Raw genomic sequence first — 1,067,174 nt, 5'->3', positions numbered from 1 at the left:
TATCAGTAATCTGCTAGAATTGGAAATGAACTATAGAGCTCGTTTCCTACATCCAATTAGAAATTCCATCAGTTACCTTCTCCTATCTATCACATTGGCAGCTCGTTAACCAAGACGAACCTCTGCCTCTCCAACCTAACCCAAAAATTCCAACAAATTCCGCATGAACTCGTGGCAAGTGCAGATGTATATTCGGCTTGCAGTGGGCGAGTGATTGCATCATCATTTCCTCCCCTTCCCTACATTGACTTGCATTCTGACGTGGCAGGCGCCAGTATGACCTAACAAATGAGATCACCAGTACTTGTACATTGAAGATGTGTGCTAGTCCCAAGCAAACATCTGTTGGTTCCCTGTGCAAGAACAGCTGATCTGGTCATAATGGAGTAGCAACTACGAGCAGTCAATCAAGCTCAAGCTCAAGCTCAAGCTCAAAATGAGTTTTTTCACTACACCAGAAATTGTACATTCTCTAACTTTACTTTTAAAATACACACCTTAGAAAACTTTATATCGCACCGAAACTGCCTTCTACTCTGCTATTTTTTTCCAAGGGGGATCTATGGGAAAAACTAATGATTTTTCAATAATTCCGAATTTTTAATAGCAAACAATGGGACCACATTCCCCGTCGAATGCAACCTGTTGCGAGTAAATTGGGTAATGCTAAGTTCCAAAAAGTGTGTCTACAAGATTTGTACGCATACACACACAACTATATACGCACATGCATTCATCACCTTGGTTCGTCGAGCTGAATCGATTGGTATATCAAAAGTTTATTTTTGGAGTAAACATATAGCCTTTCGGTACAACTTTGTTGTACGAGAAAGGCAAAAATATAGGATAAAGAATGAAGAATAAAAAAGAATAAATAAAGAAAGAAGAAGGAAATAAGAGGAAGAAAGAGTGATTAAGAAAGACGGGTGAAGGAGGAAACATGGAGAAGGAATAAGAAGGCAGAAAATAGAAAGAAGAAGATAATAGGAGCAAGAGAGAAGAAAGAAAGAGTTAGGAAGAAGAAAGAAGTAAGGTATGAAGAAGAGAGATAGGAGCAGAAAGAAGGAAGATAGAGAATGAAGGAATAAAGATGTAAGAAGGAAGAAATATGGAGGGAAGAATAAGTAAGAAAGAAGAAGCAAGAAAGGACAGGGAGGAAGAAAGAAGGAAGATGGAAGAAGGAATAACGAAGAAACACGGAAGAAGGTGAAAGGTGAAAGGTAGTTGGAAGAAGGAAGAACAAAAATGGAAGAACGAAGAAGGACCAATGAAGAAGCAAAAATATAAAAGAAGAAGGAAGAAAGAAAAAAAAAGAAAAAGAAAAAGAAAGAGGAAAAAGAAGGAAGAAGAAAACAGAAATTAAAAGGGAAGAAAAAGTATGATAAAGGAACAATGAACAAGAAACAAGGAAGAAGAAATAAGAAAGAAGAAATAAGGAATAAAGTAGAAGGAAGAAGGTAATTAGAAGACGGAAGAAGAAAGAAGAAAAATGGAAGAACAAAGAAGGAAAAGTAAAAGGGAAAAGGAAGATAGAAGAAATAAAGGAAAGAAGAAGAAAACAGGAAGAAAGAAGGATTAAGGAGCAAGGAACAGAGAAGAAGAAAGAAGAAAGAAAGATGAAGGAATAAAGAAGGAAAAAGACTAAATGAAGGAAGAAAGAAGGAAAAAGAAAGAAAAAAGGAATATCGAAGAAAGAAGAAGAAAGAACAAATAAGATAGGAGGAAGAAAGAAAAAAAGAAGGAAGAATGAAGAAGATTTGAAATCCAGTCCCTCCTTAGCCGTGCGGTAAGACGCGCGGCTACAAAGCAAGACCATGCTGAGGGTGGCTGGGTTCGATTCCCGGTGCCGGTCTAGGCAATTTTCGGATTGGAAATTGTCTCGACTTCCCTGGGCATAAAAGTATCATCGTGTTAGCCTCATGATATACGAATGCAAAAATGGTAAACTTGGCTAAGAAACCTCGAAGTTAATAACTGTGGAAGTGCTTAATGAACACTAAGCTGCCAGGCGGCTCTGCCCCAGTGTGGGGATGTAATGCCAATAAGAAGAAGAAGAAGAATTTTCTTATAATATCTCATAGCGAGTCAAAAGTCTAGATCCTAACGATATTAATATCTACAATTGGTTGATTTTGAGGCGCTATAGAAGTAATTGAATGTTGAGAACGTCGTTAAGTGTTCCATAACTGTGGATGGATCGTATGACAGTTCATTTTTTGAATTTTTCTAAAGAATACTGACTGTTATAAATATGAATCGAGGTAGGTCTGCTGGGATTTCTATACAATTATGCAAAGTGCTAAGTTCCAACCAATTATCCAATAAGGAAATAAAAACCATAATTACCTATCAATCATCAATCAAATGCTCACACATCACCTTCGACTGTACGATCGTATCGTATCTCAAGTCAACATCATTTCAACATGTACAGATAACGTTGCCGGCAATGTTCCCGCAACTTGATCACCAAATCAGCATTTTTTATCAATCCTTGTCAAAGCTATTGTGCCATTTATTAGTTACTGCATTGGATCTATACCTTCGAGGTTAGAGCTCTATGCGGCAAAACAGCATATTTACACTGTAACTTAGCAGCCGTCCAACGCCAAAATATAAGTCAAGGTTAGCTGATTTCTTTATTTTCTTGATTTCTACCCTTCTGCTCATCTCGCCCCTACGCCGAAATGGTGACTGTTTCACGTTCGCATAGCATTCGATGAGGTTCGCTGTTTGCCCTCAGTTATACCGTGACAGGTGGAATATTGGCCCACAAGACTGGTTCAGTGACGCTGGGGTTTTCTGACTGGAACGCATCTTGCACAGTTGCTAATGGTCGTTTTAGTATGGTAATTTATTCCCATCGAATATTCCACCACTGATAATAATACTCTGGTATTGCAGCTCATTACGGTAGGAGATATGGTGCACAGCAGGTTTTCTGTGCTCATCTTCATCCCACGATGAACTCCGTACGCCGATTGCCGATACGATCCATTCACGGTGGTAGAGTGGCGATTGCTCAAAGTGCGACAACAAGAATAAAAAGCTATGCACTGATCTACCTACCAATGACATTCTATTCTAACTATATCGGCAAATAATATTTCTATAAATAATTTATTGATAATTGAGCTGAATTTCGCGTATTTGTTTTTGATGTTTGAGCACAATGTTGAATAGTTTTGCTTTTGACTGGGTTGTAGTCAGGTTGTTGATTGTAGGACTGTCCACCAAAAATCCTTATGCAGTTTTGAACAACATTCATCTTTGCGTAAATTAGTAGGGGAGAACAGTTAAAACGCACCCATGGAGTAAAATTGCCTCACTCATTAATTCACTCTTCTAATCTTTTGTAAAACATTTCTGAACGAATGTTACCATTATAATACCGCATTATTCATTCATTATCGAACTGCAATGAAAAAATCAAGCAAAATCTCTTCAATTTCAATTAAATTTTACGATTTTTGACTCTTTCACTTCACCCGTAACATTTTCGTTCAATCCATTAAGACAAAACAAACAACCATGCGTTCTCCACTATTTCACATGCAATTAAATCATTTGACACCAGTACCACCATCCGGGCGTATATCAATAATAGTGGTACATATCAGTATTGTATAATTCCTAACAATTGATAGTAATACATTTCTTGTGATGTTAATAAATTGGCAGGAAGTTCTTCTTTTCTACTTTTTTTTTTCTTAGATACTAAACGTTTACATGATAAAGGCTACATAGTTGCTGAATTCTTTTTCAAAAAATAACTTATTCTGATTTAATCCTGTGTAAATTATTTGTTTAAATGTAGCTAAACTACCTTTTGTAAAATGCTTCAAATTATAATTTATTGCGTTACAAAGGATCCAGAGGCCTAGTTTTTCGTTATTTTTTCCTAGAGTTTTATCTAAAATTTCTATTGGGTCTGCCACATCTATTCTCAGTTTATTTGTTATTATTCCTTTAATGTATGTCCAAATTATTTCTGAATTTTCACATGTTTTCAGGCGGTGTACTGCATCATCTTTTCTATTACATATACTGCAGATATCGCTATCTGTTCCACGTATTTTATGTTTGAAGAGCTTACTTCGACTCGGAATGACGTCATTAATGTAATAATAAACCGCTGTTTTAATATTAGAATCAATGAATTTCATGTTCAGGTTATTCCAAATATTTTGCCAAATAAAATTAGTATTTTTAAGTTCTATAGCGGGTTGGATTTGCATATTTTCGATCAGGTAAATGTAAATTTGCTTTGTAGTATTTAAGTTGTTGTACCTCTCAAGATTTTCTGCCTCTTTTATATATATATTAAAGGTTCTGCCTAGTTTAAGTTTATCTCTATTCTTATATAGAAAATCTTGAGAGGGGGCGGAACCATTTTTAACCGATTTGTATAGTATATTACGAATAAAAAGAGCTTTCATTTTATTACCTACGTCAATTAGACCTAATTCTCCCTTCTCATTTTCCAAATACAGCTGGTTTCTACTGATTTTAAAAATATGACCTATCCACAAAAAATTCCCTACTATTTTAGTAATTTCGGCAATAAACTTATTCGGGGCTGGCAGAATCTGTCCAATGGACCATAATTTAGATAAAATAAAATTATTAAGTATCCAGATTTTTTGTATTAAATTCAGGTTTCTAAATTTTGCAACAAATAAAGATTTTTTAACATTATTCAAAAGAATTTCATAAACCGTCGAAATAGTTTCATCCCACGTGTTCTTGAATACAACACCCAAAATTTTTAATTGATTCACTTGCTTTATATTATTACTATATATTTCTAAGCCATTGAAACACATGTAAGATGACTTATCAAAGTTTAGGCTAATTCTCGCATCCTTAGAAAACATTCTCATAACTTCGAATACTTTCATAAACTCTTGTTAATTTTTAATAATGATACAAATATCATCAGCATAAACAACTAATTTTATAAAATTAGCATCGACTAATATACCTGGAATAGCATTGGCTATCATTATGACTAAAGGCTCTAACTACAACACGAAAAGGGCCATGCTCAGCGGACAGCCTTGCCGCACTGACTTGTTTATTTTGATAGCACTAGTTAATTTTCCTGATACGAGTAATCTTGATTATGCTCCTTCATACAAATGTTTCAATGCATCGATGAATCTGCCTGGAAAGCCAAATTTCGTCAAAACAGCCCACAAGAAATTTCTATCAACGTGATCAAAAGCCTTTTCAAGATCAAGACTTAAAAAGGCAATTTTGAATGCTTTCTTTTTATTAGCTGAAGCTAACAGATTCCTTAAAACTTTTAAATTATCAACACAAGACTTTTCCTCGTGACAAGCTGTCTTATATGGTCCGATTAAAGAAGGTAAAACGGTTTTGAATATAATTTGTAATCTGTATTCAAGAGTGATATGGGTCTGAAGTCTTTTACTGTTGGGTTTGTAGTTTTTGGTATAAACGTAACAATTCCATCTTTAAAGTTGTCTGGTCGCATTTCCCCTTGAATAAGATAACCATTAAATAAATTTAGTAAATCATCCTTAAGAATATCAAATTTTTTTAGATAGAACTCATAAGATCATAAGATCAAAGTCAATCCATCAAAACCGGGAGATTTTTTATTTGATGAGTTTAATAATACATTAAACAGTTCACTTTGATCTATCGGTTTCGATAAATGTTCTATTTCATCAATATTTAATCTTTTTGTAACATGTTCGAGTGACTCAAAGTCAGTAGATGAATGATTATTGTGCTGGAAAACCGATGTGTAATACTTGTAAAATTCGTTTCGTATCCTATTACAATCTGTTGTTATTTCTCCATTTTTACAGTTTCTCTTCTCTCTTCTCTTTCTCTTCTCAGTTTTACAGTTGCAAGCTTCCTATCATTATGTTGAGCTATTTGGAAAACTCCCATCTTCTCATCTTCAACCAAGGAAGAAGATTGAAAAATTTGAGAGAACTCTGACAACTTTTGTTTCTCAATTTCAAATAACCTTTTTTTAATGAAATTAATTTCTAAGAAAACATCCTCACCTGCGTTAAGCCTAGCTGAAAACTGTTTCATCGCTCTATAGTGCATACTTTTTTCATTCATTATAGCTATGCTACGGTTTATACTGAACCGCTTGAAGAAATTTTTCGTACTACATTTAAAATCATTATTCCACCACGAATTAAAATCAGTTCGATATTTATATCTGCGTTTGCAAAGATTCATTTCCGATCGATAATCTGCGAGTAATTGCTCATTTTTAAGAATGGCTGAATTGAGTTTCCAATAGGCAGCTCTTGGTTGACCTGTTTTAGGACGCTCATTGATTCTTAATTGTACTATAACTGAATGATGGTCAGAAAATGCAAGGGGCACCGTTTCTACATTTAGTACTCTTTCGACTAAATCCGTGGAACTGTAGAACCTATCCAGTCTGGATGCACTTTTGCCTCGGAAAAATGTAAAATTTGTTGTTTTAGAAACTAATTTTGCTATGTCTTTTAACTTCATTTTATCAACTAAATGTTGCAGACCTTGGCAGAAATTATTAGATCCTCTGCTATCCTCTTCATGTAAACAACAATTAAAATCTCCTCCTATCATTAAACTATCAAAGCTTGAGTTTAAATGTAGCGCTAGATTTTCAGTAAAGAAATCATTAAATTTTCGTTCTTTTTTGTACTGTCATCCTGATTGTGCATAAATATTAATAAATTTTGTTCCATTGATCATGAAGGATATAATTCTACCGCTTGGATCCACTAACAAATCTGAATAACCTAGATTGTTGCGAATAGCAACCGCTGTAGACCTATTAATATGATTGTAATTCAATATGAGTTCATGGCTAGGTAAAAAAGACGACGATGTTATGTTCATCTCTTGAAAAAAGGCAATGTCTATATCGTTTAAATTCAAAAAATCCCTAATCAGAGACTGCTTAGCTCTGCATACGACCCCGTTCAAATTAATAGTGGCAATCTTCAGTACATAGCTACTCATCGGCATTACTAAGTTTGAGCTCAACTTTCTTTTTTCGGATCCATTTTAGATATCTCTTGTCCATCAGCATCAACTGGTAGATCCGCATAAGCGTTACTCACCGATATATCTGCACCCTTACTTGTCGTAGCTTCCATTTGCAGACCGTTTTGAGTTCCAGTAACGGATGAACTGCTGCTCACTAACGACATGTGTCTGGTCGACTTGGGTACATTCACCCAACCACCATCGCAGTTAGATATAGCACCTTTCGTCTCTCCCCTAAACCTCCGTCGTCCGAGTGAATTTCATTTCTCTTAACGTCCTCAGCGTTGACCTTCGTTGTTTGAAGAACATTGCTGCATTGTTCGGTATCTACCTGCTTGACCGCTCTTTCTTCCTGATTCTCCTTCAACAAGCTGTTCAAATTTGTAAAATGCAGATTCATGCTTTCTTCTTTCTCTCAAACGCGCTCCCTTGGAGATAGATTCCTGTTCCCCTCTTGTCATGTCCCCCTAGGACAATCTGGTTTTAAATGGTCTGTTCCTTTGCAGATGAAACATTTTTTCTGCATACCGGAGTAATAAATGCGACATCTGTAGTTGCCGATGTACACCTGAGGAGGTATCTCTTTAGTGACATCCATGTAGATACCGCGTGTACCGGAAAAACATCTGAATCCGGATGCCATTGGTCGCTTTTCATGAATAATCTTCTTCACAAGTCCAAACTTATTCAGGAATTCCGCTACTTCACGATCAGGTACTTCCGGAGGAAGGTAAAACAGCCTCACGTACTTAATTTCCTCGTTTCCGTCCGTTATCATGACCTTAGTGTACTGGCCACCTGCATACCCGAATGATTCTTCACCCACGTGCTGCTCCAAACACATCTTCATTAAAGCCTCATTTGCAAACTTGATTACAATGCACTTCTCGTATGGATCATGGTAAAGATGTGAAACCTGTTCTGGCTTGATTCCCAAATTCCTGGCGATAAAGGTAACCATTTCTCCATCGGTTGGAGATCTCGCTTGATCTCCGAAACGAACCTTGATTGTATTCTTCCGAGCGTACTCCATCTTGGTCGATATTACTTTCCTTGCTCACTAAACAACTATTGTTTCCGAAGAAACGAAATCACAAAAAATAGCACTGACTCTGAAAACACGACTGATTGCTTCGAGTTGCAGGCCCAAACTGACTTTTAGAGAAAAATGCTGTCTTTAAAATATTGTTTTCTTTTCGAAATTGCTTCCCCCATTATATGGGACATGGAAAAGGATTTGTGGTACTTGCTAACTTCTATTCTTAAAATAGCGAATCCCATTGGTTTCGTATGGGTTTCAATCAAGGATGCTATCGATCATTTAGTAACTCACGTTTGATCATTTAGTAGTTTGTCAATAACTCATTCCAGAAGCTGAATTTCAAAATATGTTGTATGGTGGACTTCTAGTGCGAAGGTTTTTATGCAACTCTGCCTTATAGTCCAATTCGTCGCATGTACAAGACGCTAATAAGACCGGTTGTCCTCTACGGACATGAAACATGGACAATGCTCGAGGAGGACTTGCAAGCACTCGGAGTATTCGAGAGACGGGTGCTTAGGACCATCTTTGGCGGTGTGCAAGAAGACGGTGTGTGGCGGCGAAGAATGAACTATGAGCACGCCCAACTCTACGGCGAACCCAGTATCCAGAAGGTAGCTAAAGCCGGAAGGGTACGATGGGCAGGACATGTTGCAAGAATGCCGGACAGCAACCCTGCAAAGATGGTGTTCGCTTCCGATTCGGCAGGTACGAGACGGCGTGGAGCGCAGCGAGCGAGATGGGCAGACCAGGTGCAAAACGATTTGGCGAACGTGGGGCGTATCCGAGGATGGAGAGATGCGGCCTCGAACCGTGTATTGTGGCGTCAAACTGTTGATTCAGTGTTATCTGTTTAGATGTAGACTAAATAATATAAATGAAAATGAATATGCTCAAATTTGGCCTAAGCATTCTTTGCATATCAAAGAATATTGTGGCCAAATTTCATAAAATTTGGTCGACAAAAACCCCCCTGACAATAATAGAACAAAACCTGCCAAAGCCGTTTTTCCCCTATTTAAAAAAATTAAAATGATGAAAATCCAGTGTAAATCGAGTTTCCGCTATAGCTGGTACAGCCCCCCTATGCCAAAATATTATACAGTTTCTATAATGCAGAACTGTATTAAAATCTGCCATTCGCTGGATGGGTGTTAAATTTATGTTGATGCTTCCCAAAAGTATCTAAATATTTGTAGTTCTTGTTTTGCCATAAGAATGACTTTTGGTGAGACAAAATTTCCATCACTCAAAGCTCATTCATAATGATTTAAATTAACACATGAATGTACTTAGCTATGCAAACTTTCTGTGGTGTGGATTGCTGAAGACGCAAATATTTAACAGATCGCACTTTGCTGGTGAGGCGATGAGCTGAGAAAAAAAAATCAATAATCTATGATTGGGTAAACATTTGATGTTTATGTAAATCTGTGTGGGAATCACCATTATTCGGTGATTACCCATTTAATGAGGCCAGAAAATTCATCCTATGACAAGTCTTGCAAACGAGTTCGAAATGTATTCCACCATTTCGAATTTATCTTGGCCGATGTACGAAGTTCAAACTTAAATTGCAGGTCACCTTTTATGTTCCTTATTTGGAAGGTCGACTTTTATATTTAACAAAATTCTAACTCAACTTATTTAATTATTTAATGAAAGTGGTGGGGAACGATTTTCCATAAAAGTTACTGTTTTTATAGTAACTTTCATACAAACTTCAAACTGCACGTGTTCACTCAAATTACATCCAAACTAGCTAAAAATTTGAGAAGATTATTAAAATGACAAATGCAATCCTTTAAATATCGGGGACCCTTTCATGTCTATTTCCGAGGCGCCGCAGAAGCATCAACTCCCCCGGCACTCCTGCCAGGCCTAGCGAGACTTCACTCAATCCGTCACTGGCAGTCGGATCACACTACTGCCTAAGAAGTCACTCTCACACTCTCACACGTACCATGCGAGGCTTACTTGTGTGCTCGCTCATACATTCCGTCCCTTTCGCTTGCACCACTTCTCTGACATTCAGTCACTCGCTCCCTGGGGGTTGTAATACCCCCATCTCCCATTTGCTGTGAACCTCCTGTGCATCGTTTGAGTGTGGAACACCCGGCATGTCACGGGTGCCTAACACTCGCCTACCTGGGCTTTGATACTGTTGTCGGGCCGGTGTCCAGGTACCTTGCAAGAGGTACCCCCTGTTGACATTTCGAAGCTCAGATAGTCCTCAATCAGTGTGGTGGTCATCCCGTCCTGCAACGAAGTGGCACCCCTTACCTTACACGTCTCCAATTTCTGAGGTGCCGCAGAATCATAAACCCCACGACACTCATGCCAGGCTTCACCAGACTTCAGTCATTATAACACAACCGACCATGCGTACCATTCGAGGATTACTTATGTGCTCACCCATACACTCGGTCCCCCACTTTGTGGCGGTATTACGAGTAATACCCCCAGCTCCCATTCACTTGCACCACTTGGGGGTGTTTGAGTACCACCCACTGCCACCCGCTTGCCGCTGAAGCAGCCCTTACGCTGTGGAACCTCCACAAGGTCCGTTTACGACCTGGCTAATTGTTTCACCCCCAGGTCAATCATCACCTCGGCATAGGTTGCCTGACACCTTTGGATTCGGGGTTAGGAACGCCTTTTGTCAGTTTCAGTGTTATACCGAACCTGACGATTTGGCCGAATTTACACCGTTACGCACTACTTCCGAGTATGCATATCCCAACGTTACGGAAAAAGGAGAGGAGTTTAAAAATCTCAAAAAGTAGTGGACGTTATATTTGAATCGCCCCAAACGTCAGCAAGCCTTATAGCAGGGGGTGGTAAGCCTGTCATCCACAAACAAATCAAGCCTACCAAAGATGTATTATCCGGGCCTTGCCGCTTGGAAAAGGCCCGGATAATACATCTTTGTGTAACATATTGTACACTAATAAAAATTCACACATTTATTATCCCGCTACACTGGGGATATAGATACTTTTGAGCAGTGTGTAGCGGTGTTAATCTGGTCATATTATCAGGAGCACTTCAGTGCAGCTAATAATATGACGTCCCCTAACCCCTAATCCTACGGTATCAAGCGACCCGTGCCAAGGGGATGCATGATCTGAGGGGTGAATTAAATAGCAGGCCGCTAACAGAGCCTGTGGTGTACCTGGGCACCCCCACAGTATAGCGTTCTCTTACCACGTTATTGCGGAGCTCTGGCGTTAATGCGGAGCTCTCGCGCGACTCGTGGGACCAAAATGTCAACCAAAACAAATTTGAGTAGAGAGGGAGAAGCGTCTGACGAAAGGCTGGATCCCTTCGCCAGTCGAAGTGGCCTTAATAGAAAAGCAGCTGGCAGAAAGCCAGACTGCAGAACTCCGCAGACGCATGGCTGTTACTAGAACAACTCTTAGTAGCCTTCTTCTCGCACAATACCGGCTTGGCGCTAGCTCCCTTCAGGTCGGTTGCCATACTAACATTAACGGGCTCGGTCATGCAAGTAGCTCAGCTAAATCTCAACCACTGCGAAGTAGCGCAAGCGCTGCTACAACAGTCGGTGCACGAGAATAAGACTGATGTTGCCTTGCTGTCCGACCCGTACCTCATCCCTGCTGAACATAGCAGTTCGGTTGCGGATAAGTCCGGAATATGGACCATCTGGACTTGCGGGAGGTACCCCATCCAGTAGATAGTGTCATCTCCTGATGATGATGTTTTTGTTATGGCAAAGGTAAACGGAGTTTACTTTTGTAGCTGCTACTGTCCTCCAAGATGGAGCATAGAACAGTATACTAGGGTGTTACATAATCTTGTAGCGATACTAACTGGTCTATTTTTTTTTCCTTGGCAATGGAGGTGAATCTGCTCAACCGACATCCTGGGTTGTCCAGGAAGTGCGGGGTTAGGGACCACCTCCAACAGCAAACGAGGGAGGCAGGACTACATCCCCGACCCGCTAAACCGTTTCCATTGCCGCCAAGCCCATAGTCCCTTCGGTACAACCAGAAAATAATGCTTCAAAGGGGGACCAGTGCACAACGCACCCTCGAGGTTAACTGCGTGTCCTTGCAGCATCGAACATCGTGACTCGCTTTTTTAGAGAACACCATGGTATCGTGCCAGCGCATTGCCGGCTTTCCAGGTGGCCTTACCACGCTCTATGTCCTCGGAAGGTGGGAAGGGTCGACTTCGCGCCTGCTTCCCTCTGCACGACTGGTATCAAGAATGATGATGCCGCGTGCACCCCAAATTGACCTCTCTGCGACAGGGTCTATTCGCCAACACAGAGGGACTTGCCGGCGCGGTGCCTACGCTGCCCCAGCCTTGACGAGGAGCCCTTTCCGTCCTCGGGCTCGGAACCCGCCCGGTTGACCGTCGCCGCGAAAGCGACGATACCATGTTGTTCTTCGCGCGGCCACTTGTTCGATAAAAGGATCGAGTTCGACCACAGGTATGACCCATGAAGCCGACTCCGATCCCTTAGGACCACCTCTTATTTGCGCCTGAACTAGCCATCCTTCGAGTCCACGCGCCACTTTCTGTGTAACTTCGAGACGATTTGGACGATAGCTGATAAAACGGTGTTCCAGCCTACGTCATCTTTACACATCCTCCGAACTAGGTTGTCCGGGGTAGTGTCCAGACCACATGTGGCAAGTATGTGGTCACGCATTGCGCGAAAACGTGGGCACACGAACAACACGTTTTCCGCCGTTTCCTCTAAACCTGCGCACACCAAACACTCAGGCGAGGCCGAGTAAGCCAGCTGCCTTACCTGCACTGTGAATTTGCAGCTCCCTTAAACGGGGTGATCATGGGTGCTTGCTGTTCACAGCTTTGCTAGAACAAGTCAAACAATTGGGAGGGTTCGTGCAGCATTGTGCCTTATGTCCCTCCAATCCGCAGCGTCGGCAGATATTGCTTCTGTCAGGGTCTTTGCAGTCCCATTGCTTGTGCCCCGGTTCCAGGCACTTGAAGCAAACTTCGGGTTGCTCGTATATGCCCACACCGACCATCCCACCTTGACGCTCCCTAACTTAACTACCTTGGAGGCATCCGCTGCAGATAGCCGAAACAATCCTACCTGCGTTTCTGCCGGACCTCTCCGTAGCCGAACGGCTGCGGTGGGCGTCTCCACTTCACACTGTCGCCACAGTGCCGTGAGGAGCTCTTCAACTTCGATGATCTCGTCCAGGTTAAAGACCCTTAGATTTACCTCCGTCGTGAGTGCCCTCACCTTGATCGTCTCGCCTAGGACTTCCTCCGCCAACTTCTTGTAGGCGGCGCCCTTTTGCGAGACGCCCCGCTTCAGCTCGAGGATTATCTCGCCCATCCGGGTACGTCTTATTCGACGTACGTCGGCGCCGAGTTCACCGAGGTTGACGTCACTCCTCATAGCCTTCAAGACATCCGAGTACTCGTCCGTCTTGATGACTAGGGCATCGCCCCTGGAGCGATTGACGCCTACCCTAGACTTCTTGCTACCCTCATTTGCATGGGCCTTCTTTTCGTCCCTTGACGTCTTTGGTTTCCTCTTGTTCTTGACCAGCGTCCAGGAGGCGTCATCCTTCTCTATTTCCCTGGTCTAGGACGGCTGAGAGTTCTTAGCCTGCCGTTACCCCTTACCGTCGTCTTTCCTGGGTGGACGGATCTTTACAGGTCCTTCCTCCCCCGGTTTGGGAGGTACCTGGCCGCGGTTCAGCTTCCCAGCCCCACTACCCTTGTTCGGGGTAGTAACCCTCCGCGTTTTGGAGCGGTCCCCAGGGAGCGCATCGCCTGGAGACTGTCTCCCCCGTTTTTGTGTCTGCTCCGTTGAAGCAGTGACCCCCGACGTGCCCGCGAATACTTGAGCCTCAGTCTGGGTAGACTTTGGCACCACCGTCTTCGCTGGCACGCCCTCGGTCGATACGACCTTGCCCGAGTTCGCGAATCCTTGGGCCTCAGTCTGGGTAGACCTCGACTCCACGGGTTTACACTTGGCCGTCCCGACCGCCGTTTCCAGCTTGGCATCCAACATTGACTTACGAAGTGAAACTCTCCTTGAGCTCCTCTTGAGGTCCTTACTGATATTATGCTTCGATGACGCAAAGTCGATGATTACGTCCAGCTGTTCCGTCGCCACCTCAAAGGCCGAAAGCCCATCGCGTTTGCGGTTCATCGCCTTCACAAGCCATGGGCCGTCTATACCCGAGCAGGAGAAATTGGCTCAATGATACCTAATGCTGCTATTGATACCATACTCTGTTATGAACTAGCCCTGGATAAGAGGTAAAATACCAAAGGAATAATACCAAAAACTAATATGCACAATACTTAAGTCATAACAAACTCAGTTATTAAATTGAATTTTAATACCAAATGCATAACCAATTATTATTCGTTTGGTATTCAAATACCTAAGCATGGTATGCCTCAAGTATTCTGCATATATTTTTTTGGTATTATTTTTTGGTATTTTACCTCTTATGCAAGGCTAAATCATACCAATTTCTGTTATCGAGGTCGTCGCTCCTGCTCGGGTAACTTCTACCGGCGTAATCTGGTTGATGGTTAAGTGACCCACGCAGGCGCTGCGCACCGAGCTGCCGACTATTGCTTCTAGCCTCCTAGGCGGAGACCTGAACAACCTTGCGAAGGGGTTGTCGCCTACACTACTACCACTAATTGAAGAATTGACTTGTTTTTCCATTTTGGTCCCACGAGTTGCTCGGGAAAAGAGGTCCACCACGCCAGAGCCCAGCATGATGCGGTAAGGGACAATTACTGTGGAGGGTGCCCAGGTACCCCACAGGCTCCGTTAAAGGCCTAGCTCATTATTTCACCCCCTGGGTCGCTTAACGCCTTGGGATTAGGAGTTAGGGACGATGGTCCCTTTGGTCGCACCCACTCACTCTAGCTGATGTCAGAAGAACAACAGTGCCCAGGCTGCACTACCAGCTAAGTACAAAACCATTAGCTGGCGGTCGATTGTCATCGGAAGACCCGTGGAAGCGTGAGATTGGAACTTGTGAGGACCAGAGCTGTGTAGGTCGCTCCTTCCCAGATGTCAACTCACCATTTCGCAGCCCGATACTAACTGGTCTTAAACCATTAGTTGTAGCAGGTGACTTCAACGCGTGGGCAGTGGATTGGGCCTCTCGGTTCATTAACGCTAGAGGTCATATCCTGCTAGAGTCTCTAGCGGTACTGAGCGTAGTCCTGCTGAACGAGGGCAAAGCGTCAACGTTCAAAGGACCGAATGGCGAGTCATGCATCGATGTGGCCTTCTTGTGTTGTGTTGCAAATAGCGAGTAGAGCTCTGAACCACGAAATCAAATGCAGAGCTTGCTTTGAAGAGCTGTGTAGGAAGGCCAATAATACTCCATATGGGGAGATGCATACAAGATAGTGATGGCTAGGACCAACAGCACACCTCCTGAGAAATCCCCGGAGATGTTAGCCAGGATCGTTGAAGGTTTGTTCCCGAAGCATGACTCATCGGACTGGCCCGCCACACCGTACGAGTCAGTAAACGTGGTACCGCTAGTGACTAACGATGAGCTTATCGCCATTGCAAGAAAGCTAAACAAGGCACCAGGGCCAAATTGTATTCCTAACCTGGTCCTAAGCACGCGTTTCTTGCCGCTCCAGATATGTTCAGGAGCTGCATCCAACGTTGCCTGGACGAAGGAAACTTCCCAGATCGTTGCAAACGGCAGAAGTTGGTGCTATTGCCTAAGCCTGGGAAATCCCCAGGAGATCCTTCGACATGCAGACCAATTTGCCTACTCGACACAACTGGTAAGTTGTTAGAGAGGGTGATCCTGAATAGATTGACGGACTATACGGAGTGTGATGGTGGCTTAACAAGGAACCAGTCTGGGTTCCGTAAAGGCCGTTCCACCATCGAAGCAATTCGGTCGGTAACGAAAATGGCTAAGATCCCAAGTAACAATTTCCATGGTTCTTGGATTTATCTAATTCTTATTGCAGACTTATGACAGCAATCATCAAGCTAATTACTCAGTTTTATTGGCGCTCTTATTGCCATCAGTAAACCTCTCATCTGCTGAAAAAAGCTTCAAACGTCAAATGCCTATTGACCATATCAACAGATTTATGGTTGTGATAAAGAGCGTAATAAATCTAATTCTCAACGCTCGGATAAAGCTCCAATTTTTGGTCATAATGTGGTCAAATGAATTACCCCCATAAGAATGTTTGCATTGCGAAGAGTTTATGACGGTGTTTAATAAAAGCGAAAATTTTCTGATCAATTTCCATGATGGCCATATTGAAAATGAAATAGCATTTCGCAGTCAGTGAAATATATCACAGAAATTCATGATTTAACGACATTTTCACCGCGTATCATACTTTTTCTGATAAATAATTTTATTTATGATTAATTTGGGCAAAAGTACTAATCGATTTAGTGGACATCCTAGTTGTTGTGGTAATGAATATTTTCGATTTATTTCCCTGAACTACGTCATACTGCCGGCGCGTGGTGTTCAACCTTATTTTTTACCAGCTTTGCCCATAAAATTAGAAGCACACTTCCTTTCAATGGTACTGAATCGGAAAAAAAACAACCTGAAAAAAATATTATTTTGTTGTCATCATCATAACTTCTATCAACAATCCATTTTGTTATTATTTTTCTACAAAGTTTTGCTTCTCTTTTTTCAAAGCAACATTTTGACAGCTGCCGCAGCCAAATTCCCTTTTTTGCGGGTGGTTTAAAAAGGGTTTCTAAATGCTCTTATAGTAGGTTTATAGTGGTTATCTGGAGAGGACCACTTGGCAATATCTTACTCTTATAGAGGTCATCAGAAGGTTGCCGTATAGTATTCGGTTTTATTGTTAGATCTTATAAATTGATCTTGAAAACCATTCCTAGAGCGGAATAAAACTTAAAATGTTACTTGGGATAGCATTCATTTATTCAGACTAAGGCCGAAGTGGCCTGTGCGGTATATAAGCGTCTTCTCCATTCGGCTCGGTCCATGGCTACACGTCGCCAACCACACAGTCTACGGAGGGTCCGCAAGTCATCTTCCACCTGATCGATTCACCTTGCCCGCTGCGCACCACGCCTTCTTGTGCCCGTCGGATCGTTGTCGAGAACCATTTTCACCGGGTTACTGTCCGACATTCTGACTACGTGCCCGGACTACCGGTCTAATGAGCGTTTTGTAGATTGTCAGTTTGGTACGGCGGCGAACTCTATTCGATCGGAGCGTCTTGCGGAGTCCATGTACGATCTCCAGCCACTATGCGTCTCCGAATTTCTCTGCTGGTATCATTTTCGGCAGTCATCAGTGAGCCCAAGTACACACATTCTTCTACCACATCGATTTCGTCACCACCGATGCAAACTCGCGGTGGGTGGGTCACATTGTCTTCTCTTGAACCTCTTCCTATCATGTACTTCGTCTTCGATGTGTTGATGACTAGTCCAATCCGCTTAGCTTCCCTCTTCAGTCTGATGTAGGCTTCCTCCATCTTCTCAAAGTTACGTGCCATGATATCTATGTCGTCGGCGAAGCCAAATAGCTGGACGGACTTATTGAAAATTGTACCACTCGTGTTAATCCCTGCTCTTCGTATTAACCATTCCAAAGCGATAGTTGAATAGGCTAAGATAGCGCGTGGTTTGAATAGAAGAGGTATTAGGTACTGTGCATTGATCACACTTTGTTGTCATAATATGAAGAGCAAAACTACTCAACAAGGGCAGTAAAGTGTGAGAACCCAACGTTAAGTAATATCATGTTCGCAAAAATTAAGTAAAATTAATCTAACTTTTGGTTAGCTTCTATTGAAAATTAAGTATATTTTACTTAATATTAAGTAAATTTTACGTAATTTCTAGAAAAAATACTTGTTTTTGGGTTTCCACACTAAACCTCCGATTTGAGTGAAACTACCTAATATTAGGTACTTTTTTCTAACCGTGTAGGAGTAGTTTATCTAAATGTTGATTTTGGAGATCGTAGAAAGTTCGTCTCTGTTGTTCGAAAACCTGGCTACGTCCATGAATATGTCCTGATAGTGAAATAAATAGTTCATTAACAAATATTATTTAACAATTCTATACTTGTTATTACTTTTAAATCAGCCTTTGAAATGAAAATGCAATAATGTCGTCAAAGCAAACTATCGCATGCCCTATCTTTCACAAAAACCAACGACCTTTTGCAAGTAACAACAGCAGCCGTTTATGGTCTATGCACTTCCAACATTATCACTTGTGGCATCCGTTTCCACAACATGGAGAAGACGGATAGCCTCTAGGCTCATAAAAATCGCGAGTCCGTCAAATATCTGCAAAATTACCACCGAACAATGCTCATCGTCTGCCGACTCATTGTACAGTGACAAATCTGTGAACGAAAGTCGATCAAAACCCGAAATCTAGTTAAAACACACTATTATACTTGATGACGAGGAGTAAAAAAGACGCACGTGTGCATCGAGAAAAGCGGTAATGCAGCGTCACCCTGCCTTTAGTCAAATGCGTGAAACTGTTAAACGTGACTTCACAGTCCGTAAGCATTGCTTGAAAGAATAAGGACACTATAATACGTATACATAAAAATTATCTGCACGCATTTTGGTTTAGGGCTATCGGCAAATTTTGTTGTTGAAGTAGATAATCACGGTTTTATGTAGGAATATCTGCTAATAGTTCCGATGCACTCCAAATTATACAGACTTAACAAATTAAGTTCAACAGACCGACCGTCGGCCACTGTACACCATTGGGGACATGCTTGCTTTTGAGCACCCTGCCAACAGAACGATTCACAAAGGTCGTACATCATCCGGTGCAGCGCAAGTCCAAGTGCTGAGTACGATTTTTACGATGCCATGTATGCAGGTTCCTACTTCACTCGCTTTCGTTGTTCGGCGTGGTGCAGACTCTGGTTAACAATAATGTGATTTCTCAAAGACCAGTGGCTGCAGCAGACTTCAGCTATTCATATGGAAGGAAACGTTGGCTGGTTGAAAATAGACCGTGTATAATAACTGAAACCATTGAGGTTACCATGACTCTTGAATTTTAAACGCTTCTGTTGATCTTTAAAGACATCAGTATCAATCATTTCAGAAGCCTCGGATAGCTTTGACATGGAACATCGTCCTTTGTGTTATACCAAAAGATCATGAGTAGATTCTTAAATGACTAATTTTGAATCTCTGTATTGTAAAATCATGTGAAGTTTGGGGTCATGCAATTGTTAATCACCAAATTTTGAATGCAGCATTTGTAGTACAGTGGTCATCTTAAAAATTACCGTTACCGCCTTGAGGAAAAGTTCAGTGGAAAAGAAGTGAGCAGTAATTGAAATTATGTTTTAGAAAAAAATCACTATGTTTCCCTTAGACGTAATATCCGATGTTCAATTAAAAAATTGAACTGACGAGATTTTGTTCCTCAATACGAGAAATGATGTAGCAGAATTCCTCTTTTGAAAAAGAATGGAATTAAAGTCGAAATTTCGAGTAAAATCTAAAACAGCCATTTTGATTATTAAAGACTTTAGTTCCGTTACAAGTAATTTTTGATAGTGCTTGAGAAACCTAGACTGGGGTCTCCGGAGCTATCTTTTCATGGGATTTACAAAATGAAAACATGCTCACACACGCACTTTGGATTACTTTTATCAAGCATTGGATTAACTTAATTCAGTGCAACCAGTGGGGTGGGGGTGTGGTTTGGACATAAAACCCCCCACAGAGACAACATTTTCAAAGATTTTTTTTTTCAAACCTCAAATTAAAAAAAAATGTTCAGAAAAAAAAATCAAGTTGATTATAGCAAAAAATGCTTTGGTTTTAGAGCTAGATATAGTTTGTACGTTACTTGTAAAACTTTTCACAGAAAATTAGTAATTTTTTGAACTTTTTTACGATTTGTATGGAACAAAAAAATATTGAAAAACTTCACACTCTTTTTTCTCAAAACTCAGTTTTTATCACTTACACCCCTTTGCGTTTGACCCCCTCAAATGTCAGAACCTATCCTTCTCATGTTCGAAGGACTGTCATTGACCATAAAGATAAAACGTACAATGGCATCGACGATTCGATTGAGCTCCTTTTGCACAATTTACTTGACGGAATCCAACACCCGTCATCGTTGATTCACCAATAACAACTACTGAGTACCGACGATTATTATATTATTTTAATGATCGCGAGAATTATTCCTCACCAGCTATACGATTTGATGCTGGCTACACACTATTTGACTTATACAATCCATATGTGAATGCTGAACGAATGCAGCGTTTATTGGCTGCGATGATCCGTGAAAAATAAATCATTCGATACATTCTAGTAAAAAGTATCACGTTCCTGAAAATAATTCAGCCTACGAGTGAATAAATCACCCTTTCATTTTCCGTCCCGAGCACGGATGACTTAATTGAAAAAGATACACGACCCGGCTGCATCATCAGGCTATCAATTAGCGCCCACCGCCGTAGCATCCCCCCAACTTTGAAATTCTGTCAGCTGATGAGCGCGGTGGTTGTTGAACGAACAGAACACGTGATGTGGCCCAATGACTTATAGTCATTGTTTCAATTAATCGCTGTTATCGGATTTCCTATCACTTCCTATGCTGGCGACGTACCGCAGATTCATCTGTAGGGGGATTGTGAGGCCGTCAAGAAGGTAGTTAGCAGAATTTAAGTGTACCAAGCTTAATTTTGATTCCTGGAAATAATTAGATTGACAGATTTATTTCATATTTCATATTATCATGGTCACATTGCCAACTTCAGGTCTTTCTTTCTTAAATGGCTCTACATTACAACTGGAAGTTGGACTGCTTTTCAACTCAGGGGTCGTACACTAATTTATTCTATTAGCATTTCCTCAGTTATTTATTGAAAGCTTTTTTATATTTTCCATTGCATAAGTAGAGTATGTATCTTGTGTGACAACTATAATGGATACACTATGCCCTATGTTGAGAAAGTTTCCAACCAGAAAACATCCTAAACTAGACCGAGAATCGAACTAGCCTTCTCCGGATTGGCAATCGGATCGGACTAGTCATCAACACGTCTAAGACGAAGTACATGATAAGAAGAGGTTCAAAAGAAGACAATGTGACCCACCCACCCAGTTTGCATCGGTGGTGACGAAATCGAGGTGCTAGAAGAATTTGTGTACTTGGGCTCACTGGTGACTGCCGAAAATGATACCAGCAGAGAAATTCGGAGATGCACAGTGGCTGGAAATCGTACGTACTTTGGACTCCGCAAGACGCTCCGATCGAATAGAGTTTGCCGCCGTACCAAACTGACAATCTACAAAACGCTCATTAGACCGGTAGTCCTCTACGGACACGTGACCTGGACGATGCTCGTGGAGGACCAACGCGCACTTGGAGTTTTCGAAAGGAAAGTGCTGCGTACCATCTATGGTGGGGTACAGATGGCGGACGTTACGTGGAGGAGCCACGAGTTGCATGAGCTGCTGGGAGAACCATCCATCGTTCACACCACGAAAATTGGACGACTGCGCCGGGCACGTAAGCCAGAATGTCGGACAGTAACCCGGTGAAAATGGTTCTCGACAACGATCCGACGGGCATAAGAAGGCAAGGTGCGCAGCGGGCAAGGTGGATCGATCAGGTGCAAGATGACTTATGGACCATCCGTAGACTGCGTGGTTGGCGACGTGTAGCCATGGACCGTGCCGAATGGAGAAGACTCTTATATACCGCACAGGCCACTTCGGCCTTAGTCTGAATAAATAAATAAATAAATAAATAATAGTCCAAAACAAATTCGATTTTTTTCTTTTGTCATATTGGTCTTTTGCGAAATGGGTGGTAAATAAATAATAAATAAAATCGAAAAACTAATCAGTTTTCTTAAAGAATTTTCTGAGAAAGCCCAATATTTTATTTATTTTTCCACTCAAATATTGAATTCCCCCTTCAAAGAATAAAATAAAGCCATCTCAAATCAAGGCGGCGGTGACAGAAGAAGAAAATAATATTTGTTCCGGCCTTACCAGCTTCAGGAAATTCCTGACAAAACTTCCCCTATATCCAATATTCTGGTCGTCGACCAAGTAGCACACGCATCATCTTCCGAAAAGCACCATGTTTCTATTCAGTTTCATTAAAGGCATTAGAAAAACATCAAAGCACGAAAAAGTTGCATCAAGATGTCAAAAACGTTCGAGTTGTGATCAATGTTTCATTAACATTGCGATGCAGTGCGTGTTTGACATTTGGAAACAAACAAACTTTATGTCGCAAACACGAAACAAAATCATCAAGTTGCATATTTCTTACCATGTAACTTCAATGCGTCTTTAGAAATTTATTTGTTTGTTTAAATTAAGTTGCAAATAAGTTGAGTGTGTCTTTATGTTTAATTTAGCATCGTTCAACGTTTTGACAACTCACTTTTTTCCGATGATGGCGCAATCAAGTAACAGAAAACCCGAGTACAAAACTTCATAACGTATGGTTTTTATGGTGAGTCAACATGCAGTCCCTTCGAAGTGTTGAATAGTGCTGTTGTAGAGTGAAGGACTATCAAATACAAGATCCATGGATCGAATCCAGTTTTATATTTTTATTTTATTATTTTCTGCTGTAGTATTGTGCAACATTATTGCCATTTTACTGCAATCGAAGGATATTTCCGTAGGCTCCACCTCTTGCGCTTTTTAGATTGCAAGAGGGTTATATTTGATGGCACATAGGGACACGGCAGGTATTTCCGTCCATCGTCATAAGGGCTAAAATCAATGAAAGCAACGTCATTTTGCTAGAACTCCACTATAGCAGAACGTTTAGCCTAAGCTTACGATTGGGTACGGATGAATTTGACAAAAAAGCTTCTATTTTATTGATATTTGAGACTATGACGATAAGACGAAAATGCCTGCCGATAAGACGAAAACGCAAAGATTGTTTCTTTCCGAATATTTGAAACGCAGTGAAATGTTCAGTAGTGAAACAAGTTGTGCTGCTTGGGGCACTTAGGTGGTGGACCGAGGAAACTCGGCACGCTGTTAAAGCCAGACACAAGGCTTCTAGTGCTCTAAGTTGGCTCAGCAGCCTTAGACCTGACGCCCTGGAGTCTTATAAGCAGAAGCATCGGCAATGTAAGATAATCATTAGGGTGGCGAATTCCAAGCAATGGGAGGATTCCATCGACAGCATCAACCCGTCCCAAACCTCCACCGAACTTTAGAGCAAACAGTGAAAAATCGAGGGCGGCTCCCATCCACCTCGATCATGGCATCTGCACTGTTTTTGACCCTGCAAAAGTTGCCAATGCTCTCGGTGACTACTTCGTCTCCCTGATAGCCTACAACTCGCTACTCGTAGTATTCAGCTCAACATTACCGTTATTCCAGCGGACCCCCCCCCCTGCTGCCTGCTGAACCAGCCTTTTTTAGTAGGCGAGTTGGCCCATGCGCTTGCCAAGTGCAACGGGAACTCATCCGAACTGGTGTATCCCATAATTAAACGGCTTCCTCCGACCTCGAAAGCTCTTTTTCTTAAGCTCTTCAACGACATTCGGGAAAACCGCACGTTCCCGCACGAGTGGAGGAAAAGTTTCGTTAGGCCTCTCCCGAAGAGCAGCGTGACTAGTCGTGACTCGATATCGCCAAGGCTTTTAGCATGGACATGGACCCCTTTGTTCCTTAGAAAACTTCAAAACTGGGGTCAGGCAACATGCCTTCTTTCGTAAAAAACTTCTCCACCCAACGAACCTTCCAAGTGATCATTGGCGGCACAGCATTGCACGAGTACCCTGAAGAAACTGGCGTCTCCCAAGGATCGGTCCTAGCGGTGACGCTTTTCCTCATCACTATGGACTATGGTTTTCAGCGTTCTATCCGCGAACGTATGTCTATTTGTATATGCCGACGATATTTTATTGGTCGGCAGAACGTCTGGATGGACCACGATTAAGACTCAGGCGGCGGTAAGTTCCATCCATCGATGGACTTCATCCGTCGGCTTTGTCATGAACGCCAGTAAGTGTGTCCGGGGACACGTCTGCAGCGGCCGGCATCAGCTAGCAGGACCCTCCATAAAGCTTGGCACGGATGCCATCCCCAACCGGAAGATCGTCCGGGTGCTTGGTGTCGACATCGACCGGAAACTAACCTTTTTACCGCACTTCCGGGCGGTGAAGGTAGCATGTAAATCCCGCATTAGTCTCATTAAAACCCTCTCGAAAAAACACCGTACCAATAATAGGAGTACCAGACTGAAAGTCGGGCAAGCTATCGTCGACAGCCGCTTGTTTTACGGCCTTGAGCTAACTTGTTCTGTCTACCGGAACCTCATCGACACACTCTCGCCTGTTTACAGCTATGTCCGTTTGGCCTCCGGTTTACTTCCGTCCACTCTCGCTGTTTATTTCCTTTCCGACATCGGATGTTGACGACCATTTGTCCCGAAGCCGCCTCTTTCGTTGATGCTAACTCAGGAGATGACAGCTATCCCTCTCTTCGACGAGGATGACCAGATCCTGAAAAGTGTAGCCGGTACCAGTCTCCCCCAGTGGCGCGGGAGTGGAGCAAAGGCCTGGCTATTGCCTCCTGTTAACATCGACCGCTCCATCGCTTCCCGGTTCAGAAAAGGTGATAACGGAACGAACAATGCGTCAACGAGATTTCCTGCACCTTTCTCCACGTAATCGACTGTATGGCATGAATAAAATTTTCCGTGCTGCTGCTTTAAAGAGAGCATTTATAGGTAGTTTGATTTTAACTTACCATTGACTTTTTAACTTTTTAAGAAGATTGATGAATCTATGCAATAAACATAAACGTAAACATAAACACAGATGAACTCCGAAGAACCGTACTGGAACTCATTGCAACACGCTTCTGAAATAGAGAGATTCGGTATACCGACGGATCGATCTCCAGCCGAGGAGTTGTCTTTGGATTCTATGGTCCTAATCTGGCCAAATCGGAGAGCCTACTCGCAAGTGCAATATTTTTTTTCCGTTGAAGCCACCGCCGTTTTTGTTGACTTGTGGTCTTGTGGACTTGTGAAACATCGCTGGATCCAGGGAATCCTTTCAGGTATGATCCCCGGTACCACCTTCGCTTGGATTGCCGGCCACTGCACTGTGGCATTAGGGCAAATACCGAAGCCGATGACCTGGCCAGTGTCGGACACGAGGGTCTACTTTACAACCGCTCCGTTCCGCTGGCCGATGTTAAGAAATGGACGAAGAGCGTCGTCGGCCAGGACTAAGCTTGTACTTGGAGCAGTAGCAGAGAACACTTTTTGAGGAAAGGATCAATCGGCTCCTAAAATGATCCAGCTACTCAAAAAGAACAACAGGTTATCCAGCCTGCGGACCGGCCACACAAGAGTCTCCCACAACTTCGGTGGAGATCCCTTCCGGTCCCGTTTAGATCTCTGCGAAAACGAAAACAGCGTCGAGCACTATATCTGCAGGTGTCCCAAGTATGACCACCCCCTAAAATCTTTACTGATAAAGACCCAGGTAAAAATTCATAAAAAAAAACAGAGGTTATGTGTACTTCAAAAGTTGAAGATTTTTCAAAAAGTTCATAAATATCCATGAATCTGTCGATTTTTAAGCTTTTATCACTGAGACACACAATACTAATTCACAGACAAACACACATAACTGATAGAACATTTAGCGATTTAATTGATCGTCACGAGAACAGTTGATTGCTTCTAACTTTTCCGTCCCTGATATCTGTTTTAAGGGCTTTGAAAAATTAAAACTACTGCATAAACCACATTTCTCGACCGACTCCTTCGTAATAAGTTGCATTGATCCGGATGGATCCCAAGTTTTGATTCATACTAGATTTTGGTCAATCCTCAGTACGGTTCCAGAATTATTTCAGAATCCGTTGAGGTCAGTTGTCCCCGGAAAAAGGGACCATTCACAAATTTAAGTCAAAACAGGTCGTGTGACACCTCAAACTTTAAGATTTCCCAAAGCAATGATCGGAATGATATTTCAGGGCTCCTGGGCCACCTCGGTTCAATCCGGCCATAATCCGTGGGACCTCCGGAATGGCCATTTCCTAAATTGCGTCAAAATAGGTCGTACCTCAAACATCATGATTTTACAAAACAATGATGGATATTATATTTTATGGGTTCCTGCCCAAATAACATTTTTACAATTCCCGATCAAAATACCTGGTTTACAGCTGGCGTTTGAGTGATAAAACGGCCTACTTTTCCATACCAATGCAATGGATGCTTTAATGAACTTTATGCAACTCAAATGGGTTGCATAATATCCATTATAGCACTCATTTCGGTGCTATAATGAAAAACCAGCATTAGAACAAACAGGTGGTACAAGCCAAGGCTATTGTATGAGAATAAAAGTCAAGACTATTGTATGAAAGTAGCATTACTTTCATCCGTTACTACAGATATTGATTTGGGACGAATCACTATCTCTTAGATGGAAGCAATGTACTCTCCAATAGTCGAGATCTGTCCTGGCCACGTCCTTGCGAATGCTGAGGAAGAGGAAGGATGGTTAGTTGGACACCTACTCAAGAAATATGCAGAGAACTCTACGACCTCTCATAGGTGCCATGGGAAGTTTGTCTTTGGAATCGTTTTTCAGCACTCGTAGTATTTATCGTACAACGTACAACTCGTGCTGAAAAAAATCATCTTTTGGCAACTAGTTGCACAAACTACTATTTTAGTTTTATAACGGTCATGAAAACCATTATTTGTTCTACATGACATGGCACCCAGCATAAAACCATTGCACAATGGGGAAATCCAATTTCAAAGGTGGAAAAACTTGATAACTTTCTTCACGAACAACTTACAGAAGAGATCAAGAGCTTATTCGAAAGAGAATTTTGCAAAGAATTCAGTGAGTGCTGTTTGGACGTGGAACGCTTCTGTATGTAATTATCGAGCTCGTTTTGCCCTAATGCCCCATATATCGCGAGTTTCCAAACTATTTGTCATTTTATCTTTAAGACATTGTTCTAAAGAGAAGAACACATCTTTAGTACAATACTTGGAAGATAAAAGCACGAAAAATATGATAAACTGTGATGTATGGGACATTGGGGCAAAACCAGCTCAATAACTACGTACAGAAGCGTCTCATGTCAATAAAACACCACTCACTGAATTTCTTGGAAAATTCGCTTTCGAATAAGCCCTTAACCTTATCTGTGAGTCGCTCGTGAGAAAAGTTATCCTATTTTGTATACAAAATTACATTAAATGAGCTGTAGGACCCCTAAATCCCCTATAATTCAATATTTTTAATGAATTATATAATTATTTGTTATTTTTATTATATCATTGGAAAATACCAATTAAATTAACATTACTACATCATTTCCTTGCTCAGAATCATTGAGCTATAATATTTCATAGGGGAATTTGGGCAAAAAGGTAAGAAAAAAGAGTATCTCCCATCACCTCCTATCTATGATCACATCAAGACTCATAATATATGACTATTCTTGTCTAGTTGTGCTATCGGGTATGGTTTGGAAATGTTTGGCATCGGTGCTATTCAAAAGTTTTTAAAAATCGTTTTTTACTCAATAAATAACCAAATAAAACATTTGTGAAACGATTTATTTCTTTAATTTTTGTTCGGCAAACATTTGTCAATATCTGTTCAACACTTTGAGACAATAATATCAACACTTATCTGTAAATAATACTATTTTTTACAGAATACATGAAAATTGCACATAAAATGCACTTTGATGCTTATTTGACCCCAAAATCCCTTAAATTTCGAACTTTTACCAACAAAATATATTTAGTGCCCTTCAGTGGATCAGTGGATGTGAAGAGATAAACACAATTTTAGAACAATGTCTTAAAGATAAAATAACAAATAGTTTGGAAACTCGCGATATATGGGGCATTAGGCCAAAACGAGCTCGATAATTACATACAGAAACGTTCCACGTCCATGAAACAGCACTCACTGAATTCTTTGCAAAAATCTCTTTCGAATAAGCTCTTGATCTCTTCTGTAAGTTGTTCGTGAAGAAAGTTATCAATTTTTACCACCTTTGAAATCGGATTTCCCCATTGTGCATTGGCGTAACTAACGAGAAGTTCTGGGGTGGGGGCTTATTTTTTATCTTTACAGTCGAAACACCCTCAACACGACCCCAACTCATGTATACTGTTCGTCAACTGACCTACAACTATTTCAACACATCCATTGACGACTTGAACATTACAAATAATAGTACATTCAAAGTTAATTGCCTATATGCCGGGTATTAAGCCACCCGGTGTGGAAATTAATTACTATGTCTGAAACTTGATTATGCATATGTACAACATGTGATAGATTTAGTTCGGAAAAGGTATTGGAGGGTAACCGCTCCTTCGGTGGGGTTTGATCCCACGACCCCAGTTCGCATGACAGGTGCTTTCCCTACTAAGCTACGAAGGACCTTCGTCGTCCACCGCATATAGGCAATTAACTTTGAATGTACTGATCTCGAGTGGCGATCTCTCTTCGCTTGTGTGTGGTCGGGTTGGGATCTGACGACCAAATTGGCACAACCTCACACAACCCTACTTCATTGAGCGCCGTTGCTGATGAAGCAAGTGTGTAGGAGCCGAACAATACTAAATACTCATCCTACTTGGTTGACATGTGTACAAAAATACATTTGAGAGAGTTAGTTCTGAAAATGTATTGCGAGAGATCGGCTGGTACCCGGTGCTGGGAATTTGGTTTCATCAGTACCCGCTAAGCTGCGGTGGACGACGGAGGTCCTTCGTAGCTTAGTAGGGAAAGCACCTGTCATGCGAACTGGGGTCGTGGGATCAAACCCCACCGAAGGGGCGGTTACCCTCCAATACCTTTTCCGAACTAAATCTATCACATGTTGTACATATGCATAATCAAGTTTCAGACATTACAAATAATGTTCATTGAGGTTCACCCCTAACATAAAAAATCTAGAGATGTCTGAGGACTCTCGAAAACTTTGGTACGGTTTCAAAACCGTAGGAACTTAACAAATCAAAAGAATTCTTTGCCGTTTTATAAATCCATACGAAAGTATTAAAAGTTCTTTCACATTTAAATTTAAATTACCTCTCCTTGAATTCTCTGGAGATGCCTTGAAATTCCTTCTAGAAAGGTCAGGCACCTTTTAGATCATGTTAGAAAGCTAAAGATCCTACGTTCGGCTTAGTAAAAAAATACTCACAAAGCTCTGGAAATAACTTTAAAATATTAAAGAATTGACCATTTGTTAAAAAATCCATTGAAAATCAGGGTTTGTTAGACATATTCCGGTAGTCTAACCATCCTGTTTCTCTTTGAAACTACCTAAGACAATTTGCCCGAAATTTTATGCAGTCTAAATAAATATAAAAATTCAGTATTTCCCTTGAATTTTCATTATTCAATCAAAATCTCAGAAATGGTGTTGGTTATTTTCAGTCTGTTACTCCTATTTATTATGCATTCAATCAGCAATGAATCAGCATAAAATCACTGTTCCTACTTAAACTTCCTCAAGTAATGATATCCTTCGGATTCAGCATTCCTATCGCAACATATAACAATTGTTCAAAGTTTGAAAAATTGATAAAATAGATTCAACTTGCTCGTAGAGAGAAATGATGAAAATTGCTTACAGTTACGCCTTTATATGACCAGAGAGCTAGATATGAGCAATATTTATGAAAAGTGGGAAAAATTCTAGGGGGAGCTTATTTGATTCTAGATGGAGCTAAAGCCATGTAGTTACGCCAATGCATAAAACCTGAATGTTATTGGGGTGGCCCACTTGGGTTATCTTGTGAACTGTTAAGAAACCTCAGTTTCATTGGTAACAACATCGATTAAGACATTAACGATTCCACGCGGATAAATAATTTGCATTGTTATCAGTTTATGGCATAACAATTTTGCGAACATCTAAGTTGATGACTCAATTATCGTTTATTTAGCTCTGGAATGTGCTGTTGTCATGTTCTGTTTTAGCTCGTAAACATGTGATTTTTCCATGTAGATTCGCAAGTCATGTTGCAGGGCGCAATATTCTAAATGTATAAATATTAAAGAAATGTTTTGGAAAATGAATTTCAAGAATATAGCATTTCAACATAACATAACAAATGTTTTTAATCCGTCAATCCTCAGCAATCCACCTGATGGCGAAAGTACCTTCTTCTAACGTTATAAAATGTGACGAGAAAATCACATTAAATTGATCGAATGATACATCACATTTTCCAAGAATCTCCCGTGGAAATTTCGATGAACTAACTGTGGAAATTCCTAAAATTTTCGTGTACAAATTTCAATTGGAAATGGAAATTTCGAAGTATTTACTATGTAAATTTCGAGAATTGTACTTTCCACCGTTAATCAAGAAAATTATTTAGCTCTTTTTTAGTGGAATGTTTTCACTATCATAAGACGAGTTTAGTACAATTCCATTCAATTCCACCACCTCGTATTACTTTTACATAAACGTTTTTCAACCTCAACTGTAAGGTCGTCTTCAGTGTCTCGTACTTGACTCGACTTGGGTTAACAGTCAAGTACGAGACACTGAAGACGACCTTACAGTTGAGGTCGAAATACGTATATGTAAAAGTAATACGAGGTGATGGAATTAAATGGAATTGTATTGAATTCGTCATGAGGTGATGTATTTGATCTGAACACTAAATTGTAACGATGAATAGACGAAACTCTAAAACTTTCCACTATTTGCTCTCAGTGACGCTGAAGAATCACACTTCAGTTTAGCCAAATTAGTTAAACAACAATTTTGATCGGTTATCGTGATTGTCGCGCTGCACTAAATACCACTAGAGTGCTAAATGACTTCATGCAATATACGATCCGGAACTTAATTACTTATGCAAATTGTCTGTTTCTGCGTGACATTGGAGTCGTGCAGATTACAATTCGATGGTGAAGGAAGGCTGATTGTGACTGTGTTCATCCTCCCTACCATTCATTGTCGAGTTCAAAACAGCCTTGTTTATATAGGGTGGATGTTCCGGTAACAGAGGCAGAGTGATAAATCTAAACATTTGTATTCGAAAATAAGCTACGAGACAGATTTTCTGGCTGTTAAACATCACCGAAGTGTTTCGAATTTTAGTTGACATATGTATTGAAAAACTAATATAGTAATCAGAAACCAGACAAATCAATAACGTGATTGCAGTACCGCATCTGATTGGTATAAAACTTTGTGAAGCAGATGAAATTACTATAACTGAGGCATTCTCCCTATCACATCCATAGCGTCGTCTGTGATAATTGATAGTGGAAATCGATTTTGAAACAGGTGTGATGACAGTCACCATCTTCAAACGAGTTTGCAACGGTTTTATTGGCTTATCGTTTTGTTTCACCACAATACGGTGTAGGCGACGCCGCGACGTTAACGGTGGATGGAATTCGATCCGTATTCTCAATGCCGATTTGTTTCTCCTTCTGAGAGAAACAGTAGCAGGTCAAGTCAGCGAAGGGGCACGACGCACGACGGGCTTGATATCTTGGTGCTTCTCATCTGCACGTGACCGCTCACAAATGCCGGTCGTTCACATTCCAATCACGACGCAGAAGGCTCTAATCATAAATTAGCAAACTTGCCAGTCAACTGCTGCTGGCTGTGGTGCGCGAGTTTCATGGTTTCAAAACGCCAAACATTCATAAACTTTGGTGGCTGCGATGCAATACGAAATTTGTTTTACGTACGTAGGTACTGCCCACAATGGTAGCTCGTAGGGTTAGGGCTGGTGTCTCCGTCGAGGGTCCAAATCTCATTATGGGGTTCCAAGTTTGTTGAAAGTAAATTATTTTCGCTATAGCTGCAATTTATCGCCAAAAGTTCCAAAGCATTGGGTTTGTAACAAAAGAATGCCACATTGATAGCATTCTGAGCGTATGATCGAAATTAGAATCCGGATGGAAATATTTACTGTAACCGTAGTATTTAAAAGTTGATGTATTCCCGTCCAGAAGTGTTGCATTTTTGCGCGCAGCGATGATAAATGGTACGCCGTTAAATTAGCATAGAATTGGCCAGTTATTTTTGTTTGTGAGATTAAAGAGCTATGATTGCGGATTCTTCATAACTGTTTGAAATAAAAAACAAGCCTTATTGTGATGTCTTCTTCATAGTCTCCAAATAAGTATTTGCATAAAAAATCACGCAGCCTTTTTCAAGTTATCATTTTTTTTTTTCAATTTAATGTGTCAAAATAATAAATTCCTCATGTTTGAACAATAGGCAAGAGGTTTTCAAACACAGGTCCAGCAAACTACAGCCGATTATGTTTTTACACGGAGGATGCGTTCCATGTAAAAACAGTTTCAAGATCAAAATTCAAAGATCCGTGTAAAAACAGTGTTATGATCTATCGCCAAATCATGCACAACGTAGCAATCTTCCAAAAAACATGTATGGGATTTTTTTAAACAGCCGTGTAAAGCGGTTTTTGAACCAATGCCGTCCTAGAAATCGTAGACACCGAATAAGAAGGATTTTACTTCATTCATTATTCTCATAAGACTAAATAGGTACCATATGTTATCCATTCCATATTTATGACGATTTTTTTTAATGAAGTTAGTTTCTGACCAACTATACGGGAAGGCGGAATTATGATTATTATGGCAGAACTAAGTGTATGAATTAGGTTTTTGTATAGATTTTTTTTTATTTCGAAGGCTGCATAAGAATTCATCAACGCATATGTCTATACCGCACTAAATATGACCGGTAAACGATATCGGGTTCGTTCCTTACATCATCATTGCAATCTCCAGTTCATATGCATTTTATTGTCGTGAGCTCGTGTTCGCGAATCAGTCACATCCGATGCATTTTAGTCGCCGCAAAGCCGATTGATGCATTCCGGCGTGTGTCCTGCTGCGACACAATCAATGTCACTCGTCATCACCATTCCCATCACTTCGAACAACTGCAATAGGTATATGCACTTACCTATAATAAACGATGCGCATGGCTGGAAATAACACTGAATGTGCCGTCAATAATCGACTCGATATTGAGGCATACCTGCATTAAAGTGCTTGACGGAACGCATGATCCGGTCGTGAATGCTTGTAATGCAAAATACTGAATCAATAACAATAAAAAAGTGAAACACGATCAAAATTGGATGCGTGTCCAACGATATTAAATGCGAGGGTTAGGTGAACTTGAAAATAATTCCCTTCAACACCGTCGTGTGGGGCTTTTTTTGACAACTACGGTCAATCGGGTTTCGGTTTGATTGGATGAATTTTACGTTAACATTATTGGACAGTTTTATCACAGACAAACAGACGTAATAGTTAGAACAATTTGTTTTAAAATCCATCGCCCAGCTATTTTACCACCACCTAACGTGCATGTTGTACGAAACAAAGTTTAGTACGACAATGTCAACAGAAGGCGCTAGTGTGAGATGTCAAATTCAAAGGTATACGATGCGCGCGCCCCTGAACGTGAAACTCGCAAGCAGTTGAATTTAAAACGACCGTTGAGCTCATGGTCGATGGGAATTTCCTTAGTGTTACGTCTGTTTGTCTGTGGTTTTATCAAAGTTAATTGATATGTTCCGGGTATTAAACTACCCGACTTAGACATTAATTATACAGTGTTTTGAATACTCAGATGTGAGGGTCGTGGGTTAGAGTCCCATCGAAAAGGGAAAGTGGTTACCTCCAATACATTTTACAAATCAAAATCTTCTACATAATGTACACGTTCACATCTGAGTTTTCAGAATATTGGACAATCTAAAATTCAAATAAGCCTCGGAGACCAAAGAAACCCTGCACGACGGTAATGAAAATGTATGCGACGGAATCTCCACCATAGTATCCCAACATTATCCCATAGTATCTAACCATAGTATCTAACCATATTATCCAGTATAACCATAGTATCCCAACATTAGTAAATCCTACCATCCTCTAACTCTTTCAGAGCACTGCACTGGTACATTATAAAATCTGCAAAGTGATTAAGACTATAAACCAAACAAGGAGTATATAAAAAATAAGTTCCTTAAATGATAAGCGACGGAAAATTTAATTCTCTGGAAATATAGCGTAAACAAGTAAAATATCGATAAAATAAATCAATCTTCCATCAACAACAATATTGTAACAATATATTTATGATTCCATATTGAAATAGTTTAAAGGACGTGACACCAAAATTTCCCAAAGACAAGTTCGTCTATCGGTTCATGGCTTGTCGAGCTATGTAATGTGGCACGTTAACGTGGAATCTGATTGTTCTCTGCAGCAAGTAGGCAAGAATGATCATGTGGAGTAAATTAGACTGTACAATTTCGGTACGAATTTATCATATTAAAGCCCATTAGTATGGGCTTCATGGCCGTGCGGTTAGCGACGTCAATCATCTAGACGCATCCCGGGCAGAGGCCATGAACAGAATGACAAAACATGATATGGACTTGATTGATATAAGAGATAAAAGAACAGGCAACAATATCAAAATTTTGGACCGAAATATCATTTAAATATTAAGATATGCTATGGATAAGAACAAACTAATGGCACATGATGTTCATCCCTTATTACAAATAGCATAACTTTATCTCCTCATGATATTTTAGTGCAAAATATTGATATTATCGTCTGATCTTTTATCACTTATATCAATCAGGTTCATATCTCATTTTGCTATCTTATCAACATTTGATATTATTGAGCTATTTTCGTCTACTCGGGATGGGCTATGGAGTGTGGGTTCGATTCCCACCCCGGTAAGGAGGAAACTTTTCGTGATCGAAAAATTCTCCACCGGGTGTTCTCCACACCACTGCACTATGGCGAATCAGTTGGCCGAAAATCGAAAACCGGCTTTCTCGGATTTGTAATTTAAGTTGACCTACTAAAAGCTAATGCTAAAGCATTAAACGCCAGAATACCAGCAATCTAAGCCATATGGTCATCAATATATAGGCATTAGAGCCAGACACTTTTTAGTTCTTGAAAAATCAATGCATTATTCAACTGTCAATATCTTCGGCTACAGTAGCTCTTTTCCAACTCTTTAAAAAGTTTCTGAAAGCTTGTTTCATGGACTTGCGAAGAACGGGAAAATAGGTAGTGAAACATCGGAAAATGACCCGAAGAAAAAAAAATTTTTTTTTTCATACAAAAAGTTCCATACAAAAAAAGTTTCTCAAAGTTTCGCTTAGCGACTACCACTACGACTTTCTTTGGACCTCCCAGAAGGCATTAAAACAAATTCCAGCTACTTATGGCTGCAAATCTGCGATTCCGATCACTTTTTCGAAAAAAAGTCATTAATTTTGAAACATTAAATGTAATTATTCTCATAATACACGGCAGACTGTGATGGGCTGGATACAAATCCCATGCGTATTACAAAAGAGCATCAAGAACAGTTAAAATAGAGATAGTAGATAACACGAAAAGTATCGTAGGCTTCGTGGTAGGCCGTGTACACGATAGCTTATGCAGCTATATGATACTCCATTTGGCGTAGGCTCACCAAGAGGAGGCAACTCATTATCTATCAAGTATCAAGCAAATAAATATGAAAAAATATACTCTTGAGGGTTACGAAAATACTCTTCGTTACGCTTCATTTGAAATTATTTCATAAAAAGTAAAATTTTGATATTAATTAAAATCCAATATGTGAATACAAGAAGCAAAAATGTCTGTACCTAAGGACATCTTTCGATAATTATTGGTATGTACCTAGGTGAAATAAATAAACAGAACATTTATGAATGTCTATCTGAGTGCATAGTGAGCTGTGATTGCGAAGGTAAATCGTGTGAAGTGTTTGTACTTATTATTTGGTGAATCATGAATTATAGGCAACTCATTGAAATATTTAGAGCTCACGAGGGACGTCAGGTAGATCGCGTTGAAAAAGCTTTGGAATATATCTGCCAAAGCTTCGCTGTGGATAAACAAAAACCCAGATTAATCCACCTAGCAGTTATGATGCCTTTCTCGTGCATTATAAAATATATTGAAAAAATCACATTAGAAAGGTCAAAAAAGCTCTTTAGGGGAATAGATCACATTTTTCGATCATTTTTAATATTTTTGCCTTGCCACCATTCAAAAAAAATTGTTCTTTGAATTTTCAAGGGGACCTTTGGGGAAAAAACAATGTTTTTTCAATAATTCCGAAAAGCAATGATCGGGCCCATTTCCAATAGCAAACAATTCCCCGTCGAATGCAACTTGTTGCGAGTAAATCGGATAATTCTAAGTTCTAAAAAGTGTGCCTACAAAATTTGTACGCATCAAGACAAAATTTTCAAAACGACTTATCTGCTTTTGTAAACAAAGATTCAAACGAGGATTTGACGAATCTAATAGCTCTCCCACGCGAACCAACATCATCAATAAGTAGATGAAGGATTCCGCTACCTATTGATGGTGTTGGTTTGCGTGGGAGAGCTATCAGATTCGTCAAATCGTCGTTTGAATCTTTGTTTACAAAAGCAGATAAGTCGTTTTGAAAATTTTGTCTTGACATACACACACACATATACAAAAAAACAGACGTCACCTCAGTTTGTCGAGCTGAGTCGATCGGTATATAACACTATGGGTCTCCGGGCCTTCTATCAAGTTTTTTTTTAGCAATCATATAGCCTTTCGGTACAACTTTGTTGTACGAGAAAGGAAAAAATGCATATGTTACAAATATGCGATCGTGCAGTAGTCTAATGCTTAGCGATAGTAAATACAATGATTAGCGCAACGGCGCGTTTTGAAAAATACATATGGATTAAAATTCGATATGTTTCAACTTTCCTGATTCCCACGTAGTGTTTTTCACCAATGTAATATTAAAGTTCAATAATACTACATAGTTGTATGTCATACATTGATTTTGCATCCGTTTGTGTAATAATTGAACAAGTACATTTGTGAAAATGAAACCAACAATTCACATAAATATAAATGAAAAAAAAAGCCGCATAATATGGAAATAAGGAGGTGTATGAAAACGAACGTTATGTTCAAATCACCCATATGCCCAAACTACACCATCATTCCACCCAAACCAACCAAACCACCCAAACCAAAAAGCAGTTAGCCTTAACCCTTTATAAGGCAGTGGCAACTATATTGCCACCAACAAATAATATGTTTTTCTATTTATTAACAAGAGCTCTACTTATTATTTCACATGTAGTGACTTTATTTGCTTCCTAGTAACACTCCAGATGAATTTGAGCCATAAAAAAAATTGAAATGTCAATTTGAGAACAGTTTTTTTACGAACAGATCGTAAGTTTCGAGTGGAAGAAGGATTTTCAGTTATAATTCGTTAAAAAAACGACAAAGATATATTTTTTCCCGTTGGTATCAATTATTTTGAATCTCCTGAGTTAGATTACTACGTGATTAGCGTGAAAAAAGCTTTGCCTTTCTGTATATTTGGTTTTTGGATTTTTGACGAAATTGTGTTTTTTTCCCAATGGTCCCCCCTTGGGAGAAAAAACGCGAAAAAATTTTTTTTCACTTATTATGCGTTTTCTGACTAGGACTCTTCACCAAAAAATGTAACGTACCTTTATTTGACTGATTCTACGTAAAACCAAATTTTTAAAAATCTTTTTATATTTTTGTTGTTGCCTGTTTTCCCGCTTGCCGGGCAGTGGCAACTATATTGCCACCAATGTTGTCCCGCTTCGCGGGCAGTGGCAACTATATTGCCACCAATGTTTTACCGCTTGGCAAGCAGTGGCAACTATATTGCCACCAATTTTTCAATGTTTCTGAACTGTTTAATGTATAACAAACATACATTTGAGTTTAATACCATGTCAACATTGTGTCCTATTGTTGTTTTTGTTAATTTATTGTTTAGATTCGTCTGCCTTATAAACAGGGTTGCCACATTTAAATCTGTATATTTTCTCCAAGAAATCTTCATATCTGTATCTCAAGCCAAAAAATCTGTATCCATCTAAACCCAATCAAAAAGGTTTTTGAGTAAACTTTGTGTTGAAAAAGATGTAAATTCAATAATATGTGAATAGAATCTGTCAAAATTCCGTCATTAACTGTTGTAGCCATATACGCAACAGCTTTAGTGGACCAACCACATTGCTTAGTCACACTAAACCCACTAAACAGAACTACTGAATAATTGTTTCTGGATATGTGAAAAAGGCTAGATCTGATTTTCTTTAATTATTGCTTGAGCTTTTTCTGAGACCCCTGTAATCAAATATAGTCTGAACACTTTTTACGGTGCATAGTCTGGTTTCAAAATCATTGATTCGCATGAACTGTTAATAAAAAGTAAAACTAGAGTCAACATGTTCTTTCTCTTTAAATTAAGATTTTGCTAATTTGAGAATAGCCTTCAATAAGATCAGTTTGGCGAAGAATATAAATTTATAATCCTCAAACCTCATAGAAAACAAATATTTATTAATAGTAATTATTTATATAAGTACTTAACTCTTCAGGAAATCTGTAAAATCTGTAATTTAGCTGAAAATCTGTATATCTGTATATATAGATTCTTGGTCACCGCTCTACCCCAAAAATCTGTAAAATACAGAATAATCTGTATATGTGGCAACCCTGCTTATAAAGGGTTAATGACACGCCTCTTCTTTCCTTCCAAAGCATGAAACAAAATGGCAGCAAACGTAACGAGCGCACGAGAAAGCATGTACGTAGGTATGCGATTTTTATTTCCAACGACGAAACTTTTACAGCTGTGTTGAGGCGAGCGGATGAAGTCATCGGCTTCGGGTCTCTAGCGCGTGTGTGTTCGTCCATTAGTTTTCGTGTTCCACATTTGAAGCTTTGGAAAACTTTGCTTGAGAGGTTAGCATCATCAATAAAGCACGAAAGAAGCAACACAAACATTCATGCTGTCAGTTATATACACGGTGCGAAATTTATTCACCGCATGCAGAAATGCTACACCCTTAATTTGTTTTACTCAATATTGTGCGGTTACTTGCTAAGTTTTTTTTAAACTTTATTAAGTGTTATTTTAATCTCCAGATTATGTTCAACACCGTACTTGCTAAATGGACACGGTCGGTTAAAGTAGCTGTTCCTTAAATAGTTCGTTAAAGTAGTCGCTAGATTATTCGCTGTTGGTTTGAGCGAGACAGAGTATATGTCAAAAAAAAATTAACCAGCAATCTGCGGTGTTGTTGTTCGAAATGAACGTTTATCAGCAATGGACTTTCTGCTGTACTATAGATCTCGCATAATTTATCAAAAGGACCTAAGTAACATTTTTTTCATGAATTAATTTGAGTACTGCAATCAACAGAACAACATGAAAGCTATTGCGATTCTTTTCTAAAATTAGCATACTGGCTCACCAGTTACGCGCCGGGTCCCATGCGCCGAGTTGTGCGCCATGCAAAAAGTAAATAAACCAATGTCAAATAGATGTGAGCTTTCGGTAAGCTTTTCCACATTCGCTTGTAAGGTATGTAGCATATTGTCGTCCCTTTACGAAAAGATATTTTTAAGTGAAATTGTTCGAGGTTTAGTAGTTTTTGCTTTTCTTTCGCCTGTGTTGCGTTCGGGATATTGTTTAAGTGGATATTAGTCGTAATTGCAATTGTTTAATTTGTGATGTAATATTCTACACTTAAATTGAGGAAAGTACCATAATATGACACAATACCTTAGCGGCGCACAACTAAGCGAGGCAGAGGTGAATGAGCAAAATGCTATAATATCTCGAGAAAAACATTATTGATTGAAGTATTGAAATTAATTCATGAAAAAAAAGGTACTTACGTCCTTTTGAACAGTTAAGCGAGATTTCAAGAAACAAAATTACTTAAGTCCTTTTGAAAAGATATGCGGGAAATGTAGTAAAATGCGTAAAGCCAAAATAGAACTTTTGGTAACTTGCAAGTGTTCTGATTGTTTGAGTTGACTTTTGTAAATTTATTGGTCAATATTTAAGAAGTGCAGTTAAAAGAAAAGTGCATACTTAGTTTATTCAAATTTGATTCAGGCTATCTTTTGAAAAAGGGTCAAACTTGTTTTTACTGATTTTTTCAAATGGATATAATCGAAAAACGACCCATCCTACAAAAAAGTGTTGTATGGGTGACTATCACAAAATCAGTCAAACTTTCTAATAAAACTTTTGAAAAACTCAAAATTGAACCCTACACTAAAAAATCGATTTAAAAATTAAAAGTCGATTTGCAAAAAACACCCATGTGATTTGGAAGAAATTTTGTCTGGAGATAGGTAATTATGTTCCCTACCAACCGTCCATACATTGCAAGCTGGGCACTTTTAAGGAAAAAAATTTTCTAACAAAAACTTTTTCTTGACGGAATTGATTTTTTCAGTGTCTTTAAGGGGTGGATTTAACATATGTATACATAATATACTCATATTAAGTATTCCTGTACAGTCAGGCAGAGTACAATGTTTTGGTCGTAACTGGTCGCAACTAAAGAAGCTAATAATGGAATATAATATTTTTTTTGAAGATATAAACCCCTTCTTAATATTACCACAGATAACAGATATTGAGGCTGGCATCCCATACGTGTGTAAACATCCGCAACCGTTAATTCAAATGTATTTTAAATTGGGACCGCGTTTGGCAATCGATTGGAGATGGCGCAAGGATCATTGTTATTGAAAACGCAGCCCGATTGCGGCTGTCAAATGCATTGGCTGCGTTCGACAGCTGTAATTCAGCTGCATCCTTAGGTACTGCCGCAATCAGTTGAGTAGATGGCAGTAGTGGGCCAACGTATATCAATTCAAAAGTTTACACAGGATTTTCAATAAAATTTGTTCTAGCATCAATATCTGTTATCTGTGATATTACTCTTAATTTAAAAACAAACTATATTTAGTGACTAAATTAGACAATGTATCATAAAAATAGATTTCTCGCTTAACTTTTCAAAAGGTCCTAAGTAACATTTTTTTCATGAATTAATTTGAATAGTGCAATCAATAGCTTTCATGTTGTTCTGTTGTTTGCACTATTCAAATTAATTCATGAAAAAAATGTTACTTAGGTCCTTTTGAAAAGTTAAGCGAGATTTGCTTGGGGTTCTATAACGATGGCTTTCATTGGTTTAATTTCAGATGAAAATACACTGAAAATAATTCCGACAAGAAAAAGTTTTTGTTAGAAAAACTTTTTTCCTTAAGAGTGTCCAGCTTGCGATGTATGGACGGTTGGTAGGAACATAATCACCTATCTTGAGACAAAATTTCATTTAAATAAAAAGGGCGTTTTTTCGCAAATCGACTTTAAAATTTTTAAACTGATTTTTTTTCAGTGTGGGGCTCAATTTGGATTGTTTCCAATATTTTCACTAGAAAGTTTTACTGATGTTGCGATGGTCACCCATACAACACTTTTTTGTGGGATGCGTCGTTTAATATTATATCCATCTGAAAATATTAGCAAAAAAATTTCAGCTCTTTTCAAAGGATAGTCTAGATTGAATTTGGAAAAACATTTTTGTTTTCATTTCGGATCATCTGGTGATTTTTCATTTCTCATTTTTCATTTCTTACTTCTTACTTTTCACTCCTCACTTCGCACTTCTCACTTCTCACTTTTCACTTCTCACTGCTCACATCGGCCCATAGGGGAAAGAAATGGCAGAAATGACGCTTAACTTTTAAAAAGAACATATGTCACCTTTTATTCATGAATTAATTTGTGTACTGCAATCAAAAGCTATCATATTGGTCTGTTGATCGCAATATTAAAATTCATTCATGAAAATATGTTTCTTAGGTCATTTTGAAAAAATAAACGAGAATTTTCAGTGTATACATGAAATCTTAAAATAGGTACTTTTTAACTCATTAATGGGTTTCTATGTTTCTTTGTGAAGTTTTTTCTTCCGTGTAAGCTGTGTATTCTATGCTGTCAGTGTGCCGGTTTCGAATAAATTGTGTCTTGGGAGAACATAACCTAGAAAATCGATAGCTTATTTGATACGAAATAATGATGTCTCATAACTCTTTGAATATTTACTATTTTTTGAGAAGTGCCATCATAATGAAACTCAATAGTGAACAAGAAGAGAACAATCACCATCGAGTGCAACTAGTTATAGCCAAATCGATTTGGGTTTAGAACTAGAATATATGGCTAATGTTTCAATGTGCACACACATACGCACACACACACACACGGACACACACACGGACAGACAGACATTTGCTCAGTTTGTCGAGCTGAATCGAATGGTATATAATACTATGGGTCTACAAGCGCTCTATAAAAAGTAAGTTTTGGGAGTGAAATGAAAGCCTTTCTGGTACAACTTTGTTGTACGAGAAAGGCAAAAAGAGTCAACTCCATACAAAATTGAAAAATCTGCATTTGAAATTTGAAAAAATGGCAGGTTGCATCCCGGTCCAAAACTTACTTTGACTCATATAATGAGGAATGGCTTGACACAGAATCCTGAAAAGGTAGACAGTGATTGTAAAGCAACCTACCGGTTATATTTGCAGCTGTATGATTGGTATAAAATTCCTGCTACGGTACATAAAGTCCTTGCCCATGTTGGGGATATAATAATTCATTCATCAGCACCACTTGGAATGTTGGCTGAAGAAGCAGCTGAGTGTCAACACAAGCACTTAAAAAAAAGTCGGACTCATCATGCCAGGAAAGCCTCAAGAGAAGAAAATTTACATGACGTTTTCATTCGTGCTATGAACTCGTCGGATCATTTGATAAGCTCTCTCAACTTAGGTAAGCGACTTCAAAATAAATCTTATCTGGAATATCCAGAAGATGTTCAAAGTTTTTTAGTGACTGAAACTTCTTGCAATACAACAGATTCGAGTACAGAAAAATATACCATAGCAGATATTTTGATCGATCTTGAAGAAATAAATGATGATTTTGTTGAGGATGTTCATGTACATAATGAATAAATAAATGTTGTTGCAGTATACTTATATATCTTGAAGCTTTTATTGCATGGAGTTCGTTTAGCTTTAATAGAGCTTTATATTGTATTCCCTTTACTTGTTTTACGGGTTAAGAGCCTGAACCAATCTGAAAAATCCTACAAAGACAACCTGTTACGTATGTAGATGCAATGGCCTGTATTTGACGGAGTCCTTGTGCAACTTAGAACATCTGTACAACTCAATTCACATAAAAACAGTATACAATTTTCTAGTTTGAACTCTACAGGTCTGCGCTGCAATAAAATACACATCTATAGACTGCTGTGTACATGAGACATTCGTAGATAAAAGTGATATATTCCATAGAGATCAAAATTCTGTATTCCAGGGAGTTTGGAGACCTTAGAAGTAATAACGACCTGCAAAACAAGTATTTCACATCTTTTAGACAATAATCTACGATATAAGTGTGAAATATTGCAGAAATGAAATGAAAATATTTTCGGCCACCTACTTGTATGGAGCCGCCCCATAGTGCACTGGGTGTTATATGTCCTGTCCATGGTCTGTTAATGTGATCGTGCTGAAAAAATAATCTTTTTGCAACTAGTTGCACAAACTACAATTACACAACGCATTTGAGTTCTATACTTTCTGTTGGGTACATTAGTTAACCCAAATAGTTTGAATTAGGGACATAATTGCCATCCCAAAAATCAAAGTTTAAATCAATCAGGCCCATTTGAAAAAACTCAAAGGTGCAGCCTAATCGAGTGACGTAGGACTACTTAGCTATACGAAATGGATGTTATTTGTCATCATAGTTTGTGTCTCTTTATCAACATTGATATTTCACTCTTCCTAAAATCTCAGTATAAGCTCTTTCTTCCTCATCAAAGATTAGTGGCCCTGATAACAGCCGTTTGTTTATGTTTTCGATGAGAATCTGTGAATTCCGGTTAGTTCTGGTGGATGCTAAAGTCTATTTCCCCTGTTTCGGTAAACATTTGATAGATGAGCTTCTGTAAAGAAATAAAGAAACAAGGTAAAATTATTCTCTATTAATTTCCATTTCTGATTGGGTAACAAGAAGTTTTCTGCCTCCGATGAATACTCTGTAAATGAAAATAAGAAAATTAGATAAGTTAACCATTTTGGGACTTGTGCTACATTTTTGGATCTGTCAACGAGTGTATGTCAATGGTTCTATAAATGGTGACAAAATAATACAAGAACAAGCGGGATAATGCTTACTGGTGTTTTCTGTTATGAGAAAAGTTGAAATGAAACAGTGAGTATTTACATTTAGCCATTATCACCTGAAGATCGAAAACTTCCAATAGATCCCGACGAGTGAAATCGGAAGAAAACCAGAGCCGTTAAATTCGGTCGGTGGTGTCAGAACGAAACAAAGCTGAACCGAATGAGGGCAAAGATGACCCGACTGCGGAAAGAAGATTTTGTGTAGTGATGCGTTGGTAGCTGCTATCGGAACGAGAAGGAGTTCCACCACTTGTTACTTGGATGAGTTGCTGAATCCTCCAAGTATCAAGAAAGCGTGTACGAAGATCATCATCATTGGTGTTTTCTGTAATCAGAATAACTATTCGGCTAAGGCTTTCGAATTTTCTCCGTTTAAACGACAGTGACGATTCCTTATTTCCAATCATGCGCCTTTTCGAACATTAACAGCAGATAACGATATGTACGAAGTTGTACCAAGATATGTCATATGATCTGCATTTAATGATGGAATACCTTGAAAATAATCTCTTGTCGTTAAATTTGGAAAAAACTAAAATTATGATATTTGGCATGCACAACACTTCGTGCTATCCAGATTTGATCATAAATGGAGTGAAAATAGAAGTAGTAACCAGTTTTAAATACTTGGGCGTATACATCGATAATCGTTTGAAATGGGACGTCCATATCAAGTGATAGCCAGTTGTTCACCGTTATGTGGAATCATCCGGAAGCTGTCATCCTTTGTTCCACAACATGTACTACTGAAGATGTATTTTGCTTTCATACAATGCCGATACCAGTATGGTATAGCAGTGTGCGGTAGACCTGTGCGCCGCCGCGCCACGCCGCCGCCGCCGACACTTATTGACGTACGTCGACGCCGGTTAAGGTGTCGGCGGCGCGCCATACGCCAGTTGGCTCGACGCCGCCGAATTTCGTATTTCACGCCGATGATAGGCCAACACAAAAATCCCAGTATGCAGATCGTTTGCATCTACCGGACCAAGGCACCCTATCAGGCATTAATTAAATAGCTGTTATACCTTTAGCAGATTTGTTTGCTTCTATCTCTGTCACGTTTATCCGCATTGGCGTGTTAAATGTTAGATCATCCAAGATCTTATTGGCTACAGAAAGCAATAATGGTAACTTGGCTTCTGAAGCTGGAACACGATGGGGCACGTGACCCACCAAATTGAACATTTCCTTCACTCTCCTTGTACTTAAATAGCCAGAATTGCTCTAAAAATAACGGTTTCGATTTATTTTGATAAACAATTCCCGAAGAAAATTCTTAGTTTTCCTGAAATAATTTCTGAAGGAAGTTCTGAAGGAGTACCTGAAGAAAATTCTTAGAGTCTTGAGGAATTTCGGAATTTATCTCCGTCTGGAAGATTTTCTGAAGGAATCCCTGGAGAAAATTCCGAAGGAATTCTTGGAGGAATGTTGTAACCGTTTGGTTACAAATTGTGGATTTTTGTTTTGTCATTATGTTGTTGTTTCGGAACCTTCACGTTTCTTGTGCAATAACAGTAGATGCTACCACAGAAACGTTAGGGATTGTACCGCTGTAATTACATGAGGAAGCTACCAAAATCCAACATGGCATCATGATGTGCAAATGTCATGTTGGATGAAACAGAAATGAAAATAGCGGGAAAATATGGAGGGAATTTCTTTTAAAAGAGGAGCCATTGCCCAAATTCGGCCTCTTTAATATCAGGCGTCCGTGTGCTGAAGAAGTGTTTTTAAAAAGTGCAGTTGATACAGTGTGTGAGAACCCCCCCCCCCCCCCCTTCCTAGCAGGAGCTAGATTTTATTATTGGGGAAACCTGTTCAGGTAATTCAACGCTGTGCACTGGAAAACCCGGTTTTAATACCAATCGGTCCTTTAGGACCTCTTTTCCTACCTCTTTTTCAACGACGTTTTCGGACTGCTTTTCCGTCCAGCACACGGCTCGGCCCGCGAAGCCTTCAGGCTTCCGCGCCTAATCCGTCAAGGATTGTGACGTCCTTCACCGGACGATTCCTCGGGCCGTAGGCCCTAATTGTCGGCGAGGAATTCCTCTCGGCCGTCCAAGGTGGCTAAGCCACGGCCGGCCGATCGCGCCTACGAGGGAAGACGCCTGCCCACCATCGTCCAGCAACGCCCGCTGGTCCCGTCGGATAACGATTGTCCGCATAACCGCTCGCCTCGCTATTCCGGCGAGATTTCTGGCCGCACAGCTGGACAGGAGTCGCTGTGCCGGCTATTTCGGCTCCGTCATCAACAGCAGCAGCGGTATGTTTCGGTACGATCGATAGAATTAGGATACACTTAACAAATTAACACACAATTTGATTACACAGAACAACACGCACACGCCACAATTAGGAACAAATAAAATATGTGCAAGTAATGTGAGCTTCCCGTGTTGTTAGTTTTTGTTTACCGCGAAAAACCCTTGATTACCCAGTAGTTAGCCGACCCTGGGATTGCCGGAGAGTCTCTTGTGTCCTGGTCTGGCCTGGCTATTGATATATTGACGAGTAGTTACAATGTCCAAAGAAATTCTTTAAGAAATTTAAGCATGTCGGTAATTCCTTTAGAAGTTCCATTGAAAATTGCTCATTGCCAGAATTAATTTTAGGAGAGATCTTTAAAAATCTCAAGAAAAAATGGTTTCATATGTGGAGGTTTTTTGAAGGAATTCCTGGAGAAATTCCCGATCGAGTTCCTGACGGAATTTTTGAAGGTATACTAGAATGAGTTTCTTGATGACTTACCGAATAAATTTCCTAAAGAATTATTAAAGGTATTCACAAAAAAAAATATGTAGAAATTTGCGAAGGAGCTCCTGCTGTAAGTTTTCAAGGAATTCTTGAGAATATTCGAATATCCGCAATCTGAGGCGTGGTAGCGGGTCACTTTTTAGTGACTTGGTCACATTTTTGGCAAGTCACTAAAAAGCCTGTTTTTTTCGAGCCCAAATCACTAAAGTCACTATTTTCAACTATTTTGGAACTCTTGGCTAATTTTAATTTTGGCCAATTCCTAGAGTTCGTGGCGGAAATTGAATGACTGATCGGAAAACAATGACCGCTAAGTGCCTTTTGGTCCAAAAGTTGCTTTAAACTTCTTCGTGACTTAATATTCGCTTTGAAACTTGGCCAACTTGGTGTTCTTATGGGATTTTCGACAATAATTTATTGAAAGAGTTTCATATCATAGTTTATAAACTATAAGTGATGCAAACAGAATGCGCACAGGGATTTGTTGTTTTTATATTTTTTTTCAAAAACTATTAAATTTCATTTCGTATCAATTGATTTATATTTTCAATTTTAGATATACTTTCCAGTGTTTCGAGGAAACCGAAAGTGAGCAAGGGTTTGGTCGAAAGGCCATTAATGCATTCCTTAAGCAAACATGCATGCTTTCCATTTTTTGTTACAAATAAATATAAAAAATTTGTAACATAAAATGAATCGAAATATTAAAATCTGCATCTGTGTCTAATAAGGTAATGGGATTTGAGGCGGTTTATTGATTACGTATCAATACTTGTGAATTTTTAAAAATATATTCAGATGATATACATCTGAAACTGAAAATGCATAAATTCTGGGTACTCAAATATTAAAAATCGTGAATGTTTAAAATTTTTAATGATTTTGAATTTGACACACACCGTATGATATTCCGAACAAACTGCTTGTTCAGACATGTCATTAACAAAAAAAATAGATTTTGAAATGATTCTTTGATCTTTAAACAGTGAGCATACATGTTTGTGAAAAGTTACAATGAAGATTGTGCTGTATTTGTTTGTTTTGCGATGAGATGAATATATGTTTAGTGAAATGGAAAACGGTCTATTTGGTCCCTTTTTTCGTCAGCATTGGTCACTAAAGTCACTATTTTCATTCCGTGCCGATAGTTCGAACGAGCCAGACGTGTGTGCTGTGTCTCATCGCGGATTGTGTTCGGTAGTGCGAGTCTATTGTGTGGTGCCTACCTACGGATCCAAGGCGATCGCTGTCGGCGAGTGAAGTAGCTGCTTCTGGCGACGCCAGTGAAGCAGGCTATTGTTACTGCTGCTACCTACAGCAGCAGGGGCAGATAAGTAGAAACGTTTTTATTGTTCTCCCATCTGCTTGATTCGGAGTGGGACTGATAGAATAAATAAAATTAGTTTTTTTTTAAAGTTTTTTTTTTCTGATTAGCTATTAGTCTTAAGTTAACATAAGCAAAATCATCCTTCCACCTTGCGGGGTGAGAATGGAGACAGAGACTGTGGAAGGCAATGGGCCTCCAAAAGATGCAGGGCGCACACGATTGTACCATGCGGCTTCGCCTGGGCCTTGGGTTGTTTACTTTCGGCAGAAAGTGAAGAGCCTAGATTTTCTGGGCATAAAACGAGATTTGACGCGTCGTTTTACGAAGCTTGAATTCAGCCAAATCAACAGGAACAAACTACGCATCACCGCACCTACATACCAGGTGGCGAATGAAATTGCTGGCGACAGGGCGTACAATGTTGAATATTTAGTTTATGTGCCCTCGCGGAGGTCGAGATAGAAGGCGTAATCAACGCAGCGAGCTTGACTTGCAAGGATGTGCTTGCAGGGAAAGGTCGCCTACAGAACGCCCTGCAATCTACCGTGGATATTCTGGACTGCAAGGAATTGCATTCAGCAGCCACGGTTTATTCCAAGTCAGGCTCGCTTCGGGTGACATTCGCCGGTTCGATGCTTCCAAAGTATGTCGATATAGAAAATATGTTGTTTCCAGTGCGTCTTTTTGTGCCAAGGGTATTTAATTGTACCAACTGCAAACAACTTGGTCACACTGCCGAGTTTTGTGACAACAAACCACGTTGTGGCAAATGCTCAGAAGACACCGGGAGGAGTCCTGCCAGCAACAAGCAACAAAATGTGCTTATTATGGTTTGAACCCTCCCCATGGTTTGCAAGAATGCCCGGTGTACAAAAAGCGCACCCAAAAAGTGAAGCGCTCGTTGGTACAGCGCTCCAAGCAGTCGTATGCGGAAATGGTTAGGTCGCAAGACACATCCGCCACAGCCACTGCATCGACTGCTACTTCAGCCACCGTTCGTGTAAGTGATTATTATGATTCCATATCAATTGACGAATTGGACTCTGACGCAGCCGACATGGATGATTCTGCGGAGGTACACGTGCCCGAAAAGAGGAAGCAAACCGTCTTCCCTGGATCGCGCCGTAAGAGAACAAAAGTCATCCATAAAAGCTTGCCAAAATCTGAAGGTAATGGGGGTTTATTTAAAATCCCGAAGCAATCTGTCCCTACTGCTTCGTTTGATCCTAGTTGCAGTAAGACATTCCCGCCATTGCCTAAATCCGATGTTTCGAAGAAACATCCGGCTAGGAGAATCAACGAAAGAAAAAAACAAATTCGCACTTCTAGAAAAAGTATTCCGTCCAAGCGAGGATTGATCTCCTTTAAGGACCTTGTGGACCGTTTTTTGAACTTGTTCAATATTCCGAATTCATTGAGGCCAATCATTGACCTCTTTATTCCAACAGTTGAAAGTAAAAAAAGAAATTGTATCTTTCGATGGATAATACGGCCAACACCGAAGATACAATCACTGTGCTGCAGTGGAACTGTCACAGTCTGAAAAATAAATTAGACGTGTTCAAGTTTTTGATTCGCAATTCCGATTGCGATGTATTTGCACTCTGTGAAACATGGCTTTCTTCTGAAGATGAAATCAACTTCCACGATTTTAACATTATTCGCCAAGATCGGGATGATCATTATGGTGGCGTTCTTTTGGGGATCAAAAAATGCTACTCCTTCTACAGAATTCCCATTCCAACTGTTCCCGGCTTAGAAATCGTCGCATGCCAAGTAAATGTGAAGAATAAAGATCTTTGCATAGCTTCAGTGTACATTCCTCCAAATGCCTCTATTAATCGTCGACATTTTTGGAGCGCAGTCTCCCTCCTATCATCTCCAGTATTGATATTGGGTGATATGAACGCACATGGTATTGGATGGGGCGAAACGTATGACGATTATAGAGCGCCTATTTTCTATGATTTGTGTGACGATTTCAATTTGAATATTTTGAACACTGGTGAAGTAACTCGAATAGGACCAAATGGTCAACAAAGCCGTATTGATCTGTCTTTATGTTCAAATTCACTATCATTAGATTGCACGTGGAAGGTAATTCAAGATCCCCATGGTAGTGATCATATGCCGATAGTTACCACAATTAAAAGTAGCTATCAACAATCTGAGCCAGTTAATGTTCCTTTCGACCTCACGAAAAACATTGACTGGCCAAAATTTGCATCGGCGGTAAAAATTGGTATTGAATCAACTGATACTCTTCCACCTTTGGATGAATATCGATTCCTTACTGAGTTGATTCAAAAAGCGCACTAGAAGCTCAGAAACGACGCGTTCCAAGTACATCTGTCATCAGAAGACCAGCCACTCCTGGATGGGATGATGAATGTACTAAGTTGTATTCTGAGAAATCTGATGTTTTCAAGGCCTTCCGTAAACACGGAAGGTCCGAGCTTTTGAAGAGTATTTGAGGCTCGAAAGAAAGCTCAAAATCTTCTCAAGGCAAAAAACGTAGCTACTGGCGACGTTTTGTCGAGGGACTATCACGAGAAACCTCAATGACAACACTTTGGAAAACGGCCCGCAACATGCGGAACCGCATTTCCACCAACGAAAGTGAAGAATACTCCAATCGATGGATATTCAACTTCGCAAAAAAGGTCTGTCCAGATTCCGTACCAGCAGAACCGCTATTTCGAGAATCAGTCACTGATCCCGGTTCTTTGGGTAGACCATTCTCAATGCTGGAACTTTCTATGTCTCTTCTTTCATCGAATAACTCTGCTTCGGGATGCGATAACATCAAATTCTTGAAAACCTCCCAGATGTCGCAAAAGACGATTACTTGACCTGTACAACTGTTTCATGGAGTACAACATTGTGCCACCTGAATGGCGACAGGTGAAAGTAATAGCTATTCAAAAGCCTGGAAAACCAGCGTCTAATCACAATTCATACCGACCGATTGCCATGCTATCATGCATGAGAAAATTATTGGAGAAAATGATCCTTTCAAGAGTCGACCATTGGGTCGAAGAAAATGCATTGCTTTCAAATACTCAGTTTGGATTTCGAAAAGGGAAAGGAACAAACGATTGTCTAGCGTTGCTTTCTTCAGATATACAACTGGCCTTTGCGCACAAGGAGCAATTGGCTTCAGTATTCTTGGACATTAAGGGCGCTTTTGATTCAGTTTCCATAGAAGTACTGTCAGGCAATCTGCACAGTAGTGGATTACCCGTTATTTTGAATAATTTCTTGTACAATTTGTTGTCAGAAAAACAAATGAACTTCACACTTGGCACTCTGACAACTTCCAGAAATAGCTACATGGGCCTTCCCCAAGGTTCGTGTTTAAGTCCCTTGCTTTATAATTTCTATGTTAAAGATATTGACAATTGTTTGGAAGGACAATGCACGCTCAGACAACTTGCAGATGATGCCGTGGTCTCTAAGAGGTCCATGTGCAGCTGTCTTGCAAGGACCATTGCAAAGTACCCTGGATAATCTGACTGTTTGGGCCAGACATCTAGGGATCGAGTTTTCACCGCAAAAAACTCAGTTGGTTGTGTTTACTAAGAAGCGGTATCCTGCTCAACTGAAACTCAAGCTGTTGAATGATGACATCAACCAATCTTTATCTTCTAAATACCTTGGGGTCGTGTTTGATTCTAAATGTACCTGGAAGCTCCACATTGAGTATTTGATACAAAAATGCCGGAAAAGGATCCATTTTCTACGTTCTATCTCCGGAACATGGTGGGGTGCTCACCCGGAAGACCTCATCAAACTCTATAGAACGACTATTCTCTCTGTTTTAGAGTATGGCTCCTTCTGCTTCCTCTCAGCAGCTGATTGCCACCTGATCAAATTGGAACGAATTCAGTATCGTTGTTTGCGTATTGCCCTTGGCTGCATGCATTCAACGCATAACATGAGCCTGGAGGTGCTTGCTGGAGTCACTCCTTTAAAGCACCGTTACTGGGAGCTCTCACTTAGAATACTCATCAAATGTGGAACAAGTAACACACTTGTTCTAGATAACTTCGATAATATGCTTGAACTAACTTGTCGTTCAAGATTCCTGAGAGTTTATCTCAACTACATATCGTCAGATCTTTGTCTTCCGTGTTATAATCCCCTCGAGTTCACTTCACCAACGACAGTTCCTCAATTGTATACGATCTGTCCATGAAACATGCTATTCAAGGAATACCAGATCATCTTCGACAAATATCTATTCCCTCACTTTTTTCTGAAAAATATGAACATGTCAATTGCAACAACAGATATTTCACTGATGGTTCTCGCATCAACGGATCCACTGGCTTCGGTGTTTTCAATGTAACTTCAACCACCTTCCAAAAACTTCAGGAACCGTGTTCGGTTTATGTTGCTGAGCTGGCAGCAATTAACTTCGCTTTGGGGATAATTTCCAATCAGCCCGTAGACCATTATTTCATCTTCTCGGATAGTCTTAGTTCTATCGAGGCACTCCGGTCGATGAAACCTGTTAAGCACGCATCTTACTTTCTTACAAACATAAGAGAGCAGATGCGTGTTTTGGTCGAAAGATCATTCAAGATTACCTTTGTTTGGGTCCCATCTCACTGCTCAATCTACGGCAATGAGAAGGCAGACTCGCTGGCAAAGGTGGGCGCACAGGAAGGTGAGGTTTATGATAGACAATTCTCGAGCAACGAGTTTTTCCCATTAGTCCGTCAGAGTACTCTTCAAAGTTGGCAAAGGAATTGGACACAAAATGAACTTGGACGGTGGCTATTTTCCATAGTTCCAAATGTTTCTGGGCGAGCGTGGTTCAGAGGTGAGGACTTAAGTCGAGGCTTCATTCGCGTGATGTCGAGACTTATGTCCAATCACTATTCACTAAACGCACATCTGTACAGAATAAACCTTGTCGATAGCAACTTATGTAGGTGCGGAGCCGGTTATGATGACATCGATCACGTAGTTTGGTCCTGCTCGGAAAATGACGCCTCCAGAGAGCAATTATTGGATACCCTTGTGGCCCGAGGTAAACAACCCTTCAGGGAAGTTCGAGGTGTTTTGGGAGATCGTGATGTTGTCTATATGCAGGCCATTTATAGTTTTCTTTGTGCTTCTGACATCAAAATTTAATATTTTGTTTTTTTTCTTTTTTCAAAGTTTTTGCCTTTCTCGTATTTTTGTTTAGTCTCTGCCTTTTTGTTCCGTAGAGCTCCATAGCTCTTGCCATCCGGAAGATGCTCCCAGTCGAACCATTCCTCGAGCACGACGACACGCCACATCGTAACTGACGCCAAATGCCCGGATGAGAAGCTGAAATTTCCTTATTCCAAATCTTAAGCCCCGTCCATCCTTGAACATTGTTAACTAACCTCGAGTCACCACGAGTACGCTGGCTCCTTCCCCTCTCTTATTAACTGTATAATAAAATGATATTGATTGTATATATCACAAAGAACCATGGCTCCGTAAAGTGTTATACACGCCTGAGCCTACCAAATAAACGAACTTGGAAAAAAAAAGTCACCATTTTGAACGACATTGGTCGCTACCAGCGCTGCAATCTCGATATTTTGGGAGTTTTTCTTGGCATGTAATTTTGATTCTAGAGTCAAAACTGAATTTGTTTTACTACTGTCCGGCTTTTTTTAAAAAATTCCAGGATAAATATAGGAATTTCTATGTAAATTCCAATAGCTGTTTGGTAAATCCATTTAAAATTCCTTCGTGAATTACTTTCAGAATTCCTTCGAATATTCTTTCAGAAACTCATTTTAAATTTCTGTTTGAAAATCTTTTCAGGTTCTTTTTCGGTTAGTGAGTCGGAAACTTCTTCAGGAATTTCTTCGATAATCTCTTCAGAAAAGCCACCAAGAACTAATTTGGACATTTATCCAGGGATTCCTTCAGAAACCCCTCCGGAAAGGCATTTGTAATATTTTCAGAAATTCTTTTGGAACTTCCTCCAGGAAGTATTCAGGAAATTACTTCAGTAAACCATACAAAATTACTGCAGGAATAGTTCCGGAAAGAATTCGAATTTGGAGAAATTTCTAAAGGTATTTGAGAGTTAAACTTATTTTCAAATAAAAAAAAAACTCTTAAAACGTTTTAAAAGAAGAAGGATTTTACAAACAAAATTTCCGAAGAATTCCCAATCCTTATAGAAATTCTGAAGAGATTCCCGAAATAATTCGTAAAGTAATTTAAAAGGAAATTTTCGAAGGTTTACAGGAATTTCTGGAAGATTTGCTCAAGGAATATCCGAAAGGGATTTCTATAAGAAATTTGAAATAAAGTCCTGAAGATTTTTTTTTCAAATAAATTCCAGAGGGAAATTTCGAAAGAATACCAAAAATAACTTCCTAGAGTTTCCGAAATGTTTTGATGAATTATGTACTGGAAGATTTTCTATTAGAAATTTCTGAAGGATTTCTCCTAAATGGATTTTCGAATGTATTCCTAAAACAGTGTACGAAGGTATTCTCATAGAACTTCTTGAAGGATTTTCCAAGGGTATTCAATTCTTAAATGAATTTTCAAAGGAATCCCTAAAAATACTTTCGAATGAATTTCCGAAGAAATCCCTCAAGTAGAAGGAAATTCCTGATGGAACTTTTGAAGAAATTTCGGAAAGAAGTTCCGGAGAAATACCCTAATAAATTTTCAATGGAATTCTTGGTGGAAGTTCTGAAGGAATTCATTAGGGAAATTTTAAATTAATTCTTAGAATTCCTTTCTCGAATTTTCTGAGGAATATCTTGAGGAATTTTCACACGAATTTCTGGATTTATATCCGAAGTACTTACTTCTCAATGAACTCATGTGCTGTGATGCGAAAATGTCCTAGTGAAGGATGTAATGTAAACTTTTGCTGTGCAGATACAAGCTATAGCTATTAGGCTGTTCCCCCCATGGCTAGCAATTATACAAAAACCCTAAATTCATGAAAAGCATGAAATGCCTTGCTGATTTTTTTTTCAGCTCTAAATTCTTCACGCCGATTCAGGCCGCCGCCGCCGCCGAACATTGCTTACGGCGTGACGCCGCCGACGCCGCCGCCGCCGGTGTAAAAATGGCCGTTCACAAATACTTCGGCGCACAGGTCTAGTGTGGGGTATATCATATAATACGTACCTCAAGGAAATACAAATTCAACAAAATTGGTGCATTAAGGCTATTTATAAACTTCCATTCCTACAACCAACAAATACGCTGTACACCACCCTGGAGAATAATATTCTACCCATATTAGGACTGTATGCGTTCCAAACAGGAGTTACGATGTATAAAGTAGTGAATAATGTAAATCTTCATCATAACTGGACCTTCAACGCTGCCCTTTATGAACATCGCACGAGATACGCTCACCTCTTACAACAAACTGAGTTCCGCACGGAGATCGGAAGAAGAAGATTTGTAAATCTAGGCCCAAGAATGTTCAATCTGTTCCTCGCAAGCATAAGAAACTCGAATTCAATTCATAGCTTTAAGAAAAGTCTGCGAATTCGGAATTCCACAGACAACGGGCCGTTTGGAGAATGACAAATTCTAAGAATCCTATGAAATTTTCTCGCAAGGTTCTGAATTTGGTTATGAGCTGTTGGTTATCTAGAATGCGTATTGTTGTGAAGAATAACTGGCGGCGCGGGATCGCAACAGTGCTATTTTTGTAGTCAACCCTTTCTTCATATAAAATGTTGGTTCGTTGAGCAGGTTGTAGAAACATAATTTTGTAGTTACTGATTAGGATATCGGAGGTGCCTCGATTTCCACATAAATATTTTCCAGGCTGCATAATATGTAGGGTTTCTTACCCCATTCCCGGCCTAACATGCGTACGACTGCATTATTCAATCGATATTTATGACAGAAAGCAACTTTTCCTGAATTTTATGGGCTGTATAAGACTGTATTGGGGTTCACTTCTGCTTAAAAAATAGGTATTCGTGCTAAATATCGTTCAAAAAAGCTTTTATTTGATTTAATTTAACGAGGTGCAGCACTCATATCAGTCATAGCGATTGCCATTCCGGCATATCATAAAACCAGTTCCCGACCTAAGCATAATTTCACTCAATCTCTCAACATTTTAATCTCTCATTCTCTCTCGGGACGATAGAAAATGCGACGTCAACAAAAATATGCACGTTCCACGACAACGTGACGCCACATGGTATTATTCATAATAATTTTTATTTGCATGAGAAAATATATTCACTCATCCAAATTTCTTCCAAACACTTAAAAACAAGATTGTTTTCCCCTTTTGAATTCGAGAGATAGCGTCAACGTATTAGACAGTTTTCCTATTAACGATAAAGGATCATTTTCATAATCCTGGCCTTTTGGCAGCACGGTGCGGCTAGAAGTTGAATTTTTGTTCGGTTTGAGAAAAGATATTTTAGTTACTAGATAAAGATTGTCGCTGTCGTCGCTGTCCGGAACATCTTTTGCTGGCGAGGATAGGGGAGCTAAATGTCAAAGAAGGAAAATCCATACGATTTGACAGGTATGTACCAGAGTCTATTATATAGAGTTGCGCAAAGAGGATCTTCTTACACTTATTCTGAATAATCTTCTTGTTATTGTGTTTGCAACTTTCATTTTTGTTCAACCCTTAAAGTGACTTCACGGGAGTGTTCACTGCTAAAGCTTTTTATTTCTATAACCAAGTCACCCACAGAGTGCAAACACGTGAGTTTCTTGTTGCTACTTTATTGGGGGGGGTATATTGAAGTTTTTGAAACTGTTTCTAGAACAAATCTAATACATTTCATTTCATGCGTTTTAATTCACCATAAAAATTATTAGGCGATTGGCGATTAAAGGTTGCATGAAGAAGAAGAAGTCGAAGGATGATATTAGAAAAATATTGCACGGGGAAGCATACGGAATTTTTTTTAAAACTCTTCTCAAAAATTCTAGAAACGATTTAATTAAAAACGGAAAGCAGTACGGGGTTGGACTTTCCTTATACTGTGTATCAAGTATGATATCATAAAATAAAATTTGAAATCGAAAAATTGCGTTTATTATGCAGTAGAAGGAAAGTCCAACCCCGTACTGCTAACCGTTTTAATTAAATTGCTCCTAGAATTTTAAAGAAGAGTTTTAAAAACTTCCTGTATGCTTCCCCGTGCAATATTTTTCAAATATCATCCTTCGACTTCTTCTTCTTCATGCAACCTTTAATCGTCAATAACAATACTTCCGCCTTACCAACAAGCATTTGTTTACTTTGCTCGATAGGTAGACGGTTTGACAGTTCAATAGGTAGATTTGGCTTCACTCTTTGCGTAACTCTATATATAATAGACTCTGGTATGTACCACACATGTTTCGGACAGCAGAACAAAGGGAACAGTAGCGACAATCTTTATCTAGTAACTAAAATATCTTTTGTTTGAGGATACATTTTTAAATGTATTCTAATCTATATAATAAAAATGAAATGGTCTGTGTTCGTATCCGCATAACTCGAAAACGGCTGGATGGATTTTCTTCATTCCTTCAGCGAAAACGTTCATTATAGTTTCCGACGGGTTTATATGATATTTCTTCATGTGAAAATCATGGGCAGGGTTAAGTAATTCATAAAAAACTAAAATTAACATTCGTATCAGTGGTGTGACATCAGAGAACGAAATTTTGAAATCTACATTTTTATTTTCTACAATTGGATCAATTAGGAGTAAAGCAAGTGATTGAAAAATATTGAGTATTGTGCAAAATACATGGGAGACTTTTTGAAAGGCCTACGACTTCTAAACAGTATAAATCATTAGTTTTGTGCAGTGTGCAGTGAGCCGGGAACCGGGTCCATAGGCCCATCCCAAGTAGTGATTTACCCTATTGAATGAAAACAACGATGCCACAAGTTTCTCGGGGATTGTCGTGAAAAATGGAAAAGATGCAGACGCATTACATTTTTCGTTTGAACAATAAAAATGTATCCGATGGCAATGCAATTTTTCGCAGAAGATGAAAATTGAAGTGTAATTGACTTTTGACAAAGAAGATTATTTATTAAAAATGAATTGAAAGCAGTGGCTGATTTCCTACCCACCGCTACCAACATTCCCAGACGCTTGCTTGTACATTAGGTGGCTCAAATTAGTGTGGGAAAAACTTTGTTCAATTTTTGTGATGGGCCGCCCTCTTATTCGGTTCTATTTGATGGACTGATGCTCTGGACAAAATTTCAGCCAAATCGGTCAACGTTTGGCCAGTGCTAAACTCGTTGGAAGTTTATATGGAAAAATGTATGCAGAAACATCCAAAAACAGTAAATTGCAGCTGGACTACACAACTTACGATGCAGAACTATGATACTCATTCAGATCTTGGAGAATTTAATACAGAATGTTATGCAGAAAACCGCGAGAAGATTCGAGTTTGCCCGGCTAAGTTATTAGCATTTCTCTGCAGTGGGGTTTGAGCAAATTTCGTTTCTTTTACCTTTGAAATGAAATAAATTCACCCCTACAACACTCCAGTAAAATGCTAATATCTTTGCGTAATAAACTCTAATCTTCTCGCGGTTTTCAGCATAACATTCTGTATTTTATTTTACAAAAACTGAATGAGTATCATGGTTCTTGATCGTAAATTGTGCCGTCCAACTGCAAATCACTGTTTTTGGATGTTTCTGCATACATTTTTTCATATAAACTTCCAACGAGTTTAGCACCACCCAAACGTTGACCGATTTGGCTGAAATTTTGTCCAGAGCATCAGGGCATCAAATAGAACCGAATAAGAGGGCGGCCCATCAAAAAAATTGAAAAAGTGTTTTTTGAGCCACCTTATTGTACATGCATAAAATTAACCTCAAAGCAAGTAACCTATATATTCAAAACTTTAAAAAATAGAGTTAATTTAACCAGTTATATTTAAAACCATATCATTCATTTAATTTTTTATTCAATTAAATTATTATACGAGCGAAACGGTGGTTGCAAAGTGTCAACTCGTTTCTATTGAAAGCCGATTAAATGACTTCGAACCGTAATACATTGAGCAATCACTTTTCCTTTCATTTGTTTCTATAATCTAGTAGGGTAGTGTGAAAACACACTTAAAAGTGTGAATTTACGTCGTTTTGAATTGCAGAATACTTACTTTTCATATTCTATGAAGAAATCGTGATGCAGAGTATCGAAAACTGAGGCACGTTTTCGCACTTTTTTGTTTTCATAATGACAGCATTATCAAATTAACCTAACAAAAGCACAAATTTTCAGTAGAAGATAGGAAATTGCAAAAAAAGAAATCAGGTAGGAGCAAAGAATAAATATATTTTTTCTGTAGATAATTCAAAATATACATAAACATGGGCAAATTTTCCAATAACCAGAAAGACATTAGCAGTTTTAAACGTTAACATGTAAATTAAAAAAGAAGAATGTTCCATAAAGCAATCAAAATTTTTCATTGAAAAATATACAAAATTTCCATAAATAGGTAGGTAGGGGAACGGTTCGCCACTTCATCTCATAGCTCCTATTTCCATCCCATCAAAAACAAAGCAATGGAAAGGAATTTGGTTTGTTTATTATTTTTGTGATTTTTTCAGCAGTGAGCACGCATGTTGACAAAAAGAAACGACGAATTTGGTGCCGTATTTCTTTGTTTAGCGATGAGATGGATAAATCTACAGTGAGATGGAGATCGGAGCAGTTCCCCTACATCAATAATTAGCAATAAATAATATCAAAATTAAGACAAAATTAAAAAACTCACATAAAGTTAAAAACTATCCACTAAAAAAATCATTAAATGAAAACTGAATGAAAAAATGGCTGACTTTAACTATATGACATGAAAAATTCTTTGTTAAAAATTGCAATTTTTATGTTTAAAATTTCCAATATCCTTTTATTTTTTAGAAAAGCTTGAAAATTTTAATTTTTTTTTTGGAAATTTTTATATTTATTTGTTTATTTATTGCTCCTACCCTAATTTTTTTTATTCCGAATATCCTCTTTATTATATAAAAAAAAATCTTATTTTTAGGAAGAGTTCTTATTGTCTTTCGAGATAGGGTTACTCGTTCTAACTTAATCTCATAGCGCCCATTTTCATCCTATCAAAATCAAAGCATGAAGCTTGAAGCTTGAGATCCTGCGACTGAGTGAAGTCCGTTGGCCAAACTTTGGAGAACACAGAACGCCGTCAGGACAAGTTCTGCTATACTTTGGTTTACGAGGTGAACACGCTCCCCGGCATCGCGGAGTTGGCCTCCTACTGAGCGCTCAGGCACACTCTGCGCTTATGAAGTGGGAACCTATAAGTGGAAGGATAATCGTTGCCAGATTTAGAACACGGGTCCGAAACCTTACTATAATCCAAAGTTATGCGCCAACCGATGCTGCCGATCTGCAAGACAAAGAGAACTTCTACAGTCAACTCAATGCCGTCGTAGATAGAATTCCGAAGGGTGATATCAAGATCTGTTTGGGCGACTTCAATGCGAAGATCGGATCCGACAACTCGAACCATGAGCGCATTATGGGACGCCATGGTCTCGGAGAAATGAGCGAAAACGGAGAGCTGTTCGCAGAATTTTATGGCAATAACGACATGGTGATCGGGGGATCGCTCTTCCCTCATCGACTGGTTCACAAGGTCACGTGGGTCTCCCGTGACGGCTTTACAGAAAATCAAATCGACCACATCTGCATCAGCCGAAAATGGAAACGGAGCCTTCTTGATGTACGGAATAAACGTAGTGCCGATATCGCGTCTGATCATCACCTCCTCATCGGAGAAATACGCCTGTGCAGGGATTTAAACGAAATAGCAAGGGTCTCACTTATCATCTCTGTATACATTAGGGTGGCTCAAAAAACACTTCTTCAAATTTTTTGATGGGCCGCCCTCTTATTCGGTTCTATTTGGTGCCCTGATGCTCTGGACAAAATTTCAGCCAAATCGGTCAACATTTAGGCGGTGCTAAACTCGTTGGAAGTTTTTATGGAAAAATATATGCAGAAACATCCAAAAACAGTGATTTGCAGTTCAACGGCACAATTTACGATCAAGAACCACGATACTCATTCAGTTCTTGTTGAATTAAATACAGAATGTTATGCTGAAAACCGCAAGAAGATCAGAGTTTATTAGGCAAAGATATAAGCATTTTACTGGAGTGTTGTAGAGGTGAATTTATTTCTTTTCAATGGTAGAAGAAACGAAATTTGCTCAAACCCCACTTCAGAGAAATGCTAACAACTTAGCCGGGCAAACTCTAATTTTCTCGCGGTTTTCTGCATAACATTCTGTATTTAATTCTTAAAGATCTGAATGAGTATCATAGTTCTTCATCATAAGTTGGGCCGTCCAACTGCAATTCACTGTTTTTGGATGTTTCTGCATACATTTTTGCATATAAACTTCCAATGAGTTTAGCACCACCCAAACGTTGACCGATTTGGCTGAAATTTTGTCCAGAGCATCAGGGCATCAAATAGAATCGAATAAGAGGGCGGCCCATCAAAAAAATTGAAAAAAGTTTTTCCCATACTAATTTGAGCAACTCTAGTATACATATGCGAGAAACTTTTTTCGCAAGCTATCACGATAGAGAACTGATTCGGGATGTTATACCCCATGATAAATTTATTTTAGAAAGCTCCAAATGTGGGGAGCACTGTCTCTGATGATGCATTTCAACTTGTTCTACACAGCTGTGCAGTAACCAACACGAAAGAAGCGAAAACAAAGCGAAAATCGCAATTTTTCTGTGGGGGCTGCCTATCCGATTCTGTTTTTTCGCACTTGTATACTGCCGTCATACGCATATTTGTCCCATGTTTGCTGGGATTTCCTATATACATGGGACAGTTATGCGTATAACGGCAGTATACAAGTTTGATAAATTTGTTATCATGGCTTGTTATGATTCGGAACAGTTTTTGCCTCTCTTTTATCGTTGTTCGTTATCTGTTGAGAGCGATTTCTGCAAACCCTGCGCCTGCGCATTGTGCGGATTCGTCGGCAGGAGGAAACACTTGGACGACGATTCAACACACGCCGACTGCAAGATGCCACGGTGAAACGGTCCTTCGTTGAAGAACTGGAGACGCGTGCTGCAGATATTCCGGAAGGTGGCAGCGTGGAAGACCACTGGACCGCCATCAAGAATGCCTTCATCACCACCAGCGAGAACAATCTGGGCGAACTACGCACCCAGAGAAAACAATGGATCACCGATGAGACCTGGAGAAAGATAGAGGAGCGAAGAGAAGCCAAAGCCGCGATAGAACGATCGAAAGCCAGAGGAGCCAAAGTCTTAGCCCGTCAACGATACGCGGCTCTTTAGAAGAAAGTAAAACGCTCATGTTGATGGGACAAGCGAGCGTGGGCAGACTCTCTGGCCGACGAAGGAGAGAGAGCCGCCGCAACCGGGGACATTCGCCTCCTCTACGATATCGCACGACGCTTAAGCGGGGCGAAGATGAATGCAACGATGCCTGTCAAAGACGCGACTGATCGGTTATTGATCGACTTAACTGACCAGCTGAAACGCTGGTTCGAGCACTTCGAACAACTTTTTCAAGTGCCAGCCAGGCCATCACCACCTCGGCATAATCTGCCTAGGATCCGACGTATAACACGCGTCAATACCGAAGCTCCATCACTGCTAGAGATTCAAACAGCCATCCAAAGCATGAAATCGAATAAAGCCCCAGGGGTCGACCGCATATCAGCCGAGATGCTCAAAGCTGACCCCATGACATCCGCTCAACTACTGCATCGTTTATTTCGTAATATCTGGGACACCGCAACTTTTCCGGTCGACTGGATGTAAGGTATCTTAGTGAAGGTGCCCAAAAAGGGTGACCTGACTGTATGCGATAACTGGCGAGGCATTTTGTTGCTGTGTACCGTTCTAAAAGTTCGGTGCAAAATTATCCTAGCCCGGATTCAGGAGGAGATCGATGCGACTCTCCGGCGGCAGCAAGCCGGATTCCGTGCCGGAAGATCCTGTGTGGACCATATTGCCACGCTCCGCATCATTCTGGAGCAGGTCAACGAATTCCAAGAGTCCCTTTACTTGGTATTCATTGACTACGAAAAAGCTTTCGACCGTCTCAATCACGAGAATATATGGGGCGCCCTGAGACGCAAGGGAGTTCCTGAGAAAATCATCGGTCTCATCGAGGCACAGTACGAGGCCTTCTCGTGTAGAGTGCTGCACAATGGGGTCTTGTCCGACCCTATCCGGGTTGTAGCTGGTGTGAGGCAAGGATGAATTCTATCACCGTTACTGTTCCTCATCGTAATCGATGAGATTCTGGTAGATGCGTTTGACCGTGAACCGAAACGCGGTCTGTTATGGCAGCCTATAACCATGGAGCACCTAAATGACCTCGAATCACAGAGAACAGACGTTGAAGCTGCACTCGCCATGTTGTGATAACTTTTTGCTGTTAATTTTGAAATAGCTTTGGAATGTCGCCGTTATTCCATGCATAATCAGCGCTAGCGTCATCAAAAAATGCCACTATGCGCTAGTGTCGCTATGCATGCAAGAGCATGCCAGCGCCATCGTATTGTCAAAATGCGAATATGAGTTGCAATGTCGACGTCGATGGCGTTGTGGTTCGATGTGTTTGTTTACACATGTTTTGCAAGAATTTTTGTTCGAGCCTCCATGTCTGATCTCTGTGCTCGAATTGGCGGATGATGTTGCACTCCTCGCGCAACGGCGCTCTGATATGCAGAGTAAGCTCAACGACCTTGCCGAGCGCTCCTCTTCGGCAGGTTTAGTCATCAACGGCAACAAAACCAAATCGTTTGATGTAAACACGGTGACTCCTTCCAGTTTCACAGTAGCCGGGCAACCAGTGGAGAATGTTGAAAGCTTCCAATATCTTGGTAGCCAAAAGGCGTCAGACGGTGGTACCAAGATCGACATAGGCGCACGGATAAAGAAAGCAAGGGCTGCCTTTGCGAGTTCAAGAAATATCTGGAAAAACAGGCAGATAAGTGAACGCACCAAAATACTAATTTTCAACTCTAACGTGAAATTTGTGCTGTTATACGCTAGCGAAACATGGTGTGTATCAGTGGAGAACACTCAACGGCTGCAGGTGTTCATTAACATATGCCTGCGGTATATAATTCGGTCCTGGTGGCCTCACAACTGGATCTCAAACAACGAGCTCCATCGTCGCTGTCACCAGAGGCCGATAGCAACAGAAATTCGGGATCGGAAGTGGGTCTGGGTCGGCCAAACTCTAAGTAGGGGCGGAAACGAAATCTGTAAACAAGCATTAGACTGGAACCCAGCGGGACATCGCAGCAGAGGCAGACCCAGAGGCTCATGGCGGCGAAGCCTCAATAAAGAAATAAAAGAAGTCGACCGAAATCTAACCTGGCAACAGGTTAAAGCGATAGCCGGGCAACGCTCAGGATGGAGATCTTTCAAGTCGGCCCTTTGAACCACCGGAGGTGTACAGGATCCATAAGTAAGTAAGTAAGTAAAATCAAAGCAATAATAAAGAATTCAATTTGGCAGGCAAACTAGGTAATACATTATTTATCATATCCAATTGATAGGCGTGTTGCAGGTTGTTGCATATTTCGCGTGAAATTAATAAAATAAATATGCAGAATCGATTTTGCAGCAAATCCCAGAGCCTTTTTTAGAACATTATCTATCTGTTTAGATCTCTGTAGTGTAACATACATTCATATGAAAATTCTCATTATTTTGCATACCCGGCGTAATGCGAAACTGTTATGTTGACTCGCAAAACGCAATTTTATGTGTTTTAACTTCTGCAATTATTGGAATCTCGATCCCGTCCGCAGCTCAGTGGAAATAACTACAAAAAAGTTTTTGCGGAGGTGACTAGGCTCCGGTTTAGTTTGTTTCGTCCATTAGTATGATAAGCAAATACCTACAATGAATTTAGTTTAGTTATTGAAGAATATTATGGATTTATAACTGCGAAACAGTATGTAAAAATAATAATATGAATAACCTTCAGAAAAAGCAATCGAACTTATGTAATTTTTAAGTTTGATCATCAAATAGTAAGATATTTATTTAAAAAATGTGTAATTATTGAAGCGCTTTATAATAAATTGGACTAATTATGGAAACCAATGACATTCTCAATATGCCATAAAAGAGTAAGTCATAATAAACAGAAACTTTTTAATTTGTTTTTTTTTTGTACCATATTGTTTCCCAATTGAACAGTTTTGTTCAACAGCTATTGATAGGGATAACTAGCACTAAATTTTATTCTGAAAAAGTATACTTTCAAGAACATACTTTATATGTCGTTCACTATGCAAATTTGTGGCAATACACTTTTTACACTGATACACTGATTTATCCCATACCGATGCACAGAAGATCGCAATTTTACAAAGGAGATTAAAATCCTGTGTTTCAAATCGTTTCTTGATCAACTTGCCCTACTTTTGAACTTCGTGTTCTACTAGCATTTTAACATTCATCAGTTGAATGCTTTTCTATGCCTGCCTACCTGCCTATCTTGTGCGGCAAGAACTATGCCCGAGAAGTTGAAAATGCTGCTTACCCGATAACATCCTAGACAGGACCGAGAATCGAACTCGCCATCTGCGAATTAGAAATCATACACCTTTGCTCGCAAGGCTACTTGCAGACCCTTTAGCTTCTAACGCTGCATGTTGTTGTGCTTAGCGTACTGGCTGTGCTGTTGCTTCACGTGTACTCAATTTATTTGAACTATCTAGACTAATATGCTGCGCATGTGCTACATATAGTTTGGGTATACTTCTAGATTTTCTAGAAAAAAAATAAGATTGTTTAAACTAATATTGTTAACAATGGATCGATCACCGTGAATTGCTTTTTGTGATCCCAAATATAAAATTAATATAAAAACCAAGAAGTTTTGCTCGCTACACAGTTCTTAAGCTTATGCAAACCTCTCAATCGAGGGTGCTTCCCGCTCTCTTCAATGGACAGGATGAGTGTTCAATCATTCAACCATGAATCCGTGTGACGAAACCTTGCTATACGTAATAACGAAATGGTTTGCTGTTATTCGAGAGTGAATGTTAATAATCTATATAGCTCGAGCGTCTAGGTGCTAAACTGGCGAGATCAAAAGGTGTCTGTCCGGTAATTGGACATCCAATGGTTACTGCTGCATCACTGCCCGATCCGAAGCTTGGGCAAAACAACAACGGCTTATCGAGTTAATGATTAATGCTTACGCGTATCTAATGGGGATTTTCAGTGCTTTATTTGTCGAACATATTCACAGAATGAAAAGGAAATTTTGACTGCTTTAACCGGTTATTTACCAACACAAATCTTGCACTTCTAGGAATTTGTTAAATGTCAAATTGTTTGAGCTTCTGGAAGGTTTATTCGGAGACCCGTACAATAACATTATCTGAATTCAGAGCCGTAGCGTGGACTTACAGCGCACTTGGTGAAACTGTTATTGGACGTCCTTACAAAACAATGAGCGTGATAAAAGCAGAAAGATTAAAAATTAAAATTTTGTTGCGTGGTGGACTTAACAAATTTTTGCTTTATAAATTCCTTAAGCCTCTATAACCTGCATATGTTCGAAAAGATAGGAAGTCAGGATTACTGAAAGGTTACAACTTTGCTAGAAATGCCATTTTCTGAAGGATTAAATAAACCTATGCATATATATAAAAAAAATAGATCCAGTAGCGCGTGGATTCATGACAAAACATCCTTCGGAATGGCCTTTATTGTATCAAGAAAAGAATTTAACTCCGAACCTATTCGAATCAAGATATATAAATTTCTAAAGTAAGTTTGTCGGTAGTTTGGTGGCACCGATTGGTTTTGTTGGATCAATAAATTTCAACTTTGAAGTATAGGTCAGTTGCCATCATTACTGAAATCCCTCGAAGCAGATTCTCGTATTTAGCATACCGTTAGATGAATGCCGTCATTTCAAATACGCATCCTTGAAGAAAACTTTACTGCTCATCGTTTCTGTTTTGTTGGAATCAAAAATGTCACTGTTTCAAATGAAATCGTAATGGTCAGTTGTCTGACATCAAATAGTTTGTCTGCATAGAAGTAGAGAATTGCTTTCAAATTCACACAAACTTCTTATCACTATTTCTGCGTATCTGTCATCATCTTGATGAATTTGATCTACGCGTTTCTACAGTCTACTCTGTGTTTCGCCTTTGTCCTTCAATATGGACACGGGCTCCCTAGTAGCACAGTTCAGTTTGATTTGGTTACAGCAACTCCAATGTGACTGGATTTGGTCGCATACGAGTCACAGTGACTGATATGTGATAAGTGTGCTACTCGGGCTCCTTCTCCAGTAGCTAGTTTTATGCTTCTTTCCATTTGCATTTCCTACTCGTTTCCATTTTCTCTCTTCCTCTTTAGTCAGGTAAATGATGAAAAAGACAGGGAAGGTGATGGCAGAAATCTAAGGAGGAGATACACGCTCCCTGAGACGACGTTGTGATACTTGTATACAGAACATGCTGAAAACCGCGAGAAGATTAGAGTTTTTTAGGCAAAGATATTAGCATATTACTGGAACGGGCTTGGTAGTCATATGGCTACTGCTTCTGCCTCATTCGCAGAAGGTTATGGGTTCAATCCCAGGTCCGTTCCATTCTTCTACTTTGTATCTTTCTCAATATTTCTCATGTTCTAGCAATCTCTAGAACTGGAAATGGACTTCCATACCGTTTCCATTTCAATGCTATACTCAACTTGACTATTCTAGTAGTAGCTGCTAGAATTGGAAATGAACGAAAAAGCTCGTTTCCTACATCCAATAAGAAATTCTATCAGTTGCTTTCTCCTATCTGTCACATTGGCAGCTCGTTAACCAAGACGAAGCTCTGCTCCTCGAACCTAACCCAAAAATTCCAACAAATTCCGCATGAACTCGTGACAAGTGCAGAGGTATATTCGGCTTGCAGTGGGCGGGTGATTGCATCAGCATTTCCTTCCCTTTCCCTACATTGACTTGCATTCTGACGTGGCAGGCACCAGTGTGACCTAACAAATGAGATCACCATCACCATGTACATTGAAGATGAATGCTAGTCCCAAGCAAACATCTGTTGGTTCTCTGTGCAAGAACAGCTGATCTGGTCATAATGGAGTAGCAACTACGGGCAGTCAATCAAGCTCAAGCAAAGATAATAGCATATTACTGGAGTGAATGGGTGAATTTATTTCTTTTCAAAGGTAAAAGAAACGAAATTTGCTCATAGCCCACTTCATAGAAATGCTAATAACTTCACAAAACCAAACTCTAATCTTCTCGCGGTTTTCAGCATAACATTCTGTATTAAATTCTTTAAGTTCAGTTCTTCATCGTAAATTGTGTCGTCTAACTGCAAATCACTGTTTTTGGAAGATTCTGCATACATTTTTGCATATAAACTTCTAACGAGTTTAGCACCGCCTAAACGTTGGCTGATTTGGCTGAAATTTTGTCCAGAGCATCAGAACATCACATAGATCCGAATAAGAGGGTCCGGTCCATCAAAAAAATTGAAAAAAGTTTTTTTCCATATTAATTTGGGCCACCCACATTGTCTACGGTGGCGCAATCTGTTCATTTCATATGGGCGGTTTTTACTTATTGATTAGTCCATTAGGTGAATCAAGGTTATTTTCTTATTATTAATTTCCAAATTATTGTTCGATGAATTCCCCTTTTGAATAATTGTAGTTTTTCTCAACTGTGGTAGCAGGCAGCAAAATCTGGCCAATACTTCATATGGCCTTTAAAAGCGGAGAGCAACCCAAACAGCAAAATGCAAAAACAAATGAAAAACGGACCACTAGGAGCACATGAAGAAAAGAGACAGTGCGTCCCGATATTCAGTGACTAAATTTCCCTTCATCGAATATTCCGTATTTCCATTATGTTCCCGTTCGAAACATATCCAGTTTTCCAAAATCAATTTCTCGCCTTCATATTAAATTCTCCGAGGTTGAGTAATCGGTTGGTGTGTTCACCGATAGGTACTAACAACCTATGCATACATATTTGGGTGGTTCAAAATCAACTTTTTACGAGGTAACGAGGCAGGCACTTTAGTAAGAGGTATCTATCAAAAACTAGTACACAAATAATCAAATTTGAGAGAGATTTTGATCTCGATAGTGATACATAGAAGGCAAGGTGCGCTACGAGTAAAGTGGATTAATCAGTTGGAAGATGATTTGCGGACCCTCCGTTAATTGTGTGGTTGGTAACATGCAGCTATAGATCAAGCGGAATGGAGACCACTTTTATGAACTGCACGCCCACTCTGGCCTTTGTTTGAATAAATAAATTATAATCTAACGATTTTGGAAGGCAGAACGCCTTCGCGATAGTAGCCTACACGGTCAAAATATGCATTTCGACACGTCTGATCTCATTAATATTAAAAGCTGGGTTATTCGTCTTTGAAAAAAAAAGCACCAGTACCATTTGACTGCACCGTTGATTATAAAATCGTAACATTAAACATAGTGATCTCTCAATCCAGGTTTGACTAAGGTATCATCGCTTGATAGTTTTTCATCTTACTCACAATTTGAGATAGGGGAAAACACCCATTGCACAATGGTCCCAGAGTCGAATCTAGCAAGACAAAAATGTTTGCGCCAAAACTATTAGTTTTAGGTATATAGTGTCTTTGGGAATTTTTTTTTATATTTTTAGACGATTTTTTTCCATATAGGGCACTGCACGGAAACCTCTCTTTCTCTTTCGTTCCTCATAACTTTTGACGTTTACTGGCCTTGTTGTTTTCTAATTTCTTTGCAGCGAGAAAGAGACAAAGCAGTCCGTGCAGTGCCCTATAGTGAAATTAGGGTGGTACCTATATCTCTGATGTTCATAATATCAACTTTTTAATTTTTTGGTAAAGACTTGTGCAATGTTCCACAAAGTTGTTGAGCAATTAATTTTGAGCAACTTTTCCGAGGAAACCATTTTTCTATCACTTATAGTTCACAAGATATGAGCTTTTTCAATAAATACGTTAGGGCGGTCCCTAAAAATCGGCATTCTTCAAATAACTTTTCATACATTGATTTCTCGCATAAACTTTGTTCAGAGCACTTGACTTTTAAAGACGCACATTTTTGTTAAAAAACCATGGATCTATCTCTTATAACTAAAAAGTCATTTGAGTTTTTCTGTGAAAAACACGTTTTTTCACATGTGAATAATTCAAAATGGAGCAAGCCGATTTTTAATCCTATTATATCAATTCTATTCAAAAGATCGCACTTTTTTGCGTTTATGGTGGGAAAACTGAGAGAGCGTTTTTGACGTAGGACTTACGTCTTTCTTAACTATACTGGTGTCATTTAGATTTTTGGAAATCGAGAGCCAATTTGCCAACTTCATTGAAACTTAAGATTTTTAGCGATAAGCTATTGAAAATTTCAATTCTTGTCAAGGCCAATAAAAATTTCATATATAATCAATCTCGTGCATTCCTAACACGGACATCAAAATGCATTGCCACGTGCCTTCGGATCTACCGTAAGATTTTTTTTGTGTATAAAAAAAGCTGTGCATGCCGTGTGCGAGTCATTTCAGTTTGTGACAGCAGCGCGTACTGACGTGCTTTTTGCTCGCCCATTTTTTTCTCGTTCGTTTGCTGTGCTTACGTACACAGCATGCAGTCGCCAGTGGGAGAGCTGCCGGTCGGTCTGCGAGTATGCATGAAAGAAGAGGATGCATTTTTTTGTCGTTCTAAGCTTGATGATGCAGTGGACTCGGAGCTCACGGCTAAAGGCCGATAATTTCGAGATTTTTTATTATTTCATAAGTTCATTCAGCAGTAAGCGCGCATGTTAGCAATAAGAAGCAACGAAATTGGTGCTGTATTTCTTTGTTTGGCGATAAGATGAATATTTGTTCAGTGAGATGGAAAGTTCTGGAAAGTTCTCATAACATAGCACATTTTGGCCAAGTTTAAAAAATTTAATAATAGAATTTTTAAACTTTAAATACTATCATCAATAAGAAATCTACAAATGCCCTACATTTGCTAGAGTAAATAAAAGCTAGTTAGTTAGAAACAAAGCAATTCTGATTATGTATTTAATAATTAGTTTTATTTCCAGAAGTCTTGAAAATAAACAAATTGCTAATAATTCTACACAGCATGGAAGTTGTCATTTCCAATATTATTACCTATAATCAAGCCTCATAGATTCAAAAGTTAAATTTAAATAGGTTACGTTTATACAAGTCCTACGTCTTTTCGCGGTTATGTTTAAAACATTACCCATTGCTCGTTTTTAAACAGCGTTTTATTTCATTTTGAAAAAAATATGTTTTTAATCGAAAAACGGCTATAACTTGAAAAATAAACGAGATATGTCCATGGGTCTTCAACAAAAAGATGTGCCTTCAGAAGTTCTAAATGTGTTCCATACAAAAAATCCTCAATAATCAATACATAAAAATATATTAATAAAACGGTTTTCGTAAGGAAATAAACGTTAGATCGATCAAAGTAGGCTGGTCAACAGAGCGTATGACTTTTTACGTTATTGTGCCTTGCGACAAAATGACAACTTTCGTGATAATTTTCCAAAGCTCTCATAGATGTGAAAAAAATCTCCGCAGTACAAATAGCACGTACAATCCAAGCATTCACCGCTAGGATGCACCACGTAGCGGTCAAATTTCCGTTGCGACCAAAAATGAGCGGCAGAGTAGATTTTTTTCATGAGCGGTACAGTTACAAATTACATAATGCCGAAAAAGACAATTTTCAACCCCTACCCACCTTTTTTTTATAACTTTGATCACGTGCTTGATGAAGATTTGCGCCGTTTCAAGGTTTTCCGTACCGGAATTTCTCCTGATGTACCTACTTAGCCAAGTTTGTTGCGTTCAAGAAATGATCTTTTTTTATATTACTTGCCTTCCATAACAATTCAAACTTTAATGCAAACCACTGAGATTTTCCCACCTGATGAAGATTTGCTTTTAACGTAATAGCACAGATAACAGATATTGAGGCTGGCATCCCATACGTGTGTAAACATCCGCAACCGTTAATTCAAATGTATTTTAAATTGGGACCGCGTTTGGCAATCGATTGGAGATGGCGCAAGGATCATTGTTATTGAAAACGCAGCCCGATTGCGGCTGTCAAATGCATTGACTGCGTTCGACAGCTGTAATTCAGCTGCATCCTTAGGTACTGCCGCAATCAGTTGAGTAGATGGCAGTAGTGGGCCAACGTATATCAATTCAAAAGTTTACACAGGATTTTCAATAAAATTTGTTCTAGCATCAATATCTGTTATCTGTGGTAATAGTAATAAAAACATTTCAGTAGCTAACCACTGGTCATCTTCGCTTTCTCCTACTGACGATACCGAAAAAAAAACTAATCAGAACAAGGTAGGCTTGTAACAAAGGCTATACTTCAAAAGTGATGTACTTTTAACGCTACATATCCAACAGAAACTCAGGCTACTATCATTAATATGCATAGTAGCCTAATTTTCTGTTCGATATTTAGCATGGCACACAACAGACATGGCAGTCTCAACGCGTATGTAAACATTCAGTATGAATTTGAACATATAGCGTCATACGTCATACTATCCTAGTACCAGGTGAACCGAGAAAACGTGTTCAGCCTACTTTGATCGATCTAACGTTTATTTCCTTACTTTTATTTTATTTTATTTCGTCAACCAACGTAGACTAGTACATATACATATACATGTTTGCTTTTGTAATGCTATAGTATAATTAAACAATAGGGGTATACACTTAACGGCGTAGGTTGCTGCGTATCTGATTATAGAAATGTTTCACACTCAATCACTAGGGACATATTTCAAATCGCCTATGAAACATTTCCATAAACAGATACACAGCAACCTACGCCGTTAACTGAATCCCCCTAATAGGTTTTTTTTAGTAAAGTGATGTATAATTTTGATTTTGAATTTATATTGCTGAATTTGTAATGTTTGTTCTTTGGAAATACTGTCTAATGTTATGCCGAGACATTGTTAAGTCAATAGTTTCGCAGTGTTGATTGTAAACGGCCATCATTCGGTTGAGAGGCCCAAATTTGGCGTAATTTGTTCGGCAGTGGTTGGTTAAAATAATGTTCTATGTTGAAGTAGCCGAGAAGGTATGTAAAAGTTAACCGACCGAAAATCGTTTTTTAATATTGTACGTGGATTTCCCTATTGGACCCGACCGTTCGAAATAGTCGCTCCTTGAACGGTCGTTGGAATCGCCGTTTTCACCTTCACACCGGTTTTCATAGTAAAACCTGTCAAGTCTGCCACGTGCTTTTTGCTGTTTCCTTCGGACTTCTCTCTCTTTTTCCGATGTTTTGACATCTGTTTTGATCGACAAGGAGCAAAAAACAAGGTAATCTACCAAACATTTATTGAGTTTGGCAAACCTTGCTGCAAAAGGGAACGTTTGAAATAGGCAAGTGAACCGACCTTCGAATCCATTGGTCTAGTAAATCCACAATATATTTTTATGTTATGATTTTTGGGGGATACTTTGTATGGGTCACATTTAGAACTTTTAGAGTTGTTGAAGAGCCATGGACCTATCTTTTTTATTTATCAAGTTGTAGCCGTTTTTGTTTAAAATCAGATTTTTTTTCAAAATAAAATAAAACGCTTTAAACAAAAAACGCTCTCTCATTTTTCCCACCATAAACGCAGAAAAGTGCGAGCTTTCGAATAGAACCAATAGATTGAAATTCGGTTTGCTCCATTTTGAAATATATGCATATGAAAAAAACATGTTTCTCATACAAAAACTCGAGTAACTTTTTTGTTATAAGAGATAGATCCATGGTTCTTTAACAAAAATGTGCGCCTTTAAAAGTCCTAAAAGTGCTCGGAACAAAGCTTATGCGAGAAATGAATGTATAAAAAGTTATGTGAAGAATATCGATTTTTAGGGACCGCCCTAACGTATTTATTGAAAAAGCTCATAACTTGTGAACCATAAGCGATAGAAAAATGGTTTCTTCGGCAAAGTTGCTCAAAATTAATTGCTCTACAACTTTGTGGAACATTGCACAAGTTTTTACCGAAAAATTAAAAAGTTGATATTATGAACTTCTGAAATATAGGTACCACCCTACATGGAAAAAAATCATCAAAAAATATGATTTTCTTTTCCCAAAGTCACTATATGTCTAAACTTAATAGTTTTGGCGCAAACATTTTTGTCTTGCTAGATTCGACTCTGGGACCATTGTGCATTGTTGGCAATCTAGGTTTGTTGCCAAATTGAAAAATAAAATTAATAAATATTTACCCTAAAACACGGATAACGCCAAACTGGAGGTATACATTTGTATGCTCTTTCTTGATATAATAAATATAACTAAATATAACAGCTACTACCATAAACCTAGTAATTTAAATTTTAATATTAAGTGACAAGTCCACTTTTCTCTTATTAGCAATGCAATTTCAATTGTTGACAATAGAATTGCTTTATTTGTTGACCATGCATAAAAGTGGAATTAACTATTAATCAAAATCTGGCTAGAACTCTTCTGTTTTATAAATTTTAGAAAATTTAGATACTTGTCCTGATTTTAAGGTGAAACCCAACAAAATCCAATTCTATAAAGCTATGTCCATTCAGAATCCGGAATAATAAAATCAACTGTATCTCGGTAACGGATTGACGTACAAATAAGGTTAATACATCAAAACAAGAGTAATTCACTGTTTTTTAAGGAAAAATTATTGATACAATTAATTTTTTCTTGTTTCTAGTGAAAATTCGCACCTTTGTCTTTATTCCTCTCCTCAAAAGTTGCACACTTCCGGTGTCAACTTCCTTGGCACATTTGTTCCACATTTTGGTCATCTGAGTCGTGTCCCGAGCTGTTTTTCGACTTTTTCCAATTTTTTTAAACTTTCCGCTTCATTACTGTCCAAAATGTCTCGATGGGCCGGAACTGTGGGCAGTGCGTGGATTTATGTTTTTATCGATGAATTATCTTCGTTATTATCGCGGTACCACTGGATGACTTACCGGCTGTAGTGGCAACTCGCCAAATCTGGCCAAAACTTCACGGGACCTTTATGGGCTTTATGACCTTCCGGTTTCCTTGCTTTATGACCGTGTTTTTGAGACATTCCTCCTTGTACAGCTTCGAGTCCATCGTCTTATTCGTCACAAACACTTAGGTCTTTGCCCCACAGTTGCATATGCCTTGCCAAAATCATCTGTTTTTTGCAAGTTTGTCCAAAAAGCAAACTTAAACTTCGCAGGAACTACTCCTCGTGCCGTCGCCATGTAGAATTTTTGGCTAGGAAGCTGTCCGAAATCCATTTTGACGTAGGTTCCATCGTCGATGACAGGATTATCGACGAGGGTGTGCAGATTTTTTCTCTCCTTTCGGCTTCCATCTGAAATAATTTTTGACACGCTGCACGAGACTTCGTGAAATTTATACCACAGCAAGTGGGCGCCTAGGTAGACAAACCGTTGTAAAAGAATTCTTGCAGCGGTCACTTTCCGTGCCGCTGCAATACAATAAATGATTCCGGATTCTAAATGGACATATCTTTATTTGCTTCACAACTTCAATAGCACACATCTCAATGAAGAGAAATCAGAGCACGGCAAAATCCAACAGTTGCGAATTTTTGAACGGCGAATTCAAATTTATGCGATGGGTGGTTTAAACGCAAACCAGACAATGGGTCGTATGAATAAAAAGTAGCAAAACTCTACGCTTGTAGTATCTACTCAAAAATAAAGTCCACAGAGAAAACTACATGTTTGATATGAATAAAAACATTTTCGAACTTATGGCATATGCTACATTCGAACTTAGCCTTTACTACAGTTTACTACCATTTACTACACGGAGAAACGTCAAAACAAAATAGACCCCATGGTGACGATGATAATTTCATCATTTTTTTGCGGCTAATCAACAAAAGACATGTCTGTTTTTTTGTTTTCCCTAAATTGGACTTCTATTTTCAAGAACAAAGCCGATTCGCTTCGATTCGGATGAATAATCTGCATTTGAAACATGAGTAGCAACGTCTTGAGCAGACTACAAGAAATCAGTAGTAAACTCTTGTTTTATTCATACCGAATCAGTTGTTTGTAGTATGTTCGAAATGTGTAGTGTAGTAAAGTCTCTTTTATTCATACGAACATGTTCCACAAGTGACGTTTACTACTGAAAATGTAGTAAAGTTGATCTTACTACTTGTTATTCATACGACCGACCCAATGAGCGACCTCGGCCACTGCGAATAAATCATTAAAAGAAAAAAAAATGAATGCGCGCAGGGAGATGAGTACCCAAGTCAGAGGTTGAACGAAGCCGAAGAGCTTCAGAGTGAGTAGGCTTTGTTTTTTTGAATACTTTATTAACGTGATTTTTTATCTTAAAAATAAGTTCATCATGGAACGAATACATCGTTTATAGCTTGGTTGATCGGGTAGATCATATGTTCTGAACTCCAGGACGTTTTGGAGACCCTGAAATAGTGACCGTTTATTCAAAACTCGATTAATTTATGTATAAAGATCACAAGGATATGTTTAGACATACAATTAATCTTAGTACACTTTGTTTCTAGAGATATTTTCTGATACATTCAAGGATATGTACTCCAGAACAGTTTGGACGGTCTAGGACAACAAAAAAAATATCTCAATATCTTTTGAAGTCTTTTCATACCAGTTTTCTGGATTCTGTCAGTTTGCAAATTGTAGGTTAAATCTACAAAAAATCGTCCTGAAAGGGTTAAGCAACGAAAAAAGGATCACGATAGGATGCTTGGAATATGGAATTCTAAGCTTCCCGGCTTCACAAGTTGCGTCATGACAATTTTCGACGAATTACATCCCTGCAACTTTGACGTCGTGTCACTACCAGAAATTCGCTACACGGGACAGAAAGTGAGGGATAGCGGACATCGAGCGGCTACCCTCTAACAAAGCGGTTGCATCACCAACGATTAGGGGTCGACTCAATATTTCTGGGTAAAATACACCAATGCGTGATGAAGTGTAAGCTAAGGATCAAAGTTTCTAGAAATACAGCATTTCCAACGGCCCACTTGAAAGGATAACCGACTATGAGAAAGATGTGTCTATGCACACCGGGAGCAGGCGTACGATTAAATTCTACTGTGAGAGTCAGAAGGGGTACCATACGTTCTGATTTAGTAGGACATGTCCTGATTTTGAGGTCATTTTAGAGTGTCCTGATTTATTTTCCAAGTTTACCGATTGGTTCAAATTCTCTTGTTTGAACACACAATTGTACGAAGGCTTTCCATGCAGACATGACCGTTCGGAATAGTTGTTCATTGAACAGTCGTTCATTGGACAGTCGTAACAATTGCTGTTTTCACCTTCTCTTTGCATTATTGGCATCAGGGTTTGCAGAAATCGCTCTTAATAGATAACGAACCAAGATAAAAGAAAGGCAAAACATATAATCATAACAAGCCACGGCAACAAATTTTTCAAACTTGTCTATAAGTGCGAAAAAACAGAATCGGATAAGCAACCTCCACGGAGAAGTGATGATTCTCGCTTTGTTCTCGCTCACTTTGTGTTCGGGACCGCACAGTTGTGTAGAACAAGTTGAAATGCATCATCGGAGTGCTCTACGCGTTTGGAGCTTTATAAAAGAAATTTATTATGAGGTGTAGCCTCCCGAATCAGTTCTTTATCATGACAGCTTGCGAAAAAAGTCCCTCACGGTGTGCTACATATCGTATGTGTATACAGAGATTCTAAGTGAGAGACTTTTCTATTCTCTTGTTGTATGGGTAAGTATGTATATTACCTTCACTTATATGACATCATATACGATCTTGTGTTGACTGAGGAATAAGAACTTGGAATGTATTAACCAAAGCTCAGTATAACAAGCAAGCTGTTAACCAGCAAACTACCTTTGGGACAGAAATAGTTATATTCTGGTATTCGAAGAAACAACGCTCCCCGGTACCGAGAAGTTGGATTCCTACTTAGTGTCCAGACACAGGCAATGCTAAATTATCAAGTAGGAACTAACTAATAAGGTAATTACCATCAGCAGATCCAGAGCACGCGTTCTTCCGAAGGAGATTTTTTACAGTCAACTAAATGCCATCTTGGATAAAGTTTCGAAGTGTTAAATCAGAATCTACATTGGCGAATGCAATGCCAATGCCAGATCGACTCCAAAAACAAAAACATCATGAGTCGTTATGATTTCGGAGAAAAGAGCGATAACGGTTATTGATAGCACGCTTTTTTTCCATAGACCAGAACAGCTCGTAGGTTTCTCGTGATCGATATACTGAGAAGTTGAAGAAATGTTATGAGACTAATTTGTTAATAACCTTTTTCACAAGTTATTTACAACTGTGTTTTAATATAAACATGTAGCTCTTAAGGACAAGCATCACAGAATCCAAAAATAAAATCACTCACGTTTTCAAGGGCACACCACTCATTACAAAGGCAGCAGACAACTTTTGTTCTTATTATTTCAGCTTTGCTGCATCGCAGCATGCGTGGAATGATAGAAGTGACAGTTGTGCGATGCTTTTATATTGAGTGGTGTGTCCATGAAAACGCGAGTAAATTTTGTTTTGGATTCCGAGGTGCTTGTCCTTAAAGGATCCTAAACGTTTTCTAATAGGTCATGCTCCAATTCTGAAACTGGCGGCGTGAGAACCGAATTAGTGTCAAATGACATTAATGTCATGACAAAATTCTAGGATCCTTTAAGCATTACAAGTTAATAAAAAAATACGGATTGTAAATAACTTTTGAAAATAGTTATTAACAAATTTTAATAGCAATCCCATGATTTTTTTTACACAATCACTGTAGAGAACCAAATTGATAATATCTGCATCAACCGAGAATTGAAACGGATCCTTTTTTATCAGTTCAATCAAAGTTAATTGCCTATTTCCGGGGATTAAACCACCCGACTTGGACGTTAATTTACAATGTTATGAAAACTCATATGTTAATATGTACGTTATGTGGAAGATATTGATTTGGAAAATGTATTGGAGGTAACCACTTTCCCTTCGATGGGACTCGAACCCATGACCCTACAGTACGCTAGACTGGTGCTTTAACCAACTAAGCTACGAAGGACCTCCGTCGTCAAATCACTCGCAATCCATTTCTCAAGCCAACACTTCCACATGTGTATAGTACACGTCCACATTAGCGGAGCGTGAGTATTTCGAATGTCTGGCGGCTATACACATTCTTCATCAGCAACTGTACTGATCAAGTGAGGTTGGGAACCGGATATCTCTCTTGAACATAGTTGCACAATTATTTGTTTCGGTGACCAGCCCACTAAAGTCTGTCAAATTTCATACCGCTCACTACACTGCCAAAGACAATCCCCATACATCACATGTGCTCCATTCATGTGTATATTTTCGTCATTCTCGTCCAGCTCATGGAAGAATGGTAGTTGGAAATCGATAAAACCTATAGAAAAATCGGTAATGTGAAATTTTCTTGCGTGAAGGCGTAGAGGAAAGTAGTGATATGGAATCAAGTACAGTAAACGTTCGCTAATAAGTTTTTTTAGTTAGGGCGTTTTAGTTGAAGGTTCGTTAATTGGGGCAAAATCCTATAAAAAAATCAGTCAAATTTCTAAATGTGATGTCAAAACCGTTGACGTTTGTTTTCGTTTTTGGCGAGATTGATACATCTTTGCGCGTAATTTTTATCTTTGTTCGATGCTGAACGTTGTTCACGCTTATCAAACGCCCCAATTAGCGAACGATCTTTGTATAATCTGAATAGATTATCTCCTGTAATTAGTTTGCTCTGATTAGTGCTTTTATGTGATAAAATATTATAGAAATAATATAGATTTTCCAGAGTGCATGTGTGCTTTTATACTTGCTCGGATATTAAGGTAATTTTCATCTTCCAGTAAAATATGAAATAAACATTTAAAAAATATACCTAATTATACATGCGAAGGCAAAATATGCATACATACGCACATACTGAAACCTTACGCCAAAACAACCTTTCGCATACGCAATGGGAATTTTATGTTGAATTCGCACACCTTACATAATGGACCATCAACAAATACGCAGACCAAATAAAATGCTGCGACATGAGAAAAATCCGCAACGGTGCATGTGTTCATATCGATTGTTTGATTGTTAGTTACACCATCTGCCCATGGAACAGTTCAGCGCGACCGACGACGAGTCTGCCCTGGGACCCGCTGGGGGGTGCTGATTCTTGTCGTTCGATTCGCACCGCACAAATCCACAACATCCATAGATCTGTGGTTCCTGTCATAAATCATATTGGTCTTTTGCAGCTTTTGCGGGCCTGCCCGCGGCTCAGCCATGCTAACGGCGAGAATTTTGTTTGCACTGCCAATAGACATCAACAGACCCTCGACAACAACACCACCCCATTATGGTTGGTACGGCTTATAGCAACGGCTGTTTAACTTGTCGTCGAATTATGATGAATAAATCAAGATGATTTAATAGATTTACCTTTGATACATTACGAGACGAGAAGAAAGTGGCTTATTAGTAGGTTGTTCAAGCTAGAAATGGGTACAATTGCTGGAAATAAGCTAATAACAACTCATCGTAGACATCTGACACGTTTTTCGTTTTGCTAATTTAAAAATGGGTGTATTGTTAGTGATACTGGTATTTCCTATTCTTATTTGAATATACATTGCAAGTGCCAACATACAAGCATTTGTTCTACATCTTATAAACAAACATTGTATAATAGGGCGCGTTTACATAAGTTATTTATTGGCATTCTCTTTTGTATGAAACTAGTTTTAATTACGTTCTGTGCTATTTTTTTATTTGCTATACATTTGCTTTTTCTTTGGGACTATTCCGGTTCAATACAAACGATTTATAGAATTACCGTTTTGACTCATATTACGAACAATTTATGGTACATGAAGTAAAGTATACTCATGAGGCAAAACACTTTTTAGCTAGCAGCTCTTAGGGAACAAGACACCACGCGTCGGCGAGTCAACATTCAGGGCGTTTTACTGCCTCGCCGAAATGTTAGATGGTTCATCAAATCCACTGATGTATATTGTAAATACATTCAGATTAAACTTAATTAACAGTGTATGATTCAGCAGCAGTCAGCGCTGCGCGCAACACTGCTGCTGTCTTCATAATTTGAATAAACTAGAACTGAGCTCTCTTCTGTTTTTGGCACTCGACCTGAACACATCGCGTTATTATTTACTCCGTTAAAGAAACCCCACAACAGTATACAATTTCCAAGTATTTATTAGTGGCGACGAGGAAAATTATAAATTCGGTGCGAAAAACGAGCAGTGCAATTCGTTCCGGATCCACCTTATACATAATCGGTTTAGCATTTTTGGTGGAAATTCCACCTGCCGGCAGAAAAAAAAAAGTGCTAATTAGTGTTGATTAGTTGTGGCTTTTTCATTGGTGGCGAGTTGATTTGCCTACCAAAACGCCATTTGCTTTTTCGACAAAAGAACAAATATCTAACATTTATTCTAAATTTAATATTTTTACTGGGAAATTGTGCTAAGTCGAAAGGATTATTTATTGCAATCTATTAACAGTGATTCATTTCTCTTTTTCTTCCGAGTGAAACGCGCTACGGATGGTGCAAGAAACTGTACGACGACATTCGTTTTAGCTGCTGTGGCTATTGTTCCGCCCGTCGGGAGGTTTAGTTGCTGCTTTGTGCTTTACGTTGGCATCAAGGTAAGCGTAGCGGACCAAAAGGGTGAGTGAAAACATTTTTTGGTTTGTGCCAATATTATAGTGATTGAAATTAATTGAGAAAAGTGATTCAATGTGGTTTTAATGATGTGTAATTACTGGGTATTTTGATTCATTGGTGATTTTAATTTCCGCTATTGCCATAGAATAGGCGTGAAACCAAAGCTAATAACAAAGAAAATAAATTTGCGCAAATGCAGTGGCGTGTTAAATGTTAAATTTTGCGTAAATTTTTGTTGATGATTTTACTTTTCGCTTGCTAAAGAAAAGTTGCGCAATTGAACAAAACAAATAATAGTGATTTGGCGCGTTTAAAATTGTTATTCCTTTGAATCCTAGTGAGTGAACAATACTGCTTTTTGCTTTGATTGTTTTAACAAAAGGCATAGAACACAATAAGAAAACAATATCTTAATTATTTTGATTGTTTGTCAGTAAAAGTTATTGATTGTATTTCATTGTTTGCAATTTTCGTTGTAAAACAGCTTTGAGTGAAATTATATTGTGTTTTTTTGGTTTGGCTAAAATTTTGACGAATATGTCCTACGTGTTAACTCCCAATATTGAGCCCTACCGTAAGAGTTGATCATTTGCTGCTTGGATTAAACGTATATCATGCCATTTCCGAGTGAACAAAGTGAAAGAAAATGAGAAAAAATACCAGATGTTACTTTTGGGAGGTGAATTTTTGTTCAAAATGGCAGACAAACTATTTCCTACAAATGAATTGTTGGAAGAAGTTTCCTATGAAGTGTTAGTTCAAAAGCTTAAGGAGAGACTTGACAAAAATGATTCAGTCTTACTCCATAGATACAATTTCAGTAGGATGGCGCAACAACCTGGCGAAACAGCCAGTGATTTTATAATTTCGCTAAAACTTCTTGCGGAACATTGTGAGTTTGGGGATCAAAAGAATACCCTCATAATTGACAGTTTTTCTGCTGGTCTTCTAGATAGCTCACTTAAACATCGCTTTTTGACTGAAGATAACCATAACTTAACATTAGAACAAGCAGAAAGGATTGTCGCTGCATGGGAAATGGCGAATTCTCATACACATTTTTTAACAAATAATGATGTTGACTATATGGCTTCAATAAATAACAAATATCCATTTCATTATGAAACAATGGAGGATCATCGAAATAGCTCACAAATAGGTATCCATTCTCTGCAGTCTAGGAATCGGTGCTCTGCTACATCTTATCGACGGAGCAACAAGGATGATTACCAAAGGACAATGGATCAGCGTGTCTGTGATTACTGCGGAGAGCGTGGACACGTTTGGAGAAGGTGCTACAAACTCAAGCGAGAGAGGGACGACGAAGCCAAACATGTCGACATTCAAAAATCCAATACCAGTGTGATTCCGTATCCCTTGTCTGAACGGCTGGAAATGGACTATGACTCGGATAATAATACGGCAAATAACCTTGAATTGGGGTGTATGCATATTCCTAACACCAACAGTTCTAGTAAATCCAGTCTACTGGAAGATTCCATGGAAGACAATTTGATGCCGAAGGAGATTCGCAGTGGCTTTTTGGTAACAGTGACGAATAACAATTTATTTACTTCTGAATTCAATCTGCCTTCGTGTAAAAGTTCAAATGAACTGATTGTGATGAATGGTTCCAGGGTAAAACTTTCTGACAAAGTTGATGTTACGGTTGAATTGAATGGGAGAAAAATCAATTTAAATATGTTAGTGCTTGATTGTTATTACCAGTTTATGCTTTTGCTGGGTAAAACGTGGTTGGATGATTTTTTTTTCCAACTGGAGAAATATTATTGGTAATTCAATGCAATTAAACAACATTTTTGAAAAACAAATTGTAGCACTAATTGCAGTAAATAAAATTAATTTTGTTGATGTATTTGTCAAATATTTGAGTAAAACTATGTGTAGTGCTGATAATGGAGAAGAAAATAATTTTCCAAATACTTGCTATAAGGATTGTGACATTCCCTGCAGTTTGAGGGAGAACATTTTCAATTTGTCGGTGTTAGATTTCAAAATTCAGTGTAGACTTTCATTAGAAATTAATTTGGTTAAATTTTTTTCGCGAATGGCTCCAAATATATCAGTTCCCACAGAATTCGTTAAATATTGCAATAGTGAAATAACTAAGTTATTTGCCAAATCTTTGGTCAATGCCAGAGAAAACAAGAAAAACAATATGCTAGAAATGATCTTTTCTGATTGGCTTAGAAGAACTGATTATGCTTGAGATTATGTAAGAATTTTTAAAAATCGACAAATTTTTAGATTTTTTGACGAGTGTTTAATATTCCAAGATAAAGTGAATATATCGCAGTTTACACAAGAATTTTTAAAACTTTTACGTGGCAACCATGTTGGTGTCATTATGTTAAAAAGAATAATAAACAACGCGATAGAGTTTCTTGGAATAAACGCAAATTTTGTTGCTGCTTGTGACGTCTTGGCAACTATGACAATCAATCCAAAAAACTACATCATTATGAAAATATTGAAACGTAAACCTGCTGCAAATATTTTGGCAGTGATTAATTTCTTCAAAAGGGTGAAGGTGAAGTGGTCTAACATTAATAACTGGTTAGCGGTTTTGGCAATGTTAATTGAGATTATTGCTAGTTTTGGATTACCATACGTCAAAGTGGCTGACAATATTTTATTCAAAAGCTGCAAGCCGAGCTTTGAAAAACAGATAATTGTATGTTCAACTTACGCTAAATTGACATTGAAGGACAGTTTTCCTTCAGAAAAAGCATATGATCCCATAATATATATTGTGTTAATCAGTTTGATTAACTTAATTAGACGTATGCGTGGCATACCGAATGTAACTAAACGACTTGTGGTGTCATCATTTCTAAAACGAATACCTCTATATTTTGTACAGATCATGGTTGGAAACAAAACGATAACTATCGCCTATCTGAAACAAGCCAGTATTGCTATGGATGGACGTAGATCATCAGCTCTATCAAGACCTGAGATGAATTGGGTTCGCATCAGGACTTGTCGGCTGCAACTGACTGTCATTAGAGCCAAGTATGGTCGGGCGGACCTGGCTGTCGAACTACCCAATACTAGAAGGACGTTTCGAAATATGTTTGGATCTGATAACTGTCGATCTATGTCGATCATCCCTTCAGATTCCGATGCTGTCGATGTTACTGTAAACGAGACCCCAACCATGGAGGACCTGAATGATGTCTGGCGAATACCGGATCGGAGAAAATACAACATATCGAATAATATTGAAGTGTTCATAGAAGTGAGGAATAAGAAAAGAAATTTGTTATCAGAACCGGTAGAGCTAGTTGGCCTACCGAGGTAATCGAAGGAATTTTAAATATATATTTGAACTTCTCTAAGGGGGAAGAACTGATGTATATTGTAAATACATTCAGATTAAACTTAATTAACAGTGTATGATTCAGCAGCAGTCAGCGCTGCGCGCAACACTGCTGCTGTCTTCATAATTTGAATAAACTAGAGCTGAGCTCTCTTCTGTTTTTGGCACTCGACCTGAACACATCGCGTTATTATTTACTCCGTTAAAGAAACCCCACAACAGTATACAATTTCCAAGTATTTATTATCCACATTTTGATTTTCGATTTTCCCCACCTTCCTATTCCTTATTTTGACACTTTTTTCACCTAACCTACACAATTTTAGGTCTAGTTTTGTTACGACCATCTCAAACACGGTAAATATGTGGAAACACCCAAAAGACTTTTTGTCTCGGGGCGGTGCGTTTTGCGGTCTCTTCCACTAGGTGTTTTTTTTCATCTATGTCAGCGGTTCTCAACCTTTTTAATGAGAGGTACCCCTTCGAACTTTTGCATTAATTGAGGTACCCCCTATGTATTGCTGTAAATGAAAATAAGCATAACTGAAAATGAACCTGAAAACTAACGGCATATAGCCCATAGTTAACTAACAACGTATATCCCTAACGGCTCTCCATGAAGTGGGCTGAAATTTTTGTTATTCCGTGCAACTTTCCAATTTACATTAAGATTAACCATCAAGCTTCCTACAGGACTATTGGAGGCTTTTGAGCCCCGAACCAATTGAAAGTAGGCTTCTGCGCCTCTTGAAGGAAGGCTTCCGAGCCTCTTGAAGGAAGGTTTCCGAGCCCCTTGAAAGGAGGTTTCCGAGCCTCTTGAAATGAGGCTTCCGATTCACTTGAAAGAAAGTTTCCAATCCACTTGAAATAAGGTTTCTGAGCTTTTGGAAAGGACGCTTCCGAGCCTCTTGGAAGAAAGCTTCCGAGCATCTTCAAAGGAGCTTTCCGAGCCTCTTGGAAGGAGGGATCCGATCCTCTTTGAAGGAGGCATCCGTGCCTTTTGAAAAGATTCTTCTGAGCCTCTTCAAAGGAGGCTTCCGAGCCTCTTGAAAGAAGGTTTCCGAGCCTTAAAAGAAGGCTCCAAAGCCTCTTGAAGAAGGCGGCCAGGCCACTTAAAACGAGGATTCCGGGCCTTATGAAAAATACTTCCGGGCTTCTGAAAGGAGGCATCCAGGTCACTTGAAGAAAGCTTCCGAACCTCTTGAAGCCTCTTGTCTCTTGAAGGAAGCCTTCCGAGCATCTTGAAAGAAGACTTTTTCCGAGCCTATTGAAAGGAGGCTTCCAAGCTTCTTAATACGAGGCTTCCAAGCATCTTGATAGGAGGCGCCGGACCCCTTAAAACGAGGCTTCCGGGCATCTTGAAAGGAAGCTTTCGGGCTTCTTGAAGAAGGCTTCTGGGTATCTTGAAAGGAGATTTCCGGGACTCTTGAAAAGAGGCTTCCTGGCCTCTTGAAAGGATGTTTCCTGGCCTCTTTAATGAAGGTTTCCTGGCCTCTTGAAAAAAGGCTTCCTGGCCACTTGAACATAGGCTTCCTGGCATCTTGAATCGATGCTTCCTGGCCTCTTGAAAGGAGGTTTCCGGGCCTCTTGAAAGGTGGCTTCCGAGCCTTTTGAAAGGAGGCTTCCGGGTCTCTTGAAAGGAGGCTTCCTGGCCTCTTGAACAGAGGCTTCCTGGCCTCGTGAATCGAGGCTTCCTGGCCTCTTGAAAGGAGGTTTCCGGGCCTCTTGAAAGGAGGCTCTTAGAAGTAGTCTCACGAGCCCCTAAAGGAAGCCTTCTGAGCCTTTTGAAAGGAACCTTCTGAGCCTCTTGAAAGAAGGCCTCTTAAAACGAGGCTTCTAGACCTCTTGAAATAAATCGTCCAAGCCTCTTGAAAGGCCACCTTCGAGCAGCTTGTAAGAACGCTTCCGATGAAAAAGAAGAAGTAGCCTAGAAAGATGCTTCTTGCAACGAAAGTTTTTCGAAAAAAAGGCCTTCATGGCTCTCAAACGAAGGCTTCCGAACCTTTAAATTCTAGATTTTAGTTAGGAGGCATTTTCTTAACATATTCTTTAACATTTTGTTGTTGTTTATTGTGGAGGTCAGGCTTCAATTGGCTTGGATTTCCTGATCGCTATACATATTATGTACAAGACAATGTCCGCCATTACGCATTTTTGTCCGAGGTACCCCCTGCGGCTAGCAAAGGTACCCCCAGGGGTACATGTACCCCAGGTTGAGAACCGCTGATCTATGTAGTGAATTGTGGTGGTTTTCCGAATATTTGTTGGCTTGGTGTGATAAAGGGTTATTGCATCTTGCACCAAAAGCAATAATCAGGGTTTTAACGGTTGAAACAGTCGAGTTATTATCGAAAAATAAAATCGATTAAGAGAAACCCATCAATACATTTACGCCCTTATGATTCTAAACGCGAGATCTGATTGCAGACCGTAAATTTGATGTCATTTCATTTCATATGCGGCCTATTAGGCCTGCCCCAACTTCTTGTCTCGGGTCTTTTTCGAGTCCGACAGAAAGAAGGTTCTGTCTACAGGACCAAGCTTGTGTATTCTGAACGGAGAACGGTTACTTTGTTATGGCCTGTTTACAGAACCGGAACATGAATCCCACATCATGCTAGCCAAATTCCACAACACACGGAGAACAAGTTTGTATTCTAAGGGCATGCTATGCGGCTCATACCAATGAATAAATACGCACATGAAACAAGGATGAGCTGCAATAGCTTTAACTGACGGATGCAGTTGACGCAATTTCCCCAACAAAAATATAATGAAGGAAACACAACGCTTTTGAAGTCATTCAGATGCATCTGTCGGGGTATAAACAGAACCGTAATTGTAATGAATCAGAAGACAAAAAAAAACTCAGTTTTAGCAATTTCGTTTCTCACGGTTACAGTTGACAGTGTACATACTCTGAACTCCTAAAGAAATAAGACTATCCAAATTCACAAACGACGGTCATTTCCATTCAACTGTTGCAAATATTTAACTGTCCAATATACCATTATCACTGTGAGGAAATTATGCCAATCAGCAAAGTAATATTGAAATCATCTCCAAATAGAACCATAAAAACCTCGAGCGCAGTAAAAACGCATCTCATTAAACCATCTACGCTGGATACTTCTCAAGCACGATCGACGAACGACGGCAGCCAGCCCAAACAAACAAAGGTTGGTCGCCTGCGCTCTTCGGCGAACGCTCGCGATGATCGGTGTCCAAAACGTGAAATGAAGACTGCTTACCGTGAAATGGTTTCAAGAATCACGCCCGCCTTAGTAAGTAGTGGTGCTACCAACCCGATCGTTGGACTTTTGAGCAGCATTAAGCATTTACATGCGCTGTTTTTCCAACGGAGATAAGCGCCCAGTCAATACATTACGAATTGCAACCGGCAGCATCAGAGAAGAAGCAGACAGTTTTGCACTAGGGATGTTGAATAAACTTAATATTACTTACTCACTTTGTTGTTCAACTTTATTCAATCATGTGTATAGCCTACAAATGGTTGACAGAAGATTATTATATTGAATTATCTGCCATTGCATGAATTATTATCTGTGAAGTAAGCACAATGAAACACGATGACATCGACTGCCTTTACTAGTCGAAAAGATCCTGGAACGGGATGAATGTAGTACTCGATATATTCCGATTGGGAATTCAATGCCTTTGGTCACAAGGCTGATTGGATACCACAATTAGACTAGGACTGAGCCGAATATAACCCTTCACCATCCAATGCGATGATAAACACATTCTATTCCTGTAGACTTCTTGATCACCTCAATCTACCGTAAAACCATTCAAATAGTGCTCTCTCGTGTTAGTGCACAGTTTCCCCACTATCGAGTCCACTATGGTACAAAACACCAGGCAGATTAGTCTTCCACCAGGCAGATTAGTCTTGAACGACCAGTTAAACCAACTAAAGTGCTCAAGTATCGATTCTGGTACGTTTTTCCTCCGGTCATCCAGTCTCACACATATGTCTTAGTTTGTTTTACGCAGTGGCCGGAAACAGAAATATATTACAATTTGTCACAATTTAAAATTATACCTGCCTGGTTTTTCGGATGAATCCGTTTGCTGCTGTCAATTAAATATATCGGGATACTAAATTAACATCTCTGTTATTCAATTGAGATCTACTTAGGCCTTGTTCACATTTGGTTCAAAAAGTTCAATTGATAATGAGATTTCATGGAACTGCCCGAAGAAATAAAATAGATCCCACCTTACGGTCCTTAGTCTCTTACCTAGCAACTCCTATCCCTACATCCACCAGGAGAGAACTATGGTCGTATGTTGACAGGGAAGGGGGTGTCGGTTTCGCTCCTCTCCAGGAGTGCAAATCTTACTGAGCGTCTGTTGTTTATGTTAGGGGCGGCTGATCATTGTCCGAGTACCAGCGAGGGACACTAAGTGAAAGTGTGCACCATGGTCTAACGGAAATAAGGGGGAATGGCCCTCCGGAAATTTAGGGGGTTTGGCCCTTCAAGCCAGTCTTGAAAACAACTCACGCAACGAATAATCAACAAGAAAGTTCGGACCGGAACAATCCGCGAAGACCGCTGCGACGAAAAGGGACTAGCGATTGGAAACTCGGTTCGTGAAATTGCAAATCTCTCAATTTCATCCGGAAGACACGCATACTCGCCGATATGCTCAAGGCAAGGACAGTGGATCGTAGCGCTTCAGGAGGTTTGTTAGAAGGGATCAATGGTGCGAATGTTTAGAGTCACCTTCTCGGGACGACGCCCTTCGGGCTCCTCTGTACCCCCATCTGCTCCATCCAGACGACGTTTGGCCTTTATGGTCGCACGTCGTTTGGCTTTGCCCTTGGCGCCTTCGCTGAATTGCTGCCTGATACGTTTCGGGTTAGGCGCAGTCTTTTCTTCATTGGCCGTCAGGGCGAAATCAATCGCCTCTTTGGCCATAGTCGCTTTTCCAAGGAAGGAGAAGGCATCGGTTTTGGCATCTTTGTCAGCCTTCTCTCTTCTCACTACCCGCCAGATAAACGCATCCTGTTCTTGTATTGCGACCTCAACAGTCTGGCGGAGCATCGGAAGGTTCTGTTTCAGTTCCTTACTGATGTTCTGCCTTGCGTTCGCGAACTCGATGATATCATCGAGTTGCTCGGCGACCACCCGCATTCCGGATAGTATCCCACCAAACCCCCCTTGGAAAAGGGGTTTATCACCTCCATGCCAAACGCATCGTCAAAAGAATTATTTTCAGCTTCACTCATTGTAATCGGGTCCCCCGAATCATATGGAGCTATGAAAGGTATGTGCGGTGTTTATCATTCGCCAAATGCTAGTGATTCGACATTTCGGAGGTATTTGGAAAAGGGATGGTTGCCTACTGTCTTAGATAAGAATGAAGTAACTTTAGTTCTAGGAGATTTCAATATGAATTGTTGTTGGATTGTTGTTGGATTCAGACAAACGAGAACTGAAAAATGTGATGGATTCAGTGTCTTTGTGGCAAGTAGTGCACTTTCCATCTAGAATAAATGTCTACATGTCTACGTCTACATTCTGAACTTCGTTTAAGATTGCGGGATTATTTTGAGCATAATAATACAGATGGGGCAGCTAATTTGTTAGCTGCAGCATTAGAGAATAGTATAAACAGCATGGGGGAAGATAAATAAATTATTGTATCAGAAAAAGCTAATAAAACACTTGTTGAAAGCAGGCCAAGTTCCAGTTGGGATGTAAAGCCATTAAAGAAGAAAAAAGAAAAAGAAACTTTTTTATTATTGTGATTTTTTTATAATGTATAAGTTCATCAAGTCTCCAGTAGCCTTGCGAGCAAAGGCGTAGGATTGTTAATCTGGAGATGGCGAGTTCGATTCTCGGTCCGGTCTAGGATGTTTTCGGGCTGGAAGCTTTCTCGACACCCTGAGCATAGTGTATCCGTACTTGCCACACAAGATACATACTCATGTAATGGCGGGCATAGAAAAGCTTTAAATTAATTACTGAGGAAATGCTAATAGAATACTAAGTTGAAAAGCAGGCCAAGTTCCATTTAGGAATGTAGAGCCATCGAAGAAGAAGATTATATAAGTTCATCACGTCAAAAGGATTTTTTTCCAGTACTTCAATATGCATTGAACTATATCCGGGACATTTTGGTCATCCAAACTGTCCTTGAGTTCGGGACTTGAGATCTTGAGATTGAGGGGTATTCTGGATCATCCAAACTATCTTTGAAATTTGGGCTTAAGATCTAAAGCTGCAACAAAATCTTTCTTTATTAATCAAAGCTTCAATATTCATTCAATTATATCCATTACACCTCCTGGGAGGTCTATGAATATGGTTGAATACATATCCAAGCTTGGAATGACAACAAAAGCTAGTGTCGAGGCTGTAGATCTCAATTTCTGGACTCAAGAAGGTTTTGATAACTCAGGATATCCCTAAACTATTTTGCCACGTCTCCTGGACTTTTGAAATATGTTATGGACATGGTTGAATACACATCCAAGCTTGGAGAGACGAAAAAAGCTGGTGTCGTGGAAGCTCTGGACTCAAGGACGATTTGGATAGCCCAGGATATGCCAAAACCATCAACCCATGTCTCTTGATTTTCAAAAATATGTTATGAGCATAGTTGAATTCGTACCCAAGCTTGGAATGACGAGAAAAACTAGTCTCGTGGCGGTAGATCGCAAGTTCTGGACTCAAGGATGGTTTGGATGATCTAGCACATCCCAAAAAAATATTTTTCAACTTGTTTTGTAATTTCTCCTTTATTAATCACGAAATCAAATGGAATATATCAAATTTACTTTATAATACCGTTTAGAAAAATCTGGGCCTGGAAGGTGTTTATCTAACTAAACTTTAAGGCAGAGGAATTCAATTTGGTGATGTAACTGATGGCATGGACAGTAAAGCTAAAGCTGATAGACTTAATGAATACTTTGTTGATAGTGTGAATCAGATTCATGATAGCATCCCTGACCTCAGTACAGAATACGTCGATACCGAAGATACTCAAACCTTGGAAGGTAGATGAGCCTCTTTCAAAAGCGTGGAATGATTCGATTATGAAAACCGTAAAGGGAACTGAAACATTGTGGAGGAATTAATAACATCAATACTTCTGTAATGATCGACTCTTTTGAGTCTATAAAATATGAATTTCTTACCCTTATAAACATGTCCCTAAATAGAGGAGAATTTCCTTCAGGGTGGAAGAGATCTTTGGTTATTCCGCTTCCAAAAGTTCCCAATTCCAGGAAGATAGAAGATAGACGGCCTATAATTATGTTACCATTGTATGTGAAGGATTAAGAGAATATCGTTTAAAAATAGCTGATAGATTTTATGCTTAGATATAATATTTTATTGACAGGGAAAAGCTGAACGGACCGCTGAACAAGATAGGTATTTGTGGAAAAGTCATTGAGTGGTTCAAAAGTTATTTTGTCGGTAAGATCACAGGTCTCTCTTTTTGAAAGGCAGGAATCAGAGTGTAAATGGATAGGAGTCCCTCCAGGAATCTTAACTAAAACTAAATATTAGGAAAACAAAATACATGGTAATCACAAACAAGATGTGTTCAATCTACACGACCACTGGTTTCTGTCTTTTTAAGATAAGAGGAGTATTTACTGATACGCTGAAAATCGACCATGAGACCGTAGAGCAAGTGAAAGTTGTTAAGTACCTTGGAGTAATGGTCGATGAGAAACTAAATTTTATCGAACATGTTGATTACACAATACGAAAAGCAGCTTCGAAATAAGGCAAAAAACATTCTCTACAAAAACATTCACAAAACAATTCAAAACAGGATGATGTGATCGATCCGGGGGCCGGGATGTGATAGAATTAGAGGAAGAGGTCCCAAAACGCCCCTCCCCCCGGGGGCAAAACGACTTTCGGGTATTCACTTATATTTACCATGTTTAAGATAGCCTTAATAAAACTAGACGTGAAATGCGTCTCCACGCACTGTCCATACCAGAATGCTTATGTGCCGACGCATGGTACATTGTTCCCTAAGAGCTGCCTGCTAAAAGGCGTTTTGCCTCATAAGTCTTCCGGCAACGTATTATCATTGCCGCCTCGCTGCTTAGTGTTCATTCAGCACTTTCACAGTTATTAACCGCGAGGTTTCTAAGCCAAGTTATTTACCATTTTTGCATTCGTATATCATGCACAGCAAATAATTTTGAAAATTCAATGACATGTAAAAATGCAGCTCATCCCATCAAACGAATTAACATTCGATATTCAATTAAATTTGACTGAATTTTACGTTTAAATTTATTTCGATTTAAAAGAATAGTGAGATCGATTGAATATTACGTTTATTTGCATGCTCCAAATATGTGCATTAAAATACATTTAAAATCACAACATATTTTTATCTGTGTGAGGCAAACACGGGATGGGTAGTAGGCTTTGCCTCGAACGGTTGACATTCGTTTTTTTCGCCACGATTTTTTTCTTACTAATTTCTAAAATGTTTTCTGTATCGTGATCGCTATTCAGAAAAGTGACCATTTTGTGACCGAGTGAACGAGTGACCGAAATTTACCGCATACATTTTGAGCGAAATTATGTCAAAAAGCTTACGATTATGTGCTTCTAGTGTTTGAAAAAAATATTCAAATCTAAATTTAACAAAATATCATAGTTTTACACAGCGTATCACGGTATTTTTTTTCTCTTAAAACGGTACCATAGCCTTGAAAACTGGCACCTCTGTGCTGCTAGGAAGATAGTAACATGAGATGCATATAAGAACAAAACAGTTTTTCTTCGATAACAAAATTCATCTCATAGTTTTCAAGCAATATGTGGCTATTTTTTAACTAAAAATTAGTAAATTCGTGAATTTATAATTCGAAGTATGTTGTGCGTGGTGATTTTTCGAGGAAAGTATTGTGAATAAATTATAAAAATGTGAAAAAGTTCAGTGGTATCAAGTGGTATTGCACTAGTACGGATTGACTAGTAAGACGAATGACTTTTTATGAAGGTAAGATTTTCATCCTACATAGAAGATGTTCGACTTTTTATTAAAAATTACGGTTTGAAAATGTGATTCTCGCTCATATTTGTTAGAAAAAATGTAATTTGAACCCGTAAAAATGTGCCTGATTGGTTTTTTGTTTCGATCAGTGATTATTTAGACTGGTATGCTTAATTTAAATTTGATGAGTGCCGAATATGATACAATCGATCGGGACCAGCTATGGCAGCTAATGCACGAACACGGTTTTCCGGATAAACTGACACGGTTGATCAAAGCGACGATGGATCGAGTGATGTGCGTAGTTCGAGTTTCAGGGGCATTCTCGAATCCCTTCGAAACCCGCAGAGGGTTACAGCAAGGTGATGGTCTTTCGTGTCTGCTATTCAACATCGCTTTGGAAGGGATAATACGAAGAGCAGGGATTAACACGAGTGGTACAATTTTCAATAAGTCCGTCCAGCTATTTGGCTTCGCTGACGACATAGATATTATGGCACTTAACTTTGAGAAGATGGAGGTAGCCTACATCAGACTGAAGAGAGAAACTAAGCGGATCGGACTAGTCATCAACACGTCGAAGACGAAGTACATGATAGGAAGAGGTTCAAGAGAAGGCAATGTGAGCCACCCACCGCGAGTTTGCATCGGTGGTGACGAAATCGAGGTGGTAGAAGAATTTGTGTACTTGGGCTCACTGGTGACTGCCGAAAATGATACCAGCAGAGAAATTCGGAGACGCATAGTGGCTGGAAATCGTACATACTTTGGACTCCGCAAGACACTCCGATCGAATAGAGTTCGCCGCCGTACCAAACTGACAATCTACAAAACGCTCATTAGACCGGTAGTCCTCTACGGACACGAGACCTGGACGATGCTCGTGGAGGACCAACGCGCACTTGGAGTTTTCGAAAGGAAAGTGCTGCGTACCATCTATGGTGGGGTGCAGATGGCGGACGGTACGTGGAGGAGGCGAATGAACCACGAGTTACATCAGCTATTGGGAGAACCATCCATCGTTCACACCGCGAAAATCGGACGACTGCGGTGGGCCGGGCACGTAGCCAGAATGTCGGACAGTAACCCGGTGAAAATGGTTCTCGACAACGATCCGACGGGCACAAGAAGGCGAGGTGCGCAGCCGGCAAGGTGGATCGATCAGGTGGAAGATGACTTGCGGACCCTCCGTAGACTGCGTGGTTGGCGACGTGTAGCCATGGACCGAGCCGAATGGAGAAGACTCTTATATACCGCACAGGCCACTTCGGCCTTAGTCTGAATAAATAAATATAGAGTACCGAATAAGATGGATATAGGGGCTGAGATGGACATAGGAACAGATACCCTATACGGCTTTCCAAACAAATGCATGCAAAATTTAATAAATGTTAAGGCACTGCGGAAAATTTAAGGCAAATTTCTGCAAACAAATTATGATCGGTGATGAGGGACCACAAACTTTGGTAATTTTTTGTTGCATCTTAAACTTATGTCAATTTTTGGTTGCATCTTAAAGCGCGGTTCAGTAGAGAAAAAATGAGAATTTTTGATATTGACTAATACTTCCGTACAACCATTGGTTTTGGAGTGCTTCCAAAGCGGCTTTTCAATACAATACCAAAGTTTGTACGGAGTCCTGGGAATGTTCAGTGGAAGAAGTTAATCAGTAGGGGAAGTGTGCCGATTGTGGCCAACTTAGTTCCTAATTTGGCCAACCCTGAAAAATGCATATTTTCCAAAAAATATAGATCAGTTTCAACAGCGAAGAAAGATAAGTGATATATCTCCTGTTAGAGCTATGAAAACTCTCAATAATTGATTTATTTTTGGAGTTATGAGAGAAATTGGCCAAATTAGGAACATGGCCAAAACTGGTACAGTTGCCTATTCAAAATTTCTAATTATTTACTCCACTAGATCGTGTTCCAAGATACAACCAAAAGTTAACCATAGTTTGGGGCCACTAATGATCGAAACCGAGGCACGTATAAGATATTGAAGACGGCCGTATTGGTACTGCAAAGTTACAATCATGTGATTGAATTAAATGGGATACTAGTAAACCATTATATGACAAGTGACAAGTTTCATCTTGAAGTGGGATCTAGTGTTGCGCAATGTTCTAGGGGCACTGCTCTTGGATTTCATCTCATAGCTCCGATGTTCATCCCATCAAAAACAAAGCAATTAAAAAGTATTTGATTTATATCTTATTTTTGTGATTGTTTTAGCAGTGAGCACCCATGTTGACAAAAAGAAGCGACGAAATTGGTGCCGTATTTCTTTGTTTCGTGATGAGATGAATATATGTTCAGTGAGATGGAGATCGGAACAGTTCCCCTATACGTTGAATGACGAAAGAAAATTAAGTTCATAATCCAACAACAATAAAAATACCCCAGTACCGGCATTTTCCTGGTACTTACTACCAGTACTGGACTGCTCAATAGCGTAGTGCGGTAGTGCCAATACTACAAAATAGGGCTCGGTACTAGGAACCCTAATTGATTGAGAAACTCAATCGTGATGGTTTCCTTAACAATTTCAGGTATTTTTGTTTTTGCGTAAAGATTAATTGAAAATTGAACACATTTGACCACCAATGACAATTATCCAAAATCGTTTTAGGACGCCTATCTTATCATAGGATCCCAATAGAGGCATTCCACGGGGGCATGTCAGTCGATCCTGAGCGACCATTTCGAAAATATTTGAAACTCTGCACAGTTTTTCAATTTCATCTAAATCGTCATTTTTCGATATCAAATCTTCATATTGAGTCACGACTAACTTTTCAAAAGGGTGTATGTGAAAATGGTTCAAAAATATTTAAAAAGCTGCACAGCAAAAACGGAATGCTCGATTGTTATGATTTTTTCAGCAAAGTTAGACAACTAAATGGTGATTCTTAAGAAAATGTGCACAGTAAAAAAATTTTTTGCCTTTAAAAATATCATTTTGTCACAAAAACTCAAATATCTCAAAACCCTATCTTTTTTCGAACGTAATTTTATCCATTATATTAGCTATCTACCATAAAAATTTGGTGATGGTAAACTAATAAACAAAAAGTTATGACATTTCAAACATTTCACAATTTTCACATTTAGTAAAAAAAATTTTTTCTGTGTAAGTTATTTCGAGAATTGCAGTTTGATGCAGATTTTATTGTTAAGGGACGTGATTTAAACAAGTTGTTTTCATGATATTTTGATTTAATTATTCATAGCATCTATAAGAAACTTAGACACGATCCAGTGTTGTGATCAAAAGTATTGATAGTGTCATAATTTTCATTGCACGTGACTGGCGAAAATTCTTTTAATAGTGTTGAAACCTGTTGATAATAACGTTGATAGAAACATATCAGAAATGTTATTTTTAAGACAAAAGCTGCAAAATCAAAGATTTATATACACGTGTACGTCTATAGTTTACCTGCAAAAAATATACCTCTTAGAGAATAGACTTTATGATCGGGAGGAAACGGGTATCTTCAACAACAACAAATGCATGATAGGTACATACCATGACAATGCTCACGAAAAAAGCAAAAATTACTACTACTAAGGTTGTTAAAGATCTTATAGTAATTTTTTTCTTCAGTCAAGCAAATGACACCAAACTAGTCAGTAAAAACTTAAAAGTGATTTTGTTTATTGAAATATTACGAACAACATGAGTAGCCGCTTTCTCAACTGTTGTAGGCCGTTTGATGGAAAAAGTGTTCAAAAGAGTTACGAAATCTCACCGAAAGCACCATAGATAAACTGAAAGCGACTGGTTATGCTCCAATGTCCACATTGAATACAAATTTACGCATTTGCACGTCCTGCCGTCTAAACGTTGACAAAAGAGCAATCTGTATATCATCGGTTGAGCAGGAAGTTCGAAAACGACAGCAACTGAGGAATTGCCAGATGTATCGACAACAACTGAGGAATTACCAGAAGTATTAAGTGCTGAGAGCCTTGCCACCGTACCATCAGCGAAATTTGTTTCAACAAATCAATCGGAAGATGAGTGTATCCAAAAGGTCAACATCGAACGCTTTAACGAGGGCATAGCTGGGATAAAAGTGACTCTGATTAAATGTAGTAAGATGGACTACGTTTATTACCCGGAGAAAAATACCGTGAAATAAACGAAGCTGTACGAAGAAACCTCTTCAAATTAGGACCTGATGATGTGGAAAATACAGACTACGATGAGGTAATTATAAATATGAAGGAAAGGTTCTCGAATGCAGCCACGACAAGGAAAGAAAAATTATTGATTTTGTCGATGCTGCCAAGTTCGTGGTCTATTCAGGATGCCATTGATGAGTTCAAAACCAATAGAAATACAGTAAAAGAGGCAAAACAATTGAAGAATAACTGTCTTTCAACCAAAAATACTAGGTCTAGTACTGCATTAACAGATGAGACAAAAGAAATAGTAGTTCAATATTTTGAAGATGATGAAGTAAGTCGAGCTATGACTGGTCAAAAAGATTATGTATCAGTAAAAAGATGGAAAGCGTCAAGCAATCCAAAAACGATTAATGATGACGATTTTGAAAGAAGCGTACACACGCTTCAAGGAAATTCATGATAATATTAAAATAGGTTTTCCTCATTTGCAAGCCTTCGACCAAGGCAATGTAAGCTTCTTTCCAATTCAGGAACACATAATGTGTGTGTGCACAACCCATGAGAATATTAATCTTATTTTACATAGTTTGAAAAGAATCAATTTAACAAAGGATATTAAAATGTTAACTGGTAGTCTTTTGTGTGAAAATACAACATCAAATTGCTATCTACGATCTTGTTCGGATTGTCCAGATTCTTCATCATTGGAAAATACTTTATTCGCTGAGTTTGAAGAAAAATATATTGATCAGTTATCATTTGAGCAATGGGTGACCACGGATAGGTGTGACATAGAAACTATTGTAAAACCTGTAGATGAGTTTGTGTCATATTTTTGCTTGAAATTAGAAAGTTTAATCCCTCACGATTTCATTAAAACAGAACAATCCAGCTTTTTAAAAAATACGAAAAATACATTACAAAATGGTGAATTTTTAGTCATTTGTAATTTTTCTGAAAATTACAGCTTTGTATTGCAAGATGAAGTGCAGTCCCATCACTGTAACGTACAACAAGCTACAATTCATCCATTCGTTATTTATTTTAATGGAAGTACGCAAATTGAACACTTAAGTTTTATTATAATTTCCGAAGATTTAAGACACGATTCAGTATCCGTAAACTTGTTCATTGAAAAAATGATTAACTTTTTACGCGTTGATAAGCATAAAGAAGTCATGTCGCAGTACAAAAATCGTAAGAATTTTTCGAGCCTATGTCAATTTAAATCAATGTACGGAATTGATGCAGAATGGCATTTTTTTGCTACATCACATGGCAAAGGTCCTTGTGATGCTATTGGAGGAACAATAAAGCGCATGGCCACAAGAGCAAGTTTAGCCAAAGAACGTGAGCATCCAATTAAAACTGCGAAAGAACTTTTTGATTGGGCAAATCGTAGAAAAGAAAAAGATTTAACCAAATTATCATTTTGTTTTACTACTACTGAAGAGTACGAAATAAAGGCTTCAGAGCTCAGCGAGCAATTTAATAACGCGAAAACGATCCAAGGAACCCAAAAATTTCACTGTTTCATTCCATTGTCGGAAAATAAAATTAAAGCAAAACTACACACCTAAAAATAATCATGTAATTTTAGGTGCTGTGACACCGACATATACGAGCGTCATTTTTGACGTAAAATTAGGTGGTACTTTAATTTTACATCACAACTTTATTGACAAAAAAATTGATTGATCAGAACGAGAATCGAACATAAGTCCGCTGAGTGAGAGCCCAGCACGCTACCACTCAGCTATCTCCGTTTCTTGAAAGAGGGATGATCGAAGTAAAACTGGTTCCACGATTTGCACTTAACAAGTATTTCACTGCATCAAGTCATTGACTGCTTGTGCGTTAGGTGCGTTGCCACGGGTGCTGTGTTTAGGTTCCGTGACATGTAATTTTAAATCATCCGACATTGAAAAATATACGATTCTGTTTATGTCATGTGGTTTTGTGTCATTTTATTGAAATACATCACCTGTAATATTCATAATTTTTTGGTGTGTATACTCAAACTGTGCTGATAATAATTCAAAAGTGTTCGATATTTTAAAAATTTGAATAAAAATAAATAAAAAATAAGTATTAATAAACTGTTTTCATGATATCATAACCCATACCAAAATTCAAACCCAAAACTCTTAGAGTTTCTATAACAACATTGTGTAACTGCCACATTTAATTTAATACTTAGGATAATATTAATTCATTTTTATTTATTTATACATATAATATTTATACATATAATATACATAATATCGATGAATACATAAATATGGAATATCATACAAACAACTTGTTTAACTCACGTAAGGCCCTTAACAATAAAATCAGCATCAAACTGCGATTCTTGAAAAAAAAAAATACACGGACATTTTTTTTTGTTTACTATATGTGAAAATTGTGAAATGTTTGAAATGTCATAACTTTTTTGTTTATTAGTTTACCATCACCAAATTTTTATGGTAGATAGCTAATATAATGGACCGTTTTCCTAAAAAATTACGTTCGAAAAAGATAGGGTTTTGAGATATTTGAGTTTTTGTGACAAAAATGATATTTTTAAAGGCAAAATTTTTTTTACTGTGCACATTTTCTTAAGAATCACCATTTAGTTGTCTAACTTTGCTGAAAAATCATAACAATCGAACATTTCATTTTTGCTGTGCATCTTTTTGAATATTTTTGAATCATTTTCACATACACCCTTTTGAAAAGTTAGTCGTGACTCAATATGAAGATTTGATATCATGACGATTTAGATGAAATTGAAAAACTGTGCAAAGTTTCAACTCAATAGAAAATCATGAATTAAAAATTTTCTTAAATTTTGATGCTGTTGCTTGGAATTGCTCAATAGTGATTTATCTAGCTTAGCAATCCGAAAAGTATGTTTGTTTTGCGCCCGGCTTTTCTTAGAGATCCGCCACTGCACGGCCCCATGATCGCGATCTCAAGTTGTAGATGTGTGTAAGAACCCGTCGTCATCCATCTCCCTGCGCGCAATCTGATCCATGGTAGCGGACCGACCACCATACCGCCCGCCATCATCCGGGGCCGTCGTCGCCTGGCACCCGTGCGGCGATCACGCTTTGCATGTATTGTCGGGTCTGTGCATGCAAAGCAAGTCGGCACCTCGCTATAAAATCCCAACACCCCGATGAGTTCACTTTTGTTTTCATTCGAGTGTCTGTCTATCTAGATAAGGGAAAGAGCCCCTCCGGAGCTCTGAGAAAAGTCGACTTTTTTTTTCTTCTGTGGTTCAAGCTCTTAGTAGCTGGAGAAGTGCGAACACAAGGTAAGGAATTCGCAGCATGTTGTCGTCCTTGCGGTGAGTGTGGAAAGGACGCGTGAAGGATTCGTGTGTTGGCAATGTGAAGTGATGGAACTGATGGTGAAACGCAACCAATCGGGTTATTGCGAGTGTGATCATAAAAGTGATACGATGGACTGTATTTGCAAAACCCAAAAAAAGGACTCTTACAAAATGTGAACTATTTCTTAAGTGATACCGGTTCAAGGTTTCACGGTCTGTGCACATGGAGACAAACGCTCGTGTAAACTAGTCGCGCTCAATCGTCGAATATTAAGAGTTTATTTATTTGCGAACAACAATAAGAATACAATTTGCACAGCACCAGCATCGGGGTCGTTGGGAAAAGTGACCGATTTGGCCCAGAGCGACAAACATTATGCAACATATAACGAGTGCCATGGATTATTCAACAAATCACTCCAACCGATCCACACGGGTTTTGGAAAGGAGCACAAGATGGGCTATGGCAGACTTAGTCCCATTGGATGTGCGACGCATGTGAAATGTGAACATTTGTATTCTAAAGACCGGTGAAGTTGTGAGGCATGGGAAAATTGCACAATCGAAGCAGTTTGACGAGATATTTTATTCCAATATGTGAGAAATTAACGTTCAGTACGCAACGTTCTAGGAACGCCTTCTGAGTGTGTGATGATGATTAGGAAAAGATTGTCTAACAGTATAATTAATGCGCGTTCGTAGAACCGGTGAATAAGCGGAATACGAACCCTTTAGAGATTTTTTCAAACTCGACGATAGAGCTAGCAGCTCTAGAACAAACCCATTTTGAAGACGGTTGGGTTCGATTCGAACAACAAATGTGTGATTAAATCAGATTTAAAGTAATGAAAAAAAAATCATGTGTTACCATTCCATGATGGATTTATGGGATTTACTATTTGCGCAAGTTTAGACAAGTGGGAGATAATTCACTTATAGCAGCCCTTTCTTTATATTTCGATTTTTTTTTGTACCAAAACTGCCGAACAGAATTCTGATGATATTAACGTTAAATCACGCGCAATAAATGATGAGGAATAGTTTCATTCTAAATCACAACATTTGAACACGTGGGATGATCAGAACATCCAAAACGCCGATAATATACTACATGCAGATACTTATTAGACACTATTCTTGATAACGGATAACAAAAAAAATTGGTTTCTTTAGGTATTTTCCAAGCTTTACTGAGCAACCACAACCTTCTGAAAAAAAAGACATGCATAAAACGCAGGCAAATAAACATTGCATTTAAAACCATGTCTTCTCCTTCTTCTCATTGGCATTACATCCCTCACCGGTACATTGCCACCTCACAGTTTAGTGATCATTTAACACTTCCAGAGAAGTTATTAACTGCGAAGTTTCTAAGCCAACTCAGCAACTTTTATGACCAAGGAAGTGGAAAAAATGTCCATCCGAAAATTTCCTAGAGCGGACCCGCAATCGAACCCAACCACCTTAAGCATGGCCTCGCATCTTACCGCACGGCTAGGGAAGGCCCCCAAAAACCATAACATCACACACTAATTTAGCGGTTGAATTTTTAATTTATTAGTTGATCAAATGTACAGGTGGCGAACTAGTTATTTAAAATTAGAAGCCACCTGTACAAAATAAAACTGAGAGCAGAAAAGTTGATCAATCATCATTCGTTACGTGCGAATCGGTTCCATTCGACGATTGCTCACTATCGACGTCTGATTTGTGACTTGATCAAATCAGAACAAGCAACAGATGTTGCTGGATGGAACTGGTTCATGTAGGCTAAGGAACTGGATAAAAAAAATAAAAAATAAACCCTAAAAAAATCGATTTATATTTAAGATAATTAATTGAATTTAATTTAGCAACAATTTAATCGGATTTGCGAAACAAAACAAAAACGATTTGATTACCATCACAGATATAAGTTTCATAACTTTCCATTACTATCCAGCAAAAATATGAAATGTAAAAAAACTGTTTATTTCATCTACAGATTCTCATAAGTATCAGTAGTGATGCTTCGAGTTCATAAAAATGCAAAATTTGTGATACCTCTCGCACAGATTTAAAAAGTTCCACCAAGAGTCGCGTTTTATGTTATTATATGTGTAACGTTAGCCACTCGAAAGCATCAATAATAATCTAATAAACTATGTCTTTATCAACAAAATCAAAACTTGTGTTAATACGTAAGTATATCGAAAATTTCTTCAAACAAAACATGTAAGATGCTGCATTTGTAATCCGTAAGATTCAACGAAAAAAACTTGTTTTCTTACAATAATTTTAGTTTTGTATTGTTATACACAAAACATAGAATTTTGAAGCGAACGTCGAAGATTTAACAACTTTCGGGAACAATATCTTCATATCAGAATAAATTTTCTCATACATTCATTGCCATTTTGTGAAATAATGTTTCAAATTTTTATTTGAATATAGCAACCTTGAACGATCACAAGATACATACCCACTCATGCAATGGCGGGCATAGAAATGCTTTCAATTAATAACTGAGGAAATGCGAATAGAATACTAAGTTGAAAAGCAGGCCAAGTTTCAGTTGGAATGTAGAGTCATTGAAGAAGAAAGAGTCCTCTCTACCAAACAATCATTTCAGCCAAATGACCTATTCTGTCAATCGACTATTTCGACCAAATGACCTTTTTGGCTGAACGACTTTTTCAGCTAAATGATCAGTTCGGCCGAACGACATTTTCGGCCTTATTTCCATTTCAGCCAAATTACATTTCCGTCCGAATGATTTTCGGCCAGATAGGTTTCAGTCTAATGGTCTAATTCGGCCCAGTCGTCTTCGGTCAATAGCGAACAGCTTTCGGCATAGTGGTCTTCTGCCAAATATCTTTGGGTATCGGCAGGTATTCCTGACAGACTATTGCATTTCTGCACACCCCTCTAAAGCCCCAGCTGCATTTTTAAGATCAAGTTCACACGATTAAGTTGGAGTTTTGAAATAAGGTTTCTATTTTTGGTTTTCCTGTGCCGGGAATGAGACCATGTCGAAAATACCATCGGAGTAGGCCAAAAATTGTTCTAAAAAAAAACTGGGAGGGTAGGGAACGTGACCCAGCAAATTGAATATAACCTTTTTGGATATGCGTCGAAATTGTTCTGAAAATTAAAAAAAAACACACACAAAAATTTTCGCCAATTTTCTAAATTTCTGGAGAACTTCCGAAAGAATTTCTTCAGAAATTCCTTAATAAAATTTGGGGATTTCATCAAGAATTCTTTCAAAATTCCTTAAGAAATCTCTTTGTAGCAGGGGTTCTCTCAAAATTTTATTAAAGAATAAAATAATTTCCGACCGAATTTTCAAAGGACTTTAAAAAAAAAATCTTAACTGTAACGGAAATAATTCTTAAAAGCAACTCCAACGGAATTCTGAAAAAAAACATCTATTTTCGAAGGAACTTGTGACGGAGTCTTCAAAGGCCTTCATAAAAGGATATTCCTGAAGAAATTACTAAAGGAATTTCTGAAGTAATTTTCAGAATAATTTCGAAAGAGATTCCAAAAGAAAAGTATTCCTTGAGGAATAAAGAAAATTGTTATGGATTTTGTAATGGAATTCCTGAATGAATTTTTGAGTAAAATCCCAAAGGAATTCCTTTAGAAATTTTGGAAGGATTTTATCTGTCAGAAGGTCTAAAGAAATTTCTGAGAAAAGTTTTAAAGTTATTTCAAGAATTTTTGATGGAATGCCTGGAGGAATTTCATTTAAGAATCTTTGAAGGAATTGCTGAACAAATAGTCAAAGAAATGTTTCGAAGAAATTCCTGAAAGAATTTACAAAGGAATTTCTAATGGAATCTTCCTTAGGGATTTCCAAAGAAATTCGTAAAGAAATTTCCAAATGGATCCTTAAAGAAATTTACGAGAAAGCTCACATAAAATTCCGGAAGAATTAATTCGACAAATTTCTAAGATTTTTCTACCAGAATTTCCGAAGGAATCCCTGGAGGAATTTTTAGAGCAATGAAATTTAAGAATGTTGGAAATTTCTTCGGAACTTTCTTTATAAATTCCTTCAGAACTTCCTCCTCGATACATTGAATAAAAAAATGATTTGAAAGATTCTTAGAATAGTGTCTAGAGTTTTTGGAGGAATTTTAGCAAGTACATATTTCAGGTTTCATTGCCAGCGGATTTTCTGAAGAAATTTCCAAAGGAACTCGTAAATGAACTTTTTAATAAATTACCGGGTAGATTGCCGAAGAAATTCCCGGAAGATGATTCCGAAGAATTAACATACTTGAAATAACATCCGGTTAAATATTCTAATAAGTTTCTGAAGAAGTTTCCGAACGCTTGACAACGTTTTATAGATTAATCGCTTAACTGATTAACCTTTCCAATTATCTCTCTTACTGCTGACACCAATTGTCAATTAACCGATTGCTTCAGTGACCAATTAATTTAGGATTAGGGCAGGCATTTTCGTCTTTTTGTCATAGTCTCGAAACTAGCCAAACTGATCCGCGCCAAATCGTAAGCTCAGTAGAAACGTTCTGTTATAAGGGAGTTCTAGCAAATGGACGTTGCTTTCGTAGGCTTTAGCCCCTACGACGATGGACGGAGATTCCTGCCGTATCCCTATTTGTTCGAATAAAAACACAATGTTGATCATTTTATGGATTCCTCCGCGCTCGTCGCTATTGGCGTTAAATACCTATTACTGGTAAAGTATTGTTACCGATAATATGATGCAGTGACCGAGCAACATTCGCCAATTGAATAGAAAACATGTTTTGTGGTTAAAAATTACAATTTCAAGAACAACAATTAGGCCGACACAAATAAATAAAAACTATGTTGTCTCCCCCCCCCCCCCTTCGAATTTGTTCTGCTAAACAAATATATTTTGAGGGAGCAACAAAATAAAATTGACATAATTTTGAAGATTTTCAAAACATTCTTTAACAGATCCGAGGCGTCTGTTTTTTTTTTATATTTATTTTTACTAGTTGGGCAGACGTTGTCCTGCATAGTAGGCGAAAATACGCATTGAGAACTGCCCATGCGAAATATCCATCCATATTTACTCAACCCTACTCATGATTTTCGCATGAGGAAATATCACATAAACCCGTCGGAGACGATAACGAATATATCTCCTGAAGAAATGGAGTAAATCTATTCATGCATTTTCGAGTTATGCGGATTCGAACACAGACCATTTCATTTTTATTATATAGAAGATATATATATATATATATATATATATATATATATATATATATATATATATATATATATATATATATATATATATATATATATATATATATATATATATATATATATATATATATATATATATATATATATATATATATTAGACCTCTTCATGTTTTCAAAAAGTATCAGAAATTCAACCGGTCAGCCCAGAATCACAATTCTTATGCTAAAATAAGTCTCCTGTCAGATTTTCAGCTAATTCGGATAAAATTTCGAGGTAGCTCAAGTCAATTTAGTGTTTTTGGGCTATTTTCACTTTTTTAACCTAACATGAGATATAAACGTCGAAAAAATAGCTACAACCTCTATACGGAAGCTTTTGGTTTGCTCTACAAGACTTGTGAATATTGCGATTCGTTCCGTTCACGTTTTGTCCATGTTAAAGTGATTTTTAAGCTTTTAAGTGCATAAAAATACTGTTTCCCCTAAAAGTCGTTGTTCTATAAAATTCCTGAGTTTATGACAAATGATCGTAAATTTATTATATTATTATTCCTCTTTTTTCCTTGGATATTTGAGTAATATAATTGCCTATGTGCGATTTACCGTTAAATTCTTAAAAATCAGAAGCTTTGTCATAAATTTGTCATAATTTGTAATAAATTTGCAATTTGCATTTAGCATAAGAATTGTGATTCTGGGCTGACCGATTGAATTTTTGATACATTTTGAAAACATGAAGAGGTCATATATATATATATATATATATATATATATATATATATATATATATATATGATTATACCCCCCTTGACTTTTCGGAGACCAGTAGGACAAAATGTTCATTAAAAATTTGTAAAGGCCTTACTTTTCTGATTTATTATTTTTGTAACAGAGATTCATTAGCTTTCTATCCAGCGACTCATGTTCCTACTTTTCCGTGGTACCGGCCAAGATACAAGCTCTTTGGAGAGATCGTGTTATCATCCTCAGTGAGAACTTTGGTCGTATGCTCACTAGAGTGATTCAAATTTTGACTTTTTTGCCCCCCGATGCTTAAACCATTGCATTTGCCATTTTAATAATCCTCCTAAATTTTTAATAAATTTGGATGTAATTTGATTGTGCACACGTCATTTGAAGTTTGTAAAAAAGTCATAATTTGAATCACTCTAATGCTCACAAAGAAGGGTAGTTGGCCACTCTCTTAATGGGCAAATCTGATCGATCGTCTTTTCTCATGTTAGGACCGTCACCGTTGGGACGGCGTTTTTTCTATGTTAGTGGCGTGGGTGACTAATCATCGTCCAAGTGCCAGCGAGGAACTTTACCAAAAACTGTACAATCTGTGCTGTATCGCATCGAGAATGCAGCCCGTTCAACAACCCTGATTTATGCTTTCCGAAGTTTAAACAGTTACCAAGAACCGAAATAAATTTATTAGCTTTTTCGGTGATAATTATACTACTCAAAGCGAAAAACATCGAAAGGTACCGGAAGGCTTATGGTAAAGGTTGATGGTGTTGATTTATGTGGGTGTGCTCTCAGAAGCACCAAATTGACCTTTGAAAATTTGTTAACAAAATCAAATAAGTCGTTTTTGAAAATTGTCCCTAATTTCATGATTTTGCGAAACATTTTTCAAGAAATGTAATGAGTTTTTCAATATAATTTGATTATTATATATTGTTAACAACAATTTGGTCACTCAAAGAACACTAAAATGACACAGTTTTGTTTTTGTAATGGTTCAATAAGCAATTCCGGCTTGCACAGTAATGCAGCGCAAAATAATTTGAAATTTGTTTCGCCATAACAATAACTTAATAATGCATTAACGCAAAAGGTCAAATGAATCGCTCATCATAAGAACCACTACTTCCACTATATTTAGAGAACATCTATCTGATATGCAAATAATCTCTGCCCAATTTGAACACAACCGTTCTTTGAAACATCTCTGCGTATCAGAAGACATATCTGATGTAGTCTGAATCTCCTCTATATCAATTTAAATGTGCTTGAATCAACATATTCTGAAGCATCCAAGACTTTTTAGAACACACAGAATACCGTAGAACTTAGAAACAAAGACCCCAGTTCCAGCTGCAAAACTGGAAAGCAGTTCGTCGTTCGGTGCGGTTCTCCGGCCGTAAATCAAAAGGCGGATCTATAAAATCGCATGATTAATGATGCGAGCTTCACTCTTATAAAACGATTTGCGCCCGAGTCGACAGAACTAGTCAAAAGGTGCTTTGGGTTGATATTTTTCCTCAGATGTGGGCATCTAATCGTACCAGTTTCTACACAGAAAAAAATAATGAAAAGTAAGAAGCGCGTAAAACTAGAGATGCGAAAATTTACACTATTCTACGCTGAATCGGCTCTCTTTCTAACAAGTTTGCATGCAACTTGCAAGCAATATTGACTATGCACGCCAAATATTGTATACATTTAGGCTATATCACGTGTGGAATCACGATGATAATGGCGTTCCATTTATGTGCATAATTGTTAGCGTAAATTTCAGTGAATTTTTCTATCTGTGTATATGGTAGGCTTTTCGACGACACATTCCCCAACAAACTGTAATCCTTGCGCTTACGGTCGCCGGCAGTCACGAGTCTAGAGCTACCAAAAGTGAAGCAAAGCTGTGGCCTCATTAGTAGCTCCTAAGTGGAAAATCACGCAACTTGATATGAAGAGGGGCCTTACTGGAACTGTTACATTCCCAGCACATGTCAATGCAGTTATTACGACAGAAAAACAGAAACCGAAAGTGATTGTTACTTTCCAGAGTCAGCATCATAGAAGAAGCTGGCGACGTAATTTTGTTAAGTCTCTACGATTTGAAGGGACCTCTTCCCATGGGCCTCGTGGATAAGTTTGTCAGATACTTAAACAGTTCCATGTGGTGGATTCATCGCACCAGTTTTTGGATTGGCGCCTTTCAAATTCACCGTAACGCGATCTGAAGTGGTAAACATGTGGCTCTTGTGGCATGAAACTGTGCGCCATATTTCGAGCGATTGGCATTTAGCACTTATGATGAACTTATCGCTGCTTCGACTAGATCTGCATTGCCGAATGAACCGGTCACCACTCTTCAAACTTATGTTTCGTTTAATGTTAGTTGAAAAAGAAGCCAATTCCGTAAAACCATGTAGAATTAAATGCTATGTAGATGTCCATACGTTATGTCCGTTTTTCTGTGGTTAAAAAACACTTAACTTCATAATTGGTTGAAACATCATGTTCTGTAATTGAATTTGAGAGCAATTATTTTTAAACATTCCATGATTGAATCAATCATTTTTTTTAATTTTTCAATTAAGCAAACACCTCTTGAAGATTCATTATACTGACACCATATCGGTAGCCTCGACATCGGTTGATCTTGCCGCGCTCAACAAAGCCCCATTTATTGAACGCTCTCTGCTGCAGCAGCTCATTGTTCTTAACGATCTCCTCTTCGCGTCCCTCGGCATCGATCGCGCGCCACCTTCATCCAAGATCATCATGTCAAAGATCGTGTACGGCTATGAACATCTGAGCACTGCATCAGCAGAGATAATGATGATCTTAGCGATGACGAAGGTAGTTAATTTACCTTCAGAACATTATTTGCCTGTCGTCATTGTACCTCTAGGCAACGTACTAGTTGCGATCTGTTGAGTAGATGCTGTGTGACAGACGGAAGATGCTACTAAAATCGACAATCGCACACGAATGCCAACTGTTGGGTCTGCGCGAAAAAAAAAAGCAATTATACGGTAGAGCTCGCTGCATTGTTATTATTACTACTACTCAAGATTTTCAAAGACCTCTGAATATCACGTTGTCGTATTTGAGCAATTTGAGGTATTAATTGGCAATTTGTATTCGAAGCTACTTTTCAATTGAATATTTAATCTTTTATATATATTAAGCACGTCTAGGTTTTCAACTATTTCCAATACCTAAAATAAACCAAAATTAGTTATGGTCTGTCGACATTTTGTAGCCCTACCCTACAATACCGGATTGGCGAAGTGATGGGCACGTATCCAGGTCCGCGACTCAAAGCTGCGCTAATTTCGTAACATCATCCGAGATCGCGAGATCACATCGCACGGTTGTAGAACTGATAGGTGGGTGGGCGGTTGGCTATTTGGGGATTGGAACGTTCTCGAGTCAACCCGCGAAACCCGTTCTCTTCTCTCCGACTTTGCCAGGTGTCGGCTTTAATTGGATCGGTATCTGATCCGACTCGACCGAGTGTCTGACGTGTGGAAACGGTATTTCGGACAGTGCTCGTTGCATTGGGTGAGGCGCCTGATGGTGTGCGTGTGTTGGCGACCCAATCCGTGCCTTAGAACCTGTTTCGATTTTGCGAGGGATCGAGATAAGAAGGATTTGGAGATGGAATGAAAAAAATAGCTGTTCGATGATTCTGCTGGATCCGGGAGCAGGATCTTCCGCGATCGCGTGGGTTTCACACAAAGACGCCTGTATGAATTTGCATTTTAAAGTTGCAAGTTCACGTTTCGTTTTTGCATATTATGTAGTTTATGGACCGGGTGTTCGTGTTCCTTATGTTAGGATGAGTGCTAAAATAAATAATTAAGGTCATTTTATAATGGTTTAATTTAATACAACAAGAAACAGCGACACTCTGATTTTCTTCTTAATATTGAATTTGTATTTGAAAAAAGCTAATTTAGTTTCATAATAGGAACCTATATATCATTGTTGATTTTGATTTCATATCCCAACCAGCGCATGGCAGATTTTAATACAGTTCTGCATAAAAACCTTACAGAAACTGTATAATAATTTGGCGTATACAATTTTGGAAGATGTTAATACAATTATTGTATTGAAATCTTACAGATTTGTTTTATTTTAATACAATATCTGTATAAAAATCTTACAGAATTGTATATGCCAAGATTTTATACAATAATTGTCAGATTTGTTTTTTGGGTGTACTAGCATTGAGTAATAGTTGCTCAGGTGTTTCAAAGTTTTCAATTCTGCATTTAATCTACATAAAACTAATTTTTGGGTTTGTTGATGTCCGTTAATTGTGTTTACATTTGAAGGTTATATGGGGCTAGCGCTGATATTACAATTATTGTTGTTATTAGGTGGAAATCAATTTTATTATCTTCTTCTGTTTCATCCCCTCATGAAATTTTGTTGCCACATTCGAAACGAAATTTCAAGGTTTTATTGTAAAAAAATAAAATTTTCAACTCTCCTCTCACATTTGAACTGATAAATTTTTCGATTTTATGTTTTTTTTATTTTTTTTTTAAATCCCACCCCCTTGAGTATCCAAAGACCATTATATTGCAATAGGACAGGAGAAGAAATGATAATTTGTTCCGGTTTTATTTCAATCGGCGCGCCTCCGAACGAAAACAGTTAATGCGACACGGATACAAATTTCATCCATTTGCTTCAAAAATATACATGTTTACTTCCAAAATGGTAAAATGTTTGAATCAAACATATTTATTTTTAAAACCAAATTAAATCCCTGTTTGTTTTATACGAACACTAGTGGGCAACCCTCGCTCGCTCTTGCAAAAGTAAACAAAACTCGAGTTCGGATCGGATCCGATCGGAGGTCAACAGAGAAGCAGGAGCAAGCGTGGAATAATTTGTTTTCTTGCTTCCAAATTGATGATAAGGATGTTTTTCAGGTACAGAAAGGTAAGTAAATGAAATATGAACGATTAGAATTGTGAAATCTGGTAGTCAAATGCTACCAGAATATGAAAATTGGTAGAATTGATAAGAAAATATTATGAATGGCCGAACCAAAACAATAATATCCGTTTGAAACAACTTGAAACGCACATTTGATTCAAAAAAAAGTTTTCGTTCGCTTCAAATGCAACAATATGTTTGATCCAAACATATTTATTTTTGATGCCAGAACAAACTGAATTATTGTTTGGATTTACCTAGAATATGTTTGTTTTTAACGTAGTTTTTTCTGCGTGGAATTCCCATTTGTGCCAACAAAATCAAATGAGAAAACTAATCGAACGAATTGGATTCGTTTGAAAATTTTGTTCGTCCATAGATAAGAAAAGGTTTGAATTTGTTTTCAGTTATTTGATAATTAGAATAAAGTTGCACAAATATAGAATCAACATTAGGGTGGCTCAAATTAGTATGGGAAAAACTTTTTTCAATTTTCGATGGGCCGCCCTCTTATTCGGTTCTATTTGATGCCCTGATGCTCTGGACAAAATTTCAGCCAAATCGGTCAACGTTTGGGCGGTGCTAAACTCGTTGGAAGTTTATATGGAAAAATGTATGCAGAAGCATCCAAAAACAGTAAATTGCAGCTGGACTACACAACTTACGATGAAGAACTATGATACTCATTCAAATCTTGAGAATTTAATACAGAATGTTATACAGAAAACCGCGAGAAGATTCGAGTTTGCCCGGCTAAGTTATTAGCATTTCTCTGCAGTGGGGTTTGAGCAAATTTCGTTTCTTTTACCTTTGAAAAGAAATAAATTCACCCCTACAACACTCCAGTAAAATGCTAATATCTTTGCGTAATAAACTCTAATCTTCTCGCGGTTTTCAGCATAACATTCTGTATTTTATTGTACAAGAACTGAATGAGTATCATGGTTCTTAATCGTAAATTGTGCCGTCCAACAGCAAATCACTGTTTTTGGATGTTTCTGCATACATTTTTCCATATAAACTTCCAACGAGTTTAGCACTGCCCAAACGTTGACCGATTTGGCTGAAATTTTGTCCAGAGCATCAGGGCATCAAATAGAACCGATTAAGAGGGCGGCCCATCAAAAAATTTGAAAAAGTGTTTTTTGAGCCACTCTAATCAACATATATATGTAGAAGTTCAGAAAAAAAAGGTGGTTGATACATTTGTATTCGTCCAACATTGGACAAATAAAAATCTTGTTTCAATCTTTAAAGATTGCATAGCCAGTTTAAGCTACAATCGATTAATTAGAATATCAGAATCGGAAATTAAGGATAGTTTGGAATGTTGAAGAAGTCCTTGGAATATTGTAAAGTATTTAGTTGTGATGATATTCGCAGGAGCTAAGGAGCCGAACATTAATTACGTTAGCACTTATGGGGAGAGGGAAGGTCTGTCATTTTCTTACTCTCCATGGACTTCTCCAAATGAATAAACTGAATAAAATGAATAAACCACTTTTATTTTATTCATCCTACACAGTGACATTAGTGTTATTGATTCTGGCTTTGGAGAAGTCAATATAAACAAAAAAAATGTATGGGAAAAATCTCACGAGGGGGAGGGGTTCCTTCTTGATGATCTTCATTGATTAAGAATATCAAGACCTGAACTTAAGGAAAGTGTGTAGTATGAAAAAGGCCAACCTTTCTTTTTTTGGATATGATTGAGAAATGAGAAATTGACTTCTCCAAGCCCAGAATCACCAATAAATACCAGGGTTTGCAGAAATCGCTCTCAATAGATAACGAACAACGATAAAAGAGAGGCAAAAACTGTTCCGAATCATAACAAGCCATGATAACAAATTTATCAAACTTGTATACTGCCCATGATCGCATATTTGTAACATTTGCATTTTTGTCGATTTTGAGATAAGCTCATGAATCATCTCCGAATTGATAATTCTTCCAGTTGACCAGGTGAAATAAGAAAGTTTGTTCCAAAAAACTCGAAAAAACTACCAAGTTGTTTTGTAAGCAAAGTGACCGCATAACCGTAACACTGAAAAATTTTATTGTCGGTACGCCATGCGCTATGTACAAAAGATTTCGCAATTAGTTCGCAGTCAAATACCAAGTGATGGAAATTTCTACCGAAGATTCCAACTTGATAAAGTGATTGTGCATTTTTTTGGGAATTTTTAGAAATATCACAAACTTCATCGTTCCATTTCTTCCATGCCTACTTTTGTCGATTGTTACAAATATGCGATCATAGGCAGTATACAAGTGCGAAAAAACAGAATCGGATAGGCAGCCCCCACATAAAAATGGTGATTCCCGCTTTATTTTCACTCCTTTCATGTTGGTCACTGCACAGCTGTGTAGAACAAGTTGAAATGCATCATCAGAGTCAGTGCTCTCCGCATTTGGAGTTTTCTAACAAAGTCTCTCGCGGTATGCTACATATCGTATATATATTAGGGTGGGACAAAATTTTATTTTCATTTCCTGCATGGTTTTTGCACGCCTCTTGGGTCCTATAATGCTTGTGCGAAATTTCAGATCAATCGGTGAAACTATATTTTAGCGCCGGCGATTTTAATTTTCCATAGGATTTACTATGAGGAAATTTACCTTTACAAAGAAAAAATCCCCAAGGTGTCCCATTATTCTCTAACGATAAATCGATCCAACTACATCATAGGAAATTTTACCAGCAAACTTTCATTGGAAGACCGCAAAGTGATCCGCCGCTCGTAAAAATTGTTATTTAGATAAAACTAATTGCTGTATTAACGCAAAGCTCATTGCACTTTTTATTCCAGCATCACTGCCATTTGCTGCTTGCTGTTGTTTGTACGAGGCACGAGGCATGAATATAGCGGAAGTAAATGGAAGCTTGAAGTATTTTAACCTTGTAACATTTTCCCCTAAGACGATCAATATTAATTATTTCACATCACTTCATAATTAAAAAAAAATACACGGCTGACAGAATAGTTTGTATGAAAGTCAAAGGAATATCCTTTGAAAAATAGAAAAATAGTTATGATTCAAGTCTTTGATTTGAATTATTGACATATCAATCAAATATCAAAGAAGCAAGCAACTTCATTAAATTATTCTCTTCTGAAATCAGTATCACAAGAATCATATCTCAATCTTTTAGAAATACCAGAAAGCTTCTCGAAAGTAAGAATATGGAAATATAAAGAATTTCCTAAAGAATACCAGTATCGAAAAAAACTCCCGCTCAGACCAGCTTCGAACTATTGACGTCGAGAATGAGAGGCCCCAACCTATACCTAGCATCTATAGTCGCTTCGTTGTATTGTGTGTGGAAAGTGTGCGTTACATGCTTTTTTTTGTTAATCGGTTGTTAATGTCATTGAAATTTGGTTGAATTTATTCTACCTAGAAGGACGAAGACTCAAACAGCAAGGCCAATAAACGTATCCCTAGTAACCCGCTTTTCATTCATACTAAGCGAATCCTCCACGCAAAGTGGTGCCTCGAACAAACAACAGCAAGCAGCAGCAGACGGCAGTGACGCTGGAACAAAAAGTACAAAGAGCCTTGCGTTCATACAGCAAATAGTTTTATCTAAATAGCATTTTTCACGAATGTTGGATCACTTTGCGGTCTTCCAATGAAAGTTTGCTGGTAAAATTCCATACGATGTAGTTGGATCGATTTATCGTTAGAGATGGGACACAGGGCCTGATTTATGGGGGGGGCCGGGGGGGCCGTGGCCCCGGACCCCCACAAATCTTATGTACCAAAACCAACTTTTTTTTGTACATTTTGGGGCCCCCACATATCGTCGGCCCCGGGGCCCCCTTCCGGCTAAATCCGGCCCTGATGGGACACCTTGGGGAGTTTTTCTTTGTAAAGCTAATTTTCCCCATAATAAATCCTATAGAAAATTGAAATCGCCGGCGTTAAAATATAGTTTCACCGATTGATCTGAAATTTCGTACAGGCATTATAAGACCCAAAAGGCTTATGAAAAATATGATGGAACAAAAATTATTTTTTTCCATATATCCATGTCCCAGGCTAATATGTATACAGAGATGATAAGTGAGAGACTTGTTCATTTTCTTTAGGATTCAATCCCAGACCAATACTAATGTCGCTGTGTAGGATGGATAAAATAAAAGCGGGTGGTAATCCAGTTGCAGCAAACACTATGAAAGGAATACTGCGGAATCACGCACACTTTTATTCATTTGGAAAAGTCAATACTTCAAAAATGTTATATAGCTGACTATTGCAAAACTAACCAAATTTACAAATAGAAATATTGAAAAAAAAATGCCAAATTGTGTCCTAGACTGAAATAAATCGATTTAAAAAATTGTAGGTTTGCATGGGCATGGGCATAAAAGTATCATCGTGTTAGCTTTATGATATACGAATGCAAAACTAGTAACATGGCTTAGAAACCACCCAGTTAACAAATGTGGAAGTGCTTAATGTCGATTTAATTTGGGATGCGGCAATGTTCCAGTGGGGGTTGTAAAGCCAATAAAAAGAAGAAGAAAAACAAATAAACTCACCATTCTTTGCTCTAGAATTAGCTCTGGTTGAAGACGAAGCTATTTGAGCCGATTCTTGAAGATAATTGTGGAGTTGTTGTAATCGAAAAGTGGGTAAACCTTGTTGAATTCTCGGCAAATGTTGGTCAAGAAAAAGTTTTTAAAGGAAAAACTTTTTTTTTCCTTCAAAGTGCCCATTTTGCGATGTATGAAAGGTTGGTAGGAAACATAACTGTCTGTTTTGTGACAAAATTTCGTTCAAAACTAAAAGGCTGTTTTTTTTTGCAAATCGACTTTAATTTTAAAAATTGTTTTTTTCACTGTTTCACAGGCTCAATTTGAATGTTTTTCTCAAAAAGATTTGCTCCATCTTTTCTGATGTTATAATTTGGTCATATACATATAATAAACCGGTAACTTCATTTTTTTTTTTCAAACTGTGTTAGAGCACATCAAGAAATCACTAAATTGGTTGCTTTATGGGAGACTGAGGACAATTGATCACCCCCCCCCCCCCCCAAAAATAAATAAACATACGCAATTTCCACACAGACTCTCTAAGAAATATAGTATTTAACTTTACAGATGTATGACAGTCCTTAAATTATTGTTGTTATTGATACACAATCGATTTTTTGGAGGGCTGTCAAAAATCGACTCTTAAAATATTCGGGGAAAGTTGATCCCTCTCCAAGAACTTGCTTTGATAAAATCAGAAAGGTGCCCTTAGATTTTTTAAATATTTTTCCTTCAAAATACGCGGAATTTTTGAATTTCTGGGCGTTTACATGAACGATTTTTGTTTTTGAATTCGACAGCACATGCAATTTTAAAAACTTGGGTGGACTTGATCCCCTTTCTTTGATATCTACTCAATAAATATATTTTCCTGCCAACCCTTCATCAAATCTGTCAAATCTACAAAAACATTAGAAGCCTGAGAACAGATTTATATTCTTTTGATTTTTTCCGTCAAAATTTTTGTATGGGTGACTAATGGGCAATAACTTCAAATCCAAATATCCTAAAACTTTGATAGAATGTTGACATTTTCATCAGTACAGATCATTAAGCATATTTATGGCTTTGTGCTGTGAAAAAAACGAAAGCATTTGGCCATTGTTATGAAAAGATGTTCAAATTTTGCGTGGCCAATAAAAAAATCTTTAGGAAGGTCAAAACACACAAACCGCCCTGCAGAATCCGCCCTGTCAATCCAAAAAATAACTCACCACATACAGGTCATTTGTCTAGAGGATCTATACTGGCCTTCGTAAAAATATCATCAGCAAGGTCTCGTTCGGCTTTTATTGTTCCATCAGACATTCCAAGTGTACTTAATGAACATCGTTTGTATCCAAGCGATCCGCTACATTCTGTGCTTACGATCATAATCGAGGAAAATGTATTTCCATAATCAACTAACATTTCACCAGAAGTTATTATAGATGATCCATTCTCAATTTTCTGGTTCATTCGTAAGATCGTTTTCAAATGTCTGAAGTCTCACGATATCTTGAATAATGTTAATATTTTTACACGTTAGAATCCAAGATCATCTTTTGGATATTCTTATTCTATTATTGTACCGCCATCGGGGTGACAATGGGTCTGGGGTGAGAATGGGTCATCGCTCTCGCCGGCAGCCTGGAGGTCGTAGAGCAAAATCGCTCAAAAATGTGTCTTATATTTTTGTTTTCTTGGCCTCAGATACATTCAACCTATTGTACAAGCCTTCTAAGTAGTTGAAACAGTAACCCATTTTCACCCCCATTTGACCCATTGTCACCCCGACGACGGTACTCAATAAGTGCGTTGGGACAGCAGGGACTATGTCCAACCCAACAAACAATTAAAGCTGAATAAGCTAGATTTTTGACTGAAGAAGTTTATTGATATTTAGTTGTCCGAATATTGGTGGTTTGAGTAGGAAATGATATGAATCTAGCTTTACGGGAAGCCGACGAGTCATCCGCACTGCAGAAATTACAGGAATGTTGAGTATGTAAGCTGAGAATTGTGGATCGAGCATTGATCGTTTTGGTAAACGGCCTGACGTGTAAAGCGTGTAATTTGATTAAAGCTAAAAAACACGATCAAGCACGCACTAAAAAATTTGCTTACCGATAACACCAGCAGAACGGAATCTACCGTTCTGCATAGTAAACAGAAATTTGATTAAACACATTCTAATTAATTTGCTTAGTGATAATTGATAAGGCCTTGAGGACTAATCGTTTTTAGCACAAAAATGCATGTGAAAAGACTTCCGTTACTCGAAGATTTTGAAGACAAAAACTCGTTAATTTATTTGTTTTTTAAAACTAAACGGGTGAGTCAAAAGTAGCGGGGCTAAAAGAAAACAGCTTGATAACAAAAGTTTATTTTCCATATTCAATTCGTTATTGCATTTTCACAAGTCCATATGATGTGCGTTTGAGCTATAAAACAATCAGACATATAGCGGCACTGTATCTTCAATCTTCCTCAAGATACGAGACGTACCAGTAAGTGCAATTAAAATTAACGAAATACGATGAATAAACCATATTACCACTCACGAAATTGAAGCAAAATGTCTTTTCGGCGAAACTTTATCTATATCTATATCTAAACTATATCTAGTTCAGAACAATCGCAATACATTTCAATCGGCAACAATAACAATGTCCATTTGGCTCACATTTTGACAGTACTCAACGCTTGTCCACTCTAGTGGCACATTTGATAACACGGGATTTAGGTTGCTGAGCTGTGGTGGCTTCCCAAGGGGCCGAACATCTATTACGTAAGTATTTATCGGGGGAGGGGTGGTCTGTCATTTTCTCACGCTCCTTATAAGCAAAGAATAGTTCGTATGGGAGATATCTTACATGGGGAGAAGGGGATATTTTTTCGCCTTCAGGATTTTTACCTTAGTGCTCTGTGACTTAAATCCTCCATGATAGACTTTTAAGGGCGTCGCGCAAAAACCTCGTGTGCACTAATAAAAAATTTAAAACCAAATAGATAAAATAATAATCTAAAAATTGGAATGATTAAAATAGCAATAATCTGTGACTGCAAATCTTTTTCCTTCTTTATTCAAGAAAGATTTCCGATTATTTATTCTCCGAAACTTTATTAAAAGAAATAAAAAATAAATTGACTTTTTGAAAATGAATGCAAAGCAGAATAATGTAAAACTTTTGTTTAGGCTTTTAAATTACAATGGGTTCTGTTTTTACACGATTTACATTTTTTTGCACCAATCTTAAACGTTTAACGCATATTAATTACCATGTGATTTTTCTTTGAATTATTTAAGATTTTTCGAAACATGTTGTTTTATAACAATTTTGTATAAGAATCTACCAAAATCCATATAAGAACTGGGCATATGCGAAACTGTTAGATTCTTATACAAAATTGTAAGACAAGCTTACAAAATTGTTAGATTCTTATACAATATTTGTATAAGAATCTAACAATTTCGCATATGCCCAGCTCTTACACAGGTTTTGGTAGATTCTTATACAGAATTGTTAGAAAGTCTAACAACCGCCGGTTGTATACATACCAGTATATAAGAACAATGACAAATTATCGTTTTTTGCAAAATCATGGCATTTTATTTTAATATTGATACAAAATCGATTATTTGGAGAGTTTTCAGAAATTCAATTTCATAATAAAGAGTGGCGTGGAGGGTGGGTTTATTGATCCCTCTTTAGAAAATTGCTTGATAAAAGTAATAAAATTCGGCAGTGCACACAATCTTAGAATTTATAGAAATTTGATCTTTTTTCCATGAATTTAATTTAATAAATGAATTTTCAAGATTAAATTTGTAAAATTAGATTGCTTGTGAAACCCCGGATGGATGTCCCGTCAAGTTCAGTGTTTTTGCCAGAATTGACGAACTCCTTAGAGGAAAGCAATGGATGTACACGTTTAAATTGTAATATTCTTAGCATAAGTGACGATGGCAAAAATACTGATGTGGATGAAACTACGGAACTGATGCACTCGGAGAATAGCAATAATCTGAATATATCAAGTTTCCACAACGGAGAGGAACCTAATAGTAGTGAAGGAAATGACAAACTAACTTATGAGGATATTAGTGTTAATAACAATCAGTTACAAGCTCAATTGAATCATAACCAAAATAGTTCTTCGCAAAATTTGCATGCATCAAAAGAAATATCAATCTATTTTCAAAACTTTAATCGCATGCGAAGTGCTTCTAAAATTAAGGAAATACAAAATAATATTTTGAGCTGCTCTTATTCAATAATTCTAGCAAACGAGACAAGCTGGGATATGAGTGTAAGAAGTGAGGAACTTTTTGGTAACAGTTATAATGTCTTTAGAGATGACAGAGATTGCGAATGGTCCGAAAAGAAATCAGGTGGTGGTGTTCTGGTGGCATTTTCCACAAGTTATAATTCAGAAATCATTGCAGTAACGAAATTTAAAGAATTCGAGCACGTGTGGGTGAAAGTTCAAATGGCAAATGAGAATCATATTTTCGCTTCGGTATACTTTCCTCCAAACAGAGCCAATAAAGATCTATATGATAAGTTTTTTCTGTAGCTGATCAAATTTTGTCAGGCCAAACTCCTGGAACAAAAATTCACATTTTCGGTGATTTCAACCAACGCAATGTAGATTTCATACCAGATATTGATAATGAAAACATTTTGCTTCCAATAGTTGGAGAAAGTGAAATTCTGCACTTTATTTTGACAAAATCTCAAGCTTGGGACTTAATCAGGTCAACCATGTAAAAAATCAACAGAACTGTCATTTGGACCTATTGCTAACTAACATTTATGATGACTTTAGTGTGAACGAATCACTCACACCATTATGGAGAAATGAAGTGTTTCACACGGCAATCGAATACTCTTTGTTTTTACACGATGTTTCCCCACCTAATGACTATCAAATTGAGGAAGTTCTGGATTATCAAGCAGCTAATTACGAGAACATTAGAAATAAATTAAACATTATTGATTGGCAAACAACTTTGAGGAATCAAGATAATATCGAAAATGCTGCTAATTTATTCTACAGTAAATTGTTCAAAATAATAAAAGAAGAAGTTCCAGTTAAAAGACGTAGACGCTCTTTTTCTACAAAAGAACCAATTTGGTTCAATAGGCAAATAAAGAACTTAAAACATCGAAAGCAAAAAGCGCATAGAAATCACAAAAAATTAATAATTCAAGTAGTATGGAAAATTATTTGAACATTTGCGATCAACTTAATACGGCTATGCACACAGCATTTGATGAGTATAATGCAAAAACTGAAGCGGAAATTAAATCTTGTCCCAAAATATTTTTCCAATATGTAAACACCAAACTAAAGACTGAAAATTTTCCCTCAATAATGTACATAGACAGCAAAGTGGGTACTAATTCTGATGAGATTTGCAATTTGTTTGCTGAGTATTTCCGTGAAATTTACTCTGAACACTCAGAGGAGGACCGTGATCGCGCGTTTTTTGATTTCTATCCTGAGTTCTCAAACGATATAAGCGTCGACCAAATTAATGTTCTTGACATCTTGGACGCGTTAAAACAATTGGACGTAACCAAGAGTACCGGTCCAGATGGTGTTCCCCGTATTTTGAAAACTATGGCAGCTGAGCTCACTGCTCCTTTGTTTTGGCTTTTCAATATGTCACTAAAATCTGGAGAATTTCCTAAACCGTGGAAAACTTCCTTTCTGGTGCCGATTTTCAAGTCTGGCAAAATCCGACATCCGCAATTACCGCGGAATCGCTCTTCTCTCCACCATTCCAAAATTACTCGAAGCAATTGTCAATGAGAAAATATTCAACCAAATAAAAATAGGATCACTACAAGCCAGCACGGATTCTTTAAAGGTCGGTCGACAGCTGCGAACTTACTGGAATTTGTGAATTATTCTCTTGAAGCCATCGACAGAGGAAATCACGTTGATGTTTTATATACGGATTTTAGTAAAGCTTTCGATAGAGTAGATATACCAATGCTTCTCTTTAAACTGCAAAAATGGAATCCAGCCTGGACTCCTTAAATGGCTTGAAGCATATCTGACCAGTCGCAATCAAATAGTTAGGTTCAAAGGAAAGCAATCTGTAGCTATTCATTCCACATCGGGAGTCCCGCAAGGCTCTCATTTAGGTCCGCTATTGTTTATTTTGTTTGTAAACGACTTGTCCTTCATTCTAAAACATCTAAAAAGTATTGATTTACGCTGACGATATGAAACTTTTATTGAGATCAAAGACGCTGAAGACATGAACACATTCAAACACGAGATCCAGATATTTCATAACTGGTGTATAAAAAGTTTGTTACAGCTCAATATAAAGAAATGCAACTTAATTACTATAAGCAGAAAACGAAGTATTCCAAATATGACAATCACTTTAGGTAGCCAAAAGGTAACAAGATGTGATAGAGTTAGGGATCTTGGCATAATTATAGACTCTAAGCTTACGTTCATTGACCATTATAATACTATTATAGACAAAGCTAATAATATGTTAGGATTCATAAAGAGGTTTGGCTACAACTTCCACGATCCATACACTATAAAAACATTATATATTGCTTATGTCAGATCGATACTTGAATATTGCAGCATAATTTGGTCACCTTACACAGTCACGCATGACACAAGAATTGAGTCGGTACAAAAGCATTTTTTATTATATGCACTACGCAAGTTAGGGTGGACTCAACTTCCACTCCCGTCTTATAAAGCACGATGCATGCTAATTAGTATACAAACATTAAAGGAACGACGGGAATATGCGATGCCATCTTTCAATAATGATGTTATCTCGAACAAGGTCGACTCAGAGGCAATATTATCTAAATTAAATTTTATATCCCACAAAGACCTTTGCGAAATCGAACTTTATTTGCCTGTAGTAGTCATCGTACAAACTATGCGAAATTCGGACCCATAAATCAAATGATGGCTGCTTATAATAAACATTGGAATGCTATTGATTTCAATACATCTAAGACTAAATTGAAACAATACTTGCGTACTCAGTAAATGCTTGGTGTGTATAATTTTCATATCGGATAAAAGTGTTTAGTAATTTTAAGTAACGGAGAACTATATTATAAGACTAAATCTGTATCAAACGGTCTACAAACATGATTGACGACAATAAATAAAAAAGTTCTATTTCCGTACAGATTTGAATATAAATGATCGCAATATTTCTCTAGAATTCACGTTCGACTTGAGTCTGATCTTTCTGTCGAATGAGTGCTCCACCTGTTTTGTATTACATAACACCGCGACAGTATATCCCATTGCCAATCACAAATTCCACGCACAACAAATCCACCGAAAAATAAAAAAAATAACCTGTTCCCAAATTTCCCAACCACCACAAGTGGATTCCAAGTAACCGGGTTCGTGTTCTCACTTCCAGATGAAATTACTAGTATTAGTGCTGGCGTCACTGATCGCCATCTGCCTAGCCGAACCAAAGCCCGCCATCAACGAAGTCAAATCTAATCAGCCACAGCAGAAGCCGGGCCGGTTCCTCTCACTGCCAGTGCCGGAAAAATGCGCAAACCGTAAGTACTCATTTACACCTAAAATTAACCACTTTGCGACGTGTGGTTGATCAATATATGTTAATATGATGTTATGCGAAACTGGCTCTGACGACTGCTTGCGACATCTTGGAACAGGTCTTAGAACACATGTAGATAATTGGACCCCAGCTAGCTGTCTGCCAGGCGGGGTAGGGTAAACCCCAACCTGTGGAAACTATTTCGCTTTCAACAGATTCGCGTTCCATCGGCATACACTAATTCCAAGAGCAAACAGCATTTGATGATCTAAATGGCAAGCTTACCTACCACAAAAACAAGATTGCTCGAACCGGCTGAACGCACGGTGCGACACCCACGGAGAAAGATGCAAAGCACACCACGAATGTCTTCCCAGCATCGCGCAACGCGCCATGTGTGAATTACTACGCGGCGGGACCTTGAATTTTAATTCAACGATGTGCCATCCGATTCACCGGATTTGGCATCATGCATCTGCGTTAGACTGCCTCACCATGAAATATGAATAGGAAATTGTGCGTGCTTTGATGAATAAATCATATATTTCCTTAGGTTGTAACCTCGAATCATTGAGCGTCACAGCTGTGTCTTCACATAATGCAAGGTTTTGAAGCAACTTGTGATGTTGCAGCTTTGTTTGATGATGAAGGAATCACCGACAGTAGTGCACCAAATCACTGTTACAACCGTTTTATATTGTGATTTACGTTCTTGATTTTTTTAGTCAACCTTGAAATCCTGTTGAAAATGTGATTTTAATTTTCTAAACTGGCCTAATGCGCACATCATCATCAGCACGCCTCTTTTTTCGTCTTTAATCATCCCGTTTGGCTTCCCCCACGTATAGCGACCGTTGTTGTCGCGTATCGGGTTCTCAAGTTCACCTGAACGCATGTATGAGCTCATAGATGATGTTAGCCGGTAATCGACACAGGAGACTGGTTTTAGGTTCAAACGGGAATTCACCCCTCCGAAACCACACTACCGCATACCGTCATCGATGATGACTGTACAGTATGGCGTGTTTCTTCTTTATTGGTGCGAATTATCACACAGAAATTCCTATGATGGTCAGTCAAGTTCATCAATAGGATTCGATAACTCACTAATTGAGATGAGATAACAAGAATCTTAAACAATGACTTGTCGATCACGTAATACATACGATCCCGGATACTCATTCCATCTGAGAGTGTGCCCAGGATGGAGTTCCGTAGGCGGCAAGTCACGTGCATGAATTGCACGCTAGCTGGTGCTACTTTGCTGTGGCGTGAAGACATTTGCTTTGCTACGTTATATATCCGCTTCCATAGTCACTATGAATAGAGTCTGATGGATGCAATGACAATTTCAATCCAAGTGCAAGAACTTGTATGCGTATCAGATAAGCTTGGAAGTACCGGAAGTGGTGTTTTTGCTACATATTTTCTATCAAAGAACCTGCGGACAATTTCGGTTTATGTTATTTGTGTGTTGTACTATTGTTTATTAATTATAAAATTTTGAATTTACATAGTAAGTCCCGTTCCTTTGCAACAATCACACTTTTAATCACATCATAGAGTTTACTACACCCAACCAGCCAATGTTAGATTTTCTAACATTTCTGAATAAGAATCTACCAAAACCTGTTAAAGAACTAGGCATATGCGTAATTGTTAGATTCTTATACAAGTATTGTATAAGAATTTAACAATTTTGTAAGCTTTTCTAACAATATTTGTGTGAGAGCTTACATTTTTTGTATAAGAATCTAACAATTTCGCATATGCCCAGTTCTTATGCAGGTTTTGGTATATTTTTATGCAGAATTGTTAGAAAATCTAACAACCGCCGGCTGGGTGACATTGACATATACTTTGTGTATCCACAGATGAAAACAGTTCTGTCATTAATCAAATTGACTATTAAGTCTTCAATTACCCCTGCAAGCAAAGGCGGTGGATTGCCATTTTAGAGATGGCGAGTTCGATTCTTGGTCCGGCCTAGGATATTATCAGGTGGGAAACATTCTCGGTTCCCTAAGCATACTGTATCCATTGTACTAGCCACACAAGATATAAAATCATGCATTGGCGGGCATAGAAAGGCATTCAATTACTAACTATGGAAATGCTAATAGAATACTAAGCTGAAAAGCAGGCCATGTTCAGTTGGAATGTAAAGCCAAATAAGAAGAAGAAGAAGATTGCGCTTCATCTCTCAATGAATTATTGGCAGTGGCTGATTTTCTACCCGCCGCAGCCACATCCAGGCGCTATAGTATATGCACAAAATAGCCAGCAAGAGTTAACCGCCAGAAATTTGTATGGCGAAAGACATCTAACGCTGGTTTTCTCAAAATTAGGAACTTTTCATGAAAAACTATTTGGTACCGGTTATGAGCACCGAAAAAATTCTTTATATTGAATATATTTGTCGCACACATAAATTTTTGCAATTTGGCGACCCAAATATATGCAATTTGTACCCACACATAAATTCAATAACTGCATATTAGAGACCACACATACATTTTATTTGATTATAGATTATATTTGTACTTCGCGTGGAGAGTGGTTATGTGTGCACTAATTAGAATCATGAATTAAATTAATGGATTTTTGCCAATAAAAATGTGTGGAATTTTCGTAGTGAGGGATGGTGTCCGCTACTACGCCCACCAAATATTTTTTCGATTAAAGTGCTTAATTTTGAGAAATCGAACCTTAGATGCCTTTCGCCATACTGATTTCAGAAAGTTAACTCCTAGTGTGCCGCTGTAAGCACGCTCAAAGCAGTCGATTCATTGTTCAGTCATTTCAAGTGACCACGGTATACAGAAAACAAGGTAGTCTCGTTGGAAAAATGACACTTCGAATGTGACGCATATTTTATCGCCACATGTTGGAGTACAAAAGTAAGCATGCTGCGACCGTAGAGAATCGTCTCGGTCCAGCTTGTGCGAAGATAGCAGTGACGTCACATGTTTACATTCAAACTGAATGTTTACATACGTGATGAGCCTGCCTTGTTTTTTGCATTGGCGGGCATAGAAAGGCATTCAATTACTAACTATGGAAATGCTAATATAATACTAAGCTGAAAAGCAAGCCATGTTCAGTTGGAATGTAAAGCCAAATAAGAAGAAGAAGAAGATTGCGCTTCATCTCTCAATGAATTATTGGCAGTGGCTGATTTTCTACCCGCTGCAGCCACATCCAGGCGCTATAGTATATGCACAAAATAGCCAGCAAGAGTTAACCGCCAGAAATTTGTATGGCGAAAGACATCTAACGCTGGTTTTCTCAAAATTAGGAACATTTCATGAAAAACTATTTGGTACCGGTTATGAGGGATGGTGTCCGCTACTACGCCTACCAAATATTTTTTCGATTAAAGTGCTTAATTTTGAGAAATCGAACCTTAGATGCCTTTCGCCATACTGATTTCAGAAAGTTAACTCCTAGTGTGCCGCTGTAAGCACGCTCAAAGCAGTCGATTCATTGTTCAGTCATTTCAAGTGACCACGGTATACAGAAAACAAGGTAGTCTCGTTGGAAAAATGACACTTCGAATGTGACGCATATTTTATCGCCACATGTTGGAGTACAAAAGTAAGCATGCTGCGACCGTAGAGAATCGTCTCGGTCCAGCTTGTGCGAAGATAGCGGTGACGTCACATGTTTACATTCAAACTGAATGTTTACATACGTGATGAGCCTGCCTTGTTTTTTGTATGCCGTGCAAGTGACATTTGTCCCATGCTTGAGCAGCTGTCAAAATCACTTCAATAATTGAAGCAGAATGGTTGTGGTTGTAAAGTGATTACGTTAGACATCGTCTTTATCGCGCTTCCTTCGTTCGTTGTTTTTGGTGTGATTTTTCTGTGATAAAATCGGCATACCCGCGTCGCCAAATCCGTATACAAGGTTATTACGTTGTGGTGTATCACAAGAGCAGCGAATCAAAACCAAGAAGCTGTTTTTTGCAATTTATATCTGCCATCATCGTCATTCCCGCACAACTACATCACTCCGTCGCACTTTCATCGTCATCACTGCAGCTTGTAATTATTGTTTGCTTGTGACCTCTGAGTCTGACTAGCTGAACTGGCGATCGTGTAAAATAGAACATTGCGCTACCTGCATAAATGAGATCCGCGCGGAGGATATCGTCGTATCTTGCAAAGCATTTTGTACGAGTGGGTCCTACTTCCATGCGAAATGCGTAGGCTTATCATATGATGAAGGGTGCGCCTGTCTTCATTCAAACATATTTTGGATGTGCGATTCCTGTTCGCATTCAATTGAGTATGGTCGCATCAGAAAGCATTCGCCCGAAAAAGAGTCTCCGCCTAGAAAAGAACTCAACGAGCTGACTACGAAGGATGAAGTACAAAATTTGAAAGCCGAGGTTGCACGTATCAGTACAATTGTGACGCAACTAGCTTCTGAATCTACTCGTACTGCATCACGGAACCGTTCTACGCTTCAACAAGAAATGTCGGTTTCATCTCCTTTAGCATCTTTGTCGTTCACTTCATTGAGGAAAAAAGCCACAGATCAACCTATCGATACGATGACTGATTCGGATGTCCAACTATTTGTTTCCAACATAGAGAATGATGTATCGAGCAAGAGATAACATGTATGGTTTGTGAAGCAATTGGAGCCGAAAACGTTAAAACTGTGACTCGTTTGGTACCACCCTGGAGGAATATTTCAACGCTGGATTATGTCTCCTTCAAAGTTGTTGTGGATGCACAGTATCGTCAAAACGCATTATTTAATTCGAGCTGGCCAACTGGTGTGAGATGCAGGGAATTTAAAAATCAATCAATAAAAAATCACAAAATCATTTTCTTCCAGAATCTGTATCACTTGTACATATCTTCGGGTTTATCGTTGTAAGAATAGTTCTTGGCTTATATCTAAACAGTAACTCACTTGGGGATTTCCTAGTTACCGTACAAGGGGTACTGTTGTACCAAGCAAGTATTTCGTTCAATCTCTTAGTCAAAGTTTTCCTACCGCCCTGTTGTTCTAACAATCTCTTTTTCAAAAAGCTTTTTACTGTCTGAACTCCTCGTTCAGCGGCACCGTTTGATTGTGGATGATATACTGGACTCTTCATTATCTTAACATTAAGAGATTCCTAATGCCGCACAAACTCAAAAGAACTAAAGGGTGGTCCATTATCCGACACAATCTGCTCTGGTAACCCGACAAATTTGAAAAAATCATCCAACTGTTCATTAACTTTTTCTGCGTTCGTACCGTTCATTATCTTTGCTTCAATAAACTTAGTAAACGAATCTATGATTAATAGTACCATCTTGCCTTCAAACTCGAAAAAGTCTATATGGATTCTCTCCATAGGGTATGTACAACTTGGCCATTTAGAAACAACCTTTTCCTTCGGAACATTTCTTCTCTTATCACATATTTCACATTGTTTAAAGAACTCCTCAATGTCTGCTTGCATACCTTTCCACCAGAATAAACCTCTTCCTAGCATTTTTCCTCTGACAATGCCGTCATGATTGGTGTGTAACATCTTCAGTACAATTCTTTGAAATTTCTCTGGAATTACCTATCACCTATGGAACCTATCACCATAGAACAAACAATTATCTTGGCAACCCAAAGAATTACGTAAATTATAATAGTATTTTAGCCTATCCGGAATAATCTGCGGCCATTGAAACTGTACAAAATCATACACTTGTGATAGAACGTTATCCTTTGCTGTAAGATCCGCTACATCACTTGTCTTTAACGGTAGTTCTGGATATTGTTCTAAACTATTCATAGACGATTCATCAATCTCTGTGCCACCTAACACTGGTAATCTTGACAATGCATCTGCATGTGCCAATTTCCTACTTGGTCTGTATTCCCACTCATAATCGTACATGGACAAAATTACCGCCCACCGTTGAAGTCTAGACGCCGAAATTACCGATGTTCCTTTTCGTGGATGGTAGATTTCCTTCAACGCTTCACAATCTGACACAAGTTTGAAACGATGTCCATAAATGTATTTGTGGAATCGCTTTACTGCAAAAATTATAGCTAAAGCTTCCCGGTGAAGCTGTGAGTAATTTTTCTCTGCTGGCGATAACGTACACGAGGCAAAAATCACTGGTTTTTCCTCCCCATCTACAACATGGGATAACACAGCACCTACGCCATATGGGCTAGCATCGGCTGCTACCACAATCGGTTTGCTGGAGTCATAGAGTTGTAACAAATTATTCTTCACCATTAATTGCTTGCTTCTCACAAAACACTCTTCACACTCTCTATTCCAGCTGAACGGCACATCCTTTCGAAGTAATCTATACAGAACCCTTAATTCTGAGGAGATGTTTGGGATAAACTTCGAATAGTAGTTCAACAAACCTAGGTACGATTGCAGTTCACTGATATTTTTCGGAGCAGGTGCATTTACTATTGCATCTACCTTAGACTGATTCGGCCTGATTCCATCCTTACTGATAGTGTGACCCAAATAGTCCACTGACGTCACGAAAAACTTACACTTTTCTGTATTAATCTTCACGTTGAATCTACTCAAACGTTCTAGCACCTGATCTAATAATTTTCTACACTCGTCTAGCGTTCTTGCTCCTAACAGTGCATCATCCAGATATGTTACACAACCGTCTATGTCCCCTAGAATCTGATCCATGATGCTTTGGAAAATCGATGGAGCAGTTGCCACGCCAAAGGGCAATCGCAAATATTGGAAAAGTCCAATATGCGTATTGATGATAGTTAGGAACTGTTGTGAATTTTCCGAAACTTTCAACTGCTGATACGCGCCCCGGAGGTCAATCACACAAAAGAAATTACTGTTTCCCCAACTTCGCGAATATATCGTCGATTCTCGGTAATGGATAATATTCCGATCGCAAATAAGGATTGATAGTTACTTTACAATCAATGCACAGTCTCAAGCTGCCATTTGCCTTAGGCACCACAACTATGGGTGAAGCCCACTTACTGAAAACTACCTTCTTTAGAACATTTTCTTCGCACAATCTGTTCAATTCTGCTTCAATAGCTGGTCTTTGTTGATATGGAGGAGAATAAGCAGCATGGAAAATGGGTTGCACTTTATCTTCCATGATTATTTCTGCTTCAAAATCACGAATTGGACTGTTATCGTCACATATCACGTTAGGGAATTTCGATCGAATAGAATCTATCAGGGTACAATCCACACTATTCATACTCACGATACTTTCCTTGAACTTGCACCTCCATCCTGGCCAGAGAACATCCAACCACGTGCGCCCAAGCAGTGGTCTGAATGCTTTACCACTCTCAATCACCATCAGCGGTCCTCGTTGACTACTGGACACTTCAGCATTGAATCCCCCGATCACTTCCAAAATGAATTCCAGGCGATTTCTGGATAATAAATTTCATGGGATAAAAGAAATCTTGGAGAAATTTTGCAAAATTTCTTCTGTGTCTGAGAATGTCATGCAGGTACTCCCCCTAAGAAATTAGAAATTTTCCATAAAAAATCAATCAAATATAAAATTTCCATAAAGAATACAAAATTTCCCATTGAAAAATACAAAAAATATTTTGCTGCCTTAAGGAATTCCTTAATTCACCAGAATTTCCGGAAAAAATATCCAGAATTTCGGAAATCTTCAGAATTTCCAGAAGAATTGTTCATTATTGCTAGAGGAATTCACCAGGATTGCTGGAGGAATGCTTCAGAGTCTCCAGAGAAATTATTCTGAAGTCTCGGATGAATTCCACAAATTCATCAAGGAATACCTGGAGAATTTTATAAGAATTTCTGGAAAATTTCCAAGAAGACTTCTTCAGAATTGAGGAATTCTCTAGAATTTTTGAATGAGCAAATTGATATTATTCGGCGATACGCTGCTTGGCCAGAGAACAGAGAGTGGAAAAATCATAACGTCAGGTCGTCAGGTATTGATTTTTTTAATACAAAACTGTCATGTTTGAGAATCAATATCTCGTAAAGTCAGTTAAAGCTGGGAGCCAAAATTGACAGAAGACTTAATCGCCAGCAATCGTGATTGTGATGCTTAAACATGATCATTTTGTATGAAAATCGATGCCTGCCGTTGAATGAATATTAAAATGCAAGTTGTTTTTCTTGTTGCATCAAACTCATTCACGCTACACTACACCAAGGAAGTAGAAAGTACTTCATACAAATATGTTTTTGCTATGAGTAGATTGTCTCACCAAACATATTCCAATTGGCGGTGACTAGACAGAGATTATATAAAGCCATAGTGCACATTCGACTTAACAATCCATGTCATGTCATGAAAACGTGAGGAGAACAAAATATCATCTTAGCTTTTCCTTGTCAAAAAGGTCACAGCAAAGCAATTTCACCACTGAAGCAGCTCACGTATGCGCATATTAACCTTTCTCGCAAAAGGAAATATTCCACAGGCAGAAACCTACTGTCGCATATCGGCTAGCACTGTAGTGCCTTTTTCTGAATTGCGTGACACGAATGAAGAAGATAACCTTCCATGGCTATTCACTCGTTTTTTTTTTCAAAATCGGATACCTTGAAATCGGTGGACTCGTTTTTAGGTATACGTAAAATGCATGAAACGCGGGACCAAAAGTATCATAAAATTTAGTGCTAGGTTGACTGAACCTTATGCAAATTTGTAGCTCTTTAAAATCATATTCGCTGAAGTGACTCAACTCATCTTGCTCCGAGACATCTTTGCTTGCCTATTATCGAATCAATCAGATGTCGTCGGGCGGGCACCCCACCGACAAGCAGAAGACCTTCAAACGTTTGGTCACAGGACCAGGCAATGCCGTCGAATGGGGCAGGGCAACGTCCTTCCATCCACGACGGGCACTTTGGTCGTGTGGTAGTGTGTAGCGAATGACCTGCCAGCAAACCAATCGATACCAGCCGCAACAACACATACTCGACCATCAGCTATAGCCACCTTACCTCGTGTCATGTGGTCGACGACGGCGAAGTTCGGTATACGGCGCATAACGCATAAATTATGTCCGACCACCACTATCAGTGCCGATCGCGCTGCTGCTCTTGCTCCCCGATATGGAGACTGGACCGCGGTTTGACCTACGAAGGCAACCCGCTTATCTGCATGCCGCATACGAACGATGCATTCAAGTGTTGCGTCATCGCACCGCGCGCCGTCGTCGGACAGTGTGCTGCCTGATGAGCTTAAATTTAAACCTTTTGTTTTGGTTTGTTTGTTTTTGCACCTTCAACATGATAATTTTCATAAATCGCCTTTCGAGATGCGTAGATCGCGCCAGGTGAGAAGAGGCTCCCCTACCACTGCTGGCAGATGCATCTCGCTTGGTTGTTCGGTTGACGACGGACGAGTAACGTACCGTACGGCAAAAAGTCACCGCTGCTGGCAAACTCTGCAAATCTCATTAATAATTAATGAAGCACTTGAACTTTTCATCTTCCCTCGACAGCCCACGGGGCATATATGTATAGACATGAATGCAAAACTGTTTACTGGTTTCTGAAATGGATTTAGACTTGAAGCGATGACTCCGACTGGTTTGGACCCTTGTGAAACTTTTTGGAATGCGTTTTAACCTTTCTCGAGCGGCTTTCTGTGATTTTGAATTCAACTGCAATCCTACTTAAATTGATTCCATTCGCCAGGAAACATGTTTCTCCATAATATTTAGTGGTGCTCAGAGTGGTCTATATTAAATTAAGAAGAGGTATCAGTAGCTTTTTTTCTGCAGAACGCATCAACAAAATCACTTCAAAATCAGAAGAGTCACGAGAGCAGTGGAAACATAGCCAGATGCTTTTGATTGTTCTACAAAAATTAGATTAGATCCTCTCACATTTTAAGAAAAGAAAATAGTTGAGAAGTGGGTAAAATCGGAATGTCCTTTGAAACTGTTCCTCCCTACTGAGAACCTGAAGCGTGGAGACCTCACCATCAGTTAGCAAAAGTTTATATCAGCCGATGACTTTTGAATGACGAGCTACTGCAGCTGAAAGTCACTCGTGTACAGCCAAATGAATCGATTGATCTTCACTAGAACATCTCGTCGTGTATGTGTATGATTCTGTAAAAGCAGTCGACGGAGGATCGTCGGCCCATAACGCGTATGAATTATTGAATATAGACAACAACCAGTGAAGGACTATTGCTGTCGGGCATTACTTCGACGATCCTCCTCTACCCTCTCGATTCGGCAATCGACCATCAGCTGACGATGCGACTAACCGACTTGCCGCGATGAGACTTGCACATCATGTGCCACCTCTCTGCTGCGGTGATTGGGGACAAGTGCACACCTTCGGCAGCAACCACTGCTGTCTGCTGGCTGCTGATATCGGTTAGCCTCGAAAGGTCATAATTAATCTGACCCAGATGGCAGCAAAAGTGTAGAATCAAAATGAGAAGAAAAAAAACCTGTCCTACCCAACAACAGGTTACCGGAGCCAAGGGTGAAAGGATGATGCATTGGATTCCACTGAAGTTGCTCTCCGTCCCGTCTAGTATCGATATACATACTACTTGGCTCGTTGCTGTGTCGAAAGAACCTCCAACCGGTATTACTGCTATCTTACTATCCAACACAAAACGATCACATACGAATCGTGATCACCGTTGAAATCAAACGAAACAGGCAGCGACTTTGGTACGCTTTGAGCATTGCACTTAAAATTAGCGTTTGTTACGGTTCAATTTGAAGTAGCAGCAAAGGTCACCGGATTAGCGATCCCCAAGGTGTATCCACCAGTCAGTAGCGCTGCCTCTTTATACGGTCTAAAGTCACACATAGGTAGGTTCGTCCGTCCGTCAGCTGTTGTTTTGTTTGCGGCGGAGATCTTTTCAGATGCTTGAGCGTCGATTAGGCCCCCAACCGGAGTCTACATAGAAAACATAACAAACATGGCACATGCCTATTCATAGCGGTAAAATGCATAATTAAAGCGTGATTTGAATATTCGAACAAAGATCGCACACAGCCACGACCTTGATCTCGATTTGGACGCTGCAGTTATGCTCTCGGCTAATCTCGGCTTAGTTGTTCGGATTAGGTGCCGGTGCCATGGGAGGCAAGCGGAGGCATTCGGAGCTTATAATAGGACAGTCGATCTGCATAGAAATCGTGATTTAAATGACAGACGGAAGGTCAATAAGCTTTGACTTGGGAGTTGTTGTATTTTGTTAGCAACGGTTTTGTATCATTTATGATAATCTATATGTTTTGATTTTTTAAATCATTAAAATCTATAAATACCGTAAATACATACTGTTGTTGGAGTAAAATCAGCAGTGATTCAAATTGTTTGGGGCTGTCATTTTGAATATGAATCTGAAACAACCATTTTTCCAGCAGCTGTTCTAGATTAATGTTTTATAACAGTTGAGTTTCAAAAGCTTAAAACTGCACCCAACCGGAGATTGTTAGATTTTATAACAAATCTGTGTATGAAATGAACCTACAAAAAAACCTGTATAAGAAACGGGGCATATGAGAAAATGCTAGAACCTTTTATAAAAGTTGTAGGAGACCAAGCTTTTCTTACAGTATTTATTTGTGAGCTTACATTGATTGTATAAGAATCGCAAGAAATTCTTACAGAATTGTTAGAAAATCTAACAGTCGCTGGTTGGGTATGTTATCCTGCTCAGTTCTATTTCCTGCAGATTTGAACCACGAATGAATCACGAGATTCAAATATTTTTTATGGAAGCTTTATTTTATTAAATTGAAAAAAAAATCAAACATGAATAGAACATTGCTGAGACAACCAGTGAGTTTGTTTTATTTTGTTCTGAGTTCATCTGACTGTGTCGTCTGCATGAAAACGTAATACCCAGGGCCCATGTCATGTCCATCGAACTATTTATTTTTTTACGCGACGCAGATAATACACTATTTGAGCACTTTCTCAAAAAAAGCAGTAGTGTTAATACTGTTAGTTTTTCATTATATCTCCCAAATGAGTGTTATAATGGATTTTTTGCAATTCCTGATCATAATACTGTAATATCCCGATTTTATCACCCCCATGATGAATTTTGGGGTGATTAAATAGGAAATGTGTCAAATTCGGGAAAAAAGGTTTGACGTTCTTCCAGCATACGAACAACTTGACCAGCCCACCGTAGTCTGCCGTGTTGCGACGCTGGCAGATACCGTTATCCTGTTTACCGCCGAATTTTATTCCGCAGCACCTTACGCTCAAACACTCCGAAAGCTCTCTGATCAGCCTCCTTTAACGTCCATGCCCCATGGCCGTATAAAGCCACCGGAAGAATCAGAGTAGTATACAGCGCGAGTTTTGTTTTCATTTGCAGACTACGGGACTTAAGCTGGTTACGAAGTCTGTAATAAGCCCTATTTGTAGCTGCAATACGCCTTTTCACCTCGCGGGTAACATCATTATCGCACGTCACTAATGTTCCAAGATACACAAATTCTTCTACCATTTCAAATTTTTCACCATCCAGCACCATTTCGCTACCACCACCACTAATGAACCCACGTTGATTGCCAGCGACCATGTACTTCGTTTTGCTGATATTGAACGTGAGTCCAATCCTCGCTGTCTCCCTCTCAAAAAGCACAAAAGCCTTTTACACGGCACAATCAATCCCGATAATATCGATATCGTCCGCAAATCCCAGGAGCATATGCGATCTTGTGATAATGGTACTGCTTCTTTGCACACCGGCTCTCCTAATCGCTCCCTCGAGCGCTTCATTGAACAGTAGATTCGAGAGTGCATCACCCTGCTTTAATCCATCTAAGGTAACAAATGACGTCGATATTTCAACCGCAACCCTTACACTTGGTTTCGATCCGTCAAACGTTATACGAAGCAGCCGTATCAGTTTCGCCGGAAAACCATGTTCAAGCATAATTTGCCATAATTCATTCCGTTTTACTGAATCGTACGCCGCCTTGAAATCAATAAACAGATGATGTGTCTGCAAGTTGTACTCCCGGAATTTATCAAGGACTTGTATCAAGGTAAACATTTGATCCGTCGTTGATCGGCCCTCACGAAAACCTGCTTGGTGTTCGCCGACGAAGGACTCTTCAAGCGGTCTCAATCTGTTGAACAGAATACGGGACATAATTTTGTACGCCGAATTAAGGAGGGTTGTTCCTCGATAATTGGCGCACTGCAATTCTGCTTTCTTAAAGAGAGGGCAAATGAGGCCGTCCAATCAGCTAGCTGGCATTTCCTCGGCTTCCCATATTTTCGACATAATATGGTGCAGAACTTCATAAAGCTGCTCACTGCCATGTTTGAGAAGTTCAGCCGGGAGCTGGTCCTTCCCCGCAGCCTTATTGTTTTTCAGCTCTTTAACAGCTTTTCTAACCTCATCTAGTGTAGGTGACTCCACAGCTTGTCCATCGTCGCTAATATTTATTCTGTTCACCGATGCACCGTCACTTCCTCTATTCAACAAAGTCTCGAAGTGTTGCTTCCACCTGGCAGCCACTTCGGTTTCATCTGTTAGCAAATTCCCTTGTTGGTCATTGCACATGACGGGAGATGGCGCTGTCTTTCTCCGCACGCCATTGACAGACTCATAAAACCTCCGCATATCGTTCTGCTCAATTTTTTCCTGCGCCTCACTAATAACTTGTTCTTCGTACTCTTTTTTCGGCTACTCTTGCTTCCTTGTACCGATCTCTATTCGATCGGGTACCCGACACCCAGTGTTGGTAAAATCAATCATAAATCTCATTCAACGAGCGCTCCCGTGCGAACGAAATCGTCTGCGATTTTAAAGGAATGCATCACGCTTGAATTTTTCATGCCAAAACGCATCAATTCACTCATTTGCCAAAAAATCATTTTGGTTCAAAAACGCATTTGAAATCAATTTGGGGGCAATTTATTGTTTATACATAAAAGAATGTCTAATATGTAATGCGACAAACGTTAATTCACTGTTTTTAGCGAAGGAGAACAAAAGAAAACCTACGATGATTCAAATGGATGATTCAACTCATCCATGAGTTTTTAGATGCTGAGTTGGGTGCGTTTCAACTCACGCTTGATTTGAATCATCCATGAGTTTTGAGTTTTTGAGTTTTTACCAACACTGCCGACACCAACATCCGGCTTCTGGCAACGTTCTTTTCGTCTGTCACTCTCTGACACTCCACATCGAACCAACCCGTCCTGGGTCGCCTCTGTGCAGTGCCTATCACTTCTCGTGCTGTTGTGCTCACCGCTCCATGGATCGACTTCCATAGATCGTTGATGTTGTCGCTAACGTTGATTGCACTTATCCGTTCGTCGAGCTTCTGGCGGTACTCAGCCGATACTCCTTCCGCCGACAATCGCTGGATATTGTAACGCATCGTTCGCTGTGATCTTTCGTTCGATACAGATGACCAAGATGAATACACTACTAGGTGTTCCAATCTGCCAAATTCAAGATTCAGATATCTTGGATTTTAGTATGGGAGAGCCAGCCGATTTGTTTATGTTTTGCACCGAAAATGAATTTTTCACCCCCGCCTTCTTCTCGTCTATAAATTGGCCACATTGAAACACCTAGCTGTGTATTCATCTTGCAGTTGACAACCGTGATCGAATTTTACTGATAACGAGGTAATGATTAGAGTCAATGTTTGGACCTCTGAATGTCCGCACATCGATAACATCCGAGAAATGGCGCCCATCCACCAGAACATGGTCTATCTGGTTGCAATTTTCACCATTTGGGTGTCTCCAGGTGTGCTTTCGGATGTTCTTTCGTGCAAAGTAGGTGCTACTGATGGCCATCCCTCTGGCAGCAGCAAAATTTACTAGCCGTAAGCCGTTGTCGTTGGTAGCGGAGTGAAGGCTCTCCCTACCGATTATGGGACGGAAAAAGTCCTCTCTTCCGACCTGAGCGTTAGCGTCTCCGATAACAATTTTCACGTCATGCATTGGGCACTCTCCATAGGCTTTATCAAGACATTTATAAAACGTGTCCTTCACGTCGTCGGATTTATCGTTTGTCGGTGCGTAAACGTTGATTAGGCTGTAATTGAAGAATTTTCCCCGAATCAGACCTCTAAACCGACGTAAAAAAAATTTCTAAAAAAATCGCGTAATTTTTTTTTTTCAAGGTGAACGCCTAAATATCGAAATTTTCGTAAAAGAAATTGGTTAGACCCCGAAACCGACTGTTTACTTACTTGTGGATCCTATACACCTCCGGTGGTGCAAAGCAAGATGAATACACCACTAGGTGTTCCAATCTGCCAAATTCACGATTTAGCCATCTTGGATTTTAGTATGGAAGAGCCAGCCGGTTTGTTTATGTTTTGCACCGAAAATGATTTTTTCACCCCCGCCTTCTTCTCGCCCATAAATTGGGCAGATTGAAACGCCTAGCTGTGTATTTATCTTGGTGTAAAGGGTCGACTTGAAAGATCTCCATCCTGAGCGTTGCCCGGTTATTGCTTTAACCTGTTGCCAGGTTAGATTTTGGTCGACTTCTTTATTTCTTATTGAGGCTTCGCCGCCATGAGCCTCTGGGTCTGCCTCTGCTGCGATGTCCCGCTGGGTTCCAGTCTAATGCTTATTTACAGATCTCGTTTCCGCCCCTACGTAGAGTGTGGCCGACCCAGCCCCACTTCCGATCCCGAATTTCTGTTGCTATCGGCCTCTACCAAATAGAGCCCTAGCTTAATCCATTTTTCTAGCTAGGGCAATAAATTGTGGTAATTAAGGATTCATCGTATTTAGTCCCCGCTACCAATAGCAGTCTCAGAAATAAAACATAATTAATGTTACCTTGCAGACAGTTGAAAGACTCAAATTCCTCTTGTTTGAGGCTAAACTGTATGCAGCGGAAACAACTTTTCAAGCAATTAGTTAAAAAAAACGAGCAATGGGTAATGTTTTCAACATAACCGCGAGTAGACGTAGGACTTGTATAAACGTAACGTATTTACATTTAACTTCTAACTTTTGGATCTATACACTGCCAGAAATATCTATATAAGATATATGTGTCACCGTTATAACTTTTTGCAATAGCTCCACCCTAATATAATTGATATAGAACCACACATAAATTAAATAATTCGAGATCATGTGCTGATAAACATCATGAGTTAAATCTATGGATTTTTGCCTATAAATATGTGTGGTTTTTTAGTAGTGTGGAGTTTGATTATAGGTATTGATATTGGAAACGACAACTTCCATGCTGTGTAGAATTATTAGCAAATTGTTTATTCAAAACTTCTGGAAATAAAACTAATAATTAAATACATAATTAGAATTGCTTTGTTTCTAACTATTAAGCCCTTATTTACTCAAGCAAATGTAGGGCATCTATAGATTTCTTATTGATGATAGTATTTGAAATTTAAAAATTTTATTTATAAAACTTCCAGACTTGGGCAAAATGTGCTATTTTAGGGGAACTGTCCCGTTTTCCAAACAAAGAAATACAGCACCAATTTCGTTGCTTCTTTTTGCTAACATGCGTGCTTACTGCTGAAAAAAATCACAACAATAAGAAACAAATCAAGGAGCAGTAACCCTACTAAAATAGAGGAGGTACTGCTAATACGTCAACGAAAAATTATTTAATGTTTTGATCCCAAACTCTGAGTCTACATCAAGTTTAATAATACAATTTCTCAGAAAATGAAAAACAAAATATAAGATAAAGTTTATTTAAATATTCTTCTGGAAATTATTTTTTACGGACTTTTTTAAATGTTACATGTAAGACAGCGAAATTTTCTAATCTAAAATGGATATTAACACTATTGCTGATTGTGCATCTTTAATTGCTAATGCCTTTTGCAAATAAATGAAAGTAATTATTTTAATCGAATTTTTATTTTTATCAGCGTACTTATTTTTTTGCCTTTCTCGTACAACTAAGTTGTACCGAAAGGCTATCATTTCACTCCAAATTCGAACTTTTGATAGAAGTTCCGGAGACTCATAGTGTTATATACCATTCGACTCAGCTCAATGAACTGAACAAATGTCTGTCTGTCCGTGTGTGCGTGTGTGTGTGTGTATGTGTGTGCGTGTGTGTGTGCACAAAATGCTATAAAAAACATTAGCCAAATTTTCACATAGAAACTCTTAACCGATTTTCTTGCAACAAGTTGCATCCGACAGAGACTAAAACGCTGTTGATCACTATTAAATTTCATAATAATTGCAAATTGCAAAAAATAGATAATATTAAAATAGTGATGAGACATAGTCACATAGAACAATAATGTGTTATGAAAAATGCCTTGCATCTATGAATATTTTATCCGTGGCTTCCCATTAAGAGTTTCATCGTACTATAGAGATGCTCGTGTTGCACGCATTTAGGCGTAAGTATGCTCTTCGTTCAGTTTCATAGTACTATGAAATTGTCCGAAAGTCAAAATTCGAACATAGGAAATTCGAGAAACTTCTAGCAGCGCCATCTGTCGTCTACTAGTGTAAATTTTCTATCATAACATTAGACGGTGTAACTGTTTTGCCTTTCTTGTACATCATCGAGGTGTAAGCGTAAAGGCTACAATCATTACCTTTTTGCGCGAGAAAGGCGCCATCACCGCTAGGTGGATTAATCTGGGTTTTTCTTGGGAATCAGAACTGTTATAGTATAACCATTTTCAATGTACGTGTGGTTCAGTACCAAGCACAACTTAACATAGAGTCATATGACATGACTCATACCCATCCCGGGATCATATGGATTATGAAACCCATCACCTGGATGAGCAGACCAAATCTCTCTAATTTTATTCTTCCTCATCTACCACCGCTGCCCTCGCTGCCACAGCCATCATCGGCCTGTAGCCGTGAACCCCGAGCGATGCGATGGGCGACTGCATCCATCGCAACCGACACCACTGCATCCGACCATCATCAAGCACCGAATGACAAAAAAATGTGCCCACCTCTTTTATGGATATCCGCAGATCCACCCACCGCAGTTCTACCGCTGGTGACTGTATGCTGTCGCTGTGTAGGTAAACACAGCGAACGAATGAACGAACGAAACAAAAAATGTGGGAACAAAAAACACGTCAGTACGCGCTGCTGTCACAAATTGTAATGACTCGCACACGGCAGGCACTGTTTCTTTTACACACAAAGAAAATCTTCCGGTAGACCCGAACATACCGTGACATACCGCATTCTGATGTCCGTGTTAGGAATGCACGGGATTGGTTACATATGAAATTTTGACTGGCTTTGACAAGAATTGAAATTCTCAGTAGTTAATCGTTAATAATCTTAAGTTTCAATAAAATAGGCAAAATGGTGGAGAGTGTCCAAGTCGATTGATATATAATTCTTAAAAATCCATCGAAAGATAAAAACGCTAGAAACGTTCAAAATCTTCCCTTCCAGCGTAACGCTCTCGATTTCCAAAAATCTAAATGACACACAGTATAGTAAAGAAAGACGTAAGTCCTACGTCAAAAACCTCGGTACCCGGTCCTAGGCTGAACTGACTGCTGGGAAAATCGAGTTAGGGGTTTAAATACGTACTAACTCTTCTTGAACTGGTGAACAATGGTAGTGAGAGGAACACACGGAAGTTCTTATTACTGAACAAATTATCTTGCTTGAAATGGTCTTGTAGACAGAGCTAAATCCCGGGTTTTCATTGTTTTACTGGTGATATTCTAGAAGCAAGACAAGGATGTGACTAGGGCTCCGTTGCATGACCAAAAACAGTATCACTGTTCTGTTTTCTCAAGAAAGGGTTGATTTTCGATTGATAAGGGGCGCGCCTTCAATGGGATTGCTCTCTGTGAAGGGTCTAAATAGCGGGACCTTGTCATGGTGCTCTTGAGAAAGCAAAACAACAACTGTATCGAAACCGATACTGCATTGCTTATTAATAGTAATGAAGTAATTCGACATGCACTTAAACACTAAGGATACCGGTAACGCTACAATAGATCTAATAACAGGTCACAGTGGCACACCCGAACAGGAAAAAAAATCTGTTAATGAACACCTGCAGCCGTTGAGTGTTCTCCACTGATACACACCATGTTTCGCTAGCGTATAACAGCACCGATTTCAAGTTAGAGTTGAAAATTCGTATTTTGGTGCGTTCACTTATCTGCCTGTTATTCCAGATATTTCTTAAACTCACAAAGGCAGCCCTTGCTTTCTTGATCCGTGCGCCTATGTCGATATTGGTACCGCCGTCTGACGCCATTTGGCTACCAAGATATTGGAAGCTTTCAACATTCTCCACTGGTTGCAAATCATCTTTTTCTAACTGATGCAAAAATCATATTTTTCTAACTTGTTGCACAAACTTATTTTATTCAACTCATTTAAATTGCATAAAGGTCATTAAAGCACCCATTCAATTAGTGAGAAAAAGTAGACCGTTGTATCACTCAAACACGAACTGTAAACCAGGCATTATGATCAGGAATTGCAAAAAAAAAAGTTTTTCAGATGTGCTGATCACCTGTTGATTGATATGAGTGCCATCGAAAACGCGAGGTGACAGCTAGGAAGGACTTTTAGCCAATTTTGGACTCTATCATGATTGTCCTTTAGACACGATCTTAAGTCAGTTTAAGTTACGGTAAACTAAAATGGTTGTAGGCAGAGCCGTAGCGTGGACTCCCAGCGCCCTTGGCGAAACCTTTACTCAGATGTTAAAAAAAAACGTGCTATGAGCAGGAAGATTTTTTTTTGCGAGGAGGGTCTAATGAAAAATCCTAAAGCCTCTATAACCTGCATATGTTCCAATAGGTAGAAAGTAAGGGTTATTAAAATACCAAAACATTTCTAGAAATCTGATTTAGCCATCGTTACTGAAATCCCTCGATGCATATTCTCATATTCAGCATACCATAATTTCAAATACTTTTTCCCGCTAAAAGCTTTACCAGTTTATAAAGATTACACTGGATCAAATGCGATCGCATAGTTTGTCGGCATAAAATGAGGGAATTTATCTCAAATTCACACAAATTTCTTATCAGTACTTCCGTACATCTATTATTAGATAACGGTTAGAATTTTTAAGTCGCGAACAAAAACTATATGTATTTCTGAAACTTGATTATGCATATGTACAACATGTGATAGATTAAGTTCGGAAAAGGTATTGAAGGGTAACCGCCCCTTCGGTGGGCTTTGATCCCACGACCCCAGTTCGCATGGCAGGTGCTTTCCCTACTAAGCTACGAAGGACCTCCGTCGTCCACCGCAGCGTAGCGGGTACTGATGAAACCAAATTCCCAGCACCAGGTACCAGCCGATCTCTCGCAATACATTTCCAGAACTAACTCTCTCATATGTATTTTTGTACACATGCCAACCAAGTAGGATGAATATTTAGTATTGTCCGGCTCCTACACACTTGCTTCATCAGCAACGGCGCTTAATGAAGTAGGGTTGTGTGAGGTTGTGTGAGTTGGTCGTCAGATCTCGACCCGACCACATAAGCGAAGAGAGATATATGTATTTGATTTATGCTTCGCCTTTGGCTTAATGAAGTCTTTATCTGGGGGTCCTTCCCCAGAAGCTTGTTTCATACTCCTTTCCATTTGCATTTCCTGTTCCTTCCTTTTCCATCCACTTTCTTTTCCATCAAGTAAATAATGAAAAATACATTCCTAAATTAGGGGAGCATGCCGACGTTTTGATATATTGAAATGATATTGAAATGTTATGAAATTATGAATGTTATGGAGTTTCCAGAAAGGGACTAGCCTATACCCCAAGCTGCTGGTCTGACCAACGGCAGCTTCCGGGGTGGGCGCGAAATGCCTCCTTTCTCCCAAGTCCCAAGGACTTCATTCTTTACACTTTACCTTTATGGTTTATCAGCGGTATGGGCGGTGTTGCAAATGGCAACAAACCAGAGAAGGGAGTCTCTTCCGCAATTATAAAACTCGATATCAGGACTGTAGAGCTTTATAATTTTCCTTAAATCGTTCAATGGGTTGTACAAATTAGCATGTACATACAATCGTGGTGCTATATCTTAAGTTTTGGTGACATTTAATCTGCATGTTGCATGCAAGTTCGTATGTTTTCTTTTCTAGTTGTAGATAGATATAAGTGTATGCGATAAATTCAGGAAATGATCTGAAATTATCTCGATATACATATAGGTTTACCAAATATTTTTGGGTTTTGCTACACATATTGAAAATGTAATTACTTACGTTTAGTAAACCTTCGCTGGTTATTTCTTTTAGTTGTTTAGGAGACTTATTGTCTGCGATCAAGGCTGTAAATATAATGATTTAGCACTTCTGGCATATTCAATTGATTTTAAGGCTTACCACTCGTTAGCTAACAATACTTTTGGTTAGCTAATTTTCTAATTCACCTCTGGCTATTTTAGGGTCTTAATTCAAGATTAATCATATTATTCCAGGGTACCTAAGGTAATTAGGTGGATACTCACTACAATAGATATACTTAATTAGATATACTTTAGGTCAAACTAATAATTATAGTATTTAATCTTTCTCAATAGTTCTGTTCACACCACGTTTAATTTCAATAACAACTTTTGGCCTCTACTCACCGCTCATCGATGACAATTCTACCTGACATTCATCAAAAACGGTCATTCAGATCCCCACTCGGAAATTTGTTCTAGACATCTCCGCGATATCTCTGAGACAAAAAGTTGAGTCTCCTAGATATTTTTCTTCGATGTCTAGAACCTGTCACACCTCAAATCCGCCTCAAATGCAACAACCGTTTACACCGGTGTCTACCTCAAATTTTAGACGAGCAAACCGTTTGAACCGGAAAGGCTTTGACATATCGGTTCTCTTAGATAACGTAGAGATATCTAATAGACAAAAGTATCACATGTCTTCTAGATTTTTGCTAGATATGGTGTAGATGTGGGTACCTAGTGATTCTTCTTCTTCTTTCTATTCTTTTATATTTTTCATGATTTGTTTTAGGTTATTTTGGGAAACATTTATAAATGTATACTATAGTATATATTTTTTATTTCCATTTGAATATTATATAAAACAATTTATAATATAAATAATTATGTGAAAGAATAACTGGTCGACTCGCTGGAATCGACGACTGGCAGAAGATGGAATCGGCAGCATTGTGGGGTGATTGACATCTTATCAAAAGATTGGCCATCCAAACGGCCTCTGCTTCCCGGTCCTGAGATTGGAGAAGCGGCCAATTTAAAAAGGAATCCTGTGCAAAAGAAAGGAAGGGAATTCTGTTACAATCTTTACTGAACTTCAAAAGGAATCTATACTAAATATATTCCAAAAATCTATGAGGAATCCTTTCCGAAATTCAAATGGCATTTACTCGGCTACCGTCACAATTTCATTAGGAATGCCGGCCAAATGTCGGAATGAATATCTGAATTAACTGGGTTCCAGAGAAAATGTCGGCTTGATTACAAAAGGAATACTTACTGGAATTCAGTCGCTATTTCTTGTTAAATACAATCGATGATTCTTTGTGATGTCATTAGCCAGTTGCCAGACGGTCCATCTCGCCTCGAAATCATTTTTACCATGAACATTACTGAACAAGAATATGCCTGGCGTCGTAAACCCGAAACCGCGTCATCGTTTCCGCAAAAGGCGAACCACCAGCCAACCGGCGCCGCTAAAAAACAAAGAAATAGAATTCTAGTGAAAAAATATACATGAAGTAAAATACATACTTACAAACTCCGAATCAGGCGAATCAGGAGTACGACTCGGTCAGAACGGTCAGGGCTGCTTGATACCGAGGGCTTGGGGAATTTTTGTCACGACCGGACCAAAGGGCAGTCAACTGGACTGGTGAAAAAACATGGCGAAGCCGCGAGGGTGACGAGAAAAGCGCGCATGTTTTGACAGTTGCACCGCTTCGTTTGCTTGGCAGTATGGGTGAACCGCTGAGCACACACGCTAAAAAGGGATTGGTTCGAGCACAATATAAATTTGAGGCATGGCTAGGATGGTTTGCATCTTATCCAGGTAGATTCCTGTTCTCTTTTAGACATCCTTCCATGCGGGTCTACGCTGTCTTACGAGGGGTATTGCTGGACAGTTGAGATGCGTGCCGCACGAATGGGGTAGGCAACACTCCCCCCAGGTATGTTAACCTAATGGTTGACTTGCTCTCCGTCGCGTCGCACGTCCAGAACGGCCAATTTAGTCACAGGTCTCTCGTAGACCCCGTTGGCTGTTCGCACAGTAGCTGACCTAATACGACCGTCTTTGCCAGTGTTCACCCCGATGATTTTCCCTTTTGGCCAACAGTTTCGTGGTAGATTGGGATCCACGATAATTACGATGTCCTCTAGTGCAATCGGCTTACAATCTACGTACCATCTTGTTCTGCGAGTAATCTCAGGTAGATATTCGGATAGCCAGCGTTTCCAAAAACGAGATGCTAAAGCTTGCGACATTCGCCAATTTTGCTTCAGGAGAGCTCCGTTGTCATCCAGTGGTACTAGTGGTTTCATACCGTTTGATAACCCCAGTAAGAAGTGGTTGGGTGTAAGAGCAGGGGAGTCGTTGTCGTCTATGGGGACATGAGTAAGTGGGCGTGAATTTAACGTGTTTTCCACCTCGGTGAGCATATTTCTCAAAACTTCCTCTGAAGGCGTTCTCGTTGTGCATATAGTCATCAAGTTTCTTTTTAAGCTTCGGATAAGGCGTTCCCAACTGCCACCCATATGGGGTGCCAGGGGGGATTAAATGTCCAGCTTGTGTCTGCATTTACAATTTCCTTCAGAACTCGTTCTTGGTCCATTTTTAACTGCAACTCGCCGAGAAGACGACTGGCCCCAATAAAATTTGTACCACGATCACTACGAATGGTTCTAGGAACTCCTCGACGTGCAATGAAGTTTCTTAAGGCGATTAAGCAAGAGTCAGTGCTTAATGAGTTTGCTAGCTCAACATGAATGGCTCGTGTCGCCAGGCAGATAATGATCATACCCCACCGCTTTGCTTTTCTTCTTCCGATTTCTACATCCATGGGACCAAAAAAGTCGACTCCTATGTGTGTGAAAGGGCGTGAAAAAGCTGCTAATCTCTCTGGCGGAAGATCTGCCATTAAGGGTGGCTGTGGAACTGCTGAGTTGTTCATACATTGTTGGCAGCTTCTTCGTATGGTCCTGTACAGACTACGTAGGCGGGAAATGACGTACTTCTGGCGGAGTTCGTTTATAACGGCTTCGTGGTTCTGGTGGTTGAACTTCTTGTGATAGTGGGTGATCATCAGTGTGGTTACGTGGTGGTTGGTTGGTAGGATTACTGGTTTTTTAGTATCTTCAGTAATATATTGACAGGCTGATAGTCGACTACGCATGCGCATAACTCCGAGATCATCGGTCCATGGTGACAGCTTGAATACACGACTACTTTTTGGGAGCGGATTTGATTGTGTCGCTTCAGGTGTTTTGTTCAAAAGTCTTACTTCTTCTGCATAACCTTCTCGCTGAGCCTGGCGAAAGAGAAGTCCCTCAGCAAAACGTAACTCTTGCATGGTCAACGGTCCAGTAGTCGTAGATTGTTTGTTCACTCGTTATCGGCAATTTGTTACAAATCGATTAATGAAGGCGGTGACGTTGTTAAGCCTTTTCCAACTCGAGAAATTCGACACATCGATCAAAGGATCATGTATGGCGTGATGAAGGAATAAAATAGACCCCATCTCGCGGTCCTTAGCCTCTTACCCAGCAACTCCTATCCCTACCTCCCCGCGGTGCTGGCCGGGATACGAGCAACCTTAGGGAAGATCGGGTAACCAACCCCGGTGGGAACTATGGTCGTATGCTGACAGGGAAGGGGGGTTTGCTCTTCTCGGAGGTGCAAATCTTATTGAGCGTCTGTTCTCCATGTCAGGATCGGCTCACAACAGCGTCTGTTCTCCATGTTAGGGGCGGCTGATCATCGTCCGAGTGCCAGCGAGGGACTCTAAGTGAAACTGTGCACCATGGTCCACCGGAAATAAGGAGGAATGGTCCTCCGGAAATTTAGGGGTTTGGTGTCGGGCCCTGCAAGCCAGCCTTTAAAAATCTTAAGCAACGAACAATCAACAAGAGAGTACGGACCGGAACCATCGGCGAAGACCACTGCGACGAAAAGGGACTAGCGATTGGAAACTCGGTTCGTGGAACTGCAAATCTCTCAACTTCATCGGGAGCACACGCATACTCGCCGATGTGCTCAAGGACCGTGGATTCGGCATCGTAGCGCTGCAGGAGGTTTGTTGGAAGGGATCAATGGTGCGAACGTTTAGAGGTAATCATACCATCTACCAGAGCTGCGGCAACACACATGAGCTGGGAACAGCTTTCATAGTGATGGGCGATATGCAAAGGCGCGTGATCGGGTGGTGGCCGATCAATGAAAGAATGTGCAGGTTGAGGATCAAAGGCCGGTTCTTCAACTTCAGCATAATCAACGTCCATAGCCCACACTCCGGAAGCACTGATGATGATAAGGACGCATTCTACGCGCAGCTGGAACGTGAGTACGACAGCTGCCCAAGCCACGACGTCAAAATCATCATAGGAGATTTGAACGCTCAGGTTGGCCAAGAGGAGGAGTTTAGACCGACTATTGGAAAGTTCAGCGCTCACCGACTGACGAACGAAAACGGCCTACGACTAATTGATTTCGCCGCCTCCAAGAATATGGCCATTCGTAGCACCTACTTCCAACACAGCCTCCCGTATCGGTACACCTGGAGATCACCACTGCAGACAGAATCACAAATCGACCACGTTCTGATTGATGGACGGCACTTCTCCGACATTATCGACGTCAGGACATATCGTGGCGCTAACATCGACTCTGACCACTATCTGGTGATGGTTAAACTGCGCCCAAAACTATCCGTCATCAACAATGTTCGGTACCGACGACCGCCGCGGTACGACCTAGAGCGACTGAAGCAACCTGATGTCGCCACTGCATACGCGCAGCATCTCGAGGCAGCGTTGCCGGAAGAGGTGAGCTCGATGGGGCCCCTCTTGAGGACTGCTGGAGTACAGTTAAAGCAGCCATTAACGACGCAGCGGAGAACAACGTCGGGTATATGGGTCGAAGTCGACGGAACGATTGGTTCGACGAAGAGTGCAGACAGATTCTGGAGGAGAAGGACGCAGCGCGGGCGGTCGCGCTGCAGCAAGGTACCCGGCAGAATGTGGAACGTTATAGACGGAAGCGGAGACAGCAGACCCGCCTTTTTCAGGAGAAGAAACGCCGCCTGGAAGAAGCGGAGTGCGAGGAGATGGAACAGCTGTGCCGTTCTCAAGATACACGCAAGTTCTATCAGAAGCTCAACGCATCCCGCAAAGGCTTCGTGCCGCGAGCCGAAATGTGCCGGGATAAGGATGGGAGCATCTTGACGGACGAACGTGTGGTGATCGAAAGGTGGAAGCAGCACTACGAGGAACATCTGAATGGCGCTGAGAGTACAGGCAGTGAAAGTTTAGGCAGCGGAGGAGATGACTACGTCAGTTCAGTGGACGATGGAAGCCAACCAGCCCCCACCTTGAGGGAAGTTAAGGATGCCATTCAACAGCTAAAGACCAATAAAGCAGCTGGTAAGGATGGTATCGGAGCTGAGCTCATCAAGATGGGCCCGGAAAAGCTGGCCACTTGCCTGCACAAACTGATAGTCAGAATCTGGGAAACCGAACAGCTACCGGAGGAGTGGAAGGAAGGGGTTATATGCCCCATCTACAAGAAAGGCGACAAACTGGAGTGTGAGAACTTTCGAGCGATCACCATCCTTAATGCCGCCTACAAAGTGATATCCCAGATCATCTTCCGTCGTCTGTCACCATTAGTGAACGAGTTCGTGGGAAGTTATCAAGCCGGCTTCGTTGACGGCCGCTCGACAACGGACCAGATCTTTACTGTACGGCAAATCCTTCAAAAATGCCGTGAATACCAGGTCCCAACGCACCATCTGTTCGTTGATTTCAAGGCGGCATACGATAGTATAGACCGCGTAGAGCTATGGAAAATTATGGACGAGAACAGCTTCCCTGGGAAGCTTACCAGACTGATCAAAGCAACGGTGGATGGTGTGCAAAACTGTGTGAAGATTTCGGGCGAACACTCCAGTTCGTTCGAATCGCGCCGGGGACTAAGACAAGGTGATGGACTTTCGTGCCTGTTGTTCAACATTGCGCTAGAAGGTGTCATGCGGAGAGCCGGGTGTAACAGCCGGGGTCCGATTTTCAACAGATCCAGTCAATTTATTTGCTTCGCGGATGACATGGACAGTGTCGGCCGAACATTTGCAAAGGTGGCAGAACTGTACACCCGCCTGAAACGTGAAGCAACAAAAGTTGGACTGGTGGTGAATGCGTCAAAGACAAAGTACATGCTTGTGGGCGGAACCGAGCGCGACAGGGCCCGCCTGGGAAGCAGTGTTACGATAGACGGGATACCTTCGAGGTGGTCGAGGAATTCGTCTACCTCGGATCCTTGCTAACGGCTGACAACAACGTTAGTCGTGAAATACGAAGGCGCATCATCTGTGGAAGTCGGGCCTACTACGGGCTCCAGAAGAAACTGCGGTCGAAAAAGATTCGCCACCGCACCAAATGTGTCATGTACAAGACGTTAATAAGACCGGTAGTCCTCTACGGACATGAAACATGGACAATGCTCGAGGAGGACTTGCAAGCACTCGGAGTATTCGAGAGACGGTGCTTAGGACCATCTTTGGCGGTGTGCAAGAAGACGGTGTGTGGCGGCGAAGAATGAACCATGAGCTCGCCCAACTCTACGGCGAACCCAGTATCCAGAAGGTAGCTAAAGCCGGAAGGGTACGATGGGCAGGACATGTTGCAAGAATGCCGGACAGCAACCCTGCAAAGATGGTGTTCGCTTCCGATCCGGCAGGTACGAGACGGCGTGGAGCGCAGCGAGCGAGATGGGCAGACCAGGTGCAGAACGACTTGGCGAGCGTGGGGCGTATCCGAGGATGGAGAGATGCGGCCTCGAACCGTGCATTGTGGCGTCAAATTGTTGATTCAGTGTTATCTGTTTAGATGTTAACTAAATAAATGAATGAATGGCGTGATGAGTCACAAAACAGGGCCGCAACTCGTTGTCCGTTTGGAGACATTTGGTTTGAGGCACTGGCCAAAACGCTTCACAGTAGTATAAGAAATCCGGCCCTACGAACCACCTCGATTCCGGTGAAAAGTCCGGCTGCGTCTCCCATTTTGTACCATCGTCTGCCACATTTTGTTTCGATGGTACCCAACGCCAGTTTCGAGCCCCAGAGATATCCAAAATTTCGCTTATTCGAAATGCCACAAAGGTTGTATATCGGCGGTGATCAGATTGTATCCAGCTGAGAACGTCGCGAGAATCTGTCCAATAATATCGTAGGTTGATGTGATAGGAAAGAGACTCCATAACGGTTTGAGCCAATCTTGCCCCAATAAGTGCAGCTTGGAGCTCTAATCTCGGTATAGAGTGAAATTTCAGGGGAGCGACTCTCGTTTTTGCTGCCACAAGTGTGCACACAATAACAGTGTTGTGCACGAACCGTAGGTATGTTGCCGCTGCCATACCATTCTCACTGGCATCTACAAAGGTATGTTGTTCTACCGTACATGAATCGGGAATCTCAATGGTCCGGTACCATCGTGAGATTCTAACTTTCTCCACCTTTGGAAGCACTTCGAGCCATTTGTACCATTTATCGAACAACACATCACTTATTTCTTCGTCCCATTGCGTTCCGAATCGCCACACGTCTTGCAACAGGACTTTGAGAAACATGAGAAAATGTGATATGAGTCCTAGGGGGTCGAAGATTGACATCAAAATTTGAAGCATTTGACGTTTCGTAGGGCGACGATCGCCGGTGAGAAGATCTGGGTCGTAGCGGTCCCCTTTTGATTTTATAGACGAATTCGTCTAACTCCGTGCACCACCACATCCCCAATACTTTTTCGGTGGTCATTGGGCTTATTGATAGGTCCAAGCTTTTCTCTGAAATGTTATCTTCATGGAGTGCAGAAACAACTTGGTGAGAGTTGCTCACCCAGTTGCGTATTTCAAATCCACCATCAGAGTGGATCTTGCGAATATCTCGAGCAAGTTGGATTGCACGTTCCGGTGAATCTGTACTGTACATCGCATCATCAACGTAATGTCTATTCACAATGACATCTACTGCTTCAGGATATTCAGCGGCGAAGCGTTTGGCATTTATATTTTTAACAAATTGAGCGCTCGCTGGAGAGCAGCTGGCCCCAAACGTCATGACGTTCATGATGTATACTTCCGGTTCACCATTTTCACCCTTCCAGAAGAAACTTTGGCATTGTTGATCCTCTCCCCTTATGAGAATCTGGTGAAACATTTCTCTGATGTCCCCGGTAACACCCACGGCATGCTCGCGGAACTTTAAAAGCATAATTAATAATGAGCACATCTGATCCGGACCAGTCAGAAGTGACGAGTTCAGAGAAACGCCAAAGTAAGTCGCTGCTCCGTCCCATACAATTCGGACTTTTCCTGGCTTGTTTCGATTGAAGACAGGAAAAATAGGCAGATACCAGGTTCTCGGGTAGTGCATGCTCAACTCTTCGTTCGATAGTTTGCGAATGTAATTCCTGGACAAATATTCTTCCATTTTCTTCTGCAAAGTGGCCGCCAGTTCAGGGTCCTTCTGCATCCGTTTTTCAAGACAAAAATACCGGCATAGGGCCATCTCTTTGTTATCGGGTAATCGAGTAACGTCGTATCGCCAAAGTAATCCGGTCTCGTACTGCCTACCATTGAATTTTGTTAGATTTTGAAGAAGGGATACTGCTGTCTGGTCTTCATTTGAAAGAAGCTCTGTTCCAGACTTATTTACTCCGATGCTGTCCAAACTAAAATAGTCTTTCACTGCTTGATGCAATTGGGCATCTGGATCCGTATCATTTTCGGAAATGTGAAACGAGAACTCAACAATGTTGGTTGGTTCCCTATGGTGGCATCCCCCATAAACTGTCCACCCTAAGCGAGTCTTGACTGCAATGGGCTCGTCCAGGTTTCCTTCCCTGCTTTTCAATGCCAGACTAACTGCAACGTGTTTCGAGCCAATTAGGATTTGAGGACGAATGTTGGCATAGGATTCTATAGGCAGTTTCCGACAATGTGGATATCGATTGGCCATTTCCACCATGTTGAGAAATTGGTACGGCAACAATAGCTCCTTGACCGTACGTACTCCACTTAGATTGTACTCCTTTGCGTTACTAAACGTTCCGGCGATCTGTAGATTCACTACTTTGGAATTCTTTTCACATCGTTCAGTCCCACCGGTCCATCGCAGACAAAGTGGGTTCACGGGTCCGGAAATATTGAGCTTATTAGCCAATTCTTCATCCAATAGGGTCATTCCCGATCCTTCATCTAGAAACGCGTAAGTCTGAACAGACACACGCTCACCGTGTAGAACGACCGGCAGGTATCTGAACAGAACGGTATCGGTAGCTGACTGGTGAGTATTACATCCTTGCTTATGATCCCCTTGAGATGTAGGCTCTTTGGTTGTAGTATCTGGTATCGATTGCTGGAACCTTTTATCGTTGTGTAGAAGTTCGTGGTGATAGTAAGAACATCCGTCCTTACCACATGGTTTTGCATTACACTTCCCGTCGTGTCATCGGAGGCATGAACGGCAAAGACTGAATTCTCGCACGGCTGCCCATTTAGAGTCACGTGATAACAGCAGAAATTTTTTACAGATGGCAGCTGACTTACAACTTCTTTTGCATAGCGGGCACTTTTGAAAATCAATGGATGAATGCTCCGAAGACTCTTCGTTGTCTGCTGGTTGGCTGTGGAGAAACATGTTTTCCTTTCTCGTCGCACGGAATTCGTTTCTTGGAAGTTTGTACTCCTGAATCACTGAAGGGATAGCAAGTGTGCTGGCAGCTTCAGCAAGTGTGTAGAGCCAGTTTCCAAAAGTCGCCATGTTGACTCTTGGTACTGTCTGCCGGTAGCGGGCCCAATCCAGGCGGATCGCGGGCGGTAATTTCCCAATCAATTGGTGAAGAAGCGATACGTTATACATATAATCGTCCAGTCCACATCCATCGACGGTTGCACAGAAGTTTTGTACATTTACCGCCAAGTCGACTAAACCTTCGAGTTTGTCCTCCTTCACCGGTGGAATCACATTTATTTTCGCGATCAACGAGTGGATAATTGCCTCAGGTTGTCCGAATAACAGTCTGAGAGTATCCATCACACCAGGCACATTGGATGGGTGCATAAGCCTACTCTTAACTGCGTCGTAAGCCTTCCCTTTTAAACTTTTCTGCAGTCGTATAACGTTTTCCTCATTCGAATATCCGCACATAGTTGTGGAGCTGTTGAACATTGAAATAAAGATAGGCCAGTCCTCGGGACTGCCCCCGAATGTAGGTAGATCTTTTGGTACTGCTTGCCTAGCTGCCAATTGGCTTCTCGTGAGCGAACAAGGGTCTTCATCGATTGATGTCTGACATGCTAACTGCTGTTGACTTGAGGAATACCGGTTGTTTACAATTGCTCCTGAAGAGTGAACCACTGTTGAATGGTGACGGTCCCGGTTTGAAGCTTATGCGTTGAACTTATTCTCGGATTGAATTGTAGACTCGTGCTGCATACTTCGATCAAAGGATTGCGCTACCATTCCTGGAGGACTTCTATCACCATACAGAGGAGTGCTGTTCTGGGATCGATGGTAGTAGTTGTGTGTTGATGGAATATTCCCTGGATGATGATGATGATCTGGAGGATTGTTGGTAGAGTGTCCTTGAGGATTGAATGGCTCCCTAGCTCCGCAGGTGTCCGGCTCGACATGAAATGCATCGTTGACGTTATTTACCCATCTTCTCACTCGACTTCCGGCCTCACTGTGGCTGGATTCTGTTCGGTTTGACATCTGTTCTAGTAGCATATACTTCTTATTTAGATATTCACGAAATTTGGTAGCTTCCGATTCTTCGAACGCTCTTTCTTCTTCTAGCTTCATCAGTTGTAGCTTCAGTAGGGCTTGTGATGACTTTGAAGATTGTGATTTGTTTCCATCATTGTTGGACCGCGTATCGGTTGCAGGATGGATCACCACCAGAGGGATGTTGGATGGTTTTTCTTGTGAACGTTGTAGATGTGTTTCTTGTCCTGCGGCGTTTTTCTGCTTCTCTACACATGTTCGCTGCTGACGAGTTCGGCTGGAATATGTACTTGCTGGCTGGTTTGTATTGGAAGTTTGGCATTTCATACAAACCCAGCTACGATCTTCAACTTCCTTAGTGACTCCCACGCAGGTAAAGTGGGACCAGTCGTCACAATTGTCGCACTGGACCATGGCCTGTGTGTCAAGTTCTCCGCATACTTGACATGTGTCACCGGATGTATCACCTTTCTTCTCCGATGCCTTCTTCTCCACCGTATCCACTAAAACCACACTATCATCCCTGCCCACCTGCCTCTTCTCAGAGCCTTTTGGCTTTGCGCCCTTTGACGACTTAGTAATATCGTCAGAAGTACCACGGCCTGACATCGCGTATATGTGCGATTAAACGAAAATTATAATTTGTTGCAAATGGCAACAAACCAGAGAAGGGAGTTTCTTCCGCAATTATAAAACTCGATATCAGGACTGTAGAGCTTTATAATTTTCCTGAAATCGTTCAATGGGTTGTACAAATTAGCATGTATATACAATCATTCGTGGTGCTATATCTTAAGTTTAGGTGACATTTAATCTGCATGTTGCATGCAAGTTCGTATGTTTTCTCTTTTCTAGTTGTAGATAGATATAAGTGTATGCGATAAATTCAGGAAATGATCTAAAATTATCTCGATATACATATAGGTTTGCCAAATATTTTTGGGTTTTGCTACACATATTGAAAATGTAATTACTTACGTTTAGTAGACCTTCGCTGGTTATTTCTTTTAGTTGTTAGGAAACTTATTGTCTGCGATCAAGGCTGTAAATATAATGATTTAGCACTTCTGGCATATTCAATTGATTTTAAGGCTTACCACTCGTTAGCTAACAATACTTTTGGTTAGCTAATTTTTAAATTCACCTCTGGCTATTTTAGGGTCTAAATTCAAGATTAATCATATTATTCCAGGGTATCTAAGGTAATTAGGTGGATACTCACTACAATAGATATACTTAATTAGATATACTTTAGGTCAAACTAATAATTATAGTATTTAATCTTTCTCAATAGTTCTGTTCACACCACGTTTAATTTCAATAACAACTTTTGGCCTCTACTCACCGCTCATCGATGACAATTCTACCTGACATTCATCAAAAACGGTCACTCAGTTCTACGCTGTCTTACGAGGGGTATTGCTGGACAGTTGAGATGCGTGCCGCACGAATGGGGTAGGCAACAGGCGGCGATGAGATACAGTGGCAATGGCTTGGTCAGTTAGCAGTGGCACTATCGCAGATGGCGTTAGGTGCTGGCGCAACGTGTAGCTTGATGGTCGTTGGTCAGATGGTTGTCGAATGACCCGGCGGCGTCCACGAGGTGTTGTTTCTCGACGATCTTATGGCCGAGGTGAATTCGTAATATTCATCCGTTGACGGAAGCCGATAACACGGCGCTAGTTGGCACGATACGTGAGAAAAGCTGGGACGAACAATAGCTGTCGTTATCAGGACTCCGTAAATGGCGTTCGTTGCGTGGTACCGCCCGTCGGTCCGGGCGAGAAAGTACCTTCAGGAATACGAGAAGTCCCGGCACCCCTGGGCAGAATGTTAGCAACCTCGGTGATTCTCACTTGGCAGGTCTTGCCAAGTTCGGGGACGATCGGCTTCTTCACTACGCATCGCTCACTGGAAGTCGTCTGCCGACCGGATAGCTTTGGTCCACGGAAGTCGTCTCGCAGAACTGGAACCAACAGTTGTCAACCCCGGAAACGAATAACCAAACGTTAGCCAGCCAAATGGTAATTTCTCGCTCCGGAGGTGTACTTAGGCACGCGGAAGCAGAAACAGGACGCCGATTTGCAAGATGGCGTTCTCGTGTTAATAACACCTACACTGCTGCTAACCGCAAGTCAGACTTATCTCGATATGGCGTCCATATACAGATAAGTCTGACTTGCGGTTAGTGGCAGTACAGTTGATGAGACGCGTCGAAAAGGCGCAATCACCACACCCGCACGTAGCTGGATTCCCACTTAGTTCGTTCCCGAACGTCAAACTATCGGACTGACTATTTGGGCTGATTTACAGCTTATCATCAAATTCCGAGTTTCACGAGGAATGGAATAAACTTCAAAGATGCGAGTTGGCTGTAGGTTCTTAGTATCTCGTACCTCGACTGATCGCTTTATTCCTTTCTTCATCTGGAGCACATATTTTTGATAACCGTATTCATTTGCCACCCACTTTGCCCGTTCACAATTAGACACTAACTTGACCATACACAAAGTGATACCATTCGGTAACAACCTGTATCAGTTATTGACGGAACAGGGGCTTCCGAAAATTCGTCAAATGATTGATTATGTATGTAGTCCCCGAGAGAATCGTAATAAAAGGTTAAATTTGTATCACTTTGAACCAGTGAATTTTTGAATAATTTGTCATCATTTTCTATAGCGAAATTCTGAATTATGGCGCCCCCCTAAGGCCAGGCGCCCTTGGCGGGGGCCAACCCGGCCAACCACATGCTACGGCGGACTATAAAACAACAGTTGAATCAAACAATGAACAAATGAATAAATATATCTAGTTAATGGATTTGGACATATGATTAGAATTGCTCGAATTTTAGGAATTTGTTGAAGATATTTGAAGATTCCTACTCTTAGGGAATTATGTTTGAGTATTGGGATATTGAGATAAATTGATATTCACGATACCCAATTCCGATTGAAAATTCAGATCTGATATTTAATTTGGTAATAGCAATTCGAGATGCGTTCAGAAATTATGATTCTTAAATTGTATCTGAAGATTGTATTCGGAAATTCGATTTGAAGAAACTAATTGGATTTAGTTTAAAGAGCAGTAGATGGTAACAGATTTATATCAGAACTTATTATTCTGTTATAGCATTTTTGTGACATAAAAAGTAATAAAAATGCTTAGATTTTTTTTGCAACAGAATTATGTTATTGATAAGAACAAAGCTATCACTAGTTGTGTTACAAATATTCCCGAGCAGCACAAGTCAGACAAAATGGGTTGCAGCAACTTGAATGTGACTAAATTTGGTCACATATGAGTAGCAGTCACCTATACGGAACATGTGTGCTGCTAGGGTTGCTATTCGTTAGATCACATTTTGTTCTAATTTTGTTATGACGTTATGATCTATTTTTATAGAATTTATTAATTTATTATAGAATTTATTACAAAATTATTGCAGATATTGCTATTGGTATCACATATTGATATAATTGTGATATAATTTTATTATGACTGACTGGTCGGGATGCCTCGGTTAGACGGTTCAAAAATTGATCGAGTCATATGACTTAAAATCGTCTAAAAAGCCTTTTCAACTCAATTGATGAAATTAAATTAATATTAGACACGTTTAATCATTTTCAAAACAATTAATTTCCCCTACGTTTATCCATTCCTAACCCTTTTCCTTTTAATAACCTAAAATTATAAGAGAAACCAGAACTTCATTTTCGGATGAGTTATTAGACGTAAGCCGACCTCTCAGCATAAAATATCAGATGGGCTAGTGGAAAGCCGGTATGATTATTTTTTTCCAAATGATGTTATTAGAAAAATAATATCGTGAACAATTTCTTTACCCACACATCTGAAATTATAATCAACGTGATTTCAAACTAATTCCCTACCATAACGATCAATATCGATCAAATCGCACCCGAAGACCTAGCTGCAAATCAATTCACCTCTTTGGTGACCTGTCCGTGCAACGAGATGTCACAACATCGAGCAGCAATCGAGTTCACTCAGTCCGGGTCCACTCTCGCTGCAGGTTTCACAACCATCCGTATCAAAATAAGATCGTTGGGTTACAATTGTAGGTGCAGGTACTGGTGTAGATACCCACAATTGCAACGTCCGTTCCCACATTCATAAATAATTCTTTGAAATCACCCGCCGGTGGCTATCGCGAACGCGCGACCCAACTCCATTACATTAATCACTGCCCTCTAATCGTTTTGTTGGCGGGTCGCCTATTCTTCGCCACTCGCGCAAATTATGATTTTCCGACATCTAGGGTAAATGTCCATTGGGTACTTACAAATGGCTTTGTTTCGATTTAGCATGCCTGTGTCCAAGCGCAACCGGCAACGGATGGATATTTTCTCATCATTGTTGCGGTTGGATTGGTTTCGCTTTCTTCTGCTGTGCAAAAACGGCGCCACAGATCAAGACATTTTTGCATGTTTGTTCGTATGAACATTTTGCATGCAGTAGGCATAGATTGGATAATCGGACTGCAGATATAAACGATAGTTTGAAGACCGTTTCACCATGACGTCTATGTTACAGACCAGCCATGCCGTCGAAGCATGTTCAAATGTGCTGCAATCACCGGTTCTCACGAGTTTAACTTTTTAAACAAACAATAAGAGCTACGTGAACCAGTTTCCTCATTATACCACCAAATACGCAATATTTCCGGAACTCCCACACGTATATTACTATACAGCAACGCAAACAAAGTAACAAATTGAATCTAACATGAAGCTTCTTTTTCTATCCATTCCCAGGTCCAAAGGAGTTCCAGTACCGCGGACACAACTACTTCTACAGTGCTCACGTGCCCGCCCTGGCCGACAAGCGAGTAGACTGGTTAGATGGCCGTAACATCTGCCGCGAGTACTGCATGGATCTGGTGTCGCTGGAGACGCAGGAAGAGAACAACCTGATCTTCCGTTTGATCCAACAGAATGATGTCCCATACATCTGGACGGCCGGTCGGCTCTGCGACTTCAAGGGCTGTGAAAACCGCCCTGATCTGGAACCCAAGAACGTCTACGGATGGTTCTGGTCCAACAACCGCGAGAAGATCACCGCCACCAACAAGATCCCGAACGGTTGGGGCTACAACCCGTGGAGCAAGTCCGGACACAAGAAGATCCCGCAGCCAGACAATGCTGAATTCGACATTAACCAGACGACCGAGTCGTGCTTGTCAGTGCTGAACAATGTTTACAATGACGGTATCGGATGGCACGACGTTGCCTGCTACCACGAGAAACCCGTCGTGTGCGAAGACTCCGAGGAACTGTTGAACTACGTCGCTGCCACGAACCCAGGCATTCGTCTGTAATATTTTAGGCTTTAGTGTAAAAAAAATCTCCTAGCATTAAGAGCCTCTCCTCCAAAACTCTTAAAACAAGAAATAAAAACTACATTGCCAAGTTTTTTTTCGCCTGATAAAATTGTCCCAGTATGCATGTGAAGATGTGAACCAGATCAACTGCAAACAAAATCAAAACAACAGACACTGCAAAATGTTATCTAAATGTATATTTATTTAAATGAATAGAGTTTTACAATATACTTTTCTTTCCTGTAACCTGCCGAGAAGCGAACTGAAATGCAGTTGAACTTAAGTGGAGTCCAGATCATCACCAATAAAATGTGCAAAAACGGAATTGTTACAGTGATAACCGATAACTGAGTGACTTTTTATTCTTTTTGAAGATGACAATACGACATTGTTTTATTCCGGATACTTTTTCTTCTTATTATTATTATTGACATTACGTCCCCCAATTGGACATTATTGCCGCCTTGCTTTTTAGTCTGGCCGACGAAGGAGAGAGAGCCGTCGCAACTGGGGGCATTCGCCTCCTCTACGATATGCAACGATGCCTGTGAAAGACGCGAATGATCAGTTATTGACCGACCCAACTGACCAGCTGAAACGCTGGTTCGAGCACTTCAAACAACTTTATCAAGTGCCCGCCAGGCCTTCACCACCTCGGCATGATCTGCCTAGGATCCGAGGTATAACACGCGTCAATACCGAAGCTCCATCACTGCTAGAGATTCAAACAGCCATTCAAAGCATGAAAGCGAATAAAGCCCCAGGGGTCGACCGCATATCAGCCGAGATGCTCAAAGCTGACCCCATGACATCCGCTCAACTACTGCATCGTTTATTTCGTAATATCTGGGACACCGCAACTTTCCCGGTCGACTGGATGCAAGGTATCTTAGTGAAGGTGCCCAAAAGGGTGACCGGACTGTATGGGATAACTGGCGAGGCATTATATTGCTGTGTACGTTCTCAAATGTCTATGCAAAATTATCCTAGCCCGACTCTCCGGCGGCAGCAGGCCGGATTCCGTGCTGGAAGATCCTGTGTAGACCCTATTGTCACGATCCGTATCATTCTGGAGCAAGTCAACGAATTTCAAGAGTCCCTTTACTTGGTATTCATTGACTACGAAAAAGCTTTCAACCGTCTTAATCACGAGAATATGTGGGGCGCCCTGAGACGCAAGGGAGTTCCTGAGAAAATCATCGGCCTCATCGAGGCACAGTACGATGCCTTCTCGTGTAGAGTGCTACACAATGGGGTCTTGTCCGACCCTATCCGGGTCGTAGCTGGTGTGAGGCAAGGATGTATTCTATCACCGTTACTGTTCCTCATCGTAAACGACGAGATTCTGGTAGGTATCAAACTCCAAAGTCTATTATATATATAGTTGCGCAAAGAATGAAGCCCAATCTACCTTCTTTTATATAGAGAGATGAAGGCAAATCTGCAAACAGACACCTAAAATACCACTCAGGAAGTGGGGTTGACAGAAAGCCGCCCACTAAACCCGCACAAGTAGCGGAAGGTTACTTGAGTTACCATCTCTGCTAATACCCTGGTTTCCCCAGGATCTGCCTTCTGGGGGATACCTATTCATCTTCTGCCCCGTTTGGCACATCCTTTGGATAAGGGTATCCGAGGTTGTGTCCCGATTGCAAACGTCTTGCATAGATCTTCTTTCGTCGTAGAAACGAGGACATATGAACAGTATGCGCTCTGCAGTTTCATAAACACCTGGGCAGGATAGTAGCCTACGTCTACTGGCACACACCTTGCAACGGTTGGACAACATCCTCGATAATGCCGCAACAAACCTGTAGATGATTAATTATATTAGAGCGTCCTAGGGGAAATGCTACAAGGTTAAAAGACTATTATTCTTCCATTTACTTCCACTATTCACTTTTTATGTATCAACAACCAGATACGTATTTCGTTTCCTACTTGGAAACTTCTTCAGTGTTTGTTATCGACTAGCAACGGACTAGCAACTTACCCGTCGTGTTTATAAGACAGATTGATCTATGCGCCGATGGATTGCCCGGCGGCTTCCCGGCCTTCGGAAACAACATCATTTTAAGCCTTTTCCATCTTTCGGGGAATCTACACTCATCAAGGCATCTCTGCATAGCTAGCCTGAACATGTTCGGGTTTGCTATGATTGTTGCCTTGAAAGTTCCGAACAGCACTCCACCGCGAGTTACTCTTCGTTTGTCACCGGAGCCCCCATTCCGGCCGCACCCATATTGCCTTGCGGTGCAGGGAGCCAGGAGCTTGGGACGGGAAGAGTACCTCGACAGCGCCGTAGCGTGTGGTTGGCCAGGTTGGCCCCCGCCAAGGGCGCCAAGCTAGAAGGGGGCGCCGAAATCAAGAATGTCGCTACAGGAAATGATTAAAAATTATTCTCAAATTCATTGATTCAAAATGATTCAGATTCAAGCGACCAGGACAAGACTATATTCTCTATAATCAACGATTCCGTAATCAACTGTTTGACTAGTATCTAGAGAGCCCTTTTCTGTAAATAACTGATACACGTATCAGAACGTCGACTCAGGTGGCACGTTTCCTTCAATTTATGAGATTTATGCCGTCGCCTTCACTGTTTTTTACTGCATCTATTTGACGGATTAGGAAGTAAAGAAAAAGATAGTACAGGAAATACAAATGGCAGAGTGCGGAACCGGCTTCTGGGGAGTAAGAACTCGCAGGGGACTTTTCAAAACGCTAACGGCAAAACACAGAGTAGACTGTACAAAACGCATACCCGTAAGTAGTTATCTGGATATTGTGTGAATTTGAGATAAAATAACTCATTTTACACAGAAAAACTATTTAAGGTTTGAAAACGATTGCATTCGATTCAGTGACATTTGGAATCGGAAATCTCACTGAATTGAATGCAACAATCGCATTCAGACCTTAAACCAGAAACTAGCATGAGATCAATGGTGAAAAGACAAAGCGAAGATGATGATGATGAGCATTGATAACATGAGTTTTTTTCTTGGGTCTATATAAACTGCTTAAGCTTTAAACGAGGATAAGTATTTGAAATGGCGTCACTCATTTAACAGCATATTTAATACAGGAATCTGCATCTAGAGATTTCAATATGGCGACTGACTGACTTCACTAGTGCGTAAATTCACAACAAGTTTGCAGTTTTTTTGTCGAGAATCCGCGCAATACTGGATCAAGTAGATATTTGCATAGGTTTTTTGAATTCAAAAATTCATGCAATGTCAATGGATTTGTAGGAATTTTATGGCTTTTACTATTTTAGTAAACCTTACTTCCTACCTCTATATTGAATCTAATGAAGGCTTAAGGAATTTATAAAAAAATGATTAGAAAATAATTGAATCTAAATCTCTTTGCACTTTTTGTTTTGAATATCTGCATGAAAGGGGCGCCCAATAAAGGTTTCGCCAAGGGCGCCGGAACCCTACGCTACGGCTCTGTACCTCGATAATCCTCGCCAGCTAATCCGGGGACCGTTCGGGGGGTTAAGAGCTCCCTTTGGTCTTGGCCATCACTATCCTGTAGGCGTCACCCCACGGATCCACGTTGGCTCCTTCGCATAGATTGTCGAAACACGCTCTCTTACAGCTCTTGTTAAAGGCCAGTTTCGCAGCTCGAAACACTTCACGGCGGTTCGCTCTTTCATCCTCGGTGCGGGCACGTTGCATCCTTCGTCTAGCCTTGAAGCAGGTTGATCGAAGGGCTACAATCTCGGCACTCCATCAATATACCGGGCGTCTGCCATTTCTCGCCATGGTGGCGTCACACGCGCGTGATAGGACAGCTACCAACGCATCCCCGCTTAGACCTTCAGTGTTGGCTTCCAGTCCCAGGGCCGCGGTGAAAACTTCGCTGTCGAAATGATTGGTCCTTCACTATGGGTGTAACCCTCATCCAACCTTCAGTCCTAGATTGGTGCCAGACCAGGACTGACAAACGTTACGTCAATCCATGACTCGACCCCGTTCCTTCTGAACGTGCTATAGGAACAATCATTGACTAGCACTGCGTCGAGCTTCGTTAGCGCCTCTAGTAACGCTTGACCTCTTCGATTGGTGCAGCGGCTGCTCCACTCCACTGCCCAAGCGTTAAAATCTCCTGCTATGACATGACGACCAACCGACCCACTAGGTCAGACGATAGCCTATCTATCATCTGGTTGAACTGTTCTAATGGCCACCTTGGTGGGACATAGCAGCTACAATAGAACACACCATTGATCTTAGCTATCGCGACACCCTCAGCAGAGGAGTGTATCACCTCTTGGATCGGCTACCGCCCCGCTATAACCGCCATCCTAGACCCGTCCGCCATCCAATTGCCGTTATCGACAGAGACGTTGTACTACTTCTTGTTTGTCTCTCCGATGGGACACGAAGATCCACCAATAAAGTGGTTACAGGTTTGATTTTTGCTGGCGCAGATGAGGCACTTTGGTGCATTATCGCATTCCTACGCCTTGTGCCCTTCCTCACGACAACACAGGTCGCTACGGTCTGTGCCCAAGTCTGTAAGACTTGTGCCCCTACTCTAAGCACCGATAGCACCTGTCCACTGAAGGCGGCTGGAGTTTGCTCAATGGGCATACTGACCAGCCGATCTTCAACTTCCCTCGCTCCAGTATCTTTTTGGATTCCACAACCGGTTACGTAAGGTATGCTACCTGCGTGTCAAAGGGACCGCCTCTTCTCGACCACTGTACCGCACTGGTCTCTGACGGCAGAGACGACGTCGTCCGCGTTCGTGACCTCATCCAGTTGCTTGCACTGGAGGTTTACTTCCGCCCCCAAGACCTCTCCTCGGCGCCAAAAGAAAGGGTGGTACAGAAGAAGTTGGGAAAACTTCAAAGATTAGCTACTCTTTCAATAACTGGTGCGATGAGAAGCACGCCGAACACAGCACTAGACGCTTTGCTCCACGTGCTACCATTGGATCAATTTATTCAATGAGAAGCAGGGAAGAGTGCTTTGAAGATCAAAAGAGATTCAAACCTCTTCGAAGGTGACCTAACAGGACATCTTAGTATTCTAAACAAAATAAGTATCAACTCACTGATCACAAACAACGATGATTGGATGAGAAGAAGATACAACTTTTATCGATGTTTTGATGTAATTAATCTTGAGCGAAGCACATGGACAAATGGTGGACCAAATCTTCGTTCAGGATCGATTGTGTTTTACACCGATGGTTCAAAGCTGAACAATCAAGTTGGAGCAGGCGTGACTGGCCCAGGGACGAACATTTCGATTCCCATGGGAAAGTGGCCAACTGTTTTTCAAGCTGAAGTTCAGGCTCTGTTTGAATGCTCTAATTTATGCATACGTCGAAATTACAGGCATTCAAATTTTTGCATAATGTCTGACAGTCAAGCAGCATTGAATGCTTTGAAATCAGCAATATGTAGATCTAAACTCGTTTGGGAATGTGTTCAGTCACTCCAAACCTTGGGTAGTCGTAACAAAGTGAACCTATATTGGGTTCCTGATCATTGTGGCATTGAAGGCAATGAACAAGCTGATATGCTGGCAAGACTTGGTTCATCTCGATAATTCATAGGTCCAGAACCTTTTGTGGTGTATCTGCGTGTTCTCTTAGAATGGAACTCAAATCTTGGGAACATTCAAAAATAGAGGACATTTGGAAGAACACCTTGATTGCGAGGCAGTCTAAACGTTTCATCACACCAAACGTATTTATCACTCGCAAAATTTTAGATCTTTCAAAAAAAGATCTTAACACATATACAGGTCTTGTAACAGGCCATTGCCCGAGCCATTATCACTTGAAACTATTACGAAAACTTCAAGATGATGTATGTCGCTTCTGCGGTATACATGTGGAAGACTCGGAACATCTGTTATGCCATTGTCCGGCAATTTTTAGAAAAAGATTACAGTTCTTCAACAGGGGGCTGATAGAACCCTCTGAAGTTTGGAGAACAAGTCCCAATTTGGTAGTACGATTCATCAGAACCATAATACCGTATTGGGAAGACGCTGGTAGTCAAGGTGATGCAATTGCTCTACATAGCAATGATGCGTCAACTTGACAAAGCTATATGAAATGGGGCATATATCACAATAGATCTAACAAATGGTCGCAGTGATTAAAATACCCAACGGGGAAAAAAAAACCATCAGTATTGAAAAGTGTTGGGCGTAATTTCCCTTGTATGTGCACAACACTCTCCAACAGAACAATACAACAGATAATCATCTACAATCGATTGGAGCAAAATGTCAATCGATCATCTGCTGCGCAGTCCTTCCAACACATGCATCCTATCCTACCTAAACGACGGCTATCCTCTCGGTATAATAATGGGATGAAGTCCACCCGTCTGGGCAGTACGATAGAACAGTAGTTTGATCGCGCTGTACTAAAACTTTCCAAGGTACCTAATCATCACTCTCGCTCTTCGGAGAAGCATGATTGTGCAGTGGGGAATTTCTATCCGTTGGATGCAAAGGTCAAATAACGTCAATAGTTCTTTAAACTTTAAACGTTCAGTTCTTTAAACTAAAGTCTGTACAAAGAAGAACAAGAGAGTGTCAGTTCGGAGCTAAGCATATGCATGGAGTAGGAGTAAAGTGCTGTGAGATTGGTGAGAAGCATATTTGGTGTAAGGGACCTCCATGCCTGAACCTCCTTTTGGTATCACCTTAGGCCTTTTTGTGTTTGTCACAGGATGTCTCCAACCGACCCCCGTCGATGGTGAGTGCGATGGTTGTTCCGCACTTGAACCTATAAGAACCGGAGTCGAAAACCAGCAGTGGCAGTGCATTTCCATGCGGATGGTAGCTGATGTCGCCGAAGGGATAGACTTCAAACACGCATACACATTTACAACATTAGCAGCTAAGTAAAATCGATAGTCTTAAGTTGATACTGGGTGGGTGAATAAATGGGATATGCATGTTAAATTTCAGCATTTTTTTTATTTACTGATGATTTCGTGGAGTTTAGTCGTTAAGTTGAATTTTTGACGCTGATCCGCTTTCTAGCAGGCCAGCAGATCTCACACATGTTTATTATTTTATTTTCACCATCTTCAGTTTAAGCTGCACAGACTGATATTCTTATAACAGTTAGTTACTATTGTTGCCTTATGCTATATTTATAACGGTCTCTACTGATATTGAAATCAAACGTGTGTACATCGTTGAGCATAATAAACAAAATTTCCAACGGGTGATTTTGTCCAAACACAGTGCGATTCCGATTTGTATAAAATAGGGGACGATGGCGGGAACAACGTGCTGGGACATAGTGTAATATTCAGGTTCTCTGAACAAAATACTTTAGAGTGTACTCGGTAAAATCAAATGTTTAAACCCTCTCGTAGAGAGATGATTTTCAATAAAGTCATTCGAACGTGAGCCGTAGATAAGAGCGGAGGCAAATCTAAATCCTTATTAATTATTAAAAAGAATATTTCCAAATTAGCATTTCATCTCTATTGTGTATTAAGCTTTATAACAGTGGCGACGAGTAAGTGAAACGTACCCATAGCAGTTTTCCAGCTCAAACGGAAAATTCCAGTGTGAGCTCCGGTAAGTAATTGGCAGAGCAGATCTTGAGACAAACAGTGCACTTGTAGGCAGAAATTGCTAGAGTAGCTGTTCAGCAAATCTGAGACTGAAAAAGCAATAAATACAGTTTTTTGAATTCATAGTGAATATTTAAATGCGTATATTGTTGTGAAATTAATTCCAATTTCAGGGCTTTTGTTCAGTTGAAACGTGGATCTAATCTCCATATTGAATTGTTTTTCAGAGCCATATCGACATTCCGTTCAAACCGACATCTTTAATTCGTTGGAGTCTTTTGTAGTAGTCAGTTGAAGACCTACAGTGGTGAGAAAACTCAAAAAGAGTACAGTGAGGGAGAGTAATATCAGCGATAGCATAAGTGAGAACACGGATAAGAGAAACGTGCGCAGATCAGGAGACGAAAAGCATGCAATAGTCGAACAAGGTGCATGATTACTTGTGTCAACTTGAGCCGATCGACGATCGAACGGAGTGTTATAGATACTTCCAGGGCGATAACGGTGAAAAGGACAATTCAACAGCGAGATTAGCAGGAGGACGTGAGATTATATAAAAAACGGACACGGTGGTGATATAGCCATTGACGGTGAGAATTCGGAGCAGCGAGAGTAGCAGAAAAACACGCAATCTCCTGAGCGGCGCCGGTGGCGAGAGCCATCATTAAGAGATTAAACAACGAGAGTGAGACAGCGATAGGAAGACATCCAGTGAGAGCACCTGCTGGGGTGAGCGTACCTGCAAAGGTGAGAAGTTTCTACAGTGAGTGAGTGAGCTGTTTAGAACGTGAGTAACAAGTTTTTATTATTTGATTATAGCCAGTGCCCGTAGGTGACTTGCAATGTCGGTCCCAGGTATGATTGGCACAATTGATTATTACCACATAGGTAAATCATTTGCTAACTATGTAGAACGGTTTGAGATAATGTGTAAATTAAATAAGGTTGGATTAGAGGAAAAAAAACAATGGTTTATTTCACTAAGAGGTGATAAAGTATTTGACGAGATAAAATTATTGTTTCCTAAGAAAGATGTAAACGATTTAGACTACGATGAAATGATCAACAAGCTCAAGTGTCGTTTCGATAAGACTGAGCCCGCTCTCATGCATAGATACAAATTTTATTATAAACTAGTCCACCCGGCAGACGTTGTCCTGCATAGTAGGCGTAAATGAGCGTTGTGAACTGCCCATATGAAATTTCCATTCGAATCTTAATTTTGTTTTTTTACGATTTACTCAACCTAACTCGTGATTTTCTTATAAGGAAATTTCATATAAACCCGTCGGAAACGATAACGAACATATTTGCCGAAGGAATGAAGAAAATCCATCCAGCCTTTTTCGAGTTATGCGGATACGAACACAGACCATTTCATTTATATATAGATAGATATCAGGGTCAAAGTGAAAGTGCTGAGAACTTTGTTCTAGCAGTGAAGTTGTTAGCGGAAAGCTGCAATTTTAGAGAGTTCAAGGATGAGGCAGTTAGAGATAGACTAATTATAGGTCTTCGTGATAAGAATTTGCAACGAAAAATATTAATGGAAGATGAAATATCGGTTGATGCGGTAGAAAAATTGATTATTAGTCACGAAGAAGCAGGAGAAAGAACCAAAGAAATTGTTGACCCAAATGATGTTGGAGCGGTTTTATCAGCCAAACACCGTTTAGGCCACAATCAGAATAATTACAGTAGCAGACGCTTAGAGCAGCGAGGCAGATTCCGTTCTAGAAGTAGAAGTAGAGATGGTTCAGGAAGTCGTTCAAGAAGCAGAGAACATAACAATGCGTTTTATCGTAGCGGAAGGGAACGTGATTGGAATGGACATAGCAATGCAAACGTGGGGGCCATATAAAAAAAAATGCTGGTTTCTTACCAAAAATTCAGTTAAATTCGTTAAACAAGAAGAATCTGTTGAGGAAGCACCTTTTGATAAATTTAACCGCATACGTATAGACGAAGCTAGTGATGATTCGGATATAACCTGTATGAAGATAGGAGGAGCGAACAGGGTTAGCGAACCTTGTTTAATAGAAGCCAATGTTCAGGGTCATAAACTTCAGATGGAAATCGACACTGGCTCTGCAGTTACGGTTATTAGCGAACTAGTTTATAAAAAGTTATACCGCTCGTGTGCAATAAGAGGCTAGTTGTAGTCAATGGATCGAGGCTTATAGTGGTTGGACAGCTACAGGTAGAAGTAATGCTGAATGGACTAAACAGTATAGAGAAAATGATAATATTAAAAAGTGATAAGGACTTCACGCCTCTCCTGGGGCGAGACTGGTTGGAGACCTTTTACCCTGATTGGAAGTTAAATTTCCAGAACTCATCAATCGTCAACAATCTAATACAAGTCAAATTTCGAGATGAAGCTTTGGGTAATATTCAACAAAAGTTTATTAAAGTGTTTAGTAAAGACTTTTCTGAACCAATTGTTGGATTTAAAGCTGATTTGACACTTAAATCAGAGCAACCGATATTTAAACGTGCCTACCAGGTTCCATACAAACTAAAGGAAACTTTTTTGACTCATCTTGACATGCTTGAAGAGCAAGGGGTAATTTCTCCTATAAACGCCAGTGAGTGGGCGTCACCAGTGATTGCAGTTCTGAAGAAAGATGGGGAAATACGTATGGTGATAGACTGCAAGGTGTCTTTAAATAAGGTTATTATACCAGACACTTATCCTCTACCGCTAGCGCAGGATATATTTGCATCACTTGCAGGATGCAAAGTGTTTTGTTCGTTAGATTTAACTGGGGCATATACACAGCTTGAGCTATCCAATCGTTCCAAGAAATTCGTAGTGATTAATACAGTCAAAGGCCTTTATACATTCAATCGTTTACCGCAAGGAGCATCGTCTAGTGCGGCGTTGTTTCAGCAGGTCATGGATCAGGTCCTGAAAGGAATCGATGGCGTATGTTGCTATATTGACGACGTCCTGATAGCAGGAAAAACCCTGGAAGAATGTTATGACAAGCTGATTCAAGTTTTAGAAAGACTGGCAAATGCTAATGTGCGCGTGAATTATAAAAAATGCAAATTTTTCGTAGAATCCTTACCCTATTTAGGTCATTTGATAACAAAAGATGGATTGTTACCATCCACTGAAAAGCTTTCTACAATTGATAAAGCAAAATCACCTCAAAATGAAACTGAACTCAAAGCTTATTTGGGATTAATTAATTACTACAATAAATTCATTCCAAATATGTCATCAAACTTGAGATGTCTTTACAATTTGTTAAAAAAGGATGAAAAATATTTATGGACAAAGGAATGTGAGGACTCGTTTCAACAGAGCAAGAAAAGTTTGTTGACAGCAAATATACTTGATTTTTATGACCCTGCTAAGCCTTTAGTAGTAGTAACGGATGCCTCCTCATACGGCTTAGGAGGGGTATTAGCGCAAATTTCAGATGGAGTTGAAAAACCTGTCTGCTTCACTTCTTTTTCGTTAAATACGGCACAGAAAAAGTATCCAATTTTGCACCTGGAAGCTCTGGCACTCGTTTGTGTGATTAAAAAGTTTCACAAGTTTCTTTTCGGTCAAAAATTTACAGTATTCACTGACCATAAACCTCTACTAGGAATATTTGGCAAGCAGGGCAAGCAATCAGTGTACGTGACAAGATTGCAAAGGTACATTATGGAGCTCTCTATTTATAACTTTGACATAGAGTATAGGCCAGGATCTAAAATGGGTAACGCAGATTTCTGCAGCCGTTTCCCACTTGATCAAAAAATTCCTAGAGGGTAGATTCTGAAGCTGTTAACAGTTTGAATTTTACTTATGAATTACCTATTGACTTCTGCTTCAATTTAAAAGAAATAAAATCAGATAAATTTCTGACAGAAGTTATAGAATTTGTTAGGACAGAACGGCCGAAAAACGTCCCAAAGCAATTTAGGAATTTGTTTGCTGTGAAAGAGAAATTAGAGATGGTAGATGACATTCTTATGATGGAAAATAGAGTAGTTGTACCTGAGAAATTAAGAAAGGATATACTTAAACTATTACACGACAGTCACAGTGGACTAGTCAAGATGAAGCAGTTAGCTAGAAGATCTATATACTGGCCAGGGCTTAACTCGAATATAGAAGATTTTGTTAAAACTTGTGAACCGTGTATAAAAATGGCAGTTGTACCTAAGAAAAAATCTATGACATCTTGGATACCTCGACACGGTTGTTTCATAAGGGCCAATGTCGCAAACGTAAACAATGCCTTTTCCTGCAAATTCCTCAACAACTAGGACCGCTCCCAGTTAACAACCACTTGGAACTTCTATCGGACGGAAGTGGAAAATACCGCCAGAAGTCTCCAATCTTCCTGAAATCAGCGGAAGAAGTCAATGTTTACGTTTGCGACTTTCGCCCTTTTGAAACAACAATGTCGACCTACTAGTCGTCCGTTTAGCCGTATACATGCGGATTTTTTTTATTTCGATAAGAAAACCTTTCTTCTTATCGTGGATAGCCATTCAAAGTGGCTTGAAGTGGAAATCATGCGCTATGGTACTAATGCAAAATCAGTCATAAGAAAATTCATTCCACTATTCGCAAGGTTCGGACTGCCAGATGTGGTTGTTACAGATGGTGGTCCGCCTTTCAATTCTAACGAGTTTATAAGCTTCTTGGAGCATCAGGGAATCAAAGTTTTAAAAAGTCCGCCCTACAATCCTGCCAGCAATGGGCAGGCAGAACGTATGGTGAGGGTAGATAAGGATGTATTAAAAAAATATCTTTTAGATGAAAAGACGAGATCTTTGGATATAGAAGATCGATTAAATTTATTCCTAATCAACTATAGAAATAGTTATCTTGGCACAGAAGGAAAGGTTCCTTCAGAAAACGTACTAAATTTCAAGCCTAAAATTAAAACCACCGAAAAACTATAAACATGATAATAAATCAGATATGCCCTCTGGAAAGGCAGTGACTTTTGACGTAGGAACACTAATTCCTGATAATTTCGATAAGCTAGTGACAGGGGATAAGTTGTTCTATAAAAATTATAACAAAAAAGATTTACAAAGATGGTTGGAAGCAAAATTTATTAAACGAATATCTAAACATATTTTCCAGATATCTCTGAAAGGACATAAATTGACTGCGCATCGCCAACAGTTGAAAGTTTTACACACACCACGACGGCAGGCGAAAGTGTTTGTCAACATGAATCAGCCTACATCTATGAAACGTCGAAGAAGTGTTTCGATGGAAAAGGACTGTTTTGGATTTGATGCTTCGATCAATGATGAGGAGGATCCACCGCTGAAAAAGAAGTATCTCCATATACGTAGTCCAATTCTAACGAGATCGAAGACCGGAAGACAGGAAGCCAAATAATGAAATTTAGAAAATCAACTAGCTGTTAAAAATGAATCGCTAAATAGTGAGAAATCGAATATGTTTGAAATTATAGAGAATTATTTTAAAAGCAAGTAAAGGTCTTGTGTTCAGAAATGTATAAATAAATTCCGTAAGAATTTTCTAAAAAGAGGAGAACTGTAATATTCAGGTTCTCTGAACAAAATACTTTAGAGTGTACTCGGTAAAATCAAATGTTTAAACCCTCTCGTAGAGAGATGATTTTCAATAAAGTCATTCGAACGTGAGCCGTAGATAAGAGCGGAGGCAAATCTAAATCCTTATTAATTATTAAAAAGAATATTTCCAAATTAGCATTTCATCTCTATTGTGTATTAAGCTTTATAACACATAGAAGTTCGTCTGACGTAGAGGATCTGGGCAGTCTATCCGGTTGTCAATTATATCGAAGGAGAAAATCCTTTGACGGAAAGACCGTCTTAAGCTTTATTAGCTGACATCGGTTTTCGATAAAGAGAGGTTGAATATCCTACAAACAGGTTCACCAAGTACCCCTGAGCTTCGGCGAATAAAAGCGGGAGGTAATTTATCTGATCCAGGGCCTTTGGATTGGTCAATAGAGTTTAGTGCACGGGTGATATCTGCTACAGTGAAAGTTGGACGTGGAAAGCGGATATCGCATGATGGTAGTGAATTTAAAAGTTCCACGGAAAGCGGCGGAGAGTTGGCGTTGTAGACGGATTTGAAGAAGTCAGCAAAGAGTTCGACAGAGGCTTCGAAGTCATGACTGACACTTTGTCGCCGAAGGTCATTCCCAACGGTATCGAATCAGCTCCTTTCCTAATCCTATCTTTAAAAATCCGCCAAAAAGATGACGGATTCGCTGTAACTTCCTCTTGGATTCGGGCAATATACTCACGGAAGGAAGCAGAGACACAGCTGTTATATTCCGCTTCAAGTTCGCGAAGAGACACCCTGTTTTCTTCGGAACGATGACGCAGAAAACGGCGGCACACCTTACGAAGGACATTACGTTTGTGTCGCAGTCCAGTATTCCACCATGGTTGGGTATTTGACCGGAATGGACGTGTTCGGTGGAGAGCCGTGTGTCTGCTTATCGTACTGAAGATTACATTGCACAGTGTTGCTTTTTGCCGATATCGTGCGCTTTTTTAATAGCATCGTTTCTGTTGATTTTTCGCTGAAGTTTGTTTGGAGAAAACGTTAGATATAAAAAAAGCATTTTTTTGAGAAAATCTGGAAAATGATTAATCCACTTAAAAGTGAGATAAAAATTTAGCTTAACCATCGAAATCACATATGAGCCTAGTGTCACAGACAAACAGACATAATACATTGAACATTCATTCATCAAATTTATCGTCGTTCAAACACTAACGATATCTGTTGACTCCAGCTAGCTGGGCTAATCACGAACTAGGTGGCGGTAGTGAGCAAACGTCAAAATAGAGTAAATTCGATGCACACGCCACGAGTGATCGATTGGCCAACTAATGATTATTTGAATTGACCAGTAAATCAGTGAACGATGGAAATTTGTCGAGTGTTATGTCTGTTTGTTTGTGCTAGTGTCTTCAGGAAAGTTGTAGCGGATGGTACGTTTGCGTTGCGTGTGACAGTTTTCCCATGGGAAATGTGTCAAACGTGGTTGAAGAATTTGCCCAGCTTTTTTATAAGGGACACCAAAAACTTGGGAAAAAAGTGAGAATTGATTCAATGACGAGGTGGCAGCAAGAGTGGGGTAGTGCAGGCAAAAGGAAGGTGGACTTACCGGCTCATCTCAGACCTGTTAACGAAAATTAATAGCAAATTCTACCTAACGCAGTTCCTGTCGGGCCAACGCTGCTTCAGAAAGGCACAATCGTTTCAAACTATTCTCAAATTTCCTACCCCAAAGAAAAATATTTGGAAAATTATAAAAGCATCGTCTATTTACATTTCAATTTTTTGAAATCATAGTTCGATTTAATACTTTGAACTCTTCACAAAGAGGTTGACTTGACTAAGTTTGTAAAATTTACATATGCACAATTCACATGAAAACACATTTAAAAATCAACTCTAAAACAGATCGTTTCTTAAACATGAAAACATTAAAAAAGAAAACTATCAACTAAGGCGAGTTTTTCCTGAATTTGTTTTGATTCAGTGCATTTGCTACGTATATGAAAGGGCGTAGAAATCGTTGCGATTGTTCATGTTTGTTCTCCCATTAGCACACTGGGTAAGTGAAATCACTTTTATTCGATTCGATTCGTTTCCTATGGTGTCTTCAATTTCGTTACCTCATGTTTCCTCGATATACTGGTTCTGTTTGAAATACTTCCTAGGATCTTGTAGAAACTTGTCCAGCAGTTTATCACAGTTCGAATTGCTCGGCAGCACCAATGAATCTTCCACGGTTCGGATGAAGTTGGAGTGAATGTCCGTTCGGAAAGCGTACTCCTCGATAGTTGTGTAGAGAAGGTTGAAAATGGGTTGAACATAGGAATGGAAGTATCCGCGATTGCCGTGAATGATTTTGACACCGTCCGGTGCATCGCAAACGCTCATGTACATGCAATGATCCGCTCGGTAGTTCCAATCGCACGGAAATACAAACAATCTATCCGGGTGCTGGTGAAACAGTATATTGATGATGTCCTGATCTCCCCATACCAGCTTCAGTCGGTACTCCTTGTAGATGGGCATTATGTGCTCTTCCCATTTGAACTCCCTCATTCGGGTGAGATTCATTAGCATGACACCGGAGTTTACTCCCAGATCACCATAGTACGGATGACGAGCGAACCGATTGTACCAACCGGCATTCTTGTCCTCGTGCTCCGGTGCCATGCCAGCGAACTGAGACGCATTGAAGCTGCGAAATAGTGACCACAACTCCTGCACCGGCGACAGGAAAATTGTGTCCGAATCGACATATAATACTGAATCAATGTGTGGTAGCAGAGACTGAAAATGGATAAAAGTATACAATTTAAATTTATCTGTGGTAGAAAATCTATTGTGTAGCTTCGAAGCTATTCCTAATGTAGGTAAATGAATGCAGATGAGAAATTTTATCCAAAACAACAAAATATTACCGGCAGGAAGAGCCGCTGCGCTGCACAAGGTTTAAATAGCTTCTTCCACTCGTCCTTATTAGCTTCTGGAAATGTTAGGGAATGTATTTCGTAGGTGAAAATATTTTCGTTGATTTCCTGCCAGTCGTCTAGCTTTTCGACGAAATTTTGCTTCAATTTTTCCTCAGCAACGACAACAAACTTAAGGGCCGCTTGATTGCGGTTGAACATGAGGGCAGATTTTATCATATTCAGCGCTTCGTTGTGCCGCTCGCCGCAGGCCACCACCACTATCGCAATCTCCGTTCCATTGACCAGCAAACGATTACTGCTGTCAGCGAAATATGAAACCAATTAAATGACGTTTCTTTCAGTATATCCATCCATCCTGCTTACCTTTTCCGACCCAAACTAAATCCCCTGAAGGTGGAATTGACCCCCAGACTGAGACCACTGAACAATCCATTGTTCACACGTAGGATGTAATACCAAATCAGCAGAAAGGAAGTCAGCACCAGCACCGCCAACAATCTGTGAACTCTCATGATTTCAACTGGCAAATGTTTGTGGTTCCAATCGTTGCCGCTTATTTTGAAACTAATTCAGCAAATGTGCAATGTCCTGCAACGAGAGGAAATAAAGTTAGCAAAAATTTGCTGAAACCTGAAACTTGTTCTTACCATAATTGCAGACTGGTTTCCGAATATGGCACAGACAGGAATGATGCTCTCTTAGGCGATTATTTTGATTGCTTTTTCCGTTGCTGCACGAGCAGGCGTTAACTTGTGTAACATTTACGTGATAAGAAAAGTTGATGTTTATGCAAATTTAGCTAAAAATATTACCACTTTCTAGATTTTGGTCACACAAAACTAAAAACTCGTTTTCCTCCCAATCCACCCTCGCACCGAAATCACCCAACTTATAAACACTTTACTGTCAAATCTGTCAAATCGATTGGTGTCAAAAAAAACCGTGGTGCACAGTAAAAAGTTAAGCAAAATTGGTAAAAAAAATTAGATTTCGAGCAATATATGAAATGAAAATAACATGGGTGAACTTTGACATCAAGATAGACTTTATCATGTGATAAATTAGCTCATGTTCTGATCAGGCTAGGTGTGAGACTGCCTTTAGCATATCAAATGAGTTTATTTTGTAGTTCCGTGTAGGTTTTTATGGACTTTGTTTTGGTATCAGTTTCGCTGTTGTGCGGAAAAATCAGTATTTTTTTAATGGCGTCCAAGAAACGAAAACAAATCCGTCGCGATTTCGTGTGATCGCGTGTGATTTTCTCAGAATTTGGCGTGAAAGTTTTGCTTATCCTGTGTGAATTTATTGCGACACGATTGCTTTTCGATCATGGCATCCAGCCAGCGTGCATTTGCATCCAAATTAACCAAGTAAGTACGGTTTTACAGAGTGTGAAAATTCTGTCTTCCGCGAACAGGATAAAGAAAATCGAATCGCATTTTCCATAGGGGGTGGGTCTACGCCCTAGTTTTTATTCATTTTATTTGATTCAAAATTCCAAATTATGATATTTTGAAACAACTTCGTCTAACTGCTCAACATCAATAATTGCACTGTGAGACTATATTTTCAATCAAAATATGATTTTTTTTTATATTAAACTTTTAATTGACTAACTTCCAAAGTCATCAATTTTTCTATTTATTTTTCTCCGATTTCACAATAAAAAGAAAATTATTGGATCAATGTTTTTTCATTGCAGGCACAATTCGTCCGACATTCGCAAGAATGTGGCCAACTACCAGCTGTTGTCGAAAAGTGACAGCAGCTCCGTATGTTCGTCGTCGATTTCGTTGTGCGAGCTGGTGGAACCGATCGATTATGAGGAATTCCTCACCCAGCATTCCAACATGTTGATCAGGGATCCGCTGAGAGCGATGTTGGATTTCCCTATTAACGATGTGCAGGTGAAGGTGGTTCCCAGGAAGATTCGCACGTTGGAGCATGTTGTGCCAAAGGAGGATTTGGTAGAGCTGCCGCTCCATGTGCAGCATTGTGTGGATTGCTACACCAGACCGTGGAAAGTGGTGGAGTTTGCCCAGAGGAGTTATTCAAGCTCGTGCAACAGTAGAGAACGGGTTGATAAAGGGGCTTTGAGCCCGAGTTCGTATCAGCAAGAGTTCGAAATCGATCGTGATTTTTTCGGGTGTGCATCGCTGGACGAATCGGTGACTTCGACGACGTTGTATGCAAGCGAGAGCTGTACTCCAAGCAGTCGTCAATCGATTGCGAGTTTGTCGTCGGTTTCGACTTGTACGGATACATTAACTCCGAGGGGTTCATGGGCTTCTTTTGATTTGAGAAGCTCCGTTAATGATCCACTAATTCCAGGATTGTTGGACAGAGTTGCTCCGGAAACCATCGATCAGGGCAATGAAGCCAAAAGATTGGAGGAGAGACAACAGGCACTATTTAGTCTATATCCAGAGGCCGATCCAGAAGATGTAATCGAGAAGCGTCTTCCTGCAGAGATCCCTTTGGAACATCTGGGTAATAGGATCCATGTTAAATGTTTACAACTGAAACTAGAGCTTGAAGTAGAACCAATATTTGCCTCAATGGCAATTTACGATGCCAAGGAGCGTAAGAAAATCAGCGAGAATTTCTACTTTGACATGAATTCGGAATCGTTGAGGAGGATGTTGGTTTCCCATGTTCCGTTTGCGGACATAAGTACGCAAGCAAGGGAAGCTATTTTCGATATTACAAATCCTAGTAACGAGCTTTACTTAGTAATTCGCTTAGAAAAGGTGCTTCAAGGAGACATCAAGGATTCGGTTGAACCGTACTTAAAGGAAGATAAGGACAAGTATCGCGATAAGGCCAAATCAAACGCAGCAGACTTTTGTGATCGTTTAGGAAAATATCGAATGCCTTTCGCTTGGACAGGAATATATTTGACAAATATATTCAATGGCGACAATCCCGAACACGATAAGGATCGAGAAAGTATGAGCTCGGCGTCCAGTTCTAATAGTTTGGATAGGAAGTCATCTACCAGCAGTTTTGATCAATTTCGTAAACGAGCTACAGATATGGGAACTTTGACTCGGAGAGGATCTTTAGAACGTAAAATGGAGAAACGAAGATCTTGGTCTCCGGACGACTTCGCCAATAGCGTTGAAACGTTCCGACCTATATCTATAACGGTCAATAGCTTCTTCAAACAGGAATCTGACAAAATGAAAGACGAAGAGTTGTACAAATTTTTACCGGAATTGAAACGTCCTGGAGCATTGATGAAAAAACACAAATGCATTCCGGGATCGATTAAAATAGAAATCTCCCCCATTCCTGAAGATCTCAAATGTGCTCTAACGCCAGAGCTAGCCAAAATCGACCCCTATCCAAACGATCACACGAGACCAACCAAAGAAATTCTCGAATTTCCTGCCACTCCAATTCTCAATCCCCATTACAGCTACCGCAACATCTTGTTTGTTTCACCCAAAGAGCTAAACTTCTCTACCCGTGCGGGATCCGCTCGAAACATCGCCGTTCGTGTTCAACTTATGTCCGGAGAGCGTCAATTCGATGCCTTACCCGCAATATTTGGTAAAAGCTCATGCCCGGAATACACCGCCGAGGCCTATACGGCCGTCAATTATCACAACAAGCAACCAACATTCTACGACGAAATCAAACTTGCACTTCCAGCGAATCTGAAACAGAACCACCACATCCTCTTCACACTGTTTCATGTATCATGTCAGAAGAAGCCCCAGGAGATTCAACCCACCATCGAGAGCCCCGTAGGCTACACTTGGCTTCCAGTGCTAAAGGACGGCCACCTGAACGTCGGAGAATTCAACCTCCCGGTAATGGTGGAAGAGCCCCCGGATAACTATTCCTTCATACCGCCGGACGTGCAACTGCCGGGTACTAAATGGCTCGACAATCATCGTCCAGTATTTTCCGTTACGATCGATGCGGTCACCTCGGTGCACGCGCTCGATGACTATCTGGACAAGTTCGTGTATCTGTGCGAGTGTTTGGACCTGCGGAAGGTTCCACCACGGATCGGCGAAGGCAATATGGAGCGGGAGTTCAAGAAGACGCTGCAGGAGCTGCAAAGTGCCGACCAGGAGAAGCTGGTGAAGAACTTGCAGGTCATCTTGGACAAGCTGATCGAGCTGCTGGTAACGACGTATCGGATTGGAGGAGAAGCGCTCTCGCTCGGGCAAACCATTTTTGAAACAATTTGCCAGATTTCGGATAAGATATTTGTGAGTATTTTGATTTTATCATTTTATGACATAAGAGTAATAATAGAGTTTTGTATTCACATAATTAGTAACTTTTCTACTCGCATTTGTCATTTCTCAAGTCAACACTTCCACATGTGTATAGTACACGTTCACATTAGAGCAGCGTGAGTATTTAGAATGTCTGGCGGCTGTACACATTCTTCATCAGCAACTGTACTGATCAAGTGAGGTTGTGTAAGCTATTTGCCAGTCGGTCGTCAAGCTCAGACCCGACCGCATTGCGTAGGCAACGTGTATTATACACATGTGGTAGTGTTGGCTAGAGAAATGGATTGCGAGTGATTTGACTATGCATCCAATTTGGAAATCTCGAGCTCGTTCAGTAGCCGCTAGGTTGCGAAGGCTGACGGAGGTCCTTCGTAGCTTAGTTGGTTAAAGCACCAGTCAAGCGTACTGTAGGATCATGGGTTCGAGTCCCATCGAAGGGAAAGTGGTTACCTCCAATACATTTTCCAAATCAATATCTTCCACATTCCCATATGAGTTTTCACAACATTGTAAATTAACGTTCAAGTCGGGTGGTTGCCCGGAAATAGGCAATTAACTTTGATTGAACTAAATAGATATGTTTTTCTCTTTTTTGCCTTTCTCGTATACAACAAACTTTTTATATAAGCCTCGGAGACCCATAGTGTTATATACTAATCGACTCAGCTCGGCGAACTGAACACATGTCTTTCTGTCAGTGTGTATGTATATGTGTATAAATACTAAATACCGCACGTTTTCCTTGAAGGATCACTACGTCAGACTCAACAACGCCTATAAACGGGTCAGTCGTATATGCTATTTCCGATATCAAAGTAAGATCCAAACCAATCTTAAAACGCATCCTGTTTTGGAATCATGTCAACAAACAACGCGGGGAATCTGGCCTCCCTTCCTCTATGACATTTCAGGGCGAAACTGTATCATCACTGCAGGATTCCGTCCAATTTCCTGAAAAGACACATTTCCAGTTTGCAGTATCCGTTGCTCCTCCTGTTTCGGCTTTCCTTATCCAGTGATTGTGCCACGTTTGGCCTAAAGTCGTTTGGCCTAATGTCGTTTGGCATAAGGTCGTTTGGCCTAAAGTCATTTGGCCTAATGGTCGTTTGGCCTAATGGTCGTTTGGCCTAATGGTCATTTGGCCTAATGGTCGTTTGGCATAATAGGTACACATAGGCGTAAACGGTTGAAATATATTGAAATATAAATATATAAAATTCTTTTTGTAGGTGCAATAAAGCCATGTGAATGTGATCAAAAAGCGTAATACAAACTAACGTTAAAATATTGCAAATCACTTTTATAATACAATAAAACCAGGAATTTATAAAAAGGAAGGTATAAAAAACAATGAAGCAGATATATTTTGACAATGTCGACATATGAAAACAATATAACTTGAAAGAACTGATCATGCTTCAAAGAAGGCATCAACATTTTTGGAAAATGCTTGTCATATGCAATACCAAAGCAACATGCAGTAAAACTAGAAAGAACAGCTCATGCTTTAAAGAAGGTGTCAACACACTTAGCTCATTTTACAGTATTCGGTAAATTTTACCGAAATCTCAACCGCTGAACTGTTCGGTAAATTAATTTACAGATTTTTTGTAATTTTTTCCATTGCTCAACTGTCAAAATCACCGAAAATCAGTAAAATAATTTACCGAACAGTTCAGCGGTTGAGATTTCGGTAAAATTTTACCGAAGTCGGCGATTTATTTTAAGTGTGAACCATATTGTAAAGATTGTCGTTTGGAACATTTATGTTGCCAAAATCGAATGGTTTTTGTTTTCTTATGATACTTTAACATTTCTTCACTTTTTGTGACGCTAGACACACTGTGACCTTTTTTTACATTAATATACTGATTTTTCTTATATTTATGTTGTAAAAATATGTTGATTTTTCTCAAAATTGAGCCCACAGAATTTTATTTCGAAATGAAAAGTGAAATGAAACCCAATTTTAATCATCTTTTTTAGTATAATTTTAGGAAAAATATACATTGAAGAAAGTGAGTTTCCAAAAAAAACATCAAGAACTGTACTGCCGTGAATCGCATATCTTTCCCATCTTTGCTGGGTTTCCTATTCATATGGGAAAAATATGCGATTCACGGCAGTGTACTTCAGACAATATTCGGCTAAAATTGTGAGCGGCTAAATAAGTGAACCCAAACTTTTGGCCGATGCATACTATGCACTTGAGTAAACATTTTGATTTTTAAAAATAAAACATTTTTTTCCGCCTAAAAATTATCAACGTCCCTCAAAGATGAATAAAATTGGGTTCCATCTAACTTTTCATTTCGAAATTTTGTGGGCTCAATTTAGATGAAAATCAACATATTTTACAACATAATAATAAGACAAATGAGTATCTTAATGTAATATTTTAGCACATAAAAAATTGGAAATTATTAGTTTCAAATACCTACGGTGCAAGATCTACTCAAATTCTTTGTATCGAGCTAACAATACCCGAAATCGAATGTAAGACGGCGAAAATACGACCAAAAACTTTTGCCTATATTTTTTGACGGTGAACCTAAACTTTTGGCCGGGAGTGTACATATCGTATGTGACTGACGATGATTATCGGATGATGTTGTTATACACCAATAATAGTAGAGTAGAGTGGGGCAAGAGTACGCACTTAGTTTTCAATCGATCATGTGGCCCTTATGAAGCAAGCTTCTGCATATCAAATCAGTGTCGATGATTTATATACTCTTCCTTTATGTTACCCAGTGGAAAAATATTGAAATTATTGAGATTCGTTTAGTAGAACCCTTATTGCAAGACAAGTGAAAACGCACTCTTACCCCACCGGTGGGGTAAAAGTGCGCATCGGTGGGTAAGAGTACGCATTTATCCAATCATGTGCTTTGAGTATATATTAACACAAATAAGAGTTAATAACATTTAATTGATGTTTAATGAAAATATATTAGGGAATGTTTAAAGATTACGTAGCTCTTAAAGGGAGGGGTCCAAAATGTGCACTTTCATACGAAAAACCATTGTTTTTTATATATGCAAAAAACTACAGAGATAAAAATATATATCAGGTTTCGCGTGGCGTATACAAAGGCATTTTCCTTAAAGAAAGTCCACCAATCACGTAACGTAAAATTTGACTATTTCATCACCCCTCCCCCTATCTTATACTATTTGTATGAATCCTCTAAAAATTATATGGATCGTCACACATCTCGCAACCCCTCCTAGCTATACGTTGCGTAATTTATGAATGTTTCTTTTGATTAAATGAAATTATCATTTAGATGAAATTGTGTTTTCGTACTATGTTTAGGTGTACAACAATTCCTAATACAATTTCATTATTTCGCTTCAGTGCTTTGTTCGCTAATTCCTTTCTAACACCGAATTACTTCAACTTATCCTAAAAACTTGTGATAATTTCGAATTCTGTCCCTTTTTCTTAGTTTTGGATCTTTGCGCTTTGGAAGAAGTCTTATTTCGGCTGGAGATACGGGTTTGACATCATAACTTGAAGATTCATATGCGTACTCTTGCCCCACCGGTTCCTGCGTACTTTTACCCCACAGTCCCAAAAAATATTCAAGTAATGGTTTTGACTTCTTGGAAAACCAACCGGATTGGTGTTCTATACCATAAAGTACTCTATACAATAGGTTATCGAAATGGTATAATGTTCACCTGATTGAACGTATATATGGTTATGAAATACTAGTTGCGGAAACCCAATTATTTTTAGCAAAATGACCAAAAAGTTATCTAACTCCATATCTCCCTTGTTGTTCATTCAAATCGTTTACAATTACACATGATAATAGTTGGCCAGAATACCTGTCAAACTGATGCAGTGTTGCTAATTTATCTTTTTTTATTACTTCAAAAAATCGAAAACGTACTCTTACCCCACGCGCACTCTTGCCCCACTCTACTCTAATGTTGATTTCCAAATGTAGCATTAAATAAAATATTAACATTTTCACATATTTTACTCCAAAGAATAATTTACGTTTTCCAAAATTATGCCAAACGACCATTAGGCCAAACAACCATTAGGCCAAACAACCATTAGGCCAAACGACTTTAGGCCAAATGACCATTAGGCCAAACGGCCTTATGCCAAACGTCATTAGGCCAAACGACTTTAGGCCAAATGACCTACAACCTTATCCAGTGGCATCTTTCCTTCATGTTGGAAGATTGCACAAATATTCCCTGTGCACAAGATAGGGAACAAACGTGACGTGGACAATTATCGAGAAATAACTTCGCTGAGTGCAATATCAAAACTGTTCGAACTCGTTGTGATGGATCCTCTGCTTTCCCACAGCAAGCAGTATCTGTCTGAAACTCAGCATGGATTCATAGCCGGTCGCTCCACTAGTACTAATTTATTGTGCTTTACATCTTTCATCACGAACAGCATGACGAAAAGAGCGATAAGCTAAACCACTGCATCGCTATTGCCAAATCAGGCAAGTTAGGAGTGAATGGCACTCTATTGAAATGGTTCCGATCATATCTCTCCGGCCGCCAACTAATGGTTACCATCGGCGACTGCAGATCTGATTTCTTCTTGGCTAAATCGGGAATACTCCAAGGAAGTCATTTGGGCCCGTTAGTCTTCCTATATATTTCAATGACGTGACTTTTGTACTCGAAGTTCCCCGCCTATCGTATTCTGATGACCTGAAAATGTTCTTGCAAATCCAATCTATCGACGATTGCTATTTCCTTCAACGTCAGTTAGAATCCTTTGCCAATTGGTGCAACGTCAACCGTATGATAGTCAATCCGGCAAAATGCTCGATGATCACTTTTTCTAGGATTAAAAATCCCGTTGGATTCGACTACACGCTTTTGAATACCAGCATAGAACGTCTGAGTCATGTCAAAGACTTGGGCGTAATTTTGGATTCCCAGCTGACGTACAAAATGCATATTTCATACGTTGTAGGTAAGGCTTCCAAAACCCTGGGCTTTATCTTTCGGATGGCTAAAGAATTTTCTGACATTTACTGTCTAAAGTCTTTGTATTGCTCACTGGTGCGGTCGATACTGGAGTATTGCTCCGCCGTTTGGAATCCCAATTATACGAACGGTGCCGAACGAATTGAGTCCGTGCAACGACGCTTCCTACGAATTGCTCTGCGTAGACTACCGCAGACTACTTACGCCTGCCAAGTTATGAAAGCCGCTGTCGGCTTATCGATCTGGAGCCGCAAAGAGAACGCCGTAACACCGCTCGAGCTGTACTTGTTGCAGACGTTTTGCAAGGCTGAATAGATTGTAGTGACATTTTGGAACAGATTAATAGGGGTGATCGGGGCAATATGGGCCACCTAAGGAAACCGTTCCGAAAAGCGCCGAAAAGCTCAAAAAACATCGTTTAAATGTAGTTGACTTATACCGTGCTGTGCCCCTATTCCGTTCACCTAAGACAATGCACTATGTCTAAAAGCTCTAAAAAATAGCCGTTTAGTATTTTGAAGCTGGAATTTCGTTGCATAGTGTCATTTTCTATATACAATTAAAAATAAAATATGTTGGGATGCATTCATAGACTTAGGCTCCAATAGTGAAAACAAAGTTGACCAATCATGCGGTCCTAATTCCAATCGCCTGAAATGGCATTGTTCCTAATTCCGTTCATTCGTGTTCCTAATTCCAATCACCCGAAAAACATTTGGTTTCTTGGAGATGCTAATACCAGGCATCATTTTTCTCACAAATCCATCTTTTCATTTATTATAATATTGCAAATAAAAAGCTTAAAATGTAATTTCCTTCCAAATTTTAAATACAAACAATGAAAGATATTTTCTTATATAGGCAAGTTGACTTTTTTTCGTTTGTTTCACTTACCATTCGAGATATATTCAACATGAACATTGATGCTAGCTGCCCAGTTGCGTTAGGTACCACAGAAAAGGACAGATACAATACCTTATCGGAGTTTTACACCTTATCCTCAAGGTAATTTTTACTTGAGCCTGGATACTAGGCCTTTAATTATGACCTGAAACAATGTCTCTGTTTGTTTGGAATTGTTCGTACCACTGTTTCGTTCAAATTGAATATTATTTAATGTTTCGGTTCTTTAAAGTACCGGATAACCCTTTTTCTACGAAGTATTCACGGATTTCGGTAAAACATAATCTTATTTGCAGCTCAACTTAACTGAAAAAACTGTATTTTCCCGGCACGAGTTGAAAAAGGTCCCATAACCTTTTCGCGTAGAGTCGTTAACGGAATTCCTTTCGGTCTGCCTGCTTGCGGGATAAAGTTTTAAATGTTCACCATTCATATGGCTTCATGTACGATGTATTTTTTCTTGCCATTGATTATATTCTCAAACACGCAATTTTCTGAATCCATCCTCCAAACCCGATGAACGGAATAAGGAACGAATAGATTTAGATGTACCCTTATTCCGGTCAAGATATTTTTCACTTTTCAGCATTATCTACAGACAACAATTTGGTAATACGCTATAATGTTACCTGTTTTGTCTTGTTATGCTGCTGTGTTTGAAATCCAGGGCAAATTTTCACTTAAAATGCTTAAATATTATGACAGACGTTCTTAGCAAGTGGGTTAATGAAAACAGTCAAAATGGCGCTCGTAGTGACGACCAACAAATTTTGTTTAAATTTTCACTATTAATCGCTATAAATGACGCTGTTTTTCATTTCTTTTCATGCATACATAACCATAGAAAAGTACAAGGATATTTTTCTGTTGTTTTAAGACAAAAACTCTTTATTATTTATCATTTTGTCTTGCGTGAACGGAATTAGGTGGATTGGTCTGCGATCGAACATGATTTGCGGAAAAACTACACATTACACGCGGCAAAACGTTTACCAAAACAATCCTCGCTACCTCCCGACCCCATATATCCAACATCCCAATGGTTGTTATTTGACTAAGCACAAAATGAAAAATGAAAAATCGTGGAAATTGAGCACGTAAAAGAATAACATATCGATAATGAGCATTTTTATTTTCTTTATTCTTTGCTTACGAAAATCCGATCGGTTCGCAACAACAATCGTCTTACAGATTTAGAAATATTCTACGAAGTCTTCGGGTTGATTATATTTAGGGGGAGATCCTCCAGTGCCGGACACATAAGCCATTTAACAAAAAAACTTTAACTATCCGGATTATGTTTCCATTTATACCATACTAGCAGAACGTACCCTGCATTGCTCCAGAGTCTATTATATAGAGTTGCGCAAAGAGGATCTTCTTACTCTTATTCTAAATGATGCTCTTGTTATTATGTTGAAAACTTTCATTTTTGTTCAACCCTTCAAGTGACTTCACGGGAGTGATCACTTCTAAAGCTTTTTAATTCGATAACCAAAGTCACCTACAGAGTGCAAACACATGAGTTTCTTGTTGCAACTTTATTGGGGGGTGTATTGAAGTTTTTTGAAGCTGTTTCTAAAACAAATCTAATACATTTCAATTCATGAGTTTTAATTCACCATAATAATCATCAGGCGATAACAATACTTCCGCCTTACCAACAAGCATTTGTTTACTTTGCTCGATAGGTAGACGGTTTGACAGTTCAATAGGTAGATTTGGCTTCACTCTTTGCGTAACTCTATATATAATAGACTCTGCATTGCTCGAGTCTTTACGTTTAACGTACGAAATGTCATTTTCTGCGTTGATTGCGACGCCGCACTCTAGATCATTTTTTGAGCGATCGCATTAGGTTTTCTCCAAACTCGCCCTAATATTGTATTTTGACAATTTTCCCAAATTTCCTTTAAAATTTACTAACCTTTTGCATATAGAAACACAGCTGATCCCAATACGAATCGATTAGTGAGGAAATCTTGCAAATCGGTCATCCTCTTCGTGAGTTATATTGCTTCAAAGAAAGAATAGATAGAAGAAAGAAACACAAAATATGACTATTGACCATTGATGATTCATACAAACTATATTTGATCATTTGAAAACGTTTTTCAACGATGAATTTTGGTGAAAATTATTACGATTCAGGAAAATGTCTCCTAGTACCGGACACTATTGCATCATGTTCAAATGTGACTAAGTTCTGTTACATGAGTAAAGACATCATTCAGAATAGTAAATTATTCGCGTGCTTCAAGTTGTAAATATTAAAAAAAAATTAGTGGAGCTTATTTGACTCTTCAGCTAAATTTTTTACATCCTAATCAAAATTCCCACCTTTTTCAATGTCCTCTACACTTTTTGTTTCTGCTAATTTCTGTGGCTTTCTCAGCAAGAAGAAACAATTGAATTGAAGTAATTGTAACAAAACAGGTGTGAAGAATTTTTATTCAACTTCACATTTTGTACAAAGTGTACAAAGTTTATCACATGAAGATCTGATATTCCTTGCCGTTAGAAGCCTTTTTAATATCTTCCTTTTGTACTTAATAAGATGAAGGAGGGACCTCTTCAGGTAGTGTCCGGTATTGGGAGGTGTCCGGCGTTGGGAGATCTCCCCCTAAATAGTTGATGATCCGCCTCACGAAACGATCTCTCACATAGGGGGCGATTTGTATAATAATTTTCATACAAACTTCAAACTGCTCGTACTCAGTTATATTTTAGCCAATTCAGTTGAAAATTTAGGAGGTTCACCGAAACAGCTAATGTTATCGTTCAAGCATAAGGGAGCGCAAAAGTCAAATTTTCAATCACTCTAGGCTCTAACCAAAATAATTATCTTATGATATGTTTTACGTAGTTCACATCGGGCGGTCGTATCTTGTATATAACCCTTCTGATTTTTTATTCATTCTGTTTATTTAAGGCTCACTCGCCGCATCCAGCTTTACCGAGCCGATAACACTTAATACTACTTAGTACTAAACCCTTTTCCATTTTTATTTCCCAATTTTTTTTTCACTTTCTCAACTATTTCAATTTGATCCGCATTGAGGAAAAACTCTAGACCAACATTTGAAAAGGGCGTAACAGCCAAAATTTATTCCTTCTGATTCTCCGTCTACATATAAAGCTATGTATGGGGACAAAGAATCAGAAGGAATAAATTTTGGCTGTTACGCCCTTTTCAAATGTTGGTCTAGAACTGATCCGTACACGTTTTTTTCGCTTCCATCGTTCTATTTCGCTTTGATCGCCGGCGTTTGTGCGTTACCTCATTGTACTCGGACGATGAATAGGATACGTCGGTCCACTCGTCATCGTTTTGTGGTCGTTCTTCTGTTGCGGTTTCATTAGGGACGATCCATTAATTACATAGCGCGAAAATTGAACATTTTTAACCCCCCTCCTCCCTATGTCACACTTTTTGTATGAATCATCTGAAAATTTTGTATGGATCGTCACACTTTGCTCAACCCCCCCTCCCCCCTCTAGGCGTGACGTAATTTGTGGACGCTCCCTTAGTAGCTGGATGCGATGATAACTTTTCATTACTATTTATCGGTGGGAAGTCGGCCTGATTGAACAACTCGTCATTTGAGGATAGTGGTGTGGCCACTTTTGCAATTTTGCCATTCGCTTCTGCACATGTTTTATTAGAGTGCGCTGCTTGATTGCACCGGCGACATATTTTCGGCTGATTATTGTAAGTTACCATGGTATTATATTGTCCAATGGATATGAACGATGGTATGTGTTGAAATAAATTTATTCGCACTACCAGTACACCGTTTGAAATCCCCGGAAAATAATGCTTCCATGTTTCGTTACGGATAGAAATCACTTCTCCATACTTGAGCATATACTCATTTACGGCACTGTGGCTCACCGTCGGGGGTAGATCGTGAACCCTAACGACTACCGCCTTGCTATCCACGTAAACCGGAATCTTATATTGCTTTTACTTGCACACAATAATGCAATTGCAATGCAATTGTGCTCTGATTGATAGCGCAAAGCGACTTCTTTATCTATCAGCCCTATCAGAACACAATTGCGGGTGTTATGCAACTGAATGCTTTTAACATCCGCATAATTGATCTTTATTTGATCCTCCAAGAAATGCTTGACTTTCCCAACGTCGGGACGAATTGGAAGCACACTAAAATCAATCACAAGTGTATTTTCCCAGGCACTTTCCATTGTGTTAAATGGTTGCGAATTGTGTTTAATGAAAGCGAGAGACAACAAGAACGCGTCCGCCGTTTGCGATGGAAAAATATGAACTGATTGAAAGCTTTTCTAAAATATAATTGTGCGGTGCACAATGTGGGGGAACGGAGGGCGACAAATACTCAATATCTTCTTCTTCTTCGGGGGTGGGCAATCAATTTGCATCTCTGGCTAACACTCACAGGCCAAGGAAAACAGGTTGTCCGTGTGCAAGTCAGTTCAGTGTCCACAACAGATTACCGGAAGGGTCTGAGAGTGGATCGGACTGATGGAACAAACACTGAATTCCTTTGTCAGTGCTCCAGGAACAATTGACGCCGTGCAAATAGCCTGTCCGTGTGCAGTCGAACCGGTGTCCAAAACTGACTACCACTGGAGGGATCAGGTAATGGATCGGAACGAGGGGACAGCACTATTTGACTAGATGAGCTCGGATGAGCAACCAACGATGGACTGTATCGGCAGATTGGAGCAGCAGCAGCGATCGGTGACTTCACACCGGCAGTGAGGAATGGTAATGGTTCTCTTTCGGTGGCAGGAAAACGACACGGAAACGTTTAACTCTTTCTATTCTTCGTCGTTTGAAATTTACAAAAAATAACGAATCGCTCTTCGCGAAGTGCTTCTTTTTTATACACATATTTTCTGTGATGCAACGGATTATTTGCGTGACTTGGCTCCTCCCATATTCGAAGGAACAACAAACAAAAATAACAAAAAGGAATATTGTGCTTGGTTGGGAGGAGGCTACTGTGATCGTTCAGCAATAACCGTTATCATGTTATAATGATTGAGGGATTGGGGAAGGAAGGAAGGGATTACATTTTGATTCACAGACAAATGGACTTAATACTATGAATAACATATCGATGGGAAAGGATAATAAAATTAAGAATAACAAAAAATAATCATTCGTTTGTAAACGAACAATAATAATAATAACATTTCCCATATAATATATATCAAAAACACCTAGGTGCAAATTAACATTTTTTTTTTAATTCATTCATTTCTTTCAGTTCCTACAACCGGAAGATCGTTACGGTCGGCAAAACATCCTCAGCACATACATTCAGTTCCAGTGCAAAATTCCCCATCCGTTGGATCCCAAGTGTAAGTTACCTAACGCACGTCAGGGCGCAGCTGGCTCGTCGGAGGAAATGACCCGTTCGTCTAGCAATCCGGATTTACATCACAGCTGCTCCACGTATTCGGAAATGACCAGCTCTATGAGCGGTAAGCTGGTCGATCGCACCTCCAGTATGCGTGGAGAAATGTCTCCTTCGGCCAGTGGTCCCAAGGACGGGTTGATTCGATTGTTACATGAAGAAATTGCTAAAAATTGGGTAGTGGCCAGCGGAGCGGCAGCCGAACTGTCTATGACCAATTCGTGGATGTTGTTTGAACTAACCATTAAGAGCATGATCGAACATCTAGAGTTGACCAACTCGCTGAATTCTCCTCGGAAAAGCCGTTTCCCGCATCAATTCACGGATGACATCTCTACGTTGGTGCACTTGGTGACAACGAAGGTGGTTGGTTACAATAGCAGTGACCAAAAGTTGGCGCAATCCATCAATTCCAGTTTGGCGTTTTTCATTTTCGATCTGTTGAGCATCATGGACCGAGGATTTGTTTTCGGATTGATCCGGACATACTACAAGGTGATTATGACCAAGAGCTCACCAACACCTGACATGGTGCACTATAAGCTGGATTTCTTGAGAATAATTTGCAGCCACGAACATTTTGTTGCGTTGAATTTACCTTTCGGAACTCCTTATACAGCGCTCTCGGCTCCTTGCAGTCCTACGCCTAGCGTCACTTCTAATAATAGTCAGAACTCGTATGTGAGTGCAATGGCCGGTATAGACAAAGCACTCTATGCCGAACTTAGTGTAGAGTTCCGCCAGCAACACTTTCTTGTTGGTTTAGTCCTCCAGGAGTTGGCAACAGTTTTGGATATTTCAAATCCTCCTCTTCATGGCAAAGCTATTCGTTGTTTACGGAATTTACTTACGTCTCACGATTTGGATCTTCGATACAATGACGTAGAAGCTCGAGCTCGGGTGGCTGCTCTCTATATCCCTCTTTTGGGGATTGTAAAAGACGCCATTCCTCAGTTGCATACCCCAATTGCCGAATCTCATGATCGCCTAAATACCATCGGTTTGCTAGAAGATTATCAAGGACCTTCGACGTCGATAGCTGCCTCCACAATTAGTCCAGAGGTCGCATATGCTATTTCTGGAATTCGCAACTACAGTTACGTACCGGAGACTCCCAAAAATAAAACTCCTCTTAGCAGTGAAAACACCCGTCATCTGTTGTCCTGCTTCCTTTGGGTGGTCAAAAACCTCGAACAAAGTACGTTGTTCAAATATACTCTGGGACTGAGCCCACACCGCGTTCATCAAATGCTTCAGGTGTTGAACATCTGCATTCCAAATTTCGAATATCGAGGAAGAAAGAAACCAACATCCAAACGTAACACATCAAGCTTTCGGAAGACACCGGATATGAAGGAGAAACTGGAGGAGTGCATTCGAGGAACGGGGTCTGCTCGTAACGATCTTATCAACAGGCGGAAGGATCGTTACTCGACGGAGAAGTTCCGCTGGAAAAAAGACCAAATTCGCACGCAGTTTTACGATAGCAACATCAAGAATGAAGCGGAGATGGAGATCACTTACTACATTGAGGGATCATTGGCCACTGAGGTTTGCCTCACTATTCTGGACACGTTGGAAATGATTGTTCAAGTGGCGTCCACATCGGAATTGCATCATAATTTGCTTGGCACCGTGCTGAAAGTGCTCCTACATGCTTTGTCACGCAATCAGAGTACTCTGGCATTGCAGAATCTGTTCGCTTCGCAGCGTTCGCTAATTTTCAAATATCACAATTTGTTATTCGACGAAGAAACGGACAGCTGTGCGGATCTTTGTCTGCTGCTGTTGAAACATTGCGGCTCTCAGTTGCCCAGCGTACGTTCGCAAGCGGCTGCTTCCCTGTATTTGCTTATGAGACAAAACTTTGAGATTGGGAATGTATGTATGCTCCTTCTGAAAACTAGCATCTTTTACTAATTTATGTCTTACTTTCTAGAATTTCGCTCGCGTCAAGATGCAAGTCACCATGTCGCTCAGCTCTCTGGTTGGCACCAGTTCTTCCTTCAGTGAACAATCCCTGCGCCGGGCATTAAAGACCATCCTTGTGTATGCCGAATCCGATACCGATTTGCAGGATACGTCCTTCCCGGAACAAGTTCAGGATCTGCTTTTCAATCTCCACATGATACTGTCGGACACGGTCAAAATGAAGGAATACCAGGAAGATCCGGAGATGTTGCTCGATTTGATGAATCGTATTGCCAAGGGGTACCAAAACTCGCCCGATCTTCGACTGACTTGGCTGGAAAATATGGCCAAAAAGCACATGGAGCGTGCCAATCACACCGAGTCTGCTATGTGTTATGTGCATAGTGCCGCTCTAGTGGCTGAATATTTGAGTATGTTGGAATCGCAAACTCATCTTCCGGTGGGGGCTGTTTCCTTCAAACATATCTCTCCGAATGCACTAATGGAATCAGCAGTTTCCGACGACGTTTTGAGTCCGGGCGAAGATGGAATATGCTTGGGGAACCGGTTTACCGAAAGCGGATTGAAGGCTTTGCTTGAAGAGGCGTCCAATTCGTTCCAGATCGCAGGGATGTACGAGGCGATGAACGACGTCTATAAGGTGTTGATTCCAATATGCGAAGCTAATCGCGACTTCCGTAAATTAGGGCAGATTCACGGTAAGCTACAGGAAGCATTCAATCGCATCGCCCAGCTGCATGGAAAACGCGTATTTGGAACCTACTTCCGGGTTGGTTTCTACGGAGCGAAATTTGGAGATTTGGATCAGCAAGAATTTATCTACAAAGAGCCAACGTTAACCAAATTGCCGGAGATATTCAGTCGTTTGCAGAATTTCTATGCTGATCGTTTTGGACCGGATGTAGTGCAGATTATCAAAGATTCAAACACAGTCGACACGAGAACGCTGGATCCAGAGAAAGCTTTTATTCAGATCACCTATGTTGAACCGTACTTTGAGACTTACGAATTGCGATACAGAGACACGTACTTTGAAAGGAACTTTAATATTAGTAAGTGTTTCTTACTATCATCGTCCATTTATTTATTTATTTGTTTTACTATTTTGATTAAAAGCAAATGGTTTATGAGAGTGCCTGTTCATACTTTAAAAATTGATCTTTTTCAGAACGCTTTATCTTTGCGACACCGTTCACAAAATCCGGAAAAGCTCACGGTGAGCTACACGAACAATGTAAGCGCAAAACCATTTTGACCACCGCCAATCACTTCCCGTATGTGAAGACCCGCATCCAGGTGGTTGGCCGCGAGCAAATCGTTCTGGAACCGATCGAGGTTGCTATTGAGGATATTCAGAAAAAGACTGCCGAGTTGGCCGCTGCCACGAATCAGGAACCGGCGGATCCGAAGATCCTGCAAATGGTTCTGCAGGGTTGCATCGGGACCACCGTAAACCAAGGCCCAATGGAAATGGCTCTGGTGTTCTTGTCGGGCATCGCCGATAGCACAACCATTCCCACAAAGCATCAGAATAAGCTTCGGCTATGCTTCAAAGATTTCTCCAAAAAGTATGGTCACTGTTTAGATCAGCATCACATTACAATCATTACTTATTTGTTTTACCTTCGCAGATGTTCAGACGCATTGAAAAAGAATCGTAATTTGATTCTTTCCGATCAAAAGGATTATCAAAAGGAACTGGAACGCAATTATGCTCGCTTCACCGAACGCCTTGCACCGTTAATAACGATCAGCCCATCACAAGCACAAGGGGTGGTCGCTGCCAATAATGGACTGCACAATAGTAAGCTAACACCATTGAGATGGTAAGTACTATGACATAAAATAGCGGAGTATTAAACTCGCCGCTCCGTTTTAAAAATATTTCCATTGAATGGTTAGCCAAAAAACGGAATCCTATTATGTTCCCAATATGATTTTATTGTCTATTTTAAAGAGATCCTCATTTTACTCCCATTCCTATTATCATAGATGTATCAAGTCTAGTTTTATGTTAATGCAATATATGAAGCCAAAAATTATATCACTTATTTTGCTTTTACCAGTGCATAGGTTATTTAGATTTATGGTAAAGTATTATGAAACCGTTTTTTAAGTATATAACTATTCTTTTGAAACCCATAATATAATATTCAAGAACAGCAAATCATTAATGGAATTATCAAAATCATACATATTACATACAAACATTTTACGTACTCGAATCTATTATAATCAATTGTCACATTTAGTAAATTGATTTGTATTCATTTTCGATGACAGCCATTTTTTCAGGGTTGAATATCTTGACGGATCAGATGTTTTGCCTGCGGGTGGTCCCCGATTAATTGCGGGAGTACAACTTGCTGACTCAACATCTGTTCAGTGGTTTCAAAGCAACGTACGATTCAGTGAAAAAATAGGCTGTGACAGATAATGTTTGAACATGGCTTTCCGGTGAAACTCATTAGAATACATGCAACGCTTGATGGCTCGAAATCAAGCATTCGGATTGCGAACAACGTATCAGCCTCGTTTATGACGGTAGATGGATTGAAGCATATTGATGCATTTTCGAATTGATTGTTCAACATTGCACTCAAGGTGGTGATTAGGAGATCTGGCGCTCAGCGGTTCTATCATAGACATAGGACATAGGTCCCATTAAAATCGATCGCAGGTCAGTAGTGATGGCTTTTTTTCACTGAGAGGATAGGCTGAACCATTAACTCTACCATGACAATGTACATGGTTGCGGGTAGAGATAGAGGTAGACCTAGTGGGGTTGGTGCTGAAGTAGTGCTAGATGGGGATGTGTTTAAAGTTGTTGAATTATTTGTTTACCTTGAAACGTTTGTGACATGTGACAATGACGTTTCCCGTAAAGTGAAACAGCATATGGCTGCTGCTTGCAAGAGAGTTTTAGGGACAGTACTAGGCGGGATTCATGGACGAACACTTTACCACAGACCAGTTATTCGCCGTACGCCAGATATTGCAGAAATGCCGTGAATACAACATGCCCACACATCATCTACTCATCAACTTCAAAGCCGCTTATGATACAATCGATCGGGACCACCTATGGCAGCTGATGCACGAACACGTATTTCCGGATAAACACATATAAGTCCCTTCGAAACGCACAGAGGGTTACGGCAAGGTGATGGTCTTTTGTGTCTACTATTCATCATCACTTTGGAGGGAGTAAGGGAAGATCCATAAAGTACGTCACGCAAAAAATGGCGATTTTCAACCCCCCCCCCCTTCGTCACACTTTTTGTATTAAACCTCTATTTTTTGTATGGATTGTCACGCTACTCGGAAATCCCCCTCCCCCTAATGGCGTGACGTACTTTGTGGATGGCCCCTAATACGAAGGGCAGGGATTGACACGAGTGGTACGATTGTCACGAAGTCCGTTCTGCTATTTGGTTTCGCCGACAACATTGATATTATGATACCAGCAGAGAAATTCGAAGACGCATCATGGCAGAAAATCGTACGTACTTTGGACTCTAAAACGCTCCGATCGAGTAGAGTTCGCTGACTATCTACAAAACGTTCACCGGTAGTCCTCCACAGACACGAGACCTGGAAAATGCTTGTGGAGGATTAATGCGCACTTAGAGTTTTCGAGAGGAAAGTGCTGCGTACCATCTATGGCGAGGTGCAGATGGAAGACGGTACATCCAGGAGGCGAATGAACCACGAGCTGCAACATCTGTTGGGGAATCCATCCATCGTTCAAACCGTGAAAATCAATAATTCGGTGAAAATGGTTCTCGACAACGATTCGACGATCCTACGGCCTAAATATCACTTGACGTTCTTCCGGCATATGAACAACGTATCCATCCCACCGTAGTCTGCCGCGTTGTATAAAGCTTAACAATATCCACCTTTATACACCTGGTACAACTCGTGATTCATGCGACGCCGCCAGATACCGTTCTCCTGTTTACCGCCGAGTATTGTCCGCAGCACATTACGCTCAAACACTCCGAAAGCTCTCCGATCAGCCTTCTTTAACGTCCACGTCCACCGGAGGAATCAGAGTAGTATACAGCGCGAATTATGTCTGCGTTTGCAGACTACGGGACTCAACCTGGTTACGAAATCCATAATAAGCCCTATTTGCAGCAGGAATACGCCTTTTCACCTCATGGGTAACATCATTATCACACGTCACTAATGTTCCGAGATACACAAATTTGTCTACCACATCAAATTTATCTCCATTCAGCACCATTTCACTAACACCACCACTATTGAACCCACACACTTAACCCATTTCACAGTATTCGGTAAATTTTACCGAAATCTCAACAGCAGATCTGTTCGGTAATTATTTTACAGATTTTTTGTATTTTTTTCAATCCCGATAATATCGATATCGTCCGCAAAGCCCAGGAGCCTATGTGATCTTGTGGTAATGGTATCGATTCTTTGCACATCAGCTCTCCTAATCGCTCCCTTGAGCGCTTTATTGAACAGTTGATTCTAGAGTGCATCACCCTACTTCAATCCATCTAAGGTAACAAATAATGTCGATATTTCATCCGCAACCCTTACATCCGTCCAACGTTATACGAATTAGCCGTATCAGTTTCGCCGGAAAACCATGTTCTAGCATAATTTGCCATAATTCATTCCGTTTCACTGAATAGTACGCCACCTTGAAATTAATAAACAGATGATGTGTCTGCAAGTTGTACTCCCGGAATTCATTAAAGATTTGTCTTAGGGTAAACATTTGAACCCCGACGAAGAACAGAACAGACACGCCGAATTAAGGAGGGTTATTCCTCGGTAATTGGCGCACTCCAGTCTGTGCCCTTTCTTAAAGAAAGGGCAAATGAGACCGTCCAATTAGCTAGCAGGCAATTCCTCGTCTTCACATATTTACGACTTAATATGGTGCAGAACTTCATAAAGCTACACATATTCGAGAAGTTCAGCCGGGAGCTGGTCCATCCCGCAGCCTTATTGTTTTTCAGTTCTTTAATAACTTTTCTATCCTCTTCTAGTGTAGGCGACTCCATAGGTTGTCCATCGTCGCTAATATTTATTCTGTTCGCCGATGCACCGTCTCGAACTGTTGCTTTCACCTGGCAGCCACTTCGGTTTTATCTGTCAGCAAATTCCCTTCCGGGTCGTTGCACATGACTTGAGGTGGCACTGTTTTTCTCCGCACGCCATTGACAGTCTCATAAAACCTCCGCATACTATTCTGCTCCATGCTTTCCTGCGCCTCACTAATTACTTGTTCTTTACATTCTTTTTTTTTTCCTCCTGTGGTGGATTCGGTTGCTATTGCTTCCTTGTACCGATCTCTATTCGATCGGGTTCCCGACACCAACTTTCGGCTTCTGGCAACGTTCTTCTCGTCTGTCACTCTCTGACACTCCACATCGAAGCAACCCGTCCTGGATCGCCTCTGTGCAGTGCCTACCATTTCTCGTGTTGTTGTGCTCACCGTTCCACGGATCGACTCCCATAGATCGCTGATGATGTCGCTAACGTTGATTGTACTTATCCGATCGTCGAGCTTCTGGCGGTACTCAGCCGATACTGCTTCCGCCGATAATCGCTGGATATTGTAACGCATCGTTCGCTGTGATCTTTCGTTTGATACAGTTGACAACCGTGATCGAATTTTTCTGACAACGTGGTAGCGATCAGAGTCAATGTTCGGACCTCTGAATGTCCGCACATCGATAACATTCGAGAAATGGCGCTCGTCCATCAGAGCATGGTCTATCCGGTTGCAAGTTTCACCATTCGGGTGTCTCCAGGCGTGCTTTCGGATTCAGATTCATTCGCTAATGGAATTTGAATGAAGTGTTGGTCGTGGGGTCCATGGCTCTGAATTCACGTTCTCCGGATCTAGGTCATCGGATGTCTTGAATAGCGGCCAAGTTCACTCCGACCTTCTGCAGAGCCGAGCCAGAAGGTTCACCCGTCCAGGTTCTTTTAGGGTTCTGACATTCTAAACATAGTCCTTATTTCGTTGCCGGGTCGGTTGCCAAAAATAACGTTCTCTTTTTCTTCTATCTCCATTTTTCGTTGTATTTGAGAGGCTTCAGTAAGCAACCTTACCGGGGTCGCATTACCTACATCACGCTGGTGGGGCTGCCACCTTAGGTATAGCTGATGCGATACTGCGTTTCGTTAACCAGCCGCTGGTTACCAGGCAGACGCTGTTTGAGCCGCACCTCCTGGTGAACAGACGCTCGAGGCGTACCTTCTCACTCTAGCTGATGCCAGAAGGACAACAGTGTCCAGGCTGCACTACCAGCTAAGTACACACCCCTTAGCTGGCGGTCTTTGGTCAAACTTGTATACAAGTACGAAAAAACAGAATCGGATAGGCTGCCCCCACAGAGAAGTGATGATTTTCGCTTTGTTCTGTCTAATTTTGTGTTGGTGACCACATAACTGTGTAGAACAAGTTTTAATGCATCGTCAGAACCAGTGCTCCCCACGTTTGGAGCTTTCATCATGGGGTATTAGCCTCCCGAATCAGTTATTTATCATGACAGCTTGCGAAAAAAGTCTCCCACGGGTAGCATACCGGATCATATGTATACAGAGATGATAAGTGCGAGACTTGTTTATTCTCTTTTGGATTCAATCCAAATTATGATGGGTAAGGTACAGTGGGGTAAGTGGGTAAAGGAAATCGCATAGTTCATGTTCTTTAAGTCATAAAAGTTGAATATAATATTGAAATTGATCATATTTATGACATAACAAATTATCTATCCAATCTGTATACGCCTGGGAGCAAGATTTTCGAAAAATGCTTGTGAAACCAAAAAATCTGTTTGAATTTTTCATTTGCCCCGCTAAGTCAAAACATTATTTTAAAAGAGGATTTTTCAATATAAGAACACATTTCCTGTTCATGCATTTTATGCAAACGATAATTTATTATATTGAATAGAGGATAATCTGATCTGATGTGATGTTTTTTGAAAGTCAATACACTGGGTATCTGGAGTGCCTTTATTAAAAGCCCTTGAATGAGTTTAAATTTGTATCATTTTTTCATTTACGCTCAAAAGAAATTATTTGTGTTTGAACAAATAGAGTGATGCGTTCTTGTGTCAGAAAATTTTCACTTGCCCAACCCGTGGTAAAAATCAAAGTCAAAGTCATGAAATATGTTTTTCAAAATTGTTGTTGTTGTTCAAAATTGTTGTATCAATATTTTTGTTGCTGGAATTCAAAACTATTGAAAAAGTCAAACAACCTTATAGTATGTATAATATTGATTATGCTTCAATGCTAGAAGATGAGTTCCCACAATCTCATGTAATCCCCCAACTTTAATTGTATATTGACAGATAAACACGCGTATAAATCTTAATTCGTTTTTTCAACTTGTAAAGACAATCCATTTGACCAATATTTAATTTAAATTTCAATCAGTAAATATGTACTAAGCGTTAAAAATTTGTAGGTAATCATCTATTGCATTAAAAATGATTGAGACGTGGTTTATTGTATATAGCTCTTGGTAGGCTTTACTGTATGTCATAAACAAGCATATTTCGATTTCTCCGTGTATGATTATGCTGTATATGCTCAGAAGGCTGGTTCAGGAAAAAAATCACTGACAAACTCGAGTTAAATTATCCTTATTGGATCTGGAATAAATCAATATAAAAAACAAGGCAGCTTTTCCCCATTGCTTTAGCTGAATACAATCTTATATAACCGTTTTCCAACCTTCATTGTCGTGAGGTACGTAATAGTTTTGTTTTCAGAGTTGTATCCAACCTTTTTCATCGAGAGCGATTTACAATCCTATTCTTTTTTCATTCATTCGAGATTGCGTATATTAGTTTAGTCATTATTAGTTGCGATACGAAAAACACAATCAAATAAGTCGATCAACACATTAGAATATTTGAAAGAAAATTCTCTAGTACACTAGAATATTTAAAATTGACTAAAAGTAAAATTTCTATATGACTTACTTCGTATGATTAACTTATAAATAAATCAATCTCTAAGTTGTATCGAAAGGTTATATTGCCACTTCAAGCCTCTCATTACAAAATCTATTATATGCGCAGTAAACCCGATTCTGTTTTCACACGGATTTTTTTTACACGGCCGTGTAAAAAAAATCCCATACAAAATGTTTGCAAAGTTGCTCCATTTTGCATGATTCGTCGAGAAATCATAAAACTTTTTTTACACGGATTTTTAAATTTTGAATTGAAAACTTTTTTTACACGGAACGCATCCCCCGTGTAAAAAAAGAATCGGGTGTATTATATCTTATTTATAATTTATTTGCGATGAGCTAAAAAATCATTTCGGGTTTAAAAATTATAGTCGGGTCAGTCTAAAGCTCAGCATGCTCTGAGGATAGGTACGCGCTGATACGCGGAGTGGGTGGGCACAGAAAAACGTCAAAACGGGTAAAGAGCAATTTCAATGCACTGAATTTTAATCGCGGTCTGTATTGTTTACATCACGCACAGCCTTATTCAGGCACATCTGGAATTTTTATTAGATTATTTGATTTTTTTAGTATTAAAGGAGAAACGTTTCTGGTTAGGAAAGGTAAGAAGACAACTTTAAATTATGTCTGACAAGTCATACTGTTTTACGTGGCTAGAAGGCTTGACCCAGTTAAAACATAACAATATAAACTATAATTAGATTGTTTAACTGTAACATCAAGCTAGACAATTCAAGTTGATTGAATAATGCATTTAAATATAGTCATCCTATGTACGTTTTATAACACTCATATTACTTTCCATTTCATTCAGTCATTTGAAAAGTGATAATGCTTAGAGCCTGTTTCCTGTGGGCCCTACTTGTTGGGCTCCTAGCGCTTGGTACGCTGGCAGCAACTACTCATAAGCATTCCCACCACCCGTCTGGCGGCGCGAAGGAGCGAATGGAGGATGGAAGCTACGCACCCCGAGATGCGCATCACATGGACGGAGACGAACATCACTCCGAATTCGACCACGAAGCAATTCTGGGTAGTGTGAAAGAAGCGGAAGAATTCGACTCTCTGACTCCGGAGGAATCGAAACGACGATTGGCACTGTTGGTTCTCAAAATGGATCTGAACGCGGACGGTTTCATAGATCGACATGAGTTGAAAGCCTGGATCCTGAGGTCATTCAAGAGTCTACTCGAAGAAGAGGCTGCCGAACGATTCGAGGACATCGACCAGAACAGCGACGAGTTGATTACCTGGGAAGAATACTACGCTGATACATACGGAATGGATAACGAAGACGAAGAAGCCGAGAGGATGGAATTGGATCCCGATAAGGAGGAAGAACGCAAGTTGATAGCCGATGACAAAGAGATGTTCGAAGCTGCCGATAGCAATAAAGACGGAAAGCTGGATATGAATGAGTTTGTTCAATTCATGTCCCCGGAAGAATTTCCGCAAATGTTCGCCGTTGTCCTGAAGCAGACTCTGCGCAATAAGGATACGAACAAGGACGGTAAGATTGACTTCCAGGAGTATGCAGCGGAACATTCCCGGGATCACGACAAAGAGTGGCTGATAACTGAAAAGGATCGGTTTGACAATGACTTCGACAAGGACGGCGATGGGTATTTGAATGGCAACGAAGTTTTATCATGGATTTTGCCAAGCAATGAGTAAGTGAAAACGAGGCGGTAATGTTTATTTAACAGAAATTGCATAACGATCATATCCATTTTTAGTGAGGTGGCTGAAGATGAGGTAGCCCATTTATTCGCATCTGCCGATGAGGACCACGATGATCGACTGTCCTACGAAGAAATCATCAACAAGTATGATATATTTGTCGGTAGTGAAGCGACTGACTATGGTGATCATCTGCACAATATTCATCATTTTGATGATGAGCTGTAAACTCTGCGGTCAAGTGCAACTATCCTTTATTTTCAAACAACCTTTGTGTTTGTCTAGTCTGTCAAGGGCCGTAACATTCAAAATTATAAAAAAATGCCATTGTAATCTTACGTTTAGAATAGTTACAACACGAGATTATTTGAACAAACTTTGGGATAAAGCGAAATATGTATTCTCATAACTTAAAAGGGTTTCTTTGACTATTAATATTACCAAATAATAATTTATTTTTCATTTCCTAATAACATTATCCTAGTTAGGCAGAAACAAATATCAATTTAATTTGATTGAGGGGGAATTTAAAATTAAATTAGAAAATATTTTGCAATGGGGTGAAGGAAGAAAATTATATTTGTTTTGGCCTTTTCAACTCGTTTTGCGTAACAAACCCCCCTAATTCATGCATTTATTGTTGCATTTCTAAATAGATGTCTTCTCGACGAAAATCTTTATTATTTGAAGAAAGTAATAAATACAAATTAAAACTAATATAAAATTATGTTTTCTTGTTAGCATCGTAGGTTGCCAGGTTTAAAAACCAGATAGGGGAAATTACGGCTTTGGCAAGTTTTGTTCTATTATTGTCAGGGGGTTTTCTATAACCAATTATACTCAAATTCGGCCTATACATTCTTTGCATATCAAAGAATATTTTGGCCGAATTTCATAAAATTTGGTCAACAAAAAGTGGCTCTCGGAATAACCATTTGCTTTGATGATATACATTTTTTATATCCAGCCCCGATCAGGAATACATAACAAAATTATAACTCTATTCTATCAATGGTTGTTATTTAAAACAACGTGTGTTATAATTAGATAATTCGATAAAAATGTTTCTTCGGCCAGTTTTATTTCATATCAAAATTATAACGACATTAGTTATGTATATTTACACAAAATAATTGCCTACATCTTTTGATATTGGAAAAAAGCGGAGGTTATCACCTCCAGTATAACTTGAATCAATGTTCGATGTTAATAGCTAGTACAAAGTTAATTGCCTACATTATGGATGGAAATCCGGCGTTGTAGCGTACCACATTTTTATACGTGATGTAGGCAATTACCATGAAAGTAGATTTGTGTACCTCATAATCATATCAACGGTTGTTATAATGTTGAAATGAAGGTAACAACCTCTGATATAATTATGTTACGGCTAGAGGAAATTTTGATATAATTTTTGTTATTTTAACAACTAACCAGCCAATTTTATAACACATTTTGTTACATTATTTTTCTGAAATAAATAACTCCCCTTGTTATAATTTTGTTATGCATTCTTGATCGGGGCTGTTGCGTTATGTTGCAGTAGACTGTAAGACTGATGCTTGGTGCTCCGGGATGAAGCGCAAAGGCAAGCTATCTTTATGCAGCGTATCCGCTGACGTCTGCTGTTTCTCCTTCTCCAATGAAACCAGCGGAATGCGAACTACCTCAATGCAGCGACCGGCGAACCAGTGACGAATGCCAACCAATTGTGAACGTTAGCATTAATCTCTTCCAGGGACAACTGGCTGCTTTAGTTTCTTGCTTGAAATGAAACCAAAACACATTAAACATTCAGAAAAAAATGTAAATAAATAATTTTGGTGAGTAAATAATTTGGGTGAATCGTGAATGTAAAACTAAGAAAGTAAAAATCATGTAAAAACAGAATCCTTTGTAATTAATGGACTTCTCTGCTAGATGTCAAGAAGTTATTTTAAATTAATTTCTTAATTGCCTCATTTGTCATCAAAATTAATATTTTGTTATAGCTGGAAAAAAAATTAACATCACAATAAGTTTTTATTTGGGTCGCGTTTATAGGAGGTCTCTTTCCAGTTCGCTGATGAGTTGAATTGTTTTGACTATTTCTAAAAGATTACTGTTGGTCAAATATTTTACAATTGTAAATAACTAGGATCGTATTCCTCTCGCCCAAGCGCTTGCAGATATTTCTTCCGCTCTCTCAGGACCAATTCTATGTCGGACTCATGTTTCCTGGCGATTTCGATGGCACGACTCCAGCGATGCATTCTCAAACAAAACAGTATTGCCTCGTGAATCTTTTTGTTGTGTAGCAATATGATTTCCGCTTCTTGTATTCTTCCATTCATGATCGAATTTTCTGCCATCTGTTCCGGACTGGATTGGTCCAAGTCCTTCATAAACGCCAAATAGTTGACTTTGTCGATTTGTAACGCTGCAGAAAATGCTTCCTCGCTAATCTCCAGCTGATTTCGTTTCGATGCCATCGCTGCCAACGTTGCCCACAGGATTTGATTTTGAACCAATCGGCACAACTTCAGAGCTCGCTCCCATGAGTTATCAGCGAACAGCTTCTGCAGTATCACGCAATACGCCTTCACCGAAACGGTGAATATTGCGCCAGAACTCCGAAATGTAACATTTGCACCTTCGAAATTCTCCAGCGTTATGTTTTTGCCAAACTCGCTGGTGTCGAACGTGAAAGTAGTTAAAGCAATCAACGTTGGATCGGTACAAGCTTCCCCTGGGCAGTACCACACACTGTAACAGGAATCGTGTAAGCCAACGAGAATATTAGTGTCACTGGACCACATGACGGTGCAAACCTGAGTCCCAATTTTGTGGATGGTATAATCTGGCGCGCTGCGGACGCTTGTGATAAAGAGGTCCCGGTTAACGTCGATGAACACGAGATACTGATCTTCGGGATTACCGAATCTACATACAGCAATTTCCACCAGTGGTGACTTGCTTTGCACTGTATAGGGCTCTTCTTGTCGGCTTGCGCTTGGCAAAAGGTCAAATACATGAATGACTGACTGATCTGAATAGTCCCGGATGGCCAACGTGTCTAACCCTAAGGATATACAACGACTATTGAGGTGGGGTATTTGGGATTGTGATGCCGGAAAGCGAGGATTTAGGTGTAATCTTCCTGTGTAGGTGTAGATCCATATTGAAGTGTTATCCACCAATAGGAAATTCCTGTAGAGAATTTTTAAATTTGTTAGATTGAGAAACTGTTACATTTGCTGAACAACATACTTTTTCCCTAGAACAATAATCTTTATCTCTGTGCGTCCATCGATAATGATTGGAGTGTTGATGTAGTTCTCGTTGAATATATGAACTTGATGAGCGGTCGCTACTACCAAGTGGCCATAGCCCAGCTCCCATTTAATGACCCGTTCAGAAAAATCCAGAGTATCTTTCGTTCTTGCAACGATATCGTGCAGGGTGATCGTTTTCCGGCCGGTCGTAGTTGCCTTCAGATTACGATTACGTAGCTCACGTTCGATTATGTGTCCAAACAGAATGATTCCGGTACTGGTACCGGCCGTTATTTGGGTTCCATCCGCCGACCATGTGATGTTGAACATCGACCCAACCGTTTCTTGATTGAAACGGTTAATACTGTGGTTCCACTGCAAATATGTGAAAACATTATTGGCATTGCTTCACTAAGAGGGTTATCAACATTAAATGCGCAATGTTGTTTAAAAACAACAAACCGAAAATACGTTTAAAGCCAATGATTTCAATGGTTATTTACGTTAAAAATATTTATTTTTATTATTATTATTAATTCCGACAATTTCTAAAAAAAATCGCCTTGCGCCTTTAAGGGTTAGGAGTTAGAAGTCTAGACATATTTTAATGAAAACCTTGACCAAATACAATTGTTATAGGTCTTTGAATGGTCTACGAAATGGTGAGTTGACATCCGGGAAGGGGCGCCTAACATAGCACACAAGTTCCAATACTCACGCTTCCACAGGTCTTCCGATGACAATTGACCGCCAGCTAAAGGTTGCGTACTTAGCTGGTAGTGTAGCCTGGGCACTGTTGTCCTTCTGACATCAGCTAGAGTAAGAGGGTGCGTCATGTGGGGTTTGCCTAGGATGTGGTGGGGTTCGACAGTGGACTCTGTTGAACTTCTATAAAAAGCTGCATGTGTCCCCAAGCAGGCCCTAACAAAGCGACCGTGTGCCGCTCAAAGCGCACTAGCCTAGTCCTGGTGTTGGGTGGGACTTTAAACAAATTAGACCCGACTGATCGTGCGTCTGTCCACCAAGGAGGTGCGGCTCCAACAGCGTTTGTTCTGGCTGAGTATGAAATGCTATTCCCCGGAAGCTATACCTAAGATGGCAGCCCCATCCCGGTGGATAGGGAACCTTGGGCCAACAACCTACTGTTCCCGAAACATCAATTTGTTCGAGAATCCGATAATGAAAGACTACGGACTGATTTTACGGCGACGACTCTTAGCGCGAAACAACGGACACGAATAGGAACATGGAACGTTTTTGTGGGGTTTGAGTAAGTTACCATCAGCGTGTGATTATATATTACCACCTCAGCGTGTCAATCGGTGAGCAGCAAGCCATGACTTGGCCTCTTCTCGTCCGATCTCCGTGGCGTGCACACGCACCGAAGGAGAGCTGCTGTCATCGCATTTCGCTGCAGCCATTTGGAGCCTCACATTTTGGCTATCCTGCCAGGTTGCTTTTTTTTTGTATCCTGACGCTGATTTCAAAAGGTGATTGAATTCGAGTGGTTAATATGCGGAAAGATACAGTATTTAATTTTAAATACGTAAAGGAATCACAACCATTTCAACAAAGCGCATCTGGATGACCGCATGAAAATGGATTGTGGTTTGTAAAATCACAAAGCGCGTCGGGATGACTGCTGGAAAATGGATTGTGGTTTGGAAAATCACAAAGCGAGTCTGGGAGACCGCTGGAAAATGGATTGTGGTTTGGAAAATCACAAAGCGAGTCTGGGAGACCGCTGGAAAATGGATTGTGGTTTGTAAAATCCCAAAGCGCGTCGGGATGACCGCTGGAAAATGGATTGTGGTTTGGAAAATCACAAAGCGCGTCGGGATGACCGCTGGAAAATGGATTGTGGTTTGTAAAATCACAAAGCGCGTCGGGATGACCGCTGGAAAATGGATTGTGGTTTGTAAAATCACAAAGCGCGTCGGGATGACCGCTGGAAAATGGATTGTGGTTTGGAAAATCACAAAGCGCGTCTGGATGACCGCTGGAAAATGGATTGTGGTTTGAAAAATCACAAAGCGCGTCGGGATGACCGCTGGAAAATGGATTGTGGTTTGTAAAATCACAAAGCGCGTCTGGATGACCGCTGGAAAATGGATTGTGGTTTGGAAAATCACAAAGCGCGTCTGGATGACCGCTGGAAAATGGATTGTGGTTTGTAAAATCACAAAGCGCGTCGGGATGACCGCTGGAAAATGGATTGTGGTTTGGAAAATCACAAAGCGCGTCTGGATGACCGCTGGAAAATGGATTGTGGTTTGAAAAATCACAAAGCGCGTCGGGATGACCGCTGGAAAATGGATTGTGGTTTGAAAAATCACAAAGCGCGTCGGGATGACCGCTGGAAAATGGATTGTGGTTTGGAAAATCACAAAGCGAGTCTGGGAGACCGCTGGAAAATGGATTGTGGTTTGTAAAATCACAAAGCGCGTCGGGATGACCGCTGGAAAATGGTTTGTAGTTTGGAAAATCAAAAAGCGCGTCTTGGAGACCGCTGGAAAATGGATTGTGGTTTTTAAAATCACAAAGCGCGTCTGGGAGACCGCTGAAAAATGGATTGTGGTTTGAAAAATCACAAAGCGTGTTAGAGAGACTTCTGGAAAATGGATTGTGGTTTGTAAAATCACAAAGCGTATTAGAGAGTCCGCTGGAAAATGGATTATGGTTTGGAAAATCACTAAGCGCGTCTGGGAGACCGCTTGGAAAACCGTAAAGCGCGCCTGAGAGACTGCCGAAAAAAGGGTGGACAATCTAGAAAATCCCAGGGTGAGTCCGTGAGGTATAGATTTTGGTTAACATTAATTTATATACAATTAACAGTGTACCTACATAAGACAAGTTTAGCTTATTCTAACGAAATCTGAGAGATATGCAGAACTATCATATGCGACAAAGATGTTTGGAAAGCGAAATAGATTACATATCTTGAAGTTTATTTAGGGATTTACTGACTAAGTAGTCATAGCAGAATTGCCCGTTGAATCAGATATCCAAAATTCACGAAGTTAAAAAAAACGTTGCTAGCTTTCACAAAGCTATTAGTTTGGAGTTGTTGGATAATAGTTACCAAAAATCTAAAATTGAGGTATCGCTATCTTTATTAAATAAATATTATTTTTTAGGCGGTTGTTCGGAAGTTGGAACATCGACATGTTGGAGGTCAGCTTGATGGTGTTACTATACACGAGGCTGATAGTTGGACTAATTGGGCAGAATAAGTTATTTAGATTATTGCTGCGATCTATAACGTGCCTTGAGTGATCAATATCATAATAACCAGATACCAACGTTGTTCTGCAATTTAAAATCGTGGTTAAGTCAAGTTTATTTTGGAGTTCAGTTTTCAAATGAAACATGTTCAACGTTCAACTTCGTCTTACGAAAATGACTTTGAAAAAAAAAAACACTCGTCCTATGCTAAAGGATTTTTTTGTTCCTTTTTTGTGAGAGAAGAAGGGGAATGTGGGGTTTGAGTAAGTTACCATCAGCGTGTGATTATATATTACCACCTCAGCGTGTCAATCGGTGAGCAGCAAGCCATGACTCGGCCTCTTCTCGTCCGATCTCCGTGGCGTGCACACGCACCGAAGGAGAGCTGCTGTCATCGCATTTCGCTGCAGCCATTTGGAGCCTCACAGTTTTAACCCTAGCCCAGCAGGGTAAAGTGGCACAACTTGCCAATGAGGCACGCCGCATGAAGCTTGAGATCCTGGGACTGAGTGAAGTCCGTTGGCCAAACTTTGGAGAACACAGAACGGGACAAGTTCTGCTATACTTTGGTTTACGAGGTGAACACGCTCCTCGGCATCGCGGAGTTGGCTTCCTACTAAGCGCTCAGGCACACTCTGCGCTTATGAAGTGGGAACCTATAAGTGAAAGGATAATCGTTGCCAGATTTAGAACACGGGTCCGAAACCTTACTATAATCCAATGTTATGCGCCAACCGATGCTGCCGATGCAGTCAACTCAATGCCGTCGTAGATAGAATTCCGAAGGGTGATATCAAGATCTGTTTGGGCGACTTAGAGGCGAAGATCGGATCCGACAACTCGAACCATGGTTGCATTATGGGACGCCATGGTCTCGGAGAAATGAGCGAAAACGGAGAGCTATTCACAGAATTTTGTGGTAATAACGACATGGTGATCGGGGGATCGCTCTTCCCTCATCGACCGGTTCACAAGGTCACGTGGGTCTCCCGTGACGGCTTTATAGAAAATCATATCGACCACATCCGCATCTGCCGAAAATGGAAACGGAGCCTTCTTGATGTACGGAATAAACGTAGTGCCGATATCGCGTCTGATCATCACCTCCTCATCGGCGAAATACGCCTGCGCATTGCGCGGTTTCGTCGGCAGGAGGAAAGAGTTGGACGACGATTCAACACACGCCGACTGGAAGATGCCACAGTAAAACGGTCCTTCGTTGAAGAACTGGAGACGCGTGCTGCAGATATTCCGGAAGGTGGCAGCGTGGAAGACCAATGGACCGCCATCAAGAATGCCTTCATCGCCACCCGCGAGAACAATCTGGGGGAACTGCGCACCCAGAGAAAACAATAGATCACCGATGAGACCTGGAGGAAGATAGAGGAGCGAAGAGAAGCCAAAGCCGCGATAGAGCGATTGAAAACCAGAGGAGCCAAAGTCTTAGCCCGTCAACGATACGCGGCTCTTGAGAAGGAAGTAAAACGCTCATGTCGACGTGACAAGCGAGCGTGGGCAGACTCTCTGGCCGACGAAAGAGAGAGAGCCGCCGCAACCGGGGACATTCGCCTCCTCTACGATATCCAGGGTGGCCACCGAACCGGGAAAAACGGGAAAAGCGGGAAAAAGACGGGAAATTGAAGTCACCGGAAAAAAAAAGCGAATTCAGAACATGAACCGGGAAATAATAAATTTTGGGCAACTTACATTCAAAATTCTTCAAAGGGTTCAATGAAGTTGATATAAAGGGAAAGATTTTCTCTTTAATTTTCATTATTCAATCGCATTCTAACTGAGTTATTTGATTTTAGCACATAATGTGTGAGGTATAAAAAATAAGTAGTTTTTTTTCCAGATTCATTTGCTTCTAGATCATTTTGATTCCAATTTCGAGTAATCGGCTTTTTGACTGACTAGCGATATTTTGTACTTATGTGTACATTTGTTGTAGGATATCCTCAGTTATGGGGTTGAGGGATATCGTCTAGTATAGGACCTAAACGATTTGTGATTAATTATATCTGTTAAACAAAAACTTGGGCAAAAATATGAGTAATTTACCCCGGCTATATAATAATAAAAATTATAAGATGTAAAAACAAAGAATCAAATATTGAAATATTCATTTTTTCAAATGAATGTTTTTATCTTTACGTTATTCTTCTAATGTCCAAGTTTGCCTTTGTATGTACATCTGTTTTTTGCATGTAATTTCCAACTGTACAGAATTCGAATAAAAATGAATATGGTAAATAATATATATTTTAATACATGTTCAAGGGTTGTGCGCTCTCCAATAGACGAGATCTATCGTAGCCACGTCCTTGTGAATGCTGAGGAGGGGGAAGGATGGCTAGTTGGACGCCTACTTGAGAAAGATGCAGAGAACTCTACGACCTCTTATAGGTACCACGGGAGGTTTTGGAATTGTTAGTGTGGCAGTAGGAATCGTTTTGGTAGAACGTAAGACACAGAAATAACTATGATAGAAATACAAAGTAGGAAAGGGACGAGTCTGGAATTGAACCTACGACCACCTGCTTATAAGGCGAAGCGGGAACGTTTAAAGTTTCCAATAAAAAAAATCCAAGATTTACTTTCTGGACATTACTTCAAGAAATTAAAAAAGGAAAAATAGAATAAATTACGAATCGAATGTTTTGATTGCCTAGAATGTGTTTAAATCGAAGATTGTCTTCGGGTTAAATCTTTGTTCAAATTATTTAATTAATAATTTAAGTATAAAGGTAAAAAAAACACTTACCCTGATTTTTTTCAAGTTAAAAAACCAGGAAAATTTGACAAAAATTACTGGGAAAAGCGGGAAAAAACCGGGAATTTGAAAATCGACTTTCAGTGGCCACCCTGGATATCTCACGACGCTTAAGCGGGGCGAAGATGAATGCAACGATGCCTGTGAAAGACGCGAATGATCAACTGACCCAACTGACCAGCTGAAACTTCGAGCACTTCGAACAACTTTTTCAAGTGCCAGCCAGGCCATCACCACCTCGGCATGATCTGCCTAGGATCCGACGTATAACACGCGTCAATACCGAAGCTCCATCACTACTAGAGATTCAAACAGGAAGATCCTGTGTGGACCATATTGTCACGCTCCGCATCATTCTGGAGCAGGTCAACGAATTCCAAGAATCCCTTTACTTGGTATTCATTGACTACGAAAAAGCTTTCGACCGTCTCAATCACGAGAATATGTGGGGCGCCCTGAGACGCAAGGGAGTTCCTGAGAAAATCATCGGCCTCATAGAAACACAGTACGAGGTCTTTTCGTGTAGAGTGCTGCACAATGAGGTCCTGTCCGACCCTATCCGGGTCGTAGCTGGTGTGAGGCAAGGATGTATTCTATCACCGTTACTGTTCCTCATCGTAATCGACGAGTTTCTGGTAGATGCGATTGACCGTGAACCAAACCGCGGGCTGTTATGGCAGCATATAACCATGGAGCACCAAAATGACTTCGAATTGGCTGATGACGTTCCACTCCTCGCGCAACGGCGCTCTGATATGCAGAGTAAGCTCAACGACCTTGCCGAGCGCTCCTCTTCGGCAGGCTTAGTCATCAACATCAACAAAACCAAATCGTTGGATGTAAACACGATGACTCCTTCCAGTTTCACAGTAGCCGGGCAACCAGTGGAGAGTGTTGAAAGCTTCCAATATCTTGGTACTTGCCTTTGCGAGTTTAAGAAATATCTGGAAAAACAGGCAGATAAGTGAACGCACCAAAATAAGAATTTTCTACTCTAACGTGAAATCTGTGCTGTTATACGCTAGCGAAACATGGTGTGTATCAGTGGAGAACACTCAACGGCTGCAGGTGTTCATCAACAGATGCCTGCGGTATATAATTCGGGCCTGGTAGCCTCACAACTGGATCTCAAACAACGAGCTCCATCGTCGTTGTCACCAGAGGCCGATAGTAACAGAAATTCGGGATCGGAAATGGGGCTGGGTCGGCCACATTCTACGTAGGGGCGGAAACGAAATTTGTAAACAAGCATTAGACTGGAACCCAGCGTTCTATCGCAGCAATGGCAGACCCAGAGAATCATGGCGGCGAAGCCTCAATAAAGGAGATCGACCGAAATCTACCCTGGCAACAGGTTAAATCGATAGCCGGGCAACGCTCAGGATGGAGATCTTTCAAGTCGGCTCTTTGCACCACCGGAGGTGTACAGGATCCATAAGTAAGTAAGTAAGTTTGAAGGGAATCAGTATAAAATCGTTTCACAAAATTTCGAACCACTGAAAAGGCCGAAAACCTAGAGGACCGAATAACGAAAGGCCAAATAATTACAAAAGATTAAATCTTCCAACCAAGAGAACAAAGAATACTCAAAAATGATAAAAAGTTTTTCTGTCCAATTGAAGAATAGTTTTTTTTATTGTATTTTGCAACTACTAGTTCAGGTTCAGATGAATGTAAATTCAACTTAGTCGAATTTAGCTGACTTGACAAAATTAAAACAAGTTGTATTAATTCATTCCTTATACATATATCTATATATCTGTTTTTATATATCTATGTTTATTCTTCTTCATAATATAAAAATGTGTTTGCATGTGTGTTTGGCGATACTTCTTCTGAGCCTCAAGTCCAATTTTGTTGAAACTTTGGATAATGTTGTGGTTCAGATTAAATAACGAAAGTATTTCGGGCACTTAAAATTAACACGATATGGTAGTCTCTTTACGCTAGTTGCATAATAAATCAAGCTACATTGCAGTAATAAAAGGTTGAATAAGAATAAACATTCAAATTCTTAAATCTTATACATACACATTCTACAATCTTATCAAGATAAATTCCTCCATGCTTCAGAAAATCGACATGCCGATTTGCATCATTCAAACAGAGATTATATAAAGTCCATTGCTTTGTTTACGACTTGAACGTTTCATAAATGGTGCAAAGTCAAAATATGTGTTTATTTAGAATTTTGGTGTAGATGATTTTGAAAACAAACACTTTCCAATGTCCTTCTAAAGCAAGCTTTTTTTTATAAAACTACATTATGCATTCGACAAAACAATTTTTCACCTATCACTCTATCAGAGAACAAAGAAGTTTTGTAGAAAAGCGTTTAAATTTGGTCGGGGTTCAGCCAAAACGCACCAAGCGCCAAAGAAAAATGAGCGATTTTTTGCTAAAACTTTCGTTTAGCAGGCTTAATTAATCCAAATCGTATGGGATATCCCTCAACCCCATAACTGAGGATATCCTACTGCAAATGTACGGTTAAATTGAAGTTAAACTATTTCCGTTGCCCTTGTACGAACAAAATAACACAAGTCAGTCGAAAAGCCGCTTGGTGCGGTTTGGCTGAACCCCGACCATTTCCGACCACACTCAACTCGCAGAGTAATAAATATAACGCACAGAATGATAATAATACATTCCACCAGCAAGCAGATAAACAAAATATGAACTTTTCAGCGTTTCAGTGAAATCGTTTTTAACATTCGATATCGCAACATTAATTCCCGGATTTTAGTAACGCATGTGAATAGTAAATTTGCGTAATTTTTTCATGTCAAATTAATTACTCTCGGTAAAATGAATCATTTTTAACAAGATGTCAGTTAAAGTATGCTTTTCCGATAGAATTCGTTTATATGTTTTAAAGAGACCAATTTGGTAGGGATTTGATAGGGGCCGTGCACTAATAAGATACGTAAGGGGTGAAGAGGATCGTCATTGCGTCCCTTACAAGAGAAAAATATTCGTTTGAAAAAAAGGAGAGGAGAAATGAAAAATGGATGAAAATGAAATCCTATCAAATTTTCATTCACAACTAAAAAATTGCTATAAAGACATCGCAACCTGCAGAACTTCTTAAACGAGACCATACTCTTCGTTATATGGAATCAAACGTGATGTTGTATTATTTATATGAAGTTTTAGTTCCATTGAAAATCGGTTAAACCAATCCGTGCAAAACCCTTAACAGCTGGTGCAAACGCAACCCCCACTCCTCCCTTCCATCCGTTCCACAATGAAAGCGCCTCGACTTAATCTGGATTCGAACCTATTATCTTTGATTTGGTAATAGCTAAGTAACATTAATAAAACATTTCCGAACATAAGCAGTTTTAGCCGACAATAAACTTCACTCTTAATTGACGACCTTAACGACAAAATAAACAAAAGGTTTTCACGAAAGAAGCCAATCATACATTTTTTACGTGGGAAGTTTGCGTGCTTACCCCAGAATAGTGACACAGTTTCAGCATGTTGAATCCTCCCACCGCGAGTAACTCTCCATCTGGACTGAAGTCCAACGAAGTAATAGCATAGTCATCGCAGACACTCGTGTAGATGTTGGCTCCTTGGGTGTCCCAAATTTTGTACCGACAATCTTCACCACCCGACGCCACCATATCCGTGTTATTAGACCAAGCAATGCATAGTACCAAACCGTCATGCGCTCGCCATTTGGTCAACTTGCTGTTGGCAGCCAGTGGTTTGATCGCCACAAACGGTCCCTGGCAGTAAACGATAGCAGTGGCATTCGGGGCCCATCGGGCGCAACGAATTTGACCCTCGTGCTGTACAACCGTCGATCGAAGCATTCCAGATCGTGACCAAATTTTAATTATACCGTCTTCACCGGCGGTCAGCAATCCTGTTCCATCGGGACTCCATCTTCCGGAGACAATGGTCGCATTATGCGCAGAGACGTTCCTTTCGACTCGGGCACTTTTATTGAGTATAATGAATCGCCCGTCCGCGCTACAAACCAATAATGTATCACTTCCTTTGGAACCGGCGCCACCGGAACTGGTAACCGCAGCCCCCTTCGGTAGCAACCAGTGCAAGTCGGTTGGGCTAAAATCGTCCGGTAGCTTCGCCACTTGCATGAATTCCCTGTTCGTAGATGTCCAGCGAAATAGCTGATTATCATCGCTGCAGCTGTAGATTTCTTCGTTATTGCACCAGCCTAAGGCGGAAATTGCTTCCCTGGATTTAGCTTCTTTTGTAGAATAAATTTTGAACTTCATGTTGAAGTTGTTTTCAAAACTACGAATAATCAAACCAACAAGAATTGAACGGGCATAAACGGTTTTGTATGGAGCAGCGTTGTCCGGGATACAATATGGAAAGCGAGCGCACATGCGCGCTGCTGATGCCGCTATGTAATGCGACTGATTACTTTTGAGTAGGTAGTTTGCCTCAAAGAACTCTTCGCGAAGGGTGCATTTGAATTGAGATTTTATTTATTTATCAACAATTATTCCATAAGCACAACTTTTGAATACGTAAAAGTGACCTAAGTATATAAACAAAGTTAACATTTTTTGTACCATCGCTCAAGAATAGACAGCCCAAGTTTTGCTAATTGATATTCGTTTTTTTCTTTCATTTACGAGGAAAAAAGTTATGATGAAACTGGAATACTTTGAAAATCAAAACTCAATCTTTCGATGAAATGATTTCTCGCTAGATTTCTCGTACAAATTGCTTGGGATTTTTAAATTTTGATCATTTATATATATATATATATATATATAAACCCTGATTAATCCACCTAGCGGTGTTGGTGCCTTTCTCGTGCAAAAAAAAAACTAAAAAATATAAGTAAGTGTTTTTTAGCGTGTATTGCGCATAGAAAATAGTATTTTGGCCATAACTTTTGATCCCATAGTCCAATTTGGCTAGGGTGACCATATGGAATTTTTCCAAAGGAGGACAATTCATCTAAATCGTAGCGAAACAGGAGGACATTTGGTTAAAGAGGAGGATTTTTGTTTTTTGACGTGATTAAAAATATTATATTTGTTAGAGTTTTGCACACTAATGTTTATTGAAAGAAGTTTTTGTAAGAACCAGCAAGTAACCCACCAAACAAGAGAACGTATAACATTGCGAATAAGTGCACAAAGTGGAGGCCATATACGTACACTTTGCATGAACTCAAATAAAGGCATGCCTTTACATAGGTACATGCATGTACCTATATCGCCTCCAACTTACACTTATTTGCTAGCACATGCAACTTTGTTTTAGCTGGGAGATATGACATCTTTTTCTACTTTTTACCACAGTCTGTGTTTTTACTTTTTTAAATTATTAACATTACATCTCCAGATGAAATATTCTTAATGTGACCAGACGTTCTGCATTTTTCAACTTCGTTTTACAAATTTATTACATTTCATACAGCCTTACAAATATTTTTCCAGTTTTTTTTGGCCAAAATCTATGCAAAATGCACTTTTGGAGGATCCATTTTAAACCAGTGACGCAATCCAGATAGGCGTCCCGCCTTTCGCAGGACGCTTGCTGGTCACATTAAATATTCCCAACTGTCATTATAGCACATTATAGTCTATATTATTTTCCAGTTATAAACTTCCAGCACCTTCTTTGTAATGGTAAGATTTTCGCTTTAACTAATTTTGAAATCTACCGTGAACAGAATTTTTACAAGAACAGCTCATCGCTTGCAATTCTGAATATTTGTAAATAGATAACTGACTGAACATTAGGTTCTATAAGAACGGAACACAAGATGCATAGGGGACCAATGAAATTTGTTTCTTGAATGCCATTAAGAATCACAATTTAACCTTCCGGGACTCGCTTCATCCTGGACCGCTCATGCAGTCCCGCCTGTGTTGTGAACGAGAAGCGTGCTTTTTCGAACCTGTTGTACTTTTTACAACGGTGCGAGTCCCCGAAGGTTAAGGCATGTAAATGATAATGATATTGTTAACTGTATCACCAAGTTCTTAACTGAAGAAATTTAAAACTGTTCAGATTTAGACTAAAGAAACTCAACTGTTCAGATTAGTTCTGATTTCTATTCCATTCTAGGCATGGCATAGGGACTGCTCTTTGCCGATAATATTCAAGAAACGTACCGTGCGATGCGTTCCAAAGGCAATTCAATGGGTGTTTACACGTAGAAAATTTTGAGAAGCATTTGCATTTTTCCTAATCCATTTTCCAATCCAATACTTATTCTTCTGTTATCTTCGACATCTGTGTTACTGCAACTCAAGCATTTAATTTTCGATATTAACATTGATTTTATTCAAAAACTTAAAGGAAAATTTTCATATTAGAAAGCAAAACACCATAATATATGCAACGATGGATCGCTGTTGAAGTAACTAGAATTACCACAGAAGAAGGTTTTTTTTTTTGATAGCCAAAAAGGATGACATTTTAGCGCAAAAGGAGGACATCTGATTTTTAATGAAAAAGGAGGACATGTCCTCCTTTAAGATACCATATGGTCACCCTAAATTTGGCCAATTTTCAATAGCAAACAATGGGACAGGATTCTCAGTCGAATAGAACCTGTTGCGAGTAATTCGGCCAATGCTAAGTTCCAAAAAGTGTGTCTACAAAATTTTGTACACATACACACATACACACACATACATACATACACACAAATAGACATCACCTCAATTCGTCGAGCTGAGTCGATTGGTATATAACAAAAGTTTGTTTTTGAAGGGATCATATAGCCTTTACCGTATACTTAGTATACGAGAAAGGCAAAAACAAAGTTAACATTTGTTGACAGTTGACATCACTCAAGAATAGACAGCTCAATTTTTGCTAATTTATATTCGTTTTCTTCTTCTAATTACAATGAAACTGGAGAAATGAAATAAGTATATATCTTGACAACTTTGCTAATTAAAATTCAGGGAGGGCAGCTTGTATCGGTTTGCGTTTCTTCGAATCAAACTGATAACTTGTACATTAGCATTAGCATTTAGCAGTTCACACAAATTCGTAGGTGGTACAAGCCAAGACTATTGTATGAGCGTAGCACCACTTTCATCCGTTACCACATATATTGATTTGGGACTAATCACTAACTCTTCGATGGAAGCAATGCATTCTCCAATCGCGATCTGTCCTGGCCACGTCCTTGCGAATGCTGAAGAAGGGGAAGGATGGTTTGTTGGATACCTACTTAAGAAAGATGCAGAGAACTCTACGACCTCTCATAGGTGCCACGGGAGGTTTTGGGATTTTTTGGAAGGTTATAAACAGTAGAAATCGCTTTGGTATAAAGCGAAACACAGAAAGAACTTAGATAGAAATATAAAGTAGGAAAGGGACGAGCCTGGAATTGAACCCACGACCTCCTGCTTATAAGGCAGAAGCGGTAGCCATTAGACCACCGAGCTCGTCTCAAACTGATAACTTGTACATAGATAGAAAATTATTGTCAATGTTATGTTCTCCAAATGAATACAAGTGTGAATCCGCTGTTTTTCTCTCGCAGTGTTTGTGATGTGTTTGCTGCAACTGGATTACCACCCACTTTTATTTTATACATCATTACACAGTAATTCTGTATTTGGATAACTTGGAGGTAACCACTTTCCTTCGATGGGACTCGAACCCACGAGCCTCAATACGCTAGACTGGTGCTTTTAACCAACTAAACTACGAAGGACCTCCGTCGACCTTCGCAAATTAGCGGCTACTGAATGAGCCCTAGATTCCCTAATTGGTCGCATGGTCAAAGCATTCACAATCGATTGCCCGAACCAAATGCTTCCACATCCACATGTGTGTAGTACACATCCACGATAGAGTGAGCCTGATTAGGGGAACTATTCCGTTTTCCATCTCACTGAACATATATTCATCTCATCAATAGAGCTATTAAACTATAGAGGACGTTTCGACGTTTGTTGCTGCGGTTCTCTTTATCCTCGTTCGCAAACATGTTGGCTACACATCTGTCAAAACGTACTGATTATTCCTTCGTTGACATTTAGTGCCCTATCCTCGCCAGCAAAACATGTTTCGCTAGTGACGACAGCGACAGTCTTCCTCTATATTTTATTAGCTCTATTATCTCATCACAAAACAGAGAAATACAGCACCAATCTTGTCGCTGCTTTTTGGGTGCTCACTGCTGAAAAAAATCACAAAAATAAATAAATCAAATACCTTTCCATTGCTTTGTTTTTGATGGGATGGAAATAGGAGCTATGAGATGAAGTGCCGAACCGTTCCCCTATTTATTGACAAATTCTCTGTATGTGTTTCACTGCGCGGTTTTTGTAATGTTCCCAAATGGATACTTGCACAAAACTTCACGCGGCGAATCACTGTCGAAAGGTACGACCGCGCCAAACGATACACCGCACTGCTATTCACCCATAAAAATCAAGTAAATGGGATGCAGAAAGCACGGCCGTACGTTTCCTGAAGGGTTCGCCACGTGCAATTTTGAGAAAATCAGGCTACATTCTGTCTGGCGACTACACACATTCTACATCAGTAACGGCACTGATCAAGTAGAGGTTGTGTGTGCTGTTTGCCAGCCGATCGTCAAGCTCAGACGCTAAACAGACACAACGGCCCTCCGACGAGACAGGAGATTTGCACAGGCCCAACAATAAGCCGCCCTTCAAAGCTACCATTACGAACAACATAGAAGTTAATACTACTCGATACAATCGGCAGCAACCTAGGGGATGAATAAAGAATCACGATTGGAAGCTTGGAGCATGGAACTGCAAGTCACTAGGTTTCACAGGTTGTGACAGGATAATCTACGATGAATTATATCTCCGAGACTTCGATGTCGTAGCGCTACAGGAAATCTGCTGGACAAGACAGAAAGTGTGAAAAAACGGGCATCGAGCTGCTACATTCTACTAAAGCTGTGACATCACCTTCATAGTGCTGGGCAAGATGCGCCTACGTGTCTTCCCCCGCAAGAATATCCACAAGGCCACATGGAAATCACCTAATCAAGAAATGGAAAACCAAATCGACCACGTTCTAATCGACGGTAAATTCTTCTCCGACATCACGAACGTCCGCACTAACCACAGTGCGAATATTGAATCCGACCACTACGTTGTTGCAGTATGTCTGCGCTCAAAACTCTCGACGGTGTACAACGCGTGTCGGAGTCGTCCGCCGCGGCTAAATATTTACGACTAGCCTAAGACTACGCGAGCAGCTGTAAGCGGCACTCCCAACGGAAGAGCAACTAGGCGCAGCTTCTTTTGAAGATGGTTTGAGAGATATTAGATCCGCCATTGAAAGCACCGCAACCGCTGCACTAGGCACGGTGTCCCCGGATCAATGTGAGCAGTTAGTGGAACAGAAGAATGCAACATAGGCGAGATTGCTGCAGCACTGCACGAGGCCGAACGAGGCACGATACAACCGGGTGCGGAACAGACAAAACTTCGGAGGAAAAAGCGCCAGCAGGAAGATCTAGACCATTACATCCGCCACTGGGAGATTGCCGCCTCGCAGCTTAGTGTTCATTCATCACTTCCACATTTATTAACCGCGGGTTTTCTAAGCCATGTTAATACCATCTTTGCATTTGTATATCATGAGGCTAGCACGATGATACTTGTATGCCTAGGGAAGTTGAGACAATTTCGAAACCGAAAATTGCCTAGATCGGCGCCGGGAGTCGAACCCAGCCACCCTCAGCATGGTCTTGCTTTATAGCCGCTCACCTTCTTCTTCTTATTATTATTAGCATTACATCCCCACACTGGTACAGAGCCGCCTCGCAGCTCAGTGTTCATTAAGCACTTCCACACTTATTAACTGCGAGGTTTCTAAGCCAGGTTACAATTTTTGCATTCGTTTATCATGAGGCTAGAACGATGATACTTAAGTCCAGGGAAGTCGAGACATTTTTCAATCCGAAAATTGCCTAGACCGGCACCGGGAATCTAACCCAGCCACCCTCAGCATGGTCCTGCTTTGTAGCCGCGCGTATTACCGCGCTAATAACGTACCAATGTACGAAAGTTCTATGAGAAGTTAAACCGTTCACGTAAGGATCACGTGCCACAGCCCGATATATGTAAGGACATAAACAATTTTTTTTTCTTACGAACGAGCGTGAGATGATCCACAGGTGGCAACAGCACTACGAAGAGCACCTGCATGGCGATGCGACAGACAACGGTGGCGGCGGTTAGAGGTGTTTTTTTTTAACGAAGGTAATGGAAACTTGCAACCAGACACCTGGGGAGGCGAACCCAGGTAGTGTGGGGATGGGATCACCACTCCCGACCCACTAAAACCAACTCCTTCCTCTCCAGTCATTCCCCCGGCCCGCAATTAAACAATACTTCGGGTGATGACTATTGGGCATTGCGCCCCCTCCATGACGTACACAAGTGCACGTATGCGCCTCAACTCTTCGACACTCCCCATGCAACACATTTGCACAAGACACACTGGCACCACATGTGCCCCAACACTCACCTGCCTATGCCGCTTGAATGACTGCAAGAGGAACGATAGGTACCCTGCAGGGGGTACCCCATTCGAACGCTGCTCGCTGGGGGGTACCCCATTCGAACGCTGCTTCGAACGCCGCTCGCTGGAGTTGCATTCCAGTTGTTTGATGGCGCTCTGGTTGTCCTCGTGAAGAGTCACTGGAAGCTGCGTGTTGATCCCCAGATCGCCGAAAAGGCGTAACAACCAGGATAATTCCTTGCAGCTTTCCGTTAATGCAACATACTCGGCTTCCGAACTGCTCAGCGTGACGCACTTCTGTTTCCTGGAACACCATCCTATCATTCCACTTGCATACCGAATCAAAAAACCTTGCGATCTTTGGTGTCGCCAGCCCAGTCCGCGTCTGCGAACACCTCCAGTTGCGTGGAATCGGCTCCCAGGATCAGTTCATGATCGATAGTACCTTTGAGGTACCGCAGGACACGCTTTGCCTCTACCCAATCGGCCTGTGATGGGCAACTAGTTTTTCTTCCCAGAATCGAAACTGCTGCTGCGACATCAGGACGAGTGCACATGGCCACGTACAACAACCCACCAATCAAGCTGGCATACTGGTGGTTATTGGGCAGCGGGATCTCCTCCTTTGGATGTAGGTGGCCGGGATCCAGTGGAATGGTAGAAGGCTTCGCATCTTGCAGACCGAACCTGGTCAGAAGCTTCTGGATATAGGCTCTCTGGCTGAGCGCAATGTGCTTCTCGAAACGGGTGACTTGGATACCGAGGAAAAACTTAATGTCCCCGAGAGACGTCACCGTGAAATGTCGGTTCAGCTGCTTGACTATGTCCCCGTATTCGTGCTCCGTCTCGCGCACTATAACAAAATCGTCAACGTAGACAGCAATGTAGGCGAGCTTACCTTTTCTCCTCCTGACGTAGAGGCAACAGTCATTCTTGGACGGCTTGAAACCCATTTGTTTGAGCGTGTCGTCCAATGTGTGGTTCCAAATACGGGCGGCTTGTTTCAGCCCATACAATCCCTTCCGTAAACGGCATACGTCCAGTTCATCTTCCGCTACACATCCTGGAGGCAGCCGCATGTAGCCCGTTTCTTGAAGATCTCCGTTCAGGTAAGCTTGACATCAGCATGCTTGATCAGGAGTTTCCTTTGACTTGCAACGGAGCATAGAGCCCGAAACGTCGTTTGCTTCACGACCGGAGCAAAAACTTCGTCGTAATCGACTCCATACTTCTGCGTAAAGCCCTGCACGACTAGACGCGCTTTCTGGCGAACGATCCTGCCATTCTCGTCCACCTCCTTTTTGAAGATCCAGCGGCACCCGATGGTTTTCTTGCCGGTCGGCAGCTTGGCTGGCTCCCACACGTTGTTCTCGTATAGCGACTTCAACTCTTCCTGCATGGCCTGCCTCCACAAGGGTGGGATACCTTTGGTCACCCTAGTCGACCGTCGCGGTGTACCAACCGCTCGCTCTTCGTCCACCGGCATCGGCTCTACGTGTGGCTCTTCGTCGGGATCGGCATCCTCGTACAGGCTGTCATCCGAATGGTCTTCATATCCGTGGAAATCTTCTTCGCTCTCGCTATCGCCGGGCTCGGCTGCCAGGCCGGGTTGCGCAGGCTCCTCCTGTTTCTCCATCTCGCTACGGTTCATGTCAATTAGCGATAAGGGAAAGAATAACGTACCTTCATCCTCCATGGTAGTCTCTGGATCGATATTGGCTGGCTTCGAGCTTCGTTCGTTTGACATCAGGAACAAAAACGTACGCTGCCGTTCCGAAAACTTGCAATTTCTAAACATCCGGTTTGACTCCGTGCCAAATCTCGTAGGGAGTCACTTCAACCGCTTTCGTTGGCAGCATATTTTGGAGATAGTTCGCCGTGCTGATTGCTTCGCCCCAGTAGCGGTTGGGCATACCTGCTTCCAGAAGCATGCACCTAGCCATCTCCACTAGCGAACGGTTCTTTCGCTCTGCGACACCGTTTTGTTGTGGCGTATAGGCCGCCGTGAACTGCTGTTGGATGCCTTCACGCCTCAGATACGCCACCAATTTCGAACCTCGGTATTCACCTCCTTGGTCGGTCGGTGAATCAGGTCCATCACATCCTTACTGCTCTTCTTTGCCTTTTTTGGAAATGGCAGTCTTGCCATCTTACCCTGCAGGCAAGTTTCGCATGGCAAAACCAAACCGCATCGCTTGATGTTGATACCCGTGGCCAGTTGTCGCTGTTCCAACTTCTGTATGGCCGTCACGTCTCGATGACCGAGTTTGCGGTGCCAGTCATGCACACAGCTTTTCGCATCGCAATGCTCCTTCACAACACCCACGCGCTCCATCATTCGTAGATAATAGAGACCGTTGCTACGTGTCGCCACAGCGGCAATCCGTTCCCCACTGGAAATCGTACATCCAACCTCGTTGAAAATCAAGGCTGCACCTTTTTGGACGAGCTTTCCAACAGAGACAAGGTTCATGTCCAGCTCCGGAACGTAGAGCACGCCGGTCAGCACAATCTGCTTCTTTTCACCGTCACGCCCGTAACAGTGGATCTGGCAGTTACCTACACCTTTCACTGCAGCTCTCTTCCCATCAGCAACCGTGACAAACTTTGGGGTACCTCCGTGGAGGCTTTCCACGGACACGAAAAACTCCCGATTGGCGCACATGTGCGAGCTCGCACCGGAATCTACAATCCACTTCGTCACTGGTCCTTCTCGTGCGCGTCGACGCTGCTTTTCTTGCCTTCGCTTGTTGCCTAGCAACGTGTTTGGTTTCCGTGGCAACCGTTTGTCGCCCTCGAAAATTTTCTCCACGGTTTTGCTTCTGCCACAATGCACAATCTTCTGCCACAATGCACAAGTACCGCTGAATCCGCCGGAACCGCCTCGCTGCGCTTCTGCACCTCGTTGATAATTTTATCTTTCACGAGTGCCAGCGTCTTCCGATCGGTTTTCGAGCGTGATGGTTAGTGCGTCGAATGTGCTTGGCAAACTGCGAAAGACAAGAATAACCTGCAAATCATCGTCGAGCTTCGTACCTGCGTTGGCCAATTACTCGAACAAGCTTTCGAACTCGGCCAGCTGGTCCTCGATGTCGTCTCCGCCCTGGAACTTGAGATCGCAAATCCGCTTTAGAATATGAACCTTTAACGTCAGCGACTTTTTCTCGTGTTGCTTCCTTAGGTTATCCCATACTTCTTTGGCGGTCTGCGTTCCTCGAATATGGCCATGTTGACTCCTGGTTAGAAGCAACCCGATGGTCGCACGTGCTTTTTGATCAGCTTAGTCCCCGGCTTCCAGCGCCGCCGCGTTCGCACCGTCGTCCGTAGCTGCTGGCTTCACGCCGGGCACGATGTACTTCCAAAGGCCTTCTCGCACCAATGGGAACTCCACCTCTAGCTTCCAGGTTTCGTAGTTTTCGTTGATCACCTTCGCGATTCCAGATCTTTCCATCTTGACTTCTCCTGGGCCCAGAACCTTTCGGATGGTAAATGGCCGTAGACCGGAACCGGAACTAGTTCTTCCGTGAAAAGGAAAACGTCTGAACTTGAAGAGAAACAAACTAGGAATGAATTTTATTCAAATTTAAAATATTAATCTATGGTTGCTTTGATTCGTTGTCGCCAACTAGATCTGCTAGATTTCACAGGAAATGTCTGAGATACTTCCCCACGCAATTCACGCAAGTTTTTCCAAAATATTCATTTGGGAATTATTTTCGAATTTTGCACCGCAGATTTCCACCGAGAAATAATTTTGTGGGAAAGAAAGAAAAAGCCTGATGAGAGATAGCTGTTTGTCCCTTACTGCTCGAGCCGCGAAAAGATGATTTGCTTGTTTTTTCACTTCTTTTATCTTTTCCGTGTTTTCACCAATGCAAACAAGAGTAGAATTTATGGAACAAATATCTATTCCAACAAGCAGTCACCGTGGTGGTATGGCTAAAGGTTCGAATCCCTTGCGGTCTTAATTATTTATAATCGCACACTGAAAATTTTCGCGAAAAATGAATGAACCGTAAGAATGATGAAATGAAAAAAGAATTCCATCAACTATTTTTCATGCATGCTCTAGAAAAAAAAGAGCGAGTGAAAGATGTTTATCGCCACATACTGACAAAAAATATACTCCTTCGGCCCAAAAACGCATATTTTTGCCTTCATCGAAACGAAAAGTACGAACCCTGCAAATAATACTTCAGAACAATAATATTCATGGTTGTTTTTACTTACGAATGGAGTTCGTTTGAATAAAGCACTGAACAAATTTGAAGATTGAAACAACAATGGCCTCGTTATTTGATGCAACATACGAAACAGTTGTTTCAATCGTACAAGATTCTTCCGCGAGTATAGAAAACTTTTTTTAAATTTCCACGATGAATTTTCTGGAATTTCCACTAAACCTTTTCAGAATTTAAACATTTATTTTTTATTTTTTTACGATTAGCTGTTTTGTTTTTCGAAACTACGGACGAATTGCTTTGGATTTCTACGGGACATTATTTGTTTTGCTGATAGGTAATTCTTCAGAAAATTACTAAAAAATGGGAATGGGTCGTTTGGACGAAAATCATTCGACGGAAAAACATCTCGTGCGAAACGGTTATACATGGTGAACAGTTTGACCAAAAATTTCATTTGGCCAAAGTGACAATCGGCGAAAAAAAAGTTGTCTCTAACAGGTTGTTGGCTGGAATTTTTGTTTGGCCGAATAAGTCAACAGGCCGAAAATACCGTTTGGTCGTAACGGTCGTTTGACATGAAGGGCCATTTGGCCGAATGAATCATACGACTAAATAGCCTTTCAGCCAGACGGCCATTTCGGCCAAAGGACCTTTTCGGCAATACCGTTTGTCTGACCTATTTGGCCAAACGACTTTCATTAGCATAGCATAGCATTAGCATTTGGCCAAACGACTGTTTCGGACAAAAACCAAACGATATTTTCGGTCGTATATCCATTTCGTTTAATGACATTTTTGGCCAGATTGGTCTAATGATTAATTGGCCAAACACCTTTCGGCCAAATGGCCCATCCTGTCGTTTGGTTGAAAGTCATTGGGCGAAAAACCATTGTTGTTCGAATGTCGCTTGGCCGAATAATACTGTAAGCCGAATTCCATTTGGCGGAATTGTGTAACCGTTTATGTCCGAAACGCTTATTGGGTTGAAAATGGTTTGACCGAAAATGTAATTTGGCCAACAAAGTTGTTTGACCTAGCAACCGTGTAGCCTGAAACTGCCGGCCGAAAATGTCGTTTTGTCGAATAGATCATTTAGCTGAAATAACCTTTCTGTCAAACGACCATTTCGACATTTTCGGCGAAATAACTTAACACACAACCCTTCTTTGTGCCAAAAATTCTATTTCAACGAGAAACGCACTTGGAGTTTTCGAAAGAAAAGTGCTGCGTACCATCTATGGTGGGTTGCAGATGGCGGACGGTACGTGGAGGAGGCAAATGTACCACGAGTTGCATGAGCTGCTGGGAGAACCATCCATCGTTTACACCGCGAAAGTCGGACAACTGCGGTGGGCCGGGCACGTAGCCAGAATGTCGGACAGTAACCTGGTGAAAATGGTTCTCGACAACGATCCGAAGGGGCACAGGAAGGCGAGGTGCGCAGCGGGCAAGGTGAATCGATCAGGTGGAAGATGACTTGCGGACCCTCCGTAGACTGCGTGGTTGGCGACGTATAGCCATGGACCGAGCCGAATGGAGAAGACTCTTATAGACCGCACATGCCATTTCGGCCTTAGTCTGAATAAATAAATAATAATAACGCGAGCAGCCATGTTACAAATCTTCGAATTGTTGTGAATAATTATTTTAGAGCGTCTTAGGGGAAATGTTACACTGTTATAAGTCTTTACATCTCTTCCATTTTCATTTTCATTTATTTAGTTAACATCTAAACAGATTACACTGAATCAACAATTTGACGCCACAATACACGGTTCGAGGCCGCATCTCTCCATCCTCGGATACGCCCCACGCTCGCCAAGTCGTTCTGCACCTGGTCTGCCCATCTCGCTCGCTGCGCTCCACGCCGTCTCGTACCTGCCGGATCGGAAGCGAACACCATCTTTGCAGGGTTGCTGTCCGGCATTCTTGCAACATGTCCTGCCCATCGCACACCGTCAAAGATGGTCCTAAGCACCCGTCTCTCGAATACTCCGAGTGCTTGCAAGTCCTCCTCGAGCATTGTCCATGTTTCATGTCCGTAGAGGACAACCGGTCTTATTAGCGTCTTGTACATGACACATTTGGTGCGGTGGCGAATCTTTTTCGACCGCAGTTTCTTCTGGAGCCCGTAGTAGGCCCGACTTCCACAGATGATGCGCCTTCGTATTTCACGACTAACGTTGTTGTCAGCCGTTAGCAAGGATCCGAGGTAGACGAATTCCTCGACCACCTCGAAGGTATCCCCGTCTATCGTAACACTGCTTCCCAGGCGGGCCCTGTCGCGCTCGGTTCCGCCCACAAGCATGTACTTTGTCTTTGACGCATTCACCACCAGTCCAACTTTTGTTGCTTCACGTTTCAGGCGGGTGTACAGTTCTGCCACCTTTGCAAATGTTCGGCCGACAATGTCCATGTCATCCGCGAAGCAAATAAATTGGCTGGATCTGTTGAAAATCGTACCCCGGCTGTTACACCCGGCTCTCCGCATGACACCTTCTGGCGCAATGTTGAACAACAGGCACGAAAGTCCATCACCTTGTCTTAGTCCCCGGCGCGATTCGAACGAACTGGAGTGTTCGCCCGAAATCTTCACACAGTTTTGCACACCATCCACCGTTGCTTTAATCAGTCTGGTAAGCTTCCCAGGGAAGCTGTTCTCGTCCATAATTTTCCATAGCTCTACGCGGTCTATACTGTCGTATGCCGCCTTGAAATCAACGAACAGATGGTGCGTTGGGACCTGGTATTCACGACATTTTTGAAGGATTTGCCGTACAGTAAAGATCTGGTCCGTTGTCGAGCGGCCGTCAACGAAGCCGGCTTGATAACTTCCCACGAACTCGTTCACTAATGGTGACAGACGACGGAAGATGATCTGGGATATCACTTTGTAGGCGGCATTGAGGATAGTGATCGCTCGAAAGTTCTCACACTCCAGTTTGTCGCCTTTCTTGTAGATGGGGCATATAACCCCTTCCTTCCACTCCTCCGGTAGCTGTTCGGTTTCCCAGATTCTGACTATCAGTTTGTGCAGGCAAGTGACCAGCTTTTCCGGGCCCATCTTGATGAGCTCAGCTCCGATACCATCCTTACCAGCTGCTTTATTGGTCTTTAGCTGTTGAATGGCATCCTTAACTTCCCTCAAGGTGGGGGCTGGTTGGCTTCCATCGTCCGCTGAACTGACGTAGTCATCTCCTCCGCTGCCTTGACTTTCACTGCCTGTACTCTCAGCGCCATTCAGATGTTCCTCGTAGTGCTGCTTCCACCTTTCGATCACCACACGTTCGTCCGTCAAGATGCTCCCATCCTTATCCCGGCACATTTCGGCTCGCGGCACGAAGCCTTTGCGGGATGCGTTGAGCTTCTGATGGAACTTGCGTGTATCTTGAGAACGGCACAGCTGTTCCATCTCCTTGCACTCCGCTTCTTCCAGGCGGCGTTTCTTCTCCTGAAAAAGGCGGGTCTGCTGTCTCCGCTTCCGTCTATAACGTTCCACGTTCTGCCGGGTACCTTGCTGCAGCGCGACCGCTTTTCATTTACTTCTACTATAATCAACTTTGCTTGTATCCACATATTCGTATTTCGTTTTCTTCTTGAAAACTTATTCAGTGTTTTGTTATCAACTTCAAATTGTTGGAATTATGAATCGATTCATGTGCAGCAAAATAGTTGAAAATGTGCCCGAATTTGATATTTAGGCAAGAACGAATTGAAGAAATAAATCCTATCTTCATAAGGTGTTATTTACAGCTTTTCTAAGATACTTTCCTTTCTTGTGATAAAAGAAAGGCACCATCATCGCTATGTGGATTATTATATGTTACCACCCACCTATTAGTACCTTACCTTCAATGTGCGTAGGTTTCCGCAATGTTATCATCTCTGATGGCCATCCACACAGCTACAGTAAACTTTTCGGATTGAAACAAGTGAATTACCTTTTGCTGTAACATTTATAATTGTGAACCAGATCATATTACAGCTGCACATGTACACATTTAGATTTGCCTCGAAACGAGGAATGATAAATGTTTAGTTAATATGTTTTTCTAAAGAAACTACATTTCGATCGTAGACTTATGTACTTCTGGACAGTGGCAATGAAACTTAACACAATGTGATTGTTTTCCAACCAAGGGCGTTTTATTTGAAACTCTCGTGATTAAGTGCATCGATCTGCTTCCCAGATGGTGTTCGATGAAACAGCGATTACGTGGCATAATGGCATCGGAGGGTAACTTAAAAGTAAAATTCTGTTCGATTCGAATGTAAAAATAATCACGATTCAATTATGTTGTTCTAGTGCCTCTGATGTGCAGGATGACATCATTTGGGTAATAAATGTTTATTGTGGATTTTGAACGATCAGCATCATTATACGATGAATATTTACTAGCTTACTTGCCTGTGGGTATTTGATTTATCTAATAATTATTTTTTACCTCTGAACCGCAATCTTATCGCATTTTGTCATTGTGATGTTATACATAATTGCTAAATTGAGTAATTATAATGTCATTTAATAGAACTCTGAATATACATGCTGTTTCATGTCATAAAATGTCTGATATTTGTTTTCATTTGCAATGGTAGCCATACGATATCCTTTATGATACATTTAATAATTTTGAACAACATCCAAACGGGACAGTATTTAAATTTTTATTCGAATGAGTTTAAATATGTATATAATATGTGTTGATTACATTTTTATTTGTTCAATTCTATGTAATTCCAATCCCAATGTATGTATGTTTATGGATATTTCGAACGAAAATACGAGGAAACATTTGTCGCTATCCGTATCTTCACAATAATAATGATATTGATAAATTCATAATCCAGTTTCCGTTGATGCGATGCTGGTTGCCGTTAATTCCATCCTGTACCACAGTCTGAGGCAGCAGTGTAGGGGGTTACCGGACTTTGACAATATGTGATTGCAGAGCCGTACTACCCTTATTCTGGTTAATCAAAGACTGCAGTTGTTCGTAGATATTTATATATTTGCTTTTTTGCGTATATTTTCACACTCAGTGACTAGTGTCCGGGGTGAATGATGCCAATGGGTCCAGTTTCCGTCTAGGCTGGGGCTACTTTAGTAGCTGCTAGTTGTGTGTATTTGCGCAACAGGCAGGCTGCCCTACTATCGTTCTTGCAGTCGTCATTGCCATTCAAGTTCACGCTGCGTTTTTTCTTTGTTATCATGAATCGTTTCTGGTGAGCGAACCCTGAAATAAAGGAAAAATATTAAAGCTAATTGCTTAAAAAATATGGACAAGTATAGATTTCGAAACCCTCCTCCCCCTAGTAGACTTTCGTAGACTTTTCCGAAACCCCTCCTCCTCCCTTGAAGTCTACGTTGACTTTTTCAAATATTTGCTGTGTTGTGCATTACAAAATTTTGAACAATTACTAAGATTTTTTCATGGCGATTCGAAAAATGTTTGGTGGGAAGTTGAAATAATTTTCCGTGGGAATTTCGTGGGATATTTTCCACTGATAATTCCATTTGCAATCCCGAAAAAAAAATTCCATGATAATTTCGAAGAATTTCTCGTGGATGCCCGAAGAATTACGAAAGTATTCCCGTAGAAATTCAGAAAAGATTCGCGTGGATACTCCAACGGGTTTCTCACGGAAATTTCGAAGAATTCCCCTTGCTTGCAAATTACAAATAATTTCCTTTTACAATTTCACTGACGTTTAGACCGAGACAAATTCCAAATAATTTTTCGTTGGTATTCGAAATAATTTCTCGTGAAAATTCCTAAAAATTTCATAGAAGTTCCTGTAGAAATTTCACATATTTTCCGTAGAATCTTCAAAGAACTTTATGTGAACATATTTAAAAGTATGCCCATATTTTTATCGTCTTATGGCTTTCGATCGTTTTTTGTCGCTTTTGTATTTTTTTTTCTTTTTGTTCCAGAGGGCGAGTAATGGCGCTTGAACCTAGGCGCTTATATGTACACAGATGGCCATATAAGCCTTCGTCATGTTTTCATAGTAATCAGCATGAATTCAAACGACTACTTTTGCTCATCAGTGTGTAAGCCGGGATACTAGACTAAAAACTGTGTCCCATCCCAAGACGTTGAGGACCTAAGAAGTGACTATTAATCATCTTAGCTAAGTCACTCCCAACGATACAATAACCATAATATAAACGGAACGGTTGGTACGAGATGTCCCCGTTTTATGGCTTACATGTGACATCAGGTTGATAATTGGTTTTCACAGTTATATTAAACAACGCTGCACAGTTAAGTTTACCAGATGGTATCCTTTGGGAGGACATATCCTCCTTTTTCATAAAATGTCCTCCTGTCCTCCCTTTAACCAACATTGTCCTCCTTTTGTCAAAATGAAAACTATTTATTAAATCACTGAAATAGCTGTGACAAAAAATCTCCACATTCAGATTGTAAGTATCCATACAGTACTCCGAAAAAAACCCTTTCAGGTGGTTCGAATCAAAATTCCGCTAAATTTTGCGGAGTTTGACAATTTTGAAATCTGATTCTGTTATTTTAATGTGTGTTGGTATTTGGTAAATTTAGCCTGAAAAATGACTTTAAGCGAAATGAAACAAAGTTTGGTGAAAGTCCGGAATAAATTCGATCCTCAGGGCTGTCATCAACTGATCATTTGAGTGGTTTCGAATATATCTGATGGCCAAAAATGATTTGTCTTCAAGAATGTTATATTCATATTTTCGAATTCAAAAAGCGATCTAACATACAAAAGAAATGCGAAAATGTGGAATTGATAAATGTGAAATAAAACATACAGTAGAGGATCATACCTTTTTATATGTACTCCTTTTTACCCATCCGTAGAACCAAATATGTCCTCCTTTTGACGTAAACTACGTCTAAGGGGAAGACTCAGATACAGGGTGTAAAACCGAAATTTCCAAATTCGAGACCGTCACGAAATTAGGATAGATTTCAAACGCTAATAGCGTCTTTATCTTTCGATGGATTTTCGACATTTGCTTATCTATCGATTCAGAAACTCTCCAGCAATTTGCCAATTTTGTTGATACTATTGATTATCAACGTTAAACTATTGAAAATGCTGTTTCTTTCCAAACCGGGTGAAAAATGCAATTCCGTCTATAAATCCCCAACACGGACATCAGATTGCAGTAAGGTACGGGCCTTTTGATCCACTGCTTCGTTTTCCCTGTGTATAAAAAGCCCCGTGTTTCGCGTGCGCGCGTTTTTTTCATTCTGGATGGCACGGCGAGCGGACCCGGGCGGCCATGAAATTTTTTCCGTTGGTGGGGGGGGCGGGCGTGGGAGCCGCCGCACAATATTTTCATCAGGGTTGTTAACGTTAATCAACGATTAACGCCGTTGACGTTAATTTTCTCTTGGTTCAACGTCAACGTCGTTGCGTTGAACTACTTGGATTGTAACGTTAACGTTAACGGCATGCGTTGATTCAACGTCAACGGACATCGGTAATCTGCTCGTTAGTTTTTTCTCCTTAGCTCCTGCCCAATAAACAATCAGTTCGTTTCTAAGCCAATGCGGTATCCATGGGTCATAGATTTTTTCATTATCAATCGTAGTTCACCACCGAAAAGCCAATGACAGTCTTATTAATATTTCCATTCAAGCCAGATCAAGATTTATCATGGAAAAATAATATGCGATTGGAACTAATGAAATGACAACTTGTACATCTTCAGGAGGTCATTCAATATGCGAGCAGTTAAAACATATGTGTGGGCTGCTGGTGTTAGATGCATTCATGGATACCAAACTTGACAACTTCGAGAAATGAAAATACAGTTATGCGCAATACAAGAATATGAGAAAAGTGTATCTATTTGTTTATTGCATTCATTGAAAATACTAAGCGAAAAAGATCTTTCATTGGGCATATCGTTATGTCATGAATACAGTTTCATGGTGACATCTTTCATTAAATACAAAATTCGGGTTTATGAGTTAATAATATTGATAATATGATAAAACTGTATTCATAAAAATGGATTTCTGTCTGTCTAACCTTTATAGACTCGGAAACTACTTAAACGATCAGCGTGAAAATTTGTATGTAGAGGTTTTTGTGGCCGGGGAAGGTTCTTAAGGTGGTTCGAGACCTCTCCCCCTTTGGAAAGGGGGGCTCCCATACCAATGAAATACTAATTTCTGCACAACTCGAGAACTAATCAGAGAATAAATCAATTTTAGATGAAACGAAGTTCGACGAGTCTGCTAGTCTCTTATTGGCAGATAAAAGTGAGTTTAAAAATGAAGGATCATCATTCGATAAATTGATGATTAATGCATTATATGCACTGTTTCTTGTCTTTGAAATGGTAGATTATGTTTGGTAATGAAAACCCTGCTTTAATTCTCACAATTAAAGTAAATTTTGATTCCTGTTTTGAAATATTTTTTTCGAAACCTAACTTCACTTTTAATTGCCAATACATTGTTATCTTGTGACATATACCGTCATCTGACTAATGAAAGTAGATGAGTAATGAAGTTCTATCATTGAAAACAAATTTTACATGATCTTAAATTTTTTTAAATTTTTTTGTGTATCAAATCGCCTTATGTCTCAAAAAATTTTACATATGTTGACAAACAAAAACTCTTGCCAATAAAAGAACAAAAATCCTTTAAAAAACGTGTAAAATAACGAAGCCGTTAACGTTTAATTAACGGAGATCGTTACTGTTACCGTTGATAAACGTTTTATAAAGGTTAACGAAAATATCGTTGATCGTTGAAATTAACGTTAACGAATTAACGAAACGGCGTTAATCGTTAATTAACGTTAACAACCCTGATTTTCATACGTGTCCCATCTTCGGCGGATCTGGCAATCGACGGCGTTCGTTGAGCCGAATCATCGGATGGCGGTCGCGCAGCCCAGTGGCTGATGATAAGGCACATAAGTGGCAATTAATCGGTTCTTTTCAGGACCATCATTATATTTGGGAGGAAGGTTAAGTTGAAATAATTTTCCTAAAGTGCAACCGTTAGGAACTGGAAAATTCTTCGGTGAAATTTTCTAGCGTAATTCGGAGTTATATGATTTTAGTGATTGAGAATGTTGATATTAGACGCACTTTCTTCATAGAACAAAGCATAATTGTTTGGCATCGGTAGCGGAATCATAGCATTAGTGCCGGTCCGAGCATAGGCTGTTAACGGAAGATTGCTACAGCAATTTATTCACTAATGTGGCGTTTGCAACGATTTGGATGTTGTCGGCACAACATGAAATTTTCCCGCGAGACTCTATTTTTTTATTTTTCCTGTTGATGATTGAAAAAAGAAATCGGTTCCGAGATGAACTTTATTCAAAGCGCAAAGCTAACGTCGGTAGTTGAATCCCAAGCAAGTATAGAAAGGAGACCATGCAAACAATTGATTCGCATTATGACTGAAGAAAATTGTATGGCGTCAGTATTGATGTTTGCTACAGATTTTTTGACGTAAACTTCGTCTAAGGGGAAGACTCAGATACAGGGTTTAAAACGGAAATTTCCAAATTCGAGACTGTCACAAAAATTAGGATAGATTTCAAACGCTTATAGCGTCTTTATCTTTCGATGGATTTTCGACATTTGCTTATCAATCGATTCGGAAACCCTTCAGCAATTTGCCAATTCTATTGATACTATAGATTATCATTAATGCTTAATTTTTTTTCTTACAACAAAAATGATTTTGAAAAAGTATCACCGGCGCGTGCTTACTCGCAATCTACATGCTGATACATTTACAGTTACATCAAACAACTGAAAACCGAAATACGCCACTCCAAAATTACGAGGTGACAATGTTAGAAAAAGACAAAAGATAGGAAAAATAACACGGTGTGTACTGCCTCCCCGAGTCACCTTATGGGAAGATCCTTTAATTACGTAACGCAAAAAATGGGCATTTTCAACCCCCATCCCCCCTATGTCACACTTTTTGTATGAAGCATCTAAAAATTATGTATGGGTCGTCACAGTTCGCCCAACCCCCCTCCCCCCTCTAAGCGTTACGTAATTTGTGGACGCTCCCAAGAGCCACTTTCATTGATGGTAGCCGATCGTTAGTACTTCATATCAAATATCATATCATATCATAGCATATCAAAGAATATTATGGCCAAATTTCATAAAATTTGGTCAACAAAAACCCCCCTGACAATAATAGAACAAAACCTGCCAAAGCCGTCATTCCCCCTATTTCATACAAGAAAATTTAATCTGAGCGCTGCTAATGTTGATGACGACGACCGCGCGACCCACACCATCGCCGGGAATAAAATTTCCGGTAGGAGCTCCGCCGATGCCGAAGGTGGTACCACGGTCTGCTCTCCGCGACATCTCGAACAAAATGGCTCGCGCGCGGAAGTGCTGCTTTCTTGTAATCAATAAAGTTGAACCTGTAGCCACGCCCCTTTGGTGAGTGTTTGACGGTTACACAATATTTGCAGCCATACCGGACAACAAAGAGGCGGGACTAATGAGCCATCTTTATTGATGATAAGAAAACTGCTCTCCCCCGCGCGCGTGGCATTTCATTAGAAATGTCTCGGGCGGCGGTCTCAGCATCGGCGGAGTTGCTGAACGAATCAATCGGTTCTTCTCAGGGCCACCATCCTATGCAAAGGAAGAGGTGAGGCAAATATTGTTCAAAGAGCAAATTAACCACTTGGCGACGCCATAATGTTGCCGTCCGTAGCAGAATCACGAGTACGCCCCGGGAGCAGTTGCTACAAATATGAATTCGTATGGATGGCATCAGTGGCAGCCAGGTGAAATTCTCTCAAGATCTTATTTGATTTTGTTGCAGCTTGTGATTGGGAAGGCGGATTATTAACAATCAATCGAAAGATGGAGATGGAGACAGTTCAATCGAAATGATGCCGTCAGTAGCGAAATCAAGAGTGCGCTTTGACGCGTGGTCTTTGCATAAACATGTGTGCGTCGTCAGGGATTTGACGGTAGTTATCCTCATTTCTAAAGTTTTTATGGAAATACCCATACAGTAATGGAATGGAATGTAGTAAAATATACAGTAAAAAGTGCAATTAAACCTGATAAATTGAAATTTAGAAATACCCAAGCTTAGTTAAGCTCATTTAGAATATTTTTCGAAAAATTCGAAAAAGAACAATGAATTGAATTTAAACAAACAAAACTAAACTACTCATATTATACAAAACTCGAGAATTCAATAAATTTGTTTTAATTACATAAATATATTAGTTCCTTTTAAAATGTAAATTTCATAAGAAATCCAAAGAGTAATTTTGTAATACTCATGGATAATGGCACTAGATTCTTCATTTCACCAAACTGTTTCACGTAGTTTACGTCGGGCGGTCGTGTCTTGTACACAACCCTTATGATTTTTTCAAATAATTTAATCTGGTAAACCCATGCACAGTAGGCCTGGCCGCTTTTATGTTTGAACTTCATTAACGATGTGCTTCGAACGTAATTAATGACAATAAAAGTGATAGACATAGTCGAGTCTATCACTTTCCAGGATTCTTTCACGAACTGGCTGTGTATGTGTAGACTAGGACATATCTAAAAGTATGCCTCAACGAACGATAAATCTGATGACGTGAAGGATGAGTTCTATGGGAGCCTTGATAAGGCCTACGGAGAGTGCCCAACACACGATGTAAAGATTGTAATCGGGGATGCAAATGCGCAGATCGGAAGAGAAAGTTTCTTTCGCCCTTTCATTGGTACGGACAGCCTTCATTCCGCTACCAACAATAATGGGCTGCGACTTGCAATCTTTGCTGATGCTAGAGAGATGGTAATCAGCAGTACGTACTTTGCACGTAAAAATATCCACAAACACACCTGGCAACTTCCGCCAACGGAATGGTTGGTTTGATGAGGAGTGCCAGCGAGTTACGGACGAGAAAAATGTTGCTAGGAGTCGAATGCATACGGAACACCTAGTCTAAGAGATGAATGCATGTATTAGATAATAAGCAAATAAAACTAGTTAAAAAAACGAAAAATAAAATGAACAGCACGGTTACCTCACGTGGGAATAGTCGAAATCATATGTCGTACCTGTGCTACATTGTCTATGTATAAAGCTTTGTATGTACACGAGGATTCGAAAGGAATAAATTTTGGCTGTTAAGCCCTTTTCAAATGTTGGTCTAGAATTGACGACTTCGAATTAGACCTGTGCGCCGACTGAAATTTTACCGGCGGCGGCGTGGTAGATCACTTTCAGCCAGCTAGGGCAGCGTGGCGGCGTCACGTCGTTGGTGATCGGCGGCGGCGGCGTGGGTCGGCGTGAACTTATTTAAAGCGTCAAAAATTTTCCTGAATTTCTTCGGAAGTTCATCATCGAATTCCTAATGAAGTTCCTCCACGAGCTCGTTGGGTAGTTCATTAAGAAATACCTCCTAAGTTTCCTAAGTTTCTCCAGAAATCCTCCGGAAGTTCCTCTAGGAATTGCTCCGGAAGGTCCTCCAGGAATTCCTCCGGAAGTACCTCCAGGAATTCTTCCGGAAGTACCTCCAGGAATTCTTCCGGAAGTACCTCCAGGAATTCCTTCGGAAGCTCCTCCTGGAGTTCCTCTGAGAGTACCTCCAGGAGTTTCTCTGAAAGCTCCCCCAGGAATTCCTACGTAAGTTCCTTCAGGATTTTCTTCGGAAGCTCCTTCAGGATTTTATCCCGAAATTTCTCTAGGAATTCTTCCGAAAGTTCTCCCAAAAATTCTTCCGACGATCCCACCAAAAATAAGTTGGGAAGTTCATTCAGGAATTATTTGGGAGGCTTCTCCAGAAACTCCTCGAAAAGTTTGTCCAAGATTTTTTCCCGGAATTACTACAAAAGTTCTATCAAAATTCATCAGGAAGTTTCTTCGATAATTCCTTCAGAAGTTTCTTTAAAATTTCTCTGGGGTCCAGAAATTCCATATAAGCGATTATGAAATTTCCCAGTGAACTCCTGCTTGGGGATTATTTAGATTATTTACGAATAGTCCTCTAGAATGTGCGCCAGGTTTTCCTTAAGGATTTTTTCCTCCAGAAATTCCCCCAAGAACTCTTCATGAATTACTTCGAGAACTCCCCAGAAATTTCCACTGACCTCTTTTCGAATGTCACATAGAATTTCTTACTCAACTCCCCCTCAAACCCGGAAATATCTCCAGATTTTTTTTAAGGAATACTTACGGAAATTCAATTGCGAATTTCTCCAGAAAATACCTCCAGGTATTTCCCGAAACATTCGTTCAAGAATCCACCTTCAGAAATTCCTTAACAAATTCTTCTGGAATGCACTCAAAATATTCTCTGGAAATTATATTTGGAATTTATCCGGCAGCTCAAAAAATTCCTTCCGAATGTCCCCCAATTTTTATTCCTGGTACTTCCACCGAAATTTCGCCTTTGCAAATTTTTCTATTTTCGAGTTCCTTCAGGAGTTTCCCCGAAAATTACATCGAAAATACTCCTATAAATCCCTATCCCAAACAAAATTCTCGTAAAATTACATCGGCATTTCTTCTTAAAATTCCCCCAGGAAGTCTTTGAGGTATTCACGATGGAATTTTCGTGGGAATATTCGAAGGAGCTCTTAAAATATTTTATGAAACAATAATTTCTTGGAGAAGTTCCTGGAAAATTTCGCGAACGAATTTCTGGTTAAATATTTTTTTTTACAGTTTCCAAATAAAATAAATGAATTTTTAAAAGCCAATAAATTAATTTTGATAAAGTCACGCGGTGATCAAAGCTATCCTAATTATGAAATCCAATGGCGAAAAATTGATGAAATACAGTTCGAATAAGATTCAATTTGGGCGAAGTATTGAGTAGTATTAATTATCACCGAAAAAATCCAATAAATTAAATTCGAGTTAATAACTGTGGAAGTGCCACTAAGCTGCAAGGTGGCAATACCCTAGTAGGGGATTTAATGCCAATGAGGAAGAAGAATATGAATTTGACTAAAATATATATTTGCGATAGGATGAACCAGTAAACATACTCAGTACGAATCCCGTTAATCTCTACTGGTTTAATAGTCGTTCAATAGGCATCGGCGTGATGAAAAATATTCGGCGGCGTGGAAAATTTTCATGCGATCCATTTTTAATGGCGGCGGCGGCGTGAGAAAATTACCAGCGGCCGCACAGGTCTACTTCGAATGTGCGTGCACCGAATGTCTTTTTTTAGTGAAGTTTGACTAATTTTTCAGCACTTCTCAAAATGCGGTTCCAACATTTCAGGAGGGTGAAACTGCTTTCGTAAATCCAACACCCCTGATGAAAGCAGAGAAACTCTTCTTTAAATAAATGACGCATTTCGGTGTTGAACTTAATCTAGAATTAAAAAAACACCTTAATAAAGAATAATAAAAAAAATGACGCTGGATTGCGATGGTGGACACAAATTAGCTCACCAGCGACGGGAGAATTTTTTCTTTACAGTTCTTTTAATGCAGTTTCGCCCTTTTGAAATGCGGGTGCTGAATTATGTGTAATTGATTTTCGTGTTTAATTTTACATGGCGGTGAGCGTAGCATGGATGTTTTAAATGTGGTACTTGCCGAAGGCTACAACTCTGAAGTCGTTACCCACACCCACTCCATTCCCCCTACATTTAAATCCATGTACACAATTATTCCTTAAACATAGACCTTCAACTTACCATTCTTAGTCGGTTTAGCGTCGAGATTTTTTTCCAGCCGAGAAAGTGTGTCAACGTCCACCGGGAAGCCCAGATAGTCGACGGCGGGCTCGGTCCACGTGTTCAACCACTCGCCCTCGTCATCGCTGTAGGGTGCCAGTCGTGCGGTATTTCTGGGTGCGCCACCAAGTTGGGCCAATGCCAACGAGAGGGGCACATCCTGGTAGACCGAGTTGGGCGAGTACGGTAGAACATCGTTCGGGCCGTTGGCAGGCACGAGCGGGAAATAGTCTGACATCGAGGGATACGGATCACGGGAGTTCAGCAGCGACAGCAACGAGAGAGCATCGGCCGCCGTTAGTTTGGATGCATTTCGTTTTAGTCTGCGTTGGGAAGAGAAGAATGAAAAGCATACGGGATTTAGTTTGACAGAGCTTGCTACACTTTGATGGATTAAAGGCTGAACCCCTATGCTCGAATTTGCAGTGCATAACTAGATGAGTGGCAATGGCACAGTAGTGGAGCTGCTCATTTGTGATACGGTTGAATTGTTTGCTTGTCTTATTATTTTTAATGATTTCTCGAATAGTTTTAAATGCATTCATAGGTGTATAGGGGCCCTCCTTAGCCGTGCGATAAGACGCGCGGCTACAAAGCAAGATTATGCTGAGGGTGGCTGGGTTCGATTTTCGGTTTTCAGATTGGAAATTGTCTCGACTTCCCTGGGCATAAAAGTATCATCGTGCTAGCCTCATGATATACGAATGTAAAAATGGTAACCTGGCTTAGAAACCTCGCAGTTAATAACTGTGGAAGTGCTTAATGAACACTAAGCTACGAGGCGGCTCCGTCCCAGTGTGGGGATGTAATGCCAATAAGAAGAAGAAGAAGGTGTATATAATAGTTACATGTACTATTTTACAGTTTAATTTTCACAGCATTTTCGGTTGGTTCACCGACTTACGATGCACACATTGTGTTTATCCCAAGTAACATTTTAAGTTTTATAACGTTCTTGAAGACCATAATTTGCTCTTCAAGAGTCTTATAAAACTAGCATAAAACTAAAATGTTACTAGGGATGTTTATGTGTTTATTTTTCAGCTATCATAGCTGCAGTTGGATTGATCTTCAGTTCAATAAAAAACAATCGAACGAAATTCAAAGTCGAGTTCAAAATATGACGACCATATTGCAATTATCATCAAAATAGTAGTGTCAAACACCTTTATAAGTGTTCCATCGAAAAGCACAAAAACATTTTTTGATAACAAAATATTGATGAACTGTTACATTTTGCAAAGAAAATTCATTCAATGCTAGAATGACCCTCAACTATAGATGCCATGGCACAGTTTTTTGTTTTTCCTATATCAATATCATTGATAACTACCCAGCTGTAAAAGTCACCTCTCAGTTGCTGGAAGTGCTTTCTTACGCCAGAAATGTAATCACGTTGCATTATCCTGTCCGAAGGAACATCGCCGCCATCGGGAGCGTGGTTTATCTCTAGTCTAGCGCGTGCATCAAGGCGAATTTGTAATTCGATATTAGATTACACTTGTTGTAATGTTGAAAGCTTTCGCGTTGCTTTTGTTCTTCGGATAGCCGGAGCTAAGCATCCGAGATGGTAAATAGCGTACCATGAATTTGCTGAGTCAGTTGGGCTTGCCACCTGTACCCTGTCGGTCGATTTCGCTTTTGACACATTCTTAGTATCGTACACGACGCTATATAAATTTTGTCTAGCTGCCCACGACATTGGTTGTAGGTACTACGCAATGGGATTACTATGAATTATTATTGTTTTGTCTCGCAAAAGCTACTCCAATCTTTTTGGTTACTTTTCTTGTCATAAGACGAGTTTGTACCTTCTCATTTAATTCCACCACTTGATTGTACCTTGACAGATACGTATTTCGACCTCAACAGTAAGGTCGTCTTCATCGTCTCGTATGAGGTCGAAATACGTATCTGTCAAGGTACAATAAAGTGGTGGATTTAAATGGGGAGGTACAAACTCGTCTTATGACAAATGAAGACATTCCACTAAAAAGCCCTAAATAATTTTCTTAACAAAATGGTTACTTTTTGTTTGATTTCCAATTCTATTTTAAGGATTTGTGACAACTCAGAAGATGGAATATAAAAATTAAATAATCAAACAGCAGAAATAGAACTAGCGGTAATAGTGCCTTACTCGTACATCATAAAAATAATGTTTTGGCCATAACAACACCAACAGTAGCCGAAGGCTTCCCCTACCTGTCTGTGGTGATGGTTTGCGTGGGAGTGCCATCAGATTGGACAAATCGACGTTTGAATCTTTGTTTACAAAATCACATACGTCCTTTTGAATAAGTACCCGAGATTTGTTGATATAAAACTCATGACCGTCCTTCTGCCAAACTCCGGTATGAAGAGGGAGGGAAGTTTCAATAGAAAATAATAGAACAGGATTCCGTGTCCAATGCAATTTGTTGTGAGTAAATCGATTGAGAGTAAGTGCATTAAAAGTGAGCTAGACTTTTTTTACGCGCTTTTTTATAACACAAAGTATTTTGGCCATAATTTCTGTGCCCATAGTCCGATCTTCCAAATTTTCAATAGAAAACAATACGACAGGATTCCGAGTCGAATGGAACTTGTTGCAAGTAAATCGGTTGAGAATAAGTACCAAAAAAGTGAGCTAAACTTTCGCACTTTCGGTGCTCGCATACACACACAGAGACATCATCTCAGTTCGTCGAGCTATTTGTATTTTGGCCATAACTTCCGATCCCATAGTCCGACCTGGCCAATTTTCAATAGAAAACAATGAGAAAGGATTCTGCGTCGAATGCAATTTGTTGCGAGCAAATCGGTTGAGGTCATAACTTTCGATCCCATAGTCCGACCTGGCCTATTTTCAATAGGAAACAATGGGAAAGGATTCTGCGTCGAATGCAATATGTTACGAGCAACAAAGTGGTGGAGGTGGGCAAGCTGAAAGTCGGATGGTCGGTGTGTCCGTTGAGACTCACCCCACGAGTCACCAAACATATGGAGTGATGCTTCAAATACATGGCGTTTGGCCACTGCAAAGGTCCGGACAGATCTGTTAAATGTAGAATATATGTGGCGATGATGGACACGTTGCTGCACTGGGCTCTGCAAACTGGAGGTCGTAATTGACCGGTGATGGCGAGCCGGAATGAATTGAGATCATTCTGTTAAACCTCAATCATTCCAACACCGTACATCAATTGTTGTGATTGTGGCCATCCAAGTGATGGGCAAATTCCCTTTTCAAAAAGTAATAGACAACTCAAACGAAGGTTTCGTGATTTGGCGATCTTCATGTGTAGCTGCTACGTACCCCCAAGGTGGAGCAGAATAACTGTACTGTATGCTGGATGCACTCAAGGAGAAGCAGTCTGACTAACGCCAGAGGTTACAGTTAGCTGGAGGCGTTAGCAAAGCTGGAAGTTAGACTGGCTAACAAACACAGTGGCGGGCCTCCATACATATGCAGGACAAAACGTAATGTTGCTCGGATTTTTCACTTAAGAGTAATTTTTTAACGCTAAATTCATGTTGAGGTTAGAATCGTTATTCAACATATACCATGCTACTCAAACTAAAGTACTTCCAGGAGCCCTTGCCTTAAGGTCCTCATTCTTACATTGAAATAGTCAATTCCAGCTTTGGAGCAGCTAGGACCAAACCACACTAACCATCAGAAAGCAGATAACAAATAGCAGATGACAAATAGAATCTTTCCCGAAAAAAGTTTAGTCAAATTTTTGCCATACGGGAGATGCTTTACAGCATTAACTTCAACAAGCCAGCAAGAAATAAATTTACAAGATACAAACTTCAAATTTTGGAATCAGTTCATTTAATATATGTGTGAAATTGAAAAAATACGAGTTTCAACAGACAAACAAAATTGAAGGTTTTGTCGGGGTTTCCGCCATTGTGCGTCAGTACATTTCGCAGAGACGGGAGGGAATCCATCATCGACGTCACAGCTCTGAATTCACGTTCTCCGGATCTAGGCTATCGAACTTCTTGGATAGCGGCCGCCTCTAACCTTCTGCAGTTTACAGTTCTGACATTCCAGGTACCGAGTATCCAATCAAAGTCACGTTCTCTTTTTCTTATTTCTTCATTTTTCGTGGTAGAAAGGTTTCAGTAAGTTACCTTACCGGGGTCGCTGGTAGAGCTGCACCTCGTTGTGGATAGAGGCTAGATAAATAGCTTCTTACCTATGCTGATGTCATAAGGGCAACAGTATCCAGGCTGCCCGGCGGTCTTTGTCATGAGATAGGAAATTGAGGGGACCAGAGCTATTGAACGCCTTGATGTCAACCCACCACTTTGCCGTCAAATATGGAACACAAAATAACATACTTTCACAAATTAACATACTTTAACTTTTTCACTAGGGGGAAAGACGGTTTTAGCAGGTTTTGTTCTATTATTGGCAGGGGGGTTTTTGTCGACCAAGTTTTATGAAATTTGGCCACAATGTTCTTTGATATGCAAAGAATATTTTGCCAAATTTGAGCATATTCAGTAGACCTCTTCATGTTTTCGAAAAGTATCAAAAATTCAACCGGTCAGCCCAGAATCACAATTCTTATGCTAAAATAAGTCTCCTGTCAAATTTTCAGCTAATTCGGATAAAATTTCGAGGTGGCTCAAGTCGATTTAGTGTTTTTGGGCTATTTTCAATTTTGGAAAAAATCTAACAAGAGATATAAACGCCGAAAACTATCGCAACAACCTCTATACGGAAGCTTTTGGTGTACTCTACAAGTCTTGTGAACATTGCAATTCGTTCCGTTCACGTTTTGGCCATGTTAAAGTGATTTTTAAGCTTTTAAGTGCATAAAAATACTGTTTCCCCCAAAAGTCGTTGTTCTACAAAATTCCTGAGTTTATGACAAATGATTGTAAATTTATTATATTATTATTCCTCTTTTGACGTAGGACTTACGTCTCTCTTTACTATTCCGGGTGTCATTCCAAAATATTCAAATCGACCGCGTTACGCTGTGTTGAAAGATTTTAAACGTTAATAGCATTCGTCTCAATGGACGAATTTATGCGGTAAGCCCCTCAATCGACAGATTTCAAGTATGCCTTTCATGTCCATGCTTGATAAGACCCGAAAAACTTGTTTCAATAGGCATGAAACTGTTTTCAATGAAAAACATTGAGATCTAGGGAACCTATAAATATGGGTACCGCATAATTCTTGCATCATTCCATTACCACGTTCTCATTGGTGCGGACACCAGCGAATGAGCAACCGCTGGGTCTGCCGAGAAGCCATAAAATAGCGTAACGCGATTTTTTCCTCTCATTCTGACCGGGACAAGCGAAGCAACCGCATCATCGATTGAACAGCACTCACACCTTTTAGCAGGGAATGAAGTCTGCACCGACCACTTTTTCGGCTCGACACCATCGAAGCCACCATCATCAGCCGAAACCTAGCCAGTACAGAAGCAGTCCATCCTACTAGAGATGTCGCAAATTAATCGATTACTTCGATTAATCGATTCATCGTTGTGATAATCGATTAATTTTGAATCGATTATTACCCAACGATTAATCGATTCAATAATCGAGATGAATCGTGAGTAATCGATTAGTTACTAATCGATTAATCAGAATTTTACGACATCATAAGGATGTCGAAAATTAATTGATTATTTCGATTAATCGATTCATCGTTGTGATAATCGATTAATTTTTAATCGATTACTATCCAGCTTTTTACGCGACGGTGCCATAAATCATTGAATCACCCCTTTTGACATATGCTGTGTCCACTATAATTCTTGAGACAGATGGATCTCAGCAATCCGTGATTTGTAAACTTTTTTCGATGTGAACATAAAGCTGTCAAAATGTTGCTGTAAATCGAAGCATGGAAAATGGTTTCATATTTTATTCTGAGATTTCATTTCATTCGATCAAATATTTCTATATATTCATAAATACTTTTCAGGCGTTCATAAACATTCTGGAGTACGCATGGCATTCTTTCTCGGGCTGCCGGAATATACGAAGTTGTGGTTATACTGTAGCTGTCTTCGAAGAAATTTTAATGGGGACACAATTCAAACGATGGACTATGTGTGATTCTCCGGAAGGCCTGATAGAACCTACAAAAATCTTGTTAAAATTGTAATTCCAATCAATGTGGTTTAGAGCAATTTATGTGATTTTTGCTGAACAATATCTGACATTAATTTGAGTAAACTCAGTATCAGATGTGTTTCGTGTTTCAGTATAAGCTCGAGTGTAAGTCGCCTTGCTCTAAACCAATAGAGCCACACTGTTTCCTATCAATAGCTATGTGGCCGCAGGATGACCATCTAGAATATTTATCATTTAAGTGCACGAGAAGGTGTAAAATCAAACAATGAGTGCAACAAATTGTTACATGAGGCAAATTTTGGGGAAGGTATTGAAAATCCACCCTTGTATGAAAAATAACGGACGAACTTCCTAAATTGACGATTTTTAGCTCTACTATCAGCCAAGAAGATCTTTTGGTCTTTTGGTGACTATTAGCCAAGAGATAATAATCCATAATTAATACTGTAGTAGGTAATACGAAGTGATTTGAAACGGAAAACAATGCACAAGAAATAGCTTTACTTTTTAATTTCGCAAAAGGGCTTTTTGTGGCGTTTCGTATTTCGTAGGATCAATACACAACGACTATAAAGCTGCCATCTCGGTACAGTCTACTGCAGATTCAAATCGGAACAGTTCTGTGCTCCGAATGTGCTGTATTGGACATAAACAGCGAAACTATCTGAAAGTTTCATTTTCAAGTTAGTGGTTGTTGGCTGTTTATTTCCCACACAGAAATCCTCCTTCCTCCATTGTGGATTGAGACATCTTTTCGTTTTCTGTTTTTGCCTTTCTCGTACAACTAAGTTGTACCGAAAGGCTATCATTTCACTCCGAAAACGAACTTTTGATAGAAGCCTCTGAGACCCATAGTATTATATACCAATCGACTCAGTTCGACGAGCTGAGCACATGTCTGTCTGTCCGTGTGTATGTATGTGTGTATGTGTGTGTATGTGTGTGCGTATGTGTGTGCACAAAAGCTATGAAAAACATTAGACAACTTTTCGTATAGTAATCCTTAACCGATTTTCTCGCAACAAGTTTCATTCGACAGGGGACAAAGCCTTGTTGATCACTATTGAATTTGATAACGATCGGTCATTGCGTTTGAAAGTTATGAAGAAAATGGTACATCGGACCATATATACTCCATATAAGGTTGGTGTCTCAACTAAATGCGAGAAAGGCACCACCAACGCTAGGTGGATTAATCTGGGTTTTTAATTCTCGAAGCAGTTCATATCCCAGTCTGGCCTAAGCTCTGAAATTATAAGAAATTAAGTATATTCATATTTTAGTAAAACAAAATTAACCCTTCCACTCATTTTAAACACAAATATGACAGATCCACAAGTGTAGACTCTAAATCATGTCTACTAAGATATTTCAGAACATCACTTCGAATTTTGTCCACAGTACATGTCAAATTCGATTCACCCCTTGTTAATTTATAGCTAGCGTAAAAAGCTGGATACAATGATTCATCGATTCAATAATCGACAAGAATCAAGAGTAATCGATTAGTTAATTTATAGCTAGCGTAAAAAGCTGGATACAATGATTAATCGATTCAATAATCGACAAGAATCAAGAGTAATCGATTAGTAGCTAATCGATTAATCGGGATTTTACGACATCTCTACATCCTACAGACCCGACAAAGCAGCAATGCTGAGCAGATACCGGCAGCAGCAGCAGAGTCGAGCCGAGACCGGCCGGCATCGGGGATGAGCCGAGACAGGCTGAAGAAAAGCCACATGATGCAGCATGTATGTCCAAAAAACAAACGGTTCTTCAGAGAGCCAATAATAGAGATCAATATCAAAGCTTCCAATATTCTAGTGATAAAATTTTATGCGTGATTTTATAAAATTAAAAATATTAGATGTCCAAATCTCTCACATAATATTTGGATATTTGGATTAAAAAAAACACCGATAAGAGCTCAAACATTAATAAACTATCAATCGATTTTTCATCAAATGTTGGATTTTTTTGGCATTGATCAAGAAATATCTAGATAAGCATTGTTTGACCGCACACAAAGCGAACGTGACTGAATGATCGTCCCATGTTACCAATTCTAAATCTTATCACCCGAAATCCCATGTCCGGGTGTTTCCTTCCTTCTACTACTAACAATGTTGTCTCAGAAAAGAACACGTACTTCCCACCTGAACTGCAATTCTAAGCTCACTTGCCCGGCTTATTGGCCTGTATCAAGCGAAAAGTCCCGTTAGGAAATAGACGCCAGCAGCGAGCAACAAGCGTAAAAAAGAAGAAGCCCTTCTCGAACGCGTTGATGATGATGACGCTTTGGCTGACAAAGAAGCGGGATACAAGACACTGGCTGATTGGCCCACCAATTGGAAAGCAGAGAAGATTCAAAATAAGGTATAAAATAAAAGTGCATTCGCTCGCAGAGCATTCAGTCACCACTAGAAATTCGCGGTTATTTGAAAAGATCGTTTTCTTACTTTTCGGACTTTGGCAAACAGCCTTTTTCAAGGCTCTATGAGTTAAAAATAATGTTCTCCTTCAGTCGCTATCGCACGGATTAGGAGGCCCTACATCCCCTGCTGGGCCAACTTGTGGCTTATTTCAGGCAGTCCTTCAGTGGGAAGGTTGCCACTGTCGAGGCTAATATTCCGTGACCGGACAGATACTTCCTGAATTGTTTTTGATGATTCTTGTTCGAGGTAGATTTGATTTCTGTGTCGGTTTGATGAGAAGATTTTGCCAAGGAATGGTATGCAACGCCGATTATTTATCCAAAATAGTAGATGTGAGAAATTTGGACATATTATGTATCTTAAAGGCATGGTCAAGTCAAGTCCTACGTCCACTTAGCGGTTATGTCACAGACATTACCCACTGTTCGTTTTTTCCTTGGAAATTTGAGTAATATAATTGCCCATGTGCGATTTACCGTTAAATTCTTTAAAATCAGAAGCTGAACATTTGTCATAAATTTGCACGCTAGGATTTCTTCAAGCAAGTTGTTTGAACAAAACATAAATCAAATCATATGATATTTGATGCTTACAACAAATGACTTCAAAATTTTGTTAATTTCACCATATGTCTGCATCCTTTTAACATTGAGTGCATCGTAGTAACAAGTGAAATCGAAGCTTCTTTGTTTGAACAACTTGTTCAAAAAAATCTCAGCGTGCAAATTTTTGACAAATGTTCAGCTTCTGATTTTTAAGAATTTAACGATAAATCACACATGGGCAATTATATTATGTACTCAAATTTCCAGGGAAAAAAGAGAAATAATAATATAATAAATTAACAATTATTTGTCATAAAGTCAAGAATTTTATAGAACAACGATTTTTGGGGGAAACAGTATTTTTATGCACTTAAAAGCTTAAAAATCACTTTTACATGGACAAAACGTGAACGAAACGAATCGCACTGTTTACAAAACTTGTCGAGCACACCAAAAGCTTCCGTTTAGAGGTTGATGCGATAGTTTTCGACGTTTATATCACTTGTTAGATTTTTCCAAAATTGAATATAGCCCAAAAACACTAAATCGACTTGAGCCACCTCGAAATTTTATCCGAATTAGCTGAAAATTTGACAGGAGACTTATTTTAGCATAAGACTTGTGATTCTGGGCTGACCGGTTGAATTTTGATACTTTTGAAAACATGAAGAGGTCTAATATTCAGACATAAAAAACCCCCTGCCAATAATAATAGAACAAAACCTGCCAAAGCCGTCATTCCCCCTATTTAAAAAAAAAATGCTCTGGTACACCTGTAAATGGGCTCTTAAGATGTTTACTTCTGCAGGACAAAAATATGAAACAGAAACATTTTGGCGAAAAATACCGTGTAGGCTGTAAAAACATTTTCGATAGTCTATTTTATGAATAATCAAACTTTGGAGACTAGTAGCTAGCGTTGGCTAGGTATTTTTATATTTTGGTGCTCAGACAACGCTCCCAGTATCCAGGATTTGGATTCATTGTGAGTACCTTACAATAATTCAGTGTAATGCGCCGACCAATACTGAATGTCGCCGAGGATAAAGTTCCGACAAATGCACTGTCAGGAAAACACGGTGAGCTTTTCGGAGAAATATGTGATATATATATAATGAAATCGACTACTGCACAAAGTCACATGGGCCTGAAAATGAAATCTACCTCATTTGCATAGGCCGAAAATGATGTCCAGAATAAGCGCAACGCTTCTAATCATCACCTTCCAATTGGCGATAACCGACTACGCATTTCTCGGATTTAGGGTTTTGCTAATGCGCTGCAATTTATGCGACCCTAGTCGGCAGCTGCCACCAACCGGCTTAAACCCGAAATCCAATTTATGACGACTGCCATTTATAATTCAATTGGACGCGATCCGTTCGTGGTGCCAGATAATGGAACTGCCACCCAGTGCAATTTGTTGCTGTGTCATCAATCAAATGGCTTCCTAAATGTTCCGAAAGCTGCCTGGAAGTTTGAACAAAAAGCTACTCACGGTAGCAGTCTGTGGCGTATCGATTTCACGAGAAGTAGCTCTGTGTCCTATTATCTTCGTTATTAATTTAATTTACACTCATTCACGCGGAAGTAGTGCTCTGCACAGGAACGGTGATTTTTCCATATGCTTCGCTTGCCCTGAGTGTATTTTATCGTCTATTTAATTTGGAAAAACCGTGAACTACTCTCCTTTATTATAGCTCTGTTTTGTAACTCAAAGAAAATCCTTTTAGATAAAAATATTCCTCCAAATTATAATCAAACTGTTACCTCTATAACTCGATATCCTTCCTTATTCGATGGTGCTTTCAATATTAATCAATTGTTAGTTCACTCTAATGATAGTCACCCTATCTGTTCTTCAAAATGTTCATGATTTAACCCTTATGCGGCCAACAAAAAAACACACGTGGATGGCCGACCGGGTAACCGTGTTTCCATAAATTGATATTCTCATAGCTTCAACAATTTTCAACCGATTTGGATAGTTTTGACAGTTTTGGAAACAAAAACTCATATACTTTTTTTTCCAATTGTTAAGTTTTACAGATTATGTCCATGGTTTTCAAGAAATTTTTGAAGTAAGGCCAAAGGCCATTCAATCAGTTTCAAATATGCTACAAGCTCTTTGCGCTTCTTAGAATTGAAGGTGTTCACAGTATGTGCTTCAAGTAATGCAAAAAATCCCTGAAGTGAGGTCTTAGTCATTCGAGAAATCTCTGGAGTAAAGCCTAAGGATCTAAGCCTAAGCCTAAGGATCACGTAACAAAAGGCCTATTATCCAAATTCAAATACGGTACATGCTCTTTGTGCTACTTAGCATAGAATGCGTTTACAGTATATTTTCCGAGTCATCCAAGAAATCTCTGTAGAAAGGCCTTAAGGTCTACACTCGTAACCATGAGTCTGTGGACTTGTCTCAAAAGTGATAAAATAAGTTTGCCATCTTTTAGGTGACCAAAGTTTGATATTTAACTTACTTTTAGTCTTAACATGTGTCTTTTAACAATTTCGGTATTAGGGTAAGTCAAATTGTTTTCGTTATAATGGTCGTCCAATTTTTTGAGTGCTGAAGCCGTAAGATATGCTTGGTACGCCGAGAAATCAAGAAGTCATAAGGAAAACTGTGTGAAGATTTCGGGCGAACACTCCAGTTCGTTCGAATCGCGCCGGGGACTAAGACAAGGTGATGGACTTTCGTGCCTGTTGTTCAACATTGCGCTAGAAGGTGTCATGCGGAGAGCCGGGTGTAACAGCCGGGGTACGATTTTCAACAGATCCAGTCAATTTATTTGTTTCGCGGATGACATGGACATTGTCGGCCGAACATTTGCAAAGGTGGCAGAACTGTACACCCGCCTGAAACGTGAAGCAGCAAAAGTTGGACTGGTGGTGAATGCGTCAAAGACAAAGTACATGCTTGTGGGCGGAACCGAGCGCGACAGGGCCCGCCTGGGAAGCAGTGTTACGATAGACGGGGATACCTTCGAGGTGGTCGAGGAATTCGTCTACCTCTGATCCTTGCTAACGGCTGATAACAATGCTAGTCGTGAAATACGAAGGCGCATCATCTGTGGAAGTCGGGCCTACTACAGGCTCCAGATGAAACTGCGGTTAAAAAGATTCGCACCCACGAAAAATGTGTCATGTACAAAAGACTAATAAGAACGGTAGTCTTCAAAGGGCATGAAACCTGGGCCATGGTCGAGAAGGACTTGCAAGCACTCGGAGTATTCTAGAGACGAGTGCTTATGACCATCTTTTGTGGTGTGCAAGAAGCCGGTGTGTGGCAGCGAAGAATGAACCATGAGCTCGCCCAGCTCTACGGCGAACCCAGTATCCAGAAGGTAGCTAAAGCCGGAAGGGTACGATGGGCAGGGCATGTTGCAAGAATGCGGGACAGCAACCCTGCGAAGATGGTGTTCGCTTCCGATCCGGCAGATACGAGACGACGTGGAGCGCAGCGAGCGAGATGGGCAGACCAGGTGCAAAACGATTTGGCGAGCGTGGGGCGTACTCGAGGATGGAGAGATGCGGCCTCGAATCGTGTATTGTGGCGTCAAATTGTTGATTCAGTGTTATCTGTTTAGATGTAGACTAAATAAATGAAAAAAAAAATGAAATGAATGAGTGCAGATCCTTGATAACGCACAGTAAGACGTTCATCGTCATTTTCATGTATTTAAAGTTTTTCGAGATCCTCCTGAAGCTTGGACCTACGTGTTTTGTGATACATAGAATGGAGCGCCTTCATTGCATATGTTCATGATCATCCAAGAAAACCCTGGAAAAGGCCTTCAGGTCTACACGCGTAACCAGAGATCTTTTGGATTGTTTCAAAAGTGGTGCATGCCCTTTGTGGTACATAGAATAGAACGCCTTCATTGCATATGTTCTTGGTCATCTAAGAAAACTTTGGAAAAGGCCTTAAAATCTACACGCGTGATCAGAGATCTTTTAGATTGTTTCAAAAGTGGTACATGCCCTTTGTGGTACATAGAATAGAATACGTCCATTGCATATGTTTATGGTCTTCCAAGAAAATGCTAGAATAGGCCTCAGGATCTTCACACGTAACCAGATACCTTTCGGATTGTTTCAAAAGTGGCATATGCCCTTCAGACCGCTTTCATTGCATATGTTCATTCCCTAGTCACATTTTGGTTTTATACTGGTTTTATAATACTCTTGAAGAGTAAATTATGGTCTTCAAGAGTGTTATAAAAATTAAAATGTTACTTGGGTTGTTATCCAAGAAAACCCTTGAACAATCTTCAAGAACTTCACGCGTAACCGTTTTTTACCCTTCCACACCACAGAACTAACTATGGTTTTTACAATCCATTCGATTCTTGTTTACGTTCGTTCAATGATGTGGCTGATGTGTTTGATTTTAATATGTCAAAAACTATGTTTGTTAATAGAATTAAGGAATTAGATTAGGTATTTTTATATAAGATCAACAGTCTGTACGAATTATTCGAAGACGGTGTAAAATAAATAAATAAATAAATAAATAACCAGAGTTCTTTTGGCCTATTTGAATAGTTATACTCCAAGTAATTAAAAGTTCTTTTAAGAGTACGTTTTGCGCTTAATCAGCTTCACTGAGCTGCTTAAGCGAAAAACGTACTCTTAAAGGAACTTTTGGTTACTTGGGACATGCCTTTTATGGTACGTAGAATAGATGCACCCATTTCAAATTTTCATGGTCATTCAAAAAAACCCTGAAGTAAGGCATTAGGATCTACACCAGAGATATATCAGTCTGTTTTAAATTAGGTGCTTGTCCTTTGTGGTCCATGAATATAATGCGTTCATGGCATAAACCAAATCGACCACGTTCTAATCGACGGTAAATTCTTCTCCGACATCACGAACGTCCGCACTTACCGCAGTGCGAATATTGAATCCGACCACTACCTCGTTGCAGTATGCCTGCGCTCAAAACTCTCGACGGTGTACAACACGCGTCGAAGTCGGACGCCGCGGCTTAACATTGGGCGGCTACAAGATGGTAGACTAGCCCAAGAATACGCGCAGCAGCTGGAAGTGGCACTTCCAACGGAAGAGCAGCTAGGCGCAGCGTCTCTTGAAGATGGCTGGAGAGATATTCGATCCGCCATTGGTAGCACCGCAACCGCTGCACTTGGCACGGTGCCCTCGGATCAGAGAAACGACTGGTATGACGGCGAATGTAAGCAGTTAGTGGAAGAGAAGAATGCAGCATGGCCGAGATTGCTGCAACACCGCACGAGGGCGAACGAAGCACGATATAAACAGGCGCAAACTCGATTTTCCGGAGGAAAAAGCGCCAGCAGCAAGATCGAGACCGTGAAGAAACGGAGCAGCTGTACCGCACTAATAACACACGAAAGTTCTATGAGAAGTTGAACCGTTCACGTAAGGACCACGTGCCACAGCCTGATATGTGTAAGGACATAAACGGGAACCTTCTTAAGAACGAGCGTAAGGTGATCCAAAGGGGGCGGCAGCACTACGAAGAACACCTGAATGACGATGTGGCAGACGAAGATGGCGGTATGGTGATGGGCCTGAAAGAACGCGCGCAGGACATAATTTTACCGTCTCCGGATCTCCAGGGAATCCAGGAGGAGATTGGCCGGCTGAAGAACAACAAAGCCCCTGGGGTTGACCAACTACCAGGAGAACTTTTTAAACACGATGGTGAGGCACTGGCTAGAGCGCTGCACTGGGTCATTACCAAGATTTGGGAGGAGGAAGTTTTGCCGCGAAGTGGATGGAAGGTGTCTTGTGTCCAATCTACAAAAGGGCGATAAGCTGGATTGTAGCAATTACCGCGCAATCACATTGCTGAACGCCGCCTACAAGGTACTCTCCCAAATTTTATGCCGTCGACTAGCACCAACTGCAAGGGAGTTCGTGGGGCAGTACCAGGCGGGTTTTATGGGCGAACGCTCCACCACGGACCAGGTGTTCGCCATTCGCCAAGTACTGCAGAAATGCCGCGAATACAACGTGCCCACACATCATCTATTCATCGACTTCAAAGCCGCATATGATACAATCGATCGGGACCAGCTATGGCAGCTAATGCACGAACACGGTTTTCCGGATAAACTGACACGGTTGATCAAAGCGACGATGGATCGGGTGATGTGCGTAGTTCGAGTTTCAGGGGCATTCTCGAGTCCCTTCGAAACCCGCAGAGGGTTACGGCAAGGTGATGGTCTTTCGTGTTTGCTATTCAACATCGCTTTGGAAGGGTAATACGAAGAGCAGGGATTAACACGAGTGGTACAATTTTCAATAAGTCCGTCCAGCTATATGGTTTCGCCGACGACATAGATATTATGGCACGTAACTTTGAGAAGATGGAGGAAGCCTACATCAGACTGAAGAGGGAAGCTAAGCGGATCGGACTAGTCATCAACACGTCGAAGACGAAGTACATGATAGGAAGAGGCTCAAGAGAAGACAATGTGAGCCACCCACCGCGAGTTTGCATCGGTGGTGACGAAATCGAGGTGGTAGAAGAATTTGTGTACTTGGGCTCACTGGTGACTGCCGAAAATGACACCAGCAGAGAAATTCGGAGACGCATAGTGGCTGGAAATCGTACGTACTTGCGGCTCCGCAAGGCGCTCCGATCGAATAGAGTTCGCCGCCGTACCAAACTGACAATCTACAAAACGCTAATTAGACCGGTAGTCCTCTACGGACACGAGACCTGGACGATGCTCGTGGAGGACCAACGCGCACTTGGAGTTTTCGAAAGGAAAGTGCTGCATACCATCTATGGTGGGGTGCAGATGGCGGACGGTACGTGGAGGAGGCGAATGAACCACGAATTGCATCAGCTGTTGGGAGAACCATCCATCGTTCACACCGCGAAAATCGGACGACTGCGATGGGCCGGGCACGTAGCCAGAATGTCGGACAGTAACCCGGTGAAAATGGTTCTCGACAACGATCCGACGGGCACAAGAAGGCGAGGTGCGCAGCGGGCAAGGTGGATCGATCAGGTGGAAGATGACTTGCGGACCCTCCGTAGACTGCGTGGTTGGCGACGTGTAGCCATGGACCGAGCCGAATGGAGAAGACTCTTATATACCGCACAGGCCACTTCGGCCTTAGTCTGATTAAATAATAATAATCATGGCATATGCTAATGGCCATCCTGGAAATTTATAGAGTAAGACTTCTAGGCTTACGCAAATAGCTGCATGAAATGCAAATATATCAAGATGAGGTTTCACATCTTGTTTATTCTTCAATAACTGCCTAAAGCTAATGACAATAACTTGACCTACTTGAAATGCAAACATATACCAATAGCTTTCTGTTCGTGGGTTGATCTGCAGATCATTCCTGTATGGAATTCATAGACACAACAAAAACAACTTGGAATGTATACATTCACTCAAATGAGGTTGCACAACTTGATTTTTTTTTCAATTGTTGGATGATTTCTTGATCAGCAGGTCTTGACTTTATCCCTAGTAACATTTTGGTTTTATGCTGGTTTTATTACACTCTTGTAGAGTAAATTATGGTATTCAAGAGCGTCTTAAGCAGATCTGCAGATCTTAACTTTACGGAGTTCGTAGACTACTTCGAACAATAAAAAGCACTACATGAAATGTTAACATATACAGTATTGATCCGATTTTGTCACTCCTCGATTTTGTTTACCCCTGATTTTGTCTACGTCCGATTTTATCACCTTTTTTACCCAATTTGCCACAAACAACAATGATTTTCATGAAATAACTTTCCCCGCCTGTAACTTATTATGAATTATTGATGAGTACCTGTCAAGAAGTTTGCAAGTCTCTTCGACAATAAATTACGGGTTCCACTCACGTATTTTGCCTTTCCAAGGCATAAACTGAGAGCATATTTGCGAAACAAATAAATTTAAAATAAAAACTGTTCCGATTTTGTCACATTTTCTACTTTATCACCCCAAAATTCACCAAGGGGGTGATAAAATCGGGATATTACTGTACTAAGAAGGGGTCACAAAAAGTGTGTAATGTTCAATAACTGCCTTCATGACGGAACCCAAGACAACGAAAATATACTACTACTTAAAATATAAACATATACCAATAAAGGGTCACACAACTTGTTTATTTTCAAATAACTGCCTCCATTAAGGAGGTTGATCCACCGACCTTGACTCTATGGAGTTCATAGACTACCTGGAGCCCAAGACAACAACAAGAACTACTTGGAATTCAAACATATACCAAGATGGGGTCACAAAACTTGTTTATTCTTCGATAACTGCCTCCATTACGGAGATTGATCCACAGACCTTGACTCTATGGAGTTCGTAGACTACCTGGAGCCCACGACAACAACAAGAACTATTTGGAATACAAACATATACCAAGAAGGGGTCACACAACTTGTTTATTCTTCAATAACTGCATCCGTTACGGAGGTTGATCCATAGACCTTGACCCTATGGAGTTCGTAGACTACCTGCAACCCACGACAACAACAAGAACTACTTGGAATACAAACATACACCAAGAGGGGGTCACACAACTTGTTTATTCTTCAATAACTGCCTCCATTACGGAGATTGATTCACAGACCTGGACTCTATGGAGTTTGTAGACTACATGGAGCCCACGACAACACCAGAGGTTTTAACGTGTGATTCCGCTGATTTTTGGTTTTTAATCTATTGACAATTTTAAAAAGTGTTTTTTTTTTAATATTATGCGTATTAGGACAGTGAAGTAGTGCCTTTGCTGGATCCAGTTTTATTTGATGCAACAGATGTACAATGAAATTCCGGTGAGAGGTTCCAATTTTAACTCTTTTTGCTATTCTGTTCTGTTTTCTGTAGACTGTGTAATTTTCAAGATCAAATAGTTTAATCGTATATCAATCTCTATCTGGTGGAGAAGCGAATGTCACAGGAGAGATTTATCTTCGTCGATTTTCCCTCTTTTGAATAGGAGTGACAAGCGGGGGATTTCTTTGCACTTTGTCACCTCAGAATGGAAAGTTCGCATTGTTTTCTATCGTTCTGAAATGATGAACCACAGAGGAATCCGCCGCTTGTCACTTTTGTATAGAAGAGGGGAAGTCGACGAGGAGAGTCCTCTCTTGCGACATTCGCCCTTATTCCGGATAGAACTTGATATTATTGTGCGTTTTATATTATTGGCTTACTATTCCAAAAAGTAGTAAAATCTCTCCGGCACCTGCTTTCTACCTATCCTTTCTATAAAACAGGATGTCGCTTCCTATCAGATTCTTTAAAAATAATTTGTTCAATGTTATCATTTCGACTTTGTTAGGCATGTTGAAAAAGCGAAATTATCCTCGTTTTGGACTTAGATTGGACTTGGAAATATTCAGGGGATTAGGTAATATTTGCAATACTAAATCTTTTGCTTATGTTTGCTTTTGGTATGGTTTTTGAGCCATAGTTCCCACTAGCTGTATAGAATATTCCGTCGGTCATATGTGTGATATAGAATTTTAAGAAAATTTAAATAGTGTTGACTGATAATGTGTTAAGTCAAACTTAAAGGAGGATACGGACAGTAAGGTCAATAGAACAGATATGTGGCTTTTGTTTCATTATTCTTACTACATATCTAAAATATATTCTAGCTACTTTCTTCCTCCACCTTTTCTTTTCGACACCTTTCATATTCTCATACACTTGGAAGTGAGTTTCCTCCAAGGACAAGCTTTTGCTTCATTCACGCAATATATATTTGAATAATTGTCGTATAATTCACTAAAACCCATGTTTTCATTGAAATCTTAAAATACATACAGATAATGCATAAATATAAGCTTACTATTGCCAAGGGCCGAAAATCTCGTTAATAAAGATAAATAATAATAATAATAAGCTTCCTATTCAATGCCCAAGCTTTTAATCAAGTGCATATCTGTTTTAGTAAAACTATTGTTTTTTCCTAATTACTGTTTTATTCATTATAAAAAGGCATTTTTGCATGTAGCTATTTAATCTTAAAATTGAAATTAGATTTGAAAGGTTGAAAAAACCCGTATAAAGAAGAAAATAAAACATGTAGCTACTTTGGATAGTTTGCTGGAAATATTCGGTTTCCTGACCTAAATTCTTAAAAAGTTAGGTTTGTTTTTTACATATCCCAAATTTAAAGAAAAAAACAGAGCACCCTTTGTTGATACTCTTCGTATTCATATAATAGACGACCAAAAATTTAAAGTTTCGTGTTTCCTTTTTGATTTTTTATTTAAAAACCAGACCATGAACTATACTTTGGAGAATTATGACCTTTAAGAGTCATTGTCACAAGCTTTGTCATTTTATGAATTAGAATTAGATCATATATTTTTCATCGACTATATGTACTTGATCCGTATATTATCTCTTACGCCCAACGTTCCCTATTCTATGATTTCTATAATGTAGTATGATCGGTACTCGCTGTGTAAAATTCAACATCTGTTATAGCAATGCTATAACTAGAAATAAGTAAAATACTTGTTTCTACACTACATAAAGCTGTATATTATTGATTCTATCCTGTTCCAGTAGTTTATGTTATTTTAAGATCTGTAACAATTAGTAGAATAGAAGTTGCATAGATCACATCACTTTCCATGGTGAATCCCGGTCTATGTTCCTGATTACCCCACCCAACTAACTTCCTTCCCGTGGTAATTGTGGAGATGCAGAGGTATTCTCGGTCTCTAGTAGCAACAATTACTACACACTAACACTCCCTTCCTATCCCAACTGACTGTAAGGACTTGGCCGGCGCCGTTATTGATCAACATTTTCGAGCTGCTGAAATGTGCACTTTGAGAATATTTGGTAAATCCCAACCACTATTCATTTTATCAAAGTGCAATTTGCACCAGTTCAGATCAATCACGGAGTAGCAACCATTGATATGTACAGTCAGTCTAAGCTAAGCTAAGCTAAGCTACATGGAGCCCACGACAACAACATGATCTACTTGGAATACAAACATATACCAAGAAGGGGTCACGCAACTAGTTTATTCTTCAATAACTGCCTCCATTACTTAGGTTGATCCACAGACCTTGACTGAAGTTCGTAGACTACACGGAACCAATGACAACAACAAGGACTACTTGAAATGCAAACATGTTTAAGAAGAAGTAACACAACTTGTTCATCGATAACTGCCTCCATTACGGAGATTGATCCGAAGACCTTTTCTGTATGGATTTCGTAGACTACCTGGAACCCACGAAAACAACAAGAGCTACAAACATATACCAAGAAGGGGTCACAAAACTTGTTTATTCTCCAACAACAGCCTCCATTACGGAGGTCGATCAACAGACCTTGACTATATGGAATTCATAGACTACCTAGTATCATGACAACTACAAAAACTACTTGGAATGTATACATTCACTCAGATGAGGTCACACAACTTGCTTATTCTTCGATAACTGCCTCCATAACGGATGTTGATCCATAGACCTTAACTCTATGGATTTTGTAGACTGCGTGGAGCCCACGACAACAACAAGAACTACTTGGAACAGTGGCGTAGCCAGAAAATTGGTCGGGGGGGGGAGGTAGGTGTTTCTGAACATTATTTTTTATATGAAAAAAAAATCTTCTAAAAATTTAGTCTCTGGGGGGGGTTTATGTCCAAAACCACCCCCGTGGCTACGCCACTGACTTGGAATACAAACATATACCAAGATACCAAGAAGGGGTCACGCAACTAGTTTATTCTTCGATAACTGCCTCCATTACTGAGGTTGATCCGCAGACCTTGACTATACGGAGTTCGTAGACTACCTGGAATCAATGACAACAACAAAACTACTTGGATGAGATTCATTGGATGACCTGGAACATATACTATGAAAGCATTATATTCTAAGCACCATAAAGAACATGTACCGAAATTGCACGATAGACCTTTGGTTACGCTAGCAGACCTTAAGACCTTATTCCTGGGATTTTTTGGATGACTGAGGCCTTACTCCAGGGGTTTTTGGAGACCCTGAACATATACTGTGACTATTCTAAGAAGCGCAATGAGCATGTAAAAAAATTGAAACTGGTTGATAGTCCTTTGGTTACGCGTGTAGACTCCGAAGCCTTACTTCAAAGATTTCTTGTATAACCATGTACAAAAGCTGTAAACCCTGACAATGAGCAAAAAGTACATTAGTTTCTATTTCCAAAACTGTCAAAATTATCTAAATCGGTTGAAAATTGTTAAAGTTATGAAAATAAAAATTTATGGGAACACGGGTACCCTGTAGGTCATCCACGTGGTAAAAAAAATCAGATGCCCCTCCCCACGTCCCTCCTCTCTTTATCAACGTGATTTTCTCACAGATGCTACATTTTATGGAGTTCTTAGATGTCACCGAGTTTCAGCTTTCAGCTATAAAAATACATTGAAATATCACCACTTGAAGTTGAAAACAAGAACACCAGGAAGTTAAACCAAAATATACTTTTCCTCCCTCATACAACCAAATTTTACCGAAAAACTACACCCCTAAATTACTATGTCTGAAACTCGATTTATGCATATACACCACATGTGATAGATTGAGTTCGGAAAATGTATTGGAAGGTAACCACTCCCTTCTGTGGGGTTTGATCCCACGAAACCAGTACGCTAGACAGGTGCTTTCCCAACTAAGCTGCGAAGGGCACAGGCACGTAGCCGAACACCCCTAAAATTCTATAAACTTTATTGTTTTATCTCAAGTTTTAGGAACTTTCACCGAGCTTTGCTCAGCCGAGCTCTCAGTAAACATAATTTTCCCGAGGGTTTCTATCTATTTATTTATTTATTTCGTCAACCGACGTAGACTAGTACATATACAATATACATGTTTTTCTTTATTTTCTTAATGCTATAAATACGGTATTATAGTATATAAAAATAAAAATAGTTTGGTTAAGTAGTGTTTAATTTTGCGATTTAATGTAAATTTAGATGTGTAGGTTACGAATTGTGACAAAATATTTTTTAGGTTCTGCCGAGACATTGTAAAGTCAATAGTTTCGCAGTGTTGATTATAGATAGCCATCATCTGATTGAGAGGTCCGAATTTTGCATATTTTGTACGGCAGTGATTAATTAAAATGTATGTCGATGACGCAGTTGTCGAGATGGTATGTAGAAATTTAATTTCGGTAAAATGTTTGTTGAATCAATACGCTGCGAAACTATATCGTTAATAAATGAAACCATTGCAGTTTCACGACGCTCTTTCAAAGATTGAATGTTTATAAGCTTGCAGCGTGCCTCATATGATGGAAGTAGAATGTTGTCCAACCTAATTTACGAAGAGCAAATAATAGGAATTGTTTTGTACTGATTCTAATCTTTCTTCGTGTGCTATTGAAAATGGAGACCATACAATGCTGCAATATTCCAGTATCGACCTTACATAAGCAATATATAATGTTTTAATTGTGTATGGGTCATGAAAGTTATAGCAGAAACGTTTTATAAAACCCATCATATTATTTGCTTTATGAATAATGGTGTTGTAATGGTCGATGAATGTTAGTTTGGAGTCTAAGATAATTCCTAAATCCCTAACTCTATCGCATTTCTCTACAACCTGGTTTCCCAATGCAATTAAAAAAATCGATGCTGTTCTTTTTCTGCTGAATGATAAAAGGTTACATTTTTTTACATTCAGTTGCAATAGGCTTTTATTGCACCATTCGTAGAATGTGCATATTTCGTTCTGGAATATGTTGAGGTCATTTTTATTCCCTATCTCCAAAAAGAGCTTCATGTCATCTGCATAGATTAACACTTTAAGTTTGTCAAGAATGAAGGAAATGTCGTTTACATATATTATGAATAATAGAGGCCCCAAATGAGAGCCCTGGGGGACACCGGAAGTGGCTTGAATGGGTTTTGATCTATTGTTGTAAAATTTTATAATTAATTGGCGATCAGTTAAGTAGAATTCAAGTTAAGTAGGCTCAATTCCAGTTTTTTTTTAATTTGAATAGGAGCATGGGTATATCTATGCGATCAAATGCTTTACTGAAGTCAGTATAAAGAGCTTCTACGTGGTTTCCTTTATCCATTGCATTCAGGGTATAGTCAACAAATTCAAGAAGATTAGTTGAACTTGATAGCCCTTTACAGAAGCCATGCTGTGCGTCTGTTATTCGGTTTTTACTTGTTTGAATAATTTTCGTTTACTATGGCCTCAAAAAGTTTTGGACTGCAAGAGATAATGGCTATTCCACGATAATTACGTATGTCTGATTTTTTTCCAGATTTGAAAATGGGTATCAAAATGAGTTTTTCCATATATTTGGGAATTTTCCTGATTCTAGTGACATATTAAATAGCCAAAATAATGGAGTGGTTAGTTCTACTGCTAGGGTTTTCATAAATATAGGAGGATTCCATCAGGACCAGGACCTTTCGAAGCATCTAAATTACGTAGGGCCTGCAAAATGTCATGGACATGAAGTTGATTCACTCAATATCATTTGAAAACTCTGGAAAAAATGCAAAATAGTCGCGGTCACGATCATTTTCAGAAAATGTAGAATAGGTTTCCTGGAAAAATCTGCAAAAGATTGCAGTTCTTTTCCGAGCTATCCTCCGCGTTTTCGTCTAGATGCATAATTGATGGAAAGTTATTAGATTTCAGTTTTGTTTTTACGTAATTAAAGAAGTTCTTTGGACAGGACTTTATTTCGCTCTCAGTTTTTGAATTGTAATCTTCCAATGCGTTACTGATAGCGTAATTCAATTGATCGCATACGTCCAAGTAATATACTAAATTTTCATTACTGTTATGACTTTTGTAAATTTTGTGTGCTTTTTGCTTGCGATTTCTTAAATTCTTGATTTGCCGGTTATACCAAATTGGGTCTTTATTATTGTTATGACGTCGTTTTCGTTTTAGTGGAGTTTCTTGCGAGATTATGTCAGATAATACTCGGAAAAAATGTTAACAGATGCTTCGACATTTTCTTCATTTCTTAAAACTATTTGCCAGTTTACACTACTTAACCTACCTCGAATATTTTCATAGTTCGCTAAATTGTATTCAAAGACATCCTCATACTCACAATCGTTGGGTCTTTGTTCTTCATGAATGAATAACGAGTATTCGATTGCAGTGTGGAACGCTTCATTTTTCCACAATGGATTGATAGATTCTGTTACACAGAAATCTTCATAGATATTTGTCAGCAAGAGGTCCAAATAGCAATTTTGATTGTTTTTATATGATTAATTTGGTTTAATCCTAAACTTGCAGACTTGTCAAAATTAATTGCAAAGTTTCGTTATCCCCAACGACTGGCAGTAGGATACATTCGTTTTCTGAGTCTAGAATAAAGTCAGCATTGCGTTGGTTAAAGTCCCCATAGATGTGAACTTTAACCTCCGGTGGATGTTCTGATAGTATTTGTTCAGCGCACTCAAAAAAAGATTCATAGTTGTGCTTACAAGCATGATTAGGTGGGAAATATACCGATGCGAATATATGCATTTCTCCAGCTATTTGGGTTTTTACCCAGACATGCTCAAATTCATTGAATTTATTTGTTGTGATGATTTCTGAATTAAAGTTTGCTGAAATAGCTATTAGAACACCACCACCGGACTTTTTCTGAGACGTTAGAAAACTCCTGTCATCTCTAAATACATTAAAGTTACTTCCAAAAATTTCTTCACTCCTAACGCTTTCATCCCAGCTTGTTTCAGTTGCCAGAATAATCGAAAAGGATGAGCTTAATACATTTTTAATATATCCTTCATTTTGGCTGGGCTTTTCATTCGATTGAAATTCTGACAATAAATTAGAACTTCAGTCGAATTCTGTTTCTGCGAAGAAGTTTTTGGAAGTATGACGGTCGACGAAATATTTACCTCTTCTGATGTTTCATGTAGCGTGTTATCTTCACTTGTTAATGTTAGATGTAGATGCTAGATGTAAGCTAAATAAATTAAATGAAATCTAAACAGATAACACTGACTCAACCATTTGACGCCACAATACACGGTTCGAGGCCACATATTTCCATTTTCGGTTGCGCCCCACGCTTTTTGTAGAGTTTAGCAAGCTCGTGATGCATCCTTAGCCGCCAAACACCGTTCTTTTGCACACCGCTAAAATATCTCTTGAATACTCCGACTGTTTGCAAGTCCTCCTTGATGCAAGGTCTTTGGTCCAAGTCTCATGTCCGCAGAGTACCACCGGTCTTATGAGCGTTCTATACATGACACACTTGGTGCGGGTGTGAATCTTTTTTGACCGCAGTTTCTTCTGGAACCCGTAGTAGGCCCAACATCCACAAATGATACGCCTTCGTATTTCACGACTAACATTATTATCAGCCGTTGGCAAGGATCCAAAGTAAATAAATTCATCGGCCACCTCGAAGGTACCCCAGTCAATCGTAACACTTCCAGGCGGGCCCTGTCATGTTTATACGAATTTTTCCTACCTTTGATAGTTTTTATTCCATTAAATAAGCATGCAATGCGAATCGTGAAGGTGTTAGTTAATTTATTCTTTTTGTCTTTCTCGTATACTAAGTATACGGAAAGGCTATAGAACTGCTCCAAAACCTGTTACACACGACTGGTTACGTATTGGTATCTAAATCTGTTTGTTCATATATCTTAGCAGAAAAAGTCACTCATCTCATCGTCTGGTTCGACACAATTTTGGGTCAGTATTTCAAATAGTCGTAACTGGCTTAACATAAAAATTGAGTGTGTAGTCTTGACATCAACTTTGAGTTATGTAGGCAGATAGGCAAATAATAATAGTAAAAATTATGTGGTGATCAACTGCATCAAGTGGTTTATTTACGAAATTTGTCGTAATTTATTTGGCAATGCAACAATGGCAAGGATTCCACATGTGCACATTTGTTTCAGATAATTCCGCAAATATTTCTACTTTTACAATTAATTAAACAATTTATTTAAATGGATGCCTAGACCTTAAATTATGTGTTTGTATCTAAATTACGTTGTGTAGGTTTGCTGCTTTACGCATATTTGGTTAGGATTGCTAACAATAGTCTCACCCTGCCAATGTCGTATTTTACCCTAGTTATGAATCAGATAATGTTCTGTTCTGTTTGCTGCAGCTTTGGGAAGTACCGTCAACTGGGGGGAAGATGATCATTTTTAAGACAAAACATGCTATAACAATGTGTCTTTACATTTTAAATCGAAACAAATATTTTCAAAACATGTACTGCTATACGTTGCAATAATCAACAACTTTAGTTTTCTGAAATGCATTCGCATTTATTAAAATAAATTAAATTATCACACATTTTTTGAGTAATCTGGTTTGGGGTGAAGTTGATCGAGACAGCTCAACTAAAATCATTATGACCTAGTAGTCAAAATACACTAGGTTATTTGTATGAATGTTGAATTTACTACTTAAAGAAGTCTACGAAGTCAATATTTGAAACGAAAATAGCGTCATTTATGACTATCTCTCTCTTTCTTCCACAAAATACATTTTCATGATTATAACCGAAAAACTCGAATTTCTACCTAGCGGTAACATTACTTGAACGGAGAATATTGTTGAATACCGTTTCATAACAAAATTTGGCACTTTTGACTGACACATCAAATGATCATCTTCACCTCAATGATCATCTTCCCCCCAGTTGACGGTACCTATGTATACTGCTGTACGTTGCCTTTTTAATAATTCCACTGGAAATGCACGGTATTTAATTGTCGAGTTTTTACTGGATACTGTACAGTTTCGTCATAAAAGCTTCATCAAATTTTGGTTTGTTAGTTAAAAAGTACTTGCAATTAATACCCTACCGCTCCTCACACTTCGTTGGAATTTTTGTACACCATATTCCCCCTTTGAGCAAATCCTTCCGAGCATATTTTTCAACCTTTATGTTTGCACACAATTTTGCATCGTACCAACAATGTGTAGGATTCCGTGTCGCCTTTGGGTGCCACGTGGTTCGTGCAGAAAAGTTTTTGTCTATAACTTCGCCTTCCGCAGTGCGATACCCGCGTATCAGCCGCTGCTTGAGGTAAAGGGTTTTCGGAAAGACTCCCACTGCAGGGAAGATTTCAATTCAATTTTAATGTGCAGAACGCTGCGACTGCGAGTGGACGGACTGCAGCATGTTTTTCCACAAATTTAATTAAAGCGCTCCAAAAAGACACTTACATTTTCACATCATATTAATTTTCTAAATTACAGCGTACATAAAACATGCATGTTAAAAAGTGCAATGAAAACCCAAATTCTAATTCACCTGTAGTTTCCAATTCCAATTGTGGAAGTGCAACTAAATTACAACAAAAAACGAACAGTGGGTAATGTCTGTGACATAACCGCTAAGTGGACGTAGGACTTGACTTGACCATGCCTTTAAGATACATAATATATCCAAATTTCTCACATCAACTATTTTGGATAAATAATCTGCGTTGCATACCATTCCTTGGCAAAATCTTCTCATCAAACCGACACAGAAATCAAATCTACCTCGAACAAAAATCATCAAAAAATTCAGGAAGTATCTGTCCGGTCACGAAATATTAGCCTCGACAGTGGCAACCTTCCCACTGAAGAACTGCCTGAAATAAACCACAAGTTGGCTCAGCAGGGGATGTAGACTGTATCTCAGCCCTTCCACTGAAGGGCCTTCTAATCCGTGCGATAGCGACTGAAGGAGAACATTATTTTTAACTCTTAAAGTAATGTCCACTTAGAATCCGGAATCATTTATTGTATTGCAGCGGCACGGAAAGTGACCGCTGCAAGAATTCTTTTACAGCGGTTTGTCTACCTAGACGCCCACTTGCTGTGGTATAAATTTCACGAAGTTTCGTGCAGCGTAACAAAAATTATTCCAGATGGAAGCCGAAAGGAGAAAAAAAAGTCTGCACACCCACGTTGATAATCCTGTCATCGACGATGGAACCTACGTCAAAATGGATTTCGGACAGCTTCCTAGCCAAAAATTCTACATGGTGACGGCACGAGGAGTAGTTCCTGCGAAGTTTAAGTTTGCTTTTTGGACAAACTTGCAAAAAAACGGATGATTTTGGCAAGGGATATGCAACTGTGGGGCATAGATCTAAGTGTTTGTGACGAATAAGACGATGGACTCGAAGCTGTACAAGGAGGAATGTCTCAAAAAACCGCGGTCGACCTTCCATAAAGCCCATAAAGGTCCCGTGAAGTTTTGGCCAGATTTGGCGAGTTGCCACTACAGCCGGGAAGTCATCCAGTGGTACCGCGATAATAACGAAGATTTCATCGATAAAAACATAAATCTACGCAACTGCCCACAGTTCCGGCCCATCGAGACATTTTAAGCAGTAATGAAGCGGAAGCTTAAAAAAAGTGGAAAAAGTGGAAAAACAGCTCGGGACGCGACTCAGATGACCAAAATGTGGAACAAATGTGCCAAGGAAGTTGACTCCGGAGGTGTGCAACTTTTGATGAGAGGAATAAAGAAGAAGGTGCGAATTTTCACTAGAAACACGAAGAAATTATTTGCATCAATAATTAATCCTTAAAGTACAGTAAATTACCCTTGTTTTGATGTATTAACCTTATTTGTACTTAAATCCGTTACCGAGATACAGATGATTTTATTATTCCGGATTCTAAATGGACATGGCTTTAGAGCCTTGAAAAAGGCTGTTTGCTTCGGCTAAGTGCAAAAAGTAAGAAAACGATCTTTTCAAATAACCGCGAATTTCTAGTGATGGTATAAAAAAGACTGAATGCTCTGTGAGCGAATGCACTTTTCTTTTAAGGTTCCCCCAAACACACGCGACGCGGCAGTTGCTACGCGATTCTATCGCTTGGCGACAGCGATTCTGTCGTCGGTAATATGGAAGCGTAAATACCAAATTGCTTGCAGCGACCCAACGATGAAATCGCGGCGACTAGTTGTCGCAGTCGCGGCGATGAAATCGCTTAGGTCTGGGGGAGCCTTTATACTACTTAATTTTGAATCTTCTCTGCTTCCCAATTGGTGGGCCAATCAGCTAGTGTCTTGTATCCCGCTTCTTTGTCAGCCAAAGCGTCATCATCATCAACGCGTTCGACAAGGGCTTCTGCTATTTACGCTTGTTGCTCGCTGCTGGCATCTATTTCTTAACGGGACTTTTCGCTTGATACAGGGCAATAAGCCGGGCAAGCGAGCTTAGGATTGCAGTTCAGGTGGGAAGTAGGGTGTTCTTTTCTGAGACAACATTGTTAGTAGTAGAAGGAAGGAAACACCCGGACATGGGATTTCGGGTGATAAGATTTAGAATTCATAATATGGGACGATCATTCACAGGGGGGTAATATGCGGTGCATCGCGCCTCCTCTGCATGTAGTATGAAGCAAATGTAAATAAACAATCCCACAATTTTTTCGTTAGTTAGCAGTAGTGTAGGTTAACCAATATCCTACAAGATTCCAGTTCGAAAAATGTTACACTTGCCAAGCGGGGTGGCCCAGGGTGGCCCGCCTTTCCCAAGCGGCGAGGCCCGGATAATACATCTTAGGTAGGCTTGATTTGTTCGTGGATGACAGGCTTACTCCCCCCCTGATCATTCAGTCACGTTCGCTTTGTGTGCGGTCAGTATCAAACAATGTTTTTCTACATATTTTTTTATCAATGCCAAAAAATCCAATATTTGATGAAAAATCGATTGATAGTTTATTAATGTTTGAGCTGTTATCGGTGGTTTTTTATCCAAATAAGATTATGTGAAATATTTGAACATCTTATGAATCTTTAAAGGCATGGTCAAGTGAAGTCCTTCGTCCACTTCGCGGTTAAGTCTGAACAATTATCCACTGTTAGTTTTAACGCTATTTATGAAAATCACGCATAAAATTTTATTTCTAGAATATTGGATTTGGCACCCAAGTACAATTTCATTTCATTCATCATTTACATAACGACTTTTGGACTTAGTTTTAGATTTAGTTTTAGAAGTATTTGAACAAATGAAATTCTATATCTAAGGACGTTTATTTGAAAATTAGTTTTATGTCTATCTAGATGGGCTTTATTCTCGTTAGCAAATGTTTTCGAGAACAAAATTAACGTTTGTAGTTATTTACTAACATCAATTTTCGGATATTAACAAACCCTGTTTGAATTCCATGGTTACACTCTTGAGCATTGATTAAACAAATGTTATGAGGAGAGGGGCGCCACTTGTTGTCATTTTTAAACCATTCTGAAGCATGGCGCATTCAAAACATGTCTGTTGAAGGACATGAACACCCGTCTTTTAAGTGCTTCCGCAGAAATTGTTTTTGATGTTGATTTAAAAAAAAAAATTGTTGAAAATTTTTGAAAATGTTTTCCCGGAAGAGTTTTTGCAGAGATTCCCGAGAAATTCCCGCAGGAATTCACGTTGTGATTTCCTTCGAAGTTCATTTAGCTATGATCACTAGAATTTCTGTGAAAAATCCTGAAAATTTAATAACATATTTTTCGGAAATTTTTTCAGCAGGACGTCACCAACCAATTTTTGTTAGAATTTCCCAAGCGATTTCTGTAGGAATTAATTAGGGGTGTCCACAACTGCTTTTTCCTTAATCCTATTTTCAATTTTGTATACAAACATGTGTAACGTTGAAATTAAAACATATACTTAAAATCAGTAATATTATAAAAACGAACTCGAAAAAAGACGTTCACTAAATTGTTGTAATGTTCAGCGTAATATTTAACATTGATATTTAACGTGTATTTGCTTAGAATTTAGTTTTGGGTCGCGCGGATTTGGCGCAGAATGGATTTTCATGTCGCGCGGAAATGGCGTGGATTTGATTTTAGTCGGCGCGGATTTGGCGCGGAAAATATTTCAGGATCTCCGTAACAACCCTGCAATTTCTATCCCGAAGGGAATTGAAAGCTTTGATATTGATCTCTATCATTGGCTCTCTGAAGAACCGTTTGTTTTTTGGACATACATGCTGCATCATGTGGCTTTTCTTCAGCCTGTCTCGGCTCAGCATTGCTGCTTTGTCGGGTCTGTAGGGTGGACTGCTGATGTACTGGCTAGGTTTCGGCTGATGATGGTGGCTTCGATGACTTTATTCCCTGCTAAAAGGTGTGAGTGCTGTTCAATCGATGATGCGGTTGCTTCGCTTGTCCCGGTCAGAATGAAAGGAAAAAATCGCGTTGCGCTATTTTATGGCTTCTCGGCAGACCCAGCGGCTGCTCATTATCTGGTGTCTGCACCAATCAGAACGTGGTAATGGAATGATGCAAGAATTATGCGGTACCCATATTTATAGGTTCCCTTGATCTCAATGTTTTTCATTGAAAACAGTTTCATGCCTATTGAAACAAGTTTTTCGGGTCTTATCAAGCATGGACATGAAAGGCATACTTGAAATCTGTCGATTGAGGGGCTTACCGCAGAAATTCGTCCACTGAGACGAACGCTATTAACGTTTAAAATCTAAACACAGCGTAACGTAACGCGGTCGATTTGAATATTTTGAAATGACACCCGGTATAGTAAAGAGAGACGTAAGTTCTACGTCAAAATAAAATAAAAACCCAAATTTATCCCCCAGTGTAGATGATGCCTTTCTCGATTCCATCTGTTGCATTCGAATTAGTGTGGTAAGAGTGAAATCAGCAGTGGTCAAATTGTAACCCGGGGTTGACACCTTTACGTGGTGTGTTACGGGGTAAGATTTACCACGGTCCATTGCCAGCTACAGACAAATCCTGACCCAACGAATACCCTCCTCATTATCCAACTCCGTGGTACTTATGAGATTGTCGCTAAGTCGGTGGCCTCTCGTTAAGTAAGTACTACATCAACACTTTATTCCTCTCCCTAGTTACGGTGAAGATGGGCGTGGCCAAGAGTAGTAATCCTCATGCTTTTGTTATTTTTGTTTAAGACTGAAATCAAGGACCACTCCCCTTTTTGATTTCTGATAGAATTCTAGATAAGGATCTCAAAAGTAAAACATGAGTATCACTAGTGTCCGATCTACAAATTATACCGTAACAATGCTAATGCTAATGCTAAGAGTGAAATCAGCAGTGATCAAATTGTTCGAGGCTGACATTCTGAATATGAATCTCAATCTTAAACATTCAATTTCCCAGCAGCTGTTCAAGATTCATATTTTATACCAGTCAACTGTCAAAAACTGATATAACGCTCTGTTCTATTTTCTGCAGATTTGAACCACGATTTCAAATTTGGTAGATTATGATATATAAAGAAAGTGATAGTGATTATGAAAGTATGTTCAATTGCCTCCCAAAAGCAAAAAGTTGTAAACGCTTATATTCCATATCGCACATAAGTATCCTTTCTATAACAAACGTGAATGTGCAAGGATTTCACAGTCTTCCACAGAAAACAAGAATAACTGGAATTCCCTCAAGTAACAACATCCAGCTTACATACCTTGGTGATGTGGCTTATTCAAAGTATCATCTGTTGGTTTTCCGTGTAAGTATAGCTGTTTTGGCAATAACGCAGTACCTGCCGCGGGCGGTTGATCAAGCACGTGCTTATTATGCCATCAAAATCACCATAGGGTATGGTGCCCATGCTTCACAAATTGTGGGTTCTATGTATACTCGCTTGGCATCGGAGCTAGTTATCACTTTCATCATCTGAATCAAAGTTATGTTGTTATTTATCCCCACCATGCGAGTACTGAGGTGAAATTCCATCATTGTCAGTATTCCGGAGGAATTAAAATGCTTTCCATGCATCGACAACTATGAGCGTTTGTACAGTTCAACATTGTACCATGAACACAAGGACTAAAGAATTCCGCTGTTGTGCAGTTCCATGGTAGACAGATAAACAAAAACACTACAAACCCATCATCGCTTTTGTGATTATACTGCAGCCACCAAGAGTTCAACAGTTTTTCTCCTTGGAGAGCCATCCTGGCAGCGAAATGAGCGATGAAGTTGGGTAAGAGTTATGACATTCGTGCAAAACGGCCCCCCTCCTTCTCTCGTCGGACTCGCTTATTCAACTTTGATTTATGAATGTGGCCCATAAATAAGGCAAACGAGATTTTGCACCCACTCTTATCGTCTCGCAGTTCGATGGTGAGATAGAGTACGCCCTGATGGTCTATTTAGCATCCGTTGCGTTTCTATGCGAAGCCCGATCTTTTAATCCGTTGTTGACCCATTCGACGTGGCGACCCTCATGGTCACCAGATCCTTCCTGGGTGGTGGTTGGACCGACCGTTAGCGCCACTAATGGGCACAGGCTCTGGTTTGCCTTTGACTGTGTGAACTTCGAGTACAATCAGCCCAGTGGCAGGAACTCTGGAGACGACAAACAGTAAGCAGATTCATTAACCATGTGATACATTTAATGAGTTAATATCGCACTCCCACCCTGCCAGTGAATAACAGCAGTTCGGTGACGGGAGATTGCTGCTGGAAGGAAAATCTCTTTCCCAAGCATGTGGCAATGTTTCATTCGTTTCTCTGTCAGCCTCCCAGTCTCACATAAAACACATTGTGCAAGTTTAATTTAACTTTGTAATCATCGCAAATTTCATAATGGAACATTGCTCGGCAACATCTTTACAGAGAATATTATCACAGAGTGCTTCTCATAATTATATGACCACATTGATTTATTAGCTTCGGAAAAGTTATGCTTTATAAACATTTCCATATTCAATTATTGTTTTCGTCCGCTAAAATCTGAATTACATTGAATTTTGAAAAATCAATTTTTCTGTGATTTTCGGTTGAAGTAATCAGCCTCGACAAAATGCGTTTTCACAGAGCATTCTGTAGAATTTCCACGGAAAATTTTATTGATTTTAATAGTGAAATCGAATCATCCCTAGATTGGTATTCTTTTCCTGACAGTATTTGCCAAAACCTGATTGGGCAGTAATCGCAAACATTATATGAAGAGTTGAAGCGGGTACAACCGATTATTTCAATAATTGAATGACTGGTCTTATTAGATAATTAGGTTTAAATACGTCATTGGCAGGGTGCGACTATTGTGAGTAACCTAAACGAAAATTTGCGTTATGCAGCAAACATACACCATAATTCAGATCCGTACACAGAATTTAAAGTCTAGGCTTCCATTGTACAAGGTCCGGCAATTGAACTGCTACATTAGTGAGTAAAAATAATATAATACAAAATACGAATAAGGTAGCAGTCAAAATTTTTAATGCAAGAGATGGCGTTTATTCAGTAGAAGTAAAATCGAAATTTCATCACTATAAAACTGCTGGTCAGTGCAAACTAAGTGCAGGAGGTAATATTTTCACCTCATATTTCATTCCTTATCACTACTTTCTTCTAAACACCTCAATTTTTCATAAATTTGCAAAATATCTGATTTTTCCATACATTTTATCGATTTCCAACTACCATTCTTCCATTTCCATGAGCTCATGGTGGAAATTTTGCCATTTTCAAAACATATAGTAGCAGATTTAACAAAATAAATAGAAACGCCGGTCTATACTGTATGTATACACTGTTTTATACACTTTTTCCGACGGCTGCACCATGGAAGTAAATGTCATCAAATTAAACAGTCGGTCCCTCATTGGAAACTAGTTCAACAAAAGGTCGTCTAAGCGTGGGTCCGTCATTATTTTGGTACCATGGATTAGGTTTTACGATAGGATTAGACGGCGGCTAAAAAAGTGAAACAAACCCAACTAAGGGTCTTTTAGAGTTCATTTCGAGCTCAGAGCGGCCATCGAGTTCGCCTTACCTGAACCTAATGAATTTCATTGTCTGGAGTATGATGGAGGCCGTGTCGCTCTATGAAACATCATGTTTTTTTGTGCAAGTCCTGAGGCGACATTTGGTGGCATCGGGTAAAATACCACAAAAGTGCCTGCGAGCCTCGTACGATGAGTTGCTCGATCGTCTGCGTCAACTCAAGGACGGAAAAGATGAACCTTACCAGTGAACTTTCAAAAAGTGATATGTTTTATTGTGAAATTGAGTTAAATTGAAGTGAAATGTTTTTGTTTTGATCAATTTATCTGTTTTTACCTTTTACCGTATACTCATTTTTCTGGCACTTATCCTTAACCGACTTGCTTGCAATAAGTTGCATTCGACGCAAAACTATTTTTTACAGAAAAATCAATTAAAAAATTTGTCATTCATTTTTCAGGCACTTATCCTTAACCAATTTGCTTGCATTCCACGCAGAATCCTGTCCCATTGTTTCATAAATTGGACAGATCGGACTCAAAAAAAAAACCGAGGTAACATCAGACCTCGAAGTTTCATGCATTTCTAAGACATTTAGCATCAAAAACAAAAACTTGAAGAATAAATATTTAAGCTCTTTTAGTGGAATGTCTTCTGGCTAAGACGAGTTTAGTACTTTCCATTTAACGTAGTAGGAAACGTAGTGGAATTAAATGGAAAGTACTACTAAACTCGTTAGACAGTTGAAAAATTGCAATTTCGAAAAAGTTCCAAACATTTTGCAAGCTTGAGCTTGAGCTTGAGCTTGATTGACTGCTCGTAGTTGCTACTCCATTATGACCAGATCAGCTGTTCTTGCACAGGGAACCAACAGATGTTTGCTTGGGACTAGCACACATCTTCAATGTACAAGAACTGGTGATCTCATTTGTTAGGTCATACTGGCGCCTGCCACGTCAGAATGCAAGTCAATGTAGGGAAGGGAAATGATGATGCAATCACTCGCCCACTGCGGAATTTGTTGGAATTTCTGGGTTAGGTTGGAGAGGCAGAGGTCCGTCTTGGTTAACGAGCTGCCAATGCGATAGATAGGAGAAGGTAACTGATGGAATTTCTAATTGGATGTAGGAAACGAGCTCTATAAGTTCATTTCCAATTCTAGCAGATTACTGTTAGAATACTCAAATTGAAGGTATAGGAATAGTAATGGAAACGGTATGGAAGTCCATTTCCAGTTCTAGCGATTGCTAGAACATGAGAAATAAAGAGAAAGATACAAAGTAGGAGAATGGAACGGACCTGGGATTGAATTCACGACCTCCTGCGTATGAGGCAGAAGCAGTAGCCATATGACTACCAAGCCCGCTTCGAAACATGAGAGATCACGCACTGAACTAATTATTTTTATTACCGGCCGCGCAATGCAGAACACAATAATTCGGCCGACCGCGCGATCGTTCTGCTGTCCGAAACAAGAGAGATCACGCACTGAACTGATTATTTTTATTACCGGCCGCGCAATGCAGAACACAATAATTCGGCCGACCGCGCGATCGTTCTGCTGTCCGAAACATGAGAGATCACGCACTGAACTGATTATTTTTATTACCGGCCGCGCAATGCAGAACACAATATTTCGTCCGACCACGCGATCGTTCTGCTGTCCGAAACAAGAGAGATCACGCACTGAACTGATTATTTTTATTACCGGCCGCGCAATGCAGAACACAATAATTCGGCCGACCGCGCGATCGTTCTGCTGTCCGAAACATGAGAGATCATGCACTGAACTGATTATTTTTATTACCGGCCGCGCAATACAGAACACAATATTTCGTCCGACCACGCGATCGTTCTGCTGTCCGAAACAAGAGAGATCACGCACTGAACTGATTATTTTTATTACCGGCCGCGCAATGCAGAACACAATAATTCGGCCGACCGCGCGATCGTTCTGCTGTCCGAAACAAGAGAGATCACGCACTGAACTGATTATTTTTATTACCGGCCGCGCAATGCAGAACACAATAATTCGGCCGACCGCGCGATCGTTCTGCTATCCGAAACAAGAGAGATCACGCACTGAACTTCGAAAAAGTTCCAAACATTTTGCAAGTCCCAAAAAGTCATTTTTTTTTAAATTTTTTTCCGATGTAACACCAGATCTCATGCATTTCCAATTTCATGCATATGTAAGACATTTTGCATCGAAAATTGAAAATTCGATTTCAAAGATTTCCTGTACATCACCACCCCGCCCCTCCTTGAGAAATTTTCGTGTTTCAAAGAAGTAAAACTTGGACCACTTAGAATAGTCGACGCAAAACCCGTTTAGCTTATCATAAAGATTGAAAGAGCCGAAAAATACTGTCGTCAATAATCAATCACAGTTGAAAACAACAATCAATATTCTCAATAACTTTTGTTGATCAAAAGTTATAATCGTCTTTCTGTCATTATTACGTGTTTTTCAAAAGTTGATATCTCCGATTAAGGCAAACAAAAAAATTATGCGTACACGGCATTTGAAAGAGCAACTTATATTCTTTATTATGTCGAAACATTAGAGAAGTGCTATTTTTTTTTATCTCAAGCTCCACCAATTTCACTAATGTCGTATTTTATTGATATAACTCGACAACAAAAAAAGATACAAGCCATGTTCACGCGTTTTGAAAAGCCTTCAGAAGGTGACATTTGTGGAAAACAAAAAGTAAATTAAGCAGATCACAATAATTGTTTTTTGAGGGACACCCTAATTCAAGTAAGAAAAATTGCTCTAAATAAGTGAGCTTAAGAGCTACAGAAAAAGTTTATATAGCAAAGTTGACTGGAAAAAGCTGCCCTATAATATAGTAGAACATTTATGTCAATATTCTATATAAAATTTAAAAAACAGGGTGTCGACTACCTGGAAAAACCTGGAAAGTCAGGGAAAGTCAGGGAATTTCATTTTGGACCTGGAATGTCAGGGAAAGTCAGGGAATTTTAATTGAGGTCAGGGAAAAAAATCACAAAACCCACTATTGAAAATTTATAGTTATTTTTTACTAATTCGAACAATATACTAAACTTACTTATGACAATGAAACTCTGAACCAATTTTAATCCATTGAAAAAGGACCAATCAAAGTACTGAAACTTCGGATCAGAATTAATATAACGTTTTAGCTGTTCATAGCCGATAAACAATACTTCGAGGCAGTTACAGTCAACAACCATTTCCACTATCAAGCTATAAAGCTTATTTTTGTGTGTGGCCGTTGGCAGTCTCTAGACTAAAAGTCTACTCCGGACCCTTTCCATGTTAGAGTTTGTTTCTATTAATCTCCAAGCAATAACAGCCACGTCCCAAAGCCACGTTGCTCAAATGGTCACTGTTGAGACCTGATACATATTATCCCCTTTAATATTTTAGATTATTTAGATGGTGTGGTTTTGTGTCGGAGTTGATTTGATTTTTTTTTGCAGTTTCCTTAGCGTTTGAGTCATGTTCCCATCAACCAAGAAGTTCTGGAAGTTTGTTCAAATACTTAATCATCAATCGCGAGAGCAATTCCTTATCAAACTATGTTGTTGTATTTATGATATAGGAAAAATTCATTAAATGCGATCTATCTTGATAAATTCCAATTGCTGATTAGTAACCAACTCTAATGAAAAACTTAATATATTGAAGAAAATGTAACGCCCAAATATATCTAGTGAAAGCAGTCGAAACTGAATAAAATGGTTGAAATAGGGCATAGTTCAGAGCCGTTCAACAAGCAATCACCAAACATGTTCAACCTACAACCAACAACTAGATATTTGGAAGCTTGTTAAAAGAAAACGCCGAATAGTATCTTTGTAGACCTGTGACGGCACTCCACAGTATCGGCATCATCTTCAAACAAGATTCTGTAGGTAACGTTTTAAATACATTTCGTGAACTTCCATTTGATGACGGGCTTATAAAGTCGTTAGTCGATCCTCATGTAGAGAGAATGATAACGGATAAAAGCAACATATGGTCTACCTCATGAACGTAGGTGGCGATGTTCTCAATTAAACGTTACTCGATACTCCAAAATCATGCTCGGACGCAAGAGGAAGATAAAGTTGTTGTCAAAAATAATGTTTCAGTTTCACATTCACAGCTTTTGATGTTTATAAAACAACTTTATCGGGAAATATTCTGGTTGATCTTTGAGAATTTTCTCCAGAAATTAATTCAGAATTCTCACTAAAACATAAAAAAAATCTCAAAGGATTTAAACAAGCTGTGCCAGGGATTGTCTAAATACTCAGAGCGGTGCGAAAAATGTTGGTGCTGCTCCTAGCTTCGGGAGCGCGACTCTTAAATCTTACGAGCTACGGAGCCGAAGGTGCGCGCGCTCTCACAACTGCGTGCGAGTCGAAGGCTGCACTACCCTTTGAAGAGCACGGGTAGTGCACTTTGTGCGTTTTCGAGAAAATAGGAATTATGTTTAATTCCCACCAGTAGACGATGAATGTTTCTGATAGTTTATTTTCGCTTAACAACATTGAAACGTTAGCCATCCAACACGTTCGTGTCTTATTTAAAATACGTAGAATAATAAAGAAGTGAGGTCCAGTTCTTTATTTCAAAATAAGCATTATTTCGGAAGCAGTAGCCCGTACGTTAGTTATAGTGAAAACAATGTAGTTAAACATATATGACTGAAATTAAAGATACATCTCAGCCGATTCGAGTTGAATGTTATTCGGAAATATTGTTTTTATTTTTAAAATTTTATTTTCAAAAACAGAGCCGTTTAATTGCGGGTAAAATGCTACAGTAATTTTAATTTCAAATTAATTTGTTTCATGCAAGCAAGGATTCGTTCAGATGTACCGTTCATAGAAATAACTATTATTCTATTTACACTGATCATTCACGAATAAAGTATGCCTGGAATACTCTCCATTTGAAAAAAATGTGTTTTAATCACCTGTAGATGAATCTGAATGAATTTTGCTGAATAGTTGCGTTTATATTATTACCATCAAAATGATCAATTCATACTGGATTAATAATGATAAAGCCCTGCCAAATAATAATAATATACATTAGGGTCGCTTGCCAAGAGAGTTTTTATTTTTTTAAATTGTCTTTTCACGCGACTTTGTGGAAAAAACGGGATGCGTAACACCACAAATATCGATTTCCTTGTCGATTTCTGCCAATGAAGTTTTACCTTTATTTTGGGATTAAGCCGTTTTAATTCTCCGGGTAAAATTGATTTATTTTCATTAGTATTTACATGAAGTCATTTTTGGAAACTTAGAAGATGTTTCAAAGTAAAGTAAATCAATGTTGAAAAACAATTCTGTGATTATGATTAGAATGCATTGAACGCAATCATATGAACAAACTATTCTCTTTGAAATATAGACTGGGATTTGCCTTATTTATTTTTATTATCTTTGATCAACTATATTTTTTTAGAACGCAATAGCGGGAAATAATCCCCGTTCAAAGCTCGAAAGTCATGTAGAAGCAGAACCGAAAAAGTGCAGTTAGAGTGCTACCCTGTGCATGGCTCTTTGAGAGCCCCGAGCACAAACTGCACTTACTCGTCTCTCTCGATCCGAACGTGCTCGCTCCTAGCAGCGCGTGTTGCACGTAAAGAGTTTCGGGTCGCACCATATCCCTGAAGCTGTCTCGATAGTTTTTATCCTGAAGCTCCTCGATGGATGTTCAGTAGATTTTTTCAAAAGGTCCGCTCCGAAAACTTGGTAGATTGTATGGTGTTTACTCAAATTTGAATTGAATGTCTTCGTGAAGGGATACATGTACAAATTATGCCAAGGAGTTTTTAAACATTTTTTCACGAGTTCTTAAAAAAAACTCTATTAGATGCTCCTTATTAAGTTTAATTGCTTGTTGCAGTTGTCCGCCTTTCTATAAATAAAGCAATACTGAAACTCCAAGACCATTTTTGAAAAACAACATAAAATCAATCAAATAAATGGAGTAGGTGTAGCTCCCCTTAGCATTTAAGACTAGTTATGCCACTACTCCATAAACACGCCCTAATATTCTATGCATATTTTGGATGGGACCATTGCTTTACGACCTGAGTGTATTCAGATCAAAATATTGAAAGTATTTCAGTGGTTAGAATATTTTGCTGTGCTTACTGTAAGTGCTGCATAGATTTATGTGAGCTTGTAGGTATTGGTCTGTAACTTCTTTTAGAAGTCTAAAAACTCCACAGAGTGTGAATAAGAATTTTATACTTGAGAGCCAGTGGAGGTTTCTCGGTGTTCATGAAAATACCTAATCCGTAAAATTTTTAACGGCATTAGAAGGATATCTACACGCAACAAAATGTTGCGGTCGAGACTACCATTCCGAGGGTTAATTTAAGAATACGCACCGACGATTTTCAGCAGACAACAAACCCGTTTGATTTTACCATGCGCGCAGTAAAAATCAACTGTGGTCCTAGTGAAATGTTGTTACATGCACTGAATCAGTGGTGAATTTGTCCGAATGCATGGTTAATTTAACTGAAAATTTGTGGTTGTTTTAAAAACATGGCGTAGTCTACAAAATAGTAATTGTTACCATGGAATTTTTTTCTGTGTAGAAACTTCCGACTGTTTGGAAAGAATTCATAAGTTGTGTCAAAAGATTTCACACAAATTTCCTGAATAATAAGGAAAACTTTAACGATTTGAAGTACAAGGTTAAAAAATTTCAAACTTCCATTTACTTCCACTATAATCACTAATGTATCATCAGATACGTATTTCGTTTTCTACTTGAAAACTTCTTCAGCGTTTTGTTATCGATTTGAAGTAGTCCGTCAATAGTCTTGGAGGTCTATTGCGACTCCAGGGAGTCCGTGAGAATTCCGAATGGTAGATGAAGGCACCAGAAAAGTTACAACTTTAATTGGAGCCAATTTTAGAAAGATGTGGATTATGAAAATCTTTCAGGAGTTCTGCGCATTTACTTGAAACTTTGTGAACGACAAGAACTACCTACGATATTCTAAAAATCCTTAATGTTCTGTTTCTAGAAGTTATTAGGCTTCCAGTAGCTCAGGAACTCATATGGATTTCAAGGATTCACACATGAAGAGATTTTCATACGCTCTTGAAAAGAAAACATTTCTCATACCTGGAATTCTTAGAGGAATGGTCTGGAAAGTCAGGGAAAGTCAGGGAATTTGATTCTTAAATTTGAGTCGACACCCTGGTATAGTTTTGGCCGAAAATGGGAATTGTTGAAATTCAAACACCCCTTTTACCTTTTCTGATGTTGCCAGGGAATCAATTTTTCTTCGATGCGCATACGACATAATGACAAAGATCCGAAAAATTTTGTCCGTAACAAAAAAGAAAACAATTTTGTTGCTAGCTTTTCATTCCGTTATTTTGCATTTCCTCTACAGCAAATTTCGGTAGTTTAGTTATAGTAGTTTTTGCCTTCATAGAAATATTCGAAAATCTAACTGTGATTACATAAAAAAACGTCGTATTCTCGGAAATATCAGAGCATGCAAGGCAAATGATTCTTGTCATATTATGTTCAGGTTCTGACAAAGGCTTGTTGCAAGGTGCGTTTGTCAGTAACAAACTCTGTCGATGACAAAGGGTAGGGTTATGCGCTAATTCGTCCATGGCGCTAGTATCCGTCATATCAAATTCTAAATCACTAAATACTCGCGAATCGTAAACTAACATAATGAACTAATCATCTGGCGAGATAGAAAAAAGTGTACACTACGATCTGCATTCATTTAAATTACATTCCGGTGTTACTTACTTGAAATACAGTCAAATTTAACTTTGAGACTGAGACTTTTTGCACAATTTCCTACGTTATCCGTGCGACGAAGGAAAATCTAGTTCGTTCACTGCTGTAGAAGACGCGCAACATCGTCACCAAAATCAACGTAATTCACTGATTTTCACCGCACTTTTTCACATAAATTTCTCACTGCGCACTAAATAAAAGCAATGTTTATTGCTCAAGTGAATAATAATTGAAAAATAACTGCCGGAAGGCGTTCAAATGATCTGTTTTTTCAAACTTTGGAGCGTTTGAAATTTATTTTCTTCGTCGCCTTGTTTATAGTCGAAAAACGCGTTGCCAAACTGGCGGTTTGAACTGAAATAATCTTATGTTACACATCTGATAATACATCATGCAGTCAATAAAAGTAGGATTTTCAATTATTTTCCGGTAGTGTAATAATAGGAATAAAATATATATATTTTCATACACACTCGCCATTCATACTAAAATTTTCCACTTTTCCTAAAGTTTGAAATAGGAAAAACAATTTCATAATACAGTCGCCTCTCCACATCTCGATATTGAAGGGACCATCGAGATAGGGAGAGATCGAGGAATGGAAGGAAAGTTGAAATGGGTACTAGATCCAAAAATGCTCGTTGCTATGAAAAACGACAACAAAACAAATGTCGTTTCCTGTTGTTGATTTGTTTGTTATTGTCCAAAGATGGTCTAGTAGTCTAGTCTAGTTAAAAATGTGATCATATCGACATAAGGAGAGTGAATCCAGAATAAAATATGATCAGAACACATCGAGATAAAGAGATATCGAGATAAGGAGGTTATCGAGATGCAGAATGCCTAAATGTATGAATATTGAAGGGACCGAGGAAACCATCGACATAGGGAAAGATATCGAGATGTAGAACATCGAGATGTGGAGAGTCGACTGTAGAAATTTGTTGGCAGCGTTAACAACACGTACATTCAGCGTCACAGGACGTCATATGGTTTTAACAACCCTCTGGAAAACTGTTTTCGGTCGTTTAATAGTGCAAGTGCTGTTTTTGATTTTAATGTGTCTAAACTAGTTTTTAAGAATAGAATAAGAAATATTAGATAAGAAGCAGTCTGAGGAGTTTTATAATTCAAGACGAAGAAATAAATAAATACATGTTAAGCTTATGTGTTAGTTGTTTGACAGACTGAGGCACTTAACTGAATGGCAGTACAATCAAAATCATTTTTATGCGGTCGAAATAGGATTGCACTTATAAATTTTTGTTAACTGGAACCGAAAACAAACTTACAAATTTGATTTTCGAAATTGACCGACATGATTATTCTGCATAAGGTCACAGATAGGTCGTCCAGTTATTTAAGAAAAGGCTTAAGCTCTACAGTCAGGAACAAAGATTTGCAGTCCTGTTTTAAGTATGCTTCTTGTGGTACAGAGAAAAGATATGGTAGACCTCGTGGTAGACAGCATATGTTATTGGTCATCCAAGAAATCCCTGGAGTAAGGCCTCTCGATCTACACGCGTAACTAAAGATCATTTTGCGTAAGTCTAATAGGGTACATGTGCTCCTAGGTAAGCGTGACACCCAGACTGACAACCAGGAGCTGAGAGCCATAAAGAGCATCTGGTCGGTCAGCTGTCAAAAGCGCAAGTGAGCACCGTTGTTGATTGATTTTGTTGTCGTTTGATTGGAATGACGTCTTATTTCAATTGACAATTCAATAGTTAAATTACTACACGTAGAACAAACGTGAACTTTTACAAACAAATTTTCAAATTTGATCTAGACTATCTTTTGAAAAGGGCCAAACTTTTTTTTACTGATTTTTTCAAATGAATATAATCGAAAACGATGCTTCCTACAAAAAAAGTGTTGTGTGGGTGACTATCGCGAAATCAGTCAAACATTCTAGTGAAAATATTGGAAACAATCCAAATTTAGCCACAAACTGAAAAAAATCAGTTTTAAAAATTAAAAGTCGATTTGCGAAAAAACGCCACTTTTGATTTGAACGAAACTTTGTCTCAAGATAGGCTATTATGTTCCCTACCAACCGTCCATACATCGCAAGCTGGGCACTTTTAAGGGAAAAAAGTTTTTCTGACAAAAACTTTTTTTGTCGGAATTATTTTCAGTGTATTTTTATCCGAAACTAAACCGATGAATGCCATACTTATCTCAGAACCCCAAACAACTCAATTTTAATGATATTTTGCCTAATTTAGCAACTAAATATAGTTTTTTAAATAACATTAAAAAATGGTTCATATCTTCAAAAAATACTATATTCCTTTATTCGCTTGTTTAGTTGCGACCAGTTACGACCAAAACATTGTACTCTGCTTGACTGTACTGGAATACTTAATATATGTATGTATGTATATGTTGAATCCACTGACACCCTTTAAAGACACTGAAATTCATACTAGAAAAAGTTGTTGTTAGAAAAACTTTTTTACCTTAAGGTCACTCCTGACAGAATCCAAGTTTCAAAGTGCTCGCGTTTTCGGGGGCACACCATTCGATACGGAAGCAACGCACAACTGTCATTTTTATTTTTTTGCGCATGCTGCGAGGCAGCAAAGCTGAATCAACAAAATGACAGTTGTTCGCCGCCTCCGTATCGAGTGGTGTGCCCCCGAAAACGCGAGCACTTTGAAAGTTGGATTCTGTCAGGAGTGACCAGCTTGTGATATATGAACGGTTGGTAGAGAACATAATCATACATCTTAAGACGAAATTTCGTTCAAATCAAAGGAGGCATTTTTTCTCAAATTGCCTTTTACTGTTTTTAAACTGATTTTTTTCAGCATAGGGCTTAATTTAGAATTTTTCGAATATTTTTTTAGAAAGTTCGACTGATTTTGCGATAGTCATCCATACAACACTTTTTTTTGTAGCATGCGTCGTTTGTCAATTATATCCATTCGAAAAAATAAGTAAAAAAAGTTTGGCCCTTTCAAAAGATAGTCTAGATCAAATATGAAAATTTGTTTGTAAAAGTTCACGTTTGTTCTACGTGTAGTAATTTAACTATATTGAACTTTCTATTAAAACAAGACGTCATTCCAACGACAACAAAATCAATCAATGACGGTGTAGATCATTGGTTACGTGTAGATCATTGGTTAGCTCTGAAGGCCTTCACTTCAGGTATTTCTTAGATAAACGCGAACGTCTTCCATACGCAGATTCTGTTATATTATAGGGATTTCTTGGATAACCATGAACATGTTTCATATACATATTCAATTATATGTTCCACATTGGACACATACAACGTTCAAAACAGGCCTGTAGATCATTGGTTACGCGTGTAGATTTGAAGGCCTCCACTTCAGGAATTTCTTGGATAACCGCGAACATCTTCTATACACATATTCTATTCTATGTTCCACAATGTACACACAATATGTTCAGAACAGACATGTCGAATTAATTTATGTAATTTTGATTCAACACGGTAACATACCGCATAAAAAACTAATTTGGTGTACTTTATGAAATAGCAAACCAATACCAACAGATTTATTTGACAGCAATCCATCGAATTTTGGAATGGTAAATAGATTTTCGTAAGACAAATTTGAGAAAAATTGAAGGGTATTTTTGATTGCCGATTCTCAAAAAACCATGATTTGTTAATTGTGCTAATACTACGCAATGAAAACTAGGAACTCTAAAATACATGTTACATACAACTTAGTTAAAGTCAGTAGCTGGGTTAGCGTATAAATTAGATTTGAAAACCAAGCACTACCTACTACGATGGGAATTAGCTCACTACCCTATATTGTTAGACGTTGCTTGAATATTGATTCTATGGAAGTTGCATTTGAATCGCGAATATTGCGAATAATTTTTCCAAGGAAATTTCGTGCTCTTAATCGATTTCGAGTTTTTTTTAAATTTTTTTGGAAAAAAATATTTATTATGTGGAAAATTTTGTAATTTAATATTGATTTATTAATGGAAAATTATTATTTTATAATTGCAATTTTTACTTTCAAAAGTGTTTGTTTCTTGGATTTTTTATATTGTTTCTGGAAATGTTGCATTATGTAAGGAAGCTTTACATTTATTTATACCCTGATTTCTTTATTGGAAATTTTTCATTTTCTATGGAAAGTTTCTTAACCTTTATGAAATTTTATTTTGCTGCCTAAAACATAATGGCTATAAAATATAACAAACCTCATTTCGAATATCACTTTCAGCAACGGACCTACAGTTTTGCAAGACACTTTAGTTGTTATCCGCGTTCGCACGTTTGCCATTCCATACCAACAATCTTGGTTTCATACATTAAATACCATTCTGACGTATGTGGTAACGTTCCTAATTAATGACGGGGTAATTAGTCAGAGTTGAATCATTCTGAGGATTGATTGATACAAGTTGATAACATGACTAATATTTGACTTCGTTCACAAATTCACCTTGGATAATTACGAAAGTCACCTGGTTTGAAGCAGCACGGAAACAAGTTCATTGCATTTGGTGATTAAAATGTATCATGTTTCAAATGTACTGTTCATGGACTTCCAACTTGGTAGGGGAAGGTGGGGAGACTTGATCCCCGGGGAGACTTGATCACCCCTTGTTTTATCGAAAACTAAAGTAGTTTTGTACTAGCGTATTTTTTAGTATAGATCCTTTAGACAAGTGACCTTCATGTGGTGAGTTATTTTTTGGATTGACAACCTTATTTGAATCATTTGTTTGAGAAACTACATGAATCCGTTTTTCATAATTCCGAGAAAACAACAAAAAACTGTTTTTGAACAAATTGGCACCGAATTCTTTGATTTCTTCGATACAGATCAATAGTTTTTGGCAAAACTCAAAATTCTGAGGCACTTCCAGTTGGGAAACGGCAAACTGTACTTCATAATTGCTCTTCAAAGTGCGTGTACATATGTAGTTTCTCAAACAAACGAAAAATTCTTCATACATTTCAGAACAATTTTTTTTTGTATTTTTTGCCAGAATACGTATTTTTGGACGAGGATTCAGAATATATGAAAATCTCATTTTATCCAAAAATGTCACATATGCAGTTTCTCAAACAAACGGTTCATTTATTCTGCAGGGCGGTTTGTATGTTTTGACCTTCCTAAAGATTTTTTTTTGGCCGCGCAAAATTTGAACAACTTTTCATAACAATGACCAAATGCTTTCATTTTTTTATAGCACGAAGCCATAAATATGCCTAATGATCTGTAGTGATGAAAATGTCAACACTCCATCAAAGTTTTAGGATATTTGGATTTGAAGTTATTACCTCAATATGGGGACACTTGCTCCCTCATTAGTCACCCATACAAAAATTTGGCGAAAAAATTCAAAGAAATATAAATCTGTTCTCAGCAGGGGAACGACACCCAATTTTTTCACTATAGATTTTGACAGGTTCGCCTGTTCGTGCTTTTTGGGTGATAAATTTATCCCCAGTGTCAAATCACCTAAATACTGATTTATTTTGCAATAGTTTGCACGCGAATTTTTAATTTTTACGTTTTTACAGGAGAATATGATGCAAAACGCCCATTTCACTCAATAATGCAACATGATATAATCATGAGAAAATAGAGAAAAATAAACGAACTATAAATTCAAACTATTTTAGACTCGATTCCATGATTTAAACTTAAGAATGTTCAACTTATTTGCTCAATTCTCTAGAATGCTACTTGCGTAAGGCACTGTCCATGCCTTCGTTCGTTTTATATCATTTTCACCCTGGAAGTTGTTTGTGTTGCATTCGCGTTGCAGTGCACTCGTATTGGTGACTCAGAAAAGATGTGACAAAGATGGCGTAGCTTGTCATCCCCGTGGTTCTCAGCTTCTAATTTTTTGTAGATTTGACATATTTGATGAAGGGTTGGCAGGATGAATTATTGATTGCATAGATATCATAGAAAGGGGACCAAGTCTTTCCAAATTTTAAAATTGCATGTGTTGTCGAATTCAATAACAAAAATCATTCATGTATACGCACAGTAATTCGAAAACTCCGCATATTTTGAAGGAAAAATATTTAAAAAATCTGAGAACACTTTTCTAATTTTATCAAAGCAAGTTCTTGGAGAGGGGTCAATTTCCCCCGAATATTTTAAAAGTCGATTTTTGACAGCATTCCAAAAAATCGATTGTGTATCAATAGCAACAATAATTTACGGACTGTCATACAGCAGTAAAGTTAAATACTATATTACATGGAGAGTCTGTGTGGAAATTGCTGCATTTGAGTGTTTTCAGATGACCTGTAGTTGTTTTGTCTCCATGTTCGATTTTTTTATTCGTTTGTTTATTTGTTTATTACTAAGGATAAAAATCAGTTGGTTTCTTTAAATACTTGTAAGACCATCATACTATGTGAATGTGGAAGTATTTTTGTATTACATAATGAAAATAACAGCAAATACAAAAAGTTACAGTTTTGATGTAACTTTCAATGTTTGTTTGCTCAACATTCTAAATAGCCCGTTTACATATGAGCTAGTTCTAGCGGACACAGCACAATGTAAACAGGAATTGTCCTCGCTAATAAGCGTTTACATTATGCTAATTTCGTGCTAGTATTGTCGGATAGCGCATTGTCCGCTAGAACTAGCTCATATGTAAAGGGCCAAAAGCGACGCTGGCATACTGTCCGCGAAACTTGCACTGAAACACTCAGTTGGGCAACAAAATAACTTTTCTCAGTAATTAAAATTATATAAAATTAATTCAATCTTCAAAAATGTAACGTTTTTCGAAAAAATGTTTAACTGGGTAAAACGCCTCAAACGGACGATATGGCTTTACCAACTGGACACAAACGCGGCGATCCTGCAGCAGTTGCTTCCACATGATATAGAAACTATTGAAATCTAATTCAAACCTGCTTGAATGGAGTTATGGTGCTTTTTTAATGTCAAGCACATAAGGAGTCGTACACTTATTACGTAAGCAATTTTTCTGGGTTTTTCGACCACCCCCCCCTCTTCCCATGTAAGATTTTTTTCATACAAATGATGTTTTATTTATATGGAGCTTAAGATATTGACCGACCTCCCCTTCCCCCATAAGTGCTTACGTAATATGTGTACAGCCCCTAAGCATTTGTAATCTTTTTATTATGGGATAGATAAAATCAAGACAAAATTTTCAAAACGACTTATCTGCTTTTGTAAACAAAGATTAAAACGACGATTTGACGAATCTGATAGCTCTTCCACGCAAATCAACACCATTAACAGGTAGCGGAAACCTTCACCTACCTATTGGTGGTGTTGATTTGCATGGGAGAGCTGTCAGATTCGTCAAATCGGCGTTTGAATCTTTGTTTACAAAAGCAGATAAGTCGTTTTGAGAATTTTATCTTGAAATACTAATGAAGGGCTATGAAACGTATTTCATTAGGATGGGTCGTTTTGCCCAGGCACTTGTTGAAATCCATTTTTTCACGACGTTTAAAAAAAGGTTTATTACGTGTTCTCTGTAATATTTTCATATGACTTGGCTACTGACAGGCAATGCATTTGCGACTTTTTGGACTACCAAATAAAACAAAGATTGCATAAATTGTGTTGAAAAGCAAAAAGTTATTATGTATATGTATTGCCTTAGGAGGCATATTATACTGTCTTACCATACATCCGGGAAGGGCGTCCAATATAGCTCTGACCCATGGAATGTTTTGAAAGTTTTTTTTTAGCTCTGCGGTGAAAGCTGGTATAACTGGTCAGCGAGACGCGACGCCTGAAATCATGGAGCCAAGGAAATTAAAACTGAAGCATTGTCAAGGACAACTACATTGTCCCCTCTTGTAAATGTCAGGGCAAACTCAACTCGTAACAAGTGATTGTCCCAAACTGCAACAAAACAGGACAATGATTATTTGTCACACATCTATAGCTAAATGAAGCTTTACACACTTTTATTTTAAAGAAAATATCTCCATACAATTCGATGTATTATCAATATGATTAAGATTTTCTAAAATTTTAGGATGGCATCAGCTAGGTTACAGCTCACCTGGCATTAACGAAGTAGTAGGGTAAGACGGTATAATGCGCCCCACCTGGCCAAAACGCCCCACTTGGATTTCTAGAAAACTATAACTAACTAAGGGTCAAAATCAGTTGGTACCTATAAATATTTGTAAAACCATCATCCTATGTGAATATGGGAGTATTTTTGTATTACGTAATAAAAATAATAGAAAAATACAAAAAGTTATAGTTTTGATGTAACTTTCAATATTTGTTTGCTCAACATTCTGAAGCAACTCTAGCATACTGTCCGCAAAACTGGCACTGGAGCACTCAGTTGGGCAACCAATTAAATTCTATCAGTGGTTAATGTGATATAAAATTGCTTCCATCTTAAAAAATGTAACGTTTTTCGAAAATATATTTCTCTGGTCAATACGCCCTAGTGTAGGCAGGACGATATGCCCTTACCAACTGGACACAAGCGCGGCGAGCTTGCAGCAGTTACTTCCAAATTATATGGAAACTATTTAAATGTATTTCAAACCTGATTAAATGGACTTATGTTGGTTTTTTAATGTTACGCGCATAAGGATTTGTAACCTTTTTATTATGGGATTGATAAAATATTAATGAAGGGCTATGAAACGTCTTTGGTTAAGGTGGGGCGTATTGCCCAGGCACTTTTTGAAATCCATTTTTTCACTTTTCAGAATAGCTTTATTACGTGTTATCTGTAATATTTTTATATGACTACTCACGGGTAATACATTTGCGACTTCCTGGACTACCAAATAATACAAAGTTTGCATAAATTGCGTTGAAAAGTAAAAAGTTATCAAGGAGTTGCCTTAGGGGGGGCATATTATACCGTCTTACCCTAATCGTGGACAGTCAATCATGCTCATGCTCTGCATGTTAAATTTTAATATGGCATCAGCTAGCTATGTTGTTTAACTGTTGCATGAAAATCGATACAACTAAGACAATAAAGCAGTCTTTGCTTAGCTAGGGCATATTGCCCTCCCCCTTCCCCTAAACTACTGTTTCTAACCAGCCATCATCTCTGTGTGTCATTTTTTCTGGGAATTTTCATTCGTGTCTGCTAAGTATAGTTGGTATCGATCGATTGTGTGCTTCTATTTATTCTAGGAATCTATTACTCTCTCCGGAATTAAAATCACCTGTTTATATTATCCTTCTGTTTCAAAATATCGTTGCCACAAAAAAATCGTTGCTCAATCGTTTACACATTTCAGCAACCCACATTGTCGATTGACTAATTAAGAAACCATTAAACCAGACGAAGCAGCTCTGGATTTTTTGAAAGTGATAAAACATCCTAAATACTTCAATACAGTCGGGTTGGGTCTCCTACAGAACATTTATAGGGTTTTGCTGTAGAAATTTTGCTTAAGATTTCCTTAAGATTTTTTTAGGCTTAGATGAGGTACCTAATGAAACATTCCTCAAATTCACGGAAAAAAAACTTGTTCGATACATTTACGACGTGGATTCAGCTGTCTGGGTTTGACACACTCCCAGGAAAACCTATAATACGAGTTTGATTAATGATTATCATGGATTGAGATGTGCCGATACTGGAACCGTTGCAGCTTGGTCGTTATTGATACATTGTTTTCAATTCTTCCACGAGCAGGCGTAATCTATAAGATTTCGCTAAAGGGTATCTATTTGTTGTTCTAAATAACCTGGGTGGAAATTTATAATTGGACACATTGTTATGTTCGTTATTGAATCTGATAACCGTGATAGAAGCGAAACAGAACAGTAATTGCACCATTTATAAAAAAGCGAGAGATATATCCAACTGGATACTGCACTTCGACATACCTATTCAAAACTGATATTTTGACTGCACAACAAAAAAGTTTTGAAATTCAAACAAACATTTATTCTCCAAGCCAGCGTAATTTGGATTTTTTTTAATTTGGCCGATCTTTATTAAATTGGTAGGTTTAAACAAGTGTTTTCGTCGTACATTAGAATGAATTATTGCAAGTTGTAAATGGTGCAATTACTTCGTGGAGAACATTTCCATAAACTCACAAAGTCAGTCACAATGATAAACTGTGCAGAACAGAGCGGTTTCATGTTGCAATAGCTAATAATGGGTCTAAAAGTCTTACGTCGGTTGCCAGTCGCAAAACCACTTGAAGAGCAACAAGTGGCAAACGGAAATTACCACAGTAAACACGACGGACGACGGCGAAGCGGCCTCAATCGATGCGATGGACTGGAAAACATAGGAAGCTAACCGAAGCCAACGTCGAGGAGGTGGTATTTTCTCATTACAGCTTTGTGTTTGGATTTCATCTTATCTTCCAACTTTAACAAAGGGTCACCGTTGTAGAGATGTTATGATGGAATTTCGATGAGGTAAACCGCATTATATCTTTGCTCGTAGCGGGGGTGTGACGGGAAGAAGTTTTGAAAAGTAGAATTTTCCTCCTTTCGCGTTTAGATACACAGAGGGGTAAATTGATTTTGTTCGAAGCGCGGAAACTTTGTCCGCTGAATCGAGTGGCCTGGTGACTACCGGTTCTACATCGTGAGTATTGCGGGTTGAAGGCCTAAGGTTCAACTTGAATCTTGGAGGGTGGGTGTTTGGTCCGTCTTGGGAATGGTCTTTTTGTCTTACTCTAGTAGAACAGGTGTATGTATATTTAGATAATGTGCTGGCTGACAAGGGGAGCCTCCTTAGCCTAGCGGTAAAATGCGCGGCTACAAAGCAAGTGGCTGGGTTCGATTCCCGGTGCCGGTCTAGACAATTTTCGGATTGGAAATTGTCTCGACTTCCCTGGGCATAAAAGTATCATCGTGTTAGCCTCATGATATACGAATGCAGAAATAGTAACTTGGCTTAGAAACCTCGCAGTTAATAACTGTGGAAGTGCTTAATGAACACTAAGCTGCGAGGCGGCAATGTCCCAGTGGGGGATGTAATGCCAATAAAGAAGCTGGCTGACAAGATACGAAGGAAAAATATGTCTCGACCAGTTCTAGATTCTTAAAAGAAATGCTTTTAGGCAAAATAAAGAAACAAGGTTTCATTTGTTGATCTCTTTGAATTTTCGTCGGCATACGACGAAAACTCAAAAATTCCAAGTGCTCGTTGGTCCTCTACGAGCATCGTCCAGGTCTCGTGTCCGCAGAGGAATACCGGTCTATTTAGCGTTTTGTAAATAGTCAGTTTGGTACGGTGGAAAACTCTATTCGATCGGTCTTGTGGATTACAAAGTACGTACAATTTCTTGTCATGATTAGTCTCCGGATTTCTCTACTGGTATCGTTATCAGAGGTCATCGATAAGCCTAAGTACATGAATTCTTCAACCACCGATACAAACTCGTGGTGGATGACAAACATTGTGCTCTCTTGTGCCTCTTCCTATCTTATACTTCGTCTTCGACGTATTGATGGCTAGTCCGATCCGCTTTGTTTCCCTCTTCAGTCTTATGTAGATTTCTTCCTTCTTCTTAAAGTTACGGCGTAATAACAATGTCATCGGCGAAACAAAACAGCTGAACGAATTTCGTACCAGTCGTTTCAATTCCAGCCCTTCGTATTACTCCCTCCAAGGCAATATACTCTAGAATGCCCCTGAAACTTGAACTACGCACACCACCCAATCCATCGTCGCCTTGATCAACCTTATCAGTTTTTTTCTGGAGATCCGTGCTCGACCTTGGGTCCCAATCAGTGGTGCAATTTATCAACAATGCCTGAGGACTGTGATTCTTTTGTTTTGTATTTTTCTCTGCTCCTCTTTGCCTATGCCGGTGCCTTTCAGTCAGAAATACAAAGCAGGAGTAGCTTGGCCAACTCGGTTTGCCAACAGCGGGCTGAAGCTGATGATCATTCGGCACAAATTTCCTGTCTTTGTCTTTCAAGTGATAGTATTCACCCATGCATTTATATAGGGCCGTCACATTCACGCAGCAGCGAGTGAACTGAATGGACTGTCACTGCGGGCTGCGTGTGCAATGAGAAAAGAACTCTTTTGTTTACTTTATCTTTGATTGTTGCTGCTAACCATTTTCAGTTTTCACTGCTACGAAGTGAGTGTGAAGAGCCAATGGTATCAATATCCCACAAATTTCAGTCACTGAGATTGAGAATTCGCACCACTGGTCCCAATCGATTGTGTCATATGCGGCTTTGAAATCGATGAATAGATGATATGTGGGAACGTCGTATTCGCGGCATTTCTGCAATTCCTGACGTACGGCGAACACCTGGTCCATGGTAGAGCGTTCGCCCATAAATCCCTGGTACTGCCCCACGAACTGTCTTGCAATTGGTGTTAGGCGGCGGCATAAAAATTGGTAGAGTACAGTGTAGGCAGCGTTCCTGGCCCGTTTACATATTAGCTAATTCTAGCGGACAATTCACTATCCGACAATATGAAATGAAATGAGCATAATGTGAACAGGAATTCTCATCTGCTAATAGTGTTTACATTATGCTAATTTCGCGCTTGTATGTCGGATAGTACATTGTCCATTAAAACTAGCAGTGGCGCCAAGAGTGACATGTCCCACAAACAAGTTTTCCTGGGTAGGACAGTCAAGGCATTGTCATACCCCTTGATTCTGGTGAGAACATATCATTTAGGTAATTATTTTAGTTGCAATACTGTCTGGTAAGTCTGATTACTAGTTCCACAAAAGGCAAAATACAATTGCCGAAACGTCGGACAGTAGTAAAACCCTGTTTTAACTCTGGAATTAAGAAAACAAAATAGCTGTTGTACTAGCATTTTTCATTCCTGTTGAATTTTTTGAAAAGAAGGTTTTAATGAATGCGTTTGCCCGGTATAATGCGAACAGAAGAGGCGATTACTTCTTTGAATCAACGCGGCTGCCCAGCCAAGGATAAAGGCTGGACGGATTCCCTTGACGAGCTGAATTCAGATCTCTCGTCTTCCGAGTTCTGGAGGAGAATAAATTGCATTCAGGGCAGAAGGCGCATGGGTTGGCCCTAAAATCAACGATATCACCTGTAGGGACCAAGTCGTTGTCGCCAACGCCTATTTCCAAGAACTGTCATGATTCGGGTGCAACTCCCCTCACTTCTTGAGCCGGTACCCTGCACCTGAACAGGCAATTAAGAGCTTCTTAGTGCCCCGGCCCTTCGAAAGTGTTATATCCTTTTCTATCGAGGAGCTGGAATTCGCCTTACAAAACGCGAAAGGGAAATCAGCGGGTCCAGACAAGTTGGGCTACCCAATGCTTAAAAAGCTCCCCCTAGTGGTAAAGCCGCACTTCTACAAGGAATTAACAAAGAATGGCTAGATCAAACACTTCCTGCAGCTGGAAGCATAGCTACGTAGTCCCCATCCCTAAATGTACCGATGCCGCATACGAAGTCCGCAACTACCGTCCAATTGCCTTGACTAGCTGTGTGGCAAAGGTGATGGAGAGGATGACCAACCGCAAGCTTATTGATTACCTGATAGAGAATAAGGGATTGGATCCCAGACAGCACGCTTTCCGACCAGGCTTCGGTGGTTCAAAAAATTGATTTTGCTCCACAGCGCTCATCTGATTCTTTATCATGTTCTGAGTGCCCTCTGAAAATTTGAGCTCATTTGGATTAAAACTGATTTAGCACAAGCCGTTTCAAGTTTGCATGCAAATTAGTATGGGGAAATTTATTTTTTCATTATACCGATAATGACGCTTCCCCATTAAGCGCAGGTTAAAAGAAAACCTTTGTGGCTAAAAGGAATACTCAAGAGCTTTCACCCAATGAAAACCGCATGTTGATTAATCGCCCCAATAATTAGTAATCGATTTTAATACAGGTTGCGAATCTTTATTTATGATCGTTAAACTTCTTTGAGGGCATCACTGAAACGTGCAGTGCAACATAGTAGCCTGAATTTGTGTGTGCTATCTTTCGCGCCACGAGCAGCAATGTTGCCTGTTGAAGAGTTACGCAATTAGCTCCAGAAAACTACGGTTTAGATTAAATTAGATTACTATTTATTGGAACGATTAATTAAGATGCAGTTTTCACTGGGTGAAAGCTCTTTAGTATTCCTTTTAGACATATAGGTTTTCTTTTAACCTGCCCTTAATAGGGAAGCGTCATTATCGGTATAATGAAAAAATAAATTTCCCAATAATAATTTGCATGGAAACTTGAAACGGCTTGTGCTAAATCAGTTTTAATCCAAATGAGCTCAAATTTTCAGAGGGCGCTCAGAACATGACGAAGAATCAAATGAGCGCTGTGGAGCAAAATTGATTTTTTGAACCACCCTACTGGGCATCCCTTGACCTAGCGAAAGCCTACTATCGGGCATGGACCCCGGAGGTCTTGGAAAAACTTAAGAAATGGGGCATCACTGGAAACATGCTGGCATTTCTGCGAAACTTTTTGTATGGACGAACGAGTCAGGTACTGGTGGGAAACTACAGATCCAAAGTAGTGCAGGAGGAAACTGGCATACCGCAAAGATCGGTGATCGCTGACACTCTATTCCTTGTGGCAATGAGCGGAGTGTTCCTGGTACTTCCAAATGGGGTTTTTATTCTAGTACTAGTTTATTTGTGGACGCAATAGCGCCCGTGGCCAGTGTTTTTTTATTTTTCAGAGAGATAGATTCTTTTCTGCATTTAAAAAAATCAACGTCTGTTGTCTGTGATTTTTTTCATCAAATGCTGTGTCTGGTTGTCAGAGGTTGTGACTGGTTTTGTTCTAGGTTTTGTTTTCTGCATCTGATAGTAAAAAAGAATTGAAGTCTCGCGCTTAGTTTCATAGGGGCGTAACTGTATTGATCGATTTCTCTTCGTCGATGTTTTCTTTTTATTATTGTATAGAATTGCGCTAGTTTGTCGATGATTTAATGGTTTGGTGTGATAAAGGATGATTGTATCTTGCACCAGAATCAATAATCACGGTTGTAGCTTTTGAAATAATTGAGTTATTAACAAAATATAAAATCGATTAAAAGAAATCGATCAATGCAGTTACGCCCCTATGAAACTAAGCGCGAGAAGTGTCAAATATTTTATTTTTTTTGTAGGAATTTCCCCGCATGCTGCGTCTGGTTGGCTAGCCACCGGACAGACAAACAGGGCTATTATATATATGATGAATGATGATATGCAGACGATATTCTCCTGATTGTCACCGGAAAGCACCCCAAGAGCATAAGAAGAAAGCTACAGGCAGCAGTGACAGCAGTTGCTAATTGGGCCCGAGATGTAGGTTTTGAAATTGCAGCAGGTAAATGTGCTAATCTTCATATCTGTGACCACCGCGTGAACCCATCAAAGTCGGAGGTCATCCAATTCCTACAAAAAAGACACTAAAGGTTCTCGGAGTGACGACTGATCGGATTGATCGATAACCTACTAAAGGACCAGGAGCAACCGAGACATAAGAAGACAAGTGGCGGACGCCATTATTGATAGTCGCCTACTGTATGGATCGGAGATCACTTGCAGGGCCTTCGATGAAATGGAGAAAACTCTCTGAAAGCGGTGTTTTACCATTCCGATTCAAACTAGCGGCGACAATTGGATGCAGAGCAGTGGGGTTCTTGGAGCGTACCTATGGAGAAGGGCAAGCTTGCTTCCTGCAGGCTCAAGCAAACTTTGCCCTCAACGCGGTGGCCAATTCTAAGCTTGCCCCGGTGGCTGAACTCCACCGAGTAGGGCCGCGAAGCTGGAAGGCCAAGACTCTAACAATTGACTGGTCAATCAAGGCACAATTGCGGAAAGGTACCAACCCAACTCGTGCCCAGGCTGTCTTTAGCGAAAGGATTCGAAATAAATACCAAAACACTGAAATCCGGTACTCTGATGGATCTAAAGCCAAAGGCTCGGTTGGGGTCTTCGGCCCAGATCTGCAGGCGCGCCTCAGACTGGCCGACCAGTGGCCTTGTTCAAGGCAGCATCCGATACAGGAACGGCGCCCATCCTGATCGTGTCGGACTCGACAAGCGTCCTTTTGGCTCTGGAGCAACGCATCCGTGGATCCAGGCCATACAGGAACTCGTAATTACGTCAGTTAACTGACAGAAACTTTAGTTTTCTGTAGGTGCCCGGGCACGCCGGAATACATGGCAACGAGGAAGAAGATAAGCCTGCAAACCTAGGAAGGAGCAGTACTTATCTCACCCGAAACATTCCCGGAATCAACGCCAAACGCGAAATAAAGAAGACCGTAAAAGAAGCATAAGAAATGGACTGGTGGAGAAAGCGCTCCTACTTCCTGCGGCAAATAAAAGGCGAGATCAAAGCATGGGAGGATCGAATGAACTGGAGGGAACAATGCGTATTGTCCCGACTCCGAACGGGCCATCCCAAACTAAGCAAGGACTTCTCAGGCCAATGTGCGATAGAAACAATTCTCGCTAAACTTTTCAAAAGGTCCTAAGTAAAATTTTTTCATGAATTGATTTGAATACAGCAATCAATAGCTTTCATCTTGTTCTGTCGATTGCGCTTTTCAAATTAATTCATGAAAAAAATGTTACTGGTCACTTTTGAAAAGTTGAGCGAGAATTTCTTTTCAATGATCGCGTTTGCCCAGTACAAAGCGAATGTTAGGATCTATCGGTATGCGGCGAACAGAGAAAATAATGTCTACTTTAAATCAACACGCCTGCCCGGTATAAGGCAGAAAGAAGAAATAATGCCTTCAATAAATGAACGCGTTTGCCCGATATGAGGCAAACAGGATAGATCTTATTCTTCTTCTTCTACTTCTTCTTCTTCTTCTTCTTCTTCTTCTTCTTCTTCTTCTTATTGGCATTACATCACGCACTGGGACATTGCCGCCTCGCTGATTAGTGTTCATTCAGCACTTCCACATATTAGCCGCGAGGCTCCTAAACCATGTTACCATTTTTGCATTCGTATATCATGAGGCTAACACGATGATGCTTTTATACCCAGGAAAGTCGAGACAATTTCCAAAACGGAATTGCCTAGACCGGCAACGGGAATCGAACCCAGAAGACCCCCCCCCATGGTCTTGCTTTATAGCCGCGCATCTTACCGCTAGACTAAGGAGGTTCCAAAACAGGGTATAATGCTTTCTTCAATTGAACGCGTTTGTCCGGTATAAGGCAAATAGAAGAGACAATGTTTTCTTTAAGGACATAGTTGGAAGAGTACCACGATGGCAGTCAATATGGCACCGGACCTTCCACGGGTCAATACCACACCTCCCGCACTCCTCTCCCACCAACATTCGAATGCATCGAATAGCACCGAACAAAAGTTTGATATTCAAATTACTAACCTGCTCACAGCATATTTATTTACTTCCCGTGATAATGAACATGTTTCTTCAAAGAGTCCTATGCATTTCGGCACGAATTTTAGCATAAATCAGCAGTTTCGTGCCAATTTAATAGCCGTTCGCGATTTGGTGGGCTTATCACTGCACTTCACTCCTTCTCAAAGGGCATTGAAAAAATAAAATTTTCATACACTTCTCCGCACATAAGCAGCCCAAAATGTTGATGGAATGCAAATTAAACATCACATTTTGAAATCAGTCACTTGTTCGAAGCGAAAACTTAATATAAACTGCTATTTTTGACCGAAAAAAAAACATTAAAAACGGATCGCGGAGCGAATGTAAACATCGGGACCGGCAGCGGCAAACTAATATTTAGGGTGGCTCTAAAATTATTTTGCTCCGCCACGCTCAGTCGAATATGTTTCATATTCTGGATGTCTTCCGATGGTTTAGGCTGGTTTGTATAGGGGCTTACCTTGGAACAGGTCGTTTCAGGTTTGTATGAGAGTTGATATGGCGAGGTTGAATTTTACATTATTCTGATTGTGGCGCTTCGTCATTGGGCCCTAGCGAGGGTGGAGACCATATGACTGGATGAAATATTCAAGAGCTTTGACTTTATAGACAATGCATATTGAATTGTCGTTCCGATAGTTGGGATTCGATTCTAACCGAGGTTGCGAATCCTTAGCATGATAATTAGGCTTCTCAGAAAGCATCAGTGAAACGTGTAATTCAACAAAATAGCCAGAATTTGTCTGTGATATCTATCGCACCAGGAGCAGATACTTCATACAAAAAGTGTGACATGGGAGTGAGCGGGTGTAAAGTGCTATATTCACTTTACGTAATCATTGGATCAAAAAGTGTGACATGGGAGTGAGCGGGGTATAAAATACTATTTTCGCGTTACGTAATCAATGGATCTTTCCCAAGGTGTGGTTTTCATTCAGCTATTTGGGTTCTCTTTTCGCCAGCGTTTGGAGGAGTGGCATTGTAGCCAGTGTAAGGAAAGGTTTGGTTTCCCATACTAGCTTTCATAAAAACTTTAACCGGCTTGTGCTCAATCAGTTTTTGTTCAAATCGGCTTTTGGAGGACACTCGAAGCATGGGACGGAATCGATTGAGCGTGGTGGAACTGGATCTTTTTTTGAACCACCCTATTAATACTCTTTGTTTTTTTTAGAAATACGACACCAATACTACTACAGAATGACAGTTTTTATTTTTAAATAAGATAGAAAGACAAAAGAGGAGATAACGCCTTCAAAAATTCATATTGTCCTTCTAGCTGCTTGTCGTCTTGTTCTTCTTGCCACAAGGAATACCACCGGTTTTCCACACACTATTGAAGCTACATTCCAACAAAGGATCTTTTAATTTAAGCTTACTCCAACTCTCTGGATTTTGCTGCAATCTTTCTTCAATCTTAATAATCTTGAAGGGTGAAACACGAAGTGGAATGGGATTTTATGGAACAAGAATTCATCGTTTTATATTGTATTGAAACAATTCCAGCACAGTTGAGTACTTGCTAGTACTAAAGGGTGAACCTTGTCGAAAAAGACGCAAAAAGCAGGGTCGAAGGATTGCTATTGATTAATTCGTAAACAATTGTTAATCATTCATATGGATTCAGAATAAACTGTTATTGAGTAACAATCGATTTCTCCAGCAGCCTTGTGAGCAAAGGCGTAGGAATGCCAATCTGGAGATGGCGAGTTCGATTTTCAGTTCGGTCTAGGATGTTTTTGGGTTGGAAACATTCTCGACACCCTGGGCATAGTGTATCCAATATACTTGCCATACTACATAATTTACATACTAATGCAGTGGCGGGCATAGAAAAGCTTTCAATTAATAACTGAGGAAATGCTAATGAATATTAAGTTGAAAAGCAGACAAAGTTCCAATTGGAATGTAGAGACATTGAAGAAGAAAATGTTTTCATTGAAATGGAGAATACACTTGAAATAATGACTAATTCGAGGTACTGGCTCATTCGGGGCAATAGAGGTAATAAACTATAGAGGACGATTGTCGCTGCGGATCCCTTTATTATCGTTCCCAAACATGTTGGGTACCTATATGCCAAAACGTACTGATTTTTCCTTCGTTGACATTTAGTACCCTATCTTCGCCAGCAAAAGATGTTTCGCCAGTAGGGACGACAGCGACAATCTTCCATTATAGTTTATTACCTCTATTTTCGGGGCAGTGTCTCATTCGGAGTAGTGACTCATTCAGAGTAATGGTATTATGGGTAATGGAATTATGGGTAGTGTCGTAGAGTCTGTATTATTAGAGAAAAGTTAGCTAAGGTCTCTAGCTTGAAAAAAGATATGAGTGAAAACGCAACTAGGCCTACTACCAGAGACACTTCCCTACAATGAAAAATTTAATTTCCTCATACTAAATTCCATATAAACTTGAAATGGCTTGTGCTCAATCAGTTTTTCTCCAAATAAGTTCCAATGAGACTCAGAACATAAGAAAGAATCGATTTAGTAAACATGGAAAGCACATTAACATGCAATTGCAGCAGGGCTCAGATACAGTACCAAAAATGTATATGGAAATAAACTTTATGTGTGGTCACGAATAAGCAATAATTTGATTTATGTGTGGATCCATATCAATTATATTAGGGTTGTGCTATTGCAAAAATTTAAATCGGCGACACATATACTATATATAGTTATTTCTAGCAGTGTAGTGTCAGGGTTAGGGTTTCAATCATTTTAACCTACCATTTGCATATACATCCGAACCAGCTATGATTAGGACTTGCTAAACTTATTATGTCATTAGCAACGCCCAACACGGTCGTCGCATAAAAACAATGTTGTTTTTCTATCTGTGTCCCAAGCCATTTGCATTGATAACTGTTGACTTTCTTTCCATTCGATTTGCTTATGCAAATTAAAAGGACCTCTCAGCTCGGTAGATAAACGATTTGCATATTTGATTTAGATTTGATAGCATTATCACCGACGTTTGTTCATGTTGAGAGCCATTTCCTTTAGTTGATTCATAAAAAAACATTGAACTCAATGGATGGAAATGATTTGTCTACGTTTATGACAACAGCCCTCGTAAAAGCGCATCAACACAGGCAAACACTTTCCGTTATCAGTAATCAAATTTAATGACAATATGATATTAATCCACTTTGAATTGATACTTGTTTGAATCAGATTGATACCTCAACCTTGATCGATTTGAATTGAGTGCTCATAACTTTTTATAGAGCTAACGTTTGAAATTGTTCAAATTGAAAATAACATCTAACACGATCACAACCGTCTATCATTTTGCGCCATCTTCAAGCGATAGATTTTAATTCAGCCATGTAAATTGCACCCATCGACATCCCATTTGGAACCATCGACGTACAATAGATTTATTTTTTATGAATAAACATCGTCCCATCATGGGATCCTTTCCCTCAGCATCTTGGTTGCTCCTTTTTACCAGCAACGGAGCAAATCACCATCTCGGTCCTCCAACCCGTTATAAAATCAGCTGAATTCCAAATCTGAGGCGCCTGGGCGCCGGAGATAGTGGCATAGTTTGTTGCTAGGTGCCTCTTCGTTGGCACTGTGATTTGCGTGGTGCAAGGCATACCTAAATCCCGGCGAAAGATGATTGACGTCAACTTGACAATCTGTTGTGACAATCACCACAGCACGACACGACCACAGCCACACGTGGGGCTTGAATTGACGAAAAAAAATCAATGGAATCGGCAGGCAACAGGTTTTTTCTTCCCTGTGAGGGTTTCAGCAGCAGCGGTGTTTCATCCCAATCTACAAGACGATTTTGTTGATCATTCATAGTCATATCCAAAAATGCGCTAATAAAGGTATAGGGGATTTTTTAGTTACGCGCCATCTTTGTAATGTCGTCGGTAATGTTATACAACATACACGAGACTCAAACTTTCGCATCTGTTTTTTTTTTCTGTAGGGTATCCAATCATGATTTGAACTAGATCTGTGCGCCGAGTAAAAATTGACCGGTGGCGGCGTGATAGATCATTTCCAGCCAGCGGCGGCGGCGTCACTTCAGGAGTTCCTCCGGAAGTTCCCATAGAAATTCATCTGGAAGTTCCTCCAGGAGATCCTCCGGAAATTCCTCCGGAAGTTCCTCCGGAAATTTTTGAAGAAATTCTTCCGGAAGTTCCACTAGGAATTAATTGGGAAGTTTCTCCAAGAGTTTTTCGAGAAGCTCCTTCAGGAATTCTTCGGGAAGCTTCTCCAGGACTTCTAACAAATTCTTCCAGGAATTCCTGAAAAAGTTTCTAAAAGAGTTTCATCGCAAGGTCTTCCAGCAATCTCTCCAGAAATTCCATCCAAAATTCCTCCGGAAGCTTCTGCAGGAATTCCTTTTCCGGAAGTTTCCCCAGCAATTCCTCCAGAAGTTCGTCCAAGAATTTCTCCGCAAGTTCCTCCAAAAATTCCTCCGGAAATTTCTCTGGAAGTTCCATCAGGAATTAGTTGAGAAGTTCCTCCAGGATTTTTTCGGGAAGCTCCTTCAGGAATTCTTCGGAATTCCTATAAAAGTTCCCACGAATTCCTTCAGGCATTCCTAAAATAGTTTCCTAAAGAATTACTTCGAATGTTCCTTCAGGCATTCTATCGCAAGGTCCTCCAGGAATTCCTCCATGAGTTCCTTTCGAAAGGAACTTCTCCAGATATTCATCCTGATTTTTTTCTGGAATTCCTCAGGAAATTCCTCCAGGGATTCCTGGATCGCCAATTAGAACACGTATCGCTCAATAGGCCTACTACAGATAGCCATTCCTCTGGCTGCTGCAAACTCGACAAGCTTCAGGCCGTTGTCATTGGTTATAGTTGTGTGACTGGGCGAAAGAAACTGTATTATGTAACAATTTTGGCCGAAATGAGATTTTTACGGTTGTTTGAGAAACTACACAGTACACGCACTTTAAAAAGCAATTATGGAGTACTGCTTGCAGTTTTCGCGCTGAAAGTTCCCCTGGGTGTTGAAATTTCACAAAAACTATTGATCTGTATCGAAGAAATCTAAAAATTCGGTTCCAATTTGTACAAAAACAGTTTTTTTGTTGTTTTCCCGAAATAATGTGAAATGGATATATGCAGTTTCTCATACAAATGATTCACTTCCCTTCTGTCGTGTCGTGTTTTGGGCATTCTTCGTAGGTCTTGTCTGGACGCTCATAGAACTCGATCTATTATGTACCATGTAATATTAATACGACTTTCCAAAATTATTTTTGTATAAACTGAGTTACGGTTCCATGTTACGGCGTTCCAGCCAACTTCATCTTTACACATCCTCCAAACTAAGTTGTCCGGGGTAGTGTCCAGACCACATGTGGCAAGCATATGGCCACGCATTGCGCGAAAACGTGAGCACACGAACAACACGTGTTCCGTCGTTTCCTCTAAACCTGCGCACACCAAACACTCGGGCAAGGCCGAGCAAGCAAGCTGCGTTACCTGCACTGTGATTTTGCAGCACGGCGTCCAGCTGTTCCGTCGCCACCTCGAAGGCCGAAAGCCCATCGCGTTTGCGGTTCATCGCCTCCACAAGCCATGGGCCGTCAATAACCCCTACCGGCGTTTTTTTGGCCGAGAGGAAGGTTGAGAGACCCACGCTGGCGCTGCGCACTGAGCTGCCGACTATTGCCTCTGGCCTCCTAGGTGGAGACCTGAACAACCCACCTCTTGCGAAGGGGTTGTCGCCTACACTACTACCACTAATTGAAGAATTGACTTGGTTTTCCATTTTGGTCCCACGAATTGCTCGGGAAAAGAGGTCCACCACGCCAGAGCCCAGCATGACGCGGTAAGGGACAATTACTGTGGAGGGTGCCCAGGTACCCCACAGGCTCCGTTAAAGGCCTAGCTTATTATTTCACCCCCCTGGCCATGCATTCCCTCGGCACGGGTCGCTTGACGCCTTGGGATTAGGGTTTAGGGACGATGGTCCCGGTCTAACTCGCAGTGGCCATGGGGAGGGGTCGTCAAGCCCTTGGACAAAGTCCCTGCTGCCCCCCAGAGGTGATGTCTGTGTGCGCGTGTGTGTGTATGTGTGTGCGCAAAATAATCTCACTCATTTTTTCAGGGATTTATCCTTAACCGATTTGCTCGCAACAAGTTGCATTCGACGCGAAATCTTGTCTCAAATTGGCCCAATCGGACTATGGGCTTCGGAGTTATGACCAAAATATATGTTTTTACAAGAAAAATTCTCACTTACTTTTTAGGCACTTACTCTTAGCTGATTTACTCGCAACAAGTTTCATTCAACGCAGAATCCTGTCCCATTGTTTCCTATTGAAAATTGGCCGGATCGGACTGTGGGCTCAGAACTTATGGCCAGAATTCATTTATTTACATAAGAAACACATACAAAATTTTCACTCATTTTTTAGGCACTTATCTTTACCGGATTTGCTAGCAACAAGTTGCATTCGACGCAGAATCCTGTCCCATTGTTTCCTATTGAAAATTGGCCGGATCGGACTATGGGCTCAGAAGTTATGGCCAAAATATTTTTTTTTCGTACAAAAAGTGCGTAGAAATTACTCACTGGAAAAAAACGAGAAAGGCACCAACTGGTTTTTTTTATTTTTATTCTGCGGTAGTATTATGTAACATTATTGCAATTTTATTGCATTCGAAGGATATTTCCATTAGCTCCACCCCTTACGCTTTTTAAATTGCAAGAGAGTTATATTTGATGGCACATAAATAAGTAACGATTACTTTTTCTGGAAAGTTGTAGCACACCGAATTATTCAGTAATAAAACAAGTTGTGCTGCTTGGGCAGCTAAGCACGCTTCCCGTAACTGGCGGTCGATTGTCATCAGCAGACCTGAGGAAGCGGAACTTGTGAGAACCAGAGCTATGCTAATTGCCTCTTCCCAGATGTCAACTCACCATTTCGTAGCTCGATTCGATTGCTGCGAACTATTTCTGTCAATCAATTCTATATGAGACTGTTCGGTGATCCTCTGACGCTCATTATTGGTAGTAATTTGGCTCGGCGTAAGCTATTCGTCTGGTGGGTAAATGTTGATAGGTAAAATTGTCCATGTGCACGAGATTCTTATCACAAGAACAAGTTTATTAACACACCTTTCTGAAAATAGGTATAGACACTAAAGATTCCATAGATGAGCGATTTTTTTCTCAGTTCACCACGAGCATTTGAGTCACAGCTCCGTTGCTTGGATTGTATTTCAATACCAAATTTTCAAAACGACTTTGTAAACAAATATTCAAACGTCGATTTGACGACTCAACACCAATCAATACGTAGGTGTAGGTTTCTGCTACCTGTTGATGGTGTTGGTTTGCGTGAGAATGCTATCAGGTAAGTCGTTTTGAAAATTTGATATTGATTTGTGCATATGGTGTCTCGTTTGGCTACACTAACTGACAGTTCGTTTGGCTAAACTTTCCTTCGCCTCCGCTCATCTGGGGAATCTATAATGTCTGTAATGTTCGAATATTCCCCAAAGTTTCCTAAAACATCGATACTTGATTATTGATGGAGTAGAATTGTATAAAGTTTAGATTGACAGGTCTATTAATCGGTGCCCTCTACAGGAATGCTTTATCGTACCAGAGAATTCGCATTGATATATCGGTATACCTATTTTCCTATAAGTTTCACATTAATCAAAGACCTATCGGATTTTTTACCGTTCCTCCATCCGAGCATCTCAAGCAACAATTGTCGAAGAATTTATTTCCATCGTCGTCGTAAATCAGAAATGCCAACAAACACTCAAGTTAACCGGCATGTAAGCAAACCAAAATCACTTGAAATGTACTTCTGGCAATGATATTAAACAAAAGTATGCCATCGATATCGGTCACAATGTCCAACATTCCGATTCTTTCCAGCCGTCTTCCTCGGATAGGTTAGAAAAAAAGGTATATGTACACATAATCGTCCCTATTATCAACTGGTTAGGAAACAGAATGATGTCGGAGACAAAATCGACAGAGCATCCTGCAGCCAGTATAAGTCAGTCATTCACAAGAAAAAGCACAAAGCAAATAATTCAAACATCATTGGATTGGGGCACCCTACATAGTGAGGGAAAAGGGTATAAAAATCTTCAACTCAAATTCATTTCATTTTTTACATTTTTACAAATTCATTATTCAATTCATTTTTACATTGACCATAAACCGGAAGAAAACTTCAATATGGCTATCTCCAGGATGGCCTGCTCCTGGTTGTGCGTCAGATTCTTTCATACCGTACAATGTACCTACAGAACGTTCCGAATGTAAATGGTCCCAAGCTCTAGGACAAAAGATATTTTAGTTACCAGATAAAGATTGTCGCTTCAGTTTCCTTTGTTCTGCTGTCCGAAACATGTTGGGTACAGAACTGTTAAATCGTATGGATTTTTCCTTCATTAACATTTAGCGCTCTATTCTTGCCACCGAACAGCGACAATCTTTATCTTGAACTAAAATATCTTTTGGCAGGACATGTTATGCAACATAGACAGAATGATACATTTTTTTTTCGACCACGAAAAACTTCCAAGAAAAATCGATTTTTCAGTAATACTGTTCCCAGCTTCATAAACTTCAAAAAAGCTCATGGGTGGCGCTTATCAGACTATCCTTCCCCAACTATGAAGCAGGAGTAGTCAACAAATCTCGAAAACGAGCAACGGGATACCACTCGTGAGGGAAATCGGGAGGACAAACTTTGTACAACACTATAAGCTGGAAGGAGCGTGACTTTTCGCCGGCAGCAACAGCAGCAGTCCGAGATCTCCAGTGACATTGCTCGTCTCGGTTGAACAGTGCCCATCAGCTGGCGAGACGGCTAGTCGAGGATCTGTTACTTTACTTGCTATTCCTCACACGAAAAAAGGAGCACTTTCGTTGGGGCGGCTGTATACAATGCTGTTTGTTTTGTTATGACGTGATAGGAACACCGGATTCTGATTAAGGTGTACATACGTCAAGAATGCTTCCTACCATAGTGTCAAACATGTTCTTCACCCAGGGTATTCAGTCGCCACATGTCACAGGCTTTAGTATAAAGCTGAACTGAAAATTTAAGCTTAAAAAGCAATCCTTTTTCCAAACTTCAGGTACGAGATTTTGGCTATAGGGGAAGGGGGGGCAATATGCCCTAGCTAAGCAAACACTGCTCTATTGTCTTATTTGTAACGCTATTCATGGGTATTTCAGGGAATCAATTTTTTTAGAATGCGCTTGCGAAACAAGGGACAAAAGAGAACCAACGACAAAGCTTTGTTTTTGTCGGAGATAATAATGACAAAGATCCGAAAATTGTTGTCAGCAACAAAAAAGAAGACAATCTTGTTGCTAACTTTTCATCCCGTTATTTTGCAATATTTCTAGTGAAAATCTTGGTTTATGCTATCATAGTTTCTTCTTTTATGGAAATATTCGAGAATCGAACAATGATTACAAAATTAGCAGCGTATTTTCGGAGATATCAGAGCATGAAAAGCAAAGGATTCTTGTCATATTGTGTTCGGGTTCTGATGAAGGTTTGTCGCTAGGTGCGTTTGTCAGTAACAAACTCTGTTGATGACAAAGAGTATATTGTTAGGCGTTGCTCGAATATTGATTCCCTGGTATTTTTACATTATGCATCAGTTAAACAAGATAGCTAGTTGATGCCATTCAAAAATTGTCAAAAATCTCAATCATATTGATAATATTCACATTTCAAAAAAGTGGTGATATTTTGTTGCCGGAAAACTCATGAGGCAAAACGCCTTTCAGCTGGCGGCTCCTAGGGAACAAAGTACCACGCGTCGGCGAATCAGCATTCTAGGATGGATAGTCCGTGGAGATGCAAGTACTTTGTAGGTTATTGCCACTAGGGTGTTTTGCCTCGCCAAAATGTTAGATGTTTCTTCAAAATGTGGAAATTTTCGGTTTTTCCGACCTTCCCATGCACTATTTTGAAACTTTCTTCGCCTATCCTACATAATTTTAGATCTAGTTTTGTTACGGACATATTAATGACGGTAAATATGAGGGAAACCACAAAAGGCGCTTTGCAATGGGGGGGGGGGGGGCGTTTTGGGGCCTCTTCCCCTATTTAGGCTGACCATACGTACCGTATTTAACGGGACCGTTAAACCGTTTTTCGGCCTTATTACACTGTCCCGTCGTATTCTAACAAATCCTCAATTTGTCCCGTTTTTTCATTGATTCTTCAGAAGAGCTCCAAAATTTATTTTAAGTGGACGAAACCAATCATAAATATTGTTAGATTTTAGCTAGCTATCTTGTAATATATGTTCCATTGATTAATTCTTCACCAAATGTTTGACAGTTGATGAAAACAACAAGTAAAATAAGAATTCCTCAGGTAGATTTTTTTCTTACAGTTGCACTTCAATTAGGCCTATTTCAGGTTATTCTAATCAATATATAAATCGGAACCAAACACATTTTAATTTATAAATTTGATTCCTTTTCGATTCATTTTTTGCTCTTCGTTCCTAATTTATAAATTACACAGACTGATTATCTAAATTAAGTTAGATAGTTAAGATAATTGTGAATCTTTTTCTCTTTATCGAATATTTTTAAATCATTTGATGTTTTTTTTCAAACTTTACCAATAATTTAAAGTCTTTTTGAATAATTTTATATATATTTTGAATCATTTACTGCGAAAAAATCAACGATGTGTGCAAATTATAAAATTGAAAAATTATAATCAATTAAACTATCTCGAGTTTAGCGTAACCTCACAACTCGGTGAAAGTTCCTGTCGACTTTTGTTTTTTGTGTGCACATTTTGGAAGAAGAACCAATAACAAAAGTTCCTCATCCCAAGAAAAAACAAATGAAATATTAGAATTTGACTAAGTATTTCCTACTTATTGACCTTTATCCACAATTTGGTGATTTATTTGACATTTCAGTCTGTATGTTGTCTTTCTCCAACGTTTCGATCCTTATTGGATTTTTTTCAAGGAATATGCAATTTGATTTCAACATTACAAAGATTGTGAATTTGGTCGGCATATTAGTTCTAGTTCAGCATAAAATATAATAAAAGTAAACGTCACATAAAATGACAAGCAAAAGAAAAAAAATCATTTTTAACATACCCTCGGAAAACCCGGAACATCTCCAATAGCCAAGGGCCAATCTGAATTCTAGTATTCAGTTCCCAATTAGATGGGGACAGAATACTAGAATGGTCCCGATGGTCCAGGTTTTATTAAAATCGAAATATTCGAAGCTGATTTCAATTTCTAGAACATTTTACCTATCTCAACCTTTTTTAGTTTGTGGTGTATGTTGTCAGACGGCTAGGGCCAATCATGGTCCATCTCGCCTATCTCAACCTTTTTGCCTTTTACCCATACTTTTTGCCGAAAAGTATAGCGCTAGCGATCGACATCATCAAAACTTATTCACAATTTTTTATTTGAAAAACCTGCAACTAGGCTTTCAAAATTTTACATGTCCCGTTTTGCAAATGTGTTTGTCCCGTTTTTTCATCGAAATGATCTGGTCAGCCTAGCTATATTACTGGCCCACCGTAGTTGTTCGGTGTTTTCACGTTACACGGATTTTGCATTTTTTGAAGCTGGTATTATCTGATACCTATACGTTAACGGTATTGTGCATTCACTTCATGTTTAAAAACAAGACAGCGTAGTAAATCATTTGTAGCCTCAGAACAATTGAATTGATGAATTAACAATGAGAGATAACATAACAAAAGTGCTGCTTAAAATGGTTGAACTAACGTTAGAAAATAATTCTGGAGAAATGATAATATAACATATTGTTTTTGAGCTTTTTTTTAACTCTGTTTGGATGAATCATAGATGCATATCCTAGTTTCGAAGATTCTGTTCTAGTCCATATTGTCCTTCCTACCATACAGCTTTACAATCCGCATGCCATTAGTCAAACTCAGTTACTTTGAAAATCTGATAAGTTCTGAGGGACATTTTTTATCCGTATTTCGTGGTACATTATCTGGAAATAAATTTAATGCAGGACGTTCCACAGGACAATGTTCAATGTGAGACAAATGTTTAAAATGCGAGCCGTTTTGTCCCTTTATCCTAAGAAATCGCATTGCATCAATGCACCATGCGTCTCCACACGCCCGTATGCTCAGCTCATACAATATCGACTGTTTCGTGCAATACAGGCACAACTCAAATCTGCAAATTTTCTGAACGACGTTTGAAATTTTGGCTCAAAAAATTATGCTTCTTTATTTTTGTGATTATTTTGAATTTTACGGATCTTTATGTGTTGATACAAATGGATGGGTTTTGTGTGTGGACCAATTCATGAATTTTTGGGAATTTTTCGAAAAATCGTCAAATTTCGAAGCACGCATAAAACGCATAATCCAGCTCGAAATTTACAATATATCATGTGAATTTCTACCTGGCTCATTGTCATGTAAAACTTTATGCCATTTCCGTGCTTCGCCATTAAAATGTCAAAAACGAAAAAAAAATTACTTATGCCATTATTGATTATTGAGTATTGCACAAAACCGTCTATATGTATGACGATTAATATTTCCAGGCCGTGTTCTCCTGAGGTCAGGTGAGGTGCAGTCAAAAACGGATCATTTTTCATAAAACCAATGATAAATGAACGAAAGTGCCCAGAAACGTGGTCAATAAGTATTGACCAGCATCAGAAATTAGTTTTGATACAATTCGATCACATGGATCACCAGGACATGGTTCCGGATGTTCCGGAAACCTGGTTCCTACAGAGAAATGAACAAATTTCGATCAGCTTCGAAACCCATCTTGAATCAAATCAAATCAAATTGAATCGAATCAAACTTCACGATTTTGAAAAATGAGACTAACCGAAGAAATTTTATAATTTTTGTGCGTACTAAAAGTGGTCCGAAAGTGTTCCCCATTTGACATTGGCCATATCCAGGAATGTTCCCTGCAGCCTGGTTCTCGCAGGGAATTGAACGATTTTTAGTTGACCACGGAACCTATCTTGCGACATATCAAACTGCATTATTTAGAAATATAAGCCAAGCAGATGAGCCATTGATCGTTGTTCTTGGGAACCCGATTCCATTTGTACACTATTATTATTTATTTATTTATTCAGACTAAGGCCGAAGTGGCCTGTGCGGTATATAAGTCTTCTCCATTCGGTTCGGTCCATGGCTACACGTCATCAACCACGCAGCCTACGGACTGATACAAATTTCTATTTGCCTCAGAAACTATTTTGCAAAATATAAAATTCCATGATTTGGAAGACAAGCTCAATATGGAAAATTCCCGGATTTGGTTAACGTGACCAAAATCTCTCAAAAATTCATCTTTTGAGCTTGTATTTTAAAATCATGGGGTTTGATATGTCGCAAAATGGGTTTCGGAACTAATCGAAATTTGTTCACGTCCCTTGCGAGAACAAGTTCGCCGGGAACACATCCGCACGTGGCCAGTGTGTCCGAAATCTCCAACAAATTCATCTATTCCCGAGCAGGAGCGACGACCTCGATAACAGAAATTGGTATGAACTACCCTTGCATAAGAGGTAAAATACCAAAAAATTTATATGCAAAATACTTTAGGCATAACATTATTATTATTATTATTATTATTATTATTATCTTTATTAAAGAGGTTTTCGGCCCTGGGAGCATAACATGCTTAGTGTACACACAGCAATAACATTTCTCTTGATTGAAACCTAGTTTTCCTATATTATCAAATTTCTTATCCCATAATCTGCTTGCCACTGTACTGGTGCGAAGGTGTTTGGATAATCGAAACCGGGTTTTTGTGATCTGCTTTTCGCAACTAGGCGCATTGGCGTAACTACAGGGGGCTAGGGGGGGTGGTCTATAGCCCCACCTAGAACTAAATTAGCCCCCCTAGAATTTTTGCCACTTTGCATGAACATTGTACTTATTTAGGCCTCTGATCATATATAGGCGTAACTGCCAGGAATGAGTTCTCTTCATTCACATCTCTCTCTCTACGAAACATTGAATCTATTTTAACAAATTTTTGAACTTCGAACAATTGTTATATCTTACGATAGGAATGTTAACACAAAAAATAGTACGCTCCCTTGATTCTCCAGCGCCATATATCATTACTTTAGGAAATTGAAGTAGGAACAGTGGATCCATGCTGATTCAATGCTGATTGAATAAATAATAGAAACAACAGACTAAGAAAACAAACACAGTTCCTAAAATGTTGATTGGATAAAGAAAGTTCTAGTGGCATACCGAACTGTCTGTATGATCTTAATGTTGACACTGCAGTCTTCAAAAGTTCCTTTGCAATTCGTTGCATTGATTCAAAATCCAAGGAGCAGGAGAATGAATGCTCCCTATTTGTCAAGTGATCATTGCTTTAATGCACTTGCATCATTTTGGAAAATGCTACATCATTGATTTGAATCCTTTAATTGGATTCTAGGCAAAGGTAAACACGTGGTGCGTATTATTAGTAACCGGTTTGCTTTCCACTTCGTTGGTATGTCGCGAAGACTATTGTTGTTAGCAACTGGTTATTGTGTCATATTTTGCTTCTGTAATAGAAAATTACATTTGAAACAAAGCGAGACATTCAAGGACCAAAACTTCAATGAATTGTGTTGAGAAAATTAGTGTTTTACATTATATGACTCTTCCTAATGTGCTGCTGGTGCTTCCGATGTAATTTTCCCGAATATGAACATATTTAGTACATCGGGTGCCAGCTAGCATTTCAAACCAGTCAAACATAATTTCATTCCATTCCAGGTTTTCCCATACGTTTTATCAATTCCCAACCACAATTCTTACATGATGAAAGTTTCAAAATAAATAGCATTAGGTTTCATGCAACAGATAGAATCGCCCGTTTCATTACGATGAGCTCTACAGATTTGATGCTCGTAAGGTTGTTGTCTACATTTTCGCTGCTGCTGTCAGCTACAAATTTTTTTTTTCGTCAAAATAAACAGTTAGTACCCTCATTCGACATCATGTGTGTCCTAACACTCGAATCATATCCATATAATAAAGTCTAAAAAACGAGAAAATTCGCCGAGAGAATCAAACTCTGACTCAAGAGATTGACACAATTGAATATGACACCACTAGCCATATTACCACAGAGCCACTTTTGAGTTCCATGGTTTCAAAGGGCTTTTTGATGCTTCGATTCACAATTCGGTAGATCATCGCCTGAAATGATTTGAATCAATGATGCGATATTTCCAATCAAGTGTTCAAAGGAGCAATTAAAAGCGAGGATGTAAGTTTATCCCAATTTAAATCATTTTTTCAAAGCATGCGTTTGCGAATCATTCTCAAAAGAGGATGCTCTTAGAAGACTGTAACACTGCATACAATTTTGGACAAATTGTTTAAGGAACACAGGATGCTTAGCTTATCGCCATATTTCTAAAGAATCCTGATTTGAAATTGTTTTTCTCAGCAAGTATTTTATCTTTAAATATTTTAAAGTTTTTACAGAGTTTTGCGAGTATATATAATTAAACCTTACGTGTTCATAGTTCTTAAAGATGCATGGCCTTTCTGAAAGAATTATCAAAAGAATCCTTCCGAAAAAGTGAGAGCCAAATACTGCGTATCATATGTCTGTATCGAACCAGATATTTTGGAAGCATTTCTTGTTGTAGCTTTGAATGGCAATTTGGGGGATTTTTTTGCTATTTCCAGAAAATCAATTAAGAGATTCCAGAAAGGCAATATCTTGAGTTTTCAAGAAGAGGTAACAAAAATTGAAATGAGAAAAAAATTTGATGGATAAGACTCCACAGGCTTCTTACTACCCAACAAACAATTTGAGTTGAATAAGCTATTTTTTTAGCTGAGCAATCCAAATTGTGGCGAAATAATCTCTCTATCAGCCTCCAATGCTTGTTGGGTAAGCTAATAAGTCTTTCTAATCACATAAAGTTTTTATGGAATCTGACGACAGAAAATTCGTCACGCACACTCAACCTCCTGCGAAATTATGGTTCTCAGACGAACCAACAATGTGCCTTTCCAATCACAGGCATAATCAGAATTTTGAAAGAAAATTTCTTTTGTCTACTCTGACATCAACTTATTTACTTTTACTTATGGATCCTGTACACATCTAGTGGTGCAAAGAGCCGACTTGAAAGATCTACATCCTGAGCGTTGCCCGGCTATCGCTTTAACCTGTTGCCAGGTTAGATTTCGGTCGACTTCTTTTATTTCTTTATTGAGGCTTCGCCGCCATGAGCCTCTGGGTCTGCCTCTGCTGCGATGTCCCGCTGGGTTCCAGTCTAATACTTGTTGACAGCATTCGTTTCCGCCCCTACGTATAGTGTGGTCGACCCAGCCCCACTTCCGATCCCGAATTTCTGTTGCTATCGGCCTCTGGTGACAACGACGATGGAGCTCGTTGTTTGAGATCCAGTTGTGAGGCCACCAGGCCCGAATCTACCGCAGGCATTAACAGACATCAACGTCAGATGATTTGCTATCCATGGAGAAAAAACTTCTGCAGCGTCACCAAGCGATTATTATTTGCACTTTGAAGTATGTTCGTCTCGGGTCTGCCTCCTCTAGTGTATCTGAGAAAAACTGATTTTTTATTCGTATATTTATTTGGTGTGTTCTTAACCGCTACTGTGCCGTGGTCTACTGTGATATTCTGCTGCACAGAATCCACACAGAATCTATTTTCAGATATCCCTAATTCGTTATTGTTGTCGTTTGCCAGTTCATCGCATCGTGAGTCCATTGTGTCCATTTGTCCGTATGGTGTAGCCAATCCAATGATCGTTGCTTTGTCCGGTTGCCATTTATCGAGGATCGTTGGAGGAATGCCTCCGAGAAGAACAGTTTTATCAGTCGTCATAAGGCAGGTGTGTCGGTTAGGCGCGTCTCCCAAAACGCCACCGTACGAACTGCGCTTCCGGCGACTGACAAGGGTTGAGGGGTTGAAAAAAAAAACGATTTGTTTTTTTTTATTTTTTTTTTCCTTTCCTATTACAAACAGAAATAAAATCTGAATTTTGGAAGTAAATATCACTTGACTGCTGCTGACGCCAACGTTTCTGCAGCGTTGCTCTCCGACGAGCGTTTGTGATTCTGATACTGACGAAAACTTCCCTCAGTACCGCGGGAATGCAACCGACGCCATTGTTTGCTATCGACCCTTTCTTTTCATAAAATGCTGGTCCTGAAAAGAGTCGATTTCCAATCCACAATACGTCTTTCGAATCACTCACAGCAATCAAACGTTAATTCGAACCTTGCGTTAAAAATTCACTGCTGCTGCTGTCCGACGGCCGCTAAATAAGAATAAAAGTTCAGCACCACCACTGATATCCTGAGACCGCAATCGACGCCTAAAAAAACAGATTTTCTTTCCACAAAGCGTTTTTCTAATCACTGATAGAAGCGAAACGATAGTCGAAGCATTGCATGCATATTTCTTTTGAGTACTGCTATTTTCGGCGACGGCCAGCGCATTCTAATCCATTGTTTTTAATAGTTGGGGAAAATCTTAAAGAGTTCGTCGATCGATTGATACCAAAATCTCGAAAATCGGTACTTTTCGTGAAGGTCTCAAATTTGAATATGCAGAATTACCTCCCTATCTTCGCAAAGAACGTAATTTTACGTACAAATTAGCCCCCCCAGAATTTTTCGTTAGTTACGCCAATGACTAGGCGTGCTTTGAATCGGCCATCTACCATCTATAGAAAATATCCATTTCTAGTATTGTGTATCCGGAATAAATTTATACCGCTTTTTATACCGTAGTTGGATTTTTCTCCAGATACAGGCAACTTTCCCAACTTCGGAAGTAGTGCACTGGATTCGCCTAAAGATGCGCTAAACAACGCATCAATTAGTAACAAGTGACAAATAAAACTTCGGAAGAAAGTTCGGTTCGGAAGTCCCGACTTCCGAATTCTAACTTGGTGCTACGCCGACAATAAATTGCCTTTTGGTTAGTTGGTAAACAGTTAACCATTGTCCAAATCTTATTATCTAGAAGTAAACTTAGTTCTTCATCAATGGCAGTCTGCTACTTATTCCAATTATCGCATTTTTCCTGCTCGGCGATAATTTCAGAAATATTATCATTGAACAATGAAGCTATTTTTTCTGGTATTAAATCAAATCTCTGCGGGCATTTGTCTTTTTTGTTTACTTTATTCAACAACAACTTCTGATGGTACAACACGTCTTATATTGGATTCAACGACCACAACATTTCTAGATATCTGTAATACTCGGTTGTTTTTATTCCACACCCTGTATACATATTTGCCCAATGAAAATAAATACTAAGATATGGAAATCCATATAATGTGTGCGTGCCTTTCGTGTATGGCGAAAAAGCTTTCACTACTACATTCGAACGAGCTCCCATAAGAAGCCGTGCAAATATGTACGTCACAATTTGCTGATTACATTTTCTATCATCCACTAATACAGTTGCATTTGGTCTTCTTCCTCACCTTCTATCTATTCTCATTGATATATGCCTGCGAATATCAGTCGTTTGGTCTAGAAAATCAAGTTTGTGTCGTTTTTCCTTTGGGATTTGCGCGAATGCATGATAAATAAACATCCTACGGTTACTTACGTGGGATTTTCTGCCATTCCAAAAGGCGTCTTGATGACAACAAAGGCGTTTGCTGGGGGGTCCCGTAGCGTAGTTGGCTACACGTTCGCGTCATAAGCGAATGGTCATGGGTTCGATTCCCAGCCCCTCCACCAAACCCTTGCAGTCCGTACGGTGGCGTTTTGGGGAACGCGCCTCACCGACACGGCTGCCTAATGACGACTGACAAATCTGTTCTTCTCGGAGGCATTCCTCCAACGTACTTCGATTAATGGCAACCGAACAAAGCAACGATCACTGGATTCACACCACATGGACAAATGAACACAATGGACTCACGATGATATGGACTGGCAACGACAACAATAACGAATTATGGACATCTAAAAATAGATTCTGTGTGGACTCTGTACAGCAGAGTACCACAGTAGATCACGGCACAGTAGCGGTCAAGAACACAAAAGTGCCTACCAAATAAATACACGAATAAAAAAAAAAGGCGTTTGTTGGAGACCTATTCTGCAGTTCTACACAAAATTGTCCCATGTACATAGGAAATCCCTCTTGGGGGCCCTCCTTAGCCGTGCGGTAAGACGCGCAGCTACAAAGCAAGACCATGCTGAGGGTGGCTGGGTTCGATTCCCGGTGCCGGTCTAGACAATTTTCGGATTGGAAATTGTCTCGACTTCCTTGGGCATAAAAGTATCATCGTGTTAGCCTCATGATATACGAATGCAAAATGGTAACTTGGCTTAGAAACCTCGCAGTTAATAACTGTGGAAGTGCTTAATGAACACTAAGCTCAGAGGCGACTCGTCCATACGTTCTACCAGTTTTAGGTCAGAAGTAGGAAATTAATGTCTTGGCAATTAATTATTAGGGCAAATAATTTACTCAGTAAATTTTTTAAACAAAGTTCCACGTAATATTTCCAATGATTTTAACATCTAAAGAAACAAAATATTTCGTAAGCAGATCAAGTTAACGCCACATGCTTGGTGTACAGTCAAATTGCAGCTAAATGTGTGTTTCCCGACACACCACACCCCATCACATAGAAAGCTTTTGCCAATCGTACGATCCATAATGAAGAACCAACAGCAGCGCTGCCAGAAGTCAAATTTAAAGTTTTGCGCAATGACAAATGATTTGAAATAATTTCCTTCTTGGTATGCTCACTCGTTCTCCGCGCGCAGAGAACCAGCGTGAGCGTTGCCAGCTTTCTCCGTTTCCTCATATCATCCTCTTTCGCATGCGAAGCAAGCACGTTTAGATGCAAGTTCTGCTATGCGCGCAGCAGGAGTCAAACCCGTTCGACGCGCTGCGAGAACAATCAACGACGCGATGCACCTTCGGTTAGACTCGATCGTAGTGTCGGGCTGTGCTTTGCCGAAAGGCGCACCGCGCACGCTTTCGTTCATACTTCGATGATTGGAAACAGTTTGTTTTTCTTTTTTCTCCTGAATATGCAATGCATCAAGAACAATATTAAAATAATGTTTGCGTTTTCAAAAAAGACATTAAATAATGTTTTTTACGAATACTCAAAATCAATCAACATAGAGAAAAAGGTATAGTGTTCACTAAATTTGAAGAATTAAATAACTGGAACACATTTCAACTTCTAAATGTGATTCATTGGGGTCGCATCAAAAATAATTAGATAATTTATAATGTTGTGAAAACTCATATGTGAATATGTACGTTCAGTACGCTAGACTATTCACATATGATTTTTCACAACATTGTAAATTAATGTCCAAGGCGGGTGTTTTAATCCCCGGAAAATAGGGAATTAACTTTGATTGAACTGAATAATTGTATAATTATATACTATTATTATTATACTAATAATGTTTAATAACATTTCTTTCATAGCAACAAAAGATGTGAGAGATTAAATATTAGTGGCGATGGCGTGTACCCCGAATGGTGGAATGAGCCGATTTGAAAGATCTCTATTCTGAGCAATATCCAGTTATTGCCAACTGTTATCAAGTTAGATTTCAGACGATTTGCGAGAGTTTAGAATTTCAAGTGCATCTAAATTTAAAACATTTTTGTAACAAAAGAGATTAATAAGCTATTTATTGTTTTGTAAATCCTTTCTATCTAAATTTTTTTTCTAATATTGTACATATAGTTGTACAAGAAAAGGTTGTAATATTAAATTAAATGCACAACTTTCATTCGAAACCACTCAGCTTGATGAATAATTTTTTATCAGCATGGTAGAACAGGTGTAGCAAAAGTCCACGAGACGCCCCTGACTAAGCTGCGAGGCGGCTCTGTCCCAGTGTGGGGATGTAATGTCAATAAGAAGAAGAAGAAGAACATAGGAATCCCAGCAAACATGGGACAAATATGCGTATGACGGCAGTATTTACGACACAAATAGGTCCCCAACAAACGCACTTGTTGTCATCAAGCGACCACATACAGTGCTTCTCCCCACAATTCCTTGGTAATTCACTTTTATGAAGTAAAGCTCAAACTTTCTCCATTAGCGATCTATGGATGAACCACGAGCTCGCCCTACTCTACGGCGTACCCAGAAGGAACCTCTGTGAAGGTTGCTAAAGCTGGAAGGGTACAATGGGCAAGGCACGTTGCAAGAATTCCGGACTGCAACCCTGCAAAGATGGTATCCGGTTCCGAACCGGCAGGTTCAAGAAGGCGTGTAGCGAAACGAGCGAGATGGGCTGACCAAGTGCAAAACGACTTGGCGAGCGTAGGGCGCAATCTAGGATGGAGAGATGTGGCCTCGAACCTCGCCACGCCAAATTGTTGATTCAGTTTTGTCTGTTTATATGAAAAAAAAACTGTAAAAAAAATCCCATACAAAATTTTTGCATAGTTGCTCCATTTTGCATGATTCGTCGAGAAATTAACCTTTTATAAGGCAGACGAATCTAAACAATAAATTAACAAAAACTACAATAGGACACAATGTTGACATGGTATTAAAATCAAATGTATGTTTGTTATACATTAAACAGTTCAGAAACATTGAAAATTGGTGGCAATATAGTTGCCACTGCCGCGAAGGGACAACATTGGTGGCAATATAGTTGCCACTGCCCGGCAAGCAGGAAAACAGGCAACAACAAAAATGTGAAAAGATTTTTAAAAATTTGGTTTTACGTAGAACCAGTCAAATCAAGGTACGTTACAAGAGTCCTAGTCAGAAAACGCATTATAAGTGAAAAAAAAAATTTCGCTTTTTTTCTCCCAAGGGGGGACCCTTGGGAAAAGAACACAATTTCGTCAAAAATCCAAAAACCAAATATACAGAAAGGCAAAGCTTTTTTCACGCTAATCACGTAGTAATCTAACACAGGAGATTCAAAATAATTGATACCAACGGGAAAAAAATATATCTTTGTCGTTTTTTTAACGAATTATAACTGAAAATCCTTCTTCCACTCGAAACTTACGATCTGTTCGTAAAAAACCCAGATTAATCCACCTAGCGTTGGTGGTGCCTTTCTCGCATTTAGTTAAGACACGAACCTTATATGAGGTTTATATGATCCGATGTACCATTGTACCATCTTGTTTTTTTGGGGCCCTCCTTAGCCGTGCGGTAAGACGCACGGCTACAAAGCAAGACCATGCTGAGGGTGGCTGGGTTCGATTCCCGGTGCCGGTCTAGGAAATTTTCGGCTTGGAAATTGTCTCGACTTCCCTGGGCATAAAAGTATCATCGTGTTAGCCTCATGATATACGAATGCAAAAATGGTAACCTGGCTTAGAAACCTCGCAGTTAATAACTGTGGAAGTGCTTAATGAACACTAAGCTGTGAGGCGGCTCTGTCCCAGTGTGGGGATGTAATGCTAATAGGAAGAAGAAGAAGATGTACCATTTTCTTCATAACTTTTAAACGCAATAACCGATCGTTGTGAAATTCAATAGTGATCAACAAGGCTTTGTCCCCTGTCGAATGAAACTTGTTGCGAGAAAATCGGTTAAGGATTACTATACGAAAAGTTGTCTAATGTTTTTTATAGCTTTTGTGCACACACATACACACACACATACACACGGACAGACAGACATGTGCTCAGCTCGTCGAGCTGAGTCGATTGGTATATAATACTATGGGTCTCAGAGGCTTCTATAAAAAGTTCGTCTTCGGAGTGAAAAACTTAGTTGTACGAGAAAGGCAAAAACTGTTCTCAAATTGACATTTCAATTTTTTTATGGCTCAAATTCATCTGGGGTGTTACTAGGAAGCAAATAAAGTCACTACATGTGAAATAATAAGTAGAGCTCTTGTTAATAAATAGAAAAACATATTATTTGTTGGTGGCAATATAGTTGCCACTGCCTTATAAAGGGTTAAAAACTTTTTTTACACGGATTATCGAATTTTAAGCTGAATTTTTTTTTGCACGGAACGCATCCCCCGTGTAAAAAAAGAATCGGGTGTACACTGTTCTATTGTGGTGTGTGAGGAACAGTGAATACCATTCAGATGCAATTTGTTTAAAAAAAAGTCAATTCCCTTCTGTGATACTTTCTGTTATTGTTGTAACGCATCATCATCATCATCCGTAAAATAAGTGAAACCATTAGTAAAAGTAACAAAATACCTATGTCCTCTCTCTCTCTTTATTGGCATTACATCCCCCACTGGGACATTGCCGCCTCGCAGCTTAGTGTTCATTAAGCACTTCCACAGTTATCTCCAGTTATCTGCCAGAACCCAGAACAGTGGAGAGCGGTTGCAAGAGCGACGTCCAGGATAGCCGACATCCTGCAACGAAGTTGGCGCATAGAGCAGCAGCAGGCAGCCGTTACGGATAGCGGACCATGAGTCGTGGAAGTCGTGAATATATATGTCGATAATGGATGGGAACGACAGCGTCGCAACTGTATTCAGCTTACGGCGAGCGCGTAGCCGCAGAACGTGGCGAAACGGCTGGTTCGGAGGAGATCCCGCTTTCGGGGAACTTCTCGTCGGAGTAGGTTAGATCCGCCGTCGGGGACTATCCGAGTCGTTCGCGATCGCGACCGAGGCGGGAGCTAAATGGCTCAATGAATAAGGTGAGAGCTGAATGGCTCAAGGCAAATGAAACTCGGTTATCGGAGTAGGCTAGGTCCACCGCCGGGGATCAGCTGAGTAGACCGTGGCGTGCGAATGTACCGGCGTCGGGTCGTCGGGGCACCATTGAACCGGAAGTTCTTTCCACCCGGAATCTTTGGATAGTCCTCGGCACTTGTCCGGTCACCCGTTGAGACGGGTCGTCGGTTAGGGCGAGCTTCTGACGTCGGGGAACTCCCCGTCGGAGTAGGATTGATCCACCGCCGAGGACTATCCGAGTAGTCCGCGATCAAGGTGAGAGCTGAATGGCTCATCGGTTAAGCAAGAAGCTGAAAGGCGCAGTTCATGGGAAATCGGTTAATCGGAGTAGGCTAGGCCCACCGCCGGGGACCAGTTGAGTAGATCGTGCCGCGTGAATGCACCTGCTTCGGGTCGTCGGGGCACCACTGAACCGGAAGCTATCTCCACCCGGAATCTTTGGCCTGACCTCGGCACTCGTCTGGTCACCCGTTGAAGTGAGAATGTGCGTAGGACTTGAGCGGATCTATGAACATGCATACCAGGTGAATGTGTAGTGTTGGTAATGTAACAGCCATCCACGAATGCGGGTCGTCGGTATCGGGGGAGCTTCCGCCGCCGGGGGACTCCCCGTCGGAGTAGGGTAGATCCGCCGCCGGGGGACTATCTGAGTAGCTTGCGAGCACGTTGAGAGCTAAATGGCTCTAAAAATAAAAAGGAAAGTAGATGCGTTGCTGAATAGCACAAGGGAAAAAAAAGTAAAGGGCTTAAGGGCCCACGCTTTTGTGTGCTTGCTGGCACCAATAAGGGAGCCAAAGGGCTCAGACGTATGACAAAACATCGAAGAGAGGCACTGTGAAAGGTGTTGTTTTGGGAGGAGTACTTTTAGTACTGCTTTCCCCCACAGAAGTAATACTGAAAGGTAGTCCCGGGGGGAATTGTGCATTAGAAGAGAGGGTAACTCAAGTAACCTTCTGTTGCTTGGGTGGGTTTAGTGGGTCCATGGTCTGGCCTTCTGCCAACTGCGTCAACCCCACTCCCTGAGTGATAATTTCAGGTGTCTGTATGCAGATTTGCCTTCATCCCTCTATAAAAAAAAAAAAACAGTTATCTCCGCATACATATTACAACATTTTACAACAACTTTTCGTCATTTACCATATGACTAGGCTGACCAGGTCATTTCAGTGAAAGAACGGGACAAACGCTCTTGCAAAACGGGACATGTAAAAAAAAATTGTGATAAAATTCAAGAGGTGTGGAAATTTTAAAATTTATGGGCCTAATTTTCATTTTTTGTGCCAGAAAATAGAAATATTTTAGAGTAAATCATTCCACAATCTTCTATTGTATTAAGTTAGTTGTGGAAAATATTGCACTACAAATATCACTTTTCAAAGGGATGTGGACAAAAACACGAAGGAACAGAAAATTACGCATCTTCCAATATTAAAAAAAAAGTTGAATTTTGAAATTTTATTTTAATCTACTCTTTGACATGCATTAAGGATTTTATTATTGACAAAATATCAAAAACTTTTCCAATTCTGAACAATTGAAATTTACAAAGCTAAGGCCGGTTTAGGGCATTAGAAGCCTAAACAATAGTTCTAAGAAAAAATGCCAAAAGAAAAGAAAAATGGGAAAAGAACAATAGGGTGGATTATTGATTTCCTGTTTCAAATCTCTTTTTCATGAGTATAAATGAGAAAAAATCTGCGGATAAGAATAACAAGAATCTCAACAAGGAAAGAACATTGATAAAATGTAATTTTAATTATTTCCATGAATATGGCTGGCGCATGAGAAGAAATGTCAAATCTAATCAATTCACAGTCTTTTTTGATCGAAATTGATTTGTATGACGCTAAAAGTAGCCTCACACCTCGGGAACCTTATCCATTGATTCTGTTCTCAAGTGCTAAAAAAACGTGGGACTCATGCTATTTCGTCGCGAAAAGTAAAACTGGGAGCAAAATTTACAGACAAGCCCCTGACGTGTAATCTAACCTTTAATCCGACCATATTTTTTCTCGATTTGAAACTGATTTATAAATTATTTTTCCATGCCTTTTTTACAGTAGATGATTTCGAAATATTCAGAATTATTCAGAAAGACTTTGAATCAAATGATTGTAAAATATGTGGTAAAGCAGATTTGAAAAGTAAAATTGAATTACCGTCTGCGGAAGATTCAAAAAGAATAATCAAAAATGGACTTAATCTGAAAATTTGAATTGTTGTCCATGCACTTTGTTGACGTTGAGACGTGACCTGATTTTCAGGAAATACTTGCCTACCAAGTTATTTATTCCGTTCAATCCGCTGACGAAATTGGATAAATTTTAATGTCTCCAGAATAAGTATAATGAAAACCATTGAAATGAAACTGTATGAAAAAAATTCCCGGAGCTGTTGTCATTAACTGTAAGAAATTTTAAGAAAAGTCGATCAATGGAAAATACAAAATGGCATAGATAGCTTACTTTTACAAGTAACACTAATAACATAACATCTCACACTTTTTTATGGGTTTCGTCCAGTTTTTTGTTGAGAGAATCTCTCTTATAAAGACACACAAAAACACATTTATTTGATTTTAGATTCCTGCCTAAAATATTAAATTTGTTTGAATAATATTTTGAGCTCTTTGGAAGAATCAATGAAAAAACGGGACAAATTGAGGATTTCTTAGATTACGACGGGACAGCGCAGTAAGGTCTAAAATACGGGACTGTCCCGTTAAATACGTTGTCAGAAAATTGGTCTGGCGCAGGATTTGATAAAGTTGATATCGGTTGTCCAAAATTAAACGAACATCGGATAACTGGATTAGTGTGGTCCTTTCTAGAAGGCATTCTGAAGGACGTACCCTAGATCGACAAAGTAGGTCCCGGTTTGGCACCCAGAACGGAGGGCATGCTGTTGGAAATCGAATCTTCCGTGAGTCCCAAGTTTCTAACGTAGCCAGGAAGTTAGCAAGATAGGGCGGTATTTCGAGGCATCCCGAGAGGAGACGCTATCCTTAGGTATTGGGATGACGTGGCTGAGGTTCCACTCGTTTGGTAAGATTTGGTAGCTTCAAACAAGATCCATCCATGATGGATAGCAGATCGAAGATGGTAGAAGAACCAGTTATTGTTCACACCGTGAAAATCGGTGACAATGGTCCCCGATAGCGATCCGACTGGCACAAGAAGGCGAGGTGCGCAGCGATGAAAGATGAATTGATCAGATGGAAGATGATGTGCGGTGCGGACCTTCCGTAAATCGCTTAGTTAGCGATGGCATGGAGCTGAATGTAGACGACTTTTATGTACCGCAGTGGTCACTCTGACCTTAGTGTAAATAAATAATAATAATAATAACCTATTCCAATTATCTGCGATCCAATCATCTGCGATTGTTGACGATCCCTCCCCAGGCCATCTGTGAGTTGTGGTGTCTGCCTAGGATGTGATGGGGTTGACAGTGGGCCCTGTTAAACTTCTATAAATGTATCCACAAGTAGGCTCCACCAAAGCGACCGTGTGCCGCTAAAAGCGCACAAGCCCAAGCCCTGGTGTTAGGTGGGACGCTAAACAGCCCTGACACGACGGCCCTCCGGCGAGACAGGAGGTTTGCGCAGGCCCAATAAGCCGCCTGGAAAACCAATAATTACGAACAATATAAGAGATAATGCGACTCGATATAATCGGCAAAGACCTAGGCGACGAATAAAGGATCACGATTGGAAGCTTGGAACATGGAACTGCAAGTCGCTAGGTTTCGCAGGTTGCGACAGGATGATCTACGATGAATTACATCCCCGCAACTTCGACGTCGTGGCGCTGCAGGAGATTTGCTGGACAGGACAGAAAGTGTGGAAAAGCGGGCATCGGGCGGCTACCTTCTACCAAAGCTGTGGCACCACCAACGAGCTGGGAACCGGCTTCATAGTGCTGGGAAAGATGCGCCAACGCGTGATTGGGTGGCAGCCAATCAACGCAAGGATGTGCAAGCTGAGGATTAAAGGCCGTTTCTTCAACTATAGCATCATCAACGTGCACTGCCCACACGAAGGAGACCCGACGCTGAGAAAGAAGCGTTCTACGCACAGCTGGAGCAGACATACGATGGATGCCCACTGCGGGACGTCAAAATCGTCATCGGTGACATGAACGCACAGGTAGGAAGGGAGGAAATGTATAGACCGGTCATCGGACCGGGTAGTCTGCACACCGTATCGAATGACAACGGCCAACGATGCATAAACTTCACAGCCTCCCGCGGAATGGTAGTCCGAAGCACCTTCTTTCCCCGCAAAAATATCCACAAGGCCACATGGAAATCACCTAACCAAGAAACGGAAAACCAAATCGACCACGTTCTAATTGACGGTAAATTCTTCTCCGACATCACGAACGTCCGCACTTACCGCAGTGCGAATATTGAATCCGACCACTACCTCGTTGCAGTTTGCCTGCGCTCAAAACTCTCGACGGTGTACAACACGCGTCGAAGTCGGACGCCGCGGCTTAATATTGGGCGGCTACAAGACGGTAGGCTAGCCCAAGAATACGCGCAGCAGCTGGAAGTGGCACTCCCAACGGAAGAGCAGCTAGGCGCAGCGTCTCTTGAAGATGGCTGGAGAGGTATTCGATCCGCCATTGGTAGCACCGCAACCGCTGCACTTGGCACGGTGCCCCCGGATCGGAGAAACGACTGGTATGACGGCGAATGTGAGCAGTTAGTAGAAGAGAAGATTGCAGCATGGGTGAGATTGCTGCAACACCGCACGAGGGCGAATGAGGCACGATATAAACAGGCGCGGAACAGACAAAACTCGATTTTCCGGAGGAAAAAGCGTCAGCAGGAAGATCGAGACCGTGAAGAGACGGAGCAACTGTACCGCACTAATAACACACGAAAGTTCTATGAGAAGTTGAACCGTTCACGTAAGGGCCACGTGCCACAGCCTGATATGTGCAAGGACATAAACGGGAACCTTCTTACGAACGAGCGTGAGGTGATCCAAAGGTGGCAGCAGCACTACGAAGAGCACCTGAATGGCGATGTGGCAGACGAAGATGGCGGTATGGTGATGGACCTAGGGGAACGCGCGCAGGACATAATTCTATCGGCCCCGGATCTCCAGGAAATCCAGGAGGAGATTGGCCGGCTGAAGAACAACAAAGCCCCTGGGGTTGACCAACTACCAGGAGAGCTATTTAAACACGGTGGTGAGGCACTGGCTAGAGCGCTGCACTGGGTCATTACCAAGATTTGGGAGGAGGAAGTTTTGCCGCAGGAGTGGATGGAAGGTGTCCCCATCTACAAAGGGCGATAAGCTGGATTGTAGCAACTACCGCGCAATCACATTGCTGAACGCCGCCTACAAGGTACTCTCCCAAGTTTTATGCCGTCGACTAGCACCAATTGCAAGGGAGTTCGTGGGGCAGTACCAGGCGGGTTTTATGGGCGAACGCTCCACCACGGACCAGGTGTTCGCCATTCGCCAAGTACTGCAGAAGTGCCGCGAAGACAACGTGCCCACACATCATCTATTCATCGACTTCAAAGCCGCATATGATACAATCGATCGGGACCAGCTGCCATAGCTAATGCACGAACACGGATTTCCGGATAAACTGACACGGTTGATCAAAGCGACAATGGATCGGGTGATGTGCGTAGTTCGAGTTTCAGGGTCATTCTCGAGTCCATTTGAAACCCGCAGAGGGTTGGCAAGGTGATGGTCTATCGTGTCTGTTATTCAACATCGCTTTGGAAGGAGTAATACGAAGAGCAGGGATTAACACGAGTGGCACAATTTTCAATAAGTCCGTCCAGCTATTTGGCTTCGCCGACGACATAGATATTATGGCACGTAACTTTGAGAAGATGGAGGAAGCCTACATCAGACTGAAGAGGGAAGCCAAGCGGATCGGACTAGTCATCAACACGTCGAAGACGAAGTACATGATAGGAAGAGGTTCAAGAGAATACAATGTGAGCCACCCACCGCGAGTTGGCATCGGTGGTGATGAAATCGAGGTGGTAGAAGAATTTGTGTACTTGGGCTCACTGGTGACTGCCGAAAATGATACCAGCAGAGAAATTCGGAGGCGTATAGTGGCTGGAAATCGTGCATACTTTGGACTCCGCAAGACGCTTCGATCGAATAGAGTTCGCCGCCGTACCAAACTGACCATCTACAAAACGCTCATTAGACCGGTAGTCCTCTACGGACACGAGACCTGGACGATGCTCGTGGAGGACCAACGCGCACTCGGAGTTTTCGAAAGAAAAGTGCTGCGTACCATATATGGTAGGGTGCAAATGGCGGACGGTACGTGGAGGAGGCGAATGAACCACGAGTTGCATCAGTTGTTGGGAGAACCATCCATCGTTCACACCGCGAAAATCGGACGACTGCGGTGGGCCGTGCACATAGCCAGAATGTCGGACAATAACCCGGTGAAAATGGTTCTCGACAACGATCCGACGGGCACAATAAGGCGAGGTGCGCAGCGGGCAAGGAGGATCGATCAGGTGGAACATGACTTGCGGACTCTCCGTAGACTGCGTGGCTGGCGACGCACAGTCATGGACCGTGCTGAATGGAGATGACTGTAACCTGCAGAGGCCACTTCGGCCTTAGTCTGAATAAATAATAATCCAATTATCTGCATCGTTAACACCGAGTTTCACGGTCGAGTTTTGGCAAAATAATAATTATTTTACTCAGCTCCGAGCCTTGACAGGAATAAGATCCCTGTCGGAAGTACCTATTTGTATGAATTATGGAAAAAAAAAGAATCAATGTCACACTAACCACAGAGCACAAATAACAGCAGCTCCACTAGTTTCATATTTATCTAAATGCATATGACCTATAGGGTACAACGTCAATAATGGTTTACGTTTCAGTAAAAGCACTCACCTCAGCGTCTGCAACGGGCTCCGTTCAATTGAGTTACTGACCAAACGTTTGCTCCTGTCGCCGTAAGCGTGCTGACCGAACACGTAAGGATAGCTGACGGACGGGGAAACCGGGTCGCCATAGAAGGTCTTCGCGATTGGTGGGGGAGGACCGAGTAAAGTCGCCAAGAGTTCGTCATTCCTCACCCGGATGTCGGGAAATTCATCGGGGAAAAGTGCTGTGGTGGTGAGGGGTGCCCGGGCAAAGGCCGAATTCGGCGATGGCACCGCGCCCAAGCCATCCCAGATGCCCCCATGGGGAATGGAAACGCCCGCATAGTCGAAATCGTTGTACAGCAACGGATTCACTGGAAATCCAAGATCAGACAAGCAGTAAGTAAGTAAGCAATGAGAAAAGTCGTGTCACGGTGTTTCTGCGCGATTGTCGTTTCATGAAAGGTAAATTGGTTCCGTTCTGTGCTTATAAAATTATAAAAATCTCGGAAATCTTTCACTTGTATAAGTTTTAAATTTCGTATGATGGGAAATAAAAAATCTACTATTAAGGATTATTAGAGAGAGTACCAGCCAAGCATTATTTTTATTTCTCTACTAGCAGACCCGACGAACTTCGTTTCGCCTAAAATTCATTTATTCTCTGCTTGGTTCTCGAGTTATGCAGAAATTTCTGTTTCATTTGTATGGGAGCCATCCTTTCCAAATGAGGGAGGGGTCTCGAACCACCTTAAGAACCTTTCCCGGCCCCAAAAACCTCAGCATACAAATTTCCACGCCGATCGGTTCAGTAGTTTCGGAGTCTATATAGTTCAGACAGACAGAAATTCATTTTTATGTATATAGAATAAGATAAAACAATCAAGTAAATTTTTGAACAAGTGTGTTCTAAGATTTTGGTCAACACGAAACGAATCGGAGAAACACCGTGATATCGATTGCTGTTTGCGAGTGAAAATGGGTTGAAATGGATCGCCTCGCATACGGTGGTCGCACTGTGTAATGATTGTGATAGAAACAAAGTTTACCTCCACGCTTCTGAGGAGCGGATATTTGATTTTTGACCTCACTGGGATTAGACATGGCACTGCTCCGGGACTGCAACGGCTGGCGAGGCTGTACCACATCCGAACCACCATCGTGGGCTGAAATGAAAACGGAAAGTGATGTTAAATTATTAACGGAATTGAGCGATGCGGGGTAGTTAATATGCTGGTCAAACTTTTCCAACAGGTTCACGGACCGGGGAGGAATGCTACTAAGTTGATTTGGCATAATCACAGAATTGATAGAAGGATCAAAATGTAATCGATTTGTGCGGTTTTGTGGAAATCAATTAGCATTAGCATTAGCATTGAGCATTTCGCACAAATTCGTACATGGTACAAGCCAAGACTATTGTATGAAAGTAGCATCACTTTCATCCGTTACCTCAGATATTGATTTGGGAATGATCACTATCTCTTAGATGAAAGCAATGCACTTTCCAATAGTCGAGATCTCTCCTGGCCACGTTCTTGCGAATGCTGGGGAAGCGGAAGGATGATTAATTGGACACTAGACTGGCCCAGCTTAGTATGGGGAGAAAAAAAATGTTGTCGAATTCCACGGGACACCCCTCAGGATTGTGTCTTTGGGTGAGAAAATCAATTTCTAAAAATGTCAGCTCAATCGCTTGTTGCATAAGCTGGCGCATTTGATTTGATTTGAAGTTTGTATGGGAATTTCAGCCAAAATGCATAGGAAAATACACCTTCGTTCAAATTAGATCTGGAAATTGGTTCTGATTGCTCGATTGAGATCAGAATTGCAAAATGGGCAGTTGGCAGTTGTTACAGAACAATTCCACAGAACGTTGTACGATGGTTGGAGGAGCTGAATTGTGTATTTTTGGATTTATTGTTCGAATCATATCAGCTGAAAATAATATAGTTCATAAAAGTTCATGATTGATTAATATCTGTGAATTGATATCTGTGAAATTTTTCTGTAGCATACCAATTGCCGTTTTTTTGCACTTCTGAGCTCAATCGAGCAATCAGAACCAATTTCGAGATCGAATGTGTGACGGAGGTGTATTTTCCTATGTATTTTGGCTGAAATCCTCATACAAACTTCAAAATCAAATGCGACAGCTTATGCAACAAGCGATTGAGATATTGATTTTCTCACTCAAAGACACAATCCGTGGGGGTGCCTCGTGGAATTTGACAAGTTTTCGTTTCCTGGGCCAGTCTATTGGACACCTACTTAAGAAAGATGCAGAGAACTCTACGACCTCTCATAGGTGCCACGGGATTTTGGGATTGTGTGGGAAGTTATAACAGTAGGAATTGTTTTGGTAGAACGTGAAATACAGAAAGAACTAAGGCAGAAATACAAAGTAGGAAAGAGACGAGCCTGGAATTGAACCCATGACCTCCTGCTTTTAAGGCAGAAGCGGTAGCCATTAGACCACCGAGCTCGTCTTGTGCGGTTTTGTGGAAATCAATGCAATGGGTTTATTTTGAAATGGCGATGTCAAGGTTAGCTTTGAAATGCCAGAACCAATTTTGATATACATATGTACTGCCCATGATTTCATAGTTGGCGTATCAACCATTCGAAATTTCAGCGATTTTGGTTATTACCAGGGAGTAATATGCGGTGCATCGCGCCTCCTCTGCATGTAGTATGAAGCAAATGTAAATAAACAATCCCACATTTTTTTGTTAGTCAGCAGTAGTGTAGGTTAACCAATATCCTACAAGATTCCAGTTCGAAAAATGTTACACTTGCCAAGCGGGGTGGCCCAGGGTGGCCCGCCTTTCCCGAACGGCGAGGCCCGGATAATACATCTTAGGTAGGTTTGATTTGTTCGTGGATGACAGGCTTACTCCCCCCCTGGTTATTATGCCTTCACTAGGTTATTTCACCCGCTACAACATCAATACGTTGCTTGTTCCAAGCCTCATTTATGTGCCTACGGGTTGAAATATTTTAAATTTGCGATGTTTGTTCCTAAATTATTCGAAATACATGCGAAAGTGCAATGGTTGTTACGTCAATTATGCAATCATGGGCAGTGTACCTACACGCAAAAAAACAAATCTTACAATTATTGTATAAATTCTTGGTAAATACAATTCTGCATGGTCCTAACACAAGAAATGTAAGCTTTTTATGCAGATCTATATAATAAAAATGAAATGGTCTGTGTTCGTATCCGCATAACTCAAAAACGGCTGGTTGGATTCTATTCATTCCTTCAGCAGTTACATTCGTAATAGTTTCCGACGGGTTTATATGATATTTTCTCAGTCGAGAATCAATAGTAAAGTTGAGTAAATAGAAAAAATCTAAAACACAGATTCGTTTTGGGATTTCGCATGGGCTGTTTACAACGCTCATTTTCGCCTATTACGCAGGACAACGTTTGCCGGGTCGACTAGTACTGTATTAAAATAATACAAAATTGTAAGGTTTCAATACAACGTTTCTGTTAAAATCTTCCAAAATTGTATATGCCACATTATTATACAGTTTCTGTAAGGTTTTTATGCTGGACTGTATTAAAATCTGTCATCCGCTAGATGGGTGTACATTGTGGTTACGACGCAACTCGACGGTTGTGGATGCGACGCAACGCGACGGTGCAATTTGACAGTTAATTGATAATAATTGTTATTCCTTTGTGGGAGTCGCGTCGAGTATGCGGGCATTTAAAACTTCAAAGAAAGCTTCTTGGACTGTCGAGAGACGAACGCGTAACACAAAGATCGTAAAAGCTCGCTGCATTAGATATTCGACTTCGTAAAGCAAGTATGTCCGGATTCGGTATCATTGGAGCGAGTGTTACGTGATATCTTTTGTTGGCAGGGATGATATGGTTCCTCCCTTTTGAGTGTCGAGCTCTCGCTCGCTCTGCCTTCATATAACAATTCAGCCCCAGGAATGGATAGAACATTTATCCTGCACTTCTTAGACCTCTATAGTTCCTATGTATCTTTTGATCAGCCAATGAAGCAGGAGTCCCATGGAATATCAGGCTTCCTTCGTGCGCAAGTCATACCTCCATTATTTGCTAGCAAATACGAGTACGCTAGCCTGAAGAGAAGCTGTTTTCTCAGATGGATCGAAATGCCGCTTAAACTTCGATTCCGCTGTCTACGATCGTGAGAAGGCAATCATGAGATCCCTGCCAGAATGACTTATTTGTACCGATTCGATGGACACCCAGCTTGACAACTACGGTGAAAATCTACGTAGGATCAATAAAACTATCTACAGATCTCAGCTTCTCCCCAAACCAATGAATGTGACTAGATTTCCTAGATGAGCTCGATAGTTCCATGGCTTACATTTAGGAAAAAAAATGTGGTTGGGTCCAACAAAAGGGTTCAGATCGTCGCTCGTCAATCCTCCAGGTATGAAACCCCAACTTCTACTACCAACACCGGCCCCAGCTCTCTCTCGATCACTGATTGCTGATCTGCTACGCAAGCCGGTACTGCTGGTGAGTGTGAGTACTGTTGGAACATCTCCTAGGCATTCCGCTGCTCAATTAAGATCTGCATCTTCCATCAATAACGATGCGAATCGCGTGACGTTGTAAGAGGCGAATAGTGACGCTGGCATTAACGAGGCAGAGTTCTTCTACGAGAGGACACCGGCTCGTCAGTTTTGCATTTAAATGCGTTCAGTTTGCGTTCAAAAGAATGAACTGAACCAGTGATCATTAATATAGCACGCGCGTTCCGATCAAAAAACTGAACTCCAAGGCGTTGCTCCGAACTCCAAGGCGTTGCTTGAACCCAATATCGCTACCAGCGAAGTTGCTCTCTTGACACGTCGCACTTGCATCGAGTCTGTTCCCGGTCGTCAGAACAAACACCGTTCTTCTAGTTACATACTTAGCAGCTACAAAGCTGTAATTTATTAGATTTCAGTTAGTCAGTGGTCGGTAAACAGTATTTAAAACAGTCTTACAATTCAGTATTTTTCTGTCGCTTTTAGATGGGTCGGTAATTGAGGAGAAAACGTGAAACGTACAATCTGTAGAAATTACACAATTGGTTTCGGGTTATGTACTGTTTAACACGGACTGAATAATGGAAAGAGCTTCTAATTGACTACAAAACGTACCTCAACTGACTGATATTTTACACTATCTGTGCGATGCTGACTACTGCCGAATACCGGGTACAACTGTGCACTAAATTCAATGAGAATAAACTTAAGATGGATTTCAACTAACTACAGTTCACAAACTTACTTTAGATAATCCAAATATTCCACTACTAATTTTCACTTATGCCTATCAAAATGTGCTGACTGTGCACTATTACGATATACTCTGAATGAATCAGTTCTTCTCCTTTCTGTCTGCTGCTGTCCGAACTGTCAGTCCACTCAGCGACAGCCGCTCAGTTGCCAGGGAGCGGACGGTGGTTTCACCGTCGTTTCGCGGTCAACAGTGTTGCCGGTAACATCCCCCGCCCCGTGAACCACTTCCGTTTCCGACGCGACTTCATCCTCCTTCTTGTCGTTGCTCGCAACATCCAGGACTGCCAACTTCACTGCCGGCCTGGCGAAGACTCCTCGAGCTGTCTGTACTACTGCACGTCGAACTTGTCCTGATTTGTCCGGAAAAACCTCCAGAATTCGTCCTCTTTCCCAACTGTTCCGTGTCTGCTCATCTATTATCACGACTAGGTCACCAGGTGCCAACGGCTTCACATTCTCGAACCACTTCGTCCTCCTTGTTAGCATCGGTAAATACTCCAACACCCATCTGCGCCAGAACTCGTCGACGATGTTCCTGGCGATTGACCAGCTGTCTCGGAGACTGACTGACTGATCAACTGTTGGCTGCTTGATACCGCTTGAACCGTACAGCAAGAAGTGATTCGGAGTGAGCGCTTCTTGATCTGCTACTTCCAAGGCTACGTAGGTCAGTGGACGATTGTTAACGATCCCCTCTGCTTCCAGCATTATGGTTTCGAATACCTCGTCACTCGGATGATGCGGACTGTCGGATATTGCTGCCATTGCCACTTTTACGGACTTGACCATCCGCTCCCATGGGCCTCCCATGTGCGGCGCTGCAGGAACGTTGAAATGCCACTGCGTACGGGCGTTAGTAAACGTAGCTGCACAATCCTCGTTGATGGCCTTAATCATCTGGATCTCCTCTGATAACTGACGGCTGGCTCCCACGAAATTAGTACCGTTGTCCGAGAATACTTCCAGCGGAGCTCCTCGTCGATTCACGAAACGCCTGAACGCCATTACGCAAGACTCCGTTGACAGACTGTGTGCTAGCTCCAGATGAACGGCGCGAACTGTGAGGCACGTGAACAGACATATCCACCGCTTCACTAAACTGCGACCGACTTTCACTTCGAAGTGACCGAGGTAGTCCACTCCAACGTACGTAAACGGACGGATGAAGGGAGTCAGACGAACTTTCGGGAGCGGTCCCATCATCGGTGGAACTGGAGCTGCTTTCTTAATCTTGCAGTACTGACAGCTACGACATACGCTCCGCACTACTGTTCGCATCCTCGGAATGTAGAATCGTTGTCTCAACTCGTTGCACACTGTCTCGGTGTTCGCGTGCAGGAACTGCTGGTGGAAGCTGAGCACAACGAGATATGTAATCCGATGACTTCTCGGCAACACGACTGGATGCTTCGCTTCGTATGAAATCGATGGAGCTTGTTCGATTCTGCCGCCAACCCGTAGAACTCCTTTTTCGTCCAGGAATGGAGACAGCGCACGAATTGAACTGCCTTTTGACAAACTTCTTTGTCCTTCTTCCAACAGCTGAACTTCTTCCGGATACGCCTGTGCTTGCGCCTGTCGCCAAAGTGTTTCTTCTGCTTTCGCGAATTCACTCTGGCTGAGTACCTTAAGCGATCTTGTCCTGCTCGTTGAATGCTTCCATACCGCTACAGCTCGGTGAACATAAGCTGTCGCACGTAGCAGTCTGTTCCAATTGGAAAATCGTTGAATATCTATCACTTCCACTACTGTACGGTGTGTGGCAACGAGGCGAATTTCTTCAGTCGTCACATCTGCTTCCGCTGTATCTCCTGGCCGTTCCGTAGGCCACTGACTTTCCGGATCTTGCAGAAATAGTGGGCCCTGATACCAACGGCAATCCGGATCGAATGAAGGCCCCCCATTCCATTTCGTGGCATCGTCCGCAACATTTTCGCGAGAAGGAACGTAGCGCCACTCATCCACACTGGTCAACGACAGGATTTCGCCAACACGGAAGGACACGAACTGATGATACCGACGACTATCGGAGCGAAGCCAGGCAAGAACTGTCGCTGAATCTGACCACAGGAAACGTCTTTGGATATTGATGGTAAGAGCTGAGCAGATATTCTGCAGTAGACGGGAACCCATCATGGCAGCCTGAAGCTCAAACGTGGAATGGATAGCGTTCGAAGAGGCGCAACTTTTGTCTTCGCTGCAATCAACGAACACTGACTCTCTCCGTCCACTGTGGTTCTGAGGTAGGCAACGCACGCACAGGCTGACACGCTCGCATCTGTGAACACATGGACCTGGATATCGCTGACCTGCTGCGGACAGATATCCTTGAAGAAACAGCGAGGAACGTTCACTTCGTTGATCTGCCGATACTGTTCGATCCACCTTATCCAAAGCTCACGTGGCTGCTCCGCAATAGGCTCGTCCCAGTTAGTGCCTGTTCGCCAAATCTCCTGCATCAGGATCTTCCCTTGGACGACGAAGTGTGCGATGACTCCTAAGGGGTCGTAGAGTTTCATCACGATACGCAGGACTTGGCGCTTCGTCGGTTCCGCCCAATCGGTGCCTAACACTTCCTCCAATCCCTGGTGATTGAATGTGAATGCGTCTTCCGACGGAATCCATGTGACGCCCAGAACACGTTCGCATATTCGGTCTTTGTCTACTGGCAGTGGTTTACTGATAGCTGTAGTCGTCTCTCCTAGTCGGTCTAGCACTGCCTTCTCGTTGGACAGTATCTTCCCAAACTGGAAACCCGCTGCTGCGTGGATATCTTTCACTTGATGAACCAGCTGTACTGCTTCTTCCACCGAGTTGACGCTGTCAAGGAAGTCATCAACATAGTGGTTCTTGGTCACCGCTTCTACTGCCCTGGGATACTGTTCACTGTAGTTGGAAGCATTCCAGTTCTTCACGAACTGCGCTGTACATGGAGAGCTGGTAGCACCGAACATCGCCACGTTAATCACGTAGACTTGTATTTTTCTTCCGGATTACTTCTCCAAAGAAAGCACTGCGACCATCTGTCTTCATCGCGAATTAGGATTCTGAGGAACATTTCCCGAATGTCAGAGCACACGGCGACTTTCCCTGTCTGAATCGCAACAAAACGTCCACTAGCGAGACAAGGAGATCTGGACCCTTCAGTAGCATATCGTTGAAGCAGACTCCATGGGCTTTCGCGGCCGCATCCCATACCATCCGAATTTTGCCAGGCTTCTTGGGATTTATAACCACTCCAAGCGGTAGATACCAGACACGTCGAGTATCCAGACTGCCGACCTCTTCCTGTGAAGCCTTACTGATATACTGCTTTTGCTCGTAGCCGTTGATCTGCTCGTTCACTCTTCGTCGTAGTTCCGTATCTCTGGACAGACGCTTCTCCAATCCCAGGAGTCTGTTCATCGCCATCTTGTAGCTCTCCGGAAAGTGGATATTGTCCTTGCGCCACAACAAACCAGACTCGATTCTAGTTCCTCGGCGAACTGTACTTGCCTCCAAAATGCTGCGTGCTCGTTGATCTTCGTCGGACTCAAGGTGTTTCGTAACCACAGCTTCTTCAACGGCGAAAAACTTCTTCATCGAATCATACAGATCACTGTTACTCATTTCCTGATCGACGTGTAGATTCAGCTGCTCCACGGATTCACCTTCACTTCCAGAATTTCTTCCATAGATGCACCAACCGAGACGAGTTTTCGTTGCGACTGGATCACTTCTTCCACCTTCGCGAAGCTTCAAACTGGTAAGGAGATGCACGTGTTCGATTCCGATGATCATACTGGGTTTCGCATTCACGTAACTGCTGACGGGAAGACCTTGTAGGTGTGGATAGGATCCTGACAGATCGGAATAGTTCAACGTTTGACTGGGAAGTCCTAGCTCACGCACCGTCCGTACGTTGCTCAACTGGAAGGTATTTTGTTTCCCAGCTCCGGAAATCTCCACGTTGACCCTTTTGGAGCTTTTCTCGTGTCTACCGATCTTCCCTGTCCATCCTAGCCAAAGGTTGTCCGGCTCTCCGTCAATCCCCAACTGAACTGCAACTGCCTCTTCCAGTAACGTTGACGATGATCCGTCGTCCAGGAACGCGTAGATTTCAACTTGTTTCCCATATCCGTAAAGCGTGACTGGCAGATAACGGAAGAGAGAGAACGACTTCGTGTGGTGGTAGTTGTGCTGTATCGCTTCGGTTGGCTTCGTTGTCTCAGCGGATTCGCTTCGGCTTGTCTGGTTACTGTGCAACAGCATGTGATGCCGAAAACGACAGCCATCCACGCCGCACTCCTTTTCGAGTGGCATGGCCATTTCCGATGCGGTACTAAACACAGACGACACAGATTCTTCTGACGCATGGCTTTCCACCTCGCTCCTATATCCAAGGACTTGAAACTGGAACAGTTCAGTATCTGGTGGTTGTCCTTTCCGCAATACGAACAGGCTTTTGAAGCAGACCTTTCTGTCGACGTGTCCTTCTCCTTCTTGGCGGCATCGGACGATTCGTTGGCGTGAGTGAATAACTTCTCCCTTGGCTTCGGCTTCTCCACGCGAACTTGCTTGTGTTGATTTTGTGCACAGTCCACGTCGATGGTGAGCTCCGACGCCAAGTTCACAAGGCCTGCCATGAAACCGTTGAATGTCGCCAGGTTGACATATGCAACGCCTTGCTTGTAGGTTCCCCACTGCATCTTGAGGGATGTGGGCAACTTATCGACCAACTCCTGAAGCAACATTGGGTTCGCCAAATGTGCTTGCTGATCAGCCAAGATGATGTGATCGACCAAGTTCTGAATGGCCAATCCATAGGCCACAATCGTACTCAGGTGCTCCGCTTTAGGGGCTGGCACGTTCCTCACCTTCTTCAGAAGCGAACTGATCAAAATGCATGAGTTAACCGCCAGAAATTTGTATGGCGAAAGGCATCTAAAGCGGGATTTCTCAAAAGTAGGAACTTTTCACGAAAAATATTTGGTACCAGTAGTGTAGGAAGGTGTCCGCTACTACGGCTACCAAATATTTTTTCGATCAAGCTGCTTAATTTTAAGAAATCGAACCTTAGATGACTTTCGCCATACTGATTTCAGAAAGTTAACTCCTAGTGTGCCACTGTAAGCATGCTTAAAGCAAGCGATTCATTGAAGACTTTTCAAAGGATAAGTTTTTTTTTAATAAAATTTAGACATCAGGATAAGTTTCTTTATAAAATTCAGAATTCGTATTCGTATTCGACTGGCCCGCCTGTAAAGGTAGTCAAACGGAGGAGGAGTGAAGTCGCTCGTCAACAAGCGAATATCGGCGGTCGCCAATCAACCGTTGAAGGTAAGATCCCTGACCCATTTCCGTGGATCATTTCCGAGAGTGGGGTCCCCGTACGTCATTAAAAATCGCACGCAGGACCGAACCCGAACCTACGGTTAGTAGTTTTTCTTTTAGTCCTCGCTCGGTGAACCGGAAAGGTACGCGAAGTCGGGTCGTTAGGGAAAGGAAGCTACTAGTTTGAGGGAACGGTTATTCCGGACCTTTCTCGATTCCGAAATGGGAATGGCTTTCCGTCCAGCCACCACTCCCTCCGCATCTTGAGTTTCGACCATATCGTTCGAGCTCGACCTCCATCGCTGCGCGTCAAACTGCAGCATCTGCGGCAAAGTCAATCGGCCGACATCGCCACAACCTGGTAGCAGTCTTCTAAGAGCATCCTCTTTTGACAAAAAGTGGCTCTGTGGTAATATGGCTAGTGGTGTCATATTCAATTGTGTCAATCTCTTGAGTCAGAGTTTGATTCTCTCGGCGAATTTTCTCGTTTTTTAGACTTTATTATATGGATATGATTCGAGGGTTAGGACACACATGGTGTCGAATGAGGGTACTAACTGTTTATTTTGACGAAAAAAATGTTTTCTAGCTGACAGCAGCAGCGAAAATGTAGACAACAACCTTACGAGCATCAAATCTGCAGAGCTCATCGTAATGAAACGCGCGATTCTATCTGTTGCATGAAACCTAATGCTATTTATTTTGAAACTTTCATCATGTAACAATTGTGGTTGGGAGTTGACAAAACGTATGGGAAAACCTGGAATGGAATGAAATTATGTTTGACTGGTTTGAAATGCTAGCTGGCACCCGATGTACTAAATATGTTCATATTCGGGAAAATTACATCGGAAGCACCAGCAGCACATTAGGAAGAGTGATATAATGTAAAACACTAATTTTCTCAACACAATTCATTGAAGTTTTGGTCTTTGAATGTCACGCTTTGTTCCAAATGTAATTTCCTATTACAGAAGCAAAATATGACACAATAACCAGTTGCTAACAACAATCGTCTTCGCGACGTAACAACGAAGTGGAAAACGAACCGATTACTAATAATACGCACCACGTATTTGCCTTTGCCTAGGATCCAATGAAGGATTCAATTTAATTATGCAGTATTTTCCAAAACGATGCAAGTGCATCAAAGCAATGATCACTTGCCAAATAAGGAGCATGCATTCTCCTGCTCCTTGGATTTTGCACCAATGCAACGAATTGCAAAGGAACTTTTGAAGACTGCCTGGTAGTAGGGAATCGTCGCCAACTTCTCGGCGGAATTCCAACGCATCGTTCGCAACGTGAAAAAAAATGCGCAGGTATGTGAGCTTTTGTTTCATGGCCATGATTTATTATTATTATTTATTTAATTTATCTGATAGCAGTCTACATGAATGTCTTAGATAGCTAATTTAGTCTTCCGGACCTTTCTACCCTACTAATGAACAATCTACAATTATCCTCAAAATCGAAGAGATCGTCTACTAAAGAGAAAATTCGAACACACGATGTAAGCGGCTCGTGGAATACGTTTGTCGTTTGGTGGAATCTGGTCATCAGCAAAGACGAAGACCGCAGTTGTCTACCAATGATACGAAATTCGATGCGGGGCATCAATTCAGAAGCATCAATCTCACCGATTAATATTTTAGCAACTAGTGAAGCCTGCTGAATCTTTCGGCGTCGAAGCAGCGTATCAAGTCCCAGAAGCCGACAACGCTCTACGTACGGAGAAAGTTTTAGCGAATCTCTCCATGGTAGATCTCTTAGCGCAATGCGGATGAATCTTCGTTGAATACTTTCAATTCTGGCAATCCACAATAGATATATGGTATGGAGTATGGAGTCCACACAACAGCTGAGTTTTCCAGTACTGATCGTACCAATGCACAATCAAGTGCTTTGAGGCAAGGTGAAATCACAGGACACTTTCGTGATGAATCCAAATTGATGTGAAGCTTCGCATATAATGGAAGAAATGTGCTGATTAAATGTTAGTCCTGCGTCCAGAAGAACGCTCAAATTGCTGAACTGATCGACGCGCTCGAGGGCATTTCCGTCAATGCTATAATCGAACGTGATAGGAGTTCTCAGTCTATGAAACGTAATCACCACGCATTTGTCAACGCTAACTACAAGTTTGTTCAGTTTACATCATTCAGCAAAGGTAACCCTTGTAACAATCTTCTTTATGGCACAAATCTCCCAAATTGAGGTGAACGTGCCCCTGGAGCCGACGTTCTGATACCTGTCTTGACCACCAAGTAAATTTTCAGATCATCAGCGTAGACTAGCACACATTTTGATCCTAGCAGCAATGTAACATCGTTGGAGCACAGTATGTCATCAATAATCGTACGCAGGACCGAACCCGAACCGACGGTTAGTAGTTTTTTATTTAGTCCTCGCTCGGTGGACCGAAAAGCCACTTGAAGTTGGGTCGTTAGGAGAAGGAAGCTACTAGCTTGAGGGAACGGTTATTCCGGACTCTCGATTCCGAAACCCAGCCGCCACTCCCTCCGCATCTTGAGTTTCGGCCATATCGTTCGAGCTCGACCTCCATCGCTGCGCGTCAAACTGCAGCATCTGCGGCAAAGTCAATCGCCCGACATCGCCACAACCTGGTAGGAGGAAATCGTCGCCATCTTCTCGGCGGAATCCCAACGCATCGTACGCAACGTGAAAAACCTGCGCAGGTATGTGAGCTTTTGTTTCATGGCCATGATTCATTATTATTATTATTTATTTAATTTATCTGATAGCAGTCTACATGAATGTCTTAGATAGCTAATTTAGTCTTCCGGACCTTTCTACCCTACTAATGAACAATCTACAATTTTCCCCAAAATCGGAGAGATCGTCTACTAAAGAGAAAATTCGAACACATGATGTAAGCGGCTCGTGGAATACGTTTGTCGTTTGATGGAATCTGGTCATCAGCAAAGACGAAGACCGCAGTTGTCTACCAATGATACGAAATTCGATACGGGACATCAATTCAGAAGCATCAATCTCACCGATTAATATTTTAGCAACTAGTGAAGCCTGCTGAATCTTTCGGCGTCGAAGCAGCGTATCAAGTCCCAGAAGCCGACAACGCTCTACGTACGGAGAAAGTTTTAGCGAATCTCTCCATGGTAGATCTCTTAGCGCAATGCGGATGAATCTTCGTTGAATGCTTTCAATTCTGGCAATCCACAATAGATGGTATGGAGTCCACAGCTGAGTTTTCCAGTATTGGTCGTACCAATGCACAATCAAGTGCTTTGAGGCAAGGTGAAATCACAGGACACTTTCGTGATGAATCCCAATTGACGTGAAGCTTCGCATATAATGGAAGAAATGTGCTGATTGAATGTTACTCAAGCGTCCAGAAGAACGCCCAAATTGCTGAACTGATCGACGCGCTCGAGGGCATTTCCGTCAATGCTATAATCGAACGTGATAGGAGTTCTCAGTCTATGAAACGTAATCACCACGCATTTGTCAACGCTAACTACAAGTTTGTTCAGTTTACATCATTCAGCAAAGGTATTCAATAGCCCTTGTAACAATCTTCTTTATGGCACAAATCTCCCAAATTGAGGTGAACGTGCCCCTGGAGCCGACGTTCTGATACCTGTCTTGACCACCAAGTAAATTTTCAGATCATCAGCGTAGACTAGCACACATTTTGATCCTAGCAGCAATGTAACATCGTTGGAGCACAGCGCAAATAGCAATGGACCCTGATTGCTACCTTGTGGTACACCTGATTAATTACTAAACGGACGGGATACACACGAGTCGATTTTAACGCGCAGAACACGATTCGAAAGATAGCTTTCCAGCCACAGCGTAAAACGTTCAGAGGCACGGCGATTTGCAAACTGGTCTTCATTCCGCTCGGAATGTTTATTGAGTCCTGTACTTATGGTTTGTTGAGGAGCAGTTGATGATGCTTTATTGATCGATATGTTCGAATGTTTCTCAGGTGCGGCCGGAGTTGATACGCTGATGCGAGAGGTAGTTTTGTTGACTCCAGAATCAATCGAATTTGGTGACGATTTGCACACGTTTGTTCGACCCAACGACAAATTTATGCGGAAGTCTTGCAATGGAATTATTTATTTTATCCAGGACTTCAAAGAACGACGTATCATCGCAGGATTTAGCTTTGTTTTCCATTCCGTACCGATAAAAATAGTCCAACCCGAATGGTAGAATAAATGTTGTATAGTAATTCGAAGAAGTTAGCTTGAGTTTTTAATTTGTTTTGCGTTTCACGGGGCTGCACAGTGGCTAAAATTGTGTTTTGAGCGCGTTTAATTGATAGTATCTTTATTATGTGATTTAGCGTAATGGTGTCTTCGAGACATTTTATCAGTAAGTCGACGCGCTTCTTTGGAGGTATCCAGCCTTATGATCAATCCCCCTAAAAGTGAAATGAAAAAAAAAAAATAAATAAACAAATTAAAAAAAAAAAAATTTCGTCTGTTCCCCTGAAAAACTTTGTCGAAGACACCAAGTTCGTAATTTCATTACTTTTGGAGATTTATTTCATTTTATGACAAGTTTTGAACATGTTCGATGTATAAGCATATAAGCATACAATCATATGGAGACGCATGGTGCATTGGTTCATCAACTCCTTGTGGTTGGTGATTGATTTCTAGGAAATGGTTTTTGATGAAACGTTACTTACATTCGCTTACAACTCTACAGTTCAGGTATTAATTTAAGGTTCATTACTTGTACTTTGTTATGCGTATGAGATTGACTGCCACAATTTTCCCGGTGTCGAGTAGCAGTTAAATCAAATATGACTAAAAAATCCAATAAAACTGTCATAACTTTTTTATTTTTTAAGTTTTTAAGTCACAATAGCCACCCAACGGCATATTTTAATATTATCTGAAACTCTGACCAATTACGAAGTACAGGGTCCGGCAATTGAAGTGCTACATTAGAATAAACAGATAAATTGATCAAAACAAAAAAACAATTTCACTAGAAAACATATTACTTTTTGAAAGTTCACTGGTCAAGTTCATCTTTTTCGTCCTTGAGATGCCAGGTATTTTACCAGATGTCGCTTCAGGACTTGCACAAATGGAGCAATAAATTTTGACCGTGGGCTACTGGACATCGATTGTACAATCTCACGGAGACCCAAACCCTACTAAGGATTGTGTTCTTTATTTAAGACAACAAATGTGCGCAACAGAAAAGAAATCCATTCTATTTGGTAGTCATCACGAACTATAGTAAAATACTAATTTTAAGATTGATAATGAATTTTGAAACGATTTGTTCGTACAAGGACAACGGAAATCGTTTCATATCAATTCAAGCGTACATTTGCAATAGGATATCCTCATTTATTGGTTTGAGGGATATCCGATCAATTAAGTCTGCTAAAAGAAAGTTTGGGCAGAAAAATGTGTAATTTTAAGTTGGCGCTTGGTGCGTTTTGGCTGAATTTATTATTGTGATCGTAGCAGTGCCACTAGTCGGTTCCAGAGAGATGGAAGTACTCCAATTGCCATGGATTTTTTTTTTCATTCATAGCGCCCCCGTTGAGCTCAATAGATGCGATGCGCTTGAACACTTGACTTGGCTTGTGTAAGCAACGGTTACAAAAGTTGCTCGAAGCCCACGCTACTATCTTACCATCTGATCGACACCACAAACCATCCACAAATCACATTTTTCCAAGCAACTTCAACAACTGCGTCGTCCTGAGAAAGGCATGTTCCTATTTTCTACCAGCGTTTTTCTTCTGTTATTGAGTGAAGAGCTCTATGTAATCTGCTGTTGCGAAATGATAAAACTTTCCATTTGTACACAGTATAAAGTGTGCAATTATCTACAATCATTTGTTATGGATTTATACTGATGATTCACAACAGTTTAACCAATGGCGATAAGCTTCAATTCGCCTAACATTTCTTATGGTAGGCATCTTTCTTATTCTACATGTTCACTATTTTTCAAAAGGTTGTGTTTGCGTAGGTTTGGTGACAAATGAGTACAGCTCACTCCCACAATATGAATTTTACGGTTGACTCACTGTCTAGTTGTGTATTTCTTCTTATCTCATTTGGATTTTTACTGGATACACTTTTCAGTGATTAGTGTTTGCGACGGATTAGCTTCTATTGCGATCTAACATGACATTTTACATTTTAGTTTTTACTTGCTATAATACTCAAAATAATTCTATTTCGTTTAGCTCCAGAAAAGCTTTGGTCTAATTTTTTGGATAGTATTTCTTCTCCTTATTGACATCGGCGGTTTTGAACCATCATAGAAACATTTCTTGTCATTTAAAACGTCCACGTTCCATTTGCTTGATTAGAATTTCCAATGAAAAATGTTTAAAATTGTTACATGAAATTCTTTCTTTGAATTTAATTCTTTCCATGAAAAAAAAAACTCTTCGCTCTTACTTCGGGAAAGCCTATGTAATTTTCATGGAAAATTGTCCGAAACATTCGCAAAAAAATCCATTTTTTATTTGCTTGGGAAATTTTTCTAAATTTTCATAGACATTTAATCAAAATTTGAAGCGGAAATCTTTTAGAATTTGGAAGGAAATTCTTTGAATCCGTCGGAATGATTCTTAAGAAATCCTACAAGACAATCTTCTTATCTTATTAGGTACGGAAAGTTCTTAGAAGTTTCAGAGGGGTGAAATTTTAAAAGAAAACACAGTAATTTAACGTAGAATTCTTTAAAGTATCAAAGGGAAGTTCCGAAGGATTATTATTTCGGAAATTCCACGAAATTTCTATGGAGACTTCTTTGGAGATTCCACTTGAATTCTTCGAAATTTGAATTAAATTTGTTTTGGACTTCTACATATTTGAATCAGCTGGAAAAATTATAGATCAGCAGCGTGACAGATTTGTAACAGCGGCGTGTCGATACAAAAATGTCGGCTACGGCATACCCATCAAAGAGGAAGCTATTGCGCAGAAAATTTCACTAATTGTTGATCTGGTCTCAGCAGCCGAGCGAGTACAGAGTATTAAATTTTATTTTATTTCTAAATTAAGAAACTATTCATGGTTGCCCCAATAATTGTGATTCCTCTCCACTCAAAATTAGCGTAGTCATGGTTACTAGTCGGTTACTGTAGGTAGCACCGCAATTACTGCACCAGTCAGTGGCCTGGATCAGAGAAACGATGATGGCGGATGTGAGTAGTTAGTGGTGAAGAAAAATGCAGCATGGGCGAGATTTATGCAAAGCGCACGAAAAAGAACGAGATACGATACAAACGGACGCGCAACAAACAAAACTCCGGATTTTTTTTGTAAAATGCGCTAGCAAGAAGATCGAGACGTAAAGTGATGAAGCACCTACAGTGTAACCTCCGTGAGTCGATATTGAAGGGACCGTCGACTCATGAAAATATTGAGATGTGGAATAAAAAATCCTTGAGTAGCTGTTTAAATTGATCATCACAGTAACCCAGGAAATATGTTTTATTATGGGATAATTTGCTTCCTAGAGTCGATATCGAGTCATAGTTCATCGACTCACGGAGGTTTGACTGTATACTGCGCCAATAACACACGAAAGTTTTATAATAAACTAGTGAAAGAAACCCAGCTTTGCCCGGGTGTTGAAAATGTCACAATGAACTATTTGCAACACCGCACTCTAGATCAATTTCCGTCCGTTTGTTTTGTTTTCCTCAACAGCTGACCCAAAATAGTATTCTAATGATTTTTACATTTCCCCGTTAAATTCACCAACTTTTTGTATATACAAACCTTGCGGATCAAAAATCGAATCGATTAGGGAAAAATGTTGCAAATCGATCAACCCGTTCGCGAGTTAAATCGTCAGGAAGGAAATCTCAACTCATTTTTATTATATAGATTAAACTGATAGCGCCGTGCAGTACCCTGACATAATTTACACAATCGTAAATTGTTGACAAAGGAAACGAATTTACAATGCACAAATTTTAATGAATTGAATATTTTGATTTTTTTTACTTGGCTACAGAATTGTACTCACACTCCAAAACGAAACATAACTCCTAAAGATGATTTCATTCAGTTCGATTAATTGAGGTTATGCACGGGTTGGCATTGAAATGAAAAACTAATTTCATGTACATACTTAGACCAACTTTAGCACAAACCAATTGCATTCGAAGGCGAAAGTTTCCTCATTGATGACTATTAAAAATATTTAAAATTAGTAACTATCAGAGCTTTTATTTGCAATTAAAAAATAATATCTTTATTTTCAGTATAGTAAGAATTCAAGAACTGCAATTTTACAGTCCAAATCGTTCACGAAGTCGCCTAACGGCTTCGGTGTTTGGCCACGACACTTCCAAGCTCTGCGGTTCGCTTGGCTCTACCACATCAATCTCTGGAACGTTTGCTGCTGGAACCGTAACAGCTTTGCAAGTCAACTCCAAGTGACTGTATGCCAAGATGAATCCGTCTCGCAATCTTTGCTCGCTGTCGGTCATACACACAATGTAGTGCAATTGTAAGGCTTCCAGATCACCGCTCAAAGAATCAATAAGTTTTCCCAAATCGTCCTTCAAGTAGGTTGGATAACCCTCCAAATCAAGTGCTCTCGCTTGCAGTTTGGCAAGAATAGCATCAGGATTGTGGAAGATGTTCTCGCCCTTGAACACATTCAGCAAACCGAGTCCAACGTAGTCCTTTTCATCTTGTTGCAGCGCAGAATAGAAGTCGTTAATTTTGGCATCCAAAATATCGCTCGTTTCAGCGATGCAGCTAGAGAACCCAGTGCCTGCCAAGTTAATAACAGATTCACTCAAGATCTTCACGAAAGAGAGGCAGCTCTGGTCTACTGTTGATGGTTGGTTTTCCACTTGGTATAGCAAAGCGTTCTCCTTCTTGATGGCATCGAGTACAAATGTGGTTTTTACTAGCAAAATATCGGAATTGAATTTTCCGAGCTTTTCCGAACTTTCCAACCGGGTATCACTAATGGTGTGAATTACGTAGTCCTGAATCTCTTGGTAGCGTGGTCGGAGTTTGTCGACTTCTTCCAGAACTTGTTCCGACTTTGGACGGGCTCCGAGAACGGCCTGGAATTTTTCAAATATATATTTTTATTATGCTTTAGTGAACAAATTGTAGAATACGTCCTTACACTCAGTCCCAACAGGGCAATAACTGCTACCGTGTAACTCTTCATTCTGTTCCAGTGATATTTCCAAACAAAATGCTCGTGATGGATTTGTAGTCGATTTTATACTTTGGACTGATAATCGTTACTGACCATAAATCGATTTTTATCGTGTTTTTCATTATCTACCGAAGTTAATCCCGTCAAAATAAAATCCGACTTGATAAATCTTCAGTGGGTGCAAATCGGTGTGGAAGTAAGGTAATAAGTGATTGGTTTATTGTTCTTTTATCGCATGAACAGCAAAATTCCTTACAATTGAAAATCAGGTTGAAATGAGAGTGCTTTAGACCACACCCTCATCACCACCTGACTGATTTTCAATTTCCTCCAAACGTTGCACCGATATCTCAAACATCCGGTATCCCTATTGAATGAACTGCCCATTTCATTCATATATTCACAAGTTAATATCAATCAAATGTTTAGTGAACGCCTGTTGTGTTTTGATGGAATGTTAATCTTTTTATTACTATTGCCTTATCATTAATACATATATTGAAATAGGTTCAAGGCAAAGTAAGCGTAACAAAGGGCTAAGTAACAAGAGCTAGGAGTTAATATTCTCGATTTTTTTTCGCTCGTATTTTTGATCGTGTGACTTCAATTTACCACCAAACTCTTCGCAACATGTTTCAAAAAATTCAGAAAAAATCAAAGAAAAATCGCACGATAATTAATATACGTTAAACATTTAGGATGAGTGGAAAATTGAGAAAACTGTAAATCGTGTAAAAACAAAATCCAGTGTACGCGATTTCCACACAGACTCTCTAAAAATATAGTATTTAATATTACTGATGTATGAAAGTCCTTAAATTATTGTTGTTATTGATACACAATTGATTTTTTGGAGTGCTGTCAAAAATTTACTTTTTAAATATTTGGGGGAAATTGATCCCTCTTCAAGAACTTGCTTCGATAAAATTAGAAAGTTGCCCTCAGATTTTTAAAATATTTTTCCGTCAAAATACGCGAAATTTTCGAATTGCTATGCGTAAGCATGAACGATTTTTGTTATCGAATTCGGGGAGACTTGATCCCCTTTTTATGACATCTACGCAATAAATATTTGTTCCTGCCAACCCTTCATCAAATCTGTCAAATCTAAAAAAATTAGAAGCCTGAGAACAGATTTATATTTTTTGAATTTTTTCGCCAAATTTTTGTATGGGTGACTAATGGGGGATCAAGTCCCCCCATATTGAGGCAATAACTTCAAATCCAAATATCCTTAAACTTTGATAGAATGTTGACATTTTCATCAGTACAGATTATTAAGCATATCTATGGCTTTGTGCTGTGAAAAAAACGAAAGCATTTGGTCGTTGTTATGAAAATTTGTTCAAGTTTTGCGTGGCCAATAAAAAAATCTTTAGGAGGGTCAAAACATACAAACCGCCCTTGCAGAATAAATAAGGTTGTCGATCCAAAAATAACTCACCGCATAAAGGTAATTTGTTTAGACGATCTACACTAAAACATACGCTAGAACAAAACTACTTTAGTTCTCGATAAAACAGGGGGTGATCTAGTCTCCCCGGGGATCATGACTTCCTACCTTCCGCTACCAGTTTTTATAGGTTTAAATGACGTATTACCTGAAATTGAGTCATATTTTGTTCGTTTCAATAGATAGACCCGTAGTGTCTTTGACAAAGTTTTTCTGTACATTATTTCTAACAACTTTCCCAAAGACGCCATTTTGTTTCAACAAATTTTGAAAAAAATATAATTTCTATCTCGATTTTAGGTGAATTAATCAAAAATAAAATTTTCTCAAACGATACTCCTTAATGTATGAAACATACTTGCTGAACATACTATGCCATTAAAAACACGATTTCATACTGAAAAAACAATAGAGGTAATGAACTATAGAGGAAGATTGTCGCTGTCGTCACTGGCGAAACATCTTTTACTGGCGAGGATAGGGCACTAAATGTCAACGAAGGAAAAATCAGTACGTTTTGACAGATAGGTACCCAACATGCTTGGGGAGGATGACAAAGGGAACCGCAGCGACAATCGTCCTCTATAGTTTATTACCTCTATTGAAAAAACTGACGATCACGTATTTCGGGATCTTAACCACTGTACGCAGGCCTGAAAATATTCGAAACACTGAAACAAAAACCTGATGTTTTGTGTTGTCATCGTAGAATGCCATGTGAAACAACAAAGAAAAAGTGTGAAATGACAACTGCGGTAGTTTATAATTGAGCCGGAAACAGGAAAGTTTTCTCTGGAAGAGCAATACTAATCCGCCTTATTTCAATACAATATTTGTCCATACTTGAAAAAAAAAACCTGAAATTTGTTATTTACAATGAAACTTCAAATGAGTTCATTTTGGATTCTTGGATCTAAGTTTTATTCTCAAATTATTTACCAAAAGAATTGGTTTATCTTTATATACAATTTAATTAATCTTTTCAGGTTTGCATAAAATCAGTGCTGCAAAGTGTCACCGTACAAGTCACGCAAAGCGTGACAATAACAAAATCCAGGTCATGTGTCAAGTACTCAATTGTGATGCTCAATGTGGATCTCACATGCTTGGTGTAACGATCACCATGAAAGTGACATTTTAGCAACTAGCGCTTGGTCACTCACCATGTCTTCACTTCTTCTGCCTGTGATCACCAGCTTGAATGATAGGAAAACTTTCCTGATGTTGTGGTTGTCATATCCATGTCATCTTGACTATCGTGATGATCACTTGACCTATGCGGTGTTTGGTTCGAAATCAACGCTCGACAGCAATGGAAAAATCCACTTAGCGGAATTAATGGATTTTTGCTGTGATAAAAATGCATGAAGCCAAAATAGAATTTTTGGGAACATTTAAGACTACGTTCAGATTATGAGCTATATCACTTGATATAGAGCATCTTGACATCAGTGTTTGTACATCTATTTTTCACTGGAAATAATGCATATGGCATCTCATGTCAAGATTTGCTATATCAAGTGATATAGCTCATAATCTGAACGTACTATCCAGCTTTCCACGTTCGCCATAATGGCGGCTGCTATAAATAAATCTGACAGTAACTGCTTCCGACGCTGAACTGCTTTCGACGCTTCCGACGATGGTCGTATCATAGCAACTATTTTCACATTGCACACTGGGGTCGTGGGATCAAACCCCACCGAAGGGGCGGTTACCCTCCAATACCTTTTCCGAACTAAATCTATCACATGTTGTACATATGCATAATCAAGTTTCAGACATAGTAATTAATTTCCACTCCGGGTGGCTTAATACCCGGCATATAGGCAATTAACTTTGAATGTACTATTTTCACATTGTTTATTTTTTGTTACGTGATCTGGTACAACATGAAAACATGATTTTCAACTCTCATAAAAATCTTGCAGCAATTAGAAACATTTAATGACGGACATATTATATTAATCTATTTTATATTTTAGGTGGAAGAACAATTTGGCATTTAAACGCAACATTTATATGAAGTGCCCATACTTCTTATTGAGCTTGCAACGCAACTAGCTTTACTTAGCTTTAGCACTCGGATCCAAGTTCTTCTAAGGGAATCCTATTTAAGATACGTGGACATATGCACCCGACTGAATTCTATGACACCCGACTGAATTCTTCGAAGTAAATTTGGCGACAATCTATCCTCGATGCAACTTCACTGATCTGAGTTGATGAGTGATGTTCGCAGAAGCCAGATTGTGCAGTTTAGTGCGCTTGTGGGGGTTAAATAAATTCGAAATCCTCGGTGGAACTGGGAATCGAGCGGTAAAAAGGGAGAAAAATAAAATCAAGAACTTCATCTTTCGTTCAGTTGTGTGTAGAAGGGCATGAAGTTATAAATGGAGTCTGTCTGCATATATCCATAGCATTCCGTTATATTAGAGATAATTACTTAACGGTGTAAAAGCCAATAAACAGATAACAGATACGCAAATGATTACGCCGTTCAATAAATACCATCAGGAAAACAAATATTTTAAGAAAAAGGGCAAGGGTAACGTTTCCATCACGTCACTCTATTCGTAGAATTCTATCAAATATCAACTGCCCAAGACTAGGATTCTAAGCCTAAGCTTCGATCGTAGATAGGAGTGAAATTAAGATATACCGTGCTAAACATACTAGCTTTTTTTTTCTAGCGATAAGATGAACCGTTGGTATGATTGTTACAAATGAAGTATCCGCTTTTCTTGTCGATATTTTCCTTGAACATTCTCCATGACTTAAGGTCAACAAATTAAGGAATGAAAGTTTTTAGTTTTTTTTTCTTTTTTCAGGAGAACTGGGAGTCAACCGATATTCCCCGTTCTATCATGGAGCTCGACACGGACAAGTACACTTAACTGCACTTTCTGGCTTCTCCGAGCGTGAATTAGATATTTAGAAGAAACTAGCTCGCACTCGTTTTACTCATCAACTAAGTGCAGTGCAGTTGCATGGAGAATGAATCGTCAGGAAATTTGATGCATAGAAGCCAAGACATGCAGTCGGTTACGTTGCAATCTAAACAGAGCTTGTACTTTGTATGAATCGAGGTATGAATGTAGTACTTCAATGCAAATTTGTTCTTTTTCCACCTGAAACATAAATAAAGATGAATATATAATCGTCATTCATTTTAATTGTTGCAAGCTTGAGCGAGAATTGAAATCCATCCTGTTTTTTTTTCATGTTATGCCTGCTCACGTAACAATAAATAAACAGTGTGAAAATAGTTGCTATGATACTCGGATACGACCATCGTCGGAAGCGTCGAAAACAGTTTAGCGTCGGAAGCAGTTACTGTCAGATCTATTTATAGAAGACGCCATTATGGCGAACGTGGAAAGCTGGATAAGTGTTCTTATTGTTTATATTGACTTTTTGTGCAATATTTTAAGAGGTGCTATTAAAAGAAAAGTACATCACGGAGAAAAAAAATTGGTAAACGCAACCAAATTGTGAGTAATTTCAACCAACATTTTAGGTTGATTTATGAACAAACAAATTTTTGTTTCAAAGGCCAAATTTTTTTTATTGATTTTTTCAAATGGATACAATTAAAAAACGACGCATCCTACAAAAAATGTTGTATGGGTGACTATCGCAAAATCAGTCAAAGTTTCTAATAAAGATATCGGAAACAATTCAAATTGAGCCCTACACTGAAAAAAAATCAGTTTCAACAGTTTCAAAAATTAAAACTCGATTTGCGAAAAAACGCTTTTTTTGATTTGTATGAAATTGTGTCTCAAGATAGGTGATTATGTTCCCTACCAACCGTCCATACATCGCAAGCTTGACACTTTTAAGGGAAAAAAAACATTTGAAAAAATCAAAAAAAAATTTGGCCTTTTTCAAAAGATAGTCTGGATCAAATTGGTAAAAACTTAGTTAGAGCCAGAGTCTATTATATAGAGTTACGCAAAGAGTGAAGCCAAATCTACCTATTGAACTGTCAAACCGTCTACCTATCGAGCAAAGTAAACAAATGATTGTTGGTAAGGCGGAAGTATTGTTATCGCCTGATGATTATTATGGCGAATTAAAACTAATGAATTGAAATGTATTAGATTTGTTCTAGAAACAGCTTCAAAAAACTTCAATACCCCCCCCCCCATAAAGTAGCAACAAGATACTCACGTGTTTGCACTCTGTAGGTGACTTTGATTATCGAATTAAAAAGCTTTACAAGTGATCACTCCCGTGAAGTCACTTGAAGGGTTGAACGAAAATGAAAGTTTTCAACATAATAACAAGAGCATCATTCAGAATAAGAGTAAGAAGATCCTCTTTGCGCAACTCTATATAATAGACTCTGGTTAGAGCCATTCACAAATACGGCCCATACAAATTTCAGAACCCTCCCATACAAAATACGTTACGAGAGGGTGGGTGGGGGCTTTCAGCCCCAGGTCCATTTTAGCGTTATGTAATTTGTGAATGAACCCTTAATTTAACTATTGATTTATCCAATTTATCAATTAAAACGACGTCAGTCCAATCAAACGACAACAAAATCAATCAATAACGGTGCTCACCTGCACTTTTGACAGCTGACCGACGTGATGCTCTTTATGGCTCTCAGCTTGTGGTTGTCAATCTGGGTGTCACGCTTACCGAAGGTACTCACGTGTCAGCTTCTACATGTCACGATGCGCTTGCAGTGATTGTCAGTAAAGAACATCGTTTAAAAAGCGTGGTGGTTTTTGTTTTCATACCTGATCATCTGGTGATGGTCACGACATTTTGCAAGACTAATAAAATGTTTTCTGAAGATATTCAATCAATCTGGGACAGAAAATGCGAGATACTATCAGCAACAAAGTCGTGCACATGATGTGGAATTTGAAGTTTAATTTTCTCATATGTTTGAAGAACAATCCGTATTGCCTTTGTCCACTACAACTCTCTAATTTGACATTTTTATAAATAGGCCACAGGCCGGTGCATAATGGAACACGAATAAGTTGTTGGAAAAGCTGGAGAATTGTTGTTTTAGAAGGATCGATTTATATTTAGTGCTTAAACCATGTTGTGTGCACTGTTTCCCTACAATTGCGTTTTTGTCAAATAAAAAACTGCGTTTTTGTCAAATAAAAAAGTTCCGATGACTAACTATTCCGCCGTATATGGATCAATGAAAAAGCAGAATATCTAGAATATTTGAGTCGTAAAAAGTTAGAAGGTGAAAACTACAAAAAGAATGTTATAAGGTATTTGGATAGCTCCTTGTTCACGAGATTTTGCATTAATGTAAGGGGTGATGAAATAAGGCAACGATGATATACAGAGAACTGAACTTGTGTTTTCCATCAATGAATACGAAATAATTGTGGTAGTTTTTTCCACAAGTGTGAAATAGATTTTTAATATACTTTTGATTTTTGTAGCATGTACTCTGATAAGTTTGGCTAGACCAACACAACGTCAACCAATATAGATAGTTCACCGTTCACCTACCAGCCTTTCTGGCTCTTTCAAAGAATCCATAGAGCCGCGGGACTCTAGAGTCCGCGATAGTCTTTTTGTTGCCAGAATGGCTTCTCGTTACGGTGCCCAGTTCTATTCATTGACGAAATCCAAGCTCCACTGAGATAACGTAATACGACTCTGAGATAAAAAAAAGGCTTTTCCCAACAGCTCTGCTAGTTAACTTGGTCAGATCATCAGATTGTGGCTTCTGGACTGCGGAAAATAATATAATTCAAACTCTATTTCTCAAGGGCAAGTAAATATAGATTTTTTACATGCTTTACATGCTCAGAAGTTCTTCATCATTCTTCCAAATAATCTAAAATGAAAAAAAATAAAACAAATATACCACAATAAATTTACCATGATTTGTTGCATTTATCCGCAAGTGAAAAATGTTGACGGATAACAAAACAATCTAGAATTCTAGCCTACTTTGATTTAAAAATAAAATTCTGTTCACAGCATCTGTCATGATTGAATCACCCCTTATCAAGTTTATAACTAGCGTAAAAAGCTGCAGCTCCATGGATTAGCACTTTATAATAGGGGTATTCACTAAACGGTGTAGGTTGCTGCGTATCTGATTATAGAAATGTTTCACGCACAATCATAAGGGACATATTTCAAATCGCCTATGAAACATTTCTATAAACAGATACGCAGCAACCTGCGCGGTTTAGTGAATACCCCTAATATCCTTTTATCTTTAGCATCGGTGACTTGGTTTAATTAAATACGATAGTTTTATTTATTGTTTTAGAAGTTCTACAGACTACAAAGGACATGAAATTGTATTCCTCATGCTTTCTTACTTCACAGATTTTGATTGTTTGAATTCGAATAAGTGATCAAAATTTGATTAGCATGACTTTTGAGATACTCTCTTTCATTACGCTCTCTTTCACTAATATCAAAGCTAGTTTTGCATTTATTGTAATATTTCCACCAAAACACACTAAACAAAGCTATTTTCTTCAGATCTCTGTTTAAAAATACGATGTCCGATTAGTATGGCCTCGTAATTCAAAGAGAAAGTAAACAAAGAGAGCCTCTATTTTGGACTTACGACGTTTTCAAAAATCACGCGAGAAATTGTTTTTTTTTTTCTACCTAGGTAATTTTCTAAACATAGCTTCATTTATCTTAAATAATATCTCAAATTTTTGTACTTAACCAACATAAAATGAAAATAAAAATAATTCACATTAATATTCTTAGTAATTCGAATATATACACTAAGTGATTTGTGCAAAATGCTTTAGCTGTTTTTAAAATGATAAATAAAGCATACAAAATTGATGAATAACGATCGTTTCAGCTGACTGCAATAGAGATTCATATATTGCCGAAATATGTCTCTTTGAAAAAAATACAGAAATAAACAACAATCAGCATCTGATGTCTTATTGGACAGTTATTAGGTTATTTAATTTTCTTAATATTTTCCTTTTTCAACAATATTTGAACATACTTAAGAAAATCCAAATGAAAATTGGATAGTAATTCAGATCATATTGTTAATTCACTTTTAATTTGTTAAAGCCAAATAGAAACCAAATTAATCATCGTCGTCTAGACCGATTCAAACAAAATCTCTTGATATTTAATTAAATCGTCTTAAAAGCTTTGCAAAAACGATACTGGAACCCATAGAAAACTAAGAAATTGTATAGCGTTTTGTTTCTCGTATAATTTCAAATTTTAGACAAATGTTTTTTTTTAGTTCAATGAACAATCGCTCACATTGAACAACTGATGAATAATTGGACACCATAAAAAGTTTTACTTGGATATAAAGCCTGTCCACGTTAAATTTCGGACACCCATCGTCCTACGCGATTTTTAAACATTTGTATCAACCACTGAGACGATCTATTTACATGACAGCTCAATCTCTTCGCTTTACTGCTGCTTTCCTGCCATCTTAGCTCTCGTCCCAATTGATGGAATTGGGATAATTCAATTCTCGCTTAACTTTTCAAAGGACCTAAGTAACATTTTTTCATGAATTAATTTAAATAGCGCAATCAACAGAAAAACATGAAAGCTTTTGATTGCAGTACTCAAATTAATTCATAAAAAAATGTTACTTAGGTCCTTCTGAAAAGTTAAGCGAGAATTGTACATTATCCAACTGTCCGAAATTTAACGTGGACAGGCTTTAATAACTGTGATTGTATAATAATTGTATCTAATAGTTGTTCGTGCTACATTGCTTAATCAGAATCAGATCCGAAATGTGAGGTTCCGTTTAATTTTCTTGAAAACGTACAAAATGGAAAGTTAGAAAAATGGTTCTTATGAAAAATGTTAATTTGTTTGATACTGCTTTCCTTCTTTTAATCTCATCTTTTCAGAATTCAAGAATTTTATTTTACAATACTTGAACTCTCGAGCAATTCAAGATAAGGACTCAATACTATGAACGCACTTAATACAATTTCAAAGAGTCAACAGCCATGATACTGAAAGGAACTTCCACGTGAACAAACACAGCCTCCGAATCGGCCATAGTTTGGCATTGCGATCACGTCTTCATTTGAAACAAAGAAGGATGCAGAACTCTAGATGAACTAAATTGGTGAGCAAGTTCCAATTATGTAATCTTTTTTTCACTCAATGCTTTACCAAACTACAAATTCATAAAATATTTAACTAAATACGTACAGGGCATCGCTTGCTTCTATTGCCGCGGATATTGTGGGAGTCCCAGATATCCGGTTCAAGCTTTAGCTAGCAACGGTGGCTCTTCTCGACCTTCTATTCCCTGAGTAGCTAGTACGAATGAGGGCGTCCTTGTGAAGTTTTGCTGTACCTGTTATGAACAACTAGTACATCCCATTCCCTACACTCACTTAAGAAACTTGCCTTGCTTCAGAAGTGAATCCTTTTTGTAGTACTAGTCTTCGTAACAAAAAGGGCACCATTACGGAACATGAGATCTGATCAAATTATTCGTAGTACTACTTGACAAACACTCCCAGCCGGGTGAGGGGTAGAGGATGACTCACACACACACACAAATTTGAAAAAAAAACCTGAATATTTGCTGCTGTAAAAAGCACTGTATAAGATAAGGATTCATCCTGTTTCTATTCGAAATTAAAATCAATTCTCGCTTAACTTTTTAAAAGCACCTAAGTAACATTTTTTTCATAAATTAAGTTAAGTACTGCAATCAAAAGCTTTCATATGGGTCTGTTGCATAGCATTAGCATTAGCATTGAGCAATTCGCACAAATTCGTAGGTGGTACAAGCCAAGACTATTGTATGAGAGTAGCACCATTTTCATCCGTTACCACCGATATTGATTTGGGACTAATCACTATCTCTTAGATGGAAGCAATGCACTCTCCAATAGTCGAGATCTGTCCTGGCCACGTCCTTGCGAATGCTGAGGAAGGGGAAGGATGGTTAGTTGGACACATACTTAAGAAAGATGCAGAGAACTCTACGACCTCTCATAGGTGCCACGGGAGGTTTTGAGATTGTGTGGAAGGTTATAACAGTAGGAATCGTTTTGGTATAACGTGAAACACAGAAAGAATTAAGATAGAAATACAAAGTAGGAAAGGGACGAGCCTGGAATTGAACCCACGACCTCCTGCTTATAAGGCAGATGCGGTAGCCACTAGACCACCGAGCTTTCATATGGGTCTGTTGCAGTACTCAAATTAATTCATGAAAAAAATGTTTCTTAGGACCTTTTGAAAAGTTAAGCGAGAATTAATTTATCTAACAAAAAATGCTGAGGTGAACTTCAAACTTTTTTGTTCGGTAATATTTCTCTTTTTTTTCAAGTAAATAGAGAATAGTATCCGATGGAGTAATGCTTTGACAAGTACTGTAATTCCTTAATTTCAATTTTCAGTTAGATAAGTCACGCGATGCTTACATATCTGCCCCTCTAATTCTCTATGGAAACGCAGAGGATGAAAAGCATGCTACAAAAATCTGACCAATTTTTATTCCGTGACAGGGAATGAAAGTATACAACATATATCTGCTTTATTATTGTGTTTATTCTTCTTCTTCTCCGCCTCGCAGCTTAGTGTTCATTAAGCACTTCCACAGTTATTAACCGCGAGGATTTAAGCCAAGTTACCATTTTTGCATTTGTATATCATAAGGCTAGCACGATGATACTTTTATGCCCAGGGAAGTCGAGACAATTTCCAATCCGAAAATAGCCTAGACCGGCACCTGGAATCGAACCCAGCCACCCTCAGCATGGTCTTGCTTTGTGACCGCACGTCTTACCGCACGGCTAAGGAGGGCCCCATTGTGTTCATTACCAAGACACCAACCTTATATGGCTCGGTTCATTGTACCATTTTCTTTATAACTTTTAAACGCAACTGTGAATCATTATCCAATTCAATAGTGATCAACTTTGCCCTCTGTCGAATAAAACTTGTTGCGAGAAAATCGGTGAAGGATTACTATATGACAAGTTGTCTAATGTTTTTCTTAGATTTTGTGCACACACATACACATATACATTCACACGGACAGACAGACATTCGCTCAGTTCGTTGCGCTGAGTCGATTGGTATACACTATGCGTCTCCGGGCCTTCTATAAAAAGTTCGTTCTTGCAGTGAAATGATAGCCTTTCGGGACAACTTGTACGAGAAAGGCAAGAAGTCCATATATAATCGAAGCAGTTTTTTTTTTAAATTTTGTGATCAACGATTAAATTAGTCTTAATACAATACAAAAACATCTATTTTTGTATTACAGTCTAATCCGCATGTTTTGGTCCATTTTACGGAGATTCCGTATAGGGTGGGTGTACCAATTGTCGCCATACATAAAAACAACTATTTTATAAAGAATAAGCAAAAGGCATGTGGGTGGACATATATATCAAGAACAGCTGTTGCGGGCAGCATGGACTATGTCCAACGGCTTGACGATCCCTCCCCAGGTCATCTGCGAGTTGTGGGGCTTGCTCAGGATGTGGTGGGGTTTGACAGTGGGCCCTGTTAAATTCCTATAAAAAGCTGCATGTATTCGTAAGTAGGCCCCACCAAATAGACCGTGTGCTCAAAGCGCACAAGCCCAAGTCCTGGTGTCAGGTGGGACACAAAATAGACCTGACACGACGGCCCTCCGACGAGACAGGAGGTTTGCACAGGCCCAATAAGCTGCCTGGGAAACCTGGGAAAAAATTAAGAGCAATATAAGAGATAATCAGACTTGATATAATCGGCAACGACCTAGGTGACGAATAAAGGATCACGATTGGAAGCTTGGAACATGGAACTGCAAGTCGCTAGGTTTCGCAGGTTGCGACCGGATGATCTACGATGAATTACATCCCCGCAACGACATCGTGGCGCTGCAGGAGATTTGCTGGACAGGACAGAAAGTGTGGAAAAGCGGGCATCGAGCAGCTACCTTCTACCAAAGCCAACGAGCTGGGAACCGGCTTTATAGAGCTGGGTAAGATGCACCAACGTGTGGTTGGATGGCAGCCAATCAACGCAAGGATGTGCAAGCTGAGAATAAAAGGCCATTTCTTCAACTATAGCAACATCAACGTGCACTGGCCACATGAAGAGAGACCCGACGACGAGAAAGAAGCGTTCTACGCACAGCCGGAGCAGACATACGATGGATGCCCATTGCGGGAAGTCAAAATCGTCATCGGCGACATGAGCACAGGTAGGAAGCGAGGAAATGTATAGACCGGTCATTGGACCGGATAGTCGCACACCGTATCGAATGATAACGGCCAACGGTGCATAAACTTCGCAGCCTCCCGCGGAATGGTAGTTCGAAGCACCACATTGGGCGACTAGCCCAAGGATACGCGCAGCAGCTGGAAGTGGCACTCGTAACGGAAAAGCAGCTAGGCGCAGCGTCTCTTGAAGATGGCTGGAGAGATATTAGATCCGCCATTGGTAGCACCGCAACCGCTGCACTTGGCACGGTGCCCCCGGATCAGAGAAACGACTGGTATGACGGTGAATGTGAGCAGTTAGTGGAAAAGAAGAATGCATCCTGGACGAGATTGCTGCAATACCGCACGAGGGCGAACGGGGCATGATACAAACGGGCGCGAACAGACAAAACTCGATTTTCCGGAGGAAAAAGCGCCAGCAGGACGATCGAGACCGTGAAGAGACGGAACATCTGTACCGCGCTAATAACACACCAAAGTTCTATGAGAAGTTAAACCGTTCACGTAAGGGCCCCTTGCCACAGCCTGATATGTGTAAGGACATAAACGGGAACCTTCTTACGAACGAGCGTGAGGTGATCCAAAGGTAGCGGCAGCACTACGAAGAGCACCTGAATAACGATGAGGCGGACGAAGATGGCCTGGGAGAACGCGTGCAGGATATAACTTTATTGGCTCCAGATCTCAAGGAAATCCAGGATGAGATTGGCCGGCTGAAGAACAACAAAGCCCCTGGGGTTGAGGCACTGGCTAGAGCGCTGCACTGGGTCCTTACCAAGATTTGGGAGGAGGATGTTTTTCCGCAGGAGTGGATGGAAGGTGTCGTGTGTCCCATCTACAAAAAGGGCGATAAGCTGGATTGTAGCAACTACCGCGCAATCACATTGCTGAATGCCGCCTACAAGGTACTCCCAAATTTTATGCCGTTGACTAGCACCAATTGCAAGGGAGTTCATGAAGCAGTACCAGGCGGGTTTTATGGGCGAACGCTCCACCACGGACCAGGTGTTCGCCATTCGCCAAGTACTGCAAGTACAGTATGCCGCGAATACAGCCCACACATCATCTATTCTGATAAGAAAATTATTTTGAGCTTTTTAGTGGAATGTCTTCACTTGTCATAAGACGAGTTAATACAATCCCATTGAATTCCATCACTTAATTGTATCTTGACAGATACGTATTTCGACCTCAACAGTAAGGCCGTCTTCAGTGTCTTGTACTCGACTCGAGTCAAGTACAAGACACTGAAGACGGCCTTACTGTTGAGGTCGAAATACGTATCTGTCAAGCAGGGATATGGTGCGACCCGAAACTCTTTACGTGCAGCACGCGCTGTTCGGAGCGAGCACGTTCGGATCGAGAGAGACGAGTAAGTGCAGTTTGTGCTCGGAGCTCTCAAAGAGCCATGCACAGGGTAGCACTCTAACTGCACTTTTTCGTTCTGCTTCTGCATGACTTTCGAGCTTTGAACGGGGATTATTTCCCGCTATTGCGTTCTATAAAAATATAGTTAATCGGAGAGAATAACTGTGCGTATTCTTTATTCGATACTTCATTATAAAAATAAGTAAGGTAAATAGGGCAAGTCTATATTTCAAAGAGGATAGTTTGTTCATATGATTGCGTTAATAAAGATAAAATATGTATATGCATTGTTTTTCAACATTGATTTACTTTGAAACATCTTCTAAGTTTCCGAGAATGACTTCATGTAAATACTAATGAAAATAAATCAATTTTACCTGGAGAATTAAAACGGCTTAATTCCAAAATAAAGGTAAAAACTTCATCAGCAGAAATCGACAAGGAAATCGATATTTGTGGTGTTACGCATCCCGTTTCATCCACAAAATCTCGGGGAAAGACAAAAAAATAAAAACTCTCTTGGCAAGCGACCTCTATGTAGGGTTACTGCTCCTGGACTTCATCTCATAGCTCCTATATTGGTCTCACGAAAACAAAGCAATGAAAAGATATTTGGTTTGTTTATTATTTTTATGTTTTTTTTTCAGTAGTGAGCACGCATATTAGCAGAACGAAACATCGAAATTGGTGCCGTATTTCTTTGTTGAGTTGATGATTTTGATGGTAATAATATAAACGCTACTATTCAGCAAAATTCATTCAGATTCATCTACCGGTGATTAAAACACATTTTTTCAAATGGAGGAGTATTCCAGACATACTATTTTCATGACTGATCAGTGTAAATAGAATAATAGTTATTTATATGAACGGTACATCTGAACAAATCCTTGCTTGTATGAAACAAATTAATTTGAAATAAAAATTACTGTAGCATTTTACCCGCAATTAAACAGAGCCGCAGAGATTTTAAAAATAAGAAAAAATATTTCCGAATAACATTTAACTCGAATCGGCTGAGATGTATCTTTAATTTCAGTCATATATATATAACTACATTGTTTTCACTTTAACTAACGAACGGGCTACTGAACCCGAAATAATGCTTATTTTGAAATAAAGAACTGGACCTCATTTCTTTTTTATTCTACGTATTTTAATTATTTTCCTTAATGTATATTAAAGAAACTGCAAAAAAAGTTCAAATAATTTGCAAATAAGACACGAACGTGTTGGATGGCTAACGTTCCAATAATGTTGCGAAAATAAACTATCAGAAACATTCACCGTCTTCTGGTGGGAATTAAACATAATTCCTATTTTCTCGAAAACGCACAAAGTGCACTACCCGTGCTCTTCAAAGGGTAGTGCAGCCGTTGACTCGCACGCAGTTGTGAGAGCGCGCGCACCTTCGGCTCCGTAGCTCGCAAGATTTGAGAGTCGCGCTCCCGAAACTAGGAGCAGCACCAACATTTTTCGCACCGCTCTGAGTATTTAGACAATCCCTGCTGTCAAGATACAATTAAGTGGTGGAATTCAATGGGATTGTATTAGCTCGTCTTATGACAAGTGATCATCTATTCATCAACTTCAAAGCCGCATATGATACAATCGATCGGGACCAGCTATGGCAGCCAATGCACAAACATGGAATTCCGGATAAACTGACACGGTAGATCAAGGCGACGATGGATCGAGTGATGTGCGTAGTTCGAGTTTCAGGGGCATTCTCGAGTCCCTTCGAAACCCGCAGAGGGTTACAGGTGATGGTCTTTCGTGTCTGCTATTCAACGTCGCTTTGGAAGGGGTAATACGAAGAGCAGGGATTAACACGAGTGGTACAATTTTCAATAAGTCTGTCCAGCTATTTGGCTTCGCCGACGACATAGATATGATGGCACGTAAATTTGAGAAGCTAGCGGAAGCCTACATCAGACTGAACAGGGAAGCAAAGCGAATCGGACTATTCAGCAACACGTCAAAGACGAAGTACATGATAGAAAGAGGTTCAAGAGAAGACAATGTGAGCCACATACCGCGAGTTTGCATCGGTGGTGACGAGATCGAGGTGGTAGAAGAATTTGTGTACTTGGGCTCACTGGTGACTGCCAAAAATGATACCAGCAGAGAAATTCGGAGACGCATAGTGGCTGGAAATCGTACGTACTTTGGACTCCGCAAGACGCTCCAATCGAATAGAGTTTGCCGCCGTACAAACTGACAATCTACAAAACGCTCATTAGACCGATAGTCCTCTACGAACACGAGACCTGGACCAATGCGCACTTGAAGTTTTCGAAAGGAAAGTGCTGCGTACCATCTATGGTGGGGTGCAGATGGCGGACGGTACGTGGAGGAGGCGAATGAACCACGAGTTGCATGAGCTGCTGGGAGAACCATCCATCGTTAACACCGCAAAAATCGAACGACTGCGGTGGGCTGGGCACGTAGCCAGAATGTCGGACAGTAATCCGGTGAAAATGGTTCTAGACAACGATCCGACGGGCACAAGAAGGCGAAGTGCGCAGCGGGCAAGGTGGATCGATCAGGTGGAAGATGACTTGCGGACCCTCCGTAGACTGCGTGGTTGGCGACGTGTAGCCATGGACCGAGCCGAATGGAGAAGACTCTTATATACCGCACAGGCCACTTCGGCCTTAGTCTGAAAAATAATGTAGCATTTTAATTGCCGGACCCTGTAATTACTCACCCCACACTTCTTCTTTTTATTGGCATTACATCCACTGGGACATAGTCGCCTCGCTGCTTAGTGTTCATTCAGCTCTTCCACAGTTATTATTTCAAACCGAAAATTGCCTAGATTTGCACTTGGAATCGAACCCAGCCACCCTCACCATGGTATTGCTTTATAGCCGCACATCTTACCGCTAGGCTAAGTTGGACACCACACATTGGAATTCAAAAACCGAGCCGTTAATAGCTGTGGAAGTACTCAACCGTAATACGGAAGACCGTCACAATAATGGTAGCTAATGCGTTTTTTGCTATCAGGGTGCTAATCTTTAATCCTACAATCGATATGACCGTTGGAATATGTCACGTCATGCGATTATTTGCAGTACGCATTCCGATACATTTACTAGTACGTCAATTCACCTAAATCCGAGATTTCATTTTTCGATATCGCGTTGCGAAAAATTGAATATAGACGAAAGACATGGAGAATAATATGACGCGCTGTTCCGTCTGGCATTTTCGGTTGGTTGTCAGGCACTTTAATACCATACCATTCAAATCTCAGGGTCAGTAATACTCACTGGATGAATAAGGCAATATTTCTGAAGACCCACGGAATAATCACATCCTATGCAACTTAATCGCCTCTTTATGAATCTACTCATGTGCAATGCATAATAAAAGATACCATCCGTATATATGAATTATTTGTTCAAGATGCTGCATAATTTAGATAGCGGTAATCGAGTGGAATTATTCCAAAATAATCTAAACAATATTTATCCACGCGACTTTGATAGGATATGATAAATTCCGAGCCATCTTCACTACGTCATTTAGGTCATTGCAGCTGTGTTATCACTTTATCAGTAACCGTTGTCTATTCAAATCAGAACAAATTACATATCGCTACGGTCGCATCACGGAAGCCGGAAGCACCCGTTATCTCTGTTGTCATATAGAGATTTACTGAATTTTGGCTAAATCTGGTTCAAACAATAATGTGTAATAGATGTTGATTATTATGTAAATTATACCTTCCAACATAGTTTTCCAATTGTAAAATATTTGTTTTTGGAGCTAATTGTGAATCATGTTATTCGGAAGTTTGACTCTAATAGGGTCATCTTGATGCGTGATAAGCTACTATCTTGAAGTTGTCATCGAACTTGTCAGATGAGCAACAAAAGATGCCCTGCAATTATTTCTGCATGACAAAGAACGTTCGAATTTGCAAATCATATATAAAACTGCATTCAGATCTCTCCAGTATTCAGTATTCAATTGCTTACCTTCCCAATTCAACAACTGTTCAAGTCCCAGTTTACCGCAAAATTAGAAATGATGCCCAAATTTATCATTTTGATTGCGATTGGTATCATCGCCGGCGTTTTCTGCCAACGTGAGAACTCTCTTCACGTGATTGAAACTATGCGGGAGTACCAGCCGCTGTACAAACAGCTCCAGGACTACATCGTTAATCAACTTTCTGCGGCGAAGCTCAACAGTTCCAGCTTGGTGTACCAACTGCACACGGATGTAATCGAAACCAAGGAAAAGTTTGTCATCGCAGTCATCGACGAGGAACGCCAGGTTAAGGATCTGATTGCCTCCCAACCGTCGACCGTTAACTCGATGTGTTTGGATTTCATCCGCATGAGTACCGATATGAATGTCAATATCGTCGGCGTGTCCTACACCAACTGCATGGTTCGCGTGGATAACACTTTTAACGACACTTTGGCGCAGTTCTACGATTTGCTGCAGGTCGGAGAAACGCTCTATTCGGTTTCAGCTTTGTTCGATGTGTTCGAAGGTGAGAACATTTTCTTCAATCCGGAAGGTATTGTCGAAAAGTTGAACGCTAGAATGGAGCAATTGAGCGACGATCCTTCATTCATTGCCTCTGAACTGCTGGATCAAGTTGAGGAGTTCGAAAAGGAGCTGGATGAACTGAAGGGAAAGTATGAGGGTTGCTTGAACGAAGGCGTGGATCTATTGGTCACGGCACTGAATGTTGCACGTACGCAGATAGTTCAGGCTTGCCTGGGCCAACTGTCAGCACCAGAAGTATCAACAGAACAACCATTAATGGTTAGAGCTTTGGGGTTTGAAGAAGGCCATTAAAATTTTACCTATTGCCGATACTTTTTTTTATACAATTATTTGAAATTATAAATAGCAAATTCTTTGCAATTAAGGTTCAACTATATAATCCTATTTTAATGTCAAAGGTAAAGTGAATTCATGATAATAACTCTGTATTGTATACCAAATTTTTGATAAATACATATGAAAATAAAGAGCTCTTTAAAAATCATTGTTTTAATTTTTATTTTTTACAAAAGCAAATCTAGGCTAGATCAAATGAATTACAGGAAATAGGAAAAAAGACTGCTGTGGCAAGTTTTATATTTGAAAATCTCTTCCTTACTCAATATTCTGTAAACCGATGTGTTCTCAGTTTGTTCAAACTAATTACAATATATCATCTCTATAACTCGATATTCTCCTTCTTTCTTCTTCTTCTTCTTCTTCTTCTTCTATGGCTCTACATTCCAACAGAAACTTGGCCTGCTTTTTACCTGTTCTATTAGCATTTCCACATTTATCAAAAGAAAGCTTTTCATGTCCGCCATTGCATGAGTTTGTATCTTGTGTGGCAAGTACAATGGATACACTATGCCCAAGGAGTCAGGAATGGAATCGAACTCACCATCTCCGGATTGGCAATCATACGCCTTTGCACGCAAGGCTAGCTGGAGACTGGAGGCTATAGCTGCCACCGACGCGAATAATGCGGTCTTCATCGATGTATGGTTTTATCTACTTCATGGCAGATGATATAGCGACTGGTTCACCACTGGAGAGGTGCGAGATCTCTGCAGGAACGACGATTGTTGGGCTAGTCGACACAGATGAAGTTAAGCACGTTGCAATTCTTCACTGAAGACTGAAGAAATTGTATCGTTGCGAATACTGAGTTAGTGGTAGCCGTCCGGGTTGGTGTGGGATTGCAGCAGAAAGTAGTATATTGCAATGAAGTTTGGAGAAACTAGAGTAGCATACGAACATATTGGGTCGTATGAATAGAAAGTAGTAAGTTTGAGTTTACTACATTTTGAGTAACAAACGTCATTTGTGGAACATGTTCGTATGAATAACAAACACTTCACTACACTACAAACAACTGATTCGGTATGAATAAAAGTAGGGGATGTGGTTCGGTCGTGGGAACCTCCACGTATCTTTTGACAGAAAGCAGATACTGTTATTCTGACATCTGTCATTCATTTGCTATCGAAACACGATGTTTTGTGCAGAATACCGAACTAGATAGACACCTCTACTTTGAACTATGAACAAATAAATTTTTTTTCTTCATCAAAATCAACATAAAAATTTTGTTTGACCTTTTTCAAAGTGTTATAAAATGGCGTGATTGAATTGAAAAAGTTAGTTCTAATGCGTATTCATACGATAAATTTAGTCTATTTTGTGGTTCAATAACGATTGCCATCAAAATTTCAGAACGAAAATGTTTGTCATCGCTTTCCTGAAACGCTGCTAAATTCGGTTGTGGGCACCTTTATTGGTTCGGTTATGGGCACACTCTCAACATCGAAAAAAGATATATTTTTTTTTCAAAAACTGCTGCAATGCATTCAAATGAACTTAAATAAATCTAAATTGATGAAAATAACTGAATCTATGTCCCTAACCAGGGTTGTTAATCGATAAACTATTGTCGTTAATTTAACGCCATCTTCGATAACGATAATGAATGTACGATGATGCTTCGTTGACGATAAAGTGAGCGTTGATTTATCGTTATCGTTATCGAGTCTTCGTTGATTTATCGATAATTATTGAGTTAACTGTAATATGTCCTGCAGGTAAAAAATATAATATTTACAAGTTGGTTTTGCAATATGCTTTTCTAGCATCGCTCTGAAATATTAGGTAACTCATTTAAATCTTGCAATTAAGTTGGGGTTCAAATTGATCAAACACATTCTAATGATCATTCATTCAATTTCACAGATAGTCTTGGTTTTTCACACAAAATCACAGAATCACAATCACAGAATCACAAAACATCTATTTTGGAGATCCGGAGAGCCTACCCCTACATGTATAACATAATTATGGTTATTTTATGATTCAGAGAGTAGATTAACCGAGTCGTGCTCAATTCATCACGGAGGGTATTTTCACTGGCATGAAATACTACAAGTCTTTAGAAGTTGAAACCCAATTCTAAATCCCGAAGTATTCCGATTCCAGCTACATCTTCTTGATTATCCGATGAAGATTGTCTAAGAAAAAATCATCATGCATTCTCAATAGATATGTCTCCATCTCAAAGCAAGTCTGTCTGGTTAGCGCAAATATCTGCGTTGTATTTGTAGCCAGTACCATATATTCCAAACACTTATGTAGTGATTAATAGTCCATCAAGCCAATGACAGAACACTTGGTTTTTCTTCGTTCCGTGCCTATACCCCATTGAGCATTTTTCTAGAAAGTCCCGCTTCAATCAAAATAATCTCTGGTCAACCCGCTACAATGAGGGTCATCATTGAGAAATTTTGGAAAAGATCAGTTTACATAATTCTCGCCTTCTGTCAAAATGATACATAACTTTTTTCTCGTAATCTAGTAACCAGTACAGTAAATTATCGAGTTAACTTACGTTAAATTAACGTTGAATTATCGAACTCCGATAATTACTGAGTTGATGCATCTTTATCGTAGCAACCGATAACGTTGAACACAATTAACTTTATCGGCGATAACGATAAATTAACGATTAACAATCCTGTTCCTAACGCAGGGCTGGTAGCGACCGAAGCCACTCAAAATAGTGACTTTAGTGACCAAAGCTGACGAAAAAAGGGACCAAATAGTGACTTTCAGTTGCAGAAAAAGTGACCAAATAATGACTTCCAATTTCAATTGCAAGTTCGATGAGACGAAATCAAGCGTTTTTGGGTCGAAGGTGAATCCTCTTTTCGGTAATTTGTGGCGGAAAACATCTTCACTCACCACCCTTTTTTCTTAGAACGAACTCAGAGGAGAAACGAAAATCGTACTTGCTAACTTTTATTTACTTAGACACTAAGTAAAATTATTGCCCTCTTTTAGCCTCACGGAAAATTTAATCAAAATCAGTAAAAAGCAAGATAACTCAAAACTATGAGTAGTCGGCAAGCAAATCAAATTTTACGCCAGTGGAAGTGAGCGAAATATGGTTATCACTCTTAAGAACACTCCTCACGAAATAAAAATTTAAAAGTACTCGCGTTTTCAAGGGAATATGGAAGCAACGCACAACTGTCATTTTTATAATTTCAGATTTGCTGCGTCGCAGCAGGCGTAAAATTATAAGAATGACAGTACTTCGAAATTTGGATTCCGTGATAAGGACAAACCTGTTTTTTTTCCTGAAAATTATTTCTCGGCGAAAATCTGCATGAATGAGCATTCTCTTCTCGTGAGAATGAGTTAAAATTACGATCATTGGATTAGCTGAACACATACTTAAGAAAGATGCAGAGAACTCTACGATTTATCATAGGTTTCACGGATGTTTTTGGAATTTTTAGTGAGACAGGAACAACAGTAGGATCGTTTTGGTAGAAAAAGATACAAAAATTATGAAGATTCATGTACAACGAGCCTGGGATTGAACGCTCGACCTCTTGCTTGTAATGAGGACCATGCTCTCTAAACTTTTAAATATTTTTACTCCAAAATATGCAGATTTTCCGACTTGCTGTGCATATTCATGAACGATTTTTGCTATGGAATTCGACAACGCATGCAATCTTCAAGATTGGGGATACTTGATCGCCTTTCTATGATATCTACTCAATAAATACAGTAATATCCCAATTTTATCACCCCCCTGGTGAATTTTGGGGTGATAAAACAAGGTATGTAACAAAATTGGAATAAAAATTCCATTTTGTTTAATTCATTCCACAAATATGAATCATTTTATGCCTTAGAAAGGCCAAATGCGTTAACAATTATTTCTTGTCGAAATTGCTTAAAGAATATTTCCCATGTACTCAGAAGTCGTTCGTAATAAACTACGGGCGATGAAAGTTATTTCATGAAGAACAATGTTGTTTGTGATATTATTTACGGAAATAAAAAGAATGACTAAAACTTTCAATTTTTTTGGGGGTGACAAAATCGGGTCGAAAACGTGATAAAATCGGGACGAGATAAAATTGGGTCGAAAACGTGATAAAATTGGGGGTAGACAAAATCGGGGAGTGACCAAATCGGGTCAACACTGTATATATTTTCTTGAATTGTTTAGGCAAATGTTTATATGGATGTCAAATGAGGCATTAAGTCTCCTCGAATTGAGGCAACAACTCAAAATCTAAATATCCTGAAATTGTGGTGGAATGATGGCATTTTTTCAGTGTACATCATTTAGCATATTTATGGATTTGTGCTGTAAAAAAATGATAGCATTTAATCATTATTGGGAGAAGTTGTTCTAATTTTGCGAGGCCACTAAAAAACATCTTCAGGAGGAACAAAACACAGTAAATAATAGAGTAAATAAGGTTGTCAATTAAAAAAATAACTCGCCACTAAAAATCATGAAATCATGAATCAGGTCAGTTCATGAAACCATGATTATAATTCATGATTTAAGGAACATTATTCATGGTACTAGGCAATCCTCATCAGTCGACAGTATGCATAACCGGTTATATTTCGAACACTTCATTCCCAAGAAGTAAGAACGACTGAGAGGTAGCACGCCGGACTCTCGCTCAGTGTACTCGAGTTCAAATCCCCTGTTGAACTTTTTTTTATTCTGTCGATTTAAACAACCAAATTGTAACGCATTGGTTGCGTTACCCGAAAATATATCATGAAATCATGATTTATATTCATGGTGTATTTTCATAGCATGAAAACACGACGGATGGAATCATGAACTACTTTCTAATTTCTGGGAACGGATTTTTACCCGTGATGATCGCATATTTGTGACATATGTATTTTGGTTGATTTTGTAAATCGTTTGTCAATCCTCCCACAAACTCAATCATTTCCAGCTTACCACAGATAAGCAAGATAGTAAAGCCTATTTTACTATTGTGGGATTAGATCTATTAAATTGAGCTTTGTGAACGATTCACAGACTTTTTACAAAATGAACAAAAATGCGAGTGTTACAAACATGCGATCATGGGCAGTTTAGTTCTTGGTAAAACAGGGGAGAATCAAGTCTTCCAAGGAATCAAGTCTCCCCACCTTCCCCTACTGCATAAAGTTTGAGTTTAAAAAAATCGAAACCGACAGGTCTCTTGCTTGCATAACAATTTATAAATTGTGAAGTAAAACACCTTCAATTAGCTACTGGTAAAATGCCAATAAGAGCAGCGAGTTGTTTGTGAGTGATGATGAAAATGTTTCAGAGTGATCATTTTTCCAAGATCCGTAATTTCATTTCCAACATGCATAAAGCATCTTCCAATGGATACATTAAGCTTTATAAAAAAAATCTTAGTCAATAGTTTCAAAATAGTTGAAAATAGTGACTTTTTGCGAGAAAAAGTGCACTAAATTAATGATTTTGTGTGTGTTACTTCTACGTGGAGTTAAACGAATAAAAAAAAATCCATATCATTGGAAAAAGTGACTTTAGTGACTTGAGGTACTTGAGAGACTTTTTAGTGACTAGCTCGAAAAAAGTGACCAAGTCACTTAAAAGTGTCCCACTACCAGGCCTGCTAACGTTCAATTTTGACCTTTCATATGTTCAATCAAAGGTAATTGCCTATTTCCGGGGATTAAACCACCCGACTTGGACGTTAATTTACAATGTTATGAAAACTCATATGTGAATATGTACGTTATGTGGAAGATATTGATTTGGAAAATGTATTGGAGGTAACCACTTTCCCTTCGATGGGACTCGAACCCATGACCCTACAGTACGCTAGTGTGGCATGTGCGCAACACATGTTACAAACTAATTCTAAAATATCGTTCATCAGGATATCCAATTCAAAGTAGACCACCCTAGTGGTTCTCTTGAATATTAAATTCCTTCCTTCCCAGAATCATCCAACTGCTTACGCAACGAGTGCATACGAGTGCATAAGCAGTTCGATGACTTTCAAAAAGCTATTACAGCAATTCCGACCCAAACGTGTCATGTTGTAAAATTATTGTCACCAAGCCAGATGTGGTTCGTTGTTGTCAAGTACCTTATTCGCCTTTCTCCTATTTCAGAACCCATTCAATATGCCATAGCTATTTGTCTCTTTCCTACTCTTACGATATCGATCACTGATTGGTGATCGCCGTTTTCTCCTCAAACCAAAATGCTTCAAGTGTCTCCAGTAGTTTACATGTTTCAAGAAAAGTTTCAAGAAAAGAGATCGTTGTCAACCGTCAACAGTGAAGGTTCTATTTTTATAAATATCACTTCACGGAGAAATTGTGTATGGACTTCACATGGCGACCGTGACAGGACACGAACCTGCAATCTTCGGATATCATCGTAGCCAAATTGAAGGCAACGAAGCAAATCACTACCACAGACAACTTTTGCGATGTGGTAGAAAAATTAACAAACGAGTTAAAGTCTGCATATTTAAATGAAAAAATTCCAACAGACACAGCTGATAAAATGGCCACAAAGCGAGGAGTTGAAGCTCTCATTGGTGGCATAAAGAATCCAGATACGAAGCTAATCTTGAAAGCTGGAAACTTTAGTAAATTTGATGATGCAGTTCAGAAATTGCAAGAAAACGATGTTCCGGAGTCGTCATCATCAAAATCACAGGTATTGTATGTGAGAAATTACTCGAACAACAGAATTAGGGGACGTGGTTACAGTACTCGAGGAAGTAGACCTCGTGGTAGGCAACCATTTAATAATGATCGTTATTACCTGAATTATTTCTCCAAACAAAATAGAGGAAATTTCAACAATAACTGGCGTGGAGGAAATCAGAGAACAAGAGGAAGAGATCTGCGTCAATCCGCTTTTTATGCGCAAGCCCTAAACCCAAATCAAAATATGCAACAAATTCATCCACCTTCCGTACAACCCGCAACACAGTCGAATTTTCAACAACCTCATAATGTGATTCAAAACGGAAATATCCACCCTTTAGGGTACTGCTCGGGCAGCATACACAATAAATGTATCTGCCACCAACTATGTACAGCTCGAGTTGGACATGTCTGAGACACGAAGTTCGTTTATTGTGGACTGTGGCTCTGACATATCCGTAATGAAAGCTAATAAGATAAAACCCACACACATTTTTTACCCAGGTGAAAAATGCGATATTGTAGGAATAGGACAGGGTAAAACTCCACTATGGGTACAACAAACGCAAATTTATTTATAAATGATACTAAAATACCACATAAATTTCACATCGTTGATAAAGACTTCCCATTCCGACAGACGGAATTTTGGGAAGAGATTTTCTAGTGAAATATAAATGCAACATAAATTATGAATCATGGTTACTTGGCATAACGATTGATATCGATACTTTCGAAATACCAATCATAAATAATCAATCAAATAACATTATATTACCCGCAAGATGTGAAGTTATAAAGCATCTAAACACAAATTTAACTGAAGATAGCGTTGTTTACGCTCAAGAAATAGCTCCAGGGATTTTCTGTGCAAACACAATAGTGAATAAACAAAAATGTCTTGTTAAATTCATTAATACAACGTCTGAAGATAAAGTATTACAACCAAATTTTACCCCAAAATTTGAACCACTTGCAAATTTCTAATATTGAACTGCTTTATCTGACCATACAGAAACTAGCTCAAATGATCGAGTTCAAAATTGAAAAGTGAATTAAAAATGCAGAATAATGATCCCAATATTACGCGTAAGCTCTAAACTCTATGCGCAGAATATAGTGACATCTTTTCACTCGAAGGAGATGTGCTCACCGCAAACAACTTCTATGAACAAAATATCTCACTTAACAACAATAGACCAGTTTACATAAAGAACTATAGATTACCAGAAACCCAGAAAAACGAAATTAATAATCAAGTTCAAACGATGTTGGATGGACACATAATTCGAAATTCAACATCTCCGTATAACTCACCTATTCTATTAGTTCCTAAAAAATCTACAAACGACGAAAAAAAGTGGCGTCAGGTAGTTGATTTTAGGCAACTAAATAAACAAATCATCCAGTATAAATTTCCACTTCCACGAATAGATGAAATCTTAGATAATTTGGGGCGAGCAAAATATTTTACTACGCTCGACCTGATGTCAGGTTTTCATCAAATTCCACTAGATGAAACATCCAAAAAATATACAGCTTTTTCAACCGAAAATGGTCATTTTGAATTCAATAGACTTCCTTTCGGACTGAATATTAGCCCTAATTCATTCCAGCGCATGATGTCAATCGCGTTGAGTGGTCTACCACCACATTGCGCGTTTCTTTATATAGATGACATTATCGTAGTAGGATGTTCAGTGAATCATCACATAGAAAATTTATGCAGAGTTTTCCAGCAGTTACGAAAATTCAACTTAAAATTAAACCCAATAAAATGCATTTTTTTCAAGAATGAAGTCACCTATCTTGGCCATTATATCTCGAAGGATGGTATACAACCCGACAAAAATAAATATTCAACAATTACGAATTACCCTGTACCAAAAAACGCAGACGAAGTGCGACGATTCGTTGCATTTTGTAACTATTATCGACGTTTTATTAAAAATTTCGCGGACATTACCATGCCATTGAACAAACTGCTACGCAAGAATGTAATCTTTGATTGGTCTGACGAATGTCAAAATCTTTCGAATTTTTGAAACAAGAATTGTTATCCCCCAAATCTTGCAATTCCCAGATTATAAAAAGATTTTATTATAATAACGGACGCATCAAAATAGCCTGCGGAGCAGTGCTCGCACAGGTACACGATGATATCGAGTTACCAATCGCTTTTGCGAGTAAAGCATTCACGAAGGGTGAATCGAACAAGTCGACTATCGAGCAGGAATTAACTGCAATCCATTGGGCAGTTGATTACTTTCGATCTTACATCTATGGTCGTAAATTTATTATACGGACAGACCACCGTCCATTAATATATTTGTTTTCGCTCAAAATCCGTCCTCAAAACTAACTCGTATGAGATGGGATTTAGAGGAATATAATTTTGATGTGGAATATATAAAAGGAAAATCCAACATGCTCTCAGATGCTTTGTCTAGAATACAAATCACATCTGACACACTCAAACAAATGTATATAGTTACACGATCGATGTCTAGGAGAAATAACACTAAAAAACCTGACCTTCATACTAAAGAGACTGATCAACTCCATGTGTATGAAGCGCCTAGTAATTTAGATGTTTTTGACTTGCCAAAACTGTCATTTTCTTATAACAGTAATAACAAAAATTACATAAACATGATAATATATGATAAGAAATTTCGGAAGAGACTATCTCCAGTGATAGCGCTCGCAATAGACAATGCCGAAAGTTTAAAGTTACAATTAGAAAATATTCTGGAAATAATAGATGGCAGGCCTGACCATGAAATAACTACTGATAATGTAGATATCGATAATACACGAAAAAAATCATAATACCCAAGAAGCTAGCAATTCAAAATAACGATATTTTATTCAATCATTTCAAAATAAATTCTTTTAAAGACTTAGGTAATGCAGTTCTTAGGAACGCTGCCATATTAATTTATGAGAAGCCCGTTCAAGTAACAAATGCGGAAGAAATCGACAACATATTAAAATTACACCATGACGCTCCAGTTGGAGGTCATCCTGGTATAAATAGACTATATAGAAAATTGAAATCATTATATTCCTGGCCAAACATGAAACAAATAGTTTCAGATTACGTCAGATCATGCGAGCTTTGTAAAATAAACAAGCATGCAATATCAGTAAAAACACCCGCTATTATTACAACTACACCTCAGAAAGCATTTGACGTGGTGTCCATCGACACGGTTGGACCGTTTCCACTCACGGAAAAAGGAAACCGCTATGCAATGACACTGCAATGCGATCTTTCCAAGTATGTGATTGCAATACCTGTACCGGACAAATCAGCTGTTTCAATTGCCAGAGCAGTTGTAGAAAAATGTATTCTAATTTATGGCCCAATGAGATGCAATTAAGACAGATCAAGGGACTGAATACAAAGGCGTATTTGATGAAATATGCAGTTTATTACAGTTGAACCATACTTGTTCGACAGCTTACCATCCCCAAACAATCGGTGGATTAGAGCGTAACCACAAATGCCTAAATGAGTATTTGAGGATATTCGCAAATGAACGTATAATTGATTGGGATGATTGGCTACCTTTCTATTGCTTCGCTTACAATACGACACCAAATACAGATCACAATTACACCCCTTTTGAACTTATTTTTGGTAAAAAACTCAAATTTTTTAAATTTTGTCAAAACTCACAAATAGATCCACTATATAACTTAGAATCCTACCAGAAAGAACTCAAATTTAGACTCCAAGTAACTCACAACAACGTAATGCAAACAATTTTAAATAGGAAACATAAACGAACTTCTAGTTTAAATAAAACAATTACACCCACAGATATACGCATAGGAGACATAGTATACCTAAAAATCGAAAATAGTCATAAATTACAACCAGTGTACAGCGGCCCATATCAAATAGAAAAACTGAAAACACTAACGCTATTACCTGAGATAAAAATAACAAAACGACAGAAGTACACAAAACAAGATTAATCAAAAAGTGATGAAAATTATAAAGTTATAGTCACCTTTTCCGTTAGGGGAAGGGGTGCATTTAAAATCCCATTATCTCAAAATTTATAGTAAATCGTTTTACAAGCAAATTAAAATTGTGAGAGGCATTTGAAGTATTAACAAAACAAAAGAAACTTTCGTTACACTCAACTTTCTTTTCTCCGTAGGGGAATGGTGTGGCATGTGCGCAACACATGTTACAAACTAATTCTTAAATATCGTTCATCAGGATATCCAATTCAAAGTAGACCACCCTAGTGGTTCTCTTGAATATTAAATTCCTTCCTTCCCAGAATCATCCAACTGCTTACGCAACGAGTGCATACGAGTGCATAAGCAGTTCGATGACTTAAAAAGCTATTACAGCAATTCCGACCCAAACGTGTCATGTTGTAAAATTATTGTCACCAAGCCAGATGTGGTTCGTTGTTGTCAAGTACCTTATTCGCCTTTCTCCTATTTCAGAACCCATTCAATATGCCATAGCTATTTGTCTCTTTCCTACTCTTACGATATCGATCACTGATTGGTGATCGCCGTTTTCTCCTCAAACCAAAATGCTTCAAGTGTCTCCAGTAGTTTACATGTTTCAAGAAAAGTTTCAATAAAGGAGATCGTTGTCAACCGTCAACAGTGAAGGTTCTATTTTTCTAAATATCACTTCACGGAGAAATTGTGTATGGACTTCACACTAGACTGGTGCTTTAACTAACTAAGCTACGAAGGACCTCCGTCGGCCTTCGCAACCTAGCGGCTACTGAACGAGCTCGAGATTCCCAAATTGGACGCATAGTCAAATCACTCGCAATCCATTTCTCAAGCCAATACTTCCACATGTGTATTGTACACGTCCACATTAGAGGAGCGTGAGTATCCCCGGAAATAGGCAATTACCTTTGATTGAACTGAACTTGAGTTGCGTGCTCTTGCCTACGCAATGCGGTCGGGTCTGAGCTTGACGACCGACTGGCAAATAGCTTACACAACCTCACTTGATCAGTACCGTTGCTGATGAAGAATGTGTATAGCCGCCAGACATTCTAAATTGGACTATGCGTCCAATTTGGGAATCTCGAGCTCGTTCAGTAGCCGCTAGGTTGCGAAGGCCGACGGAGGTCCTTCGTAGCTTAGTTGGTTAAAGCACCAGTCTAGCGTACTGTAGGGTCATGGGTTCGAGTCCCATCGAAGGGAAAGTGGTTACCTCCAAAACATTTTCCAAATCAATATCTTCCACATAACGTACATATTCACATATGAGTTTTCATAACATTGTAAATCTAGCATATGTGCTTTCTTGTTACTCTTATGTGTTTTCTTGTTTTATAATACACGAGAAAGGCACCATCACCGCTAGGTGGATTATTCTGGGTTTTCATTTTTACAGTCATAACACAGTAAGTTTACCATTTTCGCTCAACTCAACTGATGTATATTGTATGCAAGTTTGTCTACACCATATATCCATGGATGACAACTTAAACATTTGAAATGATGTTCATCGACGCTTAGCCCCGATATAAATAATCTAGAAATCACATAGGATTTCCAAAAACCTTGATAGGTTCAGAAAACCATAGGTGTTGCGCTCTTCGTATTGACACTGATCATTAAAGGCTTTGTTGGTATGCTTTGTTGGTATGCTTCGAACCTTGAATACATTATGTATACCGTCAACGGGGATGTCATTGGGCCAAAATGTGGTACGTTCCAAGTAAATGTTACAAAGCTCTAGTAGTTAACATTGGAATCAAGTTTTAATTGGTTTGCTTGAAGAATAAATTAACTACTGTGTAAGGAAAAAAATAATAAATTACGGAAATTCTTCCAAGGTATATGTTGTTCAAAACTGGCCCATTCTCACCCCTCACAGGGGGGTGACATTGGGCCAAACAAAATAAAGTTCAGCGGTGACGATGCCTCGATTGAATCATTTGATTTTAGTGTGATACTCATCAATAATAATTGCCTACTAGGTAGGGGTGGAAACATTTTTCGTTTTTGGCCCAATCTTACCCCCTAGGCCCAATGTTACCCCGAAAGATGGTACTAAATATTGAAAGAATTAGTGTGTTCAAACAAAGTTAATTGCCTATTTTCCGGGTATTGAACCACCCGACTTGGACATTAGTTTACAATGTTCTGAAAACTCAGATGTGAGTATGTACATTATGTGGAAGATTTTGATTTGAAAAATGAATCGCTGGAACTCGAACCCACGTCCTCGGTACACTAGAATAGTCGAATCACTCACAATCCATCTGTCAAGCCAACTCTTCCACATGTGTATAGCACCCGCACGCATACCAGGAATGACAATATTATGAAACTAAGATGAACCTCCGATCTGTTTCCACAGGGTTCTAGTACTAATCATCCCCTTTCAGGAAAGCATGCGATCAAAATATTCTATCGGTGAAAATTTAAGAAAATTAGATTTCAAGATTTTGCAGGGTATATAATTTATATATATATATATATATATATATATATATATATATATATATATATATATATATATAGGTTGAGATAGGAAAAAAATGTCGAAATTCTATTTAGCTTAATTTTTCGTGAAATAACTCAGTGTTATCCGATTGGCTTGAACTGGGTGGTATTAATCATCCCCATTATTTCCTATTGAAAATACGCCATACATCGGACTATGGGCTTGGAAGTTATGGCCAAAATAATAATGTATAGAAAAATCACTTCCCTGGCATCTATACTCATCCGATGCACTCGAAAAAAAAATTGCGTTCGACGTGAAATTTTAAAATGGGTTTAAACGGATTCAAAAAATAAGGACCTATCTACCTATCAGTGATATTTTGGACCTTTCTTGTATGCTTTTTAATTCTTACAAAGGCACGAGAAAGGCATCATCACCGCTATGTGGAGAGCTTTACACTGACCGAGACCATGCAAATATATAATATTAGCTTTCATATTTTGAGCAAGAGGGAATACATTTAAAACACATTAATATTCAATACTTTCAACTGCAATGATCTATGGGTTGGAAGAGCATATAACGGAAATAACCAGAAATAGTAGCTCAACCATGTTCTACGAATATCAAATGCATGTTAATTCAGTTATTATAATACGGATATACTACCGTTCTACGCATAATTGTCCCATGTACATAGGAAATCCCAGCATACATGGGACAGATATGCGTATGACGGCAGTATAGTACACAATAACAACATGGTAGAGGTATTTATCATCCTATCAACACAAGTCAGACCGATTTGGTCACAGCATCTTTCATATAAATTAATAAAGTCGTGTCACAGTCGTTGTAACTTATCTATGACAAGTATCATTTATTAATATCAAGTTATGATATATGTATGTATGCTATTACCTCTTGCTCTGGTTATGATTAGATTTTCAGGACTATAAGACTCACTGACTCACTGTTCTCCTTAACCTAGCGGTAAGATGCGCGGCTATTAATCAAGACCATTCTGAGGGTGGCTAGGTTCGATTCCGGTCTAGGCAATTTTCGGTTTGGAAATTGTCTCGACTTCCCTGGACATAAAAGTACCATCGTGTTAGCCTCATGATATACGAATGCAAAAATGGTAACTTGGCTTAGAAACCTCGCAGTTAATAACTGTGGATGTGCTTAATGAACACTAAGCTGCGAGGCGGCTCTGTCCCAGTGTGGGGATGTTATGCTAATAAGAAGAAGAAGAAGACTCACTGACTAATCTTTATCAGTTGCCAGGTGGCATAGAAATGTGAAATCAGTAATTGCCAAATTTGCTTACCAAATGAAAAAAATATAAGCAACAACGGTCATAATATTTCTGTTGTGAATGCAACTTGTGTTCAAAAAACATAAAATGGCATTCTTGTCGAATCTGGAATCAACTAATCGATTTGCATAACTATAAAGTTTGATACCTATTTTAACATAATTTCTTTCGTAAGCAATTTGGTCATATCCCCTGAACCAATTGTCACAATTCCAGAGCACCGAAAACCTGTTACAGAGTGGCTATTGAATCTCACGGTCTAGAAAATCTCTACATAGTCATCGTCTTAGGGGCAAGCCAAAGTAAATGCGATGCGACGCTACTCACATAAAAGAATAACAAGCATTATCAATTAGCTATCAAATTGCACTGTCGCGTCGCATCGCTCGTCGCGTTTACTCTGATCCTAATTTGAATTTCAACAATTTCCTTCCTATCTCAACCTTTATGTCTAACCCCTGTAAAAACTTAAAACTTAATTTTCTTAAGTTTTCACCGATAGAATATTTTGATCGAATGATTTCCTGAAATGGGATGATTAGAACTAGAATCCTGTGAAAACAGATCGGAGGTTCATCTTTGTTTAATAATATTGTCATTCCTGGTATGCGTGACCCGTTCTCATTAGAGGAGCGTAAGTATTTAGAATGTCTGGCGGCTACACACATTCTTCATCAGCTTGACAACCGACTGGCAAATAGCAGATAACACCTCACTTGATCAGTACAATTGACATTTTTTCCTCGGTAGTAAAACAAATTGACAAACTTAACCGTTAAAGTTTATTTTAACTGACATCTCGTTATAAATAAGAAATTTGTTTTTGTTACTGAAATTCGACAGTAGACTTTGCCACAGTGTTTGGCAATTCAGAATTATTCCGAATTTCTTTAAAGTCATTTGTCAAAACATAATCATTTTTTCGGGTTCCATCGCTCTGTAGGCTCACACGTGAAAAATAAGGAAAAAAATCATCGTTGGATTTTTTCCGGTGAGCACTTAATCGAATCTTCATTTATTGTTTAATTCTAACAGATTTTAAACGTATGTACCAACTTTTGTTTTTTTTTTCAGTTTCAGTGGATCGGATGGATACTATAGCTGAGTTCACACCACGGAGATAATCGCAGCAAAGTCAGCATGATCGACTGCAATTGCCTTTTGTGCTAAGGAGACAAACTTGACACGCTAAGCACAATTGGCAAACCATCCAGGAGCAGAAATACCACGGAATAGGTGCGACAAACGAAGAACGAATAGCAAGTTTCTAATTCCAATATTACATCGCGAAACGAAGCACGGTCGTTAGTGGGAATGTTAGTGGCATCAGCCCCGTGACACATAGAGTTTCTGCCCAACACACATAGAGTTTCTGATGGAAAATCACAATCATGGTACATACACGTGTTTGCTTTTTGAATATGTATAGCAATACCGCCATCGGGGGTGACAATGGGTCTGGGGTAGAGATGGTCGGGTTTCACATTTTGAAAACCCAAACCCGATTTAGAAATTCCTTTCAAACCCGGACCCGACCCGAATCCGGAATGATAACTCTTATCAAACCTGAACCCGACCCGTAACCGACAATTTTTGCAGTCTTAAACCCGAGCTGGACCCGAACTATTTTTGGCGGAAAACTCAAACTAGGGTTACTGCTCCTGGACTTCATCTCATAGCTCCGATATTGGTCTCACGAAAAACAGAGCAATTAAAAGGTATCTTGTTTGTTTATTATTTTTGTGATTTTTTTCAGCAGTGAGCACGAATGTTAGCAAAAAGAAGCGATGCAATTGGTGCCGTATTTCTTTGTTTCGCGATGGGATTAATATATGTACAGTGAGATGGAAAACGGAACAGTTCCCCTAGATATTTTATATTTCTCTTTACACCCAAAAGGGTATAGGCCCAAACAACGAACAAGCCTTAAAATTACCAGAAACGAGTAAAAAAATATTCAACACATTATTTCTCAAACTCGTACCCGACCCAGACCCGACATTTTAACATCTCACAAACCCCTACCCGACCCGAGACTGACATTGTTCTAATTTTCCAAACCCGAACCCGACCCGAACCCGTCGGGTTCGGGTCGGGTTTCGGGTTTGAAAACCCGAAGCCCGACCATCTCTAGTCTGGGGGGTGAGAATTGGTCATCGCTTTCCTGGAGGTCGTAGAGCAAACTCGTTCAAAAAGGTCTCTTATATTTTAGTCTTCTTGACCTCAGATACATTCAATCTACTCCACAAGCATTCTAAGTAGCTAAAACAGTGACCCATTCTCACCCCCATTTGACCCATTGTTACCCCCGACGACGGTAATAGATCCGATCGAAAAAAGTTCAATCTTATATTTTGATTTTATTGGAACAAAAATAATTATTCGCTGAATTTTGGCAAAGCACGTTGTCGGACGATTCGGCAAAGTATTACCGAACAGGACGGTATTTTTTGACAGCTGGGTGTTTTTACATAATTTACGTCCAATCGGCAATTTGAACTTTTACCGAGATTTCAGCTGTTAGATTCTCGGCGATTTTTTTGCCGGCCCAGGTTTTTTTTTATAGGTTTGGTTTAAGTCGATTAATACCTTTAGCGTCAATGAAACAATGAGTAAGCCCTACGAAAAAACATCAAAGAAAATTCAGGTAGTATTTAAGCTGTGAAAGGTCAGGTTAATCGAGAAATTAATTAATTCCAATCGCGTTAAAAAACCTGGTAATGTTATGCAAATGTCTCATCTGATGTCTAATGCTAGGTGTTAAGTATTCAGTCTCTGTGACCTGTGACTGTGATGGGTTCCATTATTCTCAATTAATTTACATTTTTGGATTCGTAAATATTACCATTCTGGAACAAAAAACACGTTTTTCGTTTTTTCCTTTTCTAAGCCTTGGAAAAATACTAAAAATAGCAATAGCTGATGTTTCTATAACACTTTTCCGATTCTTTGTCCTCATTTCATTTTCTATGCTGTGCCGATGATAGGAGGCATCAGGCGAATGAGCCATGAAATGCATCAGTTGTTCATCATTGCTTATACCGCGAAAATCCAACAACTGCGGTGGATCGGGCACGTAGCCATAACGGCGGTAATAATCCGGGGAAAATGCTTTCCTATAACAGAGTCGATCAGGTACATGAGAACGAAATGTGCTGCGAGGAAGGAGAATCGATTAGGTGGACTTATGATCGTTCGGTAGACTGAGCGGCTACTCGACATTAGAATGAAGACCACTAGCATGTAGGGGAGAACAGTCCAAAATTCACCCCTTAAGCATTTTCGTCGTTTTCACCAATAAAAACAAGAATACCAAACCATTTTTACGTACAGATGCAAAGTTTACAAAACCAACTACAATTCACAATGATCTCCTATGCAAAACAACAAGGTTTTTGTAACTTTCTAACGTATATAAAATATGGAGCAAAACGCCCGAATGGTGGTGTAAAATGACTCAATTGCATGCGAAACAATGGTGAACGCATGGTTGTTTGTTTTGTCTTTACGGATTGAACGAAAATCTTACTAGTAGTGAGATGGAAGAATAGAAAATTGTAAAATTATGTACAAATGAAGGGATCTTGCTCAGTTTTTCCAGTACAGCTCGATAATGAATAACTTATATTGATTTGTAATGGTAACATTCACTCAGAAATGTCCTACAAAAGATTATATGAGTGATTATTATGATTGAGGCCATTTTGCCTCGTGGGTGTGTTTTGCATTGTTCTCCCCTATAGCAGCACATGCCACTTCTGCTTTATCGAAATTGATTTATGGGGGTTTTGGTGATTCACCACGTCTTTATATCTTCAAGCCGTTCCTGGTGGACGTTAGGTAAACTAACAGCGATTTCAACAATGCCTGTTCTCACAATTGGCTCTCTGCTAATCTTCAGTTTCTATTCACTTCCATACTTGCCGCTCGTTTGTGGTTTCAATTGGGTTTACGTTTAGCAAAGAAAAATATTGGGGTTTTTACATGTTTTTCTTATCTTTAACATTTTTATTTTGTTTGTACAACTTTTATTTACATTTTAAATAAAAAATAAGGGTCATTCCATATGAAGTGGTTCTCAAATAGCAATTCTTATTGATTTAACGCAAAATACAGATGATAAAATCATTATCTCAAGAAGTTCACTTTTATTTGGTTTGATTCTGGTTGAATATTGTATATACCATAACTTTCAAAGTTCACGAATTTGTGTGTTATTCTAGACATGTGGAACTCATTATTTTTGTGATCGTATTATTATGCCATCTTCTGCCTCTTGCATAAATATTTAGTTTTTGTTACAAACAACATGCAATGTTTTTCGGCACATTCAACCCATCTTCCTCCCCCGTATCACAATCTGTCACAAATCGATGATCCCTGCCCCATGTACGTACATGTTCATTTGTATAATGGTTTGCTTTTTTGGTACACTATTTTTAGAATAACATAATGTACCCGACCAGTAAATCATAACAGAAATTTATCAGAGTTTTATCAATATGGGATACAAATAGTAATAATAATAATAATTTGTTAAATTTTTAGTTATTTTCACCACTTTTCATGTAACATATCGAGAGATTTTTTGTTCAATTAAAAACATATTTGGTAAAGTTTTTCAAATTAGGTAAATAAAAAGTTTAACTTGAAGTACTTTTGTAACATTTTTTGTTATTTTGACCAGTACTGGAATTTCTCATTTTCAATGAAAGATGTCACGCGATGTTTACATATCTGCCCCTTTCAATATCTATAAAAACGCGAAGGATGAATGGCATGCCAAAAATCTCAAAAAATATTTGTCCCGTGACAGGGCATGAAAGTTTCCAATATCTGCTTTATTTTTGTGTTTATTACCTTTTTCAACTCGGTGAAATAAAGAAAGATTATTATTTTGTCGACTAGTCACTATTATTCGCATATATCTATTAAAATACTTTAGAAATTTTAATTTTGAAATAAAGCACAACATCCTTTCATGACTGCCTTTCATGCGACATTGATCAAAGAACCCACGATTCTTTCATTTCGTCGCCTGAAATAGAAAAAGGCGCTTTGCTCTCTGTCTTATGACGATCACGGCCTATTACAATACTGATTTTGACTACTAATGGTGCATGTTTTATAACCACCGCAGCTATTAAAAAAAACTATTGTAACAGAATAACAAATTCTGATATAAATCTGTTTCTAGCTACAGGTTAGGTTACTCCTTAATTAGAAAATTTTGTCATAGATACTTAAATTATTACTAAAATAAAATCAGACACTAGCTGATTTTTATTAAATCGCAGAAAGCTCAATTCAAAAAACAAGAAAGGTAAAAATTTATGTGGTGATGTCTTTTGGTCTTCTTCTTCTTCTTCTTCTTATTGGCATTACATCCCCACACTGGGACAGAGCCGCCTCGCAGCTTAGTGTTCATTAAGCACTTCCACAGTTATTAACTGCGAGGTTTCTAAGCCAGGCTACCATTTTTGCATTCGTATATCATGAGGCTAGCACGATGATACTTTTATGCCCAGGAAGTCGAGACAATTTCCAATCCGAAAATTGTCTAGACCGGCACTGGGAATCGAACCCAGCCACCCTCAGCATGGTCTTGCTTTGTAGCCGCGCGTCTTATGTCTTTTTGGTTTTGGTCTCGAATACATGTCTTTTGTCCACCAATTGATCGTAGTTCATTCTAATTTCAGTCGTATGTAAGTCCCTCATGAATGTATCCTTCTTACTGTTTTTCTTTCCTTCTGTGCACTACTAAAAATCCACACATATTTATTGGCAAAAATCCATAGATTTAACTTATGTATATCAGCGCACACATAAACATTCTCCACGCGAACTACTAATTAAATATATATCCAAATAAACTTTATGTGTGGACTCAAATTAGCAATTATTTAATTTATGTGTGGTTCTATATCGATTATATTAGGGTGGAGCTATTGCAAAAATCTATAACAGCGACACATATATCTTATACAGATATTTTTGACAGTGTGGTATAATCTTTAGTATATTTTCCTTGTGCTGTCTCCCAAGAAAATGTTCGATTGTTTCGTAATATAAATGAAACATCTCCAAAACCTTTTCAATATTATCATCACAATCATAAATTCAATACTCTAAATTTCCTACTGTAATATTGTATCTCCTAACCTAGACTAAACTGTCAGTTTTTCGGTTCCTCAGAGCTAACATTATTATGTGAGAATCAAATTATGTGAGATTATTATGTGAGAATCAAGTTAAGAAACAGTATTTCAAGAATTAAAAAACAATTTCGGCTCCGTAACCCTTAACGGCATATGAGCCCAGAGTATTCCGAATAAAAAAATGTTCTATGGAAAAAAAGAAAAAATCTGCCCCTTTCAGGTGACACAAATACAGTAATATCCCGATTTTATCACCCCCTGGTGAATTTTGGGGTGATAAAATAGGGCATGTGACAAAATCGGAATTTTTTTTTTCAATTTTTTTATTTATTTTACAAATATGAATCAGTGTATGCCTTGGAAAGACAAAATGCGTGAACGGTACTCGTTATTTCTTGTTGAAAATGTTTACAAAATCCATCGCAGGTACTGAAAAGTTATTCATAGAGAATTCCATGCGGTAAAATTTATTTCATGAAAATCAATGTTGTTTGCGGTATTATTTACCAAAATAAAAAGAACGACTTTAATTTTTGGGGTGACAAAATCGGGTCGAAAACGTGACAAAATCGGGACGTGATACAATCGGGTCGAAAACGTGATAAAATCGGGTGTAGACAAAATCGGAGGTAGACAAAATCGGGGAGTGACAAAATCGGGTCGACATTCCATGCATGAATAATAATTTCAGAAAACACCGATTGAAAACACGACTGCCATTACAAAGTGACTACGTTGCCAAGTACATTTTTCCATCTGCCGAGGGGTGGTCCAATCGTCACCGAAAATTGGATTTTATCATACATTTTTTAGATAAACCAACTCACGAAATTTTATTCAAATGGAGAAAGTCGATTTTTGTATGGTACGCACACTTTGTATGGAATGACCTAATCATTTACTTCGATAGAACGACACTAAGGGTCTGTCTTATTTGGATAATTAAACTGAAATTAAACTTAAAAGTGACATTTCAATAATTATGAAATAACCCTGCTCGCAGAGCAAGATTATTTTTGACAGATATCGAATCATTTTTCAACGGTGTCCTATTGGAATTGCTGGGTAGCACTAGCCATTCTTATGACAGAGTGATTTTTTAAATTTTCGATCTGTCACTTTTAAGTTTAATTATCTAAATGAGACAGACTCTTAGATTTATAGAATGACATTTGGACCATGCAGCATAAGAACAAATTATTAGCCCCATATAATGTTAAAATGGTAATAAAAAATAGTCCCAGAGACCCTAAAATTCTGAAAAACTTTAGTTCGGCTCAGTTTTTCCTGCAGATTCATAATATGTAAAAACCATCGATACCCAACAACCCAATTGATTATGTTTCTACATTACTTTCATCTACTGCCTTGCGCTTGGAGTAGTATATTTTATTCACCGAATTTGATTGTTTCACGCGGTGGTCGAAACCATCCTAACCACTTCTAAATTAGTGGTAGCAATTTATAAGTGTACCGGTTTTGACCAACCCTGAAAAATGCATATTTTCCAAAAAAATATCGATCAGAATCAACAGCGAAGAAAGATAAAGGATATATCTAAAATGCTAGTAAAACCTTAAAAAATTGCATTGCTTCTATAGTTATGAAAAAACTGGCCATATAGGATCTCTAATTGTACGTTCATTACACCTTCGTTTTGAATCTAAGCCCTCTCAAATAAAACAAAGCTTGCGATTCAATAAATTATACCTTCTTCAGGTACGGGAATCACAGTTTTCATTTATCAACGCTATAGTCCCATAATCTCCATCTCTTCAAGAAACCGGCAAGGTTCTCGGAATTCAATTTAGCGTTGGCTGTGCTTAATGCTTGAATGAAGTGCGTATCATTCATAATAAATTTTTCTTTTTTTTTCGAATCGGGCGGTGATTTTTCCTATTAACTTTTAATCTCCTCTCAACCGCACAAGTGGTTTGTTTATGTGTGCAATATGCAGCACGGAGTTCTTTACGTAATCAAACGCCCGCTGACTAGCAGGATCGAGCTTTTATTGCGGTGGGTAGATAAGAGTGCAGCACAATGTCCGTTTGCATTTATGGCGGCAGATATCAGCTTCCGTCAACCGTGTTACGATATAAGCTTATTGAGCCTTTATTCAATATATTTGGTCTTTATAATTAAGATTGCAATACAAAGTAGCAACGATATACTGATGCACTTAAGGTATAGTTTGAATTCTATCAAATCAACAGCTTTTGAATTTATGCAGGATCGATTGAAACATTAAAATTTTAAATTGACTAAAATTATATTGTCATATTTTTATTCATTTTTATAAAATCTTAACAATTTGATTCAACATAATTTTTGTATAAGTATCTAAGAAAATTGTAAATGCTAAGATATGTCACTGACGTTACAAAGCTTTGTGAGAAAATATAGCATCTGCTTCACGGACATTAAATATGCTTCAAACAGGAACCCTCAATATTTCCATTTTACGGATTAAAAATCATCAGAAAAACTATTCGAAAACCAGCCAAATACAAAAAAAGTTCAAAAGTTAAAACAAGTCAACCTACATAACAGAGAAAAGTTGCAATTTATGCACCAGCAGCAAATACATTCATTTCGCGGAACTTTGCTTGTACTTTTTTATACTATACATAAGCAAAGAACATTCCACGTGCAGATTATAGATAAAACGCCATAACGAAGTGAGACCGTCCGTTCTAAGGGCCGTTGCCTACATAGCAGTTTCAACGCCACGTGCACGCAGCGGTAAGCAATCCGCCACCACTCACAAATTTTCAATAATAAATAATGGACTCAAATTCCTCATGCAGCTTTCTGTGAGAAATTGTTATTTACTAATTTCCAAACAGTCAGTGTGTCTACCCGAGTAGCACAACTCACACTGATTTGGTTGCAACAATTTAAATGTAACCAAATTGTGTAACATATGGGTTACTGAAACTTCTCTACAATATGTGTGCTTCTTGTGCATAAAATGTCGATACATATCACATACACACATACAGACGTCAGCTCAGTTCATCGAGTTGTTATATACTATTGGCCACCTATCAAAGGTTAATTTTTATTGCTATCCTATAGCCACAGAGAAACAGACGTCTCACTTAGAACAAAATGCAATCAAAGTCATCGTCACGAAAATATTGTAGCCCAATGCTTAAATCACGGTGTGTGGCCAAGAGGCAACCAGATGGCGATAGTACGCAAACGTCAAACAAAAACAAAATCTATGAAAACGCCATTGGCGGCCGATTGACCATCAAAAAATTAAATAAACCGTTAAAAAGGTGAACGATGGGACATGTGTCGGATGAGAGGTCTGTTTCTCTGTGCTATAGCCTTTACATAAACTTAGGGTACGAGTAAGGCAAAAAGTGGGACATTTAAAATCTATATAACTCACGTGCAATTTTGTGTAAACACAAGCTTCAACCGCTATATAAGAGTAAACTTACAGCAGTTTCAGTATACCGTCAACTGGGGGGAAGCTGATCATTGAGGTGAAGATGATCATTTGATGTGTCAGTCAAAAGTGCCAATTTTTTTTATGAAACGGTAGTCAACAATATTCTCCGTTCAAGTAATGTTACCGATAGGTAGAAATCCGAGTTTTTCGATTATAATCATGAAAATGTATTTTGTGGAAGAAAGAGAGAAATAGTCATAAATGACGCTATTTTCGTTTCAAATATTGACTTCTTAGACTTCTTTACGTAGTAAATCCAACATTCATACAAATAACCTAGTGTATTTTGACTACTAGGTCATAATGGTTTTAGTAGAGCTGTCTTGATCAACTTCACCCCAAACCAGATTATTCAAAAAATGTGTGATAATTTAATTTATTTTAATGAATGCGAACGCATTTCAGAAAACTAAAGTTGTTGATTATTGCAACGTATAGCAGTACATGTTTTGAAAATATTTGTTTCGATTTAAAATGTAAACACACATTGTTATTGCATGTTTTGTCTTAAAAATGATCATCTTCCCCCCAGTTGACGGTACTAAAAAGTTGTGTGCGCCATTTTGCGCTGGAACAAGTTATACAATTCAGAAACAAACCTAGAAAAAAAAACATAATTTCTGACAAAACTTTTCAATTTTAAGATACAGAGCTTCGCAAAGTTCTACAGAAACGTGTATTTTTGTTAGCCAAACAACTTTCTAAAAGGTGGTAAAAGTGCCTGAAACATAGAAAAAAAGTTATGCTCAAAAAACTGATTTTTAGGGACCTTGCGTTCATCAATACATATTTAAATTCTTATGCTACTCTCAATGACTTATAATCTATAAATTACTACTAACTAATGTTAAACGCAACTCAACACTATTCATGTCACTTCATGGGCAACGTTAATGAATGACCCTAGGTTCGATGGGTAGCTTAGCGACAGAAGATTCAAAGTGACCGAGCAACAAGGAACAGCCGCGTCATCGTATTGTGTTCATCGACAGTAGGTTGCGCTGGAAGCATTGAATATTTTTAAAGAGAGAGCAGTATCTTGACTTCGGCCAGACATATACCAATTCCTGTTACCTGGAAGAGAAACTGGCGATTCCAACTGACCAAGGAACAGGAGCTATTAGTTGGATCTGGAGTCGTGACAACGATAGGTTTCGCTATTTTTGTTACCAACACGGGGACGTTCAGCATATGTAGGTTACAATCTTGTTTCTAATCAGTGACAAAACCTTTTTCTTGAAGCGAAGCATGTTTCTCTTGGACCTTATGTGGAATGGCAAACCATTATACTTGTGGTCACCAAAGTATGTGAATTTTTTTCCCCAGCTTCTGTTCTTGGGATGTTTATCGATAAAACAGCCTGACTTCTCAATGAATACCGATTTGTTGTTCGTGGCAAAGGTTGATTATGCATAGGGTGAGCGGATTCGTTAACATGCTATGCACTTGCACTAGGCATTCCTTCTCTCGTAGGGCAGAAATAGGTAAGACTGCATCATCAGCTTCACTGTATAGTCTCAGGGTAGAATAAAGCTATAAAGAATCGCTTGTAGAGAAGTTTCAAACAACGATTCTGGGTAGATTACAACCTTTGCAGGGCGGTTCTGGATGCAACACCCCAAATGGATACCAAATATTGAAGTTGGGATTGAACAAAAGCATAATAAACTGATAGCATGTTTTTTTTTGGCAAGCATGTAGAAACTATCCCAAGTACTCCACACGTAGCGCTCACTTCGCGTTGTAACGCGGAAATATGATCATTCCATTGCAATTTTGGATCGTACTTGAAAGATGCTGCCTTACTGAACCGATTATAAGATCGTCGTGGGGGGCGGGAACTCTTAAACGAGGCCAAACTCCTGAAACAAAAATTCACATTTTCGGTGATTTCAACCAACGCAATGTAGATTTCATACCAGATATTGATAATGAAAACATTTTGCTTCCAATAGTTGGAGAAAGTGAAATTCTGCACTTTATTTTTGACAAAATTTCAAGCTTGGGACTTAATCAGGTCAACCATGTGAAAAATCAACAGAACTGTCATTTGGACCTATTGCTAACTAACATTTATGATGACTTTAGTGTGAACGAATCACTCACACCATTATGGAGAAATGAAGTGTTTCACACGGCAATCGAATACTCTTTGTTTTTACACGATGTTTCCCACCTAATGACTATCAAATTGAGGAAGTTCTGGGTTATCAAGCAGCTAATTACGAGAACATTAGAAATAAATTAAACATTATTGATTGGCAAACAACTTTGAGGAATCAAGATAATATCGAAAATGCTGCTAATTTATTCTACAGTAAATTGTTCAAAATAATAAAAGAAGAAGTTCCAGTTAAAGACGTAGACGCTCTTTTTTCTACAAAAGAACCAATTTGGTTCAATAGGCAAATAAAGAACTTAAAAATCGAAAGCAAAAAGCGCATAGAAATCACATAAAATTAATAATTCAAGTAGTATGGAAAATTATTTGAACATTTGCGATCAACTTAATACGGCTATGCACACAGCATTTGATGAGTATAATGCAAAAACTGAAGCGGAAATTAAATCTTGTCCCAAAATATTTTTCCAATATGTAAACACCAAACTAAAGACTGACAATTTTCCCTCAATAATGTACATAGACAGCAAAGTGGGTACTAATTCTGATGAGATTTGCAATTTGTTTGCTGAGTATTTCCGTGAAATTTACTCTGAACACTCAGAGGAGGACCGTGATCGCGCGTTTTTTGATTTCTATCCTGAGTTCTCAAACGATATAAGCGTCGACCAAATTAATGTTCTTGACATCTTGGACGCGTTAAAACAATTGGCCGTCCCAAAGAGAACCGGTCCAGCTGGTGTTCCCCCCGTATTTTTGAAAACTATGGCAGCTGAGATCACTGCTCCTTTGCTTTGGCTTTTCAATATGTCATTAAAATCTGGAGAATTTCCCTAAACCGTGGAAAACTTCCTTTCTGGTGCCGAGGTGCAAGTCTGGCAATATGGCCGACATCCGCAATTACCGCGGAATCGCTCTTCTCTCCACCATTCCAAAATTACTCGAAGCAATTGTCAATGAGAAAATATTCAACCAAATAAAAAATAGGATCACTACAAGCCAGCACGGATTCTTTAAAGGTCGGTCGACAGCTACGAACTTACTGGAATTTGTGAATTATTCTCTTGAAGCCATGGACAGAGGAAATCACGTTGAAGTTTTATATACGGATTTTAGTAAAGCGTTCGATAGAGTTGATATACCAATGCTTCTCTTTAAACTGCAAAAATGGGAATCCGGCCTGGACTCCTTAAATGGCTTGAAGCATATCTGACCAGTCGCAATCAAATAGTTAGGTTCAAAGAAAAGCAATCTGTAGCTATTCATACCACATTGGGAGTCCCGCAAGGCTCTCATTTAGGTCCGCTATTGTTTATTTTGTTTGTAAACGACTTGTCCTTCATTCTAAAACATCTAAAAGTATTGATTTACGCTGACGATATGAAACTTTTTATTGAGATCAAAGACGCTGAAGACATGAACACATTCAAACACGAGATCCAGATATTTCATAACTGGTGTATAAAAAGTTTGTTACAGCTCAATATAAAGAAATGCAACTTAATTACTATAAGCAGAAAACGAAGTATTCCAAATATGACAATCACTTTAGGTAGCCAAAAGGAAACAAGATGTGATAGAGTTAGGGATCTTGGCATAATTATAGACTCTAAGCTTACGTTCATTGACCATTATAATACTATTATAAACAAAGCTAATAATATGTTAGGATTCATAAAAAGGTTTGGCTACAACTTCCACGATCCATACACTTTAAAACATTATATATTGCTTATGTCAGATCAATACTTGAATAGCATAGTTTGGTCACCTTACACAGTCACGAATGACACAAGAATTGAGTCGGTACAAAAGCAATTTTTATTATATGCACTACGCAAGTTGGGGTGGACTCAACTTCCACTCCCGTCTTATAAAGCACGATGCATGCTAATTAGTATACAAACATTGAAGGAACGACGGGAATATGCGATGCTATCTTTCATTAATGATGTTATCTCGAACAAGGTCGACTCAGAGGCAATATTATCTAAATTAAATTTTTATATCCCACAAAGACCTTTGCGAAATCGAACTTTATTTGCCTGTAGTAGTCATCGTACAAACTATGCGAAATTCGGACCCATAAATCAAATGATGGCTGCTTATAATAAACATTGGAATGCTATTGATTTCAATACATCTAAGACTAAATTGAAACAATACTTGCGTACTCAGTAAATGCTTGGTGTGTATAATTTTCATATCGCATAAAAGTGTTTAGTAATTTTAAGTAACGGAGAACTATATTATAAGACTAAATCTGTATCAAACGGTCTACAAACATGATTGACGACAATAAACAAATAAAGAAAGAGAATATATTTTGTTTTTGCAAGGTTCAATGACAACATGTTCTCAGCAAAATACTCTCGTACAATATACAGATCCTCCTTCATCTGATGGATTATCGCATCCGGATTGACGTTTTGATATGGAAGCGAAGTATCATCAGCAAACAAGCGAGGTTTCCCATTCAATTTTAGGTTTGCGATATCGTTTATGTATAAGAGGAATAGCAAACCTCGGAGGTGAACTAGCCTTGGGCTAAAAACCTCTTTAATAAAGATTATAATAATAAGGAATAGCAAAGGTCCCACATTGCTCCCTTGAGGAACTCCTACCGAAACGTGTTTTTCTTCACTGTGTTACCATTCATTAAAACATATTGTTTTCGCCCTGTTAAATAGCTCTTCAGTAGATCATTCGCTGCCCCTTTTACCGGTTCTTTTTTTAAACGGGTGGGTTTTAGTTGATTACGACCTTCAGCGTTGATGAAACTATGAGTTAACCCCATGAAAAAATTCACAAAAAATCAAAGAAAATTCAGGTGGTATTCAAAAAGCTGTGAAAAATCAGGTTGGACGGTAATTATTGATGTCCGATTTGCTTCCATCTTTTTGACTGGGAATTACCCCCGCGGTTTTCAAAAAATCAGGAATAGTGCCCAAAAAGATACAATCGTTGAATAAATCCCGCAAGAGTGTAGAGAAAGTATAATGATGATGCTTGATAAACTTGGCTAAAACTGCGTCGACACCACAACTTTTGCCATTTTTTAAATCTTTTATTAGTTATATCTCGCGCTTAATTTCATAGGGGCGTAACTGTATGGATCGATTTCTCTTCGTCGATGTTTTCTTTTTATTGTTGTACCGAATTGCACTAGTTTGTCGACGATTGAATGGTTTGGTGTGATAGAGGATGATTATATCTTGCACCAGAATCAATAATCACGGTTGTAGCTTTTGAAACCATTGAGTTATTAACAAAATATATAATCGATTAGGAGAAATCTATCAATACAGTTACGCCCCTATGAAACTAAGCGCGAGATATAACTTCTTGTTCTGTTGCTGCTGACAGGAAGATCGAGTCTCTTCGAGGAGTCAGAGTATTAAATCTATTATTATTTCTCGGTTACTATGGATTGATGCAGCAAGCAAAGATAGAGCAAAAAAAGTCATTAAACACTTTTTTCATTATTTTTTGATGGGCCGCCCTCTTAATTGGTCATTTTTGATGCCCTGATGCCCTGAACAAATTTCATCCAAATCGATCAACGTTTGGGCGGTGCTAAACTCGTTGGAAAAATGTAAGCAGAAACATTGAAAAACAGTGATTTGCAGTTGGAAGGCTCAATATGCGATGAAGAAATATGATACTCATTCATTTATTGTAAAATTAAATATAGAATGTTATGCTGAAAACCGCGTGAAGATTATTAGGCAAAGATATTAGCATTTCACTGAAGTGGAGTTTAAGCAAATTTCGTTTTCGGCTCATAAATAAAAAATGAAAAAGTTTTATTCATACTAATTTGAGCCACCCTAATATATATACAGAGCATGGTACATTATATTCAAGCTAGCATGCTTAAGATACTTATTAAAGTACACTGGAGGAAGTGGAAAAGGAAAAATCGATAGTGCCTGTTTGAATTAGTGTAAAACCAGTTTAAATGATCTAAATGCGTTCAATCAAAATGGGCTATCAAAAACAGTCAATTTTTAACCAACTGTGCGGTAATTCAAACCATTTTGGTCGCTTGAAATTTATGGAAATAGATTTTATGGGCCCTCCTTAGCCGTGCGGTAAGACGCGCGGCTACAAAGCAAAACCATGCTGAGGGTGGCTGGGTTCGATTCCCGGTGCCGGTCTAGGCAATTTTCGAATTGTAAATTGTCTCGACTTCCCTGGGCATAAAAGTATCATCGTGTTAGCCTCATGATATACGAATGCAAAAATGGTAACTTGGCTTAGAAACCTCGCAGTTAATAACTGTGGAAGTGCTTAATGAACACTAAGCTGCGAGGCGGCTCTGTCCCAGTGTGGGGATGTAATGCCAATAAGAAGAAGAAGAAGAAGATTTTAAAATTAGGAGTTGTTTTTCCACTTTTCCTAGTGGGATGGGATAAGTGGAAAACCCATGTTACCTTGACCTTCAATAGTGATGAGTAGTTACATATAACTAAAATCAATACGATAATTGCTCTGAGTATCTTTTGTGGAATATTTGCATTACCTTAACGGAATAGGTCCTCAAGGAATTCTCGTAATAGCTAGACGAGGGCTGGTTTTGCCTTCTCGAACACTAAGTGTACGTGAAATCTATATGCTCGCCCCAAAGATAAACTTTTTAAAGGAAAAATGGGACTTACAGTGTTATAAACTAATCAACTTAGTTTAACGAATTGAGATGATGTCTGTATGTGCGTATTTGTATGTATGTGTGTGCGCAAAGCACGTACAACATTATAAGCTATTCTTGAGCACTTGTCCTTAACCAGTTTGCCTGCAAAAAAATGGCATTCAATAGCGAAACTTGTTATGGATAAAAATGAATACGTATTATAGAATATATTTACCTATCGGTGTTATTTTTAACTTTCTTACACATTTTTTTTCATATGTAAGACATGTGAAAGGCATCAATACCGATAGGTGAATTAATCAGGCATTTTCTAGTTTATATTATTCCAATCACCACTGGAATCACAATGATAACAAAGAAGGAACATATTAAGATTTACAGCTATCGAAATAAACCCTGTAGGGAAGACAAAAATTGCGTAATTAGAACAATATCCACTTCCCCCGCAGTGTTTGATACCTAGAGTAAGTGTAAAATCTTTGAATTATTTCCTTTCTTGGTACAAACCACTACCAATTGAATGGGATTAGTTTAATTTTATTATAATGGTCACCTGTGATATAAATTCACTTGAAAGAGGGACAAGTGGTGCAAATAAGAATTGATTTTATGAATGTAAAAATCAACTTTTCGCAAAACCTAAAATTACAGTTCATGCGTTAACCGTGTTAGTGTTTGTATTATACAAATTTCAACACAGTATTAGTGAGAGCATCAAAGTATATTCTTACATAATGTTATGATGTGGTAAAAACTGTAAAGTATGTACAATAGACCTCTTCATGTTTTCAAAAAGTATCAAAAATTCAACCGGTCAACCCAGAATTACAATTCTTATGCTTACAATTCGGATAAAATTTCGAGGTGGCTCAAGTCGATTTAGTGTTTTTGGGCTATTTTCAATTTTGAAAAAAATCTAACAAGAGATATAAAAGCCAAAAACCATCGCAACAACCTCTATATCGAAGATTTTGGTGTGCTCTACAAGTCTTGTGAACATTGCGATACGTTCCGTTCACGTTTTGGTCACGTTAAAGTGATTTTTAAGCTTTAAAGTGCATAAAAACACTCTTCCCATTTAAAGTCGTTGTTCTACAAAATTCTTGAATTTATGACAAATCATTGCTAATTTATTATATTTATTTTCCTCTTTTTCCCCTGGACATTTGAGTATTATAATTGCTAACGTTTGATTTACCGTTAAAAATCTTAAAAATCAGTAGCTGAACATTTGTAATAAATTTGCACGCTAGGATTTCCTAAACAAGTTATTCGAACAAAACATAAATCAAATCATATGATATTTGATGCTTACAACAAACGACTTCCAAATTTGGTTTATTTCACCATATGTCTGTATGCTTTTAGCATTTAGTGCGTCGTAGTAACAAGTGAAATTAAAGCTTCTTTGTTCGAACAACTTGTTTGACGAAATCCCAACGTGCAAATTTATGATTAATGTTCAGCTTCTGATTTTTAAGAATTTAACGGTAAATCGGACATTAGAAATTGTATTACTCAAATGTCCAGGGAAAAAAGAGGAAAATAAATATTTTAAATTAGCAATTGTCATAAATTCAAGAATTTTGTAGAACAACGACTTTTATTTAAAACAGTGTTTTTATGCACTTATAAGCTTGAAAATTACTTTAACATGGTCAAAACATGAACGGAACGAATCGCAATGTTCACAAGACTTGTAAAGCACATCAAAATCTTCCATATAGAGGTTGTTGCGATGGTTTTTGGCTTTTATATCTCTTGTTAGATTTTTTTCAAAATTGAAAATAGCCCAAAAACACTAAATCGACTTGAGCCACCTCGAAATTTCATCCGAATTAGCTGAAAATTTGACAGGAGGCTTATTTTAGCACAAGAATTGTGATTCTGGGCTGACTGGTTGAATTTTTGATACTTTTTGAAAACATGAAGAGGTCTAATGTACAATTCCAATTTTTCGAGTCGATTTTTATACTTACCCCCTTTTTCTACTTCCCCCAGTGTACCTTATAAGATATCTTATTACAAACAACATGATAAGAATTAATATGTTGAATATATTGAGCAATTTTATTATAATTTCAACAATTACTATACCAAAAAATGGCACAAATCTCCCAAATTGAGGTGATAGGGCCTCGCGTTTGCAATGTCACACAAATATGTAGTTGATTAACGCATCTTTGGATCAACGCATCAACGAAACCGTATCTCTACACTACTCCAATGCAACAAATTTGAAACAGTCGTCTTCGACGCTATGTGGTTCTTATTTGTTTATTTTTCAGCATGATCATTTGGGTTTTATACTAGTTTTATTGAAGTCTTGTAGAGCAAATCATAGCTTTCAGAACCGTAATAAAACCAGAACAGTTACTTGGGTTCACTCTCATCTAGAATATACGAATTGTCTTCCAGACCATGGGGAATCACGGAAGATTATAAGAACGATGTTACCAATATTAGATCACACACTGACCAACGCGCACTTGTATTGAACCTTATACCTATTTATCAGTTTCGAATCCAATGCAATTGATAAATCGGTACATAATTGCATTATCATTGGACATGACAAATTCAACTTTTGCTTGCAAATTTTTGTTTTGCATAATCGATTATAACCATTTGTACTGGACTGAGCAAATTTGGGTATGTACGTTCGTTCGAATGTGGCGATGAATTTAATTGATGGCGTCCAGTCATAAAGTAAACAAAGTTATAGTTGCGGCCAAGTAGTAGTCGATCCACATGCCATCATTCCCTAGCAGATAAGACAGTCAAGATACTTGAGAAATGTATATTATGGAGGTTATAATTCCGAAGAGCTTAGAGGTATAAAAACAATATCAATCAATTAGGCGTATCGCAAACACCTCAAGACTTTCGAAGACTCCAGAGGTTTTCCCCTATCGATTCGTTCAGTTGCAAAATTGTACTGTCAACAGAGAGACACAATGAAAGTTATTCTAATTTTAACAGCCATAGTCGGGGTAAGCATTGTTTGGTTCGGGTCAATGTGTTTAAATAATTAGAAATTTTAAAATTTCAGTTGGCATCGACTCAAAGAGAAGATTCTCTAAATGTGGTAGATGTTATGTCGCTCCTTCCCACAGCGTATCGGGATCTACAAACTTTCGTCATATCTGCAGTAGCTGATGCCAAACACAACAGTTCAGATGCGATCTACGATTTTCATAGAGAAGTGTATCTCGCGAAGGACACTTTCCTACGGTCAGCCGTCAATATGGAAGTGAACACACTTTACCAATTGAACAATCAACCACTACAAGTGGATGCCGGCTGTCTGACCCTTCTTCGCGGAAGTGCCGATTTGAACCTACAGGTTTCCGGTGTTGGATTCACGAACTGCATCGTGGAAGTCGACTCACGATTGAACGAAGAGATTCAACAAGTGTACGATCAACTTCAAGTGAACGAATCTTCCTATGTTCAGTTCAGCCTGTACGACGCATTCGTGGGTCGAAATATTTTCCAGAACCCTCAGGATATTACCGATCAGTTGTACCTTAAACTGGCCCAATTGCAACAAACTCCAACTGAACTCGTGGCTCAGTTAAACTCCTTAGTCTCAGACTTCAGATTGCGATTAGATGTGGCTCGTTCCACTTATCGACAGTGCTTAACGGTCAATAATCAGGTTCTGCAGACGGCAAATGATCTAATTCTGATTCAGCTACAGCAAATTTGCCGAGGATCCCTGGTGTCAACACCCACTCTGACTACACCGGCTCTTACAACGACACAAGTGCCGCAAGATTCTCCCGCTGGCCCACCGACTGTGCAAGTAGATGAGTTCAACAGCATTTAGAAATTGATGATAGGTGCTCTACCTTGATAATTTACATCGCAATGGCAAAACCACTTTTGCGATTGCCCAAGAAACGCTATTTGCCTCAAGACAAGTAGCATTTCATCATCAATAGTGAATTAAATAGTGATTAATTGACGAAGCTTCTGTGACAAAAGTATGTTCGAGAAATATACATTCAAATTATTTAATGAAATTATGAATGCTTTTTATACGCTGATGACAAATCTGTTGTAAAGCAGATTAATCCACTTTGTTGTATGGTCTATGGTTTTGGCGTAAGTTTCAAAATTGTGTACATATTTTATGATCAGATTCATTCTACTTTTACCATACTCATCGTTTACGGATTTATGTTGTGGTGTTGCCAACCTTTATTCCCCCTTAAACTGCACGAACCTATATCTGATTCGGCCGCGCAATAATACACAATGCCATGGGACTCGAAATGTGTTCCATCAAAACAGATCTTAGCTAAATCAAACCGAAATTGAATTCGCTGTCTAACGCATTTACTTTCAAAGTTAACTGAAGATTGTAAGAGCCGAAATGTTTGCGATAATTTGTATTAAAACTTGTATGACCCAAAATTATTGGCTGACATAGTTGACAAAAATTGTTACTAAAAAAATAAAAACAAAATAATGCCATTTAGTTTCTTAGTGTCTTACTCTAATAATTACTAGAATTATGAATATATAAAATGATACTCTTCTGGGTCACCCAGAAATTATCTGGGTTATCTACATCTAGAACAAGATACACCCGATTCCGTGAGAAAAAAAATACGTGTAATAACAGAATCGGGTGTACCATAAAGTATGTAGGTATATAAACTAGTATTCAAGATTCAGTCAAATATTACTACTATACTATACGATTTCAAAGCATATAATGATGCAATTCTCTTATATCCTCAAGTCGTATTTCGTTCATACATATTTACTGATAAGGACAGGGAGCCACTATACACAGAGATACAATTTCTTTACATCCACTTCAGTCTTAAATCAGGTTTTTACGTATTGGTAAGCACCGTTCAAGAGTTAAGCAAAGGCGAAGAAATTGGCCCTTGGTTTTTCACCAGAACTTTGATATTTGCTGTTACTAATTTGTTCATTACATTAGAAATGGTCGGGTTTGGAAAATTAGAACAAAGTCGGGCTCGGGTCGGGTACGGGTTTGTGAGATGATAAAATGTCGGGTCTGGGTCGGGTACGAGTTTGAGAAATAAAGTGTTGAATATTTTGACGTAGGACTTACGTCTCTCTTTACTATACCGGGTGTCATTTCAAAATTTCTAAATCGGCCGCGTTACGCTGTGTTGAAAGATTTCAAACGTTAATAGCTTTTATCCTAGTGAACAGATTTCTGCAGTTAACCCCTCAATCGACAGTTTTCAAGTATGCCTTTCATATTAATGCTTGATAATATCCGAAAACTTGTTTTAATAGGCCTAAAACTGTTTTCAAAGCAAAACATTGAATTCACGAAAACCTATAAATATGGGTACCGCATCATTCTTGCATCATTCCATTACCACGTTCTGATTGGTGCAGACGGCAACGAATGAGCTCACGCTAGGTCTGCTCTGCCCCTATTCGCATAAGCGTCCCATGGCAGTTTTCATCAACTTGAGAAAAATGCCGTTGAATTTTTCAAACTTGTTTAACATGAAGAAATTCAAAAAAATCTAATAAATTGATAAAACCAGCAATCTATCTGAAAATTTGGCATAATATTCTTTATCTGTATGCATTGCTATGGAACTATTAAATGGACCATAATTATATTTATTTTTTTCTGCAAAAGTGTATCAAAATCTGGAATGTGACTATTATGCAAATAAATAGCAAGATGGGACAACACAAATGGATTTTGTTTTTCAAATTTATAGAACAAAGCCTATTATTTCATAAGTTTTTCTAAAAGATAAGTTCATTTTAAGCTTATTTCTGAAATGAAATCAAAATCTTCGAAAATCGACATGGGACTCTTATGCGAATCGCGGCAGTGCTAAGAAGGCATAAAATAGCACAGCGCGATTTTTTCCTCTCAATCTGACCGAAACAGGCAAAGCAATAACAGCAGCGCATCGTCGGAATTTTCGAACGGTTGCATCATCGTCTCAGCCACGCATTCGCAAACCTTAGCCTTTTTAAGAGCAAGGCAGAATTTCAGCATTCTCAGGTCAGCATCATCGGCATTTTCAGCCCGGCATTGTGGAGAAGCCAACAGTAAGCGCGGCACGGCGGTGTGTGACGATAGAGTGTCGACGACAACACTACTGATCAAGTTTTCTCGGCCGATGGCAGCAGCGGTTAAGCGTTTGGTATTCCTGCAGACATCGATTCATAATGTTTTAAACAATCATAAACTCCCAGTTGAACCGCTCAAGAGGAAATTTACATCTAACAGTGTGAATGGATCTTTTCAGAACCACTAATATACTTACTAAAGAGTTTTTCGCAATAGAATCATTTTGAAAATGTAGTACAATCAACTAATTAGAGAGCGTTTGCGTGACAATTTTATTAATTCGCGTTCGCGGCGATGAATTGTTACAAAATTCTGTCTTCCTCGCGCACGACAAAAGAATATGCGTTTCTTATTCTAAGATCTCAACGAAAATTTTAGAAATTTCTCCATTAGAATTCCAAAAATTGTTACTGTTTTGAGTCTAAATATTTCAATTTAAAATTTGATTTATTTGTTGATGTGAATAGGTAAATAGCTACTGAATTTTGTGTAACTTTCAAACGTTGGTATAAAGCTTTTGAATATTCTTGGTTAACGTGATTTTGTGTTTCAGCAAGTATACTCTATTACCACTATTACCACTCTAGCAAATTTGAAGAGTTAACGCAGTAGCGTCGCGGTATTACAAAAGACAAGCAATGTAGTGAAGAGACATTGCGAGGGGTGCTTAAACGTATAATTCAATGTGCAGCATAACATGTGGAAATAATGTGCTAGAAATCATCACATGAACCCATTTTGGAATCTTAGTTTAAAAATGAAATGTTGAAAAATGTAATTAAAATTTTCAAAAATAGTGAAATTAGTGTAATATCTGCAATTATCGCACCTCTGGCAATCATTTTTAGGCGTTAGTCATCTTTGGTAACCCAAGATGGTGTGAATGTGCTGTCTGTTGCCCAATATATGGGGATTCTCGAAGTGGACCATGTTGTTAATATACTATACTATATACTATATATGTGACAAATCATTTTTGCTTGGTTGGTCAACGTAAAGGTACAACCAACAAATGTTTTGCGATGTATTCATCAAAGAGGTGGAACATCGGCTTAAGTTGCAATGCTATAATGAAGGAATCATTCGCTTTTTTGATCAATGTAAAGGTGTAGCCATCAGCTGATTTACAATGGTATTATTCATCGAAAAGGCGGAGCTTCGGCGGATTTCCTATGCTATAGTTCATCTTTTTCTGGCAATTATGGCATTGAAAATACTTCGAATGTCCCATATATAATTATTTTGATAGTGAACTCTTTTATTCATTAGTTATTATTTAGAAAATAATAATTTTGAAATGTTTTGTCACTTTAATTACCCACGACTAGCAGTGAGCAAACGATGTTCAATGGTCTTATACATCAAAGGGGCGGAGCTTCGGCTAGAGTTCTGATATAATGATAAAATCATGGCTCACGCGAGTTTAGTTCCTGCTAAAATTTTATCTTGAGCGGTCGGTAGAGAACCAACATCCAGCGACAGGGACAGGCCTGACCAAGATGAATACACCACTAGGTGTTCCAATCTGCCAAATTCACGATTCAGCCATCTTGGATTTTAGTATGGAAGAGCCAGCCGGTTTGTTTATGTTTTGTACCGAAAATGAATTTTTCACCCCCGCCTTCTTCTCGTCCATAAACTGGGCAAATTGAAACACCTAGCTGTGTATTCATCTTGGGCCTGACAATAGTCATCGTCGCAGCAAGAAAAACCGCAGTAGCGACGAGATTTATTGTTTTCATTGCTACTCGACGCATCGTCAATGACGCGCACAACGTTAGCTTTCGTCGTGCAACCAAATCGTCATGACGACAGCGAAGAACGAAGACTTCATACCATTATTCTTCAAGCGGCAGCTGCCCTGCGCAGATTTTTATTATTTCTTTGTGAAAATGAATTTGAAGTAATGTATGAAGATGTTATAAATGCTATCGAAACATTTATGTTACCAAAGTTCGTACTATTTCTTCATTCTAGACGTCATTATGTTTTTAACTACTCCGTCTATAATGACGTGCAATCGATTATGTGAAGTAGTGACGACGGAAATCGTCTTTTTACTTTTGGCTGCACGACTATCTTCGTGGTAGGCATGCGGCATGAAGAAACCGAATAGGTGTCGCGTCCGGAAATGTTATGACGAAGACTATATTTTTTTCGCTTTCTTCATACGACGAGAATGACTATTGTCAGCCCGGACAGGGATGATGATATTGCCGTCTCTAGAAATCAAAGAATTATCTTTTTACATACTTTCATCAATGACAAATAAAATCAACATTAGATGAAAAATCGATTGATAGCTTTCCATTTTGATTTTTTTTTCTCTAGATTGGTAACGAAACGTGTAATAATGCTGAACAAAATATGTATTTTTACATGCATGGTTAAGCCAAGTCCTACGTCCACTTCCGGTTATGTCACAGACATTACCCACTGTTGGTTTTTTTATTCGTTTCTGGTAATTTTAAGGCTTGTTCGTTGTTTGGGCCTATACCCTTTTGGGTGTAAAAAGAAATATAAAATATCTAGTTTGAGTATTCCGCCAAAAAATAGTTCGGGTCCAGCTCGAGTTTAAGACTGCAAAAATTGTCGGGTACGGGACGGGTTCGGGTTTGATAAGAGTTTTCATTCCGGGTTCGAGTCGGGTCCGGGTTTGAAAGGAATTTCTAAATCGGGTTCGGGTCGGGTTCGGGTTTTCAAAATGTGAAACCCGACCATCTCTACATTACATGCCCACTGCTTTTTTCATTACTATATACTATATATATATTACTATAAACGATAAACGAAAAACACGAGCCCTCCTTAGCCTAGCGGTTTGACCCCTCGTTAGCCTAGTTTTGAATTTTATCTCAACACAGTTGTCAAAGCAGTTTTCTTCAGATCTGTGCTGAAAAATCCAATATAAACGGCTTTGTCACACAAATTTGTCGACAAATTGGCACCGAATTATTCGATTTCTTCGATACAGATTAATAGTTTTGGCAAAACTCAACATCCTGGGACACTTATAGGTCGAAAATAATTGCTCTTCAGAGTGCGTGCACATTTGTAGTTTCTCAAACAAACAAACAAAATTATACACCCCGAAAAAAAATCTCATTTTGGTCAAAAATGTTACATATGCACTATGCAGTTTCTCAAACAAACGGTTCAAATGCACTCGCTTTTTCAAAGGCGCCTGATACGGAAGCCTCACACAACTGTCATTTTTATGTTGGAATAATAAAAATGACATTTGTGCGTGGCTTCCCTTGTGAACTAGGTGCCCTTGAAAACTCGAGTGCATGCAGTTTTGGGTTTCGTAAGGCTTGTCCTTAAAAGGCGAACGATACTGCCTAGTAACAGAACGCCAGAAGACTGACAATAGTCATCGACCATCGTCGCAGCGCGAAATGCCACAGTAGCGACAAGTTTAAGTGTCTTCATTGCTACTTGACTCATCGTCGATGACGCGCACCAAATCGTCCTGACGACATCCAAGAACGAAGACTTCATACCATTATCATTCAAGTGGCGGCTGGCATGCAACGATTTTTATTAATCCGTTTTCTCTATGGCAGCAAAATGGCTAAACTGTGTTTCGTTTTTGCATTAGGACACTTTGTTCTTGCATCGAAAACATATGAGCAAAAGGGCTAAACGGTAGTTTGAAAACACAACGGGGCGACAGCCGGGCGTGGAATCTGAGCGAAAAGGATGTTGTCGAAAACATTATGGCGCATTTCTGAAGGGCGCAAGTGTAAACTGACTGTTAGAAATATTAGATTTATGTGGCTTCAACGACTAGATGTGAATGTATTTTATGAAAATTATTAACATTTAAAATAACATCTACTTTTCAAACTATAATTGAAAACATGTCATGAACAATTCGAACCCATTTTTCTCCATTCGAGCTCATTGCGACATTGGCCCTTATGAAGCAATTGTGTCGAATTGTATTCCATTTTTTTTCTCTTAAGGACATTGAGTTAATTTTCCGTGGGAAAAAAATAGAGGGCTATACAATTTCACTCAATCTGCCGAGTAGTTGAAAGTTACCATGTATCCCATTTAATTCGAACACATGATCAAGTGTGGTGAAAACAGAATTGATATTTCTCAATTTTAATGAAAGATATCACGCAATGTTTCCCATATCTGCCCCTCTCATTCTCTATAAAAACGCGAAGGATGAGAAGCATGCTAGACAAATCCCACCTAATTTTATTCCGTGACAAAACAGGACATGAAAGTGTGCAATATCGGATACATTTCGCGCAAAATCGTATTTGGAACTGGCATCACCCTCTCAGATTTCAATGAAATTTTCAGGACTTGTAGACAGTGTAGCAAAAAGTCACTTTGCATACCTAGTTTTTCCAAAAAAAAAACCTAAGGCCTAACTTTTTTCAAATGGATATATGTAGCTGAAAAATGACAAGTCTTAGCTTATATAGTTAGATTGGTATGATTGACCTTCCATTTCGTAGTTGCTAGTCGTGATTGGCCGAGAAACAACAAATATGCACAGCTCACCAAATGAATAACCTACTTGGGATTAGAAAACTATTCTCACTGTCAGCAATGCCCAAACCACAGATAACAGATATTAAGGCTGACATCCGATACGTGTGTAAACATCCGCAACTGTTAATTCAAATGTTTTTAAATTGGGATCGCGTTTGGCAATCGATTGGAGATGGCGCAAGGATCATTGTAATTGAAAACGCAGCCCGAATGCGGCTGTCAATGGCATTGGCTGCGTTCGAAGGTTGTTAATCAGGTGCGTCCGTATGTACTGCCGCAATCAGTTGAGTAGATGGCAGTAGTAGGCCAACGTATATCAATTTAAAAGTTTACACAGGATTTTCAATAAAATTTGTTCTAGCCTAAATACCTGTTATCTGTGGCAAAACTCACTCACTTACTCGAATCATCGATTCAAAATCCCAACCCATCAGCTAGTAAACGACGAATGTGAACTAACTAACTCGATGTTCTGTTACTCGATATTTTCCCTTACTCGATGAAATTGAAAGTCCCTTGAATCTAGCATACTGTGATCCCTTCGTAAATCGATACCTCCTTTACTCGATTTTTTTTAAAGATTTATTTTCATGATTTTTTATTAACCCTCTACAACCCAAATTTTTGTTTTCGTTTCAAATCACTATTTTGCTTTCTAAAATCGATCTATACACGGTTTGGGCACAGATAACAGATATTTAGGCTAGAACAAATTTCATTGAAAATCCTGTGTAAACTTTTAAATAGATATACGTTGGCCCACTACTGCCATCTACTCAACTGATTGCGGCAGTACATACGGACGCACCTGATTAACAATCTTCGAACGCAGCCAATGCCATTGACAGCCGCATTCGGGCTGCGTTTTCAATTATAATGATCCTTGCGCCATCTTCAATCGATTGCCAAACGCGATCCCAATTTAAAAACATTTGAATTAACAGTTGCGGATGTTTACACACGTATCGGATGTCAGCCTCAATATCTGTTATCTGTGGTTTGGGCATTGACAATTTTTAATTCGCAATTTTATCAATTCCACACTTTGATTTTTCAGAACCCTCAACCTCCAACGAGTCCCTCCAAGACACGAGGATTCTTTTTCGCAAATTTCATATCAATTTATCCATTTCGAAACATGTGCTGTGCATATGCACAGCCAAGATATTTAACAAAAAAATGGTTTTCGTACGGCCGAGGTGCCGAACAATATGCAATTAATTGTACTAAATATTATCTTCGCTTGACGTTCTTCCGGCATACGAACAACGTGTCCAACCCACCATAGTCTGCCGTGTTGTATAAGCTTAATAATATCCAGCCCTTTATACACCTGGTACAACTCGTGATTCATGCGACTCCGCCAGATACCGTTCTCCTGTTTACCGTCGAGTATTGTCCGCAGCACCTTACGCTCAAACACTCGGAAAGCTCTCCGATCAGCCTACTTTAACATCCATGTTTCATGGCCGTATAAAGCCACCGGAAGAAACAGAGAAGTATGCAGCGCGAATTTTGTTTTCGTTTACAGACTGCGGGACTTAAGCTGGTTACGACGTTTCTCAAACAAACGGTTCAAATGCACTCGCGTTTTCAAAGGCACCTGATACGGAAGCCTCGCACTACTGTCATTTTTATGTTGGAATAATAAAAATGACATTTGTGCGTGGCTTCCCTTGTGAACTAGGTGCCCTTTTAAACTCGAGTGCATGTAGTTTTGGATTTCGTAAGGCTTATCCTTAATGGTCCGTTTACATATTCGCTAGTTCTAGCGGACAATGCACTATCCGACAACACTAGCGCGATATTAGCATAATGTAAACAGGAATTTGCAGCTGCAATACGTCTTTTCACCTCGCGGGTAACATCATTATCGCACGTCACTAATGTTCCGAGATACACAAATTCTTCTACCACTTAAAATTTTTCACCATCCAGCACCATTTCGCTACCACCGCCACTAATGAACCCACGTTGATTGCCAGCGACCATGTACTTCGTTTTGCTGGTATTGATCTTGAGTCCAATCCTTGCTGTCTCCCTCTTAAAAGGCACAAAAGCCTCTTCCACGGCACGGCGATCAATCCCGATAATATCGATATCGTCTGCGATATGCCATCTTGTGATAATGGTGCCGCATCAAGCGCTATATTGAACAGTAGATTCCAGAGTACATCACCCTGCTTTAATCCATCTAAGGTATCAAATGACGTTGATATTTCATCCGCAAACCTTACACTTGATTTTGACCCGTCCAACGTTATACGAATCAGCCGTATCAGTTTCGCCGAAAAACCATGTTCAATCATAATTTGCCATAATTCATTCCGTTTCACTGAATCCTACGCCTTGAAATCAATAAACAGATGATGTGTCTACAAGTTGTACTCCAGGAATTTATCAAGGATTTGTCGCAGGGTGAACATTTGAACCGTTGTTAATCGGCGCCCATGGAAACCTGCTTGGTATTCGCCGACGAAGGACTCTTCAAGCGGTCTCAATCTGTTGAACAGAATATGGGACATAATTTTGTACGCCGAATTAGGGAGGGTTATTCCTCGGTAATTGGCGCACTCCAGTCTGTGCCCTTTCTTAAAGAGAAGGCAAATGAGGCCGTCCAACCAACTAGCAGGCAATTCCTCGTCTTCCCATATTTTCTATATAACAGAGTAGAGTGGGCAAGAGTGCACGTGGGGTAAGAGTACGTTTTCGATTTTTTGAAGTAATAAAAAAAGATAAACTAGCAGCACTGCATCAGTTTGACAGGTATTCTGACCAACTTTTATCATGTGTAATTGTGAACGATTTGAATAAACAACAAGGGAGACATTGAGTTAGATAACTTTTTGGTCATTTTGCTAAAAATAATTGTGTTTCCGCAACTAGTATTTCATTACCATATATACGTTCAATCAGATGAACATTATACCATTTCGATAACCTATTGTATAGAGTACTTTATGGTGCAGAACACCAATCCGGTTGGTTTTCCAAGAAGTCAAAACCATTACCTGAATAAATTTTGGGGCTGTGGGGTAAAAGTACGCAGGTACGGGTGGGGCAAGAGTACGCATGTGAATGTTCAAGTTCTGATGTCAAACCCGTATCTCCCGCCGAAATAAGACTACTTCTAAAGCGTAAAGATCCTCAACAAAGAAAAAAGGGACAAAAATCGAAAATTATCACAAGTTTTAAGGATAAGTTGAAGTAATTTGGTGTTAGAAAGGACTTAGCGAACAAAGCACTGAAGCGAAATCATGAAATTGTATTATGACTTTTCGTACACCCAAACATAGTCCAAAAACACAATGTAGTCTAAATGATAATTTCATTTAATCAAAAGAAACATCCATAAATTACGCAACGCTTAGCTGGGAGGGGTTGCGAGATGTATGACGATCCATACAATTTTTAGAGGCTTCAAACAAAAAGTGTAAGATGGGGGGGGGAGGGTGATGAAATATCCAAATTTTACGTTACGTGATTGGTGGGCTTTCTTAAAAAAAAAATCCTGTGTTTACGCCACGGGAAACCTGATATACCTCTGCAGTTTTTTTGTACAATGGTTTTTCGTATGAAAGATCCCAATTCTTGGACCCCCTCCCCCTTTAAGAGTTACGTAATCTTTAAACATTCCCTAATATACTTTCATTGAACATCCAATAAATGTTAATAATTCTTATTTGTGTTAATATATACTTAAAGGACATGATTAGATAAATGCGTACTCTTACCCTACCCAATGCGCACTTTTACTCCACCGGTTGGGTAAGAGTGCATTTTTCACATGTCTGGTAATAAGGGCTCTACTAAAACGAATTACAATAATTTCAATATCTTTTCCACTCGGTAACATACAGGAAAAGTATACGAATCGTCGACATTGATATGATATGCAGAAACTTGTTCCATCAGGGCTACATGATCGATTGAAAACTAAGTGCGTACTCTTGCCCCACTCTACTCTATGGTGCAGAACTTCATAAAGCTGTTCACTGCCATGTTTGAGAAGTTCAGCCTGGAGCTGGTCTTTCCCCGTAGCTTTATTGTTTTTCAGCTCTTTAACAGCTTTTTTAACCTCATCTAGTGTAGGTGACTCCACAGCTTGTCCATCGTCGCTAATATTTATTCTGTTCACCGATGCACCGTCACTTCCACTATTCAACAAAGTTTCAAAGAGTTTTTTCCACCTGGCAGCCACTTCAGTTTTATCTGTCAGAAAACTCCCTTGTTGGTCGATGGCGCTGTCTTTCTCCGCACGCCATTGACAGACTCATAAAACCTCCACATATCGTTCTGCTCCGTTTTTTCCTGCGCCTTGCTAATCAATTGTTCTTCATACTTTTTCTTCTTCCTGCGGTGGGTTCGTTTTTCGGCTGCTCTTGCTTCCTTGTACCGATCTCTATTCGATCGGGTACCCGACACCAACATCCGGCTTCTGACAAACGTTCTTCTCGTCTGTCACTCTTTGACACTCCACATCGAACCAACCCGTTCTGGGTCGCCTCTGAGCACTACCACTTCTCGTGCTGTTGAGCTCATCGCTCCAGAAAAATACTAAACTAAAAATATTTCACTCTTCAAAGGTATACGAGCGAAAACACGGAGGTAGTAAATATTACTCAATTTTCTATATGCTTTTATAAATGTATAGAACTTTGAAAATTTACTTAAAACCTTATTTAAACATGTATTGAAGTTTACTTTATTGATCCACTTCAAACACTTTTCGAGAACTGATCAATTGAAAATTACAAAAAATAATCTAAATACCTCGTCTAAAGGCGGTCTTAGGCATTAGAGGGTTAAGAATAAGTTCATAACGTAATTTACTTGAAATTTTCTAAGTCGAAATAATTTTCTAATGCATTTTCACCTCGCTAACTCGATGTTGACAGAAGCCGTTCACATGCACCATATACATACACAATATCGAGCCACAATTCGTTCGGTCGAATGCCGTTTGGCCGAACGGGTCATTTGGCGGAATACACCCAGGTTTTTTTTACACGGTTGGAATTCATTATTTTCTCGGTTAACCTGAACTTTCACAGCTTTGTAAATACCCCCTGAATTTTCTTTGATTCTTTGTGATTTTTTTCGTGGGGTTAACTCATTGCTTCATTGGCGCTGAAGGTCTTAAACGACCAAAACCAAACCGTGTAAAAAAAAAACTGGGTGTAGTTGAAAAAAATTGATTGCGTTTAGCGATAAGTGAGTAATGAGAAGTAACTAGTGAGAATTTCTTAAAGTGTACAGCGAGAAGTGAGGAATAATATATTTCTCACATCTCATAAGAAATGAGACGTGAAAAAGAGGAAGTGAATTCAGAAATGAGAAGTGAGAAGTTATATGTGAAGTGAAGAAAAGAGAAGTGAAAAATGAGAAGTTTAAAGTAAGAATTGACAAGTGTGAAGTGCGAAGTTAGTAGTGAGAAGTGCTAGTGAATGGTGAGGGATGAGAAGTGAAAAGTGAGAAGCAAGAAATGAGAAGTGCGAAGTGAGTAGTGAAAAGTACGAAGTGAGAAATGAGTAGTAAAAAGTGAGAAATGTGAAGTGAAAAGTGAAAAATCGCAGTGAGATGTGAGAGGTGAGAATTTTGAAGTGAATAGTGAGAAGTGAGAAGTGAGACATTTTAAGTGGGAAATGAGGACCGAGGTGTAAGATCTGAGAAATAAGATCCATATTCATTCTCCTCCCTGCTTCCTTTTTTTCCCTTCCTCATTCTTGCTTCTACCTCTTAATTATTCCGTATTTCTTCTTCCTTCTTTCTTTTTCCTTCTTCCTTCTTCATTTTTTCTTCTCCCTTAATTTTTTTCTTTCCATTCTTTTTCCTTTCTTCTTTCCTCTTCCTTCTTCTGCTTTCCTTCTTCCCAATGCAATGTCTTATATCTCACCATTCACTTCTCAACATCTCACTTCTCAATTATCGTCTTTCACTTCTAACTTCTTGGTTTTGGCATCCTCACTACTCACTTCCCACTACGCTACTATCACATCTCACTTCTCATTTCTCCTTTCTGAAATCTCACTTCTCACTACACTATTCAGACCTCACAGACCCCCTTGTTTCTCCCCCAGAGCAAAATCTCACAGATAGTGCGAAATAACAAATCGAGGGGTCATAATGAAACGATGTGAATTGAGAGCGGCAGCAAACACTGAGTTATTCTCAAAGGATTGGTGTAATTTGGACTCATTGATTCGTTTTGCAACCTGAATATTTCTGCCTAATCCTCATATCCGGCACTTCACCTCAGTCTATGAAAAAGTTCCTAGAAAATGGAAATCGAATCCTACTGTTGAAGTTTTCCACATTTACACATTAAAAACTACGGAAAACATGATGATATAAAGAATGAAATCAACACCTCCTGAATCGAAATCCGTCCACTGTGTGCGTTTGCTTGGTGGTGGCGATTTGTTTTTGATTTATCTTATCCTGTTCGAGCCTACTTTCCATTTCATTGGCATAAAAGCATTGGCGTAAATAAGGGGGGGCTAGGGGGGGCTTAGCCCTTCCTAGAAAAAAATTAGCCCCCCCTAGGATTTGATAAGTTAGTTAGCAGTGATATCAGTTTTCAACGTATAGCACAATGAATTACCGAAAAAAAATTGAAGACTAAAGAGTTATCTCTCATATTCACTCTATCATACTTAATGAAATGAGTGGAAGAAAAATTTGCTTGTTTCCGAATTCTGAGAAAGATTCCCATCGGCATCCGAGAAGGATTCTCATCAGAATCCGAGAAGAATTCTCAATTCAATCTCTAAAGAATTTTTTTCGGATTTATCGAAGTATTCCAATCGTAATCCAGAAGAATTCCTACTGGATTCTTTCCAGTATTGTTAAGCAATACCCTTGGGAATCTGTGAAAATTAGGGTTAGGCGGGGCAAGATGGGTCACGGGGTAAGATGGGTCAGGGCCGTTTTTGAGCATCGTGTGCATTTTAATGTGGAGATTATGACTTTGGAGGAGGAATAATTTGGTTCTACTTTATTATCACTCGATTTGATGGTGAAATTTTAATTTGGTAGAGTATGGCAAGGTAAAATATTTTTCTGCATTGTTTCTTATGCGAAACACAATTTCTATAAAACGTGTCGTCGAGCAACGTAAAATTTAAACTTTTTTAGTAACATAGTAAACGTATTATAAGTAATGTAGGTGATGTTATACTAACTGCGTTGAAATAAATAAATTTGATCGAAAATTAGACATTCTAACATGAACTTACAAATGGGGCAAGATGGGTCAGCACATACTGAAGGGCATAGTTCGTATTCAAAACATATTTTTCATTGCTGGTTTAATCATTTTAAGGTTACTTTTGACATAATGATGTTAATTTGTTTATTGAAAATGTCTATTTTTTGTCTTTAAGAAAGCAATACTTAGACGGCTTGTTTTCATAAGAATTTGCAAACATTATCAATGTAGAGCCATTTCTTCATCCAAGGCTTAAACAATATTTTCTATTCGATATAATCATTGGCAATAAAGCTATCTATCTGTGTGTAATTCACTATTCGGAATAAAAACAATATTAATTGCAGTATTTAAAGGTGACCCATCTTGCTGCGCTGTTTGACCCATCTTACCCCGCCATTTTTTGATTGATAGAAAAATAGACTTCTACTTTAATGACTCGAAATGGAATAAAAAGTGGATTCTTTGTTATTTCATACCCCTGGCTTACAGATTATGAGCTATGTTTATAGATCCATGTTGAAAAGTTGAATTAAAATGTTTCTGTTTTGAGATATTCAGGGTTCGCCTTAGGCGACCCATCTTGCCCCATCATACCCTACCCTTTAAAATCCATTGAGGATTTGCTTTAGAATCTCTCGATGATTTGCTCCGGAATATCTCCAGATTCGTTTTAAGATTGGTTTAGGAATTCCTTGACAAATCAGAATCCTTCGGCGATTTGCTTCGTAATCCTTTGAAGATTTAATTCGGAGTCTCTCGACGTTTTGCAAATGATCTGCGTTGGGATCTCTAGACGATAAGGAATCCGGCTGACGATTAGCTTCAGAATCATTCGACGTTTCGTTTCGGAATACATCGACGGTTTGCTTCAGAATTTCTCATAGATTTTGTTCAGAGTCCCTTAACGATTTTTTTTTTGAACAATTCGACGATTTGCTTCGAAATCCTTTGATGATTTGCATCGGAATCCCTCAACGATTTGCTTCAACATCCTTAAAGGATTCCCTTCGGGATCGCTGGAGGATTCTTTTCGAAATAACTGAAGGATTAATTCGGAGTCGCTCGACGATTTGCTTCGAAGTCCTTCGACGGATTGCTTCGGAATCCTTCGACGATATGCGTCTTTATCCCTGGAACATTACTCATGAATTACCTGGAACCATCATATTGGAATTCCTGGAGGGTTTTCGACGAAATCCCTGGAAGGGGAATATTCCTGAAATATTCCCGTCGAAATTCCTGGAGGGTGAAGGATCCCTGGTACATTCTCGTCGGAGTCCTTGAAATTTTTCCGTTAGAATTCCTGAAACATTCCCTCCGAAATCTCTGGTGGATTCCCTTCATGATCCCTGAAGGCTCCCATCGGTATTCTTGAAAGATTCATGTCGAAATATCTAGAGATTCCCGTCGGAGTCCCTGGAACATTCCAGTCAGGATCACTAAAGAATTCTCATCAGAATTCTTGGAAGATTCTCGGCGGAATCCATGGAAAGTTGCACTATTTTTCTTTTCATTTGTGATAGATAGAATATTTATGAAGTATGCAAATATATCCACTGCCTGACGCTAGTCGAGCGCAATTAAACATAGACTGTGAGTTGTTGCTCACACGTGCACATGTGCACGTGCTTGAGAAAAGAGAATAATATGAATGAGTGTGATGGATCCGCAAGGTGGTTGGACTTGTCACATTACCGCTGATAACTTGATGAGATGTTAAAAAGAGAAAAAATATAAAGGGGCTATAGCCCCCCTAGGCATCCGAGGTAGTTACGCCAATGCATAAAAGCTCACTGTCAAGTAATATAAACAGGACAAGATAAATTATTTATGAATTAGTTATCTTAAACCCCCTTCAATTGATTGATATCCCATGTGGCGGACGGATTTCGGCGCTGTACGGATTTCGGTCCCCAACGGTATGTTATTACTATTGGACATAATGTCTTATACGCCAAAAAAAATCACCTTGGACTTAGAGGTGACCCAGCCTAGGGCTGAAAACCTCTCAAATAAATACAAAAAAAATCACCTTGGAGAAGGTTGAACGACGAAAAGCTTTGACGATGCTCATCACTTATTGTTGTTCCCAAGTACACATATTGCTAATGGAATTCGGGATTAATTTGGTATTTTTCATCATAAGCAACTATTTGTATATTTTCTCACATTGTGTGTGCTGCAACATTTCAATTATGTGTAGTTTCTACTAAGATAATGTTAGATATACTAACATACGAATCATAATAATCTTGTAAGAAAAAAAAATCGTGCCGTTTATCAGATGTGTTATACATTTTTGATTCAGTTCAATATATTAAGAAATTCGTCCAACACAAGTTGCAAACATGTATAAATGTCGACATTAATTGATTTAGACGCAATTTCACTACACAGAAGTACTGGAAAGCCTTAGTCAGCGGCTATCAATCATGTAGGATACTCCATATTCAAATAAATCCTCCGAAAATTTTCGAATACGCCGGGTGATGGATTGATCATTCCAAAACAGCGACATTCGTGTTACCTGGCTTTTAATGCATATCAAATACATTCATTGCTTATACAGTAGGTTATATGTAGCAGCACACGTGTTACAAATACATTGGAGGGACTCATGTGCGGCCAGACTCAGTCATAATAAATTCGTTGAAGTGTGCATTTTGCATGTTTATCTATTCACTATGAGAGTAGCGTTTACACCATTTCGCTATGTTCTTCATCATGCCTATGAAGCCCGATGGCAATTTCTGCTCTAACAGATAATCTAACTTAAATGTTAGACATTTGAAGCTATAATCGAGTTACCTTTCGGGAAATTACACTGTGTCAAAAAAGTGTCCATACAGCATATGCGCCAATAATAAATCAGTTATAAAATACATAATACCTTACAAGATTTGCACCCCTCGTTTATTCGATGAATTAAAATTATTTTCTGGAAAAGTCACAAAACCGACGCCAAAAAATAATCAGTACACTGTAGGCTTTTTAAAAAGTTTGTTCAGTAAACATCTACTGTTATCTACTGTTCACAAATACTATAGAGACTTAGTAATTAAATAAATTTTCTATCTAGTTTAATTAATTTTTAGAACCAAAGTGAACCAATCCCGATAGTAACACGAAAATGTATCAAGAATGGTGGCAAAAACTTGTCCGAAATCTCCGGTATTGGTAAATTTGTCGTGACCGTCAGCACAGTATATGATAAATAATTTTCAAAGATCAAAATCACTTGAAACTGGCCGTAACCGACCATCTCAACTGCATTCTTCTCCTCAAAATTAGGCAAAATCATAAGGATAATGCCCTGAAGTATGCAATCACCAAGGTCAGTTCGCAAACCATCTGGAACGACATCGGATATCATAGTCGTTGAATACCGTGATCACAATTCGCGGAAGAATATCATATCTGTTCAATTTATTAGAAGATTTTGAAAGATAACTTGAAAGCAAGCGCCGTTTAATTTGATCATAGATCCAATTTTTACTTTGTCCAAAACAATGATCCAGTACAATGCCGAATCATCGATCCTGCATCCTCCCCAACCTCCAGACCTCAACCCCACTGAAAATCGGTGGGGTTCTTGTATTGCAAGTTCGAGAACACACGATACATAACTTAAACCAATTGAAGAAGGTTTTCGTTGAAACATGACAGATTATTTCCCCGGAAACAACCCAAAATATATGACGAATGTAAAGTTTATTTTAAATCATTAAATATGTTTTATAAATGACTTTATATCCGGGCTATCGCTGTACGGACATTTTTTTGGCACAGTGTAATTGCTGGAAGAGAATTTTAATTGCGAACGTGTTGATCGGTGCAACATCGGAATTTCGAAAAAAAAAAAAGTAATCGTGGCTTCAATTTGGGAATGCATACTACCATTATGTGCACAGATTGTCAATGTGCGATATCAAGATTAAGCTGGAATGAACACACTTTAGAGAAACCCGCTTCAATGACGTCCTCTAACTGGTCTTATCTGACTGTTTTTTCCAAGAAGCAATTTCACTGATAGGAACCAGGCATTCCGAATAAGATGAATAAAAAGGAGGTAGAAATCATGTTTACAGTGCAGCATGCTTTATATATCTTTACTGCAGGAAAGATGGACGGGGTACGTTTGTACGGATCTTTTTTTTTTTGTCAAAATATTTAAACAACCATCGCAGATGTTTTCTCTCGAACATTTGCTGTGCGTTGAATCACCGCAAATTTATCAAATGTTTATTGCTTAACCATCTAACAAAATGAGAATAGCAGCAGAATAAAACCATAAAAAGTATGCTATTTGTATAGCAACAATTTATCAGAACATGGTGCAAGGAAGTGAACCGCTATTTAATTCTTCGACCGTTACGCCTTCGATGTCAATGCAGCTGATTTCGGACGCCGATTGAGCGCCGTAAATAATAGACCGTACCTTGAATGTGTTTTATTTATTAACTACAGGGTTTCGACTTTTCGTTTCAATGAGACCGAAGCAAGCGTTTTTCGGGCCAAGGGAAAATCTAGTTTCGTTGTTTATGTTGAGGATCATCTTTCACCCATCAATCTTTTCTCTAGAATTAGCATTGGAAGATGAGCGAAAATCTTGCCTATTAGATGAAAATCCTTTTTCGTTTCATTACTCTTATCTCTCGCTCACTTTTCGCGAGAATTATCGCAGAACAATTACAAAATTGTATGACCGCGCCGGGATTCGAACCCAGAGTAGTAACAATAATAGCTGTTGGGATGCGCTTATTTTAGCCACAGCACCACGCTATCTGTATGAAAGTGTTAAGTTATTTGTTCCACATAAGCTACTACCATTTGCATTGATGATGCCACGAAAAGACTCGAATATGAAAGAAAAAGAGCAAACCAACGTTTAGCGGCAATCGAAGTGAGCGAAAAATTGTTATCACTCTCCAGGCTGTTTTTCTTTCCCGAAAAGCGATTTCTCACCGAAAACTTTCGTGAGGGAAAATCATGTGCTCCTGAGATTGAGTGAGCATTACGAACCCTTAACTAGACTAATTTTTGCTATTTTAAAGTATTGTAATTATAATGATGTACGTTAAAAAAAGATGCAGGGTTTTTATGCCAATTTATGGCTTTTCCCTACCAGAGTACTTCTTAAAGACAGATATAGTCAAATGGAGATATACAAACAAAACAAATATATAAATAACTTATACGAATAGTGTCAATGAAAACTCGGGTGATGTTTCCGGTAGATAGATTAGATTAGTCCATGATAGATTAGATATTAAGATATTGAGATATTTAGAAAGTAGATTTAATTTCCAAATCACTTTATGGCCCAGGGTTACTTCTCCCAATCAGGACATTTCTGCAGAAGGGTTGGAGTGAACGTGACCGCTATCCAAGCAGTCCGATTGCCTAGATCCGGAGAACATAAATTCAGAGCCGTGGATCCCACGACCAACACTGCATTCGAAGATAGCTAGGGAAGAACAGTGCATAATGCACCCCTGGGGCAAAGTGGCTTCACTCATATAATCTGTTGTGGGACATTTTCAAACAAATATTACCATTACAATTCATAATTAGTTATCCATTATTGAGCTCCATTGGAAAAAGTGAGTGAAATCCCTTCATATTTACTCATATTTAACGATTTGTGATTCTTCCACCTCACCCGTAAGATTGTAGTTCAATCCAAAAAACAACCATGCGTTCACCATTATTTTACATACAATTGAGTCATTTTACACCACCAATACCGACGACCGCCGCGGTACGACCTAGAGCGACTGAAGCAACCTGATGTCGCCATTGCATACACGCAGAATCTCGAGGCAGCGTTGCCGGAAGAGGGTGAGCTCGATGGGGCCCCTTTCGATGACTGCTGGAATACAGTCAAAGCAGCCATTAACGACGCAGCGGAGAACAACGTCGGATATATGGGTCGAAGTCGACGGAACGATTGGTTCGACGAAGAGTGCAGACAGATTCTGGAGGAGAAGGACGCAGCGCGGGCGGTCGCGCTGCAGCAAGGTACCCGGCAGAACGTGGAACGTTATAGACGGAAGCGGAGACAGCAGACCCGCCTTTTCAGGAGAAGAAACGCCGCCTGAAAGAAGCGGAGTGCGAGGAGATGGAACAGCTGTGCCGTTCTCAAGATACACGTAAGTTCAATCAGAAGCTCAACGCATCCCGCAAAGGCTTCGTGCTGCGAGCCGAAATGTGCCGGGATAAGGATGGGAGCATCTTGACGGACGAACGTGTGGTGATCGAAAAGTGGAAGCAGCACTACGAGGAACATCTGAATGGCGCTGAGAGTACAGGCAGTGAAAGTCAAGGCAGCGGAGGAGATGACTACGTCAGTTCAGCGGACGATGGAAGCCAAACAGCCCCCACCTTGAGGGAAGTTAAGGATGTCATTCAACAGCTAAAGATCAATAAAGCAGCTGGTAAGAATGGTATGGGAGCTGAACTCATCAAGATGGCCCCGGAAAAACTGGCCACTTGTCTGCACAAACTGATAGTCAGAATCTGGGAAACCGAACGGCTACCAGAGGAGTGGAAGGAAGGGGTTATATGCCCAATCTACAAGAAAGGCGACAAACTGGAGTGTGAGAACTTTCGAGTGATCACCATCCTTAATGCCGCCTACAAAGTGATATCCCAGATCATCTTCCGTCGTCTGTCACCATTAGTGAACGAGTTCGTGGGAAGTTATCAAGCCGGCTTCGTTGACGGCCGCTCGACAACGGACCAGATCTTTACTGTACGGCAAATCCTTCAAAAATGCCGTGAATACCAGGTCCCAACGCATCATCTGTTGGTTGATTTCAAGGCGACATACGACAGTACAGACCGCGTAGAGCTATGGAAAATTATGGACGAGAACAGCTTCCCTGGGAAGCTTACCAGACTGATCAAAGCAACGGTGGATGGTGTACAAAACTGTGTGAAGATTTCGGGCGAACACTCCAGTTCGTTCGAATCGCGCCGGGGACTAAGACAAGGTGATGGACTTTCGTGCCTGTTGTTCAACATTGCGCTAGAAGGCAAGTACTCGGAGTATTTGAGAGACGGGTGTTTATGACCATCTTTGGCGGTGTTCAAGAAGACGGTGTGTGGCGGCGACGAATGAACCACGAGCTCGCCCAGCTCTACGGCGAACCCAGTATCCAGAAGGTAACTAAAGCTGGAAGGGTACGATGGGCAGGACATGTTGCAAGAATGCCGGACAGCATCCCTGCAAAGATGGTGTTCGCTTCCGATCCGGCAGGTACGAGACGGCGTGGAGCGCAGCGAGCGAGATGGGCAGACCAGGTGCAAAACGACTTGGCGAGCGTGGGGCGTATCCGAGGATGGAGAGATGCGGCCTCGAACCGTGTACTGTGGCGTCAAATTGTTGATTCAGTGTTATCTGTTTAGATGTAGACTAAATAAATGAAAATGAATGAGGAGATCATCGTGAAATGTAGCTGGTTTTGAAAATTTTGCATCTACACGTTGAAATGGTTCGGTATTCTAGTTTATATTAGTGAAAACTTCAAAAAGCTTAAGGGGTGCATTTTGGACCGTTCTCCCTATCATCTATTGCAGGGACGGGTCAAAATCAGTGCATGGAGTTGGTTTCGCAGTGATGAGTGGTAGTTTCGTAGTGAAGCAAAGAATGAGGTTGGTTGACCCATTGGACAAATTCTTCAATTACAGTCTAATCAACATCTACACGGAGAGAAAAAAATGTAGTAGCATCAACCAGATTCTGTATCAAATCAACAATATTGTTGTAACTCATTAATTTCTAGAATTAGAATATCGTGAATTAGAATCCATCTCCAACTCGTTTGAAAACCGCAAAAAAACTCAGTTTGCAATTTTCTAATGCTAGTTAGTTATTGCGTTATCAGCTCTTTCGTCAGATCCCTTTGATCTTTTGCTTTGTACTTCTTCCACAGAGTTCGGTTACCTTCATTCTGTGCAATAAAGCTCTAAAGTTGTATATCGTGGATGCACAGACAAGGATGCCTGTGCTTCAATAAATCGATAGTTTTATCGACACCCAAACCACGTTCTATGTTAAAGTAAATATTTTCGAAAAAAAATCTCGTGATTCGATAACCTGATGTACCAAATATGTTTGCATTGTTTTATAAATAACAATATTTGCTATTGATACAAACCACAAATATGGTTGAATCAACCATAAGGGGCAGTTGATTCAACACGTGTATATATTAAATTTTGTTTCAGCTAGGCTTTCCAGCTGTCATGGTCAAATAATGAATCAGGAAATAACAATACTCATGGTTGTTTTTACTTTCAAAAATATTACGAAATTACTTTTTCTACTGTACGATGACATCGAAAAAAGTGGATGAAGGGACAGAAACAGGATCGAAATAGCTTTATGGGGAGTGATAGTTATTCACCTTATCTCTGCTCCATGCTTACTTCATGTTTATTTATTTATTACCAGACTAAGGCCGGAGTGGCTTGTGTAGTGCATAGAAGTTCTCTCTATTCAGCACGGTACATGATCGATCGATTCACCTTGCTCGCTGTGCACCTCGCCTTCTTATTCCCGTCGAATCGTTGTCGAGAACCATTTTCACTGACATTCTGGCTACATGCCCGGCCCACCACAGTCTTCAGATTTTCGCGGTGTGAACGATTGATGGTTCTCATACAGTCCGGTCTACAAAAACCGTAGTCACTATGGTCAAAACGTTATCATACAACAGTACGACTCTGGTTCAGTACCATTATCATTATGGTTCAACGTGGAAGTAAACCGTTCCAATAATGGTTCGGCTATCGTTTAAATTTCTGCGGATGAAATTCGACATCATTTGTAACCTTAGCTGTAGCCCGGTGAAAACGCTCATCGACAACGATCGGATGGGAACAAGAAGGTGAGGTGCGCAGCGAGCAAAGTGGATTGATCAGGTGGAAGACGACCTGCGGATTCTTCGTAGACTGCGTGGTCGGTGATCACAGGCCACTCCGGCCTTAGATGGATTGAATCATGGTATACATATATGCCCTCTCGAATCTACAGTTCAAAATAGCGCTCGAGGAGAGCTAGTGTGATAGATGGTAGTCACGGTAACGTTGTCCTCTCTTGAGCCTTTTCCTATCATGTATTTAAATGAAGGTGTATGTTTTGCCCATTGACATATTGTTACGACATATAATATAAATTTAATGTTTATTCAAGTTTATGCCACAGACCCTATTTTGAACTAAATACAGTCGACTCTCTACATCTCAATGGTCTATATCTCGATATCCCTCCCTATGTTGATGGTTTTCTCAGTCCCTTCAATCTACATACACTTGGGCATTCTATATCTCGACAACCTCCCTATCTCGATATCTCTATATCTCGATGTGTTCTGGTCATATTTTGTTCATGATTTTCTCTCCCTATGTCGATATAGGCTAGATGTACCAGTTGTGGCTATGGCACCAGTTGTCGCACTAGTGCTTTATATGCCAAATGACCAATCAAATCACCTCAAACCAAGTTCATATCGATAAATCATATTCATATGCTACGATAAAACCTTTGATCTCCTCCAAAACAAGTAAAGCTTAATTGTAAAAATTGATTTTGCTTAATTTTTAACGTCCATTGTACCAGTTATCACACTAGTGGTCCCTATTTGACCAATCCCATAAGAAAACAATGGGATTTGTCAAATAAGGAACCAAAATTAAGAATAGTGCCACAACTGGTGCATGCGTTCCTATTATGGATTCTTAATTCTGATGATTACAACAAATTTTATTGTGGTTTTCACTGCTGTTCTAAAGAGCAGGAAGTAAAAACTTTCGTTTGATATATAAAGTCCACCCACATGCCTTTTACTTATTTTAAAAAAAAAATAGTTGTTCTTATATATGGCGACAATTGGTACACCCACCCTATTCGTATTTCTAGGTCAAAAGACCATTTTTGGACAATAACAAACACATGAACAACAAGAGATGACATTTGTTTTGTTGTCGTTTTTCATAGCAACGAGCATTTTTCAATCTAGAACCCATTTCAATTTCCTTCCTCCAATTTCCTTCCTCGATCTCTCCTTATCTCGATGGTCCCTTCAATATCGAGATGTGGAGAGGCGACTGTAATAAAATTAATCAATAAGATAGATAGAATAAGATAGCATATTGTCTGTAAACTTCTAAACTATTTACTAATGGCATTCTTCGTTTCAAAATACAATAACAATAGAACATTTTTCTCTTTACGTTGAGAAATAATAACAAATATGAGTAATTTAAAACTTTCAGTAAGTAATAAGTCTCGAACAACATTCGAAAGCTTCATAGGTAACGAGCTGCTTTAATTCGACTTGAGTCGTTTTGCAGCGTGCTATTGAGTATCTATAATGCCAAAACATAATGAATCGAAATTCTTGTGCCACCTCGAGCATCCTAGAACGATAAGTCGTTTTTGAGATCGAATCTAAAGCCGTAATGCCAAACATGTTCGATTCGATTGAATTCCGTTCGAATCGAGATGCGCAATGCTGCATTCGTTTCCTACATTAACTGCTCCCACTGTGCTTAGTGCAGTCGTTTCCATGCCACCGTCTTGTAGCCGCTCAATCTTTAGCCACCGGCGTTCGACTTCAACTCATCTTTTACACCATCAGAAGCTTTGAGCATAGCCATACTACAAAGAGGTAGGGTTAAGGCAGGTATTTTCGTCTTTTCGTCATAGTCTCGAAAAACAATAAAAGAGAAACTTTTTTGACAAACTCATCCGTATCAAATCGTAAGCTCTGGAGATACGTTCTGCTATATTGGAGTTCTAGCAAAAGGACGTTCCTTTCGATGTTTTTAGCCCCTATGACGATGGACGGAAATACCTGCCGTGTCCCTAGTGGCCGTATTTTACATACATTCGCGCTGCGGTTACTTACGGACGTTCGTGATGTCGGATAAGAATTTACCGTCGATAAGAACGTGGTTGATTACATGTTGCCTTTTGAATACTTTTGCGAGGGAAGAAGGTGATTCGGACTACCATTCCACGGAAAACTACAAAGTTTATGCATCGTGTGCCGTTGTCATTCGATACGGTGTGTAGACTATCCGATCCGACGACCGGTCTGTACATTCACTTCCAACCGTGATTCTTTCTTCGACGCGTTGGTTGTTCCGATTGTTTCGAGTCATAATTTCTTTTACATTGTTCGTATTTTTTGGTTTTACTGGCGGCTTATCAGACCTATGCAGACCCCTTGTCACACCGGGTCCGCTGTGTTAGGTCTGCTTAGAGACCGACTCCTCACCAGAACGGGGCAGTTACTTTTTAGCGACATACGGTTTCTTTGATAAGGTCTTCTTGCATTTACACGCAGCTTTCTTTTAGATTTAAAAAAAAGCCTAAATGTCAAATTGCACCACGCTACCACCCGCCACAAGTCGCAATAGGCAGGGGAGGGGTCGTCAACCACTTGAGCATGGTTCTCGCTGCCCACAAAAAATATTAAAGATTCAAAAAAGATATAGAAAAGTTGATATCTATTTACTAGTGAAAAAATGTATACTCATGGAAATAATGAAAACTATATCATGTTATTGTTGACCCCTCCTATTGTGCTTCTTAAATAAGTATTTATATTGCGCGAGAAAGGTCTGCGTGTGGATGTGTTTTTCTTTAAATATTTATCAAGGACTCCCAATCATATTACGCCTTTCAACCGACCTTTACTAATTGCAGATTGTTTCTTTACCGATGCGTCAATACCGGTCTGGGTTTGAATCTTTAAGCCTGGTATATTAGCTTTTATCAAATTCATTTAAAAACAGCAGACAAAACAGTCGTCAGCTCACGGTGCCGCGATAAAAGGGTTGTCATCCTCTTCTCACCCTCTCGAACTGGTGGTGTGATAAGACCTATCCCGGATTGCGCTGATGCTACTGATAACATATAAAACCGCTACGACTATCGCCCGCGTTTGGCATTCATTCATGAATCTTCAACCAGAAGCAAACGCTGTGTAAATTTCTGTGAATTGACCGCGTCTACATTTTATCGACAGTATCAAATCACCTCGCCGCTGCTGGAGTTTTACAATCGTAATAAAAATCCGATCAATCAAGATGAAAGCAGCAATTAACACGTTATCGGCGCTTTTGTTGGTCTTATTGGTGGCGGCACCTAATGTAAGTGTTCTGATTCATCGTCTCAGTTGTATCATCGAACTCAGCTAGTGACCATTTCAGTTTCGTTGCAGTTTGTTCGTGCGGAACGAGAGGACTCTTTGCGGGTATTTCCACAGCTGAAACGCTCCCGAAGAATTCAATCAGGCTTTGCTAGCTTCCTGGAGGCAGCACAAAGCGAGGTAGTGCTCTCAGAAGAAAGTTTCATCCTAACATCTATTACCGATGAATCTACCTTACACAAAGAATTGGCCGGTGAAGATGTCCAAGCGAGTGGCCCCCATTGCGTGCAATTCGTTAGACAGAGCAGCGACATTCTGATGAACCTGGCCGGAATCGCATATACCAACTGCTTCAACGACGCAGACGATCTGATCTTCAACGCCCTGTCTCAAGTGCCCAACCTACAGCTGACGCGTGAGCAGTACGAAAAGTTCAACCTGCTGGGTGCTTTCCGTGGGGAAAACATCTTCGTAGATCCGTCGACCATCCGCGAAAAACTTTCCACTCGTTCCGTATCCCTCGTCAACCTGCCTGTCGTGTCGTCCGAAAGTCTAGAGGCCCTTCGAGTGGCTTTCGATGGAATTAAATCCAGCTTCAAAAGTTGCATGACCGATGCCCAGGGGAGATTGGCGGACAACCTGAAATTTTCCTCTCAACAAGTGCGAGCAATTTGTGCGGGAACAGCCTCGAAACAAGTTTGAAAAGTGTTCCATTTGAGTTGACTTGTTATGTGATTTTTTTATTACTGCAGTACAGCATATGAAATAAATTATTCAGAAGCGTTTTTTCAGCATTGCAAAGTTTCGCCCTTCTCGTACACCGAATTGTACTGAAGGAAATGTACCTAACTCCGAAACTTAAATGTTATTAGTAGGGTTGAGTGTCATTATACCAATAGACTCAGCTCGAAGCATTAAGATCTGTATGCGTGTGTCGTCTGTATATGTAGAAAATTTGAGATATCATATCACTTTTCTGATAAAAAAATTAAATTTTGAAATGCATCGCTTTGTCACTGTGGGGGTAGTCCGATAAAATGGTTGTCAAAAAACATTACTATTACTATTTGTAAATAAAAATAAATACAAAAAATGAATTAGTGAATCATGTCACTGCATGTACGTAAATGTTATATGATCATTCCAGAAATGAACTTTGGGGGGGGGGGTCTGGGGTTCCGAGACCCAAAGTGTTATACACTCAACCCTCTTTTAACGGCAGTTTTTTATACGTCACTTCGTTTTACGGCCTCCTTTTTACGGTACGTGACGTAAAAATAATTTGAACCCTTATTGACATCCAAAAGTAAGCCTATGAAAAGGCACTCTTAGAAACCAGGTCATCCAAGAATTTCCTGGAGTCTACACGCGTAACCAAGGACCTAAAGTCTACAAGCGTAACGAAAGAGCTGTTTTGAAAAATGGTTCATGCTCTATTTGATATATTAAACCAAATTCCGTTCCATGTCATCCAATAATTCCCTGGAGTATGGGTCTTGAGGTCTACCCGCGTAACCGAAGAGCTGTTATCTTCTTTAAAAAATGGTTCATGCCCTAGCCCTATATGATCTATTAAACCAAACTCAATATGCCTTAAGCAGCCGTTCCTTTCCAGATCATCCAAGAGTCAACACGCGTAACCGAAAGGCTGTTATCTCTTTAAAAAAAAAAAACTTGCCCATACCCGTTTTGATCCATAGGACTAAATTGGATACCTCTTCAAATATTGTTCCATTCCAGGTAATTTAAGAAAGTCATCTATCTAAAAACTATCAAACTATCTATGTCTCTTCTTTCATCAAAAAATTCTTCTCCGGGATGCGATAATATCAAATTCAATCTTCTTAAAAACAGATATCCCTAAAAGACGATTACTTGACCTGTACAACTGTTAAATGGAGTACAACATCGTACCACCAGAATGGCGACAGGTCAAAGTAATAGCTATTCAAAAGCCTTGGAAACCAGTGTCTGATCACAATTCATACCGACCGATTGCCATGCTATCGTTCATTTCATTTATTTAGTCTACATCTAAACAGATAACACTGAATCAACAATTTGACGCCACAATACACGGTTCGAGGCCGCATCTCTCCATCCTCGAAACGCCTCACGCTCGCCAAGTCGTTTTGCACCTGTTCTGCCCATCTCGCTCGCTGCGCTCCACGAACACCATCTTTGCAGGGTTGCTGTCCGGCATTCTTGCAACATGTCCTGCCCATCGTACCCTTCCGGCTTTAGCTACCTTCTGGATACTGGGTTCGCCGTAGAGCTGGGCGAGCTCATGGTTCATTCTTCGCCGCTACACACCGTCTTCTTGCACACCGCCAAAGATCTTCCTAAGCACCCGTCTCTCGAATACTCCGAGTGCTTGCAAGTCCTCCTCGAGCATTGTCCATGTTTCATGTCCGTAGAGGACAACCGGTCGCGTCTTGTACATGACACATTTGGTGCGGTGGCGAATCTTTTTTGACCGCAGTTTCTTCTGGAGCCCGTAGTAGGCCCGACTTCCACAGATGATGCGCCTTCGTATATCACGACTAACATTCAACATTCAATATGCAGATGCCGTACAAGGACCATTATGAAGAACCCTAAATAATCTGACTGTTCGGGCTACCCGACTAGAAGAGCATAACAAAAATTGAACACAATTTTAACATATTGTGATATTTATAACATATGTTGATACAATTTTGTTCACAGTAGCCATTATCTTTCAAATGTTATAACAGGATTATATCATAATATGATTTGAAAAATGCTTAACACCGAATTGCCCAACAGTAGGCAATTAAAATAGATATAGCAGTCTCCCTGCCATAGATATCACATCACTGCACTGATATAATTTGAGAAGGTTGCCTTATTTGTAATGTTGTTAATTTCATCTGGAGACCTATCACGAGCTGTGAAAATTTTAACTGCACAGAAACAATATATTTTGTATCTGATTCTGTTACAAATTTCTAACAAAATATGTTATTTTTATGATAAAATTGTAACAAAATTTTATAGTTTTTTGTTTCCAGTAGTGTAGTTTTTGATAGAAATTTAGATATTTTAACAACATCCTGCACCATGTTTCTATCAAATTTTGTTATAAAAATTTAGTATAACATAATAACATATGTTGATATTTTCTAGTCGGGATCATTTTATGAAGAAGAAGGTTTTGTTTGCCGTATTAAAAATCGTCGCTCAAATGAAGTTTTCTCTCGAAATTCTTATTTCCGTTTTGCTGCTGTTAGTGGCTGGAAAGGAACATTGAGAGGATTTTTTGCCAGTGCTGCAGTAATCTGGAAAAGTGACGTAACAGCCATTTTACAACATGTATGTTTTCCATTTTTCTGTCAAAGAGCTCGATAAGTAGTACTCGTTAACACCATTTTTGGAAAATGGCGTATACGTTACTTTTTCAGATTATGGCAGAGCGGTGGCCAGGGTTGTAAATATTCGGCAGCACTGGATGAATGTGATGTTTTAGTATTTCATTTATTTATCTTCTTCCATCCTTGAAATCGATCTCACATTCCCGAAGAGGGAGAGGAATAAACAACAGAACTCACATCATCCAGTGCGCCACGAATATGAAATTCACCACAGTAAAATGTACACATTCACCCAGCAAATGAAAAAAAAAACTCACCACGCGTTTAAATGGGCCATTCACATTCATACGGTAACGCACGAACTGCGACTTGTGTTGGGTTGAATACTCAATCGAATCGTTGGTGCTGGAATGGTTTTTTGGCTGCCCTACAGTTACACTCACGATGGCGGCGATGAGATTGACCGGAGAATATCCAAGATCCACCTGCTAGGAATTACTCCGGAAGTTCCTCCATAAAATCCTCCGCAAATTCCTCCAGGAATTTCTCCGGAAGTTATTTCAGAAGTTCTTCCGGAAGCTCCTTCAGAAATTATTTCGGATGTTCCTCCAAGAATTTCCCCGGATGTTCTTTCGGAAGCTCTTCCAGGAATTTCTCCGAAAGTTCCTCCAGGAATATTTCTGGAGGGACTTTTTGAGAAATTTCGAGAGGGACTTCCGAAGGAATTTCTGGAGGCACTTCTGGAGGTAGGAGGAGGCCCGACTTGCAGGTCATATCAAAATTATATCAACATATGTTATTATGTTATACTAAATTTTTATAACAAAATTTGATAGAAACATGGTGCAGGATGTTGTTAAAATATCTAAATTTCTATCAAAAACTACACTACTGGAAACAAAAAACTATCAAATTTTGTTACAATTTTATCATAAAAATAACATATTTTGTTAGAAATTTATAACAGAATCAGATACAAAATATATTGTTTCTGTGTAGTTGAAGTTTTCACAGCTCGTGGTAGGTCTCCAGATGAAATTAACAACATTACGAATAAGGCAGACATTTGGGGATCGAGTTTTCACCGCAAAAAAATTCAATTGGATGTGTTTACTAAGAAGCGGTACCTTGCTCAACTGAAACTAAAGCTGTTGAAAGATGACATTAACCAATCTTTATCTTCTAAATACCTTGGGGTCGTGTTTGATTCTAAATGTAACTGGAAACTCCGTTTTGAATATTTGATAGATAAATGCCGTAAAAGGATTCATTTTCTACGTTCTATCTCCGGACCAGGTGGGTTGCTCACCCGGAAGACCTCATCAAACTTTATAGAACGACTATTCTCTCTGTTTTAGAGTATGGCTCCTTCTGCTTCCTCTCAGCAGCTGATTGCCACCTGATCAAATTGGAACGAATTCAGTATCGTTGTTTGCGTATTGCCCTTGGCTGTATGCATTCAACGCAAAACATGAGCCTGGAGGTGCTTGCTGGAGTCACTCCTGTAAAGCACCGTTATTGGGAGCTTTCACTTAGAATACTCTTCAAATGTGGAACAAGTAACACACTTGTCTTAGATAACTTCGATAAAATGCTTGAACTGTCTTGTCATTCAAGATTCTTTAGAGTTTATCTCAACTACATATCAACAGATCTTTGTCTTCCGTGTTATAATCCACCTCGAGTTCACTCCACCAACGACAATTCCTCCACTGAATACGATCTGTCAATGAATACCAGATCATATCTTCGAAATCTTTCTATTCCCTCCATTTTTCCGAAAAATGTGAACATGTCAATTGCAACAACAGATATTTCACTATTGTTTCTCGCATAACCGGTTCCACTGGTTTCGGTGTTTTCAATGTAGCTTCAACCACCTTCCGAAAACTTCAGGAACCGTGTTCGGTTTATGTTGCTGAGCTGGCAGCAATTAACTACGCTTTGGGGATAATTTCCAATCAGCCCGTAGACCATTATTTCATCTTCTCGGATAGTCTAAGTTCTATCGAGGCACTCCGGTCGATGAAACCAGTTAAGCACGCATCTTATTTTCTTACAAACATGAGAGAGCAGATGCGTGTTTTCGTCGAAATATATTTCAATATAACCTTTATTTGGGTCCCATCTCACTGCGCAATCTACGGCAATGAGAAGGCGGACTCGCTAGCAAAGGTGGGCGCACAGGAAGATGACGTTTATGATAGACAATTCTCGAGCAACGAGTTTTTCCCATTAGTCCGCCAGAGTACTCTTCAAAGCTGGCAAAAGAATTGGACACACAACGAACTTGGACGGTGGCTATTTTCCATAATTCCCAAGATTTCTGCGCAAACGTGGTTCAGAGGTGGGGACTTAAGTCGAGGCTTCCATTCGTGTGATGTCGAGGCTTATGTTCAATCCCTATTCACTAAAAGCACATCTGTACAGAATAAACCTTGTTGATAGCAACAGAGCCGGTTACGATGACATCGATCACGTAGTTTGGCTCTGCTCGGAAAATGACGCCTCCAGAGAGTGACTATTGGGTAGTGGCCCAAGGTAAACAACCCTTCAGGGAAATTCGAGGTATTTTAGGGGATCGTGATGCGGTCTATATGCTGGCCATTTATAGTTTCATTTGTGATTCGGACATCAAAAGCTAGTTTTTGTTTTTTTTTCTCAAGTTTTTTTGTACTGTCTCTGTCTCTAGGTTCCGTAGATCTCCGTTACCCAGGTCATCCGGAAGATGCTCCCAGTCGAACCAATCCTCGAGCACGACGACATACCGCATCGTCCCTTACGTCAAATGCCCCTGATGAGCTGATGAAATTCCCTGATCCCGAATCTTAAGCTCCGTCCATCCTTAAATATTGTAAACTAACCTCGAGTCACCACGAATACGTTGGCTCCTACCCCTCTTTTACTAAATGAAAAATAAAATGACATTGATTGTACATATTACAAAAAAACATGGCTCCGTAAAGTGTTATACACGCCCGAGCCTACAAAATAAACGAACTTGAAAAAAAAGAATTTTCGCAAAACCGTACCACAGAGAAAGACATCTCACTCAACACATGTTTAATTGTTTACGCTTTTTAACGATCGATTCAATTATTTGTTGGTGGTCAATTGGCCACCGATGGCGCTTCTATCAGTAGAAGCATAAGTACTAGAACGCTAGTGGCGCTGTAGTCATTTTTTATGTGTTATCGAATTTGACTTCAATAAGCTGAATTCAGCTGTTTATGATGCACCATGTTGTAGGGAATGTTTCGTTTGATCAACAACATCGGTTTGACATTTATAGCACCAGTACTTTGGCTGCTAGGTCGATGCAAACTAGATGTTGGTCACGCGAACAGGAGCGACACTAGCAATCTCATACTTATGAATCAACTCTTCTATCGGATTTGTTTGTGTTCGGCGTTAGCACATTACCAATATTGGAATTAATAAAATCGTCTTGTGATAGTTCATGAATGTTGTTAAGGTGGAACTCGTCAGAATTCTATTTGAAATCTAAGTGATGGTGTCTTTAATTTACATAAAATACATAATTACATTAGACCTGTGCGCCGCCGCGCCGCGCCGCCGCCGCCGGTGGTTTTACTCACGCCGCCGCCGCCGGCAATTTTGGATCGGCGCGCCGCCGATCATAATTTTGCCACGCCGATGACTAATCGCAATAAAAAAAAGAGTCGAATAAATAATAGACACTGAAGATGGCCTTACAGAGACGAAATACGTATTTGTAAGACAATACAACGTGGTGGAATTGATTGGAATAGTACTAAACTCGTTCTTCCTCTTCTTATTGGCATTACATCCCCACACTGGGACAGAGCCGCCTCGCAGCTTAGTGTTCATTAAGCACTTCCACAGTTATTAACTGCGATTGCATTTTTGCATTCGTATATCATGAGGCTAACACGATGATACTTTTATGCCCAGGGAAGTCGAAACAATTTCCAATCGGAAAATTGTCTAGACCGGCACCGGGAATCGAACCCAGCCACCCTCAGCATGGTCTTGCTTTGTAGTCGCGCGTCTTACCGCACGGCGAAGGAGGGCCCCTACTACTAAACTTGCTTTATGATTGTTGTTGTTAGTTAGTTGTTAGAATTTTGTTGAGGTGGAACTCGTCAGAATTTAATTTCAAATCTACCTCAAGTGATGGTGCCTCTAAGACAGTGCGGTGACAAACATTGGATAATGAATTGGTTGGTTGATTAGTTGTGAATTTGAATTAGGCTGTGTCTAGTAGATTTAATAGAATTTAAGTAGAATAATACAAAAAATGTTGAAATGGTCTTTGGAATTCGTCTAAGTCAAAGCCTTATTCAGTCGGGCACCTAAATCTGTAGGCAGTGTTGTCCTACACTCTGTGCAAAAAGATCTGCTCTTTGATTTTACTCCATCCAAACGATTTTACAATCTTAACTAAGTAAGTGAAGGCTATTTGAATTTTCTAAATGTTCATCGTTTAGATGGAGTAAAATCAAAGAGCAGAATTTCTTGCACAGAGTGTAAGACAACACTGCCTGTACTGCCGCTAACCGCAAGTCGAGCACATCTGTATATGGAGGCCCATATACAGATGTGCTCGACTTGCGGTTAGCGACAGTGTAGGTGACTCGCAAATTATATTTGTTGTGGCACATAAGCTTTTGTGAAGGCTTGAATACATCCCCAAAGCGCCAAAACTACTTGGTATATTTCCTAGTAAATTCCTCCAGATATTCCTCCGAAAACTTTCAATAAAAAACCTTGGAAAATTACTTTATGTATTCTTCTGGAAATGTCTTACAAAATTTCTCCGAAAATTCCTTATGGAATGCATACAAAAAAAATGTTTCAGTAATTTCTACGAAATGTTGTTAAGAATCGTTAAGGAATTCCTTCGGAAGTTTCTTTAGCGATTCCTCCGGATATTTCTTAATAAATTTCTCAAGAAATTCCATTTGGAGTTTCTTCAAAAATTATTTAGCAACTCTTCAATTTTTTGAAGGAATACCTCCTCATGAATTTCTTCGGCAATTATTCTATGAATTCTTCAAATAAATTCTTCCAGAGATTGCATATGGGATTTCTTCCAAATTTTCCTAAGAAATTAAAAATTCAGAGCTTCTTCCAGCAATTCCTTTAAAACAATCTTCGAGAATTCTTTTAGAACTTCCTGCAGCAACTCCATCGAAAATGCCTTCATGGGTTCTTTACGAAATTCTTTCAGTAATACCTTCGGATTTTTTTTCAGTCTTAGTTGTTTAATTTATTTGTTTTATTTTTTCAAAAATTCAATTAGTAACTCCACCGAAAACTATTTCATTATCTAATTAATTTTCAATGAATTTCCTGGAAGAAATCTAAAAAGGAATCCGGGAGGCTTTTCGAAGAAACTTTTAGAGAAATCCCTGGTGAAATATCCAAAGGAGTTCTTGGTGGAGTTTTTTTTAGATTATTCAAGGAAATTTTTTGGAAGAGCTCTTAAATAAATTTTTGGAGAAGTTTTTGAAGAAATTCCTGGAGGGTTTTGTGCCGGAATTTCTAAATATATTTCCAAAGGCATTTTTAAAAGAGAGCCTGAATGGATTTTCGAAAATAATTCCCGTTTGAACTACTTTAAGAGATTTCGAAAGTATTTCTAAACAACTTCCCACAAACCACATAGGCCGAATTTTCACATTTTCAAACCCACCCACCTCCCCCCCCCCCTAGAAGACTTTTCCAAAACCCCTCCCCCATCCCCTTGAAGTCTATGTAGACTTTTTCAAATTTAACATAATTTAACATTAATGTCATAAGGGATTGGAAAAAAATTGGAAATCAACCACGTTTTCAGCAATTCAGATATACAAATCCATTTTCAAATCCATTGTGAACACTACAGTAATCCTGAACTGAATAAAATCGAACTCAATATCAACGAAATTAAATTCAATCCTCTGTCCATAGCTCCTGAAACCAAATCTCGAAGCCAATTAATTTAATTTCTGTTGGATTTGATTCCTCCTAGAGTGTGCGCTACCGCCACCGGCACTTGCATAGGCGCGCCACTGCTTAAAATCTGTCACGCATCTGAATTATAATTCTTCATGCCGGTTCAAATTTGTAGAAAACCCAAGAATTTTCGAGTTGAAATTCCGAGAACGTCAAGTCTACATTCCAAAAAGTTTGTCGTAGAAATTCCGTAGAATTTCCCGATTGATAACCTTCAAAGTTTCCAGGTAATACTCCAAACAACTCTCCGTGATAATTCCGATATTTTTCTTGAAAATTCCATTCCGTTGAAATCTCAAGATTTTTTTTTAAATTCCAAAAGTTTTCCCTTTAAAACGTCGAGTAATTTTCCGTGAAAATTTTAAATTATTTCCCGTTGAAACCATGCTAAAGGTTTCCTACGATATTTTGACATTTCTCTTGCAAAATAGGAGCGATTTCCCGAAGAAATTTAAAAAAAATCCTATGGACATTTCGAAGAGTTTTCCAGATAATTTTCGGTGGAAATTATGGTAGATTTCAGTTCAGAATTTGAGGTGAATTTATCGTAATAAAATAGAATAAATTTTCATGAAAATTACTAATGCTTTCTTACAAGAATTGCAATATTTTTTTTGTGAAAATTCAAAGAGTTTTTGGTGGTAGATTCAAATAATTTCTCGTGAAAATTTTCAAAAATTTCTTTTTCCATCGATAATTCCAAAGAATTTTCATTAGAACTGCCGAAGAAACTGCCGTTAAATTTCGAAGAATTTCGCTTATATGTATGTCCAAAGAATTCCTCGCGAAAATTCCAAGAATTTCTGAAATTAAGAAAAATTTCCCGGAGACTTCCCAGAAAATCTTCAGTGGAAATTTTGAAGAATTTCTCACGGAAATTTCGGAGAATTCCCCTTACAAGTTCCAAAGAATGTCTTCTGGAAATTCCAAAGACTTCTTCTTGGATATTCCAAAATGCTTCCTTTGTAAATTCTAAATAATTTTTGGTCGAAGAGCGATAGAATTCCCCGTGGAAATTCTAAAGAATCACTTGTAGTTTCCTGCCGAAAATCAAAAGATATCCCAAGTAACAATTGCCAGTTGAATAAACATCAGTATGGTCAGATTTATTCAGCCAGCGTTGATTAAAAATTATACTATCATACATGACAACATTTGTTCCAGCATTGTTCGCCCAAAAATGGAGTATTTATTCAACAACAACTAGCAACCTCTCTTCAACTTTACTTAAATAGAAGATAACAATATTTAATCATCAACTTTGTTCAAAAACCAGGCATAATGTTAATTCAACTAGTCAGCAACTTACTGATTAGGCTTTTTTAATTATGCGTTTCTAAATACATTTATTTCATTACATTGTTACGTTTATTAGGGCATTGTTCAACATACTAGAAATAAGATGAAAAATAAATTATGAGCAGGATACCGGTATCGATCCAACGACCTTTGAATCCCCAGCCCTCTCGTTTACCATCAGCTATATTTATCACCTTGGAAAGTACCAAGCTGAGTTAGAAATATAAACCATACGTTGTTGAACAATACTGTTTGAATAGCTGTAATGGGGTTGTTGGTCATTACTCAACAAAATTGCCAACAATCGAACAAAAGCTTAATAGGAGTTCAATGGCGTTATAGTTAGTGTAATGTCATTCCAAAAAGTGAATTATCCGTCTTAATTTTATAGTTTGGTTTAGTGAGTTGTGAAGCTGCTGCCTTCTATTTACCACCATGTAAATGTTTGTAATCATGTAAATGTAAATGTTTCTGCCCTGGTTTATGCAGATTTCTTCTATGATTCCCGAAGTAAGTATAAAAATAATAATTTATTCTCTAGTGAATGGCAAAGTGCAAAATGTTTGGATAAGAATAAGTCCGCTAAAAATAAATTTATTTGTAGAGTGGAATAAACGTTCGTACAACGTTTAACCAAAGCCATTGTTGTTATTGCAAAAAGCGAATTGTCAAACGTTTATTCAACATTTCAAAATTATATAAATAAATAAAATTGAAATCGGATACAGAAGCAATGATGTTTACTGATAACGTTAATTATTAGACTTCTTAATAAGCTCATGCTCGTGCGTAGATTGTATTAGAGTTTTCAAACGTTTGTTCGATGCTTCAAAAACAAATTATTCAAACATATGCAACATGATGAACAGCATAAACTTTGCAGCTTTAAGTTGTTTGTATTTAGCTAGTTGTTCAATATACATTTCGATTTAAAAAGAAATAAGTCGGTAACGTTTATAAAAGTATAATTCAGATACAAAGCTGAAAGCAGAACAGAAGCTGGTTACAAATGTCAACAATGTTTGCCCAATTTGTTATTCCATACTACATATTGTTCAGCTACGAATACTTTAATTAAACGTTAGTTCGACAATGATGTCTATTTGTGGTAACTGATTGTTACTTGGGAATCTACAATGTAATCAATGTAATCCAAGTGGAAATTTTGAAATTTTTTATAGAATACCTTGGAGAATTTTCGTTCTCAGCACAGAAGAATTTGCTGTTAAAATCATGATATTTTTAAGCCGTAGTTCAGACTATTACTTCAGTGAAATCCATAAGAGATTCGAGAGATTATTTCGGTAAATTCTTGCAAAAAAAATACGGAAAAATCGAAAAAAAAATCAAACAAGTGAACTTCGCACAAAGCTGCTGTATTAAATGTATTCCAAAAAAAAAGTCTACGTAGACTTTTCGTATACCCCCGCCCCCCTTCATAGACTGACCGAACCCCCTCCCCCTCAAGAGTCTACGTGGTTTATGGACAATAGAATTTCGGGGGAAATGCCTACTGGTATTTCTGAAGTTATTCCTAGATTTCTCCAGGATTTTTTTTGTAATTCTCCAAAAAATCCTCTGGATATTCGTCCAGGAATTCCCTCGGATATTAGCTCAAGAATTTCTACAAAAACTCCTCCGGAAACGAATTCCAGAAAATCTTTCGAAAATTCTCTCAGTTATATTCGGAAATTTCTCTCAGGAATTAGTTCGAAGAAAATTCCTTCAGAAATTTGTTTAAGAAAACCTTGGGAAAATCGTTAAGGTGTTTTCCCGAAAAATCGTCAAGAAATTCTTCTAAGAACTCTTTTGGAATGCCTTGAAAAGTTCTAGGACGAAATTTCCTTAAGAATTCCTGAACAAGCTCCTGAAGGAATATCCGTAGTCCAAGTATACAAAAATGCAGACATAGGCAGGTTGATAAAATAAGGCAGATTACAGTGGGTTGGGCATGTAGTGCGTATGCAGGAAGAGAGACCAGCAAAAGAACTTGCAGAGAACCTGGAACAGGACGTTGACTCTGGGGTGTGCAATCGAGGAAGCCGCTGATGCATTTTGGAAATACTGTTAGGAATTCCTTCGAAATGTCTGTGGGGATTTGCTCAAAATTTTCTTAAAAGATTCCTACTACACTTTCCAACACTACTTCAGAAATTTTCTCGGAAAGTCCTTTAGAAAATTCTCTTAGGAACTCCATCAGAAAATAGTTCATTCTTTGATAAATTTCCGAATGAATTCCTGCATGAATATTTTATGTTTCACTAAAGGCATTTCCCAAAGAGAGCCTGAATGGATTATTCTTTCTAAAATAGACAAATTCTGCAGACATTGTCATAGGATTTTACGAAGGAATTCCTAATGAAATTTACTGAGAAATGCCTGTAGGAATTTAAAAAAATCATAGTTTCCTCCAGAAATTCTTTCAGAAACTCCACCAAGAGCTATTTTGTTTTTTTTTTTAATCTTTATTAAAGTGTAAGAGCTTTTTTGGCACATTTAGGCAAATTTCAGGAAAATATTAGATTTTTTCTGAAACTTAGTTATTTTGAGATCAAAACGACTGAAGTGTATCTAAATCCTAAATTGGAAATAACTTTTGAACAAAGTTATTACCAATTTGTTCTATGACACCGAAATCTAATTCTTAACACTTAGGGGTCACGAAAAAGTGAAGCAGGATTTATTGTTAAAATTTGATTAATCAAAATCAAAGAGTAACAAAATAGTGGTAATTCAAATAACATTTTGAAATCAGGTATTGATTAGTATCGCCGGCAATTGACTATTTCGAGTGTGCTGTTTGATGATCGGCATACACAGAATATTGCAATTTTAATCCAGTGAAGTCGGTTTTTATACGGGCGATCCCTACCGTGTGAATCAAACCGCATTAATCCAAAAATCCGCGGTAAAATAGATTTTTTCAACCATTTATTTTTTCATCCAAGCCGGTTCACGCCGCCGCCGCCGCCGCCGATAAAAGTCAACGGCGCGCCGCCGTGACGCCGCCGCCGCCGGGGCAAAAGTGACCACCACGCCGCCGCCGCCGATGATATGACCGGCGCACAGGTCTAAATTACATACATTTTCTTGGTTGTTGATTAATTTCTGAGTTTTAATTAGGCTTTATCTAGTAGATTTAATCTACTAAGTATAATAATATATAAAATGTTTAACTGATCTTTAGAATTCTAAGCCGAGGGCTCATTCAGTCGGGCACCTGAACCTGTAGGTGACTCCCAAATTATGTTTGTTTATATTTTTGCCTTTCTCGTATACTAAGTATACGTAAAGGCTATAACATCACTCCAAAACCAAACTTTTGATAGAAGGCTCGGAGACCCATAGTGTTATATACCAATCGACTCAGCTCGACGAATTGAGGTGATGTCTGTTTGTGTGTATGTATGTATGTGTGTGTGTGTGTATGTGTGTATGTGTACAAATTTTGTAGACACACTTTTTGGAACATAGCATTACCCGATTTACTCGCAACAAGTTGCATTCGACGGGGAATGCGGTCCCATTGTTTGCTATTGAAAATTGGCCTGATCGGACATTGCATTTCGGAATTATTGAAAAATCATTGTTTTTTCCCAAGGGTCCCCCCTTGGAAAAAAAATTTCAAAATCGAAAAAAAATTTTTTTTCAAGAATGGTGGGAATACATAGTAATTAATGCAAAAACAAGCAAAATGATAGAAAATATGCGATCTATTCCCCTAAAGTGTTTTTTTGACCTTTCCTATGTGATTTTTTCAGTACATTTTACGATGCACGAGAAAGGCATCATCGCCGCTAGGTGGATTAATCTGGGTTTTTTATTTAGGTTTTATTTATTAAAATCAATCAGGTCACTTATTTAATCAGTTTTCCTTGCTTTTTTATTTTTCTTTTAGGACAGTTGACTTATTTGGCAAACTGATTTAGCAAAATAATTAAATCCCTGCTGTGAATGCGTTTCTAGTTTTTTGTCCATTTTGAAATTGATTTTTGAATATGACTCACAAATCCACTTGGTATATGTCCTTGTGGGCCCTCCTTAGCAAATTTCTTTTGAAATATCTACGAAAAATGTTTTAGGAGTTCTTTCGAAAATTGTTTCAGAATTCCTCCGAAAATTCTCTAAACCACTTCAGAAATTCATTTGCGGATTAATTCGGAAATTTCTTTAAGCTTTGGAAATTTGCTTAGGAATTTCTTTGAAAATTTATTTACAAATTCCTACGGAATTTTTTAAAAAATTATCTTTAGCATTTTCTAAACAATTTCTCCGGGTAATCCTTTACAAATTCCTCCAGTCAAATCTCTGGTAACTTCAGGACCTTCAGACACTGACAAAACTAGCTGTGTACACGTTGTTGATTCGACCAGTCGCCCTATACGGCCAAGAATCATGGATGTTAAAAGATGCAGACTATCGAATTCTCGGAGTATTTGGGCGAAAAATACTGTGCTCAATGCTTGGCGTGGTAGAAAATGGTAAATGACGCAAATAATCACGAATGAATGAATCACGACTTGTACCAAGTGTACAAAAATACAGACATAGGCAGGCTGATAAAGTACGGCCGGTTTTAGCAGAGAACCTGGAAAAGGACGTCGGCTTCGGAGTATACTCTGCAATCGCTGGCTGTGCGCAATCAAGGAAGATGCGCGTGCGACCAGCGAGCAGGGAGAGTAGCGACTCTCGGCCAAGAATGAACGACCTGGAATAGGAAACTACATTCGGTTTTGCTCCGGACAACACAGAATGTACGACCATCATAGGTATAGGTATAAGTAGCTTAAGGAAATAAATCGTGGACATTTCCCTTCTTCACATCTTCATCACATGTCTTCAGAAATTCATTCAAAACTCCTTTGTAAATTTCTTCGGAAATTTATTTGAAAATTCCTTCTAAAATTGATTTTGGGATGAATTCGAAAATTTTGTTAGGAATTCCTTTGAAATTGTCTGTGGAGATTTCTTCGACATTTTCTTGAAACCTACTCATTTTTCTTCTGGAATTCCTTCAGTTCACAAATTTCTTCTGGAAACTCCTCCAAAAATTTTGCCGGAAATGTCTTCATAAACTCTTTCCGAAATTATTTCAGGAATTTCCTTTTCATTAGAAAACTCTTTTAGGAATTTCATCGGGAACTAGTTTATTCTTTATTCATTTTTCGAATGAATTCCTATAGGAATAGGGGAAGTGCACCGGTTTTCGCCAACTTAGTGCCTAATTTGGCCAACCCTGAAAATACAAAATACATATGCAGCGTTGAAAGGCGAGGGATGTATCTCTTGCTGGAACTAATAAAACCTTTGCGAACTGATTTATTTTCGGAGTTATTCGCAAAATTGGCCAAATTAGGAACATGACCAAAATCGGTACAGTTCCCCTATTGTATTATTTTTCTAGAGGAATTTTTCAAAGAGAACCTGAATGGATTTTAGGAAGAATAGCTATATGAATTTCTGTAGAAATTCTCATAGGATTTTACGAAGGAATTCCCAATGAAATTTCCTAAGAAATGCCTGTAGGAATTTCAAAAAAGAAAGAAATCTTAGTTTCCTCCTTCAGTAGCTTTACTAAAAACTAGTCGGTTCACGCCACGCATAAAAGTCAACGGCGCGCCACCGTGACGCCGCCGCCGTTGGGGCAAAAGTGACAAAAGTGAAATGACCTGCGTACACTGAGGAAACGGGTCGTATGAACATCATAAGATATTTTTTTGAAATTGCGACATAAGAAAATGTGTTGATTTTCATAAGTTTTTCTTATGGAATTAATTTCATAAGACGATCTTATGAAATATTTTGAATATATGTAAAAAAAATGTAACCCGGATTTGAACCGTGGACGTCGAGATTAGGAGGCACGTGATTACATCACACGCCTCAGGAAAACATTTCGCTGAATAGCCAATATAAATCCAGAATTTGTCAAAACAAGGTCTTATGGTTTTCATAATTCCATTCTTATGAAATGTTCTCATAAGATTGGTCTTATGAAAATAGTAAGAGCCATTTTCCTGAGTGTACAGGTCTAATTGTACACCCGGATCTTTTTTTACACGGGTGGGTTTTAGTTGATTACGACCCTTACCCATAAAAAAAATCGCCAAAAAATTAAAGAAAATTCAGGTGGTATTTAAAAAGCTGCGAAAAATCAGGGATTTTAAAGAATACCAATTGTGAAATTAAAGAATACCAATTGTGTAAAAAAAATATTGGGTGTGACCTAGGATGGTGTAACGAGTTCAATAATCTCTTTTCTATATAATAAAAATGAGTTGAGATTTCCCTCCTGACGATTTAACTCGCGAACGGGTTGACTGATTTGCAAGACTTTTTCCCTAATCGATTCGCTTTGGGATCCGCAAGGTTTGTATATACAAAAGCTGGTGAATTTGACGAGGGATGGTAAAAAAAATCAGTGGGATAAATACAAAAAATACAATTTTGGGTCAGTGGTTGAATAAAATGAAGCAATAGCACGGAAAATAATCTAGAGTGCGGCGCTGTAAATCGTTCAGTACTGATATGACATTTGCAACACAAACACCCGGGCAAAGCTGGGAATTTTTCGCTAGTATACATATATGTAATCGATATTTTTTACTTTCAGCTTGGTATATGAACGGGGGTGGCTCCAACTGCCGGTTAGTGGGGTCCCTCACATAGTAAAGGGTCAAACGTATCCATTGTGTTTGGCCCTTAAGAGATGTCATAATGCGTGAGGACTGCGGTTCCCTTTGTTATCGTCCCCAAACATGTTGGGTACCTATCTGTCAAAACGTACTGATTTTTCCTTCGTTTATATTTAGTGCCCTATCTTCGCCAGCAAAAGATGTTTCGTCAGTGACGACAGCGACAATCTTCCTCTATAGATTATTACCTCTATTGTTGTTGCACATGTGGTGCATGTGGAGTTTGCTAGGCGTATTGAAGTATTGCTAGATTTTAGAGCAAAAATCAGAAGGGTTATGTACAAGACACGACCCTGTTGCGTAAACTACTTAAAACAGTTCAGTGCATTCAAATCTGGAGTGCCATCCGTCAATTACAAATTTCGGCTCCGAGATGTTATTGCGGCATTTACTAAATTTCAGGGATCTTTGAATTTATGAATTAAATTATGATGATTAGTTGATACGAGTGGAGTAGCATTATATGTGTTACTGGACAAAGCCCAATAATTTTTAAATTCTTAGGAATTGAACTTATAGAAAAATGTTTTGTCTTGAGCTAAGTATAATTTTGTTTATATGAAATGTATTGCGACTAGTATTTAAAAATTTCATACTGTTTTCAATGTGTTGCCATTATAATGTCAAAAGATGTAAAAATGCTTAGTATGACTTAAAAATAAATAAATAGTATTTTACGTAGTTTTCGTCGAGCGGTCGTGTCTTGTACACAACCCCTGAAATTTTTCTCCAGGATATGGATGCCATTGTTTCAGGAGATGTTTGGCGAGATCCTCTGAAATAACCAAATAACAGCTGCGTCGAATGTTCCAGTTGTGTCATGATCTTTGGGTTCGACAACAGGGCCCGCTAACTTCGACAGCAATCAAAAATTCCACAGAAAACACCAAACAGTCATCGGCGGAAAGTCTATTTGTTGCTTCAGGTAGGGTTAAGGCAGGTATTTTCGTCTTTTCGTCATAGTCTCGAAAACCAATAAAGGAGACACTTTTTTGACAAACTCATTCGTATCAAATCTTAAGCTCAGGAGATACGTTCTGCTATAGTGGAGCTCTAGCGAATGGATGTTGTTTTCGATGGTTTTAGCCCCTATGACGATGGACGGAAATACGTGCCGTGTCCCTATCTTCGGTAATAACACTTTGGTCATCAATACCAGGTTCGGATTTTGTACCAAGCATGCCTCCGTTACCACGCCAGCTGTCGCCAATTCCGAACACCCCGAGCAAGTACGGCTGAGCTCAAGAAAGTTGAAAATGAGAAAAAGAAATATTATGATAAAAAAAACTATAATTGAAAAATGATGAAAATATGTATAAAGTGAAGACAAAGGGCGAAAAACGAAAAATGTCCAAGCGGATCCGCAATTGATGGCCAAACTTTTGATAGAAAGCTCGGAAACCCACAGTGTTGCATACGGTAGCCCTTACTTTGCACCGTTCAATGTGTAAAAACGATCCATAATAAAATGAAAAACGATCCGTAAATAACATCTTAATGTTCCATAAAACGCTACCATAAATCCATAAAATAGTTCAGGAGATTCCATAAAGAATAATTTAATGATCCATAGAAACTATATTCTGATCCATAAAGTTTCAAATTTGCGCAATTTTTCCTGATGATGATCCATAATTTCAGTAATATGATCCATAATTTTGGTCATATGATCATATGATGAAAAATACGCAAATTCGTAGTTATATGGATCAAAATATAGTTTTTTATGGATCAGTTTCCAAAAATCTATGGATCATTTGTCATACGCTCATGGAAAAATAGCAAGAATTGTATTGTTTTTCTTGACCATGTTAATGGAACATATTTTTTCCTATTAATTACTAAATATTAGCTTAGTTATGGATCGAAAAATTATTCTTTATGGAATCTCCTGAACTATTTTATGGATTTATGGTAGCGTTTTATTGAACATTCAGATGTTATTTATGAATCGTTTTCCATTTTTTTATAGATCCATCTTTATTGTTTATATGCAATAATATGTTTTGCCGTTGCATACCAATCCACTCAGATCGACGAATTGTGTATATATGTATGAGTGTGTGTGTGTGTGTGTGTGTGTGTGTGTGTGTGTGTGTGTGTGTGTGTGTGTGTGTGTGTGTGTGTGTGTGTGTGTGTGTGTGTGTGTGTGTGTGTGTGTGTGTGTGTGTGTGTGTGTGTGTGTGTGTGTGTGTGTGTGTGTGTGTGTGTGTGTGTGTGTGTGTGTGTGTGTGTGTGTGTGTGTGTGTGTGTGTGTGTGTGTGTGTGTGTGTGTGTGTGTGTGTGTGTGTGTGTGTGTGTGTGTGTGTGTGTGTGTGTGTGTGTGTGTGTGTGTGTGTGTGTGTGTGTGTGTGTGTGTGTGTGTATGTGTACAATATTTTGTAAACACACTTTGAAACTTAGCATCGGCCGATTTACTCGCAACAAAAATTCATTTCAACGGGGAATTGTTTGCTAATAAAAATTGTCCATATCGGGCCGGTTTGGGCTCAGAAGGGCTTAGAGTATCAGTTTATGGTTTTTGATTTCTAAATTTGATATTTATTTTTTCGTAGAGGGCAAATATTTTCCTATACATATTTTACGTCTAGAATAACAAACCTATATTTAACCCTACTACAAACCGTTTTTTTCACTTCCGTTTCACTTGTCGTTTTTGCCAAAAATCCTAGAAAAGTCTGTTATCTTATTATCTGAGTTAACTTATTATAATCGCAGTGTAAATGTTGTTTCATGATATAGCAATTAAAATTTTGAATATACCACGTGAAAGATAAAAAAGTGGATGCTGGACTCACGTCTTTTAAAAAACAATCCGGGAGATTAAATCACAGACAAACAGCGTTTACCTCTCAAATTACAGCACCTGCAATTCTACATCTTAAACGAAACTGAACTTTGATTACTCACTTTACTACAGACCGATTATCAGGTGTGATTGTCGTTATTTTTCATTCATCTGTATAAAAGCTCATTCAGTAAACGTATATCATTCAGTTGAGAAAACTCATTTCGTAACAACCATTTTGGACGACATCTATTAAAATTGTGTAAAATGAGAGGTTTATCGATTATAATAGCTCTTTTGTTGACCATAACCTCAGCCGAACGGCAGCCCGCCAAAGATGTAATCAACAAGTTCCGAGAAGTAGCGCCCAAATATCTGGAAACATGGCAAACGGTTGAAACAGTTTTGGGAACCGTGCAGCAAGAAGCAAAAGAAAATATAGTCCAATTTCATGAAGATATTATCATCATCAAGGAGAGCTTCGTGGTCGCTGCTATCAAGAAGGAAAGCGAGCAGCACAGCCAATTAAATGGACAAGCCTACACAGTTGATCGCACGTGCTTGGGTTTTCTGAACACAACGCTAGACATGGGCATGGACCTTGCCGGAGCTGGCTTCACCAACTGCGTCAACGATGTTGACGAGGCCTTCAATGAGTTAGTGGCGGAGTACCTAAACGTCACTGCAGTGGAGGAATCTGTACTCAACGAGTTGCGCCTTCTGGATGTCTTCCGCGGAGATAACGTGTTCTACACGCCTCAGAATATCATCGATAAGCTGGACAAAAAATTAACTGGGTTGAACATCAACCCGGAAAATTTGAGTTCCGACCTGGAGGCAGTCGTGGTAAAATTAAAAACCGAATTGGATGCGATTCGTCTAAAATACGCCCAGTGCATGACGCAAGCAGATCAGTTGCTTGTTAGTGTAACGAATTTAATTACGGCGCAGCTCACTTTCAGTTGTTTGGGAAGTGTTATCACGCTATAACTAATATAATATTAAGAAAAACCATAAAAAATAAATTACTGTTTCATGAACTACTGGATACATTCAATAACCATTGAGCTACAAACAGAACTGAAAGAATTATCCAACCTTCCTCTCTCTCTAATCAACTCATGTTCGCTGTTCATGCTTTGGTAATTTAGTCATCTTTTTCATTTCTACAAATTTAAATTAACTTTCAACGTTCTAATAAGTGGAGTTTTCCCAAATCTAAACAGATTTCATTGGTTGTGGTGCCTAATATGGACCTCTGAAGGAAATACCTACTGTACAATAGGATTGCTTTTTACGCGATTTGTTTTTGCTTGTTTCTGGCCTTTGGATGAATGAAACAGTGAGTTAATCCCGTGAAAAAATCCAAACAAAAAAATCGAAAAATTAGGTGCCATTTAAAATGTTGTGAAAATTTAGAGGAGGTGGCGAGTAATTGATGACATCTATCCGCGTAAAAACTGACCCCATTCCATTTCATCATTTATTTAGTTTACATCTAAACACATAACACTGAATCAACAATTTGACGCCACAATACACGGTTCGAGGCCGCATCTATCCATCCTCGAATCCTCGTTTTGCACCTGGTCTGCCCACCTTGCACACTGTGCTCCACGCCGTCTCGTACCTGCCGGATCGGAAGCGAACACCATTTTTGCAGGGTTGCTGCCCGGCATTCTTGCAACATGTCCTGTCCATCGTACCCTTTCGGCTTTAGCTACCTTCTGGATACTGGGTTCGCCGTAGAGCTGGGCGAGCTCGTGGTTCATTCGTCGCCGCCACACACCGTCTTCTTGAACACCGCCAAAGATGGTCATAAACACCCGTCTCTCAAATACTCCGAGTGCTTGCAAGTCCTTCGGCCGACAATGTCCATGTCATCCGTGAAACAAATAAATTGACTGGATCTGTTGAAAATTGAACCCCGGCTGTTACACCCGGCTCTCCGCATGACACCTTCTAGCGCAATGTTGCACAAAAGGCACGAAAGTCTATCACCTTATCTTAGTCCCCGCGCGATTCGAACTCCAGTTCCGTGTTCGCCCGAAATCTTCACACAGTTTTGCACACCATCCACCGTTGCTTTGATCAGTCTGGTAAGCTTCCCAGGAAAGCTGTTCTCATCCATAATTTTCCATATCTCTACGCGGTCTATACTGTCGTATGCCGCCTTGAAATCAATGAACAGATGGTGCGTTTAGACCTGGTATTCACGGCATTTTTGAAGGATTTGCCGTACAGTAAAGATCTGGTCCGTTGTCGAGCGGCCGTTAACGAAGTCGGCTTGGTAACTTCACACGAACTCATTCACTAATGGTGACAGACGACGGAAGATGATCTGGAATATCACTTTGTAGGCGGCATTAAGGATGATGATCGCTCGAAAGTTCTCACACTCCAGCTTGTCGCCTTTCTTGTAGATGGGGCATATAACCCCTTCCTTCCACTTCTCCGGTAGCTGTTCAGTTTCCCAGATTCTGACTATCAGTTTGTGCAGGCAAGTGGCCAGCTTTTTCGGGCCCATCTTGATGAGCTCAGCTCCGATACCATCCTTACCAGCTGCTTTATTGGTCTTTAGCTGTTGGATCGCATTCTTAACTTCCCTCAAGGTGGGGGCTGGTTGGCTTCCATAGTCCGCTGAACTGACGTAGTCATGTCCTCCGCTGCCTTGACTTTCACTGCCTGTACTCTCAGCGCCATTTAAATGTTCTTCGTAGTGCTGCTTCCACCTTTCGATCACCACACGTTCGTCCGTCAAGATGCTCCCATCCTTATCCCTGCACATTTCTGCTCGCGGCTCGAAGCCTTTGCGGGATGCGTTGAGCTTCTGATAAAATTTGCGTGCCTGAAAAAGACGGGTCTGCTGTCTCCGCTTCCGTATATAACGTTCCAAGTTCTGCCGGATACCTTGCACCAGCACGACCGCTCGCGCTGCGTCCTTCTACTCCAGAATCTGTTCGCACTCTTCGTGGAACCAATCGTTCCGTCGACTTCGTCCCACATACCCGACGTTGTTCTCCGCTGCGTCGTTAATGGCTGCTTTAACTGTATTCCAGCAGTCCTCAAGAGGGGCCCCATTGAGCTCACCCTCTTCCGGCAACGCTGCCTCGAGATGTTGCGCGTATGCAGTGGCTCTGGCTACATCAGTGTAACGTTATTTATTAGCGTTAACGTTTTTCTTATGCCACGATGTGGCACAGATGGAACAGCAGCAGCTTTCCATAAAGCTGCTGCGGCGTCTGGTAATCGATTTTCTTTTACATACTGCCTATGTTTGAAGTTTGTTTAAAAAGTGTTGCATGTTGCTTCAGTCGGGTTTGTTCGATTGTTGATTAGCCTGAGATCATAACGAATTATCGTAATGAGCAGTGTCATGATAGCATTTAATTGACAAACACACTTAGCAACAGGCCTTCAGCAGAACACAATCACAGTATGGTAAGAATCATTTGCCATTTCAGATTAGATTCTCAAATTTTCCACAGTATCAAAAACAACGATATATAGTATTGAACCGAAGTTTTCTAACGAAATAATGCAAAATAACGAAATGCAAATTTCACATCAAGAACATCTTCTTTTATTTGCTGACCAAAATTTTCGGATAGCTTTGATATTTAATTACTCTAACTTTGCTTAGCTTGATTGTCTGTACACTTCGTAGTTGCTAGTCATGATTGGTCGACTATCAACAAATATGCACAGCTCACCAATTAATTAGCCATCTTGGGATTAGAAAATTATTCTCATTGTGCATGCTTTGAAGTTTCATTAATGCAAGACCAATAACGATCCCGACCACGCACGTCCTCACAGTCAATCTAGGATTAGGAGAGAAAAATTAGTTCGACACTCATTGCTGCAAGAGACTGAGGAATCATCTGCATCTCCAAGAATGCCACGGAAAGGGATAGCTAATTAGATGCGAAGATAATGTATAAAACATCGCCTTGGTAAGCAACTAAATAATTATTTAGTACGAAGTTATGTCAAAGTAATTTACTCACACGCACAAGCATAATCAAGTATTTCGATGATCCCGCGATCGTTCTGCGTCCAATAGAAAACACGAGCAAAAGCACATTCAAAACATCGAATGTTTATTAGGCACGAATTATTAATAAGCGTTTTATTAAGAACGAATTGATTGACTTTCCAATCGCAATGATTGGTTTAATTTTCAAGTACACAAAACAGAACTATTCATCCGGATCTCGCAAAAGTTCTGCGTTCTATGCGAAATACATTTAATTAAGCACTCGCTTTGACATTTTATTTATTTATTTATTATTTATTGTTTTTTACATTGTTAGTCTGAATAAATAAAATAAATAAATTGACATTTTATTAGCTTGGCATAACGAATGTTCGATTTATATCGTCACCAAAATACCCTCCAACCGCTTTAAACATCTACTTCTACTATTTTTTTTTATTCGTCGCCTCAAGTTTAATTATGAAAAGAGTTTAACTTCACGCAGAAGTAATACACTAAACTCATCCATCAAAATAACGCATAATAATTATCATGTCATTTTTCTTTGATTTATTCAGGATTTGTAGGACATGTTGCGAAGGGTAAATAGGTAAATTGAAGTCACACGATCAAAAATACGAGCGAAAACAACCCTAGTAACATTTTGGTTTTATGCTGGTTTTATCGCACTCTTGTAGAGTAAAATATGGACTTCAAGAGCGTTATAGAACTTAAAATGTTACTTGGGAAATCGATTGAAAAGAGAATCCTGTGTACATTTTTATAATTAGATCAAAGTAAGCTTAAGTACATAAATACCTGTGCAGTAGTTCATGAAATTCACTCACCCGATGGATTTTGACACTTGAGCGGGTCGTCTTCTCGAACAAAAGTTCATTTCGCGTTCATGACTTATGCGACCCGCTCATAATTTCTTGGGGAAGTTCATTGTGCGTTTGTGTATAAGTTGTAAAAATTTGTTTTCATGACAACTTGCATGACAACGTGTTGTAAATAACAACAAGGTTTCATCTCGGAGACGAGCCAGCCTAGAGCTGAAAGTCTTCTTAATAAAGATATTGTGCCTTGCAACAAAATGACAACTTTCGTGATCATTTTCCAAGGCTCTCATAGATGTGATAAATTTATTCGAAGCATTCACCGCCAGAATCCACCACGTGGCGGCCAAATTTTCAAAAATAGCTCAAAAAGTAGCTATTTTACTTTTTTACTAAGGCGGCTATCTGGCGCTTATTTTTTGTTGCGACTAAAAATAAGCGGAGGAGTAGATTTTATTATGAGCGTTTCAATACCAAATAAAAAGGTTTCATCTTAGAAGTTTTTCATATAATCGCTTATGGAAATATATATTTTAGTATTTCAGCAGGGACTATGTCCAAGGGCTTGACGATCCCTCCCCAGGCCATCTGCGAGTTGTGGCGCCTGCCTAGGATGTGGTGGGGTTTGACAGTGGGCCCTGTTAAACCTCTATAAAAAGCTGCATGTATCCGCAAGTAGGCCCCGCCAAAGCGACCGTGTGCCGCTCAAAGCGCACAAGCCCAAGTCCTGGTGTTAGGTGGGACGCTAAACAGCCCTGACACGACGAGACAGGAGGTTTGCGCAGGCCCAATAAGCCGCCTTTAAAAACAACTATTACGAACGACATAGAAGATAATACGACTCGATACAATCGGCAACGACCTAGACGACGAATAAAGGATCACGATTGGAAGCTTGGAACATAAAACTGCAAGTCGCTAGGCTTCGCAGGTTGCGACAGGATAATCTACGATGAATTACATCCCCGCAACTTCGATGTCGTAGCGCTGCAGGAAATCTGCTGGACAGGACAGAAAGTGTGGAAAAGCGGGCATCGAGCGGCTACCTTCTACAAAAGCTGTGGCACCACCAACGAGCTGGGAACCGGCTTCATAGTGCTGGGAAAGATGCGCCAACGCGTGATTGGGTGGCAGCCAATCAACGCAAGGATGTGCAAGCTGACGATAAAAGGCCGTTTCTTCAACTATAGCATCATCAACGTGCACTGCCCACACGAAGGGAGACCGACGACGAGAAAGAAGCGTTCTATGCGCAGCTGGAGCAGACATACGATGGATGCCCACTGCGGGACGTCAAAATCGTCATCGGTGACATGAACGCTCAGGTAGGAAGGGAGGAAATGTATAGACCGGTCATCGGACCGGATAGTCTGCATACCGTATCGAACGACAACGGCCAACGATGCATAAACTTTGCAGCCTCCCGTGGAATGGTAGTCCGAAGCACTTTCTTTCCCCGCAAGAATATCCACAAGGCCACATGGAAATCACCTAGTCAAGAAACGGAAAACCAAATCGACCACGTTCTAATCGACGGTAAATTCTTCTCCGACATCACGAACGTACGCACTTACCGCAGTGCGAATATTGAATCCGACCACTACCTCGTCGCAGTATGTCTGCGCTCAAAACTCTCAACGGTGATCAACACGCGTCGGAGTCGTCCGCCGCGGCTTAACATTGGGCGGCTACAAGACGGTAGACTAGCCCAAGACTACGCGCAGCAGCTGGAAGTGGCACTCCCAACGGAAGAGCAGCTAGGCGCAGCATCTCTTGAAGATGGCTGCAGAGATATTCGATCCGCCATTGGAAGCACCGCAACCGCTGCACTAGGCACGGTGGCTCCGGATCAGAGAAACGACTGGTATGACGGCGAATGTGAGCAGTGAGTTGAGGAGAAGAATGCAGCATGGGCGAGATTGCTGCAACGCCGCACGAGGGCGAACGAGACACGATACAAACGGGCTCGGAACAGACAAAGCTCGATTTTCCGGAGGAAAAAGCGCCAGCAGGAAGATCGAGACCGTGAAGAGACGGAGGAACTGTACCGCGCTAATAACGCACGAAAGTTCTATGAGAAGTTGAACCGTTCACGTAAGGGCCTCGTGCCACAGCCCGATATGTGTAAGGACATAAACGGGAACCTTCTTACGAACGAGCGTGAGGTGATCCAAAGGTGGCGGCAGCACTACGAAGAGCACCTGAATGGCGATATGGCAGACAACGGTGGCGGTATGGTAATGAACCTAGGAGCACGCGCGCAGGACATGCGACTTCCGGCTCCGAATCTCCTGGTAATCCAGGAGGAGATCGGCCGGCTGAAAAACAACAAAGCCCCTGGAGTTGACCAACTACCAGGAGAGCTGTTTAAACACGGTGGTGAGGCACTGGCTAGAGCGCTGCACTGGGTGATTACCAAGGTTTGGGAGGATGAGGTTCTGCCGCAGGAGTGGATGGAAGGTGTCGTGTGTCCCATCTACAAAAAGGGCGATAAGCTGGATTGTAGCAACTACCGCGCAATCGCATTGCTGAACGCCGCCTACAAGGTACTCTCCCAAATTTTATGCCGTCGACTAACACCAATTGCAAGAGAGTTCGTGGGGCAGTACCAGGCGGAATTTATGGGTGAACGCTCTACCACAAACCAGGTGTTCGCCATACGTCAGGTATTGCAGAAATGCCGCGAATACAACGTGCCCACACATCATCTATTTATCGACTTCGAAGCCGCATATGATACAATCGATCGGGACCAGCTATGGCAGCTAATGCACGAAAACGGATTTCCGGATAAACTGATACGGTTGATCAAGGCGACGATGGATCGGGTGATGTGCGTAGTTCGAGTTTCAGGGGCATTCTCGAGTCCCTTCGAAACCCGTAGAGGGTTACGGCAAGGTGATGGTCTTTCGTGTCTGCTATTCTGCTAATCCGGTGAAAATGGTTCTCGACAACGATCCGACGGGAACAAGAAGGCGAGGTGCACAGCGGGCAAGGTGGATCGATCAAGTGGAGGACGACTTGCGGACCCTCCGCAGACTGCGTGGTTGGCGTAGTGCAGCCATGGACCGAGCTGAATGGAGAAGTCTTTTATGTGCAGCACAGGCCACTCCGGCCTTAGTCTGATGATAAATAAGTAATTCAATTAATCTACACATTTGAGGTATTTTGAAAGCGGCAGATGTCCTAAACTCAGACCATATTCTCAAAAGTGATGAACACTGTCGACGCCAGAGTTCTGGTAAAGGTGGGACACCAGATTTTTTGGGGTAATTGATTTATTTATGATTTGGCGTCAGTAGTGAGAATTATGATTGGAGTCAAGCAATGAAACCAGTCAAGCGAAAAATTAATTTCAAAATTAATTGCATTTGATCGTCTGTAATCATTGGCGTAAATAAAAGGGGGCTAGGGGGGGCTTAGCCCTCTCTAGAAAATAATTAGCCACCATAGGATTTGAAAAGTTAGTTAGCAGTGATATCAATTTTCAACATATAGCATAGTGAATTACTGAATAAGTGAAGACAAAAGAGCATTTCCTGCGTGGCACTGAAATTGCACTTGATGTAAATTATGAAAAGGTAATATCTAATTGGTGGGTCTCCAGTAGCCTTGCCTGTAAAGGCGTAGGATTGCCAATACGGAGTAGCGAGTTCGATTCTCGGTCCGGTCTAGGATGTTTTCGGGTTGGAAACTTTTTCGACACCCTGGGCATAGTGTATCCATTGTACTTGCCACACAAGATACATACTCATGCATTGGCGGGCATAGAAAAGCTTTCAATTAATAACTGAGGAAATGCTAATAGAATACAGGCCAAGTTCCAGTTGGAATGTAGAGCCATTGAAGAAGAATATCTAATTGATTTGAAAGCAATCGTGGTACTTCCCCAGCAGTCAAAGATATGTGACAGTTTTTCAGCAGACTGCCCAGCAGCATGACAAATCTCTAAAATTCACATCAGCATTCGAGAAGTATTATTATCAGAATCCGAGAAGAATTCCCTTTGGAATCTCTAATCTTTTCAAAATCATCGAAGTATTCCAACCGAAATCCAGTAAAATTCACACTGGATTCTTTTCGGTATCGTTCAGGGATACCTTTGGGGCAAGCCAGAGTAAACGCGACGTACGATGCGACGCGACGCCACACGCTCGTCATGTTTACTCTGGCTTGCCTCTTTGTGAATATGTGGGGGATATCCTTCATAATCCATTGAGGATTTGCTTCAGAATCTCTCATTGGTTTGCTTTGGAATTCCTCCGGGTTCGTTTTAGAATCATTCGAAGATTTGCTTCGGAATTCCTTGACGATTTGTTTCAGAATACTTCAACGATTTACGTCGGAATCCCTGGAATATTTAATTCGGAGTCTCTCTGATTTGCTTCGAAATCCCTCGACTATCGGAAACCCTCTGACGTTTTGCTTCACGCTAGCTTTCACCTACTCTCATAGTTTTGAGTAGTCCTGCTTTTGACGGAAATTGAGTAAAATTTCCGTGGGAAGAAAAGAGAGGGCAATACAATTTTACTCAGTCACTGAGTAGTTGAAAATTGGAGTGTTCGAAATCCGTCGACAAATTGCTTCTGAATCATTCGACGATTGCTTCAGTATACATCGACGGCTTGCTTCGGAATTTCTCGATGATTTAGTTTGGACTCCCTCAACGATTTACTTCGGAATTCCTCGACGAATTGCTTCGGAATTATTTGACGATTTGCTCTCGAAGATTTACTTCGGAATCCCTCAACGTTTTGCTTTAACATCCCTGGAGGATTCTTTTCGAAATCACTAGTTGCTTCTTTACGGAATCCCTGGAGAATTAATTCGGAGTCATTCGACGAATTGCTTCGGAATTCTTCGACGAATTGCTTCTTCATCCTTGAAATATTCACGTTGGAATTCTTGGAGGATTTCCGACGGAATCTCTGGAACGTTCCCGTCGGAATTTCTGGAAAATTACCGTCGGAATTTCTGGAATATTACCATTGAAATTCATATTATTATTGAAATTCAAACGAATATTCGGATATTCCTTCAGTAATTGTTGAACTTGTTTAAGAAATACCTTCGAAAACTTCTTTAGAAAAAAATCCTTCTGAAATTTCATTAGGAAATTCTTTGGAAATTCCTTGAGGAATTCTTTCAGAAATTGATTTAGGAATTTCTACGGGATATATTTTAGGAGAACCTTCAGAAATTCTTTTGAGAACTCCTCCAGTAAATTACGCCAGGAATTCCTTTTATCATTTCTTCGGAAAATTCTCTGGAAAGACCTTTGCAAATTTATCCGAAAATTCCTTATAAACTTCCTACAAGAAATCCTGCGGAAATCATCTTAGTAAAACCATATGAAATTTCTTCCAAAATTTAAAAGGAATTTTTAGATGAAATTTCGGATTTTTTTTAAAAGTAATTTCTAAATGATTCCTAAAAGAATTTCGGAAGTGATTTTATGTATAGGAAATCCTAAGGTCTCAAGGAATATCTAATTAAATTTATGGAGGAATGTCCGAAGGGATTCCGATGAAGATTGAAGAGGATTTCCAAAAATTCTACCATCTCCCTAGAGGGATCTCTTAAGGAATTACTGGAAGAATTTCTTTAAGAAATTGCCGAAATAATTGCTAAACCAATTTCTTAAAAGCTCAAAGGAACACCTAAACCAATTTCCGCAGGAATTTATAATGCAATCTCCGAAATAACCCGAAGGAATTCTCCTAAAGGAATTTAGGTTTCCCTAATACAATTACCGAAGTGAACCGGTGCCAGCGAAAGTGGTACATAAACCATTTTGTGTTTCTATTACAATGGCACAATATATTACAATGGCAATTTTGTTGCCAGGAATAGTGGTACATGTACAGTTCTACCCACTAAAATCAGCTTATTCAAAAGAAAATTTCACAACATAGATGTTTCCGCAACAGATTTAACCCTACTTTAAATTTCAAGATGGTTCACTGCAGTTTAAAATAGTACCACTTTTACTGGCAACGATTTTCGATTTCTGTTGCATTTTGTTCCCATTAAGAGTGGTCTAACGAACTTGAAATTAGTGAAGAAACTTCGAATATTTCTCATTACAATCGTTGTGGACGCCATTAACAGGGAAATAGGATACCATTATCATATCACGAACCAATCTGCATCGGTGGATCAAACCTGCTTGGGGTTTCTTAATACGTCTCTTGATATGAGCATCAATCTCAAGCACATCAGTCATAATATGTTGGTACAGTTGAGTTGCTGAAAATTGCAAATTTGAATTTTATTTTTGAAGTTTTTGGAAACATGCGTCTCTTGCAAAATTTACTCAATGTGACATGTTCCACTTTCGCTGACACCGGTTCAAGTTTTATTTTGACAGTTCTAAAATTTATAACATTAAGCAGTACCAAACTGAAACTGCAACTACAGCGTTGCCTAACTAATGAATTCTTCTAAACATATGTTAAAACAGAAGAAAAAATAAAATCTAGTTAAAAAAACCCTGCGGATATGTGAGTTTATATTTTATTACCAAACGCAATAATTTCCTTGTTAATAGTTAGCAGGGTGTCTACTACCTGGAAAAACCTGGAAAACCTGGAATTATCAGGGAATTTCTCCCCACCTGGAAAAAACCTGGAATTATCAGGGAATTCCTGACATAATCAGGGAAATTTCAATACCCGGTGATCATGAGTGAAATTCTCTTAAAAGATGAAAAAATCCTTAAAAATATTTGAATAAATATACCATTCAAATCTACTGAAAATGTAGTGAACGTTAATGGATCGTTGTTCCGCAAAAAACGTTTTGCCATTTTCTAAAGAATTCCTGGAGAATTTCCGAAGCTATTCTTGGTGAAATCTAGGAATTTATTCGGGAAATCAATTAGGGATTGCTTTGTAGATTCTTTTGAGTATCCCCTCGGATTTTTTTAGGAATATAATATAAAAATATAATAAAAATACTAAATTAGTTAGGATTTTTCAAAGCATTTCCTGGCGGAACTTCCGAAGGAATTTCGGGATCAGTTTTCCAAGGAATTATTCAAAGAAATCACTAAAAGAGTGTCCTTAAGAATGATTTAATGGTTTCTTTAAAAAAAACAGCTGAATTAAAATTCAAAGAGATTTCCGATAGAAAACTTAACCAATATCTGAAGAAATCTGCAAAGTATTTTATATAGGTATTTCCGAGGAATTTTCATAAGACATTTTCGAACAAACACCTGAAGGAACTTAAAAAAATCGTAAAGGAATCGCCAAATGCATCTCCAAAGGAATTTCCGAAAAAAAATCCTTTAGATGTTTTCTAAAGTTTTAGCAAAGAAATTTTCAAATTAAATCCGGAGGAATCTATGGAGAAATTTTTAAAGGAATACCTGGAGGAATTTCCTATGTGATTCCTGAAGGAATTTTGATTGAATGGCTTAAACAATTTCTGGGTAAACTTGCGAAGTAATTTCTTAAGTAATTCACAATGTTGTTTTGTGAAGCCACCATAATATTCTTTAAAATAATATTTTTCGCAATATTAACTTTTTTTGAATTGATCTTTTGCTGCTAAAATCTATATATGGCACGTTTGTTTTTGCCTGGAAATTATTGTAAAGCACCTAGAAAAAAACTGGAAAAATCAGGGAATTTTGTTTTTACAGATGAGTAGACACCCTGGTTAGGCTAGAGTCAAAATGGCAAACCAATGTTGCTAGGTAATTGTGTTTATTGATCCTAAAGAATATATTTGCCAAATTTGCACCCAAATCAAAAAATGCGAAAAAAATATCTTCAATATCACAGAAAAGTGCTCAATCACTCCATCCAGAAATCCATTCACATTGTACAGTTAGTTGTGTAAGATATTGGGAGATCAGGATATTTTTTAAACAAATTTACATATGTGTGATCGACTTCTCCACAATACACTTACTTTCCTGCCTAGAAAGTGATTTTACAATTCGTTCTCTGATTTCCACGAAATTATGTCATCATCTGAAATATACGTTCAGGCAAGCAATAACAAAAAATGAATTAACATAATTGCTGATTAGGATACAGAAGTACATCTGATTCGAAAACAAGGACAACGTCGGTAGCGTATGCCGAATAAATGCCAACACATTTACCCGGTAAACAGTGCAGTGATAAACTTAACTATCTGTGTACATCTGCCGTTCCACGAAATGCTTTTTTATGAATAAAGTTTTCTGCGAACGGACAACTTTTTATTTACCTAATTAAAAAAAAAAGATAACAGCATCCCACTCATAAATACATCCGAAAAACGAAACCTTTAAGCAAATGCGTCTCAGCTACATCCTCTGCAGTATAAAAGTACGCCGATGAGATTGGACCCACATTAAGCAGCCAACTTTTAATAACATACACCTCACCCAAGATGAAAAGAATTACTTTGCTCTTTGCACTTTTGGGTGTTACATTAGCACAACGTCAATCATCAAAAGATGTAATCGTCAAATTCAAAGAGATTGCCCCGAAGTATTTGGAGCTGCTGCAAACGGAAGAATCCGAATTGCAGAAAATTCGATCAGACACAAGCGCCCTGATTGCCCAATTTCACGTGGATGTTATCCAGACCAAGGAAACCTTCGTTGTGGACGCCATTAACAGGGAAATAGGATACCATTATCATATCACGAACCAACCTGCATCGGTGGATCAAACCTGCTTGGGGTTTCTTAATACGTCTCTTGATATGAGCATCAATCTCGCTGGTGCCGGGTCCACCAACTGTATTAACAACGTGGACGATGCCTTCAACGGACTGATCGGCGAATATTTCTCAGCCCTGGGAGTTCAAGAGGGTCAGCTCAATCAACTACGCCTGCTCGACGTTTTCCGCGGGGATAACGTGTTCTACACTCCGCAAAACATCATCGATAAGTTGGACAAAAAGATAAGCGAGTTGAAAATCGATCCCGAAGTGTTCGCAAAAGATCTGGAGCAGCTGAAGGAGAGTCTCAAAGCTGACTTGGATAGCATTCTTGCAACGTATGGTGAATGCTTGGCTCAGGCACAACAGTTGCTGGTGAGCGGAGTCGATTTGCTGTTACTGCAGCTCACGTACAGCTGTCTTGGTCAAGTTATTGCATGACTTTAATAAAGTAACAAAAGGTTAATGAAATGTCTTTTATTAGACCTATTTTGTAACTGTTCGTACCTCCATGGCATATAGCAAATGAAAGAAGATGTTATGAGCCTAATACCAATTCGCCTTGCTCACAAATGTCCAATACTTTTATCGATTAGTCTTGGATACACGATTATATTTATATCACAATCGATTAGTTACATCTCCAAGAGGTAGCAGGCTAAAACAAGTTTAAAATTAGGCTGGGGATGATAAAACAGAATTACATACTTTTGAACTAACCGATTTTCTCGCAACAAGCTGCATTCGACAGGGGACTACTGAATTTGATAACGATAAACCATTGCGTTTAAAAGTTATTAAAAAAATGGAATCAAACTATATAAGCACTTTATAAGGTTGGTGTCTTGGATAAATGCGAGAAAGGCAGTATCACCAGTCACCACTCGGTGAATTTAGTTGGGTTTTTTCGTTCGATGTTGGGAATCGCTGATGTAGTCCAAATATAAATGATTTTGCATGGAAACAACTGTTTACCATAAAGCAAATACCATGCCATTATCTATCTATCCTCGTGCAACTGAAATTGAACATAAAGAACACTCCAATTTACTCCAAAAAGAAATTTCCATGTCAAGTATTACAATCAAATATTACAATCCATTTTATTCTGAGGAAGAGTCATTTAGAAATAAGAATCCCTTATGTTGTGCGACATCCCTTATGTTGTGTAAAATAAGGGAAACATCGCCGTCAATTGACTAGTTTTTTGTACAATACAAAACAGTAGTTGAATAGTCTTGAAAATGCTCCCTCTGGGGCACTTAGAATTGGTTAAGGCATTTCCAGTGCAACCAATATCCAAATTTTATCCCACAAAGCAGGGATGATATCCACCAATTCATTTTTTAAAAACTGTGTTTATATCCTATTCAGAATCAACTTGACCCTGCAGATGGTCTCCGTTTGAAGTTGAACTATATTGCATTGTATTAAAAAAATAGAATCCTCGTCATCGTTTTAGGCTGAACTGACTGCTTAAAAAATGGATCGAATTAGGAATGTGTATGCCGTCAAATGATTGATTTTGATGCTATTTTTGTTTCGACCATAAACAGGTGACAGTTTACTTGCATCTCCTTTGCGGTCAAGGGTAAATTTATCGGCAGCAGGGATAAAGTGCAGCAATGTATTGTGTATTGGCCCTCATGCGACAAACAATAATCATATAGCTGGCTGATGTTTTTCAAAAATAATTATAAAAAAAGTTCAAGATGAATGGCTCTGATTGTAAGGCATGTGAAAAGGAAAACCCACATGCAGCGTTTTCTAGTCAAACAAACTTCTACTCGCAGTCGTGGAATTTTTGGACGCACCTCGTTAACAACAGTTTTATCATTGGCATGGCCATACTTTCTATGAGAGTAATCCAGCAACAGCTCCGTAATGCGATGGCTTCTCGGCAGGATAATTGGGAACTTCGCATCATAGGTTAGTATCTGCGCATTGGCAGCTCTACTGCCTACCCGGAGCACTCCGTACTCGTCTGCGAAAGGCGATTGCTTTAGGATACTACTGGATGTTCCTATTTGCTTTGGATGTATACTGACCTTTCCCGCATGCTGCACTTACTTCTGCTTCAAAACTACAACTTCATCCGAAAACGCTTCAGATTCTACAATCAACCACAATGTTCTATCGGCTTTCTGAATTTCCGCACTAGTTAATGCAACAGTATCCGCAGATCCATTACTTTTCGAAGCACGCAAGCGATCCATGAAATGGTGATCGTATGCCACCGAGCGTAACATTCTTTCGAACTTAGAAAATCTTGTAGAATCTAGCACCGATTGCTTTACCATATGGCTGCATATGTACGCCTCCCGTAACTCCTTGTAGCTTTCATCCGTACCTTCTTCCAGGGTCATAGACCAGTTTGCTTCATTATCATAGAGAAACTCGGGTATTTGAAAACATCGGCTATCTATATTACATGAAGGACCTTTTCCCTGGTGGCTTCGTCTGCAACATTAACCCTAGTCGAAATCTACTACTGTTCATCAATCCATGATAGGCTCAGTATCTCATCAACCCTGAAGGCGACGAACTGGCGATACTGACGCGTGTCTGATTTGATCCAAGAGCAAAGTCAATAAGTCACTCCAAAAGTTGGTCTTCTTTATATCCAGTGTGTGGTTCTTTACAATAGTTCGACGCAAACGAGCTCCCAGCAACGCTGCCATCAATTCCAACCGAGGAATTGAAATTGCTCGAAGTGGTGCGACCTTCGTTTTGGATGAGACAAGTGCGACCCTGACCTGCCCTTGATCCAAGATGCAAAAATACGCAACCGCTGCAAAAGCCTGGACACTTGCATCCACGAGAACATGTATAGCTCAAGCGATTTAAAGCTCTCCGGATGGTATCCTGGAAAATAACACCGGGGAATACGCATACCATCCATCTTCTTGAGCAACACGATCCATTCCTTCCAACGTGCGGCAATCTCTGCTGGAATTTTGCTATCCCAGTATGTATCGCTTCGCCTTCTAGTCTCTTTTTCAGGTAACATAGTTTTCGATGAATTTTGATTTACTTCTCCTAACTTCTCTATAACGCTCATGTCACTTGACATCCAATTGCGGATATGGAATCCCGCTCGCTTGTGTACCGATTACTTTCTTCGCCACCTCGAGAGCTTCCGATGCGGTATTAAAGCTATTGACGTATTCATCTACGTAATGCTTCTTTTTCACTGCAGCTGCACCACGTGGTAGCTCCGCTTCTTGTTCTGACTAAAGTCACTAGATATAAAGTCTGGCGGAGTGAAAACCGTGAGATTTTCCAATCAGAAAAATTCTTGTTAGATTTTGGCAGCCCTTGAAAAAGTTCAAGCTCTCGCGCTATTGTTAGCTTTTATAAAGTAGCGTTCACAAAGCAAAATACTTTTTCCACATTTTATTCACGAAAAATCAAATAGAATGTTGTTCAACTAGTAAATTCAAGAACAAATTCCTTTACCTTTTTCTTCGAACTTTGTAGCTTTTTATATTTTTGGAATAATTTTCCAATATTTCTATCAGCACTATCTCAATACTCTCCATTGCTTCAAGCCAATTTGAAGCATCATGTTCGATTGGATCCCGCAAATGACAGTTCGATTGGTGACCTGTCAGTATCTTCGCCAGACTTTGTATTTAGTGACTTTAGTTCTGACGCGTTCAAGTTTTTTTTATGTGCTGTGATTGTGTAGGTGAGCAGGCTGCTCCGAATATCGCAACATCAGATACCATAATACTCATCTTCAATTGTGGGGAATTTATGTATGGGAACAGCAAAGCACTGCGATCCACCTCTCGGATAAAGATCTGCAAGAACATCTTTTTGACAACTGCTGACACTGCCACTTGACGCTCCCGGTACGGAAACATAACAGACTATAATGGTGTTAAGAGATTCGGTTTCTTGAGCAACATAGTATTCAGTGTTCTCCATCAACCTTCGTCGCCTTATCCCAGAGAACTCGCACTTTTCCAGGATTCTTCTCATTGACAACGACTTCAATCGGCAAGTACCAAGTGCGACGTAGATCAAATATCCGGAAACTTCACATAATCATGTTTCCAGAGCAGTCCTGTTTCATATTTCTCTCCTTTTAATCGCCTCGTGGTTGCTTTCAGGATATCTAACGCACTATCAGTTTGCCCTCTCGCAGTTTCAGTGTAGCTACATAGTAGGTGACAATTGCTCTGCCTGATCAGGATACCTGGTACTGCGGATCTAAAACTCTTCACCGGAAGTTTGCTCAGATGGGCGAAGCGTGCAGTTAGCTCTGCGTAGTTCGTAGTCTGTTGTGGTAAGCCCAGATTGTCGACTGTGTACACTTCAGATAACCTGAATCGTTTGTCTCCACCAGCTTCCGATATTTCCATCGTCACAATTTCGGATCCAGTGATCGTCCTGTCAATACCTTCAGTCCATTCGATATGCAGTGTTTCTCCCCGCTGACTCCTAGCGTATCTGCGATCGACTGCTCTACGAGTTTCACCGACGACACATTCCAGGAAAGCGTAAGTTTCAAGTTGTCCCTTTTTTCCCAAACATTGTGACTGGAAGGATGCGAAAAAGCGTTCATGACGATAATTGACGATGAACAGCTAGCTACTATCGCACTGGTAGCTTTAGACGTCTCTGGAGGTTCGAAATGCAGTAGACGATTATGTCGTTGATTCCATTGATTATTCATTGATTCCACAAACTTCCCCTTTGCAGGGCCACCGCGCTTGCGACGTTAGGTAGCGTGCACAAAGTTTGTTCACCTTCACTGCCGTCCATTAACTGTCTAAACTCAACTCCTTGAAGGATGAGCAGTTTTCGATTTGGTGGCTATCGACGTTGCAAAGTCAACACTGTTTACCGCTGCTCGTAAATACTGCTCTTTCTTTCTGTTTTGCACCATTAGCTCCTGCTTTTGTTTGTTCCAATGACACGTGCGCGTTCACATGCGATCTCTCCTTTTGTCGTCTTCGCTCATCTTTAACAACTTTTTGCGGGATGCTATCAAGCTGTGTTATGCCACTCACAGCTGAAGAAATGTTTGCCATATAAGCGCTGAACACACTCAGGTCTACTACCGAAACTTGCTCTTGATAAAGCGCCCAACTAAATTTTACTGTGGCTGGCAGCTTTTCTACAAGCTCCTGAAGTAGTATCGGATTTGCTAGGTGACTTTAAAGCCCGTGCTTGAAGGTGTCCGTAAAGATTTTGAACCACCAGTCCGAAGCTAACTAGTGTATCTATCCTGTCTGGTTTTGGGGGAGGGGTTGCCCGAACCTTAGCGATCATGTTGTTTACAATTTGCTCTGGACGGCCGAATAGCTGCAGTAAGGTAGACACAACTTGAGGCACTGTTGAAGGGTGGAGTAAAAAGCTGCTGACGGCATCCTTCGCATTGCCTTTAAACTACGCTGCAATCGCAAAATGTTTTCTGCGTTGGAGTATCCACAAGCATCCGTTGAATGCTAAAAGCTGCTCCTGTGAAACTTGGGAGGTCCTTAATGACTACCTTTCTAGCCGCAAGCTGTCGAGGGGATGATCCGAATTTTCTGCTTGCGCAGGTTGGTACCAGGGCTAGAGCAATCAATTGCGGGTAAATACTTGGCATGACTACAGACGAGATCGGAGGAGTCGTTGTGATTTGAACTTCCCATGTTAGTGTCATCCAAAGACTCCAACCACGACGTTGGCGGTGGTGGTAGCGGAGGGGAACAACTGTTATTTGCGGACCGATAACGGCTGATAATATGTTGTACCTCTTCATGCAGCTCCCAATATTCCTTCTCTGCTTTCTTTCGCAAACGAATGGCTTCTCGCTCGCGCTGAAGACCAGCTTCCATCTGAGATTGCAGCTGCTGTTTCATCACACGATGACACTCAATTTCGCTCTCCAGCTCTGCCACCTGTAGATGAAGTGCTTCACAGTGACGTAGTGAAGTGACGTAGCTCGAGCAGATCCCGCAAATCTGCTTCCGAAGTGTGCATCTGCTCCATCTCTCCAGCTATTTGCATCTTTAGGTTCCCAAACTGCGACTTCAAAGCCTCTTGCTCACGATCACGGTTTATACGTTGACTCCGCAAATCTGTTTCCAAAATGCGCATCTGCTCTGTTAATTTTTGCATGCAGACTTAAATCTTTTTATAGATTTCGATGAATTTTGGTGAAATTCACTGTCAAAACCACCGAAAATGAGTAAACCATCTTAGGGTGTTTTTAAGAGATATTGCGAAAAAAGATTCGGCTGCCGGTGGGACTTGAACCCACACTATTCCATTTAGTACACGGACGTATTACCAATTATACAACAGTTGCCCTTGCGAGAAGTTGTTCCATAACCAGCTAATAACGATGGGATATCAGTCAATTCCCCGTATCTATCGAATCTGCTTTGGCAACATTTCACACCCTGTTCTCTCTACCCAACTATGTGTATAAGAATTGAACAACAGTCGGTTGCGTTTGAATCACAAACATGTGCTTCTGAATCACAAACATGTGGTTGCGTTTGAATCACAAACATCAGTATCACACACCGCTGCTGGTCGGACGCTCGGTGGCAAGCGAGCCTCTATTGTCGTTGCAGAAGCAAACCCGCCTCAATACGACAAATAGAAGCACATGTTTGTGATTCAAACGCAACCGACTGTTGTTCAATTCTGATACACATAGTTGGGTAGAGAGAACAGGGTGTGAAATGTTGCCAAAGCAGATTCGATAGATACGGTGAATTGACTGATATCCCATCGTTATTAGCTGGTTTTGGAACAACTTCTCGCAAGGGCAGCTGTTGTATAATTGGTAATACGTCCGTGTACTAAATGGAATAGTGTGGGTTCAAGTCCCACCGGCAGCCGAATCTTTTTTCGCAATATCTCTTAAAAACACCCTAAGATGGCAAACTTAACTATGTGTATCAAAATTAAACAAAAAAAGAAAAAATCTGACTTCCCTCACAAGTCATCAATCAAGAAAAATCAGTAAACAATTCTACCAAACAGTTGTGCTGTTGAGATTTCGGCGAAATTTCACAGAAATCTACGATTTATTTTAAGCAGGGTTCGGATTTCTCACACACTCACGCGACAACTGATCACTCCACCATGCATTTTATCCGGATAAATTACAGTGCGATAAACTCCGGCACAAACGATTTTGCGAAAAATTGTTATCCTTCTTCCCATGCTTCGCGAAAATCAAATGCCGCTTGCTTTGCCACTCCAAGCTGATTGAATCTAACGATGCGCCACGATAAGCAAAAGGTTTAATACAGGAGTTTTCCCGTTCGCTTTTAATCAATTCATGTGGTGGTGTGGTTTTAGTGGGCGCTCTGAACATTTTAAAATTGTTTTGGGTTCGAATCCCGTTGCGGTCCTAAATTTTTGTAAATATGCTTGTAAAATTTATCTGATGAGGCGACGAGAAGGAAAATTTGTGGATTAAAATTAAATTATCCGGCGATCTGGCGCTCACGAATTTATCACCCGCCATTCTATCCGGATAAAAATGTTGTGTGAGAATACTTCCTCACAGGGGGACCATGAAAAATCACACTCCGCTTAATGGATTAATCGCAGGTTTTTATTCATATGAGTGAGAATTCCGAAGCCTGATTTTAAGTGTATGGCTTATGGCTTGTTGACGATTGCATGGCAGTTAGGAGCAATATCTGATTAATTTCAAGGTAATTTGTATTTTAATGTACTGGCTGTACCTATACGATAAAAATGACACACACATATTTACTCACAAAAATCAAACCGATAACGGATCTTATTGAAATTTTCAGGGAATGATAAATTTCAAATGAGTAATGACATGGTGATCGGGGGATCGCTCTTCCCTCATCGACCGGTTCACAAGGTCACGTGGGTCTCCCGTGACGGCTTTACAGAAAATCAAATCGACCGTAGTGCCGATATCGCGTCTGATCATCACCTCCTCATCGGTGAAATACGCCTGCGCATTGCGCGGATTCGTCGGCAGGAGGAAAGAGTTGGTCGACCATTCAACACACGCCGACTGGAAGATGCCACGGTGAAACGGTCCTTCGTTGAAGAACTGGGGTCGCGTGCTGCAGATATTCCGGAAGGTGATAAGCGTGAAAGACCAATGGACCGTCATCAAGAATGCCTTCATCGCCACCAGCTAGAACAATCTGGGCGAACTGCGCACCCAGAGAAAACAATGGATCACCGATGAGACCTGGAGAACGATAGAGAAGCGAAGAGAAGCCAAAGCCGCGATAGAGCGATCAAAAACCAGAGGAGCCAAAGTCTTAACCCGTCAACGATACGCGGCTCTTGAGAAGGAAGTGAAACGCTCATGTCGACGGGACAAGCGAGCGTTGGCAGACTCTCCGGCAGACGAAGGAGAGAGAGCCCCCGCAACCGGGGACATTCGCCTCCTCTACGATATCTCACGACGCTTAAGCGGGGCGAAGATGAATGCAACGATGCGTGTGAAAGACCTGCCTAAAACGCTGGTTCGAGCACTTCGAATAACTTTTTCAAGTGCCAGCCATCTGCCTAGGATCCGACGTATAACACGCGTCAATACCAAAGCTCCATCACTGCTAGAGATTCAAACAGCCATCCAAAACATGAAATCGAATAAAGCCCCAGGGGTCGATCGTATATCAGTCGATATGCTCAAAGCTGACCCCATGACATCCGCTCAACTACTGCATCATTTATTTCGTAATATCTGGGACACCGCAACTTTCCCGGTTGACTGGATGCAAGGTATCTTAGTGAAGGTGCCCAAAAAGGGTGACCTGACTGTATGCAATAACTGGCGAGGCATTATGTTGCTGTGTACCGTTCTCAAAGTTCTATGCAAAATTATCCTAGCCCGGATTCAGGAGAAGATCGATGCGACTCTCCGGCGGTAGCAGGCCGGATTCCGTGCCGGAAGATCCTGTGTGGACCATATTGTCACGCTCCGCATCATTCTGGAGCAGGTCAACGAATTCCAAGAGTCCCTTTACTTGGTATTCATTGACTACGAAAAAGCTTTCGACCGTCTCAATCACGAGAATATGTGGGGCGCCCTGAGACGCAAGGGGATTCCTGAGAAAATCAACGGCCTCATCGAAGCATAGTACGAGGCCTTTTCGTGTAGAGTGCTGCACAATGGGGTCCTGTCCGACCCTATCCGGGTCATAGCTGGTGTGAGGCAAGGATGTATTCTATCACCGTTACTGTTCCTCATCGTAATCGATGAGATTATGGTAGAGGCGATTGACTGTGAACCAAACCGCGGGCTGTTATGGCAGCCTATAACCATGGAGCACCTAAATGACTTCAAATTGGCGGATGATGTTGCACTCCTCGCGCAACGGCGCTCTGATATGCAGAGTAAGCTCAACGACCTTGCCGAGCGCTCCTCTTCGGCAGGTTTAGTCATCAACGTCAACAAAACCAAATCGTTGGATGTAAACACGGTGACTCCTTCCAGTTTCACAGATGCCGGGCAACCAGTGGAGAATGTTGAAAGCTTCCAATATCTTGGTAGCCAAATGGCGTCAGACGGCGGTACCAAGATCGACATAGGCGCACGGATCAAGAAAGCAAGGGCTGCCTTTGCGAGTTTAAGAAATATCTGGAAAAACAGGCAGATAAGTGAACGCACAAAATTACGAATTTTTCAACTCTAACGTGAAATCTGTGCTGTTATACGCTAGCGAAACATCTTGTGTATCAGTGGAGAACACTCAACGGCTGCAGGTGTTCATCAACAGATGCCTGCGGTATATAATTCGGGCCTGGTGGCCTCACAACTGGATCTCAAACAACGAGCTCCATCGTCGTTGTCACCAGAGGCCGATAGCAACAGAAATTCGGGATCGGAAGTGGGGCTGGGTCGGCCACACTCTACGTAGAGGCGGAAACGAAATCTGTAAACAAGCATTAGACTGGAACCCAGCGGAGCATCGCAGCAGAGGCAGACCCAGAGGCTCATGGCGGCGAAGCCTCAATAAAGAAATAAAGGAAGTCGACCGAAATCTAACCTGGCAACAGGTTAAAGCGATAGCCGGGCAACGCTCAGGATGGAGATCTTTCAAGTCGGCCCTTTGCACCACCGGAAGTGTACAGGATCCATAAGTAAGTAAGTAATGATTTACAACATTTGTTTTATTCGATTTCATTACCCGTCCCGAATGCGTACATCTTCCTTTTCACTCCACTCATCAAATTATGTGCGATCTATTTTTGTTGTTTTTACCCAAATTTTCTTCAACTACAGCTCTATTTTACTAATTTTGGGATGTTTGTGCAGTTTCGTCTACACAATTGCCCAGAATTTTTCAATTGGGCGAAGTTCCGGTAAATTTGGTGGGTTCATGTCTTTTGGCACAAATTTAACTCCGTTAGCTCGGTACCACGCCAACACGTTTCGAGCGTAGTGGCAGGACGCCAGATCGGACAAAAACAGAATTGAAACTTTGTGTTTTCGTACCGTTGATTGTTTCGGAAGTAATGAAAGGAGCGCTTACTTCACCACATCCGCAAATTGCCAGCCTTCTTTGCAAATTTTGATAACTTCTTCTTTTGGATATTCTCCGGAATATCGAGCAACGACATATTCTTGCCCAGGAAGTTGACGGAAGTCAGCCTTGAGGGGCTATCCACAAAGTACGTCACGCGTTTAGGGGGAGGGGGTTTCAAGAAGCGTGACGATCCTTACATTTTTTTGGAGAATTAATACAAAAAGCGTAACGAGGGGGAAATGGGGGTTGAAAATTACCATTTTTCGCGTGACGTACTTTATGGATCTTTCCTGATGTAGGTTTCATCATCCATTACGATGCAACACGATTTGGTAAACAACTTCGTGTGAAATTTCCGGGCGCGGTTTTTGCAGTGGTGTTTTGCTTTTCATTTCGGTTTGGGGCTTTTTGCATCTAAAACATGTAACCCAGCACGCTTCATGGTTTCTGCACAAAACCAACAGACACCTTGAACTTGTTATCGACATCTCGAATAGGCATGTTTTGATACTTATTGAGCTGCTGTACCACCCCTGGTCATTTCACTGTCCATTGGACCACTTGCTTTGAACACTCAGACGCTCCGTGAAGGTTCTCATTACACGAGATACAGTCGAATTTGCAGGGGCGACTCGTCCATACGTTCTACCTGTTCATGGAACAGGTAACCATTTTTAGGTCAGAAGTAAGAAATTAATATTGGATTTGTAACGCCACATGCCGTACAATCAAATGTCAAATGCCGTACAGTTGAATGTGTGTTTCTCCGAAAAACCACACCCCATCACATATAAAGCTTTTGCCAGTCGTACGATCTATAATGAAGAACCAACAGCAGCACTGCCATAAGTCAAAGTTTAAGTTTTGCGCCATGACAAATGATTTGAAATAATTTCCTCCTTGGTATGTTCACTCGTTCTCCGCGCGCAGAGAACCAGCGTGAGCGTTGCCAGCTTTCTCCGTTTTCTCACATCATCCTCTTTCGCATGCGAAGCAAGCACGTTTAGGTGCAAGTTCTGCTATGCGCGCAGGAGTCAAACCCGTTCGACGCGCTGCGAGAACAATCAACGATGCGCGCACCTTCGGTTAGACTCGATCGTAGTGTCGGGCTGTGCTTTGCCGAAAGGCGCACCGCGCACGCTTTCGCGCCGATGATTGGAAACAGTTTGTTTTTCTTTTTTCTCGTGATGAATATGCAATGCATCAAGAACAATATTAAATTAATGTTTGCGTTTTCAAAAGAGAGATTAAATAATGCTTTTTTACGAATACTCAAAATCAATCAACATAGAGAAAAAGGTATGTGACTAAAAATGTGACTCATTGGTCGTCACAATCTGGGGTCGCATCAAACAATAATTGTATAATTATATACTATAATTATTATACTAATAATGGTTAATAACATTTCTTTCATAGCAACAAAATATGTGAGAGTTTAAATATTAGCGGCGATGGGACCCGTGTACCCTGAATGGTGGAATGAGCCGATATGAAATAGCTTTATTCTGAGCAATATCCAATTATTGCCAACTGTTACCAAGTTAGATTTAAGACGATTTGCGAGAGTCTAAAATTTTAATTGTATCTAAATTTAAAACATTTTTGTAACAAAAGAGAAAAAGGAGTCATTTATTGTTTTGTAAATCTTTTCTATTTAAATTGTTTTTTATATAAATTGTTTTTTATATTTTATATTTTAATATTTGGTTAAGTTGTACAAGAAAAGGTTGTAATATTAGATTAAATGTCCAACTTTCATTCGAAACCAGCTTGATGAATATTTTTTTATCAGCGTGGTAGAACAGGTGTAGCAAAAGTCCACGAGACGCCCCTGCGAATTTGCAATCCCCACTCCCAAGTTTTTTAACGGTCGATCGGTAGGACGCCTCCGGATATAGATTATAGTCATGGTTTGGTATTCTGATTGCTGTAAAACTCCTTTTGCTATGCCTGTAGCTTTTCTCATTTCAGTATGCACAACGAATGGAGACGCTTGGTGCATTGTAAGTGAAGTCGTTTTCCACAGAAAAGTAAAATTGCCATGCAAAAGTAAATAATATTTGTTTCCCGCCTAGTATATCATGCATTTTTTTTTTCATCTAACCTATGTAATTGTAGTTCTAGGTTGCTTTCAGAAGCGATTTATTAATACTTCGATGCTGCATGCGAAACATGGAGCGATATAGGGGGAATGACGGCTTTGGCAGGTTTTGTTCTATTATTGTCAGGGGTTTTTTTTTATGACTGATTATGATCAAATTTGGCCTAAACATTCTTTGCATATCAAAGAATATTGAAGCCAAATTTCATAAAATTCGGTCGACAAAAACCCCCCTGCCAATAATAGAACAAAACCTGCCAAAGCCGTCTTTTCCCCTACTTTTATTTCTTGGTAACTTATTTATTTAACTATAGGTAGGAAATCATCGTCACGAAACCATTATCGCTCAATACAAAACTCACTGCGTGTATGCGTAAGATTAAAAACGTATGATAATTGCAGTAAAAAATATTCTGAAAAATTTATTTAAAAATAAGTTAGCAGTTATTTTCTACATAATTTTCATCCAATTTTTTTATGAATCTAGTTTTGTCTAAGGATTCCTGCCGATTTTTTTCCTCTTCGAATTGAGTCAGAAACCTAATATTACCGTTCTTACACGCAACGAAATGTATTCTTGTTTCAACAATTACATTGTTGGTGGAATGCTAATAAGACAATTCTTTCTATATTTGTTCAGTGAATGAAAACATATGTGCAATACAAAAGGAGTTTTATTCATACGAAAGTCACAAAGAATTGATTTTCCTTTCTGTATTTAAAAAAATCAATATTTCAATTAAGCAACAACCGTACCCAAACAACTGAAGGTGAGCTGCAGCGTCAGTAAATCCACACCGCTCTTCAGTAGCTGCTGCGCCTGTGTCATACATCCGCCGTATGTCGACAAAATGCTCGCCAAATCTGACTTCAGAGTTTCCTTCACCTGTTCTAGGTTTGCAGCAAATGTATCCGGATCAAATGTCAGCTCGCTCAACTTCTTTTCCAACTTGTCGATAATATTTTGCGGAGTGTAGAACACGTTGTCGCCACGGAACACATCCAACAGGCGAAGTTCTTGTAGCAAGCCTTCTTGAACTCCTAGATTGGCGAAATATTTGCTGATCAGTTCGTTGAAGGCGTCATCCACGTTGTTGATACAGTTGGTGAAGCCGACACCGGCCAGATTGATGCTCATATCGAGGGACGTATTCAGGAATCCCAAGCACGTCTGGTCCACTGATGCTGGTTGATTTGTGATTTGGTAATGGAATCCTGTTTCATTGTTGATGGCGTCCAAAACATACGATTCCTTGATCTGAATGACATCCACGTGGAATTGTGCCACCAAGGCAGTTGTGTCGGATCGGATTTTTTCCAACTGGGTTTCCTCCGTTTGCAGCAAATCCAAGTACTTTGGGGCAACTTCTTTAAATTTGTCGATAACATCTCTCGATGATTGACGTTGGGCAATTGTGAGGCCAACAATGGCAAAGAGTAGAATAATGCTTCTCATTTTGATAGATGTGTCCAATTAAAACCATGCAACTAAATGTAGGTTCCAGCTCAACATACAGTTTTTATATGGCATAATTTTTGACAGTGCTCTGTAACAAGCAGATGGGTTTATGATATCCATCGCGCTATCTTTTCATTCAGGTTATTAAAAACAATTGTTTTATTTCGGAGAATTTCATTCATAAAAACAAGGAATTCGTGGAACATCATATGTTAGCAGGAAATGGGATTGTGTACTCTATGTAAATATGTTAGCTCAAATATATCATCCGCTACTTGTGTTGTCCTTATCTTCTTCGCAGACTACTGACTTTTAGTATTCATTAACCGATCAATTTGAGGAAGTTTATTATATAAGAAATCAAACTAAAAATCCAATATAGAAATATAATAAAGTTGAAAGTAGTGAAGCCTTCTCGCATCATGGGTGTCAAAAAAGTGATGTATGAATACATTGTATGATGATGATGTACATAATCACTGGGTAAGGTAATATCATTGTAGGTATGCCATTCAACCAGAGGAAAAATCCTAACTGCCAGAGGCAATTTAAATGTATTAATAATAACTAAAAATGTAACATAGCAAATAAGGATGATAGTGTTTAGAAAACACGGAACACCTAGTCTGATAGATGAATACATGTATTAGATAATTAACAAATAAAATTAGTTGAAAAAAAATAAATAAATAAATAAATTGTAGGTATGCCTCTAGCCAGAGGTTATTAGCGTGATTAGAAAAAAAAATAGATAAGCAGCAAGTATTGCAATCCTTGAATCCCAATACAAATCAAGTTCATCCAGGACTTTTCTCAATTGATCCTGGAAATAAAAGCTTTCAAAAAGTCAATCTACGTATCCATTGATTGTTGCCTAAAATTTTACATTCAACGCCCTGTGTACAATGCAGTACAGTGTTGCGAAACTCTTACTCGTGAGTAAAAAAATACTCACTCTTTACTCATTTTGTGAGTAATACTCAGGCCGTGAGCTACTCACTGAATACTCATACTCACGCAGTGAGTAGGACACCAAACTCGCTGCGAGTATTACTCACGCAGTGAGTAACTCACCTGTGAGTATAGACTGCGAAACTCAGACGCGAGTGAGTAAAAGTACTCTTGGTGAGTATGGTGAGTAGCGTGTAGCTAATGGAAAATTAATCTGCATGCGATATGCAAGTTAATTAAATTATGTTTATTGATTATGAGGCTTGTCATTCGTATGATGTTTGTTCCATTAATAATGACATGATTTTGTATTATTGATATTTGCGATACGACGGCTTAATTTATGTATTTTTTTTTGCTACGATGCGTGCATACTGCTTGAAAAAATATAAAAATGAGAAACAAAGCAATTTATGCTCCAATGATTTATTTTAGAGTGTTATTGATGATACACAGATGTGATTGATGGTACATTTCATGTAGCTATTGAAGAAGAAGAACTAAGGATTGATAGAACTGTTAAGCGCATGTTAACATTTAGAGCAAAATTACAAAAGCTATTATAATTCTTTTGATTCATTTATTTTGCGATTGTATAAAGTTCATTATACATATTGACTTATATGTGTAGGAAACTGTTTCAATGGATATTACAAGAGTTTTCTGAATCGATATTATTTTCTAAACAAAACATAAATAATTGCACGAATGCCAAAGTACGAAAATAAATTCAACATAAATTTTATTATTGTCGCGAGAACTGAAACCGTCTTCTTGGTATTTAATTTTTTGGTCGATGCATTTCCGGTTTGACTCCCATCCGGAGATCGATTTAGAAGTTATTCTATTTGTCATGTCAACGTCTCTCCTGTATAGATTTTCAAGAACATCCTGAAGAGCCCAAGTAAAATGATGTAAGGGATTGGAAACCGGGAACTGTAAACTGAAAAAAGTAAATACTAGAGAAACAGCAAAATTGTATTTGCCTTCAACTTACCTTATTATAGAATTCCATCTTTTTAAACTTGTTTTGGATATCGCACTTAATTGTGACAACTGTAAATCGACATTCGGTTTCTTAAAAAGTGTCTTACCGGCTACATCACGTGCGGATAATGCTACACTTATTTGCGGATGGATGATGGACAATGCAGCAAACGGAAAACTTGGTATACCGCCTTCGATTGATTAAATAGCTTTAACATTCGGCAAAGCATAAGGTCGAGTTAAACAATTCAACGCAGTTTCATCGGAAGTGGCTACTCCCGGCTGCATCATGTGACATTTTCAATCCGGCGTTGAGAAAGTGGTTCTTCTTGATGGTTCATAGTCCAATATCCATCCGTGCTCCGGACACCGTAGACGCGAGAGCGGGCGTGCGATGCTACTTTGCCTTTGTTAATCTTGTTCTCTGTTGCTGGAAATGATAAAATTCACAACACATGCTCATCTTATTTTCCGTTCTGGCTTACCTTATCGATTAGTTTTGATATCGGATCAAAAGAATTTCCTTTTTGGTGAGAAAACTGTTAAACATTATTTCTAATGAACATCATGAACATCGCTGACAAACGTACAAATTATAGAATAATTCTCGAGTACTTATTCAAAAGGACGTAAGTGATTTTGTAAACAAAGATTCAAACGTTGATTTCTCCAATCTGATAGAATTCTCACGCAAAACATTGCCAACAGATAGGAGGAGACTTCGGCTACCTATTCATGGTGTTGGTTTGTGTGGGAGTTCCATCAGATTGGACAAATCGACGTATGAATCTTTGTTTACAAAATCACATATACGTCTTTTTGAATAAGTACTTGAGAATTCTGAGGATTTAATCCTCTGTATTCAAACGAACTGTCAAACGTGTCTCCAAACGAGCATGACGTCACGATTTTAATGAAAATATTAAAGGGTGTGACCACGGCATACAAAAACAAGGCAGGCTCATCACGTATGTAAACATTCAGTTTGAATATAAACATGTGACGTCACTGCTATCTTCGCACAAGCTGGACCGAGACGATGCTCTACGGTCGCAGCATGCTTACTTTTGTACTCGATAAAACATGCGTCACATTCGAAGTGTCATTTTTCTAACGAGCCTACCTTGTTTTCTGTATACCGTGGGGTGTGACGGTAAAAAAACGAATCCAATCATGCTTTCGCTCATCTATAGATTTTACTTTCTATAATGAATCACCCACTTTGAGCTTGAGCTATTTGGTAAGCGTAGTAGCGGATACCTTCAAGCATAACTGGTACCAAATATTTTTCCCACTAAAGTTTCCCTTTCCAAGAAAACCCACGTTAGATGTGTTTCGCCATACAAAATTCTGTCGGTTAACTCATGTTGGTTATTTGCGCATATACGATAGCGCCTGGATGTGGAAGCGGCGGGTAGAAAATCAGCCACTGCCAATAATTCATTAACACTTAACGCTCAATTCGAATCCTACACGGTTTGAAATATATACCTAATATTAGATACTTTTTACACAAATCGGGGGTTTATTGTGAGAATCCAAAATTAAGTATTTTTTTCTTGAAATTAATTAAAAATAATGAATATAAGGTCAAATATACCTAATATTATATAGAAACTAATCAAAAGTTAGGTAAATTTACGTTGGGTTCCCACACTTTACTGCCTTCGTTGAGTGGTTTTGCTCTTCATTTTATGACAACATAGGGAAGAGCTGGGAGCTGCGGACTCGATCGAATCCAATTTTCAAGATATTTTGCTTGAAACTCGCAAATTTCCTCTCGGTGTTCAATGTGCACGTTACGATTTTCTCACATTGAATTATCATTGTATTTATCTTTATAGAATTAATTATAAAGATTTTCGTCAATTTACTGCATCGCATGAATTAACGTATCGAATATTTACGTATCGAATATTTAATTAATTCATACCCTCCACTTATTTTGAATCCGTCTATATATTTAAAATGACGCCAGAAAATTGAAAATGGCTTTTGATCCAAGGTCAGATAGCAGACCTCCCTGAAACCAATCGTTTCAAAGAGGGCATAATCAAATCTATGACTACCAGAGAAAAGACTATTTTCAACAATGCTGCCTACCGTTCTGCTATCTACATGGATCCCAGGTTTGTCTACAATGGTTCAAAACTCTTTACACCAAATGAACGAGAAGAAGTCATAGTAAGCTTGATTTGAAAGGAATGTTTTTGAAATGTCATACAGTTGCACCACATTTTTTGGTAGCACATAAATATTTGATTTTTTGATAATTTTGATTATTGATACTACACCGTTGTCCAGAATTATCTTTTTGGGCCGGTGGTGTCAGAAATAAAAATTGGGTTGATTATTTTAATAGGAATTAAATAGTTCAAAGGATCCGTGTTGCCAAAAACGCGAGCGCACTGTATCTCAGAAATAATAAATAAAAGTTAAGGTTTCCGATCACGCCACTGTACTAATTATTGGAAATTTTAACTTACAGACGCACTTAATTTCGATATGGAGAAAAATCAATGAGCCGAAAGTTAAACTGGAATCAACACAAGGATCTGGAACACAACATAGTGAAAAGGTGCCCTCATCGTCGCGATCATTTGATATGGATCAGTACATCAGCGACATGTTCGGTGAAGGTTCTTCTTCATCGACCAAAAGTCCTATTGATTCAATTGAACAGGCGCTGAGAGATATCCAGTACCAAAAGCGTCAATCTGCAGCTGACGGTTCTTTCAATATAATCGAATACTGGTTCAAGCACAAGATAAGAGATTCTCGGCTATGGGAAATAGCTAGAGTGGTGTACACTGCAGCATCAACACAAGTAACAGTCGAACGTGATAACTCACATTTTGGACTCATATTTACTCCGCAACGTCATTCGATCGGAGAGGAAAATCATGAAAACATCCTTCAAATACGACTAAATCCAGACTTGATTGCACAGGCCATTAGTGCCACGTTCGTTTCTAAATCCACGACAAACTAGACATTTATCTCAATCAGTTTCTGAAAATCCTACGTTACATCAATTAAAGAAAAGCGTGACGTAATGTACTATCGTCATAATGAATTTCTTTTTAATATTATATATACAGCATATATTTGAAATACCTACCTTCTGAAATCGTTACTATAAAAATGTGAAGCGAATTCTCATACACTACATCGGACAGTCGATCTTGATGTACATACGTCGTGCAATGTTATATATACAGGATATACAGTCCAGGATTTTTTCGCGTCGTATGAAAACCCTTGCGAAGTTATGTTGCATAAAAATAAAACATAAAAATAGGAATTGAACTGCGATTTTCACTTCTAGGAATATAAATATTATTCCAATTTCACAAATAAACAGCTGTCAGCTGTTGTGGCGGGTTGGCAACTATAGATAGTGCATATACCATAGATAAGCAGAGGTGTGGCTCTAGCGGATTGAAAAATCTATATATCTATATAGCTGCGCGTCAGTTCGCAATTGTAACTAAAAGTGGTAGTTTAAAAAAAGAACATCACCAGTCAAAAAAATTGCAGACTTCTGTCAAAGACAATTCCATGTTTGTCAAAAGTAATATTGCTCTGTGAGCAGGCTTGTTTAGAAATTATTGAACTGTTACTTAAGTTGTTCTAGAGGTGAGCCAGCTTAGGGCTGCAAGCTTCTTTAATAAAGAATAACAAAAAAAAAGTTTTATTCAGGAAATGATACAGAGTCTTAAGAGCCCCGCACAATAGGGCACTGCACGGGTTGCTTTATCTCTTTCTCGCTGCGAAGAAAATTAAAAGCAACAAGGCCAGTAAATGTCAAAATTTATGAAGAATGAAAGAGAGATTTTTCCATGCAGTGCCCTATGGTTACGTTTGGGTGTATTTTGACAGTTTTCCCATGGGAAAACTGTCAAAACGTACGCAAACGTATCCATTGTGCGGGCCCTTCACTGTTTATAATAATAAACAAAACACAAGAAACATCAAAATAGTTTGAATTTTATTCAAATTTAAAACTAATCAAATTCCTGTCATGTTTAATCTAGTAGGGTTTTACATGATGTCAGCCGTAATATTAATTAAACAATTTTCACCTATTTATTAAGTTTATTGTTAGGAGTTTTAGGTACACTTCAATAGTATCGTCGCGTATTCGTTAGGTCAACATTGAAAGAATAATTCTAAAAATATACAAACTTCTTTTATCAGCTTTCAATTGGTAGGGAAAAGTTTGATAAATAAATATTTTATCGAAGATAAATTATTTTATCGTCAAACGATTGTCACGATTGCAGTCAAAATATATAGGGAGTCTGTAAATATTCAGCAGAGGAAACGTAGCCTTCTATGCTTTCGCTTATCTATTGATTTTTGCTATCTATATTATTGACGTCCTAAAAGTCATTCGAAAATTACGTAACGCTAAAAATGTTAGTTTTCGCCCTCTATTCACATACTTCTTATAGACGAATCCAAGTAAAAATAAGAAGAAGACACACGACGGTGTTAACTTTGACAGATCCTACAGTACAGCATAGGGAGATAATTTTAAAATGCTTATAATAAATTCTAGACAAATTGTAATTAAAATCTGATTAATGTAGGGTACGGAAAAAGTTCTGAATTACATATTCGGAAGCTTATCTCAATTTTTTGAATATTTTCCAAAAATGTATCTATCATACAGTTCGGAACTTTTTCCGTATCATACTTCAATCAGATTTTAATTACATTTTGTCTAGAATTTATTATAAGCATTTTAAAATGATCTCCCTATGCTGAGCTGTAGGATCTGTCAAAGTTAACACCGTCGTGTGTCTTCTTCTTATTTTTACTTGGATTCGTCTATAAGAAGTATGTGAATAGAGGGCGAAAACTAACATTTTTAGCGTTACGTAATTTTCGAATGACTTTTCTGTCAAAGTTAACACCGTCGTGTGTCTTCTTCTTATTTTTACTTGGATTCGTCTATAAATAATGATACCAATTACCTACCTACTTATAACGTACTGGTAGTTTTCATACCATGGTACAATTATCTTGAAGCGAGTGCAATACCAATAATTTCCTTTATCAAAGATACTCTTGAAATTATTTTCCTGCCGCCTTGTACCATGCGTATCATGGCACGAATACCACAGGTCTGTATTAATAATAGAACCCCTTCTATAGATACGTAATTTGTGAACGCTGCAGTGTGTATGAAGCGCGACAATATGCAGGCAGACAAATGAGACTGTCCTAGGACCGTTTCCACTGGTCGCGGTCTATTCCAAATTTCGATAGCAGAATAGAGCAAATCTATTGATCTACCAGTAGTGAAAACAGCCTATTTGAATAAAATTCTACTAGCTATAGTATTGAAACGAATTCACTTTTTAATTACTTATTACATTATCAAGTTCGTAATGCTCAATCATAAAATATTTACGAACAGTGGGTACTGAATAATTCAGAGGCTCGCATATTTAAAATATGAGTTCAGGTGATAAATCTTTTTTGAATGTTGCACTACGTTTGGTTTATTATTGTGGAAAAACCGGAAAACGTTTGAAAATCGTCTTTATTTTTTTGTCCGCTGGCCGTGACCTGTATTGCTTCGGAACATGTTATTAGTTTTTATGTGGAAAAAGCTCAACTTATGTTCATACAAGTATAAGTTAAAAACGCTTATTGGTGCCTGAAATAGAATACTGTGACCTGTAGTGAATGTAGTGAAAATTCCAAATTTTAAAATGAGTGGAATAATGGGATTTGAATAGGGAGAGGGCTGTATTTTTGCCAGGGCTCAAATTTTGGCCTCACCCAGCTGCATTTATAATTTTATGTACCTATATACCTATTTGAATGAAGATGTGTTTTGCTATCTTCCTCGAAAAGATAGGTTTTTGGTTATACCAAAATATACCTACCCTGATTTATTCAGTTTAATGTTACCAAAATCAAATGGGTCAAAATATGATTCCTGAGGAAAATATAGCCTTTACTTTAATTTGAAGTTAAGATTGTGGTACTGAGCTGGTTTTTAAAATGTTTGATCAATATTATTAGGTACCTAATCAAAAATGATCTCTGGAGGGAAATTGGACAGGTAAGTTTTCAAAGTTTTCCTCTATTATATTATGCAGGGGAACGACACCCAATTTTTTCACTATGGATTTTGACAGGTTCGCCTGTTCGTGCTTTTTTGGGTGATAAATTTATCCCCCAGTGTCAAATCACCCCAATACTGATTTATTTTGCAATAGTATGTGCGCGAATTTTGAATGTTTACGTTTTTACAGGAGAATATGATGCAAAACCCCCATTTCACTCAATAATGCAACATGATACAATCATGAGAAAATAGAGAAAAAATAAACGAACTATAAATTAAAACTATTTTAGACTCGATTCCATGATTTAAACTTAAGAATGTTCAACTTATTTGCTCAATTCTTTAGAATGCTACTTGCGTAAGGCACTGTCTATGCCTTCGTTCGTTTTATATCATTTTCACCCTCACGAAAAAAAATGTTCATAAATAATATATTTATCCAAACACATACATTTTTGCCATTGTAGTTTCGAAATGTAATGTATATTTACCAGCAATGCAAGCTATACGGCACTGCATGAGACAATCATAACATGAAACTTATACTTTTCATGTCCCATATTTATATGCCCGATAAGAAATTTTGAATAGTTTGTATATGGATAACGTATGACTTTCATTAGGGATATAATAATAAATTCATTCTTGTTTCAAATGCTGTTTCCTTTCATTTTAAATCTTGAAATTATTTGCAAATCAAAGTTTGTATATAAATTGTTTATTAGTTTTTTTTTTTCATAATTTAGGCATATCTGCACAACCTTTTACGTACATGCTTTGATCATGTACGTTTACAAGCAGCGCCGCGCCATGACGTTATTGGAATAATCCGGTGATCCGTGTGATGATCCTGCTGCTCTTCGGTGTTGTTATTGATCGACCATTGTTAAGATATGCCGTTAGCAAGCACCTCGGCAAGCACCGCCTCTCACTAGTGTCATCGAGTAACTCCCGGACTCTCTGATGTCGTACCGCCGGACAGACATGTCCAACTATGCTTCTTCACCAAAAAAGCGGTCACACAATTCTACACTTCTTTCCAAAACTTGAGCTTGCTTATTACTCCGGCTTGCTATTCTTATGTTTCAACACATACTGTCGGTGGAATTGGTGGAATCCGCCACCGTGAGTCTTCATTGCATTTAAACCGTTTGACTATGACTACCATATCGGTGTTTCAGCGCAACCACAGCTCTGGCAAACTCTCAAGAGATCGCCTCTGATGGGTAACTGAAACATATAAATTTCCTTCGTATTAATAATAATATTTATAATCACATGTAAAATACAATCGCAATCAATTACCAGTTTAACTTTTTTTTTCTGCCGCTGTTTTCCTCTTGCGCAGAACAAACATCACTGATGCCGTTTTTTTCATATCCCAACCTAGTCGAAAGTATAAGTTTTGCTCAATACATTTTTGCCATTGGGCAAAACTTATACTTTTCATGCGATACGATAATATTCGATATACACACTTGAAATAAGTGTTATTCACTTTTGTTATGAGTAGTATATAATGGAAAATAAGAAATTATGTCTGGTCTCTTATGGATAACATGAATGGAATTGAATAAACAAAATAATTACATTTTTTTACGTGCTGGAAGTTGTTTGTGTTGCATTCGCAGTGCACTCGTATTGGTGACTCAGAAAAGATGTGACAAAGATGGCGTAGCTTGTCATCCCCGTGATATTATGCCTTGCTTTTGTTATCTTTGGTCATGAGTAAGAAGGATACAAAGCTATTAAAATAATTGATTTCAATATTCAAATAGTGTAGATCTTTGCTTCATTCATATAGAAAACAAGTGAATGAGGATTGACTTCTCATCCTCTTTTATTTTGATGAGGATGAAACACGATAATGTCAAGCGCCAGTGAACTTCATAGCATCTAAAGTATGTTGGAGCGTGAGAAGTAGCGTTCACTGTTTAGGAGTAAAGTTCCTGTTTCTACTCACTTCTTGCTTATGAGATAACGTATACAAGTAGCTTGATCGCTCAGTGTTTATCTGGAATATTGCTGTATTGTTCTACTCATTATTCATTAGCAGTGACCAACATGTTCATCATGGTTTCAGTGGAAGCAGAAATTTTGTTTCCTCAGAGCAATGAGAAAACTCTAAGTTCATTCATTTTTGAATGAATTTTCCAAGCCTTGCCCTGAACGCTGTTTCGAAAACAAGAAATGATGCTCTATTCTTCAAGTCTCACTAACCAATGATAACACAAGAAAGGAAAATCGTATGTACTACTATCTTCTATATCTCTACATGCAAATAGGGTAAAATGCCCAATAGCGGACCCCCTAGTAGCGGAATTTTGCTCTTCCCGTCATAAGCCTTAGAAATTTTCAACATATTAACTCTGCTTGATATCTAAAAACAAGGTCTATATCCCCTCTTTACGACACATACATAAAACACCCAAATACACGACGTTATTCGTTAAAATTAACATTTTAAAGTCTAACCGATTTTGCCCTATAGTAGACCCCCTGGGGGTCCATAATAGGAAATTGCTTCCCTATAGTCGACACTTCATTTGATTTTCATGTCCCGTTTCGGGGCGTTCTTCTTCCCTATTATGGACCCCCCAAAATATTCCTATAATGGACACTCTCGTGTTTATTTTTTATAGAATGGTAAAAAATCATCTAATTTTACTTTCCATAGAATTTCCAATGCATGTCATCAAATCATAGGACTGTAAGGTAGGTTCTCCCGATAGAATTTCATAGCAAAATGTTGACATTGTGCAGTAATAATGCAAAAATGGCTGGAGGGTCCACTATTGGTTGGGGATCCACTATTGGGCACTTTACCCTACAACGGAAAAACTATGCTCAGGGTGTCGAGAATGTTTCTCACTCGAAGACATCCTAGACCGGTTGGAGAATCAAAATTGCATTCTCCTGAGTGGTAATCCTACGCCTTTGCTCACAAGGCTTAGGGAAGAACCATTAAGTACGTCACGCAAAAATTTGCGATTTCAACCTCCCTCTCCCTTCGTCACGCTTTTTGTAACAAACATTTAATTTTTTTGTATGAATCGTAACGCTGCTCTGAACCACACAACCCCTCCCCCCCCTCACCCTTGATGTGTGACGTTATTTGTGAATGGTTACTTACTGGAGACTCTATGCACCTCTATCATCACACTTTAATAAACGATTTTAATAGCGTCTTGGGAAATGAGAAATCAGTTATAAAGTAACATCTTAGTTAAACTCTCGTCATTGGGGTCGTACAGTTATTACGTAAGCCCTTACGACGTATGGAATTTCTCAGGTTTTTTTTAACCCCCCTCCACCATGTAAGATTTTTTCATACAAATGATTCATAACACTGAAGACGGCCTCACAGTTGAGGTCTAAATACGTATCTGTAAAGATAACAAAACGCAGTGGAATTACATGGAAAGTATTAAACTCGTCTTAGACAGTTGAAGACATTCCACTAAAAGTGCCTAAATAATTTTTCTACAAATGAATGTTTATTGATATGGTACGAAATAAAACGTCAGACCCTCCTCCCCATAGGCACCAAAACCAAAACCAAAAGTAACGACCTTTGTTAATCTTCACTATATCAGAACATTCCTTCTGAACCGTTTTGACATGAATGATTAAAACAAAAAAAATGTTCCTTTTAGTGATTTCGAAGTTTATGACGGAAATACGTTTGCTTACCGCTGAGAAGCGATAATTAATAAGTTACAATTACAAAAAATCCCCATGATTCAAGTGGGCATCTCAGTCAAACATTTCTTTGTTTGAGTTCGAGTACATCTCACCTATTTTTGTTTTTGGATAATTTTTTTTAATCTAGTTATAGTGTAGAATGCGTTTACCTTTTGATTCATTTTTGAAAACATTAATTAGAGTATAGAAGGAAAATGTCTAATATTCAAAAACACTAGTGTGCAACAAAATGTAGTTCTGAAAACAAATCGCGCCAGAATCCAAATTTGAAAATAGTTCAGAACAAGCTTTAGAAGTAAAAATCTTAACGATGTAGTAGAACCAGCCATAAGCAGATATCATTTTTTATCGCTGCTGTATTGCATTAGATGTACAATATAATTTTCAGTTGTGCTGGTCAACTATTTTTCAGATCAAAACATGATGTGATAGCAATGGCGGCTTTGTTAGTATTGTTCTTCAACGATATGGCGTTAGTCCTTATAAATCTATAATAAATACCCTTTTATGGTACATTTCTAGCAGGCATATTAGGTTTGTCCTACTGTGAGATTCTACAACATCCAACCTTTAGTGTTTCAACAGGTTATAAATATTTGGCATTATTAGTTACAACTGAGGTAAATTAGCTTACATTCTTTAAAATATTATGTCATGTGAGTAAAAATTACTCACGAGTGAGTAATTGAATTGGTTATACTCACTCGTGAGTATGAGCATTGCAATCCATACTCACGCGTGAGTATACTCACAGTGAGTTCGAAACTGAATACTCATACTCGTGAGTGAGTGAGTAGGTTTCAAGTACTGCTCACTCATTTCTCAACACTGATGCAGTAGAGTATAGCGTTTACAATGTATTGACATAGAATACACAATATATTTGATACTTTTTCTTGGCAACATCCGCTGTTCCTCGAATGTCTTATTTTCATGAATGAAATTCTCCGCAGTTTACCTAAACAAAAAGATAACGCGAGGGAGATTATAAACTCATCTGGTTGTAAATAACACAATACTGCCAAAAACTCGTAGCATATAAAAGTTGGATATTGTGGCCAGACCTTCATTCAGTTGCGTGGTTTATTCTTAGCACACCTCAACCAAAATGAAAAGCATTATTCTACTCTTTGCCATCTTTGGCCTTACACTGGCCCAGCGTCAATCATCGAGAGATGTTATCGACAAGTTCAAAGAGGTTGCCCCGAAGTACTTGGATTTGCTGCAAACGGAGGAAACCCAGTTGGAGAAAATTCGATCCGATACGACTGCCTTGGTGGCCCAGTTCCACGTGGATGTCATTCAGATCAAGGAAACCTACGTTTTGGACGCCATAAACAACGAAACAGGACTCCTTTACCAAATCACGAATCAACCAGCGTCGGTGGACCGAACGTGCTTGGGTTTCTTGAATATATCGCTCGATATGAGCATCAATCTCGCCGGTGTCGGGTTCACCAACTGTATCAACAACGTGGATGACGCCTTCAATGAACTGATCAGCAAATATTTCGCCGATCTGGGAGTCCAAGAAGGCTTGCTACAAGAGCTTCGCCTGCTGGATGTGTTCCGTGGCGACAACGTGTTCTACACTCCGCAAAATATCATCGACAAGTTGGAAAAGAAGTTGACTGGACTGGTTGCTGATCCGGATACGTTTGCTGCTAACCTGGAACAGGTGAAGGAAACTCTGAAGACTGATTTGGCAAGCATTTTGTCGACATACGGCGGATGTATGACCCAGGCACAGCAGTTGCTGAAGAGCGGTGTGGATTTACTGACGCTGCAGCTCACGTTCAGTTGTTTGGGTACGATTATTGGTTAATTGGCATTAGATTTTGGTTAATAAATGTAAAGAGATAAATGATAGCTTTGGAATATTTTTATCAATAAACGCTTCTGAAATGCATTTGTTTATTCATATATCGAATGACCATGGAAATAAATACCAATTCTGCATAAATTCTGCGAAAATTTTACGACCATTTCTTCGGGATTTCTTAAACTTTTCTAATCTTTGGAATTATCAATGGAAAATCTTCGGAATTTCTAAAGAAATTGTTGAAAATTTTCATGGGAAATTATTTGAACTTCCTTCTATTTAACAAAAATAAACTCTCTAATTATCCGGATTATGTTTACTTATATACCATATACACAAAATATGATCATTGATGATTCATAACAACTATATTTGATCATTTGAACATGTTCATCGACGATGGATTTTAATGATGAATTTTGGTGGAGAAAATACGGTTCATAAAAGTGTCCCCAAGAACCGGACATTTGATTTAAGTTGTAGATATCAAAATGTTTTAGTAGAGTTTGGTTTTAGTAGCTTATTTTAATCTCCAGCTAATTTTCTTATATCCTACTCCAAATTTCCACCCTTTTCCATGACATCTTTAATTTTTGTTTCTATTTATTTATGTGGCTTTCTGATACCTTAGCAAAAAAACGATTGAATTCAAGTATGTTTTCGAAAACAGGTTTACCTACATGAAAAATCTCGGGGGAGAACAACCGGATTTAACATCACAGCTACATTATATATCTAACAAATCAGAATCGTTTTTCAAAACATTTAAAATAATTTTGACCATCTCCACATACCTAACCAAAATGCACTCGATAGATTTAATTATTGTTTATTCAAACCTTCTAAAGCAAGGCGAAACATGAATTTTTTTGGCATTTTTGTTCAGTTTCAAATTTGAGGTTTTTTGAGGTTTACAACATGAGGATCTTATATTTCATGCAGGTGAAGGACTTTTCAATAGCTTCCTTTTGTACTTCATGAGATGGTAGAGGGGCCTCTGCAAATATCGTTTTGAAAAGTGTCCGGTATTGAGAGGCATCCGGCGCTGGGGGATCTCCCCCTACATAAGCTGCAGTTGTAATTTAATAAATTCTGAAAATTTTCAATGCTATCATCAAAATCACTAATGTTGCTTTTACTAACTATATTGAACATATTTTCTCGTTCTTCCGTCCTTAGTTGTGTGGTAAGATGCGCGGCTACAAAACAACACCAAGATAGGGTGGCTGGGTTCTAATTCCGGTCGCAATCTAAGAAATTTTCGGGTTGAATATTTTCTCGTATCATCGTGTTAGCCTCATGATATATGACTACAAAAATGGTAACTTGGCTTAGACACCTCGAAGTTGATAACTGTGGAAGTGCTAAATGAGCACTATGCTGAGATACGGCAATGCCCCAGTGGAGGATGTGATGCCAAAAATAAGAAAAAAATATTTGGTGATGGGGACATTTTAAAAGACCTTATTGATTTGGTAGATTTTTTTTTTCCTCGTTTGTCGGGTGAAGATCACTGCGTCCAGATTTTAGGACTATTGTGATATACCCTTTTGCTGTGAAATACGCAAGTTATCTCAGTAACATGTTTGTCACTGAGATACCTTGGTATCGACTGAACTCAAGACCATCTATTATTGATGAATAGAGATCCTGAGTTACAGTATGTAACTCCCCTATTCTGGCGAGACTAGCTTTATGAAGCCAACCACGTCCTTGGGGGATAAGATCCATATGTCAGCAGGCCCTAAAAAGGGCTTGCTGAGAACTTTGAACCTACGTTGGGTGAGTGCACTGCAATAGCAGAGGATGTGTTCTGATGTTTCTCTCATTTGGTAGATACCTTGAGCTGAACTCGAGAACGTTTTGGAATGCCATTAACATCCTGTTTTCGAGGATATTGTGTTCATATAATGCGTATTTGCTAATTGATCCAGTTTAGGTACAGGGGCTGGACAGAATGATCGGGGACAAGCAAAATTATATCAAAATTCAAATTACCATAACTGCATGAAATATCAACCGACCGATTTCTTTGGTTCTGACAGCGTTCGACGGGAAAATAAATCAAGTTTTGGAAAACTAGTTCAAATCCATGGTCAGACCGCTGGATACCGGAGATAATCCGGATTATTTGAGGGCATGTCAAAAATGCTATTTTTTGAGCGCTTGTATTTTTCACTTGGGTGAAATGTTGACCCTTTTTATATTTTTTGCCACTGCCACGATGAATAAACGTTTCTTTCATCTGATATATCAGCAGAAGTTTACTAACCAAGCGCTTGGCTGTGAAGATCTCGGTAAAAGAATAACATTTTGCAATTACTGTTTAACATTAACTATTCACTGCCGAGTAGTAAGCAATAAATAAGAAAAAATCGCTCGAGCTTTTCTTTTTTCCTATCCAAATGAAGTTCTAATGAATTTCCAATGGAAGGTGTCCTAAGTTTCCAGAGAAACTTCGTTGGAAATTCAAATAAAAATTCAAAAAAAATCTATAGGAGATGAAAAGAATTTATTTTGGAAACATTGAACTCATTGTCTAAAACAATTTCTGAAAATCCTAAAAATATCAAATGAAAAAAAATCCCGTGAAAATTCGGGAAAATAAGATTTAAATCTCATGTGCAAATTAAAAATAATTGAAAACATTTTTTCGGGGAAATCTAGTTCTCCATAAGAATACTCAGAAGATAATTAGGCCGTTACAAATATTTAATTAACTTTTTGTCCTACTGGTCTCCGAAAGGTCAAGGGGGGGGGATAATAAAAAATAAATATTAAAATGAAAAAAATCAAAAAACTCCTCGAATTTGTTAAAGAATGTTATGAAAATCCTCAAAATTATCCGAATTTTATTTTGTTGCCCCCTCAAAATATTACTTTTTGGCAAAAAAAAATCCGAGGGGGGAGACAAAATAGATTTTAAATATTTGTATCGGCCTTATCGAGAAATTTATAAGATTTTCCTTACCAAATGTAGAAGATTTGACCGCCGTCGCCAACGACGATTTTCGAACCGCCGCACACCTCTAGACCAATTGTGGTTCCAATATTTGTTCAGATACACTGCGCCAGCCGTTATTTCACCACTTGATGCAAGAACGCTGTCTACGAGAACAATAGCGTGCGTGCGACAATTGGTGGAACCGGTTTCACGAATTTCATGGAAGCGGCCATATCTCAGGTGTTTGTTGTCCATATCAATCAACTCAGGAAAAGCTCTAGTTTCTGTAAAAAATATAAAAAGAGTCAACATTTCACCCAAGTGAAAAATACAAGCGCTCAAAAAATAGCATTTTTGACATGCCCTCAAATAATCCGGATTATCTCCGGTATCCAGCGGTCTGACCATGGATTTGAACTAGTTTTCCAAAACTTGATTTATTTTCCCGTCGAACGCTGTCAGAACCAAAGAAATCGGTTGATATTTCACGGAGTTATGGTCATTTGAATTTTGATAAAATTTTGCCTGTCCCGATCATTCTGTCCAACCCCTGTATATGAAAGTGATAAAGACATTGCAAAATCCTTGGCTGATCTGTTCGATACCGTGGGCTGAATTCGAGAATGTTATGGAGTAGCTTGAACATCTCCTATTTAAGAAAATTGGGTTTAGTTTATGAGCATTGTGGGAGACTTCCTTAACCATGTGGTAAGATGCCTGGCTACAAAGCAAGACCATGCTTAAGGTGGCTTGGTTCGATTCCCGGTCTGGTCTAGGAAATGTTCGGGTTGTACATTTTTCCGACTTCCCTGGGCATAAAAGTATCATATACAAATTAGAGGTTGAACCAGCTCAGGGCTGAAAACCTCTAAAATAAAGACAAAAAAATCATATACAAGTTGCTACAACCAAATTGGTCTAAATTGTGCTATTCGGGACTATGTAAACAGATTTTTTTTGAATATCGGATATTCAAAGTACTCCAAGACGTTGTGGAGTACTCGAGAACGTTTTGGAGTAACTTGAAAGTCTCGCATTCAAGAATCTCCATTTCATATAATGCGCATATGTTTTTTGAACCGGATTGGGTATATGCCGATGATGAGGAAATTGCAAAAGTCTTGGTTGATCTGGTAGGTACCGTGGGCTGAACTCGTGAATATTTGGAGTACCTTGAACAACTCGCATTCAAGAAAATTGGGTGAACATTATGCGCCTGTGCTTATTGAACCAGATTGGGTAAACAGAATTTACATGAAAATTTTCACATTAAATTGATTCAAGTTTCTACAGAAAAATCATCGGAAAATCCACGGAAAGTTTCTTTTGAGTATTCTTCGAAATTTATTCTGAAAATTCTTCAGATTTTCCGCGGGAGATGCTTCAAAATGTAAACATCTACAAAGAAAATGAATCTCGACGGCAATTTTTTTTTTAATTTTCGTGGAAATTTCTTTGGAATTCGCAGATTATTTTTAATTTTGCGGATTATCCACTGTGAATTTAATGAAATTTAAACTTTAATTGATCAGAACTGATTTTTTTTTAAACTTTGATAGAAAACTATTCGGTATTTCAAGAAAAAAAAATCTGAATTTTGAAAGAATTTCTTTAGATTTCTACAGGGAATTATTTGTATTGTTCATAAGAAATTCTTTGGAAATTCAATGGAAAATAATTTAAAAATTAGGAAGGGTCGTTTAGACGAAAATCATTTGGCGCTTCCCTAACACGTCGTTTGGCTGAAATGGTCGTTTGGCCAAATAGGTTATAAGGCCGAAGATGTCGTTTGGCCGAAATGGTTGTTTTACAGATAGGGCCATTTGGCAGAAAATATCATTTGGTCCAACGAAACTTAACGTCCAACTAAACGAGTACTAAAGTTAAAAATGTCTACGCGTTCGGCCGAATAAAATGTTCGGCCAAATGGCCTTCCTGCCAAACGACCATTTCGGCCAAACGACTTTTTCGGCAGAATGGAACTTTGCCTAGCAATCTGATAATTTTCTCCGTAAATCTGATATGAAAAGATTTCAAAGTTACGAAAAATTCAAAATTCATGTGTGATGGAGCTCAAATTTTGCATATGGGCATATTTTAGGGCATAGAATATGTTTGCGTAACGTCCGGTTTTCAAATTCAATGAAAAATTGTTTTCGCCATAAGAATTTTTTTCGAAGTCCCAAAACAGTCAATTCTTCTCGAAAAATTAATTCTCAAAGTTTCATACATGTTGAGTCCTTTGGCATCAAAAAACAAAAAAAAATTCCCCCTTGTGAGAAAAAAAAAGTTTTGAATAATTTTGAGCACCCCTAAATCATGTCCGATTTAGCTCAAATTTCGCATAGGGGGATATTTTTGGCTACGAGAACGTTTGCGTATCGTCCGGTGTTAAAATTCGATGAAAATTTTTTTTATCATCTTCAAAGTCCCAAAAATGTGCTAAAAAAAAATGATTTTTTTATATTTTTTTTTTTTCGATAACATCAGATCTCGACGTTTCATGCATTTTTAAGTCATTTGGCATCAAAAACCAAAATTCGGTTTTCGACTTTTCCTTTGGTCCCTACATGGAAAAATTTTTCATTTGATGAATTTTAGGCACCCCTAAATCATGTCCGACTGAGCTCAGATTTTGCATGGGGTCATATTTTGGGGTAATGAAACATAAGAGCAATTTAATTTTTTGAAATTCGAAAATGTCATTTTCATTGGCACCCTAATGAACGAATATGGTGTCGTGTAGGATGCTGAAGTGGAGGCAATAAATGTACTTCTCCATACAACATGTATGTATATCGTCTCCAATTTAGCATCTTGTATCGCACCACGTACGATTTGATGTTGACTGGGAAGCGACCGTGTGCCGGCTCAAAGCGCACAAGCCCAACACGAGTGCCAACCAGCACATCAGGATTAATACCAGTAAGATCCTGATTACGGTATACTGGTCACGGCAAACAACACACACACACACGCGCGCGAAAGTAATGCAAAATAAACGTAAATTAACCAAATATGTCTGGCTGTGATAAAATAAGGGTTGCTGATTGACATTAGCTTTCCGATTACTATCAATGTGGTTGAACAGCCTGTTAATATTACTTTATTTTCAATTTTCATCCCGTTTCTTTTTTACTTTCCTTAAGTTAAAGAAATTAAAACGCGGGTGCCTAATCCGAAATTCAAAAGAACAATCGCTTACTTAGAGCAATCGATTGTTTATTCTCGCGAAGGACACATCACTTTCCATGGTGAATGCCGATCTAATACAACACTCCCAACTAATACAACTTCCTTCCCGTGGTAATTGTGGAGATGCAGAGATATTCTCGGTCTATAGTAGCAACAATAACCACACACTAACATTCCCTCCCTTTCCCAACTGACTGTAAGGACTTGGCCGGTGTCGTTATTGATCAACATTCGCGAGCTGCTGAGACGTGTACTTCGAGAATAGATGGTAAATCCCAAACACTATTCACTTGGATCGTATTGGATCAATCACGGAGTACACACTTAAATCGGTAAATCGGTAAAAAATCCGAGAGGTCAGTAAATATCGAAAAACAATACTGAGTTTTGTAATCAATTCTACCGACCACTCAGACATGCAAACAAATTTACAGGATTTCGGTAAAACAGATTACCAGGCTTTCGGGCTTTTTAACAAATTCTGACAGAAGTTGTCAGAAAAAATATGTATTATTGAGCTTACGGTAACACTTTTACCGAGTTAACAGTTCACCCTCGACTCTCATGACGCTTGATGTGGCGCCATATTGTGTATTCTTTTTTCGGATTTCTCAACTACGTAGTAATTTTTGCTCGACTTTTTGCGCGGGAGTGAAGTTTTTATCAAATAGTATTTTAAACAATAATGGTATTTAGCTGAGTATAGAAGCGATCTAATTTACCACCAAAAAAAGTTGTTGACTGCATCCGTCTGGGTTTCCGTTCGAGGAAGCGGATACAGAAGAAGCCAGTGTTCGAGAGTATTCTTGTCCGAAGCTGCACGTCGACAAGGTCCACAAATAATCTTCCTCCTGATAAATTCACCTTGATCGTTAGGCGCAGCAGTATCCGTCGGATCTCTAATGTAGCCTTACACCTCGGGAATCAAAAATGACTAATCATAAATACATAGGGACCGAAATCCAACAGCAAAATGTCGTGAGGTGTGATGCAACCTTTGGGAACAATCTTTACGAGTCGGAAAAATAATATTTTTTAAATAAATCAACATAATTCTACCAAACATTTCTTGCTTTCAATTTATTTCTTCAAATTCATAGATACAATTCATTCGGTATTTTTATTACCGTAGTCCGTACTATATTTTGCAGATCACTCGGTAATGTTTTACCGAGTGCTTAGTAAAAATTGACATTTCGTCAACGCACACTCAGAACCCAGACCTCGGTACTGTGTTGAACTATTTTACCGAGGCGGTACCGAGAGCTCAGCGGCTGAGCTCTTGAGAAATCGGTAATCTGGTAACCGAGCCCGGTGAATAAAATTAAGTGTGATAGCACCATTGATATGTTCAGTCAGTCTAAGCTAAGCTAGGCTAAGAATGGCTAGTCGTCCGAACGATATTTCGCCTAAAAAAATGATCGGTCAGGTGGGTTTTGGCCTAATAATGGTTTGATCGGTAAAATGGCATTTAACACCTTTCGGTTTTGCGGTTTTCGACCAAAAGACCCTACCTGTCGTTTGGCCGAAAGTGATTCGGCGAAAAGCCATTTATTCTAAAGCCACGTGGTTGAATAGCACGTTGGGCCGAAAATCATCTAGCTAAATAACATTAGGCTGTCCGAAACGGTAATGGTTTGACCGAAAATGGCATTTGGCCGAGAGCGACAAAACAGCCTAAAGCGACAAACATCCTGAAGGCTCATTCGGCCCAACTGGTAATTTGACCGAAAAAGTTGTTTGTCGTAACAGTTCATTTTGAGTAATTTGGCTCATTCCGGTGAACGGCGAACGACACTTTCAGCCGAATTCCCATTCTGACCAAATGACTCTTTCTGCCACACGACCATTTCTGCCAATTGAGCTATTCGGTTAAAGGAACTGTTCGACCAAATGACATTTTCGGCAAAATAATTAATAATAAATTAAATAATAAATTAATAGTAGACTAGATGGGCTTCAGCCATCTTTGATATTAGGATAAACAACTTTCAGCTTTACAACAAACAATTTTAGCTATATAAGCTATAAAGGACTATTTTTGGTCATATAAGTGCTATATTCACCTCCAATGTTTGTTGGGTTGTGGCCTTGGGCAAAATGACTTTCTGCCTACTTTTCTCCGTTCAAAAATTCTATTCTTTTATATAGTACCTATTTATTATAATGTAAATAAATACACTGGATTTTGTTTTTACGCGATTTACATTTTCTCAATTTTCCACTCATCCTAAATGTTTAACGTATAATTACCATGTGATTTTTCTTTGATTTATTCTGGATTTTTTGAAACATGTTGCGAAGAGTTTGGTGGCAAATTGAAGTCACACGATCAAAAATACGAGCGAAAAAAAATCGTGTAAAAACAAAATCCTGTGTACCGTGCACGCACCATACTTTGCGCAGTTAAGGAAATGCAAAATTGAATCAACTTGTACAACTTACAGAAAGTAGCTATCTGCCTGAAATAGTTTCCATGCTGTAGTATTATTATCATATTATTGTTTGAGAACTAAATTTGGTACAAAAATTTCAAATAAATAGTAAATTGAACTTCAAAGCTGACCCCTTATGATATGCCTAACTTTGCGCACATAACGTGGAAAATTTCTAACACGAAGCAAGCGTCTATCATACAATTTTTCATCCAAATTTTATTTTTTCAGCTAATACTACTATTACAATTCATGTTTATTCCATTTGTAGGCATATAGCAGCATATTTGAGAAAATGAGGACGCCCGGCTTTATTTTGTTATGATTCGACATACTTAGTATGTTTTCATGTCTGTTGGTGTATGTACAGCCCCATTTATGTACATTGGCCAAAGCTAACAAAAGTTCTTTTTTGCGTAAACATATTCCGTCGAGGTACATCATAAATGTTGAAAATATCGAAGAAATACGAGTTGTGCGCAAAATTACACAGATAGAAAAATCCACTGAAATTTACGCTAAGAATAATGCACATAAATGGAACGCCATTATTAGCGTAATTCCACGCAGGATATAGCCCGAATGTATACATTATTTGGCTTGAATCGTTAATATTGCATACAAGTTGTAAGCAATATTGTTAGCAAGAGGGCCATTTCAGCGTAGAATAGCGTAAATGTTCGCATGTAAAGTTTTACACGCTGTTTATTTTTCATTACTTTTTTCTGTGTAGGTACACTGTATTGAAAAATTGTTCCTAACATTGCGCATCATATATTTTAACGAAAAATGTAAATAACTAACCAAATTCTTATGAGATGGCTTCAACAATATTATAATTATTGGGTCCATGTGTGATCAGTTGTCAAAGAATGTAAAAATTTACAAAAAATAAAGTTTTTCGGGTAAACCGTCACTTGTCATTTGTGCTAAGAACACGCCATTTTGGTCATTTTCACTGTTTTCAGTACAAGTTTCGACTATTAAAATGAAAAATGTGTCATTGAACAGCGAAAAAATGCATGCACTGTTATGATAACATGTATATTGTGCTGACAAGTTATAAATATATTTCGAAATTCAATTTAAACGCATTCTATTACAAAAATAACTGCAAAATGCGCAAAGTTAGGAGCTGCGCAAAGTTGGGTGCGTGCACGGTACTATATAATAAAACACTGAAGAAGTTTTCAAGTAGAAAACGGAATACGTATCTGTTTGATATATAAAAATAATTAGTGGAAGTAAATGGAAGAATAATAGTCTTTTAACCGTGTAACATTTCCCAAGACGCTCGTAAATAAATAATCATTATTACATCATGATTTTTTTTCGAATTTCAATGGGAAATCCTTTGAAATTTACACTAGAAATTTTTCTTAATTTTCACAGAGAGCTTTTCTAAATTTCAACGGGAAATTGTATGGAATTTTTGATGGAATCATTTGTATTTCCACGAAAAATTATCTGGAATTCTAACGTGATATTCTGAAACTTCGGAATTTCCAAGGAAATTCTGCGGACTTCTTCAAATTTGAATTATAGACCACCGGAGTGCCCGAAGTGTGACAATCCATACAAAAAATTAGGAAGCTTCATACAAAAAGTGTGACAAAGGAGGAGGGGAGGGGGTTGAAAATGGCCAATTTTTGCGTTACGTAATTAATGGATCTTCCCTTACGGAAAATTTGACCATTTTTTCACCCCTCCCCCCTATCTTACACTTGTTGTATGAATACTCTAAAAAATCTATGAATCGTCATACATCTCGCAACCCCTCCCAGCTCAGCGTTGCGTAATTTATGTATGTTTCTTTTGATTAAAGGATTATCATTTAGATGAAATTATGTTTTCGGACTATTTTGAGGTGTAAAAACAATACAAAATACAATTTTATTATTTCGCTTCAGTGCTTTGTTCGCTCAGTCTTTTCCAACACCAAATTACTTATCTTTAAAAGAAGAACTTGTGGTAATTTTCGATTACTGTCCCTTTTTTCTTTGTTGTGGATCTTTACCTTGATCTTTACGCTTTGGAAGTAGTCTTATTTCGGCCGGAGATACGGGTTAGACAACAGAACTTAAAGGTTCACATGCGTACTCTTGCCCCACCTGTTCCTGCGTACTTTTAACCCCGCAGCCTTAAAATTTATTCAGTTTATGGTTTTGACCTCTTGGAAAACCAACTGGATTAATGTTCTGCACCATAAAGTACTCTATGCAATCGAAATGGTATAATGTTCACCGGTTCGAACGTATATATGGTAATGGAATACTAGTTGCGAAAACACAATTATTTTTAGCAAAATGAGCAGAAGATTAACTATCTTCATATCTCCCTTGCTCTTTATTCAAATCGTTTGCAATTACACATGAAAATAGTTTGTGAGAAAACCTTTCAAGCTTATCTTTATAGTTTATCTTTTTTTTATAATTTCAAAAATTCGAAAACGTATTCTTACCCCACGCGCATTCTTGCCCCACTCTACTCAATGCCTTTTGACGGTTGCATCGCACTTAGCAGCAAATGAAGTTATTTTTCGTCTCTGTATCGCTACCAGAAATATGCCGTTGATATCTCCCGCGTATATTCATTGTTCGGAACATTAAAGTCAATCTCCCAATTATATCTTCTGCAATAATCAAATAATTGTCAGTTATTCAAGAACTTTTGATTACATGAAATGAAAATCAATAATATTTGATATTCCTCGAAGTTCTGAATTTCCGCCTGGAAAAATCTACATATTACCACTTGTACATTTAGCAAAGGTAAGATTGTTCCTGTTTTGAAAAAAAAATATACGCCTGTTCCAAATAACAACGCTCATGACACTGATATTATCAACTCAACTTCAACTGAAAATACCAACTATTTGAAAGAAAACTGTGATGCACACTGCCCTTCACCATAGCATAGATAGGTTTCATAGCCCAAGGCGACGAAGCGAGTCATTATCATTAGCATCGCCGGAACGGGTGAATTACCAGCCACACGGATGGGCTCGGCGGTGCTTTCATTAGGAGATGTTTGTGAACTAGTCGAACATGAAGCGCTGCTAATCGTACCACTAGTAAGGGCCAACCGTCAGTATAAAAAGGGATTAGCCCTATTGATAGATTACAGTGATCCTTAAGCGAAATTAGTAGGGTATCCAATCATGGTTTGAACTAGTGAAAAGCGTATCATGGTTTGAACCATTTTGAAATCAGTAGAAATTACCATCTCATTGGCAGGAAATGAACCTAAAACAGTATGGATGGCATATTTAGGTATACTGGATGTGATAGAGTTCATTTAAACTTTCGTACATATTGTTTAAGTAATAAAATGGAGCGATTTGAAAACGTGCCACCACAGTGGCAGAATTTCAAAAGGTCGTAGAGGACTTATTTTATGACACAGCAGTGAGAGCAATATATCAAAAGAAAGCCATTTTTATCTGTAATCGATTGACATCATTATACAGTTGAGAAACAGTTTTAAATAGTTAAAATAGTAACATTTATACAAGGTAAAAACTGATCATGGTTTGAACTAAAATGTATCGTGGTATCGTGGTTTGAACTTGTAAATGCAGTCATGTTCTGCTGCTATCCGCTAGGAGCGCTGCATGTGCCGAGCTGGAGCATTTTGTTTACATTTCCAATATGAAAAAATAGCAATTTTCATATCGATAATTTAGACGATTTTCACTCGTTTGGAGTTACTAATCTAATGCGAGAAGATGAATAGTAAAACAAATTTGCTTTTCTATAGATACCTTCAGCGTTTCATGCATGTGATTAGTATTATATTTAGGAGCTGCTGCAGTGGTTCAAACCATGGTACGAATTTAGTTCAAACCATGAACAGTGTAGTTCAAACTAGAGGCCTAAATAAGAGAAACGCGGATAGAAAATATGACTCTGCCAACACTGTATTCAATCTTCTTTATCAAAGAACAACACATGAAAAGGAAGAAATGGTTTATGTAGATAAAATCTCACAATCTGCTTTTTTGGTGTCCACATCACATAACAATAGAATCCAATAAACAATGGAATTTCGTTTCATAATCTATAAATGACTTGCATATATTATTGCAAACTAATGTAAAATACATTCAATTTTGTTTATTTAAAAATGGCATAAAATCGAATTTGGCCGTTTTCAGTATTTGAGCCAACATTTTGGCTGCTTGACAGGTCTCCTGCTCGATTGGCTGCTGTTTTTTGACGGTTCGATTGGCGGCACATACCTATCCGCGTTTCTCTTATTCAGGCCTCTAGTTAAAACCATGGTACGAACCAAAGTTATGTAATTATTTAGTTTTTTCAATGAAACTAAGCATAAATATAGTCATCCAGGATGTTTTTAGAAAAATAATGAACTAAGCTTCCATATAAACTAGAAATCGCAGTGTTAACATGTTCCTTTAATGAAATAAATAAACTTTGTTTTGACGGCTCATCTGAAACCCGCCATTTGGTTCAAACTATGATTGGACGGACACCCTATTCAGTTATTTCGTTTTGCGATGACGATGATGTGATGACGGCGACTCGAGTTAATGCACTTAAGTATACAGTAAACAAAATTATATGATTGTTCGTTTGATATCAAAGTCTGATTGGCGTGATAGAAAGGGCATACTGAATTACTGATAAACGATATTTACATTTGACGAGCGTGATTTTTCATTGATGACGTTACGAGTTTCAACGTTTTAAACTTCTCAAATCAACGCCTAACCAATTATTTGTGAATGAAATCGTTGATAAATTCAGCCCTTGAAAATGCTAATAATGATTACTTATTTTATATCACATCTAATCGCATTCTGGACCAATTGATGAAAAAGCCTACTTACATTAGCATTAATCAATTATCATAATAGTTGTAGTGAAGCTAGATATGGGATAAATTTAAAACTAGCAAAAATGCGCCTATAAAATCTTAAAGTTTAATTTTGAAAACTCCGTGCACTCGAATACACTTCATTATGGATGTATAACAATAAAAAACCATTAAGATGAGCACGTTTTAAAGATGCATTTAATAATTTCAACTTTATTCAATTCAATTTTATTCCTCAAACATAAAAACAATTCAACTGATTTGTATCCGACTACCTTGTTAAATTGTAACTTGTTCAGTCAAATTTTCCATTTTTATTAGTAAAAAGGTACTTATATATTTTTTCACCTTCCCCGTACCACAAAGTTGCATTGAACAACTCTCATTTCACCACCCCAAACTATTAGAAAGAAATATGGATAAGCATATGGATTTGCAGCATAACATGGCACAAATATTCCAGACGCACATTTTTTTCCGGACGCTTCTCATTCTGAAATGTCCTCGAGGTTTTTTGATTTGCTGGATGCTTAGAGCACAGCCAGATTAAAGCAGCTAAATAGTCGCATTTTCGACTTTGTGTCATAAACAAAGATGTTGGAATTTTCTCCCTGCTCGCGCAACAGATGCGATTTCGGGAAAGAATTTGGCATCACGCTCTTTTGCTTAAAACTGTAGATGGAGGACCACAACTGCACTTCATTGAATCATCCGATAACATTTCCTACAATTTTAGCATGGATGATGTCATCCGTTGTTATTAGACACCGAGAGCACCTCTGGATTTCCATAATTGTCACGGGAGGGTTTTTATGAATTAGGATTACAGTTATACAGACCTCCATGTGGTTCTTGTAACCTCGAATGTCAAGGTCAAATCTGTCAAATATGCTAGCCATTTTAAATTCACCTTTTAAGTTATATGTATTCATCAAAACTCCTTGTTCTATAAAATTCAAAATATCAAGAATTCTCATCCACGGTTAATATTCAATTGTTTGATAAACTTTGATTATTCACGAATAAATCATTTGAAATATCATAAGGTGCTAGATTTTGAAATAGTTCTATGAAAAGTACTAAAACTAATTTTAATATCAGAATGCAGGAGCAATTTTTTTTTGTTTTTCGAGGCATATTGATATTATGGAGAACCAGTGGCGTAGCCAGAAAATTGGTCTGAGAGGGGTTTTCTGAACATTTTTTTAATTTGAGTGGGTTTGAAAAAAATCCTCAAAAAAATTTGTCTCTGAGGGGAGGGATTATGTGGCTACGCCACGAGGAGGGGGGACATACAACATCGTTCAAAGAGGAATGTGTACTCCAATATCATTCATATTATAGCATTATCTTAAAATATAGAATATGTAGTTGTTATTGGTATTGTGGGGAAAATGAAAAAATATGTTAGGCTTAGAATCTAATGAGCGAACCATCATAATACAGGACTCCAACATCATATAATTTAAATTGTTTTGATTTCTGAAAAATCATCTTTTTAGCTCTTTCTTATTAGCCTATCTTCCATTTAAAAAACCTTCTAATTCCATAATACAGAAAATATAAACATGACACATGCATAGATAAAAATTATTATGAATAAAAAAACAATGTGGTAATTTTCCATGTTTAAAAAAGTGAAGAATCTTATGAATAAAACGGCATATTAAAACCTAAAGTACGAATGATGGAAGTTACTCTAAAATAAAATGATGTGATACCTAGTATAATAGTACAAACTTTTCTACCAAACGTGCAAATACATTTCATTACTATGTTTAAACGGAGCTAAATGGAGATTTCTTTACATTCGAATTAATAAGCTAATAGGAAAGAATTACATACAACTAAGAGTCCTTCCTACCACTAGTTTTTTAATCGTCTCCGATCTTCTATTCAAGAAAGACGATAGAACTACTTTTTGACAGGGCAAGTGACATGATCAACTCAATTGAGCTCGATTTACTTGCCAAAAGTTGAACGCGTTCTACTTTTTCAGTCAAGTGAATAGCCATTAAAATGTAATCAAGTAAAATTCGTATACTGAGCATTAAAATATTTGGTTCGTTTCGTCAAATTCAACTTCCTCCATCGGCCAGCCAATTATCCTGATAAGGTACGATCTTGGAAGTTTTTGAATATTTTCAGCATTATTGCAATCCAGTTTGTAATTTTCACACAACACTGATTAAAAGGGTTTTTGCAAACCTTTAGGTCAGAATTATTCAAATTACTTGTTATTTTGTCATCTATTAGCTGGAACAGCAATGACAAAAAAAATAATCTCGTCTATACACCTTGATCTCTCCTAAAGTCAAGCTGTCCTGAAATTTATAAAAAAAATCATCTAAGCACTACGAGATGCTCTTTTGAAGTTCTACAAGAAATTCTCTACAGTTTCTACTGCACAATGTTTTGACTGTCCACGAAAGCTTAGATGTAAGCTAAAAAATCTCTTTAAAATTTGAAAAAAATACTTTAATTTTATTTACGGAATTCGTTAACATGCCACATATACGAAATAATATGCCGTGGATATTCGAAAAAAAATCTCGTGCAGAAATACGAAATTTTCAGAGGAAATTCTAAATAATTTGATGTTATAGTTTAAATTCGTACATTCGTAAATAATTGAAATAAATTCCCCGGGAGCCGGAAAGAATTTCTCGTGTAGATTCAAGAGAATTTCCCGGAGATCTTCAGAGTTTCCAGTGAGAACTCGAAAAAAAAATCCAGTGGAAATTCACAAGAATTCAATTCCAAATATTCAAAACCACTTATCTGCTTTTGTAAATAAAGATTAAAACGTCGGTTTGACGAATCTGATATCCCACGCAAACCAACACCATCAGCACGTAGGTGAAGGCTTCTGCTATCTGTTGGTGGTGTTGGTTTGCGTGGGAGTGCTATGATATTCGTCAAATCGACGTTTGAATCTTTGTTTACAAAAGCAGATAAGTCGTTTTGAAAATTTGATATTGAATTGATACTGTGTGAAACTTTGTGGAAACCGTTTGAGAACTCCTGTAATTGTATCAGCATAGAAGCAGTGGTTTTCAACACTTTTTCTCTTCGGGACGATTGCCAATTCAGTTCTCCTGGAAAATCAAAATGGCGGAGAACAATATTTTAAACAAGTGAACAATTAAAAAACGAATTCTAATTTATTAAGTACACTAATTCGGGCTTCTGTTTGGGCTTTACTCGGTTTAACCCAGCCGTTGCGACAGACGCAGGAACCGTTTGCATGTTGGATGATCTCGTCTCATCCCGTTGTGATCTCAATCTTCGAAATATTGAGACCTGAGACTTGTTTCTTTGTCTTGTTTTCTCATCAAAACTTCTTTTCTACTTCTTTCTCCGTGCCCACGTTTAATAATGGAACCCACTTCACCGACGCACAGTGGCGGAAAGCCGGACAAAACCTCAAAATTTAGTTAGTGTGGTGTGTTGCACATAGCTGCCCCAAAGCGGGAAATTGACTGGTGCAATGTTAGAATGAGGACGCTGTCTTTGTTCTAAATCCTAGAGCTTAGGCTTGCGGAAGCCCTTGGATAACATAAAGTATGTCGGATAACCATTTTAACCCTAACCTGAATTCAACGTTTCAAAATTACTCTGTGGTGAAGTTTTGAACGAAATCTCAGGTTTTGTTCAGGATTTGTATGAGGGCCCGCCACTGTGCGACGGTTTGATCAATGTAACGTTGGCCACAGCTCAGCTCCGAGTCCGGAGAGCGATACCGATGCACTCTTACTACGCAGTGACTGAGTAAAATTGTTTTACCGTCTTTTTTCTGCCCACGGAAATTTTACTCAATTTTAGTAAAAAGCAGGATTACTCATACTTTTGAATACACCTGCTTTTGACAGAAATTGAATAAAATTTCAGTTAGAAAAAAGAGAGGGCAATAAATTTTTTCTCAGTCACTGAATCGATATTTGCAGGTTTTACTAAATATCACTTCGCACATTCGTTATCTTCTCAACCACTATTGTTCACTGCTACTTGTCTTTCATCACTGATCGTTTGATCAGTTTCGTACGTTGCAAACCAATGGGATATTAATGTTTAGTATTTTGAATGTTGGTACACATTATCCTTCTATTTTCGGAATAAAAATGTCGCATTTTTTACTTGTATAAAAGGAGTAAAAACTATACTTATTTTGAAGTATGAGCTATATACTAATAAATGAGTAAACGAGATATCCTCTTTTAGGCGTAGTTCCAGTTTTCCAAGATTATGCGTACTTTATAGTGCTAAAAAAAAGTATAATCTGTTTACCGTGTAGATATATCACAGCATGTAATATTGGTAAGACAAGTAGTCTATAAATCTTCCAAAGATGTGTGTAAATTAATACAGACTCTGGACTTATAAATGGGCTAGACAGAGTAATCTATTTGATTCAGCTCAGGAGATTATGAAGGTCTTTTGGTTAAATAGCTATGATAAAACCTGTTATAAGGGTCCGACGTTCATTCTAACCGTTTTGTGAGTCGTGGCAGTTCAAAAGAATTACTCGTGGAATATCAGAAGATTTTCAGACAAAGAATTTCCTGAGGAAAAACGGAAAAAAATCCCGAGGAAATTCAGAAGAATATCTGTGGGAGACTCGGAAAAAAATTCTGTGAAAAATCCGAAGAAAGTACCATAGAAATTCGGAAAATTTTCTCCGAAAATAAACAAAAAACGTGGAAATTTGAAGGATTTTCCAGTAGAAATACAAAATATTTCCTGTGGAGTGCGCGTTTTTTCATGTAACGAACAGCAGGACGATCACGCGATCTCCTGTAATATTGTGTTCTGCATCGTGTATTCTGCAAATCGTTGGGAATTCGGCTACCTATTGGATGTGCAAAGGTTGCCGTGAAATCATGGGGAACGCTCGCTTCAAAAACACCTTGAATTCGATGAATGCCGCTACCAAGGAAGTAAATGATGTGTACCTGAAACTTGTTGACGACCTGAAAACGGAGGTCAAAGACAGCCTGATCGCTGAACTGAGGCTTGAAATTCAAGGCGGGTTCAATATGCTTTCTCCGGCAATTATGTCCCAAGCTTCTAATCGCTTCCAGTTCAACAACAGACCGACTTTGAAGAGATTTCGCGATCGGGACGAAGTTTCTATGCTATCTTCTGATCGACCGTTTTTCGTGGCACTAATCCATCTATCAGTTTACCTGGTACATCGGACAGAGCATCAGATAGTGCGGCTAGCAAATTTTGGCTATATTTAACAAAAATTTCCCCGGAGGCAACCGAAGATGACATTGTCGATCTGACCAAGAAATGTTTGCAGGTGGATGATGTTGTAGTCAAATCGCTAATACCAAAAGGGCGGCCACTATCGACGTTATCGTTCGTCTCCTTCAAGGTTGGTGTCAGTCAGACCCATCAGTTTGGCCTTCTGAAATCTCATTTCGGGAGTTTGTAGAAACTAGCTCCAGTGTTCGACATTTTTGGAAGCCGGGCCAGAGAACCGACCCCGGTACATCGAACGGTTTAGAAGTTCATCAACACCCAGCATCAACATTAGCACAGATCCAGTAATAACAGCCAGCACAAATTCGGTTCCAGTCCTTTCATTCCCTGTGATTGCCTCAGATACTTCAACCTCGATTGCAGTGTCCCCCTCATCGGAACCAAATCAACCCGCTTTTTTTCCACTGAAAGTGTACTATCAGAATGTTCGTGGTCTGAGAACAAAAACGAATACTCTGCTTCTGTCGTTACTCGATTGCGATCTTGACATTGTTGTTCTGACAGAAACATGGCTTCACTGTGAAATCGCTTCATCTGAATTTTCCAGTAACTATGTTATTTACCGTTACGATCGTAACGCTTCTACTAGTAATCTCCGTAGAGGTGGTGGCGTACTAATTGCTGTCAAATCGGAACTGCAGTGTATTTCGGTGAACCTCGTCGATGGTGAATGCCTAGAACAAGCCTCTGTTCGCATTATTCTGCCTCAGTTTTCACTTTACGTTAGCTGCATCTACATTCGCCCGAACAGCTTCCCTGATATCTACACGAAACACGCGGATTCTATTAGCCAGATACTGAATCGTGCCGATCCCTGCGACGTCATTATTTGCCTTGGCATTTTGATGATGAAATTAACAGATACTATCAACGCGTCAACTGAGCAGGAGCTTGCCCTATCAGAGTCCTTGTTATCCTCCGGTCTGCATCAGATCAATGATCTTCTGAACGCGAACGGAAAGCTTCTTGACTTGGTGTCCGTAAGCGATCCAAGCATCATAGATCTCTTCGAGTCGCCATCTGCTCTTTTAAAAATTGACCCTCATCACAAGCCATTAGTTTTAACCGCTGACGTCCGTTCTCGCGATGAAAGATCAGTGCCAATATCTACCGTTGACTACGACTTCAACAGGTGTGATTATCAAATCGTCAATGCACGGATTGCTGCCCTGGACTGGAATCATGTTATAAATTATGCCTCAATCGACGACTCTGTTACCGCGTTCTATCGCACCATCGAACAGATCATCCAAGAAAACGTGCCGGTCAAAATTTGCCGACCATCTAAGAAGTACAATCAACCCTGGTGGACGCCACAGCTCCGGAATCTTCGCAATCGTCTGCGGAAATGCAGGAAAAAGTTCTTCCGAAACAGGATTGAAGTGAACGCGGCTAATCTGCGGTTAGCTGAAGAAGAATATACTCGTATGTAACATTGTCGGTTCCGTGAGTACATGGAAAGCCTTCAAGCAAACTTGAAAAATGATCCTTCATCGTTCTAAGCCTACATTAAAAAACGGATGGGGTCGACAATATTCCTGAATAAGTGACGTTATCGTACGCTTTCCTCCCGATCACCTGACGCAACAGCAAATTTGTTTACCAGCTTCTTTCGCTCAGTACATGACGACAATCCTCCTCCCTTGGATCAAAGCTACAACGAAAGTCTTCCGTCGTATTCCGTCCGGCTTCCTCAAGTCATTTTTAGCAATGCAGATATTTTTGAAGCTCTCAGCTCGCTTGACACATCAAAAGGACCGGGAACCGATCACTTACCGCTCACCTTCATCAAACAATGTGCTTCATCGCTGGCAATGCCCATTGCTTCAATTTTAAATCAATCTATATGCGATAGTATTTTCCCCGAAGCTTGGAAGCTTGCTTCGATCGTTCCCGTGTACAAATCCGGTAACATACATAGTGTAGAGAACTACCGTCCGATATCAATCTTGAACTGTTTCGCCAAAGTTTTTGAGAGTCTTTTGCACGAAGTGTTATACCCAGCAGTACAGTCTATCATCTCCGAGTATCAACAGGGGTTCATGAAAAAGCGCTCGACGACATCCAACCTAATGGTAATATTCACTCATACAGTAAAAGTAATATTCACTCATACAGTGCTAGACGAATTGGAGAACCGTAGCCAGGTCGACGCTATTTATTTTGACTTTTCAAAGGCGTTTGACAAGGTGCCACATGCACTAGCGATAGAAAAACTTGACCGACTTGGCTTACCTACTTGGATCATTCGGTGGTTAAAATCGTACTTATCCTCTCGCAAGGCTTTCGTCAAAGTACATGGCGCCAAGTCTGATGCCTATGACATTCCCTCTGGAGTACCGCAGGGCAGTATTCTAGGTCCGCTCATCTTTATTCTTTTCGTCAATGATCTGTGTAGCAACCTGAGCTCCGGAAAACAGCTTTATGCGGACGATTTGAAAATATACCGTGTCATAAAATCGCTCGTAGACTGTTGTGCTTTACATACTGATATTGTAAATGTTGCAAACTGGTGCAAGATCAATGGTATGCAGATGAACCCGACTAAATGCAAAGCCATAACATTCACTCGTTGCCGATCTTCTATAACCTATGACTATTGTCTGAATCACACAGCGCTTCAGAGGGTTACATCGATCAAAAACCTTGGAATCGTTCTCGACAGTAAGCTTCTTTTTACGGAACATTTATCAGTTACCATTGCTAAGGCCAATGCTATGCTTAGATTCTTACGGCGGAATACAGCACAGTTCGATGATGTCCATGCTCTCAAATCATTATATGTATTGTGCATTAATTCGGAACATACTAGAATATGAAGTGCAAATATGGGCTCCGTATCATTCCGTTCACATTGAACGCATCGATAGAATAAAAAAACGCTTCATCAACTACGCCTTGCGCCGCTTACCATGGAACGATCCATCAAACCTGCCTCCATACCGAAATCGTTGTTTTTTCGACTTACAACCAATGCAATGGCAGACCGTCGAGTGATGCTTCAGAGGATGTTTATTTTCGACGTCATAACGTGCAACATCGACTGCCGTTACATCCTGAAGAATGTTCGATTTCATGCACCGTCTCGTCAACTCAGGAATCGTCAACTGTTATGGATCCGTGGTCACCGAACACACTACGGTCAAAATAATCCATTAGACTTATGCTGCAGACTATTCGACGAAGTGTGTTGTTTTTTCAACTTTAATGTTACCAAATTAGTTTTTAAAAATAGGATTAAGTCAAACAATCAGTCTGTGCAATTTATAAGTTGAAGACCATGTACAAATAAATAAATAAATAAATAAATAAATAAATTGTGCAGTCGGTAATAAAGTAAATCAGTGCGCGTTTTTTCATGTTACGAACAGCAGAACGATCGCGCGCATTCGGAATAAATAAATAAATAGTCGCTTATTACCAAGACGACTTCCTATAGTAGACGATTTTTCAATATTTCTGCAGAATATCATTAGTTTTTTATTTCGAATTATGAGAATCTGCATAGAAACGCTTTTAGAGGACAGCATTCTTTCTTATAGGCAAAGTGTCTTTCTTGGGGTTGTGAAACAAGAGATAAGAAGTTCCATAACCGTGTCCAATATATTCTCATACATATTCAAACATCGATTATTTCCAGCGCCGTAGCGCGTGGTTGGCCAGGTTGCGCCCCGCCAAGGGCGTCAGGGCTCAGGGTGCGCCAAAATCCAAAACTATGGGAAATGATGACATATCTCTTCAAGGTTTTTTTCGCGGTTGGGCACCACTTGAATTGAACAAGGAATACAATTGAAAAGAAGAATGGGACAATATTCTGGGGAAGCTAGATGAGGATTTCAATACGCCAAAGGCGAAACACAGAGTAGACTGTAAAAAGCCGCTATTTGAGGTTAAAAAACGGACCATAACGATTGCATTTGATCCAGTGACATTTTCGATTCCTTTAAACCAGACACTAGTATGACGGTAAAAAAAACGATGATATTTTGAATTTGAATTTTTTTTTTTCTTAACGGGTCTATTTAATCTGACAAAGCTTTAAACGAAGCACTTGTCAAAAGACATGCTGAATACGAGAACCTGCATCGAACGATTTCAGTAATGATGGCAACTGATCTACTTCTAATTTGACAAGTTAATCGCCTAACCCCGTCAAACAAATCCATCAAACTACCGGCAGTCCTACTCCAGGAATTGATATATCTTGATCCGAACCTAGAGTTGTTTTTTTCTCGATACGATCTGATTCGATCGCTATTCCTACCTCCTACCAATTCTCTCCTAAGTTGAATTTTATTTCAAGTCCAGTAGTTCTTTCAAACCACCGACCAAGGTCTAATGGCGATTCCGAAGGTTATTCAATCCACTCCAAAGTAGGACTCTTCTTGATGCGACTACGTGCGATCCACTAGTGCACAACATGAAAGTCCGTTTTTTTTGTTAGTAACACGCGCACTATTGGATATAGTTTTTTTTATTTGCGTAGGTTTATTTAATCTTTATTCTTTCAGAAAATCGTTGAAATATCCAGAAAGGTGATTTTTAGAAATGTTCTGGTCTTTTTAATAATCCTTACTTTCTACTTATTGGAATATGTGCAGGTTATAGAGGCTTAAGGAATTCATAAAGCAAACATTTATTAAAGCCACCACGTCAAAAAAGAGTGATTTAAAAAAAATACTTTCGTTTATTTGGAACGCTCATTTGCCGTTAAGCGTTACAGAGCCAAAATCATGTTTCAATTACAATTTTCGAAAGACTCGTGATTTGATTATGGAATATAATAATACAGTAGGAAAGGAAGGGAACTTAGGGTGCTTAAGTGATAGCAATGCCGATGTTCACATAGTTGCCATTCTTGACGATGTTTTACTTCTGTAACGGGACGAACAAACATTTTCTTGGGAGACAACAACGAGAGGAAGACATATGAAGGGAAACGGCAGACATTGAAGTGAAAAACAAGAGAAAAATATTCGTGATGGGGTATGGCAGACAAGAGTAAGAGGATGGGCAGACATTCTTACAACAGCAACTTTCGAAAATTGGTAAAAAAAAGGATGCAATCGAGATCAAGACCTGCCAACACTTCCTTAATAGTGTAACGTTCGACGGATATTGTGAATTAAATTTAAAAGTAATTCAAAAGCTTTAGACGTTTTTATTGTTATAAGCAAAATCAATTGTAAATACATTTTGAGCTTGTGATTAAATTAAACAAAATAATATTTAGGTTGAAATAAAGCTTAATTATTGTAAATTAATTACTTTTGTTCTTTTCTGTATATATTTTATTTCATTTGATTTAGTTTAGCTTTGGACGTTTTTATCTTTTTAAGCAAAATAATGCTTGAATTCGTCAATCGATTCGAAATCCAAAGCGATACCAAAATATAACCAGTCTTTGCCTGACTGTCTCGTGAGTGCAGCAATGGCTACTGATAGTATAGAGCTCTTTTTCAACCATTTGCTTAAATCTAGAAGGCGCCAAACTGCTATCGCCATTCGAAAATCGTTAAAGGATGAGCAATTGTCCTTCAAGGTTTCCTGAAGGATAGAACCCTTAAGCTCGTATATATTCGCTCGCACTAGAGGAGTAGAAGTATCGCGGTTTTTTAGTTCTTAAGAGTTAGAGATTTTCAAAAGTGGAACGTGTAAACCTTCAAGTCTATCGAAGGTAGATTGAGAACAGTGGTTTTGAAAGCAAAGTGTCGTGAAATGAATCTTTTGGTGTCTTCCAGATAGAAGCTAGTTTCGTTAGTGCGGCTGACTATTGCGCGATTTTCCTCCATTCTATTGGAGAATTTGAAAGAATTTGAAAGCGACCAGCAGAGTCAATTTGGGGTTCCCGTCCGATTTTCGTTGTGCGCAGGTACGTGGAAACATTGTTATCATGGCCATGAATAGTTTCCCAGGATTAGCCTAAGCCCACACAGATAAAAATATGTTGTGATTTTAAATGTATTTTCATGCACATATTTGGAGCATGCAAATAGACGTAACATTCAATAGATCTTACTATTCTTTTAAATCGAAATAAATTTAAACCTTGCTTAATTGATTCGACTAAGATGGCGACGTTTGAGGTTTTGGCTTTCAGTCTTTTGGGATCAAAAACGGGGTTTTATGTTTTCATCCGACGTTTCGGACACATGTATTGTGCCTTTTTCAAGGAGTTAACTATGATCCGTTTTATTGTCACATTAGCCCTCAGCATAGGACCTATTTGTCACCACAATTCGTTTGCCCTGTCTTGTGTGAGGTAGGGCGGAAAATTTGAATTGACCCGGCTCGCAGAAACTTTTTGGTGCACTTTGGTGCACCAACATTTATTAAAGCCACTTTATTAAAGGTGCACTTTGGTGCACCAAAAGGTTTCTGCGAGCCGGGTCAATTCAAATTTTCCGCCCTGCCTCACACAAGACAGGGCAAACGAATTGTGGTGACAAGTAGGTCCTATGCTGAGGGCTAATGTGACAATAAAACGGATCATAGTTAACTCCTTGAAAAAGGCACAATACATGTGTCCGAAACGTCGGATGAAAACATAAAACCCCGTTTTTGATCCCAAAAGACTGAAAGTTTAAACCTTGCTTGCTTGTAAAATTCAATCAAATTTAATTGAATTTCGAGTTTTAATTCGTTTGTTGGGACTAGCTGCAATTTTACACGTCGTTGAATTTTCAAAATTATTTGCTGTGCAGTCTAGTTTACCGTCCAACCCGAATGAACCGTATTATGCAATAAATCATTGAATTGAATTAGAAGATCTGGGTACCAATTTATTTCATTTTCAGCAATTCCGTTTAGAACTCACTGTTCTCCTATGTTTCCTGTAGTTTCGTTGGTAGATTGGTTTTCTTCAGACTGCTATTCCTCTGCGGTAAGTGAGTATTGAGTTGAACGAGCTTAAGCGAGTACGAGGGGCAATAAGGGATAAGTAGAACGAGCTAGGTTTTCGTTGTTTTGACAAGTGGTTTGGAATATTCAGCCAGCAACCGTTCAAGAAAGTCGGGCAAATCAACAGACTGGTGGTCTCTCGCACGCGAGAGTGGCGCTAAAGCCACCCAAGTTATCTAAAACCTCATACGAACGGTGACAATAGGCTTTGGCTGTTTCCCTCGGACACGGAGCATACCCAAAACAGCGCTGTAACTTTGTAACGCAACGAGATAAAAATCTGAAAAATTCTGACATTTTCTAACTTTTGGAAACTACGATTCCCTGAGAATATCAGCTTCCAGCGACATCTAGGAAAGGCGCCACAAAAAATATAATACATTGTGCATTGGGGCCCATTTGGACCCAAGATTTCATCACGATCACAAAAACTCAAATTTCAACCGATGTTCGATTTTTAGGTACCAATTTGGCACCTAATTTTCGAGTTTCGTGTTATGAAACATACAATTGCTTGCAAACATGTGCTCTGATGATCTCAACTGTATTTGCTATTTTGTATATGGCTTTATTATGGCAAATTTATCCCTCGAGCGGTCATCGGTAAGCCCTCTGGTAGATCCGGAACTTCCGTAAAAGTGGCCAATTCAAAGAGTTCATTCCAGAGCTTCGGGATTTTTTTGGTAACTATCCATTCTGGCATATTGTGGGTGCAAACAATACTGAAGTCTTCAGTGGCCTCTAAACGCCCCAGGAATGGTCATCCGGATTTTCCGGAAAATCCGTAAAATGGACAGTTCCAAAAATTCATCCCAGAGCTTCGCGATTTTTTCGAAACGAATCTTACCGGCGAATTGTGTATGTTATCAATAGTGAAAGTGCTCTGAGACCAAATGCTCCCAAAACGGTGCTTCGGAAGATTCAGAACATCCGTAAAAATGTTCAATTCCAAAAGTTCATCCCAGAGATTCGCATTATTTCGTAATGCAATTATGTATTGCAATAATACCGCTTTTAACTTGCACTTTGCACTGGCCCAAAAAAACCCTTGCTCGTTATTTTTCTCGACGGCATGTATGTAGGTGTAACCATATTAATAGTCCAAGAGGTTTACATGTGGTGAAGTGAGAGTCCATTCAGCAGTCTTGGGCCAAATTCAGTGTATGAGAAGTCGCTGCAGTCTTTTGAAACACAAAATCTTCCTTTCTGTACATATTCTCTAAGTTTGGCCTAACGACATTTTGTTATACTTACATTTTATAATAGAAAGCATTAATTTTTACACCATTAACTATAAAGACAAACGGCAACTCGCCGCACTTGCAAATAACTTCATTACTACGACAAGATGAAAAAGTGTATGAGAATATATTTAAATTTTATTTCAACCTCCCGGTGGTCTCTTGACACCATATCATGGTCTAGAAAACTCCAATAGAACTACTGTTTTTTCGTTGGAATTCATTTATTTTTCTATTTAAATGTCACAAAATACGCACCGCACTCAACCAAACCATAAAGCAATGCACAACTAGCCGGCCTAATGGACAAAGTCAAGTGCGATTCTTCGTCCGTCAAGATCATTCATCGCAACGTCTCTTGTGCAGGTGGCAAACCATTTCCCCCTTGGCTCAGATCAGAATCAGTTAACAACCGAAAGGGGTGGCGCTCCGGTTCCGAACCGAGCCCTATCCAATCTATTCATACCATTTCGCAAAACAGACACCACACGGAAACCATCATCACCGACCGCTCCGAGCCTGCGATATTGCCATCACCGACACCCCCATCGCCCGGTGGACTTCATCGGACGGAAGAGCGAAAGACGAATACAGGAAGCAACCGGATGAACAGAAACTCTATCGTAAATTAAATTTTATTATTTCATTTTCCCATTTTCCAGTTTTCCCATGCGGATAATAATGGACAGCAACCTGTTGTTATTCAGCAGTTGGCCATTAGCCGTGCGACACTTTCACGTATCACCCCCATCCACGAGGCCGAGTGTCTGGCGGGGGAACGTGATACGGTCCAGCACGGTTCAGGCTCTCACTCATCTTTTTTTTCCTCGGTAGTGAAACCGGTGGTGGTGATGTACTTGACCAACAACTGCAGGAGTATGCTACGGCAACAGACACGCTACTTTAGGGTCGGTTAACATACTACAGGACAATCCATCCACACGATATCGAGAGGAAACACATGTCAAGATTATAATGGGTATCAAGCTACAAAATCGAAGATTGATTTTCAAGTTTGGAGTGGAGAGTTTGTTAAAGCTAATTGGAAAATAACAACGCTGGAACTACTACTTGACAGATGTGAGTCATAAATGTAAGTAATCCGGTTACGAACATTCCTCAATGATTTATTGATTTGACTTAGCTTAGATTAAATTACTCACACGCATCCAAAAGACAATATGAGATAAATGGGTAATTAAAATACATTTTCCGCACCACGGACAAGTTTAAAATTCTTTATTTTAGCTGCGCTACGCGAGTTTTGTTAACTGAAAATTAATTGTGTATGGTGGCCATGTTTGGATACTGAAAAGTTTGTCCTCAGCCATTATACATCCTAGAGAATTGATAGCAACACATGTCACACGGATTTTTTAAGATGTATTTCCAAAAACATGACATTTACAGGATATGTGCTCTCCAAGATTAAATCCAATTTTATCTCACTTCAAACTCCCACAATCACGATTCAATGATGTGGGACAAACCCCTCATGTCATCCTGCGTTGATAATGATTTTATATGTGGCCGCCCCACATAGCAAAACCATTTCACAGTGGAATCGGATATTATGGTGGCACATCTCTCGAGTTTGGCGTTTCTGGAAAGGATCAAACAGCATGTCCCACAGCGGCGTTTTGGGGCTCCCCTTTAGAACACCAGGGCAGACAAAAAAGCAACAAGCAGCACATCGATACCGTGACTCAGCCGATCCGTCTCGAGATATCATCGCAGTGTGTATTCGCAAGCCACAATATGTTTCAGTTGTCATCCGAGCTCCCCTCGCTTCAAATTCATCACACAGGGGAGCAGGGGCCTTTAAATCTTGGCAGGTGGCAACGCCTTGTAGGAAATTCGACGGTTCCGAAAAAAGCTCATCTCATGTTGCTGCCATGTGTCATTGGAGCGATAAATTTAAAAATAACAGCACAAACCGTCTAAACATGAACGACACGGTTGCTTTACCGCCTTTAGCCGCCGCTTAGTTTGGCATATTTGGCATATCAGTCACAAGATGAGTTTCGCGGCACATAAGAATATTCAGATAAAATTTTACCCAGAAGTTAAATTTATGTAACAGGCAGTTCATAAAGTAGATGCATCATGCTTTGTTCTCAACTTGCCAGAACAAAGGACTTCTAGTGAAGATGGGCAGTTAATTAAAAAAAGTTAATTTTCCAAAGCAGCAATTACATCAGGTGATCAATTCCCCTAAGTACAAAAAACAATAATAAATTTTTCATATAATTGAGAATTTCGTGCCAACTGGAACAAATGTTGGCAGCATCCTTTCAGATTTAAATGAATCTTTCTTGACATGTAGACTTTATCACAAAAAACACTTTGCGTACTTAGTTTTTCCAAAATTACTCTTGACTATCTTTTTAAAAGGAACAAACTTTTTTTCCCTTGTCATAAGACGAGTTTGTACAATCCCATTGAATTCCACCACTTAATTGTATCCTAACAGATACGTATTTCGACCTCAACAGTAAGGCCGTCTTCAGTGTCTCGTACTTGACTCGACATAGACGAGACACTGAAGACGGCCTTACTGTTGAGGTCGAAATACGTATCTGTCAGGATACAATTAAGTGGTGGAATTCAATGGGATTGTACAAACTCGTCTTATGACAAGTGAAGACATTCCACTAAAAAGCTCAAAATAATTTTCTTAACAAACTTTTTTTTATTATGTCGAAAAATTACGAACCCTACAAAACAGTGTAATAGTAATATCCCGATTTTATCACCCCAGATGAATTTTGAAGTGATAAAAAAGGGCATGTGTTTTAATTTTCAATATATGAATTCATTCCACAAATATGAACCAGTTTATACCTTGAAAAAGCAAAATACGTGAATGGTACCCGTTATTTCTTGTCAAAAATGCTTACAGCATCCTTCGCAGGGACTCAGAAGTCATTCATAATAAACCACAGGCGGTAAAAATTGTTTCATGAAAATCATTGTTGTTTGCGTTATTATTTACGAAAATAAAAAGAACGACTGAAATTTGCAAAATAGTTTTGGGTGACAAATTCGGGTCAAAAAAGTGATAAAATCGGGGGTGGACAAAATCGGGTCAACATGACTATCGCAAAATTAGCCAAACTTTCGAATAAAAATATTGAGTTCCACACAAAAACATTTAAAATCAATTTGCGAAAAAAGCACCCGTTTTGAAAAACTCCGATAGGAATATCTCGCGCTTAGTTTCATAGGGGCGTAACTGTATTGATCGATTTCTCTTAATCGATTTTATATTTTGTTAATAACTCAATTATTTTAAAAGCTACAACCGTGATTATCGATTCTGGTGCAAGATACATTCATCCTTTATCGCACCAAACCATTAAATCATCGACATACTAGCGCAATTCGCTACAATAATAAAAAGAAAACATCAACGAAAAGAAATCGAACAATACAGTTACGCCCCTATGAAACTAAGCGCGAGATATCTACATTATGTGAAAGAATTTGGGCTACAAAATGGTGGATTGACATCAAGGAAGGCGCGTCCAGCATAGCTCTGGTCCCCACAAGTTCCTATCTCACGCTTCCACGAGTCGACCGATGACAAAAGGCAATCAGCTAAGGGTTGCGATAGTTGGTAGTGCAGCCTGGGCACTGTTGTCCTTCTGACATCATCCAGAATTAGAAGGTACGCCTCGAGCATCTGTTCACCAGGAGATGCGGCTCAAGCAACGTCTGCATGGTACCCAGCGGTTGATTAACGAAACGCTGTATCGCGTCAGCTATACCTAAAGTGGCAGCCTCTCCAGCGTGATGTAGGTAACGCGACCCCGGTAAGAAAGCTTACTGAAGCCTATCAAATACCACAAAAAATGGAGACAACCGATTATGATTGGTTGTTATACGCTAGTACGTGCTAACGAAACATGGTGTGTATCAGTGGAGAACACTCAACGGCTGCAGGTGTTCATCAACAGATTTTTTTTGGTATATTTATTTGGCAGGCACTCTGTGTTCTTAACCGCTACTGTGCCGTGATCTACTGTGGTACTCTGGTGTACAGAGTCCACACAGAATCTATTTTTAAATGTCCATAAATCGTTATTGTTGTCGTTGTCAGTCCATATCATCGTGAGTCCATTGTGTTCATTTGTCCATGTGGTGAATCCAGTGATCGTTGCTTTGTTCGGTTGCCATTAATCGAAGAACGTTGGAGGAATGCCTCCGAGAAGAACAGGTCTGTCAGTCGTCATCAGGCAGCCGTGTCGGTGAGGCGCGTTCCCCAAAACGCCACCGTACAACAGACTGCGCTTCTGGCGACTGACAAGGGTTTGGTGGAGGGGCTGGGAATCGAACCCATGACCATTCGCTTATGAGGCGAACGTGTAGCCAACTACGCTACGGGACCCCCCCCCCTCATTCATCAACAGATGCCTGCGGTATATAATTCGGGCCTGATGGCCTCACAACTGGATCTGAAACGACGAGCTACATCGTCTTTGTCACCAGAGGCCGATAGCAACAGAAATTCGGGATCGGAAGTGAGGCTGGGTCGACCACACCTTACGTAGGGGCGGAAACGAAATCTGCAAACAAGCATTAGATTGAAATCCAGCAGCAAATCGCAGCAGAGGCAGACCCAGAGGCTCATGGCGGCGAAGCCTCAATAAGGAAATAAAAGAAGTCGACCGAAATCTAACCTGGCAACAGGTTAAATCGATAGCTGGACAACGCTCAAGATGGAGATCTTTCAAGTCGGCCCTTTGCACCACCGGAGGTGTAGAGGATCCATAAGTAAGTAAGTAAGATTATAATTGGAAACTTGGTACCTGGAATGTCAGAACCCTGAATGGACAAGTGAGACTTCTGGCTCGTGAACTGCAAAAAGTTGGAGTGAACGTGGCCGCTATTCAAGAAGTCTGGTGGCCCATATCCGGAGCCGTGATTCCCACGACTAGCACTGCATACAAATAAAACATGTATTACAGCGGCGGAAAAAAAGCAGGGCATGGAGTTTGTTTCGCAGTGATGGGCAAGCATATGCTGCGAGTAATGGGGTGGAAACCCATTAGTGAACGGATCTGTGTATTGATGACACGGGGCAAATTCTTCAATTACAGCTTGATCAACATCTACGCACCGACAAACGATAAATCCGACGACGTGAAGGGCACGTTTAATGAATGTCTTGATAAAGCCTATGGAGAGTGCCCAAAACATAACGTGAAAATTGTTATGGGAGACGCTAATGCTCAGGTTGGTAGGGAGGACTTTTTCCGTCCTATAAGCGGGAGGAAGTCCTGCACCATATTATGTTGAAAATATAGGAAGACGGAGAATTGTTTGCTAGTTGGTTGGACGGCCTCATTTGCCCACGCTTTAAGAAGTGGCACAAACAGGAGTGTGTCAATTACCGAGGAATAAACCTCCTTAATTCGGCGATCATTTTAGAGTAGCATAAAAGTAATTTACAATAATTTTTGGTACCAAAATCCTCAAGAAATCTGTAAAATCTGTAAATTTTCCAAAAATCTGTATATCTGTTTATACAGATTCTTGGTCACAGCCTTACCTCAGAAATCTGTAAAATACAGAAAAATCTGTATATGTGGCAACCCTGTTTGTAAGCTTAGACGGATTGAAGCAGAGTGATGCACTCTCAAATTTACTGTTCAATACTGCGCTTGAGGGAGCGATTAGAAGAGCTGGTGTGTAAAGAAGTGGTACCATTATCACAAGATCGCATATACTCTTGGGGTTTGTGGGCGATATCGATATTATCGGGATTGATCGCCGTACCGTGGAAGAAGCTTTTGTGCCTTTTAAGAGGGAGGCAACGAGGATGGGACTCACGATCAATACCAGCAAAACGAAGTACCGTCAACTGGGGGGAAGATGATCATTGAGGGGAAGATGATCAAGTGATGTGTCAGTCAAAAGTGCCAAATTTTTTATAAAATGGTAGTCAACAATATTCTCCGTTCAAGTAATGTTACCGCTAGGTAGAAATCCGAGTTTTTCGATTATAATCATGAAAATGTATTTTGTGGAAGAAAGAGAGAGATAGTCATAAATGACGCTATTTTCGTTTCAAATATTGACTTCGCAGACTTCTTTACGTAGTAAATTCAACATTCATACAAATAACCTAGTGTATTTTGACTACTAGGTCATAATGATTTTAGTAGAGCTGTCTTGATCAACTTCACCCCAAACCAGATTACTCAAAAAATGTGTGATAATTTAATTTATTTTAATAAATGCGAACGCATTTCAGAAAACTAAAGTTGTTGGTTATTGCAACGTATAGCAGTACATGTTTTGAAAATATTTGTTTCGATTTAAAATGTAAACACACATTGTTATTGCATGTTTTGTCTTAAAAATGATCATCTTCCCCCCAGTTGACGGTACCTGGTCGTTAGACACGTGGGTACTAGATTTGAAGTAGTAGGAGAATTTGTGTATCGTGGAACATTAGTGACGTACGATAATGATGTTTCCCGCAAGGTGTATAGGCGTATTGCAGCTGCAATAGGGCTTATTACGGATTTCGTTACCAGCTTAAGTCCCGTAGTCTGCAAACGAAGAAAAAATTCGCGCTGTATACTACTCTGATTCTTCCGGTGACTTTATACGGCCATGAAACAAGAACGTTAAAGGAGGCTGATCGGAGAGCTTTTGGAGTGTTTGAGCATAAGGTGCTGCGAAAAATACTCGGCGGTAAACAGGAGAACGGTATCTGGCGGCGTCGCATGAATCATTAGTAAGGGCTGGACGTTGTTAAGCTTATACAACACGGCAGACTACGGTGGGCTGGACACGTTGTTCGTATTCCTAAAGAACGTAAAGCGAAGATAATATTCAGTAGAGAAGGCTGCGTACACGATGGCTTTTTGCAGTTGAAGAGAACCTGAGGGCGCTCAACGTTCAGGGCGACTGGAAGCGATTGGCCCAGGATCGAGTCCAGTGGAGAAGGATACTCCATTTGGCGTAGGTTCATCGAAGAGCTGTAGCCCATCAAGTAAGTAAGTTTGTTGTGATCGCATTTTATTCTAAGGACCACAAAGAGCATGTCCCACTTTTGAAAGAAGTCGGCACCTTATGGCCTTTCTCCAAGGAATTCTTGTATAACTGAGGCCTTATTCTAGAAATTTCGTGGATTGCTCAGCACACATATAGTGATCACATTTTATTATAAGAACCATAAAGAGTATTTAACACTTTTAAAACCAGTCGAAAGACCTAGCAGACAGTTATGTAGTACTTCAGAGATTCCTAGGATAATGCAGAACATATGTTGTGGTCACATTTTATTCTTAGGTCCACAAATAGCATGTTAAACTTTTAAAACCAATCGGTGGGGTTTCACGTATAGACCATAAGGTCTTTCTCCAGGATTTTTTTTGTATGACTGAGATCTTATTTGAGAGATTTCTTGTATTGCGCAGAACATATAAAGTGATCACATTCTATTCAAAGGATCACAAAGAGCATATACTACTTTTGAAACAAGTCGATAGACCACTGAATACGCATGTAGACCTTTAGGCCTTACTTCATAGATTTCTGGTATGGCGCAGAATGTATGCAGTGATCACATTTTATTATAAAGACCGTAAAGAGCACTTATCACTTTTAAAACCAGTCCGGTTACATGTGTAGTTCTTAAGACCTTACTCCATAGATTTCTTGGATAACGTAGGACATATGTTGTGATCACATTTTATTCTGAGGACCACTACGAACATGGTACTTTTTTAAACCGGCTATGGACATTTGGTTACGCGTATAGACCTTAAGATCTTTTTTCAGAGATTTCTAGTACGACTGAGGCCTTATCTGAGAGATTTCTTGGATGGCGCAGAACATATGTAGTGATCACTTTTTTTAATGACCTGGAGCAAATAATGTGAACACCTTCTATTCAGAGGACCGCAATGAGAATGTAGCATATTTGAAACTATTATTATTTTTTTATAATAATAATTGGTGGAATTAAATGAAGAGTGCTAAACTCATCTTAGACGGTTCAAGATGAACATGATAAGAGCTTCCGAACAATCACATACAGTTGTCGTTGCTGTATATGCATCTACACGTGTATAGGGGCATAATATTGCATTCGATGTTGCTTGCAATATCGTTGCTTACACATGCGCCACGTATCAGGAATCTTGAGCAGATTCAACTGCCCTTCACAACCAGCACAGTATGAAGGGCTGCGGGACGAAAGATCAACAGGATAAAACGTCGAATGAACAAGTTTTAAAAATCTTCAACTGTCGAAACAAAATAATGAATGATATGTTAAGAATATGCTACTGAACTAAAATCTAGAGTCTAAAGGTTCTGAAGCCACCATTTGTGAGGCATGAAGGCTTTTTCTTTCGATAAAGTCAGTTGCTTAATTGCACGAGGATTGTTAGTCTTTCTACGCTTCTCAGATGCCTCCTTCCAAGTTGCTTGGAAGCCTCTTTTTAAGATACCTCCTTTCAAAAGACTTGGAACTCACCTTTTCAGAGGCTTGAAAGTGGCTCGAAACCCTCATTTCGAGAGGTTCGGAGACCTGCTTTCAAGAGGCCCGGAAGCCTCCTTTCAAGAGGCCCGGAAGCCTCCTTTCAAGAGGCCCGGAAGCCTCCTTTCAAGAGGCCCGGAAGCCTACTTTCAAGAGGCCCGGTAGCCTACTTTCAAAAGGCCCGGAAGCCTCCCTTCAAGCGGTCCGAAAGCCTCCTTTCAAGAGACCCGGAAGCCTCCTTTCAAGAGGCCCGGAAGCCTCCTTCCAAGAGGCCCGGAAGCCTCCTTTCAAGAGGCCCGGAAGCCTCCTTCCAAGAGGCCCGGAAGCCTCCTTCCAAGAGGCCCGGAAGCCTCATTTCAAGAGGCCCGGAAGTCTCCTTTCAAAAGGCCCGGAAGCCTCCTTTCAAGAGGCCCGGAAGTCTCCTTTCAAAAGGGCCGGAAGCCTCCTTTCAAGAGGCACGAAAGCTTACTTCCAAGAGGCCCGAAAGCCGACTTTCAAAAGGCCTGGAAACCTCCTTTCAATAGGCTCAGAAGCCCCCTTTCAAAAGGCTCGGAAGCCTCCTTTCAAGAGGCCCGGAAGCCTCCTTTCAAGTGGCCCGGAAGTTTCCTTTCAAAAGCTATCAATAGCCATATAAATCCTATAGGAAGCTGTTAGCCTCCCTTCTCGGAAGCCTTTTTCCAAGCAGCTCGAAAGAATCCTTTTAAGAGGCCTCTTTTCAAGTGGTTCGGAACCTTCCTTTAGGAAGCTTGATATATAAACTAAATTTGTATTGGGAAGTTTCACGGAATAATGAAAATTTGAGCCAACCTCATGGAGAGCCATATATCCCGTTAGTTTTAAGGTTTATTTTTCATGTCTCTTATAAGTTACATTTATTTTCATGCACAGAAAAAAGGGGGTACCTTAATTAATGCAAAAGCTCCATTCATTGAGTAAAATGTAATACAATTGAGTCAAAAGGTAATCAACTTCACCACGCGAATCAACTCAATTTCAAATTTCGGTATTCATGCAAATTTTTATTACAGCCGCTTTATTAGTTGGTAGCTAGTAGATTTGTTTAATGGAAATGTGTCCAGTATCTAAAAGCAAACCAAAATTAAACTAGCATTTACACATGAATCTGGTAATATTGAATCATTGCAACGATGAAATTAGACTGTGGTAGAGTCGACTGTAACGTTCAATCATAAATTATGAGTAACACGGCTACGCAGTCTCATCTAATTGAAACGAGTTTTATTTATCTTCCGACGTTTCGACACGAATCTCGTGTCGAAACGTCGGACGATAAATAAAACTCGTTTCAATGAATTATTGGCAGTGGCTGATTTTCTACCAGCCGCTGTCACATCCAGGCGCTATAGTATATGCGCAAAATAGCCAGCAAGAGTTAACCGCCCGAAATTTGTATGGCGAAAGTCATCTAACGCGGGTTTTCTCAAAATAAGAAACTTATAATGAAAATCTATTTGGTACCGATTATGTAGAAAGGTGTCCGCTACCATGCCTACCAAATATTTTTTGACGAAAATGCTTAATTTTGAGAAATCGAACCTTAGATGCCTTTCGCCATACTGATTTCAGAAAGTTAACTCCTAGTGTGCCGCTGTAAGCACGCTCAAAGCAGTCGATTCATTAGATGAGACTGCGTAGCCGTGTTACTCATAATTGATGAAATTAGACAAATTCCAGTTTTGAATATTACCGTCAACAAGCCATTGCTCTCATGAACAGTCTGTAGGTCAAATAACTAAGTCGTTCGTCTAAGCAAACGTCTTTTATATTTTAGTTTTCTTGTCCTCAAATGCATTAATTCCATTTTACAGACATTTTAAATGGAAACCCATTTGACCCATTGTAACCCCCTATTTTCCTAAAATATAATATTTCGAATTCGTATTGGCTAAGTTTCCCCTTTATAAGCACACTCTTGCTGGTGCTGTCAGGATATGCCAAATGCTCAAGCTCCAGATTGCGAGATATTTATGCTATGTATGTGGTTTGATATCGACACGACAACGTTCTTCCGTTATGTCAGGACTTTATAGTATGTATCGATTTAACTTCAAACGCGAAAATGATGAAATGGATAGTGTAGGGATTTCCAACTATGTATCTCTCAGATTGATAGGATTGTCTAGGTTGTTCCGTCGTTCAATCAATATTAATATCAAATCACAATCCAATGACATTAGGGGCAACGAGACAGTACAGTGCAGAACGATTAATTAATAGTATTTTGAGACAATTCACCAACTCACACAATAGAAAAGAGAAGAAAATTATAAAGATTTTGAATTGCGTTTTTGAATTTAGATTATCATCTAACGCATTCAAATATTCCATGGATACTGGTTCATTGTTTATTTCCATTTTTCGTTTGCATGTTCACAATAATAACCAGTAAAACTGGAGTGTCAATCCTTTATTTCAAAATTAGGTGCGTTTGTATCCAATGAGATTAAAAATAAAAAGTTCCCATGTGTCGTTCAAAAATAGATAGGGTATTCAATAATGGTTTGAACTAGTGAAAATCGTATCATGGTTTGAACCATTTTGAAATCAGTCGAAATTACCATCTCACTAACTGAAAATCAACCTAAAACAGTATGAATGAAATATTTAGGTATACTGGAAGTGATAGAGTTCGTTTAAACTTGCGTACACATTGTTTAAGTAAACAAATAAAGCGAATTAAAAATTTGCACTAAAATCCTCCCACCAGTAGCACAATCTCAAGAAGCTAATAATGGACGCATTTCATGACACAGAAGTGAGATCAATATATAAAAAAAAGCCATTTTTATCTGTAATCGATTGACATCATTGTACAACTGAGAAACAGTTTTAAATAGTTAAAATAGCAACATTTGTACAAGGTAAAAACTGATCATGGTTTGAACTATAATGTATCGTGCGCTATCGTGGTTTGAACTAAAGACACTATATACTATATGTGTTTATAGTGTCTTTAGTTTGAACTAGTAAATGCAGTCATGTTCTACTGCTATCCGCTAGGAGCGCTGCATGCGCCTAGCTGAAGCATTTTGTTTACATTTCCAATATGAAAAAATCGCAATTTTCATATCGATAATTTAGACGATTTTCACCCGTTTTGAGTTACTAATCTAATGCGAGAAGATGAATAGTAAAATAAATTTGCTTTTCTTTAGGTTTCCTCAGCGTTTCATGCATGTAATTAGTATTATATTTAGGAGCTGCTGCCAGTAGTTCAAACCATGGTACGAATTTAGTTCAAACCATGAACAGTGTAGTTCAAACCATGGTACGAATCAAAGTTATGTAATTATTAAGTTTTTTCAATGAAACTATGCATAAATATGTGAACCCAGGATGTTTTTAGAAAGATAATGAACTAAGCTTCCATATAAACTAGAGTTCGCAGCTGTAACATGTCTCTATAATGAAATAAATGAACTTTGTTCTGACGGCTCATCTGATTCCTGCCATTTGGTTCAAACCATGATTGGACCCCAAATTCGAAGCGGTTTTTATAAAAATAGCAAGACAAATTTCGAAGATGTAAAAATGGGATAAAATTCGAAGTTTTTTTTAATATCCTCGTCTTTAGAATCGTGTTTACGTTTCTCGAACACCAAGGCACAGACAAACAGACGTAACACTAGAGAAATTTCCATCGACCATGACTTCAATCACATAACATATGTGTAACTCGGGTAGCAAAAGTTGTACCACAGACAAACAGACGTAACAGCTTGAACATTTTTCTGAAAATTCTATCGCTCAACTCCTCTACCACCATCTTGCGAGCATGTTACACGAAACGATGTTTCGTATGACATCGTCACCAGAAGGCGCTGGAGTGAAATGTCAAACCCGAAGGATTACGACACTAGCGCCTCTAGTTGTGAATTGCGTAATCAATCAAATTCAAATTGATCGTTGAAGTCATGGTCGATGGTATTTTCTCTAGTGTTACGTCTGTTTGTCTGTGGTTGTACCCTTATAACAGATTGAATGTGTTATACGGAACATCAAAACGTCAAAAGATATGGTATAACAGTATTGAATTAGCAAGGGGTCGCGTCTGATTATTATTCACACCAAAATAAGCCAAATATTAAGGCTTAATAATTTTCTAATTGTTTTACAGTTTTGTAACCCAATTCTTCCATATTGATGGTTTAAAGTGTTGATGTTGATGTAAATAATATCTCTGAATAATAAAAATTAAATCGTATCCGCATAACTCGAAAACGGCTGGATGGATTTCCTTCATTCCTTCAGCAGATTCGTTGTCGTTTCCGACGGGCTTATATGATATATACTCATGCGAAAATAATGAGATTCGTATGGAAATTTCGCATGGGCAGTTCACAACGCACACTTTTGCCTACTTTGCAGTAGAACGCCTGCCGGGACGACTACCTAGTTGGTAATAAAATTTACCGATAATGAGGAAAGACTGCTCGTTTTATATTCGTTGATCTTAATAGTAAGCAGCAATGCAACTCTAAACAGTCAACCATTGCAAGCCGAATATACATTGCACTTGCCACGAGTTCATGCGGACTTTATTGACATTTTTGGAGAAGGTTCGAGTAGCACAGGTTCGTCTTAGTTAACGAGTTGGTAAAGTGGCAGGAGAAAGCAATTGATGGAATTTTAATTTGATGTAGGGAGCTATCTTTCCGTTTATTTATAGTTCTAGCAATTACTGCTAGAATATCAAGATATAGGATAGAAAAGGAAACGACATGGCGTATGAGGCAGAAGCAGAGGCAGAGGGTGACGAAATCGAGGTGGTAGAAGAATTTGTGTACTTGGGCTCACTGGTGACTGCCGAAAATGATACCAGCAGAGAAATTCGGAGACGTATAGTGGCTGGAAATCGTACATACTTTGGACTCCGCAAGACGCTCCGATCGAATACAGTTCGCCGCCGTACCAAACTGACAATCTACAAAACGCTCATTAGACCGGTAGTCCTCTACGGACACGAGACCTGGACGATGCTCGTGGAGGACCAACGCGCACTCGGAGTTTTCGAAAGGAAAGTGCTGCGTACCATCTATGGTGGGGTGCAGATGGCGGACGGTACGTGGAGGAGGCGAATGAACCACGAATTGCATCTGCTGTTGGGAGAACCATCCATCGTTCACACCGCGAAAATCGGACGACTGCGGTGGGCCGGGCACGTAGCCAGAATGTCGGACAATAACCCGGTGAAAATGGTTCTCGACAACGATCCGACAGGTACAAGAAGGCGAGGTGCGCAGCGGGCAAGGTGGATCGATCAGGTGGAAGATGACTTGCGGACCCTCCGTAGACTGCGTGGTTGGCGACGTGTAGCCATGGACCGAGCCGAATGGAGAAGACTCTTATATACTGCACAGGCCACTTCGGCCTTAGTCTGAATAAATAAATAAATAAATAATAATGATGCAGAAGCGGTAACAATATGACTATCAAGCTCACTAGACACAGAAGAAGATAAAGAAGACGCACATAGTAAAGGAACTCTCTGTTATTGAGCTAAAACCTTTCTTTCTGCATAACCATGCGAAAAATGTCAAATAAAAGAATCGAATTTCGTTGCCTCAAATAGTTAACATATACCATTGATGATGATGATGATGATGATACTACCATCTATTGTGCCTTGCTACCGATAGCACTGGCCATATCTGACAAACGATTTGATCATGATTATACTATTGTATGTATTTCATCAAACTCCTGTATGAAGGGCCAAAAATGGGTGGGGTGGCTCCATAAGCAAGGGCATTTATGCGAATCCACGGGATGAATAGAGAATCTCCTTCCAGAAGAAAATTCGTACATACAATAATATAGTTTAGCCCTCGTTACCCAGATTGACCCAATAGATGGGGGAGAAGAGCCCGCCCTTTATCCACGAGATGTTAACAATAGGAAGTTGGAATAGTTAACATAGACCATTGGTTTATTAAATATAAAAATGATTACAGTCAAACCTCCATGAGTCGATGTTCCATGACATGTCGGATCATGGAAGCAAATTATGCCATATGAAAACAATATTTTCTGGGTTACTGTGATGGTTCCTCCAAAGAGCTTTCCAAGGATTTTCTATTCCACATCTCGATACTTTCATTATTCGACTGTCAATATCTACTCATGAAGGTCAGTTACAATCTTTATAAAATTATATGATTATTATAAAATTGATTATTGACATAATTCTACGATTAATCTTTTGAAACTCTGTAATTAACTATGAAATATTTTGAACATAAAACTTCGATTTATCATACTACAGTAACACCAAACTTTTGAATGAAGTTTTACAATATTGGTTCACAATATCAGTGTTTTGCTGTTTGACCAATAAATAAATGAAATCAATGTTACAATACAAATTTGGAAACATTATTAGGGGCTGTCCATAAACCACGTAGACTCTTCAGAGGAGGGAAGGGTTTCGAAAAAGTCTACGTTAGTCTACGAAGGAGGACCAAAAGTCTACGTAAACTTTTTTTTATCTTTATTTTTTTAGGAAAACAATTTATACAAAAGCCATGTGCAAAGTTCACTGTTCGATTTTTTTAGGATCTTCCCAAAAGCTTTTGCAAGACTTTATCGAAATTCTAATGAATTTCACTGAAGTAATAGTCTGAACTACGGCTTAAAACTATATATTCCCAGGAAATTCTTCTGTGCTGAGCAGGAAAATTCTACGGAGTATTCTATAAAAATTTTCGAGAAAATTTCAAAATTTCCACTTGGATTTTATTGCAATTTTTTTTTTAATTTTCCTCGTGATTCTTTATAATTTTCAAAATTTTCGCGAGAAACCCTTCACTGGAGATTTTCTGGGAGGTCCCCGGTATTTTTTCTTAATTGCGGAATTTCTTCGGAATTTTCGCGAGGAATTCGGATATATAAGCGAAATTCTTCGAAATTTCTATAGGAAATTCTTCGTATATTTTAGGGCAATTTCTTCGGGAGTACTAATGCAAATTCTTTGGAATGATCGATGGAAAATCTTAGGAATTTCCAAAGAAACTGTTGAAAATTTCCACGAGAAATTATTTGAATATCCCACCAAAAACTCTTTGAGTTTCCGTAAAAAAATGTTTGCCATTTTTGTAAGAAAGCTTTTATAATTTTCTTGAAAAATTATTCGAAATTTTTACGAGAAATTCACCAAAATTTCAACTGAAAATTCTCTATAATTTCCACCGCAAAATATTCGGAAAAGTCTTTGGAATGTCTACAGGATTTAAAAAAAATCCTCAGGAAATTGCTCCAAATCTGCAAGCAAGAGCGTAGCGTAGCGTAAATTCCACGGGAAATATTTCGGAATGTCCATTTAAACTTAAAATTACCTTGGAAAATAATTCTAACTTTTCACGGAAATTCTGAAAATTCTTCGGTTTTATACAAATTTGAACCGGCGTGAATAATTGTAGGTCAGATGTGTGACAGATTTTAAGCAGTGGCGCGCCGATGCAAAAGTGTCGGCAGCGGTGGTGCACACCTCTAGGAGGAATCGAATTCAACAGAAATTGAATTAATTGACTTGGAGGTTTGGTTTCAGGAGCAGTGGACAGAGGATTAAATTTGATTTCGATTTTGATTGTACAAACACATATATTTTGTAAAATTTGGAAAAGTCTACGTAGACTTCAAGGGTGTGGGGGAGGGGTTTCGGAAAAGTCTACGAAAGTCTGCAAGGGGGTGGGGGGGGTTGGGAAATTTGCAATTTCTGTCTACGTGGTTTGTGGACAGCCCCTTACCAGAATATTATCAAGCAATTTGTCAAGTTATTCAAACTAACCTGATGCTCAGTTACAGCGTATTAAGTAAATTAGTGTTGAATCAGCTTTTCAATTCTCAAAATGATCAGAAACATCGTTAATATAGTTCATTGTTATTCCAAACTAAAAACGTCTCGCGACGCCGTCCCGCGAGTTTGCTTTCGTATACTTGGTTAATGATTTAGGTTAGAGGATTTACATATATTCAACATTGCAGTCTATACGGTATAAAAGTATTAACAAGAATGACATCTAGTCAATAATAAACTGTTTGGTTTTTTTTCTCATTTCATTTCGCAACTCATTTTTGCAACTTGTGAACCAACATAGGTGTATCCCTCGCCATCCTTTTGAAAAAGCCGAAAACTGCATATTTAAAGATTAGTTTCTAATGTAGAACAGTTTAAATGACATCTTAATTAACACTTTTTGAAAAAACTTCAATTTTCTTCAATTCATACACAAGCTTATTTTCGATACTAGTAATCGGTAGAAAAAAAAATGTTATAAAATCGCCTGAAAATAGCTGTTTTAGATAAAGAAAATGTCGATATTGATTTTATATCTTATCCAGTGTTGTGAGAAGCGCAGAAGAGATTTGCTTTCGGATATTATCTCCCATTTCTCGATAATGTTTAAAATATATGCATGCTAAAACTGAATTTCTCCACACATCGGTTGTCTATCCTGACCTTTGTACTCTTTGAAACAAAGTGTTCTAATTTTCTGATCATATGGTATTTGTTTACATTTGAGAATGACAGAACGATGTTCCCGACGGTCGTTATAACAGTTTTGGCCCACCGAAAGAGGGTCAACTTTTTGATATGGATTTTGTTCGAAGATCCACTTATGTTATGTGTCCATACCCATACAATTTTAATCATTGCTGATAATATTTTTAGAGAATGTAATCAGCTGTTTCAGATGTTCCTTGAATTGTGTGCTTCGTAAGACTGTCAAATATTTATGACACCCTGCTTTTTTAAAGTTCTGCAACTAGATTCGTTATAAGCTCACGATAATGTTGAAATCAGATGTAAAATTATTACGTAGCATATAAAGGACCCCACGTATGTGCTTTGATCAAAACATATTAAAATTTTAACTAAAATATTACAGAAAATCAAACGAAAAAAAAATCTTTTTTTTGTACGTACTATCGAGGTAAAATGTACGTACAATCGAGGGTACGTACTATCGAGTTATGCCTGTACCACAGAGAACAGACATAGATGCTCGAACAAAATTTAATTAGAAACGTGTGTAAAGATTCAACGCAGGCTGTCCAACATATAAACTCAATCTCACTAAGCGATGGCGTTGGCATACATTACATAAACAATGTAGTGCTGCCACCTAGGAGCGAGCCTAGGAGCAATTCGGAATGAACACTAGCGCTGAAAAGCAAAACACGGTAAATTTTAAACATATTTATCAGTACACTAGCACCGCACAACGTAGGCATAACGACATACTTTAAAATTACCCGTACAAACTTTTACACAACCACGCGAATGAAGATGAACGTCTGTTCTCTGTGCTTGTACCTATGTGTTGACTGTTGCTATTAGGGGAAGGTGGGGAGACTTGATCACTATCTGCTTTATCGAGAAGTAAAGTAGTTTATAGATCCTCTAGATGAATGACCTTTATGTGGTGAGTTATTTTTTGGATTGACAACCTTATTTATTCTGCAGGGTGGTTTGTATGTTTTGACCTTCCAGAAGATTTTTATATGGGCCACGCAAAATCTGAACAACTTTTCATAACAATGACCAAATGCTTTCGTTTTTTCACAGCACTAAGCCATAAATATGCTTAATGATCTGTATACTGATGAAAATGTCAATATTCCATCACAATTTTAGGATAATTGGATTTAAAGTTATTGCCTCAATATGGGGACACTTCTAGGCCAACATTTTAAAAGGGCGTAACAGCCAAAATTTATTCTTTCTGATTCTTCGTCTACATATATAGCTATATATGTAGACTAAGAATCAGAAGGAATCATTTTTGGCTGTAACGCCCTTTTTGAAATGTTGGTCTAGACTTGATCATCCATTAATCACCCATACACAAATTTGGCGAAAAATTTCAAAAAATATGAAATTAAATATGTTCTCAGGCTTTTAATGTTTTGTAAATTTGACAGATTTGATGAAGGGTTGGCAGGAAAAAATATTTATTGCATAGATATCATAGAAAAGGGATCAAGCCACCCCAATTTTTAAATTTTTTTTCTTTTTTTTTTGCGGCCCGCCACTCACCCCCACACCAAAGAGCTCGAGATTTCTCTGAGCTCCCTGGTCATGGTCGCATCTAATTGCCATTAGCAAACATGTTGATATTTATAATAAAAAAAAAACTTATGGTGGGAGGTGTGACGATACTAAAAAAAGAAATTAAACATTAAAACATTGCATGTGCTGTCGAATACAATAACAAAAATCGTCCATGTATACGCACAGCAATTCAAAAATCGATTGTGTATCAATAACAACAATAATTTAAGGACTATCATACATCATTCAAGTTGAATACTATATTTCTTAGAGAGTCTGTGTGGAAATCGCGTATGTTTATTTATGTTTGGCTGTGATACATTGGAAATCAGAAAAGGGGATCAAGTCTCCCCAGTATCACAGAGAACAGACATGGATGCTCGAACAATATTTCGTTCAAAACGTGTGTAAAGATTTAAATCGCACCTCAACGCAGGCTGCCCGACATCAAAACCCAATCTCACTAAGCGATGGCGTTGGCATACACTACATAAATAATGAGGAGCGAGCCTAGGAGCAATTCGGAATGAACACTAGCGCTGAAAAGCAAAACACGGCAAATTTTAAGCATATTCATCAGTACACTAGCACCGCGCAACGGAGCCATAACGACATACTTTAAAATTACCCGTACAAACTTTTACACAACCACGCGAATGAAGATGAACGTCTGTTCTCTGTGCTTGTACCTATGTGTTGACTGTTGCTATTAGGGGAAGGTGGGGAGACTTGATCACTATCTGCTTTATCGAGAAGTAAAGTAGTTTATAGATCCTCTAGATGAATGACCTTTATGTGGTGAGTTATTTTTTGGATTGACAACCTTATTTATTCTGCAGGGTGGTTTGTATGTTTTGACCTTCCAGAAGATTTTTATATGGGCCACGCAAAATCTGAACAACTTTTCATAACAATGACCAAATGCTTTCGTTTTCACAGCACTAAGCCATAAATATGCTTAATGATCTGTATACTGATGAAAATGTCAACATTCCATCACAATTTTAGGATAATTGGATTTAAAGTTATTGCCTCAATATGGGGACACTTCTAGGCCAACATTTTAAAAGGGCGTAACAGCCAAAATTTATTCTTTCTGATTCTTCGTCTACATATATAGCTATATATGAAGACTAAGAATCAGAAGGAATCATTTTTGGCTGTAACGCCCTTTTTCAAATGTTGGTCTAGACTTGATCATCCATTAATCACCCATACACAAATTTGTCAAAAAAATTCAAAAAATATAAAATTCAATATGTTCTCAGGCTTTTAATGCTTTGTAAATTTGACAGATTTGATGAAGGGTTGGCAGGAAAAAATATTTATTGCATAGATATCATAGAAAAGGGATCAAGCCTCCCCAATTTTTAAATTTTTTTTTCTTTTTTTTTTTGCGGCCCGCCACTCACCCCCACACCAAAGAGCTCGAGATTTTTCTGAGCTCCCTGGTAATGGTCGCATCTAATTGCCATTAGCAAACATGTTGATATTTATAATAAAAAAAAACAAAACTTATGGTGGGAGGTGTGACGATACTAAAAAAAGAAATTAAACATTAAAACATTGCATGTGCTGTCGAATACAATAACAAAAATCGTCCATGTATACGCACAGCAATTCAAAAATCGATTGTGTATCAATAACAACAATAATTTAAGGACTATCATACATCATTCAAGTTGAATACTATATTTCTTAGAGAGTCTGTGTGGAAATCGCGTATGTTTATTTATGTTTGGCTGTGATACATTGGAAATCAGAAAAGGGGATCAAGTCTCCCCAGTATCACAGAGAACAGACATGGAAGCTCGAACAAAATTTCGTTAAAAACGTGTGTAAAGATTTTAATCGCGCCTCAGCGCCGCAGGCTGCCCGACATAAAAACTCAATCTCACTAAGCGATGGCGTTGGCATACATTACATAAACAATGTAGTTGTGCCACCTAGGAGCGAGCCTAGGAGCAATTCGGAATGAACACTAGCGCTGAAAAGCAAAACACGGCAAATTTTAAGCATATTCATCAGTACACTAGCACCGCGCAACGGATGCATAACGACATACTTTAAAATTACCAGTACAAACTTTTACATAACCACGCGAATGAAGATGAACGTCTGTTCTCTGTGCCAGTATCCCCTATTGATCGGAAATGCGCATTATTGAAAAGGAATCGGTTCTTTTTAGAATCACAATATTATACAAGAGAAAGTTGATCAGATATGTACCTACTAATTTTTTTCAAAGTACGAAACATAACTGCTTGGCGACGGCAAAAAGTTAGTATCGGAAGGATCACAACACAAGCGCGCATAGGATGGAGAGGAGCCATTGATTTTTCCACAGAAAATTCGATGAAACAAACCAAATTCCTTTTTATTGCTTTGTTTTGAATGGGATGGAAATAGGAGCTGTGGGATGAAGAGTCGAACCGTTCCCCTACTTCTTAGAAATTTGAGGCACACACCGTGTTATTTTTCGTATCTTTTGTCACTTCCGTCACCTTTGCGATTTCAAAGGGTTTTTAAAGACATAACTGTTGTAGAAACAAAGATTTGCATTGCGATAGAAATAATGATGAAGATTTCCGGGCTTTCCGTTGAATACTATTGCGAGTACTGTCTTTTGAAAACCGATATTATTTTTCACCCTATCTGAAAGCGATAATAAAAAGCGCTAGATAAAATCTGAAGCTTATATCAATTTTCATTTCTATGTTTGAAATCTCGATTTGTGCAATTGCACAACATGTGAAAGATGTAGTTCGAAATATGTATTGGAGAGATACCGCTACCTTCCTTCCGATGTTATCTTTCGTTGCTAAATAGGAAAAGCACCCGTCTAGCATACTGGGGTCGTGGAGTCAAACCCCACCGAAGAAAGTGGTTACCCTCCAATAAATTTTTCGAACTAAATCTTTCACATGTTGTGCAATTGGACAAATCAAGTTTTCAAATTAATTTCCAATCCGGTTGGTCAATAATAGGAAAGTATAGGCAATTACCATTGATTGAACTCAATGTTTCTTTTTTATTAGTTGGCCGGGCAGACGTTTTTCTGCATAGTGGTCGAGTGTAATGTGAAACCGCCCATGCAAAACTCCCATATAAATCCAAATTTAAACGTTTCGCGATTTTCTCAACTATGCTCGAGTATTTCATATGAAAAAGTATCTATAAACCCGTCGGAGATGGATAAGAACAAAATGCTGAACAAATGAAGAAAATCCATCCTGTCGTTCTCAAGTTATCCAGATATGAACACTATCCAATTCATTTACGGGGACATACAAATTTACACAAATAATTCAATATTCCAAAGAGTGGTAATAAAAATAAATGTGTCAATCTAATTTTCACTTCGTCATCAATTTGATTGCCAAATGAACTTCCAAAGAAGTTTCCAACCCAGAAGCTTTCAATTTACTTTTGCCCACCTTTTGCAGATCTCTGACTCTATTCCAGAATCGATACAAATACAATTATTTTGTTCCTGATGTTATTCAAAGGCGAGGTGAAAATATTGAAAAGTAGATTTATATACATATACAACACTGCTTCACCTCCCACGTATTTCGTTTGCCTCATTCAGCTAATGAACATAACTAATGACTAAATTAATGGGAAAGTTTCGCATCCCGCTCAATACGATATTTTCGCTGGGTACGATCTGTTATCTGCCAAATTACAACCCAGCAGCATGAAGACAGTTCCCCAATTCAAAGTTCACATCAAGCAGGGATAATGGTGTAGGTACTTACCGTTTGCTTCCTTGGCATTGGAGAGGACCGACGCCGGAACAGCACCGGCAGCCACCATGGCAATGCCTAACCCAAGCAGCAGCGACATCCGACTCAATCCGGGGACACTACTGCCCCGGATGAGCCGTCGCTGGCCCGGTGGTGGTAACGCGATGCCGCTGTTGAGTTTCATTTTCACTGATGACGCGAGCAGTCACTTTGGTTCACGATAATTTTCCACTTCACCCTGCGATCAAAAAGCACACGTTGGGCGTGATTAGATATTGTGTTCTATGTAGTTATGATAATACGGTACTCATGCTTCTGCTCTATGTTGGGTACACACGTGGTATAACGGACAACAACAATTTGATGCGGGCCAAAATAATATGTGAGGGTGGAAACGGTTGTTGCTACTCATGTTTCGACATATTAACATATCGAATTTGGAGCAAATTTGGTGTTTCAGAACGGCCAGATAAAAAGTAAAGAACATGAAACATGTCATAAAGTTGGTTCGGTAGCTTAGCTACAAGTCAATACATTTTCATACAGATGTTTTTAATAAAATTTCTCGGGATAAGCAATATCAAATGCTAAGGGTATGTAGGTAGTAGGTAATTCCTTTTTTATAGTTTGGGGTGTACTTCAATTAGTATTCTTATATAGTTGCGAAAAGGAATGAAACGATACCACTAAGGTATCGATACTTTCACTTTAAAGTAGTATTGTATAAAAGTATCGATTATTAACTTATCTCCAGAGGTGTCGAGAGTGTATAAAAAGCTGTTAAGCTTTATTTTACGTGAAAGTTTCAATATGTAAACCAATTTCATCTTTAATCATTAAATATATTTTTCTGTAATTTTTTATTCACTTTCCTAAATATGGAAATGCTTCTTCATGTGGACTATTGCAACACAACTGCAAATATTAGTTTAAATCCGAGATGACCCGAGATGATTTAGTCATTTACTATCGAGTTTTGAGGAAATTCAAAACCGATATAGTATTGAGTAAAGTGACCATTTTTTTGTCAATCCGGGACACTTTATACATTATTTATTTTTTATAGCATATATATTATTTATAACCTTCAACACCCAGCATGATGCAAACTATTCGGCTACTTAGAAACGATATTTTTGAAATAAGAAATGATCTACAATCTTGATTTCATGGTCGTGCGGTTTGCGGCGTAGGTTGTCTGAGCGTATGGTATAGTATGTGATGTGTATGTATGTTGTGTATTATGAGCTGAGGGTTCGATTCCCACTTCAGTCGTCGAAAATCTTCGATGAGCAAAACATTTTTCACTGCTCTATTTGATGTTTTCCGTTGTCCTTCATATTATGTAAAGTGTTCAGTCTGGAGAACCATTATTGGATGAAGACGGTGGAATTGTTTTTTTTTTCAATCCTCGACTGCTTCAGGCGTTTTCCCGATTTTACAGATCTTTCAAATTTATGGATGCTCCAGATTTTACACATTTTCTGATATCCCGATTTTAAGATCCAGATCTTATTTATGACCTAATCGTTTCAGAATATTTTCACATATTTTTAATTCCGTACACCAAACTAATGTTCGATATCCCCACATTCTCCAAACCCTTAAGGCTATTTAAATGCTTTTATATTCAATAGATTTTCACTGATTCCTAGGATTTACTACGAATTCCAAAGTCTCTCGGATTCACAGATTCATCATGGAATGCGTGACGTTTTCCAATTAGACTAAATTCGGGTCTTTCCCGCATAATATGAGACGTCTGGTTTAGAGGTGTGTGCCGCCGCCGACAGTTTTTGACACGCAGCCGCCGCCGACATTTTTGCATCTACGCGCCGTTTAAAATTTCTCACGCTGCTGATCTATATTTTTCCACGCAGATTCAAATTTGAGGAAGTCCGCAGAATTTTCCGTGGAAATTTCGAAGATTCAGTCGAATTTCCGTAGAATTTCCCGAATGATCCCCACATCGCCACGTTGGAACTCCAGAGAATTTTTCGTGAAAATACCAATGATTTTCTTGAAAATTACCGTTGAAATTCCGAATATCTCTCCGTGAAAACTAAGAAGAACTGTGGGTGGAAAATCCTAAGAATTTCTTCCTGAAATAGAATTTTTGAACCTAGGAGGCTCGTTTGTGTGCCTTTTCGTACCATTTTGGAATTTGACCAGCCGAACCTGCTAGAAGTTTATGGAGGAAGAAATGTGATTTACCTGTGGTCCGTGCGTATTCGATTCAAAAACTGTGCTTGGGTCACGTTGTTGCCCATGGCCTGCTTGTGCATATTTCAAATTCGAATAAGTTGCGGCGCTTGCGTATATCGACTCACATGGTGCGTATAGTCGATAAAACGGATGATACATGATAAGGTATCACACTTGCTACACACTTCCAAAAGAGAAACATAAACTAACAATTTATACCACACAGTTTGTAGTAAGTAATTTGGCCGAAGACCACAAAGCCGAATATGTAGTTTGACCGAGCACATCATTTGACCGAAGTCCATCTAGCCCAAAGATATGTATTTGGTCGAAAATGTCATTTGGTCGACGAGCCTTCCCTGTTTAAAATTTTTCCCAATGAACTTTCAAAGAATTTCTAATGGACAATACATAAAACTTCCCATAGAAAAATTTTACGTTGAAATACCAAACATTTTTCGTAAAAATTTCATTTATAAATTCTAAATTTCAGTGAAACAAGGTGTCTACTAATCTGTAAAAATAAAATTCCCTTTTTTTCAAATACTCTACATTAATTTTCAAGTAAAAACAAACGTGCTATGTACAAATTTTTGCAGAAAAATAATCAATTCAAACAAGTAAATATTGCGAAACACGTTTTCAAAAGAAATTATTGGTGGTCTCACAACATTTTTTCTCGTTATCTTTTTCTTCTTATTGGAAGCATTACATATACCACTAACAAATTGCCACCTCTCAGCTTAGTGTTAATGTGGGAGGGAGCTATCGATACTACACAGCAAATTAAATATATACTATCGTCGTGTAACAAGAAAATTTTCGATAAGAAAAAACAATCAGCGTAGGCGCCACCTGAAAAGACCATTTTTTTGCGTTTTATTGTTGCCTTAAAAAAATGCTTGCCGAGAGTTTCGTTTTCGACTAGCACTGACAGCTAGATTTCGGCTCGGCACACAAACACACAAATTTTTCGAATCTGTTTCTCCCTCCCAGGTGTTAATTAAGCACTTCCACAGCTGCTAACTGCGAGGTTTATCTAAGCCGAGTTTCCATCTTTGCATTCGTATATCGTGAGGCTAACACGATGATACATTTATATGCCCAGGGAAGTCAAAAAAAATTCCGATCCGAAAATTTCCTAGACCTGATCGGGAATCGAACCCAACCTTTTGCATGGTTTTGGTTTATGGCCCTGACTCGCGAATTACTTTACAAAATCTTCAAGAAATGCCTTCAAGAATTCTTTCGCAAGTTCATCCATAAATTGCTTCAATCATTCAATCAAAAATTCCTCCAGGTATTCCTTCGAAAATTCATAGCACAGCATAGTTACGGTGTCCTTCGTAAATTGGACACTAGTGATACTCATATTTTTCTCCAATCAGATTACTATCAGAAATCAAAGTGGGTGTAATCCTTGATTTTAATCTAGGACAAAAATCACAAAAGCATGAGGATTGCTACTCCTGGCCACGCCCATCTTCACCGTAACTTGGGAGGGGAAGGAAGTGTTGATGTGGTACTTACTTAACGAGAGGCCACCAACTTAGCGACACCCTAATAAGTACGACGGAGTTGGATAATGAGGAATGTATTCGTTGGGTCAAGATTTGCCTGTAGCTGACAATGTGGTAGATCGTGGTAGATCCACCGTAACACACCACGCAAAAATTTCTCCAGGAAATGAAATCAGAAATTCCTTCAAAAAGGGCATTCCAAGAATTGCTTCGCAACTTTCCTCAGGAATTCGTTCTGAACATCCTCCAGAATTTCTTACATAAATTCCTTTAGGGTTATTATTATTATTACCAGACTAAGGCCAGAGTGGCCTGTGCTGCACATAAAAGTCTTCTCCATTCAGCTCGGTCCATGGCTGCACGTCGCCAACCACGCAGTCGGCGGAGGGTCCGCAAATCGTCCTCCACTTGATCGATCCACCTTGCTCGCTGTGTACCTCGCCTTCTTGTTCCCGTCGGATCGTTGTCGAGAACCATTTCCACCATTCCATTTTCGCGGTGTGAACGATGGATGGTTTTCCCAACAGCTGATGCCACTCGATGTTCATACGCCTCCTCCACGTACCGTCCGTACCCCACCATAGATGGTACGCAGCACTTTCCTTTCGAAAACTCCCAGTGCACAATGGTCCCAGAGTCGAATCTAGCAAGACAAAAATGTTTGCGCCAAAACTATTAGTTTTAGATATATAGTGCCTTTGGGAAAAAAAATTCATATTTTTTGACGTTTTTTTTTCATGTAGTGAAATTAGGGTGGTACCTATATTTCAGAAGTTCATAATATCAACTTTTTCATTTTTCGGTAAAGACTTGTGCAATGTTACTTATTTCCTTACGAAAACCGTTTTTTATAAATATATTTTTATGTATTGATTTTTGAGGGATACTTTGTATGGACCACATTTAGAACTTCTAAAGGCACATCTTTTTGTTAAAGACCCATGGACCTATCTCGTTTATTTATCAAGTTATAGCCGTTTTTCGATTAAAAACATATTTTTTTCAAAATGAAATAAAACGCTTTAAACAAAAAACGCTCTCTCAGTTTTCCCACCATAAACGCAGAAAAGTGCGAGCTTTCGAATAGAACCAATAGATTGAAAATCGGTTTGCTCCATTTTGAAATATACGCATATGAAAAAAACATGTTTTTCATACAAAAACTCAAAAAACTATTTTGTTATAAGAGATAGATCCATGGTTCTTTAACAAAAATGTGCGTCTTCAAAAGTCCTAAAAGTGCTCGGAACAAAGTTTATGCGAGAAATGAATGTATAAAAAGTTATGTGAAGAATACCGATTTTTAGGGACCGCCCTAACGTATTTATTAAAAAGCCCATAACTTGCGAACCATAAGTGATAGAAAAATGGTTTCTTCGGCAAAGTTGCTCAAAATTAATTGCTCTACAACTTTGTGGAACATTGCACAAGTCTTTACCGAAAAATTAAAAAGTTGATATTATGAACTTCTGAAATATAGGTACCACCCTAATTTCACTACATGGAAAAAAATCGTCAAAAAATATGAATTTTTTTTTCCAAAGACACTATATATCTAAAACTAATAGTTTTGGCGCAAACATTTTTGTCTTGCTAGATTCGACTCTGGGACCATTGTGCAGTGCGTGTTGGTCCTCCACGAGCATCGTCCAGGTCTCGTGTCCGTAGAGAACTACCGGTCTAATAAGCGTTATGTAGCGACAATACAAGGCGTGATTTGTAGACGGCCCTTGAGGTATCCCAGGCGACCTGGTAACTTGATGCGGCACTTATTACAGTCAGATCGTGCCCTGGTCAGGATAGGGCCGGTGAAATCCCAGTGGATGGTGACAATCCAGTAAAGTGCAGGCCAAGTACGGCGGAGGTGTCTCCTATTACTAGGACGGAACGAGGGTACCACGTGGCCGGCTGTTTGGATGGGAAAGGCAACTACGAGCGGTACGGGATCGTCGGTGGAAGGCCGTGGTTCTCGTTGTCTTCCGTGGTTCCGAGATCTCCTTGACTCCAAAAAGAACCGTTTTTGGAACTAGCTTCGAGGTCAGTCCTTGTTCTACTCCCCGAACCCTCCTTCCTCCTCGTTCCTCCTAGTTTTTTTTTTCTCCCTTTCCAATTCGCCCCGGAGTTCGTGTTGTCGCGAGGAATTCGCCTCGATTGATTTGGTCCGTCAGTCAGGGGTGTGAGAGGCGTTAGTCGTACATACACTATTAAGCCAAAATACTCAAATAAATTGAAGATGTATGTGGGTATTCATGGTTTAAAAAAATACTACGTGCGAAGTCTTACAATTCTTAGTTAATTCTGTATGGTACTGAAACCCGTGCCAGCTCGTTGCCTCATTGGTACCTTATACGGTAACAAAGTTCCCCCCGGAATAATTTAGAAAATCACGCTAATAATTCCTAGGACACGCCTTGAATGATTTCTTTGGAAAAACATCCGAAAATTCCTTCGAAAATTGAAAAAGTTCCGAAAGTTCTTCAAGAAACTGTCTTGAAATCCTTAATTATTTTGTTATTTTTAAAATATTCTTGAAGAATAAAAAAGTTTACAAGCAAAACCTAATTGACTACCAGAATAAATTCTTAGCTTTATTTAGGTATTGCTTCGAGAATTATCCAGGAATTCCTTTGAAGCTGGTTAAACTTTTTTTTTTAGATCGGAACAACGATCCATACGTGTTCAATTATTAAATTGTTTGATTTTTTTTATGTTTGAAATTTCCCTGATTGTGTCAGAAAGTCTCTGATAATTCCAACCTTTTTCCAGGTTTTCCAGGTAGTAGTCAGTTTATGAAAATTCTGGAAAACTTCTCGTCTCCGCGGAAAATTTCTGGTGAAAGCTCCAGCATGTTTCCCGAAAAAATTCCTCAGAGTCTCCTGCGGATATTCAGAAAATTGTGCAGTGTAAATTTGTCATTTTGGAGTACCCAATAGGAACTTTCCGAGAATTTTCCAAACAATTTCCTGTACAAAATTCAGAACAATTTCTCATGAAAATTCTGAAAAGTTTCTCATGTAAATTCCGAATAATTTTCCGCTGAAATTCCAAACAATTTTCCTTGGGAATTGCAAAGAGCTGTAAAGTAGTTCCTGTGAAAAATTCGAAAACAATTTCCAATAATGAATGGAAATGGAAAAATTTACATAATTTTCTGGAAAAGATGCTCCCGTTGATGTCTTGAAAATATCCCGAAAAAATGGAAAAAGATCTTCTAGAACGTTATTAAAAAAATCACCGATTCACGCGGCCGCCGCCGCTAGTTAAAATCACTTTCGGCGTGACGCCGAAAACTCCGCTGACCGAAATTCTGATAAACGGCGCACACCTCTAGTCTGGTTATTTTAGGATTGAGGATAGGGCACATGAAGAAGAAGAAGCATAAAGATGATATTCGAAAAAAATTGCAAGGGGAAGCATACGAAGAAAATTTTGAAACTCTTTTTAAAAATTCTAGAAGCAATTTAATTAAAAACAGTTAGAAGTGCGGGGTCGGAAAATTCTTATACTGTGTATAAAGTGCTAAATAAAATGTTAAATCGAAATGAAGTGGTTATCATCCTACAATATAAGAGATTTCCGACCCCGTACTGCTGACCGTTTTTATTTAAATTGCTTCTAGAATTCTTGAAAAAAAATTCAAAATTTTCTACGTATGCTTCCCCGTGCATTTTTTTCCGAATATCATCTTTTCTGTTTCTTCATCTTCATGTTTAACGTTAACTGCCAATAAAAAAAACTTAATTCCACTAATGTATATTATTAGTACAAATAAGTGTTAAACGAGAAAAATGAATACTTGGAATTTTTTATTGGAATTTAATGCTAAAATTTGGAAGATTATTTCGATCAAAATACGAATGTTTATGTAGAGACATAACTATTGGTGTAAAGCGGGGACTATAATACCTCAAGTGTTGTACGTTAATCTATCAAATTCAAAGATACAATTTCCCCGGGGTAATTTTGTTATTACATGTCAAGCAATTTATCGACAATGTAGATTAAGACGTTCAAGACAAAAAATCTGCATAAATTGCAATACTCTAAATACACTCATAATAGATACATAGGGTCTGTCTCATTTGTAGAAATGAACTGACCCCAGAGTGGCCGATGTCCCCAGAATCGTGTCCGGGTGTCATAATCCTACTTGTCTTACAAAATGCTGAAGTTTGATTTCCATATTGCCATAGTTTTAACATTTCGAAAATGGCCGATTTTGATTTCCGGAGGCTTCTTCGAGGGATGTCATAATCCCACTTGTCTTGCAAAACGCTGAAGTTTGATACCCATATTGCTAATATGGAACGAAAATATTGGTGAACAGGTGACACTAAGATTTTTTATTCTGATATAATCTCTATATACAAATCTACCGAAATAGTATGAATAGGGACGAAAAAATCGATATTTTGTTGGACTTATATAGCTAAAAAAGGAAGTTGTGGTCAAATTTGCTGCATCTGACCTAGTGACCCATCGAAATAATTCTGGATATGAGACCACATCACAAGTCCCAACATGTATTCTGAATTCTGGGATCCGTAAAAGCAAAACAGTGATAGAACCAGGTCAATACGACATAAAATGACGAAATGGCAGTAATTTGAATTTTTTTTCCTTCACTCAGGCCAATACGGGTTAAACAATTTAAACATGGAGACATTTCAGACAAAGCCTCAAATCAGAAATATTGGCAGCCATGGGATCGCATGGATTCCGAAGATCGTTGGACACATAGTGGTGAAATAAATATATTTATTTATATATTTATATATGTATTTACTAGTCTTCGATTTAAAAGTCGTACAGACAGATATCATTACTATCTAATCTTATTTCTAAACATACAAGGTAGATCTTTTATTTATTTTAAGTGAGCAAATGATTAGACTTTCATCTTTGCATGAAAATTATTTTAAAATATTTCGAAAAACTTGTGGTGAGTTCATAATTGTACACCAGATACTTTTTTACACGGGAGGTGGCGTTCAGTCCAAAATTCAAAAATCCGTGTAGAAAAAGTTTTATGATTTCCGATGGTCCTGGTTTTATCAAACTCGGATTATTCTGCACTGACAAGTCTATTACAAGTTATGCTGATTTGAATTTCGACAAAATTTTGCCTTTCTCTTTTACTTTTTGTCTAACCCCTTGTTTATATGGACGTGAAATCTGATTTATTTTAAAAATAGTTAAGTGTAGGTATTATTAACTATTTATAGGAAAAAAATAGCTAAATAAGAGGAAAAGAATGTTTAGTGGACGAATAATAAATTCGCACAAATGTGCACGACTAGAAACGACTAGTAACTAGAAACGAACCATGTTAAAATGAAAAACTTACAAATTACTTAGCAAATTACAAATGCATATCCACAAGTAAATATAGAAAACCTGGGATTCTGAAAGACCAGCTAATTTACGTGTGCTATGAAAGAAAACATTTTTTTGATGTATTTCAACTGACTTATACTCTAACGTGGTGAATGGTAACCATAATTTCAATAAATATTTTCATCTGCGTTTTCCAAATACAGAAAAGATAAATAATCTTTTATTAAAGTCTCTCTAATATAATTTCATTATATTTTTTGATACTATTACTTCCAGTAAACACCAGAACCGCCGCCGGGTACTCACTCGGGCTAATTACAAATCCTCATGCAAGCATTTAGAACATTCATTATAAACAGCCATATGATCACTATATTCTTTTCATTCCGCTAATCTGTAGCATGCTTCACCAGATTATCACAAAATGCATAATTACTTTCCGACATCTTAAAATAATTACACAGTCGATATACACTTCCGCTCCAATCTCAAGTAACCACATGGGGAATCACTTCCAGTAAAGTTAAATCTAACGCAAGAATATTATTGTTCGAACTTTTTGTCATCAACCGTTTCCACCACAATCACACCTGTTGCATTTGCACTTAGAAAGCCAAAACGAAACCATAGAACAGTAATACTCAACATCGAAAGCAGAACTCAAAATTTCTCCATCCTCACATGTAAGATCACTTTAATCGAGGCCACAGGCCTACACCGCCACAAAACACCGACTGCACAACAATTCAAACGCCGTTCCCAAAAATCAGTCCACTACACCAACTGAGAACACCAAATTGAGCCACCGGCCCAAGAACAGGCAGGCAAGTAATCCCGAACCTTTGATAGATAGCTCCGGTTTCCGCTGTGCGATGTCAACTGGTGGAAATGCACCGAACAACTGAATCATTTTCCGCAACGCGTTTTCCTTTTCTAGATAGCGGTCTGACTCCCGCTCCATCATCCGATCGAACCAAACCGAGATTAGTAGAACCACTCATACACACTCATACACAAGGACCAAACGTAAAAAGAAAATACCTACCACAGTTGTACAAACACCCAACGTCCTCCCACCGAGGAAGCGTCCGCCTGAGTGTTAATAAGATGAGATGCATGCAACTAAGGCAATCTTGAGAGGACAGGCAGTGCATTGAATGGAAAAAGTGCGCCCAACAACATAATCAATTACGCGCGCTTTCAGTTCGACCGAACCGATGGACGTGTGGGTGGTGTTAGGCACGAATAAGTAACGGAAACAGATGTGATTAATAACGCGGAAAATTTGTGTGCAAAGCAGAGTAGGAAATTCCTCCTCAATAAGCTACCAAAGGGGCGGTGAAAGTTTAGGAAAGCTTTGCCGTTGGGGTATCATGTGAAACACTTTAGGATACTTGCATGCAAGCTTGGAAAGTTGCAGACGTAAACTTTTTTATTCAACTTCAGTCATCTAACGTAATTATATTTCAAGCAAAATTTTTCATAACGACGTATGTAACAAAAGTAAACAAAACGAGGTTTTTAATACAACGTGACAATCACACGCGGCTTTATATAATACGCATCGATTTTACTGATTTCAGCTCTTAAAATTCTTTAATTCAATCTTTTTACGAATCGACGTATGTCCAAAATCAATTTTTGAAGTCTCACTGTTACATACGTCGCTTTAACATATGGGAACTAAGAGCGACCTATGTACCAAAAAAAGCAAAACAAAACAAAACTGCAGTTGCGTCAATCGTGCACTATGGAAAACCGACCAATGTACACAGACGTGCGTGCAGCATACCGGTGTATGTATAATTTTATCGTTTTTCACAGTGAATTTGAATGAACTGAGATTTGATGTGAAGCACGCTTATTACGTGTCATGTAATGACGCATGCCAGCGGAAAAAAGTATTGAAAAAAGATTTAGTTTTAAAACAGTTTTAGAAAAAGTTTTGCCAACATTCTGCAAAGGATTTCTCGAATCCTCATAATTGTTACATACGTCGTTATGAAAAATTATGCTTGATTTATCCATATAGGGGAAGAGGTCCCAAAACGCCCCCAGGGCAAAACGCCTTTTGGGTATTCCCTCATATGGCCGGAGTTCTGCCAAATCGCACCAAGCGCCGACAAAAAAATACTCGTTTTTCTAACCAAACTTTCGGTTAGCAGATTCAACTGATCAAAAATCGTATCGGATGTTCCTCAACCTCATAACTGTGGATATCCTTCAACACATGTACGAATGAGTTGATATGAAATGACGTCCGTTTTCTTTTTGCAAGCAAAATACCGGCAGTCAGCCAAAAAGCCGCTTGGTGCGTATTGGCTGAACCCCGACCATATGTACCGTATTTGTCATGGCCTATAGACAAAGCCTAGACAATAAATTATGTAGGTTAGGCAAAAATCGCAGACGCGTGGTGCGTTGTTCCAAAAGAGCTGCCAGCTAGAACGCGTTTTGCCTCATGAGTTTCCGGCAACAAAATATCAGCACTTTTTTAAAATGTGAATATTATCAATATGATTAAGAATGTCTACAATTTTTAAATGGCAACAGCTGTCTATATTGTTTAACTGTTGCATGAAGTAAAAATTCTCATGAAAATCGTTACAGCTAAGACATTAAAGTAGTCATTGCTTAGCTAGGCCATATTGCCCCTCCTTCCCCTACTAGAAACGAACACTTATTTCAGGCTCTGTCTCATTTGGAGAATTCAACTGAAATTAAACTTAAAAGTGACATTTCAATAATTATCAAATAACCCTGCTCGCAGAGCAAGATTACTTATGACAGATATCGAATCATTTTGCATCGATGTCTTATTGGAATTGCTGGGTAGCACCAGCCATTTTTATGACTGGGTTATGTGCTAATTTTCGAACTGTCACTTTTAAGTTTAATTCTCCAAATGAGACAGAGCCTCAGATTACCCAAAGTAATGTATAAACTCTTTTGAATAAACTTTATACTCTCTGCCTATTTGCCCAAGTCTTCCCGGATAAAAAATATCTTTAAAATATCATAAATTTTATTGTTACAACACCACTCAAAACATAGTTTTTACCATTGAATATAATGGAATAAAACCACAATAAAACCACATGAGATATAATAGTCTCTCACGATCAAATGAATGGTAAAAGGGACTTTTACAATTCAAAAGGGGTGTTGTTATGTATCTATGCAAAAAAAATCGAAAATTTTCCATACAAAATTCGGAGCAAAACAATTGATTTTACAGTTCTTCAATGGGATGATTTCGAGCAACAAAACAATAGAAAACATTGTGTTTTAAATATTTTCAATTACTGTTTCTATTGTTTTACAATAGAAATACAACAGGATTTAGAAAACATTATACAGTACCCCCCCGGTAATCCGACAAATGTATGGCCGGATTATCGGGGTTGCTCTCGCTAATCCAACAGTCAACCTCATGACGACGATGCGTTGACGTTTCTCCATGTTTACATTAGTGATTGAACTGATTTGGTAACTTTCGTACTATCGTGAAAAGTTTTTGTTAAAGGTATTTTTATTCGTTGGCTTGTAATTCAATTATATCAATATTACCTTCACAAGAATCATGGAAAAGCAAACACCGGTTCAATCCAGGCGGAAGCACACCACTTTGTCGTTGAATAAGAAGCTCGAAATAAGAGAATTAATAGAGAAGCGCGGTGAAAAAATCGAAATTTTGGCTAGATCCTACGGCGTTGGAAGGAGCACAATTTATGACATCTATAAACAGAAGGAAAGGATCAAGTGCTCTTCAGATAAGCTGAGCGCTTCAGGGCTTAAAACCAGGCGTACCACGAAGCTGGCACTCTACCCACAGATGGAGGAAGCTTTGTTTATCTGGGTACTGCAACAACGTTTGCAGCAGAACGTTATCACACCCGACGTAGTGAAAACAAAAGCAGAATTTTTTTTCGCGCATCTCCAGGATCCATCCGAAAAGTTTACGGCTTCCAACGGATGGTACAATCGTTTTCGTGCTCGACATGGACTAAAGATGATTTCCCTCTCCGGCGAAAGAGCGTCCGCGGATATAGCAGCATTCGAGAATTTCCGTGAACTGTTTTCAGATCTCGTTGCGACACTAGATCTGTCTCCCTCGCAAATATATAATGCCGACGAATCCGCTTTGTTTTTGAAGCTTCTACCAAATCGCACAATCGCTCTGCAAGATGAAGATATTGCTGCCGGTCGGAAAGTAATTAAAAATCGTTGTACTTTCATGCCATGTGCAAACAGCGATGGAACGCATAAGCTACCACTGATGTTCCTGGGAACAGCGGAAAATCCCAGATGCCTGCCACGTGATAAATCTCAATTGCCTGTGTATTACAAACACAGTAAGAAAGCCTGGACGAATAGATCGCTTTTTAACGAGTGGTTTCACACGCAGTTTGTTCCGTTGGTTCAAGCGTTTTCGATCCAACAAGGTATTGAACCAAAAGCATTACTCCTATTGGCTCATCACGAGGGATCAAAAGCGTTGGAATCAGAAGACGGGTTGATCAGTGTCGTGTTTCTTCCTCCAAATTGTACCTCTGAGGGACAACCTATGGATCAAGGAGTAATCAATGCGATCAAAAAAAGGTATAAGAAAAAGCTTTTGTTGAATGTGGTCTTGGCAGCCGATGAATTCTCGGTAGATGACCGTTTGAAAAAGATATCACTGGCGGAATCGATTGAGTGGGTGGCAGAGGCTTGGGATAAAGTTTCTGCATGAACAATTTCTAATTCTTGGAAGAAATTGAATGAGAACGATCGTAAGGAGGAACCACCACCGAATGATCTGAACGATTCGATCCCTCTCAACACTCTTGTGAAATCAATTGGGAAGTTGAGTAATTCAGTGTATACGGAGGAGGAAATCAGATGCTGGGAAGACGATTGGGTAAGAGATGCATCCGGTAATTTGGTTACAGGTGATAACTGTATTTATACGGATCTCGAAATAATCGAATATGTTAACGGAACAGAAAATAAGGAAAATGAAAATAATGACGAAACTATGGAAGAAGAGTGGTTGGAAGAACCCGAGCCAGTCACTGATTTCCAGCGTGCAATTGGGTCAGTTGATTTTCTTATCCAATATTTGGATAAGGAGAATATGTTATCGGAAGTTGCTAAGCTTCGTTTTACGAAGAATAAGTTAATGGAACATGAGTATAACAAACGATATTGAGTGTCGTCAGTATGATCGTTGAATTTATAACATTTGTTTTATTGAATAAAGTTCTCTTCTAATTACAAATTTAAAATCTGATGTGATTTATTTTTTACTTTGTACGAAACAAAAAACTATGCCAAGTTAAATTATTTTTAATCCGGAAAATTCCGAATTAGCGAGATCCGGACTAACGAGTCGTCGGATTAGCGAGGTCCGGATAAGCGGGGGGATACTGTACTCCAATATTACAATAAAAAAATAATACAATTAATTGTTTTACAAATTATTTTATTTTCATGTCAAAATGAACCATTGCGTCTAAGAGCATCATTATCGGTCGCTCTATGAGCAAGATTACCGGTGGTGAGTTTAAGCCGTTTGGCAGCGCAGTATCATTCATTTCATTTATTTAGTCTACATCTATACAGATAACACTGAATCAACAATTTGACGCCACAATACACGGTTCGAGGCCGCATCTCTCCATCCTCGAATACGCCCCACGCTCGCCAAGTCGTTCTGCACCTGGTCTGCCCATCTCGCTCGCTGCGCTCCACGTCGTCTCGTACCTGCCGGATCGGAAGCGAACACCATCTTTGCAGGGTTGCTGTCCGGCATTCTTGCAACATGCCCTGCCCATCGTACCCTTCCGGCTTTAGCTACCTTCTGGATACTGGGTTCGCCGTAGAGCTGGGCGAGCTCATGGTTCATTATTCGCCGCCACACACCGTCTTCTAGTACACCGCCAAAGATGGTCCTAAGCACCCGTCTCTCGAATACCCGAGTGCTTGCAAGTCCTCCTCGAGCATTGTCCATGTTTCATGTCCGTAGAGGACTACCGGTCTTATTAACGTCCTGTACATGACACATTTGGTGCGGTGGCGAATCTTTTTCGACCGCAGTTTCTTCTGGAGCCCGTAGTAGGCCCGACTTCCACAGATGATGCGCCTTCGTATTTCACGACTAACGTTGTTGTCAGCCGTTAGCAAGGATCCGAGGTAGACGAATTCCTCGACCACCTCGAAGGTATCCCCGTCTATCGTAACACTGCTTCCCAGGCGGACCCTGTCGCGCTCGGTTCCACCCACAAGCATGTACTTTGTCTTTGACGCATTCACCACCAGTCCAACTTTTGTTGCTTCACGTTTCAGGCGGGTGTACAGTTCTGCCACCTTTGCAAATGTTCGGCCGACAATATCCATGTCATCCGCGAAGCAAATAAATTGACTGGATCTGTTGAAAATCGTTCCCCGGCTGTTACACCCGGCTCTCCGCATGACACCTTCTAGCGCAATGTTGAACAACAGGCACGAAAGTCCATCACCTTGTCTTAGTCCCCGGCGCGATTCGAACGAACTGGAGTGTTCGCCCGAGATCTTCACACAGTTTTGCACACCATCCACCGTTGCTTTGATCAGTCTGGTAAGCTTTCCAGGGAAGCTGTTCTCGTCCATAATTTTCCATAGCTCTACGCGGTCTATACTGTCGTATGCCGCCTTGAAATCAACGAACAGATGGTGCGTTGGGACCTGGTATTCACGGCATTTTTGAAGGATTTGCCGTACAGTAAAGATCCGCGCAGTATCATTACTTGACACTATTACTGGTCGCTACTAAACGCGCTGCTATAACAGTAGCGCGACTGACAGGTGACCAAATTTGGTAGCGCGATAAGAGCGCTGCTATTTGATGAACTGTCAACCGTCAAACGTCACCGGTACGGAATACAGCAACCAAATTGAGAGCCGAAAATAGTGACCGATACGGAAACGAGTGAGAGCAAGATTACCGGTGGTGAGTTTAAGCCGTTTGGCAGCGCAGTATCATTACTTGACACTTTACCGGTCGCTACTAAACGCGCTGCTATAACAGTAGCGCGACTGACAGGTGACCAAATTTGGTAGCGCGATAAGCGCGCTGCTATTTGATGAACTGTCAAACGTCACCGGTACGGAATACAGCAATCAAATTGAGAGCCGAAAATAGTGACCGATACGGAAGTGAGTGACGAAACTAAAATAAAAGCGCTGCGCGGGTGATTAAAATGCTCGCGACCGATAATGATGCTCTAAAGCGTGACGTAATTTATGGTGGACAGGTAGACGACCCCAAGTCCCCAATGAAAAATCAACAAAATGTCAATAAATATTGCCGATTTCACCAATTTGAAGAGTTATGTGTAGATAGTGATTTGCCCGCTTCTTTTTCTCACACGCACTCTCATTTCGGGTTGATCGATTTTTGTTACTGAAATTTACCCAATTATAACCCATTACTCGTTAGTCACATGTAAGCGTGTACACTAAATCGATTCCCGCCATGATTTGACGTCTATTTGTTTTCAGATTGAGCACTCACACACAAATATTATACACGGAAAATCAAACTTTTTTGAGTGTATTGAGTGTGAGAAAAAGATGACTGTGAGAAAAAAATCTCGCAAAACTCTTATAAAGTGCAAAAAGCGCAATACATCCACACGCTTACTTCAGTTCACCCAAATATGGGTGAAGAGTACCTATAATCGCCAAAAAGTGCACATACGTATTTATGGGTGAATTGGCATTTACCCATTTATAGGTAAACTAAATTCACCAGGGAATTCACCCATATTTGGGTAATTGAATCGGAGCGATTTATAGGTCAAATTCACCCATATTTAGGTATTTTTCCGTCTTTTGTTTTGCATAACCATGTTCTGTATTTAGATATCGAACTAAATGAATTTACTACATAAATAAAAATAGTTTTCACATAATTTATTAAACCTTTTGCTAAAGTTACATATCATAACTAAAATGTAGACCTGGGACAGAGCAAAAATAGCTGTTTAGTACCAGCACAAACGTAGTACCAGTGCACTGCAGTGTGATGGATATTACGCCACCGTCGGTATGCTGTCGCACCTTTTCTTCCTCAAAGATTCTAAGATTGTCCACCCAGTATAGACACTCCACAGGTGATGCTGCAGCCGGTTACTTTGCCACTTTCGTTTGTCGAGAAACTCTGTTGAGGTTGTTCTGCTGTTCCGGAACGACTTCCTGTAGATCCAATTCCGGCTGGATTGCGACCAACCGATATTCCGAACAAAGCTAACGGTGACGTTTGTGGTCCAAGTGTAAGCAATCAGTTCCGCAGCTGTTGACTGCCAATGGATTTCGCCGAGAAAATATTGTTCTGGAGCACTTCCGAAACGAATGAGCATGGAGTTCGATTTCCGGTTGAAGTTGGTGGATGATATCGTTTTGCAGTCATTTCTGTTGCAGGTGGAAACCATCGTGTGAAGCGGTGGCGCAGAATTGATGGTCTTCAGAAGGCCACCAGGGTCGGTTTAAACAAGCTAACCGGTAGGCAATCTTCCCAGGTCGTATAACCGCGGGATGTACGGGATAAAGTGCAAGTGTTTGATCCGATGCCGGATGATATGGGGTGGCTTTGTAGCAAAGCATCAGCTCCGATTTCGCGTGTTGCATCGGATTTAACTAACACGATCCAATTCCGAAAAAAATGTTTACCAGAACGAGTGGTATCCGATTATTCGTCGTCCGATCTTAAATGGATTTGATGAAACTGTAAGAAATGAAATCGAGTTATTAATGTTTTTTTTCGGATTTGATGCTTATCGATGATATGTCAGGTTACGCATCTTTATGGATTACGATGTTAATGTTTACGATTACCGTCGCGACTTACTTCATCTTTCCCGGCCGAAATCGTTTTAATTCTTCGAACCTGCTGCAACTTGAACTTCGTCTGAGGTGACCCTTTCACAAGAGGCAGTTCTCAGAAGCTAGTAAACATCTCCCCGGATGAGCTTGCATACGCCTACACAGATCACTATTTATGGCAGAAGCTGTAATCAACGGAAATTAAATTAGTCAAGGCATATTTTTTGTAGAAAATTGATACTTACCAATGAAGAAAACGGGGTCAAATTACTTCCCGGGAGGGCATTCCGCGTTAGATTTATCATTTCTTCCTCTTCGTTCCGAATGAAAATTTCTAATATCGAAATATTTAATATCGAGCTGCAGCAATAGTTCTCAACGACACACATAAAGAATTTTCTTTGTTTCAAATTTTAAATAACTTAATCTTCTTTTAAATGGAACAAAACTTTCTCTGATAGAAAAAATCAAGATGTTGTTTTCATGTTTGTATGAATATTTTTAAATGTTTTTTTTTCATCCAAATATGGGTAAATCAGTTTACCCATATATAGGTAAGATTGTTTTTTTTTGTTTTATAGGTAGATTTTACTAATATTATTAGTATTTTTTACCCACATTTGAGTTCATATAAAAGATACTCAAATATGGGTGAATCAGTTACCCATATATAGGTAAACTGATCTAAGCGTGCAGAGCAGAGTGTATTTATATATGTAATTAAGAGTGGCGACACTGTCAAAATTGAAACAAAATTTGTCTGTCATTCCCATACAAAATCGTGTTCCAAACGAGCAGGAGACCTGTCAAATGAGGCACATGTCGCCACTCTTAATTACATACACTCTGATCCAGAGCTGTCACTGGTCTGTCACCTTATTAATTCTGATATCCATTTCGAAGAGAAGCGGCATAACTCATTTAATGAGTATATCGCGTTAACTCATTAATGAGTACTCCCAACAAACTTCATAAAATGGGTATTTTTACATCATAGTTTTTCTGTAGAAAATAGGTAAAAATCACACATTAATATAAGCAAAAAAATTAAGTTTTTCTAATAACGAAGAAATATATTTATTTCTATTCAATCATAATATTAACATATCAAACAAACATTTTGCCACCAATTTTCTTCGCACAGTTTGGAAGTGACGGATCGCATCGAAACGAGCAACTTCGCGGGAAATCCTGTCTAAACCACAGAGAACAGACGTTGAAGCTGCACTCGCCATGTTGTGATAACTTTTTACCGTTCATTTTGAATAACTTTGGAATGTCGACGTTATCCCGTGCATACACTGAAAGAAAGGGCATCCCGGATAAAAATTTACAGTAACTTGTATGACATAACCCATTGAAATACAATAGATTGTGTGGCAAACAATACAAACTATTGTACGCTTGTTGTAAAATGTTCACGGTTGTTAAATATCTTTATTGTACGTCCATTAAAATAACAATATATTTAAATGTTACCGATTCATTCTATTATATTTTTATTGTTCGCTTATGTTTAGTATTGCTCATCCAAAAACTAAACAAATTTTAAAAGTTTTCGGTTTGGATGATCTGGAAATTCGTCTAATGTAATTGTATTAATATAATTTTGGAATATTTCATGGATTTATTGTTTTGATGAAATAACAATTGAAAACAATAAAATTACAATAGCTTTGCTTATTAATTGAATAAAAATGTTATACCGATTCTCAAGTATATATTTTCATATTGCAGGTCTAGGAATGTTATGCAATAAAAAATTTAATTCAAAAAAATGAAAGAGAACAAAAACTTTTGCTTATCATTTTACTCGGAGAATGGCTGAATTCATTTGAGCGTGTACAGTTTTGTTTATAATTAGTGAAGAGATGAAAATAATGAAACTGTATGGTGCAGAAAGTGTCTTTTCCATTACAGTTTCTGCTGCTGGGCAAGCGGTAGATCACTATACGGCTTCTGTACCGTGGTAAGTATTTAAAGTGTTAGTGCGCGTTAGAGCATCATTACTGGGAGCGAGTATTTTGATCAGTGCTGTCATTTTAGATTAGTCACTCTTTTTCGCATCGGTCACTATTTTCGGTTATCATTTTGGTGGCTGCATTCCGTACCGGTGACGTTCGACGTTTGATAGTTCATCAAATAGCAAATTTGGTCACCTGTCAGCTGCGCTACTGTTTTAGCAGCGCGTTTAGTAGCGACCGGTAAAGTGTCAAGTAATGATACTGCGCTGACAAACGGTTTATACTCACCACCGGTAATCGTAATCTTAGGGTGCTGCCAGAGTAGACGCGAAGTGCGATGCGAAGCGTAGCGTCCATACGATTTGATAGCTCCTTATTTTTGATTGTTATTCCCTTGCGTACAATTTTCGCGCGGCGTCGCGTAGACGCGTCTACTCTGGCAGGCACCTTACGTGTGAAATGAAGCTTATGATAAATAAAATACTGCTGCTTGCTGTTCACTGATTCAAGATCGTTCAGTGGCAACCATTGGCCAATCTTACCAACGGGATATAATAAGAACTGATGCAGGTATTTTTTTTCTTTTCTTCTCGACGTACTTCTAATAAAACTGACATTCTTTAATAATTTACATTTTTCTCAGGTTTATGCACCCGTAGCCAAGTAACAGCAATGCGAGTTAAAATGAGTTAAAAGCAAGTTTTAACTGAATTAAAATTAATTTGAAAATAATAAAAAATTGTAAAACAATTAATTGTAATGTATTTTTATTGTAATATTGGAGTATAATGTATTCTAAATCCTGTTGTATTTCTATTGTAAAACAATAGAAACAGTAAATGAAAACATTTAAAACACAATGTTTTCTATTGTTTTGTCGCTCGAAATCATCTCATTGAAGAACCGTAAAATCAATTGTTTTGCTCCAAATATTGTATGGAAATTTTTCGATTTTGTTATTGTAAAGATACATAACAACCCCCCTTTTTAATTGTAAAAGTCCCATTTACAATTCATTTTATCGTGGAAAACCATTATTTCTCATGTGATTCCATTAAAATTCCATTATATTCAATGGTAATAATAATGTTTTAAATGGTGTTGTAACAATAAAATTTATGATATTTTAATAATATTTTTTATCCGGGATAGTACCCAAGTAACACCAAGCATTACAATATTGCACATATATCAATCACAAATCGGCATGCTAAATGCTAATTGCATTAGATCTGTTTTAACAATGTGTTGTTGCATTTATTTATCAACTGTCAGACAACGATACTCTAAATCAGCAGTACGAATGCAGCGATGCATTACTGGTGCTTTATTTCAACATGCCAGAGTAATGAACCATTAATTCGGTCTTATAGGGTAAAATGCCCAATAGTGGACCCCCTAGTAGCGAAATTTTGCTCTTCCTGGCATAAGGAGTGGAAATTTTCAAAATACTAATTCTGCGTGATATCTAATATCAAGCTCTGCATCTCCTCTTCACGACACATACATGAAACACGCAAATACTCGACGTTATTCGTTGAAATTAACATTTCAAAGTCTGCCTGAATTCGCCCTATAGTAGACCCCCTGGGGGTCCATAATAGGAAATTGCTTCCCTATAGTCGATTTCATTGATTTTTGTGTTCCGTTTCGGGACGTTCTTCTTCCCTATTATGGACCCCCCAAAATATTCCTATAATGGACAATCTCGTGTTTATTTTTTATAGAATTGTAAAAAATCATCTATTTTTACTTTCCATAGCATTTCCAATGCATGTAACCAATTCATAGAACTGTAAGGTAGGTTCTCCCGATGGAATTTCATAGCAAAATGATTACATTGTGCTGTAATAATGCAAAAATGGCTAGAGGGTCCACTATTGGTTGGGGGTCCACTATTGGGCACTTTACCCTAATTGCCCTTTTCCACTTTAAGTCAACTTTTAGGGCTGTGTTTTTTACATGCATATATAGCTTCATGGTTACTTGGGTAATGCGTACCATATCAAGGGTAAAATTAAAAACATTTTACTACTTGATTTCGGTAGAATGCAACACATTATTGACATCACTGTGTTTGTAGTAAAATTTACCATGTTATTCTCGCCCAAGGAATGAAGCTGTTTTGACTATAGTTGTTGTCGATTTTACTATGCAGGCAGTGACATCAACATGGTAAATTTAACCACAAAATTTTCTCAAGAACTATTTGCAGCTGTACCACTATACTCGTCAAATGTCAACAACAAGTTTATTGAAAATGATAATTTTATTATAAGCAACAAGTTGTACTACGTAAATGTTATCAATTGAAAATGATTTCCAATATGTTTTCGATGTGCTTAATTATTTTATATGTTGGTATGTATCGGTGTGTTCCAGTTCCATTGCTCCTCGCCTGACTCCGAAAAACGGTGGTTCTTCCCGGTTGTCTGTAGAGTGATGTTGCTGGCAATAAAAAAATGTATCATTGACTCGGTCGAAGGGATTATGTTCCCGATTTTGTGATGACTAGATGAGATGCTGGTCCTATTGAAGTAAACTTACTAGCATCCTGCATGGGAACTCGAAATGCACGAACATAATATCATAACAGATCACCTCCTTCTCAACAAGTATTATATGCATATCGTTATTGTCACCACGACTAGGCTTTCTGTACATTTTATGCAGATTGGCCTTGGTCTCCAGAGTCCGGTAGTTTTATGAGTAACAAACAAATCGGGACAAGCAGCACGGCCAAATCCTGAAATAGGGGATTATGTAAAATATCGAGTAGGAGGATTTTGTCTAACGGTTCTTGCATGGCGGATTACATATGCTCCACCCCACAATAATAATCTTCGAATAAGATGATGTTTCCTTCAAATGAAGTCACTTACCGAATGATTTACAATTGAACAATAGTCCAGGCGTGAATTATTATTTCAGTAAAGTTGTTGAAGCATGGCGAATTTTTATCATGTTGATTTTTTGCGGAGGTTGCTTTAAATGACTTGACATCAGGCTTGACGTAGTTGAAATTGAGATGAAATAGAAATCTCAACTACAAAATTTATGGTTGACACTACTATGGTTGATGGTATAGCTGTCCGATTGTCGTTCCATAGTATGGTCGACTGAAGCATAGTAATTATTGTAAGAATATGTTGGTATCAACATTACGTTTTTATGGCATGGTAAAGCTAAACAGATATCTGTTGGTGTATTTACCACAAGATTATTATCAGTGTATACTGTTTAGATGTAGACTAAATAAGTAAATGAAATGAATCAAATTTTAGTGTGTATGGTACATTTTTATCCGAGTCCTACGTCAAAATGATCCACTGCGTCAAAAGCGTTACGTAATTTATGGTGGACTAGTTGACGACCCCAATGAAAAATCAACAAAACGTCAACACATTCACTTGTCTGTCACCTTTAAAAAACGATGAAAAAATCCGAAGAGCTGGCATAAAAATACGCAAGCAGTCGAGCGCAGTAAAAGTAAATAAAAGCGCTACGAAAAGATTGAATTCCGTTCAAAAATTCTATTTCTTTTAAGGTTGTGCAATTGTCCTTCGACTTCAATTCGTTGCTCCGTTGTTGGTAGGTACAGAAAATGTTTCAATCGTCATAAATCGTTTCGTGTTTGGCAACATCTGCTGCGAAGGAACGAGTTTGGTATTAGGCAGGCTGGATTTTTTCCGAGATAGCCTCTGGCTCTATCTTGAAGAAGTATGGATGACAATTTATGGTGAGTAATCGTAGCACGAATCACCTCCACAGCGATTCACTGATAACGTGATATTGCGATATTTGTTTTAGGTTGATTGAGCTGGAGTCCGCCTTGTTGGATGATTGCACGGTGGACGATGTTTACGCAATCTGTGAGGGGAAAGCCATTCCGGATGCTTTGCGTCCGGATGTGTGGCAAGTTTGCTTGGACGTGAGGAACAAGATGGACCAGCTAATGCAGTTCAATGAGATATTTGATTTGCCCTTCCAAACCAAATTAAGGCAGGATTGTCACAGCTTCGTGGAAAAGCTGGGGAACGAGGAAGAAGATCGGGTGGTGGTTGTAGCCGATTTGGAATCGATTCTGACGTTCTACTGTAAGAATAGAAGTCTGGTTTATGAGTCGAATAACGGGTGGATAGAGCTGCTATTGCCGTTGCTTTCGCTGAAGCTTTTACGGTCTGATACTTACAATCTGTTTGAATCACTTCGGGACACTTACATTCCGAAGGGATGCGTCAAGAATGGAAATGTGTTTCATATATTTCGGTTGCTACTGCAGTATCATGATCCGGAGTTGTGCTCAATTTTGGATACCAAGCGGATCACTCCAGACGCTTACGCGATGTGCTGGTTCCAGACGCTGTTTGCATCGACTTGCACGTTGCAAGTGGTATTAGCCATGTGGGATTTGTACTTCCAACAGTCGGATCCGTTTCTCGTATTCTTTCTTAGTTTAATCGTGCTGATCAATGGACGGGACCAAATAATCACAATGAAGAGCGCCTCCAAAGAAGAACTTCTCAACTTTCTAGTCAATATGCCGTGTAATATCGAGGCAGACGATGTGATGGACTTTTGTTCATTGGCCCAGTACTACTCGATGAAAACCCCATCATCGTTCAAGCGAGACTTGCTGAAGGTTCTGTTTGGCGCTCAGAGTAATGCTGTGGAAGCAAATGTTGTATCACAGGCTCTTTGCTTGCCGGTTTCAGTAAACGAGCTCGTGGAGAATGCTTCCAGTGAAAACACCAATCCGGATGCGGTCAGATTCTTTCTGGTAGATTGTCGTCCGGCTGAGCAGTACAACTCCGGGCATCTCTCGACGGCATTCCATTTGGATAGCAATCTAATGCTTCAAGAACCGGTGGCGTTCCAAACTGCCGTGCAGGGTCTTTTAAGATCGCAGAAAAATGCTATAGAAGCGAATTCCAATGCTGGTGGAGAGCACCTTTGCTTCTTGGGATCTGGCAGACTTGAAGAAGATCAGTACACACACATGGTTGTAGCATCGTTTCTTCAAAAGAACACGAAATATGTTTCTTTGCTGACGGGCGGATACGAAGCGATTCATGAATACTTTGGGGACAACATGATTGATTGCTTGGAAGATCATGATCCGTTAAAATGTCTCGTTTGCAACAAAGAACAAGTCCCATACGGAAAAAGCGTGAATAACAATAATATTACCAACACTGGCAGCTTGAAGAGACCTGAAAATCGTGGAAACAATAATGCTACAGACGCTTCCGAACGCAAACCTACAGTTGACTTATTTAGTAAGCTTTCCTCAGTCATGAAATCGAAGTCAGCTGAAGTGAAAGGCAAACTAATTGATTATATCTCCAACCCGAACACAAATGCTCCGGCTCCCGAAAAGCATGTCTCTCGGAATGAGCGCAATGGAAAGCGCTATCGCAACGTACCACCGGTCTTCAGCATCGGTGAAGATCAGGACGATGAAGACCTACCCGTATCCAACGATCTTCCTTCTACTCCGCAACCTGTGTCCAATACGGATACTTCTGATGACATCGTCTCGATTCAATCCTATCTGAAGCAACCAGAAGTAATCCGTCATTTCAAGTGCCAAGAAGTTCACCTCAACGGGTACATGTACGATAGCTACCTGCTCGTGTCGGCTTCCCATATCATCGTCTTGCGAGAACTCGACCGCAAAGACAAGGCCCGCATCATCGTGCGGCGTCCGTTACAGTCAATCGTCAAAATAACCGCCAAAAAGCGCCATCGAGATTTGATCACCTTCAAGTACGGCTACCCCGAGGAGGAAAATCTGGTTATCACCGATATGGACCGTTTCCTTATACCGAATGCTAGCGAAGCTACCGAGCTCATTTCGAAGCACATCATCAAACAGACGTAGAAACTCCTTCACTAGTTCTAACGTATCTAAGGTAGTTACCCGTCCCGTTGTAGATTGTTGTTACTGGCTTCGAGTACCCATATTTGGCTGTAAACTGAAACCTAAAATGAAATGATGAAAAAGTGCAACCCATTGAAACATGTTTTAGCAAGAATAGTAGTTTAGAAGACAACGTTTTATGATACCAACTGATGCTGGATATTTTATCTTCAGTCTCCTCCTCTTTTATTATCGTCTTCAACAATCAGAAACAAGTCCCTTTTGTTCAAATGGAAAAACAATTGAATGTTGTCAAATGAATGTTTCCCTGGTCAATGTTTCCTAGAAATTTTATTTATATTTACACAATTTGCAAGAATTATTTTTAGTTTCTAATTGAAGAAAAAAAAGTTATAATTAACAAACAATGCGTAACTGAAACATAAATGTGTTGATTAGTTTGAGTGAACAACAGCGCAGTAAAAATGCTTTATAATAACCCTGTAAAAAGTAGTGAGACTTAAATAAAATCTAAAACTCTGATTCATCTGCCTACATTGTATCTAAATGTGAAATACATTCAACCAAGGTGTAGTCAACTTAACAAATGAAAAAAAAGTAAACAACTAACCAGCAGTGGGATTGCTTTTCAGTCTAAGAGCTTTATTACGTTTAAACCCTTAAAGGCGCAAGGCGATTTTTTTAGAAATCGCCGAAAATATTTTTAACGTAAACAACCATTAAAATCATTAAAATTAAAGGTATTTTCGGTTTGTTGTTTTAAAACAACATTGCGCATTTAAGGGTTAACATGTGAAATGAAAATAAGGGGTCGTACACGTATTACGTAAGGGATTTTTCTGGGGTTCTCAACCCCCACCCCTCTTTTTTTACATACAAATGATGTTTTATAAATATGGGTGCGTCAGACTCCCCTCTACCCATAAGTGCTTATGTAATAAAGGTACGGCCCCTGAGATAAATTACTTTGACATAAAGATGCTCTTTATTAATTGATAGAAAGTTTGTATCTGGTGACAATTAGATGCTATGAAAATGCTACTTCCATCTTCCAAACTTAGACGTACATGTTCATGATAGAATTAGAGGCGAATGTATAGAATTGATAGTTCCGTTAGGATACGACAGGCATGAAGAATGTTTTTAAAGAAGTCGATTTGAAAGCAAGCGGAGGGCAATATTTGTGATGGCATATATCGCACGACCTTTCTTCTGCCAAACTCCCGTATGAAGGGGGAGCGAAGAATATCAGTGTGGAAGCTGATATATTTTCACTGGCAAAAGGAAGGTGGTTTGATTTGCTCATATGCCATCGCATGCGGAAGGATACTGTACTGTCTCCAAATTTCTAATATGACATCAGCATCTAGTCGAATTGCACAGTTTTGTTTTCTCCATGCGACTTAGCTGCCTCGGAGAGAACAAAGCAGAGAAATGCACTGCTGCTGTACCGTCGACCAATAACAGCTGAATAAATTGATGGATGATATTCTTCCCTACCCCTTCATACGGGAGTTTGGCAGAAGGAAGGTCGTGCGATATGTGCCATCACAAATATTGCCCTCGGAATCCTAACGGAACTATCAATTCTATACATTCGCCTCTAATTCTATCATGAACATGTACGTCTAAGTTTGGAAGATGATATTAGCATTTCCATATCATTGTAAATCGTTTAACTTCACGTAGAAGTAATACACTCAAATCATTATTTAGACAATTAGATGTTTTTTTTTGCAGTATCACCTAAAAATGCAACATCGCATTGTTTTCTCGTTCTTAGCTGATAAACCCGAAAAACCAAAATCTTCTCGTGCGAAATTCGCCCTTATTCCAGATAGAGCTTAAATAATGTTTTAAAATGAGCAAAACAGCCCTGCAGTGGTAGTCCAATTAGAAATGTGAGACAAGCAGCAACGCACGTGTTGTTTTAAGCAGACCTTACACGAGGCATATATTGACCAGTGTTGTGAAATGTCATTTGCATTCGTTTGTATAATTTTCCTAGAACTTTTTCCCGAAGGTAGCTATCAATTCATGATGTATGGCGAACTTATAGAGCTTAAATGTGGCTACGACTTTGTCTAACAAGACATTGCTGTAAATATGTAATCTGGGCCGTGGAAGGCAAAATGTCATTCAAATGACATTATGTCAAATGACACGTGACATTTTGGAGAGTTTTCACTCTCCACTCTCTGATGTTATATTTCGAGCAATGTATTCTTGGACAAAAGTATAGCCCTACTCAAGCGTTATGAGTACATCTAAAATTATAGAAAAAATGTGGCTTCTAAAGAAAGTTATGAACAAATTAGTCAAATGACATGCAGATGACATTTTACAAGCCTGATATTGACAATACTTTTTTCGTCAAACTTTTCATCAAACTTTTCTTCAATATTTTCACTGATTAGCCGGCATGGCCGTAGCTGAAGAAAAACTCAATTTTTTCTTGAACTAATATGAATCAAATAGCGGTATAACGCACAAAACACGCACCCACTCAACCGTCATCGACTCCTGTGGGCAAACTGCGGGGGGAGATGAGGGGAAATATTGAAAAGAATATCAAACTTTTCTGATTTCCCTCAATATTTACTTCAATATTTTGGGTTCGCACTCACACGATCAATCTTTTTCTTCAATAATCGAGAGTTTGTCAAACTTTTTCCGTCGTGTGGGGTCTGCTTTACTGCTACAAGTCGCATCGCAAACTTTTGTCATACTGCATGTAAAGGCATTAGGGTGAAAACTATCGAATTTACACTTTGGGACAATAGACATGAATTTTGGCATATTCCCTCGACTGATTTTGTTTTAATAAAAATTATATCAACTTAGCTGCATTAATATCTCTGTTCGAGTAACCTGAACAGTTGTATGTGGAGTTCCTCTTGATATTATTATTAATAATAGAGATTAATATAATATTTATCTCTACACTCCATATCTTGTATATTTCCTTTCAGATATTAATGCATAAAATGTATAAAAAACAATCATTCATTTTTCTATTTTGGATTTTAATAGTTTTCCATATTACTTATTTGCGCCCTACTGGCCATTCATACCATCTGAGACATACCACATTCAAGTGTGACATCCGTGCGACTTGCAACATGCCACTTTCTTCACAGGTTTATTTTAGTTCCAACATCAGGTTCTTCGGTATTTCAAGGTGCACAATTTTGTGTTGATTCGGTCTAAGTTTTTTGAATGGAAAGATTACATCAAATATTGCCTTTACTTTGAATATTTCACTACAACGTAACAAATCGAATTTCATTGAGGTCATTGAAATTGTGGTGCCTCAACATTTTTCCAATCGTTTGCCGTTCGGTGAAGCATTCGTGGCAAAAATCCTCATTCATCTTCCAAAAAGGGAACACATTCGAAGCGTTCCGGCATTCTTGTGTAGCGTTCGTGGTGCAGTGTTGTTTGTTTATTATCAATTACGCTTCGGTGGCAACACCTGATTCCAGTGCTCGGCAAAATTAAACCGACAGCAAAGTGTGAAATTGTGTGTTAATTTGTACGCAAACTAAACATTCGGGATTGATTCGTGCTTGGGAAAGTTGCATCAGTGTCCGTCCCAAAGGCAGTGCCAGTGTGGCTTGGCTAGTGACTTTGATTGATAGGTGCTTGTGGAGCAACACACGTCTATTATTTTACGGTAAGTGCATTGTTCATTGTTCCTATGATTTGTATATAAACGATATAAACACCATAAATAGAAACAATGCATAGCATTGTATGCATGTGTTGTGTCGTAGGCGAGTGACAAATCACTCAGGTGTTATGAAATTTGTGTTGCATTCTTGGTGTGACATGTGCAGATGTAGCGTTTTTTTGTTTGTCGCATACAAAAATAATGTTTTGTTTTTGTAGCATCATGTGGAAGGACTATAGACACTATAGATACATAGACGAGCGAAGACATGATTGAGTCATTGAGGATTTCGAGAATCCTGAAATAAAAACTGAGGAAAATGGACGTATGATTTTCAATCAAACGCCTTATGGAAATTTGCCACAAGGAATCGGTATGAATTTCAATATCTTGACTTATGAATGATGATTTTCATTTCAAAAAAATGTTGGGGTTGTATACAAGACACGACCGCTCGACGTAAACTACGTAAAACTAAATATAGTACACTGAACCAGTTATTCCACCAACCATCCCACCGAAACCACTAACCAGCTTTAGCAGCATTTCCCACTCTGTGAGGGAGTAGGTACCCCACTGTCTAGCAGCTGGGCCACCACATTCATGCACCCCAGTTCAATAATTGATAATACCCTAAAAGTAGGCAATTACCAAGGATTGGAACGTGCTGTACAGGGGATGCATGATGTATGAAAGAACTAAAATTTTCAATAGTTTAATGTTGATAATCGAAAGTTTGAATACTACTGGCAAATTGGTGGAGAGTTTGCGAATCGATTTTTATATAAATCTTTAAAATCCATTGAAAGATAAACGACCTATTAATGTTACAAATCTTACATGAATTCGTGACGGTCTCCAAATTTTGAAATTTTCATTTTACACCCTGTATCCGAGTCTTCCCCTTAGACGTAGTTTACGTCAAAAAGTAAAGTGCGGCAGACTGGGTTCGAACCACGGACGTCGGAATCGGGAGGCCGGTATGTAGACCACACGCCCATCGACGCTTGTATGCTAGGGAAGCTAACTGCGTATAAGAAGCACTGTTGGTGAAATAATCAGTCGAAGATTCATAAGGCGCGAGTTATGAATTTCGATAATCCAGTTTGCTGAGTGTGCCCAATAGTGGACTCATTAGCGAGTTTTGCATTATTACAGCACAATGTAAACATTTTGCTATGAAATTCTATCGGGAGAACCTACCTTACAGTTCTATGATTTGATTACATGCATTGGAAATGCTATGGAAAGTAAAATTAGATTATTTTTTACAATTCTATAAAAAATAAACACGAGAGTGTCCACTATAGGAATATTCTAGGGGGTCCATAATAGGGAAGAAGAACGTCCCGAAACGAAACATGAAAATCAAATGAAGTGTCGACTATAGGGAAGCAATTTCCTATTATGGACCCCTAGAGGGTCTACTATAGGGCGAATGGATCAATCAATAAGCAAAAACTGCCACTATGAAACAAACAGATCGAGCCACCGTAGACATGTTCTGTCAAAACAACACGAATAGAAATACGCGTATACAGTGCCGCCGTTGTTTTGATGCGGTGAGTGCAAAATGAGTTACCTTGATTGATCCATTCAGTCAAACTTTAAAATGTTAATTTTAACGAATAACGTCGTGTATTTGAGTGTTTTATGTATGCATCGTGAAGAAGAGGTGCAGAATAAGGGACCGACTGTTTACTTCGATGACATTTACTTCCAGGGTGCAGCAGCCGTAAAAATTGTAGACAACAACCTTCCGCGCACCATGTTTACGGTACTCGTCACTGAGTGGCGATACCGGCGTTTCTATCTGTTTTGTTAAACCCGCTACTCTATGTTTTGAGATTTTCACAATTTTCACCATGAGCTCATGGAAGAATGGTAGTTGGAAATCGATAAAATGTATGGGAAAATCAGGTATTTTGCAAATTTATGGAAAATGGTGGTGATGTAGAAGAAAGCAGTGATAAGGAATGAAGTATGAGGTGAAAATATTATCTCCTGCACATAGTTTGCACTGATTAGTATACTAACTATAGTCTAATAGTGGTGAAATTTCGATTTTACTACCATTGAAAAAACGCCATCTAATGCATTAATCTTTTTGACTGGTACCTTATTTGTTATTAGATATCAAGCAGAAATAATATGTTGAAAAACGAGCAATGAGTAATGTTTTCAACATAACCGCGAGTAGACGTAGGACTTGTATAAACGGAACGTATTTACATTTAACTTCAAACTTTTGGATCTATGGAGTTTGATTATAGGTATTGATATTAAAAACGACAACTTCCATGATGTGTAGAATTATTAGCAAATTTGTTTATTCAAAACTTCTGGAAATAAAACTAATAATTTAATACATAATTAGAATTGCTTTGTTTCTAACTATTAAGTCCTTATTAACTCAAGTAAATGTAGGGCATTTATAGATTTCTTATTGATGATAGTATTTGAAGATTAAAAATTCTATTTATAAAATTTTCAGACTTGGGCAAAATGTGCTACAGTCCCATCCCGATTTTGGCAACACCCGTTTTTGTCTACCCCCGATTTTGGCAACACCCGTTTTTGGCAACATTTTCTTCCCGATTTTGGCAACAACCTCGAAAATATTTTTTTTATTACTTTTTAGAACTAAAACCTTTTTATTAATATCTAATAGCGCAGAGGCGTCGCGTGGTCAATTCTTCAACCTGTGCACCGAGCGGCGTATTTCGGTTTCAGTTGTTTGATGTAGTAGCTGTCAATGTATCAGCATTAAAATTACGAGTAAGCTCGCGCCGGTGATACTTTTTCAAAATTATATTTGTTTGTAGAAAAAAGTTAAGAATTCAATGATGAAAATTATGACGAGTTGATGATTGTTCGTGCTTCTCGTATCAAAGTTAAATATTTTGAGAAAAACCTGACCTGAAAAAGGGACCTGAAATGACACATCCAATATAAACGATCCCATATGTTTCGTCTATCTGCTTCTTATTTCTTCTTATTTATCGAATTAAATTCAAACTAAACTTAAAGTGGCAGTGCGTTAAATTTAAAAAACAAACTAATCCGGGAAATCATAATGCTTTTCAATATGACATATAAGACATCTATTCAATGAAACAATATCTTTTAATTTTAATTCAAGTTATTTCGTAGAATGAGACAAGTCTTAATAGTTATGTGTTCAGAAAATTGAATTATTTTAAGAATGTTTAGACGGCTAATACACATTTGTAATTAGCTTGTCATACATATCAGAAAAATGGGGTCTGAGGTTTATAATCTAAACGTCCCTCAACTATTAATTATTCTATTTTAATTTATTCCTTTGATAAATATTTTTTTCGAAGGGCTGTTTTCATACCACGTGGACAGATGTTGAACAGATTTAGATGTGTTCTTCCCTCCATCAGCGTTGATGTGATCATGCAATTTTTCATTAATTTGTGTGAACCATGGACATTTTTCCTACTCCTATACTGCCGTTCTACGCATAATTGTCCCATGTACATAGGAAATCCCAGCAAACATGGGACAACTATGCGTATGACGGCCCCCTAAGTTGTCCACATGGTATACGAAATACGAATGGCTCCTAAATATTTTGGATATTGGATTTCACGAAAAATAATTATTAAAAATAAAAAATAATGAATTATTCATCGTATACCAAAATCCCAATCAAAACGCTTTTGATCCGATGAGCTTATTCAAAGCCGGACTTTCACCATGGAACGCTTTGGAGAGCAGAAATTTACTATCATTTAATCACCGCCTCTTTTCTTTTCTATTTTGTTCCGATTGCGCGCTCTTCAACCAAATGCGCATGCGCTGTTTGAAGCGGTATAGGTACCTCACCCTACTGTCATCGCCTATCTCTCCAATGGGAAAAAATGGTGTCTAACATCTCTGGGGTTAGCGCGCGGTGGGCCCCACTGACAATTCAAAATTAGTAAACAAAAACATCATTTCAGGACTAATTTTCTGTGATGGAGTAATTGTTGTTAAGTGATTGGAATGAATTTTTTACTATTGTCGCTATGTACCACGTATTCCGTGCCGTGAAAAATTTGTTCGGTTATCAATTTAATTGTTATAAGACCGTCATTCAACACCACACGGTTAGTACGGTGCAAAACAAATTTGAATATTTGGTAACAATATTTTATCAGAAAATAACGCCCATAGCAAAATGATAACATGAATTTTATGCCGGAGCCAGAAGCATAGCTGTGTGTCATCCGGCTGAGGTACCTACTCGGTAGGCACCAAACCGATGTGCTTTTCTCAGGGGGAGAAGGCGGAGCACTGAATCCCTACCCCAACATGTGCGACATCTGGATTTGGTTCTAAACTGTAAACAACAGTGTTAATTCTCTACCACCTTTTTGTTATGGCGAGGCAATTTTTATGCACACTTTTGTTTTCGACATTTCATCAAAATTAAACACTCAATCATGCAGCAATATAACGATGTGATATGCTTCAGATACCTGCTTGATTATAGGGACTCGAAAAAGAATTTATTTGCAGTAACTAACCAAATATAAAAATGTTCACATTAACGATTGCGCCCTAACACCGGTTCTAAGCTTCGATGCAGAGTACACGAGCTTTGTTCGCCAGTGACAGGCGTATGAGGCCCTTGGCTTTCTCCATCGGCACCAAACCGTGCACTGCTAACGATGAACGCCTTGGCTACCTATACAGCGCCGATTGCGGTTAAAGCGGGTGACCTACACATACAAAATAATGCGTGTATGATGCATGGCAAATCGTTCTCTGCTGAAAGTGCACTTGTTGGACAACATGTGGCGCTGCGTCGTTTCGGTATCGTGAAGTAAAATATAACGCGTCCCCATCGCAGCATTTCAGTTGCCTCATATCACATGTCGCCTGTAGAAAATCCGTGCATTACGGTTATGTTAAATTTGTACTAAGCATATGACAAATGCAAATATTCCAAGTATATATTTGTATAAGAATGACAAGAAATCTATCGAGAGTTTAAATGTTAGGGACAAACTTGCTAACTGTGCAGTGCACACAGTGCACAGGTTGCACATGCGGACGCGACGCCGCTGCTAATAGTATAAACAAAACCAAAAGTGAATGTCATTAGGGTTTATATGCGTATTATGGGCTCTGTACGAATAGTGGGTACTTCCACTGAATTAATGAACCACCACTCGTATTATTGCTCATTGCAAACAATGTCTATTGAAACTTTTCTGCTCTTTTTATTAACGTTTTCCATGTCTCCATGTTCCTAATCTAACCAGCCCACCGTAGAATGTCGTATTTTTTGGCTTCTCACTGATTTTGTCGTCGATAAGCTTACATAGTACAACATCTATTAAGCGAAGCCCGCTGTTTACATCACAATGCAACCGATACTCCATGAGTGATCCAGGAACAAGCAATCCCAGTAGGTTTAATTGCTAGCGATTGGCACATTCGATTTTCCGAATGCGCTGTTTAGCCTTCAAGTCGTTTTGCTCATATTGCGCGGAGAAACTGTCATTTTATCATTTTATCCGTATTTCTGCTGAATTTCCATATAGAAAATAGCCAACAATTTTATTTCAAAGAATCTTATTGTTTAAAATTTACACAAATTTATCTAGCGATTAATATCAGAACACTGTTGGCTTTTCCATTTTCCTGATGTGTCAATTGAATAACGAGCCTTTTGATTCCAGCATGCTTGCCAACAGTTCAACAGTAATGGCACTCAAGCAGGCATTGAAAAAAATCAGATCATGAGAAAAAATCGGGTTAATCTAAGCCAACTTGATGTTCTTCCGCGTGGCAAGTTATGAGCTTCCTAAGATCTTTGAAATTGGACGTTAGATGATTTACCGTTTAATGGTCTTTAACACTCACCAATGGAGCCAACGATCGCTCCTACTCGTTTTTTGGCATCCATCTGAGTGAGGCAGTTCACTCATTGGCTATGGATGAAGCATAGATTGCAATAGATCAATGCTCACAATGCTCACTCACACTTCCAATTTCTGTTCTCGAGTGTTCTATTTGTGATGGCGAAGTATCAGAAGTGGCTCCTGTGAAGTTCCCATGAGATCACAGGTGTAATTCTTCCTGCTTCGATAGGCGAGTGATGCGTCACATTTGGTTTTATTATTATTTATTCAGCCTAAGGCCGGCGTGGCCTCTGCGGTACATAACAGTCGTCTCCGTCCACTGCTGTACGTTGCCAGTCACGCAGTCTACGGATTATCCGTAAATCGTCTTCCACCTGATCGATCCACCTTGATCGCTGCACACCTCGCTTTCTTGTACCTGTCGGACCGTTGTAGAGAACCATTTTTACTCCAAGTGCACGTTGGTCCTCCACAAGCATAGTCCAGATCTAGTACTTCCGCTTTCCTGCCACGTTGCGTCTTAGAATTCGTCTGCTGATATCGTTATCGGAGGTCAAGTGAGCCCAGGTACACGAATTCTTCAACTCCCTTGATTTTGTCGAATAGCCGTTGTCTTCTCTTGAGCCTACTTCGTCTTCAACGTATTAATCACTAGTCCGATCTGATTTGCTTCCCTCTTCAGTCTGATGTAGGATTCTTCCATCTTTTAAAAGTTATAATAATGAAAGTAGTGCATGGCGAACTGGAGTGCGATGGCCTGCAGCGAGCACCAGTAGGTTGACTGCTATCGAGTGTCAGAGGTGGCATGACGCAAATGGTCCTCCAGCTTCCTTTTGGCCACACTATCACTCGTAGTGCGAGGTGCACATAGTGCTCATGGATCAATCATTGCCGCCTGAAATATTCCTGGGTTGAGTGCTAGGAGACCGACTTGTGCGAAGGGATTTGGTTTTAGTGAGTCGAGTGTAGTTAGTCCATACTCGAACTACGCTTGACCAATGTGGAGAATGCAGATTTCCGTTACCATTTTCTAAAACAATGGAACGTCTTATGCCTTGCGTTCTTTTTTTCCATAATGTCAGCAAAAATTGTGCACAGAACTTGACTCTCAATCACATCGACCACAAGAAAGTTTGCCTCTATCAAAATGAAATTGGCTAATTAGTTACATTATCGTTTGATTACCATTCTTGAGTTTGTTTCAATTTTGTTTGAGCTACAATCTTCAAGTTATGAATAATATCGCAAAAATGACAATTATGACGCACATGCATCACTTAAACACACTCCGCATACTTTGTAGTACATATTCTAAGTATTTAGCTTCAATCATGCAAACAAAAAAAAATTGAAATTTTGTATGAAATTTTTTTTCCGTTTTTGGCAACATCCCCATTTTGGCAACATTAAAATCCGGTCGTGTTGCCAAAATCGGGAAGGGACTGTATTTTAGGAGAACTGGCTTGTTTTCCAAACAAATTCTAAAATAGAGGAGGTACTGCTAATACGTCAACGAAAAAATATTTAATGTTTTGATTCCAAACTCCGAGTCTACATCAAATTTAATACTAATATAATTTCCCAGAAAATGAAAAACAAAGAATAAGATAAAGTTTATTTAAATATTCTTCTGGAAATTATTTTTTGCTTACTTTTTTTAAAACATTTACATGTAATACAGCGAAATTTTGGCCTAAACCTTTAAGCCTTTAGGGGAGACTGGGTAGACTTGATCCCCTTTTCTGATTTCCGATGTATCACAGCCAAAAATAAATAAACGTACGCGATTTCCACACAGACTCTCTAAGAAATATAGTATTTAACTTTACTGATGTATTACAGTCCTTAAATTATTGTTGTTATTGATACACAATCAATTTTTTGGAGTGCTGTCAAAAATCGACTTTTTAAATTTTCGGGGGAAATTGATCCCTCTCCAAGAATTTGCTTTGATAAAATTAGAAAGATGTCCTCAGATTTTTAAAATATTTTTTCTTCAAAATACGCAGAATTTTCGAATTGCTGTGCGTAAACATTAACGATTTTTGTTATTGAATTCGACAGCACATGTAATTTTAAAATTTGGGGACGCTTGATCCCCTTTTTATGATATCTACGCAATAAATATTTTTTCATGCCAAAACTTCATCAAATCTGTCAAATCTACAAAAAAATAGAAGCCTGAATACAGATTTATATTTTTTTGAATTGTTTCGCCAAATTTTTGTATGGGTGACTAATGGGGGATCAAGTGTCCCCATATTGAGGCAATAATTTCAAATCCAAATATCCTAAAACTTTGATGGAATGTTGACATTTACTTCAGTACAGATCATTAAGCATATTTATGGCTTTGTGCTGTGAAAAAATGAAAGCATTTGATCACTGTTATGAATTTTTGAAAATTTTGCGTGGCCAATAAAAAAATCTTTGGGAAGGTCAAAACATACAAACCGCCCTGCAGAATAAATAAGGTTGTCAATCCAAAAACTGACTCACCACATAAAGGTAATTTGTTTAGAGGATCTATACTAAAAATATGCTAGAACAAAACTACTTTAATTCTCGATAAAACAGGGGGTGATCAAGTCTCCCCGGGGATCAAGTCTACCCACCTTCCCCTAACTTAAAATGGATATTAACACTATTGCTGATTGTGCATCTTCAATTGCTAATGCCTTCTGCAAATAAATGAAAGTAATTATTCTATTCAAATTTTTATTTTCATCAGCGTATAACCGTTTTAATGTACGTGTCGTTTAGTACCAAGCACAACTTAACATATGGTCAGTCATCAGACATGACTCGTACCCATAGGGGTAGCGGGGGTAAAGTGAACAGGCGGGGTAAAGTGGGTAACGGCTTGTTTGTCCCCTGTTTATGAATTTATCGTATTATTTTCCATGCTACACCATAAATTAAACATTTCATGCTCTCCGAGCTATTTCAAATAATGAAATATCTATTTAGCAGCTAGATTTTAGCAAAATTCTGCGTGCTTTCGCAAAATGCTAGTTTGATGTAATTTCGGCACTGTTGCATTTAAACCATGAAAACCCTAAGTTAGTAGTTCTAAACCAAAATATCTATGGGGTAAATTGGTCATGTCGCCTGGGGGTAAAGTGAGCAATGTTCTGACAGAGAAATGGAGACGAACTAGCTCAATTTTCAACCTTAATCGGTTCGGTTGACAGTGGGATCATCAATCAGGGGGTGAAGAAAAGGGGGATCTGGTCATTTACGCTACACATGCACATTGTCGTACAACTTCTACACTCCTGAGCGAATATTTCCATACAACGCACCTCGTTCATGTGTGGTGATCTACCACTACATTGTCCTTTACCAACTACCCGTCGAGGTAGTTTAGGATGATAAAAACAGGCAGCTCATCGACGGGTAAATAATTATGAATATTTACCTCTCGATAGTTACCTGACAATGTATATATAGCACGTAATTAGAAATAATAAATTAGAGTTAAGGTAGAGCTTGTTCTTCTCTCCACCGACAATATCACATTCCCTAGGAGCTGGAGATGGCTGAGGCCACTCCAGAGAGGACTCGGTTCGCTTCACATGGAAACATCCATATCTCAGATGTTTGTCATCCGATCTGTGATATTCATATATCAATCAACTCAGTAAAAGCTCTTGTTTATGTAAAAGAGTATAACAAGGGCCAACATTCTATCCATTTGAATAATATAGGCGCACAAAATCTAGTATTTTTGAGTTGCCCTAAAATAATCCAGAATTTCTCCTACGGCCAAAACAAGATTTTTCACCCGTTTTTTTTCAAAACTAGATGAATTTCCTGCCGAACCATGCCAAAACCAAAGGAAACTGGTAATATTTCACTGAGCAATGGTCAATTGAATATTTTAAAAAATCCCGCCCTATAATTTTGATCAAGCCCGGTACGTCTGTTTGTCTGTGATAGTACGAAGGGTTTATACCTGTGAGGGAACATTTAGAATATTATTAAGAATATGTATTTAGTTTAAAATATTTTGATCGACTTATTTGCTTTATTTACAACATTGTTCACTTTACCCCACAGCCTGACCATTTTACCCCGCCCTAAATAAAACTGAACTATTTTGGACTAATTTTAAATGATCAAAATAACATATTCAAATATTTTTCCAAATTTTTTTCACAACAGGCTTTGTTAACCAATAAGATAAGCTTCGACACACCTGCATTGAACAATACAAATTCTTGATAGCCACTTGATAATCAGCAGCAGTTCTTAGGGTGTCCAATTTACCCCCACCACCCCTACCGGTATCATGTGGATTATGAAACCAATCACTTTCCGTGGATGAGCAATCCAAATCTATCTGGGCTAATTTTATTTTTCTTCATCTACCACCGCGGCCATCGCTGCCATCATCGGCCTCTAGCCGTGAACTCCGAGCGATGCGATAGGCGATCGCATCCATCGCAACCGATACCACTGCATCCGACCACCATCATGCACAGAATGACAAAAAAATGCCCCCACTTTTTCATGCATATTCGCAGACCCACCGGCAGTTCTACCGCTGGTGACTGCATGCTGTCGCTGTGTAGGTGAACACAGCGAACGAACGAACGAAACGAAAAATGCGCGAGCAAAAAGCACGTCAGTATGCGTTGCTGTCACAAAATGTAATGACTCACACACGGCAGGCACTGCATCTTTTATACATAAAGAAAATCTTCCGGTAGACCCGAAAGCCGGTATGTCACGGTGTCATTATGATGTCCGTGTTAGGAATGCACGGGGTTGGTTACACATGACATTTTTACTGGTTATGACGAGAATTGAAGTTTTCAATAGCCTATCGTTAATAATCTTAAGTTTCAATGAAATAGGTAAAATGGTCGAGAGTGTCCGAGTCGATTGATATATCAATCTTAAAAATCCATCGAAAGATAAAGGCGCTAGTAACGTTCAAAATCTCCCCTTCCAGCGTAACGCTCTCGATTTCCAAAAATCTAAATGACACCCGGTATAGTAAAGAAAGACGTAAGTCCTACGTCAAAATTCTACTCCTTATGACAGGAAGAGCAAAATTTCGCTACTAGGGGGTCCACTATTGGGCATTTCACCCTATTTTAGTTACAAGATAAAGATTGTCGCTCTCGTCGCTGTCCGGAACATCTTTTGCTGGCGAGGATAGGGTGCTAAATGTCAATGAAGGGAAAATACATACGATTTGACAGTTTGGTACCACACATGTTTCGGACGGGGCTACCCCAAATGGCATAATTCCATTTGGCATAAGTCCGTTTGGCATAATGTCATTTGGCATAACGAGTTGAATAGCCAGGAACCATTTGGCATAAAGACCATTTGGCATAATAAAGAAAAATAGTTATAATGATTTTAGGGCCATTTGGCATAATGACCATATGGCATAAAAATTTAAAGAATTATAAAAACTCTAGGAAGAAGCTCAATTTACATCTGTATCACAAACAAACAGACATAACACTCGTCAAATTTCCATCGTTCAATGGTTTACTGGTCAATTCAAATAATCATTAGTTGGCTAATCGATCACTCGTGGCGCGCGCGTCATAGTTGCTCTAGTTTGACGTTTGCTCACTACTGCCATCTGGTTCGTGATTTGCCCAACTAACTGAAATCAACAGATGTCGTTAGTGTTTGAACGACGATGAATTTGATGAGTAAATGTTCAATGTGTTATGTATGTTTGTCTGTGTCTGTAATTCTGTATTATTGCCTTATTCTGGGCATATGCGTATTTTATGGAGTGATTTACTTTTTCTCCTAACGGATTAACAAAATGGCTCGGGATAAAAAATACGAAGAAGTACAGTTCAATCTGATGTTTATTATACAAAGATTTGTCCTTAGTCTTCAAACTTAGACTAATGAATATTGGCATATGTTCTGTGGTTTGCCGTGCTGCTTTTGATCCTGCTTATGAGTTGCTACGTGGCTTTGGCCTTTGTATACAATAGAGCTGAGTAAACCAAATAATGCTTTGGCGGTTTTCACAACATTTCCACGTTTAAAATGTTCGACCGTGTGCTTTTCCCATGATCTTTGTTCGCTTGAAAAGCGCGCCGCAGTATTTTTTGTTTCTACAGCATGTTGTGAGCAATGTTGGAGTGAAAGTGTGTGTGTGTGTGTGTGACAATTCTTAAAGTCACATTTCTTTTGCCTTATTCCGGGTGCATGCGTACTTTTAAAGAAGGAGTCATCTACTCTTTTGCATTATTCCGGGCGAATGCGTACTTTCAAAAGAGTCATCTACTCTTTTGCGTCATCCCGGGTAAATGCGTACTTTTAAAGAAGGAGTCATCTACTCTTTTGCATTATTCCGGGCAAATGCGTACTTTTAAAGAAGGAGTCATCTACTATTTTGCCTTATTCCGGGCAAATGCGTACTTTTAAAGAAGGAATCGTCTACTCTATTGCATTATTCCGGGCAAATGCGTACTTTAAAAAAATGAGTTATTTACTCTTTTGTCTTATTCCGGGCAAATGCGTACTTTGAAAGAAGGAGTCAATACCAAATTTTCAAAACGACTTATCTGCTTTTGTAAGCAAATATTCAAACGTCGATTTGACGAATCTGATAGCACTCCCACGCAAACCAACACCATCAACAGGTAGCAGAAGCCTTCACCTTCGTGTTGATGGTGTTGATTTGCGTGGGAGTGCTGTCAGATTCGTCAAATCGACGTTTGCATCTTTGTTTACAAAAGCAGATACATCGTTTTGAAAATTTGCTATTGGAGTCATCTTTTTTTTTGCTTCATCCCGGACAAATGCATACTTTTAAAGAAGGAGTCATCTTTTTTTGCCTTATTTCGGGCAAATGCGTACTTTTAAAGCAGGAATCATCTACTCTTCTGCATTATTCCGGGCAAATGCGTACTTTTAAAGGAGTCATATACTCTTTTGCTTCATCCCGGGCAAATGTGTACTTTTAAAAAGGAGTCATCTTTTTTGCTTCATCCCGGGCAAATGCATACTCGCAAACGTAAACAATGCCTTTTCCTGCAAATTTCTCAACAACTAGAACCGCTCCCAGCTAACAACCACTTGGAACTGGTGGCGCTCCGCGCCTTCTTTAAAACGTAAGTGGAAAATATCGCCAGAAGTCTTTAATCTTCCTGAAATTAGCAGAAGAAGTCAATGTTTACGTTTGCGACTTTCGCCCTTATGAAACAACAATGTCGATATATTCCTACGATAAACCTTTTTTGTGCCAAATGGTAGTTTTGCTAAACGGCCTGTTGTATTTAATACATTTTTCGAGGATTATGCCAAACGGTCGTCATGCCAAATGGCCTCGAGGTACCCAACAAATTATGCCAAATGGTCGTTATGCTAAATGGTCTTTATGCCATATGGGCTTCCCCCGTTTCGAATAGCAGAACAAAGGAAACCGAAGCGACAATCTTTATCTTGTAACTAAAATATCTTTTATTATACATATTGTATTGTATTTATTTAATAATACGTTAGCCTGTGATACATAACTTTTAGCCAGGTCAAGAAATGTACAAAAACTCGAAGGCCCAATCGGGTTGTGCGCAAAGACGTTGAACTACGTAGCTGTATGTAATGTACAGGTTTTCGACTTTTCTGTTCGGTGAGACCAAAGCCCAGAGTTGCCCAGACCAAGCCCAGAGTGAATCAGTTTTCGTTGTTTAGGGTAGGACGGAGCAAGATGAGCACCCTTAGGCTGTGAACCATTCCACCGATTCGCCTAACTTTCAGTTAAAATTTGACAGTTCGATGGTTATTTTCCCATCGTGGGTAAAATTTTGCTCCGAAGCCGACCCATTTGAGTCTTGACAGATTGATAGTTATTTGGAGCGAAATGGATTTGGCGCCAATTTTCTCGCGAACAAAGTTTAACTATCGAACTGTCAAATCTAACCATGCTCCGGTGCAGGGTTATTTTTAACCACGGCGAAATAACCATCGAGCTGTCAAATTTTAACTAAAAGTTAAACGAATCGATGAACCAGTTCACAGTCTTAGGATGATACTTAATACCTTCCCAGCAAGCATGCTTTTATACACTTAAAAACCCCAGATTAATCCATTTAGAAGTAATGGTGCTTTTCTCGTACAAATAAAAAATATTATTTTGGCCATAACTGCCAAGCCCATAGTCCGATCTTGCCAATTTTCAACCGGAAACAATCGGTTGAAGATAATTGCTTGAAAAATGAGTTACACTTTTTTACGCGTTTATTCCGATCCCATAGTCCAATCTGGCGTCTGCGTCGGACGCAACTTCTTGCGAGCAAATCGGTTGAGGATAAGGGCCCGAAAAATGAGTGACACTTTTGCTACATTTTGGTACGTGGGTGCGCACAGACGCACACACACTGGGGTGGCTCTAAAAACACTTTTTCAAATTTTTTGATGGGTCGCCCTTTTATTCGGTTCTATTTGATGCCCTGATGCTCTGGACAAAATTTCTGCCAAATCGGTCAACGTTTGGGCGGTGCTAAACTCGTTGGAAATTTATATGGAAAAATTTATGCACAAACATCCAAAAACAGTGATTTGCAGTTGGACGGCACTATTTACGATCAAGAACCATGAAACTCATTCAGTTCTTGTAGAATTAAATATAGAATGTTATGCTGAAAACCGCGAGAAGATTAGAGTTTATTAGGCAATGATATTAGCATTTTTTGTTGTAGGGGTGAATTTATTTCTTTTCAAAGGTATAAGAAACGAAATTTGCTCAAACCCCACTTCAGAGAAATGCTAATAACTTAGCCGGGCAAATTCTAATCTTCTCGCGGTTTTCTGTAAAACATTCGGTATTAAATTCTTCAAGATCTGAATGAGTATCATAGTTCTTCATCGTAAGTTGTGCCGTCCAACTGCAATTCACTGTTTTTGGATGTTTCTGCATAATTTTTTGCATGGCTCATGTGCCTAAGAGTTGCGAGCGCGTACCGTACCGTGTCGCACGATGCACTTTGCGTCATCACCGGTATGATGCCTATTGACATCTTATCGGTGAAGACATAGAGTGCTTCGAAATGCGCTTCGAAATCGATTCAAAATTAGTCGATTATCGCAACGATTAATCGATTAATCGAAGTAATCGATTAATTTGCGACATCTATACACAGAAGGTGGCGCGTGGACTCGAGGAATGGCTAGTTTAGGCGCAAATAAGAGGTAGTTCAAGGGTTCGGAGCAGTACTGATAGTTTTCGTGACTGTCATGTGAAAGCGAAAACAGTCATTTTCAAGAGACCAAATGAAAATGTAGCCGTCTCCCGGTCACCTGTCACATTACAAGCAGTCATGATGGGAATGTTGCTTAGTTTTGAAATCTAAATTTCAAAATAGTTTTAATAGATCTGTTCAAATAACGATGACTAGTCGATAAAATGATTGTATTGCTTTTGATTTTCGATAATGTTACGTCATTATTGAAGAAGAAACAGCTTGTTTACAATAGTTTCATGCGCTTTCATGAAATAAAAATCCGTGAAAATTTGGCAGAATTCCTTTCATTGAATTCTATGAAAACGGGAGAGAATAAAATGTAAATATCGCGTGACCTCTCTCAATGAAAATGAAAATCACAGTACACCCGATTCTGTTTCTACACGGATTTTTTTTACACGGTCGTGTAAAAAAATCCTATACAAAATTTTTGCAAATTTGCTCCATTTTGCATGATTCGTCGAGAAATCATAAAACTGTTTTTACACGGATTTTCAAATTTTGAACTGGAAACTTTTTTTTACACGGAACGTATCCGCCGTGTAAAAAAAGAATCGGGTGTACTGAGTTCGGAGTCGGCTTCATGGGTCATACCGGTGCCCTATGGTCGAACTCGATCCTTTTATCGAACAAGTGGCCCTGCGAAGAACAACATGGTATCGTCGCTTTCGCGGCGTCGGTCAACCAGGCGGGTTCCGAGCCCGAGGACGGAAAGGGCTCCTCGTCAAGGTTGGGGCAGGCGTAGGCACCGCGTGCTGCAAGGACACGCAGCTAACCTCGAGGATGCGTTGTGCACTGGCCCCCCTTTGAAGCATTACTTTCTGGTTGTACCGAAGGGACGATGGGCTTGGCGGCAATGGAAACGGTTTAGCGGGTCGGGGATGTAGTCCTGCTTCCCTCATTTGCTGATTCCCCGATTCCCCCTCCATTGCTTAGGAAGAAAAAAAAAAACATTTGTTCAGTTTGACGAACTGAGTCGATTGGTATATAACATCATGGGTCTCCGAGACTTCTTAAAAAGGTCGATTTTGGAGTGAAATCATAGCCTTTCGGTACAAGTTTGTTGTACGAGAAAGGCAAAATGGATTTTACGTACTTCGCAACAATCTTGCATGTGTGACTGTGAAAAACAAATAGTGACTCGACTGATTTGTAACGCCTTTGGAGAGAAATAAAAGATATTTTAGTTACTAGATAAAGATTGTCGCTTCGGTTCTCTTTGTTCTGCTATCCGGAACATGTTGGGTACCAAGCTGTCAAATCGCATGGATTTTCCTTCTTTGACATTTAGCTCCCCTATCCTCGCCAGAAAAAGATGTTCCGGACAGCGACAATCTTTAGCTAGTAACTAAAATATCTTTTAGAGAAATTAAACCACTTCTCTGCAGTTTAGTTTTGCAGTACAATCGTTTATAAAACATATGTTATACAAAAGTTTGCTAAAAGGAAACTATTTTCCATATTGTAAATTCGAGTTTTTCTTCGGTTTTGTTTTAAATATAGGGGAGAATGTTCCCAAACCGACCCCCTAAATGGCAAAGGCCATGAAATTGCGAAAAATGATGTTTTGGCCAAGTTTCGTAGTCTATATTGTAGCGGGGACATTATTCTGGATTTCTGAGGCTTTATTGTGGGTGCAGGTGTGAATAGTTAGGAAATATAGAGGGTAAAGTGAAAGTATACGTTTTCGCCATTCTCAAAAATGGTGGTCCGAAACCGACCCTCTTCCTGTAGTCTGTAGTCCAGAGCTGATATAGGTCGCAAACAAATAGTTAGAGTAACGACAAACGAGAGGGCAAACAGATTAGCCGACAGCGCCATCTGCGAGAAACACCGGAGAATCGGTACACTCCTCCCACAATTATGGAACACTTGTGCCAAAAAGTAATAATTTCACAATCAAATTCACTATTTGCAATGGAGGGGCCCTCCTTAGCCGTGCGATAAGACGCGCGGCTACAAAGCAAGACCATGCTGAGGGTGGCTGGGTTCGATTCCCGGTGCCGGTCTAGGCAATTTTCGGATTGGAAATTGTCTCGACTTCCTTGGTGCATAAAAGTATCATCGTGTTAGCCTCATGATATACGAATGCAAAAATGGTAACCTGGCTTAGAATCCTCGCAGTTAACAACTGTGGAAGTGCTTAATGAATACTAAGCTGCGAGGCGGCTCTGTCCCATTGTGGGGATGTAATGCCATTAAGAAGAAGAAGAAGATTTTCAATGGAAAATGAATTTCTATCAGCAATATTAGATATCTAACTAGCAACCCATCATAATTTTAACTGCTTCAAATGCTTAAAAAGCTTTAAATTTGATTTTTTCGAAACAAATTAAATTGATTAGTGTTCCATAATTGTGATTTGTGACCACGACAAAATTTTCTTACATTATGGAACAGTTTAATAGTATTTCCTGTATAAATCGCTCCTTAATCATTTTTTGTGTCGACATCCACGCTCAAAAGCAATCATTGTAGGTTACTGTTATATTGTAGCAATCACATAAAGGCGGTATGAACGAATTTGTGGCTGATATTTGCATTCGCCGCCATCTTGGACACGAAGTGTTCCATAATAAGGAATGCAATGCAATGCAATCGATTGGATGTTAAGTAATTTTGTTCTAATTAAACCTATTTTAGATCCTAACGTTGGTTTCGCTGAGCTGGTGTAGGGTAAGACGGTATAATTAACGATGCCCCCTGGCCAAGACAGGCCAAGCCGGCCAACTTACTAAGGTCTACAGTTTGTACCTTTAAATATTTGTAAGACCAACATACTACGTGAATGTGGAAGTATTTTGTGTTACATAATGAAAATAATTGCAAAATTCAAAAAGTTACAGATTTGATGTAACTTTCAATGTTTGTTTGCTCAACGCTTGCAAAACTTGCACTGAAGCACTCAGTTGGGCAACAAAGCAACTTTCCTCAGTGATAAATTTGATATAGGGGAACTTCACCTGGATTTCATCTCATGGCTCCGATGTGCATCCCATCAAAAACAAATCAATGAAAAGGTACATTATTTAATTCTCATTTTTGTGATTTTATTCAGCAGTTAGCACGCATGTTTATCAAAAGAAGCGATGATATTGGTGCCGTATTTTTTTGTTTGACGATGAGATGAAAATATGTTCAGTGAGATGGAAATCGGAACAGTTCCCTTATATGAAATAAACACAATCTGAAACAATATGAAATTGTGTTGAAAAGTAATAAGTCATTTTAGTATTGCCGTAATAAATCATTTGCATGTTATACCGTCTTACCCTAGCTAGATAAACATTTTCTTTCCCCGTTTTGTCCCATCTCAGGAAATAAGGGAAGATCCATAAACTACGTAACGCAAAAATCGGTCATTTTCAACACTCCATCCCTTCTATGTCACACTGTTTGTATGAAACATCTGAAAATTTTGTATGGGGTGCCACACACCAGGGGACCCTCTCCCCTACTCTAAACGTTACGTAATTTGTGGGTGTTCCCTATTATATCACGAAATCATTTAGAACTTCGTACACTCTCTTTCTCCTTTTCAAATCACGCAGTAAAAAAAAGAGTGTAGTAAAATTGAGGGTCAGTTTCGGAACACTGCTTGCCGGTCGGTTTCGGACTATACCACCTCATACGACCTAATCTTAGTACGTGCAACATAGCTAAAGACCATAAACAATAAGGATAACTTATCGATCAATTTCTCAATACTCGCTAAAAATATTTTACCGATATCTCCTGCAACCAAAAAATCAATTCAAATACAATATCAGACCTGGCAGCTAGTCACTTTTTAGTGACTTGGTCACTATTTTGAGTCTAGTCACTAAAAAGTCACTATTTGCATCTAAAAGTCACTAAAGTCACTATTTTTCGGAAAATGGTCACTAAAGTCACTATTTTTGCATTGCCTGTTGTAAAAAAGTTCAAAATAAAAACCATTTGTACCTATTATTATCAACTTTTTGCCTTTCTCGTATACTAAGTATACGTAAAGGCTATAATTTCACTCCAAAACCAAACTTTTGATAGAAGGCTCGGAGACCCATAGTGTTATATACCAATCGACTCAGCTCGACGAATTGAGGTGATGTCTGTTTGTGTGTATGTATGTATGTGTGTATGTGTATGTGTGTATGTGTACAAATTTTGTAGACACACTTTTTGGAACTTAGCATTACCCGATTTACTCGCAACAAGTCGCATTCGACGGGGAATGCGGTCCCATTATTTGCTATTGAAAATTGGCCTGATCGGACATTGCATTTCGGAATTATTGAAAAATCATTGTTTTTTCCCAAGGGTCCCCCCTTGGAAAAACAATTTTAAAACCGAAAAAAAAAATTTTTTTCAAGAATGGTGGGAATGCATAGTAATTAATGCAAAAACATGCAAAATGATAGAAAATATGCGATCTATCCCCCTAAAGTGCTTTTTTGACCTTTCCTATGTGATTTTTTCAGTACATTTTACGATGCACGAGAAAGGCATCATCGCCGCTAGGTGGATTAATCTGGGTTTTTATTTTTAAACCACTGCGTCCATTGAGTTGAACTTTTGTGGTATACACCCAGGTTTTTTTACACGGTTTGGTTTTGGTCGTTTAAGACCTTCAGCGTCAATGAAGCAATGAGTTAACCCCATGAAAAAATTCACAAAAAATCAAAGAAAATTCAGGGGGTATTTAAAAAGCTGTGAAAGTTCAGGTTAACTGAGAAATTAATGAATTCCAACCGCGTAAAAAAAAACCTGGGTGTACCCCTGATTACTCTTAACTATGTCAAATCAACTTACTCAAATGTGAATCTGGTACTACCAGACTGGTAGCAATATATTAAATTTGAGAAATATGCACCAAGGAAGTGAAAATCGTTCATGTCAACTCTGATCTTCACGAATGGAATTTGTTAAAATGTGAAAGGCTAACCTCAAGTAAAGAGTACAGAATTGAAGAGTATTGAAACCAGAACCACGTCTGTTGGTAAGCGTTGATACTATCCGGTGACAAAGACAGTGAACAGCCTCAGTTTCATTACATGACAAAGAATATTTTTGATGTTTCTCAACGTCAGGGAGAATAATGAGCGATAGGGGCGTCGATGATGGTTGTTAAATCCATTTCTTCTTCTTCTTCTTATTGGCATTACATCCCCGCACTGGGACAGAGCCGCCTCGCAGCTTAGTGTTCATTAAGCACTGCCACAGTTATTAACTGCGAGGTTTCTAAGCCAAGTTACCATTTTTGCATTTGTATATCATGAAGCTAACACGATGATACTTTTATGCCCAGGGAAGTCGTGACAATTTCCAATCCGAAAATTGCCTAGACCGGCACCGGGAATCGAACCCAGCCACCCTCAGCATGGTCTTGCTTTGTTGCCGCGCGTTTTACCGCACGGCTAAGGAGGTTAAATCCGTTTATGATTGTTAAATCAGCCTTGCGACCCTTCGAGATGAAGTCTCATAAAAAAAATGTAGAGCAAGTTATGTCAGAAGTAATTCTAGCACAAGCCACTAGATTCAAAACTTTTTGATTTAAATTATTTCAAAATATTTCATTTTTATAAAAAGATTCCGTTTATGTACAATTAAGAATAGATACCCAAAAAACTTGTGTGAAGGTAAGTGAATTGGTCAGATTTTTCAATCTGAAATAAAACAAAAAAAAACTCGAGATTATTTGACCATCCATTTTTAATTAATTTTAATACTTAAGTCTACCACTTAGAAATAGAAATTTATTAGAATTTATGGATTTCGAATTAGAGACCATCGTTTTATTGGATTTTCAAACTTTTCCTCAGAAAATCACATCGAGCACAAACTCTAGAAAACTTCTTTTAAATGTATTATTAAACCATTGTTTAATAACAGGTAAAATCGTATTTTTTAAATTTCTTCATAATTTTAATTATTTTATATTTCTCAAACAAACTTTGTGAGTCCAAATAGTTCACCGTCTAGGAATCAAATAGATCATTTTATATTATTCTTTGGCTGTTATACAGAAAATAACGAGCTCATATTGAACAACAAATGTTGTTGTAATTATCAACATAATTTTGTGACACAATTTGTAGTTCACTACCGTTCCCGTGACTTAATATGAGGTATCATGGCCACATTCTCAAGTAACCAATAAGCACTATATTTCGCCAAATCAGCCATATAGTGCTACCTCAATGCTAAAGTTTTTGAACAGTCATATAGTGGCCCTATATGGCAGTTTGGCGTAATATAGTGCTTATGGTACTTGGGTTGCTAGCTCCTCACTGATCCAAGGAATACCATTCTCAACTCCGTGGTACTTATGAGAGTTGGTACTCTTGGTACTCTTGCTTTCATCCTCTCCCTCCTTATGATGTTGATGGGCGTATCCCAAGGTGTCCATCCAGTCGGGAAAAGCGGGAAAAAACCGGGAATTGGATCCGACCGGGAAAAAACCGGGAAAAATGCGGGAAATCATGAAACCAATCGGGAAATTGAACTATCGATCAAATCATAAACATTTATTACCAAAGTTTTGAACTATTTTTTTCTTGTAATGTCTTAAATAACTATCATTTGAAAATTATATGTCTGGCTTTGTGAGTCAGTCAAAAAAAAATTTACCTATCGGTAATAATGACACAAAATGTGTAAAACATAGTTTCCCAAAGTGGTGGGTCGCGACCCCCTAGCCTGTGTAAATCTTACGGAAGGCCCCTTAACTTTGGAAAGCTATGGTATAAAAAGTATAGGATTTTTTAAGCATCGTGAGTATTTTATGGTTTCTGAAGTTGTTACTGTCACGATTCATTACTATGTTAGTTATATTTGAAATCTATCCTCTTTAACCGATTTTCGCATGGCATTTCTGATCTGAATTCTAATGCTGTGCCTTTTTTCACAAATTAAGCTCAAAATAATAGTTATTGCTAAAAAGTAAGTACGAATAGTCCTCCTGACTTGTAAGTTCAAAGGTATCTTGAACGGACATCTCATTGCGTCTGTGGATTCATTAAAAACAAGAACTTTTTTTCAAAATTACCAAAATTTAAGTTTTGATCGATTAACTAAGTATTATTTTTAAATCATGTCGATGTTTAATGATTTGATTAGGTGGATTATATTGCTCTAACATCTATTTTATTTCCTCTGAGCTGTTTGTCGTCAATGTTTGAGCACTCAATTCACTTGTTATACACAAGCGAATCACACCATAAATTGAAAGATCTTCATCCTGGGCCTGAACCAGTTGCTAGAAATAAATGAGGAAATTTTCTCGAGCAACTCAAAGCAGTGGTGCGAATTCTCAATCTCAGTGACTGAAATTTGTTGGATATTGATACCATTGCCTCTTCACACTCACTTCCTAGCAGTGAAAACTGAAAATGGTTAGCAGCAACAATCAAAGATAAAGTAAACAAAAAGCCTCTCTTCTCATTGCACACGCAGCCCGCATTGACAGTCTATTCAGTTCACTCGCCGCTGTGTGAATGCGACGGCCCTATATAAATGCATGGGTGAATACTATCACTTGAAAGACAGTGACAGGCAATCTGTGAATTCTATTCTTTTGCCTCTAATTCTATCATGAACATGTACGTCCAAGTTTGGAAGATGATAGGGGAAGAGGCCCCAAAACGCCCCCCCGATGCAAAACGCCTTTTGTGGTTTCCCTCATATTTACCGTCATTAAGATGTCCGTGACAAAACTAGATCTAAAATTATGTAGGATAGGCGAAGAAAGTTTCAAAATAGTGCATGGGAAGGTCGGAAAAACCGAAAATTTCCACATTTTGAAGAAACATCTAACATTTTGGCAAAACGCCTTAGTGGCAATAATCTACAAAGTACTTGCGTCTCCACGGACTATCCATACTAGAATTACTATGTCTGAAACTTGATTATGCATATGTACAACATGTGATAGATTTAGTTCGGAAAAGGTATTGGAGGGTAACCGCCCCTTCGGTGGGGTTTGATCCCACGACCCCAGTTCGCATGACAGGTGCTTTCCCTACTAAGCTACGAAGGACCTCGAGCGCCGTTGCTGATGAAGCAAGTGTGTAGGAGCCGGACAATACTAAATACTCATCCTACTTGGTTGACATGTGTACAAAAATACATTTGAGAGAGTTAGTTCTGAAAATGTATTGCGAGAGATCGGCTGGTACCTGGTGCTGGGAATTTGGTTTCATCAGTACCCGCTAAGCTGCGGAGGACGACGGAGGTCCTTCGTAGCTTAGTAGGGAAAGCACCTGTCATGCGAACTGGGGTCGTGGGATCAAACCCCACCGAAGGGGCGGTTACCCTCCAATACCTTTTCCGAACTAAATCTATCACATGTTGTACATATGCATAATCAAGTTTCAGACATAGTAATTAATTTCCACACCGGGTGGCTTAATACCCGGCATATAGGCAATTAACTTTGAATGTGCATACTAGAATGCTGATTCGCCGACGCGTGGTACTTTGTTCCCTAGGAGCTGCCATCTAAAAGGCGTTTTGCCTCATGAGTTTTCCGGCAACATAATATCACCACTTTTTTGAAATGTGAATATTATCAATATGATTGAGATTTTTGACAATTTTTGAATGGCATCAACTAGCTTTCTTGTTTAACTGATGCATAATGTAAAAATACCGATGAATAGCGTTACAAATAAGACAATAGAGCAGTGTTTGCTTAGCTAGGGCATATTGCCCCCCCTTCCCCTATTAGCATTTCCATATCATTATAAATCGTTTAACTTCACGTAGAAGGTAACACACACGAAATCATTAATTTAGTGTACTACCCTTGGTGGGGCATCCATCAATTCAGCTGTTATTGGTCGACGGTACACACGCTTAAAGTCAAGTACACATCGCATGAATAGCTTTCACACATCACGGCGACGCCTTGGCCAACTCTCACTATGAGTGAAAATTTTGTGTGAAACATAAGCAGTCGCTGTGTACTGTCTCACATGTGCATGATATGTGTAAGTGAGTTTGCCTCGAACTGTCAAAGTCCCTTCGGGTCGCTATGATGGCGAACGTGTGCAGAATGTGCTGCAAGAAATCGTACTTTTTCGGAGGTTTTTCATTTTGTTTTGATGGCGAAACAAAAAAAAAGTGCGAATACAATCATCGCACTTTGGTTTGGTAATCGAAACGATTGGAGAAGCCTTCGAATAAGTATGGAAAAGTTGGCTTACTTTAACATTTACAATTGAGGTTAGGTTCGATTTCCGACTGCTCTCTCGCTGTGTAAAATGAACTCACCGAAAATCATCGGCCATCGGTTACACAAAAATGTGTAACATCGTAGTTACTCATAATATGAGTTGTTCCAGGAGAGGCCCGTTTTGTGTGAACGGAACACAAAAATATGTAAGTCATTTTAAGCGTGCAGCAGCAGTGCCTTTCTCTGCTTTGTTCTTTCCGAGGCAGCTAAGTTGGTTGGGACGAGACGGACGCAATGAGAAAACAGAACTGTGCAATAAAAATCCTATTCGACTAAATGCTGATGTCATATTAGAAATTCGGAGACAGTACTCGTCGATAGAAAATCCTTCCGCACGCGATGGCATATGAGCAAGTCAAACCACCTTCCTTTTGCCAGTGAAGATATATCAGCTTCCACACCGATATTCTTCCTCCCCTTCATACGGGAGCTTGTCAGAAGGAAGGTCTTGTGATATGTGCCATCACAAATATTGCCTCCGCTCGCTTTCAAATCGACTTCTATAAAAACATTCTTCATGCCTGCCGTATCCTAACGGAACTATCAATTCGATACGGTCGCCTCTAATTCTGTCATGAACATGTACGTCCAAGTTTGGAAGATGATATGAGCATTTCCATATCATAGGAAATTTGTACCGAATGGTCATCAGCTTCAGCCCGCTGTTGGCAAACCGAGTTTGCTAAGCTACTCCTGCTTTGTCGTTCTGACTGAAAGGCACCGTCATAGGCAAAGAGGAGCACGGAAAAATACAAAACAAAAGAATCACACTCAGCAGGCATTGTTAATAAATTGCACCACTGCTCAAGAGTTTCTAATGGAACTTATTGATGAAAATCATCAAAAGTTTCAAATTTTGATAAATAATTTCAGATGATTTTTTCATGGAAACCGATTAATCTTAGAAGAATTAGAAGGATTCAGGAGAAGACTGTGGGTGAAATTTAACAGCTTTCAAACGATTTTTGATTATTTTTGTTCAAACAGAATCTGGAGTCCTGAAAGAATGTTTGATAATTTAGAAATTTTTTATTAATTTGAGTTTTTTTTAAATCCAGATTATTTTTCCAACTTTTTATATATAAAATAAATAATAAGTTCCATAGTTTTGAAAATTCTAATATTGTAATACATATTGGGTGGAAACTTTCAAATTTTAAGTGTGGTGAAAAATCTGCATGACAATGTTGAAAAACAAAATTCTAAAAATTAAAATTTTAACGTACTAGGTAAGATCGATTTAAGAAAGTGTTTTTGAGCAGTGAAAACAAAAATTTGGGCCTAAGAGGGTTAAAGATTCTAGAGTTGTTCTTAGAAGGTTATTTGAGGTTAATCCGTTAAGGGTTTGAGGTTAAGTCACTTCAAAAAGAAATTATATTTCTGCTTTTTCTGTTCTATCAAAAGTTCTTTAGGATTTTTTTGAATTAATTGTTTGGCTGTCTTTATTGAAAAGATTTGAAGCCCTAGGCCGGCTCATCTTCTAGAATTAGAATCTACAAGATATTATTGTAGATTCTAATTCCTTCGATTCCGCATGTGACAAATTTGAGATTGATTCATATTGAATGGGTCTAAGAGATTTCTAGTACTCCGTCTAATAAAACAAACATAAAAAATAGCTAAATGGTATAAGTTCCTCCAACCGGGAAAAAAACGGGAATCTGAAAATCGAGTTTGAATGGATACCCTGGTATCCATAAGCAGTAATTCTCTTGCTTTTGTTGCATATGCTTTTTTATGATTCCTGGTAGCATTCTAGATAAGAATTTTGAAAATAAAACACTAGGAATCTACAAATTATAGCTCTATACCCGGGTCAAAACTTCATGCAAAATTCACTGTTTGGTCACTTTTTCGTCATCGTTGGTCACTGAAGTCAATAGTGACGGTTTGGGAACACTCTCCCCTATACTTATTGTATCGAGAAAATTTTCAAAATATCGGGAGAAAACCGAGAAAAAACCGGGAATTCGAAATCCAATACTCACTGGTCACCCTGAGAATCTCGGCGACTAGTTGTCGCCGTCGCGGCGATGGATCGCTTAGGTCTGCTGGAGCCTTAATTGGCTATAGACACGTGCTCCACCTAGCTATTTAAACAAAAACTCGGCGCGCTGTGCTATTTTTCGAACGATGCCTCAATCCACTCTGCATTGCTGTGAGGTTAAACATTCACCTGATTTGCATTTTATCGATTGCACTCTATTAAACTGTTCAGTGTTCACTACATGCACTTTCCGCCTCTTTTTCGTTTTCACCTCTCTAGATAAACGCATTCACCCAGCAATACAATATGGAGGCTTTCGGCTCGACTCAACCGCAGCAGGGTCACCACCAGCAGTCCAGTGTCGTATCGGAATGGGAGGACAACATCGTGTTCGATCTGGACGATCCGGATTTTTCCGGAGAACCCGGAGCGAACTGTGTGCTGTCCACCGTACCGACCGCCAGTGGACCGGTCCGGTCAAGTACCTTCAGCTTCAGCATCGGTACATCGCACGTGCCCGTCAATGTGTCGCGGTTTCTCAAAGGTGAGTTTCTTTATTGGGTTTTTTTTTTACAGTTATAGGCGGATTGGACGATTTACATTCATTGTAAATATTATGTGGTTTTTATGGCACTAGCTTAGAACCGGTCACAGCAGCTTAGAAAATCGGTCACAGCTTCACCTTAGAGATAGTGTTGTATTTTGCTTGGGATTTCTACTGATTTCGTAAGATGCAATAATTAATATTACGTTTCTGAATCACGAAAAGCTATTTAACGGTCTTGTTTTCTGGGAATTTTTTTTTAATTGGAATGAAGATCAATCGCAAAAGTTGTTCAAATGAAGTCACATTATCCGGTGGCTTAATGATCAGTTTTGTGGAAAAACAAAATGGTTCAAAATATGTACCTATCAGGAAACGAATAAATTGTTCAAATTGCGGAGTTTCGAAGAAAAATCTGTGAACTAAAAGTTTTGTTTTTGGTTCTGGCTAAAAAATGACCCGTAACGCTGGGTAGACACCTTTACGTAGTGTGTTACGGGATAAGATCTACCACGGTTACATTGCCAGCTACAGGCAAATCCTGACCCAACGAATACCTTCCTCATTATCCAACTCCGTGGTACTTATGAGGGTGTCACTAAGTTGGTGGCCTCTCGTTAAGTAAGTACCACATCAACGCTTCCTTCCTCTCCCTAGTTACGGTGAAGATGGGCGTGGCCAGGAGTATTAATCCTCATGCTTTTATTATTTTTGTTTAAGACTGGAATCAAGGACTACTCCCCTTCTTGATTTCTGATAGCATTCTAGATAAGGATCTCAAAAGTGAAACGTGAGTATCACTAGTGTCCAATCTACGAATTTGGCACCAACATTTCAAAAGGGCGAAAATGCTTTTGTAAACAAGACCTTCTCACGTCACTGGTGGGCTAATTTGAGCCGACTCACGCAATCCAACACCACTGACAGAAGCAGCGAATCCTCTTCCTTCATTCGATAGCGCTGGATAGCGTGGGCGGGCACAAACAAGCCCACCAGCGACGTGAGAAGCTCTTGTTTTCAAAAGTAGTTTCGCCCTTTTGAAATGTTGGTGCCGAATTACACCGTAACAATGCTAATGCTAATGTAATTTGCTGCTGGCTAAAAAATCAAGATTGGCTTGATATTACTTGTTTTTTTTTGTCGCTACTGCATGTTTGAAAATAATTAAACAAGGCAACTAACTTAATAAATTTGCCGGTCAAAATATGACTCAATGTAACGCCTGGTAGTAGAAGCATTTACTCGCCAGGTATTTCACATTCATTTTGGATTGTGTTTAAGAGGTGAGGTATGTTGAACTTATCTGTGATGGACAGAAAGGATAAAAACGTCACATTTAACGGTTTGAATAGGTTTCAAACCTAAAAGCGTTTTAGGGTTCATAAAACTTTTTTTTTTAATTTCTAAGAATCGCTTATAGATCCTAGAACTTGAACTATGAAAGTTCAAGGACCCCGCGACTCCGAAAACAAATCTCAAAAATAAGTAGTCAGGATTTATTACGAGTTCCTGGCCTTCATTTGATTCATACTTCTTTTTTCCACTTGTTAATTCACGCCTGATTAGATCTGGTTTCAAACCGCTTTTCATCGTCTCAAACATTTATCGACGTAGAAGGCTCGTCACTTTCGTGACAAATGTGTGTGTGGCGAAAATTGTGTCTAAACAAACTGTTTTCGATTTGGCGATTTGCCACATCTTGACCAAATATTTATTTTTGTCATGCACGACTAAACAAGAATGTTGTTTGTTGGCAACATGGTGACATGGAATTCACTTAAGGGGGCTTAGTTGTTGTTAGTCCGAAAGGCAAACTCTAGACCAACATTTGAAAAGGGCGTAACAGTCAAAATTTATTCCTTCTGATTCTTCGTCTACATATATAGCGATTTACAGCCGGTTACTTGAGTCTGCCGAACACCACAACATCTTGCTCGAGGAACAGTTTGGTTTCCGACGCGGTCGATCACCCGTACATCAACTGACCCGAGTTACCAAGGTTCTCAGACGGAAAAAGTTTGTCTCAAAAACATCCGCCATGGCCTTACTCGATGTCGAGAAGGCATTCGACAATGTATGGGGCATGATGGCCTGGTGCCATATGACCTACTGAAGATGTGGAAATCAATATGTGTATTGCGAAAAAAAAATGTCGAAAAACAAAAAAGTTACAGCCAAAAAGATTTTTATTTTCGTTTTCAAAAGGGGGATTGGTAACGGAAGGGTTAATAAGCAAGAAAAATATAGATAATATTTACGAAAAGATCAATATAACCGTTTCAACGGGCTACATTCACCCCCACTCCGAATAAAAAAAAGCTTTTTTATGGAAGCTGGAACTAGGAATATTCCTTTCTGGTTGCTCTCTTTTCATTGAGAGTGAGATTGATTTTGCGAAATGATTTCTTCGACTGAACTCGACACAACTGAATTCGAGGTGTCGATGACGGTAGCTGCCTGGGCCTACAGATAATAGACGAATCCAAGTAAAAATAAGAAGAAGACACACGACGGTGTTTACTTTGACAGATCCTACAGGACAGCATAGGAAGATCATTTTAAAATGCTTATAATAAATTCTAGACGAAATGTAATTAAAATCTGATTGATGTATGATACGGAAAAAGTTCCGAACTGTACGATAGATACGTTTTTGGAAAATATTCAAAAAATTGAGATAAGCTTTCAGATATGTAATTCAGAACTTTTTCCGTACCGTACATCAATCAGATTTTAATTACAATTTGTCTAGAATTTATTATAAGCATTTTAAAATGATCTTCCTATGCTGTGCTGTAGGATCTGTCAAAGTTAACACCGTCGTGTGTCTTCTTCTTATTTTTACTTGGATTCGTCTATACGCTACGACACTCCTGCCTAGGCATTCGCAGTCCATACTCATATTTCTGCCATGCTTCGAGGTGACAATAGCTATCCTGAATCTACGTAAAATTATGTCAAAGTGACCCAGATTCGGCAAAACCGTGGTTACTCTAATATGGGTAAGGAACCTCGACTCAAATCTAGGTAACCGTAGAAGCGTAAAAATCTGTGTAACCAGTACCCAGCTTTTTTTCGCTCCAGAAAATTATTATTGTGAAAAAATGTTAAATAAAACAATTATCCCGACGCATATCATTTTCCAGCTGTGCCGACAACGCTTTCCCGTGATAAATTTAACTATTCTTACCCGTTTCTTGCTGCATTCAGCTAAAACCCCCAACCCCAACATTTATTCCAGCATGCGACCTCGGACGCCGGTCGACGCCATGTTGCTGTATTCGATAATATTTAAGTCATCAGTTACCAAGATTTCGGGTTCGTATGACTCAGATCCATTTTGTTGACATACCCAGATTTTGACAACTGCTAATATAGACAAAATCCGGGTACAAGTATGGTCTTTCAGTATTGCCTGATTTTCTCAAAATTGCACGCGGCGAACCCTTCATGAAAGGTACCGCCGCGCTTTCTGCAGACCGTTTACTTGATTCTTATGGGTGAATAGCATTGCGGTGTATCGATGGCCGCGGCCGTACCTTTCGACAGTCATTCGCCGCGTGAAGTTTTATGCAAGTACACATTTGGGAACATTACAAACGCCGCGCAATGTATCATATCCAGAAAATCTGACAATACAAAATTGTTGCATGAGAAAAACGAGGATTGCTTTTGAAAGAAACGAAATTTGATTGTTATTGTAAAACTTTAATTAAGTAAAGACTATGCTAGTACCCTTTTGCTTTCCACTTTATCACGACGTATATTATTCACAGTCTACACACCTTCACGTTCAGTTCTACGGTGTTAATAGCTAATACGCACGATTTACCACGCTCGAACATTTCAGGACAACCAATTGTATAAACATACGCTTTTTTTTGCAACATTGCGAATGAGTTCGGTTTCGGCTCGATCTGCTATCGTAATTTGGTCGAAGAAAACAACTTCGAGTTCGAATTTCGTCACTTATTTTTTCGGAATGTGGATGCTAAAACGTTTTGCTTCATTGTAACGTGTCATGTGCGTCAATCGTTCTGTTACTCGGTTTCGGTGCTTTGTTTTGATATTGCTATCAAAGTCGAGTTTTGATATTAATGAGATCGTTAATAATAGCAGATTATTAGGATTTTTGTCTTGATTACCTTAAGCGTGTCTTGGTACATGAACTCGAGTCGTGATTGCTTCAGGATTGCAGTCTCAGTTAGCACTTCAAGTAATAATCAGTTCGCAAAGATGATGCATTACGGATGCATAGGACAACAACGGATTACATTTAAATAGTAAACTATTCTGGTTTAACTTGTAAGGGTGATTCAAGTACAACATGGAAGTTACTTAAACACATATGTAACATCAATTATTACAGATATGATAAATCAATGTCATGGCGCAATTGAGTAACTTTCTCGTTCCTGTTAGGCAGTTCATTCAGGTTGACTTTTCGATCCAATAAACAAATGGTCGCTTGCTCTTGATTCCGTTTAAACAAATAAACACAAAGTAAATAAATCGATTCCTGAATTAATTGGTTATGCTTCCATCGTGTTGAAGTCTTTTCACATGCCCGAAATTAAATCTAATGGTTATCTTATAGGTTTATAACATATTTTTAACCGATCCTTCAAACACGATGTATCGTAGCCCACAAATTGAATACCTACTACCCAGATACTTTTTTGCAGCAAAACATATTTTTTTCACCGCTGGCAAGGGTCATACATTTTCATTCATTTATCATCTTTTGGTATGAAAATAGGTTCAAGTTGTTTATTTGCACATATCCGTTATGAAAGAGATGTGAAGGCATCTTTATTGAACATCATCTGATCTGATCAGCAACTGCTCATTTGCGTCCTCTTTCACCAAACGCCCACGCGTGTGCGGAAGGTAAACCGGCAAGAGGGGACGACAGTGTTGGTGGACTAATAGGAAAATCAAATTCCGTGAACCGAAGGTTTGACTCTGATAGCCGGTAGCCATTTCTATTTTGAATAAAATGTTAAATGTTCATGTCAATAAGCAAATGTTTACCAATTGGGGATATTTTATTCATTTTATTGGCTTTGTTTGGGTTCTTACCTGCCTACCGTTTCAATAGTTGCTGGGTTGGAATCAAGAGCATGAACATACAAAGGAGAATCGCTTAGATAGATTAATTTTCAAGTGCAAAAATCAAAGGGTGTTATGAGCAAATACCTATGGGCTATGGACGTAAGTTGAAAACATATGAATCCACCTTTCGGTGCTAATTCCTTTTCCGTGTAATTAGAGAATTGATAAAAAAAACCCAGCGGAGAAAGGGGGGGGGCTATATTATTACTAATCAACATCGAAATTCCTACAAATTCAAGAAACTCTACAACACCGTTAGGTGAAATTATCTTTTTTTTTCATATGTTAAATCGATAGTAAGCCATAAAAATCATATAACCCAGATAAACTGCAGCATTATATCCCTTGTGATAAAGAACCACATTTTATCAAAATAGATACCATTCGAATTAGCAACCACGATTCATATAAATTTGCGCTGCATAATAACACAGTCAAAGACAAAGCTTCAGTTTTCGGAATTTCCCGCCTTATCACTGTCACTTCCGCCTTGATATTGTCATGCTGAAAGGCTATGATATCACTTGACAAAGACTTTTTTTCCTAGGAATCTGAATAAACGTATGTAAAGCTATTTTGACGTTGGCTTTCTCAGTCTAATTTTATTAAAGACGGCTAGTTTGGCATAGCCCGACGTTTCGGTCCCATGTATTGGACCTTTTTCAAGGGATAACTAGAAACATTAAGCATTTTATAACATGGACACATTAACATGAACATTTCTAGACAAACATTTCAAATGGACCTATCTGACAATAACCTCGAGCTGAGAATTCTCGACCTATTGCTTTTGATTTTATCAGTTGGGACTTGTCAAATAGGACATTATACAATGATAACTGTTACTTTGGACCTCAGTGAAATTAAGATATATTTTGGATTTTCGCATATAATAAGTGCATTTTGAGCATAATCCTTTGAAATAGTCAGCTTAATTGATTGTTACAAATGCTTGCGCATTCGATTTAATGTTTATATGCATTTCAGCCACAATTATGTTATGGGCGAATACACCTCCAACGTTCGTTCGTCCAAGAAATTTATTCGATCGAGCCTAGATTGGCAGAACAGACAGTTGCTCCGTAGAATTCGGCCAATCATTGTTTCTTGAATCAGTATAATAGTGGTTATATTACATACCCAAGTAACCACTGAGCCGTTAAAAATGACATTAATTCGGTTCTATAGTCGCATTAAAGACATGTCAACAGTGCTGATAAGATCTATATTGAACTTGAATGCTGCTCAAAAGCCGCTTTTGGCGAAATATTCGGCTGATAGTGCATGCCCCTACTATATTTTCCATGTCTATGCGTAAATGTCAAACTATTTAGACGAGTTGGAAAACGAACAAAAAATGAAAGGAAAAATATTTATTTACATTCTGAAGCGTTCTCTCTTTTTCTTCCCTTTGAGATTCTAAGATTTTTTTTTTGTTAATTGTATTAAAACTCCGGTCTTGAACTGTGTTTGGTACGATGGATCTGGATTTAGTTGATGATTAGTTTGCCATCTGATCCATCTCCGTATTGAGTGGATACATTGCTGGGAGGGGTTATAATTAACAGAAGAATTCTATCTGCTTTCATGTAAATGGCGATGAAAATGTCCAAAACATATTAATATTCCGTATACGAATGATTTATTATTTATTATAATGAGCCAAACGGAACTTTTTGAATTAAGTCTAATTAAAAGGTACCATCAGCGAGCCTTTCAGGTGGCAATTGATATCGTTAAATATAGAAGAAATCCCGAGAAATCCACACCTCGCGAAACATGGATCATACATTCTCTATACGAATGTCATCAATAATATTATTCCTGCAGGTTTTCAAAAATATCTGTGTTCCTATGCGAGTGAAAGAGATAGCTTATAAAATTATGGGCGTTGTTGTTTATGATTTCGCCCAAACGTCATACATGATAGCTCTAAACTGGAATTTAAGGTTCCTTTATTCGGCTTGTATCCACAGAGCTGATCAGCTTCACATCCAAGCTTTGTATACCGATATACGGCTTCTTTTGCTGCTTGAGGTTCATACTGCCAATAAGCACTTGAAAAACATATATAGAACTTATAAGCACTGAAAAGCTGTTATATGGTACAAATGCGGCTTATTACAGTGCTTAACGGTTACCTGGGTAGTAACCTTCCGCTAAAAATTGTAAAATATATGTACGCTTCACTTCGCGAATGTCTTTATAGCCCATTATAGCCTATTCAGAATACGCCATTTATTGTATGGTAAAGAGTAATTTGCTGCGAATGCTCTTCAACACGTAATAGAACTCGTAATCTGATTAGTAATTAGTTATGTGAAACCCATATGCAACGTGGAGTAAACATTGAAATAACAATATGTAAAAACACATCTGACCCCGTCTCCTAAATCTCTTTTGTCTTGTCGACAACCAGAGAATACCAAGAGTACTAAGCAAGTTGTATAAGAGTGAATGGTCAAATATCAATCTTTTCGCAAAGTGTTGGCCTTGTTAGCAATCTACGGCAAACAGTCAAGCAATTATAACATTCTGTAAGATAAAGTCTGTAATGAATACTACTATGATATATGGTACTGATAACTTGGAACCCAGTATGGGATAAAAAATGCAATAAACAATTGAAAACATAATAAAGTACAGTGTTATGGTTGCGCCAACTAAAATATAACATCAAGGGACATTTTTTAAGCTTTAGCAGCAGAAATACGTTTGTGAACTGGTTTTATTTATGTACAGGAACACTTTCGGCCAGCAACTCATCGGTGGCGGTAGACACTTTTTTCCGCGAAAACTTCACATTCCAAGCTTCGGTGTACCTTCGAAGGCACTATATGATCCTTTCCATTAATTTCCTTGATGAGCGCAACAACACACAGCTTCCTGTTTCGATTCCAATTTGTTCGTATCTAAAGCACATCATGCATTAGCAGAGTGCACGGGGTCGAATCGAATGAGGTCATTTGGTTATAACTATGAAGTCCTCCAAAGTTTCTCCGTGGAATTGAAGGTTTATATTAGCTGTCTTAAAAGAGCGGAGTTTAACTCCTCAATGTGGTTTACCTTGCTTGTAGAATGGGTGCGATTGATCTAAAAAGAATACGAATCATGAGAACTACAAAAAATAAGAAGCATATAGGAATCTTACCGAATGTGTATCCAAATAAAACGGGAAATTATCCATTTCATTCGGGATGTTCTTCCTGGGTACTCGGATGGCATTGGCACGCCCCACTGGTAGTTCCCTGAAGTATGGAATCTGAAACAGCAAATTATATCACATGAATACAGCTACCAGATTAACCAAATTGGGGTATTACTTACTTCAAAAGTTCCTTGTTTGTTCCTGCACTGATATCTCTGGTGTCTTATGATACTTGCACTAGAAAATACTTTAAATATTAAAAAAATCAGAATTTCAACATTGTTACCAAAGGTTCCATCTGAAATTTTGATTATGTTTTGACAGATTTCAGATGGGACCGTCAAGTTGCAAAAGGTCCAGACAACAGATTTGCGCGATATTGTCGATAATGCAGATTGGACGTTTTGCACTGGAAGAAAAAAATAGTAAAATAATGAATAAATACATGTCAATTTAAATTGACCGTTAAGATTGAGTACCCAGTTGAGTGAACACGCTAATATCTCGATTTGTTTACAAATGTTAGTTAGGACCATTAGAAATGTTCCTCTAGATTTGCTTAAACATACGCTGTGTCACATCCAAAACACGCCACATACGGTAAATTATCGTACAGACGGTGACAACCTCAACACCACATACGCTGGTATTCTGCACACAGTGAAGACAACACTTATGTGTAGAAAACAATCCCGCCATACAACCCGTAACACTACCACTGATACCATCGGCCAAACCCAACAATCGCCATGATGGATATAACTCCATCTGGCTTCAACTTTTAAACCCACCGTTTAGTACCGTCAAGTTGTGTATGCGTTGTGTCTATGTGCAGTGAATATTGTCTTCTAATTAATTCAAAATATCAAATGTTTAATGTAAATTTCTTCACATGTTTGTATAATGCTAAGTAATGTTCTGATGATCGTCATTTTTAAAAATGTAATATTATGTAACTGCAAGAAGCTCCAACTACCTATTTAAGACATTCATCCGTATGTAACGAGAGTCGCTTGAAAAAGGTCCAATACACGGGACCGAAACGTCGGACTATGCCAAAATAGCCGGCTTAATTAAATTAGACTGAGAAAGCCATCGTCAAAATATCTATTCTACCAGTCGCAATCTATTACAATTATCGTATGTAATGCTTGTCCACGTTAAATTTCGGACACTTAGATAATGTACACGTAATTTGTCACCATTTCACTAATTTGGATAAGATCTGAAACATGCTGAAAGTATCACATAGAGTGTAGAGATTCATCTGTTATAAAAATGGATCGTGTCAGCGGTTTGTGATTTTTTTTAAAATTCGCATTGGAAGATGGGTGTCCGAGATTTAACGTGGACAGACTTTACTGCGCATGTATTTAAAAATTTAAAAATTACATTAAATTCTGTTTTACGCGTTTTTACTCAATTTTATTTTACAAGATTATTTTTATACGATCTTTCTGAAATTGCACGATTTTAAGTTGCACGATGCCCTCAAAGTTACATGATTTTCACAAAGCTATGCGATTTTTAAAAAGTATAATGCATGCCGTTTGTGGTACATGTAATAAAATGTTTTCATGACATGAAGAAATCCCTGAAGTCAGGCCTACGGTCTAGACAAGAATGTGATTACATCTTATGTCCTTGGTCATAATCTTTACCTGATTGAATATTTTTTGAAAACCCCGAAAAATGTATCTGTCGCATTTCCCTTTTCATAGTATTTTCTGTTTGTTGTTCTGCTGTTATAAGTTTTGTTTTGTTACTTTATCTTTCGAAACAGATCTATTGCAAAATTCAACTTCCACAATATTATAACCTTTAATTCAACAAACACCATACCATACCCTTATTTTGCTTTTTGTATATTTGTTATCTTTGATCTTGATTCGGCCGCTAGTAAGTCAGATACTATCTATGTTCCATAAAAGGCAAGCTCAATACAGTCAGAATGATCATAGGTTAAGCATATAGACTTTAAGGCCTTACTTCAAGGATTCCTCGGATGCCTAAGAACAGCTGTTGTGAACATATTCTATGCTATGTTTCACAAAGGGTATGTACCATATTCATACAGTCAGAATAATCTTTGGTTATACGTTATGTAGACCTTAAGGCTTTACTTCATGAAGTTCTTGGATAACTGGAGCAGTAGATCATGTACTGCATACAAGGGAGTGAGCGCTAGTAATGAACCCCCTGAATAAAAACGAAAACTTAACGCTAAAATCAACTTTTTCGGGCGAACTTCCAACGGATAAATGTGCTTCTCATATCTGAATAGTAGTTCCGTTCAATTGTATTGGACAGAGTTACTGATATTTAGTTTTATTGACTAATTTATTTAACTAAACACGCTAGAGGGTCCATTACTAGCACCCAAGGGGGTCCATAATAGGCGCAAAGAACATGTGAAAATGGATCCGGGCGAAAGAAATTTGCAAAAAGAAAAAAACCCAGATTAATCCACCTAGCGGCGATGTAATCTCTCACGTGCATCATAAAATTAATTTATAAAATCACATTAGAAAAGTCAAAAAAGCACTTTAAGGGAATAGATCTCATGTTTTCTATCATTTCTTGAAAAAACAATGATTTTTCAATAATTCTGAAATGCAATGTCCGATCGGGCCAATATTCAATAGCAAACAATGGGACCGCATTCCCCGTCGAATGCAACTTGTTGCGAGTAAAACGGATAATGCTAAGTTCCAAAAAGTGTATCTACAAAATTTGTACACATAACACATACACACACACTTATATCTATTGGATCTGGATTTGAATTCAGATTTGAATTGAATTTGGACTGGATTTTCATTGAACTCGGATTGGATTTGCAATAGATTAAATTTAGATTGGATTTAAATTAAATTTGAATGAGTAATTTAAGTGGATTTGGCTAGATTTGGATAGAATTTGAATTATTCTTAAATTTGGATTGAATTTGGATTAGATTTGGATTGAATTGGGATGAGATTTAAATTTAAATTTTGATTGGAATTTTTATTGACTTTGGTGGATTGGACTTGCATTGGATTAGGTTTGGATTCAGATTAAATTTGGGTTGGATTAAGAGACTTGAATAAGTATTTATTTGGATTTGTCTATATATGGATTGGATTTGATTCGGGCTGGATTTCGATTAAATTTGGATTGGATTCGGATTAAATTGGATTCAGATTAAATTTGAATTGGATTAATATTAGTTCTGGATGAATATTTATTTGAATATGGCTAGGTTTTGAATGGGTTTGATTCGGACTGGATTTGGATTAAATTTGGACTGGATTTGGTTTGGATTCGGATTAATTTGGATTTTAATTTGATTGGATTCAGATTAAATTTGGATTGGATAAAGATTATATTTGAATGAGTTATTGAATTTGGCTAGATTTGGATTTGGATTAAATGTGGATTGGATTGGGGTGAAATTTTCATTGGATCTGGAATTAAATTGGTATTTGAATTGGATTTGCATTGAATTATGAATAGATTCAGGTTAAATTCGGATTGGATAAAGATCAGATTTGAATGAGTAATTGAATTGGCTAGATTTGTGTTGGATTGGATTTGGACTAGATTTGGATTGAATATAGATTGGATTTGTAATGAATTTGGATTGGATTTGGATTAGATTTGCAACAGATTCAGATTAAATTTGGATTGGATTTGGCTAGATTTGGATTGGAGTTGAATTGTACTTGAAATTGAATTGGATTTGATTTAGACTTAATTTGGATTGGATTCGAATTGGATTTCGATTGTATTCAGAAAAAAATTGGATTGGATTTGATTCGGACTGGATTTGGATTATATTAGATTGGATTCGGATTATACAGACCCCATTCAATTTTGGCAACACATTTTTTTAGTACATACAAAGTTAATTGCCTATATGCCGGGTATTAAGCCACCCGGTGTGGAAATTAATTACTAGTAATTATTAGTAAAATTAGTAACATTTTTTTAATTTTTGATATTGCTTATAAACCACGTAAATATCGTAATCCTCGTAAAAAAATGGTTGGACCCCTAAACCGACGTAAAAAACATTTATAGAAAAAAAGCGTTAATTTTTTTTTTGAAAATAAACGCCTAAATATCGAAATTTGCGTAAAACCAATTGGTTAGACCTCGAAACCAACGAAAAAAAATAAAAATGCGCAATTTTTTTTAGTGTAAACGTTTAGATTTCAAAATTTGCGTAAAAACTAAGATTAATCCACCTAGCGGTGATGGTGCCTTTCTCGACCTTCGTAAAATGTGTGTGCTTGAAAATAGATGAGCTAGTAGCTAGGAGTAAAAAAGAAAAAAAATCTTTGTCCTTTTTATGAAAATCGGATTATTTCGAGCAAAGATATTGTAGATCCAGTTGAAAACCGAAAATCATATTTTGTCCCATTCCCGAATGTTGCAACTGCATCGCGAGTGGTGCACGACTATGGCATAGATGCGCACCACTCGCGATGCAGTTGCAACATCCGGAAATGCCAGAAAATGTGATTGTCGCGAAACCTCAGTTCGGTTTTCAACTTGATCTACAATATGCTCCAATCTTTTAGACGTACATACCCCTGTTTTATTTTACTCAGTCATATATTTTAAGGATATTACTTTCGGATGTTTGTTAAACTGAAGCTCCGACTACACAAAAAGAAAACGAAAATGTCATTCCCATTAAGCGAGCGGAGGGCAATATTTGTTATGATATAAATCTCATGACCGTCCTTCTGCCAAACTCTTGATGAAGAGGGAGGGAAATGTATCAGTGTGGAAGCATCCGATAGTTCCCTTTCGAAGAGAAATTATAGCCTTTTAGTACAACTTTGTTGCACAAGAAAGGCAAAAATTAGGGCCAATTTCTAAGGTAATAGTCCAATCTGGCCAATTTTCAATAGAAAATAATAGAACAGGATTCCGCCTTCAATGCAATTTGTTATGAGTAAATCGATCGAGGGTAAGTGCATTAAAAGTGAGCTAGGCTTTTCTACGCGCTTTTGACGTAGGACTACGTCTGTGTTTTCTATATTGGGGTACACTTTACCGGTGTTCAAAACCGTATAAAACACGAATCTTTCGATCGAATCGAAAATCACCCAAGAAGTCACATTCGAAACTAACAGTGGCCACCAATCAAAACTCAAGTGAAGAAATGTTGAAGTATCATGCGAAAACAAAAATCATTCGATTTTGGCAACATAAATACCAACCGTCTAAGACGAATTAAGTACTCTCCATTTAATTCCACCAATTAATTTTCGATATCTTTGCAGATACGTATTTCGACCACAACTGTGTGGTCGTCTTCAGTGTCTCGTACTTTACTCGACTTGCTCGACTTAGTCGAGTCAAGTACGAGACACTGAAGACGACCACTCAGTTGTGGTCGAAATACGTATCTGCAAAGATATCGAAAATTAATTAGTGGAATTAAATGGAGAGTACTTAATTCGTCTTAGACGGTTGAATACATTCCACTAAAAGAGCTTTATATATTTTTCTGAACATAAATATTCCGAACATGTTGCCAAAATCGAATGGGGTTTGTATTGGATTTGGGTTCAAATTGAATTTGGATTGGAATAAAGATTACATTTGAATAAGTAACTGAATTTGGATTGGATTTGGATTTTCAATGGATTTTCGATTTGCTATTGATTTAGATTAAATTTGGATCGGATTTTAATTAAATTTGAATGAGTATTTCGTTGGCTATGGCTATATTTTATTTATTTCATTGGATTTGACTAGATTTGGATTGGATTTGAGTTGTATTTGATTTGGACTACATTTTTTATTCGAATATGATTTGGATTGAATTGGAATGAGATTTCGATTGGACTTGGATTTGAATAGGGATTTGGATTGACGTTGGATTGGATTTGCATTGGTTATGGATTGACTTCGAACTGGATTTGGATTGGATTTGGATTCAGATTAAATTTGAATTGGGTAAAGATTTGGATTGTTAGATTGGATGCAGATTAGATTTGAATGAGAAATTGGATTTGGCTACATTGGGATTGGATTGGACTTAAATGTGATTGAGCATTTTATTAATTTGGCTTGGGTTTGGATGAAGCTTAATTTGGATGTGATTCGGATTCGATTGGAATTGGATTGAATTAGTTTTCGACTTGATTTGGATTGAGTGTTTGATTTTAGTTGGATTTGGATTGCATTAGGATTGGATTGGATTAAAATTGAATTTGGTGATCTGAAGCTTTTTCGGCTTAATTGTGTTACGTTTCAAATAATTTTGCATAAACTTTTCATGAAATTTTGAATTATACGTTCATTGCATTCCTGTAGAATAGAGGATGAGAAGAATGTAGTAGATGAGATTAGTGTCAGAAAAAAAAACATTTACTTTAAACAATGACATTGGCATTTAGTTATTATCCAATTAGAATATACTCTTTTTAGGAGCGTGGCGTAGTTGGCTACAAATTCGCCTTATAAGCGGATGGTCATGGGTTCGATTCCCAGCACCCCTACTACCTTTCGTCAAGTCGTTGGAAGGAACAGCGTGAATAACGACGCTTTGGGGAACGCTCGTGATCAAAATCATCGGACAGCGACTAACAATGACCCTCTTTACGACCCGGGACCCCCACAGCAATGAAAAACGGACTCGACAATGGACTTAAAATTGAACCACCGCGTGCACCTCTGTAACAGCGTCGTATGGTCATCGATCACATCGATAAAGCAGATGTGGATGCAACAAAAAGGCAAAAAACAGAAGCAGCAAAAAGAAAACAATGATATACATTGACTCTGCGCTACAGTATTGTAAAGCCAGATGTCACTTAGAAAAACGCTCGCGCTGTGCCCAATGGGACGAATGAGCTTGATAGTTGGGTAGTTAAATGAAAAAAAAAACTCTTTTGTAGTGTGTTTCGTTTAAACGTGTAGCAAGCGACCTTAGATTGTAAGATATTTTGATTCCATCCAGGAAAAAACTTTTCGGGATGATCGTGTGGGAGCGAAATGAGAATAAGTTTGCTGAGTATTGTTGCGACGAACGGTTAAGACTAGAAATCAACGGTTGAACGGGGTGTGGTTGTTAATTTTTTCAATAGTCATCCATTCTGGCCTCAATAATTTTAGTCATGCGATTAAAGTCGCACAAAATTCATACCACCACCGCATGATCTGCACGTACCACAACCTGCGAATCGATTTCCTCATGAGTCAGCGAGATGTCAAAACTGCTGTCCTGGTGCACTACCGATTGGAAAATATTGGAATTTCAAGACTACATGAGCCCCGGAACAGATGGGATTGCATGATCCGAATGGGAAAATCTCGTCTTAAGACTGTGTTTTGCCGGTGAAATGCGCCGTTTTTATTATTCCACTTGTGCCAACATACCCAGAACTGGTCCGGTCAAGCCTGACGAAACACGAAAATCAGAAGCCCCCCCTTCATTGGTTAGGTGTTAGCAACAGACGTTGCAATTCAATTTGCAAGTCTTAAGTATTTAGCAAGAAACTCCATCATCACTGAGGCAGTGCATGAATTCCACGACCCATTCATGAAAATGGCAGGTAAATAAAATCGTTCAACCAATAACTGAGGAAATGCTAGGAGCTGTCCAAATACCACGTGGACAGGTTTTGATCAATTTTAGATGCCCTCTCCCCCAGCGTGGACAATTGCTCATATAAAATTTCGAAAATTTTTATGAGTCGTGGACATTTGTCCTCGGGGGCCCTTATTAGCCGTGCGGTAAGATGCGCGTCTGCGAGATGTCAAAACTGCTTTCCTGGTGCACTACCGATTGGAAAATATTGGAATTTCAAGACTACATGAGCCCCGGAACAGATGGGATTGCATGATCCGAATGGGAAAATCTCGTCTTAAGACTGTGTTTTGCCGGTGAAATGCGCCGTTTTTATTATTCCACTTGTGCCAACATACCCAGAACTGGTCCGGTCAAGCCCGACGAAACACGAAAATCAGAAGCCCCCCCTTCATAGTTTAGGTGTTAGCAACAGACGGTGCAATTCAATTTGCTGATAAGTCTTCAATATTTAGCAAGAAACTCCATCATCACTGAGGCAGCACATGAATTCCGCGTCCCATTCATGCAATTGGCGGGTAAGGAAAATCGTTCAACCAATAACTGAGGAAATGCTAGGAGCTGTCCAAATACCACATGGACAGGTTTTGATCAATTATAAATACCCTCTCCCCCAGTGTGGATAATTGCTCATATAAAATTTCGAAAATTTTTATGACGCGTGGACATTTGTCCTCGGGGGCCCTTATTAGCCGTGCGGTAAGATGCGCGTCTACAAAGCAACACCATGCTGAGGGTGTCTGGGTTCGATTCCCGGTGTCCGTCCAATTTTCGGATTGCAAATTATCTCGATTTCCCTTGGCATATGAGTATCATCGTGTTAGCCTCATGATATACGAATGCAGAAATGGTAACTTGGCTGAGAAACCTCGCAGTTAATAACTGTGGAAGTGCTTAATGAACACTAAGCTGCGAGACGGTAATGCCACAGTGGGGGATGTAATGCTAATTAAGAAGAAGAAGTGGATATTTGTCATACTCCTCCCACCCTATAAGCTGTCCACGTGGTATATGGACAGCCCCAAACGAATATTTATTTTGAGAAGCAGACCAAGATTCAGTTGGAATATAGTGCCATTGAAGAAGTAGAATATCGTATGTTCGTTTTTTAATCTTTATATAAAAGATTTTCATTGCTGATTCGTCTCGTTACAATTTAGCAAGTTTTTCTCAATCGCGGAGCACCAACTATGAAATGTACGGCATATGCTCAATAATTGCCAGCCATACGTTGAATAAAATGAGGCACCATTTGGCGTAAGAAACCTTACTTTAACGTTCATGCAAGAAAGTAAAGATCCTCCTGATGACTCAAGGATCGTCGAAAGCAGAACACACGGTTTGCTTTCAATAGTTCGATAGTAGCCTATTTTACTGTATGAGTGTTTAGTTAAAACTAAATCGCGTAAAAAAGTAACCGTGAATCAGCTGATATGTGCTGACAGGTAGATTAGTCAGTTAATTTCTTCAAACACCTGATAATTTTGCTCCATTTTTAACATTTGCATCGATTCATGTCGGAGCTGATAAGGTTACAATCTATTTGGTTTTCTTCGTAGCAGAGTTTTCAGTGTAATTTTTGTTATTTGCCTTTGTTTTAAGGAAATGTGTAATTAAGTATTTGCTATTCAATTCGATTTCAATCAAATCTTTCATGAAAACGGAATTTGTTTCATTTTTCAAACTAGAGAAATTAACTAACAAATTGATTGCATTATCTTTGTCTACACCAGTTCGTTTTGGCCCTATCTATGTTTATTTATTGAAAAGGAAGAAAAAATGTCTTGAAACGGTTACAAAATTTTGAATCGCAAAAATTTGAGAGGCTGACTAAAAATTCATAACGATTAAGGTGGGTGTACCAATTGTCGCCATACATAAGAACAACTATTTTTTTTAAATAAGTAAAAGGCATGTGGGTGGACTTTATATATCAAGCGAAAGGTTTTACTTCCTGCTCCTTAAAACAGCTGTGAAAACCACAATAAAATTTGTTATTATCCTCAAAATTGATTAATCCATAATAGGAACGCATGCACCAGTTGTGGCACTATTCTTAATTTTGGTTCCTTATTTGGCAAATCCCATTGCGACAACTGGTGCAAAGGACGTCAAAAATTAGGCAAAATCAATTTTTACAATTATGCTTTGCTTGTTTTGGAGGAAATCAAAGGTTTTATCGTATCATATGAATATGCTTTATCGATATGAACTTAGTTTGTAATTATTTGATTGGTCATTTGGTATAAAAAGCACTAGTGCGACAACTGGTGCTATAGCCACAACTGGTACATCTAGTCTAATCAACTTAGTATTTGGAGTTTGAATCGCAAAATCAAATTGCCAACCCTGAGCAAGGCAGGAACTGCTAGTTTTTTAAAGCAAATTTTATTGCTATGTATGCAGCTTTTTCTCGCCACTATGTTGCAGTGCACTCTGAAGTGATATTTTAAAATTTATTTCAACAAGAACAAAAAATTAATCCTCAAAAACTGATCTGATCCATCTACAATGCAATAGTTTTGGTTCCGCTTAGCCCACTGTGAAGTAATAAGAAACGAGCACATTTTTGCAGAATTTCCGTACAGCATTGCTTCCAGGGAAACAATTACCGGCTCAACGGATGCAACCCCGCACTGATAACATTCATATCAGTAGATACTTGGGTGCTAGCGTTTGCATTTTTATTACTGCCTTGGATTGCAATTTCGGATGGGAAGATACCTACAACAAAAATGAAATGTGTGATGATGGTCGCGACAAAAACTTCTGACACACGCGCGCGCCAGCACCCACGCTTGCAAAAGTTCATTCGTACCGACCCGACGTATCTACGCGCCCAGGCTCCTGCATAGTCTGCTGTGCAGGTGGCACACGACGCACACGACTTCGCCGAATCAAGCCGATTGTTATCAAATGTTTCTTATTTACACAAACAAATGGGGCAAATTTTGGTCTGATCCATAGGCGTAGCCTTAATTTCAAACGGGGCTTCATTTTTTTATATTCTGTATCAATCTTCTAAACCTTTCCCAGAACCTTTTCATTTTTAAGATCTTTCAAAATTAATCGTAGTGCTAATCTAGAGTAGGAAGCTGTGAGCAAAGATTTTCTTCTAATTTGTTCACATAGCATCCAATGCAGGGTTGCATTGTTACTATTTTCATGGTAGTACCGTACCGAGATTCGATCCTAGTCACATTCAAATATGGTCTTGCTTTGTGGCCATGCGTTTTACCGCTAGTTTAAATCAGGTTCACGATCAACTCACAGTTACTTAACTAAGGGAGCATACATAACTTACGTTACGCTTATAATGCTCCCCTAAACTTCGTTACGTATCGTATGACCGTGTGATGTGGGGGAGAGGGAGGGTTGAAAATGGCATTTTTGCATTACGTAATTAATGGATCTACTTCAATCAGACGATATAAAATGAAGATCACCTATAAGCCATGGCTTATTTATTCATTGAGAATTGTAGTTCCAAGGTGGAGCAGTCGCATATAGGTATCTATTCTATCAAAATTATTCGTTTGATATTTGGTACAAAGTCCTAGAACCACCAACAATTCAAGTGAGAAGTAGTGATAGATTACTAATTCAAATGAGAATTCTTAGGTTTTAAAAATAACACAAATGAAAACAAATATTTCCGAGAGATTTTTCGGGATTATGAAGAAGGAATATCTGGAATTTAAGTGAAACCCCGCGTTTTGGTGGAATTCTAACGATCCTGCAAAAAAACATTTTCAGTGACGCCACTGGTATGCGGGGACCGTAATCGCTGCCATTTTTGCAATCAACTCTATCTTCTCATAAAATTTTGGTCCTGAGAAGAACCGATTTTCTTTCCAAAATGCGCCACTAACAGTAACTAAACGATAGTCCGAAGATTGTTGCTTTTAGCGATGGCCTCTCGATGTTCCACTCTCTGCTGAGACTGCTGCTACGGGCGTCATCGTTGTGCCCGCTCTCCGAGAAAAAGTAAAATTCAATTTTTCAATAGTTCAGCACTTTGAATGCATTTTTTCGATAGTTGAGCAAAATCTTATAGAGTTCGTCGATCGATTAATACCAAAACCTCTGGAATCGGTTGAAAGACGGCGTTGTTAGCCCATACTTCCTGACCACTTTTCGCGACGGTCTCTAATTTGAATCTGCAGGATGACCCCCCAATGTTCCGGAAAGACGTAATCCTACGTCAAAATCAACTTATAAACTTCATATATCAAGAGAAGAGAATCCGCAGTGTATAAGTGAAGTCTGATCTGGAGCTCTGAAAAGATTTCTTCGATTCGATCATAATTTAGGGAATTAGTATCGATCCTGATATTCTCAAGTCCTCAATACCGTGTAGAAACATGGAATTACAAAGTAATTCTGAAATTTTAAAGAACTTTGAAATTGAGATTTGTTTTTAAATAATCTTCAGAAAGCAAAACTAATATTTCGATATCGGATGGCACTACGAAGAAAATCTTATTTAGTGGGGAACCAGTGAACTTCGAAAAATGTGATATCGAGAAGAATGACTCATATTCTAAACTTGACTCATATTCCGAACACTCGCTTTTAAATGACTATTTTGACTTTTTTTTATTCGTGTAGGTATTTATTTGGTAGGCGCTCTGTGTTCTTAATAGCTACACTGTTCCGGGAAATCTACTGTGGTATTCTGTTGAACAGAATCCACACAGAATATATTTTTAGATATCCATAATTCGTTATTGTTGTCGTTGCCAGTCCATCTCATCGTGAGTCCATTGTGTCCGTTTGTCCATGTAGTGTTATCAAATGATCGTTGCATTGTTCGGTTGCCATTTATCCGGGTTACGTTGGAGGAATGCCTCCGAGAAGAACAAGTTGTCAGTCGTCAGCAAAACACCACCGTATGAGCTGCGAATCTGACGACTGACGAGGGTTTGGTGGAGGGGCTGTTTGGTTTGACTTTATTCATGTAATTTTCTTCACATGAGCTTGAAATCGTTTGTAATCTTGATCCTCAGCTTAGCTTAGCTTGATTGACTGTACCCAGCGTAGTTGCTAGTCGTGATTGGCCGAGAAACAACAAATAATGCACAGCTCACCAATTGAGTAGTTTTCGCGGGACTAGAAAGCTATTCTCTCTGTGCATGCTTCGTAGTTTTTTTTTAATTCAAGACCAATAACGATGCCGGCCACGTCCTCATAGTCAATTAGGATAGGGGGAGGAAAATTAGTTCGACACTCATTGCTACAAGAGACCGAGGAATCTTCTGCATCTCCATGAGCGTACTGGAAAGGAATAGTATCAGGTATCAGGTATCAGAACGTCGGCTCAGGAGGCACGTTCCCCTCAATTTGGGAGATTTGTGTCATCGCCTTCACTGGCCTTTCTCATCATTTACCTGACGGAAAAGGAAGTGAAAAGGGGAAAGGAAGAGGAAGTGAAGTTGGAAAAGGGAATGGAACCATTTATAGGAAAGCCAATTATGTAGACTCACACGCATTCAGCTAGGAACTAAAGAGAGGTGTCACAACAGTTGCTAGTTGGGAAGGAAATATATTGGAAATCACCTAGGTAAGCGACTAATTATTTCTTTTGAACGACGCCATATTCATGATGATACAAAAACGGAAAAGCAACGCGTATTTTCCCGAAAACTGTTTCGATATCTTAACTACATCGCGACGACTAAAACACGCACTGCATATCGTTTGTCGATGGCTAATCCGAAAAAACACGCACTGAACTGATTATCTTTATTACCGGCCGAGCAATGCAGAACACAATATTTCGACAGATCGCACGACCGTTCTGCTATCCGAAACAAGAGAAAACACGAACTCCGTTTGTAATCTTGATCTATGTACATGATAACATGATAAGTCATGTCCGGGATTTTAGTCAAAATGGTACTTCTAGATGAATTCTGAACTTGAGATTTCGAATAGAAACTAAGAACTATAGGAGAATCTCGATACATACCTGAAATTCTGAGATTCCGGGGACTACGATCAGTCTCATAATCTTCGATATATTGATTTGAGACTGTACAAAAATATACACCATTTAGGGGACGACACCCTCAGAGCTACGTCTAGTGCCTGATTTGAGTGAATTGAAGAATAATGCTAGTAAGCATCACTTGCATTTACGTATCAAGCAATCCGTTTAGTTGACTTAGCTGAGACGACGACGTTTGTTTGTAAACAAAAAATGAACCTGTTTTACTTCTTACTTTGAGTGCGGGTTTCACGCTGACGCTACGACTCTACGCCACCGCCAACGAGAGCAACTTGATATCATTTTTATGTTTAGGCTAGTTATTTTCCATCCACAGCATATGGCTGTTAATCCAAATCCCGACTAATTCACATATTCCTTTGTAGCCGGAAATATGCCTCAAAAAAGCATTCGAAAATAAGTCTACCAGTTTTAGACAAATTCCGAACACGGAAAATATTCGAAACACTGGCCTTTCAGAACTCTAAAATTTTAATATTTAGTATGAAGTATCAGATCAAAAAATAATTCAAGACCCTAATTTCATAATTAGTTGTGTAATGAAAACCAATAATCTTTTTTTAAATAAAGTGTGCGTAATACGAAGCAAAAAGGTAACCCTTTTCGGAATATAGGTATTTAGTTATGAGGTATCGAATCGATTCGACTCAATTGTTTTAAAGATCGTAACAATTGATAATCAACGGCTTAATCGGCTTACCGATTCCTCCTGTAAAAATTTCGATATTGTGAAGATTTTATAGCCTTTCGATGCATACTGATGTGCAGGAAAGGCAAAAATAAGGTATGTGGTGCCTCCCCAGTGCTAATCGTCGAGATGGTGACTTGCTAAGACTTGAGATTTGTTTAGATGCTTATGGGATTTTATGCTTTACAATGTCCATGTAGCTAGTTGGCAGGTATGTGCAAAACAGTATTCATAGTGTGCGAGTTTGCTTTATGACTCTACATTTGAAATGGGGCTTAATTCACATTTCATCCCACTGTTATAGTGATCATCTGTATCATTAATGCATTTTTTTTCGGTGACTCATTTTTCTCAGCTATATGAAATGCCGAACGACAGCACGATGAAACCTTTGGTGTGTTGATCCATGCTTTCTATACTGCCCAGAAAATCCCAAAACAATCTAGCGGTTTTTTACCTTTCAATAGAGACAGGTTTTGAACATATTTCGAGACATTGAGTAACAAGAAACGCTACTTTGAAAGCTTGAGATTGTAGATTCTATGCCAAAAGACAGTTTGAATGACATAGAATATTCCAAAACTGTCTTCCGGTGACACTATGGGGATCCCCATACAAGCGAGCGGTCAAAAATAAAATGTGGCTTTTAAAGCAAATTTTAACATAGTTTTAGCTGGATTTGATCAAAATAGCTAGAAAATATCATTTCTAGTACCCCTTCCTCTCTTTTAGGGAGCATCCATCAAATACGTTATATTTTTTTAATGATAATTCGATTAATTGTCACATTAACCAAATAAGGAAGAATTATTTTATTTTTTTTCTAAGGAGAAGAAAGGTTGTTGTCCACAAACTAAGGGGCCAGCGTGCCCCTCCCTCTATCCTTTTTGAAGACTTTTGTATAATAAATATATAGAATGACGGCTTTGGCAGGTTTTGTTCTATTATTGTCAGGGGTTTTGTCGACCAAATTTAATGAAATTCGGCCACAATATTCTTTGATATGCAAAGAATGTTTAGGCCAAATTTGAGCATAATTGGTTATAGAAACCCCCCTGACAATAATAGAACAAAACCTGCCAAAGCCGTCATTTCCCCTAAATACATATTTTTGTCTTTCTTTTGTGGAAAAAAGTAACAAATCGCTTCATAAAAGGGAAAAAACAACAAAACATACATAAATTATATCGTGGTTGCGAAAGGCCAATGTTCTATGACATTTACGTGTATAGTTTTGAAAAATATATAAGCTTATATTCCTTATATTTGTTCCGAATATTAGATTTCCTAATTTAAAAAACAACATAATTTTTTCTCAAAACTTTTGGTTTATTTCCATTATTTTCAACATCATCATTCTTCTTCTCTATCAAGGTCTATGTCTTCAACAAAATTTTCTTCAATTTCATCAACGACATCCATGACGTCATCTAAAGTAGCAGAGGATAAATAACTTTTTGAATCTTCAAAAATCATAAAATTTCGCACTTCATCGGGATAGGTTAGTGAAACTTTTTTTTGACGTCTCTTTGTTATCCAAATTGAACTTAAAAATGGATCTGATTCATGTAAGGCACGAAGGAAAACGTCATGCAAGTTTGCCTCTCTTGATCGTTTTCTTGCATTATGAGTTCTAAATTTCTTCAACTTTTTATGCTGACTCTCTGCTGCTTCTTCAGCCAGTGTACCTAAAGGTGCAGGTGAGTGAATAATTATTTCACCAGCATGAGCCAGAACTTTATGAACTGTAGCAGGAATTTTATACCATCCGTACAAATTAAGATACAGTTCGTATGTACTTTTGCAATAAACATCAAACTTGTAGGGATTAATTGGTTCCTGGACATTTATAGCTATCAAAATATTATGGAATCTCACAATTAATTCCTCATCAATATCCAATGAATTGCTCAAAAGTTTAGGATTAGAGAAAGCTTTTCTACACACATTTCCAGTAGTACTAGTACCAGCTCCACCCGATCGTGGTTGGTCCACTCTAATGCTTTAGCAATTTTTTTTTCTTTCCTCGTATTTTACTTTGAATAATTTAGTAGCCTTCCATCTTTTGAAGCTCATCCTATATGAAATATGTAATAAACATCCGAAAAATCTTAACCAAGCATGCAGAGGAGAAATTCCATAATTTAATGCTTCTATATTTGAAGTAAAACCTTCATTAAATTTATCTAAACTGGACATATCATTAGGTGTAGCAGAGCAGATAGGACAATTCATCATCGATGATGTACCAGTAATATATGTTAGCACTTTCCCATCTATCATACTCAACACAAATTCAAAATCAATGAGAATGTATTTGTCATTTGGAAGATCAATTCTAACTGGAGTTAATTCACAAATCTCTTTCTCTATTTCATGTTTGGTTTTAAGAATTATTTCTTTACTTTCTTTAATGAACTGTAGCATTATAGGTCTGCAGAATCTAATACTTTGGGGCATCTGATTGAGCCAAAATATGTTTGATCTATCTGCTAACGAAAATAATTGAATTGGAGTTAATGTTGATGAGAACACGTCTGAATCATTCACACATCCTTCCGGTAGTGGTTGATTATATTGGGAGTATCCAGTAGAACCGTCCATGCCCCAGCTATTTAATAAAATCAAATCTGCAAATTCAAAAGCATTTGAGTCTAGATAATCTACTACATCTTTTTCGACAACTTTAATAATTCTTTGGGCAGTGTGCTCCATGAGAGCCTGCAATTTTACTTTAATTGTTGATCCTGTTTGTTCTATTGAATCTTCAGGAGGAGCGCATAGTTTCTTTGCATCTTTAATGACATCGTAAGGCGGATATCGCGAAGGAGTGTCATAATGAATCGATTCATACTGATATTTACTTAAACCAGTTTCGATTAAAAACCCAAATGCTTCTTCTGGCGTCTTAAGCTTATATGAATCTGTTGAATGTATTCTAGAAAAGTGATGCTTGTCTTTCAAAAGTTGACCGATAACTTTGACTATATTGACATCACGTCTCTTGTACGCTGTCCTCCTGGTAAGCAATAATGCCTTTTCCACGGTATCTACATCGGGATTTAAACATTCCTTGTCAATTGTACGACGCTTACTTCTATCACTCAATTCCATAAAAGGCTTACCCGGTCGTCCGCGTTTTAAATACGTTGTAGAACATGTAGCAACATTTTTTTCTTCTTCGATGAACTCGTCAATATCAAACTTGGTTTGCAACCATTCTCGGTTGACATACTCAAACCTTTGCGTACATCGAGATGCCTCCTTCCATTTACAAATGAATCTGCTTTCCAATTTGTATAGTTTCTCTTGCAAACGACACTTCATTTCTTCTTTTATTTGAAAACTAGTACAAATATATTCAAAAGCATTTTTAACATTATCCTTGCGTTGCAGCTTTGGATCGAAATTTGAGAATACCGTTTTGTTATCCATTAGGCGTACTTGTCTTTCACTTCTATTTCAATAATAATATAATTTTGTACTCAACTGTCGCTTATGTACTCTACTTGGTACCTAATTACTAGCGGTAGGTATTCACTACAGCTCAAGACACTTACCTTTGATATTTCTTGAAGAGAGTACCCGCAAATGTGTCGATAGTGAAAGGGTTGAAGATTTCTTAGATATTCCTTTCAAATTGATTTACCTTGAAAAATAGACTATTTTTGCTTGTTAATCATGCCTAAAACTGCATTTTCATTCACCTTAAAAAATGGGGATAATAATAAGGGTAAATTTTTAATCAATATGACACGGTGAAAAAATCAAATTGAAAAAATAAAATAAAATTGAATTATCTCTGCTAATTGCAAATACTGGTGAAAAATTTCTTCGGGATATTGCAGTCGAAGCTTTACTCTTTATGTGTATCATGATTAGACCCGGGGAAAATTGAGGAAAAAAAAGTTCTTCACTATCGAAGTTGAAATTCGCGTTTTTTTAAAGAAATTTTTGTGTATCTGCATTTTAAAAAAAAAAATTTCGCGTGTATACATTACTTTTTGCACACCATTTGAAAGCTTAGACAACAACCTTTGTAACGATGTATTAACATCATGGAAAAAATATGAAATAAAAATTTAAAAAAATAGTTGAAAAGCGAACATTTTTTCAGTAAATTTGTCTAATTTTTCACCAATTTTTGACTTTGGCACCTTGTATCTCTGGAACTAAAGTACGTAGAGACTTCAAATTTTGGATTTTTCCTAATCAGAATATTGGTAATCTATAAAAAATATTTAAAAATGATTTGGGAGACATGACATTTTCGATTAATGACCGCCTGAAATCCTATAGTGCAGGAGATGTAATACTCATGGAAAGCACATATAGAAAACTTATGTAACGAAAAAAGCTTTTTAGTAGCAGAAGATCTGAAGTCCCGAACTCAAGGACAGTTTTGATGACCTGCAGTATATCCAAACAATCAGCAGATATATACAAGGACAATAACTTTTAGGAGATTGCATTAGGCACGGTGCTCACGGATCAGAGAAACGACTGGTATGACGCCGAATGTGAGCAGTTAGTTGAGGAGAGGAATGTAGCATTGAAAAGATTGCTGCTACACCGCACGAGGGCGAACGAGGCACGATACAAACGGGCCCGGAACAGACAAAACTCGATATCGAGACCGTGAAGAGACGGAAAAACTGCTAATAACGCACGAAATTTCTATGAGAAGTTAAAACCCGAGTAGACGAAAATAGCTCATTAATATCAAATGTTGATAAGATAGCAAAATGAGATATTGACATGATTGATATAAGAGATAAAGGTTAGATGACAATATCAATATTTTGCACTAAAATATCATGAGGAGATCAAGTTATGCTATTTGTAAGAAGTGATCAATATCATGTGCCATTAGTTTGTTCTTATCCATAGCATATCTTGATGTTCAAATGATATTTCGGTGGAATTTCTTGATATTGTTGCCTGTCCTTTTATCTCTTATATCAATCAAAATCATATCACAATCGTAGTAAGCAACGCTAGAAGACGGACACATTTTTACCGCTGTCAAAAAATTGATTTCCCAAAATATATAAAAGTGAAATTTAAAAAAAATAAAAAATAATCAGTGCTTACCGTCGAATTATGAAACGAATGAAGCTTCTACGTGCATATCTACTGATGTATTACACGAAGTCTCAAACCGTTTCGTTTGCACTACAACGTTCAAGCCTGCAAAAGAATCTTATGGCGATATTGCACAGCAAATCGGAGTTCGAGCGCATCAAAAATAACATTCGAATGGCATGAAGTGGAGTGTCCAGGGAGATGAGAAGCTAAGGGCATGTAGACAGTAAGTCAATTCATGGCAGTGGGAGGTAAGAGACTTTAGAGCACACTAAAAGGTTAGTACAACTTCTATAAAGTACAACTTCTAGAATAAATCCGGTGAGGATACCTTTGTATTTATATGCAATAGTCTATTTATCGTTATAACATTGTTTCGTATGCTCTTCGTCATACGCTCATACGATTGATGTGACTGGGTGTACGTGCTTTATAAAAATATTACCATATATTTTTAAACGTTCTCTCATATTTATATATTTCCATATATTAGCATATAATTGTGAGCATTGTAATATTATTAGACAGTGGAGAGCAGTGACTGACAGCTTCCGGTTTTAAGTTCTGGAACCAAGATTCCAAAGTGGCGTATAATATAGAACACTAGATTGCACTGAACACTTATTCTTTCCATTTATAATATTCAGTTGTATTAAATGAAAATACGATTATTCCATTTTATTTACTGATCTCCCACGATTTATAACCATATCACAACGTTCATATTCTCTTAATTTGTTCACATGAATATTTGTGCTATTTTAAGTTAAACCAGCGCATGTAGTTTGGATCTCGAACTACGAATATAGCAGTAAACATTCTTAAAAGTTTGTCTGAAACACCGCCAAAGGAGCTAAAGAATCGTATTGCCCCTGGGGTGTGTTTTACCCAATTTTACCCTATACGCTGCGATAACTTTCCTGTAGTCGTCTCTTTTGCTCATTTAACAATTGTCATTGAAGAGGGGTCAATGAAATTGGAGAACATTGACAAATAGGTGGCAAACCGCTTGATCTCTTGTAGCATACACAGACAAATATAGTTATACAGACTTTTAGATATGTTATGCCTGATTGTCTCTTCTACTTAAACTTCCAAGTCTTTGTGGTTCGTCCCAATTACCTGCTCCTGAATGACTACCATTACATCTAAGCAATAATACCCCGCGTCAACTCCGGTCGATGGAAATGCGTTTCATTCAGATGTTGCAGTTCAATGCTAGTTTAACTTATATTACATACTCAAAGATATTTTCAGCAAATCCCATAATAAGTGAAATTTCAGCTTCCTAGTTCAACCCATATGAAGAAAAAAAAATAATCATAAAATACTATCAATTCATAATGTAATCGAACAATCAATTATTATTTTCAATGTATTAATATAGACTGTTTGATCCCAAAATCCACTATATTTTTTATATCATTTATTAGTAATACACTGAGCGAAATAAAAACAGCACAACAATGATTTAATTAATATTTTCTGAAAATATAAACATGGTAATTGCGGTTCATTAATTATTAATGATGAATGTGATGAATGAATGAATGTAAATTTGGTTCAGAGTGTAAACAAATTCTATTTCGCAACTTTTCAGTGCATTACATTGATATTAATGCAGACCATTTACATTAAGGCTAAAAATTGATAAAAGGTGCGAGATAAGAATAGCACCACTCCAATGGTTAGCAGTATTTAAACAAAACCGTATTTTAATTCATGGTTTAATATTTTGTGTATAAGAGTCATTCTTGGGAAATTAATATTCATTATAGTCATGCTATAAACTTTATATTTCAAATGTTCATATGCAACGGCCTGTGTCATGTGTCCTGTGATAGATGTGAAAAGCCAATTGCATTGCACTAACGTTATTTGAATACCCGATAAGTTGGAGTCCAGTTGTTATTATAATTTTATACATTTTATTGCTCATACCAATTTATTTCTGATAATCACTCAACACATTGGTTGCATTCAATATTTTTAGTACCCATGTTCTTTATATTTATTATTTTTATTAGTTTCATTTATTCATTATATTCATCAAATAAATTATACCTATACTGCTTTATATTTATTACATTATTTACCGATATTAGTTTTTTTTAGGATAAACAACCTGGATATGATCAAAATTAAACTAATTTTGGCTTCCCGTACGGAAGGTCGGAGCTGAGTGGATTTAACTAAATTTTGTTTTTTTATTGTATATTTCTAAGATCTTTTTCAGTGGATTTAGGGCTGGTCATTCCGTCAAAGATAATTGTTCTGATACAGGCCCGAGGTGCAGTGATAGCAGTATTCTTCAACCGAAACGCCACCGTATTATGTTGTGCCTACAGAATGTAGTTGTACACCGAAACATCACCGTAAATTTACAATAATTTAATTTAATGTTTCAGAATAATGTAAGGAAGCACAGTAGCCTTCCAGGATTATCTGCTAGATAACTATTTCATATCCTCTCTATACATGCCTAAATTTCCATATAATATTACTGATTTGTATGTAAATATATGAAATGGGGTTGGGAGGGTGCATCAGGGCATCAATGAAGTTACAACTGGACAATGAAGTGGTAGCCAATCGGAGTCAAGGAAGGAAAGTATTGGTCGTTCGCGTCTATTACTTTTATCTCCAACAGTTGTTAACCAGTTGACGCGCCCTTCTTCAAACAAACCATCCCGTGGAAAGCTTGAAAAGTATTGCAAATTTCGTTATTCTTTTTGTTGGATCATTTTGCTGGAAGGAGATTCTCATTTTCCCGTGGGTTTCGTGTAAGTGCCTCTGCTTACAGGTCCACCACCCCCATTTTTGGCCCTTCATACAGCAATATGTTGAATTCAAAATGATATTGAAATTTGACCTTACTGTAAAGTGGAACCGCATGCAGAGCAAGACTCCAGCCAGGATGGTGGCTAACTACATACATACATACATATATATCAATCAAAATCATATCATGTTTTGTTATTCTGCTCATGGCTTCTGCCCGGGAAGCCTTCACGTAAGGGTCACGTGCCACAGCCCGATATGTGTAAGGACATAAACGGGAACTTTCTTACTAATATATTTCGAGTTACACACTGTTTAAAAGGGGTTTTCGCGGGAGTATAATAAAAAGAACGTGTTGTTCGTTAGGCTGTCGAAGCAGAAGAGAGCTCAGCTCTCGTTTATTTTAAACACGAAGGCAGCAGCAGTGTTGCGCGCAGCGCTGCCTGCTGCTGAATCAAGCACTTTAAAACTAATACACTCAGATAGTATTTGCAATACATATCAGTTCTTCCTTCTTCGGAAGTTTGAACTCTATTCAAACAGTAATTCGAAATTTTAATTTTTCTACATCTTTTTAATCGCCTTGGTAGGCCAGAAAGCTCTACCGGCTCTGATTGAATTTTTCTCTTTCTGCTTCTATTGAAATTCAAAGAGATCACAGTAGGACGTAAAAGAAATCGGACGCAAAATTTTTTTCACGCGTCATTTTTGTTTCTGGTTTTCGGAGAAAATTCAAAATCAAGTTATACGATTACGATAGGCGTAATGGTGAATTACAAGAATGCCGTTTGGATGCTGCATCCATCCTTGCCAGTTAACAAGTTCAAGATCATCCAACGATCCAACTATCAAGCGACTACGATGACGATGAAGAGAAGGAGCTGTGGCGGCGGCGGTTGTAGATCCGACGATGGAAGCATTCTGTCTCGCAAGAATAACCTCATCTCGTAGATCCACCATGATGCTCAGCAAATCAACGTCCGGATACAGCCTTCAAGTCTTTGTCAGGAGTTATAATTATATGGACCTTATGGATAGTAAGTCATTGTTAGTAAGTGGAAAGTAACTGCATGGAATATAAAAAGATGAGTGAGTGAGGACTTGAATTTCATATTTTTAATGATTGCATTATTATATTGGCATTTTGATTGGCTATTTTACATTTCGTACAAAACTAGATAAGGTGATAAAAAAATTATCACCTAAGGGCAAAAGAAGTTGTGGGATTTTCTTATACACCGTGCCTTGTGTTTCAACATTTGAGGGAAGCAGATACTAAGCACTATCTTCTTTGGAAACACCTTTCATGGCATATTGTTGAGAGTTTTTTTTTTGTTGTCCACTAGTTGTATGTATCTGGACTTGCTCGAGACAGCAGGGTTGATTTCCTAGTTAGAAAATAGGAAAGGTCAAAATATAACAACAGAAATTAATAGATTTGTATCAGAATGTGTTATTTTGCTATATAACTTTGTTGCAACATGTACTCTCAAATAGGCAGTAGACAGATGCAATACCAACATTCATTTTTCAAAGTGAACATAAAACTTTTTAGTATACCACGATTTTCAACATTGGCAAAATTCTTTTACATGCAGTGTTGATCACATAAATCGAACGTTACATACGAGTTACAAGTAACCCATCATTTTGATGAATCGTGAACAGGTTACATTGCAATTATTACGTCCGTGAAAATTAGTTACTAGTAACTAGACCTTTTTCGCAACTACGATGTGACTGTGAATTTAGGTACACTGTAATTTGCTTCCATAGTTAGTAATGTTTCAGGGTAACTCGCTTCGTTTGATGTTTGTCAGTATCTGGAAATGACAAATGGAAATGTTTTTGAATAATTCGCGTTTTATTTCAATTTTCGAATGCCTTTCCAAATTAGTGAATATTATATGTGCAACAAAGCTGGCATGTGCAGTATGTCTGGCTCGAAACTACAATTCATTACCAGTTATCAATGGCGTTAGAAAGCATAGTTATGAAAACTAGGATAGAGGTTCGGTTACTTTGGATATCATAAAATTGTTGTTGTGCTTTTGCTACTTGGCAACTACCAATCCGGTTGTCTTTCCGTAACTTATTGAGAACTTTATTATGACTTAAGTACCTATGACAGTTCAATGTTATGGTTACAACCAAATGACTTTGTAACTGCTTGAAAGCTTTTAGAAAATAGTTTCAATATGACTGAAAAATCACACAAATTTACACTACCGTGACATGAAATGTTTCAAGCGTCCTGAATCCAACCATTATGTAACCTTTAATTTATTTTTCATATTCAAGAGTTGTAACATGTGCTACTTGGGTAGTTTCGATTGATCATTAAATATAACTAAAAAAATAAGATTTTTATTGAACTTATATTTTTATTATTTTTACTACTTACAAATCATTTGCTTTGTATGAATAGATATTTTTGCTGATTTAACTCTATTTAGTTTCGTTAGCAAAGAATAAATCAAAATTTATTCATCTCTTTTTGATCATTATAAATCTTTTACAGTAACTTTACAAAAAATGTAGTTTCTGAAAATGAAACTATGTTTAAATATGTCTTAATCTAACCACCTAAATAGCTTTTAAAACTTTGACGAGATGAACGGTTTTATCAGTGAATAATATCACGGAGAGCTAAATGAGTCACCATGTAGCAACGATAATAATTCGTCTTCCCATGTTTCTATCTAATTTCAGGGCTTTCGAATACCTAGCTGACATTCTCCGAACGTCAGGGGCGATTCAAATATGCCGTCCGCTACTTTTTGAGATTTCTAACCCCCTTAATGCTTTCTTGTATGCCTAGAATATGTACTGTCCAAAAATAGTAGCCCTCCTCTCCCCATAAAACATGTGACGTCATTATTAAACGACCCAAACTTTGATTTTTTGTTATTTTTGGTTTAGGTGAGATCGGAGACCCATAGTGATGTCAATTGGATAGTGAAACAATCCGTTCAGGACAGATTTGTTCTTGTTTTGTATTGGACGTAAAACGATCGGAGATCGCGTCCAGACGTGTTTTTTCAGTAAGCAGAATAATCGGCCGGTCATCGAAATTTAGTTCTGCTTTGTGCGGTAAGCAGAACGATCGGCCGGTAACCGAAATTTTGTTCTGCTTCGTGTGTGTGAGTAAAATAATTAGAAAGTTAAAGTTTAAATCGCGTCCAGACATGTTTTCTTCAGTAAGCAGAACGATCGGCCGGTCATCAAAGCTTTGTTCTGCTTTGTGCGGAAAGCAGAACGATCAGTCGATCACCGAAATTTTGTTCTGCTTTGTGCGGCCTTTAATAAAAAATATAAGTTTTGTTTTCATCGATCAAACTACACGCTATACACGGCATACCGTTTACCAAAACGAACCCTGCCACACTCCCTACCCCATATATCCAACATCCCAGTGATTTCTCGTGGAAGTGCAGATGACTCGTCGGCTTCTATCAAAGCGAGTATCACGTCAACAATTTCCTACCTATTCCTTAATTGACCTGCATTCGGACACGGCCGGCGCTGGTATTGCTTATTTTTGGGTCTCCAGTTCTTACACATTGAAGATGATGTTAGTCCCAAACTTCATCTGTTGGTTCTCTGTGTAATTACAGCTGACCTGGCAATAACGGAGTAGCAACCGTGGGCGGTCAATCATGCTCATGCTCATGCTCTGCTTCTATTGAAATTCAAAACTTTACACATTTCCTGTTGCGTTGAACATCTCAGATCTGGTAGCTGCCAGACATCGTTCTCATCTATGGGTGCCATCGAGGATTTTGCGGCAGTCAGTAACGGCCGACCAGCCACGAATATGTTGTCTTCAGTCAGTAGCGGCCGACCAGTCTCGACTACACGCGTCGATCGTCTTGGCATGCCCGATATGCCGCGTCCATCATTAGCATCTCTGAGTTTAGTGGGATGGACGGTTGTTGTCTCTCCGTTTCTAACCATGATCTGTAATGAGTTATAAGAAACTTGTTTTAGACAAAAAGCTTTAATCAGCTTTTCACGTATATGCAGCATATACCTCTTCAGGTTAACCAAATAGATTAACACACATCTTACGCAAATATATACTTTTCTTGAAGGAAAACTGTCCTCCAATGTCAATTTATTAAGAGACAAACATAAATTTGTCAGGTCTTTAAAGCTCAACTTGCATCTTTTGCATAGAAGACCATTGTTAAACACTATAACGCCTGGCAAGCCATAACAAGCAATAAGTTTAATAACCATTACCAAAATCACTAACCAGTTGTAAATTTTCATCAACCACTTCACCTCCACCCTTTTGGAGAAAATATTCACTGCCAAAATGTTTGTAGCAGGCTTGCGTTTTAAAATTTTCGAAATAATAGGTTTTACATTAATAGCCATACTTGCATAGACGTCACAAGCAACAATAAAATTCGTGTATATTCCAACAAAGTGCACCGCGTGTTTCACTGTTCGTTTTATTCCAAAAACACCAACTTGGCTGCCATGTAAAAGTTTTAAAAATTTTTGAATTGTCTGCGGTATGTTCACTTTGTCATGGAACAAAGAACACACGTCAAAAAGTCTTAAAATTTGTCGATTTTCCAAAATTCTCGCATTATCAGTTTTCCCAAGCCAATCAGAATAGATCACTTCTTGCACAATATTATTACTTATGTTTTCTCTGGCATTGACCAAAGATTTGGCAGGTATGTTATTTATTTCACTATCCAAATATTCATCATATTCTGTGGGAGCTGACATATTAAGAGTAATTCGCAAAAAATAAATCCGCAAAATCCCTCACCCACGAAAGACTATACTGAATTTTGAAATCAAACACCGATAATTTAAAAATGTTCTCCCTTGAACTGTAGGGAATGTCATAATTCTTATTGTTATTTGGAAAATTAATATTCAAAGCCATTTTTGCTTCACAACCATCATTAGACACAGGTTTACTAAAATAATTGACAAATACATCAACAAGTTTAATTTGATCAATTGCATTTAGTGCTTCATTTTGGTTTTCCAAAATTTTGTAATAGTTGTTAAATGGCATTGAATTGCCAAAAACATTTCTCCAGTTGGAGAAAAAATCATCCAACCACGTTTTATCCAGCAAAGGAATAAACTGGGAATCACAAAAAGGCACTAATAAATTTGAATTATCTTGTCCCCCATCCAATTCAACTGCAACCTCAATTTCACCAGATTTATCAGTTGATTAGAAATTCTATATAAAGGAAGGTTGAGTTTTGAGTTGAACAAATTTGTTCCCATTACTGCTACCGGAGAACCACTATCAATCTGCATTCGAATGACATCACGTTCAACAGATACATCCAATAAACAGGAATTACTGGAATAATCGATGGAAGAAATACGCATACACTCCAATTCGAGGCCATTTTCCTTATTGCTATCCGAGCCACAATCCATTTCCCTCAAACTGTCCAGCTGTTCGAACAAACTAGGGTAACCGGCGGTAATGTTGGCCCTGGATGTAACATTGGCTCATCACGCAAATAAATTAATATTTCAGCGATAATACGTCGATTTGTAGGGAGATATTAATCACTGCTTCTTTAGAAAAGTGTATCAAACATATATCTGCTTCATAACTCTAGATTTATACACTTCTTAAACTATTAAAAGCAATTATCTTGCGTGAAAAATCACTTTGACTCGGTTTTTTAGCAGCCATGTTTCGTTGACTTATGCAGGCTGGCTGTGCTAGAGTTTTTCATTTGCCAAATAAAAGAGTTTTCTGAATGAACATACCTGCTTTCGCACATCAGATGAATGGATAACAACCACACTATGTCAGCTATCATTTTTATTTCACAATTTCCATTAGTATAGCGACATATTTAACCAAAACTTTTTTGGACAATACTGGGGGCACCCGTAGCCAAATGGTGGCATGCGCTTTCGATTTGTGGCACTACGTTAGTATAGGTGAAACTCTAAAATCAAAACATTCTTACCAATAACCCGTACTGGCGAAAATAACCGAAAGCTGCAGATAGAATATCCGCTGCTTGCGATTAGGTTGCTGAGAATTTTTGTAAAAACAGGTTAATTCACTCAACCGTTAAGTTTCTTTCGCAAATCACATAACTATTGTCAACCCACACCAAGCCCCTAGTAACGCTTCATGTATGGTAGGGTTCTAAAATTTATAAAGTTCTTAACGCTCAGACAAGTACCCTCCCACAACCTAAAACGTCATGTAGTGAATGGGCCTCGCTTTTCTCGAATCACGATATAATCGCTTTCATTCGCAGTACATACCAAAAATAATTGCCTACCTTACGGCTTCCAAACACGATTCAACCAAAAGCGATTCAAGAATCAAGCATCAACCTTTCGTGGTTCGATACACCGTTTTCTTCATAATTTCGCAAATAAATGATTCAAGTAGTGTATGAATATTAAGTTTTATCATCTTTCGCACGAATCCTACAAACATTTTCTCACTTAATAATGTGAGTATGTAGTGTATGTTTCATTAGATAAACTTTCAACGTCATTTCATGTGAATAATTTCAAGTCAAATTACTTGACAAATACCTTCATCATAATTTAGATCTATTATTGCTTGCAAAAAGTATTTTGATCTGTAAAATGATACCGAAAAAGTATTCTTTCAACTCAGGAAGTTGTAACACGTGAGAGTTTTGAGAGGATTTACAACAGCTGATTGATATAGAAAGGAGTAGAATCAAACGCACGTACCAATCATGAAACTTCAATGCAGGCAGAATTAAAAACAAGCATCCAATAATTGGATTTATGAATAATTGTGTAATAATATCAGGTAGTAGGCACAGTTATAACTGTTTATGCACAGTACAAAGCAAGGAATTGCCTAGATTAAGTTTTACAATTGGCTTTCTTCAGTAGTGCGTTATGCATCATCCCCACCTAAAGCATTGTTTACGTTTTGGAAAAAAGTTTCTTTGAGAGTATCGCGAGAGCGAGAGCAACACAACTGCCATGATTTCAACTAGCAGTAAATCTCAAAATTATGCGGCAGCCAATAATTAACGTATATAATTTGTTTGAAGGCACAACATGAGGGCTAGAACATGTAGCCTTTTTGCAATTGCAGTTTTTAATACAGTTTTCATTTTTCTAAACTTCTTCACTTGCAAATATGGTAAATATTTGGGAAATAAATGATACATATAATAGTATTTTCGTTAGCATGTCCTTGGTAATCGTGCTATTGGGGGAATCTAAAACGCACTCTCACAATCAGTGTGGTAGTATTTTACATGCAACCAATTAGAATTCACGCTCAATAAGATAATTGGATTTTCTCTATTTGTTTGCATGCTGCCTTTATTCAACGGAAGCAAAATGACTGGTACTATAAACTCAACCCATCTTTATCTCTCGTATGTTCGAAATCTACAATCACTCGTCCCAAGTGGGCTGAAAAGTTATCCACATGATAGGGACAAGGATGCCGATGTTTTGTCCATTTCTCTCGAGACTTTCGCTGGTTTAAATGAGATATTGCGGACATTCATCGTCGTTTTTTGCTATTTGGCATAAATACCAAATGTAAGCAAGCCGGTTGGTGGAATAATTCTGGTTGGAAATGCAATATATGAAGATTTATAGCGATAAATGTGCTCAGCCGTAGCATAATGGGCCAAGGTTTGAGCCGTTACCCTATCAGGAATCACACTATTTTTTAGAATGTCGACATGTTTAACTTCATCGCTCCTCTCTCGCTTAAGTTTAAAGCACCTTCTCCGCACGTGTCCACTTTGTCCGCAGAAATCACAGATACGCTGGTCCACCGTCCATCGGTTTCCATCCATTTTGCTTCGTCGTTGAGATGCACTAGCAGACGAATCACGGTACCTAAACTGTTGAGGATGGGCAAGTTGCGAATTATGTTTATTATCCAGATCCTTATTATCCAGATAACAAAATGGATGCTTGGTATTTATTGAAGCCAAAAAGTCAACATTATTGTTAGCCAACATTTTTGTATGATAAGTCGCCATTTCCCAAGAAGCGATAATCCTTTCAGTCTGTTCTAATGTTAAGTTATTTTCAGTCAAAAGGCGATGTTTAAGTGAGCCATCTTGTAGACCAACAAGAATGCGATCCAATATAAGGTAATCCTTTTGATCACCGAACTCACAATTTTCCACAAGAACTTTCAACGATAATATGTTATCACCGCCTGATTCGCCATGTTGTTGCACCATTCTACTGAAATTAAATCTGTGGAGTAAGACTGAATCATTATTGTCAAGTCTCTCCTTAAGCTTTTGAACTAACACTTCATAGGAAACTTCTTCCAACAGTTCATCTGTAGGAAAGAGTTTGTCTGCCATATTGAACAAAAAATCGCCTCCCAAAAGTAACATCTGGTATTTTTTCTCATTTTCTTTCACCTTATTCACTCGGAAATGGCATGATAAACGTTTAATCCAAGAAGCAAATGATTGACCCTTACGGTAGGGCTCAATATTGGGAGCTACTATGTAAGACATATTTGTCAAAATTTTAGCAAAAACTAAAAAACAATACAAGTTCACGCAAGGTCGTAATACAACAAAAAATTGCAATAAGTGAAATGCTTCAATACATTCAATATATTCACTGACAAATAATCAGGATAAATAATATATTGTTTTCCTATTGTGTTCTTTTTCTTTTGTTCTAGTAAATAAAGCCAAAAAGCATCATTGTACACTGCGCTTTGAATTGATAAAAAATATCACCAATTTAGTTTTAATCAATTACACAGCTTTTCTTAGAATAAGCGAAAAATAAAATCACCAAAAAGAATATTTACCAAGTTTTTACATACAATACGCCACTTCTCTTGCGCAAATTTATTACGTTATAATTACCTTTGATTACGCGCCTATTCTTTGGCATTAGCGAAAAGTAAAATCACCAATTAATCAAAACAAGTCATAAAAGAAAATCGATCATCAATATTTCACGGAATCACTTTTCTCAATTAATTCCAATTACTATAATTTTGGCATAAACCAAAAAGTTTTCACTCACCCTTTTGATCCGCTACTTTTACCTGTTGCCACGAACAAACATCAAATCTCCCGGGCGGGGTGAAACAAAAGCCGCAGCCACAAAGGTTTGGCTGCTGTTCAATTTCTCCTGCTGTCCGTAGTGTACCGGTTAAATCAACCAAACGAGAAGCAGGCTCCTAATAAAATCTATTTTTTTGCCGCACAATTCTTCCGCCGTGCAGAACGATGAACTTCTGTTTTAAATAAAAAGAAACACTCTTAATAATTTAGAATATAATTGCTGAACTTTACACCACTTTCTAAAGAAAGAAACCGTATTAAGTTTTAAGAATTTGGTTCTATTGTTGCGGGAAAAACCACGCCAAAAACCCAAATGGTGGTTCAGTTAGCAAATGTGCTTTTGTCACTAATGAAACGACGCCCATTAATTAGCACTTCGATTACACTTTTTCACTATATCTGTTAAGCGAGCGGCGAAACAGTCCGCCCGTCGTTAATAGCGATGGTGTTTCCGACGGTGATTGGAGCAAAATTTGGAAATGTTTCACTATCCGTATAACTGCTGCCGCACCGAATACAAAATTTTTCCTCGTCGCCACTAATATATCTCGAGTTATACACTGTTTAAAAGGGGTTTTCGCTGGAGTGTAATAAAAAGAACGTGTTGTTCGTTAGGCTGTCAAAGCAGAAGAGAGCTCAGCTCTCGTTTATTTTAAACACGAATGCAGCAGCAGTGTTGCGCGCAGCGCTACCTGCTGCTGAATCAAGCACTTTGAAACTAATGCACTCAGATAGTATTTGCAATACATATCACTTACAAACGAGCGTGAGGTGAGGTGATCCAAAGGTGGCGGCAGTACTACGAGAAGTACCTGAATGGCAAAGTGGCAGACAACGGTGGCGGTATTTTGATGAACCTAGGAGCACGCGCGCAGGACATACGACTTTCGGCTGCGAATCTCCAGGAAATCCAGGAGGATATCGGACGGCTAAAAAACAACAAAGCCCCTGGAGTTGACCAACTACCAGGAGAGCTGTTTAAACACGGTGGTGAGGCACTGGCTAGAGCGCTGCACTGGGTGATTACCAAGGTTTGGGAGGATGAGGTTCTGCCGCAGGAGTGGATGGAAGGTGTCGTGTGCCCCATCTACCGCTCAATCACATTGCTGAACGCCGCTTACAAGGTCCCAAATTTTATGCCGCCGACTAACACAACTTGCAAGAGCTTTCGTGGGCCAGTACCAGGTGGGATTTATGCGTGAACACTCTACCACAGATCAGGTGTTCGCCGTACGTTCGGTATTGTAGAAATGCCGCGTATACAACGTGTCAACACATCATCTATTTATTGAGTTCAAAGCTGCATATGATACAATCGATCGGGACCAGCTATGGCAGCTAAAGCACGAAAACAGATTTTCGGATATTGATTGTAAAATTGATGAATTTTAATTTTCCTCTGTACATCATTAAACTGATCCAAAATTATTTATCACATCGCTCACTTCAGGTAAACTATCAGAATTCCAAATCTGATAGATTACCTGTAAGGGCTGGTGTCCCCCAAGGCAGCATACTGGGGCCCATATTGTATAACATTTTTACTTCTGCCTTACCTGATTTACCACCAGGGTGTCAAAAATCTTTGTTTGCAGATGACACAGGTCTCTCAGCCGAAGGGCGAAGCCTTCGTGTCATTTGTAGTAGATTGCAAAAAAGTTTTGATATTTTCTCCACTTACTTGCGAAAATGGAAAATTTCCTGAATGCTTCCAAAACTCAGCTTATAATTTTCCCACATAAGCAGAGAGCTTCTTATTTGAAACCTTCAAGCAGACATACTGTCACTATGAATGGGGTTCCAATTAATTGGTCTAGCGAAGCCAAATACTTAGGACTTCTGCTGTACCAAAAACTAACTTTCAAAAATCACATTGAAGGCCTTCAAGTCAAATGTAACAAATATATTAAGTGTCTATATCCACTTATAAACATAAAATCAAAACTTTGTCTTAAGAACAAACTTTTGATTTACAAACAAATTTTTAGACCAGCCATGTTGTATCGTTGTATGCTGTGCCAATATGGACTAGTTGCTGCAATACCAGAAAGAAGGAACTTCAGAGGATTCAAAATAAAATTTTGAAAATGATTCTGAAGTTGCCTCCGTGGTATAGTATCAATGAACTTCATAGAATTTCTAATATTGAGATATTGCAACAAATGTCCAACAAAATAATTTCCATTTCTAGACAAAAATCGTTGCAATCTTCTATTGCAACGATTAGCTCCTTGTACCCTTAGTATAAATTAGGTTAAGTTTAGTTTAAGTAGAAAACATTGTAATTCCTACATGGTTCAATTCAACCAGAGGAAATATCCTAACTGCCAGAGGCAATTGAAATGTATTAATAATAACTAAAAACGTAACATAGCAAATAAGGATGATAGTGTTAAGAAAACACGGAACACCTAGTCTAAGAGATGAATGCATGTATTAGATAATTAGCAAATAAAATTAGTTTAAAAAAAAAGATTTTCGGATAAACTGATACGGTTGATCAAGGCGATGGAATGTATGGGAAAAATTTGACTATCGAATTTCAAAAATGGGTAGTGCTCAAAAGTTTCATTCTCTCGCAAAAAGTACCTATGCAGAATTTCAGCTCAATCGGACTTCGTTAATTGGTTGACCAAAGCGGTCAAAGTTAGACTATTTTGAAACATGAAAATTTGCCAAGGGGAGGGAGGGGTCGTGCAGGAAACATTCGAAATCGATTTTTTTTATGCTAAATGTCTTAGAAATGCATGAAACGTCGAGATCTGGTGTTATCTCGAAAAAAAAATAAGAAAAAATTGACTTTATGGGTCTTAAAAAATGTTTGGAACTTAGAAAAATTTTCGAAATATTTTTTTTTTGTATGCATACATGTCTTAAAAAGTCATGAAACGTCGAGATCTGGTGTTAACCTCGCTTTTAGGGACTTAAATTGTTTTCCGAAATCGATTTTTTATGCCGAATATCTTTCAAATGCATGAAACGTCGAGACAACACCAGACTTCGACATTTCATGCATTTCTAGAACATTTGGCATACAAAACATTGATTTCGAAAAATTGTCAAAGTCCCAAAGTCCTTTTCATCATTTTCTTTTTCCAGGTGACAAGACATTTGGAATAAAAAAAATCGATTTCGAATTTTTCCTGTACCCCTCCCTTGGGAAATTTTCGTGTTTCAAAATAGTCAAACTTTGACCGCTTTGGTCAAACACTTAACGAAGTCCGATTGAGCTGAAATTTTGCATAGGGACTTTTTTCGAGGAGATGAAACTTTTGAGCACTACCCGTTTTTGAAATTCGAAAAGTCGATTTTCATTGGCACCCTACTAGTCATCAACACGTCGAAGACGAAGTACATGGTAGGAAAAAGCTCAAGAGAGGACAACGAAAACCACCTACCACGAGTTTGTATTGGTGAAGAAGAAATCGAGGTGGTTGATAAATTCGTGTACTTGTTCGTTTCGTGTACAAATAGAAACTTTGAGCAACGAAAAGCATTCAAAGCAGCTGAAGTCCTGAAAAGTTTAGATGATGCAGAATGTATCAAAAACCACATTACGATGTATATTGACCTTCCAGGAGTTGTAATGTAACATGAACATGAACATGAACATGATGACCGTGCATTTCGTAGTTGCTACTCCATGATCGACCAGAACAATCGCAATTGCACAGGGAACCAATGGATGGAAGCATGGGATTTGCACTCCAACCTCAATGTGCACAGCCCGAGAGATCTAGTATTTTGGAAGGTCGATAACGGCGCTGGCCACGTCATCACGGTCATCGGGGATGGGAAGGAATATTGATGATGCAGTCACTCGCCCACTGCAAGCCGAGAACAGAACACAATTTTTTACTTTAAGCAAATGACAGATTTACTCTCCTGCAAATATAATCAAAAACGAAAAACTTGTTTTTCGGCCACAAAATCTAATTTCATTCCAATTTTTGCAGTGCAACACTGCCATCTGGAAACGTTTTCACCTTTGCGAGCGAAAACTTTGCTAGTGCTGCACTAGCAAGCGCAATTTCGTTTCTGCGAGTTGAAAACTTTTAACGCGTAGCAGTCACACATTGCAAGCGAGCGTTTGCTTACGAGTTGTCATTTGTTGTCATGCAATCACTTTCAGTGTAGTCAGACAGGCAAATTTTTGACAGTTGTCACTTTCTGCGAGCAAAATGCTCGTTGCGAGTGATTTGCTTGCAACGTCTGACGGCACCTTAACCTGGCTTAGAAAGCTCGCAGTTAATAACTGTGGAAGTGCTTAATGAACACTAAGCTGCGAGGCGGCTCTGTCCCAGTATGGGGATGTAATGCCAATTAGAAGAAGAAGAAGAAGAAGAAACTTTGAGTGATGAAAGAGGTACTTTCGCAAGAGGTACAGTTCGGATGACCCAGAATATCCAAAAACTATCTTACGACATCTGATGATCTTCCAGGAAATGTATTGGATATAATGAAATGCATATCGAACCTTTGAGTACCAAAAATAGCTCAAGTTCCAAACTCAAGGACAGTTTGTATGACGCAGAATATTCCAAAACTATCTTACGATATCTGTTAAACTCCCACGAGGTGTATGGATATAATTGAATGTATATTGAAGCTTTGAGTGCCAAAAAAAGAAATTCTTGCAGCTGTAGATCTCAAGTCCCGAACTCAAGGACAGTTTGGATGACGCAGAATACCCCATAACGATCTCACTATATATGTTGACCTTTCATGAGATGTTATGGATATAATTTAATGCATATCAAAGCTTTGAGTACCGAAAAAAAAAACTTCTACGCAGCTGTAAATCTCAAGAATAGTTTGGATTATTCAGAATATCCCAGAACTACCTTGCGATTTACAATGTTGTGAAAACTCATATGTGAATATGTACGTTATGTGGAAGATACTGAACTGTACCTTGCGATGTTTTCCTCGCCTTATATAAGATGTAATGAAAGCGGTTGAATACTCAAATAAACTTTGAGTAACGACTAAAAGTTTTTTTTGCAGCTGTAGATTTCAAGTCCTAAACTTAAGGATGGCCTATGGATGGCCTAGGATGTCCAAAGAAGATTAAAAATAGTTTATTGTATATCACGGTAAATCTTTGAATACGTACTTTTATCGCACCGATGCGGTTTATATAACATCCATTTTGCTGTTGGGTCATATACGACCCAATGGACCTGAAAGGGTTAAAGCGCATCTTATCAATTTGCACTTTGGGACCTACACCATCTTGGCTGCCTCATTCACAAGGCATTCGAAAGATCTATGATTTTAGACATTGACTTAACGCAAACATACTGACATACCAGCTATAATGATATTTTTATCCGTTGATTAGAATCGTTCAACACCGACTTCTTACATTCTTTTCCATAATAGTCGCACGATTTATTGACCATGGGAGCACCGCAACAATGTGACATAAATAAACAATCGCATCCGTATAGTGTAATAAAAAAATCCCCACACATTGGCTATTCGTTCTAGGTTCGCGGCTCATTTAAAGTGCAATTTCCCGCGAAGATATTTCATTGATAGGGATCTGCTATCGTAAGCGCCAACGCAAACAAATAAATTCCACTCAAATCTTCCTCGCGGCGATCTAGACAGAAGAATGTCATTAGCTAACTTTGGTTTCCGTTGCAAAGACAAACGCCTTCGTGCATCGTAGGGCGACAATAGCGTCACGCTGTTGTCGATTACTATATTGGCCCCCTGATTGAAGAGGAAACGACGCGACGATATTCAGAAAGAGGCGTACCCATTATCAATCGATGAATGGGTATTTCTCATTTTACCATCAGGAGACTTGTTTGTTCTCAATCGCGTGTTGATTTCTTATCGTGACGCACCCGGTAAGCGATTCATTCATTCGCTTTATCGCTTAATTTTTTTTCCTGAAAGTACAGGCCTTTACGTTTCCAAATGTTAAATTGTGTCATGTTCCAATTGCTAAGTGTTCAGGCTTTGGGTATGGCGGGCACAATCGATCATTCCGATTCTGTAAGACATAGTAGATATTGTAGCATGCCAATTTCAAAAGTTCGTCCCAGAGCTTCGTGATTGTTTTGTAAAAATCTATCCTGGCGAATTATGGATGCAATCAATATTGAAAATCTTCTGTGACCTCCAAATGTTAGATAAATGGTCCTCCGGAAGATCCGGAGCATCCGTAAAATGGCCAATTTCAAAAGTTCAACCCAGAGCTTCGCGATTTTTTTGTTACCATTCATTCTGGCGAATTGTGGATGCAATCAATAGTGAATGTCTTATGTGACCCTGAAATGTCCCAGAAACGGTCCTTCAGAAGATCTGGAACATCCGTAAAAATGGCCAATTCCAAAAATTCACCCAGAGCTACGCGATTTTTTCGTAGCAATCCATCCTGGCGAACTATGAGTGTAATCAATACCCAAGTAGCACACGCAACATCTTCCTAGAAGCACCTTGTTTCCATTCAGTTTCATTAAAGGAAAAACATCAAAGCACGAAAAAGTTGCATCAAGATGTCAAAAACGTTCGAATTGTGATCAATGTTTCATTAAAATTGCAAAGCAGTACGTGTTTGACATTTGGAAACAAACAAACAAGGAATACTGCACTTCATGTTGCAAGCACGAAACAAAATCATTAAGTAGCATATTTTTTACCATGTAACTTCAATCCGTCTTTCAAGATTTAATTGTTTGTTTAAATTAAGTTGCAAATAGGTTGAATGTGTCTTCCCGAGTACAAAACTTCTTAATCGTATGGCCGTTTCAGGAACATTTGAAGGTCACAGAAGACTTTCACTATTGATTGCATCCACAATCTGCCAGGATGGTTGGTTACGAAAAAATGGCGAAGCACTGGGATGAACTTTTGGAATTGGCTATTTTACGGATGTTCCAGATCTTCCGGAGAACCGTTTCTGTGACATTTGGAGACATTCACCATTGATTGTATCCACAATTGGCCAGAATAGTAGGTTATGATAAAATCGCGAAACTCTGGGATGAACTTTTGGAACTGGCCACTTTTACGGAAGTTCCAGATCTTCCGGAGAGTAATTTCGGGAGCATTTGGGGGTCACAAATTACTTTCACTATTGATTGCACCCACAATTTGCCGGAACGGAGGGTTACGAAAAAATCGCGAAGCTATGGGATGAACTTTTTGATTTGGCCATTTTACGGATGTTCCGGATCTTCCGAAGGACCGTTTCTGGGACATTTGGAGGTCACCGAAAACTTTTACCATTGTTTGCACCCACAATTCGCTAGGATGGATTGCTACGAAAAAATCGCGAAGCTCTGGGATGAACTTTTGGAATTGGCCATTTTACGGTTGTTCCGGATATTCCGATGACCAAATTGCCAAGAAATGACGTATACAAGATAACAAATACAGTTGGGATCATCAGAGCACATTTTTGCAAGCAATTTGATGTTTCATAAAACGAAATTCGAAAATTAGTTGCCGTATTTAGAAGCTCAAACAGTACCTCTTTAGTACAGGTTCCCCGGGGACTAGAGTGGTCAATTTTTATGAATCACCACATGGGCTTATTCCAGTAACCTCCAGTTTTGTTTGGTGCCTAAAGATCGAAAATCAGTTGAAATTTGAGTTGTTGTGATCGTGATGAAATCTTGGGTCCAAATGGATCCCAATGCACAATGTGTCACTTTTTTGTGGTGTCTTGCCTAGATGTTGCTGAATGCTGGAAGCTGATTTTCTCAGGGAATCTTAGTTTCCAAAAGTAAGGAAAAGTCAGAATTTTTCAGATTTTTATCTCGTCGCGTTACAAAGATACAGCATTATTTTGTGTGTGCTTGGGTATATTTTGGGTATATTTTTTGTTTTACTTCTGAAATATAGAAGTTATCGCAGTTTGAAAATTTTACAACAATTACCTCTCCATATTAAAGATAAAATGGAACGCAACATTGCCTTTATCCTCTGCAGATGAGGACAAAGAGTTATCGCTATTCTCTTTTGTTGCTTGTTGTTTGCATTTTTCAACGACAATTACACTCCTTGATAACTTGTAATTCACTACCCGTTCCTGTGATGTAGGGTGGATACCTTCTCTTGATGTGTTACTAAATATGAGTTACCATGATCAGCTTCTGGCTGATCCAATGAATACCATCTTCAATATCCAATTCCGTGGTACTTTTGAGGGTATCGCAAAGCCACTGGCATCTTGCTTCCATCCTCTCTCTATTTAAGGCGAAGATGGGCGTGGCCAATAACAGTAATCTTCATGCTTTTGTTATCTTTGTCTTTTCTTGATTTCTGATAGCATTCTAAATAAAAAATAAAACATTAGTTACGAATCTACGAATTTCACCATAACAATCCTAATGCAACTTGTTGCTTAATATCCGGTTAAAAACTTTATACAAAAGTCACTATTTGGTCACTTTTTCTGCAAGTGAAAATCACTATTTACTCAATTTTTCGTCATCGTTGGTCACTAAAGTCACTATTTTGAACTGCATTCATCGCTACCAGCCCTGCCATTGAGGAGACCGGGACTGGTTCTGGTTTTAGTGCTTCAAATTTTGTAATATTTAGGCACGTAAAAAATCTCAATTATTTATTTTTTAGTCTTTTTAACATTTTTAGATGGATGTTTTTGAGAACAATCACAATTTATAGAGTGAATTTACCCTGGAAACACTTTTACCATTTTATGGGGTTTTGAATACTTTTTCCAGCGTACCACGTTTTTTTGGAAATCGGATTAATATTGATTCGTGTTACAAATATGACTTTACCCAACATAGACTTACTCACTAGCGCCAAAATAGCAAAAAAAGTGGTCCTGTGCAAACTAAAACATACAAAAAATCACCATAATGCGGCTCAAATGCATCTTGAAGCATTTTCACAAAAGCCACTCGGCCAACCTTCCCCTTCGGCCAACCAGCCCCTGTCTCCCCTATAGACGTAAAACACGTGTGTCAATTATGTACAATCAGCATTGTAATAAATTAAGCACACTAAATTACCTTCCTGTCCTACTCTATTATTGTATTCCCTAACCTCGAACAAACCGCAAGTGTTCCGGTTCCTCACAACTAACATATTAGGGTATACTATAACAATCATGAAAAACTGTATTGAAAAGCATCAGTGCAGCTCCGTAATGCTCCACGGCAAATGAGCCTTCCAAATAAACGATTGAAAAACACAATCTTATTTACCATTTAGCCCAAAGTATCGCGTCCGTTTTCTTCTATTATAAAATAATATAGTACCAACTATTTATTTAGATTTATTTACCGTGCTTAGTGAAAAATATAAAACCTAATGAAGCATTGACGAATGAGAAAATAAATTAAGAGAACATTTCTTTTGGACACATGGCGTTTCAAAAATGGTTAGACCTGTACACAAATATTGAAGTTTTATTTCAACTCTAGTAAAAAAACACTTTCACATCAATATACAGATAAATGTGTATGTGCATATCTAGGTTAAATCGATTGTCATAAAAATTGCAATTCAATTTGTAGTCTTCGTTATCGTTCGGCACGTTACTCCCAATAAGGTTATAACTGCCGGTCTACATTGCTTCACCGAAAATTCTTTGGTGGAATTAACCCCCGTGTTGCGACATGTCACGAGATTTACCGTCTTATCTGTATTTTAGCGTATGCTTTACTTCGCGTGCTCGGATTGGATCTCGGATTAAAACGTAAAGTCATGAAGGCAGCCCCAGCCTTCCTGATCCGGGCTCTAATGATGATCTTTTTGTTTCGCCGTCCGACGAAACCATCTGCTCGTATTAAGTAGGATTTGATACCATTTTTTTAACTCTGCGTCTCCACAAATATTACAGGAAAAAATAGTTATTAATTAATGGATAGACCTCGTTGGATCTGGATTCATATTTATATTATCTTTTGTCAATGAATGAAAAAATTTGCCCTTCTCACAGTATATCATGTCTCTTTACTAGTGTTCACCGTCATCATAAAACACTTACGGCCACCCAAAGGATTTCTAATCCAGAACGTTTGGCAAAAAGTTTTTTTTTATAATTTCTCTTTTTTACGTTCGTGTTAGTTATTAATCATTGATCGTGACATCAAGCAGATGTATCATCGTTTTCGAAGTAGAAAATATGATTGTAGAAATTTCGGTGAAATGGTTTTCGGTGAAACAACAATTCAACATGTTGTCTGTGCATTGTGTGCTTTACCCTTAACCCTTGCCACATGCTGATCAACGTGTTGATTATGTAAATTGTTACAAGCGGCCTGTGATCAATGATGCACACCACAGTGCGACATCATCGGACGTCACATCAAAGCTTGTTACAAACGTTACCCTCGGCGGACGATGTGATAGATTTGACATCCTGTCCTGAATGTGTCCAAGCGAATGTGTGTGTATTTAAAAGCGGCATCTACTTTGAATAATAATTAAGCATTCCGGGTAATCTCCCGTCAATGAGCTGGAAAGACATTCATAAAAGCAATGGCGTGCAAGATCCGTATGGTAAATCACCACGTGGTGCTCGGAGTGATTAGAAGCGCAACGGATGCGTGGAATAGAATCTATAAAATGTAGAAATAAATGAGATTATTTTTCATTTGTTTGCACTTCAGTTAACGCAGTTTTGCGATAATGATTTATCCGCATAGGTATTTCGCAATAATTGCCACCTTCAGAATGCATCTCCGAGATAAAAAGTTCATCAAACAAGAAGTCACGCACCGTTTTACTGACTTGTACGTTCATCCGCGACGCGTCGTCGCTTACATAATTTATCACTTTGCTGTCTTAGAATCGCCCACTATTGCAGTTTCCAGGAAGTCTAATAAACTTTCCACTATTGCAACTGATAAGAAAGTTAGCAACGGCGTGACAAAAATAGCTCTTCCAACTGACCCGCACCCAGGCTATTTATGCATAATTCAAATGGCTTATTCAACGAGGTGATCACCTTATGTCTAAAAATACCTCCCAATAGCCGCCTACAATGCGTAGCCCGTATGTGATAATAGGTTGCTAGCTGCAGCACACCGCATGACCTTCTTACAGAATAGAGCTTCAGATGCGTCACTGTCGATGCCTGTGAAAGAGCTTCTCCAACGCCGCCCCGTGGGTGCAGAGTGCAGACTGCAGGCAGGATGATGTATTTGCAGCTAACTGCCACTGTTTGCCAGTTGGGATTACAGCCATTGTTTGAATATGGCTGTAGAAGTAAACTTCTGTATGTCTATCTATAGCTGCAGTGGCATCCTTTCCGTTACAATCAGCCGGTATTGTTGCCGTTGCCTTCCATTATGCGGGAAACTCGTGTAAGTGCCCTCTTTTAGTATTTGCGTTTTGTTTTATTTCAAGCTCTTTCTAGAATAAGGTCGTAGGTCGTGAGAAAGGGTTGTTTCCGCTTTCGAAACTCAGACCAATAACCGATTCAGTTAAACGAGTTATCATACTTTTTTAGATAATAGCTAAAATTGTTGTTGCGACTTGAAACTAATGAAAGAACTTCGGCGAAACAGATCTTTTCGCTGTAATGTAATCCTCCTCGATGTTTTTAATTTGAAGCATTGTTTGGGGGTGAATATTTGTCGTACTTCCCCTAGAAACAAATAACATTGTGCCCTGGGTAATAAAACACAAACAAACTCATCACTTGTCGATTTTATTCAAAAGGGAAAATCGACAAATAAGACTTGTTTGCTATTCGGGTCATCATTCCAACTCGAGCTGGATTTTTCGTTTTCGTTTTCGTTTTCGTTTTCTAATAGAGTACTAATGATGATGTGAACCACTCATTCAACCTTAAGTATCCGCAGCTTAATAATGTTGTCTAATGCTATTGTTCCAAAAATTGCTATGGAATATTTGAGAAGTAAAAACAATGGAGACGAAAATTCGAAAGATGCCAAAGCAACGTACAGTTCTCTGATGTTTCGATCTACAAATATGGACCACATTCAAACTCAAATGCAAACTATACAAACTAAACTACCCACAATGCTACTGTACTTTGCTCTTTTTGTCCTAGTTTTTTGTCACTTACACCCCTTTACGTTTGATGTAGCGGGCTTGGTAGTCATATGGCTACTGCTTCTGCCTCATACGCAGGAGGTCGTGGGTTCAATCCCAGGTCCGTTCCATTCTCCTACTTTGTATCTTTCTCTATATTTCTCATGTTCTAGCAATCGCTAGAACTGGAAATGGATTCCATACCGTTTCCATTACTATTCCTATACCTTCAACTTGAGTATTCTAACAGTAATCTGCTAGAATTGGAAATGAACTATAGAGCTCGTTTCCTACATCCAATTAGAAATTCCATCAGTTGCTTTCTCCTATCTATCACATTGGCAGCTCGTTAACCAAGACGGACCTCTGCCTCTCGAACCTAACCCAAAAATTCCAACAAATTCCGCATGAACTCGTGGCAAATTCGACTTGCAGTGGGCGAGAGATTGCATCATCATTTCTTCCCCCTTCCCTACATTGACTTGCATTCTGACGTGGCAGGCGCCAGTATGACCTAACAAATGAGATCACCAGTACTTGTACATTGAAGATGTGTGCTAGTCCCAAGCAAACATCTGTTGGTACCCTGTGCAAGAACAGCTGATCTGGTCATAATGAAGTAGCAACTACGAGCAGTCAATCAAGCTCAAGCTTACACCCCTTTACGTTTGATCCCCTCAATTAGGTTTATAAATAGCGTTTAATAACAAGATAATTTACATAAATGTGTATAATTAATTGAAAGTGCCATAAGCCTCTTTTGTTTCAAAATCCCACACTTATCATTCACTGAAATTGATGATGATTTCATAGATACTTGAAATGAAGGGGAAAACGTTTGTCGAATGTGATGGGAAATTATCGAATGTTTGTATGATACTCAACCGTCGGAAACTAGCACCGTTGCTAAAAGCAGAACTCCATCAAAACCCGATGTCTGCATTTGGGTACACTTGGTATAGGATGACCATATGATTTTTTTTTTCCAAAGAAGGACAATTAATCCAAATGACTTTGTTTGATTTTTGCAGACTATATTTGGTTGGAAAACAGTTTTTCTAAAGCGAGGCAAACCTTTTATTATAACAATAAGAATGAATGTGTATTCGTCATACAACTATTAGCGCACGGTATTCTAAACGGTTCTCTCTTTCTCATACCTTATTCAGGATCTAACCTAAAGCTTCACCAACTCACTATAATTATCCGCTCGACTCACTTCTATAGTAGCAATCTCTCTAACAATCAATTTCAAAAACGTCTGATAACGATGAAGGTTTAATAAGAACAGAGAGCTTTCTTCTAGTCAATACTCGTTAGTCCCTCAGCAGAACTTTTCGTGCGAGCGTAGGCACCAAATCTACCTTATCTCCATTGAATTAAAATTCACCCAATTGTTTTTTTTTATTCTTTCGGTTTTTTTAAATATCACCCAATCAGAAAATGCAACATTTTATTGCTATTTCGCATTAGTTTCGCGTACAGTTTGCCATAATTTGCGACATATGCACAGATTGTACCAACTAAACGGCAGGCCCTTGCATTAGGTCTCCGGTCACGAGAAAATATGAACTGATTATGTATTAGTGTCTACATTGAATCTAATTTTACATTCCCCCATCGATGAGTGAAATGCTGTATACTTCGACAACCTCAGCAACCATACAAAAAAAATCGATTAAAAACGGAAATTGAACCCGGACCCTCCATACTTAGCACATCTAAACTGACTCGCTAACCATCTGGACTATTTACCAGATAAGCACCATGAATATATGTGTCCTTTTCCGTTATCAAGCTAAATGGAATCGGGGAGATTGTGCGGGTTAAAGTTATATTGCTGAACACGATTCATATACTTGTTCTAGGAGGAGTCAACGAGATTCGTTTGGATGTATTGATCGAAACCAAATAAACCGACTTAATGCAATGAGCTGTAAGCCAGTTCGTAAAGGTCATATGTACGATATTCCAGTCAGTTTTGCCGGAACCAGATGTTCTAGGCTCTCCAATCTGTGAATCTGTTATGAAGATTGGATCAAATGGTCTACCAGGTCAATTGCGCTCGATAGCTATCTAAAATCGACCAGTCATGTCCACACAATTACGTAGAGCCCACGCGTATGATATGCGACTCAGATATATCAACACCAGATATTCTAGGCTCTCCAATCTGTTCTGGAGTGGAGTCAGTGAAGAATGTTGATAGCTTCCAATATTTTTCGTAGTCAAATGGCGTCAGACGGCGTTACCAAGATCGACATAGGCGGATTAAGGAACTGGGGTCGTGGGATCAAAGCCCACCGAAGGGGCGGTTACCCTCCAATACCTTTTCCGAACTAAATCTATCACATGTTGTACATATGCATAATCAAGTTTTAGACATAGGATTAAGGAAGCAAGGGCTATCTTTGCGAGTTTAAGAAATATCTGAAAAAACAGGAAGATAAGTGAACGCATCAAAATCCGAACGAAACGAAACTCTAACGTAAAATATGTACTGTTATATGCTAGCGAAACATGGTGTGTATCAGTGGAGACCACTCAACGGCTTTAGGTGTTCATCAACAGATGTGTTTTATTTATTTATCATCAGACTAAGGCCGGAGTGGCCTGTGCTGCACATAAAAGACTTCTCCATTCAGCTCGGTTCATGGCTGCACTTCGCCAACCACGCAGTCTGCGGAGGGTCCGCAAGTCGTCCTCCACCTGATCGATCCACCTTGCCCGCTGTGCACCTCGCCTTCTTGTTCCCGTCGGATCGTTGTCGAGAACCATTTTCACCGGATTACTGTCCGACATTCTGGCTACGTGCCCAGCCCACCGCAGTCTTCCGATTTTCGCGGTGTGAACGATGGATGGTTCTCCCAACAGCTGATGCAACTCGTGGTTCATTCGCCTCCTCCACGTACCGTCCGCCATCTGCAACCCACCATAGATGGTACGCAACACTTTCCTTTCGAAAACTCCAAGTGCGCGTTGGTCCTCCACGAGCATCGTCCAGGTCTCGTGTCCGTAGAGAACTACCGGTCTTATAAGCGTTTTGTAGATAGTCAGTTTGGTACGGCGGCGAACTCTATTCGATCGAAGCGTCTTGCGGAGTCCAAAGTACGTACGATTTCCAGCCACTATGCGTCTCCGAATTTCTCTGCTGGTATCGTTATCGGCGGTCACCAGTGAGCCCAAGTACACGAATTCTTCAACCACCTCGATTTCGTCACCACCGATAGAAACTCGTGGTGGGTGGCTCACATTGACCTCTCTTGAGCCTCTTCCTATCATGTACTTCGTCTTCGACGTGTTGATGACTAGTCCAATCCGTTTAGCTTCGCTTTTCAGTCTGATGTAGGCTTCCTCCATCCTCTCAAAGTTACGTGCCATGATATCAATGTCGTCGGCGAAACCAAATAACTGGACGGACTTCGTGTCAATCCCTGCCCTTCGTATTACCCCTTCCAAAGCGATGTTGAATAGCAGACACGAAAGACCATCACCTTGCCGTAACCCTCTGCGGGTTTCGAAGGGACTCGAGAATGCCCTGAAACTCGAACTACGCACATCACCCGATCCATCGTCGCCTTGATCAACCGTATCAGTTTATCCGGAAATCCGTTTTCGTGCATTAGCTGCCATAGCTGGTCCCGATCGATTGTATCATATGCGGCTTTGAAGTCGATAAATAGATGATGTGTGGGCACGTTGTATTCACGGCATTTCTGCAATACCTGACGTATGGCGAACACCTGGTCTGTGGTAGAGCGTTCACCCATAAAACCCGCCTGGTACTGCCCCACGAACTCTCTTGCAATTGGTGTTAGTCGGCGGCATAAAATTTGGGAGAGTACCTTGTAGGCGGCGTTCAGCAATGTGATTGCGCGGTAGTTGCTACAATCCAGCTTATCGCCCTTTTTGTAGATGGGACACGACACCTTCCATCCACTCCTGCGGCAGAACCTCATCCTCCCAAACCTTGGTAATCACCCAGTGCAGCGCTCTAGCCAGTGCATCACCACCGTGTTTAAACAGCTCTCCTGGTAGTTGGTCAACTCCAGGGGCTTTGTTGTTTTTTCAGCCGGCCGATCTCCTCCTGGATTTCCTGGAGATTCGGAACCGGAAGTCGCATGTCCTGCGCGCGTGCTCCTTGGTTCATTACCATACCGCCACCGTTGTCTGCCATATCGCCATTCAGCTGCTTTTCGTAGTGCTGCCGCCACCTTTGGATCACCTCACGCTCGTTCGTAAGAAGGTTCCCGTTTATGTCCTTAAACTTATCGGGCTGTGGCACGTGGCCCTTACGTGAACGGTTCAACTTCTCATAGAACTTTCGTGCGTTATTAGCGCGATACAGTTCCTCCGTCTCTTCACGGTCTCGATCTTCCTGCTGGCGCTTTTTCCTCCGGAAAATCGAGTTTTGTGTGTTCCGCGCCCGTTTGTATCGTGCCTCGTTCGCCCTCGTGCGGTGTTGCAGCAATCTCGCCCATGCTGCATTATTCTCCTCAACTAACTGCTCACATTCGCCGTCATACCAGTCGTTTCTCTGATCCGGAGCCACCGTGCCTAGTGCAGCGGTTGCGGTGCTTCCAATGGCGGATCGAATATCTCTCCAGCCATCTTCAAGAGATGCTGCGCCTAGCTGCTCTTCCGTTGGGAGTGCCACTTCCAGCTGCTGCGCGTAGTCTTGGGCTAGTCTACCGTCTTGTAGCCGCCCAATGTTAAGCCGCGGCGGACGACTCCGACGCGTGTTGATCACCGTCGAGAGATGTGTGCGGTACATAATTAGTGCTTGGTGGCCCAGATCGCAAACAACGGGTTTCATCGTCGTGGTCACAAGAGGCCGATAGCAACAGAAATTCGGGATCGGAAGTGAGGCTGGGTCGGTCACACCTTACGTAGGGGCGGAAACGAAATCTGTAAACAAGCATTAGACTGGAACCCAACGTCGCAGTAGAGGCAAACTCAGAGGTTCATGGCGGCGAAGCCACAATAAAGAAATAAAAGAAGTCGAACGAAATCTAAACTAGCAACAGGTTAACCGATTCAATACGGATTTTTTTTTTTCGTCGTATTTCAACATAAATTTTGGACATTGCTTCAAAAACGGATGCAAACCATGAAAAAGTAGAAATATGGGGGGAAATAATTTTTTTGAGATCTTGATGATCTACATAAACAACAAAGCGTTTTACGGGGCCTCAATCCTAATATAAAGTTGGCAATGGTACTTGAGACATGATTGAACTATTTTTATCAAATCGCAGTGTTACCAGAACACCAACGTAACTCCAAACTATTCTTGAGTTCAGATATTGGAGGTCTTCAAGACCAACCGAGAGATTGATAGGTTCCTGAGCTTGTGTGTTAGTTGTAGAAACCCGATGGGACATCATTACATTAGTATTTAAAAAAAATCAACATTCCCAGAACCTGAGTTGCATGCTCTTGCCTACGCAATGCGGTCGGGTCTGATTTTGACGACCGACTGGCAAATAGCTCACACAACCTGACTTGACCAGAATGTGTGTAGCCGCCAGACATTCTAAATACACGCTCCTCTAATGTGACCGTGTACTATACACATGTGGAAGTGTTGGCTAGACAAATGGATTGCGAGTGATTTGACTATGCGTCCAATTTGGGAATTTCGAGCTCATTCAGAAGCCACTAGGTTGCGAAGGCCGACGGATGTCCTTCGTAGCTTAGTTGGTTAAAACACCAGTCTAGCGTACTACTGAGGGTCGTGGGTTCGAGTCCCATCGAAGGGAAAGTGGTTACCTCGAATACATTTTTCAAATCAATATCTTCCACATAATGTACATATTCACATATGAGTTTTCTCAACATTGCAAATTAATGTCCAAGTCGGGTGGTTTAATCCCCGGAATATAGGCAATTAGCTTTGATTGAACTGAAGATTATTTGGTTTTGTTTTTGTTATTCATTGGAAATAAAATCGATTTTTTCGTCTATCATTTTATACAGAAATAGGTTGATCCGAGATGAATTTTCTTCAAAGTGCAAAACTTAATCGTTTGACAACGGAACACACTTAACTCATTTCACAGTATTCGGTAAATTTTACCAAATTCTCAACAGCAGAACTGTTCGGTAATTATTTTACAGATTTTCTGTGATTTTTCCATTGCTTAACTGTCAAAATCACCGAAAAGTCAGTAAAATTATTTACCGAACAGTTGTTCTGCTGTTGAGGTTTCGGTTCAATTTGACCGAATTCGGTGATCTATTTGAAGTGTGAAGAAAGTTGCCCTTCGGTAGCAAAATCACAAGCGCGCGTCGGAGGGAGATGATTCATTTTTTTTCATATGGGTGGAATAAATAACAGCAACTAAGCTACCACACCAAACAGCGATGCCACCGAAACAGTCATTTTTTGCAATCAGCCATTTCTTTCCAGAAAATTCTAGCCATAAGAACAAATTTTCTTTCCCCAATGCGCCTTTCCAGTAACTAACTGCAACCAAACGCTTGTCGGAACCTTGCGTTGAAATTTCACTTCGTGCTTCACTTCGCTTCGTGCCGACGACTACTACATGATTTTTTTTGCTAAGACACCACCATTTGGGAGACGCCATTTTTGTAATCAACCCTTTCTTTACATAACAATGCTAGTTCGTTGAGGTTGAATGATCTGCAGCAACCACCTCAATGATCACGTCCGCTCCGCTAGGTCCGCATTGCGTGAAATCTTGTTCGACCGCTCTCTGCGGAATCCCGATCAAAATGGTTCGCGCGCCGGAAACAGCTCTCTTGTATCCAATGAAGCCATTTGTCCCGCCCCTTTGTGATCTGTTACGATTAACGGTGTGTACTGCCAAAATACCAGTTGCCTTATCCGAAGTTTAAATAATCCTTCGTCGATAACAGGAAAACAATTTAATACGTTGACGCTACCAATTTATTTCTAATTTTCTCACTTTCGAAAAGTGAAACTGAGACAAATGATCATCCTTTTTTTTTATTTTTTATTAATGAGAGGCTTGCAGCCCTAGGCTGGCTTACCTCTGAACATGTATCTTCATAAACAAATAAATATGATTATGATCAATACCATCTGGCGTCAAGTTGTTGTGACACGTTTATGATTTTGTTTACGTCGCTTTTTCTACCTATTCGAGAGAAAACTAGAGAATTAGATATTGAGAGATTAAGAGAAATATTGCGTATGCCGGAATGTAATAAAGTGTTAATTTAAATTATTAAAATAATTGTAACAGAATTTAACCCCATTGGAATATCACATGATGGACTTTAAAATTTAGGATAACTTTATTCCTGTAACAAATATCAATTTGTTAATATCGTTGTACGCATGTTATGCTGGGTAAGAAACCCTATCTATCTCCCCATATTTTCATTTCCACTACACGCAAAAAAATGTTGTGGTCGAAACTACCATTCCGAGGGTTAATTTAAGAATACGCACCGACGATTTTCAGCAGACAACAAACCCGTTTGATTTTACCATGCGCGCAGTAAAAATCAACTGTGGTCCTGGTGGAATGTTGTTGCATGAACTGAATCAGTGGTGAATTTGTCCGAATGCATGGTTAATTTAACTGAAAATTTGTGGTTGTTTTAAAAACATGGCGTAGTCTACAAAATAGTAACCGTTACCATGGAATTTTTCTCAGTGTACCAATTGATCAACGTCTCCAGAAGAATTAGTGCGAAAAATTCATCAAGGGCTATTTGTTGCTAATTAAATTCGCTTTCTATTGCGCCTGACTTATGATGAATTGAAATTCTACACATACTTTTCTATTACTATTTCAAACAGTCCAAATCCAACGTTGGTATAGTGCCAAAATTAAAGTTGATTGCTCAGCATAAGTGAGCAAATGATCTATCAATGTTTCACCCTTATGCGTGTTATGGTTCCTCAATTCGTCGTGCTCTTGAAAAATTACTGGAAACCACGTGACTTCCAAGATGACCGATTTGTGGGCTTCTTGTGTAATCACCTTGAGGCTACCTTACACCTCGGGACTCTAGTCCACGGATTTTGTTCCCGTGTTATTTTAAAAGGGCGAGAGCGGGATTGACGTAATTTCGACACGAAAAATAAAAAATCCGGCCCCATTTAAAATAAACGGAGATCATAAACTAACGAAAAAAATCCCTGGTGTATGGCTATATGGGAAGGGACCCATGTAGGAGCGTTTTGATACCGCACGCAATTCTTTCCGTATTCCGCTTGAGAGATACGCTGAGTGCCTAACCTAACCTAACAAATATGCGTCCACGCTAAATGTATCGACTATAAGAAACCCACCCTGCATGAAAGGAGGAAGTTTATGTTTATTATTCCAATATTGGGTAAAATTTATTAATTCGTGTATACTATGTTTAACTAACAACAGAACAAAAACGACAAAACTCGATTTTCCGGAGGAAAAAGCGCCAGAAGAAAGATCTGGAGCAACTGTACCGCAGAGATGCATCCTGAACAGAACATGAGCCAAGAGCGTGCCTTGGCGTTCTAAGCTTTGAACTCTGAACACAGTTCAGTGTGCACTGGGTTGGTACGCAAGCAAAACGATCATGGTAACTAAGATTCCTTAGATTTGGAACTATGCAAAAACAGACGAGCATGCTTGATTTCTATCCGTTAGATGCCCAGGTGTTCCATTACTAGCCGATAATGAGTAGCATGCCGTCGCTTGAGTTTATTTTCCTAGAATACAAGTTGCTAAGTTAGGTCAGTGCTCTTGAACAGTGTGCAGTGTTCAGAACTTTTTGAACACGAACACGCGTTCTCGTGTTCAGATGCATCTCTGCTGTACCGCGCTAATAACGCACGAAAGTTCTATGAGAAGTTAGACCGTTCACGTAAGGGCCACGTGCCACAGCCCGATATGTGTAAGGACATGAACGGGAACCTTCTTACGAACGAGCGTGAGGTTATCCAAGGGTGGCGGCAGCACTACGAAGAACTGAATGCCGATGTGGCAGACGAAGATGGCCTGGGAGAACGCGCGCAGGACATAATTTTACCGGCTCCGGATCTCCAGAAAAACCAGGAGGAGATTGGCCGGCTGAAGAACAACAAAGCCCCTGGGGTTGACCAACTACCAGGAGAGCTATTTAAACACGGTGGTGAGGCACTGGCTAGAGCGATGCAGTGGGTCATTACCAATATTTGGGAGGAGGAAGTTTTGCCGCAGGAGTGGATAGAAGGTGTCATGTGTCCCATCTACTAAAAGGGCGATAAGCTGGATTGTAGCAACTACCGCGCAATCACATTGCTGAACGCCGCCTACAAGGTACTCTCCCAAATGTTATGCCGTCGACTAGCACCAACTGCAAGGGAGTTCGTGTTCGACCAGGTGTTCGCCATTCGCCAAGTACTGCAGAAATGCCGCGAATACAACGTTCCCACACATCATCTATTCATCGACTTCAAAGCCGCATATGATACAATCGAGAACACGAGTGGTACAATTTTCAATAAGTCCGTCCAGCTATTTGGCTTCGCCGACGACATAGATATTATGGCACGTAACTTTGAGAAGATGGAGGAAGCCTACATCAGACTGAAGAGGGAAGCTATGCGGATCGGACTAGTCATCAACACGTCGAAGACAAAGTACATGATAGGAAGGGGTTCAAGAGAAGGCAATGTGAGCCACGCACCTCGAGTTTGCATCGTTGGTGACGAAATCGAGGTGGTAGAAGAATTTGTGTAATTGGGCTCACTGGTGACTGCCGAAAATGATACCAGCAGAGAAATTCGGAGACGCATAGTGGCTGGAAATCGTACGTACTTTGGACTCCGCAAGACGCTCCGATCGAATAGAGTTCGCCGCCGTACCAAACTGACAATCTACAAAACGCTCATTAGACCGGTAGTCCTCTACGGACACGAGACCTGGACGATGCTCGTGGAGGACCAACGCGCAATTGGAGTTTTCGAAAGGAAAGTGCTGCGTACCATCTATGGTGGGGTGCAGATGGAGGACGGTACGTGGAGGAGGCGAATGAACCACGAGTTGCATGAGCTACTGGGAGAACCATCCATCGTTCACACCGCGAAAATCGGACGACTGCGGTGGACCGGCCACGTAGCCAGAATGTCGAACAGTAACCCGGTGAAAATCGTCCTCGACAACGATCCGACGGGCACAAGATGGCGAGGTCCGCAGGGTGCTTGGTGGATCGATCAGGTGGAAGATTACTTGCGGACCCTCCGTAGACTGCGTGGTTGGCGACGTGTAGCCATAGACCGAGCTGAATGGAGAAGACTTTTATGTATTGCACAGGCCACTCCGGCCTTAGTCTGGTAATAAAATAAAAAAAATTGCTTCCATGAGTAGATATCGAGTCATAGAACATCGACTTATAGAGGTTTGACTGTAGAAGATGGATTTAAAAAGAAGTAGGAAGTGAGAAGGAAAAACGAAGAAAGAAGAGAAATAAGAAAGTAGAAAAAGAGACAAGAAAGAAGGAAGAACAGATTCCTCACTTATAACTTCTTTTACTATTAGTCTGATTGGAATTTGAATCAAAACGGAATTATATGAAAATATGATACATAAATGTACCTTTGGAAAAAGATGGAATGAAGATTCACGAGTGTGTGAAAAAATGTCGCATACACAGTGTTGTAAAATGTCATTTGCATTCGTTTGTATAATTTTCCCAGAACTTTTTCCAGAAGGTAGCTATCAATTCATGATGTATGACAAACTTATAGCGCTTAAATGTGCCTACAACTTTGTCTAACAAGACATTGCTGTAAATATGTAATCTGGGGCGTGGGAGGCAAAATGTCATTCAAATGACATTATGTCAAATGACACGTGACATTTTGGAGAGTTTTCACTCTTCAGCCTCAGATGTTATATTTAGAGCAATGTACCCTTGGACAAAAATATAGCCCTACTCAAGCGTTATGAGTACATCTGAAATTATGCAATAAATTTGGCTTCTAAAGAAAGTTATGAACAAATTAGTCAAATGACATGCAGATGACATTTTACAAGCCTGCGCATACAAATATGGGTATTTTTCGCCAATTATACCCCGAGTAACATATTATTGCCGCAAATTGAAGCTCACTGCCAAAGTCCATCCAGTTGCAACCTCGAATAACACACACGGTCCTGTGGCCAGCCCCATCTTGAGTGCTTTCTGCTTACAATCACATGATTGGCAACGCCATCGTCGTCGTCGTGTCGTTTCCTCGAGCAACTCAGTGCAGCAATAAATACAAATAATATTTGCTTTTTGCAACCACACCTCCGCTCGTACCACTCCATTCGACATCATCATTCACCCATCCCACCCTGCGGCTGATTGATGGACCGTCATGTTAGTTGGATCATCTTCGCACCAATGCAAAATATTTTTAGAAATCGATGCAACAAATCTACAGTCGTCCGATCTACACTAAATGAGGCACTAAGTAGTAGAATGTTCAAGTCCAATCATTTAGAATCTGAATACATGTACATATTGTACATATGCGGTGGGCAGGTGCACTGAGTTGGGTGACTAGAGCCACCACGAGTGAACTTGCCTCTTGCCTGGCTGAAGTTAAAAAGAACCGTTAGTCAGCTGTCAACAAGTTTATGAATGAAAAATAGACTGGCCAAGGGAACAAAAAGTTGTCGAATTGTATTTTTCTATATATTTTGGTTGAAATCCCCATACAAACTTCAAATCAAATGCGCCAGCTTATGCAACAAGCGATTGAGCTGAAATTTTCAGAGATTAATTTTCTCACCAAAAGACCAATCCTGGGGGGTGCCCCGTGGAATTCGACAAAATTTTTTCTCCCCATACTAAGCTGGGCCAGTCTAATGAAAAATGATGAGTTCATTTATCTGTTCGCGAGTCAGTTATATGCCAATGTTGCAATGGATGATTTACCTATATTTTTTACATATAAGCTAAAGACAGTTTAAATTATGCCGGATTACACTATTGGATTCTTTGCTAATAACGCATGTAATCAATACGTATTCAAATAATCATTTTTTGCCTTCCTCGTACAACAAAGTTGTACCGAAAGGCTATATTATTTAATAGAAGGTCCCACAGTGTTATATACCAATCGAATCTGCTCGAAGAACTAAGGTGATGTATGTATGTGTGTATGTTTGTGTATGTGTAAGTGTGTACAAATTTTGTAGACACACTTTTGGGAATTTAGCATTGTCCGAATTACTCGCAACATGTTCCATTCGACGGGCAATCCTATGTCACATTGTTTGCTATTGAAAATGTATCATCAGATCGCAAAACAGGAAAAACAATCATTAAAGATTTTCAATTGTTTTTTTGTAAGAGAAAGGCACCAGGATTATTCAGGTTTTTTTTTACTACCCGCATACATAGTTGCGAACTGTATATGGATGTTTTCCTTTGCGGTCGGCAACAGTATCCTTTACTGTTGCGCCGCTAACAATTAATGTTGACAACTGTAAACGAGCAATCTCATACATATACAGTTAAACAGTTTGTGGTAGGTTTTTAGACTAATAACAATATGTTAAACAGTTTGTTAATGTTTGTAACATGTAATGCTTAAAGGATCCTACAACTTTGCCAAACAGGTCATTGTTCTAAATATACAGTGTGAGGCATGATAACGAATTTAAAAAAATGTCACGGAATGTCATGACATTAATGTCATTTGACACTAATTCGGCTCTCACGTCGCCAATTTTAGTTTTAGAGCAATGACCTATTAGACAAATTTTTAGTATCCTTTGAGTGCTTTTATGTTTATATAAAACATTATTATTATTTATTCAGACTAAGGCCGAAGTGGCCTGTGCGGTATATAAGAGTCTTCTCCATTCGGCTCGGTCCATGGCTGCACGTCGCCAACCACGCAGTCTACGGAGGGTCCGCAAGTCATCTTCCACCTGATCGATCCACCTTGCCCGCTGCGCACCTCGCCTTCTTGTGCCCGTCGGATCGTTGTCGAGAACCATTTTCACCGGGTTACTGTTCGACATTCTGGCTACGTGCCCGGCCCATCGCAGTCGTCCGATTTTCGCGGTGTGAACGATGGATGGTTCTCCCAACAGCTGATGCAATTAGTGGTTCATTCGCCTCCTCCACGTACCGTCCGCCATCTGCACCCCACCATAGATGGTACGCAGCACTTTCCTTTCGAAAACTCCAAGTGCGCGTTGGTCCTCCACGAGCATCGTCCAGGTCTCGTGTCCGTAGAGGACTACCGGTCTAATTAGCGTTTTGTAGATTGTCAGTTTGGTACGGCGGCGAACTCTATTCGATCGGAGCGTCTTGCGGAGTCCAAAGTACGTACGATTTCCAGCCACTATGCGTCTCCGAATTTCTCTGCTGGTGTCATTTTCGGCAGTCACCAGTGAGCCCAAGTACACAAATTCTTCTACCACCTCGATTTCGTCACCACCGATGCAAACTCGCGGTGGGTGGCTCACATTGTCTTCTCTTGAACCTCTTCCTATCATGTACTTCGTCTTCGACGTGTTGATGACTAGTCCGATCCGCTTAGCTTCCCTCTTCAGTCTGATGTAGGCTTCCTCCATCTTCTCAAAGTTACGTGCCATAATATCTATGTCGTCGGCGAAACCAAATAGCTGGACGGACTTGTTGGAAATTGTACCACTCGTGTTAATCCCTGCTCTTCGTATTACCCCTTCCAAAGCGATGTTGAATAGCAAACACGAAAGACCATCACCTTGCCGTAACCCTCTGCGGGTTTCGAAGGGACTCGAGAATGCCCCTGAAACTCGAACTACGCACATCACCCGATCCATCGTCGCTTTGATCAACCGTGTCAGTTTATCCGGAAAACCGTGTTCGTGCTTTAGCTGCCATAGCTGGTCCCGATCGATTGTATCATATGCGGCTTTGAAGTCGATGAATAGATGATGTGTGGGCACGTTGTATTCGCGGCATTTCTGCAGTACTTGGCGAATGGCGAACACCTGGTCCGTGGTGGAGCGTTCGCCCATAAAACCCGCCTGGTACTGCCCCACGAACTCCCTTGCAGTTGGTGCTAGTCGACGGCATAAAATTTGGGAGAGTACCTTGTAGGCGGCGTTCAGCAATGTGATTGCGCGGTAGTTGCTACAATCCAGCCCTCCATCCACTCCTGCGGCAAAACTTCCTCCTCCCAAATCTTGGTAATGACCCAGTGCAGCGCTCTAGCCAGTGCCTCACCACCGTGTTTAAAAAGCTCTCCTGGTAGTTGGTCAACCCCAGGGGCTTTGTTGTTCTTCAGCCGGCCAATCTCCTCCTGGATTTCCTGGAGATCCGGAGCCGGTAGAATTATGTCCTGCGCGCGTTCTCCCAGGTCCATCACCATACCGCCATCTTCGTCTGCCACATCGCCATTCAGGTGTTCTTCGTAGTGCTGCCGCCACCTTTGGATCACCTCACGCTCGTTCGTAAGAAGGTTCCCGTTTATGTCAGGCTGTGGCACGTGGCCCTTACGTGAACGGTTTAACTTCTCATAGAACTTTCGTGTGTTATTAGCGCGGTACAGTTGCTCCGTTTCTTCACGGTCTCGATCTTCCTGCTGGCGCTTTTTCCTCCGGAAAATCGAGTTTTGTCTGTTCCGCGCCTGTTTATATCGTGCCTCGTTCGCCCTCGTGCGGTGTTGCAGCAATCTCGCCCATGCTGCATTCTTCTCTTCCACTAACTGCTCACATTCGCCGTCATACCAGTCGTTTCTCTGATCCGGGGGCACCGTGCCAAGTGCAGCGGTTGCGGTGCTACCAATGGCGGATCGAATATCTCTCCAGCCATCTTCAAGAGACGCTGCGCCTAGCTGCTCTTCCGTTGGAAGTGCCACTTCCAGCTGCTGCGCGTATTCTTGGGCTAGTCTACCATCTTGTAGCCGCCCAATGTTAAGCCGCGGCGTCCGACTTCGACGCGTGTTGTACACCGTCGAGAGTTTTGAGCGCAGGCATACTGCAACGAGGTAGTGGTCGGATTCAATATTCGCACTGCGGTAAGTGCGGACGTTCGTGATGTCGGAGAAGAATTTACCGTCGATTAGAACGTGGTCGATTTGGTTTTCCGTTTCTTGGTTAGGTGATTATATAAAACATACGATTGTAAATTACTTGTGAAAAAAGTTATTAACAAATCCCGTGACATCGATATGACATTTCCCGTCACTGGTCACCATAAAAAATCGGCCTTCTTCACGTGCAAAATTTTTGCTCGACATTATGTTAAAAGGTTGACATATAATGCAGGAAATTAAGAACATTTTAAAAACAGCGTGCTATATATTTACATTTAGTGTTAATCTATATATATAAAAATGAAATGGTCTGTGTTCGTATCCGCATAACTCAAAAACGGCTGGATGGATTTTCTTCATTTCTTCAGCAGATATGTTCGTTACCGTTTCCGACGGGTTTATATGATATTTCCTTATGCGAAAATTACGCGTAAGGTTGAATAAATCGTAAAAAACTAAAACTAAGAACCGTATGGAAATTTCGCATGGGCAGTCCACAACGCGCATTTTCGCCTACTATGCAGGACAACGTCTGCCGGGTCGACTAGTGTCGAATAGTTATGGTTGAGTCGACCGAAAATAATTTGATAACCGTAAAGTGTGACTCAATATCTTACATCGCAATAATGCTTCCGATCATGTATCATTGTAATCTTGATTTTTCTGAAATATGGGCTGGACGCGGTTGGGGTTGTAATTGAATCTATTTAGACAACGAGCTATAGCATATAATAAGATTAACATGATATCAAAGTGCATACATCTGATTCTGATAAGTGCGCGTAATGTGAAATCTATTGGAGTAAAAAGAAAATATCTTCAACTATTTTAATAAATAACGAATAAAAAATCACCATGACACAGTTCAAAACTATCACTCTTCATCTCTGTGCAACGTACATAAGACGGCTCATCGAGAGAAGCACGTATCACGAACTGCTACAAGAAGCATCAACAAATCTATAATTTTCACCTTTCTCATCTAATTATTATCCTCCCCATACTACAAACTTAATTTTACAAGTTTGATTTGGGGATTATTCTCACGAAGTTTGATTTTGGTCGCAATGATTCAGATGGTTTTTGAAAAGTCGTGAAAGTTTAGGTCAGCCTATTTAGAATAATCAATGAACTTCAGCCACGTAAAAAAAACTGGTATATAAAAAGTTACAGATTTTGTTTTGATATTCTTGTTAACTAAATGTACCTACACAAAGGCTATATAACAACCGCTCTAACAACAAACTTTTGATTGGAGGGGTTTTCCGTGGAATAGGTGAATGACTCTGGCCATGATGTATCCATGACAAAAAGCCCAAATTCAATAGCATCTAATTTATCAATTATTAGCAGTTGACCTGAATGAGCGATTCGAATGCTTGACACAGCGTGAGAGCTGGTAGGATGCAAATTGGACCTTCAACAGCGTTGCGTCGTCGTCTTCGTCGTCAACATCGTCCCAGCCTTCAAACACCCAGCCAAGGAAGCCAACAACACCCCGCAGCAAATTGTCACGCGACAATTTGTGGCGACACTTGGCTCGATTCCGCGATATCTAGTTATGCACATATGGCCTCTCTGGTCCGCTGTGAGATGGGAACGGCTCCTAATTACGCCCCCTTTCAATTGATTGCGAGACCCGGTGACCAGTTACGACGAAGACGACGACGGCGCGACGTGATGGCTATGTCTGGTTGGTGGCGCCCTTCGTTGCCTATGGAAAAGCATCGTTTCCTTTCACTACTGGCTGGTTGGATTGATGGTCGTTCCTCTCCAGCAGAGGAGAATGCGGCTTGTGTAAGTACGCGGAATTAATCAGATGTCGCAGCATTTTTTAAATTTATGTAGAGAAACTAAAGACGACTGCAGAAATTGTAGATCGCAACCTCAAGTATGACGGTTGTTTTTCTATTCCTGTAACGACTGGCGTCAAAAGTTATTTGTGTAGTCGTTTCAAACGTTGATGCGATGTGTTTCCGGATGATCATTTTGTTGTCATTTCAGATTAATTGGTTGATTGAATTATACGAGATTGTTTGATGCTTTCTTATAAGGTTTATGGCAATTAATAAGTATGACGCCTCCTACTTATTAGGATAATCGATGTCTATAGTATTTTTATTACTTTATTTGAATAAAAAGAAATATCAAAATAGCTAGGAACATCGAGTAAAGGAAAGTGTAAGGTAACATCAGTGTTTATAAACTCTACCACAATATCTCAAGAATATTGCTACCTATATCAGTTCAATGTCAACAATGATGGGACTCATATGCAGTTAAGCCGCCTTAGTAGTACTGAATGCATGTAGATGTTCCCGTGTGCCTATGTGCAATACGGATGCGATTTGTTTCATGATTTATTTCCCAATGTCGCATAGTAGTGATCTATGTAGAGAAATTCACTGCACCGTTAGAGCTCCACCACCGTCATCCCGGTTGATTGTTCATTGTATGGTAATCGGTTTACATTGCAGGTTCCAATCTAATCTAATCCAGGCCACATTGGTGCAATGCTATGTGACGCAAAAGCATTCGAGTCCATAACCGTTTGTGATGGCGCTTCCATGGCAGAGCACGCCGTAATGAACGTAAATAACTAAGTACGAATCAATCATAGGGTAGAGCCAGATCATACAGAGGCTCTGCAAATTGTAGTGTATGTGCAGATAATGTTGAATATACCTAACCGGAGGCTGTCAGTGTTTGCGATGGAATACAGATTTTTTTTCCATTCGATGTTCATAGGGTAATAACAATCCGATAGTTGTGGGTGCTCCTAAAGTTACTAAAGTATAGTTACTTAAGTACAGAATCAATCAAATCAACCAGTCAATCGATTAGTTGACAAGTTGATACACTATTTGAAATACAAGAAAGGAAAATAATATCAGTTGAATTATTTAAATACCTACTGGTAATGTATACACCATTTCTTTAATATTAATTTGGTCTTTGCGCCAATCCTTTGGAAACCCATATGAAAATAATAGTATCAGCAACTGTGCCTTTCTTAGGAACTCCGTTACGTCTCAACGTGCTTGACATTTTGGTATAGTCGAGCTTTTGATTCCATACTTTGGATGGCCTTTTGTATCTTCAGCAACGGTGGATGCTTTTGGTATAGATGTAACACGCCTGATCCTGGGCGAATCATGCCGAAGTGGTTGATGGCTTGGCTTGCTCACGTGACAGCTGCTCGAAGTGCTCGAACCAGGGGTGGCATTGCGCATCTCGACTCGAAACGAGCAAGCCATGCAAGCTGTCATTCGAAAGAGCTGTCGAAAGGAGATGCGCTGAGTGTTCCAGCTAAGCAGTTGGGGCACTTTACTCTGCGGTGCCAAGGTTAACACATGTTCCAATTCGTGTCCGCCCCAGAGTAGACAAAAATAGCTCAATAATATCAAATGTTGATTAGATAGTAAAATGTGATATGGACATGGTTGATATGAGAGATAAAAGATCAGGGGACAATATCAATATTTTGCACTAAAATATCATGAGGAGATCATGTTATGCTAATTGTAAGAAGTGATCAATATCATGTGCCATTAGTTTGTTCTTATCCACAGCATATCTTGATATTTAAATGATATTTCGGTGCAAATTTTTGATATTTTGTGCCTGTTATTTTATCTCTCATATCAATGAAGTGCTATCATGTATTCCCTGAAAAGATATTTTAGTTACTAGATAAAGATGGTCGCTGTCGTCGCTGTCCGGAACATCTTCTGCTGGCGAGGATAGGAGATACTCGATCAGTCGTGTCATTCCTGCAAATAGGGTAAAACGTCATATCGTTGTGGTATGTCCTAATGTTGCGGTAGTGTTAAAATAGTCCATTCTGGACATAATAGCATTAAAAACAATTGTGGATACGCTAAAACTCATCGAATTAACGACTAGAACAGCTTCCCGAATTCCGTTCAAAATTATGAAAAATCAACATTTTTCATTAAAAATTTGAATCTTTGAGCCTATTATTGCGGTAGTGCTAAGGTCCTATTGTTGTGGTATCGATTTCCATAAGAATTACATGCAATACCGCAACAATAGGACTGACCTTGGAAAAATGTCGCAACGATAGGCAACTGCGTCCTATTATTGCGGTAGTTTGTTTTCATTGTGAGAAAAACAAAACAACATAAGTTAAGCAAAATTGACTTAATATTTACGAAACTATAGTTAACGAGCAACCTATTCGACTACTGCAATGTGGAAAAAGACCAACAGGTAATTTTTAAAGAATTTTTGAAAACTGTTTTGTTTTGACACGGCGCTTAACCCCTCCATAATAGGTCGTTTTACCCTACCCTCCTCACACCAGGGCTAATCTAGTGCGATTTGAATGGCACACAGTCACTTTGGTAGAGCCTGCTTGTGAGTAAAGGCTGCTTTTTATAAAAGTTTATTAGAGTCCACTTTCAAACTACCACATTCTAGGATGGTACCGCGCGCAGCTCGCACCCACGTAGTGCCCAGGTTACAGTACCAACCAGCTAAGCTCATTTTTGGTATCATTTATTGAGCTTACACTTAAACAGATAACACTGAATCAACAATTTGAAACCACAATAGACGGTTCAAGGCTACATCTCTCCATCCTCGGTTGCGTACCATGCTCGCCAAGTCGTTCTGTACATGGCCCGTCTACTTTCCTCGCAAATTCTTCGGAATTTCCGCTTAAATTCTACAGAATTCCCACATTTTTTTCTCCTTTTTACGGAATATTGTTTTGCATTTCAACGGAATTTGTTTCGGAGTTACTTTGGATTTTTCTGGGAAATTATTTATATTGTTCCTTCTCATGGAAATTCAAAGAAAATTGTTCAAAAAGGGGGAAGGGTCGTTCGTACGAAAAGCCGTTTACCCTAACAGGTCGTTTGGCCGACAATGTCATTTAGCAAAATGGGCCATTTTGCCGAATTACGACCGAGAATGTAATCTGCTGGACGGGCTATATGGCCAAAAATGTCTGCCAAGAAACCATTTCGGCTAATCAAATTTTTCAGTCAAATGATTAGTTCGTCCGTATGTTCATTTCAGGAAAATAACATTTTCAGCCAAATGCACTTTCTGCGAAACAACCATTTCAGCCAAACGATATTTTCTGCCAATTGACCAGTGTGGCCAACCTAACAATTTTCGTTCATGTGTAATTCGTCCCAACGTCCCTTCTCGTCGTTTGGCCGCAAGGCATTAGCCTTCCTTCTTCTTCCTATTGGCATTACGTCCCCACACTGGGACAGAGCCACCTCGCAGCTTAGTGTTCATTAAGCACTTCCACAGTTATTAACTGCGAGGTTTCTAAGCCAGGTTACCATTTTTGCATTCGTATATCATGAGGCTAACACGATGATACTTTTATGCCCAGGGAAGTCGAGACAATTTCCAATCCGAAAATTGCCTAGACCGGCACCGGGAATCGAACCCAGCCACCCTCAGCATGGTCTTGCTTTGTAGCCGCGCGTCTTACCACACGGCTAAGGAGGGCCCCTAGCCCCTTAGCCTTCCTATGTTACCCAGATAGTCCTTTCAAACAGCAAAGGACTTCAGCTTATCCTTAAATGGAGAACTTGTGACCATTTAAGATTTCTGTCCCTTTTTTATTTGTTGTGGATCTTCACGCTTTGGAAGAAGTCTTATTTCGGCCGGAGATATGGATTTGACATCAGAACATAGTCTTGCCCCACCCGTTCCTGCATACTTTTATCAAACAGCCCCAAATTTTATTCAGTTAATGGGGCCCTCCTTAGCCGTGCGGTTAGACGCGCGGCTACAAAGCAAGACCATGCTGAGGGTGGCTGGGTTCGATTCCCGGTGCCGGTTTTTGACAATTTTCAAATTGTAAATTGTCTCGACTTGCCAGGGCATAAAAGTATCATCGTGTTAGCCTCATGGTATACGAATGCAAACATGGTTACTTGGCTTAGAAACCTCGCAGTTAATTACTGTGGAAGTGCTTAATGAACACTAAGCTTCGAGGCGGCTCTGTCCCAGTGTGGGGATGTAATGCCAATAAGAAGAAGAATTGTTTTGTCCTCTTGGAAAACCAATCGGATTGGTGCTCTGCACCATAAAGTACTCTATACAATAGGTTATCGAAATGGTATAATGGAATAATGTTCACCTGATTGAACGTATATATGGTAATGGAATAATAGTTGCGGAAACACAATAATTTTTAGCAAAATGACCAGAAAATTATCCAACTCCATATATCCCTCGTTGTTTATTCAAATCGTTTACAATTACACATGACAATAATTGGTCACAACACTTGTCAAACTGATGCGGTGCTGCTAGTTCATTTTTTTGTTATAACTTCAAAAAATCGAAAACGTATTCTTACCCCACGTGTACTCTTGCCCCACTCTACTCTATTATAATGTCACTTGCAGGCTTTGAGAAATGAGAAAATCTCTCACTTATCATGTCTGTATACACTCTCGATAGGTAGCATACCGTGAGAGACGTTATTCGGTAGCTGTTACGATAATGAACTGATTCGGGGGGCTACAACCCATGATAAATTTCTTTTAATAAGCCCCAATTGCGTGTGCTCCCGATCAAGTTGAGAGATCTGAAGTTTCACGAATCGCGCTTCCAATCGCTAGTCCCTTTTCGTTGCTGTGGTCTTCGCCGATTGTTCCGGTGCGCATTCTCATGTTGGTTAATCGTTACTTGTTTTTTTAAGGCTAACTGGCAGGGTTTGACATCAACCCCCTAAATTTTCGGTGGACCATTGCGCATTGTTTTGCTTAGAGTCCCTCCACTCGGACATTGATCAGCGGTCCTTAACATTGGAGGACAGACGCTTCTTCTTGGTAAACTGGCGCTCGGTGGGTTGTGATTGAGTTGGGTTCTCTTCTAGCGGCACATGGCCGCTTTGGCCTGTTTGCGGATACATTCAGCTTCTTATAGATGTTTAACAAAGCCCACTATTATTCCCCATAACATCCTAGGCAGGCCCCGCAATTCGCAGTGGCCTGGGATGGGTTGTCAAGCCCTTGGAGATAGTTCATGTAGTCCCCGCTACTACCAGTTAAGTATGCATCCCTTAACTGATGAGCGATGGTTGTTTGCGATTGATATACCCGTGGGAACGTGATGTTGGAACTTGTAAGAAACGAGCAGCTATGTCGGATTCGCTTTACAAGATGCCTACTTACCATTTCTTAGCCCAAAAGTATCGAAACTGTTTTTCACTTTCTACATACCTTTATTTATTACCATTCATTAAACTAGGCCAATCAGCATACTATTCAGCCCTCTGTGCAGGCTGTATAAGATTTGTAATTTGTATTTTTTTAACTGAGAGCAAGCTGGCAACGCCATTTTAAAACTTGAGCAGATTGTCTATAATATGCACTCTACCAAAAGAAAGCCAACCTCGATATTATTTTCATTCTTTTGGACTTGGCCCAACAGAAAGGCGTAATTTAGTAGGTAGGTAGGTACATAGTGTCACAATCAAGTGAACTCACCGAATTAGTTCAAGAGGTGTGTCTGTGACAAGACCACGTTCCTCGTGACTGATAGATGGGTGGCTATACAGTTGTTTATCAATGCAATGATCGTAAGTCATTCCTCTTTGCACTTGATGGGCTAGTTCAGTGGCGCGTGATGCCAATTTGGTAAAAGTCTTGGCGCTAAAGCAAGAGGCTACATAATTATAGATTTGTTACACCTATTGAATGGTTTGACAAATTTGCTTGCATTGCATACATTTTTCTGTTATAAAAAGTGTACTGTACAGATCACTTTCGAGGCTAATTAAGTGTTTGGTCATCAAAATAAAAAAAAACACTACGCAACTATGAGAAGGAAATGTAGGGCCATAGCATACAAATTTGAATTCTTCTTATGATTATAATGACTTAAAAATGTTAAAAAGAGCTTTATTATTTCTGTATTTTGATTGGATGTGTGTTTTGCAAAACAGCTATTTGATACTCATTGCGTAAACGTTAAAAACTTGTCAGATTTTTTTTTTGTTGACTATAAACAGGTTCGAAAATATCAATCAGTTTAGATTCAATTCTAATCAAAACATTTGAAAAAAAAGCAATTCTTCGACCGACAATAAAAACTTACTCATCCTCATCGAGATATCACTAAAACCTAAAACGCAACATATCGGCTGCCACTTAAACTCAAACACGCCGACTTTCCTTCTCGTTTAATTACCAATCTCCTCCACACAGCTAGATTTCGGTTTCGTTGAGCACATTGGAATGCAAACTATTTCACCTCATCATCGGTTGCATGCAGCTATCTGCTCGGTACCCATTGGCGGTGATGTAGGTATAGCCAATCGTGCGCGAACCGATGTGATGATCAAATCGATTGAATCTTGATTCTTGATGTCTCTTTGCTTGGGTATTGAGATTTGCTAATTGATTCATTGATGGGTTACTTGGAAGCAGAGTGGAGGCACGCAATTAATTTGTCGGTCAGCTAAGGGGTGTCGTTACAAAAGATATGTGATTTGATTTATGAACGGTTATGAGCGTTGTTTCAAATATTTGGTCACATTTCTGTGGAGGAAACCATCAGACCATTTTGATGTGGCTTTTGTGTGAATTAATAGTTTAGCACGTAACCGATAGAAAACCCCATTTAAAACGTTTCAAGAAATGGAACCATCGATAAGTAAAACTATGAAAAAAAAAAATGTCGACCTTTTACGGACCACTTCAAGAATGGTGTATAAACTGGGCCAATCCGCAAATCAGAAAATCTAGAAAACTATTGTAAAATGAGCACATTGAAAAAAATACCATCATTTTTGAGAAATTGAGAAATTGTTGCATATCTGGCAAATCGGGCAAATTGTGAACATGAATGGTTAAATAAAGTGGATCGGGCATTTTCTGAAAAATTGAACAATGGAGCAAATTATGTTAATCGGTAAATAACTTATTTTTAACCAATTGACCGATTTGCAATCTTTTTTTCAGTTATAGATTTTAGAAAAATGTCTTTTAAGGAAAATAGTAAGCTTGAAAATGTTATATATTATCAAAATTATCTGGTTTTTCTGATATTCAACCTTTTGAACCACGACAATTTTTTAATTTTTTAATGAAAAATTAAACGTTTTTACACATGATCGGGGTTCTGCCAAACCAAACCAAGCGGCTTTTCTACTGACTTGTGATATATTGATCGCCACAGGAAACTGGAAATCGTTTCATATCAATTCATACGTACAGGGGTTGGACAGAATGATCGGGACAGGCAAAATTTCCGCAAACTTTAACTGACCATAACTTTGTTAAATTTCAACCGATTTCTTTGGTGCCGTATTCTGAAAAAGTGACGTATGCCCCATATACAGATGTGCTCGACTTGCGGTTAGCGGCAGCATACATGTTTTTCATTTTTCTGTTAAAGAGTACAATGAATACTACTCGTTAACACAATTTTTGGAAAATGGCGTATACGTCACTTTGCCAGATTACGGCAGTTTGATTCTGTCTGGTTTTGACGAGGAAATTTATCTAGTTTTGGAAAACTGGGTCAAATTCATGTTCAAACCGCCGGATACCGAAGATATTCCGGATTGTATGAGGGCATGTCAAAATGCTATTTTTTGGTTGCTTGTATTTTTCATATGAGTGAAATATTTTTAACAGAAACTAGAAAGAGTAGCTTTCTGAGAAGTCACCGAAATATGCATTCAGTGGCTTCTAAATTATTTTTAAGATGTTTCAAGTAGCTACCTTGATGCTCTTCTTCTTCTTATTCTTCTTCTTCTTCTCCTTCTCCTTCTTTTCTTTTTTAATGGCCCTACATTTCAACTGGAACTTGGCCTGCTTTCCAACTTATTCTATTCGCATTTCCTCAGTTATTAATTAAAAGGTTTTCTATGCCCACCATTGCATGAGTATGTATCTTGCGTGGCACGTACAATGGATACACTATGCTTAGGGAGTCGAGCATTCCCACTCCATCTTCGGATTGGAAATCCTACGATACCTACCTGGATACCTGATTGGCTACAGCGTCATTACACCTATGCCTGGCGTATTGTAGAGCTCCATAATCGTCGGTCTTGAGCGATGTTCCTCCAGTTTCCCCGAACGTTCAGGGTCCCAAGGTCCGATTCCACCGCGTGCAGCCAGCGTGTTCGTGGCCTTCCACGAAGTCGCCGGTCCCTATCTGGTTCTCTGTTGAATATTGTTTTCGCTATTCTTTTTTCCGACATATGCACCAAGTGACCAGCCCACTGAAGTCTGCCGTATTTTATGCGATTCGCAATATTTTCTTCTTTGTATACTTGATACAGCTCATGATCCATGCGTCTGCGCCGCACACCATTTTCTAGTTTCCCTCCGAGTATTGTACGCAGCACTTTTTGCTCGAAAACCCCGAAAGCTCTCCGGTCTGTCTCTTTTAATGTCCTTGCTTCATGTCCATAAAGGGCCACTGGTAGAATCAGAGTTTTGTATAGAGCAAATTTCGTTTTCGTCTGCATGTTTCAGGCCCTAAGCTGGTTACGTTATCCGTAAAAGATCCTGTTCGCAGCAGCAATACGTCTTTTCACTTCACTTCACTGTAACAAGCGTGCCAAGGTAAACAAATTCTTCAACAACTTAAAACACGTCCCCGTCAAGCATTACCTCAGCACAAACACCACTAGGTCTCCCTCTATCTCTACCTGGCACCATGTACTTTGTCTTGGTAGAGTTGTTAAGCCTATCATCGCCGTCTCCCTCTTCAGTGTGCAAAAGCCTCCACTACTGCTTTGCGATCGATTCCAATAAGGTCGATGTCGTCCGCAAAGCCCAGGATCGGGACCAGCTATGACAGCTAATGCACGAAAACGGATTTCCAGATAAACTGATACGATTGATCAAGGCGATATGATGGATCGGGATTTTCACGAAGCCCGCTATTTGGTTTCGCCGACGACATTGATATTGTGGCACGTAACTTTGAGAAGATGGAAGAAGCCTACATCAGACTGAAATGGGAAGCTAAACGGATTGGACTAGTCATCGAGTCGTCGAAGACGAATTACATGATAGGAAGCGGCTCAAGAGATGACAATGTAAGCCACCCACCACGAGTTTGAATCGGTGGTTACGAAATCGAGGTGGTTGAAGAATTTGCGTATTTGTGCTCACTGGTAACCTCCGATAACGATACCAGCAGAGAAATTCGGAAACCAAACGAATCATGGCAGTAAATCTTACGTACTTTGGACTCGGCAAAACGCTCCTATCGAATAGAGTTCGCCGCCGTACCAAACTGACTATCTACAAAACGCTCAATAGACCGGTAGTGTTCTGCAGACACGAGACTTCGACAATGCTCGTGAAGGATCAACGCGCGCTTGGGGTTTTCGAGAGGAAAGTGTTGCGTACTATCTATGGCGGGGTGCAAATGGAAGACAGTACGTGGTGGAGGCGAATGAACCACGAGTTGCAACAACTGTTGGGAGATCACGCGAACATCACCTGATCGATCCACGCAGCGAGCAAAGTGGATCGATCAGGTGGAAGATGATTTGTGGACCATTCGCAGACTGCGGGGCTGGCGATGTGCAGCCAAGAACCGAGTTGAATGGAGAAGACTTTTATTAACTGCACAGGCTACTCCGGCCTTTCCACCAAATTCGTAACACATTCTCTGTCTAAGCAAGATGATATTAGACTCTGTGGGAGTGTCATAGAGGAAAGGGAAAAAGGACATATTTGGCCGGACTTCTGCCGAATCGCACCAAGAACGTACAAAAAATTTCCGATTTTTCCGCCCAAGCTGAAGAACGGATTTAATTGATCACGAATCTTATCGGATATCCCTATACCCGTAACGCTGGGTAGACACCTTTACGTGGTGTGTTACGGGGTAAGATCTACCACGGTTACATTGCCAGCTGCAGGCAAATCCTGACCCAACGAATACCTTCCTCATTATCCAACTCCGTGGTACTTATGAGGGTGTCGCTAAGTCGGTGGCATCTCGTTAAGTAAGTACTACATCAACATTTCCTTCCTCTCCCTAGTTACGGTGAAGATGGGCGTGACCAGGAGTAGTAATCCTCATGCTTTTGTTATTTTTGTTTACGACTGGAATCAAGGACCACTCCCCTTCTTGATTTCTGGTAGCATTCTAGATGAGGATCTCAAAAGTAAAACATGAGTATCACTAGTGTCCAATCTACGAATTACACCGTAACAATGCTAATGCTAATGCTAACGAATCTTATCGGATATCCCTCAATCCCATAATTGAGGCTATCCTACAACAAATGTGTAAATGAATTGATATAAAATGATTTCCGTTTTCCTTTTACGAACAAAATATCACAAGTCACGCAAAAAGCCGCTTGGTGCGGTTTGGCAGAACCCCGACCATTTATGTAACGAATAGTTTTGTATAACTTTTAAACTTATAGATCGATTTAAACCAAATTTGGAAAACAGATTCTCTATTCAAAATAAAATATTATAGAGAGGTTGGGATGGTAATATGGAATGCGGGCGGTCATTGGGGTTGGGTATTGTTTAGATAACAAACATTTCCACCAATTTCGGGACACATATTCTCTATCCTTAGCAGTCGATTATAGGTAGGGTGGTATGATCATTGGGAATAGGAGGAGGTGTGTAGGTGGTGTAGAGTGCGAGTTCATGCAAGAGTATGTTAAGCATAAAAACGGTAGACATAATGTATGTTAGGCATAATCAGAGGTCTAAATATTTGATTGGTTTTTATTAAGCCCATCGTCCTTCTTTGTCACTTCACGTCTAAACATATTCATATTCGGCCCTGCACCGACAATTTTCGAAACGAATATGGGTCAGTGAGTATTTATTTGAATTTCATAAATAATTAAATAATCGTTTGATGATTTAAATCAATACACACATAGATCTTATCCCGACGTTCAATTGAGAAGCATTTTTAGCGACACATGTCAGTGTAATCAAGGCTAATTATGTTTTCCTTCGCGCGCAGTTACCATACTCATTGGTAATCAATTGAATGAGTCTATGAAGAAGTAAACTGAGTAAGTCATTCTATGTTTTGAATAATCAAAAAAAGATTGTCGAAACTCAGAGCGAATGTCCTTCATGAAAGTGAATATTTTACGCTCTGGACATAAAGGACGTTAGGCATGATTGAAATTCCCCATCCGAGATTCTCTGAGATTCGACAATTCCCCGAAATTCCAAAAATAGCAAATCCTCGCCAAAAACATTTTTCCGGAAATAACATTTTCCAAAAATGACTTCCGGAGGTAAGCCAGCCAAGGGCTGAAAGCCCCTTAATAAAGATATAAAAAGATGCCTTTTCAACGAAAATGAGTGAAAAAAAAGATTAATGTGTTTCCGGAATAAGCCGATGGTGGAATTGATCCCTTCATTAAGAATAGGAATTTGTCCGGAATAAGTCATGGGTAGATGTGATTCCTTCTTTAGAAATAGGCGGTTGCCCAGCATAAGGCAGTGGCTGTGTATATACAGCTAGTAAGTTGATAAAATATACACCAAATTTTGTATATATTCAACTTTAAGTTTCTGTTCCACTTGATTGCATCGTATATTCTCGAGTAAACATTACGGGCTGCGGTGAAGTTTTGGTAAATCAATCTTGCTATAATTTGTGTTTAAGCCTGTGCAGATAATAGACTCCTACGGGTTACTCAATTGTTCATAATTTCATAAATAATATGATGATAAGAATTTGATTAATTTCAAAACATAATGTCGCAATGTACCCATTGCATTTTCCATACTGATGTACATACAACATTTACATACATGTTCACACCTTTACTTTTTCATGCCGTAGAACTAAGCCAGGCCCTCAAGAGATTATTCAATAAAGGTGCTGTTTAGTAGATAAATTCTATAAATAAACGTTCGTTTCCAATGTAATTGCCGGCTATCTGGAATCGGGCTGACGGCGATAAAAATTGTCGGTCACTGTGCCTGCACCGGACCACACCAGTCCCACTATCACGCTCGCTGCCCTTGTCTGAAGTTCAGGCCACTGCACTGTACAATGAGGTAAAACGCTCGAATGATGCTGCACATTATTCGGCAATTTGTATTTTCATTATCGTCTCGATGTTTTTTTTTTTAAATTTTATCAACGCGTACATGTATAAAAATTGAAAGCGCGTTTCATCTGACCGGCAAAGATTCTTTGTTATAATTGACTTAAAAACTCTAAAACTGTAAACTGATTTTAAAAACAGTTTACATTTAAACACTTCTTTATTTATCAACAATATAAGGTACCTAGTAACTGCAAACAGCTACAGCAATACAATACAGCTATGCAATACAGGAAATGATTTGTTCCTTGTTATCAACTGTGAAGTAGTTTGTGCATTAATGTGCTATTGTTCAAGTCTACAAAACAGTAAAATTTTCATATAAATAGGAGTAGGCAGATAAAAAGAATTCACTTGATTGCTTCTAGAAATCCATAAAATCATGTTAACACAAATTCACGGTACTTGCGAGAGTCGTATAAGTCGATAAATTATGGCCTGACACACGCTAAAAATAAAGCATCACCCCAGAAAAAATAGATAAAGTCATAAATATTTAGAAACAAGAAAAAAGGCAAAACCATTGCACGCGAATAATCAGCACTCTGACCTATGTGCACTGATAACATTATCAAATCATTCGATTTATTGCTGTGTTTACAAACAGTCCATCTGTGGTCTGCTGTTAGAGAATTGGGGAATTACATCAGAATTGTTTCCAGTTTAAGACCGAACACCTATCAAGAAATCAGGATTTTTTTTTCATAATCATCCGATCGAATGAACCAACTGCGAAGAAGAAATTCGACTATGACGCGACGCGACGACCCATCAAAAACGCGACGCGGCATCTCATCATGACAAACGCTTATTTATGGCGCATGGTTCTGTTTTTTTGTTTTGACTTGTCCATGTAATCTTTGCATTGTTTAGTTCCGTCCATTTCAATGTTAGCCCTGAGGATTGCTTTCGACCCGGAACGAGATCGGCATAGCTATGGGTTGGGACTTTCCACCTTCAACCATCCTGCGAATTATTACAGACAGTCTCTCTTGTTGTAAGGTCAATTGCAATTAATTTAATTTATTAGAATATGTTTATGACATTTATTTGTAAATAAAAACACAATATAGTTAGACAATGCGACAACATATGTAAAGTCCAAGAACTGTAAAAAATGACTTGGAAATCAAAAACCAGTAAAGAAATAAAATTAACCCTTTTGTTACCGACAAAAAAAAAACACCCTTACGTTACCGACAGGGTACCCGGGTACCCACGGACTTCAAATGATCATAACATTGTCAGTTTTTCACCGATTTTGACGATTTAGGTTGCTACGGATGCAGGAACTTACCCGCCATTCGGGTTACATGTTACACATGTTACAGAGAACCGATTCGGATTACCTGGTAACCGGAATTCCGGATTAACTGGGCCAAGTCCCAAAGTATGTGTAAATTGAAGATATATATTCAACCAAATGAAGATTTCTTGCGTCATGACTAATAAACTTCGTTGGAAATTTAAAGAATATAACTTAACTACGTTACAGGACCATCTTATGAATTAATCCCGGAACGGTTATTCCTTATTCTGAAGAAACCCTGGCAATATGGGTATCAAAATTCATGAAATTGTATCGGAAGCATGATCCGATAAGTAATTGGACCATAGGATGCTTTGACAACGGACCGGTCATCCTGGAACAGGTTCCCGTGGGGCCTAAAGTGGCCACAAACTCATTTTGAAGAAACCCTGGCAATATGGGTATCAAAATTCATGAAATTGTATCGGAACCATGATTCGATTAGTAATTGGACCATTGGATGGTTTGACAACGGACCGGTCATCCTGGAACAGGTTCCCGTGGGGCCTAAAGTGGCCACAAACTCATTCTGAGGAAACCCTGGCAATGTGGGTATCAAAATTCATGAAATTGTATCGGAAGCATGCTCCGATAAGTAATTGGACCATAGGATGCTTTGACAACGGACCGGTCATCCTGGAACAGGTTCCCGTGGGGCCTAAAGTGGCCACAAACTCATTTTGAAGAAACCCTGGCAATATGGGTATCAAAATTCATGAAATTGTTTCGGAAGCATGATCTGATAAGTAATTGGACCATTGGATGGTTTGACAACGGACCGGTCATCCTGGAACAGGTTCCCGTGGGGCCTAAAGTGGCCACAAACTCATTTAGAAGACACCCTGGCATCAAAATTCTTGGAATATTTTCAGAAACATGTTTTTCCAAGAAGATGGGACCGATCTTGGAATGGCTGTTAGGCCGAATGGTTCTTGGGTCGAATTAGAAGTGAGGAGTGAATAGTGAGAAGTGAGCAGTGAGAAGTGGAAAGTAAAAAGTGAAAAGTGAAATGAGAGAAATGAGAAGAAAGAAGAGAGAAGTAAAAAGTTACACAGTGTTGACCTGATTTTGTCACTCCCCGATTTTATCTACCTCCGACTTTATCACATTTTCGACCCAATTTTATCACGTCCCGCTTTTGTCACGTTATTATATTGCCAGGGTTTATTCTAAATGAATTTATGGTCACTTTAGGCCATTCCGGTTGATATTCATCCTATGGTCTCAACTACATGAATAACATGTTTCCGCAACAATTCCAAAAATTTTGATACCCATATTGCCATTGTTTATTCTAAATGAGTTTTTGGCCCCTACTGGCCTTCCAGGAGCTTGTTCTAGGATGAACGTTCCGGTTGATATCCATCCTATGGTCTCAACTACATGAAAAACATGTTTCCGGGACAATTCCAAGAATTTTGATACCCATATTGCCAGGAATTCTCCTAAATGAATTTATGGTCACTTTAGGCTTTCCGGGAACCTGTTCCAGAATGACCATTCCGGTTTATATCCATCCTATGGTCTCAACTACATGGAAAACATGTTTCCGGAACAATTCCAAGAATATTGATACCCATATTGCCAGGGTTTCTACCAAATGAATTAATGGTCACTTTAGGCCCTCCGGGAACCTGTTCCAGAAGGACCGTTCCAGGTCACATCCAATCTATGGTCTCAAGTACATGGAAAACATGTTTCCGGAACGATTCCAAAAATTTTGATACCCATGTTGCCAGGGTTTATTCTAAATGAGTGTTGGGCCCCTACGGACCCTCGAGGAACCTATTCCAGAATGACCGTTCCGGTTGATATCCATTCTATGGCCTTAACTACATGGAAAATATGTTTCCAGAACAATTTCAAGAATTTTGATACCCATATTGCTAGGGTTTATTCTAAAAGAGTTTTTGGCCACTACGGGCCCTCCGGGAACCTGTTCCAGAATGACCGTTCTGGTTCATATCCATCCTGTGGTTTCAACTATATGAATAACTTGTTCCCGAAACAATTTCAAGAATTTTGATACCCATATTGCCAGGAATGAATTTGCGGCCACTATAGCGCCCATGCGAACCTATTCCGGGATGTCCGATCCGAGTCCATATGATCACGTGGTCCTAATACGTTGGGAAATCATAATCCTCGAATTTTCTGCGAAACTGGTAACTCAGGATACAAGAAATCATCATTTGGATTCTATAAGATCAACTTCTCCACTTTTGAGACATGGTCTAGCAAATCCGGAACTCCGATAACCAGGTAATCCGGATTGGTCCTATGTGACATGGATCGGATAGAGGATGAATTTCTTAATCCATAGCAATCGGAATCGTCCAAATCGGTTGAAAACTGACGAAGTTATGGTCATACCAAAACGTGGGTACCCGGGTACCCTGTCGGTACGTTACGGGGTAAAAATATTCAGAAGCCCCTCCCCAAGCCCCCCTTACTGGATTTTCATTTTCGTACCACCCAAACCTTAATTTTGTCGAGTTTGAAGATGTCACGGAGTTTTATTTTCCTGCGATTTTTAGAACCTAAAAAAATTCACTTGAAAACGAAAAAGGTACCCGGGTACCCTGTCGGTAACAAAAGAATTAATTATATTTTTATGGTTCTTCGTTAAATAATACATTCTATTTATCTCATTTCAGGTAAGTTCGGACATCCACTCTCTTTATTAAAGTAAGGATACGGACATCCATTGTATTTTTGTAAGTAATATTTCTTTCAAATAGAGGGGAGATTAAATACATTGGAGTCGCTTTTTACGCGAATTTTACCCCGAGATTACCGCGAAAAACCTATTTTCGTTGAACTCGAATTACGAAGTACGGATTTTGGGGTTTTCGCGGTTTCTTGGGATTTAGGCGGATAATTTTCGTCGGTAAGGCATCTAAAGACATCCCATTTTACGAAAGCTATTAGAATTTAAATTTTCAAGTATGTACTGCTTCGCACCATATCTGTTGGAAACAGTAAATAGATACAATTTGTTCATTTATGCGAACTAAGGCCAAACCGCCGCAAGCCACGTAATCTATGTGTCCTAAATCATCTTCCATTCAAACGATCTAGCTCTCTTGTAGTAGATACGTTACGTCTTTCGAGTCTGTCAGTATTCAGTATCATTTGCCCCAGTTTATTGTCCAACATTCTGACTACATACTTGGGGTCTGCAGTAGCCTTGCGAGCAAATGCGTAGGATTGACGAGAGATGGCGAGTTCGATTTCTCGACTCCATGGGCAGCATACTGTATCCATTGTACTTGTCATACAAGATACATACTCATTACTCATGCAATAACGAGCAATTAATAACTGAGGAAATGCTAATAGAATACGTTGGAAAGCAGGCCAAGTTTCAGTTGGAATGTAGGGCCCTTGAAGAAGAAGAAGACTTACATGCTCGTCCCAACAAGGTTTTATTTTCTTTCTCCTAGATACTTTAAACAATTGTTTTAAAAATATACATGCATGGTAATTATAAATCTTTTACAAATTGTTATGTAAAGTATGTTCTAAATAATTTGAAAATGGAATGGCAGCTCTATTCGTTGTTTAATATATTGTTAACGTCAAACTGTCAAATCGAACTGTCTAGTCATTTTAAAACATAGATAAAAAACAAACTGGACAATTTTCAATGAAACCCGAGTTCCGTAAACAAATGAGTAAACGGATGTAGTGTCACGCATCATCCAGCAATCGTCACGAGTGTTCAGTATCACCCAAACCCAAACAAACCTTTCGTATGCCACACATAAAACGGATTTAATCAAACTATAGTCAGTCAGTCATGCGCGCTCACAGTCGCAGTAGCAACTGGGCGACGCCGATGGCGTATCAAATTTGGCGCCACACGATTTTCGGTGTCATTGTCGTTGTCCCGCGCTGATAAGCGTAACAACCGCGGCGCGATCGCAACCGGCTGCAAGTTCGCAGATTCTCGCGCAATATCATGAAGCGGAGCTTTTGCCACATGTTGTACCGGCGTTAAAATTTTCCGGCCTGGATTTGACCGGATTATCACGAGAATTGAATCATGGTTGGTCGATTAGAGATCATCGCTGCATATAACTCAAGCGTCGCACCTTCCATTAGCAAGTTATTAGTCTGGCCTTCGGTTTGGGCTATAGGACATTGTGTAGGACTGCAAAAGCCGTTGATCAAATATTTGCTGGGGATTGTATTCGTCACAATTGAGGGTCTAGTTTTAGCAACACTTTGTTTAGTATTGATGGAAGTGATTAAGAACACAATGATTTGATTTGATTTGCGATACATGAGAAGTGGATACCTTCTCGATTCTGTCAAGGTAATCTTGGGATTCGATATCTCCAGCTGCGAAGAGGCAATGCCCCAGTCAGGGATGTAATGCAAACAAAACAAAAAAAATATGCGAAGTGGATAAGTTTATTATCACTGTCTGAATAGCTTCAAATAATGTTTGAATTTGTTGAATCCACAATGCGCCATCAAAGTCGAACTTTGTCATGTTTTTTGTTTCAATGATATTAGACGATTAAAGATTAAACGAAAAAAGTTTTGTACCGTAGTAGTTGGAACTAACTGCATCTTAAAAGTACATAATTGAAATTTTGTTAAAATGTACACAACGAAAAAAGATTGAAAGCAATAACTGAATGTAAAATTTCCTTCATAAAACTTGGCTTTCTCAACGTTTTGGTTTGTTCATTTTGGCCTATTTCAAGGAAAGAAAGAGCCCAAAATGAACAGAAACATATGATACAAATGGAACTTTCAATAAACCCATGTGATGTCGCAATTATATACAAATCAAATTGAACAATTTTTCGTGAACAAAATTTAAAAATTACGATGATGTACAAATTAAAATGTATCTACGGCACTATGAATTAAGTCCTATTCTTCTGCTACTACTTTTCCTTATTGGCGTTACACATCCCCCGCTGGGACATTGCCGCCTCGCAGCTTAGTGTTCAATCAGCACATCCACACTTGGACAAATTAACAGCGACGTTTCTAAGCCAAGTTACCATTTTTGCATTCGTTTATCACGATGATACTTTTATGCCCAAGGAAGTCGAGAGAATTTCCAACCCGAAAATTTCCAATTTCTAAGACCGGACCGGGAATCGAACCCAGTCACCTTCGGCATGGTCTTGCTTTGTAGCTGCGCATCTTACCGTACAGCTCAGGAAGGCCGATTTAAGATTCAAGTAACAATTGTAAAATTAACACACCAAATATTATTTATTTACATCAAAACAATGTTTTATTTCCTCGTAATTCTGTATGTTATGTATGTCTCCTAACTGACTAAAAGGACGTGACCGACGCCTTTATTGTTCATTTGAAATTTGAGTCATTGAAACTGGCACACTGAGAATGCTTGAACAATCCCAATCATTTTATTGATTTTTTGTGCAATTTTACTGATTCTGGTCAATCACGGAGTAGCAATCATTGATTTGTGTAGTCATGAGCATGAGCATGATGACCGTGCATTTCATAGTTGCTACTCCGTGATCGACCAGAACAATCGCAATTGCACAGGGAACCAATGGATGGAAGCATGGGATTTGCTCTCCAACCTCAATGTGCACAGTCCGAGAGATCTAGTATATTGGATGGTCGATAACGGCGCTGGCCACGTCCTCACTGTCATCGGGGATGGGAAGGAATGGCAGCTAAATAAAATTTCCATTTAAAATTAGAAATTTTCCATAAACAATTAGGAAATTGCCAATAAAAAAATCAGGGTATGAGCAATAAATAAATATTAAATATCCACAAATAATACAAAAACAAACAATTAAGAATTTTCCACAAATCAAAAATAAATTAGCACTTTTAAGAGCGAAAATTGCAATTATAAAAGAAGAATTATCCATAAAGAAATCAAAATGTTCTACGGAAAAAATATAAAATTTATATAAATAAATCAGAATTAGCAATAAACAATTACAAAATTTTCCACAAAATAATTATTTTTTCATGATTTATTAGGAAAATTCCGCAAAATAATCAATAAAGAGCAATAAAAAATAAAAAGATTTCCATAAAATAATGCAAAAAGCAATAAAATTGATAAAAAAATTTGCCTTAACTTTAAACGCTTTTAAAGAAGGGTCATCTATGGAAAAAAGCACAGTTTGATTGCTTTTTTATATTTCTTTATGGAAATTTTCTTATTTTTTATTGCTTTATTGATCATTTCGTGGAAAATTTTTATTTTGTTATGGAAAAATATATTTATTTTGTGGAAAATTTTGTTATTTTTTATTGCTAATATTGATTTATTAATGGAAATTTTGTTTTTTTTTCGTGAAACATAACGAAGTTTTTATGGAAAATTCTTCTTTTATAATTGCAATTTTTGATTTTAAAATTGCGTATTTATTTTTGTTTTGAGGAAAATTCGTTTATAAAAAAATGTGTTATTTAAGGAAATTTTATATTTATTTATTGCTAATACCCTGATTCCTTTAATGGCAATTTTCTATTTTCTTATGGGAATTTTCTAATTGTTTAGGGGGAGTATTTATTTTAGTCGGAAGGAATTGGTGCAGTCACTCGCCCAAGGGTGGCCATTAATCGAAAAATTTACTATCTCCAATTTGTCTAATTTATATATCATTTGAAAGTATATACCCTAGATAAGTGAATCGGAAAATATTGAAGCGCTGTGTTTATTCAGTCAAAAGATATGGGCTGGCGAAGTAAAAAAACTGATGAAACTAAAAACTCATTCTTTACTTTGATTTGTATGTTGTGAAGTCAATTTTTCTCCAAATATAAAGTTTTATTTACCATTTCAAAGCTTAAAACCTCAGCTTTTCGAAAGTTTGTTTTGCTCGCAAAGATTAACATCAAAAAGTTGTAGAAGAAAACTTAAATTATCATAATTCTTCGCTATAAAATGGTCCCGCAAACCTAATGTCCCAAAATGTCCCCTCATCCTGTAAATGGGGGATTGAAAAATAACCCCAGTGCCACCTTTTAGTGAGTGATTTGCTTGCGCATATTTGCGCTTTTACGAGAACGCTGCAATCAGAGTAATGGTTGTGGTTTTTATTCTCTAAAGAATTCTTTTACAGCGGTTTGTCTACCTGGGCGCCCACTTGCTGTGGTATAAATTTCAATATGTTTCGTGCATGGAAGCCGAAAGGAGAGAAAAAAATCTACACACTCACGTTGATAATTCTGCTCATTGACGATGGAACCTACGGCAACATGGATTTCGGACAGCTTCCTAGCCAAAAATGCTACATGGCGATGGCACGATGAGTAGTTTCTGCGAAGTTTAAGTTTGCTTTTTGGACAAACTTGCAAAAAAACAGATCATTTTGGCAAGGGATATGCATCTGTGGTGTAAAGACCTAAGTGTTTGTGACGAATAAGACGATGGCCTCGAAGCTGTACAAGGAGGAATGTCTCAAAAACCGCGGTCTACCTTCCATAAAGCCCATAAAGGTCCCGTGAAGTTTTGGCCAGATTTGGCGAGTTGTCACTAAAGCCGGGAAGTCATCCAGTGGTACCGCGATAATAACGAAGATTTCATCGATAAAAACATAAATCCACGCAACTGCCTGCGGCCCATCGAGACATTTTGGGCAGTAATGAAGCGGAAGCTTAAGAAAAATGGAAAAACAGCTCGACACGCGACTCAGATGACCAAAATGTGGAACAAATGTGCCAAGGAAGTTGACTCCGGAGGTGTGCAACTTTTGATGAGAGGAATAAAGAAAAAGGTGCACATTTTCACTAGAAACAAGAAGAAATGATTTATATCAATATTTTTTCTTTAAAGTACAGTGAATAACCCTTGTTTTGATGTATTAACCTTATTTGTACGTAAATCCGTTACCGAGATACAGATGATTTTATTATTCCGGATTCTAAATGGACATAGCTTTACTACATAGGGATAGAAGATGGAAACGGTGTGGAAGCCCATTTCCAGTTCTAGCGATTGCTAGAACATGAGAATTATATGAAAAGATGCAAAGTAAGAGGAATATAACTGGGATTGAACCCACGACCTCCTGCGTATGAGGCAGAAGCGGTAGCCATATGACCATCAAGCCCGTTCAATCATAGATTTGTGTAGTCAGTCAAAGCTAAACTAAGCTAAAAAATTTTTTTTTCACGAAGATCTATTAATTTTGTCCAGAAAAAGAAATCGATACTAGTATTTTTATTGTACAAAGAATCAGCTCAAGCAATTTTTTTTTCAAAATAGTCAATCCTTGAACTGGTGATACCGGTGTAACAATAAAATTGCATTAAAACTGCTGAAAAACAAATTACCTCATATCTCACTTTTTATTTCTTACTTTGGACTTCTCATTCTTACTTCTCACTGTGCGCAGAAACACCTTTGATATATGTAGCTTTAGAAGCCAGAAATAACACTTCTCACCTGAGAGGCGTGAAATTTCAAGTGAGCAGTAAGAAGTGAAATTTGAGACGAATCAATTCTCATTTTCCACTTTCCCTCCTCGCCTCTAACTGTAGGAAGTGAGAAATGAGCAGTGAGAAGTAACAAGTCAGAAATGAGAATTGAGAGATTTCTTACTTTTTATTTCTGATTGTTATGATCAATGATAATTGGGAAGTAAGAAACAAGAAGTGAGAAGTAAGAAGTCAGTCGTTTCCAATCTTACTTTTTGTTTACTTATTTGGGAGCATTCATAAATTACGTAACGCCAAGAGAAGAGAGGGGGGTTTACCAAAGTGTGATAATCCATACATTTTTTTTAATTATTCATACAAAAAGTGTGACATAGGGGGAGGAGGGTTGGAAATTGCCGATTGTTGCGTTACGTAATCAATGGATTTTCCCTTACTCTCATTTCTCACTTCTCATCGTGAGCAATAAGAATAAGAAGTTAGATATGATATGTGAGATTTGAAAACGAAGACATCCCACTTTTTCCTCACTGTTCGTAGTGCGAAGTGAGAAATGAGATGTATTTTTTTACTTCTCTTTTTTCATTTCTCCTTTCTGGCTTCACACTTCATACTTTTTACAATAAGAAGGGCATCGTAAAATGTATATGGAAAATCACATAAGAAAAATTCACTCGTTTTAGATGTGTGCAAAAACAGTAGAGTAAAGTGGGGCAAGAGTACGCACTTAGTTTTCAATCGATCATGTAGCCCTTATGAAGCAAGCTTCTGCATATCATATCAATGTCGACGATTTGTATACTCTTCCTATATGTTACCCAGTGGAAAAAATATTAAAATGATTGTAATTCGTTTTAGTAGAGCCCTTATTGCAAGACATGTGAAAAACGCACTCTTACCCCACCGGTGGGGTAAGAGTACGCAATTTTCCAATCATGTGTTTCAAGTATATATTAACAAAAATAAGAGTAAATAACATACAATTGATGTTTATTGAAATGGGGAGGGGATCCTATAAATATAAACTGTCACACAAAAAAAGCATTGTTTTTTATTATATACAAAAAAAACTACAGAGGTGAAAATATACCAGGTTTCGCGGGTCTTGAACAAAGGAATTTCCTTTAAAGAAAGATAACTAATTACGTAACGGTAAATTTGACCATTTCATCGCCTTCCCTCCTATCTCACACTTTTTTTTATGAATCCTCTAAAAATTCTATGAATCGTCATACATCTCCCACCCAGCTCAGCGTAGCGTAATTTATGGATGTTTCTTTTGATTAAAGGATTATCATTTAGATGAAATTGTGTTTTCGGACTACAATTTTATTATTCCGCTTTGTTCACTAAGTCCTTTCTAACACCAAATTACTTATCTTTAAAAGGAGAACTTGTAATAACTTTCGATTTCTATCCCTTTTTTCTTTGTTGTGGATCTTTATGCTTTGGAAGTAGTCTTATTTCAGCCGAAGATACGGAGTCGGATCATGCGCCCAATTTTGGGAATTTGAATTCATTTTGTATTTGCTAAGCTCCGGAGGAGGACGGTGGCCCTTCGTAGCTGTATATGGAAAGCATTTGTCTAGCACTTATTTATGTGTACACTGGGGTCGATTTCTACGCATTTTTTACGTTGGTAACTACGCGATTTTTTGAGGATTACGGATTTACAAGGTTTTTCCGCGGGTTTTCAAAATTATCGTGAAATTAAAAAAACGCGAAAAATCAATTTACGCTGTTTTCATGCATTTACGCGTTTTTTCAATTGCTTGTTTTTACTTCAACAGTAGTCAATTTGCCGTCTCACATGGATAATTTCATTTTTTTAAATCCTTATTGTTCAGCAACTAAAATACTTTTAGGTATTAACTGGAAATTCACAACGTTGTTCTTTTACCAGAAGTTCCTAAACATTCTCAAAGATTGATAACATTTTAATATATTTTTGGTTAGTTATGTCTTTGACTGAGTAACTTAGGGTAACGGACTCACAAATGATTTTTCACATCGATAGGAACTCTTCACTCAACAGTCAGTGATTTTTTTATTACATCCGAAGATTTATGCATCTAGTAGATGCCACATGATTTCAGTTGCAGAATTTTCTATTCGTGTTCCGTCACAGCAGGGTCTTCTTCTACTAACGATGTATGCAAATTGAATCGAAATAGCCTAGTTATGTCCATCTTTCTTGTCATCCACCATTAACCAATACTGCAAAATATTCTTTCGGGCGACGCAATGTTTAAAAATATCATGTGACAATGAGCACATAGCTGAAAATTGGTATTGCGTTCCTCCCATTTGAGGTCTATTTTTGCGCTGAACTGCGTTGACTGTTCGCGTATGCGTGGTACCTGCTTCCTTAACAACGTCGCTGTTGCACTTATTTATTTCGTCTGAGCGATGGGTTCTCCTTTATTGGTAATAATGTGAATTAGGATGTATGCTGTATGGTTTTTATATCGATCTAAAACGTAACAAAATATGAAAAGGCAAAATATGTTAGAATCGTTGAGAACTATTTCGTATATACGTATTTATATCGTATAATGCTATAAAGTCATTTTTAAATGTTAAAAATCGTGAAAGAAGATTATTCATAAAATTACATCGAATCAAACTGCTTTATGAAAACAAGACGCTAATAGAAATTGGTGGCTCTTTGACTTTGGAATTCAAATACATATTCTCAATAATTTTTATTTAATTGCCATTTATAATACTATTCTCCCCATTCTAAAATGATAAACCCATATACCAAATCCCACCGCCACCGGCAGAATCAGAGTAGTATACAGCGCGAATCTTTTCTTCGTTTGCAGACTACGGGATTTAAGATGATTATGAAGTCCGTAATAAGCCCTATTTGCAGCTGCAATACGCCTTTTCACCTCGCGGGTAACATCATTATTGCACGTCACTAATGTTCCAAGATACACAAATTCTTCCACCAGTGATGAACTTTGTATACAACTTCAAAATCACTCTAATAAAGTTTAAAAAAAAATCTTCCACCACTTCAAATTTTTCACCATCCAGCACCATTTTACTACCACTAATGAACCCACGTTCATTGTTACTTTGTTTTGCTGGTATTAATCGTGAGTCCAATCATCACTGTCTCCCTCTTAAAAGGCACAAAAGCTCTCCCACGACACGGCGATCAATTCCGATAATATCGATATCGTCCGCAAATCATAGGAGCATATGCGATCTTGTGATAATGGTACCGCTTTTTTGAACACCAGCTCTCCTAATCGCTCCCTCGAGCGCTATATTGAACAGTAGATTCTAGAGTGCATCACCCTGCTTTAATCCACCTAAGGTAACAAAAGATGTCGATATTTCATCCGCAACCCTTACACTTGATTTCGATTTCTCGGTAATTGGCGCACTACAGTCTGTGCCATTTCTTAAAGAGAGGGCAAATGAGGCCGTCCAACCAGCTAGCAGGCAATTCACTACAGTCTGTGCCATTTCTTAAAGAGAGGGCGAATGAGGCCGTCCAACCAGCTAGCAGGCAATTCCTCGTCTTCCCACATTTTCGACATAATATAGTGCAGAACTTCATAAAGCTGCTCACTGCCATGTTTAAGGAGTTCAGCCGCGAGCTGGTCCTTCCCCGCAGCCTTATTGTTTTTCAGCTCTTTAATAGCTTTTCTAACCGTCGCTAATATTTATTCTGTTCACCGATGCACCATCACTTCCACTATTCAACAAAAGCCTCGAAGTGTTGCTTCCACCTGGCAGATAATGTCAACAAATTCCCTTCTTGGTCGTTGCACATGACGGGAAATGGCGCTGTCTTTCTCCGTATGCCATTGACAGTCTCATAAAACCTGCGCATATCATTCTGCTCCATTTGATATGAGATGAATATGCAGAAATTAGAGAAACTGTTCACATTTCCATCTCACTGTTTCTCTATTTTCTGCAATTTTAATCAGCTTTTTTTTGCAATTCCTGATCATAATACCTGGCTTACAATTCAAAATGGGTGCTTTCATAAACATTATGCAACTCAAATGAGTTACATAAAATCCATTATAATTTGGGCCTATAATGAAAAACTACCACCTGAACAGTAGTTACATGACTACATTTTGCTGAATTTGCTTGAGTGAGTGTTCAAATAGTGTTTATAGCGTAATAAATAAAATAGTTTGATAGTTTTTGTAATTAATTGCACAAACTACTATTGGAGTTTTATTACCAGTGTTCATGATCCTCCTCTTTCAGATCAGTTATGAACAAACGGGACATCCCCAACTTAATCGTTGGGAGGACACGTCGGTGTATAATCTCCAAGCTAAGTGATTTAACAATTGAAGTGAGTACATTGAAGGGATGTCCTCAAAAAGAGTACTTTCGCCATTGTTGCCTTTAATTGCAAATAATCTGTTGAGTGACGCGATAACGATTGGCTTCGAAACGGCCAGCTACACAGACGACGTCGCAATTGTTATATGGGGAAAGTTTTTATGATGATTCGTCATAAAACAGAAAGCAAATAGCATTGAACTACATCACTGCTGAGTGCAGGTTTGAATGTTTATCCCTTAAAAACCACTCAACTAATATTAACAAAAAGTCCCTAGTGGTGAAGCTTCCTGTCTAGTTGTTAGCGTACCCTAACAAAGTGAGATAGTTCAATCAATATTAATTGCTTATTATCTGGGCATTGACCAACGGACACATGGATATTAATTTACAATGTTCTGAAAAATTCTGAAAAACACCGATCCGGAACAGGAGCGACGACCTCGATAACAGAAATTGGTATGAACTAGCCTTGCATAAGAGGTAAAATATAAAAAACTAGTCGACCCGGCAGACGTTGTCCTGCATAGTAGGCGTAAATGCCCATGCGAAATTTCCATACAAATCTAAATTTTAGTATTTCACGATTTACTCAACCTTATTCGTAATTTTCGCAAGAGGAAATATCATATAAACCCGTCGGAAACGATAATGAACATATCTGCTGAAGGAATGAAGAAAATCCATCCAGCCGTTTTCGAGTTATGCGGATACGAACACAGACCATTTCATTTTTATATATATAGATAATAATAGCAAAAACTTATATGCAAAATACTTGAGGCATAACATGCTTTGGTATTTCAATACCAAACGAATAATAATTGGTTATGCATTTGGTATTGAAATTCAATTTAATAACTGAGTATGTTATGGCTTAAGTGTTATGCATATTAGTTTTTGGTATTATTCCTCTTTTATTTTACCTCTTATGCAGGGCTAGTTCATAACAGAGTATGGTATCAATAACAGAATTAGGTATTATTGAGCCAATTTCTCCTGCTCAGGATGAGAATATGTACATTATGTGGAAGGTTTTGATTTGAAAAATGTATTAGAGGTAACTACATACTTGCCTTCGATGGGACTCGAACCCGTGACCCTCAGTAAGCTAGGCTGGTGATTTTAATCAACTAAGCTACGAAGTACCTCCGTCGACCTTCGCAACTTAGCCGCTACAGAATGAGTACGAGATTCCCAAATCGCTAAGTTGTAATGGCCATTAGAGGTCCTTCCTCAATATTTATTGAATAAACTTCAATTAAACTATTGACAAAGCGTTACTTATATGTACCACAATTTTTGGAAAATAAAACATTTATAGTTTGTTTGAATGATTCCAAAAATTGAATATATTCAAATATATGTGTATGGATTGCATTAGTTTCATGGTTAAAACACTTCCAGTCCTTCCTTGTAAATTCGTAAGGATTCGAACAAAGCAATCGTCATTTAACTGAAAGAATAGCAGACTTATCGTCTGGTACATTTACAGTCGTTACTCTTCGAGCCGAACTAGAATTGCGCCTTTTTCGGTCGTGCTATGCTTTATTGATGAGCCAATCCTCCGTTGTACCACCACACCCACATGCCGCCGTGTCAACGAACGCTCTTGTGCTGACAATTCTGTCTCCTCTTTTTCTCTACCCAGTAGCTCAGTTTCCTTCCAATAAAAAGCCGATCAAGCGGGATCAAGCAAGCGATCATGTGACTTTCAAGATCCACTCGCCACCCGCGCGCCGTCGCAGCAAAACAAGTTGAGCTCTCTTTGTCTTAGCCGTGAGCGGTGCATCCAGGCTGGACCTGCATACCAAAGAATCGGCATAGGCACGCTCATCATTACCCGTCGCTTTTTTATTGCTGTTTATCACGCGCTTTTTCAATACACCTTAGTCAGGAGATGGGCGAATCGTAAAAAGAAAAACTGGTTCATTCTAGATTTGAGATTAATAATCGCAAAGAAAAAAAAATGATGTTTTCACTCTGGTCGGAGGGGCATTTACTGCTTTCTAACTGCTTCAAAGGTTACCTCTGCTCATAAATCTTATCTCGTTTGTGGCACAAAGTTTGTGAAGAACTGCTATTCGACAGTCAAAAACGGCTTTCGCATGTGAATGTGACACTGTGTGCTGATTATGTTCATCGTACTTATTTATTAGCAACTATTTATTAAAATTATGAGATTTGAGGTTATCTCGATCTTCAGGTGACTATGGGTCTAATGGGTGAAAATGGGTCAAGTTTTTTTTGTGGGTAATCTGGAGGTCGAAAGGTCAAAACCGTTGGAATAGGTTCATATAATATAGATTGGTTTTTGATCCATGAAAAGATCAAATTCGCCTCTAAATGTATTTCTGATTTCCAATATCACCCCTCTGACCCACTGTCACTCCCGATGACGGTATAGAAAAAATGGGTGTAAAAATAGTTTTGTATTTGGTATTTGGACATTTTGGATCTCCAGTTAGTGTTGCAATCCGGATATGGCGAGTTAGATTCTTGGTCCGGTCTAGGATGTTTATTGGTGGGAAACATTATCGGTTCCCTGGGCATAGTGATTCCATTGTACTTGCCACACAAGATTCAATTAATAACTAAGGAAATGCTAATAGAATACTAAGCTGAAAAGCCGGCCAAGTTCCAGTTGGAATGTAGAGCCACAGAAGAAGAGACATTATTTTCGGATATTGTGAAAACGCTCTACACTGCTTGAAAAAAAAATCTGTGCGTTTGTTGCGTTAAAAATTTGTTTTAACTATATTCTGGGACTTTGAAAATCTATATATTTTGAAGTTAATTAATTTCAGTTTAATTAGGAACATCGAAGATTTTGAGTTTTGAACACCCCAAAGTCTGCCCTATTTCGAAAAAGACATGCAACGCGAAAAAAAAAAATGACTGTCAAAAATATTTTCGATAAGCGAGAAGGTTTATTTTTTTCTAATGAGACTTTTAGCCTAAGACTGGTTTGTGCCGAGCAGGGTTATTGTTATTGTTGAACTGTAACTGTTTAAGATTAATTACGTATTCGAATTCAGAAAATGAGTTGATACCTCAACATAAAGAGATTTAACGGAAAGTTTTGCATATAACTCAACTGATTCCTATTCATTCTGGTTTGCGCATCATATGTACTATTTCAAAAAGAAATATCTTACAGCTGAGTTTCCCTTTGGAGAAACTGGTGAAAATACATTTAAGGACATAGTTGGAAGAGTACCACGATGGCAGTTAAAATGGCACTGGAACTTCAACGGATCAACCCACACCTCCCCTACCCCTCTCCCACCAACATTCGAATGCATCTAATAGCGTCGAACAAAAGTTTTTTATTAAAATTACTAAACTGTGCATTGCATATTGAATTACTTCCCGTGATAATGAACATATTTCTTCAACAAGTCCTACGTACTTCGGTTCGCATTATTGTCTAACAAATCTGACAATTATTGTATAAAATCTGGGCATATACAATTCTGTAAGCTTTTTATACAAATATTGTATTAAAATAATGCAAATCTGTATTATTTTAATACAATATTTGTATAAAAAGCTTACAGAATTGTATATGCCCAATTATTATACAGTTTCTGTAAGGTTCTTATGCAGAACTGTATTAAAATCTGCCATCCCCTGGTTGGGTGTAGGTGTCTTGCCTTTAATCATTTTTCGAATTTGATTTTTAACATTTATCATTTCACGCGCCAGCTAACTAATAGCCGAAATGTAAGTGTTCAACAAGTTTTCAACAGTGCTGACGAAATTCAATTTTCAATAGTTTAGCATCTTTATTTAATTGTTTTTAATAGTTGTGCAAAATCTTAGAGAGTTTGTCGATCGTAATGTAAATGTAAACACCGGCACCGACAGCAGCAAACTAAAAATTAGGGTGGTTCAAAAAAATATTTTGCTTTGCTCCGCCAAGCTTAGTCAATTATGTTCAATGTTTTGGGTATCGTCAGATGCTTTGGGGTGGTTTGAATAGGGGCTCACCGTACAAATGTGGTTTCAAGTTTGTATGAGAGGGTATGGAGAGGCTAAATTTAACATTATACAGGGTGGCCACTGAACCGGGAAAACCGGGAATTAACCGGGAATCAAATAGAACCGGGAAAAACCGGGAAATAACCGGGAATTTGAATTTTAGTTTTGTTTTGATATTTTAAATAAAGGCTATAATCAACTAATTACCTTCTTGTCTGTTTTGTAAAACAATTTTTCTGATAATTGTTTACATTTTATTTAAATTCTAGGATTCATGAAAAGCTGTTTGATTGAGTTTTGTTATCAAATTGTTGTAGTTTTTTTTTTATAAGGATGTTCATTTTTATGAGGAATTTTTTTGAGCTCAGAAATCACAATTTTTCCGTGGTTTCTCAACAGTTTAATAATTTCTTCGTTTCCAGCATAACAACACAGAAATTTCTTGACAATCATTGGTTTAAGAAATCACGTCTTAACTCAAGAATTATGTTTACAGAAATCAATTTTTTTTTTTTGATTTTCCGGAAGATTTTGCCCTCAGTATTGAGGGTTATGAGTTTGAGTCCCATCGAAGGAAAGTGATTACCTCCAATACACTTTTTCAAATCAAAATCTTCCACATAATGTACATATTTACATCGGAGATTTTCAGAGAACTGTAAATAAATAAAAACTAATCTCAAGTGCCAGAAATTTCAGAAATTTCAGGAATAAATTCGTCAGTTCAAATATATTGAAGAAATCATAATCGATCACCCTTTTGCTTCTAAGATCCTTTCACAAATTCCAGCTTTCTTCTCGAAATACAAATAAATTAGCTCTTAAATCTGCTTAGTGTATGTTTTTTTCTAAATTGTTTCTATTAAAGAAAACACACTTACTGTCTATAAATCTGATTGATAATTTTAGAAAATTATATCAGCATTACAGAATTTCCAAAACATCAAAAATCATTCTAAAGCTAAGATATTAAACTGGAATCTTAGAAGTATATCTGAATTTAAGATTTTTTTTCGAACACATGGTGGTCTGTAAAACCTTTAACGATACTCCATTTCTTATTAAATGCTTTCCCTAAAAACATCAAGCATTTTTAAATCCGCTTTGAAATTCTCAGAGAAATCTGACAAAAATATTTCTTGAGCTGTCTCGTTTTTGAATAGTGATTCCGATTTTAAGTATAAACGTTTTGAAATCATTTAATTTTTCATCAATCAATAGACGAATCCGAGTAAAAATAAGAAGAAGACACACGACGGTGTTAACTTTGACAGATCCTACAGCGCAGCATAGGAAGATCATTTTAAAATGCTTATGATAAATTCTAGACAAATTGTAATTAAAATCTGATTGATGTACGGTACGGAAAAAGTTCTGAATTACTTGTCTGAAAGCTTATCTCAATTTTTTTAAATATTTTCCAAAAATGTATCTATCATACAGTTCGGAAATTTTTCCGTATCATACATCAACCAGATTTAAATTACATTTTGTCTAGAATATATCATAAGCATTTTAAAATGATCTTCCTATGCTGTGCTGTAGGATCTGTCAAAGTTAACCTTTACTGTACCGACCTATTTTTTTCAGTAACTTTTTTCCTTCAATCTTCTCTAACTTGGTCAAATATTCACCGATTTTCATGCTTCTGGTATTGTTGGATCCAGAAATTCAAAATTTTTTTTCGTTCCCGGAATCTGGAGATGATCCGTAACATGGTTCCGGAGATATTCCGGATTCCGTTGGGGTAATAGATTATTTTGGCGTAGAAAAAATCCTTTTCTCAGCAATTTAATGATTCTAAAATATAAATTCATCGACATCGACATGTTATGATACGTAAAGCAGAATGACCTCATAGATTCCCTATGATCAAGGAATGTAATTGTCGCTGAAAAATGCGAAAAACAAGCGACAAAAGAGAATAGCGATAACTCTTTGTCCTCATCTGCAGAGGATAAAGACATTGTTGCGTTCCGTTTTATTTGCAACAAACATGGAGAGGTAATTGTTGTGAACTTTTCAAACTGCGATAACTTGCATATTTCAGAAGTAAAACACAAATCATGTGTACAGATGGTTAAGTTTATGTCTAAGCTATGATAACTGATACTGATTTATCCAAAAACATCATCGGAAACCGACTACTTCTCAAAATGAGCAACAGGCGATCATTGTCCTATTCTGTTGCAGTTTGGGACAAACGCTTATTGCGAGTTGAGTTTGTCCCAACATTTACAAGAGAGGACAATGTTGTTGTCATTGGCAATGTTGTTATTTTACATTCCTTGCCTATGATTATTAGGCCACTTTGCAAGTACCTGGTGCCTGGTACCCTTGGGGAAGTGGCCACTTACCAACCCAATCGAAACTAGGCCTTGTGACGTATCAAACTTCACGATTTTGCAATGTTAGTGCATTCCTGGTCACTCCAAGCATTATATTTCTGTCTCTGTCCATCTGGCCATGTCTCCGGACCAGGTACCCTCGGGGAAGTGGCCACTCATCGATCCGAATCAAACAACGCCATGCGACGTATCAAACTTCATGATTTCACAAAACCAGTTCATTGCTGGCAATTTCGTATAATTTATGTCTGTGTCCTTCTGGCCTTGTCCTCGGGTCAGGTGCCCTGGGGGAAGTGGCCACTTATCGATCCGAATCAAATAACGCCATGCGACGTATCAAACTTCATGATTTTACAAAACCAGTTCATTGCTAGCAATTTCGTATATTTTATGACTGTGTCCTTCTGACCATGTCCCCGGATCGGGGGCCACTTATCGATTCGAATCAAACAATGTCATGCGACGTATCAAACTTCATAATTTTACAAAACCCGTTAACTGCTGGCAATTTCGTATATTTTCTGTCTGTATCCATTTGGTCATGCCCCGAACCAGGTGCCCTCTGGGAAGTGGTCACTTATCGGACCGAATCAAACAGCGTCATGCGACTTAACAAACTACATGATTTTACAATACCTGTTTATTTCTGGCAATTTCGTTTATTTTCTATCTATGTTCATCTGGTCATACCCTGGATCAGGTATTCTGGGGGATGTGGCCACTTATGGATCCAAACCAAACAACGTCATGCGACGTATCTAACTGCATGATTTTACAATACCATTTCTTTGCAGGAAATTTCGTGTATTTTCTGTCTGTGCCCATCTGGCCATGCCCCGGATCAGATGCCCTAGGGGAATTGACTACTTATCGATTTGAATCAAACAATGTCATGCGAAGTACCAAACTTTATGATTTCGCAATACCAGTTCCCTGCTGATTTTTTTATAATAATTTCTTTATGTGTGTATTTGGTTGTGCCTCGGACCAGGTGCTCTGGTGGTCACTCACTTATCGTTTTCCGAGGAAGTTCCAATGAATTTACCGACGAGATTCCAATAATTTCTCAAGGGATATGCAAAGAATTTCCTGAGGAAGTTTCAAAGAAAATTCTGTATTTCCCGTAGATATTCCAAAGCATTCCCGGGGAAATTCTCACAAAATTCGCGAGGGAGTTCCCAATGAAAGTTCTGAAAAACTTCCTGATGAAATTCCCAAGATTTCCCGAGAAAATTGCGAAGAATTGCTCAAAATAATTTCGCAAAATGTCTGGAGGAAATTCCTTAGTATTTCGCGAGAGATTTCCTTAAAATAACTCGGAAAAATCCTTAGAATAATGAGAAACCAATTAGAAACTAATAATTTATTCACTAGTTCAGTTTATTCACTCATACTAGTCAATCACGGAGTAGCATCTACGAAATGTACTGTCACCAAGCTCAAGCTCAAGTTGAGTTTATTCATTCATTTATTTAGACTGCCCTTCCAGCTTTCGCTACCTTCAGGATACTGAGGCCTCATTGCGCATCTTCTTTCGATAACTCTTTCGTATGACAGTTTGCATGGTTTGCTCGTTTCGAGTCTAGGTGCGCAATGCCACCCCTGCGTTCGCCGTAGAGTTGAGCGATCTCGTGGTTCATCCTTCGCCGCCACACACCGTCCTCTTGCACATCGCTAAAGATGGTCCTAAGCACTCTACTCTCAAATAGTCCAAATTGCAAGTCCTCTCCGAGCGTGGTTCAAGTTTTATGTCCGTATGAGCGTTCTGTACATGGTACATTTGGTACGGGCGTGAATCTTTTTTTCCGCCCACTAGCATGTACTTTGTCTTCAAGGCATTCACCAACAGTCCAACAGTCCAACTACTTCACGTTTGAGGCGGGTGTACAATTCTGCCACCTTTGTAAATGTTTATCCAACAATGTCCATATAACCCGCAAAACAAATAAAGTGACTGGATTTGTTGAAAATCGTACCCCAGCTGCTACACCCGGCCCTCCGCGATGTTGAACAACAGGCACAAAGATTCATCGTCCCCGGCGGGATTCGAACGAACTGGAGTTTCCACCCGAAACCTTGCACAGCTTTTGAAACCATCCACCGTTGCTTTGATCAGTCTTGTAAGCTTCCCAAGAAAGATGTTTTCGTCCATAATTTTCTATAGCTCTACTGTCGTATGCCGCATTGAAATCGATAAGTTTGAACTGGGATTTTATTTTTCATTTTTTTATTTTTGTGATTGAAATTGGGATTGTAAAATTTCTTGAATATTTGCCAGGACTCCTTGAATGTCAAAAAGATGCTAATACAGAAATGGGACCTGGGATTATCGAACATGTTCGAGTTTAAACTGCCCAAGTGATCACTTTCCCGGATCACTAGTCCGGATCACAACTGATGGAAAATATACCAAATTGCCAGCAACAATTACACAATTATGAAGTTTGATTGTCGCATGGAATTGTTTGATTTCCCAGGTAACCTAAACCGAAACATGTACAATCGGACACAGATAAATAATATTCTACAAAATTGTCACGAAGATTGATACGTCGCATGACACTGTTTGATTTGGATCGATAAGTTGCCACTTCCCCCAAGGCACCTGGTCCGCGGACATGGCCAGATGGACATAGACAGAAAATACGCGGAATTGCCAGCAATGAACTGTTATTGTAAAATCATGCAGTTTGATACGTCGAATGGCGTTGTTTGATTCGGATCGATAAGTGGACAGCTCCCCCAGGGCACCTGATCCGGGAACATGGCCAGAAGGACACAGACATAAATTATACGAAATTGCCAGCAATGAACTGGAATTGTAAAATCATGAAGTTTGATACGTCGCATGACGTTGTTTGATTCGGATTGATAAGTGGCCACTTCCCCGAGGGTACCTGGTCCGGAGACATGGCCAGATGGACAGAGACAGAAATATAATGCCTGGAGTGACCAGGAATGCACTAACATTGCAAAATCGTGAAGTTTGATACGTCACAAGGCCTAGTTTCGATTGGGTTGGTAAGTGGCCACTTCCCCAAGGGTACTTGCACCAGGTTGGCACCAGGTACTTGCAAAGTGGCCTAATAATCATAGGGAATCTATGAGGTCATTCTGCTTTACGTATCATAACATCTGTCGATGAATTTATATTTTAGAATCATTAAATTGCTGAGAAAAGGATTTTTTTATACGCCAAAATAATCTATTACCCCAACGGAATCCGGAATATCTCCAGGACCATGTTACGGACCGTCTCCAGATTCCGGGACGAAAACTATATGAATTTCTGGATCCAACAATACCAGAAGCATGAAAATCGGTGAATATTTGACTAAGTTAGAGAAGATTGAAGGAAAAAAAGTTTCTAAAAAATAGGTCGGTACAGTAAAGGTTAACACCGTCGTGTGTCTTCTTCTTGTTTTTACTTGGATTTGTCTATCCTATCTCAAGTTCCTAAAGTATGTTATTGTTTTTAACTTGATAAGGCGATAATTTGAGCAAGTTTATAACAACGGTATACGAATGCCTTGAGCTCATATTGAATAGAAGTGTTTTATGATATGAAAACGTATCTCATTTTTAACTTCCTTTTTTCGGTAGTTGTTATTATTTTTCTGAAAAACGCTTTAATATTTTTTCAAGAAAAATATTTTGCTTGAAAAATCTTTGATATATTAATTACAATTAGAATCAAAATTATATAATGAGCTCTAGGGTGGCTCAAAAAACACTTTCAAACTGTTTGATGCGCCGCCCTCTTATTCGATTCTTTTTGATGCCCTGATGCTCTGGACAAAATTTCAGCCAAATCGGTCAACGTTTGGGCGGTGCTAAACTCGTTGGAAGTTTATATGGAAAAATGTATCCAGAAACATCCAAAAACAGTGAATTGCAGTTGGACGTACGAAGAAGAGCTGTGATACTCATTCAGTTCTTGTAGAATTAAATACAGAATGTTATGTTGAAAACCGCGAGAAGTTTAGAGTTTATTAGGCAAAGATATTAGCATTTTACTGGAGTGTTGTAGGGGTGAATTTATTTCTTTTCAAAGGTAGAAGAAACGAAATTTGCTCAAACCCCACTTCAGAGAAATGCTAATAACTTAGCCGGGGAAACTCTAATCTTCTCTCGGTTTTCTGCATAACATTCTGTATCAATTTCTTCAAGATCTGAATGAGTATCATAGTTCTTTATCGTAAGTTGTGCCGTTCACTGTATTTAGATGTTTCTGCATACATTTTTCCATATAAACTTCCAATGAGTTTAGCACCGCCCAAACGTTGGCCGATTTGACTGAAATTTTATCCAGAGCATCAGAACGATAGAAGAGCATCAGAGCAATAGAACCGAATAAGAGACGGCCCATCAAAAAAATGAGCTCGTTTATTTTTCAAATAACAATTTACAATGAAAAATAATTGATAGCAATGCTTCTATCACTTACCAGAGACTCGTTTTGCTAATGGTATAGAAAAGAAAAAAAACGAATGCAGATATAGCTTTGATTCCCTTCTAACAGTGACTGGTCAAGATGAAGGTACCTATAGGATGGAAATGGAACCCGAGCAAAGCTTGAGAGCAAAACGATAACTCGTTTTGATGTTGTGAAATCGCCGAATATGATTACTTAATTTGATATCTTTTTGGTCGTTTTAACGGTTAAAATAACAAAATGTGTAGCAGAAAAATCTTAGTGTGACATCAAATCGAAAACTATTCCTGCTATCGATGAGAGCAAATCGAAAACTAAATTTGATATTGGTTCCGATAACAAAATAAGTACATAGTTTGATGTCAGATCATACAATTTATCAATTAATCTACAGCAAAATGAGATCAAAATATGTAATCATTCATGATGATTCATATTTGAAAACAAATTATGATTTCAATTTGATGTCGAAATCAAAATGTGTTTTCTATATGCTCTCATTATGTTTTCAAACGATCTGGAATTAAACCCATGGCGTATAGAACAGGAACGAGCGGTTGCCTTATAACTGCCAAGCCTGTTACTCAAAAAAGCGTCACAGCGGAATTTGCTTAACGGGTGGTTTATTAACACATTGCCATATTGTTTTCTTCGATTTATTTAGGATGTATTGTAATACAATTCCACAGATTTTGATGATGAATTTAAGTCACATAAAACGATCGAAAAATATCGCGTAAAACAAGGATGGTTGTCTCACAGATTAATTTGTCAAAGGATAACAACACCTCATTCCTCATACACTTGTAGGGAAAGTTCAAAAATTTGAACCGGGAAAAACCGGGAAAAAATCGGGAATTCCAAAATGGAAATTGAGTGGCCACCCTGCAAAATAAGTAAGGTTTTGGAGAAATTGAACTGAAATTTAGTGGATTATTACCTCCAGAAACTACGTTGACTATCATAAATGGATTCTGTTCAGAATACCATTCGAATTCTTTTTCGAATCGCAAACAGATTCTGTTCAGAACCTTTAATCGGATTTTTTCAGAATCTCAAACAGAATTCTAAGAGGACTCTATTGATAATCTCATTCTGCCCCCGAATCTCGACCGGAATTCTGTTCAGAATCGCGAATGGATACTCTTTAGAATTCCAAAATGATTCTGTTTAAAATTCTGAACTTTATAGTAAGAATCCTGGGGACCACTGGTCTAAGTTGTTTTGATGTGTAGTATACAAATTAGTCAAGCAAGACTAGGTGGATTAATCTGATCAATCTTCATGGCGCTAGTTTGCCACATCGAATTTGCTTTATTTTACAAACGGCCTAATCGGAAAAGCTACCATTATTATAGAATTCCCGTAAACGGCAGCCATTATCACGCAATTCCACTTGGAACCGGATTCAACTGGTTGATCTATCATGATGTGGTTTGATTTCGGCAAGCATGTTAGAGCGTAATTGATATAGGGGAAATTATCGCTTTTGCAGGTTGTGTTCTACCATTATCGAACTGTTTTAAAATCAAACATACTGAACAAACAGTTTTTGATTTGGGAATATTTTTTTTACCAAGTTGGAGCGCAATAGTTAATTCGTTATAATGTACTCATGAATTGTAACGGAATGTAAAACATCAAGCAGTAGCATATATGGACATGCAGAAGATAACTTCATCTTATGCAGCAACATAGTTTTTTGTGAACCTCAATGTTATTAAAATGTATTTTTCAAAATCATTCCTCAATGATTAACACAATACAAATCAAAATTTGAAACAATATATTGGTATTAACATTGCGCATGTGGTACACAACTGGTTATGGTGAGTTCGAACCAGTTCGAAGCGGTTGTGAGTCTGAAATGCATGAAGACCAAACGGCACATACCTATCTTTAGAGAAACAATGTTCATTGTGTTCCATGAAATATCCATAAAACACCATCCATGAATGGTTTCCCCGAAAATCAATATCAACTCGGTTGCAACGACCGTCACAAACGCGTCGCAATAATTCCGCAGAACGTTTCCTACGTCTGTTTATGTTGGCTCAATTATGTACACAAAAATTTCGCTTCTAAAACTGTAAAATCAACAAATGTTTTTGCAACGAGCGCGCTAATGATCGAGCTACGGTATTTTACGGCAATGATGAGCGCAATGAAATCTCTTTCATGGAAACTGTAAAAAATGGAAAATCGACGATCATCACTCGATTTTTACACAGCTTCGTCGTGTTCGCATTGCCTCAGTGTCACCTATCCGTCCCTAATAACCTCCAGTCAGTGTCATCGTACCCAATTTGAATGGCGAAGGAAATAATTATAATCAATGATCAATGCTTTGCTTGTCTTCTTCTTCTACATTCCAGCTGGAACTGGGCCTGCTTTTCAACTTGGTATTGTATTAGCATTTCCTCAGTTATTAATTGAATGCTTTCTATGCCCGTCATTGCATGAGTATGTATCTTGTTTGGCAAGTACAATAGATACGCTATTTCCCAGGGTGTCGGGAAAGTTTCCAACCCGAAAACGTCCTAGAACGGATCGAGAATCAAACTCATCATCTCCGGATAGGCAATCCTACGCCTTTGCTATGCCAAGTCTGATCTTTGATTGTACTTCTTTTATTAAGCTTTTAAAATAATTTGATGATTTTGTCGGTTAAAAATCGTTATAAATATTGTAACATGTGTCATAGAATCTTGAATATAAGCAATTTTAAATTATAGCATAAAGCATTCTTCCTTATTAAATGTAAGTCAAAGGAGAATAAAAAAAAATGAATGTCAAAGTACAAATTGAATATACTTTTACCTATAAATTATTATTTAATTGTATTATTGTGTAAACTTTTATAATTAATTTTATATTTATTCATCTAATCCATCGTTTTTTGAAGTATTTTCACCGATAAAGTTAATCATGTTGTCACCAATGTGAATTAGGTTTTTAGAGAACTTTTCAATTTTACTATCGAATGAATGCTAATGATGCTAATTTCTAAACATATATCGAAAAGCGATGAAGCAAATGAGTCACAGATAGCATTTTTGTTTTTTGGGAAACCATTTCAACAAAATGTTACAATCAAATGTGACTCAGGTGTCCTAAATCTTCATTGGAATGGAATCTACGCAACTAGAATTAAGGGGATTATTTAACAACTAGAATAAATTATTTTTTACAACATTATTATTCAAATAACGTACTATCACGGGAAGTCCTGGGTCACTTTCCGTTAATCCCAAAAGTGCTGCATCATTTGCCTTTACCAACAAGACAAAAACAACTAACGCTTAACCCGCCCAGTGATCACCCCCAACCATTGCCATTGCCATCCATAGTGCGAAGGTATTTCCCCATCAATACCAAACTGGAGAGACCACGGTCAGGCATCGAAAGCTGTAACGATGTGCGCTTGATAAGTCTCCTCGCCATCTATCTGTCTGTATGTGACAGAGCTGCAAGCTATTGCAGTAGTGCAGTGTGACGATTCATCTGAACAAACATCACCACCCAAAACCAAGCCTACTTGCTACTAACGCAGCGTTAAACCAAACAACTCCGTTCCACTGCTAGTATTGCCGGCTTTATCAATTTGCTGCTACGCAGTGGCCGAATACCAGAAAAATCCTCATTCTTCGTTCAATTAAGTGGGGCAGGAAAGTGTATAAATTACAGTGCAATTTCTGCAAGCAGGGTAAGTCGTCGCCGTCTACCCGCCTTCCATTGATGCCTACTCTCTTTTTTGTATTGGATCCTTGAACAATTCGGTATATCATCAATACATTCTTGAATGACTTGGAATGATACAATTGTTTAGGGCAAGACACATATTGCACATAACTTATCCACTTTTGCGTTCTCTAAGTTTCTGAGAGTGTGTTCTTATATGTTCACTTTTGGATGTTATAATGTTTCAAATTCTTTTCGCGTCACTTGCGCATAAAAATGGCCTTAAACTTATGTGATGTATGAAGAAGCGAAGTTGGAAGAGGTTTGAGAGAACCAAAACTTTGTTGACGTAGGATGTCTGTGTTTTCTATGTTAGAGTACACTGCGATGGCAAAAATCGAAAAGTGTCACTAAAAAATATAGACTATGAACGTTCAGCCGTTTCTCGATGGATTTGGATGGATGTATGGACAATTTTCTCGAATCATTCGATGAGGAAAGAACGTCCATTGGATCACATCCGCGTCAATGCCAGATTATATGTGATGCGGCATTAAACAAAAATAGTCAAGATGTGATACCACCACTACAGAATATGTATTTGGTTGCCATCTCAGTGCTAATGGCGTAAGCATCAAGATCACATATCCGAGAAAAAGGAGGTAGGATTCCTGAGAAACCAATACAGTCAAAAAAAAAACAGATTAATCCACCTAGCGGTGATGGAGCCTTTCTCGTGTATTATGAAAATAGTAAAACTATAACTTTTCAGCCCGTAGTTCCATCTTGCCAATTTTCAATAGGAAACAATTGGACAGGATTCTGCGTCGAATATTGCAAGCAATTTGGTTAAAGATAAGTGCCTAAAACGAACAGTGGGTAATGTCTGTGACATAACCGCTAAGTGGACGTAGGACTTGACTTGACCATGCCTTTAAGATACATAATATGTCCAAATTTCTCACATCAACTATTTTGGATAAATAATCGGCGTTGCATACCATTCCTTGGCAAAATCTTCTCATCAAACCGACACAGAAATCAAATCTACCTCGAACAAAAATCATCAAAAAAATATTCAGGAAGTATCTGTCCGGTCACGAAATATTAGCCTCGACAGTGGCAACCTTCCCACTGAAGGACTGCCTGAAATAAACCACAAGTTGGCTCAGCAGGGGATGTAGACTGTATCTCAGCCTTTCCACTGAAGGGCCTTCTAATCCGTGCGATAGCGACTGAAGGAGAACATTATTTTTAACTCTTAGAGCCTTGAAAAAGGCTGTTTGCTTCGGCTAAGTGCAAAAAGTAAGAAAACGATCTTTTCAAATAACCGCGAATTTCTAGTGATGGTATAAAAAAGACTGAATGCTCTGCGATGATGATGGTTTGTTTTTGAGGGATATTAACTCAGGCGGTCATTCATCCCTATAGAATGCTCTGCGAGCGAATGCACTTTTCTTTTATACTACTTAATTTTGAATCTTCTCTGCTTCCCAATTGGTGGGCCAATCAGCTAGTGTCTTGTATCCCGCTTCTTTGTCAGCCAAAGCGTCATCATCATCAACGCGTTCGAGAAGGGCTTCTTCTTCTTTACGCTTGTTGCTCGCTGCTGGCGTCTATTTCTTAACGGGACTTTTCGCTTGATACAGGCCAATAAGCCGGGCAAGCGAGCTTAGAATTGCAGTTCAGGTGGGAAGTAGGGTGTTCTTTTCTGAGACAACATTGTTAGTAGTTGAAGGAAGGAAACACACGGACATGAGATTTCGGGTGATAAGATTTAGAATTCATAACAGGGGATGATCATTCAGTCACGTTCGCTTTGTGTGCGGGCAGTATCAAACAATGTTTTTCTATAATTTTTTTATCATTGACAAAAAATCCAACACTTGATAAAAAATCGATTGATAGTTTATCAATGTTTGAGCTGTTATCGGTGGTTTTTTATCCAAATAATATTATGTGAAAGATTTGAACATCTTATGAATCTTTAAAGGCATGGTCAAGTGAAGTCCTTCGTCCACTTCACGGTTAAGTCAGAAAAATTATCCACTGTTAGTTTTGACGCTATTTATGAAAATCACGCATACAATTTTATCTCAAGAATATTGGATTTGACACCCAAGTACAATTTCAGGGTTGTTACGACTAAGCGGATTTCGCGATTTTCGCGGATTCGACGCGGATTTACATAACGATTTTAGGATTTAAGGGATTTTGTTTTAGCAGTATTTAAACAAATGAAATTCTATATTTAAGGACGTTTATTTGAAAATTAGTTTTATGTCTATCTAGATGGGCTTTATTCTCGTTAGCAAATGTTTTTGAGAACAAAATTAACGTTTGTAGTTATTTACTAACATCAATCTTCGGATATTAACAAACCCTTTGATTAAACAAATGTTATGAGGAGAGGGGCGCCACTTGTTGTCATTTTTAAACCATTCTGAAGCATTGCGCATTCAAAACATGTCTGTTGAAGGACATGAACACCCGTATTTTAAATGCTTCCGCAGAAATTGTTTTTGATGTTGATTTTGAAAAAAAAAATTGTTAAAAATTTTTCAAAATGTTTTCCCAGAAGAGTTTTTGCGGAGATTCCCGAGAAATTCCCGCAAGAATTCACGTTGCAATTTCCTTCGAAGTTTATTTAGCTATGATCACAAGAATTCCTGAAAATTTAACAACAGATATTTCGGAAGTTTTTCAGCAGGAACTCACCAACCAATTTCTGTTAGAATTTCCCAAGCGATTTCTGTAGGAATTAATTAGGGGTGTCCACAAACAGTTTCCGAAAATTTCCTGCATGTTGTTTTTGAGTAATTCACAAAAAATTATGAAAAAATGAAATTCCGCATAAATTTCCGCAGAATGGAGAAATTTCCACAGATGTTCTCGGAGAAACACCCGCAGACAATTTTGGAGCGACTTCTTCAGAAATTCCAAGAAGGACCATCTAGATGAGTTGTTATATCAACTGCTTTTTCCTTAATCCTATTTTCAATTTTGTACAAACATGTGTAACGTTGAAGTTAAAACATAAACTAAAAATCAGTAATTATTATAAAAACGAACTCAAAAAAAGACATTCACTAAATTGTTGTAATGTTCAGCGTAATATTTAACATTGATATTTAACGTGTATTTGCTTAGAATTAGTTATGGCTTGCGCAGATTTGGCGCGGAATGGATTTCACGTCGCGCGGAAATGGCGTGAATTTGATTTTAGTCGGCGCGGATTTGGAGCGGAAAATATTTCAGGATCTCCGTAACAACCCTGCAATTTCTATCCCGAAGGAAATTGAAAGCATTTATATTGATCTCTATCATTGGCTTTCTGAAGAACCGTTTGTGTTTTGGACATACATGCTGCATCATGTGGCTTTTCTTCAGCCTGTCTCGGCTCGACTCTGCTGCTGCTGCCGGTATCTGCTCAGCATTGCTGCTTTGTCGGGTCTGTAGGGTGGATTGCTGCTGTACTGGCTAGGTTTCGGCTAATGATGGTGGCTTCGATGACTGCATTCCCTGCTAAAAGGTGTGAGTGCTGTTCAATTGATAATGCGGTTGCTTCGCTTGTCCCGGTCAGAATGAAAGGAAAAAATCGCGTTGCGCTATTTTATGGCTTCTCGGCAGACCCAGCGGCTGCTCATTCGCTGGTGTCTGTACCAATCAGAACGTGGTAATGAAATGATGCAAGAATTATGCGGTACCCATATTTATAGGTTCCCTTGATCTCAATGTTTTCGTTGAAAACAGTTTCATGCCTATTGAAACAAATTTTTCGGGTCTTATCAAGCATGGACATGAAAGGCATACTTGAAATCTGTCGATTGAGGGGCTTACAGCAGAAATTCGTCCACTGAGACGAACGCTATTAACGTTTAAAATCTTTCAACACAGCGTAACGCGGTCGATTTGAATATTTTGAAATGACACCCGGTATAGTAAAGAGAGACGTAAGTCCTACGTCAAAAAATGAGTGGATTTTTTAACGGGTTTTGCGCACAGACATACCGACACACATACACAGACATCACCTCAATTCGTCGAACTGAGTTAATTGGTTTATAACACTATGGGTTTCCCGGTATTCTATAAAAAGTTTGTTTTTGGAGCGAACATATAGCATTTACGTATACTTTGTATACGAGAAAGGCAAAAACGTAGAATAATCGTAGGCAAATTGTCTTGGACGGCGGCTACGACCAAAAGTACATCGTTCAGCGACACCCCTGGTGTTAACAACCTGGACCTGTATTTATTGCCACCAATTTTTACCTGGATTTTCCGTACTACTTTTCCTGAAGTTGTATTGCTTCAACTTTGTTGTTTGATAGTTTCCTAATCGTCGATCATTTTTATTAATCAACCAGTTGTAGCGATTTAGAAGCCCGCACCATGATAATACGAAAAGGGCACAATATGAAAGCGTCTGTATCCTGATATTTTACACTTTTAAGGTGTCAGATCTACCCCCACATAGGGTGTTCAATATGACCCATCAGATGAATATTTTTTACTGTTTGAAATATTGTAAAAATCATGAAAACTCATCACAAATGAATGCCAGAGCACTGTAAAGAACAGAATTATGCTATGGGATGATCACCATTTGAGAAATAATTTTCTATGGCAAAGTAAAACTTATTTTATGGGAGGTTAATCTTATAATATTTGAATTGTTAAATTCGCGTTGAGGTAGGCGCGAATTCTTTCTTTACGAAATAAACATACATGCGGATTCAAATTTTAAAACTTACTTTATTAAAACAATACGTACACGCACATCTAACAAGGAAAGGCGGAAATTACTTTGTCTGACTTTTTACTGTAGACGTGGCTTCAGTCGCATGACAGCCCAGCTGTCACGTGAGTGCCCAGTGGCAAAGCGAGGAGTCGATCGATAGCTCTGCTTTCAGCTCTGCTTCATTCGCCCCAACATCTCCCCCGTTAAATCTGTTCGTACAGTACAGTACCGCACATGCATCCTTCTAATGCGCGAATAACATCGAAGCTGCAGTACCACAGGTGTGCTTGACCTTGCTAACTCAATGTTGGATTACTCGGTTGATGATACTTGAGTTGAGAGCTTCGGAAGGTCGGACTGACCAGAGCAGAGGTACCTTCCAGTAGACGTGATATCGAAGGGACATTAATGCTTAGGATCCTTACCGTTGCCGGTACAGTAATCCGGGTTGTTCGTATTACTTCCGGCCACTTGGAGTGCGAGTCCACAACAAGAAGAAAATAATCACCGTCGAGGGGGCCTGCATATTCGACATACACCCGTTGCCATGGCCGTGATTTTGGCCAAGGAATTGTTACCGCATGCACTGGAGTCTTGGCGACCAGGGCACAGCACAGTGGCGGGCCCCAATACAAATGCCGGACAAAACCTAATATGTCGCTCGAATTTTTTACCGAATAGTAATTTTGGAACGCTAAATTCATTTTGAGGTTTGAACTGTTGTCCAACACAAACTTTGCTAGTCAAGTACTTCCAGAAGCTCATGACTTAAGCAGTAACAGCGTCCTCATTCTAACATTGAAACAGTAAATTTTCAGCTTTGGCGCAGCTAGGCGCAATTCACCACACCATCCATCGGAAAGTAGACAAAAAAAAATTGAGGTTTTGACCGGGTTTCCGCCACTGTGCGCAGTGAGGACATGCTTTCACAAAATTCGACATTTCACTGTCGATAGAAAGCCAATAAACATACGCTCGGCTGGCTTTCATTATTTGGATCCCAGGGTGCTCTTGATGTAGCTGCTTCAGACAACGGGATCGTAAATGCTTTGGGATGACAAGTCGATCAGTGAGCCTCGATGATTGTACAACTTATGCAACTCGCGGTCAGACGTAAACGCTGCCTGGAGCTTCGTTTCAACATTTCTGTATGAATGTCAACGCCTTGCTTGGTGTTTTGCTAAACATCGTTGAAATTGAGTGGGGGAACGTTGAACGACCCGAGCAACAAAAGTCAGGTCAAAATTGTTGTAGCAACTGACATCATCCTCAAGCAAAACGGCTGCTACAACGTAGTCTTCGTCTGGTTTAGCGTGTTGGCATATTAGGACATGATAGGACATCCTCCTGATCGAACTTATCCGTGGCTTATCCACTATGTATCGTAAAATCATATATGAGCAGCATTAGTGCCCAATGCTGCAGCCGGTTGGCTGTATACACGGAAATACGTTTTTTGGCCCCGAAAATCCGAAGCAATGGTCCGTGGTCCATTTGCAGCCGGAAACCGACAAAACGCCATACGGTGAAATTTCGTTACTGCAAATATTATAGCCAATCCTTCTCAATCTTGTGACATTATTACTGGATTGGATTGGTACCGCATCCAACTGGAAAGCGTCTATCAAATACAACCCCAGAATATTCAGGTCGCGATTCACAACAAAAACCGTACTGACTTGGGTCACACCGTTTACCGTAATCGAACAATCGAATTCCGAAACTAACTTCAAATTGTAACCGCACACACATGTCGTTCAGCAGTCAGCACTCCGGGAACTTCGTCGGCCGCGGACCATATCGGCACTGTCACTATCTTCGTTTACACTGTAATGTTGTGCTTTTTGGTAGCTGTGGCTTTGACGAACTTTTCTGCATAGAACCAGAACGCTTATGAAATCGCTGATGTCGCTTCACCTGGTTCACTGAGCTAGCACTGCCTTCAATCATAGCCAATCATGTCGAAGGTTGAGCAATCTCTTGCATTCTGTAGACAACTGCTCCAACGCTACGTCTGTCCGCTTCTCGATCCAAGAAAGTAGCTTAGTTCTTACTTCAGCGACGGCTTCGGATTTTAATCCATACACGAAAAGCAGCTTTTGAATTCGTCTTCTGAAAGCTTTTGTAACTCAAATTCCACACAACACTTATTAACGCGGCATGCGTATGAAATATTTCTCGGGTTCTTGGCAGACAACGATAACGCTTGCTCAACACCGACTTCCCCTGCACCGAATAAGCTCTTCAATTTGATCCCCGCTTTATCAAATGTGAAGTCCTTGGGTGCCCTTGGCATGATAAAACTCACAAACCGTTCATGCTCAACGATTCCCATCTTCCTCATCAACGTACGAACCTTAGCAACATCGACTAACCTAGCAGCGTCACGAGCAAAGAGATCATCATACCGGGCAAACCAAGCAGCAAATGTGCCGCCGCCTTCGGCATCATACCAACATTCTTTAATATTACCGGCAAGCGAATCCAGAATCGCTTCCAGCTCGGTTGGTACCAGTGCTTGAAAGTTAAGTACATAGACGAGTTGTTGGAGGAACTGCAGAATCAACGTTACAGTGGGAATGGGCTGCTGTTCGTACCGGGCTTTCTTCCGTCACCAGCCTTTTCCTTTTCTCCGTGGGAGGCGTGATTTTCTTCACTTTTTTCTTACGCCTGTGCGAACATAAACAAAATCGCGAAAACCGAGTCGCCACTGTTGAATTCGCGTTGAGGTGGCCGCGAATACTTTTTTCCCGAAATAAAACGTACACGGATTCAAATTTTAATAAAACTAACTTTATTATCGGTTTTCGGCAGCCTTTTCATCTTGCTTCACAACTTTTGCCCGCTGGGCTAAAATCTGGTAAAAACATTTGATTCGTTTTATCCCTCAGATTTTTTTAAAATTGTTTAGGTGTTATGCCGTTTATAAAAAGGTGGTCGATTGTCAGCACCCAAAAAAAAACTATAAGAACTGAAAAATATGAACTGTTGTTGGCTTTATGGCTGAAAATATCAAGATTTATTATGTAAATGGCAATGAAATTAATTACATTTGAATGCATTATACATATTTAATTAAACTTTCAACAATTATCATTTTCGCTCACAACGTGGCTAATTACCTTGAAATTAGGCAATTAACTTTAAACCGTCTAAGACGAATTAAGTACTGTCCATTTAATTCCACCAGTTAATTTTCGTTATCTTTGCAGATACGTATTTCGACCACAACTGTGTGGTCGTCTTCAGTGTCTTGTACTTGACTCGACTCGAAGTCGAGTCAAGTACAAGTACAAGACACTGAAGACGACCACACAGTTGTGGTCGAAATACGTATCTGCAAAGATAACGAAAATTAACTGGTGGAATTAAATGGACAGTACTTAATTCGTCTTAGACGGTTTAATACATTCCACTAAACGAGCTTAACATATTTTTCTCCCAATTAACTTTGATTTGTCTTGATATTCCCTTGGAAAAATGTTTGGGTGAGGACAACCAAAATTAGCAATCATTCTGAAAAGTTAAAATAAGCATTCGATATTGAGTAACAAAATAGACTAAATTTACTTTGTAAATGCGTAATAAATTTACATTTTCTATCGTTTTACTTCGCTTTGTAACACTAAGCAAATAACCGAATAAAAACTTCTGATTAGGTTTTCACTTGATAAAAAAATGTTTTTTTTTGTTAAACAAAACATAGGCATCTGTTTGGTTTGGATCGGTGGTCGGCACATAAAGAACATGTTTGTGTAGCGCATGCATGATATATGTCAAAATATCCATACCTGTTATCTGTCAAAAGTTACGCCGAATTGCCGACAACCGACCAGTGCCGGCAACCGACCACCTTCCCCTACACGCACATCTAACAAGGAAAGGCGGCAGCTACTATGTTTGACTTTCGTGTGCTAACGTGGCATTAGTCGCATGACAGCCCAGCTTTTGCAAAGTTGCTCCATTTTGCTTGATTTTTCAAGAAATCATAAAACTTTTTTCACGGAATTTTGAACGCTTTTCTTTGGGTTAGAAATGACCCTTAGCAACACAATTCGGACCTATTTTATTACTGGAACTACAATGTGACCGAATTCAATTGTATATAGGTAACAGAAGCCTCCATACGACAACATGTGTGCTGCTCGGGACGTGGTTAAACCGCCAGTCGTTGAAACCATGCTTGATTTACTAAATCAAGGAATAAGGTTTTTCGCAATGGGGGGAAGATTTCTAATCATCAGGTACCTTATTCCGTCCGAGTAAGCAAGCTTCCTGCTACATCTGGAAAGGCGAACGAGCTGGGTGACAAAGAGCTCAGCAAATCCAGCGGGACTCGAAAGTATAGTAAAACCAAGGATCTAGTGGCTATGAGACTTTGGAAGTCGGTTGGGTAGCCACTTACCAACACGAGCAATGCAACATATTCCCCAAGGGCGTTGAAAACCTCCAGCGAATCAGAAATGGTTCGGTCTTGCAGATCGAGATGTCCCGAATGAACAGGGGAAGCCTCCTGAGCGTTGGTAGGGCTTTCTTTCACAACACGACGCATTTCGTCCGACCATCAACGAAGGGCTTTACGTCCGAGCCAAGTATTGGTTTACGAGATAGAAGAACTAGTGACATCGAGGACGATCTCGGGTGTTGTTGTCAAAGGACTCCCAGTCGGCGGCATCATAGCGCCATTGCATTCTCTTGGTTAACCCTTGGTCTGTGACCCCAGGTCACTTTGAAAAGCTGTCATTTTTTAGTTTCCAACCAAATCTCCGATTTTAGTTTTCAACCGATTTATTTATTTATTTATTATCAGACTAAGGCCGGAGTGGCCTGTGCTGCACATAAAAGTCTTCTCCATTCAGCTCGGTCCATGGCTGCACTTCGCCAACCACGCAGTCTGCGGAGGGTCCGCAAATCGTCCTCCACCTGATCGATCCACCTTGCCCGCTGTGCACCTCGCCTTCTTGTTCCCGTCGGATCGTTGTAGAGAACCATTTTCACCGGATTACTGTCCGACATTCTGGCTACGTGCCCGGCCCACCGCAGTCTTCCGATTTTCGCGGTGTGAACGATGGATGGTTCTTCCAACAGCTTATGCAACTCGTGGTACATTCGCCTCCTCCACGTACCGTCCGCCATCTGCACCCCACCATAGATGGTACGCAACACTTTTCTTTCAAAAACTCCCAGTGTGCGTTGGTCCTCCACGAGCATAGTCCAGGTCTCGTGTCCGTAGAGAACTACCGGTCTTATAAGCGTTTTGTAGATAGTCAGTTTGGTACGGCGGCGAACTCTATTCGATCGGAGCGTCTTACGGAGTCCAAAGTACGTACGATTTCCAGCTACTATGCGCTTCCGAATTTCTCTGCTGGTATCGTTATCGGCGGTCACCAGTGAGCCCAAGTACAAAAATTCTTCTACCACCTCGATTTCGTCACCACCGATAGAAACTCGTGGTGGGTGGCTTACATTGACCTCTCTTGAGCCTCTTCCTATCATGTACTTCGTCTTCGACGTATTGATGACTAGTCCAATCCGTTTAGCTTCGCTTTTCAGTCTGATGTAGGCTTCCTCCATCCTCTCAAAGTTACGTGCCATGATATCAATGTCGTCGGCAAAACCAAATAACTGGACGGACTTCCTGAAAATCGTACCACTCGTGTCAATCCCTGCCCTTCGTATTACTCCCTCCAAAGCGATGTTGAATAGCAGACACGAAAGACCATCACCTTGCCGTAACCCTCTACGCGTTTCGAAGGGACTCGAGAATTCCCCTGAAACTCGAACTACGCACATCACCCGATCCATCGTCGCCTTGATCAACCGTATCAGTTTATCCGGAAATCCGTTTTCGTGCATTAGCTGCCATAGCTGGTCCCGATCGATTGTATCATATGCGGCTTTGAAGTCGATAAATAGATGATGTGTGGGCATTTCTGCAATACCTGACGTATGGCGAACACCTGGTCTGTGGTAGAGCGTTCACCCATAAATCCCGCCTGGTACTGCCCCCCTCTTGCAATTGATGTTAGTCGGCGGCATAAAATTTGGGAGAGTACCTTGTAGGCGGCGTTCAGCAATGTGATTGCGCGGTAGTTGCTACAATCCAGCTTATCGCCCTTTTTGTAGATGGGACACACGAACCGATGTCCCCTTTAAAAATCTTAAAAATAAGCGCTGCAGTGTAGTTTTATAAAAAAAAAAAACTTACGTTGTCTGTGCTCTGGGGTCATATTGACCCCAAATTTAAATTGTTATAACTTTTTTATTGTTTGGCCAAATTCGGGGTTTTTGTGCAGTTTCAAAAGATAATTTACGGAAAAAATAATTAGGAGTGTGCTTGCAATATTATTGCATGTGTGAAATCTTGTTCTAGCTTAAGTTTCTTCGTACCTAAAACCAAGTTGTTTTCAGCAAAATTGTTCAGGATGTCCAGGACTACAAAGCGGTGCTCAGTATAATGAGCACTTCTTTCAAGAGGTGGCGCTAGTGAGCAATTATATTTGAGTATATTGTTCCAGTTCTAGAAAATTGCTTACGTAATTAGTGTACGGCCTCTTATGTGCTGTTTTCGCGAGTCAAAACAAGAAAGTTCATGCAATGGGAAATTCGATTGTGAAGTTATGTCAAGTTTGGAACCGTTTCCACAGTTTTATTCAAACAGTATGTCACTGTGTAGTGCCGTAGTGCGACGGCCGCCACTAGAAGGTATTGTAGGCATATCCGTAGCTGTAGCTGTAGAGTCGTCGATGCTGACGTGTGTGTAAGATGGAATTTATAAATACATTGCGGCCGATCAGAGCGCCTCTCAGTTGTTGCTCGTTGCTCGATTGGTCAAAGTCAACACTTGGTACAAAGTGCCTTTTGAAGTGAAACGTTTGTTTTCTGAAAACATACAACAGAAGCGAAGTGGAAATCAAATCGAATAAGTCGTTTTTTGATCGGAGGAATTTGTTGAATAGTTTTGTGTGCAAATCAGTAGTGATAACAAAAAGACTTACGAGAAGTTTATAATTGCATGAAGGACATTATATTCAATAAACTGTGAATTAGCAGTGAAAGGTGTAAGCATTAAAATTCAATTGCTGCAAACCCCAGAGGAACTGTTGAATAAAGAAACTTGAAAGGATTACAAAACACGTAATCAGGTGGATTGGTGAAGTTAAAAACAGTATCAAAGCAAATATCGGTGAAAAAGTTATCAGTCAACGGAAAATAGCCACCAAACCAAAACGTAAGTGAATCGATTTATGGACTTTTAAGTTAGTGTAACACTATAGAGGTTGTATGAAGAACGACGATATCCGCATGAAAGTAGTGGAGGACTGTTTTTGAGGTGGTCCACGTTACAGATCGATGGTTATTCGCCTTCAAAGTGGCGGAGTTTTCACACGCGCCGCTCTTCAATGTCAGCAGTGCAGTCAGTCAGTCGGTGCGCCATCAGCGACTTGCAAAAGCCAATACGAGTTCAGTACCGAGAACTGGTTAACCTCAGGGCTGCTGAGTGCTGCTAGCGTGATTGTGTGTTTATAGTAGATATGCAACGCAACTGATGGAATTCAAAACATTGCCCCACCCGTGCCGTTGCCTTCCCCACGCACTCGCACCCGAGCTAACGAAGTTAGTTCGGTCAGCTGAAGTGGCAGGTAAAACGAATGGCCGGCCGGGCCCAAACCACTTTGTGGTAATTGTTTCAGCAGCAGAAATTAGCACTGCTCAGTGCTGCTAATATTAGCTCTCAGCTCGGTGGATATAATTGTTAGCACACGGTTTAATTATTATGACACTCGCTACGCGTGACGGCGCGCAGTTGAATGTTGCAATTTTCTTCCTGGCCGTGGGCAAGGTGTCGCCCGTCGTTCTTTCACTTTAATGCATGTCTAAGTATGACACCGGTGGAAGAGCCGCCAACAACGGCCCATAATTCAGGCGCCAATGTGTCACTTCCTAAGGATGCCAACGATTGCTGGCAGCATTTGTGAATTCCTTGAAAGCAGCTGACTACAACGTGACGAGATATCATCATCATCGTCAGCTCAACTCATCGCTATGTTCTTCGGAATTCGATAGAAGTATGATATCATTGGTGCACTCATGATTATTGAGTTGATATTAAATCAAAAGTTATGTCATTGTTAATCTGAATGATCATGAACTTTTCTTTGGAATGGCATGACTAACATATTTTCAATGCTTTAATAATGTTATTCCAACAGTTTTAGGTCAGTTCAGTTCATACAATGAAAAACAATGGATCTTCTTTATATTTGTCTTAGAAAATAAATGCTTTACTGGGAATGTGTTCTTCAACCAATGAAGAATGTAGGAATGTAATAAGTATTCTTTCTATGATTCCATCGAACAAAGGTTAAAAAGGCAAAATTTTATGATTTCTGAGAATACAGAAGCTAAGATATAGACAATGCTTTAGACGAATCTCGATAAGCAAATTTCCTAGATTTCAGTAAACTCAACCGGTTCCTCGATAATCGTTACCGAAATCTTGACAAAAAATCACTTTTGTCGAATTTCAGTCTATTTGATCTCTTTTTGGTGAAAATTATCTGACTGAAATCAGACTCAAATGACTCAAATCAAAATATCTGATTGCAGTCAGCATAACAAATAATATGTGCGTAATTTCTTAAAAAACAGGTGAAAAATATCTTAAAATGTCAAATTAATTTCATCAGACCTCAAGAAAATTAATTTGTTAAATCATTTATTGATTGTTTGCTAATATATTGAGCAAACGTATGACGTTGCAACAACATATAGAACGCGATAAAATACAGCATCCCGCTTTTTGCGCTCGATAATTATGGCTGTAGATGTGATAAAATAATTCGTTCTTTCTAGATTTGAAAATTTTGAAGATTAGTTGGCTAACCTTATTTTATATTCGAAAAAAAAACCTCTAGTGGACGAACTAAGAAACTCCCAAAGGCGTTTTTAGCTCAGATATTTTAGTGTGTACTTCAAAGTATTTTTGACATGGGAAACGCTTCCATTTATTCATTTTACGAAGTTACTATTTAAGACTGATCCTGCAGCCATCGCCACTCTATTGATTTCGATGATATCAAACCTCTATACTTCCATGTATTTTTTTTTTTTTTGTTCAAGAGCTATCAATTACTAATATCTGGAATAACCTGTTCGAAAAAACCTATTCGACTTCCGGTCCCTTACGTGTCGTAAGTAGTGCATTCCGTAATGCATTGAAGTGCGAATAGAGCACCCCACTTCCGACATCGCACCTCACGTGTAGAACGGTTTGACAATTGACTTTCGCTATCCGGTTTTTCCGGATTTCAGCCGAAAACAAAATATCTACACCAATCACTTGACAACAGTTGTCCGCCCATCCTCACTCCCAATTAACATACCCTCGCAAAGTGCCCCCTATTTCGCGCAGTCGCGCAATTAACGCCATCGAGTCCAAGAGAAAAAAAAATCCCAAAATCACGCGCCACAACGCAACGCAGATCGTTTCGCATCGCACTCTCAATCGTTGACGCACGACTTGTTTTGAACACCGCTGCTGCTGGCCGTCCGCAAGTCATGTGATCGAACATTCGGCTCAATGACGGGGATATCCCGGCGATCGCCCCTCGCCCCTGTGCACGGTATGGGCCAATGCTTTTACAACTGCCCCTCACACCACGCAATTGATTGACAAAACAAGGCGAGCCTTGTTCGATCAAACGATTATCAATTAACGCACTATGATGATGATGATGATGATCGCTTCATCGGAAACCAGTGCGAACCTCATCAATCGACCGAATTCCGACACAGATCAGTTCCATTCCAGACCGCCAGGGGACACTTGACGGTCCAATCAATCCCGGCAAGGGACAATGCATGCCCCGACGATGGCGCCCTACTCTTCCCCATCGATCCAGCCCAATTCGCATGGCTGAGAAAAAGTCGCTGATTAATTTACGGACCAATAATTGAGTTTCCAGCAGTTGACTCTGGCCATAACCGGTCAAGTGCCGGTGCTAACTAACTTAAACCTGTACAATGTTGATGGTTACTGTGTCGGGCCCCTTTCCGATTGGCGCTTGCATGGCGGCGGCAACCAATCGAACCCACGACGACGGCCTGCAATGAAGAAGGGGCGATCCTCGATCTGTTGCGTTGCAAGTGGCAGCAGCACTACTGATTGGAATCAATTGACAAATGGATGCCACTCTTCCATTGTCGAGCGCGCCCCGTTAAGTAAAATTGGCATGATATTTGGTGTGGCCTTTAGTCTTCAGGCTTGTGTGACGCAAATAGCCATTTTGTCCGGCGACAGTGAGTGGCTGGTTTGAAGAATTTGCAAGTACGCCGTGGACTGGGCTGGACAAAGGATGGCGAAAATTAATGCGTCGTCGTCGTCTTTGTGGCGCAATTTGCGACCACTTCGAGGAAGAGCGAACTGGATCGCGTGAGAATAGGCCTGAGCCTGAGCCACGCCAAACGGATCCTAAATTTCCATAATGTTTATGATTAACAAATTGGGCAGCGTCCGACTGTCCCAATTGAGACGGGTTTGTGTCAATGAAAATGTCTATTTTAAAAGTCATGAAATAATCTCGTTTTCACACTTCGTGCTCCAGCAGCGCTATTTCCAAGTGTTTTGTAGATTGACTTATGAACTCTACGAATTAATTGGAAAATTGCTGAATGCCGATTATATTTAGGTAGAAGTGTCTCACTGACTGACTACACCAGTTTTATTTGAATTCAGACAGAATTCAGAAAAAAATTAGACTTGTAATGCGAAGAGTCCAGGGCCAGCGGCGCGGCACTGGTTTTTCAGGTTTTCCAGTCAAACATCTAAACACGATTGAAACAAAACTTTATGATTTATTTTCTTTTACTATGTAACACTTGCTTCTTACAAACTATACCTTTCTTTTGTAAAATAAACCAACAGATCACTTTGTCGGACCTTGCTCAACTAGTTGTTACACCTGGTCACACTCGAATATTATCTGCTTTATATACAACATCTTTATTACTGTAGCACGCTTTTTAGAGGCAAGCAAACTTTAACACTGAACCGACCGACGTACAACACTTGAAGACCCAAAAACCGACTGCCCGAAGCTCTTTAAATAACCTCTTCAAATCAATATATTTCTCATAAATATAATTAATAATTTTCCCATTGCATTTGCATCAGAATATAAAAAGAATTGCACTTTTTGACGTAGGCTGAGGCTGACCAGTGCTACCAACGCAGCAAAAAATATGCCTCTGCCGTAACACTACACCGTCACCGGGTCATCGTGCGCGGTGATAATTTGTTCTATGCTCCGCTACAGCGGAGACAGAAGAATCAAATTGAATCGGATAAACATCCCGACTCATGGAGTTTTCGTATGGTAGCCTCCACGGCAACTATAACGCACTCTCAGCACGAATGCAACTCTTGTTTCAGCACAAGGAGCATTAGACAAGAACAAATGGCCAAAATCTACGTCAAAAAAATTGAGGCATTGCAAGTTTATCTTCCATACAGTGCTATCAGAAATAATGTGCGAATATTGCTTCGGAGATTCGCTAAGCCTTAACATTAAATGTCCAATATACAAAACAAGAAGTGGGTAAACAGAATCTCCCATAGTCAAATAAAATATCCTAATTATTTACATTTAGGGTAACGATGTGTATTCCTAATAGGGATCAACCCATTCCCCGTCACACCCTTAACTATTATTTGAAGCAAAGTTTTTTTTACTAGCACTCACGTCAGACCTTTATCGAGAACTAACGATACAGCTTTATTCGATCGTTCTCGCTATTTATTTTGACAATAACAATGAAAGGTTGATTGAAATTGTTCAATTTTTGACGTTGTTCAAGTTCTTTTTGCTAGATTTGATTTTAATTCCACCAAATCAAAGGCATTAGATTCCGAGGTTCTTTGATTGCCAAACAGCGTTTGATTGCCCAATCCAAATCCATTTCCATTCCCAGATCAATTCAAATCCAATCAAATTTAAATCAAAATAAGATCAAATCCCAATCCAATTGAATTCCAGTGCTAATACAATCCAAATCTAACTCAAATTTAATCCAAATCCAATTAAAAAATGAATTCAATTCATTAAAATCCTATCTAAAAGAAATCCCAATACAATCCAATTCAATTAAAATCCAAACCCATTGCAAAACGAACTAATCCAATCCAATGCAAATCCAAATCCAAATATAGTCCAATCCTAATCAAATCCAAATCTAATCCAAGTCCAATCTAAATCTTATCCAAATCGAATTTAAATACACTCCAAATCCATTCCAAACACAATCCAAATCCAATTCAAATCCATTTTCAAATACAATCTGATTCCTATCCAAAGTCAATCCAAATCCAATCCAAGTCCAATTTAAATCTAATCCAAATCCAATCTAAATCCAATTCAAATTCAATTTCAAATCCAATCTGAATCTAACGTAAATCCATTCCAAACTCCATCCAAATCCATTTCATTCCAAATCCAATCTAATTCGAATCCAATCAAAACCCAACCCAAATCTAATCCAAACCAAATCCAAATACATTCAAAATCGAATTCAAATCCAATCAACATCCAAAAAAATACAAACGAAATCCGATCTAAATCCAATTCAAACTCAAACCCAATCCAAATCCAATCCATAATGAGTTCTATCCACTACAAATTTAGACTAAATCCAATTCAAACTCATTCCCAATCAAATCAAATAAACTCCAAATTCAATTCAAATCCAATCCAATCCTAATTCAGCCCAAACCAAATCTAATAAAATCCATTCTAAATGCAATCCAAATCAAAACCACTTCCAATCCAAAGTCAATCATAATCCAATGCAGATCGAATCCGAACCAATCTAAATTCAGTCCAAACACAATCCAAATCCAACCCAAACGCTATTAAAACCCAATTCAAATCCAATCCAAATCTAATACAACTCTCAATCAATTCAGTTTACAATCCTAATCTAATCCAAATTCAATTCAAATCGAATCCAAGTCCAATCCAAATCTAGTCCAAATCCAATGTAAATTCAATCAAAATTCAAATCAAATCTAAATCCATTTTAAAATCTTATCAATCGAATCAGAATCCAACCCAAATTCATTATAAATCCATTCCAAATTCAATCAAAATTAAATTCAATTCAAATCCAATCCAAATCTTATTCGATTCAAATCAAATTCAGTTCAAATATAAATTCGAAAAAAAAGAGAAATTCAAATACGCTCCAAATCTATTCCAAACAAAATCCATTTCCATTTTCAAATCCATTCTAAATCCTATCCAAATCCAATTCAATTCAAATCCAATCAAAGTCCAATTTAAATCTAATCCAATCAAAATCCAGTCCAATCACAATCTAAATCCATTTTAAATACAGTTCCATTTCAATTTCAAATTCAATCTGAATTTTATGTACTCCAATCCCAAATCCAATCCAATTCAAATTCAATTAAAATCCAATCCAAACACAATCCAACCCCAATCCAAATCTGATCCAAATTAAACCAATCTAAATCAATTCAAATGCAATCTAAATCTAATCCAAATCCAGTTTAAATCCAATTCAAATTCAAACCCAACCCAAATCCAATCCAAAATGAGTCCCAATCCAATCTAAATTCAGACTACATTCAATTCAAATCCAATCCAATCCGATTTAAATCCAAATTCAAATCCAATCCTAATGCAGTCCAATCCAACTATGATAAACATCTATTCGAAATGCAATCCAAATCAAAACCACTTCCAATCCAAAGTCAATCATAATCCAAATCCAATACAGATCCAATCCGAATCTTATTCTAAGCCAATCTAAATCCAGTCTAAATACAATCTAAATCCATTTAAATCCAATCCAATCTTAATCTTATCCAAATCCAATCCTAATACAATTTAACTTAAATCCAATTCGAACAAAATCCAAACCCAACCCAAACGCAATTCAAATTCAATTCAAATCCAATTCAAATCTAATTCAAATCCAATCCAAATCTAATACAAGTCGAATTCAAATCTACTCCAAATTCAATCAAAATTCAAATCCAATCCTAAATCTTCCAATCCAATCAGGAACCGTTCCGTTCTACAGATTATATTCTTCCATTTAAATTTCCGAATATGCCGAAAGTTGTTTGGCCGAATATACCATTTGGCCGAACAGACCATTAGACCGAAAGTCATTTGGCCGAATGGGCAATTTGCCCGAAAGGGTCGTTTGGCTGAAAGGGTCATTTGGCCGAAAGGGTCATTAGGCCGAAAGAGTCATTTGGCCGAAAGGGTCATTTGGTTGAAAGCGTCGTTTGGCTGAAAGGGTCATTTGACTAAAAGGGCCTTTTGGCCCTAAATCCAATTCGAATTCAAACCCAATCCATAATGAGTTCTACCCAATACAAATTTAGACTAAATCCAATTCAAACTCATTCCCAATCAAATCAAATAAACTCCAAATCCAATTCAAACCCAATCCAATCCTAATTCAGTCCAAACCAAATCTAATAAAAATCCATTCTAAATGCAATCCAAATCAAAACCACTTCCAATCTAAAGTCAATCATAATCCAATGCAGATCCAATCCGAATCCAATCTAAATCCAGTCCAAACACAATCCAAATCCAACCCAAAAGCAATTCAAACCCAATTCAAATCCAATCCAAATCTAATACAACTCTCAATCAATTCAGTTTACAATCCTAATCTAATCCAAATTCAATTCAAATCGAATCCAAGTCCAATCCAAATCTAGTCCAAATCCAATGTAAATTCAATCAAAATTCAAATCAAATCTAAATCCATTTTAAAATCTTTTCAATCCAATCAGAATCCAACCCAAATTCATTATAAATCCATTCCAAATTCAATCAAAATTATATTTCAATTCAAATCCAATCCAAATCTTATTCGATTCAAATCAAATTCAATTCAAATTTTAAATACAGTTCCATTTAAATTTCAATTCCAATCTGAATTTTATGTACTCCAATCCCAAATCCAATCCAATTCAAATTCAATTAAAATCCAATCCAAACACAATCCAACTCCTATCCAAATCTGATCCAAACTAAACCAATCTAAATCAATTCAAATCCAATCTAAATGTAATTCAAATCCAGTTTAAATCCAATTCAAATTCAAACTCCAATCCATAATGAGTCCCAATCCAATCTAAATTCAGACTACATTCAATTCAAATCCAATCCAATCCGATTTAAATCCAAATTCAAATCCAATCCTAATGCAGTCCAATCCAAATATGATAAGCATTCATTCTCAATGCAATCCAAACCAAAACCACTTCCAATCCAAAGTCAATCATAATCCAAATCCAATACAGATCCAATCCTAATCTTATTCTAAGCCAATCTAAATCCAGTCTAAATACAAATCCAATCCTAATACAATTTAACTTAAATCCAATTCGAACAAAATCCAAACCCAACCCAAACGCAATTCAAATTCAATTCAAATCCAATTCAAATCTAATTCAAATCCAATCCAAATCTAATACAAGTCGAATTCAAATCTACTCCAAATTCAATCAAAATTCAAATCCAATCCTAAATCTTCCAATCCAATCAGGAACCGTTCCGTTCTACAGATTATATTCTTCCATTTAAATTTCCGAATATGCCGAAAGTTGTTTGGCCGAATATACCATTTGGCCGAACAGACCATTAGACCGAAAGTCATTTGGCCGAATGGGCAATTTGCCCGAAAGGGTCGTTTGGCTGAAAGGGTCATTTGGCCGAAAGGGTCATTAGGCCGAAAGAGTCATTTGGCCGAAAGGGTCATTTGGTTGAAAGGGTCGTTTGGCTGAAAGGGTCATTTGACTAAAAGGGCCATTTGGCCATTTGAAAAGTGAGAAATTTGGAGTAAGAAGAGAGACTTTCTAATTCTTCATTTATCACTTCTCGTTGTAAAAAGTAAGAAGCGTGAAGTGAGCAGTGAGACGTCTCACTTCTCACTCCTCATTTCTCACTTTTCACTGTAAAAAGTGAGTAGTGCGAAGTGGGTAATGAGACATCTCACTTCTCACTCTTCCTTTCTCACTTCTAACTGTGAAAAGTGAGTAATGCGAAGTGGGTAGTGAATCGTCTCACTACTCATCTCGCGCTTCTCACTTTTTATTGTGAGAAGAAAAAAATGAAGAGTGAGAAGTGAGACGTCTCTCTTCTCATTCCTAATTTCTCACTTTTCAAATGAAATATTCGGCCAAATGTCCTATTCGGCCTTATGACCCTTTCGGCCAAATGACCCTCTCGGTCAAATGATCCTTTCGGCCAAATAACCCTTTCGGCTAAATGATCCTTTCGGTCAAATGACCCTTTCGGCCAAACGACCCTTTCGGCCAAATGACCCTTTCGGCCAAACGACCCTTTCGGCAAAACGAACCTTTCGGCCAAATGACCCTTTCGGCCAAACGAGCCTTTCGGCCAAATGACCCTTTCGGCCAAACCACCCTTTCGGCCAAACACCCCTTTCAGACAAATGACTTTCGGACAGATGGGTTTCAACCTAATGGTTTCTCCGGTCTAGTGGCTTTCGGCCAAATGACCCTTCCCCCTCTCTGTAATTCTGAATTTGAATATCCTATGTGGTATGTCCTAATGTTGCGGTACCTGGGTAGACGAAAATGGCTCATTAACAGTAAAACGTGATATTGATAACAAAACATGATATTAACTTGTTTGAAATAAGAGTAAAAATAACAAGCGAAAATAACAAAAAATTGCACCGAAATATCATAAAAATATCAGGTTTTGCCATTAACAAGAACTTATCAATATCTTGAGCTATTAGTTTGTTCTTCTTAATAACAAAACCCGATATTTTTATGATATTTCGGTGCAATTTTTTGTTATTTTCGCTTGTTATTTTTACTCTTATTTCAAACAAGTTAATATCATATTTTGTTATCAATATCACGGTTTCTACCCGGGTAGTGTTTAAATAGTCCATCCTGGATATAAAAGCATCCAAAACAATTGTGGATCCGCTGAAACTCTTCGAATCAACCACTAGAACACCTTTTGTTTGACAAAATTTCTTTCCAAGCTGATGAAAAATCAACATTTTTCATTAAAAAATTGCTTCCTTTGAGCCTATTATTGTGCTAAGGTTCTATTGTTGTAGTATCGCTCTCCATAAGAAATACAAGCAATACCGCAATTGCGATAGTTAGTTTTTGTTGTGATAAAAACAAAACAACATAAGCTTAGCACAATTGACGTAATATTTACGAAACTAGAGTTAACGAGCACCCTATTCAACTACTGCAATGTGATTGTGAGAACAGTTCATTTTTGAAGAATTTTCGAAATCAATTTTGTTTTGGCGTGGAGCTTAACTCCTCCATGATAGGTCGTTTTAACCTAGGTATAAATTCTTATGAAAGAATTATAATGTAAAAAAATCCTTAAATCCATTTCCTATATTTCATCTTTTGAAACAAATCCGGTTTTCAAATATCCAAAAACCTAATCCAAAAACAAATACATTTGTTCCACAGTCTCAATATTTTAACAGTTTTTTGCTAGTTTTTCCCATAATTCTCTATTGTTTCGCACCTTATGTTGTCTACCGTCCTACTTCTCTGCCCTTCTGTTACGGAGCCTTCCGGAAACGCTAGTCTTTTTTAGCTGTTTCTATATCTCCCATTGTACCATAGTTTTATTTTTGTTACTCTTCTTTGTAGGCCTCCTCTGCCCCTCCACCAGGACGCTTGCTTTCTTCATTTCCTTTTTTGCCAACTCTTCCAATTTTATTATTTTTATTTTTTTCACTGCAATATTTTTCTAACCATTTTTGTTCCTCGGCCCTTATATCAGGGAGCCAACTGAAGACATTAGCATTCTTTTTTATCATCTTTTGCTATTTTCTTTTTGCTTTCATTTTGTCATCATTTTTACATCTTAATGTCATGTTGCCAACTTTTATACATTTTTTCAAAATGGTATCTTATTTGCATCAGTTTTGTCTCCTGCTATTTATCTGCTTTTCCGTCAGGAAGTTTAACGGAGACGATATCACATTTTCTTTGTACTATCTTTTACTGCATTATTCTCATTTTGTTATGTTCTTTGCAACATCTTGTTATTCAACCCTGCTATTCATTATTCTAATTTCTTTGCATATTTTTTATAATGTTATCTTTTTGAACTAATTTGTTGAACTAAATTGAACAGTAATTTGTCACCCGACTTATTCATCTACCCTTCCGTCAAGAAGCATACCGGACTCGCGAAACATTGAGTTGACCGCACGAAAAGTTTTACATAAAACGAAGGAAAATCCGGTGAAATGCTGTGGAAATTTATTAAATCTAACCGCGTAACAGTAACTTCAATGTATAAATACATGCTGTTAGTTAGTCATGCTTCCCATATTTCTTTCTAAATTTGATAGACGCATATGATAAGTTTAAGCTCACATAATTATGTTAGAAATGTTTTATGTTTGACAATATAAGTTACACAATGCATGGCTTTGCTAAAGCGATTCCTTTTTTAGAGAACCTTTTAATGTTTTTCACAAAAATAACTCATAGGCCTTCTTTACCAATTTTCTTGCAGCTAAAATTATCCACAGTCGTTCAAGTTTCAAAGACTACATCACCGAACTGGTCTTACTATTTTTATCATAAACCATGTGCTCGATGTTAACTCATGACATGACTAAGTGACATTTTAAACGAAGATACTTAGTAAAATACGTCGAAACAGTATTTCACTGTCTTTGTTTCAATCTTGAAAAGCATTTCTTCCTACTGCGAATTTTGAGGCTCACAGTCACATTAACTTATCTGTCAAGTTAGAAGTTGTTCCTATCACCAGAATGTAGAAATAACGCTGAACAAAATTAATTCTGAACAACATTTATGGAGGAAAGTCTAACTGTTTCATTCATTACAAATCGAAAAAAAAGCCATCTGATTAGTTGGCACAGGAGTTATAACGCGATTTTTTCAACACTGCCAAACAAACATGGCGTTGGAGACTCGATTTTGGTTCCATTTTTGGTTCTCGGACACATTCAGTTCTTAATAGAAAGTTGATGCCAAATACAAATAGAATCTTCCATGATAACAAATTTACGAAAAATCCAACATATGTTCTTGCACTGAAAATTAAAGCTTATTTCATATTGACATTTCAGAAGAATATCAATAAGAAATCGCAACGCAAATTGAGCATAAATATGGTCAAAAGTTCCCCAATCGCTTTCTATACGTCTCTATTTTGCTGAATTCCATACGATGTACGTCATACCGAATGTTATGCAGTCGTCAATTTTCTTAAGTACCATGAACAGATTGCAATTCGCTATTCTTTTCGTCATTTCAAACCATTGGTTAAATAGTTTGACGCACAACGAATTTTTTATCTGTTTTAAATTATAGGTTTTAATTACATTCAAATTTCTATTTCAAACAAGTTTTTCTTTTTAAATGTGGACAAAATCAAATGCGTGTCAATACGAACCATTGAAACCAGTTCAATCCAAACTCCCAACTGCGTCAGAGCTTTCATGTATGCTTGTGTAACATTGTCCAGAACGTTTACATCTGCCCCAAACGAAAACATACGAAAAGTCACTCTGACGTAGGCAAAACCTTTTTGCCGGTGCGCTACAACATTGTTGTAACCCGTCGTCCGTCTTTTTCGCTTTGTTCCAATTTTTCATCATATTCATGGGTGGTGGTGCTGACCCAAGTGGTGACCCACGTTCCCACGTACCTCCTTATGGTTATGGGAGGGGGAGGAGCAGTGGTTTGCCGATTGGAAATCGAGCTCGCGTATTGACACCGCGGCGGGCGAGGCGCTTCTTGCTTCCGGGCCGGTCGTCGTGTCGATCGTTTTCTTGCTTTATATTGGCGACGTCGTCGGCGACATTCGCGAGCAGGTTAATCGTATTCTCATGTGCGCGCGCGCGTTTGACCAATAATAATCGATGTAATGGTTGTGGCGCGGGGACACACGCGCCACTCTGTTAACGTCAAACAAATTCAGCGTGAGGGAAAAAAAGCATGGCCAACAACGCTTCTGGTGGGTTTTTTCTTTTGTTTTTATTTACATAGGCATAAAAGTCCATTTGCTGCTGCTGCACAGCGAAAACAGTGAACGGAAAGTGAAACTTTGCTCCACAATTGAGTTCGTCGTAGAGTACGCGATTCGAAACGGACTGCGTTATCGCTGCTCAACGTTGCCCGTGGAGTGAAAACGATAGCCACGCTGAAACATTGCGCTAATTGAGTTGCATGTTATCAGCGAGTTAATTGGGGTCTCTCTGGATTTATAATCTTCATTAAAGATGAGTAAAATTTTGATGTGATAGGATTCTATCTCCGTAAATTTATGGTTTCGGCGGTATATGTCGTCCATTTTGAACGTTCTGAACAAGAAAGCAAGAATGTAAAATGTGAAAGCATAGTTATGTTCAGTCGATTTATTTACCAAATTTGAAAATGTTTTTGTTTTGTGCATAATTACAGGGAATTCTGGTATTATTGTGTTTAATCTACTTTTGACTTTAAGTATTTTTCCAGAACAAGTCCTTCGAGAGTTCTTTCTGAAACGCCTGAAAAAGCATGTATAGACTGAGACTGGGAAAACCTATGAACAAAAGTTAGAAAGTACAAAACAATGTCATCCTGACTCGAGATATTTACAAAGAACATTTGAATGTCATTCAACTCGCATGACAGACAAAGGAAAACTACCAAGTGAGACGGTCTCTCCATTTTGAATGTCAAACACGCGAACCTTGACACGCTTCTAATGGTAACGGGCACCTCCCTTCCATTCAGATGGATTACTGCTTACAGTGAATTTATTCTCGGTGGCGGTTCTCTGGCTGATCTGTTATTGTTATGCTTAGAACATACACATAGCTAAACACATAAACAAATCAGGAGAGTCAATAGAGGATATCGACAACCTGTCGAAAATGTTGATAGACAATACATTTGGATTGAGGTAGAAAACTGAAAACATATTGGAACGAAGCTGAATTTAACAAGTTTTTATTACTATCGTAAAACAAAGATACTTGATGCTTCTAGTCGGCTTTGTTGAATCAATAATCAGATAGAGAAGAATAAACGGTTGCCCTATGAATGTCACGAGATCCGTAAATAGTATGCCATTGTTTACTTTTAGCGATCCTTTGGAATATTCCGCAACTGTCTCTGACGTGGAGCTTAATTACATTAGACTGAAACACGAAACACATTCTCCGGTTGTTTAACGGGGTTGGTCAGGCGAAACTTTCGTCTAGGGGCATGACGACAATTCATAAAACATATTAGCAAGTCGTTTTATATTTAGAACCTTGCCCTTTATCAATTTTCAGCGTGAAGCTGTCGTCATCTACAGTAATCATTGCTCAACGGACGAATCTCTCATCTATGTATTTGATTTCACAGTATGACACCACGATTAAATATTAAAAGATGAAGAGATTCGTCTTGTGACATAAGTTGAGCAATAAGTTGAGATAAGTGCGATAACAAAAGAGAGAAGTGAGATGTTTTAGGTGAGAGAAACATAAACAAAAAGTGCGAGGTGTTGAGAAGTGAGTGATGAGATATAAGACAGAAAGAGGCAGCATAAAATAAGTTCTTAAGGAAAAAGGAAGAATGAGAAAGAAGGAAGAAGGCAGATGGAAAAAGAAAAACACTTCTCTCTCTTAATTATCACCTCGTATTTCTTGCTTCTCATTTCTCACTTTTCACTCCTCGCTTCGCACACTCATTTCTCACTTCTTATTTATTTTTTCTCTTTTCTTATATCTCACTTCTTACTTCCTACTTCTCACGTCTAATTTATTATGAGAAGTGAGAATTGTTTCATTCATCACTTCTCGCTTTACACTTCACGTAATGTTCACTCATTTGTCTCTACTCGCAATCCAAGCAATTTTTATCAACTTTTCGTTCAAATGACCTGTTCAACCAAACGACATTCGGCCGAATGGCCGTTTATCGTCTCAGTGGGGGATGTAAGGCCAATAAGAAGAAAATCTTCGTTATTTGATTCATCATTCTAAAAAATTCTATTTTTCCACACAAATATGTCTAAAAATAAACAACAATTCATCATCATAAATTTGAATCAAATAATTTTGATATTTTTTGAATAAAAGTGAGTGTCAGAGATATTAGCATATCCTCCTTCAATATGTTTTTACCCACAGTTTTCAAAACCAACAAAATCCGGCTCCAAACTAATCGAAGAAGCAATGCGAAATATTTATTTAAAATGCACACTCATAGAGGCTGGTCATGCAGAGATCACGAGCTTCCGTGATGGGATCAACCCAACGAACACGCACACACCGCATAAGGCTCGATGCCCACGTAGCGTCATTTCAACGCAGAGTGCACGTGGCGTCAAAAAGACGCAGGTGTGCACCGGGAAAAAGCGGTAACGCAGCGTCACCACGCCGATGCACACCAGCGTTATTTTAACGCTGCGTGCACGTGGCGTTGAAAAACCGCTACGTCGGCATCGGCCCTAAGTATCTACCATATGTATGTCTGTCCGACCGTCCTTCAAGCGAAATGCACACGACCTGCTGCCGTGATTCTCCCATTTCATAAATTGAAATTTATCACCGCACCACTAACTGCTCTGACCAGACGCTATACGATGTCGATTTGAGTCAGAGCAGTACGGCGCACGCGGTAGTATTACAATTGTGGTTTTGAAAATTGAAAATTAAATCTCAATTTGTTGGCAATTGTGCGTGGCTGAATTCTGAACTTGATAATCTGTCACGATGGATATAATTCTGAATGATGTTGATAATAAAACATGTCTAGAATAAAGAAATAGGAAATTTAAAAATAAAATGCGAATAACGATACCAAAATGTTGCTAACTGTATTTTTGATTTCTAATTACTCAAAAAAGAAATAATAATTTCTATTATATATAACATGGGAGAACTTGACACCGACACCGGTACGACGCCATTTGACCTGACCTCTCTGAATGAACGCGGGAATAGTTCCTTAATTGACAAAAATTGACACGATAAGAATGATCTTACATCATAGCGCCCGGCGCAAAATAATTACATTCAGTTACGGAACAGTAAATCAACAGTAATTATCTCATCACTGGAGCCGTTCGATTCTGGAAGCACTCACAGTCTCCCGCTGATATGAAGTTTCCATCACCATCATCATCTCAATCATCCCAGCTTGTTTGCAAACAATCACTTCTTCTTCGCGTGTCTTTACCCGCGATAGTCGCATGATTCCAGCTCGGTAGATGCAAATGACCATTCAAGTGCCCACACTTCATTATGCACCACGATAAGGTCCCATGATATACCGACCGATCCGACACCTTCTGGTTTTTTTGGTGATACGACGACCAACCGAACAGATGATGCAATCCCACGTGAACGTCTAATAGGAGAAGCTAACGATCCCGCATTAAACATTCGTTTCCGATTTAATGAATGACCGATTGGCCTGTGGCGGCTCGACTCGTAGATAAGCCGCGAAATCTGCTTGCTAGTTGATCAGCTGTTTTCCGAATGACCAGCACTTCTTCAAATCAGTCTCGAGTACACACCCCTCTCGAGTGGTCACTATTCGACTGGAACGACTCTGTTGTCAGGTCGTTTGTCCTCCTCGGCGACTTCTGGTTCAACCCAGGAACAATAATCTCGTGTCCTAATGGGGACTTTTCTTTAAAACATTCCTTGAGCACTAGGCAGTTGCACGCCACAATATGCTTATTGGCTCGTTGCATCCCACATGTGCGTTATGATCTTGCCCTGATGCACTCGAGGCTTTCGCATTATCACTGTGAAGCCACGTTCAACGGGCATGGGTCGACTCGAGCGCGCATGGAAAACGAGGACGGTTCGGCCTTATTCTCCTCATTTCAGCGAAATGAGTCTGAAACAAATCTCCCTTCCATGATACTATTTATTGTAATATGCATCCGCTCTAATGAATGGGACTCAGACGGTGGCGCCGTCGCTCTAGATTGGAATAATCCACAGACTTGTCGTCATCAGAAACTACGCCGAACGTTCCGTTGTCAAGCCTCTCGATGCGATGATGATGATGATGGTGTGAGCACAAAGTTCCGCTTCACAATCAAGCGACGCAATCAAGCGGCAATGAAATAGGTTTCGAACTAAACTGAAAAAAACTGGGCTATGACAACGATATTGGGAAGATAGAGTTACTCAATGGCATTGGATTGTGCAATGTAAACAGCTGAATTGATTGTCGACTATGTGGTTCGCGCACGTATAGGGTGGATTACGATTCGATGCGCGAGTCGATTATTGGTTGTACCTACTTGACTAACGATTGTTTCTTTTATGGCTTCTTTATCGTTCCGTTGCAGTTCCATCATCCACGATGTCGGTTGCCAGCGTACAAGCCCCCCATCTGGCCGAACTGTGTTCGTCGTTAAGGTAAGTCGATCTAATTGGGTCGCTGAACTCTAGAATTTGCTAAACTGCTAACTCTCGAGTCCTTGAAAACAAAAAAAAATCATAAAGAACAACCCTTTACAAACCGATCTTCTAGAGTAGAAATGTCGAATCGTTCATTTCATGAACACGGTCAAACGACGACGGAAAGCATTGTTCCTCGTTATTGAGCGGGTATCCTGTCACAGTGACAAATAGGACTATTGACCCGGTTTAGTTTCATCATTCCGCCGTCAGTGCGGAAGTGAGATTGACCGAATATCGTATGGCCTTCGACCGGCTGATCGCCGACTATACCGCGAACAATATGAACGCGTGAGAATGGAATTAGAAACTCGATTCAAGGTATCTTGAGCGCGATCGAGTTGCGTTTAATGATATATTTATTTAAAATGTTTACCAAAAATAGTTTTTTAAGACATTGAGGCAGTGCAGTGTCTGTACTCTAATGAAGTTTGAATTCATCTGAAATATAAATTGTCAAATTTGAATTAATACGCAGGGAATACTGTTTTGAATGTTGGTTGATTTGTTGAATGCAACTTCTAATCGATTTTTTCCAATAGTTTTTCGATTCGAATTGAATATCGGATTGAATATTACGTAAAAAGTAAAGAAGCATCAACCGCAAGAAGGCTTATAGAGTATAGACTAAATATAAACATTGAATACGTTTATTCTCGGAAATTCAAGTAACATTGTCGTGTGTGGGTCGATACTGATGAATCATGGGTACTGCGGCGAATAGCATCGTGTTAATGAATTAATAGCGTGAATGGATGCTGTTACCGCACATCTGTGAATAAATAGTGCCGTGCTGTGTAATGTGCGAATTGTGGAATGACTGGTATTTCAAGTATTTCCACATTGGCAAGGATTGATTTCACTAGTTCGATGATTGACGTTAGGATAATGGATACGCAAAAGCTTGAACTATTTATCACATTTCTACCAACTTAAGTGATAAGAATCGATTCGTGCTAATCCGGCAAAATTATGACTATTGTTATTTGTTCGGTCAATTTTAACAGATGTGATCCATGCATTTATTAAAAACGTTGAAAGGATATTTAACAGAATTCCGACACAAACATATTTTCGATTTTGATTACTTTTTTAACTAAGAAGAGTTTATCACTTGTTTAGCATTTTGTTGTTTAATTAAAATCGATATTGAACGTTGACTACTTATCATCTAAATCAGGCAGAACACGATTTTCAGTCTTGAATACTCTACAACAGCGGTTCTCAACCTTTTTCTTGAGAGGTACCCCTTCAAACTTATGCATTAATTGAGGTACCCCCTCTCGAAAGTAGGCTTCCAATCCTCTTGAAAAAATAATCCCGAGGCCTTTGAAGGGAAGCTCCTTTCAGCTTTAGAATCCCTTTAAAGTAGGTTTCCACGCCTCTTGATTAAAGGCTTGTAGATTGGCTTCCGAGCCTCTTGAAGACGAAAGGAGGCTTCCTTTGCATCTTGAAAGGACGCTTCTGAGCCTCTTGATAGTATGCTTCCAAGCCTCTTGAAAGAAGAATTCCGAGCTTTTTGAAGTGAGGCTTCCGAGCATCTTGAATGCAGGCTTCCGAGCCTCTTAAAAAGAGGCTTACGAGCTTCTTGAAATGAGGCAACCTAACCACTTGGAAGGAGGCTTTCGAGCCTCCCGAAAAGAGGGTTCCGAGCCTCTCGAAAAGAGAGTTCCGAGCCTCTCGAAAGGAACCTTCCGAGCCTCTTGGAAAAAGGCTTCAGAGCCTCTCGAAAGGAGCCTTCCAAGCCTCTTGGAAAAGGCTTCTGAGCTTCTTGAAAGGAGGCTACTGGGCCTCTTGAAAGGAGGCTTCTGAGCCTCTTGAAACGAGGCTTCTGAGCCTCTTGAAAGGAGGCTTCTGAGCCTCTTGAAAGGAGGCTTCTGAGCCTCTTGAAAGGAGGCTTTTTAGCCTCTTGAAAGGAGGCTTTTGAGCCTCTTGAACGGAGGCTTCTGAGCCTCTTGAAAGAAGGCTTCTGAGCCTCTTGAAATGAGGCTTCTGAGCCTGTTGATAGGAGGCTTCTGAGCCTTTTGAAAGAAGGCTTCTGAGCCTCTTGAACGGAGGCTTCTGTGCCTCTTGGACGGAGGCTTCTGAGCCTCTTGAAATGAGGCTTCCGGGCCTCTTGAAAGGAGGCTTCCGGGCCTCTTGAAAGGAGGCTTCCGGGCCTCTTGAAAGGAGGCTTCCGGGCCTCTTGAAAGGAGGCTTCCGGGCCTCTTGAAAGGAGGCTTGAGGCCTCTTGAAAGGAGGCTTGAGCCTCTTGAAAGGAGGCTTCCAGCCTCTTGAAAGGAGGGCTCTGAGCCTCTTGAAAGGAGGCTTCCTGAGCCTCTTGAAAGGAGGCTGAGCCTCTTGAAAGGAGGCTTCCAGGCCTCTTGAAAGGAGGCTTCCGAGCCTCTTGAAAGGAGGCTTCTGAGCCTCTTGAAAGGAGGCTTCCGAGCCTCTTGAAAGGAGGCTTCCGAGCCTCTTGAAAGGAGGCTTCTGAGCCTCTTGAAAGGAGGCTTGAGCCTCTTGAAAGGAGGCTTCCTGAGCCTCTTGAAAGGAGGCTTCTGGAGCCTCTTGAAAGGAGGCTTCCTGAGCCTCTTGAAGGAGGCTTCCGAGCCTCTTGAAAGGAGGCTTGAGCCTCTTGAAAGGAGGCTTCCAGAGCCTCTTGAAAGGAGGCTTCCAGGCCTCTTGAAAGGAGGCTCTGAGCCTCTTGAAAGGAGGCTTCCGAGCCTCTTGAAAGGAGGCTTCTGAGCCTCTTGAAAGGAGGCTTCCAGAGCCTCTTGAAAGGAGGCTTGAGCCTCTTGAAAGGAGGCTTCCGAGCCTCTTGAAAGGAGGCTTGAGCCTCTTGAAAGGAGGCTTCTGAGCCTCTTGAAAGGAGGCTTCCGAGCCTCTTGAAAGGAGGCTTGAGCCTCTTGAAAGGAGGCTGGAGCCTCTTGAAAGGAGGCTTGAGCCTCTTGAAAGGAGGCTTCTGAGCCTCTTGAAAGGAGGCTCTGAGCCTCTTGAAAGGAGGCTTCTGAGCCTCTTGAAAGGAGGCTTCCTGAGCCTCTTGAAGGAGGCTTCTGAGCCTCTTGAAAGGAGGCTTGAGCCTCTTGAAAGGAGGCTTCCGGGCCTCTTGAAAGGAGGCTTCCAGGCCTCTTGAAAGGAGGCTTGAGCCTCTTGAAAGGAGGCTTCCTGAACCTCTTGAAAGGAGGCTTCCTGAGCCTCTTGAAAGGAGGCTTCTTGAACCTCTTGAAAGGAGGCTTCCTGAGCCTCTTGAAAGGAGGCTTCCTGAGCCTCTTGAAAGGAGGCTCTGAGCCTCTTGAAAGGAGGCTTCTGAGCCTCTTGAAAGGAGGCTTCCTGAGCCTCTTGAAAGGAGGCTTCCTGAGCCTCTTGAAAGGAGGCTTCTGAGCCTCTTGAAAGAAGGCTTCCGGGCCACTTGGAAAGAAGCTTCCGGGCCACTTGAAAGGAAGCTTCCGGGCCTCTTGAAAGGAGGCTTCCGAGTCTGTTGAAAGGAGGCTTCCGAGCCTCTTGAAAGGAAGCTTCCGAGCCTCTTGAAAGGAGGCTTCTGAGCCTCTTGAAAGGAGGCTTCTGAGCCTCTTGAAAGGAGGCTTCTGAGCCTCTTGAAAGGAGGCTTCTGAGCCTCTTGAAAGGAGGCTTCTGAGCCTCTTGAAAGGAGACTTCCGAGCCTCTTGGAAGGTGGCTTTCGAGGCTCTTGAAAGGAGGCTTCCGAGACTCTTGAAAGGAAGCTTCCGAGACACTTGAAAGGAGGCTTCCGAGCCTTTTGAAAGGAGGCTTCCGAGCCTCTTGAAAGGAGGCTTCCGAGCCTCTTGAAAGGAGGCTTCCGAGCCTCTTGAAAGGAGGCTTCTGAGCCTCTTGAAAGAAGGCTTCCGAGCCTCTTGAAAGGATCTTGAAAGAAGGCTTACGACCTTTCTGAAAAGAGGCAACATAACCACTTGAAAGGAGGCTTCCGAACCACTTGAAAAGAGGCTTCCGAGCCTCTCGAAAGGAGCCTGAGCCTCATGAAAGGCGGCTTCTGATCCTCTTGAAAGGAGGCTTCTGAACCTCTTGAACGGAGACTTCCGAGCCTCTTGGAAGGAACTTGAAAGGAGGTTTCCGGGCTTCTTGAAAGGAGGCTTCTGAGCCTCTAGAAAAAGAGGTTTTTGAGCCTCTAGAAAAAAAAAGTCTTTTGAGCTTCTTGAAAAAAGGCTTCCGATCCCCTTGAAAGAAGGCCTCCGAGCCTCTTGAAAGGAGGCTTCTGAGTCTTTTAACAGGAGGCTTACGAGCTTCTTGAAAGGAGGCAACCTAACCACTTAAAATGAAGCTTCTGAACCTCTTGAAAAGAGGGCTCTCGAAAGGAGCCTTCCGAGCCTCTTGGAAAAAGGCTTCAGAGCCTCTTGGAAGAAGGCATCTGAGCCTCTTGAAAGGCGGCTTCTGAGCCTCGTGAAAGGCGGCTTCTGAGCCTCTTGAAAGGATCTTGAAAGAAGGTTTCCGAGCCTCTTTAAAGGAGGCGTTTGAGCCTCTAGGAAAGGAGGCTTTTGAGCCTCTAGAAAAGAAGTCTTTTGAGTTTCTTGAAAAAAAAGGCTTCCGAGCCTCTTGAAAGAAGGCTTCCGAGACTCTTAGAAGGAGGATTTTGAGCCTCTTGAAAGCGACTTCCGAGCCTTTTGAAAGAAGGCCTTCCGAGCACCCTGGAAAGAGGCTTCGGGGCCTCAATGAAGCAGGCTTTTGAGATTCTTGAAAGGATGCTTCTGAGCTTCTTGAAAGGAATCAACCTAACCACTTGAAAGGAGGCTTTTGAAGTGCCCAGGAAGCTTCCAAGCCTCCTGCAAGGAAGGATTCTTACGAGCCTCTTGAAAGGAGGCATTCAAGCTGCTTGGAAGAGGGCTTACGAGAAGCGTAGAAGAATGCTTCTAAACCTCTTGAAACGAAGCAAACGAGCTTTATTGAAAAAAAATCATTTTGTTCATTCGACGTTTTGTTCGTTTGATCTTTTGTTCCGCAGCCCTTCATACATTGTGCTAATTGTGGAAGGCAGGATTCAATTGGGATTTATTGATCGCATTGCATATTATGTACAGTATGAATTTTGAAATAAAAAAATTATCAATGAGTTTTGATTGCAAATGTAATACGTCCGCCATTACGCATTTTTGTGCGAGGTACCCCCTAGGGCCAGCGAAGGTACCCCCAGGGGAACATGTACCCCAGGTTGAGAACCGCTGCTCTACAAAACTGTTTAAAAAAGGTAGTATGTGTTTTGTCTACAAGCATCACATTTGATTCTCATTAGGATACAGAACTGTCAGTGGGATACGGTCACGTAATGTTGGCTGCAAAACAAACCTATTGTGTGAGATAGGGATGCCACCGGGCTGTAGAAAACCCTTTACACTAAAAGTCCACCATACAACACATTTTGGAATTCAGGTTTTGGAATGAGTTATTGATCGTTCTTATGCAACAATCGTTCTTATGCAACAATCGATTTAGCTAAAATTTTCAGAGAATGATTTTCACAACCAAAGACAACATCTGTAGAATTCGACAACTTATTGTTCCCCATACTAGGCTGGGCTATAAAGACTATCAATAAAGACTATCAAGACTATACATTTGACTATAAAGATATCAATCCAACCCAACCCAGAAATTGTTCGATTTTAAACATTTCTCAAAATGTTCGAAATATGTATTGCCACTAAGCAGAAAGTTGCTCGGCCGAATAAACCATTTGTCGAACAAACCAGTAGGCCGAAAGCCATCTGGCCGAAAATGTCGTTTGGTCGAATAGGTCATTTGGCTGAATAGGGCCGAAAATGCCGTTGTTTCGAAATGGTCGTTTGACGGAAAGGACTATTTGGCAGAAGCTATGATCTGTTCGGCTAAACAACATTTTCGGCATATGATCTATTGGGCCAAATGACATTTTCGGCCGTACGATCCGTTCGACCAAATAGCCATTGCTGCAAAACGACCATTTCGGTCAAACGGCATTTTCGACCGAATGAGGCCGAATGACTTTTTTGGCCAAGCGGCATTTTCGGCCATAGGACTTGCTCGGCCAAACGACACATTCGATCGAATGATCCGTTAAGCCAAATGATATTTCCGGTCAAGTGATCCTTTTGGTCAAATGACCATTTGGGCCAAACGATTTTTTCGGTCAAAAGACCTGTTCGACCAAACGGCATTTTTAGCCGTATAGCCCGGGAGCGGGCCATTTGGCATAACGCCATTTGACATAAGGTTATTTGGCGTAAATACTATTTGGCATAACGGACATTTGGATTAATTAAGAACAGCGATCAAAGTGACGGTCATTTGGCATAACGGACACACGAGATATTTTTGTTGTGTTCATAAAATTAGTTACTAAACTAAGTGGTGCTTAAAAAAACCGAAATGGTGAATGTAACACAGCTCGATAATAATATTTAAAAGACATAATCCTTTCGAATGCATTAGCCGAGTATGAAGCAATGATAAATGTTATATCTCCATTGGAAATAAAGAATCCATCGGGATGAGTTTGCCCGGATTAAGGCAATGGTGGATGTGAACCCTTCTTTAAAAGTAGGCGTTTGGCCGGATAAAGACAATGGTAAATGTGATTTCTTCTTCAATAGTAGACGATTGCTTGGATTAAGGCAAATGTGGATGTGATCTCTTCTTTAAAAATAAGCGCTTCCCCGGATTAGGGGAATGGTGGATGCAATTTTTTTTAAAGTAAATGATTGCTCGGATTAAGGCAATGGTGGATGTGATCTTTTCTTTAAAAAAGGCGTTTGTCCGGCATTAGGCGATGGTGGATATGACCCCTTCTTTAAAAGTAGGCGCTCGTCCGGATTAAAAAAATGGTGATTGTGATCCCTTCTTTAATAGTAGACGCTTGTCTGGAATTAGGCAATGGTGGATGTAATTCCTTCTTTACAAGTATTCATTTGCACGAATTACTACAATGGATATGATCTCTTTTTTTAAATGAATTAGTGTGCTTGGCATAAGGCGATGGTGGATGTGACCAGAGCTTCAAATATTCATCTTCATGAAGCAATTTCGGTCCGAATTCTGACAAACATCGCATGAATATTCAAAACATAGAATGACATAGTCAGACGACTACTCCACCAACTTATTCATTCGACTGTCACTGAGTGTGCTTACCATGTGCAGAAAAAAACATAATTAGCATTGTTTATGTTGATGTTTACCGGTGAAAGTACCTCGCGGATGAAAATCGGATTCAGTTCTATGTGATAAATTACTTTACTCATTTGAAACGTGTTCAGATTTCAGATAATTTATAAATTTGTAAAATGTGCATAAATATTCAATGACTAATATTCAACCAAATATTGACAGTCCCGATCCGACTATGAATGTGTCTGGAAGTGAACTGACAAGTGAAGAAAGGTGTACTTCACCAAAAAATTTCGATTATTTTACACTCTGGATGTGACCATTTCTTTAAAAATAGGTGCTCACCCGGATTAAGGCATTGGTTGATGTGATCCCTTCATTAAAACATGCGATTGCTCGGATTAAAGCAAGTGTGTATGTGATCACTTTTTGTCCGGATTAGTGCAATGGTGGATGTGTTTCCTTCTTTAAAATTAGGCGTTTGTCCGGACTAAGACAATGGTGGATGTGATACCTTTTTTTTAAGTAGGCGTTTGCCAACAATAAGGTGATGATGGATATGATCCCTTTTTTTAAGTAAAGGTGATTTCTTTCGTGGAAATAGAAATTTGTCCAGAATACAGCTAGTTCTGCCGCTTCGTTTGTCCGCGCTATTGTCTATCAGAACAGTTTTTCGATCTACTCTAATTATGTGAAAAAATACATCAAATAACCCTTTCCCTTTAACAGTTCCAAATTATGCCATATGTCCGTTATGCCAAATGACCCACTTTTTTGTTGCAGCTCATAATTATGCCAAATGTCCGTTATGCCAAATGGCCTTTATGCCAAATGGCGTTATGCCAAATGACTTTATGCTAAATGACCCAAACCCGTATGGCCCAGTAGGTCTTTCGTCCAAACAGCCTTTTCGGCGAAACGTGTCATTTGGCCATGTATCATTAGGATAAATGGCTTTAAGTGAAAGTATGATTTGGGTTTGAAAACAATTTCAGAATTCTTAGAAACATTAAAAAGCTTACAATTTTCGGCGAGTCTTCTTCTTCTTCTAGCCTATCTTCTTCGGTCAGTCTATTTACGCGAATTAACTTACTGTTATACTCATTTTAGGATTTGGTTAAGTATTTTATTAAGTTTAAAGGAACATACTTCCGTGAACACTTTACTAAAGGTCCTAAAATGAAGAATCTATATTTGATTTTATTCCAGGAAACGATGAGGCTAATTATCCTGAAAACGTTATATTTTTTTCCGGTTAAGAGGTCGAAAGGAACATTGTTTATTTTAAAATAAAAAAATAGATGAAAAATGCTTCCCCGACATTTTCAGTCAAAATCTATTGGCCCAAGAATGGAGCGAAAGGAGGAAAAAGAAGAAACGGAAATGGTGAAAGAGTGGAAAAACTGATCGAAAACGACTGTACAGGCTTTAATGTAGGCCGTTAATCGAAAATGTCGATAATTTCACTCAAACCGATGTGTTTAAGTTGTGATAAATGCATATCCTGAGCCTTCGACAGCTGTAGCCGATTTGGTGGCAAAGAATATAAGCCGGGTGCTGAATGTCAACACAATACATTTTAACACAGATAAACCGCGTACGAAGGTCTCACCTAATTTGAACCACCTATTCTTAACCATATTTGCTAATTTTTCAGGCACTTATCCTCAATTGATTTGCTCTGCACGGAGAATTCCTTCCCATTGATTACTACTGAAAATTGGTCGGAGTGGACAATGGGTTAAAAAGTTATGATCCCAACACGCAAAAAAACGCCTAAAAAAGTCTCGCCTAATTTTTAGCCACTGATTTTGAATAGATTTGCTCGCAACCAATTTTATTTGTACATTCTGTATCAGAGTGTCAATTTAAAGCTATCGGGCGATGCCTACAGGGTAGTTATAGACGGAAACTCCTGTCACACTGTTTTCTATTGAAAGATGATTGGACTATGTGATCAGAAGATACCCGAGCAAAACGATAACTCGTTTTGATGTTGTGAAATCGCCGAATATGATTACTTAATGTGTTATCTTTTTGGTCGTTTTAACGGTTAAAATGACAAAATGTATGGCAGAAAAATCTTACTGTAACATCAAATCGAAAACTATTCCTGCTATCGATGAGAGCAAATTGAAAACTGAATTTGATGTTGGTTTCGATAACAAAATAAGAACACAGTTTGATGTCAGATCATACAATTTAGAAATCTACAACAAAATGAGATCAAAATATGCAATCAATCATGATGATTCATATTTGAAAAAAAAATTATGATTTCAATTTGATGTCGAAATCAAAATGTGTTTTCTATATGCTCTCATTATGTTTTCAGACTTTACTCGGATAACTTCTATAATAATTTTTTATACAAAAAAGCCGTCACAAAGTTATCGTAGATCGATTTACTCGCAACAAATTGTTTCGATCTGCTATTTTTGCAAAGAGTTTAAAATTCTGCAATTAATGGTTTGATTTGCTCATATACCATCACGTGCGGAAAGAGTGTCTATTTCACATTGCTAATATGACATCAGCATCTAGTCGAATAGGATTTTTATTTCGCAGTTCTGTTTTCTCTATTCGCCTTCCTTTTGACAGTGGAAAGATATCAGCTTCTACACTGATACTCTTCCTTTTCTCTTCATACGAGAGATTTATATCATCACAAAAATTGCCCTCAACTCGCTTTCAAATCCACTTCTATAGAACGTTTAACGTCACACAGAAGTAATGCATTCATCTCATCAATTATAGTATCAAGAATACTACTACATATATATCGATACCCATGAACATTCAAATTGGTAGGAAAAAAGTAGTCCACAACTGACAACGTCCAACCTTTCCTGATTTCTCCTTATCGTAGTTGAAGCAAAACGCCTTCAAGACACTAATCTATTAAATGCCACGCGCCCCCACAAGCCTTCACGCTGTGTCCAGACCTATATTAGGTCTATACTCTCAGGTCCATTACCAGAAAGACAATATAGCGGACGCGTGGTGTTTCATTTGCTAAAAGCTGCCAACTAACAGGCCTTTTGCCACCAAAAGTGAACAATTTCTGATGGCGTGGTGCCCATGGCTTACTTCGACTTACACCGATATTGATAATCCCCAAGTTAAGCTTTGTGAAATGCATTCAAAGATGTGGAATTAAGTGATAACTTATCACACCTTTGACGGTTAGTGGGTTTGTTTAAGTTTGCGCTAAATTTAACCGAAAGATATCCGTGGCTTATACGCTGCTGCCCGACTGACTGTGGAGATTAGATATTCGAAAACATGCGACCGGTATATCAGCTGTCAATGCCTAATCAATGCTGTCAATTTTGAGGTTTCATTTGCTGTCGTTTATATTGATTTATTTCAGGTATGACGTGGATTCAAATGTGATTGTTTTGAACAAAATTACCTCAATAGATCATTTGATTGGACAGTTCTGCATCGGAATTCCATCACGAACTGATGAGTGGGTTTTTTTGTGCTGGTCTAAAAGCATGATTTGTCAGAAGCAATTAATGTCATCCCACGTTCCATCATCCTTCCCGTTACACAAAATAGTAATTTTTAGAACTTTTATGCTTATACTGTAATCTGAAATCCTACACAATAGTGTGACAGTTATGCAACCTACCATCCAAATCCATTCTTCCCGGTCTAGCGCTGATTTCTCACGCTCCATCAAAGTTTCCCAGAATTGCACACGACATCTGACAGTTTGCCGGATTGCCGTCCGACGCGAAAGGTGGTGCACTTGCCTTCTCCCTTTTCAAAACCCGTGCCGCCGATATTCAACACCCGACGGACGGCTTTTATGACTTTCGTTTGCTCAGACCCGTGCACCGGGTGCAATCATCGGACGTATCGTACGGTTTCGCGAAATACAGCTAAACCAACAAACATGTGCAGCACAATTATAGATTTCGTCTGATAATACTAAACCAACAAAAATGATATAACGGCATAAACTCCTGGGGAGCCCTTCGCTTATCCAGGTTTATATGTGATCAGATTTCCAAATATCGGATTAGCACGGAAATACTGCACACATTGCTTCTGGTCTGGACGTAGAAATATTGAACATGTGTCGGAATGCGGTACCCTCCTACGGTTACATTCTTGTTCTACACAAATATCTAAACAGTTCCGTTTTTTTTCTGTCCACGGTCAAGCTCTCGAATGACGGAGAGTAGACAAAGGTTGTTTGGCCATCACTCAGCGTGGTTCTACTTTTTATACTGTCAATGGGAAGCACGTGTCCATTTTATATTCTTCCTTCTCGTGTAAAGTAGCGTTCTATGAGGTTTGGGATCCAGTAGGAGGCACCGGTGCGGATAATCATCACAATCAGTTCCTTATTGATCTGTCGTAATCGCCTTAAAGGGTCATGCCGGCAAGTTATTGAACTTGACATTGACTAAAATCGTTATAGTTGCTCTACTATAGGCCGCTCTATTCCTATCCGTACAGAACACTTCATAAAGTTGAATCACACGATCCATATAATTGTTGTCATCATGGCTATTAAACGCCACGTAAATTCACTTAATGTGAAACTGACTCGTGTAATCAACCTTTCAAGCAATCTTTATGAGAAATATATGACTTGTATGACATGCTAACGAAGGGTGATTCTCTCAACGACAGGGAACATCTTCGCATTTATTAACCCCGTCCCTGATCAAATACCCTTCATGGGCTTGATAAATACTTCAAGAGATATTATTTTGGCGATACTTTATCGAATTATGGAATGTGTATAAGTAATGTTGCCTCCAGATTTTTTTTCGATCTTATGACGAATATAGGTCCTCGAAAGAAAATACCTGCAGTAGCCCTAAAGCGTTCTCTCGCTATCGCATCAACCCATTCGAGTCCTACACGCGTCAATGAGTAGCGTCGTGATTTGCCAGTAACCTCTAACCGCATGTCTCGTCTACCTATACAGCTCCTATCCCAAGTCACACGTTTCCTAATCGCACCGCGCCATTCAACAGCTGGTCGATCACTTGTACTGTTTTTTTTTCACAAGCAGGACTGAGATTAGCTATCGGAAACGTGTAAGCGACAACGACGCGTGATAAAAATAGCAAATCGCAATTTGATTGCGATACAATTCGGTTCATCCCCAATTCGAGTTTCGTTCCCCGGTGCTTACATGCATTTTAATCAATCAAGCGCACAGACGGATGTTTCCCGGCTTTGATTAACGAGCTGGGATTTTTTTCTAATATTGAAATATCAAATTGAAACCGGACTCGAGAGTTTCCTGTAATTCCCAGAAAAGCTGTTATTTCCATCAGTATGTGCTAATCGTTTTTCTATTTCTTCTCTTTCGCATTTTCCAACCTTTTAGCAGCCGCGCCAGTTTGAGCCTATCATCGTCCCTGTCGGATCTGGTCGGAAGTCCTTCGATGGTCAGCTCGGCAGCAGTGGCGGCAGCCGCCTTCGAAGTCAGCTCCGAGGCCGTTCTAACCATCGAAGACTTGCGGGCCCAGTTGGGTTCGTGTTTCACCTGCGGCGTGATGTGGGTGGACCAGCAGGTTTCGCTCGATTGCTCTGAGTGCGGAGGCTACTGCCTGGAACGGCCCTGCATGCTCTGTGACGGTGTGTGCGGACAGCTGTGGAAGCGCGATTTCACCATGGTGAGTAACAGAAGAAAGCTTTTTTAAATTCGTTCAGGGCTTTTTCATGTCAGGATGTGCAAGTGCAAGCTCGTGGATTGCGTCTTGGCTTAAAGCAAAAAAAAAAAGAGAAGAGCTTAATTTTAGCTAATACCGATATTTAATTATTCTTGATAATCCACTTTTTTAAAACTGCTTATTGTGTCTACATAAAGCTAGTATTTCATTACTGTATTCACATGCATGAAAATCACGTATTTTTGTAATTTTTTAAATAAAACTCTCATAAAACGCAAAGTTTATATGAGTTTACCGACAGATTTTCAATTGCGAGTTCTTATAAAACTAGCCCTTTTTTGCACACTGAATTTTTCCAATCCAATACGAAGAAAAAGCTAATCTCCACCCTCTTTTCTCCCCGAATCCCACAGAGTCACGCCTGCGGTAAGGCACGATGGCAAGGTGTGTGCACCAAGTTTCCCCCTGCGGCTCAAATAATCCAGCTGCAATCGGCACCCCTGAGCAGTTGTGCCAGCTTCAGCAGCCATCATCAGCTGATGCAATCGGCGGCGACGGCAACCGCCGCCGGTTGTCACCAGAACGCCAGCCAGCAGTTCCTGCAGCAGGAACTGTGCGCGCGTTTGGAGAAACTGTCCGCGACCGCACACAATTGAGATCGCGCGGAGCCTAGGAGTCGAGGAAGTCTTCCTCTTATTTTGTGAAAAGCTAATAGTGTAGGATTTGATTGTCGTTTTTCATAAATGTACATTAAATGATTTCGAGCTTAGCGACTACAGGTATAGGCATAGGATTGAAACCAACAGAGAATACTACCCGAGCTTCGGTTCTGGCAGCTGTATGAGTTCCTATTTAGTTGAGTCACAAAAATTTAGAACCGATTAGAAAATGAACAAATTGTTTGAAATTAATCAGTCCAACCAAACAGAAATTGTTTTTAATGTTGCATTTACAGACTGGAATAGAATCAACGACTGTAGCGTCAGTGTTACGCATCAAATGAGGAAAAACTGCATTTTTGAATGTCCTCAAGCTATAAGTAAACAGATCTGAAGAAATAGATGAGTGTTATCCAACTGTAACAACACTTTCGGCAATCGCATTTGTATATTTATTTGCACATGTGAGCATATACATATATTTAGAATATTGCCTATTAAAATAGATACAGACTGGACAAATAGACAGCGATCATCTTGCGCTAGAAATGGAATGTTTTTCTGTGAAAAACGTTTACCGTGTATCTGCTAGGGAATAAATAGAAATATCGATAAATTAACGATAGAAGAGGACAGATTTCGGCATAAATATGTAAGCAGTTTTTCGTATTATGTTTAATCATTGTGGTCTTATTATAGTTTTGCTTTACATTGAAAGAAGATGTAAAACTAGAATTATTTAATAAAATTATTGGAAAGTACTTGTTTTTAAGTATTTTAACATCCGATGTCATCATTGACCTTTTACCTAAACAAAGAACGTAGAGAAACTTGCTTCGAACATGTAGAATGCGTCCTTATCATCATCATCATCATCATCTCCGGAAACAGTGTGGGCTATGGACGTTGATTATGCTGAAGTTGAAGAACCGGCCTTTGATCCTCAACCTGCACATTCTTTCATTGATCGGCCACCACCCGATCACGCGCCTTTGCATATCGCTCGTGTGTGTTGCCGCAGCTCTGGTAGATGGTTTGATTACTTCTAAACGTTCGCACCATTGATCCTTTCCAACAAACCTCCTGCAGCGCTACGATGCGAATCTACGTTCCTTGAACACATCGGCGAGTATGCGTGTGCTCGCGATGAAGTTTACAGATTTGCAGTTCCACGAACCGCGTTTCCAATAGCTAGTCCCTTTTCGTCGCAATGGTCTTCGCCGATGGTTCCGGTCCGTACTCTCTTGTTGATTGTTCGTTGCTTATGTTTTTTTAAAGGCTGGCTTGCAGGACCACACTGCCCTTAGTCTTATATACAACATGATACATTTGGTGCGTGTGTAAATCTTTTTTGACCGCAGTTTCTTCTGGAGCAAGTAGTAGGCCCAGCTTCTACAGATGATGCGCCTTCGTATTTCGCGCTGAACATTATTATCAGTCGTTAGCAAAGATCACAGATGCAGTACTTGGCGAATGGCGAACACCTGGTCCGTGGTGGAGCGTTCGCCCATAAAACCCGTCTGGTACTGCCCCACGAACTCTCTTGCAATTGGTGCTAGTCGACGACATAAAATTTGGGAGAGTACTTTGTAGGCGGCGTTCAGCAATGTGATGGCGCGGTAGTTGCTACAATCCAGTTTATCGCCCTTTTTGTAGATGGGACACGACACCTTCCAGCCACTCCTGCGGCAAAACTTCCTCCTCCCAAATCTTGGTAATGACCCAGTGCAGCGCTCTAGCCAGTGCCTCACCACCGTGTTTAAATAGCTCTCCTGGTAGTTGGTCAACCCCAGGGGCTTTGTTGTTCTTCAGCTGGCCAATCTCCTCCTGGATTTCCTGGAGATCCGGAGCCGGTAGAATTATGTCCTGCGCGCGTTCCCCCAGGTCCATCACCATACCGCCATCTTCGTCTGCCACATCGCCATTCAGGTGCTCTTCGTAGTGCTGCCTCCACCTTTGGATCACCTCACGCTCGTTCGTAAGAAGGTTCCCGTTTATGCCCTTACACATATCAGAACTTCCGTGTGTTGTTAGCGCGGTACAGTTGCTCCGTCTCTTCACGGTCTCGATCTTCCTGCTGACGCTTTTTCCTCCGGAAAATCGAGTTTTGTCTGTTCCGCGCCTGTTTATATCGTGCTTCGTTCGCCCTATTGCGGTGTTGCAGCAATCTCGCCCATGCTGCATTCTTCTCTTCTACTAACTGCTCACATTCGCCGTCATACCAGTCGTTTCTCTGAACCGGGGCTACCGTGCCAAGTGCAACGGTTGCGGCCATTTTCAAGAGACGCTGCGCCTAGCTGCGCGTATTCTTGGGCTAGTCTACCGTCTTGTAGCCGCCCAATGTTAAGCCGCGGTGTCCGACTTCGATGCGTGTTGTTCACCGTCGAGATTTTTGAGCGCAGGCATACTGCAACGAGGTAGTGATCGGATTCAATATTCGCACAGCGGTAAGTGCGGACGTTCGTGATGTCGGAGAAGAATTTACCGTCGATTAGAACGTGGTCGATTTGGTTTTCCGTTTCTTGGTTAGGTGATCTCCATGTGGCCTTGTGGATATTTTTGCGGGGAAAGAAGGTGCTTCGGACTACCATTCCGCGGGAGGCTGCGAAGTTTATGCATCGTTGGCCGTTGTCATTCGTTACGGTGTGCAGACTATCCGGTCCGATGACCGGTCTATACATTTCCTTCCTTCCTACCTGCGCGTTCATGTCACCGATGACGAGTTTGACGTCCTGCAGTGGGCATCCATCGTATGTCTGCACCAGCTGTGCGTAGAACGCATCTTTCTCGTCGTCGGGTCTCCCTTCGTGTGGGCGGCGCTGAATTTGCAATACCACCGCCGCAATATTATTTAAATAACATGAGTAGATTTATGAGTTACTTCTCCATTGTTCTACTCGGAGATTGAGAGATTGTGAAGTATTTACTTGTATGAACAATACCGTAAATCCCATTGGAACAGTTGAAAATTCATAAAAATACTAGACTTAGAAGAATTTTAAGGCGAAATAGTAAAATCGCTAGATCAAATCGTTCTGAAGTTCGTTACTATATTTAGTTAGACAGTTGCTAGTTGGGTCGGAATAATCAAAGTACGATTATATTCTTCTGGTTTTGAGGCATTATTTATATTTGAAGTTCTATTTTACCTCCCTTTCCCCATCCTAATATTTTGCCAAATGGTTTCATCTACATATTGGAATAAATCTTGTAAGTTTCAGCCAAATGCCGGAAACATCAATAAAAATTAGGTCACGATTCTCACAAACTGGCTTTCAAGCAAACAGTGTGCAGAAACTTATAATTTAATCGATTGTTCTTAAGTTGGAGCACCTTAAATAGGTATCAAATGAAAGCTCTTTAGTTCCTCTATTTCCCTGCGGGTTAATTTATTCACATAAGACCAATTGGTGAAACATATTCCCTTTGAAAATTGGACCATCTTTATTCGCAAAAGGTAATTTTCTTCAAATATCGGCATGAATGTAAAATACAAATGTATAGGGGAGGAGGTTCGGTTGTGGGCACCCTTTTGTGTTTGGTCCATAACTTTGGCCCTGGTTGATCTTATGTCGACATTTGCATAGCAATCGAAAGCTAAACTTATAACCTTACTACTAGCAAAGAAATTAATATGATTTCATCGATTTAGAAAAAAATATTGACATTTTAGAAAATTTGACATTTTTGGACATTTTCATTTCGTGGTTCGGTTGTGGGCACCCTTGAAAACTTAGCTAAAAATAAGGAAGCATGAATAAAAACCACCCAGATTTAAAGACAAGGAATAGTTTATTCATTCTAAAAGCTAGGAGACGCTAAAAAACCCAAATCAATTCACCTAGCAGTGATGATGCCTCCCTCGGTGCATTAAGGAGGATGTTGAAAAAATCACATAAGAAAGGTCTAAAATAGCACTTTAGGTAAATGGGTTTTAATTTTTCATTGATTTACGTTTTATTGGTATGCATCACAGTCAAAAAATCCTGATTAATCACCCTAGCGGCAATAGTGCCTTTCTCGTTCATTTAAAAAAATAATATTTTGGCCATACATTTTGATCCCATAGTCCGATCTGACCAATTTTCACTAGGAAACAATGGGAAAGCATTCCCCGTCGAATGCAACTTGTTGCAAGCAAATCGGTCAACGCTTTGTTCCAAAAAGTGTGTGTATAATGACTAGACATGCCCAAAGAACAAAAATATTAAATAAACTCATTATTTCGAACAATTATGTCAAACTAATTATAAAAAACTGCCTTAAAACGTTATTAAAAATAAGTTAAGGGACAAGTAAAACGATATTGAATGATTTATCAATAAAATGAGGGTGCCCATAACCGAACCAATAAAGGTGCCCACAACCGAATTTCGCAGCCTTTTTGGAACGAGAAGAAAATTCGCGCTAAAATTTTGATGGCAATCGACATTGGGCCTCAAAATAGATTAAATTCACTGTGTAAATACGCATTAGAACTCACTTTTTGAATTAAATCCTTTAATTTATGACACTTTGAAAAAGGCCAAAAATAACTTTCGTGTTGTTTTTCTTGTAGGAAAAATTTATTTGTTTCTAGTTCAAAGTAGAGATGCCCATCCGGTTTGATATTGAGCACAAAACATCATGCTATTATAGCAAACAAATGACGGTTGTCAGAATGACAGCATCTCTTATCTGTCAAAAGATACATAGGGGTGCCCATAACCGAACGGTGCCCACAACCGAACCTCCTCCCCTACTATCTCACATTACAATGCAATCGGATTTAAAACATCCAACAATGTTCAGGAGATAAAATCGGATCAAAATGTGCTAAAATTGGAGGTTATTAGCGATGACAATTCCTGTTCACATTGTGCTAATATCGCGCTAGTATTGTTGGATAGTGCATTGTCCGCTAGAACTAGCGAATATGTAAACGTTTCAAAGTACTTAAAGACTAAGTGAAATTGCTTGGCCATCTCTTTTATTTTCTCACGGAAATCTAACTCATTTTTCGTAAAAAATGGACCTACTAAATTTATATGTCATTGTTTCATTGGCCCTACTGTGTTTCATGATATCTGTTTACCGAAAGCATTAGGGTTGAATTAAATCTTACAAGTTGAGATGACGCTTCCAATACTGGAAAAGCTGTATAAAATTAAGCTTTTATGTGACGCAACAAAAAGCTTCCCTGTCTAAGGGAGAGCTAAGCAGAGCTTTACTTTTCACAGCATTACTTTCATGCAATTTTCAACAATTCACTGATTGGACATACAGTGTCGGACAAAACTATAAGACCAGAGGCTGTTTTTTATACAGAATGACCAACTCTGGAGGGCTGTATCTCGGCTTGTAGTTGGCCAATCGAGCTGAAATTTTGGCTGCCCGGGGGAATTTACCTGAGTTTTCCTCAACCGAGGGTTCATATTTTTCGGAACATGGACTTCGAACTTACATACCTATGAAAGGACCTCCATTCATTCATTCATTTCATTTATTTAGTTAACATCTAAACAGATAACACTGAATCAACAATTTGACGCCACAATGCACGGTTCGAGGCCGCATCTCTCCATCCTCGGATACGCCCCACGCTCGCCAAGTCGTTCTGCACCTGGTTTGCCCATCTCGCTCGCTGCGCTCCACGCCGTCTCGTACCTGCCGGATCGGAAGCGAACATCTTTGCAGGGTTGCTGTCCGGCATTCTTGCAACATGTCCTGCCCATCGTACCCTTCCGGCTTTAGCTACCTTCTGGATACTGGGTTCGCCGTAGAGTTGGGCGAGCTCATGGTTCATTCTTCGCCGCCACACACCGTCTTCTTGCACACCGCCAAAGATGGTCCTAAGCACCCGTCTCTCGAATACTCCGAGTGCTTGCAAGTCCTCCTCGAGCATTGTCCATGTTTCATGTCCGTAGAGGACAACCGGTCTTATTAGCGTCTTGTACATGACACATTTGGTGCGGTGGCGAATCTTTTTCGACCGCAGTTTCTTCTGGAGCCCGTAGTAGGCCCGACTTCCACAGATGATGCGCCTTCGTATTTCACGACTAACGTTGTTGTCAGCCGTTAGCAAGGATCCGAGGTAGACGAATTCCTCGACCACCTCGAAGGTATCCCCGTCTATCGTAACACTACTTCCCAGGCGGGCCCTGTCGCGCTCGGTTCCGCCCACAAGCATGTACTTTGTCTTTGACGCATTCACCAACAGTCCAACTTTTGTTGCTTCACGTTTCAAGCGGGTGTACAGTTCTGCCACCTTTGCAAATGTTCGGCCGACAATGTCCATGTCATCCGCGAAGCAAATAAATTGACTGGATCTGTTGAAAATCGTACCTCGGCTGTTACACCCGGCTCTCCGCGCGACACCTTCTAGCACAATGTTGAACAACAGGCACGAAAGTCCATCACCTTGTCTTAGTCCCCGGCGCGATTCGAACGAACTGGAGTGTTCGCCCGAAATCTTCACACAGTTTTGCACACCATCCACCGTTGCTTTGATCAGTCTGGTAAGCTTCCCAGGGAAGCTGTTCTCGTCCATAATTTTCTATAGCTCTACGCGGTCTATACTGTCGTATGCCGCCTTGAAATCAACGAACAGATGGTGCGTTGGGACCTGGTATTCACGGCATTTTTGAAGGATTTGCCGTACAGTAAAGATCTGGTCCGTTGTCGAGCGGCCGTCAACGAAGCCGGCTTGATAACTTCCCACGAACTCGTTCACTAATGGTGACAGACGACGGAAGATGATCTGGGATATCACTTTGTAGGCGGCATTAAGGATGGTGATCGCTCGTAAGTTCTCACACTCCAGCTTGTCCCCTTTCTTGTAGATGGGGCATATATCTCCTTCCTTCCACTCCTCCGGTAGCTGTTCAGTTTCCCAGATTCTGACTATCAATTTGTGCATGCAAGTGGCTAGCTTTTCTGGGCCCATCTTGATGAGCTCAGCTTCAATACCATCCTTACCAGCTGCTTTATTGGTCTTTAGCTGTTGAATGGCATCCTTAACTTCCCTCAAGGTGGGGGCTGGTTGGCTTCCATCGTCCGCTGAACTGACGTAGTCATCTCCTCCGCTGCCTTGACTTTCACTGCCTGCACTCTCAGCGCCATTCAGATGTTCCTCGTAGTGCTGCTTCCACCTTTCGATCACCACACGTTCGTCCGTCAAGATGCTCCCATCCTTATCCCGGCACATTTCGGCTCGCGGCACGAAGCCTTTGCGGGATGCGTTGAGCTTCTGATAGAACTTGCGTGTATCTTGAGAACGGCACAGCTGTTCCATCTCCTCGCACTCCGCTTCTTCCAGGCGGCGTTTCTTCTCCTGAAAAAGGCGGGTCTGCTGTCTCCGCTTCTGTCTATAACGTTCCACGTTCTGCCGGGTACCTTGCTGCAGCGCGACCGCCCGCGCTGCGTCCTTCTCCTCCAGAATCTGTCTGCACTCTTCGTCGAACCAATCGTTCCGTCGACTTCGACCCATATACCCGACGTTGTTCTCCGCTGCGTCGTAAATGGTTGCTTTGACTATATTCCAGCATTCTTCAAGAGGGGCCCCATCGAGCTCACCCTCTTCCGGCAACGCTGCCTCGAGATGCTGCGCGTATGCAGTGGCGACATCAGGTTGCTTCAGTCGCTCTAGGTCGTACCGCGGCGGTCGTCGGTACCGAACATTGTTGATGACGGATAGTTTTGGGCGCAGTTTAACCATCACCAGATAGTGGTCAGAGTCGATGTTAGCGCCACGATATGTTCTGACGTCGATAATGTCGGAGAAGTGCCGTCCATCAATCAGAACGTGGTCGATTTGTGATTCTGTCTGCAGTGGTGATCTCCAGGTGTACCGATACGGGAGGCTGTGTTGGAAGTAGGTGCTGCGAATGGCCATATTCTTGGAGGCGGCGAAATCAATTAGTCGTAGGCCGTTTTCGTTCGTCAGCTGGTGAGCGCTGAACTTTCCAATAGTCGGTCTAAACTCCTCCTCTTGGCCAACCTGAGCGTTCAAATGAAAGGACCTCCACTCTGTGTTAATTTGTCAGGGTCATAACGTGAGAATTGAGTAATGACCACCAATGATAATTATTTACCATATTTAGACTTAGACATATTTTGACATAGTGAATAATAAGTTCATTGTCTTGTTTCTTAGTTCTAGACATCCTGTTTTCCCGCTACACTGGGGATATAGATATTTTGAGCAGTGTGTAGCGATGTACATCTGGTCATATTATTTATCAGGAGCACTTCAGTGCAGCTAATAATATGACGTCCCCTAATCCCTATTCCTACGGTATTAAGCGACCCGTGCCAAGGGGATGCATGGTCTGAGGGGTGAAATAAATAGCAGACTGCTAACGCAGCTTAGGGCCCTCCTTACCCAAGCAACCAGAAGTTCGGATAAGAAGGGCTATTTTGGCTTAATCAGCTCTCATTTTAAGTAATTTTTGTAACGGAACTTAATGTGAACCATAGTGAACCAATTAGCTCGGTTAAGAGTAAATTCAAGTAAAATCTGAACTTCTGGTTGCTTGGGTAGCCGTGCAGTAAGACGCGTGACTACAAAGCAAGACCATGCTGAGGGTAGCTGGGTTCAATTCTCAGTGCCGGTCTAGGCACACCGGAGGTGTACAGGACCCATAAGTAAGTAAGTAAGGTCTAGGCAATTTTCGGATTGGAAATTGTATCGACTTCCCTGGGCATAAAAATATCATCGTGTTAGCCTCATGGTATACGCATGCAGAAATGGTAACCTGGTTTAGAAACCTCGCAGTTGATACTTTGGAAGTGCTTAATCAACACTAAGCTGCATTCCCTGCGTCCCCCTCTGGCGGACCAATTTTCTCGCGAGACTCGTGGGACCAAAATGTTGACTACACGCTTAAAATGACTTACATATTTTTGTGTTCCGTTCACACAAAACGGGCCTCTCCTGGAACAACTCATATTATGAGTAACTACGATGTTACTCATTTTTGTGTAACCGATGGCCGATGATTTTCGGTGAGTTCATTTTACACACCGAGAGAGCTGTCGGAAATCGAACCTAACCTCAATTGTAAATGTTAAAGTAAGCCAACTTTTCCATACTTATTCGGAGGCTTCTCCAATCGTTTCGATCAACAAAACAAAGTGCGATGATTGTATTCGCACTTTTTTTTTGTTTCGCCATCAAAACAAAATGAAAAACCTCCGAAAAAGTATGATTTCTTGCAGCACATTCTGCACACGTTCGCCATCATAGCGACCCGAAGGGACTTTGACAGTTCGAGGCAAACTCACTTACACATATCATGCACATGTGAGACAGTACACAGCGACTGCTTATGTTTCACACAAAATTTTCACTCATAGTGAGAGTTGGCCAAGGCGTCGCCGTGATGTGTGAAAGCTATTCATGCGATGTGTACTTGACTTTAAGCGTGTAAACAAAAAAACAAATTTGAGTGGAGAGGAAAAAGCATCTGTTGAAAGGGTGGATGACCTTAACAGGTCAGGGGCAGGCGATACAGAAGAGCGTGGCAGGTCGGAGGAGCCGCTTATCCAGATCAAGATGGACGGAGCTATCCTGACCAGGGTCATCACGGAATTGATGACCAGTCACAAGGAGAGTGGAGGCCAGAAAATGGAGGTGATTTCAGACGTAAAGGACGTAATCATGTCCTTCCTGGACAACGGCGGGTAGTACAGCAAGGACCTTAAGAAGTGCGTGCTGACCCTCTGCAACATGGTTGTAGCGGCAAAGCAGGAGTGGAAGTCCTTGCTGCAGGAGGCGGAACGAAAGATCCGCCAACTTACCGAGAGAAAGAGTTGGCAGTGAGCCAAGTGGTGGAGGCCAGGAAGGAAGCCGAGTCGAAAATTCGAGTCCTTACGGAAGAAAAGCACCTGGCAGAAAGCTAGATTGCAGAACTCCGCAGACGCATAGCTGTTACTGGAGCAACTCCAAAGCTTAGTAAGGTCAGTATGGCAACCAACATGAAGGAAGCTAGCGGCAAGCCGGCATTACACGAGAAGAAGGCAACTAAGATCCGTCGGGAGAAGGTTGAACAGGTAGCCGGCCCTGAGGAACGACGGAAACCAGTTCCTCCTTCTACGAGTACTAATGAAGTTCGCCGGGAGGAAGGCCTGCCCTGGAGGGAAGTTGTGAATTTCAAAAAGGCGAAGAAGGAGCGAAAAGCGGCAGAGGAGGCGAAGGCGCCATTGGCCAAGAAGGGGAGTGCCCGTAGAGGAAAGGGCCGGTGAGCTGGTAGCTGCACTGAGAGACCAGTGTAGCGTTGAAATCCAGGATACCGCGATTCGGTTTCGAAAAGGTTATGCTAGAACGCAGGCCGGCTCATTCCAGGTACTTGTTGCTGACGCCAAGAAGGTACTGGATAAGGCCAAGCTGAAGGTGTGTTAGTCAGTATGCTCGGTGAGCGCAAACCAACAACCTCAGGCCTGCTTCAAGTGCTTCGATTACGGACATAAGTCATATGACTGCAAAGGTCCTGATCGGGGTCGGCTTTGCCGGATGTGTGGAGCTGAAGGTCACAAAGCTCACACCTGTCAGGCCGCACCGAAGTGTTTGATCTGTGGCCCTGGCACAGACAACAAACACCCATCCGGTGGGCAGGCCTGTCCGGCCTCCAGACGGGCTCGGTCATGCAAGTAGCTTAGCTAAATCTCAACCACTACGAGGCAGCGCAAGCGCTGCTACAACAGTCGGTACATGAGAATAAGACTGATGTTGCCTTTCTGTCCGACCCGTACCGCATCCCTGGTAAACATAGCAGTTGGGTTGCGGATAAGTCCGGAATTGTGACCATCTGGACCTGAGGGAGTTACCCCATCCAGGAGATAGTGTCATCTCCTGATGATGAGGGTTTTGTTATAGCAAATGTAAACGGAGAGCTGCTACTGTCCTCCAAGATGAATCATAGAGCAGTATACTAGGGTGTTAGATAATGTTTTAGCGAGACTAACTGGTTTTAAACCATTAGTTGTAGCAGGTGACTTCAACGCGTGGGTAGTGGATTGGGCCTCTCGGTTTACTAACCCAGAGGTCATATCCTGCTAGAGTCTATAGCGGTGCTGAACATAGTCCTGCTGAACGAAGGCCAAGCGTCAACGTACAGAGGACCGAATGGCAAGTCATGCATCGATGTGGCCTTCTGCAGCGCGGGATGGACGGTGGAGCCTGAATGGAGGGTTCACGAAAGGTATACTGCTAGTGACCATCAGGAAATACGTTTTATGGTCAGTTATACCCCAACAGAACCACAAGGCGGGTCAGTAAAGCTGATCTAGGATAGCGTACCTCGCAGTTCGACCCAGAACTGCTGGAAGAATCACTACGGTGGGAAAATCGGACTCTAGGCCTTAGTAGTGATGCGAAATCAAATGTAGTAAGAGAGCCTGCTTTCTCGAGCAGGAGCGACTACCTCGATATCACACTCTGTTATGAACTAGACTTGGTATTATTGGTATTATTGTGGTATTATTTTTTGGTATTTTACCTTTTATGCAAGGCTGGTTCATAACAGAGTATGGTATCAATAACATAATGAGGTATTACTGAGGTAATTTCTCCTGTTCGGGTTGAAGAGCTGTGTAGGATATCCTACACATAGGATATCCTACATTGGCCATATGGCCAATCATACTTCATGGGGGAATGCATACAGGATAGTGAGGGCTAGGACCAACAGCACATCTCCTGAGAAATCCCCGGAGATGTTAGCCTGGATCGTTGAAGGTTTGTTCCCGAAGCATGACTCATCGGACTGGCCCGCCACATCGTACGAGTCAGTGAGCGTGGTACCGCTAGTGACTAACGGTGAGCTGCAAGAAAACTTAAGCTAAGCTTCCTCCGGAAGTTCCTCCAGGAATTCCTCCGGAAGCTCCTCCAGGAATTCCTCCGGAAGTTCCTCCAGGAATTCCTCCGGAACTTCTGAAGAAATTTTGGCGCTTGAAACTGGCGTGAAAATGATCTATCACGCCACCGCCGGTAAAATTTCAATCTGCGCACAGGTCTACCTGGAAGTACCCGGAGGGTGGCCAATTCGATCGAACATCGCCGAAATGTACTCCAGTGTACTTGTTTTGCAAAATCATGAAGTTTGACATGTCGCACGATGGATTTCGAAGCCGATCTGCCAGTGACCATTTTTTCCGGGAGGGAGGTAACCCCAGTACTCCCCGGAATATATCCGAAACCATGGCCATTGCACAAAAATTGACCTCGGTTCCTAAAACTATAGGAATTTTGTGATCGATTCCTGAAGATTGCTTGAAAATCCGTTAGAAATTGGCTGAGCTGCGTGGATTTGAATTTTGAGTTTTGTCGAAAAATGGGGGTTGGGGACGTACGTGTTAATGACTTTTCAATTAGATGTTCAGTGTTCAATTAAATCTTCTGTTGACTTGGGAGGAGCTAATTTTGAAGAAGTTCAAATGGTAAGGTCCTGTATAATAATTTTATCAGATTTATGTTTTGATTATATGTACGCTTAGTTTTCATAAAGTAAAAATCAGTCGCAAAAAAGAAACAATTCGTTTCGGAATTCATTTGTTTGTCATTGGGTTAAAATAACGCCATAAGTATGATGGGAGAGCAAGATTTTTTCATCGGAAATGTACTCGTTGAGCTGCTTTTTTATTGTGACCTAAGGAAGATTTGTGAAGAGTACGTGGATAAGGGCTCTCCTTAGCCGTGTGATAAGACGCGAGGCTACAAAGCAAGACCATGGTGGCTGGGTTCGATTCCCGGTGCCGGTCTAGGCAATTTTCGGATTGGAAATTGTCTCGACTTCCCTGGGCATAAAAGTATCATCGTGTTAGCCTCATGATATACGAATGCAGAAGTGGTAACCTGGCTTAGAAACCTCGCAGTTAATAACTGTGGAAGTGCTTAATGAACACTAAGTTGCGAGGCGGCTTCGTCCCAGTGGGGGGACGTAATGCCAATAAGGAGAAGAAGAAGAACGTGGATAAATATAGTGTAGATAATAATTATAAAAGCGTAGAGCTGTTTTGATACCACATGTTTTTCTGTTGAGTTATGGAAATAATTTTTTTGTGATTCTGCTGATCGTTATTCCATATTGTGAAAATTCTGGACGCAAAGATTTGAGGAAGCTTTGATTGTAAAAAGGTGAAAAAATAAAACTTTCTGTTGAGTTCCTACTCCACTTCGGGAAACTTTCTGTCATCACATATAATTTTGGCATCAAAAATATGAACAACTGTTGAAATTTAGTTGAGATTCAGTTCGACTCATACTCAGAAATATAATCTGAAATGAAAAAGAAAATTAACAAATTTTAAATTATTTGAATGAAATTTCATCAATCTTGCGCAAATTTAGCTTGTTGATAGTAAAATAATCAACTTAATGGATGTCATTGGTAACAAGAAAATCATCGTTTACTTAGATGAGAATTTCAGTTCAGTGTCTGGAAGCAGTTCTTGTCAAAAAAATTATAGCATCCGCCATTATGGTGCAAATGGAAAGTTGGATTGTGACTTGCAACTGTTAAAAAAAAGTTATAACATTAAAAACTTAAGTTATAACATTAGATTTTTTAGTCATATTTGATTTAACTGCAACGATGACACCTTTGTAGTTTTCGAAGACCAAACGGTGGAATCGGTAAAGATCAGATTTAAAGTGATCACTTGTGATGTTCAGTTTAATCAGTTAAGGTTTGAATACAAATGTGATGATGTGATGGCCGGCTGATTTTCAGTAGTATCAAGAACCTACGGCTGGAATCAACCATCGAAGCTAGAATATGCCTAATTTCCTATACTGAAGCTGACGATAAAAGCTGTTTTTCATAACGATAATGGGTGAGTTCGTTTCATGCTACACTAATCGTATCTTCATTCCCTAACTACTGGTTTTACATTATTGTTTCGATGATTTGATAGAATTGAACAAGAAATGACCAGTCTTAAGAGTCCCGCACATGTATTATTGCACTTGAACAATTTCCCATAAAAAATTGTCAAACGAAAAACAAACGTCCCTGTTTTCGGGACTCTGTACTCCATACTACGATAAGTCGAACGAAATGCTTACTGTCGTCTGTCAAGAGCAAGGCGAACTTAGTAAACCAAAGTAATATGCATTTATTAAAGCCTCTATTTTCTTGTCCATTTATTACTTGTTGAAATAACATATACATACTTAACGTTGCGTTCTCACACTTTATTGCCCTTGTTGAGTGCTTTTTTATGACAACAAAGGGAAGAGGGAAGGAGGTGCAAGAGAAAAAAAAGTACCAAAAATTAGGTACTTTTTTCTAACCATGCAGAAAATGGTGCAAAATCAGTTGAGAGCTGTGGAGCAAAATCAATTTTTTGAATCACCCCAACTCTACAGATTCTTTCTGTGCGTGATTTTTATTTAATTTTTGCACACAAAATCATAGCAATCATTTGGTTTTGGTTCTGAACTGTTCTGAAAGGATCAAAAGTAGAAGCTTCAACTGCCGCATCAATCGTATTCAGTACCCCGGAACATCACGCTCTTCCAAACGCTATGCAATCAACGTGGTCTAAAATGGTCTCCCGGGGCCAAGAGAAAGAAACCGATCCAAACGATTGCGTTAGCTTTGAATATAAAGGTCGTACTATCACAATGTCACGGCAGGAATACGAGCGACCCTTTACTAAGCAGGTGAAGAATTATTCAGTTACCTTAATTTTGAGTCAGATTTGAACATTCAAATAATTTATATTTTCTATAGGAAATCGAATTGTCAAAGTATCACAAGAGTGATGGAAATATTTTGCTAAAATCAACGGTTGACTCAAGAACGAAACCGTCTGCGTTAAATCACTCCAAACCAAACCAATCCTCCAATGCGAAGCGTTTGCAACCTTGTAGTTCGACATATCCTTCTTCCACAACACTAACTCAAAAGGAAACAAATGGTATGGATGAAAGTTTAGAGTACTTCGAAAACCTTGAGAGAAAATTCCGACAGAGTTTGAACGTACCGCAAACCACCATGGCCGAAGAATTGTCTTCAAAAAAGAACGACGAAAATAAGATTCATTCAGAGGACAACATCTTTACTCTTGATGACCTTATTGAAAGCAAAGAAACCGTCATTGAACACCCTAACACAAGTAAACCATCCTTGCAGAACACAATTGCTTCCGACATCTATGAACCTTCGAGCACTACGAATATCGCCGACGCAACGTCCATCGATAGTATGAAAGTGCGAAAATCGGAAGAAGTCACCGTCAAATTGGTTCAACTGAAATCCAAAGTGGTGAATCTGATCGATCAAACCATCAGCCAGATTGAATCGGGGGAGAACCTTTCGAAGCCTCCCGTACTTCATCCAAGTGGGGACGGATCAACGCTTGATCATCGGGCTCAGAACTTTGAAGTTTTTAAAACGGATTCGTTCATACGGAGTCGCAAAGAAATACGCACCCGGCTGTACCGGGAAATCAGGACGGTGTTGAAGCGCCTGGAGGACTTGGATAAGCTGGAATGAACAGTGGATTTTATTCTATTTTTATGGCTCATATTTTTATACTGCTTTACAATCTAATGATTCAATAAACCCATTATACTAGCCCAACAATAACGAATTATTGTATTTGTGTATTTTTAAATAGCAAAATAATAATTATAGATAAATAATGTATAGTACACGGATCAAGGCACAATCCACTGCCAGTGCCATTCTCCGCTGAGCCAACTCAGTAGACTTCACTATGACTGCCAGCAAATGCGTACGAGGACACGTCTGCAGGTAGAGGCATCAGTTGTCTGAATCGAGCCTCAAGTTGGGTGACCAGCCCATTCCCCATCCCAAGTTGTGGGCTTCGTGGCCGTGCGGATAGCGACGGCAATCGTCTAGACGCATGTGCTGCGGAGTGTGGGTTCGATTCCCGCTCCGGTAAGGAGAAAACTTTTCGTAAAGCGAAAAGCTCTCCACTGGTCCACTGGGTGTTGTGTAAATGTCCTGTCCGTTGTCTCATGCTAGATGTTAAGTGTTCAGTCTGTGCGACCTCTGGTCGAAGACGGTGATTCTGTCTTTTTATAAAAAGTTTTGGAGTCTCCATTGACCGGAGCCCCACTGGACCCCAACAACGTTGATAGCTCCGCTCTAACTTTCTCGCACATCATGGCGTATGTAATTGATCGACACGTGCCAAAGAGATCACAGAAAGGATCGCACTCTCCATGCTTCTCGACTGAACTACGCAGAATTTTCTCAAAACATCGAACGCTACCTCTAAGAAACCATTATGTGAGGCTTAATCATAAATACCAACGAGCCTGTCGGCAAAGCTCAGCATGGTATCAACGAGATCTTGAGCACAAATTCAAATCTAAACCAAAATCCTTCTTCGCAAGGAATCCGGGCTTCCATCGACAATAAATTTGAATGGTGAAATCGCCTCAACTACTCAGGAAGTTTGCCGCCTATTTGCCGAAAAATTCGCGAGCGTTTTCAGTGACGAAAGGATGAGTGACAGCCAAGTCTCTATTGCAACAAGGAACGTTCCTCAAACAACAAGTCTTTGGGTGCAATCAACATCGATTATGACATGATCCTGAGAGCCGTAAATAAGTTAAAATCGTCACATTATTCCGGACCCGACGGCGTTCCGGTAGTCTTTATCAAAAGGCATATCGGCAATTTGCTCGTTCCACTTCTTTACTTGTTCAGATCTTCGATCATCAATGGAATTTTCCCCTCCTGCTGGAAGTTTGTACTAATGTTTCCAGTCCACAAAAAGGGAGACAAACGCGATGTGAACAACTATCAAGGGATTACGTCATTGTATGCCGTCTCGAAGCTGTTCGATCTCGTCCTTATGGAACCACTTCACTAACAAACAGTCTAAACAGTCTAACAGAACTGGCTCAAATGGATGTTATTTATACTGACATCTTCGGTCCTTTCGATAAGATTAATCACCCATTAGCCATTGCAAAACTGGACCGATTACTAGTGTAGACCATTCGTACCCAAAAAGACCTTCGAATCTACCAGTTAAACGCACCGATTCTTAAATCTAGTCTTTATTCCTTCGGGGTACAATTAGGACTGAATTCATATTCATATTAGTTTCGTCTCACAGCTTCATCGATCTAATTCATATTTATATGTATATGTTTATAGCACACTACAAAATAGGGTTTAAATTCCAATATATCGTTTTACAAACTGACACCACTGCAGAAATGATGCCCCATCATTCCGTTCTATGATCGCCTCCATCAAGGTCTCCCATGTCGCACCATCGCTTCATTCGGTCAGCAGCATACACCGTGTTTAACGAAGTCGTTTTCCTTTGTGCACCGGTATGTCTCGGATACGGTACCGATCATGCCCAAGTACTTCTGCAACAATATACGGTCCTTTGAACTTTGGTTCCAGTTTTCGGCTTCCTCCAATTACTACAGCATCTCCACTAAGACCATATCACCTTCAACATACTCCTTAGCATCTCTCCTTTTCGCGTCGTAGTACATTTTCTGCTGCCGTTGTTTTTTGCGTATGTTTTCCTCTGCTTGCATTCTCAGTTCCTCGATGTTGTCAATGTGATTATCCGATTCGTCATGGATTACCAACACAATTTCGTTGCGAACTATATCCCTCGGCTTGAACGTAAACACCAGTTCACTGGGTGAGATACCTGTTGTTGCATTCTGAGTGTGATTGATTGCCCACTGAATTGACGGTAGGCATTGGTCCCATTTTCTATCCTCGTCTAGCGTCGAGCGGATCGATGTCAGCAATACACGATTCACCCGCTCTGCTTGCCCATTCGCTCTCGGAGAGCCAACTGCCACCAACACGTGCTTGATAGCATATGCATCGCAAAATTTTTGGAATACTCCAGCCGTGAATGATGTACCCCGATCAGTGATCACTCTTTGCGTTGTTCCGAATCTAGAAGTTAAGTCCGTATTTACTACCAACTCAGATCTTGTAGAACGTACTGCCTTTAAAATGTGAACTTCGTATAACCATCAACCAATCTTAGCACATGTATATTGCCGTTGGTAGATCTGGGAAACGGGCCGATGTGATCGAGATGGATGGTTTGAAATGGTACTGCTATCTTCGGTATTGGATTCAATTTTCCCTCTGGTTGTCCACCTTTCGCCTTGTTGTAAGCACACTTGGGGCAAGCTTTGATAAACTCTTTCACGTAATGCCGCATTCGTTTGAACCAAAACTTCTTCTTCACATTATCCAACACTTTTTCTTCGGCCATATGTCCCATATCGTCATGGTAGGTTTTCAGAATACGCCATCTGACACGTTCGGGCACCACCCATTTTCGATCATTGTCCACTTTACGCATCAATCGATTTCGAACTAGATCATAATCATGCCGTATCTGCCGATCGTAATTATTTTGAACCGGCTGTGTTAACGATTCCATTATCGCCAACAGTTTTGGATCCTGTCGTTGCATTGTTACGAGAAAATCATCGTCATCGATCTCCAACTGCATCACATGAAACATCACTGGCTCTTCTTCTACCGCTTCACCAGACGGGTTGCGACTTAAGGAATCCACATGACTCATCTTTCTTCCGGCACGGTGTTCGAAAGAAAGATCATATTCTTGTAGCTTTAAGATCCATCGAGACACCCTGCGACCGATTTCCTTTTTGGCAAACGTTTGGGTCACTGCACTGCAATCTGTCACCACTTTAAAAGATCTTCCCAGTAAATACTGACGAAAGCGTTCTACACTGGCTACTACAGCCAAGACTTTCAGCTCGTAGCTAAAATATTTTTCTTCCTGTTGACTGGTTTTCCGGCTAAAGTAGCTCACTGGTTTCCAACCCTCATCGGTGAGCGACAGTAGAATTCCACCCAGCCCTATTGCTGACGCATCCGTATGAACTTCAAAATCACTAGAGGGATCGTACAAAGTCAGCACTGGTTTTGATACAAGCACCTGTTTTATGTCTTCGAATGCGTTCGCTTGTTCTTCTCGCCATTCAAATTCTACGTCTTCTCGTAGTAGTTTCACTAATGCATTCGCACGGAAACTATAGTTTTTCACGAATCTTCGAAAGTATCCAGTTAATCCGAGAAACTGTTGCACTTCTAGTTTAGATCTAGGCACTGGAAACTTCTCAACTGCTTCTATTTTCACGCCTCCTGGTATAACTCCATTTTTTGACACTTTAAACCCCAGAAAGTCCACCGAACGTTTGAAAAACTGACTCTTCTTGAGATTCACCGTAAATCCGTGCTCGCGAAGAACATTCAAAAATCGTTTAAATTTCTCGAACACTTCATTCACTGTTTTGCCGTTCAGTATCACATCATCGATGTAGGCCACCACTTTATCTTCCTTCAATTCCGTCATCATCTGGTTCATCGCTCGCTGGAAGACAGCACAACCATTTACGAGCCCAAACGGCATTCGCACAAACTGGTAATGACTATCCATCGTTGAAAACGCCGTCAGCTTCCTGCTTTGTTCAGCTACTGGTATCTGGTAATACCCACTGAACAAATCAACGGTAATAAAAAATTCTCCTCCCGTTAATTTGCTCAAACAATACTCGATGGTCGGCATAGGGAACCTATCCTTTACTGTTTTGTGGTTTAGGGAACGATAATCTATTACCATTCGATAATCGCCTTCCTTTTCGGCACAATCGAGGCACGACTACTATAGGGTGAAGTCGTCGGTTCGATGATTCCTGCCTCAATAGATCATCCACAATTTTATTCAGCACTACTTCTCGCGCGAATTCCATTTTATATGGCTTTTCGTACACCGGCGTATTGTCCTGTAGGACTATATCAAGTTCAACACACTTGGCCTTCCCTAGCTCACGGTATGATTTTGAAAAGCAATCACGATTGTTCACTACACATTTCAACAAATCTTTCTTGGTCATATTCTCTTCATCCATGTTCAAATCTTCTTCCGTTATAGGTTCGTAGGCCACAATCGAACACACATCGTGCACTATATTCTCAGCTTGTAGATCTCTCACTGCATCTACACAACGCTCTCCTTTCGCCAACCACACTTTTCCGTCTTTTTTCGTTAGGAGTACCGAATCTCGTTTCAATACATCTTTGCCAACGATTACAGGTAAATCCTGAGCAAAGTTCGGCACAACTACAAACTCCACATTTTCTTCTATGTCATCCACTTTCAATACAGCTACTACCTTCTCCGTCACTCTGATTCGTCGACCCTCAAATCCTTTGAGCATTAGGTCAACTGGTTGTCGGTTACCGAACTTCTGCGAAAATGAACATTTCATCGTAGTTACTCGGCTTCCACTATCGATGAGTGCCATCATCTGCTTATTGTCGACAGATACTATCTTCTCGAATTCATCATCTACTGCAATTACTTTAACTGGACGAGAAGATTCTCCACTCCTTCCAATCGCACACTCTTTCGCTAGATGCCGATCTGATCCACATCGGAAACATTTTCTGGACTTTGGTTTCTCAATACATTGATCTGCAATGTGGCCCGATTTGGAACAACGATAGCACACTTTATCATTTTTCGTCGGTTTCCCGCCATCATTAGAGCTGGACCGCATACCACCCAAGCCGTCTAACCACTTTAATTGTTCTAACAGCTCAGGCAGACTACGTGGCATCGATATTGTAACCCCTTTTGCTCGATGCACATCCTCAATTCCAGCAATAATATATTTGATGATAATTTTATCGTCAAATTTGCCCTTTCTGCCTAGAGCCACTTGATCGTAGAAGTAGGTCTCGACCGTTTCGCCAGATTTCTTCTTTCTCCGCATCAACTGTTCGTGAATTAAGACGGGATCGTTCGAATCTGGAAACGCTTCTCGAAGCTTTGCTTTGAAAGTCGCCCACGTTTTCACCGTAGACTGTACACCATTCCACCAGAGCCTTGCCGCTCCCTGTAGATGCATCCTGGCACAATATAAACGAGTAATATCGTGCCATCCGTAGGCCTCGCCAGTTGATTCGATATTGTCTAACCAGCTTTCAGCAGATTCACAAGTCGGTACATCTGGATGAAAATCACTAACTAAAGTTTCCAACTCGAAACGACCTGGTCTGCCTGCCTCCCCAGACACTTCCGTATTTCGCACCGAACTTGTCCCCGGTTCAATCTTCGGCCGCTCTGCGATTTTTGCCTTTAGCTCCTCCAATTTAGCCAGCAACTCTGTATTCTTCGCTCGTAGTTCATCCATTGTCGCCTATCTCTTTGTCTATCTGCACAATCACGGCGGACACAATATCACCGACGCTCTACCGCGTGTCTATATCACCGGCTTGGGGTTTCGATCCCGTACCTACTTAGCGATTATCAATCACTCGCGATTCGCGTTCGAGACTTCTCGAATCTTACTTTTCGCACGCAGTTTATCCTGTCTACAGTAAATTGTAGACCATTCGTACCCAAAAAGACCTTCGAATCTACCAGTTAAACGCACCGATTCTTAAATCTAGTCTTTATTCCTTCGGGGTACAATTAGGACTGAATTCATATTCATATTAGTTTCGTCTCACAGCTTCATCGATCTAATTCATATTTATATGTATATGTTTATAGCACACTACAAAATAGGGTTCAAAATTAAATTCCAATATATCGTTTACACTAGTCAGCGGCAGTCTGCTGGACTGGTTTCATTCGTATCTTTCTGACCGCCATATGACCGTAGCTATTCTGGAATGCACCTCTAAAAGTTTTCATGCGCCATCCGGTATACCACAAGGGAGGAACACTGACCTTCCTGATATTTTTCAACGATGTACACCTCGTTATCAAATGTCCCCGCTTGTCTTACGCAGATGACCTTAAAATATTTTTGGTAATACATCGCAGCGTCGATTGTCAGCTCTTACAACTTCAACTAGATCGCTTCGCTGATTGGTGCTCTCTGAACCGAATGGTGGTAAACCCGGTCAAGTATTCTGTCATTACGTTTTCACAAAAGAAAACAATCCATCGTTTGCAACTACATGTGAAGGACTTCGGCTCGATCCTAGACTCGCACCTAGTATTCAAGCAACACATCTCATTCATGGTCGACAAATCACCCAGAACTATGAGATTCATCTTCAGAGTTGCAAAGAATTTCACCGACATATACTGTTTAAAAACTCGATATTGCTCGCTAGTGCGCTCGACTCTAGAGTACTGTTCTGATGTCTGGAGTCCGTCTTAGACAGTACGCAGCACTTTCCTTTCGAAAACTCCAAGTGCGCGTTGGTCCTCCACGAGCATCGTCCAGGTCTCGTGCCCGTAGAGGACTACCGGTATAATGAACGTTTTGTAGATTGTCAGTTTGGTACGGCGGCGAACTCTATTCGATCGGAGCGTCTTGCGGAGTCCAAAGTACGTACGATTTCCAGCCACTATGCGTCTCCGAATTTCTCTGCTGGTGTCATTTTTGGCAGTCACCAGTGAGCCCAAGTACACAAATACTTCTACCACCTCGATTTCGTCACCACCGATGCAAACTCGTGGTGGGTGGCTCACATTGTCTTCTCTTGAACCTCTTCCTATCATGTACTTCGTCTTCGACGTGTTGATGACTAGTCCGATCCGCTTAGCTTCCCTCTTCAGTCTGATGTAGGTTTCCTCCATCTTCTCAAAGTTACGTGCCATAATATCTATGTCGTCGGCGAAGCCAAATAGCTGGACGTACTTATTGAAAATTGTACCACTTGTGTTAATCCCTGCTCTTCGTATTACCCCTTTCAAAGCGATGTTGAATAGCAGACACGAAAGACCATCACCTTGCCGTAACCCTCTGTGGGTTCCGAAGGGACTCGAGAATGCCCCTGAAACTCGAACTACGCACATCACCCGATCCATCGTCGCTTTGATCAACCGTATCAGTTTATCCGGGAAACCGTGTTCGTGCATTAGCTGCCATAGCTGGTCCCGATCGATTGTATCATATGCGGCTTTGAAGTCGATGAATAGATGATGTGTGGGCTCGTTGTATTCGCGGCATTTCTGCAGTACTTGGCGAATGGTGAACACCTGGTCCGTGATGGAGCGTTCGCCCATAAAACCCGCCTGGCACTGCCCCACGAACTCCCTTGCAGTTGGGCTGGTCGACGGCATAAAATTTGGGAGAGTACCTTGAAGGCGGCGTTCAGCAATGTGATTGCGCGGTAGTTGCTACAATCCAGCTTATCGCCCTTTTTGTAGATGGGACACACGACACCTTCCATCCACTCCTGCGGCAAAACTTCCTCCTCCCAAATCTTGGTAATGACCCAGTGCAGCGCTCTAGCCAGTGCCTCACCACCGTGTTTAAATAGCTCTCCTGGTAGTTGGTTAACCCCAGGGGCTTTGTTGTTCTTCAACCGGCCAATCTCCTCCTGGATTTCCTGGAGATTCGGAGCCGGTAAAATTATGTCCTGCGCGCGCTCTCCCAGATCCATCACCATACCGCCACCGCCACAAAAGAAAACAACTCATTGCTTGCAACTACAGCCTTCTTGGTACAGAAATAGAGCGAGTGAGCCATGTGAAGGACCTCGGCGTGATCATAGACTCGCAACTAGTATTCAAGCAACACATCTCATTCATCGTCGACAAATCATCCAGAACTATGGGATTCATCTCCAGAGTTGCAAAGAATTTTACCGACATATACTGTTAATTGCATATTATTCGGCAACTCGGCCGTACGAAAACCATTTTTTTGTTAAATATCTTGGCTGTGCATATGCACAGCATATGTTTCGAAATGGACAAATTGATATGAAATTTGCGAAAAAGAATCCACGTGTCTTGGAGGGACTCGAACCCTCAACCTCCTACTCTCTAGATAGGCGTGATAACCCTACACAACAATACCACTTAAGGTCACGTTTGCGGAAAAGCCATCAGAATCCGATGGCATTCGCATTCTATACCGTCCCGCCCAGTCCGTTGCTGGGGGCATGGAGTGCGATCCTCTCGTTTAATAAACAATGTGCACTCGCTTGGCTGTGGATATACAACAGTAAAGCAAATGTGGAGATTGGGCAAATCAAGCATCCGAAAGATATTCAATTTGCAAAAAAGAGAGCTAACCGCGGTGGAGGTTGGTACTCGGATTCTGATGGCTTTTCCGCAAACGTGACCTTTAAGTGGTCTTGTTGTGTAGGGGTTATCACGCCTATCTAGAGAGTAGGAGGTTGAGGGTTCGAGTCCCTCCAAGACACGTGGATTCTTTTTCGCAAATTTCATATCAATTTGTCCATTTCGAAACATATGCTGTGCATATGCACAGCCAAGATATTTAACAAAAGACATATACTGTTTAAAAACTCTATATTGCTCGCTGGTACGCTCGACTCTAGAGTACTGTTCTGTTGTTTGGAGTTCTTCTTACAACAACGATGCTGAGAGAATCGAATCTGTTCAACGCCGTTTCCTTCGATTCGCGTTTCGTACGCTACCTTGGCAGCCATGCATGTTACGTAACAGCCATATGTTGAGGATGCCCTTTCGTCGTATAAATTATGGCATGCACGGAGCTATTTGTGGCCTACAGCGTGTCTTCAACAGAGTCGTATCACTCTTTGATTTCCACGTCACACGGAGAACAAATTTTCATCGTTCTTCGCAAACTTACATAAACAGACGAAGACAATGACAATGCTTGTTTAAATGTTTTATAAATACCTACCTTGTATTATATCTTGACAACATCTTTTCACGTACACTTTTTTTCAAATACTCTACATCATTGGGGCCAAATGTAGCCTGTTGAGTGTTGATACAACAACAATAAATAATAAAAAATAAAGAATGAAGACAGGCATCTTGCCCTTTTGCCACCATGCGCTGGCGGTCATCTGCCGCAAAGCAGCCACGTTCGCTGCAACCACCTCTGGAGAATACAGGATCCCTCTTCTAACTCAAGGAGACCGGAATTATCGCACGATGACCAGAATCAGCCTCCTCCCAGTGCACTATGGTCCAGGATACAGATTTACGCGGAAAGATGAATTTTACGCCAAAACTATATTTTTTAGAAAAAACTGTTGTTCTACAAAATTGTTCGAAATAGTAAGGCCATCATTATGGTGCTATCAAAAAATAGGGTGGTCCATCATAAAAAAAAATAAGAAAATATGTTTTTAATTTATCGGAATATTAACATGTTGTAATTGGGAAAGTTTTGCCTGTCTTGGTAAGAGTAGTCACCATGCTACTACCCAAGCCGTTCCTGGGTGGACGTTAGGCAGAATAACAGCGATTTCAACAATGCTGTTCTCACAACTGGCCCTCTACTAAAGTTTCAATTTCTGTTCGCTTCATACTCGTCGCTCGCTTGTGACACCTATCCATACTGTTCTTCATTGTTGCGCTCCCTCTTACTTTGAGCTTTAGATGTTGTACTCACCGATAAATGCCAATAGATCAATAATGATTAACATGTTGTGTTCTAAAAAATTGTAGCGCAGCTTATTCCAATCAATTTTGCTAAAAAATCTTTTCCTGTAGCTCTTAAGTTGGCTGATTTAGAGCAATTTTCCTAATTGGATTAGGGTGTACCTAAAAAAAAACAGTATTTTCGATCTACTTTTTTTGTTTTAGATTTCTTGAATAAGTCGTCTTCAGGTGACTCTTAGAGCTAAAAAATGCAACTTTCGATGGGTAAATATGCTCAATATCTTTTTCCGATCAAAAGTTATAATCGTTTTTCTGTCAAAATTACATTTTTTTTCATAAGTATATATCTCCGGTTAGGGCGGACCAAAAAAATATATTTACACGGAATTTGAAAGAAAAAATCATATTCCTTATTATGTCAAAAAATTGGGGATATGTTATTTTTTATCTCAAGTTTTAACAATTTTACTAAAATCATTTTTTTTTAAATAAATTGATATAACTCGACAATGTAAGAAGATACAGACATTCTTATAGCAAAACACGCGTTTTGAAAAGCCTCAAAAGTCTTCAGAAGGTGACATCCGTGAAAAATAAAAAATGAAATGAGCAGATCATAAATATTGTTTTTTGAGGGACACCCTAATCCTGGTAAGTAAAGTTACTCTAAACAAGTGAGCTTGTGAGCTACATAAAAAGTTTATATAGCAAAGTTGATTGGAAAAAGCTGCGCTACAACTTTGTAGAACATTTTATGTCAATATTCCGCAAAATAAAAAAAATAAAACTTAACATTTTTATAAAATGACCCACCCTATTTTTCGGTAACTCTATAATAAGGGCCCAAGTATCCAGAACAACTTTGTAGAACAATTTTTTTTTCTTAAAAGTATGCTTTAGGCCGAAAATGCATCTTTTCTCGTAAATCTTGCAATGCGATGATAATGATAAAACCATATACAGATGTGCTCGACTTGCGGTTAGCGGCAGTATACGGGAGGGGACTCAAACGGCTTCACGGGCATCCCGAGATCAATCTCAGGAGTAAATTCCCACAACATTCCACGGGCATTCCTTAGTTTACTCCAAGACTATGAGTAAAGATCGATCCACTTAGTATTTCGCCGTTTCTTTCCAATTATTGCGGCGCCTCTGGTGACCGTACCGAGAAGTAAAATACATCACATCGTTGCGGAAGGTTTGTTCAATTTATGGTGAAAGTTTCATCAGTATTGATGCTCACGTTCAAAAGTTATCGAAAATGGAACGCGAGAGATGGGAACAAATTTTGCACACTCACGTTGGAAATCCAACATGGTCAGGAGGAATGATTTCAAAGTATTCAAAATTAGCGAAATTGACTGTAAAAACTGTCAAACGTTATCGGGAAACACTATTGCTGGATCGCGTAGACCAAAACAATTGTAGAAGTGGAACATACGACCAGAAACAACAAGTGAAAATCTGCAGAGCAGTTCGGAACCATTTTGGGATTTCCTTGCGTGATTTAGCGAACAGGTTCACTGCGCCATACAGCACAGCTCAAATAATCTGTCAGCGTGAAGGTTTCAAGTCGTATGATGTCAGTAAGTGTCCCAACAGGACCCTGAAACAGAACCTGGTTGCCAAACATCGCGCAAGAATGCTGGGCGATTGATGTATTTTGATGAGCAATAAAATTACCTAATATTAAAATTGACTTTCAATTCCCGGGACACAAGTTTTACCTTGCCAAACGGAAGGGAAATGCCCCAGGAAAATTCAAATATGTATATGCAGGCAAGATTGCTCACAAATTGATGGTATTTCAAAGCATCTGCAGTTGTGGAAAGAAAACTAAAGTTTTCATCACTGGAGCGACCATAAATGGGCAAATATACAAGGAGGAGTGTCTCTAGAAGCAATTTTTGCCATCCATTCAATCACACGACTGTCCGGTGTTGCTTTGGCCTGACTTAACAAGCTGCCATTACAGACGGGATGTAATGGAATGGTATAAACCGAATGATAATGACGTTATTGAAAAAACTATCAACCCACCAAAATGTCCAAATTTTCGTCCCAACGAAAAATATTAGGCAATTATCATAGGGAAATTTGAGAAATGGTGCAAAACAATCAGAAAACCATCTTATATGGAGAAGTGGTGTGAAAAAATGACAGATTAAGTAGACCGTTCTATTGTGCAAATAATAACGAGAGAAAAAACCGAGAACTCATCCGAAATGCCAATGAGACATTTTTCGATATTTTTTCCTTCAATGTTTATTAAATTCCCTGTTTAATAAAACCTGACCCACTTTTTTATGAACTTTTTCTGCAAAGAAATGTCTAATTTCGTGCGGCCAAATTCTAAGTGGATCAAGCTTTAATCGGGCAGCTTGGAAACCTTAACCCGAGATAAATTTCCTGCCTCAATCCGTTTCAATTATCTCCAGAGAGCAATGCACTCAACGTCACCTGGTCCTGAATTATTACTACCAAGATTCTTCAAGAGTTCTGACAGAGTTAGACTGCACAATCGAATACCGTTTACCTGGCTTTCCCGTACTACTTTCCTGGAGAGTTGGAGTTATTTTAACTTTATTGTTTGTCATGTAACGTCATAGTTTCCTTTTTGTCGGCCATTTTTATTCATATTCATTCACTTTTACCGTAAAAAAAATCATTTGCTCAATCGATCCTTTATTTTATTTAAGGACAACTTCCCCAAAAAACTCATCTCAACGAGTGAAGAACTTCAAATTTTAAAATTTACATAAATAAAGGAAGAAAAAAATGTTCCGTTGACTGCATGGCTGGCGAAGCCCGGCATGGCGAGAACCTCTACGTCTACACATCACAAAGGTCAATTCTGTTAAAAAAATTAATCCTATCTTGTAAAAAATAATCAAATGAATTATTCCGTTATTTGCAATAAATTGACAAATTAGGTCAATTTGTCTATTTTGCAGCCCTCCCTTATAAGAACGTGACCAATAGAGTCGAATTACGCATAGGGTGGCATCCCGCAGAATTTCTCAATGAATCTATATTGTACAATAATCAAGTGACATAATGATACCATCCCTCACATGCAAAATAAATAGCATAAAAAACACCGATAGAGTGTGAAATCGTTTTAGCAGCGGCAAAGAAACCACGAGGGTGAAAGGAATATCACATTTCTCCACACATGGATGTGAGAAGGGTTACACATAGAAATTTAATACTTGATAATAATGCCGACTGCCCGTTTTCCTTTTTGCCTCGAATGTAGCCGTCAACTTGGGTAAATTTGCTCCCAACACGAAACTTTTATGAAGATTGATTCATTTAATTTTTTCTTTTAATCTATTTTAATCTGTCAACAATCAAATGAATCATTCGAAAATTAATATTTAATTATCATAAAAACGTAAATTATGGTGAATTTTAAATTAGTATTTCAAATTTAGTATATTTTCATAATCCAGTACTACTTTACCATTCAGTTAGAAATCATTCAAAGGATGAACGATGTGACAGTGCATGGAATAAGGAATTAAAATCTACATGATTTTTTAAATTTATAAATTGGTTTTACTTAATCATCATACATATTTTAACGATATATTTTATTCGATTTAAAAAAATCAGCTTTTACAAGTATTGAACAAACCCACCCCATATAACTACGAAAACTAGAACGCCCTTCTTCTATACTACCGTTCATTGTGCGTATCATTTTACCTATGTCGCGTGACTTGTTACAAATTTTCAAATGGGTAGGTTTCCAATTTGACATTCTATGGACATGAACATACATTAGTGAACTTTTATACACGCAAACATTATGGTCTAACGAAGCTTCATAATTGACCAACATCAACTTTAATCCTAGAAACAAAAACGATCGCCGTTCGGAACAGTATATTTACTATAGCTATATTTAGGTACATATAATTCACTGCATAATTCCTTTCTTGCAGATAATTCCTTCGTCGACACTGGTGCGCAAAACAAAAGGTTCTAGAAATGGAAAAATTTTCCAATCATTACCATCCCTCGAATACCCAGCAGCCAGTAATGCTGGAAGCAATTTTTATGAAGCTGCTCGTCTGCACGGGCTCGTCCGATGTAGGGCCGTATCTGCATCTGCCTGTTGCTGTTTGGAGGATTTCTGCTCTGTTTACCCCATCGACAGCTTTTATTGAGATGGTGGCCTTTTTTCTCCTGCTTGTTCTCCATTTCTGCAGTCATATCCACAAAGGACACATCGACCGGAAACGGCCGATGATGAGTGGCGGCAGCAGCGGTCTCTGTAGTGGCTCCTCTCGGTTGATATGATAGCACGAGAACTAGTTATGCATCAAGTATGCAGAATTCCACTGGAATTGATAGTGGAGCAAAAACATCCAACACGATGAACTAGAATCGACGCGTTCAAGGATGGAATGTGTGTGGTCGGAAATGCTTTTCCGGGCTCGTGCAGGATGAAAGTGACCCTGAGCTGTGGAGGAAGCAAGAGTTGGAATAATTATATGCAAAGTGGTGCTCTTGTTCAAATGGCCGGATGTCCGGTAGGCGTTGGTGTAAGTGTCGCCGGCAGAAGTGATATGTTCCAGTGCTATCATTATAGGTGGTACACCTGCCTGCGGCTGAATGCATGAAATGCTTGATTTGTGCTGTTGTTTATAATTAAGTCAAAAGCTAAATTCTTTGAACTGAATCAGCACTCAGCAGGTAATGTAAGTACACAACAAATCACGTTTAAAAAGAGTACATTTTAGTTCCCTGGATATGAATACACTCAGTTCTTTTTTGCCTTTCTCGTATACAAAGTATACGTAAAGGATATATGTTTGCTCCAAAAACGAACTTTTTATAGGAGTCCCGGAGACCCATAGTGTTATATACCGATCGACTCAGCTCGACGAATTGAGGTGATGTCTGTGTGTGTGGAGCCTGTGAAGCACCAGGGCCCCCTTCACAGTATTTTAGCCCTCGCTGCGCTAACCGGAGCTATGGCATAGTTGACTTTTTACTTCTCCGAGATAATCGGCTACTCTTATTCAACCTCATCGTGAGGTTAAATAAGAGTGGGGTTATGAATATGTGTTTTACTTAGTTTTCAACAAATTGTCACCTATATGAATTCGCATTATGCGTTTTTAACAGTGTACTCTGTGTCTCGTCTTTGACGTTCGGCTTTGGCTACTCTTGTTCAACCTAAACGTGAGTGTGGGGTTATGAATATGTGTTTTACCTAGTTTTTCAACAAACTTCCACCTATATGGATTCGCATAATGCATTTTTTTTACAATGTACTTTGTGTTTGTCATTTATATGGTCTTTGACGTTCGGCTTCAGCTACTCTTGTTTAATCTCAACTTGAGGTTGAATAAGGGTGGGGTTATGAATATGTTTTTTACTTAGTTTTTCAACAAATTTTCACCTATATGGATTCGCATTATGCGTTTTCTTACAATGTACTTTGTGTTTGTCACCTATATAGATTCGCATTATGCGTTTTTCACAGTGTACTCTGTGTCTAGTCCTTGACGTACGGCTTCGGCTACTCTTGTTCAATCTCAACGTGAGGTTAAATAAGAGTGGGGTTATGAATATGCACAGATAACAGATATTGAGGCTGACATCCTATACGTGTGTAAACATCCGCAACTGTTAATTCAAGACAAAATTTTCAAAACGACTTATCTGCTTTTGTAAACAAAGATTCAAACGAAGATTTGACGAATCTGATAGCTCTCCCACGCAAACCAACACCATCAACAGGTAGCGGCATCCTTCACCTACCTATTGATGGTGTTGGTTTGCGTGGGAGAGCTATCAGATTCGTCAAATCGTCGTTCCAATCTTTGTTTACAAAAGCAGATAAGTCGTTTTGAACATTTTGTCTTGAATTCAAATGTATTTTAAATTGGGATCGCGTTTGGCAATCGATTGGAGATGGCGCAAGGATCATTGTTATTGAAAACGCAGCCCGAATGCGGCTGTCAATGGCATTGGCTGCGTTCGAAGGTTGTTAATCAGGTGCGTCCGTATGTACTACCGCAATCAGTTGAGTAGATGGCAGTAGTGGGCTAACGTATATCAATTTAAAAGTTTACACAGGATTTTCAATAAAATTTGTTCTAGCCTAAATATCTGTTATCTGTGGAATATGTGTTTTACTTAGTTTTCAACAAACTTTCACCTATATGGATTCGCATTATGCATTTTTTTACAATGTACTTTGTGTCTCACCTATATGGATTCGCATGATGCGTTTTTCACAGTGTACTCTGTGTTTCGTTCTTGACGTTCGGGTTCGGCTTCTCTTGTTCAATCTCAACGTGAGGTACAGTAAGAATGGGGTTATGAATATGTGTTTTACTTTGTTTTCAACAAATGTCCACCTATATGAATTCGCATTATGCGATTTTTACAATGTACTTTGTGATTGTCACCTATATGGATTCGCATTATGCGTTTTTCACAGTGCACTCTGTGTTTCGTCTTTGACGTTCGTCCATTGTTACGTCCTGTGAATTTTAGTCGATTAAGACTTAAGCGTCAATGCCATGAGTCAACCCCACGAAAAAAAATCACAAGAAATCAAAGAAGATTCAGTTGGTATTTAAAAAGCTGTGAAAGTTCAGGTAAACCGAGAAATTAAATAATACCGACCGTGTAAAACAAAATATTGGGTGTAATAGATGTTCGGTACACCCTTCGATGTTATCAATCCAAGATATTTATCCTAGATAGACGTGATATTACGGAAAAAAGAAAAAAAAATTGGATAGCTGTACATAAATAACGCACAGAGAGCAACCCCGCAAAGAACAAATCATATATAGTGTACACTTGGGGCGCGTTTTACGCGGATTTTCCAAAAAGTTTTTTTACGCGGATTTTCCAAAAAGATTTTTTTACGCGGTTTTATATAAGCTTAGCTTAGCTTTAGCTTAGCTTTAGCTTAGCTTTAGCTTAGCTTTAGCTTAGCTTTAGCTTAGCTTTAGCTGAGCAGCTACCCCAGGCTTTGAGCCCAGCTGAGCTTCCAGCCAGGCTTTAGCAGGCTGAGCTTGGCTGAGCTGAGCCACCCCTGTTAGCGGGCCCAGCCCCCACCCAGCCCCCACCCAGGCTGAGCCAGGCTGTTCCAGCCCCCTGTTCCCTGAGCCCCACCAGCTGTTCACCTGTTCCAGCCAGCCCCAGGCTGTTCCCACTGGCGGGCTGCCAGCTGGCTGGGCCAGCCCTGTCTGTTCACCCACCGGGGCCACCTGGTCTGGGGTCCTGTTCCACCAGCTGGGCCCGGGCTCCAGTTCCAGCTGGAGCGCAGCGGGCCAAACCCTGTTCCACCTGCAGCTGGGGCCAGGCCTCAGCTCCCTGTTCTGTTAGCCCTGTTCTCAGCTCCCACCCAGCTGTTCACCCTGTTAGGCTGGCACTCCAGGCAGCTGAGCACTCCCAGCCACTGCACTCCCAGGCCTGAGCCCCAGCTCCAGCTCCAGCCCAGCCCAGGCTGAGGCAGGCTGAGCCAGGCCCCAGGCGCCCACTGTTCCCAGGCTCCAGGCTGAGCCCAGGCAGGCTGAGGCTGTTCAGGCTGAGCCAGCTGGGAGCCACCAGCTGTTCCAGGCTGAGCCCTGAGGCAGCTGAGCCCTGTTCCCAGGCTGTCTGCAGGCAGGCCCGGAGCTGAGCCAGTTCCCACCCAGGCTGCCAGGCTGAGCTGAGGCCCACCCCAGGCTGAGCCCCACCCCAGTTCCTGGGCACCTGCTGAGCCAGGCTGGGCAGGCTGGGGTTCCACTGTCTGGGCCCGGGGCTGACCGGGTTCCAGCTGGGCCACTGTTCTGTTCCTCAGGCGGGCTGGGTTCCCACCCCAGGCTGGGACCAGGCTGTTCCCAGGCAGGCCACGGGCTGGCTGGGCCCAGGGCCAGCTCAGCCTGTGGGCTGGCTGTTCCCAGCCCCAGCTCCCGGGGCAGGCTGGGCCCACTCCAGCTGGTGAGCCTCACTGGGCCAGGCTGAGCCTCAGCCCGCTGCACCTGAGCCCAGGCTGAGCCCTGAGCCCACCTGAGCAGGCCCCAGCCTGAGGCAGGCTCAGCTGAGCCTCAGCAGGCTGAGCCTGAGCCACTGAGCTCCATCCCGAGGCCCACCCCAGGCTGAGCCAGGCTGAGCCCCCACCCCACCCCTGCCAGGCCCCAGCTGAGGCCCAGGCTGAGGCGGGCCCACCCAGGCTCCCAGGCCCCACTCCAGGCGGGCCCAGCGAGCCCTGAGCGGCCCAGGCCCACCCACTGGGCTGAGGCTGGGTTCCACCTGTCTGTTCCTGGTGAGCTGCCAGAGCCCAGGCTGGGCGGGCTCCCACCTGGGCGGGCTGAGCCCAGCCCTGTTCCCACGGGCCAGCCCCTGTTCCCGGGCTGGGCCCAGGGCCACCCCTGGTCTGTTCTGAGGCCCCAGGCTGGGGCGGGCTGACCACTGGGCCAGGCTGGGGCTGCAGGCACTGGGGCTCAGCTGGGCAGCCCTCAGCCTGGGCACCAGCCCCAGCCTAGCCAGCTCCCAGCACGGGGCTTGGGGCAAGCTTTCTTTAGCTTAGCTTTAAGCTTAGCTTTAGCTTAGCTTTAGCTTAGCTTTAGCTTAGCTTTAAGCTTTAGCTTTAACCAGCTTTAACAACACTAGCTTAACTGTAGCTTTAGCTTTAGCTTAAGCTTTAGCTTAGCTTTAGCTTAGCTTTAGCTTAGCTTTAGCTTAGCTTTAGCTTAGCTTTAGCTTAGCTTTAGCTTAGCTTTAGCTTAGCTTTAGCTTAGCTTTAGCTTTAGCTTAGCTTTAGCTTAGCTTAACTACTCCTGGCCACCCCCATATTCATCGTAACTAGGGAGAGAAAGGAAGTGTTAATGTAGTACTTACTTAACGAGAGGCCACCGACTTCGCGACACCCTCATAAGTACCACGGAGTTGAATAACGAGGAAGGTATTCGTTGAATCAGGATTTGCCTGTAGCTGGCAATGTAACCGTGGTAGATCTTACCCCGTAACACACCATGTAAAGGTGTCTACCCAGCATTACGAGTAAAAAATTTTTGCACGCTTTTTCTACTCAGTTAGTACTTTATACCAAGTAGTTAATATGGTTATAAAGTTGTTTACTTTAGGAGAATATGGACTTTTTCGATTAAAACAATGGTCGTTTTTCCAAAGGGAATATTTTTCACCAACAGATCTTGGGTAAAAAACTAAACCCGCAAGACAATTAAGGAATTAAAGTGCTTTCATCTCATATATAATTCAGAAGTACCAACTCAAGAATGTTTAAGAAAAACGCAAATTTTCTGCAACACTGTTTATTCAAAAGAATTTATTTATTTATTTATTATCAGACTAAGGCCGGAGTGGCCTGTGCTGCACATACAAGTCTTCTCCATTCAGCTCGGTCCATGGCTGCACTTCGCCAACCACGCAGTCTGCGGAGGGTCCGCAGATCGTCCTCCACCTGATCGATCCACCTTGCCCGCTGTGCACCTCGCCTTCTTGTTCCCGTCGGATCGTTGTCGAGAACCATTTTCACCGGATTACTGTCCGACATTCTGGCTACGTGCCCGGCCCACCGCAGTCTTCCGATTTTCGCGGTGTGAACGATGGATGGTTCTCCCAACAGCTGATGCAACTCGTGGTTCATTCGCCTCCTCCACGTACAGTCCGCCATCTGCACCCCACCATAGATGGTACGCAGCACTTTCCTTTCGAAAACTCCCAGTGCGCGTTGGTCCTCCACGAGCATCGTCCAGGTCTCGTGCCCGTAGAGAACTACCGGTCTTATAAGCGTTTTGTAGATAGTCAGTTTGGTACGACGGCGAACTCTATTCGATCGGAGCGTCTTACGGAGTCCAAAGTACGTACGATTTCCAGCCACTATGCGCCTCCGAATTTCTCTGCTGGTATCGTTATCGGCGGTCACCAGTGAGCCCAAGTACACGAATTCTTCAACCACCTCGATTTCGTCACCACCGATAGATACTCGTGGTGGGTGGCTTACATTGACCTCTCTTGAGCCTCTTCCTATCATGTACTTCGTCTTCGACGTATTGATGACTAGTCCAATCCGTTTAGCTTCGCTTTTCAGTCTGATGTAGGCTTCCTCCATCCTCTCAAAGTTACGTGCCATGATATCAATGTCGTCGGCGAAACCAAATAACTGGACGGACTTCGTGAAAATCGTACCACTCGTGTCAATCCCTGCCCTTCGTATTACTCCCTCCAAAGCGATGTTGAATAGCAGACACGAGAGACCATCACCTTGCCGTAACCCTCTACGCGTTTCGAAGGGACTCGAGAATGCCCCTGAAACTCGAACTACGCACATCACCCGATCCATCGTCGCCTTGATCAACCGTATCAGTTTATCCGGAAATCCGTTTTCGTGCATTAGCTGCCATAGCTGGTCACGATCGATTGTTTTTGATTGTATTCAAAAGAAAGTTCGCACAAATTTCGACTGTATGTTGATGTTTTGGTGAAAACTGTCCAAGCTTTTTTGTCTAAGTAGAAATTAAAAATCAGGATTTTCGTCGAATGTCGAAAATTCATAAATTTTTATGTGAGCTCAAGCAGTAAATACATAAGTTTAAAAACACTATTTTTTCTTCCTTTCAATTTATCTATATTTTTCGTCTCAATAGATAAGTATATCCTTCGCTGATCTATATCAGATAGTAAATTATTAGCAGAACAAATTTCAACTGAAGTAAAATAGGACCAAAATACAAAAGTGTCTTAAGCATTAGCACGTCTTTCGCAAACGGAAACAAAAATGAACGGATTCGGGGAAAGTGCTTGTTGATATTTTTTTTCTCCTAAAGTAAACAACTTTATAATCATATTAAACACTTGATATAAAGTAATAAATGAGTTAATAAATGAGTAGAAAAAGCGTGCAAAATTTAAACAAATTCGGTCACAATTAATTGCATATTATTCGGCAACTCGGCCTCACGAAAACCATTTTTTGTTAAATATCTTGGCTGTGCATATGCACAGCACATGTTTCGAAATGGACAAATTGATATGAAATTTGCGAAAAAGAATCCACGTATCCATTTCGAAACATGTGCTGTGCATATGCACAGGCAAGATATTTAACAAAAAATGGTTTTCGTACGGCCGAGTTGCCGAATAATATGCAATTAATTGTAATCAAGTGTCGGTCTTTCACCGTCATTAGTCGTCTGAGTACACACGACCGCTTACGTAAGGCAATCAAACTGATCAAATGCTTTAGCCAAGCAAGCCTTTGGAACAGCAGAGTGCGATTGATTCGCATTCTATACCAGCCCGCCCAGCCTGTTGTTGGGAGGCATGGAGTGCGATCCTCTCGTTTAATAAACAATGTGCACTCGCTTGACTGTGGATATACAACAGTAAAGCACATGTGGAGATTGGACAAATCAAGCATCCGAAAGATATTCAATTTGCATAGGAGAGCTAACCACTGTGGAGGTTGGTACTTGGATTCTGATGGCTTTTCCGCAAACGTGACCTTTAAGTGGTCTTGTTGTGTAGGGGTTATCACGCCTATCTAGAGAGTAGGAGGTTGAGGGTTCGAGTCCCTCCAAGACACGTGGATTCTTTTTCGCAAATTTCATATCAATTTGTCCATTTCGAAACATGTGCTGTGCATATGCACAGTCAAGATATTTAACAAAAAAAAATCGGTCAGCCATTGCCAAAGTTAGTGCATTTTTTTGGTTTTGGCGATTTTTGAACAACAATTTTTGAAGGGCCGTTTTACCCCTCTTTCCCTCAATGAAAAAATCTGAAATTTTTCAAAATGTCTTCTTTTACATATATGAACAAACCCTGAAAATTTCATCCTAATCGGAGAATATCTATACAAGACCCAGCAAACCAGCAGTCGTATAAGGATGTCAGAATGAAATTATATAAATATCCAGAAAAAGTTAGAATCATATTGAATGCAATATAAAGTTAATTAAAATTGTATATGATACGAATTTGTAATTCTATTATGATCTCCATGACGAAATTATATGTGTTTATTGTATGTCAAGATGAAGAAGTTGGATGTTCAAGTCGGGGGATAAATAACTGGTTTCACTATTGCACTGTCTTGAATAATGGCTTTGAAATTTGGGAAAAGATTGGATATGTTCTCTGATAATTTTTATACGATCCTCAGACATTTTATTGGATGGTGTATGTTTTCCTCGCAAATCAGTTCTACAAACTCCACTTGATTGTCTTTTTTTCAGAACATTATCGTATCTTTTCTGACTGATGTCTAGGGTCTTAAGTAAAAACGACTTGCAAATGCGTTTTCTCATCAGTTTTTTACGAGCCCCCACATTTTTTTGGCTTTCCAAGACAAGATTTTTGCGACGTTTTACAACAAAGGTTTCAATCGCAGAAGAAATAAAAGATGTTTGCAAATTCCAGGAGCTCAACTTCCAATAATCGTCGAAAATTTTTTTTTCGATCACCATCGGAGAAATCGGAGCACTTATAGCGGCAGTCATGATCACCAATAGGTTGTAAAGTCTTTTTTTTTTTCCTGTTCGGGTGTTCCACTGCGACCAGTTATTAGATCTATTGTAGCGTTACCCGTATCCTTAGTGTTTAAGTGCATGTCGAATTACTCCATTACTATTGATAAGCAATGCAGTATCGGTTTCGATACAGTTGTTGTTTTGTTTTCTCAAGTGCACCATGACAAGGTCCCGCTATTTAGACCCTTCACAGAGAGCAATCCCATTGAAGGCGCGCCCCTTATCAATAGGAAATCAATCCTGTCTTGAGAAAACAGAACAGTAATACTGTTTTTGGCCATGCATCGGAGCCCTAGCCACATCCTTGTCTTGCTTCTAGAATATCACCAGTAAAGCTACAAACCCGGGATTTAGCTCTGTCTACAAGACCATTTCAAGCAAGAGAATTTGTTCAGTAATAAGAACTTCCGTGTGTTCCTCTCACTACCATTGTTCACCAGTTCAAGAAGAGTTAGTACGTATTTAAACCCCTAACTCGATTTTTCCAGCAGTCAGTTCAGCCTAGGGACGGGTACCGAGGTTTTTTAACTAATTGCTTGAAAAGTTGTTTCCGCTGCATACAGTTTAGCCTCAAACGAGAGGAATTCGAGTCTTTCCACTGTCTGCAAGGTAACATTAATTATGTTTTATTTCTGAGACTGCTGTTGGTAGCGGGGACTAAATACGATGAATCCTTAATTACCACAACTCATTGCCCTAGCTAGAAAATGGATTAAGCTAGGGCTCTGTTTGGTAGATCTTACACCGCAACACACTACGTCAAAGTGATCTACCGTGTTACGGGATATTCTTATTCGGGAAGTCTTATTCTTATGTCGATTACCTTTAAGATCAGTATAGCTCTGTCCTGAATTCCGCAGTCTGCTTAGTACGTTCCGCTTCCATGAATCAGTTTTCCGTAACCGTTTCCGAGTTCTACCGCTTGCTTCTTTATCAGCCTGATATGAACATTCACCTTCCTCGAAGCTGTTATTCACTGCTTCATCATTCGCTTCCCGGCAGTTTGGTACATTTTCATCTACTGATAATTCCACCTCAGAAATGGATGATCCACATGATTCAGATTCAAGCTCCTCGTCATATGCTGGATCTTTGTCGCTGTCGTAAAAAGTTTCCTCGCTGCTAGACATCTTGGTTTCATAAACTTTAAACAAAACGTTTTATTTAAAGTTAAAGGTTCATTAAAAGTAATAATACTGCTTACCGACAGATGATCAAATCCCAAAGTTCAACTACTTTCAGTGGCTGACGCGGTTAATCTGTTACTTATAGAGCAAAACAGCGTTGTTGTCGACAGGTACTATTATTCAAATTTATAAACACTTGTGAATGCATAGTCCCTTATGAATATGGTGATGTGTTTGTAAATGAAAAGATCAATTTTCATGCAACCATATATTTAATATAAAATTATCCTAGCCCGGATTCAGGAGAAGATCGATGCGACTCTCCGGCGGCAGCAAGCCGGATTCCGTGCCGGAAGATCCTGTGTGGACCATATTGTCACGCTCCGCATCATTTTGGAGCAGGTCAACGAATTCCAAGAGTCCCTTTACTTGGTATTCATTGACTACGAAAAAGCTTTCGACCGTCTCAATCACGAGAATATGTGGGGCGCCCTGAGACGCAAGGGGGTTCCTGAGAAAATCATCGGCCTCATCGAAGCACAGTACGAGGCCTTTTCGTGTAGAGTGCTGCACAATGGGGTCCTGTCCGACCCTATCCGGGTCATAGCTGGTGTGAGGCAAGGATGTATTTATTCTATCACCGTTACTGTTCCTCATCGTAATCGATGAGATTCTGGTAGATGCGATTGACCGTGAACCAAACCGCGGGCTGTTATGGCAGCCTATAACCATGGAGCACCTAAACGACTTCGAATTGGCGGATGACGTTGCACTACTCGCGCAACGGCGCTCTGATATGCAGAGTAAGCTCAACGACCTTGCCGATCGCTCCTCCTCGGCAGGTTTAGTCATCAACGTCAACAAAACCAAATCGTTGGATGTAAACACGGTGACTCCTTTCAGTTTCACAGTAGCCGAGCAACCAGTGGAGAATGTTGAAAGCTTCCAATATCTTGGTAGCCAAATGGCGTCAGACGGCGGTACCAAGATCGACATAGGCGCACGGATCAAGAAAGCAAGGGCTGCCTTTGCGAGTTTAAGAAATATCTGGAAAAACAGGCAGATAAGTGAACGCACCAAAATACGAATTTTCAACTCTAACGTGAAATCTGTGCTGTTATACGCTAGCGAAACATGGTGTGTATCAGTGGAGAACACTCAACGGCTGCAGGTGTTCATTAACAGATGCCTGCGGTATATAATTCGGGCCTGGTGGCCTCACAACTGGATCTCAAACAACGAGCTCCATCGTCGTTGTCACCAGAGGCCGATAGCAACAGAAATTCGGGATCGGAAGTGGGGCTGGGTCGGCCACACTCTACGTAGGGGCGGAAACGAAATCTGTAAGCAAGCATTAGACTGGAACCCAGCGGGACATCGCAGCAGAGGCAGACCCAGAGGCTCATGGCGGCGAAGCCTCAATAAAGAAATAAAAGAAGTCGACCGAAATCTAACCTGGCAACAGGTTAAAGCGATAGCCGGGCATCGCTCAGGATGGAGATCTTTCAAGTCGGCCCTTTGCACCACCGGAGGTGTACAGGATCCATAAGGAGGATATATTTAATATGCGCTTGTATCCCTTTGCCTCCAAATTAAAATCACTTTTCATTATGTGCCATTTTTTCTTGCATTGCTAAAACACCTTTAATATTTTTTTTAAATTTGTGGGATTTCACCTGGAGCCTTATTTTGCGACGAAGAATCACGTGCTATATTTATCTCGAAAATTTATTTTTTGTCACTTACACCCCTTTGCTTCTAACCCCCTCAGTTATAAACAAAGTTGTATTAAGGATCTTTTTAGTTCATATGAAATCATATAAAAAAGAAAATTTATTCCGCATGTACGTATATGGCCTCCAAATTTGTACGTATATGCATTTTATATGATCTTTTTTGGCCGAATAAGTATTTACTTAACTGGATTGCAAATGAGTTATATGAACAGAATTGTTGGCTGGGGAGGGGGTTGCGCTTCTCGCAAACTGGCTCTTAAGGTCTTATGCATAGAAATTGTAATATGCACTCGTTAGTCGGTAAACTAAAACCTTTCAGTGTAAGAAGGGTTCTTTTAAGTGTAAGAAGGGTTCCATTCACTGTAAGTGGATTAAGTCGTCTTTTTCGAATAGATATGATGGCATAGATTTTAGTTATTTAGCAACAAACATATCTAACATATGAACAAAAACAAGCGGAACGACAATGCCTACATCAATCTTATCTAAGGCGCATTTTTGGTTCCTAATACCACGAACAACGATGTCGTCCTGTCTTAGCACATCCATCACGGATTGCATTAAAAAGCGTATAGAATTGGGTCACCTGCAAACGGGATCAACGCGCCAGCACTTTTAATTTTCTACGTCTATATAATATTTTAGTGTGCTATATGTTCGCGACATGATTCAGGCTAGACACCACGTCCTCCGAATCGTCTGCCAACAAGCGGTTATTTACCCATTACATTCAGTCGCTTCATTTCCAGTGGTTGACCACTATTTTGAGCTTTTCATGCTCTTGTCGTTAGTAGTATTTTAGTTTGAGAACATCCCCACTTCAATATTTCCATAAAAACGTGTTCTGTAGCGTTTTGTATATGTGCATGCAACAGAAAACCCCCACAAAAGCCGGTAAAATTCACCGGTCGTTGGAAGCAATAAGCAAGGTGTGTTTGCCTAGGGCTGATACAGATACACACCTTGGAACCTGATCGCAATAATAGGATAGGTGTTGGAATAAATTCTCATACAGGCATTCTTAGTCGGCGTAGAATGTCATAAAAATGCGCAAAATTCAGCATTACGAACGCACGACATTGGGTCATCCCAGCAATAGCCCAACCAAGGGTAGGTACTAACCAATGGCAATACGTGATCTGGTTTAGTGGTTGTACCTTAACGATTAAACACATCGTTGGAATCGGCCCCCATGCTGCATGAGTCGAATAATTAATTATGTTAGAGGGGTCTTCTTCAGCTTCGTCAACGCGATTTCTGAAGTCCGCTTGGTTTATATCCGTCGAGATAGTGCTCGGATGAGTGCTGGTGGTCGGATATGTTGCAATAATCTGAAGGAAGACAATGTCCCAGATAGAGAGTTAAGCCACAAAAACACAATAGGATGAATAAGAAGCAGCATAGCACAAGATAGGAAAATATTATGCTGAAACCTAAATACAGGTATAATAGTGACAGTGGCTCTGACGGTCAAACGTGGAAAATTGAAGTGCAAGAAGCATGATCCAAGTTTGCTAAATTATTTTCGTTAAGAATGTCAACGACAGGTTCACCATCATATAATCAGGTTACCAGCCAGATTTGGATTTAGATTTACATTTGGATTTATTTTCCATACTACACTCTCTTATTTAACATATCGGAAAACCTTTTACATTGGGTTTTTAGCTAATTTAAAATCAGTATAGGATTTTTTGGGATACGGAGCAATAATACATCACTTCATTCAAATCTTTAAGTTTATGGCATTTTAATAATATATAAATTTATTTTCATGCCAATCATAATTACTACAGTCAAACCTCCATGAGTCGATGTTCTATCGATGCATGGAAGCAAATTGTGCCACATTAAGAAATATTTTCTGGGTTACTGGTATGGATGGTTCCTTCAAACAGCTTTCCAAGGATTTTCTATTCCACATCTCGATATTTCCATGAGTAGATGGTCCCTTCAATATCGACTCATGGAGGTTTTACTGTAATACAAATCCAGATTAATCCACCTAGCGTTGGTAATGTCTTTCTCGCGCAAACAACAAACAAAAAAACATGTCTCACACACATACAGACATCACCTCAATTCGTCGAGCTGAGTCTATTAGTATATAAGACTTTGGGTCCCCGAGCCTTCTATGAAAAGTTCGGTTTTGGAGTGGTACTAAAGCCTTTCCATATACTTAGTATAACACGAGAAAGGTAAAAAATTATAATTATGAAAAATTGCAGTCCGTTTACGCAAAACTTTGTTAAGCTAAAAAGCTAATTTGGTTTGGATTTCAATCCCAGTTCAGGTTCAATTTCAAAATCAGATTTTTGTTTTTCGTACCGCGATAAATAGAACTCGTAGAACTTGCGACGACTGACTGTTGCTACATATTCAATTTTCCCCCCAACGATTTAATAGCTTGCAACCCTATTCAATTTGCAAGAGAAAGTGCAGATTAGAACCAGAAGTGAGTTAAGTTGAAATTTTCTCCTCAACAAGATGCAGAGAATAATAACAAGTGCACATTACCCCTTCATGATGCCGGAAGTTTCGCTTCTGGGAAGGAAGGTATCCGAGGGAGAACATTCCTCGGAGAGAAACGAATCCGTTTATGCGGAAACTTCAATGCAAAAGACCCTCGGATAAATGGGCAATGAAATAAGGACAACTTGGTGGAAAAACTATGGCACCAAGTATTCCATCCGATATGGTTGCACGAGGGAATTATGTCAAGTATGTGACGGCATTCGAATGTCTACCATTCCATTTTTTCTTCTTCACGTCGGCTGCGTTTTGCGTATCAGAGTATATCATACTCCATATCATCCATACAGGGAAGACAATTTCAACACACAGGACAATTACTCGGAATCCATCTCAAAAACGCATAGAAGCAAAACTTTTTCAAATTAGCGAATAACCACTTTACTTCTCCATAGATTGCGTTCCAGCATAATGTGGTATAAATTTTATTCTCCCCAATATAAAACAAATTAATCAAACAGCCCAAACTTCGACCCATTTTCGGCACCCTTTTTCCTTTGATTGAAACAGGACTGGAGTATATTATAAGTGATACTCTGTCTGTAGGAACGAAAATTCCACCCTCGTGCAACCGGGACTCGTGTCGTGCGTTCCATTCTAACGTAGACAGGGTTTTTTCGGTATTATAATTTAGCACGCCCACCTCTCTCCGGATCCAATGCAGACACGTGGCTCGCATCGTCGTCAACATCATAAAAATAAAGTCATCAAATTAAATCATTTGGTCAAGAAAGTCAGAAACATCGACAAGGGGAAATAACGGTTCCAAGTTCTGGGAGTATCCTTGTTGGAAATGTTTAGTGAGTTCACTTGATGTGTTCTGCAACACACACAAAAAATCCATCATTATTGCTTGTGAATGACTTCGAATAATTATGCTAAAGGCAATAAGCAAACATGATGCCACTCAAGATGGAGTAAAGACGATTTGCACAACATGATTGTCTGCATATCATCATTTGACTATCTGAGGGGCCGTTTAGAGAAAAGATCTAGACGGAAAAAGAATCTAGATTCTTGAAAAAATAATGGTATCAAGTGTTTAGAGCTGCTCGAAAATCATCGTAGCGGCATTTGTTACAATTTCGCTCGGCGGCGCCAGCTTTTTCGGCATAACACCGAATGCAAACTTGACAGGCAGTGGCAGTTCTTGTGGATTTCTTAAATATTCTGAGTACCGTCCGAAATTTTTTAAGAATCTCCCTAAAATTCGAAATTTCCTCAAGATATTCTTCCGAATTTCCCCGGAAATTATAATGACATTCCCGAAAGATTTTTCATTGTTTTTCTTCAATTTACTAGATATGCTTTTCTAAATTATCTCAAGAAATTCATCGAAATAATTGACCAAACCAAACCATTGAATTCATCGAAACCATGAAATTCTTCTGTATTGAAAAACTTCGAAATTTTAATTAAAAAAACGGTTCTGAATTTCACAGAAATATATATTAAATTATAAATATTCTTCTGAATTTTTCTACGGAACTCTTTTGAATTCTAAGAGAAATATCTCTCGATTTACCTAGAAATTTATTCTGCAAAAATAATCTACTTTTTCAAGACAAATTCTATTCTGAAGTTCGAACGGAAGTTCTTCTGATTTTCCTTGAGATTTTTCTCTTATAATGCAACAAAAATTATTTCGAATTTGCGAAGGTTTTTTTTATATTTTCAGAATAAATTCTTCTGAGCCCTCCTTAGCCGGGTAAGATGCGTGGCTACAAAGCAAGACCATGCTCAGGGTGGCTGGGTTCGATTCCCGGTGCCGGTCTAGACTATTTTCGAATTGGAAATTGTCTCGACCAGTCTGGTCTTACCAGAAATGGTAACTTGGCTAAGGAACCTCCCAGTTAATAACTGTGGAAGTGCTTAACCCATTAACGCCCGAATTAACTCACTTTTATGATAATCATTTGATTTTTTAAGGAACATCTCAACATATTAAAATAATAAACTTGAAATAATTTAATTGGAAATCTACGGTCACATTTTTTTTAGCACGGTGGGCCGTATGTACTGAAAATGATGAAAAAAATATTGTACCGATTAAGCAGTATATTCGATAGCAATTATAATCGGCACAAGCATCATATAGTTTTTGGGAGACCGGAGGAAGTCCTAATGCTAGTTGGAAATCCCTTCTACATTTTGGGCAGGGGGGGGGGGTTGGTGGGCAGGGGCTCCCACGCAAATGAACCACATTTTTGTGCCTGACTCGAGAACGAATCAAGTAATTGGAAATTTTACTCTCTCTTGCTCACTTTTTCTCTCTCCCTCTCACTCTTTCTCTCTCTACCTCTCACTCTTTCTCTTTCTCCCTCTCACTCTTTCTCTCTCTCCCTCTCACTATTTCTCTCTCTCCCTCTCACACTTTCTCTATCACTCTCTCGCTCTTCTCTCTCACTCTCTCTCGCTCTTCTCTCTCACTCTCTCTCGCTCTTCTCTCTCACTCTCTCTCGCTCTTCTCTCTCACTCTCTCTCGCTCTTCTCTCTCACACGCTTAAAATGACTTACATATTTTTGTGTTCCGTTCACACAAAACGGGCCTCTCCTGGAACAACTCATATTATGAGTAACTACGATGTTACACATTTTTGTGTAACCGATGGCCGATGATTTTCGGTGAGTTCATTTTACACAGCGAGAGAGCAGTCGGAAATCGAACCTAACCTCAATTGTTAATGTTAAAGTAAGCCAACTTTTCCATACTTATTCGGAGGCTTCTCCAATCGTTTCGATCAACAAAACAAAGTGCGATGATTGTATTCGCACTTTTTTTTTGTTTCGCCATCAAAACAAAATGAAAAACCTCCGAAAAAGTTCGATTTCTTGCAGCACATTCTGCACACGTTCGCCATCATAGCGACCTGAAGGGACTTTGACAGTTCGAGGCAAACTCACTTACACATATCATGCACATGTGAGACAGTACACAGCGACTGCTTATGTTTCACACAAAATTTTCACTCATAGTGAGAGTTGGCCAAGGCGTCGCCGTGATGTGTGAAAGCTATTCATGCGATGTGTACTTGACTTTAAGCGTGCACTCTCTCTCGCTCCTCTCTCTCACTCTTTCTCTCTCACTCTCTTGTTTTTCTCTCACTCTTTCTCTCTCTCGCCCTTTCTCACTCTTTCTCTCTAATCTCTCACTCTTTCTCTCTCACTCTTTCTCTCTCACTCTTTCTCTCTCACTCTCTCACTCTTTCTCTCTCTCTCACTCTTTCTCTTTCTCACTCTTTCACTCTTTCTGTCTCTCACTCTATCTCTCTCACACTCACTCTAGCTCTCTCTCACTCATTCTCCCGCTATATCTCGTCCTCACCCATACTTTTCCCTACAACATTTGGTTGCACATTGCATAAAGGAGCTAACAGCTCAACACATGCACACTCACGGATCACTCGAAACAGACTTCATTGGTGGTGGTTTCGAAGCTTTGAAAAAGATTTCTTCTCTACATAACGATCCGTACTGCACTGTTTAGTTTTATTACGGCCATGGCGTTCATGACTTGCTCATTATGGCTGCTTTGAAACCAATATAACATATGACTGCAAACTAGGAACATCATATCAAATTCAATCGGTACCTCCATAACGTCAACAAAATGATTTCGTCTATTCCTCCTTGAGCATGTTTACGAAATCGGTCAATAAGAATTGGTACGCATATTAGCGAACTGGTTTTTATGTGTCTTTCGCAACTTCCCTTGTTTCACAACGAGTTTGTTTGTGGGAGGATCTTTAGAAGTGCGCAGTGGAGTATAATTTGATTATTTTCCTTTATCCGGTCGATGTACTGGTAGGTTTTATATAATAATAATTATCAGCAGTATATATTTATTACTAAAATTATGAAGATTCTGATTGCTTGAGATGAAATTCAAAACATTTGAAGCTGCCATCGATCATATCACCGTTGAAAAGGTTCAACGGGAGAAGATAGTTGCTTTGCCACCAGCACCAGAACAATCCAGCGACGAAAGTTCCGCCGATGATGAACTAGTATTGGATGGAGATATTCGTGCTCCTGACCCAGTTGAAATTTACTCATCGTGTGAATACCTAAGTGGAGTATCATCGGATATTGATGCGAGCATAGTAGAAAGATGCAAAGTTGTTTTCATATAGCCAACTAGTCAGGGTTTTGAGATACAGATTGATGTTTTATGCAGAAGAAGTTTGAATGCTCACTAGCGCTACCTCGTACAAAAATTAAGAATTATTTGGATCAGTTCTTAACCCGCCAAGGTACTCTGAACAACTTTGCTGAATACTCCATGTAGCTAACTAATCAGGTTCTTGAGATACAGATTGATGTTTTATGCAGAAGAAATTTGGATGCTCACTAGCGCCACCTAATGCAAACCTTCAGAATAATTTCGATCATTTATTGAACCCCCTTGATGCTCTAAGCAACTTTGCTGAAGATTCCATATAGCTTACTCATCAGGTTCTTGAGATACAGATTGATATTTCATGTAGAAGAAGTTTGGATGCTCACTTGCGCCACCTCATGCCAAAATTCAGAATCATTTGGATCAGTTGTTGAACCGTCAAGATACTCTGAACAACTTTGCTGAAGACTCCATATAGCTAACTAGTCAGGTTCTTGAGATACAGATTGATGTTTTATGCAGAAGAAGTTTGGATCTCACTAGCGCCACCTTATGCAAAAACTCAGAATTATTTCGATCATTTCATGAACCGCCTAGATGCTCCAAGCAACTTTGCTGAAGATTCCATATAGCTTACTTATCAGGTTCTTGAGATACAGATTGATGTTTTATGCAGAAGAAGTTTGGATACTCACTAGCGCCACCTAATGCGAAAATTCAGAATTATTTCGATCATTTCTTGAACCGCCAAGATGCTCTAAACAACTTTGCTGAAGACTCCATATAGCTGGGTTAGGGACAAAAGGTCGAAAGACAAAACGTCGAAAGGACAAAAGGTCGAAAGACAAAACGTCGAAAGACAAAAGGTCGAAAGACAAAAGGTCGAAGGGACAAATGGTCGAAAAGGACAAAAGGTCGAAAGGGACAAAAGGTCGAAAGGACAAAACGTCGAACGGGACAAAAGGTCGAAAGGACAAAACGTCGAACAGGACAAAAGGTCGAAAGGACAAAACGTCGAACGGGACAAAAGGTCGAAAGGGACATAAGTTTGAAATTGACAAGAAACTGAAACGGAGAGAATCAATCTCGCACCAGAGTTGCCCTACACAGTTAGCAAAAACTCTGCTCTTTTGTTTTTACAATTTTTAACAATTAAATTAAATTCATTCAATAAGTACCACTAATAGATGGATGTTTGAGTTTTCTAAATGTCACTTCGATCAAATACACCGGCGTGTACTGTACTCCGGTGTATTTTCAATGCGTGCGCCTGCGTGGTATAGGACAACTCTGTCTCACGAAATACAAGCTTTATTCATTTGTTATTAACAATCTTTTTTATCTATTTCAGAACTATCTAGATATTCATAATATTGTCTTATAGTAATTACTCCTTCTTAGAAAATTGCTCATTCTTCAACTTTGATTGATTAGATAAGTGCGTTATTTCTGCTTAAAGTTAAATGCATTTCATAAATTCTTTTGGAATACACCCAAATTGTTATTAACTTGTTCTTGATAGACTTTTTGTCCCTTTCGACCTTTTGTCCTTTTTGACCTTTTGTCCCTTTCGACCTTTTGTCCTTTTCGACCTTTTGTCCCGTTCGACCTTCTGTGCCTTTCGACCTTTTGTCCTTTCGACCTTCTGTCCCTTCGACGTTTTGTCTTTTCGACCTTTTGTCCTTTCGACCTTTTGTCTTTTCGACCTTTTGTCTTCCGACCTTTTGTCTTCCGACCTTTTGTCTTTCGACCTTTTGTCATAGATTCCATATAGCTTACTAATCAGGTTCTTGAGATACAGATTGATGTTTTATGCAGAAGAAGTTTGGATGCTCACTAGCGCTACCTCATGCAAAAATTCAGAATTATTTGGATCAGTTGTTGAACCGCCAAGATACTCTGAACAACTTTGCTGAAGACTCCATATACCTAACTAGTTAGGTTCTTGAGATACAGATTGATGTTTTATGCAGAAGAAGTTTGGATGCCAACTAGCACCACCTCATGCAAAAATTCAGAATTATTTCGATCATTTCTTGAACCGCCTAGATGCTCTAAGCAACTTTGCTTTAGATTCCATATAACTAACTTATCAGGTTCTTGAGATACAGATTGATGTTTTATGCAGAAGAAGTTTGGATGCTCACTAGCGCCACCTCATGCAAAAATTCAGAATTATTTCGATCAGTTGTTGAGCCGCCAAGATCCTCTGAACAACTTTGCTGAAGACTTCATATAGCTAACTAGTCAGGTTCTTGAGATACAGATTGATGTTTTATGCAGAAGAAGTTTGGATGCTCACTAGCGCCACCTCATGCAAAAATTCAGAATTATTTGGATCAGTTGTTGAACCGCCAAGATACTCTGAACAACTTTGCTGAAGACTCCATATAGCTAACTAGTCAGGTTCTTGAGATACAGATTGATGTTTTATGTAGAAGAAGTTTGGATGCTCACTAGCGCCACCTCATGCCAAAATTCAGAACCATTTGGATCAGTTGTTGAACCGCCAAGATACTCTGAACAACTTTGCTGAAGACTCCATATAGCTAACTAGTCAGGTTCTTGAGATACAGATTGATGTTTTATGTAGAAGAAGTTTGGATGCTCACTAGCGCCACCTCGTACAAAAATTCAGAATTATTTGGATCAGTTCTTGACCCGCCAAGGTACTCTGAACAACTTTGCTGAAGACTCCATGTAGCTATCTAGTCAGGTTTTTAAAGGTATCGAGTGATGTTGTTTGGACGTTCACTACTCATTACTTGATTTTTGTATGAAAAAGTTCAGTTTTCTATGGACGCCTACGCCACCTAGTGAGTCAGTTCCGATTTAAATTGTTCACCATATGAAAGATATTAGTTCATAGAACAATATTGACGAAGACATGTATAGCTTTTGAGCTAAAACTTGCCAACATATATAAAAAATGTAACTGATCTATAAATAGATCACTGGGCGTTAAGCGCTTCTGATCTATAAATAGATCACTGGGCGTTAACGGGTTAATGAACACTGAGCTGCGAGGGGGAAATGTCCCAGGGGGGGATGTAATGCCAATGAAGAAGAAGAAGAAGTTCTTCTGAATGCCCTAGCCCTTCTAAAATTCTCCGTGAAACGATTTATTTGAGTTTTTCCAGGAAATTCCATTCTCATGAATTTCCACTGATTTTCTACTGGAAATCCATTTTCAAAGGGAAACTTTTCTTAACTTATTTACATGTGACAATACTTTGATTTACACGAGAATGGCTACTGAATTTCCACGGAAAATTCTCTTAAATATTGACCAAAATCTTTTTTTTTTTTATTCTTTGGAAAATTCATATAGACTAAGACTGCTAGACAAAGCGAATTTCTCAAACAAAAGCTTTTTCTGTTTTGTGAAAACTCATATGTGAATATGTACATTATGTGGAAGATATTGATTTGAAAAATGTATTGGAGGTAACCACTTTCCCTTCAATGGGACTCGAACCCACGACCCTCAGTACGCTAGACTGGTGCTTTAACCAACTAAGCTACAAAGGACCTCCGTAGGCCTTCGCAACCTAGCGGCTACTGAATGAGCTCGAGATTCCCAAATTGGCCGAATTGCCGAATCACTCGCAATCCATTTCTCAAGCCAACACTTCCACATGTGTATAGTACACGTTCACATTAGAGGAGCGTGAGTATTTAGAATGTCTGGCAGCTACACACATTCTTCATCAGCAACTGTACTGATCAAGTAAGGTTGTGTGAGCTATTTGACAGTCGGTCGTCAATCTCAGACCCGTCCGCGTTGGGTAGTCAAGAGCATTGAACTCAGGTTCAGTTCAATCAGCGATTGGGCTAATGGCTAGGCTGTCTTCCGTCCCCTGAAACAGTGGCGGGCCTTGTAGCACCCTGTCCAATCCTGCTAACAAGATTTGCCTGCTGGGTGGGAGTAGGATGCCCTTTCCTTACTTGCGCTGATCTGGCTGAAACAGAACCCTCGGATGCTCCGCCCAGACTGTTCGAGTCGCAAGACAAGAACAGGATGCGTTTATCAAGCGGGTAGTGAGAAGAGAGAAGGCCATCAAAGGTGCCCAAACCGATGCCTTTTCCTTCCTTGGCTTTCCATGGCCCAAGAGGCGATTGATTTCGTCCTGACGGCCAATGAAGAAAATATTGCGCTTAACCCGAAACTGCTCAGGCAGCAATCCGGCGTCGTTGTGGTGTTAAAGGGCCCAAGGCGCAGGAACGTGCCTCATCTGTGCCAGCAAAAAGCAAGCCTGTAACCACGTTATAGGTGAACCTTCGTGACCCATCGGAGAGACAAACAAGAAGAAACCGTGCAAGTAACACAACTGAATCTTAACCACTGTGCAACTGCACAGCAGCTGTTGTGGCAGTCGGTTTCGGAGTCGAAGACCGATGTCGCTCCCCGAGCAAAAGACAATAACTGATTGATAATAAATCTTGTTATCCGGTTATCAAACAATTGAAAACTGAATTTGTTATCATTTTGGTTGAATTAAGAGCCAACATAACAAAAATGATAACATAATTTTGTTCCTTGGATTTCTCAATGATATCTATTTTAGTTATCTGTGATATCATGTTGATAACACATTTGGTTATACATGTTATTCTATCCTATAACACATTAAGTTATCATTTTGTTATCATTCAGCACTGTTTTATCGACCAAAATAGTTAATTCTTCTTTACCGACATCATTTGACATTAGAAAAAAAAACAATTTACATTTTTACATAACACCACCCATTGATGTCGCCGGGAATTGAACTTCGGTCAAGTGATTGCAAGTCGTCGCCTGTAACCATACGACCAACTTGACTTCTGTAAGTATCAGTTTAAAAGGACTAGGCTTCTTTAGCTTTAACCTCCTTGCGTTTTGATCAAACCATTTTTGGAAAATTTGTAAATAAAGGTCAGCTGATGGTGCAGTATAGGCATTTTTAGCTTGTTAACTTGTTTGTTTTGTTCCGTTCAGTGATCGTGTCGCATTTAGGAAGCACTTGTTGTTTCATCCATATTTCTGACATTCCAAGGATGAAGAATCGTTTACCACAAAGATGTTGTTTTGAGCCTCGCAAGAATATGTGTGGCCGTTTTAGACGAAAGATGAGAGTGTACACTATTTCCGTCCATATGATGTTCGAGGTTGCATTAAGTTTCCGATCGTTTCATCATCTGCGAGAACAAGCTAGCTGTTGAGGTCATGGACCGTAAGTAGTAAGTTGGTGGAAATCAGGAGAATCTTGTTGGCAAGAAATAGTTATTGAAATGCCAGTGTACAGCCGGATGAATTAGTATTCTGTAAGTATCATCAAGAACAGTTTTATTTGATTAAATAGATAGATTACGTAACAGATAAAATAATTGCAGCTGGCACATGTATACTATAATTATCTATATTCGATTCTATTCATTCAGACTAAGGCCGGAAGTCTTCATTCAGCTTGGTCCATGGCTACACGTCGCCAACCCCGCAGTCTACGGATTATCCGCAAATCATGTGATCAACCATACACACTTTCTTGTGCTCGTTGGAACGATGTTAAGAACTTTTTTAACCGGTATTTATACGGTTTCATGAGCGGACACCGCAGTCATCATAAATTTCGCGGTGTGAACGATGGATGGTTCTGAAAGTAGCTGATGTAACTTGTGGTTCATTCGCCTCCTCCACGTGCCGTACGCCACCATAGATAGTACGCAGTATATGTATCTATACTCTATAATTCATACAAATACGTAGCATAGATAAGAACTTAAACCGTTCTTTGGGGGATTTTTGCAAACAGAGAAATTTTATTTAATAATATTATTCTGTCTAGGAAAGTAATCTAAATACTACGGGGTGTAAGTGACATGTTGGTCAAAATTTAGTAGACTACAGCATAAATTACTTTGGATCTAGAGCTTTGCGGCAATATGTTGATATAGTTTGTACGTTATTTATAAAACAAATGTGAAAATTAATAGAAAAAGAGTAACTTTCATACATTTTTTTCCATAAAATTATGAAATAATAAAAACACCTTTTTGCGCTTAACCTCGTCATATATTAACACAATTTATTACACAGTATAAAACACCATATTGTTTTTACTTCATAAAATTGGTTTGCAATAAGTGCGTTTGAAAGAACAATGACACAAGGTGCGTTTTGCTTTAAACTAAATTAATAAAATACAGGAAAATAGTAAGATATACATAATGTTGTATGTCAGATGGTACGTCTAAGGTACTTTATATCCTTTTAGATTGCATACAAAATACTGATCACTTTCAATGAGATTGTTAATATGAAGAGCCAAATTAGGTAAGGTAAGGTTTGTAATGGCTCACGAGATCGTCTTTTGTAATGCCGTCAGATCGTAATGAAAACGTGGATTGAATTAAAATTTGACTAAAAAAATAGACATTTATAATTTATTAAAATACGTGCATTTGCAATAATTTATAAATAGTAGTTTGTGCAACTAGTTGTAAAGTTTTTTTTTCAGCACGAGTTGTACGTTTATCCAACGAGGCTTGCCGAGTTGGATAAATACTACGAGTGCTGAAAAAATCGAGTTTTGCAACGAGTTGCACACGCTATTTTTTGCAATGACGAAAAATGGGCTTTGATATGATAAATCTGTACCAAAATGGGACAATTTTATGTACTTCACATGATCAATCTTGCCAAAAGATCATGCTGCTGCAGGAAACAAACATATTCCATGTTATTATGCCTCATTGTATGCTCGACAGACCATAAAGCGATAGATAAACCCGCCTTTGGAAAATTTGATGTCATGGTCATCAAATTATTTCATTTGTTGTATGACACGGAGAATACACTATTTGAACACTCACCCAAGCTAATTGAGCTAAACATGGTCATGTAACTACTGTACTAATGCTGGTTTTTCATTTTAGCACCCAAATGAGTGCTTTAATGGATTTTATGCAACCCATTTCAGTTGCATAATGTTCATTAAAGCACCCATTTCATTGGTATGGAAAAGTGGGCCGTTTCATCACTCAAATGTCAACTGTAAACCAGGTATTATGATCAGGAATTGCAAAAATGTTTTTAGATACTGAAACAGCAGAAAACCAATATTATAAAATTCAAGGTGAAATCAATTGCGTCATTCTAGAAAAAAGTTTATGAAAGAATTTCGTTCGATCAACAATAAAAAAAACAATATATTTAAAAACCACCACTTTTGCTCAGCAAGCGCACAAGTTGTTTAGTATTGTGAGAACAAAAATTAAGATTCGTATAGAAATTTTGCATGGACAGTTCACAACACGCACTTTTGGTTACCGTCAACTGGGGGGAAGATGATCATTGAGGTGAAGATGATCATTTGATGTGTCAGTCAAAAGTGCCAATTTTTTCATGAAACGGTAGTCAACAATATTCTCCGTTCAAGTAATGTTACCGCTAGGTAGAAATCCGAGTTTTTCGATTATAATCATGAAAATGTATTTTGTGTAAGAAAGAAAGAGATAGTCATAAATGACGCTATTTTCGTTTCAAATATTGACTTCTTAGACTTCTTTACGTAGTAAATTCAACATTCATACAAATAACCTAGTGTATTTTAACTACTAGGTCATAATGGTTTTATTAGAGCTGTCTTGATCAACTTCACCCCAAACCAGATTATTCAAAAAATGTGTGATAATTTAATTTATTTTAATAAATGCGAACGCATTTCAGAAAACTAAAGTTGTTGTTTATTGCAACGTATAGCAGTACATGTTTTGAAAATATTTGTTTCGATTTAAAATGTAAACACACATTGTTATTGCATGTTTTGTCTTAAAAATGATCATCTTCCCCCCAGTTGACGGTACTATGCAAAATAACGTCTACTGAGTAAACTAGTATGGGATAAAATAGAGAACCTCAACTTAGAATTACAATTAGACTCAGATCAGAATCTCGTTTTGGTTTATATGATGTATCTGCATTCTGCCTTATAATTTTTGTTTTGGTTTCTCGTTCGATTTGTCCACAGTAAGTTTTAAATATTCATATTGGGCAAAGGATGGAAGAAATAACCATTTATCTTGAATTATGTCCCCTGTTTATTTCCTTTCTGTATAGTCTAAAATGATTTAAAATCTTGTTAATATGTTAAACGGTTGTCCTTTTCGTTTTTTAGCAAGATCGGGTACTTTTAGGAAGAAACTAGTATGCTTGGTTCGACATTAAAGTAATGCGAAGTTTTAAATATGTATTAGCAAATTTGTGTTGATAACAAAATTTGTTATTATTCAGTTATCAGGTAATCACATGAATGATAACTGAATATCAAAATGATAATAAAGATAACATAGCGTGTTATCAGTATGATATCATTTCAATTATCTGCCTTTGCTCGGGTCTCCTGTCCGATCCGTACAACGCGATAAATGCAATTGGGTGGCGGACGGGTCTAGGATGGCGGCTATTTGCACGACGGGGTGATACCCGATCCAAGAGGTAGTACACTTCTCTGCTGAGGGTGTTTTTTTCAGTAGGGTGGAAATCTGCATCCAGACACCGGTGGGCTACCGGTGAACGGGGCTGGCTACCGCCGACCCGCTAAAACCACCCTGTTCACAGACCCTGAGTCTACCCGGTACAGTCTTGCGGCATTACTTCTGGGAGGGGTCCGTGTGACTACGCACGTCCACATACTAGCTACCCACTAGCTTCAAATCTCAACACTAGCTACCCGCTAGTTCCTCTACCTCGCGACCTCGTGACTAGCTACCCACTAGTTCCTCTACCTCGTGACTAGCTACTCGCTAGTAACTCGCTGTCCTGACTAGCTACCCACTAGTCGGCGCTATCGGACTACTGCTCAGCGTGCCAGTTGTGCTGCAAGATGCAGGCAATCTGAGTGGTAGCGGCCGAGACCACGTTCCACTTTTCAACCTCTTGGCACATCCTCTGGATAAGATTATCCGGAGTTGTGTCCCTCCCGCAAGCCTCAAACAATCCGCTCCTCACTTCGACGAAACGAGGACATACGAATAGTACGTGCTCGACAGTTTCGTCGACCCCTGGGCAGTCTGGGCAGTCGGGAGAGTCCGTATGCCCAAACCTGTGTAAGTACCACCTAAAGCAGCCATGGCCTGACAGGTACTGTGTCAGATGGAAGTGAACTTTCCCATGCCTTCTATTAACCCATCTTGATACGCTAGGTATCAGCCGATGGATCCACCTACCCTTAGAAGAGTTATCCCAGTCCCGTTGCCTCTTGATCAGATATTGAAAGCGTGAGTGAAGTGGACGAGCATTGATCTAATTGAATCATTCCGGAGTAACGAGAGCGCGATGGTATCCCAGCTTGCGCTGTTGAATGCATTCTTGACGTCGAGCGTCACAATCGCACAGAATCGAGTTCCCCTCCGCTTGCGTTGTATCGCTACTTTCGCAGTTTTTTGAACGTTAAGCGGCGTTCATCCCTCAGTTGCTCAGAGCGAGCTCTCTGCATCCTTCGCCATGTGACAGGACAGCTGTCAGGGCGTTCCCGGTGCCCTCCTCTGTATGCTGGAAGCGCATGCCTATTCCGGACGATAGCCTATCGACCATCCGGGTGAATTGCTCTATTGGCCACCGTGGTGGGGCATAGCAACTACAATAGAACACCCCGTTGATCTTAGCTATGGCGACACCTTCGGCAGATGTGTGTACGATCTCTTGGACCGAGAACCGGCCCGTTGTGCAAATCGCCGGCATCTTGGAGTCGTCCGCGATCCAGTTGCCATTATTGGCAGGGACACGGTACGGATCTGCAAGAATAGTGACGTCTGTCTCTGACTCAGAGACTGACTGCCACAGCAGCTGCTGGGTAATAGCACAATGGTTAAGATTCAGCTGTGCTACCCGCACGGCGAGCTGCACGGCGTCTTTTTATTGCCACCACCGAAGGGACAAGTAGGTCCACACATTGGTGCTTTATCGCAGGCCTGCGCAAAATGTCCCTCCTCTCCACAACGACGACACAGGTTACTTCGGCCCGGCCCCTTGCACTCCCATGACTTGTGACCAGATTCGAAGCACCTAAAACACTTTTCGACTGAAGGTGGCTGGAATATGCTTACTGGGCATATTGACCATCCGACCTTCAGTTTCCCGACCGCCAGGCCAGGACCTTTTTGGCGTCCGCTACTGGTAACTTGAACCAAGCCACCTGCGTGCCAAAGGGCCCACCTCTAAGGCGAATAGAAGACCGCTCGACTTCTATATCGCACTGCACCCGTAACGATGAAATGAGGTCCTCTGCCTCGGTGACCTCGTCCAGCTGTTTACACTCTCCAAGGAAGGAGTTCTGTCGGAGGACGTGCCCACCCCTTCTCATTTCCAACCTCCCAACCAACCTGGTGAGCGTGTCATGTTCGCGTTTTACCGCTTGAACCGACTGTCGAAGTACCAGAAGTTTCTGTTTCAGATCCTTGCTGATATTGTTTCGACCGTTCGCGAACTCGATGATCTCATCTAGCTGCTTGGCGACTAATCGGATACCGGTTAGAGGCTCGCCTGGTGTGTTGACTACCTGAGCATCACTCTGGCTGTCAACCCCTCCCGCTGGGGTAGTGCAAGTCCCGTGCAAACGAGCTACTACCTCAACACCGTTCTCCTCCCTAGTGGGAGGAGACCTCGCAATACCCCTACTTGCGAAGGGATCTCCCGCTGCGCCTAAGGTGCCCCTACCTCTGGAAACTGGAGTACTTGACATAGCTCATGGGTCCCCCTTGCAGCTGCTATTGAATCCTACTGAAGTAGTCGCTTCTGTGATCTCATGGTTGTCTATGCTTGCGAGCAAGCAAGGAGGCCATGCGTGGGTTGACACTCTCGTGTTCAGAGCCAGATCGGCGTTAGTCAGGGTGTTCATCTGAGCCTACTTCTGCCTGATCACCAACCAGGCAGCAGGATTGGACAGCGTGCCACAAGGCCCGCCACGGATTTTCTGGGACGGAAGGCAGCCTTGCCATTAGCCCACCCGCCGTTTCGAGTCGGTTTCACCCGGCTTTACTAAGGGAGTAGAATGACTCGGCTGTCAGCCCTTGCAATACACAATATAACAATATACCAAAACACACAACTTTTAACACGCTTGCCAGAACCGTAATTGAGACTTAACTGGCATCAGTCTCAATGCGCTAACCAGCGCTCCTGTCGTCGTAGTCCATTTAGCCGCCTAGCCCTTCAATTGCCGTTGATACGCTATCGTTTCCATTGAACACCGCGCGGAGGCGAACTACACTGCCCACCCTGTTGAGGGTGTCGCGATAGCCAAGATCAATGGTATGTTCTATTGTAGCTGCTATGCCCCACCAAGGTGGCCATTAGAACAGTTCAACCAGATGATCGATAGGCTATCGTCTGACCTAGTGGGTCGTAAGCCGGTCGTCATAGCAGGAGATTTGAACCCTTGGGCAGTGGAGTGGGGCAACCGATGAACCAATCGAAGGGATCAAGCGTTACTAGAGGTGCTAGCGAAGCTCGACGCAGTGCTAGTCAATGATGATTCCGCTAGCACGTTCAAAAGGAACAGGTCAAGTCATGGATTGACGTAACGTTTGTCAGTCCTGGTTTGGCACCAGACTTGGACTAAAGGGTGGATGAGGGTAACACCCATAGTGATCATCTAACAATTCGCTTTAAGATCAATTATGGCGTGTAACATCCGAGGTCCGGGGATCCCTGTCTGGTCCGTGGGTGGATGACCAATCACTTCGACAGCGAAGTTTTCGCCGCGGCCCTGGGACTGGAAGCCAAGACTGAAAGTCTAAGCGGGGATGCGTTGGTAGCTGTGCTATCACGCGCGTGTGACGCCACCATGCCGAGGAAAGCCCTGCCGAGAAATGGCAGACGCCAGGTATACTGGTGGAGTTCCAAGATTTCGGCCCTTCGATCAACCTGCCTCAAGGCTAGACGAAGGATGCAACGTGCCTGCACCGAGGATGAAAGAGCGGACCACCGTGAAGTGTTTTGAGCTGCGAAACTGGCCTTTAACAAGGCCAGCAAGAGTAACAGAGCGTTTTTCGAAACCTATTTCAGGTGTCTGTTTGCAGATTTGCCTTCATCCCTCTATAAAAAAAATCCTGTAGTGGGCCGAACGAAATTCTAGGTGAAGGAAATTCCTAGAGTACAAAGTTCTACTTGAGTGTAGCTTCCGGTCTGACCCAGTATTGTTGGACTGTCGACTATGCATATAGAGGGAGAGTTTCGGTGTTTTTCATGGTAGAAACCGTAGGGCGTAGCGTACGAATTTTCGTTGGACGGATTCTAGTCTCGTAATCCAAACATTTTTTTATATCTTTATTAAAGAGACTTTCAGCCCAAGGCTGGCTCGTCTCGTAATCCAAACATAATGAAATAGACACTATATGTATATTTCATTATGGTGTCCACAGTTAAATAAAAAAATGTACTTCGTCTTCGACGTGTTGATGACTAGTCCGATCCGCTGAGCTTCACTCTTCAGTCTGATGTAGGCTTCCTCCATCTTCTCAAAGCTACGTGCCATAATATCTATGTCGTCGGCGAAGCCAAATAGCTGGACGGACTTATTGAAAATTGTACCACTCGTGTTAATCCCTGCTCTTCGTATTACCCCTTCCAATGCGATGCTGAATAGCAGACACGAAAGACCATCACCTTCCGAAGGGACTCTAGAATGCCCCTGAAACTCGAACTACGCAGATCACCCGATCCATCGTCGCTTTGATCAACCAGAGCATTAGTGATTAATCATAGATTTAATCATGATTAATGAATAATGGATTATTTAATCATTATTCATTAATCATAATCATTCAAAAAACATGATTTAATCATTAATCACTAATCGTTAATCATAGAATTTTACATTCAATCATTAATCACTAATCATATTCATAACTGTTTTGAGTTTATTCATTAATCATCAATTTTAATCATTGCATAGATCGCTTTTATTCATTAATCTTTAATCATGATTATATAAATTTTATACCTTTGATTAACCAAATTCGGTAGATGGGTTACTTGTTTATTGATCACTATGCAAATCATTCAATTTGATTATTCATAATCATTAATCATCAATCATAACGATCGTTAATCATTAATCATACACATATTGTGTATTTCATTTAATCACGATCGGTAATCGTTAATCATACTCCAAACATTTTATTCATTAATCATAATCGTTAATCATTGTCCAAAATTAATTTAATCGATAATCATAATCATTAATCATTGTCAAAAATTAATAAATTATTAATCATAATCTTTAATCATAGAGTTGAATGAATTAATCATAACAAATTTAATCATTCATTGGAAGCCTTATTCATTAAAGCTCTGTGATCAACCGTGTCAGTTTATCCGGAAATCCGTGTTCGTGTATTAGCTGCCATAGTTGGTCCCGATCGATTGTATCATATGTATCATTTAGAACTACACGCCAAAAATAAGTCTCTCAACCGATTGTCACAAAATGTTCAGGGATTGAAATACAATATGTAAACTTGGTTCACGAATGACTTTTTCTCTTTAATTACTCAAAACCAGTAGTGCAAAAGGTCGTGATCGTCATAAGACAGAGACCAAAGCGCCTTCTTCCATCTCAGCAGCCATGACAGGACGTTGTGCTTCGTTTTAAATTAAAATTTCTAAATTACAGGTTTACCTCGATTATATGGACCCTCGATTATATGGACCCTCGATTATATGGACTTCGATTATATGGACCCTCGATTATATGAACATTTTTTTTTCGCTCAATTTTTTTTTGTGTTTTGGGGTTTTAAAAAGATGTTGAATATTGTAAGTCATATTTTACATTGATTCTACATTGGGGCAAATAAAGGCCCGTAAGGCATGTGGTGATGTTATATATGGTGATGCACTCTGAGTCATATGTTCGATTGACTTGATTGATATACTATTTTGGCGTTGTAAAATTTTATTGTATATAATGATAAATATACAATTCTTTAATCTGCAAGCCACGGCCACGTCCTTACAAATAGGTGGTGAAAAATAATGCGTATTTTTGGTGATCTCTGCCATACGAAAACGTGAAGTGAATTGTCAGACTGACAGTATGCGGAGCAAGTGATAAGATGAGATTGTCATATTTAGCTGTTAGATCTTTGCTTCCAACCTTTTTCTGCTTTTGGTGCATGGAATTAAGTATAGAAGGACGGATGATGCATTAACATCCAGCAAATCGGACCCACTGAGACTGATTTTTTTAGGTATATCCACGAAACTGGAAGAGTTTATTTCAATATGTGATACATAAAGTTCCAAATGGTTTTCAAACCTGGCATTATTTCTTCTGGACGAACTTGATAATTTAGAATGTAAAAAACTGAAAACTCTTCGAGCAGTCTTTATGTTTAAATAAATGTTGTCGAATATCCTGGTATTCACATTTGTTCAGCACAAGGCTTAAGGATTATACTGACGCTCAACGGTAGGAAAAGAAATTTAATATCTTTAGAATGTTCTTGTTAGCAGTTCTTAAATCAATTGCTGCTAAACCGTTCAGCAAAGCGTGATCCTGAAACGCTCATGCAAACTCGTTCATGCTGTGTAATTTGAGCGATGTGTTTTTCGTTAGTGTTGTACAAAATACAACAGCGCGCTGTGGTGAAATTTTGAATGCAATCTCAAGTTTTGTCCGGGATTTTTATGAGGGCCCGCCACTGTGCATCGTTTTGAATTTTAAAACCCGCTGCAAAATACAGGTCCAAAATAGCCATAACAATTTATCCTTTAATATTCCACTTAGCCGGTGCAGGTGCACTGTGCAATTGACCTTTCCCGTCAACAATTTTTATCCGCTCAATCGATTCTTCAATTTTTTGAGGACAACTTTCCCAAAGAACCCATACTTTTTGACGCCATACTTTTTGACGAATAGTGCTGGTTTCCAAGCTTGGCCTAACATTCGCCCGATTTTAAATTAAAATAAGGCCAATTCCAATTCTTCAAACGTGCGGCACTTTTCCGATTTTTTTATTCTAAAATATGAGTTCTGTGAAAAAGTTGAACTTAAATAAGTCAAAGAATTGACTGAGACAATAAAACGAGATACATTTTTTGGCGGGAAATGTCAATTGGTTCTTGTAAAAATGACACTGATACGTGGATAGAGCCCCTTATTTACATTGATTTAAATTCTTTTTAAGAATATCAATCAAACGCAACTTGTTGCAAAGAGATCTTTTATAGATAAGTGTCAGAAAAGTGAGACTGTTTCTACGCGATTTTTGCATAAACAAATGTATTTTGGCCACATCTTCTGAGCCCATAGTCCAATCCGGCAAATTTTCAATAGGAGGCAACAGGACAAAATTTTTCATCGGTTTCAATTTGCTGCGATCAAATCAAAAGAGGACAAGTGTCAGTCCTTCTATATAAAGCCAATTTTTGAATCTAACATATACCTTTCTCGACCACTCAGTGTTTGCTTTGTTGCTGAAACAGGAAGGCACTGTAGTTAGAATTCGTGAATAAGTATATTAGTGTGATCACATTGAGCTGGGCGAAGTCTTCATTACTAACGTAATCTTAGAAACTAGCGGCTGGAAAAAAGATTTCGTTCTTATAGAAAATCATAATCTACTGAGTTATCATAAAATGAGCCCAAACATGCGGTTTAGACTGTAAGGCAACATATGGATATTTTCTTTCAACTTTTAAGACTTATTTCATCGTGTAACACAAATTTCGAGAAAAAAAAGTTTGCTTCGATTATATGGAAAATTCGATTATATGGACTTTTTTGCATCGAAAAAGTCCATATAATCGAGGTATACCTGTATTTTGATAGATATATGCAACGGATAATTAATCCATCGAGTTGATAGTGGTAATAAAGACAAAAATAGAGCAGATATTACACACTTTCATGCCCTGTCACGGAATAAAAATGGATGAGATTTTTGCAACATGCCTTTCATCCTTCGCATTTTTAAAGAGATTGACAGGGGCAGACATGTGAACATGACGTGACATCTCTCATTGAAAGAAATTGAGAAATTTCAGAGCTGCTCAAAACATCCAAATACTTTGACTTTTTAATTAATTGTACTCAAAGGATTTTATACAAGACCTGAACCAACATTTTTCTGATTTTAACCTTCATCGACAAAAAATTTTGTGTGAAACATAAGCAGTCGCTGTGTACTGTCTCACATGTGCATGATATGTGTAAGTGAGTTTGCCTCGAACTGTCAAAGTCCCTTCGGGTCGCTATGATGGCGAACGTGTGCAGAATGTGCTGCAAGAAATCGAACTTTTTCGGAGGTTTTTCATTTTGTTTTGATGGCGAAACAAAAAAAAAAGTGCGAATACAATCATCGCACTTTGTTTTGTTGATCGAAACGATTGGAGAAGCCTCCGAATAAGTATGAAAAAGTTGGCTTACTTTAACATTAACAATTGAGGTTAGGTTCGATTTCCGACTGCTCTCTCGCTGTGTAAAATGAATTCACCGAAAATCATCGGCTATCGGTTACACAAAAATGTGTAACATCGTAGTTACTCATAATATGAGTTGTTCCAGGAGAGGCCCGTTTTGTGTGAACGGAACACAAAAATATGTAAGTCATTTTAAGCGTGTTGATGCTATCCCAAAATCTGGCAAATATAGATCTAAAAAAATTAAGTATAATATTCTATAATTACTATAGAAGCGCCAACACATATGTTGGAAAATCATTCTGAAATTATTTAACTACCGTCGTCGGGAGTGACAAAGGGTCAAATGGGGGTGAGAATGGGTCACTGTTTGAACTACATATATTGCTTGTAGAATAGATTTAATGTATCTGAGGGTAGAAAAAGTAAATTATAACAGACCTTTTTGAATTGATTTTGTTATCTGACCTTCAAACTGTCGGTGAGCTGACCCATTCTCACCCCGCCCAGACCCATTTTCACAGTAATCGAAAATGTTGACGTTAGTGTTGTAAACCAATTAAAAAAAGTTGACGGGAGATTTCTTTTCTTATCTGATGCGAGAAATAGTAAACCAAAATTACCATGTGCGCCAGGAAGTTGATTTGAAATCTGTACGGCACCGAACTTCATGGGCACGTTTTTGACCGACGAAGGTAACACACCAACATTTGCGGTTGCAATTCATGCCATTTTCGAGGTGTGTGGCCTATAAGGACGTTGTTGTCAAATTATTGAATAGTAGCCTCATAAACGTGGAATATCACGTAAATAAAACAGTTAACATTTAACGCCATTTTTATTGCATTTCTATAAATAAGTTTATCATTGCACAACTGGTGCATTGTTTAAAAAGTTTGCCTTGCAAAAAATGGTTAATTGCCTTACGTTGAATTGATTATCAATAGTTTTTAATAACACAAACTGATAGGACGTCGCAGCCACACAATGTTAAGTTATTCATTACCCGTTCGGTAGAGTCTTATTCTGAACAAAAATAATGCTGCTTCAAAACATTCACAACTTTTCCTTACCTCTTACGTTACGTACATTATGATGTATTATTACACGCAAAATGTTTGACAACATAATATTTACATACTTCTCATAGATTCATATTTCTAACTGTATTGGAACTACATTCCACTAAACATGTCTGATGAGTTCACCGACCTTTGATCCACAGCATTATTGCCTCGATCGCGCCAATACATGACAATGACATTCATCGATGCGTTCCAAAAGCGGTCAAGTGTCGTTTCGCTAGTCGACGCTAAACTTATGTCACTTCCCTTCGCGGAACTCGACCCCACCGGCGCTGGTGATTCATCGCACGCTACGCCCCATAGTATGCTCATACGCACTCCAGCCAGACAGCAACAACTGGGGAGGCCATCGGATTGATAGATTTACACGATGCAATTGTGCGATTTTGGGTCCGCTATAATGCGAATCCAAATCGTGATATGGATACGAATCCAAATTAACCGGCACGCGTGTTCCACAATGCTGCGGAGGCTTGGGCCAGTACTTTCGGTTTCGTTTCGGCCGTACGTGAGCTGTGTACCCGAATTGGAAATGCGTCGACGGTAGCCACCTCCCATGCGAATGCAAACTGCGAAACAGGTGCATTTGGGTAACTCGGTGAGTCGTGCAGTCAGTATAAATATCAATCGATGGTAACGTCAAAGCATCATCAGTTCAACTAATTCTCTTCTAGCTTCAGCAAGCCACAAACCAAACCCCAAACTTCAAAATGTTCGCCAAAGTGGTAAGATTGAGAAATTCGTTCTTGTGGTGTTCTGAAGTGTAGTAACCATATTCATCGTTTCAGATTGTCCTCGCTGCCGTCGCCATCGTTTGCGCTAACGGAAAGCCTCTGGTCGCTGCTCCGGTAGTGGCCGCGGCTCCAGCTGTAGTGACTGCCCAGAGCTCTCAGGTCATTGCTCGTAACTATAACGGAATCGCTGCGGCTTACACTTCCCCATTTGCTGCTGCTTACACCGCGCCATTAGCCGCTGCTTACACCGCTCCGGTCGCTGCTGCCTACACCGCTCCAGTTGCTGCTGCTTACACCGCTCCAGTCGGTGCTGCTTACAGCGCTTACACTGCCCCAATTGCCGCCGCCGCTTACACTAACGCTCCAGTCGCCGCTGCTTATACTGCTGCCGCCTACACTGCACCTTTTGCCCCAGCCGCCGCCTACACTGCTGCTGCTCCTCTGGCAGCCGCTGCTTATAACGCTGCTCCAGTCGCTGCTGCATACAGTGCCTATCCTTACGTTTTGTAAGAACACAAATCTCTTCCCCTTTTCTGAATAAACCTCGCTTTTGCATTCCTTAAATACTTCTGTGCCTTTCTCTTATGTAATTCCCTCCCACGTAGAATTTACACCTCGCATTGCATTCCCCAATGTTTAAAACTTTCTTCGGAAAGACAATTGATCTATTTTTTTCATTTTTCGAGGAACATAAAAAACACTGTTTTATCCAACTTTGAGTCCATTGCAAAATATTGTTCGTGAACCAGGCACGGGGAGTAAAACCTTTATAATAAAGTCATCTATCTATAGCAGATTACAGCACGTGCCATATATCAATATGCATTTTTCTCTTTCGATCGCACCCCATTAATTATAACAAACAACAACGAAAGCAGGCAGGTAATTGGGTAGAGGGTGGATGTTGAAAACAAACAATCTTAACGAAAGGACGAAAGGGAATATTGTTGGCATCAAATTACCTTGACTGCTGCGAAAGCAGAGAAGTAGAGGGTGAAATGCATTAATCCCCAGACCGTCAGTTCAATCACGATCAATCAGATGATGACTACTTGACACCATTCTATCAAGGTCCCTTTACGCTTGAAGTTCGTTGTTGCACTTCATGTTGTTGCAAATCTTCCCGTCTATTGTTAACTGTTGGCCTAAAATCAATCAATTCTGTGATGGAAAAGCCATTGTCAGAAATAATTTCGATTATATGAGTGATGCACGCTTTTCCCCCAACATATCTGAAAATTATCGTGAGTATTAATTCTTATGGATTGTATCATTGTGTTCATATTGTCAACCAAACTCAAACAAGTCCAAATCTTAACAGAAATTGAAACTGGGACAAAAGGAACAGGTAATCAGAATACATTTTACTGATGAAGTATTCACCACTAAAACACGTTTATACATATATGCTTTCTTTAACATAATCCTTCTACAACAGCTTGGTGCATAGTTTTGAACGAAGTTATCAATTCTCGGTACCATTTGCTTTGGAAAACCATAGCACACATAGAGAACAAGTACCGACAAACATTCAATATGCTTTCAAAAACCCTTCTCTGGAGCCGGATGACTAACCCAATTCGGCCTTCAAGTGATAATCGTTTAACAACAAGCTTATCTGGTGCCCCAGGAAAACGTGATTCATGCAAAATGTCTCATTTAGTTTTGCTTCTTTTCAGAGTTATCTCAGTGAATGCAGAAACTACAACAAAGGTAAAACGTAAAACCGTGCCTCTGGTTTTGGCGCTTGTTGCATCCCGGAGACACAGAACTGACAGAACAGAAAACAATCGCCAGACACGTGGTTCGAAGCTATCGGAACGTGCGTTTTTCCTAGGCTCTAGGCTCTCTGAGAGTTTTCTTTCTGCTCACGTGGATATAGTTCGCAGATACGAGTGTTGTTTTCGCTGAGCTTGCCAAAAGAAAAATCGTCTGGCTACGTAGCACAGCTAGACAAGGTTTTCTTTAATTCATAAAACATGAACTGAGAACATCCATCTGATGGTTTCATATGATAGTAAACGATAAAACACCCAACCCAACCGTAAGTAAAGAGTGAATTATCCCTTTATTAATGCTGGGAAATTGGGATTTCGCTCAAAGCTATCAGCATCAGTAGACTTCATTTCATAGTTCCATAAATCAATTCTAAAAATACAGATGAAAGAGATTATTTGATTTTTTATATATTTCTGATTAAGTGCTTAGAGGACTTCATGTGAAACATACAGGGGTTGGACAGAATGATCGGGACAGGCAAAATTTTATCAAAATTCAAATAACCATAACCCCGCGAAATATCAACCGATTTCTTTAGTTCTGACAGCAGCGTTCGACTATCAAGTTTAACTAAACTAGTTCAAATCCATGTCCAGACCGCCGGATACCAGAGATAATCGACATTATTTGAGAGCATGGCAAAAATACTATTTTTTAAGTGTTTGTATTTTTCACTTGCGTTAAATATTGACCCTTTTTATATTTTTTACAGAAACTAGAGCCTGTTGATTGGTATATTGATGTCACAGATCGGACAACAAACACCTGAGATATGGTCGCTTCCGTGAAATCCGTGAAACCGGTTCCACCAACTGTCGCACGCATGCTATAGTTCTCGGAAACAGCGTTCTTGCACCAAGTAGTACCCTTCTATTTCTATTTCTATTCTTTCAAAAATGGACGCATTTAGGCTTGATTATGTGTTTACAATTTAACTTCAAATAAGATTATTTTTAATTCTTTGCAATGAAATTGCCATAGCATCATTCCGTAAATGAATATGTGATGACCCGATTTTTAACATGTTCAAATTTTGTCTGATGATGATTGTTTACACCCGATTTTATGACAGTTTTGATACAATTTATTCACGATCCAATTTTGCCAAACTTTTTTTTCAGAAAAAAAAAACTGAAAACAACGAATGGTTTTCATCGTCTGTTGCTTATGAAAGGCAGAAAGTTTAACATAAAATCGAATGTTGTCGATTGCTCAAGCAAAATATATGGTATTCCTTGCTTCTAGAAGAAACTGGAACATAAAAATGTGTTTATATTTAATACATATTAAAAAATCATTTCTTCAACTTTAACTTCGTTTTTCTCAGAATGAGTGATATGTTACTTTGGTCCTTTTGAAAAGTTAAGCGAGAATTATTCAAGAATTTGGAAGTCTAAAGGACAATAAGAATTATTCCAAATGTTTTGGAAGTCTATATGACAGTCAAAAACCATTAATTGCTTTATTTTTGTGCAATTTTGACCTCTATAAAGTACTTTTCTCGATACATTTCATAATGAGCGAGAAAGGCATCATTAACTGCGTTTTGAAAACTTTCTCATTTCTCAAATAGAGATCTGAGTAGGCAGTATACGTTTATGAATATTTAAAATGTTAATACGCAACTAGTAAAATCTCAAAAGGTTATCAAGTGTCACCAACAAATACAGGTTTTCTCAAGGCATGTCCCCTCAGCAGATGAATGCTCCATATAGGAGTGGCATACCTAGCAACTTCAATGTTCATGAAAATTTGTTCTTTGTTCAAAATGAACGCCAAAAAGTGTCTCCAATAGCCTTGCGAGCAAAGGCGTAGGATTGCCAATCCGGAGATGGCGAGTTCAATTCTCGGTCCGGTCTAGCATGTGTATATTCCAGTTGGAATATAGAGCCATCGAAGAAGAAGAAGTAATTTAAATTTTACACTATTTTCGGCTTTTAATGCATCAAAAAATGAACGGCTTCTGATTGATTATTTATTAACAATGTAACTTGAAAAAATATTGTTTTCAATATTCTGCAATGTAAGTGCCTTAGCATCAATAAATAAATAAATAAATAAAAATGTACAAGATACGGTGATGACCCGATATTCAACATGTTCAAATTTTGACTGCCCCTGGAATAAATTTTGAAAATTTATAGAGGAAGAAAAAATATTTCTATTTTTTTTTTTGAAGTCTATATTACAAACTTGTGCCTGGCATAATGGACCGTATATACATTTTTTCAGCGCTAAGCCATTAATTGCTTTAAATTTGTGCTGTTTTGACCTCCCAAATTAACTTTTCTTGATACAATTTATAATAAACGAGAAAGGCTATATCACCGCTAGGTGGATTAATCTGTTTTTGCCTTCCTCGTATACAAAGTATACGTAAAGGCTATATTTTCGCTCCAAAAACGAACTTTTTATAGGAGTCCCGGAGATCCATAGTGTTATATACCGATCGACTCAGCTGGACGAATTGAGATGATGTCTGCTGTGTGAGCGTGTGTGTGTATGTGTGTGCGCAAAATAATCTCACTCAGTTTCAGGTACTTATCCTTAACCTTATACTTACTTACTTATCCTCGCAACAAGTTGCATTCGACGCGGAATCTTGTCCCATTGTTTCGTATTGAAAATTGACCCAATCGGACTATGGGCTTCGGAGTTATGGCCAAAATATATATTTTTCATAAGAAAAATTCTCACTCACTTTTTAAGTACTTCCTCTTAGCTGATTTTGTTTATTGTTTATTGTTTATTGTGTGATTTCATCAACAGACTACAATTAGCCCTAATGATGTATGTAAATACTAATTAATACTAAAAAACGCACAAAGTCAAAAAAATATAACATAGTAGCATTGTCAAGATAAAAAAATTAAAACAAATAAAATGCAGCCTTATCACATACAATCAACGAAAAAATTCAGAAAATCTACGACGAAGAACATTCCGCGTCAAGTTGAAGTCGAACATGGAAGAAACTCTATTAAACGTTCTCTGGAGGCCGTAGATTGCAGTTTCTGCACCGTAGTTAGTGCGACGAAAGGGGAGCCTCAGCATCGAATTGTTCCGTAGCGGTCTTGGTTGAACGTTCATGTTCACTTGTTGTAAAATTCTTTCGCAATCTATTCTTCCTTGAAGTACATCAGCTACACATAGGGCTCTGCCCACATCCCGGCGGATACGCAGTGGCTCTAAGGCAATCAAGCGACAGCGCTCTTCGTAACTAGGAAGATGCAGCGGGTCTCTCCAGTTTAGTCTTCGAAGCGAAAACCGCAGGAAACGCCGTTGAATAGATTCAATACGTTCTACGCCGTTGTTGTAATACGGGCTCCATACTGACGAACAATACTCTAGTGTAGAGCGCACCAAAGAACAGTACAGCGATTTCAGACAATAGACGCTCGTAATTTTTTTTAGCTGTTTTCATGACAAAGCCCAGGGTTCTAGACTCTTTGTCGACAACGTATGAAGGGGGGTGTGAAAAGGTCAGTTTTGAGTCTAAACCCCCCCCCAAATCCTTCCCGTGATTCCCTCGTTGGAGTGTAGTTCCCAGCAAATGGTTTGAAGAATTGAAGATAATCGGCTCTTTTTTGCGTGAAAATGTGATAACGGAACATTTTGTCGGATTAACAACCATCCGGTTCGTAGTGCACCAATCAGCGAAAGCATTGATTTGACCTTGGAGAGTATGGCAATCAGTAACCGAGCAGATACGTAGGAATATCTTGAGATCATCGGCAAATGATAATCGTGGACCCTTAACAGCGTGATGGACATCATTGAAGTACATGATAAAAATCAGCGGTCCTAAATGGCTGCCTTGTGGTATACCCGACGTTGCACGAAAGTACGTTGATCGGTTGTCGCCTAATGCGACCGTTAATTGGCGGTCAGTAAGATACGAGCGAAACCATTTCAAAAGATCCCCACCGATACCTAATCGGTCCAGTTTTGCGATCGCGATGTCATGATTCAGCTTATCGAACGCAGCAGAAAGGTCTGTGTAGATCACATCCGTTTGGGCCCGAGTGTTCATACTTTCCGTGATGTACGAGGTTAGACACAGTAAATTCGTAGTTGTGGAGCGCCCAGTTACAAAGCCATGCTGGTCTGTGTTGATGTGTTGCTTGCAGTGTGCACTGACGTAATCAATGATAACAAGTTCAAATAGCTTCGATACGGCGCATAACGATGTAATTCCTGTAGTTATTAACATCGCGCTTGTTACCCTTTTTATATACAGGGAACATTTCGGCTATTTTCCAACAGGAAGGGAATACTCCGCTGGAGATTGAAAGCTGGAAAATCTTTTGAACTGGAGCCAGTAGCCAGTCGATACTTCTTTTAATAAAACAGGATGGCACCCCATCAGGACCGGGCTTATATGAACCCTTGAGTTGAGATGCGGCTTTAGTAATAAGTTCAGCACTCACGTCAATGCTAACCAGCTGTTGGTTAGCCAAGCGGACGTTCTCGGCTGCGGAGTTGATGGAGTCGGCGGACAGTAGCTCTTCTTCGAACACACTGGAAAATTTAGCCGAAAAAAGGTTGCAAATGTCCTGTTGCGTGTCAGCAGTTTTGTCATTGAGAAACATGGATGAAGGCAATCCGCTTTCCTTGCGCTGTTCATTTATGTAATTCCAGAAAGATTTCGGGTGAGTTTTTAGGCGTTGTTGGATCCTTCTTTGATAGCGTCGGAAAAGGAACCGACTTAAGCGCTTGTACTGATAATTTATGCTGACATAGTATCGTTTCAAAGAAAGTGAGCGGAATTTAGTAAACCTTTTTAGAGCAGCCTTTTTATTCCTTCTTAACGAGCGAAGTTCGTTAGTCATCCACGGAGTGCGACTGTCAGACTGGACAATTCTTTTCGGGACATGCCTATCGATGATGTATGCCAAGACATGAGAGAAAGTTTGTGCAGCTGTGTTGACATCGATCGGATCCAAAATTCGATCCCAATCCAGCTCTGAAAGAACTTCGACAACACTGCGATAGTCGGCCCTTCGAAAATCGTAGGTCACTGCAGCCACAGTGCTAGAAAAATCACGGCCAGCGGTTTCCTCGACGGTAATTACGAGAGCTGGGTGATGAGCGACAAATTTAACCAAAGGGACCGGTGCCTTGGAGATAACTGGAGCGGTTTCGCGAGCGCTAGTAAAACAGAGATCAAGCGAACGACCGTTCTCGTTTACAATTCCATTGATTTGAGATAAGGTAGCCATACTATAATTGTCCAAAAGCTTCGTGGCACCAACGTGAAAAGATGATCTTTCAAGGTCGAAGCCGTAAAACCGTTGTGAATTCGTTTCCATGCGATTCCCGCGAAGTTGAAGTCACCAAGTATCATCAATTCGTCGCACGGAGCGGCATCGTTCGACACAAAAGAGAGAGACTGACAGTGTGTGTCGATCAACTCCAAATCACGCGTCCGGTCTGGAGGAATGTAAAGTGCGCAGATAAACAATCGACGATCGACGAGTTGAATAGCGACCCAGACTTGCTCCACGGCCTTCCAGGTATTGTCCTCAATAGCAGTCACTTTTAGTCTGGAGCTTACAGCGATAAGAACGCCTCCTCCTGTGGATTTCCTACTGTTGTTCAAATTGCGGTCGCAGCGAAATATTTGGTAACCATGCCCAAAAACATAACTTGAGATGGTTCTAGAATCCAGCCAGGTCTCAGTCAGAACGATTATATCGTAACATAGATCGATAACGGCTAAGTGATAGTCGTCCAGAAGCCCGTTCATTCCGCCAACGTTCTGATAGTAGATTGTGATGACGGATGATGTTGGCAGGACGACAGATGCACTGGAAAGCGAAGCACTATCAGATGCTGGAAGGTTTACTGGGTAACCATACTTGCCGACAGATGGAGATCGGAAGCTCCCTTTTCCTGTCTCAAACACAGGACCGGGACGTTGACAGCAATAGCTCGACTATGCTGAGTGGATAGGGAGCTTCCTCAATGCAGGCAGCAGTTGTGCGTCCCAGTGGATGGCTGAATCGATAAAAACAGGCGCTTGACATGGTTTTGAGTGGAGTTCATTGATAGAAACAGGACACGACGGATGTATACTTTGCAGTGGTGTTAGTTGTCGGTTCGATGTGCTGAAAGCCGAGGCACTTTTAGACAATGAAATGGACCTTCGTTGGTTGTACTTGCCGGTACCAGGAATTCGGAAGACTTCTTCTCTTCATTCGCAGGACCGGGACGACTGCTGGGCGTTGGCGGAAAGAGCTCGAATGCGATGAGTGGTTCAGGGCCTTCCTTGAGGCAAGCGGAAGTGTTGCGTCCCGGGAGACGGCTGGAGACATTATGGTATGGGAGGCTTGTGGAACTAGCGTTATTGTTTGGTCGCAGTTGTGAACAAGTGGTCGAGCTGAAAACCGAAATACTTTCAGGCGAGGCAATGTTGGTTCGTTGATCATACTTGCCGATTATTGAATCTCGGAAGACCCCGTCTCCAAACTCAGTCGCAGGGCCAGGACGGCTGTTGATCGTTGGCAGGAATGGCGCGACTGCAACGAGCGGATAGAGGTCTTCCTCAGGGCTGACGGCTGTATGGCGTCCTGGCGGTTGCTTATGGCGTACATCGTGTTGTAGTATCTTGATGACTGAATGCAAAGGCTGGAATTTAGCTGGAGAAACTCTGGAATCGTTGGAAAAATCAGGGTGCGAAATGCTCGGCGATGAACTATACTTGCCTGTAGAAGGAGTTCGGAAGATCCCGTCTCCCATCTCAAGCGTAGGGCCAGGCGCAACTACGATGAGAGGGATAGGGACTTCCTTAAGGGCAGAGGCAAGTGTGCGTCCCGGAGCAGAGCTGACGTCATCTATCGTATCACTTATTCCATCAATATAACTTCGTCCATTGATGTGCTCAATGGATCGTCGGATACTGCAGCAGGTCCTGGTCGCCAAAAATTTGCTCCCGATCTGTTGTCGGTGAACTCCCGATAAACTACTCCTCTCGATTTACTCGCAACATGTTCCATTAGACGCAGAGTTCTGTCCCATTGTTTCTTATTAAAAATTGATCGGATCAGACTACGAGCTCAAAAGTTATGGCCAAAATACTTTTTGCTTTTCTCGTATACTAAGTATACGTAAAGGCTATCCAGTATTTTGTGCTCGGTAATGGCGGCGTGAGTGCCATACAGTTTGACGTTCAAGAGGTAGAAAACATTGGAACTCATCTAGTTTGCCATGAATAATAAAAAAATCAGAGAACAACAAACGTCAACCACCATGAACAAACACAAAGATTCCCGTTTGGATTTGATTTTAGCTGAATGACTTTTATAATTACCTGCATTTCTTTTCATTTCAGGCAGAGAATAGGACAATCAAGAAGCCCTTATGAACGTTCCCTCCGTATTTCTCCCGAGAATTTTTTTTTTCTCAAATCACAAATGAGACCGAATGCTTCTTATTTTTGTGTTAATTCATATATATTGATTAAACAATATTACTCTCTTCTAGCTTCTTGTGGATAGCCCCTGAAGTGCCAATTATATATCATACCTCACGTTTGATTTACACGGTCGTCTCACGCGGGGAAAGTCGAGAATTCACGAGCTACCCAAGACGTATAATAAACACAATATGTATATTATATTCTAAGTAGAAACTGGAATGATAGTCTTGCATAGTTGGATTTTCCCATAATCTTATTTCAAAAGTGAGTCGTAGTGTAAAATTCCGCTGCGCTATCCAGCTTTTTACGCTTGCCATAAATTAACAAGGGGTGAATTGAATTTGACATATACTGTGTACAAAATTTGTAAAAACATCTTGGTAGCCATGATTTATTGTCTTCCTACAGTTCTGTCACATTTGTTTACTTCATGCTGGATGTTATTTGAAATACGAGTGGAATGCAGTTTTCTTGAAAAACGATTGCATTTTAAAAAGTGATGAACTTATTCCATAATTATTTTTAGGATATTATATGGGAACATCGCAGTCCAGAAGCAGAAAAGTTGCATATATTTGGATTTGAAGAAAATTGTGAAGGAACTGCACACATACCAGACATCCATCAGTCCAATCCAAACGATTTCAGTGCTCCTGTTTAATTAGATTGAAACTGGTTCTTCAACTGTAATTTGATTTTTCTCCAAAGGCAAAAATAACTTCAGCCGATAAAAAAATGGTCAAAAATCATTCACTCTAGCACCCTTACTGTAAGACGTCTAAGCAATTAATAGTGAAATAAAATTATATATGTCCATGATTGTGTTGATGAAACGAAATACAATCTCAAAGACCTTTCGGAATATCCGGAATACTTCCAAAATGAATGATTTATGCTATTCGTCATGACATTGTGTATTTTTTTTTGAATACTTTCTAATGCTGAATAATTTTTTATCAAAAACACTCCCTATGTGCCCATGTGGTAATCTTTCCAAATATCCAAATATTCGAAAACTTGTAGTTTTACTGATTTTAATAGTATTCTAATAGTTAACTATGTAATATGTCCAGTTTCATAATGTCGGGACGCATACTCATTTTTCCACATATTGTTTTGGGAGACAATGAAACATTAAATCATGTGATTGTCTGATTTTCTTCATAAATTTATTATTTATATTATTTTGGATCTCTTTGATGCTAGTCCTAGAACGAAATCATCATTTATAGCTTTGATTCACCTGTGGTTCCAGGAGTTCCAGTCTTCCAGAGACTATCAGTATGTGAATGTAACTATAGTGCCAACTGATGATCGACTAAAATGTTTGCCTTGTGGAACACCCATAAGCAATGCACGTGCGTTCAACAATAGGCGAAGAAATTAGGCGTGCAACATTTGGCAAGTTACTCTACTATTCCCTGAACAAGCACCGGTCTGTTACATGCCATTTATGATTAAAATTCTCCGAGCGATCCATACAAACACGATTCTCATTACCCATTAAGGTCACTCCTGACGGAATCCAAGTTCCAAAGTGCTCGCGTTTTCGGGGGCACATCACTCGATTCAGAGGCGGCACACAACTGTCATTTTTGTTAATTTAGCTTTGCTGCGTCGCAGCATGCGTGAAATAATAAAAATGACAGTTGTGCGTTGCTTCCGTATCGAGTGGTGTGCCCCCGAAAACGCGAGCACTTTTAAACTTGGATTCCGTCAGGAGTGACCTTAAGCATATACCACCGTGTATTTATGCCTGAAAGAGAAAAATTTTAAAGTATATTATAAAATGAAACACTAAATTATTCATGGAGTTTAAAACGATGTTCCAGGTGAATTCTCGAATTGCTGGCAAAACTATGACATTTCAATGTTTTCAGAAAATTCTAACAAGTCACAGATTGCTGAGATCCATTTATAATGAAATTATAGTGGACACGGCAAGTGTCAAAAGGGGTGATTCGGAGCATTATGGCACCGTCGCGTAAAAAGCTGGATACATCATCGTTCATATATTTAGCATCCTGTCCAGTTGAAGGCAAGAACAGAGAGAAAGCAAATAATTTTAATTGTTTGAATTGTTCTCTTTTATGACTTGAAGATATTATGTGCATAAGGACTAACAATTCAACGGCTAATTATTTTCAAACTTATGAGCTCAATCATATTAAGATGCAGTGGTAATCGCATGTCTAGAAGCAGACACTATTTCACCCACAATGATTTGCATATATTTCATAGAGGTCGTTCATAAAGCGGTTCTTGATTGTCCTATTTTATGCCTGAAATGAAAAGAAATGTAGGTAATTATAAAAGTCATTTTGCTAAAATTAAATCCAAGCGGAAATCCTTGTTTTTGTTCATGGTGGTTGACGTTTGTTGTTCTCTGATTTTTTATTATCCATGGCAAACTAGATGAGTTCCAATGTTTTCTACCTCTTGAACGTCAAACTGTATGGCACTCACGCCGCCATTACCGAGCGCAAAATACTGGATATGATCGCTCCAAAAACAAACTTTTTATAGAAGGCCCGGAGACCCATAGTGTTATACACCGATCGATACTTAATACTTGATACATGATGGGCTACAGCTCCTCCTCGATGATCCTACGCCGAATGGAGTATTCTTCTATACTTGACTCGTTCCTGGACTAATCGCTTCTAGCCGCCCTGAACATTGAGCGCCCTCAGGTCCTCTTCAACTGCAAAAAGCCATCTTGTACGCGGCCTTCCACGAAGCCTGCGGCCTCTTCCGAGTTCTCTACTAAATATTATCTTCGCTTGACGTTCTTCCGGCATACGAACAACGTGACCAGCCCACCGTAGTCTGCCGTGTTGTATAAGCTTAATAATATCCAGCCCTTTATACACCTGGTACAATTCGTGATTCATGCGACGCCACCAGATACCGTTCTCCTGTTTACCGCCGAGTATTGTCCGCAGCACCTTACGCTCAAACACTCCGAGAGCTCTCCGATCAGCCTCTTTTAACGTCCATGTCTCATGGCCGTATAAAGCCACCGGAAGAATCAGAGTAGTATACAGCGCGAGTTTTGTTTTCGTTTGCAGACTACGGGACTTAAGCTGGTTACGAAGTCCGTAATAAGCCATATTTGCAGCTGCAATACGCCTTTTCACCTCGCGGGTAACATCATTATCGCACGTCACTAATGTTCCAAGATACACAAATTCTTCTACCACTTCAAATTTTTCACCATCCAGCACTATTTCGCTACCACCACCACTAATGAACCCACGTTGATTGCCAGCGACCATGTACTTCGTTTTGCTGGTATTGATCGTGAGTCCAATCCTCGTTGTCTCCCTTTTATAAGGCACAAACATTCCGATAGTATCGATATCCCCACAAAGCCCAGGAGCATATGCGACCTTGTGATAATAGTACCGCTTCTTTGCATACCAGCTCTCCTAATCGCTCCCTCGAGCGCTATATTGAACAGTAGGTTCGAGAGTGCATCACCCTGCTTTAATCCATCTAAGGTAACAAATGACGTCGATATTTCATCCGCAACCCTTACACTTGATTTCGATCCGTCCAACATTATACGAATCAGCCGTATCAGTTTCGCCGGAAAACCATGTTCAAGCATTATTTGCCATAATTCATTCCGTTTCACTGAATCGTACGCCGCCTTGAAATAAACAAACAGATGATGTGTCTGCAAGTTGTACTCCCGGAATTTATCAAGGATTTGTCTCAGGGTAAACATTTGATCCGTCGTTGATCGGCCCTCACGAAAAGCTGCTTGGTATTCGCCGACGAAGGACTCTTCAAGCGGTCTCAATCTGTTGAACAGAATACGGGACATAATTTTGTACGCCGAATTAAGGAGGGTTATTCCTCGGTAATTGGCACATTCCAGTCTGTGCCCTTTCTTAAAGAGAGGGCAAATGAGGCCGTCCAACCAGCTAGCAGGCATTTCCTCGTCTTCCCATATTTTCGACATAATATGGTGCATAACTTCATAAAGCTGCTCACTGCCATGTTTGAAAAGTTCAGCCGGGAGCTGGTTCTTCCCCGCAGCCTTATTGTTTTTCAGCTCTTTGACAGCTTTTTTAACCTCATCTAGTGTAGGTGACTCCACAGCTTGTCCATCGTCGCTAATATTTATTCTGTTCACCGATGCACCGACACTTCCTCCATTCAACAAAGTCTCGAAGTGTTGCTTCCACCTGGCAGCCACTTCAGTTTTATCTGTCAGCAAATTCCCTTGTTGGTCGTTGCACATGACGGGAGATGGCGCTGTCTTTCTCCGCACGCCATTGACAGACTCATAAAACCTCCGCATATCGTTCTGCTCCATTTTTTCCTGCGCCTCACTAATAACTTGTTCTTCGTACTCTTTTTTCTTCCTGCGATGGGTTCGTTTTTCGGCTGCTCTTGCTTCCTTGTACCGATCTCTATTCGATCGGGTACCTGACACCAACATCCGGCTTCTGGCAACGTTCTTGTCGTCTGTCACTCTCTGACACTCCACATCGAACCAACCCGTCCTGGGTCGCCTCTGTGCAGTGCCTACCACTTCTCGTGCTGTTGTACTCACCGCTCCATGGATCGACTCCCATAGATCGTTGATGTTGTCGCTAACGTTGATTGCACTTATCCGTTCATTGAGCTTCTGGCGGTACTCAGCCGATACTCCTTCCGCCGACAATCGCTGGATATTGTAACGCATCGTTCGCTGTGATCTTTCGTTCGATACAGTTGACAACCGTGATCGAGTTTTACTGACAACGAGGTAGTGATCAGAGTCAATGTTCGGACCTCTGAATGTCCGCACATCGATAACATCCGAGAAATGGCGCCCATCCACCAGAACTTGGTCTATCTGGTTGCAAGTTTCACCATTTGGGTGTCTCCAGGTGTGCTTTCGGATGTTCTTTCGTGCAAAGTAGGTGCTACTGATGGCCATCCCTCTGGCAGCAGCAAAATTTACTAGCCGTAGGCCGTTGTCATTGGTAGCGGAGTGAAGGCTCTCCCTACCGATTTTGGGACGGAAAAAGTCCTCTCTACCGACCTGAGCGTTAGCGTCTCCGATAACAATTTTCACGTCATGCTTTGGGCACTCTCCATAGGCTTTATCAAGACATTCATAAAACGAGTCCTTCACGTCGTCGGATTCATCGTTTGTCGGTGCGTAAACGTTGATTAGGCTGTAATTGAAGAATTTGCCCCGTATCCTCAACACACAGATTCGTTCGCTAATAGGTTTCCACCGCATCACTCGCTTCATCTGCTTGCCCATCACTACGAAACCAACTCCATGCTCTGCTTTTTGAATGCATTGTTGGTCGTGAGGTCCACGGCTCGGAATTCACGTTCTTCGGATCTAGGCCATCGGACTTCTTGAATAGCAGCCACGTTCACTCCAACCTTCTGCAGTTCACGAGCCAGAAGGCTCACTCGTCCAGGTTCATTTAGGGTCCTGACATTCCAGGTACCGAGTTTCCAATCATAGTCCTTATTTCGTTGCCAGGTCGGTTGCCAAAAATAACGTTCTCTTTTTCTTCTATCTCCATTTTTCGTGGTATTTGAGAGGCTTCAGTAAACTACCTTACCGGGGGCGCGTTACCTACATCGCGATGATGGGGCTGCCACCTTAGGTATAGCTGACGCGATACAGCATTTCGTTAATCAGCCGCTGGGTACCAGGCAGACGCTGTTTGAGCCGCACCTCCTGGTGAACAGACGCTCGAGGCGTACCTTCTCACTCTAGCTGATGTCAGAAGGACAACAGTGCCCAGGCTGCACTACCAGCTAAGTACACAACCCTTAGCTGGCGGTCTTTTGTCTTCGGACGACCCGTGGAAGCGTGAGATAGGGACTTGTGGGGACCAGAGCTCTGTTGGGCGCTCCTTCCTTGATGTCAACCCAAAATTGTGCAGCCCATACACCGAATTGAATTGAGGTGATGTCTGTGTGTATGTGTGTGTGTCGGTGCGCACCCACCAAAAAAAAAGTGTCACTCATTTTCAGGCACTTATCCTTAACCGATTTACTCGCAACAAGTTGCAATCGACGCAGAATACTCTAGCATTGTTTCCTATTGAAAATTGGCCAGATCGGACTATGGGCTCAAGAGGAATGACCAAAATACTATTTTTTATAATGCACGGGAAAGGCACCATCACCGCTAGGTGGATTAATCAGGGTTTTTTTCATACCAAAAGTGCGTAGAAATTACTCACTCGAAAAAACGAGAAAGGCACCATCACAGCTAGGTGGATAAATCTGGATTTTTTTAATAACTCCGATTGGCCGATCGGGACAATTTTCAATAGCAAAAAGCTAGGCCGCATTCCATTTTGAATGTATGAAAAGTGTTTTGGGGTAATTCATTTGACCACATTACAACCATGAATTGTAGCTTTTATCGAGCTTTGAAAATATGGTTTATCACGCTCTTTGTCACGACCATAGATCTGCTCATAAGATCAATAGGATTTGACGTCTGAAGCTTTTTCAGCATATTTGTGAGGGGCTTATTGATAGCAATAAGAATGACAATAAAACTGAGCAACTAGCTTTTTTGATTTTGATTTATTGAATTCGTCAACCGTCGTAGACTACATAAGTTTTCATTCCCTAATTCTAATATGCATACATTGTGAAATATAACATATATTTATAATAAATTATCTGACCTATCTATCTGTCTCGCCAAAAACTGATAAATTTGCTGGTATATATTTTCCGTACCTACACAATTTTTCTAAAAAGCAAACCGGTTATTCAAATTAATGTTTCCTTATTTTGACATAATCATGACACTTTTCGAATTAATTTAGTAGCCTAAACAAAATTAACACAAGTCGATCTTTCCGTTATCTGATGATAATGTCAACTTAGATGAGATGATTTGAAATTACCATACAAAACGCACGACAAACCATTTCATTTAGATTTTGATTGTCAATTTTCAACTTCATCGTAAATAGAAGAAGGAAAGGGATATAAATTAGCAAAAATTGGGCTGTCTATTCTTGAGTGATGCGCGGTCGTACGCGGATTGAGTTGAATTGAGATTAAATAGTGTAGACAAAAAAATGTATTTTTTCTGTCTTATGTGTTGCATCTTTGAATTGTGTTAAAATACGTTTTAAGATTCTGCCGAGACATTGTAAAGTCAATAGCTACGCAGTGTTGATTGTAAATGTCCATTATTTGATTTGATGGTCCAAATTTGGCATAATTTGTTCGATGATAGTTTGTTATGAATAAGGTACGATTTCGTAGTTGCCTTGAAGGAATATAAAAATTTAATTTTGATTAGATTTTAGGTGAATCAATACGTTGCGAAACTATATCATTTACGAATGAAACCATTGCTATTTCACCAGGCTCTTTCAAAATTTGTATGTCAATAAGCATGTAGCGATGTAGCGTGCTTTGTATGATGGCAGTGGAAATGATCTTCTTCTTCTGCTTATGGGCATTACATCCTCACACTAGTACAGAGCCGCCTGGCAGCTTAGTGTTCATTAAGCACTTCCACAGTTATTAACTGCGAGGTTTCTAATCCAAGTTACCTTTTTTTAATTCGTATATCATGAGGCAAACACGATGATATTTTTATGCCCAGGGAAGTCGAGACAATTTCCAATCCAGAAAAAAATGTCTAGACCGGCACCGGGAATCGAACCCAGCCACCCTCAGTCTTGTCTTGCTTTGTAGCCGCGCGTCTTAGCGCACGGCTAAGGAGGGCCCCAAATGGAAATGATGTCCAGCCTATTTACGAAGAGCAAATAGTAAAAATTGCTTTTAAACAGATTATAATCTATCTTCGTGCGTGATTGAGAAGGAGACAAGACAATGCTGCAGTATTCCATAATTTATCTAACATAAGCTACATAAAGCGTTATAATTGTATATGGGTCATGAAAATAATAGCAGAAACGCTTTATGAACCCTATAAACTCTATGAATAATTGTGTTGTATTGGTCTACTAAAAAAAGTTTAGAGTCTAAGATTACTCCTAAGTCTCTTATTCTTTTACATTTTTCCACATTTTGATTTCCTAATGCGATTGGGATGTTTGGTGTTATTCTTTTTCTGCTAAATGATATCAAGTTACATTTCTTTACATTCGGTTCTATTAGGCTTTTTGGTGCAAATATGTAGAATTTGTCTATTTCATCACGGAATACATTGATGTTGACTTCATTTCTTATTTCCAGAAAGAGCTCCATGTCACCGGTGTAAAAAAAATACTTTAATATTGTTCAGAATGTAGGAAATGTCGTTTACATACAAGATAAAAAGAAGAGGGCCCAAATGAGAGCCTTAAGTGACTTGAATTGGTTTTAATTTGTGTCCATTAAATTTAATAATTTGTTGACCGTCTGTTAAGTATGATTCTAGCCATTTCAGGAGACCTGGTTCAATTCCAATTTTTTGTTATTTGAAAAGCAGCATGGATATATCAATGCAATCAAAAGCCCTACTAAAGTCCGTATATAGAGCTTTTACATGGTTGCCGCTATCCATTGCATTCAATGAATAGTCCACGAACTGAAGCAAATTTGTTGAGGTCGAGCGCCGTGTTATGTTGCGTATCAGTGATTCTATTTTTAATTAGCCAAAATAGCTTTTCGTTGACAATTGCTTCGAAAAGTTTTGGAATGCAAGAGATAAGGGCTATACCACGATAATTACGTACGTCTGATTTCGGTCACATTTAAATATTGGTACTAAAAAGAGCTTTTACATATTTTTGGGAAGATTCCAGATTCGAGGGACTTAATAAAAAGCCAAAATATTTTGCCAGATTTTTCATGAATACTGGTGAAAACGTGTCAGGGTCAGGTCTCTTCGAAGCATCCAAGTTCATTAGAGCGTCGAATATTTCCTGCACTTGAATTCGATTTACACCAACATCCCCGAAAAATGCTGGATAAAATCGCGGTCGCGATGTTCTTCCGAAAATGTAGTATAGATTTCTTGGAAAAAAAAATGGCAAAAAATTGCAGTTTTTCCGAGCTATTCCTAACATTTTCGTTCAGATGCTTTACTGATGGAAAATTGTTTGATTTTTGTTTTCACGTAATTGAGTAATTCTCGCTGAAACCGGGCCACTATTTACCCGAGGTTCTTAAAAATGCCTAAATTTATATTCTTTCGAAAGCTTTCGGCGAGTATATTAAGGATCCGAGGTTAATTCTTCAGAAAGATGAACTCCTCGTTAGTTATACACGAAATAATTTTAATGGACCCCTCGATTTTTGTCAATTCTTGACTCACCAAAACTATTATAACTTCAGCATTTCTCAACCGATCGTAGAGATCAGCATATCGCTGGAAAGAGGAAGAGTGTATCCTCAATTTGCAATAGTAAAAATAGAAGCAGCGATATTGAATTTGGGCGCCATCTTGGGTTTCTTTTTGAAAATGTCTTCAATAGTTCCTCAAGTAAGTAAAAATATAATAATTTATTCCATATGGTGAAAGGAAAAGTGCAGAATGCTTTAATAATAGCAAGCCGCTAAAAATAAATATATTTGAAGAGTGGAATAAACGTTCGTACCACGTTTAATCAAAGCTATTGTTGTTATTGCAATAAGGGAATTGCCAAACGTTTATTCAACGTTTCAAAGGTAATATATATACAAAATTGGAATCGGATACATGAGAGATTATGTTTACTGATAACGTCAATTATAAGACTTCATAATATATAAGATTATGTTCGTGTTTAGATTGTAATATAGTTTTCAAACGTTTGTTCGATGTTTCAAAATCAAATTATTCAAACATATGCAACACGATTAATAGAATAAAGTTTGCAAGTTTAAGTTTTTGGTATTCAGCTAGTTGATCAATATCCATTTCAGTTTAGAAAGAAATCATTCGGTAACGTTTATAAATGTATTATTCAAAAACATAACTAGAAGCGGAACAGAAGCGAGTTAATTATGTCAACAATGTTTGCTCAATTTGTTTTAATACTACAATATTGTTCAGCTTCGAATGCTTATATTAAACCTTAGTTCGACAATGATGACTATTTGTGGTTACTGATTGTTTCTTGGGTATAACATTCTCGCGTCTGATTTACCACCACAAGTAATTTAAACAACAAACCGTTCAAATAAGTTGTAGGAAAAACACAGTGCTTCATACAACCCTTTTCAAAATTCAGCTTTGATAAATGAGTCTTACTCTGACTAAATAATGCAAACCATTTCTGATTGTTAGTCTAAATCAGATTCATGGAAATCGTCGTTGTCAGTAGTTGTCAGTTATTAAATGAAAGCTTTTCTATGCCCGCCATTGCATGAGTTTGTATCTTGTGTGGCAAGAACAATAGATACACTATGGCCAGGGAGTCGAGAATGTTTCCAACCCGAAAACATTTTAGACCGGACCGAGTATTGAACTCACCATCTACGGATTGACAATCCTACTAGCGCGTCACGCTTTTTGTATTATGACTTTAAAAATGTTTGTATAGTTCATCATGCTTTTTGACCCCTCCCGTTCCCCTAAAAGTGTGACGTATTTTGCGTATTATCATCAAGACACATAAATGAACAGAATAAATGCATCAGTACCAATGAGCTTCATAGAATTTCTAATATTGAGAGGCATTGCAGTAAATGTTGAATTTTTGCATTTTGCATGCAGTCTTGGACAATTCTTGAATGTTTTTTGAAGAAACGAGACGCAGAAAATTCAGCACTATTGCACGAAATGTTTGGACTGGGTAAGTGTATTGAGCAAGTCGCTTAATTTGAACACGAATCGAGAGTCTTAATATGCCTTTTTTCGAGAGTCTTAATATGCCTTTGTTCAATATTTGGCAAGTCAACTGAATTCAACTGAGTTGATCAATTCGATCAATTCACTGCCCTCCCTGTCAAAACGTAACATAACGAACACAATTTTGCATTTGATACCATAGTGACTCACATCATCCCCCTACAGCATTTTCCATTTTCAATTCTCTCGGCGAAGGAAAAACGCGCGCGCGAAAGTTCAAAAGTTTGAGAGAAGAGCATTTCCGCCTGATGGCGCGCGCTTTCAAACAGCAGAGCAGAGAGCCCTGCCTGAGGACGCAGCCATCATCTGGGCGCGCGAGTTTGTTTTGCTTTCTTTCCTCCTTTTGCGACAAGCCGCCGCCGTCAGTCGAGCCGAAAAACCGAGAAGAGAGTGCCGCCATCGCCGCATCGCATCGTTTCGTCATTCAGCCAGTTGGTCGGCAGACAAACGAAACTGGATAACAGAATCGGAGGTCGTGGAAGCATCATCAGTAGACTTTTATCACTTGTCGTGCGCGGTCGAACAAAAGGATTCTAACGGTCGGCGTCGGAATACGTGTGAAAATCCGTTCGGATTGCTACTAACTGGCCGGTGTGTGTATTCGCCGGTTTGTGATCTGAGTTGAAATTAATTACAGTAGTGCAGTGAATACACTATAAAAAAAATACACAAGAGGACCGTGTGTTCTACACATACATTTGCGCAAATTGTCAAAACAAATCAATGTCATGTGTAAAACTTACGACTTCGCTCAATCAAAACTCATCATCCGTTCATGAACCATCCACACGGTATTAACGTGTAAAACAAATCGATTTGGATTGAATGGCTTGACATGTTCGCTTGTTTTCTAAATGAATTTGATGTATAATCGTGTTGAATTTTATTTGTTAATGAATGTATTTCGTGTTTTCTTTCATATGTTAACAATGATACAGGAATGCAATTTCCGCCCGGAGTCCGATTTTCGCCATCGGATAGAAACCCAATACAAAAAGCATTGTTTTGCGATAACTTCCAACGAATCAACGGTGGAGGTATATAAAAAACAATCTTTCATTGGTTTTCAATTCTCTAACGTAAATCGAATTCCGGACGGATAAAATGAAATAAAAACAAATTTTGTACAAATGTATAACATGTCTTCGCCATCGCTAAATAAAGTTCCTAAATAATGAAGTTGAATCATTTGGTTGTATAGCAGCGGCTGTCGTTGTCGTTGGCATATTTACACTCGATACTCGAACAGATCCTTGCCGTCTCCATCTCCAGTGGACCAAAAAGCTCCATTACTGTCCTACGACCGATTCCATTGTCATCCACAATGTCAAGAATAGTATGTGCTGGCCATGATATGTTGATTCCAGCTTGCCGGTATGCATGTCTCTTCGAAGGAATTAAACGTTCTGATGAGGCATTCTGTTACACGAATGTTAAGGGAAAAAAATATTTGTTATTGATTTTATTATTATTATTATTATAATTAAAATAGAAGTATGGTATTTTCTAAAGTCGTGTTTCATTAATAACTTACCTGGTAATAAGATGGTGGTTATTGTATCGGTGAGCTTCTGACCATTGAATTTTTTGATGTTCCGAGATCTCGAGTCCTCTGATAAAAATTGTTGGATTGCTGCGATATTGGTGTACTCTCCTTGCAGAACTCGGGCTGTTTATACGGAAAGGAGAATATTTTTCATATGCACGGTTTTAAAAATATTTTTCATGGGGAAAGTAGAATCAGCTTACCTCTGTCAATAGGAACACATTTTCTAATCCGATGCTTCTCCCTATAGGCTACCAGATAGACATATGCTAAATATAAAGATTTTTTCATAAAGAATCAAGTACCTCGATTATTCTTTATAAGAATGTAATTTGGATCTTTTTAGTTAAATGGCTTTACTTATTGTCATAACATAATTTAGTACTAATCCATCAAATTCAACCACCGCAACCAATATGTATTTCGTTGTCTACAGTGTCTCGACTTAATTCAAATATTTTTCTTGTTTTTAACCAGAATTTTAGCAAAACATTAAATTACTTCAAAATACCAGCTGAAAAAAAGTTAGTTTATACGAAACATGTGCTTTCTCTTCGAAAGAGTGACACAATTAGATGGTTCGAATGCCTACTCAAGTTTGTTTGAATCAATTAATAACATTTGTTAGATAAATATATGAGATCGCGGTGTATCAAGTATGGAATTGGCTATAAACATTGTCATTTGAACTGAGTTTGTGAAGAACATCTCAGTGATATGAAATGCATTAGATTTCATGGTGTAAGTGGAATTGAAATTCATACATTTTGAAACACATGGGTCATAGTTGTATTTGTTTTGAGTATCCATTGGTATGCACATCAATTCGTGGTGTAACAAGTATGGAATACGACATAAACATTGGCATTTGAACTGCGTGTGTGAAGAACATCTCAGCGATGTGAAATCCACTAGAGTTGATGGTGTAAGCCGATTGAAATCATCCATATTCCGAAACACATGAATCGAACGTGTATATTTTTATCAGTGTAGTAGAAGAAAACTCGAACTCAAAGGCTCTACCATCGGAAGTTACTATTTTTGGGGGAAACTTGTGTCGCTTTAAATTTGTTGTGCGTTTCGATTTAAAGGGAGCCTATTGTTTTGATTTGCGGAAAACGGCCGCACGGACTAGTGGATTCCAATAGGAATCGTCGCTTTTGTCGGCGGCTGTGGACTTCTGCGTATTAAAGGCGGTTGTAAAAGCTCGATTCTATGAATGGAAAATCGGAACAGGTGAGTAACGGTTCTTGCTTTTACTATTTAAAAAACTCCTTTGTTGCGAATCCGTTCATTTGCAATTGATTTTCCTCTCATGTCCACTGAATGGATTTTAGTGAACGGTTATTTGCATCATCTGGGCTATGTACGACAAAAAATCAAATGAAAGGGAACTAACATGACGCTATAATAGTAAAAAAGTAGCAGAAAAAAATAGTGAAGTTGAAGTGTTTTTGCCTTTCGCGTACAGTTGTAAAGTTGTACCGAAAGGCTATCATTTCACTCCAAAATCGAACTTTTTATATAAATCTCGGAGATCCATGATGTTATATACCAATCGACTTTGCTCGTCGAACTGAACAAATATCTGTCAGTCCGTGTGTATGTGTGTGTGCGTATGTGTGTGTGTGTGTGTGCGTATTTGTGTGTATGCACACAAAAACCGAAAAACATTAGCCACTTTTTCATATAGTAATTCTTAATCGATTTTTTCGGAAAAAGTTGCATTCAATTGTAATTGTAATTTTTATTGTGTACGACAACTTTTTAGTTTACACTGTACATTAAGAGTAAAATCAGCAGTGATTCAAATCGTTCGGGGCTGTCAGTTTGAATATGAATCTGAAACATTAATTTTCCCAACCCCCTGAAGCGTTTGTTGGTGTGGCGCTAGTGCTGTTCTTAAAGTTTAAAGCTCCGTTCATATTGCACCGATTACATTTCGCGCAGGTATTTAATTATGTATCGCAAAATGATTTTCGATCGTGGAAATTTTAATTTCAATAACATAAGTTATATTGTTCTGTTTTCGTCATTTATCCAGCATTTTACGTGCGGTAATAGCCACCACAATATAATAATCATCAAAATCAGCCGAAATTATCACCGAAGAAAGCCAATAAATTATTGTCATTTGTCATCGTAGCGATTATCATCACCCTCATAAATTTATCATTATTGGCGAATAAAGGTTGCATGAAGAAGAAGAAGTTGAAGGATAATATATGAAAAAAAAATGCACGGGGAAACATACGGGAAGTTTTTTAAAACTCTTTTTTTAGGAGCAATTTAATAATTTTAGGAGCAATTTAATTAAAAACGGTTAGCAGTACGGGGCTGGACTTTCCTTCTACTGCATAACAAACGCAATTTTTCGATTTCAAATTTTATTTTGTGATATCACACTTGATACTGCTTTCGTACTGCTTTCCGTTTTTAATCAAATTACTTCTAGATATTCCACTAAGGCTGTGAACCATTCCACCGATTCGTTTAACTTTTAGTTTAAATTTGACAGTTCGATGGTTATTTCTCTTTGGTTAAAAATAACCCTGCTCTGGAGCATGGTTAGATTTGACAGTTCGATTGTTAAACTTTGGTCGTGAGAAAATTGGCACCAAATCCATTTTGTTTCAAATAACTATCAATCTGTCAAAACTCAAATAGGTCGGCTTTGGGCCAAAATTTTAACCACGATGAGAAAATAACCATCGAAATGTCAAATTTTAACGGTGGAATGGTTCACAGCCCTTAAACTGAGTTCGATTGAGGCGGTCATTAGCGCTCGTCAAATGCTGTAAATGACCAAATTAACTGGGTTTGGTAATTTTTGAGAGAAATTGAATAAATATATTGTAACTCTGTCAATTATCATCCGATTTTGACAATTTAGGGATGCCTGAACTGAAAATTTAAAATTGTTTCACAGTATGTTTACAGGGCCGGCTAAGGTCCTTCGTGAAGTATTGTAGATCCAGTTGAAAACCGAACTGAGGTCTAGCGACAATCGCATTTTCTCACATTTCAGGATGTCGCAACTGCATCGCGAGTAGTGCGCATCTATGCCATAGTCGTGCGCTATCATGCACGATCATGGGGGAAAACGCGATTGTCGCGAGAGCTCAGTTCGGTTTTCAACTGGATCTTCAATAAGTTTATCAGAATCCGAATGAGAACACACATTAAGCTCCGTCTCATTTACCGAATAATTAAACTTGAAAGTGCCAGTTCGAAAATTTAAAAAATACCCAGCCTTAAAAGGCTGGTGCACCCCCCAAAACCATTAAAATGTAAATCTAACAAAAGTGATCTTGCTCTGCAAGCAGGGTAATTCGATAATTATTGAACTGCCACTATGAGACATAAGACAGCACACCTACTTTTCAGTTGGCGAAATCAATTCATCTATTTGATCTTGACGCATAAACTCTTTGGCTATACACTTGAGCTCACTATAAAGTGGCCGTCGAAACTAAGATAAATTAATCTACTTAATCATTATACGTGTCATCGACAGGTGTTTTATGAAACACTATTGAAACCTTTTTTCTTTGCGCATCTTTGATTTGATCCAACTGGAAGTGGATGTCGCATTGTGGATAAAATTTTGCTTTAAACTGGACCATTTGTGTGTTAACAGAACAATAATTTTTTTAAGCATAATGGACTTAGCGTAAAAGTCAGGAGATTAAAAATAATAACTATCGAGCTGCGAATGATCATGCACCAGAAAAAGTTCTTTTGGCTGAGGGGCGATTCAAATATGACGTCCACTACTTTTTGGGATTTCTACACTAAGGATACTGGCCGTAAGAACATCATAAGATTCTCTTTTCAAATTACGCTACAAGAAAATGTATTGATTTTCATACGATTTTCTAATGAAATGCATTTCATATAACAATCTTATGAAATATTTTCAGTTTGTTTTGAAAAAAATGTAACCCGGTTGCGAACCATGGACGTCGTGATTAGGAGTCGTGTGTTTACACCACGCGTCCACCGACACTTCAAGGAAGTATCTTGTTGGATATACAATAAAAAGATAGATTTGACCAAAACAAGATCTTACGATTTTCATAGTTCAATTCTAATGAAATATTTTCATAAGTTCTGTCGTATGAAAATCTTACGACCAGTATCGTCAGTGTACACTCTCCTCCCCCCTCTGTCACACTTTTTTGTATATCTAGTACATGTACTGTCACGAAATCTTAGGCCCCACCCCTCAAGCGTGTGACATCATTTTTGAACGACCCCTAGCATTAGCATTAGCATTGTTACAGTGTAATTCGTAGATTGGACACTAGTGATACTCATGTTTTACTTTTGAGATCCTTATCTAGAATGCTATCAGAAATCAAGAAGGGGAGTGGTCCTTGATTTCAGTCTTGGACAAAAATAACAAAAGCATGAGGATTACTACTCCTGGCCACGCCCATCTTCACCGTAACTAGGAAGTGTTGATGTAGTACTTACTTAATGAGGGGCCACCGACTTAGCGACACCCTCATAAGTACCACGGAGTTGGATAATGAGGAAGGTAATCGTTGGGTCAGGATTTGCCTGTAGCTGGCAATGTAACCGTCGTGGTAGATCTTACCCCGTAACACACCACGCAAAGGTGTCTACCCAGCATTACGGGTCAACATCATTTTTGAACGACCCCCGACGAGAAACCTAACAATACTGCCCATGTCACAAATGTGTAACATTTGAATTTTAGTCGATTATGAGTTAATCTTAAGAACCCTAAGTAACCTAAGAATTAAATCACTAATCTGATTTGATTCCAATTGTTCTGCTGTATTTAATATTAATATGGATCTGAAACATGCATTCTTCCAGCAGCTGCCCTAGATTAATTTAAGTTCAGATTCAAAAGCTCAAAACTGTTGGACAGCTATGTTTTTTCTGAAGATTGAATCACGAAATCTAAATTTTACGTTTGGATTCGAATCAATGCACTTTGCAATTACTGAGCAGCAAGATAAATAATTATGTTTATTTATTCAAAATTCAAACATGAACAGAACATTGCTGGAGATACCAGCGTTTTAGTATTATTTTGCTTTTTTTTGCTAAAATTTAGAGGAAAAATAAATCGCTGCTGATCAATCGGTTAATTGGTTGGCAGTCTTATTTTTTCTTCTTGCGAAAATTTGGTTTTCAAACAGAAAAATGCATTGGGAATTAAAGGCCCACTCTTTATCACAATGACAAATATTTGTCAACTTCCTTCAGACATCTATCAAACTATCGACATGGGTATCAGGCAGCGAAACATGTGTATTTGAAATGAACGAATCAGCAATAGAGATAATTGCAATAAAGTATAGAAACATATTTTAGATGGTGCGCTTTTTCTTGTAACAGCAGCGTAAAATAAAATGAAAATTCTGTTTATTTATTTTTTATCTGAATTAAATCTGTCCTCGAGCGATATTGTCGCATGCGTCACTGTGTTCCGTGCTTAAAGCCACAGCTTGACAGCTAGCACCAAGTTTAGCACCAAGTTTTCGGCTTCAATCATATTGTATGCAGATGACAGCCGTTTCATGGGGCTGAATTTTCCCAGCAGCTGTTCTAGATTCAGTTTTTATACCAGTCAACTGTCAAAAAAATAAAACTGGTATAACGCTCCGTTCTATTTTCTGCAGATTTGAACCACGATTGAATCACGAGATTCAAATATATTTCAATTGTTTTGGTGTATGGATGCGTCATTTTATCTACGGATCAATCCACTTTGCAATTCCGGCGCCTTTCTTGGCAGTAACATAATGATTTCAATTAATTTAAAAATTGAAAAACATGAATAGAACACTGCTGGGGAAACCAGCGAGTTTGTTCTATTTTGCTCCAGATTCAAACTAGAATAGTGGTCGAAAATTTAGAATGAAACTGAATCACTCCTGATTACACCCAAGTAACGGGGGACAAGCCCTAGTTGATCACTATTGAACATAATTACGATCGACCATAGCGTTCAAAAGTTATGAAAAAATGGTGTGTTGCACCATACAAGGCTCGATGTCCACGTAGCGTCATTTCAACGCAGAGTGCACATAGCGTCAAAAAGACGCAGGTGTGCACCGGGAAAAAGCGGTAACGCAGAGTCACCACGCCGATGCACACAAGCGTTATTTTAACGCTGCGTGCACGTGGCGTTGAAAAACCGCTACGTGGGCATCGGCCCTAAGCATGGTTGGTTGATTCGCTATACAGCATTTGCAAGAGCCGTCATGTAGGCAATTTTTGTTTATGGGTGTGACACTAAGGCGATACCAAACGATTGAATCGAGAAAGGCATCGTCACCTTAAATCGTCATCATAAATATTATACCCATAACATAACTAAGGACATACTTTTTTTAATTACTCTACTTAAGTTTATTATTTATATTTTATATAAAAGTATAAATTGTACATAATAAATAATTGAAATAATAATTATTGTAATTTTATTGCATCAGATAATTTATATAGAGTCAAGATATTTCAATTAGATGTTAATAAATTGAACAAATTGATTCTATAGGGTAAATGATATATTTTGGACATGTACATATTTTGGACAAGCCTGAGCTTCTTCGATCAATTTTAGATAATGTATAAGAAAATTTTTATCGAAAGTATGATCATTGCATACTTTTACCTCAACTCTAGCGGCTCCTAATGAGAATTCACAAATCAACCATTATCTATCTTTAAAATTACCTAAAATGTAAAGCTTTCTACCAAAGTGCCTGCTGGACGCCAGTATGCAGGAGAACATGCATTATAGGACTCTACGTAACATGCACCTGAAGCACGTTTAAATTGGTTCAAACGGCAATCTTGAGGTCTTGCGGCCAAAGTTTGATTGTAATTGATATACTAACATATTCCAATCGCTTAACATGGACTTGAGACGGATGAAAAAGGAGTGACCAAAATGAAGTTATGTTTTTATGCATCAGACATTTATTGGTCACCCCATGTATAGTACACGGATGAACCATTAATTGCCAACTTTCAGGCTGTTTTCAATGATATCGATAAGATTGCGAAACAATGTTAATTTCTGGTTTAATCTATGACAGTTAAGCAAATAAATGCATTTAAATGAATGAGGATACGTGTAGGTAAGTCATACCAGTGAGATCTATAGGTGTCCATTTTAAATTAGGAGAAAATGACTCTGTCAAAAATATATGCATTTTCCATGTCGAAATTATATATTTGATGTCCAAAAGAAAATATTTCAGTTCGCAGTATATCACAGTTTACACCTAGTAAACGTAATTTACTCAAAAATTGGGCAATGGAAACACAAGACTAATCATAGGTTATGTATTTTGATGAACCTAGTCGTTTTCAATTGATTTATACTATTCAATCTCGATATATTTTCTAATGAACGTTCTGCGCTTGTCCAAGATACATCATTTACCCTATACTAGACAACATTAGTTAGTCACATAAATTAATCTTCTGAAGGAAGCTTTAAATGTCATGATCGTTGGTTTCAGTTTGGGCTCAAATGGTCTACCGTCCCAGCCAAGGTATCTTAAATGAATCAGAACACTTCTCCCAATTGCTGCGATATGTCTGGGGATGATGACTACGGGTTCGTTCCTGACGCCCATGTTGAAGGCGTACCAATAGGTCCCTAAAATAGGCTTGCCGCATAGTACAACAAATCCTCATCTTGTAATTGGAGTGCTTCAGGCTCTATCCAAGTATTGAGTTTCTAACTGCTTCTACTGAAGCAGTTAGAAACTCAATACTCAATGGATAGGGCCTACAGCACTTCAATTACAAGATGAGCGTACCAAAGACTTGAGCAATAATACGCCGATCTTTCAGGCTAACTGCTAATTCCGGATAGTAGATGGTCTCTTGGTGTCGCAGTAGCTAAATACGGGCATTATCACTGTTCATCAATAATGAGCACACTCGCACATACGATTGTGCCCCGTCTGGCATAATGTCGTTTGACATAAAGTCGTTTGGCATAACGGCCGTTTAGCACAATAATTCTTTGGCATGCTGGTCATTTGGCATAATTGTTATTAGTGTGAGTTATAAATATGATTAAGCCTTTCAGTTTGTTGTTTCTACAATGTGAACAATACAAGATACACTTGCCTTAAACCTAGCAAATGCCTAAATTGAATGAAGGAACCACATCGTCTTTCACTTTCTGCTGGGCAAAGAAGGGATCATATCAATACCAAATTTTCTAAACGACTTATCTGCTTTTGTAAACAATGGTTCAAATATCGATTTGCCGAATCTCCTTTTACCTTAAACCGAGCAAATGCCTGATTTGAAAGAAGAAGTGCTATCCTATCTTTTATTCTGCAGCACAAATGCATTCTTTGTTAGAAGGGATCACTTTTGCCCTTGACTTAAACCGAGCAAATGCCTGAATTGAAATAAGGAATCATATCCCCTCTTGCCTTCTGCCGGGCATATGCATCCCTCAAAGAAGGGATCATATCTACCCTTGCCTTAAACAGAGCAAATTCTTGAATCGAAAGAAGGAGTCATCTCCTCACTAGGCTTCTGCCGGATAATCGATCATTCGAAAGAAGTAATGCTTGCATTGAAAGAAGACATGTTCTTTCTTGCCGGGCAAATGGATCGTTAGAAAAAAGGGATCATATATACATTTGCCTTTGACCGAGTAATTGTCCGAAATGAATGAAGGAACAACATAGACTTTCACTTTATGCTAGGCAAATGCATTCCTTGAGAGATGGAATCATTCCATTCCTTGCCTTAAAGTGAGCAAATGCCCGAATTGAAAGAAGAAATCACATCCTCTCTTGTCTTCAGTCGAGCAAAAAAGTAGATGGTACGAGGAAAATGATAAAATAAAAACCAGCTTCTCTCTTATGATGTAAAAGCGACAATTAGCTATAAACAATTCATCATATTCGATCATAATACCACACGACAGTGGGGGTGGAAATATGTATTCGCTTAACGAGTAAGAAACGAGTTTAATTTGGCCTCTATTTTTCTGGTGCTTAATTTGTTCGCGAGTATGGGCAGAGCAAAGACAAAAAGTATGGCAGCACTCTGTTCGCGAGTAAAAATAACGCGGTCGCGAGTTTTTTGTGATTTCTTTTAATAGAATGAATAAATTTTATTTTTAATGAACACAATAAAAATAAAGACCTGTGTGTTCTTGCTCGAACATACGTGAGAAACATTTTCCTAATATTTTTTATGCTATTCTGCAAATTGACCCGAATGACTCACGAAGCTTCACGAACATTTTTCTGGGTTGGTTTTTCTGGTTCTTCTGCGAGTACTCTCGCAATCTATTTTTAAAATAGATCATGCATAGATCCTACACCAGTCTGTGACTCCCTCGAACAACTATGGATCAGGATTAAAATGCCCACCGGTACTGCTAGCATCGAAGTTCTTTACCTACCGCCAGACCGGCGAACAAATGTCACTGATATTAATAATCATGTCGAATCTATTCGGGCAATTCATTCAGATTTGGATGAATTGGACGTCGCAATTCAGCTTGGAGATTACAATCAATTCAATCTGGTTTGGTCTACTGCGCAGAATACGTTCCCGGTCTTGGATCTTGGATGTGCAACAAACGTACCTCTCGGTTTCTAGCTCAATTTAGTTAGACGGATTCAGTTTAGATGGCCTTACGCAAATCAACCCGATTGCTAATCACAATTCTCGTATACTTGACTTGGTTCTAGTCAATGACAACATCAAAAGTGAATCTTCTGTTTTTAATGCTACGGAACCTTTGATCGACCTCGATCTGAACCATCCGGCCCTTGAGATCACCATTCAACTGAAACTCCCAACGGTGTACGAAGATGTCGCGGATCTACATAGCCTGGATTTTCATCGCGCCGATTACACTACTTTGTGTGAGACAATCTCTGCCATTGACTGGCGAACTCTTGATACGGCAACTTGCGTGGATGACGCAGTGGATTACTTCAATGAGCAGGTGAATCAAGCCATCCTTGACTGCGTTCCTCTCCGTCGACCTGCCCCTAAACCACCATGGTCGAATTCCCGATTACGTCAGTTGAAACGAGCGAGGTCAAAAGCTTTACGTAGTTACTGTCGATCTCGTTGTCCATTCTTGAAGCGGGTATTCACTCAGGCGAGTAACAGTTATCGTCTGTACAACCGTTTTCTCTACAAGCGATACGTGATCCGTACACAGTCCAACCTCCGTAGGAACCCGAAGCAGTTTTGGTCTTTCGTTAATTCCAAAAGGAAAGGAAATGGATTGCCAGTGGAAATGCACCTTAAGGACAAGTGCACCAGTACGCTGCAAGGTAAATGCAACCTGTTCGTGGAACATTTCAAGACTGCATTCAACTGTTCTGTGGAATCGCAAATAATCGCAGCACTTCATGATACTCCTAGGAATACGGTCGAGTTAAGTTGCTTCGAAATCTCTACGCATCTTGTTAAAGCAGCAATCGATAAATTGAAACAGTCCAGCTCTCTTGGTCCTGATGGAATTCCTGCCTGTGTATTAAAAAAATGCGCTGATGCTCTTGTATATCCACTCACTGTTATATTCAACAATTCCTTGGCGAAACGTAAATTCCCTCCCAACGTAAATTCATGGTTAAGATCGCACCTGTCTAATCGCACACTATGTGTCAAAATAGGAACGGAATAGTCTGAAACGTTTTGTAACATTTCCGGACATCTGGGACCATTGCTTTATGTGCTATTCATAAATGAAATCGATATATTGTTGCCACCCGGATGCCGGTGTCAAAATCTGCATGATAATTAAGAGTCTACAAGATTGCATGGAGCTTCAGAAGATGGTAGATTGTTTTGTAATGTTGTGTTCCAGAAACTTCATGACAGTTAGCATTGCTAAATGCAGTATCATCTCGTTTCATCGAAAGACCAAACCATTTGTCTTTGACTATACCATCGCAGACCAGCCGTTGCAAAGAGTAATGCAAGTACGAGACTTGGGCGTTGTGCTGGATAGTGGGCTCACATTTCGAGTCCACTACTCTGATTTATGGTGTTCGCTTCCGATCCGGCAGGTACGAGACGACGTGGAGCGCCGCGAGCGAGATGGGCAGACCAGGTGCAAAACGACTTGGCGAGCGTGGGGCGTATTCGAGGATGGAGAGATGTGGCCTCGAACTATGTATTGTGGCGTCATATTGTTGATTTAGTGTAATCTGTTTAGATGTAGACTAAATAAATGAATGAACTCTGATGTAATTTCTAAAACAAATCGACAGCGTGGATTCATACTCATAATTTCTTCAGAATTCTGTGATCCATTCTGCCTGCGATCACTGTGAAGCTCTTGGTACGATCCGTTTTGGAGTCAAGTGTGGTTTCCTGATTGCTTGGATCGAATCAGTTCAGAAAAAATCTTACGATATGCGCCTCGCTTCCTCCCGTGGAATGATGCCACAAACCTGCCTCCATATGAAGAACGTTGCCAATTTCTTGGACTATAAACCCTAGAACGACGACGATTCATCGCTCAAGCTGTATTTGTGGCGAAATTTAAAAAAAAGAAATTGACGCCCCATCTGATCAATATTTACGCTCCAACAAGAATTCTACGCCAGCGGAATTTCCTCCACCTTGAAACGCGAAACGTTGAGTACGGTCAGCAGGATCCTATTAGATTTAAGTGTACTATTTTCAATGACGTTTTTGAACTGTTTGATTTCAACTTAACCACGCGGATCTTTCAAGAACGACTCTCATTAAGACGATAACTATTTTCAAGGCAAAAAAAAAACAGATTTTTTAAGGCATTTTTATATGTTGTATGATTTAGCTGGTTAGCATATTAAGCCCTCATTGTTCATTAAGACCATTAAAGTGTCAGATGAATGTATAGAAATAAACAAAAAATAAACAAAGAATAAACAACCAACTACCCCACCAAGCTTGGTGTTGGAAATTTTATCTCATCAGTAGCCTTCTAGGGCCATCAGGGGCCCTCCTTAGCCGTGCGGTAAGACGCGCGGCTATAAAGCAAGACCATGCTGAGGGTGGCTGGGTTCGATTCCCAGTGCCGGTCTAGACAATTTTCGGATTGGAAATTGTCTCGACTTCCCTGGGCATAAAAGTATCATCGTGTTAGCCTCATGATATACGAATACAAAAAGGGTAACAAAAAGGGGCTTAGAAACCTCGCAGTTAATAACTGTGGAAGTGCTTAACGAACACTAAGCTGCGAGGCGGCTCTGTCCCAGTGTGGGGATGTAATGCCAGTAAAAAGAAGAAGAAGCCTTCTAAGCTGCGGAGGACGACGGAGGTCCTTTGTAGCTTAGTAGGGAAAGCACCTGTCTAGCGTACTGGTTTCGTGGAATAAAACCCCACCGAAGGAAGTGATTCTCTCCAATACATTTTTCGAACTAAATCTTTCACATACAATCCTGACCCAACGAATACCTTCCTCATTATCCAACTCCGTGGTATTTATGAGGGTGTCGCTAAGTCGGTGGCTTCTCGTTGAGTAAGTACCACTTCCTTCCTCTCCCTAGTTACGGTGAAGATGTTTTTTTTTTTGTTTAAGACTGGAATCAAGGACCACTTCCCTTCTTGATTTATTATAGCATTCTAGATAAGGATCTCAAAAGTAAAATGTGAGTATCACTAGTGCCCAATTTACGAATCAAACCGTAACAATGCTAATGCTAATGCTAAATCTTTCACATGCAATTGCTCGCACAAATCGAGTTTCAGACATAGTAATTGAATTCCACTCTTAGACCTCGTAATTCCCTCCGATTCAGTTGCAACAGCGTCTTCTTGGACGACATGTTCCGTGTAGGCTGGCAAACTGCTTCGAAAGGAATTATGCAACGGTATCATCAAAGAGGTTCTACCAGAGACGTGAAGATCGACCATAAGACTTCCTAAGCCCATCATCAAATTGAAGCTCATGTAATGTTTGGAAACTCATTACCTGTTGAATCTTGTTTGGAGGCGATTCCGATGCTGTTAAGACCATCATAGGCCTATAAAGATAGTATTCGGCTTTTTCTTGAAATGAGCTTCAGAATATGTAGTGGTTAAAACAGTAAGTTGAAAATTTTTGATAATTGCTTGGTGAATGGTTCTGAACTTTGGCCTTTTGATTCAGTTGTAGAAGCTTTCACTGAATAATCTTCAAAATTTTAGGCGCTTAATATTCATCAATATCTAATGCGATGTTATAGTTGAAAATACCTTTCCATTAGTTTTCTAATGCACCATCAATCAATAATAAAACTGACTCTTGTGAATGATGATTAACTCAATACCAAATTTTCAAAGCGACTCAGTTTTTGTATGCGGCGATGCGATTTGATGAATTTGATAGCACTTTTACGAGTACCAGAGTCATCAATACATATTAGAATGCTTCTGTTACCTGTTGATAGTGTTAGCCTGCGTGGTACTGCTGTTGGAATCGTTCGAGCGACGTTTGGGTTTTTGCCTGCAGAAGAGGATGAACCGTTATGAGAAATTGGTATTGACCTAATAAAATTTCAAAACGATTTTTCTGAGCTTCTTTTGGTTGATGGGAATTGGAAATATGATTCAAACGCTATTAATGGGAAACTGCAAACTTAAAAAACTACTTCGGCACAAGATCTAACAGTATGTTCAAGTGGCATCATAGGCTAGTCAATTGTCAGTCTGTGTCCTAATAGGGGGACGGTGGGACGGGTTCAGCCTTGACAAACTGAATACCCAATAAAAAACGGTATCAAGTATCCACCTCCTTCTAGATTTCTGATAGCATTCCAGATAGGGAATTTTATAAAAAAAACATGAGTATATCTAGTGTCCAATCTATACATTACACCGCACAAATTCTGCATTTCTGTTCGATCGCACTGAAGTAATTTGATATGCACTCGCACACTAAGATTTTTTTTTCACAAAATTGGCCATAACTAAGGAGAACGAAAAAAAAAGAACATCCTAAAAGTTTTAGAGATTTAAGCTTATAAAATGCTCTTCTTATAAATATAGTTAATACAATTGTGGCATGGGGCCCTCCTTAGCCGTGCGGTAAGACGCGCGGCTACAAAGCAATACCATGCTGAGGGTGGCTGGATTCGATTCCCGGTGCCGGTCTAGGTAATTTTCGGATTGGAAATTGTCTCGACTTCCCTGGGCATAAAAGTATCATCGTGTTAGCCTCATGATATACGAATAGAAAAATGGTAACCTGGCTTAGAAACCTCGCAGTTAATAACTGTAGAAAGTGCTGAATGAACACTAAGCTGCGAGGCGGCTCTGTCCCAGTGTGGGGATGTAATGCCAATAAGAAGAAGAAGAAGACAATTGTGGCATGATTTGTGACATATTTTTTCGGCTTTTTTTGCGATGGCAGTGTTTACATTTTTTACCCGTGCTACGAGTGAATTCTCATGAGGACAATGTTAACATTTTTTATCTGGAGTTTATGACCCGTGCAATCGCCTTTAAGTGTTTTCCGATGAAATAGGTTACCCAGATATCTAAAATTCTAAATTTGAATCATATATCCATAAACTCTGCTTGTAGAGAAATTTTTATAAACATCAAAAATTAAAACCGTACGGTACTAAGGAAAAAATCCCCTTCGTTAAGATTACCAAGTTAATCGGCTTGTCATTTTTTCGGCTTTTTTTTCAATTGATTCTCCGAAAAGCAACAGAATTGCATTCATATAATTGTCAGAGTGATTGTTTTTGTCGCCCAATTTCAAAGACTTCCATTTGTCTTATCTTTCCTTTTTACGCACGTGCTTTTTTTCAGGTGCCTACAAATAACTCAAATGTGTCACATTTATAAATCGTTTGTTTTGCCTTGTCCTACCCTGTCCATTCCGATGCAAATCGATTGTGTGATGACACATCATCCAGTTAATTACCTTCACGGTTCAAAGTACACCTCACCATTTTCCTAAGTAATCGTAGCTTTTTTACCATCTGCCTAACAAGCCGCAAATTGGAGGCTTTGTTTTGGGTCTCGTGTTCGTCTCGTTATCAGTTACCCGTGACAAACAAATTGGCAACCTTTTTATGCAATGTCTACCTGAGTGATCGTTCAGATGGGATTCCTCGTTTTTTTTCGGTGTTTAGTCTGTTATCAGTTTCGGCTCTCATTATAATGGCTTTATCGCGTTACCTACCTTTGCTAAGCAATCATCGCAGACAAGATATATTTTATCCTATCACAGCGTGGAACATTATAAATTAGCGAACATTGCCTTTGTCTAGGGACTAAATAGATGCAACCAGACACTATCTGGGATTTCAGTGTAACCAATTTCGGAGACAGATTGTTATGAGTTGATATATTTTGATGGAGGGGTGATATTAGTGAGTAAAGCATGAACGTTACTTGAGGCTTGTAAGTAAAAGCCGTGGATCTGATAACTATGACCGTGCTGGTGGACGGTTGGAGACGGCAAAACATACTTTTGCATATAAACAATAAAAATAGATCCATAAAAAAATTAAAAACGATCCCTAAATAACATCTGAATGTTCCATAAAATACTACCATAAATCCATAAAATAGTTCAGGAGATTCCATAAAGAATAATTTTCTGATCCATAACTGAGCTGAAATTTAGCAATTAATAGGAAAATATGTTCCATTAACATGGTCAAGAAAAACAATACAATTCTTGCTATTTTCCCATGAACGTATGATAAGTTCATAGAAAATGATCCATAAAAAACTATATTTTGATCCATAAAACTTCAATTTTGCGCATTTTTTTATGGTGATAATCCATAATTTTAGTTATATGATCCATAATTCTGGCCATTTGATCCATAACTTTGTTGATCCATAGATTTTAAAAAAATGGGTGGATCAATTAATAAGGTTTCATCCAAGTATTATGGATCACATTATCAAAATTATGGATCATATAATTAAAATTATGAATCATATAAACAATATTATGGATCATATAAACAATATTATGGATCATATGACCAAAATTATGGATCATATTACTGAAATTATGGATCATCATCAGGATAAAAATTGCGCAAATTTCTGATTTTATGGATCAAAATATAGTTTTTATGGATCAATTTCCAAAGATTTATGGATCATTAAATTAATCTTTATGGAATCTCCCGAACTATTTTATGGATTTATGGTAGCGTTTTATGGAACATTCAGATGTTATTTACGGATCGTTTTTCATTTTTTATGGATCGTTTTTGCACATTGAACGGTGCAAAGTAAGGGCTGCCGGTCGGAGACGGCTGAATGAGGGATGTAGTATCGATAGAAAAATACAAGGAATACCAATGAAATGTCGAAAACACGTACCAGGAATCACCGTTTCTTTCGCCTTATAACGTGGTATTAATTCAATGTTTAGTTTACATTTGTTTATATTTCGATAAAAGAACAATGGCACAATGGCAAATTGCATTTTCGGTATTCCTTTATACATAGTTATCGTGTCTGAGGTACACTCTAAGAAAAAATAATATTAAATAGTCATTCTAATTGGCTATTTACCTGGTTGACCCCAGCTTTGTTTATGTGCTGATTATACTTGCTTAGTATAACTTTCATTTATATGAGAACAGTTTAAAGTGCCGATATCGAAAATAGTATTGGTTGCATTAATTATTTCAAGTTATTGTTAAAAAAAAAACAACAGGAAAACACTTTTGTCAAACATTTTTATTTTTCGTTAATAAGAAAATAGCTGCAACTTAAAATTTCTTAGATGATGATGATGAGCAGAGACACTTATGCGAATCCACGGGATGAATAGAGAATCTCCTTCCAGAAGAAAGATAATACATAAAATAAAATAATCTAGCCCAGATTGACCCAATAGATGGAGAGAGAGAAGCCCCCCCCCCCTTTTATCCACGAGATGTTAACAATCCCACTCTTCCTATCCAAATCGCTTCAATCGCTAAATCAGCCGCGTAACGCTGTGTTAAAAGATTTCAAACGTTATTAGCTTTTACCCTTGTGATCAGATTTTTTGCAGTTAACCCCTCAATCGACAACTTTCAAGTATGCCTTTTATATTAATGCTTGATAATATCTGAAAACTTGTTTCAATAGGCCCAAAACTGTTTCCATTAAATTCACCAGAACCTATAAATATGGGTACCGCATCATTCCTTTGCCACGCTCTGATTGGTGCAGACGTCAGCAAATGAGCTCTCGCTAGGTCTGCCAAGAAGGCATAAAATAGCGCAGCGCGAATTTGTCCTCTCAATCTGATCGGAACATGCAAAGTAACCACAGCACCGTCAGTTGCATTATCGTCTCAGCCATGCACTCGCAAACCTAAGCCTTTTGAAGAGCAAGGCAGAATCGTCAGCATTCTCAGGTCGGCATCATCGGCATTTTCAGACCGAGAAGCCAACAGTAAGCGCGGCGCGGCGGTGTGACGATAAGGCCCGATGCCCACGAAGCGTTTTTTCAACGCAGTGTGCACACAGCGTTAAAATAACGCAGTTGTGCATCGGCGTGGTGACGCTGCGTTAACGCTTTTCTCCGATACACACCTGCGTCTTTTTAACTCCGTGTGCACGCAGAGTTGAAAAGACGCTACGTGGGCATCGAGCCTAAAGGGTCGACGTCAACACTACTGATCAAGTTTTCTCGGCCGATGGCAGCAGCGGCTAAACGTTTGGTATTCCTGCAGACATCGAATCATAATGTTTTGAACAATCATAAACTCCCAGTTGAACAGCTCAAAAGGAAATTTACATCCAACATTGTGAATGGATCTTTTCAGAACCACTAATATAGGGTAGAATACGGCATTGGCAGGGTGCGACAGTTGTTGGCACCCTCAACAATATTTGCGTTTTCCAGCAAACATAAACTATTTATGAACATAATTTTGATTCAATAACACAATTTCAAGTATAAGCTTTCATTTGAATAAGTTGTTTGTGTAAAAGTAGCAAGATTTGATGTGTTAATCACCGAAACAAATTTACAGCTACGAAATCCTTGCCATTATTGCATCGCCAAAGAAAGCAGCGCACGAAAAGTAAACTGTTACTTACTTTTTTGGATCGCCTGTTTCTCCTCTTTTTTGCGTATGACACGACAAATTAAGTACGTAAACTACTTTTTACACTTTATCACCACTGGATTATCACCACAAAGAGCAAATTTATGCAATATTTGCTCTATGTTTCACTAAATAAAATCGGGACCGTTCGTTTTCTTTGGCAGCAGCATACTTCGGAATAAAGCGAGAGAATGTGTTTGTGAGCATATCAAACACACGCTAAAAAGATACCACGCACAATTCTATGTGATTTGATTTCAGCAAAAATGCGAACAAAATATCCGGCAGTGGCATTTATTTTAAAAAAGTGTTAAAATACAAATGCTTCTATTCAGATTTTTACGCAGACCATGAATTATATCAAAAGTGATAGCAACGCCGTAGTATTTTAACCCTTATGTGGCTGACAGGACCGTTTTCCTTTTGCAACTTCACTACTTTCCATGCTCATCAAAAAAAGTCATAACCATTACAGTTCATACATAGCGCATTTCAACCATAAATAATTGCCTACTTTTAGGGTATTATCTATCATTCAACTGAGAAAAGTAGTGTAAGAATGGGGTTGCTCCAGCGGCTGGATAGGATACTGCTGCCCATTGTTCAACATATGAAGACTCACGAGGTTAATATACTATACTACCAGAACCGACGAGCTTCGTTTCATCTTAAATTGATTAATTATATATTTTTTACATTATTTAAAAGACGGTTAAGTATACGAAATTTGCAAATTGGGATTCCATTTCTTAGATTAATTTTCGATTAAAGCAGAAATTTGTACTTCATTTGTATGGGAGTCCCCCTTCCAGAAGAGGAGGAGTCTAATACCATCATAAGAATCTTCATCGTTCCCAAAAACCTCTACATACCAATGGTCATGCCGTTTCCTAGTCTATAATAGATTTGGTTTTAAGTGGTTTACGTCGAGCGGTCGTGTCTTGTACACAACAACCATGATTTTTTTTATGAAACAAACATATCATGTAAGGACCGCAAAGAGCAAGTTGTATATTTGAAACTGGTTGATAGACGTTTGCTTACGACTCTAAGGCATTACAAAAGACAAAAGCTGTAAATCTTGGCAGCGGACAAAAACCATATAAGTTCCCTTCTCCAAAATAGCCAACATTATTCAAATGGGTTGAAAATGGTAAAAGTTAAGAAAATGTCAATATATGGGTACACAGGTACCCTATCTGCCATTCACTGTCTGTTTTTGTTGTCCGCATAAGGGTTAAATTTGTTTTTAATGTGTTTAAATGCTTTTGCCTATCTGTCTACATGACATAAAATTGATGCCAAGGCTAAATATTCATGTTTTGTTTTAAGCCAGTTTTGATAAACAATAAAGTTTGTTCTAAAATTGAGTGAAGTGAGATGAGCGTGCGTCCGATTAATATGAATGAATTTTACTACTAGAGAATATAAACAACCAGCATTTGGCACCAATACATTACCAGTTTTCTACTTTCATGTCTAGTTGCTAAAGGGAGCAAACTCATTGCTGATAATAGAAATTGCTATGCCAATAGAAGAAACGTTGACCTGTTACTTTATGTTAAATTTACTGAGTTTGTGGTAAAAGCTGTTATATTTAGTGAACACTAATCATCAAAGGAAGAGCATACAAATGTATGCCAGTTGAACTGTGCCTGTGTTTTAGTGTAATTATTCATTATTTTCATCATTCAATTTGGCGAATGTCTTAGACTGCCAAGAATAGGTATTTTCCCCTACTTACTACAGAGCTTTCCGCAGTAGAATCATTTTCAAAATGTAGTACAATCAACTAATTAGAGAGCGTTTGCGTGGCAATTTTATTTATTCGCGTTCATGGCGTCCATTACGAACGACATAGAAGATAATACGACTCGTTACAATCGGCAACGACCAAGGCGACGAATAAAGGATCACGATTGGAAGCTTGGAACGTGGAATTGCAAGTTGCTAGGCTTTGCAGGTTGCGACAGGATGATCTACGATGAATTACATCCCCGCAACTTCGACGTCGTAGCGCTGCAGGAAATCTGCTGGACAGGACAGAAAGTGTGGAAAAGCGGACATCGAGCGGCTACCTTCTATCAAAGCTGTGGCACCACCAACGAGCAAGGAACCGGCTTCATAGTGCTGGGCAAGATGCGCCAACGCGTAATTTGGTGGCAGCCAATTAACGCAAGGATGTGCAAGCTGAAGATAAAAGGCTGTTTCTTCAACTATAGCATCATCAACGTGCACTGCCCACACGAAGGGAGACCCGACGACGAGAAAGAAGCGTTCTATGCACAGCTGGAGCAGACTTATGATGGATGCCCACTGTGGGACGTCAAAATTGTCATCGGTGACTTGAACGCTCAGGTAGGAAGGGAGGAAATGTATAGACCGGTCATTGGACCGGATAGTCTGCATACCGTATCGAATGACAACGGCCAACGATGCATTAACTTTGCAACCTCCCGCGGAATGGTAGTCCGAAGCACTTTCTTCCCCCGCAAGAATATTCACAAGGCCACCTAATCAAGTAACGGAAAACCAAATCGACCACGTTCTAATCGACGCTAAATTCTTCTCCGACATCACGAACGTACGCACTTGCCGCAGTGCGAATATTCAATCCGACCACTACCTCGTTGCAGTATGTCTGCCCTCAAAAGCGTCGCCGGTGTACAACACGCGTCGGAGTCGCCCGTCGCAGCTAAACATTGGGCGGCTACAAGACGGTAGACTACCCCAAGACTACCAACGGACGTCGTACCTACTCTCTGAACTACATTGCTGGTTGTGACAGACAACGTCTATTGTATAATATCAACAACACGATAGCGATTCGATTGGTGAACAACGTGGATCTCTGATGTGCATATGTAATTAGATTACAAACGATTGAACGATTTAGAGTGAATTATCATTGAATTGCTATCCAGTTTTCCGCGAACGGTAATGGCCGCCAGCTTGTCTGCGGGTTAGTCTCTGATTTGACGTTTCTGGAGGTCAACTGCACCCACTATTCGAGCATTTTGATCAAGGTGGTATATAAGAAGGCTTGAATTTACTGAATCAGCACCTTCTTATATGCAACATAGGTCAAATCGCTCGGGGCGGTGTGTGCTGTTGACCTCCACAAACGTCAAATCAGGGACTGACCCGCAGGCAAGCTGGCAGCCATTACCGCTCGCGGAAAACTGGATAATTATTGCTTCTCTAGAACCACAAATTCGTGCTAGTGAACATTTATATTGTTTGGTAACGACAACACCTAAAAACTATATATGAACGTTGCTAACTATTTCCTCCTTATATACAGCCCAATAATTTAGGTTATCCTCTTTAATAATACATTAATCTACGAATATCTAATTGAGTTGTTGCTAAATTAAGTAACAGATGTAAGTTGAGATAATTGATATTCTTATATTACTAAATATTAGTAATTCAGTATTCGTATAGATTCTAGGGTTATTTCGAGTCTGAGTTTATACGTTGCCTATCGTACTTGTAATTGCCAGGGATTGGAAACTAAATATGTAAGGGACACAGAATGTACAATCCTGATTATCAAGTTGACTAAATAAATTCTATTTTTAGTTTGAGCTGATTCTATAAAACGCACTGCTTCAAAACTTAGTATCTATCCGTGTCCGAACAGTTTCTCAAAATATTTACGAGATGACTGGGCAATGCAAGAAATGCAGCGTAGCGGATGACGAGGATATGGTAGCCTGAGATGCTTGTTCGAGTTGGTTCACTTTGCCTGTGTGGGAGAAACTCCTGGCGTCGCAAACCGGCATTTCTGCTGTCCTGTATGCATGGAAAAAAAGACGAAGGCAAAGAAGGCGCCAAAAGACAAAACGGGAAAACAATTAAATCCAGCTGGAAACGTATGTGAATCGTCGAATATCGCATCAGCCTCTAAAAGTGTTCCTGCAATGAAGATCAGGACGGATGTGACTAGTATCGTTCCACCGAGAAAAGATAACGATACGAAATCGGTGGCTTCAAATTTGAGCCGTAATTCGGAATCACGAGTTCAACTAGAGTTTCGACGTATGGAGGAGCAATTAGCTATGAAAGAGAAGCAACTCGATGATGGGAGGCAGATGCGAGAGAAAAGGTTGGAGATCAAAAATCGGTTTATTCAAAAGAAGATCCAACAAGAGAGGGAATTGAGAGAGAAGGAGTTGGCCCAAGAACAGGCGATCTTGGAAAAACAGTTGGCGGAACAGATGGAGTATCAAAACCGTCAGCGAGAGTTACGAGAGCGGTTCCCGAGAATGAAAAGTACGAAATTCTTTCCGCGAATTTAGAACTGGAGGGTGCAATCGGAGGCGATCCACCTGTTGGCGAAACAGCACAGGACAACCGAAAAATGGTGGAAGCGTGGTTGGATAAGGAACCGATTTTCGCGAAGCATCACGATTTAGAAACCCCTAAGCGACACCCAGAAGTTGCGGCTATGGCTCCTGGTGCAGCTAACGTAAATCCTCGATCAATTCGTAGCCAGGCCGTTCAAAGTGAAGACAGTAACGATGGCGACTCTGATTACAAGGAGTCACCTGACGAGACACAGGCAAGGTTGGCGATACATGCAGGTCCATCAAGAGCCCAGCGTGCAGCTCGCCAAGTTCTTCCAAAGAAGCTTCCCATATTCACAGGCAAAGTAGAAGAATGGCCTCTGTTTTACAGCAGCTTTATGAACTCGACAACAGCGTGCGGCTTCTCAAACATTGAAAACCTCGTTCGCTTACAAGAATGTTTGAAGGGTGCTGCCCTAGAGTCGGTTCGAAGTCGACTACTCCTCCTGGAGGCGGTTCCAAAGGTTATTGATACTCTCCGAATGTTATACGGACGTCCGGAGCAATTGATCCACGCGCTCTTAAATAAGGTGAGAAGAGCTGAAGCTCCCAAAGCCGATCGTTTAGAAACTTTCATCCCATTCGGACTGGTAGTACAGGAACTGTGCGACCATCTCGTGGCAGCAAATTTTCACGATCATCTCGTAAACCCTGTACTCATCCAAGAGCTTGTCGACAAGCTTCCTTCAGCTACAAAAAGAGAATGGGTTCAATTTAAGCGGTTCGTCCATCCAGTGACACTCGGTACCTTTGCACAGTTTACTTCGAAATTGGTGTCCGAAGCCACCGAAGTCATTCTCGTAATTGACCTCAAAATGAAGAGCGACAAGGTTAAATTGAAGGATCGAGGTTTCATTAATGCACAGGAAGCATCATCTATTAGATCGCCACACCAGGTCACATTCTGCCGAATCTGCCGGAAAGGAGAACATCGCGTTCGAAATTGTGAAGAATTCCGAAGACAAACCATCGCAGAGCGTCTGAGACTCATGCAATTAATGAAGTTATGCGAACGATGTTTGAACAATCATCAAGGGTGGTGCAATTTTAAGATTACCTGCAATGTGGGAACATGTCGCCAGCATCACCATCCCCTGTTCCATCGTGAACAGTCGGATGCTTCGTCAAAATTCAACTTGCACCTCAAGCAACAGTTTCCATTGCGTTCATATGAACAACACACCGTCCATTATATTCAGAATAGCGCCGGTTGTATTATTCAATGGCAACAAATCAGTACGCGCCATGGCGTATCTGGACGAAGGGTCGGAATTATCTTTAATCGACGAGGACCTTGTCCGAGACTTGCGAGCCATTGGAATGGCACAGCCTCTCAAGCTACGTTGGACGGGAAATATTGTTCGCGAGGAACGTAACTCGGAGTGCGTCTCTCTTCAGTTGCTGCGATGGAAGTACGCTTCGACTTAATGGAAGTACACATCGTAGAAAAATTGTATCTACCGAAACAACGCGTAAACTATGGGGAAATCGTAAGTCAGTGTCAACATTTGGAGAATGTTAACCTATCTGATCAAACCTGCATTCAACCCAAGCTTCTCATCGGGTTAAATAATGCTTTCCTATTATCGCTTCTGGAAGCCCACGTCGGAAATGCGGGCGAACCGATAGGTGTTCGGTCTCATTAGGATGGACTGTTTATGGCCCCAGGCGAAGAATCTTTCGTAGGACTCCATGCTGGATTTACGAATGAAGGGTTGCATGACTGCATGAGAAAGTACTTCACCATCGAGGATATTGAACGGACAGTGAGCCGACTTCCTGAGTCCGATGCGGATCGCAGAGCAAGAAAACTCAGGAGGAAGTTTTGCCGCAGGAGTGGATGGAAGGTGTCGTGTGTCCCATCTAAAAGAAGGGCGATAAGCTGGATTTTAGCAACTACCACGCAATCACTTTGCTGAACGCCGCATACAGGGTACTCTCCCGCCGACTAACACCAATTGCAAGAGAGTTCGTGGGGCAGTACCAGGCGGGATGTCTGCCACAGACCGTACGTCGTTTTCGCCGTACGTCAGGTATTGCAGAAATGCCGCGAATACCACGTGCCCACACTTCATCTATTTATCGACTTCAAAGCCGCATATGATACAATCGACCAGGACCAACTATGGTAGCTTATAGAGATGAGTGACGTTTAGCGCTCGCACACTAATGTGCAATTCGTCATGTGTGCAATTCTGCTCATAACCTCAAAAATGATCGGGTCATCACAATGCACAATGGTCCCAGAGTCGAATCTAGCAAGACAAAAATGTTTGCGCCAAAACTATTAGTTTTACATATATAGTGTCTTTGGGAAAAAAATTTCATATTTTTTGACGATTTTTTTCCATGTAGTGAAATTAGGGTGGTACCTATATTTCAGAGGTTCTTAATATCAACTTTTTAATTTTTCGGTAAAGACTTGTGCAATGTTCCACAAAGTTGTAGAGCAATTAATTTTGAGCAACTTTGCCGAAGAAACCATTTTTCTATCACTTATGGTTCACAAGTTATGAGCTTTTTAATAAATACGTTAGGGCGGTCCCTAAAAATCGGTATTCTTCACATAACTTTTTATACATTCATTTCTCGCATAAACTTTGTTCCGAGCACTTTTAGGACTTTTGAAGACGCACATTTTTGTTAAAGAACCATGGAGCTATCTACTATATCAAAAAGTTATTCGAGTTTTGTATGAAAAACATGTTTTTTTTATATGCGTATATTTCAAAATGGAGCAAACCGATTTCCAATCTATTGGTTCTATTCAGCTCACACTTTTCTGCGTTTATGGTGGGAAAACTGAGAGAGCGTTTTTGTTTAAAGCGTTTTATTTCATTTTGAAAAAATATGTTTTTAATCGAAAAACGGCTATAACTTGATAAATAAACGGAATAGGTCCATGGGTCTTCAACAAAAAGATGTGTCTTTAGAAGTTCTAAATGTGGTCCATACAAAGTATCCCTCAAAAATCAATACATAAAAATATATTTAAAAAAACGGTTTACGTAAGGAAATAAACGTTAGATCGATCAAAGTAGGCTGAACTAGAGAGCGCATTTTCTCGGTTCACCGGTTCATTCATACTGAATGTTTACATACGCGTTGAGACTGCCATGTCTTTTGTGTGCCATGCTAAACATCAAACAGAAAATCAGGCTACTATGCATATTAATGGTAGTAGCTTGGTTTTCTGTTGGATATGTAGCGTTGAAAATACGTCACTTTTGAAGTATAGCCTTTGGTACAAGCCTATCTTGATTAGATTAGATTTTTTTTGGTATCACCAGTGGGAGAAAACGAAGATGACCAGTGGTTAGCTACTGAAATATGTTTTATTACTATTACGCTAAAATCAAATCTTCACATTTGGCCGCCTCGTGGTGCATCCTAGCGGTGAATGCTTGGATAGCACGTGCTATTTGTACTGCGGAGAAATTTTTCACATCTATGAGAGCTTTGGAAAATTATCACGAAAGTTGTAGTTTTTGTTGCAAGGTACAATAACGTCAAAAAAAATCATACGCTCTGTCGACCAGCCTACTTTGATCTAACTAACGTTTATTTCCTTACGAAAACCGTTTTTTATAAATATATTTTTATGTATTGATTTTTGAGGGATACTTTGTATGGACCACATTTAGAACTTCTAAAGGCACATCTTTTTGTTGAAGACCCATGGACCTATCTCGTTTATTTATCAAGTTATAGCCGTTTTTCGATTAAAAACATATTTTTTTCAAAATGAAATAAAACGCTTTAAACAAAAAACGCTCTCTCAGTTTTCCCACCATAAACGCAGAAAAGTGCGAGCTTTCGAATAGAACCAATAGATTGAAAATCGGTTTGCTCCATTTTGAAATATACGCATATAAAAAAAACATGTTTTTCATACAAAAACTCGAATAACTTTTTTCTTATAAGAGATAGATCCATGGTTCTTTAACAAAAATGTGCGTCTTCAAAAGTCCTAAAAGTGCTCGGAACAAAGTTTAGAAATGAATGTATGAAAAGTTATGTGAAGAATACCAATTTTAGGGACCGCCCTAACGTATTTATTAAAAAGCTCATAACTTGCGAACCATAAGAGATAGAAAATGGTTTCTTCGGCAAAGTTGCTCAAAATTAATTGCTCTACAACTTTGTGGAACATTGCACAAGTCTTTACCGAAAAATTAAAAAGTTGATATTAAGAACTCTGAAATATAGGTACCACCCTAATTTCACTACATGGAAAAATCGTCAAAAATTTGAAATTTTTTTCCCAAAGACACTATATATGTAAAACTAATAGTTTTGGCGCAAACATTTTTGTCTTGCTAGATTCGACTCTGGGACCATTGTGCAATGATATCAAAAGAGTAAAAAAATATATGGAAATATACTCATTTTTACCCAATCTTTGCTGAGTTGCACCATCTAGGAGTGTTTGTTTTCCTTTTATCGCCACTCACACATTCGGACGTGAGAATCTCAATGCACGAAAACGGATTTCCGGATAAACTGGTACGGTTGATCAAGGCGACGATAGATCGGGTGATGTGCCTAGTTCAAGTTTCAGGGGCATTCTCGAGTCCCTTCGAAACGCTCAGATGGTTACGGCAAAACGATGGTCTATTTTTTCCCGGTTTAACACCGTCTTGGCGACCGTTCCGTGCACTGCTGGCGATCTTTTTATCCTAATACTGGAATTTTCTCCTAAAGACATTCATGTTTAACTTTACAATCTCTATTATTGAAAGTGATATTCCTTTGACTCTGAAGTGGTGTCACACCTTTCACAAGTGTGTTGAATACACATCAACAAACGGTAAAAAATCAACACGCTCAATTTAACTGTTCCATCTATTGAATGATCAACTTTACAATCACTATTATTGAAAATGATATTCCTTTGATTTTGAAGTGGTGTCACACCTTTCACAAGTGTGTTGAATGCAGACAATTCCATAATATCAACACGATTGATTAAAGTGCTACTCAGTGGATGTTGAAATGATTAGCACTTCGATCAGCACCAATGATCTTCTTCTTCTTCTTATTGGCATTGCATCCCCACACTGGGACAGAGCCTCCTCGCAGCTTAGTGTTCATTAAGCACTTCCACAGTTATTAACTGCAAGGTTTCTAAGCCAGGTTACCATTTTTGCATTCGTATATCATGAGGCTAATACGATGATACTTTTATGCCCAGGGAAGTCGAGACAATTTCCAATCCGAAAATTGCCTAGACCGGCACCGGGAATCGAACCCAGCCACCCTCAGCATGGTCTTGCTTTGTAGCCACGCGTCTTACCGCATGGCTAAGGAGGGCCCCACTATGGGGCCACCTTAATCAACACCCCTGAAAATAACTTTTCAGTATCCTGCACGGATAATCTGAAACAATCAGGCGATGCAGGGAGTCAGCTATAGCTGCCCAGCTAGCTTTGTTAAACGCAATCCTAACATCAAATGTAATCAATACGCAATACCTAATACCTCGCCTATTCAAACCACGCGCTACTTGACCAGTATCCGTTACCGACCGAATTGCTTCGATTGTAGAACGGCCTTTACGGAAACCATACTGGTTGCTAGATAGGCCACCCACACACTCCGTACAGTCCGACAATCTATTCAGGATCACCCTCTCTAGCAACTTTCCAGCTGTGTCGAGTAGGCACATTGGTATGTATACCGAAGGATCTCCCGGCGGTTTGCCGGGCTTCGGCAATAGCACCAATTGTCTGTCTGAAAAAAAAAAGATAATCTAAAGATAATTATAATTTTTTTCTCTCTAAATTTTCCAAATTACTTCAAAATTCTCCCTGAAAAATAAAAAATGTTCAGTAGTTTTTTTTTTCAAAAACTCTACTTCAAAAAACTTAATAGACTGTATGGTATTTACTCAAATTAGAATGTATTTGTGGAGGGATTCATACAAAAAATATGCCAAGGAATCTTCAAACTTTTTTCCACGAGTTCTTAAAAAATTCCATAAGATATTTCTTATGAAGTTTCATCGCTTGTTGTAGTTGTTGAAAAAGTCTAACATCGAATTGAACTTTCTGTAAAAAAAACAATGCTGTAATTCCAAAACGATTGATCCACTTTGGAAATTTTGGCAAATATCTAAAACTCGATAAAATAAATGGAATAGATGTAGCTCTCCCTAGCATTTGAGGCTAGTTGTGCCACTTCTTCTCCGAAGAACCTGAGCATATTCAAACCAAAATATTTAAAGTATCGCAGTGGTATCGAATTTTATAATGTTGTCCTGGACTTATTGTAAGTGCTGAATGGATTTGTGTGAGATTGTAGGAATTGAATTCTTTAATATCTGTAAGATTGCAAGCAGTAAGTGACGATTATCAGAAATCCATACACCCCACAGAAAGTGAATAAGCATTCTTATTCCGTAAGTATACTTCAGAGAAGGTTTTATGGCGTTCCCGATAATACCAGCAAATCCGTAAGCATTTTTTTACGGAATTTTAAGGATTTCTAGAAGCTCCCACGATTGTTTGGAAAGAGTTCCAAAGTCTTGTCAAAAGATAAGATAGGTACAAGATTCCACATAAATTTCCAGAAAGAATATGAAAACTTCAACGATTTGAAAAAGTAGCCGTGGAGGTCTATTGCGATTTCAAACAAACCGTGAGAATTCCCGAAGGTTGATGAGGGCACCAGAAAGTTTATAACATTATTTGGAGCCAATTTCGGGAGCTCTGCGCATTTACTAGAATCTTTGTGAACGACCAGAATTACCTACCATTTATTACAAAACCTTAATGTTCTGCTTCCACAAGTGAATAGGCTTCCAATAACTCAGGAACTCGTTTGGTCTTCAAGGATTTAAACATGCAGGGATTTTCATATGCTAAAGAATTTGAAAAAAAAATCATACCTGGAATTTTTCGTGAAATTACTGGAAAGTCAGGGAAAGTCAGGGAATTTTATTTTCAAATTTGGGTCGACACCCTGAACAACCTTTGCCTTGTATTTGGCAAATGCATTCTTTATGATTGGCATTGCTTGCAAAGAAAGAATTATACTCCGGCATTCTATAAAAACGTTATTCCAACCAAATGCCAATAATACCTATTTGTTATCCTACTGCAACACCATAACCAAATTGATTTTGGTTTGAGTAATTGCAGGGCCTGGCCTCTGTGTTACCCATAAATGTCACACATTGGCGTTTTAAATCCAGAGATAGGACTTTCTTCCCGTTATTACTTTCCACTAGCAAACCAAATGGCAATACCTGGAAGCTGTTAGTGACCAACCAGCACACTTTCTTCCCACTTAAATCTAATCCGCCGAGTAAACGTCTCGAAGCAGCTCGTCTCGCCGTGCCGTAACCTAGCAGAGCATCGATCAAGTGTTCTATTAGCTTCACAAATCACTGTTCAAATAGTCTATATCTCTGAAAGTGAGCGAGGGTGGAGACAATCCGACCACATAGACTGCGGACTAGCCAAGTAATGAGATTTCATCTTTCTTATCTCTTTCCTCTGTTTTTCAGATGCCTTCAGTCATTAAACCCACAGGACGAGAACGTACGCTCTAATAGCATCCCAGCCTCTATTAGTCGAAGACAACTACAGACCACGACGAGTGCATCTTTCAGTTTGACTGGGTTTTAAATTGAATTGAATTGGCCAGAACTCGATTTCACGATCCTTCGAGAGTGAATCTAGCGCGTGTGACGACCTTATTCACGGCGCTCGTGGATGGCGTAAATCCCATCTGTGATGTGACTAATTGTGCCTCCGTGTGTCCGCGTTCGTGTCCCGGTGGAAAATCGTATAAAACGTTAGGAACGGAAGAAAATTATCCTAGCGACGACCGGTGGTTGGTGTAAGTACGCGCGTGAGTGTGATTGGTGTCGGAGAGTAATCAGTTATCCTCCCGCCTGGGAAGAAGTACGGAATTGTGCAGGAAAAACTGACGGAGGTAATTCCAGATGAAATCAGAGAATCGATTTTCTATCGACATTTCAATATCAGTTTTACCATGCTCCCGAAATTACATACGACTCAGAACATTGTTGAAAAATATAAAATTTTACTATCGATTTTATATAATTTTAAGCATTTTGTGCACCTCAAATTTGTTCATCGTTCACTGCGAATTTGAGCTATTCAATTAAATCTCTTAATGCATAGAAAAAGACAAGAACATTTGCCAAGCCAAAAATATGTTCTCACTTAGCAAGTTATTAATCTGTTTCATAGAATTTTCCAAGTATCAAATATATTGGCTCGCGCATTGGAGTACTGATTCTTGAACATAATCTGGCAAACATATGCCAGTATTTCCTCGATTTCACCTGGAATAACCGCGTTCGTAATCCTCGAAAAATAGCTCCAGCATCCGATGAATCCAAACCTGCTAGCAGCGTCATCGCCGGAGGGGTCGAACAGACAAAGGATGGCGAACTCGTGGTGCAGTCGCAGCATCCCGGTGTCGTCATCCAGTGCATGGCGGCGGGGCCGTACTGATGGTGGTGGTGCTGCGTCATTCTCAACGGCTACGACAACGATGATTTTCCCGGTGGGGCCTACCACCAACAGAACGATGCCGACGACAGCGATGGGGAGATCCCTGTGGTTGATGCTGATCCCGGCTTTGCTCCTGAGCACGTCGCTCGGCGTGACTCAGTGCAATGGTAAGTAATTTAAAGTTGGCATTTTATCGTTCTTTTTTTTCGCGTAGTTTTATATGAGTTGTGATATCCGTATATTTGCGTGTACGCTGGCGACGGCACTCCACCAGGATAGTGTTGCGTATCGCCTCAAACCAAAGCCCCCGAGGGATTGAAAATCGATTATTATGGGCTTTTGCTGAAGTGGCACATTGTCGTACGCTCGATTGTGTGCGGATTATCATTGTTTCTAATTATACCTCGGTGCAACTATCTGTTGAGTTCGTTGGTCCGTATCTGTAGAAATAAAATATGCGTTGTTGCTGAAAAAAATAATTAATTTTCAGTTCAAGTGGGAGGGATAAAAGATAAAAACTATGGGAGGGGAAATTTTGCACGGTACAGCAAAACAACATCGTTGGTTACAAATCCAAATAAGTGAAAATATCGGGCTATTCTACGAAAACAATCGGAAACGACAAACATCACCTAGTGATAAACTTAATGATTAGTCTAAAGAAAGCTTCACATTATTTCATTGATAGAATTAGTCCAATCTTTCATTATTTGCATACGAAGTTATAATTTTACGGCTCAAAAGACGTTATTCCATTCCTCAATTTTGAAACTCTTCGATTTGTCCATTCACCCATTTTTTTTACACAAGGGGTATGTTCCGTGTAAAAAAATCAAAATATACTAACACCGTGTATCAAAAGCAAAGAGCAACTTTGCAAACATTTTGTATGGGATTTTTTTTTTACACGGCCGGTAAAAAAAATCCGCCTAAAAACCAAACCGGGTTTATTCAAATTGTAAATTTTTCAATGCTTCAATTTTTTGAATCCATCGTTCTAGAATTCTTCATTTCTTTCTACAATTAAATAATTTTTATTCTTCAATTTTAAATTCTTTATTTCGTTCATACCACAATTTTCCAGCGGGTCAACCCATTAAATATTTAATTTTTCAACTTTTCGTTTCTTCAATTTATCAACTGCCCAATTCTTCTACCGTGAAGTACCCTAATTTCGCGCACTTGATCAAAGGTCCGCCCAAGGTGTCTGTGGAGCACGAATTGTTTCAACAACAAAAAGGAATATTTGACACATCTTTATGGTTCGATTAGACTGCAAATCATTAAATAATCAATTTTGAGTACAAATAGTGAAACTATTGAAAACAATCAATTAACTATTGATTTACAATCAAAAACTTTTTTCGTTTTCTATTAATTTTGGCTATGCCAAATAACTTATGTTCTAGCATTTTTCTCAAAGATGATTTATTCCTATTGAAATTATTGAAAAAAGTCGTGGGCGAGAAAGGGTTAAGATCTGACAATGCTGAAACCATCATAGAAAAACATGTAGGGCTCATTTGGAAACATTTGCTGCTGCATCACTTAGTAGAATGATTCTGGTTTCTCAAAAAATGTTACATGCAAATTTTGCCGCTATGTAAAACAAATTGCGGTTTATTCTGCGCTTGAAAATAAGTTCCAAATTTCGCGCAAAAGTAGTGTTAATTTCGCTCATATTTGGAATTGTATCTCGTTATTGGTTTGATGAAATATAATCATTTGACCAATAGAAGCATGCATAAATTGTTAAAAAGATGCAGATAACGGTATAGATATGCCCCTATATTTCGACCCTAGAATTTTGCTTAGATTTTGCTTTATGGTTTTTTAATTGATTCTGACCTTGATTTTTAAAATGGCGATTGTGCTCTTAATTCAAACTATTTTGGTCAACTAATGCACCCAACAGAAAGAAAAGACTGCGATATATCAGGTAGTAGCGTCAGTTGAACGAAATTCGCTACATAGAGAAAATTCGGGGGCTACTTTGGATTTTGGATTTTCTGAAAAAAATAGTCGAGAAAAATATCAAATTTGAAACAGAAAGTTGGCATCCCACTATCAATAAGACACCCGGTAATAATGGCGATTTGGTAGTAATTTACGTTACAATTCATGTTTCAAAATGTCCAAAGTAGCCCCAGATTTGTCAAAAGAAGCCCCGCACGACGGTAATGGCGAATAAACATATCCAACAAAGCATAATGAATACAAATATTTCCAAAAAGTAGCCACTTTTGTACAGTAAAATCATTAGGTCTTGACTTAGGTCAAGTTCTTCGTCCAAAACACAAGCAAATATGGTGGTCGATGGGAGGACCAAATACAAATAATTTTATTTGGTGTATTAAACCAAGTTTGTTTTTCAAATTCTTTCGTGAAAAACATTCCACAACAAAAATATTTTGTAATCCTCCCGATTTTTTTTCCTTTTGACTGATAGCTAAAAATTGAAAAAAATAAATGAATTTATGATGCGCGAAGTTATGACATATCACGGTATAACATATATAATTTTGGCTTTGGATTCTGAAACCACGACAACTAAAATTTTCAATTCCAAATTAGAAAATTTGCCAATGAAGAAAACAGGGTATAAGCAATAATTGAATATAAAATTTTCGCCATCTACGGAAGGCAATTCTACGCTTTTGCTCGCAAGGGTAGCTGGAGATCCATCGTAGTAAATTTTTTCACCGTTATTTCTTTGGAAGTCGAAAAAATCCTCCTGAAATTCCCACCAGTTTTCCTACAGGAATCTCTTGACAAAATCCTGCAGGAATGCTTCCACAGTTTTTTTTCTCTCTGAAGGATGTCCCGGAGAAAAAAATGTAACAACAGCCGAAAGAATCTAAACAATTCTCTTGAAAATAAAATAGGTTTTCAAATGAAACCACCCAAGATATTATTGGGCAATTCCCATAAAAAAAATCCCGAAAGATTCTGGAAGAAATCCTAAAACTATTCTGGGAGAACTGTTAATGATTCTTAAAAGAACACAAAGATTGCCGGGGAACTCCCGGAGAAATCTACCAGGGATCCTACATGAATTTCCAAAACAAGAAATGTTAAATGTTTGAAACAAGAAATGTAATTTCCAAAACAAGAAATGTATGTTAAAACAGAAACTTGCGGGAGATTTTCTGGAGGAACTAGTTGAAGAACATACTGAATAATTACTAAAGGAATATTCTGAGGGATTCTTGGAAGACCTCCTCCTTGGAATAACCTGCAAAATAAAAACAGTAGAATTTTCTTTTGGAAAAAAATCATGAATCTTCGGGCTCTCTTCTAAGCCATGTTGAAATTACACAGATTTACAAAGTTCTTTTTATTTTTATAATGTGCCACCAGGCACAAAAGTAATATTTATAAAATCGATCGACTGTTTCAAAAAGTCAATTAATTTAGAAATGAATAAGTGAACAGCTTTTGTGTCATGGGTCATTACTTCTGATTAATAGAGCTAACGTTTTCTTATTTACAGTTTATTTTAAAGTAAACTTCAAATGGATGTATTGTTGCCTGGGAATTACATATTCCAACCCTGAGCAGCATTTTGGATAATGAATGAATCATTTTCAGAGAAATCCAACAGTACAAGTATTTCACTTTGGCCTAAAGCACTCTATTTGTTTTTCAAAAAAGTTAAAAGTTTATCAATTTTTTCAATAAAATATGATACAAATGCATCTACAGGCTTTATATTATTTATTTATTCAGACTAAGGCCGAAGTGGCCTGTGCGGTATATAAGAGTCTTCTCCAATCGGCTCGGTCCATGACTACACGTCGCCAACCACGCAGTCTACGGAGGGTCCGCAAGTCATCTTCCACCTGATCGATCCACCTTGCCCGCTGCGTACCTCGCCTTCTTGTGCCCGTCGGATCGTTGTCGAGAACCATTTTCACCGGGTTACTGTCCGACAACGATGATGGTTCTCCCAGCAGCTCATGCAACTCGTGGTTAATTCGCCTCCTCCACGTACCGTCCGCCATCTGCACCCCACCATAGATGGTACGCAGCACTTTCCTTTGGAAAACTCCAAGTGCGCGTTGGTCCTCCACGAGCATCGTCCAGGTCTCGTGTCCGTAGAGGACTACCGGTCTAATGAGCGTTTTGTAGATAGTCAGTTTGGTACGGCGGCGAACTCTATTCGATCGGAGCGTCTTGCGGAGTCCAAAGTACGTACGATTTCCAGCCACTAAGCGTCTCCGAATTTCTCTGCTGGTATCGTTTTCGGCAGTCACCAGTGAGCCCAAGTACACAAATTCTTCTACCACCTCGATTTCGTCACCACCGATGCAAACTCGAGGTGGTTGGCTCACATTATCTTGTCTTGAACTTCTTCCTATCATGTACTTCGTCTTCGACGTGTTGATGACTAGTCCGATCCGCTTGGCTTCCCTCTTCAGTCTGATGTAGGCTTCCTCCATGTAGGCTTCTATTACCCCTTCCAAAGCGATGTTGAATAGCAGACACGAAAGACCATCACCTTGCCGTAACCCTCTGCGGGTTTCGAAGGGACTCGAGAATTCCCCTTAAACTCGTACTACGCACATCACCCGATCCATCGTCGCTTTGATCAACCGTGTCAGTTTATCCGGATATCCGTGTTCGTGCATTAGCTGCCATAGCTGGTCCCGATCGATTGTATCATATGCGGCTTTGAAGTCGATGAATAGATGATGTGTGGGCACGTTGTATTCGCGGCATTTCTGCAGTACTTGGCGAATGGCGAACACCTGGTCCGTGGTGGAGCGTTCGCCCATAAAACCCGCCTGGTACTGTCCCACGAACTCCCTTGCAATTGGTGCTAGTCGACGGCATAAAATTTGGGAGAGTACCTTGTAGGCGGCGTTCAGCAATGTGATTGCGCTTTATAACGTTTTCTAAATTACACCGATCAGTGGCTAGCATTTGTTGAACAACATCTTCTTTCCACTATTACAATTAAATATCACTTCAGTTTCGGCAACATTGCCCCGTTTTCAAAGCAATTATTTGTTTTTTTTTGTAAACTCAATTGTTTTTATTGTTTCGATACAAAAAGCCAAAAAAATAAAAACCCTTTTGAAATGTTGGTCCACAATTATGTTAGATTATGCTAAACAAATTGCTTCCTAAACAAATTTTTATACGTTCAAAATGTGTCGTTGGTCGATTATAGGTTGCTGAACCTATATTTGGCGCTGTAGGCACAAAACACGCTGATAAATTTTCACTCAATATGGACTTGAAAAAAGTTTTTGTTAGAAAAACTTTTTTTCCTTAAATATGTCACAAAAACATTATTCCCAGAAAAGTTAGATAATTTAAATACCTACCTATCTGCAGAAAAAAATCATAGATTTCTGAGATGAGGTTTTTTGTAATATCAATTTTAATTTTTAAAACCATTTTTTTTTTCAGTGTAGAAATCGTTTTTTTTTTGGATATTTTTCCAAAAAACTTCCAAAAAACAACAGTCCGCCATACAACACTTTTTTGTAGGTCTTGTCATTTTAGAGTCACATCGATTTTTAAAAAATCAATGAAAAAAAATTAGGCCCTCATCAAATGTTACTCTTGACAATTTTTGAAAAACTAAGTATGCAGAGTGGCTTAGAAATACCATATCTTTATGCCTACCAAGTTTCATTCGATTCTGAGATGGTGCTGCCAGCCCCATAGAAGGGTTGGCGCGAAATTCGTCCACCCCAAAAAAGTCGTTCTTTTCATTTTTGTAAATAATACCGCAAACAACAATGATTTTCATGAAATAACTTTCTTCGTCTGTGATTTATTATAATCTTTTCTGAGTACCTGTCAAAAATTTTGTAAGTCTTTTCGACAAGAAATTTTGAGTTCGATCACGTATTTTGCCTTCCCAAGCCATAAACTAATTCATTATTGTGAAACAAATTTATTTATTTTTTATTTTGTCAGTTTTCCTATTTTGTCACCTCAAAATTCACCAGGGGGAGATGAAATCGGGATATTACTGTATTTCTTTATGGAAATTTTTTTTTGAAAAAAGAAATTATTTTGTGAAGGTTTTATGAAAGTTTTAAAATTGTTTATTGCTAATGTTAATTAATCTATGGACATTTATTGGCAATTTCCTATTTTTTATGGAAAATTTCTAATTTTTATGGAAATCTTACTTTGCTGCCATTCTTGCATGCCTTAATTTTTTAATGGTTCAATTATTTAACATTATAATTCTTCAAATTTTTAGCATCAGGCTATTAAGCTGAAGGTGATTTGGCTGAACGAAAAATGTGAAGAAAGAAATGAAAAATGGGAAGTTAGAACTAAGAAGTAAGTTTTTTTTCTTTGTACTTTCCGCCTTCTTCTTTCTTTCTACTTCTCTCTTTAAGCTTTTTTCTTTATTTCTATTTTCTTGTTTTCTTCTACTTTTCTGCTATAACTTTCATGACCCATACACAATTAAAATATTATATATTGCTTATGTTAGGTCGAAACTGTAATATTGCAGCATTGTGTGGTCTCCATTTTCAATAACGCACGAAGAAAGATCAGAATCAGTACAAAAACAATTCCTATTATTTGTTCTTCGTAAATTAGGTTGGACAACATTCCCACTTCCATCATATGAGGTACGCTGCAAGTTTATAAACATTCGATCTTTGGAAGAGCGTCGTGAAACTGCAATGGTTTCATTTATTAACGATATAGTTTCGCAGCGTATTGATTCAACAAACATTTTATCAAAATTAGATTTCTACATACCATCTCGACAACTGCGTCATCGACATACATTTTTAATTAATCACTGCCGCACAAATTATGCAAAATTCGGACCGCTTAATCAGATGATGACCATCTATAATCAACACTGCGAAACTATTGACTTTAAAATGTCTCGGCAGAACCTAAAAAAAATATTTTGTCACAATTCGAAACCTACACATCTAAATTTACATTAAATCTCAAAATTAAACACTACTTAACCAAACTATGTTTATTTTTATACATTATAATACCGTATTTATAGCATTAAGAAAATAAAGAAAAACATGTATATTGTATATGTACTAGTCTACGTCGGTTGACGAAATAAATAAATACATAAATAAATAAATAAATAAATACATTGACCTGCAAAATAAAAAGCCCACTAGTCGTTTTTCATACAAAATGGTCAACTTTGGAGATCTAGATCTCGATTGCGTGTGAACGAATTTTGCTGAAAATTAGACCAGAGCTCAGACATAACTTGAATTTTATCACACCTGACCGACCATATTGATTCATAGGGTAAAAATTATCGCGGTAATACCAAAACGATTTTTGGCAAAAATTGATTTTATAATATCTTGAAAATTACAACTACAAGTACTATTCCGCAAACTTTTTTGTATTGACAAAATACGCGTTTTTGCTGAATTAATCATTAGTTTATAACCTATAGAATTCAAGATATTTAAAAAATAAATTTTTGCCAAAAAATTCATTTTGGTATTACCGCAATAATGTTTTACCCAGAGCATTAGTGATTAATCATAGATTTAATCATGATTAATGAATAATGGGTTATTTAATCATTATTCATTAATCATAATCATACAACAAATATGATTTAATCATTAATCACTAATCGTTAATCATAGATTTTTACATTCAATCATTATTCACTAATCATATTCATAAATGTTTAGAGTTTATTCATTAATCATAAATTTTAATCATGGCATACATCGCTTTTATTCATTAATCTTTAATCATAATCATATAATTTTTATACCTTTCAATAACCCAATTCAGAAGAAAGGTTACTTGACTATTGATCATTATGCAAATTATATAATTTGATTATTCATAATCATTAATCATTAATCATATCGATCGTTAATCATTAATCATACACATGTTGTGTCAACATTTAATCACGATCATTAATCGTTAATCATACTCCAAAAGTTTTATTCATTAATCATAATCGTTAATCATTGTAAAAAAATATTTTAATCGTTAATCATAATCATTAATCATTGTCAAAAATGAATAAATCATTAATCATAATCTTTAATCATAGAGTTGAATGATTTAATCATAACCAATTTAATCATTCATTGGAAGCTTTATTCATTAACGCTCTTTATTACCCTATGAATAAATATGGTCGAAATTCAGGTGTGGTAAAATTCAAGTTATATCTGAGCTCTGGTCAAATTTTCAGCAAAATTGGTTCACACGCAATCGAGATCTAGATCTCCAAAGTTGACCATTTTGTATGAAAAACGGCTAGTGGGCTTTTTATTATGCCGGTCACTGTAAATTATTCTCTCTTCCTTTTTCATTATTTCTTCATTTTTTCTTCTTTTTCCTTTGTTCTTTTTCTCCTTTCTGCTTTCCTTTTCTTATTTCGGTTAACTTCTGTCTTGTTTCTATTTTTTATGTTTCCTTCTTTCTTCTCTATGTTTTCTTTTTGCTTGTTTCTTTTACTCCTCTAGCTCTTTTCTCTGTTTTCCTTTTTTTCTTCATTGTTCCTTCCTCTTTCTTGCCTTTCCTTTTTCTTCGATGGATCAATTTAGTGGAAGACAATCATATTTTGTGATTTTTACGACAATGAAAATCAGGACCCCTGTCCGTTTTACCCCCACCTCCCCTATCACTTTTCACTTCCTCTTAATTTTATTCATTTTTGTTAGTCTCTAATGCCTAATTCATCACTTCAGTATTGTATTCTTTGATTTTTCAATTAATCAAATTCATATTTTTTTCTATATTTAATTTTCAAACCTTTAATTATGAATTATTTTTTGATTTTTAATTTCCTCCATTCTTCGATTCTCCAATTCTGCAGCACCTCAAACAGTTATTTCTTCAATTCATTTAGTTTTTAATTTCTAAATCTGTAGATTAAAAAAATACTAATAAAGATTCAACTTCAATTTTTTATTTCTTTTATTCTATATGCTAAGAAATAATAACTGCTTTTAATTTGAACAATTTGACCTAGCGTGTAATTTTTTAACACGTTGAACGAAAAAAAAATAGTTATATGTACCGTCAAATAAAAGGAAGATGAGCATTGAGGCAAAGATGATCATTTGATGTGTCAGTCAAAAGTGCCTATTTTTTATGAAACGGTAGTCAACAATATTATCCGTTATGGAAACTCATATGTGAATATGTACGTTATGTGGAAGATATTGATTTGAAAAATGTATTGGGTAACCACTTTCCCTTCGATGGGACTCAGAACCCATGACCCTACAGTACGCTAGACTGGTGCTTTAACCAACTAAGCTACGAAGGACCTCCGTCGGCCTTCGCAACCTAGCGGCTACTGAACGAGCTCAAGATTCCCAAATTGGACGCATAGTCAAATCACTCGCAATCCATTTCTCAAGCCAACACTACCACATGTGTATAGTACACGTTCACATTAGAGGAGCGTGAGTATTTAGAATGTCTGGCGGCTGTACACATTCTTCATCAGCAACTGTACTGATCAAGTGAGGTTGTGTAAGCATTTGTAAGCACATAGCACATAGTCATGACTATGCGTCCAATTTGGGAATCTCGAGCTCGTTCAGTAGCCGCTAGGTTGCGAAGGCCGACGGAGGTCCTTCGTAGCTTAGTTGGTTAAAGCACCAGTCTAGCGTACTGTAGGGTCATGGGTTCGAGTCCCATCAAAGGGAAAGTGGTTACCTCCAATACATTTTTCAAATCAATATCTTCCACATAACGTACATATTCACATATGAGTTTCCATAACATTGTAAATTAACGTCCAAGTCGGGTGGTTTAATCCCCGGAAATAGGCAATTAACTTTGATTGAACTGAATATTATCCGTTCAAGTAATGTTACCGCTAGGTAGAAAATCCGAGTTTTTCGATTATAATCATGAAAATGTGTTTTGTGGAAGAAAGAAATAGATAGTCATAAATGACGCTATTTTCGTTTCAAATATTGACTTCGTAGACTTCTTGACATAGTAAATTCAACATTCATACAAATAACCTAGTGTATTTTGACAACTAGGTCATAATGATTTTAGTAGCGCTGTCTTGATCAACTTCATCCCAAATCAGATTACTCAAAAAATGTGTGATAATTTAATTTATTTTAATAAATGCGAACGAATTTCAGAAAACTAAAGTTTTTGATTATTGCAACGTATAGCAGTACATGTTTCGAAAATATTTTTTTCGATTTAAAAAGTAAACACACATAGTTATTGCATGTTTTGTCTTAAAAATGATCATCTTCCCCCCAGATGACGGTATGTAAAATTTAACATATTGGAAGTTCACTGACAACATTTCAGCTCAATCGATCATCGGAGTACCGTTTTGACTCAAATTCCGAACATGACTCATATTCCGAACACTCGCTTTTAAAAGGCCATTTTAGCTATATTGGTGTATTTTTTTCATACGATCTTGTATTCATTTGTAATCTTGATCCTCAGAACTGAAAACTGATGAAATTTTCAGTTTTGAAGCGCCAAAACTCCAGTGTTCGGAATATGAGTCATGTTCGGTATTTAAGCCAAAACGGTACAAGGTTAAATTCCTTTTTAAAATTCTTCAATCTTTCGTTTCATCATTTTTAAAATTTTTCGATCCATTATTTCTTTACTTCTTCTATTCATTAAAAATCTTCATTTCGTTGCTTTTTCAAATCTTCAATATCTCCATTCTCGGACTTTTACATATTTCATATTTTCAATTCTCCAGTTCGTCATTTTTTCAATTCTTCTTGTCTGCCATTTGTTAATTCTCCATTCCTTGACCTCGTCAATTCTTAGATTTTCAATATTTCCATCCTTTGATTCTTCAATTAATCGATTTTCAAATCCCTAAAGTCTAAAATTCATCATGTCTCTATTTCTTATTTTTTTCAATTCCTCTATTTTTCAATTATTCTTCCAATCCAACGCTTCAATTTCTCTAATTCTTTAATTTTCCGGTGCTGTTTTTCTTCAATCCCTTATTCTTTCAATTCCTCATTTCAACAATTCTCCAGTCATTAAATTCCACAGTTCCTAAATGTTTCATTTTTCTCCCCATTTCTTCAGTTGTATTATTTCAATCATTTTATCAAATTCCTCAACTTTTCGGTTCTTCATTTCTTCAATTCTTCTTTTCCTCATATTTTTAATTCTTCATTTCTTCACTTCTGCAGCTCCTCAGTACTTTCATTCTTTTATTTTCGATTCATAATTTGTTTTATTCTTCATTTTTCAAATCCTCGGAATTGCTTCATACCTTGAACTTTTCATTTCTATTATTCTTCAATTCTTCATATGTCCATTTAAAAAAAAATCCTTCTACTCTTCTATTATTTGATCTTTCAACTCTTCCATTCTTTAATTCTCGGGTACTTATTCAAAAGGACGTATGTGATTTTGTAAACAAAGATTCAAACGTCGATTTGTCCAATCTGATAGCACTCCCACGCAAACCTTCACCACAGCCAGGTAGGGAAAGCCTTCGGCTACCTGTTGGTGGTGTTGGTTTGCGTGGAAAACTCATCAGATGGACAAATCGACGTTTGAATCTTTGTTTACAAAATCACATACGTCCTTTTGAATAAGCACCCGAGAATTCTTCAATTCTCCATCATTTCTTTTGTTCAATACTTCAATTCTTTAATTCCCCATCACTTTATTTTCCCCAATCCTTTACACCTTGATTTCATCTTTTCATCAATTCTTCAGTCATTATTTTTTTAAATTCTCCAAATTTTTAGTTTATAACTCTATATTTCTTTAACTTATCATTTCTCCAATTTTGAAATTCCTCAATTTTCCAATTATTAAATTCTTCAATTCTTCTATTCTATAGTTTAATAGGGGCTATTTAGTTTTTATATCTAGACCAACATTTGAAAAGGGCGTAACAGCCAAAATTTATTCCTTCTGATTATTTGTCCACGTATATAGCTATATATGTAGACGAAGAATCAAAAGGAATAAATTTTGGCTGTTACGCCCTTTTCAAATGTTGGTCTAGATATGATGAATATGATTCTTCTTCAATCAAGTTGTTCAATTTCTCAGTCCATTATTTTTTCGATTTTTGCAATAAAATTCTGCTATCTATTAATCAATTGAAGAAAAATTTCAAATCCTCAGTTCTTCATTTCTTTAATTATTCAATTTTTCAATTCTCCAATTTCTCATTTTTCCAATCTTTCATTCAACAATTCTGCATTTCTTTTTTTCTTTCAATTTTACCAGAGGCGACTCGTCCATACGTTCTACCTGTTCATGGAACAGGTAACCATTTTTAGGTCAGAAGTAGGAGATTAATGTCTTGGCAGTTAATTATTAGGGCAAATAATTTACTCAGTAAATTTTTTAAACAAAGTTTCACGTAATATTTCCAATGATTTTAACATCTAAACATCTAAAGAAACAAAATATTTCGTAGGCAGATCAAGTTAACGCCACATGTTTGGCGTATACAGTCAAATTGCAGCTAAATGTGTTTCCCTGACACACCACACCCCATCGCATAGAAAGTCGTACGATCCATAATGAAGAACCAACAGCAGCGCTGCCAGAAGTCAAATTTAAAGTTTTGCGCCATGACAAATGATTTGATTATTTGAAATAATTTCCTCCTTGGTATGCTCACTCGTTCTCCGCGCGCAGAGAACCAGTGTGAGCGTTGCCAGCTTTCTCCGTTTCTTCATATCATCCTCTTTCGCATGCGAAGCAAGCACGTTTAAATGCAGGTTCTGCTATGCGCGCAGCAGGAGTCAAACCCGTTCGACGCGCTGCGAGAACAATCAACGACGCGACGCACCTTCGGTTAGACTCGATCGTAGTGTCGGGCTGTGCTTTGCCGAAAGGCGCACCGTGCACGCTTTCGTTCATACTTCGATGATTGGAAACAATTTGTTTTTCTTTTTTCTCCTGATGAATATGCAATGCATCAAGAACAATATTAAATTAATGTTTGCGTTTTCAAAAAGGCATTAAATAATGTTTTTCACGAATACTCAAAATCAATCAACATAGAGAAAAAGGTATAGTTTTCACTAAATTTGAAACATTAAATAACTGGAACACATTTCAGCTTCTAAATGCGACTCATTGGTCGTCACAATCTCGGTCGCATCAAACAGTAATTGTATAATCATATACTAATTATATACTATAATTATTGTACTAATAATGGCTAATAACATTTCTTTCAGAGCAACAAAATATGTGAGAATTTAAATATTAGCGGCGATGGGACCCGTGTACCCCGAATGGTGGAATGAGCCGATTTGAAAGATCTCTATTCTGAACAATATCCAGTTATTGCCAACTGTTACCAGGTTGGATTTTAGACGATTTGCAAGAGTTTAAAATGTTAAGTGCATCTAAATTTAAAACATTTTTGTAACAAAAGAGATTAATAAGCTATTTATTGTTTTGTAAATCCTTTCCATTTAAATTGTTTTTTTTTTCTAATATTTGGTTAAGTTGTACAAGAAAAGCTTTTAATATTAGATTAAAGGCACAACTTTCATTCGAAACCACTCAGCTTGATCAATATTTTTTATCAGCATGGTAGAACAGGTGTAGCAAAAGTCCACGAGACGCCCCTGAATTTTACCATTTTCTAACCCTTCAATTTATCCAATTCTTCAATTAGTTAGTTCAAATATTTTCTTCAGTATCTCAAAAACACAAATCCGATATTGAAAAGATAATAATGTTATGTTAGATCATCAATTTTACGGAACTTTTATTGAAAGTGCATTTTAATCAGTTGAATAGGAGTTTAAAAAATTGAAGGTAGATTTAAAATAAATTGATTTTAGTAAAAACACTCGTTTGATCACCACTTTAGGTCAAATTGATGGCAATATTCCTCAACGAATGCTTTTGATCCATTCATTCACAATTGTGATTTTTTTGTTAAATTTATTTCCAGCTATGTAGTACTTTCACAGACGCCGCATTTCATTCTATCAGTGGTCTGAACTGACTGAATCATAAAGCAGAACGTTCCTTGATGTTTTTCCAACATTATATGTTTGCAATTACATAGCTACGTCCCTTGTGAAGAGATAGCAAAGGCTAAAATTCACGTGAATGAAGAAAAACGGCTCCTTCTAGTCATCACAAGGATACAATTCTCTCCGACTTCGACTTTTTTCCAACCTAGTCTACGTTCTGATCTAAGTGAATCATTCTTCCGCACCAAGAGTACCACTCCAATCAACATCATGGCCATCGATGTTTCATCTCTCGATATGGTGACCATTCATTGCACGCATCGTTCCTCGGGTTGGAGTAACAAGCCCTCTTCTTGATGTAGCACTATGAATGAATATTTTGTGGGTAAATATTGCTTCGTCAGTCTTCTATCGCACATAGTGCGCCAGGAGTGGAAATATAGCAACATCGTTGTCCCACAGAAGAATCAGTTTGTGACTATGTACAGGGTAAGATTTTTGGGGCACAAGGGCATGGACCCGAGCATGGACTACAAAACCGAATGTACCAAAGCCAACCTATTTTACTCGTCGCTCGCAGGTTTGAGGCGTCCACAAATAATTGTACCCAGGAACCTCTTCTGGTGAAGTCCGGCCCTGACTGTGCGTCAAATAAAACAGATATGGGGTGAAAATCTCCACCAGCCAACGCGAACGGTAGCTGTGGTAAATGTTGTGGAAGTTTCTGTCAGCGGAGCAAACAACATTTTCAAGGTTGTGTTCGGGGTTTTCCTTCTCAGCCTGACTATCACTGACTGTTACGAATGGGAGGAAAGTGAAAAGGGCAAAAAAGTGGATGCGAACATTCAACTCAACATACAACACTGGCTGAACGCGAGCTTGCTATCACCCGAATAACATGAAGTGAAATGTTTTTATGATGGGATATTTGTTCTTTTCTTCGAGCAGCGATTCGAACCAGCATCCATGAATCACTCATGGATTTATGGGATCTACATGACGAAACATGAATATAAATATCGTTCTTACAATCATCTCAATCAAGTTGTTATTCTAATGATTAAGTCGTCCTTCTGTGTAGGTCACTTATTCATATTGAATCCTAATTGTTGACTCTGATAGAAACGATATTAAAAGAAATTGGTAACTGATACTCGGATAGAATCATATGCAGCAGGGGAAATATTGTGGTAAATTTTTGTCATTGGTACTTATTCCCCTTGTCATTTATTATGTGTTTTGAACTTTAAAAAAAATTAAGTTCATATCATTTTTCATAAATTTATGGTGCTATGATATTCGGAAACCACTATACTCCCGCTAACCGCAAGGCGAGCACATCTGTATATGACATCCATATCAATATGTGCTCGACTTGCGGTTAGCGGCAGTATAATCTTTCTACAACTTGAAGATTTTTGGGACAAATGTTATAAGGATGTCATTGTACAATTTGATTCAAAATATGATATCCTCGGGTGATCCAAACGTTTAATCTGGGTTTAAATACATAGATTTATTTCGCTGTACGGTTAGTCGCTCGTAAAATTTAGTTTGTAGTTTGTTGACTTCTATAGTGGTTTTCCTAGTTTTTAGAAGACTACATACAAGCCAACTAATTTCCCTCTGAGATTAATGTTACTACTTGAACTAAAATTGTGACTGCTAGCTTCTATTTTGATCGCCATATTATTTGATTATTTTGTTTACGTGACTAACATCGTTTGTGCGTGGATTATGCCTTTTTTATTGCCTCTCATTAACATTTCCGAGTAGAGCGAGAACATCCTGGGACAAAAATCCAGAGATTTGCAACATTTTAGGGCATTAAATCTAAGAATGTTTCCATTCTTTTTTTGAAGTTCATTTTTAGGTTTTGTGCACAAACAACATAACGCTTGAGAAGAGGGGGTTGAACAACCGTTACTTATTGTGACACAGGGGAGAGGGGTATGAATCGTTATGTAACAGAATTAAAAAAGAATCTAAATCGGATACGCATGTATTAATGTATTTATGCAATGTCCTGCTTGAAATGAATATAAAACATACAAAAAACCAACAATAACGGATTTTGTGATATTTCTATAACAATTGGGCAATATGGAGGGGGTAGTCACAGTGGGCGTTACGTTATTAAAGGAGAGGGGGGGGTGGTCACGCCTTACTTGTTGTTACAAGAGAGGGAGTAGGTTCAAAATCCCGATTTTTTGCGTTACGTGGTTTGTGATCAAAGCCTTACTTGATTTTCAATTGCTTTTCATAACTGTTGGAGGAGGTGATATTGAGCCAAAGAGAAGGTAATATTGGTGAGTCGGAATAAAAAAAATAAAAAGTTTGCTTATAATTTATTTTTCTTGTCCTCAGAAAATTCAATTCATTCTGGAGGCTTTTTTTAATTGATGAAACAGTAACCCATTTTTTCCCCATTGTCACCTGTGTACATTGTTAATTTTTTTAACGAAATTTGTTGTTTGTAAAGATAATAATACTTATTTATATTTAATTTGATTTCTTATTGACCTTCTTGTATTTTTCAATAGATAATTTTTTACTGCAATTTACATTCTATTAGATTTTTTGAAAAATCTTATCTATACAAATGGTCTATGTATATTTGGGGCCCTCCTTAGCCATGCGGTAAGATGCGTAGCTACAAAGCAAGACCATGCTGAGGGCGGCTGGATTCGATTCCCGGTGCCGGTCTAGGCAATTTTGGGTTTGGAAATTGTCTCGCCTTCCCTGGGCATAAAAGTATATGATATACGAATGCAGAAATGGTAACTTGGCTTAGAAACCTCGAAGTTAATAACTGTGGAAGTGCTTAATGAACACCAAGCTGTGAGGCGGCAATGTCCCAGTGGGGGATGTATTGCCAATGAAGAAGAAGATGCATATTTTCATTTCTGCCATTGTTTTATATCTAATATTATTTGCTTTCACTCTAATTTCCAATATGGCTGTCTTTTTATTTTGTATGGAAACTTTTCTGTTAATCTACATTTTCACGAAAATATACGCAAACTATCGTCTCAAAATCCCTAACTCGAAAATTGCCATTCTCGCTTTCCTCTCGCATAAAAAAAAAACAATCGATAACGAGAGCAGATTTTGCGCGACCAACGAGGGCGCGTGCCACCCGGTTTTATTTGTTTTGATTGCAAAAACCCGATAATGGAAGTTATCATAAACAACAACCAATTTGACCTTACTCGCGAACCAGCACCAGCGTCCCACACAGAACAGATCGAAACTGGCAAAACTGCAAACTGGCAGTCCTCTGTCTTCACGTTGGCGCTGATGATTGTCGTTCCGATGATTTTCGATGCATTGTGTCCCCCTGCACGAATGTGTAATTCCCGGAACAGTCGATATTGGAGCGAACGAGCGATCGAAAGCTGATCGTTAATAATGGCGCAACCACGGCGAAGTGTTTATGTTCCCGTTCCAAAAGCTCCACACCGATTAGCTTCAACAATAATAACGAGAAAAGTGTGGGGTGAGTGTTTTGAATAAACAACGCAGGACCGGCGGTTGTCGATTCCTTTTTGCTTCCACAGGGCAACAATTCAGCCATCCATGTAGAGGGATGCATTGGAATTAAATAGACGAAATTTTGCGAGTTGATTGTTTAGTAAACAGTTGAAAACAGTTGATTGAAGCCGATGTTATGTTTCGCTTCGACGAAGAAAATATCTGGGGCCACCCTCCAGGATGAGAGAATGGTTCAAATATCTATGTGTAGCGTTTACATGGCTCTAATGATGATGCAGTTTTGAGGCAATGAAAAAAGTCCAAATAGAAACCAAAAGCTTTTTTCACAATCCTACGACGCTATGATTGCACAGAAGAATAAAAATACTTTTGCTAGTATTCAAAATGAAACACCGTGTTATTTACTTACTGACACCTTCGGTGGTGCAAAGAGCCGACTTGAAAAATATCCATCAAGAGCGATGTCCAGCAGCTATCGCTTAAGGTTCAAATGTCATACATCAAATCGACTTCTTTTTCTTGCTGTTCGCTTCTTTTTTTGCGGAGAGCCTACTCATTCGCTCAGATCTGATTTTGTACAAAGTACACAAACATTTCAAAAGGTATCAAACTCTATATATTTCCACAAAATATTAACGTCCTTTTCAATACCTGTACAGCGCACAGATTATAGTGATACGCATAAACAACCTCAAACATGCATCTGAGATTGATTTGTTGTGCATCCTTCTCCTAATTACATGCATTTTACATGAATGTAAAATTATGATGCAGTTGACTACCTTCTCAAATGTTCGTCCAGATTCAATGGATTGTTTACATGACCATATGATCGGTCTTCTCTCTGTGTACATGAAAAGTGATGCCGTTTTAGCATTACATTATTATTTTAGCATTACATTACATTATCAACACTTGAATTATGAAAAAATAAATAACCTGCGTTGCTTATGAATGCTTGCGTTTTTACAGTTCTAGCTCACATCTAATATTTAGTGTCAATATATAGCATGAAAAGCATCATTTTCATAGATTATTGTTTGATGTTTACGTACATATTCGAGAAAACAAGCATAACATATAGAACAAATCAACACGCAACACTGAACGATGATTTTAGAGTATCTGCAAAGTATAAGAGAGCGTGAGAGTAAATCGACGATTTCCCCTCCTGGAAAAATATTTTTCAACTTTGCAATATTTTCTGCAAAAGGCAGTTTTTCAAATAATATTACGAAATTCATCTAAATGAAGCATGCCACGGATGTATTGAAGTCACCACTATATGTTGATGTAGTTTTAAAACAAGAGTGCTTCCCCGATTCAGCTGGGGAATGCATTTTCTCCTCAGTGGGCGGATTTTTCCTGGGGGTGGTACAAGCACGTGGCTGTTTTCTTGTCAATGACTGGATTACGGTAATTTGGGCCTTAAGGTTCAAATGTCATACATCAAATCGACTTCTTTTTTTTGCGGAGAGCCTACTCATTCGCTCAGATCTGATTTTGTACAAAGTACACAAACATTTCAAAAGGTATCAAACTCTATATATTTCCACAAAATATTAACGTCCTTTTCAATACCTGTACAGCGCACAGATTATAGTGATACGCATAAACAACCTCAAACATGCATCTGAGATTGATTTGTTGTGCATCCTTCTCCAAATTACACAATTTCCTACATGCATTTTACATGAATGTAAAATTATGATGCAGTTGACTACCTTCTCAAATGTTCGTCCAGATTCAATGGATTGTTTACATGACCATATGATCGGTCTTCTCTCTGTGTACATGAAAAGTGATGCCGTTTTAGCATTACATTATTATTTTAGCATTACATTACATTATCAACACTTGAATTATGAAAAAAATAACCAGCGTTGCTTATGAATGCTTGCGTTTTTACAGTTCTAGCTCACATCTAATATTTAGTGTCAATATATAGCATGAAAAGCATCATTTTCATAGATTATTGCTTGATGTTTACGTACATATTCGAGAAAACAAGCATAACATATAGAACAAATCAACACGCAACACTGAACGATGATTTTCGAGTATCTGCAAAGTATAAGAGAGCGTGAGAGTAAATCGACGATTTCCCCTCCTGGAAAAATATTTTTTCAACTTTGCAATATTTTCTGCAAAAGGCAGTTTTTTCAAATAATATTACGAAATTCATCCAAATGAAGCATCCCACGGATGTATTGAAGTCACCACTATATGTTGATGCAGTTTTAAAACAAGAGTGCTTCCCCGATTCAGCTGGGGAATGCATTTTCTCCTCAGTGGGCGGATTTTGTCCTGGGGGTGGTACAAGCACGTGGCTGTTTTCTTGTCAATGACTGGATTACGGTATTTTGGGCATGTAAACAATCCATTGAATCTGGACGAACATTTGAGAAGGTAGTCAACTGCATCATAATTTTACATTCATGTAAAATGCATGTAGGAAATTGTGTAATTAGGAGAAGGATGCACAACAAATCAATCTCAGATGCATGTTTGAGGTTGTTTATGCGTATCACTATAATCTGTGCGCTGTACAGGTATTGAAAAGGACGTTAATATTTTGTGGAAATATATAGAGTTTGATACCTTTTGAAATGTTTGTGTACTTTGTACAAAATCAGATCTGAGCGAATGAGTAGGCTCTCCGCAAAAAAAGAAGCGAACAGCAAGAAAAAGAAGTCGATTTGATGTATGACATTTGAACCTTAACCCCTTTATAAGGCAGACGAATCTAAACAATAAATTAACAAAAACAACAATAGGACACAATGTTGACATGGTATTAAACTCAAATGCATGTTTGTTATACACTAAACAGTTCAGAAACATTGAAAAATTGGTGGCAATATAGTTGCCACTGCCCGGCAAGCGGGAAAACAGGCAACAACAAAAATAAATAAAAGATTTTTAAAAATTAGGTTTTACGTAAAACCAGTCAAATCAAGGCACGTTACAATTTTTGGTGAAGAGTCCTAGTCGGAAAACGCATTATGAGTGAAAATTTTTGAACTTTTGTTCCCAAGGGGGGAAAAACACAATTTCGTCAAAAATCCAAAAACCAAATATACAAGAAGGCAAAGCTTTTTTCACGCTAATCACCTAATAATCTAACACAGGAGATTCAAAATAATTAATACCAACGGGAAAAAATATATCTTTGTCGTTTTTTTAACGAATTATAACTGAAAACCCTTCTTCCACTCGAAACTTACGATCTGTTCGTAAAAAAACTGTTCTCAAATTGACATTTCAATTTTTTTATTGCTCAAATTCATCTGGGGTGTTACTAGGAAGCAAATAAAGCCATTACATGGGAAATAATAAGTAGAGCTCTTGTTAATAAATAGAAAAACATATAATTTGTTGGTGGCAAAAGGTTTTTTTTTACGTCGCTCCATGTACCGCGTAAAAATAAACCGCGTTATTTAAAAAAAACGACGTAAAAAAAACCGCGTTATTTAAAAAAAAACGACGTAAAAAAAAACCTATTGGGGGACTTAGAAAATTTTATATGTTGGTACCTACTGGGAGAAGATTTTTTTATGCCGGTGCCTACTGGGACTTAGACAATTTTAAATTGGGACTTATAATGGACGGGGCTTCTTCCTATTTGTTTGCTAGGTGTTGTTTGTAGGTCATAGTACGCGTGATATGGTACCGTTTTGCTTCGAATTGCCGGACGCTTCGAAAGCCGGACACTTCAATTGTTATTTGACTTTATTTACCATCTCAACAAGTATTTCTTGGGTTATCAATGTAGGGAACGATTCTTGGACTTGAAACCATTTTAACAAATTTAAGTAATCCGTGATTTGTGGTAAAAACTTGAAAATTAGAGGTAAAAGTTGAAAGCATGTCATAATCAACGGTGAATTTCGTTTTTCTTAGAATGCAGCTTAAGACTCAACATTAGAAAAACTAAGCTCATATTTTCTATATTCTATCGTTTGCAAGGGGTATTAGTAATTTATTAACATAGTATGATAGCATTCTTTGTCATAAATTAGAGAAATTGCTTGGGAATTCATTGCTTCTTAATTTTTATTACATTTTCTTTATGTCCGGACTTCGAGGCAAGTTTTTACAATTGCTTCGATTTCCGGACATGCTGATCCGGACATGCTGAACAATTGAAATCAAATGATTCGTAATTAGCAATCATAGTTACAATTTTATTAGATTTGAGTTGCTACACTCCAAAAGGAACATTGCTTGCTCTCAGCTTATCGATATATACTTATACACATATTGTAAATGGTATCACTTTATTAATTGTACACAAGTAGCAAAACTTGCCTACAGTTTCTAGTAAAGGTTGTCTTCAAATGTATTTTTTTAACCATTCACATTTTTGTAGAAAAAAAACATGTTCGTAAAACTAGCTTTTTAAACAGAATTGTATAAAAAGACACGTTGTGAACGACTCTCGTCAAATAAAAAAAAATCAACATTTCTCGGACACGCCCGGATTTATCAATCCGCATGAATTCATTATTTCAATCGCTCCTTTCAATCCTTGATTTCTAAAAGCAAACTGAAACGGATTTCAAAAGACACATAAATACCACTAATTGCAGCTTACCCACGTTGAATTTGAGAGGTAGTATTGAAGAAAATATTTTATTACTCACAGACACTCACAAATGTCAAAAAAGCGTTCTACCTTGAAAGGGAAGAGGGAGGAAATTGTATGAAATTATTAGATTCCCAATGTTGTATATTGCAGATAAATGCTCCCGCTTGGTTTCAAATGCTGTGGTTGGGAGTCCTGGTCAATCTCGGAGCAGAAACTTCGGATGGTACACACAACCGGGGGATGCCAGATTTCCATAAATTTGTATAGAAACCTTACCTTACGGATTTATTTCAACCGAGAAATATGAATGCTATAACCTAGTTGTCTTTGAACGGATTGAATTGGCTATTTAAAGATCAATATAGCCAAACTCGAAGTGTCCGGAAATTCGAAGCAAAATTGTCCGGAATTTGAAGCATCTCTTATACTGTGTCCGGATTTCGAAGCAAGCGATGTTCAATGTTTTCGATTATATTAGCTATTTCGTGCATACAAAATGTAATTTTCAGTACACTACAGCAAATTTGATAAGTTAATCTTGACCTAGTGTGTTATCACTCAATGTCAAGTACTTAATTCCGTTTGTAATATTGAACTGAAAATTTAGCAGTGCTTAGGTGTCCGGACTTCGAGTCAAAACGGTACATGGTTTTTGTGATATGAAACCAAAAATGTGTTCTATGCGATCTATGCTCAAGCTCATCCAAGAATCTCCTGAAATAAGGCCTTGAGATCTATGAAAAAAAGCCTTGAGATCTATAAAGATCTGTGTTCAAATATGGTACTTGCTCTGTGTGACTCATAGAATAGATTGTGTTCAAAGCCTAAGTTATTGGTCATCCAAAAAAATCCCGAAGTAAGGCCTTTAGATCTACACGCGTAACCAAAGATCTGTTCGCCTGTTTCAAATATGGTACATGCTCTGTGTGGCTTAGAAACCTCGCAGTTAATAACTGTGGAAGTGCTCAATGAACACTAAGCTGCGAGGCGGCTCTGTCCCAGTGTGGGGATGTAATGCCAATAAGAAGAAGAAGAAGAAGAACATGCTCTGTGTGACTCATAGAACAGATTGTGTTCAGAGCATAAGTTCTGGGTCATCCAAAAAAATTCCGAAGTAAGGCCTTTAGATCTATACGCGTAACCAAAGATCTATCAGCCTTTTTCAAATATGGTACATGCGCTGAGTGACTCATAGAAAAGATTGTGTTCAAAGCCTAAGTTCTTGGTCATCCAAAAAAAACTCCGAAACAAGGCCTTTAGATCTACACGCGTAACCAAAGATCTGTCCGCCTGTTTCAAATATGGTACATGCTCTGTGTGACTCATAGAACAGATTGTATTCAAATCCTAAGTTATTGGTCATCCAAATAAATCCCGAAGCAAGGCCTTTAGATTTATACGCGTAACCAAAGATCTGTCCGCCTGTTTCAAATATGGTACACTAGTTTATTTGTGGACGCAGTAGCGCCCGTGGCAAGTGTTTAGATTATTTTCTGCATTAAAAAAAATCAAAATTTTCAACGTCTGTTGTCTGTGATTTTTTTCATCAAATGCTGTGTCTGGTTGTCTAAGGTTGTCACTGATTTTGTTTTCTGCATCTGATAGTAAAAAGAATTGAAGTGTCAAATATTTTATTTTATTTTTATTTTTTGTGAGAATTTCCCCGCGTGCTGCGTCTGGTTGGCTAGTCACCGGACAGACAAACAGGGCTATTATATTTATGATGCTCTGTGTGACTCATAGAATAGATTGTGTTCAGAGCATAAGTTCTGGTTCATCAAAAAAAATTCCGAAGTAAGGTCTTTGGATCTATACGCATAACCAAAGATCCGTCCGCCGGTTGCAAATATGGTACATGCTCTGTGTGACTCATAGAACAGATTGTGTTCAAAGCCTAAGTTATTGGTCATCCAAATAAATCCCGAAGCAAGGCCTTTAGATCTACACGCGTAACCAAAGATTTGTCCGCCTGTTTCAAATATGGTACATGCTCTGTGTGACTCATAGAATAGATTGTGTTCAGAGCATAAGTTCTGGGTCATCAAAAAAAAATCCGAAGTAAGGCCTTTAGATCTATACGCGTAACCAAAGATCTATCAGCCTGTTTCAAATATGGTACATGCTCTGAGTGACTCATAGAAAAGATTGTGTTCAAAGCCTAAGTTCTTGGTCATCCAAAAAAATTCCGAAACAAGGCCTTTAGATCTACACACGTAACCAAAGATATGTCCGCCTGTTTCAAACATGGTACATGCTCTACGTGACTCATTAGAAATAACGCGGTTTTTTTTACGTCGGTACCGCGTAAAAAAAACCGCGTAAAAAAAACTTCAGTGTATAGTTGCCACTGCCTTATAAAGGGTTAACTTGTTGCCAACTTGTTGTAAGATTTCTGACTTCTTTAATTTCTTTATTGGGGTTGCGCCGCGATGAGTCTCTGAGTCTGCTGCGATGTCCCGCTGGTTTCCAATCTAGTGCTTGTTTACAAATTTAGTAAATAACGTGTTGCTGATTCTGCCCCACTTGTGAGGCAACCGGGTTCAAATTATCTGTTGTTAAACACCTGCAGCCGTTGAGTGTTCTCCACTGATACACACCACTCCACTGATTTCACGTTAGAATTGAAAATTCGGATTTCTTTTTAGATATTTCTTAAATTTGCAAAAGCAGTCCTTGCTTTCTTGATCCGTGGGTCTATGTTGATCTTGGTACGGCCTTCTGATTCTGACGCCATTTGGCTACCAAGATATTGGAAGCTTTCAACATTATCCACTGATTGCCCGGCTACTGTGAAGCTGGTTGGGGTCACCGTATTTACATCCAACGATTTGGTTTTGTTGACGTTGATGACTAAACCTGCCGCGCTCAGCAAGATCGTTGAGCTTCTTCTGCGAGCTATCTTCTGTAGCGACGATAACATACATCCTCAGTTACGACCCGGATAAGGTAGGAAAAGACACCATAGTACACCAGAAGGCCTCGATGAGGCCGATGATTTGCTCAGGAACCCTCTCAAGTCTCAGGACATCCCACATATTCTCCTGATTGAGACGATCGAAAGCTTTTTCGTATGAATATCAAGTAAACAGCAGGGACTATGTCCAAGGGCTTGACGATCCCTCCCCAGGCCATCTGCGAGTTGTGGCGCCTGCCTAGGATGTGGTGGGGTTTGACAGTGGACCCTGTTAAACCTCTAAAAAAGCTGCATGTATCCGCAAGTAGGCTCCGCCAAAGCGACCGTGTGCCGCTTAAAGCGCACAAGCCCAAGTCCTGGTGTTAGGTGGGACGCTAAACAGCCCTGACACGACGGCCCTCCGACGAGACAGGAGGTTTGCGCAGGCCCAATAAGCCGCCTTTAAAAACAACTATTACGAACGACATAGAAGATAATACGACTCGATCGAAGACGAAGTACATGATAGGAAGAGGCTCAAGAGAGGTCAATGTGAGCCACCCACCACGAGTTTCTATCGGTGGTGACGAAATCGAGGTGGTTGAAGAATTCGTGTACTTGGGCTCACTGGTGACCGCCGATAACGATACCATAGTGGCTGGAAATCGTACGTACTTTGGACTCCGCAAGACGCTCCGATCGAATAGAGTTCGCCGCCGTACCAAACTGACTATCTACAAAACGCTTATAAGACCGGTAGTTCTCTACGGACACGAGACCTGGACGATGCTCGTGGAGGACCAACGCGCACTGGGAGTTTTCGAAAGGAAAGTGTTGCGTACCATCTATGGTGGGTTGCAGATGGCGGACGGTACGTGGAGAAGGCGAATGAACCACGAGTTGCATCAGCTGTTGGGAGAACCATCCATCGTTCACACCGCGAAAATCGGAAGACTGCGGTGGGCCGGGCACGTAGCCAGAATGTCGGACAGTAATCCGGTGAAAATGGTTCTCGACAACGATCCGACGGGAACAAGAAGGCGAGGTGCACAGCGGGCAAGGTGGATCGATCAGGTGGAGGACGACTTGCGGACCCTCCGCAGACTGCGTGGTTGGCGAAGTGCAGCCATGAACCGAGCTGAATGGAGAAGTCTTTTATGTGCAGCACAGGTCACTCCGGCCTTAGTCTGATGATAAATAAATCAAGTAAACGGACTCTTGTAGTTCGTTGACCTGCTCCAGATATTGCGAAATAAACGATGCAATAGTTGTGCGGATGTCATGGCTTTGTTCGGCTTTGAGTATCTCGGCTGATATGCAATGGAACCCTGGGGCTTTGTTCGATTTCATGCAATGGATGGTTGTTTGGATCTCTAGCAGTGATGGAGGTACAGTATTGACGCATGTTATACGTCGGATCCTAGGCAGAGTGTGTTTACGAAAATTAAAATATGAGTTTCATTTTGTAAAAAACATACTTAAATTTAATCTGAATCCAGCTGATTACAGTTTATCATAACAAATAATGCTTGGTTCTGCAATCTGTCGGATAGATAGCCTCAAACTGGTTATGCTAATATGGAGAGTTTTGGCAAACAAAAGATAACATAAATTATGCAAACATGTAGTATCCTCGGAGCTTAACAGTCTCATGCGGTACCACCTATTTGGCTCCCCTTCCACTCTCATACACGGTGTTTATCAGTCTGGCGGTACACTATCCAATAGGTTATCTCGTCTTCTATGTATGGAGACATTCCCGTGGCCATCTGGAATTTCCACTCAACATTAATCATGATGAGAGTCATATGAATCTATAAATCTATCACAACAACAAACAAAAAGGCAAAAACTTCATAATTGCTAAAAACATTTGATATCATACAAATTAGTTTGAATTTTTCATTGGCTATAAAGTACTAACATGAATTAAGCTGAACATAAAAGCAAGCAATCATAAAAGACAGGATAGACCCCAAAGATATCGATAGGAGAATAGATTTGACTGAATTGAATTTATATCTATTTGCGGCCATGCAGCGGTTTCTGTAATTTAAAAAAAAATCTCAAGTGGCAAAAAACAATGTTTTATAAATAACTCTGGAACGCAATGGCCGATCGAGCCAATTTTCAATAGGAAATAACTAGACCGCAATCCGCGTCGATTGCAACTTGTTGCGAACAAATGATAATGATTATGATACCAGTACCAAAAAGTGTGTCTCACATAGTATGTGTGCTATGGGTCTCTGAACCTTTGATCAAAAGTTTGGTTTTGGAGTGATCCTATAGCCTTTACGTATGCCAATTTCTTCAAAAACAGTGTTTTGATGTTTTCTCGACATTGTGTAAAATGGATATATGAGGTTTCTCAAGCAGATGATTAATTTTTGTTTTTACGACAATTTTTTAAACTTTTTATGGAAATTTTGCATTATTAAGAGAAGTTTTATTATGTACTAGCAGACCCGACGAACTTCGATTCGCCTAAAATTGATTTATTCTCTGCCTGTATGGGAGCCCCCCTTTCCAAAGGAGGGAGGGGTCTCGAACCATCTTAAGAGCCTTTCCCAGCCCCAAAAACCTCTGCATACAAATTTTCACGCCGATCGGCTCAGTAGTTTTGGAGTCTATAAGGTTCAGACAGACAGAAATTCATTTTTATGTATATAGAAGAACAGAAGAAGAAGATTTACTGGGTGGCCACTGAACCGGAAAAACCGGGAGAACCTGGAATTAACCGGGAATCAGATAGAACCGGGAAATAACCGGGAATTTGATTGACGCTGAATTTGTTTTAGACGGACTAATTTAAAGCTATAATTTTCCAGCAAAAACACAGAAATTCCTTGACAATTTCAGGTCGTAGAAATCACGTCCTAACTCAAGAATTATGTTTACAGAAATTTATCAGTCTTTTAAAAAGAATAAAATTTTTTTTCGATTTTCTGGAATTTCAGAACTACATAGATTTTGCCCTCAGTATTGAGGGTCATGAGTTTAAGTCCCATCGAAGGAAACTGGTTACCTCTTATACACAATCTCCCGCATAATGTACATATTCATATTATTGTAGATTTTTAGAGCATTGTAAATAAATAGAAACTAATATCAAGTGTAACAATTTCAGAAATTTCAGGAATAATTTTTTAAAGTTCAAAGTTTAAAGAAATCATAACCGGTAACCCTTATACTTCTAAGATCCTTTCTAAGTATCCCATCTTTCTTGTCGAAATTCAAATACATTAGATTTTAACTACTTAGTGTTTTATGTTTCTGAGTTAAAACCTCTAAATTGTTTCTATTCAATATACCGTCTATAAATCTGATAGCCGTGCGATAAGACGCGTGGCTACAAAGCAAGACCATGCTGAGGGTGGCTGAGTGCCGGTCTAGGCAATTTAAGGATCATCGTGTCAGCCTCATGATATACGAATGCAAAAATGGTAACCTGGCAAAAAAAACCTCGCAGTTAATAACTGTGGAAGTGCTTAAAGAACACTAAGCTGCGAAGCGGCTCTGTCCCAGTGTTGGGATGTAGAACCAATAAGAAGAAGAAGAAATTTGATTGATAATTTAATAAAATATATCAGCGTTACAGAATTTCCAAAATATCAAAAATCATTCTTAAGCTTAGATATCAAGCTGGAATCTTCGAAGTATATCTCAATTTAAGAATTTTTCGGACATGGTGGTCTGTAAAACCATTAGCAATACAGTCTAATCTCCATGAATCGATATTGAAGGAAAGAAACGACTCATGGGAAAATCGAATCGCAAAACAGAAAATTGCTGGAAAGTTTTCTGGAGGAACCATCACAGTAACCCAGCAAATATTTTTTAATGTGGCATAATTTGCTTCCATGAGTCGTTGTCGAGTTAAAGAACATCGACTCATTGAGGTTTGACTGTACTCCATATCTTATAAAATGGTTTCCCCAAAAACATCAAGCATTTTAAAACCGGCTTGGAAATTCCCAAATTCTCCAAATCTGACAAAAATATTTCTTGAGCTGTTTCGTTTTTGAATAATCCGATTTTAAGTATGAACGTTTTGAAATCGTTTAGAATTTTTCAAATCAATCCTATCTCAAGTTTCTAAAGCATGTTATTTTTTAGCTTGATAAGGCGTTAGATTGAGCAAGTAAATAACAACGGAATACGAATGCCTTGAACTCACATTGAATAACACATTGTTTAACTGTCTTTTTTTCGGTAGTTGTTATTATTTTTCTGGAGAACGCATTCATGTTTTCCCAAGAAAAATATTATGTTTGAAAAATCTTTGATATTCAAATCTAAATTTGGATCAAATTTATAAAATGAACTCGTTTATTTTTCGAATTAAAAATTACAGTGAAAAATAATTGATAGTAATGCTTCTACAACTTACCAGAGCTTCGTCTTAATTAACGTGTTGCCAATGTGAAAGTAAAGAAAGAATGAATGCAGAAATAAGCTTTTATTTACTTCTAACAGTGACTGCTAGAATGGTCACTATAAAGGTACCTATAGGATAGAGATTGAAACGATCTGGAATTGAACCCTTGGCCTCCTTCGTATAGGACAGGAACGAGCGGTTGCCTTATAACTGCCAAGCCTGTTACTGAAAAAAAGCATGACATGGGAATTTGCTTAACAGGCGCATTATTAATACATTGCCATACTGCCCACAATCGCATAATTGTCCCATATGAATAGGAAATCCAGCAAAGATCAGACTGATATGCGATCATAGGCAGCATGATATTGTTTTCTTTGATTTATTTAGGATGTATTGCAGGGTTGTTACGACTACGCGGATTTGTCGCGGATTTACATAACGATTTTGGGGTTTCGCACGGATTTAGTTTTAGGTGGATATTTAATAGATAAAATGCTAAATCTTCTTCTTCTTCTTTTTCTTCTTCTTATTGGCATTACGTCCCCACACTGGGACAGGGCCGCCTCGCAGCTTAGTGTTCATTAAGCACTTCCACATTTATTAACTGCGAGGCTTCTAAGCCAAGTTACCATTTTTGCATTCGTATATCATAAGGCTAACACGATGATACTTTTATGCCCAGGGAAGTTAAGGCAATTTCCAAACCAAAATTTGCCTAGACCGGCACTGGGAATCGAACCCAGCCACCCTCAGCATGGTCTTGCTTTGTAGCCGCGCGTCTTACCACCAAATGCTAAATCTAATCTCGGCAAAATCCGCACAGCCGTGTCCCCAGCAAAATAAATAAAACTAATATCTTATCAAAATGAGGTTTGTTAGCTGGGTTTTTTCAGCAACTTTGACAGATATCTCAGCGAAAAACATGTTTACTGGAGCTCGGCTGTGCGAATCTCGGTAAGAGTTGAACAAATTGCTGAGATCCCGGTAAAAAAATTAAGTGTGATGGGCTTTATTTTCATTAGCAAATGTTGTTGAAAACAAATTTACGTTTCAAGATTATTAACATTATTTTTCGGATATGTTCAATTCCTTATTTAGTGGCATGTATTAAACTCTCATGCATTATTTAAACAAATGTTTTGAGGAGAGATACGCCACTTGTTTTAATTTTTAATCCATTCTAAAACACGACGCTCACAAACCATGTCTATTGAAGGACATGAACACCCATTTTCATTTTGTCAATTTCTTTGTAATTCCAAAATATTTGTCAGTTTCTGATTGGTTGTTTTTTTTACGATGAACCACTCAGCATGATATATTATATCATTCTTCAAAAGTCGTCAGGAATACTTCCATAATATTGGAACATTTTATATTTCCTTTGAATGTTGTTATCATCTAGAACGAATAAGAGTTTATACAACAATTGAAAACATAAAAATGTTCTGTGATTTAATGCAGATTCCTCATTTTAATAAGTTCTTCCGCAGAAAGTCGATCAAAAATTAGAAAATGATTCTCAAAAGTTATTTCTGGCGGGTTTTTTATGATATTTTCGGTTAACTCCGATTTTACAGGATTACCAACAGAAAACGAAGAAAGATCCTTGTATAAATTCATTGCAAATAAATTTCCACAGCGTAAAGTTGATTTCTGCAGCATTAAAAACCCGAAAAAACATGTTTGGAGGAATTTCCTGGAGCGGCGATCGCAGGAATGACTATAGAAAATCAAAAAGAATGCCGCCTTGAATTTACAAAACAGTTACACCCAATATTTTTTTTACACGATTGGTATTCTTTAATTTCTCGGTTAACCTTATTTTTCGCAGCTTTTTAAATACCATCTGAATTTTCTTTGATTTTTTGTGAATTTGTTCATGGGGTTAACTCATAGTTTCATCAACGCTTAAGGTTGTAATCAACTAAAATCCACCCGTGTAAATAAAAGAACCGGGTGTATAAAGATGATCACAGAAATTTCTTTAATAAGTACTCAAAAATAGAACCGGGAGTTTTTCCGCAGGAAGTCACCAATCAATTTCTGCAAAAATTTCTAAAGCGATTTCCGTAGGAATACATGAAGGGATTTCTGCAAGTAAGCTCTGAAGATTTTTCGCAGGTTATTTGTGGAGAATTTACTTGAACTCACGACAAAATTCCCAAAAGAATTATAAAATAATTTCTCAGGGGAATTTTTGTGAGAATACTCGGAGGAATTCCCACAGATAATTTGGAGCGACTTCTGCACTCCAGCGAATTCAAGGGCAGTTGGATTTCTGTAAACATTTCCATGAAAATTTCCGGGAGAATTTCAGGAGGATGGCCCGCACAAATTTTTGGGATGAATCTGTGCACGAAAGATGAATTTCTACAGAAGTTCTCGGAGTTTTTAAATGAAATTCTAGTAAGGAAGATCAAAAAAATTCTGCATGAACTTTTAGAAAAGCTTGTTACAAAAATTGAAGGAGAAATAACGGACTAATTTCTGTAGGAGTTTACGCAAATTATTCTGCCGTATTTCCAAAGAAATTACTTCTGAAATTTCTAAAAATATTCCTCTGGAATTTTTGAAGGAATTAACTCTTGATTCTGACTTAAAAATCAACGGAGTTTGAGCAACTATGTTAGATTTTGTATTATTTGTTTCTTGATATGAATTCAAATATTTGTTTTACAGAAGTTTTGTTTAAAAAACGGAGCTTCATTGTCTAATTCCTTAATATCTACGCAAGTTTGTCTTGTGATCAATAACTACAACAAAGCTGCATAATTAATTACTTCAAAAGAAATTGCGGTTTTGGCAGATTTTTTAATATTTGCCACGTTTATCTTTAATCAATTATGATCAAATCTGGCCTTAACATTCATTTGTATATCAATAAAAAAAAAACCCTGACAATAACGGAACAAAACATGCCAAAGCCACCATCTAATCCAAAAAGCGGTGCTTATGCAAATAGTTTTGACTGTTTAGTTCTTGTTCTCTTAGATTCAGTACTTCTAGTGGTGAATAAGACCATTTAGAAGGATAGTAATCAGTGTTGATAGAATCATGCTCAAATCGCATGCGATTCTGCAGGGAGAGCATCGCACATGAGTTTTTCACGCAGAATCGCATCGTTTCGCTCATTCTCCGAAAAATGATTTCGCTCCAAAAAGTGTCAAAACCTAATCGAAGCGTATTTTATGTTTACGTCTGGATTTATTATCTATTGTTTTAAGAAAAGAAAGTTATTCCGATGAATTTAACAAAAAAGAATACGCAAAAATCATGTAATGATGCAAATGCAAGTCGCCATGAGGCGGGTGGGGTTTGCCTCGCGCATGTTTTGAATCGTGGATGAGATTTGAGAGTTGTAATACTTACTGCGGTTTTATTAGTCCTATTAACATTTTGATACAAACATATGTTGCAGTTTAAAATCATATTTGAAATCAATAATATTGTGAACAAAGAACTTGAAGAGAAGACGTTCAATAAATTGTTTTACAAAAATTGACATTTAACGTGTATTTGCTTAGAATTTAGATCTGAATCGCGCGGATTTGGCGCGGAATGGATTTCATGTCGCGCTGAAATGGCGCGGAATGGATTTCATGTCGCGCGGAAATGGCGCGGATTTGATTTTAGTAGGCGCGGATTTGGCGCGGAAAATATTTCAGGATCTCCGTAACAACCCTGGTATTGTAATACAATTCCATAGATTTTGATGGTGAATTTAAGTCACATGATCAGAAATACAATCGAAAAAATGTCGCGTAAAACAAGTATGGTTGTTCCACAGATTGATTTGTCATATGAATGCAAAACCTCATTCCTCGATCATTTCTTTTCTCTATACACTTCTGCCGGGAAAGTTCCAAAATTTGAACCGGGAAAAACCGGGAATTCCAAAATGGAAATTGAGTGGTCACCCTGTATTTATTGCTTCTGCCGTGGTTTCTTAGAACTTATTTTGTATGGAAATTTTATTTGGCTCGATTTGAATAAATGAGGAAAGTAGGGTAAATCCGGGAGAGATGCAACACCTTTTTAAAAACCGATATTCCTCCTGAACAATATGTTAATTTGAATCTCTACTTATTGTTTTCGATAGTTCATGGATCCTACTACATAGTGTAGAAGTCATTTGCAAAACAAAAAAAATCTTACTGTACTATTTACATTTGAAAAATAAAGTCAAATCCGGGTGAGATACCACACGTCACATACTGGGGCAGACCGCTGTATTCGTTGTTTGTAATGAATGACTTTCTATTTCTCAAAAAATGTCCAAAACGGATTTGTTTAATTTTATGTGTAAAATTGAAAGAATTAATTTTTTTGACTATAGATTTCGAAAGATGCTAAAAAATATTTTTCAATTTCATTGATATTTTAGATCACCCTTTCCGGAATTGTCATCCTAGTGACGGAACAAACAATACAAGTCTATTAATTTCCGAACGATTCTACCAAATTATAACAGAATTTCGGAGAAATCGTATATCCGTTTCATTCTGAATTTCTATAATATGTTGATTTTCAATGCATTTGCAATGCTTCACATGACTCCACTATTTTCCCGATATCAAAGGTATTAGTTTGAACTATATTCAGACAAAATGTTAGCTGCTGCCATCTGCCCATGCGTAAGTTATTCATATTTTTATAAACAGTGTTTTTTACTTAATTTCAAGAGATCCACTAATAAAGCTTTTAAAAACCTTGGTAACACCTCACGATCAGCTTTATTATCAGATTACTTCTTCTTCTTCTTGTTATTGGCATTACATCCTTCACTAGGACATTGCCGCCTTGCAACTAAATTCTTTGTTTATTTGTATACATTCATCTGACACTTTGGTGTCTTAATGAACAATTAGGGCTTAATGTACTAACTAACTAAAACATACAACACCGCCATTGGGGGTGACAATGAATCTGGGGGGTGATAATGGGTCATCGTTCTCACCGGCAGCCTGGAGGTCTGGTAGCAAAATCGTGCAAAAAAGGTCTCTTATAGTTTAGTCTTCTTGCCCTCAGATACATTCAATCTATTCTACAAGCATTCTAAGTACTCATTCTAATCCCCATTTAACCCATTGTCACCCCCGACGACGGCATATAAAAATGCCTTAAACATTTTTTCTTTGCCTAGAAAATAGTTATCGACTTAATGAGAGTCGTTCTTGAAAAGTCCGCGTGGTTAAGTTGAAATCAAACAGTTCAAAAACGCCATTGAAAATACTACACATAAATCTAATAGGATCATGCTGACCATACTCAACGTTTCTCCTTTTAAAATTTTCGCCACAAATACAGCTTGAGCGATGGATCGTCGTCGTTCTAGGGTTTGTAGTCCAAGAAGTTCTTCATATGGAGGCAGGTTTGTGGCATCATTCCACGGGAGGAAGCGAAGAGCATATCGTAAGATTTTTTTCTGAACTGATTCGATCCTAGCAATCCAGTTGGCGTGGTATGGACACCAGGAAACCACACTTGACATTAAAATGGAACGTACCAATACAGTGATCGCAGCAATACAGTGATCCCAAGCAGAATGGATCATGGAATTCTGAAGAAATTTGGAGTATGAATCCAAGCTGTCTAGGTATTTGCTTTAGAAATTACATCAGAGTAGTGGACTTGAAATGTGAAGCCACTATATACTATATACTATATATAAAAGCCCTATTTGTCTGTCCGGTGACTTGCCAACAAGTAGCAGCACGCGGGGAAATTCTCACAATAAATACAATATTTGACACTTCAATTCTTTTTTACTATCAGATGCAGAAAACGAAACCAGTGACAACCTTAGACAACCAAACACAGCATTTGATGAAAAAAATCAGACAACAGATGTTGTAAATTTTGATTTTTTTAAATGTATGAAATAATAAACCGTTTAAATTGAAAAAAAAACACTTGCCACGGGCGCTACTGCGTGCACAAAAAAAAACACCTAAGTCTCGTACTTGCGTTACTCTTTGCAACGGCTGGTCTTTTCAATCCGAAAATTGCCTAGATCGGCACCGGCAATGGTTCTTCATAGTAATCAGTCAGATTACTATGAAGAACCATTTCCGCCAGGTAAATGTAAGACCATGCTGATGATGGCTGGGTGCACTCGTGTCAATCCATGCTCTTCGTATTACTTCCTCCAAAGTGATGTAAAATAGCAGGCACGTAAAACCATCACCCTACCGTAAAACCTCTGCGAGTTTCAAAGGGACCTGAAACTCGAACCACATCACCAGATCGCGATGGCCAATCGTGTAAGCTTATCTACACCCAGCCAAAAAAACTTAAGAGCGTCATAAAAACTACTTATGATTCGGCGCCACAATGATTATATTTGAAAATCTTAAGTTCTATTTATGATTCCGAAGGGGAAAATCCTTCTCAACTACTTACATATTTCATAAATAGACTTATGAAAACCATATGAAAGAATTATTAGTGTTATAAGAAATGTTAATATATTTCATAGTTTGAGCTTTTGAGTGTTATAATTAAAAAGGCATGAAATTCGATAGTCTTTGTAATGAAAAATATAATGATGAATGTAAGCTGTTTTTCTGTTTTGCTAAAGATAATTTTATTTCAGCAGAAAAAAAATCTATGTATATGAAACGATACTGAAATATAAATTTCAAACTAACATTGCAGAATAAATCGAAAGTTTCAGAATTACAGAAATCTATTTACAAAACTGTTCCACGTGTAGGTAAAAGTGACTTCAGATGTCACAATAATATTACGTGGAGCAGGAATGTTATTAGATAATGAATATTTTGATGTTTTCCTCCAAATCAATTACTGTCATAGCCTGAAAAGTATTTTTAAAGGAGAATTAATTTGAATACAGAAAAGATGAAAATATAATCCTAATTATATTGTTCAATCCAACTGAGAGGCACCATAAACCAAAATAACTTAAGAAAACGCTTTAAACGATCCTGTGCACATTACATGCGGACAGTTGGAGTTGAAATTGATCAAGGAATGAAGCCCACTTATCCAACGTTGACATCGTTAACGGAATAGTTTTTTCACAATAATTACGCTTATATCAATCATAAGTTTTGGTTATGGGATTCACAAGCCACATTTTAAACATCATAAGGCTTTAATGAATCCGAAAAAATCCCAATACATAAGTTGTAACTTAAGAAAATTTTAAGTTATTTTGCCTCGGTGCACCTTCATGGCTTGACTGTGTTGTTGCAACCGACCAAGTGGAATGGAGCCGGTCAGGGAAACTAATACTGTTATTTTCCTTCCACGCTCCATCTAACCGCTCAAACAAAAGCGAATCCTAATGAAAGGTGTCACGCGTATGTTGACATGTGTTTATGGTAGGCAAAAGAATAGAGCCATTTTCTGCCATCATCGCTTGCACCCTAATGACACCGATAGGTGTCAATAAGCCATTAAAAGGACTTCTATGCGGGGTCAGCTGCCCAGCCACGGAAGAAAATTTTCTGCATGACTTGATGGTAGGAGCAATATACGCATATAAAACGTATATAGAGCGTATGGTTGCCCTGTGGCGAGCACCTCATAAAAATGAAATTAGTCTGAACTTAGGGATCCAACCGAATGGTTTTCCACTGTTTGCCTAACTTTATTCTATGCCAAATAAACTAAATATAGGACGGTGTTTTTATTTCTTCAATTAATCATATGTTGAAATTTCAATAATATCTGCACCACACTGTTCAACCATAAAACTTTCTCTAACTTGAATCTGATGAAAAAAAATCCAATAGCTTCCTGATAGTTTCCGAAACTAACTATCAATTCAAGTTAGTTCCGCCCGTAATCTTAGATACCAATCGCCAACTTCACCGACGCGAGGTTCAATCGAATTGCGTTCCACTGAGTATCTACATATATCTATCCATAGGTCGTATTTTTTAGTGAATAGAAGTGTCTCTGGCGTCAATGGGCGCAAGGAAAAAGAATCCAGCGGAACCAACATAACAACACAGCACAAAAAGCTAAACACATGTATCGGGCATGGTATTTTCGTCAAGCTTTCTGGCTGGCACACCCCCGAATGTCGTGACTGTGATCCGTTACAGCAGTGATGCTACTGGCACTGTAGCGTTCGTTCGTGGCAGACAGCAGGACGATAGCAGGAACTGATAATGTTGTGTCAATGTTTCGTTTTTTTCTGTATTCAACCTCCTCCAATTTCATTTATGTTCTAGGGTTACGGTCACCGGATCATTTTGCTCATTTTAATGAGAAGGTGGAGCTTTAAATTTAACTGAATTGGAGTTTATTTCTGAACTGTGTTCCAGGGTTACGGTCACCGGGTATGTTCTCACATAAGTTATAAGGTGGAGCTTTTGGCATACCACAGAGGGTGGATAAATAATGAATATTATAGTTTGTGAGTTATCCATTTAAATTGTATAAAAATGATATCTAAAACCCACTTGAAAAATTTTCTTTTAAAAACACATAAAACCAATTCAATTGTTCTTCAGTCCAGTCTACAGTTTTGCTCCAGCAAAATAGATCTAAACCTCTAGGATTGTTTTAAAGAATGTGAGACCATTTGCGTCAGAATATCTGGTGAGACATCCGATTCATTCGTGACGTTAGATGGATTGAAGCAGGGCGATGCGCTCTCCAATCTGCTATTCAACATAGCTCTGGAAAGTGCAATTCGAAGATCTGGTGTGCAAAGAAACGGAACTCTTTGCTCTTTGTACACATCGTTGATTCGTCCAGTCGCCCTGTAAGGCCATAAAGCATGGACGTTAAGAGATGCAGACTATCGAATTCTCGGAGTGTTTGAGCGGAAAATACTGCGCTCAATAATTGGCGGCGGCGTGGTGGAAAATGATGAATGACGCAGAAGCACGAATCACGAGTTTCACCAAGTGTACGAAAATGGAGACATCGGCAGACTAATAAAATACGGCCTATTATAGTGGGCTGGTCATTATTTGTTTAATGAAATACGGCCTATTATAGTGGGCTGGTCATTATTTGTTTATTTTTCCTCTTCATTTCATGACAACAAAGGGAAGAGAAGGGAGATGTAAGAAACAAAAGTACCTAAAATTAGGTACTTTTTTCTAGCCGTGTAGGCTAGATGGCTAATTGCACGTAAGTGCAATTAATGATTGTTCTATGGGGGTGACTGTTTTCCATACATTTCTGATGGTGATGAATGAAGATTTATATGGGGATTGATGAAATACGAGACTATATAGTTTTGCGTGTAGGGCGTTTCAGGCATTCTGATTTAAAAAAATATGGAATTCCGATATTAAAAACTTTGGAGGATTTTTGAAAACCTGACGATTTTTTATCACATTTCCAAGGAGGTTATTATCAAACCATTTTTACCTCCCTGTGAGATCAGCATGCCAAGACCATGCTGGAGGTGGCTGAGTTGTATCCCCGGTTTGGTCTAGGAAATTTTTAGGTTAGATATTTTCTCGGCATTTCTATGTGGTACGATTTTTTGCCTTTCTCATATACTAAGTATACGTAAAGGCTATATGATCGCTCCAAAAACAAACTTTTTATAGAAGGCCCGGAGACCCATAGTGTTATATACCGATCGACTCAGCTCGACGAATTGAGGTGATGTCTGTGTGTATGTGTGTGTGTGTGTGTGTTTTTTTTTTTTTTTTTACAAGGGTTAAAGGCCATCAAAAATCTGCGCGACAGACACCTCGAGCATCCACACTATGCTCGAAGGCGAACAGGGATGGGCTCCTCCCGACCTGCTAAAAATGTGCCTCCCGGATAAACCGGGTCCCTTATCCTTCTTGCCTCGATCCCCCCGGGACCACGGGATGCTGCGACTACCCTAGGGGAGGGGGCGCTGTGCTCATGCACTTCTTCTAAAATTCCGGCCCCAAGCTTATGCTAGTTCGCCGACTGGCTGGCTGATCCACTGCTTCACTGCAACGTTGTCTCGATCCCTCGGTGGTCATGCACCAAACTTCCTGACTCGAATGCTCTTGACTTCCACCGGCGTCGAGGGTGGTTCACCAGTTTCGGTGAAGGGAACTTACACCCTGATGGTGTCCCGACTACCGGCGGCTATCGCAGGGGACGCTTTCGCGCATTGCGCCGTCTTCGTCTTCGGGTTGCAGAGGTGGTCCGACAGTTCCGGTGGTGGGTGACGTCCGCACTGGCGGTGCCCTACATACCCGAAGCACTTCCTTCTTCTTTCTTCAGCAGGTTGGCAATTCGAGTGCCGAGGTCGGTCCAACGATTCCGGTTGGCAGAAGACTTCCGGTTCGCTGGCGCCCCGACGACCTGAGGCCAAACACTGCTCACTGGACTCACACTGGATTTCCCCGAGACTACGCTTATTCGCTGGTCACTTCTCCATCTACGCTGCAGTTCTGACAGTATTTGCGTCACGACTCTGCTGACCACATTCCACGTGCCTTCTTCGTGACACATTCGCTCTGCGATGTTGTCCGCCCTTAGTGCAGGCATTCCTCTACGTACTTCCGCAAACCTTGGGCAATCGAATACCACGTGTTCTGGAGTCTCTTCGACATTCTCGCACTCTGGACATAACGGTGAATTAGTATGTCCAAACCGATGTAAGTACTTCCGGAAGCATCCGTGACCCGACAGAAACTGCGTCAGGTGAAAGTTCACTTCACCATGCTTTCTGTTCATCCACACCGACAGGTTTGGGATGAGCCGGTGGGTCCACCTCCCTTTCTCCGTACTGTCCCACTCTTGTTGCCATCTCGCCATCGATCGGATTCTCACCTCCTTCCTTACGTTTCTGGTGTCTCTTCGCCGATAACACTCGATGTCTTCCTCCAGGGTGATGCAGATGGGTTGCATCCCAGCAATAACGCATACAGCCTCTGACGATATCGTTCTATATGCGCTCGCGACTCGAATGGCCATCAGCCGGAACACACTTTTCAGCTTTTCCCGGTTCCGCTTGGTTTGCAGTGCATTACCCCAAGCAGGAACCCCATATCGCAGTATCGATGACGAGACACTAGCTAGCAGACGCCTCGTGCTGCTTCTTGGACCGCCTACGTTTGGCATGATCCTCGCTATTGCGTTCATTGCCTTCGCCGACTTTTCACAGGCGTAGTCAACGTGGCTGTTGAAATTTAGCCGATCGTCGATCATCACTCCCAAGTGCTTCAGTGATCGCTTCGAAGTAATCGCATGGCCTCCGACGACGATCTCCATCCGCTGGATCGCTTTGCAGTTGCTGACTAATAGCACCTCCGTTTTGTGGTGAGCTATCTGCAGCTTAACACCGCTCATCCAGCGCTCGATCATGGCTATCGTCTCCATCACCAACACCTCCACTTCTTCAAGAGTCTCGCCCATCACCGCTAGTGACACGTCGTCCGCAAAACCCACGATTTTCACTTTCCTGGGTAGCTGCAAAGTCAACACTCCGTCGTACATCCCGTTCCAAAGAGTTGGACCAAGTATGGAGCCCTGGGGAACACCCGCTGTAACGCGCATCGATTTATGTCCTTCGTTCGTATCGTACGTCAGAACTCTACCCTGAAAATAACTTTTCAGGATATTGCACAGATAGTTGGGGACCCGCATTCTGTGTAGCGCCGTCGCGATGGCTTCAAAGCTGGCGCTGTTGAACGCGTTCTTCACGTCTATCGTGACCACTGCGCAGTACCGATCTCCTCGTCTCTTCTGCTTGGACGCCTTCTCAGCACTCTCGAGCACTGTTCGAATGGCATCCACCGTCGAAACTGCTCTACGGAATCCGAACTGCATATTCGACAACCCGCGTTCTCCCTCTGTACATTTCGTCAGCCTATTGAGGATGATTCTCTCAAGGAGCTTCCCGAGCGTGTCTAACAGGCATATAGGCCTGTACGCGGCCGGATTGCCAGGTGACTTTCCTGGCTTAGGCAGCAACACCAGCTTCTGGATCTTCCACATTTCTGGAAAATTGCCTTCGTCCAGGCACTTTTGCAGCGCCTTCCTGAACATGGCCGGGTATGCCAAGATCGCAGCGTTTAACGCAACGTTCGGTATTCCATCCGGACCCGGGGCTTTCTTCGCTTTCAGGCGTTTAGTCGCTTCCGCAAGCTCACTATTGGACACTTGTCGATCTAAGGGGTTTGCTTCTCCTTCTTCGTCGTACGGTGTTGGCGGCCACATGGTCGGCTCATGTTTCGGGAAAAGACCCTCCACAATTGCCTTCAATTTGTCCGGGCACATTTCAGCTGGCGTCGATGGGCCTTTGATCTTCGCCATCACGACCCGATACGCGTCCCCCCAGGGGTTGGCGTGTGTGTGTGTGTGTGTGTGTGTGTGTGTGTGTGTGTGTGTGTGTGTGTGTGTGTGTGTGTGTGTGTGTGTGTGTGTGTGTGTGTGTGTGTGTGTGTGTGTGTGTGTGTGTGTGTGTGTGTGTGTGTGTGTCTGTGCGCACCAACCCAAAAAAAAATGTCACTCATTTTTAAGGTACTTATTCTTAACCGATTTACTTGCAACAAGTTGCATTCGACGCAGGATACTCAACCATTGTTTCCTATTGAAAATTGGTCAGATCGGACTATGGGCTCGGAAGTTATGACCAAAATACCACTTTTTTATAGAAAAAATGAGTAAAAAAATGTCACTCATTTTTCAGGCACTTATCCTTAACCGATTTACTCGCAACAAGTTGCATTCGACGCAGAATACTCTCCCATTGTTTCCTATTGAAAATTGGCCAGATCGGACTATGGGCTCAATAGTAATGGCCAAAATACTATTTTTATAATGCAAGAGAAAGGCACCATCACCGCTAGGTGGATTTATCAGGGTTTTTAGTTTTGAAAGTAAGGAACATATTTGAACCGTTTGTTTGTGAAGCTACATAGGGGAACTGTTCATATCTCCATCTCACTGTACATATATCCATCTCATCGCTAAACAAAGAAATATGGCACCAAATTCGTCGCTTCTTTTTGTCAACATGCGTGCTCACTGCTGAAAAAAATCACAAAAATAATAAACAAACACAATTCCTTTCAATTGCTTTGTTTTTGATGGGATGGAGCTATGAGATGAAGTGGTGAACCGTTCCCCTATGTAACATTTCAGCTCAAAATGAGATTTTTGTATATTCTGAATCTTCGTCCAAAAATATGTATTCTGGGAAAACACGATTTTTGTTTGGGAAACTACATACGTGCAGCACTTTGAAGAGCAATTATGGAGTACTGCTTACAGTTTTCGCACTGGAAGTGCCCCAGGGTGTTGAGTTTTGCCAAAAACTATTGAACTGTATCGAAGAAATCAAAATATTCGGTGTTAATTTGTTCAAGAACAGTTTTTTGTTTGTTAAATGTCTTGGCAGTGCATATGCACTAGGGTGCCAATGGATGTCTGGGAAAAAATTGTCATCGGATTTCAAAAAACGTCATTGCTCATAAGTTCATTACCCCAAAATATGACCCCATGCAAAATTCGAGCTCAATCGGACATGATTTAGGGGAGCCTAAAATTAGGTGTCTCTGCGTCTTCAAAAGAGCCACAGGAAGGATTATCAGTTAGTAGGTAGGCATCGTTGGATCTAGATTCACTATGATAAATGATGCGACCGTGCCAGTTTTTTCACACAATAATTTTAACAAACTATTATTGGGACACACACCAATCAATTACCTGCATACCGAACAGGAACACGATCAAACGCGCACCAATTGATTTACTTTTTGACCGCTCAAAGCACAAGTATACCGGATCATGTAAAGTGTCTAGGAACCGAGCATGAACATGATCAAACGCGTACTCCACATCATGCATGCCCAGTGACATATGCAAACTGTGAAGGATCGCACTTTCAACGACCGAAACGACGCGTAACACTAACGCATGATCCTCCAAACACAAATCAATTAACTTCGCCGCAGGGTTGAAATATGTCAAAGTCAATGCAGTGAAATACAAGGATCTCAGCATATTCTACGGTCAATCTCAGGGGGCAGCCAAAAAATCATTCCAGCACCAACCATTCTATTTACCATTCAACCCAACACAAGTCGCTCTGGGAATGTGAGATCGATTTCAAGGAAGGAAGAAAATGAAAATACCTATGAAATAAGAAAACTGCACTTTCATCCAGTGCTGCCGAATATTTACAAGCCTGCTTCGCCATCCCTCGACGAGAAAAAAACATACCTTGCACGTCCGGTGGCAATTTGACAGAAACCATGCGCAACACTAACACACGGTCTTCCGAACACTAATCAATTACCTGCGCTGCCTTCGACGAGAAAAAAAAGTTACAACATTGATGCCTGGTGGCATATGTAAACTGTCGACGAACGCGTCCAATCTTGCACTAATTTATTCATATCCGACTGCACAATCCACATAAGCGGATCTCGAGACTATTTTGCGTCTTACTACGAACGCGTCCAATCTTGCACTTCTGTCGTTTTGCAGAACTTCGACTTTTTCAGCAGTCGGTTTGCCGATCACCTTTTTTTTTCTTGAGCAAGGGTAAACGGAAATCTGCAACCAGACACCTGAGGAGGTAACTCAGGTAGTGTGGGGATGGGTATGTCATGTAACTCTTACCCGACCCACTAAAACCAAAACCCTTTCGCCAGTCCGTACCCCGGCCCGCAATTAAGCAATACATCAGGGGGGGACTATTGAGAACGCTCACGCCTATGCTAACGCACTTGACGTTAATACACACAACATCGACTTCAAGGGTGGCTACCTCCCACCCGTCGATCGCAAGCTATGATAGTAACCTAGCGGTCCGTATCATAATCTCACGTTGGAGACGAGCACCCCGACAACAACCACAGCGCATGAACCGCAATGACCTCTATATCTACATACTGAGGTCCCCGCAGCCCACCCGCGACATGTTGGTTGTCGGGGTGAGCAAAGTGTTCACTGCATCACAGATACCCTTACTGCACTCGTTGGTTTTGTTCAAGACGCCACCACCGCGACCGCTGCAGTTTCGACATAATCTGTTGAGATGCTGTGTTCACCGCATTCTCTCGACGAGGTTGTCCGGGGTTGTATCCATACCACTAACAAGCAGCATGGCATTGCGTTCTACCTCGAATCGCGGGCATGCGAACATCACATGCTCTGCCGACTCTACCTCACCTACACATTCAGGACACTCCGCAGAATCTGCGAAGCCAAACCTGTGTAGGAATTTTTTAAAGCAACCATGTTCAGACAACACCTGTGTTAGGTGGAAGTTGACTTGACCATGCTTCCTATCAACCCAGTTGGACACATCCGGAATTAGTCTGTGGGTCCAACGACCTTTGACTGCGGTGTCCCATGCTCTTTGCCATTTGAGCAACGAGGCTGCTCTCTTGACACGTCGCACTTGCACCGAGTCCCTTTCGTTGTAGCACTCCACATCTTCCTCTAGGAGTATGTCAATCGGCATCATCCCAGCTATAACGCACACCGCCTCATATGATATGGTGCGATATGCGCTCGCGACACGTAGGCACATCAGCCGGTGTACTCTGATCAATTTCTTTACATTGTACTCGGCCTTTAGTGCTACGGCCCATGCCGGCACGCCATAACGGATGATAGACAATGCTACGCCAGCTATCAGCCTACGCACTTGACTATGTGAATAGCTGAATTGGCCGAAATGGTCGTTTGATAGTAAAGGTCATTAGGGCGAAATAGACAATCGGCCGAAAGTGTCGTTCGGTTGAACTGATCATATTGTCCGAAAAGGTCTTTTCGCCGAATTTGTTTTTTGGCAGAAAAAACCCTTTCGGACAAAATGTCTCTTTCTGCGGAAAGATCATTTCTACCAAACGGGATTCACGACCAAACTATTCGGTCAAACGACATTTTCGACCAAATGACCATTTTGGCCAAACAGCATTTTCGGCCAAATTACCAGTTAGGGCAAATTCCACCTGAACGGCAATTTCAGCCAGATTACTTATTCGGTCAAACGATTATTTCGACCAAATGACCTGTTGAGCAAACGCTTTGGCCAAAAGAATTTTTCAGCCAAATTGTTTTCGATCTAATAACCGTTCCGCCCAAACGTTCATTTCGGCCAAACGTGTTGTCCTTCTCCCTTTTAAATTTCCAGTGAAATTTCCGAAGAATTTTTTATAGAGAATACATAGAAATTCCTTTACAATTTCCGTTTAAAAACCGAAAAGTTTTCCGTGGAAATAAATAATGCGCAGAAATTCTGGAAAGTTTTAGTGAAAAACCCCCGTGGAAACTCCGAAGAATTTTCCGTTATAAATTTTAAAAAATCTGGTTAACTTTCTATGAAAATTCCGAACCATTTTTCGTTGAAATCCAAAGAATTTTTTGGTTGAAATCTACATTTTGAACAATCTCTGAAAATCCTGGGAAAATCCGGAGAATTTTTCTTTAAAAATCCTGAAATTTTCATGTGAAAACTCCTCAAAGATTCTTGTAGATATTTCGAAGTTTCTGCGTAAATTTCTAATTAATACTCAGAAACAGAAATTTTGAAGAACTTTCCGTTGATATTCTGAACAATTTTTCGTGAAACTTTTCCCGTAAAAAACTGAATTATTTATCATGAGAATTTCTAAGATTTCTCCGCGGAAGTCCCAAACAATTACTTTGGAATTGAAAAAGGTTTCACTTGGAAATTCCAAAGAATTGCTCGAGAAATTTTCAAAGTAGTACCCGCGGAAAATCAGAAAGTATTTTTTCCAAATTGATCTTTTTGAAAAACTTTTTGGGAAATCCATGAGATTTTTCCGACGGTATACGAAATATTCTCTCCTTAATGTCTTGAATATGTCCAGAAAAAAAAAATCTTTAGGATGTAACCACAAAATAGGCTACGCCGATTCACGCCGCCGACCAAAATAACGACAAACGCCGCCGCTTACTTAAAAATGACTTAAAAACTTTTTCGGCCAATTGGCCTGACACCCAAAAATTTTCTAAGAGAAAAAAACCCATTTCTTTCAAAAAAATTGTTTTTTTTTTAAATAACATCAAAATAACATCAGATCTCGACATTTCATCCATTTTCAAGTCATTTGGCATCAAAAACAAAAATTCGATTTCCGACTTTTCCTTTGGTGCCCCTCCTTGGGAAAATTTTCATGGGTAAAAATTTCAAAACTTTGATGAATTGTAGGCACCCTTAAGATCAATCCTGATGGGATCCAAGATTAAAAGTGCTCGCGTTTTCGGGGGCACACCACTCGATACGGAAGCAACGCACAACTGTCATTTTTATTATTTCACGCATGCTGCGACGTAGCAAAGCTAAATCAACAAAAATGACAGTTGTGTGCCGCCTCTGAATCGAGTGATGTGCCCCCGAAAACGCGAGCACTTTGGAACTTGGATTCCGTCAGGAGTGCCCTTAAATCATGTCCGATTGAGCTCAAATTTTGCATGGGGTCATATTTTGGGGTAATGAAACTTGTGAGCAATGTCGTTTTTTGAAATTCGAAAATTTCAGTTTCATTGACACCCTAATATGCACAGCACATGTTTCGAAATTGACAAGTTGATATGAAAATTGCAAAAAAGAATCCACATGTCTTGGAGGGACTCGAACCCTCAACCTCCTACTCTCTAGATAGGCGTGTTCACCCCTGCACAACAAGACCCCTTGAAGGTCACGCTTGCGGAAAAACCATCAGAATCCGAGTACCAACCTCCACAGCGGTTAACTTCGTTGTGGAACACCAGAAGGTGTGGCGAAGCGGTTTGACTCAGTGGACATGAGTTTCACGTAGGCAGATCTGCCAAATAAATAGGAGCCCAACCAGTTGAGTAGCCATGCTGCAAACCCTAACCGTTCGAGATTTCTTATTGTTAAACCGTGAAGCATTTTGTTAAAAGCTTTGGAGAAATCCACGTAAACACTGTCGACATGGCAACGAGAAAAGCAGGAGTTGAGCGTCTTAGTATACACCGTTAAGTTAGTTGTGTTCGAACGGTTCTTTTCAAATCCGTGTTGATATTGCGAAATTATAGGTCTCGCAGCGGAGTACATCATGTCGTGGATCAAAAGCTCAAGCACCTTGGCAAGGGAACACAGAATGACAATGGCACGATAGTTTTCGACGTGGCGAATGTTGCGTCTGCCGGGCCGACTAGTAATAATTACTTAATAATTTCACTATTAATTTTACTCTTCCTTTGACAGCATAGATCAACGTACAAAACAACTGTTTCTTTCTTCATTCGATGCTCAGGACGTATATACAAATGTCTGAACTGAAGCACCGAAGGACACTTATGATAATAGAACGCTGCATCATTTCTATCGATTGAAAAAAAAACAATAAATGTACCGAGACTTCGGATCAGTATAAATATAGCATTTTAGGGGGTCCGCGAGGCCGATAAACACTATATCGAGTCAATTCCAATCAATAACTACCTCAACTGGAAACATATTTTTATTTCCATGGGAATTTCTCTTCAATTTAAGGACGCGGGAATGTTGGTCAGCGGCACACGAATGTAGACATATGTATCGGCTGTGGCAGCGGTCCCCTCTATTGCTGAGTTAGTAAAGTGTACGCCTCCTGGTTACTATAAACATTTTGTTTTTGACGAATCGGGCAGAATTTACGGTTTAACAACACTTCTAGAACTGATCATTTTGATTCACTCGTACAAATAGCTATTTTTTTAATGATGAAGAAACCTCCAATTTCCTCATATTCCCCAGTTCCAAAATATGCAGAACAATCCTTAGTCCTTCCGCTGTCCAACGCAAGGAAAAATTAATTCCCTTTTTTCATCATACAGGCATTTGAAAATGGCGGATTTTTACAAGTAAAACAGTGATATTTTTGCAATCCACCAATGTATTCAATCGGTTGTGTAACCAAAACGTGCATTTTGTTATGCTCTAAAACTTTGAAGAAGACGTCACTTCGATAAAAATTAGAACCAGAAAGTTACAATCAAAATATTGATGTATGCAGCAACAGCTTAGCTTTCGTAACATACATACAGAATTGAAATTTGCTCCGTATAAAACTTTAGTTCATCCGGTAGCTATTTTCGGAAATGAGGCAATTATGAGAAGCTTTTGTAGTTTTTAAGCAAAATATGATGTGTATCGAAAGAACTATATGACAGTGTATCAAGATGAAAATATTATGACTCCTTTAAAATATGGTAGACTGACAATAGGCTGGCTATCTAGCACGAATGTTGGAAGAAGAAAATAATGCAAATACAACATAGAGCAGAGAGCATGAAGGCTGGAAATAGATGATAATTGCAGGAAAAAGATTGTGATTCATGCATAAATAAGAAAATTCCACAAAAAAAATACTTCTAAAACGCTTTAAATATAAAAATAAACGATTTTTCAACAGTTTTGATCCGTTTAAAAATTGGTTTTATATGAAGAAATATTACAAATGTGTTTATTTGTAATTTTGAGGGTAAATAACCATGATTTATCCATTGCTGAGTTATCAATTGACTTTTTATACAGAGTATTGTAGAAGAAAACAATAAAAATCACTTTTTTCAAAAAATCGCCGATGAACTATTTTAAAACGCCCCGTGCCTTATTTCAAATGACCTTGCCTAACTTTCTGTAAAAAAAAAATCAGAGGAACATGAAACTTCGCTAATAATCCATTTTTTTACACCGGTAGTACTTAAATTAATCTATTTTGAAACATTACATCTTTATTCAAAAGTGTTGTCAACATAGACATCATACTGTTAAATATAAACGACGGCTCCAAGAAATCATTTATACAACTTAGTGTCCTAATTAGCAACATAGCTGTAGTCGTCTGCTAGTATTATTGTGTATCTCATGGAAAGCTCAGCCCAGATAACACACTTATAAGGCTACAACTGGTCAATTCTCTAAAAAAGTATTATTCGATATATTTTTTCTAGTATAATAATAATAATAAACTAACTTCGTTTTCCAACCATTCTGTTTCCACTTCACAGCTCAGGAACCATATTACTCCGTCGGACGACTTCATCTGAACGTTCCCATTTCCAAAGAAGCATACATCATACTGCGCGACCATCCCCTCCTCAGTGTGTCATTGCCCAGCAGGGGAAATACCTCCGAACCATACCGGTACAGCATCGAGAGCCCCACTGAGCCCTACCTGAAAGTGAACGACACCTCGGGCGATATTTGGATAGCATCGCATTTCCTAGACCTGCAAAGTGCGACTGAATTCATCATTGCGGCATACAGCCAACAGAATGGTACGCTGCGCCGGCTCAGTTTGACCATCACTCCCGTTCCGTTGGGAAACGTCTCGCTTTCAAGGTTCTGCGAGGAGCACGTTGATACGATTTGCTTCTGGGACCGTGCCGTTTACAAAATTCAGGAAAACGAAATTCCTGGATTTGCGATTGGGCCACTCGGTGCCGATCTGTATCGAAAGCTCTGTCGGACCCACTCCGTTCGCTATCAGCTCAACAACGCAACCAATTATCTGTCGACCAGCAATGGAACGTTGTACAGTGTCGCCTCACTGGATCACGATTCAGCGCCGCCCGGTCCTCTAGTGAAAGTCAGTGTTCGTTGCATGGTCCAGTTTAGTGGGAACGATGTTCCCCAGGAATTTGACAAAACTGTCGATATTTCCGTTCTGGATCGGAACGATAATCGGCCACGTTTGCAGCACACTAACGACACGCACATCGAATTGGTGCTTGATGATCCACATATTGAAGAGGTGAGTATTGAGACTATGATTGCAACCAACAGAAACGGGTGGGAATACAGTAGTAGTCAAAACGTCATATGCAAAAGATGACGTTATCTCAGTGATAGTATCCAATGTGGGTGGCGTATTCACAATAAAGGCACTATCAATTGTAATCAATAAATGATGTATTTGTATAATGCTCTTCATAACATTATTGGGCTTAAATTTTCGATTATATTATTTATTGATACATAACGCAAATTTGACGACGCCGGTGATTGAGTGGTAAGCGTGACTGTCTCTCACCTCAGCGGGCCTGGTTTTAATCCCAGTCGGAGATGAAAAATATCTGGTCATGCCTTCCCTCGGATACGAAGTAAAGCCATAAGACGGAAGCCATAGGAAATAGGCCGACGAAAAATAAGAGCTATTTTAAGAAAAAAAAAACGCATATGCTCTATTACATATTTATTGAAATTGTATAAAATGTTAACAAACAGTAGTGAGTAACAGTTTTCAGCGCCGAAATTGCCATTCAGTTCTGTGAATATGGTGTTTGATGTGCTGTTGTCTAGATTTTTTGCTGCTACTGGTACCGTAATCCTGGGGAACTTTTATCGCCAAGGTAACATTGAACAGTTTAACCATTTTCAAGAAATGAATAAATTATTATTTCCTGTTATTACAACTATTTGTTGTGAATTGGGTAACTTAATCTTGATTAAATTTGCTGCTGAATGATATAACCTTCGGATGAATTTGCATTTATTTTTCGTCAAAATTTGACAAATAAAATCAACATTATTTTTTAAACTCACAGCGAGCTGACAAAAAACCACTCAGAACTAGTATAATAACAAAAAATTAAGCTCGTACCTATAGTTATGTGATAAGGTATCTTATTTTCTTGGATGACATTCAAAAGACATAGCAAGAACTTTGTTTTGTTTCACAAAGGATTGTGTCTTCTTCTAAATTTATACTAAATATACTAAAATACAAACAAATTGCAGGTAATTATAATAGGGGGGAATGACGGCTTTGGCAGGTCACTCTTAAATTTCATCCAGAATTCTTCTCAATTTTCCCGAGAATTCGTCCTAAATTTCTACAAAAAATTCTTCTACCTTGGTAACTTTTCTAAATTTCCCTGAGAAATTCTTTTTTCTTAAAGATGAGCCAGCCTAGGGCTGCAAATCGCTATAATAAAGATAATAATAATTATGATTTTCGGCTTTCAGTCACATGAAAATGTAATTTTAAATCATTGCTAACGTTTCGATCCGAGGGTTTGGATCTTCATCAGGATTCGAGATACATCAACCTGTCTATTAAAGTGTTGGTCACACGATGGACTGTCAGGTGGGTTGACTGAATTCTCCCATCGATACGGTGGTCATCAGTTTTTTTTTTCTTCCTAAGCAATGGAGGGGGAATCTGCTCAACAGACATCCTGGGTTGTCCAGGAAGTGCGGGGTTAGGGATCACCTCCAACAGCAAACGAGAGGGGCAGGACTACATCCCCGACCCGCTAAACCGTTTCCATTGCCGCCAAGCCCATAGTCCCTTCGGTACAACCAGAAAGTAATGCTTCAAAGGGGGGTCAGTGCACAACGCACCCTCGAGGTTAGCTGCGTGTCCTGGCAGCACCGAACATCGTAACTCGCTTTTTTAGAAGAACACCATTGTATCGTGCCAGCGCGTTGCCGGCTTTCCAGTTGGCCTTACCACGCCCTATGTCCTCGGAAGGTGGGAAGGGTCGACTTCGCGCCTGCTTCCCTCTGCACGACTGGTATCAAGAATGATGATGCCGCGTGCACCCCAAATTGACCTTTCTGCTATAGGGCCTATTCGCCAGCACACAGAGGGACTTGCCGACACGGTGCCCACACCTGCCCCAGCCTTGACGAGGACCCCTTTCCGTCCTCGGGCTCGGAACCCGCCCAGTTGACCTACGCCGCGAAAGCGACGATACCATGTTGTTCTTCGCGCGGCCACTTGTTCGATAAAAGGATCGAGTTCGACCACAGAGCATGACCACCGGTATGACCCATGAAGCCGACTCCGATACCTTGGACCACCACTTATTTGCGCCTGAACTAGCCATCCTTGAGTCCACGCGCCACCTTCTGTGTAGCTCCGAGACGATTTCGGCGGTAGCCGATAAAACGGCGTTCCAGCCAACTTCATCTTTACACATCCTCCGAACTAGGTTGTCCGGGGTAGTGTCCAGACCACATGTGGCAAGCATGTGGTCACGCATTGCGCGAAAACGTGAACACACGAACAACACGTGTTCCGCCGTTTCCTCTAAACCTGCGCACACCAAACACTCGGGCGAGGCCGAGCAAGCCAGCTGCGTTACCTGCAATGTGATTTTGCAGCACGCTTAAACGCCGGGCACATCGAACCCCCCATGGGGTGCTTGCTGTTCACAGCTTTGCTGGAACAAATCAAACAATTGGGAGGGTTCGTGCAGCTTGTGCCTTATGTCCCTCCAATCCGCAGCGTCGGCAGAGATTGCTTCTGTCAGGGCCTTTGCAGTCCCATTGCTTGTGCCCCGGTTCCAGGCACTTGAAGCAAACTTCGGGTGTATATGCCCATAGGGCATACCGACCATCCCACCTTGACGCTCCCTAACTTGACTACCTTGGAGGCGTCCGCTGCAGATAGCCGAACCAATGCCACCTGCGTCCCTGCCGGACCTTTTCGTAGCCGAACGGCTGCGGTGGGCGTCTCCACTTCACACTGTCGCCGCAGTGCCGTGACGAGCTCTTCGACTTCGGTGATCTCGTCCAGGTCTTTAACCCTTAGATTCACCTTCGTAGTGAGTGCCCTCACCTTGACCGTCTCGCCTAGGACTTCCTCCGCCAACTTCTTGTAGGCGGCGCCCTTTTGCGAGACGCCCGCTTCAGCTCGAGAATCATCTCGCGGTCATCAGTTGAACGATGATCATATGATACAGTGCAAACATCCCTCTCTATCAGGTATCAGAACGATGGCTCTCGGATATACAATTTTGTTTGTCGACATGAATCCATACTCCAATATTGTTTGTGCCAATATTGTGTATATTACTTTGCCCATAATGTGTTTCTACAGTGCGGTTTGCACTCCACACATAATGGAAAATATTTCCACTTGAAAAACAGTGCAGTGTCTACCCAGTGAGTGGCACTGTTCCAATCTCAGCTCACGCGAGTAGACACCTGCACCGCTCTACCTTCGAAGAGGGAGCCATCAGTGTAACAAACAATGCTGTCCGATATACTTGTCTCCAAATAGCCAGATGCCCACTCACCCTGCGAGGGGAATTGTGTTGAAAATGTCCTATAAGGAAAACTACTAGCGAATGTGAGATCACTTCGAGCGAGGACAGTTCTGTCCCAATCAATCATGAGCTGTAATAACGAAGTGTGTGTAGAACTGCGGTTTACAGGATTCTCTTCCATGAAACCGAGAACCCATAATCGGTAAGTACAAGAAAGTGCTTCTTGTTTGAGATGTATGTGTAGTGGGACCACGTTGAAGAGATCCTTGAGAGCAGCCGTGGGAGTCGAAGAGAACACACCAGTCATTGCCATTAGACACATTCTTTGAAGATGGCCTAATTTAAACTGAATTGTCCTCACTTCACACTTTTGCCACCACACAAGACCCATAAGCCAAAATTGGTCGTTCAACTGTTGTGTAAATCCATTTGATATATTTGGGTTTAAGACCCCAAGTTTTACATAAAGTTCGCCAGCATTGGCCGAAAGCCATACACGCCTTCTTGACTCTGAAGTCAATGTTAGGTGTCCAGGAGAGCTTGGAATCAAGAAATAGTCCATGAGGGCATCCGCAGACACTTAATTTCATAATCGCTGCTTGACGTAATGTCGTGTAGAGATGTCGGTTTTTAAGCATCTGGTGAATCCATTGGGTTATTTTATTAGGGAGCCCATGACAACGTGCGACTTCCAATATTGCATCGAAAGACACGTTGTCAAAAGCACCCTAATTATCTAAGAACGCACCCAAGCATAATTGCTTTTGAGCAAATGCTTTCGCGATGTTGTAGACTAACTTCCTTCCACACAAGTGGTCACAGATTGCCACGGTTGATTTTTCAGATTGATGTTGATTAACATGAAGAGGCATGTTTGCCAAAAAGTCATCACGAATATACGTTCTAAGCATTTCAGAAGAAATGAGGTAACGTTCCAACCGCTTAAAGCAGAACTCAATATTTCCTACACACTTAAATTTTTTTAACGGGATCTCAGCAAAATGCTGAACTTTTACCGAGATTCGCACAGCCGTGCCCCAGCAAACATGTTTTTTGCCGAGATATCTGTCAAAGTTGCTGAAACTCAGCAAATAATTTGCTGAAAATCAGCTAACAAACGTCATTTTTGCCGGGATGTCAGTTTTTCATTTTGCTGGTGCACGGCTGTGCGGATTTTCGCCGAGCTGCAGAAATAAAAACTAAGTGTGTATGATCACGTGTTCGTTTTACGTACTGTTCAAAACACGATAAACCGCGCACTTATTACTATTTACTCTCGGGCTGCACAAAGCAGAAAAAAAAATATTTCGGAAGACCACGCAATCTTTCTGTGTGCTGTTTAAAACACAATAAAATGCACCATCTCTTATACGGAACCCGATTGATCGCGTACTAAATAATTTGCTCACCGAGGGCACAAAACAAAATTACCTGGATCTCAACGTAGCAAATGAAACACGATTGATCGCGCACACGGTCGTTTGGCAGAAAGGATCATATGGCCAAAAATGTCGTTTGACTGAACAAGTGAGAAGAGCATTAGTCAAATTACCTATTTGGCCAAACGACCTTTTCTGCCAAATGATCTGTTCGGCCAATTAATAGAATGGCCAGTTACCCATTGAGAGCAGCAGGGACTATAAAAGTGAACACTATCTTGAGCAACATTTCTTAAAATTAACTCCCCTATCAGGGAAAAATATCAGGCATAAGTGATCAAGGTTCTACTACAACCTAGAACGTCATGAACACGGTGAAGTTACGAAAGAGAAAATTTTAGGTGTATTGTTTCAAAATAAGAGACGAGCTCGGTGGTCTAGTGGCTACCGCTTCTGCCTTATAAGCAGAAGGTCGTGGGTTCAATTCCAGGCTCGTCCCTTTCCTACTTTGTATTTCTATCTTAGTTCTTTCTGTGTTTCACGTTATACCAAAACGATTCCTACTGTTATAACCTTCCACGCAATCCCAAAACCTCCCGTGGCACCTATGAGAGGTCGTAGAGTTCTCTGCATCTTTCTTAAGTAGGTATCCAACAAACCATCCTTCCCCTTCCTCAGCATTCGCAAGGACGTGGCCAGGACAGATCTCGACTATTGGAGAGTACATTGCTTCCATCTAAGAGTTAGTGATTAGTCCCAAATCAATATCTGTGGTAACGGATGAAAGTAATGCTACTCTCATACAATAGTCTTGGCTTGTACCACCTACGAATTTGTGCGAACTGCTAAATGCTAATGCTAATTGTTTCAAAATAAGATTTTTATTCAAACGTATCCGTAGAGTAACTGTGATGTACAAAAAACTATTTTTTAACTTTTTTGGACGTCTAGACCATCCAAACATTCCTTGAGAAATCCACAGCTGCAAGAAAATCATTTTTCAGTAAGCTTCAATATGCATTCAATTATACCCATTACACCTCCCGAGAGGACAAAGGATAACGTAGGATAGTTTTGAGATATTCTGGGCAATCCAAAATTGTCCTTGAGTTCGGGACTTGAGATCTACAGGTGCTTAGAAGCTCTTTTCGGTACTCAAAGCCTCAATATCCGTTCAATTATATCCATTACACCTCTCGTGAGGTCAACGGATATGGTAAAATAGTTTGGAGATATTCTGGGCAATCCAAACTGTCCTTGAGTTCGATACTTGAGATTTACAGCTGCTTAGAAGCTATTTTCGATACTCAAAGAAATGTTGGTGCCGATACATTGGAGCTTTGAGTGACGGCAACCCAAAGTAACCATTAGCACTATATTTTGCCTTTTCGGCAATATAAAGCGTGTTTGCACTGTAACAGCGTTATAGTCGCACGTACGGATTTTTTAAATACTTGCGGTTACCTGCAAATCTACTGCTGTGCCTGTAGATCGCAAGTTCTGTACTCAAAGACGGTTTTGATGACCCAGGATATCCTAAAACCATCGAAACATGTCCCTTGATCTTCAGGAATGTATTATGGATATGGTTGAACACATATCCAAGCTTGAAGCGACGAGAAAAGCTAGAGTGGTGGCTGTAGATCACAAGTTCTGAACTCAAGGACGGTTTGGATAACCCAGGATGTCCCAAAACTAACTTATCATGTCTCCTGGATATTACGGACATGCTTGAATACTTATCCAAGTTTCTAGTGACGAGAAAAGCTAGTGTCGTAGCTGTAGATCGCAAGTTCGGATCTCAAGGGCAGTTTGGATGCCCCATGATACCACAAAACCTAACCACCTAACCTAACCACAAATCTAACCATGTCTGCTGATCTTCAGGAATATGTTATGGATATGGTTGAATACATATCCAAGCTTGAAGCTTGGATTGGCTCCGCCAAAGCGACCGTGTTCCGCTGGGACGCTAAACAGACCTGACACGATGGCCCTCCGACAAAACAGGAGGTTTGCGCAGGCCCAATAAGTTAAAAGCAACCATTACAAACAACATAGAAGATAATACGACTCGATACATACGAATACGAATTTCAATTAAAACATAATTTGCCTTTTCGCCTCCTGAATCTCTATCAAATTGCCTAACATTCTGCCAAAATTTCTAAATTATCTAAAAGAGGCTAACAAACACATGGAAGTCGGAAAATTGAATGTATCACCTGAAATACACATATTTGAAACAATTAATTGAAACCACTTAAACTGATTCGAGTGAATAATTTACCAGAACATAGAGGAAGCTCTAATACTAGTGCTTTGATTGTTCCGTTGGCCAACCATGATGAGGTGGGCTGCTGAAAGTAGAACACGAGCAATAAATTAATCTCATTCTCGACAAAATTGGAAACTCAACACCAGCGTTGTTGGCTTATCGATAAGAACTGAAAACTAATAGCTTTGGGCCCCAATGAGTTCGATAAATTAGCCTGTGTGTGCGCGGAAACTCTCACGCCGCTTTCCTTTATTGCAATTAGATATTGCACTCACTTGCTTCCGATAAAACAACAGCAGCAATGGACGACGATAGCAACTATGCTGACGACAACGGTTGTCCCGGTTTAGATTGCTTCCGCTTAGGTTTTCCATTGAAAATATAGGTGAACCTTCCATTTTCTTAATTGAATTGTATCAGGATAAGAGGTTATGACCTAACAACTATTTTCATCATAGAGCAGATTTCTGTACCGCCGCAAAATATGTTCACTTATGAATTTCTATTCTTAGTAATAAGAAGACTCGTTCGTTTTATTCATCTTTTCTCACAAAACATACATTTAAAAACCCAGATCAATCCACCTAGCGTTGGTGGTGCCTTTCTCGCGTATTAAAAAAATAAGAAAAACAGGTCGAAATAGCACTTTAGGGGGATAGATTTTACTTTTTCCATCAATTCATATCCATTTGCGGTCATTTAAATGCATTGCTGGAATCTTCGAGAAATTTTTTTTTTCGAATTTTTTTTTCCCAAATGGGGGGACCCTTGGCAAAAAATGTTTTTTAATAACTTTGTAACGTAATAACCGATCGTGACAATTTTCAATATGAAACAACAAGACTGCAATCCGCGTTGTTTGCAACATGTTGCGGGTAAATCGGATAATGCTAAGTACCAGAAAGTGTGTCTCGCATTTGTGTACACACACACATACAGACACCACATCAATTCGTCGCGCTGAGTCGATTGGTATATAACACTATGGGTCTCCGAGCGTTCTATCAAAAGTTCGGGTTTGGAGTAATCCTATAGCCTTTACGTATACTTTGTATACGAGAAAAGCAAAACATAAAAGGGCCATATTCTTTACCTTTGAACGAAGTATAAGAAAACTTGCTGTTCATTCATATTTTTAATTAGATAAATGAATATGGGTGAAAATCTGCCAATAGATTCAAAAACGATAGGAATAAAAATCAAGCTGAAAGTCTTTTTTGTCATTTGACCTTTTGTGTTCCATACGTCAACAACTCATCATTTTACCAAAATTAACCTTCAACTTAACTTCCGAAAATTTGTTGAGGCATGACAGCATATGACATCACATTCTATATTATTCTGATTATGATTGATAACTCTCCTCTCGGTAGGCGCTTACGGCGCACATTGTTGTCACATATTAGCCAAACCACCCGGGGGAAGGATGTGCCCAACCCGTTTAGGAGTATCATCCATGTGTGAAATTTACATTTCGCCGTGTGACTGCGAAAGCTGATGAGACGCAGTGCTCCTGAGCGGCGACGTGCAGGAAGGAAAAACCACAGGCAATAATGGTTTTAGGACCTTCCAGTGCGAAATGGGGTATTAATTCTCTGCGGTTTTCTGTTTCGCTTTTTTGGTGAGGAAAGCAAGCTTCCTGTGGTTTCTAAACAACGATTTTGTTGGTTGACCTATTCAAAGTAATTAATTTTACCGGAAATGTCCGGGCCTCGACAGAAGCGTGTAGAATGTAGATAGTGGGCAACACATGGAGAATTTAACAATCGGTTGTGAGGTATTTAGATTAATGAGTACGGTTATATAATGATGAGAGAGACGCATCGTGGCTGTAAATCGTTCCGTACTTTGGACTCCGCAAGACGGATCGAATAAAATTCGCCGCCGTACCAAACTGACTATCATCTATCTGACGCTCATCAGACTGGTAGTCCTCTACGGATCTGGACGATGCGGTTGGAAAACCAACGCGCACTTGGAGTTTTCTAAAGGAAAGCAACGTTCCATCTTTAGTGAGATGCAGATGACGAATGGTATGTGGAGGAGGCAAATGAACCACGAATTGCATCAGTTGTTGGGAGAACCACCCCATCGTTCACACCGCAAACATCGGACGACTACGGTGGGCCGGGCACGTAGCCAGAATGACGGACAGTAATCTGGTAAAATTGGTTCTCGACAGCGATCCGACGAGCACAAGAAAGCAAGTTGTGCAGCAAGCAAGGTGGATCGATCAAGTGGAAGGCGATTTGCGCACTGCACATTCCACTCCGACCTTAGTCTGAGAAAATAAATAAATCTATAATGACGATTTAGCATAGCAAACGCTAGAATAATATTTCACAGTTTGAACGCTTTTACGTAAATCGATCGGAATATAAGACTAAGAATCGGAAAATAGTAGAACACCTTCCATCTACTCATCATCCTTTATTTTGATAATTGCTCACTTTTCTAATGATAGTTGATCAACCCCAAAGGTTTTGTTAATTATCTGCTGGACAATCCCTTCCTGGATTTCCTGGAGATCCGAGGTTGGAAAACTTATGTGAGAAGAGATTCAATAAACACATATTTACACATACCCAAATGATCGCAATTGGCTTAATGCAATATATGTATTTATCTCAGATTATGGTAAACTGACCGTATTAACGCAAGATTGTCATTAATCTTGCATTTTCCTGATTGGGTGTACAAAAAACTTTGAATAACCGCGGAAACGCTAAGAGACAAAAAAAAAGTAAGTAAAAAATCAGGCGAAGTCTCAGTTGGAATGTAGAGCCATTGAAGCAGCAGTTACATTGCTTTTATATCGGATGGTTTGTTCCAAACCTAAAAAATGACATTACCTACCATTTAATATATTTATGGCAATATTGTATACAATTATTGTCCTTCCTAACCATTGTTGACCATTGCTAACCATTGTTGAACTGAATTTCGTAAATTCATTGTCGGGTTCCTATGAATTATATCAAAACCAGTCACGTGACACGCTCCCGCTTGATTGACGAGTGCTGACCTTTTGACTCGGTTACATCCAGAGGCACCTTCGTCCTTCTAAGGATTGGGTGGAAGTCGAAAAGCAAAAAACAGACGTTCGATACATCAACTCACATCTGTTCCAAATAGCTTTATGAATGAGGCTTAATCCTATGGGAGTATGTGGGCACTGGCAGTCACAACAGTGATGTCATTCAGCGGTGATTACCAGCGAAAGGGGAAAATACGAGGGAAACCTTGCTGCGGCGACCTCAGCTTGCGCTCGTCATCGGTGCCGCTTTAGCAGCTCGTTGGGGACTGATTTGCACACTCAGCATAAAATGGGTATCGTAAACAAGGTGTTGGGGAGTAGGTATATGTCCTTTTTTGCAATTCCACCGACCGACCAACAGGACATTAACTTTGGTTTCGGTGGGATTGTGTCTGTCTATTTTTCTCGTTCCAACATGGTACCGGCCGGATAGTCTAAAACGAACTTATGGGGTAAAATGTTGCAGCTTTTTTAATTCTTCGCATTCGTAAGAATTATTCCATTTATAAGCCTAGGTCCTTGTTGACACATTTTTTGAAACTATACGCCAAATATGTATGTAATGTAAACCAACTAGTGGTACTGGTGGTATATTAGCAATATCTCTTGAGCTCATAATCCGATCTGGCCAATTTTCAATAAGAAAAAGTACTATCCTGAAAAGCTTCATACATTAGTATGTTTATATCTAGACCCATTGCATTTTTATGTCTACGAAAACTGTAGGATACTGAACGTTCTGAATATGATGTCTATTATTTCGCAGACAGGAAAAAATATCCACACCTAGACCAACACATCAAACGTTTTGTCATTTATTAAAACATAATGGAAAAGCTTTTGTTTTTCCTAGTGGACCATTTTCCTCTATAGACGCCCATCGAAAAGGGCACAAACATGGCCGTGGGTGGTTGGTGTGGTTATTTGCAAACATCGTCTAATAGCTTGTACACATTGTCGCCGTATAGTTTATTGTCATTGTGTGGACAAGGATGGTCGGTTGAGAAGCATTGAAACCAGGATAAAAAAAATAATTTCATGATAAAAATCTGATGGTGAAACATGATTTTAAAGCATAGAGTATTACGAACGATGCTTTTCATGAATGCGGTATGACGGTCTGAAGACATGCAAAAATATGACAAAGGGGCAGACATTATTGACTTTCAAGAACAGCATTGCTCACAATAAACTTGTCTTTAAAAACAAAATTTCAAAGTGGATTGTATTATTGCAGGCCTGGTAGCGGGTCACTTTTTAGTGACTTGGTCACTTTTTTCGAGATAGTCACTAAAAAGTCTCTTTTTTCGACCTCAAGTCACTAAAGTCACTTTTTCTCGCAAAAAGTCACTATTTTCAACTATTTTGAAACTATTGACTAAGATTTTTTTATAAGGCTTTATGTATCCATCGGAAGATGCTTTGTTCATGACGGAAATAAAATTACGGACCTTGGAAAAATGATCGCTCTGTAACTTCGCCAGCCATTTAACTCGCTGCTCTTATTGGAATTTCACCAGTAGCTAATTGAAGGTGTTTTACGTCCAATTTATAAATTGGTATACAGTCATGCAAGGAGGAGACCTGTCGATTTCGAGTTTTTTTAACTCAAACTTTATGCAGTAGGGGATGATGGGGAGACTTGATTCTCCCCTGTTTTACCAAGAACTAAAGTAGTATTGTTATAGTGTATTTTTATAATAGATCCTCTAGACATATGATCGTTATGTTGCGAGTTTTTTTTTTTTAATTGACGACCTTATTTACTGTGTTTTGTTCCTCCTATAGATGTTTTTAGTAGCCACGCAAAATTAGAACAACTTCTCCCAATAATGCTATCATTTTTCACTCCCAAATGCTATCATTTTTTCACAGCACAAATCCATAAATATTAGAGTGGGGCGCAGTTGTATGGAAAAACGCAAACTTCATCCAATCAAGTGAGATCAAGGTTTTTCTGAATCGTTTTGGGACCCCAATCAACTGTGCAAAATATGGGCTCGATTGGTTGCGTCCTCGCTTTCCGCATCGCGTTTCAAATTTCTATGAAAATTAGTATGGGAAAACGTACTTAATTGCATTTTTGCTCTTAGCGGCCTTAATTTATCTTCAATCACGTGACTCAATACGTGAGCATATAGTCTTAAAGATGCCGAAACAGTTTGCCGAAAAAGGTATGGAGCTGGAGCTGGAAGGTCCACAAGAAATGTTATTACGCTTCGAAAACTGTTTGTTCAAACCATATGCAAGAAATCAATGTTTTTACAAGCACTACCGGACAACCTATGATTTTCAGAGAACAAATCCTATCTTCTTTCTTGTCGGAATTTTTACTTTGTGAAATAATTCCGAATAACTCCCATTAGCTCCAAAGCCATATAAGATCAATAATTTCGAAATAACACGGGCAAAATAGACTATTTCGTAAATCTTTAATCACGAAACGATTAGAATATGTCTGTCTGCATGTATTTTGAATAGATTTGCACCAGCAAAGATCATTTTAAACGCGAGAAATTACTTTCCAGAAGCTTTAATTTCCTAAATCATGAGTTTAGGGGAGAATCGGGCAAAATAGGCTAATTATGAGTTATGTCACGCACAGAATTCAATGCAATCCATTTCACCAATATTCTATCAACATTTGAGTAATATTTGAGTACTTTTCGGGAGCGGCAAATAAGATTTTCCGTTGAATAATTCGTTTCTATGGTGTATTTTGGGGAAAATCGGGCAAAATAGACTATTTCGTAAATCTTTATCACGAAACGATTAGAATATATCTGTCTGCATGTATTTTGAATGGATTTGCACCAGCAAAGATCATTTTAAACGCTAGAAATTACTTTCCAGAAGCTTTTATTTCCTAAATCATGAGTTTAGGGGAGAATCGGGCAAAATAGGCTAATTATGAGTTATGTCACGCACAGAATTCAATGCAATCCATTTCACCAATATTCTATCAACATTTGAGTAATATTTGAGTCCTCTCCGGGAGCGGCAAATAAGATTTTCCGTTCAATAATTCGTTTTTATGGTGTATTTTGGGGAAAATCGGGCAAAATGGGCCCTTTCCTATGGTTTGTCTGCAGTGAAAATATCACCAATCGATTCCTCGGATTTTTTACATAAGAATGGGTCTTTTCCGGACCTCTAAAATAGCGGCATCTAAATAAGTACTGTTACGGGCCCTTTTATTCCCACTGTGCATTGGCTGATAGATAGTAAAAAAGAAATTCTATCTCCTCAACGCATTCAATAGTTTTGTCATTATTCAAGAAAATGTTTTTCTCTGCTAGACGTTTCTTCACCAAATTTGTCCTGAATTTAAGAGTTTCTGGATCTGGTGCATGTATTAAAATGTCGTCGATATAAATTATTAGCCATGGCATATCCGCTAATATTGTCTCCATGCATTTTTGGAATAATTCGGGAGCAGCAGATAAGCCGAAAACCAGCCTTTTGTACCGCATCAATCCTAGCAACAAATCTGAATTGTATTATCTCTTAACCAGTTTATATATAATAAATCAAACCTAATGGGGAAATGAATGTTGTAATATACCGACACTCTTCATGTAATATTAATTGGTGGAATGCTTGCTTGTCAAACTTGGTAAAATATTTGCTACCTTTTATATGACAAACCATTTGTTCCAAAGTCGGTAATGGTTGAACTTCTCTAACAATCGCTTTGTTTGCTTCCCTTAAATCGATGATAATTCTAACTTCATTTGCATTTTTCCTCTTAATCAGCATTAGAGAAACCCATTCCGATGCTCCATGAACTCTTTCTATCACATCTTGTTCTTCTAACTCTTTCAACTTTAGAAGCCCAGCAAACACAAGATCGTATATCATAGCAAATAAATATGCAAAGTGGAGGCCATATACGTACACTTTGCATGCAGTCAAATGGAGGCATGCGCCAATATCGCCTCCACCTTGAACACATATTCGCTAGCATATGCGACTTTGTGTTGGCTGGGAGGGTTAACTTCTCAAGGGGGATTGGTATGCGTCTATAAGCTTGCCTCACTGGCGGTACCGATTTATCTATTTTAACACATGCCGTCATATCTATACATACTCTCGTTTATATCATTTAGGGCCGTTTTCTTCACCTCCGCTTAACTCTTAAGCGGTGCTTACCCATACGTTTAAACCGGGTTTAAGCACTAAGCGGAGGTGAAGAAATCGGCCCTTACTGAACAAATTAAAACAATATTGTTCTCACCTTTGATACAAGGTAAAGTACAGCTGCTCGTTGCATTGAGAAATTTCAGTACACCCAGCTTCTCAGCTGTATTTCCGTAGAGCAAAGAGCAATTCCCGCCTTCAATTACAAAAAAACGTCGTAGAACAGGCCCGGTCGTCAATCTCGATTTCCGCGTCTACTTCACCAAGAACTGTTAAGGGACAATTTGATCCATATCCACGAAAGATTTTTCTGCTACCCTTTCGCACATCGAATGCCTTGAATCCCACCTTCTTTAAAGTCTTCCAATCCGCTGTACATAGAATATTTTCATCTGCTCCTGTATCCACAACAAGCTGGAGGTTTACGCCACCAACTGCTGTAACTACTTTTCGTTTGCCGTCCAAATGAAATAGTTCGCAAATTTCCACTTGGTTAGAAACATCGTCAACTTCTCTCACAAACTTCTGCTTCCTGGTCATATCATGTCCTTTGATCCGGTTCACTGGAGGTTTCGAATTCTTCACATCAGTTTTTCGATTATTTTGCCAGCTATACGGACGACTGTTTTTCCAAGGCTTACAGCAGCTCCGAGCAAAATGTCTATCTTTCCACAATTGTTGTACCTCGATTCTCGAGCAGGGCATTGTTGGTCGTTCGCTTCATGCTTTCCCAAACACCGATTACACGCACCTTTGCTATAACTTGTGAGTTTACCTGGTTTAGAAACCATTTGTAAATCTTGAAACTCCATAGGTTCGCAGGAAGATGTTGAACGGAACTCTTGCACTTGGGCAGATACAGATTCATGGGTTCGTCTAATTTTCAGCATTTCTTCAAGGGTGACATCGGCTTCCAAATATTTCGCCCTCAATTTATCGTCGCTTGTCGTCGCATACACTATTTGATCCATAATCATTTCATTGACCTGTTCTTCGAAATTACATACTGCCGCTTGAGTTTTGAGGCGTAAAACGAATTGGTTCAATTTCTCCTTATGATTGAACTTGAGTTGCCGGAACTTGTTTCTTTCGTAACGGAGCGACATACGAGGGGCGAAATAATTGTTTAAGGCTTCCATTGCGGCTCTATCCAATATGCCTCCAGTAACTTCTACATTTTTCGCTATTTTTCTTACATCCGGGTCACCAAAACGCATTAGCGCATTGTACAACTCCTCGTGATCAATAACTCCTTTCAACGCCCAGTGTGCCACGAACTGTCCTTTCCATTCGTCCCATCGTACAGACGTAAGGCCATCACCAGCTTCATGGAATGGTAGGATATTGAAATTTAGCTGTAATTATATTAATTATATATAATATATGTATATATAATTATATTAATCTATTAACTCGATACAATAGCTTTTCAACTAGCGGATTGAATTATGACAGTGATTTTTACTTCAAACTCACTTCTTCTTTGTCCACCTCGGGACAAGTAAAATGACCTGGAATCAATGTCCCCTACATTTGACTTTCTAAATGGCCTGGAACTCATGTTCCCTACATTTAGAACCATTATAATTGCCTCATCTATGTGAGTCTCAGATAAATGGCCTGGAATCTATGTTCCTTACATTTATCTCCCTACATAGATTTTCAAAATCCCTTCTTTTAGGTTCATCTTTTTTTTTTCATTTAGATTCATCTTTACAAACCACTGGATAGAGAACCATTTAATTCGTGATTTTTTTCCAAAACCTGTTGAACTACTTATTGTCATGAAAATATTACTAGGAAAACTCGTTACCATGGACATGTTGACTCCGAATAATGTTTGTGTTGCGATGCAAAATGTCTTTTGACGATTGGATCCTAATTTTTTTTTCAGGTCCCGACAAATCTTTCTTGTACTCCTGGGAAATATACCTTTTTTCGACTATCCAAAAGTTCTTTTTCTCTTCTTCTTGCTTTTACTAATTTCGTTTCTTCAGTGCGTCCGATTTTTCACTCGTCGCCAATGTAGTGGCTCCCAAATAGCACGTCTGGTTGTTAGGTTGCTTAGTAGATGAATGGTTTTTATTAATCAGTATCGTAGCATGGCCTGCTCTATTATCCTTACATATCCTTGCCTACTACAAGTAGCACGAAAATTGATCAAGAATGGTGGCGAAAGCTTTTCCGAAATTGCCAGTATTGGTAATCGGTCGTAATCGTCAGTAAAGTTTGTGATACCAAACTTCCAAAAAACAAATTTACTTGAAACTGATCCCGAACTGGTCGTAAAGTCGAAGTTTACTAACCGTCACAACCGCATTATTATCTGCGAAATTGGGCAAAATCCTAAAGGAAGTGCCCCTGAACTTGCCAAAGGCTTTTACAGTATATGAACGCCAAAGTCAGTCCGCAAGCAATTCAGAACGTTATGGGATCATGATTGCAATCCGCTGAAAAAGCTGTCCAATGTTCATATATGCCAAGAATATGGACAAGCGACTGGAGTATGCTCAAAAATGTCGTTTTAATGGAGGAGAGAAAATTGGTAGGGTATGGTTAGGGTATGGCGCAAACCAACTACAGGATTGAATCGAAAAAAATGCGTCCAACTTTGGAGCATATTGGTGGTCATGTTATGGTCTAGGGTGATTTCAGTCCAAACGGCACCCAATATCTAACGTTTGTCAATACATAGTTCTTTGGATCGTTTAATTAATTTGAACATTTTGAAGGGTAATTTGAAAGCAAGCGCTGTGAAACTGAGTCATAGATCCAATTTTGAATTTGTCCAAAACAATGGTACACTACATTATTGCAATCTCGTCAAAGAGTAGCTGCTGTACAATGTAAAATCAAAGCTCCCACATGTAAGGGCATAAATTTGGATTTTTCTTACGGACGAGCGTTTGGAGAGGTTATGCAAATGTGGCGGCAGCACTACAAAGAGCGATGTGGAAGGAAACGGAGGCGGCATGGTGACGAACCTGGGAGCACGCGCGCAAGACATACGTTTTTCAGCTCCGTATCTCCAGGAAATCCAGGAGTAGATTGGCCGGTTGAAAAATAACAAAGTCCCAAGGTTGATCAACTACCAGAAGAGTTATTTAAATTAAATACGGTGGTGATGCACTGGGTGAATACCATTATTTAGATGGTTTTGCCACATGAGTGGATGGAAGGTGTCGTGTGTCCATCTACAAAATGGGCGATAAATTGGATTGTAGCAACTATCGTGCAATCACAACGCCCCCTACAAGGTACTCTTCTAAATTTTATGCCGTCGACTAACACCAATTGTAAGAGAGCTCGTGGGACAAACGCTCTGCAGAAATACCGCGAATACAACGTGCCCACACATCATCTGTTCGTCGACTTCAAAGCCACATATCATACAATCGATCGGGACCAGTTATGGCAGATAATACACGGGCACGGATTTTCGGATAAACTGATTCAGTTGATCAAGGCGACGGTGGGTCGAGTGATGCATAGTTCGAGTTTCAGAGACATTCTCGAGTCCATTTGAAACGCGCAGAGGGTTAAGGCAAGGTGATGGTCTTTCGTGTCTGCTATTCAACATCGTTTTGGAGCGAGTAATACGAAGGGCTGGGATTCACACGAGTGGTAAAATATTCACGAAGTCCGTTCGCTATTGGGTTTCACTGACGACATTGATATTATGGCACGAGACTTTGAGAAAACGGAAGCTAAACGGTTTGGGCTAGTTACCAACACGTCGAAGACGAAGTACATGATAGAAAGAGGCTCAAGATCGGTGGTGACGAAATAAAGGTGTTTGAAAAATTCTTGTACTTGAGCTCACTGGTGACCTCCGATAACGATACCTGCAGGGAAATTTGCAGACGCATCATGGCAGGAAATCGTACGTACTTTGGACTACGCAAAAAGCTCCGCTCGAATAGAGTTCGCCGCCGTACCAAACTGACTGTCTACAAATCAGCCCGGTAGTTCTCTACGGACGCGAGATCTGGACAATGCTCTTGGAGTTTTCGAGAGGAAACAGTTGCGTGCTAATGAGAGGCCACAATAAAGCGGGAATGGGAAGAATGGCTCGGGATGAAAACTACAAAGCAGTACATGTCAATCTGATATACGTTATATAAAGAGTGTTATTGGGGTAGGGGCAATGTCACACCAATTCTCGGGAGCAAACACCGGTTTCGATCGGGTTAGCTTCAAGCTAAAAATTCGCTTTTATTATTAAGGGTCTGATTTGTTATAGAATTAACGTCTACTTACGATTTTAGTGTACCTTGCTATGGTTTGTGAGAGAAATCGTATCAGAGCCCGTTGATTGATAGTCGATTAATAATAGCTATAGTATTACAAATTCATATGTAGTTCAATTTGACATTAGGATCATATTAGTTTAATTTAGTAATTTACTCACGTTTAGACCGATTATTCTAGCACTAACTGTAGTGTCTTTAGTTAAGTAGATTAGAATTCTTCTATATATCAAGAATATTCGCAATAGGGAATTAAAAAATAACAATTTAGTATAGCACTATCCGATTGGGTGAGGTTGCTGCACACTGATGACTTGCATATATTTCCACATCTGTCCAGTGACATTGACAGTTTCGCGTCGCTGCCTGTGTGGGCACTTCAAATACGACACGTTGTAGATGTGTTGGTTTCACAGCGGTTGTCGATGTTGTGGCTGGAAGTGTTGCCGGTAAAAAGAGTAACAATCAATTGACTTTTTGTACGGTATATTAGAGAAAAAAAACAATAGAAATCACTTTTTTCAAAAAATCGCCGATGAAATATTTTAAAACACCCCGTATCTCATTTCTCATGACCTTGCCTAACTTTCTATGAAAAAAAAATCAGAGGTACATGAAACTTCGATAATAATCCATTTTTTTACACCGTGTGTTGGAAGAACCATAGAACCATCCATCGTTCACACGCGAAAATCAGAAGACTGCTGTGGGTCGGACACGCAGCCAGAATGTCTGACAATAACCCGGTGAAAATGGTTCTCAACAACGATCCGACGGGCACAAGAAGGCGCCGTGAGCAAGGTGGATCGATCAGGTGGAAGACGATTTGCGGACACTTCACAGACTGCCTGGTTGGCGACGTGCAGCCATAGACTGAGCTCAATGGAGAAGACTTGTGTGTGCACAAAAGCTGAGAAAAACATAAGACATATTTTCATACATGCTCAACAAATTTTCTCGCAACAAGTTTTATTCGACGAGGAGCAACTCCGAGTTGATCACTATTGAATTTGATAAGGAATGTCCATTGGGTTTAAAAGTTATTAAGAAAATTGTATATCGAACCATATAAGCGTTATATAAGGTTGGTGCGACCCTAGCTGCACAAACCGATTTGGTTTCTGCAACTCAAATGTGACTAATTTCGGTTGTATATGGGTTACAGAAACCTTCGCACAAATGTCTGTCTGTCTGTGTGTATGTGTGTGTGTGCAGTGTGCACACGAAAATCGAGAAACTTTAGCCAACCTTCCATATAGTAATTCTTAACCGATTTTCTAGCATTAAATTGCATTCGACGCGAGTTGGTTGGTTGGCTGATTCGCTGTGCAGCGTTTGCAAGAACCGTAAGGTAGGCAATTATGTATGATATGTGTCACACTAAAGCCAAGCTAAGCCAAAAGATGGAATCGAGAAAGGCAGTATCACTACGCGGTGAATTAAGTTTTTTCTTCAAATTAAACAGGATTTGTTTATGCTGCTACCCGAATAGTAATGACTTTATTGGCAAATAGTTACTACTGATTATCCTCCAGGCATTGTTCGGTGTTTTTCATTATATCACGGAACTTTTTTCTAAGTTCCTCCCGCTTGTTCTTCAAACAGTCGTCGAATACTAGCAGTCGAGCATTGAGATCATCCCACAAGATCCTTATAACTTCACTCAAATTCAAATCCGTAAGTTCCTGTGTCAAATCCAGTTCATCAATTGCAGCACTAATTACCAATGGGTCGGTAATAATGTTTTTCTTCTCAAACACCTGTAGCACGCTGTACTTCGTAACAGCTTCCTCATTCGCCTGGAATCGAGCCATAATTGTTCCAACAATATCTTTCAGCTGTCGGTCTATCGACGTTACACAATTGCTATATCCATTGCCCAACCATCCCATGGCACCTTCAATCAAAGGCAGATTATTCACCCAGCACCATGGATCAACCGTTTCCCCGGATTGCTGGAGCTCCACTTCCTCCTCCAGTACGCCCTTGAGCGATTCCGTTTTGATGTGCAGCAAACTGAAGTAAAAGTTTCTCAGCGCTTCCGTTGTCTCCTGTTTGGCTGAGGACATCGCTTCGATGACGGCGTCCTGCCGCTGCTCAACTTCGAGGAGCGCATCCCGTAGCTTTGTTACCACATCCAATGATAGTTGACGATGTGGGTTTTCGCCGAACTGAAACCAAAAGTGGTAGAAAATTTCAATTGCTGCAGCAGGAGAGGTACCGATGGAGAGTTTATTACCGCTCGCGCAAATGACAACAGCACCAAACAGATAACGATTAGTCGCATGATGTCTTGGCTTTTGATGGCAACCTGTTGGTCGTCACTAGACTTATATGAAAAGATGATCAGCTTGATTAGGATTTTAATAGGCGGTCGTATCCTGGTAATTAGATGATAAACGTTATTTTTGTCTTACGGTACGTATGTCATGATATGTATTCCATTAGCTGCTGTAGTACATATTTTTATGATTGCTGCTGCTTTCGTCTAAGCTGCCTAACACTCACATTTTAAACATTATTGCCTTTCTCGTATACTAAAGCCCGCAGTCCACTATTGTTTGTCATAATGACAAATATTAGTCCAGTTTATCCGGAAATCTATCAAAATTATTAGAAATCGGATATCAGGCTGACATGACAAATATGTGTCATTATGACAAACAGTGTACTGATAGCTTAATATATAGCTTAATACGTAAAGGCTATAGGATCAATCTAAAACCGAACTTTTTTAATCAGTTTTTATGGCTTTATTTTATTTTCTGTGTAACTTGGCCTGTCTTAAAAGTTTTCAAGTGTACCATTATTAATTTAAATCTTTCTTGCATGTGACTACCCAATTTCACATCCCGTCGCGTTTACTGTGGCGTTACCCTAAGCAAACAAACAAGTCGAGTAAAATATCTAGACATCGACACCTTAATTTTCCTTACGAAGATTTTAATAGTTATATCAAAGCTTCATTAAAGATTTTTTTGCCTTTATGTGAATTTCGATATTAGGATCAGTTCTTCACTTGTCGTAAGTACCAATTTCAGGGGAACTTGTAAGGGGAGAGGACTCAAAATGGCCACCCTTAGGTCCAACCTTGGGACCTTTCATAGGCAAAGTTTAATTAAAGAATGAATATTAAGTTTAACATTGAAAACTTTAATATCCATCAATTACGTTACGCCAAAATTGAGCATTTTCATAACCAATTCCCCCCCACCCCGTCACACTTTTTGTATGAAACATAAAAAAAATTGTATGATGGATCGTCACATCAATTTCTACGGAAATTCCTCTAGGAATTTCTCCAGAAACTTTTCCTGGAATTCCTCCGGGATATTGTTCAGGATTTCTGGGAATTCCTCCAGAAATTCAATAGCGAATTCCTTCAGGATTTCATTTTGGAACTTACTTTGCAGTTTTCCCAGAATATCCTTCAAGAATTCGTTCAGGTATTTCTTCAGAAACTTCTCCAGGAATTCGTCGGAGTATTTCACCGGCAATTCTTCCAGGTATTTTCCGGGAATTCCTTCAGGAATTCCACCAGAAATTACTTCAGAAATTTCTCCCGGAATTCCTCCAGGTATTTTTCCGCGAAATCCTCCTGGAATTTCTTCCGAACTCCGGAAGTTCCTCCAGAATGTCTTTCGGGAATTAATTTGGGAGTTCCTCCAGGATCCCCACCACGAGTTCTTCCTGCAATTTCTTCAGAATGAACCCCCAGGTATTCCAGGATTTCATCTTGGAATTTCTCCATTAATTAATCCTGGTATTTCTCCGTAAATTTCTTCAGCAATTCCCCAAGATTTTCTCTACGAATTTATGTGGGAATTCCTCCAGGAATTATTCAAAGAGTTCCTCCTGGAATTCCTTCAGAAGTATTTTCATGAAAATCCTTCTGGAGTTCCTCCATAACTTTATTGCATTCGGGAATTCATTTGTTTATATACCGCCATCGGGGGTGACAATGGGTCTGGGGGGTGAGAATGGGTCATCACTCTCACCGGCAACCTGGAGGTTGGATAGCAAAATCCTTCAAAAAGGTCCCTTATATTTTAGTTTTCTTGCCCTCAGATACATTAAATCTATTCTACAAGCATTCTAAGTACTTGAAACAGTGACCCATTCTCACCCCCATTTGACCCATTGTCACCCCCGACGACGGTACTTGGAAATTCCTTCATGACTTCTTCCAGGCAATTTCTTCAAGAATGCACCCAGAAATTCTTCTAGAATACATCAGGGATATCTTACCGGAATTCTTTCAGGAATTCACCCGGGAATTCCTCCAGAACTTCCTCAGAGACTTCTTCCGGGATTTCCTCCGAGAACTTCATCAAGAATTCCTCCGGGAGTTCCTCCGGAAATTCCTTCGGTAGTTGATCCGGGAATTCTTCGTTGAGTTCCTCCGAAAATTCCGTCAGGAATTCATTCGAAAGCTCCTCTGGGAAATCAGGAATTCTTCCGAAAATTCCTTCGGAAATTCCTCCGAAATTTCTCCGGGAGTTAATGCGAGAATTCCTTTAGGCATTCCCCAGATAATTCCTCCGGAAGTTTTTCCGAGAATTCCTCCGGGGATTCCTCCGATAATTGTTAAGAGGCCAACAAACAATTTAAGCTGAATAAGCTAGTTTTCCAGCTGCAGAAGACTATTTTTGGTTGAATAAACGCTCTATCAGCTTCCAATGTTTGTTAGGCGTGCCTCCCGAAATTGATCCGGGAGTTCCTCCGGGAGATCCTCCAGGAATTCCTCCGAGATTTGCTCTGAAGTTTTCTATGAGAATTCCTTCGGAAGATTCTCCAGATTTTCTTCGGGAGTTCTACAGGCAGCTCCTACTAGGATTTCTCCGTAAGTTCTTTCAGAAACTCCTCCAGGAGTTTCTCCGAGAATTTCTCTAGAAATTTCTCCAGAAAGTTATTCTGGGAGCTCCTCCGGAAGTTCCTCCGGGAGTATCTCCAGTATTTCCCCCGGGAGCTTTTCCAGGAATTCCTTCGGTAGTATCTTCGGGAGTTCTTCCCGGAATTCCTCCGGGAATTCCTCCAGAAATTTCACCGGCAATTTCTTTAAGAATTTCTCCGGATGTTCCTAAGGGAATTCCTCCGGGAGTTTCTCTGAGAATTTCTCCGGAAGTTCTCCGAGTAGTTCCTACGGGAATTCATGCGGACTTTCCTTGAGGAATTTATTTAGGCTTCCTCAAGGAATTTATCTAGAAATTCTTCCAGAAATTCCTCGGGAATTCCTTCGAGAGTATCTCCGGCAGTTCCTTCAAGAATTGCCCCGTGAGTTCCACCGGCAGTTTCTCTGAGAATTATTTCGGAATTATTCTCAGAGAATTATCTCTGGGAAATCCTCCCGTAGTTCCACCTATAATTTCTCCGAAAGTTCCTTTGAGAATTCCTCCAAAAGTTCAAAAGAAGGATTATTTCAAGAGTTTCCCCGGCAATTCATTCAGGATTTCTTCGGGAATTCATCTAGAAATTCCTCCAAATTTGTACATGAATTGCTCATTTTCGGTGTAATTTCTGTTTAAACTTCCGGTGGAATTCATGGAGAAATTATTTGAAATTTTCACGAAAAATCGTATGGATGTTACACAGGAAATTCAATGATTTCTCGCAAAATTCTCAGAAAGGTCAACTGGCAATTTTTCAGAATTTTCACGGGTAAAAGCACGAAAGAATTAGGAGAAACCATACATTCTTTATTCATGATTGTTTAAAACATTATTATGGATAAATAAACGCACAACGCGAATGTTGCTTTGTTAGCGTGATTACGTCACGTTAATCGGCGTCGCGTTTTCATTCAAAACGCTGACTTCAACGCTCACCGTGACGTGACGCGCAACGCGCTATTGTGATCTAACCTAGCAGTGTGACACATATAAAAATCAATTGCCTACCTTACGGCTTTTGTAAATGGTATAAAACGAATCTATCAACCAAGCTTATATGGTTCGATACAACATTTTCTTAATAACTTTCGAACGCAATGATCGATCGTGGTTATTTTCACTAGTGATCAACTAGGGTTTGTCCCCCGTGGAATGCAACTTGTTGGGAGAAAATCGTTTAAGGACTACTATAAAAAAGTTAGCTAATGTTTTTAGTTTTTTTTTGCACACACACATATACATACGGACAGACAGACATTTCTCGTTTTCATGTCTTAATTTGAATAACGCAATCAACGGAACAACATGAAAGCTATTGGTTGCAGTATTCAAATTAATTCATAAAAATGTTACTTAGGTCCTTTTGAAAAGTTAAGCGAGGTTTGTTTAGTTTGACGAGCTGAGTCGTTTGGCCGACTTACAGTAAACGAGTGATTGCATCATCATTCCTTCACATCCTTGATAGACCATAAGGACGTGGCCAGCTCCATTATTGACCATACAAAATGCTACAACACTCGGACTGTGCACATTGAAGCATGGCAAATCTCATGCCCCATCCATCGGTTTCCTGTGCAATTGCGATTATTCCGGTGAATCACGGAGTAGCAACTACAAACTGTACGGTCATCATGCTCAAGTTCATACTCAACGTCTTTTCTAAACTAGTTACTTTCATTATTATTATGATAATGAAACTTTTAATAGCCCATTGGCAATGAAAGTAATTTGAGCTTAATCAGGCGATTGACGAACAACTGAATTTTGAAAACGCGTCTTTCATTTGATGACTCGAACTAAATTGTCACCTTGATGGTAACATTTGGGCAATGATTGCAGTTGATGTGAGAAGAATTTCATTCGAAGTGAATATTTTCACATAAGAAAGCAATGACTTTCGAATAATAATATTCCTTTGTCAAGGATGTTTGCTCTATACGTATTATGATCTGCAGAATAGTTTCTTGACTGGACAGCGGAAGCCACACATAGTCATATAAGATTGGTCCCATCTTACTCCCTACTCCTTTGTCAGTTTATGGATTATGCGACCAAATTTGTCGCTTCGCATTTACCCACATACTAACACTGCTCCCATGTCTTTCCCAAGTTCGCCTGAGTTCACATTTATGAGAATGAATCGTTATTATCGTGAATTTGCATATTCACCATCGGTGCTTTTATTTCCGGGGACATTGAACGAACTTACGGTTCGTCCGGTGGCGGCGAGTTCGTCCCGTTGTTCAGAAAACCGTGGAAAACAGAAGATATCCACTGCTGGCACTTTGGTAAACCACGAATCACGATGATGAAATGAAATTTTTGCATATGGAGAGTAATTCGCAGACAAAATACATAAAATTGCCAGACAATGCGAGAGCGGTTCACACAGAACAAACTCATTCACTAACTTGCGCTGCCCTTCCCAATACAACCCCGATCGTAAATGAATTAGTTTTGGTCTTTTGTTCTCGACGGTGGTGATTTGATTTTCAACGGTCAGCAGCGTGTGCACGATTTCAATCATTGGAGTCGAAATGGCGCACGCAAAACTTTCAGAATCAATTGTTTTCATTAAATTAACCTAGGCTCAATTGTGTATCTTGGCTCAATGAGCCGAAACATGTTCGAGTGACGCCATTCAGTCAATTTCATAACCGTTTGATTACTGTTATGGATAGATAAAAATCTTTCACTCGGACTTTAAGTAGGTACGGAATAAAACGACTTAAACTGAGGAATGCATACTGAAATAATTCGCCAATAAAATGAATGTATTGGAAGGATATATAATCATTGTTTGGCTACTAAGTCCTTAACATTCGAGAACGCCTGGTGATGAACTCTAAAAACGCTTAATCAATTTAACCCAGTTATTATTTTTACACTGTTGGGTTTTAGTCGATTAAGACCTTAAGCGTCAATGAAACTATGAGTTAGCCGCACGAAAAATTCACAGCTGGAGCAGACATACGATGGATGCCCACTACGGGACGTAAAAATCGTCAACGGTGACATGAACGCTCAGGTAGGAAGGGAGGAAATAAATGGCGATATGGCAGACAACAGTGGCGGTATGGTTATGAACCTAGGAGCATGCGCGCAGGACATGCGACTTCCGGCTCCGAATCTCCAGGAAATCCCTCCCAGGAGGAGATCGGCCGGCTGAACAACAACAAAGCCCTTGGAGTTGACCAACTACCAGGAGAGCTGTTTAAACAAGGTGGTGAGGCATTGGCCAGAGCGCTGCACTGGGTGATTACCAAGGTTTGGGAGGATGAGGTTCTGCCGCAGGAGTGGATGGAAGGTGTCGTGTGTCCCATCTACAAAAGGTCGATAAGCTGGATTGGTATTGCAGAAATGCCGCGAATACAACGTGCCCACACATCATCTATTTATCGACTTCAAAGCCGCATATGATACAATGGATCGGGAAAACGAATTTCTGATACGGTTGATCAAGGCGGCGATGGATCGGGTGATGTGCGTAGTTCGAGTTTCAGGGGCATTCTCGAGTCCCTTCGAAACGCGCAGAGAGTTACGGCAAGGTGATGGTCTTTCGTGTCTGTTATTCAACATCGCTTTGGAGCGAATAGTACGAATGGCAGGGATTGACAAGAGTGGTACGATTTTCACGAAGTCTGTCCAGTTATTTGGTTTCGCCGACGACATTGATATCATGGCACGTAACTTTGAGAGGATGGAGAAAGCCTACATCAGACTGAAAAGCGAAGCTAAACGGATTGGAGTAGTCATCAACACGTCGAAGACGAAGTACATGATAGGAAGAGGCTCAAGAGAGGTCAATGTAAGCCACCCACCACGAGTTTCTATCGGTGGTGACGAAATCGAGGTGGTAGAAGAATTCGTGTACTTGGGCTCACTGGTGACCGCCGATAACGATACCAGCAGAGAAATTCGGTGGCGCATAGTGGCTGGAAATCGCACGAACTTTGGACTCCGCAAGACGCTCCGATCGATTTTTTTTTCGATTTTGAATTTTTTTTTCCAAGGGGGGATCCTTGAGAAAAAACAATGATTTTTCAATAATTCCGAAATGCAATGTCCGATCGGGTCAATTTTCAATAGCAAACAATGGGACCGCATTCCCCGTCGAATGCAACTTGTTGCGAGTAAATCGGGTAATGCTAAGTTCCAAAAAGTGTGTCTACAAAATTTGTACACATACACACACACATACATACGCACATACAGACATCACCTCGATTCGTCGAACTGAGTCGATCGGTATATAACACTATGGGTCTCCGGGCCTTCTATCAAAAGTTGTTTTTTGGAGTAGTCCTATAGCCTTTCGGTACAACTTTGTTGTACGAGAAAGGCAAAACTATTCCAAACATTATTTCGAGACCTGTTTCATTGGCACGTCAAATAGTTGGTTTAGATTTTGCAAAGGGTGAAAAATAAACAATGGCATGGATTACTTTTAGTAGTCGCAATCTTCCGGGAATGGCAGTCAGAAGTTGCGTTTAGGGGAGTAGTTTCCTGTAAAAAATAATCAGCCCATTCGGTCATTTCAGATCTACATTACAGCTTCCGTTTCAACTTACCCCGCATTTCAACTTGCCCCGGTGTACCTTAATAGCAATTTTGTATTTAATCGCTGATTTGAAGGAACTAAAGGTTAGACAACATGTAGAAATAGTGTTGTCATACTCTGAACCCTAAGAGGAATACTTTTATTTTTCATAATAAGTTAGGGTTATGCGAATTTGAACTGAAATTTTGCTGGATAGCTACCTCCAGATGCATTCTGTTCAGAATAACATTCGGATTTTTTCCAGTATCGCAAACACATTCTGTTCAGAACCTTCTAACGGATTCTGTTCAGAATCTCAAACGGACCCTATTCAAAAATTCAAACGAATTCCTAAAGGATTCTGCTCCGAGTCTCGACCGGAATTCTGTTCATGAGTCACGAACGGATCCTCTTTAAAATTTTTAACGGATTCTGAATCTCATACGTTTTGTGTTTAGAATCACGAACGGATTCTGTTTACAATTCCAGACGGATTCTGTTTAGAATTTCGAACGAATTTAGCTCAGAATTTCGAACATATGCTGCTCAGAGTCCCAATAGAGATTTTCTCAGATCCCCTTTGTTATTTGCTTTGACAAGTTATAATGAACAATCACTTTTCGGTTTTAAATCACTTTTTTCAGGCAAGTCACTAAAAGTCAAGATTTCAATTTTGATTTCCCTTAAATTTTGCATATACATCCTTCATAGCATAGCATACGTGATTCTACAAATTGTGGGTGGCTATAAAATGCTCAATTAAGCAATCTACTGTATATTGTCGCAAATTGGAAAAAAAATCAAATTGAAAAAAAATCAGGTTGGGAAATTCAAAATAGTAATTTCGTAATTGCATCGAAATGAACAGAAAATAGCTTAATGATAGAAATCTGAATTAATGTTTCTCCATAACAAATCTCTTACATAAACTTTGCATTGGTTCTAATGTTAACTTCATAGCAAACCAGAAATCAGCCAAGAAAAAACGTAGGATTAAAAAAATAGATTGAGCATAAAAAGAAATAATAACATTGAACATTATAGATTTAGATATTAAGATAGGATTTTTTTTATTTGTGATTGAAAAATTGTTTAAAGTAATCAAGGAAGAAGTTTACTTTACTATTGGATAGAAAAATATTAAATAGAAATTCTGAGATAGAAGAGAGACAGAAGTAAAAAGCAGAGATTGAGCTATAAAAGAGAAAATAGAGATTGATAAAAGGAGAAAGCAGATATTGATAGATAGAGGAAGGACATAGGATTTGTAAGGCGATACTTAATAATTCTTTTGTAGTTTTATACATAACGTATCTAACCATGACTAAAACACTAATAAGACCAAGTTATATAAGACCTTTATGTTGAAACTTTACAGACAATCGACAACAACACAATGAGAAAAACAGATCTAAAATATAGAAGGCAAGTTGTGTTTTACATTAATTAATTCACAATCATAGAAATAACTCAATAAATAATCAACGCCTAACGTACATACAAACATGATTAGACTATGTGACTGTCTTGACTGACCCAACCATAATCCTGAAAGTTTTCAAGAGTATTATGTTAGCTGATTCCCACAGTCCGGTGTTCATTTGGTATAAGTAGACTGGTTCTTCCGGCATAATCACTTGTCAACTTTCAAAAACCCACTCCGACCAAAGCAATCCTAAAGGACAAAAAAACTAAATCTGCTAACCGAAAGCTTGGACAGAAAAATGGGTAATTTTTTGTGGCGCTTGGTGCGATTTGGCAGAACCCCGGCTCTGTACTCTACATAGGGTGTTTGTAAGAAAAGCGATGTGATATTTCCGCTCCGAAGCTTATTCATTAGCACAGTTATTTTTATGCATTTGTATATCATGTGGCTAGCATGAACACACTATGCTTCTGAGAAGTCAAAAAAGTTTCCTAGACTTATTCTTTGTAGTCTCTGAATTCCAGTATAGGTAGAATTTATCGAGAATGAACCAATACCTCGAACGAGGGTTACGGTAGGTATTTTCGTTTGCTTTCTAATTCTCGTTATAGTTTTGAAAACCAATAAAAGAGACACTTTTTGCTTTAGCTCATTCGTATTAAATCGTAGGCTCAGAAGGTACGTTCTGCTTATAGCAAATGAACGTTGCTTTCATTGGCATTATGACGAGAATTAAACCATGGACGGAAATACTTGCCGAGTCCCTACTTTATTGCAATTTTTCAAATTGCTTCCCGCTCTTTTATCCCTTACATTAACTGCATATAATTTGTTAATGATAAATGCTAATATCATCTTCAAACTTGGACGTACATGTTCATGATAGCATTAGAGGCGAAAGTATAGAATTGATAGTTCCGTTAGGATACGGCAGGCATGAAGAATGTTTTTATGAAGTCGATTTGAAAGCGAGCGGAGGGCAATATTTCGCCCGCTCGCTTTCAAATCGAATTCTATAAAACATTCTTCATGCCTGCCGTATCCTAACGGAACTATCAATTCTATACTTTCGCCTCTAATGCTATCATGAACATGTACGTCCAAGTTTGAAGATGATATTAGCATTTCCATATCATTGTAAATCGTTTAACTTCACGTAGAAGTAACACACACGAAATCATTAATTTAGTGTACTACCCTTGGTGGGGCATCCATCAATTAAGCTGTTATTGGTCGACGCTACAGCAGCGGTGCCTTTCTCTGTTTTGTTCTCTCCGAGGCAGCCAAGTTGGTTGCGACGAGACGGACGCAATGAGAAAACAGAACTGTGCAATAAAAATCCTATTCGACTAAATGCTGATGTCATATTAGAAATTTGGGGACAGTACTCGTCGATAGCAAATCCTTCCACACGTGATGGCATATGAGCCAATCCCCCCACCTTCCTTTTGCCAGTGGAGATATCTCAGCTTCCACACTGATATTCTTCCCTCCCCTTCATACGGGAGCTTGGCAGAAGGAAGGTCGTGCGATATGTGCCATCACAAATATTGCCCTCCGCTCGCTTTCAAATCGACTTCTATAAAAACATTCTTCATGCCTGCCGTATCCTAACGGAACTATCAATTCTATACTTTCGCCTCTAATGCTATCATGAACATGTACGTCCAAGTTTGGAAGATGATATTAGCATTTCCATATCATTGTAAATCGTTTAACTTCACGTAGAAGTAACACACACGAAATCATTAATTTAGTATAATTTGTTGTTGTTGCTCAACTGCCCGTGTCGCTTTTCATTTGCCTTTAACATTATTTCATATCAAATCATACAAATATTGATAGTAACTATCCCTGCCCGCAGTACTAACATTTATACTTGAATCGATTTTGAGTGCCTTCCGTAGCTCAGCGGTAGGGATGCGTATCGTAACATACCATGTTGAAGCTCCGATCAAAGAAATTTGCTCGACTTCCCTTAATATACTAGTCACTTGGTTCAAAAATCTCATAAGGCTGATACAAATATTTAAAAAATGTCTCCCCCTCCCCCTCGACTTTTTTTGGCCAAAAATGTTTTGAGGGGCAACAAATAAAAAATCCGGTGAATTTTGAGGATTTTCAAAACATTCTTTAGCAAATCTGAGGAGCTTATTTTTATTTACTTTTTTATTTTTTTAATAATCGCCGGGGGCCTGACCTTTTGAAGGCCGGTACGACATAACTTTTAAACAATATTTGTAACGGCCTAATTAATGATTGTAAAAGTTGGGGATTACAGTAAAAGTTGGGGATTACAGTTCCATTGAAGAGAGAAATATTTTCGAAACAGATGAAACGAACCAACCCACGAAGCACCTGCGTGGGCGTGTTTTTGTACATTAAAAGCTTCTGTATCGCAGCTTCGGCATTGGGGTAGTGGGATGGGTCAGTCCATCAGTCTGCCGTTAATTTTCCTTTCATTTTGATTTTTGCCTACGTCTCCCTCGTCCAACCTACTTGAGCAGCACGAGCACTTTCATGGTAATTAATTCATCGATCCACCCAGGTGAATCGAACCTTGCCTCGATGGGATCAAAGATGTAATGTGCCGTTAAGTTCAACATCAATACGCCATCGCATATTGAATGTTGTTTCGGTTATCCGAGTCAATTTTTTTAGTAATTAAAACATGGATGGCTGTATATCAGTTGCCAAGTCTAATTGAATTTGAGTAAGAACCCCTTGTGCTATAGGGATTTTTCCTTGCCCGAAAATCATACATGGCGGATGACTTGCGTGTCATTTTCCGATCAATCAAATATCCATAATGTAGGAGTTAATCGTCGTGAAGAGGATCGTCGAGTAATCTGGATAGATGGTTGGCTACAGTGTCGATACACCTATGCCTGACGTATTATATAAAGCTAGAAAATCGTCGGTCTTGAGCGATGTACCCCCAATTGCCTCAAACGTTTAGGGTCCCCAGATCCAATTTCCCCGCATGCAGCCAGCGTGTTTGTGGCCTTTATGCGGTTCTCAGTTGAATACTGTTATTTGTCGCTATTATTTCTTCTGACATTTGCACTAAGTGACCAGTACACTGAAGTCTGTCCTTTTGTACACTTGATATACTGCCTTTCTTTCTTTCTTTATTGGGAGCAGGGAAAAGCCCGCTCGAGTAGTGCATCAATAAGCACTTTCTCGAATGGGCGTAAAACCTCCTCATCTTTTGTATCAACAGAATTTACATATACTCCAAATGATACAATATTGACTTATATCTAGAATTACTATCTACTTACAGATAACACAGGTACAATTCGGTAAAACGATTACTGTTACAATACAAAAAATAAATGCCTAACGAGTAGTGATAAACTATATAAAAGACCAGGGCAATCAATTTGAGAAATAAGAAGATCGGAAACATCGGCCCTGGAGACCTCGCGACGCACACTTAAAAGCTCTAATCCTATAAGTTTACAGCGATCGTCATAACTTGGAAAATTGAAAGGATCATTCCATGGTAGGTGGCGCAGAGCAAAACGCACGAATTTGTGTTGAATAGATTCAATGCGTTGAATACTGTTAACAATAATACAATGCACGAGTACTCTAAGACTGATCTCACCAGAGAACAATACAGGGATTTCAGACATTGAATGTCTTTGAAGTTTTTTGCTATCCTGAAGATAAAACCCAGTGTTTGAGGCTTTTGAGGCGATGTAAGCAATGTGCTCCTTAAAAGTAAGCTTGGAATCGAGCAGAACACCAAGATCTTTGATTACCGATTCCTTTTTAAGGCTATCAGTACCAATTTTGTAATCATTATCAAGCAAAGTTCGTCGACGGGAGAACGAAATAACCGAGCATTTGGCAGCGTTGAGGTCCATTCGGTTGATTTTACACCATTCAGTGAACCGCTCTAGCTGAGATTGTAGAAAAAGAGCATCATCAGCGCCATTAACAATCCAATACAGCTTGAAATCGTCAGCAAAAGAAAGTTTGAAGCATTCCAAGTGTAGATGAACATCGTTAAGGTACACCAAGAAAATCAGCGGCCCCAAGTGGCTACCTTGTGGCACTCCTGAAGTAACGAGGAAATATGTTGGAAATATGGCCAAATTTTGCGACAGTAATCTGATGATTGATTTTATCAAATGCCGTTGAAAAATCAGTGTAGATGGAATCAACTTGTTGGCCTTTCTGGAGAGCTTTGGCGATGAAAGATGAGTACAGAAGTAGATTACTATTCGTTAACCGTTTCGGCATAAATCCATGTTGATGCTCCGAGATGAAGTGACGACAGTTGTGGAACAAAAAATTGTAAACAATTTTTTCGAATAGCATTGAAACCGCACACATAGCCGCAATCAGTGTTGTAAAATGTCATTTGCATTCAGTTGTATAATTTTCCCAGAACTTTTTTCTGAAGGTATCCATCATTTTTTCAACACCGGGGCGCATTTTTTCAACACCGTGGCAGTGAAGCCTATGATCACCCATATGTAACAATCGACAAAAGCAGACATGGGACGTTTAAATTCGTGATTTGTATTAGCATGGAAATATAAATAAATTTCTAATAATCGCCAAAATCTAAAGAGAATTTTTTTTTCAGTTGAATTCTTCAATAGCGTCATTTACATTACTTGGGGAGGGAGGGATCCAATATGGTGGGAGGAATCGTCAATCCTTTGGACATAATCACTGCTGTTCCCATTATTTATTTATTTATTATCAGACTAAGGCCGGAGTGGCCTGTGCTGCACATACAGGGTGTTCAATAAGTTCGAATACAAATGTTTGATCATTGTGTTTGTAAGCCCAATGTACATATTCTGTATTAGTATTGGTGTCAGCGTTAGCGGTATGTATACGATATCGGATGTGTGTAGTGTTGGCATTCTGTCACTTGTTGTTTGTTTATTACGCGCGTTGAAAATGGATTGGGGCATCATAAATATCCATTTTTGAAGGTCCAAATCATTGCAGCGCACTTCAAAACTAAGGTTTTGGGGACGATTGATGCCCCCAGTGGCCCGGTGATAAGACGGAGGTCAACCCTACGTGTTACAATAGGACGATAACCCTTTATACACGGAAAATGCGATTTAGGCCTTATATGGGGACAATTTCATCGACTTTTTTAAACAAAATTTTGGGACCTCTCAGCTTCCCGGATTTGAACCCTCTTAACTTACTTGTTTGGTCCTTTATTATATTAGAGCTGTACGAATACAAGGTCAGTAACTTGGACCAGTTCAAGAAGTAATTCTCAAAATCTGGAACGAAATGCCCATGCAGACCGTGCGTGCTGCTTGCTATGGGTTTTAGAAACGTTTGAAGCTCGTGAAAAAGTATAAAATAGAGGTCATTCAAAAAGAAATGTTACAAACGTTCCTTATAAACAATACTTCCAATGAAATGCAACCGGGAAAAGAAATAATTTAATCTTAATTTTTGAACATTTTTTGAAAGAGTATTCGAACTTATTGAACACCCTGTAAAAGTCTTCTCCATTCAGCTCGGTCCATGGCTGCACTTCGCCAACCACGCAGTCTGCGGAGGGTCCGCAAATCGTCCTCCACCTGATCGATCCACCTTGCCCGATGTGCACCTCGCCTTCTTGTTCCCGTAGGATCGTTGTCGAGAACCATTTTCACCGGATTACTGTCCGACATTCTGGCTACGTGCCCGCCCCACCGCAGTCTTCCGATTTTCGCGGTGTGAACGATGGATGGTTCTCCCAACAGCTGATGCAACTCGTGGTTCATTCGCCTCCTCCACGTTCCGTCCGCCATCTGCACCCCACCATAGATGGTACGCAACACTTACCTTTCAAAAACTCACAGTGCGCGTTGGTCCTCCACGAGCATCGTCCAGGTCTCGTGTCCGTAGAGAACTACCGGTCTTATAAGCGTTTTGTAGATAGTCAGTTTGGTACGGCGGCGAACTCTATTCGATCGAAGCGTCTTGCGGAGTCCAAAGTACGTACGATTTCCAGCCACTATGCGTCTCCGAATTTCTCTGCTGGTATCGTTATCGGCGGTCACCAGTGAGCCCAAGTACACGAATTCTTCAACCACCTCGATTTCGTCACCACCGATAGAAACTCGTGGTGGGTGGCTCACATTGACCTCTCTTGAGCCTCTTCCTATCATGTAGTTCGTCTTCGACGTGTTGATGACTAGTTCAATCCGTTTAGCTTCGCTTTTCAGTCTGATGTCTGAGTCCATCCTCTCAAAGTTACGTGCCATGATATCAATGTCGTCGGCGAAACCAAATAACTGGACGGACTTCGTGAAAATCGTACCACTCGTGTCATTCCCTGCCCTTCGTATTACTCCCTCCAAAGCGATGTTGAATAGCAGACACGAAAGACCATCACCTTTCCGTAACCCTCTACGCGTTTCGAAGGGACTCGAGAATGCCCCTGAAACTCGAACTACGCACATCACCCGATCCATCGTCGCCTTGATCAACCGTATCAGTTTATCCGGAAATCCGTTTTCGTGCATTAGCTGCCATAGCTGGTCCCGATCGATTGTATCATATGCGGCTTTGAAGTCGATAAATAGATGATGTGTGGGCACGTTGTATTCGCGGCATTTCTGCAATACCTGACGTATGGCGAACACCTGGTCTGTGGTAGAGCGTTCACCCATAAATCCCGCCTGGTACTGCCCCACGAACTTTCTTGCAATTGGTGTTAGTCGGCGGCATAAAATTTGGGAGAGTACCTTGTAGGCGGCGTTCAGCAATGTGATTGCGCGGTAGTTGCTACAATCCAGCTTATCGCCCTTTTTGTAGATGGGACACACGACACCTTCCATCCACTCCTGCGGCAGAACCTCATCCTCCCAAACCTTGGTAATCACCCAGTGCAGCGCTCTAGCCAGTGCCTCACTACCGTGTTTAAACAGCTCTCCTGGTAGCTTTGTTGTTTTTCAGCCGGCTGATCTCCTCCTGGATTTCCTGGAGATTCGGAGCCGGAGCGCATGTCCTGCGCGCGTGCTCCTAGGTTCATTACCATACCGCCACCGTTGTCTGCCATATCGCCATTCAAGTGCTCTTCGTAGTGCTGCCGCCACTTTTGGATCACCTCACGCTCGTTTGTAAGAAGGTTCCCGTTTATGTCCTTACATATATCGGGGTGTGGCACGTGGCCCTTACTTGAACGGTTCAACTTCTCATAGAACTTTCGTGCGTTATTAGCGCGGTACAGTTCCTCCGCCTCTTCACGGTCTCGATCTTCCTGCTGGCATTTTTCTTCCGGAAAATCGAGTTTTGTCTGTTCCACGCCCGTTTGTATCGTGCCTCGTTCGCCCTCGTGCGGTGTTGCAGCAATCTCGCCCATGCTGCATTCTTCTCCTCAACTAACTGCTCACATTCGCCGTCATACCAGTCGTTCCTCAGGTCTGAAGCCACCGTGCCGAGTGCGGCGATTGCGGTGCTCCAATGGCGGATCGAATATCTCTCCAGCCATCTTCAAGAGATGCTGCGCCTAGCTGCTCTTCCGTTGGGAGTGCCACTTCCAGCTGCTGCGCGTAGTCTTGGGCTAGTCTACCGTCTTGTAGCCGCTCAATGTTTAGCCGCGGCGGACGACTCCGACGCGTGTTGATCACCGTCGAGAGTTTTGAGCGCAGACATACTGCAACGAGGTAGTGGTCGGATTCAATATTCGCACTGCGGTAAGTGCGTACGTTCGTGATGTCGGAGAAGAATTTACCGTCGATTAGAACGTGGTCGATTTGGTTTTCCGTTACTTGATTAGGTGATTTCCATGTGGCCTTGTGGATATTCTTGCGGGGAAAGAAAAGGCTTCGGACTACAATTCCGCGGGAGGTTGCAAAGTTTATGCATCGTTGGCCGTTGTCGTTCGATACGGTATGCAGACTATCCGCTCCGATGACCGGTCTATACATTTCCTCCCTTCCTACCTGAGCGTTCATGTCCCCGATGACGATTTTGACGTCCCGCAGTGGGCATCCAGCTGCGCATAGAACGCTTCTTTCTCGTCGTCGGATCTCCCTTCGTGTGGGCAGTGCACGTTGATGATGCTATAGTTGAAGAAACGGCCTTTTATCCTCAGCTTGCACATCCTTGCGTTGATTGGCTGCCACCCAATCACGCGTTGGCGCATCTTTCCCAGCACTATGTAACCGGTTCCCAGCTCGTTGGTGGTGCCACAGCTTTGGTAGAAGGTAGCCGCTCGATGCCCGCTTTTCCACACTTTCTGTACTGTCCAGCAGATTTCCTGCAGCGCTACGACATCGAAGTTGCGGGTGTAATTCATCGTAGATTATCCTGTCACAACCTGCGAAGCCTAGCGACTTGCAGTTCCATGTTCCAAGCTTCCAATCGTGATCCTTTATTCGTCGCCTAGGTCGTTGCCGATTGTATCGAGTTGTATTATCTTCTATGTCGTTCGTAATAGTTGTTTTTAAAGGCGGCTTATTGGGCCTGCCCAAACCTCCTGTCTCGTCGGAGGGCCGTCGTGTCAGGGCTGTTTAGCGTCCCACCTAACACCAGGACTTGGGCTTGTGCGCTTTGAGCGGCACACGGTCGCTTTGGCGGAGCCTACTTGCGGATTCATGCAGCTTTTTATAGAGGTTTAACAGGGCCCACTGTCAAACCCCACCACATCCTAGGCAGGCGCCACAAGTCGCAGATGGCCTGGGGGGGATCGTCAAGCCCTTGGACATAGTCCCTGCTGCCCCCATCTGCTGTTCCCATTATACACGCATTATTTTGTATGTGTAAGTCATCAGCTCTAACCGCAATCGGAGATGTATACCCGAGTAAAGTCTGTTTTCACAATGAGAGCGAAGTGAAAACATATTTTGATGTTGACATTTGATTTGTTTTCAAACTCTCATTTTCGTGAGTGATTACCGTGATGTGCTCATATTCCGTTCACCTAAGACAATTGCTATGTCTATTAAAGCTAAAAAATAACCGTTAACTGTTTTAAAGCTAAAATTTTGTTGCATAGCATCATTTTTTATGTACAGTTGAAAATCATGTTGGGATGCATTTATAGGCTTACGTTTGAGGAGGGGGAGACATTTTTTTGTTTTCAATATTAGTATCGGCCTTATTTTCATGTATTTCTTTACCTCTTTCTATTTTTTATTCTAGGGTGAACCTTTAAAACATTTGAATGTTCTGTTCTTTGACAAAGACACAATTGCTCTGAACAGCCATGTGCACTATCAGCTGCTGAACGATTCATACCAACTGTTCGAACCAAAATGTATCACCTACGAAATCGATCGCGACGGTAGAAGACAAACTGTTTTCAGTTGTAGTAAGACTTCTCATTTACTTAAAATCTACGCTTAGACTAAAGTAAATTTTGTTTCAGCACTGATCGCCCGAAAAACCGGCATCCTTCCTAAGGGACGCTACTGCGTCGTGCTACAAGCCTTGGACGATACAGTCTCAAATATAGACTCGAATCTATTCAACAATTCGACGATCTGTATTGATCCAAATCACAACCGTTTTTTGCTGCCACGACCGGAACCTCTCATTAGCGGGGATCTTCCCATTCCGGTGGACAGTAAACCGGCACGATCGGGCGGAGGTGGGAAGAAGCGATCCAGCAATAGAATAGCAGCGGCCTTGGCGAACTTTACCTATCCGGACCGGGTGGAACTGTACAACAGTGCTTCTCAGTATGCGCGCGTGGCTCAACCGAGCAACATGTACGACCAGATTACGGAGAGTAAAACGAATTTAAAGTAAGTATAGCCGCATAACGCAACGGAACCATTTGATCAAAAACTTACAACTATTGAACAATCCTTTCAGCTACCGGATTCTCTCCAACCCGCTCAATGCTTTTGATATTACTGAGTCGGCAGGCATCATCTATCTTAAGGATGCTACAGCTATTCGGAAGCAACCGACGAATGTGGTGTTACGATTGTTGGTTGGATGGTTGGATCATAACGCTACGATTGGAATTTCTATCAAACACAGCGTTGGAGTCTCGTGCAATGTCTCTTCAGAGGATTTTTGCTCCCGTCATCCGAACCAGACAAGTTGTGTCAACAGCTGTGGCGTTGGCAGCCTGATGGGTAACTGCATGTTCCGAATTCCCGATCCAGCAAGCGCCTTCTCAATGTTTGCTAAGCAAGAGGAATCTACATTCGACGAAAATTATCCGACCTGTACACCGGACTTGAGCTACTGTCCGGATAACGTATGCGATCCGCTGGAGGACATGGCTCACAGAAAGAAGATCCAAATTTGTCCACAGGATTGCGTTTACCCTGACGAAATCATCGGTGTCTTCGAACGCCTGCATACTTCAGCCCGGGGAATCCACATGTCGGGAGCGGGAGCTTGCACATGCCGATCGACAGGGCAGTGCGATTGCTTCAGTAGGCTTGGTATAAAAAAGGAACATAGGAAAAACAACACGAAAACGAGGGCGACCAAAACCAGCACAACTACTGAACCAGTTGTGCTGTACAACGGTACGGATGGAGCGTCTTCGCCAGCTGCTGTCCGGGACGGTGGCAATTACTACCAAAATGGGTTGATTAACGGGCCGAATGCGCCGATGTTCCTGTTAGCCATTGTGGTCATTCCGATGATTGTGGCCGTACTGCTGGTGTCGTATTGTTTCTCTCGGAAAACGGGTCTCAAGGAGAAACTGACCGACGGGAACAACATTCCGATGCGTATGGTTAGCAACGAAACAGAAGTATTCAACGTGGATCTACCGCTCAACTCGAGGATCAATGATATCAACTTTAAAATTGATGTAAGTGTAAACCTGGCCCTATTTACAGTTCCTTGTTAGTTTCAACAGATACAGCTTTTAAAAGTTATCATCGCTGTGGACCAAAGTTACCAGTTTTGGATTTATTATGCCCCTTTAATTATTTCCTTATTTTATTCTTCCTACTAATCATATTATTGTTATAACGTCTTCATGTCCTGTATTTGTTCCCTTGCAGTTCGACTCCAAGTGGGAATTCCCTCGCGCGAATTTGATTCTCGACATAACGCTCGGCTCAGGAGAGTTCGGCAAAGTTCTCAAAGCATATGCGACTGATCTGCCGGAAAAACCGGGAATTACCACAGTGGCCGTTAAGATGCTAAAAACTGGTGCCAATTCAGTAGAGTTGTTAGCTCTGCTATCCGAATACCAACTGCTGCAAGAAGTGACCCATCCAAACGTGATCCGGCTACTCGGTGCCTGCACCAAAGGGGAATCTCCGCTGCTTATTATAGAGTATTGCCAGTACGGATCACTAAAGTAGGTTTCAAGAAATGTTTTTGTATAAATCAAAACCTAAACATTCCTATCTATCCACAAAACAGAAACTATCTCCGCTTGAGCCGCAAACTGGAAGTGATGGATTCTACCGACTACGAGAATGCCATCGAGCCTATCACGGTCAAGGACATACTGTCGTTCGCCTGGCAGATCAGCAAAGGAATGGCCTATTTAACAGAAATCAAACTGGTTCACCGCGATCTGGCCGCGCGGAATGTGCTTCTCGCCGAGGGCAAAGTGTGCAAGATATCCGACTTTGGACTTACGCGAGATGTATACGAGGATGACGCTTATCTTAAGAAGAGCAAGGATCGTGTACCGGTCAAGTGGATGGCACCGGAATCGCTTGCGGACCACATCTACACCACAAAAAGCGACGTTTGGGCTTTCGGAGTCGTGTGCTGGGAATTGATCACCTTGGGCGCCTCACCCTACCCTGGCATACCACCGCAAAATTTGTACACTCTGCTGAAGCAAGGGTATCGAATGGAATGTCCGAAAAATTGTTCGGAAGAAATGTGAGTTGATCTTTTACCAAGTTAGTGATACATTATTAAACTGCGTGGCTCTTTTATGATTACAGATATAGTATAGTTCGTTCCTGTTGGTCGGATGATCCAAAACTGCGACCGTCGTTCAAATATTTGGCTGGCCAATTTGAACAATTGTTGGGTCGCACCGCGAAGTACATCGATATGGAGCAAAATTCCATTTCAAATCCGGTGTACTGCGAAAATACCGACGGTAAGTTTTGCCTTTCTCGTACAACTAAGTTGTACCGAAAGGCTATCATTTCACTCCGAGAACGAACTTTTTATAGAAGCCTCAGAGACCCATAGTATTATGTACCAATCGACTTAGCTCGACGAGCTGAACACATATCTGTCTGTCCGTGTGTATGTATGTGTGTGTGTATGTGCGTGCACAAAAGCTATAAAAAAACATTAGACAACTTTTCGTATAGTAATCCTTAACCGATATTCTCGCGTTTCATTCGACAGGGGACAAAGCCTTGTTGATCACTATTGAATTTTATAACGATCGGTCATTGCGTTTAAAAGTTATGCAGAAAATGGTACATCAGACCATATAAACCCCATATAAGGTTGGTGTCTTAACTAAATGCGAGAAAGGCACCACCAACGCTAGGTGGATTAATCTGGGATTTTATTAGACATAAGTATGAGAAGATCGTATTCATATACTGTTCATGAAAAACTCTTTATGGTCTTTCAGAAACCGATTGCTCCAAAGTGTCCTTCGTCAAGGAAGAACAAGCACGCCTCGAAAACCTCTGGACAACGCCTCAGTATGAATCGGCGACTGACAGCAGCACCCTGGACAGCATTCGTTACCTGTCTCCCATAACGGATAAAAAATCAGCAATTCAACAAAGTTATGACACGCCTCGCCCACTGATTGAGACTGCAACAATCGAGCAGAAACTGCGTTACGAAAACGATGTCCGATTGCGGCCAAAGAAGATTCACAACTTCTATCCGCCCTCATCGACCCCAACCATCTACATCAACTCATCCAGCCATCCGAATCTGCTGTCCAAGTTCATGGATGAAACATCTTTTTCCGTGATAACTGGCAGCGAATACGATTCCCCCAACAAACAACCTCGGCCCGTTTCCTATTTGGATATGAACAAGAACAGTGTCAATCTGAACCTGGAAATCAACAACATCGTCGATAAGAAACAGTCGAAGGATATTGCTTTCCGGTTCTCGAGCGTCGATAATGACCTGCAGACCATGTGTGGTGGCAGTTGCGCACCAGCACAAGAAACCAACATCCCGGTCGGACGGGTACAGAGCGATCCCAAGATGGTCAATAGTGTCGACGGGAGAGATGAGGTGGACTATCCCATAAAAATGAAAAATGAGCCAGATATTGTATCAGTTACCGTAACCTCGACTGTTTAACTTAGGACAACTTAGAAAAAATTTCATTTTTGGAAATATTTATTTTGTTTAGTTTATACGAATCAAAGCGCTAATTCAATAGACTCAGAACAGCAGTATCCATAAGCAAAAGTGGTATTAGGCGCAATGGAACCAAAGTAGTATCAAATAGACATAGAACCAATCAAAATAAATATTTGATATCAATATTGAACCGTAGTTAGGTGATAGGAGAACAGTTAAGCAGAGCTTAAATGTGTTTTTGATTGACTTGATCGTATATTTTTTATGTTTATTTATTTCTCGTTAAGAATTGTTTGTTTGCTAATATATAGCAATGGATCTCATTTATGTTTGTAATCGAATACCAAATATGTTGTTCCAAAGATCAGCTCAAACTGGCTGGCTTACGTTCCTAAGTTATTTATTCTGTATTGTATGTTTTAGAGACAGGAAAAATGTGCCATAAACTGTTGAATCTGTTGAAGAAAAATGAACAGACATTTAGATGATAAGATGTTTATTATTCTATTGATATTAATTCACTGAATACCGACATTCCTCATCAAAATTGATACACGACTGAAACAGTCACATTCTGAAATTACCTACAAGTTAAAAATACGTCAGCAACTAATTGAAATAGCCTGTGCTTATTTACAACATCAATAAATGCAGGGCATCCCATACGAGTAACAAGCAAATATAAGTGGTTGTAATGGTAACCATAAAGTAATCATCCTCTTGTCTACTTCAAAGTATCCGAAAATTCCTCAGAAGCGATAACTTTCTAATCTCGTTCCCAATAAGACTCAATGAACGTGATTGACTTCTCATTTATCATTCATGGAATTTGGAAACTGTTGATACGAGAGACTACAGATAGCCTAGTCCAGCGGTTCTCAACCTGGGGTACATGTACCCCTGGGGGTACCTTCGCTGACTCCAGGGGGTACCTCGGACAAAAATGCGTAATGGCGGATGTATTACAATTTTGATAAAAAATTGACCTTTACCGTCAAAAAGTTTTATTCGCTTGATCAATTCTTTATTTTATTTAAAGTCAAATTCCCCAAAATAAACCCATATTTTTTACGACTCCAAGTATTTTTAAAATTTAGAACAAAAAATCAAAACAGAGCTGTTTTTCAAAATTGGCCTAACATTTGCCCGACTTCGAACGAACATCGGGTGAATTTTTCAGACCGGTTCACACGTGCAGCACTTGTTTGGATTTTGTTTTCAATTTTTAAAATAGTTAAAGGCTTAATAAAATATGAGTCTCCTTTCAAGAGGCTCTGAAATATCCTTTCAAGAGGCTCGTGTGCTTCCTTTTAATAGGTACGGAAGCCTCCTTTCAAGAGGCTCGGAAGCCTCCTTTCATATCATCCATGAATTTTCCAAACGATAAATCAAAAATATTAAAAAAGTACTCAAATTTTTCGAAATTCAGCCATCATCTTCTTCTTCTTCTTCTTCTTCTTATTGACATTATAACCCTCACTGGGATATTGCCGCCTCGCAGCTCGCAGTTCGTTTAGCACTTCCACAGTTGTTAACTGCGAGGTTTCTAAGCCAAGGGACCACTTGTGCATTCGTATATCATGAGGCTAACACGATGATACTTTTATGCCCAGGGAATCCGAGCAAATTTCCAATCCTAAAATTGCTTAGGCTTAAAAATTGCTTAGGCTCCTTTCAAGAGGCTCTGGAATATCCTTTCAAGAGGCCCTGGAGTCTGCTTTCAAGAGGATCGGGAGCCTCCTTTTAATAGGTTCAAAAGCCTCCTTTCAAGATGCTCGGAAGCCTCTTTTCAAGAGGCTCGGAAGCCTCCTTTCCAGAGGCTCGGAAGCCTCCTTTCAAGAGGCTCGGAAGCCTCATTTCAAGAGGCTCGGAAGCCTTCTTTCGAGAGGCTCGGAAGCCTCCTTTCAAGAGGCTCGGAAACCTTCTTCCAAAAGGCTCGGAAGCCTCCTTCCAAAAGGCTCGGAATCCTCCTTTCAAAAGGCTCGGACGTAATGCCATTAAAAAGAAGGAGATGAGTTACTTTTATTTTCATTTACAAAAGACCGAAGGGGTACCTCTCTATAAAAAGGTTGAGAACCGCTGGCCTAGTCAATTAAGGCACAGTATTACCTAAGCCGAAAATGGCGGAGTCGATTCTCGATCGATACTACTACTATTTTTTTACCATTCCGTTTATTTGAGGCTCACTTGCTTCAGTCAGCTTTACAGAGCCGTTATTCATCTTATACTACTTAGTACTACAAACCTTCTCGTTTTTACTTTCCAACAATTGTTTAACCTTTTCAAAAAAATCCATCTGATCCGCATTGAAGAAACACTGATCCGGACGAGCTTTTTTGCATCCATCTCTTTGCTTCGCTTTGATCGCCGGCGTTTGATCGTGACTTCATTATATTCGGATGATGAATTAGAATCATTGTCTTCGATGTCAATCCACTCGTCATCGTTTTGTGGTCGTTCTTCTGTTGTTCCTGTTGCTTTATTAGGAGGCGATGATGGTTTTTGATTTGTATTTAACGGTGGGAATTCGGCCTGGTCGAACAACTCGTCGTGTGAGGAAAGCGTTAATGGCACTGCTGCAATATTTCTCGTTGACTATTGACATGTTTTGTTTGGATGCGCTGGTTGATTACACCGGCGACATATTTTTGGCTGGTTACAATAAGTTACCATAGAAGTATACTCGCCGATTTACATAAAAGACGGAATTTGTTGGAGTAAGTTAATACGCAGAACTAGTACGCCGTTTCAAATGCTGGGTAAAGCGTACCATTGGTACTTCGCGTATCTGAAGGAATAAAATAGACCGCATCTCGCGGTCCTTAGCTTCTTACCCAGCAACTCCTATCCCTACCTCCCCGTGGTGCTGGCCGGGCAACCTTAGGGAAGATCGGGTAATCAACCCCGGTGGGAACTATGGTCGTATGCTGACAGGGAAACCCCCTCTCCGGAGGTGCAAATCTTACTGAGCGTCTGTTCTCCATGTCAGGATCGGCTAACAACAGCGTCTGTTCTCCATGTCAGGCGCGGCTGATCATCGTGCCAGCGAGGGACTCTAAGTGAAACTGTGCACCATGGTCCACCGGGAATAAGGAGGAATGGTCCTCCGGAAATTTAGGGGGTTTAGTGTCAGGCCCTGCAAGCCAGCCTTAAAAAAAACATACGCAGCGAACAATCAACAAGAGAGTACGGACCGGAACCATCGGCGAAGACCCCTGTGACGAAAAGGGACTAGCGATTGGAAACTCGGTTCGTGGAACTGCGAATCTCTCAACTTCATCGGAAACGGAGAACAACGTCGTGTATATGGGACGATTGTCGACGGAACGATTGGTTCGACGAAGAGTGCAGACAGATTCTGGAGGAGAAGGACGCAGCGCAACTTGACGGACGAACGTGTGGTGATCGAAAGGTGGAAGCAGCACTACGAGGAATATTTGAAAGGCGCTGTGAGTACAGGCAGTGAAATTCAAGGCAGCGGAGGAGATGACTACGTCAGTTCAGCGGACGATGGAAGCCAACCGGCCCCACCTTGAAGGAAGTTGCCATCCAACAACTAAAGACCAATAAAGCAGCTGGTAAGGATGGTATCGGAGCTGAGCTCATCAAGATGGGCCCGGAAAAGCTAGCCACTTGCCTGCACAAACTGATAGTCAGAATCTGGGAAACGGAACAGCTACCGGAGGAGTGGAAGGAAGGGGTTATATGCCCCATCTACAAGAAAGGCGACAGCCTGGAGTGTGAAAACTTTCGAGCGATCACCATCCTTAATGCCGCCTACAAAGTGATATCCCAGATCCTCTTCCGTCGTCTGTCACCATCAGTGAACGAGTTCGTGGAAAGTTATCAAGCTGGCTTCGTTGACGGCCGCTCGACAACGGACCAGATCTTTACTGTACGGCAAATCCTTCAAAAATTCCGTGAATACCAGGTCCCAACGCACCACCTGTTCGTTGATTTCAAGGCGGCATACGACAGTATAGACCATGTAGAGCTATGGAAAATTATGGACGAGAACAGATCCCTGGGAAGCTTACCAGACTGATCAAAGCAACAGTGGATGGTGTGCAAAACTGTGTGAAGATTTCGGACAAACACTCCCGTTCGTTCGAATCGCGGGGACTAAGACAAGGCTGTTGTTCAACATTCCGCTAGAAGGTGTATAACCGTACGATCCGTCCGCGCCTTCCGAAAGGATTAGCGGATGGTTTAAGCGCCACTCCTAATGGAGACCATCCACCTGTTTTAGGGTTGCCCGGCCTAAGACCCTTCAGGGGAAAGGGTTATTATTTTCCAATAAAGGAAGAAAAGCGCGAAGATCAACAGGCTATAGGGATTCCAAAGAAAATTACTCTCCCTTTAAAACACGCTCGATCATTAAAACGAGCAAAGACAATCTAATTGACGGCAGAATATCCGCTTACAGTCGTTAGCATCATCGGTTGGCTATCATCTGCTCACCCCGACCAAAATCTGAAAAAATGGAGAGTGTCCGTTAGATTCAGGGCCAACCTCCCCAGTAAAATAATCAAAAAGAAAATGCTACAAAATAACGAAACCGGGTGACATGGAAACCTCCTCTACATTACCTCTTCTCGTTTCTGTGAACTAAACAAGTCGGATTGTCTTTGGTACCCTATAACATTTTATTCAACCTCTTCAAATGGGTCGTACACATATTACGTAAGCAATTTTTCTACGTTTTTCGACCCCCCCTCCCCCCATATAAGATTTTTATCATACAAATGATTTTTTATTTATATGGAGCGTAAGATATTGGCCAACCCCCCCTCCCCCCATAAGTGCTTACGTAATATGTGTACGGCCCCAAACAATGTACACGCTTAAAATGACTTACATATTTTTGTGTTCCGTTCACACAAAACGGGCCTCTCCTGGAACAACTCATATTATGAGTAACTACGATGTTACTCATTTTTGTGTAACCGATGGCCGATGATTTTCGGTGAGTTCATTTTACACAGCGAGAGAGCAGTCGGAAATCGAACCTAACCTCAATTGTAAATGTTAAAGTAAGCCAACTTTTCCATACTTATTCGGAGGCTTCTCCAATCGTTTCGATCAACAAAACAAAGTGCGATGATTGTATTCGCACTTTTTTTTTGTTTCGCCATCAAAACAAAATGAAAAACCTCCGAAAAAGTACGATTTCTTGCAGCACATTCTGCACACGTTCGCCATCATAGCGACCCGAAGGTACTTTGACAGTACGAGGCAAACTCACTTACACATATCATGCACATGTGAGACAGTACACAGCGACTGCTTATGATTCACACAAAATTTTCACTCATAGTGAGAGTTGGCCAAGGCGTCGCCGTGATGTGTGAAAGCTATTCATGCGATGTGTACTTGACTTTAAGCGTGTATTCGTAGTTCAATTCAATTATTTATTTCGTAGGCCTACAATCTACCCATTCCAAAAACTCTCTCTTCTCCTCTAATTCTGTTCGCTTCTCTTTATCTTCCACTGTTGATCTACACGCTTAAAGTCAAGTACACATCGCATGAATAGCTTTCACACATCACGGCGACGCCTTGGACTACTCTCACTATGAGTGAAAATTTTGTGTGAAACATAAGCAGTCGCTGTGTACTGTCTCACATGTGCATGATATGTGTAAGTGAGTTTGCCTCGTACTGTCAAAGTCCCTTCGGGTCGCTATGATGGCGAACGTGTGCAGAATGTGCTGCAAGAAATCGAACTTTTTCGGAGGTTTTTCATTTTGTTTTGATGGCGAAACAAAAAAAAAAAGTGCGAATACAATCATCGCACTTTGTTTTGTTGATCGAAACGATTGGAGAAGCCTCCGAATAAGTATGGAAAAGTTGGCTTACTTTAACATTAACAATTGAGGTTAGGTTCGATTTCCGACTGCTCTCTCGCTGTGTAAAATGAACTCACCGAAAATCATCGGCTATCGGTTACACAAAAATGTGTAACATCGTAGTTACTCATAATATGAGTTGTTCCAGGAGAGGCCCGTTTTGTGTGAACGGAACACAAAAATATGTAAGTCATTTTAAGCGTGTAGAACGTTCTGAGCGTTCTGCGAGCGTGAGAGAATAAAAGAGCTTTTGAAACGCGGTGTACTGGAATGGAATTATTTTATAGCTTTATACTATTTACAGGAAAATATATAAAAATATGGCCGTTACAGGTGTCATGCGGAGAGCCGGGTGTAACAGCCGAGGTACAATTTTCAATAGATTTAGTCAATATATTTGTTTCGCGGATGACATGGACATTGTAGGCCGAACATTTGCAGAACTGTACACCCGCCTGAAACGTGAAGCAACAAAAGTTGGACTGATAGTGAATGCGTCAAAGACAAAGTTCATGCTTGTGGGCGGAACCGAGCACGACAAGCCCGCTTGGGTGGCGGTGTTATGATAGACGGGGATACCTTCGAGGTGGTCGAGGAATTCGTCTACCTTGAATCCTTGCTAACGGCTGATAACAATGTTAGTCGTGAAATACGAAGGCGTATCATCTGTGGAAGTCGGGCGTACTAGGGTAAGGGAGGTATTTTGGACCAGCAGTTCGACGGCTCATATTTTGGACCACTGAGTACAAATTCCTCTTGATGATTCAAAATAAGAGCCCTCGTAAGGGTGGTCCAAAATACATCCTTTACCCTACGGGCTCCAGAAGAAACTGCGGTCAAACATGAAACATGGACAATGCTCGAGGAGGACTTGCAAGCACTCGGAGTATTCGAGAGACGGGTACTTAGGACCATCTTTGGCGGTGTGCAATAAGACGTTGTGTGGCGGCGAAGAATGAACCACGAGCCCAGCTCTACGGCGAACCCAGTTTCCAGAAGGTAGCTAAAGCCGGAAGGGTACGATGGGCAAGGTATGTTGCAAGAATGCCAGACAGCAACCCTGCAAAGATGGTGTCCGATCCGGCAGGTACGAGACGGCGTGGTGAGCAACGAGAGAGGTGGGAAGACCAGGTGCAAAACGACTTGGCAGCGTGGGGCGCATTCGAGGATGGAGAGATGCGGCCTCGAACCGTGCATTGTGGCGTCAAATTGTTGATTCAGTGTTATCAGTTTAGATGTAAACTAAATAAATGAATGAATGAATAGTACGCCGTTTGGAATCTCCGGAAAATAATGTTTCTATGACTCGTTCCGAATCGGAATAACTTCACCATACTTAAAGGATGTGCTCGTACACGATACCGCGGCTCACCGAAGCGGGTAAATCGTGAGTTCTAACGATTACCGCTTCATCCATATAAATTGTTTTCTTATATGACTCTCCTTCACACACAATTGATCGCTTGCAATTGTGCTCTGATTGATAGCGCAAGCGATCTCTTTGTCTATCAATCCTATGAGAACATAATTTTATGCAATTGGATCCTTTTGACATCCGCATATTCGATCTTAAGCTGATCATCCAAAAAACGCACATCACTTTTCCGAAATCGCACAGTGGTTAAAATCAAGAAAAACGTTATCGTCAGATTTTTCGGTATGAAATCGTGTTTTAAATGGCATAGGGGAACGGTTCGCCACTTCATCTCATAGCTCCTATTTCCATCCCATCAAAAACAAATCAATTGAAAGGAATTTGGTTTGTTGATTATTTTTGTGATTTTTTTCAGCAGTGAGCACGCATGTTGACAAAAAGAAGCGCCGAATTTGGTGACGTATTTCTTTGTTTAGCGATGAGATGGAAATATGTACAGTGAGATGGAGATCGGAACATTTCCCCTAGTATGTTCAGCATGTATGTTGCATACATCAAGGGGTATCATTTGATAAAATTTCATTTTTGATTAATTCACCCAAAAGTGAGATAGATTTCTTTTTCAAAATTTGTTGAAACAAAATGGCGTCTTTGGAAAAGTTGTCAGAAATAATGTACTGAAAAACTTTGTCAAAGACACTACGGGTCTATCTATTGAAACGAACAAAATATGACTCAATTTAAGAAAATAAGTCGGTTAAATCTTATATATAAAAATGAAATGGTCTGTGTTCGTATCCGCATAACTCGAAAACGGCTGGATTTTTTTCATTTCTTCAGCAGAAACATTCGTTATAGTTTCCGACGGGTTTATATGATATTTCCTAATGCGAAAATTACGAGTAAAGTTGAGCAAACCGTGAATAACTAAAATTGTGATTCCTATGCGAACTTTGCATGGGCAGTTCGGAACGCACATTCTCGCCTACTATGCAGGACAACGTCTGCCGGGTCGACTAGTGACTTATAAAAACCGGTATACAATGAATAACTTTGCATTATCGAATTTTTGAGGTTAACAATGTTCTAGAAACGTATTCAGCACATAAAAATACAGCAACTGCTAACTCATAACAATATTTTCAATTGTTAGAAGGAAATTCGAGATTTACGAACAAAATTGCTCATTTTCCACACTTCAAAGCTTTCTATTACAAGTGGTTTTATTTGTATCTTATTGTATCCTCGTCAGATATTTGGAATTGAAAAATAACTATTTTTGTACATGTTCGAGTCATTCTTTGGTATAAGATAAATATTTATAATAAAAAAAATCAACCGAAAACCACAAAAAAGATCCTTCAAAACACGTGGATTCTTTCTCGCAAATAGACAAATTGATATGAAATTTGCAAAAAAAAGAGTCCCTCCAAGACACGTGGATTCTTTTTCGCAAATTTCATATCAATATCAATTTGTCCATTTCGAAACATGTGCTGTGCATATGCACAGCCAAGATATTTAACAAAAAATTGTCCTAAATAGTAGGCGAAAATGCACGTTGCGAACTGCCCATGCGGAATTCCCATACTTACTTGATACTTGATGGGCTACAGCTCTTCGATGAACCTACGCCGAATGGAGTATCCTTCTCCACTGGCCTCGATCTTGGGCCAATCGCTTCCAGTCACCCTGAACATTGAGCGCCTTCAGGTCCTTTTCAACTGCAAAAGGCCATCGTGTACGCGGTCTTCCACGAAACCTGCGGCCTCTTCCGGGTTCTCTACTAAATATTATCTTCGCTTGACGTTCTTCCGGCATACGCACAACGTGACCAGCCCACCGTAGTCTGCCGTGTTGTATAAGCTTAATAATATCCAGCCCTTTATACACCTGGTACAATTCGTGATTCATGCGACGCCGCCAGATACCGTTCTCCTGTTTACCGCCAAGTATTGTCCGCAGCACCTTACGCTCAAACACTCCGAGAGCTCTCCGATCAGCCTCCTTTAACGTCCATGTCTCATGGCCGTATAAAGCCACCGGAAGAATCAGAGTAGTATACAGCGCGAGTTTTGTTTTCGTTTGCAGACTACGGGACTTAATCTGGTTCCGAAGTCCGTAATAAGCCCTATTTACAGCTGCAATACGCCTTTTCACCTCGCGGGTAACATCATTATCGCACGCCACTAATGTTCCAAGATACACAAATTCTTCTACCACTTCAAATTTTTCACCATCCAGCACTATTTCGCTACCACCACCACTAATGAACCCACGTTGATTGCCAGCGACCATGTACTTCGTTTTGCTGGTATTGATCGTGAGTCCAATCCTCGCTGTCTCCCTCTTAAAAGGCGCAAAAGCCTCTTCCACGGCACGGCGATCAATTCCGATAATATCGATATCGTCCGCAAATCCCATGAGCATATGCGATTTTGTGATAATGGTACCGCTTCTTTGCACACCAGCTCTCCAGCACTCCAGCACCAGCACACCAGCTATATTGAACAGTAGGTTCGAGAGTGCATCACCCTGCTTCAATCCATCTAAGGTAGCAAATGATGTCGATATTTCATCCGCAGCCCTTACACTTGATTGCGATCCGTCCAACGTTATACGAATCAGCCGTATCAGTTTCGCCGGAAAACCATGTTCAAGCATAATTTGCCATAATTCATTCCGTTTCACTGAATCGTACGCCGCCTTGAAATCAATAAACAGATGATGTGTCTGCAAGTTGTACTCCCGGAATTTATCAAGGATTTGTCTCAGGGTAAACATTTGATCCGTCGTTGATCGGCCCTCACGAAAACCTGCTTGGTATTCGCCGACGAAGGACTCTTCAAGCGGTCTCAATCTGTTGAACAGAATACGGGACATAATTTTGTACGCCGAATTAAGGAGGGTTATTCCTCGGTAATTGGCGCACTCCAGTCTGTGCCCTTTCTTAAAGAGAGGGCAAATGAGGCCGTCCAACCAGCTAGCAGGCATTTCCTCGTCTTCCCATATTTTCGACATGATATGGTGCAGAACTTCATGAAGCTGCTCACTGCCATGTTTCAGAAGTTCAGCCGAGAGCTGGTCCTTCCTCGCAGCCTGATTGTTTTTCAGCTCTTTGACAGCTTTTTTAACCTCATCTCATCATCATCAGCTTGTCCATCGTCGCTAATATTTATTCTGTTCACCGATGCACCGTCACTTCCTCCATTCAACAAAGTCTCGAAGTGTTGCTTCCACCTGGCAGCCACTTCAGTTTTATCTGTCAGCAAATTCGCAAATTCGTCGTGGCACATGACGGGAGATGGCGCTGTCTTTCTCCGCACGCCATTAACAGACTCATAAAACCTCCGCATATCGTTCTGCTCCATTTTTTCCTGCGCCTCACTAATAACTTGTTCTTCGTACTCTTTTTCTTCCTGCGGTGGGTTCGTTTTTCGGCTGCTCTTGCTTCCTTGTACCGATCTCTATTCGATCGGGTACCCGACACCAACATCCGGCTTCTGGCAACGTTCTTCTCGTCTGTCACTCTCTGACACTCCACATCGAACCAACCCGTCCTGGGTCGCCTCTGTGCAGTGCCTACCACTTCTCGTGCTGTTGTGCTCACCGCTCCATGGATCGACTCCCATAGATCGTTGATGTTGTCGCTAACGTTGATTGCACTTATCCGTTCGTCGAGCTTCTGGCAGTACTCAGCCGATACTCCTTCCGCCGACAATCGCTGGATATTGTAACGCATCGTTCGCTGTGATCTTTCGTTCGATACAGCTGACAACCATGATCGAATTTTACTGACAACGAGGTAGTGATCAGAGTCAATGTTCGGACCTCTGAACATCCGAGAAATGGCGCCCATCCACCAGAACATGGTCTATCTGGTTGCAAGTTTCACCATTTGGGTGTCTCCAGGTGTGCTTTCGGATGTTCTTTCGTGCAAAGTAGGTGCTACTGATGGCCATCCCTCTGGCAGCAGCAAAATTTACTAGCCGTAGGCCGTTGTCATTGGTGGCGGAGTGAAGGCTCTCCCTACCGATTATGGGGCGGAAAAAGTCCTCTCTACCGACCTGAGCGTTGGCGTCTCCGATAACAATTTTCACGTCATGCTTTGGGCACTCTCCATAGGCTTCATCAAGGCATTCATAAAACGTGTCCTTCACGTCGTCGGATTTATCGTTTGTCGGTGCGTAAACGTTGATTAGGCTGTAATTGAAGAATTTTCCCCGTATCCTCAACACACAGATTCGTTCGCTAATGGGTTTCCACCGCATCACTCGCTTCATCTGCTTGCCCATCACTACGAAACCAACTCCATGCTCTGCTTTTTCACCGCCGCTGTGATAGATGTTATACTTGAATGCAGTATTGGTCGTGGGGTCCACGGCTCGGAATTCACGTTCTCCGGATCTAGGCCATCGAACTTCTTGAATAGCAGCCACGTTCACTCCAATCTTCTGCAGTTCACGAGCCAGAAGGCTCACTCGTCCAGGTTCATTTAGGGTCCTGACATTCCAGGTACCGAGTTTCCAATCATAGTCCTTATTTCATTGCCGGGTCCGTTGCCAAAAATAACGTTCTCTTTTTCTTCTATCTCCATTTTTCGTGGTATTTGAGAGGCTTCAGTAAGCTACCTTATCGGGGTCGCGTTACCTACATCGCGATGATGGGGCTGCCACCTTAGGTATAGCTGACGCGATACAGCATTTCGTTAATCAGCCGCTGGGTACCAGGCAGACGCTGTTTGAGCCGCACCTCCTGGTGAACAGACGCTCGAGGCGTACCTTCTCACTCTAGCTGATGTCAGAAGGACAAAAGTGCCCAGGCTGCACTACCAGCCAAGTACACAACCCTTAGCTGGCGGTCTTTTGTCATCGGACGCCCCTTGGAAGCGTGAGATAGGGACTTGTGGGGACCAGAGCTCTGTTGGGCGCTCCTTCCTTGATGTTAACCCACCATTTTGCAGCACGGAATTCCCATACGAATCTTAATTTTAGTTTTTCACGATTTTCTCAACTTTACTAATGATTTTTGATTGAGGAAATATCATATAAACCCGTCGGAAACGATAACGGACATATTTGCTGAAGGAATGGATGAAATCCAACCAGCCGTTTTCGAGTTATTCGGATACGAACACAGGCCATTTTATTTTTATTATATAGAAGATAACTTTTTAACACTTGCTCAAATTGCCCCGAACATGGTGCTCATATAACCCCATCAGCGTTTAAGCAGGTTGAAAATAGCGTGTTTTTGAAATGATCAAAAATAAACTAAAATTTGTTTAGTAAAATATTGGGCATGAATAATAATACTTCACACTGAAACAACGATGGAAAATGTGTTTTTGTAATACTGTACTGTTTTGTAATACTAGAGTGGGGCGCAGTTGTATGGAAAAACGCAAACATCATCCAATCAAGTGAGATCAAAGTTTTCCTGAATCGTTCTGGGACCCCAATCACCTGTGCCAAATATGGGCTCGATTGGTTGCGTCCTCGCTTTCCGCATCGCGTTTTAATTTTATATGGAAACTAGCTGTATGTACCCGGCCTTGCTCGGAGTTGCCAGTTTAATTCGCAGTTTTTTTCACCATCGGAATTGGAATAGGTCAAAAGGATAATTGTGTTTTCTTATTGATATTTCATCATTTGATTAAAAGAAGGTAGATTACATTTGAAAACATTGACTGATTTTGAAAATGGGATCAAACCCAAAATCGCTTTTATTCCAGGCAAACGTTTATTTCTAAAGAAGGAAAAACATACACCGATGCCTTATTCCGGAAAAACGTCTATTTTTAAAGAAATGATCACATTTGCCGTCCAGAAGGAAACACTTTAATCATTGCTTTTCTCTGGGCAAACCATGATTTCGATGAAGTGTTGAGTTGATCGATCCCTGTCATCTTCGCCTTCTTAAGAAAAAGAATGTTTGTTCCAAATTTGGTTGAAATCGGGCAAAGAAATACAGAAGTTATGCTGGAACATTGGATCATTGCATACCTTGCTTTTATTTATTAATCTTGAATCATTATCATATAATTATCATACCTTTTAAAATTTGGAATAAAGGTTACTCGATTATGGATCACTATGCAATTTGATCATTCATAATCATCAATCATTAATCATATCGATCGTTAATCATTAACCATACACATAGTGTGTCAACATTTAATCACGATCGGTAATCGTTAATCATAATCCAACGGTTTTTTCATTATTCATAATCGTTAATTATTGTCAAAATGAATTTAATCATTAATCATTATCAGTCATCATTTTCAAAAATTATAATTCATTAATCATAATCTTTAATCATAGAGTTGAATGATTTAATCATTTAATCTGCTTAGAATTGGTCCTGGGGGTCAGGAGTTACACTGAATTGCCCGTTTTCTAAAGACAACCGCTTTCCCTTTACCCTTCCTCTTATCTCAACGGCCATTTCACCCCTTTGTTATCTTCTCCTAGGGATAGAAAATGTGTGTACCAAATTTGGTTGAAATCGGTACAGGGATTCAGAAGTTACACTAAATTGCCCGTTTTCTGAACAATACCCTCCCTTCAGACCCCTACCCCCTTATCCAAATTTCCCTCCCGTACGATCGGCTCCTCATAGTGAATATGTGTACAAAATTTGATTGAAATCGGTCCTGGGGGTTGGGAGTTACACTGAGTTGCTCGTTTTCCAAAGACAACACCTCCCCTATACCCTCCTTTTTCCAATGACCATCCCATCCCCTTTGTTATCTTTTCCTTATGATGTAGAATGTGTGTACCAAATTTGGTTGAAATCGGTACAGGGGTTCATGATTTACTTTGAATTGCCCGTTTCTAAACAAAACCCCTCCTCCAGACCCTCCCCTTTCCCAAATTACCCTCCCATACGATCGTCTCCTCATAGTGAATATGTGTATAAAAGTTGGTTGAAATCGGTTCTGGGATTTGAAAGTTACACAGAATTGTTCTGAACAAAACCCCTCCCACCACCCCTCTCCCTTTTCTACATGACCATCCCACCCCTTTGTTAACTTCCCCTGAGGATAGAGAATGTCTGTACCAAATATGGTTGAAATCGGCCAAGTGGTTCAGAAGTAGTTAGCGAACATACATACATAGATTGGTTTTTATATATAGAAGAAGAAGATAGATTAGTATGGGAAAACGTACTTTTTTACATGTTTGCACTTAGCGGCTTTAATTTATCATCAATCACGCGACTCAATATGTTAGCTTATAGTCTTAAAGATGCCGAAAGACTTTGCCGAAGAAGGTACGTAGCTAGAAAGCCTAAAAAAATGTTATTACGCTTCGAAAATTGATTGTTCGAACCATATGCAAGAAATCAATGTTTCTGCCAGCCCTACCGGATAAAACCCATTTTCCTTCTAGTCGGAATTTTTACTTTGTGAAATCATTCCGAATATCTCCCATTAGCTCCAAAATTCTATAAAATCAATAATTTTGAAAAAACACTCAGTTGAATTATTGGTCCACGCAGTTCGGCAGTGTTGGCAGAATAAATGATTTTTTGCATATGGTTTGAACAGTCAATCTTCGAAGCGTTATAACTTTTTTCGTGAACGTTCCAGCAACGTACCTTCTTCGGCAAAGTTTTTCGGCATCCTTTGGGTTATACTTTAACGCAATGTGCCACTTTGTTTACGATGAACTGAAACCTCTAGAAGTACAAATGCAAAACAAGGCGTTCCCCCATACTGATTTCCACACAAACTTCAAACGCGATGCGGAAAGCGAGGAAGCAACCAATCGAGCCCAGACTCTACACAGTTCTTTAGGACCCACAATGGCTTTGAAAAACCATTGATTTGAAAAAATAACTCTAATACACACGAACATACAGAGATTTCTCGCTTAACTTTTCAAAAGGTCCTAAGTAACATTTTTTTCATGAATTAATTTGAATATCGCAATCAACAGAACAACATGAAAGCTTTCGATTGCAATACTCAAATTAATTCATGAAAAAAATGTTACTTAGGACCTTTTGAAAAGTTAAGCGAGATTTGCTTAGTTCGTCGAGTTGATGTTTTTAACATGTCTCCAAGCCTTCTATAAAAAGCTCATTTTTGGAGTGAACTGATAGCCTTTCGTTGTTGTACGAGAAAAGTGTAGCAATGAATTGTACTAATCAACATCAGGCAGCATATTAGCACAATACGTTTTGCAATATTGTTTTACAAAAATAGTTTGTAAATATAGTTTGTACTTCAACTATTAGTATTGTACCTCAAGTTATTGTCAAGAATGCTTATTTTTGACAACGATATGTTTATGTCGTTTCTCGAATAAAGTTTATTATCCTAGATTAAAACGTGGATACGCTCATCCGTTTGCAATTTAATATCGATTATCAATCTGTTGTAAACATGATTGCCAAGCTTGATAGATAACGGACATCTGCCGATTTTGTTTTCGGACTACCAATTATCCATAAAAACCTGCCTTTTAGACGACATAATTCAGTGCAACTTGCAAGCTCGGTCAGCAGTGTGATAAGTACGTTCCTCAAAACCAGTTATGCGATATTTTGTAGTTCTTTTGCTTGTGGCGGTTGCTGTAAGTACATAAGCCTTAATCTATTGAAGAGCATTTCACTGATTTCATATATTCAAATTATCCACAGTCTGCGGAAGTTTCCGAGCAGCGTCAGAAATCATTCGATGCCCTAACAAAATTGCGAGATAGTATTCCAAACTTTAAGTTTGCGCAAGATTCGGCTATTCTAAAGGTCTCAGATGCCAAACAGAAGGCAACGGATGCTCTGAATGAGTTCTATCAAAATGTATTGGAGCACAAGATGACCGCACTGCAATCAATACTCGACGTCGAGTTGGACTTGTTAGAGTATGGCGCAGACATCGAAGGCTGGTGCTGGAACAACAACATCGACATGCTGAATGGTGTCATGGGCTGGATTGGTAATGACTTTAGCGAGTGCATCAAGCAGTTGGATAAATCCATCAGCGATGTTGTTGCTACCGTGTACGGTCAGTTTAACGAAGGCGAAAGCAACATCAGCAAATACAGCGTGCTCGAGGTATTCCTACAGAGGAACATCATCACTAGTCCTGATTCCATTATTGACGCCATCTCTACTCTGAACTTCGATGTCAGTGATGCAGTTCCGGAATATGCCAGTGTAATCTCCACATTCGAAGACGATCTTAATACCAAGATTCCGGTGTACACCGCTTGCTTGGGTACTCGACTGAATTCCCGCAAGGAATTCCTTGCAGGTCTCAAGGAAGAGACGGAACGATGTCTCGCGGAACAATAGTGATGCTGAATTTATTTGCTTTATTTCAAAGAATCAATAAATGCTTTCATGCTAGCCACATTCACAGCACCGAAAAATATTCTTACTTTAAAATATCGAGAAGCTGAAGGGTCGCAAAAACTATGCCACGTGGGCGTTCGCGATGAAAATGACGCTCATTCGCGAGGGTACTTGGTACGCCGTGTTGCCAATACGAGGGCAACCAATCGACGACGATGTCAGTTTGCACGCTGGCCACAATTTGCCTGAGCCTGGAAACGAGGAAACTATAGTCTCGTCCAGGACGCTAAGAATGCCAAAGAAGCTGGGGACAAGACACGGGACACACCTTAGCGTTCCTTAGACGTGCGGTAAGATGCGCGACTACAAAGCAAGACCATGCTGAGAGTGGCTGGGTTCGATTCCCGGTGCCGGTATAGGCAATTTTCGGATTGGAAATTGTCTCGACTTTCCTGGGCATAAAAGTATCATCATGTTAGCCTCATGATATACAAATCTAGACTAACATTTGAAAAGGGCGTAACAGCCAAAAATTATTCCTTCTGATTCTTCGTCCACATATAATGCTTTATATGTAGACGAGGAATCAGAAGGAATACATTTTGGCTGTTACGCCCTTTTCAAATGTTGGTCTAGAAATGCAAAAATGGTAACTTGGCTTAGAAACCTCGCAGTTAATAACTGTGGAAGTGCTGAATGAACACTAAGCTGCGAGGCGACTCTGTCCCAGTGTGGGGATGTAATGCCAATAAGAAGAAAAAGAATGGGACGCTTTTCAGGATAACGATCCGACAAGGAAAATCGGGTTGCTAAGGAAGCTAACCTCAATTCGTTTGGACGAATGCGGCAGCATGGAATCGTAGGTAGATGAGCTGATGTCCACTGCATATAAGCTTGCAGGAATCGGCTTCAAGGTGGACGACTCATGGCTTGCTGCGTTGTTGCTGATGGGACTTCCGGAGTACTACGAACCCATGATCATGGGACTCGAAGCATCGGGCACCGCATTGACATCGGATGCAGTGAAGGCAAAAAATTTGCAGCACCTGAAGTTGTCGAATGCTCCTTAGGCTGTGAACCATTCCAGCGATTCTTTTAACTTTTAGTTAAAATTTGACAGTTCGATGGTTATTTTCCCATCGTGGTTAAAATTGTACCCCGAAGCCGACCCATTTGAGTTTTGACAGATTGATAGTTATATGGAACAAAATAGATTTGGCGCCAATTTTTTCGCGAAGAAAGTTTAACTATCGAACTGTCAAATCTAACAATGCTCCGGAGCAGGGTTATTTTTAACCACAGAGAAATAACCATCGAACTGTCAAATTTTAACTAAAAGTTAAACGAATCGCTGGAATGGTTCACAGCCAGGGTTCGGATTTCTCACTCACTCACGCGACAACAGATCACTCCACCATGCATTTTATCCGGATAAATTACAGTACGATAAACTCCGGCACAAGCGATAGTGCGAAAAATTGTTATCCTTCTTCCCATGTTTCGCGAAAATCAAATGCTGCTTACTTTGCCTCTCCAAGCTGATTGAATCTGACGATGCGCCACGATAAGCAGAAGGTTCAATACAGCAGTTTTCCCCTTCGCTTTCAATCAATTCATGTGGTGGCGTGGTTATAGTGGGTGCTCTGAACATTTTAAAACTGTTTTGGGTTCGAATCCCGTTGCGATCCTAAATTTTTGTAAATATATTTGTAAAATTTATCTGGTGAGGCGAAGAGAAGGAAAATTTGTGGATTAAAATTAAATTATCCGGCAAGCCGGCGCTCACGAATTTATCACCCGCCATTCTATCCGGATAAAAATGTTGTGTGAGAATACTTCCTCACAGGGGACCATGAAAAATCACACTCCGCTTAATGGATTAATCGCAGATTTTTATTCATATGAGTGAGAATTCCGAAGCCTGTTCACAGCCTTAGGGTCTGTCTCATTTGGAGAATTAAACTTAAAAGTGACAGTTCAAAAATAAAAACAATCACCTGGTCATAAGAATCGCTGGCTACCCAGCAATTCCAATACCCGGTAAAAATCGTTTACTCATTAATGGGTACTTTTTATCTGCTATCTCTTTCTCTCTGCTGAAAAATTTACCCATTTCCGGAGAATAAGTGGATTTACTCATTTAAATGAGTAGATCCACTTATTCTCCACAAATGGGTTGATTTTTCAGCAGAGGGAAAGAGATAGCAAAGAAAAAGTACCCATTAATGAGTAAACGTGTTTCTCCGTGTATGACATCGATGGAAAATAATTCGATATCTGTCAAAAGTATAAGCTTGCTCTGCGAGCAGGGTTATTTGATAATTATTGAAATGTCACTTTTAAGTTTAATTTCGGTTTAATTCTCCAAATGAGACAGACCCTTAGAAGACCAACCAAAATACCAATATATTGAAATCCAAAATCCAAACGGTGCACAGGACGTTGAATGTACACGGAAGAAAAAAAGTACCCAAAATTGAGTATTTTTAAACTTACTTTTGAGTTATTTTTTCTCTTCTCTTTCATCCACTCTTTCTTTTGTTGTCAAAAACAAAAGAGCCAAACAATCCAACGACGCCAGTTCAATACGGGAAACCAATTTTGAGTTTTATTACTTGAGGTCGAAATTGAGTGAATTAAACTTAAATTTTGGTCAATAAATTTTCCGTTGGGTACTTTTTAACATGGGAGTAAAGGCAAACTACTTCGACCCTACTTACTCAATTTTGGCTTCCCGTACGGATGCACGAGGTTGGGTGAATTAAACTCACTATTGGGTAGTTTATTTCTTCCGTGTATGGCAACTCGGGACAAAAATCATACACACTTAATTTTTTTCGCCGAGGCCGGCAAAATAAATTGCCGAGAATCCAACAGCTGATATCTCGGTAAAAATCTCAGCGAAAGTTTGAATTACCGATTAATCGTAAAATGTTCGACACCACCCAGCTGTCAAAATTTATCGTTCTGTTCGGTAGTGCGTTGCCGATCAATTCGGTAAAGGGATTTGCCGAAATTCAGTGAATAATTATTTTTATTTATTTTCAGATGAATCAAAACAAAAAAAAAAGCATTAATCAATAAGAAAATAGATTTTATTTTTCGTCATTTTTGTGTGAAAAACTATATGAAAATGCTACATGAAACCTACATGATTTGCCTACCAAAATGAACAGATTTCTATTCTCTGGCAGCCATTCAATGTTATTGTTCCACGATTCCATAGAGAACAGGACCCGAGACAGGACCAGTCAGCAGGTTCCTGATTATTCAAACGATGGTCAACGCGTTTATTTTGACTCCTTCATGCGAGGTAAGCAATTTCCTCGCAATTTCCATCGATCTTGTTTGAAATATTGCTGGAGCTGAAATTAATACGGACATAACTTTCATTATTTACAATGGTAAAATCGACGTAAAATGTGTGAATTTTAAACAGGTTATAGTGTCCTGAGCGTACAGTAAATTGAAATCAGAATACTTAACAAAAAATCAAAGATGCCAATTCTATTTTTCCATTGCTCTTGCTTCCTCACGTGTCTTTTTACAGCGCACGCTAGAGCTCAACTGTTTAACAGATGGGTTTGCCGAAACTCAGTCAAATTCTGACGATGGCAAACTTGACTGCCGAGTTTCAGTAACTTAAGTAAACGTCATATTTATTGACGAGATATCAGTTAAAATAAGATTTTACGATTATGTTCGTCAATTTGTTTTACGGAGATGAAAATAGTCTTTTAAGTGTGTAGTTGGATGTTTTATTGCAAACTTTGATCAAATTGTACGTGTTTGAGTGAACCACTAAATATATAAAAAATATTTTATTGTTCTGTTCTTTTAAACCATGACTTTTGTTCCGAACAATTCACTAAAATTAGGTGTCTATTTACAAACTATTAATATGGTGTAAAGTCAACAAAGTTGATATGAATAACGCATAACATAGTTGAGTTTTTATATGTGGAACGATATCTATTCAAAACATATTAACTAGGATAAACTTTCATGCATTTTATCCGATTAATGTAAATTATCAGTTACGAATTTTGCGAAACAATGTTAATTAGAAATCGAAAAAATCAAAAATTCAATCACTATGACAATTTAAGCCATACGTTTTCCTTTATGTTAGCGGTATGCTAACAAATTAAATTGGGCACATTCAAAGTTAATTGCCTATATGCCGGGTATTAAGCCACCCGGTGTGGAAATTAATTACTATGTCTGAAACTTGATTATGCATATGTACAACATGTGATAGATTTAGTTCGGAAAAGGTATTGGAGGGTAACCGCCCCTTCGGTGGGGTTTGATCCCACGACCCCAGTTCGCATGACGAACTGGGGTCGTGGGATCAAACCCCACCGAAGGGGCGGTTACCCTCCAATACCTTTTCCGAACTAAATCTATCACATGTTGTACATATGCATAATCAAGTTTCAGACATAGAAATTAAATTGGTTAGAAAAGTTCGTTTTATGTCATTTTTAATGAATCAAGAATTTAAAAAAACGAGGGGTCAGTGGAAATGATTCCATGAATAATTAACTATTTGAAAATCTTAAATAAATTTTAACATATAATCGGCCAATCTTTTCGATTGTTTTTTATGAGCATTTGTTTGAGCCTCGTGTAAAAAGTAGCTCGGTCACTGGGTCATTAGCTGGAAGGCAATTTAATGCAACTACAACTGCTTGAAACTCACAAAGTTGCGGATAGTTGCAGCTGTTATGCACATGATTCCATAGGGTACACCGAAAACAACGATTTTGTTGATGTTTCAGGGTGAAACTCGTTGGCACTTTTTACTGAGCTCCAAATAACTTTAAGGTTAAGATGACGAGCTCGGTGGTCTAGTGGCTACTGCTTCTGCCTTATAAGCAGGAGGTCGTGGGTTCAATTCAGGGCTCGTCCATTTCCTACTTTGTATTTCTATCTTAGTTCTTTCTGTGTTTCACGTTCTGCCAAAACGATTCCTACTGTTATAACCTTCCACGCAATCCCAAAACCTCCCGTGGCACCTATGAGAGGTCGTAGAGTTCTGTGCATCTTTCTGTAGGTGTCCAACTAACCATGCTTCCCCTTCTTCAGCATTCGCAAGGACGTGGCCAGGACAGATCTCGACTATTGGAGAGTGCATTGCTTCCATCTAAGAGGTAGTGATTAGTCCCAAATTATATCTGTGGTAACAGATGAAAGTGATGCTCCTTTCGTACAATAGTCTTGGCTTGTACCACCTACGAATTTGTGCGAATTGCTCAATGCTAATGAAATAAATTTAATAAAAAATAAATAATTTTAAGCTTAAGATTGATTATAGTGTAGCGACCCTAAACGCCATGCAATAATCATCATTTTTCTTCTATATTTAAAGTATGTCATATAAACGAACAAAAGGAAAGATTGGACAGGTTGGAACCTGTCCATTTATGTTTATCAAATAGCAACCGCTGTTGAAAATAAACAACGGATATTTAAGTATAAGCAAAACTTGGCGAATAAGCTGGCCTAGAAATAGTAGCTGACTCAATTGTTAAATAATTGTTTATTTAGAGAGTACGAATGCTCTCGGAGCAGAATGTCACATGAGAGTAAATGTAGGTAGCATGCAACATTCTGCAACATTATTGGAAATGAGAGAAAAATTGTAAACAATAGCCAGTAATTATAAATAACGTTTTTGTAAATAAAGAAGAGAGTCGGATTTTGGACTTGGAGTTAGCAAGTCACATCAGAATTGTTCAAGTGTTTTATTTTTTCAAATTGTGATGACTGTTTTCCCGAAAACTAACCGCTCGAGCTTGCGCAATTGGTGACAGCGGTAACCGCTAAAATTTGGCAATGGAAACGCCGTTTCGAACAGTCTAGTAGTTATAAAAAAATCAAGAAGACAGAATGGTTGAATTTCAAAGTGAAAAAGTTCAAAAAAAACTTAGTGAAATGAAATTCACATCCAAAATGTGTAAAAAGTGAAGAAAACTATGATTGTGCACATCTGAATAAAAACTTTAAATGTGCGAAAAAGGACAAAAAAAATCAGCCATAATGAACAAAAACTCAGACAAATTAATTAAATTCCTGGAGCATCGGAGCAGAAAAAATGTGGTATAGGTGAGTACATGAATTTCGGGCTTTTCAAGCATTTACATGTAATAATAAAACATTTTATTTATAAATACCATAATACAAGTATCCTCAAAAATTATTTACTACGAAATACTCACACTCAATAGATGCCAAGCCCAGAGTATCCGATTAAAAGTTGGTATTAAGTCCAGGACTAAAATTGAAAGGTGAAATTATTTACGCGATACAGAGGTGTTATACTCACCTATCACCGATACTTGGTTACCGCACAACAGGAAACACTGCGGTAAAGCACTAGAATTTGTCCACGATTAAACGGTCTCTGTTCGTTTTCGCATAACTCGAAGACATCTTGATGGATTTTCCGGTGAAAACTAAAATTAAGATACCCATGGCATTCACATATGTTCACCTACAATAAATTAATTATCACTATATATTTACCTTCCACGACGATATTCTACACTAGACACTGGATGACACACTTTTTTCGGTAACTCTCTCGGGACTTTTTTTCAATACGACCCGCGAACGAACTGAACGAACGACCCGCGAACGGACTGAGTACATTTTGATGCGTCGGCAATTAGTCGTCCAAACCGCGGACGAGCAGATAGGCGCACGGTAATGGGCGCGTTTCCAATGCAATGCATTGGATATGATTACACGTATACGTACGGGAGCGTTTGATTTGAATGAAATAATGTTGCAACAGCAGTACAGTAATTGCCAGCAATATGCGTTCGCAGGATTTGTGTTCTTACAAACAAGTTTATTCAATTTAACACCTCAATGTCACAATTAATTGATTCTTGATTAAATACTTTGGTGAAAGTTCGGTACAAAACGGAAGGTGAAATGGAGTTTTCACAAATAACAGCACTCCAATGTATACCCGTATATGATGGAAATCCAGAAGAGCTGGAACCATTTATTTTACAATTGGAATTATTTGCATCTCAGTTAGAAGGACACGATCAAACTCCGCTATTGAATGTTATATGGATGAAATTGAAAGGTAAGGCTCTTCGAAAAATATCGAATTTAATTGCCCCTACTTGGACAGAAGTGAAAGCTAATTTACAACGAGAATTTATGTTTCAGAAAAGCATTAGTGCTCTCATGAAAGATATTGAAACACTTTTACAGAAACCAAACGAATCGTTTGATGAATATAAAGCGAGAGGAGAAGAATTGTATAAATGGATAGAAAATGAAGGGCCGTTTGGGTTATCATCTTTGCGAAAACACTTCTTAGGGGACTTCGAAACAAGGATCTAGCCCATGCAGGAATATTCCAAAGAGAAAAATCATTTCCAGAGTTACTTATCTGGTTAAAAAACGAGTGGGACGATAGAAATGAAATTGAAGAGATCAACGTAAGAGTGGAAATATTGAACAAGGCTATGGAAGACAATCTCAATCAAATCTCTAACGAGGGACATAGAAAAAACTTGAATGGTGAAGAATGTCAAAAAGATTTTTCACACGCAGATGTTCAAAGGACTACATCTAACACGAAACAAAAAAACTGATCAATGGGGGCTTCGAATATTGCGTCCGAACACCCCGACAAATAGATAATAAACCAATTAGACGCTATAACACTAATATTGCTAAATATAATAATGTGGATAATAATAACAATAAATTTAAAGTTTATAGGGAAAATTCCAATAATTCACATTCAAATAAGATGGAAGAAAACTCCTCTACAAGTATGCATAAGCTTAATATTTGCATTCCGGCACATGAAAGGGTGCCAATTATACGTACGAGCGATAATCAATTTTTATTGGCCCTCAAAGCAATGGGCAATCTCAATCGTAAAATGAAGTTTTTGATAGATACTGGTGCTTGTTGTAACTTAATGAGATGGGACGTAGCTGCTAATATGGGGCAAACTGAAGTAAATTTGTCCGACAAATTAAATATGACTGGATTCAATTCAACGCAAACGTTAACATTAGGATCAGTAGAAATAAATATGATAATGGGGAATTCGCAATATAAAATTAAATTCCATTTAATAAAAGAATTATGTGTACCGGGAATTATAGGAGCAGAATTTCTTAAGCAACATACATTATATATTGATCAGCAATTTGCGTATATCATTTTGCGCAAACCAGATATTATTGTGAACACTACTAAAAATAAATCAAAAAGGAGAATAAATGGCGTCAACTCATTAGCAGGGAAAATCAGTAAAGGAAACACAAGTAATCGGAATTACGTATTATTTAGTGACATGGCTTGTCAAACAGAGACAACAGATAACGAAGATTTTGCATTTAAAGAACATATTATTGACAAAGGATGTCGAACAAATAATCAAACTATTGATACAGATCATTTTCCTAAGGATACTTATATGAAACAACATACGGATTTAAATTGTTCTGCAGAAAATAATTATGACAAACAGGAACAAACCAACCAACTCGAAGACAATTATTCGCTTAAGGTTCAAGAAAACCAGGAATTAGACGAAATGAAAAATGAAGGTATTAGACACCCTATAGAATTTACCTACGATCATCGATTCTGTTTGGAACTTGCCACACTTGAAAATCCAAACGAATTAACAAAATATCTTTTAGACACTGGGGCTCAAATGAATATAATCAGTGCCAAAAGAGCAATCAGAGTAGGGGCAAAATCCATTAATACGAAAGATCAAATGACAGTTCAAGGAGTGACTAAAAATTCGATTTTATCAATAGGATCTATTTGGATACATTTGAAGATTGAAGAAAAAATACTTCCCACAAAATTTTATGTGGTTAAAAATCTAACCGTCCCAGCAATAATTGGAGCGAATTTTATCAAAAAACACGTTCATGCCATCGAAGATAATTTTAAAATTGGAATTTTCAAAACTAATGCAGAGGCTAAGAAGCCATATATGGAAAATAATCGAATACGATGGAACATAGTAGACTACGTCTTAAGGGATATTGAAGACCAAGACAGTTTAAAGAAACATGTTGATGAAGATGAAGAAGAACCAGAGGAACCAGATCCAGATGATATATACACAGACGAAGAAGAATACTTTGCGAATACTATTGTGAATGACGACCTTGCCAAACTTAACAGAAAAATGGGAGAAGTTTTTACATCAGAGGCTATGGTAGATGAACCATCCGAGGAAATTTATGGGTTCGAAAATTTAGATCAAAACTGGATTGCAGCCTTGTAGAAAACATCATTCATGAACAATTGCACGGAAATATTAGAACAAGTGAATTAATGAAATTACTAGAAATGAAACATTTGAAAACAGATGATTTTAATACAATGGCCCAAATTATGGTTAATTACCAAGATGTGTTTTTTCTCCAAGGAGATCACCTTACAGTAACAAATGCGGCTGTTCATGAGATCGAGACTACAACTAATGTTCCAATCAACAAACGACAATATCGATTCCCAGAGAAAACAAAAATTCAAATCAATAAAGAGATAGAGGAAATGGAGCGGCAAGGTATCATTAGACCGAGTAAAAGTCCATGGAATGCACCAGTCTTGTGTATTCCGAAGAAAGATTTGGATACAGACGGCAATAAGAAATATCGCATTGTAGTAGACTTCAGAGCTCTAAATCTTATCACAAAACCTTTTGTATACCCAATTCCCATAATTGACGAAATTTTAGATAGCCTTGGTGATAGCAAATACTTTTCAACAATCGATTTGAAATCAGGATTTTATCAGGTTGCTATTCATCCGAAAGACGCTCCAAAAACAGCTTTCTCCACCCCAACAGGACATTTCGAATTTACGAGAATGCCTATGGGACTCAGAAATAGCCCATCAACATTTCAAAGATTGATGAACACTGTGTTATACGAACTAAGAGGCATAAAAGCATTCGTTTATTTAGATGACATAATAGTTTCAGGAAGTACAATTGAAGAACACAACAAAACTTGTCAAAGGTATTGGGGGCTCTTCGTAAGCATAATTTGAAAATTGAACCATCAAAATGCCAAATTTTAAGGACAGAATTAAATTTTTGGGACACATCGTGAATAAAAGCGGAATTCATCCTGTAACGGACAATATAACAGCAATTCAAAAATGCCAACACCAAAACAGTAAAAGATGTTCGTTCGTTTCTAGGAACAGTTAATTTCTATGGAAAATTCATACCAAGAATAGCCGAAATACGAAAACCATTAAATGATTTACTCAGGAAAAACGTAAAGTTTAATTGGACCAACGAATGCCAACAAGCATTTTCAAAACTGAAAAACTTTCTAACTTCAGATACCTTATTAGTAAGGCCGAATTACAATGATACATTTGTTTTAACTACAGACGCTAGTGATTATGCGATCGGAGCAGTACTTTCAAATGAAAAATCTATAAACAGACCTATTGCATTCGCCAGTAGGAGTCTTGTTGGCGCTGAACGTAAATATCATACAATTGAGAAGGAATTACTTGCAATCGTATGGGCGGTAAACTATTTTAAACATTATATTTATCAACAGCGGTTTATAGTCTACACTGATCATAGACCACTGATTTCGCTATGGCACTTGAAGGAAACCTCTCCAACCTTGACCAGATTAAGATTGAAATTGCAGGGATTGGAAATTGATATTCGATACAAACAAGGAAAGGATAACGTTGTAGCGGACTTCTTATCTAGACTGCAGCAGCCGGATAATGAGAAGGAAAGTAGCCCAAACCATATTGCAGTCGTTACCAGACGACAAAGAAGGCAAATACAACAGCAAGAAAAGGAAAAGACCAATCATGACAATGCAAACACAAAAGCCTTCAATGGAAAATCGAGTAAAAATTGGAGCGCAGATATGGATGGACTGGATAACATTGATTTAAGCTTCAACATAGATGACGATCAATGTCATGAGAATGTATACGAAGAATTTGAAAACGCTGAACGAGATGGTAAAATTGATTTCAAATTTTTGAACTTTTCTAAAGAAAGAATTCCAGAAAATAAAATTGATGCAACGTTTGTTATTCTTAACAGCAGATCAGCATACAAAGAGTTGAGCGAATTGGCTAAGCTGCCTCATGGCCTGAAAGATTATTTGAATGGAAACATATTTTCAATACCAGATCACAAAATGTGGGGCATTATATTGAACGGAACCAAGCAATCAAAAGAAGACCTGAAAATATTATTTCAGGAATTGACGAATGGATTTAGCAAACATCCAGTATTCGCAAATGAAGCGAAAATATTCAAATAATTTCGTTTAGAAACCTCCAAGCTCCTATATATGCAAACATGCTACGATTTATTGCAGAAAAATTAAATAAGAAATTCACGTTGTTTGCCCCAAACAAAGAGAGGATGTGGGTGCCACATGAAGAAAGAGATACAGTACTTGAGGAATTTCACGACTGCCCATTGGGGGACATGTTGGGGGTAAACGTATGTTTCAGCGGATAAGCCCAATGTTCATGTGGGAAAATATGCGAAAAGATATTGAAAACTATGTAAAGCAGTGTGACTCTTGCCAAAAGAACAAAATTAGTGCCTCAAACAAAATTCCAATGAAGATTACCACTACATCTACTGAACCATTCGATAAAATATTTATGGATATTGTAGTACTACCTGAATCTAATAATGGCAACAAATATGGCCTGGTCATACAGGATGACTTAACCAGATATCTAACAGTTGCGGCAATGGAAAATCAAGAAAGCGAAACTGTAGCGAAAACTTTCGTAGATAACTTTATTTGTAAATTTGGAACACCCAAGGAACTAGTAACAGATCAAGGTGCAAATTTCGTGAGCAACCTCATGAAAAATGTTTGTAAAGTTTTAAAATAAAAAAGATAACAACAACAGCATATCATCCTCAGGCAAATCTTGTGGAACGATCCAACAGAGAATTAAAAATTTACTTACGCCAATTTATAGGAGGAGATCCACAAACCTGGGATAGGCTTTTACCCCATTTTACATTCCAGTATAACACTACAATTAATTCATCGACTGGTTTCACGCCTTTCGAATTACTCTATGGCAGAAAAGCAAGAATTCCTAATTCAATATACAGAATGAGAGATATGGAATTTACTTATGGAGACTATTCCAACGAATTGAAAGTCACTCTAAAATATATTCACGACACGGCTAGAGAAAACTTGATAGTATCGAAGGAGAAACGGAAGGAATATTTCGACAAAACAGCTAAAGATTGGCAACCAATGTGGGGAGATATGGTTTTAGTGAAAGCCAACCCCACAGGTACAGGACAGAAATTGCAATCTTTATGGAGAGGTCCATATGAAGTAGTTAGTCTTCCAAGTGCACAAACTACAATAATCAAAAACGGGAAAAGACTTGAAAAAGTGCATAATAACAGACTAAAGAAATACAACGACTGAAAAGTAAAGCTTAGTATCAAGCATGGTGAGTCTACATAGTAAGTTTAAGGATTATCATTATAAGGATTAGCATAAGTAATGTAAATAGATAGAACATAGTTATTTAAAATAAGTTTTAAACTTAGTTAGAATAAGTATTGATTTAAGTTCTATACATAATATATTGACTAAGACTATTTTTGATATCTTTACATTTTAATTTACATTATATAAGTTATTTATACAATCAATAAGTACGATTTAGCAAATAAATATAAATATAATAAATTTAAAACAATATGAAATCTAGTTAAGCGCATAACTATTATAATTATAGACAAACTAAAATATTAGCAAGCATGATGAAAAAAAAACATTAATTCAAATAGTATACAAAATAGTCAATAAATTCAACTGAAATAAGTACAAAGAATGAAATGATTTATACGTTTTCATTTTTAAGGCGTATATTATATGTACGGATGAAGAAGGTAACTAGCATAAACAGTATAGTCAACGCATTATTATTTAAATTTAACGAACCTAAATTTACAAGTATAACAACAGCATTTCTTGAAAGCTGTGTAACACGAATCAACTATTACTTCTATTAAAGCTTGTAAAATCTATAGGGAAAATTTTGGGAAAATACAAAACATTAACACGAACGAGAATGTAAATGGGACACCCGCTGGGGTCTAAAACAGGGGCATTATGGGAGAACACAAAAAAAAATAATGATAAATCCAATACGGATGAAAATGGGTAACCTGCTGGGGTCTGAAACAGAACAACTATGGGAAAATATGAAAGAGGGATAATAAGGAAAAATAAAAAGGTAACATGTAATGGGATATAAAATATATATTGTTGAACAGCTGAAATATAAAATGGTATGGGAAAAGAATTTCTATGAAAAGTTTAATTGATTCGTTGCGAGAAAAATTAAAATGCAAAGATAAAACAGTAATTTAAACAGAATGATTTATTACAAACGCATTTACAACTGATGATAAGTGAGAAAGCATTTTAAAAAGATAATGGATGGCCATCCAGAATGAAACAGATAATAATATATGTAAGAATATGAGATCAACTTGAAGATAAATCAGGTAATATAAATATCAAAATTATTATATGGTAGACATATGCTAAAAAAAAGAATTATGAGGAACTAGAAGTTGAATACAGGTATGAGAAGACAACAAGTAAAGTTAAAAAAATATATATGTAATATGGAAGAAGCCGAATAAATTATAATCGATGGAAATTCGTAAAGTTTGTAAGTATAACGGAAATGTAAAAATATGATTCTAGAAGAACGATATATGAAAGTGATTTTTAAAACTAATTAATATGAGTATGAGAAACTAGTTTTGGGTACCGAGAGAGATTTGCGCGATGGAATCTCTTGTATTAAACATATCATTAAGAAGGAATATGTGACAGAGTATGACAACAAATGAAAAATTTTGTTTGAGTGCTTGATAGTATGAAGGTGAACAGTTATTTGAATGGACAAGAGGAGACGTCCTCGGAATGTGTGAATATGGCACTTGTTGTATGAATGATTGATTGAATATGTAACAAATAGTGACTGAGAAAATGAACAAAACGAAAATCATGAAATATGTGAGAAGAGACAATGTGGTTAAAATGGGGATGAAAAAATTCAAAGTGGAGCGAATCTAAGTGAAATCTAGGGAAAATCAATATCAAATTGAATTTAAAAAAAGGGCATTAGACAATTGAAAACTTTGAGAATTGAAAAAAAAAAAGGTAAAACAAATAAATGAAAAGGTAATCATGGTTATACTAAAAAACATTTTTTAGATAACTATAGTAAGACTCGTGAAAAGTGTGCAATTCAACATCGCACATACGAATCACCCATCATGTTTACATTGCTTGCACTCGCGACTGACCTCGTGATGAAGGAAGAATTGACTGACCGCGAATGTGTCTCTTGCATGCGATGGCTGCTACGATCTGTCATGTGACTGAAGAACAGTATATTAGACTTGTTCATGTTTATAGGCCTGTCCAACGCCACACATCTCCCCTCTTCTCTAAAAAAAATAACGACTGGCATCTATGTTTAAAGAAAAAAATAACTTTACCGACATATTATTAATGATGGGAATACTCTCTCACAATGATAAAAAGGCATCTTGAACCAAACGATCACTTTCGGCGCATTATTGTACAGCGAGCGTCTAATTTCGTAATCGAAAAACACTATGAATAAACCATCATTATGGTTGCCCAACTAAATATGGAAAATCATTCTCAAGACATTCCCGTGCAGTGGTAACTTGCAATGGAAACACCATTTTTAATAACCCTTTTTTGCTTCTAGTAAAAATCATCAGTACTAATACTACCTTTACTTTCTTTGAGCACACGTCTATTTCAATATGAAACTATAAATGTCAAACAACCAGCAACAAAAACTAGAAACCGATCCGGAATAGTATCGATAAACTGTTCTTAACTATAGGCGGATATCTTTTCTCAATGCAATCAATCTCCACGAGCACCTTACGAATCCACGATAAAATCTTAATTCTTATGGGCGTTCTACCATTGTGGGGAAATTGAAATCTTGCCTGCGGAAGTTCTACTACAGAGTTCTCACCATTTCGGTCTGTACTATTCTTCTTGCGGGCGTCCCACCAACGCAGAGGAAGATTCTACTGAATGCGGGCGTCCCACCACACTGAATTGTGATCATTCCGATCCACAATAACACCATTCTTCTTGCGGGTGTCCCACCAACGCAGAGGAAGAATCTACTGAATGCGGGCGTCCCACCTCGCTGAATTGTGATCATTCCGATCCACAATAACACCATTCTTCTTGCGGGCGTCCCACCAACGCAGAGAAAGAATCTACTGAATGCGGGCGTCCCACCACGCTGAATTGTGATCATTCCGATCCACAATAACACCATTCTTCTTGCGGGCGTCCCACCAACGCAGAGGAAGAGTCACTGAATGCGGGCGTCCCACCACGCTGAATTGTGATCATTCCGATCCACAATAACACCATTCTTCTTGCGGGCGTCCCACCAACGCAGAGGAAGAATCTATTGAATGCGGGCGTCCCACCACGCTGAATTGTGATCATTCCGATCCACAATAACACCATTCTTCTTGCGGGCGTCCCACCAACGCAGAGGAAGAATCTACTGAATGCGGGCGTCCCACCACGCTGAATTGTGATCATTCCGATCCACAATAACACCATTCTTCTTGCGGGCGTCCCACCAACGCAGAGGAAAAAACACTTGAACGCGGGTGTCTTTTTACGCTTAACTAAAACAACAAAACTCTCTTTATTGAACTCCTCGCTGAACTTACATCCTTAAATTTTTCAACAGGAATATCAACAACATTCAAAAAGTACTTTTACGAATTTTTGGCAACACAGGCCACCAACAAAATTCACCTAATCGAAATATTACTTTCTAAGCACAATACATCTAATCCACGCGGCATTGCAGATATTTTAGGTCACAGTATCATTCGATTTCACTACACTCCGATACAAGAAGCATTGCGATTGCATATTTTCGGTAAATTCAACTATTGCAATCAATAAGAAAATTCTGAAAACAACAACATTGAACATAACACATAGTTTTGAAAATGGAACTTGTAAATAGTAATTTATGGAACAGCTCTTTCTCATAAGTAAATTTCAAATTTTCATTCGTCTTACTGAAAATCATTCCTATACTTTTTCAACGGTACTTTCAATTTTATCAATAATTTTATTGTGTGTGTATTGATAATCATACTTTAATTTAAAAAGCTTTACTAAAACCGGTTCATATATCGCCTTGCTCCGAAGTTAATCATATTTCACCCATCGCACACTTGGAATAATCCATCAACAAACAAATCCTACTCTACTCTTCTACTACCAAGTCTACTACTCTATTTAACTAATCTAAAGAAAGCCTTACGAAAGTTACTCTGTTTTACATACCAATCAAAGAGTATGAACCATAAAATGCCAGCACATAAACGTCCCAAACATCCGATGTTTTTCAAATGTCCAAGAACAGCACCCAACGGCATAAAAAATCATTGTCAGAAAATCTCCATAATAAGCTGTAAAAAAGTATTCTTCGCATAGATATGTGCATTCTGAGCGCAGTTGAAAGAGTACACCTGAAAACAAACTCATACTATTGAGGTTTTTATCATTATCATTGTTTACAAAGCATTTCTTTGTTTTCTGTTAGAAATGTCAGTCTTGCCTGTTTGCTGCTAGATTATTCATGTCATTACATTCTAGGCATAAAATGCTGAAGAAAACATTAATAAAAAGTAAAACGTCACAAACATCATTTTGTGTTCGGATCTACCGGAATGTTCAAGCAGAATCATATCAAAACAAAACCTTAAATGTAAATAATCGGGCTGCCGCTATACGTCTCATAAAATATCTTATAGCTAACTACCAACAAAACTCAATAAGTGAACGGTATGAATTAATTTTACATTAGGCGCAATCACTTATGCAATGCGGAAAATCGAAGAAATAGTTGTAACTAATTAAAAAACAACACAATGACAATTCCACGTGAAAAAATCGCAATGTGTGCACTGAGAGGAGAGTTGCGGGTCTGTAGCAAAACATTTTGAAAATTAGAATCTCTCGAGTCCACGGCTCCCAGCCCGAGAGCGGCATCCACACAAATATAACGAAACCATTACTCCTTACCTATGCAAAAAAAGCTTCCCGGCTTTTCGGCTTCCCGTGAAGTTCGTTTCAAAACTGCTAAGTACACATCTTTACACAACATGATGGGTGATTCCACGCAACGCCAGCACACACTCCTGGCAGGATCGCCAAATGTGCAATTCAACATCGCACATACGAATCACCCATCATGTTTACATTGCTTGCACTCGCGACTGACCTCGTGATGAAGGAAGAATTGACTGACCGCGAATGTGTCTCTTGCATGCGATGGCTGCTACGATCTGTCATGTGACTGAAGAACAGTATATTAGACTTGTTCATGTTTATAGGCCATTCCAACGCCACACAAAAAGAAAGAGAATTTGGAAATGGTTGATATTATTATAAGTATCGAGGTATTACAAACAAGCTGAGTTACTGTTAAATTAACCAAAAATAATAATCTGAGAATTTTGCTTTTTGTTCAAATATGCTTTATGTTAAATTATCGCCTAAATATGAAATTTAAACTAAACACGAGGTCTAAGTCTCATTTCAGAAACACGCCAAAAGCCAGAAACGGTGGAGGGGAGCAGTTGCAGCAATTAACCATCAAGGCCAACCTAAACAAAAAACCAATAAGGTATAATATGGAATATGTGGCAGAAAGTATTTCGCAGAAAATTATATTATCTTTAGATATATCTGTACAAAAACCTGCAGAATACATTCTTTGCTTCAACTCAATTTTTTTCACGGGGGATAATTCAGCGAGAATAACATAATCAGATGAAGTAATACAATCAATTATTTTTTTTTATTATCGAACGATAAATTCAAAAGGAGGCAAGGCCCAATAAGTAGAATCAAATTCATAAAAATAGTAACATAGCACTGAAGATGTAATCATTATCCGGTAAAAAAAAAACCAAAAACAGTGTAGAGTAGTAAAAGACAGTAAAATAGTTCACAATTATTTTCCAAATGTAAATGTGCACAATAACTTACTCGAGAGGCAAACGGGCGAAAGAACATCCAGCGAAGACGAACAGACAACATCCGATGGCGAAGGAAGACATCGAGAATCGAACGAAGGAAGACATCGTGTATCGAGAAATACATACCAGAGTTAATTGGTATCACCAGAACGACAGGTCATACGGAAGGTTGAAGATAAAGAGTGTGGGGGTATCAAGACGGATTCAACGGGACGAAATCTTTGGAGGAACATCAGGAGTAGAAATTTTCGGAGAAACATTAGGAAAAGGTGAATTATACAAGGCGATATGAAAGAAGATTAAACCAGGCGAAATAACACAATAACTCCGAGATAAGCAGAAACAGAAAAACCATGAAGACTAAACTCCCACGATAGAAGACAAGTTATGAAGAGGATCAACCCAAGGCGAATTATCAAACGAGCAAAATTTTATCAATAACAACTAATTTGCATCACACAACAAAAGATGCGAATGTCTCACAACAAAACTGAGCAGCGTATACACGGCAATTCACCACAACTTACGTATCAACGGAGAATCAACTGAAAACTATTGGAGATACACTATAATAGCTACACATTTTTGCTATAAGGCAAGCAGTAAATTCATGAACTACAACCAGAGGAAAGCAACATATACATTCGGAGATGGCACGTCAAATTATTACTAGTGAACGGTACGATCAAATTTTACGCACCCAGCAAACGATAGACATCATATATCAAAAACTTCACCACGGAGATCCAATATTACGTTACAAGTTCAAACAACCAAGCAACATACCAGGAGTATACCCTGCACTCGGAATCTGAAACCGACCAAGTGATCTACACGAGATATGATGAAGAAACGAGCATCAGCAAGCAGACGCTAGGCGAGTTAAGAAGGCATCATCAGGTAAGACACTCTCGAGGAAGTATATGTGTAGAGGGATTAAGCGAAAATATTACAAAAAGTTATAGCAAAATTAATTTGAGGAATCAGAAAATTGCACGAAAATAGTATCAAGGAATTTCAAAGATATACACTGCTTGAAAATTTGTATTTTTAATGATCAGAGGACAACTTTTGAATATTTCATGAATATGTTTGAACTATAGCTTCAGGAGAACCGTAAAGTTTTGAAACGAAACCATCAACTATCCACTTGAAATGATAATTTACAATTCTAATTTCAAGCTCAGTGGGTTGGAAGAGATGTAGCGACCCTAAACGCCATGCAATAATCATCATTTTTCTTCTATATTTAAAGTATGTCATATAAACGAACAAAAGGAAAGATTGGACAGGTTGGAACCTGTCCATTTATGTTTATCAAATAGCAACCGCTGTTGAAAATAAACAACGGATATTTAAGTATAAGCAAAACTTGGCGAATAAGCTGGCCTAGAAATAGTAGCTGACTCAATTGTTAAATAATTGTTTATTTAGAGAGTACGAATGCTCTCGGAGCAGAATGTCACATGAGAGTAAATGTAGGTAGCATGCAACATTCTGCAACATTATTGGAAATGAGAGAAAAATTGTAAACAATAGCCAGTAATTATAAATAACGTTTTTGTAAATAAAGAAGAGAGTCGGATTTTGGACTTGGAGTTAGCAAGTCACATCAGAATTGTTCAAGTGTTTTATTTTTTCAAATTGTGATGACTGTTTTCCCGAAAACTAACCGCTCGAGCTTGCGCAATAGATAAATATTACAACGGATGTAACATTTCTGTTTCTCGCATACAAGGTCTAACTGATTTTTTGTTTGCAATACAATACTTACTTACTGGATGGGCTACAGCTCTTCGATGAACCTACGCCGAATGGAGTATCCTTCTCCACTGGACTCGATCCTGGGCCAATCGCTTCCAGTCGCCCTGAACATTGAGCGCCCTCAGGTCCTCTTCAACTGCAAAAAGCCATCGTGTACTCAGCCTTCCACGAAGCCTGCGGCCTCTTTCGGGTTCTCTACTAAATATCATCTTTGCTTGACGTTCTTCCGGCATACGAACAACGTGACCAGCCCACCGTAGTCTGCCGTGTTGTATAAGCTTAATAATATCCAGCCCTTTATACACCTGGTAAAATTCGTGATTAATGCGACGCCGCCAGATACCGTTCTCCTGTTTAACGCCGAGTATTGTCCGAAGCACCTTACGCTCAAACACTCCGAGAGCTCTCCGATCAGCCTCCTTTAACGTTCATGTCTCATGACCGTATAAAGCCACCGGAGGAATCAGAGTAGTATACAGCGCGAGTTTTGTTTTCGTTTGCAGACTACGGGACTTAAGCTGGTTACGAAGTCCGTAATAAGCCCTATTTGCAGCTGCAATACGCCTTTTCACCTTGCGAGTAACATCATTATCGCACGTCACTAATGTTCCAAGATACACAAATTCTTCTACCACTTCAAATTTTTCACCATCCAGCACTATTTCGCTACCACCACCACTAATGAACCCACGTTGATTGCCAGCGACCATGTACTTCGTTTTGCTGGTATTGATCGTGAGTCCAATCCTCGCTGTCTCCCTCTTAAAAGGCGCAAAAGCCTCTTTCACTGCACGGCGATCAATAATATAATCAATAATCAATAATAATAATAATCAATAATCAATAATATCGATATCATCCGCAAATCCCAGGAGCATATGCGATTTTGTGATAATGGTACCGCTTCTTTGCACACCAGCTCTCCTAATCGCTTCCTCGAGCGCTATATTGAACAGTAGGTTTGAGAGTGCATCACCCTGCTTTAATCCATCTAAGGTAACAAATGACGTCGATATTTCATCCGCAACCCTTACACTTGATTTCGATCCGTCCAACGTTATACGAATCAGCCGTATCAGTTTCGCCGCAAAACCATGTTCAAGCATAATTTGCCATAATTCATTCCGTTTCACTGAATCGTACGCCGCCTTGAAATCAATAAACAGATGATGTGTCTGCAAGTTGTACTCCCGGAATTTATCAAGGATTTGTCTCAGGGTAAACATTTGATCCGTCGTTGATCGGCCCTCACGAAAACCTGCTTGGTATTCGCCGATGAAGGACTCTTCAAGCGGTCTCAATCTGTTGAACAGAATACGGGACATAATTTTGTACGCCGAATTAAGGAGGGTTATTCCTCAGTAATTGGCGCACTCCAGTCTGTGCCCTTGCTTAAAGAGAGGGCAAATGAGGCCGTCCAACCAGCTAACAGGCATTTCCTCGTCTTCCCATATTTTCGACATAATATGGTGCAGAACTTCATAAAGCTGCTCACTGCCATGTTTGAGAAGTTCAGTCGGGAGCTGGTCCTTCCCCGCAGCCTTATTATTTTTCAGCTCTTTAACAGCTTTTTTAACCTCATCTAGTGTAGGTGACTCCACAGCTTGTCCATCGTCAATACAATAATATTTGCATAATATTAGATATTGAAATTACGAATTGTGACTTCATGCAGTAGAAAATTCGTAGGAACGTTTTTATGGACCTTGTCATTTGAGGCAATTTTCTGATTTATTTATGCCTCAATATTCATATAAGTTTTTAATAATTTTGTGATAGATGTGACTGTTCACTATGCCTTAAAACACTTGTTCACATTACAGGGACTATATACAAATACGTTTATGTGCAGAATATGCTAGAATACGATTTTACAAAATTTTATTTTTGTCTATGAGTCAACTGTGCGGCGTCAGTTCGGCGAAGAAAGATGACACGTGCCACAACGGCAAGAAGCGGGGACATTCTGCAGCGCTATTCCCACAGAAGCAAAATACAGCTAGAGGAGCTGCTTCTGGAATTCATCTCATGGCTCCGATATTCATCCCATCGAAAACAAAGCAATTGAAGGCAATTTGATTTGTTTCCTATTTTTGTGAATTTTTTCTGCAGTGTTGACAAAAAAGGGACAAAATTTGTGCTATATATCATTGTTTCGCGATGAGATGAATATATGTTCAGTGAGATGGAGATCGGGACAGTTCCCCTATATGATTAATTGAAAATGGAATAAAAAATTAAAATAAAGCATGGTAATTTACATTTGAACATTCTTCATATATTTCAAAAATACACACAAAAGCGACCGTTGATTGCGCTATATCACACTAGACAATGCAATTTTTTTTTCGTGGATATGTTATGTAGATTAATTTTGATAATTCAGCTTTACTACTGCTTTCCAGACAACTCTTCAATAGCTTTCTTATGGCGTGCGATAGCTTCCTCGTGATGTTTGATGGATTCTTCGTGAAAATCAGATTTTCCAATGATTTTTTCCTTCAATTTGTGCAGCTGTTCTTGGCGCTGTAATTAGCAAATATAAAGAGCGTTAGTTTCAAGTCGACGTTTATTGAATACATGACAATAAAGGCTCTCCCATGCCTACACCCAAAAAACAAATCTGACAAGTATTGTATAAAATCTGGGCATATACAATTCTGTAACCTTTTAAACAAATATTGTATTAAAATAATACAAATCTGTATTATTTCAATACAATAATTGTATTGAAATAATACAGATTTTGTATATGCCCAATTATTATACAGTTTCTGCAAGGTTCTTATGCAGAACTGTATTAAAATCTGCCATCCGCTGGTTGGGTGTAAGCGATTTCATCGCCGCGATGTCAAAATGACAATCAAGTGGTGGAATTAAATGGAATAGTACGAACTCGTCTTATGACAAGTGAAGACATTCCATTAAAAGCTCTAAATAATCAAAATGCAGTTGAATATCACCTTCTTGTAAAAGTATTCCTCCTCATGGGCGACCTCCATCTTGCCGAAGGAACCACCGGCATCACGAATAGAGCCACCACCGCCGCCACCCTTTCCAGCGCCAGATCCCATCGCACCAAGTTGGCTACATTGTCGCACATACCTGTTGAATAATTTGAATTTATGAGACATTAAATGCAGAATCGTTTGCAAGGCTGTACAAATAATAAACGATCTTTATAGAGGAAACTTGGTGTCCTTTTCTAATTTCCAGGTTTAAAACAAAATCAGCGCGGGTTTCTTAAAGACTCTCAGGGAAACATAAAGTTTTAGATTAGGTTGTTGATTTCATCACACGACAATGATTATTGCCGATTAATTTTGTCTGTGATAGAATTTGGTGAGATTAAGTCGATCGTTCTCTTTAACAAATTTGACAAGTTGTTTTTATTTTTTTGGATAATCATATATTGAAATAATTTTGTTAATATGTACTAACTGGTCAGGTATTCTAAAAGATGCCGGACTGATTGAAGCCGAGAAGTTTCGTCCCATCAACATGTTGCAAACATTAGAAAAATAGTAGTTTGTGAAACTAGTTGCAAAACAGGCGCGTAAAAAACGACCCCAGTGTACTTTGTTATTTTTTGACAACTTGACCGCCAGCGGTGGTGAATATTTTGCTAGCACTTGCTATTTGTATTAAAGGGAGATCTCCCAGTGGCGGACACATAAGCCATTTAACGAAAAACTCTCTAGGCATCCGGATTATGTTCACTTGTATACCATATACACAAAATATGATCATTGATGGTTCCTACAAACTATATTTGATCATTTGAACACGTTTTTGGACGATGAATTTTGGTGAAGTACCGGAAACTCTTGCAACATGTGCAAATATGACCAAGTGTTCCTATTACATGAGTAAAGACATCATTTAGAATTGTAATATTTTTCACTTGCTTCAAGTTGTAGGCATTAAAAGGTGTTAAATGCCGTAAAATAATTAAAAGAAAAAACAAATGAATTGAAGTAAGTTTAACAAAACAGGTGCAAAGAATGGCTATTTGATCACATGGAAAAACTAACTGTCCGGACCCGGGGGACAGCTACCGGATACAGAAATTTGGTTTTGCACATTATATATCTAACAAATCATGATTGCTATTTGTAGTATGACTAATATTGACCATCTTAACATAATCAAAATGCATTTGATTGATTTCAATACCTATTATTGATTGATTCAAACCTTCTAAAATAAAGCGAAACATAAAATTTTTTGACATTTTTTAAATTCAATTTCAAATTTTGTAAAAAGTTTACGACATGAGAATCTGATATTCCATGCAGGTAAAGGACTTTTCAATAGCTTTCTTTTGTACTATAGTAGATGATGTAGGGATCTCTGCAAGTGCCGTGTGTAGAAGTGTTCGGTATTGGGAGGTGTCCGGTGCTGGGGGATCTCCCCTTACCATGAAATTTTGTTCATCTATGAGAGCCTTAAACAATGATTACAAAAGTTGTCATTTTATTACAAGGAAGAAGTCATATAAGTTTTGAATGTCTCGAACTATGTTCAGTAAAATGGTTGACGTTGACACTATGATTCTTGATAAATTTTATGGCATCATGCGAGAGGTAGGTATCACAAGTTTTGTATTTATATCGAACTCGCTGTATCTCTAATAATGCTTGCACAAATATGCAGTGAAACTTGACTTTTTTTTTTTACTAATGTATGTTTTTTTCTGGATAGTGATGTTAATTGTTTAAACTTATATCTGTGGAAATAAATAATCAGATCGTTTATTGTTTTACGAAAGCTGATTAAATTGATCACAATTGATTATCTTAAAAGTACATCGTCTAGCTCTAATCTTTGTAGTAGAGGTATCATCACCAACATTAAAAAACAAAATATTCAGAGTAATCATGCTGTACGCTACACAGTTGGAAAACTCAGGAATAGAGGTGTGCGCCGACGCCGTCGATATAATGTTTGCATCGGTGTACCGCTAACCAAAAATGTTCACGCCAGTAACCCATACTTTTCCACGCCGGTTTCATTTTGTAAAAGTCTACAATGTAGACTTTGCTTTATTCATCACAATCAAACACATTTAATCGGTACGCTATAGATTCGTTTATGTAAAGTGTGATTCAAAGACACAAAGCCGGCTACGACTTAGTTCTATTTTATGCACATTTGAACCAGAAATAGACCGCGTGCTTCAAAATTTTGAAGTTATTCAATGACGCTAATACGGGACAAAGGCGTCATATTTTATTCAGAGTCTCTTAATTCTCGTGTATACATGGATGAGACAGTGTGCTATGAGCTACAAAAGCTCACGTAGCACCGATTCAGTGCGACGAGAGAAGCTAGCGCGCGCATGAAATAACTAGAGGCCTGAATAATTATTCAGGCCTCTAGAAATAACTAAGTGAGCGTGTCTCAATGCACGTCTCATGAGACTCATCTCATGCGCTAAAAATGCATAGCTAGCGTTACTTAGGCGACGATATTATTGAATGAAAATTTCCCGCCCAAGTTGTTTTACGCATCTCCGCTGTTGTTTGCAAAGGTTTGCCATGGCAAACAGCGCATGAGCTGATCGCATTGAGATGTCTCAATGCGACTCACCAATGTTAATGTGAGGTACACAAGCTTTGTGAGACTCGCGCGCGCTAAATTTTATGTGCGCGTAGCATTCGTTTCTCAATCTCATCCTTTTTTGTACGCGTGCATGATGTCTGATTTTATTCGAATTGTTCTACTTTGCAGTGATGATGTCTCTGCAGTAGAGCAACAGTACAATATCTTCTGAGGAGATAAAATTAATAAAATTATCTTATGTCTATCCTGAAAAGCGCAGGTCTGAAAATATCTTGGAAATGTTAAAAGTTTGAATGGAAATAGCACACACGGTGGTTTTATTCTACTCACTGGCTGGGTAAAATTGTATTGTCTCTTTTTTCCTCAAAGAAATCTTATTAATTTTTCTTGAAAAGTGGGACTACTCAAAAAAATGGTTTTCGTACGGCCGAGTTGCCGAATAATATGCAATTAATTTAAAATTTGATTGTTCCACTTTTAAAAAACAATGAGTTAGATTTCCGTGAGATAAAAAGTAACGGCCGTACAATTTTGCTCAGTCAATGAGTAGAATAAAACGAAATAAAAAAGCATTTTTGTGCGCAATCATAAGAATTTCTAGTGAAAACTCAAAAAAAAAACCCTGATTGATCAACCGAGTACAAATGGTACCTTTCTCCTGCATTATAAAAATAGTGCTTTGGCCATAACTTTTGATCCCATGGCCAAATTTCAAGGGAAAACAATTGGACAGGATTCCCCGTCGAATGCAACTTGTTGCAAGTAAGTCAGTAAAGGGATAAATACTTGAAAATGAGTGACATTTTTGTAATGTAAAAGGGCTATACAACTGAAAACGGACTTTTACAACCTGAATTGTTCTTAAAATAATTGATTTTGAGATGGTTTAGTTGAAATTCGAAATTTACTGATTTACTGATATTTACTAAGGCTTTTATATAACTATAGCCTATAGGGGAGACTGGGTAGACTTGATCCCCTTTTCTGATTTCCGATGTATCACAACCAAAAATAAATAAACATACGCGATTTCCACACAGACTCTCTAAGAAATATAGTATTTAACTTTACTGATGTATGACAGTCCTTAAATTATTGTTGTTATTGATACACAATCGTTTTTTTGGAGTGCTGTCAAAATCGACTTTTAAAATATTCGGGGGAAATTGATCCCTCTCCAAGAGCTTGCTTTAATAAAATTAGAAAGATGCCCTCAGATTTTTTAAATATTTTTCCTTCAAAACACGCGGAATTATCAAATTGCTGTACGTACGATTGACATGAACGATTTTTGTTATTGAATTCGACAGTACATGCAATTTTAAAAATTGTGGAGACTTGACCCTCTTTCTATGATATCTACGCAATAAATCATTTTTCCTGCCAACCCTTCATCAAATCCGTCAAATCTATAAAAAATTAGAAGCTTTAGAACAGATTTATATTTTTTTTGAATTTTTTCGCCAAATTTTTGTATGCACACTCAGTTTTTATTTCTGCAGCTCGGCAAAAATCCGCACAGCCGTGCGCCAGCAAAATAAATAACTGATATTCCGGCAAAAATAGTGTTTGTTAGCTGATTTTCGGCAAATTATTTGCTGATTATCAGCAATTTTGACAGAAATCTCGGCAAAAAACATATTTACTGGGCGCGGCTGTGCGATTCTCGGTAAAAGTTCAACATTTTGCTGAGATCCCGGTAAAAAAAATTAAGTGTGTGGGTGACTAACGGGGGATCAAGTGTCCCCATATTGAGGCAATAACTTCAAATCCAAATATCCTAAAACTTTGATGGAATGTTGACATTTTCATCAGTAGGGTTAGGCGGGGCAAGATGGGTCACGGGGTAAGATGGGTCAGGGCCGTTTTTGAGCATCGTGTACATTTTAATGTGGAGATTATAACTTTGTAGGAGGAATAATTTGGTGCTACTTTATTATCACTCGATTTGATGATAAAATTTTATTTTGGTAGAGTATAACACGGTAAAATATTTTTCAACATTGTTTCTTATGTGAAACACACTTTCTATAAAACGTGTAATCTCGTCGAGCAATGTGAAATTTAAAATTTTTTTAGTGACATAATGAACGTATTATAAGTAATGTAGGTGATGATATACTAACTGCGTTGAAATAAATAAATTTTATCGAAAATTAGTCATTCTAACGTGAACTTACAAATGGGGCAAGATGGGTCAGCACATACTGAAGGGCATAGTTCGTATTCAAAACATATTTTCCATTGCTGGTTTAATCATTTTAAGGTTACTTTTGACATAATGATGTTAATTTGTTTATTGAAAATGTCTATTTTTGTTTTTAAGAAAGCTATACTTAGACGGCTTGTTTTCATAAGAATCTTCAGACATTTTAAATGTAGAGCTATTTCTTCATCCAAGGCTTAAACATTATTTTTATTCAAAATAATCATTGGCAATAAAGCTATCTATCTGTGTGTAATTCAATATTGGGAATAAAAACAATATGAATTGCAGTATTTAAAGGTGACCCATTTTGCCCCGCTGTTTGACCCATCTTACCCCGCCATATTTTGATTGACAGAAAAATAGATTTCTACTTTAATGACTTGAAATGGAACAAAAAGTGGAGTTTTTGTTATTTCATACCCCTGGCTTACAGATTATGAGCTATTTTTATAGATCCATGTTGAAAAGTTGAAATAAAATGTTTCTGTTTTGAGATATTCAGGGTTCGCCTTAGGCGACCCATCTTGCCCCATCATACCCTACAGATCAATATTTATGGCTTGTTGCTGTGAAAAAAACGAAAGACTTTGGTCATTGTTATGAAAAGTTGTTCAAATTTTGCGTGGTCGATAAAAAAAATCTTTAGGAAGGTCAAAACATACAAACCGCCCTGCAGAATAAATAAGGTTTTCAATCCAAACAATAATTCACCACATAAAGATCATTTGTCTAGAAGGATCTATACTAAAAAATACGCTAGAGCAAAACTACTTTAGTTCTCGATAAAACAGGGAGTGATCAAGTCTCCCCGTGGATCAAGTCTACCCACCTTCCCCTATACATCCATAATTTGAAGAGATAAACAGTAGTTATGATTGATAGGATATAAATCTTTGGATATATGTCGACTTGGGCGGTATTGACAACTGTATTCATGGTTTCAGGTCATCTCCAGGATTAAGAATCGCCTAACCCTTAAATGCATTTAAAAAATCATCAAAATAGTTTCTGCCTGAATCAGAGATGTTTTCAACAACGGATATGGTTTTAATCGTTAAAATTAGCTTAAGACAAATTCAGATATTGTCGTACAGCCAGTGGTCAACAAATCAACATGGAATATGGCATACGAAATGTGTCACCAGTTCTAAATAAATTTAGCATACTTTTGATATCAGTTTTAATCCTCGTTTGTCTTGCCCCGCGGGGGTGACCATATCGCCCCATATCATAAATAAAGGCATTATAAAAACACCTTTTTAAAACCAGTTGGACAAATGGACAAATCAGCAGAATTCGAAGGAGTTTCAATATTTTGCAAGGATTACCGCTTAGGATGGCCATCTTGCCCCACTTTCCCCTAACATGACTGACTACAAATTACTTAGTTAGTCTAGGTGAGTGTTCAAATGGTTTAATGAATATGACTTCAAAACTATCCATATGTAACTTTTCTTTTGTTATACCCTAAGCTTTCATTTTTTTCTTTGTGATGTCTGTTGACAGACGGCTGGGACCAATCATGATCCATCTCGCCAATAAGCTTTCATTTGAAGGTTGAGCCTCCACAATTTCAGACTTTGTCCAATTCTGGGACATCCTAATTTGGAGCGAACATATAGCCTTTCGATGCACTTAGTGTACGAGATAGGCAAAACTTGAAAGAAACCCCGCAAAAATTAAGAAGAATTTACGCGGAAATTTAGAATCAATTTATTAACTCAAACATTAAAAATGTCCACACATACAGCACGTTACAGTTACGATGATACTTTTTATACCCAAAAAAGACAAGGAAAATGGCTACCAATAAATTTACTACCTTTAGCATGGTCTTGCATTGTGGCTTTATATTTTACCGCCAGGCTAAGGAAATTTAGGTTCAAAAATTACACCAGGACAAATATATGTATAGTTGGCAGCATATTCCGTTTGATAATTTGCCCTTTCCTGTTCATGTTTGCACTTTCCAACCTTCATCCAATGGTTTCAACAACAAAGAGTAATATCTGCGGCATTTTTATGGTTTCATTATTAGACTGCTTATATAATCAATGATGTGTCGAAATAGTGTAACGATCAAGTAACAATTGATGTACAATTAATAACTTTTCTTTTCGTTTTCTACTAGTTTCGGATACGCCAAATAACTTTTGTCCTATTTCTATAGAAATCTTTGAAAAAAGTCCCGAGCTTTTCTGATAGATTCTATTGATTTGGTGAAGAATGTCACCATGGAAAGTTTGTTGTGAAACATTCTATAGAAATTCAAATAAATAAATAAAACGTTAGTGGAATTATCAATAAAAAACTAAATAGCAAACATAATTCGCCTGAAAAGTGAAAAGCACCGTGATCAGACTTGGCTTAAAAATCAAATATAGGTATATGGTTGTGAGATCTCATACAAGTTGCAAGGTATTTACCGAAAAAAAATCCCAAAGAGCAGCAACAAGCGTTACCAACGAGCGATAAGATTATTCCCAATATGCTCCCTAACTGTGTATATACGACAATCGCAACCGAAGAAATAAACATCAAATACACGAAAAAGTTTTTTTTACGGCACTGGATTCAGCTCCACAATTAAATCAATCGTTCTACGTCTTCATTACATTGTGGATCGTAGGTATTCATTAACGAATGCATAGTTTAAGATCTTATATCTAATTAGATAGATCTATGTACTGTACTTACCTCATGGCGGAAGGTGCAATCCATGTAGTCTTTCTAAGAGACTGCATTTTTGAATTCTTGTTACTAAATTATTACTTCCACTGGTCACAAAAGGTGCACCAAATTTGTTCAAGGGTCTACGATGAAATGATGTTGTGTGTCGAAAGTTTCTGATACGTACTTGCGGCCAGAAAGCGATGCACACATACAACAATCGCCTAGATCAGTGATTCTCAAAAAGCTATATATCAAGAATGCACAAAAATATTCTCAATGATTAAAAGTTGAATCAAGAAAGTTAACAAAACTAAATATCATATGAAGAAATAAAAATATGTTCATACTGTTTGCAATTGCTATTCTACTATTGACAATTTTGCAAAGAGAGAACCATCAAACAAATACTTCATGAAAGGTTACTAATGGAGCAATCACCTCATGCAGGGTAAAAAGAAAAAAAATAATGTGATGTCGTTACAAGAAACCTAAAATACCTCTGCCGCTCAATGGGTGTCACAGAAAGTTTACCTATACTGATTACCGTACCATATAGTAAGACGCATCATAGTAAGCATAGAATGATTTAAAAAACAGATGCGATATAAAATGTGAAATTTATTGAAAGGAAGCAGTTGAAACAGAAGGTCAACTGCACTGACGTGCTTTATCTCTTTCTCACTGCATAGAACTGACCATGAAATACTGCAACAGCATGACCACGAAGTGTCAAAACTGACAATTGCTGGCCTTGTTGTTTTCTAATTTTTGAAGAACGAAAGAGAAAGAGATTCGTTCGTGTAGTGTCCTATACCCCTTAAGTTAATAATTGAAAGTGTTTCTTTTATTAAAAGTAGTATAATTTACTTATTTTACGTTAATATTATACAACGCTAAATGTAAAATATTAGGTCTCTTGTAAATTGCGAATTGAAGAGAAAATAAATCAATTACGTAATACCAGTATACTCTAAATAAGCAGGTTGAGAACCACTGACCTAAATCCGAATCTCGTAGTATCACCCCCATGAGAACGTGTCCGTGCAGCAGTGCTGATTACTGCTTCTTCGTTACCTCAACGCACCGGCCGGCCGGCCCATATAGAGGTCTGCAAGATGTGTACACTTACTGCCACCACCGGCACTGGAGGACGTAGTGGTGTTATAGTCACGTCGATATTAGTCTTTCGTTCCCATGCAAAGCTATGAAACGAACCGGCGCCTTGGTTGTCCTGTTTGTATATTCAATTTCTGTTATTTATCACTGAGACGTTTATCGACGGCTGCTCGAACGTTCGAACGATAACATTCACTATGATACAGAAATGACGGTTCGTAAATCGTATATTGCAGTTTCACTGGTATGGGATGACATGGCTTGCTGTTTTAGACAATGATATTCATATTTTTAAAACGATTTGAAATTTAAAAAAAATCGAATAAAATCTATGGGCGTTGCCCTGATACAAAAAATAATGAAATCGAAGTATTGTCCATCGTTTGTACAGATTGTACAGTAGAAGTAGGATTGGCTAGATTGCGGGCCAGGCCAAAGATATAGTTGGTTTTAGTAAGTCGAGAGTAGTGACTCCATGCTCACAGTAGGTAGACACGGCGTATGTCTTCTTCTCTTCTTCTTATTGGCATTGCATCCCCCACTGGGACATTGTCGCCTCGCTGCTTAGTGTTCATTCAGTACTTCCACAGTTATTATCAGCGAGGTTTCTAAGCCAAAGTTACCATTTTTGCATTCGTAATACACGATGATACTTTTATGCCCAGGGAAGTCGAGACAATTTCCAAACCGATAATTGTCTAGACCGGCACCGGGAATCGAACCCAGTCACCCTCAGCATGGTCTTGCTTTATAGACGCATCTTACCGCTAGGCTAATGGGTCAAACACAATGGATACGTTTGCGTGCGTTTTGACAGTTTTCCCATGAGAAAACTGTCAAAACGTATCCATCGTGTTTGACCCTTAAGGAGGGCACACGGCGTATGTATTGGGGACCTTTATCACAAAAAATAGGCATCGCCAAAACTTTCACTACGTGAAAATATAGATTTTTTTTTCTTTCTGAAACTTAACTTATGAGTTGGAAAACCATCGATTTTTCTCACATCCCCTTTAAAATGACTTTGCTTTCAATTGAAGTAAATAACTAAGTTATGTTTGATTCATCTATTAATGACGATGGCGACCCCACAGACGCTGTTAGGAGGATCATTTTTATAGTTAACATTATTTTAATCTCTTTTAATGAAGAGTCCAGGTTTTAAATACGTTTCAGTTATAATGCACATTGCCATTGCGCTAGTTCCAGTAGCTTAAACTAAATGATTGGAATTTTGTTATCATTTAGTCTAAATTACTGAAACTATAGCTATAACTCCGTTACTAGTGGAATTAAAACAACGAACCATAAGGCAGAATGGTTCATTGACCCGAAATATCAAATGCCCAAATCAATTAGTTTAGTTGAGTTGTTGAATGATTACTTATTGCATCTCTTTTCGCATTTTTCCGAATCAGGAATAAGGCACATGCACGTAAAAAAATTAATGTTGTTTATTATTAATATTTCTAATACTTTTTTGCCAAAGCAGGCGCTTAATGATACATCGCATTAGTCACATACATTCCGAAACTTATACTTTTCATTAACTTATGAATGTTATTAGCTTTTTGATATTGGATCATTCATAATGAATTTTGATATTGGAAGCATAATGAAGAGTATAAGTATTTTTGAATGGTTTTTTGCCATAACATATAAGGTTATTTTTTTACGTATGGGAATTTGGGTCCCTCTTTGTGCCACATACACACCTATAAAATGCGAAAAACGTGCAATGCCCCATTTTCAAATATTTTCCACTAAGGATCTGTCTCATTCTGAGAATTCAGCTCAAATTAAACTTAAATGTAATTATCCAATAGTCATCGAAAAACCTGCTCGCAGAGCAAGATTACTTTTGACAGATATCGAATAATTTCTGATCGGTGTCTTATTGGTATTGCTGGCGATGGGTAGCGCTAACTGCCCATGACCTGATAGTTGATGTAACAATCATTCAAATTTTTACCGTATTTGACTTGCTGCGCTTTTACTACGGTAATTCAACCACTGTAACATCGTTAGGTTGCATGTTCCAACCCTCATTTAAGTGTTTAAGGGTAGAACTGTTTTAGATTTGCGGGGTTTGTCCCCAAAACATCCCAAATACACACGAAAGTGCAATTGTTGTTACGTCAACTATGAAATCATGGGCATTCATTTTTATTACCGGGATTTCAATGTTTAAGTTTAATTCTTTAAATGAGACATACCCTTTGTATAGGTTACATAATACCGGGCCCAATATTGAACCTTTGAAATGCGCAGAGGGTTACGGCATGGTGATGGTGTTTCGTGTCTGCTATTCAACAATGCTTCGGAAGGAATAATACGAAGGTGGTTGACATCAAATGTCCAATAAAATAATTTCCAATTTTAGACAAAAATTGTTGCAATCTATCTTCTATTGCAGCGGTTCTCAACCTGGGGTACATGTACCTCTGGGGGTACCTTCGCCGGGCCCAGGGGGTACCTCGGATAAAAATGCGTAATGGCGGATTTTAATCAAAACTTATTGATAAAGTTTAGATATATGTATAATTTTATTTTATTTCAAAATTTTGTCTTATATATAATATGCATGGCGATCAGTGACTCAAATACTATAGAATACTTTCCTCCACAACCAGTACAGTGGATGAAGTGCTGTGGAAGAAAAGATCAAAAGGACAGAACGACGAATGAACAAATTTCAAAAATCTTCTATGCAATCTACCTGTTCGAAACAAAATGTTGAATGATATGTTAAGAATATGATCCTGAACTAAAATTTAGAGTCGGAAGCCTTAATTTTAAAGGCTTTTTCCGAAAAGCTCAGTTGCTTCGAAAGCCTCTTTCTAAACAGCTCGGAGGATACCATTCAAGATGATTGGAGGACTTCTTTCAAGAGGTTCGGAAACCTACTTTCAAGAGGTTCAGAGGCCTCCTTTCAAAATGCCCAGGAGCCCCCTATTGAGAATCCCAGAAGCCACTCTGTAAGAGGTTCGGAAACCTTCTTTCAAGAGGCGGGGAAGCCTACTTTCAAGAGGCTCGGAAACCTCTTTTCAAGTGGTTTGGAAGCCTCCTTTGAAGAGGCTCGGAAACCTCTCTTCAAGTGATTCGGAATCCTCCTTTCAAGAGAACTGGAAGCCGTCTTTTAAGAGGCCAGGAAGTCTTCTTTCAAAAGACCCGGGAGCCTCCTTTCATGAGGCCCGGAAGCCTCCTTTCAAGAGGCCCCGAACCCTCTTTTCAAGAGGCCCGGAAGCCTCCTTTCAAGAGGCCCGGAAGCCTTTTTTCAAGAGGTTCGGAAGCCTCCTTTCAAGAGGATCGGAAGCCTCCTTTCAAGAGGCCCGGAAGCCTCTTTTCCAGAGGCCCGGAAGCCTCTTTTCCAGAGGCCCGGAAACATCCTTTAAAGAGGCCCGAAAGCCTCCTTTCAAGAGGCCCGGAAGCCTCATTTCAAGATGCCCGGAAGCCTCATTTCAGTAGGCCCGGACGCCTCCTTTCTAGATGCCCGGAAGCCTCCTTTCAAGAGGCCCGGAAGCCTCATTTCAAGAGGCCTGGACGCCTCCTTTCAAAAGGCCCGGAAGCCTCCTTTCAAGAGGCCCAAAAGTCTCCTTTCATGAGTCCCGGAAGCCTCACTACAAGAGGCCCGGAACCCTCCTTTCATGAGGCCCGGAAGCCTTCTTTCAAGAGGCCTGGTAGACCCCTTTCAAGAGGCTCGGAAGCCTTCTTGCAAGAGACTCGTATGCCTTCTTTTATAAGGCCCGGAAGCCTCCTTTCAAGAGACCCGAAACTCTTTTTTCAACAAGCCCGGAAGTCTCCTTTCAAGACACCCGGAAATCTCCTTTCAAGAGGCCCGAAAGCCTCCTTTCAAGAGGCCCGAATTTCTTTTTGCAACAAGCTCTGAAGCCTCCTTTCAAATGTCTCGGAAGCCTCCTTTCAAGAATCTCGGACGCCTCCTTTCAAGAGTCTAAGAAACCTTCTTTCAAGAGGCCCGGAAGCCTCCTTTCAAGAGACCTTTCATGAGGCCCGGAAGCCTCCTTCCAAGGGGCCAGGAAGCCTCCTTTCAAGAGGCTCGGAAGTCTCCTTTCCAGAGGCCCTGAAGCCTCCTTTCAAGAGACTAGAAAGCCTCTCTTCAAGGGGCTCCGAATTTATGTTTCTAAAGGCTTGGAAGCCAACGTTCAAGATGCTCAAGGGTGTCCTTCCAAGATACTTAGAAGCATCGTTTTAAGTGGCTCGAAAGCCGCCTTTCAAGAGACTTGAAAGCTGCTCTCCAAGAGTTCGATATATTGAAAATTTCAGCCAATTTTATGGAGAGTCATAAATTCCGTTAATTTTCAGTTTAATTTTTCATATATCTTAAGAGGTACATTTATTTTCATTTACAGCAAGAAAACAATAGGGGGTACCTCAATAGATGCAAAAGTGCGAAGGGGTACCTCCCAAGAAAAAGGTTAAGAACCACTGTTCTATTGCAACGAATAGCTCCTTGTACCCTTGTGTAAATTAGGTTAATTTTAATTTTTTAGTTGAAAACATTGTAATTCCTACATGGTTCAATTCAACCAGAGGAAAAATCCTAACTGCCAGAGGCAATTGAAATGTATTAATAATAACTAAAAATGTAACATAGCAAATAAGAATTATAGTGTTAAGAAAACACGGAACACCTAGTCTAAGAGATGAATGCATGTATTAGATAATTAGCAAATAAAATAAGTTTGAAAAAAATTGGATGAGCTGCTGGGAGAACCATCCATCGTTCACCGCAAAACGACTGCGGTGGGCCGGGCACGTAGCCAGAATGTCGAACAGCAACCCGGTGATAATGGTTCTCGACAACTACCCGATGGGCACAAGAAGGCGAGGTGGGCAAGGCTGGTGGATCTGGTGGAAGATGATTTGCGGACCCTCCGTAGACTGCGTGGTTGGCGACCTGTAGCCATGGACCCAGCCGAATGGAGAATTACTCTTATTTACTGCACAGGCTGCTTCGGCCTTAGTCTGACTAAATAAAAATAATAGTATTGAGCAGTATCGAATACCTCGCCTTTTTCGTTGGATCGCAATCAGTCTTTACCACTGAGTTGATATATAGCGTCCAACATGGACTTACCCTTGCGAAATCCGAACTGATTGCTTACCAGGCTCTCCGTACCCTCTGAGTACGGAATTAGCCTGTTGAGGATAATCCTTTCCAGCAACTTGCCCGTCGTGTGAGTTGTGTCTATTAGATAGATTAATCTGTACGCCGAGAGGTTGTCTGGCGGCTTTCCGGCTTTCGGTAATAGAACCATCGAGACATCTCTGTATGGCTAGCCTGAATATGTTCGGCTTCGCTATGATTGCTGCCTTGAGAGCGATGTTCGGAACTCCATCAGGTCCTGAAGCTTTATTTTATGCCAGGGAATAAGCCACCGCGAGTAACTCTTCGTTTGCCAACGGAGGCACCATTTCGACCGCACCCAAAACGCCGTACGGTACATTAAACCAGGGACGTGTGGAATGGGACGGGAAGGATAACTCGATAATCTTCGCAAACCTATCCGGGTGTAGCGACCCTAAAAACCATGCACTAATCAAAATCATTGTTCTTCTACATGTAAAGTATGTCATGTAAACGGAAGAAAAAAAGATTGGACAGGTTGGAGCCTGTATAGTTATGTTTAGCAAATGCGATCGCTGTTGAATAGATATAACGGTTATATAAGTATAAGCAAAAGTTATGTAATCATAACATTGTTTTAATTAGAGAGTACGAATGCTCCCAGAGATAACAGAATGTCGCATGAGAGTTATTGCAGATAGCATGCCACAGTCTTCATTAGAGCATGCAACATTGTTGGACTCGAGAGAAAAATTATTGCTATTAACAATTCGCGAAGTCGAAGCAAAATTCTTCACACAAACAATGACAGTTCTTTATGGGTTTTTACAGTAGAGCAACAGAGAGGAGGAGGTGGCGGCCATGTTTCACTCAAACTCTGACAGATAGCAATGGGATTTCCCATAGGAGGGAAGAGCAGAATTTGCTTCGACTTCGCGAATAGCAAAAAGATATAAATAGCGTTTTGTAAATAAAGAGTCGAGCAGTAATTTTGAACTTGGAGTTACCAAGCCAAAAGCGAATTGTTCGTGTATTTTGTTTCTAACTAGCCGCTCGGTGCAGTGCACGTGGACCGCTCAGGGGGTGAAGAGCCCTCTCTGGTCTTGACCATCACAATCCTGTAAGGTAAGCGTTACAACACGGATTTTCGTTGGCTCCCTCGCACAGGTGTTCGAAACACGCTCTCTTGCTGGTCCTAATGGTCTTGTTGAAAGCCAATTTCACAGCTCTTCGGTGCGGTCTCGACCTCTGTACCGCACTACTCTCTGACGCCATAGACGACGTCATCCATATTCGTGACCTCGTCCAGTTGCTTGCACCCAACGACCCCATAACGACCTCACCTCAGCGCCGTTACCCAAGACCTATTGGGCCAGCTTCCTATTATCCGTCCCGGCGCTCCGCGTTTCAGAATCAAGATCATTTCGGTCTTGCTGTGTCTGACGCTTCACACGTCCTGACCCCGCGCCGAAAGCTTTTCGGCCGTCCGCATCGATTTATGGACTTCGGCGTACTTATCCTTGTCAGTTTTCACCAACAAGGTCTCGCCCCTGTCCTTAGCTTTCTTTGCGGGTCGAGACCTCCGCTCCGCTGTGCCCTACTGACCAGCTGCCAGGGATTTTCGGTCCTTTGTGCCAATGGCAGCTACTCTCTTGCGGCCCGGCGACTTGCGTCTGGTTGGTGCTTTTCGACGCCCATCGGGCTCCTCTGCACTCCGATCTGCTCCGCCCAGACGACGTTTGGTATTTATAGTCACATGTCGTTTGACTTTGTTTTTGACTTTCGCCGAATTGCTGCTTAAGCCGTTTCGGGATAGGCGCAGTATTTTCAACATTGGCCGGTTTGGGCACCTTCGTCGGCCTTCTCTTTTCCCAACACCCGCCTTACTGATGTTCTGCCTTGCGCTCACGAAATCGATGATATTATCGAGTTGCTCGGCGACCACCTGCATCCCAAGCGTGCTGATAGGGCTATACCCCATCACACTGGAGAGACTTTGGTGCTGCTAGTTGCAGCCTCCGTCACTCCGCTCTCCGCCTCCCTGAGAAGAGACCTCGCCAAACCCCCTTTGGCAAAGGGGGTAACGCATTGTTATTTTTTAAAGAAAATTATTTTGAGCTTTTTAATGGAATGTCTTCACTTGTCATAAGACGAGTTTGTACAATCCCATTTAATTCCACCACTTAATTGTACCTTGACAGATACGTATTTCGACCTTAACAGTAAGGTCGGATGGAAGATGGATGATGGAGGATGGAGATCTGTCAAGTCGGCCCTTTGAACCACCGGAGGTGTACAGGATTCATAAGTAAAAAGTAAGGTCGTCTTCAGTGTCTCATTGACACGACACACTGACGATAACCTTACTGTTGAGGTCGAAATACGTATATGTCAAGGTACAATTAAGTGGTGGAATTAAATGGGATTGTACAAACTCGCCTTATGACAAGCACTTGTTATTTTTGGGTTCCCCTTGTGTCTGTCGTCGAATCCTACTGGAGTAGTAGTCTTTAATGATCCCTTACGCCTTACGGCATGCAGGGTCTTACGTGTTCACTTACGTGTTCAGAGCCAGATCAGCGCAAGTCTGGAAAAGGCATCTGAGCCTACTCCCAGCAGGCAAAGCTTGGCGACAGTATTGGACAGCGTGCTACAAGGCCCGCCACGGTCTAGGGTACGGAAGACATCCTAGCCATTAACCTACTCGCCGTTTAAAGTCAGTGTCACCCGGCTCTACTGAGAGAGTAGAATGTCGGGCTGCAAGCCCTCGCTTCTACAATATTACGATATCCAAAACAAGGTCCGTTGACACGCGGCCAGAATACAATAATCAGGTCTCACTGATATTGAACCTGATGTGCCAATTGGCACTGCTTGGGCTCCCGGGGATTATCCCACGTTTTTTTATAGAGGGATGAAGGCACCACATGTGCCACAACCCTATTAATAATGCGAATCAAAATTATTTATTAATTATTATTTATTATTAATTAAATGATAACGTGCGTATTCTGAATAGATTACAAGGCAGTTTGGAAGTGATATTTTTTCAATACTTAGAGAGCCTTACGATAAAAAAAAGAATACAACTTTCCAACTATATATTAATGAATTTTTTAAAGAACATTTTTTAGACTTACCTCTTGTAGGTCCGCAACTAACGATATAGTATTTAAAGATGGTTGGCGAGTTTGAGCATGCCAGCAAAGTTCAACGTAATGCCTTGAGTATTTCTCCTGGCGTAATAATCTAACTTTCTTCCGGAACTAACAAATTCAAATTAGCACTGTTTGCACAACTTCCCAAGAATTTCTCCTCATCGCCTCGAATCGACAACCCAGCTCCAACATTTCCTTTCTTATCACGCATCATTGCACAGCGTTCCCACCGTGAGCTTTGGCAGTTTTTACAAGTGGTCTTGGGTAATCGATGTAGAGAGACCGTTCGATTGCCACAGTCGGCACACTTGAAGAATCGTTTCTCGGCATCGCGCACCTTCAGCTCATGTCGTTCTTCCTTACAACGGTCGGCAGCCGAGAAAGCAATGTACTTACACTGAACACAAATCACAGCCTTGCATTCCACTTTATAGGTGTTCATCATCTTCTCCTCCATTGCTTCCTTCCGTTCGAGATCTTTGAAATACTTCTCCTGCTCTTCATCCTCGTGAGCCTTGATCAGGTCTGTGTGAGACGATGTTGCGTCCATGATTGCTTTGAGGCGGTCCTTACGGGCCTTATCATCTTGTTCCAATTTTTGTTTTTTCGAGAGATTTCCGTTCTCTAAATCTTCTTTTGTTTGTATTTCTTCTAGAGCTCGCTTTTTACCTTTTTCTGTACCACGATACTTGATGAAATTTGGGTTGGACTTTTCCAGTGGCTTCGTCTTAAGAATGTTTGCTGCTTTCTGACGGGATTGAAGTGCTTGTTTTGGCGATGTGCCCAAGTCGATCACAAAATTACCGGTGCTCAGGCGAGGTGTTGGTTTACTTTCTAAACTGAATGATCTGTTTTCGAAACCATTAGGCGCTGATAGGCGAGGAGTTAACAATGGGGTATCCTTTTTCGGGACTTCTTTGGAAGCGGGTATGACTTCCTTACTCAAAGATAAAGAACCCGAAGTGCAACTCAACCCAAGTTGCTTCAATCGTTCCACATCCTTTTCTCGCTGTTTGATATTCAGTTCAAGCCCTGCTGCTGAACCTTTATTTTGGGAAGATTTTGAGTTCTGTTCTTGGCGATAGGATGGAATCGATGAACTAGATTGCGAGTGACTACTGCCATTACTGCTGCCACTGCCTTGGAAAGGAGATTGATAATATTCAGAAAGGGTCATCATGCGGTGCTTGTCCTTTTCGACTTGTTTTGGGTTCTTCTTGGCTTTCACGGCTGAGAAACTTTGACCCCCGTAGAAAACCTGCAAATAAATGAAAATGTTGAGGGTAAAACTTATTTTACATAATTAAAACCATTTAGGCCGATACAAATATTTAAAATCTATTTTGTTTCCCCCTCGGTTTTTTTTTGCCAAAAAATAATATTTTGAGGGGGCAACAAAATAAAATTCGGATAATTTTGGGGATTTTCAAAACATTTCTTTAACAAATCCGAGGAGTTTTTTTATATTTTTTTTCATGTTAATATTTATTTTTTATTATCCCCCCCTTGACCTTTCGGAGACCAGTAGGACAAAAAGTTAATTAAATATTTGTAACGGCCTTAGTATAATCTTAATATATGCAAAAACATGAATTATGTGAAAAATTCTTTTAGTAATTCTTTCTGTATCAGTGAGCAGTGGTTTAAAAATTCGCACTCTCAAGATAATAAGATACGATGAAAATAAGGCTTGTTCAACTCTTAAGCGGTGCTTACCCATGCGCTTAAGGGGGCTACCACGTTTGGCATAAAGTTATTTGGCCTAAATCCGTTTGGTATAATGGTCGTTTGGTATATGCAATGAAAATAATCTTATTTTCAATAATCTATTCTTTCCGCAATTTAAAGCTGGACTTCAACATAGACCTTCTTTTTTTATCTTTATTAAGGAGACGAGACGCATGCTTTCAAAGAAGGCATCATCAACTCTTCTGCAATATCCCTAGCAATTGCGTAAATTTTTAAAGAAGGACTATTATGCCAAATGACTTTATGCCAAACGGCCAACCCCCAGGCATGTCAAAAGTGTGGGGATTGGAACCAAGTTACTCTTTATCATGATATTTATCATAACAAATAGCGTAATTTAAATAGGCTATAAATTACACTTTATTTCAAGCTAGTTTATCCCCAGTTTAGTCGATTATGCCAAATAACATTATCGTCAAATGATAGGCTTACCTCATTTTTCCCAAGCACTTTGTTGCGTAGCTCATTCAAACCTCGACCAGCCGTAGAAGAAATAAGACCGCCGCGATTACAAGCCTTATTGTACTCCTGCTTGACATGGTACACGCAATATTCACATTTATCCAGGTTTACAACGGCCGTGCACCGCTCACCGTTCTTCTTCCGACTACGACACGTGCCCATATCTCTCGATTGACCGAGTATCATCACTTTGGCAGATTTGTCGATTGACAGCACTGCTTCAATGTTTTTGTCCTCATTGCGATCCAAAACTCCTGGGTTCAAAACACTGATCACCATACCCTCTGCCGTTTTCCATAGATCTTTGTGAGCCTGAGAGAACAAGAATAGGCTTATCGTTTTGATTTCTCCGTGGAGATCACTTAACTTCCATATTGAAAACTGACTGCCTTTCGATGTCGTCTTTGGTGCACTTTTACTCAGAACAGCCCCAGCAATAGCCCAATCTTCCTTTACGTTTCCATGTTCGATGTGATACTTAATTCTGGACATTGGAACTGGTTTCCTGCCTTGCATTCTTTCTTGCAGAACACTACTGGAAACAAGAGGATGTACCAGGCGAATACCAAAAACTGGATCAGTATAAACGCTTTTCTGGAATATTTCCGGAATTTTATGGCTTGAAACCGGTGCCGCAGGTTCAACCATCATAGCTCCGGAGAAAGGTCGAACATTTTCAGCCGGTTTCTCCGGTTTGGGTTTTACAATTTCTTTTTTCGGAAGTTTGGAAGTGTCCTCGTCTGCTTTTCTTAAGGCTTGGTCAATAAATTTAGAAATTTGAAAGTCCACTCGTTCCTCTTCCTTTTGCTTCAAAAGTGCATTGATGCCCTTTCCATACTCATCGTATTTTCGTTCTAAATAATTCCGCACTTCTTCATCGTCAGAGGAATCCGTATCTCCATTATGCACTGCGCTCAAAGGTTTCTTCGAAGTGTCGGCTTGCTTGTTTGATTGATTACCTTGGCCGGCCACATCCTTAAGAAATGTTGAACCTTCTAGTGAGAGTGAACCGTTCTTAGGGCAGGTTGTTTTCACGGTAGGTGAGCTACTTCCTTGCGAGTCAATTGTACTAGTTAGATTACTAGTAGATGGTGCTATCTTAACGAAGGATATTTCTTCCGATTCAGCGGCCAGCAACAGCTGTTCCAATTCGTCCATGTCCAGCGATTCCTGATCACCGTTTTGTTTACCGTTGGAAGATGCCATTGTGCGGAATACCTATTAAATTTTCCGATTTATACACAATATTAAAAAAATATATGCCTAATTACTTACTTTTTATATGCTAGCTAGAGCCTATTTTCAGTTCGTTAATGATATTTTAAGCGCAGTAATTAGAAATTAATTTGAAACTGATATCTTATCGATACACACGGCCACAGAAATGTGTTTACATTTTAGTGCGCGCTTTTTGTACCAACCGGTTCAGTCTATTCACATCTCTACTCAGTCTGCACTCAAAAAGGCCTGCAAGCATAGACGTGCGGACGACGTATAGGTATGTTCAAATATAACGTAACACGAAACAGGCTATTTTCAAGAACCCTCCACCCTCTCGTAACAAACTGTACACTACTAAAAATCCACACATATTTATTGGCAAAAATCCATGGATTTAACCGAGGATTTAACTTATGATGTATATCAGCGCACACATAACCATTCTCCACGCGAACTACTAATGAAATATATATCCAAATAAACTTCATGTGTGGTCTCGAATTAGCAATTATTTAATTTATGTGTGGTTTTATATCGATTATATTAGGGTGGAGCTATTGCAAAAAAAATATATCGGCGACACATATATCTTATACAGATATTTTTGGCAGTTTAACAATTGTCTCAACTACCAGCACCCACCAAGCGTAACGTAACAAAGTTAATTTTTTTAATGGAATTGAAAGTTTATTTAACTCCATATGGTGAATTGGTGACTATATAATACAGTGTCGTCAAGTGTCAGAATTGGATCAGAATCGTCTGTCAGTTCCATACAAATGCGCGTTCCAAACGAACAGGAGACTTGCCAAACGTGGCACATGGCTATACTATTCTTATACACAGTTAGAAAAAAGTACCTTATTTCCCTCTTCCCTTTGATGTCATAGAATGAAGAGCGAAACCACTCAACAAGAGCAGTAAGTTAAATAATATTTACCTTACTTTTGGTTTATTGGGTTGTTTAGGGGTATACATGTTTTTACTTATTCTGAATATGCATAAAAAACTGAGCCTAACCCCAATTTTTCAGTATTTTTGGGGCCCCGGAACTATTTTTAATTTGCATTTTAAATTTATATGGGACTAAAAATCTGTTCTTAAGCTGCATGGGCCAACTATCATTGTATGAATGTTAGTGTCATTCTATCGATTGAAATGGCGTATTTTTTGCTGTATAAAAATGTAAATAAATGGTTTACAAACAAAATAAAAAATATGTTGGAGATCAGCATAGCATGCTCTTTTAGGGGCTTTTCACAAATTAGGTAACGCTGAAGGGGGAGGGAGAGGGTCAAGCAGAGCGTTACGATCCATACAACAAAATTAAACCTTTCATGCAAAAAGTGTTACTAGGGGGAGGGTGGGGGTCCAAAATCAGCAAATTTAACGATACGTAATTTTAGAAAGAACCCTCATGTTAAACTACGAAAAACCTTATATTTTTCTTTGCTAAACAACTCAATTGAAATTAAGTATATTTGACTTAATATTAAGGGTCTGTCTCAATTGGATAATTAAACTGAAATTAAACTTAAAAGTGACATTTCATTAATTACCAAATAACCCTGCTCGCAGAGCAAGATTAATTTTGACAGATATCGAATCATTTTCCATCGATGTCCTATTGGAATTTCTGGGTAGCACCAGACATTCTTATAACGGGGTGATTTTTTAATTTTCGAACTGTCACTTTTAAGTTTAATTCTCCAAATGAGACAGACCCTAAGTAAATTTTACTTAATTTCTAGAAAAAAAAAACTTAATTTTGGGTTTCCACACACCGATTTGAGTAAAAAGTACCTAATATAAAGTATTTTTTTCTAACCGTGTAGGACTCTTCGTGGAACAAATTAATTGCATATTTTCTATTTAGAAAAAAATATATTTAGGGGAAATGACGGCTTTGGCAGGTTTTGTTCTGTTATTGTCAGGGGGGTTTTTGTTGACCACATTTTATGAAATTCGGCCACAATATTCTTTGATATGCAAAGAATGTTTAGGCCAATAATTGGTTATAGAGAACCCCCTGGCAATAATAGAATGAAACCTGCCAAAGCCGTCAATTCCCCTACTATTTCTGAAGTACTAGAAAATATATTATACTAATTGTAATAAAATTGGGATGTTTTATTAACGCATTTGCCCAAAATTACAGGCGGCGCTTTCGATGGGAAACAGCGCACCGCGGTTTTTGCTGCCAGTATACTAAATGCTTATGTGAAGATAACATTGCGGCGTTTCCTAAGGTGCGGTTGTTCCTTTCGACTATGGAACGCCGCGTGGAATTTTGTGCAAATGCGCTTTTGGAAACAACAGCCGCGCGGTGTATCGTATTGACAGCACCCTGCAATACAAAAAAAAATCCGCAAAATTATCCAAATTAGGAGCCAGGGTCAAAGACGGTACAGTAACCCAATATAATCTAGATAAGATCTGAACCGGTTAACTTTTGACAGCTTGTGCCGAAGGGTTTGTGATCGTCTATTTCGTTCTGTCCAGTAGTGCGCGAGTGCGATAGAGATATTAAAATTTTGACGGCAGTGGACTTCTCTTCGTTTTTGTATGGCGTTTCTCCCCGTGCTGAAGAAAGCGCTGTGTTTTGTGGCGAAAATTGCTGTAAAATTCCCTCATTTTTATCATAAATCCGTTCAATATTGGTTCTAGATGTGTGCTTCCGTTGATTCTCGACGAGTGGAAAGTGTCTAGTGAAGTGAATTTACCCAACTGCAATTAGCAGCACAAACGTGCCGGAAGCTTCAGGCTCCGTGTACCACTGACGAAAAGGCGTTCCGCAAAGCTGTTTTCCTCCGATATCAACAAATTGCAATCTTCCAAGGTGAAGGGGAACTTTTTTCGATTTTGTTACGAGGTAAGTTTTGAACGCATGGAAAGAATTATGCTTCAGAATAAAACAAAAAATATTTTCTAATTTTGCACAAAGGAACATAATAAATATTCATACAGATTAATTCACTTAACAGCGATGATGCCTTTCCTATGCATTTGAATGTAAATTTTTTTTAAATACGTCAGAAAGTTGAACTCTAGCATACGTATTGTTATTTCCATTGCTTTATGTAAGAATATGTTTTATATTTTATCAATTCAGTTCATTTGGAACGACCAATCTCCTTACATTATTGTATATATTAGAGTACTCAGCATTAGCATTTAATATCAGCTCACACATTCCACATTATACCATATACCTACAAACTCGACTAATCCTTCTTTACCATGTGTAAAGTTAATTAACTGGCCCACGTATAGTTAATTAATTACATTCACCTGTCCACAATAGTATATATGCTACATACTTTGTGATAGGGAGTTTCCGACAGTGGAATATCCCCGGAGCGAGAACAATATTGGAAAACGTTGCCCAATGAGTGTTCTTTCTTGAAAATTCATAGAATGCAAACAACAGAACACATTTTACTAGATTTGTACCCAACTATCTTTTTTTATTACGTTTTTAACAATTAGGGAGTTTTAGTGAGGTTCAAAGACACATGATTATCTACCATGATGTGTTTCCGAATTATTCTGTTGGTATCGTTTTCAGAGGATACCAGTGAGCCTAAGCACAGGAACTTTTCTTTAGTCATCTCATCACCATCGAAGCAAACTCCTGGTGAATTACCAATATTGATGACGAGTCCGATCCGCTTAGCTTCACTCTTTCAGTTCATGAAGGTTTCCTCAATCAGCAACGTACCACAATAACAACTTCGTCGGCGAAGCCATATTTTGTAGAAATCGTACCACCTGTGTCAATCTCTGCCTTTTGTATTACCCCTCCAAAGTAACGTTGAACAGCACGAAAAAACTGTCTCCGGGTCCGGGCTTTGATCTCGAGTACATGTCCCTGGTCCACCATGTAAGACTGTAATTATAGTCTGCCCATTCCCTTGTCTGTAGTACCCCATTACGAATGTCTTCCTCTTGTTGTCCATTTCAATGTCTGTCGTTGATCCCTTCCGTATGTCTTCCTTTTGTTGTTGTATCCCAAAACAAAAGTTTGTTTGTCCCGTAGCAGATGTGAAACATCGCGAAGAATGTCAACTTTGTGAACATCAGCATCGTAATAATTACTTAAGAACGCTAAAATCCTTTCCTTTCCTACTGGATTATTGTATTCCCTAACCTCGACCAAACCAAGAGTCTTTCTGTTTCCCAAAACTAGCACTATGTATAAAAATCGAGAAATGTTTTGTTAAACTTGATTTCGGCTCCGTAACGCTTCACGGCAAATGAGCCTTCCAAATAAACGAAAGATTAAAAAAGTACGAAAAATCATCACCTTGCCGTAACCCTTCACTCGAGAGCGCCCTTGAAAACTGAACTACGGCATTACCGGGCCAACCTTGGCCTTGACACCCTTGACCTACCGTATTAGTTTATCTGAAAAATATTGTTCGTACATGATATGCCATAGAGATGATTACGATCCATACGGTTTGGGTAGCTTTCGTTTTAGTTGGTTAACCTCTGACCTTGTTCAACCATGTTTTCAGCCGACCTTCTTCTCCTGAATTTCCTGATGTTTAGTATGTCTAGGTTTTCCATATCTGCACTGAATAACAATATGTCTGAAATGCACTTTTGTTTTAACACTATTCTTGTAATAAATTAATTGCTTGATTGAATCAGGGTTATTTTTAAGTCAAGTTTCAATTAGGAATTCGATTAATTTAGGCTGTGAACCATTCCACCGATTCGTTTAACTTTTAGTTAAAATTTGACAGTTCGATGGTTATTTCGTCGTGGTTAAAAATAAATAACCCTGCTCTGGAGCATGGTTAGATTTGACAGTTCGATAGTTAAACTTTGTTCGCGAGAAAATTGGCGCCAAATCCATTTCGTTCCGAATAACTATCAATCTGTCAAAACTCAAATGGGTCGGCTTCGGAGTAAAATTTTAACTACGACGGGAAAATAACCATCGAAGTGTCAAATTTTAACTAAAAGTTAAACGAATCGGTGGAATGGTTCACAGCCTTAGTATTAAATTCTATATCCTGATGCAAATCTAAATAAAGTATACTCTAAAAAATCATCACGTCATATTCACGTGAAAAATCACGTAACTCGTCTGTCTTGAACAAACGACGATTGTTACGTGACGTTAGTAATGCTCACCTGAAATTCACGTAACTTTTACTAAAAATCTTAGCGAATATGACTGTATACCCACGTAAACAATTTAAGTGAGATTGTGTTAGTGTGATTGCAGCTTCGGCATTTGCGTAAGACCTGCATTGTAAACAAGAATGACAGATACATAACCTAAACATAATGAGGCTTCGCGGAGGTAAGTGATATTTCAGGTGCATCTTGGTGGATATTTTCCGTGCCTGCATTTTTCCTCCTTGAAAAAAAAAACAACGGAGGTTGGTTAAAATTTATTAGATTCGTTGAAAAATGATGTGGAAGAAAAGGAAGCTGCATGGAAGTCTAGAGCTACAGTTTTCCGGTCGCGTTAGTATAAAATTTGTAGTCTTTGTTCCACTACTTTTTGGTTAATTAACAGCGGCAATATTAGCAATTTTCGAGCAAGAAACTGGTTTTAAAATTTGACATCATTTCTCAACAAATCTGATAAATAGACGAATCCAAGTAAAAATAAGAAGAAGACACACGACGGTGTTAACTTTGACAGATCCTACAGCTCAGTATAGGGAGATCATTTTAAAATGCTTATAAGAAATTCTAGACAAAATGTAATTAAAATCTGATTGATGTATGATACGGAAAAAGTTCCGAACTGTATGATAGATACATTTTTGGAAAAAATTCAAAAAATTGAGATAAGCTTCCAGATATGTAATTCGGAACTTTTTCCGTACCGTACATCAATCAGATTTCAATTACAATTTGTCTAGAATTTATTATAAGCATTTTAAAATGATCTCCCTATGCTGAGCTGTAGGATCTGTCAAAGTTAACACCGTCGTGTGTCTTCTTCTTATTTTTACTTGGATTCGTCTATTCCATTCAACATCCGCCGATAACTTTTTTTTCATCAAAAGTGTTTCTGTGGTAACTCCAAAGCGCAATGACCAAATGGCGGCATTTCAATGTTTCAATGCATCAACAACGCGAAAAAGATTCCCTTTTATGGGCAGTCCCTGTTCATTTTTGTATTCATTCCAAATACCTGCTGGCTTGTAGCTTTCACTAAAATTTCACGTAACCAGTACGTACAAATCACGTCAGGTTCACCTGATCAAACACGTAACTACTTTCAAGCTTCACGTCATTAGTACTGGAAGATCCAGTCAGAGTCACCGGATGAATCACGTAACTCAAGGAAACTAAAATTTGTTCAGGTTACTTGTCATTCAAGTCACTCTTACGCGAAAAGTATGGTGGATGAGAACCACATTCGTTTTCAGGTAAATATGACGTGAAGATTTTTCAGAGTGTACTTTTTGCTTTCTAAATATACAGTCAAACCTCCATGAGTCGATATCGAAGAGACAATCGACTCAAACATCACAGTAGCCCCGAAAATATGTTTCAATATGGTATAATTTGTTTCCATGAGTCGATATCGAGTCATAGAACATCGACTAATGAAGATTTGAGTGTAACAGACAAAACAGTCACACTTCACACACTATGCTTTTAAGGTGACTCGGGGAGGCTACACACCGTGTTATTTTTCGTATCTTTTGTCTCTTTCTAGCATTATAACCTCGTAATTTTGGAGCGGCATATTTCGTTTTTCAGTTAATTGATGTAACTGCAGGGTTGTTACGACTACGCTGATTTCGCGATTTTCGCGAATTTCGCGGTTTTCGCGGATTTGGCGCGGATTTACATAACGATTTAAAGACTTCGCGCGGATTTGCCGCGGATTTAGTTTTAGGTGAAAATTAACTTTAAAAAATCTGGATGTAGTACATGGAGCTTCCTTCCTATAGTAAAATAATGTTGACAATAAACTTTACGTTTGAAGTCCATACATCCACAACTTTTCGGACATTTCCAAGTCCTTATTGGATGTCATGCATTACACTTTTGTTCAATCGTTCAACAAGTATTATAAGAGGATGCCCGTCACTTTTGGTCATTAATTATTGATTCCTAAAATCCATTCTTTTATATCGTCAAATCTTCCCGTCGGGATTAAGTTTCTTCTCTTATAGTATTGGAGGTTTTATATTGCTTGCATAGAATTTCTCTAGAATGAATCAGAGTATTAGAACAATTGAAAAAAAAATGATTGAAGAGGAATTTTGATCAGCAATTGAAAGGTCAATTTCCACAGATATTTTCGGTAAAAATCCATAGGACTTGTTAAGAATTTTTTGCGTTATTTTCGGATAACTATTATAAAAGTTTTGCCTTCGAAATTCCAGCTGAAAAATTACGAAGGAATTTCCTCGAGGATTCTATGAGTAATTTAATAAATATACTTCCACAGCTTGGAGAGGATATCTGCAGAATTTTGCTATGATAAATTGTAAATTTTTTTTGGAGGCATTCACAGAGGATTTTTCACGGTAATTCCTGTAGCGATAACAACAGAAAAAGAATTGAAGAATTCTGCCTTGAATTAGAAAAAGAATTGATTTTTAGTAGGAATTTATCAAAAAAGGTCTTCAGGAATTCCCAAAGCGATTTATTATGAAGTTTCCACATGCATTTCCAAAGGAATTTGTGCAGGGACTTCTGGAGCAGTTTTCTCATAAATTCACGTGTCATTTTCCTCGGAAATTCCTGAAGCTATGGTAGCAGAAATGCCTGCAAAAAATCCGCAGAAATTTCGCTTTTAATTTACGGGAGAATTCCCGGGAGTTCTTGTGTTTTTACCAACGTATTTATGTAAAAAAAATCCAAAGGGATTTCAACAGGAATTCTTGGATGGGTTCTCGCATGTATTGTCGTAAAAAATCCTTCGGATTATTCTGGATAAATTCCTCCAGATTGAATTTATGAAAAAGTATTCCAATGAATGCATAAATTCTCGGAGGATCTACCGCAGCAATTTCCAGACAAATTTCCACAAGAATCCCTGAGAAAACTTTTGCATATACCCTTGGAGATTTCTAATGAAATTCAAGTAATACTAACACAGGAGTTCCTGTTGAAATGTTAAGTAGATTTACTGTAAATAGCTCTTAGAGAAATTTCTGCAAAAAAACTTGTTGGAATTTTTGCATGACAACTTTCTTCAGGAGAGTTTTATGTTTTAGAAAATAGAACATTCAATGAAACCTGAGCAAGTATGTTAGTTTTAAATTATTTTTATTTGGATATAAATTCAAATTATTTTTACTCGGAAGTTTTGTTCAAAAACAAATTTACATGATCTTTTTACCTTATCTCTACGAAAGTTTGTGTTATGAACAAAAATTACAACAAAATTGCAACCATCCATGTTTCTATAAAACGGTGAATATAGAAAATGTTTAACAGCTTAAATTTGGTTCCTAATCTCCGAGGCTTCTATAAAAAGTTCCTCTTTTGAGTGAAATCTCGAGCAACATATGATTACGGCCGAAAAACCAACAATGCTGAACCGAGAAAAATGAGGTTCAAGTTTTCTATGACTAATTTAATTCATTTATTGAATTTGAAACTCATTTCATGGCCAAAACCATGTCAATACTATACGTAAATAGTTATATTATAACAGCAGATTAAGACTAATTGAAAAAACCATTCGAAATCTACAAAATTTCAGCTAAAACAAAAATTGCGCCGTTTACTCGCATTACCGGCAACACGTCTGGTTTTTAAGCCGTTTGCTCAAAGCTAGTAACATCATCGGATTTGTTAAGATTTGTAAGTCAGAGTAGTTCTGCTATGCGATATATCACTACTAAGAATATACATTTTAAAATAACTTGAAGCTAGTTTTTCTAAATAAACAATATAAAGTAAACGGCCTAAAACCAAAGCAAACATTCCGCATGGTAGTTAAGGGCGCCAACAAAGGACTTAAAACCCACTATGGTGCAAATGGTTCATGAGACGTTCAGTCAAAATAGCAATAAATGTGTTTCTCAAGAGATATTAAGTACGGAGTTTTACCTACGATAAAGAATCATTTACAAAGCAATCATTTATGCTAGAAAATGAAAAATCATGGTTTTGGTTTATAAGCCGTAATCATATGTTACGCGAGAAATGTTGTACGAGAAAAGCAAAAAATGATATTTCGCGTGTATTGGGCTTGAATTTAGCTCTGAGTCGCGCGGATTTGGCGCGGATTGAATTTCATGCCGCGCGGATATGGCGCGGATTTGATTTTGGTCGGCGCGGATTTGGCGCGGAAAATATTTCAGGATCCCCGGAACAACCCTGTAAATGTATCAGCAAGTAGATTGCGACTAAGCACGCGCCGATGATACTTTTTCAAAATCATATTTGTTGTAGAAAAAAAGTTAAGCACTCAATGATGAAAATGATGACGATTTGATAATTGTTTGTTCTTCCCGTGTCACCTTAAGCCCGTACAATGCAAGAAACCTTGAAGCAAAAAGAATTACGTTTTATATCCGGCATGAAGAATTGTTTACAAGAAAATCAAATCATGGTTTGGTTTATAAGGCCTAATCATACCACGGCGTGTTTATTAGTAGAGAAATATTGAATATCTCAGAAAATTAGCATCGCCAAAATTTCAACTACGTGAAAATATAGCTTCTCATCTTCTATTTCCGGACTGTTTAAAAAAATCCCGAACAACTTTTTTTGCCAGCCATGCCAGCCGCGAGTTACGACTCGAATCTGTTATTCATTTGTTATCCATTCTTCTAAAAGCAAATTTATTTAATATTCAAAAAAAATATTTTGTATCATTTATTTTCACTTATTTTAAACCTTTTACAAAGGCTCTAATTTGGAGAAGCATAACGCGGGTCAAATCCACTAGTTTTTTAACAGCATTCTCTCACATCAATTTAGTTCAATTTGTTGTTGCGCTTTTTGGATTTAAATGTGAATTAGCAAAATTCGTGGAAATTAATTCAGATATATGAGAATTCACAAATTAATTGTTTGAGCTCGACAAACCGATGGCATCACATCCATCAGGTTTCTAAAAAAACATTTTTTTTGCCCATATAATGTACGGTGTGCAGGAGGTCGGAAAAAGTCCGCTCTCCTCATTGCTCTTTCGGGGCATTAAAACGGAGTTTTGCTATAAGTGAGAACAGGGCAGTCGATGTTGTTCTGCAATAGGCCGAAATCAAAAAGCCTCTAATACTGCAATAATATTTATGAACATCGTATAAGGCTTGTTTATTCAATGCATATACACCCAGGTTTTTTTTTCTACACGGTTTGGTTCTAGTCGTTTAAGACCTTCAGCGTCAATGAAACAACCACGAAAAAAATCACAAAAAATCAAAGAAAATTCAGGAGAACTTTAAAAGCTGTGAAAGTTATGTTAAGCTTTTTGTGGAATGTATTTACTTGTCATAAGACGAGTTATTTCGACCTCAACAGTAAGGCTGTCTTCAGTGTCTCGTACTTGACTTGAAGAAAATGATCGCAGCTTACACTATCTATACTAGGCGTAGACTGCCGCGATTCGCATAAGAGTCCCATGTCGATTTTTCACGATTATGATTTTCATTCAGGAATAAGCTTAAAATGAACTTATCTTCAAGAACAACTGATAAAATAAAAGGCTTTGTTCTAGAAATTTGGAAATTAAAAACCACTTGTGTTGTCCCATCTTGCTATTTATTCGCATAACAGTCACATTCCAGATTTTGATACACTTTTGCACAAAAAACAAATATAATTATGGTCAATTTAATAGTTCCATAGTACTCTATACAGATAAAGAATATTATGCCAAATTTTTAGAAAGATTGCAGGTTTTATTGATTTATTAGATTTTTTTTGTATTTCTCCATATAAAACGGGTTTAAAAAATTCAACGGCATATTTTTCAAGTTGAAGAAAACTGACATGGGACGCTTATGCGAAGAGGGGCAGTAGATACATTAACTTATTTTGCTACGGTGCTTACTTCTTCTCGCTTGTGGCGTTTTATGCTGATCAGCTGATCTTGAACAGGGAACCAACAGATGTTTGCTTGGGACTAGCTCACATCTTCAATGTACAAGTACTGGTGATCAGGTCATACTGGCGCCGGCCACGTCAGAATGCAAGTCAATGTAGGGAAGGGGGAGGAAATGATGATGCAACCACTCGCCCACTGCAAGCCGAATATACCTCGGCACTTGCCACGAGTTCATACGGAATTTATTGGAATTTTTGGGTTAGGTTCGAGAGGCAGGGGTCCGTCTTGGTTAACGAGAGCTGCCAATGTGATAGATAGGAGAAAGCAACTGATGAAATTTCTAATTGGATGTTTGGAAACGCGCTTTATAGTTCATTTCCAATTCTAGCAGGTTACTGTTAGAATATTCAAGTTGAAGGTATAGGAATTGAGATGGAAACGGTATGGAAGTCCATTTCCAGTTCTAGCGATTGCTAGAACATGAGAAATATAGAGAAAGATACAAAGTAGGAGAATGGAACGGACCTGGTATTGAACCCACGACCTCCTGCGTATGAGGCAGAAGCAGTAGCCATATGACTACCAAGCCCGCTAATAGCAAAATGTTCCATACTGGATTCACCTAGATTCGAACTGCTGACCTCTGGAATGGAAAGCGCTTGCTATACCACGGAACCATATGACACACATACGCTTGTGTGCTTAACGTATAAACCAGAAAAGCCAAGAGCTTTCATTTCCTTGATCTTTATTCAACAACCGTGTTTGTGTCTATCGGTAGATTCCCAAGGTCCCGGCAACATCAAGTTTTCACGGAAAAGAGACATTTCTTAAAATTTTAATGTATGATGTCGTAATTGAATGACTTTCCTGACCTGATACACATGTTCAGCTACCTTAGATATAAATTCTTAATTTAATCCTTTATAAGTTTCCTTCTTAGCTTTATTTACTTCTGCAATATGTTCTTTGAACCTTATATCTAAAGATCTTTTTGTTTGACCTTCATATACTTTATCACACTGTGAACAATTAATTTCATAAACCCCGCCTTATTTAACATTTCAACTTTGTCTTATGTGGAGTTGTGTCTTTGTGTCTTAAGTTGGTTACTTCTGCTGGAGAATACTAAATCAATGCCGTATTTCCTCAGTCGATGGCGTAGCTGATTGGCGATGTATTGGTCATAAGGGACCAATACTCTCTTTAGCGGTTCGTCGATCGGTGTTGGTGTTGCCAGTTCGTTTCTCCTTAGGTTCCTTTTCTTCTTGTTGATGATTGCTTGTATCGTCCTCTCATTATATCCGTTGATCTTTGCTGTTTCCAAAATGTGTTGTAGCTCCTTCGTTTTTCCGTCTTCGCTTAGGGGCATCGTCTGTATCCTGTGGAAAATATGATGAAATGCTGCCATTTTATGCCATGTATATTGGATGACTCTCATGGTGTTGGCGGGCTTCCTGTAGATCTCGAAGTCTAATGTTGCATTTGTCCCTCTGATGACCAGTAGATCCAAGAAAAGTAATTAACCTTCCTTTTCTTCCTCGTGGGTAAATTTGATGTCCTTATGCACATTGTTTATCGCTTCCAAAATCCTAGGTAGGTCTTTCCGATTGATGATGCTGGAAATATCGTCGACGTATCTCCACCATTTCTCGGGTAGTACTCCTTGTCCCTGTAGGTTGTCCTCCAAATTCGCCATGAATAGTTCACACAAAAACGGTGATAGCGGATTTCCCATCGGTGCACCCTTCGTCTGTTTGTAGAAGCTATGAAGTAGTTCTCCGTCATGCATAGCCTTGCCAGCTTTAGGTTTCTTCGCCATGCTGTTTCCGTCCTTTGTGTTAGCAGTAAATCCTCCAGGAGATTCAGAGCGTCTTTCACTGGGACGCTTGGGAACAATGCCGCTACGTCGAATGATACCATTATGTCCTCTTCTTCGATGCGTCCTGATTCCAACAGCTTCTGAGCGAACTCCTGGGTGTTGATGACTGACCTGCTGGGGAAAGGTTTCGGCATACTTTGGAACTCCTTCACTAACCATTTGGCCAGATTTTGGGTAGGGGAGCCCACTGATGAAACTATCTCTCGCATCTCCTTCCCGGGTTTGTGGATCTTTGGTAGTCCTTTAATCCTTGGTAGCACCGGATTTGCTGTCTTCACTCGAGCTTCTCCGATGATCGCCTTACACTCCTTTATTGTTTTCTCCGTTAGTCTCGTTAATCCTGGTAGCGGATCCACTCTTAAATGCCTGTATGGTCCTCCGTTGATTTTTGTCGTCATATGTTCGTCGTAATCCTCTTTATCCATTATCACTACTGCATTGCCTTTGTCGGCTTTTACGTAATATACTGTTTTTTTCCTTGAGCTCATTTAGAATCCTCCTCTCATCTAGGTTCGTTGTCCCGTGTTACCCTTCTTTGATGGCGTCTGCTACGATGTTTCGGGGAATTGTTGTCTCCATATCCACGATGATCTGTTCCACGTCCGCTTTTTGCGTAGTCGCATATACTAATCCCTTGTTGAGGTGTGCTAATTGTTCCTATGTAAATTGCCGGTTAACGACAAATCCTTCGATTATCTGTGCCGTGGGGTTGGTGGTTCTTCCTTCAGTCGCTGATTTCCCTCGTATATCTATTTTTATTTTATTTGCCTCAATCAAATGTAGACCCATTATACTTAGTAAAATAAATACTTATCATCTAGTCTTTGTGTAGTTCAGTATTTACCTAACAATACAATGCAATTTTACTCATCCTTAAAGGCTACCTTACCCCTCGGGAAAATTTTCCCAAGATGTAAAGTAGCCTTTACACCAATTGTTTTGCAATGCGCAATGTCATGTTATAATATGACATCATTCTATTTATTGGGCCCTTTCTGCCATAATTTGTGTTTTGATTAGACCGGAACAAATATTATTTTCTTCTTCAGTCTTCGCCCCTAGATTTTTTGTAGTTTCAATTTATTATCAAAAATCAAAATTTGATTGGAAAAATAAATAAAATATTGAGCTTTCCCAGAAAAGTATCAAACGCCGTAGTTCATCGGACCCGGGGTGGCAAACGTCGTCGTTGCAGAAGCAAACCCTCATTACAACAAATAGAAGCACATGTTTGTGATTCAAACGCAACCGACTGTTGTTTAATTTTGGTACACATAGTTGGGTAGAGAGAAAAAGTGTGAAATGTTGCCAAAGTAGATTCGATGGATGCGGGGAATTGACTGAAATCCCATCGATGTTAGCTGGTTATCGAACAACTTCTCGCAAGGGCTCCTGCTGTATAATTAGTAATACGTCCGTGTACTTAATGGAATAGTGTGGGTTCAGGTCCCACCGGCACCCAAATCTTTTTTCGAAATATCATAAAAACACCTTAAATTGTCATACTTAACTATGTGTATCAAAATTAAACATCTTTTCTAAAAAAAAGAAAAAAATCTAATCCTAATATTAGGTACTTTTTTTCTCTTGCATCCCTCTCCGTCTTCCCTTTGTTGTCAAAAAATGAAGGGCAAAACTACTCAACAACGACAGTAAAGTGTGGGAACCCAACGTTAAGTAATCTCATGTTTACAAAAGTTAAGTGAAATTTTCCAGCTTTTGTTTGTTTTTTATTTAAAACTAGCAGACCCGACGAACTTCGTTTCGCCTAAAATTGATTTATTCTCTGCTTAGTTTTCGAGTTATGTAGAAATATCTGTTTAATTTGTATGGGAGGCCCCCTTTCCTAAGGAGAGAGGGGTCTCGAACCATCTTAAGAACCTTCCCCGGCCCCAAAAACCTCTGCATACGAATTTTCACGCCGATCGGTTCAGTTGTTTCGGAGTCTATAAGGTTCAGACAGACAGAAATTCATTTTTATTTACACCTGTGTTCAGAATAATAGCAGCGGAAGCCGTTTTTCATACAAAATGGTCAACTTTGTCAAGCTGTAACTTAGTACCCCGACGACCGATTGAGCTGAAATTTTGGCAGTGAACTACAAATATGTTGAAATTTACACATACTTTGTATCATTTTTTTTTTTCGAGTGGCGCGTTCAAAAATTACGCACTATGTCAAATTGTTCAAAATAATAGCAGTTATAAGTTATACTCCCGGAATTTATCAAGGATCATCCGCAGGCTAAACATCTGATCAATCGTGAATCGGCCCTTACGAAAACCTGCCTGGCATTCGCCGACGAAGGATTCCTCAAGCGGTCTCACTTTGTTAAACAGGATACGCGACAGAATTTTGTACGCCGAGTTCAGAAGGTTGATCCCTCTGTAATTGGCACACTATCATCTGTGCCCTTTCATATAGATTGGGCATATGAGGCCATCCAACCAGCCGGCAGGCAGTTCTTCATCCTCCCATATTTTCTAGATATATCGTTTCTATCCTTGTTCTCCTGCGCTTCAACTATCACACTCTCTTCGTGTTACCTTTTTTCCTGCGGTGGATTCGTTTCTCTTCCGCCCTTGCTACACTGTACCGCTCTCTCTCTTGGAACGGGTACGAGTCATCATCATTCGACGGACATTCGTCCGTCACTCGCTGGCACTCCTCGTCAAACCAACCATTTCGTTGGCGTCGCTGTGCAGTGCCTAACACTTCCTGCGCTGTTGTAGTCACAGCTTTGTGGATATTTTCTCACAATTTGTTGACCGGTAGCATCTCCTATCCGCTCATCCAGCTTCTGGTAGTACTGTTCAGCAACTCCTTCAACTGACAAGCGTTGGACATTGAACCGCATCGTTCTGTTGTTTCGTGAATTCGTGACGCAGGAAAGTCGCACCCGAAATTTTGCAACTACAAGATAGTGATTCGAGTCAACGTTCGGACCTCTAAAGGACCTTACATCTATAACATCCGAGAAATGTCGTCCGTCGATCAGCACGTAGTCTATCTGTGAGCAAGTGTCTCCACTCGGATGTTACCAGGTGTGTTTGCGGATATTCTTACGTGTGAAGTAGGTACTGCTGATTGCCATCCCTCTAGCAGCAGCAAAGGTTACAAGTCGCGCACCATTATAGTTGGTACCGGAATGAAAGCTTTCCATACCAATGACAAGGCGAAAGAAACTTTCTTTTCTGATCTGCGCATTTGCTTTTCCGATGACAATCTTTACATCGTGTGTTGGACACACTCCGTAGGCCTCATCAAGGCTATCATAGAACTCATCCTTCAAGTCATCAGGCTTATCGTTCGTTGAGACATAGATGCTGATCAGGCTATAGTTTTTTTTTCAAGCTTCCCGTGTATGTGAATAGCGAGGCAGTGACTATGCGAGTGCACGATCTTCCGCCGTCCACACCTCACGCGTGTGTAGGTGAATTTATGAGTAAGTTTGGTAAGGTGATGTCAATTCAAAGCGAGCGCTGGAAACACTACTTCCCCGGCGTTCCAAACGGAGTACGAGTGCTGCAGATGAGGCTCAAACAGCCTATACCGTCCTACATCACATTCGGAAAAGATGTTTGTTTGGTGACTCATCCGAATCAACCTAAAACATGTAAACGGTGTTCTAGACCTGTTCATCCCCAACGGAAATGTTCGGACATTGCCGTACCGAGCAGTATCGAAACTCCAACATCACATACAAATTTATGTAATTTATTGCCTGTAAGTAGTCATATGAAAATATTATAAAGAACACGTTATAAAACTTTTTTGAAAAGTCATGGAAATGAATTTCAACAAGTGCCTGGGCAAAACGCCCTACCTCAACCAAAGACGTTTCATAGCCCTTGATTTCATTAGTATTTTATCTATCCCACAATAAAAGGTTACAAACCCCTATGTAAGGTTACGGGAGGTAATATTGGCATAAGATAAAATGTTGGCTCATCACGCAAGTAAATCAATCATTCATCGATAACACATCATTTTGTAGGATGACGGCTGCTTTAGAAAAGTGTATCGAGCACTTTTTATCTACCTACGCTGGATTCTTGCACTTTTCCACCTGATAAACGCAATAAACTTCCGTGAAATATCAATTTGACATGGTTTTTAACAGCCATGTTCGATTGACTTAAGTTAAGGAAGCAGGCTGTTCAACATTTTGTTTAAGTAATTTTCTGAATGAACGGCACTCTTGAAATAAAAAGGAATAGATCACAAGGTGCCTCCATGGCCAAATTCGTGACTAGTGAAATTGCCTCTTCGGAATTACTAATAAAATTTAATATAAATGCACCGAAACTCATAATGCGACAACGAAATTCCCTGCACCTTTCTGCACATAATGTCTTAAATTTCAATAGACTATTTGATTGTAATTCATCATTAGGTGGTTAAAGAGATTATAATCATTAAGTGTACTTTTTGACTCATTATTCATTGGTAGTCAAATGGTCGGGGTTCTGCCAAACCGCACCAAGCGGCTTTTTCACTTTTTGACTTGTGATATTTTGTTCGTAAAATAAAGACAGAATTCATTTCATATCAATTCATACGTACATATACTGTAAGATATCCTTAGTTATGGGACTGAGGAATATCCAATACGATTTGTGATCAAATTGTTGATAAATTAAATCTGTGAAACGTTAGCTTAGGTAGGAAAATGAGAAATTTTATTGGATGTGCTTGGTGCGATTTGGCAGAACCCCGGGAAAATTTCAGATAAATTCATACAATAAACAATTAAACAATCTATGCATCTATGCAATCTAATCGCTCTTTTTGTAGATGGCATACATGACATCTTCTATCCATACCTGCAACAGACAGAACCTTATTCATTCAAATCTTTATAATTACCCAGTGCCTTTCCATCGCCCTCTTGGGGACGGTTGGTCAACACCAGAGGCTTTGTTGGTTTTTGGCCGGTCAATCTCCTTCTCGATGTTTGTACTCTGTCGGTGTTGTTCTTAACAGTGTTGTCAAAATTCAACTTCAGACTGGTACTTTGATACTCAATAACAAATGCATAGAAAAGTATATGCATATGTGGACTGGGGCTCGATTCCATTCGGTGCAGGGCTTTGAATCCTTGGTCAGCTTCACACATAGAACGATAGATTTCGTGACGGTGCTGGCTCTCCACGAAGTATATTCGTAGCAATTGAGTTTGGAAAATACACTGTGCTTGTGTATCGGGGACGCCTCTTCCGCTTACTGCACGTGACAAGGTGATTCTCTCAATGGGTGACGCATACGATGCTTGGCAAACGCCACTCGTCCTGCTCGTTCTAACGCCTCTAAGTCAGTCTTGGTCCACTTCTACACCCCGAAACTGTATGTCAAGGAAGGCACGGAAACGGATGCCAAAACATTTTCTGTGAATAGTTCTTTCTGATCATCGTGTGGCGAATTACATCCAGTTGCATGAAACCTATAGAAACTTACGTACGCCTTCAATCATGCTCTGAATGTGGTCCTCCTGTTCGTTGGCACGAAATATAGCTCGTTTGCTGAATTAGGCTATTAGTGTCACACTTACAGCACGAGAAAGTCTATACATATACATATTGATTTTAATTCTTGAGACGTCAGAACTGTGTATAATAGATTATGGAACAATGCAATTTTTATGTCACCTTCGTCGCATATTTAACTGTGGAATAAAACTATATTGCATCCAATAACGTATTCATAGAATGAATTAAGCGCTACCAATACCAATGCTGGTTGTCGCGAATTGTCAACTTCACGAACAGCAGATAGAGCGAAACGTTAGAACGAGATAGAAAGGAGGATGACATGCAAGGAATGATGTGCGGGATGTCATCGCGACTACTGCTGTGAAGTCGAAAACAAAACAGAAATAAGAGAATCTATAATCGTTAGGGTGTTTCAAAACATTTCAAAATTTATTTATTTTGAAAAGTTTGGTCGTAAAGGCAAAACATATCAAAATTTTGTTCACAGTTTATGTTGTTTACTATTCCGCTATCTTTTTGACAATACTTCTTTTTTTTTGCTAATAGCAAATAGAAGTATTGCCAAAAAGATTGCCGAATAACATATTACAGATTTTGTTATTGCTATGCATTTTACCTCAAGATTTATTTGTTGATTTATTTATTCAATAAATAATAATACCTTTTTAAAATGTAATAGAACTAAAAAAACGCTACCCCGCTGTAGAAGAGGGGCTCCCATAGAAATAATACACAATTTTCTGCATAACTCGAGAACTAATCAAGCAAATGGAACCAATTTGATGGTTCGAGACCCCCCGATATAGAAGGGAGGGCTCTCATACAAATGACACACAAATCTGCATAACTCGAAAACAAATCAAGCAAATGGAACTAAATTGGGAATGGGGAGGTTTTTGAAGACAAAAAAATTGTTTCTATGATAATTCGAGACTCTCTCGCTCTAGAAGGGAGGGCTCCCATAGAAATAATACACGAATTTCTGAATAACTTGAGAACTAATCAAGCAATGCAATTTGGCATGTGGAAAAAAGAAGTTCAATGCTCTGTTAAATGAAAACGAATAACAGAGCAAACGTTAAAACTTAAATTGTGAATACAAAATAAATGTTGGTGCTAACAATTAATTTTGGGCGACACAAAGTTCGACGAAACGCAAAGTGGTCTAAGTGACAAAAACTTAGTTTCGAGAAAAAAGGCTGCGAATTTTTCCAATATTGTTTCGCCCCATACAATTTGCATTAAGGTTCAAAAAATACTAATTTTCTATGAATTTTCACATTTCAAGACAAAATTTTCAAAACGACTTATCTGCTTTTGTAAACAAAGGTTCAAACGACGATTTGACGAATCTGATAGCTCTTCCACGCAAAACAACACCAGCAATAGGTTGATGAAGGACTCCGCTACCTGTTGTTGGTGTTGGTTTGCGTGGGAGAGCCATCAGATTCGTCAAATCGTCGTTTGAATCTTTGTTTACAAAAGCAGATAAGTCGTTTTGAAAATTTTGGCTTGATTTATTAACAATAGCATAGTATATAGTTACAGTGTACTTTGTAGATTCGACGCTAGTGATATTCATGTTTTTCTTTTGAAATTTCCATGCAGATTACTATCAGAAATCAAGGTAGGTGTGGTCCTTGATTTCCATCTAAGACAAAAACCACAAAAGCATGATGATTACTTCTCCTAGCCATGCCCATTTCATCGTAACTTAGGAGGGGAAGGAAGTGTTGATGTAGTACGTAATGAGATTCCCCTGACTCAGCGACACCCACATAAATACTACGGGGTTGGGTATTGGGGAAGGTATTCGTTGGGTCAGGATTTGCCTGTAGCTGACAATGTAACCATGGCAGATCATACACCGTACCACGCAAAGGTGTCTACCCAGCGGTACGGTGAGAATTTTTACATTCATTGCCAATAAGGTACAAACTATAACAGCATTTTGCACGAAGCTCTAAAACCAAAGCATTTTTCACTGTAGTCAACACAAATTCGACCAAAATGTCACTTACACCCCTCTGCTTCTAACCCCCTCACTTTCTTGAATAATTCCAAAATTTTACACTATTCAACGAGATTACACGTTTTACGTAAAGCTTGTACCAGAGACGCGTCCACGTTCTAAATCGTGGTCAAGACAAATGTGGGAAATTCCGAATTGTACGACAGTATTTGTGTTGAGAAATCAGTGCACATTGTACCTATAATCATTTATAAACATCAAGAATAATTTGAAAAAAAAAATCAAAACATTTTTAACAATTTTACAAAATACCGAAAAGTATTACCACTTCCAAGTTTCTTAAAAAACCATGATATATCCTTTAACACTTTTGAATTACAAAAATGCCTTCCTGGAGTCGCCACGGACACTCAATACATTTTACGAAATAGAATCAGGGTTTCTTACCATATTCCCGGGCTAAAATTACAATGCGAGATGAATTCGAAACTTTTTTAATATTATCAATCATAAGCCTACGGCATCCAAACAGTATAAATCATTAGTTTTCTGTGCAATGAGCCGGGAATTCGTTCCATAGGGACAAATAGTGATATACGCTCTTTATTAAAAAATCCCAAATGCCTTTATGACTTCTTCTTCTTCTTCTTATTGGCATTACATCCCCACACTGGGACAGAGCCGCCTCGCAGCTTAGTGTTCATTGAGCACTTCCACAGTTATTAACTATGAGGTTTCTAAGCCAAGTTACCATTTTTGCATTCGTATATCGTGAGGCTAACAACGATGATACTTTTATGCCCAGGGAAGTCGAGACAATTTTCAATCCGAAAATTGCCTAGACCGGCAACGGGAATCGAACCCAGCCCCACCCTCAGCATGGTCTTGCTTTGTAGCCGCGCGTCTTACCGCACCTTTATGACTATACATAGATACAATTTTGATTTGCTTTTGAATTCCCTTTTATCTGTATATTAGGATCAGGGTTTGAATCCAAAGGAGAATGAAAAAATCTCTCACTTATTATGTCTGTATACACTCTCGATAGGTAGCATACGTGAGAGACATTTTTCGGTAGCTGTCACGATAATGAACTGATTCGGGGGGCTACAATCCATGATAAATTTCTTTTAATAAGCCCCAATTGCAAGTGCACTGGTTCTGATGATGCATTTCAACTTGTTTTATACAGTGAAAAAAATATAGTTTTATCAAACCCCCTCGGTGGGGGCCGCCTATCCGAATCAGTTTTTTTTTCAACTTGTATAAAAGTGCGATAGTTTTGTTTTCATGGCTTGTTATGATTCGAAGAGGTTTTTGGCTCTCTTTTATCGTTGTTCGTTATCTATCGAGAGCGATTTCTGCAAACCTTGTTTAGAATTTTGTTAGCTCATGGCTCCATAAAAAAGCTACATAATTTAAACTGTCTAATGAGCTCAATACACAGGGAACTGACTCGATAACTTCCTCTTTAGCGCGTGTCACGAGAATTCGTGATTGTCTGACATTGCATTTATTGGTTGGTACTGTCTAACACTACACTACTATCCTATTCAATGTCTACCAAACGAATACCTACACTAATTTTAAAATTATCCAAATAACAATAATGAAATAGTGCTGTAGTAACCGCGATTTAGGTAAAATTTTAAGTATGTAATCGGTATGCCTCGAATGCAATAGAATAAAACGGCGACGATAACGATAGGATTGGACAGAAAATATATGTACTATGCTGCCGTGAATCGCATATTTTTCCCATATGAATAGGAAACCCTGCAAAGATGGGACAGATATGTGATTCTCGACAGTATGTAACTGTGAACTTCTAGCGCTACCGTAGCCGTTCCGTTCCGCATTTCCACAGTTATTAATCGAAAGCCATGCCGCAGAGCTTATCTAAAACATTATTGGGACACCCTAACCGCCATTCAGTATCGATATCAGCAGGAAAACTAAGTGCGTGAGTACGAGCGGGTGATTTCGGTGATGCATCAATGTGGTGAGGGTTTTGCAAATTTTGCATCCGCAGCAAACGAAAATCGAACCCAATTGTTGGTTTCGGATATAGGTCCCGGTTTGAGCCGGAATTCGGTGAATGAATCAAAATATTTAGTGCTGTGTGGAGTGTAGGAAAGAACAGTGGCAAACTACGTAACAGGCATTTCCGACTGAAACGCGTTTTGTGCAGTTTTTCATCTGATTTGTGGAGCTGGAGGTGAAGCCTGGTGGCCGTGGCCCCACTAGGAGAACGCCCAGAAGGAGTAGCGTTATTCGTCCAGGTAGTCGCCCGCAGGAATCAGCGACACCAGATCGGAGCTCGCGAGTTTGGATGTTCTTGCGTATTTTCTTCCGTGTAAGAAGCTTTTCAATGTACATACCTACATCTGGCCAGTCAGACACTCTCCACAATCGCACCAGCAGGTCGATATGCAACATTGTTATATACATTGTATAAGTGCAAGGATTAACACGACGCCTTAATCTTGGTTGTTATCAAATTTGATTGAATGTTATAATAATCTTGATGTTATAACATATCTTTCATATATTACATATATGAATTAGAGGAAAAAATGTATATAATCAGCTTACTTTTGAATGAGGTCAAGTTTTTTAGTATATATGTATATATTTTTTATGAAATTCATTCATATTCCAACTGCACTTTTATTTTGGAAGTCGTTTCATCAAGTCGTTTCAAAATAGATGTTTGTTTCTATCAACTTATAACAGTATGATGTTCAATTGGATTTTAAAGCTCTTTCCTGTATGGTTACGTGGTTACTAATGCAGGGTGGCCAACGAACCGGGAAAATCGGGAAAAAGCCGGGAAATTGAAGTCACCGGGAAAAAAAGCGGGAAAAACCGGGAATTTAGGACCTGTACCGGGAAAAACTAAATTTCGTCAAACAAATTCAAAATTCTTCAAAGTGTTTATGAAGTTGATATTAGGAAAAGATTTTCTCTTTAATGTTCATTACTCAGTCGCTTTTTAACTTTTAGTCAATTGTGTGCACGATGTACAAACATTAAGTAGATCTTTTTTCTGAATCCAGAATGTAGTCACTAGCTCAGTTTGATATCAATTTCGTGTGACATATATTATATGCATTGTGTTATGAAGCAAGTTTAGTATTTTTTCACAACCCAATACAATAAAAGGTTATGATAGTGCAAGATATACTTTAATAGTAGTTTGTGCAACAAGTTGCAAAAAGATGATTTTTTCAGCACGTGCACGTACGTTATCGAACTGAAGTGCTGAAAAAATCGAGTTTTGCAACGAGTTCCACACGCTTTTTTTGCAATGACGAAAAATGGACTTTAATATGACAAATCTGTACAAAAATTATACTTGTACTTGTCTAATTCCTTCCAGAATTTACTCCACATGATCATTCTTGGCTATAAATTATGTTGCTGCAGAGATTCCATGTTGCCGTGCCACATTGCATAGTTCTATAAACCGATAAGCGATAAATGTACTTGCTTTTGGTAATTTTTGATGTCATGTCCATCAAACTATTTCTTTCATTACGCGACGCAGAGAATACACTATCTGAACATTTACCCTAGCTAATTCATCAAAATGTAATGATGTAACTTCTGTTCTGATGTTGGTTTTTCATTATAGCACCCAAATGAGTGTTATAATGAATATTATGCAATCCATTTGAGTTGCATAATGTTCATTAAAGCATCAATTTCGTTGGTATGGAAAAGTAGGCCGTTTTCTGACTCAACGACGAACTGTAAACCAGGTATTATGATCAGGAATTGCAAAATAGTAGTTTGTGCAACTAGTTGCAAAAAGATGATTTTTTCAGCACTACGGGTGGTGAAAAAATCGAGTTTTGCAACGAGTTGCACACGCTATTTTTTGCAATGACGAAAAATGAGCTTTATTATGATAAATCTGTACCAAAATTGTAAAGTCTGATTTACTCCACATGATAATTCTTGCCAATAAATAATATTGCTGCAGAGAACAATCAGATCCTATGTTATCGTGCCACATTGCATAGCTCTACAAGCCTCGAAGCGATAGATAAACTCGCCCTTGGAAAATTCTTATGTTTTGTCCATCAAACTATTTCATTTATTACGCGACGCAGAGAATACACTATCTGAACACTATTCCAAGCTAATTCAGCAAAATGTAGTCATGTAACTACTGTTCCGATGTTGGGTTTTCATTATAGCACCCAAATGAGTGCTATAATGGATATTATGCAACCCATTTGAGCTGCATAATGTTCATTAAAGCACCCATTTTGTTGGTATGGAAAAGTAGGCCGTTTTATCACTCAAAGACGAACTGTAAACCAGGTATTATGATCAGGAATAGCAAAAAATATATTTTTAACTTGTTACACGAGAAATAAGTTCCAACGGGAATAAGTTACACGGAATGAGCTCCAACACTTCGATAATTCCAATATGCTAATATTGAATGGGAACGTTCAAACTTTTTAATAATAAATTCAAGATTTTATTTTAATGGATAAAAAACTAAAAAAAAACAAAATTCTAGAGAATCAAGATGTAAAATTGACTAAATTACGAATCAAATTTTTGATTGTTCCAAATGTGTTTAAACCTATATTTTAGAAAACAACATAATGAATGTAAACAAAGATTTCGGGTTAAATCTGTTGTTTTATAATTTTGTAGATATTTAGTTAATCAATAACTATGATGCGGTTATACACTTACTTCATTGCTAAGTTCTCCAACTTAAAAACATCGATTTAATTAGATTCATTTTATTAGAGATAGAGATTAGATAATTGTGTCTTTCCTCACATTCATTTAATTCATTTAGCTTACATCTAACCAGATAAATGTAAGCTAAATAAATGAAAAATTGAAACAGATAACACTGAGTCAATAATTTACGACACAATACACGGTTTGAGACCGCATCTCTCAATCTTCGAATGCGCCCCACGCTCGCCAATTCGTTCTGTACCTGGTCGGCCCACCTCGCTCGCTGTGCTCCACGCCGTCTTGTACCAGGTGGATCAGAAGCGAACACCATCTTTGGAGGGTTGCTGTCCGGCATTCTTGCAACATGTCCTGCCCATCGTACCCTTCTGGCTTTAGCTACCTTCTGGATACTGGGTTCGCCGTAGAGCTGGGCGAGCTTGTCGTTCATTCTTCGCCGCCAAACACTGTCTTCTTGCACACCGAAAAAGATGGTCCTAAGCACCCGTCTCTCACATAATTTTGCGAAAGTTGGAAAAGCTTCATCAGTTTCTCAGGAAGGTATTCTTTAAAATCTATATACATAAAAATATATATTTTTTGTCTGTCTGAACCTTATAGACTCGGAAACTACTGAACCGAACGGCGTGAAAATTTTGTATGCAGAGGTTTTTGGGGCCAGGGAAGGTTCTGAACATTAAAATATGTTGGCGATACTGTAAGATACTATACGTAGTATACGTTTATTCTGCTTTCTGTGAACATTATGCCATAAGAAGAAAGAACCACACTAGACTGTCATGCAATGTCCATTGCCTCGAAGATTTTGCAACCAAGAAAAATATTTACGAAAGTTTAGCAGCTAAGAAAAGAATCAAACCATTGTAATTAAGTGTTATTGTGATAATATTACTATGTTGTTTAAATGCCGGTTGACACTAACTTCATGACCACGAAGCGCACGATTTCAGTGTGCCTATTGATTAAAGCATTTTGCATAACACGTTGATAATTGAATGTGACTATTTCAAAGGTTCGTTACAAACTATCAGTTACTTCGATTTAAAACTGACCTCCGGTTGGGTCAGAAAATAAGACACCTAGATATAGTTCAAAAAATCTTACCCTGTTTTTTTTAAGTTAAATAAACATTTGTTAAAATTTACTGGGAAAAGCGGGAAAAACCGGAAATTTGAAAATCGAATTTCAGTGGCCTCCCTGTAATGATTGTGCATCAGTCAAGAAAACGTGAATTGAACATACACTCAACATTAATTGAGATTTTAAGGCAAGTCTAAGACTCAACTATATTCCATCATTATGGAGAAAAGTAAAAGTTATCCCAAAGTAGGAAAGCGAAATAAGACGCATCCTAAAATATTCAGATACATTAGTTTTTCATCAGTTCTGTTAAGAACTATGGAAAAGGTGTTGAGTGTTTATATCAACTCAAATTACATGATCAAACATCCACTGTCTAAATTCCCTTTTGCTTACCAGTCAGTAAAGTCAGCAATTACGGCACTTCATACAGTGGTGGTATCTAAAGTTGAAAAAGCTCGGTCGACAGAAGAAATAGCACTTTGTTTTTTCTTAGATATTGAAGGAGCTTTCGATAACGTTTCTTGTACGATCCATTGTGCCATGAAGAGAAGAAACTTCGACACGAACATTATCAAATGGATTCACACCATTCTTGCAAAAAAAGAAATCTCTTTCAGAGCTGGGAAATTCGTCTCTTACAGTATGGGCAACAAAAGGTTGCCCTCAAGGAGGGGTCCTATCACCACTAATGTGGTCCTTAGTTGTAGACGATCTTCTAGGAAGCTTAGAGGAGAAAGGTTTCGAGGTTGTAGGCTTTGCTGATGATATTGTCATCATAGCGAGGGGTAATTTTGGCAATATTATTCAGAGATAATGCAATGGGTTCTAAAATTTTCTCATTTATTGAGTACTCAGGAAGGCATTGGCTCCGTCAAAAGATGTGATTGTCCCATTTAATAGGCAGATAAAATCTAATCTAAAAGCGTAAACAATGACATTCAATAGTTTCAATGGAGTTGACAAATTGCTGGAGAGTTTCTGAGAGAGATTGATAAGAAAATCTGAAAAATCCATCGCAAGATAAAGATGCTGTTAGCGTTTGAAACCTATCTTAATTTTGTGATGATCTCAAGTTTGAAAATTTGCGTTTTACACCCTGTATCCAAGCTTTCCTCTTAGACGTAGTTTACGTAAAAAAAAACGGAAAAATCATAAAAAAATAAACAAATTAACGCATTAAAAAATCGCGGCCCGCTCCAAGCCGCCGCCACCGCCAATTTTCGTACTCGTACTGGCACATATATCCGTTTGCTTCCACTTCGCACAAAATTGCTGTATAGATCGTTCTCAAAAAAAATTAAAGGTCTACGCAAACTTTTAGTATACCCCACCTTCCCGTCCCCGTTTTTGTAGAATACAGTCACCACATTAACCCCTTCGTAGACTACCGTAGACTTTTTTTTTTTAACCGTGAAATGGAATGGACATTTTCCGTATAATTATTTCGCGGAATGTACATTGCGCGGAATCTGACCATTTCGTGGAATTCCATATCGCGGAATGACTTATATTATTTACTGTGTTCTGAAAACTCATACAGTGAACGCTCCCTAACTCGATATTCTGTAACTCAATATTTTCTCTAACTCGATGAAATTCAAAGTCCCTTGAATCTAGCATATTGCGCTCCCTCCGTAAGTCAATATCTCCCTTACTCCCAACGACATAGAAATTTGAAGTGAGAAGTTTAAAGTGAGAAATGAGAAGTAAAAAGTGAGAGGTGAGTAGTGGGAAGTGAGAAATGAGAGGTGAGGAGTGAGGAGTTAAAAGATCGAAGCGAATAATGAGAAGGGAAAAGTGAGAAGTAAAAAGTTAGAAGTGAAAAGTGATGAGTGAGAAATGAGAAGTCAGAAGTGAGATATAAGAAGTTATAAGTGAGAAGTAAGAAGTGAAAAATGAGATGTGAGAAATGAGATGTGCGAAGTGAGAGGTGAGAAATTATAAGTGAGAAGTGCAAAGTGAGAAGTGAGTAGTGGGAAAAGGGAGATGAGAAGCGAAATGTGCGAAGAGAGGAGTAAGAAGTAAGTAGTGAGAAGTGAAAAGTGAGAACGATATTCTTTCTTTTTTTCTCTTCCTTCTGTCTTTCTTCTCCTATCTTATATCTCTCCACTCACTTCTCATTACTTAACATCTCGGTTCTCACCTCATAATTATTCTCCCTCCTTCTCACCCCATAATTATTCTCCCTCCTTCTCACCCCTTGCTTCTGTTTTCCTCACTACTCACATCCTTCTTCACACTTCGCAACAATCACAACTAACTTCTCACCACTTTCTTCTCACTTCTCACTTTCTACTATTCGCATGTTAATGCACACATTTCAATACTCAATACCCACTTCCGTTTCTCAGTACTCACTTCTCACTACCATGTGCTCATTCAAAAAATCTCATTTTTTTTCTCAGTTCTCGCTGTTCAGCATTCACTTCGAACATCTATCTTCTCACTTCACTTAATAAGGAAACAAATTTTACCTGTTCGGTTAAACGGCATTCGGCCAAATATAAATGTGTTCCCTATTTCGATACCTCCCTAACTCGATGGTCCCTTCAATATCGAGTAAGGGAGAGTTCACTTTATGTGAATATGTACATTTTGTGGAAGATATTGATTTGAAAAATGTATTGGAAGTAACCAATTTCCCGAACCCACGACCCTCAGTACGCTAGACTGGTGCTTTAACCAACTGAGCTACGAAGAACCTCCGCCGGCCTTCGCAACCTAGCGGCTACTGAATGAGCTCGAGATTCCCAAATTGGGCGCATAATCAAATCACTCGCAATCCATTTGTAAAGCCAACACTTCTACATGTGCATAGTACACTTTCACATTAGAGGAGCGTGAGTATTTAGAATGTTCTGGCGGCTGTACACATTCTTCATCAGCAACTGAACTGATCAAGTGAGGTTGTGTAAACTATTTGCCAGTCGGTCAAGAACACGCAACTCAGGTTCAGTTCATTCAAAGTTAATTGCCTATTTCCGGGGATTAAATCACCCGACTTGGACATTAATTTACAATGGTAACCATTTTCCCTTCGATGGGACACGAACCCACATAACATACATATTCACACAACATTCCATCTGCTAGGCATTTCTGCGGTACCATCCTGAACAAATCTGGAAACGCCAGTATCACAGTTTTTAGAGCCACGTTTGGAATTCCATCCGGATCCGGTACTGTCTTCATCTTCAGACCTTTCGCCACTGATGACAGCTTGTCGATGGAGACTTGCATACCTACAATGGCTACTCCGTCTTAATATAAAATCATCGTTGAATCGTAGAATCGTGCTGCGGGAAGAGACCGTCTACGATGATCTTCAGCTTATCCGAACACTTTTTGCTAGCGTTGCTGGACCCCTGATCCTCGCTATTACAACCCGATAAGCTTTGCCCCAAGCGTCAGCTTCCCGGCACAACTCCTTAAAGCAGTTGAATTGGTTGAATTAAATCTTCCGTTTGAAGGCCGATCTAAATTCTTGTATGCAGGGAATTGGAAGCCACCCGTCGTATGGTCGTTCCCGTCCTCCGTTTTGCAGAGCAGGCATCTTGTCTGCTTCGTGCAGTCCGTAGCAACGTGTCGTTCTTTACCACATTTCCAGGACTGTTACAACAGTCGCGGATCTCGCGATTTTCGCGTTTTTCGCGAATTTCGCGGATTTGTCGCGGATTTACCCTTCCAGTCGCGAAAATCGCGGTTCCATCAAACATTGTCGCGAAAATCGCGGATTTATAACTACACTCTCGCGAAAATCGCGATTTCCTCAATTTAATTCTAGGATGAATTCAACATGTCGATTATTTGGGCGTTTGGAAAATAAGCAATCCGTCAAAGATCCAAACACATGGTATTCGCATAACCTTTCAATAGTCGTATGGATGTTAGTTTAAGTGGACACATAGAAAGTCTGTCGAATTGCATTTATAGATTACTGAAATGCCAAGAATTATTTATTTTGGAAAGGAATCAGAAGGATTTCTTTCGCGCGAAAAGAACAGATCGCATGTCAATGTTTGGGACGATATTCAGAAATCCGAATATCGTCGGTTGAACGATAGATAGGTTTTTTTCATTGCCGGACCATCAGTTGCGTCAACTTTTGCACCATGCTTAATGACCCCCACTATTGCAGGCATCTCATTCAAACCATTCAGTATTCGTATTCTTTGTTTTATTATGTATTCCAATAACTTTTTATAGGCTAATTTTTTTTACGTGTCGAGTCTGCCGTGTTATATAAGTTTTGCAATTCCCATCCATTATCCATACGTAGTGGTAATGACATAATTTTTCAAATCGTGAACATTATCCAAGTTTTTAAAAATTTGTAGGTCTTAGAACCGTTCCTGTCCGCCTCTGGCATCATTTCTCCTGAGTGGTTTTAAATCAGATTCGTCAAGCTTTGTTCGGGTCTCTGCAGAGCTATGTCGCTTGCTTTTGAAGAAATTGGTCTTATTATTTCCTAACAGGCGGATTGATGGAAGTACAAAATCCAATGACTGATCAATAAATAGCCTGACGAATTATTGATGCGTCCATGCCCTTGTAAAACAATGGTAGAGATTAAAAAAAACTATATAACGTACTGAAATGTATAATTTAAATATAACCCTTGATCTAACTGGCATTTACCTATGACAACAGACTGCCATCTTATAACTATGTGCATCTATACAACATCGATTAGAATGGAGGGTTTCCTGGAAACATTAAAACTTTAATTTCTTTCGGGCATAGTTCAACACTGCACATATATTTACTGTGGCTCGTGATATGGTTGAAGCGTTAACTATGCAGTTTTGGGTATTACAAAAATTAGCGAATGTTCTTTTATTATTTTTTTTCTATCAACGAATATGCCAATAGATTGAAAGCAAAAATATTGAAATTTCACATTTATAAAACGTGTTTTGAAGTAAGAAACTATATTTTTGTTTGTCGAGGATTTGTTTCTACAGTCGCGGATTTCAATTTGCCAGTCGCGAATTTCGCGGATTGGAATTCGACTAGTTTGTAACAGCCCTGCTTTCCTACATAGACCGGATCTGTCCCCGCCTGTGCAGTTTCTCGCCTGGTGGCCAAACGCCATGCATTTAAAGCGTCGCTCCATCTGTTTGGTGACTCGTAGGGCGAATCTCAACGGGCAAGTCGACCATTCTACTTTCACCTCGCCCGCCTCCGCCATTTTGTGTACTTGTGTACCACCATACGCTCTCCTCAGTCGAATCATCATCTGCACTTCCCCCAGCTTGCGTTGTGAGGCCAGTACATCCGTCAGTCCGTCTTCCGTCGTGTTCTCGTCCAGGTCTCTGCACTCGACCACTGCTTCCTGCGTTAGAGCTCTTACGTTACCGTCACTGCCCAATGAATTGGCAATGAGCTCCCGAAAGGCCGAGCTCTTGATCGTAGGATCCTTCTTCACCTGTTATAGCAACTCCCCCTTCTGGGTACGCCTAGCTCTCACCACTTTCTCACCCAAGTCCTCTAGCTTCGGGTCCTCTCACCTTCTTCAGGATCGTTGCGTATGACGTTTTATCGCTCGCTTCTACGATCAGGGCGTCACCCTTGGGCCTTAACTCTCTCCCGAGGAGTTCTGCTTCTGCTTCTTCCTCTCCTCCCGCTGGATTTTCATGGTCTGCCAGTCACCATTCTTGACGCGTTCCTTGGGTGTGTACAAATTTTATAGACACATTTTTTGGAACTTAGATCAATGACCGAATTGCCGAATTGAATCCTGTCCCATTGTTTGCTATTGAAAATTGGCCAGATCAGACTATTGGATCAGAAGCTATGACCTAAATACTATTTTTTATGCCCAAAACTCGCCAAAAAATACTCAATTATACTTTTTGCCTTTCTCGTATACTAAGTTGAAAATTGGCCTGATTGGATCAGAAATTAATAATAATATTAATATATAATAATATTTTTAATGTGCAAAACACGCTAAAAATCACTTACTCATATTTTTTTATATTTTTGCACAAGAAAGGCACCGACACCACTAGGTGGATTAATCAAGTTTATCTTGTATTTTTTTTTTGCATGAGAATGGCACCAACACCACTTACAAATAATATTGTATTTGATTTTTCCGCGAAATAGGTACATCAATCCGCGGAATGCCACACTCCGGGGAATGGGTTTCCGCATAGTGGGACGCCGCGGAATGTCATACCTGCAATTTGTCATACAATCTAATCTGGGATAATGGTCATTTGGCATAATTTTAAAGCTATGAAATAAAAAATGTGCGAACACATCGTAGTTCAAACAGCTTTACTGCCGTGAATCGCATATTTGTCCCATATGGATAGGAAACCCAGCAAAGATGGGACAGATATGCGATTCACGGCAGCTTAGTCCAAGCGTGGCACAATTATCGTTGACTTTTCTTATTGCCTCATTGCCCATTTTTTAAAAACAAATGATGAAAGGTCAGATTTAAGTTGATAGCATTCGAACATTCAAAACATTACCGCTTCGCAACGTTTCACTCACTAACTGCCAACAGAGCAAACACTCCCTTCAATCCAAACGGGTCTGTTAATTCACCCTTGTTCCCTTTCGTTTTTATAGTGCTGTAACGATCAAGAAATGAATACGCTGAACAAGACCGTTGGAGCGACCGAGAATGGAGCAGTACACAATGAACGATTGGTAATCCTGGATGCTGGGGCCCAGTACGGAAAGGTATGTCGCCGCCATCCTGTATTTAAATATTATTTTGAATGACTCAATTTGATCGTTTAATCCACAGGTCATCGACAGAAAGATTCGTGAGTTAAAAGTAAAATCTGAGCTGCTACCACTGGACACGCCAGCTCAGAAGTTAAAAGAGCAAGGATTCCGTGCAATCATCATTTCCGGTGGTCCCAACTCTGTGTACGCCGAAGATGCACCGAGTTACGATCCGGATATTTTTAAAATAGGATTGCCGATTTTAGGTTGTCAATTATTCCTTATAACTATTTAATTAAATGTTTATAAAATAACATATTGTTCGTAGGTATTTGCTATGGAATGCAAATCATAAACAAAGAGTTCGGTGGTACTGTTCACAAGAAAGACATCCGCGAAGATGGCGAACACAACATAGAAGTGGAAGCGTCGTGTCCTCTTTTCAAGTGAGTTTGATTTATGTATCATTAAAGATTAAATGATGAAATGGAGGAATAAGAAAATGATTGCTTTTTAAGTTAATAGCAATTTTGATACAATCCTCCAATAGTAATTTTATAAACACAACGAACATCTTCCTATGTTGTCAGACTTTACTTGGAAGCTACACGTTGTGTTACAAATAATTTCTGCAAATTGTGTATTCTTACAATATGCCTTAACGCATAAGTTCACACTTTTGTTGAATCGCGATAATATTTCAAATCTATGGCATGCACGTATTGGGAATGATTTTCAGATAATTTTATTATTTAGACATTTTTGTGCTGTCAAAATGCGCTCTGTTACTAACTATGAAAATAGTTACTTAAGATCTGCTTAGTCCAGGCTTAAACGTATGGGTAAATAGCGCTCAAGAGTTGAGCATAGGTCAAGAAATTGACCCTTTTGCTTATTCTGCGTCTCGTATAAGGTGAGTTTCGAAGTAAGAATTGTCGAAGCCTCACATTTTAATTACACAGTCACCTCACGTGATACGTGTCGAAATCGTCAATTCTCGAGTCATTCGAGACGCAGAATAAGCACGTTAAAAAGTTAAAAAGCAGGCTGGCAGTTTAATAAGGAAAGGTACTGATATTTCCAATTGATATGCACTTATTACTAATTATAGAACAAGAATAAATACGGAAACATTTATATGAAGTACCTACATTGTTCATAATCGTTAACCTCCCTCATATATTTCAGAGGCCTTGCTCAGGTGCAGACGGTGCTGCTCACGCATGGTGATAGCCTTGATCGGGTAGGTAACAAGCTGAGGGTTTGTGCGTATTCCTCAAATAGAATTGTAGCCGGTATCTACAATGAGCAGTCTCGAATCTATGGCTTGCAGTTTCACCCAGAGGTATTTACTATCAATATTATAGCAATGAGAAACAGCCTTGTGAATATCGTATTGAAATAGGTGGATCTAACGGTGAATGGCAAGCAGATGTTCTCCAACTTCTTATTCGACATTTGTGGATTTACGCAAAGCTTCACCATCCGCAATCGGGAGGAAGAGTGCACGAATTATATTAAGGAACGTGTTGGAAGCAACAAAGTTCTGGTAACTACAAACCATAGATGGCAAGCAACAATGTCATTCTTTACAAATATTCATATTTTCAGTTATTAGTTAGTGGCGGCGTTGATTCTACAGTTTGCGCGGCCCTTCTTCGAACTGCCTTAAAGCCGGAACAAGTTATCGCTGTCCACATCGATAATGGTAACTCGTGGAAACAGATTTTAAGTTTCAAATATTAAATAAATTGTGTAACTTGTAGGTTTTATGCGAAAGAATGAAAGCGCTGCAGTAGAGAAATCGCTACGCGAATTGGGAGTTGATCTACTGGTTAAGGATGCACTTTATCAATTCACTCGCGGAACTACCACTATCAAGGTTCCCGGATCGCTCTACAATCAGGATACACCCATGCTGTGTCAAACAACAAGCCCCGAGGATAAACGTAAGATCATTGGCGATGTTTTTGTTAAAGTATCCAACGAAATCATCAAGGATCTAAATCTGAACGCTGAAGAAGTGTTCCTGGCGCAGGGAACTCTTCGGCCAGACCTCATTGAATCGGCCTCTTCGTTGGTGAGCACCAAGGCGGACACAATCAAAACACATCACAATGACACGGAATTGATTCGTCAATTGCGTGAAACGGGTCGAGTGATTGAACCGCTTCAGGACTTCCACAAGGACGAAGTACGACAACTCGGTTATGAGCTGGGACTTCCCGCGCACGTGGTCGAGCGACATCCGTTCCCCGGACCTGGATTAGCCATACGTGTGCTATGCGCCGAAGAAGCTTACATGAAGGATTATTCAGAAACACAGGTGGGTTAACAAATAATAGAAAACAATAGCTTGTTGAATCTTGTGTGCCGTAGGTCATAGCAAAAGTCATCGTGGATTACAAAAAAAAGCTAGAACAAAACCATGCTTTGCTGAACCGTGTATCCGGAACAACGTCCAAGGAAGAACAGGAGGAACTTTGCCGCATTTCTAGTAGTATAAAGCTGAATGCCACTTTACTGCCAGTGCGAAGCGTTGGAGTACAAGGTAAAGATATTTGTCAATAGCATTCGAATCATAACTAATGGATCTTCACGCACTTTTAGGTGACAAACGATCATACAACTATGCGGTAGGTCTCAGCAGCAAAGATCAACCAAACTGGCAGGACATGATGTTCCTTGCCAAATTGATTCCCCGAATCTTGCACAACGTCAATCGAGTGTGCTACATCTTTGGTGACGCAGTGAAATATCCGGTGCAGGATATTACTCACACCCTACTGACGCAGAATGTGATATCTCAAATACGGCAGGCAGACAGCATCGTTAACAGGGTACGACATATCTAACTGCTCTAATTTGTTAACAGGGGTTTTTAACAGCATAATCGAACCTTTTTTCCGTAGATTTTATTGGAGAACGAATGTATGCGAAAAATTTCGCAAATGCCAGTCATCTTGATACCGGTGCATTTCGATCGGGATCCTGCACCGAAGACACCATCCTGCCAACGATCGATCGTTCTGAGACCCTTCGTCACAAACGATTTTATGACCGGGCTGCCGGCTGTACCCGGAACGGACCGATTGCCGCTGCATGTAAGTCTTACAAACTTGAGTTGTACGCAGGTTGTATGGTAGAACCGTTTTTGCTTTTCTCGTAAACTAATTAGGAGTACCGTGACCTGCCCTAATTCCGCGCATCGCCTAATACCGTGGTTTTCGTAAAAAATCAGAACATGGCTATCATAGACATCGTATTATTTGGTGAAATGTTCAAACATATTACGTTTGAACATTTCACCAAATGATGTGATGTCCATGATAGCAAGGTTCTGATTTTTTATGAAAACCACGGTATTAGGCGATGCGCGGAATTAGGGCAGATCACGGTATATATTCGGTAGAAAAACAAACTTTCTAGATGATTCGCTAAGATCCATACCTACTGCCGTGCCAAGCATAGTTGTCCCATGTCGTTTTTTACGATGCCATTCCCACTGTGCTGGCGGTTTCTCATTTGCTCAGATAAGTTATTTCTCTATCAGACGTCATGTCTAGGCTTGCCAGCAATCCTTTCTAGTTCCTAAATTCATTGATGAATTGTTTCGTTGGCCACCAGGACAGCAAGAAGGCCACCAACTAAAAACGACATGGGGCAACTATAGTGTTATGTAACCAAAATTGGTATATATACCAATCGACTCAGCTCGACGAACTGAGGTGATGTCTGTGTGTGTATGTATGTGTTTTTTTAGCAAGGGTAAACGGAAATCTGCAACCAGACACCTGAGGAGGTTAACTCAGGGAGTGTGGCGATGAGGTTGTCCGAGGTCAAATTCATGCCGCTGACACCGAATCGGGGACATGCAAACATAACATGTTCCACCGACTTCACCTCGCCTACGCATTCCGGGCACTTCGCAGATTCTGCGAACCCGAACCAATGCAAAAACTTCTTGAAACACCTGTGTAAGGTGGAGGTTGATGCTGTCTATTTACCCAACACGATAAAGCCGGAATTAACATGTGAGTCCAACGACCTTCGACTACTGTATCCCATGGTCCTATCATTGTAGTGGTTCTGCATGGGAGTGATATCTTTTGCGATGAACCACATTCGTTGAACGCTGAAACTTGTAAGATATTCATCTTAGGTGTTAATTTAACCTGAGCTGACATTTGGGGGTACCTGAAGTCATATGTGCTTATTCTGCGTCTCGAATGACTCATGAATAGTCCAATTCGACACGTCTCACGTGAGACGTAAATTAAATAGGAGGTATCGACAATATTGTCACTTCATTCGCAACGCCTCATCTCATACGAGACGTAGAATAAGTACAATTCTCGGGTACTTATTCAAAAGGACGTATGTGATTTTGTAAACAAAGATTCAAACGTTTATTTGTCCAATCTGATGGCACTCCAACGCAAACCAACAGCACCAACAGGTAGCCGAAGCCTCCCCCTATCTGTCTATGGTGATGGTTTGCGTGGGAGGGCTACCAAATCGGACGAATCGACGTTTGAATCTTTGTTTACAAAATCACATACGTCCTTTTGAATAAGTACCCGAGAATTATGTATAAATCAGCTAACCAGTGACCGATCGGGAAAAAGATAGCCAAATCAGTCAGCAGTTCAGCACTAACGTGCGACGAGTAGCTTGGGAACGGAACAGCTACGCCTGGAAACAGCCATAAAGCGATGACTCTGTAAAATGACACTTTCAAAGCAAAGTGCATAAGTATTGCAAAGGCCATCGACTTGATGAGTCGCCTAATTATGGGGTCAAGAATTAGAATCGGTATAACGCAACAAATGCGATCTGATGGAATTGAACTAGGGTTGATGACATGCGTGATACACGCGCCACATCCTGGATTGTGTACTTCCCAAATGTCCAGATTAACACTGCTCTGGACTTGTCCGCAATCCAACTGCCGTTCCCAGCAGGGATACAATACGGGTCCGATAGCAGGGAAACATCAGTCTTGTTCTCATATACCGACCGTTGTAGAAACGCTTGCGCTACCTCGGAGCGCAGATCAAGCAACACGGTGAAGCCTGGCAGGTGTGAGCCTCATGTCCTTCAGCTCCACACATACCTCCGACATAGCCTACTCCTACCTGGAATGGACCCCTGCAGTCATATGACTTATGTTCAAAATCAAAACACTTGAAGCAGGCCTGAGTTTGTTGGTTTACGTTCTTAACTTAGCCTTACACAGGACCTTCTTCACATCAGCCAAGGATACTATAAATGTGGCAACCTGCGTTTCCGCTCGACCCTTCTTTAACCTAATCTCGGTTTCCTGTATTTCTATGTCACACTGATCTCTGGCTTCGGTTATGTCATTCAGGCCCCGACACTGGACTACTTTTACTGGGCATAGGCCCTTAACATGCTCCCCATAACCCAGCACTTCTTCTGTCAACTTTTTATGGGCCTCTTCTGCGCAGCATCTCGCTTCAGGACGAGAATCATCTCAGCCTTCTGCGTTCTGCGAATACAGTTGACATCCTCCTCACCCATGCCAGCGAGTTTTTCATCGCTTCTCATGGCCCTCAGTACATCGGCGTAGCTTTTGCCCGTGGCTTTGGCAATAATTGCATAACCTCTGTCCCTCTGACTACGGCCATTGGAAAGTGCGCCCTTTCGTATACGGACGTTACCCTTCTTGGCCACCGCTTCTTTCTCTCTCAACCGTTTTCTTTGGGGCTTGCTTTTCCGCTCGTTTCGCGTTTAAATAGTTCACGACCTCCCTCCATGTAATGCTTGAAAACTTTATCACCTTTATCATCTTTATCTTTATGTAAGAGTACGTTTTCGATTTTTTGAAGTAATAAAAAAAGATAAACTAGCAGCACTGCATCAGTATGACAGGTATTCTGGCCAACTATTATCATGTGTAATTGTAAACGATTTGAACAAACAACAAGGGAGATATGGAGTTAGATAACTTTTTGGTCATTTTGCTAAAAATAATTGGATTTCCGCAACTAGTATTTCATTACCATATATAAGTTCAATCAGGTGAACATTATACCATTTCGATAACCTATTGTATAGAGTACTTTATGGTACAAAACACCAATCCGGTTGGTTTTCCAAGAAGTCAAAACCATTACTTGAATAATTTTTGGGACTGTGGGGTAAAAGTACGCAGGAACCGGTGGGGCAAGAGTACGCATATGAACCTTCAAGTTATGATGTCAAACCCGTATCTCCGGCCGAAAAAAGACTTCTTCCAAAGCGTAAAGATCCACAACTAAGAAAAAAGGGACAGAATTTGAAATTATCACAAGTTTTTAGGATAAGTTGAAGTAATTCGGTGTTAGAAAGGACTTAGCGAACAAAGCACTGAAGAGAAATAATGAAATTGTATTAGGACTTGTTGTACACCTCAACATAGTACGAAAACACAATTTCATCTAAATGATAATTTCATTTAATCAAAAGAAACATTCATCAATTACGCAACGTTTAGCTGGGTGGGGTTGTAAGATGTGTGACGATCCATATAATTTTAAGAGGATTCATATAAATAGTGTAAGACAGGGGGGGAGGGTGATGAAATAGCCAAATTATACGTTACGTGATTGGTGGACTTTCTTTAAGGAAAATGCCTTTGTATACGCCACGCGGAACCTGATATATATTTTTACCTCTGTAGTTTTGTATATATATATATATAAAACAATGGTTTTTCGTATGAAAGTGCACATTTTTAGGACCCCCTCCCCCTTTAAGAGTTACGTAATCTTTAAACATTCCCTAATATATGCTCATTAAACATCAATTTAATTCAATTTAATCAATTTAATTCAATTATTAACTCTTATTTGTGTTAATATATACTTAAAGCACATGATTGGATAAATGCGTGCTCTTACCCCACCCGATGCGCACTTTGACCCCACCGGTGGGGTAAGAGTGCGTTTTTCACTTGTCTTTCAATAAGGGTTCTACTAAAACGAATCTCAATAATTTCAATATTTTTTCCACTGGGTAACATAAAGGAAAAGTATATGAATCATCGACACTGATTTGTTATGCAGAAGCTTGCTTCATAAGGACCACATGATCGATTGAAAACTAAGTGCGTACTCTTGCCCCACTCTACTCTACTGGCCATTCCTGCTTTTTCTCTACAACGATGTTGCAGAGGGTCATCACAGACATCTTTAGATACCCGCTGTATTTCACTCGGTTATTCAGAAAGAACATAACCACATCCGAGATGTTCGTGATCTGCTCAATTTTCTGGCCTCCACCCTCCTGATAGCTGGTCATAGCCTCGTTAATGGCCTTGGTCAGAGTGGAGCCATTCATTTTGATCTCGACAGGCACTTCCTCTATCTTACCACGCTCCTCTTTGTCGCATACCCCTTCCGACCTATGAGGGACCGATTAAGGCCGCTTCGTTTGGAAAAAGGATCCACCTTGTTGTCGGATTCTTCACTCGAATTTACTTTTTATGCAGCTGTTGTCGAATCTCACTGAAGTAGTCGTCTCTGTGATCCCAGATTATCTATGCTTGCCGAGGTAGCAGAGAAGCCATGCGAGGCCATAATCTCTCCCAGTTGATGATGATGATGATCCCGTCACATACCCCTACAAGGGTTTGAGCTAGACAAGTTATCTTTAAAATAATTAATTGATATACATTTAATCAGATTTCCCAAAAGGAAAAACGATCCGATGCTTATCACAGATAAATTTAAATAATTTCTGTCACTATACAGTTGGCAATACTGGGATTTGACGACATGTTATATAAGGTCCGCCACGCTTTTATGGGACGGAAGATAGCCTGGCCATTTACCCCACTCGCCGTTTCAGGTCGGTGTCTTACTAAGGCCTTACCAAGAGAGTATGTCTCGACTATCATCCCTCGCACCCAAAATTTAGCAATAACGAATTCGCGCATTGACGCGCGCTTACAGAACCATAATTGAGACTTAATTGGCATCCGTCATATTATCAGCTTCCTTCAGTATTAAATCGAGCCTGACGTTATGACCAGATTTAAACCGTAACACACAGACTGACATATTCGATAAAAAACAAGCGAGAGCCAAACTTATCAAACCACATCCAACAACAAATAAGAGTTTGGAATTCCTTTCACAATATTATTACTTTATTTTTTACCCTGATGATATTTATCGCTAGTTTATTTGCGATCTGAACTGAGCATACGTTTTGAAAAAAAAATGTACGCTATTCTAAGGGGTCTCCAGTTCCAGTAGCCTTGCGAGCAAAGGCGTAGGAATGCCAATCCGGAGATGGCGAGTTCGATTCTCGGTCCGGTCTAATAGAATACTCAGTTGAAAAGCAGGCCAAGTTCCAGTTGGAATGTAGAGTCATCGAAGAAGAAGAAGAAGATGTACGCTATTATATTATGATTAAAAAAAGCTTTTCTGGAGTTACGTATAAAACCATAAAAATGAAGTATGATCCTTCCTTTTTAACGATGAACGGCTTCCGACGCCGAAGCAATCGAATGACCTTCTCGTGGAAATTATAACATTTTTTCCGTATTCATTTTAACGAATTTCCCTTGGGAACGAGATTTTTTAGATTTGTTAGTCAAATGAACGAGTGGGTCGGTCAATGGCAATACTTTGGTAGCTCCTGTTAATTGTACATATTTTGGATAAACCTTACTCATCTATGGGAGACTTAAAAAAATGACAAACAGGATTTTTTGAATCGGAAGTTACAAAAGCGGAAATATTTTTATTTTTTTTTTTATTTCCTGGCTGTCCTTTTTATCGGTGAAGTAGCACACTTTTTGTTGAACATTTGAAAAGGTGGCAGATCTCTACACTACCTGAGACGTAAGGCAACAAATATAGCAAAAAATGGGCGTCTTATAAAACATTGCTCTTGTCATAAAATATGTTCAGTCTGATTAAAGTTGCCTACTTTTTGGTTATTGACCAACCTGATTGGGAATTAATTACGCTTGTAGACCCTTGGTTACGCGTGTAGACTCCAGGATATTCTTGGATGACCTGGAATGGAACAATTGTTGAAAGTTGAAATGATAAATACACAGAGCATCTACTTTGTTTTTGGGTTTCTAAGAGTGCCTTCTCGTATAGGCTTACTTTTGGATGTCATTAATGTTTCAAATTCTTTTTCGTCACGTGCCGTAAAAAGGAGGCCGTAAAACGAAATGACGTATAAAAAACTGCCGTAAAAAGAGGGTGGGTTGAGTGTACTACCACGCAAACCATCACCATCAATAGGTAGGTGAAGGATTCCGCTACCTGTTGATGGTGTTGGTTTGCGTGGGAGAGCTATCAGATTCGTCAAATCGTCGTTTGAGTCTTTGTTTACAAAAGCAGATAAGTCGTTTTGAAAATTTTGTCTTGATTTAGTCTCGGTCCATACTATATTTTTTACTTTTTTGACTAAATCACTCGCTTGTAATCTGAACAGGCTATAAAACAATAAGGGAGCACGGGGCAAGATAAGCATCCCTTAATTTTATCGCTATTATGCCTTTTTCTCTCTAAATAACTCCGCACACTATAATAGTCCAATAAGAGGTGTGACATAAAAAAATATTACAGTCGACTCTCTACATCTCGATGTTCTACACGGTTAGAAAAAAGTACCTAATTTTAGGTACTTTTTTTCTCTTGCATCTCCCTCCCTCTTCCCTTTGTTGTCATAAAATGAAGAGCAAAACCACTCAACAAGGGCATTAAAGTGTGGAAACCCAACGTTGAGTAATCTCATGTTTACAAAAGTTGAGTGAAATTTACTTAACATTTAGTTAGTTTCTATTTAAAATTAAGTATATTTTACTTAATATTAAGTGAATTTTACTTAATTTCTAGGAAAAAATACTTAATTTTGGGTTCCCGCACTGAACCCCCGATTTGAGTGAATAGTACCTAATATTAGGTACTTTTTTCTAACCGTGTATATCTCGATATCTCTCCCTATGTCGATGGTTTCCTCAGTCCCTTCAACCTACATACATTTGAGCTTTCTACATCTCGATAACCTCCCTATCTCGATACCTCTCTATCTCGATGGGTTCTGATCATATTTTGTTCAGGATTCACTCTCCTTATGTCGATATGATCAAATTTTTAGGCTACTAGACCATCTTTGGACAAAAACAAACACATCAACAACAGGAAACGACATTTGTTTTGTTGTCGTTTTTCATAGCAACGAGCTTTTTTGGATCTAGTACCCATTCCAATTTTCCTTCCATTCCTCGATCTCTCCCTATCTCGAAGGTCCCTTCAAAATCGAGATGTGGAGAGGCGACTGTATAAAAATAAAATGGACCTGAAATGCAGATAAATTAGCAAAACTTGGTGAAAACTTTGATTTTCTCATAAGAAATCAGTATTAGAAAATTGTGCTAATGATGGTCATGACAAAAGGTGACAATTTTTCCTGACCTGGCAGTTTCGATGTTCGGGTTTTCTCCTGTGAAGTCACAGACGGTTGTAGTATGCTATTTTGGGGGCCTCATTTAATTGTTTATTATTTATTGATGGGCTGTATGGGAATTTACGTCCAACGGCTAATTGCTAATCATGGGATGCTATGCTACACTATTTTTGTCGAAAGTTACAAATATTCGATCATAGGCAGTATTAGCCGTACACAATGAATAGTATAGTATTGTATTTTTTCTTTATTATTTTGATTTTTTTTATAAAGTTATACATTCATTACCTGTAGTATTGTATTGTACAACGCTTTTTGTCTCTAATTCCAGGTGCTGCAGAAAATGGTCGATGAAATCAGCAGCCTGAGTGGCATTTCTCGAGTCCTCCTGGATCTGACCTCGAAGCCACCGGGCACGACCGAGTGGGAATGATTTTCCCGAACAGCGACACGATGCTTACTGCAGCCACCTCCGTCGCCACCCGTTTTGTTAACATGATTAGCATCATATTAGAGACTGTCATCGCCATCGAAGCTATCGTCGTCGTCGTCGCCGTAGTCGTCATCGCCACTTTGGCTGCAATCTTAGGTATGGTATCGTCGCTGTCAGCTGTTTGGATTCGTAATCATATAGAAAGAGCTAGGTTATTTTTATACGAACGTAATGCAGTGTAGTTTGGAAACGGGGTTGGAAACGTTTAACGTTTGCCAGATAATGTTGAAGAGAGTCGTGACGATGGATTCCAACGCATCGTCTATCTGGGAATTGTAAAGATTACATGAGTAAAAATGTTAAGCAGTTATGTTACAGAATTTCAGAGGAAGCATTAATGCAGAAAAAGCATTATGGTTGAATATATAAATAAAAGGGTAAAGTACCCACTTGAGATAAAACTTGAATTTTCCGTACCGCTTGGCATAAAGGACCAAATCATGCGTTGATTATGCCTACAAACTGTCAAATAACTAATTTGTTTTTTTTTCTGCAAATTTGAAACGCACCTACCGGAAATAAAATAAAAATTCACCCATAAAAAAAAAACTCGAAAGTGTATTTTTTGAATAAATTAAAACGTATCGAAATAAACTTTACAAAGATCTGTACTTTAGATGAAGAAGTTCTTACTGCAGTGGACAACATTGGAATAGAATCTATGCATCCTCGTTGGGGTTATTATAGGCCAGATGTGAATGAGAATGGGCAACTGTTTCAACAATTTGTCTTTGTAATGAAAAGAACAAAAAAAAGTTTCTGGTAGTAAAGTTGCGCAAAGATGATCTTTTTTTTTACGAGGGAGAATGCATTTACGCACGACTCAGCACACGTCTTTAGTAGTTGCGCTACCACACAGGAGTGTGCTGGAGTATTGGACCAGACCAGTGACAGGTAATACCGACTACGGGCCCATTCACAAATTACATAACGCGGGAGGGTACCTATCAGAACGTTACGGCTCATACAAATTTCAGAACCCTTTCATACAAAAAACGTTACGAGGGGGTAGGTGGGGGTTGAAAATGATCAATTTTTGCGTTATGTAATTTGTGAATGAACCCTAAACTCTCCTTGGGCTCCATCATAATTTCCCCCAGCAACTGGCTCCCACACTCTAAAAAATCATCACGTCATATTCACGTGAAAAATCACGTAACTGATCTGTTTTGAACAAACGACG

The 1,067,174-nt window shown here is 39.4% G+C and overlaps 18 protein-coding genes and 7 long non-coding RNA genes across 35 annotated transcripts; 12 read left to right on the top strand and 13 right to left on the bottom strand.

The window, feature by feature from the left end:
• Positions 1 to 101,790: 101,790 nt before the first annotated feature.
• LOC134212278 (uncharacterized) lies at positions 101,791 to 162,584 on the top strand. Of its 2 annotated transcripts, none has more exons than XM_062689981.1 (3): positions 101,791 to 101,950; positions 124,820 to 124,967; positions 161,672 to 162,584. In XM_062689981.1, the coding sequence occupies exons 2-3, from the start codon at positions 124,820 to 124,822 to the stop codon at positions 162,232 to 162,234; spliced, it is 711 nt and encodes a 236-aa protein (XP_062545965.1). In that variant the 5' UTR covers positions 101,791 to 101,950; the 3' UTR covers positions 162,235 to 162,584. The 2 variants fall into 2 exon arrangements, with proteins under 2 accessions (XP_062545965.1, XP_062545966.1); XM_062689982.1 differs by having other exon boundaries at positions 101,857 to 101,983.
• Positions 146,743 to 147,967, bottom strand: LOC134216388 (uncharacterized). The gene is made up of 3 exons (XR_009980644.1): positions 147,644 to 147,967; positions 147,386 to 147,581; positions 146,743 to 147,155 (listed from the first exon to the last, which is right to left on the bottom strand). It is a non-coding gene; the product is annotated as an uncharacterized LOC134216388 (long non-coding RNA).
• Positions 162,585 to 177,091: 14,507 nt separating the features above from the next.
• LOC134216387 (glucoside xylosyltransferase 1) lies at positions 177,092 to 179,174 on the bottom strand. 2 transcript variants are annotated; one of them, XM_062695284.1, is made up of 5 exons: positions 179,086 to 179,149; positions 178,921 to 179,022; positions 178,637 to 178,861; positions 178,262 to 178,571; positions 177,092 to 178,130 (listed from the first exon to the last, which is right to left on the bottom strand). In XM_062695284.1, the coding sequence occupies exons 3-5, from the start codon at positions 178,783 to 178,785 to the stop codon at positions 177,465 to 177,467; spliced, it is 1,125 nt and encodes a 374-aa protein (XP_062551268.1). In that variant the 5' UTR covers positions 178,786 to 178,861; positions 178,921 to 179,022; positions 179,086 to 179,149; the 3' UTR covers positions 177,092 to 177,464. The 2 variants fall into 2 exon arrangements, with proteins under 2 accessions (XP_062551268.1, XP_062551269.1); XM_062695285.1 differs by having other exon boundaries at positions 178,262 to 178,568; positions 178,921 to 179,174.
• A 276-nt stretch (positions 179,175 to 179,450) lies between these two features.
• On the top strand, positions 179,451 to 198,002 carry LOC134212277 (dedicator of cytokinesis protein 7). Its single transcript, XM_062689980.1, has 6 exons — positions 179,451 to 179,643; positions 179,976 to 182,499; positions 193,665 to 195,695; positions 195,754 to 196,798; positions 196,915 to 197,314; positions 197,378 to 198,002. Exons 1-6 carry the CDS (start codon positions 179,603 to 179,605, stop codon positions 197,574 to 197,576), a joined length of 6,240 nt encoding a protein of 2,079 aa, XP_062545964.1. The 5' UTR covers positions 179,451 to 179,602; the 3' UTR covers positions 197,577 to 198,002.
• A 6,141-nt stretch (positions 198,003 to 204,143) lies between these two features.
• On the top strand, positions 204,144 to 206,131 carry LOC134216386 (reticulocalbin-2). Its single transcript, XM_062695283.1, has 3 exons — positions 204,144 to 204,329; positions 204,542 to 205,397; positions 205,464 to 206,131. The coding sequence occupies exons 2-3, from the start codon at positions 204,559 to 204,561 to the stop codon at positions 205,633 to 205,635; spliced, it is 1,011 nt and encodes a 336-aa protein (XP_062551267.1). The 5' UTR covers positions 204,144 to 204,329; positions 204,542 to 204,558; the 3' UTR covers positions 205,636 to 206,131.
• Positions 206,132 to 207,420: 1,289 nt separating this feature from the next.
• Positions 207,421 to 218,966, bottom strand: LOC134216385 (intraflagellar transport protein 80 homolog). Its single transcript, XM_062695282.1, has 3 exons — positions 218,118 to 218,966; positions 208,657 to 209,036; positions 207,421 to 208,596 (listed from the first exon to the last, which is right to left on the bottom strand). Exons 1-3 carry the CDS (start codon positions 218,910 to 218,912, stop codon positions 207,525 to 207,527), a joined length of 2,247 nt encoding a protein of 748 aa, XP_062551266.1. The 5' UTR covers positions 218,913 to 218,966; the 3' UTR covers positions 207,421 to 207,524.
• Positions 218,967 to 233,443: 14,477 nt separating this feature from the next.
• Positions 233,444 to 554,231, bottom strand: LOC134216389 (uncharacterized). Of its 3 annotated transcripts, none has more exons than XM_062695288.1 (6): positions 554,112 to 554,231; positions 544,222 to 544,447; positions 335,465 to 335,581; positions 334,444 to 334,789; positions 243,990 to 244,351; positions 233,444 to 234,553 (listed from the first exon to the last, which is right to left on the bottom strand). In XM_062695288.1, exons 2-6 carry the CDS (start codon positions 544,391 to 544,393, stop codon positions 234,405 to 234,407), a joined length of 1,146 nt encoding a protein of 381 aa, XP_062551272.1. In that variant the 5' UTR covers positions 544,394 to 544,447; positions 554,112 to 554,231; the 3' UTR covers positions 233,444 to 234,404. The 3 variants fall into 3 exon arrangements, with proteins under 3 accessions (XP_062551272.1, XP_062551271.1, XP_062551273.1); XM_062695287.1 differs by having other exon boundaries at positions 553,953 to 554,186; XM_062695289.1 differs by lacking the exon at positions 554,112 to 554,231 and adding an exon at positions 553,708 to 553,867.
• On the bottom strand, positions 353,231 to 354,201 carry LOC134216383 (uncharacterized). The gene is made up of 2 exons (XM_062695281.1): positions 354,153 to 354,201; positions 353,231 to 354,087 (listed from the first exon to the last, which is right to left on the bottom strand). Exons 1-2 carry the CDS (start codon positions 354,195 to 354,197, stop codon positions 353,296 to 353,298), a joined length of 837 nt encoding a protein of 278 aa, XP_062551265.1. The 5' UTR covers positions 354,198 to 354,201; the 3' UTR covers positions 353,231 to 353,295.
• Positions 406,735 to 407,927, top strand: LOC134216382 (uncharacterized). The gene is made up of 2 exons (XM_062695280.1): positions 406,735 to 406,892; positions 406,952 to 407,927. Exons 1-2 carry the CDS (start codon positions 406,857 to 406,859, stop codon positions 407,729 to 407,731), a joined length of 816 nt encoding a protein of 271 aa, XP_062551264.1. The 5' UTR covers positions 406,735 to 406,856; the 3' UTR covers positions 407,732 to 407,927.
• On the top strand, positions 433,617 to 434,979 carry LOC134216381 (uncharacterized). Its single transcript, XM_062695279.1, has 2 exons — positions 433,617 to 433,883; positions 433,955 to 434,979. The coding sequence occupies exons 1-2, from the start codon at positions 433,821 to 433,823 to the stop codon at positions 434,582 to 434,584; spliced, it is 693 nt and encodes a 230-aa protein (XP_062551263.1). The 5' UTR covers positions 433,617 to 433,820; the 3' UTR covers positions 434,585 to 434,979.
• On the bottom strand, positions 483,130 to 486,721 carry LOC134216380 (uncharacterized). 2 transcript variants are annotated; one of them, XR_009980642.1, is made up of 3 exons: positions 486,570 to 486,721; positions 483,459 to 483,878; positions 483,130 to 483,404 (listed from the first exon to the last, which is right to left on the bottom strand). It is a non-coding gene; the product is annotated as an uncharacterized LOC134216380 (long non-coding RNA). The 2 variants fall into 2 exon arrangements; XR_009980643.1 differs by lacking the exon at positions 486,570 to 486,721 and adding an exon at positions 483,934 to 484,011.
• Positions 554,232 to 556,854: 2,623 nt separating the features above from the next.
• LOC134209744 (jerky protein homolog-like) lies at positions 556,855 to 558,006 on the top strand. Its single transcript, XM_062685759.1, has one exon. It carries the CDS (start codon positions 556,855 to 556,857, stop codon positions 558,004 to 558,006), a length of 1,152 nt encoding a protein of 383 aa, XP_062541743.1.
• Positions 558,007 to 561,284: 3,278 nt separating this feature from the next.
• On the bottom strand, positions 561,285 to 562,535 carry LOC134212274 (uncharacterized). The gene is made up of 3 exons (XR_009979235.1): positions 562,364 to 562,535; positions 562,144 to 562,303; positions 561,285 to 562,020 (listed from the first exon to the last, which is right to left on the bottom strand). It is a non-coding gene; the product is annotated as an uncharacterized LOC134212274 (long non-coding RNA).
• A 3,838-nt stretch (positions 562,536 to 566,373) lies between these two features.
• LOC134212276 (uncharacterized) lies at positions 566,374 to 567,104 on the bottom strand. Its single transcript, XR_009979236.1, has 3 exons — positions 566,965 to 567,104; positions 566,630 to 566,828; positions 566,374 to 566,530 (listed from the first exon to the last, which is right to left on the bottom strand). It is a non-coding gene; the product is annotated as an uncharacterized LOC134212276 (long non-coding RNA).
• Positions 567,105 to 567,473: 369 nt separating this feature from the next.
• LOC134212273 (TBC1 domain family member 23) lies at positions 567,474 to 570,488 on the top strand. The gene is made up of 3 exons (XM_062689979.1): positions 567,474 to 567,571; positions 567,630 to 567,821; positions 567,893 to 570,488. The coding sequence occupies exons 2-3, from the start codon at positions 567,805 to 567,807 to the stop codon at positions 569,964 to 569,966; spliced, it is 2,091 nt and encodes a 696-aa protein (XP_062545963.1). The 5' UTR covers positions 567,474 to 567,571; positions 567,630 to 567,804; the 3' UTR covers positions 569,967 to 570,488.
• Positions 570,489 to 573,139: 2,651 nt separating this feature from the next.
• Positions 573,140 to 752,936, top strand: LOC134212270 (protein pinocchio). Of its 4 annotated transcripts, none has more exons than XM_062689975.1 (5): positions 573,140 to 573,642; positions 600,235 to 600,499; positions 738,671 to 738,740; positions 751,234 to 751,519; positions 751,930 to 752,936. In XM_062689975.1, exons 2-5 carry the CDS (start codon positions 600,262 to 600,264, stop codon positions 752,170 to 752,172), a joined length of 837 nt encoding a protein of 278 aa, XP_062545959.1. In that variant the 5' UTR covers positions 573,140 to 573,642; positions 600,235 to 600,261; the 3' UTR covers positions 752,173 to 752,936. The 4 variants fall into 4 exon arrangements, with proteins under 4 accessions (XP_062545959.1, XP_062545958.1, XP_062545960.1 ...); XM_062689974.1 differs by having other exon boundaries at positions 573,142 to 573,642; positions 751,231 to 751,519; XM_062689976.1 differs by lacking the exons at positions 573,140 to 573,642; positions 600,235 to 600,499 and adding an exon at positions 721,082 to 721,512.
• On the bottom strand, positions 608,280 to 608,997 carry LOC134216379 (uncharacterized). The gene is made up of 3 exons (XR_009980641.1): positions 608,766 to 608,997; positions 608,681 to 608,707; positions 608,280 to 608,526 (listed from the first exon to the last, which is right to left on the bottom strand). It is a non-coding gene; the product is annotated as an uncharacterized LOC134216379 (long non-coding RNA).
• A 13,630-nt stretch (positions 752,937 to 766,566) lies between the features above and the next one.
• On the top strand, positions 766,567 to 767,737 carry LOC134216378 (uncharacterized). The gene is made up of 2 exons (XM_062695278.1): positions 766,567 to 766,819; positions 766,890 to 767,737. The coding sequence occupies exons 1-2, from the start codon at positions 766,682 to 766,684 to the stop codon at positions 767,652 to 767,654; spliced, it is 903 nt and encodes a 300-aa protein (XP_062551262.1). The 5' UTR covers positions 766,567 to 766,681; the 3' UTR covers positions 767,655 to 767,737.
• Positions 767,738 to 771,730: 3,993 nt separating this feature from the next.
• Positions 771,731 to 773,353, bottom strand: LOC134209743 (uncharacterized). The gene has a single exon (XM_062685757.1). It carries the CDS (start codon positions 773,351 to 773,353, stop codon positions 771,731 to 771,733), a length of 1,623 nt encoding a protein of 540 aa, XP_062541741.1.
• Positions 773,354 to 817,677: 44,324 nt separating this feature from the next.
• Positions 817,678 to 818,331, top strand: LOC134216377 (larval cuticle protein F1-like). The gene is made up of 2 exons (XM_062695277.1): positions 817,678 to 817,758; positions 817,822 to 818,331. The coding sequence occupies exons 1-2, from the start codon at positions 817,744 to 817,746 to the stop codon at positions 818,275 to 818,277; spliced, it is 471 nt and encodes a 156-aa protein (XP_062551261.1). The 5' UTR covers positions 817,678 to 817,743; the 3' UTR covers positions 818,278 to 818,331.
• Positions 818,332 to 838,148: 19,817 nt separating this feature from the next.
• On the top strand, positions 838,149 to 963,252 carry LOC134212267 (uncharacterized). 2 transcript variants are annotated; one of them, XM_062689971.1, is made up of 12 exons: positions 838,149 to 838,356; positions 840,284 to 840,531; positions 869,204 to 869,634; positions 870,052 to 870,349; positions 919,397 to 920,142; positions 958,452 to 958,620; positions 958,678 to 959,056; positions 959,127 to 960,087; positions 960,284 to 960,585; positions 960,651 to 961,124; positions 961,190 to 961,350; positions 961,843 to 963,252. In XM_062689971.1, exons 4-12 carry the CDS (start codon positions 870,058 to 870,060, stop codon positions 962,535 to 962,537), a joined length of 4,179 nt encoding a protein of 1,392 aa, XP_062545955.1. In that variant the 5' UTR covers positions 838,149 to 838,356; positions 840,284 to 840,531; positions 869,204 to 869,634; positions 870,052 to 870,057; the 3' UTR covers positions 962,538 to 963,252. The 2 variants fall into 2 exon arrangements, with proteins under 2 accessions (XP_062545955.1, XP_062545954.1); XM_062689970.1 differs by having other exon boundaries at positions 870,046 to 870,349.
• LOC134212268 (uncharacterized) lies at positions 838,409 to 839,760 on the bottom strand. The gene is made up of 3 exons (XR_009979233.1): positions 839,499 to 839,760; positions 839,284 to 839,418; positions 838,409 to 839,168 (listed from the first exon to the last, which is right to left on the bottom strand). It is a non-coding gene; the product is annotated as an uncharacterized LOC134212268 (long non-coding RNA).
• A 38,693-nt stretch (positions 963,253 to 1,001,945) lies between the features above and the next one.
• On the bottom strand, positions 1,001,946 to 1,022,429 carry LOC134212266 (protein MCM10 homolog). The gene is made up of 4 exons (XM_062689969.1): positions 1,022,276 to 1,022,429; positions 1,020,971 to 1,022,218; positions 1,018,772 to 1,020,047; positions 1,001,946 to 1,002,084 (listed from the first exon to the last, which is right to left on the bottom strand). The coding sequence occupies exons 2-3, from the start codon at positions 1,022,204 to 1,022,206 to the stop codon at positions 1,018,881 to 1,018,883; spliced, it is 2,403 nt and encodes an 800-aa protein (XP_062545953.1). The 5' UTR covers positions 1,022,207 to 1,022,218; positions 1,022,276 to 1,022,429; the 3' UTR covers positions 1,001,946 to 1,002,084; positions 1,018,772 to 1,018,880.
• Positions 1,022,430 to 1,024,751: 2,322 nt separating this feature from the next.
• Positions 1,024,752 to 1,066,392, top strand: LOC134212264 (GMP synthase [glutamine-hydrolyzing]). Of its 2 annotated transcripts, none has more exons than XM_062689968.1 (12): positions 1,024,752 to 1,025,093; positions 1,054,960 to 1,055,073; positions 1,055,141 to 1,055,327; positions 1,055,390 to 1,055,507; positions 1,056,250 to 1,056,406; positions 1,056,467 to 1,056,610; positions 1,056,673 to 1,056,769; positions 1,056,828 to 1,057,387; positions 1,057,441 to 1,057,612; positions 1,057,672 to 1,057,901; positions 1,057,974 to 1,058,165; positions 1,065,830 to 1,066,392. In XM_062689968.1, the coding sequence occupies exons 2-12, from the start codon at positions 1,054,978 to 1,054,980 to the stop codon at positions 1,065,929 to 1,065,931; spliced, it is 2,055 nt and encodes a 684-aa protein (XP_062545952.1). In that variant the 5' UTR covers positions 1,024,752 to 1,025,093; positions 1,054,960 to 1,054,977; the 3' UTR covers positions 1,065,932 to 1,066,392. The 2 variants fall into 2 exon arrangements, with proteins under 2 accessions (XP_062545952.1, XP_062545951.1); XM_062689967.1 differs by lacking the exon at positions 1,024,752 to 1,025,093 and adding an exon at positions 1,044,524 to 1,044,916.
• On the bottom strand, positions 1,033,746 to 1,040,761 carry LOC134216376 (uncharacterized). The gene is made up of 3 exons (XR_009980640.1): positions 1,040,554 to 1,040,761; positions 1,039,966 to 1,040,499; positions 1,033,746 to 1,034,596 (listed from the first exon to the last, which is right to left on the bottom strand). It is a non-coding gene; the product is annotated as an uncharacterized LOC134216376 (long non-coding RNA).
• Positions 1,066,393 to 1,067,174: the final 782 nt, after the last annotated feature.

The sequence above is a fragment of the Armigeres subalbatus genome, chromosome 2 (genome assembly GCF_024139115.2).
Source record: "Armigeres subalbatus isolate Guangzhou_Male chromosome 2, GZ_Asu_2, whole genome shotgun sequence".
Taxonomy (NCBI): Eukaryota; Metazoa; Arthropoda; class Insecta; order Diptera; family Culicidae; genus Armigeres; species Armigeres subalbatus.
The sequence above is the reverse complement of the archived record's forward strand: the minus strand, read 5'-3'. Positions and strand labels throughout refer to the sequence as shown.

What these genes read in the sequence shown, in the direction of transcription:
- LOC134212278 (XM_062689981.1), top strand. Translation starts at nt 124,820, where the DNA reads ATGAAATTACTAGTATTAGTGCTGGCGTCACTGATCGCCATCTGCCTA. An exon ending in GCCGGAAAAATGCGCAAACC is followed by an intron (nt 124,968 to 161,671) that starts GTAAGTACTCAT and finishes ATCCATTCCCAG; the next exon opens with GTCCAAAGGAGTTCCAGTAC.
- LOC134216387 (XM_062695284.1), bottom strand. Translation starts at nt 178,785, where the DNA reads ATGAGAGTTCACAGATTGTTGGCGGTGCTGGTGCTGACTTCCTTTCTG. An exon ending in TTTAGTTTGGGTCGGAAAAG is followed by an intron (nt 178,572 to 178,636) that starts GTAAGCAGGATG and finishes TTTCGCTGACAG; the next exon opens with CAGTAATCGTTTGCTGGTCA. An exon ending in CGCAGCGGCTCTTCCTGCCG is followed by an intron (nt 178,131 to 178,261) that starts GTAATATTTTGT and finishes ATCCATTTTCAG; the next exon opens with TCTCTGCTACCACACATTGA.
- LOC134212277 (XM_062689980.1), top strand. Translation starts at nt 179,603, where the DNA reads ATGGCATCCAGCCAGCGTGCATTTGCATCCAAATTAACCAA. An exon ending in AGATTTCGGATAAGATATTT is followed by an intron (nt 182,500 to 193,664) that starts GTGAGTATTTTG and finishes CATTTCTTTCAG; the next exon opens with TTCCTACAACCGGAAGATCG. An exon ending in TTCAAAGATTTCTCCAAAAA is followed by an intron (nt 197,315 to 197,377) that starts GTATGGTCACTG and finishes TTACCTTCGCAG; the next exon opens with ATGTTCAGACGCATTGAAAA.
- LOC134216386 (XM_062695283.1), top strand. Translation starts at nt 204,559, where the DNA reads ATGCTTAGAGCCTGTTTCCTGTGGGCCCTACTTGTTGGGCTCCTAGCG. An exon ending in TGGATTTTGCCAAGCAATGA is followed by an intron (nt 205,398 to 205,463) that starts GTAAGTGAAAAC and finishes ATCCATTTTTAG; the next exon opens with TGAGGTGGCTGAAGATGAGG.
- LOC134216385 (XM_062695282.1), bottom strand. Translation starts at nt 218,912, where the DNA reads ATGAAGTTCAAAATTTATTCTACAAAAGAAGCTAAATCCAGGGAAGCA. An exon ending in AACTGTGTCACTATTCTGGG is followed by an intron (nt 209,037 to 218,117) that starts GTAAGCACGCAA and finishes ACATATTTGCAG; the next exon opens with TGGAACCACAGTATTAACCG. An exon ending in ATTATTGTTCTAGGGAAAAA is followed by an intron (nt 208,597 to 208,656) that starts GTATGTTGTTCA and finishes AATTCTCTACAG; the next exon opens with GAATTTCCTATTGGTGGATA.
- LOC134216383 (XM_062695281.1), bottom strand. Translation starts at nt 354,197, where the DNA reads ATGAAGAGTTACACGGTAGCAGTTATTGCCCTGTTGGGACTGAGT. An exon ending in TTGCCCTGTTGGGACTGAGT is followed by an intron (nt 354,088 to 354,152) that starts GTAAGGACGTAT and finishes GAAAAATTCCAG; the next exon opens with GCCGTTCTCGGAGCCCGTCC.
- LOC134216382 (XM_062695280.1), top strand. Translation starts at nt 406,857, where the DNA reads ATGAAAGTTATTCTAATTTTAACAGCCATAGTCGGG. An exon ending in TTTTAACAGCCATAGTCGGG is followed by an intron (nt 406,893 to 406,951) that starts GTAAGCATTGTT and finishes TTAAAATTTCAG; the next exon opens with TTGGCATCGACTCAAAGAGA.
- LOC134216381 (XM_062695279.1), top strand. Translation starts at nt 433,821, where the DNA reads ATGAAAGCAGCAATTAACACGTTATCGGCGCTTTTGTTGGTCTTATTG. An exon ending in TATTGGTGGCGGCACCTAAT is followed by an intron (nt 433,884 to 433,954) that starts GTAAGTGTTCTG and finishes GTTTCGTTGCAG; the next exon opens with TTTGTTCGTGCGGAACGAGA.
- LOC134216389 (XM_062695288.1), bottom strand. Translation starts at nt 544,393, where the DNA reads ATGAAACTCAACAGCGGCATCGCGTTACCACCACCGGGCCAGCGACGG. An exon ending in CAATGCCAAGGAAGCAAACG is followed by an intron (nt 335,582 to 544,221) that starts GTAAGTACCTAC and finishes TTTTCATTTCAG; the next exon opens with CCCACGATGGTGGTTCGGAT. An exon ending in CGCTAAACCGACTAAGAATG is followed by an intron (nt 234,554 to 243,989) that starts GTAAGTTGAAGG and finishes CCTTTATTTCAG; the next exon opens with GGTTCGCTCACCAGAAACGA.
- LOC134209744 (XM_062685759.1), top strand. Translation starts at nt 556,855, where the DNA reads ATGGAAAAGCAAACACCGGTTCAATCCAGGCGGAAGCACACCACTTTG.
- LOC134212270 (XM_062689974.1), top strand. Translation starts at nt 600,262, where the DNA reads ATGGAGGCTTTCGGCTCGACTCAACCGCAGCAGGGTCACCACCAGCAG. An exon ending in TGTGTCGCGGTTTCTCAAAG is followed by an intron (nt 600,500 to 738,670) that starts GTGAGTTTCTTT and finishes GTTCCGTTGCAG; the next exon opens with TTCCATCATCCACGATGTCG. An exon ending in GAACTGTGTTCGTCGTTAAG is followed by an intron (nt 738,741 to 751,230) that starts GTAAGTCGATCT and finishes CCAACCTTTTAG; the next exon opens with CAGCCGCGCCAGTTTGAGCC.
- LOC134216378 (XM_062695278.1), top strand. Translation starts at nt 766,682, where the DNA reads ATGCAATCAACGTGGTCTAAAATGGTCTCCCGGGGCCAAGAGAAAGAA. An exon ending in AGCGACCCTTTACTAAGCAG is followed by an intron (nt 766,820 to 766,889) that starts GTGAAGAATTAT and finishes TATTTTCTATAG; the next exon opens with GAAATCGAATTGTCAAAGTA.
- LOC134209743 (XM_062685757.1), bottom strand. Translation starts at nt 773,353, where the DNA reads ATGGATGAACTACGAGCGAAGAATACAGAGTTGCTGGCTAAATTGGAG.
- LOC134212267 (XM_062689971.1), top strand. Translation starts at nt 870,058, where the DNA reads ATGAATCCAAACCTGCTAGCAGCGTCATCGCCGGAGGGGTCGAACAGA. An exon ending in ATATCAACTTTAAAATTGAT is followed by an intron (nt 960,088 to 960,283) that starts GTAAGTGTAAAC and finishes GTTCCCTTGCAG; the next exon opens with TTCGACTCCAAGTGGGAATT. An exon ending in TGCCAGTACGGATCACTAAA is followed by an intron (nt 960,586 to 960,650) that starts GTAGGTTTCAAG and finishes TCCACAAAACAG; the next exon opens with AAACTATCTCCGCTTGAGCC.
- LOC134212266 (XM_062689969.1), bottom strand. Translation starts at nt 1,022,206, where the DNA reads ATGGCATCTTCCAACGGTAAACAAAACGGTGATCAGGAATCGCTGGAC. An exon ending in AAGTGCTTGGGAAAAATGAG is followed by an intron (nt 1,020,048 to 1,020,970) that starts GTAAGCCTATCA and finishes ATTTATTTGCAG; the next exon opens with GTTTTCTACGGGGGTCAAAG.
- LOC134212264 (XM_062689967.1), top strand. Translation starts at nt 1,044,893, where the DNA reads ATGTTCTTGCGTATTTTCTTCCGT. An exon ending in TCTTGCGTATTTTCTTCCGT is followed by an intron (nt 1,044,917 to 1,054,959) that starts GTAAGAAGCTTT and finishes TCGTTTTTATAG; the next exon opens with TGCTGTAACGATCAAGAAAT. An exon ending in CTGGGGCCCAGTACGGAAAG is followed by an intron (nt 1,055,074 to 1,055,140) that starts GTATGTCGCCGC and finishes TTTAATCCACAG; the next exon opens with GTCATCGACAGAAAGATTCG.